General features: G+C 39.4%; 2 protein-coding genes across 2 annotated transcripts; both read right to left on the bottom strand.

Annotated features, from left to right (window-relative positions):
- Nucleotides 1-211313: 211313 nt before the first annotated feature.
- GRM8 (glutamate metabotropic receptor 8) lies at nt 211314-894764 on the bottom strand. Its single transcript, XM_070755423.1, has 10 exons — nt 894255-894764; nt 762333-762549; nt 554048-554183; nt 548288-548442; nt 545498-545635; nt 466592-466792; nt 349184-349320; nt 299437-300372; nt 230742-230988; nt 211314-211884 (listed from the first exon to the last, which is right to left on the bottom strand). Exons 1-10 carry the CDS (start codon nt 894762-894764, stop codon nt 211835-211837), a joined length of 2727 nt encoding a protein of 908 aa, XP_070611524.1. The 3' UTR covers nt 211314-211834.
- Nucleotides 894765-960574: 65810 nt separating this feature from the next.
- On the bottom strand, nt 960575-974722 carry ZNF800 (zinc finger protein 800). Its single transcript, XM_070755416.1, has 5 exons — nt 974373-974722; nt 970650-970751; nt 969144-969239; nt 965666-965809; nt 960575-964803 (listed from the first exon to the last, which is right to left on the bottom strand). The coding sequence occupies exons 2-5, from the start codon at nt 970705-970707 to the stop codon at nt 963047-963049; spliced, it is 2055 nt and encodes a 684-aa protein (XP_070611517.1). The 5' UTR covers nt 970708-970751; nt 974373-974722; the 3' UTR covers nt 960575-963046.
- Between the last annotated feature and the right edge of the window lie 178711 nt (nt 974723-1153433).

The raw sequence follows: 1153433 nt of genomic DNA, 5'->3' as shown, positions 1-1153433 counted from the left end.
CCTCTTGGATATTCCTTCCCCTTTCTGTCTTATTTCTTCTGTGTAAGCAATTAGCAAATGCTTGGAAAGAGGCTTTGTAAATAATGAGATGCTCTTAGTCTTAGTCTGATGAAGAAGGTTGGAATAGTGATCATATTAATGAGGTTGTATTCAGTCTGCAAATAATGGTTTTAAGTTTTGAGGCATTTTGTGCATCAGTTGAAAAATAAGAAAACAACAAACTTTGAAAAGGAAAAGGATCTCTTCATTATTCAAATGCCTAGGAAATTAGCAAAACTTGCTAACACCCCAACATATGAAAATATTGCATACTTCAAGATCCAATCTGCACCAGTCACTAGGCCCAGAGGTTTAGTCTTCCATATTCTGGTGAGAGAGAAGTTTCCTGAGGATAGGCTTCAGCACAAATCCAAAAGCCCAGAAGACTAAATTTCTCCTTCTGGTGACCAGCCTAAATTGACCTTACAACAATAACCTGGGACATGTATATCTCCCTTCATTTGCATCGCATACTTTTAATAATTTAATTAATTAAGGTTCCATTAAGTGCAAATAACATATTCTTGATCAATGCTTTATGTAAGTTTTGCTCAAATTCATTTGTCTGCAATTTACCAAGGTATTTTTAAATATTTATTTCATATATCCACATTATACATTTCTTCCAAAATTCAAAAAAAGAAAAAAAGAATAAGTAGAGGAGGATCCTTTCCTTCTCTACTAATTAGATCAATCTTTGAAATGGATTACACTGAGATATAGGATTGGTTCAAGGCAAATCAGTGACTTTATAGCACAGTTTAGAAATTGGATCTTCCCATTCTTTGCCCATTCTGCAATATTGCTGGTTACTTAAACAGCTTAGTGGTTAAAATAAGTTAGTGGTTTAGACAGAGTAAAAAAATACCCACTCTTGCTATTTGGGCTACAAAATACTGGGCCTTGAATGATAGATACTTCAATGACACTTAAAAGCTGAAGAATGAATACTTTATTGAATTGTCTCTAGTAAAAGAAGTTTAAATAGAATTTGTAAATTTAGCTAACAGTACAGAATATGGCATCCCTAATTCTTGTTCCTCAGAGGAAGAAGAAAATTTGAATGAGAAATTTTTGACTTATAAAAATGTAACTATACAGACCTTTTATGACATTATGCACTGCTAATCACTTAGAACATTTTAGCTTTCTTTCCAAAAACCAAAGGGGATTTTATCTGAATAATATTTTTCCTTCTATTTCTAGGTTTTTTTTAATCTTGGAGACTGAAGGAGTCTTCAACTCACTTTCATCCTGCTATAGGAAATGTCTGAATTCATAGTTCCATGATTTCACAATAACTGACCTATAGCAATATGCAGTATTAAAGCATTCCACAATGGGATAACTCTATCATCTATCATAGCACCATAGTGAGCATATATAAAACACTTCTGATCCATAAATAATACCACTGACAAAGGTATTCAAAGTTAAAATCTTGCTGAAATAACTGGGAGAAAGGTGGCCTGAATACAGCAATATTTACACTATTAAAATCCCATCTGACCAATTTGTGATTAGCGTTATAACTGAAACAAGTGACACCTTATAGACTCCACTCAATAATACTGAGGTTCCATTAATATTGGGCCCAGATGTTGGAACCAGTAAAATAAAGGCATTCGGACTCCATTACCTGCTGTTCTTTTCCTAAGGATCATGTATGTAAAAGCTATGCTATAACTAAATAATTGAGAAGCAGTGATTTTAAAGGACAGTTGGATCTAGCCTTCTCCCAGCCACTTCTGTTCCTCTGCCCTCAACAACAGGCCCCAGTGTCTTGGTTTGAGAATGTTCCTTTAGAAAAAATATTAAATGAATGAGATTACAAATATTTTGAAGGCAAAACTGAATAAAAATTGCTATTTGGCTTATATTGCTATACTATTTTCACTTTTTAAATAATCTTCAGGTGCAACAAATTAACTTAAAAGTGGCACACAAGAAACCTAAGTTGACCACACTCATCTGTTCCAATGGGTCACTTAATCCTTAGTGAAGTTTTGGAGTATATGGCAAAGTTGCTATCAATAGTGAGGGGAACTCAGATCATGATATCTGAATGCCCCTTTCCTTCTTCCCTTGAATCATGTCTGATTCTTGGAGATTGCCTAGATCAATGATGGCTAACCTTTTCTGGAGAGAATGCCCAAAATGTGCATGTCCGAACCCCCAAAATGCAAAGTGCATGGACCCCTGTATGTGCCCCACCCTCTGTGCATGTGCACCAGAGACATGATGACCAGCTGGCGGGTGTGAGACACACACGCATGTGCAGTGGAGCTGAACTAGGGTGACAGCCAGTGATGAGCTACCAAATTTTTTACTATTGCACTGTGGGCGTGGCTTATGCATTTTGTTTCAAGATCTTTAAGTGCAAATTGGGTGCTCTAGGGTGGAGCTCAAATTTTGCTACTCGAACTGCGTTCCTGACCATTCCCGTAGGAGCCCATTACTGGTGACAGCTTTCAGGCCTACAAGGAGTGTGCTGCGTTCTTCACCATCACGGCCCTACATAAATTCCTTGAGTTTTCTTGGCAAGGTTTTTGAATATGAATGCCCATCAGGTCCCAAATTCTTCATTCTTAGAGTATTTTCCTTAGAGCAAGTGTAGATGAAATTGTTCTACAGTGCAAGATAGAGATATCTGGCTACTTACTCACAGTATCTCAATGTAAAAAAAATTCTTGAGAAAAGATATGGACAGGAAAGCCACAAGAGAATCACTAGGAGGGCCTTTTACCTCAGGCAGTAAGTTATTTTGGATTACTGCTTAGCCATTGTATTTTATTTAACATTTATCTTAATTTTATCTTAAGTGCTGTTCTGTTCGGGTCGTATGCGACCCGAAGCCAAGTTTGAGTCCCTGTAAAAAATTTTCCCTGCATATCTGAAACTTGAAATTTCATGACTTTTCATCATTTCAGGGGTTCTCTCTATGAGAATTTTTTTGGGGGGGTGGGGGGCTTAGTTTTTGCTGAGCAAAAAAAGTTCCTAATGTTATGTTCGGGTCACATACGACCCGGACCGAAAACACTTCATTTGAAGTGCTTATGTTTGGTCAATTTGAAAACTTTTTTCATTTGGAAAGTAGTCTGAACATTTCTGCACACAATGATATGAAAATTGAAATGAAAAAATTAATCCTTATTGGTTTATTTTGCACATAAATGTGCCGCCCCCCCCCCCGTTTTTGTGCTTTTTTTTCAATTTATGGATAGTTTTGCTTGCAAAATCCATTCTATTTTACTGGAGTTGGTGTGGGATTGGTAGCTTGAACATTTCTGAATATAAGAAAAATATAAAGGAACTGAAAAAAATGATTCTTACTGGTTTTTTAACATCAGAAATAAGGCCTCCCCCCCCCCTCGGCTGCTTGCAATCATTTTCACTTTTTATTTTTTTATGCTCCAAATCCGAAATATTCTTTAAAATCTTAGGCATTCATTTACTCAATTTAACAATGCTGGTCATCAAAAAATATTTTTGGGGTGGTGGCTAATTGTTTTCTGGGCAAAAAAAAATCATAACTTCAAATCTGTTTCTGTTCGTATATGACAGGACCAAAAATATTTTTTTTAGGTACTTGAATTTAATCTTTTTGAAAACTTTTTCAACTGGAAAACTAGTTTGAACATTTATGAACATAATGATATGAAAATTGAACTGGAAAAATTGAGACTTATATTTTTATTTTGATCAAAAAGCCCCTCCCCCCATCCTTTCTGAATTTCATGTCAATTTATTTTTTTTAAGGCTACAAATCCCTAAGGAATTTTCCCCCAAAAGGTTTGATATACTAAATTGAACATTTCTGAACATGAGAAAAATATAAATGAACTGAAAAAAATGGTTCTTATTGGTTTATTTTTGCCACAAAAGGGCCACACACCCCGGCCTTGCTGTGTGCCATTATTGTCACTGTTTATACATATTTGTCTATAAATATTTGGAATATCCTTTTGAAAATCAACCACATTGTAGCCAGATAACTAATTTTATGAAAGAAATCCATTTTACTAAAAAAAAGTATGTAAGTTTGAAATTAACAGCATAATTTTTATATAAATTGAAATAAATTTATATGCAAAATAAACCAATATGCATCAATTTTTCCAGTTCAATTTTCATATCATTATGTTCAGAAATGTTCAAGCTACAAATCCCACACCAACTTTAGCAAAATAGAATGCATTCTGCTAGCAAAACTATCCATAAAGTAAAGACTATTTCACAAAAACGGGGGGGAGGCACATTTATGTGCAAAATAAACCAATAAGGATTAATTTTTTCAGTTCAATTTTCATATCATTGTGTGCAGTAATGTTCAAGCTACCAATCCCACACCAACTTTAGTAAAATAGAATGCATTTTGCAAGCAAAACTATCCATAAATTGAAAAAAAATCACAAAAACGGGGGGGGCGGCACATTTATGGGCAAAATAAACCAATAAGGATTAATTTTTTCATTTCAATTTTCATATCATTGTGTGCAGAAATGTTCAGACTACTTTCCAAGTGAAAAAAGTTTTCAAATTGACCAAACATAAGCACTTCAAATGAAGTGTTTTCGGTCCGGGTCGTATGTGACCCGAACATATCACTAGGAACTTTATTCGAACAGAACACAAGGGTTAAACTCATTTCCACAACATAGAATTTAAAGGCTATTTTTAATGGACCATTTTGATCTATGGCAATTACAATATATAAACGTTAGGTAGCATTTATCTTAATAAAGCATTTCAGCTCTTTCAAAAAGTTTGAAAACCAGATGAATATATGTGTAGTTAATTTGTGGTGAAGACTACAAATATGCATTCCAGTTTGTCTGTTTTTAGCAGAAAGATATTGGATTGTTTCTAGCAAACAAATAAGACACTTGAAATAAGCTATAATAACTATGATAAAGTTGTCTTAAAGTTCTACAAAAATCAGGGTGCAGTTTTGGTGTGGGGCAGACTAGATGGACCATGAGGTCTTTTTCTGCCATCAATCTTCTATGTTTCTATGTTTCTATGAGAGTAAAGCTAGTCTTTGGAATCCTCCTGTTACTTCTATGTAGGCCTTCAACTTCTTTGCCAACATTCTTCTGTCTTTTTTTAAACTCCTTTGCTTAAATTCCTACTCAGATTCCCAACCTACCATGAAAGATTCAACTTGATTGCCTCAGCTTTCATTTATCACCTGAAATAAAATGACAGTTATGGCATAAATATAAACCCTTTTCACAATTGCGAACAATAAGACGGTTTCCACTCTAGCAATTTATAGTGTCATCTTGTATCTTTCTGGTGATATTTTACTAATATGGATGATCTTGATATTGTTACTTAAAGGGCATGGTAAAACAATTTACTGCCACTGGGTACTTATGAGTTAAATTATATAAGTTTACTCCAAAAATTGGTAGCTAAAAACTCTTATATATCAGTGTAACTGTAGATATATTGCTTGGCATCCATCAGATTCCTATTTTCTAGTGTCTGTCTGTCTGTCTGTCTCTCTGACACAATTAAATTGAAAATTGTGTAGTGGGCAAGTATTAAATTATAAGAATAACTTTACTCCCCAGAATGGTCATCACCCCCACAAGTTTGCTTGATTAATGGGACCCAAGGCAAACTGACTCAGTGTATACAGAACCCATGGGAGACCTTAAATATCTAGGGGCAGCTTTCATTCTTACAGGGTTTTTTTTCTGGAAGACTTTTCTCCATTTCTTTTAAACAATACTAAATTTCTTTTTTTTCAATTTTTCCATTTCTGTACTGTTTCTTTACAGCATGTCATGTTATATAAATAGTCCTAGAACAGCAGTAATATCAAGATGATTTATTGAAGTAATAAGCAAGTATAAAACACATGTAAGTGTTCTCTAGAGTAAGATGGCGGGTACTGTAGAAGGAGACCCTAGTACCCTGAGAACAACTTGACACGATATTATTAATACAAATTACAACAGGAAATGTTTTGAGAGAGCTCCAAAGGGTTTCAACTGATATGGAGTATGCATGACTCATTGAATTATTTCTTCCTTGGAAATAGCTTCTGGCGATAGAACAAAATTTGTGTAATCATCTGGAATCAATGAAACGTACCTAAAGTGTCTAAGTCAATGGTTTGATGCCCTCTAGATGTGTTGATGCAATAGCTTGCTGAATTGAGGAGAAATTGCTGAGAAAGACAGCAGGAACCATTCATCTACTTCAATCTGATTGCCAGAAAGGGAAGAGATCTCACAGTGACTTGAATAGTTCCCAACCATCACAAAGATGGGTGGACAACCTAGAAGCAGAAGTCAGTACACCATATTTTTACAAGCCTCTAAAATTCCCTAAGAGATTAAATAATCCAAAGGTACTATTTTTATTTTCAAAAAGAAAAGGTATTAACATGTCTATTTAATTAAAAACAAAATTCCATCTCTCAAAATGCATATGATCTTGTGGGCAATACTTAGAGATCATGTTTAAGGTGTCGTAGTTCTAAGCTCTCAAGACCCAGGATTGTAAGTCGAGTTTCGTAGGGAATTCTGTTTCAGGTAGAGGAGTGAAGGGCTCTTCTGGTGAAGTATCTTTGGACATTTTCGAGGGTGTTAATGTCAGAAATGTGGTATGGGTTCCAAACAGATGAACCGTATTCTAGGATGGGTCTGGCGAACGTTTTGTAAGCTCTGGTAAGTAGTGGGATATTTCCAGAGCAGAAGCTATGTAGGATTAGATTAACAACTCTTGAGGCCTTCTTGGCGATGTTGTTGCAGTGGGTTTTGGCATTTAAATCTTTAGTTATTAGTATTCCAACGTCCTTGACCGAGTGGGGATTATCTGTGATAATTTGTTTATTCAATTTGTATTTGAAGTTCTGATTCTTTTTGCTGATGTGTAGGACAGAGCATTTGCTGGTTGAGATTTGAAGTTGCCATGTGTTGGACCAGTCAGAAGCTGAGTCTAGGTCTTTTTGTAGAGTAGTTGTGTTTTCAGTGGTGTTGAAGAGTTTTACATCATCTGCAAAAAGAACACAGTTGCTTGTGATGAGATCACAAAGGTCATTGATGTAGAGAATGAAGAGTGTAAGTCCCAGTACGCTACCTTGGGGGAACACCACTTATAACAGGGATGGGTGTGGATATGGAGCTTCCTATCTGGACCACTTGTTGCCTGTTTGACAGGAATGCCGTAATCTGTGGAGGGATCCTAAGATGCCATAGGATTTGAGTTTTAGAAGTACTGAATCAAAAGCTTTGCAGAAGTCAACATAAATTGCATCTATAGTTTTTCCTTGGTCAAGATGAGTTGTCCATATGTTTTTGCAGTGGAGGAGCTATAGGTTGCAGAATAGTTTTTTTCTGAATCCAAATTGCTTGTTAGAGAGCAGATTATTAGTTTCTAGGTGGAGAATAATTGATTGGTTTATAATTGATTCCATAACTTTACATGGGACACAGCATAGTGATATTGGTCTGTAGTTATCAACAAGAGAGGAGTCTCCTTTTTTGAAGATGGGAATGACCATAGCTTTTGACCATAGTTTAGGAAGTGTGCTGGTTCTGAAGGATTTTTCGAAAATTATGCTCTGTGGTTCTGCTATAGCAGAAGAGAGATTTCTTATGAAATATGCACATAGACCTTCTGGTCCAACTGATAGGGAAGGTTTAAGGTCATGTAATGCTTTTTCAACTTGGTCGTCAGTGAAGTCTATTTGGGTTAGGTCATTGAGAGAGTTTGAGGTGCGAGTGATGAATTTTGGGGATGAGCCAGGTTGCTCTTGACAAAGACAGAGCCAAAGAATGAATTGAGAAGGTTAGCTTTGGATGAATCATCGTGGTATTCTTTGTTGTTGGGTCCTTTAAGAGGTGGGATAGGTCTAGAGTTCTTAAGTTTGTTGTTGACAAAGTTGTAGAAAGCTCGATTGGATTTGGTGCGTAGGAGGTTTTCCTCTTGTATGCTGTGGAAGTTGAGACATTCTGCTTTTATTTGTTTGCATATGCTTTTATAACGGCTTTTGAAGTTTACTACCTGTCCTTTTTTGTTTTTACGCCAGAGATATTTTTTTCAATTATAATTTTCTTATTGAGATGGGGAGGTTATTTTTCTTGGTTGAGGCAGATGCAAATGGTATGTAAAGTCTGATGATTATTTTCATCTCAAGCAAGAATGTGTTGTACAGGTCATCCGTAGAGTTGCAGTTAGAGAATAAGGTTTACCAGTTTAACGTTGAAAGATGGGCATCAATGAGTTCGTAGTTCGCTTTTTTGAAGTTGAATTTCGGAATCGCGTTATTTGGGTGGATCTTAGTGTGGCTTAGGTTGAGACTGAAGTTTATCATGCTGTGGTCACTGTTGGAAAAAGGTTATTTTATTTGTGAGCCATATATTGTACTTTTGCTGTTGCAGAAGATGAAATCCAGACATTTATCTAATCTAGTATTGTTAGTTACTAGTTGGTCAAGTCCCAGACTGGTGACTGTGTTATATATAGTAGAGTGGATAGGTTCAATGCCATTTAATGTCCAGTTAATGTGTGGTAGGTTGAGGTCACCAAGGAAGATGATGGAGTGTGGGCAGTGGGTAGCCCATGTTAGTAGAGCTGATGATTTGTTTGCATGTATGATGTCATAGTCATACAGTAGCAGAGTAAGAAGCAAATTGTGGTATTTAGGGATATATCACAGACAATAGTTTCAGGGAGTAATAGATCCTGCGCAACTTTGATGTTTTTTAGGTTTAGAGATTTTTTGTAAAATATAGCTACCTTACCTCCTCTGCGGGATTCGCGGTCATAACGAGAGACAAGATAGTTCCTTGTTGTAATAATGGAGTCTGGGTAGGATACATTAAGACATGTTTCACAGACAAAGATAATATCAAAGACTGAGGAGTTAAGAAGGAGGAGGAATTTTGAAATCTTATTGACTATACTTCTAGCATTTAATAATTTGCATTTGAGATTGGTTTTGTGTTGGGAGTAGGTTTTAGGTTGGTAGTAAGGGGCGCGCTTTCCTAGTCTTTGTTTGCGGTATTAGGGATGACATTTTGTTTTTGTTGTTGTGGTTTGTAGATTTGTTGTTGTGAGATGGTCCGTTGGAAGAAATAGGGTGGTTGGTGAGAGATGTTAGGCTGGAAGATGTAGGGAGGATTGTGGGTCCTGGATTTGATGCATTCTTTGCAAAAGTCAATGTATAAGTTAGTTTCACCCAGGTCAAGGCGTCTCTTTAGTTCCGCCCTTAGTTCATGGGAGCAGATACGTTGAAGTAGCGAAAGGTCTGGTCTGGATCTGAGTTTGCTGAAACTGGTGTTGTTTCTGGATATGTGGTTAATGGTCTTGATAAAAAGCTGTTTTGCAGGTTCATTTTTGCAAGCAACTCTGCAGAATCGTGGTGCCACTGTGCCATCACTGAACTTGTGCTCTGGTCCATTTCTGGAAACTTCTAATATATCTTCTGGGGTGATTGTCTGAAAGAGTGATTGTTGTTGACGGATAATGTTCTGTAGAACCACTTGGTCACATTGATTGATGGTGACACTTCTCAACAATGCAAAAATAATAATAATAATGCATTTTTAGAATAGCCTTTGTTTTCAGAAGGAGGAAAGGTATCTTAGGCGAGTGTCTATTCAGCCTTGGCTAACCTTTCCAACATATCAAACAGCAAATAATAGGCAGTATTTTTCACTTTTCTGAATTATATGGATTTTGAATACTAAGAAAATGTCTTCTTAATTCTCTGCTGTACAATAGGTAACATCTCCAGTAACTGTGAGATTTTCTGCCACTTCTGTCTTCAGCAAGACAACTTTACTTTATCTACAAAACCAGAAACTTACTCGTACTCTTCCTGGACTACCTTGAAAGCACTACCAATATGCAAATTGGTTCTAAGATGTTTGCTGGCATTTAACAACCTTTGAAAAATGAAGGTTACTGCAGAGTTCAATTGTTTCCTAAAGAAAGAACTCTGAGGAGGTCTGCCTATTTCTCTCTGTTAAATATTAATTCATATTTAGCCAATCATCTCAGACCTAGTGGCCTCAAGTCTTGTCTGTACACATACAAAAGTCAAACAAAGGAAAAGTTTCAGTTAGTTATATGTTTGGAGACTTAAGTTTTAGAAACCAATGAAATAAAAGTTAATACCATGACTGGGATAGATATACAAATGATGCATTATCTATCCAGTAGTGCTTGATTTGCACTACCGGGGTGATACAAACCGAGGTTCAAAATCATGGTATTTTTATTTCCCATTTGCAAAGCTGATTTGGAGAAGCTCGTAATCCGTTGTTTCGTTATTTGGATTTTATTGTAGATTGTTATTTAAGAAGCTGGGAGTTAAGAAGTCAATGGAGAGAGCATGAATATGGATCAATTGGTACAAAGCAAAGTTCATTAACCTTGGTATGCAATACTTGAACTTGCCCATTATCTCCAGATAGAAGAATATGATATACAAGATCTTATATTTTGATTGGAAAATAGCATGCAGCCACATGAACATCATAAGAATACAACAGGAAAATAGTCACTGTCTTTTTGATATTAGCTGACCTTTGTGAAATACTACCAATTTCTACATAATAGAAGTGAAACTCATCTTGGTTATTCTTAAATACTTATTTTTGGGGAGCTTTAATTTCATTTTGTCCAAATTGGTTATTATAGGAACGTATATATCATATCTATATATGTGTGTATGTACAGAACCACTGGCATTTGGTATGAATTTTGCCTAATTTACATATTTTAGGCATAAATTTACTTATTATATGCAGGGGTGGGTTACTGCCCGGATGAGAGGAATTCAGTGGGGTAGCAAAAATGAAGCTCCACTTCAGGGCACCCAATTTGCACTGAAAGACGTTGAAAGAAAATGCTGGGGATCCTGCATAAGCCACGTCCACAGTGTGGTAGTAAAAAAATTGGTAGCCCTTCATTGATTAAATGTATGTGCCCTTTTTCCTAACAATGCATTCTTGTATGCTAGGTTTCCTAGAGCTGAAGAAACTTCTTGGATAAAAAGCAAAATATATTTAAAGAAAGAAGTTCAGGTGCCTCCTGAAAAAACACCTTTGGGACAGCCATGATCCAAATGACTGAAAATTGGGGTGAACACCCTTTGACTGGGGTAGGAATATGAATGGATTTCCAGAGGGGAAAAAATGCATACTACAGGAACCATCAGGACTACTCAGGTGACCTTCAGGATACAGATAAACCTCCAAGTACATCAGCAACCCTATAAAAGGATGCAAATGACCAGCTGTCTGAAAGGAATATAAATCCTTCCGTTCCCCACCATCCAGTTAGAGCTGAAGAAGTTTCTTGAATGAAATATGAAGATATTTTCTTGGTGAAATATCTTCAAAGAAAAAACAAGAAAGTCCAGTTGCCTTCTGAATAAGTACCTTTGGGACTAGGTTTCTTATATTCATTGTTGTACACATATTAATGAAATATATTCATTGTTGCACAATCCTTGGATAATAATGACATGCAGATTTCAACAGGTAGCTTAATCTAGCAAAAGTTTTAGTTCATATAATACTGAAAAACTTTCTACCTGTTAACTGGTTTCAAAATATGTTTTTTCAATGCTTGAAATGACCCAAACATATTATTATTATTATTATTATTATTATTATTATTATTATTATTATTATTATTATTATTTTATTCAATTTTTATGCCACCCTTCTCCTTAGACTCAGGGCAGCTTACAACATGTTAGCAATAGCACTTTTTAACAGAGCTAGGCTATTGTCCCCACAATCAGGGTCCTCATTTTACCCACCTCGGAAGGATGGAAGGCTGAGTCAACCTTGAGCCGGTGATGAGATTTGAACCGTTGACCTTCAGATCTACAGTCAGCTTCAGGGACCTGCAGTACAGCACTCTACCTGCTGCGCCACCCCGGCTCTAATATTATTATTATTATTATTATTATTATTATTATTATTATTATTATTATTATTATTTAGATTTGTATGCCACCCCTCTCTGTAGACTCGTGTAATTGTTGTGCAATTGTTGGAGCAATGTACTTGTTACTCTTGTTACTGTTCTTGTTCTTTTTACTATAGCATTTCCTTGAAATTTCTACCTACCTATGATATCCTTAAAGGATAAGATTAGTAGAATGAGTTTAATTCTTTAAATTTAGATTGTATAATTAAATATCATAGTAAACTGTAGAGTGTTTTGTGTATATCCCTTTAAATCAGTTATTCAATAAGTCAGCAATTTGGACTGCACATCCATTCTCGATTTCTTAATTTCAAATAAAGGATAAGTGGAAAAAAATTGAGGTTATGAAAAATTCAGAAGGCTTTATTTTCAGAATAAAATAGAGGCTATTGCTTGCCTTTGGAATGAATACTATCTATCAAGTGAAAAGGATTTCACGTCAGTAGGAAGTGAAGACTAAAAAACAGAAATATTTTTGAGAATTATAGCAGCTGCCCTGTAGTTAATGAAATGAACTGAAATTGTAAAAAGGAAGAACAAATTTTCTTCATATAGAAGTTCAGAAATCATGTTAAATATTATTTTAATTAATCTTTGATTATATGATGAATTCAGCATTGTTGAAAATTAGTGCTTTGCTTGACCAAAGTGGCTATAATGCCATTTTAAAGAGGAAGTTAATACTTCACTGCTACAGATAAACAAGTTAGATAGTCAGTGGGTATATAGGAATGTGATTAATCATGCTGATATAATAATAGAATGGTTGTATTCTAGTTATTTACTCCCACAATCAACACAGTGTGGAAACTTTTGCAACTAATTTGGAAACCAAGGACCCAGAGTATGGAGGAAGAGTGGAGCAAGATGCTTGAAGTTTCCACAGTCTGTGTTGATTTGGCGAGCCATGTCACCGGCTGGTTTTGGTCCACTGTGCTTCATAGGGTCAACATAGCCATCTACCAGGATATTTTGGAGCACTTCATACTTATTTCAAAAGATGAGCTTTATGGGGATGCTGACTTCAATTTTCCATCAGGATGTGGCACCTGTCCACACTGCCAAAAACACCAAAATCTGATTCACTGACCATGAGATTATGGTGCTTGATTGGCCAGCAAGCTTGACTGATCTAAACCCCATAGAGAATCTATGGGGCATTGCCAAGAGAAAGATGAGAGACATGAGACAGAACAACGCAAAAAAAGCTGAAGGTCGCTATTTAAGCATCCTGGTCTTCCATAACACCTCTACTTTAAGCAAAACCAGATGGATTCAAAACTGGCTAACTAACCGCACTCAATGTGTAGTACTTAATGGAACTATATCTACATGGAGGGATGTATGCAGTGGAGTACCCCAAGGCTCTGTTTTAGGCCCAGTACTCAACATTTTCATCAATGATTTGGACAAGGGGATAGATGGGGAACTTATCAAATTTGCAGATGAGACCAAACTGGCAGGAATAGCCAACACTCCAGAGGACAGATGCAAAATACAGAATGATCTTGACAAACTTGAACAATGGGCGCTATCTAACAAAATGAGATTCAGTGGTGAAAAAAAGTAAGGTCCTACAACATATGCTGTACTGCAAGAAAAATAAAATGCAGTACAGCATATGTTGTACATTGCTCAACAGTAGTAACTGTATGAGTACTAGTGGACAACCATTTAAATATGAGCCAGCAGTGTGAAGCAGCTGCCAAAAAAGCCAACACAGTTCTAGGCTGCATTAACAGAGGGATAGAATCAACATCACGTGAAGTGTTAATACCATTTTATAAGGCCTTGGTAAGGACACACTTGGAATACTGCATTCAGTTTTGGTCACCATGATGCAAAAGGATATTGAGACTCTAGAAAAAGTGCAGAGAAGAACAATAAAGATAATTAGGGAACTGGAAGCTAAAACACATGAAGAACGGTTGCATGAATTGGGCATGGCTAGTTTAATAAACAGAAGGACCAGGGGAGACATGATAGCAGTGTTCTAATATCTCAGGGATTGCCACAAAGAAGGAGTCAACCTATTCGACAAAGCACCTGAGGGTAGAACAAGAATGGGTGGAAACTAAACAAGCAGAGAAGCAACTTAGAACTAAGGAGAAATTTCCTGACAGCCAGAATGCTTAATCAGAGGAACAGCTTGCCTTCAGAAATTGTGAATGCCCCAACATTGGAAGTTTTTAAGCAGATGTTGGATAACCATCTATCTGAAGTAGTGTAGAGTTTCCTGCCTGTTGTGATTCAGCCTGAGGCTCCTCAGGGAATGGCTGGAACTCTGCCGGCTCCATGCTCAGAGGGGGAGGACGAGGAACAGGAGGAGGAGGAGGACCAGGCAGACGGGGAAGAGGAATGTCAGGACGAGGAGGAGGGAGAACAGCCTGAGACCCCCGGGGGGGAGCTCTCCCCAGCGAGTAGCCTGGAGTCATTAGATGAGAACACACAAGCCATCATAGATATGAGGCAGAGAAGGGCAGCACAACGAAGGGGACAATTAGCCAGGTATTTCCATCCCTAATAGGCAACAGCTGGGTTTGGGTGTGGTTCTCCTCAGAAAGGTTGAAAAGGCAGGCCCGCCCTTCCTGTATTGTGGAGAGTTATCTTTTGGGAGTCCTGTGACCTTGCTTCGATCCTTGGCGTCTCTGATTCTGGCTTGTGGCCTCGAAGGCTGAAAACTTGGGAGAGGCGTGGGTTTTATTGTCTACAGTGGTGTGTGTGCCAGCAAGAAGCCTGTTGTATTGTCTGGCCATCGTGACTCTTCTGTGAAGCTTCATAGCATTCCAGTTTGTAAGAACAGTTTTTGTTATCTGTGTTTGTTTTCAAAGATATAAAATGACTTTGCTTTTTACCAGCGTGTCTGGCTACTCTTTTTAGTTGATGTTGACGTCTGGGGGAACCCAGACAGAACACTGCTTAAGCAGGGGGTTGGACTAGAAGACCTCCAAGGTCCCTTCCAACTCTGTTGTTGTTGTTGTTGTTGTTTTTGTTGTTGTTGTTGTTGTTATTATTATTATTATTATTATTATTATTATTATTATTATTATTATTATATTTTTGTAGTGAAGCACAGGTATTCAGCTAGAATACCATATACACAAGTATACAAGCACACTGTTATAGATTAATCTTCAGAAAAGTTAAAATGGGAAAGATAGGAGGAGGAAAGTATTAAATATTTACCACCTTGAGCTGATAAAAATAATAAAGGAAATAGAATAAATAAAAAATGTTAATAAAAATAGTCTAATCCTTTTTAAAAAGATTTATCATATAATGTACAGCAATAGTTCAGATTTTTCATTGTTCATTAAAAATTTGTCACAGAATTGCAGGATATAGGCATGCAAAGTACAAATTATCATGCAATTTGCAGTAATTACTTATCTATGCTCAAAAAGAGTTGTAATATTTTAGAATATATTCGCGCTTGAATATATTCTAAAATATTACAACTCTTTTTGAGCATGTTGAAATGCCTGTTCCATCTCAGATATGACAAAATATCCATGATTATAAAATTACAGGATTCCTATTAGGAATTCAGATTGCTCTCCACAAGAATGATTCACTTTCATGTTATCAGGATTGTTCTGATTGTTCATTGTTTAAAAATATGGATCTTCTACATTTCAGTGGGTTATCTTTAACTAGGGTGGGTGGGGGAAAACATATTGACTAGAGCAATCTACTTTTATTTATAATACTCTACATTTGATGTGGAAATGTGCAGACCGTTCCACTTCCTTCAAAAGAAATTATGCAGATCATATAACACATAAGCAGCTCTACAGGAACATATAGGTGAAAAAATGAGCAATTCCTTCAAATTCATCTTTAATAAATGAGAAAAAGGGCAGAGAAGAGAAACATCAAGGGGAAAAAGGGCAGAGAAGAGAAACATCAAATTACTGAAGCAATTACTTAGTTCCCAGTCAAAGCAATTCATAAATAAGAACAAATGTCCTGGAACAATGTGATTTCTTTAACAGAAAAATTCAGTATATATAAATATAACAACTCCTCTTCAAATGAACAGCATTTGTATAGTCGAGCTGCCATTATCATGGTTAAACCTTTAATTTCCGTGAAACCTAAAATATTTTGATACATTCCTTGTCTTCATTTTTCTTCCCTACCTAGTTGTTTGACTTGGGATGGTGGTGGTGTACGTTCCACAAATGGTGACTCTTAGGGCTTAAATTTTGAATAATCTGTTCTTGGTAGTGAACTAAACTGATCTGCATTCATAATGAGTGAAACAAAACCTTAATCCCAGAATGAAATTGTATCTAAATTTGCAAGGCAATTTGCAGCCCAGAATAATCTTCCTTTTATGACTAATGTGACCAGATTATAACATCGGTAAAGTGGGACACCATTGAGGGGGAGGATGGACGGATGACTGAAAAATCTCTGCAGACTTTTACCTCAATGTTTGTTTTTGTGTATTGCTTCCCAGTCTGGCAGTTCTATCAATTTATTATCTTTCCCGTTTTTGAAAGCTGTATACAAGTACTTCAGGGATTGCCACAGAGAGGAGGCGGACACACTGTTTTCCAGGGCACCAGAGGGCCAGACGAGGAACAACGGTTGGAAACTGACCAAGGAAAGATTCAACCTGGAGATAAGAAAGAATTTCCTGACAGTGAGAGCGATCAACCAGTGGAACGGCCTGCCAGCGGACTCCCCAACTTTGGACACTTTCAAGAGGAGATTGGACTGCCATTTGGCTGGGGTGATGTAGGATTTCCTGCTCAGGCAGGGGGTTGAACCTGATGACCTATAAGGTCCCTTTCAACTCAAATAAATAAATAAATGAATGAATGAATGAATGAATGAATGAATGAATGAATGAATGAATAAATAAATAAATAAATAAATAAAAACAGTAAGATAAGGGAAGAAAGCCTGTTTTGCTTTCAGGCTGCTTCTTATACTAGAAGCAGCACTCTTCCACCACCCCCCAACACCGGAGAGGTGCGCGCTCCGTCTCTACTCCAACCCTCCGATCTCTCTCTCTCTCTCTCTCTCTCTGACTTTAAAACCTGGACTTTATTCGCTCTGGACTGTCCAGAGCGAATAAAGCATTTCCTTTCTCTGGGTGCTGGGACGAGGAAGCTTCTCCCAGCACCCAGAGAAAGAAAACACTTTATTTGCTCTGGGCAGTCTAGAGAAAGGAAAATCGGGACTTTTTTAAAGCCCTGCGGGACATGGGACAAATTATGAAAAATCGGGACTGTCCCACCAAAAGCAGAACATCTGGGCACCCTACCTATGACGGATCTAGAGAGCTTATGAAAGAAAAGGATTTTTCTGGTTTATACAAGAGACTAAGTCAAGGTGGGCTGCTTCCGGTTCAGATTGGTTCAGGCGAATTGGTAGTAACAACTACTGGCTGGGCCTGGCCACCCATCCCGGTGCTATCTCATCCTATATATCTCATTCTCTGGCTCACTCGTGCCACTCACGCAGCCCTTCTGATTTCCACACCTTGCCTGCTCTACTCACTGTGACTGCCCAAGAAGGTGTGCTGGAAGCTGCATTCATGACACTGCGGTGTGTTTGAAGCTGCGCACAAGCGTGGAAGGCACACACTCACATTTTTGGTTCTGCACTGGGAAAACCAGTTGTTAGATTATGTGAAGCCCACCTCTGTACTAGGTAAAGAGTCCACCTTAAAAAAGAAATGTGTAATGAAACAACTTTTCAGAGGAGTCTATGGGCTTTGAAATGGAGTGCAGATTTCTAGTTTGACAATTCTGGATTCTACATTATCTCATTTATATATGTAAACATATATGTACATACACGCACATGGTTGATTTTCTGTCAAAATCAACCTGGTATTCTCAAATATGGGAGGAAACAATTTTGTTTTCCTTTTGCCTCTTGGCCCCATGCAGGGGGGCAATTCCAAGGCAGACTTATTTATTTTTAAATAGTCGACATCTATAATTTTTACATGGTTAGATATTTTTGCTGATAAGTGATATAACAAGGTCGAAATAGATCTATAGTAGGCTCACTTATTTCAGTTATCAGCAAAACATATCTTATATCTTATATATATATATATGTGTGTGTGTGTGTGTGTGTGTTTTCGTAAATTTTCACGGGTATATGTATGTAGATTGTTCTGAGTTCAGGTTTTGCCCTGTGTAATATTTTGCATGTCTATGCGACGTTTCGGTGAAATCACATTCACCATCATCAGGCTGAAGTTCCAAGCTTCGTGTTGTTGTAAAATTTTACAACATTTTACAACAACACGAAGCTTGGAACTTCAGCCTGATGATGGTGAATGTGATTTCACTGAAACGTCGCATAGACATGCAAAATATTACACAGGGCAAAACCCGAACTCAGAACAATCTACATATATATATATATATATGAACTCAGAACAATCTACATATATATATATATATATATATATATATATATATATATATATATATATTTGTTTTCGTAGATTTTCACGGGTACAGGTATGACGGTCTTGGTATATTCGGGTTTCTTCCCGTGTAGGATTTGGAAATTTCTGGCGACGTTTCGATGAGGTCTCACTCATCATCTTCAGGCTGGTGTTTCTGTCCTTTTTCTCAGGCGAAGACTGCGAGACCTGAGCTGCATTCCTTCTATAAATACTGGTGGCTGGGTGTGTGCCACCAGTATTTATAGAAGGAATGCAGCTCAGGTCTCGCAGTCTTCGCCTGAGAAAAAGGACAGAAACACCAGCCTGAAGATGATGAGTGAGACCTCATCGAAACGTCGCCAGAAATTTCCAAATCCTACACGGGAAGAAACCCGAATATACCAAGACCGTCATATATATATATATATATATATATATATATATATATATATATATATTAATTATAAATAACATTTTTGCTGATAATTGAAATATACCAGGGTGATTCGACACAAAATGTAACCCTTCCCTGGTACAGAGCTGAAGGGATTGGATACTGTAGCCTAGAGGATAATTCTCTGCCTTACAAGGCAAAGGTTGCAGGTTCACGTCCCAGTGGGTATGGCTAGCTGATGAGGCCAAAATAAGGCCGAAATAGATCTATCCTAGTCTCCCTTAATTTTCAAATTCAGCTTAAACATGTGACACATACAGATAGAATTGTCGGCTATCAATAAAATTAACTGCCTTGGAAATGGCCCTGGGTTGGGCCGAGAGGCAAAAAAGGAGCTGTGATGTTCCTTCAATATACCAGGGTGATTCGACACAAAATGTAACCCTTCCCTGGTACAGAGCTGAAGGATTTGCTATTTCACAGGTTTTTCCAAAGGGAAAAGAACGCAGGGGCAGGGACGGTTTGTGTATGTGAGGGAGGGACTGGTCTATCTCAGCGGTCAGCAGCAGTGGGTTCTTAACAATACATGGAGGGTTTAAAGCCCAAATACTTGTTAAATACAAAATATATATATTTCTTCGCGGAAATTTGTTTTTCGTGGGTGGTCTTGGAATGCATCCCCCACAACAAGCTGATACAGAAGTTGAGCCTGTAGCCTAATGACTAAGACCTCTGTAAGACCATGTAAGGCAGAGGCTCCGGGTTCAAATGCCAGTTAAAAAGGTGTGGCTACCTGATGAAGGCTAATAAGCCCAAAATAGATCTATAGTAGTCTCCTTCCTTCCTTTTCATTATCAGCAAAAATATGTTACACACACACACACACACACACACACACACATACACATATACTCAATTCGAAGGCTAGCACTGTAAAATAATCTTAACTTCAAGGTGTTTGATATAAATTTCTTAATTTGAGACCTGAGTTTTCAAACATCAATAAGTTTTGTTGTTGTTTTAAATCTTCATGGATAGAATTTAAAACTAGCTTAAGAACATAAAAAGCAATTATCCAAATTCTTTAAATGAAACTTAAGGCTATGAAAGTTTGCTACCAAATCTTTCAGCTTGCCAGTTCTCACTATGAATAAGTATACTTTTTTTACAAGTTTGTTAACAACTAAAATGAGATTATGTGTTAATACTCTTTGGAAAATTACTTTCCTTTAGGGAAAATTAAGATGAATTTTCTCCCTTGCAAAAGCTTACAGCCACAAATATTTCTTTATTTCTATGACAAATTTTTCTTGATCCATTTATTATCTCCTATGTCTGAATAATATGGACCAGCAGGTGGCAACAGGAATGTTATTATAATAGCAAGAACCAATAGATCTTGGCTCCTATCCTAGATATCAGAGCAGGATAAAATATAATTAGGAAATTAGTTCATGGACAATAGACTATAAGGAAATTTAGGCTTGGAAATCTTTAAAAGAAAGAAACATAAAACTACAAAAACTTTTCAAACCCAGACTATACCCAGTGCCTTATTTAGAAAAAAAAATATTTGTAAAACCAGGTGTATACAGCAAATTGACCCAAAGATCAACCTCTTAAAAGTATTCATGAATATACAATAAATACTTCGTAATGCACTTTTTAAAATATATATATACAAACTACTGAAACAAAATGTACTAGATTTAAATTGATTTCAAAGATCTGAAAGAAGAAAATGTGAAAAAGGTTTTCCCCTTTACAATTTCTGCTCTAATAAGAAGGTGCTCACACTTGGATAAAAGCTGGGGATGACTTTTACTTTACTTTACTTTACTTTACTTTACTTTACTTTATTTACTTTACTTTACTTTTTACTTTACTTTACTTTACTTTACTTTACTTTACTTTACTTTACTTTACTTTACTTTACTTTACTTTACTTTACTTTACCTTATTTATTTATTTATTTATTTGATTGATTGATTGATTGATTGATTGATTGATTGATTGATTTGATTTGTATGCCGCCCCTCTCTGCAGACTCAGGGCGGGTCACAACAATAACAAAAAACAATGTATCACAAATCTAATATTAAAAAGTCTCTTGGCATCTAAATGATGGGAATTTATCTGGAATGAGGATGGCTGCCTAAATTTTCTACCTTTGAGGTCTGTGCTATCATGCATCCATCATGAGTCCTTAGAGATTGGGCAGCATAGAAGTCAAACTAAATAAAAATAAATAAATAAATATTATTTTCTGGCTCAATCTTGAATTGTCTTCTAGAGTAGAATAGAATAACATAGTTGGAAGTAGGCAATGGAGCGTGTAGGTTCACTTCATTGCTGTTGTGCGTTCACACCCCGTTCTTGCCCAACAGGCATAATTCTGGTAAAAATTAACCGTTTTTTTTTTTGCTTTCCCGCATGTGCAGAAGCAAAGAAACCAGCAATTTTTGCTGCCAGAAGGAGGTCCGCAGGCGAGATTTTGGCTGCTGCACATACGCAGCAGTCGAATCTCATTGCGGTGCCTGGAGCGGCAGTTGGGGCCAGCAGCAAAAGCAGCCTGCCCAAGTTCCAACCGCAGGAGAGTGGGCCATGAGCAGCATAGCTGCTTTGAGTGGCAGGGCAGGGAGTGGGCACGAGCAGGATAGCCGCTGTGAGCGGCAGGCCAGCTAGGCCACGAATGGCATTGCTACCATGAGTGGCATGGTGGGGGAGGGGATGCAAGCAGGGTAGCTGCTGCAAACAGCAGGGTAGGAAGGCAGCGGCGTAGCAGGTCACTTACCTTATTTTTAGCCTTTTATGCTTCTGTGCATGCGCGGAAGCAAAAAAGCTGAACATGGGATAAATCTTGCATGCGCGAGCACATGCACAGGAAGCTGAATCTTGCACTGGGAACATGCATGCGTGCTGGAAGCATGCACATGCACTCACTGGGAGTGTGTGCATGCTCATGGCGCGTTCCGATAGTGCTGGGCGATGGTGGCCCACCACTGGTTGGAAGGGACCTTGGAGGTCCCTAGTCCAACTCGTTACCTAGGCAGAAAAAACTACATCACTCCAGACAAATGGTTATCCAACATCTTCTTAAAAACGTCCAGTGTTGGAGCACTCACAACGTCTGGAGACAAGTTATTCCATTGATTAATTATTCTAACCATCAGGTAATTTCTCCTTAGTTCTAAGTTGCTTCTCTCCTTGATTAGTTTCCACCCATTGCTTCTTTTCCTACTCTTAGGTGCTTTGGAGAATAGTTTGAGTCCCTCTTCTTTGTGGCAGACCTGAAATATTGGAACACTGCTATCATGTCTCCCCTAGTCCTTCTTTTCCTTAAATTAGACATACCCGTTATTCATATGTTTTAGTCTCCAGTCACCTAATCACCTTTGTGGCTCTTCTCTGCAATCTTTCTTAAAGCCTCAACATCCAAGACCAATGGCCTTACCAAGGCATTTTAAAGTGATATTTATACTTTATGTGATCTTTATTCTATCATAGACATCTTTCCCCTAAACAAAGATGAAAAGGACAATCAGTTAAAACTTCAGCTATTAATATTCTTATTAACTCATACAAAGCAGGGATAGGAGGTTTTTTTTCAGGGGGATTCACATCAATACAGTCATTTCTCATTTGCCTTTGACATATCCTTCACATCATTTAGATTTTGCATGAAAATGTCACCTTGACAGTGAAAAATGAGGCATATTTTCTCTGCACAGGTCAAATAAATTCTATTCATAGATTACTTTAATACTAAAGGAAATTGAAAAGGCTTCCTATAAAATAAAATAAAGTGTGCACAGCAAGGGAGGAAGATGGATTTTACCAAAATTTAGGGATTTATGGATTCTTCCAGTGAAATATTCTAAACACATTTAACAACCATGCATGATTTCCAGGAAAGATCCTCAATTTTCCAGCTCCTCACATGAAACCAGGAACATTGGGAATTAACTAGCGGTGGGTTCTAATTTTTTTTACTGGTTCTGTGAGTGTATGGCTTGTTTTGTGGGTGTGGCTTACTGATTATGTGATGGTGGTGTGGCTTTATGGTCATGTGACTGAGTAGGCATGGCTTCATAATCACGTGACTGGGCAGGCATAGCTTCCTGGTCATGTGACACTGCAGGCATAGCTTCCTGGTCATGTGACACTGCAGGCATGGCTTCATGGTCATGTGACTGGGCAGGCGTAGCTGGGTGAACATGTGACTGAGTGGATTACTTTGCCTCTTTCTATTTTTTCCAGCTGAAATTCATATACCTTAACTAGGGTTGGACTTCAACTCCCAGAATTCCAGTTGAAATCATGTGTATCTTAAAGTTGTTGAAGTTGGAAAAACCCCTGCCAGAGAGAGTTCGGTCAGGACTCCCTCCATCTCTCCTGCTGCCCTGAGTGAGCAAAATTTGGCAAGGAAAGCACCCCGGCTGTTTCTGAAGATGACAGCTGGGTGGTGGCAAAAGTTCAGGTTCGGGCTCCGGAGAACACTAGGAAGCACGCTCGCCCATCTGTCACCTTCAGAAACAGCCGGGGAGCTGTTTGCCAGTTGGGAGGCGCAAAAGGAGGTGGGGAATCCCACGAGAGAATTCCAGGGGCGGAGCTTTGATGTCACTGAGATGTCCTTCCTGGTCAGCCAAAAAGGACGTCTCCGTGATGTCAAAGCTCCATCCTTGGAATCCCCTTGTGAGATTCCCCACCTCCTTTTGGCCTCCTGACCGGCCGACAGCTCCCCGGCTGTTCTGGGAAGTGCTGCTGCCCAACTGTCACCTTCAGAAACAGCTGGGGCACTTCTCGGCGGTCTCCCAAATGCCGAATTCAGAGGTTCAGCAAAAGTTCAGGTTCAGGTTCGGGACAGTGCCGGGAAGCCCCCCGGCTGTTCCGGAAGGTGACAGCTGGGTGGTGGCGCTTCCCGGCACTCTCCTGAGTGCTGAACTCGAAAGTTCGGCAAAGTTCGGGTTCGGGTTCGGCACCCAAACTTTAAAAAAAATCCGGGTGCCGAACCTGAACTTTGTTGGGTTCGCCCAACACTAGTCAGAAGCAGCCAAGATATCAGGAACTGAAGACATTGAAGGAGGAAGACAATACAGCAGGAACTTTTGAGAAGAATTTTACTTTTTCTTTGTAGCAAAACTGTTCTCTATATTCTATTTACAGAACTCCAATACTGTTGTACTATATAGCACACCACCACTAACCACAGGCTTCAAACCAACAACGAACCACACCTATGTACAGGTGCATTACACTTTACACAATTCTTAACCAGATTGTAGAACATTCATCAAGACTCAGAAGCTTTTCCACTTTACAATAATAACAGCCTCTCTACTATAATTGGAATATTACCTCGGGACAATACTAATCCTCACATGTTAAGCCCATGGATGGCTGCAACCTGGTGGGAAAGGTCCCAGTCATCTCCATGCGCTGGGCTTGACAAGAGCACTGCCACCCTTATTGCTGGCCTCCCTTCTCACCTGGCAAGAGGAAGAAGCAGGGGAGGTAGGCAGACCGGAGGTAGGCAGGCCAGAGGTAGAAGTACGAGGGGCTCGGCTGCTGAGCATGTGGAGCATCCGCCCAGCTCCTGGGCTGCTTCCTGCCATTCACTTTTGTTTCATGATGGGCAATGAAAGTGGCAGGAGAGAGATGGAGGGCGAGCTGGTGGAGAGGTAATACCAGCGGAGGTATCATGACATTGCTCATGACAATCTCCCGTGCACTCCTCTCCCTCCCCCCTCTCTCTCTGCCTCCCTCTTCACACACATTGGTGCATACGCAGAAGAAAAAAACCAGATTTATTTTACATTTTGTAAAAAAAAGATGGCAGAGTCCATGGATGGCACTAACAGAACCAGTTCAGTGATGTCACCAGTGACTTGCTACTGGTTTGGATGAAGGGGGCGTGTTCTGTCTGGGTTCCCCCAGACCTCAACACCAACTGGAAAAAACAGCCAGACACTCTGGTAAAAGCCAAAAGAATTTTATAGCTGGAAAAAATAAACACAGAGGAAAACCTGTTCTTCCCAACAGACAGGCTATAATACTTTACAGCAGAGTCCTGATGTCCAGACAATACAGCAAGCTTCTTGCTGGCACACCCACCCCAAGGTTTCAGTAGTCAAAGGCACAAACCAGGATTCCAAGACGCCAAAGTTCACAGCCAGGTCCCAAGACTCTCAAAGATAAAACTCCACAAGCCAGGAAGGGTGGGTCTGCCTTTTAGCCTTTCCAAAGAGCACCACACCCAAACCCAGCTGTTGCCTCTTTAATGCTGAAAGTACTTAGCCAATTGATCCCTTCTCTGAGTAGCTCTTCTCTGTCGCAGATCAATTATGGCTTGTGCATTTTCCTCTAAGGAATCCAGGCTGCTTGCTGGGGAGAGCTCCCTCTGGGGGGACTCTGGCTGTCCTCCCTCTTCTTCAGCCTGGGATTCCTCCTCCTCGTCTGCCTGCACCTCCTGTTCCTCAGCCTCTCCCTCTGAGCTGGAAACCGACAGAAGATCAGCCGTTCCCTGAGGGGCCTCAGACAGAACCACAACAGGGCGGAACCAGGAGGAACCCACCTTTGGAATTAATTCAGAAAAACTAAGGGGGGAAAAAACCTTAATTGATTCTAGCATTTTTTCCCCTAAGCTTTCTTGGAAATCAATTGTAAAGCATCTCCTTGTACAAAATGCTATAAACATTGACAGAATGCTGAATTGGTATCTGTCTCCTTGATCAGTAAAAGTACTTTGCATCGTTAGAGCAGGGAAATCTTGTTTTCTGTCACTTGATGATAATTTCTAAAACAATCTGTCAAGGCTCCAGGCTATTATATGCTGATTCTGTAAACTGCTTAGAGAGGCTGTAAAAGCACTATGAAGTGGCATATAAGTCTAAATCCTATTGCTATTGGTGAATGATTTGATTTATTTATTTATTTTATTAAATTTATATGTTGCCCAATTCCCAAAGGACTCCAGGCAGTGAAACAACCTTGCTCAGAAACAGAGGCCTTCCCTCCTTCCTTCCTTCCTTCCTTCCTTCCTTCCTTCCTTCCTTCCTTCCATTCTTCCTTCCTTCCTTCCATCCTTCCTTCCTTCCTTCTTTCCGTACTTCCTTCCTTCCTTCCTTACTGCCTGCCTGCCTGCCTTCCTGCCTTTCTCCCTCCCTCCGTCCCTTCCCCCTCCGTCCCTCCCTGCCTCCCTCTGTATTGGCTTGGAGGAAGCAGCATTTTGAGTTGGTAGAATTTTAAGAGTTAGTCATGTGCAGCCACATAAAACTACTTCCTCTTCATACTGTACACTACTGTCATTTGCATTATTTAACTGATACACAATCAGTTTGCAAATATCAGATCTTTAAAATGATGAATAAGAATTTTTAAAAAATATTTCAAACAGAAAAATATCTTGATTTATGATCACAATTGGGACTTGAACTTCCATCACTACATCCTGTCAAATCTATCCCTTGTGAAGATCAATCCATCCATCTATTCCTCTATCCATCCATCAGACATTTAAGATGGAGACTGTAACACTAGGGAAAAAATAGGTACCTTGCTTATTTGGAATAAGAAGAAAGAAAAGAAAAGGTTATATTCATATGGTGATAGGTCTTGTTAAATGAGATGATGTGTGATAAACTGTGAGATGGGTGGCATGTGTGTGTGTGTGTGTGTGTGTATCACATGTTTTTTGCTGAAATTTTAAAATTAAGGGAGACTAGGATGGCACCATTTCAGCCTTGTTCTGGCCTCATCAGCTAGCCACACCCTTACTGGGATTTGATCCGGCAGCTTCTGCCTTGTAAGGCAGAGAATTAACCACTAGGCCACCAGACCTGATCCCTTCAGCTCTGTACCAGGGAGGGGCTATATGTTTTTTTATGTCGGATCACCCTGGTATATTGAAGAAACGTCACAGCTCCTTTTTGCCTCTAGGCCCAACCCAAGGCCATTTCAAAGCAGTTAATTTATTCATAGCCGACAACTATATTCTGTATATATCACATGTTTTTTGCTGAAATTTTAAAATTAAGGGAGACTAGGAGACTTATTATTTATATTTATATATATATATATATATATATATATATATATATATATATATATATATATATATATATATATATGATAAATGAGTCTGCATACTTGTGAAGAACAGTCAGAGATGATGGGAAGTGAGAAAGAGAAAGAAGGAAAAAATCACATATGGGGAACAATTAATGGCAAGTTATAGAGGAAACAGGTGAACAGCAGAAAAGGACAGGACCAGCTTCACTATTGCCTCAGAGGGCAGTGTGAGGAATGCCTAGAACTTGTTGAATAGTGAGTGCATCAGAAATCTGATCTCTGAATATCGGGTAGGGGAGGGTACATTACAAGTAACACCTATGGTGGGTGTTGCATGTTATAAAGTCTAATATTAAAGTTGGACTCCATTCTTCAATATTATGAAAGAAAACTTCCTTTGAAGTTCTTTAAAGGCAAAGAACATTTGAAAGAATTTCTCATGGTTTCCATTTGTTCAGTTACAAGGTGAATGTAGAAAGAATTTGTCTGAATGTCCTGCTTTTCATTGTACCATCATCTTATAATTGTCTGCAGCTTTCTTAACTTCCTAACTTTAATTAAAGTTCAAGAGAAATCATCAAAAGGGAATCTTTTAGGCATTTTTAGATATAGTGCTACATTGTGCAGTGGAGAGGCTCTCCTTAAAAATATTTGAAAAAAAAATCTTTTCTTGGACAAGGGAAAGAAAGGGGCAATGAAAAGAACATTTCCACCATTTTTTTTCTGAGATAAAGTTGGTGAGAATCTCAACTAGCTATCTGTACTCAGCTTTATATATTACCATGCCATGGTTCTCTGACTGCGCTAGAGAAGTTCATGATAGCTAATATCCCTTTTGTATACTACAATATGTTTCTCTGGACTCCCCAGTACAATATGTTCAACATAGCAACAATAGGTTTTAAGTGCAAAGCACAATAATACAGCATGATGACAAGATCATGATCTTCCGGAAGCTGCCTTGCACGTGAATATTGATGGTTGCTCTCTGTAGCAAGCAGGAACAGCATGTCCCAGTGCAAATTCCAGATGGCATGGAATTTTACAGCTTCACTTTATAGTAAGTTTGTTTTCATGGGGGAATGCTGTCACGAAAACATATGCACATTGGGATGCTGTGATTTTGCTCTGAGAAGAGAATGTTTGTGATTCTCCAATCACCAACAATTGACTAACAGAATAGATAAAACAGAATTTATATTCTCTTCAGAAACTACCTTTCCGCCATCCTCCAAGTGACAGAGACTGAATACTCCACCACGATATATCATAATATCACACTATTTGATTATTGACCATGCACAAAACCCCTCAAAAAACTCCACAATCAAGCACTCACAAAACAAAAACACCTCTATCGATGACGACAAATGCTATAAATGTAATAAAATCGTCAAAGAGGATGATGAATTCAAAAAATGCTGCATTTGCTCAAATTATGCCCACAATACCCGCCTAAACAGATATCCACTTAAACAGATAGAAACATAGAAACATAGAAGACTGACGGCAGAAAAAGACCTCTTGGTCCATCTAGTCTGCCCTTTTACTATTTCCTGTATTTTATCTTAGGATGGATATATGTTTATCCCAGGCATGTTTAAATTCAGTTATTGTGGATTTCCCAACCACGTCTGCTGGAAGTTTGTTCCAAGGATCTACTACTCTTTCAGTAAAATAATATTTTCTCATGTTGCCTTTGATCTTTCCCCCAACTAACTTCAGATTGTGTCCCCTTGTTCTTGTGTTCACTTTCCTGTTAAAAACACTTCCCTCCTGAACCCTATTTAACCCTTTAACATATTTAAATGTTTCGATCATGTCCCCCCTTTTCCTTCTGTCTTCCAGACTATACAGATTGAGTTCATTCAGTCTTTCCTGATACGTTTTATACTTAAGACCTTCCACCATTCTTGTAGCCCGTCTTTGGACCCGTTCAATTTTGTCAATATCTTTTTGTAGGTGAGGTCTCCAGAACTGAACACAGTACTCCAAATGTGGTCTCACCAGCGCTCTATATAAGGGGATCACAATCTCCCTCTTCCTGCTTGTTATACCCCTAGCTATGCAGCCAAGCATCCTACTTGCCTTTCCTACCGCCTGACCACACTGTTCACCCATTTTGAGACTGTCAGAAATCACTACCCCTAAATCCTTCTCTTCTGAAGTTTTTGCTAACACAGAACTGCCAATGCAATACTCAGATTTAGGATTCCTTTTCCCCAAGTGCATTATTTTACATTTGGAAACATTAAACTGCAGTTTCCATTGCTTTGACCATTTATCTAGTAACGCTAAATCATTTACCATATTACAGACCCCTCCAGGAATATCAACCCTATTGCACACTTTAGAGTCATCGGCAAATAGGCAAACCTTCCCTACCAAACCTTCCCCTATGTCACTCACAAACATATTAAAAAGAATAGGACCCAGAACAGACCCTTGTGGCACACCGCTTGTAACCTGACTCTGCTCAGAATACTCGCCATTAACAATAACTCTCTGATGTCTATGCTTCAGCCAGCTTGAAATCCACTGAACTATCCAGGGATTAAGTCCAATCTTCACTAATTTATCTATCAGCTCTTTATGTGGAACCGTATCAAAGGCTTTGCTGAAGTCCAGATAGGCAATATCCACGGCACCACCTTGATCCAACACCTTTGTGACATAGTCAAAGAACTCAATGAGATTAGTCTGACACGATTTGCCTTCAGTAAAGCCATGCTGATTTGGGTCCAATAAGTTATTGTTTTTTAGATGCTGATTTATCCTCTTTTTGAGTAGAGTCTCCATCATTTTAACTACAACTGATGTCAAGCTAACTGGCCTGTAGTTACCAGCTTCTTCTCTACTGCCCTTCTTGTGGATAGGCACAACACTGGCCATTCTCCAATCCTCAGGAACATCTCCTGTTAACAGGGATTTGTTAAACAAATCAGTCAGGGGGGTAGCAATGATAGATCTGAGTTCTTTAAGAACTCTGGGGTGGATGCCATCTGGACCCATTGCCTTATTTATCTTTAATCTTTCAAGTTCTTCTAAGACATCGGCTTCTAAGATCACTGGAGCTGAATCCGTACAGCTGGAAGCAATGCTATATCCCTCTATAGTATTATTATTATTTTGTAAGGTGTCTTTTGAGAAAACTGAACAGAAGTAGCTATTGAAATGGTCAGCGATCTCCTTATTCCCATCAATGTATGTATTATTCCCGGTACTAAGCTTTGTGATGCTGCAGTTTTTATCCACTTAACCCCGCTGTTCTGTTCGAAAAAACTTCCTAATATTATGTTCCCGGGTCTATTTGACCCGGACTGCAAATTGATCATTTTAGGTACTTATATTTGGTCTTTTTGAAAGCTTTTTTCACCTGGAAACATGTTTGAACATTTCTGCACACAATGGAATGAAAATTGAACTGAAAAAATTAATCCTTATTGGTTTATTTTGCACATAAATGTGCCTCCCCCCCGTTTTTGTGAAAGTTTTTTCAATTTATGGATAGTTTTGCTTGCAAAATCCATTCTATTTTACTAAAGTTGGTGTGGGATTGGTAGCTTGAACATTTCTGCACACAATGATATGAAAATTGAACTGAGAAAATTAATCCTTATTGGTTTATTTTGCACATAAATGTGCCTCCCCCCGTTTCTGTGACATAGTCTTCACTTTATGGATAGTTTTACTAGCAGAATACATTCAATTTTGCTAAAGTTGGTGTGGGATTTGTAGCTTGAACATTTCTGAACATAATGATATGAAAATTGAAGTGGAATAATTGATGCATATTGGTTTATTTTGCATATAAAGTTATTTCAATTTATATAAAAATTATGCTGTTAATTTCAAACTTACATACTTTTTTTTAGTAAAATGGATTTCTTTCATAAAATTAGTTATCTGGTTACAATGTGGTTGATTTTCAAAAGGATATTCCAAATATTTCTAGACAAATATGTATAAACAGTGACAATAATGGCACACAGCAAGGCCGGGGGGGGTGTCCCTTTTGTGGCAAAAATAAACCAATAAGAACCATTTTTTTCAGTTCATTTATATTTTTCTTATATTCAGAAATGTTCAATTTAGTATATCAAACCTTTTGGGGGAAAATTCCTTAGGGATTTGTAGCCTTAAAAAATAGAAATTGACACGAAATTCAGAAAGGATGGGGGGAGGGGCTTTTTGATCAAAATAAAAATATAAGTCTCAATTTTTCCAGTTCAATTTTCATATCATTATGTTCATAAATGTTCAAACTAGTTTTCCAGTTGAAAAAGTTTTCAAAAAGATCAAATTCAAGTACCTAAAAAAAATATTTTTGGTCCGGTCATATACGAACAGAAACAGATTCGAAGTTATGATTTTTTTTTTTGCCCAGAAAACAATTAGCCACCACCCCAAAAATATTTTTTGATGATCAGCATTGTTAAATTGAGTAAATGAATGCCTAAGATTTTAAAGAATATTTCGGATTTGGAGCATAAAAAAATAAAAAGTGAAAATGATTGCAAGCAGCCGAGGGGGGGGGGGAGGCCTTATTTCTGATGTTAAAAAACCAGTAAGAATCATTTTGTTCAGTTCCTTTATATTTTTCTTATATTCAGAAATGTTCAAGCTACCAATCCCACACCAACTCCAGTAAAATAGAATGGATTTTGCAAGCAAAACTATCCATAAATTGAAAAAAATTCACAAAAACGGGGGGGCACATTTATGTGCAAAATAAACCAATAAGGATTAATTTTTTCATTTCAATTTTCATATCATTTTGTGCAGAAATGTTCAGACTACTTTCCAAGTGAAAAAAGTTTTCAAATTGACCAAACATAAGCACTTCAAATGAAGAGTTTTCGGTCCGGGTCGTATGTGACCCGAACATAACATTAGGAAGTTTTTTTGCCCAGCAAAAACTAAGCCCCCCACCCCCCAAAAAAAATTCTCATAGAGAGAACACCTGAAATGATGAAAAGTCATGAAATTTCAAGTTTCAAATATGCAGGGAAAATTTTTTACAGGGACTCAAACTTGACTTCGGGTCACATACGACCCGAACAGAACAGCATTAAACAGATAGCCACTTTTCTAACAACAGCTACATTCCCTCATTTCTGTCCACCATGTCTACCACTATTGGATAAACTAATTAACATGTCTGATATATTCCAATCCTTGGAAACAACCAAAAACACAACAAAAAAACATGGATTCCATAGAAGCACACATTGAAAGCATTAGATAAAAGAATGACAGCACAGATAAATAAAAATTCAAATTTTCAAAATCATATTCCAATATAACAAACAATACCTCAAGCTCAACAACCAATACCTCAATCACATGCACAACCTCATACATCTATCAACTATCCAAACGATATATCCTTACTCATCAAAGACACCCTTGAGCGTGAACAGAAACATAACAATGCTACTTTATTTGGGCTGTATATCACCGATTAACCTGATATCTTACAGGCTTGCAAAATTATAGAATCAAAAATCTCCCCCATTGAAGATCATTGGCCCTGAGTTCAAGTAAAGAGACGCTCCGGTGGCCCCACAATTCTGTAGAGTAGTTTGCAAGGATAAATCCATGAAACATATATTCATCCATACTATAAACTCTTATCAGCAGAAATGACACCAATCCCAAAAAACATTCATGGCCTGACCTATCCATCCTAAATGAATCTGCTCCTGTAAATTGCGAGCAGAACTTAAAAGAGTTCAAGACCAAGGTTATACTGACCCATACATCGACTACTGCACTAACTCCATCAAAACTAAGTCCCGCAATCCTTTATCCACCATCTAAACCCCCGTCACCCAAAACCAATCCCTCATCACCCAAAACCAATCCCTCTTCACCTAAAACAAAATATGCATGCCTCTCACTTCCTCAATATCACCCACTGCTGATTTTAAATGGAAGCTAATTAATACAAGAAGCATTGTAAACAAAATATCCAAACTCCTCCTCTTGCAAAAAACTGCTAAATTCGACGTTATATTTTTTCTGCGAAACATGGTTGAACACTTCCCTCCCCAACTCCATTATTACAGTAAGATACTATCATGTTTACCAGTCTGATTGTGAAACCCATAGAGGAGGTGGAGTTGCTATCTTCTACAAAAAATCACTAAACCTTAAAAATATCCAAGTTAGACATGAACTCAATTTTCCAGAAACCATCATCTGTGAACTGACCTTAAATACTACACTTTGTTTCCTACTATGCTACAGAGCCCCTGATTATGACATCATACATGTGAACAAGCTAACCTCAGTAGTAACGTAGGCAGCCTCCTACCCACACCCTCCCATTTTTTTTGGCGACCTCAACCTATCTCATATTAACTGGACCACAAATCAATGTTCAACTGAACCCATATACTCAACCCTTCACAATGCTATTACTATTCTAGGACTCGAATAACTAGCAACAAACAATACTAGACTCAGATTCAAACTCAATGTAAACCGCTCAAAACTCGACTGCAGAAAATATGTCTTCAGCAACAGAGTGATCAAGGCATGGAATGCACTACCTGACTTGTGGTTTCTTCTCCAAACCCCAAAAACTTCAACCTTAGACTGTCTACAATTGACCTCACCCCATTTCTAAGTGGTCTTCAATGGGCATACATAAGTGCACCATCATGCCTACAGTTCCTGCCATATTGTCCAAATTTACCTATACCAACTTTGCTTATGTTTATGTTTATACTATATTTATTATCTTGTACATGTTTTCACAAACAAACAAACTAAAATAAAAAAATATTGGCCAAGTGTGATTGGATACACAATGACTTTGTCTTGGTGCATATGCTCTCAGTGTACAAAAAAGAAAAGATACATTTGTCAAGAGTCATAAATTACAACACCTAAAGATAGTCCAGGTACAAATAAGGAATCAACCTAATGCCACCTAGCAGGAATGACACATTAGTATTTGTTCTTGAGGATAAGAAAACTGGCCACCTATCTCAATACAATACAATTTTAATGATATCCTGTTTGCCTCTTAAACTTTTAAATATAATTTGCATTAAACTTTTTGAAGAAAAGATAAAAACTAATAGAAGGTAGTAAAGGACTAAATAGTAAAGGACTAAAGGAGCAAAAGGAAACTAATCAAAGAAAAATAAATAAAAAGTACATTTCCCCCAGGGGGAGATCAGGGAATCTCCTCTCGAGGGAAGGATCAGGCTGGAGCTCATGAGGATCTTCCTCTTCCTCCAAAGGGAAGATCTCTGGCTGAGAAGAAGATGCAGAGAAAGGATCCCCTCACCCGACATTCCTGGGCGTGGAAAGGGAGCGAAAACACTGGTCAGTTTAGTTCAACTGTACTTCCAGGTGGTTTTTCCCTTAGATTTGAGAGTTCCTGGCGTCCTTCCTCCCTCTCAAGCCCAAATGGGAGTAGAAACATTTCAGGATTTCCTATCTACAGTATGTTGTGGCAAAAAGTGATATTTGCAATGCAAAATATAGTCAGACTTCTCACTGAATGAAGAATGTAAAATAAACAGGTAAATATCAGGACAGGTTCAACAATATCAATCAACAATCAAAGAGAAAATAATGATCCTTTGTTAATAAAGCAAAAAAGAGACTAAAGTACCATTTTAACACTGCAGACAATAGTTCTGTGTGAATGGAAAGAACTGTGGGGGTGTTCCCCCCAACAATAGTAATTAGAGAAAGAAATGGTCTGTCTCTAATTGCCAGCATGGGTTAGCTAAAACTAAAAAGACCATAACGTCTTTATTTTATTTTGCTGGGAGGACTAAAAATGTTCAGTATTTTAATATATCTGAGGACAATAGAGTGGAAAGCCCTTAATTGCATACAGCATAGTCTGCAATACTTCACTCAGTATATGTGAAACTAGGTTAGCTGGCTGGTTTTATGAAAAGTCTGTTTTAGGAGACGAAATCATCTCTGCCATTAGGCATGACAACCAGGAGCACAGTATCTGGATCCACCTACCTCCAAAACAGATGAATGATTTGTTTGTTAGTTTTAATATTTCTTCAATCAACCAATTTCAGGCAGTGACAGACTGTTTGCAACTATACCCATAAGACTCTAAATGGAAAGTGGCTATGCTTAGTTTACCTGGGTAGCGAAAGAAACATTCCCCACCTGAATATATTCTTTGGTCATTTGGATTTTTACAGTCCAGGTATGCTAGGCATAGAAAATTCTTCAATTAACAACCCAAGCTTCAGTTCATGCCAACTTTTATACAGTTCTGAAAGGCCCCAATCCTTTTTTCATGTCTAGGATTATTGCATATTTTCCAAACTAACTACCATAGTAGTGAAATCCAGATTTGTCTCAGTATGAGAAATCCAGATTTGTCTCAGCATCAAAAGTGAGGACAAAGCCACAGAGCAAAGAAAAAATGAATCTGTCTTAGACCTAACGCTATTTGCCCATATAATAGTTGTACTATTATTCTCATCTTCTCATCTTTTTCATCTTCTCATTTCTCATCTTTTTTCATTTTATCTTTCCTACTGCTTTCTACTATTGGTATTTTATGATTATAACTTGTTGTTTATAACTTATGCTGAATGATTATAACTATGCTTTATGATCTAGAGGTGAGTACAAGTGCACTAGAATGCCTTCCGTCCCCTGCCCTATTGCTCTCCTATATCTCCTATACCTTTTTTCTATTCCTATATCTCTTCTTCTATTCTTTCATTGATACGTTCTATTACTATATCTTCTTTTCTATTCTTTCATAGATATATTTTACTATGAGTATTTCCTCTATAACCTTCATCATGTATTTTACAATGTGTGTGTATATCTGTATCTATCTCTATCTCTATCTCTATCTCTATCTCTATCTCTATCTCTATCTCTATCTCTATCTCTATCTCTATCTCTATCTCTATCTCTATCTCTATCTCTATCTCTATCTCTATCTCTATCTCTATCTATCTATCTATCTATCTATCTATCTATCTATCTACCCACTAAAACCCTCATTGTGCATTGGACAAAATAAATAAATAAAATAAATAAAAATCTATGATATATCATTTTTGTTGTTTGTATGCACATTGAGAGATTATGCACTGGAGACAAATTTCTTGTGTGTCCACACACTTGGCCAATAAAAAATTCTCCTCTCCTCTCTCCTCCCCTTCTCTCCTCTTCTCACAACTAATCAAAAGTACTGTAGTGTCGACTTGATGCACTTTGACTATTAAATGGCATTAAATAAATTTCCATGTTTTCTATATAAAAGTCTTGTTCAAGATATTGTCTACCATCTTTTCCCCAAAATAAGACATCCCACGCTTGAAGTTTCCGAAAGACACCCTAATTAATTCAGGAGCCATGAGCCAAAGTCCGAAAAAATTACAAAAAAATTATTAAAAGCGACATCTTGGCAATACAGAACTGAATTAAACCCAGCTGTACATCATCTTGACTCTATTTCCCCCTTCTCGTTGGCCATGTCATAAATCATATTGTCCAATTAATCAGTTGGTGGGTTGGGACCCACATACTCCTGCTTCTGATTCCGGTAGCCTAAGACATAATCAGTAAAAGAAGCATTTGTGGAATGCATTTTCAATTAGGGAAACAACCTTCTTTGAAAGTGGACACCCTGATAATAAGCCCAATTGGGCTTTTGAGTGCATGGCAATAAGGCCAAGTACTTATTTCAGGGTTCAAAAAAAATATAAGAGAGGTCTTATTTGGGGGAAAACACATTAAGTATTCCTGAATGAAGTGTTTTATAAGATTAGTGATATGGTGACTTCACATTTCTGCTTGAAGAACATAAAAAGAATAAATTGGCATATATAAATGAAGAATTAGCCAATGAAGATACTGTATATGCCTCTGACATTTGTTTAATGCAGTAAATACTATGAATACATCCAGTGCCTCTTCTAGAAAGTCATACAAAGTAACAGAAAAAGATACTGGAAGGTGACACATTGCATTACAAATTAATCACCTAAGGAGTTAAACTTCCCATGAGAGTGTTTAAAATTAAAAACAATCTTACAAAATTGGCTGCAGCAAAATCTTGTGGGATTTATTAAGGAAAGGAAGAGAACTGACATAAAGGTAGTATCATAATTTTTAATAAATGTTTTTGCAAATTTGGCATAGACACAAGAGGAATAATAATACTAAGTTAATTAAAAGATCACTAATAACCGAGGGGAGAAATTGGGAATTTAAACAGGAAAGTAAACAGTTATTTGGTAGAGGACATTTTTCTAAAAGAATTAACATTATCAAAATCTAGCTCACTCAAATAGAAAGATATCCCACTGCAGCCAGTTTGTAGACCCAAATGCACAAAGTTGCTAAAGGCATCTATCTGACGTGGGTTCTAACTTACCTCGCTGCTGGTTTGCTTCCTCCAGTGCTGCATGGAGGAAATAAAATTTTAAAAACACCAAAAACAAAATGTGCATGCACAGTGCCAGAAAATGGGCTTCTGCACATGCACAGAAGAAGAAAAAAATTAAAAATATTTTTTAAAAAAAGATGGTGGCACCCACGGACTAGTACCAACCAAAACAGTTTGATGATTTTCATCATGATATCAGCAGTGGATCCCTACCAGTTCAGGCGAACTGGTCCAAAATGGCAGGAACCCACCACTGGATCTATCCATAACTAGAGCAGTAGGTGATAAAGTTATCAGTAACAGTGGAAATGAGTATCAATCTATTAGCTGTCCAAAGATGTCAAAGCTCTCCATATTCTGATTTAGAGTAATACCATCAGCTCTTATTATACCATATAATTGTATAATATATTTATTTACTTATTTATTTATTTATTTATTTACTTACTTACTTACTTACTTACTTACTTACTTACTTACTTACTATTTATTTATTCATTCATTCATTCATTCATTCATTCATTCATTCATTCATTCATTCATTCATTCATTCATTCTCCTTAGACTCAGGGTGGCTTACAACATATTAGCAATAGCATTTTTTAACAGAGCTAAGCTATTGCCCCCACAATCCGGGTCCTCATTTTACCCACCTCGGAAGGATGGAAGGCTGAGTCAACCTTGAGCTGGTGATGAGATTTGAACCGCTGACCTTCAGATCTACAAGTCAGCTTCAGTGGCCTGCAGTACAGCACTCTACCTGCTGTGCTACCCCGGCTCATATCATTATATACAGATATACTGAATAACTAGAATAGCTATTCATTCATTCATTCATTCATTTATTTATTTATTTATTTATTTATTTATTTGTTTGTTTATTTATTTGTTTATTTCTTTATATGCCGCCCAGTCCCAAGGGGATTGCCGCTCAGACACTATACCTTTCCGCCCACACTGAAAAAAAGGCGACTCAGGGAGGCTTACAACAACAATATAAATACAATATAAATAGATACAAAACAATAGAAAGAAGTCAAACATTATCTAAGACTAAAACATTATCTAAAACTAAAACCCTGTCTCCAGCATGTTTCTTTGTAAATAGACAACTGTAAATAGTGATTTGGTTTCCAAGTCTTTATTGGGGTTTAATTATTGCTAATTAACTGGGCCAGACAGAACAAAAAGAAGACAGTTTAAAAGAATATTGTCAAAGAGAGCAATGAAGATTTAATATTGGAAGGAAGAAAGAAACTGAAAAATAATTTTGTTAGAAATTAAAATGTTTTAGAAGTGAAAACATTTATGATGAAAAGAAAGGTTCAGGCAGAGAGAATGGAATTCAAAATAAATGGAATGAAATGATTTGGGACAAAATTGGTATGGGGGAATGCAGAGGTAGTATTCATCTGGTTCGGACAGGTTCGGGTGAACCAGTAGTAGTGACCTGCAGATGGGTCTGCCCCCGCCCTCCTGCCCCAGCACTATGCCATTCTATTTAGCCACATTTTCAAGCTGTGCACATGCATGCAAGGCACATAAACAGAAGGCCGCACATAAGGTGCATGCATTATTAAAGCAAGTGTGCATGCGCTGGGCGAACCGGTAGGAAAATTGTAAGAATCTGTGAGGGAATGGGGGAAGAAATATTTTGGACCTGATTGTTGGTTGGTGAATATGGTAAGTTGGTATCTAAGGGGAGTGTCAATAAATGGAATGCTTAGTGAATCATTGATAAATATATATGGAATGGTTACAGTGATGTCTGTAATTTCTTTGTTGTGAATGTATGTAGCATGCAGATTATACTCTCTTTTCGGCTGGGAACCTGTATGATTTCTATGCTAAATAGGCTATAGAAAGCAGAGTACAGATCTGAAATTTAGTGTACAAGATACTATATATAGCTGTATATGACAGAGAAAATGAAAGTGAACTATTGCAAGTTATGCATAAAAATATCAGTTAAAATTTGCAAATGCTGCTAGAAAGCTGTGGTAATATATAGAAATTTATTGTCTGCTGTAAGCCATGAATATTTCTCAAAAGAAGCAAAAATGCACTCCTGCTTTATTATCTGACACCACAGATAGATATGTCAGGAGAAATGTAAGTTGAATGTAATGGGAATAGCATAACACTAAGACATAAGTATAGTTAAACAAGAAGATTGATCTGGCTTCAGAATGAATGAAAACTGAATACAAAATGAATGACCATTGGTGTTGTGGTTAGCTCTGGCCCAGCTCCTGTCCCAAGGAATGTGCAGGTGGATGTGGGGGAGACATCCACAGGCCGCAGGTCTGTTTTGCTCCCAGTAGAATCTGCTGACGAAGTCTCCTCTGACCAAGGAAGCATGAGTGACAGGGAAGAGGAGAGTTTGGCAGACAGACCAGGAGGAGATCAGTCAGCTGTATCATCCCTGGATTCTGAACAAGAATTAATGACACATCCACGCATGCATAGAGTGATGCATAGGAGACAACAACTGAAGGATTATTACAAGAGAAAATGAGGCCACCTGTGGTTGGGTGGGGCTGCTGTAATTATACAGATAAAAGTGCAGCCTGGTGTTTTAGCCTCATGGCAGTTTATCTGATTCATTGTTTTGTCAAGATCGTGGTTTTTGCTGTTCAGGATTCTGTGTGTGGACTCTCTGGACTAGAATTGGACTCAATTTCCCAGTTATTGGGTAAGCAATTGGATTGCATTTAACCTGTGCCTTGTGTGTACCAGAAAATCCCTTTGACATTTAAAAAGGGAGCTGTTTTTGTTTTTCTGTTTATAAAAACTTTTGGGTTTTCCTTTTATCGTGTGGTGTGTGTCTTCCTGGACTAATTACCCTGTAATTACGGGCGGTTGAGACATGCCGGCAGAACAGTTGGTAATAAATAAGCATACCAATCTGTTTCTATTAAAGAGACACCATATCAGTGAGAGCGAACCTTTCTTTCCTAGGGTGCCAAAAGAGCATGGGCACGCACTATTACACATGCGCGAGTGCTCACACCCTAATTCAATGCTTGGGGAGGGTGAAAACAGCTTCCCCCCCCCCAGAGGCCCTCTGGATGTCAGAAACAGCCGGGTTTCCCAACTTCTGGTGGGCCCAGTAGGATCCTGTTTTACCTTCCACAGACTCCAAAGGCTTCCTTGGAGCCGGGAGAGGGTAAAAACACCCTTTGCCATCCCTCCAGATGGTCTCCGGAAGCCAAAAATGCCCTTCCAGAGCCTTGGTGTGAGCCAAAAATCAGCTGGCCCACACACGCATGCATGTTGGAGCTGAGCTAGGGCAACGGCTCACATGCCAAATGCCACATGCCACCTGTAGTACCAGCCACAGTTTCGCCATCATTGTAGTAGACACTGATTGAGTTTCAAAGCTACTGATTTCTTTGGCATTAATTTTTAGTCCTTTTCAGAGCTTTGTGATAAAATTGTTTACCTTGAAAGTCCCTCATTAAAGTACAAAGTACATTTAAACCAGATGCTGAACCACAATTATGCCCAAATATAAACTGATTTAAAGGCAGGTACTGTACAAAAGGCCAGTGGTTAAATGTAGGAGATGGGATGGACCATGGGTGAAATTCAACCACCTTGGCCTGGCTCCGGGGAGGTGATAGGGATAATTTGAATTGGTTTGCAGAGCTGGTAAAAATCGTCCCTGATTGGCCCCACCCGTGTCTATTTTATTAGACACAAATAAATTCCTGTTAACCGCAAGGCTACGGGGATGCTGGGACATATAGTTTAATAACAAAACACCAAGTTGGGGAAAGCAGGTAGATAGATCTGGGGTGAAATTCAAAAAGAAGATATACCAATTATTACACCCAAAACAATAAAAGTGATGCACAAATACTTAAGAGCAATAAGAGTCAATAAGATTATTTTGTGTATAATAATTGGTATATCTTCTTTTTGTAGTTCATTAGAACAAAGAAGTGACATCAACTTGGCCATGCCCACTTACTCAGTCACATGATGACCAAGCCGCACCCACTAAGCCATGTCCACAGAGTTAGTAGGGGAAAAATTGAATTTTACCCCTGGGGTCAGTTTACAAGTTCTTATTGATAATCTGCAAATCAATCTTTTTCTTTGGCTACAAATATAATCAGTAAAAGTATAGTAGATCAATATCATTATTACAGTGTCATATGATTTCCTTTATTGAATAAGTTGAATTTCTTTATTGATTGGTTGGTTGTTTGGATGAGTTGCTTCTCCAGTTATACAATGGAGTTTTGAATCTGTCTTTAATAACTTGTTTTTCCCCCTGCTATCTGAAAAACCTGCCAATGTTCAAATTTGCATTATTATGATCCCCCTTTTGCTTATCAAGTTAATGTTACTCCAGGCATGACTATGGATTCCAACTCCAATTGCCTTTTGTTGAATTTACACTATAGCCTGTTCAATTCTTCCACTAGGTTACAATTTTTTTGCAGTAAACATAAAATTGGGATTTTATAAAATTTCTCCTGCAGTTGCTCTACGGTCTCTTTTTTGATATAAGGTTTACAAAACTTAAAAATAAGTTTAATTTTCAAAACAAATGTTAAGTCACAAAATTCTGTCTTCCATAGCTACATTCATCCAATTCAAGCTACCTCTGACATTTGTAGATTGATTGAAATCTTGAAGGACAAAGCTCTTTCTGGGTTATAACGTATGATTAAATTGGATTTTTATCAAGTTTGGAGTTGTAGCAATAATAGATTTCTTTCTAGCATTAGAAAACACCATTACTATTATTGGGTTGTAATAGCTTTACAGGGTCACATTTAACACAAAAATTTAGAAGGATTCTAGCTGATGTTATTTTGTATCTGAGTACATTAATATTGTCAAGGATACTTCTCAAAGCAGTGCTAATTATTGATTTTAAATTGTACTCCAATGACTTTAAATAAATCAGGAAATAATAACAATCAACATAAGAGAATGTAACATTTGCAGAACATTTTTGTTGTTGTTTCATTAAGCAGCCATTATCCCACTGAAATTATTCCATTATTCCACATCACCTAATGCTAGAATACGAAGGGAAAAAGAAAAATTAAGTGCTAAAAATTCTTAATATGAATATGTATTAATTAGTACATTTAATTGGGAAAATTAAAATTATTCTGTCCTCCTTGTGGACTACATATATGATATTTCATATACATAAATATTTAAAATGATGACATTTGTTTTTTTAATTATAGAGTCCATCATCAAGTTCATTCCTAATCTGAATTTTAATGAGCCATAAATATGTTCCTGTTCTAAAGGTGTAAGCTATATATTATGAATGTAACTCTGTAGTTTCATGATCGTATGGCCCAGTTATAATTAAGAATAATTAATTTGGTACGCCAATGTATTACAACAAGTTTAATGATCTAATACTCATCATGCGGATAGGTTACAAATGTTATCAACTGTGTTTCATTTTGTAATATATTGGTATTATTGTTATTACAGTTGAATATGGATTGCATTAAATTTGCTTCTCTTCTCCCTCCTCCATTTCCTCATAATATTTTCATCCAACATTTCAGAGACTTTCTCCTTGGATAGTTTTGAAAGTCCAATTACCTTATTATTTCTAAGCAATTCCCGTTTATTAAGGAATGCTTTAAAATTGTGCTGGCAAGCTGAATTACCTGCATACAATTCAGACACATCTTCTTGAGTCAGTCAAAAGCATACTGTCTGCATGATACAAGAGTAGATTATTGAAACTAGGAGAACTATAAAGGAGGACTTCCATAGCTCCAGAATATGATGCAGATTAATTATAGAACCCAATTGAAAATTATTACTCCCTTCTGTTTTATATAAATTAAAATCATTCACTTGAAAACATTGGGACTCTGATTTCTTCAAAAATCGCTATCAGTTTAAGGGCAGCCAATCATTCAGAAAAAATGAGATTAAAACCTCCTGTGTGAAATCTTAATGTGATGGACTCAGATACATGTCTTAAAGTAAAAGGTTATGCCCTTCATTAATTGACTAGGTAGGAGTAGCTGACTTCAGTATTATTCATGTGTATAGCTAGTATTTTTGTAATGATAAAATAATGATTAGTATATAGATGAATTTAATAAATGATAAAGAATGTGAAGGTCTGCATAAAAAAATTCTACTTGATCCAGAGACAACTTATTCTCCAACATTTTGCAAGTAAAAAGAGGAAAACTCTTGAGAACATGCTTATTTTTTTCACTGGTTGACTTGATCCAAAATTACTTATTGCTAAAGGCTCTTCCTTGGCTGCAGCTTGTTGATTGTTTGTTTTATAATAACCTGTGTCATATTGTTCTCTTTTTAAAAAAATAGATTTGATTTTTGTTTTTAGTAGACACACTACAGAAACACAAATGCCCTTCCTGCTATTAAGTGTCAGCTATTTCGACAGCTCAATCTTATGCAGAGATAGGGATGTCTAGGCTCATTGATTTCTATCCTGGACAGGATTAGAATGTTATTTTCGTTGGTTCAGACATACATTTGACTAGCTGCACTGTGAGAAGGGAAGAGAAGGCACTACATATATACATAAACATCTTAATTTCTTGCAAATGGAAATAAGCAAGAAATTTTAATTCTGTTAGAGATCTCATGTTTTGTCTGAGCCTGTCAACTTGACAACTGACAGGTTCGATACCTTACCTCTGCATAATGGGGTGAGTCCTGTTTACTTGCCCCAGCTCCTGCCCATTTTGGAGTTAGAAAACATGCAAATGCAAATAGATAAATAGATACCCTTCAGTGCAGGGGTGGATTCACGGGTGGGCTACTGCTCGGATGTGGGGGAATGCAGTGGAATAGAGAAAATGGATCTCCACCCCAGAGCACTCAATTTGCACTGAAAGATGTTGAAAGAAAATGTAGGGCATCCTGCATAAGCCACGCCCACAGCGTGGTAGTAAAAAAATTTGTAGCCCTTCTCTGGGTGGATTCCCATTCCCACTGCTACCAGTGCACTGCACACGCAGCATCGCTTCTCCTGCGTCCCAGTATGTTTTTGCTTCGCACATGTGTGGGAGCAAAAAATCACCCAACTCTCTCTTGGGCGTATCCCCTTGCGAGATTTTGCATCCTGTGCATGCACAGAAGCAAAAACACATGCACGCAGGAGAAGCTATCAGTGTGGTGTCTTTACCATTCCACTAGCAATCCACTACTACTTCAGTGCGAAGGTAACAGCATTCCCTATACCTTGGTATATAATCATGCCACATGACTATGAAAAGGGTTTTGGACAACGTTGGCTCCTTCGGCTAAAAATGGAGATTAACAGCACCCACTAAAGTCATATACAATTGAACATAGGAAACCTTTATCTTTCTGTTCAAAAATTGGCTGATAATGATGATGATGATGATGATGATGGTGATGGTGATGGTGATGGTGATGGTGATGGTGATGATGATGATGATGATGATGATGATAATAATAATAATAATAATAATAATAATAATAATAATAATAATAATTTCACTGGCCTGACTGATGATGAAATACGAAATCCAGCATAGCGATCTCATTTGCTGTGTTGTACTGACAATAACAATAACAATAACAATAACAATAACAATAACAATAACAATAACAATAACAATAACAATAACAATAACAATAACAATAACAATAACAATAACAATAACAATAACAATAACAATAACAATAACAATAACAATAACAATAACAATAACAATAACAATAACAATAACAATAACAATAACAATAACAATAACAACAACAACAACAACAACAACAACAACAACAACAATAACAATAACAATAACAATAACAATAACAATAACAATAACAATAACAATAACAATAACAATAACAATTTCACTGGCCTGACTGATGATGAAATACGAAATCCAGCATAGCGATCTCATTTGCTGTGTTGTACTGACAATAATAATAATAATAATAAAAACAACAACAACAACAACAACAATAATAATAATGCATTTCCACTGCTGTTTGCTGTTATATAGTGATCTAAATGGGAAATGGTGTAAAACAACGTTTTTCTTGCTCAAATTCCCCGTTCTGTTTTTATGGTCTCTTATGGTCCTGTTATGAACAGTAAAGCCAGCCATTTTGCATTAACTGAAAACCATCCTGTGTGTGTGTGTGTATAGATAGATAGATAGATAGATAGATAGATAGATAGATAGATAGATAGATAGATAGATAGATAGATAGATAGATAGGTGGATAGGTGGATAGGTGGATAGGTGGATAGGTGGATAGGTGGATAGGTGGATAGGTGGATAGGTGGATAGGTGGATAGGTGGATAGGTGGATAGGTGGATAGGTGGATAGGTGGATAGGTGGATAGGTGGATAGGTGGATAGGTGGATAGGTGGATAGGTGGATAGGTGGATAGGTGGATAGGTGGATAGGTGGATAGGTGGATAGGTGGATAGGTGGATAGGTGGATAGGTGGATAGGTGGATAGGTGGATAGGTGGATAGGTGGATAGGTGGATAGGTGGATAGTTATTGTTTGCTACATCTTTTATATGCTAAATTAGAACTATAATTATCTGAATATCAAGTGCAAAATAGGTTTTGGAATGTGTGAAGGAAAATATAAGATTACCTCATTTAAAATATACTCAAAAGAAACATTGAAATAAGATTTTGCAATTATGCCAACATGTTTACCCAATTAATTATGACAAACACTATCAAAAAGGCAACTCTGACATGCAAAAATGCTAACAATAGTGCTGAGTTAAATATTGAAAGCCAGCTGCCAACCAAAATTCAAATGCCAAAGGGGAAAGTTATATGGGAAAATAAAAATCAATTTTGAGAAGACATTAGCAACTAAGAACATTTAAAGTAACAACAATGAAAAAAATAAAACAAGATTGCAAAACAATGCACAAACTATACAACAAAATAAGAATCATGGAAGAATTAAAAGGAAGATTATATATATCTGTTGAATCACCCTGATATACTTAAATATGGGAGGGAGCATACTGCTTCCTTTTTGCCTCCTGGCCATCCAGGCAGTTGCTTATAGCTGACAAACTATTTTTTATATTTGTAACTTTATTTTTGCTGATAATGAAAATGAAGGGTGACTATTATAGATCTATTTCAAGCTCTCATCAGCTAACCATACCCCCACTGGGATTTGAACCCTGGCAGCTTGCTTATAAGGCAGTAGCTTTAACCTCTAAGCCGCAGGTTCTCATCTTGTATCAGCTTGTACCAGGGAAGAATTATATATGTTTCCCCCCCCCTGTTGAATCACCCAAAGACAAAAGGGAAGCAATACACTCCCTCACATATTTGGATATACCTGTGGTGTAGATGTTAAAGCTACTGCCTTATAAGCAGGCTGTCCAGAGTTCAAATCCCAGTGGGGATATGGCTAGCTGATGAGAGCTAAATAGCTTGAAATAAATCTATACCAGTCTCCTTTCATTTTCTTTATCAGCAAAAATATGTTACTTACACACACACACACACACACACACACACATATACACAGACAGACACACACACACACACAAATTTGGAAAAAATGTAAACAACCAAATAAAATTCAATGAAATACACACATCAATATGGATAGGATAAGGCTAAAGAAATAGAAAATATTGTTTAAAAGCAGAAAAAGAAACCTAAGAAGATGAAGAATTGCAGCATATAGCAAAAGATGAGGTGCTCTTAATTGTATCTTCTCAATCATTTCAAAGATTAATAGATGTTTGGTTCATAGCAGACAAAATGTTTCTGATCATAAAAGACAAGGAGGATACATCCGACAGTTTCTACCCAATCATTTATCTGCCTATGGCATTCGAGCAATAAACAAGAATAATTTTCATTCACATCTAGAAACATCTTAACACCCAACCTCAGATTCATTGCATCCTGCACAGCCCATGGGGATTTCAAAATTTTGGGAGATAAAACGATGAACTTTTGATTGATGAAACAACTTCTAAAATTCATTAAGCAAACTTTTGTGTGTCTTGTATAAATTACTAAACAGCATTTGATTCACCATCCCTCAGTTAGATTTTTAAAAAGATGTGGAAATATTTGAATGAAAAAATGCAAAACAGTGATGGCAAATCCAGAACTTGGTAGTAGTCCAAATATGTAGTTTTACTATGGAAATCGTTTCGAATAAACTATAATCAGAATGTGAATTACCTAAGCAAAGGACAAAATATGTTTCATGTAGACAATTTGAAACTATATGAAAATCATAATGAGAAATTCAGTCACTTTTCAGATGTTTAGTGATGACATAAAATGTAATTTGGACTGGATAAGTAAGTAACACTGATGATAAAAAGGGGGGAAATGAATATTTAGATGAAATTAAATTCTGCAACAGTACTAAAATCAAAGCATCGACAATGGAAAAAGTTGGCTCCCTTACTTAAAATATATCTTATTACAGAACAAGATATATGGAATATGATTTTAGGAGTCATTACTATTACCAGTAACAATTATCAATGGTGGATCAATGTTCAAATATTCAAACTATGGCACTTGGTTGGGGTAACAAATGAAAGAGAGAGGAAGAAAATAATTTACTTTTTACTTTTTTCACTATTTTTAAGAATTCTAATGTAGTAGAGCTTTCTTATATTAGTCTGTCCTTTTTACTTGCTTCATATTTTAATATTTGCTTTTTTCCTATTTTCATAATTAAGGAAATTATATTACTATGTCAATACAACACAGGAAACGAGATCACTATGATGGATTTCATATTTTATCACCAGTCGGGCGCTTCCCAAGCACCTAGGACTGCGTGATGTAGCGGTGAATTATGTTTGCCGATCCCAGTAAAGCGGCCTTTTGCAATTGACAGATGGAGATTTTGTCAATTCCGATGGTTTTCAAATGTCCGCTGAGATCCTTTGGCACTGCGCCCAGCGTGAAACAGACAGTATGTTCTGCCAGCGTGTCCCAACCGCCCGTAATTACAGGGTAATTGGTCCAAAAAGACACACACCACATGATAGAAGGAAAACCAAAAGTCTTTATCAACAGAAAAGCAGAAAAAACTCCCTTTTTAAATGTCAAAGGGATTTTCTGGTACACACAAGGCACAGGTTAAATGCTATCCAATTTCTCTCCCAGTAACTGGGAAATTGAGTCCAATTCCAAAGTCCAGAAAGTCCACACACAATCTTGAACAGGGAAACAGCAAAACCATGATCTTGACGAAACTATGAATCAAATAAACTTCCACGAGGTTAAATCAGCATGCTGCTCTTTTTATCTGTAGCACTAATTACAGCAGCCCCACCCAACCACAGGTGGCCTCACTTATCTCCTATAATAATCCTTCAGTTGTTCTCTCCTATGCATCACTCTACACATGCGTGGGTCTGTCATAAGTTCTTGTTCAGAATCCAGGGATGATAAGGATGATTGATCTCCTCCTGGGCTGTCTGCCAAAGTCCCCTCTTCCCTGCAACTCATGCTTCCTTCGTCAGAGGAGACTTTGTCAGGAGATTCTATCGGGAGCAAAACAGGCCTGTGGATGTTTCCCCCACATCCATCTCCACATTCCTTGGGGCAGGAGCTGGGCCAGAGCCAACAACAACACAATGGAGAATGAAACCAGAGCTGGGGCGAAATACTACCAGTTCAGCCTGGTTTGGGCGTACCATTAGCAGCAGAAGATAGAGGTTCAAAGAAACACTAGCGGCAGCAATGTGAGGCTCCCCCCACCCACTCAGACATCACCATTTTCTTCTTTTTAACCCTCTGCACATGCACAAAGCCTCTGCACATGCTTTGTGCATGCACAAAGCCAATCACACGCCTATAAACCAGTAGGGAAGGTAAGTAGATTTCACCGCTGAATCAGAGGTCTAAATGATTGTATAAAAAGAAGCAAGGGGAGCATGTTAACAAAGATCTGCCAGGAAAACATGCTGAAGCAGATAGAATCACAAATGGCAATAACAGTTCCAACAGCAAATGAAAACAGAGGGAAAATTAAACCTCTACAGCATAGTCAATACTAGATAGAAATTGAAGGACAAGGGAATAGTAATGAAATTTGGCAATAGATTCAGATTAGATTAGATAAAACTTTATATTTGCATCACAAGAACAAGTGCATACCATGAAATTTTAAAAAACCTGGAAACAACAGGAAACAAGTGCTATTGCCCTTATAAAAACTGTAAGAAGTAAATCTTGACTGAGTCTGAATTAAAAATGTGAAATAATTAAGTTTTGCCAAAATATTCTGGAAATGGTTAATATACATTTTGAATTAAAGTTCAGAATTCCTAAGAAGTCTCTAAAGAAGAAAGTTGCCAAGAATTCTAGATTGTTTAATTGAAATATTTTGAAATATTTTGCTACCTTATCTGTGTTGCACCTTATCAATCTAACCGTGAAATTTAAACAAATGAAAACAACAGGAGTGCTCTCTAAACACAAAGGTCAGCGCTGTGTGGATTGTTACAAATAAATAGCAAGGCTGTTTTGGGATTGATAGAAAAAGAACTAGTAAAACTTGTGGAACATCATCAACTAAGCAAAACTATCCTGTTGCTTGAAATATAAACAAACAAACCTGAATTAAAAACTAGTTGAATCTTGGATAAGAGAAAGAGGTTGTTGAAGGTTATTTAGACAGGGAAGCAAAATTAATTTCATGGGAATGATGTCCCAATAACATCTCAGGGCATCCTTAATGTTCCCAGAATTGTGTTGTGAAGGAATGTACTGATATTTCTTCTTTGTTTGCTTCTTGTCTGGGCTACCTCAAAATACATCTCTCTCACAGACACCCTTGCTTTTACAGTCCAAGAAAGTTTTGAGATGCTTTTACACCCACATTTCTTGTGCAGACTCAGATATCTTCTCTCTGACCACTAGTCTGGTCTGCTTTTCTGTCTGTCTGTCTTCCAAAATCATTCCCATGTGTAGAATCATCACATCACCATCTTGAATTCTTTTTTTAACCATCATCCCAACCACCTAGCTTGATGTTTCTCTACTGCGTTGACTATACAAAATGTTACAGTAGACTAGATCTGGTCACCTACATTGTGAGTAAAACTGCAATTGAAATAAAACCAAATCCATTATATGAATGAGTCTGTCTCATTCTAAAGTAAAGTGGAAATAAATGTCTCAGAATTGTTCCCATCAGATATCAAATGGGACCTTCCCATTCAGAATGTATCCATAATCCTAATGATACAATAAACACTTATTCCTAATGTACAGGGAGATTTCAGTATTTAATTCTCTGACAAGAACATCTTTGATAACCAAGATATCTTGATGAGACAATGAACATTTAGAAGTTTGATAATGAAAACTTTCCTATTAAAAACACTTCCCTCCTGAACCTTATTTAACCCTTTAACATATTTAAATGTTTCGATCATGTCCCCTCTTTTCTTTCTGTCCTCCAGACTATACAGATTTAGTCTTTCCTGATATGTTTTATGCTTATACACCATTCTTGTAGCCCGTCTTTGGACCCGTTTAATTTTGTCAATATCTTTGAACGGGTCCAAAGACGGGCTACAAGAATGGTGGAAGGTCTTAAGCATAAAACGTATCAGGAAAGACTTAATGAACTCAATCTGTTTAAACATGCCTGGGATAAACATATATCCATCCTAAGATAAAATACAGAAAATAGTATAAGGGCAGACTAGATGGATCATGAGGTCTTTTTCTGCCGTCAGTCTTCTATGTTTCTCTATGTTTCTATGAAATAAATCAACAATCAGTAATAATTTCCTACAGACTGGCAAATCATAAACACCTGGAAAGAAGATCACAACTGTGTTTTAAGCCATGTGTTAAGTAATGTAACAGTGTGTTAAGTAACCCATCTCTGTCACAATCACATATACACCAGTGGTGGGTTTTTCCCAGTTCTGTCCAGTTCGCCAAAACTGGTAGCAACCCAGTGGTGATATCATGATGACACCACAGAACAGGTTCGGTTGGTGGTGGTCTGTAGGTGCCGCCATCTTGGTTTTTTTTTAAAAAAAATCAGAATTATTTTTTCTGAATTTTAGAACCGGTAGCAGCAATGCCAGAAGGGTTGGCTTACCCACCTGGTACATTTCTATGCATGTAGAGAAGCATCATGCACACTCATGAGCGTGGGAATCAGTGCCAATCTAATTTAGAACCCACCACTAATACATACATATACAGTGGTACCTGTACTTACGAACTTAATTCATTCTGTGACCAGCTTCTTAAGTAGAAAATTTTGTAAGAAGAAGCAATTTTTCTCATAGGAATCAATGTAAAGCAAATAATGTGCGTGATTGTGGAAACCACTGGGAGGGTGGAGGTCCTGTTTCCTCCCAGGAGATTCCTAGAGAGGCCCCACAGAGGCTTCTCCCCACTTTTTCCGGCCCTGTTTCCTCCCAGGAGATTCATAGAAACGCCCCATGGAGGCTTCTCCCTGCCCTTTCCAGCCCTGTTTCTTCCCAAGAGATTCCTAGAGAGGCCCCACAGAGACTTCTCCCTGCCTTTTTTGTAGCCTCCGTGGATCCAAGGAGATTCCTAGAGAGGCCCCATGGAGGCTTCTCCCTGCCCTTTCCGGTTACAGTTTTGGAGGCTCGGGTTTGTAAGTGGAAAATGGTTCTTGAGAAGAGGCAAAAAATCTTGAACACCCGGTTTTTATCTAGAAAAGAGGCGTTCGTAGTTAGAGGTACCTCTGTACATGCAGAGAGAGAGGGGGAGGGAGGGAGAGAGATGAAGTGAATCAATATGCAAACAGAGAATCAGCATTCTACTTAGTAAGTCTCATGGGTCTAGGTATATATGTAACTTGATGATTTGCATTTTTCAAATAACAATTTGCATGGAGACCTGATCAATGAATAACCCTGAATGCATTTAATTAAGTTTTTTAAACATCTGTCCTAATCTTCTTCCTGTAGCCAGGGCCGCCGATAGACCGGGACTAGTGGAGTGGCGTCACGGGCCCGGCCAAATTGAGCAATTAGGGGAGCCCGCCGGCCGGCCTCCTGGCACCCAGTCAGCAGCCATGTGGCCATGGTGGGCATGGCACGGGATTTGGGGGCAGTAGTTTTAAAATGGCCGAGGGGGGGCAGACACTTAGGCTGTATGGGGCCCCAAAATTCCTGATGGTGGCCCTGCCTGTAGCTATTCTTACTCAATTCAATAATGGGAAGTGAACAAGTGAAATTAAAATTTTGGTTTTCTTTAGATATAATACTCTGTGTGTGTGTGTGTGTGTGTGTGTGTGTGTGTGTTTGTGTGTGTGTGTGTGTGTGTGTGTATGTATGTATCCAAGAGGTCAGATTCTTCAGTAATATAAATATCTTCAGCAAACATCATCTGCAGATTTATTTAGTGTTCAATGTTTTTTCATGTTCAGTATATACCCAGACTATTATGGATCTGTTTTCCCTTATGTGACCTATAACTACCCAATTACTAAAGTCTGGGTTCTCTCATTCTTTTGCTGAAGTTCAAATTTACCAATATTAACACCTTTCTTCATTCTTCCACTGTCTTCCCCAACAATACCCAGGTTCCACCAGTTGTCCTGGCATCCTGCACAAAGTAAGTTTGGAAATACAAACTGTAGTATATATGTTGTCAAGAGAAAATGGTCACATCAAGTTAAGATAGCAACTATGACTGTGTCATTGAAGTCTTGCTCATTATGTGCATGTGTGAGTGATGTTTATACCAATGGTGGGTTCTTTCCAGTGCTACCGCCACTCCGGTGATGACCCACCGATTGTATAATTCTGGTGCGACAGCTATGGTCTGTCGGTGCCAGTCTGTGCACGCTGCCATCTTTTAAAAATAATTTTCCATGATTTTTCGCTTTCTGAGCATGCACAGAAGGAAAATTGTCCCTCTGAGTATGTGCAAAAGCAAAATTACACTGGGGATGTGCCCACACATGCAATGTTGCGATGTGCACACAGGACACTGATAGGAAAAAGTAAGGAACACGTCCCTGGTTAATACATGTAGAAAAAGGAAAATGTTTTCCAGTGTGTGGTTACAGCTATACAATTTTTGGATCCCTTCTTTTTTAATCTCCTTTGGAGAAGTCCATATGCCACACAATTGATGGCCATGGCTTAATATTCTCTCTCTAGAGAATTTTTTAAATTTTAAAAAAATTACATAATACTTGAGTGCTAACATTTTACTAGTGGATGTTTAAGTTGGATGTTGCCAATAACAATATGCGGTAGTTTGAAACTATTATAATGTGTATGCTACTATATGTTCATTTGGGAATGATTAGTTTTAGTTACACCCATCATAAGTGTCCTATTATCCAGAATAATATGGGAAAGTTTAAATATAATTTGAATAGAATGTTCTTTATTGTAAAATAATCATCAGTATTATTCTTATCACTACTTATTAAAACCTAATCATCTCAACACAAGGGTTTAATTAAAAAAAGAAACATTAGAAGCAACATTCCTTCTAATGTTGATGAGAGAAGAAAGCTTCTAATTGAAAGGACAATGTTATTTTGTCTATTCACATTGGAAAGATAGACATAATAAATCTACTTGAAAAACAATTTCAAAGAGTTGGAAAGACATAGCAAGCAACAGTCTCCCATTTTTGATATAAAACTTAACAATAGCAATTTAACAGCAATGAAGCCTATCACCTGATATAAACCCCTTTTCCTTATGTTTGTATCATGGGGCTTTCAAGCCTGAAATGTCAATATTGCATCATTTTTGTTTATACAGGAAGAAAAGCTTTCATAACATGATATACTGTACATTGGAGAAAATTTAATGGCACTACTGTACAGGAAAATGCTTATGAAGGATCCTCCTTTTCTTATTTTTCACTGTGACTTTTTCCTAACATTTAATGCAGTGGTGCAATCGAAAATTTTTCCTTACTAGCTCTGTGGGTAAGGCTTGGGGTTCATGTGACTGGCTGGGTGTGTCCAACTTTAAATATGTGATGAAATTCACTTAACAACACTCTTGTTTAGCAACCAAAAATTTGGGCTCAACTGTGGTCATAAGTTTTCTTTCTTTCTTTCTTTCTTTCTTTCTTTCTTTCTTCCTTCCTTCCTTCCTTTCTTTCTTTCTTTCTTGTCTCTTACTCTCCCTTCCTCATTTTTTCTTTTTTTCTTTCTTTCTCTCTCCTTGCTTTCCCTTTCTTTCTTTCTCTTTTTTATTGCCTTTCTCCCTCATTATTTTCTCACTCTCCCACTCTTTCTTTCTTTCTTTTTTCTTTCTCTCTCTTTTTCTTTTCTCTGTCTCACCTTTCATTCCTCCCTCCTTCCCTTCCTCCCTCTCTGTCTCTCTGTCTCTCTCTCTCTCACACACATACACATACAGAGAGAGAGAGACCTGATCTGGACATAAAAAGGGACATAGCCTTCCTGGGGAGTTCTCTTGTGTGGACACACCTGACAGCAGAGCTTGCTTGGGCTCTCTGCCATCCCCGAACTGCACCATGCTGGGGAGTTTTCCTGTACAGCTGTAGCGCTGGCACCATCACTAGTATCAGAACACACCCTGCTCAGCCTAGAGGCAGCACATCCCCAGTTATGGGCTGGATGCAGGGATAAAGCCCCGAAGTGGAGGAAAAGGCAAGCGGGTGGCAGTCAGTCAAAGGCCCCATGGAAGCCAAGTATACCGGGCCCAAAAGGCTAGCAAGCCTCTCCATGTCCCTCCAAAGTAGGTCCTTGGATGAGCACAGCAGGTCTTCCTCCGTGCCAGCATTGGCCTTCCCTTCTAGATCTTCCACCCAGTGTATTTTGTAAGCCTGTCTTCCCTACTTCCTTCCCCACAGGCTGTAGCCCTGCCATGCAGGCAAGTGGAAGGCTGCATGAAAGGTAGACAAGAATCTTGGGGCTGGCTGGCCATGGGGAAGAGAGCTAGCAGCCTTCCTGGTGGTCCCCCATGTCTGCTTGCCTTCCGAGGTCAGGGTCCAGCCTGGCCTGGCCAGTGGGTGGGCAGGTGGCCCTTGGTAGAGATGCAGCTGCTGTTATGGGGCTGAGAGGGGTGCTACGGAATGGCAGGCAGACGTCCCAGGGCTGCTCCAATAGCTAAGACTGTATTACTTTATCCTTATCATCCTTCCTAGTACCTATCTTTTCCCACTTATTATAACCATGTTGCTTGTATCTTTACAATTTACATTGTTTTATTTGTTTCCTAATATGATTTGATTTCTTATAAGTGTTGTGGTTAGCTCTGGCCCAGCTCCTGCCCCAAGGAATGTGCAGGTGGATGTGGGGGAGACATCCACATGACGCAGTCCTGTTTTGCTCCCGATGGAATCTCCTGATGAAGCCTCCTCTGACCAAGGAAGCATGAGTGACAGGGAAGAGGGGAGTTTGGCAGACAGCCCAGGAGGAGATCAATCATCTGTATCATCTTTGGATTCTGAACAAGAATTAATGACACATCCATGCATGCGTAGAGTGATACCTAGGAGACAACAACTGAAGGATTATTACAAGAGAAAATGAGGCCACCTGTGGTTGGGTGGGGCTCTAGTAATTAGGGCTGCTGCTATAAATAGCAGCGTGTGGGTTTGGCCGTTGTGAAAGAGTATCTGATCGCAGTTCTTCAGGAATCCTGTGTTGCTGTTTTCTGGACTTTGTTGATTTTTCACGCCTTTGAAACTAAAGCAGAGCAACGTGTGTGTGTGTCTCACTTTGTTGGAAGAAGAAGGGGTGTGAAGTTTCTTCACAACTGCTAGCTAAGTACTTAATGACTGCTTAAGGGAAATTGTACAGACTACCCGGTTGTTTTGGGACGAGTGCTCTTTGCAATACAAAAAGAGTGCTTAGTTTATTTTGAATTTTGTGATAAAGAACATTGTTTTGAATTTTCAAACGTGTGTGTGTCTGAAATTTGTACCCTTGAATTTTCGGGAGGCTCCTACCAGAGAGCCCAGCAGAACAATAAGTAACCTATGAATATTGCTAAATGTTGTATCTTATGGTTCTTGCTGAATGTATTTTATTTTTTCTTTATGTGCACTGTGAGCATATGCACCAAAGAAAAATTCCTTGTGTGTCCAGTCACACTTGGCCAATAAAGAATCTATTCTATTCCATTCCATTCCATTCCATTCCATTCTATTCTATTCTATTCTATTCTGCTTTCTTTCATTCATTAGTTAAGGACAGAGTTATCCCTCTCAGGAGTCCGTACCCATACACGCATGCACACACAAACACACACAGTGAGACAGCAGAGCATAATTTAATAATTTCAGTGTCTGAAAAAGTATACTGAAGAGTACTTCAGGGGCCCCGCTCTTCTTAATCATTTGTTTGTTTTCTTCTAAAAATAATTTACATTTTTCTTACATTTTTCTAATTATTTCTATTTTTTTTGTATTTGAAATTATTCAGGAAAACAATGTACATATGCATGTGTGGCTGTTGATGTGTTTTCTCCTAAGCAAAACAAACAAGCATAAAGAAGGCAATGTTAAATTCCTGTGGAGACATTCAAGGGGAAATATCTATGTATTTTTTTTTAAATAAGCCATAAGTAATATACATTACACACATATTAAATATTTATGTACAATTTTTACTAAACACTAAAAGCATTCCAATCCACATATTTAATTTTAATTTTTAAAAAATAGTAACAGAGAAAATGGACAAAGAAGTGGCAAAAGCTGTACCCTTAGTACTGACTATTTCATTTTAATCTAAATACTTGTCTATTCGCCTATTAGTGTAATTTTTATGTATTAGCTTATGTTTTGCCTGTATATTTCCTGTTCCAATAGCTTGTAGTCACTGAGAATACTTACAGAATAAGAAGGATTTTTTTATTTTTATTTTATTTTAGATTGTTAAGAATACAAACCTAATTATTCACAGCCTGATTTCAATTAAAAATAGCTTTAGAACTGCTGTCAGAAATTATGGTCTGCTTGTGATGGCTCAATTCAACCATCTTAAAAATTGTTTTCCTTATCAACTAGCTTGATCCAGGCAGCCCAAAAATGTGAAACAGAATTCTAATTTATTCCTTTAAAATAGAAAATGGAAACAAAACTAATTAAGTACTGGTAGTTGACTTTATGGTTTATAGCAATAATCTCTAGTTTCAAAATAGAAACATAGAAACAGAAGATTGATGGCAGAAAAAGACCTCATAGTCCATCTCGTCTGCCCTTGTACTATTTCCTGTATTTTATCTAAGGATGGATATATGTTTATCCCAGGTATGTTTAAATTCACTTACTGTGGATTTACCAACCATGTCTGCTGGAAGTTTGTTCCAAGCATCTACTACTCTTTCAGTAAACTAATATTTTCTCATGTTCCTACTGATCTTTCCCCCAACTAACCTCCGTTGTGCCCCCTTGTTCTTGTGTTCACTTTCCTATTAAAAAGTTCATGAAGTCTTTCCTGATACGTTTTATGCTTAAGACCTTCCACCATTTTTGTAGTCCGTCTTTGGACCTGCTCAATTTTATCAATATCTTTTTGCAGATCTCCAGAACTGAATACAGTATTCCAAATGTGGTCTCACCAGCGCTCTATACAGCAGGATCACAGTCTCCCTCTTCCTGCTTGTTATACCTCTAGCTATGCAGCCAAGCATTCTACTTGCTTTCCCTACCACCTGACTGCACTGTTCACTCATTTTTGAGACTGTCAGAAATCACTACCCCTAAATCCTTCTCTTCTGAAGGTTTTGCTAACACAGAACTGCCAATACAATACTCAGATTGAGGATTCCTTTTCCCCAAGTGCATTACTTTACATTTGGGAACATTAAACTGCAGTTTCTTTGACCACTTATCTCATAAAGCTAAATCACTTTCCATATTACAGACGCCTCCAGGAATATCAACCCTATTGCACACTTTAATCTCATTGGCAAATAGGCAAACCTTACCTACCAAACCTTCTCCTACGTCACTCATAAAGATATTAAAAAGAATAGGACACAGAACAGACCCTTGTGGCACACTGCTTGTAACCAGGCTCTGCTCAGAATACTCACCATTTAAAAAGTAGGCATAGGCAGACAAAGAAATTTGTGCTCATTTTTAACATGCATCACATGCATTTTTAAAAGAGCGGCAACCTCACTCACCCAAACATCCACACACACACACTTTGAAGCCAATGACTATTACTGGTAATGCTCCTCTGTTGAAATTTATTTTAATTGCCTTTTCAGGGAAATTGTGTTTACGCTACATGGGGAATTTTGTGTATATTTATTTGCACCTGGTTTCAATCATTTTTTTTATTTTCCCACTGATTCAATCATTTATAGTGGGCCTGGATACGGCTGTTAACATCTCAATAGTCCTGTTGCAAATCCATTGTTGAACTGATTTCACAACAGGTTGAAAAAAGCATTAACTGGCATATAAGTTTATAATGCAGACTATTTTCTACCCATTCCTGGTATTCTCCTCAAAATTCAGTATGATCCTTATTAATATATTTCTATCCCCTTTGTCCATTTTGAGGGTGACTATCACACAATGCATAAACATTTTAACATCAATGCTAATGGGTTTTTCTCCCTGTTTATATACAGCCTTGCCTTGACAGTGTTGGTTTGGATGTGCTCTTCTCCTTGGTCGTTCCTTCACTATGCTTGGATATTAGTTTTAATATCTGCTTATTTGAATGTTAGCTGCTGGTGATGATATATTCTGGTTGCGGCTGTCCATGTGTTGTAAAATTAAAGAGTTTTCAAAACTCTTTTGATTGGAAAGATATGAAAGAGTTTTAAGATCTGATTGATCTGAAAGAGTTTTAAGTCTTCTGATTGCTATTTGATGTTCATGGATTGCTCTGCTAATCTTCTGCCAATTTGTCCTACAAAGTGGGTGTTAGAGTTTCAGGAGTGAAGTCCAGCAGGTTCTAATAAGTTCTGGAGAATCAGTAGTGGGAATTTTGAGTAGTTTATTTATTTTAAATTTCTTTTTATTGTTTTCAATACATATATCACATGTTGTTTGTTCAGTTTACAGATCTTGACCAACTTTTTTACCTATTACAATCGTTTTTAGTTAAGTTAGGTCTTATAAATAACACTGTCTTAATACTATGCAATAAAGGACAGAATAAAAGCATTCAAAAGGTATTTGTTATTTTTTTATAATTTGTACTGCAATTTTATATCATATTATACAAGAAATTTCTTTTGAATCCATTTGTGCCAATTACACCACATACTTTTAAATTCATTGATTCTATTTCCCTTAAGTAAGTTACTTAAGGGAATTTTGAGTAGTTTAAAGAACCAGCAGATACCACCTCTGGTTGGCCCCAGAGTGAGGTGGGAAGGCAGGTTTTGAAATATTCCTCCCCCAGGAGTGGGGAGGGAATGGGGATTTTGCAGTATCCTTCCCCTGGAGTTGTTGTGGTTAGCTCTGGCCCAGCTCCTGCCCCAAGGAATGTGCAGGTGGATGTGGGGGAGACATCCACATGCCGCAGGCCTGTTTTGCTCCCAATGGAATCTGCCGATGAAGTCTCCTCTGACCAAGGCAGCATGAGTGACAGGGAAGAGGGGAGTTTGGCAGACAGCCTAGGAGGAGATCAATCATCTGTATCATCTTTGGATTCTTAACAATAATTAATGACACATCCACGCATGCGTAGAGTGATGCACAACAACTAAAGGATTATTACAAGAAAAAATGAGGCCACCTGTGGTTGGGTGGGGCTCCAGTAATTAGGGCTGCTGCTATAAATAGCAGCGTGTGGGTTTGGCCGTTGTGGAAGAGTATCTGATTGCAGTTTGTCAGGAACCCTGGGTTGCTGGTTTCTGGACTTTGCTTGTTGATTTTTCACGCCTTTGAAAACAAAGTAGAGCAACGTGTGTGTGTGTGTGTGTGTGTGTCTCACTTCCTGGGAAGAAGAAGGGGTGTGAAGTTTCTTCACAGCTGCTAGCTAAGTACTTAATGACTGCTTAAGGGAAATTGTACAGACTACCCAGTTGTTTTGGGACGAGTGGTCTTTGCAATACAAAAAGAGTGCTTAGTTTATTTTTATTTTTGGGATAAAGAACATTGTTTTGAATTTTCAAACATGTGTGTGTCTGAAATTTGTACCCTTGAATTTTCGGGAGGCTCCTACCAGAGAGCCGCGCAGAACAGGAGTGAGGTGGGAATGGAGACTTTGCAGTATCTTTTCCTTGCCATACCCACCAAGCCACGGCCACAGAACTGATAGGGGAAAAAATTTAATTTCACCCCTGTACAGTCCTTACACTGAATGTTGTAGGTCCTGTTCTTTTCTTATACTATTAGGATTTTGGTTTAGTTAAGTTGGCTACTTAACTTGTTTGAAGAGCTCTGAGTGCTATTGTAATACCATGTGATAGTAATAGAATATTGTGTTTTTTCTATATATTTTTGATGTATGGCAGTGTTTTCATAGCTTGGATTGGTTATGCTGCACTGAGTTAAGTGGTCAGGCAGTTTTGATGAAATTGTCTGAGTATTCATTTTGTTGCAAGATGTATAGGTGGTCTGTCTACTCTTTTGGTATTATGGGATGCTGCAGTATATTTGTAATGTTCTTGCACAGTTCCCATTGTGGGAGGATATTTTGGCTTGGATTCCTACTTTGGAAATGGCTCATTTGGTTAGTGTGGGGTTGGGGGGGGTTTAAAAAAATATAAATATATGTTTCTAATTTTCTGCCAGGGATGAAGATATCAAGGAAATATAGTATGTTGTTCTTTCCTTTTTTCTTTGTGAATTTTATTCCTATTGTTGAATGTTTCATAACTCTCCTCTAGTTGCTCCTTTTTTGGTATAATTGATAGAATATTTATTTCCCTCTATAATATATTGAAGAATTTTGGGAAAGTTCTTAGCTATATTTATGTTGGTAATCATCCTGGTTGAATGGTTGGATAAAGGGATATGTGGGGCTAAAATGTGTCAAGGCATACATAGAAGTGTGACTGGAAAGGTTGGGCTAAAAGATTGCTATACCAATCATAGCATCACAAGAACAGCACCAGAACCATAGAAATAGGCGTTGACCATTCTAGACAGGTACACCCTATACAGAGAGGTCTCAACATATAACAGAATGTAAGATGTAGATATGAACTGCATACACTGAACTGTAGCACTCATTGTGTATGGAAAATCTACTTACTGTATGAGCTAGACCTTCCCAAGTCCAGCTGGGGCATTCTACAGAAGATCATGGTAAATAACAGCTTAAGATCCTATGAGACCTACAGATCCAGATGGACAGGCAGATGCTAGGCAATCAACTAGACATTGCAATAGTAGACAAAGATCAGAAGACTTTGGTAGTGATAGAATGTAGTAGTGGTAGTGTCCACATAATAGCAGACAAAGACCTAAAGTGACAGCAACATTAAAAAGAACCTGAGGTAGGATCACAATATGAAGGAGGAACTAGAGAATGAGAAAAGTAAAGGCCAGAATTATCCCAGGAATGGTAAGAGGACACAGGGAGTGCTAAGCTTGGAGAGTGGCTCCAACAGATCACAAGGGGAAGGCTCCCTGAGTTGAAGATTGCATTGCTAAGAACAGCTAAGAACTATCAAATTCCTATTCTTCTGATAGAAGATCCAAAATTGAAACAGGCACATACCAGCTGTAAGGGTGAGAAGAGATTTAGTTTTTAAATATGAGGGGTGTTTTTATACAAACACTGGACAAACTGGGTTAGATCTCCCCGTAATGCATCTAGCATCATTTATTCTTCTGCAGATTATTATTTTTCCTGCATTCACCTCCCATTTTAGCATATTTTGCACAGTAAACCAGGACATGGCCCAAGACATCATTAAAATTTTATTGCTATGTAAATAGAACTGTTAATTGCTTCTCCAGGCACCAACGTAAACTTGCTCACTTGTAAAGCCATAGCTGGGCTTATTATGAGAGAGAAGTATTTTCTATATGTTCTGGAAAACATACTATAAAATTATATATGTTTCATGAAATCTTTTATTGATATATTTATTTGTAATCATACTAACATATTTAACTTTTGATAAAAACTAGCGTATTAATTTCCTACATTAAAATCATATAAAGTTGGAATCCAGTAAATATTCTAGAAGAAATAAAATTGTTGGTTTGTTTGATTGCTTGATTGCTTGCTTATTTATTTAGTTAGTTAGTTAGCTAGCTATCAAACTTGCATGTCACCGATCACACCAAAGGCCAAGCTTAGTATGTAAAATTTTGGCTATGTGTAAATTACTAGGACATACATGGGAGGAGTTAGGCGATAGGAGCTAGATTGCTTGGTTTTTATATGTGAAAAAAAAAAACCTTTTAAGTGGCTACTTCTCTCATTCACCTTTATTCTACTGCATTCCAACCAACTATGTTAGATTTCCATTGCATTTCATTGGAAATGAAACAGAATGCCCAAGACAGCAGATTTTTTATTTCAGGGCAACAATATTAACTTTCCTTTTTAATGTCAGCTCTTCCAGCTTTTTCATAAAAATGATATTCTTAAACAGGTTTTTAAGACAAAAAAATTAGAGTCCCTGCCAACTGACAAAACATTTCTTATAGAGCAGGACAAGTTGCAAATTATCTTGACAAAATGCCAGTATCCACCTGGGCAGGACCAGAGATATGGCACAGTAGTTCCTACAACCTGTAATAGAGTAACATCTATTTAAACTTCCTTTTAAACACATTTAACCTATACCTCCAGGAAGACTAAGTACTTCTCTAACAACTGAAAGGAAAAGCATTCAAGATGAGACCAAACTGGACTGGATTAATGATGGGATGTCATATGTACATGCAGCCATGCGAACAGTCATGGACCTTCCTAGACATGCCCATGTTTCTCCAACACTTTGCAGACTCCGATTGGTTTCCGGACACAATTCAAAGTGTTGGTAATGACCTATAAAGCCCTACATGGCATCAGGCCAGATTATTTGCGGGACCAACTTCTGCTATATGAATCTCAGCGACCGGTTAGGTCCCACAGAGTTGGCCTTCTCCGGGTCCCGTCAACCAGACAATGTCACTTGGTGGGGCCAAGGGGAAGAGTCTTTTCTGTGGGAGCCCTGGCCCTTTGGAATCAGCTCCCCCAGAGATTTGCATGCCCCCTTCCTCACCTTCTGTAAGAGTCTTAAGACTCATTTATGTTGCCAGGCTTGGGCAATTAGATCTCAAGCGCACTGGCCGATGAACATTATGTAGCACTGAAGTCCGAATGTATGGGATTTTAGCTTAGTTATTTAGTTAATTAATTGGATTTGTCATTGTATTCTATTATTTTTTGTTATATGTTGCAAGCTGCTCTGAGTCTTCGGAGAGGGACGGCACAGAAATCCAATAAGCAAGCAAGCAAGCAAGCAAGCAAGCAAGCAAGCAAGCAAGCAAGCAAGCAAGCAAGCAAGCAAATGAATGAGCCCAGTTTTAGAATAAAATCTGTATACATTGCTACCCAGATAAATATTGTGGTTGTTAGTATTTTTGGAATCATAGTTTATTGGGCAAGAGCAAATAATCCGGTTTGGCCACAATGTATTTATATCTAACTAAATCAATAAGGGATACAAGTATGTTCCAGATGTTCTGGGTCATAGTCTCCCCACCCCCCATTCTTGACCATTCTCAAACCTGACTGAGGCTAACTAAAGTAGAACTCAATAATCTCCAGATTTTCTGACCTCTTCATTCAATGTTTTAAAACAATGGAACATCCCTTTGTTGAATACTCCTTCATTTCACATAAACATAGAAAGAACTTGTGATAGGCACTGGATTTTTTTTAGCTAAGGTATTTACTTTCAGGAGTGATTTCCCATAGCAGATGATCTAAAAGTCAAGTCGCAGGTTTAGGTTTAAAGCAGAGGACCTGGAGGTGCAGATCTCTGAAGATGAAGAAGACTCAAAGAAATCAGCTCCTTGAGGTTCTTTTGTGAAACACTCCCCATCTTGCTTGTAAGAATGAAACAAGGAAGCTGGGTGGTTTTACTTACTTGCATTAACCAGAACAAATATCAACCAGGAAATGTCCTACCCTTCACATCGGCAAAAAGAATCCGAACCTCATATATAAACTGAATAAACAAAATCTCACAGTCAACCCCCACTCAGTAAAAGACCTTGGAATACTAATATCAAATGATCTAAGTGCCAAAGCCCACTGCAACAATATCGCCAAAAAGGCTTCTAGAGTTGTTAACCTGATCCTAAGCAGCTTCTGCTCTGGCAATCTCACGCTACTCACCAGAGCCTACAAAACTTTTGCCAGACCCATCCTTGAATACAGTTCATCTGTTTGGAACCCATACCACATCTCGGACATCAACACCCTTGAAAATGTCCAAAGATACTTCACCAGAAGAGCCCTTCACTCCTCCACTCGAAACAGAATACCCTACAAAATCAGACTATCAATCCTAGGTCTAGAAAGCTTAGAACTACGTCGCCTAAAACACGATCTAAGTATTGCCCACAAGATCATATGCTGCAACGTTCTACCTGTCAATGACTATTTCAGCTTCAATCACAACAACACAAGAGCATGCAACAGATTCAAACTTAATATTAACCGCTCCAAACTTGACTGTAAAAAATATGACTTCAGCAACCGAGTTGTCGAAATGTGGAACTCATTACCTGACTCAGTAGTGTCAACCCCTAACCCCAAACATTTTTCCCTTAGACTATCCATGATTGACCTCTCCAGGTTCCGTAGAGGTCAGTAAGGGGCGTGCATAAGTGCACCAGTGTGCCTTCCATCCCCTGTCCAATTGTCTCTCCTTATCTCATTTATCTTTTCTTCCTTTCAAATATGTTCACCTATACTTTTATATATTTTATTCCATTCTTTTCTTTACTTATATTATTATATATATCTCTCTTCAATGTGTATTATGTATTGGACAAAATAGATAGATAGATAGATAGATAGATAGATAGATAGATAGATAGATAGATAGATAGATAAATTAACTGTCCCAGACCTCTTCCTTTTCCAATCAAAGCAGACAATATGATATGAAACACTTTGTCAAAGCAAGTTGTATTGTCTCTCCTCCTTGAGGAAAAAGTCATGTTGATTCCATGACAGGAAATTCTTTTTGGAGTTGAATCCAAGTTACCTGACCTAAGCTTAATGGATGGTCCTCAGATAACCATTTATGGTGTTAGATTATCCTTCTCTTGGTATCTTAGCAATCTGAATTTGTAAGAAAGAGGAGACATTTTCTCAAATATAATGTTACCTCCACTTCTGGGAATATTTAAGCAAGGAAATTCACATAAACTCTGTTCCGAAGTTCAGACTTACTAGCCAACAAATTACTCCAAAGCAGATGAGTTTCTACACGTTGTTAAAGGAAGATCACCGAGATGGATTAAGTCATCTTTAATAATATCAGTAACATCTATTCATTTTATTAAGACCCGAACTGTCCATCTGTGTCACAAATCAGTAACTTTATTTCCCATGACTGATATTGTAACTTTCAAATACAAAATATTTACTTCTTGAAAAATGTTCTTCCTGTCTCAGATGAAAGAAATTCATCTGAAGCAGGTCTGGTGTGTGCAATATTAGAATTCTTTAAGAAAAAATGAAGAGAGGAAGAAAAAAATATCCATTTATGGGGATCCTAACATAATATGTCATTATTATCTTTTTCTTCTTCTTTGTAGTTGATGAACTGTCACCAAACAACTGATGATTCAGGCTTTACTTTTAGGTCAATTTGTCAGTAAGACAGTGAGTGAGATGTGATGAGACAAAACAGAGCATGTTTGCTTTGTTAACAAAAGTTAATCCTGAGGGTGTTTCTGAGCAGATGAAATACATCGAGCAGGAAAAAGCAAATAGCAAGCAGAAGTGTTAGCTGATTCTCACAGCTTTATCAGGGAACTGTGTAATGACCTATATTTCTGAATACATTTCTACTACAGGGATATGCACTAATGTCTTTCAATCTGTGTCTCCTAGTTTTGAACATGTAGAAAACCAGACAGTGGTGCTTGTGTGTGTAATATATGCATATGTATGTACACATGTGTGTGTGTGTACATGCAAATCCATATACACTAAACAACTGTGTAATGATCAAGCACTGTTCTGTCGGGCTCTCTGGTACACTCCTCCCAAAAATTCACAGGTACAAATTTCAGACACACACACATTTGAAAATTCAAAACAATGTTCTTTCTAATGAAAATTCACTTAAACTAAGCCCTCTTTTGGTACAGCAAAGAGCACTGGTCTCCAAACAAACTGGTAATTTGTACAAGTCCCTTATCAGTTCTGTGATACTTAGCTTGCAGCTGTGAGGCAATTCACAGTCCTTCTTCTTTCACAAAATGAAACACACGTTGCTCTGGTTTAGTTTCAAAGTGGGAAAAAATCAGCACACAAAAGGTCAAAGTCAGTAAAGCAGTCACGAAACACAAAGATCAGATAATACTCCACAATGGCCAAACCCACAGGCTGCTATTTATAGCAGCCTCACTAATTACCACAGCCCCACCCAACCACAGGTGGCCTCATTTTCTTTGATAATAATCTCTCAGTTGTTGTTGCTTATGCATCGCTCTCTGCATGCGTGGCTGTATCATTAACTCTTGTTCTGAATCCAAGGAGGAGCTAGATAATTGATCTCCTTCTGAGCTGTCTGCCACACTCTCCTCCTCCCTGTCACTCATGTCTTCTTGGCCAGAGAAGCCTTCATCAGTAGATTCCACTGGGGCCAAAAGAGGCCTGCAGTATGTGGATGTCTTCCCCACATCCCCAGTCCTTGGGGCAGGAGCTGGGCCAGAACTAACCACAACAAAGCACACTATTATTTTATGCCAGAGTGCCAGGTGAGTTAGTGGATGTGTTAAATGGTGCCCATCCAGTGAAGGGCTACCAAAAATTTTACTACGACACTGTGGGCATGGCTTATGCAGGATGCCCTGCATTTTCTTTCAACGTCTTTCAGTGTGGTATGGAGCTCCATTTTTGCTACCCCACTGCATTCTCCCCCGTCTGGCCAGCAACCCACCCCTGTGCCCATCATTAGTTGATAGATTGAATTTGCACTCAATTTTGAGAGGTGGAGGTCACCCTGAATAGAGTGACACCAAAAGAAGGAAGTTTGAAATCATCCCCTTATCCCAAGCTTATCTATTTAGCTTTAAATCCTGTGTGGCTTGAATTTGGATAATCAAAAGCAGTAGTTACTCCAAAATATCCTGACATGAAGCACACATATATGCATCATATTTTCTCTTAATTTTATTAGATTAAATCTGTCTCTTAAAAGGTAGAAGATCACCAAGAAAGCGTTATTCAAATAGACAGGCAGATTTACTCCCAGGACTATCTGTTCAAATAGGATGTTTCTAAGCATGAACACCTTTCAGCTGTGGCAAGGGGGGCATTTGCCCAGGTTCGCCTGGTGCACCAGTTGCGACCCTATTTGGACCAGGAGTCACTGCTCACAGTCACTCATGCCCTCATCACCTCGAGGCTCAACTACTGTAACACTCTCTACATGGGGCTACCTTTGAAAAGTGTTCGGAAACTTCAGATCGTGCAGAATGCAGCTGCGAGAGCAATCATGGGCTTTCCCAAATATGCCCATGTTACACCAAAACTCCACAGTCTGCATTGGTTGCCGATCAGTTTCCGGTCACAATTCAAAGTGTTGGTTATGACCTATAAAGCCCTTCACGGCACCGGACCAGATTACCTCAGGGACCGCCTTCTGCTGCACGAATCCCAGTGACCAGTTAGGTCCCACAGAGTGGGTCGTCTCCGGGTCCTGTCAACCAAACAATGTCGCTTGGTGGGACCCAGAGGAAGAGCCTTCTCTGTGGCGGCCCCAGCCCTCTGGAACCAACTCCCCCCAGAGATTAAAATTGCCCCCCCTCCTTGCCTTCCGAAAGCTGCTTAAAACCCACCTCTCCCGCCAGGCATGGGGGAACTGAGATACACTTCCCCCTAGGCCTTTACAATTTTATGCATGATATGTCTGTATGGATGATTAGTTTTTATATAATGGGTTTTTAACTGGTATTGGATTTTGTTATATAATGTTTTATTGCTGTTGTTAGCCGCCCCGAGTCTGCGGAGAGGGGCGGCATACAAATCCAATAAATAAATAAATAAATAAGTAAGTAAGTAAGTAAGTAAGTAAATAAATAAGTAAGTAAGTAAGTAAGTAAGTAAGTAAGTAAGTAAGTAAGTACGGTAAGTAAATAAATAAATAAGTACAATTCCTTTCTTCTAATTTTTATTTAATATCCCTTCCTCAAACTTATTAATAGAAAATATAACCTACTAGAGAAAAATGTATATTGTTTTTTTAAAAAGCTTCCATAAAAGACCTTCATTTACATAGTTTTAAAGATTCAATTTTGCAGAATTTTATACACTATAATGACATCTTCTGCTTCTCATAAGATAAACAAAAGTAATGCTTTTTTTAAAAAAATATTCCACTACTCCCCCCCCCCATAAATAGATAAATTTGCTCTTCTGTCCTTTATCTTCCAGTAACTGGGTTTACATTACCTTATTCTAAAATCCAAAGTTCATGTGAATAAACAGTTGATGAAAAGTACTTAGGTCCAATTAGTATAATAGTGTAACTGTATATAAAATTTGTTCTTTCATTCTTTTATAAGAGCAGTGCAGAAATGGCGGCCTGTGGCCCAGATGCGTCACATGTAGGCCACGCCCATCCCAGCTCATTGAAGGAAAAAAAATCATGAAACATCACTTGAGTGCAACATGACTGTGCTTATAGATTAAAACTAAAGGAATATTTAGTTCAGTTTAAGAGCTGTTTCTTTAAGAGATTGCATTAGGGGAATGTAGTAACAGATTGTACTCTGGGTAATGTAGTCCGTGACATGTGACCTCATCTGTATGTTCTTACTGCCATTGAGCTATACCTAATAGCTGGGTAATTGTGCCATGCTCTCCAACAGCCATTTTAAGTCCGTGCAATTGCCTGCAGATGGGAGAAATGAATCTCTTTTCACCTATGCGTAATGGGATGGATTATGGACATAAGATCTGAGGAATTTTATCTCTTAGCAAGTGTATGATAGGGAGATAACAGACAATAAATGTAATCAGTATGATTTACCCATTTGCATGGAGTTTTATCTGGCTGAAAAAAGCATTTATAAGCTTGGACCAGAACAATGACACCATGAGTTTGACACCTGTGCTTTATAAGATATCATGAGAGAGATGACTTTTTAAAAAGACTGTTTTCAAATAGTTTACTTTTGTGGTGGACGCGGAGTAAGCACACAGACACAGTAATGGGTTATAAAATGGGTCACATTTATTATAATCAAACAGGAACTGCAGAGGTAAGACAAAGAGGGCTGAAATGTCAATCCAAATTTTCTGAGCAACTCTGGGTGAAGCCTCCTACTGAGCAAAAGGGGGAGGTCACCTTGAACTTGAACTTGAACTAGAACTTGAACTTGACCTCCCCCCTTTTGCTCCCTGCCATGCTCCCCCCCTTTTGCTCCCCCCTTGCGTGTGGGGAGGCTCACCCACCCAGATACTCGACTCTGGGCGTGCGGTGGGTGAGTCCCAATGGCGTCTCCCCTCCATACCTGAGCCGGCCGAGCCCTTTAGCCATGTTGGGGAGTGGCCGTTCACCTTCCAAAAGGTACCCAAAGAAGATCACACAGTTGCTGAAATCTCCATTTTCCGCCCTTTACCGCTTCCCCCGTGACCAGAGGGACAAGGAAATTAAATGCTGAATAGATTGCTGAATTAGCCTGATTAAAACTAGAGTATGCTGGACACCCCCTAACCGCATCCCCAATCCTGTAGTGTGGAGTAGGCGAAAAAATGGCCAAACTAAAAGCATTACAGCCGCCAAAAATTAATACTCGGCCCCCTATGGTGACCTCTTGATCACACTACGTAGAGGGAGGGTGGGTGGGTGCCAGCCTGGCCATGCGGGCGGCAACGCATCAAAATAGGGAGGCGAGCGGCCCTCCACCCCTTTTAAATGGGGAAAGCCTTCGCTTGCCTCCCGGAAGCGTGTCATGCCCTATGATGACACAGGGCACACTGGGACAGTGGGGAGCGGGAGGGGGAACCTCCACCCTGCGCCCCACTCGCTACCCCCCCACTCACCTTTTCTGCCGCCGGATCCCTTGTCCTGTGGCGCTCCTCGGGCCACCACAATTGCCGACAGCCTGAAGGTGGCCAACAGACCCTTGTTTCTGCTTGAGGCAACATTGTAAATTATCAGTCTATCTCCTGAACTTCTGAGAAGAAAATACTTTTTAGCATCAGAAAAAGATGTTGGTTTCCTGATTTTTGTCATTTTAATCTGTGATGTAATTGTTCTAATTGTTGTTTTCATTCCATTCTTGATTTCTTATTTATGTCAAAGCTAATCATACAGAGACTATTTCATATGATCCAAGAATAGAATGCTATCTTTATTTCCATGGATAATTCTGGTCAATAGTAACTCAATCCTTGAAATCAGTATTGAATACAAGATAGTATTAGACAAGAAGCACAGGAGGAATATTAGGTCTATATTTATTGTAAGTTTACATTAATTGAATCTTGCAAGATTGAAACTACATCTTTCCCCCTTCATCTTTAAAATCCAAGCAGCTAGAGAGGATCCCCTTCTGAAGTTTTTCTCAAGCACCCAATCCTCCTCCAGGGTCTCTTATCTGACCATTGCCTAGTCTCTGATTAGCAGTATGAAACTCTGTCCTTTGCCATCATTTGTAAATAATAATGTACACTTTAAACATTAGCAATAGCACTTAGACTTATATACCACTTTAAAGTTCTTTCCAGCCCTCTCTAAGTGGTTTACAGAGTCAGCATATTGCTCCCAACAGTCTGGGTCCTCATTTTACCCACCTCGGAAGGATGGAAGGCTGAGTCAACCTTGGGCCTGAGAGATTTGAACTACTAAACTGCAGAAGTAGCCTATGGTATTGCACTGTGCCATCAATATGTTGTCTAATCTTTACACCATGCCACCTATTGTGACAGCAGAATTTAGGAACTTTTTAAAAAAAAGATTTTGGCTATGGATGTCTTATATTGAAAGAGTAGGTCCCTCCTAGCACCAAATATCTTGGGTTTATATTACGTTATGCCAAGTCCAAGGGGATCGTGGGAGTAATAGATTAACATATGGGAAGTGTGATTAATACAACCCCATGCTGCTGGACTATAAATGTTTAAATTTTGCTCTCAATTTGGTGCTTCTGTTTAATGTGTTTTATCTTTTAAGGTATCTTCAGTGAGAATGGGGGATTAGTCCATTGATCAAATTTAGTATTCTTCTTTTCCCCCCATAGTGTAAAATATGACTCCAAAACTTTGTAATTTTAAAGAGTATGGAGCACTTGAATGGGACACTCGTAATAGGAAATCCTTTGATCATTTATAACGCAAGAGCCTAATTACAAATGAGTTATAGATAAAAGGGCAACAATGTGTTCTTAAAAATAAAGATGTTTCTTAATGTATCTAGCCAAGTTACATATAGTTCACTGAGAAGATGTCTAGATCTAAGAGGCTTCTTTAATTCTAGCATTTGTTTTGATTTCCATATTGTGAAAGGAAGTGATAATAAAAGTATAAAGGTAAAAAAAGTATTCAAGGAAATGAGAGAATGTGGGAAGAAGGGAACTTCCATGACACCAAGAATATTCAAGCTTTCTAAGCTTGATGGTTTTTCAATGCACTGATTTATTGCATGGTTAATGATCTACACAGTGTGTAGTTATTACTTTTTTGTACCACATCACTTGAAGATAATGTGCAACCAGTTTTACCATTCTTAGCTGATACTGAATCTTGTCATATTGAGCATTTTTCATTATAGGTGTGAAGGGAAGAGAACACTAAACTCGCTGACCTTTCATATCAGTGTTTTGCTTCTTTTGTCTTCATGCACTGCCGATATAATATCCATGTAAAGGAAGTACAAGAAATATTAAACATTGTGTGCATATCCAGATAATTTATTGCAGGGTAAGAATCATCATGCAAAATGCAGGAAAGGAAAAAAGAATTAAAATAACTAAATCTAGTTTGCATCAACCCCACTCATAATACCACTCCATTTTTTCACAAAACTTTCCTTATTTCCACCATGCCCATATACTGCTTTAAATGTTTCCCTTTCTTCTCTAGCTTTTTATCTATTCTTATTTTTCTGAATCTAAACAACAGCATCCAACTATGATTCTTTTTTCTTTCTTTTCTTGGGGGGGGGGGACTTTTTGTTCTTCTCATCCGATTCACTTCATACTTTTTTTTTTTGAGATTTGATTTTTATTTATTTTGTATATATGCTCAAACAACCTAAACATATTTCTTCAAACTGGTCACACTTTTATATTGAATAAAGGTACAAGTTTATGTAGAAGTTCTGTTCCCAAAGTCTTAAGTTGAATTTGAATGTGAGCCAGAACATTTTCATTGTATAATATTGTAAAAGTAGTATTGTGTAATGAACTTGAATCACTGTTTATTTCACTCAAATCATTGTGTATTTATTGTGAAATTTTGCTACAATAGGCTCCATTCTTAACTGTGAGTCATTCTTAAAGTGGGTCACTCTTAATCTGGGGACTTGATATACATAGTCGCACAGCACCCATTCATTTTTGTATTTTTCCATGCTTTGAATGCCTTGCATTCAACTTACATTTGTATTTCTTCTTGCATATCTTATATCCATGTAACTAAATGGGAAGGAACATACTTTTTTCACAATTATTTATGTTATTTTCAACAAACATTCACTCCTCACCATGCTGCCCATTATCCTTCAATCAGCATTAGCACATCTTAAAATTTCCTCAACCATTTTCCCATTTCTGGTAAATATTTTATTAGGGAACATAAACACATTTATAGAAACATAGAAACATAGAAGACTGATGGCAGAAAAAGACCTCATGATCCATCTAGTCTGCCCTTATACTATTTTTTGTATTTTATCTTAGGATAGATATATGTTTATCCCAGGCATGTTTAAATTCAGTTACTGTTGATTTATCAACACGTCTGCTGGAAGTTTGTTTCAAGGATCTACTACTCTTTCAGTAAAATAATATTTTCTCATGTTGCTTTTGATCTTTCCCCCAACTAACTTCAGATTGTGTCCCCCTGTTCTTGTGTTCACTTTCCTATTAAAAACACTTCCCTCCTGAACCTTATTTAACTCTTTGACATATTTAAATGTTTCAATCATGTTCCCCCTTTTCCTTCTGTCCTCCAGACTATACAGATTGAGTTCATTAAGTCTTTCCTGATACGTTTTATGCTTAAGACCTTCCACCATTCTTGTAGCCCGTCTTTGGACCCGTTCATTTTTGTCAATATCTTTTTGTAGGTGAGGTCTCCAGAACTGAACACAGTATTCCAAATGTGGTCTCACCAGCGCTCTATATAGCAGGATCACAATCTCCCTATTCCTGCTTGTTATACCTCTAGCTATGCATCCAAGCATCCTACTATTATTTGTTTAGCTTTTTTGCCATGTGTGTATAATTTACAATTTTTCAATTCAGTCTTTCCCCCTAAATACAGTCTTTGATAAACTAATTTTGAGATCCATGTTCATCCCTGTAACATTTATTTATTTGTTTTTATTTATTTAATTTTGTCAAGTACATATTGGTATACATAGATATAATGCTGTTTATATACATGAGATGGGTACTAATAAGAGGGAAACATTAGGACTGAGATGGTAGGCATGCTGGTGCACTTATGCATGCCCCTTACTAACCTCTTAGGAATTGGGTAAGGTCAACAGTGGATAATCTTAAGGGCAACGTTTTGGGGGTTTGGTGACGAAATTACAGAATCAGGTAGTGAGTTCCAGGCATTAACTACTTGGTTGCTGAACTCTACCTTTTTTGCAACTATCTTTTTTCTTCATTTATATATTATAATAATACATTCCTTTTATTTTATTTATTCCTTTATTTAACATTTACTGTTTTATCTCATGGCACATTATCCCGTGTTGATTTATATCACCTAATAGAACTATTATTTCCCTGAATTGTATTTATTCAGATTTTATTTTCAAAAGCCATCCTCCTCAATTTTCATATACTGGACATCTTCATGCAGAGGAAAGGAACATGTAATTATAAACATCCATATTTACCCACAAAAATCTGAATGACACCAATTTATATATTCCAGTGTACATTTTAACGTATTGATAGAAACATAGAAACATAGAAGTCTGACGGCAGAAAAAGACCTCATGGTCCATCTAGTCTGCCCTTATACTGTACTATTTTCTGTATTTTATCTTAGGATGGATATATGTTTATCCCAGGCATGTTTAAATTCAGTTACTGTGGATTTATCTACCACGTCTGCTGGAAGTTTGTTCCAAGGATCTACTACTCTTTCAGTAAAATAATATTTTTTCATGTTGCTTTTGATCTTTCCCCCAACTAACTTCAGATTGTGTCCCCTTGTTCTTGTGTTCACTTTCCTATTAAAACACTTCCCTCCTGGACCTTATTTAACCCTTTAACATATTTAAATGTTTTGATCATGTCCCCCCTTTTCCTTCTCTCCTCCAGACTATACAGATTGAGTTCATTAAGTCTTTCCTGATACGTTTTATGCTCATAGAAAAACCTACTCTTCCTCTGAAAAATATCAGATCATATTCATTCAGGTGTAGTAAGGTAAAGGCAAAGTTTCCCCTCACACATATGTGCTAGTCATTTCCAGTTCAAGGGGGCAGTGCTCATCTCATTGTTACCTTCCTGTAGTGACCAAGCGGACAGCTGAAGCAGGTACAACTCAACTTTATTAACCTTAACTCAGAACAGACCAGAAGTCTGTTCTGGTTAACTCAGAACAGACCAGAAGTCTCAGAACAGAACAGAAGTTTACCACAACTTGACAGGTTATTTATACTCGGCAACCAACCAATGGGAACGCAACGCTGTTCCCTCCAAATAGCTCCCCCTACTGTTGCTAGGGACATAACACTTCCCACCAAAATGGTCCTATTTTACTACCTGCATTTTTTACGTGCGTTCGAACTGTTAAATTGGCAGACTCTTGGACAAGTAATGGGAGCTCACTCCATTACGTGGCTTTAAGGATTTGAACTGCTGAACGACACCGCATCAGGTGTAGTATGCTTCCCCTAATTATTAGGGGTTTTCAAATCATTTTTATTATATACATATATCTAGTTGTATTTATTTTTATAGAAAACTACCTTGCAACCAATGGAAAAGTCTGAAAATGCTAATGTAATTGCATTCTGCTTCACATATTACTTTGGAAAGTGTGAATTAGTTCAGTTCATATTAAAATGCATTGAATTTCTAGAACCAATAGAACAATAGAGCTGGCCTTGGTTTCATTCTGCAATGCCTCAGCTGAAAGCAATTAGTGATTTTATGTTTCTTAATTAAAAATTATGGCACATACCTTGTGTGCCTGCCAGACAGGCTGAATTAGGAATAATGTATTAATGGCTTAACAATGTATAATTGCTGTTATGAAACTAGTACACAATGTATGAAATGAACATGTGGATAAACTTTCTGCTGGGTGCTCTCGTTCGATTATTTGTCTTTATGACATTGATCTCTCATTCACTACAGGTGGACACTGAGTTTTCCTCAATGTCTCATTCCTTAAAATAAAATGGTGCAAAAAAAAGATCATAATAAAATAAAATAATACTTGTCTTTTGTAAAGAACTTTAATAGGTAAGAGCATGCTTTTTAGAATGCTTTCATAGAAATAATACCCTGTGCCCTTTATTTCAACAAACACACTTTTCCTTGCAAAATTTTATTGCACAAAAATTAAAAACTTATCCCTTGCAAGGCACAATTGCATTTCAGATTATATATTCATTCAGAATCAAACCAATTTCTCATCTGTATTTGAATCATTGTAATTCCTTTATTAGTTTAACAGCATACCATGCTAAGTGGTCTGAATATAGACTGAAACAAAAACGAAAGATGGTAAAGGATTAGAGGTCTTTACTTGTATTTGGATACACATTATTTTAGCAAAATAAGAGAAATAGAGAGCCACTTTGGTGTAGTGGTTAAGGCACAAGGATAGCAACAGGAGAGCATACATTTTGGGCAAGTTTTTGGGTTCTATAATCTCTCAGGACGTAAAACAAACACTTAATATTAGAACCATCATTTTAAAAGCACAACAAAGAATGTTCTTTCTGTAACAACTCAGGAAGTTCAGGCTCCACCAGTAGATGTTGATACACTTTACAGAAGAATTATTGAGTCAGTCATTTCCACTTTTATAACTGCCTGGTTTGGTACAGCAACTGAACAGTGGAGGTACAGTCTCCAATCAATAGTTAAGCATGCAGAAATAACAATTGCAACCAGCCTGTCGAAAGGTTGGTTGTGAGGTTCAGAAAGAGGCTGGGAAGATACCTGCAAATCCCTCGTGTCCTGGTATAAATCATTTAAACTCTTCTCCTTGGAATGGCATTGCAAGCCAAAACAACTAGACCCAGGGACAGTTTTCTCTCATGCCACCACTCTGTTGAACACCTAATTCTCACATGTCTATGTTTATTTACCCATGTAGTATAGATGCAGTGTTATTAGTTATTTTTTTACTTATTATTCTTTATGTCTCCATCTTATTGACATTTTGATACCATTATCATTATTCTGTTGCTTTGCATGTACTTTGACAGCTACTGAAGAAGAGACAAATTCCTTATGTGGCTATTTATAGTACACATGGTGTGAGAAATAGAACTTTATTCTTGTAAAATTTAAAAGCAAGAATGCAGCCATGTTGTATGATGTATACTGAAGATATGTTTTTCTCAGCTTTCTTCCTCCTTCTCTGTTCCCAGAGAAAATGGAAATAACAGATTGTAATGTTGACAGGAAGAGAGAGTGTGAGATAGGGACATGCTGACATTAGAAAAAAAAGAAGTATTCAGGTGTCAGAAATGATGTGAAGTTCTAGGGAATTTCCATGCTGGAAGTTACCAGAGTAAGATGCCACAAGTGTTACATAAAATGAGTGAACAATGAAATAGGAGAAGTAAAATTGTTGTCTACCTTTAAACCTGAAACTGTATTTATACAATGTATTCAGTTCAGAAGGTTGCTTTGGTTAAAGAACTGTTCTTCCATTGCCCTTTTGCAAAAGATCACAAATATTATTATTATTATTATTATTATTATTATTATTATTATTATTATTATTATTATTATTACTCTTTTTATTAAATAATAATAATAATAATAATAATAATAATAATAATAATAATAATAATAATAATAATAATAATAATTCTAGCATCACCCCAAATCATACATCATAAATAATGTATTCCTAATTCACATATAATCATAGTTTTAAAATTACCATATTTTTCAGAGTATAAGATGCACCCGAGTATAAGACACACCTTAGTTTTTTTGGAGGGGGGAAATAGGGGAAGGAATCTGCTTACCAGTTATTCATCTGGCTAGCTTCCTTAGTCTGGTCAGCTTAAGCACATTATTTTATCCCCTAGTTAGGTCTTGAAAAAAACCTTATTTGGAGAGAGTAGCAATGAAAGAGCTTGCAAGCGGGTAAAAGCTGGGAACATTGTTAGTCCCTGGTTACGGCTAGAAAGAAACTTATTTGGAGCAAGTTAGAACAATGAAAAAACCCTGGAAAGACTTAGGGCTTGAAAAACATTTTTTGAAGAGGGAAACAATGAAAGAACCTGAAAGGGAAGATTGGGAAGATTGTTAGCAGCTAGTTATGGCTGGGGGGGGGAGTTACATTCAGAGTATAAGATGCACTCAAATTATCAGCCTCTTTTAGGGAGGGAAAAAGTGTCTTATACTCCAAACAATATGGTAGTCAAAAATCTATGTTTTTCTAGTTCAATAACACATGACTGATTTGTGTTTACCTAGGACTTATTATCCCTTTTAACTGGATTAATTTCTATTATTCTAGTGCCTGGTAGCATGGAATCAGAAGGAAGAAGCTTCAGGCAGGAAATAATCCAAAGAGTAAATATTTAATGTCATAATACTATCATTAGTGTTAGCAATGGATTTGTAGAAATTAAATGAAAGAATGTGGAGGCGTCAACAATTTTCAAAACTCAGTGAGCATTTGAACAGCTAAAAGAATGCAATGACAGAAATGCTGTATGAAGCAATCAGTATCTTAGGTAAGGACAATATGCTTGAAAATGTGAACGTGTTCTTTAAAACCATACATTTCACTCTATAATATGGAGAACCATAAATTCTTGACATTCGGATCTATTATTCTAATTTATGGAATCTAAAAGCAGTCAGGAGAACTAACACGACAGGAAAATAGCGCCGGCGGACTTACCCTCTGGCGCCTTTTGCAGGCAGGGTCTGGGAAGACGCTGGACACACGGCGTAGCCGCCATGCTTTTCGGCCGGAGTCTCGCAAGATTGCGTGAGATTTCGGCCGAGGATCGGGCCAGAATGGCCCGATCGTGACGCTGTCCGGGCGGGGCCTGCAAGCCCTATAAAAGGGCATGCAGGCCCCGGCTCAGCCTTTTCGCCCGGACAGCTGGTGAAAGCAGACACCTGCCCGCCCTCCCTATTTTCAGTGTGCTTTTGTGGGTCGCCCTAGGGGGCCGAATAGGAATTTTTTGCGGCCTGGCCTGTTAGCCAAGCCGTTTTTTCGCCTATTCCACACTGTGGAGAAGGATAAGTGGTTAGGGGGTGCTTGCTGTTTAGTCTAATTGGCTTACCTTTGGTCATTTGGGTAGGCAGGTTAGGGGCGGAAAATTGGGTGGTGGTTTAGCAACTGCGTGTTCTCTATTGGGCATCTTTGGGGATGGTTGACAGGTTCTCTCCAAGCTTGTGGTGGAAGCGACCTGAGCAGTTGGGGGGAACCTGTCTTTGGGTCCCGCACCTTTAAGTCCCCTGTTAGGGGTTAGCCGGTGGGACCTCCCACATGCAAGTGCATGGCAGGGTCTCAGGTGAGGGAGGGGTCCCTCACCTGGACTAGCATAGAACTACGCCCATAAGTTGCCCAGGAAGTTTATCTGACGTCATTTTCGCCCCGGAAGCAATTGTTTGACCCTGCAGGTCCATTGTTTGGGTCATAGTTAGTTATGTTAATTATGCAAATTTATTTTAATAAAATGACCCAGTTTTAAATCCAGCTCTTGTGTCCGTGTCGTTACTCCGTCTCTCCTGCAAAAAATTAACAGGATCAGTTTCACCTTTATCAAGGAAGAAAAACTCTGGATAATTTTAATTAATTTTCTTTTTGTCTTCTACTCCTGGCAAGGAAAAAAGAAAAGAAAAAGGTGGGACCATTTCATTAAAGTCATATTATAAACAGATCATTACCCTTAGCTAGGAAAAAAAAGGAGAGAATTACATTATTCTGTTTTCTGATCTTTTTGAACTGTTCTTTTTTGTTTGTTTGTTTAGTTTCACACTCGGCTGGCAATGAGATTCAGAATGAATATATTATTTCTGTTATCTAAACTTTCTTTTTAGATGTCTGAACAATACTTGGAGTCTTGTTTCAATATTGTTTTTAATACTTTATTATAGGGTACTATTATTATGAATTTAGTTGGTGTTGAAAAGTAACAGGCAGTTCAATTGAAGTGAGTTACATTAAACTGGGCCATAAGTGAAGGCTGAAAGCAAACTTGTGATATACAGAGTCACCTTTAATTTGCACCCTGTGAAATTAAGGCAAAGCATATTATTGTGCAGTTTATGCTTCAGGCTTGGTACTTTGGGAACTAAATATGTCTGCAAGGTAGAATGTGCCATTTATAATTCATATTGAGATCTACAAGATATTTCAAACATTCATTTTAAGTTTGTTTCTGAGCATTCTGTGAAGCCACATTCAATGGAGTTCTCCTATAGAACGACATTTTTAGTGAGTTTCATTTATTCCAAGCTGCAATAGCAAATCTGTCTCTACCCAGAGCCTACTACTAGGATAACTGTTCATTATCTGGATGAGAAGCAACTTGCTTAATTTTTAGAAACAGAAACATAGAAATATAGAAAACTGACGGCAGAAAAAGACCTCGTGGTCCATCTAGTCTGCCCTTATATTATTTCCTGTATTTTATCTTAGGATGGATATATGTTTATCCCAGGCATGTTTAAATTCAGTTGCTGTGGATTTACCAACCACGTCTGCTGGAAGTTTGTTCCAAGCATCTACTACTCTTTTAGTAAAATAATATTTTTTTTCATGTTGCTTTTGATTTTTCCCCCAACTAACTTCAGATTGTGTCCCCTTGTTCTTGTGTTCCTATTAAAAACACTTCCCTCCTGAACCTTATTTAACCCTTTGACATATTTAAATGTTTCGAACATGTCCCCCCTTTTCCGTCTGTCCTCCAGATTGAGTTCCTGATATGTTTTATGCTTAAGACCTTCCACCATTCTTGTAGCCTGCCTTTGGACCCGTTCAATTTTGTCAATATCTTTTTGTAGTTGAGGTCTCCAGAACTGAATACAGTATTCCAAATGTGGTCTCACCAGCGCTCCATATAGCGGGATCACAATCTCCCTCTTCCTTTTTAAAGTTTATTTCCCCTCAATTGGACAAGAGAACTGAAAAGAATGGTAAAAAGTATGTGTTGTTTTCAGGCTAACACAGTATCATTAAAAAGGGTTTTCCCATGCTGCTTCTGTCCTTAATAAATCAGGAAGACAGTACTGGGGGGGGGGGTTCTAAAGAAAAGGCAACACTCTTGACTTAATTTTAGATTCCCAAAGGATAGTAGATGAGCATGGGTTAAATCAAGCATGGTAAGAAAATACGTGCATGCAAAAGCACTGCAGAAAGGTGGAGGAAATTAAGGCAAAGCATATAATTGTGCAATTTATGCTTTAGGGCAGAGGTGGATTCCTCCCGTTTCAGACTGGTTCACTCAAAATGGTAGTGACTTGCTGGTGATGTCACGATGATATAACAGAACCGGTTCAGAAAATATCAGTCCATGGGCACTACCATATTTTTAAAAAACATTTTTCAGGATGTTAAAAAAAATGGGAGGGGGGATTTTTTCTCTCTTTTTTTCCCTTTTGACATATGCATGGAAGCCTAGTTTCCAGCACTGTGCATGCAGTTGCGATCTTGTTTTTAGATTTATTTTAATAATTTACTTACTTACTTACTTACTTACTTACTTACTTACTTACTTACTTACTTACTTACTTACTTACTTATTTATTTGATTTGTATGCCACCCATCTCCGTAGACTTGGGGCAGCTCACAACAACAATAGAAAACAGTTCATAACAAATCTAATAATTTTAACAATTAAAAAAGAAAACATTAAAATCCCTGTTATTAAAACATACACACAGACATACGATACTTAAATTATATAGGCCCAGGGGAGATGATTCAATTCTCCCATGCCTGACAGCAAAGGTGGGTTTTAAGGAGTTTACGAAAGGCAAGGAGGGTGGGGGCAGTTCTAATCTCCAGGGGGAGCTGGTTCCAGAGGGTCGGGGCCGCCACAGAGAAGGCTCTTCCCCTGGGGCTTGCCAAATAACATTGTTTAGTCGATGGGACCCGGAGAAGGCCAACTCTGTGGGACCTAATTGGTTGCTGGGATTCGTGCGGAAGAAGGCGGTCCCAGAGATATTCTGGTCTGATGCCATGTAGGGCTTTAAAGGTCATAACCAACACTTTGAATTGTGACTGGAAACTGATCGGCAGCCAATGCAGGCCACAGAGTGTTGCAGAGACATGGGCAAATCTAGGAAGTCCCATGATGGTTTTCGCGGCCGCGTTCTGCACGATCTGAAGTTTCCGAACACATGATGAGGAAGAAGAGGAGAAGCCTATTCTCAATGCACAGGCAGGCAGAACTGCCAAAAGTTAGGAATGGTTACTCAGGAGGAGGTCTCTTCAGAAGTAACACTTGAGGCTAATTGTCACTCCCCTAACCTATTTAAGGGATGATGACAAAGGCAGCAATTCTCAGGAAACAACATTCATTCATATTCCTTTGTGTCTTGATTCTGATCAGCTCTTGTTCTCTCTCTTGGCCTTTTTCCTGCAAATTACTTCTGGGCATTTTGCCAACCACTGTAAGCTTTCTGATATCTACAAAACTGTTTACTAGAATTATTATTTTGTGGATTCATTCTGCCTGTTAATGAAGTTGAATAACAGCCAGTGTTCACAAAGGACTGTTTTAACCCTGCTGTTATGTTTCGAGTCTGTGAGACTCAAAATAGAAGTTTGAGACCCTGTAAAAAAAAATGTTTTGGGTTGTATAAGACCTGGACCAAAAATATTTTTTAAGGTACTTAAATTTGGTCTTTTTGAAAACATTTTTCATTGGGAAACTAGTTTGAACATTTCTGAACATAATGATATGAAAATTGAACTGAAAAAATTGATGCTTATATTTTTATTTTGATCAAAACCCACCCACCCCCATTTTTTGAGCATTTCATTTCAGTTTATATTTTTTTTAGGCTACAAATCTCTAAGGAATTTCCCCAAAAAAGTTTTGATATACTAAATTGAACATTCCTGATCATAAGAAAAATAGAAATGAACTGAAAAAAATGATGCTTATTTGTTTATTTTGCTCAAAAAAGGGCCACCCCTCCAGCCTTGCTGTGTGCCATTATTTTCACTTTTTATATAAATTTGGCTAGAAATATTGGGAATATCCTTTTGAAAAGCAAGCATATGATAGCCAGACAACTAATTTTATGGAAGAAATCCATTTTACTAAAAACAAGCATGTAATTTTGAAATTAATAGCATAATTTTTATATAAATTGAAATAATTGAACACCGTGGGGGGACTTTTATGTGCAAAATAAACAAATAGGCATCAATGTTTTCAGTTCAATTTTCATTTCATTATGTTCAGACATGTTCAAACTGGTAATTCAATGCCAAAGGTATTGAAAATATTTGGAATTAGGGGCCTAGAAAAATTTATAAAGTGACATGCTTGAAAAAATGGGGGGGCACAGCCCTTTTCTGAGCAAAATAAACAAATAAGCATCATTTTTTTTCAGTTCAATTTTCATATCGTTATGTTCAGAAATGTTCAAACTAGTAATTCCACACCAAATTTAGTAAAATTGTAAGTTGTTTGCAGGCAAAACTATCTATAAATTGAAAAGAAAGTCACAAAAAAGGGGGACAGGCTTTTATGAGCAAAATAAACCAATAAACATTTTTTTTTCAATTTTCCTTTCATTGTGTGCTGAAATATTCAACTTAATTTCCAAGGGAAAGAAGTTTTCAAATTGACCAAATATAAGCAATTAAAATAAAGAATTTTCAGTTTGAGTCACACAATGTATAGTGGTTTTGAACAGGGCAGCAGGGTTTAACTGGATCTGTGTGTAACGATAAATAAGAAAGCTTATTAGTAGTACTTAATTCGTAGAACTAAGGTTTGTACAGACTTTGTATGTGCTGCGTTCTTTGTGGTCCATAGCTGGGGCAGAACAGTACTGTATATGTTATTTGTTAGTGAAATAAACTCGGAAAGTGGTAACTTCGTTTTCATGTTAGATACTAAAGCCCAAATCTGTTAGAGACCTTCGGGAATTCCAGAGATGTAATCCTATATTATTTTTCACTTCCTGCCTCTTCCTTCTCTGTGTAAGTGTAATCCTCTTGAGTCAGGCTTGCTTCCATGCTTTGGAATTGAAGACAAAATGTGCTTTGTAGAGCACAAGGAAATGTATTCATTCCAAGTTCTGGGCAGCCTTTGTAGCCCTGAAAAAAGTATAAGATCCAAAAATCGAATCCTTACTGCCTTACATATAGCATATGTAAAAAGATGTAGGGCAGGGATGTCAAAGCCTCAGTCCTTGGGCCAGCTGCATCATGCACTGGCCACCACCGTTCCCCATAAACTGCGCGCGTGAGCATGCACACGCCCCAAAATACCCCCCGCTCACCCTTTTCCACGGGCGCGCACTCATCATCCCCCTGAGAGAAGATAGGAAGGAAGAGAGAGTGAGAGAGAGCAAGAAAGAAAGAGTGAGAGAGGAGAGAGGAAGGAAGAGAGTGAGAGAGAGGAAGAAAGCAAGAGAGAGAGAGGAGTGGAAGGAAGAGAGAGGGAGAGAGAAATGATAGAAAAGGGGGAAAAAAGAGAAATGAGAAAATGATTGAGGCAGAGAATGATAGGAAAGAGAGAGAAACAGAGAGAGAAGTGAGTCTTGATTTAAAGCATATGGTGAAAGCACTTAAATAATAACAGAGGAAAAAAACCCCAGCCCTCACCTGTTTTTATTAATAGTTATGTTTTTGGATTTGCTGGTTGTTTTAGTTTTAATAGTAATAGAGTTTTGTTTTGTTTTATTATTAATTTCTTTTAATAAAAAAGAAGGGATTTATTCATTCATTCATTCATTCATTCATTTATTTATTTATTTATTTATTTATACTTCTATGCCGCCCAGTCCCAAGGGGACTGCCGCTCAGACACTATACTTTTCCACCCACCCCGAAAAAAAATTAGAGGGAACATTGCTGGCCACACCCAATTTAGCAAAGTCATGATATGTCACATGACCACAATGTGACAACCCGAGTTTGACACCCCTGTTGCAGGGCTTTAAATGTGCCATTGTGACCTCTATCTTGATTTTTTTTTTACTTCCTTGTGAATGCTTCTGATGCTCCTAAATACTTTTTTGGGTTGGAGCCAAAAGTAATGAACAGATTATAGGGGTGGAAAATCATATAATTATAGAAAATCATATAATTTTCTTAGCAAGCTAGAAGGGAATTATTGTTGCCTTCTTCCATAGACAAATCATTATGTACAATGATTTATCGAAAGTTGCTTTGCACACCCAATTTTACAAATGCAAATTGCTTATTTAATACCTCTCATTATATTTCATAATATCTAATAGGATCATTAGTTTCATCTCCAGTTTTCTTTTGTTCATGGCATTCATCAAATTGCTGGTAAAGCCTCACACTTGTAAGGCCTTCGTACTTTTTTATATGCTGTCTCACTGGTGAAATCTGCAATGCAGTTTGAGAGCAGTTTCTGCACAGATGTTAAGAAAATGAGCCATGACCTAGAAATTCCCTGATGTAAATATCCCATTCAAAATTCATGGGATGGTCTACAGCAAAGAATACTTCATTATCAACTCTTTCCTTCTCTGTAACAAAAGATCTATGATCCGTAATAAAGAGTTATTCAATATGAAATAGAACTAAATTAGATTCAATTAATTGTGTTACACATTTCCACTTAAATCTATAGGAAAGGTACTCATCATTTAGAAAAGCCACTTTTCCAATAAAATCTATAGAAAAGGTACTTATGATTTAGCAAAGAATTTCATTTGGAATTGTGTGCACGTAGTTTGGCCAGGAATCATTCCAATGTGTATGAAATACTTAAAAATAAATAAAAAACATAAATTCCAGTTTTCCAACATTAGCTTTCAAAGAAAAAATGTACTTCTTGAAATCCTAAAGTCTGTTTTCACTAAAACTTGTTACCTTTCCTAGATATGGGAACCAAATTATAATAGACTGGTGAAGATGTTCAATTAGGAGAAGGGAACCATGCCTGCTGTTGGAAGATTTTAAGCCAATCACTCTTTCCCAGTGAAACCTACTTCTCAAATTTGTAATGGTGGGGAAAAATAGAAGGGAATGATAAATATGCTTCCTTTGAGCAATTATGCCTAACAGAAATGCTTTTTTTTATTAATTTCAAATTTTCTCGGTTCCTTTAATCAAATTTGTATTTTGTTCCAAAATTTCTTTTTTTTGTGAAAAGAAGTTTTATTAGTTTTTATCACAATTATACCAACTGAAATAATAGGAAACTTTGCAAACATTATTTCTCATTTTACAAACCATAACAATTACACTAATCTCTTTCCTTCCCCCTCGCCCAACCCCCCCAACCTCCCCCCCCTCCTCGAACTTCCCAGAGTGAAATCATATTATCAATTCCCTTAAAATCAAAATCATACGTACTTAAATTCTATATTATCTATTATCCTCCTTATCTCTACTATCTTCACACCCAAATCCATTTGGGCTCTTTTTACTAATGAAAATCCTAAACTATTCATATGTTATTTGAAATTTTTTAGAGTGATATTTCATTTGAATATAATCAATCCATTTTTTCCAGTCCAATATGTATTTTTCATTCGAGTGATCCTTCATGTAGGCCGATATCTTCGCCATCTCTGCTAGATTCATGACCTTTATTGTCCATTCTTGAATTGTGGGTAACACTTCCTTCTTCCAATATTGGGCAATCAAGAGTCTCGCTGCTGTTATTAGATTCAGTATCAGTTTAGTCTCTATACTTGTACAGTCTGTGGTAATACCTAATAAGAACAACTGTGGTATAAACTTCAATTTTTTCTTAAGAACATTTTGCATAATCCACCATATTTTTATCCAAAATGCTTTTACGTTTACACATGTCCACCACACATGAAAATAAGTAGCGTCCATACAATCACACCGCCAGCATTTGGGCTGTATATCAGGATACATACTAGCCAACTTCTTAGGATCCAAGTGCCATCTATAAAACATTTTATAAAAGTTTTCTCTCAAATTTTGAGCTTGTGTGAATTTAACATTTCTTACCCAAATTACTTCCCATGTATCTAATGTAATAGTTTCCTCAAAATTCTGTGACCATTTTATCATACAATCCTTAATTAATTCTATTTCAGAGTCTTTTTCTATAAGTATATTATATATTCTTTTTATGTGCATTGGACCTTGGTCCTTAATTTGTTTTATTAATTGTCCTTCCTGTTGTTCCATACCCAGTCTTTGATCCTTTTGCCATCTATCCTTCAACTGAGCATATTGAAACCATGTTTGCACTAATCCTTCTTCTTTTAAATCATTCAAAGATTTTAATTGTAATACTCCATCAGTTGATTTCAATAATTCCTTATATGTTACAACATCTTGCCTTTGTTCTATACTAGTATTCTCTATTGCGTGTCTGGACACCACCCATATAGGTACTTTATAATCCATTATCCCTTGATATTTTCTCCAGACACGCAACAGAGCATTCCTTAATACATGGCTCTTGAAGGGCAGCGCCGGACTTACCCGGCTGGCAGGCTTTGCTGGAGGGACCGGGAGACACGGTCCCTCATGGCGGCCGCCATCTTGGATCCCGGGCGAAGTCTCGCGATGCGAGACTTCGCTCGGGAGATCAGGGCCTGATTGGCCAGGCTCCTGATTGGTCCGGGCGGGGCCTGCTTGCCCTATATAAGGGCGAGCAGGCCCGGGGCTCTCCCTTCGCCCGGACTGCAGATCTGAGCAGACACATGGTTGTCTGCTCGGGGAGTCCTTTCGGCAGCCGCGTGGGCGGCCGCCGCTTTTGGAAGCCTCGTCGGAGGCTTGAAGAGGCTGCAGCTCGTGTGAGCAGCTGGAGCAGCCCTTCCGAGGCCTGCGGTCTCTCCTCAGGCTCGGAAAGGCGGCCGCGTGTTGCGGCCGCCATCTTGAGAGCCTCATCGGAGGCTCGTGGAGCGGTTGGGGCTTCGGGTCCAGCGGTGAGGCTGGGCCTGTGCCGTCTTCGGCTGTTGGCCCCTCTATTGGAGCTTGGGAACGGTGGGGGTCGGGCGGAGGGCTCGCGTGTGCGTCCCTCCCCCCCCATTCGGGGCCCCGGTTGGAGGGCAGTTAGGCCCTTGGCGGCAGCTTCCTGCTGCTGCGCTGCCCGTGTGGGCTGCGGCCATTTGCTGCCCTCTTTTGGGGCCTGGGCGGCCCCGGTTTCATTTCTGTTCAAAAATAGAACTGGTGTAAAACAAAACATACACAATGATATTGATAATTGTGGTTACTATTATTTAATATATTTATATAGACACACAGAGGGCAGGAAAAGACCTATTGGTCCCTCTAGTCTGCCCTTATAATATTGACTGTATTTTATCTCAGGATGGATATATGTTTATCCAAACATGTTAAATTCTGTTTCTGGGGATTAGTATCAAGTCTGCTGGAAGTTTGTTCCAAGGATCTACTACTCTTTCAGTAAAGTCGTAGTCAAACTTCAGTACCACCGTTCTAGTCAAACATTAATTATTTAAATGTTTGGTAGCCTAGGAAGGTGATGAGGCCCTTGGCCAGGGTAGCTAGGAAGGCCCCCCCCCCCGGTGGGTCCTGCCCTGCCGACGCAGGCTGTAGTGCCTCCGCCCCCTTTTGCCCGCCCCTAAAAGGGGACGGTTGCGAGGGGAGGGGGTCCAGGGTACAAACCCCACCTACTGGGGGAAAATGGGCCCTGCCCAGGTATGTAAGCACGCTCGAGGGTTGGTTGGGGGACTACCACCCTCGCTCGAGAGCGGCTGCTCTCTTGCTAGGTTTCTTTCAGGGATTCAGGATCCCTTGCATGGGAGGGGTCCCCTTTAGGGGTGGTCCCCTGAAAGGCGAGTGGTGAATTTAGGTTGATTCACCACTTGTTTTTTGCTAAGGGGGAGTCAGTGAATGATTTCATTCCTGACGAACTTGGTTCGGTGCGGTACGCATCCTTTGATGCGACCGTGACCATGGTTAGGAAGTGTGGGGTTGGAGCCCTTAGGGGAAAATGCGACATTGAGTCGGCATTCCGGCTCCTCCCCATACACCCAGACGGATTCGGGCTTCTGGGCTTCCATTGTGAAGGTGGGTTTTTTGTGGACAGGGCACTGCCAATTGGCTGCTCTGTCTCATGCTCTCTTTGGGAGTTTTAGCACCACCTTGGAGTGGTCGCTCAGGAGGCACAGCGGTCTGGGATCGGTCGTTCACTACCTTGATGGATTCTTGTTGGCGGGGCCTGCGCGTTTAGAGCAATGCTTTGCTCTAATGCTGGACTTCGGAGCCCTTTGCGCTCTGTTGGGGGGGCCTTTAGCCTCTGAGGGGACCGTGGGCCCCACCACCAAGATTACCTTCCTCGGTACTGAATTGGACTCGGAGGTGCAATCTTCCAGATTGCCCCTAGAGAAGTTGTTTAAGAGCAGAAGAAAGTTGGTGAGGTGCTGGGCTGCCGGAAGGTTACCCTACGGCAGCTTCAGGAATTGGCAGGCATTCTTAATTTTGCCTGTCGGGTGGCTGTTCCGGGTAGGGTTCTTTCCAGGAAGTTGTACGACGCGATGAAGGGGCTCCGTTTGCCCCATCATCATACCCGCCTTTGCGCTGGGGTCAGGGCTGACCTCGGCGTGTGGTGGGCTTTCTGGGTCAGGTTTAATAGGCATGGCCTCCGGAATGGAGTGCCTCTTCGTTGGTTCAGGACCTTACGTTTTTAGAGCTCTTCCCCTTAGTAGTGGCCTTAGGGCTTTGGGGGGAGCAGTTTAGGGACAAGACCGTGCACTTTTGGTGACAACCTAGCGGTTGTCCATGTGGTGAATGCCCTGTCCTCTACGAGCGACAGGGTCCTGCGGCTTGTCCGCCATTGTGTGCACAGGTCCTTGTCCCTAAACGCGTTTGTTTTTGGCTAGGCATGTCCCCGGGGTGGATAACGGGGTCGTTGATGCCTTGTCCCGTGGTCAGTGTCCAGGTTTCGGACCCTGGCCCGTGGGCCCGGGAGTCGTCAGATGCGTTCCCCGGCCACCTTTGTAGTCTGGGGGGGGGGGCTCCCGGGCGTAGGAGAGTAAGGGTCTGCTGGGCTATGGCCCTCTCCGTGGTGCCTGGCACTCTGGGGGATTCCCAGCAGACGGGTGCAGAGTTCGGGGAGTTCAGGCAGGATACGGGTTAACCCTATAGCTGGCCTGCCCCAGTTGTGTACCTGGCCATATTTGTGTCCAGTTTGGGCACTGTGGCCTTTCAGTTAGGACTTTGAGGTCCAGGTGGCCGGCCTCGCCTTTTGTCTAAGGCGGGGCTGGTTTGTGGATTTATGGTGAGTTCCGCATAGTAAGATGCGGGACGGCTGGCCAGGGCCTTATCGCTGGTTGCTAGGTCCTTTTTGGCCTTCCATCTCATTGCCTTAGTCGGGTGGGTTTTGGAGTACAGGATTTGGCAGGCCAAGCGTGGATCCCGCCGCTTGTGGGAACGCTCGTTCCGCAGTGGCGCCGCCTCTAGTGCGGTGACGGCGTTCTCGATACTGAGGATTCGGGGATGCCAACCGCTGGCGGTCGACGGCCTGTTTTAGGCTACGAACGGCCAGTTGAGGGTCCGGGGTGAGGTCTTAGGTCAGGGCTCCCTTTTTGGTCCCCTTCTATTCAACCCCGCCGGGACGGACCGACGGTGTTGCTTTGGGTCATGAGCGCTCCGAGACCACTCAGCAACACGGTACCATTGGGGGTGGGGACCCTGCCGTCGTGGCGGCTGGGTCCTTATTGTTTGGCGGGGGAGACGGGGCGTGCGGTGGGGACGGGCGTTTCTACCGCTATGCTGGGTGGGCGGCATCCCATTGCTGCGCCCAGTTGGTCCTGGGAGGGCGGCATCACATTGCTGCGCCCAGGTGGTGCTGGGAGGGCGGCATCACATTGCTGCGCCCAGTTTGTCCTGGGAGGGCGGCATCCCATTGCTGCGCCCAGTTTGTCCTGGGAGGGCGGCATCCCATTGCTGCGCCCAGTTGGTCCTGGGAGGGCGGCATCCCATTGCTGCGCCCAGTTGGTCCTGGGAGGGCGGCATCCCATTGCTGCGCCCAGTTGGTCCTGGGGGGCGGCATCCCATTGCTGCGCCCAGGTGGTGCTGGGAGGGCGGCATCCCATTGCTGCGCCCAGTTGGTCCTGGGGGGGCGGCATCCCATTGCTGCGCCCAGTTGGTCCTGGGAGGGCGGCATCCCATTGCTGCGCCCAGGTGGTGCTGGGAGGGCGGCATCCCATTGCTGCGCCCAGTTGGTCCTGGGAGGGCGGCATCCCATTGCTGCGCCCAGTTGGTCCTGGGGGGCGGCATCCCATTGCTGCGCCCAGTTGGTCCTGGGAGGGCGGCATCCCATTGCTGCGCCCAGGTAGTGCTGGGAGGGCGGCATCCCATTGCTGCGCCCAGTTGGTCCTGGGAGGGCGGCATCCCATTGCTGCGCCCAGTTGGTCCTGGGGGGCGGCATCCCATTGCTGCGCCCAGTTGGTCCTGGGAGGGCGGCATCCCATTGCTGCGCCCAGGTGGCGCCAGGGGCGGCATTCCATTGCTGCGCCTTGGATGTGTGCTGGGAGGGCGGCATCCCATTGCTGCGCCCAGTTGGTCCTGGGAGGGCGGCATCCCATTGCTGCGCCCAGGTGGTGCTGGGAGGGCGGCATCCCATTGCTGCGCCCAGTTGGTCCTGGGGGGCGGCATCCCATTGCTGCGCCCAGTTGGTCCTGGGAGGGCGGCATCCCATTGCTGCGCCCAGTTGGTCCTGGGAGGGCGGCATCCCATTGCGCCCACGTGGTGCCAGGGGCGGCATTCCATTGCTGCGCCTGGATGTGTGCTGGGAGGGCGGCATCCCATTGCTGCGCCCAGGTGGTGCTGGGAGGGCGGCATCCTGTTGCTGCGCCCAGGTCGCTGGTCTTGCTATTGGAGCAAGGACCGGTACGGCTTGGGGGTCGGTTGGGGACCCACCAGGCTTGCGGAAGCCTGCGGTGGCTTCACGCTGTGTGGCTCGCCACGTATGTGGTGCGGTCTTCGATCCCCTGGGGATCTTTGTTGGTCGTGGGTTTGGGTGGGCAGCGTCCTGTGGCCGCACCCAGGTGGCTGGTATTGCACTTAGGTGGCAATGACCTGTGCACACTGGGAGGCCTGGCGCTGATCATCCAGGCACGCGAAGACCTGCGAGGGCTTCGTGAGGTATGGCCCACCACGCAAGTGGTGTGGTCAGAAAGTTTACCTAGGCTTGGGTGGAGGGACGCCTCTTCCCTTAGGGCCATTCACCGGGCTAGGCGACGGGTGAATAGGGCTATGGGTAAAACAGTTAGGGAATTAGGTGGAGTGGTAGTGCCCCTTCCCCTTATCACAATAGACCGGCCATGGCTTTACCGGGCCGATGGCGTTCACCTGTCTGAGCGGGGGAACGCCATTTTCTTACAGGACCTGCAGCGGTCTCTGCGTGAGCTGGCGCAGCTAGAGGGGGGAGTCGGGGGGCCAAGATAGAGATCTGACCCCCACTCCTGTGGCAGGTTAGGGGCGGAAAACTGGGGTGGTTTAGCAACCGCGCGTTCTCCCTTGGGCATCTTTGGGGATGATTGACAGGTTCTCCGCAAGCTCATGGAGGGAGTTTCTGCCTGAGCAGCTGGGGGGAACCTGTCTTTGGGTCCTGCACCTTTAATTCCCCGATTCGGGTTAGCCGGTGGGACCCCCCTCATGCACAGCATGGCAGAAAAAGGTCGCAGGTGACGGCCTGGCCCTCACCTGGACTTGCATCGAGATACGCCCATGAGTTGCCCAGGAATGTTTGTTGGCATAACGTCATTTCCGCCCCGGAAGTAGTTGTTTGACCCTGCAGGTCCATTTCCGGGTCATAGTTGTTTATGCTAATTTATGCAAAGTATTTGAATAAATTATGCAAATTTATGTTAATAATAAATGACCCAATTTAAATCCAGCTCTGGTGTCCGTGTCGTTACTCCGTCTCTCCAGCAAGGGCAGCGCCGGACTTACCCGGCTGGCAGGCTTTGCTGGAGGGACCGGGAGACACGGTCCCTCATGGCGGCCGCCATCTTGGATCCCGGGCGAAGTCTCGCGATGCGAGACTTCGCTCGGGAGATCAGGGCCTGATTGGCCAGGCTCCTGATTGGTCCGGGCGGGGCCTGCTTGCCCTATATAAGGGCGAGCAGGCCCGGGGCTCTCCCTTCGCCCGGACTGCAGATCTGAGCAGACACCCGCCCGCCCTCCACTATTTTGCAGTGTGCTTAGGGGTCGCCCTTAGGGGGCCGAATGGGAATTTTTTGCAGTTCTGCCTCTTAGCAGAGCTGTTTTTTCGCCCATTCCACACTGAGGTGATGGATGTGCGGTTAGGGGGTGCTTGCATTTATTAGGTTAATTGGCTTACCTTTGGTCATTTGGGTAGGCAGGTTAGGGGCGGAAAACTGGGGTGGTTTAGCAACCGCGCGTTCTCCCTTGGGCATCTTTGGGGATGATTGACAGGTTCTCCGCAAGCTCATGGAGGGAGTTTCTGCCTGAGCAGCTGGGGGGAACCTGTCTTTGGGTCCTGCACCTTTAATTCCCCGATTCGGGTTAGCCGGTGGGACCCCCCTCATGCACAGCATGGCAGAAAAAGGTCGCAGGTGACGGCCTGGCCCTCACCTGGACTTGCATCGAGATACGCCCATGAGTTGCCCAGGAATGTTTGTTGGCATAACGTCATTTCCGCCCCGGAAGTAGTTGTTTGACCCTGCAGGTCCATTTCCGGGTCATAGTTGTTTATGCTAATTTATGCAAAGTATTTGAATAAATTATGCAAATTTATGTTAATAATAAATGACCCAATTTAAATCCAGCTCTGGTGTCCGTGTCGTTACTCCGTCTCTCCAGCAAAGTCTTATCCACCTTTTGATTATAAACCAAATATGCATGCCAGCCATATAACAATTCATACCCTTCTATATTCAGTATCATTTCATTAGTTAAGTTTACCCAGTCACTTATAGCTACCAAAACTGTTGCATCATAATACAATTTCAAATTAGGCAATTTTAGGCCACCTCTTTCTCTCGTATCCTGCATTATTTTCATTTTTATTCTTGGCTTTTTCCCTTGCCATACATATTTATTAATTCCTCTCTGCCATTCCAACAATTTTGACTCATTTTTAAGTATTGGGATCATTTGAAACAAAAACAAAAATTTAGGTAAAACATTCATTTTGATTACCGCTATCCTCCCCAACAGTGATAATTGCCATTTTTTCCATTTATCCATCTCTATCTGTATCTTGGACCATAAAGTTTCATAATTATACTTATATAATTTTCCATTCTCTACTGAAATATAAACCCCCAGGTATTTTACTTTTTTCACAATCTCACACCCAGTTGCCTTTACCAAACCTTCTTTTTGATTCCGTCATATTTATTGCTATCATCTTGGTTTTCCCCACATTAATTTTAAAACCAGATACCTTTCCATACTCCTTGATAATTTCCATTAATACCTTAGTAGATTGTAGAGGCTGTGTTAATGTTACCGCCACATCATCTGCAAATGCACGCACTCTATAATCATGATGTTTAACTTTAACCCCCCTTATATCCTCTACTTTACGTATTTTATTTAACAACATTTCCAAAGTTAATATAAACAATAATGGTGATAATGGGCAACCTTGTCTTGTACCTTTACCAATTTGAAAAGATTCTGTTAAATTCCCATTAATTATTATCCGTGCAGTTTGTTCTTTATATATTGCTTTAATAGACTGAGTAAAATATTCTCCCATTTGCATCTTTTGAAGTATCTTTCCCAAAAATTGCCAATTCAATCTATCGAACGCTTTCTCAGCATCTAAAAACATTAGCACCGCCGGAGTCTGAATATCTCTCCTAAGATACTCCAATATATTCACAATTTGTCTAACATTCTCTCTCATCTGTCTACCTTGTATAAAACCTGTTTGATCTTTATGTATTATCTGTTGCATGATTGGCATCAGTCTGTTAGCTAAAATTTTTGTAAACATTTTATAATCTATATTAAGCAGTGATATAGGTCTATAATTCTTAGGCTGAGTGTGATCTTGATCTTCTTTTGGAATTAGTGAAATAAAGGTTGTTTTCCATGATGGAGGGATCCTATTTCCTTCTTGTATTTTATTAAATAATTCTTTAAGTGGTTCTACTATCTCATCCTGAAGGTTCTTATAATACACTGCTGTCAAACCATCCGTGCCTGAAGCTTTACCTATTTTTAACTGTTTAATTGCCAGTAAAATCTCTTCTTTAGTTATATATAAGTTCAATTTCTCTTTTTGTGCTTCGGGGATTTTAAGAGTACACTCCTTATCTAAATATCTATCTATGTCAGTACCTTGTATTTTATCTTTTGTGTACAGATCTTTATAAAAATCTATAAAAGCCTTTTTAATCAAATCCTGTTGGAATACCTCTTTTCCTTTATATAATACCTTATCTATTGTTCGCATTTTTTGCTTTTTCCTTAACATATATGCCAACCACCTCCCAGGTTTATTTGCATTACAAAAATTATTATGTTTTGCGTATTGCAAATTAGTAGCTACTTGGTCTGAAACCAACATATTAAATTGTGATCTTAATAATGTAATTATTTCTCTTATTTTCTTATCCTCTGGGTTATGTATCAATTCTTGTTCTTTCTTTTTAATTTCTTTTTCCAATTCCTCTTTCTTTTGTTTCTGTTTCCGTCTATAAACATTATTCTGGTTAATTAATACCCCCCTCATGAAGGCTTTACTTGCATCCCAGACCATATCTATCGTTGTTTCCTTTTGCATATTTAAGATAAAAAATTCCTTCATCAGCTTTTTACATTCCGAAACATTCCCATCATATCTAAATAAATTTTCATTTAATCGCCACGTTCTTCTAAATTTCTCTCCCATTTCCAACTCCATCCATACTGGGCTATGGTCTGACAGCGTTCTTGGACAAATCTTTATCTTCTTAACCCTAGAACAAAAATCATTTGTTATTAGTATAAAGTCAATTCTTGAGAATGAGTGATGCCTATCTGAAAAAAAAGTAAAATCTTGTTCTTTATCATTCCTTTCTCTCCATAGATCTCTTAATTCTATATCGTCCATCATATCAAAAAACGATTTAGGGAGCTTAGCCTTATTTTGAATATTCTTAGAAGGGCCCTTCTTGTCTATTTTAACATCAATTACTCCATTCCAATCTCCCATCACTATATATGATTTACGATCCAAGTTTATTAATTTTTTGTGTAATAACTCATAAAATTTTCCTTGCTGTTGGTTAGGTGCGTATATTCCTACTACCATAAAATTCTTTGTCTCTATTGTTAAGTCAATTATTATATATCTGCCCAGATTATCAGCTTCAATCACTTTAGCTTTAAGATCAGGTCTTACATATACAACAATTCCATTCTTTTTTTCCGGAGCCGATGCAATATATGGTGTCCCTAGTTTTGCGTTCTGTAAAAACTTTTGGTCTTCAAATCTTATATGAGTCTCTTGCAAGCATATGATATCATTTTTAAATTGTTTCAGATGATGAAATACTTTTCTTCTTTTTTGCGGTGAATTTAAACCATTAACATTCCATGTCAAAAATTTAATTGCCATCTTTGGCACCCGAAAGCCTCTGGAGCACTGCCTCCAGGTCCACTGGAGTCGTTTTAGATCTGGCTCCTCCCACTGCTTTCGATCCATCCACCACTTGAGCATATGTCATCAAGGTTAGCTTGGTCTCTTGCTCTCTACGCCTTGCTGCTGCACGTGTTTGCCTCTGGTCTTGTAGTTTTAGTTGTTTCTGGGTTTTACCCAGAACTATTATCTCTTCTGATGGTTGTATTGAACCTTCTTGTATAGCCATCGTTCCTTCTTGTGCCTGCTCCTTCGTTGGTGCTATTGCTTGTTCCTGACGAGCCTTTAAAATTTTTTCATAAAAATCTCTTGCTTTCACCACTGTATTAAGATGATATCTTTCTCCCTTGTATGTGACTATTAATCCATATGGGACATCCCATCTATATTGTACTTGTCGCATTTTTAGCTCAGTGACCAGAAAAGAATAGTCCTTCCTTGCTTTTAACATCTTAGGAGGGATTTCTTTTAGTACAACAACTTCTTGCCCTAGAACTTGAAATTTATTTTGAAATGAGTGTTGTATAACTCTATTTCTAGTACCTCTTGTAACAAAATATATGACAACATCTCTTGGTAATTTCCTTTGTCTAGCAATCCATGAATTCACACGGTAAATTTTATCGATATTCCAAGCCCAATCAACATCTTTGTCATCTAGAAATTTCTCCAGGGCGTCTGCAAAAATTTGTCTTAAATCTTCTGCTTCATTTTCCCTCAGACCTCTTATTCTGATAGCCCCTTCCATAGATCTATATTGCATCATCACACATTCAGCATCTGATTTTTCTATCTTCTCTTGTACTTCCTCCATTTTATTTTCCAGCTGTGAATTAACTTGTTCAATTTCTTGTATTTGTAACAGTATCCCTTGAAATGCTAAAACAATATCCTCCCTTATCGCCTCATGTTGATGTTGAATTGTTTCCGTCACACCATCAACTTTTTCCTCCCATTTCTCCTCCATTTTCTGAATTTTTTCATCTAACTCTTCTGATTGTTTTTTAAATCCCATTTGTAATGCCTGATGCAGCTCCTGTATAGTTGTGGCTGGTGGATCTAGGAATGGTGCTTTGGGCTGTTGTTTAGAAGCCATTTTCCAAATCAATTTGTCTATCCTTTCTTCTTAATATTCTATCTTAAATACTTTGTCCCCACTCTTTCTTTCCTTCTCTTTTCCCCCCTTTCCAGAAGACTAATTGTTGAGTTTACGAGGGAAGTCCATTTAAAATAAGCAGGAAAAGTTTTTGAGCCGGCTCAAATTTACAATCACTAACGATCACTCTCGCTCAAACTTTCACTTTTCACTTTCGTTTCTGCCTAGCACAGCGCCATTTTCAGAGCCGCTTCTCTTCCGCTGAGCACAGAAGAGAATTTTAATAGAGTTAAGAAAAAGACGATACTTGCTATTTTCTTTCCTTTTTCCTCGCAATTCACTCTGCCTGCAACGATATATTCTTCCAAAAGCATTAGTTTTTACAATCTTGCAGGGGTGGTCGTGTCGCTTCGGTCTGCTTTGATTCAGCAGAAACACCTCGGGAGCGGAGTTTTCGCCGGACACAATAGGGAGCTTCCCTCTTACCTCCTCGGAAAATTCCCTGGGGGGTTGAAAGGGGCTCTACCCTTGCCCAGCTACTCTCTTCACCCTCTTCTCACAGGGGGCGAAGTTTTCAAGCCGCTAGACAGCTGATTTTCGCTGTTCTAGCGACTACACTATCTCGAGGGTTGGCAGTCCCAGAAGAGGCTGCCAGCAGCGACATGGTTGCCACCGGAAGTCTCCCAAAATTTCTTAATGTATGGGCATGTCCACCATATATGAAAGTAGGTCAAAAGTTGGGGGGAAAAACAGTACTATATAACATTGCATATATTAACAGCAGCCAGAATTACAATAGCACAATATTGGAAACAAAGAGAACTACCAGATGATTATACACTAATAAAGAAAATTATGGATTGTGCAGAAGCATATATGTTGACATTTAAAATAAACAATAAAGAAGACTGGGGGTATTATAAAACTTAGAATACATTTTATGAATGGTTAGAAACAAGAAAAGAACAGAACTAATATATAGTTATGAATTAAATATAAAATAAAAAGGATAAAGTTACTTAACTAATAACATTTTAAAGATAAATTATGAACCATTTGATTTGTACTAATTGAGATATTGTAATATTGATTGATTTAAAGCGATTGAAAACAAAACAAACATGTACATAAATCAAATAACTGGAATTATTATTTTTTCAATATCACCATCTGTAATAGCCGTAAAAATGACTAAGAAGATGTTATGTTTAATGAATGTGAATAATTTAATTGAATATTTTTTTTGTTCCATGTGTGTATGTATAATTGTTCATCTTAAGTGTTTATATGTTCTATTTTTAATATATATATATATATATCAAATTTTTTTAAAAAGATAAATATGCTTCCTTGAGATAACGTAGCACTTCCTTGAGTGAATAAAAATTTGATATATACGTTTTGGTTCAAAATATCATTATCATGAAATCCAGACATAATCCCTGACCAGATTCCTACCAGTACAAATAAAGTGTTGTTTCATGCAACGGACTATTATTGGTTGTTAATTAATGGTTTTCCAATATAATAAGAATTAGATAGTAGGCATCCATACATTCTCTCTCTCTCTCTCTCTCTCTTTGTTTCTTCTTTCTTTCTTTTTCCTTCCTTCATTCCTTCCTTCCTTCTTTCCTTCCTTCCTTCATTCCCTCCCTCTTTTTTGTTTCTTTCTTTTCTTCCTTTCTTTCCTCCCTCCCTCTTTCTTTTTTTCCTTCTTTCCTTCCTTCCTTCCCTCACTCCCTCTTTCTTTTTTTCCTTCTTTCCTTCCTTCCTTCCCTCCCTGCCCCCTCTTTCTTTCTTTCTTTCTTTCTTTCGTTCTTTCTTTCTTTCTTGGGTAGTGTGAAATCAATAGCAAAATCAACTGTTAGGTGATAATAAACTGATTGCTAAACAATTGATATTGGATATATTACCAGGAATTTAAAATCAAAGATGATCTATTTTAAATGAACTTAAAATTAAAGATTATTTAAAACAAGAAAATCAGGAAAATAGGTAATTGCTATACTTCAATAATTAAGACTATAGATAGTAATCTTTCCATGGTACAAGAAGATAGACGAATTCTATAATGTTGCTGATGGAAATCTCATTGAGGAATGAGAACAGTGTTATTAACAATCTTGTGCATATAAGTGTTGCAAATATTTCAGATGACTGAGAGAAAATAAGCAGAGAAATAGTGCAAAATGTAAACACTAATTTACTTGAGAACATTCCAGCTTGTGTAAGCATGTAGATAAAAATAACAATGTTAGTCTTGGGCAGTGGTGAGTTGCTGCTGGTTCAGACCAGTTTGCCCATACCAGTGACAGAAATTTCCCCCCGTTTGCCAAACCAGTAGCAATGCACAGCTGGCCACACCCCTGAACCAGTCTTCCATTTGCTGCTTCCTGATAGTGACTCTGTGCCTGAAAATGCACACTTGCGACACAATGTAAGTAGAACCCATCCCTGGCCTTGGGGGATACACACCTGTATGACCAGCGGTGGGCTACTAGCTGGAAACTTAAATTGGGCTCGCCGCAGCGGCTCATGAGTGCTTGCACGACAGCATGATTTTGCTTCTGTACCTGTGGAGGTAGCAAAATAGTGCACGGAGCTGCAGGTGCGCCCATTTTTCAGCATGCGCGGAAGCAAAAAAACCCTCACTGAAACATGGGTGCATCTGCAGCTCCATGCGCAATTTTGCTACCTCCACAGATGCAGAAGCAAAATCGTGCTGGCCCCACAAGCCGCAGCAGCAAGCCCAATTTAGCATTCCGACTAGTAGCCCACCGCTGTCTATGACACCAAGTATGCTGAAATTAGTTTCTGAATTATGTCCCAGTTCAGTTCTACTGCCCTTTACAAAAAACTAATCTATGGAGATTATTCACAGCATCAGTTTTATTTTCATTTTTTAAACAGGGCTGCTTTTCAGTTGAGCTGCATACAAACCAAAACCTATTAAAAGTTTTATAAACAATAAAGTATAAAAACATTTATAAATGACAACATTAAATCGCCTCAGAAAATAGATGATCTAATACAGGGCCTGTTCCATTTCCACCTATGACATTAAGTAAATCCAATTGCATAAGAATCTCCCATATACTTTACTTTTGCAATCACTGTATAAATAGATGACATACAACCCAAGACCAGGACTTAAACACCACTGTAAATGACTAATGGGTATATCAATAATTACTTTAAAAGATCAATATTCACTCACTCTTCTGTACACTCTTGTGCATTTAAAACATGATTTCTGTAAAGCCATATTTGCTTTTAGGAAAAAAAAAACAGCCCAGTGTAAAATTATATATTAGGTATAAACAATCAATATTTTATCACTGTTACAAAAGATGTGGGTGTCAAGTGTATTGGAAAACAAATTATGTAATACAGAATGCCTTGTCTTTGCAAAAAGAGAGCACACAAATACAGTATATGTGCACTTATTTCAGAGGGTTATGCAGAATTGCAATGTTGGGTTAAATTCTTTGGACTTTTAGTGGATCTTACTTTTGAATGACATAGCAAGTAGAATCACTTAGTTAATCTTGATTGATCCACAGAAAGCTAAGCAGGATCAGCTTTGATTTACAGAATGTCTAAACCCATACTTGGTTTATTTATGCTAATCCAACAACAATTTGGGTAACATCCCTCCAAACAACTTTAGACAATTTGTGATTAGAATTGGTCCTTCCTTGGACCCAACCTAATTACATAATGGGTCATGCTGCTCTTCATATCAGTTCTCAATAATCCCTAGCTCAGGTTCATCTTCTCTCTCTCTCTCTCTTTAATCAATCAATCTATCTATCTATCTATCTATCTATCTATCTATCTATCTATCTATCTATCTATCTATCTATCTACCTACCTACCTACCTACCTACCTACCTACCTACCTACCTACCTACCTACCTACCTACCTACCTACCTACCTATCTATCTATCTATCTATCTATCTATCTATCTATCTATCTCCAGGAATCTCAGGGCAGCTTACATAATAAAATCAATACAAAATACAAAATTTATAAACCCAAGCATAAAACCTAAATTTAAAACCCCAACAATTTTAACCCTGGTATTCCCCTCGGGTCTAAAAGGACCCGAAATGAAGTTTGAGACCCTGTAAAAAAAATTTCCCTGTATATCTGAAACTTGAAATTCCATTTTTCTCATTTGAGGGGTTCTTTCTAAGGGTGGTGGGGGTTTTTTTTGGAGGGGTGTATAGTTTTTGCTGGGGGAAAAAAGTTACCAATGTTACCCTCCAGGTCCTTTTAGACCCGGAGTATAAAAGTGTTGGTTCTAGCTACTGGAATGGTCTTTTTTGAATACTTTTTTTCACTAGTATACTAATTTGAACATTTCTGAACACAATGATATGAAAATTGAAATGAAAAAAAAAATTAATGCTTATTTGTTTGTTTTGCTCAAAAAAGTCCCCCCCCCCGTTTTTGTGAAATTTTGTTCATTTTCATCTAGATTAGGCTGCAAAATCTTACTTTTTTGTCCATCTTTGGCATTGAAATACTAATTTGAACATTTCTGAACACAATGATATGAAAATTGAAATGAAAAAATTGGTGCTTATTTGTTTATTTTGCTCATCAACCCCTCCCCCGTTTTTGTGAAATTTTGTTCATTTTCATCTAGATTAGGCTGCAAAATCTTACTTTTTTGACCATCTTTGGCATTGAAATACTAATTTGAACATTTCTGAACACAATGATATGAAAATTGAAATGAAAAAATTGGTGCTTATTTGTTTATTTTGCTCAGAAAAGGCTGTGTGCACTTTTTTTCAATTTATAGATAGAATAGCCTGCCAAATCAGAATTTTTTGACCATCTTTGGCATTGATGTTCCCCCATGTCTGGCAGTAGCCCACTCCTGATTATCTACTATATAAAGTGTATGTACATACATGCACCCACAGCTCTTCTAAAATTATACACATTCAACCTCATTTACTGTGAGAGGAAAAACATACCCAGAGCTCAGAAGGGGAAAAAAGAAAAAAAAATTGCTACTGGTACTGCATGTCTGACTATACCCGTAGAAGCCCATCACTGTTTAGAACCCACTAGTGATGCATCACATGTGTTCATTCGTGTGTGTTTTGTCTTTATTTCTAAAAGTTTATTTATTTATTTAATATATTGTTGTGGAACACAGATAATATATTATATTATTTTGATACAGTGGTATTTGTAAAGAATATTAATACTACGATGTTTATATAAATTAGATCATAAGGATAAAAAAGAGAGAAATAATATTATTACTAGTAGGATTTAGAATGTGAATATTAATAAGCATGCAATTTTTCTTTCAGCATTGAAAGAACTGCTGCATATTGCATCAAAGTTTTTCTTGTACAAGTTTTCTGTCTTTTTTATCCTTTTATTAGTACTTAAGGTCTCCACTGTTTTGTTATTTAATCTTATTTTTTCAAATTAAAAATAATCAACAAAGCAAGTTTGATGATTAAAATCATTTTAAAAAATAAGAAAGAAGGGCTAAAAATATTATTCAATTTTCCTGGTTTTGTGCTCCCCCCACTTTTTAATCTATGAATGATTACTTTTGTTACTAGTATCCCTGAGCTCTGTGTGTTATAGTCATTAATGGACTATAATAATGCTGAGTCTCCCTCCCCTTCCTTCCTTCCAACTGAGTTTAGCAAATCACCTACCATTTGACAGATTTTCAAATCACAAATTGATTTATATTATCCAAGCATTCCTCTCATTTTTGTCTGGGGAAAAAGCTCTTGGAGAGAGCTGGTGTTGTTTTTCAGTAATCAATTGACATATACTACACATTAGAGTGTCTGAAGCAGCAGAACAAGCAGGGTCCATTGAATGCATCATAAATGAATTAAAAGAAGTAGGAATATTTGGCTTTATGCAACATCACAACAGTTTTTGTTCCTCCGCATTCTTAGTTTTAAGGCGATGTAGATTCAATAAATGACTTTTTAACTTTGGTTGTTAAGTCAAAGGTCTATTTAATTTTAATCTTAGACCAAATTTTCCCTGCAGTTGGGGAATTCTTTACTTCCTGCAGAAAATTTCTGCCTTGCATGTTTTGTGAGTTTTTCTTTCCCAAGAAATGACTAATAGCTATGGAAAAATGCATGGTGCCTACCAGGGACGGCGTGTGTGTGTGTGTTTTTTTATTTATTTATTTTATTTTATTTTGTCAAAAAATTATAGGGTGATAATTTGTACAAATTAAACATTAGATAAGTAATGATAAAAAGTAACAAAAGAAGACAATAGGACCGGGACAGTAGGCACAGTATTGCGCTTATGTACGCCCCTTACAGACTTCTTAGAAAGGGGGAGAGGTCAATTGTAGATAGTCTAAGGTTAAAGGTTTTGGGGTTAGGAGTAGAAACCACAGAATCAGGTAGTGCATTCCAGGCACTGATTACTCTGTTGCTGAAGTTGTATTTTTTGCAGTCAAGTTTGGAGTGGTTGACATTTAGTTTAAATTGAATTCGTGCTCGTGTGTTGTTGCGGTTGAAGGTGCAGTAGTCGTTAACAGGTAGGACATTTTGGTATATGATTTTATGAGCTATAATTAAGTCAGAACGGAGATGATGGAATTGTAAGTTGTCTAAACCAAGAATTTCAAGTCTGGCGGAGTAAAGTATTTTGTTGTGAGAAGAGGAATGAAGGACTCTTGTAAAATATTTCTGGACACTCTCAATTGTGGTGTGTGTGTGTATGTGAGGAAGCTGTTCTGCTATTCATGAAGCTACTTTGGATATTAGGATAAATGGGAAGAGGAATAAATTGAATAGGACAATACACGGTGGGGCCAGGCGCTGCAGTGGATGAGCTGGGTTGGGGACATGATGAACTGGTCGTGGCAATATAGCCAATGGCTCATTTTCTTAGAACCAAGTATTGATGGGCACAGGCAGGGGTAGGCTGCTGCCTGGATGGTGCTGTGGTTCAGCCTGAGTCAGATCAAAGACCAGCTACGTCTCTGCTGGCTCCTTCCCCGGAGAGGCTGAGAGCGGAGAGGAGAGTTCTTGGCAGTCAGACAAGGGAGATTACAGTCAGGAAAGTGATGAGGAAGAAAGGCCTGGGAGCCCTGGGGAGGGGCTCTCTCAAGCAAGTAGCTTGGATTCTCTGGAGTCTCTGGAGTCATTAGATGACGAAGCACAAACTATCATTAGTATGCGACAGAGACGCATGGATCAAAGGAGGAATCAATTGAATAAATATTATCAGCGTTGAATGAGGAACACCCGGGGGTTGGGTGCGGTCCTCATTAGCAGGGAAGGGTTTATAAGGCAGGCAAACTCTTTTCGCAGCGTGGAGTGTTATCAAAGTGGAGTTGCTGTTATCTGCCTTTTCTCTCAGTGTTTTTGTTTTGTTCCTGGCTCGTGGCCCAGCAGTCTTGAAGACCTGTGGGAGGTCGGTGTATGTTAGCAACAACCTCGTCTGGCATTGAGGATCCTGTGTTTATGTATGGACAATTGCCTTCGTGTATCTATTTGGAGTTCCAGTGCTTTCCTGACTTGTAAGGACATTTTCTGTTGGCTTCTTTTCTCTTTACCATTATAAAACTGTATTTGGATTCAACCGGTGTGTCTGGCTTATCTTTTTGGGTTGGTCATAGCTTCTGGAGTGACCCAAACAGAAATAGATGATGATATAGATGATAGATAGATAGATAGATAGATAGATAGATAGATAGATAGATAGATAGATAGATAGATAGATAGATAGATGATAGATGGGTGGATGCAGGGGTGGGCTACTGCCTGGATGGGGTAGCAAAAATGGAGCTCCACCGCAAGCACCCAATTTGCACTGAAAGATGAAAGAAAATGTATGGCATCCTGCCTAAGCCACACCCACAGTGTGGTAGTAAAACGTTTGGTAGCCCTTCACTGGGCACAGGGTTTTAGAAATAATCAAAAGATTATTTCCATTACAGAGCAGCAGTAGAAGCAGGAAGAGCAGGAGCAAGAGGATGAGAATTGTGTGCTGCTAGAAACAAGTCCTTATGTGCAGTTGTCTGAAGTATTCGTTTTTCCTATTCTTTCCACAATAAAAACCTAACCACAAAAAACATAGTGAAAAAGTGTTTCTTTCTTGTATTGAGTTAATGACATAAATTAAGATTTTGTTGTGCAAATTGTGCGTAAATAATCCAGTGAAAACATACTGCATTGAAACACAAGACAAATAATAAAAGTTTTATTCCAAAAATGTCTTAATTTGGAAAGAGGGAATAAGGTAGTCCTTGATTTACAATGGATCTGTACAAATTAAGAAACTATACCACTCAGACATACATAGATACCAATCAGTCACAGTTCGGCCATGACTATATGTAACAGTCACGGTACCCAGGCCTGCTGGCAAAGCCAGGTCTTCATGGCCTTTCAGAAGGCCAGCAGGGTGGGAGCAGTACAGACATCGGGCGGTAGTTGATTCCACAGGGCTGGGGCAACCACAGAGAAGGCCCTCCCTCATGGGCCCTTCAACCTGCATTGCTTAGTCGACGGAACCCGGAGAAGGTCAACCCTGTGTGGTCTAATAGGTCTAATATGGCAGGACATAGTCTGGTCCTAAGCCATGTAGGGCTTAATAGCTTAACAAATGTATCATTTAGTAACATAAATTTTGGGCTCAATTGCGGTCCTAAGTTAAGAACTATCTCTACCTGCTCTTAAATATTCATTGTTTTTAAGAAAAGCGAACAAGGCTATTTCTCTCCCCCCCCCTTTTTTTTTTTTTTGCTGAAGCCATTTGTTCTTTGTGGGACAACTTGGAGGTTATTTAGCTATCATTTGCTTATTCCTATTTATTTCTGCCTTCAGAGAGGTGCATAGAAAATATTTTAACATTAATTGAGGCAAAATATCCTTGAAAATGTATAGCAGATTCTTTGCAGTATTAATGTGCTCTAAGGAATTAACCATCTTGGCTTTTTAATTTTAACAAAAACAATGCATCTCCAGATTTCACTCTATCTGCCCTATATACAGAGGTGGGCTACTGCCCGGATTGGGGTGGTGGTGATGCAGTAGGGTAGCAAAAATGGAGCTCCACCCAATGTTCTGTCCGGCTCTCTGGTAGACTCCTCCCGAAAATTCACAGGTACAAATTTCAGACACACACACGTTTGAAAATTCAAAACAATGTTCTTTATAATGAAAATTCACTTAAACTAAGCCCTCTTTTCGTATAGCAAAGAGTACTCATCTCCAAACAAACTGGCAATTTGTACAAGTCCCTTATCAGTTCTGTGGTACTTAGCTTGCAGCTGTGAGGCAATTCACAGTCCTTCTTCTTTCACAAAGTAAAACACACTTTGCTCTGGTTTAGTTTCAAAGCGGGGAAAAATCAGCACACAAAAGGTGAAAGTGAGCAAAGTAGGCACGAAACACAATGATCAGATAATCCTCCACAATGGCCAAACCCACAGGCTGCTATTTATAGCAGCCTCACTAATTACCACAGCTCCACCCAACCACAGGTGGCCTCATTTTCTTTGATAATAATCTCTCAGTTGTTGCTGCCTATGCATCGCTCTCCACATGCATGGCTGTATCATTAACTCTTGTTCTGAATCCAAGGAGGAGCTCGATAATTGATCTCCTTCTGAGCTGTCTGCCACACTCTCCTCCTCCCTGTCACTCATGTCTTCTTGGTCAGAGGAGCCTTCATCAGAAGATTCCACCAGGGGCAAAACAGGCCTGGAACATGTGGATGTCTCCCCCACATCCACAGTCCTTGGGGCAGGAACTGGGCCAGAGCTAACCACAACACCCAAGAGCACCCAATTTGCACTGAAAGATGTTGAAAGAAAATGCAGGGCGTCCTGCATAAGCCACGCCCACAGTGTGGTAGTAAAAAATTTGGTAGCCCTTCACTGCCTATATAGTAGAGTGTAGATAAAGGTTGCCCCCCCCAAATGAAATCTGAAATAGTTTTTTAAATGTTGCTGTTGGTATCAAATTGTTCTAACTTTGAATCATGAATCCTCAACTGATTATTACACCCAGAACATTTTTCCCTTTCCCTCTTCATGGTAACTATATGTACAATTTCATTAATTACCAAAAGCCTACTTAGTTATTATTATTAGTTTGCATCTTCACAATAAACCTGATAAAGTAATGCCACTTTACACCTAATGTTGCCCACTATAAGCACATACAAACATGTTTATTCAGAATTATAATTTTTTTAATTCTATGGCATAGACTCCCTTATACACATGCTTGGCATTACAACTATAAAAACCTAATAGTTTGTTATTTTGCTTATCATCCTCACTCTTGGGGAGGAAATTACGGTGCATTCTTGTCATTTAATTAATGCCTCCTTATACCATGGAACAAATTGAAGAAGTAGTAAATTTTATAAAGCCTGCTTTTGCATGCATGCCTTGGTTTCACTCCCGTAAATGTAGGGACTGGGTACAGAATAAAAGATTTGAAAGAAATGGGAAAATAAAGCACAGCTTGATGGATGGAATTGCACAAAAAAGCAGGTACTTCTTCAGACAGGAAGACAGTGCAGGGAGTGATGAGGGTGGCAGAGAAGATCATTGGTAGTTCACTTCCTTCTATCCAGGATATAGTATATAAATGATGCTCGAGTAAAGTTATAGAATTGTCTGGGATCCTCTTCACAACATGTTTTCCTTGTTACTTTCTGGGAGGAAGCTTTGTCATATCTAAAGCAGAACATCTAGATGCAGTCACAGTTTAACATCAACTTTGTAAACTCTCAGGTTTTCTGTTTCTGCTATGCATTCAAAATGAACAGTGATTAATATTTGTGTGTGTGTGTGTGTGTATAAATATATATATATAAATGTAAATTTGAATATATATATGTGTGTGTGTGTGTGTAGATTGTTCTGAGTTCGGGTTTTGCCCCGTGTAATATTTTGAGTGTCTATGCGACGTTTCGGTGAAATCACATTCACCATCATCAGGCTGAAGTTCCAAGCTTCGTGTTGTTGTAAAATGGAATGTTTGCAACTGTCATTTCTTCCTAGTATATAGTGTGGGGGTGGAGATTTGGTTTGAATGTAGCAAATAGATTGGGTGATTATGTTTTAGTGATCTGATTGGTTGGTGTAATCATAATTATTAGAAGGATTGACATGGTGATTTTTATGAAGTGTTTTTTGTTTAAGGCTGGTTTTCAAATTTCAAAATTCCAAAATCATAATTATTAGAAGGATTGACATGGTGATTTTTATGAAGTGTTTTTTGTTTAAGGCTGGTTTTCAAATTTCAAAATTCCAAAATCATAATTATTAGAAGGATTGACATGGTGATTTTTATGAAGTGTTTTTTTTTGTTTAAGGCTGGTTTCCAAATTTCTGGTAGGCGGGACGTGTCATCTCTTTTATTTATGCAAAGGGGGCTCCTCTCAATTTCTATGGCTTCCAGAGCAATTCTTCTATATAAATTCTCTGTTTTGTGAAGTAATTTAGTTTTTTCAAAGTCAATTTCGTGCCCTGTTTTTTTAATGTGCTGGACAAGGGAGGAAGTCTTTTCTTCTTTTTTAACTGCATTCACATGTTCTGCAATGCGTTGGCTCACTCTTCGGTTGGTTTGTCCAATGTATGTGGCTGCACATGTTTTGCAAGGGATTTCATAGATTCCTTGGTATTCCAATTGGATTTTATCTTTGGGGCTCCTTAGGATATTAGATATTTTTTGGTTAGTGCAAAATGAAGTTTTGATGTTATGTTTGTGCAGAATTTTACTAATTTTGTCTGTGGTGCCCTTGATGTAAGGGAGGATGGTGGTACCATTGTCCTGTTCTTGATCTTGTTTTTTTGGGGGTGTCTCTTTTTTGATTAAGTTTGTGATTGTTTTCCCTTCGAATCCATTAGAAATTAATACATCTTTGAGTTTGTTCAATTCAGTTTTTAAGTGCTCATGGTCAGCTAAGCGTTTGGTTCTGGTGATGAGAGTTTTGGCCACTGAGGTGATTTGAGCAGGGTGGTGGTGTGAGTGTGCATTTAGATAACGGTTGGTATGGGTTTTCTTTTGGTAGATAGTGTGTCCTAGGCTGCCATTGGGTTTTTTATAGACCAGTACATCTAGAAAGGGAAGTTGATCATTGATTTCTGTTTCCATAGTAAACTGTATTTTGGGGTGTAGGTTGTTAAGATGTGTGAGGAAATTGTCTAGTTTTTCCTTACCATGTGGCCAAATTACAAAGGTATCATCAACATATCTCAGCCAGAGTTTAGGTTTGTATTTGGATTGCTCTAATGCATTATTTTCGAAATATTCCATATAGAGGTTGGCGATGACCGGTGAGAGAGGTGATCCCATGGGGGCTCCCTCTATCTGTTTATATCTTTGTTCATTATAGATGAAGTATGTATTGGTCAGGCAGTGGTTGGTAAGGTCTAGGATATATTTGGGGGGTTTGTGTTTGTCCTGGATAGCTGTCAAGGCTTCTTTAATAGGTATTTGTGTGAAAAGGGACACGACATCAAAACTCACAAGTAGGTCATCGGGTTGTAGGTTTTGTTTTTTAATTATTTGTATAAAGTGGAATGAATTTTGAACATATGAGGTAATAGTTTCTGTATATGGTTGAAGGTATTTGGCTAAAAATTTGGCAAGGTTTTGTAGAGGGGAGGCTATAGAACTGACTATTGGCCTGAGAGGTATTCCTTCCTTGTGTATTTTTGGAAGGCCATAGAGTTTTGGACATATGGAAGATTTTTCTCTGGGGATGATTTTTTGCTAGATTTCTTCGCTGATGGGAGAGGCCTTGATTTTGGATTTGGTGGTTTTTTCTAGGTAGGTGGTAGGATCTGTGCTTAGGAGTTTGTAGGCTGGGTTTTGTAGTAGAGTTGTCATTTTTTCTTTGTAGTCTGCTGTATTCATCGCTATTGTGGAGTTTCCTTTGTCGGCTGGGAGGATGATTATATCATTGTCTTTCTTCAAATTGATAAGTGCATCTCTTTCCTCCTTTTGTATGTTGCTTTTAGGAGGTTTACTAGAGCAGAGAATATTAGTGACTTTAAGTCTGATTTTGTTGGCTGTATCTGGGTTGATTTTATTTAGAGTTGTTTCAATTCCACATATGATGTTTTCAGTTGGGATACGTTTGGGGGTTATTGCAAAATTGAATCCTTTTGAAAGAATATTGGTTTCTGTAGTGGTGAGTATCTTGTCTGATATGTTATGTACTGTTTTGGTCATAAGTTGTTGTGGAGGGCTGGGTTTCTGCTGTATTTCTAGTTTTTGGAGTTTTTTATTATGTGTGTCTGTCTTGTATTGGGTTTCTGTTTCTGCTCTCCAGATTGATATTTGTTTGAATTTATCCCAGAGTATAGGGTGTACTTGGTTGCTGATTTTAAGGGGAAGAGAGAGTAGACTTTTGTTGATTTCATCAAGTATGAATCTTTGCGGCGCAGGCGGAGTAATAGTCGGACACAAGGTGTGGGTATAACGGGGTCACTTTTATTCAACAATTTAATTCTTAACTTATTAACTTATTTAAACCATTAACCCCACATGACCTGCAGGGTGCAAAATCAAATGGGGGCGGAATAACATGCCCAATTCAGACAGCAACCCTGGGGCGAAAACTCCTTGAAACTGGGTGCGGGTCATGTTAAACTACACCTACCCCCTGCACCCTTACTACGCCACACCTGGCGTGTGGGATGGCTCGCTACTGGTCTACGTTAAACTCCAGCCAGCGAGCCACAGGAGCGACTCACTCCCCGGACCCAGGCCGGTCGAGCCCTGTAATCCGAGAAGGAGCTCGCCCCTCACCTCAGTAGAGGTGCCCCAAAAGGAGCTCACCAGTTGCTATTTATTTTATTTTCCGCCCCCTATCGGCCACCCCTCCCCCCCCAGTGACCCTAAGGGGGGGGGCACTAGATGGTGGGGCCACCCCCTAACCACACTCCCACGCACAGAGTGGAGTAGGCGAAAAAACAATCGCAGCTCGTCCAATTCTGCTGCGACTGCAAAAAATTCCTACTCGGCCCCCCGGAGGGCGACCCATCATATGCACCCTGTAACAGAGGGAGGGTGGGTGGGTGCCTCACGATGCTCCGGGCGAGACTGCTGCGCCACAAGGCAGCCCCCTCTTATAGGGCTGCCTCCACTCGCCCGGCCAATCGGTGCCCATGCACCGCACCACGTGGTCACGGCACCCGACGTGGGTGCCGTGACTCCGCCCCCCAACATGGCGGCCTCCATCCCCCGCCGATTGCCGCAAACCCCACCGGCCGGTAAGTCGGCTGTGGGAATTGCGGCGCAGGCGGAGTAATAGTCGGACACAAGGTGTGGGTATAACGGGGTCACTTTTATTCAACAATTTAATTCTTAACTTATTAACTTATTTAAACCATTAACCCCACATGACCTGCAGGGTGCAAAATCAAATGGGGGCGGAATAACATGCCCAATTCAGACAGCAACCCTGGGGCGAAAACTCCTTGAAACTGGGTGCGGGTCATGTTAAACTACACCTACCCCCTGCACCCTTACTACGCCACACCTGGCGTGTGGGATGGCTCGCTACTGGTCTACGTTAAACTCCAGCCAGCGAGCCACAGGAGCGACTCACTCCCCGGACCCAGGCCGGTCGAGCCCTGTAATCCGAGAAGGAGCTCGCCCCTCACCTCAGTAGAGGTGCCCCAAAAGGAGCTCACCAGTTGCTATTTATTTTATTTTCCGCCCCCTATCGGCCACAGCAGGGGGTGAAATTTTAATTTATTCCCCCTGCTCCCCCCCCTGCACATAAATGTGCAGGCACCTCTGCAGGTCGGCTATAAATTTATCGTTCCCACTATCGGTCAAGTGTACACCGTCCTGCCTGTACAAGTCTATGAGGGATGCCCTGATGTCTGGATGGTCTATTACTCCACCCCCAGCCTGAATCACCCACTTCCTAACCGCTCTGTTTACCCTCTTTCTAGCCTTGTCCACTGCGCTAGGGCTTCTAGCCTGCCGCCAACTCCTCCTGGGCAGGATGTTGGACCACCACACACACGTATCTGGCCACCGCTCCCAGATCACCTGCAAACTCTCCCAAATGTGCCACAGCAGCTCTACACCTGTCATCGCTCCCAGATCGTTCCCACCAACGTGCAATACCAAACAGCCCGGCACCCCTCGCACCCTTCCACTGTCGAACAACAGTGGAAGAACTTCCCGCCAACGTAGGCCTCGTCGGCCCAACCACTGAACCACCGCTCGATCGATCTCCAAACTCGTGCCGGGCGTCGTCTCACGGGCCCTCCGCTCGGCCCAGTACACCATGCTGTGGCCACATATCAGGATTCTGCGGCGCCAGTCAAGTCGTCGGGCTAGAGAAAGGGAGGAAGCAGAGCAGCATCAGACTGGCGGCCCGGCGCCTCCCCCCCCGCCCCGCCCCACTCACCTAGGGGCGGATGTACGTCCGGAAGGCCCCAGATCTCCAGCGGCCCACTGTCTTTATATCCAGCCTGCTGAAACCTTCGACTGCTGCCAACGACGCTACACCTATTCTGAATGAGTGAGTCCCGTAACGTCTGGGGTCCAAGCCCAGCCTTGCCAGCGCCTTGGACGTGACAGCCCAGAACTGGTACCTGGTCAGGGGTTCACCGGACACATGACAAAACAAAAAACCCGGCTCTTCACCCCTGTGGGCCCAATACGCCACCAGAGCTGCCACCGGGCACACCCGCCGGTTGTTAGCCCGGGAAAGTTGGACCGTCACACCTCTACCCCTCTGGTCGGTCTTGGACCGTCGAAGCCTCAAGGACACCGAGCTACGACCTAACTTGATATCCCTAGTGGTGAACGCCTGGCCGGAGCTATCGGCTCTGGAAGCTGCTAGAACCTCGCTAACCCGAAAAGCCCCGAAAAACAAGGTCACAGCCGCGGCGTGGTACAGTGACGCCTCATAAGCAGAGCGGCAGAGCCGACCCCACAGCTCGTAAAGCCCCATCAAGTGGGTGAGCTTTAGGGGACGCCTGCTGTCACCCCGGGCCTGACCTTTCTCCCTGATCCAACCCTCTAATGTCTTTCTAATCCTGAAATCCCCCGTGGTGTCCGCAAAGCCCCGAGACTTGGCTACGAAGGCCAGGCCTGCCAACTTGCCCCTAATCGTCCGGGCAGACAACCCACGGCGGCGGTCAAGCGCGCAAAATTCAAGCAGGTGTTCGACCGGGGCCGGCCAGAGCTGATCGTATCTCCTATCATGACGAAAAGCCCAAAATTCCCTACCTGCCCGCTGGTACGCTCTCCTGGTGCTGGGAGCTATGGACAAATCCATGGCCTTGCTTACGTCGGCCCTCCAATCAGCCACAGATGCTGTGGGGCTGCTTCCGGGTACTCCTCGGCCTGTGGGGCAAGCAGCCGGAACCTAGCCAACTGCCCCCTGGACAGAGCGTCAGCCACCCCGTTTCTCACCCCCGGAACATGATGTGCCCGGAAAAGCATATTGTTGGCAAGGCATCTCCTAACCATATGCCGGACCAAACCCATAACCCGCTCGTTCCTAGATGAAAGAGTATTCACTACGTGTACAACCGCCATATTGTCGCACCAAAAGTGGACTGTCCTACCGGCAAAACTGGATGCCCACAACTCAATGGCCACGACTATTGGGAATAGCTCCAAAAATGTCAAATCCCTACAGATGGCCCCAGCGAGCCACTCCTGCGGCCAGTCAGCCCGGAACCATTTGCTTTGCCACACCACTCCAAAGCCGGTCGTGCCCGCCGCATCGGACTTCACTTGGAAGTCCGCTTTCAGCAGCATATCCTGCCTCCACAATGACACACCGTTGTATCCGTCCAGAAACCCTTGCCACACCACGAGGTCCTCCCTAACACTCTTCGATAACCTGATCCTGTGGTGCGGTTTTGACACACCAACCATTGCCCTGTACAGTCTAAACATAAAGGCCCTGCCTGGCGCAATCACCCGACAAGCAAAATTTAACAGGCCAGCCAGCTCCTGCACCTGTTTCAAAGTCACCTTCTTTGCGGCTCGTGCGACCCTCACCGCTTCCTTGAGTCTAGTCAGTTTGTCATCGGGTAGCCTACACGTTTGTGCAACGGAGTCCACCTCGATGCCTAAAAATGTCAGTTTGGTTGAAGGCCCCTCGGTCTTTTCGTGAGCCAAAGGTACACCTAAATCCGCGCATAAAGCCTGGAAACCCATCATTCCCTGCTGACAATCGACGGCGCCCGCCGGCCCCGCGAATAGAAAATCATCCAAATAATGTACTACAGACGCAAAGCCCGTACTTTTAACATGTGCCCACTCCAAAAATGAACTAAACTTCTCAAACAACGAGCAGGATATAGAACAACCCATTGGCAAGGCTCTATCAACAAAGAACCCGCCCTCGAACTGGAAACCCAACAAGTCGAAATCCCCCGGGTGAATGGGCAAAAGCCGGAAGGCCGATTTGATATCACACTTCCCCATCAGCGCCCCCACTCCGCACGCCCGGACCATCGCGACCGCCGTCTCGAATGGCGTGTAGCGCACCGAGCAGAGCTCCTCGGGAATGTGGTCGTTCACCGATTCACCAGGGGGGAACGACAGGTGATGTATAAGCCTAAACTCACCCGCGGCCCTCTTGGGCACCACACCGAGTGGGGACACCTGCAGGAAGGGCAGGGGGGGCTCCGCAAAGGGGCCCAAAACCCGGCCCTCGCGCACCTCCTTCATAATTTTGTCCCGCACAACGTGGCCCATTCCTGCCACAGACCTCAAATTGTCCGCCATGCAGGCCCTGCGCGGCCCCCCATACGGGATCCTGAAACCCGCGGTAAACCCTGCGAGCAGGAAATCCGCGCCCTTCTTGGGGCGGTAGCCGGTGAGCCAATGCTGCAACCTGTCCAGTCTAACGGGGGTTGGGCCCCTTACCTTGAGCCCCCCCAGGCTGGGGTTTGGCGGGGGTCCCAGCGTCCTTGGAGCCGGCCCCACCGCGCCCCCTGTAACAAGCGGAGGTCGGGTGTCTGCCACTACACAAGGAGCAGGCGTGGCGAAAACGACAATATGCCCTGGAACAGGCCCCTCTAGCGCCGTACTCGTAACAGTACGGCTGACCTCGAAAGGACGACCCAGCCGTGCTGCGTTGGCCGGAGGCCGGGGTCCCCGTCCCCACCGCCGGGCGGGGAAGAGTAGCCTCCTTGCCCGTTGTTAAGAGCAAATGACCTGTGGGTGTTCGCCCACTGGCCGGAGTTGACGCTTGCTGCGTGGCCTGAAGCCACAAATCGTTATGCCGCATATCCCACGGCCAGTGCCTGTTGTGGGCGGCGAACCTGCGAAAATCCTCGTCATATCGCTTCCAAGCCTCCCCCCCAAACTCCTGATACGCTCTCAGAATCATGTTCATGTACAAGATGAGTTCATGTGTCTTATGGACATCATCTTCTACCACCACAGAGTGGTAGGCCAAAAATGCATACGCCCACGACAGAATTCCCTTGTCCATTTTGGTGCCTTTCGGGTCCTCCGACCCCTTCTTGCCCTCTTTATCCTTCTCCTTCTTGGACTTAGTCGGTAGCAAAATCTGAAACATGTCCACGTAAGCGCCCCGCCAAATTTTACGTTTGAGGGACTGGGACATGTGCATACTGAGCGGAGTGTCTGGTAGGCCCGGCGCGAAAGGATTATCGCTGTCAAAAGAAGTACTGGTAGACCCCGAGGTAGTTGACCCAGAGCTGTCCCTCGAGGTATCCCTCTTCCGTTTGTGCCTCCTAGCCACTGTCCTTCTACGCCCCCTCCTCCAGACCTGCGCAGCTGTGCGGGAGCGCCAGGTCCTCTGACCCCCCTGTGTCGTGCGTTTTGAAGCCCGTAGCCGGCCACGAGGCCCTCTTGGGAGGGACCACCGGTGCCTAGGCATAGGGCACTCACCCCAGTGAGAGGAGTCGTCATCCGCCTCCTCAGAGCCGGATACCATCCTGCTGGCCTTCCTCCGCTTGGTCTTTGACTGCGCATGCCGGTCCTCGTGGGATCTCTGCGGGCTCCCAGCCGACTCTGATGAGCTCCGAGCCCCATCCGCGCCGGCAACTTGCGTGGCCCGGCCCCGACGAGACCTGCCCCGCTTCTTTGGCCTCTCTTCCAGTTTCTCGAGTAATGAAGACAGTATACGTGAGGAAACAGAAAGTGAATCCCTCGCCCCCTGCCCCCTTCTGGCAGGCCGTGAAGCAGATGCCTCTGCTTCAGAGAAACCTGATTCCCTACCACTGAGAGGCCCCTCCTCTACGCTAGAAAACTCCTCTGGGGCCCCCAGTGGATCCACGGGCGGGGCCCGGCCCTGGCGGGGCCCCCTCGCCCCCACTGCAGCTCCCCTACGGCCCCTCGTGCGCCCCCTGGGGGTCGCCACCCCCCTGGGGCCATCCTCGCTATCCTGCCTCCCGGCAGACCCTGCCCCTGGGGCCTCGCTCCACGCCCGCTTGGGCGCCCTCCTTCTTCCGGTGCGGCGGGGCTCCGTGGGGGGGGCCCCCGGCCCTCCGGCCTGCCCCCCCGAGGCCCGCCGCCGTGCCCCCGAGCGACCACGTCCGCCCCCCGCCATGTCTCCCTGCTCCAATGCGCCTCCAAACCCTGTGGGGGGTGTCGCCGAAGCGAACTAAGGCTCCAGCCGCCGCTCGCGGCTCTTCTGGCCTCGAAGGCCTGACGCTCCGGCGATGCTCGGCTGCGCACCAGGCCTTCAGGCCTGTGACGCAGCTCGCTGGGGGGAAAGACAGCAGCAGCCTCGCCTCACGATGCTCCGGGCGAGACTGCTGCGCCACAAGGCAGCCCCCTCTTATAGGGCTGCCTCCACTCGCCCGGCCAATCGGTGCCCATGCACCGCACCACATGGTCACGGCACCCGACGTGGGTGCCGTGACTCCGCCCCCCAACATGGCGGCCTCCATCCCCCGCCGATCGCCGCAAACCCCACCGGCCGGTAAGTCGGCTGTGGGAATTTTCTGTGGAGTTCATTTCTGATTAGGGCTAATTCAGTTCTTTTTAGGATCCTCTCAATGGTTGGGGTTTTTGGGTGGAATTTTAGTTGGAAGTATTTGGGAATTATTCTTTTGTCCCTGCAGTTGCGTAGGAATGTGAGATCACATAAGATGGAGGCTTTTCTGACTTCAAGTTTTTCATAGGTCCTAGTCAGTAGGAAAGTGTCCTCCCCGTAGAGGTAAGATATTTGTTTTCGTAAATTTTCACGGGTATATGTATGTAGATTGTTCTGAGTTCGGGTTTTGCCCTGTGTAATATTTTGCATGTCTATGCGACGTTTCGGTGAAATCACATTCACCATCATCAGGCTGAAGTTCCAAGCTTCGTGTTGTTGTAAAATGGAATGTTTGCAACTGTCATTTCTTCCTAGTATATAGTGTGGGGGTGGAGATTTGGTTTGAATGTAGCAAATAGATTGGGTGATTATGTTTTAGTGATCTGATTGGTTGGTGTAATCATAATTATTAGAAGGATTGACATGGTGATTTTTATGAAGTGTTTTTTGTTTAAGGCTGGTTTTCAAATTTCAAAATTCCAAAATCATAATTATTAATACCTCTATATGGAATATTTCGAAAATAATGCATTAGAGCAATCCAAATACAAACCTAAACTCTGGCTGAGATATGTTGATGATACCTTTGTAATTTGGCCACATGGTAAGGAAAAACTAGACAATTTCCTCACACATCTTAACAGCCTACACCCCAAAATACAGTTTACTATGGAAACAGAAATCAATGATCAACTTCCCTTTCTAGATGTACTGGTCTATAAAAAACCCAATGGCAGCCTAGGACACACTATCTACCAAAAGAAAACCCATACCAACCGTTATCTAAATGCACACTCACACCACCACCCCGCACAAATCACCTCAGTGGCCAAAACTCTCATCACCAGAACCAAACGCTTAGCTGACCATGAGCACTTAAAAACTGAATTGAACAAACTCAAAGATGTATTAATTTCTAATGGATTTGAAGGGAAAACAATCACAAACTTAATCAAAAAAGAGACACCCCCCAAAAAACAAGATCAAGAACAGGACAATGGTACCACCATCCTCCCTTACATCAAGGGCACCACAGACAAAATTAGTAAAATTCTGCACAAACATAACATCAAAACTTCATTTTGCACTAACCAAAAAATATCTAATATCCTAAGGAGCCCCAAAGATAAAATCCAATTGGAATACCAAGGAATCTATGAAATCCCTTGCAAAACATGTGCAGCCACATACATTGGACAAACCAACCGAAGAGTGAGCCAACGCATTGCAGAACATGTGAATGCAGTTTAAAAAGAAGAAAAGACTTCCTCCCTTGTCCAGAACATTAAAAAAACAGGGCACAAAATTGACTTTGAAAAAACTAAATTACTTCACAAAACAGAGAATTTATGTAGAAGAATTGCTCTGGAAGCCATAGAAATTGAGAGGAGCCCCCTTTGCATAAATAAAAGAGATGACACATCCCGCCTACCAGAAATTTGGAAACCAGCCTTAAACAAAAAAAAAAAACCACTTCATAAAAATCACCATGTCAATCCTTCTAATAATTATGATTTTGGAATTTTGAAATTTGAAAACCAGCCTTAAACAAAAAACACTTCATAAAAATCACCATGTCAATCCTTCTAATAATTATGATTACACCAACCAATCAGATCACTAAAACATAATCACCCAATCTATTTGCTACATTCAAACCAAATCTCCACCCCCACACTATATACTAGGAAGAAATGACAGTTGCAAACATTCCATTTTACAACAACACGAAGCTTGGAACTTCAGCCTGATGATGGTGAATGTGATTTCACCTAAACGTCGCATAGACATGCAAAATATTACACAGGGCAAAACCCGAACTCAGAACAATCTACATACATATACCCGTGAAAATTTACGAAAACAAATATATATATATATATATATATATATATATATATATATATATATATATATATGTCACATGTTTAAGCTGAATTTGAAAATTAAGGGAGACTAGGATAGATCTATTTCGGCCTTATTTTGGCCTCATCAGCTAGCCATACCCACTGGGACTTGAACCTGCAACCTTTGCCTTGTAAGGCAGAGAATTATCCTCTAGGCTACAGTATCCAATCCCTTCAGCTGTGTACCAGGGAAGGGTTACATTTTGTGTCGAATCACCCTGGTATATTGAAGGAACATCACAGCTCCATATATATATATATATATATATATATATATATATATATATATATATATATATATATATATATATATTCAAATTTACAAAGAACTGATGAACAAAAAAAGGGAGATTAATATAGATCTATTTCCAGCTATTTAGCTCTCATCAGCTAGCCATACCCTTCTAGGATTCGAACTTTGTTAGGCGATGCTATTCTAGTCTCCCTTCCGTAAGGCCATGAAGGCCTGGTTTTGCCAGCCTGGGGGGCAATGAACTAACAACTGACAAGGCCAAACTGCATGAATGGTATGTATGCATGTGAGTATGACTGTTTTATAATTAATTGGTTCTTTTTTAATACGGGGTTTTATAGTTTTAGATATTATATTCAACTTCTTCTTATTGTTCGCTATCTATTTGTATTTGTATTTATATTATTATTGTAAGCCGCCCTGAGTCCTTCAGCATTGGGCACCATAGAAGTCGAATAAACAAGCAAACAAACAAGCAAGCAAACAAACACACAAACAAACAAACACATCAGTTCTTTGTAAGTTTGAAAATATGGTTCATAGCCTGGAGTGAGGCTGAAAGGCAAGAGGAAGCAGTATAGGTATAGGTATGTATGAATATGAATATGTATATATGTGAATATTTGTGTGTGTGCATGCAAAAAGGAATCAGTATGCTCCCTCCCATATTTGGGTATACTAGGGTGATTCGACAGAGAAAAACATATAACTCTTCCCTAGGACAAGTTAAGAGGAGGAGAACCTGTGGTCTAGAGGTTAAAGCTACTGCCTTATAGGCAGACTTGCCAGGTTCAAATCCCGGTAAGGGTATGGCTAGCTGATGAGAGCAAAATAGCTTAAAATCGATCTATACTATTCTCCCTTCATTATAAGCAAAAATATGTTTTACACACTCTCTCTCTTTCTTTTGAGAGCAAGCAACAGAATTTCATTTTTAATGTGGATCAGTGTACTCATAGTAAAAACTGACAATAAAGGTTTTCTTCTCTTCTCTCCCCTCCTCTCTCCTCCTCTCCTCTTCTCTTAATCTAAGTATATTGGAAGAGGAAAAAGTCATGCTTACCTGTCCAGAAGTTATAAGTCTATTTGCTAAAGGATAAAAACTGAGTTTGTCCCAGTGATTGAGGGTCATCACTGTAACCCACTGTGCCTGCGTAGCTCAGGACTCCTCCTGCATGTTCACTATATTTATCAAACATGCCCACAGTACTAACAAATTGAAGGGTATCCCAGTTCACAGACCAAAAGCAGGTGTTTCAGGGATGAAGATGATGCACAGTTGTAAAGTTGCGGAGGAAAGCCACTGCTGGTCTTGGGCAGTGTTGGGATAATGGAGGGAGGATGGAATCCAGGAAGTGATCACCTTGGCGTGCTTAGCAACCTGCTGGTATATGTGATGGCCAAGCTTCGCCCCCAGAATCCCATCGTTTTTTATTTTTATAAATTTATAATTTTTATTTATTTTTATTTTTACGAAAAAGGACGCCGCAGTGGTGCCGCAAGCAAAAATTTTTATTTTTACCTGAAAGGATCTCCCTTTGCTTGTAGCGCCACTGTGGCATCCTTTTTTGTAAAAATAAAAATAAATAAAAATAAAAAATCCATAAAAATAAAAAACGATGGGATTCTGGGGCAGAGCTTGGATGCCACGGACCGTTTGGAGTTCGGGTTTGGGTTCGTCCGAACTTTGCGTGAAGTTCGTCCAAATTCGCTGAACCGGAACACCATTGGGTTCACCCATCACTAGTCTTGGGTCAGTGGAAAATGGTAATCCTGCTCACCAACCCCTTTGGCAAATGGGAATCTGGTAATTCTATTTGTAATAAATCTATCAGGGATGGGTTTTTTTAAAAAAAAATAATTTTATTGTTTTTTTAAATATTTGCATCTTAATAACTTCAGGTAGGTTGACATCCTTATATTTACATTCACATTAATATAAATACATTATATATTTGTACATCATATACACAGTCTTTTTTTTAAATATTATTTCTATCATCCATCTTTAATTGTTATTTTGGGTTTCTTTTTTTGTGCCCGTTGATGCACTTGGTAGCATAGTGACTGAGTCCTTTTGATCCTTTAGTTCCATCATTAATTTGTCCATTTCTGCGCATTGATATATTTTCTTAATAACCTCCTTTTCAGCAGGTATCTGCGAGTCTTTCCATTTTTGTGCGTAGACAATTCTTGCAGCCGTTATTAAATGTAACATTAAATATTTCATGGTTTTGGAATATGTTGGGTTTTTTTGACAATGCCAACAGAAAGAATTCCAGGGTAAATTCAATAACAGCCTCTGTCATTTCTTGTAACCACTTATGGAATCTCTTGTGAATAATGTTTTCTACTACTTAGATGGAATTTAATGTGCTTTTCAAAGAAACACCAATCCTAAAATATGTTATGATATTTGGTTTCTGAACTGTGGGCAGTTTCCTTATTGCTTACCCTTATATTGGACTCACTGATGAGGGGAAGGAGGAGATACAATATACTTCAACCCTCCATTAACAAAAAACATTACATTACGGTATGCCTAGATCAAATTTCTGGAGCAGCATAGCCTACTTTTTTGTACAGAGCTCAGCAAAGTCAAAGTATATTACCTTTTCTCTTCATTAGATACATTTTTTAAAAAATAGGCAGAAAGAAATATGGATCAAGAAGATCACAGAAGTAGACCATATAATTATTCATCTATGTGTATGCCATATTATATTTTTAAAAACCTCTACAAGATTTAAGCTAAGAACTCCAGATGTTTAAGAAATACAGAAAAAAATATTTGTTTGCTGGGGCAGATTTCTTACATTTCACATTTTATCTGGAAAAATTATTGCAAAAATATAAGATTAATACTACAGCTTTAATTGATCATGCAAACCACAATTCATAATAATGAATAATGACAGAAAGATGGATATGCAACAGGAACCAATGATAATTAAGTGGGTTTAGAATATACTGAGATTACAAGGGAAGATTATGGGGGGGGGGATCCTCTAGTATTTACTTATTAGAATTCCATCTGTAATGCAACATACATCAAAAGGTAAACAGAATCAACTTCTTAATAAAAAAGCAACTCCATTTTCAAGAAAATAATATGCTTCCATTGTTTTCACAAGGAAAAATAATGTTTATTTTATTTCCCTAAAGAAAGCTCTCATGCTCAGAAATCACCTTTGTCACCTGCCCATATTTCAACTTCAGTAGCAAGGATACCAAATGGAAGGAAAGTGTCACTTGGCGGAGATCCATCTCAGTGAGGCATTTTTCTCCTGCAAAGATGAGTCATTTTACCTTGACAAGAGAATTCTCCCAATAAGGTGGATTGCTGTCCTTTTAACTAAATACTGAAGTGGAGATGATGTAACTCACTTGCCTACCCTACTGTAATGAAAGGACCTTGGCACACCTAGCACACATGCTGTTTTATGATGCTAAAGAGAAGCCTGATTCACTTCCTTCACAGAACTCTCCAAGAAGTGCTGTCTCTTCAATCATTGCTTGACAGAAGGGAAGAGCTTTTTCTAAGCTCTGCACAGCCATAACAGGCAGCAGCAATAATATTCTTAAGAACACACGAAAATAAAGAGTCCTCACCATAGTTCCCTCTAAGCTGAGCAGTGAGCAATCGCTCACTTAAAAATCATCATCAACTCAGAGTTTTCCAAACCTGCCCAGAAGCCGAGAGGGAAAGAGTGAGAGGGAAGGAGAGAGAGAGGAAGAGAGGAAGAGAGAGAAAGATAGAAAAAAGAGAGGAAGGAAAAGAGAAAGAAAAAGAATGGGAGTAAGGAAGAGAGAAAGAAAATCAAAATCTAGTTTGAAACTAGCTCAATCATTTAAGTGGCATTTTGATATTGATAGAGTTGCCCTATTATGAGCTCACTGTTATAGACACACAGTACAGTATTTTATTTTGAAATTCTCTGAGGCAAAACAGGGTGGGTTTTTTATTTGTTTGTTTATTTATTTTTTATTTTTGTGCCGCCCAGTCCCGAAGGGACTGCCGCTCAGACACTATACTTTTCCGCCCACACCCCAAAAAAATTAGAGGGAACACTGGTCCTCACTATGCATAGTGAAATAAAAAGATTTCAATGTACCTGGAACTTCCTCAGCCATTGTCATAGATCAGTGATGGCAAATCACCTCATGTGCCGAAAGTGTGCACACTATCACATGTGAGTGCGTGCCCACACCCATAATCCAATGCCCCCACATGCCCCCACTCATGCGAATGTGCATGTGGCCTCATGCTTTCTCACTCCTGAGTGTTGTGGTTAGCTCTGGCCCAGCTCCGGCCCCAAGGACTGTGGATGTGGGGGAGACATCCACATGCCGCAGGCCTGTTTTGCTCCCGGTGGAATTGGCTGATGAAGGCTCCTCTGACCAAGAAGACATGAGTGCCAGGGAGGAGGAGGGTGTGGCAGACAGCTCAGAAGGAGATCAATTATCTAGCTCCTCCTTGGATTCGGAACCAGTGTTAATGATACAGCCACGCATGCGGAGAGCGATGCGTAGGCAGCAACAACTGAGAGATTATTATCAAAGAAAATGAGGCCACCTGTGGTTGGGTGGGGCTGTGGTAATTAGTGAGGCTGCTATAAATAGCAGCATGTGGGTTTGGCCATTGTGGAGGATTATCTTATTGTTGTGTTTCGTGCCTGCCTTGCTGACTTCGACCTTTGTGTACTGATTTCCCCCCGCTTTGGAACTAAACCAGAGGAAGGTGTGTTTCACTTTGTGAAAGAAGAAGGACTGTGAATTGCTTCACCGCTGCAATCTAAGTATCTCAGAACTGATAAGGGACTTGTACAAATTACCAGGTTTTTTTGAGACGAGTGCTCTTTGCTATACAAAAAGAGTGCTTAGTTTATTTGGATTTTTGGTATAAAGAACATTGTTTTGAATTTTCAAACGTGTGTGTGTCTGAAATTTGTATCTGTGAATTTTCGGGAGGATACTACCAGAGAGCTCGACAGAAAACTGAGCACGCACACACAACCTCAATGCTCCTCTGTGCATGCACCCATGATCCCCCCAATGCCTCATTTTGGGCCTTGCAGGCCTCCCGAAAGCCACCGGAGGGCAAAAACTGCCTCCCTGTCCCACAGAGGTGGAAACAGCCAATTTCCCAACTTTTGTTGGCCTCGATATGCCAATTTTTCTCCCTCTCCAAGCTCCAGAGTCTTTCCTGCAGCCTCTGGAGGGTGATAATGGCCTCCCCTCTGAGACCCTCCAGAAGTTGTAAACACCCTTCCAGGGCCTCCATGCAAGCTCTGTACTTACCTGATATCTGAAATGGCCGTGTGGAGACTCCTAGGAGGGAAAGAGTGGCTGGGTGAGTCCAGCCAAATATCAGCTGGCCGGTGCATGCATGTACACTGGAGCTGAACTAGACTAGACTAGACTAGACTGGACTGGACTGGACTGGACTGGAATGGAATGGAATGGAATGGAATGGAATGGAATGGAATGGAATGGAATGGAATGGAATAGAATAGAATAGAATAGAATAGAATTTTATTGGCCAAGTGTGATTGGACACACAAGGAATTTGTCTTGGTGCATATGCTCTCAGCGTACATAAAATAAAATATACATTATACATGTATAAAATATACAGCGTACATAAAATAAAATATATATAACTAAGGCAACAGCTTGTGTGCCCGCAAATAGGGCTCCATTTGCTACCTGTGGTACACGTGCCATAGATTCGACATCACGGTCATAGAACATTTTAGGATATTCTATGATCCATTTTAAGATTTTTTTAATATTTTATGGCTTCTTCACAAATACAAAGCCCTTGTCTCTTAAAACATATAATCTACAATATAGCATCCAATAAGAGAAAATCCATAAGATACTAAAAACAGATGCTTACCACAGAAGCAACAAATGACTTTTAAATACACTTAACAGTCAGAAACAGATACTTATCAAGCTACATTGTAATGTCTGACATGCAACAGTCTCCATGTCAAACATCCACGTAACAAGACAGCATGGCATAATCTCAGTATCTTGTCACTCATTTGCAGGGTGGTTTATTATTTTCTTATGTGATGGAACTCCATCCATCTTTTGCAGGAACAGCAACTTCTGTTTTAGGTGGGTTAACAAAACAATTTCAACTAAAATGAAAAACTCTTATGAGATATTTTGAAGAGACAAATCATCAATTTTTGTTTCATTCATTTTCTAATCCATCTACTATAGTAGCTGATTTGTGACCTTGAGCAGGAGAGACCCACACTCAAGTCCCCACTTGACCACAAAGCTCATTCATTCATTCATTCATTCAGTCATTCATTTATTGGATTTGTATGCCGCCCCTCTCCGTGGACTGTGACTACTGTGACTTCTGGCCAATCAGTCTTTCTTTTTTTAAAAAAATAGTTTTTATTAAGTTTCTTTTAAAAAAATACATATATCAAAAACAAAAAGACAATAAAATACAAAAATATAGAAACAACAAAAATAATAACAACAGTTTCTTTCAATGCAAACCACTTGATACAGCTATTTGCTTTCTCTATCATTAGATTCTATTCTTTGTATATATGTGATCCTCAAAAGATTTTGTTTTCTAAAATATTTTATATTTTGCATGGGGATGTCATGTTCATTATATAGATTAGAATAATATTGATAAAATGTTTTTATTCTACAAATGCATTATCCATTAGTAAATTATGTACTCATGAGCCATAGTGCAGTACTACAGGCTACTTCTGCTGACTATAGGTTGCCTGCAATTTTGGCAGTTCAAATCTCACCAGGCTCACTCAGCCTTCCATACCTCTGAGATGGGTAAAATGAGGACCCAGATTGTTGACAGCAATATGCTGTAAAGCACTATAAAGCATTTCATTTCATTTCATTTTATTGGATTTGTATGCCGCCCCTCTCTGTAGACTCGGGGCGGCTAATAACAGTAATAAAAACAACGTGCGACAATCCAATACTAAAAACTAAAAACCCTTATTTTAAAAACCAATCATACATACATACGTACCATACATAAATTGTGGAAGCCGAGGGGGAAAGAATAAAGCAGTATATAAGTCTAAGTGCTATTGCTATTATACTGTGATTTCAATTCATTTTATTTTCTCTTTCTCTTCATAATTTATAAGTCAACAATTTCCCTTGGTTTATTTGCAAATTTGACTTCAAATTCTATAAAATGCATTGAGATATCCCTACAAAATTTTCTCAGTCTAACAAATCTAGAATATATTCTATCAATTTTATCAATTTTATTTCCATAGATTTCTATTCTAGAATAGCTCTAAATATCAAGCAAATTTATTTCTCAGTTTCAGCAATGCCAAATAATCTAATGTGAACTTCTGAAATTCTTTTAAATTTTCATCCTATCATTAATTTGTTGTATTTCTTCAAGTTACTTCATCAATCTCTTCTTTCATTTCCTGTCTTAATTTCATAAATCTCAAAATGAAGTTTAATTCACCTTATCTTTGCTGCAAAAGGAAATCTCTCTTCAGATGTAATTGATTACTTTTTAAAGATTAAGAGATGGGGGAAGCAAGGCTGTAAACTCCACTGTCAATGCAGTTAGGAGCATCAATTCCAAGATTCTGGGCAGTTTGACTTGCAATCTAGCTGCAAAAACTTTTTCATTTCTCTAGTTTGAATCTAAAGGAGCTGCTGTCCAGAACCCATATGGTTAATTTCTCAGGGAAATCAGCAGAAATCACCTTACAGCTGACTTGCTTTGGGGAACTTTGGGGACAATCAATTGCCATTCCCCACCAGAAGCTCTGCTTTGTCCAGTGTTGAGGAAATGAGTTGTTACATTTTTAAAAAAAGCTTTGAATTGTCTAGGCCAGTGATGGAGAACCTTGGGTGCCGAAAGAGCATTCACACACACTATTGTGCATGCATGGTTGCCCACATCCATAATTGTGTGCCCACACCCATGTGCATGCATGAGTGCCCACACCCAAAGCGAGAGCTATTGTGGGGTTACCTAGGTTTGCCCACGTCTCTCCAACACTCCGTGGCTTGCATTGGCTGCCAATCAGTTTCCGGTCACAATTCAAAGTGTTGGTAAGGACCTATAAAGCCCTACATGGCATTGGGCCAGAATATCTCTGGGGCCGTCTTCTGACGCACGAATCTCAGCGGCCGATAAGGTCCCACAGAGTTGGCCTTCTCCGGATCCCGTCGACTAAACAATGTCATCTGGCGGGCCCCAAGGAAAGAGCCTTCTCTGTGGCGGCCCCGGCCCTCTGGAATCAACTCCCCCCAGAGATCAGAACTGCCCCCACCTTCCTTGCCTTTCGTATATTGCTTAAGATCCACCTATATCGCCAGGCATGGGGGGAATTGAGACATCCCCCCCAAGCTTATAGACTTTATGTATGGTATGCTTGTGTTGTATGTTTTTTAAATGACAGGGTTTTTTTAAATACTTTCTTTTAATATTAGATTTGTTACATTGTATATTGTTATTATTATTGTTTTGAGCTACCCCGAGTCTGTGGAGAGGGGTGGCATACAAATCTAATAAATTATTATTAATTATTATTAATTCAATGCCTGGGGAGGGCAAAAACAGCTCCCACTCAGAGGCCCTCGGGAGGCTTGAAACGGCCTGTTTTCCAACTTTTGGTGGGCCTAGTAGGCTCATGTTTTACCCTACCCAGGCTCCTTCCTCTTCCCCTGGAGCTGGGGAAGGGTAAAAATGCCTTTCCCTATCCCCCCAGAGGCTCTCTGGAAGCCAAAAATACCCCCTCAGATCTTCTGTGCCAGCCAAAGATAATCTGGCTGGCACATATATGCATGTTGGAGCTGAGCTAGGGTAACAGCTTCTGTGCCAGCAGATATGGCTCCGCATGCTACCTGTGGCACCCATGCCATAGGTTCACCATCACTGGTCTAGGCAATGGTTGATCCAGTGTCAATTATTATCTTCAAGTTTTCTTTTCTCCTTTTTATGTTCTCTTTCTCCCTCTTATTTTAAAAGGAAAAAAAAGCCTCCTAGTAGTCTAGGAAATGCTAGTATTTTTTAAAGGAAGAGTCAATATTGAAGAGGATCCCAGGTCGAAGTTATAAAAATAATTAAGACAAACTTCTAGCTGTGAATGAAAATATTTTTTAAAAAATCCCATTTTCATAAACTGCAATATTTTACTGTTGTATTTCTTTATCATGTAGGTTCCAGATTGTTTTCTTTTGTCTGTGTAAGTTGTTGGAGATTCTCAATCATAAAGATAACATATACCAAGAATTGATTCCCTACTGCTGAAAAAGTACTATTATTATTTTCTGACAGAGATAGTCATATTTATTCATATTCTTATGTGTGCAAGATTCAGATGTATACAAAACACAATCTTACAGCAGAGATCCTTTTAAAGTTTAAAATAAATACATAATGGATACTTACAGCATCATGATATGTGATGGATATTTTATTTTTTATGAGAAAATATTGTACTCCAGAAGAAATAAGATCAGCTTTTCTGCATGATCATTCATATATATGTATCTGATGACATAAATAAATGTTTATGATTTTACAAGCCTCCAGATAGTTTCAGTAAAACATACTCAAGAGCTCAAGATTTCTGTAAGTATGCTGATTCTATGAACTAAATAAATGTAGTAGAATCTTCTTAGTCATTTCAGCTTTTCTTTTGATCTGATGTAATCATATTAAAAATGAAAATGTACTAGATCCTATATGTGCTTCATAAAGTGGACAGATGCCTTTGTGGGCCAAAGTTCCTTGTCAAATCACATTGTCACAAGCCCACACATCCAGACTGGGTATAATGTGTTGGTCTAATATCAATAGATTTCATGTGCTTTTTGTTAACTACTCAACAGTGGAGATAGTGTAAAATTAACACATGCCAATGAATCCAGGAACACTTTGTGGATTGGGTTTGGCTGGAGACAAATCAGGGAAGCAGGGGAGACACAGCAGAGCATAAAATCTAATAAATAAGTGCAAAGAAATACATAGAATCTAAGAATGGGCAGCATACTGTAAAATTCTGCATGTAAATAAAATATTTGCAAGAAACCATTCAGATAATTGGCTGAAAATCAAACTGAGTTTTCCATCTGATCTGGTCCAGAGATAGACCTCCTCTGTTACAGTTCCAAAAGCATGCTTCAGCATGACAGCAAAAAAAGATCCTGAGTAGAGTTGGTGCAAAAACTACCATGCCCTTCATTTCCTCCTGAAAGGACCTGATGGTGCTAAGGAGCTGGGATGGAGAGCCAATCTCGGGGAGGATTTTATAATAGCCATCTTTACTAAACAGGTCAAAATCTTTCATAAGATCTATAAATGCTACAAAAAATGGCTGTCTTTGTTCCCTGCATTTCTCCTGCAGCTGTCTAAGAGAAAATACTATATCACTAGTGGACATGTTCACTCGGAATCCATACCATAATTCTGGACAGACTCTCTCTGTAAGCACCTGGAGCCTTTTCAATACGAAACGGGCAAGCAGCTTCCCTATCACACTAAGACAAGAGATAATAATAATAATAATTTATAATTTATTAGATTTGTATGCCGCCCCTCTCCGAAGACTCAGGGCAGCTCACAACAATAATAAAAACAATATTATAGTAGAACAAATCTAATATTAAAAAACATATAAAACCCTATCATTATTTTAAAAACCAAACAACACATTCATACCAAACATAAAACAAAGTATAAAAGAGCCTGTGGGAAAGGTGTCTCAACTCCCCCATGCCTGGCGGTATAAGTCTTGACTAGTTTACGAAAGACAGCGAGGGTGGGGGCAATTCTAATCTCCGGGGGGAGTTGATTCCAGAGGGCCGGGGCCACCACAGAGAAGGCTCTTCCCCTGGGGCCCGCCAAACAACATTGTTTAGTCGACAGGACCCGGGGAAGTCCAAGTCTGTGGGACCTTATTGGTTGCTGGGATTCGTGCGGTAGCAGGCAATTCCAGAGGTACTCTGGTCCAATGCCATAGTACTTGTTATAGTCGCCCCTGTCACCTTTGTTCTTATATAGTGTGATGATATTTGCATCCTTCATGTCCTGCAGTACTCTACCTTGTCCTGCGGTACTTCCTTCTAGCAGAGACAGAAGATTGCATACAGTTCTGTGGGGATGATCTTTTTGCAGCACTTCAAAACTTTGACAGCGATATTATCTTTCCCGTATGCCTTGCCTGAGACAAGGAAGTCCAGAGCTGCGTTTAGTTCCTCTAAGGTTGGCTCACTGTCAAGCTCCTCCAAGACAGGCAGGCATTCAATGCCATTCAAAGCCTCATCACATTTTCTCTAGAATATAACTCAGAGTTGCACCCAGCATGCCATCTGCTGCATTCAGTCCTGGATAACCTCGCCTGTAGCAGACTTCAAAGGCCAGATTTCTTCTGTGTTGGTTCTAAGGCCAGCTTGATGCCATCATACATCTCCTTGAAGTTACCTGTATCAGCTGCTATCTGGATCTGAGAGCAAAGCTGCAACCAATATTCATTTGCACATTTCCTAGTGGGCCTGTTGGACTTTGCTACGAGCAACTCACAGAACCTGTAGATTGCACACACTGGAGCAGGATTTATATGCAATCAGTGCTCTCCTTTTTCCCCTCGATGGCTGGTGTCAGCTTTTTCGAGTGGGCTTCAAACCAATCTGCTGTCTTCTCTGATCTTATCAAATACTGACAGGGTAATGTTATAGACAGCATTCTAGAAATATTCCCATCTTTTGGGAATATCTCCGGGAATATCTCAGGGACCGCCTTCTGTCGTACGAATCCCAGCCACCGGTTAGGTCCCACAGAGTTGGCCTTCTCCGGGTCCCATCGACTAAACAATGTCATTTGGCGGGACCCAGGAGAAGAGCCTTCTCTGTGGCGGCCCCAACCCTCTGGAACCAGCTCCCCCCGGAGATCAGAACTGCCCCCACCCTCCTTGCCTTTCATAAAGTTCTTAAGACCAATCTCTGCCGTCAGGCATGGGGGAACTGAGACATCTCCCCCGGGCCTATACAGTTTATACATGGTATGTTTGTGTGTATGCTTGCTTTTAATAATGGGGTTCTTAATGTTTTTTTTAATTATTAGATTTGTTCTTACATTGTCTTTGTTATTGTTGTGAGCCACCCTGAGTCTACGGAGAGGGGCGGCATACAAATCTAATAAATGAATGAATGAATGAATGAATGAATAAATATAAATAAATAAATAAATAAATAAATAAATGAATGAATGAATGAATGAATGAATGAATGAATGAATGAATGAATAAATAAATAAATGTTTGCTTCAGCCAGACATGGGAGTGTTTCTAATGCATATGCAAATTCCTCCATTTTGCCCTGGTTGCAGGTCTTGCTGATGTCGATTTATGGTCTTCCTGCCTTCTTCAAGTGATGCAATCTCTTTGTTTGCAGTTTTATTCTGCTGCACGCCAAGGAGTGGTCTGTATCACAGTCAGCACCCTGATAGCTGCTTGTGATTGGGAAGATTAGAATGCCTGGTCAGTATCAAGTCGAGCTAGTGCCAGTGCCTTGATCTTGGATGCCTCCAAGAGACTCTGTGTTGAGGCTTTGTTTTGAAGACTGTATTGCTAACACATAAACCATAGTAGCAGAAAAACTCCAGCAGGCATTGTCCATTTTTATCCATCTTTCCATCAGCAAACTGATTAAACAGGTAGGCTAAGAACTGTAATCGGCTCCAAATCTGGAATTAAAATCTCCAAGGATAAACAGTGATTCTTTCTCAGGGACTTTCTTGACAGTGGTGACCAGATCATTGTAAAAATTGTTTTTTTAGATTCTACTAATGATGATGGAGACAGGGTTAGAGAAAATAATAAGAGAAAAAAGTGAGGGGATAAAGGCACAAGCAACCAATATATATAAATTGCTAGTGCAGTCAGAAGGGGATACGATTGATGGATTGACTAAATGGTGGCAAAATGAGATATAAGTAGAGGTACAAGAGATGGAAAATATAGTAGAAAATATAAGGAAAATTAAAAATACAAGAATCAGGGAAATGAGAAGGAAAATATTACATAAGTGGTATTTTACTCCCGTTCAATTCGCACATTTTCAGCAGAATGTTAGGGGGAATTGTTGGCATGGGTGTCAAGACAAAGGAGTGTTTATGCATATGTTTTGGGAATGCCCGATAGTGCAGGAATTTTTGCAAAAAGTGAAAGAGGATATCAATAGAATGCTAAATATACAATGGACAATCACTAAGGAAATAGCAGTACTAGTAAAAAGCAATGCAATGGGAGAATTTAGAGAAATAAAAAAAGCAGCAATAGAAAGCGCTCAGGCAGTAATAGTTTTGGGTTGGAAGGATGCGACAAAATGGACAATGCAAAATTGGTATAGGTACATGGTGGACCATATTCAATTTGAAATTATGGATAAAAGGATAAATTCGGATAATGAAACTGAGTTGGGACAACTGATGGGACGGTGGGACAAGGTAAGACAATATATGACGAGCAGAATCCGAGACCAAGCTACAAGAAATAAATTGGAATCACTCTATAATATGTAAACAGATATATTGCTCTTGGGTCAAGTGGACTATACAAGAAACACCCCTGATTTGGTGGTGGGGAATGTGTGTGTGTCTGGGTGGTGGGCACAATTCACTATGCACTGTTTTATGTTGTGTGATATAAAATTTGTTAAAAATTAATAAAAATATTTTTTTTAAAAAATAGATTCTACTAATGATGATAAAGTTTATGCATATGTGTTAATAAGAGTGACTGCTTCTGCTAGGGAGCTTTAAGGACAGAATTCTCTCATTCTCTACAGCAGGTGGAGTGATGAATCCGAGTAGGGTGTTTTTGACCACAATTTCTTGAATCTTTCTCTATATTTTATAGTAATGTACAATGGCATAGACTGCCTCTATGTGGAAGATGGGCAATTAAGACGTTTGCTATGTAAATGAATACAAAATTAATAGATTTGATTAGCACATCTAGCATTTCAGTTATTCAAACCAAATACTGTACCTAAATGCAGAAGAAGCAACTGGAGATTAGACTAGAAAAAAAGCAACCTACTGTACTCTTTATATTCTTGGCAGGAGAAACTTTGAATATGGGGCTCAGTACTGAGATTATCCAAACTTCATCCTGACCCATTTAACTATAGTTGTCAGCTGGGGATTGTGCACAGTGATCCCTCATGCCTCTAGGCCACATGCTTCAGTAACTCAACTTCTTGCTTTCACTGATTTGCTTCATAAAACTTGGAGTTACACTTGCTTCACTGTGAGCACAACATGAGTTCAGTTCCCAGTCAAATTTGAGAGCTTAATATTATAAATCAGAAGATCAGAGAAGATAAAGTGAAGCGGTTTCATAGATGAAAGAAGGAGGATCAGTTAAGTTTGATTTATATTGTTTTGTCTGTTTTGTTTTCACCTTAACTGTCTATTCATATATGTCACCAGGGAAATAAACCATATCTTATTCTCATCATTCTCCTAAATTAAGGAAACATGCAGGTGGCAGGTCTCACTGATTTCTTCACTCAATCGTATTACAGAAAACAGAAATGCCAGTAGAATTATCCTCACTGATGCTTCTTTTGAAATAAGCCAGTTACATGAGTCTTTATTGATTAGCCCTTGGGCCATATCAAAGTGCAAAGTTCCAGAAACAAATTATTACTAAAACTTGCTAAAGGCAATTTAAAATAGAATTGGATAAAACACAATTTGAAATTAAAATTGTAATAAAATATGATTTTAAATGAAATTGGAATAAATATAGTCTAAAATTAAATTCAAATAGAGTACAATAATTTAAGATATAGATAAAATATGATAAAATTATTTTTCGGTGTCACCTCTGCAATCTACCTTAATCAATCTCACATAAGCAACTGAACACTGTGCTGTGTTAAATGCTTTTTTTTTCATATTCTAGCTGCATAAAAGGTTAATTGTTTTGATATGCAGATCCCAGTGAATAATTTCTTTGGTATATATAGATTGAGGTATCTGTCTCTCAACCCTCTTGTTCAGGCAACAGTCAAATAGGATGTGAACCAGATCTTTACCTCGGCTGCTCCGCAAATGCAGAGACGTTCATTGTATGGTATACAATGGAATCTCCCATATCTCACCATAGTGTCAAGCAGTGTTCACTCTAAGGTGCACGGCCACGCGGCCGCATGCCCCAAAATAACCTCCTGTGCACCCTTTTCCAAGGCTGCACAAGGAGCCGGGGGTTGGAGTTGGGGACGGGAAGCGATGAAAGTGCGGAGGTCGGCAAAGTTTACTTTAAATGTTGGGCATGTGTCCATGCATGCTCCCCATCCCTCTTCCAGCCTGTGGGGGTGGGGTGGGTGGCAGGGAGGCACCGGCAGTAGATTTAGGCAGAAGGAAAGGGAGCCGCAGCTGCCCCACCCCACGGTGCCTCTGGCCCCCTCACGCCCCTGGCCTTTCACCGCTGCCCCCGACCCGCCTGATACCCCCCTCTCTCCAGCTTTCTCATCCTCCGGCTCCCACCTTGGGGCATGGCTCCACCCGCAGTGGTGGCTGCAGTGGCAGTGGCGGCTGTGGCTTCTCATCCTCCTCATCAGGCTGCTAGCAAAGGGGCTGCAAGAGGAGCGGCGCAGGCATCCCCAAAGCGCTCGGAGAAAAGCCTCTCACAGCCAGAGTGCTTCCAGAAAGCCTGCCCTTATTTTCAAAATAAGAAAAACCTTCCCTGGACTCCAGAGAAGAAAGGAAGAGAGAGAAAGTGAGAAAAAGAGAGAGAGAGAGAAAGAGGGGGAGAGAGAAAGAGAGAGAGAGAAAGCAAGAGAGAGAGAAGAGAGAGGAAGGAAGAGAGAGAGAAAGAAAGCAAGAGAGAGAAAAAGTGTGAGAGAGAAAGCAAGAGAGAGAGAAAAGAGAGGAGGGAAGAGAGAGAGAGAGAAATAATAGAAAAAAGGGGAGAAAAAAGAGAAATGAGAAAATGATTGAGGCAGAGAATGAGAGGAAAGAGATAAAAACAGAGAGAGAAGTGACTCTTGATTTAAAGCATTTGGTAAAAAGCACTTAAATAACAATAGAGATAACCCAGCCCTCACCTGTTTTTGGAAATGGTTCAAGAGTTCACACACACACACACACAAGTGGGGATGACACAGGGATGGAAAAAGAGAGAAGTGAGAGAAAAAAAGAGAAGGAATGAGAGAAAAAGGGAGGAAGAGGGAGAAATGAGAAACAAATGAGACAAAAAAGGGGGAGAGACAGGAGAGGTACCCAGAAATGAGAACAGTGGTAGAAATTTGAGGAGGGATGATTGATTATTAAACATGGATTGACAATGGAATATTGGTAAAAGATATATTTAGGTGTTGTTTAATATTAGGATGTATTAATTAAAAAAATTGGATTAGAATTTTAGAACTATGTAGAATTACATAGGTAAAATTAATGGAAGATACATATGATAAATAAGGGGTTTGTGATATGTACTGTATGATTTTATGAGTTTGCATTATGAATTTAAAATATACTTGGAAATTTGGAAGGTTGATGAAAGTTAATAATAGTAAATGCTAAATGCCTGAAAATTAATTGAGCTTGGAAATATTGAATGAAATTATAGAAAAGTATAATTTATGGAAATATATTAATTGATGCATTGGTGTTCAGATAGATTTTCATAGTATTACTAGATTACTACAATACTATGATAAATATTTAAGAAATGAAGATTTTAAAGCATGGATTTATTAATAGTTGTGTTTTTGGTTTTGTTGGTTGTTTTAGTTTTAATAGTAATAGATTTTGGTTTTGTTTTATTATTAATTTCTTTTAATAAAAAAGAAGGGAATTTTTCCCTATTTATGTATGTATGTATGTATGTATGTGTGTGTGTGTGTGTGTGTGTGTTTGTTTGTTTGTTTGTTTGTTTGTTTGTTTGTTTATTTATTTATTTATTTATTTATTTATTTATTTATTTATTTATTTATTTATACTTCTTTGCCGCCCAGTCCGAAGGGACTGCCACTCAGACACTATACTTTTCCGCCCACACCGAAAAAAAATTAGAGGGAACATTGGTGTCAAGCTGTTTGAATCTCTCTCACATAAATATCTCCCTTAGATGTTTTGGCTTTTGTAACTTCAAATAGCTGTCTATTTGAAAAGTATGTTTGTATTTGCTCAGCCATTTCAAGTTACCCACCTTACTAAGGATAGCTGTGTCATTTTGTGTTTCTATATTCTTAAATTCTTTGGCAGCATAAATTCTGTTATGCAAGAGACAGAAAGGCCACAACTAGTTATATTATATCAGATATTCAGCTGTTTCCTGAATCCCATTACTGTTTGCTGAAAAATTGTAAAAAATTACAGAAGGAGGAAATAACCAAACAGGAAGCTTCATTGAGAAAAATGACGACATATTATAATAGATGCAATTTATATGCAAGAGATATTAGTGGCTTTCAATAAAAATTCTATGCAGAAAAAAAAACAATGATAAGTTTTAGGATGTTCAAGGATACCAAGTGGGTCATTGGCATTCAGTGATGCATTAATAATGGATCAACATGGACCCATCTCAAGTCCCCCATTGAGATAAACTACAAAGGACTGCTAGATTAGCATAGTTACCTTCTGTCTATAGATGAAGGATCATCTTGTTTAATAAATTCTGCCTTTACTATTATGATGGTAGAAACATTTTATTTCAGTTCAGTGGGATTGAACGTAACAGTTACAAAATACATTTATTTGTGACGACCTCCTGTTGCTTTTAATGACACATAATCCATAGAGTGGAAAGAGCTTGGGGTGAATTTTAGATGTGAGACTTGTGTGCACAGCATGGCAAACTGTTTTTGCCCTGTCAGAAGTGTTTTGGCTAAAGTATGTGTTTTCAGTTAAGAACCATGTTTTTAAACATGGCATTGAGAAAAGGATAAATATGTGTAATACAGCATCTTGGGGTTCTCCTGCTATGCTCTACTATATGTATTCTGGTTTTCTGGTCTTATGCTTCACAGCTATAACGTATCTATTAGCATAGTAGAAGTTGTGTGGATGTATGGGAAAATATGCTACTATAATGCCACTTAATTACATTGCTCTATTCCCACAGCTCTAGTTATAAAACTATTCAGGTAATGCTCGATTTACCGCTATAATGGAGCCTAACCATTTCATTGGCAGGGAGGTTAATGCCAAACATTAGCTAAGCAACTGGTCATAAGTTGTGGATTATCTGCATTTTATTAGTTTGAATATAATTGTTGTGGCCCACCAGGAGCCTGTGCAGAAAGAAAGGAAGGAAGGAAGAAAGAAAGAAAGAAAGAAAGAAGGAAGGAAGGAAGAAAGAAAGAAAGAAAGAAAGAAAGAAAGAAAGAAAGAAAGAAAGAAAGAAAGAAATTCTAAGTTTAGCTTCTGAACTGTGTCAGAATACCAATCCTGGATATAAATATATTTTTTAAAAAATAGTTTGACATTTGTAGACCTGTTTGGTACTTGGTTATATTGTAGCCAATTCCCAGGAAGGAGTCATTTAAATCTTTAGCTTTATACGTACTTAAACATGAAGCAATGCTACTTCTCATCTCCCCTGAAATGCTGTCTTTACATCATATTCACCATTGTAATGATATGTGGGAATGACACTGACCACTATCTTTCCAATATCACATCACATCCAGGGATGGGTTCTGGTTTCTTTGCTGCCAGTTCGCTCAGGGACATGCTGCAGGGGTGCACGCGCATTGCAATCCGCAAGCATGAATAGTAGCTGAAAAAAAATGGTGGTGCCTATGATGCTGCCAGGAGAATAGGCTCTGGGGTGTGGCAGACCTGGGTCACTGCTGGTTGTATTGACCCAGGCTGCCAAGTTACTATCGGTTCTACAGAACTGGTCCGAACTGGGAGGACCCCACCTCTGATCACATCCATTTCCTCGATGAAAGTTGTTTAGTAAATTGATATACATTTTCCTTACTGCCAGCCATTCCAGACGTGAGATTTATTTGATCCATTTTCTTAGAATGCTGCATTTATATTTATGTAAATAATGTGCAATTTTGTCTCTAGAACCAAGGAAAAAAGTGAGAAAGAAAAATAGCAATAGAATGTAGCAATAGCATTTGGACTTATCTTCTGCTTCATAATGCTTTATAGTTCTCCCTAAGAAAATCACACAGTGATCATTTTATTGTCCTCAAAAGGATGGAAGACTGAGTCAATGTTGAGTTGATCAGGATTGAATAGAATAGAATTTATTGGCCAAGTGTGATTGGACACACAAGGAATTTGTCTTGGTGCATGTGCTCTCAGCATACATAAAATAAAATATACATTTGTCAAGAATCATGTGGTGCAACACTTAATGATTGTCATAGGGGTCAAATAAGCAATGAAGAATATTAATAAAAATCTTAGGATATAAGCAACAAGTTACAGTCATACAGTCAACATGGGATGAAATGGGTGAAAGGAATGATGAGAAAAACTAGTAGAATAGAAGTGCAAATTTAGTAGAAAGTCTGACAGCGTTGAGGGAATTATTTGTTTAGTAGAGTGATGGCGTTCGGAAAAAACCTGTTCTTGTATCTAGTTGTCTTGGTGTGCAGTGCTCTGTAGCGACGTTTTGAGGGTAGGAGTTGAAACAATTTGTGTCCAGGATGTGAGGGGTCAGTAAATATTTTCCCCGCCCTCTTTTTTGACTCGTGCAGTATACAGGTCCTCAATGGAAGGCAGGTTGGCAGCAATTGTTTTTTCTGCAGTTCTGATTATCCTCTGAAGTCTGTGTTGATGCTGTTGGATTGCAGCACCAAACCAGACAGTTATAGAGGTGCAGATGACAGACTCAATAATTCCTCTGTAGAACTGGATCAGCAGCTCCTTGGGCAGTTTGAGCTTCCTGAGCTGGCGCAGAAAGAACATTCTTTGTTGTGCTTTTTTGATGATGTTTTTGATGTTAGGTGACCATTTTAGGTCTTGAGATATGATAGAACCTAGAAATTTGAAGGTCTCTACTGTTGAACTCCTGGTAGTGGGCACATACTGAAATCCAGGGGTGAGCTGCTGGGGGTTCGTAGAGGTTCGAGAGAACCTCTAGCTAATATTCTGTGCAGCTCAGAGAACCCCCAAATCTACCCCATCTACCCTGCCTCACCCTTCCCAGAAATCCCAATGTGGCCTGTTTTGGATACAGATAAGTGTAGGGCAACACAGAGGGTGAAAAACAAGCGTGACAAAAGTGCATGAAGGCTGGAAATGGGCCAGTTTTCAGGTTCCAGAGGGCTTCCAAAGCCCGGGGAGGCTATTTTCGCCTTCCCAGATGTTTGAGGAAAGCCTCCAGTGACTGTAGAGGACAAAAACCCTTATGTGTTACAGGATGCCTACACCCACCCAGCAACCAGGCAGGGAACCCCTTGCTAAAATATTTGAAACCCTGCTGCAATCTAACCATTGCACCATAAAAACCTCTTTTCTAAAGTATTAGAAAATCCCATTATATTTAACCAAAATGAGGAAAAAAGATAACTGCTTCAAGAAACTGATAAAGCTGAGATAGAATATGTTAGATACGCTGATAGCAAAGAGGAAGGAAAGATTCTCAGTAACAAGGACCCCATTTGATAGCCTGATTTGACCTTTTCTCTGTAGCATTTTGGAAACTGGTGAAATAGCTGTGGGAAAGCGATTCAAGAGAACTTTTCTTCCAACACCTCATTTGTAAGATGATAATTATTCCCCACTTCCTGGTTGCTAGAGACTCACCACTTTTTATCCATTTCAGTCTTTGAAAACACTGCAACTTCAAAGCTATTTGAATTAGGTCATACCTTTTTCACCATGTTCTTTGACAATTAAAAGAAGCCAATGGCCCAATCCCACAGAGGTGGAACTGTGTTTTAGGAGATGAAGCAAAGAAATTAAAATAGAAGGTAGATGCTTAAAATGGCATCTGGAATGAGATGTTCAACATTTAATATACCTGGTGCCTGGCTGGTGCCTGCCTTCTTAATATAGCTGGCACATAGAGCTTGCTCTGTTGTGTTAATAAAGATGTGTTTTCTATTATTTTACTTTGCACAAAATGATTTAGTCACAGATAGTTCAGTATTTACCACTTAAGAAGAGTCCATTTCTTTAGATGATGTCAAGCAAGAATACATTGGATCCATAAGTTCCTAATTTTTTGGGGTGGTGCTGGTGGTGGTTGGGTTTTTTTTGCTAACAATCTGCACAACAATTGCATATGAATTTTTATTTTAGCTTGCTACCCTGATGACAAAAACATTCCTTTGTCTATATTTAGCTGTATAAAATGCACATTTACAAGTAAAGTTTTATTTTCTATATTTATTGGTAGGATTATGAGGAACATGAAAGCTTCTGTTTAATACAGTAAACCATTTATGTAATGCAATTTAATGCAATTTAGTGATTGGATACTGAGTGGGCAATTCCCTGTTATTTAATCACTGGAGATTGAACTTGCTGCATCCAAAAATAGCAGGTCACTTAGTGGATTTAGAACAGATTGCATGACATATGCAACTCCTTCCTCAAACAAACTTTTGCTGTTACCCCTGTGAACTGTGCGGCTTTATTTTCACTAATTGTAAGGCTGGCTCTTAAATAGTTGAAATATGGTTGGGAAAGCTCTAGTTTCCACTCACACTTATACGGAATGATGAAAAAAATGACAATTTCTTATTCTAGCCTCCTTTTCAAGGTCATTGTGAAGATAAAGTGGGAGATAGAAAATTGTGTTTACCAATTTGAGCTCCTGAGGGGAAAAAAAAATCAAGGATATAAATGTCATAAGTAAATAAACTATCACTACTACACTAGCTGAAGCATTGATGATGGTGTGGGATGATAAGTATTTATATATGCTATTGTGGAGGATCGGAGATTTAGATGGGCAATTTGATTCCTGCAAGCATGGAATTTAGATATGTCGCTGTGGACAAGAAAGATTGCCTCTCTTCACTGCCAACATTTTAGGGAAGGAAGCTGGTGTCAGTTATTAAAATAGAAGAGAAAGGAAGAAGTCCCTTGAGTGTGGAGAAAAAGATTTTAAAGGTACAAAATATGTGGACAGTGGATTTTTGACTTTAAAGAAGTTTAAAGGATTTGAAAACTTTTAGAATGGATTAAAACATTAAAAAACTCTTCATTTCCCTGGAGTTACAAAATAGCTGGTCTAATCTTTGAAAGAAGAAGTTGGTAGTGAAATTTCTGTAACTTAATAATAAAGAGGTTGGTTATAATGATATTGTATATACGTTGTATGCTACTACACACTGTAAATATAGGATTTTTAAAAGATGTACTGTATGGAATCTAGAGTTCTCTTCATAGGTTATATTTGTGTCCGTATTTTTTTTCAGAATAAGTTTAATGTTGTCTTGTTTTTTTCACCTTTGATGTGTTTAGCAAAATCATTATTATAATATTCTTATTAATAAATTGACAACTATTTCTATTGCTAGCAGATAAAGTAGCAAAGCAGAATAAGGAATAAGGTAATTATCAGACGAACAAACGTTTAAGCAGAAATTCATCTCAAAAGCACTGCTTGAAGAATACTGGAAGAAAGAAATATTTTTGAATGGAAGCCAGACTCAAAATGAGGCCAAAATATTCTATATTCTGAGTTTGTATAGGTGGCATTTATAGCAGTAAGTTGGAAGGAAATGACCAAGCAACTCATATGAAGTATAGCAGAAATTAGAAACTGTTGGAATTTTTCCCTGAGATATACTTTAGAGCAATGCAGATTATGTTCACATGACAGGAAGTCACTGATCCAGAAAATCAGAAGAGGTTATTTCCCTTGAGTGGAAACTTCTAAAATCTTAATTCAGAATTAAGCAGTGACACTAGGATCTTTATCAGCACTAAGGATGATTTCTGTACACCAGGGTGAAAGGAAAACTCCTTCAATAGTGCATATTAAGCCAGTGTAACAATTATGCATTTCTTTTCCTACTACAGTATATATATTATGCATAAACTTGGCCAGGAATCCCAGTTTACAAATTAGGTGCAATGTTACAGACAAAGGCTGAATATTGAAAAAGTATCAGAGTTTGTTACAGAAAAAACAATTTTCAGAAGCACAAACAGATAACTGATTTAGCTGGATTCATTAACTTTTTTATATAAACATAATATTCATTTAATTTTTAAATAAACAATAATCTTCTTATGACATTATATTATCTATATTATTATTATATATATATTATTATCACACACACACACATATATATACACACACATATATATATACACACACACACATATATATACATATATATGTGTTCGCCTTAGAACAAAGACAGAAACACCAGCCTGAAGATGATGAGTGGGACCTCATCGAAACGTCGCCAGAAATTTCCAAATCCTACACGGGAAGAAACCTGAATATACCAAGACCGTCATACCTGTGCCCGTGAAAATCTACGAAATATATATATATATATATATGTGTGTGTGTGTGTGTGTGTGTCATATAACACATACAGAATATAGTTGTCGGCTATAAATAAATTAACTGTCTTGAAGTGGCCCTGGGTTGGGCCTAGAGGCAAAAAGGAGCTGTGACGTTCCTTCAAATATACCAGGGTGATCCGACATAAAACACACACACACACACATATATATATATATGTGTGTGTGTGTGTGTTTGTGTGTGTGTGTGTGTGTGTTTTCGTAGATTTTCATGGGTACAGGTATCCGTATCCGAATCTTGGCATATTCAGGTTTCTCCCCGTGTAGGTTTCAGAGATTTCTGGTGACATTTGGACAAGGTCCCACTCATCATCTTCAGGCTGGTGCTTCTGTCCTTGTTCTAGAGCGAACACAGAAAGACCTGAGCTGCCTTCCCTCTATAAGTACTGGTGGGTGGGTGTGGAGTGTTGGCTCAGCAGCTACAAGCTGTGTTGAAACTTCCTGGTGAGTCATTGGGGTAACACCTGGGGTCATTGATGCAATTGATGTATGCTGATTAGTTGATGTTTATGGATTGGGGGTGATATCCTGAGTAGTTGGAGCTTGCAGGCTGCTTAGCTGTTTTGTGTGTCTGAGGTGTAACAATTTTTGTTTGGCTGCGAGTTTGTGGTCTGGTTATGTGTTTATGGCGTTTGTTGGTTTCCTTTGGGTACGTGTCAGATGGGGCTGCAACAGTTGGGGGCACTGCTGTAGTTTGGCTTCTGGGTGGTGGTTGTATTTGGTCTGTAAGATGGGTGTGGGTTTGGGTCTGGTGTAGATGATTGATGGTAGTGTTCTGTGTTGTTCTGGGTCTGGTTTCAGTTTGTATGGCTGGTATACATTTGTTAACAAGAGCTGGTTTCCAGATGACTGGTAGGCGGGAAGTATCATGCTTGTGGGGGTGTTTTTCTATGTCAATGGCTTCCATGATTATTCTTTTGTTGTAGTGTTCTGTTTTGGAAATTAATTTCATTCTGTGAAAATCAATTTCATGTCCTGTAGTTTTGAAGTGTTGGAAAAGGGAGGAAGTTTTTTCTTCTTTTCTTATGTTCTGCAACACATGCATTTACTCTCCTATTAGTTTGTCCAATATATGTGGCTGGGCAGATTTTACATGGTACTTGATAAACTCTTTGGCGTTCTAGCTGGATATTGTCTTTTGGGGTTTCTTAGGATGTTGGCTATTTTTTTATCTGTGCCAAAGGCTTTTCTTGATGTTGTGTTTGTGGAGAATTTTGCTGATTTTATCTGTGGTGCCTTTGATGTAAGGGAGGAGGACGATGCCATTGTCCTGTTCTGTGTCTTGGTTCTTGGGGGGTGTCTCTTTTCGGTTGGTTGGCAATCAAGAAACACGAATATGCCAAGACCTTCCTATATAGGTCTTGGCATATAGGCTGAGCCACACATACCCTTAAGCTTAAATTCCAGTTTTGATTATCTGCACAGACTCAGAAGTGTTTAACTCCCATTGGCTGACTTAGTTGCTATGCCTATTCATTGGCTGACCTTATTAACATGATTTCTCCCAGTTCATGAATATCTTAACAAAAACTTAACAAGATACCAGCATGTGCAATAGTAATTTCATGCAGACTTAGATACCACTTGATTTGCAGCCCTTTCTAAGTGGTTTACAATGTTATAAGTGCAACAATACATCAGCAGAATAGAAATATTCTTATTCTGTGAAAAATATTCTTATTCTGCAAAACAATCTATAAAACTAATGTATACACCTACCTACTTCCTGTGGTATTAGGAAGAATTCACACAGAGGCAATGACCATTAATGGATGAAATATCTCCAGCTAACGTTCAAGGCTGGAAGAACTGAACCCAAATTGAAACTCACATTGGAGTATTTATGCTCAATAGCTTGTTGAGGACATGATGGCTCATTGGTTAAAATGCTTGTCGATCAGAAAGGTCAGCAGTTTGGTGGTTCAAATCCCTATCACTGCAAAACTGAGTGAGCTCCCATTACACCCTTGAAAATGTCCAAAGATACTTCACCAGAAGAGCCCTTCACTCCTCCATCCAAAACAGAATACCATAGACTTACTATCCTGGGTCTAGAAAGCTTACAACTATGATGCCTTAAACATGATCTAAGTATTGCCCACAAGATCATATGCTGCAACGTCCTGCCTGTCAATGACTACTTCAGCTTCAACCACAACAACACAAGAGCACACAACAGATACAAGCTTAATATTAACTCCAAATTGGACTGTAAAAAATACAACTTTAGTAATCGAGTTGGCGAAGCGTGGAACTCATTACCGGACTCTGTAGTGTCATCCCCTAACCCCCAACATTTTACCCTTAGACTATCCACCATTGACCTCTCCAGATTCCCAAGGGGTCATTAAGGGGCATGTATAAGTGCACTAGCGTGCCTCCCGTCCCCTGTCCTACTGTCTCTCCTATATCTCCTATATCGTATCTACTATCCCTATATCTTCTTCTATTCTCTTATTGATATATTTTATTTCTATATTTTCACTTCTGTTCTTTCTCTAATATATTTTACTCGAGTATATCCTCTATAACCGTCATTGTGTATTATTGTGCATTGGACAAAATAAATAAATAAAATAAAATAAATTACTTTCCCCAGCTTCTGCCAACCTAGCAGTTCTAAAGCATGTAAAAATGCAAATAGAAAAATAGGGACTACCTTGATGGGAAGGTAACACAGAATTATCATCAGACAGTGCTGGCTCTTCAGCTTAGAAATGGAGATGAGCACTGTCCCCTAGAGTCAGGAATGACTAGCACATATTATTATTATTATTATTATTATTATTATTATTATTATTATTAATAATAATTAGATTTGTATGCTGCCCCTCTCCGTATGATTTGTATGCTGCCCCATATGTGCGAGGGGAACCTTTACCTTTACCTAATAGCCTGTTTAAGATGCCTCGTCCCAACAATTCATTCTATAAAAAACATAGTCACAGTGTAGTCATATAATGGCTGTTCTGGTAATAATTTTAAAACTATAATATTTATGATTATCAATGAATATAAAGAAGAAAGTGATTCCTCTTTCTGTTGAGCAGATATGATGAGCCTATTAGAAGATCACACTTTTTCACCTAGGTAATTGCCAGAAATGTTAGAAGGGATTAACAATACAAATCTGTAGATGTATACTAAAGCTACAATTTAATTGAAAGGGGGAAAAAAGAACGAAAGACAAAATGTATTCCAGTTTGCACATTTTTGAAAAAAGCAAAAAGTCATATAAAACCAGAAGTTCAAGTTTAGCAGAAAAGTATAAAGTGGAATAAGAGTAAAAAAAAAATGAAATGTTGAAAGTTGTTAGATAACCATGACCTGCAAGGCCTTGAGATGTGAAACTTGAGCACAAAAATAGGTGAGCATTGATCAGGAAGCCTGAACTATCAGTTGAACTTGGAACCACCAGTTAGAAGTGGAAAGGGCAAACAAATCTTTTACAAATCTCTAAATCAAAATACTCCAAGGGGCATAGGTAAAGCAATATAGTTAAGCCCAAGTAAAAGAAGGGTCCAACTTCTAACAGAAAGGAAAAAGGCAGAAGATGCAGCCCAGAACCAGAGAAATAGAGCATCTAACAGGAGTTATGGAACATTAAAATGGAAAGAGCAGCCAAACTCAAAGCAGAATGAAGGCTGGATCGATTTAATTTCACAGATCTGGTCATCGGGATTTAAGGCAATTATGGTTTTGTAACAGGAAGCCAAAATGAAAGTAAGCAAATGAATATAATCCCCCCATTTCAGAAACTGGAACTAAATCAAGCCTTTGAACCAAGGGATTCTCATAGTAGAGAAAGCTGCAACAATGAACTATACGAAAAAAGAAAAAAGAGAAACAGGCACATCACTTTCAGCTAGAGGAGGGGGAAATTCTGAAAGGTACTGGACAGCAGGAATAACTGTTTGATAGTGATGGGCGAACCCAATGGTGTTCGGATTCGGCAAGTTCGGATGAACTTTAGGCAAAATTCGGCCGAACCCGAACTGAACCCGAACCCAAACAGGGAATCCCACCAAGAGATTCCGGGGGTGAAGTTTTGACATCACGTATACTGGCAGGTTGCTAAGGACGCCAAGGTGATCACTTCCTGGATTCCATGGATGCCAAGGTTGCTAAGGACGTCAAGGTGATCACTTCCTGGATTCTATGGAATCCAGGAAGTGATCACCTTGGCGTCCTTAGCAACCTGCTGGTGACGTCAAAGCTCTGAACACCGAACACGACCCCGAACTTTGCCCAAAGTTTAAAAAAAATTCGGGTTCGGGTTCGGCATACCGAACACCGCAAAATTCGGTACGGACCCGAATTGTGCGAGTTCGGTTCACCCATCACTACTGTTTGAGCATAATTGGGAGATGGTCTAGATCCAGATTGAGGATTAAGGGTACTTAATTGTTTTACCAAGTTAAGTGACTTAAGTTCTTTGAAAATTCAGCTCTAAACAAGTCCAGTCCTGCATGTGCTAAAATTAAGTGCATTTCAACAGTCATAGAATTAAAACAGACGTACTCCTGATTTGCTTTTCATACATAATTGGTATATTATCTCTCCTTTTCAGTTTGTTTTAATGAATCACTTAAACCATTGTTGTCATGCCTTTAATGATTGCTTTGAAATAGCAAGATGTATCTCAACATTTATTATTATTATTATTATTCAGCTTTTAGAGGAGACAGAAAACGGTGAGCTGATCATGATTATAGGACTCTCACATTGTCCTCTGTGTTTTCTAGTGGACTTGAGACATCTCACAGAATTAGAAAATTGGTTCACTTGTCACCAGAGACAGTAGCGAATAATAGTGGTAGCTATTGCATCATACTCTTATTTGAAATAAAAATTAGATGCAAAAATTGACATATTTGGATCAATTTTATTTACAAATACCAGAGGGAATTAAAGTATTTTGTTTGTTGCATTTTCAAAGGTATCCTGGCAACTTCATAAATAAAACAAAAATATACTTTATTGTCATTGTATGTATATACATAGTATACCCATGCAACAAAATTTGCATGATGCCAAAACCAATCTCAGCATACATAACGATCCAAAAGAACATGTTCAATCTGCCACGATTTCCACCTGAACCATCCAACTTCCACACAACAGACCAAGTAGTATTGTCCAGAAATTCACTGAAGGTGATCACCTAGTACATTGTTAAGTGTAATTATAGCTCTGGGAAAAAAACTGTTCAGAAAACATGTGGTTCGAGTTTTAATTGTTCTGTATCTTCTGCCACAAGGCAACAGTCCAAATAGATTTTAAGCATAATGAGAAGATTCTCTGAGAATGTTGTGCGCCTTTCTAAAACAGCAAGATGTCAAGATATTGTTCAGGGATGGTAGCTGGAGCCCAATGTTATTCTGGGCAGTTTATTTATTTTATTTTATTTATTTTATTTATTTTATTTATTTTATTTATTTTATTTATTTTATTTATTTTATTTATTTTATTTATTTTATTTATTTTATTTATTTTATTTATTTTATTTATTTTATTTATTTTATTTATTTTATTTATTATTTTATTTATTTTATTTATTTTATTTATTTATTTTGTCCAACGCACAATACATATTGAAGATATTAATTATCTTCATATTAATTATACATATTAATGATTCTCTGTAAAGCTTTTTTAGCTGATACAGAGCTGGTCATGGACAGATCCATACAATTTCCTTGGCAACCTTACACTAGTTTTTTAATTTTTTTTAATCATTGCCTCAAGGATCTCCCCCCCCCCCGCCCCAACATTCCAATCTGGGACTTAGAAAAAGTGACTGCCCCAAAGTTATCCAGATAGCTTCCATGCACAAAGGAGGGCTATAATTCATGCAACCCCTCTCCCTATCCAGCATTTTAATCATTGCAACAAACGAGAGCACCTGAAAATTAGATGATTTCAGTAATGATAAAAATGAAACATATTAAGCCAAAATGACATTTATATAAACCAGCAGTGAAATCTATTTGCCTTTCACATGCTTTTTATCTGTCTATCTATCTATCTATCTATCTATCTATCTATCTATCTATCTATCTATCTATCTATCTATCATCTATCTATCTTCAGAGAGGGGTGGCATACAACTCTAATAAATTGTTATTGTTGTTGTTGTTGATATTATTATTATTATTATTATTATTATTATTATTATTATTATTATTATTATTTCATCTGTACCTATATCTAATCATCTATATTCATATCATCTATATCCACGTCTCTAGTTGACTATCATTTCTCCTACCTCCTCTCTCTCATCTATATGTACAACCTATTTCAGTTACATTGATATCTACTCATCATTTGAAATGAATGTAGTAGAGATCAGCTACAGCAGACCAAGAAGCTTCAATTTAAGGGAACTTGAATTTATTCCAAAGCACTTTTCCTTGGTCTATTTATTTCTGCTCTGTGAATCCCAGAGTGCTGCCCTTTTATCTGAAGTCCACTCTTAGAAATCCTTCGGAGAACAAAGCTTACAGCTTGTTTTCCTAATCCACAAAATCTCCACTTGCGCATTGATTTACCAAATCCTCCCAATGGGAATTATTGTACTATAGCAAGCTTCTAGGCTCGAAAATGTACAGATGATGCTGAAACATTTATTTGCTGAAAGAGGTGGAGTAAGATCATTAAATTTTATGCGTGGAAATACTGCTTTAAATATTGTCATATGTTCTCTTGTTTTATTAGAAAAATGTCATATGCTCTCTCTTTTTTTAAATAGAGCAACCTCAGAACTTGTAAATCTCATAACTTGAAACAATATTTTTGTTGGAAATAAAGTTCTTCTCAATTAATGACATTAGTTAATAATGGACACTCCTCCACCAGAACACGGTTTCACTGCATGTTAGAAAAGTATGAACAGACAGCACATGATCATGCAAACTTTGGTCAGCTGTACTAAATAAACTTATGTTTAAAATTCAATTCATAAAATTGGTGGAAAACTTATGTTTAAAATTCAATTCCTCCCAAAGTGACTGCTTTGTTGGCATGTTTTCAGACAAACTGGGGGGGTGAGCACTATGGGTTGGCCATTCATGCTCGATCCTTGCCATGCTTGGCATCCTTTGTGCTTAGCAGCAAAGGTGGCAGCAAAAAGAAATGGTGGTATCTAAAATTTCCTCTTTAAATTATTATTATTATTATTATTATTATTATTATTATTATTATTATTATTATTATTATTATTATTATTATTATTATTATTATTATTTCAATTCAACACAGCAAACGAGATCACTATGCTGGATTTCGTATTTCATCACCAGTCGGGCGCTTCCCAAGCACCTAAGACTGAGTGATGTAGCGGCGAATTATGCTTGACGATCTCAGTAAAACGGCCTTTTGCAATTGACAGATGGAGATTTTGTCAATTCCAATGGTTTTCAAATGTCCACTGAGATCCTCTGGCTTATGCCAGAGTCGTTGCAGCTTGATTTTTAGATCTTCGTATTTCACTAATTTCTCTAGCTGCTTCTCCTCAATTCTGCTGTCCCCTGGGATTGCGATGTTGATGATCCATACTTTCTTTTTCTCCACAATCAGGATGTCTGGTGTGTTATGCTTCAGAATTTGGTCAGTCTGAAGTCGGAAGTTCCACAGTAGTTTTGCTTGCTCATTTTCGACCACTTTTTCGGGCTTATGATCCCACCAGTTCTTTGCCACTGGTAAATGGTAATTACGGCACAAGTTCCAGTGGATCATCTGTGCCACAGCATCATGTCTATGCTTGTAGTCAGTCTGTGCGATCTTTTTGCAACAGCTGAGTATGTGATTGATTGTTTCATCTGTTTCTTTACAGAGTCTGCACTTTGGATCGTCTGTTGATTTTTCAATTCTGGCTTTGACAGCATTTGTTCTAATGGCCTGTTCTTGTGCCACCAGTATCAGTCCTTCTGTCTCCTTTTTGAGTGTTCCACTTGTAAGCCATGACCAGGTCTTTTCTTTATCCACTTTGCCTTCAATCTTCTCCAAGAACTGGCCATGCAATGCATTGTTCTGCCAACTGTCCATACAACATTGAGTTACAGTTTTTCTATACTGGTCCTTAGTTTGCTTCACCTTGAGAAGCTTCCTATTGTTGACCTGTTGTTGTTGTTGTTGTTGTTGTTATTATTATTATTATTATTATTATTATTATTATTATTATTATTATTTAGATTTGTATGCCGCCCCTCTCTGTAGACTGCATGGAGAAAGGAGAAAAGTTGCCCCCACCTGTGCCTTTTCCTTTGCACCCTCACTGGAGTCATTTGTAGCATCCAAGGCCAACCATCAGACCATTCAGAGAGAGTCTATAAAAGAAAGAGTGAGGTCTGAAGCTGTCTCCACCCCACAAAGAAAAGGAAAAGGGATGAAGAGAGTCTTTTTGGTGACAATGTGTAGAAAGGATGAAGAACAAGGTGTGGCTTCCCACCCCCACCCCCACTTTTCAGCTTGCAAGCTTCTTTAGAAACTGTAGTTGAACATTTGGTGGTGGTGGGGTGTCTAAGAGGTTTTGAATACAAAGACCTATCCACTGGTTAGTTTTGAAGCCTTCTGTCTGGGCCAGAAAAAAGGTGAAAGCTACAACAATCTAGTTATGTGTATGAAACTCAACAATACTACACTGAAATAGCAGATTTCCCACTGTGATAGTCATTCGCCAGTGGGAAGCAGGTTCATTCTGAGAAGATTAAGCTGGATATGACTTTGGTGCTTCTGATCTCTGTTAAGATAAGCAGTGTGGTTTTTGTCAAAATCAGTCCTGCAGGTTTTGTTTGTTTTGAAGCAAAGGAATGGAAGAGACCAGGGGATAAGTGACTGTCAGCCCCACCAGGTAGATCAGACTAGGTATCAAGGGAGGCTAAGATTACTTCTATTGACAATGGGTATGATAAGAGAATCTGGCAAGAGAATCTGATTGTTTTTCCCTTCTATTCCCACATGAATTAGAAGCGTCCTTCTGAGATTCTTCCACAAGCTTTCAATCAGAATAGAGCTGCAAGGGACCTCCTAGTTCAAACCTCTGCTCAAAGAGGAGACCCTACACAATTTCAGACAATGGCTGTCCAGTCTCTTCTAAAAAATCTCAAGTGATGAAGCACCCACAATTTCTGAAGGCAAATTGTTCCACTGGTTAATTGTTTTCACTGTTAGAAAGTTTCTCCTTAATGCTGGGTTGCTTATCTCCTTGATTAGTTTCCATCCATTGTTTTTTGTTTTGCCCTCTGGTCCTTTGGAAAATGAGTTGTCTCTACCCTCTTTGTAGTAGCCCCTCAAATACTGGAATACCAATAAAATGTCACCCCTAGTTTGTTTGTTTGTTTGTTTGTTTGTTTATTTAAAAAACATCATGCAAATCCAATACTAAAAACAACTAAAAAACCCTTCATATAAAACTAAACATCCATACAAACATACCATGCATAAATTATAAAGGCCTAGGGGGAAAGAATGTCTCAATTCCCCCATGCCTGATGACAGAGGTGGGTTTTAAGGAGCTTATGAAAGGCAAGGAGGGTGGGGGCAATTCTAATCTCTGGGGGGAGTTGATTCCAGAGGGTCGGGGCTGCCACAGAGAAGGCTTTTCCCCTGGGCCCTGCCAAGCGACATTGTTTTGTTGATGGGACTCGGAGAAGGCCCACTCTGTGGGACCTAACCGGTCGCTGGGATTCTTGCGGCAGAAGGCGGTCTCCTAGATACCCTGGTCCGGTGCCATGAAGGACTTTATAGGTAATGACCAACACTTTGAATTGTGATCGGAAACTGATCGGCAACCAATGCAGACTGCGGAGTGTTGGTGTAACATGGGCATTTTTGGGAAAGCCCATGATAGCTCTCGCAGCTGCATTCTGCACGATCTGAAGTTTCCGAACACTTTTCAAAGGTAGCCCCATGTAGAGAGCATTACATTATTTTATCTGGACTAGCTATTATTCCTGCATCCATTCTTCATATGTTTTAGTCTCCAGGCCTTAATTATCTTAGTGGCTCTTTGCTGAATTACTTCCAAAGTCTAACATCTTTTTTTCAAATGTGGTGACCAAAACTGGATGTAGTAGTCCATGTGTGGTCTTACTCAGGAGTGATTTCTAACTTATCTCACTACTGGTTTGCTTCCTTCCATGCCTCGTGGGCATGCCTCATGACTAGGCATGTGCATCATGCGTGCTCATGCGCAGAGTGCTGAAAAATAAAAAATCCCTCAAAAAGCCAAAAACAAGATGCGGAGTGCCAGAAACTCAGCTTCTGTGCATGCTCAGAAGAAAAAATAAATTTTTAAAAATCATTTTTTAAAAATTAACTTAAAAAATAGATGGCAGTGCCCATGGACCAGCACTGATTTAACTGATTATGTGACATCATATGTCGTCACCAGTTTGGGCAAACCGGTCCAAATTGGGAGAAACCCACCTCTGGTTTTACTAAGATTTTATAAAGTGGTGCTAATGCTTCACGGCTTTTTTTGGCTGCTGCCTCACACTGCTGGCTTATATTTAAGTGATTTTCCAATGTTTCTCTCATAGTTACTTAGTGTTTTTGAACCAGGTTTCAGCCAGTATTTCTACCTTTGGGCTTTTTGCCTAAGTGAAAAATGGTTTTTTGTCTACATTAACTTTCACGTTGTTAGATAGGCCTATTGTTTAAATCTGTCAAGATCCATTTCAGAGGTGGGATTCAGATTTGTTTTTACTACTGGTTCTGTGGGCGTAGCTTGGTGAGTGTGACATGGCTTGGTGAACGTAGCAGAGGAAAGATACTGTAAAATCTCCATTCCCTCCTCAATCCAGGGGAAAGTTGCTGCAAAATCCCCATTTCCTCCCAATCAGTTGGGATTCGGGAGGCAGATAATATGTAGGGGTGGGCAAGTCAAAGGTGGTATTTACTGGTTCTCTGAATACTACCTCTTTTCCATTTGGATCCTGAGCTCATCTTCTGAGATGTTGGCTATTCCTGCCAGCTTAGTGTCATCTGTAAATTTCTATTTCCTCATTTATAAAGATATTAAATAAAGATATTTATAAAGATATTAAAGAGTACTGGGCCTAAGATGGAGCCTTGTGGTATTCCACTGCTTCCTTCCTTCCATGTGATACTCCACATAGATGTAATAAAATAATCTTTCCTAGGATCTCTCTCTTTAAAATCAGCTCTTTTAAAGTTTAAGACTCTGATTGGATTATGTTGTATTGCTTATGTTTGCATTATATTGAATTACAATATAACGTGGTCACTCTTGCCCAAAGTTCCAGAAACTTCAACTCCCTCTATCACTTCTCTATTAGTACAAATTAAGAATGACTAAATGAATGAATTAGCAAGAATTTGTACAGAGACTCGGTGGTTCAGTGGTCACAGTGCAGTACTACAAGCTACTTCTGCTGATCACCAGCTGCCAGCAGTTTGGCAGATCAAATCTCAGTAGGCTCAAAGTTGATTCAGCCTTCCATCCTTCCAAGGTTGGTAAAATTAGGACCCAAATTGTTGGGGGCAATATTCTTATGCTCTGTAAACAACTTAGAGAGGGCTTGTAAAGCACCGTGAAGCGGTAAATAAGTCTAAATGATATTGCTATTGATAATCTTTCTTCTATCATACCATTTTGGTAACTGTCTCTGAAATAGAATTATTTTTATATAACTACATCTCCAAATTAAATAAGTATATGTGTACATGTAGTTAGGTCATAATCAATGACATACACATGCTCACACACAGAGAGAGAAAATTATGGGAGATCCATATCAATAACTTTGGATTTAATAATTATGTTATTCCAATTTTACCCTGGTATACATTTGATAGTTTTCTTATTTGAAGTAGGTTTCTCAACTAACTGAAACTAAAAATATCATATACATAGCATTTTCTTAAACCTCATTGTGCAGGTTTTTCATATCTATGGGCCATTTGATTTTTTACATTAGCTGACCAGATTTACAAATCCTGATTAAATAAAGCTTAGATAAATTTAACCCTGCTGTTCTGTTCGGGTCTGTGAGACCCGAAATCAAAGTTTGAGACCCTGTAAAAAAATTTCCCTGCATATCTGAAACTTGAAATTTCACGACTTTTCATCATTTCAGGGGTTCTCTCTATGAGAATTTTTTTTTTGGGGGGGGGGGGGGGCTTAGTTTTTGCTGGGCAAAAAAACTCCCTAATGTTATGTTCCCGGGTCTATTTGACCCGGACTGCAAACTGACCAGTTTAGGTACTTATATGTGGTCTTTTTGAAAGCTTTTTTCACCTGGAAACATGTTTGAACATTTCTGCATACAATGGAATGAAAATTGAACTGAAAAAATTAATCCTTATTGGTTTATTTTGCACATAAATGTGGCTCCCCCCCGTTTTTGTGAAAGTTTTTTTCAATTTATGGATAGTTTTGCTTGCAAAATGCATTCTATTTTACTGGAGTTGGTGTGGAATTGGTAGCTTGAACATTTCTGAATATAAGAAAAATATAAAGGAACTGAAAAAAATGATTCTTACTGGTTTTTTAACATCAGAAATAAGGCTCCCCCCCCCTCGGCTGCTTGCCACCATTTTCACTTTTTATTTTTTTATGCTCCAAATCCGAAATATTCTTTAAAATCTTAGGCATCCATTTACTCAATTTAACAATGCTGATCATCAAAAAATATTTTTGGGGTGGTGGCTAATTGTTTTCTGGGCAAAAAAAATTCATAACTTCGAATCTGTTTCTGTTCGTATATGACCGGACCAAAAATATATTTTTTAGGTACTTGAATTTGATCTTTTTGAAAACTTTTTCAACTGGAAAACTAGTTTGAACATTTATGAACATAATGATATGAAAATTGAACTGGAAAAATTGAGACTTATATTTTTATTGTGATCAAAAAGCCCCTCCCCCCATCCTTTCTGAATTTCGTGTCAATTTCTATTTTTTAAGGCTACAAATCCCTAAGGAATGTTCCCCCAAAAGGTTTGATATACTAAATTGAACATTTCTGAATATAAGAAAAATATAAATGAACTGAAAAAAATGGTTCTTATTGGTTTATTTTTGCCACAAAAGGGACACCCCCCCCCGGCCTTGCTGTGTGCCATTATTGTCACTGTTTATACATATTTGTTTAGAAATATTTGGAATATCCTTTTGAAAATCAACCACATTGTAGCCAGATAACTAATTTTATGAAAGAAATCCATTTTACTAAAAAAAAGTATGTAAGTTTGAAATTAACAGCATAATTTTTATATAAATTGAAATAACTTTATATGCAAAATAAACCAATATGCATCAATTTTTCCACTTCAATTTTCATATCATTATGTTCAGAAATGTTCAAGCTATAAATCCCACACCAACTTTAGCAAAATTGAATGTATTCTGCTAGCAAAACTATCCATAAAGTGAAGACTATGTCACAGAAACGGGGGGGAGGCACATTTATGTGCAAAATAAACCAATAAGGATTAATTTTCTCAGTTCAATTTTCATATCATTGTGTGCAGAAATGTTCAAGCTACCAATCCCACACCAACTTTAGTAAAATAGAATGGATTTTGCAAGCAAAACTATCCATAAATTGAAGAAACCTTCACAAAAACGGGGGGGGAGGCACATTTATGTGCAAAATAAACCAATAACGATTAATTTTTTCAGTTCAATTTTCATTCCATTGTGTGCAGAAATGTTCAAACATGTTTCCAGGTGAAAAAAGCTTTCAAAAAGACCAAATATAAGTACCTAAAATGATCAATTTGCAGTCCGGGTCAAATAGACCCGGGAACATAATATTAGGCAGTTTTATCGAACAGAACACAAGGGTTTTAACACGGAACCTGAATTTTAGATTTTTTTTTTCTTGTATCGTATTATAAAATCATATAAATACACAAAGCTGGTAATATATGAAAAGCCTAGGGTCTTTTTTCTGCCATACAAAATTAACACTTCCTTAAACGCCGACCAAGAATGGCAGTCCTTTCAACAGAGCAAGTCACCTTTTGAAAAACTTTTCATATATTTTAAATTTTTCATATGTATAAAATGCCTTTTACATAATTCAACCATGCATAAAAGCAGTGCTTTATAATAACAAATCATAGCTAACTTTCTCCAATTAAAACAGATCATAGACATACAGACATACAGTACCCCATAGTTTGTGTATTTACAAATATTATATTTGTAGAAACACAAAATATTATTTGTAAAATTACTTTAGTTATACGCTCGTTGCGAGGGTTCGGTTCCAGGAGCCCCCGCAACGAGCGGGTTTTCGCGAAGTAGCGATGCGGAAGTAAAAACACCGTCTGCGCATGTGCAGACGGTGTTTTTACTCCCACAGCGCTAGCGAGGAGCCGAAGATTGAGGACTCAGCTCGGAAGCTGCACGGGTGTTTTAAAAGGTCTCCGCCGGCATGGGGGGCTTCTTAGCACCCCCCCAAACCCGAGTTGGGGGTTCGGGAGGTGGTAGGAAGCCCCCCATGCCGGCGGAGACCTTTTAAAACACCCGTGCAGCTTCCGAGCTGAGTCCTCAAGCCAATTCTGTTCCCTGCCGGCCCGATTGAGCGGCCGGCGGTCTCCATTCAGGGAACAGAATGGAGCGTTCCGCGGCGGGGCTGCTAAGGGGGGGGGGAGACGAGCCCAGCCCCGTGACATTTGTTTTCCTGCCGCCGGCAGCCGAGTGATCCTGGGCTCCTTCGCAACCTCGGAGAGCTTCCTGGGCATGAAAGCTCACGAAAACCAGGAAGCTCTCTGAGGTTGCGAAGGAGCCCACGATCACTCGGCTGCAGGCGGCAGGAAAACAAATGTCACGGGGCTGGGCTCGGTTATCCCCTCGGCTCCCCTCCTACCAGCCCCGCCGCGGAAGGCTCCATTCTGTTCCCTGAATGGAGACCGCTGGCCGCTCAATCGGGCCGGCAGGGAACAGAATGGAGCGTTCCGCGGCGGGGCTGCTAAGGGGGGGGAGACGAGCCCAGCCCCGTGACATTCGTTTTCCTGCCGCCGGCAGCCGAGTGATCCTGGGCTCCTTCGCAACCTCGGAGAGCTTCCTGGGCATGAAAGCTCACGAAAACCAGGAAGCTCTCTGAGGTTGCGAAGGAGCCCACGATCACTCGGCTGCAGGCGGCAGGAAAACAAATGTCACGGGGCTGGGCTCGGTTATCCCCTCGGCTCCCCTCCTACCAGCCCCGCCGCGGAAGGCTCCATTCTGTTCCCTGAATGGAGACCGCTGGCCGCTCAATCGGGCCGGCAGGGAACAGAATGGAGCGTTCCGCGGCGGGGCTGCTAAGGGGGGGGAGACGAGCCCAGCCCCGTGACATTCGTTTTCCTGCCGCCGGCAGCCGAGTGATCCTGGGCTCCTTCGCAACCTCGGAGAGCTTCCTGGGCATGAAAGCTCACGAAAACCAGGAAGCTCTCTGAGGTTGCGAAGGAGCCCACGATCACTCGGCTGCAGGCGGCAGGAAAACAAATGTCACGGGGCTGGGCTCGGTTATCCCCTCGGCTCCCCTCCTACCAGCCCCGCCGCGGAAGGCTCCATTCTGTTCCCTGAATCACTTTGAATCCAGCAGCTTCTGCTGGATACGGGCGGTGGGTGGGACGAGCGGTGAGGAAGCCAGGGGCTGTGGCAGCTCGCCCCCCCATCGCCTGTATCCAACAGAAGCGGCGGGATTCAAAGTGCTGGGGTGGGGGGGGGTGTCCCGACAGCCCCCCACCCCAGCACTTTGAATCCAGCAGCTTCTGCTGGATACGGGCGGTGGGTGGGACGAGCGGTGCGGAAGCCAGGGGTGTGGCAGCTCGCCCCCCCATCGCCCGTATCCAGCAGAAGCTGCTGGATTCAAAGTGCTGCTGGGAGCCGCAGGCGAAAGGAGCTCGGGCGAAATGACTTGGAGGAATGTGAAGCTGAAACCGGCCGGTTTCAGCTTCACATTCCTCCAAGTCATTTCGCCGCTCGTGTCCTGGCTAAACCGGGCAGCTGCAGCCAACGCGCGCTACGATCTTCCGGGCGAGCCAGGCTCAGTGACGGAAGGCAGCGGCTTGGGCCGAGAGGAGCCGGCCTTGATCCGCTGAGCCTGGCTGGCCCGGAAGATCGTAGCGCGCATTGGCGGATCAAGGCCGGCTCCTCTCGGCCCAAGCGGCTGCCTTCCGTCACTGAGCCTGGCTCGCCCGGAAGATCGTAGCGCGCGTTGGCTGCACCGGCGGCGACATTGCTGCCGGCTTGGCTTCGCTCGCCGCTGCAGCCAACGCGCGCTACGATCTTCCGGGCCAGCCAGGCTCAGTCACGGAAGGCAGCTGCTTGGCCCGGGATGCTGGGCCGAAAGGAGCCGGGCTTGAAGATCGCAGCGCGCGTTGGCTGCGGTGGCGAGGGCTTGCAATGGAGGGTGGAGGAAGCGGCCATGGGAGGGCGAGCTGCCTCAGGGAGGAGGATCGGGCGGGACCAGGTGGGGGCTGGAATTTCTCCGCCAGGGCGAAGGGCGGGCGAGCGGGTGCTGGGGAGGGCTTCTCGCCCTCCCGACAGCAAGAGGGGGGAGCGAACGGCGTGGGCAGGCGAAGGGCGGGCGAGCGGCAGCGAGGAGTTTGCGTGGGCGGTGGGGAAACTCCTCGCTGACGCCAGCAAGAGGGGGAAGACCCAGGAAAGCCGCTGCCATCTACGCATGCGTGCAGGGCACGCATGCGTAGATGGTATTTTTGACTTCCGGGTTGAAAAATAGCGAAGTACCCTGTTCGCAATGGTTGGGGACGCAATAAACGGGGGATCACTGTATTGCAAATATTTTTTCAAGGTGAGTCAGATACATAAATGAATAAATGTTTTGACATTGTTGTTTTATTATATGTTCCACAGTCAATTGGAATCAGGCAGTATCTAAACTGAATAAATTAAATTAAATCTGAACTTTTCATTTTATTTCTTTCATGTTCTCTCAGATGGTTTTCTGGGTAGGATAAAAAGTCACATTCAAGTCACATTTTAAAGCAAACCCACCTAATTCACACTTTCTGAGCTGATATGTGAACTGAAGTGGAGCTCAATGTGTGACATGAAATGTAATGATATATTATCACTTTGGCACATTTTTGAACTGTTACTGCAGTTCTCCAGTTAAGTTGCATATTCAGGAAGGAAAAAAAGAATTAAAAACAATATTTTAAAAAAGAATTTTTTAAAATAAATCTACCTTTAAGCAAAATGTGTAGACAAAGATGCTCCTTAAATATGTCATAAAATATGTATATATTTGGAAAAGAACAAAGTAAGGTTGACAATTGGGCAAGTGAGCAAATCAGAACTGTCAAATGCTGTCCATCCTTCTTTCTAACTAGTGTTAGCAGATAAATTCAAAATATCACGTTATACGTGAGAGGCATAGAAAGTAATGTTTTCAGAATGGGTAAGAATGTATTGAACTATATTTGTATTAAGTTTCAGAACCTGGTTATAGAGAAACTACTGGTGAGGAAAGAATAATTACACTGTACATTAATAATAGTAACTCATATAAAAGGAATAGACGGTATTTCAGGTTTGTTCATGATAATCAGTTCCCAGGTAATTGCGGATACTTGCCTTGGGTTACTCTAGGTTATGGGTATGCAAAGTTGGCTCTTCTATGACATGTGGACTTCAACTCCCAAAATTCCTAAGCTACGATGATTGGCTCAGGAATTCTGGGAGTTGAAGTCCACAACTCATAGAAGAGCTAGGTTTGCTTACCCCTGCTCTAGGTAAGAGAACATTGGGGTTTCACAGCTGAGTTTATAATATTTGTTTTATTTACAAAAGTACAAACAGACCAGAAGAAGCCAAAAAATCTTATACCATACATGTAGCAAAGGTGGGTTCCTCCCAGTTTGGACCAGTTTGCGCAAACTGGTAGCGACACACTGGTGATATTACAATGGTGACATGGAACTGGTTCGGTTAGTGCTGGTATGTGGATGCCGCCATCTTTTTTAAAAAATAAAATGGAATGTTTTTTGGCGGAGGGGATTTGTTTTTGTACTGCGCATGTGGCAGAGGGAGGAAGTGAATCAGCAGTGAGGTAAATTAGAACCCACCCCTGACAGGTAGCCCTCAACTTACAACCATTTTTTAGTGGCCACTTGAAGCTGGTCACTAGTTATAATGTCAGTGAAAAAAGTGATTTATGACTGTTTTTCACATTGATGAGCATTGCAGACAGCTTGAAAATACAAAATTGGGCACTTGACAATTGGCATGTCTTTCTCTCCAGATGTCCAAAAAACTCAACACCTAGGATGTCGTTGTTGACTTGGGTGAAGACCAACTTTGGATGGTCAATGAACTGCTGTAAGTCAAGGACTATATTTATCACCCAAGAATATGCTACTAGGATCAAAGAGATACTAAAATGTCTAGATTCTAAGAATCTGAAAAGGTTCTTGGATGCTCTGTTTATTGGTTTTTTTTTGTTTTTTTTTAAATTATTATTATTATTATTATTATTATTATTATTATTATTATTATTATTATTATTATATTGATGGTCTTTGACTGTAATAATGGTCTATTTATTTATTTAATTGGCATGTATTTATGATTGTAGCAGTGTCCAGGGCAGGGGTGAGTTCCACTTACGTTCACCACCGGTTTGCACCAGTTCACTTCTGCACATACTCCAAAAGGGATTCAGCCTGAAACACAGCTAAGGCACTGATCAGCTGTGCTTTAGGCAAAGAAATAAAGGTCAGTATGGAGGCAGGTGGAGGGCTTTTTTCACAGCACAAACACAGTAAAATCAGACAAAAATCGACACAGACAAAATATGACACCAAAATTAAGACATTAGCGGTTTGTTAATGGTTTGGGTGATCTGGTCCGAACCGGGAGGAACCCAACCATGGTCCAGGGAACATGTGATCATTTTTGTGACCTTCTGACAAGCAAAGTCAAGCTAGATTCACTTAACAACTGCAGTGATTCACTTAACAGCTATGGCAAGAAAGATTTGTCTTGCTTAGCAATGTGAATTCTGGACGCAGTTGTGGATGTCAGTTATCTGAACTAGCTACATGAAAAGGGACTCTGGATCCTCGGAAAATGTCATGACACCCTCTTTTATCCTCTCCTTTTTCAAACTCAGAACTGTTAGATTGATTTGATTTATGATATTTCTATGTTGTGCAATTTTGTAACTTGTAGCCATTAATAACAGTTATAAGGTACAACAATTACTGCTAAAGGATGTACCAGCGGGGATTTGAACTCCCACATAAAGGGTAACCCTCTAACTACTACATTATCTAGCCACATAGAGTATGTGCGTATATGCCTGTCTGTCTCTCTGTGTGTGTATACTGTACTATTAAATTTTTTGGATAATATAAAGGGCAGGGATTCAACAGACACATTGTTATCCATTCATTCTCCTTCCAGAGAAACAGTAGCATAATGAATCTTACAAAAGCATAAAAGTACAATAACCAATGCTTCCAAAGCATGCATCATGATTTTAAAATAATTGAATAACTTTTTTTAAATGATTGAATAATTTAAAATAATAGGCTTTTAAAATTAATTTAAAGTAAAACTTAAAGCTGAAAGAACTAAACTGAGTTGTTAAATACAAGTAAGCCACAATATAGGCATATAAAGAATGGGGAGAGGGAATTGTCACTTAAAAACCATGTTAGTTTCAGGTTTTTGTGGGGTTTCTTCCTAGGGATGACTGTAAATTTCAGGAACATACTGGAATGGAAAAAAAATAGGCAGAAATGAATATAGACATAAATGTGGATATATATATATGACGGTCTTGGCATATTTGGGTTTCTTCCCATGTAGGATTCAGAAATTTCTGGTGACGTTTCGACGAGGTCCCACTCAGCCTCTTCAGGCTGGTGCTTCTTTCCTTGTTCTAGTTCGCCCTAGAACAAGGACAGAAGTACCAGCCTGAAGATGACAAGCGGGACCTTGTCGAAACATCACCAGAAATTTCTGAATCCTACATGGGAAGAAACCCAAATATGCCAAGACTGTCATACCTGTAGCTGTGAAAATCTACGAAAACATGCATATACACACACACACATAATACAATATATATATTGTGTGTGTTTGTTTGTATGGTACTTAATAAGATATATGTCACATGTTTTTGCTGAATTTGAAAATTAAGGGAGACTAGGATAGATCTATTTCAGCCTTATTTTGGCCTCATCAGTTAGCCATACCCTCATTGGGACTTGAACTTGCACCCTTTGCCTTGTAAGGCAGAGAATTAACCAATAGGCTACAGTATGCAATCCCTTCAGCTCTGTACCAGGGAAGGGTTACATGTTTTTTGTGTTGAATCACCCTGGTATATTGAAGGAACATCGCAGTTCCTTTTTTTTTTCCCCTCTCGGACCAACCCAGGGTCATTTCCAAGGCAGTTAATTTATTTATAGCTGACAAACTATATTCTGTATGTGTCACATGCATACATACTTACCAATAGTGGGTTCCACTTAACTTTGCTACTGGTTCACAGGAAGGGAAGCACACCAGCATGCAGGAAGGCCTTGCATGTACACTATGCTTTTGAGCATGCACAGAACATTTTTGATGATGTCTGGGAGGGATGGAGCTTTCCACTACCACCGCTACCAGTTTGCTGAATCACCACTGACACATACATACATACATACATACATACATACATACATACATACATACACATATACATACCCCGATCATCTGGATAATGCTTAAGCTTCGAACCCAATCTTTTCCTAATTTTTTCAAGGATTATCTGCAATTTCTATAAGACCACTTGTATGAACTTACAGTGAAAAGGATAACTGGGACAAGACAGGCTGCAAATTGTTGCTACTCTAGATCCTGAATAGCAGGTGATCTATGTTAGTACCAGCCTTGATGTGGTGGAATGTAGTCTGAATTCCCAGGAGGAGAGGTTGCAAAGCTGAAGGGATCAGATCTGGTGGCCTAGAGGTTAAGTGTTCGCTGTGTTCGCCCTAGAACAAGGACAGAAACACCAGCCTGAAGATGACGAGTGGGACCTCGTCGAAACGTCACCAGAAATTTCCAAATCCTACACGGGAAGAAACCCGAATATACCAATACCATCATATATATACATACATACATACATACATACATACATACATACATACATACATACATATATGACGGTCTTGGTATATTCGGGTTTCTTCCTGTGTAGGATTTGGAAATTTCTGGCGACATTTCGACGAGGTCCCACTCGTCATCTTCAGGCTGGTGTTTCTGTCTTTGTTCTAAGGCGAACACTGCGAGACCTGAGCTGCCTTCCTTCTATAAATACTGGTGGCTGGGTGTGGTTTGATGGCTCAGCAATTGCCTGCTGTGTAGATACCTCCCACTTACCAGACATCTGGAAACCAGCCCTCAAACGTATCCCAGCCATAGAAACCAGACTCGGAACACACATTGCAAAACAATCAAGTAGCCTGCAAGTTCCAACTACTCAGGATATCACGCCTAATCTACAACCATTAACTAATCAGCATACCTCAGCTACGTCAACGACCCCAGATGTGACTCACCAGGAAGTTTCTACACAGCAGGGACCTCGTCGAAACATCGCCAGAAATTTCCAAATCCTACACAGGAAGAAACCCGAATATACCAAGACCGTCATACCTGTACCCGTGAAAATCTACGAAAACAAATATATATATATATGTATGTGTGTATATATATATATATATATATATATATATATATATATATATATATATATATATATGTTTTTGGTTTTTTTGGTTTTTATGTCGGATCACCCTGGTATATTTCAAGGAACGTCACAGCTCCTTTTTGCCTCTAGGCCCACCCCAGGGCCACTTCAAGGCAGTTAATTTATTTATAGTCGACAACTATATTCTGTATGTGTCAAATGTTTTTTTAGCTGGAATTTTAAAATTAAGGGAGACTAGTATGGTCCCATTTCGGCCTTGTTCTGGCCTCATCAGCTAGCCACACCCTTCCTTACTGGGATTTGATCCTGTGGACTCTGCCTTGTAGGGAAGAGACTTAGCAGAGGTGCTATCAGATCAGATCCCTTCCAGGGAACCCCTCGCTGGTACACAGCTGGAAGGGATCTGATAGCACCTCTGCTAAGTCTCTGCCTTACAAGGCAGAGTCCACAGGATCAAATCCCAGTAAGGAAGGGTGTGGCTAGCTGATGAGGCCAGAACAAGGCCGAAATGGGACCATACTAGTCTCCCTTAATTTTAAAATTCCAGCTAAAAAAACATTTGACATATATATATATATATATATATATATATATATATATATATATATATATATATATAAAGTGTCATTAAGTTTTTTTAACAGTGAATTTTTTTTTTGCTTTTATTACCTTTAAAACAATTTTTATTTTTCACCCTTTAAATGCTAGTCAATGACAAAATAAAGATTTGTCTTGATTAACCTAACAATGTGGTACTTCCATCATCCCAAACTAATCATATTATCTCTAATACTCTTGTCTGAGTATTCTGCAGACAATGAAACAAAATACCTGTCTCTTTACTAGTCCCTATAAGGCCATAACTGGGGCATGAACAGATCCAGATTATAAATCTGGTTCTGCTACATTTTGGCATGGAAGAACTTTCTCTGATAAAATAAAGCTGCAAAATTGCACCAACTCAAATGCAATAACAAAGCTCTCCTGCTAATGATGATTGTTCCTTCAATAATTGTGTGGTTAGTTCCTTTAATTAGAACTTTATTTATTATGTTAATTTACTACACTATGCACTCTAATTAATTATAAATGTGATCAGAGACTGCTTGATATTTTCAGTAACTGATGTAGCAGAAAATGATGGAATCCTCATTTTAATTAATTCTTAGCAGCTTGGCCCCTGGTCAGAGTTTTAAACTGAAATAAGTATCACTTTATCATAAAGAGGTCATTTAACTCTCTCAGATACAACATGTTCCAACTTGTGACAAAATGAAAGGGTCTTGGAGGGGTATTGGGGCATGATTTCTGGAAAAAGAAAAAGAAATTAAGGTGGATCAAATAAGTTGTTTAGCTGGTCTCATTGTTCAAGTGTTTAATGGCTTTCTCCTTTTACTTTTCTCATGGAAAATATACCATAGTACTCAGATTCCACAAGAAACATAGAAACATAGAAGACTGACGGCAGAAAAAGACCTCATGATCCATCTAGTCTGCCCTTATACTATTTCCTGTATTTTTATCTTAGGATGGATATATGTTTATCCCAGGCATGTTTAAATTCAGTTACTGTGGATTTACCAACCACGTCTGCTGGAAGTTTGTTCCAAGGATCTACTACTCTTTCAGTAAAATAATATTTTCTCATGTTGCTTTTGATCTTTCCCCCAACTAACTTCAGATTGTGTCTCCTTGTTCTTGTGTTCACTTTCCTATTGAAAACACTTCCCCCCTGAACCTTATTTAACCTTTTAATATATTTAAATGTTTTGATCATGCCCCCCCCCCTTTTCCTTCTGTTCTCCAGACTATACAGATTGAGTTCATTAAGTCTTTCCTGATACGTTTTATGCTTAAGACCTTCCACCATTCTTGTAGCCCGGCTTTGGACCCGTTCAATTTTGTCAATATATTTTTATTGGTGAGGTCTCCAGAACTGAACACAGTACAGTGATCCCTCGAGTTTCGCGATCTCGAGCTTCGCGAAACGCTATATCGCGAGTTTTCTACCCGGAAGTAACACCACCATCTGCACGCATGCGTAGATGGTGGAGTTTGCATTACCGCCGGGCAGATCAGCTGCTAGGCGGCCAAAGGAACCTTCCCTGGGTCTTCCCGCCGGCATGGGAGGCTTCCTAGCACCCCCCCGAACCCCCAACCCGGGTTTGGGGGGGTGCTAGGAAGCCCCCCATGCCGGGGGAGACCTTTTAAAACACCCGTGCCGCTTCCCAGCTGAGTCCTGAAGCCAAGCGCAGAAGTTCCAAAGGCGCTTGGCTTCAGGACTCAGCTGGGAAGGGCGCGGCTGTTTGAAAAGGTGGCAGTCGGCCTGGGGGGCTTCCCAGTACCCCCCCCCAACCCTGTCTCCTGCCGCCGGTTTAGCCAGGAGAGGAGCGGCAAAGTGACTTGGAGGAATGGGAAACTCAAACCGCCCAGTTTCAGCTTTCCATTCCTCCACGTCACTTCGCCGCTCCTTCTGGCTGGTGGGGGGGGGGGGAGTTAGGAAGGTTCTACTTCTCCCCCCCAGCCAAAAACTCAAAGCCTGTCTCCTGCCACACAGTTTAGCCAGGAGAGCAGCGGCGAAGTGACTTGAAGGAATGGGAAACTCAAACCGCCCGGTTTCAGCTTTCCATTCCTCCACGTCACTTTGCCGGGGGAGTCTGGGAGGGAAGATGACGCGCCGGCAGCACAGGGGCGAGGGGTGGGAGGCAAAGCTCTGCGGGTACAGCCCCTTTCGGCCAAGCCTCCCCCCCCCCCCGCCAAGCAGCCAGGGAAGCCGAGCCGGGCGTGACGGCGGCGGCGCTGCTGCTCCGGTCGCCCGATCGTGTCCTGCCTCCTGCGCCGATGTTCCACGCCCGGCTCGGCTTCCCTGGCTCCGTGGCCGGGGAGGCTTGGCTGAAAGTGGCTGGAGCCGCAGAGCTTTGCCTCCCCCCCCCCCTGTGCCGCCCGCGCGTCATCTTCCCTCCCAGACAAAAAGGCCACCCTTCGGCTCTGCAGTTCCAGCCCCTTTCGGCCGAGCCCACCCGGCCAAGGAGCCAGGGAAGCCGAGCCGGGCGTGGCGGCGGCGGCTTCCTTCGGGGGCAACGCCAGCAAGAGGGTCTTCGCCCTCTTGCTGGCGTGCGTGGGCGGTGGGGAAGACCCTCAGCTGCTAGGCGGCCCAAGGAATCTCCCATGGGTCTTCCCCACCGCCCACGCACGCCAGCAAGAGGGGGAAGACCCTCTTGCTGGCGTTGCCCCCAAGGAAGCCGCCGCCACCACCGCTTCTTCTTCCTTGCGCCCCCGCTGCCTCTCCGCTCTCTTGGGTGGCGGAGCGAAGGAAAACAAAAAGTTTCCCTTTCTGCAGCTCCTGCCTCCCGCCCACCCAAGACAATAAGAGCGGAAGAAGACCCTCTTCTCCAACACGCCCGGAGGAAAGCGGGGGGAAGGGAGGAGAGAGAAGGAAGCCAGGCACGAAGAGTGTCCCTCTTGCTGGCGTGCGTGGGCGGTGGGGAAGACCCTCAGCTGCTAGGCGGCCCAAGGAATCTCCCATGGGTCTTCCCCACCGCCCACGCACGCCAGCAAGAGGGGGAAGACCTCTCCTCCCTTCCCCCCGCTTTCCTCCGGGCGTGTTGGAGAAGAGGGTCTTCTTCCGCTCTTATTGTCTTGGGTGGGCGGGAGGCAGGAGCTGCAGAAAGGGAAACTTTTTGTTTTCCTTCGCTCCGCCACCCAAGAGAGCGGAGAGGCAGCGGGGGCGCAAGGAAGAAGAAGCGGTGGTGGCGGCGGCTTCCTTCGGGGGCAACGCCAGCAAGAGGGAAGATGACGCGCGGGCGGCACAGGGGGGGGGAGGCAAAGCTCTGCGGCTCCAGCCACTTTCAGCCAAGCCTCCCCGGCCACGCAGCCAGGGAAGCCGAGCCGGGCGTGACGGCGGCGGCGCTGCTGCTCCGGTCGCCCGATCGTGTCCTGCCTCCTGCGCCGATGTTCCACGCCCGGCTCGGCTTCCCTGGCTCCGTGGCCGGGGAGGCTTGGCTGAAAGTGGCTGGAGCCGCAGAGCTTTGCCTCCCCCCCCCCCTGTGCCGCCCGCGCGTCATCTTCCCTCTTGCTGGCGTTGCCCCCGAAGGAAGCCGCCGCCACCACCGCTTCTTCTTCCTTGCGCCCCCGCTGCCTCTCCGCTCTCTTGGGTGGCGGAGCGAAGGAAAACAAAAAGTTTCCCTTTCTGCAGCTCCTGCCTCCCGCCCACCCAAGACAATAAGAGCGGAAGAAGACCCTCTTCTCCAACACGCCCCGAGGAAAGCGGGGGGAAGGGAGGAGAGAGAAGGAAGCCAGGCACGAAGAGTGTCCCTCTTGCTGGCGTGCGTGGGCGGTGGGGAAGACCCTCAGCTGCTAGGCGGCCCAAGGAATCTCCCATGGGTCTTCCCCACCGCCCACGCACGCCAGCAAGAGGGGGAAGACCTCTCCTCCCTTCCCCCCGCTTTCCTCCGGGCGTGTTGGAGAAGAGGGTCTTCTTCCGCTCTTATTGTCTTGGGTGGGCGGGAGGCAGGAGCTGCAGAAAGGGAAACTTTTTGTTTTCCTTCGCTCCGCCACCCAAGAGAGCGGAGAGGCAGCGGGGGCGCAAGGAAGAAGAAGCGGTGGTGGCGGCGGCTTCCTTCGGGGGCAACGCCAGCAAGAGGGAAGATGACGCGCGGGCGGCACAGGGGGGGGGGGAGGCAAAGCTCTGCGGCTCCAGCCACTTTCAGCCAAGCCTCCCCGGCCACGCAGCCAGGGAAGCCGAGCCGGGCGTGACGGCGGCGGCGCTGCTGCTCCGGTCGCCCGATCGTGTCCTGCCTCCTGCGCCGATGTTCCACGCCCGGCTCGGCTTCCCTGGCTCCGTGGCCAGGGAGGCTTGGCTGAAAGTGGCTGGAGCCGCAGAGCTTTGCCTCCCCCCCCCCTGTGCCGCCCGCGCGTCATCTTCCCTCTTGCTGGCGTTGCCCCCGAAGGAAGCCGCCGCCACCACCGCTTCTTCTTCCTTGCGCCCCCCGCTGCCTCTCCGCTCTCTTGGGTGGCGGAGCGAAGGAAAACAAAAAGTTTCCATTTCTGCAGCTCCTGCCTCCCGCCCACCCAAGACAATAAGAGCGGAAGAAGACCCTCTTCTCCAACACGCCCCGAGGAAAGCGGGGGGAAGGGAGGAGAGAGAAGGAAGCCAGGCACGAAGAGTGTCCCTCTTGCTGGCGTGCGTGGGCGGTGGGGAAGACCCTCAGCTGCTAGGCGGCCCAAGGAATCTCCCATGGGTCTTCCCCACCGCCCACGCACGCCAGCAAGAGGGGGAAGACCTCTCCTCCCTTCCCCCCGCTTTCCTCCGGGCGTGTTGGAGAAGAGGGTCTTCTTCCGCTCTTATTGTCTTGGGTGGGCGGGAGGCAGGAGCTGCAGAAAGGGAAACTTTTTGTTTTCCTTCGCTCCGCCACCCAAGAGAGCGGAGAGGCAGCGGGGGCGCAAGGAAGAAGAAGCGGTGGTGGCGGCGGCTTCCTTCGGGGGCAACGCCAGCAAGAGGGAAGATGACGCGCGGGCGGCACAGGGGGGGGGAGGCAAAGCTCTGCGGCTCCAGCCACTTTCAGCCAAGCCTCCCCGGCCACGCAGCCAGGGAAGCCGAGCCGGGCGTGACGGCGGCGGCGCTGCTGCTCCGGTCGCCCGATCGTGTCCTGCCTCCTGCGCCGATGTTCCACGCCCGGCTCGGCTTCCCTGGCTCCGTGGCCGGGGAGGCTTGGCTGAAAGTGGCTGGAGCCGCAGAGCTTTGCCTCCCCCCCCCTGTGCCACCCGCGCGTCATCTTCCCTCTTGCTGGCGTTGCCCCCGAAGGAAGCCGCCGCCACCACCGCTTCTTCTTCCTTGCGCCCCCGCTGCCTCTCCGCTCTCTTGGGTGGCGGAGCGAAGGAAAACAAAAAAGTTTCCCTTTCTGCAGCTCCTGCCTCCCGCCCACCCAAGACAATAAGAGCGGAAGAAGACCCTCTTCTCCAACACGCCCGGAGGAAAGCGGGGGGAAGGGAGGAGAGAGAAGGAAGCCAGGCACGAAGAGTGTCCATGAGGGGGAAGAGACCCCCGCGCCGGGCAGGCCCACCGAAGCGGGAAGAGGGGGCGTGCGCCCGGGCCTGGCTAGAGCGCTTGATCTGCGGGCGCCTTAAAAGGGGGTGTGGACTCCTGGGAGACCTTGGCGGTGGAAGGGGACACACTCGAAGCCTCAGCCGCCTGTCATAAGCGTCCTCTGAGGGAAAAAGAAAGAGTCCGAGCTTGCCGTCCGGAAACGTTGAAGCGCCCTCACAAGCAAGAGGGGGAAGACCCATGGAAGGTTCCTTGGGCCGCCTAGCAGCTGATCTGCTCGGCAGCGCAGGCTGCTGCTGCGCTGCCGAGCAGATCAGCTGCTAGGCGGCCCAAGGAATCTTTCATGGGTCTTCCCCTCTTGCTGGCGAGGTGAGCGGGCGGGCAGCGGACAAGTGGCGGGCAGCGGGCTGGCGGTGCGGAAGTAAAAACACCATGGAAAAGTGGCACGCATGCGCAGATGGTGTTTTTACTTCCGCACCGCTATATCGCGAAATTTCGATTATCGCAAGGGGTCCTGGAACGGAACCCTCGCGATAATCGAGGGACTACTGTATTCCAAATGTGGTCTCACTAGCGATCTATATAAGGGGATCACAATCTCCCTCTTCCTGCTTGTTATACCTCTAGCTATGCAGCCAAGCATCCTACTTGCTTTTCCTACCATCCGACCACACTGCTCACCCATTTTGAGACTGTCTGAAATCACTACCCCTAAATCCTTCTCTTCTGAAGTTTTTGCTAACACAGAACTGCCAATACAATACTCAGATTGAGGATTCCTTTTTCCCAAGTGCATTATTTTACATTTGGAAACATTAAACTGCAATTTCCATTGCTTTGACCATTTATCTAGTAAAGATAAATCATTTATCATATTACAGACGCCTCCAGGAATATCAACCCTATTGCACACTTTAGAGTCATCGGCAAATAGGCAAACCTTCCCTACCAAACCTTCCCCTATGTCACTCACAAACATATTAAAAGAATAGGACCCAGAACAGACCCTTGTGGCACACCGCTTGTAATCTGTCTCTGCTCAGAATACTCGCCATTCACCATAACTCTATCTTCAGCCAGCTGCAAATCCACTGAACTATCCAGGGATTAAGTCCAATCTTCACTAATTTATCTATCAGCTCTTTATGTGGAACCATATCAAAGGCTTTGCTGAAGTCCAGATAGGCAATATCCATGGCACCACCTTCATCCAACAACTTTGTGACATAGTCAAAGAAATCAGTGAGATTAGTCTGACATGATTTGCCTTCAGTAAAGCCATGCTGATTTGGGTCCAATAAGTTATTGTTTTTTAGGTGCTGATTTATCCTCTTTTTGAGTAGAGTCTCCATCATTTTAACTATAACTGATGTCAAGCTGACTGGCCTGTAGTTACCAGCTTCTTCTCTACTGCCCTTCTTGTGGACAGGCACAACATTGGCCATTCTCCAATCCTCAGGAACATCTCCTGTTAACAGGGACTGGTTAAACAAATGAGTCAGGGTGGTAGCAATGACAAATCTGAGTTCTTTAAGAACTCTGGGGTGGATGCCATCTGGACCCATTGCCTTATTTATCTTTAATTGTTCAAGTTCTTCTAAGACATCGGCTTCTAAGATCACTGGAGATGAATCCGTACAGCTGGAAGCAATGCTATATCTATCTATAGTATTATATTGTAAGGTGTCTTTTGAGAAAACTGAACAGAAGTAGCTATTGAAATGGTCAGCGATCTCCTTATTCTCATCAATGCATGTATTATTGGCAGTACTAAGCTTCGTGATGCTGCAGTTTTTCTTCTTCCTATCACTAATATATCTGAAAAAGGTTTTATCCCCCTTCTTTACAGATTTGGCAATTTCTTCCTCTTTTGAGGCTTTAGCAGCATATATTATCTGTTTCGCCTCCTTCTGTCTCATTTTATACACCTCTCTATCAGCTATACTTCCAGACTCTTTATACCTCCTATAGGCAGCCTTTTTTGCATTGACTATAGCCTTTACATCATTGCTAAACCGTAGTGGTTTCTTCTTCCTTTTACCTTTAGTTATTTGCCTTACATACAGTCCAGTGGCTTTTTAAATTATTTCTTCTAGTATTTTTGCAGGTATTGATGTTAAGCTGATTGGTGTGTATTTACCTGGCTCTGGTTTTTTTGCCTTTTTTTGTAGATGGGGACCACATCAGCTCCTTTCCAGTCTTCTGGTAGTTCTCCTGTGTTCCAGGATTTTGGAAGATGTGGTGCAGTGGTTCTGAAATGACATCCACTAGCTCTTTTAGGACTCTGGGGTTTAGTCCATCTCGTTCTGGTGATTTGTATTCATTAAGTTCAGACAGGTGGTCTCTTACTATATTTTTTCTTATGTTGAATTTTGTTTTGTCTTTGGTTTTTGCAGCTGTGTTACTGGTTTGTTGATCTGCAGTTTCTTTTTGTGTGAACCTAAGCGTAGTTCATAAAATTATCCAATACAATGTTCTACCTTTAAATGATTACTTCAACTTCAAACACAACAATACAGGAGCACACAAAAGAAAGAAAGAAAGAAGGAAAGAAAGAAGGAAAGAAAGAAGGAAAGAAAGAAAGAAAGTGGGGGGAGAAGGCAGGCCATGAAACAAAGGAATGACAGAACTCCAGAGATGAGCAATTACCTCTCCTGGTACTGTCTCATCTTGCTCCTCTGGTTGTTCTTCTATCAACCCTAACTGTATCTCATCTGCCAGACCCAGGCTCTGACAAGGCCATGACTCTCTCTCTCTCTCTCTCTCTCTCTCCTCTCTCTCTCTCTCTCTATCTCTCTATCTCTCTATCTCTCTCTATATCTATCTTCCTTCCTCATTCCCTCCCTCCCCTCCCTCCCTCCCTCCCTCCTTCCTTCCTTCCTTCCTTCCTTCCTATTATATTCTATCTATCACTATCTATCAGCAGCAGACAAAGACTTCATTTGGAAGTATATCAAGAAAATATATGGGTCTTTGTTAGTGAGTGTGTCTACCATTTATGAGCGAGCAAAATGTTCCCTCTTGGTAAGCATTCCCATGATATTGTTTAAAAATGAGAATGTCACCAGCCCTCAAATAGGGAAAGCTGTATTACATTCAGCAGAACAGCTACCCCTAGGCTAGATCTGGAAGTGTAGCTAAACCCCCGTTTGTTAAAAATATTTGCAGTTACATTCCATGTAGCCTGAAAGATGCCATGTTAGTTAGGACTGATCTATCATCAAGGGCCTGAAACATTTTGTGTTGTGAGCCGCTCCAAGTCTCCGGAGAGGGGCGACATATAAATCTAATAAATAAATAAATAAATAAATAATAAATAAATTATTAAAATCCTCAAATTGATGATGGAGCTAATTTTGAAGGAGGAAAAATTGGTGTTTTTGTACAAATAATTAAAACAAGTGTTGTCCTCATTTGTCACATGCACAAATTATTTCCAGTAAATTCTGAGGTTAATAAGAGAAGAATTTCTACTTGTTTCTTTAAAATGTTATTTCTTTAAATATAGCAATGTCTCAGCATGGCACAAACTCCCTTTTCTCCCTTGGCTTCCTGATCTGCTGACTTGTTCATTCATTGTATGCTATATCAGTTGAGCAATGTTACTAACTGCATCTGTTTTTTTAAGGACTTCATTTTTCATCTTTGAAATAAAGGAACCTGTTAAGACCATCATTCAGACTACAAACTGTGAGATAAAAATTAAAAGGACCTGAAAATCAATTTTGTCTAGCAACCAGTACATTCTTCATGCTGTCACCACTTGGGTGTCCTGCAGAACACACAAATAAACCATTAACAATCTTAAAAGAAAAATGAGCTATATATTGCATATGCCTTTTGATACTGAAATATGAAGTTCCGTTATCCAAAATAATAAACTAGTTGTAGAAAATCTATCTCTCAAAACCAAGAGAAATTATTTTTGACATTCAGTTGAATGATTTGAAACCTGCTTGAAAGCAAATTGAGTTGAAACTGGGACACTGGGCATCCTAGAGTTAGTCCAATCTAAGAACACTAACAAACTTCTGGAACTTAGCATTCAAACAAACTAGCCATCAATAGACATGGAGATATAAACTGCATCCATAAACCAAAGAGACAGTAACAAAGAAACATACAAAAACACCAAAACACCCAGAACAAATCTGCAGCAGCCCATACTCAAATAAGCAGAGATTAATACTGTTGTGACTGGTCCACGTGTGGCTCAGCTGGTCACAGATTTCGAGGACCAGGAGATGGATATGTATTGGTATCCTAGGCCCATGTTCTGGCCACCGCCCCAAGTGCCTCAGTGTTTTCGGGCACAAAGCCAGAAAGAGAAAAATTGAAACAATTCTGCCGACACTCTAAAAGCACCTTCCTCCGCTGCCACCGGCATCTGGCTCCTCCTCCTCTTCTCAGAAGATGACATCCGGGTGATGTCACAGTGGGCGGGGCAGAAGGGTTCGGGTTAGGTGACGTCACCCAGATTTTTTGTAAAGTCCGCCCGAATCCACCAAACCCAAATTTTGTCGGGTTCGCCCATCACTACAGATCTTGAGTATTCCAGATTGCATTAAATGTAATTTAATATTTTATAAAAGTAGTTCTTTGGAGCAAAGCTTTATCCTGCTATTGTCAGAGCTAAGAAGCTACCTATTCCTTCTATCCACATGGTAACATATAGCTGCAAAGCACACCCCAGAGGTCTGTGTTACAAGTTATGATGGACAAAAAAGGTGCTATGGCTGCATCAAAGAAGAACGATGGGCTTTTACAATGCAGAGTCCACACTAGTAGTTTGTGTTGCTTTCATGGAAACAAATGCCTTGTTAAGAGTCAATATTTTTAATCCATACACTCCCAAAATACAAATATCCTTCTGAAATATACAGTTCGTAGCATTTCCATAAAGCCAACATGGATTGCTAACTTGTCAAACACAACTTTCTTTATTTTTCCTTTTCATTCTCAGCTTCCAAATGTCATAACCAATTTCTCAATTCATGAACTGTTCAAGGAATTTAACTAGCATTCCAAAATAAAATACTAGTCACTAGGACTGTCTTTGGAGAATCTCTGCCCATTAGGATTTGAAAATGCAAGGAATTGTTTTAAACAAGCTATCTGGGTTACAGATTTCCAAACTAATGTAAGCCAAGTATCTGAACCAACAGACTGTGTTCCCTCTAATTTTTTTGGGGGGGTGGGCGGAAAAGTATAGTGTCTGAGCGGTAGTCCCTTCGGGACTGGGCGGCACAGAAATAATAAATAAATAAATAAATAAATAAATAAATAAATAAACAAACAAACAAACAAACAAACAAACAAACAAACAAACAAACAAACAAACAAACAAACATACATACAAACAAACATACAAACAAACAAATAAAAAACCCACCCTGTTTTGCCTCAGATAATTTCAAATTAAATACTGTACTGTGTGTCTATAACAGTGAGCTCATAATAGGGCAACTCTATCAATATCAAAATGCCACTTAAATAGTTGAGCTAGTTTCAAACTAGATTTTGATTTTCTTTCTCTCTTCCTTACTCCCATTCTTTTTCTTTCTCTTTTCCTTCCTCTCTTTTTTCTATCTATTTCTCTCTCTTCCTCTCTCTCTGCTTCCCTCTCACTCTTTCCCTCTCGGCTTCTGGGCAGGTTTGGAAAACTCTGAGCTGATGATGATTTTTAAGTGAGCGATTGCTCACTGCTCAGCTTAGAGGGAACTATGCCAACAGTGTATGGATTTTTCTGAAATGAGAGTGTTTTTCTATCCTATTTCTCTTGCATTTTACAGTAGCTATGAAACATTGCCAGGTTGGCCACAGTACTCTTTGGTGGGAACTATGAAAGTATTCCTTTTCAACTACATATATGGCCCCGATGGAACAGCCCTATGCATATTCTTCTTTGTTGCTCTCTTTATAGAGAATCTCAGAAAACATTCTTGTATCCCTTTAAAAAAAAACAAAAACCAAAAAACCCTACTCTATTAGAAACTACAATGATTATCTTCTATCCATTTTTATCAGGGCACCCAAATTTTGACATGATGCACCACAGGCCTTCATGGCTGACAGTGTCAAAAGCCTTAGTGAGATCCACGAAGGTGGTGTATACAGTGCACATACAGACACAGATACAGACAGTGAGGGGCTACCAAAATTTTTACTACCACACTGTGGCCGTGGCTTATGCATTTTCTCTCAACATCTTCCACTGCAAATTGGGTGCTCTGGGGTGGAGCTCCATTTTCCCCTGCCCCACTGCATCCTCCACCGTCCAGGCAGTAGCCCACCCCTGGATACAGACACACTCACCTAGTAGTTGAGTGTCATTTTGTGATAATGTGAGCAATATAAATATGACCACTGAGACCTGATAAGATTTCATGGAAAAAGCTCTCCTATTTATTTTGCAAAGCACAACTCATAAGCTCTCATCAAATGTGTCCCCTCTGTTCCCCAAGTCTATTATTTGACTATCAAAAAGGATACATTTCAGAACCACATTACTACTAAGGGGATCATGGGGCTTCACTCACTTTGTACAAGGACACCCTGAGGTGCAAGTATAACAAGCCAATAGTTGTTACATGAAAGGCACCATGGGATGTCTGTCCAAATAAGCATCATGGGCATGTTTAATGAGCCACTTCACATGGAATCAAACACAACATTGGCAGTAGAACACTAATTGCGAGATGAAAGCATTTGCTCATAGCTTTCACAAGGATTTGCCTATATATGGTTACAAACAGTAGAAGCAGAAATAAATGACCAATTAGTTAATTACTGACCTTAAAATTATTGGATAAAGAAGAGGTTGCATATTTAAATATCTGACCGCATCCTGGTCTCTTTTAGAACTGCAGTGGTTCTTTTATAAACTGCTTCTTGGAAAAACTAATTTCACTCTGGTCATGAAATTAAGCAAAGTCAGAAACATATAAACAGGGGGCGCTGAAATGTAGAAATGATTCTCTTAATGTGCTCAGTAATTTCTTTTAAATTGATACATTCAGCGTAATTTCTTGCAACCCATGAGTACTCATGACAGATAGATCTTCATTGAGGATGGTGTTTTAAAAGCTTTTTCAGATTGGAGGTTGTTTAGAATTCACCCTATTGCTAAACTATTTTAAATAGATGCCATTTGGCCACTTACACTGTGAAGAAACAATACATGATTTTAAATCATAGAGTGCATAGCATTAAGTGCAAGACATGTAGAAATGTTTCATGTATTGAAATGTTATAACAAGAAACCCAGGACAAAATGCAAAAGGCAAATATTGTATTTCTGCTCAGTAACAGAAAGTGGTAATCAGAAGCTTGTTACTTCTGCACTATTGTACTGTCTAGAATTCCTCCCTTACTCCCTTGCTTTCTAGCATACAGTATACAGTGTTCCCTCGATTTTTGCGGGTTCGAACTTCGCGAATAGCCTATACGACGGTTTTTCAAAAAATATTAATTAAAAAATACTTCACGGTTTTTTTCCTATACCACGGTTTTTTCCACCTGATGACATCATATGTCATTGCCAAACTAATATTTTTTGCAAATAAATAACAAAAAAAATAATTATTGTTAATAAGTAATTATGTTTATAAATATCAGGATCACTAAGTGTCTTATTCAATAGTGAGTACCAGTAATAATGGTGAGTAAATGGTTGTTAAGGGAATGGGAAATGGTAATTTAGGGGTTTAAAGTGTTAAGGGATGGCTTGTGATACTGTCCATAGCCAAAAATGGTATACAGTGATCCCTCTATTATCGCGAGGGTTCCGTTTCAAGACCCCTCGCGATAATCGATTTTTCACGATGTAGGGTTGCGGAAGTAAAAACACCATCTGCGCATGCGCGCCCTTTTTTTCTATGGCCGCGCATGTGTAGATGGTGGAGTTTGCGTTCCCCGCCGCCCACGCAAAGGGGAAACCCCGATTCGGCTCCTCGCTGCTGCTGCGCTACCGAGCAGATCAGCTGCTGGGCGGCCGAAGGAACCTTCCCTGGGTCTTCCCCCTCTTGCTGGCGGGCGGGCGAGCGGCAGGCATCAGCGACGAGCCGGGGTTTCCCCTTTGCGTGGGTGGCTGGGAAGACCCAGGTTGGAGGTTCGGGGGGGTGCTGGGAAGCCCCCCAGGCCGGCTGAGACCTTTTAAAACAGCCGCGCCGCTTCCCAGCTGACTCCCGAAGCCAAACGCGGAAGTGGGGTTTTTTTTAATTAATATTTTTTTTTAAATCGCGATATAGCGTTTCGCGAAGATCGAGATCGCGAAACTCGAGGGATCACTGTATTTACTTCCGCATCTCTACTTCGCAGAAATTCGATTTTCGTGGGCGGTCTTGGAACGCATCCCCCGCGGAAATCGAGGGAACACTGTATATGACAAAGCAATTGTAGAAAACAAAATATCTATAGCTTTTCTCCACTGGATTTTCAAAAAAAAAAAATAGTTTGAAAAATTGTAATACAGCAAAGAAGAAATGAAGAGAAATGACCTTTGAGATTCTACTCAGCTGAACTCTACTGAGTCAGAGTGGCACAGTGGTTAGAGTGCAGTACTACACTAACTGCTAGCTGTAGTTCAGCAGTTCAAATCTCACCACCGGCTCAAGATTGACTCAGCCTTCCATTCTTCCCATGTGGGTAAAATGAAGACCCAGATTGTTTGGGGCAATATGCTGATTCTGTAAACTGCTTAGAGAGGGCTGTAAAAGCAATACAAAGTGGTATATAAGTCTAAATGCTATTGCTATTATTCTTTGAATGAACTAAAGTTAAGACTGTTTAGAAGTTTTAAAGGAAAATAAAACTGATTTATTTATCATATTTATAACAACGTACTTTATGCTATTATATTTAGCAACCTTTTATAGACTTTTTCAGGACTGGAAAAGATATGTTATGAATTTGTTTGCAGATAAGAGATTGAATGAAGGGATGAATGGATATAACTTTAGAAGGGGTGGAGAGTTACTAAATTTATTTATACCTATTTTGAAGATTGGAGATCACTACTTTATATATATTTATTCTCTTTCCTTACTACATACATACTTTCCCCTTTCCTTGTACCTTTTATTCCTTATAGTCTTTCTTTCTTTCTTTCTTTCTTTCTTTCTTTCTTTCTTTCTTTCATTCATTCATTCTTTCTTTCTTTCTTTCTTATTCTTATTCAACTTTCTGTTGGACATATACCTCATTTTTCATATAGCCTCAAAACTGGAAAAATAAAACCCATTCCATTAGTGTTTAGCTGTTGTGGTCAAAAGAATTTGTGTAAGTTGCTTGGGGGTTTCCGATCAATTTCCGGTCACAATTCCAAGTGTTGGTTATGACCTATAAAGCCCTTCATGGCACCGTACCAGAATATCTCCGAGACCGCCTTCTGCTGCGCGAATCCCAGCGACCGATTAGGTCCCGCAGAGTGGGCCTTCTCCGGGTCCTGTCAACTAAACAATGTCTTTTGGCGGGCCCCAGGGAAAGAGCCTTCTCTGTGGCAGACCCGACTCTCTGGAACCAGCTCCCCCCAGAGATTAGAACTGCCCCTACCCTCCTCGCCTTTCGTAAACTCCTCAAAACCCACCTTTGTTGTCAGGCATGGGGGAACTGAGATATCTCCCCCGGGCCTATACAATTTATGTATGGTATATTTGTATGTATGTCTGCTTAATAATGTTTTTTTTAAAATATTTTAAATTGTAAATTATTAGATTTGTTATGAACTGTTTTATTGTGTTGTGAGCCACCCCAAGTCTACGGAAAGGGATGGCATACAAATCTAATAAATAATAATAATAATAATAATAATAATAATAATAATAATAATAATAATAATATAACCCAGTGCTCCACTCTTGCGCAGTGTTCTAATGCTCATTCCCCATCTCTCTTTGTGCATGTGTATATCTGTATGTGTAACTGTGTATCTGTGTCTATCTCCCTCTCTCTCTCCCTCTCTTCTCACCTTCTTCCCTACTGCAATAGTTACATGTAACAGAGTGATGTTGCCCTAGCACAGGGGTAGGCAAAGTTGGCTCTTCCATGACACGTGGACTTCAACTCCCAGAATTCCTGAGTTAGCATGATTGGCTCTGGAATTCTGGGAGTTGAAGTCCACAAGTCATAGAAGAGCCAACTTTGCCTACCCCTGGCCTAGGAAGCTTGAATAATCACCTTCAGTGGTATTTTGAAATCAGACATTTTTTTTCTATCGTCTTCAGCTTGCCCACCCTTGATTCCAACATGGTAGGGTTTCATGTCTCATTTATTTTCCTTTCATTTTACCTGACACATTTTATTATCCACATTACTTGATTCCCTAAGATTGTTGACCTGGGAAGAAGCTGTTGGATGCAACCATACTAGAAATATCTACTAAGGCTATAAAGAAGTATGAAATTAGATAACTTTGCATTCAACAAAGAAACAAACAATTATCCCCCACACCCAACAGCAGCTGCTTTCAGATGGCAATATTTCCGCTCACTTGAAAAAAACAGATTTTAGCTTGTTTTCTGTTAACAGATGTGTGTGTGTCACTGTGTGACAGTGTGGGCAAACTGAGAATTAGGAATCGCTTCACATGTTTCCAGCCTCGAGGCAGAGAAATGTAAATCAAAGATGCTAAAAGGAACTTCTTCCAAAGATAGACCACAGCCACAAAGCCTAGGGCACCAAACTCATATTCCTGCATCTTGTCTGGAGCAGAAACCTTTAAAAAAATGTAAAGGGGAAAGAAAGAAAGAAAGAAAGAAAGGAAGGAAGGAAGGAAGGAAGGAAGGAAGGAAGGGGGAGGGGATGAAAGAAAGAAAGAAAGAAAGAAAGAAAGAAAAATCAAATCTTAAGAGTGTGCCAAAAGCAGTCAATTTGATATATGTAGCAGACTAACTTCAGGGTGGGCATGAGGCAGGAGTGGCTTCCTTCCAGTCAGAACCAGTAGTGACCCGTTGGTGATGTCATGATGGCATCACAGATCCAGTTCAGTCGGTGCTGGTCCGTGGGTGCCGCTATCTTTTGGGGGGATTTTTTTTTTCTGAATTTTTTAAACTTTGGAAGTTTTTCCTCTGCTGCTGCTTGAAACAGGGCATTCCCACCTACCACAGGGTTTATATCTAGCCTTATTCCTTGACTTGAAGCACAGCTGATCAGCTCCTCATAGTACTTACAGCTGGTTTAGTGATCCTAATCCATTTTAAGAGTATTAAAATTGTAAATTAGTAACCAAACATTTCTATAGCTGGCTTATATGTTCATATCTATTTTTATGTAGAAGAATGAAGCTGCTTCCTAAAGGCTTTTTTATATGACAGTATATTTTCATTCTGTACAGAGACTTGTAACACTTGTCATTTTAACTTACCTATGAGTTGAGTCATTCTCTGAAGCTCTGCATCAGGTTTGATTAGCTGTGTCTCCTTAGTCATTTACAAACTAACAGAGTTCAGTTGGAAAAGGAAATTTGAAAGCCTTTTATCACAATTTACAGATAGCAATGGCCATATCTCTTCTGTCAGTCATTCTGTCTATCTTTCTGTTTCTATCTGTATCTCTGTCTCTCATTAGCTATATAGCTAATTAATCTTCCGGTAGATATCTAGGAAGAAATTTATCCAAATCTCATTCAAAGGATGTTCTGTGAGCCAATAAAATAGATTCTGTCATATAATGGATGGACATGAAATTCATGAAATTAATTCTTGAAACATACAAATGTACACCTTTAAGGAAATTGTAATAGTGTATGTATTTTGGAAAAGTTTATAGCATTTCAGGCGTATTAATTTTTTTTAAAATGGTGGAAGTTGCATAGAGATGTAGGAAAGTTCACATATTAACATATAGAAAGTTGCACATGGTCAATAAAAATACAAATGGTGCGGTTTTTTCCTTTCCAACAATGACCTATGGAAAATTATATGGAATAGACTAAACTTCAGGAGCCAAAATGGATAAAATATTAACATAAAATTCAAGGGTGGGGAGAAATGTACAAACAGTATCATAAAATTAAAAAATGGACAGATCATGTGATATTTTTGGCTAAGTTAAATCAAACATTTAAAACATCATGTTAGAACAGTTCATATAGCATACAGGTGAAACTCAAAAAGTTAGAACATTGTGCAAAAGTTCATTTATTTCAGTAATGCAACTTAAAAGGTGAAAGGTGATATATGAGGGAGACTCATTACATGCAAGCAAAATAGTTCCAGATGTGATTTGTCATAATTGTAATGATTACGGGGTACAGCTCATGAAAACCCCAAATCTACCATCTCAGAAAATTAGAATATTACATGCAATCAATAAAACAAGGATTGTACATAGAACAAATCCAATTAAATAAATAAGTAAATAATATTGGATCTCTGAAAAGTATTAGCATGCATATGTACTCAATACTTGGTTTGGGTCCCTTTTGCATCAATTACTGCCTCAATGTGGCATGGCATGGAAGCTATCAGCCTGTGGCACTGCTGAGCTGTTATGGAAGACCAGGAATCTTCAATGATGGCCTTCAACTCTTCTGCATTGTTCTCACATCTCTCATCTTTTTCTTGGCAATGCCCCAAAGATTCTCTATGGGATTCAGGTCAGGTGTGTTTGCTGGTCAATCAAGCACAGTAATCCCATAATCATTGAACCATGGTTATTTGGTACTTTTGGCAGTGTGGGCAGGTTGCCAAGTCCTGCTGGAAAATAAAGTCAGCATTCCCTAAAGTGTATCTGTGAAAGGAAGCATCCACAATCTCCTGGTAGACAGTTGCTTTGACCCTGGACTTAATGAAGCACATTAGACCAACAGCAGCAGATGACGTAGCTCCGAAAATCAACACAGACTGTGGAAACTTTGCACTGGACTTCAAGCATTTTTGCTATGTGAGCCTCTCCATTCTTCCTCTATACTCTGGGTCCTTGGTTGACAACTGAGATGCAAAATAATATGTTAGGTAAAAATAAAAGGAAAATAAATGAGACATAAAACCCTACCATGTCTCCGGGACAGCCTTCTGTCGCACGAATCCCGGCGACAGATTAGCTCCCACAGAGTGGGCCTTCTCCGGGTCCCGTCAACTAAACAATGTCGTTTGGCGGGACCCAGGGGAAGAGCCTTCTCTGTGGTGGCCCCGGCCCTCTGGAACCAACTCCCCCAGGAGATCAGAATTGCCCCCACCCTCCTCGCCTTTCGTAAGCTCCTAAAAACCCACCTCTGCCGTCAGGCATGGGGGAACTGAGCTATTCTTTCCCCCTGGGCCTCTACAGTTTATGCACGGTATGTCAGTATGTATAATAAGGGTTTTTTAGTTCTTTTATTATTGGATTGCTACATATTGTTTTTATCACTGTTGTTAGCCGCCCCGACTCCACAGAGAGGGGCGGCATACAAATCCAATAAATAATAATAATAAATAATAATAATGTTGGAATCAAGGGTGAGTAAGCTGCAGATATTTTTTTAAAAATGCCTGATTTCAAAAGCCCTCTGAAGGTAATTATTCAGGCTTCTCCTAGGGCAACATCACTCTGTTACATGTAATCATTGCAGGAGGGAAGTAGATGAGAAGAGAGAGGGGGAGGGAAGATTGACATAAATACAAAGATACACACACACACACACACACACACATGCAAGTGGGGAATGGACATTAGAACTTTAGGCAAGAGTGGAGCACTGGGTCATAAACTGCTAAAAAAAAATAGGTTATGATAAGTGACTCACCCTGGAGTAAATTTTATAAGTGAGGTAAATAAATATTCACCTAATTACAGTTTTTTCCACACTACTTATGAGCTTCAACAAATCACAAAACCAGAGCGAAACTGACATGCTTAAGAGAGGAATTTTGGCTTCCCTATATGAATTCTGAATTCAGAGGCAAAGAAAACAAAGATGGACCTTCCCAAAGCTTCATAAGTAATTCAGAGGGCTTCAAAAAAGCAGATACTGAGTTTCAGAAAATAACTATATAAATAAACCAGTATTTTGACTTCTCCTTTTTAGATATTGAAAATACCAAGAAAATAGACTAACAATCCTGGGTCTAGAAAGCTATGGCGCCTAAAACACGATTTAAGTATTGCCCACAAGATCATATGCTGCAACGTCCTACCGGTCAATGACTACTTCAGCTTCAACCGCAACAACACAAGAGCACGCAACAGATTCAAACTTAATATTAACCGCTCCAAACCTGACTGTAAAAAATATGACTTTAACAATCAAGTTGTTGAAGCGTGGAACTCATTACCAGACTCAATAGTGTCAACCCCTAACCCCCACATTTCTCCCTTAGACTATCCACGATTGACCTCTCCAGGTTCCTAAGAGGTCAGTAAGGGGCGTACATAAGTGCACTAGTGTGGCTTTTATCCCCTGTCCAATTGTCTTTCCTTTATCTCATATATCATATATATTTTCTTCCTTTCATATATCTTCTCTATTTTTACATATTATCTTTATATATATTACTTCATGTCTATTCTCTTCCATATGTATTGTGTATTGGGCAAATGAATAAATAAAATAAATAAATAAATAAATAAATAATAAGTTGTGGGTTCTAAAACTCTTTACTACTAGTTTGCTTACATGCTCACAACACTTTTGTGCATGTGCAGAAGTGTCTTGCGTGGGTGGACAGAGCCTCCTGCCACCTGCGCTACCAGTTCTAAGAACCAAGAGCAACCCACCACTGGGAAGGTTGATTGACTAACAGGAACTTTTAAATACAGGGACCATTTAAATCAAAGGATCTCTCTAATATACAGTACAGATAATATACAGAGGAGACTCATGGAAATTCTTTCCTGATTCAGAGAAGTATAAGATGGGGATGCGGGAGGTAGAGCACAATCAAACTTGCAACATTGATATTAGCCTCTCTTAGTATCTCTAGGTTTTGTCAAATAGAAATCAACTCCAGAAAAATAAAAGAACTTTATTTTTTAATATTTTTAAAAATGTATGTTTTTTTTAAAAAAATACATCTTACTGTGCAGCTAATTATTGAAGCTATACAACAAATAATATAACATAAATGAAATATACAAAATAAAATACATTGACTTATTTTCATGAAATAAATAAGTATACATTTTTTAGCTTAATGCCAGAGCCATCAGTATATGTCAGTAATAACACCACTGTAAATAATTTGCCCATAATTTACTAATGGGTGTGGCTTATTTTATGGGTGTGGCTTGCTGGCTATGTGATCAGGTGAGAGTGGCTTGATGATCATGTGACCGGGGGTGGCTTAAAGGCCATGTAACTCGCTTAAAGGTGGGGAACTTGACGTCACTCACATCAAAGGTTTGGTTTAGGGTTAGGTTGCCTGGCCTCTCAAAGAGATACAATTCCCCTATCTATTTACTATTACTGAACATCCAAAATATACTATTTAATTCTATATATATATGCCATATGCATACATACATATTACACACAGGCACACAAAAATATACATTATCTACTATATAAACTGTATGTTTACACACACATGCACATACAGCTTTTCTATAATTATACACATTCAACCTCATTTACTGTGATAGGAAAAACATACCCAAAGCCCAGGAAGAGGGGGGGTCCTACCGGTTCTGTGTACTTTACCAAATTTTTTCTACCAGTTCTTCATACCTGACCATACCCATAACTGAATATAGGTAAATATTTACATTCTACCCCCCCTTTTTTAAATTGATTTGCAATACCTATTGGCATAAGATTTAGAATACTGTACTTGTATATATCTTGCTGAATAATATATAAGATATATGGAAGACATTTGGTTACATTTAGTTAAACTTCTGTTGTGGATTTATAGTGTTACCATTGTTACATATTTCTTGGGTTTAAGTTCCTAAAAAAGTCTTTTTTCCAGTGTAATACAAACTTGGTTCCCACAACTTTAGCACATAGTTTAATAAATTATGGCATTTTGTTTTCATACTGAGTTTTACGGATTTCTGAAATTATGTCTAACAAAAGCAATATATTTCATTTTGAATTTGATCCCTAACATTTTCTGAATGTTGCTGTGTATGTTTTTCCAATATTTTTGAGTTTGCTTTGTTTCTTACATCTCTACTATGTACAGTAAAATGTTTCTATGATCTGATGGCATTTCCAGCATTTATTAATATATGATTTGTCTGTTTTGACAATTATTGACAGATTTATGCATCATCTAAAAAAACATTTTATAGTTTTATAGATGATCTGTCAAACTGTAGCTTGAAGAAAATTTTATCTTGTTAAATTGAAATTGTTTCTTTGACATTTTGCATCCAGTTTATCATACATGTTTTATTTCTTTTGTTTCCCTTTCATATTTAAGTAGATATTTATGTATGTGTACTTTAAATTCTATATAAGTATGTCAAATTCTGTCATTTTTCTTAATATCTCTCCTTAGAACTACTTTATTGGGAATGGCTATAATATCATAAATCTGATTGTGCTGTGATGTGATGGAATGTAGCCCAGATTCCAGGGAAAGAGGGACTGGATTGCAGAGAAATTTATTTATGTGAGAGAAAGAAAGAGAATGAACGTTTTCCAAATAGCTCCAAGAGTAACATGCTTTAGTTTGGTAAGTTTCTACCTAAGGATGAGGAATAAAAAATAAATTTGCTTGGAAGAATCAAAATGGGTCTTTCTTGGGTTTTGGAGCCTAATACCCGGTTCCACCTTACAGACCAATGAAATCAGGAATGTCTCCTGAGTCACTTCCAAATATTATCTTATTTCTCAAGATTTAAAACATGTTTCATATTTCCCCTTTGTTCTGTCGGGCTCTCTGGTACACTCCTCCCAAAAATTCACAGGTACAAATTTCAGACACACACATGTTTGACAATTCAAAACAATGTTCTTTATAATGAAAATTCACTTAAACTAAGCCCTCTTTTGGTATAGCAAAGAGCACTCATCTCCAAACAAACTGGTAATTTGTTCAAGTCCCTTATCAGTTCTGTGATACTTAGCTTGCAGCTGTGAGGCAATTCACAGTCCTTCTTCTTTCACAAAGTGAAACACACTTTGCTCTGGTTTAGTTTCCAAGCCGGGAAAAATCAGCACACAAAAGGTCAAAGTCAGTAAAGCAGTCATGAAACACAACGATCAGATAATCCTACACAATGGCCAAACCCACAGGCTGCTATTTATAGCAGCCTCACTAATTACTACAGCCCCACCCAACCACAGGTGGCCTCATTTTCTTTGATAATAATCTCTCAGTTGTTGTTGCCTATGCATCGCTCTCCGCATGGGTGGCTGTATCATTAACTCTTGTTCTGAATCCAAGGAGGAGCTAGATAATTGATCTCCTTCTGAGCTGACTGCCACACTCTCCTCCTCCCTGTCACTCATGTCTTCTTGGTCAGAGGAGCCTTCATCAGCAGATTCCATCGGGGGCAAAACAGGCCTGCAGCATGTGGATGTCTCCCCCACATCCACAATCCTTGGGGCAGGAGCTGGGCCAGAGCTAACCACAACACCCTTATTTTTAAATAGATGAATGGGATCTATTTGGTACTCTATATTTAAATCATAGAATCATAGAGTTGGAAGGAACCTCTAGGGTCATTGGGTCCAACCCCCTGCTCAATGCAGGATCCTTCATTCCATGAATCTTCCTTCCTTCCTTCCTTCCTTCCTTCCTTCCTTCCTTCCTTCCTTTCTTTTACACAGGATTTATTGAAATATGACTATTTGTTACCAGATGATTACAACTTCTGGGGGAAAAATCGCTACATGAAGGCAGGAATTTAATTTTAACTCAGAACATTGAAAAAACATTTTGGATGAATGAGATTAAGCTCACATGCATAGCCATCATTCATAAAATGTGAAAAGATCAAATGCATGAATTTTATTAATCAGACCTTTATTAACCAAATGAATTGACTTTATACAAAGTCAATTCATTTGTACCATCTGTTCTGTTATTGATCTCATTTAATATAACTCCCAGCCAGACTTAGACTTGCAGTCATAGTAAGTATGCAGAAGAGCCAAGATTGGTAATGAAAATTCTGCTAGAAAACAACCAGAGAGAATCAACGACCCCCACAGATTAACCTTCAGTTATAAATTCTCTTCTATCAAGACTTATGTAAGGAGGTATACACAGCAGTGGAGGCACTGTCAAACCCAATCCCAGTACATTCCATACTATGGCAGTTCCTGCAGGTGACTCTAAAAACTCACTATGTGTTAATGTCACTATATCTATGAATTTTATCTTTTTATCTTTTAATTTTACATATTAAAAAACCCCATCCATTTTCTTAAGAATAATGATATTGTAGCAGAGTAACTTTCATTTTAATTGTTCATCTGCAGAAATTTCTTTGTTATAGTAATTTTATCAAAAAATACAATTAAGTTAAGAATTAGCTAAAAAGAATGAAAAAGAACAGTACTGAAAATAAAAATAGGAAAAAAAAGAATGTACTGTAGTAAAGGAAAAGAAAAGAAATATTTAAAGAAATTACTTCCTTTATCACAACTGTAAACAACTTTAGTAACTTATTACTTAAAAAAAATAAAATTAATGGTCTTTTCTTCCCATATTCCATCTCTTAATAAATAAGCCTTGTTGTCATTCTAGCAGTCTATCATTTTTATATACATTTTGGGTTCCAAATCCCAAGCCTTACATGTACCTCAATCTTGTCAGATACATGTGCCTTTTTATAACATGGAAATAGATTTATTTATTAAATGTACCACCAAAATTACTGTTTCAACATAAATAAATGTATGAATAAACCTTCATAATCTTTTCTTATATAATTTCCTAAAAATATTTTTATAATAATATTGCAGCAAAGTTGCTTCCTTGATATACAGTATGTTCCTTCTTATAATATGTTATAACATAATCTATAAAGACATTCTCAAAATTAACTTCTGAGTCCATGATATTTGAGGCAGATATTTTTGTCTGATAGTATTAATAATAATAATAATTAATAATAATTTATTAGATTTGTATGCAATAAAGGTATAGTTGCAAGAAGTAAACACTTCCATGTAAAGCTGCCTTTTGTAATTGACTGATGCTGATTTTTTCAGTACTGAGGTTTTGGGATTGTACCTAAAACATCTATTACTACTGATACTATTTTGGCTTTCTTTGATATAGTTGTTCCATTTATATTTGCATCACTTTTCATTTTGCAATTTTCTGGTGTTTTTTCTCTCTATTATTCTTTGGCATAATTCCTACAGTGCTTTTTAAAAACTATGTAATGGAATTATTTGAACTAGATAAATGGATTTATATATAAACCTCCATGAATATTTTTCTTGTATAATTTACTGGAAAAAAACCCCTTTTTGCTAAGAGTAATACTGTAGCATAATAACTTTTTGTTAATTGTTCATCGGTGGATAACCCTATTAAAACACTGGATTACATTTAATTTGGGAGTACAATGGATTCTTGCCATTAGAAACAAAGGTGTATCAAAGTAAACTATCTGGCTTGTTTATTGAGAGTGGATGTAATAAGCCTTAAACTTTTTGCTTAATAAGTCCAAATTGGCTAGGATGGCATTCAGCCACAAAGCAAAACCAAGCAAAGTAAGTATCCTATGAGAAGCTCTCTGTCAGGAGCTATTCAGGTTTTGGAATTCAAATTTAATCTCCTCTGTATTATGTTACACTGTCCATGCAGTAGCAGGTCCATAGTTTTTCAACTTCAGCAACTTTAAGATATATGGATCCTGGGCCTAGAAAGCTTAGAACTAAGACGCCTTAAACATGATCTAAGTATTGCTCACAAGATCATATGCTGCAACACAAGAGCACACAACAGATTTAAACTTAATATTAACTGCTCCAAACTTGACTGTAAAAAATATGACTTCAGTAACCGAGTTGTCGAAGTGTGGAACTCATTACCTGACTCCATAGTGTCATCCCCAGACCCCCAACACTTTACCCTTAGATTATCCACGGTTGACCTATCCAGATTCCTAAGAGGTCAGTAAGGGGCGAGTACAAGTGCACTAGAGTACCTTCCATCCCCTGTCCTATTGCTCTCCTATATCTCCTATATATTCTTATATATATCTTATATATATTCTTCTATTCGTATATCATGCCCTCCCCCCCTCGTGAGTCGGACCCTGTACTACTTGGGTCAGGTCCATGGTCAGCAGCCCACCCCTGGACATACCTAATGAAAAGGAACTTTGAGGAACTTCTAGATTTCTTTCATTGGGGATGTTACTTGGAACCCTGACTAGAGGGACAGGAGCAGTCCAAAAGAGGATTCCTTTTTAAATCAATGAGGAAGCTTTATAGAGCTCTGCTTGTTTCTGAGGAGATAAGTGGAGCCCTGCATGCTTTGCATGGTAAGAAAAGTGTGCCTACTACCACAAGTTTTTATATTGAGTTATGGGTGCCTTTTCTTGTGTCTTATGTCCTCAGTAGATAACGTGCCGACTACAAGCCAATTCTTGTTAGAGCTGTGATAACAATCTGACATTTACAATGAAGAACATTTAATCTTCAAATCAACATGTTTAAAAAAAACCTGTGGCTTTCTATAAAATCGGCACAAGCCGCAAACATATGTTTTCTCTCAGTGGTGTAAATAGGATAATATTAATAGCATTGGATTACTGTCCCTTGGATTAAAAAAACACATTGAAGTTATGTTTTCAATAACAAAGTCAATGAGACATAATCTAGAATTTTAAATATGCCTTTATTACATTGTCATCAGAAAATTAAAGCCATAAAGAAGAAGCATGCAGTGATCACAGATGGATAGGAAAGTAGCAATGTAAAAGTCTTCTTGATTTTTGTAGCAGTTTAGAAACATAGAAACATAGAAACCGTGGTATTCTCTTTAAGTAGTGAGAATACATATGGGACAGCAGCATGTTTGCTATCAACTTGTGGCAGAAATGAAAAGATCTGTGGCATAAAAAGAAATTATTATGTGAGCTTTAAATACAAAGGACACCTTTTTTCAAGCCTTTATAATCACTTGCAGTCAACAAATATCAGTTGTTGGGATGTTGATTGATTGTCAGATTGATTGTCCCACACTGTCCGTAAAATGGGAATTGCTGGTCACTTGCACTGGAATTAATGGGGAAAATGTGATGTTACCGGTGAAGGGCTACCAAATTTTTTACTACCATATTGTGGGCGTGGCTTATTCAGGCCGCCCTGCATTTTCTTTCAACATCTTTCAGTGCAAATTGGATGCTCTGGGGTGGAGCTCCATTTTCGCTACCCCACTGCGTCCCCCCCCTTCCGGGCAGTAGCCGACCCCTGGATGTTACAGTATCTACCAAACTCTTGAATCTTTCTTTTCCATGGTTATCCCAAGATGCACTGTTGGTAACAAACCTATGTCATTGTTTATTTATTTATTTATTTATTTGTTTGTTTGTTTGTTTATTTGTTTATTTGTTTATTTGTTTAGCTATTTAGCTATTTAGCTATTTAGCTATTTAGCTATTTAGCTATTTAGCTATTTAGCTATTTAGCTATTTAGCTATTTAGCTATTTAGCTATTTAGCTATTTAGCTATTTAGCTATTTAGCTATTTAGCTATTTAGCTATTTAGCTATTTAGCTATTTAGCTATTTAGCTATTTAGCTATTTAGTTATTTAGTTATTTAGTTATTTAGTTATTTAGTTATTTAGTTATTTAGTCATTTAGTCATTTAGTTATTTATTGGATTTGTATGCAGGTATATGCTACATGGTGGTAACAGCTTCTCAATTTTGTGTCAGGTCCGGATGCTCATTTATGCTAGGAAGTATTGTGAAATATAGCTTTACTGCTTGTTCTAACCCAAGTCATACAGACAAGGCAGAAGCCTAATTATTATTCACTTATCACAGTGACAACTGACTCACCAATGGCACTGTTGAAATTTCACTCCAGTCCTCCATTTTTTATTACTCTAGATTCACAAAGCAAAAGTAGTCCATGAGTGCAAAGTTTAGAGCAAAGTCTAAGTCCCCAAGAGTCTCAGGTTCAGAGTTCAAAAGCACTGTCTAAAGTTCAAGGAACATGATTCAGGGAAGCTAGGAAGGAGCATACCGAAACAAATAGGTGTTCTCAACAAACACCTTCCCAGATGTTCTTTGTGAGGAGGGGCAGGGCTGCTTCCTCACAAGCAGCCTTGCTGACCTACTCTATGCATCTCTATACTCTGGTCTCCTCACCTATGGATTGGGTGATGGTGGGAGCTGTTCTTTGTCAGAGGTGGTATGGAACTTGTCATCTCTGCTGGATCTCTGCAGCTGCTCTCCTCCTGCAGGTGGATCTCTATACAACCGTCTCCCACCTCTCATTGCCAGATGTCTTGGAACTGTCCTGTATTCAAGCCCTGGACTCCTTCAGAGAGGATTGTTTCCTCCTCATCAGGTGGTCTTTGATTCATCTGCTCCTCCTCCAAACTAAGATCTGATGAAGCCATGACATTGCTCCGCTAAAAATTAGCATGCCTCTTCCTTCTTCTAATGGCTTTCCTGGACTATTATTGTTGTGGCCTGCCAGCAGCCCATGCAGCTGATAGCAAATCCCATTGGATAGTAGACTGACTTGGTGATGCACCAGTGGCCTGTGCACTGGTACCGGAATAGGACAGTGAGGAGACTAACGAGAACTCAGTGATAGAGGCAGAGGTTCAGTCAGGGCCTTCAGAACCTCCAGCACCTCATAGCAGTGATGATAAGGAGGAGGCTTCTCCTCTTCTTAACGCACAAGCACACAGAGCTGCCAAAAAGCAAGAGTGATTTACCCCAGAGGAGGTTTCCTCAGGAGTAAGACTTGGGGCTAATTGGCCACTCCCCTAGTCTACTTAAGGAAAGCCAGGGCAGTTGAATCTCTGCAGGAAACAAAATTTGAAATTAGTTTGTGTGTGTGTGTGTGTGTTGTGTGGACTCGTGTCTGAAAAATCTCTGCTTTGCTTATCTGCTTTGGTTTGTTATTTGAATACAACTCCTGGGCATTTTGCCAAACATCCTGAGCTATCAAAGACGATTTGTTATTCTATGATTTAAGACTTTCTGAATTTATGCCAAATGTTAATGACTGTTGTGATTCAGCCTGAGGCTGCTCAGGGACTGGCTGTGTCTCTGCTGGCTCCATGCCCGGAGGAGGATGACAGCGCAGAGGAGGGGGCTGAACAGTCGGATGGGGGAGAGGAAAATCAGGAATGGGATGAAGGAGAACAGCATGAGAGCCCCGGGGGGGGGGGGCTCTCCCCAGCCAGTAGCTTGGAGTCATTAGGTGATGATGCACAAGCTGTCATTGACATGAGACAGCGACGTTCAGAGCAACGAAAGGAGCAGTTAAAGAGATATTTTCACCATTGAAGTAGAAACAGCTGGGTTTGGGTGTGGTACTCATCAGCAGGGTTTAAAAGGTAGGCAAGCCCTTTAAGCCATGTGGAGTTTTATCAGCTTGGCGTGGCGTTATCCTGTCTTGTTTCTCGGCGTCTCTGTTCCTGGCTTGTGGCCCAGCAGCTTTGGAAGATCCGTGGGAGGTATAGGTCTGCTATCTACAGCTTTGGCTTGGCAGAAAGAATTCTGTATTGCTGCATGGACTTTTGGCCTTCGTGAATATATCTGAAGATACAGCATTTTCCTGTTTGTAAGGACATTTTCTGTTACCTGTGTTTTTCTTGGATTTTATAAAACTGCCTTTGCCTTTTACCAGTGTGTCTGGCTTCTCTTTTTGGGTTGGTATTGGCTTCTGGAGTGACCCAGACAGAACAATGACAAGTAATTAATAGTTGGGCTTTTGCAAGAAAATACTGCCTTTTAGTTTGTGGGTGTGTGACCTCTACTAAGACAATTATTGGTTATTGAGTAAAAATAAGTTTGAGCAAACTGTATGTTTTGATACGTTCTTAGCTGGGACAATAGAGATATACCTAGAAAGACGGAAACATTCTGTTAATGAGATTATGCTTATTTTGCATCTATTTTGCTATTCTGCATTCCCACAAAGTTCAGGCCTCAAAATCCAGATATTGCAAGGTTCATCCTAAAGCTAGAATTTCATTTTATTTCAGGTGACACTTTAAGTTTTCAAGTTAGCATAATAATCATTTGACTAATGGTAGATTGCTAGCCTGACCCAACTGTTAAGCGAACAATCATCTGAATATAGAGGAAGTTTGATCTTTGCATTTATCTTTGAATGTAATAATCTCTCTAACATATTACAAATAAAGACAGGGAAAGAGGAATGAGTTCAATATAAGGCAGATAGAAATAGCAAAAATATATTTTTTAAAAAACAAAGCGTTTTTTTCAAAAAATGCCTCATTTGAATTTCAAGAATTGTTGAAAATCTATGTGCAAATAGCTTTCTGGGGAATGCAGACATCATGATGAGAAAATCATTCTTATAACTAGATTCCAAGATGGGCATAGTTCTTAAGATAGAATTGGGTTTCCACCAAGCATCATTTTGATTTTATAGACTAAAGGGCATCCTTGGAAATAAAGATTGCACCACAGGCTGATGCTTCCTTTTTCCTCAAACAAGTCTTCCATTTTCTAAAAAATGGTGAAGTGCATCCATCGTATTCGTAGAGGACTTTGACATCTAGGGATGTCAAGACTTGCAGGTGAATTGGATTAAAGGAGAGGTGCACATAGCCAGCCTCACTCTCTCTTCCCAAATTCTATCTTGCTCCAATAGGAGGACAAGGGTCAGGACAGTTGGAGATGGGCTAGGTGCAGTGGTTAATCAGGACGTCTTTCCTATCTTGCCATGCTCTGAGAGTACCACATTGCTTGCAGAGATCACCTTCATGACCATTGTCCTATTCTAGAGGATTTCATCCTCTTAGTCCACTAGAATCTGTCTTCACATGTTCAGGATAGACAAGTCCCTATCTCACCCGAAAATCAATGACCTAATGGCTACTCCCAACCTTCAACAAGACAGCCTGTCAAAGGTGTTGCCCAGGGTGTGGCCGCTGTGCATGCTACAGCTGCTAGGAACCATAGGTGAGAACTGAGTGACAGGTGGGGACTAAAGGTGAATGAGCTCCCTCAAAATGAGCCCCTACATCAGAGGTGCTACCCAGTGATGGGCTCCTGCTGGTACGGCTAATTGCACACAGTTCTGTGTGGGATCAAGCACAATTTTGCTCCCCGCACCTGTGCAGGTAACAAAATCTTGCATGGGGATGCACATGCACACGCCTTTCACCATGAGATATTTTGCTCCCAATATCCTGCTCAGCCCAGAGGAACAGATCCTAGGTGTCCCAGAAGCAGAAGCTCCAGCTCCTGTTAATAGATAAAAAAATCCTTGTTGAACAATCAAATACTGTACTGTAGTGATGCCCACTTCGGGGATGAAAATAGACAAAATTGAGGGCTTTGATTCAAGCTCTTCTTTGTTTGTATGTTACGGTGTGTACAAAGGAGTAGGATTTTGATCACACTACTACTAGTGTAGGAAGCAAAATTGCGCTCGATCCCGCACTTGCGCGCCAGAGTTGCATGCAATTAACCATACCGGCAGGAGCCCACCAGTGATGCTATCACTTCCTGAACACCCCATACATAAAAAAATATTAAAAATCTAAATAACATGTATGTGCAATGCTTCAATTCCATCTTTAGAAAAAGGCTGAGGGCATCCTATTCGTTGCTCTTTAAAGCAGCCATTGCTTTTGCTATGTTTGTGCAGAATCCAAAAGATTACATGGCTGAATAAATAAAACAAAGAGAGCATAGAAACACAGGGAAATGTCATTTAGTGCCATCATTTCTATACTATTTAAAAACGTTTGAGCATTCTAAGATTCTTCAGAATGTCATTTAGAAAAGTAGCACAATTTCTTTTATGTGCACTGGACAGCAATAAAAAAATTAAGTATGTTATTTAGCTGTCCCCCAATAAATGATTGAATCTGTTTCTTTTCTCTTACTTCCTTCAACTGACTTGAATGAATTACTTTTTTAAAAAAAAAAGTTGCAAGTGTTTTAAACTGTCTCCAGATCACACTATTATCCATAATGCCCTTCCTACTTTGGACAATAAACCACCAGCAGCTAGCATTTGTCATAATCACATTTTTGTTACTTAATCTTGCAAACAGTGCACTTCATAGCTGCCCTTCACAGAGAAACACCCTGAATTTTAGATAAAGCTATTCATTCTGTCATTCTCAGCTCACAGGGGAGATGATATGACAGATGAAAACTCTTGCAAGGAATGATAACCTGTGTATGTCAAAGTAACTGAAGCTTGTTATGCGTTGTCAGATAACTGCAGTGATGATGGAAAGAGGAAATCAGCTTTAGACAACAAGAAGAATGTTTTCCCTCTTTGGGAGAGTTATTGGGATATGGCAAATAAAAGGAAAATTCATTGGGTAGAGATGGTATTCACCTGTGTGCCTATCGAGTGCTCTTACTTCTACAAAACCCAAAGATGTCTTCGAGAATTCTAATGCCCATTTTTGTACATAAGTGTCTTGAATCCATAGCTAGTAATAACCTTCAGGGCAGAATTTGAAAGCTGATGTGATCAATTGAAAGCTGAAGTGTACCTGGAATGCCTTATCATGGTCTGGCAGAGAGGAAGAATATCTATTACCCATGAAATCTTTGAACACAGCATCTGAAACTTTTCAAGACCACCAAAGCACACCGATTGCTTACTATTTTCACAGAGCTAAAACATGAAGAGAAGAAGCCTGCTAAGAATTCAGATGCACTCACTGTTTGGACTTGGTCAATTAATCATTTCAAAATGAGTAGGATTTGTGGAACCTTCAAAAATGACTTCCAACTGGCTTCCAGCCCTCAACACATACACATCAAATTTTGATTTATTTTCATAGCTTTCTTTTTTAAAAAAAAACACCACAATTCTATCGGCCTTTTGGGGGAAGGTGAATCATTATCTACATGAAATTCATTTTTGGGAACTAGGATAAATATACTTTTAAAAAGAATTAAAACAATTAAATCATCTTACTTCTGTTGTGGTTGGCTCACATCCAGCTCCTTTGGTCTCAGACTTTGATGAGAATGAACCAGGTCCATCTGGGGGTCATAGGCCAGTGTATCTTTCAGAGGAGTTGGACAGTGAAAGCGAGGGAGAATTGGAGCCTGGAGATAGTCAGGAGGCTGCAGACCCCCCAGATGTGATGGTGTCAGAGGAGGAAGGGGTTGTAATGGATCCTATTTTAGATGCGAGAGTTAGAAGAATGCGAGGGAGACAAGAGTATTTCTGGCAACGGAGATCACGTCATCACAGATAGCATAAAAGGGGAGAAAAAAGGGAAGTTTGTTTGCAGAATTGCAACATTCCATTCTGAATAGAGAAAGAGAGCTAATAGCCGGTGTGTTTCTATCTGCAACCTTGCAAAATCTAGTCTTAAGAAACATTATGAGTATCTGTTCATGTCAAGAATTAATTGGCTTTAATTTATGACTTTCTGTTGGACATTTATTATTTTTATTTTTTAAAAAAATATTTTTATTAGAAAATAAATCGACATAGCTAGACATTATATTACATTCAAGAAAAAGAAAAGTTATACATAAATAGAACAAAGAAAGGAAAGAAAAGGGACAAAATACATTAAAACAAGAGAGATAACCTTGTTCTCTCTTTATTAAATTATTTCTGCTTATGTCTTTCTAGATCTTTGCAGTACTTCATATCATTGGCTTAAATACTTTCAAATTCATTCTAATATACTAATCTATTATTAATTATTACTAGTACATTATATTAGTGGCAAAAAGTAAAATATCAATGTTGAACATTTATTATCAGTTGGACTGATTACGCTGAGATTTTGGCAGGCAAATTGCCATTCCTTTGAGTTCTTCACTGTTTCCAGCACACTGCTTTGTAAATAGACTTTTGTATATATCAATTTGGAGTCCAAGTTTTCATTGGGGCTTAATTGCTGCTAATTGATAAAGCCTTCCTTCCTTCCTTCCTTCCTTCCTTCCTTCCTTCCTTCCTTCCTTCCTTCCTTCCTTCCTTCCTTCCTCCCACTATCCATCCATCTACCTATATCATGGTTTCAGAGCATGGATTTTTTTTCTCTCTAGGCCAGACAAAAAACAGGGGAAGCAAAACATTATCACTACTTTCATTAGGAAAAGAAAGTAGGATTCCCCCTTATCCTAGACCAATACAATGTAAGTATAACTGGTTTTTCAGGATAATATTTTATAATATCTTTAAAGGTTTATACTTTAGCATCACAGATAGCATTATGGAATATCTACATCAACAATAGAGTTATTTACTATTCTAGCATCATATGTATCAAAATAAACTTTGCTGGTTGGCCGTAAATCAAATCCCAACTATAAATGAATACTAATCTACATTGATGTCTCTTCAAATAGAATTAATTGTTATTCAGGTCTGGGCATTTGAACAAATTTCATTAGCAAAGAATGTCAAAGGGCTTTAGTAAAATCCCATACAAATTCTGAGATGAAAGAATTTAACAGGAAATACAGAGAAAATATAAATATACTTATCATCAATTTTTCAATCAAATTTTGTTGATCCCTTATATAGCACAAGCTTACTGACTTACTTTGACTTATGAAGGAGCCTAATGTTCATATTTACAATATCACTAAGCATAATTTGTAATTCACTTGTCTTTCAAGTGAACTTTAAAAACTATGATTCTTTCATCCATGTTAGATAGACAATGATAGTCCCAACATTACCAAATAATCAGCGTTCCCATTCCAACTTTTTTTTTTAAAAAAATAGATGAATGATGAGATAGAGAGAGAGAGAGAGAAGGACGGGAGAGGAGAGGGAGGCAAGGAAGGAGCTACTATAAAATATGACTGAGATAATATTTTCTTTAAAGTGTCTCACTTTCCAAAACTAGTAATGTCAAATAATTTAAATATATTTTTTATTAATAATGTACGATGTTTCAAATTTAAAATGTATTCTGGAAGTGTATTTACAATATACTGCGCAGCAGCTACTAATTTTAACTGGGATATTTTCTCTGATGACTCAGAAAATGTTGCCAGATGCTGGTCAGATAGAGTGCCAATAGCCTTGGGTTTTAAACATTAGTGAGAATGTGAATAAGCTGTACTTCAAACTGCTCAAAATACTCCTTTATTCCACAACATCCTATATAATTCTCCAAGATGAAATGCCAATTAGCAAGAATATTTATCATTCTGAGGGACCTTGATACACATTGAAATAACAAGATACCAAGTTGAGGGACTGTACGCCAAATCCTGCACTTTAAGATAAACTCCTTCGACTACAACTCCTTCAATTCCTTGGCTGGAGGTGGATGGAACTGAGGTTCAAAAGATATGAAGGCCACCTGGTTGCCTACTTTTCACATAAAAGATGGTAAACGCTCCATTCATTATTAGACTAGATCAAGAAGAAAAATGGGCTTGCCAGCACTATGTAGAAAAAAAGACGCTTTCCAAGAATGTTACTTTCCATGTGAATATCAGAAGGAAATGTTTGTTGCAGACTGAATTTTATCTGAAAATATTATTGATTTGGTTTATAATGGTCACTGGTTTTACTTTTCATGTTGCTGTTTCCATTTATTGAAAATAATAAAGGTCTCCATGGGTGATGGCACCACCTGCCATCATTCAAAAAGTGAGTCAAGTACTTTGTTTTGATTCTCCAAGGCTGATTTAAAAGAAGAATAAAGCTGGCATTTTCACAAACTCCATAGGCTAGATGAAGAATTTTATGGAGCCATTTTATGGAGATAAAATGTCACTAGGTTTTATGTACTGAGACATCTGCATATTTCTTCACAGCTGAGTCCTCTTGATGAAGGCTGATCATGCGTTTAATTTTACAGATTCTCTCTTCTGATAAGTTCTCTGCATAAGACCAAATGTCCCATTAAAGTTCTCCTTTCTTTTTGTGTTCTTAGACAAAAATGTTGCCTGTAAACATGATGTATTTTCCTGGAAAATAGAATGACCTCAGGCTTTAACCAGGCTACTTTCATTCATTCATTCTGAAAGTATGAACTTTTCCAGAATCTAAAATGGTCAATGAAATCAGTCAAATAACTATTCTTCCTTCCCCCCAAAATGCACTGAGGCAAGATCCAGGTTAATAAAATTGAGGTTAATAAAGCAGCAGTTAAATCAAGAATACCAGAAACAATATATCAGTCAATGCTTCTACTGTGCCATGTATTTAGTTTTAAAACTAAACATTAAAGCAAAGTTATGAGGAAATAGATTGGTCCAGCATTTGAGGAATATGATATATAGAAATTTCTATATTAATGGATGTGGATATCACCTTCCAAGCTACTATAGATAGTGAACATTATTTATCACCACCTTTGTTTTTTATGAGTGTTCAGCTGAGTTCATGGTAATTGAACTTTGAATGTTTATGAGGATTCGTAAACAACATTTAGAGTGTAATTTAAACAAGTTGGAATGAATTTAAATGAATTTAAAAGAGAGCATATGTCAGAATGATAGCTATCTTTCTAAAATGCTATACTATATCCAGGTTATTGTTATTTGTTTCCTGCAACTCTCACTGTGCAGTATCAAAAGCATAACTTTAGTCAACAACTTATTTTTCTATTTAATCATCTCCCTCAATGAAACAGAGAAGAGATTGGGCCATCATTAACATAATTTGTAATTCTATTGACCTCAGGGCAACTGGGGAAAAAAAGAATTGGATTTAGAGTAGGAGTTTCCAATCTTGTTGACTAGGACTTGTGGACTTCAATTCCCAGAATTCCCGAGTGAGCATGTTGAAGTCCAGAGGTTTTACAGTTGCCAAGGTTGGACAATCCTGATTTAGAGGGTTCACAACTAGTTCCCAATAGATTAGATCTATGCCAGTCCATAATGAGATTTTGTCACATTTAGTATGGTTTTATGCAGATACACAGTTATTATTTATAACTTTTCCACCTTTCTTGCTTGTAATTCATTAAATGGTGCACCTCCTAAATGGTGTTTCTAATTTAATGTCTAGCAAGAGTCTAAAATATGCCTGTCATACACACTTCTCAAAATTTGATTGTTCTAGATAATCCAAGGAAAAGAGCTGGACCAAAGGGATCTACTATATAACCAAGGTGAAACTTTTCTGATGCAATTGCAATTAAAATTACAATGTTGTTTCCTGTTTCCATTCTATTCAAGTGACAAAAACACTAACTTGAACAGCTGTGTGCTCTTTTATTCACTAAATTGCAGTTGGTAGCAGCTTAATGAAAACAAAATATTAAACCCCAAATGATATTAAAACATGCATATTTGATAAGCTTTTGCTTTTCATTCGACTGATGCATTTTGTCAGTCAGGCATAAAAAAGTTCTCTTAAATTATATGATAACCATCAACAGAAAACACAAAACAATCCTGATTGATTTAAACTAACATTCTGGTTTGATAGCTAAGAATAAACTCTATAATAAAATATAGCATTTCAGAGCAGCATTTAAAAGTGGTTTTCCCTCTTTCCTTCAAATATTGATACTTTCCTGAAAATAGGAAAAGAACCATGTGATAATATAAAGTCTTGCCAATATTACCTTGTGTTATGGTTGGCTTCAGGCCAGTGATGGGCTACCAAAATTTTTACTAACACACTGTGGGCATGGCTTATGCAGGACACCCTGCATTTTGTTTCAACATCTTTCAATGCAAATTGGGTGCTCTGTACCAGTACTGTGTACCTGACCAAAATTTTGCTACCAGTACTGCGTACCTGACTGTACCCATAGGAGCCCATCACTGCTTCAGGCCAGCTCCTTTGGCTGCTGATTTTGATGCAGAGGAGTGGGAGTCATCTGTTCACAGAAGACCTGTCTGGCGGGAGGACAAATAAGGCAGTGAACCAAAAGGAGAGGCAGGGAGAGAAATGGAGTCAGTCAGATCTCCAGCCAGAGTTTCATCTGACTCAGAAGGGTTCATGAACAATCCTATTCTGAATGTTCAGGTCAGGAGAATGCTGGGAAGACAAGAGCAGCTACGCAAATGCAGAAACAGATTCTAGGTCACAGGTAATTAGAATTAATGATGCTGCTGCAACCTTGAAAAAGGGGAGGGTTGCAGAGGGCTGTGTGGGAATCTATCATTCAGTTTTGAAGAAAGTTTGTTTAATTGTGGTTTCGTGTTTGCTGTGGACTTCTGGACATTCTGACATTTAAGGTGTGAGTTATTTCTGGCTGACATAAGCCTGAAGGACTTCTGCATTGACTGGAGCAATTAACTCTGACCTATTGAACTCTTAAACTAACATTGCTCTGAAACGCCATGGTTTGCAGTTTTCTGAATGTAAAGAACAACTGCGTGGGTGTGTTTGATTAATTATTTCATTCCTCGGTGGCCCGTGGCCCGGCAGAACATCTTGAAACAAACATTTACGAAAAATCAATGTTTCTTAGAGAAAAGATTACTAAAGCTGACTGTAGATCTGTAGGTCAGCAGTTCAAATCTCATCACCAGCTCAAGGTTGACTCAGCCTTCCATCCTTCTGAGGTGGGTAAAATGAGGACCCAGATTGTGGGGCCAATATGCTGGCTCTGTTAACAAAAAGTGCTATTGCTAACCTGTTGTAAGCCACCCAGAGTCTAAGGAGAAGGGTGGCATAAAAATTGAATAAACGAATAAACGAATAAACGAATAAACGAATAAACGAATAAACGAATAAACGAATAAACGAATAAACGAATAAACGAATAAACGAATAAACGAATAAACGAATAAACGAATAAACGAATAAACGAATAAACGAATAAACGAATAAACGAATAAACGAATAAACAAACAAATAAATAAACAAGCAAACAAACAAATAAACAAATAAATAAATAAATAAATAAATACAGTAAATTTGATCAACCTCTGAAAAAGAGACTGTGCAGTGAAAAAAGTGTGTGTGTGTGTGTATGTGTGTGTGTGTGTGTGTGTGTCAGGGGTGGTTCTAACTTACCTCGCTGCCAGTGCTCTTCCTCCCTTGCCATGTGGCCATGCCTCATGGAGACATGTACAGGAGTGGGATACCCCTGTTACGTCTGGGATCACCATTCTGGTAGTGGAAATGGCAATGCATTCACCCCCGCATGTCCCCACCATGCTCCCCCACATTCACATGCACCCTCACATCAGATTTTGCTTTCACGCAAGCACAGAAGCAAATAAATCTGCACAACTCACCCAAATCTCACACGAGGATGCTTGCACGTCCAAGATTTTGGTGATTTTCAGCCTTTATTTGCTTCTGCGCATGAGCGGAAGTAAATTTGTAAGAGGGGGGTTGCATGCCTTCCTCCATCTGTCCATGCTGGCCTCTGAGACCAATCCTGTAGAATTAAGTAAGTACGGCCCTTCACTGCGCGTGTGCACTCCATACGTATGAGCATACACAGTGGCAAAAAAATCACCCCTCAAAAAAAGCTAGAAACAAGATGGCAATGTATGCACAGTGCTGGAAACTTGATTCTGTGCATGCGCAGAAGAAAAAAAATGAGAAAAAAATTCCCCTCTAAAAAAAAGTTGGGAAAAAAGATGGCAGCACTCATGAACCAGTACTGACCGAATCAGTTTTGTAATGTCATCATGACATCATCAACTATTTGCTACTGGTTCGGGAAAACCAGTCCAAATCATGAGGAACTCACCTCTGGTATGTGAGTGAAAATGTGCTCTTTCGGGTTCAGATACATAAGCACATATACACATATTCACTTTTTCAATGTCATGTCATATATGTTGATAGGTTGAGTTGCTCTGCTACTGGGAACTGTAATGAAAGGGAAGCTAAAAAAACAACAACCCCAAAACAACAACCCAGTTTGCATCTCCCTGTTAGATTCTTGGCATTTACTTTAAAATGTAAATGTCATACCTTTTGCAAAGAAAGATTTAAATCTGAGATCAGCAAACTTTTGATAGCTAGGTCACGGGAAATTGGAAAATATTAACACAAAGAAGACTTGGCTCACATTCTAATTCAGTGTTGGTGAACCTTTTTTGGCACCAAGAGCCCAAACTGGAATGTGTATATGTGTGCACATGCCAACTTCAGTTTTTTGACACTCCATTTCATGCAAAGACCATCTGGCCCCCATGCATGCATATGGTAGAAACCCAAAGACCAGCTGGCAATGGTGTGCATGCTTACAAAGAGGGCTTTGAGTGCTACCTGTGGTTGCCATCATGGTCCTATTTGATTGTTTCCTGTATAAGAAAGTGAGAGACAGGTACCTGTCTATATACCAAACAAATGACCTATTGGGATCACCTTATGAAAGCAAATTATCTTGTGTGCGGCCAGAATCTAAAAATAATGTTTAATACAGTTCAGTACTTAATTGAGATCTGCATGTGTGGGACTGATTGGGGTAGATTACTGGAGTGACACCGAAATATAATTTTATCATACTTTATCTATACCTCAAATTATTGCATTTTATTCCAATTCCAATTTAAATTGTATTTTATTCTAATTTCATTTTAAATCATATTTTATCCAATTCTGTTTTAAATTGTTTTTATCAAATTGTAAGTAATAATTTGTTTCTAGAACTCTGCACTTTGATATGGTCCAAGGGTTAATCAATCATTCATTCATTCAATCAATCAATCAATCGACACAAAGTTGGGGTGACTATGGCACAGATTCTTCTTCACTGGATGTATTTTAGTAGACAGAATTGGGATTTTTTTTAAAACAGGTCTCCCATGTTTAATACTGTTCTTAAATTTATGATTGTTTTACTTTAACATGGGGAAAATGTTTTAAAATGGCAAGCAATCTCACCATGAATCTGGAGCACAGAGGAAAGTTCAAGGAGCTGTTAAAAATTAGTGGGCTCATATCATTTGGATTATAGGTTACCCTTTCCTGCTTGGAATTTACATCAAGATTGGTGTCTGTCAGAAGACCAAGAAGGCTTGGAATTTAGGTGCCTATCTAATCTAGGATCCATAGGCTTAAAATACAGTGATACCTCGTCTTAGGAACCCCTATTCATACAAACATTTCATGATACGAACCCGGTGTTTAAGATTTTTTTGCCTCTTCTTCCAAACTATTTTCACCTTATTAACCTCAGTCGCTGCTGGGATGCCCCGCCTCCAGATTTCCATTGCCAGCTAAAGCACTGGGATTCCCCTGAGCCTCCCCTTGCTGGGAATCCCCGCCTCCAGACTTCTGTTGCCAGATGAAGCACCCATTCTTGCATTGCTGGGATTTCCCTGAGCCTCCCCTCACTGGAAAACCCCACCTCCAGACTTCCATTGCCAGCCAAAGTGCCCATTCTTGCATTGCTGGGATTTCCATGAGCCTCCCCTTGCTGGGATTCCCTTCATTTTTGCCAGTGCTGCTTTGAATCCCAGCGAGGGGAGGCTTAGAGAAATCATAGCAATGCAAGAATGGACGATTCGGCTGGCAACGGCAGTGGGGTTTCCCAGCAAGGGGAGGCTCAGGGTAATCCCAGTGCTTTGGCTGACAACAGAAGTCCGGAGGTGGGGTTTCCCAGTGAGAAGAGGCTCAGGAGAATCCCAGCGCTTTGGCTGGCAATGGAAGTCCAGAGGCGGGGATTGCCAATGGTGCAAGGCAAAAGGGGTGACTTTGGGGATAGGGTTGCATGCATTATTTGCTTTTACATTGATTCCTATGGGGGAAATTGCTTCATCTTACAAACTTTTCTACTTATGAACCTGGTCACGGAACGAAGGTATCACTGTATTTATATTCTTAGAAGATAGACTAGTATGGTACTGTGCATTGACAAGATACCTGCACTAGCTGTCAACCCTGGAGCCATCTTTAAGCATCTTCAGGGTTTCCACAGCAAGTCTTGTGGGAAAGGGAATGGGGGAGTAGAGATAGCAGAGAGAGATACATAGCCAAAATAGCATTCTTTCTTCTGGGAATCAAAGACACTGTTACCAGTGCCTGGAGGGGCATGGATGGGAGGAAACCAGGATGGGGAGAGAGACCTAATTGGGACATGTGATGGTTGTATGTGATGTAGAGAAGAACTTTGAATTTTGAACTAAATGGGTAAAATCTGGGGAGACTTCAGATTTGGGTTTTCACCAGCTGTGCCAAGACTAATAAATCTACACTTTCAGGAACTCAGCCTTGGCGTTTTGATTTCCTATGGGCTGTTGGAACCCTGACATTAGCCTTGTCCAGGAATTTGGATCCAGATATACAGTTCACATGCAAAAAAAAAAAAGTATTGTCTTCTAAGCAGCCACCTGTAATCATTATTTTTATATTATCTATCTTGTATTGTGAATAGGCTTTGTAATATTTTGCATTTTTAATATTGTAAACTGCCCAGACTTAATAGGTCAATAAATTTAATAAATAACTATGTCAACCATTATTTCAAAATCACAAAATAGGATTGAATATAATACATTTGCAATGAGACTCACAAACTTGAAGTGATGTGTATAATGAAGAAAAGACCAATGTCCATGTAATGAATCTGCTGCTTCTGGGATTATTATTGAAAGTATGCAATTTACAGTTTCACTTCCACATATGAACAATTACGTGAAAAGATCTATAACAATAGTTGTCAAAATATCAGAAAAAGCCTTTCACAGTCAGACCAAGCTTCATCTTACTGTAGCCTGTAATGCTTGTGCTGCAAGGGTGGATACGAATTTCCCCTATAGTTATTATTTATTAGATTATTTATTATTTATTCGATTTGTATGCCGCCCTTCTCCGAAGACTTGTTCTCCTATGTGGTTTATGGATACATACGTTCCACTATTCAGAGATAACATTGAGTTTTCCAATACCAATACCAATCAATACCAGATCAATACCAGATCAATGAGGGTGAGCCTGTGGCATGCGGAGCCATATCTGCTGGCATGCAAGTTGCCCTATCTCAGCTCCAATATACATGTGTGTGCTGGCCAACTGATTTTTGGTTCACACAGAGACTCTGGGAGGATGTTTTTGGCTTCCGGAGAGCCTCCAGGGAGGGCATTTTTACCCTCCCCTGGCCCCATGGAAGCCTTTGGAGCCTGGGAATGGTGAAACACGAGGCTACTGGGCCCACCAGAAATTGGGAAACAGTCCATTTCCGGTCTGCAGAGGGCTCATGGGGGAAGCTGTTTTTGCCCTCCCCAGGCATTGAATTATGGGTGTGGTCACTTGTCCATGCATGATAGCATGCGTGCATGCTTTCAGCATCTGAGGAGAAAAAGGTTCACCATCACTGTTCTAGATGAATCATTTCTTTACTTCTCCTGTCTTAAACATTTTTTAAAAATCACCATGTCATGTGTTGAATAATTTTATTTTGTCTGTCTAAATCTCTCAAACAGCTTTATTGGATGGGCCACTGGATTCCCCAGTGTGTGTTTGGAAAAAGATATAAAGACTGTCTCCAATCTACATATCATATCCACTTCTCACTATTTTAAGCAAACGAAAGAGCTTCAGGACATATAGATCTTACCTTGTAGGGAATGTTTCTGAGTCCTGTAATCATTTTTTTGTTCTTATTTCTTTGTGTTGGTCAGTTCATTAAACTCCCTGTATAACAGAACCCTCTTGAAATAATAAGGTTCACATTGTCTCAACATTATTCATTTCTATACTCTTACTTCGGTAAAGCAACCAGCAACAAATCTTAATTTGCTTTCTCTTCCCAGAGAGCTCTTGGAAATGAGCATGCCAACACAACTGGGTATTCAAGTCAAATCTCTTTCAAAAGAAGCTCAAGATTGTCTAAATGTAGTAGACACTTGTGTCAACCTTGTTCTTAAATTTGGCATTTCCTAAAAAGATGTATGTGTCCCAATGAAGAATGTGTCGGTATCATGATAACATTTGTACACAATGGACCAAATGCTTACAATTTTGTGATGGAAGTGAAACTGATTGTTGGGAGCTCCAGAAGCATCTCTCAAAATGGAGTGAGTGGGCAACAAAGTGGCAAATGCATTTTAGCCTAAACAACTGCAAAGTAATGCATATCAGGGCAAAGAACCTCAATTATACCTACCAACTGATGGGGACCAAACTTTCTGAGACAACCCAAGAAAGGTATCTTGGGGTTTTGGTGAACAGCTCAATGAAGATGTCAACCCACTGCGCAGCAGCAGTAAAAATAACAAATTCCATGCTTGGCATGATTAGAAAGGGAATCGAAAATAAGTCAGTAAGTGTTGTATTGCCTCTGTACAAATCGATGGTGAGGCCACACTTGGAATACTGTGTACAGTTCTGGTCACCGCACCTCAAGAAGGATATAATGGAACTGGAAAAGGTGCAAAAAAAGGCAACAAGTATGATCAAGGAAATAGAGCACCTCCCTTATGAAACCAGGTTGCAACGCCTTGGTCTCTTCAGCCTTGAAAGATGGCATTTAAGGGGTGACTTGATTGAAATGTATAAAATCATGCATGGGATAGAAAAGGTGGACAGAGAAAAATTCTTTTCACTATCACACAATACTAGGACGAGGGGGCACTCCCTAAAGCTCATAGGTAAGAAAGTGAGGACAAATAAAGAGAAATATTTCTTCATCCAGAGGGTCGTTGGTTTATGGAATTCACTTCCAGAAAAGGTCGCAACAGCTGTCAGCCTTGATAGCTTCAAGGCAGGATTAGACAGATTCATGGATGCCAAGTGTATCGGTGGTTATTGAAACGGATGTCCATGTGCTGCCTCTATGTTGGTTGAGGCAGGCAGGATTCCCTTGAGTACCATTTGTTGGGGGTCAAGTGAAATTGAGGGTCTTGCCTTCTCTTTCTGCTCAAGATCCCCATGGACAATTGGTGGGCCACTGTGTGACACAGAATGCCGGACTTGATGGGCTTTGGCCTTTTTCAGCATGGCTCTTCTTATGTTCTTATGTTTTTAAGAATGTGGAATGACAAGGAAGCCAAAGTTGTGTAACCTGCTATTTCATCTTACTATGTAGTCTGAAGTGAGTGTTAATTAACCATTTGCCATTCAGTGTTACTAACACACCAGAGATATGACACTCTGAATTCCGGCAAAAAGACAGAGTTTTTTCCAGTGACCAATAACTGGTTGAGGAAGGGGTCTAATTGAGGAACTGCCCAATTTCCCAACCTTTTTGATAGTCCAGAAAATCCAGTGACTCAAGGGAGAAAAAATTATATTCTTAGGGCAGTGGGCATGACAAATCTGGCCTTTATCCATATCCCCCAGAGTAAAACAAACCCAAATTGCAAAACAAAACAAAACAAAAAACACAACCCCTCAAACCCTCTTACTTCTCAAATACTTTTTGATGTTTTTTTTAATTTTATTTTTAAGTTGCAGTAAAAAGACACTTTAAAGTCAGTGAACTCTGAACAGTGAACAGGCTGCTATGCTTTCTGTTCCTCAATCCGCTGTCCCTGCCTTAAAATAGGCACAGGGGAATATTTCAAAAATATATTGCTGTGAACTTGAACTTTAGCACAGTTAATGTCCTCTGAAAAAGTCTATCAGCCATGCTATTTTCATCCTATTCTGCCAAAAAAAAAAAAAAATCATGCCTTTTTATATTTCCCTATTATAGGAAAGCCTATAGATAAAACATTTTTTACCAAATCAAATCTTAAGGTGGCAAAAATTAAATCAGTTTGGCCACAAATGTCAAAGCACAAATCTGAACTGAATCGTGCCCTCTATGAACTTTGAATCAGCAATGTGACTGATACAGATATTCTGTAATTATTATCTATATTGTGCCTAAAATAATATTTTTCCAATCTCTTATGTCAAGGGTATCAAATTGGATTTCTTCAAGGGATGGATCAGTATTGTAGATCTCGTCTGTGGGCCGAACAGTGTCGGGGATGGGAGGTAGTATGGACACCTCTGCAGTCCTCTGCCAGCCAAAACTGGGCATGGAGGCGTCATTCGCAGTCCCCTGCATCCCATTTTCAGCCTGGATGGCCTTATGCAGCACTCTGTAAGAGGCCATCCAGGCTGAAAAAGGGGCACCGTGGGGGCCACAAACACCCCTACATGCCCTGTTTTTGCTGCCAGGGGCACAATGGGCCAGTCCTTTGCTATTTCCAGGCTAGATTTAGGTAATCTGTGGTCCGGTTCTAGCACATGGGCCTTGAATTTGACACCCCTGCTTTAAGTTAAGGCTCTTGGCGTGCAACATAATTTTTACTGCTTGTCCAGAATAAAAACCCACATTTTAGCACATCCCTCAAAATGGCAACGAAACAAGTCTCAACATTTGCAAAACATTCCTTTATTAATAGAAATAAATTATTTAGTATAAAAATGTGCATGCGTCAACCATTGCATTTATCATTAGCACAACGCAGGGTTTCAATTCAGTCAGCCATCACAAGAAACAAACTTCATCTTCTTATACAAGTTGAACAAGTGTGGAACAGGAATGGAATTTCTCACAATCACAAAAAAGTACTTACAAGTATAACATCAGACATGGTTTTATTTCAACAGTATTTTTTTTCACAAGCTAACATTTTGTTTTCCTTTTGTGATTCACCTTTTTTTTCATGAGTAAACAGTTCAGACATTTGACAGGCAGTCATAATATATAATTCTGGGTCATTTTTCCCCCCAACCCACCCATGCCTCCTGCTATGGCCTCATGGTCATCCTTTGTCCTCTTACAGATTAGTCTGTTTTCTAGAGACATTTCAGAGGTTGAGTTCTCATGATGTGATAGTCAACGTTGTTCTTCAGTTCACATATTGTGAGTCTTCAGGTATGATTGCTTTCACCATTCAGTTTGCATGATTACTATAGCTGACATAGGTTGTCTTGGTGGAGGAAGCTACAAAGGAAAAACAAATCCAAATCAGCTAATTGAATAAAATGATTTTTTAATTATGGTTAAAGGAAAGAAGGGAAAAAACCTGTATTAAAGCAGCTTAAGTGTTCTAAGAAATTATCTGGACTGATTTGAGATACCGGACATCTTGAAAAAATTATTTGTAATTAGATATAGCTAATCATATTAATAGGGGTTGCTATTTGCATGGGGATATGACCCAAACACAGAATTAGGTCAATCACTGAATAATTAAAAGGGTTTATGTTACATCACTGTTACAGCTGCTAGTGATCCTTTGTAAATTTGATAGATTTGAAAAGGGGTGAATATCTGTAGCTCGGGTGTAGGAAGAGTGTGGAGGTGCATTTGTTCTTTGAGCTTGTCGGTTGATTGCTAAACTTTTAGTTACCAGACTAGGTAACATCATCATCCATTGAAGATGTTACCTAGCCTAGTTAAAAAAATAAACACACTGGGAATCCAACTCGCAAGCTTGGAGAATGAACCTTCACCCCCATTTGATAGATTTATTAGCACCATCTGATCCATTCACATGCATGCAATTTTACAATGCAACATGCTACAAGCAGATTGTTCTTCAACCCAGAGACAGAAACCCCAATATTTTTTTACTCAGTGGCTCCTCTGTCAACATTACTGTTCTTAGATATAAGAGATAGATGAGGGTAGATGAAGAAAATTTACTGTTATGGGCATGTGAAAGATGAATGTTGTCTACTACTGTAAGTGTGCTAATATAATTAACATGATCACAAATAAGCTAGTATAATTATTAATATTGATATAAGTGCTATGTATATTATACATTATTATTATTATTATTATTATTATTATTATTATTATTATTATTATTATTATTATTATTATTATTATTATTATTATTATTTATTAGATTTGTATGCCGCCCCTCTCCGTAGACTCGGGGCAGCTCACAGCAATGATAAAAACAATATACAATGACAAATATAATAGTTAGAATCTAAAATAAAAATAATACATTTAAAAAGTCTAAAAAACAAGAAACCCCAATATATAAAAAACATACATACAGTCATATCATACACAAAAACTACATAGGCAGGGGGAGATGTTTCAGTTCCCCCACGCTTGACGACAGAGGTGGGTTTTGAGGAGTTTATGAAAGGCAAGGAGGGTGGGAGCAGTTCTAATCTCTGGAGGGAGCTGACTCCAGAGGGTCGGAGCCACCACAGAGAAGGCTCTTTCCCTGGGTCCCGCCAAACGACATTGTTTAGTTGACGGGACCCGGAGGAGACCAACTCTGTGGGACCTAACCGGTCGCTGGGATTCGTGCGGCAGAAGGCGGTCTTGTAGATAACCTGGTCCGGTGCCATGAAGGGCTTTATAGGTGATGACCAACACTTTGAATTGTGACTGGAAACTGATCGGCAACCAATGCAGAGTGCGGAGTGTTGGAGTAACATTAGCATATTTGGGAAAGCCCATGATTGCTCTTGTAGCTGCATTCTGCACGATCTGAAGTTTCCGAACACTTCAAAGGTAGCCCCATGTAGAGAGCGTTACAGTAGTTGAGCATCGAGGTGATGAGGGCATGAGTGACTGTGAGCAGTGACTCCCGGTCCAAATAGGGCCGCAACTGGTGCACCAAACGAACCTGGGCATACATCCCCCTCGCCACAGCTGAAAGATGTTTCTCCAATGTGAGCTGTGGATCGAGGAGGATGCCCAAGTTGCGGACCCTCTCCGAGGGGGTCAATAATCCCCCCCCAGGGTGATGGACGGACAGATGGAATTGTACTTGGGAGGTAAAACCCACAGCCACTCCGTCTTATCAGGGTTGATAATATCATTACTACTATATCTGCTGTTTTTTTGATAAAATAAACTGCTTGGACAATAATTTAAATATTTATATATATAAAGAAAATACTATATTAAAAAATACTGTTCTTTTTTTCTCTCCGTTTTCTTTTAATCCAGTGAGCCTGTGAATGGGAATGTGTGAGAAAAGTTCAAAAAACAGAAGTAACTCTTGGGATTATATCCTGACTGGGAAAAATAATGGTTGTGAAGGGACAGACTTTGAATGTGCAGGTCTTGAGCAAGAAAGATCTTGTTAGAGAGTCATGTGTTCTTCTCTCGAGTGGCTAACAATGAAAAAAAAAGTCTTGAATTGTATTTTAGATTAAAATAATTAAGTTGCATTGTAGATTAGATTAAGAGATCTGATTTGCCAAGGGTACCTTAATTAAGTTTCTGCTGCATGAATCCCAGCGACCAGTTAGGTCCCACAGAGTGGGTCTACTCCGGGTCCTGTCAACTAAACAATGTCACTTGGCGGGACCCAGGGAAAGAGCCTTCTCTGTGGCGGCCCCAGCCTTCTGGAACCAACTCCCCCCAGAGATTAGAATTGCCCCCACCCTCCTTGCCTTTCGTAAGCTTCTTAAAACCCACCTCTGCCGCCATGCATGGGGGAACTAAGATACTCTTTCCCCCTAGGCCTTTACAATTTTATGCATGGTATGTCTGTATGTATGTTTGGTTTTATAATAAGGGTTTTTAACTGTTTTAATATTGGATTGTTATATGCTGTTTTTTATTACTGTTGTTAGCCGCCCCGAGTCTACGGAGAGGGGTGGCATACAAATCCAACAAATAAATAAATAAATAAAGTTGAAATTAGAGCCCCAATGATGCACTCTGGCTCATTGTTCAATGTTAATTTTTACCATTTTTACCATGTTGTTCTTTCTGTGTAAGGTTAACTCTGAACTAAAAGTAGGTATACATACTGCTTGGTGGAGAAGTTGAAAGTATGCTAATTTCCATCTCTAAAACACAATCATGTAATAATTTTAAATAATGAGATATTCATGCAAATATGTATATGGGTGGTCCTTGTTAACAACTACTTACCCAGCTACCATTCAAACCTATGATAGTGTTTAATGAGTGGCATTTATGACCTATCTGGATAGTCAACAGCAAACCCAGATTTTCAACTATCACAGCATACCAAAACACATGACCACTATTTGCAAGCTTCCTTGACGGCTTCTCACAAACAAAATTGGTCAATGAGTAAGCTGACAAGAACATGTGATCTCACGAGGTCCTCACTTAATGGCCCTAATGAACAGTCACTAAGCATTGCATTTTGCAACCATATTGTTCAGCAGTAGAAATCCATGTCCCAGTTATTCCTATTAAGTGTGGTTTGCCTGTATTAAATTGTGTACGTCTTCTGAAGCATCATTGCAGCTTTCACAGATATTATAGAAAGATTAAAGAAATATGTATGGGAGTTATTTCTCCCCAACTGAGAGAGCGCTTATGTAGAGTATGCTTTTATGCAAATGTGCTTTTATGATTTAAATTTCAATGCATAAGCAGAATAATGGTGTAATGGAGTTTTTCATCAGTAGCAAATCTATGGTGACATACTGCAGCAAGAGAATCAGGAAACACAAATTATACCCAACTTTGATTTGAGATAAAAGATAGCTACAACTTTTTCTGGTGGGATTAAATCAGAGCTGCACCTGAATACCAATCCAAGTTCTTTTATAGGGACTGACAGTTGGGTTGTTACTTAAAATGTTTGTCCCAGGTTTGTAATTTGCTAACCAAATTAATTTGGCTGAATATCCAACAGCTTATGCAATAACAATTATGACAGTTCTTTTATGTGTTAACAATCTGCATTAACTGTTTAAAGAATACATTCTATTTCTATGACAAAAGCACAGACCTTGGAGAATGAATCCTGCAACCTGCACAAAATGTCTTTCTATCCACATCACTGAGCATCATACAAATGACCATCACAACGTTAGCAAAAGCAATGGGTACCACCTAACTAAAATGAGGGGTGAGTAACTTGAAACTCTCAATTTTATCTGCTTTGGTAAACTAAATGGAGGGGGGAGCCTTTGTTATTTCAATATCTCTAATTAGATTTTAGTTGATACCCATTCTTCAGGTCCAACAAATGCATTAGATAATATATCTTGTAATGGGCAACCAAAATTTTTACTGCCACACTGTGGGTGTGGCTTATTTTGTGGGTGTGGCTTGCTGGCCATGTGCCTGGGTAGGAGTGGCTTGCTGGCCATGTGACCAGGTGGGAGTGGCTTGAATGATGATCATAGTTCAAGTGAACTGTTAAGTCCTCAATTTACAACCTCACCAGTGTCGCTTGCTGGGGTGACAATTTGCTTCGCATTTCAGCTTTTTTCCTCTTTCCACTTTCCTGGACTCGGGAGGTGGCCGACTGAGGCTGGAGGGGAGCCGGGCAGGAGAAAGGGAAGCTCATCCGAGGCCAGGAGGGAAGAAAGAGGGAAAAAAATGAGGAGTGCGCAGCATCAGCAGTAGGGAAAAAAAGGAGAGCTGAGCTGAGACCAGTAATCCAGGAAGTGGCAATGGAGCACCTGTGCTCTAATCTAATCTAGCTCTTGAGTGATGTTTATTGTTTATTATTGTTTTCAAATGAAAAAGGCTGTGTGGTGTGCAATGCACATACACTTTACAGGTAGGCTGATGAGGTTTTAGACTGCAAAGGCAAAATTGCTAACAATTATGGCAGAAAATAAGATTTGTGCTGTTTTTATCCTGTTCTTAGGTGAGATTATAGTGAATCCACTGATGTTGTTTACTTCTTTGCTGGCTTTATTTCTGTAGTTGTTTGTATAGGCAGGGACATTTAACTGTGGGAAGGCATTAAAATATTTTAATTACTGGGAAAAGAAGTATTGCCTTTATCAAATATCTTGGAGCTGGGTAGTGGATAGTAGTCAGTAGACACCTTAATTAGCTATTTTCATGGCCCACTTTCCAATTGCTTTCTCTGGCAGAGCACTTGAAGATATGTTCTGAGACTGTCCTATATTGTCTAGGGGAAAATTTAGTTTTCAGAAGTAGTATCCTTTTAAAAGTAAGGCTTTTCTCCTATTTTATGTATTCCTCAATAATTATACATTGAATATTCCCTGTATACCAATTTAGTTTGTAAGAAAAAATTAAGAAAACCATATAAAACATACATTTTAGTTGCACAATGTCAGCAAATCCGATATTGTACTCAAAGAGATAATATCATCAAAAGAGAAAAGGTTAATGGGTTGGAGGGGTAGAAAAGTCTATTTATTGATATATCAACAAATAAACAATGATTGGGAAAATCTACTTGCTGAATATATGCCATTTTACTATGGGTCTTTCAAAAGTCATATAGATAAATTTGTCAAAACAAATTTTGATGCAAAAGGTCAAAATTTGATCCAATCCCAAAACATTGCTTTAAATCCATTTTTGAAAAAAAAAAAACCGCCGTTATTTTATAACTTGAAATTGGACTTAGTATTACCATATATTTTCTAGAGTACTATAACAAATTAGGATCGAAAATATTTGAATGATATCTGTTTATCCCTATATTACAAGCACCACAAATAAACTGTTCCCTGATGAATGTATGCTGAGTTGACCTTGAAAAATAACAACTAAAATTCTAATTTTACAGATAATCTATAGCCAGGGGTGGTCTGCTGCCCGGATGGGGGGAAATGCAGTGGAGTAGCAAAAATGGAGCTCTACCCCAGAGTAACCAATTTGCACTGAAAGATGTTTAAAGAAAATACAGGGCGTCGTGCATAAGCCACGCCCACAGTGTGGTAGTAAAAATTTTGGTAGTCCTTCACTGTCTGTAGCCAACAACCATTCCATAGCAAATATTAGAGTTTTGCCATTAGGAGGTAGGAATACATTATCCTGAAAATATCAATAAGGAAGGAACGTATTAGGATAATAGTAGGAAGTAGATTCAATTAAACTTTAAACAATGTGCTGGAAGATAGCCTGGAAGTTTGGGCTAACAGTATTGAACTTCAAGCTAAAAAAAAAGTTACAGTGCCATCACAAGCCTAAATTTATTTTATTTACTTTTTAGTACAGTGATACCTTGTCTTACAAACTTAATTGGTTCCGGGACAAGGTTCTTAAGGTAAAAAGTTTGTAAGACGAAACAATGTTTTCCATAGGAATCAATGGAAAAGTGATTAATGTGTGCAAGCCCAAAATTCACCCCTTTTGCCAGCCGAAGCGCCTAGTTTTGAGCTGCTGGGATTCCCCTGAGGCTCCCCTCCATGGGAAACCCCACCTCCGGACTTCCGTTGCCAGTGAAGCACCTGTTTTTGCACTGCTGGGATTCCCCTGCAGCATCACAAAAACACGGAAGTCCGGAGGTGGGGTTTCCCATAGAGGGGAACCTCAGGGGAATCCCAGCAGCACAAAAACGGGTGCTTCGCTGGCAACGGAAGTCTGGAGGCGGGGCATCCCAGCGGCGGCGGTGGGTTTGTAAGGTGAAAATAGTTTGTAAGAAGAGGCAAAAAAATCTTAAACCCCGGGTTTGTATCTCGAAAAGTTTGTATGGTGAGGCGTTTGTAAGACGAGGTATCACTGTATTTCTATATTGTCCTTCTGCTGAAAATTGCCAAGGAACTGCATAACAATTCAAAACGAGTGATGAAATTACTAAAACTTGAAAAGAAGAAGCTTAACAACAATGATTTCTATGTATTCCATGGAGTTCGTTGGTCCTGCTGCTAAGAAAATGAGAAAAGATTTTACAGCATAGCTGCAATTTAAATGAGTAACTAAAACGGAATGTTTTGAATCTTTTTATTGTTATTGAAAATCAAATAAATGAGATCCAATGGCAACTTGATAGAAACTCTGTGGACATCTTTGGAAATGTCACAGGAAATCAACTCTGAATTCCCAGTAAATGGAGCCAAGGAACTGGTGATCAGCCCTATAAAGCTTCAATTCCAGATTTTACTTACGGCCCAACTTTGCAGCAAGGAGTATTTAGGTATTCAAGCTGCATATCATATTGTAAAGGAGTTCTAACATGAGGCCAATACTCTGAATTTACCCAAGAAAGAATGGACAACAAAATTTAGATAATGAAATTAGCAGTCCAACTGTTACAAGTAAACCTTGCAGATGCTTTCAGCCTCATGTCCCAAAATAAGTATGAGAATTTTCTAGGGAAATCCTGGATATTTGGGTGCTCTCCAATCAGTCTTGACTTCTGGTGATCACATGGATACATTCCTAGATATTTAGAGTGGTTTTATTGGTTTCTTTTTTCTCCTTTGTTTCCCCTTTTTTCTATTCAAGCATTTCAAATTGCTGTCATTGTGATCTAATTTTGATATAACTCACAATTATGATAGTAATAACACTCTATGGACCAATTTTTCACATTGATACATTACAGACTGCTAGTTTCTTTCTTTCTTTCTTTCCTTCCTTCCTTCATCCCTCCCTCCTTCCTTTCCTTCTTCCTTTTATTTATTTATTTATTTATTTATTTGTCAAATAAGTATAGTATTATAGTACATATTAACATAACATAGCATAAGTAGAACGTAGTAATAGAAAGGATAACAATACAGTAGGACAGGGACATTAGGCACATAAGTGCACTTATGCACGCCCCTTACACACCTCTTAGAAAAGGGGAGAGGTAAATTGTAGATAATGTAAGGTTGAAGATTTTGGGGTTGGGGGAAGCAACAACAGAGTCAGGTAATGAGTTCCAGGCGGTGACCACTCTATTGCTGAAATCGTATTTTCTGCAGTCACGTTTGGAGCAATTTACATTCAGTTTGTATCTATTATGTGCCCTTGTGTTGTTGTTAAAAGTGAAGTAGTCACTGACAGGGACTACATTATGATGTATGATTTTATGAACAACAGTTAAATCAGTTCGGAGACGACGTAGTTGTAAATTTTCTAGATTTAGTATTTGAAGTCTGGAAAAGTAGGGTAATTTGTTACGTGAGGAGGAGTGAAGGACTCTTCTTGTGAAGTATTTCTGAACTCCTTCGATTGTATTAATATCTGATATGCAGTGTGGATTCCACACAGGTGAACTATATTCTAGAATAGGTCTGATGAATGTTTTGTATGTTCTGATTAATAAATCAGTGTTTCTAGAGAAGAAGCTACGTAAGATTAGGTTTACAATTCTTAAAGCCTTTTTGGCAATGCTGTTACAGTGGGCTCTAGCACCTAGGTCATTGGAAATGAGTACTCCAAGGTCTTTGACTGAGTGAGGGTCTGCTGTTAGTTCAGTTTTACCAAGTATGTATTTAGTGTTCGGATTCTTTTTACCAATGTGTAGGATGGAGCATTTGTTGGTAGAGATTTGAAGTTGCCAGTTGGTAGACTATTCGGCTACATGGTCAAGGTCTTTTTGAAGGGTAGAAGTACTGTCAGTAGTATTAAATAGTTTAACATCATCAGCAAAGAGAACACAATTGCTTGTCATGTTGTCACAGAGATCGTTTATGTAGAGTATAAAGAGAGTAGGTCCTAAAACACTGCCTTGTGGGACACCACTGTTAACTGGAGCAGGATTAGATATGGCATTACCTATTTTGACCACTTGTTGTCTGTTGAACAGGAACACTGAAATCCAATCATGCAGAGATCCAGAGATGCCATAGGATTTTATTTTCAGAAGAGGTTTGTCATGAACTACTGAGTCAAAGGCTTTGCAAAAGTCTATGTAGATTGCATCTATTGATCTACCCTGATCAAGTTGGTTAGTCCATAGGTTTTTACAGTGTAAGAGTTTAGGTTGCAGGATATTTTTTTCCTGAAACCGAATTGTTTGTTGGAAAGTAGGTTATTAGTTTCATGATGAAGTGAAATGGATTGGTTTATGATGGATTCCATGACTTTGCAAATGACACAAGTCAGTAAGATTGGTTTGTAGTTTTCAACGTTGCTTGGATCACCTTTTTTGAAGATAGGGATGACTGTGGCTAGAGACCAGAGTTTAGGTAGGGAGCTAGTTGTAGAAGATATTTTGAAAATTATGCTTAGGGATTCAGCCAGGTTTGTGGAGAGCTTTTTTAAGAAGTATGTTCATAGTCCATCCGGTCCGATAGAAAGGAAAGGTTTTAGGTTGTGTAATGGGTCCTGGGTTGATGGGCTTTCTTTCTTTATTATTATGTTTATTTGTATTTGTATACTTTCTTTGATCAGTTGGGGAGCGGGTGTTTTCCAGAGTTTTATGCAACTGGCTAGGCTGCAGCTTTGGGATGGCTCTGCTGAGGAAGCTAAAAGCTTCTGAATGTCTCAGCTGGGGAAAGGGTGCTTTCGGAATCCTTCCACCAATGGTTGGGCTCCTGTCGCTGCTGCATCTGAGTATTTAGACTGTGGAATCGGATGAATTTGAATTGGGCGCTTTCGAAGTCCTTCAGCCACTTCTTCAAAGGGAACAGGTAAATAAAATTGATATTTAACAATGTTTTCTCTTGTGTTGCTATGCTCTTTTAGTTACAAAACAGGCATGCATTGTAAAGTTTCTATGTTAAGTAATAAGCTGTGAAGACAATGAAAGGATAGCTAATTTGCTCAAACTAGGATAATCTTTTCTAATGTTATATCTTCATATGGATGAGGGAAGAGAAGAGAAGCTTGGAAGTCTTCTAGTCCAACCCCTGCTCAAATAGGAGACCCTACATGATTTCAGACAATGGCTGTCCAGTCTCTTCTTTAAAATCTCCAGTGATGAAGCAACCACAACTTCTGAAGACAAGCTGTTTCACTGGTTGATTGTCCTCACTGTTAGAAAGTTTCTCCTTAATTCTTCTCTCATTGATTAGTTTCCATCCATTATTTCTTGCCCTGCCCTCTGATGCTTTGAAAAATAAGTTGATCCTTTTTTGTGACAGCCCCTCAAATACAAGAACGCCATTTTCATGTCACCTTTTTTCCCTCTAGATTAGCCAAATCCAAATTCTGCAATTGCCCTTCAGATGTTTCTGTCTTCAGGCCTTAATCAGTTTAGTTGATCTTCCTTGCACTTTTTCCAAAGTCTCAACATCGTAGCAGTATTCCAGGTGTGGTCTTATTAACGTTTTCTAAAGCATTATTAATACTTCATATGATTTTGATTCTATGCATCAGAGAACCTTTGTTAGCTTATATTTCACTTAAATATCACTTGACTCTAATTTACAGTTACTGTTTTTGAACCAGGCTTCTCCTATTCTGTACTTGTACCTTTGTTTTTAATCTGCCTAAGTGTAAAATCTTGCTTTTCTGCACATTCATTTTCATGTAGTTTATTTATTATTTTATTTATTAATTAGATTTGTATGCCGCCCCTCTCTGTAGACTCAGGGCAGCTAACAACAGTAAAAAGTCAATATTAAAAGTAATGTAAAAAAAACCAATTTAAGAAACCAATCATACATACAGACATACCATGCATAAATTTTATAAGCCTAGGGGGAAGGGAATATCTCAATTTCCCCATACCTGATGACAGAGGTGGGTTTTAAGGAGCTTACAAAAGGCAAGGAGGGTGGGGGCAACTCTGATATCTGGGGGGAGTTAGTTCCAGAGGGTCGGGGCCGCCAGAGAGAAGGCTCTTTCCCTGGGTCCCGCCAAATGACATTGTTTAGTCGACAGGACCCGGAGAAGGCCAACTCTGTGGGACCTAACCAGTCGCTGGGATTCGTGCGGCAGAAGACGGTCCTGGAGATATTCTGGTCCGATGCCATGAAGGGCTTTACAGATCATAACCAACACTTTGAATTGTGACTGGAAACCGATTGGCAACCAATGCAGACTGCAGAGTGTTGGTGTGACATAGGCATATTTAGGAAGGCCCATGATAGCTCTCGTAGCTGCATTCTGCATGATCTGAAGTTGGAGAGAGTCCATTGTTCAAGTTTCTCAAGATCTTTCTGGATCTTCAGTTTATCTTCTGGGGTATTGACTATTCCTGCCAGTTTAGTATCATCTGAAAATGTGATGAGTTCACCTTCCATTCCCTCGTCTAAGTCATTTATGAAGATATTGAAGAAAACTATGGTGCTACATCTACATGGGGGGACACTTGCATCCCTCCAGGTAGATATAGTACCATTAAGGACTACTCATCCAGTACAGATTGTCAGCTAGTCATAAATCCATCTTGTGATGCTGCTGCCTATCCCAGAATTTTCTAGTTTACCAAGAAGTAGGTTGTGTAAAATGTGTTATGGAAATCTATTGTCCACAGCATTTCACTGGTCTATTAATTTAGTCACTTTGTCAACAGTTTTGTGTTAGAAAAGAAAATTGGGTCTTTATAAAAACTGTTGAGATAATATATGCAGAGTGCTTTTAACACAGGCACACACAATGTAATATAAATATTAAGTGCTATATTCTTTCTCTATCAGAGAAGGGGAGTAAAGTGAGAATAACATAACTCTTAACAGTGAATTAATGTAAAAGTTGAGCCTCTGCTATGGGACTGACTAGACTAAATGATATATTGGAAAGATTTTACTGACATTTGCAATTTCTTTGAACTATAGGAAGCAAAATCACACAGTTGCATGCTGGCTAGAAGATTGATGCTTCTTCCTTCCAGAAAATTATATGATTTATGCTTTCAATTGATTAAAGATATTTCTGTTTAATTATCTGGCTTTGCTTAATCATTTACATTTCAAAGAAAATTGCATACTACAAGCCCTCCAGGTGCTTTAATGAAGATCCTCAAAGAAAATGAACAATTTCTTTTAATATAACCTATAATTTAGTAAAACTAAAATTTGCTATCTGTTGCTAAATGGGGACTATTTTTAATAATTCCCTCTTCATCAAGTTTAAGAATATTAATATTCCACAATATAATAATAACGGAGAGGCTTTAAAATCACAAACATTATTTCATTTATTGTGGAAAGCCAGCTATATTTTATTGGCACGGTTTGCTTCTAGAAAAAGCGAAACAATGCCATAAAAATACAATTGAACAGCCTAAAATGATTCATGCAGAAATCAGTTCTATCCTATTTCTGCATTCATTTGCAATACTTTTCATGCCTTTCTACTTCAGTATATTTATTTGCAAATGTATTTTATTTTTTTTAATAAGACAAGAACTGCATCGCAACATCCAAAGAAACACAAACATCTAATAATCCTGTATCCATGCATTAAATCTGGCAAGAAGCAATCAAAACCATAACTCATGAACTGAACACAATTTTCATGCATCTCTACAGTGCAAGAGGGTGAGACAATCTGATTTAGATACCAATTTGAGTTATAAGGAAGAAGAAAAGGTGATAGTTTTGCAAGTGAAAAGCTTTGCAAGTTGATGTGGGTCATGAATTAATTAGCGCATCTATCAAAAACTTCACAGATAGGAGGAATGGGCAGCTTTAAGCTTTTAAGTCAGTGTCTCTCAAGTTCGGTGACTTAAATATTGGTAGATTTCAATTTCCAGAATTCCGCATCCTTAAGGCCTGGTGAAACACTCTCACTTTTACTAGCTTCTATTTCTCTAAGAAGGCAAGGTACAATATTAGTAGGCATAATTTCATCAAAACTGAAATTCATGCAACATGGCATGCTATGTTTTCCTTAAGAATATATACATTTTATAAATAGAATGTCTGTTGTAGAAGTAGGAACACATTTGGACTTGACTTTCTTTGTATTTACATACATATATGCCTAAAATATGTTTAAAAGAAGAGTTACATTCTAACTTTCTCCATAAAATCTAGGCTGCATTAGTATTTTTGAAAAAGCTCCTGTTTTTATCCATTCTGTAAGAGAGCTTCATTGACATTCTGCAAAGGAAGGTCTTCTCTAGAATAGATTTTGGCATGCACCCTCACAAAGGAGACATTAAAATCCTATTTTAATCCTAGAATCTATGCTTTTGGCCATGGTATATCACAGCTTCCAATTTATGGAATACAAATTTATGACTTTTGGCAAACATGACTATATCATGGTGGTAAAAATGCTGAAGTTGTAACAGCTCCTATGCTTCCTTAGTTGAATAAGAAGCCTATATTTAATAGTGGAATTTACATAGAAAATTTATCTATATTCTTGTGAACTGTATTTTAAGATTTAAAATAAAATAAAAAATAACCAGTGATGTCATATTTCCACTTATGTCTTGATTCCATTAATATTCTCTTAGGTATCACCAACAGTTTACTATAATTAACTTCCTAAATTTGAGATTTTACAACCCGAAGGAATAGTATTTTGGTTTCAAGTCCCATGAGTTGCAATATGAAATACACATTGAAAATATGGGTCTTCAGAGATTATTGTAAATTTGGCATAACAAACCTAACGAAGAAGCTTTTAAAGACCAGTTTTGAATAAACCTAAAAAAGAGAGATGGAAATACATATATTTTGCCTCCCTAAGTAGTTGCTTCTTCTGTATTTCTGTCAAGCATTTGCAACTAAGATTCCAATAAGTGACATATATTAAAAGAAATACCTTCTTATTGTGCTAAAAGAAAGCTTAACTTGTTCCACTTGTTTAAATAAAGTGAATTATATACATCCTTACATAATGACTGACATAATGTACTTATGTAATTAATTAATGTAATTAATGTAGAGTTGACTGTCCATATATACAAAGAGAGCAAGCAAGGACTTTTCCTTCTTATCATTTCCAGTTTCTCAACCAATAGTCTGAAAAACTTGCATTCCTATTGCAGTGAAATCATTTTAAGAAAAAAAATTGAATCTTCATTCATAATTCTGCCAACAGATATTATGAATCTGGATCAGCAGTGAAATCTTACTTACGTTTCCTACCAGTTCAAAAGCACCACCATTGCATGTGCTTTTTCACCCTCTGCAAATGCCCAAAAGGCTTTGTGCATGTGCAGAGGCTTAAAAAAAAGAAAATGGCAGTGTCCAGGCAGGTGAGTGGAGCCTTGTGCTGCCGAACCACTGGCAGCTTCTGCTACATGTATGCGCAAACTGGGCTGAATCAGTAGCATTTCACCCCTGATCTAGGTAACTTTAAATAATGGCAAATGTAAAAACTAATGAGGTTTCCATCAAATTATTGCAATGGCCTCTTTTTTAAATCCTCTCTACAAACACATTCCTGCATTTTTAGAAAGAGACGATCTAGTTGTTCACCATCTGCCTCCAGAGAGCCGCATTATTTCTACCCTACCAGTCTTCCGGAAACCCGTTATGACCTGGCTTTTCCAGCAGGTCTGGAATTAGGCTGATTGCAAGTATGTATGCTTTTATGTTACTTTTATTACTAGATTTTAACTGTTTTTATTGTTGTTGTATTTATTTTGATTGTTAGTCGCTCAGAGTCTGTTTGGAGTGAGTGGCATATAAATACAATTAATATTAATATTAATTAATTAATATTAATATTAATTGTATTTATATGACACTCACTCAAAATAGACTCTGAGCGACTAACAATCTAAATAAATTAATTAATATTGATATTATTATTATTATTAATAATAATAACAACAAACAAACAACAACAACAACAACAATAATAATAATAATAATAATAATAATAATAATAATAATAATATTGTGGGTGTGGCTTGATGGTCATGTGACTGGGTAGATGTGGCTTGCTGGCCATGTGACCAGGTGGGAGTGGCTTGAATGATCATCATTGTTCAAGTGAACTGTTATTGCCACATGATGTCTTTTCATCTCAGCTGTGGGCCGAGTGAGGGGAAAAAGACCGCAGCCCAGACTGCTTCGGCGCTGCGCTGCGCGGCTCTCCTGGCCTAGGGAGGTGGCTGCATGAGGCTGGATGGGAGCCAGGCAGGAGACAGGGAAGCTCATCTGAGGCCAGGAAGGAGAAAAGAGGAAAAAAGTGAGGAGTGCACAGTAGCAGCAGCAGGGAAAAAAAGGAGAGCCGAGCTAAGACCGGTAAGTTACTGCCGCTGGTGAGCTGGAGCTGTGCATGCAGCTTCATTTCCATCGGTTCCTGCGTTCCACCCAGTTCTGCCTGCTGCACACACCCCTGGATATAGGGCCCTCCAATATGTGTGCCCTCCAATATGGCTCCGCGTGCCACCTGTAGCTCGCATAGTTTCACCATCATGAGTATATGTGATCATATCTGGTTGATATTCTAGGACAGCACCCTGAAAAATGACAATCGCTATAGTTTTATATAATATAATAATTATAGATGTGTAAAGTAATAGATAAGAATAGTGGAGGTAATTTAATCCTTAATCCTGAATAATTATTTCGAGGAAGAAAGATGAGCTTTTTAAAATTAATTTCAAAGCATCCTCTCTTGAGGAAATTTCTGTTATTGTTGTTATTGGTTCAGCTAAATACTTGTAGGTGAAGTCTCAGTGAAATAATATGCTGCAGTATCAGGCCTTGCTTCTTTTCTCTGCAACAGAGACATATTCTGAAATGATCTCCTTGTACTAAAATGAATGTGCCATAACTGTCACTGGGAAAGTAATTTGGGAGCTAAGGATCACCAACTGTTAGCAAGAAGGAATATTTTCTTTAAAGCAAGCCAGGTGCTATTATAGATAGTTTTTAAAATGATGTCAAAGACATCCCATGGTAAGTGTATCTCCAAAACGTTTCCACAAACTATTTGGGGAGAAAAAGACGAATATCTTTTGAAAACGTGGTGAATTTGATCGAGACAGGTCAATAACCCTGCTATTGGAAATCTGTAGATTTTTGGTTTTTTTAAAAAAATGTATGTTTTATCACTTTTGGGAAGTTAAAACAGTTTATTTATTTATTTATTTTATTTATTGGATTTATATGCCACCCCTCTCCAAAAACTCGGGGCGGCTAACAGCAATCATAAACAGTGTACAATAATAATCCAATACTAAAAGCGAATTAAAAACCCCTTAATATAAAAAACCAAACATACATACAAACATACCATGCATAAAATTGTAAAGGCCTAGGGGGAAAAGGAATCTTAATTCCCCCATGCCTGGCAGCAGAGGTGGGTTTTAAGTAGCTTACGAAAGGCAAGGAGGGTGGGGGCAATTCTAATCTCTGGGGGGAGTTGGTTCCAGAGGGCTGGGGCCACCACAGAGAAGGCTCTTCCCCCGGGTCCCGCCAAGTGGCATTGTTTAGTTGACGGGACCCGGAGAAGACCCACTCTGTGGGACCTAACTGGTCGCTGGGATTCGTGCTGCAGAAGTTGTAAGAACTCAAGGGACATGATGGCTCAGTGACTAAAATGTTGAGCTTGTCAGTCAGAAGGTCGGAAGTTCAGTGGTTCGAATCCCTAGTGCTCCATAATGGGGTGAGCTCCCATTACTTCTCCGAGCTTCTGCCAATCTATCAGCTTGAAAGCACATTAAAAATGTAAGTAGAAAAATAGGGACCACTTTGGTGGGATGGTAATAACATTCTGTGCACCTTTACTATTTAGTCATGCCAGCCACATGTCCACCCAGACATGTTCGCACAGTGCTGGCTCTGCGGCTTAGAAACAAAGATGAGCACCACACCTAAAGCTGGAAATAACTAGCATGCGTATGCAGGGGAACCTTTACTTTTAACTTAAGAACTCAAACTTGACACAAAGCCCAAGAAATGGAGCAAATATTCACATAATCTGTAATTTTTGGTTCAAGAAAAGCCTTTTAAATCTTTTAACAGGCTAAATGAAAATTATCTCTACATCCTGGAATGGTTTCAATAAAGATGTTGCAAAAACCTTTAGTATGGGCAAGAGAAACACAAAATTGAGATTTCTGTATTAATAAGAAAATTCAGTTTTAGCCTAGGTTTGTCAACTTTGCTAAAATCCATTTCCCTTTCAATTATATAACAATATATAAACAAATAACAGGAGTATAAATTTAGCATAACATGCCATGACAACATGCTGCCATTTGATGCAATCATTAGACTACAGGAAAACATTGTTTAGAGATGTGTCAAAATTTGAGGGCAAAGTCCTATACTCCTTTTTGTATTTGCATGTTTTCTGGTATAATAAATATGTAAATGGAGATGAATAATATAAGCAAGTTATTATTTTAATGCTATCAAAATGGATTTGCTATATCCAATTTCTAGTCAGTTATCTGTATAAAAATCTTCTGATTTCTAAATTGAATTATCATTCCCATGCAAATTGTAGACAAATTTGCATATCAAATGATTTCATGCACGCCGTGGTAATATATTATAAGTGGATTTGCCTTTACTCACTTGATAAACCCTTTTACTTTATAAAGGCTTCTCTTTGTCATTAGACAAAATCAAATCAACATGAAATATCTCTCTACACCTAGTTTTATCTATGGCATCCCTTAAATCTGATAAGATAGAAGAAAAGCTATTTGGAAGATAACAGACTGAAGGTTATCAGAAACTTAAATATTGAATGGATATTTTTCTGGATATAGCACTAATTTCAAATTTACATTATTAGATATATTAATAATATAATCTTTTATAATATGGCAATACAGTAGTACCCCCTAGATACGAGCATAATTCGTTCCAGAAGGGAGCCTGTATGTCGAGGCAACTTGTATCTGGAACAAATAACTTTAGACGTTGGTTTTCCCCTCTGAGATAACCAAAAGCAAGGATTCTTGCGCCACCTAGTGGACGCTTGGCTCGTATCCCGAATTTGAGCTCGGGACTGGAACAGAAATGTCTCTCCCCTCGTGGCTCGTATCTTGAAATACTCGCATGTAGAGCAGCTCGTATCTAGAGGTACTACTGTATATTTATATAGGTGCTATTGTTATTTATATGGATAGTACATAGAGTTCTCATTTAGCAACAGACAATTCATTCAGTTAACAAAGTGGTTTTTAAGTGAACCCATAACTGCTAATGATCTTACTTCAGCTTTCCTTTGCTTTAAAGACCTGCAAAGGCCTTATAAATGAGGACTGGTTGTTTTTACTGTTCATTGTATCTGTAGCTAAATAAGGTGGTTGCTAAACAGGGAATACTTATTTAATTAATTAATGTAATACAGTGATACCTTGTCTTACAAACTTAATTGGTTCCGGGATGAGGTTCTTAAGGTGAAAAGTTTGTAAGACGAAACAATGTTTCCCATTGGAAAAGTGATTAATGCGTGCAAACCCAAAATTCACCTCTTTTGCCAGCTGAAGCACCCGTTTTTCCGCTGCTGGGATTCTCCTGAGGCTCCCCTCCATAGGAAACACCACCTCTGGACTTCTGTGTTTTTGCGATGCTGCGGGGGAATCCCAGCAGGGGAATCCCAGCATCACAAAAATGAGTGCTTCACTGGCAACGTAAGTCTGGAGGTGGGGTTTCCCTGCAAAGGGAGCATCAGTGAAATTGCAGCATCACAAAAACATGGAAGTCCTCGAAACCCCACCTCCGGACCTCTGTGTTTTTGCAATGCTGCGATTTCACTGAGGCTCCCCTCGCTGGGAAACCCCACCTCCGGACTTCCGTTGCCATTGAAGCGCCCATTTTTGCGCTGCTGTGATTCCCCTGCAGCATCACAAAAACACGGAAGTCCGGAGGTGGGGTTTCCCAGTGAGGGGAACCTCAGTGAAATCGCAGCATTGCAAAAACACAGAGGTCCGGAGGTGGGGTTTCGAGGACTTCCATGTTTTTGCGATGCTCAGGGGAATCCCAGCAGCGCAAAAATGGGTGCTTCGCTGGCAACGGAAGTCAGGAGGCAGGGCATCCCAGCGGCGGCGGTGGGTTTGTAAGGTGAAAATAGTTTATTTATTTATTTATTTATTAGATTTGTATGCCGCCCCTCTCCGTAGACTTGGGGCGGCTCACAGCATCTTTATTATGTAACAAATAATACAAATATATTAAATAGATCAGTTTATAGACACATTTGCTTTGTTCAAGCCTTCTTAACAAAATGACCCCATGAATTTTGACACATATCTGGTTCATGCATGGCAAGCCAAGATAGAAAAATATTAATTTATGAAACATTCCTGTGAACGTACATCTATTAGGAAGTGCTGCCACTCTTGACCATGGTTAAGTCTACTGATGACTTACTGTTGGTTTCAAGACTTTCACAAAGTTCCGTTTTGACCTCGCCATTTGGTCTGTCATTTCCCTTTTGTATCAGCTTGCTTTGCATTGTGGCTGCAGTGACAACAGCCTTGAAACTCCTCTTCCTTTTTTGCACATTTTGTTCTGGGTGAAAAATGATAATATAAACCTTGGGGATGTAGAGCATGCCCAAAGAGACAGAAGCACTTAAACTTAAGGACACTGTAAGAGTTGTTGTCTGGATGTACATCTAGGAAAAATTAAAAAAGAATAGGATAAGTTAAGTTTGTGGGGTGGAAATTAGAAAGATATTTTTTTCTAAATATACTAAATAGCTTTAAAATCTTGTGTATCTTAATAGAAACATAAGACTTTTAACCTGGGACAGACAGGCATTTGGTCCTCAACTTATGACAATAATTGGTACCACAACTTTTGTCACTAAGCAATATAATCATTGTAAGCTGTGTTCAATTTTACAATCTTTTTTGTCACAGTTGTTAAGCAAATCATGCAGTCATTGAGCGAATCCACAGTTGAAGTCCACAAGTCTTAAAAGTTGCCAAGTTTGAAGACCTCTGCTGCAAAGTTTGTTTTAAGTGCAAGGACCAGGTGTTTTCAGGTGTTACAACTTCAAATGATTGTGAATCCAAAGGCTATAAATCAAGGACTTCATCTACAAGAAAGAGTCAAGTAGGATAATAATAAATGTGATCTGCTAGAACCAGAAAGTCCCAGGTTCAATCTTTTTATAAAATACCTTGGCTGAGCTATTTCTTTCAAATTTTCTATAATATTATTGTGAATATACAAAGGTGAAAAGGACGAATATCAGATAAGGCAGCCATCTTGGAACTGTTGGAAGAAACAGTTTTCTTATGTACAATGATAAATTGTAAGGATAAGCAAATATATAATTTTCAAATTTATAATGGATAAACATGACTATACATTATACTTCATGCTTTCCTTGATATATAGTAATAAAGTTACAGTATTCCCTAAAATGCAGAAATACAAGGAAGCAGTGGCATTTATTCACAATTACCGATAGGGTGCTTTATTCTTTTTTGTGGTAAATAAGTAAATGTGAGAGTATTAATTTACTTAGGAACAATGAATGTAAAATAACTACATTTTCACATTTGAGTTGATCAAGATGTCTGACAATAAGGTTGGTTTGGCGTAAGCTGAATTTTTCACGGCAATCTGGCACAATTAGATGTTACATCTAATGCACGGTTAAAGTAATGTTTTGGTGCAGTGTGTGTTCAATATTTAGTTTGAAAAATGACAAACTACCAAAAATGAATATCCCCTCACTGGAATCGAGGCTATCATTTCCAAACAACATTTCTAATAGAGATATTGTAGCAGACATTTTCAGAAACCATAAGCATTACAAATTGGAAGTAAGAAGTTTCTGTGAGAAAACAATTTGGAATAAATCTTGTTTATAGCCGAGAACTGAATTTCTCCTCACAACATATTGCCTTCACCTACTCTGAGAAATGGCAACTCTTTTGCTGACAGCAGATGCTTCTTTCTGTACCTGCAGAAGGAAATAATCATTAGAGCTGCCTTGATTTGAAATGTTGCATGTACTTACTTGATGTTGGGTGTTGTAAGATTGAGACAGCAGCATTCTTGAATAGGAGTTATTATAAATAGGAGCCATAAATTCCATCCATCACCATGTTTCTTATCCTGACTGCCATCTCATACAACCACAACTAGACCAATGCTTTACATCATGGATCATTGACAAGTAAACATTAAGACATTTTAACTGCAACCCAGTTTTGCAATGTTTTTCAAGCAAGATTTGATAAAATGCTTTCTGATAATAATTTGAGAGGTTTCCCCACCCCAAAAGGAATTCTGTATGCCCATTATTGAATTGTTGAGAACAATTTTATGTCTTTATTGATAAAAAATTCTGATGTTTGTTTTCTCTGCTATTCTTATAGCATAACTCACAATATTTGCAAGTGGCACCAGACCAGGATATCTGCGAGACCGTCTTCTGCCACACGAATCCCAGCGGCCGGTTAGGTCCCACAGAGTTGGTCTTCTCTGGGTCCCGTCGACTAAACAATGTCGTCTGGCGGGACCCAGAGAAAGAGCTTTCTCTGTGGCGGCTACGACCCTCTGGAATCAACTCCCCCCCAGAGATTAGGACTGCCCCCACCCTCCTTGCCTTTCATAAACTCCTTAAAACCCACCTCTGTCGTCAGGCTTGGGGGAATTGAGACATCCCCCTCCCTTGCCTATGTAATTTTGTGCATGATATGGCTGTGTGTATGTATTTTATCTATTGGGTTGGGGTTTTTTTAGACTTTTTAATGTAAAATTGTTGTTTTAGATTTTAATTATTAGATTTGTTACCATGTATTGCTTTTATCACTGTTGTGAGCCTCCCCGAGTCTACGGAGAGGGGTGGCATACAAATCTAATTAATAATAATAATAATAATAATAATAATAATAATAATAATAATAATAATTTCCATTAACCCAGCTTATGTTATCTTTCAGTAATGATGCTCCTTATGACATAAGTAATTCTTTCTAAATTAGGTTGTGACCGATAGCATAAGTTGACAAATAAGGATTCATCTGGCAGAACATTATTAATGATCTCACTTGCAAATACATACCTTTGGATGTTCAAATTGAATAATAGGGTTAATTCAATATGGATTTCCATATCTATTTGTGAGAGGGGGGTTAATTTCTGCACACCCGTAGAAATATTCATATCATCCAAGTTCAATTGACGGTATCATATTCAAATTTTCTTGACTCAATTTGAAATGTTTAACTAATATATTTAATTTATTTGCTTTTAAATAAATGAAATTCCACAGCCCAATTTTCAATCAAATAAATTTAAAATTTAGATCGTTCCATTTTTTCCTATTTTTAAATTTAATTTACTTTCCTACTTAACCATTTTTAAATATATCCTAACATTTAAGCAAAATAAATCAAAATACAGAGTTGGTACAAGTCAGAGCTAATTTTGTTACTGGACATAATTACTGGACATTATTATTGTATTACCCTGGATTTTCCTAATCTTTTTTATGTTGGAAGAAGATATAGTGTAGCAGAGGTGGGTTCTTCCTGGTTTCGACCAGTTCGCCCTAATTGGTAGCAAACCACTGGTGATGTCACGGTGATGTCACAGAACCAGTTCAGTGGGTGCCAGTTCATGGGAGCCACCATATATCTCTCTTTTTTTTAATTTTACATTTAAAAAAAACTTTATTCTGAACATGTGCAGAAGTTGAATTTTTGGCACAGTGCGTGTGGTCGCCATCTTGTTTTTGGCTTTGTCTTCTATCTATCTATCTATCTACCTACCTACCTACCTACCTACCTACCTTCCTACCTACCTACCTACCTACTTATCTATCTATCTATGTATCTATCTATCTATCTATCTATCTATCTATCTATCTATCTATCTATCTGAGTTTCCGGCACTATGCATGTGGTCACCATCTTCTTTTTGGCTTTTTTAAATGGATTTTTTGGCACTATGCATGTATGTGCATACAAAGCGAGTGCACGCCCACAAGGTGTGGCCAAATGGTGTGGGTGGAAGTGAACCAGTGGCAACTTAAGTTAGAACCCACCCTGTTATTAGAATCTATGTGTGTATTCAGATCTCTTTATGGTATCATTTGCTATCTTAAAAAAAGTTTATTGCAGCAAAAATTAAAAAAAAAAACCTTCCTAATTTTCCAGATTACTACATAGCACCCCAAATGTTTTTTCAATATCTATCGGTATATCTAATTTTTTTGTTTCTCCACTGCTATTCTTTTACCAGAAAACAATTTAGAAGTTTCTCCAAGTTGACAATTTTCTATTTGGATATCATCCATAATAAAGGAATTTGCAATGTTTTTATTTATTTATTTATTTTATTACTTGGATTTGTATGCCGCCCCTCTCCGAAGACTCGGGGCGGCTCACAACATGTAAAAAGACAAATCGTAAGTAATCAACAATTTAAAATTTTAAAGATTTAAAAAACCCCACAAACTAACAGACTCACACACAAGCATACCATACCAATGTTTCACTGAGTTTACATCATTTGCATAATATTAGGTGTGTGAATATATTATGATGAAAATTATGTAGTTAATGCAAAGGATGTACTTAATGTAATACACATAGTAATGGGCATACTCTCCCCCAAATGGTTAATTGAGTGTCCATTGTGTTTTAGATGCATGTTTGGAAAAAAATTATTCTCTGATATTATTTCTCAATTTAACACCAATTTAACACCAAGCAATTAATAATTATTTTTTAATAGGGAACACTAGTTTGTTTCTGTGCACTTTAACATTAGCACACATGGGTCCAAAAACATGAATTAATTGTATTATTATTTGAGATTTAAAGCCCAGAATACTTTTGTACCCAATGGACACAGTCAGTTAATCTAATCTGCAGATGTAGTGAATGCTAATTAAAAGTTGTCCATAGAGTAAATCAATGAGGACATTTGGCAGATGTGCTGCCATTCAAAATAAATTCAAATGGATTGGCAGATCCTCAAATACTGTGGAATGCATTAAAATATACAGAAACTGTCCTATGGAAAATTTAGCATTCACTAAGTCGCTCTGGCAGTCTGCCGAGCTTTAAATTGTTAGGTTCATTATGTGTAAATGTACCTATTGGTGTGCCCAGCAAACACCCACATCTGGATTATAATAACAAAATAATGCTAAATTATATTTTTCAGTTTCCAAAATTTCATTAATATATTATGTAGGATAAACTAGATGATGGTTGGTTGGTTGGTTTTAATCACAATTACTAAAATAAAAGTGTGCAATTTATAGAACTACATTTTTTAAAAAGCTAGACAATTTATTCATCCTATTTACTGGTTTGTAAATTAATGTGTCTCTTTAATTATAATGTCATTTGAAGAATGAAAATCCGACACCCTGAGTTGAAATCCTGGAATAAATGACAATGGCTATTGACTGCAAATTCTTTCAAAGAAGTCGTTATTTGATTCTTCACTTATTAACATACCATAATAAAACTTTGGATTTAATAGGACACATTTTTAAAATATTTGGTATAAAGTTGGAATTCCAATAGTTGATAGAGCAGCACATGAAATGAAATGCCTAAGTAGATTTCTTGTGCAAAATGATGGAAGTTTAAGTAACATCTGGTTGCCCAAAGGGTTGGCAAAGTTGTACAAATACAATCAATATGTTGCAAAAATAGGGCTGCCATTATATACAATAGTTTAAATGAAAATTGCTTATTCCAGTCTTTCATATTTTTTAAAATATATTCTTGAAAATCTTGCCTAGTTGCCATTTATTTTTTATATATTGATAAAATCCAATAAGTAGGTAGAGAAAGGAAAGCACAAAACTGAAGAGAAGCAGTCCTGATGCTTATATATGCTCCTTATCCCTAGCCTGATTTCCAAATTTGTAAAAATATTCAGTGTTTTTTTTAAGTTACCATCTTGAAAGTATTCTGTTGGAGTGTTAAAAAAAGTTTCCAAGCAGCTTCAAAAAAGGTCTACAGAGGTCAATCCCATAGAGTTCTAACAAAACGTCCTTCTATTATGGTCAAATCAGTGTATTTGTCTGTTTTTTCTGTAGCATTTTTGTTTTTAAATTAGCATTTTCACACATAACATTCCTTTTTATCTGAACGGCAATAGAATAAAATTTACAGAATTGTGCAAGCACTGGTATCAACAAATAATGCCTTCTTCTGACCTCTACATGGATGTATTCTTGGAGCTTAGAATACAATCTTGTTTATAGATTAATGGTTCAATGTGTTGGGTTGTATGAAAAGCATGAGAGACATACTGGACAAGATTTTGGGGTCACTTTTTTTATTTTGACAGCATTTCACTGTCACCACAAAAGATTATCTTGGGGGAATTTATCAGAAGATAAGCTGAGGATGTTGCTTGGTTTCACAAGTCTCAACTCCTACAAGTGAACCAGTTTGGTGTATTGGTTAAAACACCAAGCTTAAAACCAAGTACCATGAGTTCTAGTTCTTTCTTAAGCATAGACTTAGGACTTTGAGATAATCCCCCTTTCTCAATGCTAGGAAGAAGAACTATCCAACTCCCAAAAAACTTGTCAAGAAAACATGCAAGAACTAATAAATAGTTTTCAAGAGTCAACACTGGCTTGAAGGAACACACACAGTTTCCTGGGATTTGTGAATTTTTATAGACAATTCATCCCATCATTTGCTAAAGTGGCCCTGCTTTTAACAGACCTCCTGAAGGCAAAGCACACAAAGACAAAATCCAGACTAGGTCAACCATTTTACTGGATGGTGGAATGCCAGCAGGTGTTTGAAGCCCTGAAGACTTTTTTCACCAAGGAGCTAGTACTCAAATATCTGGATCTTGAACAGGCCTTTGTAGTCCAAGCAGATGCCAGTGATGTAGCAGTAGCTGTTGTACTTCTCCAAGTGGGTGAACAGGGCATCTTACAGCCATGTCCATACACCTTCTGTAAACTCACCAAAACCAAACGGAGGTGGGCTATCTGGGAAAAGGAAGCTTTCACTGTCCAGTGCGTCCTCATGACATCTTCTGGAGGGTTGTAAAGTGCCATTTGAGGTGTGGACAGACCATAAAAACCTCAAGGCACTCCAAGCCCCTCAGTGACTGTCGCTCAAACAGGTACTTCCAATGTTTTCGGTTTACTTTGAAGTACATCCCTGGTGGAAGGAACTTACTGGCTGACATATTGTCCAGGACAGTGATGGCAAACCTATGGCACATATGCCACAGATAGCATGCAGAGCCATATCTGAGGGCACATGAGGCATTGTCCTATGTCATCTCCAGTGCTCATGTGCATGCTGTCCAGCCGGTTTCTGGTCTTCTTTTTAGCCGTTTTCACTTTCCAGATGGCCCCTTTGCTCGTTCTCTCGGTCCCCAGGCTTCAGGGGGATTTACTGAACCCTGGGGATGGCAAACAATGGGCCTACTGGAAGTCCAGAGGCTTCAGTGTGACCTGTGCCAAAGCATGGGGGGTAGCACGTGGGTTGTGCACATGTGCACAGGGAGAGGGCATTGTATTATGGGTGTGGGCACACATGTGTGCGCTACTGCACACACATGCACTCTTTTGGCACCCAAGCCAAAAAAGGTTCACCATCACTGGTCTAGGATGCTGCAATACCACAATTTCAGGAAGGAAGTGGTATATGCCATCATTCCCCCTCACTGCAACAAGCTATGCGGCTTTCCATCTGACGACTGGTTGTAAGTGCAGAGAAACTGACCTGTCTCTTACAAACCAAGCTCATAATGGGCCCTTGGTTTCTGGTGAACCGGACCATGCTTACCCACTGGGATGGGTTGGTGTGGAAAGGTAGTAAATTATATATACCCAGCTCCCTGTGGTCAAAAGTGTTATGGAGGTGCCACAACATAAAACAGGTTATGGATATTCCTGTATGGAAATGAAGACATTTCAGATTCTTAAAAACTCTGCATTTAGCCAAAAGACAATTTTGGTGGCCCAAAATGCCACATGACAGAGAAAATTATGTAAAAGACTTGCCAGTGTGATCACAAAATCCCATATAGGAAAGCCACATGGCCTGTTACAGTCTGTGTCCAACCCCACACAACCATGGTAGGAGATAACCATGGATTTCATTATGGAACTACCAGAGAGCAACAGCCAGATGATCACATGGGTGGTCATCAATTTATTTTCACAACAGGCTCATTTTGTACCCTTCCCTGGCTTACTATGGGGATAGAAGCTGGCTAAACTGTTTCTGTTACATATCTATTGCCTCCATGATGCAAAGCGGAGATTGGCATGTCCATTTCTGGAGGGAGTTTGTCAGGATGCTAGGGTCGTCCCAGGTGTTAAGATTGGCATTCCATTTCAGATTGATGTGGCCAGTTCTGGCAGGAGTTGTCAGGATGCTAGGGTCATCCCAGGTGTTGGTGTTCCATTCAAGTATTAATGGGGCAGAAGAGAGGGCTAACGCCATAGTGGAATGATACCTTAGATGCTATGTCACCTACCAACAATCTAACTGGGTGTATCTTCTACCATTTGCCAAGGTGGCATACAACAATGTGGTCCATAGCAATACAGGGGTTTCCCTCCTCCTAGGTGGTGCCTGGAAGAGACTTCATTCCCATATAGGAATATCCTTTAGAGATCCCTACTCCTATCAGCCACAATACTTGGTAGACATCCTGCCGGGGGTATGTAGAGCAGTAAAAATAGCCCTGCGGAAAGTTGCAGGGACCCAGAAGGTGCAAGTAAATAAAAAATGGGTTCCACAGAAGGTGTTCCATGTGGGGGAGAAGATGTATCTGTCGACCAAGTATTTAATACTAAATATTTCCTAATGTTGGCCACAATATATATACCGTGATCCCCCGGGTATTGCGAGGGTTCCGTTCCAGGACCCCTCGCAGTGACCGGTTTTTCGCGAAGTAGCGCTGCGGAAGTAAAAACACCATCTGCGCATGCGCAGATGGTGTTTTTACTTCCGCAGCATCGAGGAGCCGAAGATTGGGGTTTCCCCACCACCCACGCAAACTTCTCACTGCCGCTCGCCCGCCCTTCGCCTGCCCACGCCGTTCGCTCGCGCCACTTCCCAGCTGAGTCCTGAAGCCAATTCGCTTCAGGACTCAGCTGGGAAGCGGCGAGAATGAACGGCGTGGGCGGGCGGGCGAAGGGCGGGCGGGCGGGCAGACAGGCGGCGGACAAGCCGTTTGCTCACGCCGCTCGCTCGCGCCGCTTCCGAGCTGAGTCCTGAAGCCAATTCGCTTCAGGACTCAGCTGGGAAGTGGCGAGAATGAACGGCGTGGGCGGGCGAAGGGCGGGCGGGCGGGCTGGCAGGCAGGCGGCGGACAAGCCGTTCGCTCGCGCCGCTTCCGAGCTGAGTCCTGAAGCCAATTCGCTTCAGGACTCAGCTGGGAAGCGGCGAGAATGAACGGCATGGGCGGGCGAAGGGCGGGCAGGCGCGCGGGCAGGTAGGCAGCGGACAAGCCGTTCGCTCGCGCCGCTTCTGAGCTGAGTCCTGAAGCCAATTCCCTTCAGGACTCAGCTGGGAAGTGGCGAGAATGAACAGCGTGGGCGGGCAAAGAGCGCGCAGGCGCGCGGGCAGGCAGGCGGCGGACAAGCCGCTTGCTCACGCCGCTTCCGAGCTGAGTCCTGAAGCCAATTCGCTGGGAAGCAGCGAGAATGAACGGCGTGGGCGGGCGAAGGGCGGGCGGGCGCGCGGGCAGGGCAGGCAGGCGGCGGACAAGCCGTTCGCTCGCGCCGCTTCCGAGCTGAGTCCTGAAGCCAATTCGCTTCAGGACTCAGCTGGGAAGCGGCGAGAATGAACGGCGTGGGCGGGCGAAGGGCGGGCAGGCGCGCGGGCAGGCAGGCGGCAGACAAGCCGTTCGCTCGCGCCGCTCGCTCGCGCTGCTTCCGAGCTGAGTCCTGAAGCCAATTCGCTTCAGGACTCAGCTGGGAAGTGGCGAGAATGAACGGCGTGGGCAGGCGAAGGGCGGGCGCGCGGGCAGGCAGGCGGCAGACAAGCCGTTCGCTCGCGCCGCTCGCTCGCGCCGCTTCCGAGCTGAGTCCTGAAGCCAATTCGCTTCAGGACTCAGCTGGGAAACGGCGAAAATGAACGGCGTGGGTGGGCGAAGGGCGGGCGGGCGTGTGGGCAGGCAGGCGGCAGACAAGCCGTTTGCTCGCGCCGCTCGCTCGCGCCGCTTCCGAGCTGAGTCCTGAAGCCAATTCGCTTCAGGACTCAGCTGGGAAGCGGCGAGAATGAACGGCGTGGGCGGGCGAAGGGCAGGCGGGCGGCAGCGAGGAGTTTGCGTGGGCGGTGGGGAAACTCCTCGCTGATGCCCGCCGCTCGCCCTCCTGCCAGCAAGAGGGGGAAGACCTAGGGAAGCCGCCCAGCAGCTGATCTGCCCGGCGCCATCTACACATGCGTGCCCATAGAAAAAAGGGCACGCATGCGCAGATGGTGTTTTTACTTCCGGGTTGCAAAATCGCCATATAGCCATTTCGCAATGATCGGGATCGCAATACCCGGGGGATCACTGTATAGAGGAATGGGAACAGATTTGGAAGAGAAATATTAAATTAACAAAATCCACAATATACAAAGAAAACCAATATAAAATGCTATACCATTGGCATCTTCCACCCAAAAGACTAGCTAAAATGCACAAAAATTACAGCCCAATGTGTTGGAAATGTAAAAACACTCCAGGCACCTTCTTTCACCTATGGTGGTTATGTCCAGAGACAAGAAAATACTGGAAAAAAATAAACAATTGGTTGTGTCAAATAACAAATACAAAAATAAAATATACGCCAGAATTTTTTCTATTGGGTATTATGAGAGGTACCCATTCTAAAAATGTAAAATATTTAAGCTTGCATATTACAACAGCTGCAAGGATTGTATTTGCACAGAACTGGAAAAATCCGCAAATACCTGAAGACAATGAGATCATCAAGAAAATATTCGACTGTGCAGAGATGGACAGATTGACAATGGAACTTAAGAATCGAAAAGAATCGGACTACAGTATTATGAAACCTGGACAAAATGGTACCAATGGACAAAAAAAAAGAAACTCAAAAGAAGCATTGAAATAAAATATCAAGAAATCTAAAAGTAATTGTTGTGAGCCGCCCTGAGTTCGCGGAGAGGGGCGGCATACAAATCTAAATAATAAATAAATAAATAAATAAATAAATAAATAAATAAATAAATAAATAAATAAATAAATAAATAAATAAATAAATAAATAAATAAATAAATAAATAAATAAATAAATTAGAAGACAATGTCGATAGGAATGTATATACGATGTAGATTCATCTGTAAATATGATTATGTACTTTTTTAAAAAAATTGAAAAATTTAATAAATATATATTTTAAAACTAAATATTTCCTATGGGCCCATTCCCCATCATATGGGTTATTAATCCTGTAGCAGTGGAGCTCAAGTTACAGTTGCTGGATAAAGTGCATGGGTATTTCACAGCAGTTTTCTGAAGCTGGTAATTGAAGCCCACATTTGGTCACCAGTGGCTGCCCTTCCTGAACCAGTGGAGGTGGGAGGGAGACCCATTGTCAAGGTGTTGGATTTCTGACTATATCAGGGTCGGTTGCAGTACCTGGTTGTGTGGAAAGAGTATCTCCACAGAGAGGCCTCATGGGTGGTGAGTAGAAATATGCAGGCAGACAGGCTGATTACCAAATTCCATAAGAACCATCCCCGCAAACTGAGTGGGGGTGGGGAAGATGTGATAATGTGAGAACTCACTAACTCTGCTTTCTTTCTTCCAGGTACGGTTCTTGTGAGGGGAGCTGCCTTTCAAACCCTGACATCCGGGTTTTCATCCGGGTTTAGGTCCAGAACTCAGACTGCTGAGAACTGTATTTAAATTTCTTCTACTGATTTATAAAAATATATGTAAAATGCCATCATCGGAGAGGGGTGGCATACAAATCTAATAAATTATTATTATTTCAGAGCCTTTTTTATATATATAAAGGCTTTATAAAATTTAAACTTTTGCCAACAAAAGTTGATTTAAACTTTTGCCAACAGATATAAATACAATAAATACAAACAAAAGACTGCTTATAAATTTCCATTCCTCAATAATTTTCTTGTACAGGAAGAGGTAATTTTAATCTGCCTTTGACACTTTGAGTTTCCCTATTATGCAACCTGTTATGACATTCTACAAATAGAATTTCTCTGTCACTTTTAATCTATCAAAAATGTTACAATTGCTAAACCTTGCCTTAGTCTACGGTCAGGCAAATCCATTGATGGGTCAGGGCTGCCTCTTAAATCAGGCTGCAGCAAATTATCTTTAATTAAGAGTGTTACTTCCTTGCTTGCAAGGAGCCTCTCTGAATAGCTTTGCTCTGCTCTCAGCTCTAATCTCCAGGTTTTAGGGCTTAGAGACTCAATGTCTTAATTTCACTGATCCAGCTGCTTCAATAGTACCAGTATTTAATCAGCCTAGGTCAGGGATATCAAACTCAACTCATCACTTCATCATCACATGACGTATCACAACTTTCCCCTGTTGATGGGCTCCTACAGGTACAGTTTGGTATGCAGAACCCGTAGAAAAAATTAATTTTTTTCTCTTTTTTCCCCTTCTGGGCTCTGGGTATGTTTTTCCTATCACAGTAAATGACAATGAATGTGTATAATTTTAGTAGATAATGTATATTTTTGTGTGCCTGTGTGTAATATGTATGTATACATATGGCATATATACATAGAATTAAATAGTATATTTTGGATGTTCAGTAATAGTAAATAGATAAGGAAATTGTATCTTTGGAGGTGAGGAGAGGTCAGGCACCCTAACCCTAACCCAAATCATTGACATGAGTGATGTCAAGTTGGCCACCTTTAAGCCAGTCACATGACCTTTAAGCCACCCTGTCACATGATTGTCAAGCCACTCCCACCTGGTCACATGGTCGGCAAGTCACACCCATAAAATAAGCTACGCCCACAGTGTGGCAGTATAAATGTTCTAGCCCTTCACTGGGCTGGATGTAGCCAGCCCATGATGCATCCAGTGCCCAGGATGTGATTTTGACACCCCTGACCTAAGTGATTCGTGACTTGTGTTTCCTGAGGCTGATATTCCAGTGGTTCAGCTGGAGAGCCGGGGTGGCGCAGCAGGTAGAGTGCTGTACTTCAGGCCACTGAAGCTGACTGTAGATCTGAAGGTTGGCGGTTCAAACCTCATCACCGGCTCAAGGTTGACTCAGCCTTCCATCCTTCCGAGGTGGGTAAAATGAGGACCCGGATTGTGGGGGCAATAGCCTAGCTCTGTTAAAAAGTGCTATTGCTAACATGTTGTAAGCCGCCCTGAGTCTAAGGAGAAGGGCAGCATAAAAATCAAATAAATGAATGAATGAATGAATGAATGAATGAATGAATGAATGAATGAATGAATGAATGAATGAACAAGCAAACAAACAGCTTAGTCAACATCAGAGTCATGGGTGTGAAAAATCTTGCTGTTGGCTGGCCTCTTCACAATTAGGCTAGTTCTTTACCAAGTTTATGGTCTTCCCTCTTCCAACCAATTGACAACAATCCCAGATTGATGACTTTACATCTGGCTTCAAATGCAGCTTACATATTTGAAATAAAAGAGAAAATAAGTAGCAACTCTTATCTTAGTGCTGACAGCCAAATTGCCAATCTGTGCAAATTCAACATAGGTTTGGCTGTTCAATATATTAAGCAGTTATAAACGTGGTATGTTTATCTAAACATTATGATGAATTGTATTTTTCACGCATTCCTATTTTAGAGAAGAAAATTAAATGCTGTTCATGTGCAGATTTATATTTTTGACTGAATATATTTCTAAGGCTCCTGTGTAATTGGGAGGGTATGCTGACATGATACTAAATACATGGCAGTGCAATTGCTGTTCTAATGGGGATGATATGTCATTATAAATAATTAACAGTTATTAGATTGAGTACTTGCAGTTCTAAAGAAGCTTTGTAAAGATTTTTTTTAAATCCCCAGAACAAATCTTGCGTTTAAAATTAGCCACTTTCGCTCTAGCCCCAACAGGCAGATTTTAATTCATGAACTGATTTAGAAGAACAATCTGATTTGGAGCTTAAAAACGTCCAAATAAACACCAAATTATACTAATCTTACTCACATCTGTCATGACCATTAATGCACATGAGTCCACGTGGGTAAACCATTTGAAGTTTCCTGAACTGATTTGGTCACATTTGGTTCAATTTCTTCTCTCCATTTTACACTCACAATTTGTCTAGATTGATTTGAACTTCTGAAAGTCCAGGGAAATTTAGCACATCAGAATATTGTGCTTATGTAACCGACTCCAGCAGTACAACAATAATTTACATTATAGAAACATAGATTTCTACTGTGATTTTGCCTTAATAAACACTGGTGAAAACATTGTTCTCAGTTGTACATTCTACTTTAGACTTTAGGGGGAGTTCACATGAGGTGGACTGAGGGTCTGGGAAACCTGCAGAGAACGCCTGGGGACTGGGAGAAGGCAAAAATGCCCCCAATTTTGTGAAAAAAATGGGCAAAAATGGTAAAAAACCCAGGAGCTTCCCAGATCCTTTGCCCACCCTATTTTTATGGGGGGGGAAATAGGGGTGTTTTTGCCTTCTAATTACCCCATCTACATAATTGGAGGAGGAATTCTGAGAATTGAAGTCCACTACTCTTAAATTTGTCAAGTTTGAAGACCCCTGGGTTAGGGGTTGGGGCTTCAAGGGGCTTCAAATTTGGCAAGTTTAAGACTTGTGGACTTCAATTCCCATTCCTGAGCTAGCATTATTGGAAGAGGAATTCTGAGAGTTGAAGTCCACAAGTCTTAAAGCTGTCAAGTTTGAAGTTTGTAAAAAGTGTACATGGTTGTAAAAAGTATTCTGCTGCACTGGTATTTTATGAAATAATATATTACTACACCATTTGGTTCACAATACTTTTTTCCTTGTTTTCCTCCTCTAAAATCTAGGTGTGCCTTATACTCTGAAAAATATGGTACCTGAATGCCAGAGGCCTTTTACTCTGATACAGTCTGGGGAAAGTTGAAGGTAAAACCCTCTTGGCGACTGAGAAATGCTGAAATGGTAAACCAATGGGAAAGACAGATGGACAGGCAGACAGACAGAGTAGCAAGTTCAAAGAAAGAAAAATAGTAATTAAAAAAACTTTTTAATTTTTTTCGTCAGGATTTGAATCACAATGCTATTGGGAAGAGTTAGTGTAATATTGCTGTTACAGCATTCATGATGGAATGCAGTTTTAAAAACAATTGCAGAAGATAGTAAGTATTGAATCAATTCAAAAAGCATTTCTTCCTCAGCAAAGTAGTCAATGGACTGTAGAGTGAGCCTGCAGCAAATGGAACAGCACCATCCCAGTCCAGATACAAGGGCCTGAAGTGTTCAACTTTAGAAGTAGACTAGAAAAATATGCCCTAGAGTCACTTTGCTGGCGAATGGATAATTAATAGAGGGTGACATTATTGATTTCCGGCCTCCAGAAATGAATTGGTGCCTGTTTGGACTTTGAGAACACTGAGAAGTACAAAAAAGTATCAAAAAAGCCCTCAGTTAACCAGTTATCAGATTTATATTTTTGGAATCATATAAGCTATGCTTACCTTGCTGGCAATATCCAAATTATTTTTGTATTCTATTGAAGGAGTGGATCCCAACAAATTCATCTTCCCAAAAAGAACACTGAATGTTTATCATTATGTAACTATTACCCAAACAAACATTAAAATGCACTACTTTCAATTTTTTGATTGAAAACAAAATAATTCACTGCAGTATAAAACATTTTTTAAAAGAGGAATCCAGGGGCAATGTATTTTTTTGAATTTTTCAAAGAATTTTAATTGATCATTTATGATCACTCAGGGGTGGGTTGCTAGCCGGAACGCTAAATTTGGGCTCGCCACCATGGCTCGTGAGTGCTTGCGGGGCAAGCACAATTTTGCTTCTGCATCTGTGAAGATAGCAAAATCGCGCTTGGAGCCACAGGTGTGCCTGTGTTTCAGCAAAGGTTTTTTGCTTCCACGTATGCCGAAACATGGGCATAACTGCAGCTCTCTGTGCGATTTTTCTATTTCCACAGGTGCAGAAGCAAAATCGTGCTTGCCCTGTAAGCACTTATGAGCCGCCACGGTGAGCTCAGTTTAGCATTCTGGCTGGAGCCCACCCCTGCTTTCACTTCTCAGCTGCATAGTGATATTTACTTATTCAGAAAGTCCTTGTTTAGCAACCACAATTATTATGATTATTATGATTATTGTGATTATTGTGATTATTGTGATTATTGTGATTATTGTGATTATTGTGATTATTGTGATTATTGTGATTATTGTGATTATTGTGATTATTGTGATTATTGTGATTATTGTGATTATTGTGATTATTGTGATTATTGTGATTATTGTGATTATTAATTAGATTTGTATGCCGCCCCTCTCCGAAGACTCGGGGCGGCTCACAACAATGATAAAAAACAGTATTATAATGAAACAAATGTAATATTAAAAAGAAATATATAAAACCCTATCATATTAAAACCAGACAACACATACATACCAAACATAAAATATAAAGTGCCTGGGGAAAAGGTGTCTCAAATCACCCATGCCAGGTGGGTGTTGAGTAGTTTACGAAAGCCAAGGAGGGTGGGGGCAGTTCTAATCTCCGGGGGGAGTTGATTCCAGAGGGCCGGGGCCGCCACAGAGAAAGCTCTTCCCCTGGGCCCGCCAGATGACATTGTTTAGTCGACGGGACCCGGAGAAGGCCAACTCTGTGGGACCTTATCGGTCGCTGGGATTCGTGCGGTAGCTGTTGTTAAGTAAATCATTGCTCACAGAAACCTCAACTCTCCTTATGATCTTATTTCAGCTTTCCTTTGCTTCACAGAGCTGCAAATGTCATTAATGCAAGGATTGATGGTAAATTTACTTTTTCACTTGTAGCCCGCAAGAGAAATATGTTCACATACACAGTATGTGACGCCTTTCTTCAGTAAGCTTTCAGAAGTGTTGCTCCTGTGCTTAATAATTCAAATTTAATATTGGTGACATGAAATCAGTGACACTACAGGAAGAGAAACTCTGACAGTACTAATTTACTAACACTGTATCATATTCTAGACTCTTAATGCTAGACATAAAGCAAATGAGACAGTCACATTATGGAGTATAAAATGTGTTCAACTTCTTATTGATAAATGGTAGAAAATGATGCTAACACTTAGTTACACATGGTAAACCTGCAGGGCAAGTTTTAACATTTGTGCTACTTATTTATGATTAATGAGAGAAAATGTAGATGAAGCGGTATTAATAAGGATTCAGGGAAAGTGTGCCTGGCATAATATATTTTTATATAATTTATATTTCAATATATGACAATAATGTTCTGGGATATGGCTAAAATAAATGTCTGTGATATATTTCTGAATTTGTCTCATCATTGAGAATTGTCATTGGAAATATTTAAGTCACTTTCCAGAGGATTGTAAACCTAATCCTACGTAGCTTCTGCTCTGGCAATCTCACACTACTTACCAGAGCTTACAAAAGTTTTGCCAGACCCATCCTCGAATACAGTTTATCTGTTTGGAACCCATATTGCATCTCAGACGTTAACACCATATCGCATATCAGACATTAACACCCTTGAAAATGTCCAAAGATACTTCACCAGAAGAGCCCTTCACTCCTCCACTCGAATATGAGACTAGACTTTCAATCCTGGGCCTAGAAAGTTTAGAACTAAGACGCCTTAAACAAGATCTAAGTATTGCCCACAAGATCATATGCTGCAACATCCTGCCTGTCGGCGACTACTTCAGCTTCAACCACAACAACACAAGAGCACACAACAGATTTAAACGTAATATTAACCGCTCCAAACTTGATTGTAAAAAATATGACTTTAACAATCGAGTTGTCGAAGCGTGGAACTCATTACCAGACTCCATAGTGTCATCCCCAAACCCCCAACACTTTACCCTTATATTATTTATGATTGACCTATCCAGATTCCTAAGAGATCAGTAAGGGGCGAGTACAAGTGCACTAGAGTGCCTTCCGTCCCCTGTCCTATTGCTCTCCTATATCTCCTATACCTTTTTTCTATTCCTATATCTCTTCTTCTATTCTTTCATTGATATGTTCTATTACTATACCTTCTTTTCTATTATTTCTTAGATATATTTTACTATGAGTATCTCCTCTATAACCTTCATCATGTATTTTACTATGTGTATATAGATATATACCCACTAAAACCCTTATTGTGTATTGGTCAAAATAAAGAAATAAATAAATTGTAGTTGGAAACACGTTTCAGTATATAGATCTATGATTTGACTATTATTTAGAATATTTTTACACTGTGAATCTAAGAAAAGCCACACCACAATAATTGTAATATAAAACATTCATAATTGCCTTGAAGCAAAACTTGAAAAAAAGTAACTTACAACCATGTGTTTGAATTCTCTTCCTGAAAACTGAAATAAATAGTACAAATTTTAGGTCCAAAATGGAATTCATTGACACCTCACCACCACGAGTGGTTTTGAATGGGTTCCTATGGTGACAAATGGCATGTTAACTCAGTACTGATAATGGCAAAGCCATGCAATTAGTAAGGATACTGTTCTGTCTGGGTGCCCCCAGACTTCAACACCAACTGGAAAAAGCAGCCAGACACGCTGGTAAAAGCAAAAGCACTTTATAGTTTGAAAAATAAACACAGAGAAAAACCTGTTCTTCCCAACAGGCAGGCTATGAGACTTCACAGCAGAGTCCTGATGGCCAGACAATACAGCAGACTTCTTGCTGGCACACCCACCACTGTAGAGAATAAGACCCACACCTTTTCCCCCCAAGGCTTCAGTATTCAAAGTCACAAACCAGAATTCCAAGACGCCAAAGATCACAGCCAGGTCCCAGGACTCCCAAAGATAATACTCCACAAGCCAGGAAGGGTGGGTCTGCCTTTTCAGCCTTTCCAGAGAGCACCACACCCAAACCCAGCTGTTGCCTCTTTAGTGCTGAAAGTACCTGGCTAATTGTCCCCTTCGTTGTGTTGCTCTTCTCTGCCGGAGATCGATTATTGCTTGTGCATTTTCATCTAAGGAATCCAGGCTGCTTGCTGGGGAGAGCTCCCCCTCGGGGGACTCTGGCTGTCCTCCCTCTCCCTCAGCCTGAGATTCCTCCTCCCCGTCTGCCTGAACCTCCTGTTTCTCATCCTCCCCCTCTGAGCAGGAAGCCGGCAGAGGATCAGCCGTTCCCTGAGGGGCCTCAGACGGAATCACAACAGATACCTAGCAAGGTTATTGTTTTGCTTCAAAGTCACTTTGGGGCCATGGGCTAAATTGCAAGCAATGTCCCATCTCCATTTCACAGTCCATCTCAATGGAGATCAGTTTTGAAGACTGATGGATAAAAGAAAAAAGAAGATTGTTCAATTCACCTGCTATTGGCTGGAACCATCCAAAAGGCAAAGTAGAATGGTGTCAAAGTAAAACACAGTTCTGTTTTTTTTTTCTTCCCTTGTCATTTGTTGATTCACAGAGCAGCACTAAAGTTGAAAAGGTTGGGCATTAGCAGCAACTGACTGCTTTCAGTTCTCAGCTATAGTTTAATTGACACAGGGGAAGGTTAAGCTGCAAGTGCTTGGAGTGATGAACTCCAAGCCATTCAAAAGTAATTTCTTCTCACCATAGATAGGATATGACAAACTAGGGAAAACACATGATGGGCTTAGATACCTTTAGGATGCTTTGGAAATTAAACACAGAATACTGTATTATTTAGAGCTCATTCCAAAAAGCTATTTTCATATTCCCTAGATGGAGATTGCTGCAAGGGAATAGATCTCAGAATGGCCTCTCATAGATGCTAAGAACCCATCAGGTTCATAGCAAAACAGGTGACCCTGCAAATATTTAGGCCATTAGGTGCTTTAAAAATTAAGACCAACATCTGAAAGGTACCCTGGAAAATAGACAAAAATTGGAGATAATTCACTATTAAAAGTATAAACTCATTGCATAATGTACCGATCAAGATCCTAGGTATGCAATTTTGTACTAGTTAATGCTTCTGCATGCTGTTAAAGATACCTCTTAATAAGGAAAAAGACAGTTGTTTAGACAATATGCAAATACAATGTAGATAACTCAGTTCAGCTGCAAGCCAAATATTATAGTGGTGTATACTATCTATTTGTGCAATAGGGTCCTTGCCATTTCCAATTTATGAAACTCCATACCTTATACGTAATATGATTTTCATCTTTTAAGAAAACGTTTTCCTAGCCAGGATGAATTCCAAATTCCAACATACTTTGCATTTTTAAAAAGCAATATTGGTTCTTTGTTCTCATTCAGACTGCTACAAATGCTAGGAACTGTTCAAAGTTAAGTTGTTTTGAGCAAAATAGAATTGGGTGTCAACACTAGATTGGTAGCCCTTAACTCTGCACCATTTTCCCTAGCAATTTCATAGAAAGGGGGCAAACAAAAGACGTTATAGACCAGAATTGTCTTCCAGCATATCTTTTGGTCCTTGCATTATTGATTTATTATATTTTAGTTCTTTTAATGTACAATAAAGTGAAAAAATATAAAAGGGAGGGGGAATGAAACATTATCAAGTGTATTAAAAAGTTATCAACATATACTGTAGAAAATAGTTTTAAAACATACCATTAAACCTTTATATACATATAAAGATAATGATGCTTGTAGATAGATAGATAGATAGATAGATAGATAGATAGATAGATAGATAGATAGATAGATAGACAGATGACAAATTCATAGGCAGATATGAACATCTACAATTAATCTAACATTTTAAGTCTTTTCATCATAATGAAACAAATTCATTCCCCAGAGTCCATGCTCACTAATTTTAAAGTTATTCACATACTGATGAATTCCAACATGGAGGTATAATTCAGTATCACCCTAATATCTTTAAAATCCATTTCCCTTCAAGAAACTATAGTAATGAATATTTGTATATTAAACCAAATTGGGACAATAGAGGGACAAACCACATCATACAGTTGCAAGATCAGATTGTATGTTTCAATTATTCCTTAATGAACAGAAGCCAATACAAATTCTGAATGGAGACTGAATGGAGACCGCCGGCCGCTCAATCGGGCCGGCAGGGAACAGAATGGAGCCTTCCGCGCCGGGGCTGGTAAGGGGGGGAGCCGAGGGGGGAGCCGAGCCCAGCCCCGTGGCATTCGCTTTCCTCCCGCCCGCAGCCGACTGATCGTGGGCTCCTTCGCAACCTCGGAGAGCTTCCTGGTTTTCGTGAGCTTTCATGCCCTGGAAGCTCTCCGAGGTTGCGAAGGAGCCCACGATCAGTCGGCTGCGGGTGGGAGGAAGGCGAATCCCCCATGGGCTCTGTTACATCTTCCGCTGCCAGCCAGGCCATGCTGGCGGCAGCGGAACAATCGCCTTCCTCCCGCCCGCAGCCAACTGACCGTGGGCTCCTTCCCGAGCTCCCTTCCTGAGCCTCCCGTTCTCTCTCCCCCCCCCTCGCCCCTTCACCTCCCTGTGTTCCTAGGAGAAGTGCTGGGGATTGAGGCAAGACAGACCTTCTGCTCCTCACCAGCACTTCTCCTAGGAACACAGGGGGGCGAAGGGGCGAGGGGGCGGAGAGAGAACGGGAAGCTCAGCATTCCGTCAGCGGCAGCGCTGGCTGTCAACTTTTCTTTTTAGCACTGGGCAGGAGCTGACTTGCCTCCCCAGTGCTAAAAAGAAAAGTTGACAGCCAGCGCTGCGACTGACAGAATGCTGAGCCTCCCGTTCTTCCCCCCCCCCCCACCTTGCCCCTTCCGGTTTCGGCGTTCGGGAGACCGCTGGGTTCCCAGCTGTCTCCGAACGCCAAACACCAAAGCCGAACTTCCGCGTTCGGCTTCAGGAGACAGCTGGGAAGCGGCGCGGCTCTTTTAAAAGGTGACAGCCGGCCTGGGGGGCTTCCCAGCACCCCCCGAACCCTGTGCTGGGAAGCCCCCCAGGCCGGCTGTCACCTTTTAAAACAGCCGCGCGGCTTCCCAGCAGTCGCCGAAAGCCGTTTTTTTGCAGGGGGTTTTTTGGTTGCACGGATTAATTGACTTTACATTGTTTCCTATGGGAAACAATGTTTCGTCTTACAAACCTTTCGTCTTACGAACCTGCCCCCGGCACCAATTAAGTTCGTATCTTAAGGTACCACTGTATATACTTCAAAGTTTTGTATTGCCTCTTTCCCCTGACTTCTCGGCCTGGACAGACATATTCTGATATGACTGGGATTAATTGCCACCAATCTAGGCTCAACAAGTTGTCCACCATAAGAGACCTACTACCAGAGGCCTAATCACCAGTCCAAATGGCTGCCTGGGCCTCTCAAAATGGCTGTCGCAATCCAAGCATGCCTGCCAGGAATCAAAATGCTGCCGTTCCTTGGCAGTTCTCCAAATGGCATCTGCCAGCTGTCAAAATGGCCATCAAGTCTTGTGGTAAAAGAACGGGCTGATAAAATGGCCACCGGGTGCCTCATGGAGAGGGAGTGAGGAATTAGAGGCCTGTAAAAGGGCCCTTATGAGGCTCGCACTGTGGGGCTGATTGAGGGGTCATCAGTGCTGACAGGGAGAACTCTTGGTATTCAGACAGTTTACTGCTGGCCAGAGATGTGAGGCCAAAGCTGCTACTGGGCCAGCAATCACTGAGAATGCGTGAGCATGCTCGAACACAAGAAGGCCTCATAGCAGACTGATGCTGATCATTCAAAAAGTCACCTTGGAAATGCAGGACATGTGAGCTATGGCTCTAGCATGGATTGACAATTCAAAGGCATGGGTGCAGTAAGATTATGTCCAAGTACCTTTGGGTGACTGTGGGCACCTCTCTTTGCAAATAGAGAGAGAGAAAACACACACACACACACACACACACACACACACATGGGGAAATCTGAGGAATTCATTACCATAAGGCATAATAATGGCTAGTAACTTGCAGAATTTTAAAGAGAATTGGTACATTCCTTGGAGAAAGGTCTATCCGGTGCCAGTATTTCTCAGTTGGGGGCAGCATGTCTACTAATTTCAGCAACAGCAGCAAGAGGGGTATGTCTCCACCTCCTCTTTATGATCATCCCAAAAGTATCTTCTTGAGGTTTTGAAAATCAAAATACTGTACTGAACTTAGATGACCCCTGGCCTGACTTAACAGGATTATTTTTTATGTTCTTATGGTTTGCACGCAAAAAACCCTTCAGAAACCCTTAGGGTAAAAAGAGCTAACAATCAGGGCAGATCAGGCATGAAAAACTAGAGCCTTTTAAAAAGATGCAGGACAGAATCCCATTAGAAGAAATGTGTTATCAAGATTTAAGTAGTGCTCTTATAAATTAGATGCAACAGTACAGTGAAATCAGAAAACACTTCTTACTAGGTGGAATAAAAGCACTATAAATAAAGAAATAAGTAAATAAATAAGCAAGAAAAAATATTCAGCAGCTATTGGTTGTTAAAAACAGAAGTGTTAATGTTTTTTGCTTCTTTCCACAACTTCATTTTGTTCTCCAGTGAAAATGCAGCAAATGATATACCATAGAAACTGATGTTGCCATTAATGCCCGACCGGCGGCTTAAACCGCCGGCCGAAATTGCCCCTGGAGCAGGGGGACGCTGCTGGAGGCTCCACGGAGCCCCGAACTTCCGGTTTCCAGTGAAATCAGAAGTTTGGCTTCTGGCAGCGTGCCAGGAAGGCGCACTGCATTCTGGGGGCAAGGGGAGGTCCGTGATCGCCCTATCTAAGGGCGATCCGAGCAGGAACTCCTCCTTGCCGGCTGCCCCTGAGAAGCGAACACCTGCCCCCCCCCCCCGCTGTCAACAGTGTGTCCTTAGGAGTTTGCTTCGGGGGCGAATAGGAATTTTTTGCAGCCTCCTCTTTAGAGGCTGCCGTTTTTTCGCCTATTCCACACTGACGGTATGGATGGATTGTTTGGGGGTGCGGCGCACATAGATTTCAGAATAGACCTCCCTTTGGTCACTGGGGTTTGGCAGGTTAGGGGCGGAAATGGGCAATTAGAAGCGACTGCACATGCTCCTTTGGGCATCCTTTAAAGGGTGATGGACCGCCTCTCTCCAGGAACTAGAGGTTGGAACAACGTCGGGGATTGGAGAGAGGATGTCCATGGGAATCACCGGATCAAATTTCCTTGGGGATTAGAGGGTGAGCTCCTCCCACACGACTAAGGGGCGTGGCTTGGATCCAGGTGAAGGTGGCTACCTTCACCTGGTTCAGCAAGGAGTTATGCCCAATGTTGCCAAGGAAGTTTCTGGCAGGAATTTCCGCCCCGTTAGTTTTGGCCTCTGCAGGTCCTTAGTTATGTTGAATTTAAATATTTAAATTTACGTATTTAAAGTTACTTTATTTAAATTTATGTTAATTTAATAAAATGACCCTTTATTTTATCCACAATATGTCTCAGCGTCTTTACTCCGCTTCTGGGGCAAATAGTTTGATACATGGTACCATTAAAAAAAAGTAAAGATGCAAATACTCTTTTCATTCATATCATTTACCCAGAAGGAAGTATCTTTAAACTATAAGTTTTATTCTGAAAATAAAATTTTCATAACCCAAGAAACGTGAACCTGGCAGTATTCTAGAAAGTTTTGAAAATTTCCCAGAATTTATTTTATCATTAGTGTTGTAATTCATCTTACTCTAATACCTGTTCTAATTTACGATTTGGAAGGCTTTAAAAGTCTAAAATGTATGCAGAGTGTGTGCAGAGTGATCTCAATTTGTTCAACAGAAATCAAGGATGGAAAAACAGCAAAAACACAAATTAGCAACAATTTGTGAAAATAAAAGTAAGAAAGGGATGAGTATAACAGTTTTCAGGAAAGTGGTGCCCCCCCCAAAAAAAATAAATAAATAATGAAAACCATGACCAGTAGCTTAGTCTTTATTTAAAAAGCCACCTAATTCCATAACAATGATGTAAAATGAGAAAATATTGCATACAAGCAAATTTACAAGACCATTATTAATGAGATTCAACGTATGTTTTTTATTTATATTTATTATGATCACCCACTCTAGAAGACATTATATGAGTAATCTGTATTATCAAAAGGAAGAAAGGTGGTAATTAGGAAGCATGGTTTAACCCAATGAATAATTTTTGTTGTTGATGCTATGTAAGCAGATACACATTTTCTTAATGTCTTGGAAGAAAATCTCCTCCGTGCTTGCTAAACCTCTTTTAAGTGCCTTCCTTGACAATGTTTCTTTTCATCTTAAAGAAATAAAAGGAACTCCATTTGCAGATTTGCATATTCAATGGATAATTCATTATATTCAGCAAAAGCACCTGGGATGCCTGGCCTCCTTTTAAGAAGCTTCCCTCAAAAAAGATAAGGCTTTTGTTTTGTTTATCATACTCTGCTGGGGCAATGGAGGAAAGCAGAAAGTAGTCGGTTGCATTGGTACCCAAATGGAAGTACAAATTGTTTTGGAGATACAGTTTACAATTCATTGTGGAATGTAATATCCTTTACAATGTGAATTTTATTTTATTTTTTAATTTATTCATTTGTCCAATACACAATACATATGGAAGAGAATAGACATGAAGTAATATATATAAAGATAATATGTAAAAATAGAGGAGAAGATATATGAAAGGAAGAAAATATATGTGATATATGAGATAAAGGAAAGACAATTGGACAGGGGACGAAAGGCACACTAGTGCACTTATGTATGCCCCTTACTGACCTCTTAGGAACCTGGAGAGGTCAATCATGGATAGTCTAAGGGAGAAATGTTGGGGGTTAGGGGTTGACACTATTGAGTCTGGTAATGAGTTCCACGCTTCGACAACTCGATTGTTAAAGTCATATTTTTTACAGTCAAGTTTGGAGCGGTTAATATTAGGTTTGAATATATTGAGTGCTCTTGTGTTGTTGCGGTTGAAGCTGAAGTAGTCATTGACCGGTAGGACATTGCAGCATATGATCTTGTGGGCAATACTTAAATCGTGTTTTAGGCACCATAGTTCTAAGCTTTCTAGACCCAGGATTGTTAGTCTATTTTCGTAGGGTATTCTGTTTCAAGTGGAGGAGTGAAGGGCTCTTCTGTTGAAATATCTTTGGACGTTTTCAAGGGTGTTGATGTCCAAGATGTGGTATGGGTTCCACACAGATGAGCTGTATTCAAGGATGGGTCTGGCAAAAGTTTTGTAGGCTCTTGTGAGTAGTGTGAGATTGCCGGAGCAGAAGCTACGTAGGATCAGGTTAACAACTCTAGAAGCCTTTTTGGCGATATTGTTGCAGTGGGCTTTAGCACTTAGGTCATTTACTGAGTGTGGGTTGGCTGTGAGAATTTGTTTATTCAGTTTATATATGAGGTTTGGATTCTTTTTGCCGATGTGGAGGGTAGAGCATTTGTTGGTTGATATTTGAAGTTGCCAGGTGTTAGACCAATCTGAGACAAAGTCAAGGTCTTTTTGGAGAGTAAATGTGTTGTCAGATTCATCAAATCTCATTCCAAATAGTGGTTTTTAGATTCCGTTGTATGTAAGATTGTCTAGTGTTTATAAAGGAATTAAGATTCCAATGATACCATGTTTCAAACATAAGGTATGATTTGCCAAAATGATTGTATCTGTGATCACTAGCAAACTCACCAGCTTCTGCAGTAAGATAGTTAACATGCTGGACTTGAACTAGGAGAAATCCAAATTAAGGTCTTCATTCAAGTCAAAAAATTCACTGGTTACTTTAGGTCAGGCACTTGTTTTTAGCAAAACCATTCACACTGTGCTGTGGCTTAGAGCTAAAATTAAGAGTCCCCGACTGACCCTGTTATGCGCTTTCAAAGACATAAGGTGGGATATAAATACAGGAATAAAATTCGTACACACACAGGACATCTAATATTCTGTGCATCATGGCCTTATAACCTTTTTTATACCATCAAGTTGCACACCTAAATTGAAAAGAGTATTTTAATTCTAACCTCATTTCTTTTCCCCTTTGCACCTCCTCAAAGAAAAAAAAATCAATTCAATTCAATACTTGAAACCAAAACAACAATTTTAGAAAACTCCAAGACCCTTTGGAGAGCAAAATCAAAGGACCGGTAGGATGTCTAAAAAGTAAAGAAGGAACTAAGTAAGCCGGAATCAAAGGTAGAAAAAGAAGACAATCAAAAGATTGCATGAAGTTGAAAAAGGACCTGCTTTCTCTCCCATGCTGTCATTAAAAATGATTTATATAAATAGGGCCCCAGAAATGAAATAACAAAACAGACTTGAATCAAATTTTACTGGTTATGACCTATAAAGGCCTTCATGGTACTGGACCAGAATATCTCCCGGACCGCCTTCTGCTGCACAAATCCCAGCGACTGGTTAGGTCCCACAGAGTTGGCCTTCTCCGGGTCCCGTCGACTAAACAATGTCATTTGGCGGGACCCAGGAGAAGAGCCTTCTCTGTGGCGGCCCCTACCCTCTGGAACCAGCTCCCCACAGATATCAGAGTTGCCCCCACCCTCCTTGCCTTTTGCAAGCTCCTTAAAACCCACCTCTGTCGTCAGGCATGGGGGAATTGAAAATTTTTTCTCCCTTCCCCCTAGGCTTATAGAATTTATACATGGTATGTTTGTTGGTATGATTGGTCTCTTAAATTGGGGTTTTTTAGATTACTTTTTAATATTAGATTTGTTACATTGTTTTTTATTGTTGTTAGCCGCCCCAAGTCTTCGGAGAGAGGCGGCATACAAACTAAACTAAACTAAGCAAATAGATTAATATTAATTTGTTAATATCAAAGACCAGTGGCTCCATTAGGTCTGAACAGCCAAAACCTCCTTGGCAGAATAATACATTAGATCAGGGATGTCAAACTTGCATTGTCATAGGGGCATCACATGACATACCGGGCATTTTCCCCCCTTGGAAACCAGGCAGGGATGGGGCCAATGCATCTGGTCCACGGGCTGCAAGTTTGGCACCCTACATTAGAGGTGTTTGTGATGTTGCTGCTAAAGAGAAGGAATATCAAGGGCTGAGCAAAGAAGTGAAGAAGAAGGAGCAAAACATAGAAGAATCACACTCAAGAATTTTTTTTTCTTGGCTACTATTGCATTTAGTGCTGTCTCTTTTAGTGCTTAATGCTTTCTATTTTATTCCTTTCTTCCTTTGCTTCCCTTTAAATTTAACACGGCAATTTCCTAAATTAACTTTGCCATCTGCCTTTCCTAAAGCAATGGGGACACAGCTGCAAAGCCTTTGAGTATAGCCTAACCTTTAAGGAATGCAAAGAGCAATTTTGTCAGCTGCTGGCCAATAAACTTGACTCTTAGTTGGATATGTATGTGGAACAGAGAGGAAACACTTCTTTTATGTGATACCATTCTTGATCAAGAACAATAATGATCCAGTAACTAGTAGCCGCATCAAACAGAAGGCATATTCAGTAGCTAAACAAAACAAGGGGTTGTAGCTAAAGATAATTAGCACTGGTGCTGAGCTTACCAAAAGTGGTAAAGAATTTGGGGAGAGGCATGTTTCAAGTCCCAATGCTACATTTTTTCCTGTATGTGGACTGGAATACACTTGAGCATGTTATATAAAACAGGCTGAATTCTTCCACAGATTTGACACGTGGTATGTTTTCATTTGTTTAACGTTGTTGTGAACAACAACAAAAACCCCTAGGAGAAATAATAATAACATCTCTGAAGTGCGTTTGCAACTACATTGATTTTTTATTTTTTTCCAAGTGCTGGAAGCCTTAAACCAGTTGTACTGAAAAAGCTGCTTTTAAAAATGTACTAAATGAACATGGTGGTGGAGAGAATAAGAAGTTAATGTCAATCAGCAGGAGGGTTGGAAATGGGGAGAGATGCTATTCATCTTTTACTGATACATCTAAAGTAGGCTGACAAGTAGGAAAGCTAGAATGAGCTAAGCTGTTCATTTCTTTGCCAACAGTCATTGACTCTTTTTCTCTCTTCATTATAGAAAATCAGACAAATGTTAAATGAAGGAGGTAGCAACATTTTCATTGTCTTCATTATGATTGACAAATAAGAGTAGAATAGGACTGCGGCGGGTTCCACTTACTTTTTGCTACCAATGCACATTTCAGCTCTCTGCGCATGCACAGAGGGACAATTTTACTTCTACGCATGAGCAGAGAGCCAAAAAAGTGGGGGGGGGAAAGATTGCAGCACCCTCAGCATAGCAAAGCCGTCGTGTGCATGATTATGCAATCAATGGGCTCCTATCGGAACAGAGAACCACGGGGTACCGGTAAGACCCCATAACTGGAGAAGGAGGAGAAAGTTTATCAAACTTCCCTTTACTATCCTCATTTGTCTTTAAACATCATGTTCCCTTGACTGAGTTGATCTTTTCAGTGGAAAAGTAGAGTTGACAAATTGAGATGGCTTAACAAGAGTAGCATTAAACAACTACAGTAGGGTATTGAAAAAGACAAGGTAGCCCAGAGTAGTCTACTAGTGTTGGTGGGGAAAAACTTTAACAAATATAATTGACAAGCACCAAATTTCACGATATGTGTAAATAGCAATAAATTTCATGATATGTTTGAATAGCAATATTTTTATATATGTGTGTGTGAGTAGCTATAGAGCAGTGGGGATTTCCAAGTGAGTAAACTTCAAATTCTAGAATTCTACTGCTAGCATGGCCATTGATGAACACTTTGGGAGTTAATATTAAGAAGTTGCCAAGATTAGTAGTAACTGCTACAAAGGGTGTTTTGTATGCATGGCTGTTGATTAAAATAATAAAAAGAGAAAATATATAGCTCCTAGTTGAACTCTGGAGTCTTTGGTTGTTTGCTTAACACACGGTTGTCAAAACTTGCAGCCCACTGGCTGGATGTGTCATACACTGGCCATGGCCACACGCAGTTTAGTGATGGGGGAAAACTCATGATTCCTCATGTGACACTGCAAGTTTGACACCCCCAGCTTAAGACATTTCATTATCCAACTAAGTAATCTAATCAGTGAGTTTGGCGGTTGCTCCCTATTTATACCCGATTGCCAGATTTAATAGGTATTTGTGTGGTTTTTATTAAGTCGGAATAACCCACGAAGAAGAGCAGCCAGATAATTCCTTGATTATTGATTATTATTGATTGATTTGATTTGATTTGATTGATTGAGAGTTATTAATCTCTGCTTATCTGGGAGTTAGTTTCTGAGGAGGATGTGTTCTGGTCTTTTGGGTTCCCTCTTGGTTTTTTATGGTCTCTTTTGAATGGGGTGTAAATATGGTTTATCTCTATGTGTCTATTGATGCCTGATTTGTCTGAATGCCAAGTTTCTAAGAATTCCTTAGTATTTTTTATTTCAGCCTAGTCTAGGATGCTCCCAGTTTCCTAGTTGAAAATATAACTGAGTCTACATGTTGTGAGTTATTCATGTTATCTAGAGCAGGGGTGTCAAACTGCTGGCCTGCAGACCAGATTTGTCATGCCCAACCAAGCGCCCAGGTCCATGAATGGGAAAAATGTCACAAAATATCATTTGATGACATCATGACACCACAAGCTTGACATCCATGATCTAGAGCATAGAGTGTAAGGATTGTTAACAGCCACTAGTACAAAAGCAGAAGCCTTCTAAAACATCAGCTAGGAATTAAAAGGCATAGTAAAAACTCTCTAGATTAGGCAATATATATAAACCATATGATGTACAGTGTTCCCTCGATTTCGGCGGGGGATGCATTCCGAGACCGCCCGCGAAAGTTGAATTTCCGTGAAGTAGAGATGCGGAAGTAAATACACCATTTTTAGCTATGGACAGTATCACAAGCCATCCTTTAACACTTTAAACCCCTAAATTACCATTTCCCATTCCCTTAACAACCATTTGCTCCCCATTATTAGTGAATAAGACACTTAGTGATCCTGATATTTATGAACATAATTATTTATTAACAATAATTATTTCTTTTGTTATTTATTTGTTTGGAGATGACATATGACGTCATTGGGTGGGAAAAACCGTAAAGTATTTTTTAATTAATATTTTTTGAAAAACCGTGGTATAGGCTATTCACGAAGTTCGAACCCGCAAAAATCGAGGGAAACTGTATTCTAAATCAAATCACTCCTTCAAACAAACAGCCTTGGTACTTCGAGCCAAGATTCAACATGCTCTGTTTATTCAGGTACTCAGGTATGTATTTTTTTGATGACTACAAATTTGTAAGTAGCTAACTGACCTAATTTTGAGAGGTTTCTGTGTTGTTCACTACATTAGTAGAAATGTCTCATCGTCCTTATTTTTAAAATCCATTTGACTTCCTCTCTTTCTCTGGTTTAGGAAGCTCCTTGTGATTCTTCTGAATGGCTATTCCAGAAATTGTTGACTTTAATCAAGTGCACATTTTTGAGTTCATTTTATTTCCTATTGCTAATTGCCTTATATAAGGCTGCCTTCAAACTAAGCCTCTGTGGTTGCCACTTTTAAGTTACATAATATATAGCAGTCCAGGAATCCTTAATGGGTTTTCAATGTTCTTTCTGCTGTGAAGTCTGTTCTCTCTCCACCTCCTGTGCTCTAATGTAAAATACTTACAAACTCTATAAGAATATTCACTTTGTGTACAATGGGGAAGCAGACTAAAACATCAAATACATCAGCTTTCCCCCCCAAATATTTCCACCATTGCTTCCTAAAATGGAATCTATATGTATATCAATTTAAATTATTATACGAGGGTCATCCAGAAAGTAATGCACCACATTTTTCCCAGCCTACAGTAATGGTACTAATATGAAATTTTAGATATACATTATTTGAATTGTCAGGAGTGTGTGTGTAAATTTTATGTTTCTTCAGACAGATAGAGTAGCTACAGCAGTGTTTCGAAATGACACCTGTAAGTGATGTACGTTACAAGCAGCGTGTGTGTCATTGAATTTCTCGCTGCGGAGAAAGAAATGGGTGGGAATGTTCACAAATGTTTGTTCCCTCAGACTTCCACTTCCATCAAAGTATGCCATTCACTGAAGACATTTTGAGGATGACAAAGAGGTGATTCACACAGTGCAGAAATGGCTTTGTGACCAGAATAAGGAGTCGTACCAACAGGGTATACATGCCCTTGTGTCTTGCTGGAGGAAAGCCATAGAATGGAATAGAGATTATGTGGAAAAATAGGGAGTGTAGAAGAAACATCATTCTTTATTGTGTGTAATTTTCATTGGGTTCAATAAATAATTGCTGAAGAAAAAAATGTGGTGCATTACTTTCTGGGTGACCGTCGTATTTCTATTGAAATACCAAGGTATTACAAGCTTTGTATAGCATTAGAGGAATAGAACTAAGAATAAGATTTAGATAGATAGATAGATAGATAGATAGATAGATAGATAGATAGATAGATAGATAGATAGATAGATAGATTTTTATTGGCCAAGTGTGATTGGACACACAAGGAATTTGTCTTGGTGCATATGCTCTCAGCGTACATAAAATAAAATATACATTTGTCAAGAATCATGTGGTACGACACTTAATGATTGTCATAGGGGTCAAATAAGCAATGAAGAAGCAATATTAATAAAAATCTTAGGATATAAGGAACAAGTTACAGCCATACAGTCAACATGGGATGAAATGGGTGATAGGAATGATGAGAAAAACTAGTAGACTAGAAGTGCAGATTTAGTAGAAGGTCTGACAGTGTTGAGGAAATTATTTGTTTAGTAGAGTGATGGCGTTCGGAAAAAAACTGTTCTTGTGTCTAGTTGTCTTGGTGTGCAGTGCTCTGTAGTGACGTTTTGAGGGTAGGAGTTGAAACAATTTGTGTCCAGGATGTGAGGGGTCAGTAAATATTTTCCCCGCCCTCTTTTTGACTCGTGCAGTATGCAGGTCCTCAATGGAAGGCAGGTTGGCAGCAATTGTTTTTTTCTGCAGTTCTGATTATCCTCTGAAGTCTCTGTCGGTCTTGTTGGGTTGCAGCACCAAACCAGACGGCTATAGAAGTGCAGATGACAGACTCAATGATTCCTCTGTAGAACTGTATCAGCAGCTCCTTGAGTAGTTTGAGCTTCCTGAGCTGGCGCAGAAAGAACATTCTTTGTTGTGCTTTTTTTATTATGTTTTTGATGTTAGGTGGCCATTTTAGGTCTTGAGATATGATAGAACCTAGAAATTTGAAGGTCTCTACTGTTGATACTGTGTTGTCTAGTATTGTGAGAGGTGGAAGGGTGGAAGGGTTTCTCTGAAAGTCTACCACCATTTCTACGGTTTTGAGTGTGTTCAGTTCTAGATTGTTCTGGTCACACCACAAGGAGAGTTGTTCAACTTCCCGTCTGTATGTGGATTCATCATTGTCTCAAATGAGTCCGATCACTGTTGTATCATCTGCAAACTTCAGTAGTTTAACAGATGGATCGTTTGAGATGCAGTCATTAGTGTATAGAGAGAAGAGAAGTGGTGAGAGTACACAGCCTTGGGAGGTACCTGTGCTAATTGTACATGTATCTGATGTGATTTTTCCTATCTTCACCTGCTGTTTCCTGTCTGTTAGGAAGCTTGTGATCCACTTACAAGTGTGTTCAGGTACTGCTAGCTGATTTAGTTTGGTTAAGAGAATGTCCGGTACGATAGTATTGAATAGGTCAGGGTGTTAGAGCATGCTGCCAATGCATGCCAGAGTGCCTGCTGAATTATTAGGAGGTGATCTTTCTCTTCCCAATTAAAATAAAGTTACTGAAAAGTCAAAGATCACAAAATCTGTAAAAATTTGAACAGAACCTCTTGTGGGAAGGGGAAGGGAATCCGAAAACATTTTGGAAATTGGGAGATCCTCTTGGAATAGGAAAAAGGATGCTAATTCCATATCTAGGATGGCTAAGGGCAAATTGAATAGGATTCTTGAATTGTAAATACTATTGTGGGTAGATGGGAAATAGAGTATAGTCAAACATTTTTTTCCATTATAACAATAGCAAAAGCACTTTACAGCCCTCTCTAAGCGGTATACAGAGTCAGCATATTGCCCCCAACAATCTGGGTCCTCATTTTACCTACCTTGGAAGGATGGAAGGCTGAGTCAACCTTGAGCCTGGTGAGATTCGATTTGCCAAACTGCTGGCAGCTGGTGATCAGCAGAAGTAGCTTGCAATACTGCACTCTAACCACTGCGCCACCATAGCTCTTTATGTCAACACATTTGACATTTTTTCCTTTCAGATATAAACGTTAAAATATCCCAGTTCTTTGTGTCTACATGTCATTTTGTGAAAAATGAAGTACATCTAACAATTAACTTCACTTTCACATTAGGGCAGTGCAAAGAAATTACCTTGGAGAAGAGATATGATTTAATAAGAAAACATTGGGGGGGGGGGGGACTTACATTGGCTTTGTCTTAAATCTGCTATAAAATGGACAGAAGGGCAAATACCACCAGACTTTCAAAATGATACCCTCTTTCCCCAAAAGTAAGACCCTGGCTTATATTTCTTTTGAACCCTGAAATAAGCATTAGGCCTTATTTCCATGCACTCAAAAGCCCAATTGGGCTTATTATCAGGGGGAAACCGGATATTATTCATTAATATAGTAAAAAAATCAAAATGATTGGCTACAACAGTGTGATGGAAACTCCACCTCATTTTTTAAAAAATGTGCCTTGCTCAAGGAACACACCTTTATCATACCCTCTTGTTAGACCTATTGTTGCTTAAGCCCAGCAATGTCAAATTCACTTTCATTGAGACCCACTTCAGGATTGTTTTACTTTGGGGGAGGCTAGGGTGGGTATGGCTGGGTAGGTGTGGCCAGGTTGACGTTAATTATGTCGAGGGTGCCTGTGGGGGCGCAAGTGTTTTGCCAGTGAAAATGGGCTCCCAAGCTCCATTTTCCATTGCAATGACCTCCTGAAACCCTCGCCAATGAAAACAGAACTTGGGAGGGCTGTATTCAGGGCAGCTTTTGCAATGGTCTTACTTCAATTTTGCTCAACTTGGACTAAAAAATAATGAGTAGGGCAGTTGCCGGGATAGGTTTTTTGGAGCTGAGTCCCAATCCAGTCACTTAATCATTATTCCACGTTGGGATACTGCCCATGTAATAATAATAATAATAATAATAATAATAATAATAATAATAATAATAATAATAATAATAATAATAATAGAAGATTGAAGGCAAAGTGGATAAAGAAAAGACCTGGTCATGGTTTACAAGGGGAACACTCAAAAAGGAGACAGAAGGACTAATACTGGCGGCACAAGAACAGGCCATTGGAACAAATGCTTTCAAAGCCTGAATTGAAAAATCAACAGATGATCCAAAGGGCAGACTCTGTAAAGAAACAGATGAAACAATCGATCACATACTCAGCTGCTGCAAAAAGATCGCACAGACTGACTACAAGCACAGACATGATGCTGTGGCACAGATGATCCACTGGAACTTGTGCCGGAATAACGCCGGCTGACTCACCGGCCCCACGGCGATGTTGCTGAAGGGCCGGGCAGACTCGGACCCTTCAGATGGCGGCCGCCATCTTGTTTTCGGCCGAAATCTCGCAAGACGAGATTTCGGCCGGGAATGCCCTGCCCACGTGGCCGGGCATGACGTCGGGTCCGGGCGGGGCCTGCTGGCCCTATTTAAGGGGCAGCAGGCCGGGAATCAGCCTTTTCGCCCGGACCTGGTTGCCTGAGCAGACACTTGTTTGGTGCTGCTCGGCCGCCATTTTGGTCTCCCTCGTGTTGCGGCCGCCATTTTGTGGCCTACCGAGGGGGCGAAAAGTGCGAGGATCGTAGCCAACGAGGTTTATCTGAGGCGCGATTATTGTTACTAGGACGTTTTCCTGCTTCAAGACATCGTTGAGGCCTTGCTCCTCTCCACGAGGCTGTCTTCAGCGATCCCCCTCGGGCCCGAGGGGGACTGGTAACCTCCTCCCGGCTGGGAGGAGGGCGCGGTGGGGGGGGTGTTTGGCTGGGCCCCCGGTCTTGGGCGGTTGTTGTTCCTGGATTGCAGGCCTTTAAGGCCTGCCTGCGCAGGGAGGCTTGCCAATAGTAATAATACATTAAACACTAAATACTGTGTCAATATAAATATAATTGTAAGTATTATACCCAATAAAGGGGTTGAGGGGGTAGCAGGGGCTCCCAGGCCCTAGGTAGGGCCCTGCGGTGGGGGAGTTGGGCCTGCCACTCGTGCTGGGGGTTTCGGCCTAGGTGGTTTTAGTGGCTCATTGCATATCAAGGAAAAAGTGTGATGGCTCCTAAGAAGAGGCCTGCCACTGCTCCTATGGCTCCGCCAGCAGTGCGCCCCAGGAGGGCCCTTAGGCCTTCTGCCCGGGCCCGGGCCAGCAGGGAGGGGACTGCTGGGGTGGTCCCTGAACAGGGGGGGGGGGGTCTCGTTTCCTCCTGCCCCTCAACCTGATTTTTCTCCTGCTATGTCTTGGGCCAGGGTGTTGGAGAGGCTCGATGAGCTCGAGCAGTGGAGGAGCGGTGCGGTCCCCGGAGCGTCCAGCGATCAAGTGCCTGCGGCGTTGGGGAGAGATCCGGCGGCGGCCCAGGCTGGGCAGCCGGCTCCGTTCGGACGGCAGGCCCCTGCAGGGCCGATGGCAGCTTTCCCGGGCCCCACGCCATTGGGCCCCCCGTGGATGTCTTCAACCCCGTACGGGGCAGGTGAGGCTGCACCACACACCACATCCCTGTCTTTTCTTCCTCCCCCCGCCCCGGGTTTTCCCCCGGCGGGGGTCGGGAGTGGGTCCAGCTTTTTGGGGTCCCCCGCGGGCACCTGCGGGCAGGTGTGGGCTCCGCCGGTTCCTCCTCCGGGGCCGCCGGCGGCTAGCGCTGCTCCGTTGTCTGGGACGGGTCCTGCGGGGACACCAGCGGTGCCAGGGGCAGGGGGGTGGGTTCCTCCGGCCCCTCCTGTCATGCCCCCGCTCCCGGTTTTCCCCTACCCCCATGGGGCGGGTGTTTTTGGCGTGGCGGCCAACTCGGTATGGGACCCCTTCGCTTGTATCAAAGCGGGGGCCATACCGTGCGGGCTGCCGTCCACCCCTCTAGGATGCCACCTTCACCCGTCGGTCAAGGAGGCTATTTGGCGGGGCGAATACGTGGATCTTTTTTCGCTTTTGAACCGTGAGGTTCCCAAGCAGGAGAAAGAGATTGTCCCGGGGGAGAAAACGAAGAAGACCAAGGTAACGAAATGCTTCAGCTCCTGGCTGTATGCCTTTCTTACCTATGGGTCGGTGGTGATCCAACGGCAGCCGGCTATGGCCTCTGCCATGTTTAAGTATATAGACTTGATTGCCAGGGCCCACTTTGAATATAAGGGCACCATCTGGCGCCATTATGATAAGGGTTTCCGCATGAGGATGTCGGTGGAGCCTAACTTGCCGTGGGATATGGTGGTCCCGGACCTGTGGTTCCGGGCCACGCATATGTCCGGGAAGGAAGGGTGTGAGCGCACGGATAGTGGGCACTTTATGGAGGAGGAGCCTGGCGCGGCTTCGCCGGCCAAGGCGACTCCGGGTGTGGCTGGCAAGGGGGCCTCGCCCGCTTGTCATGAGTTTGCTGCAAAGGGGGCGTGTTTTCGTCCCTTTTGTAAGTACAAGCATGCCTGCGGGAATTGTGGGGGGTCCCATGCAGCTTCAGTCTGTCCCCGCCCCAAGAAAGGGGCGGAGAAGAAGGGCGGGGGTCCAGGAAAACCTCCCCACCAGCTGGGGGAAAAGGGGCCCAGTCCAATTAGGGTGTCTGTGCTCGAGGGTTGGTTGTTCGACTACCACCCTCGCCCGAGAGCCGAGTTGCTCTTGAGGGGCTTCTCCGAGGGATTTAGGATCCCTTATGTGGGTATTAGGAGGGCCTTCATGTCCGACAACCTCAGGTCGGTTGTCGGACATGAAGACATTGTACGGGCTAAGATTCGAAAGGAGGTGGCCGAGGGCAGGGTCCTTGGGCCCTTCCCGGAGCCGCCCTTTCCGAATCTTCGTGTGTCCCCCTTAGGTGTGGTCCCCAAAAAGGCGAGTGGTGAATTTAGGTTGATTCACCATTTGTCTTTTCCGAAAGGGGAGTCAGTGAATGATTTCATTCCTGACGAGCTTTGTTCTGTCCGGTACGCATCCTTTGATGCGGCCGTGGCTATGGTTAGGGAGTGTGGGGTGGGGGCCCTTATGGGTAAATGCGACATTAAGTCGGCATTTCGGCTCCTCCCCATTCACCCAGGCGACTTCGAGCTGCTGGGCTTCCATTTCGAAGGTGGGTTTTACGTGGATAGGGCATTGCCGATGGGCTGCTCTATTTCCTGCTCCCTGTTTGAGAGCTTTAGTACCTTCCTCGAGTGGGTGCTCAGGAGGCGGAGTGGCCTGGGGTCCGTCGTTCATTACCTTGATGATTTCTTGATGGCCGGGCCTGCGCATTCGGAGCAATGCTTTGCTTTGATGCGGGACTTCGAAGCCCTTTGTGCTCAATTGGGGGTGCCTTTAGCCTCCGAGAAGACCGAAGGCCCTGCCACCAGGATTACCTTCCTTGGTATTGAATTGGATTCAGTGGAGCAATCTTCTAGATTGCCCCTGGATAAGTTGATTAAAATCAGGTCCAAGCTTGAGGCGGTCCTGGGCTGCAGGAAGGTTACTCTTCGGCAGCTCCAGGAGTTGGCTGGGATTCTTAATTTTGCCTGTCGGGTAGTGGTGCCTGGCAGGGCTTTTTCTCGCCGGTTGTATGATGCGATGAAGGGGCTAAGTTTGCCCCACCATCGTACCCGCCTATGTGCAGGGGTCAGGGCTGACCTCTGCGTGTGGCGGGAGTTTTTGGAACGTTTTAACGGGTTGTCGTTTTGGCGGCAGGAGCTTCTTTTGGAAGCGGAGCTGCAGCTGTGTTCCGACGCCGCAGGGACTTGCGGTTTTGGGGTAGTGTTAGGTGACCAGTGGTGCTGGTCGGCATGGCCTCCGGAATGGAGTGCCTGTTCATTGGTTAAGGACTTAACTTTTTTGGAGCTTTTCCCCTTAATAGTGGCCTTAGAGCTCTGGGGGGAGCAGTTCAGGGATAAGACTGTGCATTTTTGGTGTGACAATCTAGCGGTTGTCCATGTTGTGAACGCCCTGTCCTCTAAGAGTGATAGGGTGATGCGGCTTGTCCGCCATTTTGTGCACAGGTCCTTGTCTTTGAACGCCTTGTTTTTGGCTAGGCACGTCCCTGGTTTAGATAACGGGGTGGCTGACGCCTTGTCCCGTGGTCAGTTGTCCAGGTTTCGGACCCTGGCCCCGTGGGCCCGAGAGTCACCAGAGGTGTTTCCAGCCCACCTGTGGAGCCTGGGCGGGCTCTCGAGAGCTGGAGAGACGAGGCCTCCAGGGCGATCGCCTTATCGGTAGCTCCTAGCACCCTGCGAGCTTATCAGCGTGCAGGTAAGGAGTTTGGGGATTTCAGGCTGGGTAAGGGTTACCCCCATTGCTGGCCTGCCCCGGTTGAGCACCTAGCTGAATTCTGTGTCCTGCTGAAGGGGCGTGGCCTTTCAGTGAGGACTATCAGGGCTAGGTTAGCCGGCCTCGCCTTTCTGTCCAAGGCGGGGGGGGGGGTTGGTGATTTTACGGGTGATTTTCGCATCCGGAGGATGCTGGAAGGTTGGGTGAGGGAGCGACAGGGGTTCCCCTCTGACACTCGTCGTGCCCTGATGGTTCAGCAGCTGTCTCTGATTAATCAGACATTTGGCAGTCTGTGTGCCTCTCCTTACGAGGCTCGGCTGTTCAGGGCTGCGACTTGCGTTATGTTTTTTGGGGCCCTCAGGGTCAGCGAGGCAATGGCCTCCTCGCAGTCTGACTTGTCGCTCCGCGCCTTCCAGCTCGCTGATCTGACCTTTAGACAGGGGGGTGTCTCTCTTTTGGTGAGACACTCCAAGACAGATCAGTTACACAGAGGGGTTAGACTTGAACTTAGCGCAGCCACCGATAAGTCTGTTTGCCCGGTGGCTGCTTTGCAGCAATTTTGTGTTTTGCGTGGGTCAGGGCGTGGGTACCTTTTTATACACCAGGATGGTTCCCCCCTGACCCGGTATCAATTCTGGGCGATAGTGTCTAAGGCTATGTCTCAGGTAGGCATGGATCCCGCCGGCTATGGAACGCATTCGTTCCGTATCGGCGCCGCCACTAGCGCGGCACTTTCTGGTCTCCCGGCCCAACGGATTCAGGAGATCGGCCGCTGGCGGTCAGCGGCATATTTGGGTTATGTTAGGCCCGCTGAGGATCCGGGGCAGGGTTTAGGCTAGGTAACCTCTCTGTGTGTGTCCTCTTCCAGGTTCCCAGTCCAGGCAGAAACCGACGGCGCTGCTGTGTGGCCACAGCATGGTCTTCTGGGCCGGCCGCTCAGCAGCCAGAAGTGCCATCGGGACCCAGCTGTCGTTGGGACGGTGGGTCAATGTTGTTTGGATGGGCCGGAGGGGTATGCGGTGGGAGGGCCTCCTACCGACGTTGCTGGGTACTCAGCATCTCAGGGCGGTACCCGGCGCTGCTGGGCGGGCGGCTACCCAGGGTCGCGCCCAGATGGGACTGGGTGGTCGGCAGCCCATAGCCGCACCCAGATGGCTGGTCTTGCACCTCGGTGGCAATGACCTGTGCCTGCTTGGCGGTCTACCGTTGATCGTCCAGGCGCGCGAAGACCTGCGGCGGCTTCGCACGTTATGGCCCACCACGCAAGTGGTGTGGTCAGAGATCCTCCCACGGATCGTTTGGAGGGACGCCATTTCCCTTAGGGCCATCCACCGGGTTAGACGCAGGGTGAATAAGGCCGTGGGAAAAACTGTCAAAGAATTAGGGGGGATTGTAGTGGCCCATCCCCTCATCACTGTAGATCGGCCGTGGCTTTACCGGGCCGATGGCGTTCACCTGTCAGAACAGGGGAACGCCATTTTCTTACAGGACCTGCAGAGGTCTCTGCGTGAGCTGGCGCAGATAGAGGGGGGAGTCGGGGGGCCAAGATAGAGATCTGACCCCCGCTCCGTGGCAGTTAGGGGCGGAAATCTGGGTGGTTTCAGCAACTGCGCGTTCTCCCTTGGGCATCTTTGGGGATGATTGACAGGTTCTCTCCAAGACCATGGTGGGTGCTACCTGCGCACTTGGGGGGAACCTGTCTTTGGGTCCCGCTATTGAAGTCCCAGGGTAGGGGTGAGCCGGCGGGACCCCCCTCATGCGAGTGTATGGCAGGGTCTCAGGTGAGGGAGAGGTCCCTCACCTGGACCAGCATCGATTACGCCCATAGTTGCCCAGGAATGTTGACCTTTTACGTCATTTCCGCCCCGGAAGTGTTTGTTTGACCCTGCAGGTCCATTGTTTCCGGGTCATAGTTGAGTATGTTGATTTATGCAAATTTATGCTAATTTATGCTAATTTAATTAATAAATTATGCAAATTTATTATAATAAAAATGACCCAAGTTTAAATCCAGCTCTTGTGTCCGAGTCGTTACTCCGTCTCTTCTGCAATAACGCCGGCTGACTCACCGGCCCCACGGCGATGTTGCTGAAGGGCCGGGCAGACTCGGACCCTTCAGATGGCGGCCGCCATCTTGTTTTCGGCCGAAATCTCGCGAAACGAGATTTCGGCCGGGAATGCCCTGCCCACGTGGCCGGGCATGACGTCGGGTCCGGGCGGGGCCTGCTGGCCCTATTTAAGGGGCAGCAGGCCGGGAATCAGCCTTTTCGCCCGGACCTGGTTGCCTGAGCAGACACCCACCCGCCCTTCCCTATTTTGCAGTGTGCCTAGGGGTCGCCTGCGGGGGCCGAATGGGAATTTTTTGCAGCCTCGCCCATTAGGCCAGGCTGTTTTTTCGCCCATTCCACACTGGGGAGATGGATGTGCGGTTAGGGGGTGTTTGCATTTAATTAGGTTAATTGGCTTACCTCTGGTCATTGGGTAGGCAGGTTAGGGGCGGAAATCTGGGTGGTTTCAGCAACTGCGCGTTCTCCCTTGGGCATCTTTGGGGATGATTGACAGGTTCTCTCCAAGACCATGGTGGGTGCTACCTGCGCACTTGGGGGGAACCTGTCTTTGGGTCCCGCTATTGAAGTCCCAGGGTAGGGGTGAGCCGGCGGGACCCCCCTCATGCGAGTGTATGGCAGGGTCTCAGGTGAGGGAGAGGTCCCTCACCTGGACCAGCATCGATTACGCCCATAGTTGCCCAGGAATGTTGACCTTTTACGTCATTTCCGCCCCGGAAGTGTTTGTTTGACCCTGCAGGTCCATTGTTTCCGGGTCATAGTTGAGTATGTTGATTTATGCAAATTTATGCTAATTTATGCTAATTTAATTAATAAATTATGCAAATTTATTATAATAAAAATGACCCAAGTTTAAATCCAGCTCTTGTGTCCGAGTCGTTACTCCGTCTCTTCTGCAACTACCATTTACCAGTGGCAAAGAACTGGTGGGATCATAAGCCCCAAAAAGTGGTCGAAAATGAGCAAGCAAAACTACTGTGGGACTTCCGACTTCAGACTGACCGAATTCTGAAGCATAACACACCAGACATCCTGATTGTGGAGAAAAAGAAAGTATGGATCATCGACATCGCAATCCCAGGAGACAGCAGAATTGAGGAGAAGCAGCTAGAGAAATTAGTGAAATACGAAGATCAAAAAATCGATCTGCAACGACTCTGGCATAAGCCAGTGAAAGTGATCCCAGTGGTACTTGGCACGCTGGGTGCAGTTCCAAAGGATCTCAGTGGACATTTGAAAACCATCGGAATTGACAATATCTCCATCTGTCAATTGCAAAAGGCTGCTTTACTGGGATTGGCAAACATAATTCGCCACTACATCACGCAGTCCTAGGTGCTTGGGAAGCGCCCGACTGGTGATGAAATACGAAATCCAGCATAGTGATCTCGTTTGCTGTGTTGTATTGACATAATAATAATAATAATAATAATAATAATAATAATAATAATGATGATGATGATGATTATTATTATTATTATTATTATTATTATTATTATTTAGATTTGTATGCTGCCCTTCTTGAATATCTTACATAAGGTATTCAAAGATCAGTGGGTTTGAAGTATTAAAGGAAGGGGAGCACACAAATCAACATTTATTCCTTCTCCTTTATCATATTTAGGATGCTCAATTCACAACCTCTTACAATGGGATAATTCAAACTATTTTATTATGTAAGTGGAAGGACATTACATTGACCCTCCCCACCCAAACTGAATACAACAGTACTATCTGCAAGTTGATATTTCAATGATAGTTCAGTATAGTTCATTTTACTTCAGTGCTTAAAGTCATCCTAAAGAATGAAATATAAAGAGCACAGCACAAATAAATCTGTCAACCAACTTTGCTGTCCCTGGGCTACTGTCAGCAGCTGTTACCTGAATCCACCGGAGTTTTTTTGTTCCCAAATTTGACTGGCCATGCCAAAATAGCACAGACACAAACTGAATGTGAATGCAGTTGCATTTTTCTTCTTCTTCCCCAACTTAAATTTGAAATGGAGAACTGTAAATATTAGAATTAAAACATTGCAATTAATAAATTCCAAACCACGCACAGCCCATCATGGTGTTGCCTTAAAAGACCTTCTCAGATCAGACAGAGATCTAAGGTGAGCCATCCCAAAAAGAAAGTATTAAATGACAGCAGAGTATTGATATTTTGCATCTAACAAATCAACACCAGAACTCTTCTTTATTCTTGAGAATGTCAACTTCGGAGAATAAAAATCAGAAGATGGAACAGCAGAGGAGGGGTGACCAGATGAGCAATTAACAAGGCTGAGAAAGAAATGAATATGGCTACTTGAGAGTAGTCCAATGAGGGAAACCAAACTGATCAAGGCCAGCGTAAGAATCATTTCCCAGCTTAATTCAAGAGAGTTACAGTATGTAAACAGCATAAACAATTCCCACTTTATTGACAAATCACAATAATGCTACTGTAGGTAGTATTTCACTTATGACCACTTACTGACAGGTCAAAGTTATGACAGACAACTTGGAATCATGCAAGCCATTCATGACTCTCCGTCCTTCCACCTTCAAATTCTTTTCTACTTCGAAAACCTTGGCTTTTGACTTCTCATTTACTCCTACAAATGCTGTTTTCCTTTGTTGGGTTTCCTTTGTTGTTCTGAACTTGAACTGGATTTATGACTATGAGATTACCTTGACAGATTTATTGCAGCAATAACACAGATAAGGGCTGCTGCTAGTTGTAAAAAGCTGGGAATTTTAGATATTTTCATATAAAGAAAGAAATAGGCATTTGCACCCAAGAATACTACACAGAGAGGGGGGGGGGAGAGAGAGAGGGAGGGAGGGAGGGAGGGAGATTCTGTTTATAATAATGCCCCAAAGAACCATGAAGTAATAGAGAAATAATTACTTTTAGTTTATGAACTTGTAGGAAGAATTTCATATTTTCAAAAACCTTTTTGTTCCCAATATACTTAATAAGACAACACAACACAAGAACAGTTTTTTCCTCTACTAAACAAATAATTCCCTCAACACTGTCAGACTTTCTACTAAATCTGCACTTCTATTCTACTAGTTTTTCTCATCATTCCTATCACCCATTTCCTCCCATGTTGACTGTATGACTGTAACTTGTTGCTTATATCCTAAGATTTTTATTAATATTGCTTCTTCATTGCTTATTTAACCCCTATGACAATCATTAAGTGTCGTACCACATGATTCTTGACAAATGTATATTTTATTTTATGTACTCTTAGAACATATGCACCAAGACAAATTCCTTGTGTGTCCAATCACACTTGGCCAATAAAATTCTATTCTATTCTATTCTATTCTAATAATAGTTTTCTTCAAAAGTCAGCTTTTTCTTATTTTTAAAAAAGATCTTGTTATAACAAATCCCAATTTTTTATACACCCCCCCCAAACACCATTTTGATCAGAGGTCTTCAAACCTGGCAACTTTAAGACTTTATGGACTTCAATTCTCAGAATTCTGCAGCCAGCTAACTGAAGAATTCTGGAGCTGAAGTGCCCAAGTCTCAAAGTTGACAAGTCTAATTTTGATTATCTTCCCAAATTATTGTCTCAAGGGTGAATTAAATAAAGTTGTTGCTACCTTTAGGCAAACTGAAGAAGATTCCTAGATATTATGTAGGGGAAAATAATAGAGATTTAGTTTATGATACTGTAACGTAATTCAGAAATATATGTATGTTGACTATTTTCTTCTCATATAGATAGAATTCATCATATACATAAGTACTGGTAGTTCTTAATTAACAACAAAATCGGGACTGGACTTTCTATTATGATTGTAAATTGTGAATGTCGTGAATGTTCCAACACTGGAAGTTTTTAAGGTGTTGGATAACTATTTGGCTGAAATGGTGCAGGGTTTCCTGCCTAAGCAGGGGGTTGGACTAGAAGACCTCCAAGGTCCCTTCCAACTCTGTTATGCTATTCTGTTCTAAATTGAGTTGGACCTGATTTTATGTCATTCTTTACAATGGCTATTAAACTGCCCAAGGAGCTGCTGATACAGTTCTACAGAGGAATTATTGAGTCTGTTATCTGCACCTCTAAAACTGTCTGATTTGGTTCTACAACCCAACAAGACAGACACAGACTTCAGAGGATAATCAGAACTGCAGAAAAAACAATTACTGCCAACTTGCTTTCCATTGAGGACCTGTATATTGCACAGTCAAAAAGAGGGCCATGAAAATATTCACTGACCTCTAGCATCCTGGACATAGATAGTTTCAATTCTTACCCTCAAAACAACACTATAGAGCACTGCACACCAAGACAAATAGATATAAGAACAGGTATTTTCCCCCAAACGCCATCACTCTGCTAAATAAATAATTCCCTCGCCACTGTCGATACTATTACTATTAGTCTTCTCACCCATCTCCTCCCACTTATGAGTGTATGACTGTAACTTGTTGCTTGTATCCTTATGATTTATATTAATATTGATTGTCTCCTGATTACTTATTTGTACCCTATGACAATCATTAAGTGTTGTACCTCATGATTCTTGACAAATGTATCTTTTCTTTTATGTACACTGAGAGCATATGCATCAAAGACAAATTCCTTGTGTGTCCAATCACACTTGGCAAATAAAGAATTCTATTCTGTTGTTTTGTTCCATTCTAAACAAAATGTAATTATTAAATGAATCCAGTTAATGAACCTTTTTTTGGTCATTTTTCCTGGAACCTGGCAAAAAAAGGTTGCAAGTTATGATCATATGACAACAGAACACTGCAACCTGGCAAAATGTGAGCCAATTACCAAGTATCTGAATTTCAATCACATAATCGTAGGGGTGGTGTGACAGTTAATATAGGTTGCAAGTCACTTTTAGAAGTCCTCTGTAATTTTGAACCATCTTGAATTGGTTGTAAGTCAAAAACTATCTGTAGAAAAGCTATCTTGCTTTTCACAAAATGTAGTTAAAAGTGGTCCCAGAGTTAATCAAGATCTACTCCCAGACAATATCTTTTTGTAATGAATATATCCAAATAAGCTTTGATAATCAAGGACAACTCTTTGACATGGTGCCTATTTACAAGATATCAAACAAGGTCGCATCCTAATTGTTTAATATACTTTAATAATATGGTGGAAACATTTTCAAATCTAGAACACCACCCTCCAAAATTAGCTAATAGACACTTGCATTACTTTTATATGTAGATGATGCCACTATTATTTCAAGTATACACATTGAACTAAGATAATATTAAGATCAGCAGTTGCCTGTTGTATGGATAATGGCCTAGTTCTCAGTGTTAAAAAAATACAAATCATGGCCTTCTGAAAAAGACCACCTAGACACAAATGTAGATGGCATGTTAGTGACAACATTGTTGAACAACTTTAGGCATTTAAGAACCTTGGTTCATGGATACTCCAAATTCGGTTCTTAAAAGAGAAAGTCTAAAGGAGTGTCGCTCCAGCCTAAGGTTTTTCTGCACTAAAGGAAATCCCTATATTCAGGATGGAATAAAAGTACTTGAAGCCAAGTAGTAGTTCAATTATCGTATGGCTTCTAAGCAGGCTGACTATAAAATGAACATAAAATATAAAATGGTTGGAAGCAGTCCAATCAGACTTCTTAAGGGACTTATTTTGGTTCCATAATCTACAATGCATCTCAGACTCCAGTATTTGATCTGAAGCTTGAATGACTTCGATACCTTTAAAACCTGTGTGTCAATAGATCTTGTTAGTTATTTAATTTTACTTAGTTACTTGTCCAGTCAACGAAGCAGTGGAAGTGATGTGCCGGTGCCTGGAGGCTGTTGGGGACTGGATGGGTGTCAACAAACTCAAACTCAACCCAGACAAGATGGAGTGGCTGTGGGTCTTGCCTCCCAAGGACAATTCCATCTGTCCGTCCATTACCCGGGGGGGGGGGAACTACTGACCACCTCAGAGAGGGTTCGCAACTTGGGCGTCCTCCTCGATCCACAGCTGACATTGGAACATCATCTTTCGGCTGTGGCAAGGAGGGCGTTTGCCCAGGTTCGCCTGGTGCAGCAGTTGCGGCCCTATTTGGACAGGGAGTCATTGCTCACAGTCACTCATGCCCTCATCACCTCGAGGTTCAATTACTGCAATGCTCTCTACATGGGGCTACCTTTGAAAAGTGTTCGTAAACTTCAGATCGTGCAGAATGCAGCCACGAGAGCCGTCGTGGGGCTTCCAAGATTCGCCCATGTTTCTTCAACACTCCGTGGCTTGCATTGGCTGCCGATCAGTTTCCGGTCACAATTCAAAGTGTTGGTCATAACCTTTAAAGCCCTACATGGCATGGGACCAGATTACCTCCAGAACCGCCTGCTACCGCACGAATCCCAGCGACTGATAATGTCCCACAGAGTTGGCCTTCTCCGGGTCCCGTCGACTAAACAATGTCTTTTGGTGGGCCCCAGGGGAAGAGCCTTCTCTGTGGCGGCCCTGGCCCTCTGGAACCAACTCCCCCCAGAGATTAGAACTGTGGAGGTCTTGTAGATTTTCCCTTAATGCCCTAATCCAATGATGTGTGAAAATGAAAGATAATTTTTCAATTGGTGTGCCAAGAGATTATTGACTTGCAAAATGATCTCCACCCTACATTACCCCAAGAAGACCCGGAAAACTTGTTGCATATGTTGAATGTTACCTATAAAACAATCAGGCAAAAAAAAATCATACTAGGCTATTGCACAGTGTTCCTGCATGTAGCAGTGTTTCAGTATTTGAGGGCCTATTATAGAGAGGGAAGTGTCAACCTATTTTCCAAAAAAACCTGAAGGCCAATAATAGATGGAAACTGAACAAGGAGAATTTCCAGCTAGAAATAAGGAGAAATGTTCTGACAATAAAAATAATCGATCAATAGAACACCTTGCCTTCAGAAGTTGTGGGAGCTTCACCAATGGAAGCTTTCAAGAAGAAACTGGACTGCCATCTGTCAGAGGTGGTGTAGCGCCTCCTGCTTGGGAGGGGGGGTTGGACTAGATGACCTACAAGGTCCCTTTCAATTCTGTTATTCTGTTATTTGGAGGTCAGGTTTCACAATATATCCAAGTATCTTTAGCCTTGTGCTGAGTGTGAAAGTCAGGAAATTCCTAAGAAGAAATGTGGCAGTTAGCAAAATGGGGAAAGGCAAAAATTAGAAAGAAACTACAAGAAATTCTGCCTTAAATCATTTTGGTCTAGGAGCAACGGAAGGTAAACAAGATTCTGTTATTGTAGCTAATATCAACAAAGCAGAATTTCAGATGCTCTCCTGGTCTATCTTGAAGGGATGGCAAATATTTCCTGCCTACGAGCTAGTATAGACAAAAAGCATGCCCAGAAATACTAGCTCTAACTTATGTGTAAGATTGCATTAACAGAGTCTTGGAAATATGAAAGTACAGTGGAACCCCGACATACGAGCAGCTCTACTTACGAGCTACTCGAGATACGAGCTGCGAGATTAGAGAAATTTTTGCTCGACTCACGAGCTCACATTCGAGATACGAGCCGAGAAGACCCGGGCTGGCTTGCTTTGCTTCCGAGCGGAAAAGCCGTGCGTGTGTTTTAAAACATCGGAGCCGGCATGGGGAGGCTCTCAATCAACCCCCGAGTCCGGGTTGGATGCTCGGGGGCTGATTAAAAGCCTCCCCATGCCGGCTCCGATGTTTTAAAACAAACGCGCGGCTTTTCTGCTGCCTCCTGGCGAACTTCCCCGCTTTAGGAGGCAGCGGAAAAGCCGCGCGTGTGTTTTAAAACATCGGAGCCGGCATGGGGAGGCTCTCAATCAACCCCCGAGTCCGGATTGGATGCTCGGGGGCTGATTAAAAGCCTCCCCATGCCGGCTCCGATCTTTTAAAACACACGCACGGCTTTTCTGCTGCCTCCTGGCGAACTTCCCCGCTTTAGGAGGCAGCGGAAAAGCCGCGCGTGTGTTTTAAAACATCGGAGCTGGCATGGGGAGGCTCTCAATCAACCCCCGAGTCCGGGTTGGGGGCTCGGGGGCTGATTAAAAGCCTCCCCATGCCGGCTCCGATGTTTTAAAACACACGCACGGCTTTTCTGCTGCCTCCTGGCGAACTTCCCCGCTTTAGGAGGCAGCGGAAAAGCCGCGCGTGTGTTTTAAAACATCGGAGCCGGCATGGGGAGGCTCTCAATCAACCCCCGAGTCCGGGTTGGGGGCTCGGGGGCTGATTAAAAGCCTCCCCATGCCGGCTCCGATGTTTTAAAACACACGCACGGCTTTTCTGCTGCCTCCTGGCGAACTTCCCCGCTTTAGGAGTCAGCGGAAAAGCCTCGCGTGTGTTTTAAAACATCGGAGCCAGCATGGGGAGGCTCTCAATCAACCCCCGAGTCCGGGTTGGATGCTCGGGGGCTGATTAAAAGCCTCCCCATGCCGGCTCCGATGTTTTAAAACACACGCGCGGCTTTTCCGCTGCCTCCTAAAGCGGGGAAGTTCGCCAGGAGGCAGCAGAAAAGCCATGCGTGTGTTTTAAAACATCGGAGCCGGCATGGGGAGGCTTTTAATCAGCCCCCGAGCATCCAACCCGGACTCGGGGTTTGATTGAGAGCCTCCCCATGCCGGCTCCGATGTTTTAAAACACACGCGCGGCTTTTCTGCTGCCTCCTGGCGAACTTCCCCGCTTTAGGAGTCAGCGGAAAAGCCTCACGTGTGTTTTAAAACATCGGAGCCGGCATGGGGAGGCTCTCAATCAACCCCCGAGTCCGGGTTGGGGGCTCGGGGGCTGATTAAAAGCCTCCCCATGCCGGCTCCGATGTTTTAAAACACACGCACGGCTTCTTTGCTGACTCCTGGTGGACTTCCCCGCTTCAGCCGACGTCTTTTCCCCTCAGCCCTCGGGCTTGCACGCATTAATCGCTTTTACATTGTTTCCTATGGGAAACAATGTTTCGACATACGAGCTGTTCGACGTGCGAGCCTCCTTCCGGAACCAATTAAACTCGTAAGTCGGGGTTCCACTGTACATCTCTCCCCACTTGCCTTTACAATCTAAAAAATTCAGGATTCTTTCTGAGATCCGCATTGCTTCTGTGGATTCAGCTTCCTCTAAAATGACTGCAGATCTTGCTCCTGTTTCCAAAGTTAATTAACACATATCATTTCACATACATATACTTTCACATGGGCGCTTAGCATAATTGGTTGACAGGTCCTCCTTTTTCACAGACATGAATGGCATCTTATTGAGCTTTCGGTGATTTTAGATGGACTAGAATTACTAGAAGTTGATGGGGTCGGGCAGGGTGAGGCAGAGATGCATTTAACCAAGTTTTGCAAATAAATATTGTTGTGGTTGGCTCTGGTCCAGCTCCTGCCCCAGGGAATGTGGGGGTGGATGCAGAGGAAACTTCAACATGTCATAGGCCTGTTTTATTGCCAACAGAGTCAGGTAGTTCAGTTTCTTCGGACGAAGAAGAAGGTGGGAGTGACTTGAAAGAGGGGGGCTTGGCACACAGCCCAGGAAGTCAATCTCCATTATCTTCGGTTGATTCGGATGCAGAAGTCTTGGACCCATGCAGGCACAGAGTTATGCATAGAAGAGACCAATTGAGGACATATTACAGGAGATAAGAGAGGCTACCTGTGTTTGGGTGGGGCTCCAGTAATTAGTGCTGCTGATATAAATAGCAGCGTGTGGGTTTGGCCGTTGTGGAAGATTATCTGATTAATGTTCTTCAGGACTGCCTTGCTGTTTCCAGACTTTGTTTGTTGATTTTTCACGACTTTGAAACCAAAGCAGAACAAAGTGTGTGTGTGTTTCACTTCGTGGAAGAAGGGCTGTGATGTTTCTTCACAGCTGCAAGCTAAGTACTTAAGGACTGATTAAGGGAATTGTACAGACTACCAGGTTGTTTTGGGACGAGTGCTCTTTGCAATACAAAAAGAGTGCTTAGTTTATTTTGAATTTTGTGATAAAGCCAACATAAAGCCAGCCAACATTGTTAGTCGACGGGACCTGGAGAAGGCCAACTCTGTGGGACCTAACCGGCCGCTGGGATTCGTGCGGCAGAAGGCGGTCTTGCAGATATTCTGGTCCAATGCCATGAAGGGCTTTAATCTCAGTCTGACACACTAATGCACTGTTCTAAGACATTCTTCTGTTAAAAAGCTGAAATTACTTTTTTAAAAAACCAATGTATTCATCTATTCATTTAATACAGAGCTTTGTCCCTAACATAATAAGTGATATCTTTATTTTATATTGAATGAACATGATTCATTCACATGTCAAAACTTATAAAACAGATAATACAAGGAAATTGAAATTGTTCATTATGGTGAATAGGAAAGCCCTTTAGCTTACTGTCTAACCTCAGCTGAAGGTGATATGACTTGCCATTGCGACTTAATTTTACATAGAGTTTCATAAAATATTTGTTTTAATCATATAGGCAATTTTGCTCGGTAAGTAAAAGAATCGCAATCACTGGGAAACTTATGTTTCAAGAAGTTTTAGTGTTTTACTATGAAAATAAAGAACACCAAAGATTATATTAGATAGGAAGTGCTTGCCTATAAAAGTTTAGATTTTTAACTTCAATAGGCTATGTTACATTTGCCTGTGCGCTGAGAAATAAAGTATTTTATGACTTGTGGGTAAAATCACTTCCCAACTACAATCAAAAGTCAGGTAATTGTAGCAAAGCTTGGAATTGCTTTTCACTACATTACTGGGTTTCCTTTCTTTTTCCTCCAGCAGCCATGGTAAATGACAGCATAGTCATGAAATGACAAAATAATAAAAGGGGGAGAGCTGTTCAACAATGACTGCAGACATTTGCCTTTTATTGGTTTGACACTCATTGCTGATGATGGAGATTGCACATGAAATAAACCCACTTATCTTGTTGATGAAGACTCTCCCATCATCGGCAATCTCAGTGAATTTGTGAGCTGCTACCATGAAAGCAAATGCTGCAGAGGTAACCATAGAAAATAGAGGTTTCTCCCCCCCCCCCATTTCAATATGCAGACGGCGTATAACTAATTTGAGAGAGGGTGTGGTTAAGGTTTGCGCAGAGGGGCCCATGTTAAAGTTCTCACATGTCCACAGAATTTCTTGAATAACATTATTTTCTCATAACTGGACTTCCCTCCCAAGGTCAAGGTTGTGGGATGAAAGATCCAAACAAAGAGAAATGTAATGTGCAATTTGCTGGGTAAAAAAAGAATTCTATCAAAAATACATTTCTGCAGGAAAAAAAGGTACAACGTGATTCATAGAGTAGAAATGTTCCATGCTTTTAAAAAAAAAATGACTGTAAATCCAAAAGAGTAAATAATGGAATGGAATTGATAAAAACTGGTCTAGACAGGGAGTCTATGAAGTTCGTTCTTCCATTTTTATGACTTTTTTTTCAACATTGCTATTACGCATTTTTATGGGTCCCATTAATGGCAAATTGAGAGGACTGGCTTTGGTATTTTTTGCTAAACTATACTTCCAAATCTTTCTCTTAAAATGTATCTGACTGAAACTAACTTTTACTTTATGAAGTGTTGGAGTGTTCTTATTCAGTCTTTTCTGCATTTTAGGATTTTTAACTTCTAATTTCAATGATCTAACACAAATTGAATTTACAGAGGAAAATGTTAAAAAATCATTAAAGCCAACCACTTTAACACCTTTTTCAGCTCTGTCTTTGTTAACAGCAACAGCTCATGTCCAGCATTTCCTAGTTGCAACTCAATGATCTAACACAAATTGAATTTACAGAGGAAAATGTTAAAAAATCATTACACAACCTAAAACCCTCCCTTTCTATCGGACCAGATGGACTATGCACATACTTCTTTAAAAAGCTCTCTTCAACCCTGGCTGAACCCCTAAGCATAATTTTCAAAATATCTTCTACAACTAGTTCCCTACCTAAACTCTGGTCTCTAGCCAGAGTCATCCCTATCTTCATAATAGGTAATCCAAGCAATGTTGAAAACTACAGACCAATCTCTCTGACTTGTGTCACTCGCAAAGTCATGGAATCCATCATAAACCAATCCATTACACTTCATCTTGAAACTAATAACCTACTTTCCAACAAACAATTCAGTTTCAGGAAAAAAATATCCTGCAATCTACAACTCATACACTGTAAAAACATATGGACTACCCAACTTGATCAGGGTAAATCAATAGATGCAATCTATATAGACTTTTGCAAAGCCTTTGACTCAGTATTTCATGACAAACCTCTTCTGAAACTAAAATCCCATGGCATCTCAGGATCTCTGCATGATTGGATTTCCGCAATCCTGTCCAACAGGCAACAAGTGGTCAAAATAGGTAATGCCATATCTAATCCTGCTCCAGTTAATAGTGGTGTCAAGGCAGTGTTTTAGGACCTACTCTCTTTATACTCTACATAAACGATCTCTGTGACAACATGACAAGCAATTGTGTTCTCTTTGCTGATGATGTTAAACTATTTAATACCACTGACAATACTTCTACCCTTCAAAAGGACTTTGACCATGTAGCTGAATGGTCTAACAACTGGCAACTTCAAATCTCTACCAACAAATGCTCCATCCTACACATAGGTAAAAAGAATCCGAATACTAAATACATACTTGATAAAACTGAACTAACAGCGGACCCTCACTCAGTCAAAGACCTTAGAGTACTCATTTCCAATGACCTAGGTGCTGGAGGACACTGTAACAGCTTTTTCCAAAAAAGCATTAAGAATTGTAATTCTTATCTTACATAGCTTCTTCTCTAGAAACACTGATTTATTAACCAGAGCATACAAAACATTTGTCAGACCTATTATAGAATATAGCTCACCTGTGTGGAATCCACACTGCATATCAGATATTAATACAATCGAAAGAGTCCAGAAATACCTTGCAAGAAGAGTCCTTCACTCCTCACGTAACAAATTACCTTACTCCTCCAGACGTCAAATACTAAATCTAGAAAATTTACAACTACGTCATCTCTGAACTGATTTAACTGTTGTCCATAAAATCATACATCATAATGTACTACCTGTCAGTGACTACTTCACTTTTAGCAACAACAACACAAGAGCACATAATAGATACAAACTGAATGTAAATTGCTCCAAACATGACTGCAGAAAATACGATTTGAGCAATAGAGTGGTCATCGCCTGGAACTCATTACCTGACTCTGTTGTTGCTTCCCCCCAACCCCCAAATCTTCAACCTTACATTATCTACAATTTACCTCTCCCCTTTTCTAGGAGGTCTGTAAGGGGTGTGCATAAGTGCACTTATGTGCCTAATGTCCCTATCCTACTGTCTTATTGTCCTTTATATTACTACGTTCTACTTATGTTATGTTAATATGTACTATAATACTATACTTGTTTGACAAATAAATCAATAAATAAAAATAAATAAATATTTTTTAATTCTATTAACTGGATCTATTGTATTGTTATGTCTTCTATATATGCCGTTAGCCGCGAAGAGGGGTGGCATACAAATCCAATTAAACTAAACTATAGATACATTGACTCCAACTCCCAACTTTCCCAGGCATTTACACTATATTATCAAGTTAGGAGTTAACAGTGTGAGCTGTTGTGGGTCTACCCAGATACACCCACATAGCTCCAACACTCTGCAAGCTGCACTGGCTTCCAATCAGTCTCCAAATGCAATTTAAGGTGTTAGTTATCACCTATAAAGCTCTACATGGCTTAGGACCAGATTATTTATGGGACTGTCTTCTGCCTCACGCTTCCCAGCAGCCGATCAGAACCCACAGAGATGGCTTCCTCTGGGTCCCGTCAGTCAAGCAATGCCAACTAGCAGGACTATGGGGAAGGGCCTTCTCTGTGGTAGCTCCAGCTCTCTTGAACCAACTCCCCCCCGGAGATTCACACTGCCCCCACCCTTAAAAACATGGCTTTGCCTACAGGCCTGTGACCATTGAGCAACAGCAACGAATGATAAATAGACGAATGTCTTTTTAGTACTGGGCTTTTAATTATTTAATTATTGTATTCTATTTTTATTGTTGTATGCCGCCCAGAGTCCGTCTGGAAATTGGTGGCTTATAAATTGAATAAATTAAATTGAATTATTTAAGAAGTCTTTCTAATAAATATAAAAAGCACAAAACTGATTGCCTTAACCTAATGCTAGTTGCTCTTAGTTTTACAATGGGGAATTATTATTTTACCTAATCTACCCTGCATAGTGTGATACAATAGTTATTATCTACTATATAAACTTGTTGTGGTTAGCTCTGGCCCAGCTCCTGCCCCAAGGAATGTGCAGGTGGATGTGGGGAAAACATCCACATGCCGCAGGCCTGTTTTGCTCCCGATGGAATCTGCCGACAAAGCCTCCTCTGACCAAGGAAGCGTGAGTGACAGGGAAGAAGGGAGTTTGGCAGACAGCCCAGGAGGAGATCAATCATCTGTATCATCCCTGGATTCTGAACAAGAATTAATGACACATCCACGCATACGAGACAACAACTGAAAGATTATTACAAGAGAAAATGAGGCCACCTGTGGTTGGGTGGGCTGCTGTAATTAGTGTTACAGATAAAAGTGAAGCCTGGCGTTTTAGCCTCATGGCAGTTTATCTGATTCATTGTTTCATCAAGATTGTGGTTTTTGTGCTGTTCAAGATTGTGTGTGGACTCTTTGGACTTTAGAATTGGACTCAATTACCCAGTTATTGGGTGAGCAATTGGATTGCATTTAACCTGTGCCTTGTGTGTGTACCAGAAAATCTCTTTGACATTTAAAAAGGGATCTGTTTCTGTTTTTCTGTTTATAAAAACTTTTGGGTTTTCCTTTTATCGTGGGGTGTGTGTCTTCCTGGACTAATTAGCCTGTAAATATGGGTGGTTGAAACATGCCAGCAGAACATAAACTGTATGTGGATGTACACACACACACGCACACACAGCTCTTCCAAAATTATACACATTCAACCTCATTTACTGTGATAGGAAAACAACCCCAGAGCCCAGAAGGGAAAAAAAGAAAAAAAGGAAAAAAATTCTATCAGTTCTGCATACCTGACCATACCCGTAGAAGCCCATCACTGCCAACAATCCTACTGGAAGTCTAGATGTTTCAGTGAGGCCTGTGCACATGCAGGGGCAGGGGCAGTGCAGGGGAGGGGGAGTTGTGCACATGCATGGGGATCCAGTGGGGGGGTTGTGTGCAGGTGTGGGGAGGATATTGCGTTATGGACATAGGCTATCACGCACATGCGCATCCTTTTGGCATCCGAGTCAAAAAAAGTTCTCCATCACTGTATAGATGTATAGATAAGTAGTATAAAGTGTCAAGTATAAATGAGAACTTGATAAAAAAAATACTGTCATTTGCTGGCAACTGTATAAAACTTTAACTAATGCATTTTGTTGCGTGTTAACTTTTTACATTACATGTTTCTTCATAACTCTGCATCATCGTAGAGAGCTTTCCTAGGAAAAATAATAAAATATGACATTGGTATGTAATTTATAGAAGGAATAAATATCCTCAGACTGGAAGCCCGAATAAGTCCATGGGTATGAAGGTGGACTAAATTTATATGAGGAAAGCATTTACACATACAGTGGTACCTCATGATACGAACTTAATTGGTTCCAGGAGGAGGTTCATAAGGTGAAAAGTTTGTAAGACGAAACAATGTTTCCCATAGGAATCAATGTAAAAGCAAATAATGCGTGCAAATCCTTCAGGATATCCCAAACTTTAGAAGGGAGGCGAAAAGAGGGCAGGGAGGAGCAGCTAAAGGAGGCGGGTGGAAGAAGCAAGGCTAAACTAAAGGGTGAGTGGGAAGGAAGAAAGGCAAGGGGGGCGCCCCTCCCTTTTCTTTCTTCAAAAGACACCCTTTCAGTGCCTGCAAGCACGGTGTTCTCCTACTTTTGTTAATGCAAAGTCTTTCCCCCTCCCAGCCGCCCCTCCCTTTTCTTTCTTCAAAAAAGGGGAAAAAAGAAACCCCTTCATCCCAGCAGCAGCGGCTTGGGTTCGTAAGGTGAAAATAGTTCGGAAGAAGATGTAAAAAAATCTTAAACAGGGGGTTCATATCTTGAAAAGTTCGTTAGAAGAGGCGTTCTTAAGATGAGATACCACTGTATATGTGTTTTGTTTTGTTTTGTTTTTTTAACAGAGGCATATGCAGATTTTTCCACATGGTTATTGGGACATGAAAATAAAATCTGAAAAACAGTTTTTGGCTTAGCGTTCGTAAGCAACATGCTTACTAACAATTCCACTTTATCCTTCTTGTATCTTAATGAATATTTAAATTACTTTGCAGATAAAATTATGAATTTATTCGGAACTTGTACTTTGAGCCATTAAGTGCTATCAAGCAAAAAATGAGCAAGATTTTGAGATTCAGGTTAGTAGTATGTTCATTACTATGTTTTCAGCTTGGTTCTGTAGAATTGTATAGGAAGAAATGATAATGCAATGAAATGAAATGCCTTCAGAATATACAGTATCTAGTTAAAAATTATGATTAACACATTTACTCTGATTGCTTTCCATTAATCTTCAGGGAGGAAAATTGTTTTATATAATTTGAATGATAATTTATTTTATTATATAGCGGAGTTGAGTTTATTCAGTCTTTTTGTATCAGTTGGTATATTTGTGTTGTTGGCACCATTAACTTGACATATACTAATATAAAAATAACTTTTTCAGAACATATCCAATCAGGGTAGACCAGTGTTTATCCATAATTTACTTAATTTAAATAAATAATTCATCTGGAAACACATTTGAATTTTTGTCATCTGATTTGTAGAAGAAGAAAATGCCATCACAAAACTGAAAAATTAGCATCTTAATTTGGCAGGTTGTTTCTCTTGTTTTTTAAAATTAATTTTAAAGTGATTTTGTATATTTAATTTAGATTTAATTACAAATAATAATACATATTTAGAGCAAAAAAAATAATCAAAACCTGTTCTATCAATAAGAATATAGGGCATGCTTCATTTTTAGAAAAGCATTGATTGTAGGTTTATAACTTACCTTACTATTTTCTTGTGTAAAAATTATAATATATATTTATGTTACATTTAATACTGCTTAAATAGGAAAACACCACACACAACCGAGAAAAGGATGTTACATATTGCAACAAAAGACTTTGGGAAGATTTTTTTTCCTTTTACACTTTATCTTCCTTTCAGCTTCTAGAAGGCAGTAATCAACTTCCCTGTCAATCTACGCCCCTTCCATATGTTGCAATAAATTGTAGGATATAATGTCTAATTTCCTGTTATTGTGATAGCTAAAACATAGCATTTAACATTGTGGTGTGTGATAGGAACTATTTGACAACCTGTATTCTTGAAGAGCAATGCCAAAACTTACTACATCTAAATTCACATGCGTGCAATGTAGCATGATGCTTTCTAATAAGGTGACCAGATTTTAACATTACTAAAGAGGGACATCATTGGGGTGGGAGTGTCTTGATTAAAAATTTGGTGCATATGGATTAAAAAAAATATTCCTTTTTTTTCTCTCTCTCTTCCTCCCCCCTTTCTCTCTTTCACTTTCTCCCTCCCTCTTTCTCTCTCTTCCTTGCTCTGTCTTTCTCTATCCCTCCCTCTTTCTCTCTCTCCCTTCCTTCCTCTCTCATTTTTCTCTCTTTCTCTCTCTCTTCTTTATTCCCTTTTGGGAAATTTATTTTGGGGGGAAACAACCAAAAGAGATAGATGTGTTGCTACTGATTGAAAAATTACAGAAAACCAAATGCATTAAGGAAAAGGCAGGCTATAAATTGTGGATCTTTGATTTTTCATTTTAAAAGCCCCACTTTAACTTTAAATTTGATGGTTGTAGTATGTATTCTCCATGTATAATCACAACATGGAGACAGTAAGGAGAAAAATCAGATTTGGGTTAAAACAATTTACTGTAAATTGAATTATAATATATGTAATCCAATTAATATTATTATATTGCATATTCTAATTCCTACAATAATAAACATTACAATTTAGCAACAGGTTTCGAAGGAAGTGCTAAGCCTCATAAGCCCTTGGAGTAACAGTTGCACAAAATTTGTAAAAAAACAAACAGTTGTACAGAAAAATTGGTTTTGTATAGTGATTAAGACGCCAATGTATAAACAAGGAGACTAAGAGTTTTAACCTCATCCAAATGTGGGTTCCTCTGGTTTCACACCAGTACTATAGAACCAATAGTAAACTGGTGGTGATGTCATGGAACCAGTTCTATCAATGCCAATACTGCCATCTTTTGGGAGGGGACAGGGGTTTTGGGGTGGGGTTTGGTTTGTTTGCTTCTGCACATGCGCAGAAGCCAAGTTTCCAGCACTGCACATGTGCTGCCATCTTCCTTTTGGTTTTTTATTACTTTTTGCTTGTTTTTCGACACTGCACATGTGCACATGTGGACAGACACATGGCATGAGAGAAAGTGAACCAGCGGCAAGGTAAGTTAGAACCCACCTCTGATCTCACCCCAGATGTAAAAATCAGATAGGTGACTTTTGTCTAGTCACATACAGTCCAAAGCAAGGAGTACTAGCAGTAGTAGGTTCCTACCCAAACAGTAAACGATGCCACACTGGCAGTACATCCACGTGAGATTTTGGTGATTTTTTGCTTCTATGCATGTGCAGAAGCAAAAAAAGATCACTGAAATCTCACACATATGTACATTCCCTCACGGAGAAGTGTGCATGCACTCCAAACACCGAAAGCTGCACGCTCAGCAGACCAGTAGCAGCAGTAGGAGCAATCCGCCCTTGAGTACTAGGTACATCATCCTTGAATTATTTATAAAAATAATAAAAGTTTTATACCTATATATAATTATGCCATAGTTAATTGAAACTTCTTTTTTCAACAATTGAGTTACTTCTTGTGGATTATAACTTTTGCAAATAAATTTCAGTGTGAAAAAAATACAGTTACTATAGCCATACATTTATGTATAAAAACATCTATCTATCTTTAGATTTCAAGTGTATTTCAAAGGTCTGGAAATACTTTCCCCCATTTATCCTCATTTTTAACTTCCCAATTTTCTCTGTCTTGCCTAAGATACTATTTAGAGTTCTTTTCGTTATTTTAAAAAAGATAGCCTTTCACTTCACATAAAAAGTGCGCATAATTCATCCTCCCTAGGCCTTGCTTGTTTATTACTTTCAAGGTAAAGCAAGCTATAGTAAATTGTAGTAATGGTCACTTGTGGCAATAAGGACTCCTTTTGCAGAGTTTGATAGCAAAGTCAATGAGGTGCTTTAAATTTTTTTAGATTAACATAAATGTCTTTATCAAAATGCTGAAGTCAAGAAGCTATATTTGATCTCTCCTTGGAAATTGTATTTGTTTTATGGTGCGTATAAGAGTATTATGTTAAACATTCTTAAGTTCCTCTATTATCTTGAAAAAATATTTCTTGATTTCTTACGATAACAAATCATTTGCATCATATAACCCTTTTGAAGGAAGATCTGAAGAGATTTTTAAAAAGCTATTTGATTTGTAAGTTATTTGATATATCATTTTGTGCAGGAGATGATTTTGTGCAGAGATGATTTCACTCAAAGCTTCAGAGTAGATTTGAGTAAATCATCTCCTGCACAAAATAGCAGAGCTCTCCACTCACTGAAATCACTGACGTACAAAGCGATTCCTCAGATGCACATATAGAAGCCGCTATGGGCTACGAGCCGGAACGCTAAATCGTCCTTGCTGCTGCAGCTCGTAAGTTCTCGTGGGACCAATGCGATTTTGCTGCTGCACCTGTGGAGGCAGCAAAATTGCGCCCGTGTTTCAGCGAGGTTTTACCTGCGGCTGCGTGCACGATTTTTCTACCTTCACAGGTGCAGCAGCAAAATCACGCTGGTCCTACAAGAACTTACAAGCCACAGCGTACTTACAATCTACAGTCAGCTTTAGTGGTCTGCAGTACTGCACTTAACCACTGCGCCACCTTGGCTCGTTAGTTGATAATACCAATTCTTTATTTCAGTTCTTTAAAATATTCGTGGTTATCTCAAAGAAGTCACATGAAGACCTCTTGTAGGCTTCAATTGATCCCAACTACAGCGATTGAGACAGTATGTCCTTGTGATATCTTGCATTCCATGAAGTGCACTGGCTTATGGTTTGCTTTCACTTGTGATTCTAGATGCTGATTATGACCTATGAAGCCCTACGTGGCATAGGAACACCTGCATCCCCTGTGCATGTCCAGCTGAATTGAATTGACAGGGTTGTCTAGTTCTAGGTGTCTTCTACTCAACTTTCTCTGCATGCACAGAAGTGTCTTAGGTGGGTGGATGGAGCCTCTCGCCACTGCCACTACCGGTTCTAAGAACCTGTCCATACTGGGAGCAACCGACTGCTGGTTTGAGATCGAGATGTGTGTATAGCATTTGGATGTCAGATCAGAATATCTCTGGGACCACCTTCTGCCGCACAAATCCCAGCGACCGATTAGATCCCACAGAGTTGGCATTCTCCGGGTCCCGTCGACTAAACAATGTCGTTTGGCGGGTCCCAGGAGAAGAGCCATCTCTGTGGCGGCTCCAACCCTCTGGAATCAGCTCCCTCCAGAGATTAGAACTGTCCCCACCCTCCTTGCCTTTTGTAAACACCTTAAAACCCACCTCTGTCGTCAAGCGTGGGGGAACTGAAACATCTCCCCCTGCCTATGTAGTTTTCTGTGTATGATATGACTGTATGTATGTTTTTTATATATTGGGGTTTCTTGTTTTTTAGACTTTTTAAATGTATTATTGTTATTTTAGATTCTAACTATTAGATTTGTCATTATATATTGTTTTTATCATTGCTGTAAGCTGCCCCGAGTCTACGGAGAGGGGTGGCATACTAATCTAATTAATAATAATAATAATAATAATAATAATAATAATAATAATAATAATAATAATAATAATAATTATTATTATTATTATTATTATTATTATTATTATTATTATTATTATTTAGTTTTCAGGCTCGCAGCCCACCGCTGTATAGACGTTTTCTCTTTTAATCAGTTCTTGATTAACTACCAGACATAATGAACACAGATCTTCTGACTTATAAAGTTCCTTATGAAAAAAGTTTGAGACGTTTCCTCTCACAAATCTGAGGTAATCCAGAATTTAGAAAAGGAGGGAAGGAGGGAGACAAATAGATGCAAAGCATAGACTGTAGTCACATATTTCATGTTTATGTCATTATTGTAAAACCAATATATTTATACAAGACAAATGTAGGAGAAGTATCAGAAACTGAACAAGAAGACAGAGTATTTGAAAACATAACAAAGGTTTGCCATGTTTCCAGTCCTGTCTGGTAAAACAAAGATATTTAGCCCTTCAGTTAGAAGTCAGGGAGAAAGACATTCAATCAGACACCCCCATCTTAATGAATTCACTAATAAATAAAGGCTGGGATTTTGATAATTCACTTTCTACATTGATGTACCTGAATCACTTTTTTCTGGGCAATAAACCAAATAAATGAAACTGCCTGTGAATCTTGTTTCACTGGGGTAACTATAAAGCTTGAGGACACTCAATTCTATTATGAAGAGTGCTCAGGCCTACAAAATATTTATGCCGACATTATTTCAATCCATTTCTATTTGTTTTAACTGCCACATATTTTAGTCTGGGTAATTGAGAGGGTTATTTTTGTTGTAGCAATAGAAACTTAGTGATAACAAAATTCTTTACTCAAGGACAAATGTGCCTGTACCTGCATGGAGACTATATCCAGTTGAGCGTGAAGATTTGATTGGACCTTGTGATGAGCTTGTGGGTGTGGGGCAAGGTTGTAAATTTTCAACTGGGTGGGGAAACCCTGGAAGATTTCAGATTTTGGTTTCCCTAGATGTGCCAATATGGCATCACTAATAAATTGGAATTTTGAGGAACTTCTAGCCCTGGAGTTTTATTTCATTGGGGATGTTTACTGGAACGCTGACAACTGCTCTTTGAAGTAGATTAAAGTTGATTCAATACTTTATAGTATACTGTACTGTATGCTTTCTGTGTTCCTGATAATTATGCTTCCAGTGAAAAATTGTCAAATATAATACCTAACAAACCTAACTCTAGACCTACTTCTACGTTAACTTTGAATTTGAACTCTAGCCTTATGAATTTTAGAATTACTTCTAGCTTGCTTTTGCAAAACTTTTATGCAAAAAAATACTTTCCATTAATTGCTAGTGATTTACCATATTTTTGCAAAGTATAAGACAGACCTTTTTCCTCCCCAAAAGAGGCTTAAAATTTGGGTGCATCTTATACTCTGAATGTAGCTTTTTCCGAAGCTGTTTTTTTTTCCAGCCCTAACTAGGTGCTAACAATCTTCCCAGCTCTTACCTTGCAGGCTTTTTCATCTTACTCTCTGCAAATAATGTTTTTCTAGTGCTATGTCATTGCAGAGGTTTTTTTTCATTGCTCTACTTGCTGCAAATATATTTCTTTCCAGCCCTAACCAGGTGCTAATGATGTTCCCAGCTCTTAGTGGCTTGCAAGCTCTTTCATTGTTACTCTCTGTGAAGAATGATAATTCTATTATTTCACTGTTGATATTGATTACTCTTTGTGTTTGTGTGTATCTATATGGCACTTAGATGTAAGTGCACACTAAAGTTACTATTAAAAGAAAAACTATTTTTAGTCTTACCAGAAAACCAGACAGCATGACCAGAATTTGATTTCAGAATTTACATTGGATTGTTTTACATTCAACACATAACCATAGTTTTTATATTGTTGATGATGATGTATTATAATTTTAATTTATGGGTTGTTGCCAGGTTCACCCATTATGCTAAACTATACTACATGGCTTCCAAATTACAAAGATTCACAACTACACAAACTATATAATGGCATTTATAATATATATATAAGCCAAGTCAGTCTCCTCTATCAAATTGCTTTATATATTTGAGCAAATCATTTTGATAGATTAAATATCCATAAAAACATATGACCTAATATATAAATGAGAATACTTTTATTGGGAATGAAATTAACAAGAGACTATACTTGAAAATCTAGCCTCAGAATTTACCATTGGAAAATCATTCACTTTTATTTCACACCATTATTATTTTTTTGAGTCATAGGTCCTCACCTTTCAGTAATAACCCACAAAGGTTAATATACCTTTTCAAAAGTCAAACTTGTAAAAAGCTATTGAACAGTGTTAATAATAAGACAAATAATTGCTGATGGCACAGTGCTGAAACTGAAGGATTTCCCAACAAGCTAGAGCATGAACTTGTTGAACAAGTGACATGACAATTTGAGTAATATACAAAGGAAATTATTTTGCACAAAAGATAATAGAATTTGGGGTCATTCAATGACTTTGAATAACCTTAAGTTCAAGCTACAGAAAAAGAAAATATATAAACAGCATATAATTATATTCTAGAATTCACAACCATGAAGGAAATTGAGGTTATTAATGTATATTTTATTAATGTATATTCTATAAAATGATGCAGTCTAAATTTATCAATGGCTATCAACCATCCACTACATTGAAACTCCTTCTTGATATGTTGATACCACCTATGAAAAAACATGCTGAAAACAACCTTCTAGCTATATTACTTTATATATAACTTCATCAATATATATGCTTAAGCAGTTTAATTACATTTATATATATATATATATATATATATATATATATATATATATATATATATATATATATATATATTCTCATATATATATGAGAAGAACTGGCAGACTCAGGGAGAGCAAAAAGAGGGATCAGACTAGAATCATTACATATTCAGAAACAAATTAAATCCAACTTCCTTTGACTGCTGTTGAGCCATATCTAACTAATCAAGAGGTGACCATGAGCCGAGGTGGCACAGTGGTTAGAGTGCAGGACTGCAGGCTACTTCAGCTGACTGCTAGCTGCAGTTTGGCAGTTCAAATCTCATTCAGTCACTCAGCCTTCCATCCTTCAGAGGTTGGTAAAATGAGAACCCAGATTTTTGGAATCAATATGCTGACTCTGTAGAGAGGCAGTGTTCCCTCTAAGGTGCGCAGTGGGCTGGAGTGCACTAAAAAATGAAGCCTGGCACACGCTTTTCTATGGCTGTTCAGAGAGGAGGGTGGCAGAGGCCCCCCCTTGCCCCCACCCACCCCCCGCCGCCACCACTAGGTCTTTGCCAGGACCGGCAAGGCGGCGTTTCACTCTTCCTCCTCCGCCTCCTCCTCAGCAGCAGCTCTGCAGGGCTTTGAAATGACGTCAAGCCTGCTCCAAGGGAAACGGCACATTTTTCAAATGTGCTGCTTCCCTGGGCAGCTGGCTTTGCCTCCTCCCCTGCTGACATGCTGGGGGCTGCCCCCTGCTGCTGGATCCCCTCGCTGCCAAATTCGATGTTGCTGCAGGGGTGACAGGTCTGGAACCCATCCCCGAGCTTTGCCTTGTCCCCCGATGCCACGCTGGGGGCTGCCACCTGCCGCCGGGTCCCCTCGCTGCCGAATTTGATGTTGCTGCTGGGGGTGACAGGCCTGGAACCCATCCTCGAGCTTTGCCTTGTCCCCCGCCACCGCCCTGGGGGCTGCCCCCCACCGCCGGAGACGAATGAAGGATGGCCGTTGCTACCACCGTTGAACAGGTAGCAAGAGCAGGGTGAGAGAAAGAGAGAGAGAAAGAGAAAGAAAGCAAGAGAGAGAGAGAGAAAGAAAGCTAGAGAGAGAGAGGGTGTGAGAGAGAAAGAAAGCAAGAGAGAGAGAGTGAGAAAAGGAGAGGAAGGAAGAGAGAGAGAGATAAATGAGAGCAAAAAGGGGGAGAAAAAAAGAGAAATGAGAAAATGATTGAGTCAGAGAATGAGAGGAAAGAGAGAGAAACAAAAGAGAGAGAGAAGTGACTCTTGATTTAAAGCATATGGTAAAAAGCACCCAAATAATGACAGAGAAAAAACCCCAGCCTGTTTTTGGAAATGGCTCAAGAGTTCACATACACACACACGCGCGGGGGGGGGAGAGACATGAATGGAAAAAGAGAGGAGAAGAGGCGGAAGGAATCAGAGAAAAAGAAAGGAAGAGGGGGAGAGAGAGAAAAGGGGGAGAGACAGGAGAGGCTCCCAGAAATGAGACAGTGGTAGAAATTTGAGGAGGGATGATTGATTATTAAATATGAATTGACTATGGAATGATGGCAAAATATATATTTAGGTGTTTATTAGGATGTATTAATTCATAAAATTAGATTAGAATTTTAGAACTATATAGAATAACATAGGTAAAATTAATGGAAGATACATAGGATAAATAAGGGGTTTATGATATGTACTGTATGATTTTATGAGTTTGCATTATGAATTTATAATATACTTGGAAATGTAGAAGATTGATGAAAGTTAATAATAGTAAATGCTACCGTGTTTCCCCGATAGTAAGGCAGTGTCTTACTATCTTTTTATCCCCAAAAGCCCCACTGTGTCTTACTTTGGGGGTATGTCTTACATTGTCCCGGGCACCGGGGCCGGCTCGTCTTCGGGCGCGGGGAGCTGCCGGAAAGGAGGCAGGCGCTGACCTCGACATTCGGCGGGTTGCGGGGAGCATCCCCTCGCCGCTCCCGGCAATGTTTCTCGGCAGGGGAGGCCAACTCTGCGGCGACACGGACGCTCGGCTGGCTGGCTAAAGGCAGGTCAAGGGGTGGATGGGCAGTCAAAAAGGGTGAGCGGCCGCCGCTGTGCCCTCCTTCGCCCGCCTCCTTTCTGGCAGCTCCCTGCGCGCCCCTCGCCTTCGCTCGCCACGGTGCCACCGCCTCTTCCCCTGCCGAGGCTCAGCTGCAAGCGGCCAGCGAGGCCGAGCGGCTCCGAGGCGAGCGGAAAGGAGGCGGGCGAAGGAGGGCGCAGCTCCGGCCGCTCGCCTCGGAGCCGAGCAGCCTCGCTGGCCGCTTGCAGCTGAGCCTCGGCAGGGGAAGCGGCCAGCGAGGCCGATCGGCTCCGAGGCAAGCGGCCGGAGCTGCGCCCTCCTTCACCAGCCTCCTTTTCGGCAGCTCCCTGCGCGCCCCTCGCCTTCGCTCGCCGCGGCGCCACCGCCTCTTCCCCTGCCGAGGCTCAGCTGTAAGCGGCCAGCGAGGCCGCTCGGCTCCGAGGCGAGCGGAAAGGAGGCGGGCGAAGGAGGGCGCAGCTCCGGCCGCTCGCCTCGGAGCCGATCGGCCTCGCTGGCCGCTTGCAGCTGAGCCTCGGCAGGGGAAGAGGCGGTGGCGCCGCGGCGAGCGAAGGCGAGGGGCGCGCGGGGAGCTTGGAAGCAATGTCATCGCCCCCCCCTCCGCAATACCGTTTATCTACCGTGTTTCCCCGAAAGTAAGACATATGTCTTACTTTCGGGGTATGGCTTATATAAGCCGACCCCCCTGAAACCCCCCATATGTCTTACAATCGGGGGGGTCTTACTATCGGGGAAACACGGTAAGTCCTGAAAATTAATTGAGCTTGGAAATATTGAATAAAATTATAGAAAAGTAAATATGGAAATGTATTAATTGATGCATTGGTGTTCAGATAGATTTTCATAGTATTAGATTACTAATACTATAAATATTTAAGAAATGAAGATTTTAAAGCATGGATTTATTAATAGTTGTGGTTTTGGTTTTGCTGGTTGTTTTAGTTTTAGTAGTAATAGATTTTGGTTTTGTTTTATTATGAATTTCTTTTAATAAAAAAGAAGGGATTTTTTTCCCTATTCATTCATTCATTCATTCATTCATTCATTCATTCATTCAGACTTCTATGCCACCCAGTCCCAAAGGGACTGCTGCTCAGACACTATACTTTTCCGCCCACACTGAAAAAAATTAGAAGGAACACTTTAGAGAGGACTGTAAAAGCACTATGAAGTGGTATATAAGTCAAAGTACTAATGCTATCGCTATTAGTTGAGAAGATTGCTATGCATACTTTTAGAAATAAATCAGTTAAATTGAACCTTCATATGTGAACCTTGTCTTTTGTGCCTGACAATGTAGCTTGCAATCTGTATACCAAAATATTTATATTCCCTACACAAACACATTTCCGATTGAGTGTGATTCATGGCAATGTTTTGTTTGTCCCTTCCTTCAAAGAAACAATTTATGAATACACAGGAACAAGCCAACTATTTTCAAGTATCAGCTATATTCAAATGCTGATTCTTTTCAGACTTCTGCAAAGCCTGACTGCTATACTCATTGCAAAATTAGACTCTTTTTCTACTTGCTTTCCCATTTTTCTCTAAATTATACAATTTTTAAGTGTTTCATAGACCAAATCAGTTGATATTTGGGGTTTTGAAATAACAGTTTCTTTTAGTAGTTGAGTATAAAACTACTAAACATAAAATGACAAGTATAAACATTACATGCATATACAGAAAAAGACATTCTATTTCGATTCATTATGAGTTGATGTTGCTCAAGCAACTTTTGAACTTGATTATCCAAGTGAATTAACTGAAAAATGATTTAATTTTTTTCAATAGGACAAAACAAAACAAAAGATTGAGAAAGGTTACTTCTTTACTCACCTTCTCTGCTGACTGTGCCGTTCCAAAAAAGATTGGAATAAAAGCTAACCAAATGATACAGGTGGTGTACATGGTAAATCCAATTGGTTTTGCTTCATTGAAGGTCTCTGGAACTCCTCTCGTTTTAATAGCATACACAGTACACGTTACCATTAAAAGAATACTGTATCCAAGAGAACAAATGAGCGATAGATCCGAGATGTCACATTTGAGAATCCCACGGGCATTTTCAGGATCCACAGTTCTCTGCTCTCCATAATCTACTATGATATGTGGAGGATCGATAGCAAACCAAATGAAGACTCCTATAAGCTGTACTGATATGAGGCTGAAGGTAATCACCAGTTGGGAACCTGGGCTGATGAACTTTGGAGCTGTGACTGATTTTTTTCCTTGCTCAAATATTCGATGGATCCGGTTTGTTTTGGTGAGCAAGGCTGCATAACTGAAGCACATTCCAAGTCCTAGGAAGATCCGTCGAAAAGAACAGATGGCAGTAGCTGGACTTGCAATCATTAAAAAAGTGATAGCATAACAGAGAAAAATCCCAGTCAAGAGAACGTAGCTTAGCTCACGCCCTGAAGCCCTGACAATTGGGGTGTCGTTGTGGCGGACAAATGTCACAATGACAAAGGAGGTTGCTATGATGCCAAGTATTGCTATGAAGACAGGCACAATCGCCCACGGGGAATGCCACTCCAGTTTGATGATGGGGATGAGTTGGCAGTCCGTGCGGTTGGCGTTTGGTTTCTTATCAAAGGGACACATTTCACAGGTGACCTCATCCACTTGGTAGTGATATCCTTCACAGCGCTCACAATGCCAACAGCAAGATACTCCCTTAACCATCTTCTTTCTTTCCCCAGGTTTGCAGGGCACACTACAGACTGAAGTGGGGTGAGTTCGTTCCTTGATATCCCAAAGCATATCTTCTACCTATATATGTATAAAGAAGAAGAAAAATAATTCATCTTCTTCTATTTATCATATCCCTAATCTTGGCCGCAAGTTTCTTTTTTTCTTTTGAAAAAGTTTTTTTTAATTCCCATACATTTTCACATATTTATCGTTTCATTTCTCATTTCATTCTTTTACAAAATCTTTATACATATATTCTATATTTTTCTTATTGCTTTATTAGTTCCAGGTTGCTTTTTTAACCATCCTTCCTTCCTAACTCATACAGCCCTTCCTTCCCTCTTCCCTTCCACTTTCTCTTTCTAAGCCTACTTCCACCCTCTCTCTCTCCTTCTCCTCTTCCCTACTTCCCCTCCTGCCCTCTTTCTTAATCTCTTCTCCCTTTTCTCTTCTTTCCTCCTCCTTTCTTTCTTCTTTCTTCTCACACCTCTCTTCCCTTTCTCCTTCCTATGCTGTACTTTCTCCATTTTTCTGGGGGGTATTCCAGCAACCTTGAAAACTTTTACACATTTTGTTTTCATATTTTATTCCATATATATTCCTTTAACCTATTTCTTTTACCTTTATGTGTTTGTCTTTTAATACATTTCAACTTTAAGATTTTCTTCCCCCCCCCCTTCTCCATGGCCTCTCACGGCCACAAGTTTCTTGTAAATCACCTTGTTTTGACAATACAAATGCAGTTTATTTTTATAAGAAACCCCCTTTTTCTCTGATACTGATTTTATGAAACTATTAAATGATTGGGCATAATAAATCATTTGCGCCTTGAGCTTGATGAGTGCCATTAGTTTCTATTTACCTCTTTACGGCTGACCAAATTGATGCCTGTGAAAAGATTTATCGACTCTTAAGCTCTTGTCTGAAGCAAAGGCATCCTATAAAAAGGAATTTATGAGCTAATCACATGCAAATATAGTTCTCAAACATTTAATTAGAAAATAATGGCATATGGGTTTGGAATTAATTTATATCCTAATGTAAGGACAGAGTAAATATCCTGCACTGATCTAAGAAAAAACAAGAAGTTTTATTTCTGAGAAGTAAAATTATGAAGCAACGAAATATTTTATTGTATTTTTACCTTTTGGATCTGTCTCAAGTTGTTTATTTGTTATCTTCTACCATCTACGGAGTTATTTGTTTACCATATTTACTTTTTTCCCTCATCAAATTTCTCTGAGTAGCTTACAACAAAACAATGACACATAATAAAAGCTTAAACATAAGCCACTGTAGACAAATAAAATAGCATTCCTGATCATTCACCTCATTGATTCACTAATTATCACCAGTCTTATCATGTCTCTCTAAGCTAGCTAGGAAAACATTGTCTTTACTGCTCTGAACATAAAGAAGGGAGGGAAGAAAGCTTGTTTCTGCTATGGATTCTCACTTTTTAAAGATTTAAAGATCAGTCTGCAAGCATCAAGCATCTGAGTCTTCCTACTGCAGGCAATCCTTGAAGCCAATGTTTTAAAAGACTGCATAGCTGATTAAGAGAACTTTGAATTATATCTGGAAACCTATATAGCCCAAGGCCTGGCTTTAGAAGGTTAGATAGCCCTTTGAATTCTAATGACACACACTAATTTGTTGTTAGGGATCTCAGTGGTGCTATAGATCAAGTAATCTTTTCAAGAGGAGGGCCCTTGGAATCCAGCACTATAGTAGTAAGCAAACTTTGCATGAGTCAATCCCTCCATTTAAAACTACATTTCCTCATAATTTCTCTCCTTTGCACAGCTGTAATTGGAATTCAAGGCATTTGGAAAGTCCCTGTTTCTTAATGTGCATTTTAGTATTACATGAGTTTGACAAGAACCGGTTAGCAACTATCAGATATGAAGTTCATGGAGTGTTTTCCTTTAATTACAGAGTTGTTTGAAAATGGAGAAAATTATTCACATCACTCCATTTTTAAACTTCTTAGAGATATAGTGATATAAATAAACACTTAAATCATTTTATAGAGATATACTAATTATACCAACAGGCAACTTTTCCTCAAAGATTAATTAATTTACATTAATTACATTACTAATACAGTGCTAGATTACTTACAGTTCTACATTTTACATTAGCATCCACAGCACCAACAAAAGAAGCAAACGACAAAACAACTGTCTCTTTTTGTAAATAGACAACTAAATGTACATAAAGGGTGGAACATGTGTTACAATATCACAATTGTACACTTGCTTTGTTGTTTTAATGAAACTGTCAGATTCTTCAGACTTCTCTGCTTATTTTATTCCTGTAGCACAATTACAGAATGTTACTTGCCTATAGCTTCATTTAAGCTTTTTTAAACTACTGCTTTGATGACTTTGAGCAGAAATAGAATGTCTTTGTTTTTTAAAGAAACAAATATATTAAAGAAGGGAAACATGACCCACTCAAAGTGATGCCGAGCTATATTTTCCATGTACTGTAGCAGCATGGCCAGTGAAAGCTATACTTTGTCAACCTCACAAGGATTACACAGCCTTCACATACAGTGGTACCTCTAGATACGAGCTGCTCCACATGCGAGTATTCCAAGTTACAAGCCGCGACACGAGCGGAATTTCTGTTCGACATCCGAACTCAAATTCGGGATACGAGCTGAGCTTCAGGATGCTACCGCTAGTTGGCGCATCACCTCTCTGACCCAGAATCCCTTTGCTTCTGGTTATCTCAGCCATTTGCACGTGTTAGCACGCAAAACAAAGTCTCGTCTCGGTCGTGTCAGTGTTTAGAGCGAGTGTATATTTTAATCTGAACTTTTTGTGTGCATCATGGGTCCCAAAAAAGTATCCGCAAGTGGAAAGGCCGCTGAGAAGAAGAGAATGATAATTGTTGTTTTGTTTATGTTTATGATAGTTTAAGAAAGTGTTGTTTACGTAGCCTAACTCCACGCAGCCAACTCGTCCTCCCTCCCCTCACTCCCTCCTCCTCAGCCGTGCTCCTACAGTACACAGCCGCACTCCTCTGTCGTCAAGGTAAGGTTACTGTACCGTGTTTTATACATTTTGTTATTGTATTTTGTACATTTCTCTTTTCATTATTTACTTTATTGTTTATTTATATGTGTTGCATGTACATTTATTAATTAAAAACATGTCTTTTTTCATAATTTAGGCTAACTCTGGGACTTTTTTGAGGGCTGGAACCAATTAGAATTATTTACATTAATTCATATGGGGAAAATTTGTTTGAGATACGAGTTGATCTACTTGCGAGCTCGGGTCTGGAACGAATTAAACTCGTATGTCGAGGTACCACTGTATTTCAGATTCATAGATAAATAAAATTGTATTACATGGGACCAACCCTAGAGTGCTTAAGAAACCTTGTTTATTTATTTATTTATTTATTTATTTATTTATTTATTTATTTATTTATTATTTACATTTGTATGCCGCCCCTCTCCGAAGACTGGGGGCAGCTCACAACAAGATAGCACAAATCATAAATAATCCAAAAACTTTAAAATATTTAAAGATTTAAAAGAACCCCATATACTAACAGACACACACACAAACATACCATGTATAAATTGAACATGCCCGGGGGAGGTGTTTCAATTCCCCCATGCCTGACGGCAAAGGTGGGTTTTAAGGAGTTTACAGAAGGCAGGAAGAGTAGGGGCAGTTCTAATCTTTGGGGGGAGTTGGTTGCCACAGAGAAGGCTCTTCCCCTGGGGCCCGCCAACCGACATTGTTTAGTTGACGGGATCCGGAGAAGGCCCACTCTGTGGGACCTAATTGGTCGCTGGGATTCGTGCGGCAGGAGGCGGTCTCGGAGATATTCTGGTCCAGTGCCATGAAAGGCTTTAAAGGTCATAACCAACACTTTGAATTGTGACCGGAAATTGATCAGCAGCCAATGCAGACTGCGAGTGATGGTGAAACATGGGCATACCTAGGTAAGCCCATGACTGCTCTCGCAGCTGCATTCTGCACGATCTGAAGTTTCCGAACACTTTTCAAAGGTAGTCCCATGTAGAGAGCATTACAGTAGTCGAACCTCGAGGTGATGAGGGCATGAAATGTTGTCAGTAAAATGGAGATGCATCATGTTTATGAATGGTTAGCTTAGTCTGACTCAATAGATGTCTTCTGGAAGAGGCAGGGCAATGTTCTTCAAACATAATGCGTGCACATTTAATTCTACAAGTCCAATCTGACCTGCACTTTAGTAAACTTTAAAATAATATAGCTAGAGGTGGAGTAATCACTCAACACAATTGAAAAGAACATTTTTAAAGCCAATTCAAAATCCAACCAGTACTTAAAGCCCAACACATTATTTTACAGCTAGAAGAAATGATCCCTGATTGTAAGAACTAGAAATCATTTATCACAAATTAGCAATCAACACTTTTAGTCCCAATATTATTCCCCTCCCCCAACAATATGGAAAACTTCACCTGTACTTCTAATGAGTTGCACCAGGTTGCTCCTTAGTTTAAAAAATCTTCTGCAAGGAGTTTAAAAGTGACCCACTATAAAAGATCAATTTGCCTCAAGAGTTCACTAGTGTTTTGGGTTTTTTTTAACTCCCTTTAACGCCAGTTGACCTAGTTAATTCATTATATTCTATCAAACAAATTTCACTGTTTTGGGAAAAAATAGTCAAGAGATGGTACAAAATGAATGGATCAGAAATTTCAAAACATTAGGATAATCCATCATTTAAAAGGTATGGAACAATATTCCCTGTCTCTATTAGTAATAATAGGTTTCTGATTAGACATGAACTCTTCAGAATTTTCATTAAAAATCTCTCCATTACAATCTAATGTAATACTACCGTGTTTCCCCGAAAGTAAGACAGTGTCTTACTTTCTTTTTATCCCCAAAAGCCCCACTATGTCTTACTTTCGGGGTATGTCTTATATTGGAAAAAATTGTCAAATTTTTTGTTTTAACCATAAAATTAACATTTATTAACAACCTGAACAGTATTGTATTTACCACAAAACAGCAGATAATACCCCAGTATGCCAGTGTGTATGTTTTACTGATGTATGATTAATACTGTGTGCATTACCGTATTTTAAGCAGGAGGCGTCAGTGACAAGTGCAGGGGACGGCGCAGTGAAGTATGGAGAGGGGGACGGCGCAGTGACATATGGAGAGGGGAGCGGCGCGGAAGTGGGCAGGAGGCGGCGCTCATTAAGATCAGAGGGAGGTGGCAGACGCGGCGACGTATGGAGAGGGGGATGGTGCGGACATGGGCAGGAGGCGGCGCGCAGCTAGATGAGAGGGAGGCGGCAATACCCCCGTGTTTCCCCGAAAGTAAGACATATGTCTTACTTTCGGGGTACAGCTTATATTAGCCGACCCCCCTGAAACCCCCGATACGTCTTACAATCGGGGGTGTCTTACTATCAGGGAAACAGAGTATATAGACACATCGATAATATGATTTTAGATTCTTAATGGCTGACTAATTATCTGACTAATTATCCTTTAGGAAACTTTAGGGACTAAACATATGTAAAATAAATATACTGCAAAAAATTCTGGGTGAAAGTTTAAAGCAATGTTTTCTAACTTGGCAACTTTAAGATAGGTGGAATTCAATTCCCAGAATTCCCTAGGAAGTCCAGTATATAACATAAAGTTACTAACGTAATGAGTGGTGAGGCAAGGTGACATAATGTAAGGTTTAGGTAGCAAAAAAATTTCTAGTTTTAATGCTGTAGATTTTCTAGGCAAAGTCATAAACAACTGACAATATGCACTGTTTTCCTTCCTTTCCTTCTCTAATATATATTGTACTAGAGTCAATCACCCCAATGTACCTTCCTCGTTGTCATTTTTCCCAAATATGCCCTGCATTTGAAGTACATTTCTTTTGTTATTCTTTTTGTTGCAGCAGTTTTATCCCAAGTTCTATTTCCTTTTGACAAATCTTTTTAGGAGGGAGGGAGGGAGGGAGGAAGGAGAGAAAGAAAGAGAAATAGAAAGACAGAGAAGAAGGCGAAAGGAAAAGAGAACAGGACAGGGAAAGGAAAGGAAAACCCTGTGAATTCCGCTTCTGTTATCTGATGCTTAGAGTTGCTATGGTAAAAATAAATCAAGGCAAATTTCTTTTACATTACTAACATATTATTCTTTTTTTAGCTGTAAAATGGGGATTGGATCAATAACTAAATGGGAGGGGGGAAAGCCACCAGAAACCAGACAATTATTTTGGCTGTTCCATTGTGCAATTGGGAATAATATTCATTTAATTGTCTGTATTTCACAAAATGTCATCCAACTATTTTCACTCCCACTGCAATGAAAGAATGCCTCTCAGAATGCTTGCAATTGTTAAATACACTTTGAAATATCCCACAGGTTAAACACTCTATTGGCTGCAAAGGTAACAAATCCTCATTTCAAGAAAGTTGGTTGTAATGATTCCTATAATATTTTTTTTTCATTTCAGTGCCTCTGACAAATAAACTACATAACATATCGTTCTTATTATGACATGGTATAAGTGTTCAAAAAATATCCTGGCGTGAAATGATTGTTTCTAATTTTTGCAAATAAAGGCTTCTGATAGCCTCAGGCTTTTGGGTCTTGGAAAGATTAATGAAGAAACTGTGGAATGTGAAAATAAAAATTGGGAATCTGTAATGCTCCAATGTATTTGGAGATATTGCATTTTTATGTTAAATTTATACAAACCTATGAATGCAAAAGTGCTTTTTCCTGTCTTTATTATATTACAGTTTTTAAACTTTTTTAGCTATATTAATTGGATTTTTTATATATGTATATTGTATATTGTTTTGATATGTTGTGAGCTGTCCCGAGTCCTTGGAGAGGGGCAGCATACAAATCAAATCAAGTCAAATCAAATCAAATCAAATCAAGTCAAGTCAAGTCAAGTCAAATCAAATCAAATCAAATCAAATCAAATCAAATATAAATAAATAAATAAATAAATAAATAAATAAATAAATAAATAAATAAATAAATATTGGTCTTATGTAAGAGTACTTTATTTTACCTTTAAAAATGTAGCTGAATATATTTTGGTACATATAATGAAATCTAGAAATAATGGTAATCTAGAAGAAATATAGATTAATGGTGGTTATCATGGTGGGATAACCTTTATCTTTGTAGTCTCGAGAGGTCTGGTAAGCAGAAGAAGGGAGCGACTTATTAACTCATTGCTTATCTTTGCTTTTGATCGGGGTATACGCGCAGCCAATCAAGTGCTCACATGTTCACTCGCAGCAACTCAGAGCAATTGAGATGATGCAGCAAAGGTATAAAATCTACTCTTATTTTTGGATTTAGAAGTTGAGATGATTAGCTGAAAAGCCGACAGCCCAGATTTGAGACCTGACTACTGTGTGATGGAGTGCGCTCCTGTTATTTGCTTCAACTCCTGCCTATCTAGCAGTTCAAAAGCATGCAAATGTAGCTAGATAAATAGGTACCACTATGGTGGGAATACAACAGTGTTCTGTGTGCCTCAGCAAACAATCCTGTGGTGACATGACCACAGAAATGTCTTTGGACAATGCTGGCTGCCTTGGCTAAGAAACAGAAATAAGCACTTCCCCCTAGAGTCAGCCATGACTGAACAGGAAATTCTTTAGCTTTGCCTTTTATTTAGTAAAGAAATCACAATATCAATTGATTTTAATGTCACATCTATTTGCACTTATTTGGGGGGAATGCAAGTTTCATGAATAGATTGTTAGATATGCTCATATTTATGGGACTGTCTTTAAGTTTATTTCAGAATAGTCTGTGAATTTACAATCTTTCTGGATAGACTTGATTACTGCTTCCTTCCTTTATTTTATTCTGTTTTTACTACTTCATCAACATTAGTTTAATATCCAAAGAATGGATATCGAGAGCAATCTTAAATCATGTTTTAAAGCTCCAATTCTGGTTAAGACTTTCTTACCATTTAAAACAGCATAATGATGATCATCTAAATGTTGGTTTTGATTTATAGTTCGTACAATTTATTCTAATTAAGTTCTGAAATTTCTTAACATAAACATGAAGCAAAGGTCCCATGCCAATTAACAAGAAGAATAAGTGGGTCAACACAGATCTTCTAAATTAAGTGTGCTGTCTGATCTTTAATGACACCAGTAATCATTCATTTTGTGAAAATTGAACTAACAACAGGGCATAGTGTCAGCATGTACGGCATAAAGATTAATGAGCTCATTCACCTTCTGGGCTGCTATATTACCATTAAATTGATTAGTAGAATGGCCCACGTATTGAAATCACAAACAATCTGATGGATTTATCCGAACTTTTGATTAGATTGTTCTATTATGAACAGCACACTCTTGTTACTTTTGAATAAATGCTAACATATTTTGTTCTATGGATGTAGGTAGGACAAATATGGAATAGATCATACCCCTGCTTCTTTTGGAATAAAAAGAACAGGAAAAGTGACAGGAAAGAATGGAGTTTATCTCTGTCTATTCTCATTTAAGCTCTCTATGCCATCCTGAATTTGTTCTGTGAGTCTGCAAAAATAACGCCGGTGGACCTTACCCACCGGTGTTCTTTGCTGGAGGCTCGAGGGAGACGCAGTCACATGGCGTAGCCGCCATCTTGTTTCTCAGCCGAAATCTCGCGAGATTTCACGAGATTTCGGCCGAGGATCAGGCCAGGGTGGCCTGATCAGTGACGTGTCCGGGCGGGGCCTGCCAGCCCTATAAAAGGGTGTGCAGGCCCGAGGCTTTTCCTTTTCGCCCGGACTCGCCCTGGAAAGCAGACACCCACCTGCCCTCCCTATCTTACAGTGTGCTATTCTGGGTCGCCCTAGAGGGCCGAATAGGAATTTTTGGCGGTCTGGCCCCTTAGCCATGACCGTTTTTTTGCCTATTCCACACTGTTGAGACGGGTACGGCTGTTAGGGGGTGCTTGCACCTGTTTAGGTTAATTGGCTTACCTTTGGTCATTTGGGTAGGCAGGTTAGGGGCGGAAAACTGGGTGGTGGTTTAGCAACTGCGTGTTCTCCGTTGGGCATCTTTGGGGATGATTGACAGGTTCTCTCCAAAGGCTTGTGGTTTTGACGACCTGAGCAGTTGGGGGGAACCTGTCTTTGGGTCCCGCCCATTTAATTCCCCTTTTAGGGGTTAGCCGTCAGGACCTCCCACATGCAAGTGCATGGCATGGTCTCAGGTAAGGGAGGGGTCCCTCACCTGGACTAGCATGGAGCTACGCCCATATGTTGCCCCAGAAGTTTATGTCATTTTCCTCCCTGGAAGCAATTGTTTGACCCTGCGGGTCCTTGTTAGGGTTATAGTTAATTATGCTAATTATGCTGATTTAATTAAATAAATTATGCAAATTTATTTTAATAAAAATGACCCAATTTTAAATCCAGGTCTTGTGTCTGTGTCGTTACTCCGCCTCTCCTGCAAAGGGTAACATCCCGGAATAGTGGGGGAGATATAACTTTATACTACAGAGGGAAAAGACAATCAGAAGTTCATTGTCTTCCTTTATGCTTCAGTAGCTTTCTAAATGAAACTAGATTTCCCATCTCTAGAAAAAACTTTGACTAGCTCAAGCACTCATCTATCAGCTGGGTAGTTGCATCCTGTGCCTTCAGATCATGCCCTGGAACTTCACTTAACCAAGTGTTATATGTCACTACTGCTTCTATTACGAGTAGGTGTTATATGGTCATGCTTCAAGGTCTCCTTCATTAAAGAATATATGTGCTATGCCCTGATTTATCTGTCCCTAAGTGAGTGAACAATGCATTTGGGAAAGCACCTCATGCATTTAAGGGAACATTCACTGCATTTTGACCAAAACATTCCTAAAATTATGTTGGAAAGCTTACCCTAAAGCAAATGTAATTTATTATACGAATCTAAAAAAGATTATTGGATTCATGTAATGTAGGTTTTATGTCTTGGGAGATGCATGAAGATACATACTGAAATTGCAAATATTTAATGGAACTATAGATAGAAAACAAGTCAAGGGCAACCAATCCATCAGAAAGTAAGCAAAGCTAGAAATAAAAACTGTCAAGAGTCTAGATTGACAGTCAGTTTCATTACCGCCAAGGTTTATAAGAATGGTCCCATCCCTCTATTTGATGGAAGTCTGCTGATAGAAAAGCAGTGGTAACAGATTTACTTTTCCTACAGTCCTATCAGGAGAAAACACTCAGTGGTATCAGTTGCATGCTTCATATTTTATGCATATAAATTAAATGCATACACATTTATTGTTCATGTACTCCAGATATAACCAGTTTACTATGTAAAAAGAGAGTAAAAACATAAAGAGACAGAAACAGAATATTTTTCCCCTTCTCTTCAATCATGTCTGATTCTGAGACTACAATTTCCCTGCAATTTTCTTGGCAAGTTTTTTCACAAATAGTTTGGTATTGCCTGCTTCCTAGGACTGAAAGTGACTTGTCCAATGTCAAACTGCTGGCGCTGTGTCTACAGTAAGTTTGGAAATCATAGTCTCCCAGTTTCTAGCCTGATTCCTTAACAGCAAGCTGGTTTTCACTAGAAGGATGTAACAAATCAGAAAGATATGAACAGCGGAAATGATGAATCAGAATCAAATTATTGATTCTGATCGTGCAGAATCAAAATAATTCTTATTACCAGATCTCAATAGAAACCCCAATTTTGTATTCACTTTCTTGAGGCTATTTTATTCAGTTCCAAACAGATATGTATGAGTGAATACGCTGACCAGTTGGTATATGATACTAATAATAGAAGATAAATATGCATCTCCACATTTCTTTGTTTTCACATTTTTATTGTGCTTAGCTCTGGCCCAGCTCCAGCCCCAAGGACTGTGGATGTGGGGGAGACATCCACATGCTGCAGGCCTGTTTTGCCCCCGGTGGAATCTGCTGATGAAGGCTCCTCTGATCAAGAAGACATGAGTGACAGGGAGGAAGAGAGTGTGGCAGACAGCTCAGAAGGAGATCAATTATCTAGCTCCTCCTTGGATTCAGAACAAGAGTTAATGATACAGCCACGCATGAGGAGAGCGATGCATAGGCAGCAACAACTGAGAGATTATTATCAAAGAAAATGAGGCCACCTGTGGCAGTGTTCCCTCTAATTTTTTTTTTGGGGGGGGCGGAAAAGTATAGTGTCTGAGCGGCAGTCCCTTCGGGACTGGGCGGCACAGAAATAATAAATAAATAAATAAATAAATAAATAGATAGATAGATAGATAGATAGACAGACAGACAGACAGACAGACAGACAGACAGACAGACAGACAGACAAACAAATAAAAAACCCACCCTGTTTTGCCTCAGAGAATTTCAAAATAAAACACTGTACTGTGTGTCTATAACAGTGAGCTCATAATAGGGCAACTCTATCAATATCAAAATGCCACTTAAATAGTTGAGCTAGTTTCAAACTAGATTTTGATTTTCTTTCTCTCTTCCTTACTCCCATTCTTTTTCTTTCTCTTTTCCTTCCTCTCTTTTTTCTATCTGTTTCTCTCTCTTCCTCTCTTCCTCTCTCTCTCCTTCCCTCTCACTCTTTCCCTCTCGGCTTCTGAGCAGGTTTGGAAAACTCTGAGTTGATGATGATTTTTAAGTGAGCAATTGCTCAGTGCTCAGCTTAGAGGGAACTATGACCTGTGGTTGGGTGGGTTGTGGTAATTAGTAAGGCTGCTATAAATAGGAGCCTGCGGGTTTGGCCATTGTGGAGGATTATCTGATCGTTGTGTTTCGTGACTGCTTTACTGACTTTGACTTTTTGTGTGCTGATTTTCCCCCGCTTTGAAACTAAACCAGAGCAAAGTGTGTTTCACTTTGTGAAAGAAGAAGGACTGTGAATTTCCTCACAGCTGCAAGCTAAGTATCTCAGAACTGATAAGAGACTTGTACAAATTACCAGTTTGTTTGGAGACGAGTGCTCTTTGCTATACCAAAAGAGGGCTTAGTTTAAGTGAATTTTCATTATAAAGAACATTGTTTTGAATTTTCAAATGTGTGTGTGTCTGAAATTTGTACCTGTGAATTTTTGGGAGTAGTCTACCAGAGAGTCCGACAGAACACATTTTTATTCAATTTTATATTCTGATATGGTAAAGATAGATAATGGACTGATTAGCAGCAAAGCTACTCAGACTTATTTATTTATTTATTCATTTATTCATTCAGTCATTCATTCATTCATTCATTCATTCATTCATTCATTCATTCATTCCATTCCATTCCATTCCATTTTTTATGCTGCCCTTCTCCTTAGACTCAGGGCAGCTTACAACATGTTAGCAATAGCACTTTTTTTAACAGACACAGCATATTGGCCCCACAATCCGGGTCCTCATTTTACCCACCTCGGAAGGATGGAAGGCTGAGTCAACCTTGAGCCGGTGATGAGATTTGAACCGCTGACCTGCAGATCTACAGTAAAAGCTTTAGTGGCCTGCAGTACTGCACTCTACCTGGTGCACCACCTCGCCTCTATAAGGACTTCCTCTGGATAAGGTGGACACTATGTTGCAAATATATCAAGTAGGTGATTTTAACCAGATAAAATCTAGGTCTTTGCTGTGAACTTTAAGTCTATATTTAAATTTAACTATCTTTTTAAAAGGTGTAAAACTCTTGTCGCAGAAACTAACAGTTAATAAACTGGACAAGCAATATTCTTTGGCATATGTGCTGAAAAGATGCTGCCTGAAGGAATTTAAATGTGAAATGGAAATAATATCTCTATTCACTTACCATGTCACTTCATCACATTGTTCCCTTGTACCAGAAGGAATACACAAAAGGGTGTTTTGTTTTATTTAAGTGTCTCTTATTGAACTCATCTATTTTTCAATAGATTAATCAACAAGAACATGAATACGCTTTGTTGATGCCCCTGGAAAGAGTTTTGCAACAGCTCCCAGTGGCGAGACTCTACAATTGTTGGTTTGTCTTATTCTTCTTATTCTCTGTATCTGAAAGGCTAATAGCAGCTGTTTATCTCCAGGACTATAAATGCTTTTTCAGGGGTCCCAAAATGACGTAATTATTTTCTTTCTCATATCTTACCTTGAATGCTGGTATGAGATAACATTTCTGCAAAAATAATTATTATTATTATATAAACTAGAAGTAATGTATTTTTTGGAATATAAAACACACCTTTTTCCTCCCCAAAAGAGGCTGATAATTTGGGTGTGTCTTATACTCTGAATGTAGCTTTTTTTTCAACCCTAACTATCTGCTAACCATCTTCCCAGCTTTTACCTTGCAGGGTCTTTCATTGTTTCTCTCTGCCAAAAATGTTTTTCAAGCTCTAAGTCTTTGCAGGGTTTTCTTCATTGCTCTAACTTGCTCCGAATAAGTTTCTTTCCAGCCCTAACCAGGTGTAACAAGCTTCTCAGATCTTACCAGCTTGCAAGCTCTTTCATTGTTACTCTCTGCAAAGAATGTTTTCCAAACCCTGTCTTTGTAGGTGTTTTTTTTTTCATTCTCTATTTGCTCTGAATGTTTCTTTCCAGCCCTAACCAAGTACTAACAAGGTTCCCAGATCTTACCAGCTTGCAAGCTCTTTCATTGTTAATCTCTGCGAAGAATGTTTTCCAAGCCCTAAGTATTTGCAGGGTTTTTTCCATTGCTCTATTTATTCCAAAAGTTTCTTTCCAGGTGCTAATGATGTTCCCAGCTCTTACTGGCTTGCAAGCTCTTTCACTGTTACTCTCTCTGAATAAACTTTTTTTAAAAGCCCTAACAAGGGGATAAAATAATATGCTGGCTAAGGATGCTAGCCAGAGGAATACATGGTAAGCAGATTCTTTTTCCTATTTTCCTCCCAAAAGAACTAAGGTGCATCTTTTACTCCGGTGTGTCTTATACTCTGAAAAATACGGTAAGTAACTTAGAGGACCTGGATTAATTTAAAACATACTTGTGAGCAAACTGTCTCAAGATGTTTCTACTGTTCTCTAAACAGATTGTCAAGTGGTTAGAAAGAAAAGATGGCAAGAAGATTAAAAAGAGAAAGGAGAAACAGATGGGGTGTTTTCTTCCTTTTGTTTTCACTATGGATATCTGTGTCTTTCTTCAATAGAGTGCGATGGCATGGAGGGGCTTGGATTTTAATCTTTGATCATGCCTATATCTGATCTTCAGTCATCGGAATTTATGCATCTGGTGGATTGCACAATTCCTACAATGGGGGAGCAGGGAGTGAAAGCCTTTTGATCCCGCTGGATCTGTTATCAGCCTTCAGCTATAGCATCCCTTCTGGATTGTGTCCAAGTGTTGAGAATTATGAGCCCTGATCTGCAGGTGTCTGATTCTTTCTGAGTGGACCGTTTCAATTAGTAACGGAGCGAGGGAGTACAGGTTAAGCAGTAATGGGCTACCAAAATTTTTACTACCACACTGTGGGCGTGGCTTATGCATTTTGTTTCAACATCTTTCAGTGCAAATAGGGTGCTCTGGGGTGGAGCTCCAAATTTTGCTACCAGAACCAGTGTTCCCTCTAATTTTTTTTTGGGGGGGGTGGGCGGAAAAGTATAGTGTCTGAGCGGCAGTCCCTTCGGGACTGGGCGGCACAGAAATAATAAATAAATAAATAAACAAACAAACAAACAAATAAAAAACCCACCCTGTTTTGCCTCAGAGAATTTCAAAATAAAATACTGTACTGTGTGTCTATAACAGTGAGCTCATAATAGGGCAACTCTATCAATATCAAAATGCCACTTAAATAGTTGAGCTAGTTTCAAAACTAGATTTTGATTTTCTTTCTTTCTTCCTTACTCCCATTCTTTTTCTTTCTCTTTTCCTTCCTCTCTTTTTTCTATCTGTTTCTCTCTCTTCCTCTCTTCCTCTCTCTCTCCTTCCCTCTCACTCGTTCCCTCTTGGCTTCTGGGCAGGTTTGGAAAACTCTGAGTTGATGATGATTTTTAAGTGAGTGATTGCTCACTGCTCAGCTTAGAGGGAACTATGACCAGAACTGAGTTCCTGACCATTCCCATAGGAGCCCATCACTGAGGTTAAGCTCTTGGTTACTTCAGTTTCTTTTGTCTCAAAGTTCAGTCCTCTCCCCATTGGCCATACATTGGTAGGTGTATCAATATTCTGATGATAACTAGTTATATCTCCACTCAGACCAAGCAGGAAATCTATATCTGGAATATAGGAGATGATTAATAGGAAAAAGCAGAGTTTGGGTTAATTACAGAAAGATGGAGTGGCTGTAATTTTAAAATCTGATCATCAGATTCAAGTTTGATCTTTGTCTCTGGATGGGGTTGCACATTTTTTATCTGGTATTTGTCAGGCTCCTGTTAAGGCAACATATAAAAGTTGTGTACAGAGTAAGGTGACCAGATTATAATTTCGGTAAAGCGGGACACCATTGTGGGCAGGGGGGGGGGAGTTGAGAAGGACAACTGAAAAATCTCTACAGACTTTTACCTCCATGTTTGTTTTTGTGTATTGCTTCCCAGTCTGGCACTTCTATCAATTTATTATCTAGGTTGCAGGTTCAAGTCCCAGTGGGTATGGCTAGCTGATGAGGCCAAAATAAGGCCAAAATAGATCTATCCTAGTCTCCCTTAATTTTCAAATTCAGCAAAAAAACATGTGACACACACACACACACACACACACACACATATATATATATTGTCACATGGTTTTTTTTGTTTTTTGCTGAATTTGAAAATTAAGGGAGACTAGGATAGATCTATTTTGGCCTTATTTTGGCCTCATCAGCTAGCCATGGGACTTGAACCTGCAACCTTTGCCTTGTAAGGCAGAGAATTATCCTAGGCTACTGTATCCAATCCCTTCAGCTCTTTTCCATTATACTAGAAGCAGTGCTCTTTTCCCCCCAACGCTGGAGAGGTGCACACTCGGTCTCTTCTCCAACCCTCCGATCTCTCTGTGTGTGTATGTGTGTTGGGCATGCGCAAAGCAACCCGTAGCCTGGACTTTATTCGCTCTGGACTGCCCAGAGCGAATAAAGCATTTCTTCCTCTGGGCATCGGGATGAAGAAACTTCTCCCAGCGCCCAGAGAAAAGAAATGCTTTATTCGGTTTGGGCAGTCCAGAGAAAGGAAAATTGGCACTTTAAAAAAAACAAACCGTGGGATGTGGGACAAATTATTAAAAATCGGGACTGTCCTGCCAAAAGTGGGACATCTGGTCATCTTAGTCCAGAAGCCCTTTTGTACAGCTTTGGATTATGCATTCAGGGCTGGAATGAATATTTTCACTCATGCCCTTGTCACCTCATATACTTTTTCTGCTGTGTCACCTCCCTTTGCAGTAATAGGCTGCCTTCTACAATCAGGATGGCACCTTCCTTATTGATATTTAGGAAGCTACTCTGCTGTAGAAGCTTACAGGAATGAAAGTTACATTATGTGGCGGAGAAATTAGTTGATTTTGATATAGAAAACTTGTTCATTTGTTATTTTCAGGACTAATTTGTTTATATATTGCACATTTTGTGTACTTTGGTGAAATGTAAGTCTTTGTGAACAAAGAAAATCCAAGCCAAAACAAAAAGTGATACCAATTCAGAACTACTCTGGAACTGGATATCTCTTCCTTTTGAGGGACTGTAAACCAGTGAAGGGCTACCTACTGGTGCGTTCCCGAAGGCGGGTGCAGGCAGGCGTGTTGACATGAGATTTGGCTTCCTGTGCATGCGCAGAAGCTGAATCTCATGCTAGGATGCTTGCGCACGTGAGATTTCACAATTTTCCAGCAATTTCTTTGCTTCCGTGTATGTGTGGAAGCAAAAAACCCTCCAAAACCGGTGAAATCTCACAAGCAGGAACATACTCACATGAGATTTGGCTTCCTGTGCATGTGCAGAAGCCAAATCTCGCACTGAATTGCCCACCAGTCAGCTGGAGCTGTGCACACAGTTCCATTTTTCCAACCAGTACTGCGCACCATACCGGCTGCAGCCCAATACTGCTGTAAACCCACCAAAAACAAAAAGACTACACATTTATTTACTTACTTACTTACTTACTTACTTACTTACTTACTTACTTACTTACTTACTTACTTATTAGATTTGTATGCTGCCCCTCTCCACAGACTCAGGGCGGCTAACTACAATAAAAAGACAACGCAAACAAATCTAATATTAAAAAAATCTAAAAACCCCAATTTAAGAGATCAGTCATAAATACAGTCATACATAAATTTTATAAGCCATGGGGAAGGGAATATTTCAATTCCCCCATGCCTGGTGACAGAGGTGGGTTTTTAAGAGCTTATGAAAGGCAAGGAGGGTGGGGGCAACTCTGATATCTGGGAGAAGTTGATTCCATAGGGTCGGGGCCGCCACAGAGAAGGCTCTTCCCCTGGGTCCCGCCAAATGACATTGTTTAGTTGACGGGACCCGGAGAAGGCCAACTCTGTGGGACCTAACTAATTAATAGATTTTTTCCAGCACCTGTAGGTCTGGGGTCAGCTTAAATTTATAATCCTCAGGGAGTCAATCAAGGTGATATGTTTGGAGATGAGATAGAAACAGATTTCAGTTCATGGATGGGATTGGAAAGGACCATGTAGTTATATGTGTAGGTACATAAAAATGAGACTATTCTCAGTGCCCACATCAAAGTGGGACTATTCTCCTTCCCAGTTCTCCACGTAGACAGGAAATTAGCCAAATGCATACTTGAATATATATATAGTACATCTGCTACTTGGGTTTGTTTTTCTTCTTGACTGTTATTTTCAAGAATTTTATCTCATAAAATTCTTGAAAATAACAGTCAAGAAAAAAAAATACCAATCCCTACTCTAGATTCCTTGTGGAAGGTTTGAAGAGGATACTAACATTTCTAATGTATGTGGTCATATTATTTTATGTGAGGGATGCAGGCTTTGGGTAGGGTTTGTGGGGGTTTTTAGATCTGTATATCTAGGAGATTCTGGTTACAAACATCTTTATCTTCTTCACTTCCTTAAATTCGCAGTCTGTCTGTTTCTGGGATTAAGTAAAGCTGCTTATCTTTTGTTCACATTGGAAAGGGTTTTGATCAGGGCAACATTTCGAGATATCTTTGAGCAAAGAATAGAAGGAGAAATTGAGAAATAGAGCCAGGGATGAATAAAAATGTGGTTGCAAAGCTCTGTGCACTGCAGCCCTAAGCTATTTAGCTGTAGTTGAGCACTTTCAAAGGTGCATTTAGAAGGGAGAGCACATCAGGTTACTGAACCATAATCTACACCAGCTGCCTATTAGCTTCCAGGTAGAGATTAAGTGCTGGGTTTGAATGGCGCTCAGGAATTAATTTTCATTTGGCTCAATTAATAGCTTAGCAGTTGTACATTTAAATTGCCATTAATGCACTTAAGAGTCCAGTCTGGGCATATACTTTCAAATGAAGAGGAATAAAGGAAAAACAAGCACCCTTTCCCTGTCTCCAATGCACTTTTTGCTTTTCTTTCTTTACATAACTTTTTTCCCCCTTTCTTTTCTTCCCCTCTCCCCCTTAATCAGGATCCCCCCCTGGTGACTTTCAGAGCTCCAGGAGACTTCAAATACTCAGTGTTAAAAAAACAAAAAGAAAAGAAAAGAGCAACATTTTTTTTCCATATTTTTGAGGGCAGGTGAAACACGACTACTTGGTGAGTCACATATGGCTTTTGGCCAGTTTAATAAGCATACGGCCAAAAAAAGAAAAGGAAAGGAAAAGAAAATGTAGCACATTTTTGCTTGTCCTTTTGAATTTTAAGACCTTCAAAAATTGATCTTGATTAATATTTCCCTAGAGCGGCTTCATAGGAAAAATTAAGTACCCTTCAAATAAATTTTAAAAAGCAATCAGATGAATGAAACAGATGGTCCCTAAGTAAACCAATATGATGAGTGTGGGAGAAAAAAGGCAACAAGACTTGAAACAAGCTAACAGATAATTTCTGTTTTGTTTTCTATATCCTATTTATTTAGCATATGGCATAACACATGGGCTAGCAATATATATTAACATTTCACCTGCATTAATAAAACACAATAATGTATGCGAAAAGACCTATGTTCAAATACTAATGCCTAGGCTTTCTAACCACTTAAGTGCATCATGATTTATATTTAAAAAATTAGATTCTGGACCTGTATATGCTCTCTGCTAGTCATGATGTGATTTACAGTTTGATGTGGGACCCTGCGGTTGCACTGAGGGGAGCCAAAATATTGAACGCTGTATGAATTCCTGTACCTGTTAACAGTAGTGTCCCCCAAGGCAACGTTTTAGGGCCAACACTTTTTATATTTTGCATAATTGACCTTTGCGATCATATTAAAAGCAACTGTGTTCTCTTCGTTGATGATGTAAAACAATTCCACACTACCAACAATGCTGCTACCCTTCAAAAAGACCTTGACTATTTGTCAGAATGGTCAAACAAGTGGCAACTTTATTTATTAGATTTGTATGCCGCCCCTCTCCACAGACTCGGGGCGGCTAACAACAATAGTAAAACAGCATATAATAAATCTAATGTTTAATAATTAAAAAACCCTTATTAAAACCAAACATACACACAAACATACCATGCATAAATTGTATAGGCCTAGGGGGAAAGGGATATCTCAATTCCCCCATGCCTGACGACAGAGGTGGGTTTTAAGGAGCTTACGAAAGGCAAGGAGGGTGGGGGCAGTCCTAATCTCTGGGGGGAGCTGGTTCCAGAGGGTAGGGGCCACCACAGAGAAGGCTCTTCCCATGGGTCCTGCCAAACGACATTGTTTAGTTGACAGGACCCGGAGCAGGCTGACTCTGTGGGACCTAACCGGTTGCTGGGATTCATGCGGCAGAAGGCGGTCCCGGAGATATTCTGGTTCGATGCCATGAAGGGCTTTATAGGTCATAACCAACACTTTGAATTGTGACCGGAAACTGATCGGCAACCAATGCAGACTGTGGAGTGTTGGTGTAACATGGGCATACCTAGGGAAGCCCATGATTGCTCTCGCATTCCAAGTTCTTCTCTCCCTATGGCAGTCAATATTCACCAGTCACCCCAGTCTCCCTCCAACAGCTATTAGTTCTACTGGGCAACATTTCCGAATCCCCACACCTTCTGTGGCACCGCACAGCTCCCAAACCTCTTCTGGGCAGCCTCCACACAACCCCGGCACAGATGGTTACATTTTCTTTGACCTTCTCCTTCGCAACAGCTTTCTTTTCCAAAGTAGTTGGTGATTCAAGTTCCACTGATGGACGGCATTCCCTTCGACGCCAGGGGCCCCCACCATTTGGCGTCCTGGCATCCCAGGTCTGTCTAGTCCAATAAGCTAGGGCTGGCAGGACTGTAAAGTCAGTTCACTAATCTTAATAAGAAGGTTGTGGTCTTTCTCCATCTTTCTCCATCTGCAGGTCAGTGCGGCAGGCAGAAGGCAGTGGGCGGTTCAATTTCTCAATTTCTCCTCGTAACCACCATTTCCCGAGTCCCAGCTGATTGGCTGGTCAGCCCTCAGTGCCTTCATCTCTGCTATTTTTTCTTCTGTCGGTTCTCCCACAATGCTGCAAGCAGCAGGCAACAACAGGCAGCTTAGATGTCATACAGCTATTGCACAAAGATGAATCGCGGAAGCTCACAGCAGCTCACGGAGGATGATTCGGGCAGCAAGCGTTTCGGCGGACAGGCAGCTCAAGTTGTAATGGCGGCCGCGATTTTCGGCGTCTCAGCTGGTCCCAGCCGATCGGCAGGTCGGCTCTCCAACGCCTCCAACGTTTTCCTGGGGACAGGGTCCTCTAATACAGGCACTTCTCCCCTCTCTGATTGTATAAAAGATGAGCTGCTGCGTTTGCTAAGAAACCCCCATGCTACGATCTTACCCCGAAGTCCAGCAGAGCAGCAGTCCTCTCCTCCTTCCTGCTGCTCCACTGGAACCAGAATTCCGATCTTGTAGATGGCCCTCACTCTATTAGGACTTTTGAGTAATCATCTCTAATAATCTAAGAGCCAAAGCCTACTGTAACAACATTGCCAAAAAAAGCATTAAGAGTTGCTAACGTAATCTCTCTGGTAATGTTGTCCTTTTATCTAGAACATATAAAAGATTTGCTAGACCAATTCTCAAATATAAGTCATCTGTCTCATGAGTACAAAATCTATCTATCTACCCTGTTTCCCCGATAGTAAGACACCCCCGATTGTAAGACGTATCGGGGGTTTCAGGGGGGTCAGCTAATATAAGCCGTACCCCGAAAGTAAGACATATGTCTTACTTTCGGGGAAACACGGGGGTATTGCCAGAGGGGGAGCCCGATGACGTCGCTTCCAAGCTCCCCGCGCGCCCCTTGCCTTCGCCTCGCCGTGGCGCCACCGCCTCTTCCCCGGCTTGGCAAAGCGAAGGACCGTGCTGGTCCGAAGCGAGCCGAGCGGGCGGCGGCTTGCAGCGAAGGCGCTCGTCCCAGCAACTGAGTCCTGCCGAGGCTCGGCTGCAAGCGGCCAGTGAGGCCGACCAGCTCCGAGGCGAGCGGCCGGAGCTGCGCCCTCCTTCGCCCGCCTCCTTTCCGGCAGGCAGGTGGGGCTGCCCAACTGCGCAGAGCGGCTCCTCCCCTCCAGACACACGCTTCCCCGACACGCGTCTGTGGCTCCACGCGTGCACGCCGCTTGGAGCCCTGAGGTTGAACTTGGAAAAGGGCTCACGAGGCTCCTGTCCCACGGCTGCCCTTCTGGACTCTGGGGAGATGCCTTCGGGAACGCGACCCTTTCAATTTTTTTCCAATGTAAGACATACCCCGAAAGTAAGACGTAGTGGGGCTTTTGGGGGTAAAAAGAAAGTAAGACACTGTCTTACTTTCGGGGAAACATGGTATCTATCTATCTATCTATCTATCTATCTATCTATCTATCTATCTATCTATCTATCTATCTATCTATTTATCGATGTTAAGCATGTATTAGATAACAAATATACAGTGATCCCCCGCTCGTTGCGAGGGTTCCGTTCCAGGACCCCCCGCAACGAGCGGGTTTTCGCGAAGTAGCGCTGCGGAAGTAAAAACACCATCTGCGCATGTGCAGATGGTGTTTTTAACTTCCGCAGCGCTAGCGAGGAGCCGAAGATTGGGGGCGGCGTGGGTGTTTTACAATGTCGCCGCCGACATGGGGGGCTCGCTAGCACCCCCCGAACCCCCAACCCAGGTTTGGGGGGTGCTAGCAAGCCCCCCATGTCGGCGGCGACGTTTTAAAACACCGGCGCGGCTTTCCAATGAGTCCCGAAGACAAACACGGAAGTTTGACGTTTGTCTTCGGGACTCATTGGAAAGCTCCGATCGTTTTAAAGCAGGCGCGCTGTTCTCCGCTGACTTCTAAAGCGGGGAAGTTCGCTAGGAGTCAGCGGAGAACGGCGTGCCTGCTTTAAAACGATCGGAGCCAGCTGGCTCCGATCGTTTTAAAGCAGGTGCGCCGTTCTCCGCTGACTCCTAGCGAACTTCCCCGCTTTAGAAGTCAGCGGAGAACAGCGCACCTGCTTTAAAACGCGCGCCTGCTTTAAAATGCGCGCCGTTCTCAGCTGACTCCTAGCGAACTTCCCCGCTTTAGAAGTCAGCGGAGAACGGCGCGCCTGCTTTAAAACGCGCGCCTGCTTTAAAACGCGCGCCTGCTTTAAAACGCGCGCCTGCTTTAAAACGCGCGCCTGCTTTAAAACGCGCGCTCTTCTCAGCTGACTCCTAGCGAACTTCCCCGCTTTAGAAGTCAGCGGAGAACGGCGCGCCTGCTTTAAAACGCGCGCCTGCTTTAAAACGATCGGAGCCGGCCGGGCGAAGGACGAAGGGCGAGCAGGTGGGCGAGCGGGTGGCCGGGCGAAGGGCGAAGGGCGGGTGCTGGGGGGGGCCTTCGCCCTCCCGCCAGCAAGAGGGGGAAGACCCAGGGAAGCCGCCCAGCAGCTGATCTGCCCGGCGCCATCTACGCATGCGTGCCCATAGAAAAAAAGGGCATGCATGCGTAGATGGTATTTTGACTTCCGGGTTCAAAATTCGCAAATTACCCTGTTCGCAATGGTTGGGGACGCAATAACCGGGGGATCACTGTAGTTATAAACATGGTTATTAATACATGAAATGGATAAGAACAAAAGGGGACATTAGGACAGGGAATATAGGCACATTGGTATACTTATGCGCATCCCTTACAGACGTCTTAGGAATGGGGTGAAGTCAACAGCAGACAGTCTAAGAGTAAAGTTTTGGGACTTTGGGGAAGAAACCACTGAGTCTGCTAGTACATTCCAGGCAGTAATCACTCTGTTGCTGAGTTTGGTGTGGTTTACCTTAAGTTTGTATCTATTGTGTGCTCATATATTGTTTTGGTTGAAGCTGAAGTAATCATTGACAGATAGGACACTGTAATTTTGTGTACTACCCTTATGTCATACCAAAGGCAGCATAATTCTAGGTTGTTCAAGCCCAGAATTTCAAGTCTGGTGACATAAGGCATTTTGTTGTGAGTAGAGGAGCGGAGGACTCTTCTCGTTCAGCAGAAGGCAGTCCCGGAGATATTCTTGTCCGATGTTACTTTTTTCAGTGCCTTTGTAACTTTGAACAGTCACTAAATGAACTGTTGTAAGTCAAGAACTCAGCAGCAGAAATTTTGGACTGAACTAAGGCTGTAAGTTGAAGATTATCTGTACTGTATTCATATTGTTTGATTGTTTCAGTTTGTCTGTGATTTTGTTTTAATACAATAAATTTCACTTCTGCTTTTGTGAAAAACTGAACTTACAGGATTTTGCAGCTACCTTATATGAAATATTCCTTAATAACTGTAGTTTTATATGCAGTATACCAAAAACCATGCAAAATATATGGTTTTCAATTCAATAATTAAATATATTACCCTTTTAATTGGAAATGTTATTCCATGGGATCATATTCGCAAATGATAACTGTAGTTGAAAATCCAGCGGATTCCAACTATGTTGCTTGAGTACAACATCCCCAGATATGTGGGGAATGTTATGCACCCTTTTTTTCAAATGTAATTAATTTTTTAACGAATATTCTGAATTTATAATGAGGAACAGTAGCAGGCTCCTTCACATTGTGCAATCCATTACATAGTGAAGCTTATAGCAGCATGCTTGTGAAAGAATCTATTTCCTTTCCATTAATAGGAATATGAATCTATGTCTCTGTCTCTGTCTCTGTCTATGTCTATGTCTAGGTCTAGGTCTAGGTCTAGGTCTAGGTCTACGTCTACGTGTACATCTACATCTGTCTGTCTGTCTGTCTGTCTGTCTGTCTGTCTGTCTGTCTGTCTGTCTGTCTATCTATCTATCTATCTATCTATCTATCTATCTACCTTTATTAATTTGTTTGTCTGTTTGTCTGTTTGTCTGTTTGTCTGTCTGTCTGTCTGTTTATCTATTTATCTATTTATCTATTTATCTATTTATCTATTTATCTATTTATCTATTTATCTATTTATCTATTTATCTATTTATCTATTTATCTATTTATCTATTTATCTATTTATCTATTTATCTATTTATCTATTTATCTATTTATCTATTTATCTATTTATCTATTTATCTATTTATCTATTTATCTATTTATCTATTTATCTATTTATCTATCTATCTATCTATCTATCTATTTATCTATTTATCTATCTATCTATCTATCTATTTCTCTATTTCTCTATTTATTATTTGTTTGTTTGTTTGTTTGTTTGTTTGTTTGTTTGCTGCCCTTCTCCAGGGACTCGGGGTGGCTCACAACATATCAAAAGACATAATAATACAATGTAATCCAATTAATATAAGACTAAAAAGAGTTCTAGTATAATTAAAAAGACATTCGTTACCATTCACTCCGCGAAACACACACGTTGGTCAGGGGGGAAGATCTAATGACCCCAGACCTGGAGGCATAGATAAGTCTTTAAGCTTTTTTGGAAAGCAGTGAGGGTGGGGGCAGTACGAATCTCCAGGGGGAGCTGATTTCAGAGAGTCAGGCCCCCCGCAAAGACTCCCTGTCCAAATATCTATCTATCTATCTATCTATCTATCTATCTATCTATCTATCTATCTATCTATCTATCTATCTATCTATCTATCTCTATGTTGGGCAGGGAACCTTCAACTGACTGAGTTCACAGGATAGAATATGAATATATTCCCCTGTAAAGACAATGCTACTTACAAAGTTAACTGGCATGAATTACTGTAGAATGGATACCCTATCTTTACATGATACCACGAGTGAGAAATACATTTTGGTACTTGATGGGATGAAAGCAACAATCAAAGTGTAAAAACCAAAGGTATATGAGCAATGCAATAAACCTGAGTATAAATGAGAGGCCGGGTGAAATAACGCCCGTCCGAAAATTGCCGATGGCGGGAACCAACTCGGCTCCCCCATCAGCTGGGGGCATTCCCCGCGATAGCGCGGGAACGCCCCAGAGCAATCAGTGGCCACTCGGGCATTCTGGGAAAGTCGAGGGGTGGGGTGTTTGCCCTTTATAAGGGCTTGCTTGCCCCCCCGGCTTCTCTTGCCCCCAAGCTCGCCACTAAATGGACACCCACCCACCCTCCGCTCAATCCAGGATGTTTTTATAGGTCGCCTGGTTTGGGGCCGAGTAGGAATTTTTGCAGTCTTATGGCATTTGCTACGGATTGTTTTTCGCCTACTCCATCCTGGATGAGGGTAAGGATTTGTGGTTACGGGGTGTATCTGTATGTAAATAGGTTCTGATTCAACAATTGGATGTTTATATTCTTGGTCACTATATGGCAGAAACGGGGCGGAAAAGGGTATTAGTAGCAACTGTGTGTTCTCCTTTGGGCATCTTTTGTAAGATGATTGGCACCCCCATTGCACAACTCAAGCTTCCTCCATGGACAGAGAGGTGTGAAGGGGGTGCCCTTGGGGCTCACCTACGTCATTTCCGGTTCCGGGTCATGCAAGGTGAGCCCTCCCACATGCTGGGCGTGGCTTTCGGGTCAGGAGTAGGTGGGGCACACCTCACCCTGACCAGGCATGGAGTAACGTCCATTTGAGTTGCCCAAGTATGTTGTGTTCAGGAAATTCCGCCCCATTCAGCGACCCCTGCAGGTCTTTCTGTTAATATTTAATAAAGTGACCCATTTTACCCAGCTTGAGGTCCGAGTGTTCATTTCCCGTCCAAGGCAATTGTAGGCCAGAAGAAAATGCACAGCACATGTTCTATCAACATTATTAGCAACCTGTTCTGATTGGTAGATTTTTGTCATGAAAATGAGATGAAAACATTGTGACAGTGAATAAAAAGGCAGAAGACCTGTAAGGGCAAATGAGAAATTCTAACTTGGCAATGCAAATCTCATTCTTTTGTTCTGGTTTATATTGTAAGGTTGAATTATTTCAGAACTTTAGGCAAGGGAACATAATTGGTATTATTTTAACTTTATCAGATGTCACTCTAATAAAAGTAAATCTACCCCTCCTCCTTTTTTTTCTTAAGCTACATGCCAAATCTTTTCAGCAAAATGCTGGATTAGTATAGCAATTAGTTCCCAAACTGTCACTGATAAGCAGACAAAAGAATATCTTAGAGATATTTAAAATGTGCAAGTAAGTGAGTGCGCTTAATTTAATAAAATACCCGAGTCTATGGGCGAATTGTTATGACTTTTTTAATTTCTAGAAATGGGATTGGGAGATATCTAATATTGACTTGGTTCAGGAATCTAGATTCTCAAGATAGACAAGACCTAATGACCATGCAAAAACTCTAGTTTTTCAACCAACTGAAACTCTTTAAAACAGCTTCATTTCCCACCCTGCAATCCTGCAATTTCCTGCAATCCAGGGTTGCAGTAAGATGCCAGAAAAAGACATACTTGGTTTAAGGAACTGGAAATGGTTGCCCATACAATTTTCAATATAAACCCTAGGAAGACCATGAATACAATCTTGCCTTTTGGTTACAACATTTTAACCTTGCTGTTCTGTTCGCATTTATTATACACGCGTCCTGTTTCAGGTATAACGAAATGTAACAATCAACGTATAGCAAAAATAAAACAAAATGAAAAAAACCCACACTTATAGTAAGAACCCCTCAAATGATGAAAAGCCAATTAATCACAAGTTTGAGATCTGCATGACAAATAATCTACAGGTCAAGCAGAACTGCAAGGTTAACTGAAAATCTCACATGCATAACAGAATGAGTTATGCACAATTTGTGGATAATCAGAAATAGTGGAATTACTGTAGGTATACAGACATCTCACATTCATGCCTATTCATAATTGTGGGGCTGTAAATATATTTGTTCTCTCTGATCTCTTCCAACCAACTGTATTTTTATATCTAACAGTATACAAGGTTTTTAGTTTATTCATCAGGCATTTATTACTGAGGTTGTGCACAACTTTACAGGGGCATGTCACTTAGGTCTAGCAAAGCACCTTCTCAGAGCAAAATCATGAACCATAATTATAAGCAGAAGAGGGTCTGCAATGTTTCATCTCAACAAACCAAAGTGACTTTTGCATATATGCAGTACTATACAAACACACAATACATCTTTCTCAATACTAAGTAGCTGGTCAAAATGAAATGAACCAAAAAATATCAAATATCCTAAGGAACCCAAAAGATAAAATCCAATTAGAACACCAAGGAATCTATGAAATCCCTTGCAAAACATGTGCAGCCACATACATTGGACAAACCAATCGAAGAGTAAGTGCACGCATTGCAGAACATAAGAATGCAGTTTAAAAAGAAGAAAAGACTTCCTCCCTTGTCCAGCACATTAAAAAAACAGGGCACGAAATTGACTTTGAAAAAACCAAATTACTTTCCAAAACAGAAAATTTATATAGAAGAATTACTTTAGAAGCTGTAGAGATTGAGAAACACCCCCTCTGCATGAATAAAAGGGATGATACGTCCCGCCTACCAGAGATTTGGAAACCAGCCTTAAACAAAAAAACACTTCATAATAATCACCATGTCAATCCTTCTAGTAATTATGATTCCACCAACCAATCAGATCACTAAAACATAGTCACCCAATCTATTTGCTACATTCAAACCAAATCTCCACCCCTAACACTATATACAAGGAAGAAATGGCAGTTGCAAACATTCCATATTTACAACAGCACGAAGCTTGAAACTTCAGCCTGATGATGGTGAATGTGATTTCACCGAAACGTCGCATAGACACTCAAAATATTACACGGGGCAAAACCCGAACTCAGAACAATCTACATACATATACCCGTGAAAATCTACGAAAACAAACAAATATATGTATGTATGTATGTATGTATGTATGTATGTATGTATATATGTTTTCGTAGATTTTCACGGGTACAGGTATGACGGTCCTGTTGTGGTAAGCTCTGGCCCAGCTCCTGCCCCAAGGACTGTGGATGTGAGGGAGACATCCACATGCTGCAGGCCTGTTTTGCCCCCAGTGGAATCTGATGATGAAGGCTCCTCTGACCAAGAAGACCTGAGTGACAGGGAGGAGGAGAGTGGGGCAGACAGCTCAGAAGGAGATCAGTTATCTAGCTCCTCCTTGGATTCAGAACAAGAGTTAATGATACAGCCACGCATGCGGAAAGTGATGCATAGGCAACAACAACTGAGAGATTATTATCAAAGAAAATGAGGCCACCTGTGGTTGGGTGGGGCTGTGGTAATTAGTGAGGCTGCTATAAAGAGCAGCCTGTGGGTTTGGCCATTGTGGAGGATTATCTGATTGTTGTGTTTCGTGACTGCTTTACTGACTTTGACCTTTTGTGTGCTGATTTTTCCCCACTTTGAAACTGAACCAGAGCAAAGTGTGTTTCACTTTGTGAAAGAAGAAGGACTGTGAATTGCCTCACAGCTGCAAGCTAAGTATCACAGAACTGATAAGGGACTTGTACAAATTACCAGTTTGTTTGGAGACCAGTGCTCTTTGCTATACCAAAAGAGGGCTTAGTTTATGTGAATTTTCCTTATAAAGAACATTGTTTTGAATTTTCAAACGTGTGTGTGTCTGAAATTTGTACCTGTGAATTTTTGGGAGGAGTCTACCAGAGAGCCCGACAGAACAGTTTCATACAGTCCTTTCATTATTCAATTTTTTCTCAGACAACTGTACATTTCCTTTCCAAAATGCTTGGCTATGACTAAATTTTTCACCTCATATACTGTTTAAAGAATGGCATATATGAAAGAATTATCATAGAACAACTATAAATGCAATGTTTTTATTTCCCCTGGCATATGTCAAACAATATTTTAAATGTGGCATTTCATATATTCGTTTTTAGTGTTATTGGGAAATAAGGAGTCCTGGTGGCAAAGTACTTAAGTGCCATATTGCAGTCAAACTGTTACCCACAACCTGGAATTTGATTGTGATCGGGCTGAAGGTTGACTTCAACTTTCTGTTACAATCTCAAACTGAAGCATATAGGCTTCAGTTACGTCCTCCATTCTGGAGGCAAAAATACTGACTGCTAAGACTGTCTGGCTGTCAGACAGAGCTTGTGCTGGGTTGTAAATAGTTGCCAAACATAGAGCTATTGTTTTGAAGCCTCTTCTGTCTGCCTCTTTAATTCACCCTGTCTAACACTTTCCAGGAGGTCTGTAAAATGAGGACCCAGATTGTTAGGGGCAACATGAAAATAATGCTGACATTGTAATCTGCCCAGAGTGTGCTCTAAAAATATTATTAGGAGTATATAAGTTTAAATGCCACTCCTATTGCTTGTAAAACTTCTTATTTAGCAAAGTTTGAGGGGAACACTTCATTTTAAACATGTTTTTGAGCAAAACACCTCTTTGAAACTGGGTTGGAAAACGATGAGACTTCTGTGAAGGAAGTAAAGTGAAGCAGATAGATTCTCCTTTTTGCATGAATCCAAGGGTTCATCTGGCATGTTTATCAGAGGCTCCTGAATGGATGAGGCTGCTAAAGGTAATGACCTTTAAAACCGTACATGGCATTGGACCAGAATACCTCCGGAACCACCTTCTACCGCACGAATCCCAGCAGCCAATAAGGTCCCACAGAGTTGGCCTTCTCCAGGTCCCGTCGACCAAGCAATGTCGTTTGGCGGGCCCCAGGGAAGAGCCTTCTCTGTGGCGGCCCTGGCCCTCTGGAATCAACTCCCCCCAGAGATTAGAACGGCCCCCACCCTCCTTGTCTTTCGCAAGTTACTCAAGATGCACCTATATTGCAAGGCATGGGGGAACTAAGACATCTCCCCCAGGCTTTTTATATTTCATGTTTGGTGTGTATGTGCTGTATGGTTTTTAATTATTGGGGTTTTTATATATTTTTATTATTAGATTTCTCCCATTGTTATACTGTTTTTATTACTGTTGTGAGCTGCTCCGAGTCTCTTCGGAGAGGGGCGGCATACAAATCTAATAAATTATTATTATTATTATTATTATTATTATTATTATTATTATTATTATTATTATTATTATTAAACTGTTGGATGAGGCCTCCAAGCAGTATGAAATGCCACTATAATGTGAATTATATTAGTCTGGTGCAAAGAATTCTGACAGTGTAAAGCCGCCAATACCTCAAACAGGACCATAACAAATCAGTTGTGCAAGATGCATGGATCAATTATGCTCTCTGAATAGTATATTTAGATAGATAATTTTGGATAGCTTATTTGGATTGGCAGAGCCATTCATTCTCTTTGGACAAAAGGGGTAGTCTACTTATTGTTCAAAGCCTTTCTTCACCATCCTAATAACTAGCATTGATAAAATGACACTTTAATACCAGTAGGTTATGAGTCTTTTGGATCAAGCTTGTAGATTCAGAAGATAAAAAAATAACAAGTGGAAACAAGAGGAGAAAATTTATTTTGTTTTTACTGTGCTTTTATCATTTAAAAAAAAATGGTAAGAACCTTCAACTGCCCTGGTCCTTCCTGAGCTATCATACCAGGAGTGCTGTACAGGTAATCCTCAACTTACAATCACAATTGAGCCCAAAACTGATGTGGCTAAGTGAGACAATTGTTAAGTGAGCCTTGTCCCATTTTATGACCTTTCTTGCCATAGTTGTTAAGTGTATCACTGCAATTTTTATGTTAGTAACTCAGTTGTTAAATGAATCTGGATTCCACATGGCTTGTCAGAAGTTTACAAAAGGCAATTGCTCACCCAATAACTGGGAAATTGATTTCAATTCTAAAGTCCAGAGAGTCCACACACACAATCCCGAACAGCAAAAACCATGATCTTGACGAAACAATGAATCAGATAAACTGCCATGAGGCTAAAACACCAGGCTGCACTTTTATCTGTAGCACTAATTACAGCAGCCCCACCCAACCACAGGTGGCCTCATTTTCTCTTGTAATAATCCTTCAGTTGTTGTATCCTATGCATCACTCTACGCATGCGTGGATTTGTCATTAATTCTTGTTCAGAATCCAGGGATGATACAGATGACTGATCTCCTCCTGGCCTGTCTGCCAAACTCCCCTCTTCCCTGTCACTCACGCTTCCTTGGTCAGAGGAGACTTGGTCGGCAGATTCTACTGGGAGCAAAACAGGCCTGCGGCATGTGGACGTCTCCCCCACCTCCACCTCCACATTCCTTGGGGCAGGAGCTGGGCCAGAGCTAACCACAACATATATATATACACACATACACACATAGTAAAATACATGATGAATGTTATAGAGGAGATACTCATAATAAAATATATCTAAAAAAGAATAGAAAAGAAGATATAGGAATAGAACATATCAATGAAAGAATAGAAGAAGAGATATAGGAATAGAAGAAAGGTATAGGAGATATAGAAGAGCAATGGGACACGGGATGGAAGGCACTCTAGTGCACTTGTACTTGCCCCTTACTGACCTCTTAGGAATCTGGATAGGTCAGCCATGGATAATCTAAGGGTAAAGTGTTGGGGGTTTGGGGATGACACTATGGATTTTCTTTTGTATTGGTTTACATAATTGTAACCATCATTCAAGTCACTTTCAAGGTAAGCAATATTATGCAAAGTACTGAAAAGGTATAATAACTATAAACAAAGGTAATTAAAGATGCAAGACAAGAAAAGGAACTTTAAATTTATCAGACACTGATATCATTAATTACCTCTCCCTATAGAGATGATACAGTCATTAAAATGCAGTATTGCAAGCTAACTCTGCCATGGCCTGGAGTTCGATCCTGATGGGGCACAAGGCTGATTCAGGCTTCCATCTTTTCCAGGTCAGTAAAATGAGGATTCAGATAGTTGGTGGCAATATGCTGACATTGTAAACCACCCAAAGAGTGTCGTAAAATGTATCTTCAATGGGAAGGCATATAAGTGTAAGTGCTATTGCTATGCTTTTCAATTTTTGCTTTCACCATGTCCATGCACCAATTCATACACTGGCCTTTCTTTTTGAGGATCTCGCCAACTCTATCCATCTAATCACATTTTTCCCTTCCTCTCAATCTTTCCCTTCCTCTCAATCTATTTATTATTTTAAAAAAACATTTGTTTTGCAATTTAATCATTTATTTTCTTTATATTATCAAATTACAGTGATCCCTCGAGTATCGCGAGGGTTACATTCCAAGACCCCTCGCGATACTCGATTTTTCACGATATAGTGGTGCAGAAGTAAAAACACCATCTGCGCATGCGTGCCCTTTTTCCATGGCCGCGCATGCGCAGATGGTGGAGTTTGCGTGGGTGGCGGGGAAGACCCAGGGAAGGTTTCTTTGGCCGCCCAGCAGCTGATCTGCTCGGCAGCGCCGCAGCAGTGAGGAGCCGAAGATCGGGGTTTCCCCTTTGCGTGGGCGGCGGGGAAACCCGATCTTCGGCTCCTCGCTGCTGCCACGCTGCCGAGCAGATCAGCTGCTGGGCGGCCGAAGAAACCTTCACTGGGTCTTCCCCGCCGCCCATGCAAAGGGGAAACCCCGATCTTTGGCTCCTCGCTACTGCCTGCCCGCCGCTCGCCCGCCCGCCCGCCGCTCGAGAGCAAGAGGGGGAGAGATAGAGAAAGAGAGAGAAGGAAAGAAAGAGATGAGAGAGGGAGGAAGAGAGTGTGAGAGAGGAAGAAGCAAGATAGAGAAAGAGAGAGAGAAAGAAAGATGAGAAAGGAAGAGAGTGACGTCATCGGGTGGGAAAAACCGCAAAAAAACCGTGAAGTATTTTTTAATTAATATTTTTTGAAAAATCGCGATATAGCGTTTCGCGAAGATCGAGATCGCGAAAATCGAGGGATCACTGTATATATATATGTGTGTGTGTGTGTGTGTGTGTGTGTAGATTGTTCTGAGTTCGGGTTTTGCCCCATGTAATATTTTGAGTGTCTATGCGACGTTTCGGTGAAATCACATTCACCATCATCAGGCTGAAGTTTTAAGCTTCGTGTTGCTGTAAATATATATATATATAAGAGATGCACTTATCAATTTGAAGAAAGACCATCATATAACCATCCTCCCAGCCGACAAAGGAAACTCCACAATAGTGATGAACACAGCAGACTACAAAGAAAAAATGACAACTCTACTACAAAACCCAGCCTACAAACTCCTAAGCACAGATCCTACCACCTACCTAGAAAAAACTACCAAATCCAAAATCAAGGCCTCTCCCATCAGCGAAGAAATCCAGCAAAAAATCATCCCCAGAGAAAAATCTTCCATATGTCCAAAACTCTATGGCCTTCCAAAAATACACAAGGAAGGAATACCTCTCAGACCAATAATCAGTTCTATAGGCTCCCCTCTACAAAACCTTGCCAAATTTTTAGCCAAATACCTTCAACCATATACAGAAACTATTACCTCATATATTCAAAATTCATTCCACTTTATACAAATAATCAAAAAACAAAACCTACAACCCGATGACCTACTTGTGAGTTTTGATGTCGTGTCCCTTTTCACACAAATACCTATTAGAGAAGCCTTGACAGCTATCCAGGACAAACACAAACCCCCCAAATATATCCTAGACCTTACCAACCACTGCCTGACCAATACATACTTCATCTATAATGAACAAAGATATAAACAGATAGAGGGAGCCCCCATGGGATCACCTCTCTCACCGGTCATCGCCAACCTCTATATGGAATATTTCGAAAATAATGCATTAGAGCAATCCAAATACAAACCTAAACTTTGGCTGAGATATGTTGATGATACCTTTGTAATTTGGCCACATGGTAAGGAAAAACTAGACAATTTCCTCACACATCTTAACAGCCTACACCCCAAAATACAGTTTACTATGGAAACAGAAATCAATGATCAAATTCCCTTTCTAGATGTACTGGTCTATAAAAAACCCAATGGCAGCCTAGGACACACTATCTACCAAAAGAAAACCCATACCAACCGTTATCTAAATGCACACTCACACCACCACCCCGCACAAATCACCTCAGTGGCCAAAACTCTCATCACCAGAACCAAAGGCTTAGCTGACCATGAGCACTTAAAAACTGAATTGAACAAACTCAAAGATGTATTAATTTCTAATGGATTCAAAGAGAAAACAATCACAAATCTAATCAAAAAAGAGACACCCCCCAAAAAACAAGATCAAGAACAGGACAATGGTACCACCATCCTCCCTTACATCAAGGGCACCACAGACAAAATTAGTAAAATCCTGCACAAACATAACATCAAAACTTCATTTTGCACCAACCAAAAAATATCTAATATCCTAAGGAGCCCCAAAGATAAAATCCAATTGGAATACCAAGGAATCTATGAAATCCCTTGCAAAACATGTGCAGCCACATACATTGGACAAACCAACCGAAGAGTAAGTGCACGCCTTGCAGGACATGTGAATGCAGTTAAAAAAGAAGATAAGACTTCCTCCCTTGTCCAGCACATTAAAAAAACAGGGCACAAAATTGACTTTGAAAAAACTAAATTACTTCACAAAACAGAGAATTTATATAGAAGAATTTCTCTAGAAGCCATAGAAATTGAAAGGAGCCCCCTTTGCATGAATAAAAGAGATGACACGTCCCGCCTACCAGAAATTTGGAAACCAGCCTTAAACAAAAAAAACACTTCATAAAAATCACCATTCAATCCTTCTAATAATTATGAATTTGGACTTTTGAAATTTGGAAACCAGCCTTAAACAAAAAACACTTCATAAAATCACCATGTCAATCCTTCTAATAATTATGATTACACCAACCAATCAGATCACTGAAACATAATCACCCAATCTATTTGCTACATTCAAACCAAATCTCCACCCCCACACTATACACTAGGAAGAAATGACAGTTGCAGACATTCCATTTTACAACAGCACGAAGCTTGGAAACTTCAGCCTGATGATGGTGGATGTGATTTCACCGAAACGTCGCATAAACATGCAAAATATTACACAGGGCAAAACCCGAACTCAGAACAATCTACATATATATATATATATATATATATATATATATATATATATATATATATATATATATATATATATATATATATATATAATAGCCCACTTTTATTCAAAGCAAGCTATTATTGTTTCATGTAAAGTTATATGTAGACTTACACAAAGATTTACCTTGAAATTCTATATACCATTGTTTGCAGTCAATCAATCTGAAAATGTATTTGTGTATTGACATATATTCAGATTGCTTTCATTGGTTTTCCATATCCAAATGTTAGGAAAATAAAGTGCTTGAAATAATAAGTTATTGTGTATTGCTTTGGCCTTGCATTTCTCTATGAAGCTTCTAAGCATTTGTGCCACATTGTACATCAATAATTATTGTGGGATCTATCAGACATGGCATGAACCCTTTGGATACAAAATAAGTTTGCAAGGATTGTTGACATTGAAAGTTCTCTGTTATATGCAGCGTCACAAACACTCCAGTTTTTCTCTGTGACCCTATACAGTGATCAGCCCAAATCATGATCATAATAATTTTCTTAACTGGAAAGAATGAGAGCTTCACTCCTTGTTAAAATAATTAGGACTAATGGCCTCGATATGGGTTGAGTTATTCCTTAAAATAATTAACTTTCAAGCATATGCATTTTACATAGTATCTGTATTGAGAATTAAATCTATATTTGCTTCTAATAAAAAAGTTCCAGAAAATAAACTCACAATAATTAATGGCAATAGCATCAAATATATAAGTTTACTAATGGATTAAAATTCAATTTAATTTTCAATAAGTATAAAATGTATCTTCAGACCATTTTTTTAATGAAGGCAGTTTTATTGTTTTGATCTTTTTCTGATTACCTTCAATATTACCTGGATCTAGTGCAATGGACCATAAGAAAAAAAAGTGACAAAATACCAGAAGTATCATTGCACAAGTCATAACTTTATGTCTTATTCAAAGCAATTTCTCCCTTTCGCCTCCTTTCTGCTTCAGCATTTTCGAAACATCCTCATGCTTCATTGAAGAAATCCAGCTTTCCTTGTGCGTGAAATGATCAAACTAAAATCCTTGTTTGCCTAGCTACTGCAGCAGGTGTAATTTTCCTGGAAGCTAAAAATATTTCTATGTCTAATGCTAATCCATATTCCATTGTCTCAGATTTCCCTCAGGGCAATATTGATGTCATTGTATGCTTTATAGAGTACTTATTAGATATTTTCCTAAGGATCACAAACTGGCTATGCAAATTGCTACTATATCATTAGACGCTGTATTCATCTCCAATGGTTTTCTCAGTAAAAACAAGGCAGTAGATCATCCAGTTGTTCAGGTTCAAATTCTCTGTGTTCCAGTACCAGTATTTCAGTATAGAATACAGAATACTTTGAGGACCCAAAACATTTAAGTTTGCTGTTCCTCATACTTCCTATCCATACTGTATATTGAGTTTTCATAAATTTCCCATCCCATTGTAACAAACTGAATAAACAATCTCTCACTGCCAACCCACATTCTGTAAAGGACCTTGGAATACTAATATCGAATGACCTAAATGCTAAAGCCCACTGCAACAATATCGCCAAAAAAGCCTCTAGAGTTGTTAACCTGATCCTACGCAGCTTCTGCTCAGGCAACCTCACTCTACTCACAAGAGCCTACAAAACTTTTGCCAGACCCATCCTAGACTACTGCTCATCTGTCTGGAACCCATACCACATCTCAGACATCAACACCCTTGAAAATGTCACCAGAAGAGCCCTTCACTCCTCTACTCGAAACAGAATATCCTATGAAAATAGACTAACAATCCTAGGCCTAGAAAGCCTAGAACTACGACGCCTAAAACACGATCTGAGTATTGCCCACAAGATCATATGCTGCAATGTCTTACCAGTCAATGACTACTTCAGCTTCAACCGCAATAACACAAGAGCACGCAACAGATTCAAACTTAATACGAACCGTGCCAAACTTGACTGTAAAAAATATGATTTCAACAATCGAGTTGAACAATCGAAGCTTGGAACTCATTACCACACTCAATTGTGTCAACCCCTAACCCCCAACACTTCTCCCTTAGATGCTCCATGATTGACCTCTCCAGGTTCCTAAGAGGCCAGTAAGGGGCGTACATAAGTGCACTGGTGTGCCTTTCGTCCCCTGTCCAATTGTCTTTCCTTTCTCTCACTTATCATATATATTCTCTTCCTTTCATATATCCTCTCCTCTAAGTTCACTTTCACCCTCTTTTATATTATCACATGTCTATTTTATTCCTATGTATTTATGTATTGGACAAATGAATAAAATAAAAAAAATAAAAAAATAAAATAAAGGGAAGTCCTACAAAAGCTCAGACTTTACCCATAGCTATTGATCTGCCGGTTGAGCTTGGCATCTGCTCTTCTCACAGAGAGGTCCCCTGTTGAATTTAGACTCTATCAAACCAGGAGAACATGAGTCATGCTTGGTTGCAAGACCTATTGAACACTGAAGCTTTCCTGACACGATTCTTGCAAATCTGCTTATCCCTAGGCTACTTGACTTTGCACTGCACAGAAAACCAAAGGAAGCACCTCAAAAACATATCTAAATCAAAACAATAACTACCACCTGCATCCGTCTCACTCTAAAGAAAACTAAGTACCACCATCTCTTTTTCTCATTTTCTGAGAGCTGATGAATCTATGCTCATTTGTATATTTCATTACACACACACACACACACACACACACACACCTGGAAAATGCATGTGACAGCTCCTCTATTAAGGATCATTTTTGCAAATTATAAAATTTTCACCAGCAAAGAAATCAATTTGGTCTACATTTTAAATATTAAAATTAAGAATAGAATAGAATTTCCAAACAAAAACCATAATAATAGGACATAATTATTATTTGTTTTTACATTTTTCAGACTTTGTAATGCAACTCTTTGATACACTTGTTAGAAAATATTATGAATTAAATATAAGCAAAATAAATATTAGGAGAGGATGCTTGCAAAAGAACTTATTATTTTTACGTTATAGTTTTTAACATATCTTGACTATGCCCTAAGCATATTCAGTGGTACCTCGACATACAAGTTTAATTCGTTCCAGACCCGAGCTCGTAAGTCGATCAACTCGCGTCTCGAACGAATGCCTTTAGACTTTGTTTTTTGCGCAGAGATAACTGGAAGCAAGAAGATTCTTGCGCCACCTAGTGGAAGCTCGGCTCGTATCCCGAATTTGAGCTCAGGTGTCGAACAGAAATTTCACTCGCGTCACGGCTCGTAACTTAGAATACTCGCATGTGGAGCAGCTCGTATCTAGAGGTACTACTGTAATATTAATTGAGATGCATTTGTTCCTCTTTATGCAGTAATGGGCAAAATGTTTACTGCCACGCTGTGGGTGTGGCTTATTTTGTGGGTGTGTTTGTGGCTTAATGGTCATGTGACTGGGTAGGAGTGGCTTGCTGGCCATGTAATCAGGTGGGAGTGGCTTGAACGATCATCGTTCAAGTGAACTGTCACTCACTGGGGTGACAATTTGCTTCATGTTTCCTCCTTCCTTGGTCCCCCCCCCCCGCCTTAGAGTGTGTAGCTAAAGAAACGGCTGCTGCCAGAAGCATAAATTCTGTCAGCACTGCTTCCACCCACGTCTTCTGCTTACACTTCAGATGGAGGTGGCCATGTGAGGCTGGAGGGGAACTGGGCTGGAGATAGGGAAGCTCGTCCAAGGCCAGGAAGGAGGAAAGAGGAAAAAAGCAAGGAGCAGAGACGCAGCAGCAGCAGGGGGGAAAAGGAGAGCTGAGCTGAGACCAGTAATCCAGGAACTGACAGCAGCCAATCAGCTGGAGCTGCCCACGCATCTTCAGTTCCACCAGTGGAACTTTGTTCCACCCTGTCCTGCCTGCTGCCCACTACTGTCTTTATGTGTGTGTACATGTTTGTGTGTATCTGAACATGTTCCTGCAGCCTTTTGGCAAGACTAGAGTAATGATTGGCATTGCTTCCTTCTGAGAGGATGAGAGAGACTAACTGTCTCAAAGCCACCCAGTTGGCTGACCAAGATGGGTTTATAGGATGACAGTCATTCTCATATAAAGTTTTTAGTTTTTCATGCATATATGGCAAGGTCCAGGACAAGAGCCTTCTCTGCCATTTTGCCTGCCTTTGGAACATCTTACTCCCTGGAGAGAAGTTGGCACCAACCCTCCTGACCTTCCGCAGGAGCTTTAAAATCTGCCAGTTGGCTTGTGGCTCCTATTGGACACCCTATGGGGTGTCACAATGGGAGTGGTTAATAGATTAATACAGATCCCACTGCCTTCCATACTCATTCTACTCCCTCCCTTCCAATCTTTTAATTAATCTGCATCTTTATTAATAGTTTACTTATATAGGTTTTGTATAGCTTTATGTTTTTTAATGTTGTAATCTGCCCAGATGGGGTAAGATGAGCAGCCAATGGAGCTCTCATCCTTGGAACTATTTGAGTTGGTGTTAATACCAATGCAGCAACAGGACTACAGAGGCAACCTTGATTAAAAGTTGTAAGAACTTTTAAGAAAAAATAAATGATAGTTCAGTCCTGGAAAATGAGAAGGCACGAAAAAGAAAATCCAAAATAACATTGTCTTCATGCTGGTTGAGACTATTCTTGGCAGGCTTTCACAATTCTGTTGTTACATTCTACGAAAGTAAAATAGCATTGGTGAAATCCTTTCTCTATTTCCTGACCTGGCAGACTTATGCAGAAAATGGAAGGGAAGTTCATAATCTACTTTTCATTATGGTCTAAAAATGTATATATAGAATATTAAACAATACAGCTCTTGGTAATGTAGCATGGCTTTTCAAGGAAGATGATCCTATGCATGCATGGAGGAATGCAGATCATATCAACCAACTGCTGCCACCTTAAACCATGTCTAAGTAGCACAAAGCAAGGTGCCCACTAAGCTATGAGAAATGTTGGGAAAAGAAGAACTGGACTAAAACTGCCATCAATCCAGAATGCACCAAAGATCTGCACCTATCTAACCACTTTGTTTTCTGGATAATTCTGATAAAGCGGAGTCAAGAAGCCTATGACAAGGACACTATTTTCTTCCCATGGATTTTATTATTTAGAAATCCAATTGATAAATTGCCTATCTTACTGTCTAAGTGACCCTGGATGGTTTACAAGTTTTTTTTTTTTTTTTAAACCCAGTGTTATCCACGTAAAAAGTCTGTACAAAAATAAAACTAAAAATATACAAAGAGCACCCTGCTATCACCAGCCACTCCAGGGTTGTGAATAAGTGTCAGAGGACTTTGTGTGGCATTTATTTATTTATTGGATTTGTATGCCGCCCCTCTCCATAGACTCAGGGCGGCTAACAACAGTAATAAAAAACAGCATGTAAATCCAATACTAAAACATCTAAAAAACGCTTATTGTAAAACTACATACAAACAAACAAACAAACATACCATGCATAAATTGTAAAGGCCTAGGGGGAAAGAATATCTCAGTTCCCCCATGCCTGATGGCAGAGGTGGGTTATAAGGAGCTTACGAAAGGCAAGGAGGGTGGGGGCAATTCTAATCTCTGGGGGGAGTTGGTTCCAGAGGGCCGGGGCCACCACAGAGAAGGCTCTTCCCCTGAGCCCCGCCAAACGACATTGTTTAGTTGACGGGACCCGGAGAAGGCCCACTCTGTGGGACCTAACTGGTTGCTGGGATTCGTGCAGCAGAAAGCGGTCCCTGAGATAAATTGCCTAAAGGTTGTTGTTCCCATACGAGTTGCAGGAAGAGTATTACAACTTTTTGAAGCAATGATCTGTACCTAACAACAATAATAACAACAACAAGTTGTTGTTGTTATTACTACTACTACTACCACCACCACCACTACTACCACCATTTCTAATGATGTAAAACATGAAGTTGTTGGTCTGAGCAATGTCCCGTAAAGCAGTTATGCTAGCGAGTTGGCCACAAAAAGCTTAATAGCAGCAGGGACATAACATCCTCCCTTTGTGGGGGAAAATTTAAGAATGGCACTCACTGATCTTTGGCCCAAGGCAGCTACATATTCTCCATGTACTTTTCTGGAACCATTGGCCTGAATGATCACCCCCATGTATTTAAAGGCAGTTACCTGCTCTATTTTGTGGCCATTTAGACCTTTTTGCAAAGGTCTTTGTTTTCTCATAATTGGTAAATCCACAGTAACTGAATTTAAACATGCCTGGGATAAACATATATCCATTGTAAGATAAAATACAGGAAATAGTATAAGGGCAGACTAGATGGACCATGAGGTCTTTTTCTGCCGTCAGTCTTCTATGTTTCTATGTTTCTATAATTTATGTCCAGTTTGACATAAGGGCTCCTAAGGCTCTTTTATTGGTGTCCTGGAGAGGATCACAGCATCATCTGTATAGAACAGAAGGACAATGATTTGGTCACCTATTTTTGGGGTGGGTGGGGGGGTTATTTGGTTTATTTAGCGATCTGAAACCTTTTGTGAGAAGCAACAGGACTAAGCTATCATATATGGATATCTCCAGTGAAGGACTAAGCTATCATATATGGATATCTCCAGTGGATATCTACGGAAATGTTTACTACCACACTGGGGGCATGGCTTATGCAGGATGCCCTGCATTTTCTTTCAACTTTCAGTGCAAATTGGGTGTTCTGGGGTGGAACTGCATTTTCGCTACCCCACTGCATTCCCCTCCATCCAGGCAGCAGCCCACCCCTAGATATCTTCCATTTTGCATCCCATGCTATCTGTAATATTTCCAAAACAAGAACAGATTGAAGTTCAGAAGAACAAACCTTAAAATAAAACAATATTCCCAATTTATGGCACATTCTAGATTTTGATATCTAGAGACATATATACAAAACATTGACTGGTATGTGAATAAACCATAAAAAGAGATTTGTTATTAATCAGAAAGGCACGTTGTTTTTCTAATTTATGAATGCCAAGTGCTTCAGGTTTGTTCTTAACTGTTTTCTTCCTTTGGAAATATATGGTTGAGAATTCAAAGCTGCTAAATCCACACATTTGTTATGAAGCAATATATGTGAGCTGTGTGCAGGTGTGATGCTTCAATGAATAAAAGATGATTTTTTTAAAAAGAGCCTTGTTCACATGTTTTGTATTCATTACAAAAAAATCAACATAATTGTTGATATGGATAGAGACATAAGCTCCCTGTTTGACTTATTAAATGATTTGTTGTTGCTGTCAGAAAAAGAGAGTTAAAATGCATCAAGAATAATGATACCTATGGCAGTGAAATGAGAGCAGCCATGGAGCAGAAATGAACTGAATTACACTGGCTATGTAAGTGTTTAGCCTTGGATGATCACTTAGCTGTTTTCCCAAACAAATTTATTCTCAAATCTGAACTAAAGTCACCAGCACTTCTCTGTGCCTAAGAAATGAATGTTGACCATAGTGTACATTAGATTGTTTTTACTGTAAATTGACATGCCATTGCAAATTTGGAAGTTCCGCTTCCTTAGGCAAAACACGGACAGAATTTTAAAGGAAAAATAGCTTGTTAAAATGGGCTGTTTCTTCCCAAACATCAAAAGCCTCCATGTAGGTTTCCTCGGCTAATGATCTAGAGAAGTTGAAGATACCTGACCAGCTTACCATCTCCAAAATTAACATGCAAATCACAACTAAACTAAACTTTGGGTTTTCACACTGCCCTGGATACATGGAAGCTACTGAATTTAAAATAAAACCAGTGAGAAAAATGATATTTTGCTATGTCTTTCATTTAGAAATGCAGGAAGGTACTGTCCTTTTTGAAGGCAAAAGCATACTTTTTTTTTTTGCAAATTAGATTTTTTTTTCCTTTAAAAAGTGTTGATGAATATGGAAGAAAAGTGTGTTAATGCATGCAAAAATGAGCCAATTTTGAAACAGATAATTCTAGCTTTGTTTTATAAACTGTCCTTCTCCTTCTCAGGTTTTAATAAGAAGGTAACAGAAAAGACAGGAGCCAAATTGTGCTTAATACCAGAAACATTTTTTAAAGTTTTATTTACTGAATTTTTCAAGTTAAGAATACATCACAATATTTTTTTACAGATCTTTACCCATTTCCTTATATTTCTTGTATTTAAAATGATACATGAACAGATGTAAGAATATGGGTATATAGATATAAATAGATATAGGTATCTAAGTTTATAAATAAATGAAAATATATAGATAGATATGTATTGATAGCTAAATTTATGTATCCATCATTTTTGTATACTCTTACACATCATATGTTTCATATTTATGTATTTATCATTTTTTGTATGCCTTAACACATTGAATCACACTAAATTGTTTCTATTCTCTATCCACTTGTACCAATTATTCCACATTTCGTTAAATTCCAAATCACTTCTTCCTTTAATCTCCATTGTCATTTTGTCAATTTCTGCACATTTATACATTTTATCTATAATTTTATTTCCTAATAAAGTCATTTTGTTTTTACACAATTGAGCCTAAGATATTCTAGAAGCAGTATATTTATTCTAATGCCAGGAACATATTACCCTTTTTTCACCATCACTACCTACCCCCTATCTTGAAAGTCATTCATCGGTTGCTCGTTATTTTTCAAGAACACTTGAAAAGATTTGTGTTTGTTTTAAATCTCTAAATTGGTTTTTCACCACCTAAGCACCCTTAAGATGTATGAACCTCAATTTCAACTCTTAGAATTCCCAGCCAACTATATCTGGAATGTGGCTTTCTGTGGATATGAACCAGCAGTGGATTGGTCCCAGTTCGGCCTAGTTCTGCAAACCAGTAGTGGTGGCTAGGGGACTTTACTGTGCATGTGTAGAAGTGGTGCATGCTTGTGTGCACAGGGACCAGTAACAATGGGTTTTAGAATAAAGTGACCAGAGTTAGGTAAGGCGGGACACCATCGGCAGCGGGGAGACGGATGACTGACAAAACTCAAAACGCTCAAAAAAGCTTGACTGTTCTTCCCATGAAGACATAGCTGGTGGAGGGTGGCGGCTTCGACGGCATCCGTAGGGCCAGTGTCCAGTAGGCATTGCTGGAGGGCTTGGAGGGCTAGAGGGAGACTGTAGCGGGAGTTGTGGGTCCTGCAGCATCAGGACAGGTTTGGCTCATCCGTTTGGGGTGCGGAGGCGGCTTGGGTCAGCTTCCGGCTTGCAGCAAGCCCAGCAGCAGGAAGGCTGGATCGGTGAGGGGCATCAGAGTGGCAGTTGTGGGGCACTGCAGAGCCAGAGTGAGTAACGGCACTTCTGCAAACTGGCCAGCCAAAAAAAGTGGGACTTTTTAAAAGCAATGCAGGACGCGGGAAAAAATCCTAAAAAGCGGGACTGTCCCGCTAAAAGGGAGATATCTGGTCACCTTATTTTAGAACCCACTACTAATATGAAACTATCTTACAGATATCTTTCACTTTTAAGATCTGCTCTTTTCAGAATAGCTCTTTCCTCTCTTCCTCCTTGACCCAGCTTTTTTCATTTTAAATTAGTCAATATTGATTTTAACTACATAAACCAGATTTCTGTATTGTTAGTCCCTTTGCATGATTTCTAGCAGAACGGGAGAATGTCCACAGATTTAATATAAATAGTAATAGCTACCTGTCTATTTTTATAAAGCTATAAAGAATTGTTGTAAGATCATAAGACAGCATCTAATAGCTAGAGAAAAGATAATGTTTTGCTTCATTGGTTTTTCTTTATTTGCACAATTGTTTGTTTAAATATAGATTTTTTCCCCCATTTTTGTCACATGTAGTTCTGCATAAATTATTGATGTGTCAAATATATCATATTTCATAGAAAGTTTAAAAATCATATTTTTTATCTGAATGATATCGTTATTTTATATATATATATATATATATATATATATATATATATATATATATATATATATATATATATATATATAAATATATATGTGTGTGTGTGTGTGTGTAGATTGTTCTGAGTTCGGGTTTTGCCCTGTGTAATATTTTGCATGTCTATGCGACGTTTCGGTGAAATCACATTCACCATCATCAGGCTGAAGTTCCAAGCTTCGTGCTGTTGTAAAATGGAATGTTTGCAACTGTTGCAAACATTCCATTTTACAACAGCACGAAGCTTGGAACTTCAGCCTGATGATGGTGAATGTGATTTCACCGAAACGTCGCATAGACATGCAAAATATTACACAGGGCAAAACCCGAACTCAGAACAATCTACATACATATACCCGTGAAAATTTACGAAAACAAATATATACACACACACACACACACACACACACACACACACACACATACACACATTAGGCAAAAATATTTATCTTCCTAACAGCTATATCTATTTTGTAAAGAATGTGAAGAATGTGCCTGGAGCATTTACATTACTAAGGGTAAAGGCAGAAAGCAATTCTGTAACTAAAAAGAAATCCAGATGTCAGCAAAATATGCTGACATAGATATCTTCAGGATTTTGTACTGTTTTTCCAGGGCATACTCAGCATTTTCTACCCAAAAAGGAAAACCACTACCATATCTACAGAAATAGAAGCAGCATAAAAGACGTAGGAATCATCCAATGTCCATAGAAAAATAATGATCTGTAAAATATATTAAATATTGGATGCAGCACCAAGAACAGACAAATTCTCGTGATAGTGAATATTCAGGATTACCATGGCTATAATATCCAGCTGTTCTCTAAGAATACACCTATCCACTGATATTGATTTATTCTTAATATTATTACATGCTTCTGCTTAGATTTTGTCCCTTTAACTGATAGAAAGACATATTAACGCTATTTAACATCAGAATATTTTGAATATTCCTATCACAAAAACAAGTTGCAAAGATTTGGCTTTTATGCCAAATATAGCATGCAAAACTAGATTATTTGTTCATTGTTTTACCCAGCCATTATTGTACTGTACAGTATGACTCACTGCAACTTTCTAGGATCATAGCTGGAGTTCTATTTCATAACCTACTTAAATTTTTCTAGTATGGCAGTTGCCTGTATGCTATAATTTATAAATCTCATGACCTGCAATACACAGCATACTTCATATACTGTGATGGCGAGTGACGAGTGCCACAAATGGCATGTGCAGCCATGTCAGTGGCACACAAGCTCAGGTCCGGTGAACCAACCATCTAATTTTTGGGCCTTCTGGGCCCACCGAGAGTCAGGAAACAGGCTGTTTCCAGCCTCCGGAGAGAGTGGGAAAGGCTGTTTTCACCCTCCCCAGGCTCCTGGAAAGGCTCTGGAGTTTGGATACAGCAAAAAACCCGGACCTTCCAGTTAATAATAATAATTAATAATTTATTAGATTTGTATGCCTCCCCTCTCCGCAGACAACCGGTAGATGGTAAATGAGGCATTTTCTGCCTCCAGAAGACCTCTACAGGGGTGGAGAAGGCCATTTTGACCCTCCTCAGACTCCTAGAAAGGCTCTGAAGCCTGAGAAGAGTGAAAAACAGATGTGCCATTGCGTGCCAGGAGCAAGAGGTGTCATGTGCACTATTGGGTTGCTATATGCCGGGGGGGGGGCATTCTGGTAGCTAAAATGGAACTGCTCATGCAGATCCTGCTGACTGGCAGGCAGGTGCATGTGTCGGAGCAAGGTTTGCTACCTGCACATGCACAGGAAGCCAAATTTCACATGAGGACATGCAGGCATACAAGATTTTGTTGATTTTCACCATTGTTTTGTTTCCGCACATGCATAGGGGACAAAGTAACCCATCCAGTCACACGAACACCTAGCTTTGCCCACCCTGTCACATGACCATGAAGCTACACCCTCCAAGTCACATGACCAGAAAGCTACGGCTGCCAAGATACATGATCATAAAGCCATGCCCACAAAATAAGCCATTCCCATAGAACCAATAGTAAAAATAAAATGAAACCCACCCCTGGATTATGCCATATCTAGCACACATTTAAAAGCTACTGAGAATTATTTGTGATATATTATTTCAAATATGTCAAAACTCCTGGCAATTAAAATTGATTAGAAAGAATAAAGATGTCAATTGAGCCCAAAGTTTGGGAAATATTGGACAAAAAGTTCCATTCTGTTATTCCTAACATTTCACTGATTTGAATATCTTATAATTGGAAAAGCAGCAACTTTAGGAGTTGTAAGCCATTAATTCAATATATTTGCTCTCAATAATAATTCCTAGAACAAATATTAGAATATCTGTGAATTATATGGAACTTTGAAAACAATCCCAGTGTTGGGGAAAGGGGTTAATAACATTTAAAAACACCATTAAAAGGAAAAGTCAAGATGATAAAATCTCTCCATAATAGCTTAGATTTATTAAAATGACAATAATTAAAGTTCAACTTACAATATAAGAAAGAGTCATCCAAGTAAAGGAAGATATTATGAGTCCATCCCTCTCAATATACACGTTATTCCAAATAATTCATATATAATTGTTCTTGAAATTACTATTGTTAGGAATAGTAATTAACTGAGAACCATAATATTATTGGAAAATATTGAAGGCATTTCATCTGCCATGCCTTCTTGTTGATAATGTAACCAAAAACTGTGCAGGTTTTCTATCATTTCACTCTTACATTTTTCTGCATCAGATATTTATATTTTTACACTGTAGGCGGAATGATAAATTTCTTCTTAGCCAAATACTGCATAGTTGTGCTTGAATTAATGTAATAACTGGATAGCCTCTTGCCAGAAAAGAGTAGAAAAGTAACAGAAATATGATAAAGTGATAGGAATCTATTTTATGTATTACTGTTGGTAGCATGGTAATAATTATAGCAAAAGAGCCTCAGAAGAGTAATCATTTGTAAAGCATTGTTCTTTTGTTGCTCTTATCATTGGCCTGTTACAATATAAACAGCACTGTATGAATCTGTTTTAGCCACTCAATAAAATTCCTATTGAAATTATATTTCCTAATTTGTTATTTTTATTCAAACATCAGTTGGTTTGTCACTGACCATTTGTAATGGAATATTGGCATATAGAAGAACACATTTATGTAGGTGCAATCCTTTCATGGCAATTAACGGGATGGTCCAACACTGGTCTGAATGAATTAAGAATGTAATTAGAATTAGTAGTCATTAAGGTATGACTTTTAGGAAGGCTATTCTACCTATAGCAAATGATTGAAAGATGTTACAGCATGCCAGTAAACTGTAAGAATTCGAACAGTCTTCCAAGAAAATGTGTTGTTCTCTGGAACAGGCTTCCGGGCTCTTTCACTTCATCAAATGCATCTTCTGAGTTGAATGATTCCTTCTAAGTGCTAAATCAATAAATCAGTTAATACTGAAAATTGTTTTAAATAAATGTAGAAGCCCCAAGAAACAAATACATTTTTTTAAAAAAACATTGTTTTTCTTTAAATTAAGCCATATTTATGAAATAACAACACTAAACAAACGTACAAACTTACATGTAGATGAAGTTGATTCGTCCAATGGCCAATAATTTTATATTCTGCACTTCTGTTGATTATCTGATACTGGAAAATATCATAACGGCCAGGTGCATCTCCATTTTCATTGAAAATGACAGGTGTTCCAGCACTCCCTATGAAAGATAAGAAAAATCTTATCTAATAATCTTAATTTATTGCCGGAATAGAATAAAATATCCCATTTTCCAGTGCTCACAACAACAATAATAATAACAATATGACAATAAACAAATCTAATATTTTTAAAAAGCATCTAAAAACCGATCATTTAAAAATCATACAACACAAGCATACCATACATAAAATTATATAAGCCTGGGGGAGATGTCTCAATTCCACCATGCCTGACGACAGAGGTGGGTCTTAAGTAATTTGCGAAAGACAAGGAGGGTGGGGGCAGTTCTGATCTCTGGGGCTAGTTGATTCCAGAGAGCTGGGGTCACCACAGAGAAGGCTCTTCCCCTGGGGCCTGCCAGATGACATTGTTTAGTCAACAGGACCCAGAGAAGGCCAACTCTGTGGGATCTTATCTGCCGCTGGGATTCGTGCGGCAGAAGACGGTTCCAGAGGTATTCTGGTCCGATGCCATGGAGGGCTTTAAAGGTCATTACTAACACTTTGAATTGCAACCAGAAACTGATCGGCAGCCAGTGCAAGCCACGGAGTGTTGGAGAGATGTAGGCGAATCTAGGTAACCCCACGGTAGCTCTCGCGGCCGCATTCTGCATGATCTGAAGTTTCCGAAAGGTAGCCCCATGTAAACCTCAAGGTGATGAGGGCATGAGTGACTGTGAGCAATGACTCCCGGTCCAAATAGGGCTGCAACTGGTACACCAGGTGAACCTGTGCAAACGCCCTCCTTGCCACAGCCGAAAGGTGATGTTCCAATGTTAGCTCTGGATCGAGGAGGATGCCCAAATTGTGGACCCTCTCTGAGGGGGGCAATAATGCCTTCCCCCAGGGTAATGGAAGGACAGATGGAATTGTCCTTGGGAGTCAAAACCCACAGCCACTTCATCTTGTTAGGGTTGAGTTTGAGCTTGTTAACATCCATCCAGACCCCAACAGCCTCCAGGCACCGGCACATCACTTCCACTGCTTCGCTGACTGGACATGGGGTGGAGATGTATAACTGGGTATCATCAGCATACCCAGCGGTTTCATGTAGATATTAAATAGCAGTGGGGAGAGGACCGACTCCTGAGACACCTCACAAGGGAGAGACCTAGAGGTCAACCTCTGACCCCCCACTAACACCAACTGTGACCTACCGGAGAGGTAGGAGGAGAACCACCGAAGAACAGTGCCTCCCACTCCCACCCCCTCCAGCCGTGCAGAAGGATACCATGGTCGATGGTATCAAAAGCTGCTGAGAGATCAAGAAGCACCAGGACAGAGGACAAGCCCCTGTCTCGGGCCCGCCAGAGATCATCCATCAGCACGACCAAAGAGGTTTCTGTGCTGTAGCAGGGCCTGAATTCTGACTGTTGAGGGCCTAGATAATGAAATGAAGTAATACATGCAATCTAAGTGCAACTAGAACTCCTGATGACAAAATGTTCATTCTAATATAGAAAAAGGTATCAATTCTTTAGACTATTATATAACTAATGGAAAATTAATTCTCTTCTCTTGGTAGAATCATTTTTTCCGCAATCATAAAAATATGCAATATCCATTATCATTTTTTCCTGTTGATTTCTAAACTACTGGTAGTTTGATATCAATATCTAAAGCAGCAGAAAACCAGAGTCTCCTGAACAAAATTAATAACATACCTACATGATACATATGATTGTTTCCACTCTAAGCACCACATCTCCAATTAGCCACTTACCCACATTGTTGTAAAAAGATACAATGATGTCCATTTACATCAAAGGGAATACTGCCAATATATTTCTACATTTCCAAATGCACTTAAAAATGCAATTATATTTGTACAATGCTCTCACTTGAGAATAAAAAACTTACACATGATCAAGCCTTTCAGCTTTGTAAGCAAGCAATTCCTCATAAAAGAGGAATGTATTTCAATCAGAATATAAAATAAAAAGACAGCTATACTGAGAGTATGGTACGGTGGATGCCTCACCTGTCATTATTCCTAATTTGTATCATCAATATTAAGTGCCAAGGTAGGTTATGAATGGTGAGATTGTTGTTATTTTACTATTGTTCCTCTTTTTAATTAGCAGTTAATGGAGCCACAGAATAGATACAAAAAAAATTATACACAGGTGAGTATCAACATATAGTTCTCAAAACTCCAAAAGGTATATTTAAAATGGAGAACAAAATCTGTTTGCCACTATTATATGTTCAAGTGGAAGAGACAAAATAAATTGAAAAGAAAAGAAAGCTGATAAAATGGTAAGAGCTTTTGTAAAAAGAATGCCAATTCAAAAATTATCAACAATTAAGCAGAATGAAAGGATTCTAATTTGAGACTGTGTTGGCAATAGAACTGAACATTCTACTCTACCCAGTTCAGTGATAAATAGTTATTATCAATGTGAAATGTTAGAAACAGAGAAGAATTTCAAACAATATAAAATCTAAAATAGATGATGATTGTTCTCCAGCTATTGAAACAATCAGGAAAAGAATACTTCAAAGAATTCAACTCTAAAAAGTTATTTACAACTATTGACTGTAACAGAATCTTCCATCATATAAGAAGAATTGCAGTCTGTGCTGAAGAGGAGAAAAATTAAAACTAATGACAATTCAATGGGTATTGGGTTTATTGTTGAGAAAAGAAAGAAAGAAAGAAAGAAAGAAAGAAAGAAGGAAGGAAGGAAGGAAGGAAGGAAGGAAGGAAGGAAGGAAAGAAGGTAGAAAAAAGAAAGAAAGAGGACTTCTTCCTCTCCATCATATTTACCGCAAAGGTGGTATTCAGCCACTTTGGACCAGTTCGCCTGAACCAGTAGCAGAAATCGTGGGTGAGCCTACCCACCCACCCATTCGCCCAGGCTCTATGCTATCCTATTTGTTGTGGTTCAGCCTGAGGCTGCTCAGGGACCGGCTGTGTCTCTGCTGGCTCCATGCCCGGAGGAGGATGACAGCGAAGAGGAGGGGGCTGAACAGTCGGACAGGGGAGAGGAAAATCAGGAATGGGATGAAGGAGAACAGCATGAGAGCCCCGGGGGGGGGGCTCTCCCCAGCCAGTAGTTTGGAGTCATTAGGTGATGAAGCTCAAGCCGTCATTGACATGCGACAGATGGTCAGATCAAAGAAAGGAGCAATTAAAGAAGTATTATCAGCACTGAATTAGGAACAGCTGGGTTTGGGTGTGGTCCTCCTTAGCAGGATTTAAAAGGCAGGCAAGCCCTTGAAGCCATGTGGAGTGTTATCAGTTTGGAGTTGCGTTATCCTGTCTTGTTTCTCGGCGGCTCTGTTCCTGGCTTGTGGCCCAGCAGCTTTGGAAGACCCGTGGGAGGTGTAGGTCTGCTATCTACAGCCTCGGCTTGGCAGCAAGAATTCTGTATTGCTGCATGGACTTTTGCCTTCGTGGATATATCTGAAGATACAGCATTTTCCTGTTTGTAAGGACATTTTCTGCTACCTATGTTTTTATTGAATTTTATAAAACTGCCTTTGCCTTTTACCAGTGTGTCTGGCTTCTCTTTTTGGGTTGGTATTGGCTTCTGGAGTGACCCAGACAGAACACTATTTGTGCATATTTTTGAGGCCGTGTGCATGTATTTGTGTGCAAGTAAAATGCAGGCATGGGAGTTTGTGCACATGTGTGTGCACTCACATTTGTGAACTGGTAGGGAAGGGTGAGTGAAAACCATCCCTGATTCAAAGATACATTTAGCAACCACAATTAGGAACAACAACTTTCTCATTAAACAAAGTGATTGCTAAGTCAAACTGAGACTACTTCACTTCAGCTTTCCTTTACTTTACAGTAGTAAAGATCATAAATACGAGGATTGGTTGCAAAGTTATTTTTTCATCAACATCCTAATTGTGAATGGCCACTAAATGAGGTAGTCACCAAACTACCCATAAAAGAGCCATGGACAATAAAACTGTGCCAGATGTCCTCAGTGATTAAAGATACAATCTATCATGTAACACTCCTTGGCCCAAGATTCCGCTATCCCAACTTTTTTTATTTATTATTCTCTTATTTATCACTTTCTCCCGAGCACATAGAACAATTAGTCTTAACTAACTTAACAGTCAGAAATCCTTCAACTCCAAAATCTATTGTATAAATGAAGGCTTGAGTTGACCATTGAAGATCATTTTACTCCAAAGGATTAGTTGACGCATAATAAGTTCCAAATGTTTAAAATTAAGTAAGAAAAGAAAAGCAAAAGTTGTGAAGCAGGAGTATCACCAGGGGTGGGCTGCTGCCGGATGGGGGGGGACAGAGTGGGGTAGCAAAAATGGAGCTCCACCCCAGAGCACCCAATTTGCACTGAAAGATGTTGAAAGAAAATGCAATCCTGCATAAGCTCTGCCCACATTGTGGTAGTAGCCCTTCACTGAGTATCTCCTACCCTTTGTTGTGGTTCAGCCTGAGTAAGATGAAAGACCAGCTGCGTCTCTGCTGGCTCCATGCCTGGGGGAGGATGAGAGCGGAGAGGAAAGTGACAAGGAAGAAAGGCCTGGGAGCCCTGGGGAGGGGCTCTCTCAAGCCAGTAGCTTGGATTCTCTAGAGTCTCTGGAGTCATTGGATGACGAAGCACAAGCTGTCATTAGTATGCGACAGAGACGCATAGATCAAAGGAGAAATCAATTGAAGAACTATTATCAGCGTTGAATGAGGAACACCAGGGGTTTGGGTGTGGTCCTCATTAGCAGGGAAGGGTTTATAAGGAAAGCAAACTCTTTCGGCAGTGTGGAGTGTTATCAGAGTGGAGTGGCTGTTATCTGCATTGTCTCAGCGTTTCTGTTCCTGGCTCGTGGCCCAGCAGTCTTGAAGACCCGTGGGAGGTTTGTGCCTGTTAGCAACAGCCTCGTTTGTCATCAAGGATCCTGTGTTTTTGTATGAACGATTGCCTTCGTGTATCTATTTGGAGTTCCAGTGTTTTCCTGATTTGTAAGGACATTTTCTGTTGGCTTCTTTTCTCTTTACCATTATAAAACTGTGTTTGGATTCTACCGGTGTGTCTGGCTTATCTTTTTGGGTTGGTCATAGCTTCCGGAGTGACCCAGACAGAACACCCTTTAACCCATAACTAATGGATAATGTAAGGGGGGGGGATTCACAAGATTTTGTACTGCCCTCATTAGAAAGGTCAGCCAAATAAACTCAAACATAAAATTAGGCAAAATAAGAACAACATTTTAAGCAGCAAGTTCAGAATGACTGCAGTAAGAACCTCCACAGCTCTCCAGGTTTTTTGGTTGTAGGATAGTTCACATAAAACCTACTGTACTGTAAGACTCTTAATTAGCTGGGAAGAACAGTGTACTGATAGATACTGAATAATCAAATTGACATAAAAATTAACTGTAACCCAGGGTATATGTAACCATGTTCAGTCAGATGACAAAATGTCTTGTGATTCTCAACCCCCTGAGATGACTGTCAATTTCTTGACAATTGTTCTTACTTCACTAGGGAGATGTAGATGTCACTATTAAAAATTATTTCATTTTACAAGCTGATTGCATAATTATTGTCCTGCTTAATCAAAGAAATGTTACTTTGTAGAAACAATGCGTCTTTTCACTTTTCTTTAAATAGCATTCTTAACTTTAAATTATGTAAAAACTCAGAATAAAAGAACTCAAGGGAACCTGCCACTTCAGTTGTTATAAAATTGCCAAAGCAATTTTACTGTCTCATTAGCACATAATTTCATTTCATAACATTAGATATGAATTTAGAGCACACGGCTTCTAACTTATTGCTGAAATGCAAAGGTAGATATATATGCAAAGCTAAATTAGATAATATGTATGTATAATTAAATGTATATAACACTTGATTCCAAGTAGAAGTAACTGGTTTTTTTATTTTATTATTATTTTATTATTATTATTATTTTATTTTATTTTATTTTATTTTGTTTTGTTTTGTTTTGTTTTGTTTTGTTTTGTTTTGTTTTGTTTTGTTTTGTTTTGTTTTGTTTTGTTTTGTTTTGTTTTGTTTTGTTTTGTTTTATTTTATTTTATTTTATTTTATTTTATTTTATTTTATTTTATTTTATTTTATTTTATTTTATTTTATTTTATTTTATTTTATTTTATTTTATTTTATTTTATTTTATTTTATTTTATTTTATTTTATTTTATTTTATTTTATTTTATTTTATTTTATTTTATTTTATTTTATTGATTGGATTTGTATGCCGCCCCTCTCCATAGACTCGGGGTGGCTAACAACAGTGGTAAAAACAACATGCGACAATCCAATACTAAAACAGCTAAAAACCCTTATTTTAAAACCAATCATACATACAAATATACCATACATAAATTGTAGAAGCCTAGGGGGAAAGAATATCTCAGTTCCCCCTTGCCTGACGACAGAGGTGGGTTTTAAGAAGCTTACGAAAGACAAGAAGGGTGGGGGCTATACTAATCTCTGGGGGGAGTTGGTTCCAGAGGGCCGGGGCCACCACAGAGAAGGTTCTTCCCCTGGGTCCCGCCAAACGACATTGTTTAGTTGACGGGATCCGGAGAAGGCTCACTCTGTGGGACCTAATTGGTCGCTGGGATTCGTGCGGCAGAAGGCGGTCCCGGAGATAACCTGGCCCGGTGCCATGAAGGGCTTTATAGGTCATAACCAACACTTTGAATTGTGACTGGAAACTGATCGGCAACCAATGCAGACTGCGGAGTGTTGGTGTGACATGGGCATATTTAGGGAAGCCCATGATTGCTCTCGCAGCTGCATTCTGCACGATCTGAAGTTTCCGAACACTTTTCAGAGGTAGCCCCATGTAGAGAGCGTTACAGTAGTCGAGCCTCGAAGTGATGAGGGTATGAGTGACTCTGAGCAGTGACTCCTGATCCAAATAGGGCCGCAACTGGTGCACCAGGCGAACCTGGGCAAACGCCCCCCTCGCCACAGCTGAAAGATGTTTCTCTAATGTGAGCAATTGTTAAAACTCTGAATCACAAAATACAATACAGCAAAATATAAATATAGCCCAAGACGAAAGAACAAGAGTAAAGAAAATAAATTCAAAGGGGAACAGAAAGAACAAATCATGTATGGATTAGAAAGTGAGGATAACAAATAATTACAGTCCTTTTCTATATTGATGATAGTTAATTGTATAATTGTATAAGTCAATTGTATAGTTAATTGTATAAGCACACCAGAACAACTAGACACAAGAACAGTTTTCTCCTGAATGCAATCACTGCTAAGCAAATAATTCCCTCAACACTGTCAAACTATTTATTAAGTCTGAATTACTATTTCTCATTGTTCCCCATCACCCATCTCCTCCCACTAATGACTGTATGACTGTAACTTTGTTGCTTGCATCCTTACAATTTATATTGATTGGTTCATAATATAATTGGATTGTTTATTTGTACCTGGACTAGGGGTCGGCTACTGCCAGGATGGGGGGAAATGCAGTGGGGTAGAAAAAATGGAGCTCCACCCCAGAGCACCCAATTTGCACTGAAAGATGTTGAAAGTAAATGCAGGGCGTCCTGAATAAGCCATGCCCACAGTATGGTAGTAAACATTTTGGTAGCCCTTCACTGACCCGGACTATCATTAAGCATTGTAGTTTATGGTTCTTGACAAATGTATATTTCTTTTATGTACACTGAGGCCATATGGACCAAAGACAAATTCCTTGTGCGTCTAATCACACTTGGCCAATAAAATTCTATTCTATTCTATTCTATTCTATTCTATTCTCTCTCTGTGTGTGTGTCCCAAATCATAAGGGGATGCCACAAAGAAGAGAAGTCAAGCTATTCTCCAAAGCACCTGAGGGCAGGACAAGAAGCAATGGGTGGAAACTAATTAAGGAGAGAGGCAACTTAGAACTAAGGAGAAATTTCCTGAAAGTTAGAACAATTAATCACTGGAACAACTTGCCTCCAGAAGTTGTGAATGTCCCAACACTGAACATTTTAAAGATGTTGCACAAACATTTGTCTGAAAGGTTTCCTGCATAAGTAGGAGGTTGGACTAGATTATCACTAGAAGACCTCCCTTCCAACTCTGCTATTCTATTCTATTCTATTCTATTCTATTCTATTGGGAATTAATTTGCAATGTTTTATTGGCCAGATATTTATTGGAGGAGAGCCAAAGTTGTGTAACGATTAAGGCACTAGGCTAGATGTTGGAAGATTGTGAATTCTAGTTTCAAAATCAGCTGTGTGACCTTGGGCCAGTTACTCTGGTAGAAGTCGTTTTTACTAATATGCAATTTCTATAATTCTGTGTTTGGATTACTGAAACAGGCTTTACTCAGAGCCTCCTCTAACAATCACTCAGGCAGCAGTGGTGAAACCTTGCTAAGTAAATGGCAGGGGCAAACCCAGGTAGACCCCATGTCTGTGATCAGGACTGTGTTCAATAGGAGTATAGATCTGAGCTGTAGAATTCTCTGAAACCCTGAGCAATTTTTAAGTTTTAACTGATGCCGAGCAATTGATTGGATTTAATATGCACAGGGGCGAGCTGCTGCCCGGACTGGGAGGGGATGCAATGGGGTAGCAAAACTGGAGCTCCACCCCAGAGCATCCAATTTGCACTGAAAGAAGTTGAAAGAAAATGCAGGATTCTGTGCAGTTTGGAGAACCTCCAAATTCCATCCCAGCTGGCCCCGCCCACCCTGCCCTGCTCCACCCATCTCCGGAGACCTCACATGGCCCGTTTTGAATGCAAGAAAGTGCAGGGCTCATGCAGAGGCTCAGGTCTACCAGAAGTTCAGAAACAGTGCCAGAGTGCCTCCAGAGCCTGGGGAGTCTGTTTCTGCCCTCTTGGAGGCTCAAGGAAAGCCTCCGGAGCCTGGGGAGGACAAAACCGACCTCCCCACTGTCATGGTGCAGGAGGCCAAATAGGTAACACCCTCCATGGTTATGCCCACCTAGCAACTGGGCAGAGAACTCCTTGCTAAAAATTTGAAGTCCATCCACGGTTGTATTTGAAGACCTCTAAGGCCTCTTCCAGTTCTGTATTCTGTAATTTGCCTCTCACATGTAAGACATCCCTTGTTATATGTAATATTGCCATGTATTACAGGGATGTGATAAAATCTGCAAATCACTGACTTCAAGTTCCTTTGAATAAAATTTTGAATCCCTTCAGCTAAAAGTTATTGTTATGTAAATGTTATTTGAATATTGGTTGTTTCTATCTACATTTTTATTTCATCAATCAAATAAAATTGGCTTGAAGTGTAATTATAACCCAGTTATAAACTGCAGTTTATTAGTCATTTCTAAGTCAAAATTTAATAATATAATCACTAAATAATAATAGTATAATTATATTTATATGGCAATTTTTAATAATCAGGGTTTAATTGTAATGTAATTATTTAAAATTATTTTGTGATTAAATCATCTCTTCAAAAAAATCTCAGATTAAAATTAACATAAAGACATGATTGGCAATTACAATGAGTTTTAGGTCAAGGAATAATGTAAACAATAAGCATCTTTTCAAGATTGAGATATTAGAAGTATTCTTGGGTATATTTCTTAAATATATTGCTTCAATTATTGTACCAGACTGGTATAATATTAAGAGTTAATTTTGGACAAATCCTCCAATTTCTTTATGTAATTTATGGCTAGCATAAAATGATGGTGGGGGGTGTTAACATTTCTAACTTTCTGTTTTCATCAATACACTTTGATTTAATTACATATGGAATACTGTTGTAAATTAATAAAAATATTATGGTCATAGTATGTAAGTTATTATGTAAATGCTCTGATCTCATGGTTGGAGCTTTGTTCTACTTTTAGTCATAGCTTTACAGTATTTCTAATGTTAAAAGACAAAAAACATACAATTAGAAGATACTGCTATGGAAATAAAATTCCAACATTAGTCACAGATAAACTCACATTCTAAGATAAGAGTTTGTAAATAATAGGATTTGTTTGTTTCATTTATAATGAATGAGAAAGAAATTAATATTTTACCTTCCATCTTTTCTAATAATTTATTACAGCAGAACTTGCATTCTGTGGAATTATGAAATGTTAATATAATTAATTTTAAAATTTCCTGGTTGTATAATTCAGTCCATATTGCATTATCAGCTTCTAAAAGTCCAGATTTATTACTAAAAATGGATATGTTTTGGGGGACTATAAGTATATAACACTTTCATAAATAATTAAGGAATATTGCTATGCTGGAAAATATTTGCAAGGATCTTCAAATAAATTCAAATAAAGTCGTCTGACATGTGCAATCCTGGATTATCAGTGTCTGCTTTCTGCTGATAAACTAGCTGTCTACATAATGGAAATAATTAACAACATTATTTCAAGTGAGTTGATTATATAATTATTAATTTTAATGATGTATAATTATTTTTAAAAATATATTATAAGGCATCTTTGTCTTTTTTCCTCTGGTACTATTTGTTATTTCCATTGCCCTGTCCTTTTTCTATTTGCCTCTTCCTTTTTTTATAGGAAAAGAATAAAACGAAATTTAAAATACAGTGGTACCTCTACTTACGAACTTAATTCATTCCGTGACTAGGTTTGTAAGCAGAAAAGTTTGTAAATAGAGGCAACTTTCCCCATAGAAATCAATGTAAAAGCGAATAATGCATGCAAACCCATCCCAAAGCTCACCCCTTTTGCCTTATTACCGCTGGCATTCAGATCCTTGTTAGGGGACGGGTGGAGGAGAAAAACAGTGGAGGCTGCCCAGAGGGAGCCTCATGGGTGGATTGAAATGTGTGGGAAGCTGCCTGGCAGCTTGTCAGCTGGCAGGGCTTCCACCCTCCTTGATTATACAGCCCGGAGCAGTAGTTGAGAGGACTGGGGGGGGAGGAAGAAAGGAGTGTGTGTTTGTGCGTGTGTGTTTAATTTCTTTCTTGGAGCTTTCCTTCCCAAGCTCCAAGAAAGAAAATAAACAAGGAGGAATAAATGAAGGGTGACATTTTTAAATGAATGAAAGAAAAGAAAAAAGTCTCTAAGAAGAAGAAGCAATGCCAGCAGGCCTTGTTCAAGTGTAGAGTGTTGCACAAATGCTTTTGCAATGACGTTTGTGCCTGTGGATATGTTTCCTATGGTTGGTTGCAGTCAGTTAGAAGTGTAGTCTGGATTTGTCAATTTTATCCATCCATAGCAAAGGTCTTCAAACTTGACAACTTTAAGACTTGTGGACTTCAACTTGAGGAATTATCCAACCAGCTATGGGAGAATTCTGCTAGAATTCTGGGAAAATTCTGGGAGTTGAAGTCTACAAGTCTTAAAGTTGTCAAATTTGAGGATTCCTGACTATAGAGTCCTTCTCAATGAAACCTGCCATAGGAAGATGTTGTCGTTTGATGGTATTTAAAGATTTCACAGAATGTAAGCTGCTCAAATTAAAGTTGCCTTTTGCAATTGACTGGTGGTGAGTCTATAAATGCTGATGGTGATCAAATTATCTTCCAGATGTTCTTGTATTGCATCCAAGTCACCTATCATGATTAGTACTATCTTTGTTTTCTTTTGCCACAATATATGTATTGGTTATCACCCTATATGGCTTATGTTCTGATTACATATGGGGCCAGCTTCTGCCGCATACCTCCCAGTGACTGATTAGGGCCCACAGGTTTGGCCTACTCTGGGTCTCATCAACTAGGCGATATAGGTTGGCAGAAGGAAGGGCAGCTCTGGCTCTATGCAACCAACTATCCCTGTAGGTCTGCGCTGTCCCCACCGTCCTAGTCTTTAGAAAAGCCATGAAGACCTAGCTTTATCAGCAGGCCTGAGGCTGTTGAGCTGTATCATCTCATTTTGCCAAGTAGAATGAATGTTTCTTTTATATTCTGGAGTTTTACTGTTTTGATTGTTTTAAACTGTTGTACTCCACCCAGAGTCTGCAGGAAGTTGGGTGGCTTAGAAATATAACAAATAAATAAATTCTACTTTTATTTTCAGAACTTTCTACTTTCTGATTTTCTATTATTGCTATAGTAGTAGTAGTAGCATTGTTTCTTTTTAGTGATTTCAATAAATTTGTACCAAAAGAAATTCCAGAACTTTATCTGTTGCTGAACAGTCACTAAGGGTAGAGATAGATCCATTCTTCCAAGTCTATTTCAGATACAGAGAGTTTAATAAATTAATCACATAAAATTGAAAAAGTAATATTTATGTCCCCCTGCCTTTTTCCTATATTCTTTTGCTCCTGCATTTAACACAAGATGGTAGCAAACCAGAAATGCTTGTACAACACTATAAATATTTTGTATTGTTTGGAACCATGTCCTGCAATCTTGCAAAATATGTGCTTTTGCTTATATATATATATTTGTCAAACCTCCCATCTTACATGAAAAAATAGAGTACATATAAAATGTATTATTTATTTATTTTCCAAATGACTTGCTTTATTTACAACCTAGCTGCCTATCTCTACCAAGGATCTTCCGTGTGTTTTATTTTCTTCTCATGTTTGTTTTAATTTGAAATTCTAAATAAATGTCAGGCCTCCATACAGATTAGCTCTAGATAGAACATGTAATAATGTTGCGCAGAACTTCAGAACCAAAGGCTGTGAAAATACTGTTTTGGCACAAACAGCACCATGAATATAGTACATATTTTATATCTATAGTACATACATTTGTGAAGCTTCTTCTCCGGCAATATTGTACTGCTAATGAGGGCATACAAAACCTTTCCCAGACCAATTCTTGAATACAGCTAGTCTGCTTGGAATCTACACTGTATATTGTTGTTAGCCACCCCGAGTTTACCAAGAGGGGTGGCAATCAAATCAAATCAAATCAAATCAAATCAAATCAAATCAAATCAAATCGGGTATTAATACAATTTAATCTGCTCACAATTAGAATCCCTTATACCACCAGGCTCGAAATTTTGGGCTTGGACAACATAGAATTGCATTGCTTACGATCTAACCTAAGCATAGTACACAAAATTGTCTGCTACAATATCCATCTGTCAATGACTACTTCATCTTCAACCTCAATAATACTCAGGCAAACAATAAATACAAAGTAAACTGCTCCAAACTTGATTGCAGAAAATATGACTTTAGCAACTGAGTGGTCAACGCCTGGAATGTTCTACCAGACACTGTTGTTATATTCTCAAGCCACCACAGCTTCAACCTTAAACTATTCACCGAGGACCTCACCCCATTCCTAACAGGTCCATAATGAGGCCTAGATAAGCGTACCAGCATACCTACCATCCCTGTCCTACTGTCCCAATTTATTTGTATCCATTGCCTTTGTTCATGTCCATATTCATATCTCTTAACAAGTACATATTTGACAAATAAATAAATAATTATTTGCAAATACTTCAGCCATTTAAAAAAAATATCAGGATGGTTTTTCAGGTAAAGAGATGATTTATTGTAGAGGATATAAACAGGTACAAACATTTGTTACCTAAAGTTTCCGAAAAATATTTTGCCCTCAAATCTGAAACCTTGCATATTCCTACTTTTCTCTGCCAAGAGTATTTGCTTAAGCTTCTAACTGTACAGAAAGATAACAGCCTAGATACAATTCCTCAAAGAAAAGTCTTTGGAAAATACTGCTCATGATTCTCATTCTTAAATTTAACACTTTCTTAGCTCTTGGGGACTATATGGGCACATCTATTTAGGTTTCTTGGCAATAATGCAGAAATAGGTTTTTAAAAAATCTTACTTTTAACTCTAGCCATAGAATTTCTGATGGGGACTTGCCATTTTAAATAAGAGCAAATGTTTATCTTGATGGGTCTTGTTTCCATCTAGCAAAGGAAATACCATTTTGTCACCTGATTTTAAGATGATACATAAAGATGATTAAAAAAAATAAAGCTAGTACTTCATACAATATTATCTATCTATCTATCTATCTATCTATCTATCTATCTATCTATCTATCTATCTATCTATCTATCTATTTATCAGATTTGTACGCCGCCCCCCTCCACAGACTCGGGGCGGCTAACGGCAATAATAATACAATGTAATCAAATCTAATATTTAAGTTAATTATGCCTTTCATTTTCATTTACATTTTTATACTCTCTTTCTCTCTCTCTCTCTCTCTCTCTCTCACACACACACACACACACAGAGAGAGAGAGAGAGAGAGAGAGAGAGAAAGATTGAAATTTGATATATTCTTCTTTCTATCTCTCTCTCAGCCAAAACCAATCACAAGGTCCCTGTCAGAGGTAGGTCCCTCCTGGTTTGGACCAGTTCATCTGAACTGGTAGTAACCTGCTGGTGATGTCACAATGACATCCCTGAACTGGATCGGTCGATGCCAGTCTGTGGGCACTGCCATCTTTTTAAAAAAATGATTTTTTTTTCACATTTTGTGCATGTGCAGAAGCCAAGTGTCCAGCACTGTGCATGCAGTCGCCATCTTGGTTTTGGCATTTTTATTTTTTTTTAAAAAAATTGGATTCTTTGCACTGCGGATTCACGTGCACAGCCATGAGGCATGGCTACGGGGCATGGGAGGAAGCAAACCGGCAGTAAGGTAAGTTGGAAGCCACACCTGCACTGAGGGAAGGAGCCCCTGAAGCTGCCGGCATTGCAGCTTGGAGCTCCAAGCAGAAGAAGTGCTCGGATGTTGCAAAGAAGTGGGAATTCTATGTGCGCCATGCCTGCTTCATTCTCTTTGAGAGCTGCTTTGCAGAACAGCTCTCAAAGAGAATAAAATTCCTTTGCAACAGCTGAGGATAGAAGTCTTCACTCAGCAATGATGCTCACCATCACATGACCATCAAACCACACCCACAAAATAAGCCACGCCCACAGAACTGGCAGTATAAAAATCAGAATTTGCTGCTGTAGGGGAAATAGGATGAGGAAGGAGTATTACGCATGCTTACTACCTTGAATTTTTTATAAAATAATAAATGTGAGATAAAATAATATAAATCCCCCCATCTCTTCTATGTGCAGGGATACCCCAATAAAAATTACAATATTTCTCTAGTATGTACGCTGCTAAAAGGGAAACAAATTCAGATTAGGTATAAATTAGGTCTGTTTGTTTTGCTTTTGTTTTAGTTGTGCTTAATTGTTTATTTGTTTTGTTTTGTTTCAGTTTTTGGTTGGAGTCTTTCCACTTTTATATTTATTTCCTCCCATAGTATTTTTGTCTTCTTTCTTCACTCAAGCCACAGCAGTTTTTATATAACAGGTTAGGTCAATTTTCGAAGTATATACTGTAAAGATAGTATTCACCATACAACCATAATTGAACATAAAATTTCTGTTGCCAAGTGAGATGGTTGTTAAGTGAATTTTACCCCCTTTTAAGACCTTTCTAGTTGTTACGTTAGGAACACAATCTGGCATTCCCATTGACTTTGCTTGCTAGAAGGTCACAAAAGAGAATCACTTGATCTGGGACACTGCAACTGTTATAAATATGAACCAGTTGCCAAGTATCCAAATCACGTGACCATGGGGATACTGCAAGTATGAAAAATGGTCATAACATTTTTTTCAGGGATATTGTAACTTTGAACAGTCACTAAATAAACCATTGAAAATCAAGGACTACCTGTAGCCTTCTACACAATCGCAATAGAGGAGTAGATTAATGCAATCTTCTTGGTCACCGGGAGCAGAGCATTGGTGGATTGCTACCAATTCACCCTGGTTCGGGAGAATTGGTAGGGGCAGCAGTGGGAGATTGCACCCACTCATCCAGATGACATCACCAATGATCTGTGTATGCACAGAAGGTTCTGCGCATGTGCAAAATCACCATGCACAACCAAAGCAAGCACATGCATGCATGCACATTCACAGTTCCGAATCACGTGAAACTCACTACTGGAGCTCAGGAAGAGTAAATTTCTAGTCCTGATGACTGAGCCAGGTTAGATCTTACAACATTATTCTTGGAAATGTATATTTGCCTTCATTCGTAGTAAATTAATATTGCTTTTTAGTTTGTATTAATAGTTAATCATATTATATACAGGATAACCAAAGAATGACTACTTTTTAAAAGAAATGCTAATTGTAATGTAATTACAAATAATCAGCAATAGGTTATATATATATATACACACACATGGGGCAAAACCCGAACTCAGAACAATCTACATATATACAAAACCCGGCCTACAAACTCCTAAGCACAGATCCTACCACCTACCTAGAAAAAACCACCAAATCTAAAATCAAGGCCTCTCCCATCAGCGAAGAAATCCAGCAAAAAATCATCCCCAGAGAAAAATCTTCCATATGTCCAAAACTCTATGGCCTTCCAAAAATACACAAAGAAGGAATACCTCTCAGGCCAATAGTCAGTTCTATAGGCTCCCCTCTACAAAACCTTGCCAAATTTTTAGCCAAATACCTTCAACCATATACAGAAACTATTACCTCATATGTTCAAAATTCATTCCACTTTATACAAATAATTAAAAAACAAAACCTACAACCCGATGACCTACTTGTAAGTTTCGATGTCGTGTCCCTGTTCACACAAATACCTATTAAAGAAGCCTTGACAGCTATCCAGGACAAACACAAACCCCCCAAATATATCCTAGACCTTACCAACCACTGCCTGACCAATACATACTTCATCTATAATGAACAAAGATATAAACAGATAGAGGGAGCCCCCATGGGATCACCTCTATCACCTGTCATAGCCAACCTCTATATGGAATATTTCGAAAATAATGCTTTAGAGCAAGCCAAATACAAACCCAAACTTTGGCTGAGATATGTTGATGATACCTTTGTAATTTGGCCACATGGTAAAGAAAAACTAGACAATTTCCTCACACATCTCAACAGCCTACACCCCAAAATACAGTTTACTATGGAAACAGAAATCAATGATCAACTTCCCTTTCTAGATGTACTGGTCTATAAAAAACCCAATGGCAGCCTAGGACATACTATCTACCAAAAGAAAACCCATACCAACCGTTATCTAAATGCACACTCACACCACCACCCCGCACAAATCACCTCAGTGGCCAAAACTCTCATCACCAGAACCAAACACTTAGCTGACCATGAGCACTTAAAAACTGAATTGAACAAACTCAAAGATGTACTAATTTCTAATGGATTCAAAGAGAAAACAATAACAAACCTAATCAATAAAGAGACACCCCCCAAAAAACAAGATCAAGAACCGGACAATGGCACCACCATCCTTCCTTACATCAAAGGCACCACGGATAAAATTAGTAAAATTCTGCACAAACATAACATCAAAACCTCATTTTGCACTAACCAAAAAATATCTAATATCCTAAGGAGCCCCAAAGATAAAATCCAATTGGAATACCAAGGAATCTATGAAATCCCTTGCAAAACATGTGCAGCCACATACATTGGACAAACTAACCGAAGAGTGAGCCAACGCATAGCAGAACATGTGAATGCAGTCAAAAAACAAGAAAAGACCTCCTCCCTTGTCCAGCACATTAAAAAAACAGGGCACGAAATTGACTTTGAAAAAACTAAATTACTCCACAAAACAGAGAATTTATATAGAAGAATTTCTCTAGAAGCTATAGAAATTGAGAGGAGACCCCTTTGTATAAATAAAAGAGATGATACCTCCCGCCTGCCAGAGATTTGGAAACCAGCCTTAAACAAAATAAACACTTCATAATAATCAGCATGTCAATCCTTCTAATAATTATGATTTTAGAATTTTATATTTGGAAATCAGTCTTAAACAAAACACTTCATAAAAATCTCCATGTCATTCCTTCTAATAACTATGATTACACCAACCAATCAGATCACTGAAACATAATCACCCAATCTATTTGCTACACTCAAAACAAATCTCCACAGATATAAATATAAATATAAATATAAATATAAATATAAATATAAATATAAATATAAATATAAATATAAATATAAATATAAATATAAATATAAATATAAATATAAATATAAATATAAATATAAATATAAATATAAATATAAATATAAATATAAATATAAATATAAATATAAATATAAATATAAATATAAATATAAATATAAATATAAATATAAATATAAATATAAATATAAATATAAATATATGTGTGTGTGTGTGTGTGTGTGTGTGTGTGTGTGTGTTTTCGTAGATTTTCATGGGTACAGGTATGACGGTCTTGGTATATTCGGGTTTCTTCCCGTGTAGGATTTGGAAATTTCTGGCGACGTTTCGACGAGGTCACACTCATCATCTTCAGGCTGGTGTTTCTGTCCTTGTTCTCAGGCGAACACTGCGAGACCTGAGCTGCCTTCCTTCTATAAATACTGGTGGCTGGGTGTGGTTTGATGGCTCAGTAATTGCCTGCTATGTAGAAACTTCCTGGTGAGTCAGTGGGGTAACAATTGGGGTCGTTGATGTAGCTGAGGTATGCTGATTAGTTAATGGTTGTAGATTAGGCATGATATCCTGAGTAGTTGGAACTTGCAGGCTACTTGATTGTTTATATATATATTTGTTTTCGTAGATTTTCACGGGTATATGTATGTAGATTGTTCTGAGTTCAGGTTTTGCCCCGTGTAATATTTTGAGCGTCTATGTGATGTTTCGGTGAAATCACATTCACCATCATCAGGCTGAAGTTTTAAGCTTCGTGCTGCTGTAAATATGGAATGTTTGCAACTGCCATTTGTTCCTTATATATAGTTTTGGGGGTGGAGATTTGGTTTGAATGTAGCAAATATATTGGGTGACTATGTTTTAGTGATTTGATTGGTTGGTGGAATCACAATTGCTTGAAGGATTGACATGGTGATGATTATGATATGTTTTTTTGTTTAAGGCTGGTTTCCAAATCTCTGGTAGGCGGGACGTATCATCTCTTTTATTCATGCAGAGGGGGTGTTTTTCTATCTCTATTGCTTCCATAGTAATTCTTCTGTATAAATTTTCTGTTTTGGCAAGTAATTTAGTTTTTTCAAAGTCAATTTTGTGCCCTGTTTTTTTAATGTGCTGGACAAGGGAGGAAGTCTTTTCTTCTTTTTTAACTGCATTCTTATGTTCTGCAATGCGTGCACTCACTCTTCGATTAGTTTGTCCAATGTATGTGGCTGCACATGTTTTGCAAGGGATTTCATAGATTCCTTGGTGTTCTAGTTGGATTTTATCTTTTGGGTTTCTTAGGAAGTTTGATATTTTTTGGTTAGTGACAAATGAAGTTTTGATATTATGTTTGTGCAGAATTTTACTAATTTTGTCTGTGGTGCCCTTGATGTAAGGGAGGAGGGTGGTACCATTATCCTGTTCTTGGTCTTGATTTCTGGGGGGTGTATATATATTTATTTGGGGAAAAATACTTTACACTGATACACCCATAAACAAGATAGTTTTAAAATCCCCTTGGAACCCTCTTGAAATTTTTTACTAAAAGCATTGAAGCTTTATGTTTCATCAACATTTACTGATATTTTGCTGAAGCAAGACCTATTATATCTGCTGGGATGTTGATTATTTGAAATATTAAAATAAAACTTATTGAAAGATTAAAGCATTACATTGTAATGAGATTAAGGACCATAACAGTCAGAAAAATGCAACAAGCCCAGCTTGCAGAAGCAATCCTGGTATGCCTGATTGCAGCTTCAATTCAGTTGTAAATAGAAATGCCTATCTAAAATAACTGAAACTGGACCATCGTAATACTTAGATGGATCCATTAGGAGAACTCTTGGATTTAATTGGGATTAAATATGAGATATTTATATGAAAAGGAAAAATGTCTCTTGAAGACAGGAATTATTTTTATCTGCAACTCCTACAGCTGCAGTGCTAGGCACTTAGCTATAAAAAGTCTCATTACCATGAACTTCCTCCTGATTATAGAGGATTTTACTCAATATTTATGATTACTTTATTTGTTGACAGGAACACCATATGACAAGCAACCTTAAAGGTTTTGCTAAATCAAATCAGATGCAAAATACCAAATGAATCTCTTGCTCCTCGGTATGTACTTTTGGACAGAACTGTGAAATCCATGAGATATGCCTGGGATAAACATATATCCATTGTAAGATAAAATACAGGAAATAGTATAAGGGCAGACTAGATGGACCATGAGGTCTTTTTCTGCTGTCAGTCTTCTATGTTTCTATGTTTCTATATAATATATATGGCTTCATTGCTTTGTCCCCTGTCACAGTTTTTTTGGGGGGGTTCAGAAACAATAACTAGTTACCTTTAGTTATGATGGGTGGTTGATAAATTTTATAAATAAATAAAATACATTGAAACCTTTACAGCAAGTCAGTATAGAAAATGAAATAGTCATGTAATATGAGGTAGCATTAAAAAATATAACATAAAACAAATAATATAACATAAAACAAATAATACAAAAAGGGGAAGGAAGGAAGGAAGGAAGGAAGGAAGGAAGGAAGGAAGGAAGGAAATTTCTGTTAGTCACAATCCCAAGTATGATGTCAATCAACAGATCCCTTCAAAGCCAACAAATATGCAGCATATCTGATTAATTCTCCATAAAAATCCTCTCCCCGGAAGCTTCTGACTACTTTATATACCGGTAGTCTCTGAACCGTAATTGCATAGCTGCTTTTTAATAGTCTCATCTCCCTGGATTTTATTAAGGGCAAGGAAAAGAAGCTACCTTGCTTCTTCTTCGAGGAATGAAACCGTCAATATTCAAGATTGAGAATTCCTTCCAGGACTGAGATTACAAGGCTAAGGAGTGTCTGCTTATATAAGTGAGACCATTTAGTAATTTTGCTAAGCATGAACGGGTCCAAAGACAGGCTACAAGAATGGTGGAAGGTCTTAAGCATAAAACGTATCAGGAAAGACTTAATGAACTCAATCTGTACAGTCTGGAGGACAGAAGGAAAAGGGGGGACATGATCGAAACATTTAAATATGTTAAAGGGTTAAATAAGGTCCAGGAGGGAAGTGTTTTTAATAGGAAAGTGAACACAAGAACAAGGGGACACAATCTGAAGTTATTTGGGGGAAAGATCAAAAGCAACGTGAGAAAATATTATTTTACTGAAAGAGTAGTAGATCCTTGGAACAAACTTCCAGCAGACGTGGTAGATAAATCCACAGTAACTGAATTTAAACATGCCTGGGATAAACATATATCCATCCTAAGATAAAATACAGAAAATAGTATAAGGGCAGACTAGATGGACCAGGAGGTCTTTTTCTGCCGTCAGACTTCTATGTTTCTATGTTTCTATGTTTAAAAAGGTTTAAAAATCATATGGAGCAAAAGGTCTCTCTCTCTCTCTCTCTCTCTCTCACTCAAAGGCTTGTTTCTGAGGGGAAAATAGGAGGAGGAAGATGTGTCGTTCACCGCTAAGAATTATTTATAAAAGTAATAAATGTGGGATGAAAATTAATAATAAATATGTACCCATTGATTAAAACAAGCAGTACCCTAATTGCTGGAGAGACGGAGTAACGACACGGACACCAGAGCTGGATTTAAAATTGGGTCATTTTTATTAACATAAATTTGCATAATTTATTCAAATACTTTGCATAAATTAGCATAAACAACTATGACCCGGAACTGGACCTGCAGGGTCAAACAAATACTTCCGGGGCGGAAATGACGTTATGCCAGTAAACATTCCTGGGCAACACATGGGCGTATCTCGATGCAAGGTCCAGGTGAGGGCCAGGCCGTCACCTGTGACCTTTTCTGCCATGCTGTGCATGAGGGGGGTCCCACCGGCTAACCCGAATCGGGGAATTAAAGGTGCAGGACCCAAAGACAGGTTCCCCCCAGCTGCTCAGGCAGAAACTCCCTCCATGAGCTTGCAGAGAACCTGTCAATCATCCCCAAAGATGCCCAAGGGAGAACGCGCGGTTGCTAAACCACCCAATTTTCCGCCCCTAACCTGCCTACCCAAATGACCAAAGGTAAGCCAATTAACCTAATTAATGCAAGCACCCCCTAACCGCACAGCCATCACCCCAGTGTGGAATGGGCGAAAAAACAGCTCAGCTAAGAGGCAGAACTGCAAAAAATTCCCATTCGGCCCCCTAAGGGCGACCCCTAAGCACACTGCAAAATAGTGGAGGGCGGGCGGGTGTCTGCTCTGTAGCTTGGTCCGGGCGAAAAGGAAGAGCCCCGGGCCTGCTCGCCCTTATATAGGGCAAGCAGGCCCCGCCCGGACCAATCAGGGGCCTGGCCAATCAGGCCCCGATCTCCCGAGCGAAGTCTCGCATCGCGAGACTTCGCCCGGGATCCAAGATGGCGGCCGCCATGAGGGACCGTGTCTCCCGGTCCCTCCAGCAAAGCCTGCCTGCCGGGTAAGTCCGGCGCTGTCATTGCTGGAGAGACGGAGTAACGACACGGACACCAGAGCTGGATTTAAAATTGGGTCATTTTTATTAACATAAATTTGCATAATTTATTCAAATACTTTGCATAAATTAGCATAAACAACTATGACCCGGAACTGGACCTGCAGGGTCAAACAAATACTTCCGGGGCGGAAATGACGTTATGCCAGTAAACATTCCTGGGCAACACATGGGCGTATCTCGATGCAAGGTCCAGGTGAGGGCCAGGCCGTCACCTGTGACCTTTTCTGCCATGCTGTGCATGAGGGGGGTCCCACCGGCTAACCCGAATCGGGGAATTAAAGGTGCAGGACCCAAAGACAGGTTCCCCCCAGCTGCTCAGGCAGAAACTCCCTCCATGAGCTTGCAGAGAACCTGTCAATCATCCCCAAAGATGCCCAAGGGAGAACGCGCGGTTGCTAAACCACCCAATTTTCCGCCCCTAACCTGCCACAGGAGCGGGGGTCAGATCTCTATCTTGGCCCCCCGACTCCCCCCTCTAACTGCGCCAGCTCACGCAGAGACCGCTGCAGGTCCTGTAAGAAGATGGCGTTCCCCTGGTCAGACAGGTGAACGCCATCATCACGGTAGAGCCATGGCTAGTCTATTGATATAAGGGGATGAGGTATTACTACTCCACCCAACTCTCAAACTGTTTTACCCATAGCCCTATTCACCCGTCGCCTAGCCCGGTGAATGGCCCTAAGGGGAGAGGCGTCCCTCCAAACAAGCCTAGGTAATAGTTCTGACCACACCACTTGCGTGGTGGGCCAGACCTCACGAAGCCTTCACAGGTCTTCGCGTGCCTGGATGATCAGCGCCAGGCCTCCCAGTATGCGCAGGTCATTGCCACCTAAGTGCAATACCAGCCACCTGGGTGCGGCCACAGGACACTGCCCACCCAAACCCACTTGGGAACGACTCCAGGAGCCGCCCCCCATATTGCCGGGCGCAGCCACCAAATGCTGACCGCCCAGCACACCGGTAGGAGACCCTCCCACCGCATACCTCTCCGGCCCATCCAGGTAACCCTGACCCACCGCCCCAGGGACGGCTGGGTCCCGACAGCGCTCCTGGCCGCCAGGCGGCCGGCCCAGCAAATCATGCTGTGGCCACACAGCAGCGCCGTCGGTGTCACGTCAGCCTGGGGACCTGCAAGAGGAAACACACGCAGAGAGGTCACCTAGCCTAAGCCCTGCCTAGGATCCTCAGCGGCCTAACATAACCCAAAGATGCCGCTGACCGCCAGCGGCCGATCACCCGAATCCAGTGGGCCGGGAAACCAGAAAGTGCCGTGCTAGTGGCGGCGCCGATACGGAACGAACGCGTTCCATAACCGGCGGGAGCCGTGCCCACCTGGGCCATAGCCCTGGGTACTAACGCACAAAAGTACAAACGGGTCAGAAGGGGTACCGTCCCAATGCCTAGACGGGTACCCCAGACCTGATCCCCGCTGAAAACACCAAAGCTGTAGGGCGGCCACCGTACACACTGATTGGTCGGCGGCCGCACTAAGTAGATGGTAACCCCTCTGCGTGGCTGATCTGACTTAGACCGCCTTACCACAAGGGACCCCCCCTTGTCTAACGGCCAGATCAGCGTGCTGGAAGGCACGGAGCGAATTGCCAGCCTGAGATGAGGCCAGGCCTCGCTGACCCCAAGGGCCCCAAGCATGACACCAGTCGCTGCACCAAAAAGACGGGCCTCATACAATGAGGAACACAGACTGCCAAAAACCACGTTGATTAAAGACAGCTGCTCCACCGTCAGAGCCTGACGAGTGTCACCAGGGGCCCCCGCTCGCTCCCCATACAGCCCTCCAGCACCTGCCGGATGCAAAGTCACCCGGAACAAGCAGCAAACCCCCCGCCTTGGACAGAAAGGCGAGGCCGGCTAACCAGGACCGGGTCGTCCTAACTGACAGGCCACGCTGCCCAAGCTGGACGCAGAACCCGGCCAGGCGCTATACAGGGACGGGCCAGCTAAGCTGGTAACCCCCGCCCTGCCTGAAATCCCCAAACTCCTAACCCGCACGCTGGTATGCCCCAAGGGTGCCGGGCGTTACAGACAAGGGGATTGCCCGGGATGCCGCGACTCTCCACCACTCCGGATCCCTCCCAGACTCCAGAGGTGGCTGGGGAACACTCCTGGCAACTTCCGGGCCCACGGGGCCAGGGTCCGAAACCTGGACAACTGACCACGGGACAAGGCATCAGCAACCCCGTTATCTAACCCGGGGACATGCTTAGCCAAAAACAATGCGTTTAGAGACAAGGACCTGTGCACAAAATGGCGGACAAGCCGCATGACCCTGTCGCTCTTCGAGGACAGGGCATTCACCACATGGACAACCGCTAGGTTGTCACACCAAAAGTGCACAGTCTTGTCCCTAAACTGCTCCCCCCAAAGCTCCAAGGCCACTACTAAGGGGAAGAGCTCCAGGAACGTAAGGTCCTTAACCAACGAAGAGGCACTCCATTCCGGAGGCCATGCCGACCAGCACCACTGGTCACCTAACACTACCCCGAAACCACAAGTCCCCGCGGCGTCAGAGCAGAGCTGCAACTCAGCTTCCAACAGAAGCTCGTGCCTCCAGAAAGACAGCCCGTTAAATCTATCCAAAAAATCCCGCCACACGCCGAGGTCAGCCCTGACCCCGACGCAAAGGCGGGTACGATGATGGGGCAAACGGAGCCCCTTCATCGCATCATACAACCTCCTGGAAAAAGCCCTTCCAGGAACAACTACCCGACAGGCAAAATTAAGGATGCCTGCCAGTTCCTGAAGCTGCCGTAGGGTCACCTTCCGGCAGCCCAGAACCTCATCAAGCTTCCGCTTAATCTTTACCAACTTCTCTAGGGGCAATCTGGAAGATTGCTCCTCTGAGTCCAATTCAATACCCAGAAAGGTAATCCTGGTGGCGGGGCCTTCGGTCTTCTCAGAGGCTAAAGGCACCCCTAATTGAGCACAAAGGGCTTCGAAGTCCCGCATCAAAGCAAAACATTGCTCCGAATGCGCAGGCCCCGCCAAAAGGAAATCATCAAGGTAGTGAACGACCGTACCCAGGCCACTTTGCCTCCTGAGCGCCCACTCCAAGAAGGTGCTAAAACTCTCAAAAAGAGAGCACGAGACAGAGCACCCCATGGGCAAAGCTCTGTCCACGTAATAGCCCCCCTCGAAATGGAAGCCCAACAGCTCAAAGTCGTCTGGGTGTATGGGGAGGAGCCGGAATGCCGACTTAATGTCGCATTTACCCATAAGGGCTCCCACCCCACACTTCCTAACCATAGTCACAGCTGCATCAAAGGATGCATACCGGACTGAACACAACTCGTCAGGAATGAAATCATTCACTGACTCCCCTTTCGGAAAAGACAAATGGTGAATCAACCTAAATTCACCACTCGCCTTTTTGGGAACCACACCTAAGGGAGACACACGAAGATTCGGGAAGGGCGGCTCCGAAAAGGGGCCCAGGACCCTGCCTTCGGCAACCTCCTTCCCAATCTTCTCCCTAACAATGTCTTCATGACCAACAACCGACCTAAGGTTGTCAGACATGAAGGCCTTCCTAACACCCTGATAAGGGATCCTAAATCCCTCTGCAAAACCTAGCAAGAGAGCGGCCGCTCTCGAGCGAGGGTGGTAGTCGCCCAACCAACCCTCAAGCACCCCTAAATTAATTGGGCTGGGCCCCTTTTCCCCCAACAGATGGGGGAGGCTTTGGGGGGCCCGAGCCTTTCTTTTCAATCCCCTTCTTGGGGCGGGGGCACACGGCTGCGGAATGGTTTCCCCCACAACCTCCGCAGGCGTGACGAAACCTGCAAATGGGGCGAAAACACGCCCCCTTTGCAGCGAACTCGTGACAAATTAAAGAGGCACCCTTACTAACGGCACCCGCCACTGCCTTTGCCGGCGCGGGCGTCGCAGGCTCCTCCTCCATAAAATGACCGCTATCGGTCCTATCACAGCCCTCCTTCCCCGACATATGAGTGGCCTGGAACCACAGGTCCGGAACCACCATATTCCAAGGCAAGTAGGGTTCATGAGCAATGCGCATACGGAAGCCCTTGTCATAGTGCCTCCATATGGTCCCCCCATACTCGAAATGGGCCCTCGCTATCAGGTCGATGTACTTCAACAAGGCAGCGGCCCTCTCCGGCTGCCTCTGAATGACCACCGACGCAAAGGTCAGAAATGCATACAGCCACGAGCTGAAGCATTTCGTGACCTTTGTCTTTTTCACTTTCTCCCCAGGGACAATCTCCTTATCTTGTTTAGGGACCTCCCTGTTCAGGAGGGAGAACAAATCAATGTATTCCCCCCGCCAGATTGCCTCCTTAACTGAGGGGTGCAGATGGTACCCTAAAGGTGTGGCGGGCAACCCACAAGGGATGGCCCCAGGCTTGATGCTGGCGAACGGGTCCCACACCGTGGTGGCCCCCGAGCCCAGCACCCCAAGCCCCGGCGGGTACATGAATGGGACCGGTGGCATAATGGCCGGTGGAGGAGGAATCCAACCCCCCACCCCCGCCCCAGGCGGGACAGGCACCCCCAGCGCCCCCGCTGGCGGAGCCGGCGGGGACCAAACCTGACCGCAGGTGCCTGCCGCAGCCCCCGTGAAGCTGTTGCCACCCCCCAAAGCTGGCGGGATGAACCCGGGACCCTGAATGGTCAGGAGCGGAGATGTACCTACATGTGGTGCAACCTCACCTGCCCCGTAAGGGGTCGAAGCCATCCACGGTGGGCCCATCCTGGATGGGCCTTGGAACGATGACCATTGCCCATGCGGGGCCATCTGTCCAGCATGGCCCGTCTGTCCGGTGCTGCCCGCTTGTCCGGGGCCCGCCATCCGCACTTCATGGGCCACTTGCCCAGCTGGGGCCGACTCCTCTTCGGGGTCTGCGCCCCAAGCCGCGGTGGCAGCCGGGGAAAGCCCCTCCGGGCCTGCCCCCGACCTCCACCTCTCCAACTCGTCGAGCCGCTCCAGGACCCTGGCCCAGGAAAGAGAAGGGGACACCTCGGGTTGAGGGACTGTGGGCATAAACCCAGCCACCCCCCCCACCGGGATCCCCCCCGGGGGCCCCTCTGCCGCCGCCCGAGCCCGAGCAGACGGCCTGGCAGCCCTCCTGGGCCGCACCGCAGGTTGGGCCGGGAGGGCCTTAGCCGGCCGCTTCTTAGGGGCCATGCCACTAAATTCTATCTTTATACAATAAGGAATAGGGCGGGACAAAGCCCTCCCCCAACGGGCCCTGCACCACTGGAACAAGGCCTGCTCAAATAGCAGGCCTAAGCGGAGCTAAAACCCCCCGGGAAGCCAATTCCCCCCTATCCCCAAGGGCAACAAGGCCCAAACACCAGGCCTTTATCCCAGGCCTCGATCCCCAGCGACCCCCGCGCGCCCGCGAGGCCACCAGGAGGCAGCACCACCCTCCCCCTTAAACAGAACAATGAGGCTCCAAACCGGAGCGGAGCCAGCCGATGCTGGCTCCGCTGAAGAAGAGAGAAGGCTTTTCACCCCCACAGGCCACAAAATGGCGCCTCGCACGAGGTCGCCAAACAAAATGGCCGCCGCGAGCAGACAAACGAATGTCTGCTCTGTAGCTTGGTCCGGGCGAAAAGGAAGAGCCCCGGGCCTGCTCGCCCTTATATAGGGCAAGCAGGCCCCGCCCGGACCAATCAGGGGCCTGGCCAATCAGGCCCCGATCTCCCGAGCGAAGTCTCGCATCGCGAGACTTCGCCCGGGATCCAAGATGGCGGCCGCCATGAGGGACCGTGTCTCCCGGTCCCTCCAGCAAAGCCTGCCTGCCGGGTAAGTCCGGCGCTGTCATTATCATTAGACAGACTGATTAGAATTTAATTTTGACATATGTTGTGAGCATTTGATAACTCTTCATCCAAATTTTATTCTTATGAATGTGTATTTCTTTGTTATTCCTTTGTTTATATTTCCAGTCATCTCACATAGTGACTGTGGAAGACGTATCTGTAAGTAAAAACAAAACAAAGCATAACAATGATGTAAAATAATTGCTTCTCCAATTGTGAGTATAAGAACTCTTACAAAACATTATTATTAATAGTATGCTTTAATTATGCTTCTTCCTTTTCCATAGCATAGAAAGTTAAATGCCTTTATCTTTCATGAAATTTCAAGAGTATATTCTTACCGTATTTGTAAAATTTAGTTTTTTAATGTTTTCTCTAACTTCCCACTTTCTCCCAAAAATCTTCTATTTAAATTTGCTTCCCTGTGGAAAATAGATGGATACTTGGGTGCCACAGCTAAAGCTTGGGTGCTGTAGTTCATCTTTCACTCTACTACTGAGAGTCTGTCGCTTAGATTTAGGGGGAATTAGAATCGAACCTGTGAGAATTCATCTCACAAGCTATTCTGAATTCAGAATATTTCCCTCCTCTACTTCAAGATTGGCAAACACATATTTTTCAAAACTATGTTGGAGCTTCAAGGCACTGCAGATGAAACTTCAGGAAGACTTTATTGATAGGGTTATGTTACACAAATATTGAAGAGTGCTCATTCCTTCAGGACAGAATTCTACTTAGTAGCTTATATTTCATCAACTGAAGTATACATCAGATAAAGTTGATCCCAAACTGTAATAGAACCTTGCTTTCCAGACACAGATAAATCATATCATTTATTTTCCACAGGTCAGCATTCATAAAAGCTTTTCTTCCTCATAACTGATAGCTATTGTAACATTATATAGTGTTTACATTGCACTGTAAGGAAGCTAGGAATTTTTTAAAGAAGAAACTACTTTAGCAGACAAACAAACAATATCAAGTTTGTTCAAAAATAGGCCTTAAATGTTTGGAATTATGGAGAAAAACGTCCACTCCAAAATCTCCCCGCAGAGGTATTAGAGAATGGGTTTATATTGGTATAAAATCAAAACTGTACTAGAATGAATCACCTCCATGACCATCCATGCAAAACCCGAACTATTTTTATTAGGAATCATAAGACAAAATTTTAATAAAGAAAACAGATATATTATAATTCACATTATTACAGCTGCAAGGATTCTATACGCACAATCCTGGAAACAGGAAAAAAACCCAACCGTTTTATCTCTTTTGATTAAAATAATGGAATGTGCAGAAATGTCCAAGCTAACAATGCAATTGCAAAATAAGGATGAGACAGATTTCTACAAAACATAGGTCAAACGGTACCATTGGTTAAAAAAAAGAAATTACTTAAAAATTATACATCAAGAAAAATGTCCAACTAAAACAATGTGTAAAACCAGTAAAGTATGACATGAATCATAATATCAAATGGAAACGATAAACTGTAAACATCGATCGACACAAATTTTGAACTATAAAGAAACTGAATGAACAAACCCTTAAACCACTGATAAATGTTGGCACTAGCAACCACGTCAAATACATATGGATAAAACTTTAGGAAAATCTACACCACCTATATGCTTAAACCACAGGCCGCAAAACATGGAAGCCCCAGCTCTAATGCTGGCCCTCCACCCTCTTCTTACTACTTTTTTCTTGCTCTATTTTTCTATGCTTCCTCCTCTTGTATTTCTTTCCCTTCTTTCTAAATCCCTTTCCCTTTCTTCCTTTCTCCTTCCCCACTCACGTATACTATATAAGTAAACTATAATTGCTAGAATGTACATTATATATATTCCCTTTACTTTTCTGTACCCTGTTTTAATAAACATATTTTTTAAAAAATAAACTAAACTAAACTATTTCCTTTACAGTTTTTATCTATACATCTGTTAGTAAATATATCTATCCATTATATCAAAAAGAGAGAGAATGGGTTGGAATAGCAACTATCTCTTTATAAGATCATCTTCTCTTCCATAACCTTGTGAAGGGGTGGATTCCAACCTAACTTTGCTGCCAGTTCGCTCCCTTCCACACTATGTGGGCAGTAATGAAAAATGTAAAAAAAATAATACAAAATAGAAAGCAGAAAAAGAGATGGTGACTGCATTCACAGTGTCGTAAATTGGCTTCTGTGCATGCTCAGAAGGGAAAAAAATAAATAAGAAAGAAAGAAAGAAAGAAAGAAAGAAAGAAAGAAAGAAAGAAAGAAAGAAGATGTTGCTCATGGACCAGCACCGAACAATCAAGTTTGGTGATATATCATCATGGTGGTTCAGGCGAACCAGGAGGAACCCACCTCTGCTTACATACACACAAACATACACAGACACAAGACAAGGAGACAGCAGAAGTATACCTATAGAGAAGCAGTGTTGTAGCCAGGGGTGGGCTACTACCCGGATGGAGGGACATAGTGGAGTAGTGAAAATGGAGCTCTACCCCAGAGCACCCAATTTGTACTGAAAGATGTTGAAAGAAAATTCAGGGTGTCCTGCATAAGCCACACCCACAGTGTGGTAGTAAAAAATTTGGTAGCCCTTCACTGGTTGTGGCCCACCAGCTGGCAGCATATTCAGACTGTGAGGAGGTTGGGGAAGAACATGGGCCAGTCCTGGAGTCTGGGGAAGGCTCTGACGACTGCTCTGTGTCTAAGGCAAAGATGGGGCCAGGGCTGTCTGTCGGTTATCGGCTGCCTTAGGAGTCAGATATCCATGAGGCAGAGGAATAGCTGGTACCTGTTCCCAATATGCACATGTGGACAGTTCCCAGGCAATAGGAACAGCTAACGAACAAGGGTCAACTTGGGAGTAAGGCCACAGTTGGCAATAAAAGGCCCCTCCCAGAGGGAATAAAAGAGGAACAAAAGGGGAGGGGAGTTTGCAGGAGACAATTAGTTTGCTTAATTGGTTCGTGACTCTCATAGACTCCTTGCCAGGTTTTGAAGATATCAGTCTGGCAGGTCTGCATGCCAGATAAAGTCTGTGACTATAAATTCACTCTTGACAGATTTTGCTGGATGTCAATGAGAATAATTCACAGTAACTTAATAAAAAGGGGGATTATTTGGGAAAAGGAGTCTGTTGCATGGTTTGGGCAATCCTAGGTCAGAACAAACAGCATGCATGTATGGACTCTGACCAGGGTCTCATAAGCACACAGATATACAGGCACATAGAAACAACATACATACAGCTCATTAGATTATGATGAATATATAACAGGAAAGAATATACGAATATTCTGCAGTGATTGATCAAAAGTCAGACAAACAGTTCTGTGTTTCAACTCACAATGTGGTAATAGTAGAACACATTTAGACCATGTAAATGTATTAATTTCATCAAGAACATTCAAAGTGATTGAATGTGACACACTTTTTAAATGGTCCCTGAAGAGTTCATTATCTATGAGAGAATTTGCTGCCACACAAAATTCACTTTAAGATTAAAACAAAATGCCTTTCATTTTCTTCAAACCTGCAGGCCACAGCTCACTACCAGACTGTGTCCCATATCAACCCTGAAGTGAACCTGACCGAAGCCATCTTGGAGGCTTCAAGATTGCTACACCAACAATGGGAGGGTGGAATAGTTAGATGGGATGTCGTTGCCAAAACAATAAAGTTTTCCTATGGGAACCAAGAACATTCTCACAGGTGGCCAGAAAAGGAGCAAGTAGCCAGGCAACCAGCCAGCAACTGGATTGGACAGCTTGACCAATGACCTTTGGGGGGTGGGGACTTTTACTTTTAACCAGGTGAAAGCTGCAAGAAAATTCAGAGCTGGTTTTCACCAGTTGTGCTAATATGAAGTATCCAATAAACTGTTCTTTGAGGAACCTGCCTTCCTCGGAGTTCTTTTTTCTAGGGGTACATTGCTTGGAATGCTTACAGCTTTTTTAGAAAGTCCATTTGTGGATCTTATGTGTAAAGCTCATACAAAAAGCTCTATTACCTCCGGAACCGCCTGCTACCGCACGAATCCCAGCGACCGATAAGGTCCCACAGAGTTGGCCTTCTCCGGGTCCTGTCAACTAAACAATGACATTTGGCGGGCCCCAGGGGAAGAGCCTTCTCTGTGGCGGCCCCAGCCCGCTGGAACCAACTCCCCCTGGAGATTAGAACTGCCCCCACCCTCCATGTCTTTCGTAAACTACTCAAGATTCACTTATACCGCCAGGCATGGGGGAGTTGAGATATTCCTTCCCCCTAGGCCATTACAAGTTATGCATGGTATGTTTGTGTGTATGTTTGGTTTTATAATAAGGGTTTTTAGTTGTTTTATTATTGGATTGTCACATGCTGTTTTTAGCATTGTTGTTAGCCGCCCCGAGTCTACAGAGATGGGCAGCATACAAATCCAATAAATAGATAGATAGATAAATAAATAGATAAATAGATAAATAGATAAATAGATAAATAGATAAATAGATAAATAGATAAATAGATAAATAGATAAATAGATAAATAGATAAATAGATAAATAGATAAATAGATAAATAGATAAATAGATAAATAGATAAATAGATAAATAGATAAATAGATAAATAGATAAATAGATAAATAGATAGATAAATAGATAAATAGATAAATAATAGATAAATAGACAAATAGACAAATAGACAAATAGATAAATAGATAAATAGATAAATAGATAAATATTTGTGCTTTGGAACCAAGCCAAGCAAGTGGCAGGTGAGCATATCCGTAAGTGTGTAGCTCCACTTGTGCTTGGTGGTCACATTCATGCACGAAGCAACATTTCTACATGTGCCTGCTGTTTGTGCAAATAGAACTGCATGCACTTGTGTTCAAACCTGCCACTTGCATGGAATCATTCCATCTCCCATTTACCCACCCCTGCTGGCCCACGAAGCTGGAAAGATTTGGGATCACTGCTTTAAAGGGATCTTTAACTGGTTCACAAAAATAAATGATAACGCCCATATTTTAAAGAAATCTGGGTAATAAATTACTACCCATGAACTACTAAGAAACAGTAGTAAATTTCATGTTTTCACTTTCTTATTTTTTAAAAAAAATAACTTAGGCCTTTAACTGATTCCTCCAAAGCGGCTAACAATCTTAATTTATCTTAAGATTTATATTGTTTATTTAGGATCCTAGTATGATTTATGTTGATTGTTTATTTAGTATCCTATGATTATCACTAAATGTTGTATCTTATCATTTATGATGAATGTATTTTATGATAACTGTGATCATAATTTATCTCTTATTGCTTGTATGTACACTGAAAATGCACCAGAGACAAATTCCTTATATGTCCAACTGCACTTGGCCAATAAAGAACTCTATACTAACTATGCAACTTTATAGTTAGCACTTGACCTTAATTCAAGTCTTTGGATTAGGAAAACTTTTCATTTCATATCTTAAATTCAATAAATTCTCTTCAACTTTGCCCTAATGGCAAATCACATATTTCCTTAAGGTGACTTAATTTTTATTTTTTGAAAGAAATGAATACATCGGAAAGGGAGAGATAAATGAATTGTTACTGTTAAAATACCTTCCCACCTTAAAGTTGTGCACCTAACTATGGCAAAAGAATATATTTTGGATATTTTTCTGCTGTCCCCATGACATTGCCTTCATCCTATCACCATTCTTTGAGCTATGAGTAAGAAATGCTTAAGTCATCTGTGGTTATGTGTGCCTCTGTATCTTTGTGTTTGTATTTGTGTTTGCGTTATACCCAAATGCATAAACGCTCACACATTTTTATATAGTCTGCCATCCAAAGAAATGGGGAAATGCTGCCAAGGGGAAAAAAAGAATTTTCAATTTATATCTGTATATTTACTTTACGAATTTCATTCATGTGAAAGATAAAGAAATGCATAATGAATATCAATCCTTTTGTTCTGAAATTGAATAATATGCAAGCAGTATTTGCAAAGATTTATCAATAAATTCTGGTTGGAACTGAGTTAAAGTTAAGCTTAGAAATCACAAAACTATAAAATTATAGATGTCTGAAATATTAATATAATATTGAAATATATATTTCCTCATTCAATGCCTCTAAACAGAATCTTTGGCCCTTCTCCGGAGAATATAATATATGCCATATGAGTAATCAATTATTTGTGTCATGTACAGAAAAAATCATGAAATTCTGCAAAGTATAGAACTCTTTAGCTGTTCTTATGTCTATGATTCCAGAAATGGCAAACATAATTGAGTTTTACAAGAGAAAGCTTGTTTTCAATTCTACAAATTGAATTATACCAATAAAAATTAGATATCCTTCGTGAATAATAACAAAACCAATTTGTTCTTCATAAATCAATTAAAAATCTCAAGGCTGTAACAGCATTCATGCTACATTAGCAAACATAGCTTATTGGCCAACAAGTAAAATACCAAACTGTTAGACAAAAAAAAAAATGGAAGGGATATTAAAGGATAACTATAGTGGAAGTCACACAAATGCGTGGCCAGCGGCTTAAACCGCCGGCCGAAATTGCCCCGGAGCTTTGTGGTGCTCCGAACTTCCGGTTTCCGGTGAAACCGGAAGTTCGGCTTTTGGCAGCGCACCAGGATGGCGCGCTGCATTCTGGGCTTGAGGGGAGGTCCTGGATCACCATATTTAAGGGCGGTCCAAGCAGGACCTCCTCCTTGCCTCCTTGGATCCTGAAGCGAACACCCACCCACCCTCCGCTGTCAACAGTGTGTCTGAAGAGGTTGCTTCAGGGCCGAATAGGAATTTTTTGCAGCTTCCCCTTTAGAGGCGGCCATTTTTTTGCCTATTCCACACTGACGGTATGGATGGAATGGTTAGGGGGTGCGGCGCCTTATAGTACTAATTAGGCTTCCCTCTGGACACTGGGATTGGCAGGTTAGGGGCGGAAATGGGCAGTAGGAGCAACTGCGCATGCTCCTTTGGGCATCTCTTAAAGGGGTGATGGACCGCCTCTCTCCAGGAACTAGAGGTTTTGACAACGTCGGGGATTGGAGAGAGGATGCCCAGGGGACTCACCGGATCCAATTACCCTCAGGGATTGGAGGGTGAGCTCCTCCCACATGCCAAGGGGCGTGGCTTGGATCCAGGTGAAGGTGGCTACCTTCACCTGGTTCAGCAAGGAGTTTTTGCCCAATGTTGCCCAGGAAGGTTTTGTCAGGAATTTCCGCCCCATTAGTTTTTGGCCTCTGCAGGTCCTTTGTTTAGAGTTGAATTTGAATATTTAAATTCGCGTATTTAAATTTACGTTATTTAAATTTATGTTAATTTAATAAAGTTACCCTATTTTTAACCCATACAGTGTGTCAGCGTCATTATTCCGCTTCCGGGGCAATATAAATGTTTTTAAAAGTATTTTTCCACATCTTATCTTAAGCCTAGTGCACTTTATAAGTAATGTATGATCAACGTGCACTGAGGTCCTCTCCAGAGCAGGCCTGCCATCAATTTCCACCCTGTTGATGAAAGCCCAGACATGTTGGGTAGGCCATGTTGCTAGGGTGCCATACCATCGCATCCCTAAACAGCTCCTCTATGGTGAGCTGTCTAAAAGAAAGTGTTCACATGGGAGACAAAGGAAGTGATACAAGGACGCATTGAAAGCATCCTTCATGTCCTTCGATATCGACACCACCTACTGGGAAACCTTGGCACAAGATCAACCAACATGGCACATGCTGATTCACAAAGGCTGCCAGATATCTGAAGCCAGAAGAACATTCATAGCAGAAGAGAAGTGAGCACACCCCAAAGCCAAAGCAGGCACATGTCTGCCCAACATGTGGCAGAACATTTCATGCATTAACAGCCACTTCTGGACACATCGTGTACAGACCACAACCCATTGGATGTCAAGGTCCATTTTGAACAGGATGGACGAACATCATCATCATCATCAAGTAATAAATAAGCATTTTTGTTTGAAAAGAAACCCCAACTATCTTTACTTTAAATTACCTTAGTAATTCCAACATTGTTACATTCATTTTTCATCTAAAATAAAGTATCTATGATTTTATTTAAACTGCCAGTAAAAGAAAGGAAAATAACATGAGGCGAGAAATAACAACTTTCAATTTAGATCTGTTTATTTAGTTTAAGTATATCATTTATCAAAAATATAGAGAAAGCCGTATTGTCTATCAACCCTTCCACCCTGAAAGGCACAATATTCAAGAGCTATTTGCTAGATTCTTGTGGCAAATGTGTCTTCCATTTATATGCAGGCAGAAGACAAACGTAATCTAGTCTCTTCATAGACTGACTTGATCTATTATATCTTTTAAATTAGAAATAGCATTTTTTTCTAGCTCTTCTATTCCTTCTATTTTCATTTCAAAGCAATAGAAAAATTTAATTTTTTTAAAAGATTCCAATTATATCAGTTTAAATAAATGGTTTAACCAGAGGCAGCAGAGTTATATACAGTATATAGTTAAGATTTTGGTGGTCTGTGGTCTGTGATCATAATTAAAAAATCGATTGATTGATTGATTGATTGATTGATTGATTGATACTTAAGAGGCAGGCATAAGTAGCTTGTCTAATCACATAGACTACAGAGTAGCTTGTGACATCAATAATCTTTTGAAGATGTCTACAGTAAACATGCAAACATTATATTATATTATATTATTTATATTATATTATTTATATTATTATATTATTTATAAATACTATAATATATTTATATTATTTTGTTATAATATTATTATAAATATTATTATGTCCCAGGGGCAAAATATGCTCGGTATTATTATTATTATTATTATTATTATTATTATTATTATTATTATTATTATTATTATTAATAATAATAATAATAATAATTTTTATTTATTCGATTTTTATGTCGCCCTTCTCCTTAGACTCAGGGCGGCTTACAACATGTTAGCAATAGCACTTTTTAACAGAGCCAGCATATTGCCCCCATAATCCGAGTCCTCATTTTACCCACCCTCGAAGGATGGAAGGCTGAGTCAACCTTGAGCCAGTGATGAGCCGGTGATGAGATTTGAACCGCTGACCTACAGATCTACAGTCAGCTTCAGTGGCCTGCAGTACAGCACTCTACCTGCTACGCCACCCCGGCTCTATGATCCAATTGTCTATTCTAGATGCAGAATCCTTTCACATTATAGCTATGTGCTTATTTTATATGTAGAAATATGTTTATTTTCCATGCTTGGCTGGCCAATAATCTTCCTGGATAACGGGATATTGATTTTTTCAACGTTGCATATTGTTCTGTCTGGGTGCCCCCAGACTTCAACACCAACTGGAAAAAACAGCCAGACACGCTGGTAAAAGCAAAGGCACTTTATAGTTTGAAAAATAAACACAGAGAAAAACCTGTTCTTCCCAACAGGCAGGCTATGAGGCTTCACAGCAGAGTCCTGATGGCCAGACAATACAGCAGACTTCTTGCTGGCACACACACCACTGTAGAGAATAAGACCCACGCCTTTCCCCCCAAGGTTTCAGCCTTCAAGGCCACAAGCCAGAATCAGAGACTCCAAAGATCACAGCCAGGTCCCAGGACTCCCAAAGATAATACTCCACAATACAGGAAGGGTGGGTCTGCCTTTTCAGCCTTTCTGGGGAGAACCACACCCAAACCCAGCTGTTGCCTATTTAGGGCTGGAAATACCTGGCTAATTGTCCCCTTCGTTGTGCTGCTCTTCTCTGCCTGAGATCGATGATGGCTTGTGCATTTTCATCTAAAGACTCCAGGCTGCTTGCTGGGGAGAGCTCCACCCCGGGGGACTCAGGCTGTTCTCCCTCTCCCTCAGCCTGATATTCCTCCTCCCCGTCTGCCTGGGCCTCCTCCTCCTCCTCCTGTTCCTCATCCTCCCCCTCTGAGCATGGAGCCGGCAGAGGTTCAGCCGTTCCCTGAGGAACCTCAGACGGAATCACAACACATATTTTATGATAAGACTGAGATAGATCAGATCAGGATACACATTTCATTGGAAGACCAGAATATCCATTACTGAGGTATGCTATAATAACAGAAAATCAGAGAGAAATCATTCTTGAAGAAAAAGAGTGAGTCATTTATTAATACTATATCCCTTCTCGTGACTTAAATAATGCTCTGCTTACTTTGTTTATATAATCATTTCTGAATATTTACTTCAAAGCTGCCTTCCTGGCTCTCTACAAGGATCTCATTTAATTTCCTTGGAAGAGATTCATGCAAATTAGTTTTCTAGCTTAATTTGCGGATTTCTGTGTCGCTTACCAATTTATTAAGTTGTTATAGTAATTGCTGTAATTATTACTATTATTTCAACAAAATTCCATCTTTCTACCTTTTGGGGACTATGGTGGCTATGGTGCATTGCCTACTTTTACAAAATGAAAATTGCAGCATAGAATCGATTCTAATAATTCTTCCAGCAATACATTTGTGTGACAGTATGCAAAGAATGATCACCCTGTAAAATTCATATAACTTCCATAATACAACAGAACACATATATACTAAAAATAGAAGAAATCTTCTGGGTTTCATGGTTGCTTAATTTTATTTAAAACTAGTAGCACATGACCTTTCCGCAAAGTCAAAATGGCTTATCATAAATACCCTTTGTGTAAGTGGCAATAGCACGCCTTTGCTTCAATTTGCCCCGAAGACAAATTTTGGGTTGTAGAGGTGTCACGCTGTCCTCTTCATTGAAGCCCAGAGGCAACAGACTGACACATGGAAAAGCTGGAAGAGACTTCAGTTTATTTAATGGGCACGACCAGAATCTGCTTCTTATTTCTAGAAGAATGGAAGGCAAATGGGGTCAGGCCAGGCAACATCTTAAAAGTAAAGAAGCTTCATAATTTGGTGCAGCAGTTTGGAGGAAGTGAACTCTGATTTTGTTGAAGCCAAACATCCTACAAAGATTTGCTCAGACATAAGGATTTGTAAGTTCATTTTAGAATAGAACCAGAAATTAAATGGTACATTGTCTATTCCAGTCACCAGTCCATGGGCAACATAAGCAAGTGAAACTCCATCCATGTATGTAGAGTATACAGGCAATGCACAAAACTATCCCTCCCTGGTATGCAGAAAAAATGCTCTTCACCAAAGCAGTTATTGGCACCCAAAATATTTGGCAGCCCTGGTCTATTCCACTGTCACATAATTAAATCAACTCTTATGAATCCACCACTAATGAAAAGTTATATCATATCTTACTGTCATATCTTCCTACCATTTAATTGACTAACTTCCTCCTCCACCACCATTAGCACTTAAATTTAATAAAGCTTTAATTTATGGCCTCCTTATGTATTACTGCTTTCTAACATAATGTGTTATTTTTCAGCCCTAGGAACCCTTCCTTTTGTACATGATTGGGTCCATGCCCACTTAGCTTTTTTTTAAAAAAAAATTGACAACTGATACGCTGTAAAACAAAGAATCAGCCTCTAACATAGAAATAGACAATTAGTGGCACTCTGGATGTTGCTGCACTGTAACTTCCAGCAGATCTACTGTATTTCACATGGCCAATGGTCTAAAGACACTTGAAGCTGAAGGCGATGCATTTCAATAGAAATACCCAGATGTTTTCTAGCTCTAATTAAGCTTTATTTTTTCTAGAGGGAAAAATCACTGGATATTCTGTTGGTCTGTCTGGTTCTGAGCATATATAACCCACAAATGAGGGTTGGTTGTGCCCAGTGAAAGGCTACCAAAATTTTTACTACCACACTGTGAGTGTGGCTTATGCAGGATGCCCTGCATTTTGTTCAATATCTTCCAGTGCAAATTGGGGGCTCTGGGGTGGAGCTCCGTTTTCGCTACCTCACTGCATTCCCTCCCATCTGGGCACTAGCCCAACTCTTGTTGTACCCAGTAGCGGGTTCCTGCTGGTACGATGAGGATGCCACATCATAGAGAAATAAAACAAGCAGCGATAGAAAGAGCTCAGGCGGTAATAGTCTTGGGGTGGAAAGACACGGCAAACTGGACAATGCAAAATTGGTATAGGTATATGGTGGACCACATTCAATTCGAGATTATGGATAAAAGGATAAATTCGATTAATGAAACTGATTTGCAACAGCTGATGGGGCGATGGGACAAGGTAAGACGATATATGGCGAGTAGGATCCGAGACCAAGCTATAAGAAACAAGTTGGAATCACTCTATAATATGTAAAGAAATATTTCACTCTTGAGTTTGAATGATTTATGTAAGAAATACCCCCAACTGGTGGTGGGGTATGATTGATTGTCTGGTGGTGGGATCACTGAGCACATGTTATATGTTGTGTGTGTGTGTGTGTTTTATATTATAAAAATCAATTTAAAAATATTAATAAAAAAGTGGATGTCACATCAGTAGTAAAACTGGAGCTGTGCATGCAGCCTCGGGTCTCACACACATGCATGTCCCAGTGAGATTTTGCCTCCACGCATGCACAGGAAGCAAAATCTTAGGAGGGGATGCGTGTATGCATGATATTTTGGACATTTTTTGCTTCTGTACATGTACGGAAGCAAAAAAAAAATGCCTAAAGTGTGTGCTGCAGGCATCCCCTCACAATTGCTTCCTGCGCATGCTTGCTGGGACGCGCTTGTGCACATGCCAGCAGTAATGGGCAGCCAAAAAATTTTCCTGCCACACTGTGGGTGTGGCTTATTTTGTGGGTGTGGCTTAATTGTCATGTGACTGGGTAGGAGTGGCTTGCTGGCCATGTGATCGGGTGGGAGTGGCCTGAGCGATCATCATCGTTCAAGTGAACTGTTAAGTCCTTGACTTACAACCTTACCAGTGTCGCACGCTGGGGTGACAATTTCCTTCGCATTTCCTGCGCTCTCCTGCCTGGGTCACCCCCTGCCTCAGGCTGGGTAGTTAGGTGAATGGGTTCTGCCAGAAGCATAAATGCTGCCAGTGCCACTTCCACCCACGCCTTCTGCTTGCACCTCATGCAGGAGGTGGCCGCGTGAGGCTGGAGGGAAGCCAGGCAGTAGAGAGGGAAGCTCATCCGAGGCCAGGAAGAAGGAAAGAGGAAAAAAGCAAGGAGCGTAGACGCAGCAACAGGGGGGAAAAAGGAGAGCTGAGCCGAGACCAGTAATCCAGGAAGTGACTAGCCGCCCCGAGTCTACGGAGAGGGGCGGCATACAAATCTAATAAATAAATAAATAATAATAAAGTGACAGCGGCTGATCAGCTGAAGCTGTGTACGCATCTTCATTTCCACCGATGCAACTGTGTTCCACCCCATCCTGCCTGCTGCCCACCCCTGCATGCCAGAGACCCGAAGCTGCATGCTCAGAGCACTGATAGTGGCGGTAGCGGCAAGCCCCGCCTGTACCCAATGCTTTGTATGAAAATGTATCTTTTCTATTAAAAAAAAATCTCAAAAATCTGAAAAATAGAAAATGACTACATGGCCAGTGGTCACATCCCCCATTGCAGTATTTCATGACAAGATTCATAATCAGCTCTTCTTCTATTGCATTTTTCACTTTCCTTAATATGGGGGAAAACAGTACAATAGCTAAAAGCAGACCAGCATGATATATGTCATTCCACAATTCTATTTTGGATACATCCTTTTTCCTTTTTATTCAGCATAGCTACTGAGGCAACATTTTCAAAGACAAAATTCTCAATAGGAAAACAGGCTTCTTGGCCCTTTCCTTGTGCTCTTTTTTTTTAATTTGAAAAAGTTTCCAAAGTTCATTTGAAATCAGTCTTTCCAGCAGAGAGTGGAACGGGAGGTGGGAAAAATAAGGTATATTTTTAGCATGAAATTGGTGGAAGAGAAAACAGTCAAGAATCTAATTTTCCTTCTGAAAAAAGATCCAGAAGAATATTTTTTAAAAAACAGAATTGACTAAAACTCTCGCAATCTCAGAAGCAAGTTGTGAATATCTGTAGCTATTACGGAGAAAATAGAAACTACAAAAAAGACTAAAATAGAAAGTCACCAGGGCTGGATGGACTATCAGGTTCTTATTATAAATCTTTTGAAAATCACTTTCTGCAACTACTTCAGAAAGTAGTGAATTATGTTTTACAGGGAGATGCAATGCCAAAATTGTGGAAAGAGACTATATTATTGTCAAATAAAGGACAATATTTAACTTCTACTAAAAAGATAGACCATTTTCCTTATTAAACAATGATTATAAAGTATTTAAATTAATATTTGCTGATAGAGTTTTACAAGAATTTATTCATGAAGATCAACATTTAAGTTATTTACCTAAATACAATTAAAGAGAGAATTTGAGGTCTGTATTGGATGTAATAGAATATTTATGACAATATAAATGTCAATATAAGTCAATGTGACAATATAAGTCACATTAATCTTCTTTAATGCACAGAATACTTTTAATAATTTGAATTGGCCTTTTCCATTTAAAGTTCTGGAACACATCGACTTTAGCAAATTTTATTCAAGGAATTAATATATATGTGTGTGTGTGTATGTGTGCCAAAAAGCTTAAATCTAAGAAAATCATATAATATCAGAAAACAATATTTTCATGTTTTTTACGTCAGTAGAAATAACTGGAAATTAAATAAAAATTAAGTATAAATTGTTGCAGAATATATATAAAAAAGAGGAGGATTAAGATAACTTTGGGGAAAAGAAGGCTGCTGAAACTGGAATAACATGATTTAAGATTTGGCTTATTAAAAATATTTTTAATTGATGTGCCATACTGAGTATTTGGAAAAAGTATAATCTGTCTACTAAAATCCTGTTATAATAACTACCCCAAGAAGCTGTTTTAAGAAGAGAAATGAGAAAAATATTAACTTATGCTGAGATATTTATTTTCTCAAAGAGAACTTAAGTTAAAAACAAGAGAAGATGCGGAGTTGGAAGGTTATATATGTCATTGAATTTCTTGTGTTCAGCTGATGTATAAGAATTATAAAGTTGGAAATGGTTGATGAGGAATTGTCTAGAAATGATGATCATTGCTACGATGTACAACCTTTTACTGAAATGAAAACAAAGAATGAATAAGTTAAAAACTACATGATAAAATAGACAAAAGTTGGATATAATACACTGCTCTAAAAAATAAAGGAAACACTTAAACAACACAATATAACTCCAGGTAAATTAAATTTCTGTGAAATAAAACTGTCCACTTAGGAAACAACACTGATTGACAATCGATTTCATTTTGTTGTCAGCATATTCAACTTTGTACAGAACAAAGTATTCAATGAGAATATTTCATTCATTCACATCTAGGATGTATTTTTTGAGTAGGATCAGTGAGAGAATATGTGCCATCACAGACCTATAGCTTACTGAGGAATATGTACAGAAAGCTCAGTGCAGATAATCTTTGCATATTTACCACTTTGTTTAATTTGAAATTACAAATCCTTACAAATCGCTCCTTAAGCGCCATCAAAAGGCTCTTCTGGCAGCCCAGAAAACTCCAAGATGGCCGGGATTAAAGGGCCTTCGTGCCACTCTCAAATTTCCTGGGAACTTTTTCTTAAGTAGAGGTAAAAAAATATTGAACACCTGGTTCTTATCTGTTGTGGTTCCGTCTGAGGCCCCTCCGGGAACGGCTGACCTTCTGTCGGTTTCCAGCTCAGAGGGAGAGGCTGAGGAACAGGAGGTGCAGACAGACGAGGAGGAGGAATCCCAGGCTGAAGAAGAGGGAGGACAGCCAGAGTCCCACCAGGGGGAGCTCTCCCCAGCAAGCAGCCTGGATTCCTTAGAGGAAAGTGCACAAGCCATAATTGATCTGCGACAACGAAGAGCTACTCAGAGACGGAATCAATTGGCTAAATACTTTCAGCATTAAAGTGGCAACAGCTGGGTTTGGGTGTGGTGCTCTTGGGAAAGGCTAAAAGGCAGACCCACCCTTCCTGGCTTGTGGAGTTTTATCTTTGAGAGTCGTGGGACCTGACTGTGAACTTTGGCGTCTTGGAATCCTGGTTTGTGCCTTTGACTATTGAAACCTTGGGGGGGGGGGGGGGTGCCAGCAAGAAGCTTGCTGTATTGTCTGGACATCAGGACCCTGCTGTACCGTATTATATCCTGTCTGTTGGGAAGAACAGGTTTTCCTCTGTGCTTATTTTTTCCAGTTATAAAATACTTTTGGCTTTTACCAGAGTTTCTGGCTGTTTTTTCCAGTTGGTGTTGAGGTCTGGGGGAACCCAGACAGAACATTATCTAGAAAAGTTCTTAAGTAGAGGCAGTTCTTAGGTAGTGGTACCACTGTATCACCAGAGTCACATTTTCATGCTTTCCAAACAAATTGTTAAAAGCTGAATTAATAATAATAATAATAATAATAATAATAATAATAATAATAATAATTTATTAGATTTGTATGCCGCCCCTCTCCGAGGACCACAAAACTAAAATTGTAAGTTCCAGTCAAATGATGATTCGCTTAATGACTGTGGTGACTCACTCAATATCCAAATGAGAAATGACATCATATGTCTGTCACAGTCATGTGATTTTCCAACCATTGTACTTAGCAATGGAGTTGCTGGTCTCAAGCAGTGTTCCCTCTCATTTTTTTTCGGTGTGGGAGAGAAAAGTATAGTGTCTGAGCAGCAGTCCCTTTGGGATTAGGCAGCATAGAACTCTATTAATAAATAAATATATGAACTAATGAACGAATGAATAAATAAATAAATAAAGTGTGGGGGGGCGCTATCACACATGCGCGAGTTATGACATCCATAATTCGCTCCCCTCCTTTCTCTCTCTTTCTCTCTTCCCCTTCCTCTCTCATCTCTCTTTCCTTTCTCTCACTCACTCTTTCTATCCTTTCTATCACTCACTCTTTCTTTCTCTCCTTCCTTCATTCCCTTTTTCTCTCCCTCCCTTTCTCTCTTTCCTTTCTCTCCCTCCCTCTTTCTCTCCTGGGGCTGCCTGTTCCTGCCCTGCACCCCCCACCACAGACGGAAAGCATTCGGTGCCCACTCCCCACGGATGGCAAGAAGCTCGGTGGCGGGCCAGGCCATTTGCCTTTTGGCATTGGTGCCCCCCCATGGACTGACATAGGGCTGGGAGACAAGCAGATCCGCCCCCCAGCCCCCACCCCCTGGTGCCTGGAAAGCCAGCTCCCTCCCCCCTCCACCACCCCTCTGTGGTCCCAGCACAGGAAAGCTTTGCCGGCTTGTGCACCCACCCCTTGGCTCTGCCTCCTGTCACCGCGCAGCTCAACTCGTCAGCGGTCACCACGGCACCATTGCTGTCATTGAAAAGTGCGCCACTTTCCCAGGCAGCCGGTGCAGGGCTTGACATCAGCAGACGTCGGCTGTCCCAACAGCAACCTCTGGACAGCCACGCTCACCTGGTGCCATGGGGGGAAAGGTGGCTGCCCCCCCCGACCCAGAAAATTGGCACACCTACGGCTCCAGGGGGGCAGACCCCAGCACGGTGGCAGGGGAGGAGGCCAATGCCTCCTCCAACGCTGCGCAGGTGGGTATCAGAGCTGGGGCAGCCAAAGCAGGGAGGCGAGTGGAAGGTCCTGTGTGCTGGAATTTAAAATTCCTGCAGTGATAGGTAAAAACCAGCGTGCTGTAGCGCGCTGCCCGCCTTAGAGGGAACACTGGTCTCAAGTGAGGATTACCTGTACTCTTGCTGTAATACAGTTGAATTCTAATTCAAAAATCTGCAGGGTTATATGAGACACAAATCCATTGTTACAGAAAAAAAGTTGAATATACACATCATCCCTGATCCACCACCTCCAAATGTTTTACTTTGTGAAAGCATATCACTCTTTCTGAACCTAAGTGCATCACTTAGCTCCAGCTTGGTGCACATTTGGGACAAGAATTGTTCACCTGGATTGCTTCTTACAGTTCACTGAAAATGATTTCTGTCCATGTTTGCAAGGGATTGTCAAGGTCTTGGCAATACAAAGTGCTCTTTCTAAGAATTAGACTGCTTTAAAAATCTGCCAAGGGATGCTGGTGAAGAAACCAGAAAGGAAATAGGTAGGGAACAGCAGCCTTGAGATGACAATTATTACACTAAGGAGGAGTTCTATTGAGCAGTTCTTGAACCAGAGGAATCTTTTGAAATGTCCCATGAAGTTATTACAAGTTTGCATAGTCAAGAACTCCCCTCTGAGTCTGCCTTCTGCAGATAGCAATTATCCATAATACATTAACATAATTTCCCCATCTTTCAGGATAAATCAGAGTGGTATCTTCCAGCTATCCCATCTCTCCAGCACATTCTTCGGAGAGGGGCGGCATACAAATCTAATAAATTATTATTATTATTATTATTCACTGGAGCGCTCTGGACCGCCCCGGTAGGAACCCACCCCTAGCCAGGGTGTGTGTAGCCTGGTCATCATGGATGACTGGGTGGGCATGGCCGAGCACAAGGCAGCAGAGGCCAGTCACTTGCCATCATGGGCTGGATCTGGCTCACGGACCTCGTGTTTGATGCATCTGTTTTAAGGAAAGAAAGGAGACATTGCATAGTTAGATGGCTGGAATATCTATTTTTCTGTTTCCCCAATTTTGTTCCATTCATTCTTGTTCAACCAGCCTGACATTTCTCCATGTACAAGAAGAGCCTAGAGTTTATACAGTAGTAAAGGAAGTGAATTAAAAAGAACACATGTTATATTACTTGCTATGTTATACCTTAATAATTACAGGGGTAATGTGCTAATTATATGTAGATTCATAGGACTATGTTCTCAGGTTAAGGAACAAGAGTCTGTTTTTAGATGGGCCCAAACAAAGCCTAAAATGTACACCGTTCACTTCATTCAGAATATGTGTCTCTATGCATATACAGTGGTACCTCTACCTAAGAATGCCTCTACTTAAGAACTTTTCTAGATAAGAACCGGGTGTTCAAGATTTTTTTGCCTCTACTTAAGAACCATTTTTTACTTCAGAACCCGAGCCCGGAAAAATTTCCCAGAAAATTTGAGAGTGGCACGAAGGCCCAACCAGTTTCCTGCCATTCTCCATTTAATTCTAGCCAACCTGGTCTTTTCTTGGCTGCCAGAGGAGCCTTTCAGTGGCACTTAAGGAGGCTTTGGCAGTCCAGAGCGAACGAAGCATTTTCCTTTCTCTGGGCACTTGGAGAGGGAATAAACCTCTGCCAGTGACCAGAGAAAGGAAATGCCCCCTTCACTCTGGGCAGCCCAGAGCAAACGGAGCATTTTGATTACCCTCACCTCACCTTCTTCCTTCAGCAGCAACTGTCCTCCTTCTCCTCTTCTTCCTCCTCCTCCTCCCCCCATCCAAATTCCGAGCTTTTATTTCTTTCCTAATGGGTTTGCACACATTATTTGCTTTTACGTTGATTCCTATGGGAAAAATTGCTTCTACTTACAAACCTTTCTACTTAAGAACCTGGTCATGGAACGAATTAAATTCGAATTAAGTAGAGGTACCACTGTATATGTGTTTTACTTTAAATATCTTGTTACAAGGTGTGGTTGTGTATGCCTCCGTTATATTACTTTGTCTCACCTCTTTATTACTGATGTTGGATAGTTTGAAAAATCACCTCATTAAATTTTGAAAGCAGAGTGAGTTTAATTGAAGTCAGTAAATATTTTTAAGGCAAAAAGAGAAACAAACATTATATAAAGCAGAAAAGCAAAGCAAAAGGGCACAGAAAATCCACTAATTTCTTGAAATCTTATCAAGTGACCTAAAAACATATCCAACTTCAATATTATGCTAGAAGAGTTTAAATTAAGGCTAAACAAGAACAACCACAGCTACTTTCTGTTGTGGTTCCGTCTGAGGCCCCTCAGGGAACGGCTGATCTTCTGTCGGTTTCCAGCTCAGAGGGAGAGGCTGAGGAACAGGAGGTGCAGGCAGACGAGGAGGTGGAATCCCAGGCTGAAGAAGAGGGAGGACAGCCAGAGTCCCCCCAGAGGGAGCTCTCCCCAGCAAGCAGCCTGGATTCCTTAGAGGAAAATGCACAAGCCATAATTGATCTGCGACAGAGAAGAGCTACTCAGAGAAGGGATCAATTGGCTAAGTACTTTCAGCATTAAAGAGGCAACAGCTGGGTTTGGGTGTGGTGCTCTTTGGAAAGGCTAAAAGGCAGACCCACCCTTCCTGGCTTGTGGAGTTTTATCTTTGAGAGTCTTGGGACCTGGCTGTGAACTTTGGCGTCTTGGAATCCTGGTTTGTGCCTTTGACTACTGAAACCTTGGGGTGGGTGTGCCAGCAAGAAGCTTGCTGTATTGTCTGGACATCAGGACTCTGCTGTAAAGTATTATAGCCTGTCTGTTGGGAAGAACAGGTTTTCCTCTGTGTTTATTTTTTCCAGCTATAAAATACTTTTGGCTTTTACCAGAGTGTCTGACTGTTTTTTCCAGTTGGTGTTGAGGTCTGGGGGAACCCAGACAGAACACTTTCCATATAGAAAATCAATTCATAAATAGGTTTTATTCAGTTCATGCCGAAAACATTTCCTGATATTAGGTTCGCATTTGCATATTTTAAAAACCTCAACCACAGTGTCTTATCTCTAGTGATGTCTTGATGAAGAAGAACACGGCAGATTCTTTTGATTTCAGGGAATGGCTAATTCTATGGCAGTCATGAACAGAACTGTTTTTGTGTTCAAAGAAGCCCAAGCTAGTCATGTTGCTCTGAGAAAGACACAAGGAAGAAGCATGCCAGGTGGGCTAAAAGAGAAGATTTGAATATCAGGAAAGAACCCAGTCTAATTAAACATTTCACATAAAATTGTAAGAAAATGTATGCATGGAAATTGAAAGTAAAATATTGCCACACGGCTCAAATTCACTTTGTTTAATGATTTCTCTTCAAAAATGAAGTCATTTGTGAAAATGCCCCCTTCTCTCATTTAAGATCTATTAGGCAACTTTACTAATTAAATAATTACTAATTAAATAATTCAGTGGAATACCCCACTAATGGACTGTCTGTTACCCATTAGCTCCATAATTAAATAGGAACTCAAACAAGGGTCTCTGAAGTCTACACCTTTATTGGTATACCATTTATCTTTCAAATAAGCTGTGGTATGGGAAAGAGAGGTAGCAAATATTCCTAGATCTCAGCATGCTCATACATTTGTGCATGTATTCCAGATGTGATATTCAACTGGTTCTACCTGGTTCAGATGAACTGATGGTGGTGACTGCAGGTGGCCCCACTCAACCACCTGGACACAATGACGTCCCATTTATCCAGGTTTTGTGGGCTCTGTGCATGCGTGAAAGTCCCTGTGCATGCGTGAAAGTCCCTGTACATGCATGGAGAAAGCACCTGTACGCTTATTATTATTATTATTAGAATAAGGGGACACAATCTGAGGTTAGTTGGGGGAAAGATCAAAAGCAACATGAGAAAATATTATTTTACTGAAAGAGTAGTAGATCCTTGGAACAAACTTCCAGCAGACATGGTTGGTAAATCCACAGTAACTGAATTTAAACACGCCTGGGATAAACATATTTCCATCCTAAGATAAAATACAGAAAATAGTATAAGGGCAGACTAGATGGACCATGAGGTCTTTTTCTGCCATCAATCTTCTATGTTTCTATGTTTCTATGATTATTATTATTATTATTATTATTATTATTATTATTATTATTAATTAGATTTGTATGCTGCCCCTCTCTGAAGACTCTGGGCAGTTCACAGCTCGTATTTGCAGACTGGTATGGAAGGTAATTGAATAACACCCCCCCTCCCATGATCACAGGTGGATTCCTGCCAGTTTGGAACAGTTCTATAGCAGGAATCTCCCCCACCCCTGCTCCCCAAACTGGCAATGAAGGACAGCTGGACATGCCCCCAAATCGGCTCTCTTGAACCATCATCCTGAGGTTTTTTTTGCTTCTGCGCATGTGCAGAAGCTGGGTTTTCAGCATTGTGAATGCTCACAAATGCCCGCAATGGAAGTGAACCAGCAGTGACCAGAATAATGGGTGACCAGTGACCAGAATAATGGGTGGGCAGCAGGTAGGATGGGGTGGAATGCAGTTCCACCAGCAGAAATGAAGCTGCATGCCCAGCTCCAGCTGACCAGCGACAGTCATTTCCGGGATTACAGGTCTCGACTGGGCTCTCCTTTTTTCCCCTGCTGCTGTATCTGCATCTGCACTCCTCGGTTTTTTTCCTCTTTCCTCCTTCCTGGCCTCGGACAAGCTTCCCTATCTTCTGCCTGGCTCCTCTCCAGCCTCACAAAGCCTTTCCACAGGAGGAAAGAGGGGAGAAAGCAAGGAGTGTGCAGCAGCAGCAGCAGTGAAAATAAGGAGAGCTGAGCCAAGCCAAGCCAAGCTGTGCCAAAGCGGTCTGGGCTGTGGTCCTTTTCCCCCTTGTGAAGCCCTCACTCTGCCTGCAGCTGAGATGAAAAGGCATCGTGCAGCAATAATAACCTTGTAATTCTCCCTCGGCTTTCCAATATTTTTAAATCCCACCCTCTCATCCTCCTCATCCTCCTCCTCAGAAAGCAGCCAGGAGACCATCACCAGAAGGAGTTGCAGGGGGCCCTTTTTCTCCCCCTTCTTTTCTCAACAGCTGATCGGCACCCATTTGCCTAGCTACCCAGCCTGAGGCAGGGGGCAACCCAGGAAGGAGGGTGTGGGAAACGCAAAGCAAATTGTCACCCCAGCGAGCGACACTGGTAAAGTTAGTTGTAAGTCAAGGATTTAACAGTTCACTTGAACGATGATGGTCGTTCAAGCCACTCCCACCTGGTCACATGGCTGGCAAGCCACTCCTACCCAGTCACATGATCATCAAACCACACCCACAAAATAAGCCACACCCACAGTGTGACAGTAAAAACTTTGGCTGCCCATCCCTGGACCCACCTCTTACCGTGACGTATTCTAGATCACAAGTTGGGAATATTGGATATTTCTCTGCAAGCTACATTTGATACTTTGTGTTTACAAAAATATATGAATGCATTTCCTCTCTTTCTAAATTTATCAGGTTCCCTTTGTATGGCTATCTGTGAACTTCCTCTCTTTTATCTTCCTTTTGCCATATCAACAACTCTCCAAATAGTTTAATGTCTATTAAAGACACTAGATTGCCTGAGCCAATGTATATCCTACTCTGATTTAAAAACTCAAACTTTTAAGTTACAATCTACTGTTTGGAGTGCTGAGATAATTGGCCAGGCTGTTTAGGAAGCTTGTCTTCTTCTGGAATGGATCTCCTCAATATTGTCATGTGTGGTTTGTTGACAAGATCGAATGTTAAATAGTGAGGTAATCCAAAGAGGAAGCATCACCAGATGGAGTAATTCCACTTTATTATAGGATTAGTATAAGGTTACCTCCATTTATTATAAGGCTACAAGCCATGGTAGCACAGTGATTAAAATGCTGTACTGCAGGCTACTTCTCCTGGCTGTCAGCTGCCTGCAATTTGGCAGTTCAAATCTCACCAGGCTCAAGGTTGACCTAGACTTCTATCCTTCTGAGGCTGGTAAAATGAGGATCCAGATTGTTTGGGCAATACACTGACTCTGTAAACTGCTTAGAGGGAACTGTAAAGCACAGTGAAGCAGTATATAAATGCTATTGCTATTTTGCAAGTTTGAAAGTCCAGTTTCCCTATTGCCTTTCCAATCCAAGAAACTAGGGAGGGTCCCTTCTAAGATCTGTATTTGCCTTGCCACCATTCCTTGTCTAGGCTAAACTGCCTCTTATCACAGCATTCCCATGGTTATGTATCACCTCCTGTCTCCCAGGGTCACTGTAACAAACCATTACACAGCATTACTTAATTAGCAGAGGCAGCAAAAGCAAGCCAACAAAGTGAAATTTAATACTACAGAGATAGACAGATCATATCAAAAAGAGTCTGGCACAAAACTAGTAGCTTTGATAATGTTTTCCCAGTCTCCATTCTTTAAAGCAGTAAGTGCTTGGACTGGTGCCTAACAATGTTTATTTGGCACAGTTTCACCAACTCTAATGTAGAGTCTTATAACCTCCCAAGTCACAAAGAATGCAAATGCACAATTTCTACTCATAAGTACATACATATTCCCGAAATGGTCAGCTCTGAACCCATATGCCTAGAGCTAAGAGCTGTTGAACTTCCACCTTATTGCAAAAATCAGTATAGTGACAGGTAAAGTTAAATATTATGACAAAATAAAGACAGGAATAGCTGATAAAGCAAATGAAATCCAAAGCTTCATTGCCAACCCGTTAGTCATTTTGCAAATGTGGAATGAGGAAAAGAAACATCCGTTATGCTAATCAATCAAACAGTTAACAAAAGCATCAGAGATGGCCTCATTCACAGCACAAGTCTCAATATGTAAAGATACCCCTTTTAGATTGTGTAGCTTTTCATCCAATTCCAATCCACATGAGATCAGCAATGACTGATGTTCCTCGCCCCTGAAGAGGTCACCATGGATAGTCCAAAACCCCTCTGCACATGCACAGAAGCTTTATGCATGCACAAAGGGTCATTTCCAGGAAAGAATGTGTGCACATAAAACAAGCACTTCTGTCCTGATGCGAACCAGCAGGGAAGGTAAGAAGAATCCACCCCTGCTTGAGGTCTAAAAGCTATCTTCTGGCACACTGAAAGTGGTGTGAGTAGTGAAGAAGCTGTCTTCTGCAGGTTTCAACAATCAAGTTTTTAAAGATAGTGCGAATCTACTCTTTCCTCCTCTGATAACTTATTTTCTTGGCCAGCATTTTAGGCAAATTTAGGTTAAGTTGGCATATATTACTGTAGTCTTTCTGGGAAGGACATCTAATTTCATGGCCTATAATGTTACCAAATGTTCTAAAGTTGTATCTTCCTTGCAATTTCAGGTTAGGTAATTTGTAGGGGTTTTTTTCTGAGAAGACCTCCTCCCTTTGTTTGTTTATTGTGTTGTGAAGTCAGTGTTGACTGTAGGAAACAGCCTAGGCTAGATTTTCCAGAAGTAGTTTACTACTGCTTCCTTCTTAGTGCTAGGAGAGAGAGAGTGGTTGGCCTGAGGTTACACAGCTGGTTTCCTACCTAAGGTAGACCTAGAATCCACAGTCCTCTGGTTTTTAGCCTGGTGTGTTAACTGCCACAAAAAACTGGCTTCCTTAGTGTTGTGGTTAGCTCTGGCCCTGCTCCTGCCCCAGGGACTGTGGATGTGGGGGAGACATCCACATGCTGCAGGCCTGTTTTGCTCCCGGTGGAATCTTCTGATGAAGGCTCCTCTGACCAAGAAGACATGAGTGACAGGGAGGAGGAGAGTGTGGCAGACAGCTCAGAAGGAGATCAATTATCTAGCTCCTCCTTGGATTCAGAACAAGAATTAATGATACAGCCACGCATGCAGAGAGCGATGCATAGGCAACAACAACTGAGAGATTATTATCAAAGAAAATGAGGCCACCTATGGTTGGGTGGGGCTGTGGTAATTAGTGAGGCTGCTATAAATAGCAGCCTGTGGGTTTGGCCATTGTGGAGGATTATCTGATCGTTGTGTTTCGTGACTGCTTTATTGACTGACTTTTTGTGTGCTGATTTTTCCCTGCTTTGAAAGTAAACCAGAGCAAAGTGTGTTTCACTTTGTGAAAGAAGAAGGACTGTGAATTGACTCACAGCTGCAAGCTAAGTATCACCGAACTGATAAGGGACTTGTACAAATTACCAGTTTGTTTGGAGACCAGTGCTCTTTGCTATACCAAAAGAGAGCTTGGTTTAAGTGAATTTTCCTTATAAAGAACATTGTTTTGAATTTTCAAACGTGTGTGTGTCTGAAATTTGTACCTGTGAATTTTTGGGAGGATTCTACCAGAGAGCCCGACAGAACACTTAGTCATAGAATTTTTAGCATATAAAGCCAATATTTTAGTGCCAGATTTTATATACCATATTTTTCGGACTATAAGATGCACCAGAGTATAAGATACATCTTAGTTTGGGGGGAGGAAAATAAGAAAAAAGCTAGTTGGTGGGTCAATCGGCCTCCCAGAATACCTCCAATTAGCTTTTCCCAGAGATGAATTTTAGCAACAGGTTCATTGGTCGTGAGCTATGCGTCTTGCTTTTTTTCCCTGCATCTGAAACGTCTATTTCAGAAGCTCTTTTTTCAGAGTTTCAAAGGCTTTTTTTCTGAAGCTTCATTTTAGAGGTTTTTTTCCACCTCTGAAACTTCCATTTGAGAGACTGGGCAGGGCTACATTCAGACTACAAGATGCACACAGATTTTTCACCCCACTTTGCATCTTATACTCTGAAAAATATGGGTAGCTAATTGTCTGTGTTAACTTGTGCAGTGTGATCCATGGGACAGTCTCTAAGAGATAAAATAGTGTGCCCAGTTAGGACCTAGGTGGCACGGAGCTTGCAAGGCAGGCGAGTAGACCTCTGAGGAGCCGATAATATTATGGGCACAGAAAGAAGCAGGTCGGTAGGGGCAAAAGTGATCTGGGACAATTAAAAGTTTTACAAATTAAAATGATATGTAAATTGAAGTAATCTGTCTATGCAAGCAAGTTCTGGCAAGCAGGTTGATGTAGGATTGTTTTAGACTAGCATTTGAGGAGCAGAAAGGGCATATACAATCATTCATTGTATCCCTGCAATTAAAAGTTTCCCTAGGTTATTGCTTCATTGTAGGCTCTTGGAATCTCAGACAAGCAAGGATAGACACTGGTGAAGGGTGGAGAGAAACACCCATGGACTCTTATTCTTAGAAAAACTAAAACAAACATTTACCATTCCATGGCAATCAATTCAACACCGGGGCTCATTTGTGATCATTGCCAGATATTGTTGCATTTTTCTAAAATGATCTCTCACTGCTGAAAAATAGAGCTATCAGGTGCATCTACCTTGTCTGGGAATAAGACAAGTGTCTGGTTGATTGGCTTACTAATCTTACTATAAGTACACTGCAGTGATGCGCTACCAGTCACCGGCACTCATGGTGCATCCAGCACATGCACTTGCATGCTCGCTTGTAAGTGCATCCTCTTGCGAGTGAGATTTGAGCAAAAAAGTGGCATGTTTTGCCCAAATCTCGCTAGTATGAGGATGGTCATATGAGATTTCGGCAATTTTTGCTGTACACGCGTAAGCAAAAAAGCATCAATTTTTGCCCAAATCTTGCTTGCATGTGGATGCTTGCGCACACAAGACTCTGGTGATTTTCCCCCATTTATTTTCTTCATCGCAAGCGTGGAAGCAAAAAAATGGCAAAAATCACTGGTATCTCGCCGGTTGCGCATGTGCATGGCTCCAGACCTACTGGACTGCACCAAGACCTACCAGAGTCATGCACCTGGGCATACCAGCTGCTGCCACCACTAATACACTGTAATGAAGAATCCCAATGAAACATAGCAAATAGATAAGCAAGTAGGAATAAAAAGGGTGTGTTTGAGGTAGGGAAAATATTTTGCCCTTATAAAGTATTCATTTTTTTTGTATCAAATTGTTATTGCTCACAACGTTTGCGTATTTCATATCATCTATCATATGCTGTCAAACAGGCCCCTGTAACCTGAGTAAAATTTACTTTGCTAATGTGATTTGATTAGCTTTGTTGAAGTAGGTCGCCAGTTTTGCCTTAATGAAGCAAATGTGATAGCCCCAAACCACCAACAGGCCAGTGCTTTGGAAAAAGATTCCTCTGAAGCTTTTCTCACAGCTACTTTATTAGGACCTTCTCACAGTCTTCTTGTCCCCTCTGGCTCAATTCCTGTCCAGTAGGTGCTGAAGTGGAAAGCTAGTTATTTTGACAAGGAATATCCCTGGGTGGTTTCTCTCACCAGCATTCAATAGCCAAAGTGCCAGGTCAGTTGGTAAAGGATGGTAGGCTGATGGTGCTCCTGGCCAACAGATCATTTTCTTCCTGCCCCATTCTGTCAGTAGCTGCCAATGTTCCCGAAGAAGGATGGGTGAGTGGCTTCAGATAAGACACACTAAAACACTACATGACAACCCTGGATGTTATAAAATAGCAAAGAACACCAGCAAACTATTGGATATTCATCTATCACTTTTTTATATAGGTGATGCCTTTGAATCAATGTTGATTCCTGGAAATTTCCTAGACAATTCTCTGAAATTTTCTTGGCAAGATTTTCATTGCTTACTTCCCAGGGCTAAGAGAGAATGGCCGGCCCAAAGTCCTTCAGCTGACTTTGTGACTAAAGCAAGATTAGAACTCACAGTATCCCAATTTCTCGCCTGATGCCTTACACCAAACTGGCTTTCCATCTATCATCTGCAGATACTGAAATAATAAAATAATTAAGAAAGATGTTTATCAAATCTTTTAGTATTATTTAGTGGATATTAAAAAATTTTGGATAGCATCTCTTGAATGTTTCAGGTAAGTATCTTTGGGAATAAAATAAAATTTAAAATATTCCATTTATTTATTTATTTGTTTGTTTGTTTGTTTGTTTACCTACCTACCTACCTACCTACCTACCTACCTACCTACCTACCTACCTACCTACCTACTTACTTACTTACTTACTTATTTATTTATTTATTTATTTATTTATTTATTTATTTGATTTTTTATGCCTCCCTTCTCCTTAGACTCAGGGTGGCTTACAACATGTTAGCAATAGCACTTTTTTAAACAGAGCTAGGCTATTGCCCCCACAATCCGGGTCCTCATTTTTCCCACCTCGGAAGGATGGAAGGCTGAGTCAACCTTGAGCCGGTGATGAGATTTTAACCGCTGACCTTCAGATCTAAAAGTCAGCTTCAGTGGCCTGCAGTACAGCCCTCTACCTCCTGCGTCACCCCGGCTCATTTGAAATATATACCTTCATGGGTAATGTCCGACTAATTGTATATGAAAGAAAAGGTAAAATTCAACATGTTAACTAAAAGAAATGTACTACGTGCATTTATTTATTTATTTGATTTATTTAGTTATGTATTGGTTAATGGCTTACTCTCAGTACCATTGGCAGCTCACAAGGATAAAAACCTAACATTAAAAAAAATTAAAATAATAATAAAGCAATAATCCTTCATCCCCTCGGCGACAACAATGAGATAAACCTTTTGGCGGGTTCCATCTCACTTTTGGGGGGGGCAGGTCCATTAGCAAAACCAGATCTTCAGGGCCTTGTAAAGGTGTGTCAATGTGAGGGCCAATCATATCTCTGCTGCTAGTCAGCAGATTCCAGCACTTTCTGCATCTCCTCATCTCTCCAGCACTACTGGCCAAGATTTACCATAGTTCAATTTGTAGCAAACTGAAAATAGAGTAGGAAATCTAAGCTCAAAGTTGTTTCGATTGCACATAGCAATAGAAAAAAGTAATTGATTCTGGTCTTTCTTAAAATTACTTTACACAAATGTTGTCACATTTCCTTGCTGCTGTTATATCACATTCAGTTATATCAGTATTGTCTGTCACATTGCTTGACAGACATGATATGAACCATCTCAACAAGACATAACAGCATTCTAAATTTGTACCGCAGGCTTCATCCACACTCTACTCTCCTTTCTGTCCAAAAAGAATATGTTTCTTCATTACTTTAAACTGATATGCAATTAACTGGGATTAAATTATTTTCCTGCTATTCCAGAGGCAATTAAGGGTGATACGTCTCTACTAATTAATATGCCTTGAGTGACTGATTTACTCTGACAGTTGGCAGGTAGTAATTGCCTGTATGATTGTATTATTCAGCTGTAGTTTAAGTCTGGTTTGCTACAAAGTTTCAATAATTTTACAACTAAGAAATCCCAATGACAAACAAGCAAACATTGGCTCCACATTAGTGAATAAAATTGTGGAATTTAGCCAGATTGCTAAAGGAGGTCCAAATAATCCACTTTCATTAAATATTCCAGTTAAATTATTAATTCAGATTTTAGGAAAACAAGCTTTTTTAAAAAAACCTTGAAGCGAATGTGTCTGTAGGTAACTTTCAAAAAATTTCGATGTTCCAGCAACAATTTTTTTTATTAGAGTCAGAGGAATCACAATTTGTCCCACTTTTCATGCAATAATACATGCATACATTGTTCTGTTCTATTCTTCAAAATTTGTTTAAATATTGTTAAATACATTTCAAAATATGCTGTATAGTACAATATTTCTGAACCTTAGCAACTTGATGATATGTGAACTTTGACTCCCAGAATTCCCCAGCCATTAATTCCCTATGCTGGCAGGGCAATTAATTAAGTTGAAATCCATACATTATGAACAAGAAATTTGCACTGTCTATGAAGAAATAGAAGTGAACAGATGAACAATGGAATTGGACAGGACAGATGCAAAACTTGTATAAAACTGGTATCTTGAAGAATACGTTTGCTTCCACAAAAACCTCTATTTTGCTTGAAAAAATTAAAAAGGTGGCTTGCAAAATAACAATTTACATGCATAGCAAGCAGGAAAACACTTTCCTTTCCTTTATAATAGCATTCAGTGAATAAATCCTAGATATACGAGAAATGGTTTTGAAGAGTGGCAGGGCTCCGACCACTATTATTTTCAAAACCACTGATTAAGTTTTGATAGAAGTGTTAATGCCATTTCAAAGAAAAGGTCATTTTCTGAATCCAAATTGATGAAAAAAGAAGATATAAAGATAAATTTGGAAGCTTTACATGGACTTTTGGCAGATTAGTTCAAAGCAAAGGCCAGACAAAAGCAATCGTTTAACTTTTGGTCCAGATGAAACAGAGAACAATTACCCCTGGGTCACTGGCATCTATGAATTTCATAAAGTGCCCTTAGTAAGGATGAATGAGATATGAGGCAACTATAAATAAACAGATGGTACAGTGCTGTAATAGATCCATGAGAATTTTTCTGTAACAAGGGCTTTCAGTATACTAATATTTACAACTGAAAAAAAAAGGTTAAATTCTCTTTACAGGGTGAAGTTACCGTTTACATGATTGCCTCTTATGGCATGGAAGATTGCAGTGACCTCTGGTAGAGTCCAAGCTATATACTTTGAAATATAGTTTTAATGTACTTTTACAAAGCTCTGGAAAGTGATCAGTTAATTGATTTTTTTTAAGCGGGGGAGGATGCAGAATCATGAGATGGGCTTCCATTATCACAGAATCACAAGATGGGCTTCCGTTTAATTCTCAGTAATGACAAAAGAAAGAGTCCACATATTGAAGAACAGTTCCTAACTCTTTTATGCTGAAAGTTTTAAGGCAAGAAAATAAAATAATTCAATAAAAGCTCTCCAGTAAGACACATTAAGAATGTATTAATGGCTGTAGCGATGTCATAATAAAAATATATGTCATTTCTTATATAATGTCATAATAAAAATATGTGTTATTTATAAAGTGCTTTTTACAAAAAAAAATCTTTATAAGTTTGACATACCAGTTCAGCTTCAACCTCCATAATGCACAGGTAAATAATAGATTCAAACTCAAAGTAAACCGCTCCAAATTCGATTGCAGAAAATACTTCAGCAACAAAGTGGTCAATGCCTGGAATGCGCCACCTGATTCCATTGATACTCTCTCAAACCCCATAGCTTCAACCTTTAAACTGTCTACCATGGAGCTCACCCCATTCCTAAGAGGTCTGTAAGGGGCCATGCATAAGTGCACCAACATGTCTACCATCCCTGTCCTGCTTTCCCCATTTATTTGTATTCATTTCATATTCATTTCATATTATTTATTTATTTATTTATTTATTTATTATTTATTTATTTATTCAATTTTTATGCCTCCCTTCTCCTAAGACTCAGGACGGCTTACAACTTAGACTCAGGACGGCAATAGCACTTTTTAACAGAGCCAGCATATTGCCCCCACAATCCGGGTCCTCATTTTACCCACCTCGGAAGGATGGAAGTCTGAGTCAACCTTGAGCTGGTGATGAGATTTGGACTGCTGACCTACAGATCTACAATCAGCTTCAGTGGCCTGCAGTAAAGCATTCTACCTGCTGTGCCACCCCGGCTCATATGTCCATGTTTATACAGAAACCTGCTATCTTGTACATGTTTGATGAAAGGAAGGAAGGAAGGAAGAAAGAAAGAAAGAAAGAAAGAAAGAAAGAAAGAAAGAAAGAAAGAAAGAATATCACCATTCATAGTTATTTGCTTAAACACCTGGAGGCTCTTAAGGACTAGATGGGGGGCAGTAGGCTGAACCTGAACCCTGACAAGATAGATTGGCTCTGGATTTGAGACTTTTGGGTCATTGGAAAATTGCCATGTCTGGTTTGGGATGGGATGACACCAGGGGTGGGCTACTGCCTGGATGGGGGAGGGGAAGGCAGTGGGGTAGCAAAAATTGAGCTTCACCCCAGAGCATCCAATTTGCACTGAAAGATGTTGAAAGAAAATACAGGGCATCTTGAATAAGCCACGCCCATTGAGTGGTAGTAAAAATTTTGGTAGCCCTTCACTGGATTGCACTATCTCAGATAGACATGGTGCATAGCCTGGGGATTCTCTCCAACTTAGGATCCCTGCTTAAGAAGTGGCAGTTGTTCTAGGAGGGCCTTTGCATAACTACAAATTGTAAATCAGTTACGCCATTTCCTGGCGAAACAATTCCTGCTCTCAGTTACCTATCGCCTATTGTTCTTAACATAGGGCTCTCTTGAAAAGTGTGTGGAAGCTTCGTTGGTTTGAAATGCAGAAATCTGCATTGTTTTGTGCAGATCTATAGTTGTAGAAAGGGATGTGGTGGCTCAGTGGCTAAGATGAGGAACTTGTCGATCAGAAAGTCAGCAGTTCAGCAGTTCGAATTGCTAGCTCCTCATAATGGGATGAGCTTCCGTTACTTGTCCCAGGTTCTGCTAACCTAGCAGTTCGAAAGCACATACAAAATGCAAGTAGAAAAATAGGACCACTTTGGTGCATGGAGTAACAGCACTTCATGCACCTTCAGCATTGAGTTGTGCCAGCCACATGACCATCAGTTGCAAGTTGCATCCGGTGCGGCTGGGATCGGGGTTCCAGTAGTGGAAATTGAGAGGTGCATGCATCTCCACACCCCTAATGCATGTGCCCATTCACATGCATAAGATTGGGCTTCTGTGCATGCTGTTGTCATTTTCAAAGCCCCATATGGCTTGGGTCCAGGTTATTTGAAGCAAGCAAAATCTTGCACGAGGATGCTTGCGCGCGTGAGATTTTGCTGATTTTCAGTGGTTTTTTGCTTCTGCACATGCACAGAAGCAAAGAAATCACTGAAAATTAGCAAAATCTCATGTGCAAGAGCATCCTCACATGAGATTTTGTTTGCTGTGCATGTGCAGAAACCAAACATTGCGCCAATGGGGATGTGCATGTCCACCAGACACGTGCATGCTTGCGACAGTCCCAGAGAGACTACCGATAGTGGCAAGTAAGTGCAATCCCCACCATGGAGAGGTCTTCAAGCAGGGCTGGCTCTTCAGGTTAGAAACAGAGATGAGTACCATCCCTAGAGCCAGAAACAACTAGCACATATATGTGAGGAACCCTTTGCCTTTATATTTGTACATGATTTACATCTGCGTTGGCTGTCAATTTGCTTCTGGGTCCAATTCATGTGGTCTTGTCATTTTCAAAGCCTCATATGGCTTGGGTCCAGGTTATTTGAAGTACTGTCTTTCTCCTGATCACATCTACCCAACCCCCTAGAGCAGTGTTTCCCAACCTTTTTTGAGCCGCGGCACATTATTCACATTTTCAAAATCCTGGGGAACACTGAACGGGGTGGGGGGTGGCTAAAGAAAAGTTTTGACAAAAAAAAAAACTTCCTCCATTTCTCTCTATTTCTCCCTCACTCTTTCTCTCTCTTCCTTCCTTCCCTTCTTTCTCTTTCTCCATCCCTCTTTCTTTCTTCCTCTCTCTTTTGCTCTCTTTCTCTCTCCCTCCTTCCCTCCCTATATGTCTTTCTCTCTCCCTTGCTCTCTCTGCCTCTCTTGCTATCTCTCTTTCATTCTCTCTCCTTTTCTCTCTCTTTCTCTCTCTCTGTCTCTCTCTGTCTCTCTTTCTCTCTCTCTTGCTAGCTCTCTTTCTTTCTCTCTCTTTCTCTTTCCCTCTTGCTATGTCTCTCTTGCTCTCTCTCTCTCTCTCTCTGCCTCTCTTGCTATGTCTCTCTTGCTCTCTCTCCCTCTCTCTCTTCCTTTCTTCTCTGCAGAGGCCGGCGAAGGTTTTTCTTATTTTAAATGTTCCGGGTGGCAGGGGGATGCGGAGCCCGCACGCACACACACACACCCCGACATTCCAAATCCTGCCTCAGCTGTGAGAAGAAAAAAGCGCTCGGTGAAGGGACTGCATGCAAGAGGGGCCGGGCGGGCGTTAGCAGCCCGATGAGGAGGACGAGAAGCCGCTGCAGCCACCCCCAATCCCCCCCTTCCCTGGGTACCTTCCAAAGGCCCCTGGAAAAAGGCAGGAGGTAGCAATGAGGCGCGAGGACAAGCAGGCAGCTTGGCGGAGGGGAAGCGCTGACGGGCTCTCCTCCTTCCCCACCCCCGCGCTTCTCTCCCGCCCTGGCTTTTGCTTTGCCTGCAGATTTCCCCGCAGTTCAAAAGGAGGCAAGAGGTGGCCTGGATGAAATTGCGGGGAAATCATGGGGCGAAGCAAAAGCCAGGGCGGGAGAGAAGCACGGGGTGGGGAAGGAGGAGAGCCTGTCAGCGCTTCCCCTCCGCCAAGAGGTTATTGCCGCCGCCTCTGCCTCCACTCAGGGAGCCATCGTGGTTGAGCTGAGCGAGAGGAAAAGGCGCGGTGACCATGGTGGCTCCCTGAGTGGAGGCAGAAGCGGTGGCAATAACCTCTGTGCTTTCTATGGCAGCGTGGCTGAGCTGGACGGAGGTAAGCGGCAGCTCCCACTCGAGGAACCCACGGCAATGGGCGACGGCTTGGTGGGAGGCGACGGCGGGAGACACAGGCGGTGGGAGGAGAGGGAACCAGGAAATGACTGTGAAGCCCAAGACCATCCACAGGACGACACTCAGGCAGGGGCTCTGGCAGCGCCCCGCCCAGCTGGAGCTTCTCACGGCACACCTGGCCATGTCTCGCGGCACACTACTGTGCCGCGGCACACCGGTTGGGAAACGCTGCCCTAGAGCAGGGAGGCAAGGAATACTACACGTCCCTCTCCTAGGGAAGTATATCTGATGGGACCAAGAAGAAGAATACCAGATGTGATATTTCCTGTGGAATATCATCCATGCAGAAATAGGAGGGGGCCCCATTTTGAAATTCTTTCGGAAGTCCTGGAGACATGGTTCTGGTAAAGGGTCCGGGGATCCCAAAATGATATGGAGCCCAACAAGTAGTTCATTTGATTGTTGTCACCAGAGGGGTGGGGGTTATTGCTTTTAGTATTATTTTTTTATTGGTATTTTATCCTTGTAAGCCACCTAGAGTCAATAGAAGTGAATTGGACAGCCATATAAATATTCTTAAATAAATAAATAAAATAAATCTAAGGCCTATTGCTTTATTAATAATATACAAAAAAATCGGGGAAGAAGGAGAAAGATTCATCTCAGCAATAAACCACGTATTTGTTTGCTTATTGATTGGTTTTACCCTATTTTCATTTCTAATAGACTAAGGATGATTTGTTTTCAATAAAAAACATGCTACCATACAGGTTGTCTTTTATTAAGCCCATGAAAATTCAAAATATCGAACTCAACTCTGTAAGTTAATAAAATGCGGTGCTATTTTAACTCCCTAACCTGAATGTCTTTTAGTTATATAAACCTCAAACCCCAGAATTCCTCTGCCAGGACTGTCATTGTAAGGATCCTGGGAGTGATGTCCATAAGGTTTAGTGCCCACACTGGAGAAGATTTATCTACCTATGCAAATACAGTATATCAAGGAACAGGCAGAAATTTACAAAGGTACTATTAATTTATCTTAAATAAATTGCCATAAGAAATGGATGGTAGGATGAAGTTTGAGAAGGCTTATTCTAAATCTTTCCTTATCTCTTCCTCCAGCCTGCAAGATCATAATTTTCCCTCTAATCTTGAAATGATTATTCGTGGTGGAGTAGGAACTGAACATAAAGCAGGCCTTAAGTCACACTTTCATGTGAGATTTCTTTTGCGATAAAGACCCTAGTTTTTCATTTTCTTTGGCTTGAGTGAATACGATTTCTCTTCCCAGTCATATAATACGCATTACCTAGGATCTCTTCTGTTACATATACTGGACTCATGCAAATAAATCCCAGTTTTAAAAGATTTAAATTTAAAAGATGGAAGTCTGGAAGTCTCGCTCGCGATATCATACATGTGTGCATATTTTGAAAACTCATTGTTGTGATTCAGCCTGTGGCTGCTCAGAGACCAGCTGTGTCTCTGCTGGTCCAATCCCGGAAGAGGATGACAGCGCAGAGGAGGGGGCTGAACAGTCGGACGGGGGAGAGGAAAATCAGGAATGGGATGAAGGAGAACAGCATGAGAGCCCCGGGGGGGGGGCTCTCCCCAGCCAGTAGCTTGGAGTCATTAGGTGATGACGCACAAGCTGTCATTGACATGAGACAGCGACGTTCAGAGCAACGAAAGGAGCAGTTAAAGAGATATTTTCACCATTGAATTAGAAACAGCTGGGTTTAGGTGTGGTACTCATCAGCAGGGTTTAAAAGGCAGGCAAGCCCTTTAAGCCATGTGGAGTGTTATCAACTTGGCGTGGCGTTATCCTGTCTTGTTTCTCGGTGTCTCTGTTCCTGGCTTGTGGCCCAGCAGCTTTGGAAGATCCGTGAGAGGTATAGGTCTGCTATCTACAGCTTTGGTTTGGCAGCAAGAATTCTGTATTGCTGCATGGACTTTTGGCCTTCGTGAATATATCTGAAGATACAGCATTTTCCTGTTTGTAAGGACATTTTCTATTACCTGTGTTTTTCTTGGATTTTATAAAACTGCCTTTGCCTTTTACCAGTGTGTCTGCCTTCTCTTTTTGGGTTGGTATTGGCTTCTGAAGTGACACAGACAGGACACTCATGTACCCTATTTTTGCTCTAAAGTGTTATGTCTGGTTAATATAGATCAAATGCGATATATACTTTGGGGGGACAACCTATAACAAATTAAACTTTCAAATATTATTAGCCCTATCACATCTCCCTTGCCAAGTTTGCTATCATGATGGCTGAGTGACATTCCTATTTCTCTTTCACTGTTCCCCATCAATAATACATTGTTTTCCAAGGTAGAATTTGCACTAAAAACTCTCTGTGTTTAAAATATGCTGCTCTTTCACCTTAGCAAGGATTTAATTTAATTGAATCTGTGTTTTAAATGCTCTATAAGATATTCTATCATTAAAAGGTTCTGTTACTTAACGATAAGAATATTGTTTATAAAATAATTCAACATCTCTTCAAAATAATATTTCCCATTAGACTTAATTTTTCATGCTCTTTAATCCAATTTAGTTCTTTGTTTAAATAACTAAGATATAAAGGGTATGATTAAAATCACTAGAGTAAGATTATCCTTTAGAGTATGATTGATCAATAGAGGAATGTTTGTTATGAGGATAATTTCATACTCTAGTGTTTTTGTAATAGTATGCTTTGTATTTAATAGCCGCCTTGACTCTTTTGAGAAGTTACTAACAACATATGGAGTTTAGATAACATGCAGTGCAGCTTTTATCAACATGGTTGCATGAAACTAACTTGGATTAATGGACAACTTTATAGCAATTTTAAGCTAGAAGGTTTAGGTAGAATATAAAGAAAGATGGAATTCTAAATCCACCAAATTAAAAAAGTAGTAATCACGTTCCTAGCTACATACATCAAACCTAGCCAATCCAGGTTTGGCTTTGGAAAGAACATATTGTCCATTCTATTCATTCTAAATATGACCCTGAATCCTTATCTTATCCCTGATAAGATGGAGTGGCTGTGGGTTTTGCCTCCCAAGGACAATTCCATCTGTCCATCCATTACCCTGGGGGGGGAGTTATTGACCCCCTCAGAGAGGGTCCGCAACTTGGGCGTCCTCCTCGATCCACAGCTCACATTAGAGAAACATCTTTCAGCTGTGTCAGCGGGGGCATTTGCCCAGGTTAGCGCCTGGTGCACCAGTTGCAGCCCTATTTGGACCGGGAGTCACTGCTCACAGTCACTCATGCCCTCATCACCTCGAGGCTCGACTACTTTAATGCTCTCTACATGGGGCTACCTTTGAAAAGTGTTCGGAAACTTCAGATCATGCAGAATGCGGGGACCCGTTCGCCAGCATCAAGCCTGGGGCCATCCCTTGTGGGTTGCCCGCAACGCCTTTAGGGTATCATCTCCACCCGTCAGTGAAAGAGGCAATATGGCGGGGGGAGTATGTCGATCTTTTCTCCATTCTTAACAGGGAGGTCCCCAAGCAAGATAAGGAGGTGGTACCTGGGGAGAAGGTTAAGAAAACAAAGGTCACAAAGTGCTTCAGCTCTTGGCTGTACGCCTTTTTGACCTTTGCATCGGTGGTAATTCAGAGGCAGCCGGGTAGGGCCGCTGCCTTGCTGAAGTACATCGACCTTATTGCGAGGGCCCACTTTGAATATGGGGGCACCATATGGAGGCATTACGACAAGGGGTTCAGGATGCGTATTGCCCATGACCCCTACTTGCCTTGGGATATGGTGGTGCCGGACCTGTGGTTCCAGGCCACGCATATGTCAGGGAAGGAGGGCTGTGATAGGACCGATAGCGGTCACTTTATGGAAGAGGAGCCCGCGACGCCCGCGCCGGCCAAGACCGTGGCGGGTGCCGTTGGAAAAGGGGCCTCTTTGGTGTGTCACGAGTTCGTCCCATTTGCAGGTTTCGTCACGCCTGCGGGAGTTGTGGGGGGAACCATTCCGCAGCCGTCTGCCCCCGCCCCAAGAAGGGGCCTGAAAAGAAAGGCTCGGGCCTCCCAAAGCCTCCCCCGCCTGCTGGGGGAAAAGGGGCCCAGCCCAATTAATTTACGGGTGCTTGAGGGTTGGTTGGGTGACTACCACCCTCGCTCGAGAGCGGCCGCTCTCTTGCTAGGTTTTTCGGAGGGATTTAGGATCCCTTACATGGGGGTTAGGAGGGCCTTCATGTCTGACAACCTTAGGTCAGTTGTTGGACATGAAGACATTGTTAGGGAGAAGATTCGGAAGGAGGTGGCCGAGGGCAGGGTCGTTGGGCCCTTCCCGGAACCGCCCTTCCCGAATCTTCGTGTATCTCCCTTGGGTGTGGTCCCCAAAAAGGCGAGTGGTGAATTTCGGTTGATTCACCATTTGTCTTTTCCAAAAGGGGAGTCAGTGAATGATTTCATTCCTGACGAGCTGTGTTCCGTCCGGTACGCGTCCTTTGATGCAGCCGTGACGATGGTTAGGACGTGTGGGGTGGGAGCACTTATGGGTAAATGCGACATTAAGTCGGCATTCCGGCTCCTCCCCATACACCCAGACGACTTTGAGCTGTTGGGCTTCCATTTCGAGGGGGGTTATTACGTGGACAGAGCTTTACCCATGGGTTGCTCTGTCTCGTGCTCTCTTTTTGAGAGTTTTAGCACCTTCTTGGAGTGGGCGCTCAGGAGGCAAAGTGGTCTGGGTACGGTCGTTCACTACCTTGATGATTTCCTGTTGGCGGGGCCTGCGCATTCGGAGCAATGTTTTGCTCTGATGCGGGACTTCGAAGCCCTTTGTGCTCAATTGGGGGTGCCTTTAGCCTCTGAGAAGACCGAAGGCCCCGCCACCAGGATTACCTTTCTGGGTATTGAATTGGACTCAGAGGAGCAATCTTCCAGATTGCCCCTAGAGAAGTTGGTCAAGATTAAGAGGAAGCTTGATGAGGTGCTGGGCTGCCGGAAGGTGACCCTACGGCAGCTTCAGGAATTGGCAGGCATTCTTAATTTTGCCTGTCGGGTAGTTGTTCCTGGTAGGGCTTTTTCCAGGAGGTTGTATGATGCGATGAAGGGGCTCCGTTTGCCCCATCATCGTACCCGCCTCTGCGCTGGGGTCGGGCTGACCTCGGCGTGTGGCGGGATTTCTTGGTCAGGTTTAATGGTTTGTCTTTTTGGAGGCACGAGCTTCTTTTGGAAGCTGAGTTGCAGCTCTGCTCTGACGCTGCAGGGACTTGTGGTTTCGGGGTAGTGTTAGGTGACCAGTGGTGCTGGTCGGAATGGCCTCCGGAATGGAGCGCCTCTTCATTGGTTAAGGACCTGACGTTCTTGGAGCTCTTCCCCTTGATAGTGGCCTTAGAGCTTTGGGGGGAGCAGTTTAGGGACAAGACCATGCACTTTTGGTGTGACAACCTAGCGGTTGTCCATGTGGTGAATGCCCTGTCCTCGAAGAGCGACAGGGTCATGCGGCTTGTCCGCCATTTCGTGCACAGGTCCTTGTCTCTAAACGCCTTGTTTTTGGCTAAGCATGTCCCCGGGTTGGATAACGGGGTTGCTGATGCCTTGTCCCGTGGTCAGTTGTCCAGGTTTCGGACCCTGGCCCCGTGGGCCCGAGAGTTGCCAGAAGCGTTCCCCAGCCACCTCTGGAGTCTGGGGGGGATCCAGAGTGGTGGAGAGACGAGGCATCCCGGGCAATCTCCTTGTCTGTAGCGCCCGGCACCCTCAGGGCATACCAGCGTGCAGGTAAGGAGTTTGGGGAGTTCAGGCAGGGCAGGGGTTACCAGCTTAGTTGGACTGTCCCTGTAGAGCACTTGGCCGATTTTTGCGTCCACCTTAGGCAGCGTGGCCTGTCAGTTAGGACGATCCAGTCCCGGTTAGCCGGCCTCGCCTTTCTGTCCAAGGCGGGGGGGTTTGCAGATCTTTCGGGTGACTTTCGCATCCGGAAGATGCTGGAAGGCTGGCTCAGGGAGCAAGCGGGGGCCCCTGGTGACACTCGTCAGGCCCTGACGGTGGAGCAGCTGTCTTTAATCAACGTGGTTTTTGACAGTCTGTGTTCCTCATTGTACGAGGCCCGTCTTTTTAGGGCAGCGACTTGTGTCATGTTTTTTGGGGCCCTTCGGGTCAGCGAGGCCATGGCTTCATCTCAGGCTGACACTTCGCTCCGAGCCTTCCAGTATGCTGATCTGGCCTTTAGACAAGGGGGGGTGTCCCTTGTAGTAAGGCGGTCTAAGACGGATCAGCTGCGCAGAGGGGTTACCATTCACCTTAGTGCGGCCACCGACCAGTCGGTGTGTCCGGTGGCCGCCCTACAGCTTTATTGTGGTCTGCGGGGGTCAGGTCAGGGGTACCTGTTTAGGCATTGGGACGGCACCCCTCTGACCCGTTTCCAATTTTGGGCGCTGGTATCCAGGGCGATGGCCCAGGTGGGCATGGATCCCTCCGGTTACGGAACACATTCGTTCCGTATCAGCGCCGCCACTAGCGCGGCACTTTCTGGTTTCCCGGCCCATCGGATTCGGGAGATCGGCCGCTGGCGGTCAGCGGCATATTTGGGTTATGTTAGGCCCGCTGAGGATCCTAGGCAGGGCTTAGGCTAGGTAACCTCTCTGTGTGTGTGTCCTCTTGCAGGTCCCCAGGCTAACATGAAACCGACGGCGCTGCTGTGTGGCCACAGCATGATTTTTTGGGCCGGCCGCGCGGCAGCCAAGAGCGCCATCGGGACCCAGCTGTCCCTGGGGCAGTGGGTCAAGGTTACCTGGATGGGCCGGAGAGGTATGCAGTGGGAGGGTCTCCTACCGGCGTTGCTGGGCAGTCAGCATTCTGTGGCTGTGCCCGGCAATATGGGGGGCGGCTCCTGGAGTCGTGCCCAAGGGGGTCTGGGTGGGCAGTGTCCTGTGGCCGCACCCAGGTGGCTGGTATTGCACTTAGGTGGCAATGACCTGTGCATACTGGGAGGCCTGGTGCTGATCATCCAGGCACGCGAAGACCTGCGAAGGCTTCGTGAGGTATGGCCCACCACGCAAGTGGTGTGGTCAGAAATATTACCTAGGCTTGTGTGGAGGGACGCCTCTTCCCTTAGGGCCATTCACCGGGCTAGGCGGCGGGTGAATAGGGCTATGGGTAAAACAGTTAGGGAATTAGGTGGAGTGGTAGTGCCCCATCCCCTTATCACGATAGACCGGCCATGGCTTTACCGGGCCGATGGCGTTCACCTGTCTGAGCGGGGGAACGCCATTTTCTTACAGGACCTGCAGCGGTCTCTGCGTGAGCTGGCGCAGCTAGAGGGGGGAGTCGGGGGGCCAAGATAGAGATCTGACCCCCACTCCTGTGGCAGGTTAGGGGCGGAAAACTGGGGTGGTTTAGCAACCGCGCGTTCTCCCTTGGGCATCTTTGGGGATGATTGACAGGTTCTCCGCAAGCTCATGGAGGGAGTTTCTGCCTGAGCAGCTGGGGGGAACCTGTCTTTGGGTCCTGCACCTTTAATTCCCAGATTCCGGTTAGCCGGTGGGACCCCCCTCATGCACAGCATGGCAGGGTCGCAGGTGACGGCCTGGCCCTCACCTGGACTTGCATCGAGATACGCCCATGAGTTGCCCAGGAATGTTTGTTGGCATAACGTCATTTCCGCCCCGGAAGTAGTTGTTTGACCCTGCAGGTCCAGTTCCGGGTCATAGTTGATTATGCTAATTTATGCAAAGTATTTGAATAAATTATGCAAATTTTATGTTAATAAAAATGACCCAATTTAAATCCAGCTCTTGTGTCCGTGTCGTTACTCCGTCTCTCCAGCAAGGGCAGCGCTGGACTTACCCGGCAGACAGGCTTTGCTGGAGGGACCGGGAGACACGGTCCCTCATGGCGGCCGCCATTTTGGATCCCGGGCGAAGTCTCGCGATGCGAGACTTCGCTCGGGAGATCAGGGCCTGATTGGCCAGGCTCCTGATTGGTCCGGGCGGGGCCTGCTTGCCCTATATAAGGGCGAGCAGGCCCGGGGCTCTCCCTTTTCGCCCGGACTGCTGTAGCTGTGCAGACACCCGCCCGCCCTCCACTATTTCGCAGTGTGCTTAGGGGTCGCCCTTAGGGGGCCGAATGGGAATTTTTTGCAGTTCTGCCTCTTAGCAGAGCTGTTTTTTCGCCCATTCCACACTGAGGTGATGGATGTGCGGTTAGGGGGTGCTTGCTTTTATTAGGTTAATTGGCTTACCTTTGGTCATTTGGGTAGGCAGGTTAGGGGCGGAAAACTGGGGTGGTTTAGCAACCGCGCGTTCTCCCTTGGGCATCTTTGGGGATGATTGACAGGTTCTCCGCAAGCTCATGGAGGGAGTTTCTGCCTGAGCAGCTGGGGGGAACCTGTCTTTGGGTCCTGCACCTTTAATTCCCGGATTCCGGTTAGCCGGTGGGACCCCCCTCATGCACAGCATGGCAGGGTCGCAGGTGACGGCCTGGCCCTCACCTGGACTTGCATCGAGATACGCCCATGAGTTGCCCAGGAATGTTTGTTGGCATAACGTCATTTCCGCCCCGGAAGTAGTTGTTTGACCCTGCAGGTCCAGTTCCGGGTCATAGTTGATTATGCTAATTTATGCAAAGTATTTGAATAAGTTATGCAAATTTTATGTTAATAAAAATGACCCAATTTAAATCCAGCTCTTGTGTCCGTGTCGTTACTCCGTCTCTCCAGCAATAGAATAGCCCCCACCCTCCTTGCCTTTCGTAAGCTCCTCAAAACCCACCTCTACCATCAGGCATGGGGGAATTAAGATAATCTTTCCCCCTAGGCTTCTACAATTTATGCATGGTATGTTTGTATGTATGATTGGTTTTATAACAAGGGTTTTTAGCTGTTGTAGTATTGGATTTTTACATTCTGTTTTTTGTCACTGTTGTTAGCCGCCCCGAGTCCACGGAGAGGGGCAGCATACAAATCCAATAATTAAATAAATAAATAAATAAATAAATAAATAAATAAATGAATGAATGAACGAATGAATGAATGAATAAATAAATAAATAAAAATAAATAAATAGTCATTCATAGCTTCCTAAGGTGGATTCCCAATTCATATTACAAGGTTTTCGATTCAAGATGATGATAACAGAAAGATGTTGATGTGATACAAATAGGGCCCTTTTATCTACACAAATTCTTTGAATGTTATTATATGCACTCAATAATATTCAATTACCACTACATAAATTAATTATTACATTTCTGTTGTTATTTTTTAAATACAATTTTCAATGTAATTGTTCTTTAAAGCAGCAAGCCTGTTACTCTAATTATCTAATTAATATCTAATTGATTAATATTATTAATAGTATTACAAGTACTATTTCCATTTTGCTTCAGACATTGTTACCCAGTTTGTTAGGCAATCTTCCCATAATTCTCAACCTCCCACTTCTTTGTGTAGGTGTATATGATTTTTCACTTGCTTTTAATTATTTGTCACTTCTCTCTTTTTAAGACTTGAAGAAGAATATTGCTTTTTATCTTTTAATGCAGTTATTGCTAGATGCCTTTCACATTTATTTTTAGTAAAATATTTTTTTTTCAGATATCAATTATCCTAAACAACAAAATAAAAAGAGTGTTGTGTGCAATAATTACTTATTTATTTCAGACATTTTATTAAAGTGTTCCCTTTTACAGGTAAATCTAACAGAATAATGTCTGTCACACTGTGAGAGTGACTTGAAAATAGTCCTACAATGTGTGACTATTGTGATTAAAATACAAATACAACAAAGTACAAGGGAATACACACATATTCCTCATTTTGGTAGCTTTTCAGAGAAGTATGAAACATTCATAAGAAACTTTGACTTCCCAGATCCATATAGATTGACATTTACAATGGACCTCAGCTGTAGAGGTAAGCAGGTTGTCATCAGTTCAAATGAATCAAGATCTATCTGCTCTTCTATCTGTCTATTTGGCAATGGATACATATGAAAATTTGCCATTTACTTCATTCCCAGGAATCTGATCCTAGAACTTACACTTTTTGATGTGATTATAGTGTATCACCTCTGAGCATTAAGAAAAAGAGGGCTTTACAAGAATATATTGTTTTCTTTCCCTAGAATGTCTACCCTGCCATTGGTCCACTAGCTCCTACATACTGCCTACCTGATCAGCCCTGAAGTCAAGAAAGGCTTGACTGAATCAATATAGAATAGAATAGAATGGAATGGAATGGAATAGAATAGAATAGAATAGAATTTTTATTGGCCAAGTGTGATCGGACACAAAAGGAATTTGTCTTGGTGCATATACTGTCAGTGTACATAAAAGAAAAAAGATACATTTGTCAAGAATCATGTGGTACAACACTTAACGATTGTCATAGGGGTCAAATAAGCGATGAAGAAACAATCAATATTAATAAAAATCTTAGGATACAAGCAACAAGTTACAGTCACACAGTCCTAAGTGGGAGGAAAAGGATGATAGGAATGATGAGGAAAAAAACTAGTAGAAATAGAAGTGCAGATTTAGTAAAAGTCTGATAGTGTTGAGGGAATTATTTGTTTAGTAGAGTGATGGTGTTCGGGAAAAAAACTGTTTTTGTGTTTAGTTGTAATGGTGTGCAGTGCTCTGTAGCAACGATTTGAGGGTAGAAGTTGAAAGAGTTTGTGCCCAGGATGCGAGGGGTCAGTAAATATTTTCACAGCCCTCTTTTTGACTGGTGCAGTATACAGGTCCTCAATGGAAGGCAGGTTGGCTGCAATTGTTGACACACAAACCTAATGTTTCTATGAAATGAGGTAAGAAAAATGCATTATACCGCAAAACATTAGAATCAATCCATGAGATCCAGAAAGTGAGGGTTGCATTTATCTTGTTATTTGTTCTAATGATAAGTGAATAATGGTTAATGATGAATTAGTGCTTTGGAAAATGCTCTTCATAGATATGACCTTTGAGCTATAATTAAGTAAATTTTTGTTGGCTGCAGGATCCATGGTGACTACTGAATATGTAGCATCTGTAAACATAATTCGTATAGTTCTACTTTGAATGACATGCTGGTACTTGTACGAATTCATTAGGAAATTAATTGCCATCCATACTGGATAGTGTCATTGCAACCGGAAGGTCTAACAAACTCAAATAAAGTTGTGTGTTTTAAAAATAAAGCATGACATTTTTAGTAACAGCAGTGATTTAGCAGTTTTGTCTAGTGCTTAAGGCAGCAGAATAAAAACCATGAGTTCAATCCTTAGCCATGAAAACATTCTTTCTCAGCCCAGTTTACCTCCGAAAATTGTTGTGGGAAAATAGGAAGATGTGTTGGATATATTTTCTGCCTTGAGTTATTTGTAAAAATTGTTCTGTCGGGCTCTCTGGTAGAATCCTCCCAAAAATTCACAGGTACAAATTTCAGACACACACATGTTTGAAAATTCAAAACAATGTTCTTTATAATGAAAATTCACTTAAACTAAGCCCTCCTTTGGTATAGCAAAGAGCACTCATCTCCAAACAAACTGGTAATTTATACAAGTCCCTTATCAGTCCTGTGATACTAAGCTTGCAGCTGTGAGGCAATTCACAGTCCTTCTTTCACAAAGTGAAACACACTTTGCTCTGGTTTAGTTTCAAAGCAGGGAAAAATCAGCACACAAAAAGTCAAAGTCAGTAAAGCAGTCATGAAACACAACGATCAGATAATCCTCCACAATGGCCAAACCCACAGGCTGCTCTCACTAATTACCACAGCCCCACCCAACCACAGGTGGCCTCATTTTCTTTGATAATAATCTCTCAGTTGTTGCTGCCTATGCATCGCTCTCTGCATGCGTGGCTGTACCATTAACTCTTGTTCTGAATCCAAGGAGGAGCTAGATAATTGATCTCCTTCTGAGCTGTCTGCCACACTCTCCTCCTCCCTGTCACTCATGTCTTCTTGGTCAGAGGAGGGATACAAGTAAATAAGTAAACCTTTGCTTAATATAAAATTCATTATAATTTCTCTAGATAATTCATTTTAAATCACACTTGCCAACAGTAACTTGGCAAGATGGTTAACCGTCTTTGGATTAGGCCTTTTAAGCAGATGGTAGCTTTCCTCCTTAAGAAATCATTGCTAGATACCACCCTGATGGACAGTTTTCATCCTGTTTCTTTTCTTTTCATCCTTCATCCTTCCCTTTCTGGAGAATATTGTTAGTAACATGGCTAGGGTACAGCTCTAGAGAATCTTGGATTATCTGGACCCCTTTGAGTAGGGATCCATGGCTGTATATGGGATGGAAACTGCATTGATTGCACTTGTCAATGATCTCTAACAAAGGCAGGGTAGGGATGGGGTATCTTTGCTTTACATGACTTTTCAGCAGCTTTTGACATCATCAACCACGGTATCCTTCGGAAATGGCTTCAGTGATTGAAAGTGAGGGGAACCGTGTATATCTTGGTTTATTTCCCTTGAGGTCACTTACAGTCAATGTTGACCAGGCACAAAACCTTTAGCCTTAGGCTATCTACAATTGACCTCCCCCCATTTCTAAGAGATCTGTAAGGGCCGTGCATAAGCGCGCCACTGTGCCTACCATCCCTGTCCTATTGTCTTCTTTGGTTACTTTTTATCATTACTTATCTAATGCTTTATTTGTACAAATTACCACTCTATAATTGTTTAAATAAGTAAGTAAGTAAGTAAGTAAGTGGATGGATGGATGGATGGATGGATGGATGGATGGATGGATGGATGGATGGATGAATGAATGAATAAATAAATAAATAAATAAATAAATAAATAAATAAATAAATAAATAAATAAATAAATAAAAGGTCTGACCCTCAGCCCCTGATTGCATGATCCCCTAGTGGTCGTGATATCTCTCTTCCTGTTTAATATCTACAGGGGAACAATGAGATGAGATTATTAATCACCATTGAGTGAAATATCATGAGTATGCTAATGATGCTCAGCTGTACATCTCTGCCCATGTTAAGTTAAGCAATATGGTGGCTGCCTTCAATCAGCGCCTAAGGGCTGTTGAGGATTGGGTTGGGGACCAACAGCTTAAAACTGAATCCTGGCAAGACAGAGTGGCTTTGTGTGCAAGCTCCTTGATTTTTGGTGAATTATCTATAGTTGTAGATAGGGTTGTACTGCCTCAGACAGACCTGATGCATAATATGGGAATTCTCCTGAACTTACAATTCCTACAGATGCCAATCATGGATGGAACGGGCCTTGCACAACTGACCCATTTGGACTACAAGGCATCTACACTGGGCTGTCCTTGAAGAGTATCCAGAAGCATCAATTGGCTTAATAATAATAATAATAATAATAATTATTATTATTATTATTATTATTATTATTATTTATTAATTATTATTTATTGGATTTGTATGCCGCCCCTCTCCATAGACTCGGGTCGGCTAACAACAATAGTACAAAACATCATGTAAATCCAATACTAAAACTAATACTAAAACAATTTAAAAACCCTTATTTGTAAAACCAAACATACATACAAAAAAACATACCATGCATAAATTGTAAAGGCCTAGGGGAAAAGAATATCTCAGTTCCCTCATGCCCCCAAACACAAAGGTCCAAATAGTTTTATACAAGACTAAATGCACATGTGCATTGTTTGCCTATTTGCTTTCAGGTTCAATTCAAGGTCCTGTTTATTATAGCCTTTAAAATATACATGGCTTTGGGCCAGGTTATTTGAAGTAATGCTTCTTCCCAGTTATACCTACCTGGACCATCAGTGCAGGAAAATATATTGCAGGTCCCATCTATTAAGGTGGTACATTTGGTGGGACTAAGAAAAAGGGCCTGCTCTATACTAACTCCCTCCTTGGACCATCATTCCCTCCAGATAAGATTTCTCCCTGTATCCATTAGACACACGCCTTATATACAGGCACTGAAAACATAATTCCGTCAATAGGCTTAGAGATCCCAGGATGATCAAGCAGGTTTATTGACACTCTGGGGGAGGGAGTGGGTAGGGGATTTTAAGGATATAAATTGTGGCTTTTCATTAGTATATACCAGAGTTTTTCAACATTTCCAGGTGCAGGCACATGCACATGTCAAAGTATCCCTTACTGATGTGAGTGGGACCAAGTACACCCGTGATGTTCATGCAATTGGGGCCATGAGTACTTGTGATGCTCACATGAGTGGGGCTGCAAGTGTGTGCAATGCTCACCCAAGTGAGGCCTCAAGCATTTGCGTGAGTGGGGTCGCAAGCATCCATGACACTCAGGGAAGTGACGCTTCTGTGTTTGTGATGCTCCCGTGAGTGGGGCTCCGAGCACTTGTGACCCTCACTCAAGTGAGGCCCCGAGCACCTGCAACACACCAGCCAGTCACTCACATGGCCCAATTGCAAATAGGTTGTAGACTGACAGTGGGCAGTGTCCCACAGGTTGAGGAGCCCACTATATGCCATCCAGAGACATTATTTGTGAATTGGTCAACCATTAAAATGTGTTTAATAAATGATAAATAAATAACTACCAGCACTGAAATTGCATACCAAGGCAACTAGACATAAGGTTTTTTTTCCCCGAACACCATCACTCTGCTAAACAAAGAATACCCTCACCACTGTCAAACTATTCTTTTAGGCTGCATTGCTATTACAATTAGTCTTTTCATTGTTCCTATCACCCATCTCCTCCCACTTATGACTGTATGAGTGTAACTTGTTGCTTGTATCCTTACGATTTATATTAATATAGAAACATAGAAGGTTGACCGCAGAAAAAGACCTCATGGTCCATCTAGTCTACCCTTGTACTATTTCCTGTATTTTATCTTAGGATGGATATATCTTTATCCCAGGCATGTTTAAATTCAGTTACTGTGGATTTACCAACCACGTCTGCTGGAAGTTTGTTCCAAGCATCTACTACTCTTTCAGTAAAATAATATTTTCTCACTTTGCTTCTGATCTTTTCCCCAACTAACCTCAGATTGTGCCCCCTTTTTCTTGTGTTCATTTTCATATTAAATTAATATGGTTTCCCGATTGTTTATTTACACCTATGGCAATCTTTAAGTGTTATATCTCATGATTCTCAACAAATGTATCTTTTCTTTTATGTACACTGAGAGCATATGCACCAAAGACATATTTCTTGTGTTTCTAATCACACTTGGCCAATAAAGAATTCTATTCTATCCTATTCTATTAAACAATGAAATGGAATTGATGTTTTTAAACATCTTATTTTTGGTTCAACAGATTAAAAAAAAATTCTGTATGCTCAGAGAAGATGCATATGAAAGAGCATGTGAAAAATGCTTCAATAAAAACAATTGCTTGACAATGTAGTTTTGTACTAGTCTGGAAGTAAGCCCACACAAAAGGACTACAATTTTTGAACTGATATGTATACGAGTTTATGTAATAAATAAGATAGTATTGTAACATCATGTTTAGGAATGTTTAAACTGAACAAAGAGGAAAAAAAGTGGTATCGATGAAGCATTTAGTAAATTCATAATTTGCAGCAGATTCTAAGAAAACATCTTTGAAATCTAAAAAAATTCATTTCAAATATCTATCTGTACTTTTCTTTATCTATACATTCAAACTGACAATTTACCTTATGTCTAGAAATCGTCTTCTGTCCATTGTAATATGTGAAAAGATTATAGAATTGGATTGAATGGCTGGTGAAAGGCTATTAAGAAATAACAGCATTCTCCTGGTACTTATTTCCCATTGATCAAAATGTGCAAATTCAATGTTATTTTATAACTACCCTTTCTCTGAAAGGCAATTATAAAATAAAAAGAATGTTTCAACTAAATAATTAATAAACCAACAACAAAACAAGGCAATAGTACCAAACAGAATTAGACACATAGCAATTCCTTTTAAAAAAGATAGTCTGGATAAACTGTTTTCCTAGAAATTCTCAAAGAAGCAAGCCCATCCTCAATTATCATTTAAAAAAACCATTGGGGAACAAATCATACTGATGAAAGAGAGACTTAAAAATCCATATTTCTAAATACCACAAAGTAAAACAGATCCACCAGTGGGATGCTAAGTAGAGGTTTTAAAGCATGAGTAAAATACTCTTTAAGATATTGTTTTAGGACTATATAAATTAAAGTTAACATTTTGAACTAGATCTAGCTGGGTCCAGGATTTGGAGTATTTCAGTCTTGTATTGTATGTTTGATTAGGTCAGGTATTGCTGCAATGTATTAATCTTTAATACTACACTTTTGTTCAATAAACCTACAGTTTACTTACTGGTATTTTTTTTAAAGTGACAAAACACTGACACACTTTCTAATATATACTTTCTAGAAGACTGAAGACATTATAAGATAAATGCTGATGTAACGTACCATACCCTTCAAGAAAAATAAAATTTTAAGTCAACTTTGCTTATGGTGACTATTCATGTAATGTACTTTGCAATGCCACATAATTGGTTTGCCAGTTTACTTTCTTCTATTATAATAATAATAGTGAAGGGATCTTGGAGGTCTTCTAGTCCAACCCCCTGCTTAAGCAGAAAACTCTATACCACTTCAGACAAATGGTTATCCAACATCTTCTTAAAAACTTCTAGTGTTGGAGCATTCACAACTTCTAGAGGCAAGCTGTTTCACTGATTAATTGTTCTAACTGTCAGGAAATTTCTCCTTATTTCTAAGTTGCTTCTCTCCTTGATTAGTTTTCACCCATTGCTTCTTGTTCTACACTCAGGTACTTTGGAGAATAATTTTACTCCTTTTCTTTATGGAAACCGTTGAGATATTGGAAACTGCCATCATGTCTCCTCTTGTCCTTCTTTTCATTAAACTAGACATACCCAGTTCCTGCTATCGTTCTTCATATGTTTTAGCCTCCAATCCCCTAATCATCTTCATTGTTCTTCTCTGATGTTTTTCAGTTTTCTATTGCAGCCAATACCCTACAGCCAAAAATCCTTTAAAAATCTCCTATTCAATGTCCAATGTCCAATATCCAAGAACTTTCTCCAGATTAAAACTGAAGAACCATCTTGAATAAAAATGAAACATTTTCAGTTGCCTTTGGAAAAAACACCTTTTGGACAACCATGACCCGGATAATTGAGAATCTCCACATACTCCTTTTTAAAGTAATAATTAGGTACAACTGTCCTTGTTTATTATTTGTTTGTTCATGTCAATCAAAACTGGTTTGAAATGTTTCACAAGTCATCATTGTCATCGTCACTATATAAAGTAAAACTTGTAAATACCAATAGAGAAAAACATTGTGAATTTCAAAATATAGAAAATATATTCAGAATCTCCTTTTAAAAAAATATTTGAGCTGAATGCTATATAAATGACATGCTAGTTGCAATAATAAATGATATAAAATTCTCTATTCTATCAATACAGTAAATACAATAGAATAAATAGAGTAATATGCAATTATAAACATAACATACAATTATTTTAAGTAATTAGCTTTTTTTTCATACAATCTTAGGTGGCACAGTCTTAAGAACACAACAGAATCAAATTGTTTGCATAAAACTTAACCGAACATTTTTGGAAATATTTGCCTAAACAAGGCATTAGTAAGTTATATCATATATCATTAGCTTAGTTATATACATCTTTTTCTCTTCAATATATGCAATTGTTGAACCAAGATCTCTTAGTATTTGTGTGACTAACATTACTATTTCATTTTTATATGATTTAAACCATGAGATTCAGATACCAGTCAGTGACCTTGTTTATGAATGTTATATTTATTAGAATTCATTCTTGTGCTGTGCCCACCATTCTACATTATTCTCCAGTTTCATTGCCTCACTATCATTCTTCTGCTTTTTTCTTTATCACAATGAAGTAATTTGTAAACGATATTGTGCTTGATGCAATTAAATTAGAAAATCATTATGAACAAATCAGACTCATAAAGACAAAACATTTTTATGAAGCATTTCTTGTATTTAATTTGTCTGTTATTGATTTCAGAGGAAGTTATTTAAAGAGACTAGCAGATGAATGATGAAGAAGTAATTCTGCCATATCTCACAATATCCATTGAAGAGAATATATACGACACTGGGTTAAACTGTGGAATCCTTGATCCTCTTTTTAAGCTAAATTATTTGCTTGCGGTTTTGTCACCAGACTAGATGCTAGTGTGTGTAGTTTGTCCATATACAGCATGTTACCCTTCTCTTCTTCATGGAAGAATGGTCTTATCGTGGGCAGCTCCTTGAATAGGGTATTGTTTTCTGTTCGCACATTTGTCTGGTGTTAATCCTGGCTTACAGCATTGGATACATTATTATTATTATTATTATTATTATTATTATTATTATTATTATTATTATACTGTACAGTATTATTCTGTACTGTCATTTTGTTTTCTTCTTAGCACTTTTATTGGCTATTTGAATGGTGAAAGTGAAAAGTGTTATTTGATTACTCAAATAATTAAATAACAAAAAGACCTCTTTTCAAAAATTGTTTTTGTTGTGTTCGTTCAAAAGAAAAAGTAGAAAATCACTGATTGGTTAAGACGCAGCTAAGTTTAGATTGCCGCCAAAAACAAACGGTTGTCAGGAAAAAAGCCCGCGCTTAAAAAGGGTATAAATAGGGCAGCGGATTAGCCGTTGCCCTTGTTGGGAGTTGTTCGTGTTAGGAGCTGTTACTTGTTTTACTCAATGAATAAATACTATTTGAATGAAGATAAGTCTCCGGTGCAGTGATTTAACAGTGGTGACGAGGAGGTCAGGTTTTTGGCATTCATGAGTTTTGGATCTATATTTAAAATTTGGGTTCAATATTTGTATTGTATATTTCTCATGGAAATTTCAGTAGCTTTAATTGAGAAGAAACCAGGAGCCAGAATAGAGTTCAAAAGTGCTATGAGTTTTGTCTATGCTATTTATGCATTGGAATCTGACCTATTGACAGCAAAGGCAAATTGGCACTAGACTAGGGTCAACAGTGGGGGATGGGAAGCTAAACTTAGGTGGCTAAACTTTTGGGAGTGTAGACTAATGATGTATCTGACCCCACTTTTGGACTCTGCCTGGTCCACAGTTGGTTGTCTTCTACTTTGAGCTCAGAGTGTCAATCCACTTTGAGGCGAACTTTAAAATACGATCCCTTATCAAATTCAAATGAAATGTATAAGAAATATTTGAAATATGCATAACTGAATGTGATGAAAGATATTTGGATGGTAATGAAAAATCTTAATGCACAAAGCAGAGGAAGCAGAAAATTTAGCATATTTGGCATCCTAATTTCATGCATGAGAATCATTATTTGTTGTTTTGTGCCATAATTCTTCTGCGGTCATACCTTCAGATATTTCCTGCATAGAAAGTGCTACTCAATTTATTTTTCAAATCTTATACCTTAAGCATTTATGGTTTGCTTTATTTTATTTTATTTCATTGCATTTTCCTTCTAAAATTTCTGAAGAGTATTACATTTCTTTTTAGTTTTACTACAAAATTGCTGCATTATTACAATATTACTAATATCTTCATAATCAAATATTCAGTCTGTTTGGATCACTTCTAAGTTTTGCCACTACACTAATTTTTTTTTAAAAAAAAAAATTCAGATGAAGCAAGATGTATTTATGCAGATTTTCATCTTTCTAGTGTACCCAACAGCCCTGGAATATCTAAATTGGTAATTTGGTAAATGGTTGTTTCAATTTTTCAAGATTATATTCTTTATGTGTGCCTTTGTAAAATACATTTCAATACATTTCTTGAGAAACATATATAAGATTTTGCAATAAAATATTTAATCCAATCCCAAATGCATAGTAAAAATAATTTGTTGGAAATTCTAGTTCGTATGTAGATGTTATAAGTATAATGTGAATTTTTATAACAGTGGGCTTCTTTTTCATATCATGAAATGCCTTGCTTTTTGCACACTGATGGCTGATATAGTTCTCCAGAAATTTATTTCTTTAACAATTGATGCTCTCAGTTCAGCCTAAAACTTTATATAGGCTAGGCAAAAATGAACTTTAACTACTAAACCACTGGTTTTTCTCAAATTGTACAGGAAGAATGAACATTTCCTCTCCTTATCTGGAGATAAGGGGTTTCCCAAATGCACTTAGGATTTTGGAGATGGCCCTTTAAAAACTAATAATTCCTTTACTTTCTCTAATAAACAGCGAACTATTCATTAACTGTTTCATCAACAAATTAAAAGCCATTATAGCTAGAGATGCCAAGAAATCTTTCTCTTCTACAAATAAAAATAAAATAAAGTAATGAAGTACAGCAACATTTTTATGATATGACTTTAATATGTTTCATATCTTCAGAAACTTGAAAGGGTCTCAATACATAGTGCCTTTACAGGTGAGGAAATACATTATTATATATATTTAACACAGTGGACAAATACCTTTTACAGCTTTTTAAAATAATCCATCACAGCAACAGAGTTTTAAAGTAAAATAAATATATACTTAAATTCTTTTTAATTATTAATACTAGAAAATAATTGTAATGTTGAAGAATCTGATCAATAACTTTTTCCTGTAATTTTCAGCTGACTATTGTTAGCAAATATTAGCAACATAGTACGTGGGCCTTGTTACTATGATAAGTCTAGATGGAGTTGGTTATAAAGTATTTGAAGACAACAAATAACAATGGAGCTAATCAAGGAGAGACTAATCAAAGGAACAACTTGACTTTAGAAGATGTAGGAGTGCGCCAACTCTAGGGATTTTAAAGAAGAGTTTGGAAAACTATTTGTATGAAATGGAATAGGGCAGTGATGGCGAACCTTTTCAGCACCAAATGCCAAAAGTGGAATGCGGATATGTGGAGGCCCAGAAATCACTGGGTCTTCTGGTTGCTGGCATGCTATCCAGCTGGTCTTCATGCATGCCAGAGCATGCATTAAGATCAGCTGACCAGTGTGTATACATGCACAGAAACCAGGACAACAGCTGGTGATGGCACGCATTTCCATAGAGAGGGCTCTGCATGCCACCTCTGACATGCATGCCATAGGTTTGCCATCACAGGTATAGGGTTTCCTGCTTGAACAGGGGATTGGACTAGAACAGTGATGGATAACATTCGAGTGCCCAAACTACAACCCCAAACCCATTTATTTATCACAAAGTGGCAACATTGTGGTTGCCACTTTTTTATGTATTACTACCTAAAATAACGATAAACAAGGTAGAGTTCATCTAATTGTTCTAAGAAAAAATGTGATAAATGCACTTTTATGGTCCTTCACTTTTTCCTGCTTTTTAAATATTTGTTTAGCAACAATAAAAAAGGGGGAAAGTTGTAATATCATTTCTTAGTTTTTCTCTTCTTTCTCTTTCAATTTTTCCTATATATTTTTACTTCTTTTCTTGTTGAAATAAAATAGTTTGGAAGAGATATTGCCTTCTTCATAACTAAATGCCCAAAAGTTATTTATCTGGAAGAAAACTGTATCACCATAAAATGTCCTGTCTGGGACAGAAGGGACAGACTGTGCCTAGATACCTTTGGTTCCAAGCCAAAAAGTCCAATTACCTTTGAACAGAAAATTCAAAACAAGAAAGGAGGGAGGCAAAGCTATTGCTACATGGCCTATATTTTGCAAGAAAAGACAAGGTTAGGGATGCTTTGAATCCAATCTATGGGTACCAGGTAGCTTTTCTTGTTCTGCTTCTTTGTCTGATGAGTGGTTCCAATAGAGAAATATGCTTATTTCCGGGCCCCACCCCATCCAGTGATGGGCTACCAAAATTTTTACTACCACACCATGGGCGTGGCTTATGCATTTTGTTTCAACATCTTTCAGTGAAAATTGGATGCTCTGGAGTGGAGCTCCAAATTTTGCTACCAGAACTGCGTTCCTGACCATTCCCGTAGGAGTCCATCACTGCCTTTCTCCCAAGGACTTTGCAAATATTATGATTGTCTAGAGCTGAAAAGTACAACATGGGTAGTTACTAATTTATACCCTTTGCTTCTCCATTCAATGTGCTGCCACTGCCATGGTTGTTGTATGCTTAGTGGATGGCCTTGGCTATAGTAGGCACCTTCATTGTTTTTTGTGGCAGGAGGATGTGCAGTGCCACAGGGCTGTGTTGTTTGCCGCTGATGCATCCACCAATTGACTGATCAAATGATTGAAGCTGAGTCCAATGTAGGGGAGACTGCAGAGTTAATTTGGCCAGGCAAATTATCTTCCTCCACCCCCACCCCACTAGCAAAGTGGATCCTGGGCACTGCACTGCAATGTAGAAACAGGAAATGGAATGGCCAGCATGAGGGAAGGAGGAGGAGCAGGAAGAAGAGAGGGCCACTCCATTGCCCCTTTTGACATTGCAGCATCGTATCGCGGAACTTTCCCCACACACCCCCAATAGATGCCCTCGCTTCTCCTGAGCATTTCTTCGCCCACCAGCTCCGTTGTGTTTCTCTGTTGTATTTCTCACACATCGTGTGCAGGGAAACAGAAATTTGTGGGAATAAAAAAAAATAGTTCACTCAACCAATTCCAACTAGGTGAGATCTTTTTCTTTCCTGAGAAGTTGGAATTGATTGAGTGAACTTTTTTTTTGTCCCATAACCTTTTGTTTCCCTGCAAACGATGGCCAAAAACACAACAGAGAAATGTGATAGAACTGGGCTGGGGAGACAGCACACATGCCCACAGAGAGGGCTCTGAGTGCCACTTCTAGTATGTGTGCCATAGGTTCGCCACCACTGGACTAGAAGGTCTCCAAGGTCTCTTAAAAATTTGATATTCTGTTATTTTGTTACTTTCAATTGGTTTACTACTAGTAATGTGCGAACCCAACGGTGTTCGGGTTCGGCAAGTTCGGACGAACTTTACGCAAAATTCGGCCGAATCCGAACTGAACCCGAACCAGAAATCCCACCAAGAAATTCCGGGGGCGGAGCTTTGACATCACGTATACCAGCAGGTTGCTAAGGATGCCAAGGTGATCACTTCCTGGATTCCATGGAATCCAGGAAGTGATCACCTTGGGGTCCTTAGCAACCTGCCGGTGACGTCAAAGCTCCGAATGCCGAATGCGACCCCAAACTTTTCCTGAAGTTTCAAAAAATTTCATGTTCATGTTCGGCATACCGAACACCGCAAAATTTGTTAGGGACCCGAATTGTGCGAGTTCGGTTCACCCATCACTATTTACTACTTTAAAAGTTTCTTTCTTTCTCTCTCTCTCTCTTTCTCTTCTCTCCTTCTCTCCCTCCCTCCCTCCCTGTTAGTCTAAAACAGATGGGTTGGCAATATATAACCCAACAATGCGTGTTAATGTATATAGCTTTAAAACTGAGCTATGCCTGATTGGCTGCAGGTATTGCAGCTCTGCATTCTCTTTGCAATTTCTCAAAATAAACTTTAATTCAAGTTATTGTGTCTGTGTGTGGCTGAGTATTATTCACAACTGATCTCAATCTAAACACTTCTGTGTATGCACAACCTTGGTAAAACAAGGAATATTCTGTGCATACATTATTACTTCCTTTCAAATTATAGGTACATATACATATGACCTCACAAGACCTGGTTTTACAACTTCCTATATAAAAATGGTTTACAAGTTCCTATATAAAAATCAATTAAAATAAACACATTAGAGAAGAGAAGATGGAATGGATGAGTTGGTTAGACAATCCACTCTCTCATTGTCCAACTTTATTCTACTTTATTTCTTTTATTTGTTTTTTCCAATTTTACTTCAGTTTTTACTATCTTTGCTGCATGCTGAAGATAATTAGTCAAAACATCATCTTGGAATTTAATTTAAACCCCTGAAGAAAAGAAGATAGAAGGGTGAATGGACGAAATCCATGCTGTTACACTCTGAGCCATCAAAACACTCACAAATTGACAATTATGTGCTGGACAAGAAATGTGTAAGTAAAACTATCAAAAAATGTTATCTATTCCATTTATAGCTCAAATGGATGTGACACTCTGAATTGGGATTTGGAAACTGAATTTAAAAAGCAATAATTTTTAGAGCTCTCATCATGAGGAATTAAGCCATCAGAAAAAAATCCTCATTCTTATTAGTCTTCTCTCTGAAATAGCTGCTGTTTCCCCAACAAATGTATGTCTGGTATGAGATGAAAACGTTATGCAACACATTAACTAAGGAACTATAAAATAAGTCATTTAACTTTTTCTTATTTAGTTCCATGTATCCTTAATCTGGATCCAACCTAGTAAATACTTTTCAGAGATGTTTATAGAAGAACTGAGCTTCCTGCATAGATTCTTCCAAATGACATTGGCAGCATAAATCAATTCAGTAATCTGTGGTGAAAAAAGATCTTGTATGCAGAAGCTGGAAAGCACAAAGATATTTTAAATTATTATTATTATTATTATTATTATTGTTGTTGTTGTTGTTGTTGTTGTTCTTGTTCTTGTTCTTGTTGCTATTGTTGTCAGTACAACACAGCAAATGAGATCACTATGCTGGATTTCGTATTTTATCATCAGTCGGGCACTTCCCAAGCACCTAGGTGGTGGTTGTTGTTGTTGTTGTTGTTGTTGTTATTATTATTAATATTAGTAATAATAATACCACTACTATTATTACTTTTATTTGTTGTTGTTATTGTTGTTGTTGTTGTTCTTCTTCTTCTTCTCCTCCTCCTCCTCCTCCTCCTTCTTCTTCTTGAAGTACATGAATATTTCTCAGTGCATATTTTCACAACAATTCTGTAAGAATGATCAAACTTAAAGACCAAACTTACCTATTCAGTTCCATGGACAAGTAGAGAATTGTACACTGGTTGGTAGCCAACATCTTAATCACTGTACCACATTGATTGTTTGATTGCTATTGCTATTTGGTTTATTAAAATATTTAAAATCATATAAAATAAAACAACTATTAAATATAATATTAAGTATGCAGAAATTTGAGTAAATATGTAGAAAGATGCCGATACAAACTTAATTTCAACCTTAAAATTCTAGTGCTTTTCTTTTTTTTTTTTTTTTTCCAATTTTTTTATTATTTTTCATAAAAAGACAAACAAATACAAACAAACAATGAACATAAAGTGGGGGTGTATTTCCCCCGCTTCTTATGAAAGTATAAATTCAAATATAGAAAAAGAATACATATGTGTTAACTATTATAAAAAAAAAAGAAAAGATTAATAAATTTAAGTTGAAGTTTACAAATCTTAATGTGGGTATTAAGGTTAGTATAACATAGTTACCAAAAAGGAAAAATACCTTTAATATAATCCTAATTACTATAATAAAATAGTGTTAAACCTTCAATCTAAACAGTAAGACTAAATTCAACTATTATACTTCAAAAATCTTAATATATTGTTTATACTTATACATACATAGCTATATCATAATCATCAAAAAATCCTTTTAAACTAATATTACTATTATTATCGTCATCTAGATAAAAACTAATACAAAATAAAGAGAAAGAAAAAACAACCACTAACGATATATCTTATTTTTTCTTATCTATCCATTTGTAAACGTTGTTCCATGTTTCGTAAAATTTAGTATCCTCTTGATCGTTTAATCTTCTTGTCATCATATCCATTTCAGCGCAATCTAATATCTTAGCTATAACCTCTTCTTCCTTGGGGATTTCCTCCCCTTTCCAGTTTTGCGCATATATTATTCTAGCCGCAGTTAATATATGTATGATTAAATAAAAAATTTCTTTCTTATAGGTCTGGGTTGTAACACCTAATAAATAAAATTCCGGGGTATTATCTATATCTTGTTTTATTATTTCTTTTAATATTTTTTCAATCATCTTCCAATATAGTTTTGCTTTGCTACATGTCCACCATTGATGATAGTAAGTTCCTATATCCTTCTTACATTTCCAACATATTGGGGATGTTTTGGGAAACATTTTTGCTATCCTATTTGGTGGGAGATGCCATCTATAGAACATTTTGATTTGGTTTTCTTTTAAGGAAACTGATTTAGTCATTTTCCAATTATTAATCCACACTTTCTCCCATGTGTCTATATCTATTTCCTTACCAATATTTCTACACCATCTTATCATAGTATCTTTTAAAGTCAACTCTATATTTTTATGAGCAATAAGTAGTTTATATATTTTCCCTATCATTTTTGTAGAGTTAGTGGTTATTAAGGTAGTTAAAGAATTCTTACTTTTATTAAAAATGTAAAGAGTTTTATCCTTCTGATATCTAGATCGGATCTGGGCATAGTGCCACCAATCTATTATTATCCCTTCTTCTTGTAGTTCAATTCTAGATTTAAGCTTCATCTGATCATTTAATAGTTCTTTATATCTATGAGTCATTTTCTTGTCCTTTATAGACTTTGGATGCGTTATTGCTTCTAAGGGAGCTAACCAATCTGGGATGCTTAAGAAATGATTCTTCTTTATATCTTTCCATACTTCTAGTAAGTATTTCCTTAATGTATGCCTTTTAAAATATGAATGGTTTTTGTCCTTATCATACCATAAAAATGCGTGCCATCCAAGCATTAAATCATGTCCTTCTAGTTCGAGTGTTCTTTTATTATCTAAGATTATCCAATCTCTAAGCCATGTTAGTGCAGCGGCCTGATAGTATAATTTCCAATTTGGAAGGCCAAATCCTCCTCTTTCTTTGATATCTTCTAAACAATTCATTTTTATCCTTGCTTTTTTACCTTGCCATATAAATTTTTTAACTAAATTGGTTAAAGTTTTTAAAAAGATACCCCCTGGGTTTATTGGTATTGTCTGAAAAAGAAATAAGACCTTGGGTAGAATGTTCATCTTAATTGTTGCAATTCTTCCTAAGAAAGATATTTTCAAATTGTTCCAGGTTGCTAAGTCTTTTTTAATTTCTGCTAACAATTTCATATAATTATCATTTTTTAATGTTATTGTTTTCGCTGTTAAATTTATTCCTAAATATTTTACCTTTTTTACAGTCTTTATTCCAGAAATAATTTCTAATTTAGTTTCTAGTGTTTTGTTCATATTTTTAGTCAAGTAATGTGTTTTGTTTTTGTTTATCTTTAAACCTGCTACGTTTCCATATTGTTCAATGGTTTGTAATAAAGTAGGAACTGTTGTAGTCGGTTCTTCAATTATAAACATTAGATCATCTGCAAAGGCCTGGAGTTTATAGATTTCATTTCCTACGGTTAAACCTTTTATTCTGGGGTCCGCTCTTATTTTAATTAATAAGGTTTCAAGGGTCATAATAAATAACAATGGTGATATAGGACATCCTTGGCGAACTCCCTTATTTATATCAAGTATTGGCAATTGACTGTTATTCAATATTATATTCGTTGTTTGTTTTGAATATATGGTATCTATTAGATTAACAAATTTTGGGCCAAATCTCATTTTATTTAATTGCATTTTTATAAATATCCAATTAACGTTGTCGAAGGCTTTTTGAGCATCCAAAAACATTAAGGATGCCATCTTATCTGGGTGTTGTTCATAGTACTCTAGTATATTTATTACAGTTCTAATATTATTTTTAATTTGTCTCCCTGGAAGAAACCCATTTTGGTCTTGGTGTATTATTCCATTTATAACTCCTTTGAGTCTCTCTGCATAAGTGGCAATAAAAATCTTATAGTCTACATTTAATAGTGATATAGGCCTATAATTTTTGATTTTTTCTGGTTCTGTACCCTGTTTATGTATTAAGGTTGTCAGTGATTCTGACCAAGATTTAGGAATTTTTCCGTCAAGTCTACAGGAATTAAAAGTTTCTAACATATGGTTTCTTATTGTTTCATTATCTATCTTATACCATTCTGCAGGTATGGCATCTGGGCCTGTGGCCTTGTTGCTTTTCTGTTTTTTAATTGTTATTAGGAGTTCCTCCATTGTTATTGGTCCATCCATGGTAGCCTGTTGATCTTCTGTTATTTGTGGTAAATTTGAAGCCTCTAAATAGTTAAAAACTTCATCTTCAATGACATGATCTTTAGCATATAATTCCTTATAAAAATTATACACAATGTCTGCCTTACCTTCTGTATCGTATTTTATTTTACCATCTTTATCTTCTAATTTTTGGATTAATTTTGATTGACTCTGTTTTCTAAGTTTATACGCTAGCCATCTGCCAGGTTTATTTGCATATTCAAAGTATTGTTGCTTTGCTCTTTTAATCTTTTCAGTTAGTTGGTTTTGTTCTATAACTCTAATTTTATGTTTAATTACGTTTATTTCTGTCTTTAGATCTCTATTCTTAGTATGTTGCTGCGATAAGGATTCTAATTGTTTTAGTTCGTTTGTTAATTGTAAATACTCTAATTTCTTTTCCTTATTGTATTTTGCTGTATAAGATATTGTTAAACCTCTTATGTACGCTTTAACTGTATCCCATAAGTTCTGTGGAGTAGTGTCTGATGTTTTATTAATTTCAAAAAATATTTTTAATTCCTTTTCAATCCAATCCTTATATTTCTTGTCGTTTAATATATACCTGTTCATCCGCCAATTGTTCTGTTTATTATTCATCGTCATATAGACCACTATTGGATTGTGATCGGCCCATGTATTAACGTCTATCTCAACTTCTCTTATTTGTTCTGCCACCGTTTTTGGTGCCCATAACATGTCAATTCTCGTCCAAATTTTGTGAGGATTGGAATAAAAGGTAAATTGCCTTTTAAGAGGGTGTCTTTCCCTCCAAATATCGCTTAATAATAATTCCGCTTTCATTTTTTGAAAAGTACTGGGTAGCAAGTTTCTTCTTGTTTTTTTACCTTTTCCCCTTTTTTTATTACATCCCCCTCCTGAGTGGTCTAATTGTCTATTCGCGATAGCATTAAAATCACCTATTATCAATAGATTATCAATAGCTAAATCTGTTATTATTTGGTGTAAATTTTTATAAAATGTCATTTGGTCTTCATTGGGGGCATAAATAGAAACAACCACTAGAGGTCTGGGTTCAATGTCTACTTGTACAATCAATATCCTACCCTCTTTATCCTTATATATTTGTTTGGAATTTATAGAATTCTTGACATACATCACTACACCTCTTTTTTTTTGGTCTGCTAATGCAGCATACATTTTTCCAATTTTGGGATTCAACAGTAATTTTTGGTTATCTTTTTTAATATGAACTTCTTGTAGTATTGCAATCTGAACATTTTGGTTTCTGATTTTGGAAAAAATTTGCTTCCTTTTTCTTGGTTCGTTAAGTCCATTAACATTTACGGAAAAGATTTTCAAGTCTTTATTCGTTGTCATTTAATAGGTTTTTTGGTTTCTCGCTGAGGTTGAACTCTTCTAGAGCCTTGGTCCTGCTCTATTACTTGGGCAGTTGCCCCCAGATTTTCTTCTTGCTGAATTAGTGATTTTTCCCCTGGTTGCTGTTGAGCTGGTTGTAGTTGGACCACTAGTTGCTTACTTGCATGGTCGGAGTGGCCCAAACCACTCTGTTCAAGAAAGAACATAGCTTGATCTACGTTTTCCAGTTTGTACCTTGTAGAGCGCCATGTCAGAGAAAGTCCTTGTGGAATAAGCCAACGGTAAGTGATATTTTCTTTAATCAAGATTTTGGTTAAAAAGTGGTAATCTCTTCTGTTTTCTCTGACACTTCTTGGAACTTGTTTTAATATCTTTATTTCTACTCCATGTCGTTGAGGCGGGGAGTTTCTTGAATAATGAAGTATCTCATCTCGCAACGCCTTTCTTGTAAATTTAATATGTATCTCTCTTGGGAGATTGTGTCGACGGATATAGCTATTCGAAATTCGGTATACTTCATCGATTTCTTTCTGTAAAGCCATGGGGTCCTCCTGAAGTATACCTCCAATGATTTCCGCCATAGTCGTTTTTAAGTCTTCATCTTTTTCCTCTTTTATATTCTGAAATCGAAGTCCGTACGAAGCTCGTTGCATCTCCAGCTGGATGATAGATTCATCATATCTTTTGTATCTTTCATCAGCTCTCCCTTCAAGATACTCCATTCTTTTCTCATTTTTGTCAGCTTGCTCTTCAACTTTTTTAACTCGGTCATCACTTTCTTGAAGAGTTTGTTGGATCTGCTTTATCTGATCTTTCATCTCGCCCATATCAACTTTCATTTGAGCCATCTCCACTTTAAATTCTGCCAAGTCAGCTTTTATGGCTTCTCTTTGTTGTGTTGCCTCCTCCTTTATGGCTTCTCTTTGTTGTGTTGCCTCCTCCTTTATGGCCTCTCTTTGTTGAGTGGCATCTTCTTGTGATTTGACCATAAAGTCCTTCAAAGCGTTCAAAGTCTCATGAATAGTTGCAAGATTGGACTGCATTGTTTTGTCTTTGTCTTTGTCTTTGGTAGACATGGTTAGCACTTGATGTGAAGGAGAAGAATGCGGTGACACTTGTGGAGATAGGGTAGTTGGTGTTGTTTGTTTCTTTGTTGTTTTAACAAGAGTTGAGGTGTGGGACATTATCAAATTAGAATCCACTATTTCAAATTTTAAGGTTAGTTTCAATTTTATATATAGTGAAAAGGAAAAGAAATTACTATAAATTCCAAATCTATTCAATATACTTTGTTTCCCTTATAATATGACTATACCAATTCAATAGCAATTCAATTAATAACAGAGTTCAAAAGAAGAAGAGAAAAAAGAAATATTATTATTTAGTGCCACAGGGAAAAAAAAAACAAGTATTAGCCTTTTCAAGTAAAAGGGGGGCAGAAAATGAAAGAAGAGAAGGGATATCAACTATATATAGAAGACAAAAGAAAGAAAAGAAAAAAAAATTTTTTTGGAGGAAAAGACTTTAGGAGGAGGGAAGAAAAAAGAAAAGGGAAAAAAGTGAAGTAAAAAGAATTGTTCAAAAAGAAAAAGAAGGAGGGTGATATTTTAGTTCAACTATTTAGAATAGAGCAGGAACCCAAGGTTTATTAACAATGCATGTAGTTCAAACCAAACTTCTTCTAGTAATAAAATTGTAAGGAAGAAAGTCAAAGAAAAATCAGGGAAAAAACCAGATAATTATTCAAAGACACAATAACAGTATTGTATACTTAAGTTCTTCTTATAGATCCTGTAATTTTGCTAGGAAGTAGAAATGAAAATCCAAATCTCAAAGGGTAGAGTTATATTTGATTTCAATTCAAAGTTCAAGGAGTAAAGCAATTCCAAAGCTTGCTTGTGTTCAAGATGGAGTCAGTTTATTTTCCAAATTCAAGACAGGAACAAAGAACAAAGAAAGAGATCCCAAGATGGAGTCAAGTTAATTTTCGTGCAGCAGGCAGATGTTAAACCAAAGAGTTCTCAGCAAATAATCCAAAAGGTGTCAGCAAATAGTCCAAAAGGCTCAGCAAGTATTCCAAATAGGTTAATCCAACAATAAGTAATCCAAGAAAGAAGTGATTTCAATCTCTTCTAGATTCCATTTAATTCATGATTATTAATTTATTCATGTTGTGAAAATAGGCAGCAAGAAAGAAAAAAAAAAAAGGCAGCAAGACTGTGTTCCTCCGCTTCAAAAATTAAGTCCAGAAGATTATGATTTTAAAAGTCTATCAAGAACAGATTCTGATCATCACTAGAAATTTTCTTTAGCAGTTAAAATTTTCTAAATAGTCATATCAAATTTAAACTATTTTGTTAAAGCATAAAGTCAGAAAATTATTTTGTAGATTCCCAAGTTCACGTTCAAAATGGAAAAGTAAAAGTGAAGAAAAAAAAAATTAGGTCCGGCTGTTATTTGCGGATGGGTTTAAACAAGAAAAAAACTTTCACTTTCGCCCTGGAAAAAAAAACTTTTACTTAAAAGTTTTACGATCTTCTGACTTAAAAACGAAACACAATGGAGATTTTTACCTGAAGTCCTTTCTCTGCTATATTCTTTTTCTATGTAGATGTAGATATTTTTACTTTCGCTTCTTTGCTTTTATTCTTCCCGCTGAGTGAGGGGAGAAAGCGCTGGCCGGTCCTCTTAAGCAAAGAGGAGCGGTTCTCCCGTCTCCGAAGCTGCGGGGCGAACCGCTGCCTCTGGAGTCCTGGCGATGGGTCCTCGGGCAGAGGAGAGCCCCCTGTTCATGGATCGGGCCATCCGGGCCCGATCCGATCGCAATTGCGACCTTCGGAGGGGGTAGAAGAGATTCGCCTGGCAGAGCCCTGCCAGACACGTCTCGTCGCGATCTCCACCAAACCGTGCTTTTCAAGAGTGCAGCTGTTTAGAAAGGAAGCATGGATAAAATAACAAATACACATTAATCTCGAAGCCTCTCCTGTATGTCTTTCATAAGAAATGACCTCAAACCAAACTTGAAAATCAAACTCACATCTGAATTCATTGATTTTCATGGTTCATTGTTCAACAAAATGAACTGGTTGATAAAATAATTAGCTAACATTATTGTTCAAGATAGCTTTAAAGATATTATAAATATATAATAAACTTCCACAGCTGCTATTTTAACATGTAACCACAGCTAACATCTTTAACATTTATGGCATTGAACAATGCGTCATTCACTGGTCAAGAGGCCACTTTATTGTGTTAAAACTGTATTTTCTTATTTAAATAGCTCATGTATAAAGTTGTAAACATCATTTACTATTAATCTTTATATATCAATCATTTCAGTCTGGAGTCAGGTTTGAATATAATACTGAAATAGCTATGGTTGCCCTGATTAATCATTTTACTGGCAAAGACATTAGGAAAATATTTCTGTTTTGATGCTTCGGGATCTGTTTGCAATCTCTAACCTTATTTAATAATTTCAGTAGTGGCTCTTGGATTGCAGTATTACAGTGGTTACAAAAAAACCTGTAGGGAATTTCTGTCTGGCTCCATTGCATTCCAGTATCCCAAAACATACTGTTATTTTTTCCCACTGGTTTGTATCAGCATGAAGTTACTAGGAATGCTTATGAAATGATGAGATGAAAAGTTATCAGTATGCAGAGGACATTAACTTTATCTGCCTTTTTCATCAGAATAAGGAAAAACTGACCACCTTTTAGCCTTTCCAGTAGTCCAAATGAATTAATTATTGTAAGAGTACATTACGAGAATCTTGGACGTCTGAAGTTACAAATCCCCCACTCTTTCTTTTAAAACCCTGCTGTGCTGTTCTGTTCAGGTCTGTGAGACCCGAAATCAAAGTTTGAGACCCTGTAAAAAATTTTCCCTGCATATCTGAAACTTGAAATTTCATGACTTTGCATCATTTCAGGGGTTCTCTCTATGAGAATTTTTTTGGGGGTGGGGGCTTCTTACTTGCTGAAAAAAAAGTCCCTAAAGTTTGCGGAGAGGGGCGGCATATAAATCCAATGAATCTAATCTAATCTAATCTGTTCCTGGGTCTCCCTGACCTGGACCGAAAATTCTTCATTTGAGGTGCTTATGTTTGGTCAATTTGAAAACTTGTTTCACTTGGAAAGTAGTCTGAACATTTCTGGACAGAATGATATGAAAATTGAACTGGAAAAATAATGCTTATTGTTTATTTTGCTCATAAAAGGCAGCCCCCCCTTTTTATGAACTTTTTTCAATTTATAGATAGTTAAGCCTGCAAAATGCGTTCAATTTTACTAAAGTTGGTGTGGGATCCAGGAACAGAACTTTAGGATAATGTTTTTGAACAGAAGAGCAGGGTTAAGTTAGGAACATTTATTTATAAGTTTCTTTTTCTGCCAGATATGCAGTTGCAGGCTTCCCCTCTTCTTATGTGATTGTTGTCAGGCAACATCTCTTACTTCGCATTCCTGTCTCTCAAATCCATTCCCACATAGCCCTTGGTAAATAGTCTGAAGCAGGGCAACAAAATTTTTACTACCACACTGTAGGCGTGGCTTATACATCTTCTTTCAACATCTTTCAGTGCAAATTGGGTGCTCTGGGATGGAGCTCCATTTTCGCTACCCCACTGTATTCCCCCACCCCCGTCTGGGCAGCAGCCCATCCCTGGTCTGAAGGTAGTCATAGGCAAGGTGAGGCAAAAAATAAACTGAAGTGAGATAAGGTGAAAGGCATTCTAGATATGAGGTTCTCAAATGGAAACAACAAAAGGCATTTTTCTGCATGAGGTGAGCATTAGCTTGGGAAGTTTACACTGATTCCAAGCTGTCACTTAAAGGTATCTTAAGAGACAAAAAGAACTTATGCTCGCCTTTGGTTGACACACTAGTTGGGAGTTATTCCCTAATAATTTTACGCTTGGCTTACTACAGTGCCCTCTAAACAAAGTACCCTATAAACCTTCTAGAAGTTGTAGCGGATGCAGATTACAGCTGCTTGACTTAATATGTTGCTAAATGGAAATAAATATCATTGGTATTTAAAACACCACACTGGCTTGCTCCAAGCTATCAGGATCAATTTAAAAGGTTGATATTAGTTTATGAAGCCTTGTACTATTTAGGATCCTGGTATTTAAAAAGTTACCTCAGAAAAAGGTCAACAGAGAAGTAGATAATTCCTGATGACGGTACAGTTCCCATTCACTGCCATATTTTATAGCCTTATTGTTTACTTTCTGGTGTAAAATCTTATCCGCTTGTTTTCCCTGCATTCTTAAAAGAAATATAGTTTTGTAGTTTTGTAAACAAGGGTCTGTTCTGGGTCTTATTCTTTTAAATATGTTTGTGAGTGACATAGGGGAAGGTTTGGTAGGGAAGGTTTGCCTATTTGCTGATGACTCTAAAGTGTGCAATAGGGTTGATATTCCTCGAGGCATCTGTAATATGGTAAATGATTTAGCTTTACTAGATAAATGGTCAAAGCAATAGAAACTGCAGTTTAATATTTCCAAATGTAAAATAATGCACTTGGGGAAAAGGAATCCTCAATCTGAGTATTGTATTGGCAGTTCTGTGTTAGCAAAAACTTCAGAAGAAAAGGATTTAGGGGTAGTGATTTCAGACAGTCTCAAAATGGGTGAACAATGCAGTCAGGCGGTAGGGAAAGCAAGTAGGATGCTTGGCTGCATATCTAGAGTTATAACAAGCAGGAAGAGGGAGATTATGATCCCGCTATATAGAGTGCTGGTGAGACCACATTTGGAATACTGTGTTCAGTTCTGGAGACCTCACCTACAAAAAGATATTGACAAAATTGAACGGGTCCAAAGACGGGTTACAAGAATGGTGGAAGGTCTTAAGCATAAAACATATCAGGAAAGACTTAATGAATTCAATCTGTATAGTCTGGAGGACAGAAGGAAAAGGGGGGACATGATTGAAACATTTAAATATGTTAAAGGGTTAAATAAGGTCCAGGAGGGAAGTGTTTTTAATAGGAAAGTGAACACAAGAACAAGGGGACACAATCTGAAGTTAGTTGGGGGAAAGATCAAAAGCAACAGGAGAAAATATTATTTTACTGAAAGAGTAGTAGATCCTTGGAACAAACTTCTAGCAGACGTGGTAGATAAATCCACAGTAACTGAATTTAAGCATGCCTGGGATAAACATATATCCATCCTAAGATAAAATACAGAAAATAGTATAAGTGCAGACTAGATGGACCATGAGGTCTTTTTCTGCCGTCAGACTTCTATGTTTCTATGTAATGCAGTAGATGATGGTAGTAGTGATGCTGCTGCTGCTGCTGCTGCTGCTGCTGATATTGTATCCATAATCTGGAAATGATAAATGCTTGGATGTTCTGTGAGAACCACCAGCAACCAACTCTATGGGTAAATTATGAACAAGTAAGTTCCAGTGGCAAGAGCAAGTTTAATGTATTTTTAAAGGCACTGTACTAGAAACTGGAAGAAAATGACTGCTAATCCCATTTTACACACAAAGCCAGCTGAGTGGATTTTGAATCAGTCATTCTCTCATAGTTCTAGGAAGCAAGCAATGGCAAACTATTGAAATCTTGAAAAAAATGAATTTAATTGTCCTCATTATTGCCAGAAATAAAAAATGACTTCAAGGCAAAAATGTTCTAGTTGCATCAACCTTGAAAAACCCATAATTCTACTATTCGGTGACCAATGTTAACTCACAGTAATATTGTGTGGTATTTGGCAAGAACACTGTACAGTACTTCTCTGGTATTCATTAAATCACACACAGGCTCATCCATGACAATGAATAAAGATGTTGATATTTTATTATCCTGTATCTGACCATTTTAGTGCATTTTAATAAATTCTTAAAACTAAGTAGCTTTCTAAAAACAGCAATTAAATTCCCACAAACTGCAGCTTCATACACTTTTTTATAAGCAGCAGAAAAAAATGGGACCTTTTTCATACTGCCGCCTTAAAAGGTTTTATAGAAATCTTATTGTTGGAATAAGTTCCTATTTTTCTACTAGTAATTCTAATCTTTAGCTAGTTTCCTACAGTTTCTAGGTTACTGTATATTGCAAACTTAGTGGGTTTTTTTTACTTTACACTAGTCAATGACTGCAACAGATTTTTTTAAAAATGGAATCTTAAAAACTGATTTAAATAATGGCAGTTTTAAAATGTAGAAAGAAAATAAACATGCTGGAAGTATAGTGTATTGCCTTTTGCCTTAAATATATAATTTATTGTTACTTTCTGCTCCTTTTTCTAGTGTATTTGAGGTCCCTTCCAGTTTATTCTATTCTATTCTAGGATTTTAAGTCTCAGGAATACATTACTATCTCAAGACAATTGGCTTTCTTCTTATTGCTGAATCCAATAAGCATTCTATTTATATTTTAGGGAAATGTTCAGAAAGGACCAAGCCAACACATAGAACTGAGAGACAAGCCCATACTAGGTGGAAAACAAGGAGAACTTATTTATTTTATTTATTTATCAAGCATGTATAAGTTAGTAGGTATTGATATAAGCATAAACATTAGCAAAGTACGTACTGGTAAATTACGCAATAGGACAGTAGGACAGGGACGATAGGCACAATGGTGCACTTATGCACACCCTTTACAAACCACTTAGGAATGGGGTGAGGTTGACTGCAGATAGTCTAAGGTTAAAGTTTTTGGGGTTTGGGGAAGAAACCACAGTGTCAAGTAGAGCATTCCTGGCATTGATTACTCGCTGATTACTCGCTGAAGTTGTATTTTCTGCAGTTGAGTTTGGAGCGGTTTACAATAAGTTTGAATTGATTGTGTGCTTGTGTATTGTTGCAGTTGAAGCTGAAGAAAAAATGGACAGGTAGGACAATGTGGTAAATGATTTTGTGAACTACATTTAGGTCAGATCAAAGGCGACACAGTTCTAGGCTATCTAAGCCCAAAATTTCAAGTCTGGTGGAATAAAGATATTCTGTTGCGAGCAGAGGTATCAAGAACACATACTTCTTGGTGTATGTATTCTTTATTTATGGGACTGTTGACAAGAAGTTTTCTTTCTCCTAGTAACCAACTATTTCATTTCAACTGACTAGGAGACATGGAAAAGAGTAGTTTGAAAATAATTGAAGATTTGTTTTCAACTGAAAAAGCATATCTTTCAATTACTTCCTTTAATAGCCAACAATTTTTCCATGATGTCTAACATACACAAAATGAGATACAATATAAATTGATGGTTGTTGATGTTTTTCAGTTGTTCAGTCACTTTTCATGCTTCATGAGACACAGGATTACAATTTTGCCATAACTATCAGAAAGCTTGTAAGTCATACCGGTGTCATCAAGGATAATGTCAAGCTACCTTGTCTTCTGGTGGACTTTTTCAATTGTTTCCAGTGAGCAGGGGTTTTTTTTATCTTTCAGTTTAATTTAGATTTCAGTTCAAGTATTCTTAATATTTTTATCCAGGGCCACTTCAAAGTTATTCATTTTCCTTCTTGTTCAGCCTTTCTGATGGTCCAGCCCTGACAGCTGTATGTTAAAACTGGGAAAACTATCAATATATATCTTTATTATGATGATGACATTTCTGCACTGTAAGACTTCCTCCTAAAAGAATACCTCAAGATTATATGTACTGTTACCAGTGGCGGGCTACAAGCCAGAACGCTAAATTGTGCTCGCCACTGTGGCTCGTAAGTTCTTGCAGGACCAGCACGATTTTGCTGCTGCACCTGTGGAGGTAGCAAAAATGCACACGGAGCCACAGGTGCGCCCGTATTTCAGCATGTGCAGAAGCTGCTGCACCTGTGGAGGTAGCAAAAATGCACACGGAGCCACAGGTGCGCCCATATTTCAGCATGTGCAGAAGCAAAAAAAACCTTGCTAAAATATGTTGTGGTTCAGTCTGCGTCTCTGCTGGTTCCATGCCCGGGGGAGTCTGAGAGCGGAGGGGAGAGTTCTTTGCAGCCGGACAGTGGAGACAGCAGTCAAGAAAGTGAAGATGAAGCAAGGCCTGGGAGCCCTGGGGAAGGGCTATCTCAAGCAAGTAGCTTAGATTCTCTAGATTCCCTGGAGTCCCTGGATGACGAAGCATAAGCTATCATTAGTATGCGGCAGAGACGCATAGCTCAAAGGAGAACTCAACTGCGTAGATATTATCAGCGCTGAAGGAGGAGCACCTGGGGGTTGGGTGTGGTCCTCATTAGCAGGGAAGGGTTTATAAGGCATGAGAACCAGTTCGGACCGATTCACCTGAACTGGGAGCGACCTATTGATGATGTCACAGAATCGGTTTGGTCAGTGTTGGTCCATGGGCACCACCATCATATATATATAATTATATATACATAATTATATATTTATATTTCTTTAAAAAATAATTTTTTAAATTCATTTTTCTTCTAAGCATGTGCAGTGCAATACTTTATTTTTAACTACTGCACCACATGGCTCTTCATAATATACTATGCAGCACTCTTTCCCATCACATAACAAAATCATTTTATATTGTGATACAACATTCCTTTCCTTGGTATTTATATTCTTCACAGTGAAAATACACGAATCTTTTGTCCTTCTGTTGCTGTTTATAGAAATATGTCAGATGCAGACATGAAATGTAGACGTACTTCCCCCCTTCAAACAGGATTTGAGGATAAAATGAAACTTACAATACTGCTCTTAGTTCTTCAGCTAGGTGGAAATTTTTATTACCTGAAAGTACTATATCTGAAGAGTATTTGTTCTTGAAACACATCACTTTATATAAGAATTTTTAGATATATGTATACATTGGAAAATAGTTTTACTCTGAACAGGAACTCGCCCATCCAAGAGTCTTATTTATGTGAAACACTACAGTGCAATCCAACAGATATTGCTTTAAGGTTAATAGAACCAGGGGTGAGTTTTGGCCTCCTTCGCTACCATATTTCTTCACGTACCACGTGGGCAGGCAGGCATGCACACTGCACAAAAAAACCCAGCTTCTGCACATGCACAGAAGCAAAAAACAAGATGGCAGCACCTATGGTGCCATCAAGAGAGCTGGTTCGAAGGCATGTCCAGCCAGCTAGCGTTCAGAGAGTCGGTGGGAATTCCTGCTACCGGTTCCTTAGAATCGGCCCAAGACAGCATGAACCCACCTCTGAATAGGACTTACTATTTTTAAAAAAATTTGTATGGATTATCTCTACGTCTTTACGTTTATATGGTTGGGATCAGTGTTCTCTCTAAATTTTTTTTGGGGTGAGCGGAAAAGTATAGTGTCTGAGCGGCAGTCCCTTCGGGACTGGGCGGCACAGAAATAATAATAAAATTTCCCTCTCGGCTTCTGGGCAGGTTTGGAAAACTCTGAGTTGATGATGATTTTTAAGTGAGCGATTGCTCACTGCTCAGCTTAGAGGGAACTATGGTTGGGATTACTTAATATTAGACAAATAGCATTATTCTGTTAATAAAATAACTGCATTATGGATTTGTGTTTGAAAATGTCTTGGTTATCTGGCATCTACTTAAGAACAAACCATATGACAAAACATTCAGAAAGCTTTGTTAAACAGAGCAAAACTCAGAAATACAAATTAGAATGCTTCCTGAAGTGGTTGAAGATTCAATCTGAGTGATACATAGGCAGGTTTTAAAATTCACAGTAAAGTTTCTAATAGATAAAGCTAAACAGATTATGCTTCCTTCATTCTTCTTTCCCTAGGTTTGTTTTATATTTGTGTAAGTATTCCTGGTTTATCTTTTTCCCCCCTTCTTTAATTATTATTTTTCAAATGGCAACTATGTGAATAGAATAATGAATATCCATTCAAAAGAGTTATCTAAAAATAGCATGTTTGTTTTACACCAAATCAAGTAATAATTTCCTTTCGATAATGGTTAAAGAAATTCATATTTTAAAAATAGAAAAAAACATATAGTATTAAAGAGTGGCAAAACTCTGAGTCCTCAGAGAGGGGCAGCATATAAATCCAATAAATAAATAAAACTACCCAAAACATGATTTGAAGTTACATTTTATGGCTTGCCTTTCCTTTAAAAAAGTCTATCCACTTTTAAAAATATGAATTAATGAAAATGTAGGTTAACTAGGATGAAGTAAAAGATGCTGAGATATCTTAACTGAAAGTTTCATATTAATATTAAGAATTCATAATAAAAATGTTACCAAGGATATAAATCCATAAAGAACAAGGGGACACAATCTGAAGTTAGTTGGGGGAAAGATCAAAAGCAACATGAGAAAATATTATTTTACTGAAAGAGTAGTAGATCCTTGAAACAAGCTTCCAGCAGACGTGGTAGATAAATCCACAGTAACTGAATTTAAACATGCCTGGGATAAACATATATCCATCCTAAGATAAAATACAGAAAATAGTATAAGGGCAGACTAGATGGATCATGAGGTCTTTTTCTGCCATCAGTCTTCTATGTTTCTATGATATTCCTTGATTGGGTGACATAGAAATATTTTCTCATTTAAATGAACTACTCAAATCCTGGTCATCTGATATCATGACTGTTGAAATGCACTCTACATGGAGGCACATTTGAAGACCATTTCTACCCTTCAATGTTTCTTTTTATGATATTATTATTATTTCTTATTTTATTTTTCTTTCTATTTTTTCCATTTCTGCAATTTCTATTTTTTAATTCATTTTTACTTTGCATTAATTTTTATCTTTGTAATTTGCAATAAATTAAAAATTATACAATAATTTCCAATATTTGTTTTCTGGATATTGCTTGAATAAATAGAATTAAAAATAAATTATTGGCTTGGGAGGCCCAATTAGGAAGTAAAGAAAAAAAGACAATAAAAGACAAGTTTTACTGTGTAACTAATTGCTTTCTTAGCATCCCTGGTTCATACCTAAGAGTGCTTTTTCAAGAGGATTCCTTTGCTTCTCGTGCAAGAGTGTCTTCGGTTTTGACTGAATGCTGGAGAATGGAAGATTTTATGTTCTTTGCAGTCATCTGGTTTTGGCATTTTTTGTGAGAGTCATTGAATCTGCTTGAAAGTTTAATGGTACTCTCAGGTCCCCTGAATAGTGGAAATGGGTGTGGAACTTTCTTGGAACTGCTGAAAGGACTGTGCTGTGGAGCCTTGGTTTGAAAGAGGGGTCTAAGAAGTCATCTACATTAAGAGTGAACAGCTCTCTCATAACAGAGGGGATATGACACCACCTATCTCCTGTTCACAGTTTTCTCAGAGAGAGTGCTAACAACCAGATGACTGCAAGGAACATAAATCCTTATATTCTCCACTATTCACTGAAGAAGCGTCTTGGATGAAAAGCAAAATGCCTCTTGAAAAAGCACCTTTGGGACAATCACATGGATGATTGAGAATCTCCATAGACATTCATATCTGAGACTTTTTCTGCCCTTGAAAGGAGTAATAAACCACAATGCCTTGTGAATCAAGCTCCAAAAATAATCATGATTTCTCTAATGAAGTAACCATGATGAATTAAATCAATCTAATGGTAAGTTAATCATGTGTTGTATATGAAATAAGACCACTTTGGACTTCCTTTGTAAAACAGCTGAAGAAAGTCAATTGTACAGAACAGTGTAGTTTACCTTAAGATTATATCATACTATACAATAGTAGTTTTCTAAATTATTTATTAAAGTACGCCATTCACGAGTTGCAGTATTCAGCCAATACTGATTTCTTATATTTTGGGGTTAAATATGTATACTGTAAACAAATGAAGTCACTTTAATTGATTATTAAAGTGTATATCTCCACCCCATGTCCAGTAAATAAAGCAGTGGAAGTGATGTGCCGGTGCCTGGAAGCTGTTAGGGTCTGGATGGGTGTCAACAGACTCAAACTCAACCCTGATAAGACGGAGTGGCTGTGGGTTTTGCCTCTCAAGGATAATTCCACCTGTCCATCCATCACCCTGGGGCGAATTACTGACCCCCTCAGAGAGAGTCCGCAACTTGGGTGTCCTCCTTGATCCACAGCTTACATTAGAGAACTATCTTTCAGCTGTGTCTAGGGGGGTGTTTGCCCAGGTTTGCCTGGTGTACCAGTTGTGGCCCTACCTCGACCGTGAGTCACTGCTCAGTCACAGTCACTCATGCCCTCATCACCTCGAGGTTCGACTACTTTAATACTCTCTACATGGGGCTACCTTTGAAGGATGTTCGGAAACTTCAGGTCATGCAGAATGCAGCTGCAAGAGCAATCATAGGCTTCCCCATGTATGCCCAGGTTACGCCAACAATCTGCAGTCTGCATTGGTTGCCGATCAGTTCCGGTCACAATTCAAAGTGTTGGTTATGACCTATAAAGCCCTTCATTGGACCACAATATCTCCAGGACAGCCTTCTGCCGCACAAATCCCAGCGACCGGTTAGGAGTTGGCCTTCTCCGGGTCCCATCGATGAAACAATGTCGTCTGGCGGGACCCAGGCTTTCTCTGTGGTGGCCCGAACCCTCTGGAATCAACTCCCCCTGGAGATTAGGATTGCCTCCACCCTCCTTGCCTTTATTTTTAGTTCTATTTCTATCAATTCTGTGGGCTTGGCTGGATAGGTGAGGCTTGGCTTGGCCATGCCCACCAAGTCATACCCACAGAACCAGTAGAGGAAAAAAGCCAATAATTTATTTTTAGTTCTATTTATTCAAGCAATATCCAGAAAACAAATATTGAAAATTATTGTATAATTTTTAATTTATTGCAAATTACAAAGATAAAAACTAATGCAAAGTAAAAATGAATAAAAAAATAGAAATTGCAGAAATAGAAAAAATAGAAAGAAAAATAAAATAAGAAATAATAATAATATCATAAAGTCACCCCTGCTTGGGATGCTTATTGGCCCTCAGCCCTAGCAAGAAAACAATGGCAAATCCGCTTCTGAAATCCACATATCCAGAAATGTATGTATGTATGTATGTATGTATGTATGTATGTATGTATGTATGTATGTATGTATGTATTATTTATTGGTTGGTTGGTTGGTTTGTTTATGTTGTTTTGTTAATTTCATAAAGTAATAACCTGGGTAGTCCAGACTTTGACTGCACACAATTATACATTAGTCTACAAATACAGCAACATGTAAGGTTGAAATGCACAATGGTATAATAAAGGCCACAGCAGGTATTGGGTAGCATAATGAGAATTGTGCTTTAAAATTAGGTGGGGACAATCTCAATGCACACTATTAGAGAAGGTTTTAGCAGGTTTCAAGGGAAAACGCATTACAAAACTAAAGACAACATTTTTGTGTCTTAACGCTACTAATACCCTCTCCGAAGTGCCAAAAGGTAGAGGACTTTAAAAATTATCCTTAGTTTAGATTCTCGTTTATTAGGGAAAGCAATAAATCTGTAAATCTGCTTGGGATGCTCATTGGCCCTCAGCCCTAGCAAGAATGCGCGGCCGGTGATTTATCCCCGGCCCGGATTTGCTGCTGGGCCAGGGAGACACTGCCCCCGGCGCAGCCACCATCTTGTAGGCCGGGATCTCGTGAGATTTCGCAAGATCCCGGCCATTTTGGGGGCATCGGCCTGGGCCGATGACGTCGTCGGGGGACAGAGCCTGCCAGCCCTATATAAGAGGCTGTGCAGGCTCGGGGCTTCCTTTTCGCCCCGATGACGAGCAGGCGAACACCCGCCCGCCCTCCCTATCTTTGAGTGTGCCACTGTGGGTCGCCCTTCAGGGGCCGAATAGGAATTTTTGGCGCTCTCGGTATTTTCTGCTACTGTTTTTTTGCCTATTGCACACTGTGGTGACAGATGGATGGTTAGGGGGTGCTTCGCTCCCCGATTAGTCTAAATTGGCTTACCTTTGGTCATTTGGGTAGGCAGGCTAGGGGCGGAAATTGGGTGGTGTTTAGCAACTGCGTGTTCTCCGTTGGGCATCTTTGGGGATGATTGACAGGTTCTCTCCAAGGCTCATGTTGCCTTTAGTTCGATCTGAGCAATTGGGGGGAACCTGTCCTTGGGTCCTGCCCATTTCTATCCCCTAGGGGTTAGACAGCAAGACCTCCCACATGCAGGTGCATGGCTGGGATCCAGGTGAGGGCAAGGCCCTTCACCTGGATTAGCATGGAGCTATGCCCATAGTTGCCCCGGAAGTTTTTCTGACGTCATTTCCATCCCAGAAGTAATTGTTTGACCCTGCGGGTCCTTGTTAGGTTCAGTTAAATTATGCTAATTTAATGAATATATTATGCTAATTTATTTTAATAAAATGACCCAATTTTAAATCCAGCTCTCTGTGTCCGTGTCGTTACTCAGCTTCTGCTGCAAAACAATGGCAATCTGCTTCTGAAATCCACATATATAGAAAACTGAAGAGATTCTTCCAGGCTGGCAGGCCAAACACCGTCAGCACACATACATACATACACACAAACATACACACGAAGGCTTATGGCCTAATGACTTTAAAACGTGTGTTGTAAATAATGTTTTCAACTGTGCTTCTACTTGAATTAAATTACTGAGATGATTTAAAAATAAATAAAAGGATTAACAAAAGGAAAACAATTACAACATTTTCAATAATTTGTTGGTTTTAATGTACTTTCAAAAGTTTTAATGTACTTTCAAACATGCCTGGCCTATTTTTTTATTCTTTGGATAATTTTATTTCAGAGTCAATGCTATAGGATTTCTTATTCCATGAGCAATATATATTTAAATAAATTACTCTCCCTTATTCCATAAGCTCCTTTCTGAATATCATTTTCACAGAAATGGGTAACACATCTTAGAGCTAACTTTTAGCATTATGGGTTTCCAACCAACTAGAATATCTTTCTCAACTTAGATTTAATATATAGAAATAAAAATGTAAAATTATTATTATTATTTATTAGATTTGTATGCCGCCCCTCTCCGCAGACCTAAAATAGGTTTTTAATGTTTAATGTTTAGGTTTAAAAACCTAAAATACCGTGTTTCCCCGATAGTAAGACCCCCCCGATTGTAAGACATATGGGGGGTTTCAGGGGGGTCAGCTTATATAAGCCATACCCCGAAAGTAAGACATATGTCTTACTTTCAGGGAAACACGGGGTATTGCGGGGGGGGATGACATTGCTTCCAAGCTCCCCGCGCGCCCCTCGCCTTCGCTCGCCGCGGCGCCACTGCCTCTTCCCCTGCCGAGGCTCAGCTGCAAGCGGCCAGCGAGGCCAATCGGCTCCGAGGTGAGCGGCCGGAGCTGCGCCCTCCTTCGCCCGCCTCCTTTCCGCTCGCCTCGGAGCCGATCGGCCTCGCTGGCCGCTTGCAGCTGAGCCTCGGCATGGGAAGAGGCAGTGGCGCCGCGGCGAGCGAAGGTGAGGGGCGCGCAGGGAGCTGCCGGAAAGGAGGCGGGCGAAGGAGGGCACAGCGGCGGCCGCTCACCCTTTTTGACTGCCCATCCACCCCTTGGCCTGCCTTTAGCCAGCCAGCCGAGCGTCTGTGTCGCCTGCCGAGAAACATTGGCGGGAGCGGCGAGGGGATGCTCCCTGCAACCCGCCGAACGTCGAGGTCGGCGCCCGCCTCCTTTCCGGCAGCTCCCCGCGCCCGAAGATGAGCCGACCCCGGTGCCCGGGACAATGTAAGACATACCCCCAAAGTAAGACACAGTGGGGCTTTTGGGGGTAAAAAGATAGTAAGACACTGCCTTACTATCGGGGAAACACGGTAGGTTTTTAATGTTGCTACTTATATTTTCAAGATATCTATACAAGTTAGATGGGACTGACTCTATATCTAAATATTTCACAAACAAGCTGCAGCAGGTTTTCAATATGCTCTTCCCCCATAATTTAGTTTGTGCATTATCGATCATTGATTACTTACGAGGGGACATTAATTTTACTTATGTGTAATGGATTTCATATTTTTATTTTTTTGGTATTCTATCCCTTCCAGACTCCATCAGGGTGGTAGCAATTCATCAGTGAACTAAATAAGTACCAGTAAATAAAGGTTCAGTGATCACTTAGAATTCTTTGGCGGGACCCAGGGGAAGAGCCTTCTCTGTGGGGGGCCCCAACCCTCTGGAACCAGCTCCCCCCTGAGATTAGGATTGCCCCCACCCTCCCTGCCTTTCGTAAACTCCTTAAAACCCACCTCTGCCGTCAGGCATGGGGGAACTAAAACATCTCCCCCTTGCCCATGTTGTTTTGCCATTTGATTGATTGATGTGTGCCTGTTTTTTAATATATATTGGGACTGTTTCATGAATTTATTAATTTTAAATTGTAATTAGATTGGTGGGCATTGGATTTGTTATTATGTACTGTTTTTTATTATTGTTGTGAGCCGCCCCGAGTTTGCGGAGAGGGGCGGCATATAAATTCAATAAATCTAATCTAATCTAATCTTTTGAGACTAAAGTATATTTCTTTGTAAATAATAACACAAACCCATACATGAATGGGACGCCTTGTTAGCACTGAATAATATACTCTGAATATGCTTATCAAGTTGCTTATCCTCTTACTCCTGATCCATTATTCATTATTTTCATTAATAACATAATTAAAAAGTATATTACAATGCAACACATAAAAATTATTCCTTTGCCTTAGAGGTGACTCCATTTCACTTCTTCATATTTAGTGGATCCCTTGTACATGAAAACAGATAGGAATTAATCCTCTGATGTCACTAAAACTATTTTATTTAAGATAACATTCTTAAACTCAGAAGTTCCCACTGATCTATACTGTTGCTTCTATCGCTTAAAAGTTAAATTATACTAAAGTATGAATTAGACTGTTACACTATTCTGGAATATTTTCTCTTCAGAAATTATGAAGGCACAGTGTTATATTTGATAAAGAAACTGTTAAAGACCCCACTCTACTTTCTATGTGAATGCTGAATAGAAGCTATTGCTTTCATTTTTGTTTTATTTTATTTGTTTATTTGTTTGTTGTTTTGTCAAATACGTATTGGTGGTATACAAAGATATAACAATATATGATACTAGTAAAAAAAGAAACATTAGGATAGGGGATGGAAGTCACGTTGGTACACTTATGCATGCTCCTTACTGACTTCTTAGAAATCGGGTGAGGTCAACAGTGTTTCTCTCGTTCTCTTATTTCTCTTATTTTTTTCTATATGCTTTTTTAAAATGTTATTTTCACTGTTTTCATCCATTGTTTGTATTTTATTTTAAACCGTGGATATCAGTAATTAGGTAAAGCAGGACATAAATATAGCAAACCATAGTTCCCTCTAAGCTGAGCAGTGAGCAATCGCTCACTTAAAAATCATCATCAACTCAGAGTTTTCCAAACCTGCCCAGAAGCCGAGAGGGAAAGAGTGAGAGGGAAGGAGAGAGAGAGGAAGAGAGGAAGAGAGAGAAACAGATAGAAAAAAGAGAGGAAGGAAAAGAGAAAGAAAAAGAATGGGAGTAAGGAAGAGAGAAAGAAAATCAAAGTCTAGTTTGAAACTAGCTCAACTATTTAAGTGGCATTTTGATATTGATAGAGTTGCCCTATTATGAGCTCACTGTTATAGACACACAGTACAGTATTTTATTTTGAAATTCTCTGAGGCAAAACAAGGTGGGTTTTTTATTTGTTTGTTTGTTTGTTTGTTTATTTATTTAATATTTCTGTGCCACCCAGTCCCGAAGGGACTGCCGCTCAGACACTATACTTTTCCGCCCACCCCCCCAAAAAAAAATTAGAGGGAACACTGTAGCAAACAATTAATTACCTTGACAACAATAATTGTATTGATTGAACAAAGACTGGAAAAATGAGATCAGGAAAATCTAAGTGATTCATGTCAAATCTCTGTAAACAATTAAGTGAATCCTAGAATTTTACTTGGTTTTTATAAAGAACTGTCTTAACAGATTAGACGGATATCATTTTTAATGATGTTGGTAGATGTTGATAGAAGAGGCTGGATAACCACCAGTAAGGACCTTTGAAAACATTTTCCTTTACCAATAAGAAATTGGGCTAAATGACCCCTTCCAACTCTAAGATTCTATAAATCTCTGAACAAATCAAAAGTATATGCCCTTTGTAAGAGGCAGCTTGGGTTGAAAACTGGGAGTAGAAAGTAAGAAAACAAGACAAGGAATTGGTTTGATGCATACTAACCATGTTCATAGTTTAAGGAAAAAGCGTAGAATTTTAAATTTGGCATGCTTTCTCTGAGTTCAGAAGCAATGAGTTGTTTAAAATGGAAGAAAAGTCACCTTCTTGCTTACTCAGCAGAAAACAAAACCCAGGTTAGACGAATCTTTCAAATCTAGGCTCATGCATACAACATGTTTAGCATTATACACGGCGCAAATCACAAATCAGTCATCCCACCCACACATACACATCAGAAAGGATAACCTGTATTCCAGAAAGTAGAAAGAGACAGAGCTGTTAGCAAGTCTTTATGAGTAAGATTGAAGAAGGTACATATAATTCAGGGTTTTTTATTATTATTTTTAAGGCAGACAAATAATGTTTGTTTCATGGTTGGAGTAGCAGCTTTAGCAGTAGATAGTCAATCAATCCTACAATTGCTTTATTATTTCCACAAGGAGGTAGGTATTCCATCTACATTGGTTGCTTATCCTTGGCACACAAAGTGGTTGACAGTTTAATCATTTTATTAAAACTCTCTTGATGCAAAAAAAATGTCTGTCTGAAGGAAGATTTAATGTTTGCCTGAATTCAGAGAAATACAGTCTGCAGAAAGAAATACATGCTAAAAATTCACCAACTTAGAGATCAGTTATGCTTTATGCTCCTCTCTTTTTGATCAGCATTTGGTGGCAGAAAACAAATACTTTGGGACAGCAGAAACTGTGAAGCTCTGATTTTTCAAACAAAAAACAAGCTCAACACTGCTGAGAAATCGATGTATATTTTATTTCACATTGTCTCATTAGTTCTTATCAATACTTCCAATCTTGCCAGAATCAAGCTACACTAGAATTTTTTGTTTCTTTTTCTCTTTTAAAGCCATGTACAGTGGTACCTCATGATAGGAACCCCTCGTGATACAAACATCTCCAGATACGAACCCAGGGTTTGGAAATTTTTTGCCTCTTCTTAGGAACTTTTTTGGCTTACAAATCCACCGCAGATCACAAAATGGCGCTCCGCTGGGCACCGCCGCCCAGCTGTCACCTTTTAAAACAGCTGGGGGGCTTCTCAGCGTTCTCCGGAACCCGAACCCAAACTTTTCCCAAACTTTTTGGGTTCAGGAGGCCTCCGAGAAACGCTGCCGAGAAGCGCCGCCGCCCGGCTATCACCTTCAGAAACAGCCGGGGGGCTTCTCCCGAACACCGAACCTGGAAGTTCAGCAAAAGTTCGGGTTCGTGTTCGGGTTCCGGAGGTCGCCGAGAAGTGCCCGGCTGTTTCAGAAGGTTACAGCCGGGCGGCGGCGCCCAGCGGAGCGCTGTTTTTGTGATCGGCAGTGGCGTTTTCGGCCGATCTGGAGGCTGAAACGGAGGTGGGGAATCCCAATAGGGAATTCCATGAGCGAAGCTTTGACGTCACGAAGATGTCCTTCCTGGAGGCCACGTTTCGGCCGACCAGGAAGGAGCGCCATTTTGCAATTTTTTTCCCCTTGCACGCATTAATCGCTTTTACATTGTTTCCTATGGGAAACATTGTTTCATCTTACGAACTTTTCACCTTACGAACCACCTTCCGGAACCAATTAAGTTCATAAGACAAGGTATTACTGTATTTATTAAAGCATATATTTTATTAGAGAGGATGCACACAAAGCTGACCATGTTTGTGTTTGTCCAACTGCAGGTATGCTGACATATCTGAATTACCCTTTTCAAGATCTTGTGAATCAGAACTTACGCTACAGAATTTTGTGGGAGATGGGACATCCAAAGAAGGTTTCCTGCATCAATGAGCAGAGATCAAAGTGCCATATTGTTTTTATCAGTAGTAAAGTGAAATAAAATTTTAGAGTTGGGATTAGAGTCCATCTTCTGGACCACTGGGTTCAGAATCTGACATTGGTTTGCATCCAGAGAAACGCCTATTGCAATGATGGTGAAGCTTTTTTGGTACATGTGCCAAAAAATTGTGTGCATGTACTAGCATGCATGCACATGTCCACACTCATTCCCTCCCCCCATGCATGCACACACACATCCACACATCTCCTCTGCATGTGCACAATCCCCCTGTCCCCATGCATGCACACAGGCTTCACAAGCCTAGGATGGTGGAAAAAATGGTCAAATGGGCAAACCAGATGTTCAGAAAAATGGACTTCCAGTTTGTCCTTTGTACTGTTTTTTGCACTCCAGAGGGTTCAGGAAAGCTTCCTAAAGCTCCAGAGTGCAAAAAAACAGCATAAGTGGCAAACCAGAAGTCTGTTTTCCAAACTTCTGGTTTGCCTGTTGTGCTGCTTTTTGCCTCTAGGGCTTCAGCAAGTTTCCCTGAACTTGCTGGAGTGCAAAAAACATCACAATGGGCAAACCGGAAGTCCGTTTTTCCAAACTTCTGGTGTGCCTGTTGGGTGGGTTTTTTTGCACTCGGAAGTTTCCCTGAACCCTTCAGAAGGCAAAATGTTCCCAAGGCTGAAAATATTATTTTACTGAAGGAATAGTAGAAGCTTGGAACAAACTTCCAGCAGACATGGTTGGTAAATCCACAGTAACTGAATTTAAACATGCCTGAGATATACATATATCCATCCTAAGATAAAATACAGGAAATAATTTAAGGGCAGACTAAATGGACCATGAGGTCTTTTTTTGCCGTCAATATTCTATGTTTCTATGTTTCACGAAAAAACAAAACTGGCTACATAGCCAACTTCAAAAACCGCTTCAAAAACTTCTGGCAACAAATAAAGACTGAATGCACTAATTACCATATCAATCAAGAGGTAAACCTCCTGCGCATGAAATCCAACCATGCATTCTACAATTTTATAAACAACAAATCTCTATCTCACCCCTAAAAAGGACCTAACAATACAGATTGTAATGATGAAACCATTAAAGCCAAACTCTTTAACATATTCTTGGGTTCAGTCTTTGTAAACAGCATCAACATATGTCCAATATTACCTAGGAGAACCACAAACAATTGAAATGATTTAATAATCACAGATTTCATAGAAGACAATGTAGGAAAGGCACTATTCAATCTAAAACCATCTCTATCCATTGGACCAGATGGACTGTGTGACTTCTTTTTAAAATAAACTTTCCACTTCCCTAGCAGAACCACTGATCATAATTTTTGAAATATATTTCACTAGCCATGGTCATACCTCCTTTCAAAAAGGGAGACCCCAACCTAGTTGAAAATTACAGACCAATCTCTTTATGTTGCGTCATCTGCAAAGTCATGGAATCAATCATTAACCAATTCATTATCCACCACTTAGAGACAAACAACCTGCTTTCTCACAAACAATTTAGTTTCAGAATCATCTTTCCTGCAACCTACAACTCCTACAATGAAAAAGCATATGGACTACACAACTCAATCAAGGCAAAGCAATTACACAGACTACTGCAAAGCCTTTGACTCAGTGGTATGCAACAAACTACTTCTAAAAATTAAATCCTATTGCATTTCTGGATCCTTGCACAAATGGATTGCCGCGTTTTTGTCAAACAGGCAGCAAGTGGTCAAAATAGGCAACGTTGTATCAAACCCTGTACCTGTTAACAGTGGAATTCCCCAAGGCAACATTTTAAGATCACCCCTCTTTATTCTTTACATAAATGATCTTTGTGATAATATAAAAGCAACTGCATGCTCTTGGCAGATGATGAAAAAGTATTCAACACCACTGATAACACTACTACCCTTCAAAAAGACCTTGACTATGTATAAAATGGTCAAACAAGCAGCAACTTCCAATCTCAATCAACACATACACATTGGCAGAAATAATCAGAATACAAAATACAAATTAGATGATCACAACCTTGCTGATGATCCCCACTCAGTAAAGGACCTTGGAATACTCATCTCCAATGACTTAAGTGCCAGAGCCCACTTCAACAGCATTGCTAAGAAAGCATTAAGAGCGAATAACCTAATTCTACATAGCTTCTTCTCTGTAATATTGTACTTCTAACTAGAACATATAAAACATTGATATGGAATTTTATAAAACATGGGACAAGTGGTATGTCTGGTTAAAACAAAAGAAATATTTAAATACATAATTCTCACAAATTACTAACCAATACTTACAAAAAACATCAAAATTCGTCACAGATGTGTAATCTTACAATCCAGCATTAAATAGTGAAATAGAATAATAATCTTACATTATCAAACATACAAATAGTTAATCAATCTAAAGGCTTTGTAAAACAAGATAGTCAACAGTTTAGTTGGCACTGTTTCTCTCTTTCTCTTATTCCTTTTCACCACTTTTCTTCTTTCTTCTTTTCTTTTCTATTTTCTCTTATCTTTTTAAAAATGATATTTGATTTTGTAACTGTATTACATATGATTTTCCTTTTCTTTTTTGTTTCTTTTGTATATTCAAAACTAATAAAAATATTTTTTTAAAAAGAACATATAAAACATTTACTAGACCAGTTCTCGAATACAGCTCATCCACCTGGAACCCACACTACACATTGGACATTAATACAATTGAGAATGTACAGAGGTACTTCACAAGATGACCACTACGCTTTTCCATTTGTAACAGAACACCTTACGCCACTAGACTTGAAATTTTGGATCTAGAAAATTTAGAGCTATATCTCCTTCGATATGACCTAAGTGTAGCAGACAAAATTATATGCTACAATGTCATACCTGTCATTAACTACTTCAGCTTCAACTGCAACAATACACAATCTCGCAATAGATACAAACTTAATGTAAACTACTCCAAACTTGATTGCAAAAAATTTGACTATTGACCAATAGAGTGGTCAATGCCTGGAATATATTACCTGACTCTGTAGTATCTTCCCCAAACCCCTGAAATTCTAACCTTAAACTGTCTACCATTCACCTCTCCCCATTCCTGAGAGGTCTGTAAGGGGGGTGGGTGCATAAGCGCACTAGCATGTCTACTGTCCCTGTCCTAAAGTCGCCATATATTTAATAAAATATCATGTACTCAAAACCATGCTTGTACTTTTATATATTCATATTAATGTTTATACTTTGTTTATATCCATATAACTAACTAACTAACTAACTAACTAACTAAATAAATAAATAAATAAATAAATAAATAAATAAATAAATAAATAAATAAATAAACAAACAAACAAACAAACAAACAAACAAACAAACATATCATCTGTTCATGTCTGTAACCTTCTCACTGAGTAAGCAAGTAAGACTAACTATATCAGGAGTGTCAAACTCATGTCATCATGATGATGTCACATGATGTATTGAGACTCCCCACGCCCCTTTGCTAAGCTAGGGATGGGCATGACCAGTATATAATGCATCCGGCCATCGGGGAACAAACTAGAAAAAGTCTGCTTAGTAGAATTCATGAATCATTGAGTCATTATTATTAAACAAGCTTAGAATTTTAAGCCACCAGTAAACCAACTCTACCATCAACTAAATATCATTCCTTTCTAAATAGTTTGGTATGTTCATGCAAAAAATGAACTAAAACCAACATTTTATCTATAGTAACCTAGAATAAATTAAACATGTTAAATGTGTAACAATAAAGTATCATAATGGAAATACTCATAAAAGGATGGTGCTTCTACCAACAATTATGCATCTAACTGCACATTTTATGTATCTATAGTGATATTATTAAGCTATTTTAAAGACAATTAAACTAAAGAGTGCATGATCTATGTCTGTGTCTTCTTTAGTTAGTATGTTATCTATTACAGTTATGGAAAGATTACATAATTTGTTTATAGAGAAGCAAGTTTCCATTTGTCCATTGGCTTGACATAAAGATATGTTTGCAGGCAAAATGTAACATCAGCTTAAAAAGAAGAAAAGGTACTTCATTTTGTTCTTTTGAGAGAAAGAAAGAGAGAGGGTGAGAGGGAGGGAGGGAGGAGATGTTTCTGTAAAGAGTTTCAAAGTATGTTGTGACAAATGAAAAATCTAGCACAGATAAAAATAGTATGGACTTACCATTGAAATTCACTGCCCGGATGTAACTAAGCAACTCTTTGCCATCAATTGTACTCATGCGGGCACAGAGTCCAATGTACCCAGGGCAAAGTTCTTTATGCATGTTGTGTAATGCATATGCCATTGAATATACCGCATCGACGACAAACTGAACCTTTCCTTCTTGTTCATACGAAGAATCTCTTGCAATTCGTTCCAATCCTGTGAAAAAAAAGAGAGATGAGGAATCATTTTACTAGCCAAGACACTGAGACCAATCTAGGTATTGAATATTCTGTGTTGTACAAGAAGGTTGTGAACTCAAAATTAATTACACATCCCTGGCAGATTGAATACTTCAACACATTTGATATTCACAATATATTTCAGCTGGGGAAATTAGAAGAAGAAGCTGGGGAAAGTGGCATCTTATATTGGAAACAGAAGAAAAGGAATCCTATAAGGTGTTGTGGTTAGCTCTGGCCCTGCTCCTGCCCCAAGGACTATGGATGTGGTGGAGACATCCACATGCTGCAGGCCTGTTTTGCCCCCAGTGGAATCTGCTGATGAAGGCTCCTCTGACCAAGAAGAGATGAGTGACAGGGAGGAGGAGAGTGGGGCAGACAGCTCAGAAGGAGATCAATTATCTAGTTCCTCCTTGGATTCAGAACCAGAGTTAATGATACAGCCACACATGCGGAGAGCGATGCATAGGCAACAACAACTGAGAGATTATTATCAAAGAAAATGAGGCCACCCGTGGTTGGGTGGGGCTGTGGTAATTAGTGAGGCTGCTATAAATAGCAGTCTGTGGGTTTGGCCATTGTGGAGGATTATCTGATTGTTGTGTTTCGTGACTGCTTTACTGACTTTGACTTTTTGTGTGCTGATTTTTCCCCACTTTGAAACTAAACCAGAGCAAAGTGTGTTTCACTTTGTGAAAGAAGAAGGACTGTGAATTGCCACACAGCTGCAAGCTAAGTATCACAGAACTGATAAGGGACTTGTATAAATTACCATTTTGCTTGGAGACCAGTGCTCTTTGCTATACCAAAAGAGGGCTTGGTTTAAGTGAATTTTCATTATAAAGAACATTGTTTTGAATTTTCAAACGTGTGTGTGTCTGAAATTTGTACCTGTGCATTTTTGGGAGGATTCTACCAGAGAGCCCGACAGAACATAAGGTTACTGGGATTAAATACTTCTGGATGGACTCATCATTCAGTGTTGTATAAAATGCTATTTTAAAAAAGTTGCCAACTTTAAGATGTTGGACTTGATACATTTTAGCACAAACAGTGCTTGAAAAACAGTGATGCAAAAAATATACAAATCTAAGCTAGAAAATCTTTCTCAACAGAAAATTCATAGAAAGTTCAAGAACTGGAATGGTACAATAATCAAATACAGTGGTACCTCTACTTAAGATCTTAATTCTTTCTGTGAGCAGGTTGTTAAGTAGAAAAGTTTGTAAGTAGCAGCAATTTTTCCCATAGGAATCAATGTAAAAGCAAATAATGTGTGCAAACCCATTAGGAAAGAAATAAAAACTCGGAATTTGGGTGGGAGGAGGAGGAAGAAGGAGAGGAGGAGGACAGTCGCTGCTGAAGGAAGAAGGTGAGGTGAGGGGAATCAAAAAAGTCCAAAACTTTAAGGCTTTAAAAAAAAAGAGGGACTCTGAGGCGGCGAGGAAGAGCATGCGCCTCCCATAAACCCGGCATGAGGCTGCCTCCCATACACTGCGCCAGAGAGAAAAACCCAGGGGGAATGGCAGGAAACTGTATAGGCCTTCGTGCCACTCTCAAATTTCCTGGGAAATTTTTCCGGGCTCGGGTTCTTAAATAGAAAACGGTTCTTGAGAAGAGGCAAAAAAAATCTTGCCAGTTTTTATCTAGAAAAGTTCTTAAGTAGAGGCGTTCTTAGGTAGAGGTACCACTGTATTACATTTTCACTCAAACATTAACTTTGAAAAAGAATATTAAATGATGTAAGTATTAGTTACATTAAATATAACTAAATAAACATCTACACCACCCATATACATGCACATGATTATATTTGGGCCATTAGAACTGCAGGAAAAAAAATGCTACAAAAAATTGCTGCCTTCCATTGAGGACCTATATACTGCATGAGTCAAAAAGAGGGCTGTGAAAATTTTTATAGACACCTCACATCCTGGACACAAAGTGCTTCAACTCCTATCCTCAAAATGATGCTAAAGAGCACTCCACACCAGAACAACCAAACACTAGAACAGGTTTTTCCCCCAAATGCCATTACTCTGCTAAACAAATAATTCCCCCAACACTGTTAAACTATTTATCAAGTCTGAACTACTGTTACTCTTCTCATCATTACTATCACCATATCCTCACATAAATGACTGTATGACTGTAACTTTGTTGATTATACCCTTACAATTTACATTGACTGGTTTCTAATATGATTATTTGTAATATGATTATTGCTTATTTGTACCTGGACTATCATAAGTGTGGTACCTTATGATTCTTGATGAACTTATCTTTTCTTTTATGTACACTGAGAGCATAGACCCCAAGACAAATTCCTTGTGTGGCCAATCACACTTGGCCAATTAAAACATTCTATTCATTGGATGGGGAAAAATATGTGTTAATTTTTAATCACAAAGAAATACCTGTTAGAAGATTGCTATATTTGCCATTAGTCTTCTAACCTTTGTCTTATACATTAGGTGATAGAAAGAGGAATTATTTTAAGAAAGAGAACCTACTGAGAATGCTGCTTCCAATTTTGTTTTAATTAAGTAATTCTTCCAGAACAGCTGGCTGATTATATTTAAACTATTTTACAGCATTTGTACAATTCAGGTTTAATTTAAATGGGGAGGCTACCTTTATATTCTTCTGATTTATTCCCTTGGCTGGCACTGGTTGGAAGGAAGTTGTGTTTCACACCACATGGAACCATTATTTATATAAAAATGGTGTATGGTTCCTACTTCTAAGCCATTATTGGCTGGGTGGGAAATTCTCAGAATTGAAGTCCATATATCCAGTGGTGGGCTGCTGCCAGAACAGCTAATTGTGCGCAGCTCCCCGGGTCTGGAGCATGAGTCAAGCTCAACCCCAGACTCAAACTCAACCCTGATAAGACAGAGTGGCTGTGGGTTTTGCCTACCAAGGACAATTCCATCTGTCTGTCCATCTCCCCGGGGAGAGGGGAATTATTGACCCCCACAGAGAGGGTCCGCAACTTGGGCGTCCTCCTTGATCCACAGCTCACATTAGAGAAACATCTTTCAGCTGTGGCGAGGGGGGCATTTGCCCAGGTTCGCCTGGTGCACCAGTTGCGGCCCTATTTGGACCGGGAATCACTGCTCACAGTCACTCATGCCCTCATCACCTCGAGGCTCAACTACTGTAATGCTCTCTACATGGGTCTACCTTTGAAGAGTGTTCGGAAACTTCAGATCGTGCAGAATGCAGCTGCGAGAGCAGTCATGGGCTTCCCCAAATATGCCCATGTTACTCCAACACTCCGCAGTCTGCATTGGTTGCCGATCAGTTTCCAGTCACAATTCAAAGTGTTGGTCATCACCTATAAAGCCCTTCATGGCACCGGACCGGGGTATCTGCGAGACTCCCTTCTGCCGCACAAATCCCAGCGACCGGTTAGGTCCCACAGAGTTGGTCTCCTCTAGGTCCCGTCAACTAAACAATGTCACTTGGCGAGACTCAGGGGAAGAGCCTTCTCTGTGGTGGCTCCAACCCTCTGGAATCAGCTCCCTCCAGAGATCAGAACTGCCCCCACTGTCCTTGCCTTTCCCCCTGCCTATGTAGTTTTTGTGTATGATATGACTGTATGTATGTTTTTATATATTGGGGTTTCTTGTTTTTTAGACTTTTTAAATGTAGTATTGTTATTTTAGATCCTAATTATTAGATTTGTTATTATATATTGTTTTTATCATTGCTGTAAGCCGCCCCGAGTCTACGGAGAGGGGCGGCACACAAATCAAATAAATAAATAAATGAATGAATGAATGAATGAATGAATGAATAAATAAATAAATAAAATAAAATAAAAATAAATGAGTGTAGGATCGTTCACGATATTCCTTCCCGCACCTGTGCAGGTAGCAAAATCTCGCACAGGGACACAAGTGGGGAAGCATGTGGGGAAGCAAAAAACCTCAGCAAAACCCACCTGTATACATGTCCCTGTCTGAGATTTTGCTACCTGCACAGGTGCGGGAAGCAAAATTGTACACAATCCTGCACTCGCATTCCAGAACTGCGTAACTGCGCACAATTAGCTGTTCCAGCAGCAGTTCACCAGTGCATATATCTAAGAATATATCTAAGCATTGCCAAGTTTCACAAACACTATTTTAAATGTAAACTATTATAGATTCAAATTAAGACCTATATATAGCTCTTTTAAAGATGAACTTGATCGCTCACATAGTATGATTTGTGGATATTCACCTAGTAGCATTCATTATATGGTATTAGTTGCTGATATTCTCACACAAAAATTAAATTGGTCATACATAACAGATACAGATTAACATTAAGTATAATTATCAGAGGCCAGAAAAAAGCAATTTCGGAAGACAAATATTTGATACACTTAAGGAGAAGCCATAAGTGTTTATCTCTGAAGCATCCTAGCTAATCACATTCTTAATTAACTCTGAAGAGTAACTTCACTCTGAAGAGTGAAGAAGGCTTCAAGCTCTTTTTAGGGTTATCTGCTGAAAGAGCTAAGAATAAATGAATTGAAAAAAACTTCCAGGACTGCTTGCTACTCTAAGAAGTCATGTGTTTTATGGTCACCAATCTTCCTATTTACAGTATATTATTCAGTACATGATCACGGCCTTAAAAGCAGATCTGAGAATAAAGGCATAAGCCAACAAATGAATAGCAGACTTGTAAAAGCGCAAGTATACTTTTTCATTGCACTTAGCAGTTGCAACTCATTTATTTTGAAGATTGATGTTTGCTAGGTAAATGACTCTCTCTAGACAGCCATCCTATTCATATAAGTACTTTCTGGGTCCAGATTGAGAGTTCAGTGATGTCAAAATGATAGCACAAGTGGTTAATCAAATTCTGCCTCTTTTTAACACATGGCATGCACATCTTGTGCATGTAAAAGGAGCATTCAAAGCTAACTTCTCAATTGCATTCAAAGCTAACTTCTCAAATTAGAGAGGTAGAAAAGAGAGGAAATGAATCAGCGACATTATGGGCAATTAAATTTCCAAATTCCCCTCCCAGTTTTCTACACTAAAGTCTAGATATGACTAAACATTCCATCCTTTTTATCCATTAGGCCTCCATTTTCAATGTCATCTTTAAATGTTTTTACCTATAGATACAAAATCACTTAGAAGAAAATTATGTTCATTCTTTATTACTACAAAAAACTTACGGAATGTAATGTTCCACTCCAACACTTCCCCAGTAAATACCCTCTTTTAGTCATAAACATGCATCTTGTAAATCTTAAAGCTTCAACACATTTGTAACAGAAAATCAATCAGAGCTATTTCCCAATGTCATCAGTAAACCCTTCAAAGCAAAACAAAAATAAGTTATCTGCATGGCAGTAGAAATCCAAGCGGGACAAGAGTTGTCAGAATGAGACCAGATGTAGGTTTAGGCTATTTTAAATTAACCTTGACCCTGGATATAATATGTAATATTATAATATAATATAACCCTGGATTTAATATATAATATTAAATCAGAGCATAGCTTCTAGAAGTTTTACCAATCCCTTTTCAAGTTTTGCAGATCCTATATTTTCTCCTGTTTAATCAAGTAATCCACTGCATTTCTGTGCTATGTCCATGTATACACTGCAAAGCAGAGAATGTGAGCAATAAATTATGCTAATGAGCTCAGGACGTCTCTGCAACCCAACAGGACCAACACAGACTTCAGAGGATAATCAGAATTGCAGAAAAAGCAATTGCTGCCAATCTGCCTTCCATTGAGGACCTGTATACTGCACGAGTCAAAAAGAGGACGGGTAAAATATTTACTGACCCCTCACATCCTGGACACAAATTGTTTCAACTCCTACCCTCAAAACGTCGCTACAGAGCACTGCACACCAAGACAACTAGACACAAGAACAGTTTTTTCCCGAACGCCATCACTCTACTAAACAAATAATTCCCTCAACACTGTCAGACTTTCTACTAAATCTGAACTTCTATTCTACTAGTTTTTCTCATCATTCCTATCACCCATTTCCTCCCATGTTGACTGTATGACTGTAACTTGTTGCGTATATCCTAAGATTTTTATTAATATTGCTTTTTCATTGCTTATTTGACCCCTATGACAATCATTTAAGTGTTGTGCCACATGATTCTTGACAAATGTATATTTTATTTTATGTACGTTGAGAGCATATGCACCAAGACTAATTCCTTGTGTGTCCAATCACACTTGGCCAATAAAATTCTATTCTATTCTATTCTATTCTATTCTATAAGCAAGATAATGTTATAAAAACTGAACAATACAAGAGAAAATTTAATATGGCAAGAAAAATAGGCAAAAGAAAGTAGGACAGATCATACTGGAGGTTTTAAAGCAGAGGTCCCCAACCTTTTTTGCACCAGGGACCGGCTTTAAGCTAGACCAGTTTTCCATGGCCCAGTGGTGGGGGGGGGGGGGGCTTTGGTCATATGGGGGTGGGGTTATGGAGGGGTGGAGCCAGGGCCGCCATCAGGAATTTTGGGGCCCCATACAGCCTAAGTGTCTGGGGGCCCCCCTCCCCACCATTTTAAAACTACTTTATTTTGCGACATACCAATTATGTATGAAATTTACCTTCTTTGGGGAGGGGTGAAAGGGGAGAGTAAGAGAGGAAGGAGTGAAAGAAGGGAATGAGGGAGGAAAGAAGGGAGGAAGGAAAAGGAAAGCAAGAAATGGAGGGAGGAAAGGAAGGAAAGAAAGAAAGAAAGAAAGAAAGAAAGAAAGAAAGGGGGAAGGTACAGGAAAAGAGGAAGGAAGCAAGGAAACTTATGAAAGGGGAGAGTAAGAGAGGAAAGACTGAAGGAAGGGAAGGAGGGAAGAAGGTAGGAAGGAGAAAGAAAAGAAGAAATAGAGGAAGGGAAGGTAAAAGAGAGAAAGAAAAAGCAAGAAAGAAAGCAAGCAAGAAAGAAAGAGAATGAAAAAGAAATAAAAATAGAGAGGGGGAATGAAAGAAATGGAAGGAGAGAAAGCAACAGAAAGAAAGAAAGAAAGAGAGAAAAAAAGAATGAAAGAGCAAGAGAGCAAGACAGCAAAAGAAAGAGAGAAAGAAAGAAAGAAAGAAAGAAAGAAAGAAAGAAAGAAAGAAAGAAAGAAAGAAAGGCAACTTCAAAGAAAGGCTCACTGAGCATCTCTCACTCTCTTTCTATCCCTCTTTCTTTCTCTCTCTTCCTTTCTATCTCTCCTCTTCCTTTATCTCCTCTCTCTCTCTCTCTCTTTCTCTCCCCCCTCTCTCTCCCCTCTTTCCCTCTCTCCCTCTCTTGCTATCTCTCCCCCCTCTCCCTCTCTCTTTCTCTCTCTCCCTCTCTCTCTTTCTCTCTCTCTCCCCCTCTCTCCCTCTCTCTTTCTCCCTCTCCCTCTCTTTCTCTTTCTCTCCCCCCTCTCTCCCTCTCTCCCTCTCTCTTTCTCTATCTCCCTCTCTTGCTATCTCTTTCTCTCCCCCCTCTCTCCCTATCTCTTTCTCTCTCTCCCTCTCTTGCTATCTCTTTCTCTCTCTTTCTCCCCCCTCTCTCCCTCTCTCTTTCTCCCTCTCCCTCCACTCACCCATCCCGGGGGTCTTTTTTGGACTTCCCAATCCAAGTCACGCAGCCTTGCGGAGCTCCTGGTGGTCTCTCATCCCCAAATCAGCCAGGTAAACACGGCCCCCTCTTCCCTGGCCCGAAACCAGCGTGAAGATTGGGGGAATTTCTGCGCAACCCCGGCCACTTTCGGGGTTAAATTCCTCTCCCCACCCTCTCCGCACCTCCGAAGGGAGCAGGGCAGCGTTGCTGGGCTGGCCAATTCTGGGCAGGGGGCGAATTCCTCCTGGGGGGGTGGAGGTGTGGATGTGTGCGTGCGCCCGGAAGGCGTCTGAACTTTGCCCGACGGAGCTCTGCAAACACGAGGCAGGGAGGGAGGGAGGCCGTTGCCCAGCCAGCGGGCACCAAACAGGGCAGGGCTCCATGGGAGGGGAGGGGGCACCTCACGGCTGGGGGCTGCCTGGCTTTGTGATTTTGGCTGGGGGGGGAGTTAGGAAGGTCCTACTTCTCCCCCCCCCAGCCAAAAATTCAAAGCCTATCTGCTGGATACGGGCGATGAGTGGGACAGAGCGGCGCGGAAGCCTCTTGCAGCAGCTGCCACAGCCACCGGCTTCGGCGCCGCTCGTCCCGCTCATCGCCCGTATCCAGCAGATAGGCTTTGAGTTTTTGGCTGGGGAGGGGAGAAGTAGGACCTTCCTAACTCCCCCCCAGCCAAAATCACAAAGCCAGGCAGCCCCCAGCCGCCAAAGGAGCCTCCTGATTCTCCCCGCCCTGCCCGACGCCCCACCCTGTCCTGCATAATGTCCTCTGCCGGGAGGGCAGTGCCGCCGCGGACCGGCTGGAAAACCCCAACGGCGGTTGGGGACCTCTGTTTTAAAGGAGAGGAAATCAGGCAGAAAATATATTTCAAATGCAACCAGATGGAAGAGGCATCTGGAGAACACCTTGCAAGATTACAGACAGGTCCATTCTTAAATCCTTCTTCCTAGCCAAGCGATACAAGGTGGAGTTAATACAAAAGAATTCCAGAAATCATACTTTGCTTCCTCATGTTGTTTAATTGAATAATCTATAACACTTGATACATCTTCAAATGAAGTTCTCATACCCCAAATTGACTTTTGGTACAATTTGGGTTGTTTTGTTTTGTTTTACAATAAGAAACTGTCTTTACATTATTTTATTTTTCTTGGGATGTGGTTTTAATGTCCAAATCTAGTCTACAGACCTGGAATTTTTTTTTTATGCTCTCCTATTTAAAACTAACTAGATTTGACCCCTTTAAAGCTTTTTTTTCCAAACTCAGCAAGTCATGATGGTCTTGCCACTTGTTGTGACTCTTAAAAAATCTTAAAAGTTATGTCTTCTTTGATTTAAGCATGAATGGCAATTTTATGAATGGTCAATATAGTTTCCACGTACTGTAGTTTCATTGACAAAAATATGAAAGTGACTGGCCTTTACCTTCATCCCATTTTATTGAGCTGATATTCCTTTGTGATTTCCATTTAAATAGTAACCAGATCTAACCCTGCTTAGATTGGAAAGCACATTTTCTGGAAGCAAAGTACTAAAAATAATATGACTGAAATTATATTTCTTGACAAGCATTTATACAAACTGAACATTGTAGAAATATACAAAAGCAGGCTCTGAATCTTTAATGAAATCTAATTTAAGGGAAAATTATATTGTCTACTTCTCTAGGGTTATTTTTCAATCAAATTCAGAACTCGTTATTCAAAAGTCTACTTCTTGACTATACAATTATACAATTAATGGATAGCTAACCTTTGAACTGTGATTCTGGAGAAAACTCCTGCTAATCTCTTGGACTGCAAGGTGATCAAACCTGTCAACCCTAGAGGCAATCAATCTTGACTAGTTTCTAGAAGGTCAGGTTCTGAAGATGAAACTCAAATACTTTGGCCACCTAATAAGGACTCACTGGAGAAGAGCCTAAAGCTGGGAACGATTAAGGGCAAAAGAAGAAAGAGATGATAGAGAATGAGGTGGCTGGATGGATTCATTGAAGCAGTCAATGTGAGATTAAATGGACTCCAGGGTTGGTAAAGGGCAGGAAGGCCTGGAGGAATGTTGTCCATGGGTCACGATGGGTCGGACATGAATTTGCAACTAACAACAAACCGCTTTCTCAAAGACACTGACTATCATTCCTCTTTCTAAATGTTCACAAGGAAAAAGAGCTGCTGAGAATATTATTTATCTAGCTGTTTCAAGAACCTAAAATAGTATAATTTAACTGGATGACAGTGACACATCAACCTAATTGGTTGTAAAATTTAATTATAGCTATATTTTTCAAAATAAATCCTATAAATAAATATTGCTATAAAATGATGCATATTGTAAAAGCCATAAATACAAGTCAGCCCAGCTACAAAAATGTCTTTTATGTCAGTCTATTTATTAAATATATTTATGTTTTATGTCTTAATCTATTAAATATATCTGTGCTGAACTCAGGAATCCAAATTCTAACTTTCTTAATTTAAAGTAAGTCACAAGGTCCAGATACGCTAGTTCTTAGTTCACTTTTAGTTATATATCTTGCATTTTCTATAGCCATTGTCAAGACACTTGACTTCAGATAAAATTAATGCCTTGAAAGATTATAAAGGAGTAAAAAAATTAATTTCTCAGTGGATTAAAGGGACTCCCTTACTGGAAACTGTTTGATACATTGAAATACATATCAGCTAACCCCAAAAGGGTTTTGATCGATCGGCTAGTGCAAAACCTTAGTAGAAAAAATATCTAAAGCTGAATCTGTATCTTTTTTATTTCTTTGCTACTTTGTATTTTTCACTTTTCTATGGAGCATGAAAATATGTAGCATGATTGTTACATGAAGCTACATAATTCATATGCAATCTCTTAAACATGAACACAGATATCCCTAATGTCCCCAAATCCATTTCCATGTCTAAGATAAATAAAGAGATAATTCTGTGACTGGTGGACTTCAGTCTTTCCAGCTTTATATCATATAAATTTCCAGAGCTAACAATTCATAATAATTTAATTCAATATTTAATCTAGGATTTTATATCACTTTAATTAATATTGGCTGGATTGAACCTATTTGGATCATGGAACAACACTTCATAACACACTAGTCATCATTCCTGCAGGGGAAAAAAATCACATTTATTTAAAGCTAAAGCTGCAAAATATCTGACAGTAATTATACTTTGAAGTAAAAAAAAGGGAATTGGATTTTATAGTCATCAAGTGTTTGGCAAAATGTATAATTTTGTGATGGTGAGAAATGCTGGCAATACTAATTTCACTTTTTCTCAGAAATTCTACTAGAAAGGGATGATAATAGTATGGCCAGTTTAAATCCCTGGTTCCCAATATGGGGCCCATGTTGGGAACCACAAGGGAGCAATTTCATTTTGGGGGCAATTGGAACCTTGTTTAAACCTAGTTAATGGTCTTTTAGGCTCCCTTTGTGTGAGTAGTTCACTTTTTGAATAATAAGAATTATATACATAGAGGAGGGAGACCTCAGGATTTTAGAGATGCTTAGGTGGGACATGGCCAAAAAAAGGTTGGGAACCACAGAGACCACTATTGGTATCTTAAAGCCAGAGACATTGACATGTACAGGCCTAAAGAGACATTTAATGCAAACATCGGAATCTTAGCCTAAAATTGAAATGTACCTGTTTGAAAATGGGATATAATAGGAAGACTAATTTATTTATTTATTTATTTATTGGATTTGTATGCCGCTCCTCTCTGGAGACTCGGGGCGGCTAACAGCAACAATAAAAACAATGTACAATAGTAATCTGATGTTAAAAACGATTAAAAACCCATTAATATAAAAACCAAACATACATACATACATACCATGCATAGAATTGTAAAGGCCTAGGGGGAAGAGGATCTCAGTTCCCCCATGCCTGACGGCAGAGGTGGGTTTTAAATAGCTTACAAAAGACAAGGAGGGTGGGGACGATTCTAATTTCTGGGGGGAGTTGGTTCCAGAGGGCCAGGGCCGCCACAGAGAAGGCTCTTCCCCTGGGTCCCGCCAAGCGACATTGTTTAGTTGACGGGACCCGGAGAAGATCCACTCTGTGAGACCTAACTGGTCGCTGGGATTCGTGCAGCAGAAGGCGGTCCCTGAGATAATCTGGTCCGCATGTGTTTTGATAAGTGATGGATAAGAAGATAAAGGTGTGTGAAAGAAAATGTATCCTTTCAGCGGGAGCCTTGTTTACAGAATTTTAGTTGAAATCCCAAGGAGATAATTCTGTTATGGTCATCCTTTTTTCCCCCCCATCTTTTCTCAATTTTCTTTCTAAATGAAACCAATTAAAGTGAAAAATATGGAGCAGTTGAACAATTTGGTTTTAGTCACAGCACCAAGCAGGACTTTCCTTTTAAAAGTACAAGAATATAATGAATTCATGAATCATCTGGTATAGTTTTTTTTTAAAAAAGAAGTTCATGCAAACTCTTTGTCTCTAATTTATTCAGACATAACTTCCATTCTCACTTATCACCAACCAATTCCATGTGATAAGTGATAAGTGATGGATAAGAAGATAAAGGTGTGTGAAAGAAAATGTATCCTTTCAGCGGGAGCCTTGTTTACAGAATTTTAGTTGAAATCCCAAGGAGATAATTCTGTTATGGTCATCCTTTTTTCCCCCCCATCTTTTCTCAATTTTCTTTCTAAATGAAACCAATTAAAGTGAAAAATATGGAGCAGTTGAACAATTTGGTTTTAGTCACAGCACCAAGCAGGACTTTCCTTTTAAAAGTACAAGAATATAATGAATTCATGAATCATCTGGTATAGTTTTTTTTTAAAAAAGAAGTTCATGCAAACTCTTTGTCTCTAATTTATTCAGACATAACTTCCATTCTCACTTATCACCAACCAATTCCATGTGATTAACTCAACAGGATAACAGTGCAGTCCCATACAGACAGTATGTACTGAAGTCAAGAATAGACAAGCAATAGCAATAGCATTTAGATTTATATACCACTTCACAGTGCTTTATAGCCAGTGAAAGGTTACGAAAAGTTTTACTACCACACTGTGGGCGTGGCTTATGCAGGACACCTTGCATTTTCTTTCAACATCTTTCAGTGCATATTGGGTGCTCTGGGGTGGAGCTCCATTTTCACTACCCCACCATAGTTCCCTCTAAGCTGAGCAGTGAGCAATCGCTCACTTAAAAATCATCATCAACTCAGAGTTTTCCAAACCTGCCCAGAAGCCGAGAGGGAGAGAGTGAGAGGGAAGGAGAGAGAGAGGAAGAGAGGAAGAGAGAGAAACAGATAGAAAAAAGAGAGGAAGGAAAAGAGAAAGAAAAAGAATGGGAGTAAGGAAGAGAGAAAGAAAATCAAAATCTAGTTTGAAACTAGCTCAACTATTTAAGTGGCATTTTGATATTGATAGAGTTGCCCTATTATGAGCTCACTGTTATAGACACACAGTACAGTATTTTATTTTGAAATTCTCTGAGGCAAAACAGGGTGGGTTTTTTATTTGTTTGTTTGTTTGTTTGTTTGTTTATTCATTCATTCATTCATTCATTCATTCATTTATTATTTCTGTGCCGCCCAGTCCCGAAGGGACTGCCGCTCAGACACTATACTTTTCCGCCCACCCCCCAAAAAAATTAGAGGGAACACTGTACCCCACTACATTGCCCCCCCCCAATCCGGTCAGTAGCCCACCCCTGTTTATAGCTATCTCTAAGCGGTTTACAGAAAGTAAGCATATTACCCCCAACAATCTGGGTCCTCATTCTACCAACTACCAAAAATGTGCTATTACAAAAAGAATAACCATATAACTACCAGCCAAATTAGACAAGGATTTTAACTGTATGCCAAAATGTATCCTTTTCTGACTTTTATTATGCTTTGGGGACTCAAAAACCTAGTAAGCTATATTATGTAGCTGAATAAGACATAGAGGAAACGTGAGGCACTCTAAGTTCTTTATTAACAATAATAGTTGCAATTAATAATGCAACGAACGCCATCACTCTACTAAACAAATAATTCCCTCAACACTGTCAGACTTTCTACTAAATCTGCACTTCCATTCTGCTAGTTTTTCTCATCATTCCTATCACCCATTTCCTCCCATGTTGACTGTACGACTGTAACTTGTTGCTTATATCCTAAGATTTTTATTAATATTGCTTCTTCGTTGCTTATTTGACCCCATGACAATCATTAAGTGTCGTACCACATGATTCTTGACAAATGTATACAGTGTTCCCTCGATTTTCGCGGGTTCAAACTTCGCGGAACGTCTATACCACGGTTTTTCAAAAATATTAATTAAAAAATGCTTCGCGGTTTCCCCCCCCTATACCACGGTTTTCCCCGCCCGATGACGTCCTATGTCATTGCCAAACTTTCGTCTGCCTTTAAGAAACATTTTTAAAATAAACTTTAATAAATAAACATGGTGAATAATAATCTAAATGATTGCTAAGGGAATGGGAAATTGCAGTTTAGGGGTTTAAAGTGTTAAGGGAAGGCTTGGGATGCTGTTTATAGCCAAAAATAGTGTATTTACTTCCTCATCTCTACTTCGCGGAAATTCGACTTTTGCGGGCGGTCTTGGAACGCATCCCCTGTGAAAATCGAGGGAACACTGTATTTTATTTTATGTACGCTGAGAGCATATGCACCAAGACAAATTCCTTGTGTGTCCAATCACACTTGGCCAATAAAATTCTGTTCTATTCTAACTAGAACTCCTGTACTAGTTAACAGCTCCCTTTTATAGTGCAACACAACTGTAAGCCAACCAATCAGAGCTTCTGAAGTTCCTGTTCCTTTTCTGGCCCCCTAGTGGCCCTCCAGAACACTACAAGCTAGTTTTGAAGAAAGGGTTTCTTTTTCTTTTATTTATTTTTTTATAAATGTTTTTATTAAACTTTTTATATTAAAAACATCTCACATCTAATCTTCCCAATCCTGAGACATCAAACCCTCATTCTAGTTATTGTCATAAGTGTTTTCTATTCCATTTACATTACTTATAACATTCAAATTTATATTTACATTTCCTACAGATAATTTTTTAAAAAATTAAAATGGGCCCTGCAGTCTGTGTGAGGCCTCCTCAGGCTTCCCACACCCCCTGAAGCATCCTTGTGCTCTGGTTACTGATATGCATGATCACTTAACAATCATAACTGAGAGATCTGGCAGTGCAGTGATTGAGTAAAACCATCACATGATGTCTTGATTAACAAGCAGCAGTGGGCTATGAGCCGGAATGCTAAATTGTGCTTGCCGCCATGGCTCATAAGTGCTTGCAGGGCCAATGCGATTTTGCTTACCTGTGGAGGTAGCAAAATCATACATGGAGCCGCAGGTGTGCCCGTGTTTAGGCATGCGCAGAAGCAAAAACACCTCAGCAAAACACAGGCACACCTGGTACCTCCACAAAATCACGCTGACCCCGCAAGCACTTATGAGCCTCCGCGGCGAGCACAATTTAACATTCTGGCTTGTAGCCCACTGCTGTTAACAACCGTTTTGTTCAATAAGCAAAGATTTTGAGCTCAACCGTGGTTATAATGCAAGGACTACCTGTATTATTTGTATTTTTATTCAATTTTTAAATCATTGTCTTTCATTTTTAATACATTGCTTCCTTCTTGCACCTATAAATTAGTTTTGGTTTATTCAATGGGGTTTGATGCTCCAGATTTTTTGTATTTTAGGGCATGACCACCACATGTGAAAAAAAGTACCTCTTTCATTTTTACACTTTCAACATGTGTCTTGTAATGTTGGATACATCTTTGCTAGCCTTGCAGGTGGGATATACCATCTATAAAAAAGTTTATAATAATTTTCTTTATATGCTGCTGAGAGGGTTATTTTGGATATTGTAATCCATGTTCTTTCCCAATCTGCTATGTCTCATGTTGCAGATTTTTTTCCCATGCCATCATAGGTTTTTTGGTTGTCTCATTTATTCTTTCCTGTTCAAGAAGTATTTGATATATTCTAGTTATCTGTTTATTCTCATTCCCTGTTAAAATCTTGTCTAGTGCTTTGGTAGACATTTCAATACCGGGTATCTGACTGTCTTTCTTGAATCTAGATTCTGTTTGTGTATATGTCCACCAATCCATTTTATGATTTAATATTTCCAATTCTCGTCTAGTTTTTAGTTCTCCATTTGGATGTAAAATGTCTGTATATTTAATGGTCTAGTTTTGGTTTATTCAATGGGGTTTGATGCTCTGCAATACACCAGATGATGCTAGTAAAAAGTTAAATGATTCAGAAACTTCCTACCACCATGAGTCAAATACATTTTTTAAAGTAGTCATCTGGTGTCCTCTAACACCGTGTTTCTTGACCTTGACAATTTTAAGATGTATGGATCTCTTAATTCCCCAGTCAACATAGGACATGGTTGCTTGAGGAATTCTGGGAGATGAAGTCCACATATCTTAAAGTTACCACTGCTCTAATGCCTAATCTTCTAAGTCTTTTTTATCAGTTCAGAATATAAACAGAGGTTTTCCTCTGGAAGAGGAACCTTTCAATAAATATTGAAATCTTAAATCTTACTTACAAATTAATGCAGTTGGAAGGGACCTTGTAGGTCTAATAGTCCAACCCAATGTTCCCTCTAATTTTTTTTTTCGGTGTGGGTGGAAAAGTATAGTGTCTGAGCGGCAGGCCCTTTGGGACTGGGCGGCATAGAAGTATAAATAAATAAATAAATGAATAAATGAATGAATCAATGAATCAATGAATCAATGAATCAATGAATCAATGAATCAATGAATCAATGAATCAATGAATAAATAAATAAGAAAAAAATTCCCTTCTTTTTTATTAAAAGAAATTAATAATAAAACAAAACCAAAATCTAGTACTATTATTAGTATCTTCTCCTCTTTTTCCATCCCTGTCTCCTCCCCCCTTGTGTGTGTGTGTGTGTGTGTGTGTGTGTGTGTGAACTCTTGAACCATTTCCAATAACAGGTGAGCTATTGGAAATGGTTCAAGAGTTCACACACACAGACAGACACACACAAACGGCTGGGGTTTTTTCCCTCTGTTATTATTTGGGTGCTTTTTACCATATGCTTTAAATCAAGAGTCATTTCTCTCTCTTTCTCTCTCCACCTCTTGCTCTCTCTCTCTATTGCTTTCTTTCTCACTCTTTCTTTCTCTCCCTCTTTCTTTTTTTCTTTCTTTCTCTTCTCTCTCTTGCTATCTCTCTCTCCACCCCTTTCCCTCTCTCTCTTTCTCACTTACTTTCTCTCCCCCTCTCGCTCTCTGTCAGCGAGGGGGCTGCGAGAGCGCTTTTTCCGAGCGCTTCGGGAATGCCTGCTCTGCCTCTACTGCAGCCCCCTTGCTGAAAGGTCTGGGACGAAAGCGCTCCCAGCAAAGGGGCTGCGAGAGGGGTGGGGCGGGCATTCCCGAAGCCCACAGAGTAAACCCTCTCTCGCAGCCCCCTGGCTGGGAGCGCGGATGAGGAGAAGAAGCCACAGCCCCTGCCACGGGAGAAGTCACACCCCAAGGCAGGAGGTGGCGGAGGAGGAGAGGGGGGCGGATTGGGTATTTTGGGGTGCACGTGTGCGCACGCACGCAGCTTACAGGGAACACTAGTCCAACCCCCTGCCCTGCTAAACCATTTCTGACAGATGGCAGTCCAGTATCTTCATGAAAACTTCCAACGGTGAAGCTCCCACAAATTCTGAAGGCAAGCTATTCCACTGGTCGATTGTTCTCATTGTCACACAATTTCTCCTTAGTTCTAGGTTGAATCTCTGCTTGTTCAGTTTCCATCCATTATTCCTTGTCTGGCCTTCAGGTGCTTTGGAAAATAGCTTGACCTCTCCACTTCACTGTGGAAGCCCCTCAAGTATTGGAACACTGCTATCATATCTTCCCTAATCCTTCTCTTCATTAGACTAGCCATGCCCAGTTCATCTTATGTTTTTGCCTCCAGTCTCCTAATCATCGTGGTTGCTCTTCTCTGCACTCTTTATAGAGTCTCAACATCTTTTTTTTTTAGTGTGGTGACCAAAACAGAATGTAGTAGTCTAGGTTTTACTAAGGCTTTATAGAGTAATATTAGTATCTCACGTGGTGTTGAAATGAGATTGAAATCAAGTCCACCTGAGTCCTGAATTGCAAATGTTTTCAATAATATTAAAGGTATTCTTTGAGCAATATATTTTCAAAATGAAGCTTCCTTTTACAATTGAGTGGTGCTCAAAATTTCGTAAGATTGCATCCAAACAGCCTTTCTATTATTGGTACTATATTTATTTTCTTTTGCTGCAGCATTCTATTTCTATTTGAAAATCTTTGCCTTTTGTGATTTTCTTCCATTCTTTCTATTCTATTTTGCTGTCTTCAGGTACTGCGACATTCATGAAGAACGTGTTTGGGTTTGGGGTTTATTTATTTATTTTTGTAGTCTTTCTTATCAACATGTGTTAAATCTGGGGCATGATATAGAAAATGCGTTCTCTTTGAATTTTGAAGTCATGGAACACTTTAGCTTCTTAATTTATTTATTATTTTATAATGCCATCAATTCTTACAAACCAACTTTTCCTTTTCTATATTAAAATAAAACAATTGGCCATAGATTTCATTGGGAATGAATTAGTACTCTGTGGTGTTTTAGGAATCAAAGAAAATAATTCAGCAATCATCACTGTCATAAGTAACATTACCCATTAGCTTAATTCCTCCATAATTTGGCAATTATATACAACTGTGTGTGTGTGTGCGTATATATGTTTGTGTGTGAAAGAGAGAGACAGAGAGATTCTGAACTAACTAAATAAAAAGGGATGTTTTAGGGCAGTGCTTCCCAATCTTGGCCGCTTGAAGATATTTGGACTTCAACTCCCAGAATTCCCCAGCCATGCTGGGAGTTGAAGTCCAAATATCTTCAAGCGGTCAAGGTTGGGAAACACTGCTTTAGGGCATCAGTGTCAAACTCACAGTGTCACATTGTCATCATGTTTCACAGTGTTTTTCTCCCTTCCTGAAGCTGGAGTGGGCGTGCCTTGTGTCTGATGCAACTGGCCCATGTGATGCCAGTTTGACACCCCTGTTTTAGGGCTTAAAAATATTTGAGTTTAAAAATGAGTGCTAAGGAGGAAGGGGGGAAGAGCCCTTGCAGAAAGTTGTTCATAATAGTTCCACTATATAACAGATTAAGTACTTCCAACTTTTCTACTCAAAACTAAAAGTGAATTCAAATGTATGACTCAGTTCGTTTTTGTTTTCTACACTGATACACAGATCAAATTCTTATAGACAAAAACATGCATAAAAATGTACTATCAGACTGCCCACCCACACCCAGGGTATTCTAATTTCAGCATTTCTGGCACTCTGTTATAATAACTCTGACCATATTTTTTAACATTATTATTTTTGGATTTTAATTAAATCACTTCCCCAATGCACCAGCTTGAATGTGAAGATTTCTGGAATGTTGTTTAAGAAACATAATGTGATTATGCTAATAGAGGAAGGTATGAGTCTGTTTTTAGTTTACTGTACCAGTTGTTTGATTAATTCATCCAATCATCATAAAGATCAGTGCATAAAATAACGTTTGCTTGTCTGATGGAACATGCTCAAATTGCTGTATTTCAGATAATGAGCTTCATGGAATAAATTGAAATCCAACTTTAGAAATAATGACTCAGAGTTGCAATGAAATGCAACACAGGTGCACAGAGGCATAGGTAGATACACAAATTGACACCAACTCTATTATTTTATTTATTAATTAATTGGATTTGTATGCCGCCCCTCTCCGAGGACTCGGGGCGGCTCACAACATATCAAAACAATAAACAACATACATATCTTTTAAAAAATCCAATTAATATAGCTAAAAAACCCTTTAAAAACTCTAATAACATTTAAAATCATTCATTTCTATTCACACAAGAAGACATAATACACTCATTGGCCAGGGGTTAGGGTCTAATAGCCCCAAACCTGGCAGCATAGATAGGTCTTTAAACTTTTACGGAAGGCAAGGAGGGTGGAGGCAGTGTGAATCTCTGGGGGGAGCTGATTCCAGAGGGCCAGCCCCCCCACAGAGAAGGCTCTTCCCCTAGGTCCCGCCAAATGACATTGTCTAGTTGACAGGACCTGGAGAAGGCTGACTCTTTGGGACCTAACTGGTCACTGGGATTCATGCGGCAAAAGGTAATAATCTGGTCCGATGCCATGTAGGGCTTTATAAGGTCATAACCAACACTTTGAATTGCATCCGGAAACCAATTGGTAGCCAATGCATTAAAAAGTAAACAGGAATCATAATCGCCAGTTTTAAAGACATTTCAACAGTTTATGCAAATATTTATCCAGGACTTTGAAGAGATGGTTCCTTTACTTCATTGTGTACATAAAATTTGGATGTAAAATTGTGCCAAGGACTAAGAGTGAGATGGAAGGATTGTATTAGATTCTTCAAATAATGTGTTGAAAAGAGGCTTAAATCACAAGAAAGTGCTTCAACTCATGCGAACTCTTTGTACCTTACTGTATGTGATACCAGATTTATACTCAATCCTGATTAAGTGTCAAGAATCGTACTTAGGGAAATAAACAAATACATACATACACTGATATATAAGCAAAACTGTCAGCCCTCCAAGATAGCCGAGTCTTCAGAGAAGGGCGGCGTACAGATCTAAATAACACCACCACCACCAACAACAACAACAATAATAAAAATAATAATAATAGACCAGACTAGAAAATCAAAGCCATAGAATCTCTTATAATAAAGTGTTTTGCAAATCAGAATGTACTTTCTCCTTCTCTCCCTTTATCTTGACAGAACTAGGAAGAGTTGGGTTACACATATAGACTGGGCTCAGGTTTCATTTATGTAACAACTGTCTTTTTTGCACCTCCTGTTCCTCATGGCTACTTTTTCTGCCCATGACAAGAAACAAGAAATATTTTTTATACAATTCAATAGCTATTATCTTAATTATTATTACATTCAACTTACCCATCTCTCATTGAACATGACATAAAATACAAAATGAAAAAACCTACATATTTAGATGTGCATTCTTAATAACTAATAGCACAAAAACAATTACAAGATTGTGAAGGCATTTTTTTTGGCTGTGGTACCATTGACCAAAATCCACCCCCCCCCCAAAAAAAACCCCACAGCTCAAACACTTCATTATATAAAAATGAACTTTTAGCTTTTATTTCCCAAACAGAGGGAAATTTCAAAGGGGGGTTATCACCTCATTAGTGTTCAGTATGAAATGAAAAGGCAAAACTATATACATGTTCTGCCGCGCTCTCTGATAGGAGCCTCCCCAAAAATTCAAGGATACAAATTTCAGACACACACACATTTGAAAATTCAAAACAATGTTCTTTATCACAAAATTCAAAATAAACTAAGCACTCTTTTTGTATGGCAAAGAGCACTCATCCCAAAACAACCAGGTAGTCTGTACAATTCCCCTTAAGCAGTCATTAAGTACTTAGCTAGCAGCTGTGAAGAAACTTCACTCCCCTTCTTCTTCCAAGGAAGTGACACACACACACACGTTACTCTGCTTTGTTTTCCAAGGCGTGAAAAAGCAACAAAGTCCAGAAGACACAGGATTCCTAATGAACTCCGATCAGATATTCTTCCACAACGGCCAAACCCACATGCTGCTATTTATAGCAGCAGCCCTAATTACTGGAGCCCCACCCAAACACAGGTGGCCTCACTTATTTCCTGTAATATGTTCTTACTTGGTCTCTTCTATGCATAATTCTGCGCTTGCATGGGTCCAAAATGTCATCATCTGAATCAAGGGAAGATAAGGGAGATTGACTGCCTGGGCTGTGTGCCAAGCCCTCCTCTGCTGAGTCACTCCCATCTTCTTCTTCATCCCAGGAAACTAAACTCTGAACTGATTCAATAACACAGGCCTGTGACATGTTGAATTTTCCCCGGCATCCACCTCCCCATTCCTTGGGGCAGGGGTCCCCAAACTTTTTACACAGGGGGCTTTTTACACTTTTTACACTGATATATAAGCAAAACTGTCAGCCCTCCAAGATAGCCGAGTCTTCAGAGAAGGGCGGCGTACAGATCTAAATAACACCACCACCACCACCAACAACAACAATAATAAAAATAATAATAATAATAGACCAGACTAGAAAATCAAAGCCATAGAATCTCTTATAATAAAGTGTTTTGCAAATCAGAATGTACTTTCTCCTTCTCTCCCTTTATCTTGACAGAACTAGGAAGAGTTGGGTTACACATATAGACTGGGCTCAGGTTTCATTTATGTAACAACTGTCTTTTTTGCACCTCCTGTTCCTCATGGCTACTTTTTCTGCCCATGACAAGAAACAAGAAATATTTTTTATACAATTCAATAGCTATTATCTTAATTATTATTACATTCAACTTACCCATCTCTCATTGAACATGACATAAAATACAAAATGAAAAAACCTACATATTTAGATGTGCATTCTTAATAACTAATAGCACAACAACAATTACAAGATTGTGAAGGCATTTTTTTTGGCTGTGGTACCATTGACCAAAATCCACCCCCCCCCCAAAAAAAAAAAACCCCCACAGCTCAAACACTTCATTATATAAAAATGAACTTTTAGCTTTTATTTCCCAAACAGAGGGAAATTTCAAAGGGGGGTTATCACCTCATTAGTGTTCAGTATGAAATGAAAAGGCAAAACTATATACATGTTCTGCCGCGCTCTCTGATAGGAGCCTCCCCAAAAATTCAAGGATACAAATTTCAGACACACACACATTTGAAAATTCAAAACAATGTTCTTTATCACAAAATTCAAAATAAACTAAGCACTCTTTTTGTATGGCAAAGAGCACTCATCCCAAAACAACCAGGTAGTCTGTACAATTCCCCTTAAGCAGTCATTAAGTACTTAGCTAGCAGCTGTGAAGAAACTTCACTCCCCTTCTTCTTCCAAGGAAGTGACACACACACACACGTTACTCTGCTTTGTTTTCCAAGGTGTGAAAAAGCAACAAAGTCCAGAAGACACAGGATTCCTAATGAACTCCGATCAGATATTCTTCCACAACGGCCAAACCCACATGCTGCTATTTATAGCAGCAGCCCTAATTACTGGAGCCCCACCCAAACACAGGTGGCCTCACTTATTTCCTGTAATATGTTCTTACTTGGTCTCTTCTATGCATAATTCTGCGCTTGCATGGGTCCAAAATGTCATCATCTGAATCAAGGGAAGATAAGGGAGATTGACTGCCTGGGCTGTGTGCCAAGCCCTCCTCTGCTGAGTCACTCCCATCTTCTTCTTCATCCCAGGAAACTAAACTCTGAACTGATTCAATAACACAGGCCTGTGACATGTTGAATTTTCCCCGGCATCCACCTCCCCATTCCTTGGGGCAGGGGTCCCCAAACTTTTTACACAGGGGGCCAGTTCACTGTGCCTCAGACTGTTGGAGGGCCGGACTATTAAAAAAACGTGTGAACAAATCCCTATGCACACTGCACATACATTATTTAAAGTAAAAAACAAAATGGGAACAAATACAATATTTAATATTTATTCTTCCTCTTTCTCTCTCTCTCCCTGTCTCTCTGTCCTTCTGTCTTTCTAGTTCTCTCTCTTTCTCTCTGTCCTCTCTCTCTCTTTCTTTCTCTCTCTTCTCTCTTTCTCTCACTCACTCTCTTTATATCTCTCCCTCTTTCTCTCTCCCTCTCTCTGTCTCCTCCTTTCTCTCTCTCTCCCTTTCTATCTCTCCTCTTCCTTTCTCTCTCCCTCTCTATCTTTCCCTCTTTCTCTCCCCCCTCTCTCTTTCTTTCTCTCTCTCTTCTCTTTCTCTCACTCACTCTCTTTCTCTCTCCCTCTTTCTCTCTACCTTTCTTTCTCTCTGTCCCTCTCTTTCTTTTTCTCTGTCCCTCTCTTTCTTTTTCTCTGTCCGTCTCTTTCTTTTTCTCTGTCCCTCTCTTTCTTTCTCTCTGTCCCTCTTTCTTTCTCTCTGTCCCTCTCTTTCTTTCTCTCTGTCCCTCTCTTTCTTTCTCTCTGTCCCTCTTTCTTTCTCTCTGTCCCTCTCTTTCTTACTCTCTGCCCCTCTTTCTTTCTCTCTGTCCCTCTCTTTCTTTCTCTCTGTCCCTCTTTCTTTCTCTCTGTCCCTCTCTTTCTTTCTCTCTGTCCCTCTTTCTTTCTCTCTGTCCCTCTCTTTCTTTCTCTCTGTCCCTTTTTCTTTCGCTCTGTCCCTCTCTTTCTTTCTCTCTCTTATCTCTGTGTGGGGGGGAGGCGGCTGCTTGAAAACCCCTGACCTCCATCGCCTCCCCCCCACGGCACAAGGTGAGCACACCTCACCGCTGACACAGGAGTGGACGCGCCTCTCAGCTGCAGAGCGGAACGGGGGTGGATATCAGCGGCGGAGTCCGGCGTTGGGGGCCTGGGGCCATGCGGGACCGCTCATCCAGGCTTGCCGGTCCACGCGCGCCTGGATGAGCGGTCCCGCATGGCCCCAGCGCCGGACTCCACTGCTTATTTCCACCCCCGTTCCGCTCTGCAGCTGAGAGGCGCGTCCACTCCTTCACCCTCCCCGGCACCCAGCGTCCGGCCCCACGCCGCCTCCACCTCCCGGTAAAGTGCCCGATCTCTTCCTGCAGGAACGGGTGGTGGGGCGCCGCAAAGGGCCGCGCTTGAAGGCCACCACGGCGCCGCAGTCCCAGAAAGTGGCGTGCTTTTTAAATGTGACGCTTTCCTTTCCTGCATCAGCCAGCAAAGCCGGGCAGTCGGCTTTGCTGGCTGGAGAAGAGAGCGATCTGGGGCTGCATAGTTTTGCGCAGGGGGGGAAGGGGGACAGGGCAGTCCCTGCCGCCTGTGTCAGCGGTGAGGTGTGCTCGCCTTGTGCTGTGGGGGGGAGGCGATGGAGGTCAGGGGTTTTCAAGCAGCCGCCTCCCCCCCACACACAAACTTAGCCATGGTGCACTTAGCTGTGACTTTCAGTGGACAGTTTTTCAATTGCTAATCGCCTTTTCATGAATTTCGCGTCCACTCACCGCGGAGGAGGAGGGGAGGAGGAGATGGAGAGGCAAGGGGGCGGGGAGGAAAGCGGGCCTGCAATTGGCCAATTTCTTTCTCGCCTTTAGGGAGAGGAACTGTTGCTGCTCTGCCATAGGGCAGCAACAGTTTCTCTCCCTAAAGGCGACAAAGGAAGGGGCCAATTGCAGGCCCGCTTTCCTCCCCGCCCCCTTGCCTCTCCACCTTCTCCTCGCTGAGCAGCCGACCGCGGTGAGTTAACAGGAGATTCGGGAGCTTATTTTATCGACCAGTAAAATCTCGTGAGCTTGCCACGGGCCGGTTAAAAGACCTCGTTGGGCCGCATCCGGCCCGCGGGCCGTAGTTTGGGGACCGCTGCCTTGGGGCATGAGCTGGGCCAGAGCCAACCACAACATATACACTACTTTGTCTTGTCTAAAGCAACTACTTTCAAACAATAAACTTTCAGAATATCTGACAATTATTTTCAGGGAACATCCAAACTTTTCCAGAATTATTCCCTCACAAATAGAAAGAATGCTATACAGTATATAATTGCTATATCATCCTTCGTTTAAAAATGAGTGTATTGACTCATTGAAATGTAAAGTCAAAATAAATTTTCTCTATGATTTTGTAGCATGTAGCAGAGGTTGCATGGAAAGAAAATGAGAAAATTGTAGGCAATCAAAGGAAACTTTGGATGTAGTAAATGAGACAACAACCCAATTCGATAAAGCTCGTCTGCATGATGATCTCACTGGCTAGCTATACAAGTTTTTGTTTTTTAAAAAAGAAAATTCAAATTCCATTTCTTTTATTTGTAGGTTTGTTCTCTGATTTTTTTGTATCAAGTCATACCCCTAAATTTTTGAAAGTGCAAGAAAACTAAATAATCTAATAAAAGGAGAAGAACATTATAAGAAACAAAAAGTGTTGCTTTCTTTATTTATTAGCTGCTTGTGAGCCAGAAAATAAAATGAATACCATATAAAGAAAACGCATAAACAGAGTTTGCCATCTGGTCAGGGCCAGCTCTAGAAATGTGGGGCCCTAGACAAAGTCATATTCTGGCACCCACTCTGGTTTTGACCATGTTCCAATTTAGTAGGAATTTCTAAAACATGCTCTCTTTTTTTCTTAATTATATATAACTGCTTTTCACTTTTTTATTTTGTTCTTCAGAAGTCCTTTCAATTTCCATGATCTCCAAGACAAGGCATCTCTAGAGCTGGCCGTGATGTGGTGTTGTGTTTAGCCCAAGAATGCCCTGACGGCAACTTACCTCCAGCCCGGATTTGCAGCAGGGCCAGGGAAACGCGGCCCCCGGCATAGCTGCCATATTGAATGGTCGGGATCTCACGAGATTTCGCGAGATCCCGGCCATGCCTTTCATTGGCACCGACCGATGACGTTGTTGGGGTGGGGCCTGCTATCCCTTTATAAAGAGCTGTGCAGGCTCGGGGCTTCCTTTTCACCCCAGACAACAAGCAGGCGAACACCCGCCCGCCCTCCCTATCTTTCAGTGTGCTACAGTGTGCTCCTATTTGCCCCCCCCCTTAGGGGGCCAAATTGGAATTTTTGGCGGTCTCGGCATTTTCCTGTGACCGTTTTTTTGCCTATTCCACACTGCAGTGTGGGACGGATGGTTGGGGGCGTTTTGTTCCCCGATTAGTTCTAATTGGCTTACCTCTGGTCATTGGGTTGGCAGGTTAGGGGCGGAAATTGGGAGGGGTTAGCAACTGTGTGTTCTCCGTTGAGCATCCTTGGGGATGATTGGCAGATTTCTCTCCAAGGGCTCATGGTGGCTTTTTAACCGACCTGAGCAATTGGGGAGAAGTTGCCTCTGGGTCTCGCCCATTTCAATTGCCTTTCAGGGATTGGACGGCGAGACCTCCCACATGCCTTGCGTGGCTGGGATTCAGGTGAGGGCGTGGTCCCCTTCACCTGGATCAGCATGGAGCTACGCCCCGAGTTGCCCAGGAAGTTTTTACTACGTCATTTCCGCCCCATAAGTTTTCAGTTGACCTCTGCGGGTCCATGTTAGGTTGAATTAAATTAATTTTAATTAATTTAATTAATTAATTTCAATTAATTAATAAAAATGATCCAGCTCTGTGTCCACATTGCTGCAATGATGTAAAACAATCCAGCCAGAATTCAGTACTTTATGTGCTTACATACAATAGACAGAATTGTAAACCCAGACTAAACCCAGACTATTCTCACTAATGGATATACCATGGGACACACAAGATGATGGTTATCTTTACTCTCTTCCTTAGCCTCCTATTCAGTTCCAGGCTCTGCTTCCACTTAGAATCATATAACTTTATTATTCAATAACTCTAATCATATAACTCTATTATTCAATAACTCTATTATTCTCACTGATTATTTCTTCTATATTATTCCTAATATTTCACTAATCTTTTATTGATGTATATTACTATGATTATATCCTTACAAACCTACATTATGTACTAGACAAAATAAATAAATAAAATAAAATAAATAAATAAAAATAAAGAATCTGTTCCTCATTTCTGGAAAATTGCCATTTCACTATAGTCCATCAACTTCCATTTTGTAAGCACTAACTCTCATATATGATAAGCTAATGGTTTTTGAAGGCCTTCTATCTCATGTGTTCTGATATGTAATTGGAATACTGTAAGAATTATATTCCTTTCTTCACTAGTAGCACAAACCAACCATGCATGTTTATGATCAGCAAAACTAATTTATTTTTTAAATGAAAATTTCATGCTGTAAATCCAGTTTTTTAAAAGTGGCATTTTGCAAGTTTTCTAAAAATATATTACTGAGTATCATCTCAATCGATATTTTTCCTATATCACATTTTCTTTCTTGGGCAAGGGGTCACTTATGGTTGTGAAAGTGTTGCTCAGTGGTAATTCCTGCAAGCTGCATACAGAAAGTTCAAATTCAGCCAATGCCATTAAAACAAATAAAGTTATAGTTTAATTGATCATAAATAAGTTGTGCTAAATAGCATTCCCTTAACTGCATATGCATATAATTTTAAACTATGTTCCGATTGTAAAATAAACTAAAATATAATGCAACTCTTGTATTTAACCCATTCAGGAGCTGTTTTCTGCATTACACATGCACACAAATATAAGGGATTATTATAATATTATAATCAGAATTTCATTTTTAATGTGTGTCAGAGTGCCCATAGAAAAAAGTTATGTTAATATTTATTTTAATAGAAAAACAATGTTTTTTATGATTTCATGGTACTAATGTTTGTTCATCCTGTGTTACCCCATTATGCTAAATTATTGGAAGGGAGGGAGAAGGGAGGGAGGGAGGGAGGGAAGGAAGGAAGGAAGGAAGGAAGGAGGGAGGGAGGGAGGGAGGGAGGGGAGGGAGGGAGTCGCATATGGGACTCCAAACCATGGATTTGTCTGAGAGTAATTTTTGGGCTAGAATCATGAAATTGGGAATATGATTTTTCTTCAAGCTGGTGAAAGATAATTTAATGTAGTTTGACTTTAAGTCTATATGTAATGTAATAATTGGAGCCCCAGAATTGTAAAATAATTATGTTGAATATACTTTCCAACTATCTTATTGCTGAACTATATATGCAGGCCATTTCAATAGAATAAATTCAAGAGTTATCAAACCTGACACCTATCACCTTCAAGAACTGAACTTAGCTTTTTACATTATTCACTTCTATTAGCAATCAGAAGATAAGACTAGAAACGGAACATTTTATTAGGGTTATCAGACTGATTATAAAGTAGAATCTGGCTGGGGAAACCGAGACTATTGTTGCTTTTTTATTATTATATTTTATAGTTGCTGTTTTATTATTATATTTTATTATTATATTTTATATTCTCTTTATCTTTTCAGTCAGGAATTGCGCTAGCCACTAAGCATTTGCTCCTTGAAGTAATGACCCCATTACATTTTTTAAAAATAAAATAAAAATAAAAATAGGTTTTATGTATCAGAGGAAGAACATTCTGGAAGTGAATCTGAGGGGGGGGGGAGGAATAGTTTTTGCTCTTCACATCAAATCAGTCCTCTAGAAATGAACGCTGGGAAGCCACATTTTATGCACAGTGTGGATATATGAGTAAATAAAAGCTGTAAGTCTCTAGTGACCTCCTTCTACAGAAAATGAGCCTTGGGTAGAGAAAAATACCATGCCTTGTATTTTTCCCTGCACAGAAGTGTGGAGTGTCCATGTAACAGCAGGCTTAAGGGAACTTAATTAAAGGTCAAGATAAAAACCAAGGGGGAAAATAGCTTTATTATAAGTATCCATGATGCTCAAAATTGGTGTGCTAGATTATCGTACATCAACAACACTTTTTGTCTGTTGATTCATTAGAAAAACTATATTCTTAACTTCCTATGTAATTCCCTACCTGACCAAATTTGCCCAGTTTTATACAAGTGATATTAAAATTAATGAGAAGCTAGGGCACGTAAATCCCTTTTAAAAAACTGGTTAAAAGATTCAGAATACATTCAAACCTTTACTGATACCTTTGACTGGTATCTAATAAAACTTGATACTATTAAAATACATATGTATAGGGAAGAATTAATTATAAGTCTAGGAATTAGTAACCTACACCTCTCATATAGCAAATATGACTTCACTAGAAGTAACAGAATGACATATATCTGAAAGGTAAATAATTAGAAAGACTAGAGAATTGGATTACCTGTGGGAACATCCACTCTAAGCATGCATCAGCATAAAATGGACTATATAATAAAATATGATTTGCAGTTGCAATAACCCATTTGCAGCATGGGTAACACCTTAACACAAATTGAACGCCCTTATATCTCCCTTCTGAGAAGATCTGCTATAGGGAATATTACATTACATCTCTCAGTGTTGGGAAATTGTAACATGGCTTGGTGTTCATCTTATTAATGCCAGTCCGATGACAAAGAGTTGAATTTGAGACAGAGCAAACAACTTGGGATATTCTTTCTGGGAGCTTGAAGGAATTATATAAGCTTAATGAACAATAATCACTCTCTGACACTGGCTAGACCTAATTTATTTTTGCCTCTGCAATTTACAACCCTCATCATATACTTTCTACGCAACCACACTAAAGCACTTTCCATAATCCATGTTTTGGAAAAGTGGAAAAGAACAAATATCTTTGTTCATTCCCTGAATTTCTTAGAAATAAACTATTGAGTATGGGAATTCAATTTAGCCTTTGATTAATTCATATACATACATGTATATGGACCAGAATATAGCATGAGACCAGAATATCTCTGAGACCGCCTTCTGCTGAGTGAATCCCAATGATCAGTCAGGTCCCACAGAGTCGATCTCCTCCAGGTTCCATCAACTAGACAATGTTGCTGTGGGAGGCCCAGCCCTCTGGAATCAGCTCCCCCGGGAGATTCGTACTGCCCCCACCCTCCTCGCTTTCCATAAGAGTCTTAATGCCACCAGGCCTGGAGCCATTAAATCTTTGCCCCCCTAGCCAATGAATGTGTTGAGAGAATGTTGAATGAATGGAATGATTGTTTTTTTTAGAGGTTTTGGGGGTGGGTGGGTTAGATTTTTAATTAATTAATTGGATTTAAGATTTTGTATACTGTATATTATATGTTGTGAGCTGCCCCAAGTCCTCAGAGAGGGGCAGCATATAAATCATATATATATAACCCGAACTCAGAACAATCTATATATATATATATATATATATATATATATATATATATATATATATATATATATATATATACAGTGTATATATATATATATGTGTGTATATATATATATATATATATATATATATATATATATATATATATGTCACATGTTTAAGCTGAATTTGAAAATTAAGGGAGACTAGGATAGATCTATTTCGGCCTTATTTTGGCCTCATCAGCTAGCCATACCCACTGGGACTTGAACCTGCAACCTTTGCCTTGTAAGGCAGAGAATTATCCTCTAGGCTACAGTATCCAATCCCTTCAGCTCTGTACCAGGGAAGGGTTACATTTTGTGTCGAATCACCCTGGTATATTGAAGGAACATCACAGCTCCTTTTTTGCCTCTCGGCCCAACCCAGGGCCATTTCCAAGGCAGTTAATTTTATTGATAGCCGACAATTCTATCTGTATGTGTCACATGTTTAAGCTGAATTTGAAAATTAAGGGAGACTAGGATAGATCTATTTCGGCCTTATTTTGGCCTCATCAGCTAGCCATACCCACTGGGACTTGAACCTGCAACCTTTGCCTTGTAAGGCAGAGAATTATCCTCTAGGCTACAGTATCCAATCCCTTCAGCTCTGTACCAGGGAAGGGTTACATTTTGTGTCGATAATATGTATACAACCCTCATCATATACTTTCTACGCAACCACGCTACATATATAGCGCAACCATGCTTTATATATATATATATAAAGCAGAAGGCAGAATCTGGTGGCCTAGAGATTAATTCTCTGCCTTACAAGACAGAAGCTGCCAGATCAAATCCCAGTAAGGGTGTGGCTAGCTGATGAGGCCAGAACCATCCAAGTCTCCCTTAATTTTAAAAATTCAGCAAAAAAAATATGATACATACATATATATATATGACAGTCTTGGTATATTCGGGTTTCTTCCCGTGTAGGATTTGGAAATTTCTGGCTACGTTTCGACGAGGTCTCACTCGTCATCTTCAGGCTGGTGTTTCTGTCCTTGTTCTCAGGCGAACACTGCGAGACCTGAGCTGCCTTCCTTCTATAAATACTGGTGGCTGGGTGTGGTTTGATGGCTCAGCAATTGCCTGCTGTGTAGAAACTTCCTGGTGAGTCAGTGGGGTAACAATTGGGGTCGTTAATGTAGCTGAGGTATGCTGATTAGTTAATGGTTGTATACCTCAGCATACCCCTCTGTGTGTGTGTGTGTGTGTGTATGTATGCAGGAAAGCAAACTGGTGGCAAATTAATTCAGAACCCACTACATGCAAAAATTATTTATTTAAAAGTTTGCAGCGCAGAAGACAGGAGGGGTCCCCCCCCCGTTTTTTGTCAAGTTAAAGGAAAGACAAACAGCCCTTCTCCATGATAAGATCCTGTCCTCTCTGATAAGAATTTTAAAAGAAATTCTCATAGGTATTCACCTGTATTTCAGACACTCACATATTAATGTTTGCCATTCATGATGAAAAAGGTAAAGGCTATAAATACTTTGCGTGAAGGGGGAATGTTGTAAATTGGTCTGGATTTGAAATAAAGCAGTAGCTGGAATTCTTTCATGAAGCTTAATTAGGTTTTCTCATTGGATACTCTTATATCACTAAATTCTTATTTTGCGTTATATTTTTGGTTTCTCCTCTTACTTTTAAGATTTTGACTTTTTACAATGGTTTCTACCTCCAGTGGATAATCATTTTCTACAAATTCCCTGAAATGGCTATGTAACACCACACCATTTTCCTTTTTGTTTATTTTTTGCAACTTTGTGTGCTATTTAAACATTACTTTCAAGCTTTGCAGATATAAAGTGGGAACTTTTTAAAAAAAATTCATTACCTCTGCCAATCAAGGACCTTCCTATTTAGCTTGGACAAGAAATAATTGGGGCTAATGACCTTTTTTTTTTCAGTTTTGAAAAGCAAGCAATTGTTTCTGTTCAGGTATAATTTTGCACAAATAATACCTGTTACTTTGCAGTGAATCTAATCTAATATCTCCATTCTGGAGAAAACTGAACTGAAAATCATGTGGTTAATATATCTGGCCTAGTTTTTGAACTGATTTGTTTTCTCTGTCCCTTGCTTTATTTTCACAAGGAAACAGAGCTATGTTTTTATGTCTCCCATTCTGGCATATAAATTTGTAAATATTTAACGACACACATACACACACACACACACACACACACACACGCATACGAATATATAACTAAACACAAGTTAATCCTAACACATATTTTAAAATCCAACATTCCAAAAAGATTTGAGTAATTGTCTGTAGCTTTACAAAAATTATCCATTTTTTTTACAAATGTCTCTAGACAACCACAAATGGCATTAAATGCTGTCCATTTTTGCTTTCAAATGAATAATGTTTTAGTAGACCATTGTATATTGAAGTTAAAGAAATCCATGATGTATATTGCTTTCTTTACATCTCTACTTTTCAAAGGCTCAATTTTTCTAAAAAAACCTGTGCTACATTAATCTTTTGCAAAAAGTTAGATGCTATAATAGCAAAAGGGACTTTTCATTTTAATTATTTGGTGTTAGATTTTAATGTAAATTGGGTAGTTAATCTATAAGATTAAGTTTTCAATTTCTCATAAATTTTGCATTCCAAAGCAAGTGTGATATCATGATACATTTTTCACTGCCATCATGCCAACATTATTTTTTCAATGGTACTGTACATATGCATGTGGCACAATTATTATGCTCACTCTGATCATGAGAGTGCCTTTCCAAATTCATGAAATATTTCTGTAATTAGTGCATAAATAAATGTGCTAAATCTATTATTGTATAGATAGGATTAATTATTGAGCAGCAAAGTTGGTTAAAAAAAGAAGAAATTCATCCTTTCGGTACCAATTGTTTGTCTGTATAAATTTTTATATTTGATTGTAAATCAACTTCACTAGAGCAACTACTTTAAAACCTCAACTGCATTAAACTGCAATTAATTTAACATTCAAGGCAGTTGAATTTAGTTCCAGACAAATTTTTCTGATTATTATCAGACACCAAGGTTCCACTGGAAATGTGATATGCCATGTCAACAAATGCTAAGGAAATAGGCAGCTTGCTAAGCTACCAGCAAGCTTCCTCATTAGCAGTGGCTACTAATGAGGAGCTACTTCTAGAAGCAAGTAGGGGACCAAATGCATATCCAAGTTATATTAAAAAAATCCTTTTCACCCTGAGGCAACTTTGAAAAAGTTCCAACTATAGGAAAACTTTGGGAAATAAGCTGCATTAAAATTGTTGCCTAATGAATAAATGAAGAATTTTAGGTGGTCATTTCAGACGCCCACAGATAGCACTCACTCTAATTTCTTTGACAGTCTGCCACATACAAATGCCTTTCTGGTTGTTATTTCAGCTTGTACGATTGCTATATGCAGCTGGTAAAGAATTTAGTACCTTAGATTCTGACTGATTACAAGGCGTGGAAATAAGTGAACCTAATTCTATCTTGTGCACTGATTATCATCACTCAACGTTTTCCATTGCTTATGAAATATTCCATTGACCCACACAGTACTCCAGAAGCAGAGATCAAATTATCTTTATGAATTACTGACCCCTATTCATCTGATTGTTAATAGAGGTCAACTATTTCTCTTTGGTCAACTTTCCAGATATAGTGTGCCTGTAAACCAGCCCTATTTTTTTTACAGTTGTTAACAATGCTGGCATTTCAGAAATTAGAAGAAGCAATTGTATTTTACTATATCCAGTCCTGATCTCTATCAATAATGAACTTACAAGGCTTTTCCTCAAGTAAAGCTCATTGCCTATTCATTGCAGATTGATCTCCAGTGTACTGTGTAACCTTGCCTAAATGCAAAGTGTTTCATTTTCATTTAAAATGTGATTTGGGTTTAAATTGTTTTCAAATTATTTAAACTGTATAGATTACAGAAGTCTTCTCATCTCCTAACTCTTCTTATTTCATGTTCATTTCATGAACATTATGGAATTTCAGAGATATTTAGAAGAGTCAGGTATAGAGACAGAATAAAATATGAAAGGAAAATTCTTGTTTTGACTAAATAACAGCTAAGTGGGTCAGGGGAATAATAGGCTACTGTCTGTTGTGCTTAGCTCTGGCCCAGCTCCTGCCCCAAGGACTGTGGATGTGGGAGAGACATCCACATGCTGCAGGCCTGTTTTGCTCCCGGTGGAATCTGCTGATGAAGGCTCCTCTGACCAAGAAGACATGAGTGACAGGGAGGAGGAGAGTGGGGCAGACAGCTCAGAAGGAGATCAATTATCTAGCTCCTCCTTGGATTCAGAACAAGAGTTAATGATACAGCCACGCATGCGGAGAGCGATGCATAGGCAGCAACAACTGAGAGATTATTATCAAAGAAAATGAGGCCAGCTGTGGTTGGGTGGGGCTGTGGTAATTAGTGAGGCTGCTATAAATAGCAGCCTGTGGGTTTGGCCATTGTGGAGGATTATCTGATCGTTGTGTTTTGTGCCTGATTTGCTGACTTTGACCTTTGTGTGCTGATTTTTCCCCGCTTTGAAACTAAACCAGAGCAAAGTATGTTTCACTTTGTGAAAGAAGAAGGACTGTGGATTGCCTCACAGCTGCAAGCTAAGTATCACAGAACTGATAAGGGACTTGTACAAATTACCAGTTTGTTTGGAGACGAGTGCTCTTTGCTATACAAAAAGAGTTCTTCGTTTATTTGCATTTTCGGTATAAAGAACATTGTTTTGAATTTTCAAACGTGTGTGTGTGTCTGAAATTGTATCTGTGCATTTTCGGGAGGATTCTACCAGAGAGCTCAACAGAACACTGTCTAAATGTGTTAGTAAAAAAACCAATTGTTTATTGCTAAATAGTATTGAAATTTTGTAACTACCTTGCAACTTACACTAAAGAGAAGGCAAAATACCTATTAATTAGGTCACCTTAGCTCCAAGTTGTATGTCACTTTAAATTGGTAGAATTGGGACTAAAGTGGGATTAATTTTGAGGGAGCTTTTTTAGTTTAAAGACCTGCAGGGCTTAAGTCATTTATTTTGCTCATAAAAATCAACAAACCTACCCAAAATTTCTTTATTGTAGGGGACGGTATTTCATTTGTGAAGGAGCTGTAGGCATTACGAGAAAATTGTTCACACTTTTTGCATTTCTACACTATTTTTCCCACTCGTAGTCATACTAATGTTTTGTCTATAGTGAAGAGTTGTCTGAATGTTTTGCATATTTCATTTTATCAGCTAAAGGCAGATCTTGCAACCATATATCTAAATGTTTTCTGGTACAAAATCAAGGTGATAAACTATTGAACATTTAGTTCATTAACTCTTATACAACCTGCTATCTCCATCTTTCAAGCAGCATTTCAGAAAATCAAAATCTCATATAGCTGATTTAAAATTTGGAAAGGGAAGTATATTATTTTCAAACATAATAGAACTATGAATTCTAAATAAAACAGCATAAACGTTTATAGCCAACAATAGCCTGGAATAAAAAATCTACTGTATCAGTAAGTCCTCATTAGCTATTCTCAAAGACTAATCGTTTCTGTTATGCAAATATGTAATAATTGCTGTTTTCAGATTCTATAAAAACAATTGCTCTCTGATGCACAAATCAATCTTGAAAAACTAACCTTTACTTTGATATGGATACACATACTTTTTCTTTTGTTTCTAATTAGGGAGGGTTTTCTTGCAAAAATAAAATCTAAAATGCTTGCTGTTGTTTTTTTACTTCAACTGTTGGGAAGAAGATAGTGTTACGAAAAGTGTTGAATTTTAGTCTCAAGTATCTCTTTTCAAACTTAATCGTATACAAACCATTTTGAACTTCGAATGTAAGGCAACATTCAATTATGTCGCAAATGGCAACATAATTTTCAAAGCTAATTGTTCTTAATAATACACACTTTGACTTTAGTTGGAATGATGTGAATGCTTTTTTTTAGCAGTTAGTTTAATCATAGTTCATTGAAGTAAATCATAATTAGATGGCTTCTCCTGAGCCAAAACTAAACAATGCCTGTTATGAATTAATGACATATGTGAACCCCAGCACTAGTTAGAAAAATAAAATAAAGACAGTCTTAAATTCAGAGATGGTAAAAGGACCGGGTAGAGGCCAACTCCCACTGGGAGAAAAATACAGTAATCAAATACAGTAATTATAATCAAGTTTCATCACAAAATTAACTTTATTTTCTGATTGAAAAATGTGCATTCTCATTTATTATAGCATATTATTTGTTCTAATAGCTCTTTATTATAGTTATTCTATCTTGCAAAATCTAGCAAAATAGAGCCATGATGCAGTGGCTAGAATCTAGTATTGTAAACTGACTCTAATCAGAAGTTTGATTATGACTGCCTCAGATCTACCTGAGGTCAGTAAAATTAGTACCCAGGTTTTGGGGGCAATATGCTGACTCTATAAAACACTTAGAGACAGCTGCATAGCACTATGAAGTGGTATGTATGTATGTATGTATGTATGTATGTATGTATGTATTTGATTGATTTCTATGATGCCCAATCCCATAGGACTCTGGGAAGCTTACAACAATACAATTATAATATAGTAATAAAAAGAAGTCAAATATCAATAATAAACTATAAAACCCCCAATTATAAAACTCATATACTAAATCTATAAACCCTTGTTGTAAAACCCATAAATCCAATCTTTCAAACAACATACATGTCAATCAAACATGACTCAGCCATACCAGACATTAAAATTCATGGCTCTCAGGCCTGCCAGCAAAGCCAGATCTTGCCAGCCTTTTGAAAGGCCAGTAGAGTGTAAGGTGTACAGGGGGGGGAGTTGGTTCCATAGAGCTGGGGCAGCTACAGAGAAGGCCCTCCTCTACAATCTCGCCAACCTACATTGCTTAGTCAACAGAACCTGGAGAAGGCCAATTCCATACAATCTTATTGGTCTCTGGGATATAAGTCTAAGTGCCATTGCTATTTCTATTGCTAACCTACCATGATTTTTGGAGTATAAGACGCACCAGAGTATAAAACACACCTTAGCTTTTGGGGAGGAAAATAGGGAAAATAATCTGTTTATTAGATACTCATCTGGCTAGTATCCTTATTCTGGTCAGTTTCAGCATATTATTTTATCCCTTGGTTAGGACTTTAAAAAACCTTATTTGGAGAGAGTAACAATGAAAGAGCTTGCAAGCCAGTAAGAGCTGGGAACATCATTAGAACCTAGTTAAGGCTGGAAAGAAAAATTCTGAGCAAGTAGAGCAATGACAAAGACTTAGGGCTTGGAAAACATTCTTCGCAGAGAATAATAATGAAAAACCTTGCAAGCTGGTAAGAGCTCGGAACATCATTAACACCTGGTTAGGGCTGGAAAGAAACATTTGGAGCAAGTTAGAGCAATAAAAAACACTGCAAAGACAGGGCTTGGAAAACATTCTTAGCAAAGAGTAACAAAGAAAGAGCTTGCAAGCAGTAAGAGCTGGGAACATCATTAACATCTGGTTAAGGCTGGAAAGAAACTTACTTGGAGCAAGTTAGAGTAATGTAAAAAACTCTGCAAAGACTTAGAGCTTAGAAAACATTCTTCACAGATAGTAACAATAAAAGAATCTGCAAGATAAGAGCTGGGAAGATCGTTAGCACCTAGTTAGGGCTGGGGGGAAAAAAGCTTCGAAAAAAGCTGCATTCTGAGTATAAGATGCACCTAAATTTTCAGCCTCTTTTAGGGAGGAAAAAGATGCGTCTTATACTCCAAAATACAGTATATTTTATTCTTAGATCCCATTTATTTTATTTAGCCAATAAATAAATCAATTAATAATATTTATTGAATTTAGGTGCCAGAATGACCCTGGGTAGCTCAAAAAATGTTCAACTGGAAAACATTAAAAACACAATACCAACTACTCAATAAAAATATATTCAAAAACTTATCCAGCAATGGGGGCCCATCCATCTAATCGAAGGCCTGAAAATACAGGCAGATTTCATTTGTTTCCAGAATGCCACGACAGGTCCCTTTAATTGCACCTGGAATCCAACTGGCAACTTTTATAGTTCAAAAACAAAGTTGTCACATGGGCAGACAAGGGCATGTCCATCACTACCTCCAGTACAAGCCCATATAGAATGCATTACAATAGTTGAGTCATGATGTGAATAATGCATAGGATTTAAGGATACAATGGGCACACAAATCACAGTTCAAAGACTTTCTTGGCCACAGCTGCCATCTACTTTTCATGCAGGTACTGTGAATATGAAACAACTCCCAGATTGCATACTATTCTTGACTGGAGAAGTGTACAAATCACAGGTTAATGATGAAAAAAATATTAGATTGAGAAGATGCCCTAGCATCCACTAACTCTCAGTCATAGTAGGGTTAATGTCAGGTACAAGTAACCAGGAAAAAGAGTTTAGTTCAAAGCACTCCAAGTTTATTACTTGCTATCTATACACAAAAAGCTGTTCTACTAACAGTCAAAGTAAATTGGAGGGAGATAAAATTCAATAGAATTCGATGGGGGCGAGTGCACTTAGGTATTTTGTGGGGGCAGATCAACTCCAACTTGATTATTCATTTCATCCTACCCTAAGTCCCAGCCTGGTCATCTCCTACACTATCCAGACCTGAACATAAGAACATAAGAAGAGCCATGCTGAATCAGGCCAAAGCCCATCGAGTCCAGCATTCTGTGTCACACAGTGGCCCAACAATTGTCCATGGGGATCTTTAGCAGAAAGAGAAGGCGAGACCCTCCCTTTCCCTTGACCCCCAACAAATGGTACTCAAGGGAATCCTGCCTGCCTCAACCAACATAGAGGCAGCACTTGGACATCTGTTTCAATAACCATCTATATGCTTGGCATCCATGAATCTGTCTAATCCTGCCTTGAAGCTATCAAGGCTGACAGCTGTCACGACCTCTTCTGGAAGTATATTCCATAAACCAGCGACCCTCTGGGTGAAGAAATATTTCCCTTGATTTGTCCTCACGCATGGTCTTCAGGCAGTAGGCCAGGACTTCAGCACAGCCCTTGGCCAGCTCAGGGATTGCTAAATTAAGAATTAGATTACAACCAGAATTTGTGTCTAAATTGAAATCCGAAGCCAACCATATATCTCTGTGACTTGGAATTGCAAACCCATCACTAACTCTTCTCTCAGTCCCTTTATCAATCCCTAAATCTGCTAAAAAAAACACCCTAGATTTAACAAGTTTCCCCTAAAACACATATATGTTTCCTTCCTACACACTCAGGCATGGTCAAAATAGTTAGGGATGTTCTACTATTATGCAATTTATATACTCAATTTTTTCCAGTAAATGAATTATACCCTTGTTAGTAATTTCCAAGGCCCCCAGATTAATTTCTGTCCACCTTGCTACTTGTGATGAGTCAGCCTACCATAACTAATGAAATATGAAAATTTTGTGCAGCAGCATGTAGGATTTGGCAATAGATAATCCGGCATTATCAGCAAAACTGGGAACTGATCTTTCTCAACAGTTGTAGTAAAGTTTTATTATGTATTACTTATTGTCTAGAGATTTTAATGCTGGAAGACTATTTAACTTGCTGGCCTTTGGCTGTGATAAAAAATTCATTTCACAGTATAATCAGACTCTACTTATTATTCTGGAATTGTATAATGTTAGGAATGTATTACATTTTATGGCCATGTTTACACGCCATGTACATTTAAGCTGTAGTTTATTGCGATGTAAAATGAAGGATTTAAGCTTCCAATTCATACAGCTGTGGCCATCGAATACAGAGAAAATGGTGGCCACAACTATGCAATCAAAACTCTGCCCTGTTTTAGGTGCTGCATGTATGTGTCTTGTTCATGTCAAATTGAAGAAGCCCAAGCAGGTATTCCTTTGCTGTAACTCACAATAAGTTTACAACTAATCAAAACTTGTCTGAAAATCTGAGCAGCATTTTTCCAGCACAACCTCTTACTAGTTCTAATAAGTATGTATTCAATCAGGGTCTCCGAGGCTGTGACCTGAAATCAAAAGAGGTACTTGTTTAATTAATTAAAAAATGTTTAATTTCAAGAAATTAAGTAATTTAATTTCTATCCATGAGCACAAATTTCATAAAGGGGTATGAAATAATGCTGCCACTTTAACACAGCACTAACAATGATGATAATCAGCTATGGTTTGTACAACAGAGAATATTATTTTCATTATTATTATTTTAATCAACCCTTTTATGTGCTTCACAATTACTGTGACGATAATTACAGTCTAATTGTAAGGATGTCTCTATCATGAAGAGTGATTTTATGTATTCACACCTTTGGTTTAAACCAATCATGTCCAGTTTGATCGAGTGATCGCATAATTGCTTGATCCTCCATATTATTTCTAAAACTGTAGTCAATTATATTTGACTGAATTTCTAGAAAATGTTTCTGTTTTTTTCCTTCCAAGTCATGAATTAAATAATATTTCCAGCTGCAGACTTATTTCATTTTACCTCTGTACAATATGTTCTGCTCCATATAAAGATTGGTTTTATTTAGCTGATCGGTATTTTTATGTTATTTTGGTCTTTGCCATTTTCTTATTTTCATCCTTATCCTTAATTAGCAGTTTATAAAAGTTAATCCTTATTTTCCAAAAATTTCTTTAAAAGAAAACATGTTGTCTCTTTTACCAAGCAGCTGTGATGAGTAAATGAATACTGAGAATAGCACATATAAATAAACGTTGTCTCATTTTAACTCAGATTTGGGCTTTGCGATTCTCTTCCCACCGCCTTAATTTCCCCTTAAAATTTTGTCACATGGGAAAGTGCATTTATTTTGTATGCGAGGTATCATTTCAAGCCATGCTCACAGTTGTAGATTAGCCCAGCGATTCCCAGATAGACAGAACATGTTTCATTTTTGGAGAACATTTGCCTATTGAAAGGTTAAAATAATAGGCAGAGCATAAAAATGAGGGCCAATGTTTTCTGTCCAAAGAACTATGCACTTGATGATACTGAATGAAATTTGCCCAAGTGCAGATGGTCCATTCAGTCCTGCACTACTCCCTTCTTTGTTTTTTTTAACCCACCATACAAAACAAAACATCTGTCTATGTCTTTTCTAAAGAGCAAAGCAGCCTGGGAAGGATCAAACACTTAAGACCTATGGAGCAAACAGATGGACTCACTCACAATAGGATATCTGAATCATTTCCTGAACGCATTCTGATGCATTGCCAAATAACACTCAGCAGAAATGGGGAATTAATATGGAATGAGAAAATATACCACAGTATCCAAAAGAATATATCCACATGAACCTTAGCTTTTACTCTCATTCCTGGAGGGGGGGCTAACCCAAATCACCTTTTTAACATTATTAGCAGTCTGCATTGGTTGCTGATCAGTTTCCGGTCGCAATTCAAAGTGTTGGTTATTACCTATAAAGCCCTTCATGGCACCGGATCAGGGTATCTACGAGACCGCCTTCTGCCGCACGAATCCCAGCGACCGGTTAGGTCCCACAGAGTGGGCCTTCTCCGGGTCCCGTCAACAAAGCAATGTTGTTTGGCGGGGCCCAGGGCAAGAGCCTTCTCTGTGGCGGCCCCGGCCCTCTGGAACCAACTCCACCCAGAGATTAGAATTGCCCCCACCCTCCTTGCCTTTCGTAAACTCCTTAAAACCCACCTCTGTCGTCAAGTGTGGAGGAACTAAGACATCTCCCCCTGCCTATGTAGTTCTAGTGCATGATATGACTGTACGTATGTTTGTTATATTGGGGTTTCTTGCTTTTAGATTTTAAATGTGTAATTGTTATCTTAGATTTTTTAATTATTAGATTTGTTAATATATATTGTTTTTGTTGCTGTTCTGAACTGCCCCGAGTCTGCGGACAGGGGCGGCATACAAATCTAATAAATTGAATCAATCGAATCAGTCAAAATCTCATGCATCCCTAGTGCACAATATTTATTTTATTTTTGTTTACTGATTTGAGAGGCCTTTGCTAAGGTTCTGAAAGTAATAAAATAACTCTCACTTGGCAAACAAAATCAATCAGGTTGTCGATGAGGGGTTGCTACGTTATAACACTGCAACAACACATTTTGTGACATTATAAGAATGTCCCAATTACTTTGTGGAAATTAATTTTTACAAAGAAAAAGTCAACAATGGCATTTCAAAGTGTCAGGATCTGGAATAGACAACACTAACGGAAAGCGCTTGGCGTATGAGAAGTAAATTAAATGGCTAGCCAAAAAAATTGCTTCTTAGCTTTTGTCATCTGAATGATTATTTTATTTTTCTTCTATGGGTATGGAGAAAATCAGACTTTCTACTGTATCAGGATTAGTAGCTGAGGTCATATTCCAGTTACAATGGAGTAGAATGTAATTAGTGTAAATTAAAAGGAATGCTGAGTCATGGTGGATTAGCAGAATGTGCTACAACCTGATTGGTTAAGAACTGTATATACTGTAATGCACTTTTGCATAGTTGTCCAATCTTTCTTTAAAAATCTCCAGCAATGGAGCACCTACAACTCCAGGAGGCCAGAGGCTCCACTGATTATTCATTTTCATTTTCATTAAAAGCCTCCTTTCTAAGTGAGATCAGATGAACTTTCATCAGTTGCCTTAGTCTTGCCCTCAGGTGCTATGGAGAATACATTGACTCCCTCTTCCATATAACAGCTCTGTAAATAGTGGAAGATAGGTTACATGTCTTCATTAAATTAAACATACCTAGTTCTCCTAGCCATTCATCCTTTGATTTAACTTCTCTAGCCTTTATTTGTTTGTTTGTTTGTTTATCTATCTATCTATCTATCTATCTATCTATCTATCTATCTATCGGATTTGTATGCCGCCCCTCTCTGAAGACTCGGGGTGGCTAACAGCAATAATAAGACAGCACATAATAATAATCCAATACTAAAAACAATTAAAAACCCATTATAATAAAAACCAAACAGACATACAGACATACCATGCATAAAATTGTAACGGCCTAGGGGAAAAGAGTATCTCAGTTTCCCCCATGCCTGGCGGCAGAGGTGGGTTTTAAGTAGCTTACGAAAGGCAAGGAGGGTGGGGGCAATTCTAATCTCTGGGGGGAGTTGGTTCCAGAGGGCCGGGGCCACCACAGAGAAGGCTCTTCCCCTGGGTCCCGACAAGCGGCATTGTTTAGTTGACGGGACCCAGAGAAGACCCACTCTGTGGGACCTAACTGGTCGCTGGGATTCGTGCAGCAGAAGGCGGTCCCAGAGATAATCTGGTCCGGTGCCATGAAGGGCTTTATAGGTCATAACCAACACTTTGAATTGTGACCGGAAACTGATCGGCAACCAATGCAGACTGCGGAATGTTGGTGTAACATGGGCATATTTGGAAAAGCCCATGATTGCTCTCACACTATCTGAAGTTTCCAAACACTTTTCAAACATCTTTGCTGCTCTACGCTGCACTCTTTTTAGATCAGTCAAATTTATAGCCCGGGGGCTGGATGTATCACACTCCCAGTTTAGCAAAGGGTGAAAAAGTCCTGATAGATCATGTGATGTGCCATGATGCCCTGAGTTTGACACCCCTGTTCTAGGGCATCAACTTTTTTATTTTTATTTATTTTATTTTAATTATTTTTGCATCATAGTGATCCGAACTGCATGCAATTTTCCAAGTGTGCTCTTACCACTCCAAATTGGACTGTAAAAAATATGACTTTACTAATCGAGTTGTCGAAGCGTGGAACTCATTACCAGACTCTGTAGTATATTCCCCTAACCGCCAACATTTTACCCTTAAACTATCCACGGTTGACCTCTCCAGTATAAAACCTTGGCCTTTTTAGAACTGCAGCACACATTTGACTTAGACTTAAATGCCACTCCACTAGGAAACCTTGATCCCTCTCACTGGTATGACAGTTGAGTCAAATATAGGCTGTCCTGTACTTGTACATTTGGCTACTTTTCTCACCGTTGCTGCATAGGGTCTAATGTTCAAGTCTGTCAAGATCTTTCTTAATCTTGCTAACACTTCCAAAGTGTTAGCAATTCCCCACATACTTGGAGAGCACAACATGAATTCTTTACAAAGAATGTATAAATAATATACAAGACATTTAATAGTGTGCATGGGATCTGAACTTCTGTTCTGGAACAAAGTTGCTTGATAATATTACTCTATTGTGTGTCTTCAAACAATTCCACACAGTTTTCTTGAAACACATTAGTATGCAATTTGCATTTTTTCTCACGGCTGAGAAAGAATGACTGTTTCCATGTCTAAGAATTTGCAATCTTTAGTCCAGTACTTTTAACCACTAGGGCAAACTTCTTCAAGATTTCACAAACTTAAAAGGGTTTTACCAGAATGTAAGTCTCAAAGTGAAGATCTCTTGTGTGAATGCATAATAGTAAGAAAGTATATGTTATCAAAATTATTATTATTATTATTATTATTATTATTATTATTATTATTATTATTATTAATTAGATTTGTATGCCGCCCCTTACCGTAGACTCGGGGCGGCTCACAACACAATAAAACAGTTCATGACAAATCTAATAATTTACAATTTAAAATATTTAAAAATAAACCCATTATTAAGCAGACATACATACAAGCGTACCATAAATAAATTGTATAGGCCCGGGGGAGATATCTCAGTCCCCCCATGCCTGATGACAAAGGTGGGTTTTAAGGAGTTTACGAAAGGCAAGGAGGGTAGGGGCAGTTCTAATTTCTGGGGGGAGCTGGTTCCAGAGAGTCGGGGCCGCCACAGAGAAGGCTCTTTCCCTGGGGCCCACCAACCGACATTGTTTAGTTGACGGGACCCGGAGAAGGCCCACTCTGTGGGACCTAATCGGTCATGGGACCTAATCGGTCGGTCAGAAGGTGGTCTTGGAGATATTCTGGTCCGATGCCATGAAGGGCTTTAAAGGTCATAACCAACACTTTGAATTGTGACTGGAAATTGATCGGCAACCAATGCAGACTGTGGAGTGTTGGTGTAACATGGGCATACCTGGGGAAGCTCTTGACTGCTCTCGCAGCTGCATTCTGCATGATCTGAAGTTTCCAAACACTTTTCAAAGGTAGCCCCATGTAGAGAGCATTACAGTAGTCGAACCTCGAGGTGATGAGGGCATGAGTGACTGTGAGCAGTGAGTCCCGGTCCAAATAGGGCTGCAACTGGTGCACCAGGCGAACCTGGGCAAACACCCCCTTCGCCACAGCTGAAAGATGGTTCTCTAATGTGATCTGTGGATCGAGGAGGACGCCCAAGTTGCGGACCTTCTCCGAGGGAGTCAGTAATTCCCCCCCAGGGTGATGGACGGACAGGTAGCGGGTCACCCTAAACAGAGTGGCCAGGCGGGATTCTGCTGATGCAATCATGGCGGCATGATACGCGCATCTTGCCGCCTTGAGCACCACTTTGTAAGTCTTAAAATCCTGAAAGATCCTAGCTTATTTCTATTTCTCTAATAAAAAATAAACTCTGGGAGAAGGAAGTGTACATTGCTTACATGTATTCAGTATACGTACATGTATTCAGTGGGCAAAATAATTCTTTTTTACATTTAACAGCACACACACAAAGAAAAGAACACTAGAAACGTGCTTAGTTAAAAGTTAAAACCTAAAGTAACAACAGTTATGAAGTTCCCCAAGACAAGTGAAAAATTGTATCAGGATGTGATTTGATTTATTTCATCTGGCTTCATCATAGTATTTGTTGTTCCCTTTGGTGTGATATAGAAAATTTCTTGGCAACTTCTATTTGCTTCTAGAGAAACGTTCTACAACAACCCTAATTCTGATATTAGACTGAGTTTATATGTATTCTGACCCAACTCAGGAAGCTCAAACTGCCAAGGAGCTGCTGAAATAATTCTACAGAGGAATTATTGACTCTGTCATCTGTATCTCTATAACTGTCTGGTTTGGTTCTGCAACCCAACAAGACAAACACAGACTTCAGAGGATCATCAGAGCTGCAGAAAAAACAATTACTGTCAACATGCCTTCCATATATTGCACCTCAAAAAGAGGGCTGTGAAAATATTTACAGACACCTCAAATCCTGGACACAAACTGCTTCAACTCCTATCTTCAAAGCAATAATATAGAGCATTCCACATCAGAACAACTAGGGACAAGAACATTTTTTTCACAATTGCCATCACTCTGATACAAATAATTCCTTCAACACTGTCAAACTATACACTAAATCTGAATTACAATTGCTATTAATCTTCTTGTTGTTCCTATCACCCATCTCCTCCCTCTTATGCATAACTGCATAACTGTAACTTTGTTGTTTGTATTCTTATGGTTTATATTGATTGTTTCGCAGTATGATTTGACTATTTATTTGTATCCTATGATTATCCTTAAATGTTGTACCTTATGATTCTTGACAAATGTATCTTCTCTTTTTATGTACACTATGCACCAAAGACAAAATCCTTGTGTCCAATTACCCTTGGCCAATTAATAATTCTATTCTGTTCCGTTATGTTTTGTTCTGTTCTATTCACTTTATTTGTAGATTACAGAACATTGAAACCTTTTTAAGGTTAGAGGATTCCCTTTATAATGCTCCAGTAGATTTCTGGCATCGCTGTATACAATCTGCATGTAATTGCTCGCTACAAATCACTTACAAATTGATTCAATTAGAATTGCAGAACAGTTGACAATAAACTAGACCCGACTGCTGTTTAGTTAGGATCCTAAAATTATTTGGACTGATGTTCTTTAAGGAGGCAGAACTCAAAAGCCTGTAATACATATACAGTGGTACATCTACCTAAGAACGCCTCCACTTAAGAACTTTTCTAGATAAGAACCGGGTGTTCAAGATTTTTTTGCCTCTTCTTAAGAACCATTTTCTACTTAAGAACCCGAGCCTGGAAAATTTTCCCAGAAATTTTGAGAGCGGCATGAAGGCCTGGCCAGTTTCCTTCCATTCCCCCTGGGTTTCTTTCTCTGGCACAGTGTGTGAGGCAGCCTTGCACTGGGTGTATGGGAGGCATGTGCTCCTCCCTGTCACTTCCACGTCCCTCTTTTTTCTTAAGCCATAAAGTTTTGGATTTTTTTTTATTCACCTCACCTCGGCAGCAACTGTCCCCCTCCTCTTCTTTTTCCTCCTCCTCCCACCCAAATTCTGAGCTTTTATTTCTTTCCTAAGCGGTTTGCACACATTATTTGCTTTTACATTGATTCCCATGGAAAAAAATTGCTTCTACTTACAAACTTTTCTACTTAACAACCTGGTCACGGAACGAATTAAGTTCTTAAGTACAGGTACCACTGTATTTTGAAGAGCTATCAAAAGGATATGTTACTATTTTGGAAGCTTGGATTTCCCTGACCAATTTCTCCCTCCCCCCAAAAAACAGATTGAATAAACAAGTATTTGTGGTGGTGGTTTGTTCTTTCAAAGTTTAGCAGATAAATGTGCAACCCTATTGCGCATATGCGACTGGCCACACCTGTAATTCAATACTTGAGGAGGGCAAAAACAGCTTACCCTGCCCCCCCCCGGAGGCCCTTTGGAGGCTGGAAATGGCCTGGTGTGCCCATTATGTTCGTGTTTTTTACTATTTTCATCATCATCATCATCATCATCATCATCATCATCATTATTATTATTATTAATTAGATTTCTATGTAGCCCCTCTCTGAGGACTCGGCACGACTTAACAACAAACATGCAATGTACAAATCCCCAAGCTCCAAAGGATTCTCTGGAGCTAGTGGAAGGTAAAAATGCCCTCCTCCATCCTCCTGGAGGCTCTCTGAAAATCAAAAAACTTCTCCCAGAGCCTCTGTGCAAGCCAAAAATCAGCTGGCCAGCACACACATGTATGCTGGAGCTGAGCTGGGGCAACAGCTCGCGTGTCAGCAGATATGGCTCCGAGTGCCATAGGTTCGCCATCACTGGCTTAGATACAACAGAGAACAAAATGTGAAAGAAAGCATGTCAGAGAAAGAGAGCAGTAATCTCTAGCTCCCTCTTCTGGCAACCTGCAAAACAATCAACCAATCAGAAATAGCATACAGTTAAAGCTACATACATTAACACAGTTAAACTTACAGACCAGGGGTGGGCTACCGCCTGGACTGAGGGGAATGCAGTCGAGTAGCAAAAATGGAGCTCCATCCCAGAGCATCCAATTTGCACTGAAAAATGTTGAAAGAAAATGCAGGGTGTCCTGCATAAGTCACACCCACAGTGTGGTATTAAAATTTTTGGTAGCCCTTCACTGCTACAAACATACATTGTTGGTTTATATATTGCCAACCCAACTGATTAGACAGAGTCCTAACAACCTGCAGTCTCAAATAAAATGTAATATTAGCCAATGGATTTTGTCGGGAAAACTAATACATATTTGAATCATAAAGTATTATAACAATGTCTTGTTCGTAAAGCTTCGTTATAGAAATGAAGCAATAATAAATGATTGTATTAAAAAGATGTGATTTAGTTCTCATTTCAAATTAGTATAGAGAATAGAGAGAAGGGAAAAGAAATTATGTTACAAGGATTTTGTCTACAAAGTCAAATTAATTATTTTCGGTACTTGGATTCGTTGTGTTGGTATCTAATATTTTCATTTAGAACGTTCAAAGATGAGTTGAATTTATTGATTTTAAGTGATAAAAGATTGGTATTTTTTTCTGCGGTCCATCGATACCATTTATCCCAGATCTTATAAAAATCGGATTCTTTTTTATTTTGAATTTCCATAGTAATTTTTGTCATCTCGGCGCATTCCATAATTTTAAAAATAACTGTTATAATCGAGGGAGTTATCTCCTGCTTTGAAACTTGGGCATAGGAAATTCTGGCAGCCCCTAATATCTGTAAGATAAGATATTTTTCTTGAGGTGTAAGTTTTTGTCTAAATATCCCTAAAAGGAATAATTCAGGTTTAGATGCGAGGTCTATCGATAAGACTTAGTCAATTAGAATTTTAATGTTTTTCCAAAAAATTTTAACATAGGTACAGGTCCACCATAAATGATAGTATGTTCCTGGTTTTGTTTTGCATTTCCAGCATTTGGAGGGTAAGTTCGAGAACATTTTGGATAACCTGGCTGGAGGAAGGTGCCATCGATAAAACATTTTCAGTTGGTTTTCTTTATATGATATTGCCAGGGTGATATTATAATTTGTAGTCCATATTTTTTCCCATTCTGAAAGATTAATGGTATAACCAAAGTTCTGGGACCAGACAACCTTTGGTAGCCCTTCACTGCTAGAGACACACATTGTTGGTTTATATATTGCCAACCCAACTAATTAGATAGAGTCCTAACAACCTGTAGTCTCAAATAAAATGTAAGATTAGCCAATGGATTTTGCCGGGAAAACTAATACATATTTGAATCATAAAGTATTATAACAATGTCTTGTTCCAAATGCAAAACAGGATACAGATTAAATAGAGAAACTCTAAAAAACAAAAAAACTTGAGGCCAGATGTAGTCATGATTTTTAGTTTCATATACAATATTTTCTTATTTAGATACATAGAAACATAGAAACATAGAAGTCTGACGGCAGAAAAAGACCTCATGGTCCATCTAGTCTGCCCTTATACTATTTTCTGTATTTTATCTTAGGATGGATATATGTTTATCCCAGGCATGTTTAAATTCAGTTACTGTGGATTTATCTACCACATCTGCTGGAAGTTTGTTCCAAGGATCTACTACTCTTTCAGTAAAATAATATTTTCTCATGTTGCTTTTGATCTTTCCCCCAACTAACTTCAGATTGTGTCCCCTTGTTCTTGTGTTCATTTTCCTATTAAAAACACTTCCCTCCTGGACCTTATTTAACCCTTTAATATATTTAAATGTTTCGATCATGTCCCCCCTTTTCCTTCTGTCCTCCAGACTATACAGATTGAGTTCATTAAGTCTTTCCTGATACATTTTATGCTTAAGACCTTCCACCATTCTTGTAGCCCGTCTTTGGACCCGTTCAATTTTGTCAATATCTTTTTGTAGGTGAGGTCTCCAGAACTGAACACAGTATTCCAAATGTGGTCTCACCAGCATTCTATATAGTGGGATCATAATCTCCCTCTTCCTGCTTGTTATACCTCTAGCTATGCAGCCAAGCATCCTACTTGCTTTCCCTACCGCCTGACTGCACTGTTCACCCATTTTGAGACTGTCAGAAATCACTACCCCTAAATCCTTTTCTTTTGAAGTATTTGCCAACACTGAACTGCCAATACAATACTCAGATTGAGGATTCCTTTTCCCCAAGTGCATTATTTTACATTTGGAAACATTAAACTGCAGTTTCCATTGCTTAGACCATTTATCTAGTAAAGCTAAATCATTTACCATATTACAGACGCCTCCAGGAATATCAACTCTATTGCACACTTTAGAGTCATCGGCAAATAGGCAAACCTTCCCTACCAAACCTTCCCCTATGTCACTCACAAATATATTAAAAAGAATAGGACCCAGAACAGATCCTTGTGGCACACCGCTTGTAACCTGACTCTGCTCAGAATACTCGCCATTAACAATAACTCTCTGATGTCTACGCTTCAGCCAGCTGCAAATCCATTGAACTATCCAAGGATTAAGTCCAATCTTCACTAATTTATCTATCAGCTCTTTATGTGGAACCGTATCAAAGGCTTTGCTGAAGTCCAGGTAGGCAATATCCACGGCACCACCTTCATCCAACACCTTTGTGACATAGTCAAAGAAATCAATGAGATTAGTCTGACATGATTTGCCTTCAGTAAAGCCATGCTGATTTGGGTCTAATAAGTTATTGTTTTTTAGGTGCTGATTTATCCTCTTTTTGAGTAGAGTCTCCATCATTTTAACTACAACTGATGTCAAGCTAACTGGCCTGTAGTTACCAGCTTCTTCTCTACTGCCCTTCTTGTGAATAGGCACAACACTGGCCATTCTCCAATCCTCAGGAACTTCTCCTGTTAACAAGGATTGGTTAAACAAATCAGTCAGGGGGGTAGCAATGACAGATCTGAGTTCTTTAAGAACTCTGGGGTGGATGCCATCTGGACCCATTGCCTTATTTATCTTTAATCGTTCAAGTTCTTCTAAGACATCGGCTTCTAAGATCACTGGAGCTGAATCCGTACAGCTGGAAGCAATGCTATATCCCTCTATAGTATTATTTTGTAAGGTGTCTTTTGAGAAAACTGAACAGAAGTAGCTATTGAAATGGTCAGCGATCTCCTTATTCCCATTAATGCATGTATTATTCCCGGTACTAAGCTTCGTGATGCCGCAGTTTTTCTTCTTCTTATCATTAATATATCTGAAGAAGGTTTTATCCCCCTTCTTTACAGATTTGGCAATTTCTTCCTCTTTTGAGGCTTTAGCAGCATATATTATCTGTTTCGCCTCCTTCTGTCTCATTTTATATACCTCCCTATCAGCTACACTTCCAGACTCTTTATACCTCCTAGAGGCAGCCTTTTTTTCATTGACTATAGCCCTTACATCATTGCTAAACCATAGCGGTTTCTTCTTCCTTTTACCTTTAGTTATTTGTCTTACATACAGTCCAGTGGCTTTTAAGATGGCCTTTTTTAATACAGTCCACTGGATGCTCGCTCCTGCCATTTTATCCCTCCCCTTTCAATACATATTGAATGATTAATTTGGATATGTGTTTGTAAGTATCTGAGATTGGAAATATATATATATCCCATGTTTATAATATAAATTCTTAGACTCTTCTATAACAATGTATTATGAGATATTTTGGATGCATGTTTAGTAGTACATGCCATATGATGAATTTTTGATCATAAGGAGAAAAATCCAGCTATTTTTGAAGAAAATATCATTAGATCAGGAGGAAGCAACATCATATCCTTGAGTATCATTATAGCAGCAGGTAGCATCATGTCCCACTTAGCTTTAATTGAATATCACTTTAATGTTTTAAAAAATAATTAAAATGCTGACATCCTAAAATGCAAGGCATCAGCCTTCACCATATTATTATTTTCAACATCTCTGAACTTACTTTATACCTTTCATAATCATATTTATTTAAGTATATACTTTTCTTCAGAAATAACAATTGTAACTTGTTACAACCTAATACTTTATTTGTAAATATATTCATCTATACTAATACATCATGTTGTCACCAAAGGATGATGCAAATGGCATCGATTTTACATGCTTTCAAAGTTTCAGATGTATGCATCTAGCAATTTCTAAAATTTGCTCAAAACCAACTAAGCCAAAATCTTATATAATACTTTAGAAGATAAATAAAGCAATGGAGATTCATGTTTATAAAGATATCCTTTCTGCCACTTAGGAAAGTTCTAAGAATAGTAACTGTAGCCTTCTTATACAATTCTAATACCAAAGAGATTTTGGAAATGTCGAGAAGTCTCTTCCCCTGCTAAATTAAGACAGCAAAGTGATTTGCCTGAAAGTGATTTGCCTTGAGACAACTTGTATTCCTTCTCAGCCTCTCAATAATATGATTTAATGTCACCTCTACAGCATGAAGGCAGATTCAGTCCACCACAGATAGTTCTAACAGCTGTTATGGAAAATTCTGGGAACCAAAGTCTACACTTCTGGTAATTGGGAAAGGCTGACCTACAGTATCCCAAAGTCTTGCTTCTTAATCCAGACTCTGTATCCAGTTTAAAAGAAATTGACAAGGGGGGTCAAAGTGTCATTTCAAAAGAGAGCCAATGAGCTTTTATGAAATTCAATGCAAATTATAAATGAAAACAGCTTCTTGATGAAAGATTTTACTAAAGAATCTGGTATTTTATTCCTTATTATTTCCTAACAGGTCAGTTGAATCTGCCATTCCAATTACTCACAAAAATGAAAGCCATTCATATCAATAGTTCATTTTAATGTTATTTTTTCAACTGTTCCACTTAAAATTCCACACAAAGAGTATTTGTGCCTTTATGGCTCAGGGCAATCAGAATATTTGAATATATTTTTGTTAGAAGAGGGTTTCACATAATTTAACAACCAGTTTGCCCAAAATCAAAAATGTGAGAGTGCACATGCCTCTTACACATATGTGCACTGCATCAAAAACATGACAATTTGCTTGTCCGTGTCATATGCACATGTGCTGCATCAAATAACATGGCAATTTGCTCATGTGCTAATCTGCGCATGTGTATGCTGTTACAAAACACTATATAGGACGGGATTGCACCCGGGCGGCTATTATTGGTTCGCCGGAACCAGTCCAAACCAGCTGAATCCTATCTCTGATTTTGGTCTGTTATAAATGTTTTGGAAACCTCTGTAGCATTTCACTAAGCCCTTTTTAGTAAAATCCCCATGTTCCCCAGATTAATTTTGGTCATGACTCACAGTTCATGACAAACTTGGCAGTACTTAGATTTTAGTACATTTTCCATTTTGCAGAATGAGACAAGTGACACCAAAGATATGTCAGTGTAATTGGTACTTCAGTCATCCTGCCAGTCATAGTCATAATTATCTGATCCCTTTATGTTGCTGCCTATTTTCCTGTGTTCTGTGTCATTGTTTAGGTTTGTAAGCTTTGGTAGAATTATTGGTGTTGGTTGTAATAAAAATGTTAGAAAGCTTTTGGATTAAAAAAAATTACATTCAAAATCTTTACAGAATGGTTGCAATTAAATATTCAAGTTAAATGTTTAATGGTTAGTTACACTGAGACTACAAATCCAGAAGATGTAGGATTGAAGGCCAGGCTCTGTAAATCTTGCATGGAAATCACAGAAGAACACACAATCTTGAAATTGATTCATGTTTTGAAAGCCCTCCCAGGGTTCTTTTAACTGCCTCCTTTTAATGAAAAAATAATAATATAGTTTTTATTTATTTTATTTTATTTATTTATTTATTTTTATTTATTTATTAGATTTGTATGCTGCCCCTCTCCTGAAGACTCAGAGTGGCTTTTTATGTTCCAGAGTATATATAAATTTGATGTATAAATGAACATAAATAAAAGAGTATATTTGTATCTCAGGATTGAAATGAGTGGTCCTTGCACTCTCAGAGTCAGCTCATAAAAATAAATATCACCTCATAAAAATAAATAAATTTAATAAACCTTTCCATTGGTGCAACCAGCAGCTACTCCTTTAGATAAGTTTCAATTTTAAGGTTCTAGTTTAAGAAAATTGCACTATAACACTAAATATTTTACTTATAAATAAAAAATTGATTAGAAACCAGAAATATAACTATTATTTAAACTAAAACGTATCAGTAATAATTTTATATTTTAATTAATTAACACATTTAGTGACATACTTATGTCACTGTAAGTGAAGCACACTCAGCACTTCCTAGAGAGGGAAATACAGATGGTTACATTTCTACAAAGTAACTATCCTGTACATCGCCATTAAAACTTCCAATTCATTTATTTTTTTAGGGAAAAAGCACTAACAGGCTATATCAACAAGATTAGACTACATGGTGAAGGAATGTCTTATCTTCACTAACCTCATCAGAACCCAGCCTTTCTAATGCAAAATTCCCTTTCTTACACTACTTGAACTTAAGTTTGTACTAATAGAGGGCATATAATTAGTTTCAGCCTTGCATTTTTCCCAATAAAGATTTATATAGAAAAGCAAAATCCACTAAGTTTGTGCTTGTATGATTTTGATTTTCCTTTGGTAAAATTGTTTGGGATTTTTTATCATATTTTATTTCACATTTCCAATCTAAAATAGATAATCATAATTAAACAATCAAATGATGAAGGATACACTCTTCTTTACCAATGCCATTAATTGCTGAACTTGCTTAGATTATAATGGACCATTTCAATGGACAATTTCAAAAGCTCTTGTGTGTCTTTCAGATCCTTAATCACAGCATCTGAACATTGCAATAACAAACAATAATGATGCTGCACCATCTCCAAAATTTCATTTCAGTTGACAATTAGTTTGAACAAGAGCACAGGAATTCAGAAAAGAATAAAGAAAGAAAATAGCAAACAGGCACTTTAACCCCTCTTTCTCTATAGTTCCCCTTTTTTTATTAAGAGACAAACAAATTAAGAGAGGGTGATTCTGCACAGATAAAACGAGAAGATGGGAGTCATCCGAGTCTTGAAATTAAAGAAACTAAAAAGAGGGAGAGTATCAATGGAACTACATTTTAGTAACGTTGCTAATAAAATTGCATAAATGCCATCACCAGCAGTTTAATTTCATTTAAGGGAATTTTTACCTTTCATCTTACATGTATTTTTTTTGCTGAGCATGGCCACCTTTGTGAAAATAAAACTGGGTGCACAAGTTAATTTATAAATTCTCACCACCATGACCCCAAATTCTCCATTATTACAATTCCTATTTATACAGAAAGACTGTCTTTAATCAATTGCACAACTTTTCATTTGCAGCTTTATATTTTATAAGCACTGCATGTCTACCCCTGGGCTTATGACTTAAAAACTTACTCTCATTCTCTCTAGGGCAACGAGTAGATTATGTCATTTCCAGCTGCTATTGCTTTTATGTTCTTCATTAACCTTTGATGACTTCAAGAAAAAGCAAGGGAAAAACCAAAACAAACAACTCAAAATGAATCTGGATGCATTGCTGCACCTTTTAAAAGATGCTGTTATTTTGCAGCTTTATGTACATTGAAATGCCACGTCTTCCTTTCTTGTAAATATCCATCTACTGATAAAGCAGTGATAATGTTACCTAGGGGTCCTAGGTATTTATTTATTTATTTATTTATTTATTTATTTATTTATTTATTTATTTATTTATTTACTTATTTATTTATTTATTTATTTATTTATTTATTTATTTATTTATTTATTTATTTATTTATTTATTTATTTATTTATTTATTTATGTTTGTTTGTTTGTTCGTTTGCTTGCTTTGTCAAGTACATATGTGGGTTATGACCTATAAAGCCCTTCATGGCATCGAACCAGAATATCTCCGAGACCGCCTTCTGCTGCACAAATCCCAGCGACTGATTAGGTCCCCACAGAGTGGGCCTTCTCCGGGTCCCGTCAACTAAACAATGTCGGTTGGCGGGCCCCAGAGGAAGAGCCTTCTCTGTGGTGGCCCTTACTCTCTGGAACCAGCTCCCCCCAGAGATTAGAACTGCCCCTACCCTCCTTGCCTTTCGTAAACTCCTCAAAACCCACCTTTGTCGTCAGGCATGGGGGAACTGAGATATCTCCCCCGGGCCTATACAATTTATGTATGGTATGTTTGTATGTATGTCTGCTTAATAATGGGGTTTTTTAAATATTTTAAATTGTAAATTATTAGATTTGTTATGAACTGTTTTATTGTGTTGTGAGCCGCCCCGAGTCTACAGAGAGGGGCGGCATACAAATCTAATAAATAAATAAATAAATAAATTGGTGGTATGCAAAGATAATTTTCATATACATGATATTAGTAAAAAAGAAACATTAGGACAGCGGTCGGAAGGCACGCTGGTGTACTTATGCACGCCCTTTACTGACCTCTTAGGAATCGGGAGAGGTCAACAGTAGATAGTTTAAGGGTAAAGTCTTGGGGGTTAGGTGATGATACTACAGAGTCTGGTAGTGAGTTCCATGCGTCAACTACTCAGTCACTAAAGTCATATTTCCTGCAGTCGAGTTTGGAGCGGTTTACATAAAGTTTGTATCTGTTGTGTGCTTGTGTGTTGTTGTGGTTGAAGCTGAAGTAGTCATTGACAGGAAAGACATTGTAGCAGATGATTTTATGGGCTATGCTTAGATCGTATTTAAGGCGACGTAGCTCTAAGCTTTCTTTCTTTATTTTTTTTCTTTTGCAGACAATTCATTACTCAAACTAGATAACATCATCAGTGTTAGTAAAAAGTGAGATTTCCTCTCAATTTATATTCTGGGGCTGCAGAGTCTTTTAGTTTACTTAGGATGTTTTGAAAATTGGTTTGTGTGCTACACTGATTCCATGTGGTTGAAGACTGAGCAGCAGAAGAAAAAATAGGAGTCATCTACAATGTATAGTATAATGACTGCAACAGCTACTATATAGGACAAACAGGCAGAAGAGTAGCAGAATGCACCCATAAACACTAACAATCATAGCAGTCATAAAACATGATGAAAACTCTTTGATTTCACAACAAATGGACAGATTCAACCATAATCTCAATAGAGAAAGTGACCATCCTAGACTGAAACAAATCCAAAAATGCTAGGAACTTTCTAGAAACTCTGACAAATTAGCCATGAATCCAGTATGTAGACATAAACAATATCTACATGTTATGTAAAAGAGACAAGCCAAAAAAGGGGATAAAAAGACCAAAACACCATCCCATTAGAAATCAGCACCCAGATGAATGTAGATTAATACCAAGATTAACATCTGACCAACAGTCAAGAAATAAACAATACCCCATCAAGGAAATGCCAAACAAACTAACAGTAAATAGTCCAACCAAAGAACTTCCAAGACCACTCTCACCAATACTGACAGGGCAAGCCACTAGAGTATAAACTGAGAGCCAACCCCACTCCCTACTAGCAGTCAAAGTATAACCTGGAACAGCAGTGGAAATTGCTACTTCCCCCAGTGTCCTGGTTACTTATCTCCAAAGCATATCAATGCTACACAAAGTGTCAATCAAATCAGGTTGAACTTTGAACTCCACTCTGATAGATGTCATTAAATAATATCCCTCAACATCTGTTTTCTATCATTTAAATGAATATTTTAAATTAATAAATATGAATCTGTTGCTGCTACTTTGTAATTACTTTGTCTTCAGTAAAAAAGAATTGACAAATTGGAACATAAAATAAAGAAAATGTCCAAACTGATTATATTATGTTGTATTGTTATGATGTGCTATGTCATGTCATGTTTGTATTGTTTATTATATCATTATATTATTTTAGTGTAGACAATTATACATTCAAGTGCAAATTGATGATAGTTGAATTCATTACATTCAACTATAACAGAGCAAGCTGGGCAAAACAAATTGTATGAATAGATTGAATAGGGCCTCAAACATTAGTAACATGTCAGCCATTCATATTTCTAAGAATGTACACATGAATAAACTAGAGGAAATGGATGGCAGGAATGTTACTTACTTTAAAAATGCTTTGTGTCGTAAACAAAGCTGCCACTGTGTATTCCAATCCTATTTTTTTAAAAAATATTTTGAGAACAGGGTAAGAAGTTAAAGTGGGAACAAAAATAAAAAAGCTCACTTGCACAATTTCATTTGTTTTTTCTGAATTTCTTACAAAATGATATAATTCATTCACATTTAAATATCTAACAAGGTATTTGCACAAGCCATCTATCCGATGACTTAATAAGTGTTTTAGATAAAAATGCTTAAACCGCCGGCCGAAATTACCTTCGGAGCCAGGGGGACGCTGTCGGCAGCTCTTTAGAGCTCCAAACTTCCGGGTTCCTCTGGAACCCGGAAGTTCTGCTCTTGGCAGCGCGCCAAGGTTTGGTGCGCTGCCTGCTGGTTGGGGGAGGTCCTGGATCATCCTATTTAAGGGCGATCCAGACAGGACCTCCTCCTTGCTCGGCTCACTCCTGAAGCGAACACCCGCCCACCCTCCGCTATCAACATTGTGTCCTAAGGAGGTCGCCTCGGGGCTGAATAGGAATTTTTTGCGGCTTCCCCTTTAGAGGCGGCCGTTTTTTCGCCTATTCCACACTGACGGTGCAGATTGGATTGATTAGGGGGTGCAGCGCACTTAGATATCAGTTTAGGCCTCCCTTTGGTCATTGGGGTTTGGCAGGTTAGGAGCGGAAATGGGCAATTAGAAGCCACTGCACATGCTCCTTTGGGCATCCTTCAAAGGGTGATGGACCGCCTCTCTCCAGGAACTAGAGGTTGGAACAACGTCGAGGATTGGAGAGAGGATGTCCATGGGAATCACCGGATCCAATTTCCCACAGGGATTGGAGGGTGAACTCCTCCCACACGACGAAGGGGCGTGACTTGGATCCAGGTGAAGGTGGCTACCTTCACCTGGTTCAGCAAGGAGTTTTTGCCCAATTTTGCCAAGGAATTTTCTGGTAGGAATTTCCGCCCCATTAGTTTTGGCCTATGCAGGTCCTTAGTTCGTTCTGAATTTAAATATTTAAATTGACATATTCAAATTTATTTAAATTTATGTTAATTCAATAAATGACCCGTATTTAACCCACAACATGTCTCAGCATCTTTACTCCGCTTCCGGGGGTAATATCCAGTGTTAGGCAGTTTCTAACTACTTTCATCTTTCATCTTAAAGGGGAGAAAGGAGTGGAAAATTCATTAGAGTAGCAAAATCTCAGATCATTAATAATTGAAACATGGGAGATACATTGCAACCTGCTTACAGTTCTGCTACTTGAAGTAGTGGCTTAAGAAAAGTTCTGTCCCAATCAATATTGACAGATAGACCCCAGTCTCCTGAAAGAAACACATAACAGCCAACTTGGTTTACTGAGGGCTCACCCACCTATTTGTGTCCATGAAATCTTTGATTTCAAAATTCAAGAGATAGATCTGTAAATCCATGCCTCTGTTATAATTAACTTTCACATCTTCCTTTTATTAACCTTAAATATTTTTTATCATTTACTTTCCCATTACTTTAGGGGGCTGTTATACTGGAACACTCGAATGCTTTTCCAACAATGGTACCCATGGGAATATTTAATGACGTTTCTTACCAAGAGCATTTAGTATCTACTCAAATTCCAAAGATACGTGCATCTGAAATGCTGCAGTTATTATAATTGAAAAGCAATTTCTCCTCTTATCAAAAACTATAGAGATAGATCTCACAAGGTAATTACATGGTACCTTCTAAACTACTAGAGTTATTTAAGTATAAGCTGGGTGGCCTGACAATTAAGTCTACTGTGAGCTGGCTTGAAAATTGCACACATAATAGTGTCATGGGATATTGAGCCTATTATAGGGTTCAAGATTTTTATTATCGGCTTGGATAGATTCAATCAAAACCTCTGTTAACACAAAATTAGGCAAGATATTTAATGCTTTCAAAGAGTTAAATAAAATTAAAAGGAGCTTAAATAGGTTTGAAAAATAAACTGGTGAAACGTAGTACATACCAATGGAAAATTTCTCAGTTGGGATATCAAATGCAAATGTTAGAACAGTGATGGTGAACCTATGGCATGGGTGCCATAGGTGGCACATGGAGCCATATCTGCTGGCATGTGATCTGTTGCCCTAGCTCAGCCTCTGGGGGGGATGGGGGAGAGTGCTTTTCCTCTCCCCCTACTCCAGGGAAGTCTTTGGAGGCTGGGTAGGGCAAAACACAAGCCTACTGGGCCCACCAGAAGTTGGGAAAGGACCGTTGGACTTACCTGAACGGCCTTCTTGATGCACTGCGAGGAGAGTCCAATGTGGGTTATTCTTCAGCCTCATTGGCAGGGACTGAGTTAAAAATTAACATATTTATTAGGTCCCGCCCCTTAGCTGCCCCATTAGGTCAGTCAATAAAAAATGAAGGAATAATGTGGAAAAAACCTTCAACTTTATTAAAATAAGTAAATAGTAACAAGTAAAAAACTGGAAATGTGACCCTGGGCCAAATAAGCCGGGAGGGTTTGGACTCTCCTCGCAGTGCATCGAGAAGGCCATTCAGGTAAGTCCAGCGTTCCTTCTCCACTGCACTGCTACAGAGAGTCCAATGTGGGATATACCCAAGCAGAACAATTAGGGCGGGATAGGCTTGGCCAGGGGCGCTGGATTGCATACCTTCTGCAATACTCTTCGGCCGAAGGCTGCTTCTGCGGAAGCATAGGCATCTAATCGGTAATGTCTTATGAACATTGTAGGGGCAGACTAAGTTGCCACCTGGCAAATGTCTTCAATTAGAGCCTGCGTGTTCCAAGCTGCACTAGTGGCTGCACTCCTGGTGGAATGAGCGGTCACTGCGGTTGGTAGAGGAGTAGAGCTGGCCTTATAAGCTTCCATGATGCAGTAGCGAATCCATCTGCTGATTGACTTCCCTGTCACCTTGGTGCCCATAGACGATGGGGAGAAAGAGACAAATAGTGACTCAGTTTTCCTAAAGGATTTAGTGCGGTGTATGTATGTTTCTAATGCTCTACGGACATCCACTTTGTGCCATTGTAGCTCTAACGGATGTGATCCATGAGTACAAAAATCAGGAAGCACAATGTCCTAAGAGCGATGGAAGTTGGAGTTGATCTTTGGCATAAAACAAATTCACAGTCCCTACACTATGACTGAGTTTTTAAGACTGACCTAATGGGGCAGCTAAGGGGCGGGACATAATAAATATGTTAATTTTTAAATCAGTCCCTGCCAATGAGGCTGAAGAATAACCCACATTGGACTCTCCGTAGCAGTGCAGTGGAGAACAGGCTGTTTCTGGCCTCCAGAGGGCCTCCGGGTGGCGGGAGCTGTTTTTGCCCTCCCCAGGCATTGAATTATGGGTGTGGACACTTGTGCAATAGGACATTCCCATGCTCTTTTGGCATCCGAGGGGAAAAAAGGTTTGGCATCACTATGTTGGAAGAATAATCTTGGAAATAATAATAGTGAGAAAAAATTTGGATTGAATTGGAGTTTGCAGTCACTGCCAAAAAAGATGCATTTTAGATTGCAACAACTGAAGCATAGTTTCCAAACCAATGGAAGCATTCTGTTACAGGGTTTTTGTCCCCCCCCCCCCTGCATTTGTCAAATCTCAATTTCACTGTATTATCTCTTTCTGGTCGTTGTGCCATAAGAAGGATTCGGTGAAATCAAGGACAGGTGAAGAGGGGTTTTTTTTTTTAAGAGCAAGGACAAGAGTTGCTGATTTTGTGCATTTTCTGTTAATTAGCAGGGCTGAAGGCAGTGGTGGGTTGCTACCAGTACAGCACGGTTCTATGAACTGGTAGTGGTGACAGTGGGAGGCAAATCACTAGTGATGGGATTTATTTATTTATTTATTAGATTTGTATGCCGCCCCTCTCCGCAGACTCAGAACCCACCACTAGCTGAAGGGAACTACAGTAATACCTCATGATACGAACTTAATTGGTGCAAGGTGGAGGTTCGTAAGACGAAAGGTTCGTAAGACGAAACATTGTTTCCCATAGGAAACAATGTAAAGTCAATTAATCCGTGCAACCAAAAAACCCCCCGCAAAAAAATGGCTTTCGGCGACTGCTGGGAAGCCGCGCAGCTGTTTTAAAAGGTGACAGCCGGCCTGGGGAGCTTCCCAGCATCCCCCCGAACCCGGGTTCAGGGTTTGGGGGGTGCTGGCAAGCCCCCCAGGCCGGCTGCGACCTTTTAAAACAGCCGCGCCGCTTCGCAGCTGTCTCCCGAAGCCGAAAGCGGAAGTTCGGCTTTAGCGTTCGGCTTCAGGAGACAGCTGCGAAGCGGCGCGGCTGTTTTAAAAGGTCGCAGCCGGCCTGGGGGGCTTGCCAGCACCCCCCCGAACCAAACCCGGGGTTCAGCAAAATTTTGCCTCTTCTTACGAACTTTGTTCGAGTTACGAACCGGCGTTCGGGAGGCTTCTGTCACCTTTTAAAACAGCCGCGCGGCTTCCCAGCAGTCTCCAAACGCCGGTTCGTAACTCGAAAAAAGTTCGTAAGAAGAGGCAAAATTTTTCTGAAACCCGGGTTTGTATCACGAGTTGTTCGTAAGATGAGGGGTTCGTATCTTGAGGTACCACTGTATTAGCCTTCCTCAGATATTTGAATGGATATCACATGAATAAGACCCGTTCATGGAATTACCGTATAGGAAGGAAGAGTCTAATTAGGGGAAAAAAATCCTAATAGTAAAAGCAGTTTGACAGTAGAATCAATTACGCAAAGAGGTAGTGAGTTCCTTTCCCTAAATGCTTTTTTAAGCAGAGGCTGGAGAGCCATCTGTTAGTGATGCCTTAATTTTGATTACTCACTGGGCAGGGGGTTGGACTTGATCACTTAAATGACCCTTTCTCACTTTGTGGTTCTTCATATCTAACCATAGGGTTGATGATCCTTCCAGGATCTATCTATTTCTATTCCGCCCCGAGTCTACAGAGAGGGGCGGCATACAAATCCAATAAATTATTATTATTATTATTATTATTATTATTATTATTATTATTATTATTATTATTATTATTTCGTAGATTTTTACTGGTACAGGTATGATGAAGGTCTTGGCATAATTATTTTTAGTCTGTCAGCCAATTCTATTTCTTTCCCACCTAACTCAGAATTTGCTTCTCATTGAAATATTTTTCAGGTTCTTTTTTCTTATTTTATTTTAGTAACTCTTCGAACTACTCCAAGTAATTACATGTAGATGGATGCAATCCTATTCTATATTTTAAATAAATTATCTCCAAAGTCTTTAATGTTGTATTTTTTGAGTCACATTAAAAAGTTTGCTTATTAAATAAAAATTAAATTTCTTCTAAATTTTAAACATAGTTAGCTTGTTATCTTGATACCATTGTCATGATGTGCCACCATTTTCAGAGATATTAGTTTTTAAATGAAGTAAAGGTTTCTTGAAAGGGAGGGAGTGGGAAGGATAGCCGAAGGAAGGGAAGGCAGGCAGGCAGGCAGGCAGGAAGGCAGAAGGCAGGCAGGAAGGCAGGAAGGCAGGAAGGCAGGAAGGCAGGAAGGCAGGAAGGCAGGAAGGCAGGAAGGCAGGAAGGCAGGAAGGCAGGAAGGCAGGAAGGAAGGAAGGAAGGAAGGCAGGAAGGCAGGAAGGCAGGAAGGCAGGAAGGCAGGAAGGCAGGAAGGCAGGAAGGCAGGAAGGAAGGAAGGAAGGAAGGAAGGAAGGAAGGAAGGAAGGAAGGAAGGAAGGAAGTTTTAGGGTTGGAACATGGATCTCAAGATGCCTCAAATCTCACTTGTAATTTGATGTTGGAATTTCAGAATAGTCTAGGATGGAATCTGAACTTTCAGAATTTATTCCTTTCCTACTCCTAAATTTGCTGATACCCCATGCACATACTAGATTGTTTTGGCATTGAAGTATTTAAACATAGGATCTTTTTTTCCATTATTAACTATGTAAAAGATATCTCAGCTATCTAAAGCCAACTACAGTAAAATATAGGAGCATGTGCCAACAATTATTCTCCCTTGTTTGTTGACAATACTCCTGAAATCTTTGATTTCACTTTATTGCTTAACTTGAGGCCACCATGTGCTTTTGGAGGAATATGTAGAATATATACAATTGACCAACATTTGTGTAGATAAGCAATATTTATCTACTCCGATTAACAGCTTAGTGGGATTTGCATCATTTCATTTACCCAAATTAATTGTAAACTTGCTACTTAGAGTAGATATTTCTTTGATACCAGACAGTTACTAGAATTTGATCATGGGCAAAAAAACTCAAAGCAACAAATAATTATTTACATCTCATATATGATATGATTAGTTCACTATCAAATTTTACAATAATTTCATGAGGTTTTTGAATGATATTCTTGCATATAAATCATCCATGCAAAAGGGATTTTTATTTATCTTTTTTAAGTATAACATAATTTTAACTGAAATTTATTTGAGCCTCCAAATATATTCCTAACAAACTGCAAATAGTATTAGAGATAGCTGTAGTTTATTAAGATCAAATAAAATGATCTGCCATGAAATTTAAATCACCATTCTAGGGTGTTGTTTCTATCACATTTTTGCTGCAAATCAGCTTATTTGAGGGACATACTGGCGCTTTGCAGATAATGTACAAATTAATAAGGTTACATAAAGTAGAAAACTGCTGAGATATATTTTTTAATATTTATTGTGTAATGTAATTTATATTTTAAGGGCAAAGTGAATAAAGTTAGCTTTCTTGTTAGCAATAAAACAAAACTGAAATGATAAACCCATCTTTTTCTAGGGCACACAGTATTATTCATAAGCCTGGCTATATAGAATATGGAATTTTTCAGAACATTGGGTGGCAGTTAATTCTTTTTATTCATAAGTAGTCAGAAATGCTATTGGAACCAAGTTTGTTCTAATATGTTGTTTCAACATAGAAAATGTCCTTGTGTGACTTGTGGAAAAATTGTCTTTAGACAATTCCAAGCAGATCTCTAGAGAGAACTGGGAGATGAAGAAATAATTATCTTGCTCAAACCATGGTTGGCACTTTTGAAAGACATACGTTCTTTTATAATCACTTTTGGAAATTGTTTGTTAACTAATCAGCTTTCAGAAATCTGTGGATCAACAAGTTTGAAAGCACTGGGTGAATTTGCCTTCAATTCTTAATGAAAGAATGTTTTCACTATAATCTTAAGAACTTTTGTTAACCATTGAAGAAAAAAGAAAAAGATTGATTAAAACTTTGATTTTGGAAACATATAAATGGACTACAGTTCCAGATAAATTTGAAATAAGATTTTGGAATTAATTATAAAGGATATTTCCCATGGGGAAATAATTTGGTTTTGAATCTTTATAAAAATACACTAATTTAAAAGTTGAACATAGAGGGAACTAAAAAATCCCCATCCTTCTAATTAAAGGGGAAAAAAACAGATAGATTTGACTAACAGTTACAGATTGGAAATATTTATTAATAATAATGAGCTTCTATGAATAGGTAAAGGTTCCCCCGCAAGCCAATCAATTTCCGGTCACAATTCAAAGTGTTGGTTATGACCTATAAAGCCCTTCATGGCACCGGACCAGATTATCTCAGGGACCGCCTTCTGCTGCATGAATCCCAGTGACCAGTTAGGTCCCACAGAGTGGGTCTTCTCTGGGTCCCGTCAACTAAACAATGTCATTGGTGGGACCCAGGGGAAGAGCCTTCTCTGTGGTGGCCCCAGCCCTCTGGAACCAACTCCCCCCAGTGATCAGAATTGCCCCCACCCTCCTTGCCTTTCGTAAGCTGCTTAAAACCCACTTCTGCCACCAGGCATGGGGGAATTGAGATACTCTTTCCCCCTAGGCATTTACAATTTTATGCATGGTATGTCTGTATGTTTAGTTTAGTTTTATTGGATTTATATGCCGCCCCTCTCCAAAAAACTCGGGCCGATTAACAACAATCATGAAAATATACAATAAAATCCAATACTAAAAGCAAATTAAAACCCCTTAATATATAAAAACCAAACATACATACAAACATACCATGTATACAGTTGTGACAGCCTAGGGGGAGAAAAAAGTCTTAATTCCCCCATGCCTGGCGGCAGAGGTGGGTTTTAAGTAGCTTACAAAAGGCAAGGAGGGTGGGGGCAATTCTAATCTCTGGGGGGAGTTGGTTCCAGAGGGCCAGGGCCGCCACAGAGAAGGCTCTTCTCCTGGGTCCTGCCAAGTGGCATTGTTTAGTTAACGGGACCCGGAGAAGACCCACTCTGTGGGACCTAACTGGTCACTGGGATTCGCGTGGCAGAAGGCGGTCCCTGAGGTAATCTGTATGATTGGTTTTTTTATAATAATGGGTTTTTAACTTTTTTTAGTATTGGATTATTGTTATATGCTGTTTCATGTTGCTGTTAGCCGCTCCGAGTCTCTGGAGAGGGGCAGCATACAAATCCAATAAATAAGAATAATAAGAATGTGCGTACTAGTTGTTTCCAGCTCTAGGGGCAGCGCTCTTCTCCATTTCTAAGCTGAAGAGCCAGCACTGTCTGAGGATGTCTCCATGATCATGTGTCCAGTGCACACAGTGCTGTTACCTTCCAACCAAAGTGGTCCCTATTTTTCTACTTGCATTTTTTATGTGCTTTCGAATTGCTAGGTTGGCAGAAGCTGGGGCAAGTAATGGGAGCTCAGTCCCTTGTGAGCAGGGGTGGGTTCTAATCAGCGGTGGGCTATGAGACAGAATGCTAAATTGTGCTCGCCGCCGTGGCTCGTATGTTCTTGTAGGGCCAGCACAATTTTGCTGCTGCACCTGTGGAGGAAGCAAAATCACGCACGGAACCGCAGGTGTGCCTGTGTTTCCATGAGGTTTTTCTGCTTCAGCACATGCTGAAACATGGGCGCACCTGTGGCTCCATGTGCAATTTTGCTTCCTCTACAGTTCCGGCTTGTGCCCCACCGCTGGTTCTAATTTATCTTGCTGCCAGTTCACTTCCTTCGAAGCCGTGTGGCTGAGCATCCATTGTGCAGTGTTCGGAAACTTCAGATCGTGCAGAATGCAGCTGCGAGAGAAATCATGGGCTTCCCTAAATATGCCCATGTCACACCAACACTCCGCAGTCTGCATTGGTTGCCGATCAGTTTCCGGTCACAATTCAAAGTGTTGGTTATGACCTATAAAGCCCTTCATGGCACCGGACCAGATTATCTCCAGGAATGCCTTCTGCCGCACGAATCCCAGCGACCAGTTAGGTCCCACAGAGTGGGCCTTCTCCGGGTCGTGTCAACTAAACAATGTTGTTTGGCGGGACCCAGGGAAGAGCCTCCTCTGTGGCGGCTCCGGCCCTCTGGAACCAACTCCCCCCAAAGATTAGAATAGCCCCCACCCTCCTTGCCTTTCGTAAGCTCCTTAAAACCCACCTCTGCCATCAGGCATGGGGGAACTGTGATATTCTTTCCCCCTAGGCTTCTACAATTTATGCATGGTATGTTTGTATGTATGATTGGTTTTATAATAAGGGTTTTTACTTGTTTTAGTATTGGATTGTCACATGCTGTTTTTATCACTGTTGTTAGCCGCCCCGAGTCCACGGAGAGGGGCGGCATACAAATCCAATAAATGAATGAATGAATGAATGAATGAATGAATGAATGAATAAATACCATGCTGCATGGGCTGGCATGCATGTGCAGCGCCAAAAACTCAGCTCCTGCGGATGTGGAGTAGCAAAAATTAGCTTCTGCACATATGCATAAATCTAAAACAAGATGGTGATGCCCACGGACCAGCTCTGTGACATCATCACCAGTTAATAAAGAACCGATTAGAACCGGTAGGAACCCACCTCTGGTTAGGTAGCACTAGGGATTTGAACCACTGAACTGCCGACCTTGCGTTCGACAAGTTCAGTGTCTTAGTCAAGGAGCCATTGCATATCTTCTTCTATGAATATTTCACTTTCAGTAAAAGACATTATTGAAGAGGAACAGGTTCAACAAACTGAGTTGAAAATAGACTTACAAAAGACAGACCATAAGAATGACACACAAAGAGATGATACTCTTTAAAAAGTTAGTGTTTTAATAATTAAAAGGGGCGTGCAATCAATCAATCAAGAAAGGGTCTTAGGTAATTTTACTCTTTCTATTTTTTCTTTTAGTATTTACAATTGTAAATATAATCTTTAATAACATTACTTTAATTAAAAAAATATCCTAGGGTAGTTAATTATTATCTATCTCCAGACTTTATATGCAGATGTGGAGACAGAAAGAGGGTGGGGAGGATAAGGGAGGGAAGAGAGAGGGGGAGAGAGAGAGAGAAGGAGAGAGAGAGGGGGGAGAGAGAGAGGAGAGAGAGAAAGAAGGAGAGAGAGGGGGAAGAGAGAGAGAGAAAGAAGGAGAGAGAGAGGGGGGGAGAGAGAGAGAGAAAGAAGGAGAGAGAGGGGGAGAGAGAGAGAGGAGAGAGAGAAGGAGAGAGAGAGCATTAACTATGATATGCACATTTCTAATTAACAAATCCTTTATGCCAGAATCATATTTGTGTAAGTATGAGTTTTCTCATCTATGAGTTTGATTGCTTCCTGTATATTTTTATAGCCACCACTAGCAAATTACAATAAAGAAACAAATCAACTGTATATCCTAATTTCCAATTCACCATTAGTGAGCTGAAACAATGGAAGAAGTGGTAGCATAAAATATTCTTTCAGAAAGCAGTAAGCAGAAGGTTAGGTTTTCTCCCTCTTCTCTAGAGTTGGTCTGAGCCCATTTAAACCTGTAGTCCTGAACAATAGTGAAGGATTAGAGCATGGTGTGTAATCTTTTGTAGCCATTGACACAAATGTCAGGAAGCAATTTAAGGGTTCAATAGCCTGTTCTTCACTAAATACCACAAGACAACTGAGTGGGTGGAGTTAGTTTGACTATGTACTGTATTACCTGATTTGTTTAGAGCTAAATCAACTTCCCAAAGGGATTAGTTGACTCAGATAAACGTTATTTTATGCTATTTTCATGTCACACTAACCCTCTCCTCAACCGAGTTTGGTATATTATAGATACAGGGTCATAGAAGTGCATGCTCTGTTTCATTTAGCGTTCACTGTATCAATAAACCTCCATGTGGGGAGTGGCAACTAATATGTCAACAGAAAACCTGGTCACTTCAACATGTCATCTATGGCTTGTAATTGAACAATGAACAATTCATTGTTCACACAATCTGAAAAGCAAGAGCTCTTGCAAAGATTTGTATTGTTCACCTGCAGAATGCAGGCATTGCAGCAAATAGTTCTTAGTTCAGTCATAGACTCTTTTCAGTAAAATTTTATCTAAGCACTGGACAGTATTAGCCAGTATAGATAATATTAAAATATTTTAAAATATTAAAAACATTAAAATTGACAGAGTAAAGCTATTTCCACTTAATCAAACAACAGATACTGGTTTAGCAGTGTTCTGCCGGATTCTCTGGTAGGAGCCTCCCAAAAATTCAAAGGTACAAATTTCAGACACACACACGTTTGAAAATTCAAAACAATGTTCTTTATCACAAAATTCAAAATAAACTAAGCATTCTTTTTGTATTGCAAATAGCACTCATCCCAAAACAACCTGGTAGTTTGTACAAGTCCCTTATCAGTTCATAAGTACTTAGCTTGCAGCTGTGAAGAAAGTCACAGCCCTTCTTCCATCAAGTGAAACACACTTTGCTCTGCTTTGGTTTCAAAGTGGTGAAAAGTCAACAAAGGCCCGGAGTCAGCAAGACATTCATGAAACACAATGATCAGATAATTCTCCACAACGGCCAAACCCACACGCTGCTATTTATAGCAGCAGCACTAATTACAGCAGCCCCACCCAACCACAGGTGGCCTCATTTACTTTTGTAATACAGTGGTCCCTCGAGTTTCGCGTCCTCAAGCATCGCGAAAGGGCTATTTCGCGAGTTTTCAACCCGGAAGTAAACTCCACCATCTGCGCATGCGTGCCCTTTTTTCTATGCCACGCATGCGTAGATGGTGGAGTTTCCCCAGCTGGGAAGCAATAAGAGCAACGGGGTGGGCGGGGGAAGGCCGGGCGGTGGCGCGCGCGGGGGCCGCTTCCCAGCTGGGAAGCAATAAGAGCAACGGGGTGGGCGGGGGAAGGCCGGGCGGCGCACGTGCGGGGGCCGCTTCCCAGCTGGGAAGCAATAAGAGCAACAAGGTGGGCGGGGGGAAGGCCGGGGCGGCGCGCGCACGGGGGCCGCTTCCCAGCTGGGAAGCAATAAGAGCAACGGGGTGGGCGGGGGAAGGCCGGGCGGCGCGCGCGCGGGGGGCCGCTTCCCAGCTGGGAAGCAGCGAGAGCAACGGGGGTGGGTGGGGAAGGGCCGGGCGGCGCGTGCGCGGGGGCCGCTTCCCAGCTGGGAAGCAATAAGAGCAACGGGGTGGGCGGGGGAAGGCCGGGCGGCACGCGCGGGGGGGGCCGCTTCCCAGCTGGGAAGCAGCGAGAGCAACGGGGTGGGTGGGGGAAGGGCTGGGCGGCGCGCGCGCGGGGGGCCGCTTTCCAGCTGGGAAGCAGCGAGAGCAACGGGGTGGGTGGGGGAAGGCCGGGGCGGCGCGTGCGCGGGGGCCGCTTCCCAGCTGGGAAGCAGCGAGAGCAACGGGGTGGGCGAGGGAAGGCCTGGCGGCACGCGCGCGGGGGGCCGCTTCCCCAGCTGGGAAGCAGCGAGAGCAACGGGGTGGGGCGGGGGAAGGCCGGGCGGCGCACGTGCGGGGGCCGCTTCCCAGCTGGGAAGCAATAAGAGCAACAGGGTGGGCGGGGGAAGGCCGGGCGGTGCGCGCGCGGGGGCCGCTTCCCAGCTGGGAAGCAATAAGAGCAACGGGGTGGGCGGGGGAAGGCCGGGCGGCACACGTGCGGGGGCCGCTTCCCAGCTGGGAAGCAATAAGAGCAACAGGGTGGGGCGGGGGAAGGCCGGGCGGCGCGCGCGCGGGGGCCGCTTCCCAGCTGGGAAGCAATAAGAGCAACGGGGTGGCGGGGGGAAGGCCAGGCGGCGCGCGCGCGGGGGCCGCTTCCCAGCTGGGAAGCAGCGAGAGCAACGGGGTGGGTGGGGAAGGCCGGGCGGCGCGTGCGCGGGGGCCGCTTCCCAGCTGGGAAGCAATAAGAGCAACGGGGTGGGCGGGGGAAGGCCGGGCGGCACGCGCGGGGGGGGCCGCTTCCCAGCTGGGAAGCAGCGAGAGCAACGGGGTGGGTGGGGGAAGGCTGGGCGGCGCGCAGGCGCGGGGGCCGCTTTCCAGCTGGGAAGCAGCGAGAGCAACGGGGTGGGTGGGGGAAGGCCGGGCGGCGCGTGCGCGGGGGCCGCTTCCCAGCTGGGAAGCAGCGAGAGCAACGGGGTGGGTGGGGGAAGGCCTGGCGGCACGCGCGCGGGGGCCACTTCCCAGCTGGGAAGCAGCGAGAGCAACGGGGTGGGCGGGGGAAGGCCGGGCGGCGCGCGCGCGGGGGCCGCTTCCCCAGCTGGGAAGCAGCGAGAGCAACGGGCTGGGCGGGCGAAGGCGGGCGGCGTACGCGCGGACAAGCGGCAGCAGCCAGGCGGCGGGGAAACCCCAATCTTCGGCTCCTCGCTGCTGCGGTGGAAGTAAAAACACCATCTGCGCATGCGCAGATGGTGTTTTTACTTCCGCACCGCTACTTCGCGAAAAATCGATCATCGCTTGGGGTCCTGGAACGGAACCCTCGCGATGATCGAGGGACCACTGTAATCCTTTAGTTGTTGCTTCCTATGCATCACTCTACGCATGCATGGATGTGTCATTAATTCTTGTTCAGAATCCAGAGATAATACAGATGATTGATCTCCTCCTGGGCTGTCTGCCAAACTCCCCTCTTCCCTGTCACTCATGCTTCCTTGGTCAGAGGAGACTTTGTCGGCAGATTCCACTGGAGCAAAACAGGCCTGCAGCAGGTGGATGTCTCCCCCACATCCACCTGCACATTCCTTGGGGCAGGAGCTGGGCCAGAGCTAACCACAACAAGCAGAAAACTCAAACATTCATTCCTGAGGAAAATACACCCTGTTTTTTTTATAACGGAGCCCATAGATCTGTTTGATAGGCTTTGAGCCATAGCTTCTGTTTCAGCAAGTGTACTATTTTTAAATGCAGAAGATAAACAGTCTTCCTAATACACATGAAGCGGCGCATGAGTCATAAGAAGGAGGGGGGATGAGAGGGACGGGGGGAGGAGAAGATCATTTGCTGACAAAAATGCTCAGACTCTTTTTCATGCATACAAATAGAACCAAAAGAGCCGCATTTTATTTTTCTGCGTTTTATTGCAAAGTAGAAGGAACTTTTAAAACTGTGCCCTCATCTTACGATGCAGTCTTTCCAGTCAAAGTTGAGGTCAAAAACTCTGAGCTAAAGTCCTAGCACCCATGATGTGTTTGCATACAGTATGTGTATTTTTGCCCATCAAATGGTCACATTACACTGCTTACTTAGAGGATAAGCAAGGTACACCATAGTCACTTTAAAATGGGTTTTCTAAAGATGAAACTGAAGAGCCATATCTTTCCACCCACAGAGCCATTTGTTTAACAGTGACAGTCTACCACTAAAATTGTGTTTCAGAAGCAGAAATAAGTCGCCGTAATGAAGAAAATATATTCTGAATGCAATCAGACATTTAGTGGCATTAGATTAGGGGCATCAGCCGTCCAGAGTCCCGAGGGAGTTGGACAACATAAAAATTGAATAGATAGATAGACAGACAGACAGATAGACAGACAGACAGACAGACAGACAGACAGACAGACAGATTTTGTCTTTTGGTCTTTTAATAATAAACAATGTATGAATCTGTGATTTCAAAATTTTAGTTATCTTTTCACGCTTTTTTCAGAAACATTGAAATTACATTGTTTTATTAAAGTACGCATTTAAATGTATGCATTTTAGGAACACAAAAAATGTATTATTCCTTCTTAAAAAGGGAACGTACAAATGTGTTACATTATGGGAAATAACTTGCACGGAATGCATCAAATTGTGTTTTAAAACAGTGTCAGGAAAAATTCACACAAAAATAAAGAAATTTAATACAAAAGTACTAGCTGAGGTAGGAATTTTAAAGACCAGAAAAATGAGAAACTCGGTGCAACCAGAATGGACACTTTTGTATATTCCTGATTCAAGTTCATCCCTGACCCAGAAGTGGGTTCCTACCGGTTATAACTAGTTCTTTAGTACAGTTAGTAAACCAGTGATGATGTCACGGAGCCAATTCTGTTGGTGCTGGTACATGGGTGCTGCCATCTTGGATTTTGCTTCTGTGCATGTACAGAAGCTATTTTTTAATTGCTGCATGTGCACATGCCAGGTGCAACTCTGAGCAAACTGGCAGCAAAAGGATCCACAAGCCACCCCAACTCTGACCTGTGTTCTAGTTCATCAGATAATGGAATTAGAATGTATGGCAAGTGAATGTTTGTTTATACAGCATGTACCATGTTCTTTGTCTAGGAAATCAATCCTGATATATAGAGATGGAAACTCTCAGAAACAGTCTCAAAAAACCCCTGGCTATCCTGGTACTTTTTAAAAAAAGCCTTAAGTCTCCTTTATAATACCCTCATAACACAAATTTTCCTAATTGCCCCGTCAAATCGCCAGACTACCTTTTTTTTAACAAAAACTGAACACACGGAAATTGAACAAATCAGCAGTAAATGGATATACAGTGTTCCCTCGATTTTCGTGGTGGATGCGTTCTGAGGCCGCCCGCAAAAGTCGAATTTCTGCGAAGTAGATATGCGGAATACACTATTTTTGGCTATGAACAGTGTCACAAGCCTTCCCTTAACACTTTAAACCCCTAAATTACCATTTCCCATTCCCTTAGCAACCATTTCAATTATTACTCACCATGTTTATTCATTAAAGTTTATTAAAAAAAAATTATTAAAGGCAGATGAAAGTTTGGCGATGAGGCATGATGTCATCGGGCGGGAAAAACCGTGGTATAGGGGGGAAAACCGCAAAGTATTTTTAAATTAATATTTTTGAAAAAACGTGGTATAGCCGTTTCGCGAAGTTCGAACCCGCGAAAATCGAGGAAACACTGTATCTCTTTATTTTACTATTCCTACATGATCTATCATGTAAAAGGCAAGGGTAAATGTTATTCATATAGTTTCCTTTGAGAAGAGGCAGGTTGATTTAACGGTACATCAAATAATATGGGATTTTGTGCTTCAACTGAATTTATCTACATAGCTTCATAATGTTCTTAGCTAATGACAAAATCAAGGAAAGGAAACAATTGCAGTCTGTAAACTTGTTGGTATCTGATATAACAAAATCTGGGCAGTTAAAGAGAAAATATAAATATCATATTAGTGTAAAGTATTTCAAGCCACCCTTGTACAGCAGAAGACCTGTCCTGGCTTTCCCAGTTCCATGCACAGACATATTTGGGCAGAGGCTCCATCTGAAGCAAATTATGCATGTACCCATATGTGAACACAACTGGGAAAACCCATGTCACAATCATGCCATTATTCCAGAAAATGCAGCTACTTCACTTTTATTTATTTATTTATTTATTTATTATTTAGATTTGTATGCCGCCCCTCTCCGCAGACTCGGGGCGGCTCACAGCAAGACACAGCAATTCATGACAAATCCAAATAAATTTAAAATATTTAAAAAGATTTAAAAAGAACCCCATTTACAAACAAACATAGCTCATTGCTTTGAGGAAAGCTGCTTTGCTGGCACTAATGACTTTTCTGAAGCCAGGGTTAGGATTCATGAACAGTATATGCATAGGTCATTCAAATATATGCTAGAACATGCTATTTAATCATATAGAATATTTGTTTTTCATGTTATCTTAAAAGTATTGAGGATTTAACATAAGAAAGCTGAAGACAAGCCCAAGAAGAACGGCCCCCACCCTCCTTGTCTTTCGCAAATTACTCAAGACCCACCTATATCGCCAGGCATGGGGGAACTGAGACACCTCCCCAAGGCTTTTATATTTTATGTTTTGGTATGTATGTGTTGTATGGTTTTTAATTGTTGGGGTTTTATATATCTCTTTTAATATTAGATTTGTTGCAATGTTACATTGTCTTTGATTATTGTTGTGAGCCGCCCCGAGTCTTCGGAGAGGGGCGGCATACAAATCTAATAAATTATTATTATTATTATTATTATTATTATTATTATTATTATTATTATTATTATTAAGACATGATTAGCCTGAGATCAGTAAGAGCTGAAACTAGCAGCGAATCTAGGGCTCACAGTGATTTACACAATGTTAATCACAATGACCGGTTAGGTCCCACAGAGTTGGCCTTCTCCGGGTCCCGTCGACTAAACAATGTTGTTTAGCGGGATCCAGGAGAAGAGCCTTCTCTGTGGCGGCCCCCACACTCTGGAACCAGCTCTCCCCGGAGATTAGAACTGCCCCCACCCTCCTTGCCTTTCGTAAAGTTCTTAAGACCCATCTCTGCCGTCAGGCATGGGGGAACTGACACATCTCCCCCGGGCCTATACAGTTTATACATGGAATGTTTGTGCGTGTGTTTGCTTTTAATAATGGGGTTTTTAGTGTTTTTTAAATTATTAGATTTGTTTTTTACATTGTTCTTGTTATTGTTGTGAGCCGCCCCGAGTCTACGGAGAGGGGCGGCATACAAATCTAATAAACAAAAAAATAAATAAAATTAATTAATTAATTAATAGGATAGTTAGTGGGCACAAAATTGTCACCTTTATTTTAAATTTAATAATTCTGAATAATAAAAATACTAATTCCTCACAAAATATGTGACTGCTGATTCCCACCAGATCAACTAGAATTGCCCAACCAGTTTACTATTTTGCCAATTCTGATGTAATTCCACTATATTTACTTTTAGTTACCAAATATATGTTAACAGAAAAAACAGTTTAATCTCAAAATGAGATTATACAATGCTCTCCTTGCTTATCATGCCACTATGGCCCCCTCTTTCCAATTAATTCAATTGTATTTTGGCTTTTATTTTTAGTTAGTCTTGACTGCTGGCAACTGCATAGATAAGGCAACCTTTTCAGAAACACATTCTTTTGTTGAGAGAAAATGACTGGCCCAAAGTCACCTACTTGGCTTCCTTGCCCAGACAAGGTTAAAACTCTGTCCACTCCAAATCCAGTCCTTTTTTTTTTGTGAATTCAAATATATAAAGAATAAAAACCCAAACAATGTTGTAAGTTAAATTCTATAAAAGTGCTCCGGTGTATTTAAAAGTCACAGTAAAGAGCACTGCACACCAAAACAACTATACATAAGAACAGGTTTTTTCCTGAACACCATCATTCTACTAAACAAATAATTTCCTCACTTCTGTCAAACTATTCACTAAGGCTGCATTACTATTACTATTAGTCTTATCATTCCTATCACCCATCTTCTCCCATTTATGACTGCAGGACTTTAACTTGCTGCTTGTATCCTTACGATTTATATTAATATTGATTGTTTCCTAATTGATTATCTGTACCCTATAACTATCATTAAGTGATGTACCTTATGATTCTTGATGAATGTATCTTGTCTTTTTATGTGCACTGAGAGTATATGCACCAAAGACAAATTCTTTGTGTATCCAATCATATTTGGGTAATAAATATATATATATATTCTATTCCATTCTATTCTAAACATTTCTTTCTTATTAAACCTTAAACTTACTGGTAATATCCAGGAGTAAAATAGAAACTATTTAAACATTGCAACCAAAAGGTTTCTAGCCTTCAAATACATTTTAAGTTCATTATAAAGTATCATAAATGTCTTCCATAGAAACAAATATTATGGCTTGTTCATGACCTGTGCAAATTAGCCAAATCTGAACTTGCTGTACATGGCTCATGAAATCTCTTCTCCCATCTCTATTTTTAACACTGCCGTCAGTGATTATAAGCATTTAAAGGCTGATTAGCTTTGCTGAACAGTTAAAACAAAATGCTAACATAAGAAATATAAGCTGCTCTTCTTATAGTAAAAAGGCTTGCAAGACGTAGTAATCTTAATTAACATTTTAGATAAGATTTTGAAGATAGCATTTCTATACTGTAACATTTAAACATTAGCATAAAATAAGTCTATAGGACCTCTATTAGATTGAAAATGCAACCATAATTTTAATGGAGTAAGGCTTACTTATACATCAACCAATCTTGTTCCCATTTACTATGGTTAACATAATGCAAAAGCTTGTCATACAACATATCAATTAGGTGCAGGGAAATGAAGCTATTTGTAAGGTACACCTTGAGTTGATATGTCTAGATATGTATACATATACCTTTCATTAATAATGAATGAGGACATAGTTTGTATTTAGCCCTGTACTGATCTTTTAATTTGTATCTTTAGTCTACAACTATTTTAATTACTAAGGATTTGCTAAAAATTATTTGGACTGTTGGGTTATGGATTATGGATTAACCATGTCCTTCCAAAGCAATTTCACTGATTACATGAATACACTTGTATAATACCAAGGAAACTTTCAGTGGACAGATGAAAAGACTGGAGCCTGGATTCGCTTAAACCCAGTAACCCTATTAAATATAATGTATCTTAAATATGATTTGTAAAAAGTATCATTCACTGTTGTTTCTTTTAACTCTAGCAGCAGCAAAGTAAATGAAAATAATATGCTTTTACCATTATTGCATCATTGCAAAAGAGTATGTGAAGTATACATGGAAATCAGTCACTTCCCATTAACACCATCTGTATGGCAAATTTCAAACAATATGGATAACTTCAAGCAATAAATCAGAGCAGAGCCTCTAGCCACATATCAAATAAATACCTACAATATTGCCGGTGTACATAAATAAGCCGTCACGAATAGACTTTCAGCATTTATATATTCCTTCCATCAATCTAATTAGCAATAGATCAATATAAAATCTTAACAAATACCTACTTGACTTTGGTTGTGAGAATTGTGAGTTAAAGAACTTTTATCAGAAGAAAATTCTAAAACAATGAATTTTAAAAGTTAAAGTCTCCTTCAAGCCATGCTCAAGTTTTTGCACTTTTCTTAAAAACCATATGGATTGCTAATCTCTGTTTTCCATTTTAGCCACACTTTAATTCTTGAGCCAAGACAAAGTCAGGCTACTACCTGACAGATTAACAAAACCCACCCCACCAAAAAAAGAAAGAAAATAACTTGAACAAAGTGCACGTTCAAACAGTTACCTGTACATTTCTTTATGTTGCTATTCCTCTTTCCATGAGATCCCAGTTTGCATCCAAAATTTTCTTCCCAAAATTCTGCAAACCACACATTCCTTCTGTTATTTGCTAGGGTTCGACTTCTAAAATATCTATCAAAACCTGAATTGAAAATACAGACATACATACATGAAGATCAGAATAGAATGCAGAATGTGATAAGGTTTTTGCCTTACATGATATGGCATGATATCAATTTCCCTACTGGTGATTTGTAACATCTTACAAATGTAGCATTACCCAATCAACCCTAGAGCAATTTAAAGCCTATCTTTATTACTATTACATTAATATAATGCAGAGTTTGAGCGACATCCTAAAAAAAATAATGCGTCCAATTCAGTGGTAAGTTGCTCCTGGTTCTGCGAACCATAGTGCCATTGGTAGGAGGCTCTGCCCAACCCACCCAGGACCTTCTGCACGTTTTAAAACCTACTACTGGTCCAATTGCTTGAACAGATTGCTGAAAAAAAGTAGCCTTGCTTAGTCACAAAGTAGCTTACTTTCATTCATGAAATATCATGTTCCAGTTATAAACTGAGGCCAACAATAATAAGCAGCAAATAATTGGGAAAACTCTTTTTAAAAGCTTACCTAGTATTTGGTATCCTAGGTGTATATTTCTGAAAAGACTGAACATTGCTACTATGCATCATCATAACGGTAATAAATTAATTCAGCAGTTTATTAAGGTATTTTTATGAGTTCTCTGTCTCAATATTTTGGCAAAAGGCAGTTTTCATACATTCCATTTCACCTCTGTCTCGCTTTTCTGTTACCTCTTGTTATCTAAGAAGTCTTATAAAGTGTTACTCATTCCTTAATGAAGCTGAAAAAATAATTATCTCAAGTATAGTGGTACCTCTACTTAAGAACTTAATTCATTCCGTGACCAGGTTCTTAAGTAGAAAAGTTTGTAAGTAGAAGCAATTTTTCCCATAGGAATCAATGTAAAAGCAAATAATGTGTGCCAACCCATTAGGAAAGAAATAAAAGCTCAGATTTTGGGTGGGAGGAGGAGGACGAAGAAAGGGAGGAGGACAGTTGCTGCCGAAGGAAGAAAGTTGAGGTGAGGGGAATAAAAACAATCTAAAACTTTAAGGCTTAAAAAAAAAAGAGGGACCCTGAGGCGGCCCAGAGTGAAGGGAGCGTTTCTTTTCTCTGGATGCTGACAGAGGTTTATTCCCTTTCCAAGTGCCTAGAGAAAAGAAAATGCTTTGTTCACTCTGGATTGCCAAAGCCTCCTTAAGCATCACTGAAAAGCTCTTCTCGCAGCCCAGAAAAGCCCGAGATGGCCGGGATTAAGAGGGGAATGGAAAGAAACTGGCCAGGAAATTTTTTCTGGGCTCGGGACCTTAAGTAGAAAATGGTTCTTAAGTAGAGGTAAAAAAACTTGAACACCCGGTTCTTATCCAGAAAAGTTCTTAAGTAGAGGAGTTCTTAAGTAGAGGTACCACTGTATACATACAAGTCATAGTTTTCATGTTGCACAGTATTATCATCTCTTAGTGGTACCTGCTTACTCTCCAAAAGACATCAAATTATAGATCCTTCTTTTCTGTTAATTAAACTGCCATGGTTGAATCTGGAACCTTTTTTCTACATTTACTATGTAATTTGCCATAATGCTAAACTGTAGCTCTTAGATCCAATCAGCTGTATATGTGATTCTAGATACTGTCCCAGTGACTATTGTATATGGGCAATGGAGGGGGGGGAAACCCTGAATTGACAATGGAAGGACATGTAACTTCCTGATATAAAGACGATTAGCTGATATTAATAAATGAAAGCTATTGCGTATTTAACTAGATGCTAGATTTTACTACCAATCATACTACTAATTTAGTACTTAGGAATAATTTAAACATTCACCAGAACCATTGAGCATAGAATCTATTTTCACCAACTGGATAGTGTCAATAAACTGATATTTGAAATAAGTAAAGAAAACTGAACACTGGGCTTTGGTCCCAGGTCTGGGCTTATTTTTTATCATACATATTTTTTGATTTTGTACACCATCAATAGTTGAGTGACAAATACATTTAAATGAATGAATGAATGAATGAATGAATGAATGAATGAATGAATGACAAATAGCAATGGCACAAAATCATATTATTGTTGTACAAGAAACCTTCAGTTTAGAATTTCTTCAGTATAAATAAATTGAATTGTTTGCATAATATGTTCTTCTCAGAATGGTCATAAATTAGATGCACAATATAGATAATCCTCATGTAATGTCCATTGGTTCAGCACTGAATGAGAGGTAATTACAAGTTATTCTTATATTTATGACCATCAGGATATCCCCGCAGTCACGTATCACCATTGGTGACTTCTACTGCTGGCTTCCAACAAAATCAATGCAGAAGCTAGCAGGAGAACACAAATGGCAATCACATGATCACAGGCGTCTATGAGGGATTGGGATAGCCATGGGATTGGGATAGTCATAGTCGCAAATCACATTGCACCTTACAACTTTGTCACTTAGCAGTGGAATTCCCAGTTCAAATTATTGTTGGTAAGCAAAGACTACCTGTAAAGTACTGCTTCACAGAGTGGGATTGACAAATTTTTACTTGATAATTATGAGTATGGGAACCAAACAATTATGCACCTACAGAAGATAGAATGAAAACACCACTTAAAATTATTTGCTGTTGTCATAAGAAAACCAGGAAATAGTTTCATGAATGTATGATGTACCAGAATTACACACTAAAGTCTTTTACAGAGTCTTACCATCAATGGAAGCTCTTTTGGGCAATATGGTGACAGCCCCTTCTGCGATTTCTTCTTGCTGATAAACAGGTGAAATTTTAGAACCCCAACTGTCCGACCCTATCCAAAGAAAATGTCCAGTTTGATTCAATTTCTTAGCAGCTTCCAGTATTCTCCTGTAAACAATAATTTTAAAAAACAATTATTTTAAACCAGATTTCATAAAGATTCTTCCTTAAGAGTTAAAAAAAAATAGTTGTTTCTATCAATTCATCAAACATTTTAAAGGAGACACGTTGAGGGTTTTGTACAAAAGTGTATAGAGAAAAATCTGCAATATTTATTTATTGTATTTTTGGATTATACAATGCACATTTTTCCTCCCTAAAAGAGGCTGAAAATTCAGGTGTGACTTATACTCTGAATATAGCCTTTCCCCCCCGAATATCCCCCCCCAGCCCTAACTAGGTGCTAAAAATCTTCCCAGTTCTTACCTTTCATTGTTACTCTCTGTCAAGAATGTTTACCAAGCTCTAAGTCTTTGCAGGGTTTTTTTCATTGCTCTAAGTTGGTCTGAATAAGTTTCTTTCCAGCCTCTAACCATGTGCTAACTTGTTCCCAGCTCTTACCTACTTGCAAGCTCTTTGTTACTCTCTGTGAAGAATGTTTTCCAAACCCTGTCTTTGTAGGATTTTTTCATTGCTCTAACTTGCTCCAAATGTTTCTTTCCAGTCCTAACCAGGTGCTAACAATGTTCTCATCTCTTACCCACTTGCAAGCTCTTTCATTGTTACTCTCCATGAAGAATGTTTTCCAAGCCCTAAGTCTTTGCAGGTTTTTTGATTGCTCTAACTTGCTCCAAATGTTTCTTTCCAGCCCTAACTAGGTGCTAATGATTTTTCCAGGTCTTACTGGCTTGCAAGCTCTTTTAGTGTTGCTCTCTGAATAAGGTTTTTTTAAGCCCTAACCAGGGGGTAAAATAATGTGCTGAAGCTAACCAGACTAAGGATGCTAGCCAGATGAATATCTGGTAAGCAGATTTTTTCCCCTTTTTTCATCACAAAAATCTAAGGAGCATCTAATACTCTGGTGCATCTTATACTCCAAGAAATATGGTACATATTTGTAACATTTAGATATTTGTAACATTATCATATTTGTTCTGTCTGGGTGCCCCCAGACTTCAACACCAACTGGAAAAAGCAGCCAGACACGTTGGTAAAAGCAAAAGCACTTTATAGTTTGAAAAATAAACACAGAGAAAAACCTGTTCCTCCCAACAGGCAGGCTATGAGACTTCACAGCAGAGTCCTGATGGCCAGACAATACAGCAGACTTCTTGCTGGCACACACACCACTGTAGAGAATAAGATCCACACCTTTCCCCCCAAGGTTTCAGTATTCAAAGTCACAAACCAGAATTCCAAGACGCCAAAGATCACAGCCAGGTCCCAGGACTCCCAAAGATAATACTCCACAAGCCAGGAAGGGTGGGTCTGCCTTTTCAGCCTTTCCAGAGAGCACCACACCCAAACCCAGCTGTTGCCTCTTTAGTGCTGAAAGTACCTGGCTAATTGTCCCCTTTGTTGTGTTGCTCTTCTCTGCCGGAGATCGATTATTGCTTGTGCATTTTCATCTAAGGAATCCAGGCTGCTTGCTGGGGAGAGCTCCCTCTCGGGGGACTCTGGCTGTCCTCCCTCTCCCTCAGCCTGAGATTCCTCCTCCCCGTCTGCCTGAACCTCCTGTTCCTCATCCTCCCCCTCTGAGCAGGAAGCCGGCAGAGGATCAGCCGTTCCCTGAGGGGCCTCAGACGGAATCACAACAATATTTATATGTGGTCAAAACCATTGTCAACAGCTTATATAGAAACATTGAAAATACAAAGCCTATATCAGTGACGGCGAATCTTTTCAGCACCAAATGGCCAAACTGGAACACGAAATTGCACTGGATCATCATAGCACCAGAAACTCAAAGACCATGCATGAGCTCTAGCCAGCTGGTCTTCAGGTTTCTGGTGTTTCAACGCGTGAAGACTAACAGACTGGCACACATGCATGCACCAGAAACCAGAAGAGCATCTGGTGATGGCATGCCTGCCCACAGAGAGGACTCTTCATGCCACTTAGAAACATAGAAACATAGAAGACTGATGGCAGAAAAAGACCTCACAGTCCATCTAGTCTGCCCTTATACTATTTCCTGTATTTTATCTTACAATGGATATATGTTTATCCCAGGCATGTTTAAATTCAGTTACTGTGGATTTACCAACCACGTCTGCTGGAAGTTTGTTCCAAGGATCTACTACTCTTTCAGTAAAATAATATTTTCTCACGTTGTTTTTGATCTTTCCCCCAACTAACTTCAGATTGTGTGCCCTTGTTCTTGTGTTCACTTTCCTATTAAAAACACTTCCCTCCTGAACCTTATTTAACCCTTTAACATATTTAAATGTTTCGATCATGTCCCCCCTTTTCCTTCTGTCCTCCAGACTGAGTTCATTAAGTCTTTCCTGATACGTTTTATGCTTAAGACCTTCCATCATTCTTGTAGCCCGTCTTTGGACCCGTTCAATTTTGTCAATATCTTTTTGTAGGTGAGTCTCCAGAACTGAACACAGTATTCCAAATGTGGTCTCACCAGCACTCTATATAAGGGGATCACAATCTCCCTCTTCCTGCTTGTTATACCTCTAGCTATGCAGCCAAGCATCCTACTTGCTTTTCCTACTGCCCGACCACACTGCTCACCCATTTTGAGACTGTCAGAAATCACTATCCCTAAATCCTTCTCTTCTGAAGTTTTTGCTAACACAGAACTGCCAACGCAATACTCACTTCTGGCATATGTGCCATAGGTTCACCATCACGGGCCTATACAGTACAATACTTAGAAGCATCATGGCAATGAAGCAATAGAAATAAAAAAGGCTGGCTACTTTTTTCATGTTTCATGTTTTTTCTGTCTGCCTCCTTCAGCTGCCTTCTCTATCAGTTCCAAACCAATACTTTCCCTTTTCTGCTTTACTTGTTGTCAAGTGCTGGAGGGTTGTTATTAATGTCTGTGGAGGAAGATAATTTTTCATTGTTGCCATTACTTTCTGTTATCTGAATTTTCTGCTTAATTTGTTTTCTTAAACTCAGGTAGCAGCACTCAGTGAACTTTGGCTATACTTCCAGAGCTAAGCAAGCTCAGACCTGTTAGGATATGGCTGAGTGATTTCCAGGGCAATCCAGAGATATCAGTTAGATAGGAAAAAATATTCCCAGTAAAATAGCAACATTGATCCCTACCACTTTCAAAATAACTACTTGGACAAGACTTGAAGTCTTGCTTTCACTCAAGGTTGGGTTTTTAAAAAAAGTAAATATTGGGTAGCTGTGAAATTCACAATTATTTCATAGTCATCTGAACTTTTAAATAATAGTATGACAGGTTCAAGTGACTATGGGGAAAGAAGGGGGAAAGATGTGGACTTGTCATTTTGCTTGCTTTTGAATGATTAGGTTTCACTTGTACCTTTCATTGTTCTTCAACTTTGCAGTCAAAGGAAGAGTATTAAGTAAATTCTTTGGAAATGGGAAGAAGTCAGAATGGCAAAGAAAATAAACTCTCTAAAACAGTTATGGTGAACCTATGGCAGGGGCACCACAGGTGGCACACAAAGCCATATCTGCTGGCACGCAAGTCATTGCCCTAGCTCAGCTCCAACGTGCATGTGTGTGCAAGCCAGCTGATTTTTGGCTTGCACAGAGGCTCTGAGAGGGTGTTTTTGGCTCCCAGAGAGCCTACAAGCGGATGGGGGAGGGCGTTTTTACCTTCCCTCGGCTCCAGGGAAGCCTTTGGAGGGCAAAACAAATTCTGCTGCATGAATCCCAGTGACTAGTTAGGTCCCACAGAGTGGGTCTTCTCCGAATCCCTTCAACTAAACAATGTTGCTTGGCGGGACCCAGGGGAGAGCCTTCTCTGTGGCAGCCCCAGCCCTCTGGAACCAACTCCCCCCAGAGATTAGAATTGCCACCACCCTTCTTGCCTTTTGTAAGCTTCTTAAAACCCACCTCTGCCGCCAGGCATGGGGGAACTGAGATACTCTTTCCCCCTAGACCTTTACAATTTTATGCATGGTATGTCTGTATGTACAGTGGTACCTCGAGATACGAGTTTAATTCGTTCCGGACCTGGGCTCTTAAGTCGAGCAGCTCTTATCTCGAACGACTTTTCCCCATAGGAATTAATGTAAATAATTTTAATTGGTTCCAGCCCTCAAAAAACTCACAAAGTTAGTCTAAATTATGCAGAAAGACATGTTTTTAATGAAGAAATGTACATGTACATATAAATGAATAATGAAGTTTCTTTCACTTAACTTGTAAACTTTCTTAAACTTTTAAATTTACATATGTTCAACTTCTCTGCCACCCAATCCTGTAGGACAGAGGTCCCCAACCCTTTTTGCACCAGGGACCGGCTTTAAGCGATCAAGAGAGGAATGGGTGAATGAATGGACGGAGGGTGGGAAGGAAGGAAGGAAAGAGGGAAGGGACAGGAACAGAGGAAGGAAGGAAGGAAACTTATGAAAGGGGAGAGTAAGAGAGGAATGAGTGAAGGGAGGGAGGGAGGGAAGAAGGTGGGAAGGAGAAAGAAAAGAAGAAATAGAGGAAGGGAGGGTAAAAGAGAGAAAGAAAAAGAGCAAGAAAGAAAGAAAGAAAGAAAGAAAGAAAGAAAGAAAGGGGGAAGGGACAGGAACAGAGGAAGGAAGCAAGGAAACTTATGAAAGGGGAGAGTAAGAGAGGAATGAGTGAAGGGAGGGAGGGAGGGAAGAAGGTGGGAAGGAGAAAGAAAAGAAGAAATAGAGGAAGGGAAGGTAAAAGAGAGAAAGAAAAAGAGCAAGAAAGAAAGCTGCAAGCACCCCCCCGAGCCCCCCAGGCTGGCTGCAACCTTTTAAAACACACGCGCCGCTTCACAGCTGTCTCCTGAAGCCGAACACGGAAGTTAGCGTTTGGCTTCAGGAGACAGCTCCTTGGCGCTTGTATCTCGAATTTGGGCTTGTAAGTAGAACAAAAATATCTCTCCCCTCCCAGCTCTTATCTCGAGTTGCTCTTAAGTAGAGCAGCTCTTATGTCGGGGTTCCACTGTATGTTTGGTTTTATAATAAGGGTTTTAACTATTTTAATATTGGATTTTTATATGCTGTTTTTATTGCTGTTGTTAGCCGCCCCGAGTCTACGGAGAGGGGCGGCATACAAATCCGATAAATAAGTAAGTAAGTAAGTAAGTAAGTAAGTAAGTAAGTAAGTAAGTAAGTAAGTAAAGAAAGAAAGAAAGAAAGAAAGAAAGAAAGAAAGAAAGAAAGAAAGAAAGAAAGAAAAACATGAGCCTACTGGGCCCACCAGAAGTTGGGAAACAGGCCATTTCCGGCCTCCAAAGGGCCTCTGGGGAGCAGGGAAAGCTGTTTTTGCCCTTCCCAGGCATTGAATTATGGGTGTGGGCACTCACGCATGTGCGATAGCACATGCATAGATTCTTTTGGCACCTGAGGAAAAAAAAGGTTCGCCATCAATGCTCTAAAACTTTAGGTATTCACCAGGTTAATTTTTCTATTTTTACTGGGTCCCGCTGGAGCAGGAACCTTCTGTGAAATGTTTCTTTTTCCTATGTTTAAGGATTGCTGGGAAATTGGAATGAGCAACAAAACTGAAATCTAGCGGTGAGTAACATGTATAAATAAAACCATGACTTTGAATGTTACCTATTCTAGCCAAAGAAAAAAGCCAATACCTTATATCATCTTCATTTGCAAACGTAATCACAGCACGAGCATTTGGCGTTTCCATCAAGCGCTTGATAATCTTCTCAAATTCCCCTTGTCTTGGTTCACGGGGGATTTTTAGTGACTGAGCAATGCAGACACCACCTGGAGAAAAGAGGATAATAAAAGAAAAGCTGTAAAATATAGGGTTGGGGTGGGTTTTTTTACAATCATTGTGCCCAGTTTACAAAATAGAAATCTGGCTTTGGAGAAGGCTACCAAGCCAAAAGCAGTTTAAAATGTAACTTTGCAAATGCAATAGTAGTGCATAATGTTTCATTTTTTTTCTCAAGCTCATTGCATCTAATTTCTATTCTATCTAATGTCATTATTTATTGTATAGTGCTCAACAATATGAATTATTAAAACAATATAGGAGGAATACATTTCATGGCAAAAATATTTTGGTGTCAAATCTGCATTCTTCTTCTGGAATCTATAGCAGACCTACTACAACTGTTAATCACCACATTATTAATTCAGTTGTATTCATTATTCAACCATATTATTAAAGATGTGTACAGTCATCAATAAAAGCTGTACAGTAGTTACAACTAATATACCATAATGCTTGTGCATTATAAGAACAACCAAATCTACCCAATGTTTTAAAATTCCAGTCTTCTATGCAACCCCTTGATTCCCTGATGTCCCAACCTCCAACTTCAACATTAGCATGGAACAAAGGAATACGTTGGTTATTCCTGGAGCTTCAAACAGGATCCTCCCAATCATAAAATAATTTTTGTAATTATATTGGCAAATAGTAAAGACAATTAGTATGTTTATGCTTGCTGCAGGACCCAGAGATAGTACAGTGGTAACCAGAGGAGGGGTTCCTCCTGGTTCGCACTGGTTCACCTGAACCGATAGCAAACTGCTGGTTACATCATGGAGCTGGTTTGGTCAGTGCCGATCTATGGACACCATCATCTTTTTTAAAAAGATTTTTTACATTTTGTTTTACATTATTTGCTGATTTTTTCTTCTTCTCTGCATGCACAGAAGTGGAGTTCTGGTACTCTGCATGTGCCACCATCTTGTTTTTGGCTTTTGGGAGGGAGGTTTTGGTGAATTTTCAGCCCTGTGCATGCACTCACACCCTTGCAAAGCACGGCATAGCCATGCAGTATTCAATGTGCGTGCAACCACGCATCATGTGAGGAAGCAAACTAGCGGCAAGGTAAGTTAGAACCCACCCTTGGTGGTAACACTACATAGAAAAAAAAATGCCCTAAGATTTAAAGATCGATGAAGAATTGATTCCATGGGATGTATTGAGCATTTGCTCTTGACTCCTCTATCACCTCCTCCCAAAACAGAGAGAATAAATGACATTTAGAAAGGTTGTGCAATTCTTTAGAATGCAATATGTAAAAATTATTTTAAAATATGCAATTTAGCTCAAAAGCAATAGTTTAACAAAATATCTTGTATAGCACAGCTGGTTTTAAAGTTACTACAAGTGAACTACAGTGCACTTATATTAGCATGCTGTATATAACTCAACATCTCAGCGGAGAATTTTAACACTTTTTAAATGCCTAAAGCAATAAATTCGCATGCTAAAACCAAAGTTGTGCAGCTAAGCCAAGCATGGGAAAGAGTTGGAATGATTTCATTTACAACCATAGCTGCCTTCAGTAGAGGTATGATTGAAGGAAAGGAAAGGAACAATAATATAGCCACTTTACATGCAGTAGTATTTGGAGGTGTGTCTGTGTGGAGACAGGTTTGTGTGTCTGAGAGAGACAGGCACAGACAGATACTACATATGCACAGGAAGAGAGGGAAAGAGTCTTCGGAGAGGGGCGGCATACAAGTCTAATAAATTATTATTATTATTATTATTATTATTATTATTATTATTATTGTTGTTGTTGTTGTCGTCATTATTATTGTTGTTGTTGTCGTCATTATTATTGTTGTTGTTGTTATTATTATTATTATTATTATTATTATTATTATTATTATTATTATTATTCATGGGCACTCCTACTTATCCTGTCACCTTCAGCAGTCATTCTTCCATTGTGGGTATTTTAAAGCCTTTTCATTTTTGTGCATATTACAATCTCACAGTAATTATCATACATAAAATAAAATTATATTTTATATATCCACTTGTTCCACTTTAGTTTGTGCCATGCACAAGCATTTGATATCCAACATTCATCTGGATTCTGTTTGAATCTGTTATTGTTGCAGTCTTTTCCACGTCTTTGCAGATGCTTTGATTTCCACGATGTCATACATTTGAAAATGAATGCATTTAAATCATACTTAAATAATGACTTTTTCCTTTCTGGCATCCTGCCAAATATGCAGATTAGGTTTTTCTGGAGGAAGGGAGCCCCAAATTGGCTTTATTTGTTTTGGAGAAATGTGAAACAGATGTACTGTTACTCTTTTCATTAGCAAATCATTAAGCCGTTGAAAAAATATTAAGCTTTCAATTATCCCTTAAAATTATATATGCATTAAAAAAAACCCCAATTCTTAAGAACAGTATGAAGGAAGGACAGAAATTTACCTCGTTTAGAATTAAATAAATTTAAAAATGCCCTGATTTTCAAGAACCTCATTCCCTTTCCTTTGAATAGACCAAAGAAAGTTGTAAATACTTATCTATTATACATAATGACTTCTGTGGAATTTGGAGTATAATGAATAATGAAAATAAGTAGTGTTATTGGCAGACTGCATGCCATACCAAAAAGCCTTGGATGACACTTAGAAAATGTGTGCATTGATAAAATGTTCACCTGTCAATTGCAAAATACCATATAGCTTGGATCTGTACATATTGTATGCCAATACATTGTGACATTCTAGGTTCTTAGGAATAACTTCATGTGAATGAGAGCTAACACCAGGTAAAGAACTGACAGCTGTGTTTTCGTATTGTTGTGTATATACCATATTTTAGAGTATAAGATACAACTTTTTCCTCCCTAAAAGAGGCTGAAAAATTGGGTGCATCTTATGCTCTGAATTTAGCTTTTTTTGAAGCTTTTTCCCCCCAGCTGTAACAAAGAGCTAACGATCTTCCCAGCTTTTACAGGCTTGCAGGGTTTTTTTGTTGTTACTCTCTACAAAGAACGTTTTTCCAGCCCTAAGTCTTTGCAGTCTTTTTGCTCTACTTGCTCTGAATATGTTTCTTTCCAACCCTAAAAAAATGCTAATGATATTCCCAGCTCTTAGTGGCTTGCAGGCTTTTTAATTACTACTCCGCACGAATCCCAGCGGCCGATAAGGTCCCACAGAGTTGGCCTTCTCTGGGTCCCGTCGACTACACAATGTCGTCTGGTGGGCCCCAGGGGAAGAGCCTTCTCTGTGGTGGCCCCGGCCCTCTGGAATCAACTCCCCCCCGGAGATTAGAACTGCTCCCACCCTCCTTGTCTTCCGTAAACTACTTAAGACCCACTTATACCACCAGGCATGGGGGATTTGAGACACCTTTCCCCCAGGCTTATTATAATTTATGTTTGGTATGTATAAATTTGGTTTTTAATTATGATGGGTTTTTTAGTTTTTTCTTAATATTAGATTTGTGCCTGTATAATATTGTTTTTTATCGTTTGTTGTGAGCCGCCCCGAGTCTTCGGAGAGGGGCGGCATACAAATCTAATAAATTATTATTATTATTATTATTATTATTATTATTATTATTATTATTATTATTACTCGCTCCGAATAAGGTTTTTTGAAGCCCTAACCACGGGATAAAATAATATGCTGAAGCTGGCCCGACTAAAGACGTTAGCCAGATGAATACCTTGTAGGCAGATCCCCCCCCCCCGTCCTATTTTCCTCCCCAAAAACTAAGGTGCATCTTATAGTCAAAAAAATATAGTAATAATAATACAGGATTCATAACATTAATTATAATATCTTACACAAAGTCTGAATAGTTGTTTTCTTAGATTTTAACTTCACCATCACAAGAGAAACACCATACTGCAACTGAACTGGGCATTTTAACATGCCTGTGATCATAGTTCCCTCTAAGCTGAGCAGTGAGCAATTGCTCACTTAAAAATCATCATCAACTCAGAGTTTTCCAAACCTTCCCAGAAGCCGAGAGGGAAAGAGTGAGAGGGAAGGAGAGAGAGAAGAAGAGAGAGAAAAAGATAGAAAAAAGAGAGGAAGGAAAAGAGAAAGAAAAAGAATGGGAGTAAGGAAGAGAGAAAGAAAATCAAAATCTAGTTTGAAACTAGCTCAACTATTTAAGTGGCATTTTGATATTGATAGAGTTGCCCTATTATGAGCTCACTGTTATAGACACACAGTACAGTATTTTATTTTGAAATTCTCTGAGGCAAAACAGGGTGGGTTTTTTGTTTGTTTGTTTGTTTGTTTATTTATTTATTTATTTATTTGTTTGTTTGTTTGTTTGTTTGTTTGTTTATTTATTTATTTATTTATTTATTTATTTATTTATTTATTTATTTATTTATTTATTTATTTATTTATTTATTTATTTATTTATTTATTTATTTATTTATTTATTTATTTATTTATTTATTTATTTATTTATTTATTTATTGTTTCTGTGCCGCCCAGTCCCAAAGGGACTGCCGCTCAGACACTATACTTTTCTGCCCACCCCTCAAAAAAATTAGAGGGAACACTGCCTGTGATAAAGAACACTAGTAATAATAAATAAAAATACAGTTCAGACTTCCTACTACATTTGCAATAAAATGAGCACACCATTGTTTGACAAGAAAAGCAATTAGCTCTGTTTCTTTGTCTATATTTTTCCTCCATCCACCCACTCCTACTGTATTCAGGCAAGGAATCCTCTTTTGATTTACAGAAGGTAGTCAAAAGTTGAAATGACCTACAGAGAAAATACTGCACTTAAACAGAGATAACAGACCTAATCCTCATCATTTTTAAATCGTAATAGGAACACAATACTAGAATGAGATATGGATACTTAAGAAGTATTTGACAAGCCATTGAGAATTGGACAAATTGGCTTCTCTCAGCTTCGGTCACCTAGCTCTATCTTATTTGTCTGTAGATAAAATATTGAGAAAAGATGCTAAAGTAAAATCTAAAGATACCCTGTTTGGGTATCAGACTGTCAGAGGATACTCACCCGAATAAAGGAACAGGCTACACATGCTTCTATTTCGAAGCAATGTGGGTTAAGTACTTTGGTCTGCAAAGATTTCTATCTGTTTTCTTATGAGTCTAGATGACTAGAAAGTACGTAGTGCATATTTCAGATAGAGGTTTTGTTTCAGAAATATTTCACAAGAAGAGTTTTCCCCTCCTCTGCTTACAACAGAATATCTTATTTCACCAGACTTGAAATGTTGGGCTTGGATAGCTTAGAACTACGTCGCCGTTGATCTGACTCACATGTAATTCATAAAATAATCTGCCACTGAATGAATGCATCAGCTTCAACTGCAACAATTCATGAGCACACAATAGGTTCAAACTTAATGGAAACTGTTCCAAACTTGACTGAAGAAAATACGACTGGAATGCACTACCTGATTCAGTGGTTTTTTCCCCAAATCCCAGAAACTTTAATCTTAGACTGTCTATAGTCACCTCACCCATTCCTAAGAGGTCTGTAAGGGGCATGCGTAAGATCACCATTGTGCCTACCGTCCTTGTTTTACTGTGTTATTGTCCTAATTTATCTGTACTTACTTTGCTTGTGTTTATGTTTATACCAAAAAAGTGGTGCCTCTACGTACGAACTTAATTCATTCCGTGACCAGGTTCTTAAGTAAAAAAGTTTGTAAAAGGAAGCAATTTTTCCCATAGGAATCAATGAAAAAGCAAATAATGTGTGCGATTGGGGAAACCACAAGGAGGGTAGAGGGCCTGTTTCTTCCCAGGAGATTCCTAGAGAGGCTCCATGGAGGCTTCTCCCTGCCTTTTCCGGTTACAGTTTTGGAGGCTCGGGTTTGTAAGTGGAAAATAGTTTTTGAGAAGAAGCAAAAAAATCTTGAACTCCTAGAAAAGTTCGTTAAGTAGAGGCGTTCTTAGGTAGAGGTACCACTACACCTGCTATCTTATACATGTTTGACAGACAGACAAACAAACAAACAAAAAATAGGTATCTGGTTGTCTACCTCCTCTGAAGCATTCTCCAGCACTTTTAATACCAGAAAATGCTTCTGTTACAAACTCTCTATATGCAGGAATTACATTATCCCTTCTAGTCAGGTATTGGAAGCAACATATGAGGCTTCTGATCATGTCCAACAGTTGTGCAGAAGCATTTGGAGGCTTATGCCCAAAGGGAGCATATAGAGGTTGCAAGACAATGAAAAGTGTTTTGGGTTGATAAATTGGAAGCATAGGAACTTGGACGATCACACAGGAAGTTAAAGGAGTATATGTATCCCTATTTATTTATTTATTTATTTATTTATTTATTTATTTATTTATTTATTTATTTATTTACTTACTTACTTACTTACTTACTTACTTACTTACTTACTTACTTACTTACTTATTTAAACATTAATCTTTGAGTACCTAGTTATGTCATAATGTGCAATGAAGGCTTGTAGCATTTGTTTATAGGCAGCATTTCTGAGTCTGTTTTTATACTGAAACCACTTTCTACATAACAATGTTGATTCTCAGTTCTGCTACTATGAGTTTCATCTCTGTCACAAACTCAGAAGACAGTATTAGATAAGCTATTATTCCTCAGCATTTACTTCCTACATTTCAGGAACGATACTGTATTTCCATTTGTTTACCTTACAGGGTTATGCTAAGGGTCATGCTGCATTTTTCATGATAGGTTTTGAGCATTATAGAGATATTTTAATGCCTGAAGCAAAGGACGATGGATGCTTTTCCCCATAGAAAAGCTGACCAAAATGACAACTAAATCTAATGTCACCATGGGAAAGTGTTACCTGGAGAAAAATGATCTTGCATGCTTCAAGGCAGGAGCTCCATGATACCTGATCTTAATCTGCTGTCTCTCTGACAGGGGTGGGTTCCACTTACATTCACCACCGGTTCACATTGCTATGCTCATGTGCATGCGTGCATCCCCTCATGCAATTCTGCTCCCGTGCATGCTCAGTAGCTACGGTTGACCTAGATTATCTATGGTTGACCTAGCCAGATTCCTAAGGGGCGAGTACAAGTGCACTAGAGTGCCTTCCGTCCCCTGTCCTATTGCTCTCCTATATCTCCTATACCTTTCCTCTATTCCTATATCTCTTCTTCTATTATTTCATTGATATGTTCTATTACTATATCTTCTTTTCTATTATTTCTTAGATATATTTTACTATGAGTATCTCCTCTATAACCTTCATCATGTATTTTACTATGTGAATATAGATATATACCCACTAAAACCCTCATTGTGTATTGGACAAAATAAATAAATAAATAGATAGATAGATAGATAGATAGATAGATAGATAGATAGATAGATAGATAGATAAGCCCAAAACACAGCTGAGGAGCTGATCAGCTGTGCTTCAGGTGAAGAAATAAAGGTAAGTATAAACCAGAGGAGGGATGGGAGGGCCCTTTTTCAAGCTGTAGCAGAGAAAAAAACCCTTCAAAACTGAAAAAAATTCAGACCCCCCCCCCCAAATGATGGTGGCACCCACAGAGCAGCACCAACTGAATCAGAACCACGATGCCATTGTGAAATCACCAGAGGGTTGCTACTGGTTTGGACGATCCACTCCGAACCGGGAGGAACTCACGCTTGCTTTCTGCCAATGTACGTCGCAATAAATTTACTGTATTGGAACTCTGAGCTTATTTGGTCATTTTGCCTAGACTGGAAATGGATGTATACATGTGCCAGATTGCTGGATATCCCTGCGTGTCTTATTCTTAAAGAGGAGGGCAGTGGAAGAGTCACTTTACTCTAATGGTTAAGCCACTGTATGTTCTAGTCCCAATTTAGGCATGAAAGCCAGCTGGCAGACTTTGGGAGGTCTCAGACAATTCAACTCACAAAAGAAGAGATATTCACCACATAGAATTATTTATAAAAATGATAAAGGTGAGATAGATAGATAGATAGATAGATAGATAGATAGATAGATGGATGGATGGATGGGTGGGTGGGTGGGTGGGTGGGTGGGTGGGTGGGTGGGTGGGTGGGTGTGTGGATGGATGGACGGACGGACAAGATTTGGGGAAAATGTACTTCTCTGGAAATGTAGGCCTTGGATTTTGGCATGTTTAGGCTGGGAATTTAGGATTACAAATCAAATAGTAGTGTCATTCCTTTATTGAAAATGTAACACAAGTTTGGAAGTGCAGACATATACACTCTACAAAATATACACATACACAGTATCATATATACTATACTATATAAATTAACTGCCTTGAAATGGCCCTGGGTTGAGCCTAGAGGCAAAAAGGAGCTGTGACGTTCCTTCAATATACCAGGGTGATCCAACAGAAAAAACATATAGCCCCTCCATGGTACAAAGCTGAAGGGATCAGATCTGGTGATCTAGAGGTTAATACTCTGTCTTACAAGGCAGAAACTCCAGGATCAAATCCCAGTAAGGGTATGGCTAGCTGATGAGGCCAGAACAAGGGAGAAATAGCGCTATCCTAGTCTCCCTTAATTTTAAATATTCAGCAAAAATATGTGATACAAATATACAGAGAGAGAGAGAGAGAGAGAGAGAGAGAGAGAGAGATCTGTGAATTAAAGTGTATCTTTCAAAGAATTTCTTCACCATCATCCCATTTCTATAAAACTCCACAAGGTTCTATAAATATTCTGATTTATTGTTTGATCATTACTTTATAAATAACTGCATGTCATTTTTTTTCCAGTTTTTAACACTAGTTGGTAAGCAAAAACTTTGCAGGAATGAAATGTTCTAATATTAACTATGGGTTTTCTTCGTACAATAAATAAAGAGAAGGTATACTTATTATTCAGTGCCAGATACATTATTATTGAGGAACAACAATGTGTTCAGGAGCATTTCAGATCTTAAAAATTGTATCACTGCTTAGAATCTATTAGCTTTAGTTTTTGCTTAACTTCTGAAATAGAAAATATAGGTATAATGTGAAGCGTATGATATTTCGAACATATAATTATGAAATTAATTATATCCTACCAGATGAACATTAGTTTGATAAACAGTAATTATGACTAATTATCTACAATATTTTATATAAAGGTACTTTTAATTATCAGTGATTTGAAATACATATATTAATAAAACAATTTAAGTAAACAGGTACTGATTATTGAGAAAAATATCTGTCATAAACATATTATAAACAGATGAAACAATGTGGTAGCCTCTTCTGTCTTAATTTTATTTAAGCCTCAAGCATGCCTGCTGGTATAGAGTGCACTGTTACTACCGTACATTTCAGGTTTTCTCTTGTGTTTTTCACAAGGTTTTTTTTAATGTCTCTAAGTGTCTATTTGGCCATATCCTAGAGCCAGCCCTGAATTTTTGATTTTAGGAGGCATGGACAGAGGCAATATGCATGCTCAGTTAAAATGACCTTATGAGATAGGGGGAAAAGTCACACCTGGGGGACAATCAGATTAAGAGGCAGGTGAGCCCAAAAAAGTAATACAGACATGGCAAACATCTCAGAAGAGATTCTTCTTAGTTTGTTAAGCTCTAAAGGCGATAAGGGAGAAATGTAATTTTATACAGTGGTACCTCTACTTACTGTTGTGGTTGACTCTGGCTAAGCTCCTGCCCCAGGGAATGAGGAGGTGGATGCAGGGGAAAAATCATCATGTTACAGGCCTGTGTTATTGCCGACAGAATCAGTTCAGAGTTTAGTTTCCTCGGATGAAGAAGAAGGTGGGAGTGACTCGGCAGAGGAGGGCTTGGCACACAGCCCAGGCAGTCAATCTCCCTTATCTTCCTTTGATTCAGATGATGATGTTTTGGACTCACGCAAGCGCAGAATTATGCATAGAAGAGATCAACTAAGAACGTATTACAGGAAATAAGGGAGGCCACCTGTGTTTGGGTGGGGCTCCAGTAATTAGGGCTGCTGCTATAAAAATCAGCATGTGGGTTTGGACATTGTTGAAGAATATCTGATCAGAGTTCATCAGGAATCTTGTGTTGCTGGACTTTGTTGCTTTTTCACGCCTTTGAAACCAAAGCAGAGCAACGTGTGTCTGTGTGTCTCACTTCGTTGGAAGAAGAAGGGGTGTGAAGTTTCTTCAAAGCTGCTGGCTAAGTACTTAATGACTGCTTAAGGGAAATTGTACAGACTACCCGGTTGTTTTGGGAAGAGTGCTCTTTGCAATACAAAAAGAGTGCTTTGTTTATTTTGAATTTTGTGATAAAGAACATTGTTTTGAATTTTCAAACGTGTGTGTGTCTGAAATTTGTACCCTTGAATTTTCGGGAGGCTCCAATCAGAGAGCCCGGCAGAATAATTACGAACTTAATTCGTTCCGTGACCAGGTTTTTAAGAAGAAAAGTTTGTAAGAAGAAGCAGTTTTTCCCACAGGAATCAATGTAAAAGCAAATAATGGATGCGATTGGGGAAACCATAGGGAGGGTGGGGCCCCTGTTTCCTCCCAGGAGATTTCTAGAGAGGCCCCACAGAGACTTCTTCCTGCTTTTTTTGGCCCTGTTTCTCCCAGGAGATTCTTAGAGAGGCCCCACAGAGGCTTCTCCCCACCTTTTCTAGCCCTGTTTCCTCCCAGGAGATTCCTAGAGAGGCCCCACGGAGGCTTCCCTCTGCCTTTTCTGGTTACAGTTTCAGAGGCTTGGGTTTGTAAGGGGAAAATAATTCTTGAGAAGAGACAAAAAAATCTTGAACACCCGGTTCTTTTCTACAAAAGTTCGTAAGTAGAGACGTTCTTAGGTAGAGGACCACTGTACTTGCAAGCAACAGTGAAATGCTACCGATATGCCACAGTTCAGGTGTTTTTGAGAACAGGTAGTGGTGGCAGCGAAAGGCTCTGCCCACCTGTCTGGACATCACCATTTCCTTGTTTGCGTGTGCTGAGGGTAAAAAGGCATGCATGACGGTGGTCGCTTCTAAACTAGTAGGGAAGGTAAGTAAATTTCACTGCTGCTTGCAAGATTCTGTAAATTCAAAGTGTTGGTTGGACCTATAAAGCCCTTCATGGCACCGGGCCAGAATATCTCCGCGACCGCCTTCTGCCGCACGAATCCCAGCGACCACTTAGGTCCCACAGAGTTGGCCTTCTCCGGGTCCCGTCGACTAAACAATGTCATTTGGCGGGACCCAGGGGAAGAGCCTTCTCTGTGGCGGCCCCGACCCTTTGGAACCAACTCCCCCCAGATATCAGAGTTGCCCCCACCCTCCTCGCCTTTCGTAAGCTCCTTAAAACGCACCTCTGTCGTCAGGCATGGGGGAATTTCCCTCCCCCCTAGGCTTATAAAAATTTATGCATGGTATGCTAGTATGTATGATTGGTTTCTAAATTGGTGTTTTTAAATTAACTTAAATATTAGATTTGTTTACATTGTATTATTATTGCTGTGAGCCGACCCGAGTCTGCGGAGAGGGGCGGCATACAAATCTGATTAATAAATAAATTAATAAATAAATGTTATTTTACAATAAAGGAGAGCTAATACTTTTGGGTCTCCTTCTCCTCTACTGTACCTTGCAAATCAGGCACATTATAAGTCTGTTTTTACATTTTAAATCCAGATTGCCATACAATTCTGAAACAATGAAGCAAACTAAATATCAAAGGAAACTAAGCTAAGCAAAAAATAGTTTACGATTAAAGTAACATTTTTATGCAATAGATGTTTTCAAAATAATATGGATTTAGGAAGCATTAACACCATTTAACATCAACATCAACTGCTAATGGTATTGTTGGGATATAAAATAGGTGTTTACATTTACTTCTGCTGTATTAATTTATTCAGAATTTTGAATCTATTATATTTAATAGACTCAAAATTAAAATTTAATTCACTATTTTGATTTACTGAAGTCACATCAGTAATTAGTGTACGGTAATGGAAAATTCCATCTCCCCACTACAGAATATAAAACAATTTGCTACAGAAGTTGTACATCAAGGTTTAAACATTTAAGAAAAAAAATGTATGGGTTATAAGAAACCAGATAAAGTTGTTGAAAAACTAAATAACTATCTGGAATTTAATCAATGTTCCCTATAATCCTAACCACTGATATCATAGATTGTAAGTGATGGAACTATATGGTCCTTGGCTTTGCCAATCTTAAGATTTCCCATTACAAATGCTGGAACAATAACTTTAGAGTCAACAATAAATGTACAGTAATTTGGTGTATTTTGTAATAAAATATCCAGATTCTCAGAACCCAGCCCCACTGGTGCACCTTCCATTCAGTTTGATTTTTATCTGTCTGTCTGTCTGTCTGTCTGTCTGTCTGTCTGTCTGTCTGTCTGTCTGTCTGTCTGTCTCTCTCTCTCTCTCTCTCTCTCTATCTATCTATCTATCTATCTATCTATCTATCCATCTATCCATCTACCCATCTACCCATCTACCCATCTACCCATCTACCCATCTACCCATCCATCCATCCATCCATCCATCCATCCATCCATCTATCTATCTATCTATCATCTATCTATCTATCTATTGCAATTTGCAGGCCGCTCAACTCCTTAAGGACTCTGGGTGGCTAACAGCAATATAAAAATAGCAATATAAAAAACAATAGCAATGAACAATTTTGTATTTTTAACAATTTTAAGAGGCCATAATTAAAACATTCATACATTCAGCCGGGACAAGATGAAACCATCCACCAGCTCCAGGCCTACCGGAAAAGCTATGTTTTACCACCTTTCAGAAGGCCAGGAGGATGGGGATCATGCAGATCACAGGGGGGAATTGCTTCCTTAGAGACTAAGCCACCACAGAGAAGGCCCTCCCATGTGGTCCCGCCAGTTGGCATTAAATAGGAATGTGCATTTAAAGCTATTCTAATTACCGTTATTGTAAATGTATAATTTGCAGCACATCTATCATAGTCATATATATGAAAAGTATAATAGAATCAATAATCAGACATCAGAGTTGCCATATGGAAAAGTGTTGCATTAAATTCCTTTATTTTGCCATGATGGCAATACTTTGTGCACCTGCTTCAAAATGAAGTCTTGTGGTATAAAAAACATTGCCTATTCTTATGAAACCAATCAATGTGAGATGTTTCAGCCATATGGAAAATGTTGGTGGTGGTGGGTGTATTATGGGGTTATGGTGGTTGAGAGATGCTTTGATGTTTGCCATAGATGCTTTAAATTTTACTATATTATGTTTATTTTTGTAAGAATTTGGTGATACATAAATCCATTTAAACAACTTTAGAGTTTAGAAAAGTGTAAGAAAAATATTAAATTGAAAGAAGATTTACTCTTTAACAACAGAAAATTCCCCAGAAAAATGTGATAATTTTTTATATCCACTCTTAAAAAATATACAACTCCCCCCCATGTCGTACGATATAGGAACATATGGTCCTTCATTGTTCCCTGGTGAGAAACTGATGTTATTCATTACTTCTGATAGATCTTCTGAGTATAAGTGATCCAAATTGTGTAATATTTCCAGATGGAACTTAGAATAATAGTTCTAGTTATGTTTTAGTTAGAGAATGATATTTTGCCCTGACACTCTGCTGCCTCATTGTGGCAGGTGGTAAGCTTGGGAGGAATGAAGTATATCAGGAGTATATGACAAAAGTAAATACTACTACTGTAGTTGATTCACTCAGCTGTGAAGGTTGCCCCAGATGTCCACCTAGAGCAAACAAATTCCTATACTAGGTAGCAGCTACATAAGAAGATGTTAGAAGGGAAGAATCACTTTAATAACAACAAAGGCTATTTCATTTCATACTTCTACTTTGCCAAGAAAACCTATGTGGTCACTAATAGTCAAGATACCAAAATGTTGTTGGGAAATAATCATCGTCACTAGGTTATATTGACTCATTTTGAGCAATACATAGCTCCTTGCATTTGTTTATTTATATGAAAGACTACACCGTGTACATACCACTACAGAAATAAAAATCATGTGGGTTTCCCTTCACTATATCTAGAAAGCCTAGAACTACGGCGCCTAAAACACGATTTGAGTATTGCCCACAAGATCATATGCTGCAACATCCTACCAGTCAATGACTACTTCAGCTTCAACCGCAATAACGCAAGAACACGCAACAGATTCAAACTTAATACGAACCGCTCCAAACTTGACTGTAAAAAATATGATTTCAACAATTGAGTTATCGAAGCGTGGAACTCATTACCGGACTCAATTGTGTCAACCCCTGACCCCCAACATTTCTCCCTTACACTATCCACGATTGACCTCTCCAGGTTCTTAAGGGGCCAGTAAGGGGCGTACATAAGTGCACTGGTGTGCCTTTCGTCCCCTGTCCAATTGTCTTTCCTTTCTCTCACTTATCATATATATTCTCTTTCTTTCATATATCTTCTCCTCTAAGTTCACTTTTACCCTTATACATATTACTACATGTCTATTTTTCTTCCTATGTATTTGTGTATTGAACAAATGAATAAATAAAATCTCCAACAGAGAGAAGATTTCTGATATTCATTGCCAGCTTCCCAGAAGAAAACTCAATGAAGCCAACAGGAAGTATAAATCTCTCCTGCTCCCACTGCTTTTTTTTACTATTTGAAATGATGATCCAATGGTCAATAGGTTGCCTGGTTGCTATCCTAAAATTAGCAGCATTATTGCTCTGAATTCTTTTTTGCGACTTGCATGCAGAACTGACCAAGAGAATTGTGGCAATTACGTATGCACTGAATTGACTGTGTCTTCCTGAATATTTGGCCACCAGATGCCTCTTATTGCCAGAAGCAGAAGATATACCAATTTAAAAGCATTTGTTCCACTTACGAAATCAATCTGAAGAGTTGCTCATGTATCACCCTGACTACTAAAAATAATATTTGACATAGGTGTTCACTATCAGAACTGTACACACTTCAAAAACAGTTGGGAAGGAGTGCTTCAGACTTGGCAGAAACATATCTTTCTGCTGTTCATGAAAGCACACCTTGACACAAAACTAAAAAAAATGAAAAAAGGATGAAGCTGCTTTAAAGAATCCACTCTTTAAAGTAAATGCAACTCTTAAAACAGCAGTGTGAAAAAAATATTGGGCTGGGTTGCTTTAATAAAAAGTTGGAAGTAGTTTGGACTACTGTACTTTCTAATTTTGAAGTGGACATAGCTCTATTAACTATGTATGCTTTTATTTTCAGCTACCAATAGAAGTAAACATATCATCATCAAAGTGATCCATAATCTCCTTAGATAGGGATAAACAATCTCATTTTTTTAAAAAATAGCCAAGAGGAACTCAAGCTTTAATTCTATAATTAAGATGACTTCTATGGAAAAAGGAAAGAAATTTCAATATTTTAGTAAAATTCTCAAGCATTTCACTAATATTTTTCCACTGGTTCAATAAATAATATCTATCTTATTGTCTCATGCTTCAACATGTGATTAATGTGTTAAAGGGCAACTGCAGAAGAAGATAACAAAGTGTTTTACAAAGATCTATGGAGATTTTTTTATACTTATATCTTCTTGTAAGAAAATAACATACTGTATTTATTTTTTTATTTTTTTATTTTGTTAACTATATAGATATAACATTGTTTATATTCATAAGATGGGTGCTGATAAAAGGAAACAATTGGACAAGGATTATTATTATTTATTTATTTATTTATTATTTATTTATTATTTATTACTTGGATTTGTATGCCGCCCCTCTCCGAAGACTCGGGGCGGCTCACAACATGTAAAAGACAAATCATAAGTAATCAACAATTTAAAATTTTAAAGATTTAAAAAACCCCACAAACTAACAGACTCACACACAAGCATACCATATATAAATTCAACGTGCCCAGGGGGGGGGGATGTTTCAATTCCCCCATGCCTGACGGCAAAGGTGGGTTTTAAGAAGTTTGCGGAAGGCAGGAAGAGTAGGGGCAGTTCTAATCTCCGGGGGGAGTTGGTTCCAGAGGGCCGGTGCCGCCACAGAGAAGGCTCTTCCCCTGGGGCCCGCCAACCGACATTGCTTAGTTGACGGGACCCGGAGAAGGCCCACTCTGTGGGACCTAATTGGTCGCTGGGATTCGTGCGGCAGGAGGCGGTCTCGGAGATATTCTGGTCCAGTGCCATGAAGGGCTTTAAAGGTCATAACCAACACTTTGAATTGTGACTGGAAACTGATCGGCAGCCAGTGCAGACTGCGGAGTGATGGTGAAACATGGGCATACCTGGGTAAGCCCATGACTGCTCTCGCAGCTGCATTCTGCACGATCTGGAGTTTCCGAACACTTTTCAAAGGTAGCCCCATGTAGAGAGCATTACAGTAGTCGAACCTCGAGGTGATGAGGGCATGAGTGACTGTGAGCAGTGAGTCCCGGTCCAGATAGGGCCGCAACTGGTGCACCAGGCGAACCCTGGCAAACGTCCCCCTCGCCACAGCTGCGAGATGTTGTTCTAATGTGAGCTGTGGATCGAGGAGGATGCCCAAGTTGCGGACCCTCTCTGAGGGGGTCAATAATTCCCCCCCCAGGGTAATGGACGGACAGATGGAGTTGTCCTTGGGAGGCAAAACCCACAGCCACTCCGTCTTATCCGGGTTGAGTTTGAGTCTGTTGACACCCATCCAGGCCCCAACAGCCTCCAGGCACCGGCACATCACTTCCACCGCTTCGTTGACTGGGCATGGGGTGGAGATGTAAAGCTAGGTATCATCGGCATATTGATGATACCTCACCCCATGTCCTTGGATGATCTCACCCAGCGGTTTCATGTAGATGTTAAATAGCAGGGGGGAGAGGACCGACCCCTGAGGCACCCCACAAGGGAGAGACCTAGGAGTCGACCTCTGTCCCCCCACTAACACCGACTGCAACCGGCCAGAGAGGTAGGAGGAGAACCACTGAAGAACAGTGCCTCCCACTCCCAACCCCTCCAGCCGGCGCAGAAGGATACCATGGTCGATGGTATCGAAAGCCGCTGAGAGGTCAAGGAGCACCAGGACAGAGGATAAACCCCTGTCCCGGGCCCATCAGAGATCATCCATCAACGCGACCAAAGCGGTTTCCGTGCTGTAACCGGGCCTGAAACCCGACTGCTGGGGACCTAGATAATCAGCTTCTTCCAAGGACCGCTGGAGCTGGAGTGCCACCACCTTCTCAACAACCTTCCCCATAAAGGGAAGGTTGGAGACTGGACGGTAGTTATTAAGCACAGCTGGGTCCAGGGAGGGCTTCTTGAGGAGGGGGCGCACAAGCGCTTCTTTATAGAGTGATGGAAAAACTCCCCTCCCCAAGGAAGCGTTGGTAATCTCCTGGGCCCAGCTCCGTGTCACCTCCCTGCTGGCCGAGACCAACCAGGAGGGACACGGATCCAGTAAACAGGTGGCGGAACTCACAGCTCCAATGGCCTTGTCCACTTCATCAGGTGTCACCAGATCAAACTCTTCCCAGACAGGTGGACAAGTACGTGCCCCAGTCACCTCGACTGACTCGTTGTCAGTCGACTCTGCTATACAATTGGAGTCGAGGTCGGCCCGAATCCGAGCGACTTTATCAGCGAAAAACGAGTTAAAGTCCTCGGCACTACTCTGCAAGGGCTCCCCAACTCCCCCCTGATTAAGAAGGGAGCGGGTCACCCTAAACAGAGCGGCCGGGCGGGATTCCGCTGATGCAATCAAGGCAGCATGGTACGCGCATCTTGCCGCCTTGAGCGCCACTTTGTAAGTCTTAATAAAAGCTCTTACAAGTGTTCGATCAGATTCAGACCTACTCTTCCTCCATCGCTTCTCTAGACGTCTCTTCTGGCGTTTCAACTCCCGGAGCTCCTATTATTATTATTATTATTATTATTATTATTATTATTATTATTATTATTATTTATTGGATTTATATGCCGCCCCTCTCCGGAGATAGGATGGTAGGCACACTAGTGCGCTTATGCATGCCCCTTACTGACCTCTTAGGAATTGGGTAAGGTCAACAGTGGATAGTTTAACGGTAACGTTTTTGGGGATTTGGAGAAGAAAACACAGTCAGGTAGTGAATTCCAGACATTAACAACTCTGTTGTTAAGTCATATTTTCTACAGTCGAGTTTGAGGTGGTTCTCTTTGAGTTTGTATCTGTTATGTGCTCGTGTATTGTTATGGTTGAAGTTGAAGTAGTTGTTGAGAGGAAGGACATTGTAGCAGATAATTTTATGCATAGGTCATGCCGAAAGCGACGCAGTTCTAAGCTTTCTAATCCAGGATTTCAAGCCCAGGATTTCAAGCTGGCAATACCTTATGCAACCATATCTTATGGTTGCATAAGGTATTCTGTTATCAGTAGAGGAGTGGAGGGCTCTTCTGGTAAAGTATGTCTGGACACTTTCTAATGTATTCATGCCCGATATGCAGTGTAGGTGTGATCTGTATTCAAAGATTGGTCTGGCGAATGTTTTGCATGCTCTGGTTATTAGAGTGATATTACCTGAGAACAAACTATGTAAGATTAGGTTAACAATTCTTGAAGCCTTTTTAGCGATGTTGTTGCAGTGGGCAGTGGCACTTAGATCATTTGATATAGTATTCCAAGGTCTTTCTCATAGAGAGAGGGCTGTGTGCAAGGTCTTGTCTATTCAGCTTGTATTTGGTGTTCTGATTCTTTTTGCCAATGTGCAGGACAGATCATTTGTTTGTTGTTGATTTGGAGTTGCCAGATGTTTGACTTTTGGGGAGTAGCAGTGTTGTCGGTGGTGTTGAAGAGTTTTACATCATCAGCAAAAAGAACACAGACGCTTGTGATGTGATTGCCAACATCATTTATATAGAGTAAAAAGAATGTACACTGCTTTGGGGCAGTCACAAATTTGTCTGGAAATGATAATTCTTACATAAATTAACTTTCTGAATGCATCACTCAGATATTACAGAAAACAATAATAAATGATTTCAATTGAAATCACAGCAGGATAGGGCTAATAGAACATGCTTTCTTTTAAAACTGAAATTTGTGCGGAGTACTATTGATAAGAAGGATATATCTGACATAAAGAAAGAATGAAATTGTTTAGGATTAAACTGATTTTAAAAAAATATATTGTTTACCAGTTATGGACATTGCGATTATATCTACTGTATATGGGATGAGAAGAGAGAGTTGACATTAATAATTCATTCATGCCATAAGAGTAAGACTTGAATAATTACATGCTGTCTGTTTCTCTAGGATTACATATGGGTCTACCTAAGTAAAATTTAGGACCTTGGTTTCCACAGCATTGCATTGTAAAAATATCTGTGGTGTCACTGGTTCATAACATTTATATTAGAGACAAATGGTTCTGCTTTGTGACAAGAGGAACAGAGCAAAGATAATGGATGAATCAGGACAAAACACTTAGATAGAATTGTAAATGTCACAGTTTTACAGCTTATTTGAAATAGAAACACAGCCAGCACACAATACCACTGGTACTAAATTATATAAATTATATACATGTACTTGTATATCGAGAATTTTAATAATACAGAGGCTCTGAATCAGTTTCTCCCCACATTTTTATGTTGTATTTATCTATATATTTTTTTAAAAAATCAAGAACGCTTGTGCATATCAATTTATACAATATCTTTGAAATGTGTTATCAATTACATATATAAAGTAACCCACAAGGAAATTAAATAGAGAAGTACTATACATGAATACATGTCTCATAAAAGTTATAATTGAACCATATAGTCCAATCTTGATATTTTTAGAAAGATTATAGATATTAGGTTGGCTGCTTTTTCTGTCTAGCAAGCAGTGCAGGATAAACTTTACATCACATGATGCTTTCTATTATAGTTTTCATTTTTAAAAATGTTTCTGTTTTTCAGGCCATGTTCTGAAAACATAGCTACATTGTTTCCAACCATCTTTGAAATGATTGCTCCCTGTAATTTTAGATATATAAATCTGTGATCGTTGGTGGTCTTTCAGATATATAAGAATAATTCTATCTACTATTCAGCATTCAACTGAATTTTCACTGAATTTTTCACTCTGCTGTTTAACTGAATGCAATCCTTTAAAGAAACAATCAGCATGTAATCATATCTGGAACCAGTAATTTATTAAACTAGGCATAATCATCATGCCTATATATTTTCTGTTCATTTTTTTTTCTTTTGCCAGTTTAACTGTTTGTACTGTAGTTGCTATACCAGTAATCCTTGGTTTATGACAGCAGTTGGAATAACTGTGTTATTATCAAACAGACAAGTGGTCAAAGTAGAGAGCACCCTATCTAATCATGTTCCTATTAACAGCAGTGTACCCCAAGGTAGCGAATTAGGACTAACATTCTTCATACTCTATATAAATGACATTTGCGATCACATTACAGCAACTGCATTCTCTTCGCCAATGATGTAAAACTCTTCAATACCACCAATAACACTGCTATCCTCCAAAAAGACCTTGATTTGGTGTCAGAATGGTCAAACATTTGGCAACTCCAAATCTCAACCAACAAATGTTCTGTCCTACACATTGGAAAAAAGAATCAGAACACCAAATACAAGCTGAGTAGACAAGACAATGCACCCAACCTTCACTCTATGACAAATACCGTGGAATACTCATATCAAATGACCTAAGTGTCAAAGCCCACTGCGACAACATCGCCAAAAAGGCTTCAAGAGTTGTTAACCTAATCTTACATAGCTTCGTCTCCGGCAATCTCACACGACTAACCAGAGCATACAAAACTTTCGTCAGACCAATCCTTGAATAAAACTCATTTGTCTGGAAACTACACCGCATTTTGGACATAAATAGATTAGAAAGTGTCCAGAGATACTTTACTAGAAAAACCCTCCACTCCTCTATTTGCAACAGAATATCTTACGCAACTAGATTTGAAATCCTGAACTTAGAAAACATCAACTTTGACATGACCTAAAATCATCTGCTACAATGTCCTTCCTGTCAATGTCTACTTCAGCTTCAACCACAACAATACATGAGCACACAACAGATACAAACCCAAAGTAAACCTCTCCAAACGTTGACTGTTGAAAATATGACTTCAGCAACCAAGTAGTTAATGCCTGGAACTCACTACCTGACTCTGTGGTTTCATCACCAAACCGCCGAAACTTTACCCTTAGAATATTCACTATTGACCTCACTTGATTCATAAGAGGTCAGTAAGAGACGTGTATAAGTGCACCAGTGTGCCTACCATCCCTGTCCTAATGTTTCCCTCTTATTAGTACCCATCTCAGATGTGTACCAATTTTGATCTTCCTTGCCAGCTTTCCACTTACAAAGTCAATGAGGAAGCTAGCAGAAACAGTTGCAAGTTGCTTCAGGTTTTCTCCTTTATGGCCTACTTGTTTTATTTATTTATATTTATTTATTTTATTTTGTCAAGTACGTATTGGTGGTATACAATGTTATATCTATGTATAACATGTATCTATGTATCTATGTATCACCTACAAAAAGATATTGACAAAATTGAACAAGTCCAAAGACGGGCTACAAGAATGGTGGAAGGACTTAAGCATAAAACATATCAGGAAAGACTTAATGAACTCAATCTGTATAGTCTGGAGGACAGAAGGAAAAGGGGGGACATGATCGAAACATTTAAATATGTTAAAGGGTTAAATAAGGTCCAGGAGGGAAGTGTTTTTAATAGGAAAGTGAACACAAGGACAAGGGGACACAATCTGAAGATAGTTGGGGGAAAGATCAAAAGCAACGTGAGAAAATATTATTTTACTGAAAGAGTAGTAGATCCTTGGAACAAACGTCCAGCAGATGTGGTAGATAAATCCACAGTAACTGTATTTAAACATGCCTGGGATAAACATATATCCATCCTAAGATAAAATAAAGAAAATAGTATAAGGGCAGACTAGATGGACCATGAGGTCTTTTTCTGCTGTCAGACTTCTATGTTTCTAAATAAATATAAATAAATAAAATAAGTAGGTCATTTAGTGGGAATTGACATATATCCAAGTAAAGGTTGTAAAGGAGAAAAACTGACAGGGAGGGGGAAAGACTGAGAGGGAGGACCTGGGAGGGTTCGTGCTGGACTATCAGAGAGGTCTTGGCAAAGTTGGTAGAGGCTGTACATGGGAGAATAGAAGTGTAGGTGGGAGGGAAAAAACGGAAGCAACATATTGGAGAGATTTGCAACTATTTCTGCTAGCTTCCTCATTGACTTTGTAAGTGGAAAGCTGGCAAGGAAGATCAAAATTGGCAATAACATGACCAATGTTATAAAATTATTTTTGGCACAGATGGTTTCTGAGAGCCCAAATGCACGTTCCTTTACCAGGGGGTCACCTTGGGAAAAGCTGAAATATTCAGGTTTATTTTTATGGAAATATTTGTGTATGGTCTGGGTTTGAATCCTGTCAATGGTATAACTGGAGCTGCCCATCAATAAAATTATTTTTGGCACAGATGGTTTCCGAGAGAATAAATGCATGTTCCTTCCCCGGGGGGGTCACCTTGGAAAAAGCTGAAATACTTTGCACCAGGCAAATTGGGTTCAGGTTCAGCGAACTTACCCGAACTCCACCACCAAGTTTGGCTGAACCTGCCAAACCCAAACTTCGTTGGGTTTGCCCAACACTAATGACCATGGCTCCACATGACAGTATAATCCTAAACTGGGTACCTGGATTGCAATCATTTGACCATAGGGGTGTTGTGATGGTTTTGCATGAACCACAAAGATCTCTTATGCTCTTTTTTTTAGCTATAACTTTGGTCTCTGAGCAAATTATTGTAAGCTGTAGACCTGGAAGCTGTAGGGTTCCATTGCATCTAAACTGGAAAATAGATTTAACCTTGAATTCTAACTTAAAATACAGTGGTATCTCATCATACGATCTTAATTGGTTCCAGGAGGAGGTTCGTAAGGTGAAAAGTTCGTAAGATGAAACAATGTTTCCCTTAGGAATCAATGTAAAAGCAAATAATGCATGCAAATCCTTCAGGAAAATCCCAAACTTTAGAAGGGAGGCGAACAGAGGGCAGGGAGGAGCAACTAAAGGGGGCGGGTGGAAGAAGCAAGGCTAGGCTAAAGGGTGAGTGGGAAGGAAGAAAGGCAAGGGGGCACCCCTCCCTTTTCTTTCTTCAAAAGACACCGTTTCAGTGCCTTTGCAAGCAGGTTGTTCTCTGCAAAATCTTTCCTCCAAGCTGCCCCTCCCTTTTCTTTCTTAAAAAGACACCATTTCAGTGCCTTTGCAAGCACGTTGTTCTCTGCAAAATCTTTCCTCCAAGCTGCCCCTCCCTTTTCTTTCTTAAAAAGACACCATTTCAGTGCCTTTGCAAGCACATTGTTCTCTGCAAAATCTTTCCTCCAAGCTGCCCCTCCTTTTTCTTTCTTAAAAAGACACCCTTTCAGTGCCTTTGCAAGCACGTTGTTCTCTGCAAAATCTTTCCTCCAAGCTGCCCCTCCCTTTTCTTTCTTAAAAAGACACCCTTTCAGTGCCTTTGCAAGCACGTTGTTCTCTGCAAAATCTTTCCTCCCCCAAGCAGCCCCTCCCTTTTCTTTCTTCAAAAAAGGGGAAAAAAAGAAACCCCTTCATCCCAGCAGCAGCTGCTTGGGTTCATAAGGTGAAAATAGTTTGGAAGAAGAGGCAAATAAATCTTAAACACCGGGTTCGTATCTTGAAAAGTTTGTTAGAAGAGGCGTTTGTAAGATGAGGTACCACTGTAAATTGAAGTCAGTTTTCTGGTTCAGATATGCTACATGTAAAACAATTATGATGGAAACTTCGTGATGAGGAAGAAAGTTATTAGGTAAGAAAGCAAATAGAAAGTATGTGAGAATATCAGCCTCAGATTTGTTTCTTTATCTGAAGGGTTTTCCAAAAGAAAATGGAAAGGGGGTTATGAAACTGTCTTTTGAAGTATAGCTGTAACCCGTTTAAAAGGAAATAAAATGTGATTCTGAAGCACAACCTGCCTTCTTTGTCTGGTGCAGCTAAGAATAAACTCCATGGCAGGCACACAGAGGAAAAAAGGTGGTAGAGATTGGGAGAAGCAACAAAGAGATGAACAAATGGCAGAAAACACAGGGATGAGAAGTGGAACAAAGCCCATTCAAACGAAAAATAAATTCTGAAAATTGGTTTGATTATTAAACCAATGTAGGAAATTGATCCAATTTTGGACATTCAGATTATATTGTCCAATCAAGTTTTGATTTGATTCTGATTCCAAAACAATCAGCAAAGTCCGTTTCCGAGCATGCATTTTGGATCAGGATTTGGTGACATGTAAAAAAGTGGGCATATATTGGATCCAAAGTCTTGGATCCAACCATCTTGACTTTTTAAATGGCAGGCTGCAGACACCACTGATTTGGAGGCATTCTAATGGTTCAAATAAACATTCTAATTTTATTTAGAGAGAGCAAATTTAATCTGGAGATTACAATGAAGGCAGATGAACAAAAATGGCAATTGAATGGTACGTGTGTCTGCTTTGGCCTTTTACCGGCATAGTTCTACCATTCATGATTTAATTTAACATTATATAAAATTACACATTATCCTCAATCACCAGTAAAATAATTAAACTCATTCATTTTCAGAATCCTTTCATTTTACAAAACTAATATTTTTTCTTTGCTGCTGATAGAATTAGAATTCCTTACAGAAGCTATTTAGAACAGTGTTTTTCAACCAGTGTGCTGCGGCACACTAGTGTGCCGTGGAACATCGTCAGGTGTGCCGCAAGAGGGGAGAGAGAAAGAGAGAGAGAGAGAAAGAAAGAGAGAGAGAGAGAAAGAGTGAGAAAAAGAAGCAAAAAAGAGAAAGAAAAAAAGAAAGAGAGAAAGAAAGCGAGAGAGAGAAAGAAAGCAAGAGAGAGAGAAAAAGAAAGCAAGCGAGAGAGAGAGAAAGCAAGAGAGAGCGGGGGGAGAGAGAAAGAGAGAGAAAGAAAGCAAGAGAGTTTGTGTGTGAGAGAGAAAGAAAGCAAGAGAGAGAGGGAGAGAGAGAAAGAAAGAGAGAGAAGGAGAGGGGGAGAGAGAAATGTGAGAAAAAAGGGGAGAAAAAAAGAGAAATGAGAAAATAATTGAGGCAGAGAATGAGAGGAAAGAGAGAGAAACAAAAGAGACTCTTGATTTAAAGCATATAATAAAAAGCACCCAATGAATAAGAGAAAAAAAAAACCCCAGCCCTCACCTGTTTTTGGAAATGGTTCAAGAGTTTGTATACACACACGGGGGGGGGGGGCAAAATGTATAATATGTACTGTCTTAGAGTGTCATTTTGGTTGGTGGTGTGCCCCAGGATTTTGTAAATGTAAAAAATGTGCCGCAGCTCAAAAAAGGTTGAAAATCACTGATTTAGAAGATAAAGTAAATTGTGAAGAACAACTTCTTTTAGCAGGAGTTAGTCAGCAAAGAAGCTAGGAACAGGAAATACTAGACTACCGAAACCTACAGATTTTTGATGGATTAGTGAAATGCTGGTAAAATATGTGTATGTATAAAAATGCAGCACATATTCAATAAAGTACACATTTCTCTCAAGCATGATAAAAAGTGAAAATATTTCTTCCCCCTTTGAAGAAGTATATGATTGATACCCCCCGGTGTGCCAGCATGAAAAATAACATATGCTGAGAAAGAACCGCGAGGGATCTTCTTACCACCCAAAGCTAATGACAAATATCATTTTTCAAGTTTACACTGCAGCAAACACCCCTTTCGTTCCTGTTTTGATTCCTTACTGTTTGTGAAAATGAGAGATAGCTTTTACAGCTTGGGAGTAAGAAGCTGAAGAAAGACCTAATCAACCCGCAGAGGGGAGGTGCATTGATAAACATAACAACATTTAAAGAACAACATTGTGTTTGATCATAAGAACTTCAAACATATTTAGGAATAAAATTGAGAAAGATGGGGGGGAGGGGGGAGGCAGGGGAGTGGCAGGGAAGGAAGAAGCCTCCAGCTCCAACGGTCCTTGGAAGAAGCCGATTATCTAGGTCCCCAGCAGTCGGGTTTCAGGCCCGGTTACAGCACGGAAACTGCTTTGGTCGCGTTGATGGATGATCTCTGGCGGGCCCGGGACAGGGGTTTATCCTCTGTCCTGGTGCTTCTTGACCTCACAGCGGCTTTCGATACCATCAACCATGGTATCCTTCTGCACCGGCTGGAGGGGTTGGGGGTGGGAGGCACTGTTCTCCTGTGGTTCTCCTCCTACCTCTCCGGTCAGTCGCAGTCGGTGTTAGTGGGTGGTCAGAGGTCGACCCCGAGGTCTCTCCCTTGTGGGGTGCCTCAGGGGTTGGTCCTCTCCTGCTATTTAATATCTACATGAAACCGCTGGGTGAGATCATCCAAGGGCATGGGGTGAGGTATCATCAGTACGCTGATGATACCCAGCTTTACATCTCCACCCCATGTCCAGTCAACGAAGCAGTGGAAGTGATGTGCCAGTGTCTGGAGGCTGTTGGGGCCTGGATGGGTGTCAACAGACTCAAACTCAACCCGGATAAGATGGAGTGGCTGTGGGTTTTGCCTCCCAAGGACAATTCCATCTGTCCTTCCATTACCCTGGGGGGGGATTATTGACTCCTTTGGAGAGGGTTCGCAACTTGGGCATCCTCCTCGATCCACAGCTCACATTAGAGAACCATCTTTCAGCTGTGGCGAGGGAGGCGTTTGCCCAGGTTCGACTGGTACACCAGTTGCGGCCCTATCTGGACCGGGACTCACTGCTCACAGTCACTCATGCCCTCATTACCTCGAGGCTCAGCTAGTGTAATGCTCTCTTCATGGGGCTACCTTTGAAAAGTGTTCGGAAACTCCAGATCGTGCAGAATGCAGCTGCGAGAGCAGTCATGGGCTTACCTAGGTATGCCCATGTTTCACCAACACTCCGCAGTCTGCATTGGTTGCCGATCAATTTCTGGTCACAATTCAAAGTGTTGGTTATGACCTTTAAAGCCCTTCATGGCATTGGACCAGAATATCTCCAAGACCGCCTTCTGCCGCACGAATCCCAGCGACCGATTAGGTCCCACAGAGTGGGCCTTCTCCAGGTCCTGTCAACTAAACAATGTCGGTTGGCGGGCCCCAGGGGAAGAGCCTTCTCTGTGGCAGCCCCGGCCCTCTGGAACCAACTCCCCCCAGAGATTAGAACTGCCCCTACTCTCCTTGCCTTTCGTAAGCTCCTTAAAACCCACCTTTGTCGTCAGGCATGGGGGAATTAAGACATCTCCCCCGGGCATATACAATTTATGAATGGTATGTTTGTATGTATGTTTATTTAGTAAATGGGGTTTTAAAATATTTTAAACTACAATTTAGATTTGTTATGAATTGTTTTATTCTGTTGTGAGCCGCCCCGAGTCTGCAGAGAGGGGCGGCATACAAATCTAAATAATAAATAAATAAATAAAATATTCTTGGACAGTTTGAAAGTTTAATTTTTACAATTTTGAAATTGACCCATTTAAATTATGACTTAGTTTCTTAGCTGCTGTTGTGGTCTGTTGGTTGCCAGCCACTCCAACAGCCAAATCAGAGGAAGCGGCATGGGAGTAAGTCAGCATCAGGAAAACCTGGGAGCTCTGAGTGGGAAGAAAGAATGGAACTGGCAGAGATAGACAGAGGCAAAGCCTGGGCCATCCGTCAGCTCTCAATAGAGTGTCAACAGAGAGGTGATAGATGAACAAGAAGACGAACAGATGGGTCCAGTGTCTGATGTGCCGCTGCGCAAAAGGCAGAGATGGGGAGAACAGTGGAAAGCCACCGGCCGATCCTGGGGAAGGAAGACCCGCTGCTGCTAATGCAGCCCCACACTAGCTCTGGGGATAAAAGGCATGGGGCAGATGGATGGAATTGTTAGCCTGCGAGATAAACTTTTTGCCAGGGTTGCTGTAATTCCCAAATAAAGGAAAGATTCCCAAATAAATGGTAGATGATTTAGCTTTACTAGAAAGCAATGGAAACTGTAGTTTAATGTTTCCAAATGTAAAATAATGTACTTGGGGAAAAGGAATCCTCAATCTGAGTATTGTATTGGCAGTTCTGTGTTAGCAAAAACTTCAGAAGAAAAGGATTTAGGGGTAGTGATTTCTGACAGTCTCAAAATGGGTGAGCAGTGTGGTCGGGCAGTAGGAAAAGCAAGTAGGATGCTGCATAGCTAGAGGTATAACAAGCAGGAAGAGGGAGATTGTGATCCCCTTATATAGAGCGCTGGTGAGACCACATTTGGAATACTGTGTTCAGTTCTGGAGACCTCACCTACAAAAAGATATTGACAAAATTGAACGGGTCCAAAGATGGGCTACAAGAATGGTGGAAGGTCTTAATTATAAAACGTATCAGGAAAGACTTAATGAACTCCATCGGTATAGTCTGGAGGACAGAAGGAAAAGGGGGGACATGATCGAAACATTTAAATATGTTAAAGGGTTAAATAAGGTTCAGGAGGGAAGTGTTTTTAATAGGAAAGTGAACACAAGAACAAGGGGACACAATCTGAAGTTAGTTGGGGGAAAGATCAAAAGCAACGTGAGAAAATATTATTTCACTGAAAGAGTAGTAGATCCTTGGAACAAACTTCCAGCAGATGTGGTTGGTAAATCCACAGTAACTGAATTTAAACATGTCTGGGATAAACATATATCCATTGTAAGATAAAATATAGGAAATAGTATAAGGGCAGACTAGATGGACCATGAGGTCTTTTTCTGCCGTCAGTCTTCTATGTTTCTATGTTTCTATGTTTTTGAGTTCAAAATTGTTAACGATTTTTGAGTCCAAAATTTGAGTCCAAAATTGACATATTTGTAACCATTTTATTTACCTTTATATTATATATATATTATCATATATTACTTTTCTTTCTCTTTGCTTGCATAAGGGGGCGGGTAGGTTTCAGGCTTGCCACATTCTGAAGTTGGGAGGAGGGAATAGATCATGAGCTTTGTTTTAACTAATTGGCCCTCTTTCCTGTGGGAACAGAGGTTGATCCTGCTGAGAGCTGGAGGTGGAGTTTGAAGACACCCAGCATTGTTGATTTTGCTTTTATTGGAGAATGTGATATATATTTTTGTGGCATGTTTCTAATTTACAATATTATGTGATGGAATTCTGGTTTGTGTCTGATCTGGAATTACAACAGACTTTGCCAATTTGATGCCTACCTAAATAAAAAAGAATTTGTTTTGAAAGGTGGACTTTGCTTATTTCTTTTTTGAATGGGTTTCATCACTTGGAAACCTGACATCCCACTCTCATTCCAAGACTGATTTCTGGCCTTGAGAGAATTTGACTCCCAGGATGAATGCTCCTCCACCTTTCCTCCTTTTCCATTGAAGAAGACAAAAGAAGACCCTCCTATTATTTTCCAAGTTAAAGGATGAGATCCCTGCTTCCCAGTGATGTATATTTTGATATTCTTCATGCCTGAACATAAGCTCCACCGAGCCATCCTGAGGAGAAGAGAAACCTGAATGGCCCAACAATGTCAGAGAAATAATGTTATGGTTCAGCCTGAGCCAGATCAAAGACCAGCTGCGTCTCTGCTGGCTCCATGCCCGGGGGGAGGCTGAGAGCGGAGAGGAGAGTTCTTGGCAGTCAGACAGTGCAGACAGCAGTCATGAAAGTGAAGGTGATGCAAGGCCTGGGAGCCCTGGGGAAGGGCTATCTCAAGCAAGTAGCTGTGAATCCCTGGAGTCCCTGGATGGTGATGCACAAGCCATCATTAGTATGTGGCAGAGATGCATAGCTCAAAGGAGAAATCAACTGTGTAGATATTATCAGCGTTGAATGAGGAACACCAGGGGGTTGGGTGTGGTCCTCATTAGCAGGGAAGGGTTTATAAGGCATGAGAACCATTCCGGCAGCGTGGAGTGTTATTAAAGGGGAGTTGGTGTTATCTGCATTTTCTCCCAGCATTTTTGTTCCTGGCTCGTGGCCCAGCAGCCTTGAAGATTGGTGGGAGGTGTAGGTCTGTTAGCACAACAGCCTCGTCTGGCATTGAGGATCCTGTGTTTCTGTTTGAACAATTGCCTTAGTGTGTCTATTTGGAGTTCCAGTGTTTTCCTGATCTGTAAGGACATTTTCTGTTGGCTTCTTTTCTCTTTACCATTATAAAACTGTGTTTGGATTCAACCTGTGTGTCTGGCTTATCTTTTTGGGTTGGTCATAGCTTCCGGAGTGACCCAGACAGAACAGATAAGAGCAAGAATTTGATGGTAGCTCCTCCCCTTTCTCCTTGCTGGCCAAGGTAAAAGCTATAACTCCTGCAAAAATCACCCAGTTGTTGCAACTATTTGACATTCAAAGGACTTGTTTGATGAAAACATTTAGAGATCACAAACGTTTGTATTGAATTACAGTTGTTATAAGAAGGTAAGCTTATCAAAGTGTAAAATGTAAAGCAGTTATCGCTATATTAATCCTTTTAACTGTATTTTCCACAGGTGACATTGAGTTTTAGAATCAATAAAGATCATGGGCCACCAAGATCACATTTTACGGCTGCTAATTTACTCATAATCTTTTTCTTTTAATTTGAGAGTAAAGCTTATATATTCCATCATACTGGTTTCAGCAGAGAGTAAAAGATGTCTTGATGAAATTTATTAGAGGTATATCAAGACAAAAGCTTTTCCCTGCTGCTTATCTACCTGAGCTTAGAAACTGGAACACCAGATACATCTAAATATTGAATTTATACATAACCATAATCCTATAATTCATCTGATACTTTTTGGTGATAATTTTATTCACTCTAAAAGTCAAGGGAAAAATACTTTTTACTTACTTGTACCATAAAAAAGCCATTTTCATCCACACACATCATATAGATGATTTATAATTCTATCCAGTTATTTTTGTCTGCTATACATTTAAATCCTTTGTGTGAATAACAAATATGAAAAAAATATTAATAAATCTCTCTTTTTTTAACCCTATGGTTCCATCTATTTTTCTTCTGTTTTTCTCTTCTTTCTTATCACCCTGATTTTTTTTTCACCTTTACCAAATCCTATTCTGCAAATGGCAGACCTTTTAGGAACAAATGATACTGCATCCTGTGCACCTCTGGTATTGATCTTATCACTCTATTGTTTCAAACTAATTTATGCAGACTGTAGACAAAACCGTGATGCATATTTAGCATCAGAGACTGACAATCTGAATTCATAGCAGTTGGTTATCATTACTGCACTTTAGATGAGAACTGCATTTTAATAAAATGAAGATAATAGAAATTCCTTGTCTCCACAAGCACCAATATTTCTCTTTCTGGAGAGGATAGCTAGAGGAAATAATTGGCAGAGACAGCAACGAAATCCACAGGGGGGGCACCTGGCAAAGTGCTCCCCCTCGTCACCAAAAAATTTGATGCTGAACACATATCCAACAAAAGCAGTCTTGCACATCAGCTAAGCACATTACTTGTTTTTGCAATTTGTGCAAGTCAATTATAAATGCTTAAGAATTTTTATTCCAAAATTCCAGCTACTGTCTTTCTATGACTGCAATGGTGAACCTATGGCACAGGTGCCACAGGTGGCACACGGAGCCATAACTGCTGGCACATGAGCTCCAATGTGCATTTGTGTGCTGGCCAGCTGATTTTTGGCTCACACAGAGGCTCTGGGAGAGCGTTTTTGGCTTCCAGAGAGCATCGGGGAGGCAGGGAAGCCTTTGGAGCCTCGGGAGGACAAAACACGAGCCTACTGGCCCCACCAGAAGTTGGAAAACAGGCCATTTCCAGCCTCCAGAGGGCCTCCAGGAAGTTGGGGAAGAGGTTTTTGCTTTCCCCAGGCATTGAATTATGGGTGTGGGCACTCATGCATGTGCGATAGTGCATACGCACACTCTTTCCTTACCCAAGGAAAAAAAGGTTCACCATCACTGTTCTACAAGATATATTGGCCAGGTTAGGGAATAGCAATAGCACTAAATGGGAACTATTAAAGCCTGGGAATGTTCACAAAGTACCTAAGGCCACAATATTTACTGCCATCTATTTATTTGCTCGTTAGTTGTATTTCTTCCTTTTTATTCTGGAGCTCAAGGCAACATACACAATGCTCCATTATTTTACATTTGGAAACATTAAACTGCAGTTTCCATTGCTTTGACCATTTATCTAGTAAATGATTTAGCTTTACTAGATAAATGGTCAAAGCAATGGAAACTGCAGTTTAATGTTTCCAAATGTAAAATAATGCACTTGGGGAAAAGGAATACTCAATCTGAGTACTGTATCGGCAGTTCTGTGTTAGCAAAAACTTCAGAAGAAAAGGATTTAGGGGTAGTGATTTCTGACAGTCTCAAAATGGGTGAACAGTGCAGTCAGGTGCTAGGGAAAGCAAGTAGGATGCTTGGCTGCATAGCTAGAGGTATAACAAGCAGGAAGAGGGAGATTATGATCCCGCTATATAGAATGCTGGTGAGACCACATTTGGAATATTGTGTTCAGTTCTGGAGACCTCACCTACAAAAAGATATTGACAAAATTGAACGGGTCCAAAGACGGGCTACAAGAATGGTGGAAGGTCTTAAGCATAAAACGTATCAGGAAAGACTTAATGAACTCAATCTGTATAGTCTGGAGGACAGAAGGAAAAGGGGGGACATGATCGAAACATTTAACCCTGCTGTTCTGTTCGGGTCGTATGTGACCCGAAGCCAAGTTTGAGTCCCTGTAAAAAATTTTCCCTGCATATCTGAAACTTGAAATTTCATGTAGTTTCATCATTTCAGGGGTTCTCTCTATGAGAATTTTTTTTGGGGGGTGGGGGGCTTAGTTTTTGCTGGGCAAAAAAAGTTACAAATCTTCTGTTCCCGGGTCACCCTGACCCGGATCGAAAACTCTTCATTTGCAGTGCTTATGTTTGGTCTTTTTGAAAGCTTTTTTCACTTGGAAAGTAGTCTGAACATTTCTGCACACAATGATATGAAAATTGAAATGAAAAAAGTAATTCTTATTGGTTTATTTTGCTGATATAATGCACGCCCCCCCGTTTTTGTGAAAGTTTTTTCAATTTATGGATAGTTTTGCTTGCAAAATGCATTCTATTTTACTGAAGTTGGTGTGGGATTGGTAGCTTGAACATTTCTGAATATAAGAAAAATATAAAGGAACTGAACAAAATGATTCTTACTGGTTTTTTAACATCAGAAATAAGGCCTCCCCTCCCCCCTCAGCTGCTTGCAACCATTTTCACTTTTTATTTTTTTATGCTCCAAATCCGAAATATTCTTTAAAATCTTAGGCATTCATTTACTCAATTTAACAATGCTGACCATCAAAAAAATATTTGTGGGGGTGGGGGAAAATTTTTTTTTCTGGGCAAAAAAAAAGTCACACTTAGTCTGTTCGGGTCATATAGACCCGGACCAAAATGATTTTTTTTAGGCACTTGAATTTGGTCTTTTTGAAAACCTTTTCAACTGGAAAACTAGTTTGAACATTTATGAACATAATGATATGAAAATTGAACTGGAAAAATTGAGACTTATATTTTTATTTTGATCAAAAAGCCCCTCCCCCCATCCTTTTTTAATTTTGTGTCAATTTCTATTTTTTAAGGCTACAAATCCCTAAGGAATTTTCCCCAAAAAGGTTTGATATACTAAATTGAACATTTCTGAATATAAGAAAAATATAAATGAACTGAACAAAATGGTTCTTATTGGTTTATTTTTGCCACAAAAGGGCCACCCCCCCTCGGCCTTGCTGTGTGCCATTATTGTCACTGTTTATACATATTTGTCTAGAAATATTTGGAATATCCTTTTGAAAATCAACCACATTGTAGCCAGAGAACTAATTTTATGAAACAAATCCATTTTACTAAAAAAAAGTATGTAAGTTTGAAATTAACAGCATAATTTTTATATAAATTGAAATAATTGAGGCATACTTTATGTGCAAAATAAACCAATATGCATCAATTTTTCCAGTTCAATTTTCATATCATTATGTTCAGAAATGTTCAAGCTACCAATCCCACACCAACTTTAGTAAAATAGAATGTATTTTGCTAGCAAAACTATCCATAAAGTGAAGACTATTTAAAAAAAAACCGGGGGGGGCGTGCATTTCATCAACAAAATAAACCAATATGCATCAATTTTTCCAGTTCAATTTTCATATCATTATGTTCAGAAATGTTCAAGCTACCAATCCCATACCAACTTTAGTAAAATAGAATGTATTTTGCAGGCATAATTATCAATAAACCTAAAGAAAATTCACAAAAATGGGGGGGGCATATTTATGTGCAAAATAAACCAATAAGGATTAATTTCTTCAGTTCAATTTTCATATCATTGTGTGCAGAAATGTTCAGACTACTTTCCAAGTGAAAAAAGTATTCAAATTGACCAAACATAAGCACTGCAAATGAAGAGTTTTCGGTCCGGGTCAGGGTGACCCGGGAACAGAAGATTTGTTACTTTTCTTAAACAGAACAGCAGGGTTAAATATGTTAAAGGGTTAAATAAGGTCCAGGAGGGAAGTGTTTTTAATAGGAAAGTGAACACAAGGACAAGGGGACACAATCTGAAGTTAGTTGGGGGAAAGATCAAAAGCAACATGAGAAAATATTATTTCACTGAAATAAGGAGATCCTTGGAACAAACTTCCAGCAGACGTGGTAGATAAATCCACAGTAACTGAATTTAAACATGCCTGGGATAAACATATATCCATCCTAAGGTAAAATACAGAAAATAGTATAAGGGCAGACTAGATGGACCATGAGGTCTTTTTCTGCCATCAGACTTCTATGTTTCTATGTTTCTCCATACTGCCATAATAACAGCTAAGGCAGGTTAGATTTTTTTTAAAAATCACCCCATGAAAGTCCTTGTCTAAATCTAGAATCTGTGAATCCAATACTTCGGTCAGCTAAGTACACTGGTTCCCAATGCTAAATATTCCCTCTATCAGCTCCTGAATATACTCAGGTTGCTTTACTGTTAACAATTTGGAATGAGGTTGTTATTCTCTTCTTACAGCATGCTTTTTTGCTTCCCAGTTGAGCCTCTATCCTTGAGATGTCAGGATGCTCTCCCAGCAAAGCACTGAGTGATTCCGATCCTGGTTAGCTTTCAAGCCAGATCAGGTCAGCCAGATGCTGCCACCTGCTGACACCATGAATTGAGACATTAAATTTCCACCCTACAGTTTTTAATTATCCTTCCAAATCTCCCCACAGACACAAGCCAGCTGGATGGATCTGTTTCTCCGTTGACAGCTTTTTATCCTTTTACAGCTCTAAATGCCTGGACTGTTTACACAAGGAGTTAAAAGATGCTTTTAGTGTTTATGTTTATACCATATTTATTCAATAGGAAGATAATCCCATTCCACCCACCACCACCACCAAAGGAAAACAGCAGACACAGCTAAGAGAAGCCTTTGAAGATTATCTCCTAGCTTGCATGGTGAATTTAGCACTTCACATAATGCCTAAATATGGCTTCTTCTCTTACTTCCATTCCTTGCCCATATGCCTTTTTGCCTTGCCTCTACCCAATCCAATTTACTTCTCCTTTTCCCCTTCTCTTTTTAGCACAGTAGACCTTCTTATAGGAGCCCAGCTCTATCCTGGTCCTTCTTTTGTTTTAGCATGCTTGCTTATATGTTTGTGTGCTATATAGAGTTCAGCTTGAGAAGCAATTAGCATATGCAGGTGGGAACCAATTATTTAAATAAAAACTTTGTTCCATAGCTATTTAATTTATAGCACTAATTAATTCAACTAATAACCCATTTTTTTAATTTTAAAAAAGCCCTTTCCTTCTTTGAAATGCACTTGGTATGTATGAATCAAATATACCTTGCTACAAAGGATTGTCCAGGGCTGGATTCATCTGAAATTGCAAACCTAGAAACCAGACACAGATCCTCCAATTTATTTTTTTATTTACAATATCTCTTTGGTGGGAGCAAAGGAAATTGTTTTAAATTCAAAGTCATGCCCGTTAGATACATATTGTACTTATAAGCCAACTCATTGATAATAAATACGTTTTACCCCCAACCATAACCAGATTCTAAGTTTATTTTACTTCAAATCATCATTTACCTGCTTGCCTTGTTTTAGCTGAGTTATTTTTATAACATGCTTTTATTTTCAGCACTTATTGCCTGCATAACCTCTTTTATTTTCTAACCCTTCTTTATATCTTTCCAACATTAAAAACAATTCTTTGTCTTAAATATTGAAATTCTAACAACAGAGTGAAATTGTTTTAATATTATACTTCTCATCAATTTACATTTGTTTTGATTCACAGACTCTGCAATCTTCTAATTTGCTTTAAGTATTTGCTTTTTTAATATGAAACTCAACTGTCACTTGTCGTGCAGCCCTGGCAAAACAGGAACTCTGCAGCGGCTACCCAGACCTCCGGGACCCCTCGGGGCTGGCTGCAGGTGGAAATTCCCATCGCTCCCAAATGCATCCCGCTCCGTCCCGCCCTAGACTGGATCCACTATTCTCAAGATGCCCCCAGCCAGGCCCCGTCAGGATGGGGTGGGATGATGAAGAGGCTGGACATCTCGGCATGCCAGCAGTTTGCCAGATTGAATCTCAGTAAGCTCAAGGTTGACTCAGCCTTCCATCCTTCCAAGGTCAGTAAAATGAGAACCCAGATTGTTGGGGGCAATATGCTGACTCTCTTTAAACCATTTAGAGAGGACTGTAAAGCTCTGTGAAGTGGTATATAAATCTAAATGGAAAAAAAAGATGTAGCAGCTGGATTGAGCAGGTCAGCTGAGGGAGGTTCCTTGGAAGAACAGGGCAGCTAGGAGAGTTCGGCGTCTGCCTGGGATGAAGTGGGCTGGGACATGTGGGCCACAAGCAGCTCTTCTCACTTGTCAGCTGCTGGGAAGGAGCGGCAACAGAGGCCGGGCAGCTCTCGTCTCTCAAGAAGCCCAGCCAAAGTCTCCCATGCCACTTCAAAGGCTGATGCTGCACTACAGCTGAGAGAGGCATTTTGGCTGGGCTCCTTGAGAGACGAGAATTTGCTCAGGGCAAGCAAACTGTTGTCTCTCAAGGAGTCTGGCCCAAATCTAAATGCACCCTGTACTTGTTTTCCTTACAAACTATCCCAACTTTGTCTCCTTTAAATTTTGCTTTTGTTTCACACCACCTGTTTTGGATCAAGAGCTTCATTTTTGGGGGGAAAGAGTGGGGGTGGGATATAAAAGCACCAAAAGAGAGAAAAGGAAAGGCACACTCTGGATTCCCCAAGTCTTCCCTGAGCCGGGAAGCCCTCATCATTCTCATTCTTCCCAATACTTTCCCTTCCCAGTCCCAGATCCTTCTTCCCTCCTCCCCACCCTTCACTTCTTTTGCTTTCAGAGTGGGAGTTTTCAGAGTGGGAGGGAAAACCAAATAAAAATAGAAGGAGACAAGGACAGAAAATGGGGAATGGCTGAAAAACAGGAGGAGGGCATTTTTCAGCTGCTTTCTGGGACTGAAAAGTTGAGGGGACCCAAGCAGGGGTGGGTTGTAACTTACCGCACTGCCAGTTCGCTTCCCCCTGCATTGTGTGCAATGCCAAAGAAAATCCAAAACAAATAAATAAAATTTTAAAACCCCCAAACAAGATGGTGACTGCATGCACAGTACCAGAAATTTGGTTTCTTTATGTGCTCAGAAGAAAAAAAAATAAAAAAATAAAATTAAACATTATATATACAGGAAAGCCAAAAACAAGACGGTGACCGCATGCACAATGCTGAAAACTCAGCTTCTTCACATGCTCAGGAAGAATAATTAAAAAAAAAAAAAAAAAGGTGGCAGTGCTCATGGCCCAGCACTGACCGATCTGGTTCGGTGACCTGGAGGAACTCACCCCTACTTGTACCATTTCAGACAAATGATTGTCCAATTTCTTCTTAGAAACCTCCAGTGACAGGCCACACACATCTTCTAAAGGTTAGCCATAATTATTGATAATATGTGTAAAATAAATAGGATGACCCCTAAAAAATAATGACATTCTCCCATACTATCCACACTGAGTTATTTATTTGTTTGCTTGTTTGTTTGTTTGATTGTTTGGTTGATTGATTGATTGATTGATTGATTTTTATGCCACCCTTCTCCATAGACTCAAGGCGGCTTACAACATGTTAACAATAGCACTTTTTAACAGAGCCAGCATATTGCCCCCACAATCCGGGTCCTCATTTTACCCACCTCGGAAGGATGGAAGGCTGAGTCAACCTTAAGCTGGTGATGAGATTTGAACCACTGACCTACAGATCTACAGTCAACTTCAGTGGACTGCAATACAGCACTCTACCTGCTGCGCCACCCTGGCCCATAATTTCTTGAGCCTTGCATCAAACCCTAAGCAGACTTCTAGTTATCTTATTGGAAGGAATCATACAAATTTATCTTGTATATTATAAAGCATTCTTCTTGAACTGATCTATTGAGCCTCACTCATTCCAGTCCCATCTGCATCAGCAACTGAAATTAAGTAGAATGCTTCTGTGTTGTGCAATTACTGTCAGAAAGTCAGAAACATGCAATTACAAATTGTTCCATTACCCCCTGGATATGCCCAAATTATTCCCTCAATAATTGCCAGTTTAATAACTATTGGCATAGATAATCTCAGAAGGAATTTTCTTTGATTATTCCAGATTTTACCTCTTTTTATATATAATGGTAACAGAATAAAGATATAAAGTGGGACCCCAGGTGTTTTCACTTCTATTCTGCACCATGAAACAAACCATTTAGAAGGCAGGAATGATCAATATCATGTTGGAGATAGACAGACAGACAATCAAACAGATTATGTATTTATTTTTCTGACAGTGTAGTAAAGCTCAACAATTTTAGAAAATGATTATAATAGAATGCCGCCGGCGACTCACCGCTGGCGAGGGTTGCGGCGTGGGCCGGGGAAGGAGGCCGCCATGTTGGGGCGGAGCCTGCGGCCCCCACGTCATCCCCGGGGGCCGCAGCGTGTCGCCTGGGTGCATGGTCACCCAGTGAACCGGGCAGGAGGGAGGCAGCCCTATAAAAGGGGCTGCCTCGTGGCGCAGTGCCTCCTGCCTGCCGGCGCTGGACACCCGCCCACCCTCCCTCTGTTACAGGGTGCATATGATGGGTCGCCCTCGGTGGGGCCGAGTAGGAATTTTTTGCAGTCACAAGGAATTGGCCGAATTGTGGCTGTTTTTTCGCCTACTCCACTCTGTGCGTGGGAGTGTGTGGTTAGGGGGTGGTCTAACCAACTAGCGCCCCCCCCCTCAAGGTCACTGGGGGGGGGACGGCCGGAAAGGGGGCGGAAATGGGCGTAAGCAGCAACTGTGTGATCTCCTTTAGGGGCACCTCTACTGAGGTGAGGGGCGATCTCCTTCTCGGAGTACAGGGCTCGACCGGCTTGGGTTCGGGGAGGGGGTCGCTCCTGTGGCTCGCTGCCTGTGGCGTATCAGAGACCAGTGGCGAGCCATCCCACACGCCGTGGGGGCGTGTCATTGGGCAGGGGGCAGGTGTAATTTTACCTGACCCTGCACCCGGGCAAGGAGCTTTCGCCCTAGAGTTGCTCAAGTGAGTTTGTTGCAAAGTTAACTCCGCCCCCATTTGATTTATGCACCTTTGCAGGTCACGTGGTTAATTGGCTAAATAGTTAATTTGAATTTGTTTAATAAAAAGTGACCCTATTTATACCCACACCTTTGTGTCCGACTGTTACTCCGCCTGCGCCGCAATGAAATATGTTTTAAAAGTGGATTACCAAACTTTATATTCCTACAAAGTATATGTAACTGGCTTTGGATTTGCTGCTAAGATTTTCTGTCCATGAAGAATAGAAAACTAAATTATGGAAATATAGGTTACTGTCAAACTTAATTTCATATTTGAAAACAAATTTGACACAGAATTTAACTCAATGTGAAAACATTTTAGATGATGTTTGATCTTTCCTAAGATTATTTTAAATTTTTCATCATTAGTTAAATCTGCCAAATTTCTTAGACTAAGCAAACATTATTATGGTTTTTTAAAATTATTTTATAATATATTTTTTATTCTTGCAGGGGTTTTTTTTTTGGCTTCTAACTCATAATTTGACCTATTTCTTATACTGTCAAATATTGCACAGTAATCCAGTTTACATGTTGTTCTGTTTTAGTGTTCTGATAAAACTTCATAATTAGTGTTGGGCGAACCCAACGAAGTTCGGGTTCGGCGAACTCACCCGAACTTTGCCGTGAAGTTCGGGTGAGTTCGCTGAACCCGAAACCAAACCCAAACTTTATCCGAACTTTTTAAAAAGTTTGGGTTCAGCATGCCGAACACTGTAAAGTTGGCATGAACCCGAACTTTGCAGGTTCGGTTTGCCCAACACTATTCATAATGATTTAAAGTAATTGAAATACACAGATTTATGTTAAGGTCATTTTCATTTGTTTTATAATGCTTGTAAATGTCTCAATGTGCCTCCTCTTTGTTTTTTTTCCTTGTTATTTTTTATTTCACTGTACTTTTCATTTTAACAAATTAATACATTCTAAAAAAAATAACTTTCTCATCCAAGCATGTAAATTTTTAAATTTTAATACATTTTTGCTTTATTTTATAAGTCCCTAGATAATTTTAACTTTATAAATGCTTTGACATTATCAGTGGTGGTTTGATCCCGGTTCAGTCTGGTTCTGTGAACCAGTAGCAGTGGTGGCAGGATGCTCCACCCAACCTCCCAGGACGCTTCTGTGTGCATGCACAACTGGTAGCAACATGTTTTAGAACCCACTACTGGCCAGTATTCAGTATCAAATTCAATAATGTAATCCAGACCATTCATAAATATATTGATCAGATGTATGATCAGAGTGGTACTCCAGAAAGAATATTTTATTTTGAAGAATCTCATTAGTTTTGAATGAATCAATTAAGAGATTGTATCAATAAGGTCTTCCATGTTCTTTCAACTGAGATATCCTATTCTCAGTTTTCTCCTGCTTGATGCTTTGAAACTTAATTATTTTTTAAAATCTTTGATATAATCTCTATCATTTCTATGCTTCTTCTATTGAAAATGAGGGAGAAACTCCAATATACAGTGGTACCTCTACTTACGAACTTAATTCATTCCATGACCAGGTTCTTAAGTAGAAAAGTTTGTAAGAAGAAGCAATTTTTCCCGTAGGAATCAATGTAAAAGCAAATAATGCATGCGATTGAGGGAGGGTGAAAGCTCTCTTTCCTCTCAGGATATTCCTAGATAGGTCCCTTGGAGGCTTCTCTCCACCTTTTTGGGCCCTGTTTCCTCTCAGAAGATTCCTAGAGAGGCCCCATAGAGGCTTCTCCCTACCTTTCCTGCCCTGTTTCCTTCCAGGAGATTCCTAGAGAGGCCCCATAGAGGCTTCTCCCCACCTTTTCTGGCCCTGTTTTCTCCCAGGAGATTCCTAGAGAATCCCCAAGGAGGCTTCTCCCTGCCTTTTCTGCTTACAGTTTCGGCGGCTCAGGTTTGTAAGTGGAAAATGGTTCTTGAGAAGAGGCAAAAAATGTTGAACACCTTATCTAGAAAAGTTTGTAAGTAGAGGCGTTCTTAGGTAGAGGTACCACTGTACTGAGAATAACTCACTTAAATCCAATAACTGAGATACTGTCAGAGGCAAGTTTTGAAGGGGGCTATCTTGATTAATGTCTGCCTCTTGTCCACTGTGCAGTTCCATGCTCTTCATTATGTATCGTATTTGAGATTTTCAATGAAGCCCAACCACTCTTGAAGATTGAGCAGTAATCTAAATAGACATTCTAATACAGTAAGGTCAATTTTATGATCCCATTTCCAGCTTAATTAATTTACAAAAATGTTGCTTCAACCTCAGAATTCATCTTTTACAATAGTTTGCTAAGAACACTATCTCGCTAAGCTTAATAAAAACTTCTAAAAAGACATCAGTCCCTTCATTCTGATTTTCTTCCATTTTCCTTTTGCATATGCATTCTTTTTTTAAAAAATCTTTGTAAGAATTATAATGAATTCCATTATATGAAATGCAAATTTACTGACAGAATTGTAATGTGTAGGAAGAAATATAAGATAATATTCATTTCAAAAAAAGCTTGGAATCCAAACAGAGAGAGCTGGTATAGCTGCTGATATGTATTTTAAAAAAAGAAATAATAAGAATACATTAGAATCTTTTATTTCATTTTTTCCCCCTCTGCTAAGAATACAATAAAAAATAATGGAGCCTATCACCATACTGGTCTATTCTTTTTCTGACTTAAATATGTTTACAGATGGAATATCCATTAGTGAAACCTGGAAATAAAATAGTGTGGTGGATATAATAGCGAGTGTATCTGACCTAATTCCACCTTTCTGTTTAAAAATCAAATGACCTCACTTTCTATATTCACATGTGACATAAGAAACAGGAAAAATACTTTAGCAATTGTGCACATCAAGCTGAAACTGAGTTAATTGATCAATATGAGAATTGCATACATTGTTTTTACCTTATGAGCAGGACAAAGCAAATACGTAATATAATTTTATATCCAATGCAGTTTGATGCAAAATATTGAAATCTAAATACGTATGTTCCCTAAATCAATATGCAACCATTAAAACAAAATACTGTACAGTACAAATTTAATATCTGATCTCTTAGGTAATATTTGTCCCTGAAGAGAACTACCGTAATTAAATTTTTTGCAATAGGCAAAACATAAATACAAAATTAACACTTCAAATGCCAAAATATGCAATATAATCCATCATAGCCTGTTCTATTTAGTTACTTGAGTAGAATCCTGTGCCTGAAACTGACCAGACATTAATCAGTTTCACATTAAGGCTTTGGTTGTCAAATCATGAAATTTAATCGTAAATACATGATTTGGTTAGAAAATGTTGTATTATTATTATTTGTAAATAGTTGCTAAACAAGCAACTGATTAATGATTAAATAAGGAGTAGTTGAATAGAGCAGCTTCTTGTTGAGAAACTTTGAAATATTGCAGTGTAAAACCAGGATTGAAATGCTACCAGTTCAGCCAAAATGTTAGTAACAAATGCTTTCCAGTTCACAGAACCGGTAATAAAAAATGCTTTAAAATGTTTTTTAAAAGGTTCCAATGATTGGGTGATGTAGCTGATTGTCACAGCTGATGAAACATTTTTAAAAGCTTTTTTTACTATCTATTCGCTCAAACTGTGACTCTGTGAAGTTCCTGCTTGTTCCAGGGGCCATTTTGTGTCAAGTTCAACTGCTTCTGCATTATGCATGAGTCAGTTGTGTAGGAGTCAGTTGGATAGATTTTGTATTGTTTGTGTGTCAAGTGTGAAAGTTGGTTTTTGAGCTCTTTGCGACCCTGTGGCTCTCTTTCCTGCTTGTTGCAGGGGCCATTTTGTGTGAAGTCCAACTGCTTCTGCATTGTGTGTAGTCAGTAGTGTAGCTTTTGTGTTATTTTGTGTTAGAAAACAAGAAAACTTACAGAGCATTCGAGAATATAAGGCATGAATTTATTTATTTATTTTTATTTATTGATTTTGTCCAAAACACTATGGGTATACACATAGTAAAATACAAGAAATAATAGAAGAGAAGTTATAGGAATAGAACATATCAATGAAAGAATAGAAGAAGAGATATAGGAATAGAAGAAATGTATAGGAGATATAGGAGAGCAAATAGGACAGGGGACGGAAGGCACTCTAGTGCACTTGTACTCACCCCTTACTGACCTGTTAGGAGTTCGTAGTTCGCTTTTTTTAAATTGAATTTTGGTGTTGTATTATTTTGGTGGATCATAGTGTGGCTTAGGTTGAGACTGAAGTTTATCGTGCTGTGGTCGCTGTTGGAAAATGTTTCTGTTATTTGTAAGCCATATATTGCACTTTTGCTGTTGCAGAAGATGAGATCCAGACAGTTATCAAGTCTGGTATTGTTAGTTACTAGTTGGTCGAGTCCCAGATAGGTGATGGTATTATATATAGTAGAATGGATGGGTTCCGTGCTGCATTCATTTAAGGACCAGTTAATGTGTGGTAGGTTGAGGTCTCCGAGGAAGATAATGGGGTATGGGCAACATTCTCCAACCTAATATATGCTGGTTGCTGGGAAATGTAGCTTAAAACCAGGTTCCAAACTGCTCTTTAAAAACCACTGCAGAAAAGGCCCTTTGACCTAACCATATATGAAACTCAGGATATGAATTTCAAGAACTATCCTTGCTAGAACACAAAACCTGTTACTTTGCTTCAGGTTGATACTGACAGAAGCTTAACTTATGTGATAATTTTATACAAGATTCCTACCCAGCATCTTGAACCAGCATCTTCAACCCCATCTGGAATAAATATTGTGCCCCTGTGTTTAAACAGCTTAAATTCTCAGCCTCACTTGCCATAATTTGAGCTGTCATCTTTTTATGATACAGGAATCAAGAATGGATAAGGACAAAATTGGCAACTAATTCTATTGACTTACAGGATTGCATTACACTGTGTATTAATACAGGGATCATGATGGTATTACAATAAACTCATCTCACAAATGAGATTTTATTAGCTGCATACATAATCAGATGGTCCATTAATTGGCTTACATGAATGTCCCAAGATCTAATTTGCATTTAATGAGTAATTAAAAAAAAAAGCTGCTGACTTATCCCAGATCTGACTTGTGTGCAAACTGCTTTTTAAATCCATTGTTATTTTACAGAAGAGCATTTTCAAAATAGCTTTTGTGATCTCCCATTTTTCCTATCTTTTATTAGTTCCTTCCCTCCTTTCTTCCTTTTTTGCTGAAGGTAGGCTGGAAACTAAGAAGGGTGAAAAATATTTACCTATTTACATCTAACATTTTAGGCATCATTTGAGAATTCAATGCTGTTAAGGCATAGCATCATAGATACTAAAATATAACAAACAAAGGATTTAATGTGTCCATGAGCAAAATAATCATTTGGCTGTCTTCCCTTTAAATGACTTTTTTTTGGAAATGTAATAATATTATTGGGTTGGTTTTTTTATCATTGCTGTGGTTTTTAGAAAAACGTGGGCTGGAGGATCAAGATGAGATTTGGTTCACAGTATTTTATTAAAATGATCTAGTCTTCAGTGCCAAAAGGTAAAGACAAAGTTTTAGGTAGAAATCTGCTAATTCGTCTTAGCTATGTCACAGTAGAACAATTAACACAAATATTGAAAACTTCAAGGAGTAGATGTAGAACTATGGGAAAATCTATTTTGGGAGGAAAATAAAGTAGTTTTTCCTCAATTTTCGCGGGTTCAAACTTCGCGAAAAGTCTATACCACGGTTTTTTAAAAATATTAATTAAAAATTACTTCACGTTTTTTTCCCTATACCACGGTTTTTCCCACCTGATGACATCATATGTCATCGCCAAACTTTCATCCGCCTTTAATAAATATTTTTTAATAAACTTTAATAAATAAACATGGTGAGTAATAATGTAAATGGTTGCTAAGAGAATGGGAAATTGTAATTTAAGGGTTTAAAGTGTTAAGGGAAGGCTTGTGATACTATTCATAGCCAAAAATAGTGTATTTACTTCCGCATCTCTACTTTGCGGAAATTCGACTTTCGTGGGTGGTCTTGGAACGCATCCTCTGCGAAAATTGAGGGAACACTGTATCTGGGGTTTAAGGAAAAATGCTCAGAGAAATTTACATAGATTCTCTATAAGGCATTTACCTCCCCCCTGTTGTGGTTAGTTCTGGCCCAGCTCCTGCCCCAAGGAATGTGGAGGACAATGTGGGGGAAACATCCACATGTCACAGGCCTGTTTTGCTCCCGACAGAGTCAGCTAGTGAATTATCCGATGACGAAGGAAGCATGGGTAGGATGGAAGAGGGGGGCTTGGCTGACAGCCCAGGAGGAGATCAATCTTCCTTATCTTCTTTGGATTCAGATGAGGAACGTATGACAGACCCACACATGTGTAGAGCTATGCATAGGAGAGAACAACTTAGGACATATTACAGGAGATAAGAGAGGCCACCTGTGGTTGGGCTCCAGTAATTAGAGCTGCTGATAAAATAGCAGCATGCTGGTTTAGCCGTTGTGGAAGATTATCTGATCGTAGTTCGTCAAGACCTTGCCTTGCTGTATTCAAGACTTCGTTAGGATTTCCAGACTCTGGACTAAAATTCATTGTGAGTGTTTATCAGCATTTGGACAACAGTAGCTGTGAGCCAATTAATTATTGGATTTATTACGAGACATTGTTCTTGGATTGTATTCCAAGTGTGCCTTGTTTGTACAAGAAATCCCTTTGAAGTTTAAAAGGGAGTTTTTTCTTCTCTTCTGTTGATAAAGAACATGTATTTGCATTATATTCTCAGTGTGTGTCTGCTTGGATTAATTAACCTGTAATTAAGGGCATATGGCACACGCCGGCAGAACACCTCTGCCCCGAAAAAGTTTTAGGGCAGGATTAAAATATATAATTGTACACTGAGACACTAAGTGCTAATGAAAATAATATAGACACCATAGCTCTGGAATGCCAGACTTAGTGCAAAGTACTGCACAACAATGGGAAAGAGATGTTTCCAGTTTCTCTAAGATTTATGATTCAGAAAATGTGTAACTTAATAATAGTACAAAATTGCGTATGTCTAATGCAAGACTCTCCAGGTAAATGGAAAATAATTTTGAACATAATAATTTCATCCAGTATAAGGCACTTCTGAGTTGCATGAATTTGCAGTAGCATCCTCTTCATTGGGTTTCAAACAAGAATGAATGAAAATAAGAAGTGTGGATCTATTTCAAACTACCTCAAATTCTTATCTCAAAATTCATAGTGGATTGTATATGCTACAAATATATTACTGTAGAGAATATTAGATATAGTTGGAAGTGAAACACTGCCCAGGGCCTATAGCTATGTTACATTATAATATGAAGAGGCTCTTATCCGCTACATTAAAAAATTGAGGAGTGTTTGGTTTTTAGTAGGATCTGTGCTTTTGCAGACTTAATTCTTTTTTCTCAGCCACTTTTTAAATTATTATGTTGGACATGGGAAGACAATATACTGTATATATGGTTGGTAGTTTACTTGCAGACGTACCATTACCAAAACTAGTAACATCATCAGTGCTAGTCTCTACAATGATGATGATGATGATGATGATGTTACCTAGCTTAGCTAATGAAGCATCTGAAATAAAACAATCAAGCCTAGAGAGCACCTGCACCCCACGTGGAGGAAAAGAACTAATGCATAGACAGGATGAATGATGGATCATCTAATCCACATTCCAACTCCAAAATTGTATGGCAAGCCATTTGGCAGAGCAGGTTTTCGGGCCCTTTCATGTCCCAAGGTCAAGAAGGCAGATGTCACCTCAAGGGGCATAATATTCCAAAGTCAGGAGCCACAGCAAAAAAAAGGTCTCTACTCCTGGGCCCTACCAGTTACAAGAGTGATTTCTGGGATTTTTTGCTTCTGCACATGTGCAGAAGTGAAAAAACATGGAAATGGGCAGTCCACTGCCATTTGCTCCCCCCTGCATTCTTGCTGTGCTCGCCTCTCACTCTTGGGCCGATCAGTTTCCGGTCACAATTCAAAGTGTTGGTCATGACCTTTAAAGCCCTTCATGGCAATGGACCAGATTACCTCCGGAACCGCCTGCTACCGCACGAATCCCAGCGACCGATAAGGTCCCACAGAGTTGGCCTTCTCTGGGTCCCATCGACTAAACAATGTCGTTTGGCGGGCCCTAGGGGAAGAGCCTTCTCTGTGGCGGCCCCGGCCCTCTGGAACCAGCTCCCCCCGGAGATTAGAACTGCCCCCACCCTCCCTGTCTTTCGTAAACTACTCAAGACTCATTTATACCCCTAGGCCATTACAAGTTATGCATGGTATGTTTGTGTGTATGTTTGGTTTTATAATAGGGGTTTTTAGTTGTTTTTTATTATTGGATTGTACATGTTGTGTTTATTATTGTTGTTAGCTGCCCCGAGTCTGCGGAGAGGGGTGGCATACAAATCCAATAAATTATTATTATTATTATTATTATTATTATTATTATTATTATTATTATTATTGGGGCGAACAGCAGCACAGGCAGTGGGGGGAGCCAGTGCGAGAGGCAAGCAAGGGGCAAATGGTGGGGGAAGGCAATGCTCGTGGCGGGGCAGAGCAGGTATAGGTCCGGGGACGCATCGGTGGTGCGTGCACACCTGGCATCGCCACCGGTGCTAGCCTATGTGCTACATGGCCGCCACTGGAATGGCGTTCTCCACCATTGAGGCTGGGGCCCACCACTGGAATTAAGCAACTCTCTTTTCCTACAAAATCAAAATTGTTTGGATTCTGAAGCAATTGCTGCAGTGTAGCAGTTGCAGCCCTGGTAACCTTCTTTTTAATGTACTTGGATCTGGAAAATAAGACTAAATTAATGGGATAGAAATTCCAATATTTCTTCTGATAGGGATCCCTCAAATGCACTCAAAAATACCTGAAAGTTCATGTCAATCTTGAAGAGCCACCAGAAAAATCCCTGCCCTTGTTTATAAAGGAATGAGTTTATGACTTAGTTCATGCTCACTACAAATCAAGATCTTGTAGGGGAAGTATCTGCTTCTAACCTGTTTTGCATCTTCAGTCTGTTCCTTTTGTCTGGGAAGACTGCAACTAAAATGAGTTTATTTGCCAATTTTAAAAATGTATGAAAATGCACTTGCTGAAGAAGGAAGATATGCATTATTTATAAATTTAAAAAAAACTTCTCAAAGTGTAAAAAAAAATGAAGAATAGAATGGGAATCAATTTACCATAAAATGTATAAAATTAATGTTGGTATTAATACAAAGCGTTGTAGATCATTTGACATGAGAATGTATATTTGTCCAAATATTTATAGGTTTAAATTTTTTTTTACACCCCTGAACATGAGAATCCTCTAAAAAGTTAATACATTCAGTTAATACATTCTAGATGATATTTTGTGTGTAGTGATGTAGTGGGTTGGACTAAAGGGGTCAAGGTCCCTTTCAATTCTGTTATTCTACTCTATTCTATTCTATTCTATTCTATTCTAGTCTAGTCTAGTCTAGTCTAGTCTAGTCTAGTCTAGTCTAGTCTATATACAAAAATCTCCTTGACAAAAATGTGTGGTGAACTTTAGATTTCATGTTTCAACTCTGGGTTACATTCTTGAAGACCACTGAATTTGTCTTAATTTATGGTTCTCTGGCAATTAGATAATGATTCCACAACACTAAGTTTAGCGGAATTTATTGGTTCATTTAGTCCTTTAGATGAAGTGTGGGGATCCTTGGTGCTCTCTGAGCTTGGTTATTTTCTTGCAGACATTTCATTACCCAACTAGGTAACATCATCAGTGCTGGAAAGGAATTGGGGGGGGGGTTGTTTCTCTGTCTATATACTATGAATGCCATTTCAGTATTGATGGGAGTGGTTTTGGTAGTTCCTTGATTAAAGCTATTGTTTACTGTTAACTTATTTGTCTGAGTTGGTAGTTTCTTGGTTGGAATATTATTTGCTGCTTAATTGCTGGTCTAGTGTTAATCTTGGGGTTAATTTCTGCTTATCTAGGTGGTAATTGCTGACAAGGAAGTGTTTTTGTTTCCTTTTTTTATTGTCTCTTTTGAATGATATATATATAGATATCTCTATGTGCCTGTTTATGCCTGTTGATGGATGATTTGTCTGAGCGCCAGGCTTCTAGGAATTCTCCAGTTTTGGGGGTCTTAGCTTGACCTAGGAACATCACAGTTTCCCAGTAAAATCTATGGATCTGCTCTGCTAGACTTTTACCTGTTCGTCCTATATAATGGTAGTAACTGTTATAGTCCTTACACTGTGTATCGAAGATGATTCCTGATTTTTTTCCCCCTCTGGGGTTGATGGGTCTTTGAACAAGAAGTGAATATCAATACAAAATTATCACATGTAATACTAAATGCAGAAACAAAGTTCATTTTTTTGTATGACATGCTCATGCCCCTTGCTTCCTATGAAAGTATATGATGCAACAATGTAAATATTGGAATATCAATTAAGAAAAGACCAGTGAAATCTGCTAGAACACTGTCTGGTGTGTGTTACGATAACCTTTGAAGAATCAAAAAAGCTGCAGTTCTCTAGCATAATGCTTTTGGCTACCTAGTACAAATAACCTAAGGATAAGAGTGAAATTGTTTAGTTTGTGTTTTAACCACAGCTTACTCATTATGCACTCCTTTAACCTGTATGAAGCCCCAACACAATTTTCTTTATATTGTAGGGGAATATGCACCTAGCAATATATTATAATTATTGAAAACTGTAAAATGTGTACATTAATAAAAGGGAATAGCAAAAACTTCAGAAGAGAAGGATTTAGGGGTAGTGATTTCTGACAGTCTCAAAATGGGTGAGCAGTGTGGTCGGGCAGTAGGAAAAGCAAGTAGGATGCTTGGCTGCATAGCTAGAGGTATAACAAGCAGGAAAAGGGAGATTGTGATCCCCTTATATAGAGCGCTGGTGAGACCACATTTGGAATACTGTGTTCAGTTCTGGAGACCTCACCTACAAAAAGATATTGACAAAATTGAACGGGTCCAAAGACGGGCTACAAGAATGGTGAAAGGTCTTAAGCATAAAATGTATCAGGAAAGACTTAATGAACTCAATCTGTATAGTCTGGAGGACAGAAGGAAAAGGGGGGACATGATCGAAACATTTAAATATGTTAAAGGGTTAAATAAGGTTCAGGAGGGAAGTGTTTTTAATAGGAAAGTGAACACAAGAACAAGGGGACACAATCTGAAGTTAGTTGGGGGAAAGATCAAAAGCAACGTGAGAAAATATTATTTCACTGAAAGAGTACTAGATTCTTGGAACAAACTTCCAGCAGACGTGGTTGGTAAATCCACAGGAACTGAATTTAAACATGCCTGGGATAAACATATATCCATTGTAAGATAAAATACAGGAAATAGTATAAGGGCAGACTGGATGGACCATGAGGTCTTTTTCTGCCGTCAGTCTTCTATGTTTCTATGTTTCTAATATAAAATGAAAATATAAACTATGTATAGTTATAAAATGTGTATGAATCAGCAATGGGTTGCTTCCGGTCCGGCCTGGTTCTAAGAACCAGTAGTGCCGGCAGCAGGAGGCTCCGCCCACCCACTCACCTGGGCGGAGCTTCCCACTGCGAGCACTACCGGTTCTTAGAACCAGGCAGGAACGGAAGCAATCCATCGCTGATTCATACACATTTTGTAACAATACATAGTTTCTGTGCATGCACAATAGTGTTGCACATGAACGCACCTGTGAACTGGTACTAAAAGTTTTAGAACCCACTACTGGTATCAATACAATATTAATTTAAGTTTGAGAACCCACTACTGGTATCAATACAATATTCATTTTGTTTAAATGGATCTGGCAGCAGACACAAATATAATAGCCACAACTGTAGGCTTGTTTAATATTATAACATTTCTGACTGCTATCAAGATTTCCATTTTAAAGTGATTTCATATGTTTAGAAATGATATACTAATATGAAAAATAGAAAAATAAAACACAGAGTATTATATACACTGAATGCAGTATAATATTCAATACAGTGATTTCTTATTACCTATACTTTAAAAGACCAAAACGTTACAAATCTAAAAAGACTGCATAATTTAATGTCACTGAATATGAAGATAGATGGAATGCATTTCCAAAGGACATATATGCCTTAATGTGAAATAATCTTTCATGTGCAAATCCAGAGCTGAACAAGAAATATTAATTCTATTTCCATAGAACCATAATAAAATAGCTTTAGCTAATATAAACTTTTAAGTGACCTACTTCCCTTAATTTTAATGTGAAAATGGGTAGGCAAATCACTGTGCTCTCAAAGCATGGAAATACTCTGAATTGGTATTGATCTAAATTATGCAAGCCTGTTTAAATGCAGATAATGAAGATTGTTTTAATATATATAAAAACTAAGTATATTAGAGCTATTTAATTGGCTATTAACAGGCTTGGAATGAAAACATCCTCAGAGAGAGTACATTTTTCCTACCTACTGTAGTTTTTAATTAATTAATTGCTTCAGAAATGCCATAGCTGTGGCAGCCCCTTTTATTTCACTGCACTACTCAATTTACTTTACTGTCTTTACATTATAGCTGGCATTTTGTTTCATTAGCTGTTCTCATCAGCTCTTACTGAATTTCACATGCAGCAACAGCTTAACCCTGGGGAGTTTGCCTCATTTTTTTTTAAGACGCATTCAATGCAGACAATTTGTTGAACAATGTTGGTAGGAATATTTAATAAAAGCATTCAACATGCTGATGTTCCTTCCACCATTGTTCAATAATATTCCAGAAAAACCTCTCTTCATATTTCCCCCTATTTCTGAATGAGGAATATGATAGAAGATATAAAAAAGGTAAGTCTTTTCTTTCTCATTTTTTTCCTTTGAGATATGTTTTACATTCAGTGTGAGCAGAATAAATCAATACTTCAGAAGCCCAGAGTCTTGCTTCTCCCCTGATTCAAAACTCAGAAACTGTTGTAATCGGTGAATGCCTATTTTACATGCAAGGTTCACATTTTAGCTTATCAATCTAAGTCTTTATGGTCCCGTTTCCTCATTCATTTATTTTATCCATCCATTAAAAATGTGAGCAGAACTTTGGAAAGGTGCAAAGCCTGTTCTCCCACTTATATGAGCAATTGCCCCCAGAATGCAAGTTGCATTAAGTCAGTTATAGTGAATGGCAACACTTAGGTCTAGGAATGTCCAGTGGAACATGTCTCACTTTGGTCTTTAACTCATTTGCAGTGTTATGGGATCCTAGGCAATGTACATAAAGCAAGACATGCACGCACACCAGGGTTGAAAACCATACATGCACACCAGGGTTGAAAACCCAGAATTAATGAGGATCAAAGGCATCATGCAGGACCACAGGCAGGGGTGGGCAGCAGGCAGGATGGGGTGGAACAGAGTTCCACCGGCGGAAAGGAAGATGTGTGCGCAGCTCCAGATGATCGACGGCTGTCACTTCCTGGATTACTGATTAAGTGAGCCGGGGTGGCGCAGCAGGTAGAGTGCTGTACTGCAGGCCACTGAAGCTGACTTGTAGATCTGAAGGTCAGCGGTTCAAATCTCATCACCGGCTCAAGATTGACTCAGCCTTCCATCCTTCCGAGGTGGGTAAAATGAGGACCTGGATTGTGGGGGGAATAGGCTGACTCTGTTACAAAGTGCTATTGCTAACATGTTGTAAGCCGCCCTGAGTCTAAGGAGAAGGGCGGCATAAAAATTGAATGAATGAATAAATAAATAAATAAACAAACAAACAAACAAATAAATAAATAAATAAATAAATAAATAAGCAAACAAACAAACTGATCTCGGCTTGGCTTTTCTTTTTCCCCCTGCTGCTGCTGCTGCATCTGGGCTCCTTGCTTTTTTCGTCTTTCCTCCTTCCTGGCCTCAGACAAGCTTCCCTCTCTACTGACCAGCTCCCCTCCAGCCTCACGTGACCACCTCCCACCTGAGGTGCAAGCAGAAGGTGTGGGTGGAAGCGGCGCTGGCAGCATGTGTGCTTCTGGCAGCACCCCTTCACCTAGCTACCCAGCCTGAGGTGGGGGGTGATCCAGGAAGGATAGCGCGGGAAACACAAAGCAAATTGTCACCCCAGCAAGTGACACTTACAACTGACAAGGTTGTAAGTCAAGAACTTAACAATTCACTTGAACGATGATGATTGTTCAAGTCACTCCCACCTGGTCACATGACTGGCAAGCCACTCCTACTGTCACATGACCATTAAGCCACACCCACAAAATAAGCCACACCCACAAAGTGGCAGTGAAAGTTTTGGCTGCCCATTACTGACCACAGGTATAGTGTAATAAGAATGTTTTCACTGGCTGATGGATGTTTTATTTATTGGATTTGTATGCCGCCCCTCTCCGCAGACTCAGTTGTGGTTAGCTCACGGCCAGCTCCTCTGGTGGCAGATTTTGAACCAGAGGAGCCGGGTACATCGGAGCACCAGAGACCTGTGTGGCTCTCAGAGGGCTCAGACAGTGAGGGGGAAGAAGAGGGGGAAGCTGAAGGTGCTGGAGAGGGAGAGGTGGAGCCCCCTGCAGTGCCTGTGGAACCCCCAGTTAGAGCCTCATCTGGGTCAGATGAGGAGGGGGTGATTAATGACCCAATTCTCAATGTCCGGGTGCGCAGGATGATGGGACGCCAGGAGCAACTGCGCAGACGCAGAGGAAGATCTTAAATCACAGCTGAGAGCAATTAGGGAATCTTGCAGCAGGCTTAAAAGGGAGGTCTTGTGGGAAAACTCTTTGTAGAAGTTATCATTTGCACTTTAACAGGGACTGTCCCTAAACTGACATTTTGCATCTTTGGACAAACAAACCTAGTTTTTGGACACTTGTGTTTGGAAAAACTAAAGGTCTGGAAACAACAGAGTGAGTACTTTCGCTTAGCCCATTTTGGAGGCACTCTTAACAAACCTTGGGGAGTTTTGAGACATTTGGTGCCAGCTTGGCCATTAACCTTGACCTTTGGGTCATAAACAAACATTCGTCTGTCATCATTGCGGTCCCCAGCCAATTTGTACAGCAATATATTTTGTGTTTCCAGTTAATGTGTGTGTTTTTGTCTTGCCTCACTGCGTGACCAGCCCATAAGGCAGAACAATGGAATGCAGTAGGACGGATGCTTGTAGTCTCTTTATTCCAGCATGATGACTCCAACAAAGAAAGCCAGTTTCTAAAGACTTCATAGAGAGCAAAAAAGTCCCAGAAGGCACACTTAAGATATTCAAATCAGATATCTTGAATGATATCTTTACAAGGTGTTGCCCAATATAATAGAGTGCTAGTTTCCCAACACTTTGAATTGAGCCCAGAAGCTTATTCCTAATGAGTGCAGTTGAGAATAGGAAGATGAAAATATCAAGAATGATTACCTAGACAAAAAACAGCTAAAACATTATTTAGGTAGGAAACAAGATCATATTTGGAAGCAGCTCAGTCAATACCTCCCTTATTCCCTCGGCTGTAAGGAAGATGAGAAATACACCCTATAATATGTACATGATTCTGTTCTTATTACCAATCTCAATAGTCATTGCCAATCTCAATGAAGTTCTAGTTTTCCTGTGCTGTTGATTGTCTGCTCTGGTCTACCTAGTGGGGCTGGCAATAGCAATCTTATAATCAGTGTTATCCTACAATAACAGGGTTGCCTCATCACTAGTCTGGCCCTCAGATCAGAGGAATCTTCTGAGACATTGTTAAAAATTGTCTGATGTACATTGCTTTGAGAAGGTTGTAAACCCAATGACTTTGGTGCTAGCAACTTTTATATTCTTACTTTTGTGTAGCTCCCTTTATAGGAGGATGGAGAAGATGTGGGAGGACGGAGAGTAATCCAAATAAACACCCTATTCCAACTGTGCACTTGTCGGTAGGGGTATGGAAATTTGTTGGTAGGGGTATGGAAATAAGTATTGGTTTAGCCTCTCATGAAACACTGTTACATAGATACAGGAGGATGAAATACAGACTTAGCTGCATGTTAAGAAGAAAGAGATTGCATGTTAACAAGAAAAAGAATTCTGGAAAAAAGAAATTGAATAATACTCTTATGGACGCTTGTCTAGTCGACCCTAGGGATGTATAGATCAAAGAAAAAACTTCAAAGGTTTACCACCTGAAAATCAACACCCAAATCATCAGCTTTTTAGAATGAACATAGAAAGTAAAATACCAATTAATGTTAAAGGTTGTTTCCTTAAGCCCAGATGGATAAATAGCAGTATTTCTAATAACTGGAGGCATACAGAGAAATATTTGCATTGTCAAAACGCATATATTTCAGGCACACTTCATAGTGTGTTGAAATTTGCATACTTAGAAGACTTCTGAATATCAGCCCAGACCTTTCTATGTAATGCTTTGTCAGAGAATACAGAAAAAGAATGCAAAGTAATTAGCAGGTATGAAGATGGGAAAATAAAAGTAGTATTCTACTCTGCTTGGCTTATAATCAAATTGCTTCTTTCTCTCTCTGAAAAAAAGAGGGAGAAAGTCTAGAAATTGAGTTGTCTTGACTTTTTTCAGTTAGATCCTTGAAGACATAGGCATGTTCTGATTCATAAACACATACAGTGTTCCCTCGATTTTCGCGGGTTCGAACTTCGCGAAAAGTCTATACCACGGTTTTTCAAAAATATTAATTAAAAAATACTTTGTGGGTTTTTTCCCTATACCACGGTTTTTCTCACCCAATGACATCATATGTCATCGCCAAACTTTCATCTGCCTTTAATAAATATTTTTAAAAATAAACTTTAATAAATAAACACGGTGAGTTATAATCTAAATGGTTGCTAAGGGAATGGGAAATTGCAATTCAGGGGTTTAAAGTATTAAGGGAAGGTTTGTGATACTGTTCATAGCCAAAAATAGTGTATTTACTTCCGCATCTCTACTTTGTGGAAATTCAACTTTCGCGGGCGATCTCAGAACGCATCTCCCGCGAAAATCAAGGGAACACTGTAATAGTATTCCAAGCATGTGGTGTTCAGGGGAGAAATTAGAATCATCAGAAACTTCTGAAGACTCCTGTGGCCATAGCCTCCATCTCTTCATGAGTTACTATAGAAAGGACCCCTATACTCCTAATCCAGATAGATGGTGTAACAAGAATACATGACCAGTGTAATTAATACAATTGAGGGTTAATGGACCCAATGTTTGGAAAGGAAGTATATTTGCACTCGTGTGATTTTCTTATAGCCTGAAATTGCTCTCTAATCTCCCTTTAATAATATGGATCCCAAGGGTAGAACAATCTACACTCTGTCCTGTACAGCATAAAAAGGAGAAATTCAGCTGTTCTCTTTTTAAGACACAATATTGTTGATAGGACAAATACATTAGCTTCAGAATCACTATTCTATAAGAGCCTAAATTCCATCTAAACATCACTGGGAGATTAATGGAGGCTCTACCTAGAATCTATAATCTGTGTTTCTAAACAACTTATTTTAAAATATTTATACACAAATCTCATTTCCAATCCCAAATATGAACAATCTAATGTAAAAACAAGCAGTTACATTTTTCTCATGCTGGTTCAAATACTGACATCTTCAGATGTTACAAAGATTATTTTGATGAGTCATAAACTTACACTTATAACTGAACAGCTGATAATTCTAAATGAGAATTGTACATTTCCAATGAAAAGACGCTCTGAGTCTTCGGAGAGGGGCGGTATACAAGTCTAATAAATTATTATTATTATTATTATTATTATTATTATTATTATTATTATTTATTAGATTAGATTAGATTTGTATGCCGCCCCTTTCCGTAGACTCGGGGCGGCCCACAATACAATAAAAACAGTTCATGACAAATCTAATAATTTAGAATTTAAAATATTTAAAAAACCCCATTATTAAACAGACATACATACAAGCATACCATACATAAATTGTATAGGCCCGGGGGAGATATCTCAGGTCCCCCATGCCTGATGACAAAGGTGGGTTTTAAGGAGTTTACGAAAGGCAAGGAGGGTAGGGGCAGTTCTAATCTCTGGGGGGAGCTGGTTACAGAGAGTCGGGGCCACCACAGAGAGGGCTCTTCCCCTGGGGCCCGCCAACCGACATTGTTTAGTTGACGGGACCCGGAGAAGGCCCACTCTGTGGGACCTAATCGGTCAATGGGATTATTATTATTATTATTTGCTAACTAAAAGAGAACACCAAAAGAATGGCACCAAAATTAAATCTAAAGAAGATCCAACTAATTATAACAGGTAGAACAACCAACCTGAAGATATTTACCGCATTTTTCAGAGTATAAGATGCACCTGAGCATAAGACGCACCTTAGTTTTGGGGAAATAAAATAGGGGAAAAAATCTACCTACAGGTATTCATCTGACTTAGTCTGTTCAGCTTCAACACATTATTTTATCCCCTGGTTATGGCTGAAAAAGCCTTTTTCAGAGGGAGTAAGAATGAAAACAAGCCTGCAAAGACTTAAGAGTTGGTTAAAAACCTTCTTCGAAGGGAATAGGAAGCTGGGAAGATCATTAGCACCTAGTTAGGGCTGGAAACAAAAGCTTCAAAAAAGCTACATTCGAAGTATAAGATGCACCCAAATGTTCAGCCTCTTTTAGAGAGGAAAGGGGCCCTATACTCCTTTAGATCCCCTTTCCTCCCTTAGGAAAAAGGTGCATCTTATACTCTGAAAAAAAAAGGATATGGTAGATAGCTTCTGCCTTTTAGGATAAGCAAGGAACAAGCAGTAAAAGAACAAGCAGTCAAGGAATATGCCACAGACTTAGACTTATTAGAATAGCCATAAGACCGTGAAAATGTCCAGCCCCTAAAAGCAGCAAAGGCATGTGATGATTGTTTCAAGCCGATTCCTTTATTGTTCCACACCTATAGACAGAATCTTGCCAAACTAAAGCTTTCTAATATCTACATCAAGAATATAGATGCAGTTTTCATCTTTTTCAGGGAGCAAGCACAAGTTATCTTACTTTGGGCACATTAAACAAACATCTACCTCTCTTTAAAAGGCTCTGGTGCTAGGAAATGTGGAAGGAAACAGAAGATGATTACCAGCAGCTAGGTAGATTGGTTCTATTACACAATGGTGATGAGTGTACCATTAGAAAACATGAAAGTCCAAATTAGTAATAGTGTAGATTGTCATAGATAAAATCATAACAAAACCATTTTTTAACAAAAAACAAAAAGCCCAGGAAATAACATATGGTAGGAAAATAAAAAATTCAATAGCAGAAAGTTATTGAATCTTTATTTCTATATGGTATAATAAGTCTGTATCTGGAACAAGTTCCAATGTTTGAAAGTTAGAAGAAGAAATATTTATGAATGTCAGTGGTAAGTCATCTTTTTGCTGATTTTCTCAGGGAAATCTGATGGGTGCATGTTAATCAATCAGTTCATAAGGCCAGAGAGATTCAGAGGATATCATCCTTTCCTCAAATGATAAAAGCAGGATTACATTATTATTATTATTATTATTATTATTATTATTATTATTATTATTATTATCATCATCATCAGAGTGGCTCACAACATGCAATACAAAACAATATGTATACAAATCTAATAGTTAAAAACAGTAAGCTAAAAATCACATTACGTTAAAAAAAAGTCAGTCTACTCAATCACATGCACACATAACATTTAACAGTCAGAGAAGAAGGGGGCATGGTCTAGCTGCCCTATGCCTGGCAAGTCTTCGGAGAGGGGCGGCATACAAATCCAAATAATAAATAATAAATAAATAAACATAGATGGGTCTTAAGGGTTTTGCAAAAGGCAAGGGGGGTGGGGGCAGTGCAAATCTCCGGAAGGGGACTGATTCCAGAGGGCCGGGGCCGCCACAGAGAAGGCTCTTTTCCTAGGCCCCACCAGACAAAATTGTCTGGTCGATGGGACCTAGAGAAGGCCAACTCTGTGGGACCTTATCGGACGCTGGGATTTGTGCAGCAGAAGGGGGTCCCGTAAGTAATCTGGTCCGATGCCATGTAGGGCTTTATAGGTCATCACCAATACTTTGAATTGTGTCCGGAAACCAATTAGCAGCCAATCCAGGCCATGGAGTGTTGGAGAGACATTGTTGCAACTCAAGCTCAGCCCCCTTTATACATGCATGCAATGTTACAATGCATGTACAGACATGGTAGAACTTCTACCACACTTTTCATCTTCTGGTTAGCCCTAGACTTCCTTCTAAACTCCTTTAGCCAGGGACAAGAAGGATGGAAACAAGACTATCATTTCTTTTTCCCTTTTATTTCTCTCTCTTAAAATCTTACGTTGAAGGAAACTGTGAGATAGCCGATGTTAAATTAAAGTTAAATTATATCCAGAAGCTTTCAAATTAGCCCAAGGGATCCATAGGGCCTCATGCTGTTAACCCATTTCTATATTTATGCAGATACTACAGAAATTGCTGTAAATTAGTGGCTGATTTATGCCTTGCATTAAAATAACCAGAAGCTTAATGTCCACATAGAGTAATGACAGATATTGTCATTAAAGGACAGACAATATTATGATAGACCACTGCAGGAAATTAATTTGAGCAGTTTTCGTACAGTGCCATATTTTGTAGGAAACCATAGCTTTAGGTTATAGGCATGACTACTAAATAATTCTGGGGGAAATATCAGTCTCCTTTCATATGTTATGAATCTTTACATTCCTTTGTCACTGAATCTTACAAGAGTTTCATACCTAGTTTACTGGTATATAAAGGAAATCTTACAAAATAACAACAACATGTGGTGCTTGTTTCATTTGTTTCATCAACATACATATACCACAGTGCAGTGAAAATGTAATCACCTTTTTAATATTTTGTTGTAGTCATTAAGTAGTTGAACCATGTGTAACTACAATAACTTTGACCAATTGCAATTGGTGCTCACCGTGTAGGAATTTACATCCATTTTTTAAATGAGAAACTGCTTCAGCTCAGTGGAACTTAAGGATTTTCCAGCATAAATTGCTTGTTTCAGGTCCTGACACAACCTTTCAACGAAGTGTTGGTTTGAACTTCAATTTAGCCACATGAAAGCACTGAATTTGTTCCTGTTCATTATTCTTTTGTAGCCTTGCTTGTAGGCTTGTGATCACCTTACTTCATGAACCATTTATACTTTAGCTTCAGCTGATGGACAAATGGCCTGTAAACTTGTCTGATACAAAGAAGAATTCATACTTTCTTTACTTGTGGTTTGATTTTACCTCCTAGACAGCAGAAAATCCTTAAATCATGACAGCTCCATAACTTACAATTGTATGAGACTTTTACTGTGGAATGAGAGGAGATAGTCCTTGTTTAATGACTGGTTGTCATGACAAACATGGATTTTGGTGCTTTATGGCCCTTGTTTAATAAAGCAGCCCAGCCATCTCCGCCCTCCCCATGGTCATATGTCTGCATGCAGGCCAGATCAGCTTTACGACCATTTATGGTGTTCCGTAATCATAATAATAATAATATGTCCCTATTCAAATAAACGGATTCACTTAATTATTGCAGCATTTTCTTAAAGACCATCACAAAAATGGCTGGAAATTTATTTTTAGTCACAAGGATATCTTGACTTATAAACCAAATGACTTATAACCATAATTCTGGGTTCAACTGCAGTTGTAAATCAGAACTACCTGTGTTTGGTTTCTATCAAATATAACTACACTCATGAAGCCATAAAATATTCATTTCTGACTCTTAGTTCATTGAATATTATTCCCAAAATCTGCCAGGTCATTCAAGTCCCTTTTGGGAAACATAAGATAAGCATTAAAGTTCTTAGTGAACAGTGAATTCTGCCTTCCTATTAAATTTTTCAAGTACTTATCTGATGATGATGTCATGAACAGTATCTCTAGTTTCAAGTTCATTCCTTACAGGAATGCAGTGTAATAATATTTAACATACAGCTAAGTGTATGAAAGTCTAGCAATGTACAAAAAACCTGAAATTTTTGTAGACTTTAACTTAGAAAAAAGGAAAAAATAAAATATTTGGTGAATTGGATTAAACAAAATAATAAAATGTATTTGAAATTATGGCTGGCTATAATCCAAAAGTGTATCTACATCCATAAAGGAAAGCAATACTAACACTAATATAGTTCATACATCAAATAATACATATTAATAATATCAAATTATTCAGAGCCATATATCAAAAGACCTAAGAGATGTACAAAGTTGTGCCTGCATACATCAAAACTATAAGCCACAACCACAAAGACTGTATGTATGCATGTATGTATGTATGTATGTATGTATGTATGCATGTATTCACTCACTCATTCATTCATTCATTCATTCATTCATTCAGTCATTCATTTGTAAAACATGTATAGGATAGTAGTAGTTTGTATAAACATAAGTAAAAAGTAAAGATAAAAGAGGACAGGACAGGGACGGTAGGCACAGTGAGCACATATACATGCCCCTTACAGACCTCTTAGAAACGGGTCAACTGTAGGAAGTCTAAGGTTAAAGTTTTTGGGATTTGGGGAAGAAACCACAGAGTCAGGTAGTGCATTCCAGGCATCAATCACTCTATTGCCGAAATCGTATTTCAATTTGGAGTTTGGAGTGGTTTACATTTAGTTTGAATCTATTACATGCTCATGTATTGCTGTGGTTGAAGGTAAAGTAGTCATTAAAAGGAAGGACATTTTGTTATATGATTTTATTAACTACATTAGGATCAGACCGGAGGTGACATAGTTTTAAATTGTCTAATCCCAATACATTGATACCTCGTCTTATGAACCCCTTGTCATATGAACTTTTCGAGATACGAACCCGGGGTTTAAGATTTTTTTGCCTGTTCTTCAGAACTATTTTTACCTTATGAACCTGACGCCGCCTCTGGGATGCCCCGCCTCCGGACTTCCGTTGCCAGGCGAAGGCTCCCCTCGTTGGGAAACTCCATTTCCGGACCTTCCATTGCCAGCGAAGTGCCCGTTTTTGTGCTTCTGGTATCCCCTGAGGCTCCCCTCCATGGGAAACCCCACCTCCAGACTTCCGCATTTTTGCGATGCTGCAGGGGAATCCCAGCACGGGAATCCCAGCATCGCAAAAACAGGCGCTTCACTGGCAACGAAAGTCCAGAGGTGGAGTTTCCCAGCATGGGAAGCCTCAGCAAAATCACAGCATCGTAAAGTTTAATTAAAAAGGCAGTCACTCTCATTCTACCAAATAAGACATACATTCATTCATCAGCAGGGGCTTATGTCTAATGTCGTCAGGCCTTTCGGCACAAGTGAGACAAAGCAGCAATAGCACTTAGTAATAGACCTATGCATATACCACTTCATTTTGCTTTACAGCCCTCACTAAGTAGTTTACCAACCTCAGAAAGATGGAAGGCTGAGTCAACCCTGAGTGGGTGAGACTCGAACTGCTGGCAGTCAGTAGAATTAGCCTGCAATCAGGGGTGGGTTACTGCCCGGATGGAGGGGGAACATAGTGGGGTAGCAAAAATGGAGTTCCACCCCAGAGCACCCAATTTGTACTGGAAGATGTTGAAAGAAAACACAGGGCATCCACAGTGTGGTAGTAAAAATTTTGGTAGCCCTTCACTGCCTGCAATACTGCATTCTAACCACTTCCCCATCACAGCTCCGGTAGTGTAGGGCAATGATGATATCCCCAAATCATATGGAAGCTCTCTAATTGCTTGTTGAACTTTCTGAATTTACTTTCTGTGGATTTAAAAGTTTAACAAAGACCACCCATTGTCCCACCTGAAATTGTCAGGTGAGATAATAAGTGGTATGGGCTAAACCATCTTCTAAGTTTCCTTCTACTTAAATTGTTAGGTTGTAGGAGGCTGTTGTGTTTTGGTACACAGGACAGGCACACCACCACACCAAGGTGCTTGCCATCCTTTCAAGTGGCTATTAATAATGTAATAATGTAAAGTGCTCACTTTAAAAGCTTTGGAGAATAATTGATTTTTGCATACTGTGCCTTAATTCAGGTTAGCACATTTTCTACCGCAGCCAGCCTTTTTCCAGAAGTGCTCATTTAGAATATATAAGTATTTTCTCTGAGAACCCATGGTTAGAGACAATCATGCCATCCGTGTCAGCCTGCTAAGATTAGATCTACCAAAATCGTTCTCACTTAAGCTGCTTGTATCTCCTGCACTTCTCTCTGTATGCTTGTATGGCTATGGTGCTGCAAGATAAACACAACGAAAATCAACTACTTGCAAGGAAAACAGGCATCACGACTTCAGCTCCCACCGCCCACTTTTCCTCTCTCCTGAGACACTTGTTTGCTTCCAATATTGACAAATGTCTTTAAGATTTGCTTGCTCTGCTGTTTTATGTATGTCTCTGTGTAACAGAGGTCCAGGAGAGAGAAAATCATTCAACATTATAACTGAGTGTTGTACTCAAAGCTCTGGAGGAAACAGTGGGTGGAAAGAGCAATGCAGAACAATGGCTAGTGGCCATTTCAAAGCTTTGCTATCAGGATATTAACTCACATGCATTTAAGTTATTTTATTTATTATGATACATTTATTAAAATTACAATTAAAAGATAAAAATTAATAAAAACTTTAAAAAGAAAAGAAAAAATAGAAATAGAAAAAGAAAAAATAGAAAGTACAGAAAAGAAAAATAATAGAAATAATAGAAAATAATAGAAATAAAAATATAAAAGAGTAAGAAGTATAAAACCAGAAATGACTCCCCTCTTCATTACAACATGTGATCTCTTCTTCCCTTATCTCCTATCTATAAACAAATCCTTAAAGCCTTGTTATTCTGTATTAGTCAACAAAAATCCATTAACAATTACCAGAGATAACAATACATTTCATTTAATTTTGATCAAATAAACCAACTTTATGTTTGTTACATTTACAGTGGTACCTCTACTTAAGAACACCTCTACTTAAGAACTTTTTTACATATGAACCGGGTGTTCAAGATTTTTTTGCTTCTACTTAAGAACCATTTTCTATTTAAGAAACCAAGCCCAGAAAAAATTCCCAGGAAATTTGAGAGCGGCAGAAAAGCCCGGCCAGTTTCCTGCCATTCCCCCTTTAATCCCGGCCATCTCAGGCTTTTCTGGGCTGCCAGAAAAACCATTCGGTGGTGTTTAAGGAGGCTTGGCAGTCCAGAACAAATGAAGCATTTTCCTTTCTCTGGACGCTTGGACAGGAAATAAACCTGGGCCCAGAGAAAAGAAATGCTCCCTTCATTCTGGGCAGCCGAGGAGTCACCACAGTGAAGGAAAAGCACTGGCTACAAAGCAAGCAAGCGAGAGGAGAGGGGAACCTTTCAGCATGGGAAGGAAGAGGCAGCAAGTAGCAGCAGCAGCAGCCAGTGTGTGGGAGGCAGTGTATGGAAGGCAGCCTCGCACCAGGTGTATTGGAGGCGCGTGCTCCTCCTCACAGGCTCAGAGTCCCTCTTTTTAAAAAAAACCTTAAAGTTTTGGATTTTTTTTATTCCCCTCACCTCACCTTCTTCCTTAGGCAGTGACTGTCCTCCTCCTCTTCTTCCTCCTCCTCCTCACATCCAAATTCCGAGCTTTTATTTCTTTCCTAATGGGTTTCCATGCATTATTTGCTTTTACATTGATTCCTATGGGAAAAATTGCTTCTACTTAAGAACGTTTCTACTTAAGAACATGGTCACGGAACGAATTAAGTTCTTAAGTAGAGGTACCATTGTACTTAATAAACTTAACCTATATTTCTACAACTTGATTTCTTCTTATTTTTTCTTGTGCTCTAATACAATTCTCCACAACTTTAATAAATCTTTTTTGTAAATTCAATATAGTAAAGTTGTGCAAGTCTTTCTCTTGGCTTGTTATTTGTACATAATTTTAATTATTTTGACACCAGCTGGCTTAATTGTATATCCGATGTAATATCTTTTTCCATGTCATTCTTATAGCTTGTTGTCTTTAAGTCCACTTCAAATCAGTCTCAGTCTTGTCCTATAAAATTTCTTTTTCTTCATACCATCATTTAAAAACAGTCTATCTATAGAAGTAGACACTCTTAAGAAATTTGCATCCTTTATTCAAAAATGTTCTTCAGTGTCTCAAATGTTAAAATGGTTTTCTTTCTTCTGTACTAGTAAGTCAAATGTTGTTCCCCTTTAATTGGAATCTTCAGGTTTTATGTTATTGCGTCGGATGCGGAATAAGCACATGAACCACAGAGCTAGGTTTTATGGGTCACTTTATTTATTTAAATCTGGACCTGCAGAGGAAGTCAATGGGGCGGAACTTCCGTTCCAAACATCCTTGGGCAACTATGGGCAAAAGCTCCTTCCTTGAAAAAGGGGCTGATGAGTCCGAAACGGGAAAGGGTGGAGAGCAGCAACCCGCAGCTTTTATGCGGGGGCTCTCCGCACGCTTCCCCGCAGAATGCCTACCGCTAAGCACAAGGCATCCTGGGCAATCATTCACGTTATCGTGTGACCGCCCATTTTAAAGTGCATCTGCCCCCAGCCACAAATGTTGGCCAGCCTTAAGCGGCGAGCCTTTCACTTGTCTGCAGTCTCATCCTATCATTTTTTTATAAAGGATTCAGAACAAATTTATTTATTTATTTATTTATTTATTTATTTATTTATTTATTTGTTTGTTTGTTTGTTTATTTATTTATTTATTTATTTATTTATTTATTTATTTATTTATTTATTTATTTATTTATTTATTTATTTATTTATTTATTTATTTATTTATTTATTTATTTATTTATTTATTTATTTATTTATTTATTTATTTATTTATTTGTATGCCACCCCTCTCCGCAGACTCGGGGCGGCTAACAACAATGATAAAAAACAACATGTAACAATCCAACTTAATAAAACAACTAAAAACCCTTATTATAAAAACCAAACATACACACAAACATACCATACATAACTTGTAATGGCCTAGGGGAAGGAATATCCTAACTCCCCCATGCCTGGCGACAAAGGTGGGTCTTGAGTAATTTGCGAAAGAGAAGGAGGATGGGGGCCATTCTAATCTCTGGGGGGAGTTGATTCCAGAGGGCCGGGGCCACCACAGAGAAGGCTCTTCCCCTGGTGTTTGCCAAACAACATTGTTTGGTCGATGGGACCCAGAGAAGGCCAACTCTGTGGGACCTTATCGGCCACTGGGATTCGTGCGGTAGAAGGCGGTTCCGGATGTATTCTGGCCCAATGCCATGTAGGGCTTTAAAGGTCATTACCAACACTTTGAATTGTGACCTGAAACCGATTGGCAGCCAGTGCAGGCCGCGGAGTGTTGCAGAAACGTGGGCGAATCTAGGAAGCCCCACGATGGCTCTCACGGCCGCATTCTGCACGATCTGAAGTTTGCATTTTCTCACATTAAATATTCTTATAGCCATAACAATTAGACTTATATACCACTCCACAGAGCTTTACAAATGCTAAGAGCAATTTACACAGTTAGCATATTACTCTCATCAATCTGGATCCTCATTTTATCAACCTCAGAAGGATGGAACTTCAACTTCAAAATTCAGGGTCAAAATTCAAACTGTGGACAGAGTAGGCCTGCCATGGTGCATTCTAACAAACAGCACCAACAGGGCTCTTATAATTGTTATAATTAATTCCAAAATCATATTTCAAATCCATCTGTAACTTTTTAAAACCTTTTTATATATTTATTCCAAAATAATCATTCAAGCCCTTCAACTTTTATTAAAAGCTTATTTTGCTAAGGATTTAAGGAATCTCACCTGGTATTATAAAACATGTTGATCCAAAGGTTCCTAATTGTGCAAAAGGAATTAACAAGTTTCAAAGGTGATAAGAAACTATGGGAACCCAAACGTCTTTTTGAAGATGCTGCTTCTGGTTTGAGCAAAGGAATGGCTACTCCCTTATTTCCCAAAGCTCTAAATCCCCTGAAGACTGCTCCCTTGCACTATGTTCATGAGGAGCAAGTATCTGTGGGATTGTATTTGTGGGAGATCACAATTCCTCTCTTGGAAATTAGAAATTAAAGAGCTAGACTACTTGCTGTCTCTTCATTCTCTCGCAGTTATTGCTTTTAGCGTAGCCATCTTTAGTTCACCATTCTCCCCTGGAATTGGCATTTAGGCAGGCTCCATTTTAGACTCATGAATTAATGGTTGAGCCTATAAACACAACTGACATTTATTTTCGTCTGCTCCTCCCATGCCATTTAGTGCTTTATATGTTCCTTGACATTTCTTAGAACAAAATGAAAAGGAGGAAACAGAAGGGAGGAAGGGAAAGTATTTTAAGCATGTCTAGCCCTTAAACTCACTAAAATAACAGCAGCAGCATATCTTTAGGAACAATATCAATGTTTCATTCTGTAGGTTGATGGTAAATGCATCAGCAGAGTTGTAAAATACTTCAGATTTCATCCAGCACTGCAAATACAGCAACTTGTTGGAAATCCATTAAAGCAGCCGTATCTTTTTTCCATTATTCCATAAGAACTGCAAGAAGACTACTCTTGTGTTCTTAAGTACAGTATCTTTTCTAAATCAGATCTAAAGCATTGCACATCTCTAGTAAATAACAATTTGCTAATATAAGCAATAATATAAATAGAACAGTGGGGAAAGGTGTTGAAGAAACAGCTGCTTCCAAACGGAGGATACATGGGGCTACCTTTGAAAAGTGTTCGGAAACTTCAGATCATGCAGAATGCAGCCGCGAGAGCTGTCGTGGGGCTTCCTAGATTCGCCCACGTTTCTACAACACTCCGTGGCCTGCACTGGCTGCCAATCAGTTTCCGGTCACAATTCAAAGGTTATGACCTTTAAAGCCCTACATGGCATTGGACCAGAATACCTCTGGAACTGCCTTCTACAGCACAAATCCCAGCGACCAATAAGGTCCCACAGAGTTGACCTTCTCCGGGTTCCGTCGACCAAACAATGTCATTTTGCGGGCCCTAGGGGAAGAGCCTTCTCGGTGGCAGCCCCGGCCCTCTGAAATCAACTCCCCCCGGAGCTTAGAACGGCCCTCACCCTCCTTGTCTTTCGCAAGTTACTTAAGACCCACCTATATCGCCAGGCATGGGGGAACTAAGACATCTCCCCCAGGCTTATTATATTTCATGTTTGATGTGTATGTGCTATATGGTTTTTAATTGTTGAGGTTTTTTATATATTTTATTATTAGATTTGTTCCATTGTTATACTGTTTTTATTACTGTTGTGAGCCTCCCTGAGTCTTCGGAGAGGGGCGGCATACAAATCTAATAAATTGAATTGAATTGCATAAACCCTTGGTAGATCCCTATACACTCATTATGCTATTTGTCACTGAAGCCTTCTAAGAGCACAGTCCTTTGAATTTCAGCTCCTAGGCTAAACCACATCAAATTCTACATCACATTCACAGTGGAAGAAAATCATATCAATGGCTGTTGTCCCATGTTTTGAGTTTATTTTCTCAATCTCCCAGCAGCATGAATTTGTGCAGCAGTGCTTTGCAAAATTCGATTACATTGAAGTTTTAGTTTAAGATATGCCCTTTAGAACATTACTAATGTATCTGAAGGAATGTTTCAAAAAGCATGCTGTTAAACAGTCTGAATTCTCTTAGGATGAGAGCTTATTTTTTGGAATCTGTTTTCAAGAAATCTAACTCTTTTTATTAGCCGTTTATAACTGTTTTTTATAACCCTACTTACGAAAAGAGAAAGCCCCATTTTTCAAACTGTAAAAAAAATTAGATGTTAGAACCTAAAATTGTTCATTTCGCCCTATAAATATTAATGGAGGGTACACACATGCACATCCTGTTTCTTTTCATCACTGTCTTTAATTTATATTATTTTCTTTCTAAAAGCAAACATTTGAGTTTTAGTATAGCCATACTATACTGTGTAATTTTGGCTAAGCTATTAAATAATATTGCACTAAACAGGGATTTTGCCATTTTTCTTATGGCCAGCATAGATGCCTTTGCTTTTTGAATAATTAAAAAAAATACTTTCATGCCTATAATCTTAAACCTATAGCACTGGTGGCGAACCTATGGCACCGGTGCCACAGGTGGCACATGGAGCCATATCTGCTGGCACCCGAGCCATTGTCCTAGCTCAGCTTCAACATGGATGTGTGTTCCAGCCAGCTGATTTTTGGCTTGCAGAGAGGCTCTGGGAGGGCATTTTTTGGCTTCCAGAGAGCCTCCAGAGGGATGGGGGAGGGCATTTTTACCGTCCCCCAGCTCCAGGGAAGTTTGTTTGTTTGTTTGTTTGTTTGTTTGTCTGTCTGTCTGTCTGTCTGTCTGTCTGTCTGTCTGTCTGTGTCTGTCTGTCTGTCTGTCTGTCTGTCTGTCTGTCTGTCTGTCTGTCTGTCTGTCTGTCTGTCTATCTATCTATTTATTAGATTTGTATGCCGCCCCTCTCCAAAGACTCGGGGCGGCTAACAACAATATAAAAAGACAATGTAAACAAATCTAATATTAAAAACAATCTAAAAAAACCCAATTTAAAGAACCACTCATACATACAAGCATACCATGTATAAATTCTATAAGCCTAGTGGAAAGGGAAATTTCATTTCCCCCATGCCTGATGACAGAGGTGGGTTTTAAGGAGCTTACGAAAGGCAAGGAGGGTGGGGACAATTCTGATATCTGGGGGGAGCTGGTTCCAGAGGGTCGGGGCCACCACAGAGAAGGCTCTTCTCCTGGGTCTCGCCAAACAACATTGCTTAGTTGACGGGACCCGGAGAAGGCCAACTCTGTGGGATTCATGCGGCAGAAGGCGTTCCCGGAGATATTCTGGTCAAGTCTTTGGATCCTGGAGAGGATGAAACATGAGCCTACTGGGCCCACTAGAAGTTGGCAGTTTCCAGCTTCCAGAGGGCCTCTGTGCGGTGGGGAAGCTGTTTTTGCCCTCCCCAGACATTGAATTATGGGCATGGGGACTCACGTATGCGCGATGGTGCATGTGCATGCTCTTTCAGCACCTGCGGGGAAAAAGGTTCACCATCATTGATCAATAGGAAGGTTTTATTAAACTTGATTACATAAAAATTTATTTCCAACTATACAATAGGGTTTTTTATGTATCCAAATTAACTGTTCTCTGGAACCAGTTTCCCCTGGAGGTCCACACCACCCCCACCCTCCTGGTTTTCTGGAAGGTCGAGAAAACCGGGCTTTGCCGGCAGGCCTGGTACCATTGAGCAATACCATCTAGGTCAAGGAGATACAAATGTTTTTATTCTTGGGGTTTTAACTGTTTTTACATTGTGTTTTAAATTGTTGTACACTGCCCAGAGTCCGGCAGGAATTGGGCTGCCTATTAATAAATTAATTTAATTTAATAAATTTATTAAATTATTTTTATTAAATTAAATTAAATTAACTGCACTCCAATGCCTACAGGCAATGTAGGTGAAAGATTACACATTCATTAGATTAAGAGCTAAAATTGTGGGGGATAGGAAGAAATCCCATCCCAAGGTGTTCAAATGTGAACGAATTGAAGGAAAAATTTGCATATGGCCTATCAATAAAACCTTAACCTGTCAATCGGTATTGTGGCCTGAAACCATCAGAGGCCAGTAAAATAAAACTCTGAAGAATCCGTTAGAAGTGATTCTCATGTAGTCTTTTTTTACAATGGGATTATTCTTATCATTCTATGTGTTACTTCTTTCTGTCACTGTTCTTTGTATATATTACTGAAAAGGGGATATCACCTCCTTTTCAGGTTTGTTGTTCATTGTTCCTTTTTTGTTTTGCTATCTCCCTGTCTTTCTCTCATCCAAATTCCCAAAGTTTGATAGACTTTCTAAAAGGCTCCAGTTTCTTGATGAATCACCCCATTGATTTATAGATCTCATTCACTTAGCTTTAAATCTAACATACTCCCTTGGGATTTTGCCACTGAGAAGATTCAAAGGAAATACTCCTTGTGAAACAAATCAGTACTTCATAGGAATAAAATGGTTGATAGCTGTATGCTGAACAGGCTGTCTTCAGGAGGGTTTGACACAATGAAAGAGTTAGGAAGAAAGGGCTTAACGACCTTTGTATGAGTGTCAATTGATTCAATCTACCACTTTTTTGTTGATCCAGGTGTGAGCATAGAAAGCACACACCTTATTGCCTAATTCTATCCACTCCACACAAAAAATCCATATGTGGGTCTACTATCTGTGGAAACATCTCCAATAGCAGGTTTATTTCTGCTTTGTTCTCAGCTTCACGAAGACATTTTCTAGGGCTAGCAACTTAATTTCCTGTCTCCCTTTGCCCTTTGCACAAATTAATGGATTTGTGATTTTGGACTGCTGTGCCATTTGTTTACTAGGAACAAAACCTGAAACATTACCTTCCCTTTCAGTTTATTATGCTCTTTTACTTAGTTACTTAGTGCCTTGTTAATTTGTATAACATTTGACAGGCAAACACTATATTTTTAGTTAGGACTATTGAGAGTAGATAACTTAAATTCTTTCATAAAATTAAACAGATGAAGATCTTGTATCCCAATATTATATATTATGAAATCTATGTGTGCAGACAGGAGACAATTTTTTTTAAAAGTATGTACCGATTGTTTTCATAACCTCTTCTAAACATTTTAAAATTGTGTGTGTGTGTTTGATTCCAAATGAAAAATTGTTGCAAATGTATCCTCATGCAGAAAGCAGAGACAAGCAGTTTTGATTCTGCTAATACTGACCCTGATGGACATTTGTTTTTGAGCATTGAGTTTCAAATGCTAATGCAAACACTGGGGAAATAAACTCTTTTCAGAAAGGAAATAATCTACTGCATCTACAATATATTATACCACCAATAAGACACTTTTGTTTTTACTGTCAGGATCCATTACTGATACAGCTAATTATATAGAATAAATTCTGAAACGAGAAGAAAAAGATAACATCTTCTATTCTCAATATTGCAACTGCTCTTGCGTCATATGAGACAAGAAAGGGATGGGATCGAAGTATGTACAATTTTATATGGCTGTACAAATACGGGGTGCAAAACATCCCATTTGGATATTTGTGCAGTCATACAAAATCGTATCTACTTCAATTCTATCTATTTGTTTTGTATTGCAACTACTTTGAGAACAAAATGTACTCCCTTTGAAAAACAAGAAAAACAATACAGAAAAACATGTTGCTGTGTTGCTTCACAGAATAGACTTGCACAAGAAAAAAAAAAGCCTTAGCCAGAGTTTATTATAACCTGTAGGAAGTGTCAGAAAGAGTTTCCATATATCTGAACCACTCGTGTGCAGAAGTTTTATGAAGAAGCTGAATGAGCAGTTGGAAAGGGACACTGTGATAGAATACAAAGACTGACATCTCATGTCATGAAATGTCTCACTGGGGCAAATTAGAGTTTATGTCTATATACATTGACCTAGGAAATGTTACTTACTAAAGTCAGAATCATGAAAGCTACAGTATTTCATATGGCCAAGGCTGAAATCCAGCAGGTTCTGATAGGTTTTGGAGAACCACGAGTAGAGGTTATGAGTAGTTTGGAGAACCAGTAGCAGAAATTTTGAGTAATTCAGAGAATTGGCAGTTAGCATCTCTGGCTGGCCCCAGAATGGGGTGGGAATGGAGATTTTGCAATATCTTTTCCCTGCCGCGCCCACCAAGCCACACCATGCCCACCAAGCCATGCCCACAGAACCGGTAGTAAAAACAATGGGATTTTGCCACTGTCTATGCCTCTCAATGAAAGCAAAAGTTGGACTTTGTAGAAGCAGGGTAGGAAGAATATTGACACTTTGGAGATTACTGTTTGAGTGACTCCTGAAAATACTGTAGACAGCCAAGAAAACCGGGGGTGTCAAACTCAGGGCCTGGGGGCTGAATGATGATGGGGGGCTTAGATGGGGGGCTTAGATCTGGCCCACAGGGCCGCCCTGGAAACAGCAAAGGACCAGCCCACATTGCATCTGTCAGAAAAACAGAGTTTGGGAGGGCTACGTGCAGTCCTCCAGAGCTCTGTTTTCACTGGCAGGAGGCCATCACAGCCAAAAATGGAGCTCGCTAAAGCCACGGGAAGTACTCCCAAGCTCCATTTTTGCTGGCAGAGCATTGTAGGAGGCCATTGGAGCTGAAAATGGAGTTTGGGAGCCCATTTGGCAGGGCATTTGTGCCACTACAGGTGCTTCCAACATTAATGAAGTCAAGCTGGGCATGCCTATCCTGGTGTGTGTCCCCCCACCCAAGGTGAAACACAACCCTGATGTAGCACTCAATGAAATCAACATTGACATCCCTGAAGTAAACCAACAAATGGATCACAGAATGAACCCTGGATTCTCACTTGAGACCTAAATGATGCAGCTCAAAGGATTCAATTTATTGCTTTATTGCTCAAGTCTATACACAGGAATCTTCTCATACTAATGGTTTGCATCTAGATAAAACCATATGAAGTTCAACAGCACTCAAGGGAGTTTGGACTTCACCTCTTGGGACTACTTAGGGACTAAACAAATTCCCTGCTTATCTCCTATGGCTCTGCCAATCTCCTTCTAATACAGTGCACCACTAGAACACTCAAAGAATTGAAGGTTATGATCAGATCTTCATGGAGAATGTCTATGTGGTTGCTAAGAGTTGACAACAAATTGATGGCACATAATCTATCTATGAAATACACAAGAGATGCTTTCATCTCTAAATCATGATACCAAAGACAGAGACAAAAATGAGATACTATATTTTTCTTCATTGATAATGAAACCAGCTTACATATAATTCAACAAAGAAGTAGCAAATATTTACTGTTTCTCAGATATGATCTCAAATGATCCAAGATAAATATAGATTTTATCAAGTGAAACATGCCCTAGTTTGCATGGATCATTTTCTAACCACCTGTGCACTATTGTCAAATTAAATTATGAGGAGGAAATTATATTACCACAGTTCTGGACCAGTGGGACCAAATTACCAAACTCACTTTTTTTTAATTACAAAAATTGTAAGAACTGAAATTTAATAAGGTAAAAGGGACAGAAAGCAAAACTCGTTTGAAAGGCTAAGAGGCCCACCAAGCTCAGTTATGTCTATATTGACTTGCAGTAGCCTATCACACCTGGAAATAACAGGAAATGAACATGGACATGTGACAAAAATGCTTTGATAAGAGTTGCTGGAGAATGTGTTGTTCAGTTTTCCTGAGATCAAATACCAAAAATATCGGTGAGGATTATGGTGAACCTATTGATCATTTTCTCTAAAGGATTTTCTAAAGGTTTGGTATTGAACATAGAAGATTATTCATCTTTTCCAGCATGGATACCCCCAAGCAGGGGTGAGCTGCTAGCTAGAACGTAAATTGCCCCGGAAGCGGAGTAAAGACGATGAGACATATTGTGGATTAAATAAGGGGTCATTTTATTAAATTAACATAAATTTAAATAACGTAACTTTAAATACATAAATTTAAATATTTAAATTCAACATAACTAAGGACCTGCAGAGGCCAAAACTAACGGGGCGGAAATTCCTGCCATAAACTTCCTTGGCAACATTGGGCATAACTCCTTGCTGAACCAGGTGAAGGTAGCCACCTTCACCTGGATCCAAGCCACGCCCCTTAGTTGTGTGGGAGGAGCTCACCCTCCAATCCCCGTGGGAAATTGGATCCAGTGATTCCCATGAACATCCTCTCTCCAATCCTCGACGTTGTTCCAACCTCTAGTTCCTGGAGAGAGGCGGTCCATCACCCTTTAAAAGGATGCCCAAAGGAGCATGTGCAGTCGCTTCTAATTGCCCATTTCCGCCCCTAACCTGCCAAACCCCAATGACCAGAGGGAGGCCTATACTGACATCTAAGTGCACCGCACCCCCTAACCAATCCATCCGTACCGTCAGTGTGGAATAGGCGAAAAAAACGGCCACCTCTAAAGGGGAGGCCGCAAAAAATTCCTATTCGGCCCCGAAGCAACCTCCTAAGCACACACTGTTGACAACGGAGGGCGGGCGGGTGTTCGCTTTGCAAGGGGCAGCCAGCAAGGAGGTCCAGCTTGGCTCGCACTTAAATAGGGCAATCCGGACCTCCCCTTGCCCCAGAATGCAGCGTGCCTTCCTGGCACGCTTCCAGAAGCCGAACTTCCGGTTTCACTGGAAACTGGAAGTTCGGGGCTCCATAGAGCCGCCAGCAGCGTCCCCCTGCTCCGGGGGCAATTTCAGCCGGCAGTTTAAGCCGCCAGTCGGGCATTTGGGCTCGCCGTCATGGCATATGAGTACTTGCAGGGCCAGTGTGATTTTGCTTCTGCACCTGTGGAGATAGCAAAATCGTGCATGGAGCCACAGGTGCACCCGTGTTTTGGTGAGGTTTTTTTGCTTCCATGCATGCCAAAATTTGAGCACACCTGTGATTCCGTGTGTGATTTTGCTATCTCCACAAGTGCAAAAGCAAAATCGCGCTGGCCCCACAATCTCTCATGAGCAACGGCGGTAAGCCCAATTTAGCGTTCCAGCTAGGTTGGTGAACTGTGCCAAAGAATTTACTCACCTACTTTCCTTTAATCCTCACTGAAGCCTAAGAGGCTGCAGATTAATTAAATACAATGGCCTACATAGAAACTCACTTTAGCTTTGGTAAACGAAGATAGGTGACAAAAGCATTAAAGGAAAAGAAAACCTTTGTAAAAGCAAATCTTTTTGTCTTTTTGCTTTGACAAAATGAATCATGTCACCAAAGTGGCACAATTCTGTTTGTCAAGGTGAATCTAAGTTGCCTCACACCAACCTATTATTTATGCTCTATCTTTAAGCTGAAGAAGTACTCAGGATGAATTACAGATCGTTGAGAGGAGACAGTCCTTGCCCACAGGTTAAAATCTAGGAAGGACAAGTGGAATAAGGGAAAACAAGAATACTCAGCTGCTGATTCTTATCATCTTACTATCCAGTGTAATGTTTTCACAAATGCCCTGTGTTCATTGTTTTCTGAAATGAAAAGAATCCAGAGAGACAAAATCAACTTTTATCAACTAAGCTAAGCTAGCAGTTTATTCAACTATTCCTTTTCTTTTTTTTCTACAATCTGGATTTTCTGAAAGGAGGAGGATGGCTCTGCTGTTTTTCCCTCTGTATGCAAAGCCTATAAAACTCTTGAGTTTGAATCTTTGTGCAACCATATATTTTCTGCAAATATCACCACCTTCTATAATACATGGGAAAGAGCTATAAATGTTTCACACCCTAGCTCTAAGCTCTCCCAGCTAACTTATTTGATAGGCTTTGCCAATTTGGCCTCAGTACCTGAGCTAATATGGGAGGCTTCATTGGAAAATATATTCCCAAGAGCATCTAAACATTCTGCAAATATAATATATTCCTTCTTTCACCCCACCGCCCAATCAATGGGAGCTGAGAAGTATACAGTTTCACAGCTCTTATCACCTCTATGTGGTTCAAAATCTGGCCACGTACAATATGTTCAGTGCTTGTTCATACTATAATTGCTCTATGAGTCTTTTCAAATGCTTCATCTTTCATAGATCCTACTCAAGATCAGCAACAGGAAGAGAACAATGTTATCCTTGGTTCTAGTCATCTCCTTATTCCAGAGATCAAACAGACAAGAAATGGAATTGCCTGTCAGATCGTTAGGAAATTTCAACAAGTGCTTTCAGAAAACCATCAGAAATCCAGAAAATGCCTACGGTGGACTATTTTAATTGGATTCTCATTCTTACAGAGTCCCAAGGTACTTACGAAGCATGACCTGAAAAAGATTAGATCATCATAAACGACATGCCAACTTTCCCCATTTTCACATGACATCTCTTTTGCTCCAAACTATAGAAGAACTAGAATGTGTTTAGCTAGTGACAAGATCACTAGTGACAGCCGCATGGTCACTAGGGATTTCTGAAGGCTGTTACTAAGCAGCAGAGTGGTTGGTGCATCAGCAGCAACCTCATGCTTGTTCCCATAATCCATTTTCATCTATAGATATTCATATTCAACTATATTTTAGGCAATGCTATTGATTCCTGCCAAGATATTGTGAATGACTCTGCAAATGTCCTGGTTGCAGCAGGACCCGAAACTCAAATCAGATCTTTGACAGAACTATCATAATAGATGCCAAACAAGCACATTCATTAAAGGCCAATTCTATGTGAGGAGCTCTTCTATCACATACAGCTGCTGATAGAGCATCCTGAGGCCAGAGCCTATATGATCATTTGACCCCAAAGTTGAAGCAACTGAATTAAAAGCCAGATACACTCATTTGGGAGATGGCTTCCTCCTATAATACCCATCACTGATTTAATGTCATTCCCATTATCTTTACTCCCAGCACCATTGCTGATTTCCTGGCACTACTAAATTCCATTTAGCATCTGTTACTTTCATAACTTATCAACTCTATGCCAAATGTACCAATCATTTCTACAGTTTAGTTGAGCTCAACCACACCCTTGGCTAATACTTCTATTTACTTATACAGTGATACCTCGTCTTACAAACGCCTCGTCTTACAAACTTTTCAAGATACAAACCCGGGGTTTAAGATTTTTTTGCCTCTTCTTACAAACTATTTTCACCTTACAAGCCCACCGCCGCCACTGGGATGCCCCGCCTCTGGACTTCCGTTGCCAGTGAAGCACCCGTTTTTGCACTGCTGGGATTCCCAAGGCTCCCCTCCATGGGAAACCCCACCTCCGGACTTCCGTATTTTTGTGATGCTGCAGGAAAATCGCAAAAACACAGAAGTCCGGAGTTGGGGTTTCGAGGACTTTGGTGTTTTTGCGATGCTGCGATCTCACTGATGCTCCCTTCACTGGGAAACCCCACCTCCAGACTTCCGTTGCCAGCGAAGCGCTCATTTTTGCGATGCTGGGATTCCCCTGCAGCATCGCAAAAACACAGAAGTCCGGAGGTTGGGTTTCCTATGGAGGGGAGCCTCTGGGGAATCCCAGCAGCGCAAAAACAGGCACTTTGGCTGGCAAAAGGGGTGAATTTTGGGCTTGCTCACATTAATCGCTTTTCCATTGTTTCCTATGGGAAACATTGTTTCGTCTTACAAACTTTTCACCTTAAGAACTTCATCCCGGAACCAATTAAGTTTGTAAGACAAGGTATCACTGGACTTCTATTTACACAGTAAATCAAACACCCAACCATAAGTAACCAGAAACTCTTTACCCATTCATCTCCTACAGAGTTTCTCAAAGCCTTTCCTACACATTTCTGCTACTGAGGTATTTATATACCTGGGGTTCCAAGTCTATATTATCTCAGATTGAAAGGGTTTCCTTTACTTTACAGCCTGCCTTTCATCCCAGAGCAAATCCAATTCCACCCTTACCTGTGGGTTTTAGGCATCAGTACTTGATTAACTTAATTAACTCCATCAAAGCAATGCCAATTAGCAGTTTTCTGCTTCTTCAGATTTAACCCTGGTCACCTTCATTACCAAGTGTTTAAAGGTAACCCTGGTTTGGATTTTGGATGTAAAGAACTGACAATGCTTCTTGGATAAGAAGCAAAATGTCTTCAAGGAAAAACAAAGTCCAGTTGCCTTTGGTAAAGCATCTTTGGGACAACCAAGATCTGCATGACTTAGGACCTCCATAGATATCTGTCTTGCATCATTCTCATCAGCCTTTGTTGGAACATAGAATTCTGCACTGAAGTTCAATTCAGGTAGTCCTTGATTTATAGCCATTTACAACAGCAGCTGAAGTTACAGCTATTGTAACAATAGTTACAACAAAAGTGACTTATGATCACTTTTCATACTTAACAAATATTGCAGTGTCCCTATGATTACATGATCAAAATTCAGATGCTTGGCAACTGGTATATATGTATGATGGTTGCAATATCTCACGATCATGTGATCACTTTTTGAGACCTTCTGACAGGCAAAGTCAATGGAGAAACAACAACAGAAAAGTTGAGCTCAATTATTATTGTAAGTTGATATGGATCTTTTAGTATCCTGACCACCTAGTCCTGAGAGGTTAAATCTACCATAATTTTTTTTTCTTGCCGTAAACTCTCTGAACATTTAATTTCTATTTCAATGAATCATAAAAATCTGCCTATGAAGACTGATTACATTGTGTTAGATTAAATTGGTTTTTGATCAATAAATCATTTTCTTCTTCAACTATTTTATCATAACTTATGATTGAGTGTGTTAAAAATAATATAATGGATTTCTATAGTTTAGATCACAAGCTTAGTAAATAGAGTACTTAAAAACCTAGACAAAAATTTCAGGAAAAATGCTTCTAAGAATAGATTTTTCTGAAAGCTGTGTAAAAAAATAATTTTAAAAAGTCATAGAAATTTGTATTAAAAATAAAACTTTCTGAACGTTAGAACCATAGAAAAGGTTATGACAAACCCAAAGTATTTCAAATATATACAATTTTTTTAAAAAAACATATAGTTTAAGTTAGTTCTAAAAAAAGTATTTTCTTCAAGATGTTTGGAAAAATCGTGGCTGAGAGAACCATAAACTATTGCTTGCTAAAATGTATTGCAAATTAATTCCTAGTTAGATTTATTAAGAAGATTTTTGTGGCTTTTATTGACATAACAGTTGGCTTCAATTCTGTGCATAAATAGTTTTTTGGAACAAATTATAGTCATTGGCCACTGATATGGAGCTATTAATTTAAATTATAGGTTTATACTGTGACATCGGTACAAATCAGTACAGACTGCAATAGACAATTGTTTAATATTATAACACTAATTAAAAGTACAAAATATAGATGTTTATCTGTTCTTTCTATTTTTTTCAGTGATGTACTTTGTAAAATGTAATTGTTATGCTCAACTCAAATAGGGCAACATCATACATTGATTTTATTTTGATATCTAAATTTCCAAGTAGAACTATGAGAGTCAAGTTGATGTAGTGGTTAAACTACTAACCTTGTAAGTTATGGTATACTACCTTAAGCATGAAATATAGTTTGGTGACTTTGGACCAGTCATTCTCTTTCAGACCAAATCACCACACAGGTTGTTGTTGTGGGAAAAATAAGAGGAGGAGGGAGTATTAATATGTTTACCAACTTGAGCTATTTATAAAAATAATGAAAGCAGGAGTAAAACAGCTAAAAAAAATTAAAAGTGACTTGCCATTGCAATCTTCTGGAATCATTTCCTCTGCCCTGAAATTCTCTGCTAGTCTTTCCTATAAATACTAACTAATCTTAATCCTGTTTACCTTCCAAATTAACAAATTCAAATAGGATTGGATAAGTGCTGCCACCTGCTGATTTATTTATTTTATTAATTACATATATAGAATCATCTAGATTCCAGAACAATTTCAATGTAAAAAATCAGTGATATCTTCTATTAATTTTCAGGCATTAATGCTAAGTTAGGATATAACATAGAGAAAGAACAAATTCTTAAATCAGTCATTTTATGGTTTAAAAAATGTATTTAGACAAATAGTCAAATTTGCCCTTGAGAAATTTTTATTTTCATCTGTTCTGGAAATTAAGCGGTATCTTTTTCATTGGAACTCTCATATGTCATTTTCTTATTAGAATCAGTGCAATGGGGAATGACCTTTTATAAAATTAGGTTTCTACTATTTCATCCTCATCATCTTTATCTAACATAATAGTCACATTTATTCTGATAACCTTTAACTCTGAGCAACAGGTGACGTTTTTCACCTTTTAACTCTTATTTTTCTCTAGGATGTCGCTGTATGTCTTATAAAGATATCCATATGGTAGTTAAGACTTCACACAAATTCATCTTTCTGGACCAGGAAGGCACTTTGGCCAATCACTTCTACTTGGTCACTTTGTATGTTGACTATTGCAACAATTTTTACATTGGAGTGCCCTTGAAGACCACTCAGAAGCTTCATCTAACCCAGACATGATGATCCAAGCACTTGGAAATACGTCAGGAATGTTTGATATGACAATATTGATCACATTGTTAAAAACTACATGTTACACCAATGACACTGAATAAATTATTCAGTGTCTTGTTTATGATAGAAAGCAGCAATGAAGACCAAATGGCATATAAATCTAAATAATAATAATAATAATAATAATAATAATAATAATAATAATAATAACAACAACAACAACAATAAATAAAAATCTGTTGATTTTTCAATTCTGGCTTTGACAGCATTTGTTCAAGCGGCACAAGAACAGGCCATTAGAACACATGCTGTCAAAGCCAGAATTGAAAAATCAACAGATGATCCAAAGTGCAGACTCTGTAAAGAAACAGATGAAACAATCAATCACATACTCACCTACTGCAAAAAGATTGCACAGACTGACTACAAGCATGGACACAATGCTGTGGCATAGATGATCCACTGGAACTTGTGCCAAAACTACCATCTACAAGTGGCAAAGAACTGGTGGGATCATAAGCCCGAAAAAGTGGTCGAAAATGAGCAAACAAAACTACTGTGGGACTTCCGACTTCAGACTGACCAAATTCTCCATCTGTCAATTGCAAAAGGCTGCTTTACTGGAATCGGCAAACATAATTTGCCGCTACATCACGCAGTCCTAGGTGCTTGGGAAGTACCCGACTGGTGATGAAATACGAAATCCAGCAGAGTGATCTCGTTTGCTGTGCTGTATTGACATAATAATAATAATAATAATAATAATAATAATAATAATAATAATAATAATAAACAAACAAACAAACAAACAAACAAACAAACAAATAAAAGGGCCATGGGGAGAATTAAGTTTTCTTCAAACTGAAGTAGAACAGAACAGAACAGAAAAGAATAGAAAAGAATAGAATAGAATACTTTATTGGCCAAGTGTGATTGGACACATAAGAAAAGATACATTTGTCAAGAATCATGAGGTTCAACACTTAAGGATTGTCATAGCGTTCAAATAAGCAATGAGGAAACAATATCAATAAAAATCTTAAGGATAAAGCAAAAAGTTACAGTCATACAATCATAAGTGGGAGGAAACAGGTGATAGGAATGATGAGAAAAAACTAGTAGCAATAGTAGTGCAGACTTAGTAAATAGTTTGACAGTGTTGAGGGAATTATTTGTTTAGCAGAGTGATGGCATTTGGGGAAAAAATGTTTGTGTCTAGTGTGGTGTGCCGTACTCTGTAGCAACATTTTGAGGGTAGGAGTTGAAATCCAATAAACCAAATTATTGGTTTGTCAGCAAAGGATATGCCCACAAACAGTGAAGAGGGGCGGCATACAAATCTAATAAATTATTATTATTATTATTATTATTATTATTATTATTATTATTACTACTACTACTACTACTACTACTACTACTACTACTACTACTACTATAATGTTTACTACCACACTGTGGGCATGGCTTATGGGCGCCCTGCATTTTCTTTTAACATCTTTCAGTGCAAATTGGGTGCTTTGGGGTGAAGCTCCATTTTTGTTACCCTACTGCGTCCCACACCCCCACATCCCTATAGCTCACTCCTGCCCACAAATGATCTAAAATCAAGCCAAAATAACAGGTGGCAGATTTAGAAGCTTATCAACATTGTCGGGTACATGTTGCCAAATTCCCGCTGCATTAGTGTTTTTATGCTTCTGGCTCTGGATTTCTATGTTGAGAGAAACTCATGGGAAAAGAAGCTTCAGATGAATGAGAATACCTTAAAATGGCAAACAATGTCATTGAAAGAAAAGAGACATTAAAAGAATCTAATGTGAGTAGGAATATCCATATGAAGTGGGTTTTCCCTCCAAAGGATCAAATGAAACTGAGAAGAAACTAAGAATACTAAGTGTTCTGTCTGGGTCACTCCGGAAGCCAATACCAACCCAAAAAGGGAAGCCAAACATACCAGTAAAAGGCAAAGGCAGTTTATAAAATTCAAGAAAAACACAGGTAACAGAAAATGTCCTTACAAACAGGAAAACACTTTATCTTCAGATATATCCACGAAGGCAAATGTCCATGCAGCAATACAGGATTCTTGCTGCCAAGCCGAGGCTGTAGATAGCAGACCTACTCCTCCCACGGGTCTTCCAAACTGCTGGGCCACAAGCCAGGAACAGAGACGCCGAGAACAAAGCAGGTCACCGTAACTCCAACTGATAACACTCCACATGGCTTCAAGGGCTTGCCTGCCTTTTAAACCCTGCTAAGGAGGACCACACCCAAGCCCAGCTGTTCCTAATTCAGTGCTGATAATACTTCTTTAATTGCTCCTTTCTCTGATCTGAACGTCTCTGTCGCATGTCAATGACGGCTTGTGCTTCATCACCTAATGACTCCAAGCTACTGGCTGGGGAGAGCCCCACCCCCACCCCGGGGCTCTCATGCTGTTCTCCTTCATCCCATTCCTGACTTTCCTCTCCCCCGTCCGACTGTTCAGCCCCCTCCTCTTCGCTGTCCTCCTCCTCCGGGCATGGAGCCAGCAGAGACCCAGCTGGTCCCTGAGCAGCCTCAGGCTGAACCACAACACTAAGGAAGACTGTATACTTCAGAACTGTACAAATGGCTGAATCTTAAAATGATGAAAGGTGTTAAAAATAAAAAAAGAGACTTGTTTAAATATAGTAACATTCAAAATAAGACGAAGAGAAAAAATGTTCAGGAAAGGCCCATGTGCCACTATGGCAGAATTACTCAACTCCTATTCTGGTTCAGACGTCTCCACAGGCAGAAGTGAAGAGCAGGATGAACCCTGAAACTCTTAGAAAATTCATTAGGCAATACCTATTTACTTTGATGGCTTAAATGCCCCTTTCAGCTCTCAATATTTATGACCTGCAGACTTAATATCTATGACTTGTAATTTGGATTCAAATTACTCTTTTGCCTGGAGACTCTGTGCAGATTTAACCTCAACAGTATGAGTAGGCTTTCTTACTCTCTGTGAGTCTGCGGGATGCAACACAATCCTGACCTCTATTTGTATCCGAAGCTGTTGTTTATAGCAATTTGGGGACAAAAAGCAGCAGGGGCTCCAGTCCAAATTAGAAGTATGGTACCAGAATTGGGCCACTCAGCTGCTTCCTGTTCCATATAAAAAGAACAGCATTAAGATGGGTGTTGTTGGGTTTTTTTTACTATGCATAATTAATGCAGTATTTTGACTCCTAGAGTTATTAGAGCTTGGAAGCTCTAACATGCCAACAATTCAAAATGTTGTAAATTGTTCTAGCTATGGCCTGCTCCAATGGCTAATTCAGTAAAATGACTTTGTAAGTGGAAGGTTACCTGTAATTCAACCACAATAGAGGCCAGAAAATTAATCATTGTGGTTCATCATTAAGTGGGGCATCATGTAACCTTACCCAACCTTTTTTTGCAAGGTCATTAAGCATATCACCATTGTTGTTAATCAAGACATCACATAACTATGACTTTTAACCTTCCCTACTGGCTTCCAAGCTGATTTTGTTTGTCAGAAGGAGGATGGGAAGCAAATGATGATCACATGATCCTGGGATGTTGCAATAATCATAAGTGCAAGGACCAATTGTAAGTCACCTTTTTCAGTATCAACGAGCAGTTGCTAAACTAATGGTAGTTAAGCAAGGGCTACTTGTGTTGGAAAAGACATTCAAGTCTCAAACTTTAGGGGTAGTGATTTCTGACAGTCTCAAAATGTGTGAATAGTGCGGTCAGGTAGTAGGGAAAGCAAGTAGAATGCTTGGCTGTATAGCTAGAGGTATAACAAGCAGGAAGAGGGAGATAGTGATCCTGCTGCATAGAGCGCTGGTGAGACCACATTTGGGATACTGTGTTCAGTTCTGGAGACCTCACCTACAAAAAGATATTGACAAAATTGAACGGGTCCAAAGACAGGCTACAAAAAAGATGAAAGGTCTTAAGCATAAAACTTATCAGGAAAGACTTAATGGACTCAATCTGTATAGTCTGGAGGACAGAAGGGAAAGGGGGGACATGATCGAAACATCCCAAGTTCAGACAGCACCAAGGAGTCCACTTTTCCAAACATTTTAATACAATGGTACCTTTGCTTACGAACTTAATTTGTTCCGTGATCAGGTTCTTAAGTTTGTAAGAAGAAGCAATTTTTCCCATAGGAATCAATGTAAAAGCAAATAATGCATGCGATTGGGGAGACCACAGGGAGGGTGGAGGTCTGTTTCCTCCCAAGAGATTCCTAGAGAGGTCCCACAGAGGCTTCTCCCTGCCTTTTCCGGCCCTGTTTCCTCCCAGGAGATTCCTAGAGAGGCCCCACAGAGGCTTCTCCCTGCCTTTTCTGGTTACAGTTTCGGAAGCTCAGGTTTATAAGTAGGAAATGGTTCTTGAGAAGAGGCAAAAAAAAATCTTGAAAACCCAGTTCTTATCTAGAAAAGTTCTTAAGTAGAGGAGTTCTTAGGTAGAGGTACCACTGTACCATCACTTCAAAACAGAGCATTTTGAAAGACAATGTAGCGACTCTTGCTGAACCACTCTGTTGCAGTGAAAAGATATCTACTAATTACATGAGATATAATACCTTTTTTGTGATACTTCCATTTCAAAAAAGCTAACTGACAGAGGTTGATAGTTCATTTTGTCATACTGGTAACAGTTGTAAAACCTAATCCTGAAAACTACAAAAACTTTATCAAAAACCTTCAATGTGCTATCAAGACATAGGTATCCATTAGCATTTCACTCATCTACCATAAATTACAATGACATATAAATACACAAAGCCAATTCCTTTTTTTCTCAAACTAACATCTCACTATGAAAAGTATTTGCAATGTTCTGGTTAAAGAACAATATATTGCATGACAGAAGCTGATTGAAAGCATAGACATGACTTAAAGGAACAAAACGTAGAGCATAATTTGAAAGTTAAATAATGACTCTGGGCAAATAGAATTTAAGAATCCACCCAATAGCTCACCAACTGTTCTTAAATGACAAATTAGAATTGTAGAGGATGGAGGAAAGAAAAGTATAGGTACATGAAGAGATTAAGTACTTTATAGGTTCTATTAGAATGGAGCTACAAAATGAGATTTTGTAAATTAAACTAAATTACTAGCTTCTATAACATTCAAACCTAACAAATATCACATTCTGAAGCTGGCCAGAGAAATGGCTCCTGAAACTTTTCAACTAATGCATAAAGACAGACAAAATATTGAAGACATGGGGGTAATCACAAGTTGTAGCACTGCTGAAATTGGGCAATCATTTACCATATTGATGGCGAACATTTTTTCCCTTGGGTGTTGAAAGACCGTGGACATGTGCTATCGTGCATGTGTGAGTGCCCACACCCATAGTTCAATGTCTGGGAAGGGTGAAAACAGCTTCCCCCACCCCTCCAGAGGTCCTCTGAGGCCAGAAATGGTGTATTTCCCAACTTCTGGTGGGCCAAGTAGGCTTGTGTTTTGCCCTCCCCAGGCTCCAAAAGCTTCCCTGGAGCTGGGAGAGGGTAAAAATGCCCTCCTCTATCCCCCCAGAAGCTCTCTTGAAGCCAAAAATGCCCTCCCAGAGCCTCTGTGCAAGCCAAAAATCAGCTGGACAGCACATACATGCACGTTGGAGCTGAGCTAGAGCAACGGCTCATGTACCAGCAGATATGGCTCCATGTGCCATCTGTTGCAGCCTGCCATGGGTTCACCATCACTGATCTACCAGATCCAAAAAGCTTCCAGCTTCTTCTCTTCTGTGCCACCAATATAAGTCATGTAAATATAACTGTGAACCAACTTTTCACTCATAATGGATGAACATCTCATACTGGAGGAAGTTGGATTTCAGCCCAGAAGTTCACATACAAGCAAAGTCATCATCACAGCTCCACTTTGGAGACAGGAACAATTGCAGTAAAGCTATTAACCTTTTGGCAGCACGCTGCAGTGTTGCAAAACACATCTTCCTATAAAAGGTGTGCAATTTGGCACATTTCAAACTAATGCAAACATCCCAGACCTTCATTGAATATTGTGTTTTCTTTGACAAAGAAAGGAATTTACAAAAAGTAACATAGCCAGTGCTAACTACGGTTGTAACTAAGCCAGTAGAATTCCACTATGCTATCTGCCTTTGCCATCATGTCCCATATAGTTTTGCTGAGCGATGCAATGACATCATGGCAACCTGCAAACCAGATAAATATATGTTTCTGAAAGATGTTAGCATGAACTTGCATTTGATTAAAACTATATGCAATGTAGCCAAGTGAAACTACAGTGGAAGAAAAGCAGCTTGTAAAACCTAGCCTGCTGCAACAGATCTTACCTATCCTATCCAGAAATGTGTTTGTGCTCTTTTTTTCTTACCGAATAACAGACTTCCCGAAGCATGGCAGAGCAGGATAAAGCTGCCAGATATTTCCTAATAAGTAGGGCAGAGCAAGAATTATCAAGATTTCTGGCTTCATGGAACTATCTGTATTTTCGAAAAAGTGCAGCAGCGATAACATAAAATGGCAAAAATGGGTAGTCTAAAATGTACGCTACAATAACACATCCATTTCTTTGGTATCTTCTAAAAACAGTGTACTAGTTGGCTGAAAATCAGTTAAATTTAAGCCTTCAGCTCAAACCAGCCTCCTTTTCTTTTAAAAATTGCTTCAAGCTTACATGACACCTGGGGAATGTCATGAGAGAAAAGGCAAAATAGCAAAACAGCTGGAGTTGAGAAGATCTCAGGGAATTGTATAACATGAATTCGCTGGGTTTGAGAAGCACAAAGACTTTGCCACCACTTAAAAACAGTTCCAAATCTATCCCTCACAATAGGAATTGAGGAATGGAGCTGACATTTCTGATTCACGAATAGTTTGAAACCAGAGCAAAGTATTACTTTGGAATCATTATTTTCCTTATCTCCTAAATTTTGCTGTTAGGCTACTATCATTCTAGAGCTTCTGTATGTGGATATTTAACTAATATTTGCTAACCAAAGCATACAATACATTTTCTAGACCAATTCCTGAATACAGCTCACCTGTATGGAACCCACACTGCATTTTGGACATTAATACAATCTAGAGAGTCCAGAAATATTTCACAAGAAAAGTCCTCCACTCTGTGCCACAACAGAATACCTTATTCCACCAGACTTGAAATTTTTGGGTTTTTTAATTTATTTATTTATTTATTCTTTGTCCAATATATAATACATATGAAAGAGAATAGACATTAAGTAATATATAAAAAGATAGGAAGTAAAAAGAAGAGAAGTAGATGGGAAGGAGAGAATATATATGATATAAGAGATAAGGAAAGACAATTTGACAGGGGACGATAGGCACATCAGTGCACTTATGTACGCCCCTTACTGGCCTCTTAGGAACCTGGAGAGGTCAATCGTGGAGAGTCTAAGGGAGAAATGTTGGGGGTTGGGGGTTGACACTATTGAGTCCGGTAATGAGTTCCATGCTTCGACAACTCGATTGTTAAAGTCATATTTTTTACAGTCAAGTTTGGAGCGATTAATATTAAGTTTGAAGCTGTTGCGTGCTCTTGTGTTGTTGCTGTTGAAGCTGAAGTAGTCGTTGACCGGAAGGAGGTTGCAGCGTATGATCTTGTGGGCAATACTTAAATCGTGTTTTAGGCGGCGCAGTTCTAAGCTTTCAAGACTCAGGATAGATAGTCTATTTTCGTAGGGTATTCTGTTTCGAGTGGAGGAGTGGAGGGCTCTTCTGGTGAAATATCTTTGGACGTTTTCGAGAGTGTTGAGGTCTGAGATGTGGTGTGGGTTCCAGACAGATGAGCTGTATTCGAGAATGGGTCTGGCATAGGTTTTGTAGGCTCTGGTCAGTAGTGTGAGATTGCCAGAGCAGAAGCTACGTAGGATCAGATTAGATAGCTTTGAGCTATGTGGCCTTCATTATGATCTAAATATAGTTCATAAAATCATCTATCACAATGTCCTACCTGTCAATTAATATTTCAGCTTCAACCACAACAATATATAAAAACACAATAGATTCAAACTCAATGTAAACCTCTCCAAACTCGATTGCAGAAAATACAATTTTGTATTCATGTAAGCAACAGAGTGATCAATGCTTGGAATGCACTACTTAAATCTGTGGTTTCTTCCCCAAACCCCCAAAATTTTAACTTTAGACTGTCTACAGTTGACCTCACCCCATTCTTAAGGGATCTGTAAGGGGCCTGTATAAGTGCACCATTGTGCCTACCCTCCCTGTCTTACTGTTCTATTGCCCCAATTTGTCCTAGTATCACTTCATATAAGTTTATTCTTTTCATATTAAGTTTCCTATCAGAATTAGTTAATTTTTGAACCAGCCAAATGATTATAACAATCTCACAGTGGCGCAAGCAAAAGAGAAATAAATGTAATATTTCCAGTGAGCCTCTGAATCTGAAGGGGAGATTATTGAGGAGACAGTAACAGAACCCAGATATGATATTTCCTGGGGACAATGTGAAATTGGTAATTAATAAATGGATAATTCATTCTGGAATGTTTACATTATTATTTGCTCAATATGCAAATTATGGACCACAGAAAGTTTTTCTAGAGATACAAAAGATGAAGGCACCAACTTGCCAAAGCAGAGGACCATCTGCCCATGATATTTAATTGTTGCCCTTGCATCTTTGAATCATAAATTAATAACTTGTTATATCTTTGTCACACCATTAACATCCTCCCCTTTCCTATATAATTCTTATTTCTTGAACATCTGGTTCCCAAGTTCTGATTTTTAAAGAGCTATGCAAGGTCAGACCTAGTCAGCACTTGAATGGGAGAGCAACAGAAATTCTCAATGATGTTGACTGGTAAGGTAAAGGAGTCTACGGAGAGGGGCGGCATACAAATCTAATAAATTATTATTAATAATAAATTATTAATTAATAAATTAAATAAAAAAACAGAAGTAGAAATCCCAGAAGAAAGCAGTGGCAAATCATTTCTTATATTGTCATCAAAAAAGCAACATAGATTTGTTCATAAAGTCAAATGGGATTGAACTTAACTTCAGAAGGTTTTGATTATATTTATCTTTAGCAGATTTTATTTATTTATTTATTTATTTATTTATTTATTTATTTATTTATCTAGTTAGTTAGTTAGTTAATTAGTTAGTTAGTTAGTTAGTTAGTTAGTTAGTTAGTTAGTTAGTTAGTTAGTTAGTTAGTTAGTTAGTTAGTTAGCTAGTCCAATACACAATGAGGGTTTTAGTGGGTATATATCTATATACACATAGTAAAATACATGATGAAGGTTATAGAGGAGATACTCATAGTAAAATATATCTAAGAAATAATAGAAAAGAAGATATAGTAATAGAACATATCAATGAAAGAATAGAAGAAGAGATATAGGAATAGAAGAAAGGTATAGGAGATATAGGAGAGCAATAGGACAGGGGACGGAAGGCACTCTAGTACACTTGTACTCGCCCCTTACTGACCTCTTAGGAATCTGGATAGGTCAACCGTAGATAATCTAAGGGTAAAGTGTTGGGGGTTTGGGGATGACACTATGGAGTCCGGTAATGAGTTCCACGCTTTGACATCTCGGTTACTGAAGTCATATTTTTTTACAGTCAAGTTTGGAGCACTTAATATTAAGTTTGAATCTGTTGTGTGCTCTTGTGTTGTTGTGGTTGAAGCTGAAGTAATCGCCGACAGGCAGGATGTTGCAGCATATGATCTTGCTTTCGACCATAGCTTAGGAAGTGTGCATGTATACACACACAAACACACACACCTTTTTTTCAGAGTTAAAGCTATTAAAATATTTAAAAATATTGTAGCATCATTTCTTTCTTCTCTTTTCCTTGCTCACCCTCATGATCTCAAAATCTCATTCAAAGATTTCACCCAATTATCTGAGAATTATCCCTATCTACATGTCTGGAATATTTTTGCCTATCTTTAGTTATTGTTTAAAGGTTATCAAACTCTACTCATGTCAGTTTTTATAATAGACTGATGTGTTTCCATCAATAATTATTTTGTTGGTTATAAACTTAAGATAAAAGTTCAAAGTTTTTCTAATATTAATAGGAATGGAGGATCAGGATATTTTAGGTCTTTTTACAATCTCCTAAAACCTAACTATTTCTTTTCTCTCTTTTTTTTTTTGCTTAAATAAGCAATTTATTTAGTAATTCAAACTGCTGCCTAAATTCTCTTATCAGTGTTTGTTCAGTACCTGTTACGTTTCTAAATATAGTACGAATGCTGGATCTGGAACAGCTTCTATAAAAGGATGCTATCAGACTCATGAACCATAGATTAAGGGTTATTAACCCTGATGACAGAATGGCTGCCTTTTAAGGCCAGTTATTGGGTAATTAGCAAGTTTTCTGATACAGTTGATTGGCCATTGTGAGAACAGACTATAGATGCATAAGGAGTCTGATCCATCAGGACACTGCTTATGTTTTTATATTCTTATATTCAAAGTCTATAAATATTGACTAATCCAGTAACGGATTTTTGCCATCTGCTCTTTTGTCTATAGATATGATGATTTTACACTGTATTTTGGAAAAAGAGGAATTCTATCAAAAGGGATAAATAAAAAATGAAAGGAAATCCAGTTCTGGGATGTTATTTAAAGGGATTGCAGGTCAAAATTGTTAAAAGTAAAAGGAAGGAATTGAAAGTTGGTTTATTTGATCAAGGTCAAAATAGATATGTTGTCCACTGATAAGGCCAGACTATCTATGGGACCGTCTCTTGCTGTATACCTCTCAGAGATCAATAAAATCTCACAGAGTTGGCTTCCTCCAAGTCCCATCGACTAAGCAATAGAGGGCCTTCTCTATGGAACCAATTCCCCCACCCTGATGTCCATACTGCTCCTACCCTACTGGCCTTTCATAAGGCTGCAAAGACCTGGCTTTGCCGGCAGGTCTGGGAGCCATGAATTTGACATCTGTCATGGCACAATTGTTTTGTGGACTCTTGAGTTCTGGGTTTTTTAACTGGGATTTATACTTTTAGATTTCTATATTTGATTTCTTCTTCTTTTTTTTGTATTTGTATCTTTTTTATATTATTGTAAACTGCCCTGAGTCCTTCCAGATTGGGTGGCATGCAAGCCGAATTAAATAAATAAATAAATTTAATGAACTTTTGAACAGGAGTGAATGATGAAGCTTTAACTGTTTATAAATGGATAAAATATAGGAAGAAGAAATAATTTGTATTTTAATAGAACACAAGAGCTTAGTAAAATTACTATTAAAAAGAACTGGAATAATAGCAAACAAAAGATGAATATACTTCTATACTGAATAAATATTTCACAATTCACATTGGGAATTGTAATCCATTCATTTGCAGTAAAGACTTTGTATACACTCATTATGCAAGAAACATACATGCCTGGAACATTGTGATACTGTAGTTTGGCCCACTGGGATCAATAATTAAAAACACAATTCAGAAAATATTATTTCAAGAGACTGAAAAGTATGGACACCCATATCACTATGACATTATCTGAATATTGCAGTGAATAAAATGCCACAGTCAATTTTCATGTGTACGGTTAGGAATAAAAAACATAGAAAATGCTAAAAATGCTAAAAATGGAAGGAGATTGGAGATGGATGATGTCTTATTCCTCCCCTTCTGTTGAGAGAGGGCTGTTCAATTTTGATAGAATAGAATAGAATAGAATAGAATAGAATTTTATTGGCCAAGTGTGATTGGACATACAAGGAATTTGTCTTGGTGCATATGCTCTCAGCGTACATAAAATAAAATATACATTTGTCAAGAATCATGTGGTACAACACTTAATGATTGTCATAGGGGTCAAATAAGCAATGAAGAAGCAATATTAATAAAAATCTTAGGATATAAGCAACAAGTTAGTCATACAGTCAACATGGGAGGAAATGGGTGATAGGAATGATGAGAAAAACTAGTCGAATAAAAGTGCAGATTTAGTAGAAAGTCTGACAGTGTTGAGGGAATTATTTGTTTTGTAGAGTGATGGCGTTCAGAAAAAAACTGTCCTTGTGTCTAGTTGTCTTGGTGTGCAGTGCTCTGTAGCGACGTTTTGAGGGTAGGAGTTGAAACAGTTTGTGTCCCGGATGTGAGGGGTCAGTAAATATTTTCCCCGCCCTCTTTTTGAGTGGTCCCCCGAGTTTCGCGATCTCGATCATTGCGAAACGCTATATCGCGATTTTTCAACCCGGAAGTAAAAACACCATCTGCGCATGAGCGCCCTTTTTTCTATGGGCACGCATGCGTAGATGGCGCCGGGCAGATCAGCTGCTGGGAGGCTTCCCTGGGTCTTCCCACTCTTGCTGGCGGGAGGGCGAGCGGCGGGCATCAGCGAGGAGTTTGCGTGGGCGGCGGGGAAACCCCAGCGCCGCTTCCCAGCTGAGTCCTGAAGCCAAACGCGGAAGTTCGCTTCAGGACTCAGCTGGGAAGCGGCGCGAGCGAACGGCGTGGGCGGGCGAAGGGCGGGCGCACGGGCAGGCAGGCGGCGGACAAGCGGCGGGCGCGGCAGCAGCGAGGAGTTTGCGTGGGCAGCGGGGAAACCCCAATCTTCGGCTCCTCGCTGCTGCGGCGGAAGTAAAAACACCATCTGCGCATGCGCAGATGGTGTTTTTACTTCCGCACCGCTACTTCGCGAAAAACCGATCATCGCGAGGGGTCCTGGAACGGAACCCTCGCGATAATCGGGGGACCACTGTACAGGTCCTCAATGGAAGGCAGGTTGGCAGCAATTGCTTTTTCTGCAGTTCTGATTGTCCTCTGAAGTCTGTGTCGGTCCTGTTGGGTTGCACCACCAAACCAGACAGTTATAGAGGTGCAGATGACAGACTCAATGATTCCTCTGTAGAACTGTATCAGCAGCTCCTTGGGCAGTTTGAGCTTCCTGAGCTGGCACAGAAAGAACATTCTTTGTTGTGTTTTTTTGATGAACGTTTTGATGTTAGGTGACCATTTTAGGTCTTGAGATATGATAGAACCTAGAAATTTGAAGGTCTCTACTGTTGATGGCATTTTTAACCCCTCTTTCAAACCAGTGATTCTCTCTGCCAAAATATGGACTTGGTTGTCTTCAAAATAGTTGTCTGTGTCTTTTAAATTCAGATGGACTGCTGACTCTAGTCCTGATGTTTTTGTTGTGCCATGCATTTATGAAGTGGTTGTTTTGTTTGCCCAGTGTACAGATCTACACATGGCTCACTGCATTGTACTGCATATTCAGTGATGGTCTCTTACGGGTACAGTCAGGTATGCAGAACCAGTAGAAAAAGTTTGGTCAAGTACACAGAATCGGTAGAAAAATTGTGATTTTTTTTTCTTTTTTTCCCTTCTGGGCTCTGGCTATGTTTTCCCCATTGCAGTAAATGAGGTTGAATGTGTATGATTTTAGAAGAGCTGTGTGTCCATGTGTATACATACACATAAATTTTATACAGTAGATAATGTATATTTTTGTGTGCCTGTGTATAGAAACATAGAAGACTGATGACAGAAAAAGACCTCACGGTCCCTCTAGTCTGCCCTTATACTATTTCCTTTATTTTATCTTACAATGAATATATGTTTATCCCAGGCATGTTTAAATTCAGTTACTGTGGATTTACCAACCACGTCTGCTGGAAGTTTGTTCCAAGGATCTACTACTCTTTCAGTAAAATAATATTTTCTCACGTTGCTTTTGATCTTTCCCCCATATAATGTATAATATGTATCTGCACATATGGCATATATATACATATGTATATTTTGGATGTTCAGTAATAGTAAATAGATAGGGAAATTGTATCTCTTTGAGGCAAGGAGAGGACAGGTACCCTAATCCTAACCCAAACCTTTGATGTGAGTGACGTCAAGTTGGCCACCTTTAAGCCAGTCACATGACCTTTAAGCCACCCTCGGTCACATGATCATCAAGCCACTCCCTCCTGACCACCTGGCTGGCAAGCCACACCCACAAAATAAGCCACACCCACAGTGTGGTAGTAAAAAAAATTCAGCCCTTCACTGCACATATTGCACAGTTTCTGTCTGGGTACCATCCTTGGGGTGAAGGTACGTAATTTTGGCTGAAGAGATTCCTGAGGTTTTCCAATATCAGAGTTTACTAAGGCTTTTTTATTGTAATAATTCATGGTTTATTAGGACAGTACATATGACTGTGTGCACTCAAAACTTTAAACATAAGCAAACTGTAAACTGACTTATAAGTGAGATAGACTAAGGTGAAGACAAGCAGATGTACCAATGCTTCAACACAATCCTTTTTTTTTTCCTGATGAGGTCTACCTGCAGTTTCAGGAAAGTGCTGGTAAACGTATTAAAATTGACATTTTCCTCCTTTGTATTTATTGTGAGCAAACAGATGAATAAACTACATTGTGGAGTAGTCATTTAGAGGACATATTCAGGTATAAATAACTCACTTTACAATATAAATAAGGCTTATTTCTCCTAAATTGATTCACAGGATGTCAGCTTCCTCTTCCTACTGCGGGAAAAACGGCATTGTTTTGTTTTAAAAGCACTGCTCTTGGCCTTGCCACAGTTTCATTTACTGAATCCATGCATGCCTTAAAAACAAATGTTAGATATTCAGACTGCCTGTTTCCAACCAGGTCCTCTCTTGATACAGAGAAATGGAGAGCCCTGATTCATTGAGCTACCTGGCCGCTCACTATATAAGGGCTAGCTGTCAGGCTGGCTTGATGCTGGATCTTGTACATAGTTGCAATAAACAACTGTTGTCCTGAAACGTATCTAAAGCCTCTTCTGTCCCACAATTCAACAACAAAAATGTCTTTCAACATTTTCCTATTTATTGGTTTGATTTGATTTGATTTGATTTGATTTGATTTGATTTGATTTGATTTGATTTGAGTTGAGTTGAGTTGAGTTGAGTTGAGTTGATTTGTATGCCGCCCCTTTCCGTAGACTCGGGGCGGCCCACAACACAATAAAACAGTTCGTGACAAATCTAATAATTTACAATTTAAAATTTAAAATAGTAAAGAAACCCCATTTTAAGCAGACATACCTACAAACATACCATACATAAATTATGTAGGCCCGGGAGAGATATCTCAATTCCCCCATGCCTGACGACAAAGGTGGGTTTTGAGGAGTTTATGAAAGGCAAGGAGGGTAGGGGCAGTTCTAATCTCTGGGGGGAGCTGGTTCCAGAGAGTCGGGGCCGCCACAGAGAAGACTCTTCCCCTGGGGCCCGCCAACCGACATTGTTTAGTTGACGGGACCCGGAGAAGGCCGACTCTGTGGGACCTAATCGGTTGCTGGGATTCGTGCAGCAGAAGGCGGTCCCAGAGACATTCTGGTCCGATGCCATGAAGGGCTTTATAGGTCATAACCAACACTTTGAATTGTGACCAGAAATTGATCGGCAACCAATGCAGACTGTGGAGTGTTGGTGTAACATGGGCATATTTGGGAAAGCCCATGATTGCTCTCACAGCTGCATAGTTGCAATAAACAACTGTTATCCTGAAACTTATCTAAAGCCTCTTCTGTCCCACAATTCAACAACAAAAATGTCTTTCAACCTTTTCCTTTTTATATTGAAAGCTATCTAAAATTGAAAAGAATAACTCCTACTCTCAAAACGTCTCCATAAAGCACTGTACACCAAGACAACTAGACACAAGAACAATTTTTTTCCTGAATGCCATCAACCTGCTAAACAAATAATTCCTTCACCACTGTCAAACTATTCACTAAGGCTGCATTATAATTACTATTAATCTTGTCATCGTCCCTATTGCCCATTTCCTTCCAATTATGACTGTATGACTGTAACTTGTTGCTTGTATCCTTACAATTTATATTAATATTGATTGTTTCCTGATTACTTATTTGAACCCTATGACAATCATTAAGTGTTGTATCTCATGATTCTTGAAAAATGTATCTTTTCTATTATGTACACTGAGAGTATATGCACTAAAGACAAATTCCTTGTGTGTCCAATCACACTTGGCCAATAAACAATTCTACTCTACTTTACTCTCCTTAAGTCTACTGTACTCTACTCTATTCTTAAGATTGCGCAATAAATAGAAAGTCAAAATGAAAACAATAAACAAATGATCCTGACCCTTATGAAACAAGGTCTTTTTCAAGTAAATTGTGTGCTTGATTTCACTAACATTTGTTTATAATCTCAACAATAAGCTTTCCCTGACCTTCTTAAAACTACTGGGAATACCCTTCAAACAACCAAGGACTGGATTTATGACTAGAATTCAATGTCATACCCATTCTAACAGTTCATCTCTGAACAACCACCACTCTTCCTAATGTATGTATGTAAGCAATAAATGTGTGCATTGACATTTAGCTACATGTCCTTTCTCAAAAAGGAGCACCAGAAATTTCTGCTTTTCTTTCATTGTGCAAAACATTTTCATTTTAAGGAACAACTATTGTCAAAGAAACAGAATTTATCAGGAAGAGGTTATGGATTTGCTTATGAAATAAGACTTTATTGCCATAGGTAAATACCGTCATTTTCAAATGAGAACATTAAGGATCATTTGTTCCACATTCCATAATAACATAAGAAGAGTCATGCTGAATCAGGTCAAAGCCCATCGAGTCCAGCATTCTGTGTCACACAGTGGCTTACCAATTGTACATGGGGATCGTGAGCAGAAAGAGAAGGCAAAACCCTCCCTTTCCCTTGACCCCCAACAAATGGTACCCAAGGGAATCCTGCCTGCCTAAACCAACATAGAGGCAGCACATAGGCATCCGTTTCAATAACCATCAATACACTTGGCATCCATGAATCTGTCTAATCCTGCCTTGAAGCTATCAAGCTACAGCTGTCACGACCTCTTCTGGAAGTGAATTCCATAAACCAACGACCCTCTGGGTGAAGAAATATTTCCCTTTATTTGTCCTCACTTTCTTACCCATGTGCTTTAGGGAGTACCCCCTTGTCTTAGTATTGTGTGATAGAGAAAATATTTTTTCTCTATCCACCTTTTCTATCCCATGCATGATTTTATACACTTCGATCAAGTCACCCCTTAAACACCGTCTTTCAAGGCTGAAGAGACCAAGGCATTGCAACCTGGTTTCATAAGGGAGGTGCTCCATTTCCTTGATAATACTTGTTGCCCTTTCTTGCACCTTTTCCAGTTCCATTATATCCTTCTTGAGGTGAGGTGACCAGAACTGTACCCAGTACTCCAAGTGTGGTCTCACCAACGATTTGTACAGAGGCAATACAACACTTACCGACTTATTTTTGATTCCCTTCCTAATCATGCCTAGCATGGAATTTGCTTTTTTTAACTGCTTCTGCGCACTGGGTTGACATCTTCATTGAGCTGTCTTATCTACTTAACAATTCTGCTGTGATTTTGACATATATAGCAAGACTGATAATCTAAAAAATTATCAGAATTTTTTAAGAATTATCAGAATTTTTAAAGAATTTTTAATTCTTCCCACCTGCATTGAATGATCTACCTTGGATAAATGTGTCCAAATTTGGGAAATCAAAAAGAATCATGTGAAACTTTATAGCTCCTATTCAATGCCCAGGCATCTCCATGGAAAATTATGGGGAAAATTATGCTTGTCATTCTTCATTAGTCACTTTGTCTTATGTAAATTTCTATTAATAGCACTTACTACACATTGATGTTTGAAAGAAAAGGTTGAGCAAATATTGAATTATTTTTAATGCCCTTATCTTTGCTATTCTTCTTAATCCCTTCTCTTTCCAACTCTTCATCTTGGAGAAAATCTAGCTATTTTCTCCGTCATGCAGAAAGTCTAGCTATGTAGTTGCTAGAATTTTAAAAAAATGATTTGACAGCACGTAATCAAACAATATTTAATTGAAATTGTTCAGCTTGGACAGTGGTTAATACATTCAAACCTCCATGTGTATCCTTATATGTTCATTCATATAAAGCAATGGCATGTGTGTCCTACGATGAAACATGCATCTATGAAATTGGGAAACAATTTTGAAACTCCTGGGTATGTTTTGTGATATTGCAACACATACTTTGTTCTACTGTATGTTGCCCATGATACACATACATTTAAGCTTCATCAAAACTATTTCATTCAAATGGAAGCGTCTACATAAAAATTAAAAAGAATAATATGAAGATTCATAATAAGATGAAACCAGCAAATAAAATCACAACAAACAATATAGACATAATTAACATTACCACTGGGCAGTTCAAAGAACACAAATTATTTAAAAGAGATCCAGAGATATTTTTTTTCATTGCCAACGTCTGTAGACCAAACACAGTTTCCCTTGGCTACCAGTTTCACATTCTGTCACAAATTAAACCAATTGCAATTCAATAAAAGTAAAAGTCAGATTAATTTCTTTCAAAAATGCAATATTCTATATTTTTCATCCTCCCCTTTTTACTACATTTTTATGGACAGTACTATCTCTCTATATAATTTATTTCATGTGTAAACCAGAAAAACTAACTAAAACCTCAACTTGCGACCACAATTGAGTCCAGAATGTCTGCTGCTAAATGAGACAGTAAAGTGAATTTTGTCTCATTTTACGACATTTTTTGCCACATTTGTTAAGTGAATCAATGCAGTTTTTAAGCTAGTAACATGGCTGTTAAGTGAATCTGACTTCCCCATTGACTTTGTTTGTCAGAAGGTTGCAAAAAATCCTGGGATAATGCAACCACCATAAATATGGATCAGTTTCCAAGTTGTTTCCAAATTTTGATCATGTGATTAGGGACCGGGAGTGCTCACAGTCACTCATGCCCTCATCACCTCAAGGCTCCACTACTGTAACGCTCTCTACATGGGGCTACCTTTGAAAAGCGTTTGGAAACTTCCGATCGTGCAGAATGCAGCTGCGAGATCAGTCATGGGCTTCCCCAAATATGCCCATGTTACACCAAAACTCCGCAGTCTGCATTGGTTGCCGATCAGTTTCCAGTCACAATTCAAAATGTTGGTTATGACCTATAAAGCCCTTCATGACACCCGACCAGATTATCTCTGGGACTGCCTTCTGCTACACGAATCCCAACGACCAGTTAGGTCCCACAGAGTGGGCCTTCTCCGAGTCCCGTCAAGTAAACAATGTTGTTTGGTGGGACCCAGGAGAAGAGCCTTCTCTGTGACGGCCCCGGCCCTCTGGAACCAACTCCCCCCCAGAGATTAGAATTGCCCCCACCCTCCTCGCCTTTCGTGAACTTCTTAAAACCCACCTTTGCCGTCAGTCATGGGGGAACTGAGATACTCTTTCCCCCTAGGCCTTTACAATTTATGCATGGTATGTTTGTATGTATGTTTGGTTTTATAATAAGGGTTTTTTTTAGTTGTTTTAATATTGGATTGTAACATGCTGTTTTTTATCACTGTTGTTAACTGCCCTGAGTCTACGGAGAGGGGCGGCATACAAATCCAATAAGTAAGTAAGTAAGTAAGTAAGTAAGTAAGTAAGTAAGTAAGTAAGTAAGTAAGTATTAAGTAAGGAAGGAAGGAAGGAAGGAAGGAAGGAAGGAAGGAAGGAAGGAAGGAAGGAAGGAAGGAATAATGGGGATGCTACAATCGTCGCAAGTGTGAAAAACAGTCATAAGTCACTTTTTTCACTTCTGTTGTACCTTTGAAAGGTCACTGAATGAACTATTGTAAGTTGAGGATTACCTGTAGTTAGTAGCAGAATCAAGTAGGAATATACTTCAAATTACAAAGTATGTTGTTTTATGTTTTCTTTATTTTAGCCTTGCAGTTGATGTGACCACAAAGAGGGGCTGTGTTTGTGGCAAAAATTTCCAGGCCTAAAAACCTTCACAAAAAGACCTTATCCTCCATATCCTATTTCTTCTCATTCAGAACTTGCAGATGTTTCCAAAATAATTTAAAAAGAAGTTAGTATTCCTTCTCCCTTTCCATCACTATCATAAATGCAAATCATCATGAAATGATGCAGTTGCTAAATTACTAAATAATTGTTAGAAATAAATAAAGTTGTGAACAGAGAAATAAATGTATTCATATGTAAATGTAGAAAAACAGTAAGTATTTTCAGTTTTCAGGTGGATTTTTATGGACCTAAACGATATTTGCTCTCTATGACATGCAGTTTTTTATGGCCACTATTGGTATAATAACAGCAGTGGTAATTTAGGATGTGCCTTGTTTTTTGCTGTGGGAATCTCTTTGCACTCAGATATCACTGTACACTTTTTAAGAGGCTTTAAGTGTTTCGTGCATTTTGATTGTTCTCAGGAGCATACAGCTGTGATGTGGTGCCAGGTTGATTTATATTTATTGCTTTTACCAACTGTTATGTGAATGGAGTGCAAAGAGGATGTGTTTGCGTGTAAGTGTAAGTGTGTGAGAGTGAGAGAATGAGAGAAAGGGCGTGAATATCGCACAATTGCTATAAAAATATATACATAGTTTTTTTTAAAAAATATTTTAAATCTGTCCTGACTTATCGCAATCCAAAACTCCAGTTTTGTATTTTGTCTCCTTTCGGTTTCTTATATGCAGCCAGAATTTTTTTTCTTATGAAGATAAACAAAATCTAATCCTAATGAAGGCAAATACAGATGTTGCAGGAATCAATCAGGATCAGTCACTGGGACCTTCCGAGTTTTCAGACTTGTGCTACAGCCCATCTCCAGGAAACTTCTGTCAAGCAGTGTATGTGCTGTCTATCCACACGTCCGAAAGCTCAAAAGACAAAACCTTTGATCCCAATGATTGACCAGATTGGATCCTGGAAAAGTCTCTAATTATCCCTTATTTTACATAGTAAAAAAACCTGATAATATAATCTATACAATTTTCTGATGACTTCATACCAAACAACAGGAAAGATTCAGCTAAGGAAATGTAAAGAGCAGAAACCTGGAAGTAAAATAACCTCACAATGCTGGAAAGTTTTATTTTAAGAGAAATCAAAATGGGGATAACTTACATATGTCAGATTTCAAGAAGCAGGTTTTAAAAAATTCAAACCATTTATAAGTAAGAACTCTTGGGAGGAGAGTCTCCGGAGAGGGGCGGCACACAAATCTAATAAATAAAATAAATAAAGTAGAATAGAATAGAATAGAATAGAATTTTATTGGCCAAGTGTGATTGGACACACAAGGAATTTGTCTTGGTGCATATATATGCTCTCAACGTACATAAAATAAAATATACATTTGTCAAGAATCATGTGGTACAACACTTAATGATTGTCATAGGGGTCAAATAAGCAATGAAGAAGCAATATTAATAAAAATCTTAGGATATACGCAACAAGTTATAGTAATACAGTCAACATGGGAGGAAATGGGTGAAAGGAATGATGAGAAAAACTAGTAGAATAGAAGTGCAGATTTAGTAGAAAGTCTGACAGTGTTGAGGGAATTATTTGTTTAGTAGAGTAATGGCGTTCGGGAAAAAACTGTTCTTGTGTCTAGTTGTCTTAGTGTGCAGTGCTCTGTAGCGACGTTTTGAGGGTAGGAGTTGAAAAAATTTGTGTCCAGGATGTGAGGGGTCAGTAAATATTTTACCCGCCCTCTATTTGGTTTGTGCAGTATACAGGTCCTCAATGGAAGGCAGATTGGCAGCAATTGTTTTTTCTGCAATTCTGATTATCCTCTGAAGTCTGTGTTGATCCTGTTGGGTTGCAGCACCAAACCAGACAGTTATAGAGGTGCAGATGACAGACTCAATGATTCCTCTATAGAACTGAATCAGCAGCTCCTTTTTATTTTCCAGATGTTCACTCAGTTTTTGTCTTTATTGGCTTCTAATGGTTCTCTATTTTTTTTTCTCTCCTAAAAAAGTTTGTAAAGCTAATAAGAATAGCGCCGGTCGACTTACCGGCTGGCAGCCTTTGCCGGAGGGACCGGGCAGACACCGGACTCCCTCATGGCGGCCGCCATCTTGTTTTCGGCCGAAATCTCGCGAGATGATATTTCGGCCGAAAATCAGGCCCACGAGGCCTGACGTTGCTGCCGGTCAGGGGCAGGGCTTGGAGGCCCTATTTAAGGGCCTGCAGACCCTGGGCCAAGCCTTTTCGCTGGGACCGGCAGCTGGAGCAGACACCCGCCCGCCCTCCACTATTTTGCAGTGTGCTACTATTGGGTCGCCCCTAGGGGGGCCGAATGGGAATTTTTTGCGGCTTTGCCCATTAGGCATGGCCGTTTTTTCGCCCATTCCACACTGGGGAGATGGATGTGGTTAGGGGGTGCTTGCATTTAATAGGTTGATTGGCTTACCTTTGGTCATTTGGGTAGGCAGGTTAGGGGCGGAAATCTGGGTGGTGGTTAGCAACTGTGCGTTCTCCCTTGGGCATCTTTGGGGATGATTGACAGGTTCTCTCCAAGCTCATGGTGGGGTGCTACCTGAGCAGTTGGGGGGAACCTGTCTTTGGGTCCCACACATTGAAGTCCCCGGGTAGGGGTGTGCCGGCGGGACTCCCCTCATGCGAGAGCATGGCAGGGTCTCAGGTGAGGGAGAGGTCCCTCACCTGGACTAGCATCGAGCTACGCCCATAGTTGCCCAGGAATGTTGATTTGCTACGTCATTTCCGCCCCGGAAGTATTTGTTTGACCCTGCAGGTCCACTGTTTGGGTCATAGTTAAGCATGTTGATTTATGCTAATTTATGCTAATTTATGCTAATTTAATTAAATAAATTATTAATTAATAAAAATGACCCAAGTTTAAATCCAGCTCTTGTGTCCGTGTCGTTACTCCGTCTCTTCGGCAAATGAAATTCATGGTAAATAAATATTCCTAAAGGAGGATACGTTAAATTTACAAACTTTTTTAGGAGAGAAAAAAAAATAGAGAACCATTAGAAGCCAATAAAGACAAAAACTGAGTGAACATCTGGAAAATAAAAAGGAGAAGGGGGGAAAAAGAAATGGAAAGAAGGTCAGGTCTCAAAGGAAGGCTACACAAAGATGGACCTGGACTGTCCGAAAAGGAAAAGCTTAGAATGAACGGTTAGCAAAAATGGTTGAATACAGCAAAAATAGTTTATGTTCAAAAGGAAAGGAAAAAAGAAAAGAATCAGTACACCAGCTGCTCAAAGAATACATCAAAATGATATGATGTAGAAAAGCAAAAAAATGCCCATACTAATGTTCTATTTTGGTTCATTTTTCTCCTACTGTTCCAGTGGGAAATAGTGAAAGTCATGATGAAAGGATAATATTGAAACTTGAGGCTGACAAATAAATTTAAAAAAAAAAATGTCAGGGAACACTCTTTTATTTGAAAAGAGTTTAATTCTCTGGGCCTAGATGTTTTGATCCTTAATCATTGAAGGAACTGGTTGATCATTTGACCTGTATTATTTTCAAGAAATTCAGGAGCACTAGTAAAGTGCCTGATGGCTGAAGAAAAATAGAGCTTTCTACTAAATCTGCACTTCTATTCTACTAGTTTTTCTCATCATATATCCATCCTAAGATAAAATACAGGAAATAGTAAAAGGGCAGACTAGATGGACCAAGAGGTCTTTTTCTGCCGTCAGTCTTCTATGTTTCTATGTTTCTATGTTTCTATCATTCCTTTCACCCATTTCCTCCCATGTTGACTGTATGACTGTAACTTGTTGCTTATATCCTAAGATTTTTATTAATATTGCTTCTTCATTGCTTATTTGACCCCTATGACAATCATTAAGTGCTGTACCACATGATTCTTGACAAATGTATATTTTATTTTATGTACGCTGAGAGCATATGCACCAAGACATTCCTTGTGTGTCCAATCACACTTGGCCAATAAAAATTCTATTCTATTCTATTCAAAGTGCCTGATGGCTGAAGAAAAATAAAGCTTGTCTCTAAATTCAGAAGAAGGGAAAGGAAGATCTGAGGAATGAATGATGAAATAACTCTGACATTAATACCTGGGAAAACTCTAAAGCAGCGATGGTGAACCTTTGTCATGGTTGCCACAGGTGGCACACGGAGCCATATCTGCTGGCATGAGCCATTGCCCTAGCTCAGCTCCAATGTGCATGTGTGTGAGCTGGTTTTTGGCTCACACAGAGCCTCTGGGAGGGCATTTTTTGCTTCCAGGGAGCCTCTGGGGAGATTGGGGGGGCGCTTTTACCCTCCCCTGGCTCCAGGGAAACCTTTGGAGCTTGGGAAGGCAAAACATGAGCATACTGGACCCACCAGAAGTTGGGAAAGAGGCTGTTTCTGGCCTCCACAGGGCCTCCGGGGGGCAGGGGAAGCTGTTTTTGCCCACCCCAAGTATTGAATTAAGGGTGTGGGCACTTGTGCATGTGCAATAGCATGTACGCATGGCCTTTCGGCATCCAAGGAAAAAAAGGCTCACCATCACTGCTCCAAAGAGAATAATTATCACTATGTCCCCTTAAGATGTGCATTTCCACCTAGAAACCTCCCTGATTGGTCAAGTCAGAAACTGCACAAGAATGGGAGCTTATTGGCTGTTGCTTCTGACAGCCCGCCATAAAAGAGCTGTCAGACCCAGTGAGAGAATGCTGCCTCTTACAGAGCCATTCATGACTTAATGAACTCAATCTGTATAGTCTGGAGGACAGAAGGAAAAGGGGAGACATGATCGAAACATTTAAATATGTTAAAGGGTTAAATAAGGCTCAGGAGGGAAGTGTTTTTAATAGGAAAGTGAACACAAGAACAAGGGGATATAATCTGAAGTTAGTTGGGGGAAAGATCAAAAGCAACATGAGAAAATATTATTTTACTGAAAGAGTAGTAGGTCCTTGGAACAAACTTCCAGCAGACGTGGTTGGTAAATCCGCAGTAACTGAATTTAAACATGCCTGGGATAAACATATATCCATTGTAAGATAAAATACAGGAAATAGTATAAGGGCAGACTAGATGGACCATGAGGTCTTTTTCTGCCGTCAGTCTTCTATGTTTCTATGTTTCTATGTCGTTCTTCAGTTTGAGTCTTAATAAAGGCTTGTTCTGATTCTCATCCTGTCTCACCTCAGTTCCTTTACACACAAACCCAATTTAATAATTATGAAGTTAATAAATGGACAACTGATAACACCTTGCAAACAATACAGTACAATTATCAGAAGTCAACATATTCCTGACAAGGACAATTTTTTGTAAAACTGTCTCATACTATTTATTCATTTATTCGCTTATTCATTTATTTATTTATTTAAATTTCTATGCTGCCCAACTCCCTAGGGACTCAGGTCGGCTCACAACAAAAACAAACATAGGTCCATATAAAAACATCTCAATTTAAAATAGTTACAGTCATCTATACATTCTTGGGCCAACCTCGCTAATCATCTACCGAGGTCAATGGCCCCAGGCCTGTTGGAAAAAGCCAGTCTTTATGGTTTTCCAGAAGGCCAATAAAGTGAGGCTAGTGTGGATCTCAGGATCAGGTAGCTGATTCCAGAGAGTTGGGGCAACCACAGAGAAGGCTCTTATTAAGAACATAAGAACATAAGAAGAGCCATGCTGAATCAGTCCAAAGCCCATCAAGTCCAGCATTCTGTGTCACACAGTGGCCCACCAATTATATGTTATCATATAACTTCCTTAACTGAATGCAGTAGATTTAAGACTCTTCTGCCTTAAGATACTTGACTCCACTTTGCTCACAGGGATGATCTGATGTTTGGACTGACTTTATAATGGTCAGCAATTAGTTGATTCCCACTAATAATTTCTCTTTCTTTTTCAGCCTGTATCACCTTAAGAAAGTAAGCATTAATCATGTTCTTTTCCATGCCAAATCTGATGCAGGAATATAAGTAGATGCAAGAGATGATGGAGTAGTTTGTGAAGCAGATGATGGAAGAGTTGCTAAGTTTGGTGACAGTGCTGGTGGAAAGAGTAGACAAAAGCAAGTATGGAGTCTGGTGTAACCAACAGCACAATAAAAAGCAAATGAGAGGATAAGTGAAGAAAAAAGACCAAATGATATTTTTAATTAATACTTGCTTTTAAACAATTGTTTTCTCTGGTTTCCAACTGGGCAGTCCTCATATGAGGCAAATGTGCTAACTATGTACCACCACAGTAGAGATTAGGGAACCAAGCCTGGGAAAGAGTTATTGACTGAGATGGGCAGTAATAGAAATTGAATGAATGAATGAATACACAAGAAATGAACTTTAAAGGCTGATTGCTATTCACTTATGTGCATGCACTTTGATTAACTATGTAACTTTTTAATAATAACAAGTAATAAACAAAAGCACAGGGCTATTTGACAATATGCATCCACCAAAATAGAGCAAAACTCTGTTTTATCTTGGCACATATATAACTACATCAGTTAAAGTTCCAGTGGTTTATGTGTACTTGTCTCCTTTGAGGAAGGTAATGGTTCCTTTCAAAAATGTTTTTTTTCTAATGGAGCCATTCATTTCAGCAGTCCAAGATAAAATAGCCATGGAAGGCAGAAAGCAAAGATCACCATAGCACATACTACTAAATTAGAGTAGAAAATAACTCTATATTGCAGTCAAACATGGCAGATAAACTCATCACTATCCCTTCCTCTGACAAAATGTGGAAAACTAGGCAATGTAAGCTAAGATTGGGTTGGCTGCAAATTGAAAATGAGCTAGGACAGTGATAAGATTTCAAAGAAGGCAAATTCAGTTTTTAGGCTGCATCTTCAAAACTCTTATTTCCACAGTATTTTCCTCTATCTGGCTTTGACCAGATCACATCTGCAATTCTGGATTCTATTCTTCAAGCAGAATTCTTTTTAAAAAAACTGGAGCAACAACAGTGAAGAAAAGTGGGGATTGATAACAGAACTAGAAATGAAGTCTTACATATAATTATTGAAGAAGATTGCGGTGTCCAGCTTTTAGAAAATAGTACTCTTCAAATGCTTGAAAAGATGCTACATGAAAAAGTCAGGGCCCTGTTATTTTTCAATCCATTCAGATTAAGAATGCCCTGCCGGCGACTTACCACCGGCCTGGATTTGCAGCGGGGCCGGGGAAACGCAGTCCCTGGCATAGCCGCCATATTGAATGGCCAGGATCTCATGAGATTTTGTGAGATCACGGCCATGCCTGTCATCGGTGCTGACTGATGACGTTGTCGGGGTGTGGCCTGCTAGCCCTTTATAAAGGCCTGGCAGGTTTGGGGCTTCCTTTTTGCCCCAGACAACGAGCAGGCGAACACCCGCCTGCCCTCCCTATCTTTCAGTGTGCTAGAGGGGTCACCCTTAGGGGGCCGAATAGGAATTTTAGGCGGTCTCGGCATTTCCCTGTGACCGTTTTTTCACCTATTCCACACTGCGGTGTGGGACGGATGGTTAGGGAGTGTTTCATTAACTGATTAGTTCTAATTGGCTTACCTTTGGTCATTGGGTTGGCAGGTTAGGGGCGGAAATTAGGAGGTGTTAGCAACTGTGTGTTCTCCATTGGGCATCCTTGGGCATGATTGGCAGATTCTCTCAAAGGGCTCATGGTGGCTTTTTAACCGGCCTGAGCAATTGGAGAGAGGTTGCCTCTGGGTCTCGCCCATTTCAATTGCCTTTCAGGGATTGGACAGCGAGACCTCCCACAGGCCTTGCATGGCTGGGATCCAGGTGAGGGCGTGGTCTCCTTCACCTGGATCAGCATGGAGCTACGCCCCGAGTTGCCCAGGAAGATTTTCAGTTGACCTCTGCGGGTCCATGTTAGGTTGAATTAAATAAATTTTAATTAATTAATAAAATGACCCAGTTTAAATCCAGCTCTGTGTCTGCGTTGTTATTCCACTTCCGCTGCAAATAAATTATTTAAGTTACAGGAAGGCAGGTTGCAAGTGAATCTAAAAAATATTTCTTAACAACGACACCAGTTTAACACTGGAACCAATTGCCTAGAAAGATGGTAGATTTCCCTACAGGTTTTCATACATGACCTATGCACATCTATGTTAAAAGTAGGAATGAATTCATAGCAACTATCAATAGGATTACAAGATTTGTTTCTTTATATATAAAAAATCACATACAAGTATACAAAGCACATACAAATATACCAGACTGCTGCTACAAAAGGCTAGAATAAAACAGAGGTGACTTCCCAGCAGTTCTAACCAGTTCTTTAGAACTGTTAATAAACCAGGGATGGTGTCACCGAGCCAGTTCTATCAGTGCCACCTTGGATTTTGCGCATGCGCAGAAGCTATTCTTTGATTGCTGGGGGGGGGGGCATGCCCACAAAGCATACACGCATGCCTGGTGCAACCCTGAGTGAACTGGCAGCAAAATGATCCAGAATCCACCTCTGGGCTAAAAGACCTAAAATTCCCCAAATGCATGGATAGATTAAGTTCTTTTAATATGCCCATTATTTTGAATAGACATTTTGTATACCAATCAGAGGAGGAAACAACCTGACTAAATATGATAAAAATCTTATTTTGCTGCCTAAGAAATGTTCATTTCAATAAAGAGGCCATGTAAAAACATAACACTATAAATCCATAGCTTTTTTTTAAACTTAGCATACTTTTGAAAACTTCTGCATTGTTAATTCATTGCTTAATGGCACTTACATATTTCTTTCTCATACAAGCATTTCTGGTGACAAGCATCACTGCAAGCTAACACATTCCGCTGGAGAGGTGTCAGGTTTAAGGAATGCATAATAAATGTGATTTCTAAAATTGTGACAATCCCTTGCTTTTTATATAGCAGAATGCTGCCCATTAAAGCACTTGATAAATGGATCCCACGTTAAGAGACCTGAATAGATGGAATTTATCTTCTGTTTCCTTCTCCTGTGTAATCCCAATTATACAAAAAGCAACACTAGCAAAAACCAGAAAACATCTTTATAATTAAACCAAGGGTCATTAGAAAAGGAAGTTTAGTCCCTAGGTAATTTGTAATTTGGTGACATTATAAAGAAACTATTGTCCTTGATGGAGCAAAGTAATAGTCTCCCCTAAAAAGCCGATTTTCACTTATCCTCCATATTCTATAAAAATAAAGACAAATGCTTGGGAAAGAAGACAAGAAGAAAAGGAAATGGGAGAAGAATTTCCATATAAGCTTCCAGCTGGAGGCCCAGGTTGTTTCTTTTCAGGCATTCTCTACACAAGGAACACATGCCTAAACCCAAGAGCTCATTCAAGGACATAAGAAGTAACTACTTTAGCTTTTTTATTATTCAGTCCTTGAGTCATTTCCTACTTCATGATTCAATGAACATATTTGCAAGATTGTCTGCCAGTAATTTATAAGTTCAGGCTTGTGTCATCAATGATAGTATGTAGTACCTAGACTTTTTGTCAGCCTCTTTTTAATTGCCTTTGATTTTATTCCAAGCATCAGAGTTTTCTCAAGGTCTTGCCTTTGAATTAGGTATTCAAAATATCAAAATTCCAGCTTCATTATTCCGTTCTTCCAGTAAGCACTCTCCTTGTTTGCATCACCTATTAAAGAATTATTACTTCCTGTGATCCAAGGTATTTTCAACAATCTTCTCCAACCGTAACTTACAAGGGGGGAAATGTAGCCTTAAAAAGATGCATCTTTGTTATTGATATTACAGTATACATTAGCATTTTGGATACATTAACATTTTGTGCAATTATTATAAGTAGCACACATCTCTTTATTTCACATAAAGAGTAACTGTCCTGTGAATTTCTCACAAATTTGCCACCTATTGAAATATCTTTGTTGATATTTTTAAAATATTGAATATTGATTAGATATTCAATATTTTAAAAATATTGATTAGATTTTGATCCCTCTTCTTTCAAATACAACAAGAAAGGTTTTTTACCTCGAGCCATTGAAGCGATAGCATCTGCTTATTTGACACTGTTCATTTTTATCCTGGTAATGTTAATTCCAATTTCTGTTTCTTCTAATCTAGCATATAAAGACTGCATATAAATTAAATAGTTGTTTTTATTATTAATTAATAATCATCAAGTCATAACACATTAGAAACACTGTAAAATATATCAATCAAATAATAATATAACTTTGGGAAACTCCTTTCCCAATTTTTAAATATTATTCTGACTGCTTCTTATTCCATTTAATAAGTCACAATAGTTGCTTTCCATTTTTTCCAGGGGTAAAATGCAGCAAGCTCTGACAGGTTCTGGAGAACCAATAGCGGAAATTTTGAGTAGTTCAGAGAACCAGCAAATACCACCCCTGGCTTGGCTCCAGAGTGGGGTGGGAATGGAGATTTTGCAGTATCCTTCCCCTGCCAAGCCATGACCATAGAACCAGTAGTAAAAAAAAAAAAGGGGGGGATTTCACCACTACTTATTTCCCTTATTTTCTCTTTTGTTAACAAACTCCTCTTTGTAAATTTGTTTTTGTTAATTTTATAATTAAAATTATTTATTAAAACCTTACCAAAAAACCCTCTACTTGGTTAAAAAAGCTATCACTTGTGATCCAGGGCTGGCCACAAAGTTTATTGCATTTTATATTTCTAAATTATAGATGGGAAGAGCCAAAATTCTTGAAATAAGACAGTTCCATCAAGTTTATTCTTATGTAATTATCTAAAATTGATTAATAAATAATAAAACCAAAATTAAATTATGATCTTACCAAACAGGTGAAAAGGAGGAAGGAGACCAGGAAGATATAAATTTACTTAGATTTCATAGTTTTCCAGAATGTTTCTATGGCTCTCCCTGAGATTAGCTAACACTGTAGCATTAAATTACAGTGAATAGTAAGAACTTGGTTATATTCAGTGTATAACACCTGGCAACTTCAAATATCAACCAGCAAATGTTCTACCCTCCACATCGGCAAAAAGAATCCAAACCTCATATATAAACTGAATAAATAAAATCTCACAGCCAACCCCCACTCAGTAAAAGACCTTGGAATACTAATATCAAATGATCTAAGGGCCAAAGCCCACTGCAACAATATCGCCAAAAAGGCTTCTAGAGTTGTTAACCTGATCCTACGTAGTTTCTGCTCTGGCAATCTCCCACTACTCACCAGAGCCTACAAAACTTTTGCCAGACCCATCCTTGAATACAGTTCATCTGTCTGGAACCCACACCACTTCTCGGACATCAACACCCTTGAAAATGTCCAAAGATACTTCACCAGAAGAGCCCTTCACTCCTCCACTCGAAACAGAATACCCTACGAAAGCAGACTATCAATCCTTTGTCTTGAAAGCTTAGAACTACGACGTCTAAAATACGATCTAAGTATTGCCCACAAGATCATATGCTGCAATGTTCTACCTGTCAATGACTACTTCAGCTTCAATCGCAACAACACAAGAGATTCAAACACAAGAGATTCAAACTTAATATTAACCACTCCAAACTTGACTGTAAAAAATATGACTTGAGCAACTGAGTTGTCAAAGCATGGAACTCATTACCTGACTCAGTAGTGTCAACCCCTAACCCCCAACATTTTCCCCTTAGACCAGTGTTTTCCAACCTTTTTTGAGCCGCGGCACATTATTCATATTTTCAAAATCCTGGGGAACATTGAACGGGGGGGTGGGGGGGGCGGCTAAAGAAAAGTTTGGACAAAAAAAAATCTCTCCCTCCCTTTCGCTCTATTTCTCCCTCCCTCATTCTCTTCCTTCCCTTCTTTCTCTCTCTCCATCCCTCTTTCTTTCTTTCTTTCTTCCTCTTTTTTGCTCTCTCTCCCTCCCTCCTTCCCTCCCTCTATGTCTTTCTCTCTCCCTTGCTCTCTCTCTCTCTCTCTGACTCTCTTGCTATCTCTTTCTTGCTTTTTTCTCTCTTTCTTGCTCTCTCTCTCTCTTTCACTGCCTCTTGCTATATGTCTCTTTCTTTCCCTTTGCCTCTCTTGCTATCTCTCTTTCTTTCTTGCTATGTCTCTCTTTCTTTCTCTTTCTCTCTTTCTCTGCCTCTCTTGCTAAGTCTCTCTTTTTCTCTTGCTATGTCTCTCTTTTTCTCTCTCTCTGCCTCTCTTGCTATGTCTCTCTTTCTCTCTCTCTTTCTCTATCTCTCTTTCTCTGCGTCTCTTGCTGTCTCTCTTTCTCGCTCTCTCTACCTCTCTTATATGTCTCTCTTTCTTTCTCTCTCTCTCTCAGCTGACTGCAAGCGGGAGCCCTGCAAAAGGGAACCCTTTTCCAAGGGCGCACCCAAAGCCGTGGCTGCCCCCCCGTGCCTCTAGCCCCCTCGCACCCCTGGCTACTTGCCGCTGCCTTCGCCGAAAGCGCTTTTGTCCCGGGCTCTCAGCGAGGGGGCTGCAGGAGAGGCGGCGAAGGCGATCTCTCTCGTTCTCCGGAGGCTGGCGAAAGTGATTTTCAATGTCGGGGGCGCGGGCCGGTGCTCTCTCTCCCCATCCCCCTGCCAGCTTACTTTGAATGGGGCAGGGGGAGGGGGAGAGCACACGCCGGCCCGCGCCCCCGACATTGAAAATCACTTTTGCCAGCCTCCGGAGAATGAGAGAGATCGCCTTCGCCGCCTCTCCTGCAGCCCCCTCGCTGAGAGCCCGGGACAAAAACGCTTTCGGCGAAGGCAGCGGCGAGTAGCCAGGGGTGCGAGGGGGCTAGAGGCGCGGGGGGGCGGCCGCGGCTTCGGGTGTGCCCTTGGAAAAGGGTGTGCGGGGGGTGTTTTGGGGTGCGCTGGCGCAGGTGTGCGCGGCCTGACACCCTCCTGCTCCCACCGCCCTCCCTCCGGGTCCCAAAGGACATTGGTTGCCGCCCCTGCCAGGGAAGCTCCAGCTGGGCGGGGCGCTGCTGGTGCCTTCGCCCTGGAGCTCTTGCCACCGCCATACCCCGACTACTACTTGGTGCCGCTGCTGATGGCGCCCTCCTCCTCTTGCTGCCGGTGCGAAGAATGAAGCTCTCCTTTTTTCCCGCCTTCCTTCTTTGGGGCCCAGCAGGAGAGTGCCAGCAATAGCGGCATCGGAAAGTAGCCGCACCGGCAGTGCCCCGCCCAGCTGCCCTAGGAGTTTGGCGGCACACTTGACCATGTCTCGCGGCACACTAGTGTGCCGCGGCACACTGGTTGGGAAACGCTGCCTTAGACTATCCACGATTGACCTCTCCAGGTTCCTTAGAGGTCAGTAAGAGGCATGCATAAGTGCACCAGTGTGCTTTCCATCCCCTGTCCAATTGTCTCTCCTTATCTCATTTATCTTTTCTTCCTTTCAAATTTATTCACCTATACTTTTATATCTTTTCTTCTATTTGTTTATATTTGTTTATATTACTACATATCTATTCTCTTCAATGTGTATTATGTGTTGGAATAAATAAATAAATAAATAAATATAAAAAGTAAGTAAGTAAGTAAGTAAGTAAGTAAGTAAGTAAGTAAGTAAGTAAGTAAGTAAGTAAATAAATAAATAAATCCTATTCAACATGGGATATTTCGAAATTTCCCCATGGCAAGATTTGGCAACTAACAAAACACAGTAGTAGAATCAGAATAAGCAGTCCCATTTACTCAAGACCTGACACAGGACAAAAGTCATTTAACCCCAATGAAAATCACCCAAACCAGCCGAAATTGCACAAACCCCAAAACTTCAAAAACATAGAACCATATAAGAAGCCTTCCTTTTATTGACTGCTGAATGTCAATTCACTTCTGCAATTAAAAACCTCTTTCTGAGTAGCTTCCAAAGGCTTTTACATTTAAAGCACCAGTCTCCAAAGTTTGCAACATAAAGATCTGTGGACTTCAATTCCCAGAATTGCTCAGGTAGCCATGTGACTAAGTTTGAAAACTCCTGATTTAAAGTGACAGCATTAACGATCTCCCAGCTGGAAAGTGAGTTCAGATTTTTTCCCCCCCTTTTAACATCTCTCTATTTCTTTCTCTTTCTTTCTCCCTTCTCTTTCCTTCCCACTCCCTCCTTCTTTTTCTCTCTCTCTCTTTCAGGGGAACCAGCAGTGAAAAATGCTTTAAACATTTAAAAAAAACCCAGGAAGTGATGATAACATGGCATGTGGACGGAACCTTAGGCTGCCATCCTGGTTCTTTGAACCATCTGCTTCAACCACTACCTACTTGCCTGAACTGGGCCCAACCGCAATGATTTCAACTCTGGTATAAGGTCTCCTGCTTGAGCAGGGAGCTGGACTAAAAGACTTCCAAGGTCCCATCCAGCCCTATTCTGATTAATTCGCCTCCTCTTTGCTACATCAATCATTACTACTGGGTTTATATAACCATAAGACAGCAAGGAAATCAAGCATTTTCCAGCATTGTTCAAGAACAGAATTACATACCAAAGGAGTTCTAAGCAATGCTCAACCCAACATCTTCATACAGTGTTAGAACACAGCCAGTTTTCTAATTGGTGTGATTTGCTAAAATTAGCTCCCATTTCTTCCAATGATACAAATTTAAATTGTCAATTAAAATTTGAAAAGCGCCTAACTAGTTACAGTATTTTGTAAGTTCTTTCATGACGGTCATGAAAAATTAGATGACTAATTTTGTGTTTTTTCAGAGAAATTTGGACATTCGTGTGTAGGAAATGACAAGCCTAAGCCAAAGGGCGGGGTCAAATGCATCATCAGTCTGGAGTCTCTTTGCCCCCAAAAGAGACTTAAGTCCAGTCCCCCCTTGAAATCTTATTGACTCGACTCTTATCTGCTGCCAATTTGCCTTGACCATCAGATCAGATTTTTATATAGGCTGTACATTGTAGTGATTTTGAACTCTATCCTGACACCTGGTTTCTTGTGCCTGACACTGTGTTTGGACAAGTTGCACAGATTGCTCCTCAAGTTTCTTTTTTGTTTATATCTTAAAAGGGAATCCAGAAAATATATCAAGATTGACATCAAAAACATTTTCAGGTTTCTACTTTCTAAGGCAAAGTACTTACTAGCATCACAATCTTTCTTTACACCATCAAAATGACATAGTGTATTATCAGAAAGCCAAGAAGCAGCATACACAATACATTATCAGGTCATTTCAGCCTTCCCAGGAAGTCTGATTTTAGGTACAGCCAACAGAATTTGCAACCTATCAATCCACAGTAATAAAAGATGTGGAACACCATTTCATAAATAACATTTCACATGTATCTTATTTGTCAAAAGAAACAAATAAGAAGAAGGCCATGATGCTAATGACACCATCATGTTCAAGGGGGAAAAAGTGATTCTGCAAAAGTCAGTCCATTGTGGAATGTCTTATCCAGTTCTGATCACCCAATAGAATGACACTGAGGAACTTTAAAAAGTACAAAGGACAATGAAGATGAAAAGTAGTGTGGAAGAGAAGACAAGATTGAATTTTTAAAATAGTGAAAGGGGTGTCACAGGGAAGAGAACATAAATATATTCTCCATAACTCCCAAATGAAGAACAGGAATGGTTGGAAGCATAGAACATAGAGCAATCTTATATTATTCCAGTTAAATGGCTGTCTAGTTTGTTCTTGAAAACCTCCAGTGATGGAGCACTCACAACTACCAGAGGCAAGCCATTTCACTGATTGTTCTTCCTGTCAGGAAAATTCTCCTAAATTCTACAGGTGAAAGTCAAAAAATTAGAATATCATGCAAAAGTTCATTTATTTCAGTAATGCAACAAGAAAGGTGAAACGTAATATATGAGAGAGGCTCATTACATGGAAAGCAAGATAGTTCAAGCTGTGGTTTGTCAAAACCACCATCTGGGAAAATTAGAATATTAGATGCAATCAATAAAACAAGGTTTGTACATTGTGCAATAGGGTTGATATTCCTGAAGGCATCTGTAATATGGTAAATGATTTAGCTTTACTAGATAAATGGTCAAAGCAATGGAAATTGCAGTTTAATGTTTCCAAATGTAAAATAATGGAACAAACTTCCAGCAGACGTGCTAGATAAATCCACAGTAACTGAATTTAAACATGTCTGGGATAACCATATATCCATCCTAAGATAAAATACAGAAAATAGTATAAGGGCAGACTAGATGGACCATGAGGTCTTTTTCTGCCGTCAGACTTCTATGTTTCTATATTTCTACATAGAACAATATTGGAGAATATCTGAAAAGTATAAGCATGCATATGTATTCAGTACTTGGGTTGAACCCCTTTTGTAACAATTACTGTCTCAATATGGTGTGACACGGAATCTATCATGACTCTCATCTAATTTTCTGAGATGGTGGATTTGGGGTTTTCATGAGCTGTATGTCAATTATGACAAATCACAGCTTGAACTATCTTGCTTTGCATATAACGTGTCTCTCTCGTAGTTTCACCTTTTAATTTTAATTATTAAAATAAATGGACTTTTGCATGATATTCTAATTTTTTTTAAAATTCTCCTTACTGATCTTCAATGTTACCTCTATCCTGCCCTCAACTGCTTTGGAGAACAAGTTGACTTCCTCTTCTCCATGACAGCCCTTCAAGTCACATTAGAGTGGACCAACCTGCATTTGGTTGCCATTTTAATCCCTACATTAAAAATAGTTTTGGTCTACTTGGGGAAGCTCACAAAATAGGTCATAATGTGTCTACTTGGAGTGGATTATCTTGTTTGTGGTATGTATACTGTATGTTCCCCTATAATATTTATTCACTTTTGTGTGCTTTTAGATATTGTGGTTGGGTGGGTAGGGGTATGTATTGTATCCAGAATCAGAATCAATGTAAATTACCCAGAGTCACTTGGTTGAGTTGGATAGTAAACAGAAATTGAATAGATAAATTAAAAAAATTATTAATAATTTCCAGTTACTATGAACATTCAACACTCTCTTCTCTTTGAACTTGATATTCTTCAGAAGTATCAGTTTGCAACTTCCGCAATTCAGGCTGACTGGACTTGAATTTTTGGTTCTATATATGTGAAGAACTTTTGCCCAGATGGAAGATTCACTTTTTGTGCAATTGCAGCTTCCCAGTTTAGGATCTCTCACAGCAAAGGTATTACACAAATTAAAAGGTGTTGTGGTTCAGCCTGAGCCAGATCAAAGACCAGCTGCGTCTCTGCTGGCCCCATGCCCAGGGGAGTCTGAGAGTGGAGGGGAGAGTTCTTTGCAGCCAGACAGGGGAGATAGCAGTCAGGAAAGTGACGAGGAAGAAAGGCCTGGGAGCCCTGGGGAAGGGCTATCTCCAGCAAGTAGCTTGGATTCTCTGGAGTCCCTGGAGTCACTGGATGACGAAGCACAAGCTATCATTAGTATGCGACAGAGACGCATAGATCAAAGGAGAAATCAATTGCGTAGATATTATCAGCGCTGATTGAGGAACACCTGGGGATTGGGTGTGGTCCTCATTAGCATGGAAGGGTTTATAAGGCATGCGAACCCTTTCGGCAGCATGGAGTGTTATCAAAGTGGAGTTGCTGTTATCTGCATTTTCTCTCAGTGTTTTTGTTCCTGGCTCGTGGCCCAGCAGTCTTGAAGACCTGTGGGAGGTTGGTGTCTGTTATCAACAGCCTCGTTTGGCATCAAGGATCCTGTGTTTCTGTCTGAACAATTGCCTTAGTGTATCTATTTGGAGTTCCACTGTTTTCCTGACTTGTAAGGACATTTTCTGTTGGTTTCTTTGCTTTTTGCCATTATAAAACTGTGTTTGGATTCAACCGGTGTGTCTGGCTTATCTTTTTGAGTTGGTCATAGCTTCCGGAGTGAACCAGACAGAACAAAAGGTAGCAAATCAGTTATATTACAACTGTATAAAGTTTGTTCTAATTTCTATAACTACAAACAACTACAAACAACTTTCAGCCCAAGAAAAGTGAATCATTACCATTCCCTTTTTGATTTTACAATTTGCTTTCAGATAATTCTTGGTGTCTTCACAGCCAGTTTGAGAGCTACAGAATGGCAAAATGAGTCACAAGTAAAATTGTGGAACAAAGAATAACAATACCAGCTATTAAAAATAAATCCTACTGCACTTTCATTCTACATATTATGGAACACAACAATCAATAATTTCTCTAAAACATAAGACATCAATGTGTAATTATGCAATTCATTAAAATTTTGACACATTACAGCCTTTGAATTGAAGGGATCATGAATGCAAGTAAAAAGAAAAATCTCAGATTTATTCTTATTAACAAATAAGTTTACCTTTAATTATTTTCATTATTCATCTAAATGTACCTTTTAAATACTGTATGTTCAATTTAAGTTGGGATCTAGTTTTTTTAGTCATTTTGTAAATAAACTTTTCTAAATAAATTAAGGGAAAACTTTTAAATTCCAAATCATTATACGATGCATAACTTGCTACCAATCTTCACTTAGCAGCTGCATACTTTTTATCAAATTATTTCTTTTAGAATTATAGGATATAGAGGCTCATTTATATTTATCATTTCAGCCATTTTGTGTTCATGCTGGCTTGATTCTACATCATTTTAAGAAAGTCCTTCCGCATTGAGATAGTTTGGCCACAATTTGAGCATATTTCAGGCTATCACATCCTCCATTTGAAAGTTCTGCTGCTGTGTCCTCCCATACATACACTATTATAAACAAAAGAGGAAACATGTAACCTCCACATGCAACTGAACTATAGTTTCTAGTGTCCCTGCCATTAACCTTATCAGCAGCATATGAATAGCCACTTCTAGTATAGAACATTCAAATACTGTGCTACCAAGGTTCACTGTAGAAGTCACAAGGAGAGCAGAATTGATGGAAAGCTACCAAGAGATTAGATTGAGAGGGGAAAACAATAATATAAATTTCCGTTCCTTTTAGCTATCTCCCTAGCATAGATCACCTATTCTGTCAACACCCAGAATGACTGAATGGATGTAAGTAATCAATATGATTCATGACTATCTCAAGTTGTGTGACCTACTGTAATATCTTGCTTAAGAACAGAAATAAGGCTTGATCGGGTCAACAGAATCTGAGCTGGGCTTCTTTAACTGAGACTAAAGTATTGAATTATCAATTCTAAAGTCCATATTGAAGGCATAAATCGGGCTTCATGATTTTAGTTAATGGGAGAGATTAAAAGAGCCCATGACATGACTCAAACCTCCAAACAGGCTACTTATATCCTCCAGCTGTGCAAAACAAAACATGTAATAGAATTATCATACATGGAGAATATAAGCATAATTTAATATAGATTATTTGAAATTAGTGTTAGTTCTGATTTTATTGCTCTGGTCACTTTGGGGCCATATCAATTAATCTTTCCATAAATTATATTATTGTAATTATATTGTGTAATTAAGGTTAGCATTGAATAATATTTATTAATTACACGAATAAACACAGAAGCATTTGAAGAAATTAGATATCCAGAAGAATTCCTACTAAGTGAATTTTTGAATGAACTTGGTGTTCTGCTTATTAAAAAAACTTATAGAATCTAGTTAAGTATACATAAAAGTTTTTACAGTTAGTTAATTAGAAACATAGAAACATAGAAGATTGACAGCAGAAAAAGACTTCATGGTCCATCTAGTCTGCCCTTATACTATTTCCTGTATTTTATCTTAGGATGGATATATGTTTATCCCAGGCATGTTTAAATTCAGTTACTGTGGATTTACCAATCACATCTGCTGGAAGTTTGTTCCAAGGATCTTCTACTCTTTCAATAAAATAATATTTTTTCATGTTGCTTTTGATCTTTCCCCAACTAACTTCAAGTAATCAAGTAATTAAAGTAATTTTAACCAAATGGACTTTCTACAACAAGCTAATTCATAGGTAATGTGACATTAAATTTTTATTTCATATTTTCATGTAATAATTAAGGAATCTGTTAACATCTAGTGTTTTGTTCCTTGAATTTAAGCCCTTACCATCACAAACAGCAACACATTAAAATAATGTACAATACAAAAATATAAATAAACTGTCATATAAATTGTACAACTCAATTTATGTCATGCCTTTGTTGCATACTGAATGGAATTATAAGCAGAATGAATTATGATCTTACTATAGAATCTTTGTAATGGGTAGGTGACTTGAAAAATGAAGACTATTTACTGTATCTCCTGAAGGCCATTTCTGCTGCTGTCTGATTGCCTTTCTCTTGTGGCTTATCTCACAATTAAAATGGACTTTGTAGTCAAAAGTTTTTAAATCTCAGCAACAAAACTAATGGACTGGATGAAGATCAATACATTCAAACCTGTTGAGGTTGGGATGTCTGTGTTGATGGTTTTTAGGAATCTTTCTATAGAACTGTAATGGTGAACCTATGGCATGCATGCCAGAAGTGGTATGCAGAGCCCTCTCTGCTGGCATATGTGCCATCGAGCCAGGTCACAACTCCATGGCCTTGCTTTTCAATTCCCTCTGCAAATGACGAAACAGAAGCTCACAAAAGAAAAAGATCTTACCTCTTGCTGTACTGCCAGCATTGGGATGCCCGACCTCCCGCCAGCCAGCTGGTCTTCGGGTCTCTGCTGCACATGCATGTATTTTTGTGCATGTGCATGTTTGTGTATGCACATGTTTGTGCGTGCACATGTTCATGCACACATGTGCACCTTTCAATTTGGGCATGTGCGCACATACAGTTTTGGTACTTGGTATCTAAAATATTCACCATCAATGGTATAGAGGAAAAGTAGTACAGATCTTCATACAGTTGTTATTATTTTTTCAATTTCATCTTCTTTCAGGTAAATTTTTAGATGGATGTTTCATTATAATGGTAGTTCGGGGGGAAGTGTATCTACTTACAATAGGAAACACATTGTTTAGGCTGCTAGAGGCATCTTTGATCATAAACAGTCTCATATATTATACTAGTCAGATATGAGGCTGGTGCAGAAGACAATTCAGATATAATTTATTTACAAAGAGATTGAATCATTTTATTTGCAAGTACACCTTAACTTCTAGCATATGCAATCATTCTTTCAAAGTTGCTAGGATTTGTATTTAATGCCACTGTAATACTTAACTATTTTACTAAAGAATTGATGGAATTAAGCTAGTGTGATGGAAGAAATTAAATTGACTACAGTGGGGAATACAAAATATACAACCATGCCAAGCAAAATTGTAAAAAGCTTAAAACAGGATTTGTTCCACATATTGGCTCTCCAGAGTAAAACTGCCCTTTCAGATCATTTTTTTTTAAAGGCATGAGAAAAAATTTCTGCTGAAATACGCAAGTTATAAGAGCAGCACAATTAATGTGTCTGTAGCTTGATTATTCAGTAGAAAAGCAAGAAACATTTCTATAGCTAAATGGTTAGAAAAAAATCTCCCTTAGTTGATCTCATATTGTGTTGGATCTAAATTTAGTTATTGTACATGCAGAGTAGAGTCGCTGAAGTAGGACATATAAAGAAACTAAAGGCAAAATCACCCTTTTTATTGTGAAAACAGCATAGAATCACCAGAAATGAAATTTGACTTCATTTTTTGTTTAAATTTGACTAAGTATAATCTGTGAAAACGTTAATGTAAAGATTAAAAAATTATGTCAATTTAGGATGAATTCAGAAATCAATAAAAAACTGCTAGAAATTGAAGTATTAAGTTTTAACAGAAAACTACAACTATGAAAAGACCTACAGTATGTGCTATAAAATTCACGCTGATACCCTAAATAATTACATGCATCATCTAAGAAATAAAATATTGTGCTGAGTCTCATGCCATAGATGCAAATTTAATTTTCAACATGTTAATTGTTACTTAAGAAATAATCATACTTATTAAATTACTTTATATCCAATCAAATCAGACTCTGCAAATAAGTAAAATAATTATTTTGAACTAAAAACATTAATTTTATTTTATTACTTATCACTTTAAAACCATTTCTATTGAGTCATATGAGCATCACAAATTCTTATTTGCTGAGTATTCTCAGTGTAATTCTTTATAACTAAGTTATTTAATAGTTAAGGTCAAATATCTTGATTAGATTACCATCAGTAAATATTGTTTTGTGTAAAATACTTAAGAAAACAAAATATATTTCACATGATTCCAGAAAATACAGAATAACAGAGTTGGAAGGGAACCTGGAAATCTTATAGTCCATCCCCCTACCTAGGCAGGAAATCCTACACACTTCAGACAAATGGTTATTCAATATCTTCTTTAAAATTTCCGGTGTTGGAACACTCATAACTTCTGGAAGTAAGTTGTTCCACTGGTTCTGTCAATAAATTTCTCCTTAGTTTTGTTCTGTCTGGGTGCCCCCAGACTTCAACACCAACTGGAAAAAGCAGCCAGACACACTGGTAAAAGCAAAAGCACTTTATAGTTTGAAAAATAAACACAGAGAAAAACCTGTTCTTCCCAACAGGCAGGCTATGAGACTTCACAGCAGAGTCCTGATGGCCAGACAATACAGCAGACTTCTTGCTGGCACACCCACCACTGTAGAGAATAAGACCCACACCTTTTCCCCCCAAGGTTTCAGTATTCAAAGTCACAAACCAGAATTCGAAGACGCCAAAGATCACAGCCAGGTCCCAGGACTCCCAAAGATAATACTCCACAAGCCAGGAAGGGTGGGTCTGCCTTTTCAGCCTTTCCAGAGAGCACCACACCCAAACCCAGCTGTTGCCTCTTTAGTGCTGAAAGTACCTGGCTAATTGTCCCCTTCGTTGTGTTGCTCTTCTCTGCCGGAGATCGATTATTGCTTGTGCATTTTCATCTAAGGAATCCAGGCTGCTTGCTGGGGAGAGCTCCCTCTCGGGGGACTCTGGCTGTCCTCCCTCTCCCTCAGCCTGAGATTCCTCCTCCCCGTCTGCCTGAACCTCCTGTTCCTCATCCTCCCCCTCTGAGCAGGAAGCCGGCAGAGGATCAGCCGTTCCCTGAGGGGCCTCAGACGGAATCACAACAAGTTTTAGGTTGCTTCTCTCCTTGATTAGTTTACTGAAAAGTAACTGACTACTCTCCTTGATGAGTTTCATTCATTGTTTCTGGTCTTGCCTTCAGACACTTTGGAAAATAGATTGACTCCCTTCCAAATATTGGTAAAATGATGTGTCTTCTTAGTCCTTCTTTTCACTAGATTAGTCATACTCAATTCCTGCAACTGTTCTTCATATGTTTTAGCCTCCAGCCCCAAAATCATATTTGTTGCTCTCCTCTGGCATTTCCAATCTGTATATATCTATTTTTATAATGAAAAGACCAAAACTGCATGCAATATTTCAGGAGTGGTATTACTAAGGCTTTATAAAGTGGTACTGGTACTTTATGTGATCTTGATTCTATTCCTCTGTTAAAGTAATCAATGATTACTTTGGGTTTTTTGGCTGCTGCCACATGCTGGCTCATATTTAATAGATTGTCCAGTAGGACTCCAAAATCCTTTTCACGGCTAATGCTATTGAGCCAGGTTTTACCTAATCTCTACCTGTACTTTTGGATTTTCTTGCCCAAGTGTAAGACACTATTTTTCTCTACATTGAATGTCAATTTGATACATAGGACCCTGTGTTCAAGTCTATTGAGATCTATATGGATCTTTCAACTATAATCTGGTGTATTAGCTATACCTGCATCTTAATGTCATCTGCAAATTTGGTAAATTCCCCCTCTATTTCATATAAATCATTCATAAAAATATTGAAGAACACTGGGGCCTAGAACATTATCTTGGTATATCCCACTGCTTAGTTCCCTAAATATAATAGTAGTGTCATTAAAGACTATATGTTGAATGTGATTTGTCACCAGTTACAATTTCATCTGGTGGGCAGACTGTCTATACCACACTTCTTTTAGTTTACCAAGGAATAGATTGTGATCTACTTTGTCAAATGCCTTACTGAAATTTAATCTATCTTTTGTGGTTATGTTTTTATGGCTAAATTCTGGAAGTTTGAGATTTAGGCAAATAAGACATCAATGCATGCATAGACATAAGCAACATTTACATAGCATAACAGGTCCTCATTAGCAATCAATACCAGATATGCAGGGATTAACATTAGAATTAATGCCAAAACAACAATGAAACAATAAACAATACCCCAATCAAGGAACTATCAACCCAGACAAACAAACTGTTAGCAGGAGCATGATCAACTACCAAGAAGGAAACAATACTCCAAATAAATATGACAAGGTAAGCCACTGTACATAAAAAGAGAACAAAACCCACTCCATTCTACACTGAAATGTTACCTAGTTGTGTAATGAATATCTGCAAGAAAACAACTAAGCTCAGAGAGTACCAAGGACCCTACTCTTCAATTTTGGAATTACAGATATTCTCTTCTATTGCTTTAAATAAATGTTCTGTTCCAACAGCTAAAAACACATTTTCCTTTAAAGAATGCTTTATAAGAATACTATTTCATTAATGCTATTTTTTTCTGGAATTATTACAGAATTAGATTATTTCAGTACATAGCATTTTCTCAGGGCATTGAAATAGGGACCATTTACTACAAATTTACTGACATATCAGCTGTGTATTATTCAATTCTGTTCTTTTATAAATTGGAGGGAGGAATATCCTGGTAGCATTTAAAATCCAATTTACATACTAATGTTGAAATGTTGATTTACATTGATAGAGAATAAGGACAATAACATTAATCATATTATTTTACTTTTCTTGTTAGACACTGTTTAGGAAGGACATAAATTAATTTGATCCACAGTTTATGTTAACTGAAAATTGAAATACAAATATTGTTTATTATATCTCAAATAGTTGCAAATGTATTTCCATTTTATGGAAAAAAATTAAAAAATCATTATAACAAATGTATGTATTAAACAATAATTTATTTACTTTTTACTTATTTATTCAATTATCTATTTATTTATTTCTGAAGCATCCACCTTAAACGGGGACTCTAGTTAGTGTATAATAAAAATATACTGCTCAAAAAAATAAAGAGAACACTCAAATAACATCCTAAATATGAATGAATGAAATACAGTGGAAATACAGTGGTACCTCTACCTAAGAATGCCTTTACTTAAGAACTTTTCTAGATAAGAACCGGGTGTTCAAGATTTTTTTGCCTCTTCTTAAGAACCATTTTCTACTTAAAAACCCGAGCCTGGAAAAATTTCCGAGGAAATTTGAGAACAGCACAAAGGCCTGTCCAGTTTTCTACCATTCCCCCTTTAATCCCGGTGATCTCGGGTTCTTCTGGGCTGCCAGAGGAGCCTTTCGGTGGTGCTTAAGGAAGCTTTGGCAGTCCAGAGTGAACAAAGCATTTTCCTTTCTCTGGGCGCTTGGAGAAGGAATAAACCTCTGGCAGCACCCAGAGAAAAGAAACACTCCCTTCACTCTGGGCAGCCGAGGAGTCACCACAGAGAAGGAAAGGTGCCGGCTACAAAGTGAGCAACCAAGAGGAGGGGGGAGCCCTTCAGTGTGGGAAGGAAGAGGCAGCAGGTAGCAGCAGCAGCCAGTGTATGGGAGGCAGCCTCACACCGGGTGTATCAGAGGTGCGTGCTCCTCCTCGCCACCTCAGAGTCCCTCTTTTTTTTTCAAGCCTTAAAGTTTTGGATTTTTTTTATTCCCCTCGCCTCAACTTCTTCCTTCAGCAGCAACTCTCCTCCTCCTCTTCTTTCTCCTCCTCCTCCCACCCAAATTCCGAGCTTTTATTTCTTTCCTAATGGGTTTGCCCACATTATTTGCTTTTACATTGATTCCTATGGGAAAACGTGCTTCTACTTAAGAACTTTTCTATTTAAGAACCTGGTCACAGAACGAATTAAGTTCTTAAGTAGAGGTACCACTGTATTCTCATTGTTCTGTACATAGGTGAATGTCCATTGTTCTGTACATAGGTGAATGTGCACAACAGCATGTGAAATTGATTGTCAATCAGTGTTGTTTCCTAAGTGGACAGTTTGATTTCACAGAAGTTTGATTTACTTAGAGTTATACTGTGTTGCTTAAGTGTTCTCTTTATTTTTTGATCAGTGTATAAAAATATTATATTCTAAGAGATGATCAAGCTGAAACCAAGGGAAGAGTCTAACTTGTCAGCAACATGAGTCTTTGTGTGCCCAGAAGAGATTTAAATCCAGAACATCTTAAATTCCTTTTAACTCCTGCTAATTTTCCTTGATCGTTAGTAGTGCAGATTCTTATACAGTGCTCAAGCTTGCAATAAACTGTTGTACTCATTGGAACTGTCTGAATCTCCTGTTTTCCCTGGCACTTAACAGATATAAAAATTAAAATGTTAGGATTGAAACTTCAAAATTATTATTTTTAGGTTATAAAAATAATTAAACCCAGGCAAAAAATTTTTTATAAAGGTGAAGGGTAACAACCAAAGCCAAGTCTGCATGCTCTTTTGAGATTCCCACACATGCCACAGAGCCATGTTTAACTCCTTTTTAGAAGGCCTGGGGAGCTACTTCACATCCACGGGAAAAATATCCAGAGAAAGAAAGCAATAGCATAGAAGGTTCTTCCCCCCCCCCAGATCCCCCCCCCAGATCCCATCAGTTAGAATTCTTGTTAACTGACAGAGTCTAAAAAAGGTGATGGCAAACCTTTTTTCCCTCTTTTCCCTGAAAAGAGCATGGGTGCCCGCTATTGTGCATGCATGAGTGCCCACACCCATAATTCAATGCCTGGGGAGGACAGAAACAGCTCCCCCCCCGGAGACCCTCTGGAGGCCAGAAATGGCCTGTTTCCCAACTTCTGGTGGGCCCAGTAGGCTCATGTTTTGCCCTCCCCAGGCTCCAAAGGCTTCCCTGGAGCTGGGGGAGAGTAAAAACATCCTTCTCCATCCCACCAGAGGCTCTTTGGAAGTAAAAAAAAAAACCCCACCACCACCACCCCGAACCTCTGTGTGAACCAAAAAACAGCTGGCCAGCACACACATGCACATTGGAGCTGAGCTAGAGCAATGTGCCAGCAGATATGGCTCCATATGCCACCTGTGGCACCCTTGCCATATGTTCACAATCACTGGTCTAAAACATACCTTCTCTGCCTGACTAAGTGACATAGGCTGAAGCAATGGGGCAAATACAGTTCCATAAATAGCCAGGCCTCATGCCATGTAGGGCTTTATAAGTCACAACCAGCATCTTGAATTGGACATAGAAGCAAACTGGCATCCAATGCAGTTCATGCAGCACCTAATTTAGCTTGTGTGGCCATATGCTGTACCAACTGAAGCCCATATACAGCATATTGTAAAAGTCCAAACATGATATGTCCAGAACATGAATAGGCAAACAGAGAACCTGCCTCTAGAAGAAAGGGTGCAACTGGCAGACAATGTGGAATTGAGGAAAGGTCGTATTAGCCACAGCTGCCAACTATTCTTTGAGCAAGAACCATGAGTCCAAGATTAAATACCCCATCTGTTGTGATTAGCTCTGGCCCAGCTCCTGCCCCAAGGATTGTGGATGTGGGGGAGACATCCACATGCTGCAGGCCTGTTTTGCCCCCGGTAGAATCTGCTGATGAAGGCTCCTCTGACCAAGAAGACATGAGTGACAGGGAGGAGGAGAGTGTGGCAGACAGCTCAGAAGGAGATCAATTATCTAGCTCCTCCTTGGATTCAGAACAAGAGTTAATGATACAGCCACGCATGCGGAGAGCGATGCATAGGCAACAACAACTGAGAGATTATTATCAAAGAAAATGAGACCACCCATTGTTTGGTTGGGGCTGTGGTAATTAGTGAGGCTGCTATAAATAGCAGCCTGTGGGTTTGGCCATTGTGGGGGATTATCTGATCGCTGTGTTTCATGACTGCTTTACTGACTTTGACCTCTTGTGTGCTGATTTTTCCCCACTTGGAAACTAAACCAGAGCAAAGTGTGTTTCACTTTGTGAAAGAAGAAGGACTGTGAATTGCCTCACAGCTGCAAGCTAAGTATCACAGAACTGATAAGGGACTTGTACAAATTACCAGTTTGTTTGGAGACCAGTGCTCTTTGCTATACCAAAAGAGGGCTTAGTTTAAGCGAATTTTCATTATAAAGAACATTGTTTTGAATTTTCAAACGTGTGTGTGTCTGAAATTTGTACCTGTGAATTTTTGGGAGGAGTGTACCAGAGAGCCCGACAGAACACCATCCAAGACCAAAGATGATAAACTCCTAGACACAGAAGAACCAACCCACCCACAGCCACTGTTAACTGCTGAGGACTATTTTTTTCCTATCCATTCCCCATCATCCTTCAGGCAACATGAAATAGTGCCCACACACTCTGCCTACAACAGAGTTAAACTGTATATCCTCAGTGTATTGGTAATACCTCATCCTGTAGTGATGGGTGATCTTGCCTAGCAATTTCATGTAGATGTTAAAAAAGAACAGAGAAAGCACCAAGTCCTGGGGCACCCCACACAACACAAGTCATGAAACTGACTTCATACAAAGGTCACAACCAGCACAAAACTGTGCAACCTATCCCCAACTTTCTAACCTAGCCCAAAATGATATTGAAATACACCAAGAGATCAAGAATAGCAAGGATGAATGCAACATCTCCATTCTGCTACCACTGAAGATCATCCATGAAGGTGACCAATGCTGTTTTGGTCCCATATTTGGACCTGAAACCTGACTGAAAAGAGTCCAGATAATCAGTTTCCTACAGGAACTTGTGGAGTTGCAATGGCTTTACTTTCTCAACTACCTTCTCAAAAAAGGGGACATGGGTGACTGGGGAAAAAATGTCCAGAATGGTATGGTCCAGTGATAGTTTCTTGAATAGGGGGACACATTCTTCTTTAAAGGGAACTGGAAACACCCCCTTCAACAAGGAATTGCTTAGACCCACCCATATGACAACTCCTGAGCAGCTTTACCCAGCCAGGAAGGGCATAGGTCTAATGTACAGGTGGTGATGTTTGCATTCTGTACAATACTATCCATTTCTTCAGGTCCAACAGAATCAAAATTTTCCCAGATATCTGAGTAAGTCCATTCCCCAGACTTCTCCATAGGACTCACATCATATTTGGTGTGCAAATGGGAACAAATTCGAATTTGAAAATACAAACTAAATGAGTTATGTTTGCAAATCAGGCAACAAACAATATATAAAAATAATTAGGAAAATATATCCCCAATATACTACCCTCTAGGCCCTAGAGTCTAGGGGGTCCCTTTGTGTTAGTGTTTTATATATTATAATCAAAATATAATATAATTAAAACTGTCATCAACATAATGAGATCATATATTATAAACAAAATATGCAACTTTTCCCTCTCCCTCTTTCAATAATATTTCCTAAAGCAAATATTTCGGAAGTAAATCCACATCCAACTTTTGATTGGTGCAAAGTGGAAGTCTTGATCAAATACCATTTAAAGTGGGTCTGAAATTAAGATGTAAATGAACTATTTTTTTAACTTGTATTCTACAATTGTTGTGCTTCATTAATATTGTCATTTGAATTGAGTTGCTAAACTAATTCAAATTTGTTATATTCTGCTATTTTTTATATAAATATTTTTTTATTTTTGGTGTTTATCATTAAGAACTTTTTAAATTTATAGATCTTATATGCATACTAAATGGCTTAAATTTGTAAAGACACATTTTGACTCAGTTTAGATTGCATGAGAAGATGAGTAAAGTTTAAGCAATACTCCTAAGAAAAATCAGATGGGAGAAACATTGTATACACCAATTATTTATACGGTTTCAAAAACATCCTTCTTTACCACTGTGGTCGTCACTTGTCAATTTCTATTTTGCTAATTAGAGGAGGAGGAGAAGAGAGGCTTCCTTTGGCTCCTCCAAAAATCAAAAGAAAAGTTATTTCTGCTGTTGCTAGTATTTCGGCACAAGAGACACTTTCTGAATTTGCAAATTATTTGGTCAAGGTCTGAGCTGCTGGTGAAAATAAAAACATGTGAACAGCAGTTTTCTGTTACTGTACTATCTCATTAATAATTCTTTTCTGTAATCAGGATGCTTGCATTATTTCAGTTTACTTAACTGCCTGTTTGATAGTAATCCATCCATCCAACTCTCCTTTAAATTTTATTGAATTATTTGATCCAATTTTCCCCAGCAAAGAATTTCTTAGGTTAATTATATTGTGTAAAGAAGTCAGTTATTTTCTAAATTTATCTATGCTAAATTTGTTCCCAGTCTATTTTGGTAAGTGGCCACAGATTCACTGTATTCTTTCCAAGACTGAAAACAAGGGAACGAGCCATCTGCCTTCAGTATATTCATTATTTTAAATTATCTCTGTCATTCTTTCTCTTACTGTCCTTTCTGAACTAAATGATCCAAATCTCTCTTCATATATAAAACTTGTCCTAACCTTTGAATGTTTTACTTCCTTCTCTGTGAATCATTTCAAGGACACAAGTATACATTTCTGATGTGGTACAGTGTTTTCCGTTCTCATTCTTATGCTTTGTTCCCCTTTTCTCATTTCTGTTGCCCTCATATCTATGATTCTCTTTCCTGTTCTGATCAAACTGGTACTGAAAGAACAGCCGTGGCTTTGATTATTGATTCCCTCTATATTTTGTCTCACATTGCTGCTTAAAATAGAATATTGGCTCCCTCTAGGTTTTGTAACATGCCTTTTCTCTATATGTTTCCAGAAACATTTCCATTGCATTTCAGCATCCATCAGCATTCTTCTCTTCGTTAGTCTTTTAAGATGAATTTTATGCCATTACATTTAATGGATTAGAATAATCTATTTAAATGAGCTATTTCATGCCTGTACACTATCCAATCATGGATGGATGGATGGATGGATGGATGGATGGATGGATGGATGGATGGATGGATGGATCATGGCATCGGACCAGAATATCTCCGAATATCACACGAATCCCAGTGACCAGTTAGATCCCACAGAGTTGGCCTTCTCCGGGTCTCATCAACTAAACAATGGCGGGACCCAGGGGAAGAGCCTTCTCTGTGGTGGCCCTGACCCTCTGGAACCAGCTCCCCCCGGAGATTAGAACTGCCCCAACCCTCCTTGCCTTTTGCAAACTCCTTAAAACTCATCTCTGCCATCAGGCATGGGGGAATTGAGACATCTCCCCCGGGCCTATACAATTTATGCATGGTATAGTTGTGTGTACATTTGCTTTTAATAATGGGTTTTTTAGTGTTTTTTAAATTATTAGATTTGTTGTACGTTGTTTTGTTGTTGCTGTGAGCCACCCTGAGTCTACAGAGAGGGGCGGCATACAAATCTAATAAATAAATAAATGGATGGGTGGATATATATATTGGTTGAATACAAATTTAAGATTTTTTAATTGGAACAGACCACTAAGTCAATGGGATATGAACCATTCTGATTTTGATGGGTATGCTCCAATAATTACTAACCTAAATAAACTAAAAGCTATAATTAGTTGAACAATATTAGAGTCTTAACTGAGGTGGCAGGTCTCACTGGGTTTATTAATACAAACAAGTTAAAGGGATGAAAATGTGCATGTGTCTCTAATCCTTTGCAACTCAATTAGTTTTATTCTTAAAATTCCTTTGCAGCTTTTGTTTCAATCTGAAGTGTTTCAATCATTCTTTGTAGACTACTGAATCAGAAATATCTCAGAATTATCAGACCAAGGGCACAATGCTAGCATGCTGAGAATAACATGTGACAGATTTGTACGGTGCATTCCATCTGTACGGTAAGGAAACAAACAAGCAAGGATGTTTTTACATGCTTCAGTGAAAATGCTTACATTATTCATGACTTGTACTAGCAGTTTCTCACTTCCCAAAAGGTTACAAATAGCAATTTTCTCTCTGTAAAGGAATCCAATTTGCAATTCTTATGCTGCTTCTTTGAGTGTCATCTACACACACTATATCTTTGAAAAAGTGCAGACAAGAAATACATTGCTCATTCACAATATCAGATAACAAAGAGTGTTATTGATCTTTTTTCCTCCTACTTTTCTTGCTGTAAGTAAAAAAAGAATGAATGGCAAAGAGTCACTATTGAGATAAAAAGAAGTTATAACAGATTTGTAGTCTGAACTATTGCAGAAAGGCACCTGCATTATTTCATGAAATATCTAGAAGTTTGATGGGTTTCTTAATGCTATTCATTACCCACTAATCCTTCATTAAAAAAGTATAAACAAATTGTTTCAACAGGTAAAACCTGTATTGAAGTACCAAATGACCCAAATGCTTTATCTCTTTTCTTCAGGTATCTATACAGAATCCTATGAAAATTATATGCCATTTATATAATTCCATATTTTTAATTGATACAGAACTTATCCCTTCTTGAAAACTAGCTTAAGCAACAACAAAAAAGTTCATGGGCTTTAGAAAGTGTTGCCCCGCCTTATTTTTTTCCCTACTGCAACACCATTACAGATCAGCTCTGCAATTATGTATTTCTTAGCTGAAATATAAGAATTTACCTAACTGGACAATTAATGTTTAATAATATAGTGAATCAGTATTTAATGACTGTTCTGTCTGGGTTCCCCCAGACCTCAACACCAACTGGAAAAAACAGCCAGACACTCTGGTAAAAGCCAAAAGTATTTTATAACTGGAAAAAATAAGCACAGAGGAAAACCTGTTCTTCCCAACAGACAGGATATAATACAGTACAGCAGGGTCCTGATGTCCAGACAATACAGCAAGCTTCTTGCTGGCACCCCCCCCCCCCCAAGGTTTCAATAGTCAAAGGCACAAACCAGGATTCCAAGACACCAAAGTTCACAGTCAGGTCCCACGACTCTCAAAGATAAAACTCCACAAGCCAGGAAGGGTGGGTCTGCCTTTTAGCCTTTCCCAAGAGCACCACACCCAAACCCAGCTGCTGCCACTTTAATGCTGAAAGTATTTAGCCAATTGACTCCGTCTCTGATTAGCTCTTCGTTGTCGCAGATCAATTATGGCTTGTGCACTTTCCTCTAAGGAATCCAGGCTGCTTGCTGAGGAGAGCTCCCCCTGGTGGGACTCTGGCTGTCCTCCCTCTTCTTCAGCCTGGGATTCCTCCTCGTCTGTCTGCACCTCCTGTTCCTCAGCCTCTCCCTCTGAGCTGGAAACCGACAGAAGGTCAGCCGTTCCCGGAGGGGCCTCAGACGGAACCACAACAATGACTGACATTTAATAAAAAAGAAAATAATAACTGACAGTCCATTGTAATACAGTGGTACCTCAATACTTACGAACTTAATTCATTCCATGACCAGGTTCTTCAGTAGAAAAGTTTGTAAGAAGAAGCAATTTTTCCCATAGGAATTAATGTAAAAGCAAATCTCCCTCTTCCTGCTTGTTATACCTCTAGCTATGCAGCCAAGAATTCTACTTGCTTTCCCTGTAGTTTTGCATGTACACTGAGAGCTTCTTCACTGGACCCAAATCCATTGTGTGCTTAATCACACTTGACCAATAAAGTATGCTATGCTATGCTATGCTATGCTATGCTATGCTATGCTATGCGACACTACGCTACGCTATTCATAAGAACAATCAAATGCATTGTTCAATATAATATATAATGTTGGATCTTATTACAAAAGATCCAAGACAGTTTAACTGCCATAACATTTGAAACAATTAATACATATCACAATCTGATATTTTGTAGTAAAGGTAGACTGGATTGTACAAGCATTGTCAGCTTTATACTCAGGCATTATATTGATAATTGAACATGTCATGCAGAAACCAATTCTCCATAGTGGGTGAAACTAGCCTCCAAAGATGGGACATACCAAAGCCCCGTGTCCCTTGGGAGGGTGATTCAATCCTGGCTGGAAGCCCCACCATTCAGAACCACCTGTTGCAATACCCGTCACCCAAAGCCTGCCTCCTGGGAGGCATACATGTTCAGCTTATAATGACAGATGAACAACATTGGGGATGACCAGGTGGCCATGCGGCAGATCTCTCAAGTGATGCCTACATAGTCCAAGTGGCAGTAGTTGTGGTGCTGTGCATAGAATGGGCTGTCACGGCAGAAGGTTGTGGTAATGAAGTACAATCATGGCAAGGAAATACAGTCATAAGACAAGGCAATAACACAGTGAATCCAATGGCCCACCATTGAAGATGACACTTTATGCCCCAGGGAGGCCAGGTGGAATGAAACGAAAGAGTCTCCATCATGTGAAAGGAGGAGATGAGCTGTACATAAGTATCTAGAGCTCTATGCATGTCCAGCTGGTTCCAGCACTCCTCCTCTTCAGTGGTAGGAACAGGGTAAAAACTGGGAAGAACTATCTCCTGTAGCCTCTGAAAGTATGAGTTCACCTTTGGAACAAAGGTAGGGTCTAGTCTAAGTACTACCTTGTCTGAGTGAAAAATACATAAGTCCCCCCCCCTCCAGATAAGGCAGCCAATTTGGAGATTCGGTGGACCAAAGTTACTGCCCCCAGAAAGACCAACTTGTAAGTCAATTGATTGAGGGACATGGTTGCAAAGAGCTCAAACGGTTCCCCCAACAGTGCCTGCAGTACTTGGTTAGGTCCCAGGTTGGGAATCAGTGAACTGTGGTGAGCGGCACAGGTTGGTCACCCCTTTAAGGAACCTGCAAGATAAAGGTTGAGTAGACAGGGCGTTCAGGGACCTGCAAGACAAAACCGTTGACAGAGCTGCAAGCTGGCGACAGAGTGTGTTCAGGGACAGGCCTGGCACAAGAACTGGGGGTCATTAATAATGTACAAGTCGACTGGGGAGTACCCCACCTGTCCACACCAGTCACAAAAAACCCTCCAGGTAGCCAAATGTATCTGCTCAGTGGAAGCTAACATAGTATGTGCAGTATCCTCAGGGACCTGACAGCACGTCAGAGTGAGCCACTCAAACACCAGGTGGACAGCTGTAACCAGCACAGATCTGGATGCCAAACTAACTCCTGGGCAAGCAACCACACTGTTGGAGGTATCCTCCAAGGGAGGAATATAGAGAGGAACATAAGGTCTGCAAACCAGGCTCTCCTGTCAGGACAACCACCTCGGCCCTCTCCTGCAGCACCTTCTTGATCACCTTGGGGATCAATGGCAGGGGTGGGAATGTGTATAGCAGATCTTGGAGCCAGGTGCAATGAATAGCATCTGTTCCCTCTGGCCCCTGAGTCTGGTACCTGGGCAGTTGTGTATTGTCCAGGGTAGTGAAGAGGCAACACAAAGTGCTCCACCAGCTGTTAGAATAGATCAGGGTGAAGACTTCACTTTGCCTGGTCAAGTTTGTGTCATCTAAGCCTGTCTCACCCCTGTAATGTATTCCACCACGAGAGACTGCAGATGGCTCTCTGCCCAGAGACCCAACCTCATTGCTTCAGTCATCTAGCACCTGGACATTGTTCCCCCCATCGGTTTATGAGAGCATTTTTGGCAACATTGTTTGTTAAGACCATCACATGTTGACCCGACAGGAGGGGCAGAAACTCCCACAGGACTAGGTGGACTGCACAAAGTTCCCAAAGATTAATGTTGAGTCCAGTTTCTGCTGTCAACCAGGTGCTCTGCACCACCTCTGACAATGTTTGGGGGGCCCAGTTCAGGGTGCTCATGTCAGTGGTCACTATGACTGTTGGGCTCGGGAAACAAGATCCCTTGTCTATGTCCATCGACATCCACCACCAGGGGTATTGTATATACTCCTGGTCAGTGGGAAGATTGTGAAGATTTTGCAGATTCTGATACAGATAGTGTTTATGAATTAGTGGCAGGTACTGGGTTACAGGTGTCAAAACAGGTGGGAAGCCAGCCACAGGACATTGCTATGAGCCCAGACTCCAGTGAAGAAGAGACAGATAATAGATGGTTTAATCTGCATTTCAGGAGGGTGCAGAGATGCAGAGAACAAGTGTTAGGGAAGAGATATTTAGGGGAGGAATGGGTTAATTACTGAAGTGATTCATTCGTCACATCCGGGTGCCAGCAGGGAAGTACGGCAGAGTTCTCAATGTTGTCAATCCATCATGGACGTAAGCTAATCTTTTCTCTGCTATTCAACAGCTGTTTTATTGCTTTGAACTAACACAGCCTAGCCATAAATCTTAAAATAAGGGAGGAGGTCTGGAGAAAGGCTTTTGTGTGCTCTTATCGTGAAGAAATGAGAGGAAAGAATTTGACTGCCTGTAATGCATTTTGAATACGGAGGAGAGGAGAAATAAAGATTGAGTTTTTACTTATAAATTTCTGCATCCAGTAAGCATTATTTCCAATTAACCAAAGTTCCAACTAGAATCCAGAACAAGAGGTAGTCCCAAACAGCAGCTGGAATCTGGAACTTAGTTGGAAAAGCACTGCCTCTCCTGCTGAAATAGGAGAATAAACCATTGGAGGTCTCTGGAGTGCAGGTGAGTCCAGAGTGCAATATGGATGGCTGATATTATCTTTCCCAGGAAGGAGGACTGTAGCTTCAGTGGAAGAAAGTTTTGTTTCTGGACCTGATGGACCAAGTTCAATATATTGTCCCTCTGCTCCTGGGATATGTATACCCTGCACTCCAGATAATGGCCACCAAATGTATTAGCCTGGTGGGTCAGGGATGGTTATATTTTATTCCTGTTAACAAGGAACCCATGGTGCTGGAGGGTGTTAAGTGCTACCTGGATGTCTCGTTCCACCTGGGACGATTGGATGAAAATGTCTTCCAGGTAACACTGGACCCTGATTTGGATGGACCATAAGTGTACTGCCAAGGCAGCCAAAATTTTTGTAAACACCCAGGGCACTAATGATAGGCCAAATGGTAGCGCCTGGTACTGGTAAGGAACCCCTGTGTAACAGAATCTCAGGTATTGTTGGTGGAATTATTTAATGGGGACATTGAAATAGGCCTCTGAGAGATCTATAGAGCAGAGTAAATTTTACAGTATCCTTCCCCTTCCATGCTCACCAAACTAAACCATGCCCACAAAACTGGTAGTATTAAAAAAAAAATGAAACCCACTATTGAATTAGATAGGAACTTCCACAGCTGGGAACTCTGGAATTTCACCTTATGCTTCTATTTTAAATGAAGCTGATATGAACATTTAAAGATCTGCCTTTCCCTTCTCTTAATCACCTAAGAAGCAATCAATTACAAATGAAGAGATATTCCCTCTTGCAGCAAAGATAAGACTCCTTGTAGTGAGTTAAACTTCCTTCTGGGATTCCTAAAAATACAAGAGACTTGATATAAAGATTCAAGACTTGTAGGCAAAAAGCTGAATCCAGAGAATATTTAAATGGCTAAGGCTGGGTTAGGCATAGTTGGCTTTTCTATGACTTGTGGACTTCAACAAGAAGTCCAGAATTCCTGAGCCAATCATCCCAACTCATATGTTAGCTTAACATGTCATAGAAGAGCCAACCTTGTCTACCTCTGGGTTAAGGGGACAGTTCTTATTTTTCAATTTTTTTATTTTTACATTTTTTTTAGCTTTTGACCAAAGTGTTTAAGATAATTAAAGAGAATAGACCAGGATGGAAATGTTTTTATTTATTTTTAAAGAGACCAGCTAATTGGAGGATTCTGCCTAACAAAAGGTAAACTTAGACTATGATGTTTCGTTACTATGGAAACATGATGTCTTTTCTAGCTGAAGTGAAAGTGGCTGAAATAAAAAGATAATAAGGGTAGTATGAGAGAGAAAAAAAGGAGAGAGGTTTGTTTTATTAGTCTAAATGTTTGGGACTTTTTTGTTTTATACAAAAAGACTATTGTAAAAATTCCCAGAGGAAACAGAAGAGGTTTGTTAGAGCAAACTGCAATTACTCAAGACCTACTTAAGAAATATTTTGACCAAGTGCTAAATATGTTTTATCAAATGGAGAAAAAATTGACAATAGCCACAATGAAGGGATGTTTATTGAAGGGATGGAAGATGTGGAGATGACTAAATTAACTTTGATTAGAGAGGAAAAATATCTACAATTATGGTTGACTGGACAACCATTTATTTATTGATTTGATTTGATTTGATTTGATTTGACTTCACTTGACTTGAGTTAACTTGATTTGATTTCATTTTATTTCATTTGATTTGATTTGATTTAAATGCTGCCCCTCTCCATAGACTCGGACTTATGGACTTTTTGCATAAAACGGAAAAAAAGGATATGATTGTTTTTATGACTAAACAATGAATACAGGTAGAAATGACTGAACTTCTAGTTATAGAGTGAGAGTTTTGAAATTGTATTTATATTTGCTGTAAAGGAAACTGGAAGATTCTATTTCTTTTTTTTCTGTAGTCTTTTTTCTTTTCCTTTTCTCTCTTTTCCACCTTGATGTTATTGGATTCTAACCACTCCCCCACCATGGCTCAAAGAGAGAGAAAGAGTTAAAAATATCCCATTATATAATCATTTAAAATATACAGTTGAAAGAATAGAACAAAAACAAACAGCTTGAAGAATATTCCCTAAGCAATCAACACTCAAGAGAAGAAAATATGAGAAAAGAAATAATCAAAGAATCATCAAGCAGGAAGCTATGCTCCCACCAAAGCATGGAAAGCAAACTGTGATTGATAGATAGATAGATAGATAGATAGATAGATAGATAGATAGATAGATAGATGGATGGATGGATGGATGGATGGATGGATGGATGGATGGATGGATGGATGGATGGATGGATGGATGGATAGGCCAATAAACCAAAGGGGTGTCCATTCTGACTAGGGGATTCTGAAAGTTGAAGTCCAGAAGTCTTAAAGTTACCAAGGTTAGACACACCTGGTCTACAAGAAAACCTCAAAAAAACATACTAAGAACCCACAATTTCATAATGTATTTATTGTATGAGAAGCTAGAATTTATTTGCCTGTAAAATAGATAACTGTTGAAAAAGTAATAACCATAAAACCATTAAATCCAGGAGGTACAATTACCCAATTACAATATCTATAGATTAAAATAAAGTTTGACTCAACAGCACATTATTGGCATTTCATTAATTCAGTCCTGAAGATTGCAAGATTCTTAAGTATACACAGATTCTAGTTAAAGCTTTCGGTCCATTAAGGTTGACTTAAACTTCATTTTTTTCAAGTTTTACTTATTTTATTGTTGTTTTGAAACTCAGAATCAGGCCCAGGAAAAATAAGGCACCCTTAATCAGAAACTGTTTTTCTCGTCAGCTACAAATGTCTTTTTATTTTACCCTGTTATTCTAAAACTTTTGGAAACAAATTAATCAACTACCTACTGTCCTATTACTCTCCCTAAGATTTTCAGTCCCTGTGTCATAGATTAATTTGTATAATTTAGCTCTTGACTTACAAATCAATCTCTTTGGTCTCTGTTCTCTTCAGGATAGGAATAAAGTTCTTCACTGAGTTTTAACCTTTTATTTTATAGTTCCAACATATTTATTTTATTATTTTGATTCACACACATACACATTTTATTTTTTTATTTATTATTTAGATTTGTATGCCGCACCTCTCCGAGGACTCGGGGCGGCTCACAACAGAGAAAAACAAATCATAAATAATCCGAGTAAGTTTAAAACATTTAAGATTTAAAAGGAAACCCCATATACTAACAGACACACACACAAGCATACCATACACAAATTAAACATGCCCAGGGGGAGATGTCTCAATTCCCCCATGCCTGACGGCAAAGGTGGGTTTTGAGGAGTTTACGGAAGGCAGGAAGAGTAGGGGCAGTTCTAATCTCCGGGGGGAGTTGGTTCCAGAGAGCCGGTGCCGCCACAGAGAAGGCTCTTCCCCTGGGGCCCGCCAACCAACACTGTTTAGTTGACGGGACCCGGAGAAGGCCCACTCTGTGGGACCTAATCGGTCGCTGGTGCACATTACCTGACTCTCATAAATTCTGGGTGACTCACAGCAGAAATATCATTGACAGAATAAATAGAATGATCTTAAATATTCTGGTATAATAAACTGTTTAGATTTGTCTACAGTTTTATTCTTTGTCAAAGGACCCATAATTCATCAAGTTATTTATAACTAGAAACAGAAGAACGTTTTTTTTTAAGCATCATGGAATATTTGTAATTCTGATAACATACAATTAAAAAATGTCAATGATAAGGACTGCCCATCACAAAATTGCTGCCAACTGGCTATGACCAGTTAAAATTATCTAGTGTTTGTTATCAACATGGTTGTCCAGATTTTTGCAGCCCAGAACTAATAGTTTTGATTTATCAGAAAACAAACAAGTCCTCAAGATACTCTCTGTCAACCCATAAGGGCCAAAATAATCCCTGCTAATAAAAATGTTGTTGGTGACTGCTGTTTTCCCTTATAATAAGCCAAATTCCTATTTTATTTCATATTTATTTTTTAAAAATTGAGCATCAAAAGAGGAAAATAAAAACAAGGGTACCACACAGGACATCCCTGACCCACAAGTCAATAGTGAAGTCATTGTTTTAAATATTCAATATATGAAAAATTGCCTGAAACTATAAATGATGTGTTCTAAAACATTCATTGACTATAATTACCTTGTTTTGTTTTAGGATTCCAAAGCAAGCCTAAAGCATAACATCTGGTAAAGAAGAAAGTAGTCATTTATACTATTAAATTGTTTGTTGGCTTTGTTACAAATATACTTAAAGTTCCTTTTTGGTTTCTTTGTTTTGTTTGGTTTTACATCCATTTAATTTTATATACAAATTCCATGTAGTATATGGAGATAAAATATATGTCCATTCTATGAGTGCTAGCACCAATTTAATTATAGATTAATAGATGATAGATAGATAGATAGATAGATAGATAGATAGATAGATAGATAGATAGATAGATGATTAAAGAGAGAAAGAGAGAGATGGTTAGATAGATGAGAGAGAGAGAGAGATTATGGATGGATTGATGGATGATAGACAATAGAAAATATTTGACCTGAACATTTCTTATTACTCATAGGTATGATAAGTAGAGTACGGCAAATTGCTGAAAATTAGCTATTTTCTATAATGGCTACTGCCAAATTATATATTTTTTGTTACTACATGCTTTCATAAAGCATAATCAAAAACAGACTGTAGGTTTTACACAATCCTTGACTTTTAAAAAGTACAAGTTGTTTCTCTATGTTGTTAAGATCTCTCTATATACTATTGAATCTATATTATAGAGGGAGAACAGGGGACCTTTTTCCATTTATGGACTACCATAAAGTCCTGGCATTTCTTTCTTCAAAGTCATTTTTTATTGAGTCCTCAAGGAAATGCTGAAGTGGTGTTTTAGGATATTGTACAAAAATAATAGTTTTATGTTGAAAAGTAAAACTGAAGTGAGCTCTATATGTGCTACAATTAAAAAAAACAATAATGGGGAAAAAGTCATCTATGCTGCGAAAATATTGAAAAACTGCAGGTGTAGATAGGGTAACTTTAGAAAGATTAAAATAAAGGTATGGTTTGTTTACAGAATAGCTGTGTGGGTTGTTTAATGTCTATGTTAAGAGCACATTGATAATTTCACAATTGAAATAATACCATTATTATTCTCCTATACAAAGAAGGAGGTAGAAAGACAGCATGGGAAATCCCAGAGGAATTAGTATATTAAGCATGTCTGATAAGTTGTTTGGCCTGAATTCTGACTGAAAGAATACAAGAAGTAAAAATACTTTATTCTAGGCAGGGGATCTGTTGACCTGCTCTTTAACAGGTCTCCATGAAATGTAGCAATGGGGGAAATGATGTTTATTATTTATTTGTTCATTTTGATAAATCAAATAATAAAGAAAATGAGCTCAAGGTATGAAATGTGTTTTTACCCATTTTTGTTATATAGAAATGAAAGCTGAATAAGTCAGAGAAAACATAAAAGTAACCTGAATGCAGTGGAAATGGATTATTTAACTGTTTGTGATTAAAATAAGAAGATTTAATGGAAATGAATTAATGTGGATTAGATACAAAAGTGAGAAACCCATACAAATAACTAATCCCAAACATTAAACCTTGGACAGGTATTTGTGGATTCAAAGACTATATAAGCATATTAATAATACCAGCATGAATGTAACAATTACAGAATGTCTACCAACTTAGATGCCATATCAGTTAAAATTCAATCAAGACCAGCAGCTATACCTTAAAGTAACTAACATATTGTTTCACATCTTAGATGGAAGTATAAGATCAGAAACAAATTGGAGAGAGATTAAATTATCTAAATCAATGTTTTCAACCTTGGCGATTTTAAGTTGCGTAGATTTTAGCTCTCCACCCTGGTTAGGGAATTCTGATAGTTGAAGTCAACTCAACTTAAAGTTACCAAAGTGGAGAAGCATTCGTCTAAGTGATGAATTCACATACACATTAGAATACATATTGAAAGGAACCACTAGTGGGTTTTAAAAACTGTTGCTACCAGTTCATGAGTGTGTTTCTGTGCATGCGCAGAAATGTCCCAGACAAGTGGGTGAAGACTCCTACTGTGGCTGCTATTGGTTTGGAGAATTGGGCTGAACTGGGAGTAACCCATACTGGTCTAAATTTCAGACCTACCATAATTGGCTAAAATGTTATGAGATATAAGGATATTTTGACAAAAAATGAGAATTGAAAACAAAACAAAAGCTAGAGAAACAGGCAATTAAGACAGATTGGTTCACACATTTATAAATAAAATCAAGATATGAAAAAAATTAAAACCCAAGATGGATTGATGGTGGGACTTCAGAATTAGATTAGGGAATGTTGAAAAAATGATTAAAAAGTTATATAATTATTTGTTATAAGTTGAATTAGAGAACGAAGCAGTAAAAGAAACTATGATAATTGGGATGAGGAATTTTGAATACATGATAAAATTGAATAAACGGCAACAAATATGACAAAGAAATTACAAACTAACCATGGCAATGGCATATAAAGAAAATATGTACAAAATGTTTTATGTCACCAGAAAAATTATCAAAAATGTTTCAAGACAAATCAGTAAAATGTTGGAAATGTCAGCAAATATCAGATTCTTATTATCATATGTGATGGAAGTGTACAAAAGCAAGAAAATTTTGTATAAAGATACAAACACAGTTAGGAAAAATGGTGGAAGAAAAACCAGATGTAAAACCAGAAATCTTTCTTTTAGGAATCTTACCAGAAAAATACAAAAAAGAAGATATATATTTAATAATACAGTAACAGCAGCTAGGGTTGCATTTGTGCAAATTGGAAAGCAGGTATGATTCCTGGAGATGAGCTGAAAATAAAGAAAATTTTGGAATGTGCTGAAACGAACAGATTCACACTAAGATTAAAAGATAAAGAGGATTCATTGTATGATTAGACTCGGGGGGAGTTTTATAGATGGTTAGAAAATGAATATAAATAAAGACATTGGAATATAATTGAATGATGTAATTCAGATATAACACTTGAAAGAGGTGAGGGGATGGGGAAGTGGTGGGAGAAGAAAATTTTAAATTTTAACTGTATTAATGGACCAACACATAAAGATAAAAGAAATAAATAGATTAAATGAATATATATGGAATAAAATATGAAAAAATGTAAGAATGTTTAAAAGAAATCAAGGTTGATGGAATATCATCCCAGAAAAATGGAGAAACTACAGCAAAGGAAGAAAGAATGGAAGAGAGGAGTAAGATGAAGAAAAAAGAGGAGGAAAGAAGAGAAGAAGGAAGAAGGAAGTGAGGAGAGGCGGCAGAAGGGGGAGTATGGAAGAGAAGAAGGAGAAAGGGGGGAAAGTAGGTTTAGAAAGAGAATGATGAAGGAAATGTAAGAAGAAAGAAGGAAGGGCTGTATGAGATGGGAAGGGAGAATGGTAAAAAAACAGCCTTGAATCAATAAGCCAATCAGATAAATATAGAATATTTGTATAAAGATTTTTTAAAAGAGTGAAATGAGAAATGAGATGATAAATATATTAAAAAAAACACTAATTCTGCTAATCATTGACCCATAATTAGCCTCAGTACTATCAATAGTCTCCATGTACGAGACAACTTAAATGGAAATTCAGACACTGGCTGGAACAGGAAGATCTACATGCAGTCAAACAAATTGGCTTTAGGATAACTGCTGTACAATTTATTTGTATCTTGTACTTCAACATCTCATTGAGAAATTCACTCCCTGGAATCCTATCCTTTATTAGCTTAATGTTTGATTTCACCTCCTGCATTAAGCTAAAGGACAAGCTGTACAATACTATCTTTGATTGCCAACCTCATTGATACATTATGTAAGAAAACACCACTCAAAGTAACATGAAGTCTTCAAGGGTACCTAACAGTAGCCCCTTTAACAACCAAGAGTGAAATATGGCACACAATTTCTACATGTATTATATAGACTAATTTAACCACCCAAAATTCTACTCCCCTAAATTCTATGTCTCCCAGAAAGACATAGTTCTAGCTGCAGACAGACAATGCAGTAATTCTTCCAAAGTCCCCTATAGGACTTTAAAGAGCGTATAGATACAATCTTTTCTGGAACTATCAGTTGCCAAAGCTACTGAATAAGATATCTGGGATGATCTTCCAAGTAGATGACAGTAAAACACTAAAAAGTAACTTTGCAACCCAGTTTGTGGTTAAGGTCAGGGCCAGAAATTGGGAGGTTTATTTTATTTATTATTTATTTATTATTTAGATTTGTATGCCGCCCCTCTCCGCAGACTCGGGGTGGCTCACAACAGAATAAAACAATTTATAACAAATCCAAATATAATTTAAGATATTTAAAAAAAACCGGTTTGGTTTAAAAAAAACCATTTACTAAACAAACATACATACAAACATACCATTCATAAATTGTACATGCCCGGGGGAGATGTCTCAGTTCCCCCATGCCTGATGACAAAGGTGGGTTTTAAGGAGCTTACGAAAGGCAAGGAGAGTAGGGGCAGTTCTAATCTCTGGGGGGAGTTGGTTCCAGAGAGTCGGGGCCGCCACAGAGAAGGCTCTTCCCCTGGGGCCCGCCAACCGACATTGTTTAATTGATGGGACCCAGAGAAGGCCCACTCTGTGGGACCTAATCGGTCGCTGGGATTCGTGCGGCAGAAGGCGGTCTCGGAGATATTCTGGTTGTGAATTCTAGTCCCATCTTAGAAACAAAACCAGCAGGATAACCTTCGGTTAGTCCTTTCTCTCAGCTCCAGAAAAAAGGCAATAGCAAATCACTTCCAAAAATCTTGCCAAGAAAATTGAAGGAACTAGTTCAAGCAGTCATCAGGAATCAACACTAATTTAAAGGCACAAAATAATAACTGCGTAACTCAGAATGTGTTAGCTTCTCGAGATAGAAAAGGTCAACAAACAAAGGCATCAAGGATTTTAGAAATACTTTTTATTGCTTTATGGTAGAATAGAATTTTGAAGGCCAAAGTTTCTCTTTACTGTCTTGTACTAAGCAAAATTTGTTTTGAGGGTTTCAGGATTGAATAGTTTTTCTCCACTCTTAACACTTTATCTTTCTTCCCTTTTCCAAGGCCAGATCTACATTCTTTCACAAAATGCGCAAAAGGCTATAGCAGCTATTTTAAGATTTTATCACAGCCAAGCTCTAGGACCATACATAGTGGACAGTGGACCTGTTCAACTCAAATTTGTAAGTATAAACTTTCCATTCCTCTGTTGTTTCTCTAATGCAACCTTATGCATGAAGACAGGTATGATAAGAGTGGAGAACTAAATATGGCAGGTAGCAATTACTGACTGAATCTAACATTCTTTTCCATAGATTTGACCCATTTAAAATTAAAAGGTAGATTTCAAATTACAGTGGTACCTCTACTTACGAACTTAATTTGTTCCGTGACCAGGTTCTTAAGTAGAAAAGTTTTTAAGAAGAAGCAATTTTTCCCATAGGAATCAATGTAAAAGCAAATAATGTGTGCGATTGGGAAAACCACAGGGAGGGTGGAGGCCCTGTTTCCTCCCAGGAGATTCCTAGAGAGGCCCCACAGAGGCTTCTCCCTGTCTTTTCAGGCCCTGTTTTCTCCCAGGAGATTCCTAGAGAAGCCCCACAGAGGCTTTCCCCTGCCTTTTCTGGTTACAGTTTCGGAGGCTCAGATTTGTAAGTGGAAAATGGTTTGTGAGAAGAGGCAAAAAAAATCTTGAACACCCGGTTCATATCTAGAAAATTTAGTAAGTGTAGGCATTCGTGGGTAGAGGTACCACTGTACATAAGTAAGCAATTCACAATAAACTCTTAATTCTGGGACTTTAACCCTCTTGTCAGTGGCTTCAAGCAAGCAACAGTAATATACAGGCAGCACCTGAAAGATACAGAATGTCAAACTGATGCAGCCAATTCCTTCCAGATTTTCATGCTGACAATTTCAGATACATCATGGCATTAGCTACATACCTAATACAACTGGAAGTCGTAAGGCTTTGCCCTGAAACAATTAAATGCCAACCTGTCAGCATTGCTGAGAGATATATATGACAAGATATTATGTCCATTATGAATGTAGCTCTGCAAACCAAGATAGGTAATATCTATTAAGCAAATTTTCTTTTGTTGTCAATTTGACAGGCATTTAATTGGCATTTAATTATTATGAATAATATTGCAGGATACACATCCAGCAATATGCATTTTTTCTGGCCATCTGACATTAATCCTGGAATAACATGATACATAGTGATGTATGGTCAGCTATATATGCCTTAATCTTAGCCATAATTTTAGGACTGTTTTTTTTAATTTTTTATTAGCCAATACATTCACATTTTAAATGAAAGTACTCCTTTGAATAATATCTTTTTTATTGTTATCACTTAGCATTTATTTTAATCCTTTAGTTTTACCAAAGACACTATTAAATTAAGAGCTTGTTTAGATTGTTCTATGTTTCTTTTATTGTCTTTCTACAGAGAAAATCTTCTGCAACTACTTAAAATACCGTATTTCCATGCAAACTGAAGGAAAATACATTGCTTGTTGTTTTGTTTAAGAAAAAGTCTTCCTGGATGAAAGGAAAGAATCCTGTCTTAGCTATGAAGGAATAGAGTATGTATTGTGCTTTTCACTATAGTCTACTATTTTTTGTCTACTGAACTATTTTTCTATGAATAAATCAAATCCAAAGGAAGATCAGCTGATAGAATGCCCCCCTCATATACCGTAATTCAGAACAGGAAGCAAACGCATTCTGCAGCAGGCCACAAAATAATGGGTAAAAAAAATTAATTTGGAAGGGGGAAAAAACAAAAGAAGGTCTATCAGGTTTTATATTACGTATGGCTGTAATTTAGACCGCCGGATCCTTATGCCACACCTACTTCAAAATTGGCCTTTTCTTCACTCAGACTTCATTGTGCAAATAATTATTAATTATTGCAAATAAACACAAAATATTTGTTCTCTGAAGTACATAGAAGTCAAAGTCTTTCTATAAGGCTACGCTCCCACCTACAGTTAATGGGAAATATACTGTATCTTCTCTGAAGACACCAAGATCTTTTTAAGAGTTGCTGCTGATTCCCATCTCGCTAGCTTCATTAATTAAGCAGAGGTCTTCAAACTTGGCCACTTTAAAACTTTTTATTTATTTGAGTTGGATGCGACCTTGCAGGTCATCTAGTCTAACCCCCTCCTAGAGCAGGAGACTCTACACCACCCCACACAGATGGCAGTCCAATCTCTTTTTGAAAGTGTCAAGTGTTGGGGTGTTCACAACCTCCGCTTGCAAGCTGTTCCACTGGTTGATCACTCTCACTGTCAGAAAGTTCTTCCTCATTTCTGGGTTAAATCTCTTGTTGATAAGCTTCCATCCATTGCCCCTAGTCTGGCCCTCCAGTGCCCTGGAAAATAATGTGACCCCCTCCACTCTGTGGCATCCCCTCAAATATCTGAAGACTGCTATCATGTCCCCCCTGGACCTCTTCTTTGCTAGATTATCCATGGTCAGTTCCTGTAACTTTTTCTCATATGTCTTGGGTTCTAGTCCTTTCATCATTCTGGTTGCTCTCTTCTGTACTTTCTCTAAAGTTTCTATGGTTTTTTTTAATAGTGTGGTAACCAATATTGAATACAGTACTCTAAGTGTGGTCTAGCTAGGGCACTATAAAGTGGTATTAGTAGCTACCTAGTCTTGGAGTATATCCCAGTTTAAGATTGTGTTCACTTTTTTAAGCTGCCGCTGCACATTGCTGGCTCATATTTATTTTGTTATCCACCAAGACTCCAAGGTCTCTCACACAGTCACTGCTGTTGAGTGTGTTTTCTCCCAATTTGTATGTGTGTCTTAGGTTTTTCTTACCTAGGTGTAGGATTTTGCTTTTCTCTACATTAACTTGATGTTGTTAGTTTGACTCCACAACATAGCTGGCACAGAAATTCTGGGAGTTGTTGTGATTCCATCTGAGGCCCCTCAGGGAACGGCTGATCCTCTGCCGGCTTCCTGCTCAGAGGGGGAGGATGAGGAACAGGAGGTTCAGGCAGACGGGGAGGAGGAATCTCAGGCTGAGGGAGAGGGAGGACAGCCAGAGTCCCCCGAGAGGGAGCTCTCCCCAGCAAGCAGCCTGGATTCCTTAGATGAAAATGCACAAGCAATAATCGATCTCCGGCAGAGAAGAGCAACACAACGAAGGGGACAATTAGCCAGGTACTTTCAGCACTAAAGAGGCAACAGCTGGGTTTGGGTGTGGTGCTCTCTGGAAAGGCTGAAAAGGCAGACCCACCCTTCCTGGCTTGTGGAGTATTATCTTTGGGAGTCCTGGGACCTGGCTGTGAGCTTTGGCGTCTTGGAATTCTGGTTTGTGACTTTGAATACTGAAACCTTGGGGGGGAAAGGTGTGGGTCTTATTCTCTACAGTGGTGGGTGTGCCAGCAAGAAGTCTGCTGTATTGTCTGGCCATCAGGACTCTGCTGTGAAGTCTCATAGCCTGCCTGTTGGGAAGAACAGGTTTTTCTCTGTGTTTATTTTTCAAACTATAAAGTGCTTTTGCTTTTACCAGCGTGTCTGGCTGCTTTTTCCAGTTGGTGTTGAAGTCTGGGGGCACCCAGACAGAACAGGAGTTGAAGTCCATAAGAGTCCTAAAGCTGCCAAGTTTAGATACCTCTGCATTATAGCATACTATGGCCCAATAGAAGAATAAAATAATTCAGATCTATTATCAAAACAAATTCAAGAGAAATGTTTAAGAGTGATGAAGTTAGAAACAACAAAAGCCTCTTTTGCAAAAGAAACATGGGAAATTGAAAGACTATAGACTGAAATATAATTTCAGTACATTTAGTATAATTATGTTTTTAACTATACCTTTGAGTTTCTTATCTATTTAATCTGTTCAAGTACAGTGGTACCTCTACTTACGAACTTAATTTGTTCCATGACTGGGTTCTTAAGTAGAAAAGTTTGTAAGAAGAAGCAATCTTTCCCATAGGAATCAATGTAAAAGCAAATAATGTGTGCAATTGGAGAAACCACAGGGAGGGTGGAGGCCCTGTTTCCTCCCAGGAGATTCCTTAAGAAGCCCCATGGAGGCTTCTTCCCTCCTTTTCCAGCCCTATTTCGTCCCAGGAGATTCCTAGAGAGGCCCCGTGGAGGCTTCTCCCTGTCTTTTCCGGTTACAGTTTCGGGGGCTCGGGTTTGTAAGTGGAAAATGGTTCTTGAGGAGAGGCAGAATAATCTTGAACACCCGGTTCTTATCTAGAAAAGTTTGTAATTAGAGGCGTTCTTAGGTAGAGGTACTACTGTATTTCAGAATATATTATTTACAAATATTGCTAAAATATTTGCAAAACTACCAATAAATATAAATAAAAAAGCATGCTATGGAAATTACAGAATTGGTAGGTGTCATGAGTATTCTATTTGTTAATTAGCAGTAAAATCAGCTTTAGCTTAGCCTTTTCATTTAAATACATACAACCTCTGTGTTCCAATATTATAAAGTTGCACGATGTTCAAACCATGAAAAAAGTATAAGGAAATCGTTGTGATATATTTGTGTGGCAAATATTTGAGTGCATGATCTACTTTTTAAAAAAAATCAATATAGTGTTATACCTGGATGTCCTTATAAAGATAACCAGATGAAAAGGTTTGATAAAAACAAACTAAACTGCCCTCCATCCAAATTGATTCCTGCCTTGCTTGGGGAACTGTAAGTTAAAATTAAAACAGATCTCAAGAAGACTCTGAGCAAATAGGATGGTATAGAGGCAAGATGTGACAGGAGCATCCTTGGCAATACCCTTGAGATAATGCTACCAAATGTCCTCAGCTGTCCAGCATAATAAAGAAATAATGCTACATATTTCAGAAAGATGGAAGACTGGTAGAAGTTATTATTATTATGCATTACAAACATCACACTGCATTCTCAGAGAGTGCCCTGCCATGCTAAAATTCTTGTCACAGCGACTCTTAGAAAAAAATATACTAAAAGTTGCATGAATAACTAAAAATACAGCAATAAATAAACAATACAACAGTCAGGCTCAATGTAGTTAAATATGACTGCCAATTACCACAGTTTGTCTTCTAATTCATTCTTGTCTTTCTTTCACTTTGCTTACTTAGTCTTAGAATAATGTCATATTCCTAAAACTATGCTTACGTACTTAAATTCTAGATGTAGTCTTTACTTGTTTAGTTACTTGGATAATTACTGCGTTCATTAATTGAAGTGGAAGACTTAATGATAATCAGTCAAATGTTGATAAGTTTTCATTCCCTTGTTTTTGCATCAGCCAATATGACCGTCTTCCTAAAATACAAAAGCTCAGTCCTTTGTGTAGCCTTCAACAATGGTGACTGGTGGGGCCACGAGGAAGAGCTTTCTCTGTGGTGGCTCCAGCTCTCTGAAACCAGCTGCCTCTGGAGATCTGTATCCTCCCCAACCTACTGGCCTTCTGCAAAGCTGTAAAGACCGGGCTTATCCGGCAGGTCTGGGGTCGTTGATCGAATGTGATACCATCTAGATCCGGCCATGAGAGACGTTGAGACATATGTATGGATTTTATTAGGGTTTGTAAAAACTTTTTAAACTGTTTTTTAAAGGCTGTTTTTTATTGTTGTAAGCCCCAAAGTTCAGCAGCATAGAAATCAAAATAATAATAATAATAATAATAATGATGATGATGATGATGATGATGATGATGTCTCTGGCATAAGCCAGTGAAAGTGGTCCCAGCGGTCCTTGGCATGCTGGGCGCAGTGCCAAAGGATCTCAGCGGACATTTGAAAACCATCGGAATTGACAAAATCTCCATCTGTCAATTGCACAAGGCCGCTTTACTGGGATCAGCACACATAATTCGCCACTACATCACACAGTGCTTGGGAAGTGCCCGACTGAAATACGAAAATCAGCATAGTGATCTCATTTGCTGTGTTGTATTGATGATGATGATGATCATCATCATCATCATCATCACCATCATCATCTAAGATTGCAAAACTCTCTGTCACTAAGATGTTCTTACTACTCTTTTTTTGCTCTATTTTTCTATTTGTCCTCCTCTTGTATTTCTTTCCCTTCTGTCTAAATCCTTTTCCCTTTCTTTCCCTCTCCTTCCCCAATCACGCTAGAATGTACATTATATATATTCGCTTTACTTTTCTGTACCCTGTTTTTAATGTATATAACCAATAAACATATTTTTACAACAACAAAAAAAGATGTTCACTGTTAGGACTCTGTCCAAAATAATTGGGTTGACAATGTATAAACTGAGTTGTCTGATTTGCTGAGGTGTTGCAGATTGCCACAATAGGAAATTAAATTTCATAGCTTATTTCTCTGAGTCACCCTTTTTGTTTCTCCTTTGTCTAAGCTACTCACTGTTAATGGCTATTCACTATATCGATGCTCTGCAATGTCTCTGCAGTCTCTCTGTATTGTAGTTATGTAGTATAGCTAAATTGTGTTTAGACTTGATATCTTTGTTTACTGGTACTTTATTTACCAGTTGCCTTTGATTATGACAAAGACAATTGTTAAGAAAGACTATGTACTTAATAATATTTCCATTGTTATTCTGACTATTATGTGTATGATTTTGGACTGTTTATAGAAACATGCTATTTCTAAAGGTAAACTTTAATTCAAGTATATCTGTGTGTGATTGTGTAGTTATTCACAACTAATCTCAATATAAACATTGCTGTGTGTGCACAGCCTTTCTAAACAAGGATTACAGCCTTTCTAAACAGCCTTTCTAAACAAGGTATAACAAGCAGGAAGAGGGAGATTATGATCCCGCTATATAGAATGCTGGTGAGACCACATTTGGAATACTGTGTTCAGTTCTGGAGACCTCACCTACAAAAAGATATTGACAAAATTGAACGGGTCCAAAGACGGGCTACAAGAATGGTGGAAGGTCTTAAGCATAAAACGTATCAGGAAAGACTTAATGAACTCAATCTGTATAGTCTGGAGGACAGAAGGAAAAGGGGGGACATGACCGAAACATTTAAATATATTAAAGGGTTAAATAAGGTTCAGGAGGGAAGTGTTTTTAATAGGAAAGTGAACACAAGAACAAGGGGACACAATCTGAAGTTAGTTGGGGGAAAGATAAAAAGCAACATGAGAAAATATTATTTTACTGAAAGAGTAGTAGATCCTTGGAACAAACTTCCAGCAGACGTGGTAGATAAATCAACAGTAACTGAATTTAAACATGCCTGGGATAAACATATATCCATCCTAAGATAAAATACAGAAAATAGTATAAGGGCAGACTAGATGGACCATGAGGTCTTTTTCTGCCGTCAGACTTCTATGTTTCTATGTTTCTATTACGCTACTCATACTGTACACTAACATTCATGCATGGGTCAAATCAATGTGTTATTTTATATTTTATTTTGCCCACCTCTCATGCATCACTATCCCACTTGGATCTCCCTAAGATCCTTCAGGCCCTGCCTGTTAACCTCTTTGAGCCAATCAGGGCTCAATCCATAACCTAACTCTGAAAGTGGTGTTTCTGGTTGCCGTTACTTCAGGCAGCTGCATTTCTAAACTGACAGCACTGTCAGTCAGAGAGGACCTCTGCAGTTTCACCCTGACAGGGTTGTACTAATACTGGACCCATCATTCATACCAAATGTCAACACATGGTTCCATCAGGGTCATGAAATAGTGTTGCCCAACTTTTGTCCTCAGCCTTCCCACATCCTGGAACGCAAGTGGCACACACTAAACATGAGGAAGACCCTACAAGTTTATTTCAAGAGGACGGCCTCCTCTAGGAGATCAGAGCACTGTTTGTTTCCTTCCAGCCAGCTTCCTTTGGATCTATAGTGTCCTTGTCTACCATCAGCAGATGAATATGCACCTGCATCGCAGCAGCATATCAGGCCCAATCTCTTCCTCTCCCTTTATAGACCAGGAGCATTGCATCCACCACAGCCTGGTCTACCTAGCCTTCTCTGAAGGAAATTTGCAGGGTGGCCACCTGGGCATCTCCTACACCATTTATTTGGCATTACCAGCTGGACGTGTTTGCCTTGGCTGAGTCTTCTTTTGCCTGGAGAGGGATCCAGCAGATGATCCAGGATCTAGCAGGTATCCAGGATCACCCAGCCCCAATGCAGCCCCACTCTTAGAAATGCCAGCTTTAGTATGTTCCTTGACTACACTGCAACCTCACTGAAAGAACGTTGGATTTACATGAACACCTGTTCTGAGTGTAGGTTGCAGGAGAGGCCAATCCTGCCCTTGTTTGATTCTAAGGTCTGGATCCAGAGTGGTGGGGTCAGGACTTCTAACCTCTGAATATGTTTTTCTTGTCACAACTGGGGAATAAAAGGAGGCAATGCCAGAGAAAGAGAGGCAACAGCATGTGGCTGAAAAAATAATGACTCAGTCTCCAGGCGGAAGACCCATTCCTGGTCCTATCCAACCTACACTGAGAAAAGGCACTCCAACCGCAGGTGGAGGAAGGCAATGCATGACACATCCAGCCCATGGGCCATGAGTTTGACCTCCCTGGACTAGTCTCTCTTAACAAATTCTTTTTTTCTACTTACTTCCAGCTGTCAATTTTCTATTTTGCCTTTTCTGATGCACAAGCATGTTATTTACTTTTTTTTTTCAACTCTGGGTCTTTATATTTGAACCATCAGTGTCTGGAATCAGTGAAAGCAACATAAAACCATGATGAAATGCAAATTATAAAGGCTGCTGCTTCTTAAAATTATGACTTCAGATGTTATAAAACCTATATGGGAGCAAATGGAACAAATCAAAATTATATTTTCCATTCCTTTCTTTTCTTTTCCTTTATTTTTTTTCCTTTTTTTTTTGAGTCAGGTGAGTAATAGTGCCTGTAGAATCTGGCCAATTGCCAGCAAATTTCAGCTGCACAGCTATGTTTCTAGGAAATGCAAAAATTCAAAACTGATGAGTATTGATTTATAGAAACTGCTTACAACTTTTGAATCTGCTAATACACTGCTAACCACTTACCAAAAATGTTTGGGGCTACAACAAATCAATGACCAAACCAATACAAAATGACTTACATATAGGTAACATGGTTGTTATTCATACATGGGGAAGGCATGTATTGATTGTATAATCCTAAACTATGAAGATAAAATAAAAAAATAATAACGCATCCTTTTTTCACTTCTAAATAATGATAACTTGAAGTAGGAAAGCAGGCAGCATAAGGGCTAGAATAAAAATTATAGCAAATCCTTTATGAGCAATTCTTAATATGATACAAGATCCATAGAAGCAAATATCCTAAAAGAATCAGATGTTCAGGATAACAGAACACATCTTTACAAGGAACAGAAATTTTGATGTATTGCACTTCAATATTATGAATTACAATAATTTGTTTCTCAATTCAAATAACATGTCAGTTCTCTTCAAATCACAATACAGCTGTAAGTGTCAGGCCACAGCCAGAATGTTTGAAGGTTTTGCCCTGCCACATTATGCTATGTTCTTTGGGAATATTTTTTACTGTGGGAAGAGGAGAGGGGTCGTTGTATGAAGAGTTAGAGATAGACAAAATAAATTCCTTTTAGCCTTTCAAGGTCATTTTTTGTATGCACTGGGCCGGAAGAAGGTGGACATGTACGGACGGACCTGGTGGTAGAAGATTAGTGGTCCATGTGACGAACCTGTGGGTGTGGGACGGGAAAATGAACTGTAACCTGGAAGTAGAAATCCTGGGGAAATCAGATCTGAATTTCCCAAAAGACATACCAAGATGACTCTAAGAATAAATTGGAACTTTGAAGAAATATTTGCCCACCGACTCTGATTTAAACTTAGATATTAGTTGGAATGCTGACAGTAAGACCATATTTGCTAAATTCCCATATTTTAAAGTGACAAAAAACCTCTCAAGAAACAGTGTGTGAAAAGAAGAAAATCTAGTCCTCCTTGTTTTCCTTTGCATGTCTGATCCAATCACTATAGTCTTTATTCACTGCCCAGCTGCCTCTTCTAATAATGTTCCCATTTGCCTTAGTCTTAGCAACAGTGAAGGCAACTACAATACATCATGAAAACAGGAATCACAGCATTTATTCTGTCAAACACATTTCAAATAATAGGCATAAATAAATGCAACAGAGCTTTTTTTTAAAAGGTACATTTTTTAGGACTAGAAAAGACAACATACCGTATTTTTTGGAGTATAAGACACACCGGAGTATAAGAGACATCTTAGTTTTTGGGGAGGAAAATAGGGTGGAGGGATCTGCCTACCAGGCATTCATCTGGCTAGCATCCTTAGTCTGGTAAGCTCCAGCACATCATTTTATCCCCTGGTTAGAACTTTAAAAAAATCTTATTCGGACGGAGGAACAATGAAAGAGCCTGCAAGTCGGTAAGAGCTGGGAACATTGTTAGCATTTTGTTAGGGCTGGAAAGATACGTATTCAAAGCAAGTAGAGCAATGAAAAAAAGCCTGCAAAGTATTAGGGCTGTAAAAACATTCTTCAAAGAGAATAAAAATGAAAGATCTTGCAAGCCATATGAGCTGGGAAGATTGTTAGCACCTCGTTAGGGCTAGAAAGAAACTTACTCAGACCAAGTAGAGCAATGAAAAAAATCCTGGCAAGATTTAGGGGTGGAACAACATTATTCTGAAAGAGTAACAATGAAGGAGCTTGCAAGTTAAGAGCTGGGAGGATCGTTAGCACTTAGTTAGGTCTGGAAAAAAAGCTTCAAAAAAAATACAGCATTCAGAGTATAAGATGCACCCAAATTTTCAGCCTGTTTTAAGGGAGGAAAAGGTGGATTTTATACTCCGGAAAATATGGTACATACTGTATATGCAAGACACTGGTTAAGAATCATGATTTTGAAAAAAATAATTTATTAATTATCGGCCATAGAATTTCACAGATATTGCTATCTCTAGGAAAGTGACAATATGACATACAAGAGAAACCATAACGTTTAGAGTTCTTCCCTAACCTACCCTAGCTGGTTCATAAAAAAATATACCTATCAAGTATATCTTTATACTTTCCAGCTTGTCTTTTAATAAGTGAGACACCTATTTTTAATCCCATTTAAAGTGGCCACTGAGAATTATTTCAAAGCTGTCAATAGGGAAAATTCCCCAAGTTCACAGCATACTTGGGTAGCTACAAAATAGAATTGAAAGACACAAGTAATTAAATGTGGGTTCAGCAGTTATCTAACTGTTCCTCCACTGACATTTTGCTATTCTGTTGTTGAGATGGACAAATTTGTTTTACAGAAACAAGGGCGTTGATAGGGATAAGTTGTTTTATTCAAAAGAAGAAACTTCTCTAATGTCAATGGTCTGAAGCAAGAAATGTATGAAAGGGAAAGGACAGTTATAATGAATGATCCTGTTATCATAATGGTATTAGAGAAGGCATGCATCTTAGCAACCTATCACAGATAAATTAAGCTCTTGGGCTGCAATGGTTCTAAAGCAAAAGACAGACATTTTGAGAGACCTACAAATCCAATGTTGCTTACATACAAATACAGTAGTACCTCTAGATACGAGTTTAATTCATTCCAGAACCGAGCTCGTATGTTGATCAACTCGTATCTCGAACGAATGCCTTTAGCCTTTGTTTTTCCCTGCCGAGATAACCAGAAGCAAGGATTCTTGCGCCACCTAGTGGAAGCTCGGCTCATATCCCGAATTTGAGCTCAGGTGTCGAACAGAAATTTTGCTCCCGTCATGGCTCGTAACTTGGAATACTCGCATGTGGAGCAGCTCGTATCTACTTAAATATGAACCTTTTATTTGTCTTTTCATCAGCTTAGAACTACGTCGCTTTCGGCACAATCTAAGCGCAGCACAATGTCCTACCTGTCAACAACTTCTTTAGTTTCAACCATAACAATACAAGAGCACACAACAGATTCAAACTCAAAGTGAACCACTCCAAACTTGACTGTAGAAAATACGACTTTAACAACAGAGTGGTTAATGCCTGGAACGCACTATCTGACTGTGGTTTCATGACCAAGTTCCCAAAACTTTACCCTTACACTTTCCACTGTTGACATTACCCAATTCCTAAGAGGTCAAAAAGGCCATTCATAAGTGTGCCAGTGTGCCTAACATCCCTGTCCAGTTGTCATCGCTTATCAGTACCCTTCCTATAGATATAAACAATGTTATATCTATGTATATTACTAATACGTACTTGACAAAATAAATAAATATATTGTACAACATATTGTACTTATATTTTTCTATTAAATGCATTGTTTTTTGTCTCTCTTTGGCTCTTGCTGTTATTTCTTTTCATTGAAATCAGGTTATCTACTACTATATCTGTACTCTACCATATCTTACGGAATAACAGTAATCATAAATGTATTCATTTAAAGTTTTCCTGAATGTTAAGAAATGAGAAATAAATGATTATGATTTTCCCCCCAAGCAATATAACACTGCAGAAGCAAATCATTTTAAGTGCTGACTCTCTTAACCAATTTTCCTTTTCTTTTCCCAACTGGGCGACTGTCTCCATCAATCATATGACACTTTCAATATCTGTCAGTGAATTAATCCTGAGGGATCCACAAAGCAATCCATTCACTGTGTTCTGACAAAATGCTGCAATATTTGCATCGTGATGTTGTGACAAGAAGAAAAATTGGCGAGGAACTCATAATTCTGAAAGATGCATTTCTGCTGCCAGTACCTACAGAAAACTTGTTTGCTACATGATCTACTCTTCATTACATTCATTTATCTCAAGAGTATATGCCTTAAGCTGCTCTAGAGAATTCTGGTTAATGGGAAAAGAGCTATGAAGCTCGTCTTTATTAAGAACCTCATAGGAGAAACCAGCAGAACCCTGACCCTTCTGCTTGTGTAATGCAAAATGTAAAATAAATTATATTCTGGAACTCATTCACTTGATGTTGTGGTTAGCTCTGGCCCAGCTCCTGCTCCAAGGAATGTGGAGGTGGATGTGGGGGAGACATCCACAGGCCACAGGCCTGTTTTGCTCCCAGTAGAATCTACCGACAAAGTCTCCTCTGACCAAGGAAGCGTGAGTGACAGGGAAGAGGGGAGTTTGGCAGACAGCCCAGGAGGAGATCAGTCATCTGTATCATCCCTGGATTCTGAACAAGAATTAACACATCCACGCATGCGTAGAATGATGCATAGGAGACAACTACTGAAGGATTATTACAAGAGAAAATGAGGCCACCTGTGGTTGGGTGGGGCTGCTGTAATTAGTGCTACAGATAAAAGTGCAGCCTGGTGTTTTAGCCTCATGGCAGTTTATCTGATTCATTGTTTTGTCAAGATCGTGGTTTTTGCTGTTCAGGATTGTGTGTGTGGACTCTCTGGACTTTAGAATTGGACTCAATTTCCCAGTTATTGGGTGAGCAATTGGACTGCATTTAACCTGTGCCTTGTGTGTACCAGAAAATTCCTTTGACATTTAAAAAGGGAGCTGTTTCTGTTTTTCTGTTTATAAAACCTTTTGGGTTTTCCTTTTATCGTGTGGTGTGTGTCTTCCTGGACTAATTACCCTGTAATTACGGGCAGTTGAGACACACCGGCAGAACACTTGACATCTTTCTTGTGTTATTTCATTAGACCTCAGTTTGTTTCTGTATGTCATCTGAACTGCCTCTACAAGATAGCTACTTCACCTGAGGATAAATTCTTTCTCTCACCACATATACCAGTGCCCAATATGCTATGTAAAAGTATTCAGAAGGGGGAAAGAGAAAATCGCATGTTCTGTGCCAGTACACATCACTGTTGTGCTGTTGTGAAAAAATTCAAAGATAGATGAAGATCATCGCAGGGTGAAAAAAGCCAAAGGCCTTACTTTATTAGTAGAAAAGACCAAGAAGCTAAGAGCCGAAAGCAGCAACTTATCCTAACTGATCCTAACTTATTTCACACAGCCCCTTTTATAATAATCTGTTCTCTATGACCTAATGCAGCTAATACACATGCACGGTTTTACTTAATTCTGTAATTCATAAGTGTGCCAATATCATAGATAATGCTGCAGGTATATAATAGGAGTTTACAGGAAACCTGTGAGAAAACCAGGTAAAAGAATGTGTTTAATGGTGCCAGACTCCCATCCTTTCTCATGATCTCATACATCACCGTCTGTTCCTGAGAACATGAACTTTCCCTGAACTTTCCAGGCCTACCCAGAAATCCGTAATTGCAAAGCCTAAGTAAAATGCATGCTAACTTATGCTAACAGCATAATGTGAACCAAGCACTCATGTGTAGCTTCAGGTGATATTTGGGCGTGCCCATCAATATAACCTTTGACCTACACAAGGAATAGTACACATCAGACTAAAATCATCACATACTGTTATCTATACAAAAATGAAAGCCATCTGCTACATAACAGAGCTTCTATAGGGGAAAAAATAATAAATTGAACGAATCTAATTTTGAGTAGCAACATTGGCAAGGTCTTCTCTGATGTCAATGGTCTGTTGCAAGATGTGCCGGTGCCTGGAGGCTGTTGGGGTCTGGATGGGTGTCAACAGACTCAAACTCAACCCGGATAAGACGGAGTGACTGTGGGTCCTGCCTCCCAGGGACAATTCCATCTGTCCGTCCATAACCCTGGGGGGGGATTATTGACCCCCTCAGAGAGGGTCCGCAACTTGGGTGTCCTCCTCGATCCACAGCTCACATTAGAGAAACATCTTTCAGCTGTGGCGAGGGGGGCGTTTGTCCAGGTTCGCCTGGTGCACCAGTTGCGGCCCTATCTGGACAGGGACTCACTGCTCACAGTCACTCATGCCCTCATCACCTCAAGGCTCGACTACTGTAATGCTCTCTACATGGGGCTACCTTTGAAAAGTGTTCGGAAACTTCAGATCATGCAGAATGCAGCTGCGAGAGCAATCATGGGCTTCCCAAGATATGCCCATGTTACACCAACACTCCGCAGTCTGCATTGGTTGCCGATCAATTTCCGGGCACAATTCAAAGTGTTGGTTATGACCTATAAAGCCCTTCATGGCATCGGACCAGAATACCTCTGGGACCACCTTCTGTTGCACGAATCCCAGCAACTGGTTAGGTCCCACAGAGTTGGCCTTCTCCGGGTCCCGTCGACTAAACAATGTCATTTTGCGGGACCCAGGAGAAGAGCCTACTCTGTGGCAGCCCCGACCCTCTGGAACCAGCTCCCCCCGGAGATTAGAACTGCCCCCACCCTCCTTGCCTTTCATAAAGTTCTTAAGACCCATCTCTGCCGTCAGGCATGGGGGAACTGACACATCTCCCCTGGGCCTATACAGTTTATACATGGAATGTTTGTGTGTCTGTTTGCTTTTAATAATGGGGTTTTTAGTGTTTTTTAAATTATTAGATTAGTTCTTACATTGTTCTTGTTATTGTTGTGAGCCGCCCCGAGTATACGGAGAGGGGCGGCATACAAATCTAATTAATAATAATAATAATAATAATAATAATAATAATAATAATAACACTGCTGAGGTCCTATTTACAGAATTCTCAGTGCTTCTCAACATTTTATATTTGGTTCGAAAGTACCAAGTCAAGCATAGCTTGTTTTGTACCACTTAGAAGATTAGCTTTAAAGCTCATTCCCTGTAATAATTAAATTTCATGACTTCTGGTGTAAAAAATATTAGTCAGATGACAGTGTATGCATTGTGTATGACCAACCTTGACTGTGTCAGAAGAGTAGAATAGCGAGTCTGGGATATTTTCCTCATATTCTCATCTTACCCCTTTAAGATTTGTTTTACTCAGCTTTCAACTAAAGGGGATTTAGTAAAACAATAAGCTTGATATGCGCAACTATAGAATAGCTAATTATTAAATCAGGTGAGCCAGATTTAATACTTCACCCTAAAGGTTCAAATGAAAATATTTATTTTTCCCTTTTTTGCAATAATGACACTGTCAATAGCAGACACTAATGACTGACATTAAATCATCTTAGCTGTTGGAACCACCTCTGGGCTTAGAAGTCAAGCAGGTTCCTTTAAATACCTGGATAGAATTCCCCCAGAAATTCCAGGGTTATGAACTAGAAAGTGATGGCAAACTAATTCTGCAAGTTAGTATCTAGAATTATGTATGAAATCAACAGAAGCTGAGCCCAATTGAGCAGACTCTATCATTTCTTTTTCTATGCTCTTTTAAATGCCTAATGAACTTTGTATGGGTTGACTACATAGCTAGAGAACAGAAGCAGAAATATACATTCAAATTTGGTTCCCTAATGGAGAGTAAATATTTTTTTCTAAGATTTTTGAACAATTGTACACCTGTATTAAAATTCAAATAAATTCAAATAAATGCCCTAAATCTAATATCAAGATAGATAGAAATATAGAACATTCTTATACAAAATTATTAACATTTTACAGCTGATAATATGTAAGTCACACAGTACAACCCCAAAATGAAACAGTAGCAGGTGGTTGCAGAGAACACTTGGGAGGGTGGAGGGGTGTTAATCCTAAAAACCTTACAAAAAAGCAAAATAAAACCTGATAGATTTAGCTGTCTCTTTGGGAATTCACTTCAGTTTTAACAAGTTATTTTCCTTTAATAAGAAGGGATTTTGAATATACACTACTCAAAAGCATACAGGGAACACTCAAAGAACACATCCTAGATCTGAATGAATGAAATATTCTCATTGAATACTTTGTTCCGTACGAAGTTGAATGTGCTGACAACAACATGAAATTGATTGTCAATCAGTGTTGCTTCCTAAGTGGACAGTTTGATTTCACAGAAATTTGATTTGCTTGCCTGTGTTCATTTTATTTTTTTTGAGCAATATATATTTTTCTTGTTTGCTTAGGAGTGTTTTCTTCAATTTACAATAGAAGTTGCTGTGTATGGATTTGCTTTATCAAACTTCATTCATAATCAGCTTCATTCCATATTCTATTTATCATAATTTCAGCAATACTGCTGTTAATTCAGTTAATTTTGCTAAATTATATGGCCTTACAGGAGAAATGGGCTTATTCAAAGTAAGTCAGAGCAACATTAGAATGGGGAGAAAATTCAGCATCTCTGGGTATTTGTAAAATTTAGCATCTCTGGGTAACTGTTTAAGAATTCAATAGAATCATTTTTTTTAATGTTCATTTTTTTTAGTTCTTTTGCAGATGCATGACAGTCTATGACTCTAAAGAATAAAATCATTTATTCTTCCTGCAAAGCAATGGAAGTACAAATAAAATCCCTTTTCTTTTTCAAATTTCTTTCTTTATCTAGTTTCCATATCTTGCTTACTGAAAATCATCACTCGTAAGGTATAAGGATACCAAAAAAATCAGTAAAACAAAATGAGCCTGAATGAAAAACACTAATTGAAAATCCAAAATTTTATAAAAGTAACAACGCTATTAAAATAGTGTGTGTTGTGCGTACGTTGTGCTAGTGATTCATACTGTAAGCAATAAATATTATTCTGTATAATTTGTGCACCAAGGTGTCTCCACTCTACAAACAGAAAGATCATTGGTGAAATTAAAAGTATGGAAAAATACAGCATTCTAGCTTGGTATGGGAGCAGCTCTGTAGTGAACAAAAAAGCTCTACAGAGAATTATTAAAATTGCCCAGAACATCATTGGGCTCCAGCTACCCACCCTGGATGACATCTTCACATCTCGCTGTTCTAGGAAGGTGCATACTATTCTCAAAGACTCTTCTCATCCTGCTTACAATCTCTTTTAATTGTTGCCTTCTGGCAGGAGATATAGAACAACTAGAACTCGGACCACACGTTTCCTGAATCGTTTTTATCCCAGAGCTATACTTGCACTTAACAATGAACTAACGGGTCACTATCAGTGAACTGTTGGACAATATTACTCGGTTTGTCATGTAGATGGTTGAGTGGTTCAGGGTGGGGAATTTGTAGTGGGTGGGACATTTTATTCTATTTTTTATTCTATTTTTGTTCTATTTTTAAATTTACCTATTCTGATTTTATGTATGGTGGGACTGGTCTCTGGGTGTCACACGACTTTTGTTGCCAATGACAATTCATTGTTTTTGACAATGACAATAAATTTATTATTATTAAATTTATTATTATTAAATTTATTATTATTAAATTTATTATTATTATTATTATTATTATTATTATTATTATTATTATTAAATATAGATTGATTAAACTGTTTAGGTTTGCTTAGTATAGTTGCATAATGGGCTAGGAAGAGCTATATAGAAGCAGCAGTGAAATCCTACCAGTCTGCCCTGGTTTGGGTGTATCGACACAGTAGCGGCACCTGGTGGTGGTTCGGAGAACTGTTAGCGGCAGCAGTGCAAGGCTCCAGCTACCTTCCTGAATGTTGACATTTTCTTGTTTATTAACCCTCTGTGCATGTGCAAAGCACAGTGGGTGAAAAAGCATGTGCACAGGTGGTGTGTGCACAAAGAGCATACTTCTGAACCGGTAGGGAAGGTAAGTAGATTTCACCAGTGAGTAGAAGCATAGAAAATTAATCAGACTCAAACACATCAAATGCTTTAGGAAAACCAGTGGGTATAACTAATAGAAAAAGCAAATAATATGGCTTACAGAAGAGAGAAATGGGACGTCATGGATACCAAAATAGATATTGTGTGTCATCACAGTATATGATGCTCATTAAAGGAAAGTCACAGAAAAAGTTACATCTAAGTAAGGAAAGAGATTATCACTCAGTGGCGTCTGGGGGGAAACCTGGGTCAAACTTCAATAACTCAAGCAAGAGGATAATAGATGAAGACTGGATAATGGGCAAATGAAGAAGTCAGAAGAGATGGATAATAGAAAGTATCACAAGGAGAGGGGAAAAAGAGACTTCAATGAAAATGTGTCAGCTAGATATCTTCCAGAAAGTAAGAAAAAACCCTAGCATGGAAATAATTGGAGTATACTGGCTGAATTTTTCTTTACAAGAAAATATGATTTTTTTTTAAAGTTTATGGATCAATATTATGCATTAGTAAATGCAGAGTTAAGGAATCTCTCCCCATACAAAAAATGAATTTTATACTGAAATCAGGCGTGGCTGTTCTGCTCCATTTTTAATCATTCATTTAAATGATATTTAGTCATTGTATACATATACATGTGTGTACATGTACATGTATAGTAGACACCATTAGTGCAGAGCTTAAGGCAGAGGTCTTCAAACTTGGCAACTTTAAGACTTGTGGAATTCAGCTCCCAGAATTCAAGTCCACAAGTCTTAAAGTTACCAGGATTGGGGACCCCTGGCTTAAGGTCTTGGACTATAAACCAGGAGACTGAGAGTTCTAGTGCCAAACTTAGCAGCAAAGCCAGCTAAGTGACCTTGAGCTGGTCACTTTCTCTTAGCCCTGGGAAGGAGGCAAGGGCAAACTATTTTTGAAAAACTCAAAAAAACCTGGAGATACGTCTCCAAAAACTGGAGGAAACTGAACAACGGGGGGGGGGAGCCATATGCATAATGACTTTCTGTTATACTACTCTGAAATGTACTAAATGTAGTTATCTATATCTAAAAAATACCAGTAAAACAACACCTCTAAAAAAAAATTTAGCACCAGCAAAATAAAATTGACCTCTCCTCCTTTCTAAGAGGTGTGTAAGGGGCATGCATAAATGCACTATTGTGCTTACCATCCCCGTCCTACTCTCCTAATGTCTTTTATCATTACTTTTATCATTACTTTTTGTAATATTATGTTTATACAAATTACCATCCTACAATTGTTTGGCAAAGATAGATAGATGGATGGATGGATGGATGGATGGATGGATGGATGGATGGACGGACGGATAGACAGAGACAGACAGATAGATGATAGATAGATAGATAGATAGATAGATAGATAGATAGATAGATAGATAGATAGATAGATAGATAGATAGATAGATAGATAGATAGATCTAGTGTAGTAAATAGATAGCTTTTTGAACAAAGCATTAGATAACTGCTAGAGTTACCTTGTGTTAAGATAGAAAGCCATTACATTTAATCAAACAAACGAACAAACATAGATTAGTTTATCTAAAACACATGTGGATTGTTCTCTGTCAATATGACGGCCAACAGGATAGGAACAGGAAACAAAGGCATTCTGACTTGCATTTTTGTATTTGAATAGCATATTCTTTGTCTAGCTTTATATTCTTCTTTCAGAGAAGCTAATCAAGAAAAACCTCCCTTCACAAATAATAAATTTTGAGGTGAATTCAAACTGATGAAATATCACTCTATAGTAGTGTTTGCTATTGCCTTCATCAGTACCATTTCATGGAATGAAACTTGTCGTACTGCAGAATTAACATAGTAGGATGAAACTGTCTAGAAATCTTTTATCCTCCACCCATACTAAACTACATTTAGCATTTATTTTCATTCACTGAGAATAACCTGTGCAAAATATTAATTTACACTTTTGCAAAGCTTCTAAAGGAAATGAAAATAATCTTGTGATTTCATTTAAAATGACACTGTTGTGTCAACCATTTTTTTAGTGGTCTTATTAACATTACATTTCAGAGACAGGCTTGCTGAGACCTATCCCTTCACCTAATTTCCCTCATTTTTTTTATCCCTCATTTCTAGTTGTGTATCTTAGAATGATATACAGTGGTACCTCATCATACGAACTTAATTGGTTCCAGGAGGAGGTTCGTAAGGTGAAAAGTTCGTAAGTTGAAACAATGTTTCCCATAGGAATCAATGTAAAAGCAAATAATGCATGCAAATCCTTCAGGAAAATCCCAAACTTTAGAAGGGAGGCGAACAGAGGGCAGGGAGGAGCAGCTAAAGGGGGCGGGTGGAAGAAGCAAGGCTAGGCTAAAGGGTGAGTGGGAAGGAAGAAAGGCAAGTGGGGCGCCCCTCCCTTTTCTTTTTTCAAAAGATACAGTTTCAGTGCCTTTGCAAGCATGCAAAATCTTTACTCCTCCAAGTTGCCCCTCCCTTTTCTTTCTTAAAAAGACACCGTTTCAGTACTTTTGCAAGCATGCAAAATCTTTACTCCTCCAAGCTGCCCCTCCCTTTTCTTTCTTAAAAAGACACCGTTTCAGTGCTTTTGCAAGCATGCAAAATCTTTACTCCTCCAAGCTGCCCCACCCTTTTCTTTCTTCAAAAAAGGGGGAAAAAGAAACCCCTTCATGCCAGCAGCAGCTGCTTGGGTTCGTAAGGTGAAAATAGTTCGGAAGAAGAGGCAAAAAAATCTTAAACACCGGGTTCGTATCTTGAAAAGTTCGTTAGAAGAGGCATTCGTAAGATGAGGTACCACTGTATATTAAATGTACATCTGCTAAAAAACGGTGGGTGAACTATGCTTGATGAAAACCTTCCTCCCAGATCGTCCCTGATATACCCTTTTTATACTAGCTGCAGGAAAACCTAATGCAGAGTGGGGGCAATTAAATGTTGACATTTGCAATCCCTAGCAATTGAGTTTATAATGGTATTTATAGGATGCCAAGCATCAAACTATCAACAAACTTTATTGGCAATGTAAACAGAACATAAGAATAGATGGGAACACCATGGAAGTCCAATAATTATTCAGATAGTTACTCAATAATTAATTGATGATTTCAGTTTAACAATTTCCAATTTGCAATTTCATAACTAATTTTAGGGCCATGAGTCACATTAAAATGAATGATTACTCAAAACTATTTAGCTATGGCAAAATGAAATTCTGAACTAATCTTTGTGGAGATTAGATAGAAATATATTTGGAAAGAAGAAAGGTTAACCGTTGACAGGTTATTGTTTTGTTCAGATTCTCATTTGTTTTGAAATATGAAAAGTATACTTTGGGGCATGGTCCGTACAAGTGCTGCCCCTCAATTATGTACATGACCACTCATTCTTATCTTAGATGTCCTCAGCACAACCCTTCCATTGTTGATTTGAGATGTCACAGCAACCACAAAGACATACCACCTTTAATTTATCCATGGTTTTCCCCCTGAATTCATCTTTTGTTAATTTCAACACTGAGCTACAAATATTCTCCTTTACTGTTCCATTTTCTACCAACATAAATTTTCAGTTCAGATGGTCTACACTACAGCATCTTGTATCAAAGGAAGATTTCAGTTGAAAACATGCCCTGCTTCTATTAGACACAAAGGTTGCTATCAGCATGCCATCCCTTCTAATCGCGGGACACTAATTTTAGGGCATTTTGCCTTCTGGTTATATATCTCAGCACATTCCTATTGTGCCAAAAAGCCATATTTTTTTTGCCAAAAATATCAAACCTGGTACAGATCAACAGGCTGTCAAAGTGAGTGCACAGGTATGGTGGGTAAGTGGAAGAATAGCCATCCACCCAATAATAAAGCTTCTCATTCTACTCTTATGGAGCAGATAAGCACTACTTCTTTTGAGGTCCTTGGAAAATGTACTTTATGTACCATGTCCAGAGATCTTCAGGAAAAATGTTATATACTTATTAAAATTATACACCTATTAGGTGCTGCAGTGCTGATCTTGGGGTGGGAGTGAAAAGGTATGGAAGAACGATGAAGCACTAGGATTGAAGAACCAGCATCCATGAAAAAATAAAGTACAATGAATGGGGTTTTTTGCTGCCTGATTCATCATCATCCCAGAATGCTTTATCGCACAGCTAAAGACTGCTACAGATATCAGAAAGCTGCGCAAACATACTGTTCTGTCTGGGTGCCCCCAGACTTCAACGCCAACTGGAAAAAGCAGCCAGACACGCTGATAAAAGCAAAGGCACTTTATAGTGGGAAAAACAAACACAGAGAAAAACCTGTTCTTCCCAACAGACAGGCTATGAGGCTTCACAGCAGAGTCATGACGGCCAGACAATACAGCAAACTTCTTGCTGGCACACACACCACTGTAGAGAATAAGACCCACGTCTTTCCCCCCAAGGTTTCAGCCTTCAGGGCCACAAGCCAGAGTCAGAAACGCCAAAGATCACAGCCAGGTCCCAGGACTCCCAAAGATAATACTCCACAATACAGGAAGGGTGGGTCTGCCTTTTCAGCCTTTCTGGGGAGAACCACACCCAAACCCAGCTGTTGCCTATTTAGGGCTGGAAATACCTGGCTAATTGTCCCCTTCGTTGTGCTGCTCTTCTCTGCCTGAGATCGATGATGGCTTGTGCATTTTCATCCAAGGACTCCAGGCTGCTTGCTGGGGAGAGCTCCACCCCGGGGGACTCAGGCAGTTCTCCCTCTCCCTCGGCCTGATATTCCTCCTCCCCGTCTGCCTGGGCCTCCTCCTCCTCCTCCTGTTCCTCCTCCTCCCCCTCTGAGCATGGAGCCGGCAGAGGTTCAGCCGTTCCCTGAGGAGCCTCAGACGGAATCACAACACATACCTGCATGTACACACATGGATTACGCACTGTAGCTTTACTACAAGCTGAATATACAGTATCTCCTCTCGTCCTCATTTAAAGTATGCACAGCAATATTTTTGGTCTTCTATTTACTGAATAAATAATCATTATAAATGCAACCACCCTTCTATTATATACAGTGTTCCCTCAATTTCCGCAGGGGATGCGTTCCGAGACCGCCTGCGAAAGTCGAATTTCCCGGAAGTAGTGATGCGGAAGTAAATACACCATTTTTGGCTATGGACAGTATCACAAGCCATCCCTTAACACTTTAAACCCCTAAATTACCATTTCCCATTCCCTTAACAACCATTTACTCACCATTATTACTGGTACTCACCATTGAATAAGACACTTAGCGATCCTGATATTTATAAACATAATTATTTATTAACAATTTTTTTTTTGTTATTTATTTGCAAAAATTATTAGTTTGGTGATGACATATGACGTCATTGGGTGGAAAAAAACGTGGTATAGGGGGAAAACCACGAAGTATTTTTTAATTACCGGTAATATTTTTTGAAAAACCATGGTATAGGCTATTCGTGAAGTTCGAAGCCGCGAAAATCGAGGGAACATTGTATATTGAAAAAATCCATTATGATTCTTTAGGGATACCTTTCTTATATTTAAAAATATATATAGTAAATTACCCAGATTCTTCATTTCTTTCTTACACCTATCTTTCTCTCCTGACAAAAGTATCTTTCACTGTTATTGTGTCTAGATCAAGTTTAAGTTTTTGGTTTGCTAAGATCCTAATGAAAAACTGTATTTCTTCAGATGTGTGAAACTAATATTAACAGGTACAAGTGTTCCTCTTTCCAACTAAATAAAGTATGCTACTCTTAACAGTGAATATAAAACAAAATAGGAACTAAATCTAAATATATAGACTCAAAATTAATAGCCACATATCTTGTATAAGTATCTTTTAAAAACTATTCCCCCATCTTTTAACTTCCAACATATTTGATTCTTATTTTTATTTGTCTCTATTTTTAGGTATTGTATTTTGTATGTTTTTAAAAGGTTTTTTAATGTTTTAACTGTGCTCCACCCAAAATCACTCTGTGAGTGAGATAGCTATTAGCCAAATTCAACAAATAAATAAATTGTAAATGCTCACCATATTAGCTTTTAGGAAAAGCCCATTCAGTAATTAGCAAGATGAATGGGCAAAACAGATCTACAAAGGAATTAATTTGTTGTCCGGTTCTTTTTCCACAGTGATGAATGAGCCCCATGCCTCAATCACAAGTTCATTTTATACATATAGCAGAGAAAGATAAGAGGTGCACTAGAGAAAAAATCTTTGAAAACTTAAAAAAAAGGCTATTCATTAACTAACATTTCAGCACAATATACCAGAATATCCTCCTGTCTGAAATCCATGAAATGATTTAAGGATGAGAAAAGCATGTTCGTTCTCCACTAAAAAGGCCATTAATTTCAATGGAACCTGTGTAGTGTAAATTTCTAATAGCCAAAGCATCAAAATGTTCTTTGTAGGACAAAAGAGGGAATGGTGCCCTGCTAGTATTCCATATATAGAAGATAATTAGATTACTAGCAGAATATCATCTCATGCACACCACTGAATTCATTCTCCAGAATTTCACAATCTAAGATAGCTGACTGTCTCATGCATGAAAGGACTGGACTCTGAACCAGATAACATGAGCCCATTTATTCCTAGGTCAAATGGAGAATATACTGCTTCAAATTCTCACTCCAAATTTGATTTTGTAGAATGTCAATACATTGCTACTAGAAATTGCTATACTACTGTGATTCACCTTCTTCATTATGTATTATAGAACACAAAAAGCAAGTGACACAGAATTAATTGTAAAATTAATAACAAATATTTTTAATTTATATTATTAGACACTGAGTGTTCACTTTAGAAAGATGGGCTATAAACCAAATAAATATATAACATAACATGTCACAACACAACATAACACAACATAACATGGTTCCAAATAGCATCCAAAACTAAATCAGAGGCTAAGTTCCAATTTATTAATAGAGCCATATTGGTAGATCTGGATGAAACCCGAATCTGAAGTCCACCGGGTTTCACCACCCACTTGAAAATTCAAGTCCTTGCCCCAACACCCATGTATCCATCACATTGTCCAATCTTCATTTGTCATGCTGGCAAAGTCCACCCATCTCCTTCTGTGCAGGTGCACAGACAAAGGATGACCTTGGCTTTCTAGAAAGAATTCGTTATGCCTACATAGTGGAATAGTATAAAGTGTGGCAGGCCAAAGATCCCAACTACAATGGTTTCGGCCTGACAATAACATAACATGTCATGACATGACATGACATGACGTAAATATGACAACAGAAGTATGTATTCATTCAAGCTATTAAGTAAGTTTCATATATTTCACTCTTCTGCCTATAGAATGAAAGAAAGTAACAAGTATTTAATGGGAGTTTTGAAAACATAGCATGTATTTCTTTCCAAATGCTTAATTTACAAATCACCACTAAATTTATTTTACCCATGTACAATCTGGGACATAACAAATGATTTGAAAGAAAAAAATTACCTTTAATCATATGATTAAGTTTTATTTTTGAGATATGAGTAGGTATTTTATCTGCCCAGTGTTATGCCAGGCTTCACCTTACGAGCCCCCAATTAAGTCCAAAGTAGAAATTCAAACACACACGGTTGTAAAATAAACAAAGTTGGTTTATCAAAAGGAAAATATTGTCCAAATGCACTTTTAATCAGCCAAGGTGCTTTCCCACAACCCACAAGCTTTGAATGCTGTGAAAAACATAAAACAAAAGCAAAGCAGATAAAAGGGAGCTGTGAAGACGTCACAGCCACCCCCCTTCAAGAGTCCTCACACTGAAACTTAACTGTAAATTGTTCCACAAAGTCCTTGAAAAATCCTGAGGCAGTTCACAAACATCTTTGTAAATCCTGAAACAAACCACAAGTCTCTTTCTCACAAAACGAATAATCTCCCACGCGGAGAGGCAACAACGCTGGCAATTTATCAGCAGCCCCATTAGCCTAATTGCCCCAGCCACAGGTGTTCTCCCTTATTTTCTATAATACTTGCGCAGTTCTTCCTTCCTTGTCATAAACCTGCGTCTGCGAGCATCTATGAATACCTCCTCTTCCGAAACTAACAATGATGATGATGGATCACTAATGAGCTAATTAGTTAATGGGCTGCCTGTAATTACCTTCTGTCACACGAATCCCAGCAACAGATGAGGTCCCACAGAGTTGGCCTTCTCCGGGTCCCATCGACTAAACAATGTTGTCTGGCGGGTTCCAGGGGAAGAGCCTTCTCTGTGGTGGCCCTGACTCTCTGGAACCAGCTCCCCCGGAGATTAGAACTGCCCCCACCCTCCTTGCCTTCCGTAAACTCCTTAAAACTCACCTCTGCTGTCAGGCTTGGGGGAATTGAGGCATTCCACCCTCCCCGGGCCTACACAATTTATGTATGGTATGTCTGTGTGTATGTCTGGTTTAATAATGGTTTTTTTAAATTTTTTAAAAATTTATTAGATTTGTTGTGAATTGTTCTATTGTATGTTGTGAGCTGCCCCAAGTCTACGGAGAGGGGTGGCATACAAATCTAATAAATGAATGAATGAATGAATGAATGAATGAATGAATGAATGAATAAATGAATGAATGAATGAATGAATGAATACCTCCTCATCCGATCCTGCTTCATTCCCAAAATCTTCCCCTGACACAGAAGCTTCACTTTCTGAAGCTCTTGGCAGTAAAACCAGCCTCTGATAATCTGAGGATTCTCCCACACCAACCCCTACAGTCCTCGGAGCAGCAGCTGGCCCAGAGCCAACCACAACACCCAGGAAAAAAATAAAGTTAAATCCCTAAACATTTATTATGTTTGCAAGTAATTTTCAAAGCTGAAAGTTTAAAATATTTTTTTACAAAGCATTCCAACTCTTTCCAAGAGAAAATACAATACAGAAATAAAAGACTACATAAAATCATTATTAGATTCACAAAGGACTGTTTTAAATACATCAGTAGGAAATCAATGATGTAAGATGTTTGGTTTAAATTCTTATATGGCCTATTTCTTATTTACTCAATTCAGTAGGGAATTTCTATGTTAACTTGCAGACCAGTCTGCTAATCAAATGCATGACACCTTCTCACTCTTCAAATCTATTTTATCTTGGTCTTCCGCAGTTGCTAATATCAGTATCAGTGATGAAAGAAATGTGTTCTTATTACTTTCAGCAAAGGAACTTTTGACAGGAGTCCTGGTGGCATAGTGGTTAGAATGTAGAATTATAGACAAACTCTGTCCACAGCCTAGAGTTTGATAGAAACATAGAAGACTGACGGCAGAAAAAGACCTCATGGTCCATCTAGTCTGCCCTTATACTATTTCCTGTATTTTATCTTACAATGGTTATATGTTTATCCCAGGCATGTTTAAATTCAGTTACTGTGGATTTACCAACCACGTCTGCTGGAAGTTTGTTCCAAGGATCTATTACTCATTCGGTAAAATAATATTTTCTCATGTTGCTTTTGATCTTTCCCCCAACTAACTTCAGATTGTGTCCCCTTGTTCTTGTGTTCACTTTCCTATTAAAAACACTTCCCTCCTGAACCTTATTTAACCCTTTAACATATTTAAATGTTTCGATCATGTCCCCCCTTTTCCTTCTGTCCTCCAGACTATACAGATTGAGTTCATTAAGTCTTTCCTGATACGTTTTATTTCAAGGTTGACTTAGCCTTCCATCCTTTTAAGGTCAGTAAAATGAGGACCCTGGAGAGGTATGTAAATTGTTTGTTTGTTTGTTTGTTTGTTTGTCTGTCTGTTTGTTTGTTTGTTTGTTTGGATTTGTATGCTGCCCAACTCTCAAAAGACTCTAAGTGCTATTGCTAAAGGAGGAGACGCATATATAAGGCTGGTTTCTTTTTGCATTTCATCAAGGGCTTTTTTGGGAAGGGATGGTTTTAAAAATCCATTTAAGTCAATGATGACTAAAATTAGGTCAACTGATATTAAGAACAGGTTGGCGAAAAATAAAATCTTGAAAACAATCTAATATTAATGAATCCACACAAATCTACAATCAAGCCTTTCAGGTTCTGTATGACTGCATGTACATAACAGAAAAAGCTAACAATAAGGATGATGAATGGCTTGAAGCTTTTCCCCCCTAGCATTCTTATTTTCTATGTAAAATGCTTAGTTAGCTATGTGAAAGCATTTAGCAGTTAATCAATGATCAATTTTTACTTTGCTATTATTGTAAAAATGTGAGGTCTAAATGACTTACAGGTCCTGCTGCCACAGAGGTAGTGCTTCCCCTTCATAAAACAACAATGCAGCTGACAGATTCCACTTTATTTTTATTTTATTTTATTTATTTATTTTGTCCAATACACAATGAGGGTTTTAGTGGGTATATATCTATATACACATAGTAAAATACATGATGAAGGTTATAGAGGAGATACTCATAGTAAAATATATCTAAGAAATAATAGAAAAGAAGGTATAGTAATAGAACATATCAATGAAAGAATAGAAGAAGAGATATAGGAATAGAAGAAAGGTATAGGAGATATAGGAGAGAAATAGGACAGGGGATGGAAGGCACTCTAGTGCACTTGTACTCGCCCCTTACTGACCTCTTAGGAATCTGGATAGGTTAACTGTAGATAATCTAAGGGTAAAGTGTTGGGGGTTTGGGGATGACACTATGGAGTCCGGTAATGAGTTCCACGCTTCGACAACTTGGTTACTGAAGTCATATTTTTTACAGTCAAGTTTGGAGCAGTTAATATTAAATCAGACTGCTTTTCACCTCCTGACTCTTACTGTGACTGTACCACTTTTGTATATCAGGGTAGCAATGTGTAGTTGAATATCATCCAATTTTGCTGATACTGTCCCTAAATATTGAAAAGTAGATGGGAAATAATTAAACTTTCTTTCTTTTCATATGTGAAAGCCTTGTGTACTGTACCTTTCTCCTCCACAATCATCAACTGGAACCACTTTCAACATATCCAGGGGGAAGCCATGGTCAATAGTACCAAAGGCTGCTAATAAATCTAAGAAAACCAGAATGCCTACATTTCACTTAACAAAAGTTACCAGTCAGTATGTACAGTGTAGTTTTTCTCCATACCTGGGTCTTAACTATGATCCACTACATCAGCTGCTTCTCCAGCTTCCCCCAATGCTGGAGAAATAGTTATCCATATTGAGTGGATTCATAGATAGCCTTCAAAGTCTGAATTAAGGCAATTCAAAGTGTTGGTCATGACCTTTAAAGCCCTACATGGCAATGGACCAGATTACCTCCAGAACCGCCTGCTATCGCATGAATCCCAGCGACCGATAAGGTCCCACAGAGTTGGCCTTCTCCGGGTCCCGTCGACTAAACAGTGTCGTTTGGCAGGCCCCAGGGGAAGAGCCTTCTCTGTGGAGGCCCCGGCCCTCTGGAACCAACTCCCCCTGGAGATTAGAACTGCCCCCACCCTCCCTGTCTTTCGTAAACTACTCAAGACTCATTTATACCGCCAGGCATGGGGGAGTTGCGATAGCTCTTCCCCCTAGGCCATTACAAGTTATGCATGGTATGTTTGTCTGTATGTTTGGTTTTATAATAGGGCTTGTTAGTTGTTTTTTATTATTGGATTGTACATGTTGTGTTTATTATTGTTGTTAGCCGGCCCGAGTCTGCGGAGAGGGGCAGCATACAAATCCAATAAATATTATTATTATTATTATTATTATTATTATTATTATTATTATTATTAGCATCTCCTAGATCCAACAAACCCAACTTTGCAAGGATCAGGAAGTACATAAATGTATCCAATGCTGAGAAGGGACCTTATAGTAAGCATCCTATCTAATGTACAGTGGAACCTCGACATACGAGCAGCTCTACTTACGAGCTACTCGAGATAAGAGCTGGGAGGGGAGCGACATTTTTGTTCGCCTCCCGAGCTCACATTCGGGATACGAGCGCCAAGGAGCTGTCTCCTGAAGCCGAACACTAACTTCCGCTTTCGGCTTCAGGAGACAGCTCCTTGGCGCTCGTATCCCGCGTGTTTTAAAAGGTTGCAGCCGGCCTGGGGGGCTCGGGGGGGTGCTGGCAAGCCCCCCAGGCCGGCTGCAACCTTTTAAAACACGCGCGCCGCTTCGCGGCTCTCTGCTGAATCCGGAACGCTAACTTCCGCGTTCGGATTCAGCAGACAGCTGCGAAGCAGCGCGCGTGTTTTAAAACGTGTCAGCCGGCCTGGGGGGCTCGGGGGGAAGCCCCCGAGCCCCCCAGGCCGGCTGACACGTTTTAAAACACGCGCGCTGCTTCGCAGCTGTCTCTGAACGCTAACTTCCGCGTTCGGCGGCAGTGGTTTTTTTTGTTGTTGCACGGATTAATTGACTTTACATTGTTTCCTATGGGAAGCAATGTTTCGTCATACGAGCGTTCCGACTTACGAGCCTCCTTCCGGAACCAATTAGTCTCGTAAGTCGGGGTTCTACTGTATTGGAATCTACAGACTTAAAGGAATGCCAGTTAACATTAGTGGCTGGAGACATTCCAAAAAATAGCACATACTTTAAAAAAATCAATATAATGTAATATAATGACAGTATTTGGAAAAAACAAAAATCTGTTCTTTTTGATGACAACTTTTGACTTTGATTTAAAAGTCACAGATGATATAAAAAAACCTTCCCCACTCCCCTGCTATTATATTTTGCCAATGTTCCATTTTATATTAACCTTAAGGTATAGTGTTTTTTAAAACTCATATATCAACTTAAAAGAAAAGACATAAGATAAAAAATGCATGTTTCTTTGATCATCGTTTACTGAATGCACACAGCTAGCCTTGAATCTTAAATACCTGATGGGAGTTTGAAGCCACCAGTCCAGCTTGTAAAAAAAATTGTAGTAGTTCTACTTCCTTCCTCTTAAAATAAGTTTAATAAAGTATTCAACATGTTTATTTCATTTTATTTTCCTAGATCTTTAATATTCATAGTTTTATCCTTTGTAAATGAACTTTTGAAAGAAAGAGATATAGGTTGTTCCAAGTCATAGACACAGGTCCTTCCAAAACAGACAAAAACATTCACAGCCATATAATTTAGGCAAGGATTGATAGTGCAATTATAGCAAGTACAAATAAATTTCTGGATAACTGGTGCATTGAATCCCAGCTTATTTTAAATGTTAGACTTCTGTTACAAATTAGTAAATATTTTATCCTGACTATTGTCTCAGGACTGAAAATTTCTAATAATGTCTCTTTACTTGTTGATTGTAATACGGGGTGCCCAATAGAGTAGCACATATTTCTGAAATTACATACAGATTGTTTAAGGTGAGGAGTGGTTTGGATGTAAACCTCTGTGACCAAACTGCATAGAATTTTGCTGGTAAAGTTGCTCAGATTTTTTAAAAGTTTTATTTCTATTGGAAGATACCATAGTGGTGAGTAGCACACTATCTAAATATACTGCTCAAAAAAATAAAGGGAACACTCAAATAACACATCCTAGATCTGAATGAATAAAATATTCTCATTCTCATTCTGTGCAAGGTTGAATGTGCACAACAGCATGTGAAAATGATTGTCAATCAGTGTTGCTTCCTAAGTGGACAGTTTGATTTCACGGAAGCTTGATTTACTTGGAGTTATATTGTGTTGTTTAAGTGTTCCTTTATTTTTTTGAGCAGTATATATTATCTGAGATTCCTTTTGGCCAGACAGCACCAAGGAAATAAATAAGTTATTTATTTATATACCGAGTTGTCGAAGTGTGGAACTCATTACCTGACTCAATAGTGTCAACCCCTAACGCCCAACATTTTTTCCTTAGACTATCCACGATTGACCTCTCCAAGTTCCTTAGAGGTCAGTAAGGGGCGTGCATAAGTGCACCAGTGTGCCTTCCGTCCCCTGTCCACTTGTCTCTCCATATCTCATTTATCTTTTCTTCGTTTCAAATATGTTCACCTATACTTTTATATCTTTTCTTCTATTCTTTTCTTTATTTATATTACTACATATCCATTCTGTTCAATGTGTATTATGTATTGGAATAAATAAATAAATAAATAAATAAATAAATAAATAAATAAATAAATAAATAAATAAATAAATAAATAAATAAATAAATAAATAAATAAATAAATAAATAAATAAACAAATAAACCAATCAATCAATCAATCAATCCTTGCCTTCTCCTGTTTCACTTAGGAATGATGAGGTAACCAGTTGGATTGAGAAGATTATTAACCTCTTGTGCAAGGGGTGTTTTATTTATTTATTTATTTGTATTCTGTCTTTACTATTTTTACAAAAAAATCATTGTGGTGGATATACTGTATCCAATATCCTTTCCTCCTTTTTTCCCCAGAACATACTGTATAACCCTGTGAAGTGAGTTCGGCTAAGGGAAAGTGACTGGGCCAACATCATCAAACTCACTTTCATACCTAAGATGGGGCTTGAACTTTTTAGTCTGGTACCTTAACCACTTGACCAGTGATGGCAAACCTATGGCATGGATGCCACAGGTGGCGGGTGGAACCTTATCTGCCAGGCACCAGCCAGCTGATTTTTGGCTCACGTGGAGGCTTTGGGAGGGTGTTTTTGGCCTCTAGGGGGCATTTGGGAGCAAGAGAGGGTGTTTTCACCCTCCCCCGGCTCTAGGAAATCCTCTGGAATCTGGGGAGGGCGAAAAATGGATCTACTGGGCCCACCCAAAGTTTGGAAATGGGCAAGCGGGGGCATCAATCACATGTATGGGTGGCAGGTCAGCATTGAATTATGGGTGTGGGCCAGTGATGAGGTACCAAAAATTTTACTACCACACTGTAGGCCTGGCTTATGCATTTTGTTTCAACATCTTTCAGTGCAAATTGGGTGCTCTGAAGTGGAGCTCAAAATTTTGCTACCGGAATTGCGTTCCTGACTGTTCCCATAGGAGCCCACCACTGGTGTGGACATTCGAACATGCTTTCGGTACCTGAGGAAAAAAATGTTCACTCTTTCAGTGAAATAATATTTTCTCACGTTGCTTTTGATCTTTCCCCCAACTAACTTCAGATTGTGTCCCTTGTTCTTGTGTTCACTTTCCTATTAAAAACACTTCCCTCCTGAACCTTATTTAACCCTTTAACATATTTAAATGTTTCGATCATGTCTCCCCTTTTCCTTCTGTCCTCCAGACTACACAGATTGAGTTCATTAAGTCTTTCCTGATACGTTTTATGCTTAAGACCTTCCACCATTCTTGTAGCCCGTCTTTAGACCCATTCAATTTTGTCAATATCTTTTTGTAGGTGAGGTCTCCAGAACTGAACACAGTATTCCAGATGTGATCTCACCATATCCATTGTAAGATAAAATACAGGAAATAGTATAAGGGCAGACTAGATGGACCATGAGGTCTTTTTCTGCCGTCAGTCCTCTATGTTTCTATGTTTCACCATCACTGCACTAGACCAAACCAGCTCTACAAACTGGTTTATAGTGTGTTTTATTTTAAAGAGAATACTCCTGGATATAAATACTTTAGATAACTAATATCCAGTGTCCTTTGTTATATGACACACTTTATAAGCCACTAAGTTCATCATACGATAAAAAGGGAGAAAAATATAATAAAAAACAAATGTATTCAGAAGATTGGTGTTCACACAAGGTTAAGTGTAGCAGCTATTCAATAAAGGTTACATTGCTTTTCCTTTGTAAAAACCTGAAAAAATATAGCACTGCTTTAAGCATCACAATGATTGGATTCTTTAAAGCAGAAAATAAAGTCTGAAAAAAGACTGACTGCTTTAATGAACAGCAGAGAGGAGTATCACTCACTCAAGCTCTGAAGCACTATAGCCCTACCTGCTACAGCCCAGTGCATTAATAAGGTAAAAGACAATAACAAAGTATGTGGGAGCTGAAGAAGACACAGAGAGAATATAAAGGATCCTGGGAAATAAATTCATATTTTGCTGTGAAATCTTTGTCACTGGCTATGCCAGTTGAGTAGCCATGTTGTGTCATCACAATGCTTTTAGAATTTCTGGTCCTTCACCTGTTGCTATCCAGAAATGCTGAAATTAAATATTTACAATCCTTAAAGGGCATAATCGATATGTGCAGCTGGGAAGAAGTGTCAGTCTGGAAAAGGACAGCTTAGATAATGGGAAAGAAACCAGTACCGTCTATAGAACAGAGACCAAGTGCAATGAGAATTAACAAAATGGGAAATTGTAGAATTTTATATATAAATGTTTATAGAATATTGTGTAGAGGATTTGGTGAATGGTGGTTTGGGATAGAATATATGATATATTAGAAAAGCAAAATAAAATACTGAAAGAAATGTCAACCACCAATACAACCACAATGACTATAAAAGGAGGTAAAAAACAGCAAATAGCAGGGGCCACTGGAGGTACATCTCCAGCAAGCCAAAAATCTATTGAGGAGCTATTTAAATCAGAGAAATCAGGGAAAACAGAGAATACAACATTATTACAAACTATGAATTTAATGTTAATACGGTACAAGAAACAATGGTTAAATTACAGGAAATGATGATGCACAACCATACCGACCTAAAACAAATAAATAAATAATCCTTACAACAATTGATAAAAATATTCTTTCTTTCTTTCTTTCTTTCTTTCTTTCTTTCTTTCTTTCTTTCTTTATTTATTTATTTATTTATTTATTTATTTATTTATTTATTTATTTATTTAATATGCCGCCCTTCTCGAGGTGACTCAGGGTGGCGTACAACATTAATACAACAATGCATAAGAAATCTAATATCTCTAAAATATAAAATTTTCTAAACACATTTTTAAAACCCCATGAACACTCACACACATTCATCCAATCCAATCATATCTCATATCGGCTGGACACAGTCTCACCTCTCATGGCCCCCATGCCTGCTGGCAAATGTAGGTTTTTGAGGCTTTGTGAAAGACTAGGAGGGAGGGGTCGGTACATATCTCCGGAGGGATTTCATTCCAGAGGGACAGGGCTGCCAAAGAGAAGGCTCTTCCCCTAGGACCTGCCAGTCAATATTGTCTGGGTGATGGGACCTGGAGAAGGCTGACTCTGTGGGACCTAACTGGCCGCTGGGATACATGAGGCAGCAGACGGTCCCGAAGATATGATGACCCACTTAACCAGATTTTTATGAGTTTATAATTCAATTTCTTAGTCATTTTAGGTTGCCCAATATTTCACAAAGATCTGTTACACACAACAATATTAATAGGCACTGCAAAAGACAGAACAAGCATTTTTCCATTTAACCATCTAGTTACAAGGACACATATTTGCCTGTAATCTGAAAAGATGCTTCTTTGTTGGAAAGTTTGCTTCAAAGTCTAAAGTACACAACGTGTAGGCCCTTTGTGTGCAAATGAACCTTTGCAAACTTTGCAGATTGCTTCTAGTAAGTGAGTTTTCAAGATTACATTTCACTTTCTGGTGTAAATTGCCTCCAGAAACTGCAGCAGAACCAAACAATAAATAAGAAGGGATGCTTCTGGCATCTATGCTAAGTGAAAGGAGGAAGAAACCTCTTTTCTACCAGGCACTTGCACTGAGGAATCCAGCCTTCTTTCCCGAAGACATTTCTGGCCTACCAAACATTCATTTTATATAAATTGAATTGGGTGGAAGGCTAGTTTCTTTTTTAGGCATAATAGGATTGAATTTTCTTCAGGTTTGCCAAAAAGGTTCCAGATTATCACTTCTGATATTGTTACTGCTATGCTTCCACAATCTCAGGTTCACCTGGTGCACCAGTTGCGGCCCTATTTGGACCGGGACTCACTACTCACAGTCACTCATGCCCTCATCACCTCGAGGTTCGACTACTGTAATGCTCTCTACATGGGGCTACCTTTGAAAAGTGTTCGGAAACTTCAGATCGTGCAGAATGCAGCTGCGAGAGCAGTCATGGGCTTCCCTAGGTATGCCCATGTTACACCAACACTCCGCAGTCTGCATTGGTTGCCGATCAATTTCCGATCACAATTCAAAGTGTTGGTTATGACCTTTAAAGCCCTTCATGGCATCGGACCAGAATATCTCTGAGACCGCCTTCTGCCGCATGAATCCCAGGGACTGATCAGGTCCCACAGAGTGGGCCTTCTCCGGGTCCCGTCAACTAAACAATGTCAGTTGGTGGGCCCCAGGGGAAGAGCCTTCTCTGTGGCAGCCCCGACTCTCTGGAACCAGCTCCCCCCAGAGATTAGAACTGCCCCTACCCTCCTCGCCTTTCGCAAACTCCTTAAAACCCACCTTTGTTATCAGGCATGGGGGAACTGAGATATCTCCCCCGGGCCTATGCAATTTATGTATGGTATGCTTGTGTGTATGTCTGTTTAATAATGGGGATTTTTTAATATTTTAAACTGTAAATTATTAGATTTGTTATAAACTGTTTTTATTGTATTGTGAGCCGCCCCGAGTCTGCGGAGAGGGGCGGCATACGAATCTAATAAATAATAATAATAATAATAATAATAATAATAATAATAATAATAATAACTTCTCTCACAGTATCATTAAGTTCCAAATTGCCTACTCCTATCTTGAATGATTTTCTTAGCTAGACAAGATATTAATTGTAGTTATTTTATCATATCTCTGCACTCTTAGAAGAGTTGTGAGAGTGTGACTGTCCAGTGGACAAATCCTTAATGGTCCTTTCATTGTTGCCTTTATTAACAGTTAGCTGAGATTCCTTAGAAGCTCAGAGTTTTATAACAGGGATATCAAACTTGCATTGTCACGGCATTGTCACATGACATAGTGTGACTTTTTGTCTCCTTTGTTAAACTGACTTGGGTGTGACCAGGGCATGATGCATCTGAACTGCAGGCCATGAGTTTATTTATTTGATTTTTTTTATGCCGCCCTTCTCCTTAGACTCAGGGCAGCTTGCAACATGTTAGCAATAGTTAACAGAGCCAGCATATTGCCCCCTCAATCGGGATCTCATTTTACCCACCTCAGGAGGATGGAAGGCTGAGTCAACCTTGAGCCAGTGGTGAGATTTGAACCACTGACCTGCAGATCTAGCAGTCAGCTTTAGTGGCCTGCAATGCTGCACTCTACCCCCTGCACCACCTCGGCTCATTCAGTTTGACAGCCCTGATCTAAGCAGCACTATGTTATTACTAATAACTACAACTGGGTTAGATCGCTGCAGTTTAGAGGATTCCAAGAAGGTCACACTCTTAGTTAACATTTCTGCATCCTAATTTTTAAATCCACCTGCTTCCAGGTGAAATCCATGCAGCTCACCACAGTGAAAATGTAACCAATTCTCACTTGATGTACTTTGTAAATAGAATCCAAAGATAAAGCATGATTACACCACATTTCCTCCCTGTATTTTATAGATCATTTCCTAATATGTTATTCAATATAGGCTTAAATGAATTATTGGAAAGAACTGAAAAGAAAAAAAGTATGTAGAATGGCACTTCATTACTGAAACAATAACCTCTAAATGAATTTCATTGTAACAGAATTCTGAAAATCCTAACCATTCCTAAAAGGACATCAAAAAAAGAAAAAGAAGAATATGACAGTAAAATAGAAAAATGTGTTGAATTGTAGCAACCTATTTGTCTTCCAACAAGGAACAAGAACTTTCCTTTTTAAAAAAAATCCACAAAACATCAATAATGCTACAAATTCAATTTATAGTGATGGTAGCACAGCTAGTAATTTGCCTTTAAATCAGCCATCATCTTTTGCAACCAAGAGAAGGTAGCTTTTCCAAATATTAACAAGGCACAATACAATGTCCATTGCTTTTGAATGAAAATTGTGCTTTTAATCCAGAATTAGATGTGATTCTCTGCAATAGTGTAAATAGTTGTCTAGGTAATAGAAACATAAGAAACATTTGAGTAAAAGCAAAGATACATATAATTTTTATTTTATTTTTTTACATTCTGCATATTTCAGGGATTTTCCTATAGAAACATAGAAACATAGAAACAATGGAAGTGCAGTTTCAGTACTGTAAATCAATAGAAATTCAGTTTACACAAAATTCAAACTGTAGCATATAAAGAAAACTCTATAAAAATGTTCTACAGGTGGCATATGTCACCATCAAGACTAGCCCAAATTTTCCCCAAAACCAAACCAAACTGCTGGAGATGCGCAAACAAGAACGGAACCTTCTTCCATATGTGGTGGACTGGTCAAAAAATAAAAACATTATGGATTAAAATTAGAAACTGGATCTACGAAATTATGAAAATTAATCTTCCACTCAAACCAGAGATTTTTCTGTTAGGGATAATAGAGGTAAAGCTTAAGAAAGAAGAATACTACTTAATTCAACATATTATAACAGCCAGTAGAATCACTATAGCCCAATATTGGGAAAAAGAAGACGTACCAACAGATAGAGATCTGATTAAGAAAATGTTAGACTGCACTGAATTTGACTCTTTATCCCAAAAAATGAAAAACAATAGGAAACCACAAGAAATAGATACTTGGGTCAATTTCTACAACTGGATTAACGTCAGGGAGAGAGAAAAGACAAACTCGTAATAAACAAAAAACAAAACAAATTTGAACACACAAATGCATCACAATTAGAGGAAAAGTAATATTTTATTCATTCCTTGACTCCTTTTTAGAGAATAATTTAATTACAATTATGATAATAATAATACAAAATGTAATAATTAGAAAAGGAAAAATGAGATAAATAACTGTATGAATATATAGATAGAGAACTTCGCTGTTACATAACACCGGGAAAATAAATTTAAAGCATAGCTGCAAATTGGCAGCCTGGGGAGGGAGGGGGGGAGGAGGGATGTATGTTTGATGTAACCAAAATGATTGTACTCACATCTTTTGAACACTCTGTTACGTCAGTGTATTGTTTTATATTGTGTAAATATTCAGTAAATATTTTTTTTTAAAAAAATTCAAACTGTACTTTTTCATTTTTGTTTTAAAATAATTTCAGTGTTGACTCTATTAATATATTTTATTGACTTAACATTACATAAGGTAACTGAGACAATAAAAGTTGATATCACCAATGTGAATGCAGCTTATTGCTAGGGCTGGACTATGGAAAACAAGCTAGCTGTAGGCAAGAACAAGTTGCCCAAACTCATTTTGTAGTTAGTTTCCGAGAGTGTTATAATCAATTTAATGCAAAGATGAGTCAGAATCCAATAATTATTTGTGATACAGAAATACCCAAGAGCTTTTGAAGGCTTTGTTGCAAGCACAAAGATAAGATGAAACAGGAAAATGTATTATATCTCTTCGTGTCCAGCAGAATCCAATGACTAGCTAAGCTGGGAAAATCAGTTTAAGCAGTGAAGGTATTTTAAAGCTGTCTCCAACAAGCAGTTCAACGATCTACCACATGGTGCTGAAATTTCCTTGTAAACAACAGCATGAGGAAGGGTGCAAAAGTTCAACCCATAGGAAGTGTTATGTGCAAGATGTAAATATTTTGCAGCAGAGGCGAAGTAACGACACGGACACAAGACCTGGATTTAAAATGGGTCATTTTTATTAATTAAATTTGCATAATTTATTTAAATAAATTTGCATAAATTAACTATAACCCTAAACAAGGACCCGCAGGGTGAAACAATTGCTTCCGTGGCGGAAAATGATGTAATAAAAACTTCCGGGGCAACTATGGGCGTAGCTCCATGCTGATCCATCCAGGTGAGGGGCCACGCCCTCACCTGACTCACTGCCATGCACTTGCATGTGGGAGGTCCCACCGTCTATCCCATACAAGGGGAAAGCAATGGGCGGGACCCAAAGACAAGTTCCCCCCAATTGCTCAGGTCGCTTCCACCACAAGCCTTTGGAGAGAACCTGTCAATCATCCCCAAAGATGCCCAACGGAGAACACGCAGTTGCTAAACCACCACTCAGTTTTCCGCCCCTAACCTGCCTACCCAAATGACCAAAGGTATGCCAATTAGCCTGAACATGAGCGAAGCATCCCATAACCGCTTATCCGTCACCGCAGTGTGGAATAGGCAAAAAAAACGGTCACAGAAAATACTGTGACCGCCAAAAATTCCTATTCGGCCCCCCGAGGGGCGACCCCACTGGCACACTGAAAGATAGGGAGGGCGGGTGGGTGTTCTCCTCTCGTCATCCAGGGCGAAAAGGAGGCCCTGGAGCCTGCCCAGCCCTTTTATAGGGCTGCAGGCTCCGCCCTGGATGACATCACTGGGAAGGCCAAAGCCTTCCCAGGAGGTGGCCGAGATCTGATGAAATCTCGCGAGATGTCGGCCGAAGAAACAAGATGGTGGCCGCACCGAAGGTCAGTGTCTCCCTGGCCCTGCAGCAAAATGGGGCGGGGATAAGTCACCGGCCGAGTATTCTTGAACATAGCAGCATACCAGCATTCCTCTGTGGACCAAAGTAGGTGAAGTCAAACTGCTTGTACCATTTTCCCATTCAAGAGGTTTGCCACCGGTCTTGGCCAGTCTTAAAACACCATTTTTACACTTAAGAACTCTGTGAATTATTCAATAATTAGAGTTGTAGCCCCACCCAACCCTTTTGAGGACTATAACCTTTGATAAGTTGCACAAAGTCAGGTGGGGCTGCTAAACTGATTGAAGTTGCATACCCTGCTGAACATGATAATTGAATATCAGTGTGACATTAATGGCAGAACAGCACACCTCCCAATTTTCTCATCTGGACATGCCACAGCCTTTCCTTTGGAAAGGAAAAAGCATAGGACTGCAATGCATTTTGTATAATGATCAGTTTGGGACTTTAAAAGTTAGTATTTTAGCATATGGAATTTCCACTTGTCATTTGTTCATAGTTCAAATACTGTGTTCTTTTGTAGCCATTTTAGGTTTTCTCCCAGACAGCTGGACATTCTTAGAATTATTCTTTTATATATAAGACAGTAACCCAGTGCTATATGACCTATTAAATTTAAGTTTTATTAAATTTATAGGCCACCCGATTCCTGATGGACTCTGGGTGGCATACTATTATTATTATTATTATTATTATTATTATTATTATTATTATTATTTATAGTTAATAAAAACAATCAATAAAAACAATCATCATTTCTGGGCTGGAGCAGAGTGCTATAGCTAAATGACCCCAGGCCTGCTGGAAAAGCCATGTTTTTAAAGCTTTCTGAAAGGCCAGGATGGTGAGGGCAGTACAGATCTCTGGGGGCAGTTGGTTCCAGAATGATGGGGCTGCCACAGAGAAGGCCTCCCCTGCGTCCCGCTAGTCAGCACTGTTTGACTGATGGGACCCAGAGAAGGCCAACCCTGATTCACATTCACAAATGAAATCTAACAGATTTCATATTCTCAGCTGATTTTGAAACTACATATTTCACAACGTGAAATATTTGTGTGGGCTTTTTTTAAGCTGTCCTTGGACTCTGAATGGGATATATATGGTTCCCCCCCCCCCCGTCGAATTACCCTGGTATATCCAAATATGGGAGGGAGCATACTGCTTCCTTTTTGCCACTTGGCGCCTCCAGGGGCCATTCAGGGCATTTAATTTTTATAGCCAACAAACTATACTCTATATGTGTAACATACTTTTGCTGATAATGAACAGGAAGGGAGACCAGCATAGATCCACCTCAAGTCACTTTGCTCCTCCCAGCCAGCCATACCCCCACCAGGGCCTGAACTCGGGCAGTCCGCCCGCAAGGCAGCAAATCCAACCTCCAGGCCACAGGTCCTCCCCCTGTCCCAGCCTCCACAAGGGAAGAGCCACGTGTTTTTCTCTGTCAAATCACCCTGGCACACCCAAACCATCAACTTCATGCTGAATATGAAAGCAGAGCCAACGTTCCGTATATTTTCCATTTGGTTATTACATTTTTTTAAAAAAAAAAATAAATCATCTAAATAATTGTGATGGGCCAACTATCATAGATCTCTTACATCCTCCCATAGACATAATTTTTCAAAGAATTTAGTATACAGGTCATATAGTGATCTGTAAATATAATTATATTTTTTAAATGCTACAAATATGCCAACCATTTTTACAGGAGAAAGCTTTCTGGAATCAAGATTTCTTTGCCAAAAATTCAGGTCATTAATTTTAAGCATGCATATTAATTTTCAAAAGAATTCATATTTCTTTCCCAATCCTACAGAAGAAAATTTAGAACTGATATTCCCGATACTCAAAATAGTCTTTTAAATCAAAAGGCTTGTAATTTTATTAGTAGACTGTCCTAAATGCTGTAAGACATCATCACATTTCAAAATTTAAAATATATGAAATTAATACATTTAACAGATAACCTTTTGTAATTCTGATGTTGTAGAATACCTCTGTTTTTAATTTTATTTTAGTCCTGTTCTTTTCAAATGGATGCATTTTTTGAGCTGTAATATTTTGTAATCTTTTAGGAAGATTTCAAATTATACTTTGGGAAAATTTAATCTACAACATGTATCTGCTGATAGCTATTAATTGATGAATTACCAAAATAACTGTACAAACATCTAATTGAAAACAAGTATAGAATGGTTAATCCCAAATTAACACTCCTGTTCTGTTTAAGAAAAGTAACAAATCTTCTGCTCCCGGGTCACCCTGACCCGGACCGAAAACTCTTCATTTGCAGTGCTTATGTTTGGTCAATTTGAATACTTTTTTCACTTGGAAAGTAGTCTGAACATTTCTGCACACAATGATATGAAAATTGAACTGAAGAAATTAATCCTTATTGGTTTATTTTGCACATAAATATGCCTCCCCCCCGTTTTTGTGAATTTTCTTTAGGTTTATTGATAATTATGCCTGCAAAATACATTCTATTTTACTAAAGTTGGTGTGGGATTGGTAGCTTGAACATTTCTGAACATAATGATATGAAAATTGAACTGGAAAAATTGATGCATATTGGTTTATTTTGTTGATGAAATGCACGCCCCCCCATTTTTTTTAAATAGTCTTCACTTTATGGATAGTTTTGCTAGCAAAATACATTCTATTTTACTAAAGTTGGTGTGGGATTGGAAGCTTGAACATTTCTGAACATAATGATATGAAAATTGAACTGGAAAAATTGATGCATATTGGTTTATTTTGCACATAAATGTATGCCTCCCCCCGTGTTCAATTATTTCAATTTATATAAAAATTATGCTGTTAATTTCAAACTTACATACTTTTTTTTAGTAAAATGGATTTGTTTCATAAAATTAGTTCTCTGGCTACAATGTGGTTGATTTTCAAAAGGATATTCCAAATATTTCTAGACAAATATGTATAAACAGTGACAATAATGGCACATAGCAAGGCCGGGGGCGGGATGGCCCTTTTGTGGCAAAAATAAACCAATAAGAACCATTTTTTTCAGTTCATTTATATTTTTCTTATATTCAGAAATGTTCAATTTAGTATATCAAACCTTTTGGGGGAAAATTCCTTAGGGATTTGTAGCCTTAAAAAATAGAAATTGACACGAAATTCAAAAAGGATGGGGGGAGGGGCTTTTTGATCAAAATAAAAATATAAGTCTCAATTTTTCCAGTTCAATTTTCATATCATTATGTTCATAAATGTTCAAACTAGTTTTCCAGTTGAAAAAGTTTTCAAAAAGATCAAATTCAAGTACCTAAAAAAATTATTTTTGGTCCGGTCATATACGAACAGAAACAGACTCGAAGTTATGATTTTTTTTTGCCCAGAAAACAATTAGCCACCACCCCAAAAATATTTTTTGATGATCAGCATTGTTAAATTGAGTAAATGAATGCCTAAGATTTTAAAGAATATTTCGGATTTGGAGCATAAAAAAATAAAAAGTGAAAATGGTTGCAAGCAGCCGAGGGGGGGGGAGGCCTTATTTCTGATATTAAAAAACCAATAAGAATCATTTTTTTCAGTTCCTTTATATTTTTCTTATATTCAGAAATGTTCAAGCTACCAATCCCACACCAACTTTAGTAAAATAGAATGCATTTTGCAAGCAAAACTATCCATAAATTGAAAAAAATTTCACAAAAACGGGGGGGGCGTGCATTATATCCGCAAAATAAACCAATAAGATTTACTTTTTTCATTTCAATTTTCATATCATTGTGTGCAGAAATGTTCAGACTACTTTCCAAGTGAAAAAAGCTTTCAAAAAGACCAAACATAAGCACTGCAAATGAAGAGTTTTCGGTCCGGGTCAGGGTGACCCGGGAACAGAAGATTTGTAACTTTTTTTGCCCAGCAAAAACTAAGCCCCCCACCCCCCAAAAAAAATTCTCATAGAGAGAACCCCTGAAATGATGAATAGTCATGAAATTTCAAGTTTCAGATATGCAGGGAAAAATTTTTACAGGGACTCAAACTTGGCTTCGGGTCACATACGACCCGAACAGAACAGCATTAAATCAATCCCTGAATGATAGATAAAGGAAAAGCAAAGAGTAAGAAAGTAAAGAAGAATAGAAAATAAAGGAAAAAAATATAAAGAAGTGACTTTTGCTAAAATATAAGTACGATTATATTTTAACTTGTATCTCTAAAATATATATTGCACTTTTTTTCATAATTTTTCATGAATCACACAAAAAAAATCACTTTTATACAAAAATTTCATAAGACATAAGCCTGGCCAAGGCATTTTAGAACATTACACCTGAAAACATTTTAAAGAGAATGCACATACAGTTTTCACTTTAATATGAATGCATGAAATAACACATTAGGAGAACTATTTCTTAAGAATAGTGGTAGTGTGCTATATGACCAATTTTCTCGTTTTTTTCTACCATATACAAGTGTGTTTTCAAAGAAATGAATAGATCTTGAGAGATTTTTCTTATAATCCACAGAAAGACACATATAACTTTATTATCAGCCCAGATCTCTCAAGTTTATACTAATGTTAGAAGTGTCAAACTGATTTTGTTCTTAATTTCAAAGAATACCTATTTCTGATCAGCACAATCTTGAGATAAACAACTTCCTTAAAACATCTTTGTCTCTTTAAACATTCTTCCAGATTTTAAGTCATAAGAGCTATTTCCTCTTCCTTTTTATTTAAAGATATGTATGACTGATTACTTGATTGAGCCTTCAATTAAGTACAGTGGTACCTCATCATACGAACTTAATTGGTTCCAGGAGGAGGTTCGTAAGGTGAAAAGTTCATAAGATGAAACAATGTTTCCCATAGGAATCAATGGAAAAGCAAATAATGCGTGCAAATCCTTCAGGAAAATCCCAAACTTTAGAAGGGAGGCGAACAGGGGGCAGGGAGGAGCAGCTAAAGGGGGCGGGTGGAAGAAGCAAGGCTGGGCTAAAGGGTGAGTGGGAAGGAAGAAAGGCAAGGGGGGCGCGCCTCCCTTTTCTTTCTTCAAAAGACACCGTTTCAGTTCCTTTGCAAGCACATTGTTCTCTGCAAAAATTTTCCTCCCCCAAGCTGCCCCTCCCTCCTCCCTTTTCTTTCTTAAAAAGACACCCTTTCAGTTCCTTTGCAAGCACGTTGTTCTCTGCAAAATGTTTCCTACTCCAAGCAGCCCCTCCCTTTTCTTTCTTCAAAAAAGGGGGAAAAAAGAAACCCCTTCATCCCAGCAGCAGCTGCTTGGGTTCGTAAGGTGAAAATAGTTCGGAAAAAGAGGCAAAAAAATCTTAAACACCAGGTTCGTATCTTGAAAAGTTCGTTAGAAGAGGTGTTCGTAAGATGAGGTACCACTGTATTGAGTTCTGGTGGCTTCCTGGATTATCAATGCTGTTTTCTTTATTTCTAGTAGTAATTTGCCATTGCCACATTAGTTCTAATGCCAAACTAGAACTCAGAGTCTGCCAGTTTCTGGCAGAAATCAATAATGCAAAATTTGGGAGAGCCAGATCTATCAGGACAGTACAATATGACATAAGAATATTAAAAAAGCAGTGGGTGTGCTCATTCATTATATTTAAACAAACATTCTAGACTATGTAGATCACCTCTATTTAGAACTGTGATTACCATAAATTGATAGTTAAAGAAATAAATCAAATTCAAAAACTATATCTTGAAGGATACTTAATATCGCCTGGTGCACCAGTTGCAGCCCTATCTGGACCGGGACTCACTGCTCACAGTCACTCATGCCCCCATCACCTCGAGGTTCGACTACTGTAACGCTCTCTACATGGGGCTACCTTTGAAAAGTGTTCGGAAACTTCAGATCATGCAGAATGCAGCTGCGAGAGCAATCATGGGCTTACCTAGGTATGCCCATGTTACACCAACACTCCGCAGTTTGCATTGGTTGCCGATCAGTTTCCGGTCACAATTCAAAGTGTTGGTTATGACCTATAAAGCCCTTCATGGCATCGGACCAGAATATCTCTGGGACCGCCTTGTGCCGCACGAATCCCAGCGACCGATTAGGTCCCACAGAGTGGGCCTTCTCCGGGTCCCGTCGACTAAACGTCATTTGGCGGGACCCATGGGAATAGCCTTCTTTGTGGTGGCCCTGATCCTCTGGAACCAGCTCCCCCCAGAGATTAGGATTGCCTCCACCCTCCTTGCCTTTCGCAAACTTCTAAAAACCAACCTCTGTCGTCAGGCATGGGAGAACTGAGACATCTTCCCCTTGTCTATATAATTTATAAATGGTATGTTTGTTTGTGTGTGTGTCTTGTTTTTTAAAAAATAAGGGGCTTTTAGAGACTTTTTAATATTAGATTTGTGATACATTGTTATTTTTATTGTTGTTAGCCGCCCCGAGTCTGCGGAGAGGGGCAGCATACAAATCTAATAAATAAATAAATAAAATATTGCTGAAATTTATGTAGTTGAAGCAACACAAAAATATATTTAGTATATATAGCATCCGCAACAATTTGGGCAGTATGAAAATGTGGTTAACCAGTAGAAAGGTAACATTACTGATGGATGGATGGTTTGTGGCTTTTTTTTATGGCATTAAGCCACAATTTATGACTATATTGAACACAGCTAGTCTATTCATCCTGGCACTAAATCTGTATTAACATGTACATTATGGTTGGTGTGGCCAAAGGTGGTTGATAGAGACTTTATTATAGGAATACGTTGTAGTTAAATATTTTTTCTTAGGTGTCTATTGCTAAGTCCCTATATAGCAAAACAGGTTTCTTTGATTTTGCTTTAGCATAATACAAGTAGAGCTCACTTATTGACTGCCTTGTTCAGCAATCATTCAAAGTTACCAAGATGATGAAAAAATAACTTTACAATCAGTGCCTGCATTTGATCTGAGTATCCCCACATAAACCCTGTGGTTTTCCTTTCTTCCCCATCTTATTGATGTCCAATGATACTCAAATTATGTATTTTGGTAACAGTTTTAAGGTCTGGTGCCTCTTTGGTAGATATTCACAATCCATTTCCTGCCTATGGCCTTGCATCTCTCAACTATTGTCTCTGATCACTGGTTGGCATGTCCAGCTTTTAGAATGAGACTATAGCCTTAGTCCCAGAGGTACGTTTTATGTCCTCATCCAGATGCCTCTTCTGCATCTTTTAGAACTCTAGATACCAAATGCATTTCCCTTTGCAGCAGAGGCGGAGTAACGACATGGACACAGAGAGCTGGATTTAAAATGGGTCATTTTTATTAATTAAATTTGCATAATTTATTCATTAAATTAGCATAAATTTAAATAAACCCTAACAAGGACCCGCAGGGTCAAACAATTACTTCTGGGGCGGAAAATGACATCAGAAAAACTTACGGGGCAACTTATGGGCGTAGCTCCATGCTGATCCAGGTGAAGGGCCCCGCCCTCACCTGGATCCCAGTCATGCACCTGCATGTGGGAGGTCTCGCCGTCAAACCCCTGCAAGGGGATAGAAATGGGCGGGACCCAAAGACAGGTTCCCCCCAATTGGTCAGATTGAGCTAAAGGCACCATGACCTTTGGAGAGAACCTGTCAATCATCCCCAAAGATGCCCAACGGAGAACACACAGTTGCTAAACACCACCCAATTTTCCTCCCCTAACCTACCTACCCAAGCCACACTGACTTTGGAAGATTTAAGACCAAAGGTAAGCCAATTAGACTAATCAGGGAGGCAAAGCACCCCCTAACTGCCATCCGTCACCACAGTGTGGAATAGGCGAAAAAATGGTTGCAGAAAATGCTGGGGCTGCCAAAAATTCCTATTCAGCCCCCTAAGGGCAACCCACAGTGGCACACTGAAAGATAGGGAGGGAGGGAGGGAGGGTGAAAAGGAAGGGGCGTCGTCAGGGGCGAAAAGGAAGCCCCGAGCCTGCACCGCCTCTTATATAGGGCTGGTAGGCTCTGCCCCCTGACGACGTCATCGGCTAAGGCCGATGAACAAAAATGGCCGGGATCTCATGAAATCTCGCGAGATCCCAGCCTTCAAGATGGCGGCTGTGCCGAGGGCCGTGTCTCCCTGGCTCTGCAGCAAATCCGGGCTGGGGTTGACTCACCGGCCGCGCATTTCAGGATTTTAGTAAGACATGCTACCTTATATGTATAAAGTAGGATATATGGCACATGTAAATCTATATACAAATGAGAAAAACTACAGAAATATTGCAGTCATTAATTGAAATCCCCACTTTTTTCTGACTCATGTGACAAATCATATATTCCAGTTAATGCCATTAATTTTTGATTCATGATCTCATAAGCCAAGTCTATCAAAGCTTTATTCCTAAATTAACAGTTAGTAAGTATGCTCATTCCCTTAAGTGAATTAAAAAAATCTCAGCCTTCAAAATTGACACAATGATACAATGAAAAATCCAATTACACTGAGCAGCAAAGTATCCTTATGAATTATTTTAATATAATAAAGTCCAGTGTCCAGGCAAACTCTGGAGACATGTTGCTAAAGAATACTACATTATTAATAGTGGTAAGGATAAGCATTAAACAGCCATTAATAATATACTGATAAGAACGTAAGTTGTATATTTAATAAGATTATAGTATATTTTAACAGTTTTTCCGTTTCCTTCAATAACCTGCAATGTTGCTACACCTAGAATTTTATACTGCAATGTTTTCTAATGACTTTCGATTTTTGTTATTTAATTGGGATATTACAGTTTGCAAGTTGAAATATTTATTAATCAGTAGAGTTCATTTGAAGAAATTTTGTGAAAATATATTTGAGCTAGATCTTTAATGTTTGGAGTTGACTTCAAATGTACAGAGCTAACCTTGATGAAAGAATAGAAAAATATTCAAATAAATATTCAAGTAAACGTCCTTAGGAAGAACCATTATCTAAGTCAGTTATGGCGAACCTATGACATGGGTGCCACAGCTGGCACGCAGAGTCGTATCTGCTGGCACATGAGTCGTTGCTCTAGCTCAGCTCCGATGTGCATGTATGTGCTGGCCAGCTGATTTTTGGCTCACACAGAGGCTGTGGGAAGCAATTTTGACTTCCAGAGAACCTCTGGGGGAATGGGGAAAGGCATTTTTACCCTCCCCTGGCTCCAGGGAAGCCTTTGGATCCTGGAGAGGGCAAAACCCAAGCCTACTGGGCCCTAGAGAAGTTGGAAAACAGGCTGTTTCCAGCCTCCAGAGGGCCTCTGGGGGACAGGGGAAGCCGTTTTCGCCCTCCCCATGCATTGAATTCTGGATGCATGATAGCACATGTCTATGCTCTTTTGGCACCAGAGGAAAAAAAGGTTTGCCATCACTGACCTAAGTAAAAAGTACTGAAGCTTTTATTTAAGCCAAGAACAGCAAGATAAGATTTGGAAACAGCTTGGGAAGATGTTTCTCTAATTCATATGGATATAAGAAGGAAGAGGTGTAGAACACAGTGAGATTTTCAGGTTACAGCCAATCTCAATAGAAGTAATTTTAGCCTTTCTGGGGAGTTGATTTCCTGATCTTGTTTATCTAGTAGGTCTGACAACTTCATTGAAAGGCTGACATCAGATGAATGAAAAGATGACTATTCAACAGCTTTATTAAGGTTAAGAAAACTGAAATGTCTTTAAAATTAACTGGAATCTCTCCCCAGTTTGCACCTACAGAGGATCAAACATGATTTCTGAGAAAAGTATTATGAAACAGTTCTTTTATCAGGAATAAAAAAATCAGGCATGAAATTTGGCAGAATCAAGCCTTGAATCTACTAAAGGCTGCCCTAGCAGTTTGTACATCCTTATCCAGTAATGATTTTGTTTATGTCCTTCAAGCTTTTGTTGAGTATAAATGGCCTTTGGGCTGGAAAACAGTGAAAGGTAACATATGTCAACCATCCCATCCTGGTCAATTAGAAAAGAAAGATTCCTGGCCCACGGTTAGCCAAAGTTGTTACAGAAGAGGCAAAAGTGGATCTGAGATTTTCACATGCAAAAGATACAGTTAACTTTCCCTTGTTCCTGGCCAACCCTCTGGTTATCATTCAAAGTCCACTTAGGTGTTAACAAATTGTTTGGGAAATGGTCCCTGTTCTTTGTGTGCTTGCCAGCCTCAGTATTATTTTAGTGTGATCTTGAGGAGGCTACTGCTTCCCACAGGATGGGATACCTTGGTTTTGATTCTTCCTGGCTAATTCTGTGCATCCCTACCCCCACTTTACAGATGTCATGCTGTCAGCCTGCAGTTCATAACTTAGCAAAATGACAGCCATGACCGGTTCCACTACTTTCCAGGATAAATTTAATGGCAAGTGAGATACCAGCTTGTATTTTTTTAAGAGAAGAAGCATGTTTTCTTTTTAATTTTCAACTGTATAAATCCATTAGGAAAATAGGACAGGCAATTTCTTCATTTCCACTACACCTGTACAAAGGCTGGAAAAATAAAGAAAGGCAAACTGAGACATAATCAGTTTGGCACTCTTATCTTAGTTTGGCACTCTTATCTTATAACTGACAACTTCACTTTAGTGGTAAGAAAATCAAGAAGAAGGCTCCCAGAATTACAACATGGATACAGTTCAGATCAGCCCAAAATTTGTCAGCCTGAAGATCAGTTCAAGAACTTAACATCACTGCAAAGCTAAAACTATTTCTTTTTTAAATTTAGATTGGCTATAACAGAATCTTGTAAGTCTGATTGTGTTGTGAACTAGGGAGAAGTGTGTCAGAGCCAGATTCAAACATTATCTGGATGTTTAAGAACAGATACTCCTTGTTACCTTGACAACAGAACTTGAGGATCTCCACCAAGGTTATCTTCATTATTCTTTATACCGCCATAGTGTAAGCTTTATTATTTCCTGGTTTCTTCCAGATATATTGGCACATGGCCAGGGTTTTTTTGTGGATTCTTTCTCCTGACAATATCTGCCTCTACTATCCGATCAGGTAGAGTGGGCACATTTTAGGTCCTTTCTATTAAATGAAGTCATCTGATGGAACTTTCTCTTCAGCTATGTTTGCTCTATGGAACATCTTCTTCCTCGCGATCTGGAAATCTATCTTCTTAGCCTTCTGTAAGGCCACAAAGATGTGGCACTTCTCCAAGATACTGTATTGGAACTGAAGTTATTCCCAGCACTTATGTATTCAGGAGAGAAATATTATAGATCCCTGACTAAGTGTAAATGTTTTTATTTTTGTTGAGTCTTCTTATTTTTGTATGTTTTACATGATCACATATAAAACACCATCATGTTGGAGGAGTAAAATCTTGGCCTAGCTGGGAAACCACAGCTGCGATATAAGAATATCTCTAAGAGGGATTTAAAGGACTTGGGAATGGACATTAACAGCGGGGAAACCTAGACTTCTGATTGTTCAAGTTGGAGGCTAAAGAGGCAGCATGGCCTTCTCCATTTTGAGGAGACACTTGTTTGGATGAGGCCAAGAGGCAGTTCCAGAACCAGCGAAATCTGGGGAACAGACAGGGGACAGAATAGATCTGTGCTCAGTGTGGAAAAGATTACCACTCTCTGATTGGCCTTTTTAGCCACACTAGCTGCTGATACCATAGGTATCATAGAGCATGATACCATAGTCTTTCAAGACTGAAGGTTGTCAGTCCAGTATTGGGTTCCTACTTGGACGGGGGGGATGGGCACTCCGGTAGGGAAAATGGCGGTGCATGTGCAGCTCCAGGTGGCTGGCAGGCAGCTGTGCACATCCTTTTGTGAGATTTGGCTTCTGCGCATGTACAGGAAGCAAAATCTCATGAAAGTATGCGCGTCCACACAAGATTTCAGTGACTTTCAATGTCTTTTTTTCTTCTGCGCATGCGCAAAAGCAAAAGAACGTCAAAATCTCATGAGTGTGTGTGTCCCTTCACAAGATTTTGCTCCCTTTGTATGCGCAGAATTAAAATCTCGCTCAGGCGCTTGCATGTGCCCACTAGAAACATTGAATGGTGTGCGGAGCGTTGTGTGGAGCGGAATAATGAGCAGTGCATGGAGTGGCATGCAGAACAACATGCAAAACAGCATGTGGAGCGGTGTGTGGAGAGGCGCGCAGAACGCACCAGTAGCAGCAGGACCCAGCAACTCTCACTGATATGATCACAAGAACAACCTCAGGTTATATTTTATAAGCTTTTATAAAAATATAAAAGTAAATGAAATAAAAACAGACTCTGCATTAATGAATTTATAATTAATGAAGGTTAAAAATTCTATTTACAGTTTCCAAGATTTTGTATTTATCTCAAATAAAGGTACTTTATTGAACTCTGTGTAATTTAAAGGGGGAAACGCTATCACAGTGTTAAAAAGAATTATGGGGTAAATTAATCAGCTTCTGAATTGAAAAGTTATTTCAAGGTGAAATGAAATGTAAGATTGTGATACATATGTATCTAACTCTAACAATATATCTTCTGCCAGTCTTTTGAATATTGATTTTTTTAACCATGCTTCAAATCATATTATATCAGTATTTTTATTATGGCCCTTAAGCTATAGTACATAACAATACAAATACATAAAACCATAATTAATGCAACTAAAAAGTAGACAAAAATGTGCTAAAATTATATAAAATAAATTAACATTTATTTATCAATATCAAACATTACTCTTTTGAAATCTATTTTTATTTAGAGAGGGTGTGAAATCACAAAATACAAAGACTTGCATAAGAAATAGAATTACTATAACAAAAGAAAATAAAGCAGTACCAATAGTACTAGTTCAAGAGCCCTTGATGAACACCATAAGCATTAACAGAATCACAATCAGTCCATTGTAAAAGGCAACTTTACTCAGAACAGGTTACATCTTGTGATAATACCTTTAATACCAACAAACAACAACATCTACCTATCTCAGGTCCTTGGGAAGGACTCAATGGATGGGTAAAAATGTCAAATCCACTCTAATTATGATCCCGCTATATAGAATGCTGGTGAGACCACATTTGGAATACTGTGTTCAGTTCTGGAGACCTCACCTACAAAAAGATATTGACAAAATTGAACGGGTCCAAAGACGGGCTACAAGAATGGTGGAAGATCTTAAGCATAAAACGTATCAGGAAAGACTTCATGAACTCAATCTGTATAGTCTGGAGGACAGAAGGAAAAGGGGGGACATGATCGAAACATTTAAATATATTAAAGGGTTAAATAAGGTCCAGGAGGGAAGTGTTTTTAATAGGAAAGGGAACACAAGAACAAGGGGACACAATCTGAAGTTAGTTGGGGGAAAGATCAAAAGCAACATGAGAAAATATTATTATACTGAAAGAGTAGTAGATCCTTGGAACAAACTTCCAGCAGCTGTGGTAGATAAATCCACAGTAACTGAATTTAAACATGCCTGGGATAAACATATATCCATCCTAAGATAAAATACAGAAAATATTATAAGGGCAGACTAGATTGACCATGAGGTCTTTTTCTGCCGTCAGACTTCTATGTTTCTATGTTTCTAAACATTTGGCTGACGATGAACCATAGACAGACACAGAATAACAGAGGTTTTCTTGGAGGTTTTCAAAGCCAACCCCCTTCTTGAGCAGAAGCCCCTATATCATTCTGGATAAATGGCTCTTCAATCTCTTCTTAAAAGCTTCTAGGGATGGGACACTCACAATTTCGGAGGAAGCAAGCCATTCCCCTGCTTATTTGTTCATTGGGGAATTTCTCTTTGCTTTCAGGTTACTTCTTTCTTTTATTAGATTCCATCCATTGTTTCTTGTCTTGATTACTGCTGCTTTGGAAAATAGTTTGACTCACTCATCCTTGTGATGGTTCAATGTGTAGAGTAGCAATACATCCAGGGGTGGGCTACTGCTTGGATCAGGGAGAATGCAGTGGGGTAGTGAAAATGGAGCTCCACCCCAGAGCACCCAATTTGCACTGAAAGATGTTGAAAGAAAATGCAGGGCGCCCTGCATAAGCCACGCCCACAGTGTGGTAGTAAAAATTTTGGTAGCCCTTCACTAAATACATCACAATAAAATCACAAGCAATGGAACTGAAATGACCTAATTATCAAGACATATCCAGATGAAGCCTACAAGAACTGATTTTCTAGTGCCATTCAGGTTTTTTTAAAATACGGCACCAATAAGTTTCTAGATCCTATATATAAAAGAGATAAGTTTCTAGATCCTATATATAAAAGAGATAGAAACAAATTGGGCTCTAAGGATGTAACATTGTTCATTCGCTTCAGATGCCCAGCCTCATCATAAAATAGCCCATTTTGTTCCTCAGCACTGAAATTTATCATGAAAGATTGAGTATCCAATCTCAAGTTTAATTTCCATAAGAAATCGTAATATATTACCCTGTTTCCATAAAAAAGATGTTAGAGGATTTCATATGTAAACTGTAAAGTATTATCATAAAACTTCTGTCTTTAGGCTGGCTCCTTAGAAATTTGTGACTGTAGCTCCAGTGCCACCATCTAGTTGATAGGAAATCATAGGAATTATACCAGATAGGCATTGTTCCCAACTTTGTTCATCATCAGAAATATCAAGCCACTGCCTCCCCCAGAATTAAATATTTTTACTGAAACGTTTTCCTTCTTGCATTTAGCGAGAAAAATTCATACACACAGGACCATACAAGCATCCTGAATATTCTCCCCCAGAAGTATCCGAAATTGTTATTCTCTGAACAAAAAGTAAGTTTCCTTCCTTTAACTTGTTAAAAAATAGTAAAATGGCAAGTGTGCCATGACCTCATGGAGGAAAGGATGCATGATATAATTTAAACCTTAACATCAGACCACCAAAGTTTTATTGGGAAGATGATGTGCATCATTTGAAGGCGTCTGTATCTCCCATTGCAATCATCTATATCACCTCTTCTCGACAGTTTATAGAAGCAATATATTCACTGAATTCATCGACTTGAAGTAAAAGATATGCATGCTTATTATTTCTGCTACATTGTTAACAACATATATAATTAGCATAACTGTGCCAAAATGAGTGAAGGTAAAAGGAAATAAATCTGATTCACATTCACAAATGAAATCTAATAGATCACTTATTCTCAGTTGAGTTGATTTTGAAACTACATTTTATTTATTTATTTATTTGTTTGTTTGTTTGTTTGTTTGTTTGTTTGTTTAGTCCAATACACAATACATATTGAAGAGAATAGGCATGTAGTATTATATATAAAGAAAAGGATAGAATAAAAGATATAAAAATAGAGGGAAAGATATATGAAAGGAAGAAAAGATATATGATATACGAGTTAAGGAGGGACAATTGGACAGGGGACGAAAGGCAAACTAATGCACGCCCCTTACTGACCTCTTAGGAACCCGGAGAGGTCAATTGTGAATAGTCTAAGGGAGAAATGTTGGGGGTTAGGGGTTGACACTACTGAGTCCAGTAATGGGTTCGACAACTCGATTGCTAAAGTCATATTTTTTACAGTTTTTACATATTTCACAATACGAAATATTTGTGCAGGATTTTTAAAACTTTGCTTGGACTCCGAGTGGGATGTATATAATATATAATTGATTTTTCAAAATGAAATCCATTCTTTTAATGAAAAAGCCTGTTTTTAACAAAAATAGTCTCCTGATTTTTCTCCCCCAACCCCTTCCTTTCTTTACTCTATGGCACAGTCTCAAGTAGATCATATTATGCACATGAAGTCATGTACATGAAGTTAATGCTTTGTAGATAATCAATTTTGGATGCATGTTCACATTTCCCAAACAAATTTCTTTGTTCTTCCTTATATCTAGAAGAAAAGACATCCTATTACCTGGAAATCAGTTAGTGTACGCTTCTGTGCTGCGATATTCTGAAAAATGTATTGGCACAGAGAGGTTTACCCAAATCAAGACAATGTTACAAATTACTGCAGGAGTGGGAAAAGCTTGCCATTTGATGTTCTATTGTAAAGTATTTCTAAAAGAGTTTTACATCGCCGATGATGTAAAACTCTTCAACACAACTACTCTCCAAAAAGACCTTGACGCTGTTTCTGAGTGGTCTAACATATGGCAACTCAAAATCTCAACTAGCAAATGCTCTGTCCTACACATTGGGAAGAAGAATCTGAACTCCAAATATGAACTGAATAATCAAATAATCAAATTATCACAGATAATCCCCACTCGGTTAAAGACATTGGTATACTAATAACAAAAGATTTAAGTGCCAAAGCCCACTGCAACAATATAGCCAAGAAAGCTTCAAGAGTTGTAAACCTAATCCTACGTAGCTTCTGCTCTGGCAATCTCACACTACTTACCAGAGCTTACAAAACTTTTGCCAGACCCATCCTCGAATACAGCTCATCTGTTTGGAACCCATATCGCATCTCAGACATTAACACCCTTGAAAATGTCCAAAGATACTTCACCAGAAGAGCCCTTCACTCCTCCACTCGAAATAGAATACCCTACGAGACTAGACTTTCAATCCTGGGCCTAGAAAGTTTAGAACTAAGACGCCTTAAACAAGATCTAAGTATTGCCCACAAGATCATATGCTGAAATGTCCTGCCTGTCGGCGACTACTTCAGCTTCAACCACAACAACAGAAGAGCACACAACAGATTTAAACTTAATATTAACCGCTCCAAACTTCACTGTAAAAAATATGACTTCAGTAACTGAGTTGTCAAAGCGTGGAACTCATTACTGGATTCCATAGTGTCATCCCCAAACCCCCAACACTTTACCCTTAGATTATCCACAGTTGACCTATCCAGATTCCTAAGAGGTCAGTAAGGGACGGGTACAAGTGCACAAGAGTGCCTTCCGTCCCCTGTCCTATTGCTCTCCTATATCTCCTATACCTTTCTTCTATTCCTATATCTCTTCTTCTATTCTTTCATTGATATGTTCTATTACTATACCTTCTTTTCTATTATTTCTTAGATATATTTTACTATGAGTATCTCCTCTATAACCTTCATCATGTATTTTACTATGTGTATATAGATATATACCCACTAAAACCCTCATTGTGTATTGGACAAAATAAATAATTAATAAAATAAAATAAAATAAAATAAAACAAAACAAAATAAAATAAAATAAAATAAAATAATGAAATGAAATGAAATGAAATGAAATGAAATAAAATAAAATAAAATAAAATAAAATAAAATAAAATAAAACAAAACAAAACAAAACAAAACAAAATAAAATAAAATAAAATAAAATACCTAACAGGAGGAAGGGAAATTCAGGCAGATGTTGTATCTAGATCGACTCAAGTAAGTATTTCTGTAACGCGTCTTCTAAAACACCAACAAAACCCATCTCCTTTCTCAAATCATTTTACTCCCAGACTTTTCTAATAACACCTTTGTATTGACAGATGTTCTCAATATCAGGAACAGGAGGTGAGGGAGAATTCAAAAAGCGCTAAGTGTTTTCCCTTAATCATAAGCTGGAGTCTTCTGTTTTGTCTTCATTCCTTCCATTAACTGCCTGTCAGTCGAGGCAACAACTTCCCATCTGGGTTTATCCTGATGCTTCAGTGGCCACTAACGGGAAACTTGGCTCTGCAGCATTCCATATTCCGTTAGGGGATGGACTGGATTTGTAATAAAAATGTCACAATAACTGAACCAAACAAAAAGCCAGCACCCTAGAGAGACTTCGTTTAATCATTCTCTACTGCCAGATGTCAAGAATGTTTCCTGCTTGCCATCAGATTCTTGCTGACATTTGTTCAGACACATGGTGCTGAAAAGATCTCTCTCTTTCTCTCTCTCTGGCTCTTCCCCCTCTCTATATATGTGTTTGCTTGCATGCATGTGTCTGCATATGTAAAAAAATTATGGAGAAGGAAGTTCCAGCTTTACCATCTGATATTTGATAAACTCCTGGGTAAAGAGATATTGAAAAAGCAATAAGCTTGACAATTCTGTTAAGGCTTGATAAAAATGCTGCCGGTTTTCCAAACTGCAATGAGTAAATCAACACTTCCTTGTTAATCATGTCAGGAGAAATAAGATGTGGCTCTTAGTTTGCCTTAGGTGCTGAAATGATCTTGCTCGGCTCGGCTGGAGAAATCTGAGAATAAACAACTTCATCACACTCAAAAGAACCTGCTTCTTGGGGCCAAGCAAAAGATTCTACAGTAAACCTAACTGTCCCTCTGATAACACAGATCTGCCCTGTTTAATATTTGCAAGAAGTAAAGCAAGCTCTTCCGTGCATTTTTACTTGTCTGCCTTACTTGGTACTAAACGAACTTGATCCAGCCACCAATGTTGCTCAAAACATTGGTGGCGATTCTGACTATTGGGACCAGTTAACTGAGAAAGGGAATCAGTTGTTTAGTTGTTAAGATCTAATTGGATATAATAATCAAAGGAAATTCCTTATGCATAAGCAAGAATAATTATGTTCATCTGATATATATTTTATACAGTCAGCAAGAAATGTGTTGCATTTTATTTATGCATTTATGTTACATAACTATTATAAGTGTTCAGATCACAGGTGAATAGATTAATTATGTTCTTTTCAGCTACATGATTAAACCTTACCATGATTTATTCTATTGACATAGAATGAACATATAGGCCTAAGCAAAAAAACTTAAATCAAGAATATCTGAAACAGGATTTCAATAAATTGTTCGCATATCTCTATTTTCAATCAAGGATTTCTTGATTGCAATAATAAATTCCCTACATAATATTAATATTTATGTGCATTGTAGCTTCATATGTGCTCTTTGCTTATGCCTAATATAATAATGTGACATGTTGTTGAAACCCCACATTGACCTTTTCATTATGCTGCACTTCAGCTGACAATCTTCACTTCCTTTCTAAATCGTTTAAATGACAACAAGAAACAACAGTTGAATCTTTAAAAGGCCAAATGATCATAATCTAAAACACAAAATTTACCTTTTTTGCAATTTTTTAAAGAAAGAACATAAAACCATTTTTAACTCAACAAAAAAACCATTTGTATTCTCCAATTCCAAAATATATAACATTTTAAAGGCATGGCTTTCTAATATTATCCTAATATTTGCATATGTTAAGTTTCCTGATGCTAAGAAGGAGCATTTTGCTCTATATATACATATAAAGAGTAATAGAAATAACTTGATTTATAATGAGTTCTGACAAAGCTTCTGAGTTACCCAGTCTTTGAGGAATCCCATAACCTCTGTTCCGTTCTGTTTAGTAAAGTAATTATTTGTAAATTCGGTCTGGGTTGGTCATCAGGACCAGAAGTTTAGCCTTCCAAGTCATTATTTCCTTGAGTCATCCAGCCATCATTTGCACTCCAATTATTTTTACACAACATGCCCAATCTAAGAGGTGAAATCAGCCTAACAGGTAAAATTACTTTGAAGGGTGCCCTGGATAGAAGAAGTCAGGTTTTTGCAACTTAGACACAGGCCGTGCTAATCATGTTGTATAGGGAACACATTGCTGCTTCTATGCATTTAATGTAATTAATTTTAACGTAACAACGTTTCAGTATTCCTAGATCTGAAGGTAAAAATGTCTTCACCAAAATTTGTCAGAAGAGAACCTAGAATAACATTTTGCACTACTTGTTTTATATGGAATTGTTTCAATACATGTTTAGAATAAGTACTTTTAAACACCAGTGTGGAATAAGATATCATGAATCAAATTTCAGTTCAACCTATAAAGGTAGTCTATAATTCAATCACATTCTTTCAGGCTAGCCTGCCTCATGAAACATGTTAAAAATAAAATGTGTTTTGACACAGGCTTATTATTTTGAGATATTTGAAAGAAGGAAATATCCAAGGTGGGTTTTTTCCAGGTGGATATAAACAGTAGAGTTATCACATGTGAACCTCCCTTTTCTATATGTAATACAGTATAGGAATTATTTATAAAAATAAAATTCCCTCTTGAGCACGTTAGACCAAGACCATTGCTACTTCTTTTTATAACTTTATAATTACTAAGCATCTATAGTTCTTTAAAGAAATTCAGGTTTTTTTAAATACAAAAAAATAACTATTCTAATTAAATTAGAATATGTGAGATCCAAAGCAACAGGAATCATGTTTATAATCTTTGACTTATCAAAAATATTTTAGCTTAATAATAATAATTAAAATATATCAAGAGTCAGTTGAATGAGAAGAAAAATTGATCTTTATGGGCTGCCATAAAATGGTCAACCTCAGTACTATAAACCAAAATCTCTTACCTATTATGAAACTTTGTCTAACCATCTCAAAGAGAACTTTCACATTCCTCCATAGTGGGTTTTCCAACCAGTTTGTCAATATAGAAGTACCAACTGGCAGATTCTCAGAAAAGTTTTAAAAAGGGGTACAAGTTGACACATTTTTCTATGAACGACAGCTTTATTTAAGTACTTCTTTTCAAATTCCAGGTGGAAATGACCTCAGTGAGTTCATTTATGCAATATATTAGTAGGATCTACAACTACTACTACTACTTCATCTACTTAAAAGAACTCCATGTGGCCACAATTTAAACTGCTTGTTCCTTAAGCTCCCAACTCTCCTTTAAAAAAAAAAAAAAAAAAAAGTTTCCATTCTACATTGACCATCCTAATAAAGCAATGATTAAAAAGAAGCATTTGTATCTGGAGGGAGATGGGGTAGAGAGGGCTGTCCCATCAAGTATGTCACTTTGTTCTCATCAAATATACCATTGTTTTACAAGAATCATGCAGGCCATGCCCAGGATTTAAAATTCACATCCATAGTATAATTTTTTAAAACAGATTCACTTACCAATTTCCCTAGAGATTTGAGTGAAAGCTTCGACACCACTTTCCCCATAATTCCCTTCTGATGCCAGGGTGGACACATAGTTCCATCCAAGTGCTGTCACAATGTCAACCATCGCTTGGGCTTGATAGGAGTCTGGTGGGACCACACGAGAGAAAAAATCATACCTGGTGTTATCACTCAGTTCTGGAGCTGTAGATGCATAGCTGATTTGAGGTATCTGCAAGGCACAAGCATGAGAAACATATTTCAAAAACTGCAAAGATGACTTGTAACCATAATAACAATACAAGAAAAGGTCCTTCTAATAAAAGATTTGTTAACGCTTTGGGGCTCTTCTTTTTGACATATGCTCCAGCAGAGCATGAGTTAAACATGAGAAAAGTGTTTCTGCAAGGAGCAAAGAATGGGGTTTGATGATTTAAAAAGCTCTTTACAGTGCGATAATTCTGTGTTTTATGAATCATAGAAGCCATAATTCTATGAAAAAGTGCTTATTTCTTAAATTTGTAAATGATGACTCTTATCTAAAGCAACAGGTATAGATAAGAAATACATGATTTCCCAGTTATCACAAATTATCATATGTATTAAACTATTGTAGAACAAATGTGATTATAGTATGTAGGTCAAGTCATAAATAGTAAACCGATCTCCTTTTTTTTTCTTTTTACAACCTTTTAATCTCTTTATTCGTGGTGAGATTGAGACAACTGAGTGAAGCTTTTGCCCAGCTCTTTACTTTTGTTATCTTTTAGTTTTAGATAATGTTTTAGTTTTAGATAACGTTCGACTTCCTTTTATCACTTTGTATCTATTTATATTGTATTTTTATTATTGTTGTAAGCCACCCTGAGTCCTTCAGGATTGGGCAGCATAGAAGTCGAATAAATAAATAAATAAGTAAATCATTGTATTATTTTCTATCAGGAAGTACAACTGTTCTTATGCTTTTATACATTTAAGTCCATTGTGGTTGATTGGCTCATATTAATTTATTTGATTTGTGTAGTGGACAATCTCATGAACTGACTCTGCAGTGAACAAAATTTACTAAATGAAAAAATTAAAATAATATAAATATTAGAACAGGCCTCTCAAATTGGCAACCCACAGGCCACATATGGCTTGCCCAGACTATGGCATGGCCCACACAGGCCACATCTACCCGGGTTCTGCAAAGGCAAAAAACATCATGATATGTCATAATATGAGATGTGATCAGGTTTGACACCCCTGTTTTAGAACATTAAACATTTCCTGGATTTCTACTTTAAAATAATCCTAATCAAAGTAGTCATCCACTATATTGGGCATTTATTGAGTATTTCCCAATAAACTTTCTCATTAGGAAGCAATAATAAATTATGAATTTATTCGTCAGGAAATAATTTCAGTTTTAAAAAAAAGTTGTGTAATCTTGATTTCACTTCATGTGTTTCATCCTTTTCCCTATCCTTCCTTTCCTCCCATCTTTCTCCCTTCCTTCCTTCCTTCCTTCCTTCCTTCCTTCCTTCCTTCCTTCCTTCCTTCCTTCCTGGCTTCCTGTCGTTTGCTTTATGTGGCTATATGATCATCTTGTTGTCAGAATTGTAAGGCTTTATTCAGAATATTTTCCTTGTTTATACAGTTAATGAATCAAATGTAAGCACAACCGCTAGCAACACAAACTGCTGGAGCAGTAACTAGTTAGCAAGCAATAAATTTGCATATACAAAAGTTAGAAAATATGCATTTCAATGCTAACAAATTAGAACATCATCACTCTAGGGAATCATAAGAAATGGCTTTTCAGATTGGACAAGGCAACAAGAATATTTTACATGGGTAAACACACACTAATTATCAGTATTATTATTTCTTAAAGGCCATCAAACTTTGTTCTTTGCAACAAGTGGTAATTTAAATACAATGTTTTATTAATTCCCAATTATTGCGATAGATTATTCTACTTATCTTTCATGTTTAAGATATCTATGAAAATCTAAATTACAAATAAAGAGCTGTGACATACAAGCCAAGAAATTTGGTCAAATACATGTTACAGATAATACTATTAAAAGACAATAAGATTTTTATCAAAATTCATGAGGATATTTTTTGACAGACAGACAGATACAATTTGCAGCTCTCATTATCTAAATATCCAGAATTTAGATAGTAGGCTTAAAAAGCTCCCCATCTCACATGTTTGTTAAAAAAAAATTAATTTTATAGAATATATCACTTTCTAGATAGAAAAGGTGCTGTAGTCTATCAATCCAATAATAAATATATACATAAAATAGTGACTTAATTCAATCCAAATTGTGCATAGTAGATTTTACTGCTGCGCTAAAGTATGTGCTGATACTAAATGTATTCTATTATCACTTTATTAATTATTCATTTGTAAAAATTGAAATGCCTTCAGTAATACTGTGCAGAACTACATTATAGGTTACAAACAGGACATCTCTCAAAAGTTGCCAACCAGAAATTAATACAGAACAGTATATTTTGTATCCTGAGTTGGAAGAGGTGAATTATTTTGGCATATGAGACTAACATCCTCAGAAAAGGCACTCCAAAGGAAAATATAATATCAAACAATGTGTTGTCCTTTCATGACATCAAAATTTGTTTGCTGAAAGAGCTGTTTTTTGCTTAATGGTGGGTCAACTTTGTTCGTGCAGCTTTTTCATACAATTTAATAGTAATTAAACTCTATCAACTATTTTTCAGTCAAGTACAAACTGGTTTAGATCAAGGCAACAAAAGTCTATTTGAAGATTTATGGTACAATAGGCCTATAGCAGCATTTTGATACACTATTTCCCTCTTGTTAGCAACTTGTAATAATTTACAATAGATCTTGTTAGGAATGTTTCCAGGTAATTTTTCCCCTTCCTTTGATGTGCAGTATCATCTTAAAAGCTCTTAAAGATTTAATCTTTCATGATTTTAAACATGTTTAATAATTTCCAGAGAGAGTTGGACAATTTTTTCACCATAGTAAGAGAAAGTCAAAACATTTGAGACCCGAGGCAGAAAATACTTTTTCACAAAACAAAGCAATACTGACTATCTATCAGGTTCAGGTTATATTCTGATTTAGGTTACACTCTAAAATGAAGAATTATCATGTGAAAAAAATCTTTACAATTTGACAAGGTGTTCTGCCGGCTTATGACACAAGCTTTCAATTAAAGGTAAAAGTAGCCAAAACAGACACACACACAGGAAAATGCAACAATAGTTTCTTTATCCAAAGAAAAATAGAAGCAAAACTTCTTTTTTAAATTCAAAGGGATTTCTTGTAAAAACAAAGCACACTTGAATGAAGTGAGATAACAAAACTCCAGTCAATTAACCAGTAACTGTGAAATTCGTCCCAGCCAATGTTCTTCAGACATTGTAAAACTCACTATGATTTATGGTCAAAGTCCTGAAATCCAAACAGAGTCCTGAGAACAATCCTGAACGGCAAGTCAAGGTTCACAAGTACGATCAGAAAATCTTCCACACTGCAAGGCCGGCACGCTGCCTATTTAACAGCAGCCCTAATTACTTGAACCCCACCCAACCACAGGTAGACTCTCTTAACACCTGTAATACTTTTGAAGCTGTTCTCTCCTATGCATAGCTCTATGCATGCGTGGGTCTATCATTGTTTCCTCATCAGAGTCTATCGAAGATAATGAGGACTGGCTTCTTCCTGGGCTGTCTGCCAGGCCCCCCTCTTCCATCTCACAGACACTTCCTTCTTCAGATGATAATTCACTGGCTGACTCTGTCAGCAGCAAAACAGGCCTGTGACATTTGGATGTTTCCCCCACCTCCACCTCCACAGTCCTTGGGGCAGGAGCTAGATCAGAGCTAACCACAACACAAGGTGCGTTCTTTTTCTTGCATTTTCTCATCACATAGCTGAACATAATTCAACTATTTACATAGATTGTTATATCCATAATCTCTTCATGAAAAATAGGTAGGTAAATTGATAGATATGTAGATAGCTCAAAACACAGACTTATTTCAATTATCCATATTCCTAAACAGCATGACCATCTATGATACAAAGTGTTACAGTGGGTGAATGGAAGAAGCAGACGGAACTGGCTTCAAAACAAGAGCTCTTTATTCAGCAACTATTTACAACCCAGCAAAAGCTCTGTCTGGTAGCCAGGCCTTTTATAGGGAGCTATCAGCTAGTCCAGCCAATCAGCAGTCAGTATTTTCCCTCCAGAATGGAGGACCTGACTGAAGCCTATGTGCTGTACCTTATAATTATTTCTTTATTATATAACTTTAAAAGAATTAGCACAGTACTAAATATTTAAAACTTTTAATATTTAAATTTCTATTTGGAAGTTGAAATCACGAAGCTATTAAAATAGTACAAAAGAAATTAGCATTGTATTTCCAATTCTTTAATGTTCAATTGATAGTAGATATTCAACAACTAGAAATTTCCTCTAATAGAACAGTTGATATTCAACAACTAAAACTTCACACATTGCATTTCTAATTGTTAAGATACATTAAAAGCCTACATTGTTTGAAGATTCTTCACTGCCAGTTTAAATGGGTGAGCAGTGTGGTCGGGCGGTAGGAAAAGCAAGTAGGATGCTTGGCTGCATAGCTAGAGGTATAACAAGCAGGAAGAGGGAGATTGTGATCCCCTTATATAGAGCGCTGGTGAGACCACATTTGGAATACTGTGTTCAGTTCTGGAGACCTCACCTACAAAAAGATATTGACAAAATTGAACGGGTCCAAAGACGGGCTACAAGAATGGTGGAAGGTCTTAAGCATAAAACGTATCAGGAAAGACTTAATGAACTCAATCTGTATAGTCTGGAGGACAGAAGGAAAAAGGGGGACATGATCGAAACATTTAAATATGTTAAAGGGTTAAATAAGGCTCAGGAGGGAAATGTTTTTAATAGGAAAGTGAACACAAGAACAAGGGGACACAATCTGAAGTTAGTTGGGGGAAAGATCAAAGGCAACATGAGAAAATATTATTTTACTGAAAGAGTAGTAGATCCTTGGAACAAACTTCCAGCAGACGTGATTGGTAAATCCACAGTAACTGAATTTAAACATGCCTGGGATAAACATAGATCCATTGTAAGATAAAACACAGGAAATAGTATAAGGGCAGACTAGATGGACCATGAGGTCTTTTTCTGCTGTCAGACTTCTATGTTTCTAAATATTGCATTATTACTACTACTAGCCACAATTACTTTGGGTTTAGAGTATTATTTTTTTGTGTATTTCCTATTCTCCATTCTGTTTACGACCAAGGTGCAGGTTACAGAGGAGATAATGACTACTATTTCCTCAGGTTGTGCTGAATGGATTGCAATAAGTAGCTTCGGAAACATTCCTTTCTGAACATGGAGAGTGATATTAATAGTTGAAAAAATGAATTTTTTATTTTAATTTTTTTTTAAAAAAAATGCCTTGTTTCATGGCTTTCCACATTCCCAATATAAAGATAGGCTTTAACATCCAAAATATACTTCATACAAAGAAAAAGATTTCATTGTAAATGTCTATTTATTTTGTGTAAAATTTATATGTCATGAGTTCATCTCCAAACAGAAATATAGAAAGAATTTAAACCAAAAAAAAAAGCCAAAGGAGCCATTTAAAATACACAAGGGCACATATATACATATGTACAAGCACAAAGCAGAAATAAACAACAAACCGCACATAGCAGCACAAAGCAGAATATACTCCCACCACGAGGTAAAGGCAAAGAATGAATAAGCTATCCAGCATCATCATCGGGAGAGAGTGCTGGCGCCCTCCTATGGCGAACCAGCCAAGTCCTTAAAGATATATTGCATCTATAAAGGTACAAACTACAGGTGGAACATTGATCTGCTTTTTGTGCTCCAGAGTTTCACGAAACTTCCCTAAAGGCTCCAGAGTGCAAAAGAGAGGCACAATGGGCAAACCAGAAGTCCATTTTTCCAAATTTCTGTTGTGCCTGCTTTTTCACCATCCCAGGCTTCAATGAGGCCTGTGGACATGTGCGAGGATGGGGGGATTGTGAACATGTTCAGGAGTACTACAGGGGGGTGCGCATGCATGGGGGGGTAGAGAATCGTTGTGGGCACATGCGTGCATGCTAGCACATGCACACACATCCTTTTAGCACGCAAACCAAAAAAAGTTTGCAATCACTGCACTAGGGACAAATAGCACACAATATGAAAAATGTTTCACAGTCTTTTGGAGGAAGAGGAGGATGAAGAGGACCTATCCATTCAATAATGTCCAATTCTCAACAATTCTATGGATCAGTTCTCAACACATTGTTCTATCATTTATAGCTTCTTTCAAGTGATTTGTGCCCTTGTTTGTGTCACCTTTAGTGGTGTCTAATCTGTTAGAATTGTTAGTACTCTGTCAAAACAGTTGGTAATATATAAACAAGCCAATAATGTTTGGTTGTATGGATTGATGTAATATAGCTTTAAAATATATGCTATGTTCTAACTGGCTGTAGTATTGCAAGTTGCAATAGGAGAGAACTAGAGATCATATCCTATTCTCTCTGTTGTTTTATTCTGATTGACCCTTTGACTTGATAGTGATCTCTGTATTGCGCTCTGCTATTCTCTCTGATATTCTGATGTGTTTGTAATCTGTAATATCTTTGTTGAATGTGTTAGTATGTCTCGGGGCAGCTAGGCTGCGAGACCTTCGACATACGCAGAGCAGAGTTTAAGGTAAGAGTGTGGATATGTGATACAGCCAGTAACGACACAGACCTAGTATGCTAAACAAGTATTATTTACATATATACATATTTACAAGCACAAAGCAGAAATAAACAACAAACCGCACATAGCATCATAAAGCAGAATATACTCCCCCCACAAGGTAAAGGCAAAGAATGAATGAGCTCTCCAGCAGCAGCATTGGGAGAGAGTGCTGGCGCCCTCCTATGGCGAACCAGCCAAGTCCTTAAAGGTATATTGCATCTATAAAGGTAGAAACTATAATTGGTAGTTTACATACATGGCAACCCCGAATACTGGTGAGTACCAGGTACTTACAGAATGTACATTACAAAGACAAACTGGTAAGAACATTATTGTACTTCTATAGATTGAGTCATTTCAACGTGTATGAACTGGACTGTTTATTTGGACTGTGCTATTTTTTAATCCTGCTGTTCTGTTCGAAAAAACTCCCTAATGTTATGTTCCCGGGTCTATTTGACCCAGACTGCAAATTGGTCATTTTAGGTACTTATATTTGGTCTTTTTGAAAGCTTTTTTTACCTGGAAACAAGTTTGGACATTTCTGCACACAATGGAATGAAAATTGAATTTTGTTTAGGTTTATTGGTAATTTTGCCTGAAAAATGCATTCTATTTTACTAAAGTTGGTGTGGGATTGGTAGCTTGAACATTTCTGAACATAATGATATGAAAATTGAACTGAAAAAAATGATCCTTATTGGTTTATTTTGCTCATAAATGGGCCCCCATGCTTATACTCAAATAGGCTTATACTCGAGTAGGCTTATACTCGAGTATAAGACAATAAGGTCTTATATTCAAAAATAAACCAATAAGAATCATTTTTTTCAGTTCATTTCTATTTTTCTTATGTTTAGGATTGTTCAATTTAATATATCAAAACTTTTGGGGGAATATTCCTTAGAGATTTGTAGCCTAAAAAAATATAAATTGACAAAAAATTCAGAAAGCATGGGGAGAGGGGCTTTTTGATCAAAATAAAAATATAAGCCTCCATTTTTTCAGTTCAATTTTGATATCATTATGTTCATAAATGTTCAAACTAGTTTTCCAGTGGAAAAAGGTTTCAAAAAGACCAAATTCAAGTACCTTAAAAAAATCATTTTGGTCCGGGTCTACATGACCCGAAACAGAGTCAACGTGATATTTTTTTTTGCCCAGAAAATTTTTTTCCCCACTCCCACATATATTTTTATGATGATCACCCATGTTAAAATGAGTAAATGAATGCATAAGATATTAAAAATATTTCGGATTTGAAGCCTGCGTAAATATAAAGTGAAAATGTTTGCAAGCAGCCAAGGGGGGGGGCTTATTTATGATTGTAAACAACCAATAAGAAATATTTCTTTCAGTTCATTTATATTTTTCTTATATTCAGAAATGTTCAAACTACCAATCCCACACCAACTTTAGTAAAATTGAACACATTTTGCAAGCAAAACTATCCATAAATTGAAAAATATTTCACAAAAATGGGGGGGGGGCATGCATTCTATCAGCAAAATAAACCAATAAGAATTACTTTTTTCATTTCAATTTTCATATCATTGTGTGCAGAAATGTTCAGACTACTTTCCAAATGAAAAAAGTATTCAAATTGACCAAACATAAGCACTTCAAATGAAGAGTTTTCAGTCCGGGTCAGGGTGACCCGGGAACAGAAGAAGTGTGACTTTTTGTTTTTCAGCAAGAAAGAAACCCCCCACCCACCCCAAAAAAAAATTCTCATAGAGAGAACCCCTGAAATGATGAAAAGTCATGAAATTTCAAGTTTCAGATATGCAGGGAAAATTTTTTACAGGGACTCAAACTTGGCTTCGGGTCACATATGACCCGAACAGAACAGCAGGGTTTTAAAGTAAACACCATAATGTACTTTAACGTATCTGTGGATAATTACTCATATCTATTGCAATATCCCGTTTCTATGTGCATGCCCTTGATAACTCAGGGGTTGCTCTGCACACACCTTAACGATAATATTCATGACTGGGAGAGCCATGTTAACAAGGTTAGCCAATGAATAGGCTTAGCAACTGACTCAGCCAATGGGAGCTAACTACATCTGAATCTGTGCAGAGAATCAAAACTGAAAGCTTAAGGTTGGGCATGGCTCAGTCCACTCTGCTCTCTTGTCCACTCTGTACTCTCTCGGCTTGTCTGCTCTGCTGAAATGAAACTAACTCTCCTGCTTGTGTTTACTTGTAACTACATTGAAGAAGAACTCTGCTAATGGTATTGTAAATTCATCTATTACTATGTTCATAAAGAAGTTAATGAATCCAGCTGAATCAGTCACCACCCTGTGCTTCTGAAAATTGATTTTTCTGCAACAAACTCTTAATATAATTGCTGTGTTTTCAGGCAGACTCATTTCCTTTTACTACTGACAGTTACAAGCAGAATCGTGGGATCAAGTCAATTTTGTTCCTGTCTATTTTTACGTGATCCAACTTTTTAAAGCAAAGGTAACCATGGGAAATATGACAGTGTGAACTAAAGCTGTATTTACTGGCCTGGCTTGTGTCCTTGCTTTTCCATACATGATTCATGCTGTGCAACCAATGCAATTCAATGCTTTATTTCTGTACTGCTTTGATCAATCTATGATCCTATGAAAGTGAATTCTTGCATGTATTCAATCTCTTCACCACCAGTTCTATTTTGATATCTTCATTCTTTGCAGTGATTTCTAGCCTTGTCTTCTTTATGTTCTGGAAGAAGGCAAATTTCTCACTTTCTTCTTTAATCCTTTGAATCAGATTTTTCAGGACTTCTTTGGTTTCTGATAGGTCAGTTGTATCATTCACATATTTTTATTTATTTGTTTGTTTGTTTTTTCAAGCATGTATATGATTATAGACAAAGTATAAACTAAGTATAAACATGATTGTGAATATATAAGAAGTACAAGCATGGTTGTACATGACATTTTATGATTACATGGGGACATTAGGACAGAAATTAAATATTTTTGTTGTTCCTTCCTCTTTTGTATATGATAGCATTTAAATAAAGATTAGTTTACAAAACCAGCAAGTAATAAGTCAGTTTAGTTTTAATATTTCAGGCAAATTTATTTTGGGATTTGGGTATATGTTATTGTGTGTACCCATTAAATGTGCTATTGAATTTGTTGTATTGTCCTACATTTATCACAGATTATTAACTACCTTTACATTCTTAAATATTTATTACTTACTTTTAATAAATATTTATTAACTACCTTTACATTCTTAAATATTTATTACTTACTTTTCTTTAAAAAAAATAAACAATTATTTTTTCATTGGAATTACCATAATTTACCACCATTTTTACCTACAGTATTAGTCCCCTCTTTAAATTTGAAACGATAAAATTTATTTAGTGAGGTACTGTTAAGTACCTTTAGCAAAGACATATAATCAAAGCAGTCTTTTCACTCTTTCATCTTTTTTTTATTGTGATTGTAAACTTCAAAGGTCTTTATTACCTGCAACAACTTATACAGGAAATAGAACTGTGCACTCACAGTGCTACTTAAAATACTTGTAGCAAGTCTTTTGATGCAGAAAGGCCAACTCAATGATGTTACTCATACTATATACAAACGATGTGCAGAGAGACGGACAAATCTGCTAGATCTTTCTGTACTACTCCTACATGCATTTTCATTTATTTCCTCATCAGTTTCTGAATTTTTAAACTATATATTTTAAATCATGCACATAAATTTTCATATACTTGAGAATTCTATGCAGTTTTGCAGAAAGCTTTCATTTATGTGCATATATTTGTGTTTGAGAGAAGGAGAGGCATGAGCCTTGTAAAAAAAAAAAATCAAAGCTCAGAATATTTATGTCCCAGTGTACATGTAAATTGTGGAAGTGTAATTAGTCAATTAGTATTAGAATTTGACCTACATAAATATCCTGAAATGTACTAAAACCAACACCTAAAATACTAGTGTATATAACAAAATACATTAATATGCTTGGCACTTTTCAGAATTTCCAAACAAACCCAGGCAGCTATTTGTCCCTAAGGAAGTTATAATCCAAAATATGTGCTATCAGCTGCCTTTAGTGAAGTTACAAATATCTCATTTAGAATCACAATGAGGGTGCAATTATCAACATAAAGTGGGGGACTCAGTTATGTTCATACCCACACAAATCAATGGTGGGTTGCTCCCAGTTCAGCCAAGTTCTTAGAACTGGTAGCGGCGGCTGTGGGAGGCTCCGCCTACCCACCCGGAATGCTTTTACACATACTACTAGCACAAACCAGTAATAAAAGGTTTTAGAACCCACTACTGACATAAACATTTTATTTTTATTTATTTATTCATTTGTCCAATACACAAATACATAGGAAGAAAAATAGACAAGTGTAAAGTGAACTTAGAGGAGAGGATATATGAAAGAAAGAAAATATATATGATAAGTGAGAGAAAGGAAAGATAATTGGACAGGGGATGAAAGGTACACCAGTGCACTTATGTACGCCCCTTACTGGCCTCTTAGGAACCTGAAGAGGTTAATCGTGGAGAGTCTAAGGGAGAAATGTTGGGGGTTAGGGGTTGACACAATTGAGTCTGGCAATGAGTTCCACGCTTCGATAACTCGATTGTTGAAATCATATTTTTTACAGTCAAGTTTGGCGTGGTTCGTATTAAGTTTGAATCTGTTGCATGCTCTTGTGTTATTGCAGTTAAAGCTTAAGTAGTCATTGATCGGTAGGATGTTGCAGCATATGATCTTGTGAGCAATACTCAAATTGTGTTTTAGGCACCATAGTCCTAGGCTTTCTAGGCCCAGGATTGTTAGTCTATTTTCGTAGGATATTCTGTTTCAAGTGGAGGAGTGAAGGGCTCTTCTGGTGAAATATCTTTGGATATTTTCAAGGGTGTTGATGTCTGAGATGTGGTATGGGTTCCAGACAGTCTAGGATAGGTCTGGCAAAAGTTTTGTAGGCTCTTGTGAGTAGTGTAAGATTGCCTGAGCAGAAGCTGCGTAGAATCAGGTTAACAACTCTAGAAGCTTTTTTGGCGATATTGTTGCAGTGGGCTTTAGCACTTAGGTCATTCGATATTAGTATTCCAAGGTCTTTTACTAAGTGTGGGTTGGCAGTGAGAGATTGTTTATTCAGTTCGTATGTGCGGTTTGGATTCTTTTTGCCGATGTGGAGGGTAGAGCATTTGTTGGTTGATATTTGAAGTTGCCAGCTGTTACATCAGTCTGAAACAAAGTCCAGGTCTTTTTGGAGAGTGAGTGTGTTGTCAGTGGTGTTGAAAAGTTTCACATCATTGGCAAAAAGAACACAGTTGCTTTTGATATGGTCACAGAGATCATTGATGTAGAGAATGAAGAGAGTAGGACCTAGTACACTTCCCTGGGGAACGCCACTTATGACATGGACGGGGGTGGAGATGGCGCTACCAATTTTGACAATTTGTTGCCTGTATATAAACAAAATGTGAGTATGAGAGATCTAAATAAAGAGATTGCCACAAAGCATCTCTAAAAAAATCCACTAACCATCACTATTATCACAACCCCCACACAAACACACATACTGTAAATATGAAATATAAGCCATAGTCAGAAAGAAAGATGCCTATGACTGCTCTAGCAACTTATTTGCAACCACAACTGTATTAAGTTATTTCCAAGGTCAAGTTTATTATTCATCTCAAATAAAAGTACACATGCTGCAAATGAAATCAAGTTTGTATCACCCATATAATAAAATATCATATTTAGTGGATGTCTAAAGTTCTTTTGAAAATTATTTGTTGTAAAAAAAATGAATGAACAGAAAGATCAAAATACAATTCAGTTTTTTCTTAGTGCTTTTAATGCTAGGAAAATATATTAAATGTGCTTATGTTGTTAAACAAGTATGCTGTTCCTTGTTTTAAATTAATGCCAACAAATGTAATTCTAATCCAGGAATGAAGAACATTTATTCATACAGTAATTCATCAGAAACTAGACCACTCCTCATCACAATTTCTGTTTAAACTATTAAAAAATCAGTAGAATTCAGTGCAAAAAGCCTTTAGTTTTATTTCTTTGATGGCAAAACTAAGATAAAATGAGAAAAGCTCTGATGATCTACCTTAACTATCAAGGAAAAAAGCTTTAGCCTAAGTTTGGAGGCACAAAAGTTCTTGCAGAATTGTCATCAGGTAGAGATTTAATGTCAGTTTGTGGCAATTTTATGTGGATTACAAAACCCTACAGAAATGTTATTCACAAACATTTTTTTAAAGGATCTAAGGATAACATATTATATAGTTTAATATTTGCTCTACCTGTATCCCATGTGTATTACAAATGGAAAGATGCATATCATATACTGTATTCACTTCAACAGATTTTTTTAAAAATCACCTAAGGAAAGTATTCCTGATTTCAAACTCGAGCTTATCAAATATTCTCCTGAAGCTCCAAAACAACATTTGAAAGCAATCTGAAATGAACATGAAGAAGAGTCTCGGACCCTTTAATTTGGTATTATGTGCAGCAAAGGCCTTCTGGTTCATGCCAAAATCTTTAAGCAACTGATAAATTCAAGCTTTACAAGAGAGATTCGTGTTCTCCCTCCCTCCCATCCAGCCCAAGCAACCTGCTTTAAGTGGGTCAGAAGAAGAGAACCAATGAGTGCCAGAAAAAGGCAAGGAAAGGATGCACAAAATGAGACTTGTGTCTTAGCCACTGGTCCTTCAATCTCATCTACCATTTTTCAGAAAGCCATTCACAACAAATACATTGTCTTTCACTAAAATAATAACAAAACGGTTGTCCCTTCCAGATGTATTGGATGATCGTATCAAAAAAGATACATGCTGAAAATTATTATTTTCCATCATCAATGAATATAGCTCATCATACATTTTATCTATAAACTTTGTTACAATGACTTTGCATGGCATGAATATCAAAGTACAAAATATCTTTTGCCATCCAGTACTCATCATTTTATAATGTCTAGTGAGTGACATATCTGAAATGGATTGTCACAGGCAACCTCAGGGGAGACTGAGAAAATGCTACCCAAAGTAAAGGCTGTGAATAGATTAGAGAAGTGCCATATTATTGGAGCTTTATCCTATGCATTTCTAAAGAGGTCCTTTCGTTGTTATAGATGTAGACGTTTATAACAATATCACTTTCACAATAACAGAGAACCTCACATAACTGGTGTTTTATTTATGTTGTAAGCGATAATCAAGGCCCATCAAAACTGCAAAAGTATCAGAGAAACTGCATCTCTTACTGATTCCCAGGTTTTTTTAAATTTTGCATTTCTGAAGGTCACCATTTTAAAAGTTCACCTTTGCTTTGATGTATGTTGCCACTGGAGTTTGGGGCAAAATAGTTGAATTTCACAGCACAAATTTGTCTTTTATTAAACTCAAATAACAATAAAATAAGAACATGAAACCTACGTACTTTATTTGCACCTTTAACCATTACTACATTATTATTATTATTATTATTATTATTATTATTATTATTATTATTATTATTATTATTATTACTATTACTATTACTATTACTATTACTATTATTATTATTATTATTATTATTATTATTATTATTATTATTATTATTATTATTATTATGTCAGTACAACACAGCAAACAAGATCACTATGCTGGATTTCGTATTTCATCACCAGTCAGGCGCTTCCCAAGCACCTAGGACTGTGTGATGTAGCAGCAAATTATGTTTGCCGATCCCAGTAAAGCGGCCTTTTGCAATTGACAGATGGAGATTTTGTCAGTTCCAATGGTTCCAATGGTTTTCAATTGTCCACTGAGATCCTTTGGTACTGCGCCCAGCATGCCAATTACCACTGGGACCACTTTCACGGGCTTATGCCAGAGTCGTTGCAGCTCGTTTTTTAGATCTTCGTATTTCACTAATTTCTCTAGCTGCTTCTCCTCAATTCTGCTGTCACCTGGGATTGTGATGTCGATGATCCATACTTTCTTTTTCTCCACGATCACAATGTCTGGTGTGTTATGCTTCAGAATTCGGTCAGTCTGAAGTCGGAAGTCCCATAGTAGTTTTGCTTGCTCATTATTATTATTATTATTATTATTATTATTATTATTATTATTATTATTATTATTATTTATTAGATTTGTATGCCGCCCCTCTCCACAGACTGGGGCAGCTCACAACAGTGATAAAAAAACAATATACAATGACAAATTTAATATCAAAGTCTAAAATAACAATTTTACATTAAAAAACCTAAAAACCCATTATATAAAAAGCAAACATACAAACATACCATACATAAAACTACATAGGCAAGGGGAGATGTCTCAGTTCCCCCATGCCTGACAGCAGAGGTGGGTTTTAAGAAGTTATTATTTGTTTGTCATATTGATATTCAACTAACAAAACAAAGTGCAATTCTATTATAAAATGAAATTGTAACTGTTTAAATTTGGGATCTGAAAAGATATGGGTGATTCATCATCAAATCTTTATTATAATTAAAGACCAGCATAAGGAGCATAAGGAGGGAGGAGTACAGTCAATTAAAAAGCATAAGAAAATACACCAGAGTCTAAAAATATAATAATTATAAAATATTTTAAAAATAAAACAGGATTATCCATAAAAATAAGATTCCAAAAGAATATAAAAATAGGACGATTAGCTGGATATAAGGGGAGCATGAAGGTTACTGCATGGAAAACTGACAGATAACAGAACACTCTCGAATGACAAACTAGTTACTCATTAACCAAACTTTATGGCACAAGTCATCATCGGATAAATTTTAAGGGCTGCAGTCCAGAACCTGGCAACATTACATATTACAGTGGTACCTCAAGATACGAACACCTCGTCTTACGAACAACTCGTGATACGAACCCGGGGTTCAGAAAAATTTTGCCTCTTCTTACAAACTTTTTTCGAGTTACGAACCGGCGTTCGGAGACTGCTGGGAAGCCGCACAGCTGTTTTAAAAGGTGACAGCCGGGCGGCGGGGCTTCCCAGAAGCCTCCCGAACGCCGGTTCGTAACTCGAAAAAAGTTCGTAAGAAGAGGCAAAATTTTTCTGAACCCCGGGTTCGGTTCGGCCTCCCGGGAAGCCCCTCAGCCTGGCTGTCACCTTTTAAAACAGCCGCGCGGCTCCCCAGCTGTCTCCGAACGCCGAACGCAGAAGTTCGGGTTTGGCGTTCGGCGTTCGGAGACAGCTGGGAAGCCACACGGCTGTTTTAAAAGGTGACAGCCAGGCTGAGGGGCTTCCCGGGAGGCCGAACCGAACCCCGAACTTTTGCCGAACTTCCGGGTTCGGAGTTCAGGGGGGTGCTGGGAAGCCCCCCAGCCCGGCTGTCACCTTTTAAAACAGCCGCGCGGCTTGCCAGCTGTCTCCGAATGCCAAACGCGGAAGTTTGGGTTTGGCATTCGGCTTCAGGAGACAGCTGGGAAGCCGCGCGGCTGTTTTTAAAGGTCACAGACGGGTTGGGGGGCTTCCCAGCACCCCCCGAACCCCAAACTTTTGCCGAACTTCTGGGTTCGGGGTTCGGGAAGTTTCTGGGAAGCCCCCCAGGCCGGCTGTGACCTTTTAACCCTGCTGTTCTGTTTAAAAAAAGTTAAATATCTTCTGTTCCCGGGTCACCCTGACCCGGACCGAAAACTCTTCATTTGCAGTGCTTATGTTGGGTCAACTTGAATACTTTTTTCACTTGGAAAGTAGTCTGAACATTTCTGCACACAATGATATGAAAATTGAACTGAAGAAATTAATCCTTATTGGTTTATTTTGCACATAAATATGCCCCCCCGTTTTTGTGAATTTTTTTTAGGTTTATTGATAATTATGCCTGCAAAATGCATTCTATTTTACTAAAGTTGGTGTGGGATTGGTAGCTTGAACATTTCTGAACATAATGATATGAAAATTGAACTGGAAAAATTAATACATACAGTATTGGTTTATTTTGCACATAAATGTATGCCTCCCCCCGTGTTCAATTATTTCAATTTATATAAAAATTATGCTGTTAATTTCAAACTTACATACTTTTTTTTAGTAAAATGGATTTGTTTCATAAAATTAGTTCTCTGGCTACAATGTGGTTGATTTTCAAAAGGATATTCCAAATATTTCTAGCCAAATATGTATAAAAAGTGACAATAATGGCACACAGTAAGGCCGAGGGGTGGGGTGGCCCTTTTGTGGCAAAAATAAACCAATAAGAACCATTTTTTCCAGTTCATTTATATTTTTCTTATATTCAGAAATGTTCAATTTAGTATATCAAACCTTTTGGGGGGAAATTCCTTAGGGATTTGTAGCCTTAAAAAATAGAAATTGACACAAAATTCAAAAAGGATGGGGGGAGGGACTTTTTGATCAAAATAAAAATATAAGTCTCAATTTTTCCAGTTCAATTTTCATATCATTATGTTCATAAATGTTCAAACTAGTTTTCCAGTTGAAAAAGTTTTCAAAAAGATCAAATTCAAGTTCCTAAAAAAAATATTTTTGGTCCGGTCATATACGAACAGAAACAGACTTGAAGTTATGATTTTTTTTTGCCCAGAAAACAATTAGCCACCACCCCAAAAATATTTTTTGATGATCAGCATTGTTAAATTGAGTAAATGAATGCCTAAGATTTTAAAGAATATTTCGGATTTGGAGCATAAAAAAATAAAAAGTGAAAATGGTTGCAAGCAGCTGAGGGGGGGAGGCCTTATTTCTGATATTAAAAAACCAATAAGAATCATTTTTTTCAGTTCCTTTATATTTTTCTTATATTCAGAAATGTTCAAGCTACCAATCCCACACCAACTTTAGTAAAATAGAATGCATTTTGCAAGCAAAACTATCCATAAATTGAAAAAAATTTCACAAAAATGGGGGGGCGTGCATTATATCCGCAAAATAAACCAATAAGATTTACTTTTTTCATTTCAATTTTCATATCATTGTGTGCAGAAATGTTCAGACTACTTTCCAAGTGAAAAAAGCTTTCAGAAAGACCAAACATAAGCACTGCAAATGAAGAGTTTTCGGTCTGGGTCAGGGTGACCCGGGAACAGAAGATTTGTAACTTTTTTTGCCCAGCAAAAACTAAGCCCCCCACCCCCCAAAAAAATTCTCATAGAGAGAACCCCTGAAATGATGAGCAGTCATGAAATTTCAAGTTTCAGATATGCAGGGAAAAATTTTTACAGGGACTCAAACTTGGCTTCGGGTCAAATAGACCCGAAACAGAACAGCAGGGTTATAACAGCTGTGCGGCTTCCCAGCAGTCGCCGAACGCCGAATGCGGAAGTTCGGGTTTGGCGTTCGGCTTCTGGAAGCTGCTGGGAAGCCGCGCGGCTATTTTAAAAGGTGACAGCCGGCCTGGGGGGCTTTCCAGCAACCTCCCGAACCCCGAACTTTTGCCGAACTTCCGGGTTCGGGGTTCGGGAGGTTTCTGGGAAGCCCCCCAGGCCGGCTGTCACCTTTTAAAACAGCCGCGCGGCTTCCCAGCAGTCGCCAAACACCGTTTTTTTGTGGGGGGGGGGTTGGGTTGCACGGATTAATTGACTTTACATTGTTTCCTATGGGAAACAATGTTTCATTTTACGAACCTTTCGTCTTACGAACCTCCCCCTGGAACCAATTAGGTTCGTAAGACGAGGTATGACTGTATATCTAGTTTGCTATCTGAAAGCTGCAGGGAGGTGTGGAATTGTCCTGTGTATCTTTTTTTAAATATATATATATATATATATATATATTTAGTTTGTCAAACATGTTAAAAGATAACAAGTATAAACATGGACATGAACACAGGAAATGAGTACAAATAAATGGGGACAGTTATACATGGACGGTAGGCATACTGGTGCATTTATACATGCACAATAGGTATACTTTATGGACTATAAGCATACCATGTATGCTTAAGTGCTCCATAAGTGCCCTTTACAAACCTCATAGGGCAACAGTATTGTCGGTGGTGTTAAATAAGGGGTTTTTTTGGGGGGGGGATTAAAAAAATTATTTAGAGTGCCCACGCAGCATGGGAGGAAGCAAACTGGCAGCAAGTTAGAACCCACCCCTGATCCATATAATATAGTTTAATTTTTTTGATCAGTCATAAAATGATTGCCATTTCCCCTGCTTTGGTGAATTACAAATACCAAGGGCATAGTCAAGTCACTTTACACATTCTTTACCACAGTAATGGGAAGCCAAATTTTTTACTGCCACACTGTTGGTGTGGCTTATTTTGTGGGTGTGGCTTGGTGGTCATGTGACTGGGTAGGAATGGCTTGCCGGCCATGTGACCAGGTGGGAGTGGCTTGAACGATCATCATCTGTTAAGTCCTTGACTTACAACCTCACCAGTGTCTCTCTCTGGGGTGACAATTTGCTTTGCGTTTCCCGTGCTCTCCTTCCTGGATCACCCCCTGCTTCAGGCTGGGTAGTTAGGCAAATAGATGCCGATCAGCTGTTGAGAAAAGAGGAGGGAGGAAATGGGCCCCCTGCAACTCCTGCCGGCACTGATCTCCCTACCACTTTCCAAAGAGGAGGAAGAGCATGGGAGGGGGGGATAGTCAGCTGGAGCTGGGCACACAGCTTCATTTCCGCCAGTGGAACTGCGTTCCGCCCCGTCCTGCCTGCTGCCCCCCATCCCTGCTTTACCAGTATTAATCAGTATGCATCTTTGGATTTCAGCTCAAAGTATGGCAAAAAAAAATAGGACACATCCAGGCCACATGAATTAACATCCCAACTTCTGAATTGCATTTTTAGCAGAAAGTGATTATTATATCCAACACTGAAATGCCAATATACCAGAAATATTTTTTTTTCCTGTGTATTAACCCATTTTAAGATCAAAAGAAACAGAGGCTTTAAGGCAACATTCTACTGGTTCACAAGAAAAAAGCATTCAAACTCATTATTTCAGTTTGTTCACCACTTCATTCCAATTTCATTGCTTCCTTCAATTCCTCATAAAAGTAGGTTACCAGTTTAAAAACCGGGATTGATACCTACAAAGACTTGGATAATTGAGTACAAAGCTTGGCTTGATTTCTGAAAGGCATTAGAACAATATTCTGAAAACCAAATGTTTTGTAGGTTGGGGGTCCTGTATGTTAGTGTAACATTTTGGTCTACCCAATAGGAGGATTTTTTGGGGGGGAAAACATATTTCTTGAGTGTAGTTTTATTAGCCCTCTTTACAACAGATTTATAAAAGTTAATTGTCTTTGTTCTATGTGCATTTCTTTAGATTTTTCACATTAACACAACAGTAATAATGCTGTGAAAGCTCTATTAACTCACCAGTTACTGTTTATTACTTATTTTTAAACTAAAAGCATTCAATTCAGAACAATAACATTTATTTGAAATTTAACAAAGTTCCCAAAGGCCAGAATTTTATGGTGTGACATAAAAGCTTTCAAGTTGAATTCCAAAAAGGGTTAAATTCTCACCAATAATTTAAGCTAAAATAAATACTCAGAGATAAACTTGAATGTCTGAATAATTAAACGTACCTTTTCTAAAATGCAGCTGCAATGTACACAATGAAAAATGTGAGGGATGACTAAGGCAGAAAAAGTTATTTGATATCCTATATATTTGCTTGGAAAAAATGGGAACAATTATTAAGATACAAAATAAATATTGGCATTAAATTTAATTTAATCCCATTTATCTTACTTCAAATGCTGAAAAGAACAGTAGACCATGTATTTGGTACATATTTCATTTGCATTAAAATAAAACTAAGTTTAGATTACAGGATTATAGGATGCATAAATTCCTTAATGCCATGTTATATTCCCAAAAGTTGGAGAAATGCTTTATGTAGCAAATGAAGGCATATGGAATCATTAAAAACTGTCTTTTTTTTTTAAACAAAAGATGTTGAAAATAAATTTTATTCAGAAGTTTAAGATCCCATATTACCAGAGGTGGGTTCCTACTGGTTCTATGTGAACCGTTACTAAGCCGGTGGTGATGTCATGGATTCCCTTCATTTTTGCCGGCACTGCTTTGAATCCCAGCGAGGGGAGCCTCAAGGGAATCCCCAACGGAATCCTCAACGGAAGTTCGGAGATGGGGTTTCCCAGCAAGGGGAGCCTCCGGGGAATCCTTGTGCTTCGGCTGACAACAGAAGTCCGGAGGCAGGGCATCCCAGCGGCGGTGGCTCGGGTTTGAAAGGTGAAAATAGTTCAGAAGAAGAGGCAAAAAAATCTTAAGCACCGGGTTCGTATCATGAAAAGTTTGTATGAAGAGGGGTTCGTAAGCCGAGGTATCACTGTAGAGGCAATATTTATTTGTTTGTTTGTTTGTTTGTTTGTTTGTTTGTTTAGTCAAACAAGTATAGGATAGTAGTTTGTGTAAGCATAACATTTATTTATTTGTTTGTTTGTTTTGTCAAGTACATATTTGAGGTATGTAAAAATATAATAATATTCATATACATGATACTTGTAATAAGAAAAAATAAGAAGAAACATTAGATATAATAATATTCATATGCATTGTACTAGTACAAAAAAACCATTAGGGCAGGGGACAGAAGGCACGCTGGTGCATTTATGCAAGCCTCTTACTGACCTCTTAGGAATCGGGAGAGGTCAACAGTGGATAGTCTAAGGACATAACATAAATAGTCAGTAATGATAAAAGAAGATAATAGGACAGTAGGACAGGGATGGTAGGCACAGTTGTGCACTTACACACTCCCCTTACAAACCTCTTAGAAAAGGGGGAGAGGTCAGCTGTAGACAATCTGAGGTTAAAGATTTTGGGGAAGAAACCATACAGTCACGTAATGTGTTCCAGGCATTAATCGCTCTATTGCTGAGGTTGTATTTTCTGCAGTCTAGTTTGGAGTGGTTTACACTTAGTTTGAATCACATTTTAGATCAACTGAGTTTAAAAGGTAATTAGTCATTATGCACTTAAATTATCTGCAGTGGAAGTGAATTTTATCAGTTTGTGCAATATAATGATAGACTAGGACGAAGATAACTGCAACTAAGGACAGCTTGAGCTGTCAGAATTCTCTCTGCAAGAAAATCTATTGATAAATGTTTAACAGTTGCTTTTTTCTCAGCAAGGGAGAACTGGTCTAATACTTCCCATCACTTAAAATCCAGCTTCTCAGTTTTAAAAACCTGACTAGATTAAACAGATGCTCATTAAATTACCCACTATCCATAAACACCTTCTACCTGGATATTTTAAATGCAGGAAAGGTCCAATTTCTGCAGTAAAAGACACAGTAAAAAATGAAGAAAATAAATAAGATCTTCAGAACATCAGAGGAAAGAGGCTGGAAAGTTTGCAGATAACTTCATCATCAGAAAGTACTTTCAACCATCTGGTCTAGGAGCTAAAATAACCAAACTCGTTTTCTATTTATTTGGGGACTCTGTTTTCATTATGCCATTCACTTTTCTTCAGAACTGAATTCTAAATTTGATACTTGTGCAGGTCAGAGAAATTTTTATGCCACTTTTTTATCATCTATGCTTCAATTGAATGGAACAATATTTGCTTCTGAAATTGTCTTTTACTGCATTTATATCTCTATGGTGGCCTCTTTCTCTTATGCGCTCCTATGCATTGATTGCACCCCAAGGGAAAATACTATACGGGAATTCCACCTGACTTTTCCAACAGCGAAACTTCCTGGAGCATTAAAATTAACAATTTTGTGTTCTTGAGAAATGACCAGAGAACATTTGCCTCTGTGAAACTGGCCATCAAATTTTGCTAATCAATATTTTGGAAGAAAACCTGGTCAGTCTGAAATATATGGTATTTAACAGCTAATTACTTGGCTTAGATGAAAGAATAATAAATTAAATTCTGATACATACATTCATGAACTTGTTTTACTTTACTCTTGCACATTTAATAACTTGTTACTAGATAGTTGTTAAATAATTTAATTTTAACACTTTCCCTACACCAATAGAAGCTTTTTGCTTTCTTTGTAAGCTTTCGTTGGGAATGTATCGGGATTTCTGCAAAGCAAAAAAGAAAAAGCAAGAAAGCTTTCTAATCAATTCGAAGGTTATTTATTTATTTATAACCATGCAATCAATCTGCTAACCTTTAATGGTTGCCTATAGCTTACAACAATCCAATAAAGCAATCAGAAAAATGTCATTAAAATAACTAGAAACAGTAACCTCTTAATATTTAAATACCAGAATTCAAACAAGTGAATTTGTTTTTAATTGTTTCTAATATTTTATAAGGAATGAGCTTACCTCAACTGGTAATGTCAGATGAATTCACAAGAGGATTTGTCAAAAAATTCGTTGGTGACTAAAAAGCACAGGGTGAACTATACAAGAAGAGGTGACAGTCCAAATCAGGGGTCTCCAACTTTGCCAATTTTAAGCAGTCAGCAAAGCTGTTGTTTATTTATTTATTTATTTATTTATTTATTTTGTCCAATACACAATAATACACAATGAAGGTAATAGAGGACACCTTCGAGGAAATAGAATTAGAGAAAGAATAGAAGAGAGAGTATAGGATAAAATTATTCATTCATTCATTCATTCATTCATTCATTCATTTATTTATTTATTTATTTATTTATTTATTTATTTATTTATTTATTTATTTATTGGATTTGTATGCCACCCCTCTCCGAAGACTTGGGGCGGCTAACAACAATAATAAAAAACAGCATGTAAATCCAATACTAAAACAACTAAAAATGCTTATTTTAAAACCAATCATACCTACAAACAAACATACCATGCATAAATTGTAAAGGCCTAGGGGCAAAGAGTATCTCAGTTCCCCCACGCCTGATGGCAGAGGTGGGTTTTAAGGAGCTTACGAAAGGCGAGGAGGGAGGGGGCAATTCTAATCTCCGGGGGGAGTTGGTTCCAGAGGGCCAGGGCCACCACAGAGAAGGCTCTTCTCCTGGGCACCGCCAAACGACATTGTTTAGTTGACGGGACCCGGAGAAGGCCCACTCTGTGGGACCTAACTGGTCACTGGGATTTGTGCAGCAGAAGGCGGTCCCTGAGATAATCTGGTCCGGTACCATGGAGGGCTTTATAGGTCATAACCAACACTTTGAATTATGACCGGAAACTGATCGGCAACCAATGCAGACTGCGGAGTGTTGGTGTTATATGGGCATTTTTGGGAAAGCCCATGATTGCTCTTGCAGCTGCATTCTGCACGATCAATGAGAGAATAGAAAAAAGATATAGGGATAGAAGAGAAGATATATGGGATATAGGACAGGGGTCAGAAGGCACTCTAGTGCGCTTATGCATGCCCCTTACTGACCTCTTAGGAATCTGGAGAGGTCAACCATAGACAGTCTTAGGGTAAAATGTTGGGGGTTAGGGGATGATACTACAGAGTTCGGTAATGAGTTCCACGCTTCAACAACTCTATTACTAAAGTCATTGACATGCAGGACATTGCAGCATATAATCTTGTGGACAATACTTAGATCATGTTTAAGGCGTCTTAGTTCTAAGCTTTCTAGGCCCAGGATTGTAAGTCTAGTTTCATATGATATTCTGTTACGGGAGGAGGAATGCAGGGGTCTTCTGGTGAAATATCTCTGGACATTTTCAAGGGTGTTAATGTCTGAGATGCGGTATGGGTTCCAAACAGATGAGCTATATTCTAGGATGGGTCTGGCAAAAGTTTTGTAAGCTCTGGTAAGTAGTGTGAGATTTCCAGAGCAGAAGCTACGTAGGAGTAGATTAACAACCCTTGAAGCCTTCTTGGAGATGTTGCAGTGGGCTTTGGCACTTAGGTCTTTTGTAATTAGTACTCCGAGGTCCTTAACTGAATGGGGGTTATCTGTGATAATTTGATTATTCAGTTTGTATTTGGAGTTCTGATTCTTTTTGCCGATATGTAGGACAGAGCATTTGCTGGTTGAGATTTGGAGTTGCCATGTGTTAGACCAATCAGGAACAGAGTCTAGATCTTTTTGGAGAGTAGTTGTGTTATCGGTGGTGTTGAAGAGTTTTACATAATCTGTGAAGAGAACACAGTTGCTTGTAATGAGATCACAAATGTCATTGATGTAGAGAATGAAGAGAGTTGGTCCCAGTATGCTACCTTGGGGGACACCGCTTTTAACAGGGACAGGGGTAGATATGGTGCTTCCTATTTTAACCACTTGTTTTCTGTTTGACAGGAATGCTGTGATCCAGCTGTGGAGAGCTCCTGAGATGCCGTAGGATTTTAGTTTTAGGAGTAATTTGTCATGGACCGCTGAGTCGAAGGCTTTGGAAAAGTCCTTGGTCAATATGAGTAGTCCATATGTTTTTGCAGTGGAGGAGCTGTAGGTTGCAGGATAGTTTTTTTCTGAATCCAAATCGTTTGTTAGAGAGCAGATTATTAGTTTCAAGGTGGAGGGTAATTGATTGGTTTATAATTGATTCTGTGACTGCATGGGACGCAGCATAGTGATATTGGTCTGTAGTTATCGAAAAGAGAAGGGTCTCCTTTTCTGAAGATGACCATTGCTTTTGACCATAGCTTAGGAAGTGTGCTGGTACTGAAGGATTTTTGAAAATTATGCTTAGTGGTTCAGCTATAGCAGAAGAGAGCTTTTTTAGGAGGCATGTGCATAGACCATCTGGTACGACTGATAGGGAAGGTTTAAGGTCAAGTAATGCTTTTTCAACTCGGTCTTCAGTAAAGTCTATAAGGGTTAGGTCATTGAGAGAGTTTGAGGTGCGATTGATGAAATCGGGGGATGAACCATTACTGTTAACAAAGACAGATCCAAAGAATGAGTTGAGGAGATTAGCTTTGGAAGAATCATCGTGGAATTCTTTGTCATTGGTTTCTTTGGGTGGTGGGATAGGTCTAGAGTCCTTAAGTTTGTTGTTGATGAAGTTGTAGAAGGCTCCATTAGATTTGGTGTGTAGGAGGTTTTCCTCTTGTTTGCTGTGGTAGTTGAGACATTCTGCTTTTATTTGGTTGCAAATGCTTGTATAACAACTTTTAAAGTTGGCTACTTGTACTTGTTGAAGTTGGAGTTGAAGTCCACAAGTCTTAAAGTTGCCAGGGTTGGAAAGTCTGAACTAGTTTAATTTCTCATTTTAAGGAATTTAATTCCTTCCTTGGCTATAGTTCAATTTCTGATTTACCTTCAACCTCTGTTGGACATTAGGATTGTGTTATATAAGGTGTATAGCCTACACCAGGGGTGGGTTCCAGTTTTCTTTGCCGCCAGTTCTCTCAGGGGTGCACTGCAGGGACATGTTTATGTTGCATGACACACACATGTGCAGTACTTAAAGGCAAGATGACAGGTGCTGCCAGGAAAACCAGTGGAGGAGCAATGCAGGTCTGGATCACTGCCCGTTCTAGCGACCTAGGCCGCCAAGTTACTCCTAGTTCTATAGACCTCTGGCCTACACTCCTAAGATTCAATTTGGGTCCACAAAGTTGGTACTCCATTATTCATTTATTTATTTTATTTATTCATTTGTCCAATACACAGATACATAGGAAGAAAAATAGACATGTGATAATTTAAAAGAGGGTGAAAGTGAACTTAGAGGAGAGGATATATGAAAGGAAGAGAATATATAGGATAGGTGAGAGAAAGGAGAGACAATTGGACAGGGGACGAAAGGCACACCAGTGCACTTATGTACGCCCTTTACTGGCCTCTTAGAAATCTGGAGAGGTTAATCGTGGAGAGTCTAAGGGAGAAGTGTTGGGGGTAGGGGGTTGACACAATTGAGTTCGGTAATGAGTTCCACACTTCGATAACTCGATTGTTGAAATCATATTTTTTACAGTCAAGTTTGGCACGGTTCGTATTAAGTTTGAATCTGTTGCACGCTCTTGTGTTATTGCGGTTGAAGCTGAAGTAGTCATTGACTGGTAGGACATTGCAGCATATGATCTTGTGGGCAATACTCAAGTCATGTTTTAGGCACCGTAGTTCTAGGCTTTCTAGGCCCAGGATTGTTAGTCTATTTTCGTAGGATATTCTGTTTCGAGTGGAGGAGTGAAGGGCTCTTCTGGTGAAATATCTTTGGACATTTTCAAGGGTGTTGATGTCTGAGATGTGGTATGGATTCCAGACAGATGAGCAATAGTCTAGGATGGGTCTGGCAAAAGTTTTGTAGGCTCTTGTGAGTAGTGTGAGATTGCCTGAGCAGAAGCTGCGTAGGATCAGGTTAACAACTCTAGAAGCTTCTTTGGCGATATTGTTGCAGTGGGCTTTAGCACTTAGGTCATTTGATATTAGTATTCCAAGGTCTTTTACAGAATGTGGGTTAGCAGTGAGAGATTGTTTATTCAGTTCGTATGTGCGGTTAGGATTTTTTTTTTTGCCAATGTGGAGGGTAGAGCCAGGGCCGCCATCAGGAATTTTGGGGCCCCATGCAGCCTAAGTGTCTGCCCCCCCCCCGCCATTTTAAAACTACTTTAAGTCACCGAGCCACTCCATCCCCCGGGGATCATTTCCCGCTTTACACCAAGCGAGGCGGTCCCATGGGCCAGTGTTTCCCAAATTTGGCAACCTGAAGATATCTGGACTTCAACTCCCAGAATTCCCCAGCCAGATATCTTCAAGCAGTGTTCCCTCTAATTTTTTTCTGGTGTGAGCAGAAAAGTATAATGTCTGAGCGGCACATTTCCATGCCTGGGCATGGATCGGTTAGAAACAAAAGGGGGTCACGTGACCTCAGAACACACAGCAACGGTCATAAAAATGAAACGGCAGCAAAGTTTTGATCCTCCGATCATCGGGCTGCTGCGAAGGTGCTAAGTGTTAAAAAGGGCCATGTCACTTTATTCAGGGACGTTGCGACTTTGAACGGTCAGTAAATGAACTGATGAGGCCAATGTTTCTATCTCCTGAGTAAGATGGTTATTAAGTGAGTTCTGCCTCACTTTACCACCTTTCTTGCCACAGTCATTAAGTTAATCCTTGCAGCTGCTTGAACATCCCAAAAGATGTTCACATAACCCTGGGACATGGCCACCATCATAACTAACTTGTCAAGTGTCCAAAGTTTGATCCGATAACCCCTTTATTTTTCTAACAAAATCCTTTCTTCCTAGAAGAATAGAAAGAATAAAATGGAAAAGGGGATTAAAAGGGGATACAAAAAATAAAAAAAGGGTTTGGTTCAAAGTTCTGCTCAGATTGAAGAAATTGGAGTTTGAGAAGGGTTGATTAAGCTTAGAGTATTGTTTTGTTTGCTCTTTTTTAACTTCTATTTTTCTATTTAAATATATGAATTTAGGAATTGCTGATCTGTTTTAATAAAGTTAGAAGTATTGATTATAATACGATATGCAGTAGGTGATACTGATTTGGATTAATGCATAAATGGAATTGAATTTAGCACTTTGGCATACTGGTTAATAAGTTAGAAATATTTTTTGAAGGAACATTAAGGAGGGAATTTAACTAAAAGAAAATGTATGTAACTGGATGACAAAATTAGAAAAAAACCTTTTGCAACTTTTGGGATGATTGATATTAGTTACTAAGAAAATACAGCATTTTATTCATGGAAAATTAGATGGTGCATTGTATTATTTGAATGTTGAGAGAGAAAGAAATTACCTCCCAAAGGTCCTTCCACCCTCTTTCCCTCCATTCATTTCATTCTTCCTTCTTCCTCCCTCCATTTCTCTCTTTTCTTTCTCTCTCATTCTCTCCTTCCAGGTCTCTTCATTCCTGCATCCTCTCCCTCTGTCTCCCCTTCACTCTCTCATATGTTTATCTCTCCTCCCTTGTGTATCCAATCATACTTGGCCAATAAAGAAATAAAGGAAGGATCGTCCCGGAACAGATCCCAATGGCTCCAAAACCGGGGGGGGGGAGGGAGAAATGAAGGGACCCGGTCGTGTTGGAGGGAAACGGGGTGGGGAAGAGACATGCTGCCAGGCACTGGATTCCAGCCCCTCCTGCCTTTTCATCCTCCCTCTCCGAAGCTTCGTCCTCCCTCTACCAAACCCCCACCCATCTCTCCGAAGTTTTACAACTCTGTCTCAGCACTCACAATGATCAGCTCTCATCTCTTTTGACTGCTGGATTCTCCCTTTCAAAATGCGGGGGGGGGCAATCTTGCAGCCCCTGCTTTAAACCCCCTGAGGAGGCTTTTGAGACGCCTTCCCAGCAATCAGGTGGTTGCTATCAGCAGCATTGCTGGCCGTCGCGAGCAGATGCTTGCTTCCCTCGTTGGCGAGCCACCTCCTGCAAGACAGAGCCATGGTGCCCGCACCGGCTCCGTGCTTCGTGTTTTAAGGGGGCAGCTCCAAAACCGGCTTCTTCCTTTTCAGCTACCCGGCGGCCAAGCCTCCCCGCTTTCTCCCCTCCTTCCGACCTCCCCCCTCTCTCTTGCCTCGCCCCCACTTTCCCTCCCCTGCCCCGGGGGGAGAGATCTGACCACCTCCCACCCTTTCCACCTTCCCTGCGCCTTGCAGGATGGCGCCGAGTGGCTCCTTTGTCTGCGGCCGGGTGGGGAGAGACGGAGAGAGAGAGAGAGAGGCGACTCGTTTGGGCCATACAAAAACCGGCGCCTGCCAGCCTTCTCTCTTCGCTTCCCCCTTCTTCGTTCCCCTCACGGCCGTGGGAGGGAAGGGGATCTCCTGGGAGCTTCGGAAGGGAGTCCCCCCCCCTCACCGGTCGTGCAAGCCCTGGCTCTTTTGTTGTCTTGGTGCGGGCCGCGGTCGGAGAAGCTCCGCAGTGGCAGAGTTTGTCTCAATCGGGGTTGGGGAGTTTTTGGCGGGCGCCGGGCCCCCCCTTGGCCCGGGCCCGTGACAACCCTCCCAGTAATACCCGTCTATCGGCGGCCCTGGGTAGAGCAGGTATTAGACCAGTCTGAGACAAAGTCCAGGTTTTTTTGGAGACTGAGTGTGTCAGTGGTCAATGATCAATCTGATGCAAATGGAAAAGAAATCATGTTTTAGCACAGTTGGAGTCACTGACATAGAATTCAAAGTGCACTATGTTTCTCTTCACAGTTTTACATGCTTCAAGATTAATTCACACTCAGTCAAAAAAGATCTTGAAAGATGATATCGCACTTGCAATGAAGTTTATTTAAGTTGTTGTTTTTAATGGTCTTAGGCTACATGTCACTGTAAATTCCATATAGCGTATGACAGCAATATAACAAAGCTCAGAAATTGTTTGAAAGCAAAAGTGTTCCAGATAGTACTTGCCAAACATTTCTTGCGATTTAGATGTCCTGTCCAACCTGAATCTTGTTGATAATCACCCAATGTTGATTTCCTTCAGTCAGCCATTCTTGAAGCAATAATAATGCATGTTTCATGTTTATGAAGAACCTGGTGTAGAGTATTTATTTGAATTTGACTAATTTATATAATCCTTTTATATATCCCTTTTGATATGAATCAAAATGAATCAAATGTTCTTGACACGCATAGTAATATAGCAGTTGCGTACAACCAGACCAGTGGTGGGTTGCTGCCAGTTCAGACCGGTTCGACCATATAGGTTGTTGTGTTTGGGCCTGGGCCAGCCGTTGCTCCCACAGATGGGAGAGATGCAGCACAAAGTGAATGTTAAAGCCTGGCTGACAGCCAGGAAGATGTGGCAGACCACCAGGAAGATGTGGCAGACAGCCAGGAAGATTTGGCAGAGAGCCAGGAGGATTCAGCAGACAGCCCAGGGGATTTGGCCTGCAGTCCCTTGGACAGTTCATCTGCAGAGCAATATATTGATTTACGTAACCAAAGAGCTTTGCAAAGAAGGGATTGCTTTAAGAAGTATTATAAGTCATGATAGGAGCACCTGGACTGGGTGTGGTTCCCTTAATGAGGGCTAAAGGGATAAAAAGGGAACAGGGGCCAAGGCAAACTGTGGCTGTTTATCTGTGTTGTTTTGTGGTTCCTGCTTCAAAGTTTCTGTGCCGTTGGAGTTTTCAACCCAGCTTTGTCAGACAAGTGGGAGGTGAAAACTCTGGGACTTGCTGGTCGCTTCCAAAGATTCAAAAGGACTCCTGAAACGTCTTTGTTCATTCCAGGTTGTCTTTGTTTGGTTTTCCCTGTGGTTTTTTTGTATGCAGCTGAAGTAAGCCTTGCATTGTTTTCGGACATTAAGAACTGTTGTTTGTGTAAGCTATTTTTGTTTATCTAATACAAGTTTGCTGATTAGCAGAGAACGTGTGTGTTTGATTTCTTTTCACTGGACTATTACACATTGCCAAGTCAGTCAGGCAGAACATAGGTGACATGCACCTTTTCGGTACCTGAGCAAAAAAAGGTTCACCATCACTGATCTATGGAGTCTTTCTAGTTGCTGAATTGAACAAGAGTGTTCCTGCAACATTTAAATAAAATTTAACTTGCTTATCCTCTCAGCTGGTGACAGGCAACCATGAGGGAATATGCACTGCTTATTACTATTATCCTCTTATTGTAGGATACTCTTTGGTGCATCCTTAACAAGCCCTAAGTCCAGTGAAGAGCTGCAAAAATTTTTACTACCACACTGTGGGCATAGCTTATTGTGTGGGTGTGGCTTTTTGGCCATGTGACCTGGTAGGAGTGGCTTGCTGGCCGTGTGACTAGGTGGGAGCGGCTTGACAATCACGTGACTGGGGTGGCTTAAAGATCATGTGACTGGTTGGGAGTGGCTTACCCACCAAAATAAGTTTTCAAATGACTCTTTTTCAGTTGATTAAATCACTTTACTGGAATAGCCACACAAAGGACAAATGATAGACGGCATTATGTGTTGAGGAGCCCAGTAATATTTTAAGGTTTTGTACTGAACCCACAAGGTTTCAGATTAGGCAAGAAGCTTGATTTTCTTTAATTGCTATAAAAGTTCAGTTCTAGATAATGATTAAAATGATTAAAGCGTTTATGGGTAAAAACATACTATTTAATTATTTCCTATTTTAGAAGTAATTAAAGATCCTACTAAGGTACTAGAGAAGGAAGGACAATTTAAAAAGCCTGTTAAGTATTCAATAAATAGTGCATAAATTTACTACCCCCACTCACCCCCACCCCCACCCCTCCGTGGGAGTAGGAGCCCATTACTGCCTAAGTCCATTACATTTTGCCTATCACCAAAATATGACCAATGGAAGAAATAGGGCAAAGGTTTGTTTTATATTTTGCCTTTCTATTTTTTGCATTTAAGATGGATGATTCCTGCTGTACTTAGAAAGGAATGCTTCTTTTCTCAGGATCAATCCATCTCTTTCCGTGGCAGAGGGATCTACAACTGCTTATCTCCTGATGAAGATTCAACTTCAAATTGTTGGAGCACATACTGCTTGCTTACAAAATTTAATCATCTGTGGAATCATTGCTTTCTTGCAAATGTTTCATTACCAATGTACTGAAGATGTTACCAAGCTGGTAAATGGTTTTTAATGGTTTTAAGTTTTTTAGATTATTAAAGTAAATTAATTGGATTTAGGATGCTTTATTGTTCCTTTATAGGTGCTCCAAGTCCTCGGAGAGGGACACCATATAAATCAGATAGATAGATAGATAGATAGATAGATAGATAGATAGATGGATGGATGGATGGATGGATGGATGGATGGATGGATGGATGGATGGATGGATGGATGAAATGTCTGCAAAAAAAACAACCAAACTCAAAGAGCACCAGGGTCTCCACTGTTCAACCCTCAGCTACTTCTCCTTTATTGTTGGTTAAAAATAAATGCACACAAAATATGTATCTTGTTCTTATTCTTCTGAACACTGTAAACAGAAGTGCAAATCTATAGACAACTTGAGTTACTCCACAGGAAAAATGCACAAAACAGGTCTCTAGGATGAATACCCAACACAAACACAGTAATCAGTGTAATGAATATTTTAAATGACATCCTGTCTGATTACAGTAAATTTCACTTTTCCTCCTGTTACAAAAGAAACCTAGTCTCATAGAAAAATTGAATAATTTGAAACTGACATTGGTTTTCCTCTTATACACATTTCTCCAAATCTTGATAAACATACCCGGCTGATTCAAAGCTTTTCATTGTTAAAAAAAAATACTAAGTTTAATGAGAGTTAATTTCCCTGCAATACACTGAAGCAATGATTAACACTAAATTGCTATGGGAAGATTGAAATGCTAGCTTTATATGCACAGATGTCACAACAGTTGGAAGCATACAAAAAGGCTGGCTGGTTTTAAGCATACTTCTTCACATACAGACTAACAGATGAACACAGTGTGTCATTTGAAAGCATGAAAACAAGGCTGTGAGGTGCTAATCTCATTTCACTCAATGAACTACCAACCAAGGATTACTTCCAAGAGATGAATAAGTCATTGTTATATTGTGGACACTTAAATTATATTTACTTGTGTATAATTAAAATTACATATTGAGGTCATTAAAAGACTTGCCTCCCCACAGAGAAATATCTGTAGCACTGATTTCTAAGATATATTATCCCAACACAATCTGTGTAATGCATTTATGCAGATCTTAGGATATCTGTTATTAATTGCATGGTTAGTTCTTACAGACTAAGATTGATAAACATAAATGCATATTATTTGATTTTACCTATTAGAATGCATTGTACATCATTCTTCCCCGCAGCAGCAGTTGTATTACATATTCTCACTGACTTCTAGATAAACAATAACAAGAAAATTTTCCTAGCTGGGAATCTTTCTAAGATTTGCTAAAAGGAAAAAGTTGTCAACTATTATACTGCTCAAAAAAAATAAAGGGAACACTTAAACAACAGAATATAACTCTAAGTAAATCAAAATTCTGTAAAATCAAACTGTCCACTTAGGAAGCAATGTTGATAGACAATCAATTTCATTTTGTTGTCAGCACATTCAACTTTGTACAGAACAAAGTATTCAATGAGAATATTTCATTCATTCAGATCTAGAATGTGTTCTTTGAGTGTTCCCTTTATTTTTTTGAGCAGTATATTTTATTTCTTATTTTGCTTGTATATTCCATTCGCCATTGAGTTCAAATTTATTTTTAATTTATTGGCAAAAACATTTTAGTACACTTTTGCCTTGCTCTTTTCTGAATATATGTTTCATAGTATAGCCAACATTTTTATGCAAACAATTCTCTTCATTACAAGGGGATTTATTTTGATATATCAATTTCTTATTGTATGAGACCACAACACAAAAATTGAATGTTAGATTCGGACGTATGAAGAGGCAAGGCACGGTTCCAGATCTTTCTGCAGAACGAAAGAGGAGCAGCAACAGGCATGTGTTTCCCAGGTGGCGTGGTCAACCGGTTCTATGACCGTTTGGGCAATCAATTTATCCAGTTGCTCTCAGTGTAAATGGGACCCTACAGGACTTAAGTCTAATAGGGGTTATGCTAGGGTCTAGGTTAAAGGATATGGGCTTGCCCTTATATTTACCTAGACCTCCATCGAAGACATCTGGAAATCAGCCCTGAACTTGTCCAGCTTGTCCCCTTTTATTTGATTCCGTCCTGTGATTCCAATGCTGAGGGGTTTCAGCCATTCATCTCCTAGGAAGGTTGGTCTGTGTCCCTCGATGACCATTAATGGGAGTGTTCCACTGAACTCCTTGAATTTAATTGGGACTTCTGCTCAGCCCAGCACATGAATGGGGTTTCCCTAGAAATTGTTGAGTCTAATATTATGTGGTTTGAGTTGCTGCCTGGTGATTTTGAGCAGGAGCTGCTTCAGGGTCCCCCGTGCCATGATAGTGAAGGCTGAGTCAGTGTCCAGTTCCATGTCACAGGGAAGTCCTTGTATGGTTTTTAAATTATGGGTTTTTAGATATTTTTAAATATTAGATTTGTTGTACATTGCTTTTATTATTGCTGTGAGCTGCCCCAAGTCTACGGAGAGGGGCGACATACAAATCTAATTGATGATGATGATGATGATGATGATGATGATGATTACGGTTATATTGAATTTTATCCCTTGTTTGGCATCTGAATGTCCCACAGTGTGGTATTGTCCCCTTGAGCTTTGATAATGGAAGTCGTCTCTTTGCCTGATCCCATTGTCCTCCTGGACAGCTTTGGCTGTTTCCCAGTTCCCATGGCTGCTTGAGTGGGAATGGGGAAGGTTGGTAGAGAGATGTTTTGGTGGGTTGGGTGGCTCTGCAAGCCTATGCAATATGTCCCCGTTTTTGGCAACAGCGGCAACAGCATCCTTGAAGTTTCAGGCAGACCTAGAATGGCTTCCCAGGCAGCCGGTACAATGGGGCTGCCTTGGATCAAAGTCTCTTTGGCTACCCTACTTTCTTGATTAATGTGGTGCATGTGGTTATCGTCTTTGTATTCCTCTTCTTCCTCTGGGATTTCAGAGGAAAAAGTCTGTGGATGAGTGTGATGGATTCCACTCAGTCTGTGGATGAGTGCGATGGATTCTAAAGCTGGCTTCGTGGATTTCGGCTGTGGAGTTTTCTGATAATTATGTGGCTCATGCTTGCTCTATTACATCTTTAAAAGTTGCTCCCCTCTGGATCAGCAACTTCTTTTATAGATTCAGGTCACTTATTCCAAGGATGATTCTATCCTTCATCATTTCTTCCGGGTTGACGAATTCACATTTGGATATCCTAGAGTTTCACGACAAAGTCATGGATTTATCCACCTTCATGTTGGTACTGATAGTAAACTTGATTTCTGGATTCATAATGTTTAGCCAGCTTGATCTGCAGCATTGACCAGGATATGGACTCAATGTCTGTTGGTGCCACCAAGGTATGGACCATCTTGTGTGTTTGTGGACTGCAGTAGGTGAGGAAGAGAGCCCTATTCCTATTGTCCAGCAAATTCTGAAAATTGTTTGCTTCCAGGAACATTTAAAAATGAGACATGTATGTTCACCATTGTTCTGTCTTTGGGTCAAAGAAGGCTGGAGCTGGAGATGTTTGAGTAGTCATCCTCTTGGTTGGCTGGGCCAGGGGTAGGCAAAGTTGGCTCATCTATGACTCTTGGAGTTCAACTCCCAGAATTCCTGAGTCAATCATGCTAGTTCAGGATTTCTGGGAGTTGAAGTCCACATCTCATAGAAAAACCAACTGTGCTTACCCCTGGGCTGGGCAATTCAGGGCTTGCTTCTATCATATCTCAAGACCTAAAATGGTCACCTAACATCAAAAACATCATCAATAAAGCACAACAAAGAATGCTCTTTCGGCATCAACTCAGGAAGCTCAAACTGCCCAAGGAGCTGCTGATACAGTTCTACAAAGGAATCATTGAGTCTGTCATCTGCACCTCTATAACTGTCTGGTTTGGTTCTGCAACCCAACAAGACCGACACAAACTTCAGAGGATAATCAGAACTGCAGAAAAAACAATTGCTACCAACCTGCTTTCCATTGAGAACCTGTATACTGCAGGAGTCAAAAAGAAGTCTGTGAAAATATTTACTGACCCATCACATCTTGGACACAAATGGTTTCAACTTCTACCCTCAAAACATGGCTACAGAGCACTGCGCACTAAGACAACTAGACACAAGAACAGGTTTTTCCCAAACATCGTCACTCTACTAAACAAATAATTCCCTCAACAGTGTCAAACTTTTTACTAAGTCTCCACTTCTATTTCTACTAGTTTTTTCTCATCAATCCCATCACCCATTTCCTCCCACTTAGGACTGCTGCTTGTATCCTAAGATTTTGATTAATATTGATTGTTTCTTCATTGCTTATTTTACCCCTATGACCACATGATTCTTGACAAATGTATCTTTTTCTTTTATGTACACAGAGATCATATGCACCAAGACAAATGCCTTGTGTGTCCAATCAGACTTGGCCAATAAAGAATTTCTCATTCTAATTCTTCTTAAGATGGCCACAGATGCCATGAGGTGCTTTTGTTCTGTGATTCTTCCACCACCTTCATCACCAGTGTTAGATTTGCACGTAATTAAAGAGGCGAGATTTTCTGTTAGCAGACTGTCTGAAGCTTGCTAGCAATGACAGAGATTTAAAACTCCCATCATTAGATTAACCAATGAGTGGCAGCTATGCAAATAATCACTATGTACATCCATACATAACATTGGAAATATCCATAGAGTACTTAACTTTACTCTAATTTGCATACTGCTTTGAGAAATGCAAACTGAATAAGGTTACATTATAATGTATTTTAAATTTTGGTCACCCCACTACAAAAAGTACATTGAAACTCTAGAGGAAGTACAGAAAAGAGCAACTAAAATGATAACCAAGACATACGAAGAGAGGTTGCTGGAACTGGGCATGGATAGTTTAGCAAAAAGGAGGGCCAGAGGGGACATGATATTAGTATACAGATATTTGAGGGGTTGCCACAGAGAGGAGGGGGTCACACTATTTTCGAGGGCACCAGAGGACCAGACCAGGAGCAACAGATGGAAACTGACCAAGGAGAGATTCAACCTGGAAATAAGGAAGAACTTTCTGACAGTGAGAGTAATCAACCAGTGGAACAGCCTGCCAGCAGAAGTTGTGAACGCCCCATCACTTGACACATTCAAAAGAAAATTTGACTGCCATCTGGTTGGGGTGGTTTAGGGTTTCCTGCTTGAGCAGGGGGTTGGACTTGATGACTTGCAAGGTACCTTTCAACTCTAATAATGGAGGGATGGATGGAGGGATGGATGGGTGGAGGGATGGATGGATTTCCTCTCTATTTTTACTTACTAACTGTAGTTCCCAAAAATCTACTGACCAAGTGTTGATGATTTATTGGCTGGCCTAAGTGGATCTGAACCATATCAATAAATTACAAAGAGCATTCCCTGTAGGTTTAGGAGAATTTTACATTGCATATTATGTTACTCTTTACTGTATTGCAGGGAATAAGTGTCCCTGCAATACAATCTCATATTCACGACTGAGTAAAATCTCATACTCACAACTAGCCAAAGTAGACTAGTGTAGAGCAGAAGACTTAGATAAAAGCTTTCCCCATCATGAGAATAAGGAGACAATTGTTTCTGAAGAGAAGTATGATGTTTCTCTTTATCAAGCCTATTCTCCTTCAGAGTGATTTCTCTGTTCAGTTTTCAAAGTGTACTTTTTATTATTATAATAGTCATGAGTATTTCTCTCTATTTGGACCATAGTATTCTAGTTTGTTGCAGCCTAACCTCCAAAGGTATTGAATACTTTACAGAGGAATATTCTCTATTAGCTTCCATTCCTCTATTTATTGGAGATTTTGAAATAGTTGAGTTGACCTTGACTTAGCTCTTTTTTTAAAAAAAAACTGTTAAAATCAAATCTATCACTGAAGCATTTTTAAATTTTTAATTTTATTTTATTTATATGTCTGCCCACTCAAACAAGTGATTCTGACACCCACAAAAATACAATGAGCATTGAGATATAAAAAAGTAAAGAAAAAAAACCATCTCTACAAATGCCATACAAATACTGTATTTCAATAAAACTAATTAGCAGGCTCCAGCAGATAGTCCATTTCCAGGTCTGGGAACATAGCCATGTCTTCCAGACCTTTTGAAAGGCCAACCGAGTCAGGGCAATTTGGGAATATGATGTTCTGCTTGGTAGGCACAGGAAGATAAAAAATACTTTCTTTAATGGACTTATAATATGCCTCTCTTGCCAGATCAGATGTTGGTCTAGAATTATACTTCTAATACTGCTTTCACATTTTAAAATGTGGCTTAACAAATACTTAATCTATTTTTGCTTAGATTAATAAAGGTTGCTTTTGCTTATATTAATATATTTCCTTTACATGTGGTCAAATAAGCAACCCTGCACTTCTACTTCTTAGACAGCCTTTTACAAAACTGCAAACAAATTGATTTTGGTTTGAGCAGTTATGGATAGTAAGCATAGCTTCTGTTTTGGGGTATGGCTGGTATAATATCACCTTTGCTTTAAAAATGTTATTGTTCCACTGATACAATATTATCAACTTTATTAAAATAATTTACACTGCAATACTGATTTACCATGGGTATAGTTCCAGTGAAATCAATAGAGGGTAGCACGCACCCCATTTAGGCTGACAAGGTGCTACAGGGGGCATCCGTTCCCAGGGCCGCCATCAGGAATTTTGGGGCCCCATACAGCCTAAGTGTCTGCCCCCCCCCCCGCCATTTTAAAACTACTTTTTTAAAGTTTTTAAGAAGATGTTAGATAATCATCTGAAAATAGCTGTAAAATAGCTGTAAATAAATAGCTGTAAATAGCTGTAAATAAATCCCGATGTTCCCAGAATTAACTTTATTCATAAGATTATGATAGCAACAACTTGACCTTAGTTTTACTGGAACTATAGAATAATCATATAATAACCGCTGATGTTACAGGCCGTATAACTATATAAAGAAGGAACTGTGAGGATAACAGTTCAAAAGGGACGGGGGTGGTGTTTGTTATGTTGTGTTGTTTTGTTGCTTGTCTTATAAAATGCAAATACAAAATTTAAACAAACAAATAAGTATATTGTAAAATGATAGATTATGTACTATCTTATTTTTTTAATGTTTACATAATAACTACTTTTTTAAAAAAAGTAATCTGTCTGAAGTAGTGTAGGATTCCTGTCTAAGCAGGGGGTTGGACTAGAAGACCTCCAAGGTGCCTTCCCACTGTTATTCTATTCTAATTATCCAGGGGGTTGTGTAGTTATCAGTGGTATTAAAATAGGAGCTGTTAAGAAAAAACCAAATACAATTTCATATTGCTTCACATCTCAATATCCTTTTCAATCTAGTTTTTACGCCCATCGGTGAACGCAGGTCTGAAATCAATAGACATACTTTCAGAAGGCATATATGTAGACCTGCCTCCTCTTCCTCCTGGCTCTCCCGACTCGATATATGTATATGTATATGCATGTATGACGGTCTTGGTATATTCGGGTTTCTTCCCATGTAGGATTTAGAAATTTCTGGCGACGTTTCAATGAGGTCCCACTCGTCATCTTCAGGCTGGTGCTTCTGTCCTTGTTCTAGGGTGAACACGGACAAGGACAGAAGCACCAGCCTGAAGATGACGAGTGGGACCTCGTCAAAACGTCACCAGAAATTTCTAAATCCTACACGGGAAGAAACCCGAATATACCAAGACCGTCATACCTGTACCCGTGAAAATCTACGAAAACAAATACGCATGTATAGGTATATATTTTCAAGGAAGACAAAAATGAGCCAAGGGGAGGCTCTAGAGGCCTCCATGTGGCCTGTTTTTGGCCAACAGAGTGCTATAGGAGGCCATAGAGAGCAATCATGAGGTGCAGGGAGGGAGTAAAGTGCTGCAGGTGGCCATTCAGGCTGAAAATGGGGCAGAGAGGGTAGCACGCACCCCATTTAGGCTGACAGGGTGCTACAGGGGGCATCCGTTCCATATCCTCCACACCGCCCCCTCACAGAGAACTGCAAAGTTGATCTGACCCTCAAAGAAATATAGTTTGACATCCCTGCGGTAGGTAGGTAGGTAGGTAGGTAAGCAGGTAGGTAGGTAGTGTTGTGGTTAGCTCTGGCCCAGCTCCTGCCCCAAGGAATGTGCAGGTGGATGTGGGGGAGACATACAGGCCTGTTTTGCTCCAGATAAAATCTCCCGACGAAGCCTCCTCTGACCAAGGAAGCGTGAGTGACAGGGAAGAGGGGAGTTTGGCAGACAGCCCAGGAGGAGATCAATCATCTGTATCATCCCTGGATTCTGAACAAGAATTAATGACACATCCATACATGTGTAGAGTGATGCATAGGAGACAACAACTGAAGGATTATTACAAGAGAAAATGAGGCCACCTGTGGTTGGGTGGGGCTGCTGTAATTAGTGCTACAGATAAAAGTGCAGCCTGGTGTTTTAGCCTTGTGGCAGTTTATCTGATTCATTGTTTCATCAAGATCGTGGTTTTTGTGCTGTTCGAGATTGTGCGTCAACTCTCTGGACTTTAGAATTGGACTTAATTTCCCAGTTATTGGGTGAGAATTTGGATTGCATTTAAGCTGTGCCTTGTGTGTACCAGAAAATCCCCTTGACATTTAAAAAGGGAGCTGTTTCTGTTTTTCTGTTTATAAAAACTTTTGGGGTTTCCTTTTATCGTGTGGTGTGTGTCTTCTTGGACTAATTAACCTGTAATTATGGGCAGTTGAAACATGCCGGCAGAACAAGGTAGGTAGGTAGGTAAACACAGACAATCAGATAGACAGGTAGGATATATTTATGAGAGAGATGATGTAGATATAGATATATCACATCTATCTATAGCACATCAAAATGAAGGTCAAACATGAAGACTCAATCTTTTATACTTAAGGTTTCCAACACCAAAATTTGGAATGTCGCTATAAACAAAATCTATTCATTGATCCACTTTATGCAATCTTTTTCATACTAATTGGTGCTATGAACTTTTAAGGATTTCAGAAAGGAGCATATCCAGTCCTACTGCAAGATAAAGAATTAAATATGGGAATTTCTGCAGTTGAAAAAGGTGGTTTACTTTCAGTTACAGCCCCTCACAAGGAGAGGAGTAGTGCTCTTGAGAAGACAAATGATAATAGTTAAAGTAGAAATTCTTTTCCAAATTGTGCTTAAATTGTAATCTCCCTGAAAACAGTAGAGAAGCAGATACCAATTCTTTTTGAGCTGGGTCATTTAGCTATCAGTATTTAATCATCTGATTATTTGAATCAGTGTCCATATGTCAGTTTTAAAAACAATCTTTTCATCTTTTCCTGAACAGCTCAGAGATTAAGTGTGTAAAATTGTCCTTTTCTTTATAATTTCTAAACATATTCACATGCATTCTCAGGAAGTGAAAGCCACCTGAGAATCTTCTCAAATTACATCAAATACTTAATGACATCGATTTCCACATCTCATTTGTCTACTTGTTCCTACCTATAATAGAAATGAATGAAAGAAAAAGTGTCAAATCCTTTAGTGTAATAACCAGCCTTTACTGCACATGTTGCATTTATTCATTTGGTATAGGATATATTTTTTTAAAGACTAAGAAGATGTCAGACAAAATGAAGTCAAAGTAAAATTGTCACTGAAGAATGGTAAAAACTGTAATATTAACTCTGGTACAAACTGCATAAAATCCAAATTTATTGTTCTGACGTTGATCGCTATGCTAATGGAATAAATAAAACCAGCTTAAGATGGCAATTCTAAAAGGTTTCTTCACCCTCTTTTCATTTTTCTCCTACATTAAAGACACCCCCATGTCAAGATCTTTAAATAAAATGATTGTCTGAAGAGGACAGAGCCATCTTCATTGTCTATATATATATCATCAACTATTTCCATGTCCAGTCAATGAAGCAGTGGAAGTGATGTGCCGGTGCCTGGAGGCTGTTGGGGTCTGGATGGGTGTCAACAGACTCAGACTCAACCCGGATAAGACGGAGTGGCTGTGGGTTCTGCCTCCCAGGGACAATTCCATCTGTCCATCCATAACCCTGGGGGGGAGAGAATTATTGACTTGGGCGTCCTCCTCGATCCACAGCTCACATTAGAGAAACATCTTTCAGTTGTGGCAAGGGGAGCGTTCGCCCAGGTTTGCCTGGTGCACCAGTTGCGGCCCTATCTGGACTGGGACTCGCTGCTCACAGTCATTCATGCCCTCATCACCTCAAGGTTCGACTATTGTAATGCTCTCTACATGGGGCTACCTTTGAAAAGTGTTCGGAAACTTCAGATCGATGCGAGAGCAACCATGGGCTTCCCAAAGTATGCCCATGTTACACCAACACTCCGCAGTCTGCATTGGTTGCCGATCAATTTCCGGTCACAATTCAAAGTGTTGGTTATGACCTATAAAGCCCTTCATAGCATCGGACCAGAATATCTCCGGGATCACCTTCTGCCGCACAAATCCCAGCGACCGGTTAGGTCCCACAGAGTTGGCCTTCTCCAGGTCCCGTCGACTAAACAATGTCGTTTGGTGGGACACAGGAGAAGAGCCTTCTCTGTGGGAGCCCCGACCCTCTGGAACCAGCTCCCCCCGGAGATCAGAACTGCCCCCACCCTCCTTGCCTTTCCTAAAGTTCTTAAGATCCATCTCTGCCGTCAGGCATGGGGGAACTGAGACATCTCCCCCGGGCCTATACAGTTTATACATGGTATGTTTGTGTGTATGCTTGCTTTTAATAATGGGGTTTTTAGTGCTTTTTAAATTATTAGATTTGTTCTTACATTGTCTTTGTTATTGTTATGAGCTGCCCTGAATCTATGGAGAGGGGCGGCATACAAATCTAATAAATAAAATAATCATAATAATAATAATAATAATATTTGCACTTAATTTAATTTGCATTTATATTTTTTAAACCAGTTTCCTTTAGTTTGAAAGAGCACACAGTACATTGCTCATTTGTTCTGGGGTGGGGGGTGAACTTTTCAGGGGTGGAATGGGGTTCCCTAGTACTCATTTAGTTAGGGGAGCTGTTTATGAATGTCTGCCTAATATTGTTCTATTTATATCTTCCTAGAGGTTTACAGCTGCTTAAAGCATGTTTTGGCTTAGGGAAAAACTAAGGAAATATCACATCCTCTTTGATTTGGTAGATTGAAACATCCTTGTCCTGGCAAGAGGGGAGGACATTGGAGAGGCTGGAAATGGTTTTAACAAGGTCTGTGGTTTTATTAGATGTGTTCTAGTTAAGTGTGTGTATTGCCTACTATCTGTCTTGACTACTGTAGTTGTATACAGCTTGCTGTTATGCCCTTTGTTAAAAGGGCATTATAAATAAATGTTTATTATATTATTACATCAAATCTGAAAGTGCAGATAGCCAATAGTGCCAAAATGTGTAACCATGAGGGATAAAATGTGTAACCAACTCCTAACTGTTCTGCCGGCATGTCTCAACCGCCCGTAATTACAGGGTAATTAGTCCAGGAAGACACACACCACATGATAAAAGGAAAACCCAAAAGTTTTTATAAACAGAAAAACAGAAACAGCTCCCTTTTTAAATGTCAAAGGGATTTTCTGGTACACACAAGGCACAGGTTAAATGCAATCCAATTGCTCACCTAATAACTGGGAAATTGAGTCCAATTCTAAAGTCCAGAGAGTCCACACACACAATCCTGAACAGCAAAAACCACGATCTTGATGAAACAATGAATCAGATAAACTGCCATGAGGCTAAAACACCAGGCTACACTTTTATCTGTAGCACTAATTACAGCAGCCCACCCAACCACAGGTGGCCTCATTTTCTCTTGTAATAATCCTTCAGTTGTTGTCTCCTATGCATCACTCTACGCATGCATGGATGTGTCATTAATTCTTGTTCAGAATCCAGGGATGATACAGATGACTGATCTTCTCCTGGGCTGTCTGCCAAACTCCCCTCTTGCCTGTCACTCACGCTTCCTTGGTCAGAGGACACTTCGTCGGCAGATTCTACTGGAGCAAAACAGGCCTGCAGCATGTGGATGTCTCCCCCACATCCACATTCCTTGGGGCAGGAGCTGGGCCAGAGCTAACCACAACACTAACTATCCTAAATTGCTCATGAAATTTACTTTTGACAAAAAGAATTCTCTTTCATAGTAGAGAAAGTGTTTCAGAAATTGGAAGGTTGATTATGGTAGTAAAGTGATTTTCACTCCATGCTGGGTATACAGTGGTACCTCTGCTTAAGAATTTAATTTGTTCCGTGACCAGGTTCTTAAGTAGAAAAGTTTGTAAGTAGAAGCAATTTTTCCCATAGGAATCAATGTAAAAGCAAATAATGTGTGCAAACCCATTAGGAAAGAAATAAAAGGTCGGAATTTGGGTGGGAGGAGGAGGAGGAGGAAGAGGAGGAGGAGGAGGACAGTCACTGCCGAAGGAAGAAGCTGAGGTGAGGGGAATCAAAAAAATCCAAAACTTTAAGGCTTAAAAAAAAGAAGAGGAACTCTGAGGTGGTGAGGAGGAGCACGCACCTCCCATACACCCGGCATGAGGCTGCCTCCCATACACTGTGCCAGAGAGAGAAACCCAGGCGGGCAAGAGCGGGGAACTTCCCACTCCTTTGACTAAAAGGCTGCTGCTGCTGCTACCTGCTTCCTGTTCCTTCCCATGCTGAAGGGCTCCCCTCTCCTCTTGCTCGCTTGCTTTGTAGCTGGCGCCTTTCCTGCACTGTGGTGACTCCTAGGTTTGGCTGAAGCTGAGTTGATCCAGCCGGGGCGAAATGCCCCATTTTGCCCTTCCACGCCCAGGTGCTCTGGGAGGCAACCTCACGCTGGGTGTATGACCAAATCACCACAGTGAAGTGATTTATTCCCTATCCAAGTGCCCAGAGAAAGGAAAATGGTCTAAAGGGAGAGTTTTTTTTCTCTGGGCGCTGGCAGAGGTTTATTCCCTCTCCAAGCGCCCAGAGAAAAGAAAATGCTTCATTCACTCTAGACTGCCAAAGCCTCCTTAAGTACCACCGAAGGTCCTCTGGCAGCCCAGAAAAGTCTGAGATGGCCGGGATTAAAGGGGGAATGGCAGGAAACTGGCCAGGCCTTTGTGCCGCTCTCAAATTTCCTAGGAAATTTTTCCGGGCTCGGGTTCTTAAGTACAAAATAGTTCTTAAGAAGAGGCAAAAAAATCTTGAACACCTGGTTCTTATCTAGAAAAGTTCTTAAGTAGAGGCATTCTTAAGTAGAGGTACTTGCATTTGGATCATCTGCATTGACTGCCAAGACACCCAGATGACACATGAAAGCATAAGACAGGGTTCCTGAGAGTGAACTTCTTGTGCTCTGTCTTCCTTTTTTATAGCAATGGAATATCTTGCAACATATTATGGCAAAATCAACCTTGCCAAGGCAAATGACATACAGTACAGTAGCATCTTCCAAGGGGGATGCTAATTATAGCATAGTACTATTATAGGAAAAAACCACACATCATTTATTCCAAATGTATGATTACAATTTTTTAAAAAATATGGGAATGGGAGGTGTGAAAAATCTCTTCTTATCTTGCCAGATGTTTCTGATGATTTCTGAAAAATATTCAAACAATACAGGTGATCCTCCATTTACAACCATAACTGAATTCATACTTTGTAAGTCGGGGTAGTTTTTAACTGGATCGGTATGTAGCTAGACTCCAATTTGTCAAATTTGTCAAAAGCAAAGTTTCTATGGAGATCCTCAGTCATCCACATCAGGGTTATCACAAAGGTGCTTTTTCAAGAGGCAATTTTCTGGGGGGGTTTTCTTTTCTTTGAGGATGTTTTGCTTCTCATTTAAGAAGATGTATAGGCTTTGATAATTTGAGAATAGCTTCTTCTATTATACATAATTTATACATTTGAGCAATTTCCTAATATTTCATCAAACAGATGAAGTGATCTTTCTACAATTTCTAAGACAGTGCTAGTGACAAATTGACATCAGTTGGAAATCAGACAAGACACTAGTATCAATAATATTCTATTTGAAATAATTGAAAAGTATCTAATTACAAGTGACTAAGTGCTATGCTTAGTGTGTATATGTGTATATACAGGCACACACACATACACAGTACATCTATACAGGATAGATAGATAGATAGATAGATAGATAGATAGATAGATAGATAGATGGATGGATGGATGGATGGATGGATGGATGGATGGATGGATGGATGGATGGATGGATGGATGGATGGATGCATGGATGGACCAACCGACGGATGGACGGACGGACCGAGAGACAGACAGACAGACAGATAGATAATAGGGAGGAAGGGAGAGAGAGAAAGAGAGACAGGGAGGGGGGGGGGAGAGAGGGAATATATTGATCCTGTCTATAGTTGTTTACATATGTGCCCAAGTATTGCAAATAACCTTCACAGTCCGGTGAACCAAAATTTGCTTTGTGCAAGAAATCAGACCTGTTTTCTCATCAGGATCAATTGTTCATCAACACAGATGAGACAAATTAAGTAAAACTAGACAATCTTATTCTCTTCCTTCCTTTCCTGTTTTGCATATGAAAAGAAAATTCAATTTAAACATTCTGGTCCTGATTTTGAGCAAACATTTTCTTTTCATTAAACCCAATTAAAGCACATTTTGGCTTGGGTGTTTTGTTCCTATAATTAGGATGGGGAAAAGTCTGAAGTAATTTTGGAAGTAACAGAAACCTATCTGACGTAAGGCCAGGAAAAAAACATGACACCATGATATGTCTTCAACCTATGGGGTAACTAGTACATGAATCATATATGTGGTCTTTCTTCATCAGGTAGGAATGAAAGTAGTTTATCAGCTAAATTTGACTCCTACTACGCATGTAGTTTTTCAAGTTCAATGCAAAATCTATGAAACGCTCCTTAAGAAGGAAAATTGTCTTATCTAATATGAGCATATAAGTGAACCCTGAAAAATCTGGAATGTATTGTCTCAGTTTCAAGCCGAGGCCCAAAAGAAATCCAGTTATTTATTAGGAGTGTCATGTCAACATGTACGAAGTAAAGCCAACTTTGACTTCACTTAATTCGTGCCTTGGCTCCAGTCCTGTTTCCCTCTCCACCCAAGGTGTGTTGTCAGTCCCATTATCCAATGAAGCAATTTCGCAAGTTGTAGAAGTCACTCCCTCCGGCCACTCTGGATCTCCATAGAGATGCCCTTGACATTTGCCGGCTGGAATATGCTTTGTTTTGATAAGGTGCAAACTTCTCAATAGAGCTGCAAGGCTTGATTCCCCCTCCCCCTCACTATGGCAACTCGAGAGCAGGCTGGGAAGGCTTTGCGAGTTGACATATATCTGGGTTGGATTTAGTTTCTCTCAGATTCTCTCCTTTCATCCCCTCAAATTCAATCCTTTTATAACCTCAGATTACATGGAAATATTTAAAATATCTAATATTGAATTTTCAGGAAAAGACAACTTCAACATCAGAATACATACATAGTACAGTAGTATCTCTACCTAAGAAAGCCTCTAGTTATGAACTTTTTTAGATAAGAACTAATTGTTCAATAATTTTTTGCCTCTTCTCAAGAACCATTTTCCACTTACATACCCGAACCTCCAAAACTGTAAACAGAAAAGGCAGGGAGAAGCCTCCGTGAGGCCTCTCTATGAATCTCCTGGGAGGAAACAGGGCCGAAAAAGGCTGGGAGAAGCCTCTGTGGGGCCTCTCTAGGAATCTCCTGGGAGGAAACAGAGCCTCCACCCTCCTTGTGGTTCCCCTAATCGCATGTATTATTTGCTTTTACATTGATTCCTATGGGAAACATTGCTTCGTCTTACAAACTTTTCTACTTAAGAACTCGCCATGTCATATTGCTGTCACGTAATGCTTTGCAATGTTTTCCCCATCACAGAACTGGAATATGCATGGGCTGCACACAATCCATCTGGCTCACAGGCCACCAGTTTGACACCCCTGGAATAGACTAAATGGTTCCATTTATCCAAAGGAAATTCTGAAAGTTGTGCAAATATCTCCCAATACCATCTACTAGGAACACTTCCAGAAAGCTAAAAGCAGAACCATTACAGAGTACATCCTCCCATTTGTAGCTCTTTCAAATGCTCTAAAATGTTAGTAATTTGCTTAGGAATCTAGAAAGATTAATAGAATAAAATTTTGCCTTTCTATGGTAACAAGAGCCTATAAGAGATTGTTTATTATATCCATGCCAAAATTCAAACTGGAAACATCCTAAACAATCCGTTATCTCTGAATTCTTGCTCTTTTCATCAGAAAGCATAGAAAAGATACCAATAAAGGGAATATTTGAGGTTTGGGGTTGAAATGAGGTATCTTTGGTGATCTCTGAGCTTGGCTGTTTTCTAGCAGATATTTCATTATCCAAACTAGAGGGCATCAAGGACCCCACATTGAAAAGAGAAACAAAATTGTTTGATTAATAGATTTATAGAGCCACCAAAATGCAGTGTGATTTCAGACTCTTTATCACTTGTAATTCATAATTCTGCCTCGCTCTTATGTTCTCAATATTAGAGGTTGGAACAATTCCTCTTGTATCACCACCAGCTTATGAAATTGACTCCTTCAAAGTTTAGAATTCTAGAATGTCAAATGGAAACACAAAGCACTTCCTATTTCTGTATAAAACATATATCCTCTCAAAAAAATAAAGGGAACACTCAAATAACACATCCTAGATTTGAATGAATGAAACATACCCATTGAATACTTTGTTCTGTACAAAGTTGAATGTGCACAACAGCATGTGAAATTGATTGTCAATCAGTGTTGCTTCCTAAGTGGACAGTTCACAGAGGTTGGATTTGCTTAGAGTTATATTGTGTCCTTTAAGTGTTCCCTTTATTTTTTTGAGCAATGTACTAATATTAACTTGAGTTGGCCTATTTCTCACAACTTCATGGATATATTTATGTCATTTTTTTGGCAATAATGCTGAAACGGTTTGCCGCTGCCTTGTTCCAGGATGTGTTTTTACAACTTCACAATTTAATTTACAGCTCTGATATTTTGTGATAAATTCCCATCTAAGTACTTTGTTTTCAAGATAACCCAAGTTATCACCTAAATGTTACCACCTAACAAGACATTATTGAATGCATCCAATAAAACAGCAAGACATGGATATCATACTTGCATTAAATCTGAAACACCAGGCTTCCTCTCCCAGTTCTACATTTAGTTGTCTTGGATAAGCAAAAGTTATTGTATTCACTTTAATATATTCTTCTAATACGGTATTTTATGTTGCATTTTATACTTCGAAGACAGGTTTTACTGTTTTTAACTCAAAAACAATAGTACATAATGTACCCAGGGGATATAATAGTGTGTGCATCTGCATAGATATGTCTCTTATGTGAATAATTCCATCTATAAAGAGAAGACCTGTAGTAAAATTGAAGCTGATTAATTTTAATGAGTTTTATTACTTAACGTAGTAAATGGAAAGATACACTTAGTCTTTTCAACTTTCTTGAATCTTCTGAATTTATTCCATAAGGTGCTGACAATGATGCAGCTAAAGAATAACAATTATAACTATATTCTAGCTGGCTCTCCATATTCAAGAGCTCTGAATGAGATGATAAATTGAAATTTTCATAGTGTAGTAATGAAATACCTTGGTAAAATGAAGCAGAATGTGACATATAATATAAGATCTACAATCTCAGCTGTTGGAGCTGCAACTCTCTGGAGAACTAGCTGTCTGACAAATCTGCATGAAATTTACAAATACAGTCTTAATCATGTTTATACTATATATAATTATAATTCAGATCTGTTAAACCTGCACTTAAATTTATCCAACCTGATCATAATATCATACTGCAGCTGGATTATTGAGTCACCACCTTGGAAAATGCAATATTTTCTCCACTTATACATACCTTATGATTATATTCATGCCAAATTAAAATAAATCAATGATTAGCAGTATATTTGTAATAAATATGAAAAGTTAAGAGCACATTCAAAATTTCAGACTTGACTTGCCTATATGTGATCATATATGGAGACCTGGAAAAGAATTCTGGAATTTTCAGACTTCAGCTGTGAAAATGTAATAATCTTTTGATGACCTGGATATAATAAATGTTACTTTCTATTAACATCCAGGTAAAAGTAAAACTTTTTAAACGTTGTAAATGTTACCTGGAACAACTATAAATTAAATTATCACTTTCAGAGAACATGTTTTTTGAAGATGCGTTGATATTGTCAACTACTGTATGAAGGATCCTATAATTGATCCTAGGAAGAGACAAGGCAACAAAATGGGAAACAAAACCATTCCCAAACATATTTCACCTACTTCAGCTAACTGCTAGCTGTAGTTCAGCAGTTCAAATCTCACCACCATCTCAAGGTTGACTCAGCCTTCCATCTTTCCGAGTGTTCTGTCTGGGTCCCCCCAGATGCCAACACCAACCAAAAAGAGTATCCAGACACACTGGTAAAAAGCAAAGGCAGTTTATATACTGGAAAGCAAACACAGGTAACACAAACTGTTCTTACAGACAGGAACACGATGAAGCTTCACAGAGGTTTCACGAAGGCCAGGCAATAAAACAGGATTCTTGCTGGCAAAAACAACACTGGAGATAATAAAACCCACGCCTCCCCCAAGTCTTTCAGCCTTCTAGGCTACAAGCCAAGATCAGAGACGCCAAGAATCGAAGCAAGGGCACAGGACTCCCAGTTGATAACTCTCCACAAGACTGTAAGGGCGGGCCTGCCTTTTCAACCCTGCTGAGGAGAACCACACCCAAACCCAGCTGTTGCCAATTCAGGGATGGAAATACCTTTCTAATTGGCCCCTTCTTTGAGCCGCACATCTCTGCCTCATGTCTATTATAGCCTGTGCGTCTTCATCCAATGAATCCAGGCTACTAGCTGGGGAGAGCCCCCCCGGGGGGTCTCAGGCTGCTCTCCCTCCTCCTCTTCCTGCCGTTCCTCTCCCCCGTCTGCCTGGTCCTCCCCCTCCTGGTCACTGTCCTCCTCCTCTGGGCATGGATCCGGCAGAGCTCCAGCCGGTCCCTGAGGAGCCTCAGGCTGAATCACAACACCGAGATGGGTAAAATAAGGACCCAGATTATTAGAGGTAATATGCTGATTCTGTAAACCACTTAGAGAGGGTTGTAAAAGCACTATGAAGTGGTTCTAAGTCTAAATGCTAATATTTTTTAAACCAGTGAGAGTGAGAATAACTCTTTTTTATTTACCCTACCTACTACAATACATAATTTGTACAGGAAAATACTGTGGTTGCCATTCAATTTTCTGTGACATAACTGTGATAGCAATACAGATATTTCCAAAATTTAAAGTTTATGAGCTTGTCCATCTTTGACGGTAATTGAAAGTCCAGAAATATTTCAACACTTTCTTCGGATCAGCAAAATTATTTGAAAATATCAATCATTAATTAACTTGTTTTTGTATAAGAGTATTATTGCCCAAGCATTGGGTAATATAGATTTCCTTTTCTTGCCATAGAACCATACTTTATATTTGTCCAAGCATAAAATAATATACCGAAATAAATAGTTTTTCAGAGATATAGTATATTAAATTTGAAGGAAGACTATTATCTTTATTGCCTTAAAGGCAATTATATCAATTTGGATCAATATTATCCTTAAGTCAGAGTAATCAAAACCAATTGGATCAATTTGCCTTTAGATCTTTTTCTATGAAATAGAAACAGCCTAACCCTAACTCTAGACATTTCTTTATTAACATTTTATTGTATCAAATTAATTAGCAGGAGAAAAGATACACACACACACACACACAAAATCCTATTAACCAAATAATTTTAGCATAAAATTAATAATGGAAAAGAAAGAGCAAGGAAAATCCCTGTAAATTATATCATAAAATGAATAAATGGAGGGGGGGATGAGTATAATGATCTTCTTTATCTTATGTCAAATGACTTCTCCAGAACTGACTTGTGCAAAAGTAATAATGCTGTCAGAGACCCAGTTTATTCCACAATTGATTTACACAGTTTATAAACTGTGCTTATCCCATAAAATAAGGTTTTCATGGATAAAAGATTCCAAATTATACCCGCAATTCAATTTTATGTATTGTAACAGAAAGGTTTTATTACCATAGCTGCCTCAGGTACATTGTTCCAAAGGTGCAATGCTCAGGAACAGGATTTATCAGGGGAATGTCAGAAAAAGCCATTGCTCCACAAGAGCTTATGATCTCAGGCTACTTCAAGAAACTGGAATTTGACTTTGAAAATAATTCTTTTCCCGACTGAAATCTCTCACTTTGCAGGGTTTTTTTCTTCTTGGCCTCTAGATGCTGGATCTGGAGACACTTCATCAAAACCAAAACTTCTCATGTGTTGTGGTTAGCTCTGGCCCTGCTCCTGCCCCAAGGACTGTGGATGTGGGGGAGACATCCACATGCTGCAGGCCTGTCCCCCCCCCGGTGGAATCTGCTGATGAAGGCTCCTCTGACCAAGAAGACATGAGTGACAGGGAGGAGGAGAGTTTGGCAGACAGCTCAGAAGGAGATCAATTATCTAGTTCCTCCTTGGATTCAGAACAAGCGTTAATGATACAGCCACGCATGGGGAGAGCGATGCATAGGCAACAACAACTGAGAGATTATTATCAAAGAAAATGAGGCCACCTGTGGTTGGGTGGGGCTGTGGTCATTAGTGAGGCTGCTATAAATAGCAGCTTGTGGGTTTGCCAATGTGGAGGATTATCTGATCGTTGTGTTTCGTGACTGCTTTACTGACTTTGACTTTTTGTGTGCTGATTTTTCCCTGCTTTGAAACTAAACCAGAGCAAAGTGTGTTTCACTTTGTGAAAGAAGAAGGACTGTGAATTGCCTCACAGCTGCAAGCCAAGTATCACAGAACTGATAAGGGACTTGTACAAATTACCATTTTGTTTGGAGACGAGTGCTCTTGGCTATACCAAAAGAGGGCTTGGTTTAAGTGAATTTTCATTATAAAGAACATTGTTTTGAATTTTCAAACGTGTGTGTGTCGGAAATTTGTACCTGTGAATTTTTGGGAGGATTCTACCAGAGAGCCTGTATACCACCCAGGTTTAAAGAAATCAAGCAAACAAGTAAGCAAACAAATAAATAGTTATTAAAATTCAAAGAAAAATATATATCGTACTTTAGTGGGCAATTCTGCACACTTGAAGTACAATTAGGTAAATGTTTTATGTTTTGCTGTTTCTTTGGATGGTGAACTATAAAATTACCATAATGCATCATAATGCATTCAATATAATTCGTATATTGAAATAGATTGTCGCTATATGTCTTATATAACTATTAAAATAAAACATAGTTCATTCGCAGCATAATAAGCTAAATATTAGAGTTGGCAGTCACCATCTCTGTCTCTGTCTCTCTCTCTCTCTCTCTCTCTCATGCACATACACACACAAACACACACACACCCTCACTTTTGTACATTTCAATGAAAGATCAACAGCCAAAAGTAATAATTAAGAGAAAAAAAGGAATGAAGGGTCTTTGGAGCTTTGAGTATAGGGTACTCAAAATAATTCTGTCATCTTGAAGAAAACTGTAGAAAAATATTTTATAAGAATAAAAATTATCCTAAGGCTTTATATAGAAGAAGGAAAAAATCAGATTCTATGGAGGGAGGGGAGTCTTCACTACTCAAGAATTATGTTAGGCTTTGACTGTAAAAAAGATCTGAAGATCTACTCAAGTAGGCTCTTTACATGATTAATGATCTTAACCTATCCATGAATAGAATAAGCCCTCCATTAAGATTGCTGCTCTGTACATGTATAGAAATTTCAAAGGGAGTATAGTTATTACACTCAATTGTAAATAAATTTGAACATAAGCCAAAGCTGAAAAGTCTGGAGTTTCTGCGATGCTTCAAAAATGATGCCATTGATTCTGAAGACCATCACAAACCAAAGACTCAAAATTTGCAGTTTCATAGTAGTTTATTATGGCACTATAACTAACACAATCCTTCTGGAACCTCTTATGCCAAAAAGTATTTAGCAATACGTTTGTGTTTTTCAAGGAAATTGGATAAAGGAAGGGAACAGATAACTCCAGGATATAGAGAGCAAAATTGATTACATGTCTCTCAGTTTCAGTGACATTATATGCATATTTAATGGTGTGTATTATAACATCCTTGTTTTTGCTTCCTTAATAATAATTTATTTTTTTATTTTATTTATTTATTTTGTCCAATACACAATGAGGGTTTTAGTGGGGATAGATAGATAGATAGATAGATAGATAGATAGATAGATAGATAGATAGATAGATAGATAGATAGATATACATATACATATACATATACATATACATATACATATACATATACATATACATATACATATACATATACATATACATATACATATACATATACATATACATATACATATATATATATACATACATACATACACATAGTAAAATACATGATGAATGTTATAGAGGAGATACTCATAGTAAAATATATCTAAGAAAGAATAGAAAAGAAGATATAGTAATAGAACATATCAATGAAAGAATAGAAGAGATATAGGAATAGAAGAAAGATATAGGAAATATAGAAGAGCAATAGGACAGGGGATGGAACGCACTCCAGTGCACTTGTACTCGCCCCTTACTGACCTCTTAGGAATCTGGATAGGTCAACCATAGATAATCTAAGGGTATAGTGTTGGGGGTTTTGGGATGACACTATGGATGACACTAATGAATTCCATGCTTTGACAACTCAGTTACTGAAGTCATATTTTTTACAGTCAAGTTTGGAGCGGTTAATATTAAGTTTAAATCTGTTGTGTGCTGTTGTGTTGTTGTGGTTGAAGCTAAAGTAGTTGCCAACAGGCAGGACATTGCAGCATATGATCTTGTGGGCAATACTTAGATCTTGTTTAAGGCGTCTTAGTTCTAGGCTTTCTAAGCCCAGGATTGAAAGTCTAGTCTCGTAGGGTATTCTGTTTCGAGTGGAGGAGTGAACGGCTCTTCTGGGAAGTAGTGTGAGATTGCCAGAGCAGAAGCTACGTAGGATTAGGTTTACAACTCTTGAAGCCTTCTTGGCTATGTTATTGCAGTAGGCTTTGGCATTTAAATCTTTTTTTATTAATCTACCGAGGTCGTTAACTGAGTGGATATTATCTGTGATAATTTGATTATTCAGTTCGTATTTGGAGTTCAGATTCTTTTTCCCAATGTGTAGGACAGAGCATTTGCTAGTTGAGATTTGGAGTTGCCATGTGTTAGACCACTCAGAAACAGAGTTTAGGTCTTTTTGGAGAGTAGTTTTGTTATCAGTGGTGTTGAAGAGTTTTACATCATCGGCGAAGAGGACACAGTTGCTTGTGATGTAATCGCAAAGGTGATTGATGTAGAGAATGAAGAGCATTGGTCCCAGTACACTACCTTGGGGAACACTGCTTTTAACTGGAATGGGGGTGGATATGGTGCTTCCTATTTTGACCACTTGTTGTCTGTTTGACAGGAATGCTGTAATCTAGCTGTGGAGAGATCCTGAGATGCCATAGGATTTGAGTTTTAGGAGTAGTTTGTTGTGAACCACTGAATCAAAGGCTTTGCAGAAGTCGATATAAATTGCATCTATAGATTTCCCTTGATCTAGAAGAGTTGTCCATATATTTTTGCAGTGGAGGAGCTGCAAAAATTGTTTGTTAGAGAGCAAATTATTAGTTTCTAGATGGAGAATAATTTATTTGTTTATAATTGATTCCATGACTTTGCATGGGATGCAGCATAGTGAAATTGGTCTGTAGTTATCGACAAGAGAGGGGTCTCCTTTTTTGAAGATGGGGATGACCATTGCTTTTGAGCATAGCTTAGGAAGTGTGCTGGTTCTGAAGGGTTTTTCGAAAATTATGCTTAGTGGTTCAGCTATGGCAGAAGAGAGGTTTTTTAGGAAGTAAGCACATAGACCATCTGGTCCGACTGATAAAGAAGGTTTAAGGTCATGTAATACTTTTTCAACTCAGTCTTCAGTGAAGTCTACTTGGGTTAGGTCGTCGAGGGTGTTTGAGGTGCGATTGATGAAATTGGGGGATGAGCCATTGCTGTTAACAAAGACAGAGCCAAAGAAAGAGTTGAGGAGGTTGGCTTTGGATGAATCATCGTGGTATTCTTTGTTGTTGGGTCCTTTGAGAGGTGGGATAGGTCTAGAGTCTTTGAGTTTATTGTTGACAAAGTTGTAGAAAGCTCTATTAGATTTGGTGCGTAGGAGGTTTTCCTCTTGTTTGCTATAGTAGTTAAGGCATTCTGCTTTTATTTGATTGCAAATGCTTTTATATCGGCTTTTGAAGTTGGAAACTTGTCCTTTTTTGTTAATAATTAATAATTGTTAATAATTATTATTAATAATAATTAATAATTGTTATTATTATTCATGTGGTCCACTACTTCCGTAGCTTAGCATTTTTTGGATGGAAATTACATTCTTGTCATCAATTCCTAGTTTTATACAAGAGAAGACTTGCAGAAGAAAAAAAAGAGTGATCCAGTATAATGTTAAACAAAGTAATGGATATCTTTCTAACAAACAGAAAGCAGCAGGTAGAGCTTGGCAAAATCTCATCAGATACCTCTACAATTAGCACAGCACACACACACCCAAGACTGTGTACTCTCACCACTTCTCTTTATATATTAATGACTGCATCTCAAATGATTCATCTGTTAAATTATTGAAGTTTGCAGATGATACAATAGTGATTGGTCTCATTTCAGACAACGATGAAACCACATAGGTTGAACAACTAGCCTCATGGTTTGACCGGAACAATCTGGAACTGAATATTCTCAAAACCATAGAAATGGTGGTAGACTTTAGGAGAAACCCTCCCATACTACCACCTCTTACAATACTAGACAACACAGTATCAACAGTAGAGATCTTCAAATTTCTAGGTTCTATCATATCTCAAGACCTCAAATGGTCACCTAACATCAAAAACATCATCAAAAAAGCACAACAAACAATGTTCTTTCTATGTCAACTCAGGAAGTTCAAACTGCCCAAGGAGCTGCTGATACAGTTCTACAGAGGAATTATTGAGTTGAGCATTTGTACCTCTATAACTGCATGGTTTGGTTCTGCAACCCAACAAGACAGACACAGATTTCAGAAGATAATCAGAACTGCAGGGAAAAAAATACTGCCACCTGCCTTCCATTGAGGACCTGTATACTGCATGAGTCAAAAAGAGGGCTGTGTAAATATTTACTGACCCCTCACATCCTGGACACAAATTGTTTCTCTTACCCTCCTACCCTCAAAACGACACTATAGAGCACTGCACACCAAGACAACTAGACACAAGATTTTTTCCCCCAAATGCCATCACTCTCTAAACAAATAATTCCCTCAACATGTCAAACTATTCACTAAGGCTGCATTACTATTATTTTAGTCTTCTCATCTCCTCCACTTATGATTGTATGAATATAACTTGTTGCTTGTATCCTTGTGTTTTATATTAATATTAATATTGATTATCTCCTGATTGCTTATTTGTACCCTATGACAATCATTAAGTGTTTTACCTCATGATTGTGTGTCCAATCCCACTTGACCAATAAAGAATTATATTCTGTTCTATTCTGTTCTAAAGTTTCTTTATTGAAACACCCTGTACTAATAATTACAATAATAATAATTTCAGGCAAACTGACCAGGAGTCCCAGCAACAGACAGAATTTAGAAGATACTATAACCTTCTTAATCCCTGGGAACAGATATTAACTAAATTACATGGACAGAAAAAGTCCCTGCTCCATATTGGCAATAAGGGAGGACTAGGTTTGAAACTTTTTACTTTGATAAATTGACCCTTTTTCATACCTCTCTCCAAAATGCAAGTCCGCATTTACTATCGGTCATTTCTGAGTGGCCTTTGTGCCCTTAAGTCACATCAAACTGAATTACAATATCAAATCAAAGTTTATTTACAGTCATCACACAAGACAAAGATCAATCATGCAAAAAATATGAGTTAAGATTTTTTTAATTCAAGAAAATTCTGAGCTAATTAACACTTAACAATTAATTAATTGATTGATTGATTAACACCTAACAATTAATAGCACAAGGGAGGAACCAGATGGCTTTTAAGTATTCTAGCTGTTGATAGAAATTTGGCAACCTTCTTACATGTTTTTGAATGACCATCTAAAGCAAGCATAGCAGATTCTTAGTCACAATGGCAATTAAAGTTATAAATAAGAATTAAGTTTGGAAATTGAACATACAATGGATATTTTAATAGCATATATTTATCCTCCACATCAGAACAGAAACAAGTATAGCTTTCTTGTAGAAAACATACTGTATATCTAGCAGTTTTTTCTCTTCAGATTGTAAAATTTCACCCTTTACCATTACAATATCAAAGGCCAAAGCCTACTTACTTTTTTAGTTATATTCAATTGTCTTTCCACAGAGATATAATGATTTAAATATAAAAAAATATCTGTTAACTAAGCAATTCACTATTAAAAAATTATTTTAATGGCCACCATGGAAAATCATCAAACTGAAGCAAGGGCACGCCAACAAAAAAGTATCAAATAAAAGACAACCCAAAACATATTGTATCCCCCAAATCTTAGTAAAACCTAAGGACTATTAGAAACAAGATAACAAAATAAAGACTAGTATTTTACATGCTCCTTTAGCAGCCTTGTGTTCTTTCAGGCTAAGGAAAGACAGTAACTTCATGTCAGAGTTTCTATTGTTAATGGCGAGTATTCTGAGCAGAGTCAGGTTACAAGCGGTGTGCCACAAGGGTCTGTTCTGGGTCCTATTCTTTTTAATATGTTTGTGAGTGACATAGGGGAAGGTTTGGTAGGGAAAGTTTGCCTATTTGCCGATGACTCTAAAGTGTGCAATAGGGTTGATATTCCTGGAGGGGTCTGTAATATGGTAAATGATTTAGCTTTACTAGATAAATGGTCAAAGCAATGGAAACTGCAGTTTAATGTTTCCAAATGTAAAATAATGCACTTGGGGAAAAGGAATCCTCAGTCTGAGTATTGTATTGGCAGTTCTGTGTTAGCAAATACTTCAAAAGAAAAGGATTTAGGGGTAATGATTTCTGACAGTCTCAAAATGGGTGAACAGTGCAGTCAGGCGATAGGGAAAGCAAGTAGGATGCTTGGCTGCATAGCTAGAGGTATAACAAGCAGGAAGAGGGAGATTATGATCCCGCTATATAGAATGCTGGTGAGACCACATTTGGAATACTGTGTTCAGTTCTGGAGACCTCACCTACAAAAAGATATTGACAAAATTGAACGGGTCCCAAAGACGGGCTACAAGAATGATGGAAGGTCTTAAGCATAAAACGTATCAGGAAAGACTTAATGAACTCAATCTGTATAGTCTGGAGGACAGAAGGAAAAGGGGGGACATGATCGAAACATTTAAATATATTAAAGGGTTAAATAAGGTTCAGGAGGGAAGTGTTTTTAATAGGAAAGTGAACACAAGAACAAGGGGACACAATCTGAAGTTAGTTGGGGGAAAGATCAAAAGCAACATGAGAAAATATTATTTTACTGAAAGAGTAGTAGATCCTTGGAACAAACTTCCAGCAGACGTGGTAGATAAATCCACAGTAACTGAATTTAAACATGCCTGGGATAAACATATATCCATCCTAAGATAAAATACAGAAAATAGTATAAGGGCAGACTAGATGGACCATGAGGTCTTTTTCTGCCGTCAGACTTCTATGTTTCTATGTTTCTATTGCCAATGTTTTTCTACAAAAAACTATTCTAGTAGGAGATGATGAGCAGCACGTGGTCCTGCTGTTTGTGCACCTGTGACCCTGAGGGATGGCTTAGTAAATGTAAAGCTCTACAAAGGTGTATTCTGAAGCACAGGAATGATTATGTAGAAACTGCAGTGCATGTAAGAGGTACAGGAGCACCAATATCAGCTCTCTGACTCCAATCATCCTGCATTTGAGAAGCAAGGGACACAAAGGGAATTCTAAATATGTTCACTTGAATAATTATGAATGTTGAGAAGATCAAACATTAAGTGGATGGGGCAGAGGCACCACAAATTGCCCCATGCAACTTACATTTCAGTGCAACTTTCATTATTGCATAATACATTAACTTAACAAAGTTTGACTGAAAGGGCAAGCAGAACAGGTAACTAATTGGGCATTTTGAAAAGCATCTGGAAATTATTAGGGAAGGGGAAGGGAGGGGTGGGGAAGGGAAGGGAAGGGAAGAGTTTTAGGCAGATAATTTTGTATCTGGTCCAAATCTATTCAGTATCTATTTCACAGATGGTAGCAGCTGCTGTCATAGTTATGCAACATGGGGATAATGAATTCATATTGTTGTGTGATACAAGATAAGAATACAAGATGCTGCCTTTCACATGAAACCAAATGCAAAATGCTAAGACCTGCCATGGAATTATATATTGTCACAAAATATCCATACAATGTACATATAGACACTGTACACATTTAATCATTAGATCAGAGGTCTTCAAACTTGGCAACTTTAAGATTTGTGGTGTCCAGAATTTTCCAGCCAGCATATCAGTGGGAGTTGCCAAGTTTGGGGACCACTGCATTAGACTATCTTTTGGGGTCTCTTCTGTATATAAATGAGTCGTTTTGATGTTACCACATGGTTCTATAGTGTTATGCAGTTTACATGGGGATTGGGGATTTTCAGACTTCCTGCCTTGTCCTGAAAGCCAATTCTTGGGGATTTTTTTTTTCTTGAAGGCAAGGCTGGAAGTCCTGTCTTCGGAGAGGGGCGGCATACAAATCTAATAAATTATTATTATTATTATTATTATTATTATTATTATTATTATTATTATTTTCTTATTTCTTGGTAGTCTTTAAATTCAGTCCAAGGGATTATTTTCCCACTTTCGATTTGAACTGAATCTGAAATGATATGTTGGTCTCAAATTATGGCTTCAGGATAAAGGAAGAATTCTCAGGAGATGGATGTTGGATCCTTCATCTCTCTTCATCTTCCCCAGCCTTAGGACAAATAGTGAAAATGTTTGCAAGATTGCATGAAATTATTGCAAAAGTAAAATCATTTGAAAATGCTTCTGCCTGGGATGAAGAAGGAGAGAAGGTGAGGAGGGAGGGAGAGATCTTCAGGACAATTTCTTTCCAAATATCTCCTAAGTAAACTAGGTGTGGAAGTGAATGCCAGTATTGAACTAAGTCTGATTCACTACTGCTGTGAGTTCTCCCTGTCCACCTCTGGCCATGTCGGGTTCTAGGGAGGATGAGCCAGGCCCCTCTGGATACCCTGGGCCAGTGGGGTTGCCAGCTGATGCAGAGAGTGAGAGTGAAGGGTAAAGTGACCTGAGCAAACCCAAGGAACCACTAGAGGGGGCTGATATAATAATGGGGGAGTGGTCCCAGTCAGAGGATGAGGAAGACATTAGAGTGGATAATCTGTTAATAGTTGTTCAATATAGAAGGTAAGAGGAATTGCAAAGTAAAAGGTATTAGTTTACACATTTATCTGAGAGAGAGAGAGACAGAGACAGAGAGAGAGAGAGACAGAGAGAGAGAGACAGAGAGAAAGAGACAGAGAGAGAGAGACTGAGAGAGACTGAACTCAATAAAGGGGACAAACAATTTGAATAAGTAATTTTAATATTTTGTTTAAATTAAGATTCAGCAGCAATCCAAGCAGGATTATTATCAGTTTATGGTAGATTCTCTACTGGTATGTGGTTATATGAATTGGTGAACCATAAACATATCTCTGAATTTAAATAGCCACGCTAAACAGAATGACAAAATGAAAAACTGTTTTTGCAAAAATTATGCAAATTATGCATAGCAGTGAAAAAATATTGTTAACACTGAATAAAATGCAGAAATTATATCTTTACTTTAGAAAACAACTGGTGGTGGTTGTTAAATGATGTGTAATATTAAGTGAGCTTGTCTTTGTCTGTCTGTCAATCAGTCATTTTATTTTAGACACTGACCAGATAAGCAAAACAAAAGAGTCGCATTTAGCTCACTTAATATCAATATGATTTATAAAGCACAGAATATGACTAGCGCAGAACAAATTATAAAATCATACAAGAAAAAATGTAAATTTCAGTTTAAAAATTAAACTGAAATAAATAGGGAATAAAAACTCTTGTAGAAACAGTGATATGACAGAGGCAATAAGCATAATGAAAGGATGTCTGCTATCCCTCCTACTGTTGATACTATCTCTAGAGGTGTTGTTGAATCAGATAAGAGGAAATCAGGAAATAAAAGGACTAAAAGTTAAAAGAGAAGAGTATAAGACACAAGCATTCACCGATAAAGGATCAAATTACTGCAGGAGATGGAGGAATTTGGCAAAGTTGCTAGTCTAAACATAAATAAGAAAAAACAAAAATAATAACAAAAAATCGTATACTACGAGATAGGGAATTGGAGAAGCTATTGAGAATTCAGGTAAGAAAAAGAGTTAAATACTTAGGATGACAGCAAAATGCTCCTCAATAAAAGATGGCAACTACACTAAATTGATACAAAAAATTCAAAAAGATCTGAAGAATTGGACCAAATTACAAATTTCTTTAATTGGGAGAATAGCCACTATAAAAATGAATTAATTGCCAAAAATCCTTTTCTTATTTTAAACTGTTCCAATAAAATTGGGGGGGGGGATTATACAGACTTGAACAAAACAATTTTGAAATTTATCTGGAACAGGAAAAGGCTAGGATAAAAATAAAACTGTTGCAAGATAAAAGGAAGAGAGGAGGTTGGTCTTCCAAACTGGGAACAATCATCAAGCAGCAGTGGTAACATGGCTAAGGGAATAGATATTGCTTAATAGTTAAAGAATATTAACCATAGAAGGCAATTTGGGCGTCCTCCTCGATCCACAGCTGACATTGGAACATCATCTTTCGGCTGTGGCGAGGGGGGCGTTTGCCCAGGATCGCCTGGTGCACTAGTTGCGGCCCTATTTGGACAGGGAGTCACTGCTCACAGTCACTCATGCCCTCATCACCTCGAGGTTCGATTACTGCAACGCTCCTACATGGGGCTACCTTTGAAAAGTGTTTGGAAACTTCAGATCGTGCAGAATGTGGCCGCGAGAGCCATCATGAGGCTTCCTAGATTCGCCCACATTTCTGCAACACTCCGCGGCCTGCACTGGCTGCCGATCGGTTTCCGGTCACAATTCAAAGTGTTGGTAATGACCTTTAAAGCCCTACATGGCATTGGGCCAGAATACATCCAGAACCGCCTTCTACCGCACGAATCCCAGTGGCCGATAAGGCCCCACAGAGTTGGCCTTCTCCGGGTCCCATTGACCAAACAATGTCATTTGGCGGGCCTCAGGGGAAGAGCCTTCTCTGTGGCGGCCCCGGCCCTCTGGAACCAACTCCCCCCAGAGATTAGAACGGCCCCCACCCTCCTTGTCTTTCGCAAATTACTTAAGACCCACCTTTGTCACCAGGCATGGGGGAGTTAATTTATCCTTTCCCCCTAGGCTATTACAAGTTATGCATGGTATGTTTGTGTGTATGTTTGGTTTTTTATAGTAAGGGTTTTTTAGTTGTTTTTATTAATTGGATTGTTCATGTTGTTTTACCACTGTTGTTAGCCGCCCCAAGTCTGCGGAGAGGGGTGGTATACAAATCCAATAAATAATAATAATAATAATAATAATAATAATAATAATAATAATAATAATAATAATCTACAGGTAGGCTGGCACACTTTCATCTGGGAAGGAAAATACAAATCATATGAGTACTTCCAGAGACCACATGAGGGAAGCATTATTAGAAGATTTGATGGAGATCAAGAAAATATACTATATTAAAACTCCAAAATGGATATCTACCCAAAAGTTTTACATTTGGACAAGAGACGGACCCACAGAGATATATTGGATGAACAAAATAATCTTAAATCAAAACAAGATTTGGCTTTGATTGGAATAAAAAAAGATTGGTGGCTGTACCTGCATATTCAATCTAGATATAAAAAAGATATATCACAATACAGATTTCAACAAGAATATCCAGAACTGGATAAAATCTTAACAGGAACTGGAGGTAAAATGATATCAAAAATTTACAATTGTCTATTAAATGTGAAAATGGAGAAGTAATAGGTAAAAGAAGTAACTTGGGCTCAAAATTTGGGTTATACAATTGAATTGGAGCACAGGGAGAAAATTTGGGAGCAAAATTATAAACTCACAATGGCAACATCTCATAACGAAAACATCTATAAAATGTTCCATAGATGGGACCTACCTCTGGCAAAATTGGTGAAAATGTCTCCAAATATAAAAGCTAATTGTTGGAAATATAAACATAATCAGGGGATGTACTATCACAGGTGGTGGATGTGCCCAGAGGCAAAAAAATATTGGAGAAAGATTCAAAGGTGGTTTGAAGAAATCATAGAATTAAAAGTAGAACTAAAATGAGAACTGTTTTTGTTAGGTATTATAAAAGGAAAGTTAAACAAAAACAATCAACACATTATTCTTCATATAGCAACAGAAGTTAGAATTACCTACGCTCAGGGGTGGGCTACTGCCCGGACAGGGGGACGGGACACAGTGGAGTAGCAAAAACGGAGCTCCACCCTGGAGCACCCAATTTACACTGAAAGATGTTGAAAGAAAATGCATAAACCATGCCCACAGTGTGGTAGTAAAAATGTTGGTAGCCTTTCACTACCTATGCTCAACACTGGAAATCAGAAACAGCCCTTACAAGCACAATGATAATTAAGAAGATATTAGAATGTACTTAAATGAACAAATTAATATTGGAAATACATGACAGAGAGGAAACAAAATACTACAAAATATGGAACAAGTGGTACAATTGGATGGAACATAAAGGTAAAATTAATAGATAACTGTATGACAATAATAAATCAAAACATGTATGAATACTTGTATTTTTGTATATAGACACATGGAAATAGCGCCGGTGGTCTTTATCCACCGGCGCCTTTTGCTGGAGGCTCGGGAAGAAAGAGTCACGTTGGCGTAGCCGCCATCTTGGTTCGGCCGAGATCTCGCGAGATTTCGCGAGATCTCGGCCGATAATCAGGCCAGAGTGGCTTGAGTGATGACGTCTCCAGGCGGGGCCTGCCAGCCCTATATAAGGGCAGGCAGGCCCAGAGCTCAGCCTTTTCGCCTGGACTCATCGTCAGAGCAGACACCTGCCCGCCCTCCCTATCTTGCAGTGTGCTATTCTGGGTCGCCGTAGGGGGCCAAATAGGAATTTTTGGTGGTCTGGCCTCTTAGCCATGACCGTTTTTCGCCTATTCCACACTGTGGAGACAGATAAGCGGTTAGGGGGTGCTTGCACCTGTTTAGGTTAATTGGCTTACCTTTGGTCATTTGGGTAGGCAGGTTAGGGGCGGAAAACTGGGTCGTGGTTTAGCAACTGCGTGTTCTCCGTTGGGCATCTTTGGGGATGATTGACAGGTTCTCTCCAAAGGCTTGTGGTTTTGGCGACCTGAGCAGTTGGGGGAAACCTGTCTTTGGGTCTCGCCCATTTAATTCCCCTTCTAGGGGTTAGCCGGCGGGACTTCCCACATGCAAGTGCATGGCAAGGTCTCAGGTGAGGGAGTGGTCCCTCACCTGGATTAGCATGGAGCTACGCCCATAAGTTGCCCCGGAAGTTTATTCTACGTCATTTTCCGCCCCGGAAGCAATTGTTTGACCCTGCGGGTCCTTGTTAGGGTCACAGTTAATTATGCTAATTATGCTAATTAAACAAATTATGCAAATTTATTTTAATAAAATGACCCAGTTTTAAATCCAGCTCTTGTGTCCGTGTCGTTACTCTGCCTCTCCTGCAATAAGATAGATATAGCAAGACAAGATGATAGACATTAAGAAATTAAATGCAGAATTTATTAACTGTATGAACAACATAAGTTAAAAAGTAAGAGTTATAAAAACAAAGTATGTACACTGATACAGTACGCTGCAAAATGAATTGTTTATGATATATGATGTTATTTTAGGTTATGTTACATTATGTTGTTTTTATACGTGTTGTTTTTAATGTTGTATTTAAAATTGCACAATAAAAAATATTTTTAAAAAACTTCATGAAGAAGGATATCATATAATTTATATAACACAATTATTTGATTATTTAGAACAACATAATAGTAAAATTACCAATAAAAATATATCTCAATCTACCAAATGAGTAACAATAGAGAATTATTGAGGTATATTTAACTAACATTCTACAGTCTTGACCGTAGTACAAGAGCTTGCTACAGTGATCTGTTACAGCAATTTGGAAATGAGTATTCATATATGTAACTCAGTAACACAGACATCAGTCCTGCCCTCCTGTGGCTGTTGGCCTATTAATCAGAAAAGCAGGACACCAGAACTAATAGAGCAAAATATGTACATAGATTGGTAAGACAAACCATGCAGCAAGGCAAACAAATCATTTACATAGCTGAAATCACTGCTATAACCCAACACACTGGTTTAGTCCGAGAGCAAGAATATCCCTTGTGGAGCGATGGTTGTTTTAACAAAAATGTTCATGATAAAGCTCTAGTTTAAGTATGGACCTGCAGGCCAGGGATGGATATTTACAACTTCCATAGCAACAAATAAGGAGGTACTGCACTGTAATTCATCAATATCTGGATGGCCAGAGAATTCTCACTGTATTCTATTCCCAAAAAGCTAGGTATATTACATTTACGGTACTTTGTATGAAGTAAGAGATATCCATGTTTGTTTATTTATTTATTCATTTGTCCAATACATAAATACATAGGAAGAAAAACAGACATGTAGTAATATATATAAGGGTAAAAGTGAACTTAGAGGAGAGGATATATGAAAGGAAGGAAATATATATGAAAAGCGAGAGAAAGGAAGACATGGACAGGGGACAAAAGGCACACCGGTGCACTTATGTAAGCCCCTTACTGGCCTCTTAGGAACCTGGAGAGGTCAATCGTGGAGAGTTTAAGGGAGAAATGTTGGAGGTTAGGGGTTGACACAATTGAGTCTGGCAATGAGTTCCACGCTTTGATAACTCGATTGTTGAAATCATATTTTTTACAGTCAAGTTTGGAGCGGTTCGTATTAAGTTTGAATCTGTTGCGTGCTCTTGTGTTGTTGCGGTTGAAGCTGAAGTAGTCATTGACAGGTAGAACGTTTCAGCATATGATCTTGTGGGCAATACTTAGATTATGTTTTAGGTGTTGTAGTTCTAAGCTTTCAAGACCAAGGATTGATAGTCTGCTTTCGTAGGGTATTCTGTTTCGAGTGGAGGAGTGAAGGGCTCTTCTGGTGAAGAATCTTTGGACATTTTCAAGGGTGTTGATGTCCGAGATGTGGTATGGGTTCCAGACAGACGAACTGTATTCAAGGATGGGTCTGGCAAAAGTTTTGTAGGCTCTGGTGAGTAGTGTGAGATTGCCAGAGCTCAATGTATTGTATGTTCAATAGTAATTTCTTTAGAAAAGGAGTTTCTTTGAGTTCAGGAGAAAAATAAAGTGTGATAAAGACTCATTCAAATATCTCTATTTTTAATAACAATTTAGAATTGATTTGTCATTGCCTTCTGAGATTTTTTTAAAAGTTTAGTTTATAATCCTCTTATTTCCAGAAGGTCAGCAATGAACTAGATATTTTAGCTGCATTGCTTCTGAATCCAGCTGAGGTTTACCATGTGCTACCATTTGCTGTGAATGTATGTCTTTTTCAAAAACATGCATGTTTAGATGTACTTCTTCAATCTGTTACCAAAGTTTTAAATAACAATTTTTTTGTATCTTACTACTATAAAGTGACCAGATTTTAAAATTGGCAAAGAGGTGCATCATTGAAGGGGTGGAGGTAAGTGGGTGGAGTTTGGTGATTAAAAATTGGTCTAAATTGTAAAACCCTCTGTAAAAGCCTTCTGAGGCATGCAAGACAGATTGTTGGTACAGAAATTTGATAAGTAAGTCAAATCTAGATGATCTTTGCATTATAATTAAACATTAGATTTTTAATAAAAAAAATTGAAAGAGGTACAGAATAATTAGAAATAAAAATTACTTGGAAATCTAAAAAGAAACATGGATAGAAGCATTCAGAAGAAACCAGAATTTAGGACTTGATACTGGGAAGTTTAAAAATTGCAGCCATAAAACCAAGGATGAATCTGTCCAATGTAGTAATAGCTTGTATATTTATTTATTTACTTACTTACTTACTTACTTACTTACTTACTTACTTACTTACTTACTTACTTACTTACTTACTTACTTACTTATTTATTTACTTACTTATTTGATCTATCTATCTATCTATCTATCTATCTATTTATTTATTAGATTTGTATGCCGCCCCTCTCCGCATGGTAAAACAACATGTAACAATCCAATTTAATAAAACAACTAAAAGCCCTTATTATAAAAAACCAAACATACGCACAAACATACCATGCATAATTTGTAATGGCCTAGGAGAAGGAATATCTTAACTCCCCCATGACTGGCGACAAAGGTGGGTCTTGAGTAATTTGCAAAAGACAAGGAGGGTGGGAGCCGTTCTAATCTCTGGGGGGAGTTGATTCCAGAGGGCCGGGGCCACCACAGAGAAGATGATAAGATGTAGACTTGATTTGGCAGTATCAATTCAAACTGGGGATTTTTGCTTTATATTGCAAACATTACAAACATATTTTTTTTTAAAAGCTAAGAGGACCAGCCAAAGAAAGAGGCCCATCACAAAACATTGTCTATTAATTTAAATTAAACAAATAGAGACCAATGCAGGAGTGGGCTACTCCCCGGACAGGGGAGATTGCAGTGGGGTAATGAAAATGGCAGAGCACCCAATTTGCCCTGAAAGATGTTAAAAGAAAATGCAGGGTGTCCTGCATAAGCCACACCCACAGTGTGGTAGTAAAAATTTTGGTAGCCCTCCACTGGTCCAACATATACTGTTCTTTGTAAGATAAAGGCAAAGGACTTTACTATTTATTTACTTAGGCCTCCCATGCCTTTCTTTTTAAATCTAACAAAGGGGTGCAATAAAAAAAAATCAGAACTGATATCCTTTTGGGGCTCAATTTGAATGTTATTATTGGAACGCATTGACATAATGGAGGCATTTGTCATGGATAGATCAGCACATTTGCTGTAATATTTGTGAAGTAGACCCAGAGACAGGGTTTGAGCAATCGGTACTTTTATTCAGCTCTGAGAATAAGTGACAGCTCAGCAAGGTAAAGTGACAATTCAGCGAGTACCGACTGGCTCTGCAGGGAGGAGCCGCTTCTTTTATACTTTTGCGGTTCCCGCCAAAGCGAGAGCCGGCCGCGTCTGAGCCAATCAGGAGCGACTTCCTGCTTGGGCTCAGACAGCGCTGGAAAAGAGGAACAAACTATTTACAGCGTTACAAGGTAGCCATTTCAGTATACAACACCCCTCCCCTCATAGTTGGACCCATCCATCAAGAAAGCCACGTGACGAAGTCGTCCAATCGGTGAGGCCTTCGAGACTCTCGCGCTGACCTGCGCAGTCCATTTTCTCCTTCGCCACTGACTGTGGAGGATGGCTCGCCGCTGCTCTCCCGGTGCGGCGGACTAGGCCTGGCGGGCCCAACGAAGGCCTCGGAGGACGAGGATGGCTCGGCGTCGCTGGATGGTTCCCCCGGGCCCGATAAGTCTCTCTGCGTGTTTCTTAGTTCGGGCAATGTATAAAAGTCTGTTGAAGGGGGAGAGTCCGAGTCAGCGGGTTGTTGTAATTGGTTTTCAGTTCGTTTCCGAATGTGGTCTATGTGTCGTTTCCACAAACGACCATCCTCCAGTTTAACAATATAAGTCTTGGGTGCATTTTGCTTAACAATAATTCCCTTCATCCAGTTTACATTTCCATCAAAGCATTTTACATATACATTTTGACCCAAATACATTTCTCTTTCTGGTTTTATGCACATTTGGTTATTATTCAAACAGAACCTTGGGTTTAACCTGTCTAGTGGTGACCTCAACTTTCTCCCCATCAATAACTCTGCAGGGCTTACATGTGTGTGCGAGTTAGGGGTAATGTGCTGGGTTAATAAGAATTGGTCCAAGTTCTGTTGCACATCTCCAGGGCCTGACCTGTGCAATGCCTCTTTTGCCACCCTTACGTAACGTTCTGCCAACCCGTTAGCCCAGGGCGAGTAAGGCGAGATGAGGGCATGTCTGACCCCCAGGCCATCTAGGAATAATTCGAATTGCCTGGCTGTTAGTTGTGGTCCATTGTCAGACACCAATAGATCAGGGCAACCATGGGATGCAAACAGTCTGCTCAATACCTTGATAGTGGCACTTGTGGTTATGTTGTTCATTGCTATTATTTCCAACCATTTGGAGAAAGCATCAACCACTATTAGGAAATACTGAGACCCCACTGGGCCAGCAAAATCAATGTGGATCCTAGACCAAGGGCCAGCAGGCTGTTCCCACTCAGCCGGAGTTGTTTTGGGGGGATTGGGCCTAGACTCTTGGCACGGGTCACACTTTGAAACCCAACTTTCAATATCAGCATCAAGCCCCGGCCACCATAAATGCCCCCTTGCTAGGCTCTTCATCCTGACAATCCCAGGATGGCCCACGTGTAACATTCTGAGTACCTTTTCCCTTAGGCGTTTGGGGATGATCACTCTATCCCCCCACAGCAAACAACCTTTTACATATGACAATTCAAGCCTTTTGTTCTTAAAATCACACAATTCAGGTTTAACAATATCATTTTGCCATCCCTTTAGAACACAGTTCACTACTTGTTTCAGGATTTGGTCTTGCTGCGTGTGTGCAGCTACCTCTTTTGCTGTGGTTAGTGGGTTTTCCTCGAGTTCTATCATTAGCACGTCTGTGGTTGGAACAGGGTCTTCTACCAAGTCTGCTATGGGGCATCTGCTGAGGCCGTCTGCATGATTGATTTCCTTCCCCCCCTTGTGGGTGAGCTTATACTGATACCCAGAGAGGAAAAGGGCCCATCTGATTAGTCTTGGAGACATAAAAGGTGGAGTGGGCTTGTTGGGGGCTAGCAGGCCTAGTAGGGGTTTGTGGTCAGTGACTAGCTCAAAGTTTCTTCCAAAAATGTAATTGTGAAACTTCTTTACCCCTGCCACTAATGCCAGAGCCTCCTTGTCTAACTGGCTATAATTTCTCTCCGTGCTGGTCATGGTTCTTGAAAAAAATGCTATTGGGGCCTCTGTCTGATTAGGTAGAACGTGAGCTAGGACTCCTCCTATGCCGTACGGCGAAGCGTCGCACGTGAGCCTAATGGGTAGTGAGGCACTATATTGGACTACTACACTTTTAGAAGTTAGTAAATTTTTTATTTGAGCAAAGGCTTCACGTTCAATTTTCCCCCATGTCCAGCGGGCTTCCTTCTGGAGTAAACGATGGAGAGGCTCTGCTACTGTTGCCTTCTGCTTTAAAAAAACGGAATAAAAATTAAGGAGGCCCAAAAATGCTTGCAACTCACTCTTATCTCGTGGCTCTGGGGCTTCTCTAATTGCTCTCAGCTTCTCAGTTGTGGGGTGGATACCTTCCTTATCTATTTTATATCCTAGGAATTCAATACTGTTAGTTCCCCAGACACATTTATCAGGCTTGATTCGTAACCCTTTGTCCTGTAGCCTCTTAAGTACTTCCCTTATTCTTTTGTTCACTTGTTCCTGGTTTTCCCCTGCAATTAAGATGTCATCAAAATATGGGATGGCCCCATTTACCCCTGACAATAGGCGTTCCATGATGCTCTGGAATATCCCTGGGGCTATGCTCACCCCAAACTGTAACCTCGTGCATTTGAAAGCCCCCCTGTGCGTTACAATTGTTTGAGCGTTTGCTGTTTGTTCATCGACCGGAAGTTGCTGGTAAGCCTGCGCCAGGTCGATCTTTGCGAACCTTTTCCCCTCCCCCAGGGAGTGTAAGAGTTGTTGCACAACCGGAATGGGGTAGGGGTGGTGTTGGAGTGCCTTATTCAGGGTTGATTTGTAATCAGCGCAAACTCTTAAGGAGCCATCTGGCTTCAGGGGTGTCACTATGGGAGTTTCCCATGGCCCCTGTTCCACAGGGACCAAGATACCTTGACTAATGAGTTTGTCCAGCTGTAAGTCTAGCTTGGGGAGAAGCGGGAGGGGAACCCTGCGAGGTTTCAGTCTAACCGGTGGGACCTTGGGGTCAATAGAGAAAGATATGGGGGTTCCCTTATACAATCCTAAGGTGGGGCTGAACACTTCAGGGAACTCTTTCACAAAGTTAGGCATAATATCACAGTTTACATTACACACACCCGAAATTTCAATCCCCAACGGTTCCATCCATGCTAGCCCTAGCAGGGAGTGTTTGGCCCCCGTCACAATAAGCATGGGAAGGGTACATTTGACATTCTTAAATACAATAGGTACATTTGCAGTTCCCAGGACCGAGATTACCCCCCCTTGGAAGTCTCTGATCACCAAAGAGGTTTGAATTAGGTCAGCCTCAGACACATTAGGCATATATAGCTTAAATTTTTCCCAGGGCATGATGGTATATCTCGAACCCGTATCTAGCTCCATTGAGCAAGGCTGGTTATTTAGTAACAACGAGATAACAATTTTAGCCCCCTTTTTGGTTGCCGTGTTATTCACGGAATATTGAGAGTTACCTCTATTGTAGTCTCGGTTAGCGGTGGGGTAATTCCTTTGACCCGAGTTGCGGAACGGTCTCCTGTCTCGCGATTGGGGGGGGTGGTTTTGGGGTCGCTGGTATTGTTGTGTGGCAAAAGTTTCTTCTGGTGCCGTTGCTCTGCATGCGATGGCGATGTGGCCTCTCCGGTTGCAACGGCGGCAAGTGGTGTCGCGGAACGGGCATCGATGGCGCTGGTGATTTCCCCGGCAGCCCGCGCAGGGGGCTGGATGAGTAGCTCTAGGGTGTCTCGGTTGGTCTTGCAGGAGGAGGCAGTCGTCCCCGTTGCTAGTTGGCTGGCTGCGGACGTCTGTTCCCATGGCGCTGGGAGACTCGGCGTCGATTTTGGCAATGGTTTCTCGCCTTCCGTGCTCTTTTAATTCTCTTGCCGCTGCATCGGCTGCTTCCGCGGTTTGCGCTAATTTGATTACGGTTTGTAGAGTCGGCTCATCTTCGGTGAGGAGTTTACTTCTCACTGTGTGGTTCTTCATGCCGAAAATCAAGGCGTCGGTGAGGCGAGCTTCCGGATCTTGAAACTTGCATTGAGCGAGTACCGTTCGAAGCCGCGTTGTGAATTGGCTTATCGACTCGGTTTCTCTCTGAGCCATCATGTGAAATTGATGCCGGTAAACCACGGCTGGTCTGGTTGGTTTAAAATGGCTCGCTAGTTTCTGTTGAAGGACGTCCCACGCTGTGGCTCTTGCTTGTTCTGGTTCGGTGAGAGTTTGGGCAAGTCTACGGATCTCTGCGCCGCAGTAGTTTAGAAAAATAGCCCGTCTGCGATCGGCTCCGGTGTCCTGCATTCCCGCCGCCTCGAGGAATATTTCGAAGGTGGCCATGTACTCGTCCCAAGTCATTTTCTCGGCATCGAAAAGTTCTGGAGCCTGGCCGATCTGGATTTTGTCCATGTTGCACGCGAAGTTCTTCCGTTCGTTCGTCGCCAGTGAAGTAGACCCAGAGACAGGGTTTGAGCAATCGGTACTTTTATTCAGCTCTGAGAATAAGTGACAGCTCAGCAAGGTAAAGTGACAATTCAGCGAGTACCGACTGGCTCTGCAGGGAGGAGCCGCTTCTTTTATACTTTTGCGGTTCCCGCCAAAGCGAGAGCCGGCCGCGTCTGAGCCAATCAGGAGCGACTTCCTGCTTGGGCTCAGACAGCGCTGGAAAAGAGGAACAAACTATTTACAGCGTTACAAGGTAGCCATTTCAGTATACAACAATTTGCACTTACCATGTTTTTGGAGTATAATTCACACCTTTTTCCTCCCAAAGAGAGGCTGATAATTTGGGTGTGTCTTATACTCTGAATGCAGCTTTTTTTTTCAGCCATAACTAGCTGCTAACGATCTTCCCAGCTCTTACCATGCAGGCTCTTTCATTGTTACTCTCTGAAAAGAATGTTTTCCAAGCCCTAAGTCTTTGCAGGTCTTTTCCCCAAATAGTCTAACTTGCTCCAAATGTTTATTTCCAGACCTAACCAGGTGCTAACAATCTTCCCAGCTCTTCTCCGCTTGCAAGGTCTTTCATTGTTACTCTCTGCAAATAATGTTTTCCAAACCCTGTCTTTGTAGGGGTTTTTTTCATTGCTGTACTTGCTCCAAATGTTTCTTTCCATCCCTAACCAGGTACTAACGATTTTCCCAGCTCTTACATACTTACAAGCCCTTTCATTGTTACTCTCTCCAAAGAATGTTTTCCAAATCCTAAGTCTTTGCAAGCTTTTTTCTATTGCTCTACTTGCTCTGAATGTTTGTTTCCAGGTCTTACTGGCTTGCAAGCTTTCATTGTTACTCACTCTGAATAAAGTTTTTTTAAAGCTCTAACCAGGGGATAAAATAATGTGCTGAAGCTGACCAGACTAAGGACGCTAGCCAGATGAATACCTGGTAAGCAGATTCTTTTCCCTATTTTCCTCCCCAAAAACTAAGGTGTGTCTTATACTCTGAAAAATACGATAATTAGGCAGAAAATGTAATTCTGACCCTTTTATCATTCCAGTTCTAAAATGGTTGACAATATTATTGGGAAGAGTTTATATTGTATATGCATACTTTCAAAACATTTCAGTTAGCATTCTTTTAAAAACTTGTATGAGGTACAATGACAATAAAGTAAAATAAAATAAACAATTCCAGTCAAAGGAAGAGGACCATCACAAAACATTATCTATTAATTTAAATTAAACAAATACAGTCCAACACATTATCTGTAAGATAAGGGCAAAGGACGTTACTTATTTATTTACTTAGCCTTTTCATGCCTTTCTTTTAAAACTTGTCTTCAGAAGTATTTCTCTCCCATGTGAATTATTTTGTGTATTTCATGTCATAACATCTCTTATCATAAATTTGCTGATAAAGAATGTTATTTAATGGAAATCCTAAATACTGTGACTTAGGGCAATCAAATCCTCACACGTATATACCAATCACATTTTTGCCTTTGGGACAAGTAATATTATGCAGAATGTAGAAACAGAATGGTAAGCAAAAAATGAAAAAGATGAGATTTTTAAAATGGAGCAGAAAATCTAGTTAATGCTAGTTTAAGGCAATACCCTCCTTTATAACTTTCTATATCTTTTGGTCCAGGAAAATTATCATTGTTTCTGCTATTCTCATGTACTTCCTATACTGCCTTTTGTTTTTAAACTTCTCACCTTTATCATTTTGAAATTTTAATTAGTTTCTTTCAAACAAAACTGTCTTTTACCCTCAATACATCCACTCTTCCTTCATATGCATTAAACTTCAGTTCCAATTCATTTCTCCAACAATCAAACCACTTCCACAGACATTTTTTAATACTGATCACTCAATTTCAATCTCTTTTGTATACAATTGACATTAGCCTTTCTTTCTTTCTTTCTTTCTTTCTTTCTTTCTTTCTTTCTTTCTTTCTAACCACATATATTTCTTAAGGAGCTTAATCCTCTTACATTCCACTTGCTTTTATGTTTTTTTCTTGCTAATAACCAAAACTCCATATAGCAAAGTAGGTAAAAACATTTTCTTATTCACTATTCCTTTTGCTCCTTTCAACAAATATGATGCTGCCTCAAATCATTTAGGTTGTCAGTTAACTACATGGCATCATCTGACTGCAAAAGTATATTTGTGTCTGTAACAGAGGTGGATTCTCCCAGTTCAGACCAGTTTGGCCAAACCAGTAGTGACCTGCTGGTGATGTCACAATAATGTCATGGAACTTGTTTGGTCAATGCCAGTCCATGAGCACCGCCATCTATTTTTATTTATTTTTTTTTAAAAAAAAGTTCTTTTCTTCTGAGCATGCACAGAAATTGAGTTTCCAGCACTGTGCATGCGATCACCATCTTGTTTTCAGCATTTTTTCTCCCTGGGTTTTTTGGCACTGTGTACACATGTGCGCATCTACAAGACGTGGCCACACAGTGTAGGAGGAAGCGAACTGGCAACGAGGTAAGTTAGAACCCACCCTGGTCTATAAGACATTTACCATCATCACTCTAAGCATACTGTATGTTGCATAGCTAGAGGTATAACAAGCAGGAAGAGGGAGATTATGATCCCGCTATATAGAGCGCTGGTGAGACCACATTTGGAATACTGTGTTCAGTTCTGGAGACCTCACCTACAAAAAGATATTGACAAAATTGAACGGGTCCAAAGACGGGCTACAAGAATGGTGGAAGGTCTTAAGCATAAAATGTATCAGGAAAGACTTAATGTACTCAATCTGTATAGTCTGGAGGACAGAAGGAAAAGGGGGGACGTGATCGAAACATTTAAATATGTTAAAGGGTTAAATAAGGTTCAGGAGGGAAGTGTTTTTAATAGGAAAGTGAACACAAGAACAAGGGGACACAATCTGAAGTTAGTTGGGGGAAAGATCAAAAGCAACATGAGAAAATATTATTTTACTGAAAGAGTAGTAGATCCTTGGAACAAACTTCCAGCAGACATGGTAGATAAATCCACAGTAACTGAATTTAAACATGCCTGGGATAAACATATATCCATCCTAAGATAAAATACAGAAAATAGTATAAGGGCAGACTAGATGGACCATGAGGTCTTTTTCTGCCGTCAGACTTCTATGTTTCTATGTTTCTATGTATTCATTTATTCATATGTCAGATATTAAAAGGACATCACACATGCTTGTCTTGCTGCCTGCTCAGTATTGAACTGGTCATCAAGCATTCTGGTCTCTGCTAAAACTAAATTTAACAATTCTGGTTTTGTATATTACAAAACCACCAGAATCTTTACTGCAGTGCATTGCAATACAGCAATCTTAAATTCTTAACTGATGTAATTCCATTAACAGTTTCCAGCATTTATTTTTTTTTGTATGATGATTAAAGCTTTAAATATATTTTTGTAGCAGATTTTGAATTATTGTGAGGGGTTTTTTTAAATTTAATATTTTGTATAATTATTTCTTTATTTAACTAATAAGACACATGTGATTGCTAATGATATGCTTTATTATATGACTAAATTTATGTTGTGAAATATAATATAAAGAATACTAATTTTGGAATTTCATGCTTATGTTATTAGAAATTATTAAAAAGTATTATAGGAATCACAGTAGGGGAAGCAGGGTATAAAATATTACCTAAGGATGAAAATATTACCTAAGGATGTTTTGTAATTAAACCCGTAATTTAATTTCCTTCTTTCATTAGTATGCAAATTAACTATTCTGTCTGTTTATTCAATACATTGAATAACATATCATTTTTATCTTTTTAGGGATTGGTTTTTTAGATCATTTCTCCATTATTTTATTTACCTTAATATAAGGATTCCTAAAACACTTTCTCAATTGGAAAAATTAAATTTACACAAATGCAAGAAAATCTGGACAGATTTGGGGTTTAGTGTTTAATGCCTAAAATAACTTTATCTACTATAGTCATCTGTCAATATTTGTGTTATTAAAATGACAGTAACAAGTTGGGCAATCGGTCTTTAATTTGCCATGTTTTAGAGTCATTGCTAGCATTTTTTTCTGGCTTAACCAATGGCTGTAATAAAAAATCAGAACTGATACCTTTTTGAAAGTTATTATTTGATCCCATTGACAACATGGCAAACATCTGTCAAACATCTGCATAATATACAGATAATATTTGCACTTAATTACACAGCAAATGTAATTCTGACCCTTTTCTCATTCCAGTTCTAAAATATTTGACAATATTAGAGAGCTGGGGTGGCGCAGCAGGTAGAGCGCTGTACTGCAGGCCACTGAAACTGACTGTAGATCTGAAGGTCAGCGGTTCAAATCTCATCACCAGCTCAAGGTTGACTCAGCCTTCCATCCTTCCGAGGTGGGTAAAATGAGGACCCGGATTGTGGGGGCAATAGCCTAGCTCTGTTAAAAAGTGCTGTTGCTAACATGTTGTAAGCCACCCTGGGTCTAAGGAGAAGGGCAGCATAAAAATTGAATAAATAAAAAAAATGAAATAAAATTATTGGAAAGGTTTTTTAAAAATATTGGATATTATATGCATACTTTCAGCACATTTCAACCAACATTCTTTTTAAAAAGTTTTTTAGAACTTTTTAAAAAGGTTTAATTTACATCAGAGTAGTTCTTGGAAGGTTTTGGATTAAGCAACAGAGTGCAAAGCCAGTATTTTTATAAAAACCTGAAAGAACTTGAGGTTAATAATTCATATGACCTTTGAAATACTGAGCACAAATGATCCCTTTTTTGTAAACAAACTGAAGATCACTCTACAGGATGTAAAGTTAGTTTTCTCTGATCTTAAAATAAGGTTAAAGGGAAAAAATGTATATATTAGACACCTCAGATAATATTTAATAAGGGTTGGATGGATTCATTTGCCTTATCACTGAAGATGCAATTTTGAACAGCTGGAATGTTAATTTACATACTCTGGACCTATCCTAATCTTGCTATGTTCTGGGCTGAAATCCACCAGATGCTTAATATGATTTGTTAACACCAACAATTTAGAGTTGAATATACGTATTCCCAGCTTTTGGAACCTATCAACACCTCAGAACTATACAATTTTTTGCACATGAACATTATTATACAAAATTGCAATGACACATCTATACGTCTGATACAACACGGATGCTGAGTTGCATGTTGTTTCAGCTTCAGAATTAGTTTTTGTTTGAGAAGGGGCAAGGAATTTCATTACATTGTTTGAAATGTAATTTTTGGTTTGTTTTAAGAAAATTTCTGATATTGAATTATAGTGTTTTATTATTTTTTTCCTGTTAATTAGTAACAGAAGTTGTGAAATATGTGCAGTCTTCGACAGCTAATGAACCACAGATACAGTCTTTCTTCAAATGGAATTCCATTTGAAAAAGGAAATTTAAAGCCAAGGCAACATGAGCCGGGGTGGCGCAGCAGGTAGAGTGCTGTACTGCAGGCCACTGAAGCTGACTATAGATCTGAAGGTCAGCAGTTCAAATCTCATCACCGGCTCAAGGTTGACTCAGCCTTCCATCCTTCCAAGGTGGGTAAAATGAGGACCCGGATTGTGGGGGCAATAGCCTAGCTCTGTTAAAAAGTGCTATTGCTAACATGTAAGCCGCCCTGAGTCTAAGGAGAAGGGCGGCATAAAAATCGAATAAATAAATAAACATTTGCTGGAACAAGGCATTATTGAGTGATTGCCATATGCCCAAATTCAGGTGAGACGGCAAAAATATTTTAAAAAATAATGGAATCCAAGATAAATTCTCAATATTGGACAAATTACTATTGGGTGACGGGGGAAACTCCATCAATAGAATATATACTTTTCTGATTGAGTATAAAATGGAAACTGAAATAGTAAAGAGAAACATGACTAGCTGAGCAAGAAACATAGTATTGGATTGTCACATGTTGTTTTTACCACTGTTAGCCGCCCCGAGTCTACAGAGAGGGGCAGCATGCAAATCCAATAAATAAATAAATAAATAAATAAATAAATAAGTAAGTAAGTAAGTAAGTAAGTAAGTAAGTAAGTAAGTAAGTAAATAAATAAATAAATAAATAAATAAATAAATAAATAAATAAGACATAATATCTATTTAGAACAATGGGAATCAATCTGGACTAAGAATTATAAAATGGTGAAATCAATAGCATACAAAGAAAATATTCAAAAAATGTTCTACAGATGGCACCTAGCCCCAGCTAGTGTTCTGGTTTCTGGTAGAACTTTAGCTATTACAAATAACTCTTACTAAATGCAGTATTTCATAAACAAAAAAACTCCATCTTTATTTTTCTTCCCTTTCGTATTCAAAATACAGTTCATACTAGCACATTCCTCTTCCTCCCATTATCTTTCTTAATTGCATTCCTCATACATTCCTCCCAGTTTTCTCTGTTTAACAAGATTTATGTACTCACAGCAAGATTCACAAACAGCAGAAATGACTGTCAAATAACACAGAATGCATTTGCTTGCTTGGGAGCTGAACGGGAATACCTTTCATTTTAGCCCTACAACATTGAAACTCCACCCTTCTTCCCCACTGACCCCCCCCCCCCCCCGCGACGCACCAAATACATCACACCAGTATTTAATCCATTCCTCCCCTTAATATCTTCTTCCAAACACCTGGACCTCTCTGAATTTAGGATTGACCCAGCGAACGTCTGATTCTTCCTCGCTAGATTCTGGACTCATAACCACATCCTGTGGCTGGCCTCCCACCTGTTCTACTACCTGTAACCCCGGGCCCACCACTAATTCATAAACATCAGTAAGTATCAGAGTCCTCAATTTCTTCATCATCCTCCAACTGACCAGGAGTATGTACAACAGCTAGATTAGCAAAAATATATCCGAAATTAAAACCAAACTGTTCGAGATGCGGAAATAGAAACAGAACATTCTTCCACATGTGGTGGACGTGTCCCGAAATAAAGAAAACATGGAATAAAATAAATTTATGGGTTTTTGATATTACCAAACAAAAACTTAAATTAAAACCTGAGACCTTCCTGTTAGGCATAATAGATCTAAAAATGAAAAAGGAATACTATCTTATTCAACACATCATCATGGCAATCAGGATCTGTATAGCTCAGAATTGGAAAAAAGAAGAAATGCCAACTGAGACAGTTATGATTTTTTTTTTAAATGATTGTGCAGAAATGGATAAGTTAACACAAGTGTTAAGGAATAAAGATTAATCATGTTATTTTGAGATTTGGAAGGAATTCTATAACTGAATGCATAAGAGAAAATAGAGATAATAGATGTATATAGGAAACTTATGTTTAAGATTTTAAAATATTTCAAAATATACATTATAGGGGAATATTGTATAATTCTGGTTGCACATAAACCCGTAGTATAACCGCTGGTGTTATAAATCGTAGAAATATATAAGAAAAGAACTGTCCAGGAAACGATTCGAGGGTGGGGGAATTGTTACATGTATATATGTCTTGTTGTGGTGTTTGTTTCTGTCTCTTTTAAGACATTTGGTACAATAGCAAAAACAAACAAATATGTAACAAAATGATAGATCGTGTACTGTCTTTTTAATGTTTATATATTTAATTTTTTTTTTTTCAAAAAAGGAATTCCATAAAGCCACCCATATCTTTCCTCAAAATCTAGTTCTTCAAATGAGCTCGGGGGGGTAGGGGGACTCTTTTAAGATGTTGAGGCATACAAATTGTTTTAATACTTTTCTAACAGAAGGCTGGTTTGTGTTGAGTCAGCCTAATAAGACTAGTAAAGACTGTACTGTTTATATCAGAGGCTTTAAGTAGTCTTCAAAACATGATGTCAAAAATCCAGTTTTCTCTGAAGAGCTGCCTAACACCCAGATGTTTCAATTGGAGGATGCCTCAACATGATGGATAGCAGTAGATAAAAATCTGATAGAGTGGCAAGTCTTTGTACTTATCTGCCACTCTATGGATCCATTGCCTGAGGTGGCATGGTTGTTGTTTAATAGACCAACCCTGTGAACAGAGGAAATCATAAGCTTGAGATATGAAGATGATTTGCAAAAGTAACTATAACACTAAAATGGGATAAATGAAGAATTCAGAGGCTCAGATGATTCGTTCCTTTAAAGAACTGGTAATTTGTAAAACAACAATTTATAATTAGTTTAGTTTAGTTTATTTATTGTCATTAAACTTCACACAATGAAATTAAATGCCATCTTCAGTGTACATTATATATTAATTTCATTGTATATTATTATATTAATATATGTATATTGTATATACATTATATATTAATTTAAAATATTTTAAATTAATTATTCTGTTAATTGGATTTAGAAATGTTTTATATATTGTATTTTTATTGAATTGTTGTAAGCCACTCCGAGTCCACGGAGAGGGGAGGCATATAAGTCAAATAGATAGATAGATAGATAGATAGATAGATAGATAGATAGATAGATAGATAGATAGATAGATAGATAGATAGGCAGGCAGGCAGGCAGGCAGGCAGGCAGGCAGGCAGGCCGGCAGGCAGGCAGGCAGGCAGGCCGGCAGGCAGGCAGGCAGGCAGGCAGGCAGGCAGGCAGGCAGGCAGGCTAGACTGGATGGATGGATGGATGGATGGATGGATGGATGGATGGATGGATGGATGGATAGATAGATAGATAGATAGATAGATAGATAGATAGATAGATAGATAGATAGATAGATAGATAGATAGATAACCACATACCCTTCACATTCAATACCAATGAATTGAAAACCCTTTATATTACAATAATATTGCACTATACAGTAGAATTCAATATAGCTTAAAAGGAGTGCTCAAGATGAGATAGATCTTTAAATATTTCTTTAAAAAGCTCTTCCAAAGAGAGAAAGGCAACTAGTGATCCTGTGGGCAATGATGTTAACCCTCTGAAGCACTGTCCTATCTGCCAGTGTGCAATTGGCAAACCATACGCAGGTGCAGTACATTAAAATACAATTCACGGTGCAGCAGTAGAAGGTCACCAGCAGTTTTTCATTCAGTTATTGTTTCCTGAGAAATCTCTTCTGGGCCCTTTTGACCAGTGCTGTGAGCATCCTGGATCAGGCCCTCTTATAGGCTAACACCCAGAAATTAAAACTGGACACTTGCTCCATTCAGTCTCCATTGATAAGCAAGGGCTGGATGTCTGATCTGTTTCTTCTATAGTCCACTATATTCAAGGAAGGGAGGGAGGGAGGGAGGATTTTAAAAAACCAGAAAATCTTTATAAATAAATGAGTTTAGTTATTGGAATTCTAAATACATTACAAATTTAAGCAATATTCAGTTTTTCAAATAATTCATCTGTTCTTAAAAAAATGTAAAAATGTCCCTACTATAAAAGCAAAACACTCTTAAATTATTTCCTAGATCAAACATTCTTTTGGCCAAAAGTTTTGATTAAATGTGGGGTCTTATGAAAGGTAATGGATAAATGTTTCACAATTTACACAAATCCAACCAGAATATGATTTTTTTAAATTAGAAAAAAGGAGTGCTTTTATTTTAATGTATTAACATTATTTTAATTTGAAAAGCAGTGCATCTTCTTTCAAGAGTTATGATGTTGAAAAGATTTAGACATTCTTAATAGGGGCTTAGCTTGTACTGAAATTGAATCATGCACATATGAATCCCAAATATGTCTACTGTCAAGGCTAAAACTAATGAACCCAAGCAAATCTCTCAGACTTGGCTCATTCTCAAAGGTCCTGTTTATTGAGTGCATCATATCAGCACAGCTTCAATGGAAAACCAATTCTAAATCTTTCCTGCTGTAGCAGTGTAATTAAACTAGGAAATAAGCTCAACCCCAAGTGCCACAGGTCATGTTGGCCAATTGGGTTAATTGGCAGGCTCTTCAGGCACCCCTTCCCCAACCTTATTTCTTACCAGTAGAGATGACCTTGGTTCTCACGAGAAAGCTCTTTGTTGTGTCTAGTAATGCATTCCAACCTCTTTCCTCCCTTCCCCCTCTGTCTGACAACTGACGAATAGAAAGATGGCTGAGGCCAGGTTCCGTTCAAAGCTGCCATCTACACTGCACTACAAAATCAAAGAATTGGTTTGATATATTTGTGAAACATGGAAAGCAACAGTGACCCGTGAAGTAGGACTTAGTGTAAAATATGGAAATTGTACTAAATGCATCGCATTTGGTATTTACAGAGGACATATTTCATAGCAGTAGTAAAGTTTAAGAAGTGAAGAGAATACAAATGTTACCTCAAGTCCAACAGTTGTAGTACAAGTGCACTAGAGTGCCTTCCGTCCCCTGTCCTATTGCTCTGCTATATCTCCTGTACCTTTCTTCTATTCCTATATCTCTTCTTCTATTCCTTCATTGATATGTTCTATTACTTTATCTTCTGTTCTATTATTTCTTAGATATATTTTACTATGAGAATCTCCTCTATAACCTTCATCATGTATTTTATTATGTGTAGATAGATATATACCCACTAAAACCCTCACTGTGTATTGGACAAAATAAATAAACAAACAAACAAACAAATAAATAAATAAATAAATAAATAAATAAATAAGTTTTGGTAGCTAGATTGTTTTATGATTTATGTTTATTAATTTATTTTATACATTTGATCATTTGGACATGGCAAGCAATCTGAAGTGAAATGATTGAAGTGGCATAAAAGCACTGGTGATAAATAAATGACAATGAACAGGCATGTTCCATAATTAGATGATTTCATAACATCACTTGCAATCATGTCAAATTAGTCTCCCCTAGACTGGTGCTCTCGAATACACTGAGAATATGATTCTATGATGTCTATTTCAGTATGCATGCTGGAGGAGATAGGAATTGTTTTCTTTAAGAAAAGCAGCATCAATGGCAATCCCTTTGGGATTGGGTGGCAGAGAAGTTGAATTAAATAAATAATTAATAGGTTTTTTGGGGGGGAAGGGAGATAACGTTTCTTGACTAAAGTCTAGGAAACATGACAGTGGAGACAAAAGCCTATGAGTTCTGGGAAGAGATATTCCTAATTTTCCTCTCTTAAAATCCCCAAACGGACTTAAACTGAATTTTTCAATTCCAGTGACATTATTGGAGAACATTCTGTGGTAGACCTGGTGTAGTGACCAAGCAGACAGCTGAAGCAGGTACAACGCAACTTTATTAACAGAACTCAGAACAGCTTGACAGGTTATTTATACTCAGAACCCAACCAATGGGAACAGAACGCTGTTCCCGCCAAATAGCTCCCCCTACTGTTGCTAGGGACATAACACCTGGAATTCGCTAAAATGTGTGATGAGCCACAGGCCAAAATAGTCACCCTAATCCTATTCTGAGGAACACAACTCACTCTCTCTCTCAAAAAAGAGAGGAGGGTGAGCAAGGAATGTGTTTTTAAACCTGCCATATTGTATATGATATTGTATAATATTATATATTATCCATATACATTAAATATACATTTATTTCAGAATCCCTTCTGAATTCTTATGCTTTCAGTTAGGCTCTGTTGAGGAAACAAACCTGACCTCCAACTGACCTAACCACTGGAAAAAGAATAAAATTTAACGGTTTGCATATATCCGCCTCGAGTCTTTGGAGAGGGGCGGCATACAAATCTAATAAATTATTATTGTTATTATTATTTTCCCTTCGGTTTCTGTCCCTGAGGTGAGATAAAGTCAATGTTTGATTTGGACAATTTTGAGAGACGAAGTTTAAAAGGGGTGGAAAGTGAAATAAGTAAGAAATAAATATTTTCTACTTAGATTATTTGTTTGTTTGTTTGTTTGTTTGTTTGTTTGTTTGTTTGTTTGTTTGATTGATTGATTTTTATGCCGCCCTTCTCCTTAGACTCAGGGCGGCTTACAACATGTTAGCAATAGCAATAGCACTTTTTTAACAGAGCTAGGCTATTGCCCCCACAATCCGGGTCCTCATTTTACCCACCTCGGAAGGATGGAAGGCTGAGTCAACCTTGAGCCGGTGATGAGATTTGAACCGCTGACCTTCAGATCTACAAGTCAGCTTCAGTGGCCTGCAGTACAACACTCTACCTGCTGCGCCAACCCAGCTCACATGATGCTTGTCTTTGATGCAGCAGGTGCTTTAATTATAGGGGGAAATAGCTCAAGCAATTGCCTCTTAGGAAGTATCCCCCCCTTCCAATCGTGACATTTCTAGTGATCAATCGCAACATTTATCTTTCAATCTTACCCTTTTCTTCCACTTTTGATTTTGCATGCAATGCCTGAAGTTGATTAGGCAACTTAAATGGTTTAGGAGTTAACATCTTAAGATTTAATTTCCAAATGCACATAAATTTAAGGCTTTGACATTCCCCAAATAAAAAGAAAAAAATGCAAATGATTCCATCAAATTATAAGAAAGAGAAAGAGGAGAGTTGGAAACTGAGTTTTTTCCCAAATGTGGTTTTTTTTCCCTCATTCAGAATCTTTGGCTTATTAGCAAGATGAATAAACATCTTTACATTTGCACCGGATGTGGAATAAGAACACGAACACCAAGAGTTGGGATTAAATGGGTCAGTTTATTGAAGTCAAATCAACTTTAACTGATTATCAACAAATAACTAGGACCTGCAGAGGCTATAAGAAAAGTGGGATGGAAATTCCTAACAGTAACCTTCCTGGGCAACTATGGGCATAGCTCCTTGCTGAGCAAGATGAAGGTGCCACACCTTCACCTGGTTCCTGGCCATGCTCATAAAGTGTGTGTGGGGCTCACAGTCCAATCCCCATCTGGGTATTGGGTTAGATGTGGTCCAGGGGCACTTTCTCTCCAATTCTCAGGTCGTGCAATACCTTGAGTTCCTGGTGAGACGCAGCCCATCATCTTCCCAAAGATGCCCTAAAGGAGAACATGCAGTTGCTACTGCTGCCCATTTCCACCTGCCAATCCCAGTGATCAAAGGGATAAGCCAAATCAACCAAATTATAACTAAATTGCACCACACCCCCTAACACCCCCTAGGTGAAAAAACAGATGCAACTTAAACATTGAGACAGCAAAAAATTCACATTTGGCCCCCGAGGGCGACCCCATTAAGACATACTGCAAGATAGCGGAGGGCTAGCGGGTGTTCGCTTCTCGGCAGCCGGGGGCAAAAGGAGGAAGGTCTGAGGTGCAGCCCTATTTATTAAATCATAGTCTATGTGAAATTGTGGATGGCTATTCACATTTTCAGCATTCATAACCAGTATTCCCATTGAGCCAGCCAAAAATGAGAGAATCTTAGCTGCTAATTCTGAATTACATCAGGCAGAGCCCATTCCTTCTCTTTCATACGACAGCAGCAGCCGACATAATTAATAATACTTATTATTAATTAATATTAATTATTAGCTTGAGTTCACGGGTTCTGTTGTGGTTGGCTCTGGCCCAGCTCCTGCCCCAGGGAATGTGGAGGTGGATGCAAGGGAAACTTCAACATGTCATAGGCTTGTGTTATTGCCGACAGAGTCAGTTCAGAGTTTAGTTTCCTCGGATGAAGAAGAAGGTGGGAGTGACTTGGAAGAGGGAGGCTTGGCACACAGTCCATGCAGTCAATCTCCATTATCTTCCATTGATTCGGATGAAGACGTCTTGGACCCACGCAAGTGCAGAATTATGCATAGAAGAGACCAAGTAAGGACATATTACAGGAGATAAGAGAGGCCACATGTGTTTGGGTGGGGCTCCAGTAATTAGGTCTGCTGCTATAAATAGCAGCGTGTGGGTTTGGCCATTGTGGAAGAGTATCTGATCGCAGTTCTTCAGGAATCGTGTGTTGCTGTTTTCTGGACTTTGTTGATTTTTCACACCTTTGAAACCAAAGCAGAGCAACGTGTGAGTGTGTCTCACTTCGTTGGAAGAAGAAGGGGTGTGAAGTTTCTTCACAACTTCTAGCTAAGTATTTAATGACTGCTTAAGGTTAATTGTACAGACTACCCAATTTTTTGGGACGAGTGCTCTTTGCAATACAAAAAGAGTGCTTAGTTTATTTTGAATTTTGTGATAAAGAACATTGTTTTGAATTTTCAAACGTGTATGTGTCTGAAATTTGTACCCTTGAATTTTCGGGAGGCTCCTACCAGAGAGCCCGGCAGAACAGGTTCGAAGCTGCAGTCCACGGTAACCAGGCACTAACTTCGGCATCAATCCTGGGAATTGTCATCAGGGATCTTAATTAACATCTAGTTTTAACATTCTACAATATCAATGTCCTTTGTATGTTTGTAAACTAAAACTATTTATTTAAAATGTTGAATTTGAAGATAGATCCAAAAGTTTAATAATAAAAGTAATTTAATCACAGTGTTCAGTATGCTCCCCTACAGTAAGGATATTCATACATATTTCATTAAATTTATGTATATGCATTTTTAAACTGCTTTAAATCACCCTTTACTACTTTAAATCATACTGATACTTAAGTTGTCTCCTAATCACAGAGGATTTTGGAAATGATCCAGAATTTTAATCATTAGAAGGATTATTATCAGAGATACATATCACATATAATGAGTGAAGAAGCAGCAGCTATATCAAAATAAGCACAGAAAGTGTTACAGAAGTTAAGTTAAAGTTTTCAATCATCAAACTCTGCAATTTTTCAATGTCATGATAAATGAAATATTGTATCTTTCCAAATTCTATTATGAATTTGCTTTGTTCAGATATATATATATAGAGAAAGAAATTTATATGTAATATTTTTTTCAAATCTGAAATAAACAAATACAGTTGTACCTATACCTACAAACACCTCTACTTACAAACTTTTCTAGATAACAACCGGGTGTTCAAGATTTTTTTTGCCTCTTCTCAAGAACCATTTTCCACTTACAAACCCAAGCCACTTCGGAGAGGGGTGGCATACAAATCTAATAAACTATAATCGGTAAAGGCAGGGAGAAGCCTCCATGGGGCCTCCCTAGGAATCTCCTGGGAGGAAACAGGGCTGGAAAAGGTGGGGAGAAACCTCCATGGGGCCTCTCTAGGAATCTGTTGAGAGGAAAGAGGGCCTCTACCCTCCCTCTGGTTTCCCCAATCACACGCATTATTTGCTTTTACATTGATTCCTATGGGAAAAAATGCTTCTTCTTACAAACTTTTCTACTTAAGAACCTGGTCACAGAACGAATTAAGTTCATAAGTAGAGGTACCACTGTATCTGGAAAAGCAGAGATTCTCCTAATATGTACCGAACAAAATTAAACATATCACCTCTTCTTCAACTTCTTGGATGAGAAGTGAAATGTCTTCAAAGAAAAAAACAAGAAAGTCAAGTTGCCTCCTGGAAAAGCACCTTTGGGAAGTCCTTTAATTTATTAAATTAATTTAAAGACCTCGGTATATTAATAACAAAAGATTTAAGTGCCAAAGCCCACTGCAACAACGTAGCCAAGAAGGCTTCAAGAGATGTAAACCTAATCCTACGTAGCTTCTGATCTGGCAATCTCACACTGTTTACAAGAGCTTACAAAACTTTTGCCAGACCCATCCTCGAATACAGCTCATCTGTTTGGAACCCATATCGCATCTCAGACATTAACACCTTTGAAAATGTCCAAAGATACTTCAGCAGAAGAGCCCTTCATTCCTCCACTCAAAATAGAGTACCCTATGAGACTAGACTTTCAATCCTGGGCCTAGAAAGGCTAGTTGTCGAAGCGTGGAACTCATTACTCCATAGTGTCATCCCCAAACCCCCAACACTTTACCCTTAGATTATCCACAGTTGACCTATCCAGATTCCTAAGAGGTCAGTAAGGGGCAAGTACAAGTGTACTAGAGTGCCTTCCGTCCCCTGTCCTATTGCTCTCCTATATCTCCTATACCTTTCTTCCATTCCTATATCTCTTCTTCTATTCTTTCATTGATATGTTCTATTACTATATCTTCTTTTCTATTCTTTCATAGATATATTTTACTATGAGTATCTCCTCTATAACCTTCATCATGTATTTTACTATGTGTATATACATACATACATACATACATACATACATACATACATATGCCCACTAAAACTCTCATTGTGTATTGGACAAAATAAATAAATAAATAAATAAATAAATAAAAAAATAAAAAAATAAATAAATAAATTTTAAACAATCTTTAAATGGTTAGATTACTGAAATTGTAAGGAAAAAATATGAAAAATCAAAATAAAGTTTAAGAATCTCAAAATTAATTATCGATCCAATGTATTTTTCCCTATCAAAGTGGCAACAAACGGAAATTATTTCCCAGAAATATACAGCATTGACATTGACAGTCTTGCATTGGGGATATTCAGGTTTATATTCCTACAAAGGCAGTTACTCAGTGTCCTTGAATCCAATAGTCTCTCAACTTAATCTTTTTCAAAAGGCTGTTGAAAGAATAAAATGTTGTAGTGGAAAAGAAATATATTTGACATCCCTGGAGGCTGGGGGAGGAAGCATAGCATAAGTACAATATGCTGCAAAGAGTTTTCTTTGCTCTTTCCTAGGTCTTCTTAAATTACGTAAATCCAATTAGTTTTCTAACATGACAACACTATACTTTAAGACACATTCAATCAAATGTGACTGAGGAAACATTACCATAACCACTATTATTACTTGGGCACAGAGAAGAGGTTTTAATGTACCTCTTTATATTTTTCAAAAGGAAACAGCCCACAGGCTTCTGCACTGACAGAATTAACTGTGTGGAATCAAAACATCAATCTGCCATAACCAAAAGGAAAATGTGCTTTGGTCTTTGAAAAATTACCAAAGTGTACAATGGAGTGAAATGTGAAGCATACAAAATAACATCTAGAGTCAAGCTTCTCAGCAATTTACTAGCTTATTCTACTTCTCGGGAATAAAGCTCATACTAGTTAACTCCCAGGAATTTGTAACTTTACATACAGAAAAGAACATAACAATAAAGGTAAATGCACTCTTGAGTAGGAAAGCTATTTTATAGGTCCAGTAGTGGATATTATCTTGTACATCTTCCTTCTGGTTATTACTTTCATTTCACAGGACAAGCTATCCAGAAACATATTCCTTTATTCAAAAACTGCCTTACTAGGAAGGAGAGCTCATGCACCATATTTTGCTTGTTTTGTTGTTGTTATTGATCTACTTGATCACTGTTCTGCCAGACTCTATGGTATGAGTCTCCCGAAAATTCAAGGGTACAAATTTCAAACACACACACACACTTGAAAGTTCAAAAACAATGTTCTTTATCGCAAAAATTCAAAAGAAACAAAGCACCCTTTTTGTATTGCAAAGAGCACTCGTCCCAAAACAACCTGGTAGTCTGTACAATCCCCTTAATCAGTCCTTAAGTACTTAGCTAACAGCTGTGAAGGAACATCACAGTCCTCCTTCTTTCACAAAGTGAGACCCCCACACTTTGCTCTGCTTTGGTTTCAAAGTCGTGAAACATCAACAAAGTCTGGAAACAGCAAGGCAAGGTACTGAAGAAACAACGATCAGATAATCTTCCACAATGGCCAAGCCAGCACGTTGCTATTTATATCAGCAGCTCTAATTACTGGAGCTCCACCCAAACACAGGTGGCCTCTCTTATCTCCTGTAATATTTCTTCAATTAGTCTCTTCGATGCATAATTCTGTGCATGCGTGGGTCTCACACTTCCTCATCCGAATCGACCAAAGATAATGGATATTGGCTTCCTGGGCTGTGTGCCAAGTCCCCCTCTTCCAAGTCACCCCCACCTTCTTCTTCGTCCAAGGAAACTGCACTACCTGACTCTGTTGGCAATAAAACAGGCCTATGACATGTTGATGTTTCCCCTGCATCCACCTCCACATTCCTTGGGGCAGGAGCTGGGGCAGAGCCAACCACAACAATCACAGGGTTTGCTTGATTTTACATCACACTAGCCCAGTTAAAAAAGTGAAGTCATCAGTACTTAATATTTTTCGCCAATATTATCACAGAACCTCATTCGGGCTGAGATGAAATTAGTGCCCCAAGATTACCCAGTTCGCTTTCTAAACTTCTACTCCATCAACCTCAATCAATCAGAAGATCACACTGGGTCTCAACTAGATTAGTCTTTTCCATAAAAGTAATAAAATATATACCATATATAATATTTAAACCCATTATATATTTACATTATAGGATTTAAATTCTACACTTTTTCTTTCTATCTTTCCAAGTCTACAGGTAATTGACTTAGAAGACTCTTAACTCTGCTGTGATACTTTTTTTTTAATTTAGCAAATTATTGCTTTAGCAGCTTCATTCTTCACATTTTAGCCTTAAAAATGAATCTGTAGGATCATGGAAGAATTCTTTAATGCATGAAAGGATGTCATAATATCTGTTTTGTATTTTTCCAGAAAGCAAGACAATGAAATAATGGATTTAAGATATAGGAAAGCAGACTTCATTTGTATGCAAGCAAAAACGAACTAACAGTAAAAATAGTTTGACAGTGGAACCAATTACTCATAGAAATGGTGGTCTTCCCTTCACTGAATCTATTCAAGCAGAAACTAAACAGCCATCTGTCTGGGATGACTCAATGTTTTCCTCATTTTTTATGTATATATAATCCACTATAATAAAGTCCATTAGCATACAGTAAAAGCAGATATAACCATAAAAATGTCTGCAGTCAGTACCAATATTTCCAGGATGGTTTAAGAAAATGATAAAAAATGCATTGTAATTATGTATGGAATTTTATCAACAACTTCATATTAAGCAGCACTTGTTCAAACTTGTATAATTACAGAGAGAACTAAAAACTGTGATGCGATCTCCTTATAGTTATATTACATTGCATTTCTTGGCTAATATAAATGTGTTGCTCTTATTTAGAAAATCTTGACCATTAGAGCCACTGTTATTACCTGTCAACCTAGACATCATTACCTTCAATGCAATTATAATGATGTAATATGATCATTTCAGAGATTTATGAGCAGAGTATTAAACGTAACTGTGTAGTAATTGCTTGTATATTGCTGATCTAGTTTGCCAGTTAATATACTGCATCGTACACAATTCCCAATATAAGCCACTAGAAAGTCATTGGTTAATTCTAAATTCTCATCTCTTCTATTAAATATTTCCTCTATAAATATGAAGAATATGTTGCTCAACAACACATATAAGCATATTACTGTGGGAAGAGTTGGTTACCTCAAGCAGCCAAAACAATCTGTTATTTATTTTGTTGCCACATTACAATGATTGAGAGCTACAATTTTCAGCTCTTTTATGGAGCAGAAACAGCTAATTTATTAATCTTTTCAATACAACATTCCAACTTGTTCTAAAGAAATTAATCAAAAGTCATTTGTCTTGCTTGATTTGTTTTTAAGATAGGAGGTTTTCCTTAAAAGAGTTTAATAGATTTATGCCTCATATAGTCTTCCCTACTACTAATGTGAATTGATATCCAATATATTTGGAAGGCACAAATTGTAAAAATGGTCTTCCAAGGATTAAAGAAAGCAGTTTGTGACACAAAATTCAGCAGAAATGATATCACCAGGAGTTGCAAGTGACTGAATAATTGAATTATCACCTGAATGACAGACAAGGGAAGGGTGCCTTTTTAATAGCTGCCGATATTCTAACTAAGAACATGAGACTTTTTTTTTAGCTTGATATTTGGCTTCTTAATATTGGTGAATTAAGCGTGTACAAATAGTCCCCAGGTCATAGAAGCATCATGTAGATAGCATCATAGCTTTCATCCCAAAACATAATAATCAAACACTATGGAATGAAATATACATTCATTCATTTATTTATTTATTTATTTATTATTTAGATTCGTATGCCGCCCCTCTCCGCGGACTCGGGGCGGCTCACAGCAAAATATAACAAATCGTAACAAATCCAAATACATTTAAAATATTTTAAAAAGTTTAAAAAGAACCCCATTTACTAACAAGCACACACACAAACATACCACGCATAAATTGTACATGCCCGGGGGAGGTGTTTCAGTTCCCCCATGCCTGATGGCAAAGGTGGGTTTTAAGGAGTTTACAGAAGGCAGGGAGAGTAGGGGCAGTTCTAATCTCTGGGGGGAGTTGGTTCCAGAGAGTCGGGGCCGCCACAGAGAAGGCTCTTCCCCTGGGGCACGCCAACCGACATTGTTTAGTTGAGGGGACCCGGAGAAGGCCCACTCTGTGGGACCTAATCGGTCGCTGGGATTCATGCGACATTCCAACAAAATGCCCCAGATATGATAATGATATTAGTATAGCAAAATATACAACAAGTAGCATATTTACAGAAAGATTTTTAAAAATTTAATACTCAGAAATGTCATAATTGTGGAATGTGCAAGAACTTACCTTAACTAATTCCTAAGGAACATGCAATGGGGAATCAGCGTTTTGTTGCTGTTGTTGTTGCATTCTGTTATTCATTGGCTAATAAGAAAAGTTTGCAAATATACACTGCTCAAAAAAATAAAGGGAACCCTTAACACAATATAACTCCAAGTAAATCAAACGTCTGTGAAATCAAACTGTCCACTAATTGACAATCAATTTCACATGCTGTTGTGCACATTCATGTTTGTACAGAACAATGAGAATATTTCATTCATTCAGATCTAGGTGTGTTATTTGAGTGTTCCCTTTAATTTTTTTGAGCAGTATATAAGAATTCAATGGCGTCCATTAACAGTTTCATATAGACATCTATATGAAACTGTTAATGGATGCCATTGAATTATTATATACTTTTAATTCTTAATAGGATAGGGAGAATCAAAGTCATGTTAGGGTACCTTAGAATTCAACCTCTCCTGCCAATGTACAACAACCAGAATAATCTGCTAAGCAATTATGACCCAAATTGCCTGCATGTGCAGATTGCTTGGGTTAGCACAGTCAAAGGCTTCTAAGAGATTTAGAAGGACTGCCAGAATTCCACAACCTACATTTAAACATCACCATGCACTTCCTATCAATGATTACTTTAGCTTCAACCGCAGCTATACACAAGCAATAGATGTAAACCACTCTAAACTCGACTGCAGAAAATATGGTGGCAAATGACTGCAATGCACTACCTTACTCTGTTGTTTCTTTCCCAAACCCCCAAATGTTTAACCTTAGACTATCTACAATCAACCTCTCCTCATTTCTAAGAGATCTGTAAGGGGCGTACATAAGTGCACCACTGTGCCTACCATCCCTGTCCTACTGTCCTATTATCCTCATTTATCCATACTTTTTTTTGCTTATGTTATGTTTATGCAAACAACTACCATAGTGTATATGTTTGACAAAATAAATAAATAAATCTTCATATGTAGTGTTCAAGCTAGCTACTGTATTATACTTTACCTATTATATCGCCCAGAATCTCCCCAGAATTCTGCCTTATCTTAGGAACAGTAGAAAATATTCTTCAGGAGGGTTAGTTCTCGATCTCTTGCATCTGCTCAAAGATTTGAGGATAATACCCCACTTGAGATTTTCCCTCTGCCTGGCTGGTGTTTCCCAATATCATGTATCATCAACGGGTTGTCGAAGCATGGAACTCATTACCGGACTCTGTAGTATCATCCCCTAACCCCCAACATTTTACCCTTAGACTATCCTTGGTTGACCTCTCCAGATTCCTAAGAGGTCAGTAAGGGGCGTACATAAGCGCACTAGAGTGCCTTCCATCCCCTGTCCTATAGTCTCTCCTATATCTCGTATCTCTTCTCTACTATATCCTCTATAACCTTCATTGTGTATTATTATGGATCAGACAAAATAAATAAAAATAAATAAATAAATAAATGACCAATATAGCATCCTTTCTTCCAGACTCCTTTGGCCTGCCAGCTTCTCAATCACTATAACCAGTTACAGGTACTGTTGTAGATTTTCAATACAATTAGGTCCAGGAGGAACTCCTGAAGGATCTCTCCAAGGTCACCAGCATTGCTGCCCCCTATAATTTGCAAGCATCCTTATCTAACGTCTCCCTTCTCCTTGGAAGCAAACACAAGCCAGGTGAATTAGAAATTGTTAATTCCATAGTTGCCAACTCTAAATTTATGACAGTTGGTATGATCCAATTGTTGAATCTTGAAATTAACTATCTAATTAGAGAGTACATATTTTTCTTAGATTTTCTTTCCAAAATCCATGTTGGGTATCATCTTATTCTTTCCATTCCTTTTGCCAGCAGAACAGAAATTACTCCTGCAGACTTCAAACTCTCAGAATCAGTAGTTGGAAAACTCTAGGAGCAGATCTGAGCAGCTAAACCATGACAGGAATAACTGCTGACAGATATCACCTGTGTTCACAGGCACTGCCAGCTAGCCACAATGACACAAAATGATAAATGTGCAATCTGACATCATGATGTAAGTTCTGCCCTTTTGTATTGTAACTTAGATGCCTATGTTTAGATTATAAACAGTAGTTCATAGAGCTTCCGAGGTAAATATCAGTGTATTCAACCAGTCAAGATTCATAGAGAAAGCTGGAAAATAAAGTGAAATCATAACAGGCCAGGTCTAACCAAGCAGATCAAGAAATCAAAAATTATTTTACTCAGAAAGCATACTAAAATACCTGCCAGTGTCTTCATCCCCGGCACGTTTTGCGGCAGGACCAGGAGAGACGACCTCTGGCGAAGCCACCATCTTGGGAAAGGCCGAGATCTCGCAAGATTTCACGAGATCTCAGCTAAATTCAGGAGGCTTCGGCCTGCCTGATGACGAGTCCAGGGCGGAGCCTGCCAGCCCTATAAAAGGGATGGGCAGGCTCGAAAACCTCCTTTTCGCCCTGGACTCGACAAGCGAACACCCACCTGCCCTCCCTAACTTTCAGTGTGCCACTGAGGGTTGCCCTAGGGGGCCGAATAGGAATTTTTGGCGGTCATGGCATTTGCTACGACCGGTTTTTTGCCTATTCCACACTGCGGCAACGGATAGGCGGTTAGGGGGTGCTTCGCCCCTGTGTAGGCTAATTGGCTTACCTTTGGTCATTTGGGTAGGCACGTTAGGGGTGGAAAACTGGGTGGTGGTTTAGCAACTGCGTGTTCTCCGTTGGGCATCTTTGGGGATGATTGACAGGTTCTCTCCAAAGGCTTGTGGTGGAAGCGACCTGAGCAATTGGGGGGAACCTGTCTTTGGGTCCCGCCCATTGCTTTCCCCTTGTATGGGATAGACGGCGGGACCTCCCACATGCAAGTGCATGACAGTGAGTCAGGTGAGGGCATGGCCCCTCACCTGGATCAGCATGGAGCTACGGCCATATGTTGCCCCGGAAGTTTTTCTGACGTCATTTTCCACCCCGGAAGCAATTGTTTGACCCTGCGGGTCCTTGTTATGGTTATAGTTAATTATGCTAATTTATGCTAATTTATTTAATTAAATTATGCAAATGTAATTAATAAAAATGACCCAGTTTAAATCCAGCTCTTGTGTCGTGTCGTTACTCCGCCTCTTCTGCAAAAAGAAATTGGACAGTCCCAAATGACCATGACACTGAAGATCATGCCTATTTTAGGTAGCTGAATAAAAAAAATGTTGCTTCAATGAAAAATAAAGGTGATATGGAGGGTTTTTTAATAGAATGAGAAGAATCTAGTAATTCCACGTTAGGTCTGTACATGATGTTTCTATGTGACAATAACAGCATCAGAGACCTACTGACTATTCCCCATCCACCACCCTATCAAAGCAGCCTGCTTCTTTCTGTTCAGAATTCTATGTCAGACACTATAGGTCCTAAGACTGAATCATGATAAAATCATTTAAAAGATCAAACAATAATGATGACTACAATTTAATCATGATGAAATAATGGATACTTAAAAATAGGAATATGTTGATAAATGACAGATACTTATTAGTAACCATAATAGTCCTCTCTTTGACCATTGTGTAATATTCCCAGGAAATAGGAAAGAGCAGTCATAATCTGAGGGAGAATAAATTAGCACATGTATTTTGAGTTATAATCTCCAAAATTCAGTTTATAATATTCCAACAGTTATTTTGCCAGAAAAAAATGGTATTGGAATAGCCATGCTGTTATATCCCAGTGCAGGGGTGGGCTACTGCCAGAACAGGGTGAACACAAGTGGGGTAGCAAAAATGGAGCTCCACCCCAGATCACTCAATTTGCACTGAAAGATGTTGAAAGAAAATGCAGGGCGTCCTGCATAAGCCATGCCCACAGTGCGGTAGTAAAAATTTTGGTAGCACTTCACTATCTCAGTGGGAGATTTATGGGATACTTAACTATATTTGATAGGACTACAGGGATCAGGAGTTATAGTCCAAACTAATAATTTATTTATTTATTACTTAGATTTGTATGCCGCCCCTCTCCGAAGACTCGGGGCGGCTCACAACACGTGGAAACAAATAATAAATAATCTGACAATTTAAAATATTAAAGATTTAAAAAGACCCCATATACTAACAGACATACACACAAGCATACCATACATAAATTAAACATGCCCAGGGGAAGATGTTTCAGTTCCCCCATGCCTGACGGCAAAGGTGGGTTTTAAGGAGTTTACGGAAGGCAGGAAGAGTAGGGGCAGTTCTAATCTCCGGGGGGAGTTGGTTCCAGAGGGCCGGTGCCGCCACAGAGAAGGCTCTTCCCCTGGGGTCCGCCAACCAACATTGTTTAGTTGATGGGACCCCGAGAAGGCCCACTCTGTGGGACCTAATCGGTCGCTGGGATTCATGTGGCAGGAGGCGGTCTCGGAGATATTCTGGTCCAATGCCATGAAGGGCTTTAAAGGTCATAACCAACACTTTGAATTGTGACCGGAAACTGATTGGCAGCCAATGCAGACTGCGGAGTGATGGTGAAACATGGGCATACCTAGGTAAGCCCATGACTGCTCTCGCAGCTGCATTCTGCACGATCTGAAGTTTCCGAACACTTTTCAAAGGTAGCCCCATGTAGAGAGCATTACAGTAGTCGAACCTCGAGGTGATGAGGGCATGAGTGACTGTGAGCAATGAGTCCCGGTCCAGATAGGGCCGCAACTGGTGCACCAGGCGAACCTGGGCAAACGCCCCCCTCGCCACAGCTGAGAGATGTTTTTCTAATGTGAGCTGTGGATCGAGGAGGACGCTCAAGTTGCGGACCCTCTCTGAGGGGGTCAATAATTCCCCCCCCAGGGTGATGGACGGACAGATGGAGCTGTCCTTGGGAGGCAAAACCCACAGCCACTTAAAATTAAAATTATGGATGCCACTTTGATATCTGGGTGGATGTCAGTACATAATAGAAATAGCACTTAGATTTATATACCACTTCACAGTGCTTTAACAGTCCTCTCTAAATAGTTTACAGAATCAGCATATTTCCCCCAACAATCTGGGTTCTCATTTTACCCACCTCGGAAGGATGGAAGGCTGAGTAAACCTTGAGCCAATGAGACTCGAACTGCCAAACTGCCAGCAGTCAGCAGCCAGCAGAAGTAGCCTGGCAGTACTGCATTCTAACCATTCTATGTGTCACCGTACCATAGCTAATAAACAACAGAGAGATACATAATGCATTCCCTTACAAATGCTGGGAATTTTTGTTGCTAAAGTAAAAACCATTTAAAACCATTTTGGGGGAAAAATTCCACAATTGCTTTTCAAACACAGAAAAATAGAGTAAGAATTTGCTAATGCAGATAAGAGCACATAAGGAGCTACCATTAGTAAACAGGAACAATTGCTGTCTTTTTTTTAATGTCAAACACCCATAAAGACCTGATTCAGTATGAATTTTACAAAGAATTATTCTATATTATTTAAGAGTTTTTCAGTCCAAGGCAAATGATGCTCAGATACATTGAAAATATAATATGTCTGCTTTAGAATTTACCGTACTTTAAACAGACATTCCAGATATCTTGGTTCAAGTACATGCAACTCTTCAGAATATGATTTCCATTGTACCTTAAGATACAGGGAGCACCAAATATTTTTAAATTGTACACATTTTCTAATAATGAAATGTTTATAACGTAAGTCTCTCACTCAGAAATATCAAGTGGTATATTTATATATTCAAGAATCAAGGCCACATATAGATCTTTGAAAGACAGTACTACAATTTAATCATTCCAAGAGGAACATTTTCTATCGCTCAATAATTATATTTGGATGGTTTCTCTGATACAAGCAAGAATTCTGCTCTGCATGAACTGTTCTAGTCATCCGATACAAACTGTGATTATGAACAATTGTAATCAAAATGTGCATCCCAATGTCTCAGTACCTTTTGTACTTGTATCCTGATGTCAAGCACATATGCACCGCTAGAACTGTCACATAAATGGCATAAATGGCACATAAATGGCATGTGCTTTATCATTTGAAACTTTTATCATACACGTGGATGTTTATAGAAACATAGAAACATAGAAGACTGACGGCAGAAAAAGACCTCATGGTCCATCTAGTCTGCCCTTATACTATTTCCTGTGTTTTATCTTACAATGGATATATGTTTATCCCAGGCATGTTTAAATTCAGTTACTGTGGATTTACCAACCATGTCTGCTGGAAGTTTGTTCCAAGGATCTACTACTCTTTCAGTGAAATAATATTTCCTCACGTTGCTTTTGATCTTTCCCCCAACTAACTTCAGATTGTGTCCCCTTGTTCTTGTGTTCACTTTCCTATTAAAAACACTTCCCTCCTGAACCTTATTTAACCCTTTAACATATTTAAATGTTTCGATCATGTCCCCCCTTTTCCTTCTGTCCTCCAGACTATACAGATTGAGTTCATTAAGTCTTTCCTGATACGTTTTATGCTTAAGACCTTCCACCATTCTTGTAGCCCATCTTTGGACCCGTTCAATTTTGTCAATATCTTTTTGTAGGTGAGGTCTCCAGAACTGAACACAGTATTCCAAATGTGGTCTCACCAGCGCTCTATATAAGGGGATCACAATCTCCCTCTTCCTGCTTATGTATACAGTCAGTGAAGGGCTATTTTTACTACCACACTGTGGATGTGGCTTATGCATTTTCTTTCAACATCTTTCAGTGCAAATTGAGTGCTCTGGGGTGTAGTTCCATTTTCGCTACCCGACTGCATTCCTTCCCATCTGGGCAGTAGCCCACCCTTGTGTACAGTGTAGATTTCTAACATGTTAAGTATCTAGTACAAGTTTCTAAATCACAGGGGACCCTATATTCTCCACCTCATACCTTCTTTTTTGCTATAATATAGAAGACAGCATAAATCAGTGACAAGAACATGATAGAAGAATAGTTCCTACCAATGCATAGCTAGAGGTATAACAAGCAGGAAGAGGGAGATTATGATCCCGCTATATAGAGCGCTGGTGAGACCACATTTGGAATACTGTGTTCAGTTCTGGAGACCTCACCTACAAAAAGATATTGACAAAATTGAACGGTCCAAAGACGGGCTACAAGAATGGTGGAAGCTCTTAAGCATAAAACATATCAGAAAAAAGACTTAATGAACTCAATCTGTATAGTCTGGAGGACAGAGGGAAAAGGGAGGACATGATCGAAACATTTAAATAAGTTAAAGGGTTAAATAAGGTCCAGGAGGGAAATGTTTTTAATAGGAAAGTGAACACAAGAACAAGGGGACACAATTTGAAGTTAGTTGGGGGAAAGATCAAAAGCAACATGAGAAAATATTACTTTATTGAAAGAGTAGTAGATTCTTGGAACAAACTTCCAGCAGACGTGGTTGGTAAATCCACAGTAACTGAATGTAAACATGCCTGGGATAAACATATATCCATCCTAAGATAAAATACAGAAAATAGTATAAGGGCAGACTAGATGGACCATGAGGTCTTTTTCTGCCGTCAGACTTCTATGTTTCTATGTAGCCTCATTTTACCTTCAAACATTAGGTCATCAATGCAGACTTTCAGGTGGGCTCGCTGCATTACGTATTTGAGCAAAGGAGCCCTTCTGAGCAATATACCAAGGTCATACTTCTAAGCAGCAGTTGAGGTAATAATTATATAATACTTCTGCACATCTGTGCATGTGTGTGTGTGTGTGTGTGTGTGTGTGCTACTGATATACAAGTGGACTAGCCCTGTTGATATTACTGTACAGTAAATGCAAGCACTTGTAATACTGATTTAATCAGACTAATATTTTAAATTTATTATTCATCAAAAGTAATTCTTACAACATCTGACCTTTGTTTTTGTTTTCATAGACTTAAATATACAATAAATATATTTTATTAGCACTTAATTAGAAAGAACAACCAATATAAATGCACACAGAAAAAGACGCACAAATATGGCTATTTCATTCATGCATATACGTATATAGAATCTTACACTAAATGTCAACAAAGGATGCATATTTCATGACAAACATTCATACATATTCTGTGTCTGTAACCATTCATAAATCTCAAATAACAACAGGTCTTCAGTCCCCTGAATATTGAGGCCATAAATGTTTCTTTCCAAAAGTGAAAAGTAAATATCTTTGCAGTAAAAGGACTCAGATAATATACTGCCTTTTATAATATAATATTTCCTCTGGAAGGAAGGGAAAGCCAGAGAACGTCTCCCAATATTCTTCTGCACTAGTTTACTGTACTATATCATTTTCCCACATTTTTATTTGGTTTATATGTTCTTTGGTGCTTACTTTTAAGTTACATTTTATTCGTTTCTTAAATCCTGCTCATGAACAAACACAGTACATGTATACATAGTTTGGGTCCATTTTAGTTTTTGACTTAGTGAATTTTATTTCTATTGTCACTGTTCCACAGGCAGCTGCTATTCTTAAGAACAGCACATGCTAAAGAATGCTCTAGTATGTGCTCTTTATCGTTTAAATGATCAAGTACTGTTGCAACAAGGTAATATTTCACTTTGTTTTCATTACAGAAGATCTCTCTTACAAACCCACACGACTTTGTTGAGAATATGTTGTCAAATGTTCTTATGTAAGGATCAATTATGATAGACATTACCAATTAACCATTACCTTGCTATCAATGTACTGTATAAGAAAAAGAAAGTTTGAAATGGCTAATTGTGTCAGTCTTCTCTTACTACTGCTTATATCACAGACATTGCGGCTTATAAGATAGATACAAAGACTTTGGTACATGTATTATCTATCACTTTCTGGATAACAATCTCGGTTATATAGGATGTTGAGGATATCTTCCACAGTAGTAGTTCCTGGGATGAATATAAGAAGAGCTAGAGGAGCAAATAAATTTTACAAGTTTCCTCTTGGAAGTCAAAAGTTTCAAAAACTTAGGAAGTTTAAGCCAGAAAACAACACTGTTGCTATCATAAATTCTACTTGCCTTATCAAAACCTTGAACGTATCTGAGATAGCTTTTTGGATCTAAGATATTGCCAAATGTGAATGACCCAGGGTCCTTCTCCAGCACTTGATTCTCGTCACTGAAATTTAGCAGCAAAGTGACTACGCATAAAACGTTAGCCCCAACAAAACCCAAAATCATGTCACTTAAATTAAAATCATCAGTACAGTTCTGGGCAAACATTTGTGTTGAAATTAAGATGGGAATGGAAGAAGCCTCCTTCCAGATACCTAAAAGGAGTAAAAAGTTTTCATCTTGTCCTTCAGGTAACATCCTAAAGACCACCAGTGATGCTCAAGAAAGTGTCAGGCACAAAGAATCGGTACTGTATATTAAGTTGTAGTCAAGATTTATTGGCCAAGCCTATATACAAGAATATAGTCAACTAATATTCAATGCTAAATTGGTGGTAAATAAGGATCAATGACTCTAGGTCAGTAATGGCAAACCTTTTCAGCACTGAGTAACCAAACAGGAAGACCAGCTGGCCGGTACGTATGTGTGCACCAGCCACCTAGTCTTTGGGTTTCCACCACACGCATGCATGCTGGTTAGCTAGCCTTTGTGCATGCCTGAGCAGCATAAACTCATCATGCACAACAGCACAAATGCACACACCGGAAACCAAAAGAGCAGTTGTTGAGGGGATGCATGCTCACGGAGAGGGCTCTGTGTGCCACCTCTGGCATGCATGCCATAGCTTCACCATCACAACTCTTGGCTGATGATTCACTGAACCTTTTACCCTTAGACTGTCCACGGTTGACCTCTCCAGATTCCTAAGAGGTCAGTAAAGGGCATGCATAAGTGCACTAGAGTGCCTTCCGACCCCTGTCCTATTATCTCTCCTATATCCCATATATCTTCTCTTCTATACCCTATATCTTTCTTCTATTCTCTCATTGATTATTTTATCCTATACTCTCTCTTCTATTCTTTCTCTAATTCTATTTCCTCGAAGGTGTCCTCTATTACCTTCATTGTGTATTATTGTGTATTGGACAAAATAAATGAATGAATGAATGAACGAACGAACAAACAAACAAACAAACAAACAAACCTCTCTTCTCGGGTCTTCCTGTTCTTCTACAGAAATGCAAGAGGCAGAGATGAAATCACCAGCCTCTCTAAAGCTGGCCATTCTTGTTTTACATTGCATTAGTAATCTTCACACATTCAGGTGCAAAGGAAAAATAAATAAATCATAATCCCAAACTCAATCATATTCATAATCATAATCATAATCATAATGACAATCACAATGACAATGACAATCACAATCATTCTATTAATTTGCTATTTATTCATCCCATAATTGAAATGCAAAAACTAGAATTTGGGTTGTTGTTGTTGTTGTTGGGTTTTTTGATAATTTGGCAAAAGAAATGCCCTTCTCATTCCCACCTGAAAAACAGACAACATGATTGTATCATCTGCCATAAAGGCTGGAATTGCACGCTCTGCTAATATTGGGAAGTAATGAAAAAGAGATAATCATAACTGTGGAAAAAATAATTCCTGCCAAACTGCCATCCATTGAGGACCAGTATATTGCACGAGACAAAAAGAGGGCTATGGAAATATTTATGGACCCCTCACATCCTGGATATAAATTGTTTCAACTCCTACCCTCAAAATGTAGCTGTAGAGCACTGCACACCAAGACAACTAGACACAAAAACAGTTTTTTCTTGAACACCATCACTCTACTAAACAAATAATTCCCTCACCACTGTCAAACTATTAATTAAGGCTGCATTACTATTACTAGTTTTTCTCATCATTCTTATCACACATTTTCTCCCACATATGAATGTATGACTGTAACATGTTGCTGGTATTCTTATAATAATCATGATTCTTGACCACTGTATCTTTTATTTTATGTATACTGAGAGCATATGCACCAAAGACAAATTCCTTGTGTGTCCAATCACACTTGGTCTATAAAGAATTCTCTTCTCTTCTCTATGAGAATCTAAATTATTGAATTAACAATAGGGGTTTAGGAAACACCCCTTGCTTACTCCTTTTTGAATGGAAACAGACAACATCCCAAAAGGTACCACTGGAGGAATCATCTGGCTCTGAGCCAGTGTTAGAATAAAGAGTCCAAATTAAAAGGAGTGATTTTTATCCACAACGGCTACAAAAAAAAGAGTCTTTGAATAGCAAGGTGTATTTCTCAGCCAAATAACACTGAGCAGCAGTGTTCCCTCTAATTTTTTGGTGGGGTGGGCGGAAAAGTATAGTGTCTGAGCGGCAGTCCCTTCGGGACTGGGCGGCACAGAAATAATAAATAAATAAACAAACAAACAAAAAACCCACCCTGTTTTGCCTCAGAGAATTTCAAAATAAAATACTGTACTGTGTGTCTATAACAGTGAGCTCATAATAGGGCAACTCTATCAATATCAAAATGCCACTTAAATAGTTGAGCTAGTTTCGAACTAGATTTTGATTTTGTTTCTCTCTTTCTTACTTCCATTCTTTTTCTTTCTCTTTTCCTTCCTCTCTTTTTTCTATCTGTTTCTCTCTCTTCCTCTCTTCCTCTCTCTCTCCTTCCCTCTCACTCTTTCCCTCTCGGCTTCTGGGCAGGTTTGGAAAACTCTGAGTTGATAATGATTTTTAAGTGAGCGATTGCTCACTGCTCAGAGAGGGAACTATGCTGAGCAGTGGTTCAATGTTGAACAATTCTCTCTAAATCCCACTTCCTCATCAACAAGAACATTCTGACTTTTGATCCAATGCAATAATTTTAAATAAAGATATTTTGCTTATTGTATGAAGCTAATGGATCTATAATTAGCAGAATTACATCTACTTTTTTAATTCTTATAATAAGGAATGACCATGGCCTCATTCCACTGAGAAGGAAAACATGCCATCACGCTATTATGAGTACATGGGACAGCTCAGCATAGGGACTCATCTGTATTTATTTGCCTTTAGTAACTCTGGAGAGATGGCATCACTTCCATGAGATTTCAATTGTGCAATGAGATTCTTAACCTCAGCTGTAGACCTAGATGGCTATTTGAGGGGTACATTATAGTACAATAACCACTTCTTGGTTATTTAATAATTCTAAACTGAAAAAGCTTTGTATGTAATTCCTCCAATATCTGTAGGTATCTGGAAGACAACACTGAGTGACTGCCCATAGTAGAGGGCAGTTAACTAGGCATCAGAACAAGGCAAGAATCGTAAGCTTAGCTTCCGTAATTAATCTCCCCAGTTTCTTTCTCAATGCTAGCTATTTCTTAGATTTTTAAAAAATATTCTTTTCTCTCTCTAGAAACATAGAAACATAGAAGTCTGATGGCAGAAAAAGACCTCATGGTCCATCTAGTCTGCCCTTATACCATTTTCTGTATTCTATCTTAGGATGGATATATGTTTATCCCAGGCATGTTTAAATTCAGTTACTGTGGATTTATCTACCACATCTGCTGGAAGTTTGTTCCAAGGATCTACTACTCTTTCAGTAAAATAATATTTTCTCATGTTGCTTTTGATCTTTCCCCCAACTAACTTCAGATTGTGTCCCCTTGTTCTTGTGTTCACTTTCCTATTAAAAACATTTCCCTCCTGGACCTTATTTAACCCTTTAACTTATTTAAATGTTTCGATCATGTCCCCCCTTTCCCTTCTGTCCTCCAGACTATACAGATTGAGTTCATTAAGTCTTTCCTGATACGTTTTATGCTTAAGACCTTCCACCATTCTTATAGCCCGTCTTTGGACCCGTTCAATTTTGTCAATATCTTTTTGTAGGTGAGGTCTCCAGAACTGAACACAGTATTCCAAATGTGGTCTCACCAGCACTCTATATAGCGGGATCATAATCTCCATCTTCCTGCTTCTCCTCTATCTTATACTTCTAGCTATACAGCCAAGCATCCTACTCTCTAAGTATTGAAAGGAATCTAATTAGTTGCCGGATCAAATAAACTTCAGTGAGAGGGGAAGGTCATTTTGTACTTCATAACGATCTGTATCCAACCAAAGTTTGGATCTCAGATAAGAGGGACTAAAGCAAATTATTATTATTATTATTATTATTATTATTATTATTATTATTATTAGATTTGTATGCCGCCCCTCTCCAAATATAGTCAGTGGTGCAGAGTGATCTCAGTTCTCCATACAGCAGAAACACGCCAGCTAAAATTAATACAGTATTGCATCAAATAATTGACAAATAATCATCCTTTTTGTCATCAAATGTGTTTATTTCAATTTTAAATGTAATTTTATGTCAGGAGGCTTTTGTGGCCCACTAATGCTGTTGAACAGCAGCTCACAATACCGTTAAACTGCAAGATCAAAATTTTCACATCTCTACTGTATATAATTAGGAGACTGCCACAAAAGGTAAGTCCATTCAGTCTATATATTTGCAACTGTTTTCACATGGCAGATCAAATAAAAAACTGTGGTCATGAAGGCTCTGAGAATGTGCCAAAGACAATGCTTGTGCAGATAAGAGAAAATAGTCCTTCTTTTTTCAAAACCAAAATGAAAAGAATACCTGTGAAATAACTGTAAATCCACTATCATTGTTTGAACAGGAGGGAAAGGAAAGCAAGCCTGACATACAGTATTAAGCACCAAAAAAAAGGGGGGGGGGAGGACTGTACATTGACATTCTTTTTTTTTAAAGAAAAAAGTCACCACAATATAATTGTAATGAAGCATATTCCATCCTTGTCAAACGTGCGTGTGCAATTTCTTCATTAAGAGATGGACAGATAATGACAGTGATAAATAAGGCCTTTGGGTCTTCTGTACTGGTGGAAGTTGATTGCATGGATTACAGGAAATAGGAAATAAGCATTTTTAGAAACGAATTCCTGTGCTAAGCAAAATTATAGGAATTTGGAGCATCCGAAAGCTGACTTTATGCTGTGCAAGCTGAACTGGTTTGGTCTGTATAACATGAAGATGACTTGCATAAGACAGCGACAACTTTACATGTTCTCAGGGCCGGAAAAGGCGGGGAGAAGCCTTCGTGGGGCCTCTGTAGGAATCTCCTGGGAGGAAACAGGGCCTCCATCCTCCCTGTGGTTTCCCCAATCACACACATTATTTGCTTTTACATTGATTCCTATAGGAAAAATTACTTCTTACAAAACCTTTCTACTTAAGAACCTAGAACGAATTAAGTTCGTATGTAGAGGTACCACTGTACTCCTGTTCGGCGGTGAAATCTACTTACCTTACCTACTGGTTCCGAACCGTGCAATTTGTGCGTGCCAGCTTGCTTTGCTCACACGCATGCCACATAATGTGTGCTTTTTCACCCTCTGTGCATGCATAAAAGGCTTTCTACATGTACAGAGGGTTAAAAAAAGAAAATAATGACATCCGGGTTAGTGGGCAGAGCCTCGTGCTGCCACCGCTACTGGTTCTTCGAAGCCACTGCTACCTATACTCCCAAACCTTGCCTACCTGGTAACATTTCACCCTTGTTCCTGTTACACCTAGCATTCAGAGCAAAGGTCAAATATTTTAAACTTGATAATTTTCCAAAGATTTTTCTGTCACCCCCAGAACAGCTTAACTATTTAAATTCTTACTCTGAACCATATAACTAGAGCTCTTCAATCCCCAAATCCTCTAGTGTGTTCTGGACCTGGACTGGAACCTGGCTGGCTCCTCCAAGAATATGAGCTTTACAGGCTTGTAATTTTCAAAACAACATTTATTTATTTTTCCTTCCACATTGGAATTCATCATACATGGCTCCGACATGCGAAATGCATTCCAATCTCACAAACTAAAACTACGAAGTTATAATTCTTTCTAAAAGAACAGGCTGTCTATTTCAAAACATCTTCTTATCACTGGGTCAGGTTCACGCTATTAAAAACAGTTTTATCCATGCAATATAAAACTCACTTCTCCAGAGAAACCGCAAACGCATCCATCTTGTTTATAGCACTTTGAAGAAAAGCGTTCATCTTTTCCGTTCAGTTTCGGATGTGATGTAACTAATTAATTTACACACTCAGAATAGCATTTCAGTTCGTCCCTCCTTTTCTCTAACCTTCGGAATTTGGTACTTAATCAAGGACTGTTCTCTACACTCCCACTATCCGAAGAATTATTACTTTCCATACTTTCATCAGATGGAGGTTCTATCAAATCCTTGTCACCACTAGCCTCCTCCACATCTCTTAAATAAGGGTAATTAACAGCTTCTACAACGTCTTTATCTTCTAAATTTGACATTTCCAAAGGCTGACAAGGAATACTCACAACACATTTCAACTTAAAACAAATGGAAACCATGGAGTCCTGTAAGGATTATACTAAATCCAATTTAAAAAATAAAAGGAAGAAAATAGTCAAAAAGAGCTTGGTTTACTGAGTATTGGGTCAAATGCTCGCAATAACCACTATAATGTCTATAAACCTAAATTTTAAGGAATTTGATGGATACTGTTCTATTACCCAAATGCCATTACTTATTATTTGACAGTAATCATATATGTTTACTCCTGTAGCTTTCTATAATAAAGCTTCAGGAGTAAACATGGTAGACATGGTAGGGTTTTTTTCAGAAGCAAATTATATCTTTTTCAAAGAAAAAGTAACTATATATCCAGAAATGTAGCCAAAACAAAAATATGGAAAGTTTAAAAAAAAATTAAAGGAGATAATGTCCAAATTTAGATAAATAAATTATATGGGTGTTGGCACAGTGGAAAAATATACCCTCCACACTTCGTTTCACATAATCAATCATGTCTGAGCAATAAAAAAGAGCAAATTATGAATTATGCTTACAAAATGCAAGGCATAGCCAATGTACAAATTATAGCTGCAATCACATAGCAAGTTATTAGCTGTGCATAACTGATAGGGTTGTGTCTTGAGATTTAATTTTACTCCTTCAACTGTGCAAATGTGCACAATTGTTTGCCTTCTCTGTATACTTTAAGTTGGACTTAAATTGATATTATAGGCTCCTATTGTGAAAGTGAACACTTTAGTATTATAAATTCCAGAATGATTGTTGGTAGGTCCCTTCCTGCCGTGCTCAGATATCTCACTTGTGCTGTTTAATTCTTATTAGCATATGGTGCAAGTTTGGAGAAGAAATGATTATACTTATTCTTTTCATTTTTAAATTCACATCTGCTGCATATTTGATAGTCATTTGACATGAGCTAAATTTTGTTTCAGAAAAGAAATATCTATGGCTTTGCAGGAACCTGAGGTGCTATGTTAAATCATCATATAAAACAGAAAAATGGGTCACAATGTTTAATTAGATTTTTTTCTTCCATTTGTGAGTAATTCTCAGAAACTGCCTGGACAAATTGCTGCAGTTTTCTTGGCAGAAATGGTTTGTATTTTGTATTTATTTGTATTTATTAGATTTGTAGGCCGCCCCTCTCTGTAGACTCGGGATGGCTCACAGAAGTGATAAAAACAGTACATAGAGACAAATCTAATAATTAAAATCTAAAATAGCAATTATACATATAAAAAAATCTAAAAAAACCCAGTAAATAAAAACATACATACAGTCATGTTGTGCACAGAAACTACATAGGTAAGGGGAAGATGTCTCAGTTCCCCCAAGCTTGACGACAAAGATGGGTTTGGAGGAGTTTACAAAAGGCAAGGAGGGTGGGGGCAGTCCTAATCTCTGGGGGGAGGTTACAAGCGGTGTGCCACAAGGGTCTGTTCTGGGTCCTATTCTTTTTAATATATTTGTGAGTGACATAAGGGAAGGTTTGGTAGGGAAGGTTTGCCTATTTGCCGATGACTCTAAAGTGTGCAATAGGGTTGATATTCCTGGAGGCGTCTGTAATATGGTAAATGATTTAGCTTTACTAGATAAATGGTCTAAGCAATGGAAACTGCAGTTTAATGTTTCCAAATGTAAAATAATGCACTTGGGGAAAAGGAATCCTCATTCTGAGTATTGTATTGGCAGTTCTGTGTTGGCAAATACTTCAAAAGAAAAGGATTTAGGGGTAGTGATTTCTGACAGTCTCAAAATGGGTTAACAGTGCAGTCAGGCGGTAGGGAAAGCAAGTAGGATGCTTGGCTGCATAGCTAGAGGTATAACAAGCAGGAAGAGGGAGATTATGATCCCACTATATAGAATACTGGTGAGACCACATTTGGAATACTGTGTTCAGTTTTGGAGACCTCACCTACAAAAAGACATTGACAAAATTGAACGGGTCCAAAGACGGGCTACAAGAATGGTGGAAGGTCTTAAGCATAAAACGTATCAGGAAAGACTTCATGAACTCAATCTGTATAGTCTGGAGGACAGAAGGAAAAGGGGGGACATGATTGAAACATTTAAATATATTAAAGGGTTAAATAAGGTCCAGGAGGGAAGTGTTTTTAATAGGAAAGTGAACACAAGAACAAGGGGACACAATCTGAAGTTAGTTGGGGGAAAGACCAAAAGCAACATGAGAAAATATTATTTTACTGAAAGAGTAGTAGATCCTTGGAACAAAGTTCCAGCAGACGTGGTAGATAAATCCACAGTAACTGAATTTAAACATGCCTGGGATAAACATATATCCATCCTAAGATAAAATACAGAAAATAGTATAAGGGCAGACTAGATGGACCATGAGGTCTTTTTCTGCCGTGAGACTTCTATGTTTCTATGTTTCTATTCCAGAGGGTCGGGGCCGCCACAGAGAAGGCTCTCCCCCTGGGTCCCGCCAGATGGCATTGTTTAGTCGACGGGACCCGGAGGGACCTAACCGGTTGCTGGGATTCGTGCGGCAGAAGGCTTGCCATTACCTCCTTCCTAAGATTCAGAGAATGTGTCCAGCTCAAAGTCACCCAGCTGGTTTTGTACACAAAGCAGGATTACAATTCAGTTTTTCAGTTTCCAATACATTACCTACAGTATATCACTATACCAAATTACGAGGAGGAGAGAGATTGAAATTGAGATTGGCAGATCCTTAATACAACATTAAGGATGATATTTTTGAATCTGATCAACAATCCTGGTTTAATTCACTGAGGCTCATGAAAAAGCTAGAAAAAGAAAAGTGAAGTTTCCAATAGCGGACTTCGATGTTGCCAAGTTTTCAATGGTGGACGTTGAAGTCCACCATTACTTAGTGCTTATCCATATTACTCATTTGCCCCATTGCCATAATAGGAAAAATAATTATTTCTAGAAGACAAAAACAAAAATCAACCTCTGTTAATTCTCCATGCACCATCAGTTACTTCAGGATATGTTTTTCTGCTCTTCATGAAGTACATTTTTCCATTATTTTGCAACCTAAGAATGTTCTTCGCCATTTAAAATACCATGTTTCAGTTTGCTGTAACCTGATCCCAGTAGTTATTTAGCTATTTTTCAAACTGTCTTCAACTAACACCATGCTCACACTGCACTCTAATAGCTTCTGTCCCTCTCTTTACAGAAGTGTGTTGACATAACACATATAGAAGATTGCTGATAAACAAAAAGCCAGGCAGAACCCAATTTTTAAAAACATTCTTATTATTGTATTTTGGAGCTGGTTTTCCCCTTGGGCTTAAAAGAAAGAAAAAAATCTAGAAGTGCACCTGCTAATTATTTTACCAGTCACCTGAGATATAAGAGTATCACCCTCAGTTCTCAACTAAGATCTATTTACTCACAACTGTTTGGAAAATGGAAGTGAAATCCTTCTATATCAAGTGTCTGAAAAATTAGTGAAACTAGAACCAGCTAGAATTGTTTTATTTGTATGCACTTAGGAACAAGTCAAGACCCGCAAGAGCCATCGTGGGGCTTACCAAATTCGCCCACGTATCTACAACACTCCATGGCCTGCATTGGCTGCCGATCAGTTTCCGGTCACAATTCAAAGTGTTGGTCATGACCTTTAAAGCCCTACATGGCATAGGACCAGAGTACCTCCGGAACCGCCTGCTACCGCGCGAATCCCAGCGGCCGATAAGGTCCCACAGATTTGGCCTTCTCCGGGTCCCGTCGACTAAGCAATGTCGTCTGGTGGGCCCCAGGGAAAGAGCCTTCTCTGTGGTGGCCCCGGCCCTCTGGAATCAACTCCCCCCAGAGATTAGAACTGCTCCCCCCTCCTTGTCTTCTGTAAACTACTTAAGACCCACCTATACCACCAGGCTTGGGGGATTTGAGACATCTTTCCCCCAGGCTTATTATAATTTATGTTTGGTATGTATGTGCTGTTTGGTTTTTAATTATGATAGGGTTTTTAGTTTTTTAATATTAGATTTGTGCCACTATAATATTGTTTTTATCGTTGTTGTGAGCTGCCCCAAGTCTTCGGAGAGGGGCGGCATACAAATCTAATAAATTATTATTATTATTAGGAACAAGTCACTGACCTACAGAAGTGCTCAGGGTCATTAGATTGGTACTGCAGCAATTATACACACTAAGGCAGCTGCTAGGTCTCCAAAATGTTCTTTATTTATTTATTTTTACATATTTATTTATTTTTCAAAACATGTACAAGATAATAGGTATGGCATAAACATAATAATAATAGTAATTATTATTATTATTATTAATTAGATTTTTATGCCGCCCCTCTCCGAAGACATAAACAAAAGCAAGTAGGTAAATGTGGACAATAGGACAGTAGGACAGGGATAGTAGGCAAGATGGTGCGCTTATGCACACCCTTTACAGACCTCTTAGGAATGGGGTGAGGTCGACTGTAGATGGTCTAAAGTTTTGGGGGTTTGGGGAAGAAACCACAGAGTCAGGTAGTGCATTCCAGGCATTGATCACTCTGTTGCTGAGGTCAAATTTTCTGCAGTCAAGTTTCAAAGGGTTTACAAAATAACTATTTTGTGCACATGTGTTGTTGCGGTTGAAGCTGAAGTATTCATTGACTGGTAGGGCATTGTGGCAGATGATTTAATGAACTACATTTAGATCAGATCAAATGAAATTTTGAAGGATCTACTAGGAAAATAACTAAATGTGGGGAAGCTTCTTTTTTGTCATGCAACAATAACTGCTAGATTTCAGTTACAAATATATGGTTTCAAAGTTCTTCTATTAGAAACGGCTCTTGAACAGCCAACTTATGTGGCCATGTCTGTCTGTGTGACCTCAGTATTATGGTCTGCATTTTCTAATATTTTAATGACTGACTCTGTATCAATAGATTGCCTGCAGGGTTGCAGCAGGTAAGCATCATAAAATGGAAACATTTCATATTATAATACAGAGCCCAACTCAGGTAATAAACACAATTCATAATGATTATCAAGAAACCAACTACTGCCATCTGTCTGAATACCCAGGACAAACAAGCATGATAAATGACCATGTAGTAATTAAATACTTATACCTGCAGAAATTCACACAATAGTCATTTTCCTCAACATAACATGATGTTCGTAGGTATTTTTGAACTCTAAATTCAGTAGGTTGAAAGTATTCATAATATGCATTCTTTATTTACTTCAAAATATAGGAAACCTATCTTAATATGCTTGAGATTTATCCATCCTAATATAAAATACAGAAAATAGTATAAGAGCAGACTAGATGGACCATGAGGTCTTTTTCTGCCGTTAGACTTCTATGTTTCTATGTTTCTGCCCATTTGGCTGATTATGGTCCTAGAAATTTGTCCCGAAGGAGTAGCAGTAAAGCAGACACCAACATGTCATCCTTGCCGATAGTTAGAAAGCTTTTTTTAAACTAAAATTCATTGATTTTTTTATAATAATAATAATAAAACAAATACACATAACAGAAAAACAGTGCACTGTGATATGTGCTCCCGCCACCTAACATCATTCATTCTATTCCCTCCACCAAATGAGGATGTATAATATTTTGAACTGGGAACATTAGCATATTTATAAAATATAGAGTGATTCCAATTTATTCTTTATAACTCGGTCTTGAATTCTACCGACCATAAAACCTCTAACCCTGTCCCATCTTCCCATCAGTTTTTTCACTTTATTTCCATTAATCGTATTCATTTTAATATCCATACTTTCAAATTGAATGTGTTCCACAGTGTACCTGTACCAATTTTGTATTGTCCATTTTGTTGCATCCTTCCAACTTAAAACTATTAATGCCCTGGCACTTTCTATAGCTGCTTCCTTAATTTCTCTGAAATCACCCATATCCCTCCTCGTTACTAATACTGCCATCTCCTTTGTAATCACCCATTTTATATTTCACATCCTATTAATCTCATCTTGCACCTCTTTCCAAAATTTCTGCACTACTAAGCAGTTCCAAAACATATGCATGAACACCCCTCTCTACCAACAGGCTACCTTAACATTCAGAAAAATATGCACAAGTTGTACAGGTGTATGATACCACTTATGTAATATTGTCCTTCTCATTTCTCTAACCCTTGTATTCTTGATTTTCCTTATATTCTCCACTATATTCTTCATCTCTTGTACATCTATTTGAAGTTCATTTTGCCACCATCTGGTTAATCCTTGGATTACACACCCGTCTGCCTGCATACTGGTAGTTAGAAAGCTTTTACGATTTCAATAACTCCAATAACTAGTAGCTGGATAGCCGTGCTTTGCTATGAAACTATGTGATCGGGCTTGATAAATTACTTGAAAATTTGTTGTGGTTAGCTCTGGCCCAGCTCCTGCCCCAAGGACTGTGGATGTGGGGGAGACATCCACATGCTGCAGGCCTGTTTTGCCCCCGGTGAAATCTGATGATGAAGGCTCCTCTGACCAAGAAGACATGAGTGACAGGGAGGAGGAGAGTGTGGCAGACAGCTCAGAAGGAGATCAATTATCTAGCTCCTCCTTGGATTCAGAACAAGAGTTAATGATACAGCCACACATGCGGATAGCGATGCATAGGCAACAACAACTGAGAGATTATTATCAAAGAAAATGAGGCCACCTGTGGTTGGATGGGGCTGTGGTAATTAGTGAGGCTGCTATAAATAGCAGCCCGTGGGTTTGGCCATTGTGGAGGATTATCTGATCGTTGTGTTTCGTGACTGCTTTACTGACTTTGACCTTTTGTGTGCTGATTTTCCCCCGCTTTGAAACTAAACCAGAGCAAAGTGTGTTTCACTTCGTGAAAGAAGAAGGACTGTAAATTACCTTACAGCTGCAAGCTAAGTATCACAGAACTGATAAGGGACTTGTACAAATTGCCAGTTTGTTTGGAGACAGTGCTCTTTGCTATACCAAAAGAGGGCTTAGTTTAAGTGAATTTTCATTATAAAGAACATTGTTTTGAATTTTCAAACGTGCGTGTATGTCTGAAATTTGTACCTGTGAATTTTTGGGAGGAGTCTACTAGAGAGCCCGATAGAACAAAAATTAATGAGTACTTACGATCGGGCTGGATACATTGACACCTAAAGCTTGAAAATTTATGTAGAATGTGTAGCTCCTTAGCATCAGAGGGTGTTAATAATTGCAGTTGGAACAGAGTTCTTTTCAGGTGGGGAGGGGGAGTAGAATGTCTAAGCTCCCAGCCCGCAGGCCAGATCAGTCACGCACTGGCCACACTTGCATGCTAATTAATATAATACTGTATAAGAAATACTGATAGTCATTTCAAAAAAATCCTTTCTTAGCAAGCATCTAGAAGCCAAGAGGAGCATACCTGCTAAATTTCAAATTTGTAGACTTTACAGTTCTGGAGATTTTGTGATGATTGAGTGGAGTTTGGCTTATATGTGGATAGATAGATAGATAGATAGATAGATAGATAGATAGATAGATAGATAGGTAGGTAGGTAGGTAGGTAGGTAGGTAGGTAGGTAGGTAGAGAGGTAGAGAGGTAGATAGATGTATAAATATATCAATAGATAGATATTAACCTTGATCCAATTATTGTAAATTTAAGTGATGCTGATAATGTCATGCCTATTTCTAGAAAATACAAGCTATATTAATACCAGTTTTTCTTTAAAAGTTATTTGAGGGAGACATATTTTGAATTAATTGGATTTTTGTAGCAATTTGATTTTTTTTTCAACAGACATATCATCCTGGATGAGAGCGATATGAATGGTTGCTAAACTTAATATTGAGTTTATAGCATAGTCAATGGTTTTAAAGGAAAAGGCATGTTTCTTGTAGCAGTGAGTTGTATTTCGGTATAGTCAGTGGTGAGCCAGTTTTTTGTTGCTGAGATATCTATTCTGTTCTTTTTACAAATCAGTACTCCAAATTTTATGGCATTGTTATAAAAAAATTAAAGTTTGGCCTTATTTTCTCCCCTGACTATAGTGTTGTCATGTTGGAAAACTAAATGGATTTACGTAATTTAAGAAGACCAAGGAAAGAGCAAAGAAAACTCTTTGCAGCATATTGTACTTATGCTATGCTTCCTCCCCCAGCCTCCAGGGATGTCAAATATATTTCTTTTCCACTACAACATTTTATTCTTTCAACAGCCTTTTGAAAAAGATTAAGTTGAGAGCATAGTTCCCTCTAAGCTGAGCAGTGAGCAATCACTCACTTAAAAATCATCATCAACTCAGAGTTTTCCAAACCTGCCCAGAAGCCGAGAGGGAAAGAGTGAGAGGGAAGGAGAGAGAGAGGAAGAGAGGAAGAGAGAGAAACAGAAACAGATAGAAAAAAGAGAGGAAGGAAAAGAGAAAGAAAAAGAATGGGAGTAAGGAAGAGAGAAAGAAAATCAAAATCTAGTTTGAAACTAGCTCAACTATTTAAGTGGCATTTTGATATTGATAGAGTTGCCCTATTATGAGCTCACTGTTATAGACACACAGTACAGTATTTTATTTTGAAATTCTCTGAGGCAAAACAGGGTGGGTTTTTTGTTTGTTTATTTGTTTGTTTGTTTGTTTGTTTATTTGTTTATTTATTTATTTATTATTTTTGTGCCGCCAAGTCACGAAGGGACTGCCGCTCAGACACTATACTTTTCCGCCCTCCCAAAAAAAAAATTAGAGGGAACCTCTACTAATGAACCTAATTCGTTCCGTGACCAGGTTCTTAAGTAGAAAAGTTTGTAAGAAGAAGCAAATTTTCCCATAGGAATCAATGTAAAAGCAAATAATGCGTGTGATTGGGGAAACCACCGGGAGGGTGGAGGCCCTGTTTCCTCCCAGAAGATTCCTAGAGAGGTCCCGTGAGGCTTCTCCCCACCTTTTCCGGCCCTGTTTCCTCCCAAGAGATTCCTAGAGAGGCCCCAAGGAGGCTTTTCCCTGCCTTTTTCGGTAACAGTTTCGGAGGTTCGGGTTTGTAAGTGGAAAATGGTTCTTGAGAAGAGGCAAAAAAAATCTTGAACACCCAGTTCTTATCTAGAAAAGTTTGTAAGTAAAGACGTTGTTAGGTAGAGGTACCACTGTATATACATTTAAAAGGACATTTTCCCCCATCCCTTAAATATATTATTATTTTCAGGACAAAGGAAAGTGCCAGGACAATTAAAATACTGTAGATGTGCAAATAAAGTTTTAACAATAAATATAGACTCCTAAGAATAGAAGTAATTATTCCAAACTAGTGTCTTTTTTTAAAACGTTGGAGAAGCAGCATGATGGTCCAAACCCACTGTAAGCAAAGGGGATTAAATGCCAGTTTGCATCATTCCATAATATGGCTCAGTGGGCTTCTCATCTCTCTCAGTGGAAGCCTGATAAACGCAAATGTAATTCAGCTACATTTTGTGGAGCAAATGCCACAAAACTGCCAAGGAAGACTTGAAAACATTAGATTTCAAATTTATAGCAGCTGGCTAAAATGAACCCACATTCGCTAGTTATACAGTAGCCTGGAAAGCTCCCTGCTGTGTTTCGCTTGCTGTTGTCAAAAGCCAGATCTGTTTATTTGCCAGAAGAGCCATGTAGTCTTATAGCTATCTTGGTCTATGCTGAATTCAGAAGCACCTGAATTCCAAGAACACATTTCTTCTCCCTTAGATAACAGATAATCCTTTATGCCAGCAGTTTCTAAGTCGATGTCTCACATAATTCTGTTGCTTTCTGGTTTTAAAGAAAAAAGTTGCTTTCTGGTTTTAAGCCAAAATTTTAGTATTCAGGAGTTCCAGTCCTCATTCTTGAGTAAAATATAATTGAAGGCATAATTATCAAGATCTTCACAAAACGAGTATGCACACTGTAGACGCATGAACCAATTGTTGTTGTTGTTGTTGTTGTTGTTGTTGTTGTTGTTATTATTATTATTATTATTATTATTATTATTATTATTATTATTGGTTGATGTGATTCAGCCTGAGGCTCCTCAGGGACCGGCTGCGTCTCTGCTGGATCCAGGCCTGGAGGAGGAGGACAGTGAACAGGAGGGGGAGGACCAAGCAGACGGGGGAGAGGAAAGTCAGGAAGAGGATGAGGGGGAGCAGCCTGAGAGCCCCGGGGGGGTGGCTCTCCCAAGCCAGTAGCCTGGCCTCATTGGATGAGGAAGCACAGGCTATAATTGACATGAGACAGTGACGTGCAGCTCAGAGACGGGACCAATTAGAAAGGTATTGGCATCACTGAATTGGCAACAGCTGGGTTTGGGTGTGGTTCTCCTCAGCAGGGTTTAAAAGGCAGGCAAGCCCTTTTAGCCATGTGGAGCATTATCAACTGGAAGTTCTGTGACCGTGCTTTGCTTCTCGGCGTCTCTGATCTTGGCTTGTGGCCTAGAAGACTGGAAGACTTGGGGGAGGCATATGTTTGTTATCTCCAGCATTGTTTTTGACAGAAAGAATCCTGTTTTACTTCATGGCCTTCGTGAAACATCTTTGAAGTTTCAGCGTGTTCCTGTTTGTAAGGACATTTTCTGTTACCTGTGTTTGCTTTGAATTCTATAAACTGCCTTTGCTTTTTACCAGTGTGTCTGGCTTCTCTTTTTGGGTTGGTGTTTGCTTCTGGAGGGACCCAGACAGAACAGTTATTATTATTATTATTATTATTATTATTATTATTATTATTATTATTATTATTATTATGTCAATACAACTCAGCAAACGAGATCACTATGCTAGATTTCGTATTTCATCACTAGTCGGGCGTTTCCCAAGCACTTAGGACTGCGTGATGTAGCAGTGAATTATGTTTGCCAGTCCCAGCAAAGCGGCCTTTTGCAATTGACAGATGGAGACCTTGTCAATTCCAATGGTTTTCAAATGTCCGCTGAGATCCTTTGGCACTGTGCCCAGCGTGCCAAGTACCACTGGGACCACTTTCACTGGCTTATGCCAGAGTCGTTGCAGCTCGATTTTTAGATCTTCATATTTCACTAATTTCTCTAGCTGCTTCTCCTCAATTCTACTGTCCCCTGGGATTGCGATGTCGATGATCCATACTTTCTTTTTCTCCACAATCAGGATGTCTGGTGTGTGTGTTATGCTTCAGAATTCGGTCAGTCTGAAGTCGGAAGTCCCACAGTAGTTTTGCTTGCTCATTTTCGACCACTTTTTCGGGCTTATGATCCCACCAGTTCTTTGCTACTGGTAAATGGTAGTTCCAGCACAGGTTCCAGTGGATCATCTGTGCCACAGCATCATGTCTATGCTTGTAGTCAATCTGTGCGATCTTTTTGCAGCAGCTGAGTATGTGATCGATTATTTCATCTGTTTCTTTACAGAGTCTGCACTTTGAATTGTCTGTTGATTTTTCAATTCTGGCTTTGACGGCATTTGTTCTAATGGCCTGTTCTTGTGCCGCCAGTATTAGTCCTTCTGTCTACTTTTTGAGTGTTGTTGTTGCTATTATTATTATTATTATTATTATTATTATTATTATTATTATTTAGATTTGTATGCCGCCTCTTTTCGAAGACTCGGAGCGTTTCACAACAACAAAACAGTACAAATGCAATGATTAAAACAATTTAAAACCCTTAATATAAAAACAATCATACATCTCATATGTTCCTTGCTTTCCCAGATTTTTTGAAAATTATCTTTAGTAGTTAGGATTCAGTAGCTAGATTAATCCAAACCTAATAAATAATCCATTGTATAACTATTTTACTCAATTAATGCACCATTAATCTTTGAAATAATCACCTTGTTGCATTTCAGTATCTATAGACTATCGCCTTTGCAATTTAAGAACTAATATTATATTATAGTTTAGACCGTGTTCTTATCTGTATGGGAGTGACAGATATGATGCCAAATTATAACTCTAACAGATTTTGTTGTTTGTTATTATTCTATTTTAGAGCTTTAGAAAATTACTTGACTATTTTTAATTATACTTGTCTCTGACTTTAGTAAACACTTTACATTTTTTTATGTTCAATATTCAAGAAAAACCATCAGATGAATAAATAATAAATAAATAAATTCCTTTATTTCTTCTCAAATCTAAATAAAAACATATTAAGTCTATCATCATCTCTCTTATATTATTTTGATATCATTTTTTAATTCCCTGATTCCAGATATCTTATATGTCTGGCATATTTTATATTTTATATTCCAGAAGTATTATAGCTATCAACACAATAGAAACAAGATGTATTCTTGTGATATATTCAAAACCATGAAAATAATCATCATCCATATTATCAAAAGGTAATAATAGGACACTAATTCTGTAGTTAGTATTTATGAACTATCACCAGGGGTGGGCTACTTCCCGGACGGGGGGAACGCAGTGGGGTAGCAAAAATGGAACTCCACCCCAGAGCATCCAATTTGCACTGAAAGATGTTGAAAGAAAATGCCAGGCATCCTGCATAAGTCAGGCCCACAGTATGGTAGTAAAACTTTTGGTAGCCCTTCACTGACTATCACCTATACATCTTACTGACAGTTCTGCTAAGGTTTTAAACTCTAAGCCATTAGAAATTACACTAGTTTTGCCTGTAGAGTAAAATAAAATTATCTCTCTGTTTTGGAGACTGAATGATTAATGTAATTGATGCTCATAATGAATGAAGTTTGTTACCCACTCAACATAATTTCTCCCAGATGAACTCCAGTTGGTTTGATACCAATGTTAATTTTTTGTTTGTGTGTGCTTTGTATTGTGTCATGACAAGAGTCAATCCATATATATAATAATATATATATTATTTATTAGATTTGTATGCTGCCCCTCTCCAAAGACTCGGGGCGGCTCACAGCATACAATATAAAACAGTGAATACAGAGACAAATCTAATTAATTAAAAACTACGTAAGCTAAAAACCCCAATATATTAAAAATCAATCAAACAAATTCAAATCACAGCCATACATCACAATTATTGGCCAGGGGGTCTAGATCTGCTTGCCCCAAGCCTGGCAACATAAGTGAGTCTTAAGACACTTGCGGAAGGCGAGGAGGGTGGGGGTAGTCCAAATCTCTGGGGGGAGCTGATTCCAGAGGGCTGGGCCCCCCACAGAGAATATAAATAATTTCTCACTTATTAGTTTTGAATGCTGGTTTTCAAAATTTTAGGAAACCCGAGGTTCAAATCAATTAATTTCACATTACACAGTGAAAAGTTGGGGTCTTTTCATGTAAGAAACCCAAATTTCTAGATGCCCTTTTTAAAACTCAGCGCGATTTGTTTCCGCACCTGTGGAGGTAGCAAAATCATGCACTAGGTGAAGTGGATTGTTAAATTATGTGAAGCCCACCCCCTGCACAATACCTCTGGATTATTGCTGCATCTCTCAATCTCTGCAGCATCAGCAAACAGATATTTGCTTCAGATAAATAAATGCTTTAAGGTAAAATTAAAATCAGGCACATTTTATATATTCTGTAAACTAATATAGAGATGCTATTGGGTCTGATTGCATCCTATGCAAAATGAGAAAAAAGTTGGATTAGGAACTCCTGTAAAACAGTGTTTCCCAACCTTGGCAACTTGAAGATATTTGGACTTCAACTCCCAGAATTCCCCAGCCAGCATTTCAACACATTTTATTGGAAGGTGAAGTTGTTTCAAACTCAGTGGAAATTACAAAATAATCAATGCCATCAAAAGTCTTCAAATATATTCTCACATTTCCTTTTCCACTGTGATTACAAAATATGACCTAATCTATGTAGCTTACTCCTGACCAACAGCCAATAATATTGCAGATCTATAGCACAGCTATATCAGTTTCACAGGTGCTGAATCATTCCTAAATACACATGTACCTGTTTGCAGAAATAGAGCTATTCCATTTGTGTGCCTCTTCAAATGGAGATGTGGATTTTCACATTTAAAAATCCTATTTCAAATCAATTTTTAAAAATATGTTGGAAAAAAGCTGCCTACCGCCATCTATTTTGCCATCTGAGCATTTTTTTCATATTCAGTCTTGTTTTATATAATTTATTTTTACAATGTTTGCTGTTTCACTTAAAACCTGCTAAGCTTGGTAATTTTGAAATTATCAGGAAAAACAAATATGACTGTGTTTCCAATTTCATTTATGTATTCACAATATTGCATGTAATAACCGTTTGAAAAGCATTTGAACATTTTACTTCTACCAAAGAAAAACTTCTTCTTGAAAGACCAATCCAGTACTCATTCAATCAAATCAAACCACTTGCATTAATTTACATCATCAAACAATTGAACTTGACATAATTTCTAGGAACCCCCTACAGTTTCAAGTAAGAATTATTCCCATACTGCTAGATGATAGAGAATTGGAGATCTTTTTCATGCAAATTAAATACTGTATATGAATGCAACAAACATTAAGGCTGAATGGAGCCAGAAGACTGATTAAAATCTTCCCACTCACATCTTTCTCAAAAGACACTGGAAATCTATTCTGCTCTTAAAGCAATTTATTTTTCTTCATATCTAGTAATATTGCAGGGACATTGCAGCCTCTCAAAAATCTCATGCAACTGAATTTTCTTTCTTACACCAAACACTAATGAAAAAGTTAATACAATAATCTGTACATATCAAAATAAATGATTTCACCTGAAGAAAATTACTTTGAACTAATGTTGATGTTAATCTATTTCGTTAGTGACATCCAAAAACTAATTATGTTTTCCAACAAAGTATTTACAAAGGTGTTTGGAGACTGATGGTTGAATTGTTTCCCAAATCTATTGCCAGAGGTGAGATGCTACCAGTTTGCACCAGTTCACCCAAACAGGTAGTAAAAAATGCCTCCAGTTTGGACGAACTGGTATATCTGATGATCAGCTGTGTGATGATCAGCTGTGTCACGCAATCTAGATTAATGTAAATTAATGTGCAGCATAGCTGATTCCTCCCATCATTTTGATGGCTTCAAAATGGCCCTTTTGCAGAGCTGCATGGTAGTGTCTGCAGCACACATGCATATGTAGAGTCTATGCATGCACAGCATGCATGCATGCACAGCACGCATGCATGCACATCATACATGCATGCACAAAGCGTGTGGAAAGTGAACCGGTAGAAGACTTCAGAGGATTTCACCCTTGCCTATAGTCATACATTGCAGTCATCTCCAGACCAAGAAGGACATATGTAGAACTGAAGCATTACTTATAAAACACTCCTTTGAAATATACTCTTAGCTGGGTTACAACTGATATATATTGTACCACTAGATCATTGCATGGCTACTCATGGATATTTCAATGTATCATTGCAAAATAATAATTTTAATACAGTAAGTGTGCTATCTGTCTCTCTGAAGTCAGAATCAAAGCAAGTTTGTTTGTCTATCAATAATTTGTGTTTCAAAATACCAATATTCTTAATAAAAACAACTCTTCTAACAGTCTTCCTTGATGTGTAACAGTCTTCCTTTCAAACGAGTTTGTAAGAGATGAATTCATGATAGATGCATTTGAATGTTGCTAAGAACAAACTTGGAACAAACTTCCAGCAGATGTGGTTGGTAAATCCACAGTAACTGAATTTAAACATGCCTGGGATAAACATATATCCATCCTAAAATAAAATACAGAAAATAGTATATGGGCAGACTAGATGGATCATAAGGTCTTTTTCTGCCATCAGTCTTCTATGTTTCTATGTTTCTATTACTTTCAGTCATAGATGGGCTGCTGCTGGAACGGCTAATTGTGCACAGCTCCATGGCTCTGGAGCGTGAGTACGGGATCAAGCGCAATTTTGTATCCCGCACCTGTGCAGGTAGCAAAATCTCTCACAGGGACACATGCGGGGAAGTAAAAAACCTCAGTGAAGTGCACCCACACATGCGTCCCTGTGTGAGATTTTGCTACCTGCACAGGTACGGGAAGCAAAATTGCACTCGATCCCAAACTTGCATTCCAGAGCTGCGAACTGTGCACAATTAGCCATTCCGGAAGCAGCCCATCTCTGCTTTCAATGCCATAGGAGCTTTGAACAGTAGAACAAAGATTACCTGCAACATACAGGACTATAAACAACTGCAGAAATCCAGAGTTTGCAATGTTTATTCCTTTCCTTACCTGTACTTTAATTTCCTGGAATTGCCATCTATAGCAGTGCTCCTTTTCTAGACAATATTTGTTAATTAAAAAGCAATGGCAACTACAAGGGTTGAATGAAATGTCTGCTCCTTCATATATTTTCAAGCTACTCCATTAACGCCCCCCCCCCAAACAAATCCACATTTTATCTCTTCAGTCATGTCATGATAGTTCTTTCAACTTATTTGAGTCAAACACATACCCATAAATATACAGTGATACCTTGTCTTACAAACTTAATTGGTTCCGGGATGAGGTTCTTAAGGTGAAAAGTTTGTAAGATGAAACAATATTCCCCATAGGAATCAATGGAAAAGCGATTAATGCGTGCAAACCCAAAATTCATCCCTTTTGCCAGCCGAAGCGCCCGTTTTTGCGCTGCTGGGATTCCCCTGAGGCTCCCCTCCATGGGAAACCCCACCTCCGGAATTCTGCATTTTTATGATGCTGCAGGGGAATCCCGGCACTGCAAAAATGAGCACTTCGCTGGCAACGGAAGTCCAGACGTGGGGTTTTCCAGCAAAGGGAGCAACAGTGAAATCGCAGCATCACAAAAACACTTAAGTCATCAAAACCCCACCTCCGGACCTCTGTGTTTTTGCAATGCTGCGATTTCACTGAGGCTCCCCTTGCTGGGAAACCCCACCTCCGGACTTCAGTTGCCAGCGAAGCGCACATTTTTGCGCTGCTGGGATTCCCCTGCAGCATCACAAAAACACGGAAGTCCGGAGGTGGGGTTTCCCATGGAGGGGAGCCTCGGGAATCCCAGCAGCGCAAAAACGGGTGCTTCACTGGCAATAGAAGTCTGGAGGCGGGGCATCCCAGCGGCGGCAGTGGGTTTGTAAGGTGAAAATAGTTTGTAAGAAGAGGCAAAAAAAATCTTAAACCCCAGATTTGTATCTCAAAAAGTTTGTATGATGAGGTGTTTGTAAGATGAGGTATCACTGTATTCCTTACACTCAGGAAAAGATGAATGTTGCCTGACACCAAGCCTGAGCTTATATGGCAGATGAGGAAAACAGTGTGGTTCAGTTTTGCAATTGCCTTTTGAGCTGCTTATGATGTATGAGGCCTAACATGTTGCAAGGGAACGTTCTTCTTGTGCTTCCAAATTTGGCTTTATTTTTATTTCAAAATTTTGAGTGTTGTAGTGTAATATTCTAAAGATCTAATGGTGCTAGGTCCAAAGAAATCTATGTAAGTCACAATATTTGCATTCCAAAAGCAGTAACCATACATTTTCTTACTGAAACTTGAATTTTTATACTTTTTAACAGATGATATTAGAGGTCTTCAAACTTGGCAACTTTGAGACTTGTGGAATTCAACATAGCTGGCTGGAGAATTCTGGGAGTTGAAATCTGCAAGTCTTAAAAGTTGTCAAGTTTGGGAACCCCTGTTCTGTATATTTCATATTGCATGAACTAACATTTCCTTCTGGGTTGTCAGATTAAGCCCATGTTTATATACTGTCACAATGTGAAGAATTTCCTCACCTTTCTTCTCCTAACAACAACAATTGCTGGCTGCTTTCAACTCTTCAAGTTTCCTTTCTGCCATGTGAGAAATTCATCTTGCCACAAACATATTAATGGTGAAGAACATAAATAATGTGACCCACACTTTCCTTCAAACTTGGCCATTTCCCTTTGAGTGATCCACTGATTGTCCTTAATCAGTTCATCAGTTTTCCTAGAGAAAAACATTTGCTATCACAGGTTATCCACTTCATTTATAATAACACAAATCATCTCTTCCTAGTTCACCATCTTTACATGGGTTTTTTTTTTGACCCAGCATAATACAGTACTCAAATTAATATAATCCCCATAAATTACTTGAATTTGATAGTGGATTTCAATTGGAGGAACATCTTCACCAGTCAAAAATTCATTTGTGGTACATTGCTTAAAGTTCACTGATGAGTATTCACAACAGGTTTCCATTTCACAAACAACAGCAACACAACCTTTTCTCACATCAACTTTCTGCCCACCGAAGTGAAAGAAAGATACACATCAGGGAAAGAAATCAACACTTCAGAGCTTCTAGAGGGTTAGTACTGACATCTGTTCATAATTCAGAACAGAGGAGGGATAACTTTCATTTTAATTCTTGTACATTAGTCAATGCAACAAACACACAAAATCTTTCCAAAAACCTCAGTAGTGTGTTGCATTTATTAAGAAAATTAGAATTCTTTAGCAGCAACATACTACTATAAGGGGAACTAAATCAAATTATTTTGCCCTTGTAATGCTAACTTCTATAAATCTAGCTGCTGCTAGGATAACAATAACGGTTTTCTTGATTTCAATAAAGTATAATGGAATGTTTGAAAAAGTGTGTGTGTGTATATATGTGTGTGTGTGTGTGTGTGTGTGTGTGTTTTAAGTAGAAATATGGGTTGGTCATATGAAGGAAGCTACCATAATATCTCACTGATTGCAACACACACATAATACATCATTCAGTATTAGTTTTAACTATGTTTGGTTGCAGACGCCATAGTAGCCAGCTTTTATATAACACTAAATCGTAAAACTCATTTTACAAGTCAAAGCAGTTAGATTCACAAATCACATAGAGCCAGAATAAACCACATTAAGTTGTAGTATAATATGTAAACTCAGCCACTGCAAAGCTACCCTTCAATTCCTGTCTTAAGATTTATTTTTACACATTACTATGAAATAAATGTTTCTTAGAACTCGTAGAACCGATCAGTTGCATATTTTATTCCCCTCCTTAAGAACTAATTTTCTAATATTTATACAACCAAATATGAACAAGCCCCAAGATTTAATTTCTTCATAGACTGCTCTTTGGATTTCCTTCCTCGCTCTTTTTAAAAATACTGGGAAGAATATCTAATTAAAATCTAAAAGAGATGCCGCCTCCTCTTGCTAGTAACTGTGTTACATCAATTAAATGGGTAAGTAGAAGCTGTCCCCAGAAGGAGTATCATGTGATCCTGTATTGATTAAGACTGCAGTGGAATGTTATTTGCAATTGCATTGCATAATGGCAATCAGGAAGTAGCTATCATGCTTTCAAAAGACAAATTGCTGGCATCTGAGACAATTCATAGGCTTCCTTTCTTTTTGCTGTTCTCAAGTCACAGTTAATGCATGTTCTACAGGGATTAGTTTCTTAAATCTGTCTCCTTCACTGTCTTCAACAGTTTAAAAAGAGAGGGAGGGAGAGAGAAGCTATAATTTAGATGACCCTGTATTAGAGATGATGTTAACTAACTGCAAAGTCTTCAAGCATTTCTTAATTTCATATTATTTAACAGGATGCAATTTTAATAAACAGTTTAAACCAGGGATGAAATGCTACTGATTCACTGGTTCTCTCCGGTCCCGGCGTACCTTAGCAGTAGCTGCCAGTGCTTTGGATAACCATTAATGGTGGAAGCAAGCTCCACCCACCCACACAGATTATCTTTTTTTTAAAACCCTCAGTGCACAAAACCCTGTTCACAAAGCCTCCTGCACATGCTCAGAGGGTAAAAAGGGACAGGCAAATGTAGCAGGCGCATGAACGAAGCAAGCTTCCAAACTGGTTTAAACAAACACTGGTTTAAACAAATAAATGTGCAGCAGCTTATGTTATGATCCTCACAAAGGACAGAACTGTAGTCAAGGGGAATTCAGAAAACTGTATTTTTGCCTCAAACCTTCATTTCTGCGGCATAACTTTATGAAGGATTGATTTCATGCACCACTGTGGACCTATAATTTAAAGAGATGAATAGTCGGAGAATAATAAGTGTTTTTCCTGAGCAATTTCAGGAATAAGAAGTAGCTGTCCTACCAAATAACTATGCATGTGTTTATAATGGGGCTAAAGTCCACCCAAATATGACAAGTAGTGTTGGGCGAACCCAATGAAGTTCGGGTTCGGCGAACTTACCTGGACTTTGCCGTAAAGTTTGGGTGAGTTTGCCGAACCCGAACCCGAACAGCAGCAGTGCTGCTGCGGCATCCTTTTCCGGAATTCCCCACCTCCTTTTGCTTCCTTTTATTTTTACGGAAAAGGATGCTGCAGCGGCGCTGCAAGCAAAAGGAGGTGGGGAATCCCACAATGGGATTCTGGGGGTGGGGCTTTGACGTCATGGAGACTCCTTCCTTCCCGTTTCAGCCAATCAGGAAGGAATCTCCATGACGTCAAAGCCCCGCCCCCGGAATCCCATTGTGGGATTCCCCACCTCCTTTTGTTTGCAGCGCTGCAAGCAAAAGGAGGTGGGGAATCCCACAATGGGATTCCCCACTCTCCTCGCAGGCGGCGGCGCTTCGTGGTGTTTGAGCAAACACCAAACGCCAAACCCGAACTTTTAAAAAAGTTCAGGTTTGGGTTCGGCATACCGAACTTTGCAAGTTCTGTTCGCCCAACACTAATGACAAGCAACGGGATATACTGAAATTAACATCAATTCTTTTTAAAGTTGCTGAGCATACCGTATCTCTTGTGTATTAGCAAAGGAAGATTAAGCTTCATCTATGCAAGTTATATAAAATCATATAGGCATCCACCTTTCAAATGCATTTTAATAAGAGTGTTTTGGAGCTAGTTGGTGACGTCCTCCTTTTCTTTTCATCTCTAACAAGTCAACCTGATCAAGCTTCTTCTTCTGGCTCTTAAGAATGAAACAGAATTTTAATGTTCTCAACACAGAACTCTTTTCTTAATGCAGACAATTAACCCATTCAGCTGAGTGCCTTGATTATACTGGGGGTGGGGATAAGCAGAATTTGATTTGTTTCTTTCCTCCTAGTCACAAGGAGTAGGATTATAAATCTTAATAAGAAGTTAGGTTATCAGATCTATACTGCAAAAATTGGACGCCTACTATATGGTAGCTATTACGAACAAAGAAAATCCTCTTAACTTTTTTATTATCTAATATTGCTCTCCAAATCTAACGGTCCTATAAAAGATATTGTTCTTAGAATATATTGAACATATCCCAAATTCAGTGTGCCATCATCAATTGGTTATCCATCAAATGTTTTTTTTAAAAAAAAAAATGTTGCTCCCTAATGAATTTCAGTGGAAATCATCTATCCATTACATTTGACAAATTAATATGTGGCAAGTTTACGTTTCCATTGCTTATGCTTTATGATTTAAACAAATATATTATGAGTTCCAGGAATAACATGCCAACATGATTATTATTTTGAAGTGAGCAGATAAATTCATCCAGGAAAAATTATAAGCTTGTAAAAATTGAGAGGTTACCTTTTTTATAGTAATGGTATATGTTTATATGCACTGTTACACAGACTACAATTTCTAAAATATTTCACTGTTTATCTCCTTGACACTCTTATAAACCAATATATATGTAAAATTGACAACTGATCATCTACGATTCTATAATCAAACAAAACCAGCCTAGAACAAATATATAATCAATCAGAAATTGTCTGCACCATAAGAGTTAATTCGCCTAGCTGTATTAACTTCAGTTAAACCATTCATTATAATGACAGGTTCCTGAACAAAGTTCTCCAGGAAAAATTCTGTATCAACAGTTCCAGAATCCAAACGACTCAAGTCCAAATGTCTTTTAGAAAAGCCATTTCTTTTTCTTTTCCAAATCTACTGTACATAAGGAATAATGCAGAAAGAACAAATATACAAATCTAAATACTGTACTTTATTATCAAAATATAGGATTTTAAGCTCTCTCTAATGCATTGCTTAGAGTTTAAGTGCCAATAGCAGTGATGGCAAACCTTTTTGGCCACCAAGTGCCCAAACCAGAATGCATGTGCATGGGTGTGCACCATAGTCCCGGGAAATTGAAAACCAACTAGCCGAAAACATCCTGAAAATAGCCCAAAGAATGGCCTGTTTGGGAGCCGTTTTGGGGGCATTTTCTGGTCATTTCTGGGCCATTTTCCAGCAGTTTTTTGGACTGTTTTCCAGCACTCCACTGCCTGCAAAGATCAGCTGCCAGAAACCAGAAGAGCAGCAGGCAACAGCAGGCGTGTTCACAGAGAGGGCTCTGCATGCCACCTCTGGTCAGAGATTCGCCATCACTGCCTCTTCTTTATAAACCTTCCATTCAAGAAGTAAGGAGGGTGGTGACTAAAGCAGAGACTTTTTTTATAACAAGTCTCTTATTTGATTTCAAATTCATTTCCTTAAGAACGCTGCTTGTTTTATTTTTAGACATTTTCATTTTTAGACATTTTAAGACTTTACTTTCCCAGGTTTTAAGTAAGTTTAGATCAGCCAAATCAACCTGGTGACCCAAGGGGTGACTGATGTTACAGCCACATCACCCTCACATCTGGTGTTGATATATTCCTTGCTATGATATCATGCAGCTAGAGCGATAATACCTGCCTCTGTTTCTAAAAATAGAAAATGAAGATGCACTTACCTTAAAAAGTCTTAAAATGTTAGCCACCATGATGGACACAGAACTCGCCGCTGCACCTATTACTCCGGTTATCTTGTCTGGCTTGGTAAAAATAGGAGGATCTCCATTAGCACATTTCACATCAGATCCATCTTTTTCTATCAAAGCTTGCACAAAAGTTAATGACTGCTCCAGAGCATAAGTGTCTCTGGAACATGTGTCTAGAATCCGAACACCCAATGTGACATTGGCAAGAAGGTCAGGGTCCTTATTGATCTGATCAATTGCATATAGCATTGCTTCAAGGCGATGGATTCCCTTTTCTTTCTTGAGTTCACCGCAAGGTACTCCTCTGTCTCCCTTGGCATGGACAGGAAACAGTCCTCCCAAGATCACATCTCCGTCGAGTCGAATGGAATGGGCATATTCCTGGCCATAAGTTCCTCGTATCATAGGAATTATCCAACAGAATCTGGCCGCAAGCAGGAAAAAATGATGGCAAGATGCTAGGAGCTTGTCCTTGTATACCATTTTTTCTGAAGATGGTGTTGCAATCCAAGATCCAGATTTTCTCCTTGCTACAGGAAGTAGTGGATATTTTGAAACTATCTCCTCTAAAGGCTATCATCAGTACACGGTGATTCAGAATATAGGACCCTTGTAGTAGCTAGAAAAGAGGAGCTGTTGGTTGTTATTTTTAATAAATATCTTTAAGGAGTTTCTGACATAAAGAATCCATTTCAGTTAAGTGTGCCAATTGCCTTGCTCGCTTTTCAAGTGTTTTCGATGACTACAGATTAATATTAGAGTAAGTGTTCCCGGAGTCAGGAAAAGGCCACCAATTCAAATCCTTGGATGGTATCTTGTAACTGAAATTCTCCTGAAATATTAGAGAGAGAAAATGTTTAGTTAATTTATCTCGTGGTAGATGTTGCAATTTGTATTACGTCTTTATAACAGCTGATTTCTGAAATTTTAGAAACATAGAAACATAGAAGACTGACGGCAGAAAAAGACCTCATGGTCCATCTAGTCTGCCCTTATACTATTTCCTGTATTTTATCTTACAATGGATATATGTTTAGCCCAGGCATGTTTAAATTCAGTTACTGTGGATTTACCAACCATGTCTGCTGGAAGTTTGTTCCAAGGATCTACTCCTCTTTCAGTGAAATAATATTTTCTCATGTTGCTTTTGATCTTTCCCCCAACTAACTTCAGATTGTGTCCCCTTGTTCTTGTGTTCACTTTCCTATTAAAAACACTTCCCTCCTGGACCTTATTTAACCCTTTAACATATTTAAATGTTTTGATCATGTCCCCCCTTTTCCTTCTGTCCTCCAGACTATACAGATTGAGTTCATTAAGTCTTTCCTGATACGTTTTATGCTTAAGAGCTTCCACCATTCTTGTAGCCCGTCTTTGGACCCGTTCAATTTTGTCAATATCTTTTTGTAGGTGAGGTCTCCAGAACTGAACACAGTATTCCAAATGTGGTCTCACCAGCGCTCTATATAAGGGGATCACAATCTCCCTCTTCCTGCTTGTTATACCTCTAGCTATGCAGCCAAGCATCCTATTTGCTTTTCCTACTTCCCGACCACACTGCTCACCCATTTTGAGACTGTCAGAAATCACTACCCCTAAATCCTTCTCTTCTGAAGTTTTTGCTAACACAGAACTGCCAATGCAAAACTGCCAATGCAATTTTACCCTCGTTTTCTATGAAGTAAATGATTGCATTCACATATCAGTCTGAATTGGGCCTTGCAGAACCAGCTGGAAACAAGCTGGAAACAAGTCAAAGTCAGTCTTGCAAATAACAAAACAACCAAGTTTTATTGGTCCATGTGCTGGCTTGGTTCTCCTCCCGCTTTTGTTTGGTTATTTTTCATTTACACTTTTATTAAATGACAGAAGCTTTGGCAGGGCATAAGATCAAATAGGAACTAATCCAGGGCACCGTAAACAAATTTTTGGATGTCATGGTTTACTGGAGCAGCAATAATTAAGCCAAAAATTGTACATGGTTTCATATTAAATGTTTAAATAAATAATTCACTGATCTATTATAGTAACCCCATAACTTATGGCTTAGCACCATGTGTGAATTCAGGCCATCTGTCCAGTGTACCATCAAAAATCATGCTTTACTCTACAGATTTCATGCCCCAAATTCCCACACTATGTAATTCGGTTGCCAGCTTTTGCTCATTCTTGACCAGGACTCTAATACGGCATCTGTTAACTTTTAATATTGCATTTACCTACAACAGAATGATAAGAAAAGGATGAGCATTCCAAAGTCTGTGAAAATGTTTCTGACTGAAGTATCATGTGATGATAGTTAAAAATATCTCCCTAGGATTTCAGGCCAATAGATGTACTTGAAAATGAAACAGAGGTGGTGTGAAACAGAATTGTCTGTATCAAAGGAAAAAGTGACTGTATTTAGAGAACAAGGATGCACTTTGTGTTTCAGTTCATACTAATTTAAATGATGTCATCTTATAGGGAACACCAAATTCCTTATGCTAATTTTAAAAGTATTCAAACCCAACAAAATAACTTCCTTGGTACATCAAAAATATGATTGTGATGCCACTATATAGAGCCCTGGTGAGGCTACATTTGGAATACTGTGTTCAGTTCTGGAGACCTCACCTACAAAAAGATATTGACAAAATTGAACGGGTCCAAAGACAGGCTACAAGAATGGTGGAAGGTCTTAAGCATAAAACGTATCAGGAAAGACTTAATGAACTCAATCTGTATAGTCTGTAGGACAGAAGGAAAAGGGGGGGACATGATCAAAACATTTAAATATGTCAAAGGGTTCAGGAGGGAAGTGATTTTAATAGGAAAGTGAACACAAGAACAAGGGGACACAATCTGAACTTAGTTGGGGGAAAGATCAAAAGCAACATGAGAAAATATTATTTTACTGAAAGAGTAGTAGATCCTTGGAACAAACTTCCAGCAGACATGGTTGGTAAATCCACAGTCACTGAATTTAAACATGCTTGGGATAAACATATAACCATCCTAAGATAAAATACAGAAAATAATATAAGGGCAGACTAGATGGATCATGAGGTCTTTTTCTGCCGTCAGTCTTCTATGTTTCTATGATGCAGTACTATAATGTAGATTTTGTCTTACTGCACTCAGATTATTTAATAATAATAATAATAATAATAATAATAATAATAATAATAATAATAATAATAATAATTTATTAGATTTGTATGCCTCTCCGCAGACTCAGGGTGGCTCACAACAATAATAAGTACTTGCATTTGAGATAAACAATATCAATTTACAGTTGTATAACTATAAAAGCTGAATGTGACCGAATTAATAATCAAATAACTGGTCATCTATTTAATACTAGACTATTTGTAACACCTTTTATTCTTTTTTTTTCAGATAATGTAGGATTGTGCTGTTTCTTCTCTTCTCACAATGCTCAAGAGAGCCCTAGTGAAGTAATTTCCTCCTCTTCCTCTTCCTCCTCCTCCTCTTCCTCCTCCTCCTCCCCCCTCCTCCTCCCCCCCTCCTCCTCCTCCTGGAAATGCCTGCCATTTTTCTGAAGGAAGGAGGAACCAAAGGAGCCATGGACCTCAAAGGAAAAATTGCAATCCTACTCCCCATTCCAGTATGTTCCCAAACTCTATCTTACCCTATCTTACCCTCATTAACACTCCTTTATCCTTCCTTCCTTCACCAGCTACTAGTTAAGAGATTTCAAATTCAGCCTCAGTTCCAAAGCAAGCAATGTCTACTCAACTTGCCACCAGCTGCCTTTTTTTCTTTTTATTTATTTTATTTGTCAAGCATGTATAATATAACCGATATAAGCAGGGGCGGATTCCACTAACCTTTTGCTACCAGTGCACATTGCAATGTTCTGCACATGTGCGTGCATCCCGCCACACAATTCTACTTCCTCACATGTACAAAAGGACATTTCAAGACAAAACACAGCTGAGAAGCCATCCAAACCAGGGGGGGGAACCAAAAAACTACAAAAAAAGATGGACCATGCATGGACCAGGAAATATGGTACTGGAGCCATCGTGCCTAAATTGCACAATCAATGGGCTACTACCAGAGCAGAACACTGGGTCACATCAGTAAGAACCCATCCCTGAATATAAGTATAAACATGTTTATGAATACCTGAAATAGAATGGAAATACATGAAAGAAATGAGTACACAACTCCCCCACTTGCCTTGCGCCTTGCAATCTACAGGTTTCTGGGGACGATAATCAGAAGGGGCGATGGTGCTGAATCAGTCACAGGTTTCCCAAATTTCATTCCTACAGGGAAATCGGTAGCCACGAGTGTCCTAATCTGAGGACCAAGTGAGACTGGGATCCAAGAGGGCGGTCCGAGCAATTCTATAAGTCATTTCATTTGAGCTATTTTGTTCCAATAGTTATTGTCCTAAACATCCTACTTTTGCCCAATTGAAGGTTACAAATGGAGACAAGAATTTCAATAGTATTTATTTATTATTTATTTATTAATTGGATTTGTGTGCCGCCCCTCTGTGTGGACTCCGTGGAGTATATAAATTACCATATTGGGTTTTTTTAAACATATCATTTCTAATAAATAGTATCACCTAATATTCAACTGGTTTTGCACATTACTTTGCACAATAACGTAGGCTTCAGAATTTTTTGGAGGCAGAAATATATATCTGTCTTATATATTTAAATGTCAACTGAAATATGAAGATGTCAGATTGCCAGACATTGATTGCTAATAGTTGAAATAACATTTCTTCTCCCTGGACAACTACTAGAAATAATACCAAAATAAAGTCTGAAACAGAAAAATTAGTTTCTGGCAACATATATTCTCTATAGCTTTTTAGTGAATTAGGAACCCAAAAAGCAAGTTCTTTTTCAGAGAGCTGAAAGCAAGATGGGTGCATTATGCAGAGGCCATGATCCATCTTTCTTTTTCCAAACATTCCATTTGCTGTGCAAATCAGAGATTGCAGGTCACCCTTAGAAATTATGGGCATCGGTCTGAGTGCCCACGTAGGTGCCTACATCTTTTGTCAAAATCGTGAAAGCAGGGCATCACTCTGAAAGCTTGACCCTTTTTGCACAATCCGAATGCATTAGCCAAGTGCTTTTCCTCCTGGACTCTAGTGAGCCTCCTGAGCTGCCAATCTGCTTTTGTCACACTCAAGAAGCACTGTTCTAGTGGTCTAAGATTCACCATAGCCCCAAACACCCATAGAATATTTTTCAACCAGCATTACTCTGAAATCAGTGTTTCTCAACCTTAGCGATTTTAAAATGTGTGGGTTTCAACTCCCAGTCAACAAAGGAGTTGACATCAGGGGTGGGCCACTGGTGGTTCGCAGAGAACATTTAACTAAGATTGCGTGCAGTTTGGAGAACCCCCAAATCCCACCCCTGGCTGCCCCCCACTCCACCCTGCCCAGGAGTCTCCATGTAGCCCGGTTTGGATGCAAGTAAGTGCAGACATGTGCGGAGGCTTTAGGACGGTGAAAAACAGACCTATTGTAACTTTGAGAAGGCCAGAAACAGGCCCATTTCTAGCCTCCAGAGCAGGGGTCCCCAAACCTTTTACACAGGGGGCCAGTTCACTGTCCCTCGGACTGTTGGAGGGCCAGACTATAAAAAAACCTGTGAACAGATTCCTATGCACACTGCACATATCTTATTTCTTTCTCTCTCACTCACTCTTTCTCTCTCTCTCTCTTGCTTTCTTTCTCTCTCTCTCTCCCTCTTACTTTCTCTCTCTCTCCCTCTTGCTTTCTTTCTCTCTCTCTTGCTTTCTTTCTCTCTCCCTCCCTCTTGCTTTCTTTCTCTCTCTCTCTCTTGCTTTCTTTCTCTCTCTTTCTGTCTTTCTCACTCTCTCTCTTGCTATCTCTTTTCCTCCCTCCTACGCTCCCTTTCTCTCTCCCTCTCTTTCTCCCCCTTCTTTCCCTCCCTCCCTTCCCTCCCTCCTTCCTTCCTCTCCACTTCTTTCCCTCGCTCTTTTCCCCTTCTCTTTCCCTTTTCTTTCTTTCTCTCCACTTCTCTCTCTCTCTTTTCCCTCTTTCACCCTCCCTCTTCTCTCCCCACGGGGGACTCACCCGACAAGCCTTCACCCTCCAACCCCGGACTCCCATTCAATCCCCATTCAGATAATGGGAGCTAGCAACTCAAAGAGGAGGGGGAGGCGGGTGTGTGCGTGTATGTGTGTGTGTTGTGCCCAGCTTGGCTTTCAGCAAGCCTTACTTTACCTCGGTGAGATAGGATTGAGGGGGACGTTCTCACTGCTTTTCCAGTGCGGCCTTGGAAAAGATCCGGGGGCCAGATAAATGGCCTCAGCGGGCCACATGTGGCCCCCAGGCCGTAGTTTGGGGACCGCTGCTCCAGAGGGACTCCGAAGCCTGGGAAGGCCATTTTTACCCTCCCAGAGGCTTGAGGAATCCTACAGAGCCCGGGGAGGGCAAACCCCTCCCACCATGGTGGAGGAGGCCATCCCATCCTGCAACCAGGCAGAGAACACCTTGCTAAAAAATTTGAAGCCCACCCCTGGTTAACATCTATATATCTTAAAGTTGCTAAGATTGAGAGGTGAGGTATCATCAGTATGCTGCTGACACCTAGTTGTATATCTCCATTCCTAGTGAGTTAAGTGATTCTCTTGGTGTCCTTTCTCAGTGCCTGGAAGCTGCAGTGGGTCTGGGTGGGGAACAAAGGTTTAAACCAAACCTTGGTAAGACTCAGTAGCTTTGGCTTTCGGAGCCTTCTCTAGCTGGGGATTTATCATATTTGGCCCATATTTGCACCACCCCAAACAGGGGTTCTCCTGGACATGTGGCTCATGGTTGAAGAGAAATAATGTTGCAACTCCCAAAGCCCAGGGAATTTTATCTGCTGGGACCTTAAAATAAATCATTTTCCTCATAAGGTAAGTCTGGCTCTAATCCTGTTAATCTTCCAGAAGGTCCTCAAAACATGCTTTTGTCAATGAGCCTGGAGCCCCCATGATAGGTAGACTGGAGCCTGTTCCATAATAATTATTAACTGCATGTTGGCCATTTTGTTTTTTACTCAATGTTTATTTTTAATTTAAATTATGATTTTATTGGTTTTTATGTATTTTATTATGTGTTATGTCCCCAAGAGTCACTGTATGAAACAGGTAGCAATACAAATATATTAAATAAATAATTACACCAGCTGATGCTTTACTTATAAATGTTTTTTTAGATTACTTTTTAATATTAGATTTGTTACATTGTTTTTTATTGTTGTTAGCCGCCCCGAGTCTTCGGAGAGGGGCGGCATACAAATGTAAATAAACTAAACTAAACTAAACTTAGATCATCTTTTGCAAAACCTGCTTTTCTGAAAAATTGTTTTGATTGTGAAAGGTGTCCCCCTTTCACGCAAGGGGAACTACACAAATCTGAGAATAGTAAATTCTGGATCTCCATTATATTGCAGGGGGGCCTAGAAAGTCATGCTGATCCATGGTTAATTAAATTTGCAATATTGAAGAAATATTTCAAATATCATTTCCTTTGGGTGTAGCAAAGTGAATTTTATTTTAACCTATTTGTTGTTATGCCTTACTAACATCTCCCCCAGTCACATTAAAGAATGGATTTTCCCCTATGAACATTCAGTGACTAGGAAATGTGTAATTCCTCCTTCCCTAAAATATACGGTATATGGTTTGGAAGAACAAGGACTGTTTGCCATGTTTGGCATCTTTAGACAGGTAGGTGGACACAGCACTGCAAAGTTGGAGTTCTGCAGAGCCATGAAACTGCTTCAAAAGATAAGAGAGGTAAAGAATATGGCTGTGTCAAAGTGCCTTTAGTCAATACTGCTTAAGTGCAATTTTTGACAGCTGTTGATGAAACCTTCTTCATTTTCATTTAGAAGCACTTGTGCATAGGATTGGAACCTGAAATATGCTTTCTCCAAATTCAAATTAAGAAGCACCTTGCAAAGGATTTATTTCAAGAGCCTGTGGAAGTGAGAATAATTTTCCCGCAAAGCAGTATTGGAAGTGTTTTCTCTAAGTGAAAACACTTCTACATTGGTTACTATTCCTTTGGCTATTCAGGCGGAATTACCTCTCTCAAACTGCAAACTAATCCATGGCTGTTAATTATCCAGGACCCCACCAGTCAGCCCTGCTAGCACAGATAGATGAAAGGAGTGATTGCTGGATATGTAAACATAATTTGCTACATATTAAATAATCTGTGAAAACGAGTAGAGATTTGAAAGACAGCTCTGAATCTGTATCTTGCTCTAGTTTTACTTACAGAGAACTGAAAACCACTAGCCATGGAAAAATCAGATATAAAGCTTCTTGCATTTTCCGATTCTTGCTGGAAATAACGCAGAGCACCTAGCCAGCAATGACAAATGGCTAGGTTACTCTACCTGAAAATTATGGCCATGGGTTATCTAATAATCAATTTACCCCCAATAGCTCATTCAGGCATTCAGGTGGTGGGCAAGCATGCTCAATGAATGTGAATCATTGAAACATTGGTTGTAATCATACTATATTCAGATTCCAAAGATTGCCATCAGAACAAAGAGTAAAGTTTTTGTTTGTAGGTTGTATACTCAATGTAGTACTTTTATTAACGGAATTAAAGATGACATGGTCCCCCCACTCCTAGAACATTGTAAGCTATTATTAACAACAATGAATTGCATTTCACTTTGACAATGGGGACGATTAAACTCATGATGCTTGTATATATAGTGCTTTATTCTCCTTACGGGATTTTGTTATACTTTAACACTCTATAAATGTTTCTTCTGTTTGGAAGCAAAAAAGAAATCCCACAAGCATAATAAATAGTACATATACTTTTGAAGTTCATGCATCAAAGAATTGGATCATTATTCTCAAAGAGGAGACATGTGGTGCTGTTTATTCTTGTTGATAGTTACTAAAACCTGGATGGAAGAGAAACAAATGAATGGTTGGGTATTTTTAATATGTCACATTACAATGCTATGAAAATTACATTACACTGAATTACATTTTTGTTCTTTATGTCATGCAATAAGTAAAAGCTTTCATTATATTCACTGGCTCATTTAAACCACATCCTTTGTGCTCTATTGATTAATATTAAATATTATAGCAATACAAATGCAATCATGTGTGCTCCTGCAACTAACAGAGAAACAATTGCATAAACATTTGTTTTCATTGTTATCAGTGATTTTAGGCAAATAAAAGAAAGTATTGACTTGCTCAGCTACAAATCCAAATACTTCCTTTCCATATTCAGTTTTATTGTTATTTATTTTTTGTTTTTGTTTTCATAATTAGCCTTAATACCTTTTACTATAAATCTGAATTAATTCACCTGTACTTTCACATTACAGGACACTGTTTTTAAAATAAAAGTTTTAGCCAGTATTTGCATTTTTTTTTAAATGCCTCTACATTTTTAGGACTAATTACATGTAAGAGCCGGGGTGGCACAGCAGGTAGAGTACTGTACTGCAGGTCACTGAAGCTGACTGTAGATTTGTAGGTCAGCAGTTCAAATCTCATCACTGGCTCAAGGTTGACATAGCCTTCCATCCTTCTGAAGTGGGTAAAATGAGGTGGGTAAAATGAGGACCCGGATTGTGGGGCTCTGAATATGCTGGCTCTATTTTTAAAAAGTGCTATTGCTAACATGTTGTAAGCCGCCCTGAGTGTAAGGAGAAGAACGGCATAAAAATCGAATAAATAATTAAATGTTTATAAGGAAGAATATTATAGAAACATATACTATTGTTATAATGTATTTCAAAGATATTGTTCACATTCAGTAGATATTAAAAACACTATTCCTTCTAATGACTAATACATAGAATCACAAAGCTGGAAGGAGCCAACTAGACTGCCCTTGACTTCAATTGATTATTCCTGAAGTATAATCAAAAGGCCTTACTATCTCAATTGTCAATTTTTTAAAAAAGCTACAGATGAGGAAAAAAAATAAAGGGAGAAAACATATTAGAAGAAGAGGATGCAGGAGTGCAAGAAAGTCACGTATAAATAAGCATTGTCTAGTAATACTATTATTACCCTGTTTCACCCAAAATAAGATATCTCCTGATAATAATTCCAATGGGGCTTTTGAATACATGGCAATAGGGCCAAGCACTTATTTCAGGGTTCCAAAAAAATATAAGACAGGATCTTATTTTCAGGGAAACATGGTAGTACTCTCCTTATGCAGTCATACCAGTCTAGCAATTCAACTAAAATGGTCATAGAGGAAAGATGGTAGTGACTAGAGAGAGTTTGCCCGAAGTAGCTGAATCTACCAGAAGGAGGGAGGGAGATCCCACTGAGGCACCACATATATATATAGCAAAGTTTTGCCAGGAAAATATGGAAAACACAATTTCTACAATAGATCTCCAAGCTTGAAGTCAGCTGACTGGAAATGAAAGGAAGATGACATCATATAGATATATCAGTAAAGAAGGGTGAGCTAAGGGTTTTAAAGTGGAAATTAGGAGACGTGCAGATGTGCTTTTAGCTATGGGTAAGTACTTGAATCCATAATAATATTGTCCAATCACACTTGGCCGATAAAATTCTATTTTATTTTAATAGAATTGGGGAAAGTGAACAGGATTAGTGGAAGAAAAAAACTCAGGCTAGTTTGATAGCTACATCTATTTACCTATTAAATTGGAAAATTATACTGTAAAAGGGGAAATTGAAATATTTGTCACAAGGAAACAAGGACTGATAATATAATCAACAAATATACAACAAAGATTCCAGCCCCAAGTAAACTGATGAAACTTGCAACAGAGCACAACTAGAAATGGGCAGGATTTACTATATTTTCCCAAACTCATCTGTAACAAGTTTATGCTCCGCATGTAACTCCACACTGACAATGCAAATATGGAGAAGGAAAGAAGGCTAATGGGACTCATCATTATTCTTATTACAACCTCATTACTTTTTACAGAAGTCGCCAGTGTCAGCACCAGTGTACTTTATATTAATGGACTCTAAATAATGCATTGCAGCGCTAGCTTCATGCAAACAATTGGGTTCATTTTGGTGTGAGGATTGTTGGGGATTTTGTTTATACTAATTGTACTAAGATGAATACAAATAAAAGTGTTTCACAAGAGGATTTCCTAAAACTTGGTGTTTTCTATGTGGTATGATTGAATATCAGCAGTAAAGGAACCAGCTGTACTGGTTCTACTACATATATACAGCAGACAATTAGCAAAAAAAAACCTTGGAAAAGATAGTTACTGTAGATTATGATAGTTAGGTTACCCATTATCATCTTGGATAAGCAATGTTTGTTTTTTATCATACTCTATGGAAGAGAAATTTGTATTTTGAAGCAAGATAGAAAGAAAATAACATGGATAGCTAGGAAAACAAGCAAATGGATTCTAGAACTAATGAAATCTGAGTTCTCATTCAAAGTTCAAATGAGTAGGCTCAGAATCTCACTTATAATATTTCTTATTAATTTTTTTGAACACAAAAACAACAGAACAACAAAAAGAAAAGAAATCATCAAATGTGAAAAATATATATACAATTACATTTCTGTGTCTTCGTTTTCTCCATTTTTCTTTAAATTTATAGTCATTCTATTTCCTTTTTTCCATCAATCCAATTATAAAATTTACCCCACACAATATAGTATTCTTTATCCTGTTTATTCTGTGACTCTAAAGTAAGTTTACTCCATTTTGTGCCTTCCAATATTTTTCTAATTAATAAATCCTCTGATGGTACGCTTTCTTTCTTCCAGTTATGAGCAAAAACGAGTCAAGTCGCAGTTAATAAATGTATTATTAAATTATAATTAGCTTTTTCTTGTTGAGCTCTAATTATTCCCAATAAATAATCTCAGGTTTTAGTTCTAATTCATACTCTAGTATCTCATTTAATATTTTTTGAGTTATGATGCCATTTTTTTGTTTGTTTCTGGGCATGTACACCGCATATGGTAGTAAGTACCATTATTTGCATTTCCAACATTCACTTTTTAATTTTGGCCAGATTTTCGCTAGTCTTGCTGGGGCGTAATGCCACCGGTAAAACATCTTTTATAAATTCTCTCTATATGGTACTGATATTGTTAATTTGTAATTATCTTTCCAAATCTTTTCCCAATTCTCTAGTTGAATAGTATAGCCAAAGTTGGTCATCTAGACAAGAGTAAGCTTAGAGTCTCATATTTTGAGCATATTCTATGAAGGCCTCATTTTCTTTAATGCAGAGAGAGGAAGAAAGAATGAGAAGAAGGTGACCAACAGAAAGATACATAGTTTTAATGGGTGCCCTATTGGAAGACCAGAAGATTAGGCACAGATCACCATTAGTGTTGGGCGAACTGAACCTGCACAATTCAGGTCTATACCGAATTTTGCGGTATTTGGCATGCCAAACCTGAACCCGATTTTTAAAATAAATTTGTGCTCCGGTTCGGCGTTTGTGCCGAGCACCGCAAAGCACCACCGCCCGGCTGTCATCTGCTGAGAAGAGGAGGAGGAGCTGTGCGCCGCTGGCGGCGGCAGAAGGCAAACACTGTGGAGCTGTCGGCCGGTCGGGAGGTTGGGAGGGAGGCACAAAAGGAGCTGGGGAATCCCATGAAGGGATTCCGGGGGCGGAGCTTTGACGTCACGTATACCGGCAGGTTGCTAAGCATGCCAAGGTGATCACTTCCTGGATTCCGGGGGCGGCACTAGAATAATGGAGGGAGGATGGAATCCTGGAAGTGATCACCTTGACATGTTTAGTAACCTGCCGGTATATGTGACGTCAAAGCTCCGCCACCGGAATCCCATTGTTTTTTATTTTTACGGATTTTTTATTTTTATTTATTTTTATTTTTACAAAAAAGGACACCGCAGCAGCACTGCAAGCAAAGGGAGGTCCTTTCATATAAAATTTATTTTAAAAAATTACATGAAAGGACCTCTCTTTGCTTGCGGCGGCGCTGCGGCATCCTTTTTCATAAAAATAAAAATAAATAAAAATAAAAAATCCGTAAAAATAAAAAAAACGATGGGATTCCGGGGGCGGAGCTTTGACGCCACAGACTGTTCAGAGTTCGGGTTCGGGTTCAGCCGAAGTTTGTGTGAAGTTCGTCCGAACTCGCCAAACCCAAACACCATTGGGTTTGCCCATCACTAATCGCCATAATAAAGGTTTACCTAGATGGTTGCTAAGATGCCCCATAATCTACCTATGTGGTTGCTAAGATCACACAACCTGATGCCACATAATCAAAATCCCATTGTTTAACATAGGAAAGTGAAAATTGACTACTGAATTTCTTTGACACATTTGACTTGCCTGACCATCTCTAAAGCTTGCATATAAGTCATGTTTCCATTTGCACTTATTTTCACTGGTATTCCACACTGTTATAACAGAGAATCATAATGCCATTAGAAAACTGGAGAAAAGTAAAGTTTTCCACCCTTTTATCTGGCTTGATAATTTCCCCAAATCATATTTTTCCACTCTTTTATCTGGCTTGATAATTTCCCCAAATCATATTTTTGAAACACTCTGAGGAATGGCTAATCCAATGCATGCCCAGTTCCAGCTACCATCTGCCACAGAAAATTTACCTTAAAAATGCACCTCTACATTTTCTGAATGCACATAGGAGTCTTACACTGAAAAATGTCATTGTTTCCTCTCACCTGATATTATGTAAGCTGTGCTAACCCGACACAATGAATTAAAAACTAACCAACCACATTTTAATTTAGCATTTTGTGCAAATCCAGCCAGTGTAGTTAATTATGTGTCATGAAAACCCAGAATAATGGAATAAATTATCATTAGCATAAAAAAGGATAAGCGTCATCTACAAAACATTCTCTAAACTTGCATTTTTCAGGTTTGTTTCTGGTATTAAAATTTCAAACAACCAAAACTTTGTTACATAGAAAGTAAATGCTTTTGTCATTAATGTAAGTCTGCATCACATGAATTCACGTTTCATGCAGGGACATTGCTTATGCAAGCAGGGATACACGGAGTCAGATTTTACTTCCTTCATGTAGTTCTGACCTGAAGAAATATGCACAAAGATCTTCAACTCCAAGGTCATTCGCTAAAGTGGCCCTTCTGGGTTACTTATCAACTTTCTGCTGTATTGTTGAAATGATTGTGTTTCAAAGGGACTGCAATAACTGATGAGGCGGATGGGTGTTTGGGATGACAGACTTTAAGGAAATACTGTATGTATATATCAGCGGTGGGTCGCCCCCGGTTTGGACCAGTTTTTAGAATTGGTAATGGTGGCAGCAAGAGGCTCCACCCATCCATCCAGGACACTTCTGTGCATGCACAGAAGTATTGCATGCATGAACGTGCGCATGAACCAGTGGCAAAATAACCCACCACTGGTGTATATCATTTCATATGTAAAATGTTTAATTTGAGAAATGGTCTGGAGACCACGGAATGGTGGCATATAAATTAAAAAAAACATGAAATGACAACCAGCATGCACCTGACGTAATCCAAGAAACAACATGGAGCATACAGCATCATTAGAAAGCTCCCATCAGGCCTGAGATTGTGCTGTCACATTTCAGTTATAAATTATTTATTACTCCTCCCAAATTAAGTATAGAATTTGAAATAGTTGAGCTCCCAAAAGCCTCCTGCTCCCATACCAGTGCTTAAACTCCTTGAAAATGCTAAAAAATATTTCAGACATGTCATCATTTACCTAATAATGTTCTGCATAGTATTAAGTTTAAACAGTAAAAAAAATTCAGGTGACTTCAGGTGTGACTGGGTTCTTGGTGACTTCCTGATCATGTTGCCCTATTCTTGGCAACAATAGAAAAATGTTTGCCACTTTGATCTTCCTAGGTTTTTTTTAAAAAAATATATAGCTCTGGCATTTCCTAGTAATATTCTATCCAAGTACTAACCAGATACTGCTTAGCATTTTTGTGATCAGCCAAAGTCATTTAAGTGCTACCACGCACTGTGACCAAATTAAATGAAATCACATGTAGATGTTATTCTGCTTACTCGTTCTTTTTCAAAGTTTGGCTCTCCAGCAACTACTCAAAGGCCTGTTGGAACTCCTGAATCTGAAAAAATTGTTTATCTCGCTATAAACCATGATTTATGAATTACTAGATTTATACAACATGATAAACCATGTACATGGTTTAGCTAGCTGAATTTCAGGTAGAATTTTTCACATATCTGTTTGGACTCAAGATGGTACAGAGACAATTTCAGCTTTCTAGTATGCTCAGTGAACTAACCTAATTCATTTTGCTGTACGTTTTCGAAAGTAGAAACTATACATGAAAATATGCTGCATTTTACTTTGATAGGTTAAACTTCACAATGTTCCAGTGACATGATCTGGTTTTGAAAAGGCATTTGCCTTGAAGATGCTTCTTACACTTTTCATTTTCAATATTGTAAATAAAACAAAATCTCCCTTTCAGGTGAATCAGAAGATTTGTATCACAATAGACCAGAATTCCAGATATATGTCATAATCAAGTACAGTGATACCTTGTCTTACAAACTTAATTGGTTCCGGGACAAGGTTCTTAAGGTGAAAAGTTTGTAAGACGAAACAATATTTCCCATAGGAATCAATGGAAAAGCGATTAATGCGTGCAAGCCCAAAATTCACCCCTTTTGCCAGCCAAAGCACCCGTTTTTGCACTGCTGCGATTCCCCTGAGGCTCCCCTCCATGGGAAACCCCACCTCTGGACTTCCGTGTTTTTGTGATGCTACAGGGAAATCCCAGCAGGGGAACCCCAGAAGCGCAAAAATGGGTGCTTCGCTGGCAACAGAAGTCCGGAGGTGGGGTTTTCCAGGGAGCCTCAGTGAAATTGCAGCATCGCAAAAACACCAAAGTCCTCAAAACCCCACCTATGGACTTCTGTGTTTTTGCGATGCTGCGATTTCACTGAGGCTCCCCTCGCTGGGAAACCCCACCTCTGGACTTCCGTTGCCAGCGAAGCGCCCGTTTTTGCGTTGCTGTGATTCACCTGCTGGGATTCCCCTGCAGCATCACAAAAACATGGAAGTCCAAAGGTGAGGTTTCCCATGGAGGGGAGCCTCAGGGGAATCCCAGCAGCGCAAAAATGGGTGCTTCGCTGGCAACGGAAGTCCAGAGGTGGGGCATCCCAGCGGCGGCAGTGGGTTTGTAAGGTGAAAATAGTTTGTAAGAAGAGGCAAAAAAATCTTATACCCCAGGTTTGTATCTCGAAAAGTTTGTATCATGAGGCGTTTGTAAGATGAGGTATCACTGTATTGACATTCAGGCCAAAGAAGGTCATGGAATGAATATATTTCTTAGGAATTTTGTTATCTGAAAGAACATGCCCTTAGCCCAAAGCAGTTTTAATGCTTCAAAGTCCTTCTCCAACTCTTCATGCCTTTATTCTGTACAGTGATCTAGCACTACCCTGGTGCTAAATGAAAATGGAAAGGAAATACTAATTCCAAACCATTTCACGTACATCATTTTCAATTACATTTTAAAGAAATGTCAAGCCCATTCGGGCCACATGGTTCAGTGATACATTTTGATTCTCCATAGAATGCAAAATTGTGGTAATGTTCTTGATAGATAAAAACATTTGTACATTAAAATATGAATCTCCAACAGTATTTCTTTTAAAAAGGGGGAAATGCCAACCAAAAACATAAATTAAACATTTAAATTAAATGTTTTGTTTAAGAAATCTGAATCAAATATATTCTTACTTTAAAACATTTCCTTAGTTTCTGTTACAAAAAATTATAAAGGTTGAATGAAAAATATAATAAAAGACCCAATCCCAAGATTTATCCCATCATAAGTGTTTAATAAGCAAGGAAAGGAGTAAAGAACCAAACTTTACATTAACCATGATTAGAGAAAAGAAAAGCTTGGCTTACAGAAGTCTCAGTTAAGCCAAGATTCATACAAAGCATGTTTTTCTATCACAGCAAATTACAAGTAGTCTTTGATGTTAGCAACCATTTGACATTTTGACAAACACCCCAGAAGCTATTTACAATCCAGTTCTGAAATTCCAGTTGTTGCTCCACTGCAGTCACATGATTTGAGTTTTGGGTGCTCAGACACAAGCCTAGGTTTTTAGCTCATTGCTATTCGCCTTTGTCACATGAGCACAATTTAAAACTATTTGCCCCAAAATGGCATTTACTTCCAGTTTTGATAAAACCATCCCATTAACAAAACATGGATTCATTTAACAACTGCAGGATTCATTTTAAAACATCTACAATTTGATAGGATGAATGTGGATGATTGCTTTTATGAACTCAGGTTTTTAGACTATTTTTAACTTTAGATTTCTTACACGCTCTACTTTTGTATTTATCTCTGTTGTGAGCTGCCCTGAGTCTGTGGAGAAGGGCGGCATAGAAATCTAATAAATGAATGAATGAATGAATGAATGAATGAATGACACCCTCCACTACAGCCATGAATCAAGGATTACCTGCTACTGAAAGTAGTTATTGAAAAGATGAAGAGAGCACAATGATATGCATGTCACAGTTAAAATATAAAGTATACAGTGGTCCCCCGAGTTTCGCGATCTCGATCATTGCGAAACGCTATATCGCGATTTTTCAACCCGGAAGTAAAAACACCATCTGCGCATGCACGCCCTTTTTTCTATGGCCACGCATGCGTAGATGGCGCCGGGCAGATCAGCTGCTGGGCGGCTTCCCTGGGTCTTCCCCCTCTTGCTGGCGGGAGGGCGAGCGGCGGGCATCAGCGAGGAGTTTGCGTGGGCGGCGGGGAAACCCCAGCGCCGCTTCCCAGCTGAGTCCTGAAGCCAAACGCGGAAGTTCGCTTCAGGACTCAGCTGGGAAGCGGCGCGAGCAAACGGCGTGGGCGGGCGAAGGGCGGGCGCGTGGGCAGGCAGGCGGCGGACAAGCGGCGGGCGGACAAGCGGCGGGCGGACAAGCGGCGGGCGGACAAGCGGCGGGCGGACAAGCGGTGGGCACGGCAGCAGCAAGGAGTTTGCGTGGGCGGCGGGGAAACTCCAATCTTCGGCTCCTCGCTGCTGCGGCGGAAGTAAAAACACCATCTGCGCATGCGCAGATGGTGTTTTTACTTCCGCACCGCTACTTCGCGAAAAACCGATCATCGCGAGGGGTCCTGGAACGGAACCCTCGCGATAATCGGGGGACCACTGTACTACCATAAACATTCATTGCAGTTGTCTTATTGCTGTTGTTTTTCAAGCTAAGTACAATTATTGACTGCACGATGGAAGACATATTTCAAAAACAGAGTAGAGGAGAAGAAAAGGCCAGATTGAGTCTAAAAATGAAGTGCACTTAAATCTAACTGAAATGAATGTTAACATGATTTAAAATAGATTGGATTTAATTTAAAATAAATACTAATATGATTGAACCTCACACATTCAGAATTTTCCACTTTTGTCAGATGAAACATTATCACATGATAACACCTTCCTTAGTTTCCAGAAGCTATATTTAAATTCTCAGGAATTATGTATAATAATAATAATAATTATATAAATATATATATATAATTATATAAATATTATTATTATTATTATTATACAAATCTAATTAATTATTATTATTATTATTATTATTGTTATTATTGTTGTTATTATTGTTGTTGTTGTTGATATTATTGTTATTATTGTTATTATTGTTATTATTGTTATTATTATTATTATTATTATTATTATTATTATTATTATTAATTAGATTTGTATGCTGCCTCTCTCCAGGGACTCGGAGCGGCATAAGTATAGTGGGATAAGTGGGATAGGAACTCTGCTTTCCTATCCTGATCTAAATAAGAAATGCAAAAGACCATGGAGGCAGCTACTTACTATAAAGACAAGTTGAGTTAACAAGAAAACTCCCTTGCTTATTGTGCATTGATGAACTGGCACCAATGAATTATTATTGTTGTTGTTGTTGTTGTTATTATTACCATTATTATTATTATTATTATTATTATTATTATTATTATTATTATTATTATTATTTATTAGACTTGTATGCCACCCCTTTCCCGGGACCCCAGGCAAATGACATTCCAATACACATTATAGCATGATACATTCACTCAATTAATTAATTTTGTGAACATTTGAAACCTGATTCCTGAACTCTGTACAGTGGTCCCTCGATTTTCGTGGGTTCGAACCACGGTTTTTCAAAAATATTAATTAAAAAATACTTTGCTGTTTTTTTCCCTATACCACAGTTTTTCCTGCCCGATGACGTCATACGTCATCGCCAAACTTTCGTCCGCCTTTAATAAATATTTTTTTTAATAAACTTTAATAAATAAACATGGTGAGTAAAAATCTAAATGGTTGCTAAGGGAATGATAAATTGTAGTTTAGAGGTTTAAAGTGTTAAGGGAAGGCTTGTGATACTGTTCATAACCAAAAATAGTGTATTTACTTCCGCATCTCTACTTTGCGGAAAATCGACTTTCGCGGGCGGTCTCTGAACGCATCCCCTGCGAAAATCGAGGGAACACTGTATTCCAACTAAGGATCCTGGAATCTCATCGATGTAAATAGAAGTGTGAATTGGAAGGAATAGTCTATGGTGTTTGCAGCTAAATTAATTTTGTTTTTTAATCCAGCTGTAGAACGTTTGTTCACTCACATAGGCACTGTCATTATAAAATACAGCTGAAAGCACAAAAATACTTCTACAGAGAATGTATGTATTTTTTTGCAGAATGTTCATTGAGTAAGCAATTATGTAAGTGAAGAAGTCCAAAGTAGTTCTCTGTTAGACCCCATCAAACATGGAGTATCATGATTAGATTTTCTGAATGAATTACCTACTTGGAAAGATTTTTGATCTGGCTGAGGATCAGATGTATCAGTTTGTAGCAGGTGTGGGCTACTGCCCAGACCGGGGGGGGGGAACGCAGTGGGGTAGCGAAAATGGAGCTGCGTCTCAGAGCACCCAATTTGCACTGAAAGATGTTGAAAGAAAATGCAGGGCATCCTGCGTAAGACATGCCCACAGTGTGGTAATAAAAAGTTTGGTAGCCGTTCACTGGTGTAGTCACTAAGCCCCAATAAAAGACCAAGGTCTAATACTCATTGAAGTCCATGAATTCTTTTCTGGTACCAATTTGTTAGTAGATCAGATTCATTTGTATAGGTGACAATAAATAACAATAAATTCATTGTGCTTTTGAATTCTATCCTAATTTCTTGCACCTGACACTACATCCAGTGAAATTCTTAAATTTGTCTATAAGGAAATGAAAGGATATTAATCAGAATAGCAATGGTAACAATAATGGCAATCAGTGAAGGATGCAAGTAGGGACCCTAATTTTCTAAACCAAATGTGTCCTTTATGGATTTATTATCAATATTACTTAGCTTATTTATGTTTTAGTTTTGTTGTGATATTTTACTCGCTTTTTTAATAAATGCCAGGCTATACACTATGCAACAGATCCATACAACTGGATGTCTCAATGTTTTATTTTAAATTAAAAGAAGGAAATTGTTGTATTCACACAGTGCTCGTAGCTGTGTAAATTATAGTTCCAGCAGCTGCAATTATGTGACATGGTTGAGCTTGATTAGTTTTCACCTTGTTTTGCCTTTTCTAGCTTAGAATGTTGTGAAAACCCAGCCTGATTTTCTGTTTGTAGCTCAAGATTTGATATAAACCTAGAAAATGAGTAAGATCAATGACAAATTAATCTTGTTGTGTAAATACGGCCATTCTCTAAGCCTGTCCCAAGTTGTTCAAGACTCTAGATCAACAAATTATTCAGTATGAAATTAGCAGCCAATCCATTTTCTTAGGCACATGCAAAGCAGTAACAATAACAATAACACATGGACCACACTATAGTGCTTTACAGCACTCCGTGAGCAGTTTACAAAATCAGCATATTGCCCCAAACTATCTTGATCCTCATTTTATTGATCCCAGAAGGATGAAAGGCTACATCAACATTAAGTCCAATCAAACTCCGGGCTGTGGGCAGAGTTAGAGTGCAATACTACATTCTAGCCACTGCGCCACCAGGGCTCAGAGAATACACAAATATACAATTCTGTGTGCAAAGGATCTGGAGACTAAATGATATGATAAATGGTTGAGGGAATATCAAAGAGAGGAATTAGGAGGAACATGATAAATGTCTTCCATTATTTGAGGGAAAGATGGATTGACTTATTCTAAAAAGCACCAGAGGACAGGGCAAGAAGCAGTGGGTAGAAGCCATAGAAAAAGCCAGCAAATTGTAGAATTTAATTAACAATGATCATCAGAGGAAACTTGTTCCCAACCTGTTTTGTTTTGTTTTGTTTTTGCTTTGAGAAGAAATCTGTAAATCTGATTCCCACAACACATTAAACCATGAACCAACTACATTCAGTTAGTCACATTTCAGTCCAGCCTGGATTCCACCTACAGTAGTTAGTTTGGGAATGAACCAAATGTACAATAGTAGAACAAAAGGTTCACTCGAAATTATTTTGGTGGTAATATTTATTGAAAAATAAAGGGTTCTGGTTTGAGTAAAGTCGAGGAGCAAGTCACATTCGCCCAACAGACTGATATACAGGTTGATAAACAAATATGATTCCAGGAAGAAAACTGGGCAATTTTAAAACTCTGTTCCCAGAGTTCTTTCCAAAACACAACTGTACACAATCACTTCTTACCCAAATTAGGTGAGGACCAAAATGAGAGTTAATTTTCAGCTCCATATACAGTACGTTTGTATTTCATTACTTCATAAGACTGTTCTACTTCTTTGTAAGGCTGGATCATTGTTCAATTCATTTTAAATATCAGAAGAGCTTCCTGTATCTCAAGAGGTTGGTGGTGTCCAGTAGCAACCTCACCTGCCTCACAGTCACCATAAGCAATTACTGATTTATTGCTTTCTATTCTACTACATGAAGCTCCAAATCTTTACCTGAACAGAAGTTCTTTGATTAAAGAGTGCAGCTAGAGGAGGAACATAGTACAGCTTTACTTAATTCTTGCATATAATTATTTACACAATCCTATTATTAATTACTGAATGAATTCTTTATATCAGGAGTAGCATATTTTGAGATACAAAACCCAAATGATGCAAGACAAAGAAGGCAGATACAGTAGCTGCCACTTATTGCCCAGTTTTTTGCAATCCAGATATGGTAATTCTATCTACATATTTCATTATAAATACTGTAATGAAAAAAATGAGGATATGGAATAGCTAATCATATGAAACTGGATGCAAATCTCAGATCAACCACTTGTTTTTTGAGTGCTTTGAGGCAAATCATTATCCCTATTTTCCCTTTTTATATGATATGGGTAATAAATTTATTTATCTTACAGAATTCTAGGATAGAATGTTATTATGTTTTAAAATAATGTGTTAATATTATTGCAAACCATACAGAGTCACTTAAGTGATCCGAATGATGTAGGAGTTTGACAAAAATATAAATATGCCAAAATAAAGCATCAATAGCTGACCTGGAAAAATCTGGACAGATTTAGCATTTCAAATATTTCTTTGCTACCATCTAGTGCCTGTCTGGATATTTGCAACTTCAATATGGTAGGATGAAAACTAATGATTGCAGAACTACAAATCCCAGCTTCCTGTTGGCTGTATTGAGCTGGGTTCTGGGTTTATAATTCAGTAGCTTCTGGAAGGTGAGAATTTGCCTATTAAGTTCTGGTGAAGCACATGCTAAGATTATTGTATATATTATTTTACCAATATATAACTTGGCCCACAACTGAAAATACCATCAGTAATATAGATTTTTATGTGTTTTAGATAAGAGTTAAAAGAGATTGGGAACATAAGGAGTAAAAAGAGAAAGCCAAAATTCTTTCCCATGCTTAATTGATCCTTCAAATTTAGTTTGCTTGGCATTATAGCTTCACATTCTTGATGCCTTTCTGAAATCCAAACAGGCTTTGCAAAACAGCCTGGAGGACTGAGCATAGACAACAGACTGCTGCAGCAGTGACCTAAAATACTCTACTCAGAAAAACTAAAAGCCTGCCTAAGTTTGCAGGAGGGCTTCCCTCATGCTGACAAGAATATTCTTTTGAGAAAAATAAAGAGATTCAATTTTAAAAATCAGAAAATCTAATTTCCAAGGCTAGGCCTCCTGACATGCTCAGGAACAGCACAAGATCCATTTGCCCCAAAGTTAACATTACTGGCCTTCTGCTGCCAAGTCACTGTCAACTTGGGTTATTGATTGTCTGGATGACAGTTTTACCGAAACAAATCCTCCTCTGGCTCTGCTAACTCTAGAAACATTTTCTCTCATTGTACAAAAGCTTCCCTTTCCACTTTCTGTAAGACTTACAATAATGTGAAGCCAGTTGTCAATCTTTCATTCTTAGTGCCTAGGCATCCTTCATCTCTATTAAAATATTGCATTAAAGCATTTTAATCCTAAAATTGAATCCTTCAGTCCATCACCTGAGTTCATCCAATAGAAAATAAATATTACTGCAATTTGTAGAACATGCCTCTGACTCCATCTGCTTAAGATATGGGAAGCCAAATATTCAGGCTGCAAGCATACTTTCACTACTGTGATCTGTTCAAGTGCACAAAAATCTGCTATTACCTTGATAGTAAATTTGCTTCCAAGAGAGCCCTCTGTTGTCAATTTTTTAACCTACCTTCCTTCTATTCCTAAGGCACTGCAACACTAATTGAAAGATTGTGTGTACAAATATAGCTTGGGCATTTTCTTACTGAATTATTGTCAGTGTTTTTCCATTATTTTTCTGCCATTGAGCTACATAGCACATGAATGGTCAAATTACAATTAAAGAATTTGGTCCATTTGAGAGGGGGGGATCCCACAAGATATTCCATAGCATGCTGTTAATTTTTAAAGTATTTCATATGAAAGAGTAATTGGATCTTTGTTTATACACAAGTGACACAGCTTTTTCTTCTTAAATCAAGAACCATGTGTTATTTTTATTCACGTTAATCTTTATATAAGCACGTAAAAAATTTAAAACTTCAACATCTCCACCCTCTGCAAAAAAAAAGAGTGAGGAACTTCTTTGTAAAGACAAATATTATCAGTCTTGATTCATTCTGCATGCTTCTCAAATATATAATTGCTCTTGATTATTTGATTCACTCTGCATGCTTCCAAAATATATAATTGCTCTTAATTAATTGATGTAGTTAGTGTATGTGTTGAGTGTGATCCATTTATTTGCTTCAAAATATTTGTAGCAAATATAAAGACACATTAGACATCTCCACAAAGGTTGAGAATCTTTAAGCAGGTACCTCTGAGTTCCTTCTATAAATAGCTTGCCTTTTTATTTACAAGTGAAAGAAACCTCCAGAGGACTTCTTCACTTCCCACTCCTCTAAAACAACAGCACCAGGATTCAGTTGATGCAGTAATCTTCAGGGAGCTCCAGTCATGTTTTCCAGAATTTGACATTAAAATACCCATCAAATACCCAACTTTATAATTGATACCAAGAGACACCAGATGCCAATCCTAAGGATATTTCCTCCCTCCATCGTCTCCCTCCCTCCCCTCCATCTCTAGAACAAATCTTTAGGGAGCAAACCTATCCTCATTTCTCTCTCCTCTCACATGTTTTAGGGGGAACTGCTCACATTTAAATCCTGAAGAACTGTACTGGGCGGATTTCCCAAACCCCAGGGAAGTTTGGGGCAAACCGTCTGGAAATTCGCGTCTGGGGAAGGATGTTAAAATTACTCCAGGCTAAGCTCGATGGAAAGGTAGTCTCCGAGCAAGGAAAAACCCAAGCAGAACATTCCCAATGCCCAGAACCATATAAAAATCAGAAGATAGTAACAGTGCGGTGGAAAGCCATAAACGTCGGCCCTCTCCCCCCCCCCTTCCTTGTAATACATTGGGATGTTTGGATTTCAGTCCTGCCTCCCCCTTAGCACAAGACGCCTGTTTGCTCACTGCCTGTTGGCAAAGCCAATGCCTCTTTCCTGAAGAGTCTCCTCCGGGCTTTGAACCTCTTCCAAAAAGCTATACGAAGTCCGGCGCACACGCAAGCTATTCCGATCGCCCTGGCGGCCAAGGTATTATTAACTAAGAGAGAAACTTGCCTTCCCGCTAGTTCCTGCCCCTCCCGGGTCGTCCTACCCCCCCCCCCCCCATTTTCCGTCCCCGCCGCATTCCCACCCAAACCGATCCAGAAGGGGACCGTACGCGTTTGTATACACGCACGCACACACACACACACACACATTCTACCTCCTCGGATCCCCCCTTTCGATCTGCATTAGACACAGCTCCATCCTGCCGGTAGCAGCGGAGGTCAGTGAAGGAATTAATAGACGCCAACGCCGCCGCCCGGATAACATAGGGATTAGGTAATTTCAGTCCACGAGCCTCCCTCTCGGATCTACTCCCCGCCCCTCTCCACACATGCTCCATCCCACCCCCTCCGCACAGGCGAGTGAGCGCCGCCACCCTCGAGGGAGCGTCGGACGAGGCGATCCCAGATCTGGGATCCGGGTGATCCCAGATTTGCTGCAAAGAGCCGTGTGGGGTGGGGGGTTGAGATCTGCCAGACCGAGCCCGCTCTCTGTGCACACCTAGTGGTCCGTCGCTTCGTCCCAAGCCTTCTCCAAAGTTCTCGGCCGCGAGGGACTCTCGGACTTGGGTTTCGGCCCTGCTCTCCACCTTTGCGAGGGAACCTGCCGAGGACTAAGGAGGCTGTCTGCCTCGCTGCCCCCAGCCGCCAGTCAGCCGAAGTCTAAACCGAGTCAACTTGATGCTTGCGCTTTCAAGTTGCGGCTTTTTTGGGAGGCCTTGGGGGGAGAGAAAGGAAGGGGGGAGACTGACCCCCACGCAGCTCCGCTCACTCACCCGGGTTGGAGACGGGCCCTGCGGGGGCTTCCGTGGCGCTCCATCCTCACGCTCGCCGCCTGCTTCCCGAGCGGGGACGGGAGGGAGCTCACTTGTCGCTGTCCGTGGTGCTGAAAGCCAGGCAGCGCTTCCCGAGCCTCTTCCATGTGAATAACAAAATACTCCCACAGGCAGCAGCTATTGGTCTGTCTCGAAAGTCCCGTCCTAATCCCCGTTTAGCAGACCATTCAGCCTAACCGTGGCTGAAGCGGGCGGGGGGGGGGGAGAGAAAAGTATAGGAAGCTTTCTCTATCTTCCCACACACACACACCCTTCCGCAACGCACATAACACAAGACACCCTCCAATCCCGAATTAGGACAATTGCCACCCTGGATGTTCTGAACACTTCTGAATTGCCGCAGCCTTTGAAAAACGGGAGAAGGGAAGGGAATCACTCATAACGTACGAAAACGGTATTCTCCTCTTCTTCCCAATGTTTGGTTTAAAAAAAAACCGGGGCGGCTTTTTCGTACCACCACCACCACCACCACTTCTTTTCTGCGCCGTTTGCTTCCTCCCCTGCAAAGCTTTCCCGCAAAGCACCCGTTGCTTCTCCCCCCCTCTCGTTTTTCCTTGCTCCGCTCCGACACCGCCAAACGGTCAGAAAAATCAGCCTTTGCATCAGGTTTGGTTTCCAAGCCAGGGGGGGGAAAGCTAATTAAGGGAACTCGGCGGGAGGAGTTGGAGGCAGCGAGAAAGGGATGGGGCTAATAAGGGCTCGGGGTGTTAACTGCGGTTTCTCTTGAATGGAGACGAGTCATTCAAAAGAAGCAAGGGGCCGCGGGGGGGGGAGAGACTCCCCACAGTCATGCGTGCACACAAGGACTCGTGTTAATAGGCTCGTGTATTAAACGGCGCGAGTGGCGATCGAAACCCCGCTCTGCGCCCGCCGCGTCCTAATGAGCTTTTCGCTCAGCTGGTAGGTGGTCATTCAATCTTGGGGAAGCCGGAAGAGTCTGAACCAAAGACCGGCGCTGCTGGGTTGGCTGTCCATCAAAGTTTGCAGGTGGACGTTTGAAGTGGCCGTGGCGTCTCTCCCTGGGGTTGTCTCCGAGTTAGGCTGGGGGTGGGTGGGGAGGAAGGGACTTTGTTAAGAAAGATCCAGCGATTTGGGGCTAGCAAAATTTTTACTACCACACTGTGGGCATGGCTTATGCAGGACCCCCTGCATTTCCTTTCAACAGTGCAAATTGGGCGTTCTGGGGTGGAGCTCCATTTTCGCTACCCCACTGCGTACCCCCGCCCCGCCCGGGCAGTACCCCTGGAAAGATCCCACCCTTAGGAGCGCTAAGTGTTCAGCTGCGTGGGATGAGCTTTAGCCGAGATGTTGACGGAAGGCGCTCCCTGTTGTTGGAAATGAGAAACTGTCGCGCGGGGGGGGGGGTGTCTCTTGTGTATTTCAATCTTCCTTACTTAATTGATCTCCGGAAATAAGGTACTTCCTTTCCTCCGCAGCGCTTTTCGTGTGCTTTCGTTCCCAATGTGTGATGCTGAAAAGAAAGGGAGGCGGGATCTCCCCTGCTCCTCAGCCCGGCCTTTTTGGCTATTAGTGTAACACGCTGACCGTGTCTTGATGAAAAAGTCCCATCTTGAGGCAGCTTCTGGAACTGCAGGCGAACTATTCCTATGTGCTCGATGGGATTATTCTCCCGTCCATCTTTATTCTTTCGTGAAATAAATCACGGGCGACATCGGAAATCCACGTCGCCATACGCACGCACCGGAGACACAGCCGCTCTAGCAAAGGACAGCAAAGCCGCCCTGCGCTTTTAAATTAGAGGGAAATCTGAAGATGAAGGTCGGGGGAATACCACAAAGGAAGCGGGAAAGATGCAGGATTCGCCGATCTCTCCGCGGCTGAGATCGCCCAAGCTGAACAGGAGAAGATATTAGCGCGGGACGAGGAATCCTGCTCCCCCCCCCCCTTCTACTTCAAATTGCCGCTTTGCAGCACCTACAGTACATAACACGAGGCATTATCGAGAAATATTGTTAAACGTTAAATAAGAGTAACGTTCCTGATGGTAAAAACATGAGCCCAAAAGTATCAAGTCACTAAAATACTGTTGTGTTTCTCAACAGCGTTATAATTTCTGAAATACTGTACCAAAATAGCTGTCCATAGCGGTCTGTGACTTTATCATGGCAGTTCATAATTTATTTTATTTATTTATTTATTTATTAATAGAGTTGAAAGGGACCGTTAGGTCATCGAGTCCAACCCCCTGCCTGAGCAGGAATCCCTACAGCACCCCAGCCAAATGGAAGTCCAATCTCCTCTTGAAGGTGTCCAGAATTGGGGAGTTCACCACCTCCCCTGGCAGGCAGTTCCATTGGTTGATCGCTCTGACCGTCAGGAAGTTCTTCCTTGGTCAGCTTCCAACCATTGTTCCTCGTCCGGCCCTCTGGTGCCCTGGGGAATAAAGAGACCCCCTCCTCACCGTGGCAACCCCTCAAGTATCTGTAAACTGCTATCATGTCCCCTCTAGACCTTCTTTTTTCTAGGCTGTCCATGCCCAGTTCTCCCAATCTCTCTTCGTAAGTCCTGGTTTCGAGTCCCCTAATCATTTTGGTTGCTCTTTTTTGCACCTTCTCCAGAGTTTCGATGTCTTTTTTGTAGTGAGGTGACCAGAATTGGATGCAGTACTCCAGGTGGGGTCTGACCAGGGCATAGTAGAGTGGTATTAGTACTTCCCTGGTCTTGGAGCGTATTCCTCTGTTGATAATATAATGTCTGTTATTCATGTATCCATTCCAAATCTTGCTACTTTCTATGAGATCCTAAGCAGTACAGCATCGATTAGTATAAATTATTGCACAATATTTTGTATTGGAAATATCACTATGTAACCAGCCTTAAAGTGTTTAGTTACAAATGTTTTGTTCTGTGGATCAATCAGTGATACAGTTTTCAGGTTAAAACATAAACATGCCTAAAGTCATATGTCACATTAATTTTTAGCAGAGGCATTTTTTTCCTTCGTGAATTTTTTTGCTTGTTTTCTATTATGAGAAAAGTGAAACCTGCTTTTTCAGAATGGTTATTGCTGCAATTCATTCATTAACCAAGTAAAGTTACTTAAATAGGAAACTTCTGTGCCGCAAAGCACCACCATGTTTTTATACTCTGTTGAAAATTTTGAAGCTAAATGATGGCAACTTCATTTATGCAGTTCATATCCTAAATAGTTCTTTGCCAATTCATCAACTCACCAAATTCATAAATTGGTGTTATGTTTGGCAGAGTGTAGCTTTTAAAAATAGCTAATGAATGAAAGTGAGGTTGAGCAATGAAGGAATAATCAAAAGAATACAATTCTTCTGTGTAGGATGTGTGGTTGAAAGCAAATGAATAACAAAAAGTATGGTGTGAAAAACATGCTATCTCTTGCGCTATGAAGTGTAGTATATAAACCTTTTAAGTTATGATTATATCAACCTTTAATATATGTCATAACTTAAAAGGTTTAACTTATGCTTAAAGTTTAAGTCAAGGTTCTCTGTGTGTGTGTGTGTATCTATACACACACATACAGAGAAAGAGAGAGAGAGAGAGAGAGTGAGCTGTATTAAACATGTTCAGAATGAACCAAGCAGAATAATTCTTGTATTGCTGTGCATGAGATTGTCATTTTACTGCTCAATAAAAGGTTGATATTTCAATGCTAAAATTAAAACATAGCCAGGATCCTTTAAAAGATAAGAGTCTGTAATAAGGTTTTCTCCAATTATTGAAATATCGGTTTCCCTTTCTTTACTACTAACTTTGCATAGTATTAGATAGTCTTTAGGCATCCTTAAAGTGCAGGAACTTTTTTATTTATAATCAAAAGATCATTTTAGGATACTCTGATAGCTTTAAAAAAAATCTGCATTTAGTGTCATTACATGGTCTTGTTTTGATACTTTTCCCATAAATTAGCTTTTGAATTTGAATTCAGGTTCTGAAATATCCAACAAGAAGACAGATTCACATATATCCTGACATTTGAAATTAGACTAAAGTTAGACAATAACTTAGAAATATTATTCTTCCATTCTCAAGACTTGTCTGCCATTCTCTTGTCAGGAAGAAGAAAAATTTAAGTACAATAGGAACTTGTACTTCATGACATATCATTTCAATGCAGTCTTTAAAAAGTTTTTAAAATTAAACATTTGCTTTTACAAATACTTGCAGCTGATTAGAATGATCCATTCCAAAATGCATCATTATGTCTTTGAACTTAAATGAAGCCATTCCATTAATAAAGCCATTAATACATTTCTCTTCATCATATTTCCAGTTGCCACTGAAAGTTATCATGTATCAAAAGATACTCTACTAAAATATTAAGAATATTCTGGATGATAGGAAAGAATATTTCTGGTTGAAATGAAATACCTAGATACTTCAACATTTATTGCAACTGGACCGCTATTAATTTACTGCCTGGATGATTATGGGCTTATGTGTGCATGTTTTTAATGTCAAGAGTCATTTTGAAAAAGTGAATGTGATCAAGTAAGAAATTGATAGAATTGATGAAGTCTGAAAGCTATATGCTTGACCATTTATGACAAGACACTCATTTATGATGGTTCTATCCTAGCCTCTATTTTTTGCCACGTTGATCAAAAGCTCAAATCATTCTTAATGCTTGTAACTGGGTTACCAAGTTATCTATCAGGAACAATTACAGAAAGAAACAGCCACTCAGGTTGCGTTATTGCACAAACATGGATCTTTAGTCTACATACAGTGGTACCTCTACCTAAAAATGCCTCTACTTATGAACTTTTCTAGATAAGAAATGGGTGTTCAAGATTTTTTTGCCTCTTCTCAAGAACCATTTTCCACTTTCAAACCTGAACCTCTAAAACTGTAACCAGAAAAGGCAGGGAGAAGCCTCCATGGGGCCTCTCTAGGAATCTCCTGGGAGGAAAGAGGGCCTTCACCCTCCCTGTGGTTTCCCCAATTGCACACATTATTTGCTTTTACATTGATTCCTATGGGAAAAATTACTTCTTCTTACAATATTTTCTACTTAGTAACCTGGTCACGGAATGAATTAAGTTTGTAAGTAGAGGTACCACTGTACCTAGGAAATAGGCAAGCCATAATTAAGTGCTATCATATAAACATTTCCCACCAAGGACAGCATTTCAAGGCCTCTCTGTCATGGCTGGTATTTAGGGTTAATGATTTTAGCCCTGTTATATCTTACTGTTGTAGTCTAATGACTGGTAATCACTGATAGTTTAATTAGATAAAGTTTAAACCAGACATTTATTGAATAGTTACAAGAATTCTTACAGATGCAGCACTCGCTATTATTAACTGCCACCTCATTTGTCATCTTAATGAGATTTTAAAAAGTCACATGTTGTTTTTTTCTGATGACTGATATAAACCCTATTGTAGAAATAAATTAGAAAATTTTAGAAAGGGGAGGGACATTTTTGAGCCAAGATATAATCAAATATCTTGCAAACTACTTTTGCACACAAATATATCAAGATAAGCAGAGCAATTTAAGGTGAAAAAGCAAGACTGTGGAGTCCTTTAGTATTGGAGAATTCAATTTTTATGCATATAATTCACAATCTTCTTAATGATTTTTCTACTTGAATCCATTCAAATCTTTTAAAATGTTTGGTCAATCAAAGGTTGTTCGTTTAAGGATCTGAAACATTTGTTACTATTGTTTATATTAGGACAGAATCACAGTTTGCTTTAGAAAATATGGCAAATCTAATACTTACAAATGAAGTACAGGTAGATGGAAAGAAACACAGAAACCATAATATGGCTTAGCATCTCTAACAAACATAGTTTGCAATTGCTAATTCTTAGACATAGTACTGTTATAAAGTCAGGAACTAATTAAATGATATAGTATTAGAAAAGAAAAAGAGAAAAAATAATTATGCAAATTTAACAAATGTACGTGCTGCAGAAAAATTAGCTTACTCTTATGGACTATCACAAGCATCAATACTGACAAGGCAACCAACAATTTTCTGGTAATTTCGGGAAGGACAGAAAGATCAAATTGTATCCATGTTGATAAGACTTTGCAGACTTTTAAAATGCCACACATTCTTAATATGTTTATTATTTACCTAAATAAAACTATTATTTACCTAGTTAAAAACTTTGAGGAGAGAGCCACTATAGTAGGTGATAAAGTGACGAGAGGCTTGAGTATGTCCATGTTTTTTACTGCTGGGAGAATTGTTTCCCTTTCCTGGATCAGTGGCACCCATCTGTAAAATCACAATCTGTGTTCCAAGTATCCTCAATTTCCCCAGTGATTTCCCAAGTAACGGGAACAATGTGATAGTGAAATGCAGAAGCCCAAAGCTGCCCGCCAGTGCAGAAATCTCTAAAACATTTGGCTATAAAGTTTTCATAAATACTGTTTCTGAAAACAATGTAACTTACGCTTTTTTTAGATTTTAAACCTGATTACAACTCAAAAGATGTATTGATGTGAAATGCACCTGAGGAACTTGAATTGGGCAGCAAGCAATAACCTGAAAATCTGGGCTGTCTACACCTTGGTTGTATTCTTTTCCCTGGAAAGCTCTCTTAAAACAAACTTGCTTAGTTTTTACCCAAGATTAACACTGCTTCAGTAGAAAACCAATTTTCTGCTAGCATTACATCGGCTCAAAGATAAGATGAGCCTGTTGTACCTCTGGACGGTTGACTTTCCAAAAGAGAAGTCAACAGTGGAAATTTAGAAAACTTTGGTCTGACTTCCCGGGGAACTTTTAGCCTAACATCATCTGAGTTAAATGATATCAGACAGCCTTCACTGTATCTTCTTGTTATATCTCTAGCCAACTTCTCTCTTTTTTCTTTAAAAAAAATCTTTAATCTTTTTCTATCCTGCTGTTTTATTCCCTGGTATCCTTATTTTGCATTGTTTACTCTACTTGAGCTTTGTTTCCTGGAGTCACTGAATTTACTTTGTAGGTAACTTTCAACAGAGTACAATGCATGTTATATATTTAGAATATAAATTAGCATTGAAGACAGGTAATCAATATATTATCTAAGTATTATTTTAAAAGCTTATTATTTTCCTATTTTCTATCTTCTGATATTCTTTACTATATTTAACTATATGTCTGGCACAGAACCTTTATGTAACACCCATGCATATGTTCTTGTTTAAGAAAAAAATAATTATGTAAATTTAATTGTATAAAAATCAGTTTTAAAATAACCTCTTTTAGTTGAAGTTGAAGTTATGCAATTATCAGGCTTGTTGAAATTATGAAGTTAACTACAGTTGAAGTTATGCAATTATCAGGCTTCATCTACATTACGAAGGATAAATTTAGCTTAGAAAAGTCAACTGGCACCTTATCCATTACTATTGGATAAAGAAGTAACTTAATCTTAATTTAAATGGGATTCCAAAATTGTGGCTCATTAAATTCCTTTGTTGATAGCCAGACTGGTGTGATAATTAAAGACACTAGGTGAGAAAGCAAGAGGCTGTGTTTTCTAAGCATGAAATCAGCTGGCCGACTTCAGGTCAGTCATTTTCTATTGATCTTAGGGAGAAAAAAATAGTTGCCCAAAAAAACATACCAACCCTGCAGGGACCTGTCCAGGCAGTCAACAGAAATCAAGAATGGTTCAAAGACACACCACTAGAAACAAATATCATCTAGTAAGTAAAGTTTCATACAGAGACTAACACCGGCTGCTCAGAAATTCATATACAGTGTTCCCTCGCTTTTCGTGGGGGATGCGTTCCAAGACTGCCCACGAAAGTCGAATTTCTGCGAAGTAGAGATGCGGAAGTTAAATACACTATTTTTGGCTATGAACAGTATCACAAGCCTTCCCTTAACACTTTAAACCCCTAAATTGCAATTTTCCATTCCCTTAGCAACCATTCAGATTATTACTCACCATGTTTATTTATTAAAGTTTATTAAAAAAAATATTTATTAAAGGCAGACGAAAGTTTGGCGGTGACATATGACGTTATCGAATGGGAAAAACCGTGGTATAGGGGAAAAACCCACAAAGTATTTTTTAATTAATATTTTTGAAAAACCGTGGTACAGACTTTCCGCAAAGTTCAAACCCGCGAAAATCAAGGGAACACTGTATTCACAAAAACATTGATTGGGGTGAAGAAGCTTGCATATGATCATGCTGATGAATTATTAAATGAGTAGGAGAATGGGAACTCAGATAAACAGCATTTTCAAAAATCACACCCTGCGATATTTTGTAGAGTGAATGAAAAGGTTTCAAATCCAAAATCAATTTGATCTGCATGGACTGCGTGCAAAACAAAACCTAACTGGATTTTAGCAAAGCATCTTTCATGCGCGTTAAATGGCAAAAGGCTTGGAAAATAAGTATATGCAGCAATTAGATTATGAATGGATATAACAGCCAAGAAAAGTAATTATTTTTTTAAGATAGTTACTGGAAAATCAGTGTGATATAGTAGATTATTTTCAACTATTGATCAGGACCTCTGAGAAATATTTTTTCCTCATTCAAATTTTAATTATGCCCACATTTTCCTTTCTATTTTGTCAGGCTGTAGGAAGACATAAAATCAGAGAAAAGAGAAAGATGGAGAGATATAGCAAAAAGTTTTCCACAACTACTGAATATGTAGTGAAGTTAAGATTCTTAGAGATAGTAGTAGGATTAGAAAAACAAAAACTTTCCATTGTTCTAATTGTAGAAGATTTATACTGGAAGAATTCTCAGGGAGTATAAGACCTTTACCATTGGGGGGGGGATCCAGATCTTTGAACTTTATCTCATTAACACCAGCCATTATGACAGCTGGAAAATATTCTTGAAATTGTAAGGCAAATATCTAGAATAGGGGTCCCCAAACTTTTTACACAGGGGGCCAGTTCACTGTCCCTCGGACTGTTGGAGGGCTGGACTATTAAAAAAAACTATGAACAAATCCCTATGCACACTGCACATACCTTATTTTAAAGTAAAAAGCAAAATGGGAATGTACTATTTAGAGGGGGGGAGAAGTCTTAAATCCATATGCCATATTTTTCGGTGTATAAGACGCACTGGTGTATAAGGCGCACCTAGATTTTAGAGGAGGAAAACAAGGAAAAAAGTATTCTGAACCAAATGGTGCAATATTATATTATTTAATAAAATACCAGTGTAGCAGAATACTTTTTACAACCATGTATGCTGTTTAAAACTGTGTACACTTTTTAAAACCATGTACACTTTCTACAAACTTCAAACTTGACAGTTTCAAGACTTATGGACTTCAACTCCTAAAATTCCTCCTTCAGTCATGCTACCTCAGGAATGGGAGTTGAAGTACACAAGCCTTAAACTTGCCAGGTTTGAAGACCCTTACACTCCTAACCCCTAACTCAAGGGTTTTCAAACTTGACAGCTTTAAGACTTGTGGACTTCAACTCCCAGAATTCATCCTTCAGTCACAAGCCTTAAACCTGCCAGGTTTGAAGACCCTTGCACTCCCAGATTGCTTCAGGCAGGGAAAGCGGTGGCAGCTCCTCAGATAAAGGCTTCTTCCAGCGGTCAGCAGCGGCATCAGCAGCTTTCCTATTTTGCAAGCTTGTGGTGGTGGTTTGCAAGTGTGTGGGGAGGGCAACTGAGATGGCTCTCATTGCAAGTGCCATGCTGCTCTCTTTGGCGGCCAGGAGGGGGAAAGAAAGGTGGGTGCTCTCGATCTCTACATGCAAGACAAACCTACCAAGGGAGAGAAGCGCCCACGTGACGAAAGATAGAAGCTCGACTTTCCCCCATACCATGAAGGCAGGCATGGGGGAAAGCCGAGCTTCTGTCCTCTCCCATGCTAGGTTTATCTCACATGTAGATATCGAGAGTGCCCACCTTTCCTTCCCCCTCCCGGCTGCCAAAGAGAGCAGCATGGTGCTTGCAATGAGAGCCATCTCGATTGCCCTACCCATTGGGAGCCTCAGATGCTCAGAAAAGCCACTGCCGCTGCCGCTGGCCCCCACCACTCGCACAGGAGGAAGGATCTGAGGAAGCGGTGACTGTAGTATTGGGAGGCTTGCGCCAAACATTACCGTGGGAATGAGTTGGTGCCTAAGTCAGCTCAGCGAGTGCCAATTTTTTAGTCTTTTGGGATGGTGGGGGTTGTGGTGAAAGACTGATCTGCAGCCCTAACTAACCCACAGCTCACTGGGAGGAATCACTGCTGAATTCCTTGCTGAATTCAGCGTGGATCTTTTTTTATTTGTATCCCTGGGTAGAGGAGCCTGCAAGCGGGTCCAGGGGTCTCTAATAAGGGGTTGCAGAGAAGCGGCTTGCCACCACTGGACTAAGGGAAAGCCGCTACCGCCACTGCTAGCCGCAATCTTCAGCCAGGCAAAAGATGTGGCGGCGGAGGTTCTCAGGCATCCAGTTGTGTCTTTTGTCTGGGCGAAGAATGCTGGAAGCGCCTCTGTTCTCCCCACCCTGAGAGAAGAGCACTGGTCCTAAACGGAGAGAAAAGTGCTTTTGGAGCGCATGATGAAATGGGGAGCGGGATGTCCCCAAGACTGCCCACCAGCAGATCAGCTGTCAGGCGGGGGAAATGGTGCCGGTTCTACCACGTGGGGTTTGAAAAACCTGCACAGAGTTTGTTGAACATTGGCCAAGACCACAGGATGCAGAAACATCCTGTGCTCCTGTCACTCATCCATGGGCCGGATAAATGGCCTCAGTGGGCAGCATGCAGCCCATGGGCTGTAGTTTGGGGACCGCTGGCCTAGATAATCAGCTTCATCCAAGGACCACTATATCTATTATAGATATTATTATATTATCATTATATCTATTGTTGGCTCATGTATTATTGAGGTTGAAGTTGAAGTAGTCATTAACAGGTAGTGTTCCTCGATTTTCGCGGGTTCGAACTTCGCGGAAAGTCTATACCACGGTTTTTCAAAAATATTAATTAAAAAATACTTTGTGGTTTTTTCCCCTATACCACGGTTTTTCCTGCCCAATGACGTCATATGTCATCGCCAAACTTTCGTCCACCTTTAATAATTTTTTTAAAAAATAAACTTTAATAAATAAACATGGTGAATAATAATCTAAATGGTTGCTAAGGGAATGGGAAATTGTAATTTAGGGGTTTAAAGTGTTAAGGGAAGGCTTATGATACTGTTCATAGCCAAAAATAGTGTATTTACTTCCACATCTCTACTTCGCGGAAATTCGACTTTCGCGGGTGGTCTCGGAACGCATCCCCCGCGAAAATTGAGGGAACACTGTACATCATAGCAGACAATTTTGTGTACTATACTTAGGTCAGACAGGTTCCAAGTTGTCCAAGCCAAAATTCTGAGCCTCGTGGCATAAATAATTCTATTGTGAGCAGAAGATTGGAGTACACTCTTCTTGTGAAATACTTCTGGACCCGCTCAATTGTAATAATGTCCAATATACAGTGTGAATTTGAGGATTGGACTGGCAAAGGTTTTGTATGCCCTACTTCGAAGTACAGTGTTACCAAAGAAGAAGCTTCACAAAATTCCATTAACAACTTTTAATGTAGTTTTAGCAAGGCTGTTACAGTGAGCTCTGAGGCTTAGATTGTGTGAGATAAGTACTCCTAGGTCCTCGACAGTAGTAGAGATTTGAAATCTGAGTGAGAATTCACATTTAAGGTCTTTCTAAAAATAGTATTTAACATCTAACAAGACTAAGAAATTGTTAAACGTTGTGTCAGGATGTTACAGAAAGATCAAGTACAGTTTTTGGTTTAAAGAGAATTGGTTTAGTTACTAATTACTTTACCAGAATACATGCATCTCTATTCCTATTTTGCTCTAAAGTTCCAAAACAGCTTTTATCAGTCCCTTTCTTCTTCACCTTAATCAGTGGAAGAGAGAACTATTGGGTAATTATGACATTTCATTATTCTCCTAATAAAATTTATTCCATATGGTTATTTTGTGGGATTAAAATAATGGTAGATTTTCCCATATCTAAATTGCTATGATCTCAGAAAGAAGAGGTATGATATAAATTATGTTGTTTATTAGGTTATATAGCTCCTTTGAGTGAAATAAAAACCAGCCTATTTATTTATATCAGCCTTTATTATTTTATAAATCTCAAGGCAGCAAACATACATATTTTCTCCTCTTATTTTTCCCACAATAACAAATCTTAAGGTTGGCTGAACTGAGTGATTGGCCCAAAGTCACCCAACCAACTTTCACGCTTAAGGCAGTACTAGAACTCATGGTCTCCCAGTATCTAGCCTGGTGCTTTAACTACTGGCTCTATATAGTTAATAGTCAGGTGTCAGTTGAGAAATCACCCTGCCTAATATTATCATACCTTTTTTAAACAAAACAGTATATAATTTTCACACTAGAAATGCTAAAATTCAGCTAGATTATACTATTTAACTTTACAATATTAATAATAAGAGCATTTACCAGTTAAGTAAATATGTGCCTAGAAAATCTAAGAGTATATTTAGTTGTTATCATCAAAGAAAGTAATAGTAATTAAGTTCCAATTTGATATTAAGAGCCTATCACAAATTATATTGAAAAATTAAATATTGTAGTAATTTCTGGGGTGGGGGAAGGAAATAATTTGTTATTTGGTACAGCAATACACAATGCACCATAGCCTTTTACAGTGTATTGCCCCCAACATTCTAGGTTTTCATTTTACCAATCTTGAAAGAATGGAAGGCTGAGTCAATCTTGAGTCAGGACTGAACTCCTGGCTGTGGGCAGAATTAGCCCGAAATACTGCATTTTAACCACTGCATCACCATGGCTCCTATTGCATTGATAAATAGCAGATAGATAGATAGATAGATAGATAGATAGATAGATAGATAGATAGATAGATAGATAGATAGATAGATAGATAGATAGATAGATGCTCTCTACATGGGGCTACCTTTGAAAAGTATTCAGAAACTTCAGATCGTGCAGAATGCAGCTGCGAGAGCAGTCATGGGCTTACCTAGGTATGCCCATGTTTCACCAACACTCCGCAGTCTGCATTGGCTGCCGATCAATTTCCGGTCACAATTCAAAGTGTTGGTTGTGACCTTTAAAGCCCTTCATGGCACTGGACCAGAATATCTCCGAGACCGCCTTCTGCCGCATGAATCCCAGCAACTAATTAGGTCCCACAGAGTGGGCCTTCTCCGGGTCCCACAACTAAACAATGTTGGTTGGTGGGCCCCAGGGGAAGAGCCTTCTCTGTGGTGGCCCCGACTCTCTGGAACCAACTCCCCCCAGAGATTAGAACTGCCCCTACTCTCCCTGCCTTTCGTAAACTCCTTAAAACCCACCTTTGTCGTCAGGCATGGGGGAACTGAATCACCTCCCCCGGGCATGTACAATTTATGCATGGTATGTTTGTGTGTATGTTTGTTTAGTTAATGTTTTTTTAAAAAATATTTTAAAGTATATTTAGATTTGTCATGAATTGTTGTCTCCTGCTGTGAGCCGCCCCGAGTCTGCGGAGAGGAGCGGCATACAAATCTAAATAATAAATAAATAAAATAAATAGATAGGTAGGTAGGTAGGTAGGTAGGTAGGTAGGTAGGCAGGCAGGCAGACAGACAGATAGAACTATGATATAGGATTGTGCATAATATAGACAGGGGTGGGCAGAAGGCAGGACAGGGTGGAACGCCGTTCCACCGGCGGAAATAGAGCTGTGTGCCCAGCTCCAGCTGACTATCACCCCCTCCCATCCTCTTCCTCATCTTCAGAAAGTGGCAGGGAGACCAGAAACAGCAGGAGTTGCAGGGGGACCATTTCGTCCCCCCTCTTTTCTCAACAGTTGATCGGTACCTGTTCGCCAAGCTACCCAGCCTGAGGCAGGGGGCGACCCAGGAGAGTGCGGGAAACCCGAAGCAAATTGTCACCCCAGAGAGAGACACCGGTGAGGCTGCAAGTCGAGGACTTAACAGTTCACTTGAACAATGATCGTTGAATCTATTCCCACCTGGCCCCATGGCCAGCAAGCCACTCCTACCCAGTCACATCAAGCCACACCCACAAAATAAGCCACACCCATAGTGTGGCAATAAAAAATTGGCTGCCCATTACGGGGTATACATATAGGATATAGATATGTAATGTGTGTGTGTTTTGCATGTTTATATAGCTACCTGCTTTAAATAACTGGCATTGCTCTTAACAAAAAATCAATAGAAAAGTAAATACGTTTCTGCCATAGCAACAAAATTACATCATCATCTTTTTCATTGAGAAAATTACTATACTAAGAAAGAACTGAGACCACAAATATAAAGTTAGTCATGCTTATTTTTTAAAGAAGCAGAGATTATGGAATATAAATGTCAGATCAGCTATTTGTATCAAGCAGTAACTCTTCTTGAAGTGCTTACAATGTCTTCAGATGTTCTAATTTTAATAACATTTTTCCATTTCTTCTGAAACATTTTCATTTTGGATAATAATTCCCCAACCATGTGGTTTATGGTACAATTAGAAGTTCAGAATTAGCCAGTTCTTTTGGATCACTTTAAGAGGCTACAGACATGCCCCCCTTCCTTTGGTCAGGGGAAATTGCCTTCCATGGCCAATTTGGTTTTGGCTATAGGGGAGACTGGACACTTGGCTTTCACTCCATCCAAATAAAACATGACCAGTCATTTTCCAAAATGCTTGTTAGGTCTTAAACAAGTTCCTTATGTGCAAAGATCTAGTGGGTTTTTTGAAAGCACTAGATCCATTTTTAAAACAGGAATAGGACTCAGTAATATTTCAACATCCAGGAAGCCAATAAGTGCTGTGAGTGATGAAAAGCTAGAGTTGTAAAATATATACAGAGAGAAGCTTGTTCTCCTGTCCAGGCAGTGCAAATGCATCAGACAAGAAAACTCCAGAGATTTTGGTGGCTGTCTTCCACAGGCAACAGAAGTGAAGTCAACATTCAGTTAATTAGGCAGACTGGGAGTCAATACAACAGACATAACAAAGCTGTGACCATTTAGAACAATGAAGTCCTGAGTCAAAGCTATACAAGATAGTTATAGAAAGATCAACACTATCTATGCTAAAATCCACTTTAACCAACAGAAGACTCCAGCTGTTGGTCCTTTACAAACGATTTTTCCCTACTTGAGAGCAAAGCATATTTTGTTCTTATATGGCTTCAACAAATTGAGGACAGTTATGGCATTGACCTATTCTCACAAATGCCTTTATTTCATGTTGCTATAGGTTAATAGGTCCAGGCTAAGAACTCTGTGATACAAAGCTACTGTAGTTGTGCTATTTGATTCTTGTTTGCCTTTTTTCAGGCTGGGAAAAAACTGAATCTGCTTCAGAGGTCTCTAACTCTGATCATGCATTATCCTGAAGACCTACTTTTTTCCAGTTTCTCTCCACTAGTTGTCTATAGAAATACGTATTTGATTAAATAAATAAATAAATGAATGAATGAATGAATGAATGAACGAACGAACGAATGAATGAATGAATGAATGAAATTTTCAATCATCCAGGTCATGGTTTTCTCAAAGGTGCTTTTTCAAGAGGCAACTGTTTCTGGAGCAAAAAGTTCAGTTGTACCTTTGGGTTCCCTGCCACTACAATCTTCAAATATTAATTGTTTCTGCTTGTTTTCTGGAAATCCTGTGCTCAGATTAACAAATGTGTGCATTAACAAATATACACAATCACATCCATGAAATAAAGAGAAGGATACAATCAGGGAGACTGGGAGTATGGAAACTAAAATGAAGGAAGAATTAACAAACTGGGTCTATTTAATCCTGAGAAGAGAAGAAGGATAAGGTAGCATTTTCTCAATTACTTGAAATTCATACTAAAAAAGTTAAAAAATCATCTCTATAATTATATTTTCCAGAATATGGAAAAATTGATCTAAGCTACAGGAAGACATTTATAGATGCATATTAGGGAGAAATGTAACTGTATGAAGAATTAAACAACAGAATTATTTCCAGAGTGAAAATGTGTTACCTTTCATTAAAAGTATTCTGGACAATCAGGATGCCTTAACTTGGATTTCTGCACTGAGTAGGTCTAAATGTCTGCTTTTATGAAAGAAATAGACTGTGGAAGAAGAAAACACCTGATCACAAGATATTACAATGGCAAATCAGAAACACAAATCTATCGTAAAACTACCCACATCAACAAAGTGTTCCATTATCAAAGTGACCCAGCCTTCCACAAGAGAAGATTTTATTTATTTTTTGTTATTTATTTATTTTGTCCAATACACAATACATATAGAAGAGAATAGACATGTAGTAATATATATAAAGAAAAGATATAAAAATAGAGGAGAAGATATATGAAAGGAAGAAAATATATATGATATATGAGATAAAAGAAAGACAATTGGACAGGGGACGAAAGGCACACCTTACTGACCTCTTAGGAACCTGGAGTGGTCAATTGTGGATAGCCTAAGGAGAAATGTTGGGGGTTAGGGGTTGGCACTATTGAGTCCGGTAATGAGTTCCATGCTTCGACAGCTCGATTGTTAAAGTCATATTTTTTATGGTCAGGTTTGGAGCGGTTAATGTTAAGTTTGAATCTGTTGCGTGCTCTTGTGTTGTTGTGGAGCAGAAGCTACATAGGATCACGTTAACAACTCTAGAAGCCTTTTTTGGCGATATTGTTGCAGTGGGCTTTAGCACTTAGGTCATTTGATATTAGTATTCCAAGGTCTTTTACTGAGTGTGGGTTGGCTGTGAGAATTAGTTTACAGTATTCAGTTTATATATGAGGTTTGGATTCTTTTTGCTGATGAAGAGGGTAGAGCATTTGTTGATTGATATTTGAAGTTGCCAGGTGTTAGACCAATCTGAGACAAAGTCGAGGTCTTTTTGGAGAGTAAATGTGTTGTCCGTGGTATTGAATAGTTTTACATCATCAGCAAAAAGAACACAGTTGCTTGTGATATGATCGTAGAGGTCATTGATGTAGAGAATGAAAAGAGTAGGACCTAGTACACTGCCCTGGGGAACACCACTTTGACAGGGAAGGGGGTGGAAATGACACTTCCAATTTTGAAAACTTGTTGCCTGTTTGACAGGTATGAAGTAATCCAGTTGTGGAGGAATCCTGAGATGCCATAGGATTTGAGTTTTAGGAGTAGTTTGTCATGGACCACTGAGTCGAAGGCTTTGCAAAAGTCAATATAAATTGCATCAATGGATTTTCCTTGATCTAGGTGGGTAGTCCAAATGTTTTTGCAGTGAAGTAGTTGTAGGTTGCAGGATAATTTCTTTCTGAATCCAAATTGTTTGTTAGAGAGTAGGTTATGTGTAAGATGTGTAAGAACACAATTTAAATGAGTACAAACACATTGCAACAATCTTGAATTTCAGAAAAATAGATCATCTAGCAAACATCTACATTATCTTTCAACAAAATGGATATCCACACAATTTTATCAGAAAGCATCTGTTTGCTTAAACCACTATAACCCAATCAACACAAGCTGTAAAAAGTATACTAGAATAGAATAGAACAGAACAGAATTCTTGATTGGCCAAGTGTGATTGGACACACAAGGAATTTGTCTTTGGAGCATATGATCTCAGTGTATATAAAAGAAAATATAAATTTGTCAAGAATCATGAGGTACAACATTTAATGATTGTCGTAGCAGTCAAATAAACAATGAGGAAACAATAAGAATACAAGCAACAAGTTACAGTCATACAGTCATAAGTGGGAGGAAATGGGTGATAGGAATGATGAGAAAAAGCTAGTAGTAATAGTAGTGCAGACTTAGTAAATAGTTTGGCAGTGTTGAGGGAATTATTTGTTTAGCAGAATGATGGCATTTAGGGGGGAAATTGTTTTTGTGTCTAGTTGTCTTGAAGTGCAATGCTCTGTAGTGATGTTTTGAGGGTAGGAATTGAAACAGTTTATGTCCAGGATGTGAAGGGTCAGTAAATATTTTCACAGCCCTCTTTTTGACTCATGCAGTATACCAATGTACAGTAGGTTGGCAACAATTGCTTTTTCTGCAGTTTATTACATATTACTATTTATTACATATTATTATTATATATATTAAAAATATCTGGCTTTGGACCAGACTACCTCCGGAACCGCCTGCTACCGCACGAATCCCAGCGACCGATAAAGTCCCACAGAGTTTGCCTTCTCCGGGTCCCATCGACTAAACAATGTCGTTTGGCGTGCCCCAGGGGAAGAGCCTTCTCTGTGGCGGCCCCAGCCCTCTGGAACCAACTGCCCCTGGAGATTAGAATTGCCCCCACCTTCCCTGTCTTTCATAAACTACTCAAGACTCATTTATACCGCCAGGCATGGGGGAGTTCAGATATTCCTTCCCCCTAGGCCATTACAAGTTATGCATGGTATGTCTATGTGTATGTTTGGTTTTATAATAAGGGTTTTTAGTTGTTTTATTATTGGATTGTCACATGCTGTTTTTATCATTGTTGTTAGCCACCCCGAGTCTACAGAGAGGGGCGGCATACAAATCCACTAAATTATTATTATTATTATTATTATTATTATTATTATTATTATTATCTCAGAAACTCCAACAGAATATTACAACCCCATGGTCTCATTGAAGCAACCAACTAAAGTCCTCCAAACATGTTAATCAAACCAAAAGACCTAGCAGCCCCTGAGGAAGAAACAGGAATCATCAATAACATACAGTGTAATGATTGCAACAACTACTCAATAGGACAAACAGGCAGAAATCTGCATCCGTGAACGCCAATTTGCAATCAGAAGACATGATGAAAACCCTTAATTTCACAACATATGAACCAACTTAATATAGTTTCAGTTGGGAAACTGTGAGCCAAGCCAAGTCAAAAAACCCACAGATTATTCCTGGAAGCCTGGAACTCTGACCAATCTGCCATCAGCAGGCAAATAGAGGTAAACAACATTTACATAATATTCAAAAGAGACAATCAAAAAGCCAAAAAGGAAACAAAACAAAACATCTTTTCAACATCGCAATCAACAACCAGATGAGCAGAGATAAACACAAAGATTAACACTAGACCAACAATCAAGGAATAAAAAATAGCCCCATCAGGGAACTACCAACTCAAGACAAACAGTAAACAGCCTAATCATGGAACTATCAATACCACTCCACCTACACAGACAGGGCAAGCCACTAGTAAATGAAATGAAACTTCACTTCTCTCTAGCACTAATAAAGTTAGCTAGTTTGATAAAGCAATCAAGCTCAGAGAGCATTAAGGATCCCACAGGTAAGAAATATTTTATGTAGTGCAATTAATTTGACTTTACTTTGATTCATGTACAAGAATGTGTTTGAAACACAATTGCATTGCCTTTGTTATGTGATGATATTTTTATTTGAAACTTCAGCTTTTCTATGAGATTCTAAATGTATTCAGTAGAATAACTCTAGAATTACTAATTTTAGTAATTCAGTAGAATTACTCTAGAAAGAGTACAGAGGAGAACAACAAAGATGATTAGGGGACTGTAAAGGAGGTAGCATTGGTTAAATTATGTATATCCGAAATTGTAAAAATGATTTATTGTAATATAATTCAATATTAATGGTATTTTTTGTACATATGATTGGAGAGAAAAATAAAAAAAATTCTTTGCCCAAAAAAGTTGATTAGGGGACTGGAGGCTAAAACATATGAAGAACGTTGCAGGAACTGGGCATGGCTATTTTAATGAAAAGAAAGACCAGGGGAGACATGATAGCAGTGTTTCAATATCTCAGGAGTTGCCACAAAAAAGAAGGAGTCAATCTATTCTCCAAAGCACCTGAGGGAAACTAAACAAGGAGGGAAGTAACTTAGAACTAAGGAGGAATTTCCTGACAGTTAGAACAATTAATCAATGGAACACCTTGCCTCCAGAAGTTGTGAATGCTCCAACACTGGAATGTTTAAAGAAGATGTTGGATAACCATCTGTCTGAAGTAGTGTATGGTTTCCTTCCTAAGCAGGGAGTTGGACTAGAAGACCTCCAAGATCCCTTCCAACTCTGTTGTTGTTGTTGAATAACATTCTGCAGCAGACAGACAAATAGGCACACTTGATAGTCTTTTAATTATACAGTATTTATTTTTTCCATGAGTAAAAAGTTAAGGGGCCATGGTCCCATTCTTTTCTTATTCTGTTTCTAGGGAGAAAGAAATCAGAATGAAGTTAGTGTGGATTTATCTGTGAAAGAGAGGACCAAGAATTGTGTCTTACTATTCCATACAGCTATACAAATTACAATGTCAGATATGTCAGCATATAAAAATATATGCAGTGTTACCATTTTTTTTAAAAAAAAAATCATTTTGAGATGCAGTCAGCCTGATGAGTTGCCAATGTCAGGAGGAAGGAACTCCTGTTATCCTTTCTAGATAGCTATTTAAATGTCATCTTTAAAACTCCTAAGGACAGGCCTGTGAAACGTAATCGGCTGCCATTGTGCTATTTAATCATCTGAGAAGCTGCACCTGCTATTTCTTTCTATCTTCCACATGTATCAAAAGGTCCACATTGTATTCAGCAATAACCCTAGCTTAATTGCTCATTTCATTTCACTTTCTTTACCCATCATGTTCCAATTATATGATCCTATCGCTTTGGCTTCTACACACTACGGAATTTTCATTCAATGAATCAGTTATTTGCGTTGCCTTTTTCCCATTATATGGTTTACATTTTGGAAAACTTTCCTTATCAGTTCTTAGTAACTTTTTAGTTTTTTCTATATTGCTTTATGGTAAATATAAAAGCTGTGTTATTGGTAAAAGCAAATCCTTGTTAGAGCTCATCAGTTCCTGCCTCTTTCTTCCTCCTCTTTGGTCATTACTGTATCTCTATCCAATGCTCTGTAATTTTCACATTTGAGACATGTAACATGAATCTGACAAGCGTTTGAACATCTGTTTTATAAGGAAGAGCACAGATTGCTCCATTTCAGTAAATTATTTTAAACTAAGTACACATTAAGTACAGCTATGTAAACTTGCAACTTCTGTTCACATATGACCTGTATTTTCTTGGTTGTTACAGAATACTTTTTGTGCTGAAAAGAACAAGTCCAGTTGCTTGGAATACTTCAAGAAACAAAACTATGGATTATTGGATGGGTTGTATCTTAAAAGAACTTGTAAACATTTATTTGTCTAAAACAGATGGATCAAGAAGCTTAAACTGTATTTTGTAGGCCATGGAGATGAAAAATTTAAAGATTTATGTCTGTAAAAAAGAAATAGGAGCATGGAGATAATTGGTCCTATTGGATCATTCAGTGATAAATTGAAATAACATTAGTTCATACCCCTTAATGGCTTCAATGCTCTGAATTTAGGAAATTATCCTGAAAGGAAGCAAATATGATTGAACAGATGTAACAGAGAGCTGGAACTGTGTTCAAAATATCCAGTTCTGTTAGAAAACCAAGTCAATGAACTAACTGGCAGTAGAGAGCTACTGCCCGGACAAGGGGGGCGGGACGCAGCGGGGTAGTGAAAATGGAGCTCCACCCCTGAACACCCAATTTGCATTGAAAGATGTTGAAAGAAAATGCATAAGCCATGCCCAAAGTGTGGTAGTAAATATTTTGGTAGCCCTTCACTGTTTAAATACCAATGTTGGTTTCTATTTTTGTTCATCCATGCAAATAAAATAGATGAATAATATTCTCCAAAACAAAACTAAAGTCTTTGGATCAGGCATAAAGTAATAGTTATAGGGGAAACTTTAATTACTCTGACAACATTTAGAAGTAAACTTTGTAAATAAATTTGACAGGTTACAATGTGCAAATTTTGAGAAATGCAGTGCAGATTTGTATCATTGATTTAGAGAAGCCTAGGATAAAATGAATAGTCATAAACTATGGCAAATTTTGCACAAAAATGGAATAGCATAATGGTGGCTAAATTTAGAAGATGAAAATGTGATGTAAATAACATGTATGAGAATAAACATTTTAAAAATGGTTAATGTCGGACATTGAATAAATGGGATATGTAAGTGAAGAAATGTATGAAGAATGTTGTGTCTCTTACAAAGTCATAGAATCTATCATAAACCAATCCATTACACTCCACCTTGAAACTAATAACCTACTTTCCAACAAACAATTTGGTTTCAGGAAAAAATTATTCTGCAATCTGCAACTCTTACACTGCAAAAATATATGGACTACTCAACTTGATCTGGGTAAATCAATAGATGCAATTTATATAGACTTTTGTAAAGCCTTTGACTCAGTAGTTCATGATAAACATCTACTGAAACTAAAATCCTACAGCATCTCTGGAGCACTATATGATTGAATAATAGTGTTCCTGTCTAATAGCCAACAAGTAATCAAAATAAGCCATGCTCCTCTCATCAGTGGTGTCCCTCAAGGCAGTGTTTTAGGACCAACACTCTTCATTCTCTACATAAATGATCTCTGTGACCTTATTATCAGCAACTGTGTTCTCTTTGCCGATGATGTTAAAATATTTAATACCGCCGACTATACTGCTACTCCTCAAAAGGATCTTGACCATGTAGCTGAATGGTCTAATAACTGGTAACTTCACATCTCAGCCAAGAAATGCTCTGTCTTACATGTTGGCAAAAAGAATCAGAACACAAAATACAAACTAGGTGGAAATGAACTTGTAGACAACCCTCACTCTGTCAAAGATCTTGGAGTACTCATATCCAATGACCTAAGTGCCAGAGCCCACTGTAACAACATTGCCAAAAAAGCATTAAGAGTTGTAAGAGTCTAATTTTATGTAGCTTCTTCTTCAAAAACATTGAACTGATAACCAGATCTTACAAAACTTTTGTCAGATCAATTCTAGAATACAGTTCACCTGTATGGAATCCGCATTGCATATCAGACATAAATACAATTGAGAGAGTCCAGAAATATTTCACAAAAGTCCTTCACTCCTCCTCTTGCAACAAAACACCTTACTCAATCAGACTTGAAATACTGCAATCATAGTTCCCTCTAAGCTGAGCAGTGAGCAATCGCTCACTTAAAAATCATCATCAACTCAGAGTTTTCCAAACCTGCCCAGAAGCCGAGAGGGAAAGAGTGAGAGGGAAGGAGAGAGAGAGGAAGAATGGGAGTAAGGAAGAAAGAAAGAAAATCAAAATCTAGTTTGAAACTAGCTCAACTATTTAAGTGGCATTTTGATATTGATAGAGTTGCCCTATTATGAGCTCACTGTTATAGACACACAGTACAGGGTGGGTTTTTTATTTGTTTGTTTGTTTGTTTGTTTGTTTATTATTTTTGTGCCGCCCAGTCCCAAAGGGACTGCCGCTCAGACACTATACTTGTCCGCCCCCCCCAAAAAAAAAAAATTAGAGGGAGCACTGACTGCAATTAGACAATTTTCAACTATGTTGCCTCCGATCTGATCTAAACAGTAGTTCATAAAATCATATACCAAAATATCCTTTCTGTTAGTGACTACTTTACCTTCAACTGCAACAGCACACGAGCACATAATAGATTCAAATTTAACATAAACCACTCCAAACTAGATTGCAGAAATTACTTCAGCAATAAAGTGATCAACACCTAGAACGCATTACAGTGGAACCCCGACATAAGAGCTGCTCGACTTAAGAGCTACTCGAGATAAGAGCTGGGAGAGGAGAGACATTTTTTTATTTTATTTTATTTATTACTTGGATTTGTATGCCGCCCCTCTCCGCGATACGAGCCGAGAAGAGCCGGGCTGGCTTACTTTCCTTCCTTCCCGCGCTGATGCAGAGCCACTCAAACAAAGCGTCGCACCCCTCTGATGCTTTCGGCGGCTTCCGAAGCGACGCTGGGCTCTTTTGCCGCCAAAAGCGTCAGGGGGGCGTGACGCTTTGTTCGAGTGGCTCTGCATCAGCGCGGGAAGGAAGGAAAGTAAGCCAGCCCGGCTCTTCTCGGCTCGTATCCCGGCACTTGGTGAGTGGAGAGGCGGTCGCCTCCCCTGCCGCCCCACTCTGGGGGTCCTTGGCTTCTGCTGGGGGTGGGGGGATCCGAACGCTGCTTTGAATTTCACATTCCGAGTGGCCCAAACGCCAAAGGCGAACTTCCGCACCTCAGGAGTTAGCTCGCAAACGGCGCGGCTGTTTTAAAACATCGCTGCCGGCCTGGGGGGGAGAGGGAAAGGGGGGAGAGGGGGGAGAGAAAGAGAGAGGGAGAGAGAGAAAGAGAGAGGGAAAGGGGGGAGAGGGGGGAGAGAAAGAGAGAGGGATAGAAAGAGAGAGAGAGTGAGAGATGCTCAGTGAGCCTTTCTTTGAAGTTGCCTTTCTTTCTTTCTTTCTTTGTCTCTCTCTTTCTTTTTCTCTCTTGCTCTCTTGCTCTTTCATTCTTTTTTCTTTCTCTTTCTTTCTTTCTCTTTCTTTCTTTCTTTCTCTTGCTTTCTCTCCTTCCTTCCTTCCCTCCTTCCATTTCTTTCATTCTCCCTCTCTATTTTTATTTCTCTTTCATTTTCTTTCTTTCTCTCTTGCTTGCTTTCTTTCTTGCTCTTTTTCTTTCTCTCTTTTACCTTCCCTTCCTCTATTTCTTGCTTTCCTTTTCCTTCCTCCCTTCTTTCCTCCCTCTACAGGATTGGGTGGCAGTGAAGTTACTCTCCCCTTTCATAAGTTTCCTTGCTTCCTTCCTCTGTTCCTGTCCCTTCACCCTTTCTTTCTTCCTTTCTTTCTTTCTTTCCTTCCTTCCTTTCCTCCCTCCATTTCTTGCTTTCCTTTTCCTTCCTCCCTTCTTTCCTCCCTCTACAGGATTGGGTGGCAGTGAAGTTGAATAAATAACTACAGTTTAATGAATAAAAATAAAAGTTTGCCATGTTGATTGTTTTGGGTAAAAAGAGGAAGGGAAGGAAAGCTCTCAGCTTATCATCTTATTAATAAGTAAAGTTACATTTATTCTTGCAATGTCTTTTTGCATAATTTAGACTAACTTTGTGAGTTTTTTGAGGGTTGGAACCAATTAAAATTATTTACATTAATTCCTATGGGGAAAAGTCGTTCGAGATAAGAGCTGCTCGACTTAAGAGCGCAGGTCCGGAACGAATTAAACTCGTATCTCGAGGTACCACTGTACTTGACTTTGTGCTTTTTTCTCCAAAATCTTTAACCTCAGAATGTCTACAGTTGATCTCTCCCCTTTTCTAAGAGGCTTGTAAGGGGCGTACATGAGTACACCATTGTGCCTACCGTCCCTATCCCACTGTCCTATTGTCTTCTTTTATCATTATTTACTACTTATGTTATGCTTGTTTTGCCTGGGCATCCAGCTGGTATACCACTTTTAGATCAGATTCAAGATAGATCAGACCTTTGCAAGATCAGTTTTTATAATCTAAAATTCTTCTTGCTGTGTCATACCCAGTGGTGGACTATGAGACGGAACGCTTAATTGTGCTCGCCGCCGTGGCTCATCAGTTCTTGCGGGACCAGCGTGATTTTGCTGCTGCACCTGTGGAGAAACCAAAATTGCTCACAGAGCCGCAGGTAAAAACTTGCTGAAACATGGGACACAATTTTGCTACAGGTGCAGCAGCAAAATCGCGCTGGTCCCACAAGAACTTACGAGCCACAGTGGCAAGCACAATTTAGCGTTCTGGCCCATAGCCCACCACTGGTCACACCGTTACATCTTCTATATTTCAAGGGTCACTTTTTTGCCCTGATGCTTTGTGTTTTTGTGCTTTCCAAATAGTTTGGAGTAAATTTCTAGTAATCCCCAAGTATTATTATGAACATGTACATGAAGACATAGATAGAGATATAGATAGATAGATAGATAGATAGATAGATAGATAGATAGATAGATAGAACTAAAGCTTTTAATTCAGAACAGCTAGAGCTCAACCTTAGCTTATTATTTCTTTTACCCCAGATTATACAGTACTGATTACATTTTACATGAGTTGAATTACAATAAAATTTAAAGAGACAGATAGGCCTTCTAATACTTATTTTTAAGGATGTCATTGTTTGAATTATATGAATTCTCATATCCCCTATTCCAGTGATGGCAAACCTATGGCACAGGTGGTACGTGGAGCCATATCTGCTGGCACGCAAGCCGTTGTCCTAGCTCAGCTCCAACATGCATGTGTGTACCAGCCAGCTCATTTTTGGCTCACACAGAGGCTCTGGGAGGGCGTTTTTGACTTCCATGGAGCCTACAGGGGGATGGGGATGGTGTTTTTACCCTTCTTCCAGTTCCAGGAAGCCTTTGGAGCCTGGGTAGGGCAAAGCACGAGTCTTCAGGCATTGAATTATGGATGTGGGCACCCACACATCCACAATAGTGTGCAGCTACACTCTTTCCGCACCCAAGGGAAAAACATTTCTCCATCACTGCCCCATTCTCTGTAGCATCTATGGAGAGAAACAGTTTCTCCGTCCTTTGCTATAATATTTCCATTCTAACAAATTAGTAATAGAAAAAGCAAATACTGTATATTTCTTTAAGTGAGCAGTCAAGACATTAATCCTTTCTTAAAACAGCAACTATTGTAGCTTGAACTAACTGTTTTAAAACGAATAGTCCTGCCTCTCTCTCAGTTTCTGCATCCAAATCTGAATTGTCTTTATTGCTTGCTGTTTGTCTGCCTATTTCCAACCAGTAACACATCCAGAAAGTGTGAAAAGATTTCATGATCATCCAAGTCCTTTTCTGAAGTCACAGAAACTTAAAGTAAAACCATAGCAAGGGATTCAATCAGGACAATAGAAAGACAAATTCATGACAATACTGATAATGGTGAAGTAGGTGACATTAAAGGAGGCACTGTTCATCATTAAAAGTTTCTTTTCCATAGTAAAAGAGTACATTAGTCTGCCTATAATATCATACTAAATATTCTTTCAGTTCATTGAAAGGCATCATGAATACAAAAAGCCACAAATGATAAAAGAATAGTTATGAGTTGTTTTAGACTTAATATGCATACATGAATATCTAAAATAAGATATTATGCCTCTATCATGTTCCACATTTGTGAAAAACAGAATTGATTCAATTCCATACCATTCATGCAAGGCAAATTCTTGCAGACTTCTGAAAAACTTACAGATTTTTCATCAGCTATTACAATCACATTTCACTGTTATATCAAATTTTATTTTGCTAACTTTTACATTTATTTATGGTAAGTTTATTTACTAATGTCATGCTCAGGCTTCTAGATAATTCTTTAAAGTTTATACTAATCAATTAATGCTCCCTTGGATGAGGGTGCAAAAATGTAGCAGGTCTGAGTAGAGGCTGGGAAAAACTATATTAAGAAGCAATGCAATACATATAAAATAAACTGGATGTCTGGATGGATTGCAAAAATCATTTGATCCAACATGTGAAACTGTTGCAAAGAAAGAAAATGTAATCACAGACTGGGTCAACAAAAGTATTATCAAGCTTAAGAGAAATCTGCGTTCATCTTTTATTTGAATGTGCCTTTAATCTGCATCAATGCTGAGCATCTTATTGACAAGATGGATTATTAATAAACATTGTGATGACCTGCACATATATATATACTCGTAGATTTTCAGGGATATAGGTATATAGGTCTAGGCATTTTCGAATCTTTTCCCTTGTAAGGTTGATAGACTCCTGGCGATGTTTCGACGAGGTCCCACTTGTCATCTTCAGGCTGTTGTCTTTGGTTTTGTGCTCGAGCAAACACAAAGCCGAAGACAACAGCCTGAAGATGACGAGTGGGAGTCTATCAACCTTACATAGGAAAAGACCTGAATATGCCTAAACCTACACACACACACACACACACACACACACACACACACACAGAGTAATAGGCAGCGAAAAATTTTACTGCCACACCATGGGTGTGGCTTATTTTTGGGATGTGGCTTAATGGTCATGTGACTTGGTAGGAATGGCTTGCCAGCCATGTGACCAGGTGGGAGTGGCTTGAACGATCATCATCGTTCAAGTAAACTGTTAAGTCTTCAACTTACAACCTTACCAGTGTTGCTCGCTGGGGTGACTATTTGCTGAGTCGCCCCCCCACCTCAAGCTGGGTAGCTAGGCGAATGGGTGCTGCCAGAAGCATAAATGCTGCAAGCGCCGCTTCCACCCACGCCTTCTGCTTGTACCTCAGGCAGGAGGTGGCCGTGTGAGGCTGGAGGGGAGCCGTGCAGGAGATAGGGAAGCTCGTCCAAGGCCAGGAAGGAGGAAAGAGGAAAAAAGCAAGGAGCGCAGACGCAGCAGCAGCAGCAGCAGCAGCAGCAGCAGGGGAAAAAAATGAGAGCTGAGCCAAGACCAGTAATCCAGAAAGTGACAGCTGCCAATCAGCTGGAACTGCACATGCATTCCACCCCGTCCTGCCTACTACCCACCCCTGCGCGCGCGCACACACACACACACACACACGATTTAAACACTAGTTTAAATGTATTTCTTGATGATTATGGTATAGTAGTTTATGTATAAGTAACATATTAACATACTAAGAATTTTGGTTTATATACGTATAATAGATAAAATTAGTTCAAATGTACTGTTTGATGATTATGGTATATTAGTTTACGTATAAGCAATATATAAAGAATTTTGGTTTATACACGTATAGTAGTTATAATTAGATTAAATCTATTGTTTGACGATTATGATATATTAGTTTACGTATAAGCAACATATTAAGAAATGTATTCTATATATGCATAATACTTAAGATTTTGAAAATTTTAACCCAAATTTATTAGACTTTTTAATATTTAACATATATTCAATCATGTATTCTTTTTCTGTATTTGAATTTATACTTTCAAGAGAAGCGGGGGAAATGCACCCCCACTTTATGTTTAATGTTTGTATGTGTGTTTGTTTATTTTAAGAAAAACCAATAAAAATCATGAAAAGACACACACACACACACGATTCTTTTCTCAAGTAATTCTTTACATTCCTTTTCAACCACCAGTGAACCTACTCTGACAGTTTTTGGCATTATGCTGAGTAGAGCTATCTCCATTCCACTGTTGAAAAATGAACCCTCTCTATTTACCTAACTGCAATGAATTGAATATAGTTGTTATGATATTTGTTTAATTGGTCAGTCCAGAATCTGGAGAAGATTGTGGTCCACATTCTGAAAACAAATTTCTGAGTGAAGAGCTATACCAATGATTGCAGAATCAGAAGAGACAGCAGTAAAGGAATCCTGGGGACCCATACACCCATTTGCCTGCAGACTAAAGCTGAAACCTTCACTCCTTAAAAAAAAATAATAATTTCCTTCACTGCTGACAGCCCCTGGGAAATAGCAGTTTTGTTCCCCATTACCAACTGTGTAAATGAATATATGCATAAGTAAAAAGAGCAAGTCTTCTCAAGGCTTGCAGAAAATAGTCAAGGACCACATAGAGTTCATGGCAGCTGGGAGTTAGGAGAATGAATTGCAGTCAATTAGTTACTCAGTTACTGGAGTAACTTTTCACCTGAAAATAAAATATTGGATTCACTGCCTATACTAAGGCAAGGCAATAGAAGAACAGAGGCAGTATATACCACAAAGAGCTCAGAGTTTTCTGTAGCCTAGTGTTGTTTAATGCACTCTAGAACAGTGATTTTCAACCTTTTTTGAGCCGCGGCACATTTTTTACATTTACAAAATTCTGGGGCACACCACCTACCAAAATGACACAAAATGACACCCTAAGACACTCTCGTCTCTTTTTCCATCCCTGTCTCCTTCCCACCCTTTTGTGTGTGTATACACACTCTTGAACCATTTCCAAAAACAGGTGAAGGCTGGGTTTTTCTCTCTCTTATTCTTTGGGTGCTTTTTATCATATGCTTTAAATCATATGCTTTAAATCACTTCTCTCTCTCTTTTGTTTCTCTCTCTTTCCTCTCATTCTCTGTCTCAATCATTTTCTCATTTTTCTTTTTTCCTCCCCTTTTTGCTCATTGCTCTCTCTCTCTCCCTTCCTCTCCTTTTCTCTGTCTCTCTTGCTTTCTTTCTTTCTTTCTCTCTCTCTTTCTTTCTTTCTCTCACTCTTGCTTTCTCTCTCTTTCTCTTTTCTTTCTCTCTCTTGCTTTCTCTCTCACACTCTCTTTCTCTCTCTCTTTCTCTCTCTCTTTCTTTCTTTCTCTCTCTCTCTCTCTCTCTCAGCAAAAAGTTGCGAGACCGGAACCTGAGATTCCTTCTTCGCGGCACACCTGACCATGTCTTGCGGCACACTAATGTGCCACGGCACACTGGTTGAAAAACACTGCTCTAGAAGATAAGGTGCTCATTACTCTTTAAATCCACATTTCCATGCCTACAACTTTCTCCCAAAGGCTCCTCGGCCCCCCCCCCCCCCCGCAAAGGTGATCACATAAAGACTGGCTTTCTGACAGCGTTACGATTAATACAACACATGATTACTGCAATTAGAATTACAATAGCGCAAAATTGGAAAAAAGAAGAAATACCATCAGAAAGAGAAATGATTAAAAAAAAAATAACTGTGCAAAAATGGACAGATTAACCCAAAAACCTAAAAATAAAGAAGAATCAAAATACTATGAAATTTGGAAGAAATGTTATGACTGGGTCGAGACAAGAAAAAAAAATAATGGTAGTAAATAAACTAGATGTTCCTAAAATCATTCCGAGACACAAAATTAAGATCTGACTTTAGATTAATTGAATGATAGAACAAATGTTCGATAACCGCTGATGCCATAAGCTGTATATTGATATATATATATATACAGTGATCCACCGAGTTTCGCGATCTCGATCTTTGTGAAACGCTATATCGCGATTTTTCCACCCGATGACGTCACTCTCTTCCTTTCTCATCTTTCTTTCTCTCTCTCTTTCTCTATCTTGCTTCTTCCTCTCTCACACTCTCTTCCTCCCTCCCTCTCTCATCTCTTTCTTTACTTCTCTCTCTCTCTCTTTCTCTATCTCTCCCCCTCTTGCTCTCGAGCGGCGGGTGGCACCCAGGGAAGGTTCCTTCGGCCGCCCACCAGCTGATCTGCTCGGCAGCGCAGTAGCAGCGAGGAGCCGAAGATGGGGTTTCCCCTTTGCGTGGGCAACGGGGAAACCCCATCTTCAGCTCCTCGCTGCTACTGCGCTGCCGAGCAGATCAGCTGGTGGGCGGCCGAAGGAACCTTCCCTGGGTCTTCAACTCCCAGAGCGGCGGACAAGCGGAAAAGCGGCTGACAAGCGGGCAGGCAGGCGGCTCCTCAGCTGCTGGGTCTTCCCAGGTGCGGAAGTAAAAACACCATCTGCGCATGCGCGGCCATGGAAAAAGGGGCGTGCATGCGCAGATGGTGTTTTTACTTCCGCACCGCTACATCGCGAGAAATCGATTATCGCGAGGGGTCTTGGAACGGAACCCTCGCGATAATGGGGGGATCACTGTATATATAAAAGAACTGTGTGGCTAACAGTTCAACGGAGAGGGAGGAGGAATTAGGGGCAGCTCTGTATAATACATTTTAGAATCTAAGTACAACAACTATACAAATAATAATTATATTGTGGAATGATACAATATGTACAACACCATACGCCTGCTCTTTTAAATCTTTGTATTATAATAAAAAAATATTTTTTAAAAAAAAAGATTCAGCCATATCAGTATTTGTGGTGTGTGTGGAGGAGGTGCTGTTAGGGATCAATCTTTTGACATCAAGAGTTCTATTTTTACCAGCTCAAACTAACTAGGTTTCTTACAACCACGTGCTTTTTATTGCTAGTAACTAATTTAATGTATCTGAACAAATGTATCTTTTCTTTTATGTACTCCATTTTCTCAGACTTTGCTTAATGTCAAGCTGCCAGTCAGAATTCAGACAAATAAAACTCAGAGTCCTTTTTATAAAAGTTCAAAATCAGAACTAGAAGCATCGAAAAAAAAGAGAAAATGGCACAATACAAGCATATATCAAAACCCCTTTTCCACTCCCCTTGGGACAATGCCCAATCCCCATTGTCCATATTCATCAGGTGGGACATCTTGGCCCTCATGTCACTCTTCTGGAATTTTTCCTCTATGGTCTTCTCCTGATACCTAGGAAAACGAAACCTTCTCTCTTCCTGTGCTCTTCCCACCCACACCCTTATCTCTAACCCACCCTGTAACTATTGACAACCAAGCGAAAGAATGCAGCAGCATAGCGAAGGTTGACATTATGCACCAAGACAAATTCCTTGTGTGTCCAATCACACTTGGCCAATAAAGAATTCAATTCAATTCTGTTCTATTCTATTCTATTCTCTTTTTTTCCAAATACAGATTTTACTTTTCTCCAACATGGGATAAAAAACAGTACATAAGTACAAACATTAAAACCATGCTTAAAATAAAACATATATAAAATTTTCTTTTTCTATTAATCATTCAATGGAGGCTTATCTTTCTTCCATTGAAAACATTCTACAGAATTTATATAATATTATCAAATGAGAAAGCCTCAAAAAAAGAAAAAAAATCTTTTCCCCACCTATTCTATTCTAATTCCAACAAGTAACAGAGTGGATTTGGAATGGTTTCCTTCTCTATATGTAAGCTTGGTGTTTACCTTTAAATCTTTATTTCATCCTTTCATGTTAATCAGAATGAAAGACTTTATAAACAAATTTAAATAAACTATTGGGGTGTTTCAAGATGCCACTTTGTGCTGTAACTATTTAGAGCACAAGAATAAGACTGCATCTGGGGGAGTTGGTAGCAAAGCTAGCTTACAACATTTTAATGCTGACTCCCTACAACTGATTAGGAGGATTAATCAGCTGCACTCAAAGATAGTAGCAATTAGGTACTTTTTCTCTCATTCAGGAAACAAATGAGCTACTTGTTATGTTTGCAAGTTGTTAAAATAAATGTGATTGCTGATTGGAGCAGGCACGACCAATGAGAGGCTCGCAAGCACAACCAATGGGAAGCCGAGGTGCGACCAATAAGGAACCTCCGGGCGCAACCAATAGGAAGCCTCGGCACAAAGCCTGAAACATTGTCACCAATCCCCAGTGCTGCTAACAAAGTATAAAAGGCCGCTTTTCCTTTAAGTCATTACCTGCCTGCGAGCTAGTCACTTTTAATGTTCCTGATTGCTAAATAAAGAGCTGTTACCCTCTTCCTCAGCCTCCAGCCTCTGATTTAACACTACTCTCTCCCTGCATGTCTAAGAATGGACTTGTTTCCATTTTAAATGGAGTTCAAAGCTCCTTAACATCTGCTGTATCCTCTACAGCAGTGGTTCTCAAGCTGGGGGTCAGGACCCCTTTAGGGGTCGAATGACCATTTCACAGGGTTGCCTAAGACCATGGGAAAAGACAAATTTCCCATGGTGTTAGGAACTAAAGCTTCTATTCTGGCGCCTTGGAACATATTTCTACAAGCTGACCAACCAGGTGTTTACAGTGGGGGTGTCTCTATGAGCTTCCTGCCAATCAGCTTAAAACTCTGTTGGGAGAATTGGTGCTAGCGTTATGTTTGGGGGTCACCACAACATGAGGAACTGTATTAAGGGGTCACGGCATTAGAAAGGTTGAGAATCACTGCTCTACAGGGATATTAAAACTTTTGCTCTGGCAGAAAAACTCAACCAATAGATTGATTTACGTCATAGCTTCAGTTTCACATGACAAATAGCTGTCCCTGTTAGGAAATAAAAATATGTAATAGTTCACTAACAAAATTTGATGTTATTAAATAAATGGACTCTGGTGCAACCTATACTATTGATCAACCCATATCAGTGTTGGCGAACCTATGGCATGACTGCCAGAAGTGGCACTCAGAGCCATCTCTCGAGGCATGTGAGCCATTGCCTGCTGCTCTTCTGGGTTCCAGCCAGCGGTGGGCTACGAGCCAGAATACTAAATTGTGCTTGCTGCTGCAGCTCGTAAGTTCTTGTGGGATCAGCGCAATTTTGCTGCTGCACCTGTGGATGTAGCAAAATCGTGCACGGAGCCGCAGGTAAAACCTCGCTGAAACACGGGCACAATTTTGCTACCTCCACAGGTGCAGCAGCAAAATCGCGCTGGTCCCGCAAGAACTTACAAGCCGCGAAGGTCGAGCGCAATTTAGCGTTCCGGCTCGTAGCCCATTGCCGGGGTGGCGCAGCAGGTAGAGTGCTGTACTGCAGGCCACTGAAGCTGACTGTAGATCTGTAAGTCAGTAGTTCAAATCTCATCACCAGATCAAGGTTCACTCAGCCTCCCATCCTTCTGAGGTGGGTAAAATGAGGACCCGGATTGTGGGGGCAATAGGCTGTCTCTGTTAAGAAAAGCTATTGCTAACATGTTGTAAGCCGCCCTGAGTCTAAGGGAAGGGCGGCATAAAAATTGAATAAATAAAAAATTGAATAAATAAATACTAACCAGATGGTCTTCATGCATGCGGGAGTGCCAGAAACTGGAAGAGTAGCCGCCCGGTGCACATGTGCATGCCAGGAAAATGATCTTCCAGTTTCCAGTATGCACATGCACACTGCCCACCTGGTCTTCCCATTTCTGGCACACATGCACGTACAAAGATCAGATAGCCAGTGCAAATGCACATGCCAGAAAATCAGAACATCATCTTCCCAGCATGTGCAGTTCCAGCATGTGCTGAAAATATTTTGACATTGTAAACTGCCCAGAGAGTGCTGTAAAGCAATTAGAATAGAATAGAATTTTATTGGCCAAGTGTGATTAGATACACAAGGGATTTGTCTTGGTGCATATGCTCTCAGCATACATAAAAGAAAAAGATACATTTGTCATGTGGTACAACACTTGATGATTGTCATATGGATTTATTGTATATGATTGTATATTTATTTATTTTTATTTATTTATTTTATTTATTAGATTTGTATGCCGCCCCTCTCCGTAGACTCGGGGCGGCTAACAACAATAATAAAACAGCGTATGACAAATCTAATATTTAAAATGGCTAAAAACCCTTATTAAAACCAAGCATACACACAAACATACCATGCATAAATTGTATAAGCCTAGGGGGAAGGAGTATCTCAATTCCCCCATGCCTGATGACAGAGGTGGGTTTTAAGGAGCTTACGAAAGGCGAGGAGGGTGGGGGCAATTCTGATCTCTGGGGGGAGCTGGTTCCAGAGGGTCGGGGCCACCACAGAGAAGGCTTTTCCCCTGGGTCCCACCAAATGACATTGTTTAGTCGACGGGACCCGGAGAAGGCCAACTCTGTGGGACCTAACTGGTCGCTGGGATTTGTGCGGCATTATAAATACATTATACATTATACATTATAAATCTAAGTGCTATTGCTATAGTTATAGTGGCAGCAAATATAAGTAACTCTGCTCTTTTCATCAGAACAACCACCCTAAGAGGTAGATTTGGCTGAGAGTAACTAGCCCAAAGTCACCCAGTTGACTCTCATGCCAAAGACAAGATTGGAGCTATTGATCTCCCGGTTTCTAATCTGGTACCTTAATCACTAGATCAAATTATAGGCTATGAGTTTATATGCCAATCTTAAACAATGTGCCACTGATTTATAATCGGATTTTACTAGCCTTGCCCTGACATATTTTTCTGAGCCACTCTACATATTTGCTTCACCCATCCAGATGCCTCAGCTATATAACAATACCTAAAATTAGCAGGGCTTTGATTAGATTCAATGGTCTTCCAATAGCAGTACTTTGTGCTCAGTGGTAGGTTTCAATTTTTTTTACTAACTGTTCTGTGAGCAAGATGTGGCTTGGTGGGCGTGGCAGGGGAAAGATACTGTAAAATCTCCATTACCACTTCACTCTAGGGGAAGGTTACTGCAAAATTCCCTTTCCTCCCAATCAGCTGAGACCCGGGAGGCAAGGAATAGATGGGATGGGCTTGGTCAGAAGTGGTATTTACTGGTTCTACTCAAAATTTCCGCTACAGGTTCTCCAAACTACTAAAAATCAATCTTCAGTTAAGTCTTGATATTCCGTGGACAAAGTACTATATTATCCATGTTAGTTTCATTGCACACAAACACAGAAAGATCCATGCACACACTTTTTTTTACATGAACTGCTACAGAAATAAATTATTATTATTATTATTATTATTATTATTATTATTATTATTATTATTATTATTATTATTAGAAACATAGAAGACTGACGGCAGAAAAAGACCTCATGGTCCATCTAATCTGCCCTTATACTATTTCCTGTATTTCATCTTACAATGGATATATGTTTATCCCAGGCATGTTTAAATTCAGTTACTGTGGATTTACCAACCATGTCTGCTGGAAGTTTGTTCCAAGGATCTACCACTCTTTCAGTGAAATAATATTTTCTCACGTTGCTTTTGATCTTTCCCCCAACTAACTTCAGATTGTCCCCTTGTTCTTGTGTTCACTTTCCTATTAAAAACACTTCCCTCCTGAACCTTATTTAACCCCTTAACATATTTAAATGTTTCGATCATGTCCCCCCTTTTCCTTCTGTCCTCCAGACTATACAGATTGAGTTCATTAAGTCTTTCCTGATACGCTTTATGCTTAAGACCTTCCACCATTCTTGTAGCCCGTCTTTGGACCCGTTCAATTTTGTCAATATCTTTTCGTAGGTGAGGTCTCCAGAACTGAATACATTATTATTATTATTATTATTGTTGTTGTTGTTGTTGTTGTTGTTATTATTATTATTATTATTATTATTATTATTATTATTATTATTATCTTTCACCCACTGAAAAAATAAGGAGTGGCATACTAGTTTCTCGAGATAACTCATGACTTTGGAAAACTTGCTGCCAGGCAGCTAAGTCATCAAAATTCTAGAAATAATAGCTCTAGAAAGAGCTATGGTCTTTCACTTTTCATTTTCTTATTTTAGGCCACAGGATACTTTTTGTCACAAACCCTGCAATCCCTCCCCCCTCCCCCACCCCAATGGTGTCCCTCTTTACCAATATTAAAGTCTGGTCACCTTACTTTAACGTTATTTCTCCCAGCTGTGAGGAAAAGTTTGCTCCAGCAGCCATTTTCTAATTTACCTCAGTAATGTAGTCAATGAGGAAGGCTTTGGATTTTAGTGTGAGGTAAGACCTGTGATTGGAGGATTTCTTCCTGGAATTTATTCATCAATCACCATTTTTCATGAAATTTATTCATCAATCACCAGCAAAATTATTCATCAATCACCATTTTTAAGGAAGGGTGCAGCACTGCTGGGAAAGAATTCAAGTTTTAAAAGAGGGTTTTGGAGTTGATGGAGGATGTCTTGTTTTCAGACTGAATGAGAAAAGTACAGGAATCCTCAGCTATAGGGCTGGGCATGAGGCAAAGGCAACATCATGAGGGCATGTCCTTAAAGCAGTGTTTTTCAACCAGTGTGTCATGGCACACTAGTGTGCCATGAGACATGGTCAGGTGTGCCGCGAAGCTCAGAGAGAAAGAAGGCAAGAGAGAGAGAAAGAAAGAGAGAAAGAAAGCAAGAGAGAGAAAGAAAGCAAGAGAGAGAGAGCAAGAGAGAGAGAAAGCAAGAGAGAGAAAAAGAGAACATGAGAGAGAGAAAGCAAGAGAGAGAGAACAAGAGAGAGAAAGAGAGAAAGAGAGAAAGAAAGCAAGAGAGAGAAAGAGAAGGAGGGAAGGAGAGAGAGAAAGACAGAGGGAGGGAGGGAGAGAGAAAGAGAGCAAAAAAGAGGAAGGAAGGAAGAGAAAGGAAGGAAGGGAGAGAAAGAGGGAGGGAGAGAATTTTTTTTGTCCAAACTTTTTTTAGCCCCCCCCCCCCCCCGCTTAATGTGCCCCAGGGTTTCGTAAATGTAAAAAATGTGCCGCGGCTCAAAAAAGGTTGAAAATCACTGCCTTAAAGAACAATTAGCAAGCTTTTTTTTTTTTTTTGCAGTGGTCCATGGATGATTTTCCAAACTGCTATCAGAAATGAGATTGAATTCTGTCTCCTTTAGCAGTCTTGGAAAAGCAGAATCCAAGAAATCAAAATTGCCCGCTTCAACTTCTACAGCAGTTCAATATTTAGACAATATTGAAAACCCTGAAATTTCCTGAAGGTGTAAGACCGTACTGCTGAATTAGAATATAAATGACTCTATGCCTTTCTATCGATTGGTGTAAATTGTTCTTAAATGCCTTAAGTTGTGATCTGCAAAACTGGAACTTAATTATGCACTGCAGAAACTCAGCAGGTCGATAAAAACTAAGACTTTATAGATTTTTATTATAACTTTCATTTCTCTATTTAATATGTACACATCTAGTGCAGTCAAGCACAACTGAAACCCATTACATTCATATTCTTATGCTAGTAGCAGGGTGTAACTGCATTTTGTGATGAATATCTTATATCAAACAAGAATATGATTTGGTCTAACAATTTGTGAGTTTTTCACTGTGAAAGATTGCATGTGAGATGCCAATATAAAGAAATGGTGCCCAGGAAAATTGGATTGGAAAGTTCTATCTAGTGGGTTACATTTAATATTTAAAGATAGGTTCAATTATAACACCAAATAATAATTTACACAGACAGTATTAGATTAATTCACCTGACTTTGTAGCTACTGAGCAGTGAATTTAGATAATGAGATTCAGTAGAGCTACTTAGTAGTACGTCACCAGCATAAATATAATTTTTTAACATTTTGTTTGTTTCATTATGTATCTCTCAGCCTATATTATCTGGCAGGCTGGAATATATAGAATAGAATAGAATTTTATTGGCCAAGTGTGATCGGACACACAAGGAATTTGTCTTGGTGCATATGCTCTCAGTGTACATAAAAGAAAAAGATACATTTGTCAAGAATCATGTGGTACAACTACTTAATGATTGTCATAGGGGTCAAATAAGCAATGAAGAAACAATCAGTATTAATAAAAATCTTAGGATACAAGCAACAAGTTACAGTCCTAAGTGGGAGGAAAAGAATGATAGGAATGATAGGAATGATGAGAAAAACTAGAATAAAAGTGCAGATTTAGTAAAAAGGCTGACAGTGTTGAGGGAATTATTTGTTTAATAGAGTGATGGCGTTCGGAAAAAACTGTTCTTGTGTCTAGTTGTCTTGGTGTGCGGTGCATATCAGGTTTCTTAATGTTGCAGAAGTGCATCTTCTCCATTGCACTACCTACCCTGTGGAATGAAGTACCTCCCAAGATTCAAATGGGTCCCAACTTACTGATACTTTGAAGAGCCCTGAAGTCAGGGATGTTTACTCAGACCTTTGCTCTGATTAAAGGATAGGAAGCTTACATAGTTTTCATTTTACATGAACCATGGTGTTCTTCCCAAGCTACGGACCAGAGAAAATGTAGCATGCATGCAGTTTGTTCAAACTTATATTTAATTGATTAACCACTACTAATAAACTGGTTTAGCAATTTGGCAATTTGATTCTCACTGGCTGGTTGACTCAGCATCCACCCTTCTGAAGCCAGTAAAATGAGGACTCAGATAGTTGGGGGCAATATGCTGACTCTGTAAAGTGCTTATAGGGCTGTGAAGCAGTATCTAAGTCTCAGTGCCATTCGTATTGCTACTTATTCCCACCTGGTTTTGTCATCTTCTCATATTTATCCTTTTCTTATTTTTAATGTTCTAAAACAATTTGTAAATCATGATACCAGTGATGTCCTAATAACTGTATCCTATGTGCCACAATTTTATTAGGTCAGCTCAAAAGCAGATTGTTAGGGCTAGTGGCTAAGTAATTAGATCTATAGTTTATTTTATTTTGTCATGAATCATCATGCTTCTTATAGTAAATTTTCTTTCTGACAGTGAAAACAATGTTGTAGTTGATTTCTATTTCAGGTATTATTTCACTCTATAACAGTTGTAATGAACCAATGACATGTGTCACAGTTGACACACCATTTCACTTTTGGTGATCTTACAAACCTCCAGACTCTCTAAAAGTTGAGCAAAAGGCCTCTGTTCTTGCACAACCTCTGGATATTGCAAAAAGGACCCAGGAATAAGAAATACTTTCCTGTTCTTTTTGGAGGCTGCAAGGCATTCTCCCAAAGTTTCCTAGCCTTCTACAAACTGGAGCTGCCTCAGTTATGCATTTCCAAAAATATTTAAAATTAAGAATGTATTCATTTATTTAACAATAAATTTAAATAATTTAATGTATTACTCTTTGTTATGAATTATTATTTCTCATCTGTTCAGAGTAGGCAGGTGAGAGGGGAGGTATGACATGCTAGCAAAGTCAAATTTAGGCATTTTTTAAATTTTTAACATGCCGAGCCCAAATTATTTGTCATCACTGCCCTAGAAGAAAAGAGCAAAACAAATCCGTCTCCCTGAACTGCATAAATCTGATATAGCCAACTGTTCTTACAGGTTTTCCACAGTAAGGTATATAAATATAAACAATATCTCAACTGTGCATTTGATAAAGAGGGCCTAAGTATGTTTAGCTGAAATAATTTCCAGTTTATTCAAATAAAGTACATTTATCCAAGCATGTACATTCAACACAGAACATTTCCAGAAACAGTTACAGTCCATTTTTCATTCACAGTTTTTTAGTGCAAAGCACTAAAAGGCCAAACATGTATCTAGCCATAAAAGAATATTTTTTTTATTTATGATCAACATTTTTAGATATATTTTGTACAAAAAGTTAATATGGACACAAGGCATTCCCATAGCAAGGGAGTCAACCAGTATTTTAAAAATGGCATTTCATCTGATATTCAGTATCTGGCAATTTGACACAAATCACTAAACATGTTCTAATTTTTTTTAAAAGCCGCACAAACCTGCCAGAAATTCATAATGGAAGGTATGCTACTGTTTTGCTATAGAACTGATTATAAAATAGACAATAACGAGCAAGCCCCTTATAAACTTTATAAAAAAGGTCAAGTGCTACCTAAAATGGTCATTCAATATTTTGTGGGCACAACAAAAAATTCCTTGCACTATTCTTCTTAGGCAATAATTAACACACTACAAAACAAATATTTGAATATGAACATACTACCAAAAAAAAAAACCCAACCCCAAATCCCAACCAACTACTATTTTCACAGGAATATTAGTGTAATGTCTTTAGAAGAAATCACTAAAAGAAATTTAAACTCTGGCTATTAAAGTGCTTGTGTGTAATTTTATTTTTTTAAACGAACAATTAAAATAAGGGAATGTTGAAATTCAACCATGAATTGAATTTAAAACAAATGCTAGATTACAATTCATTCAAATTATACTAAGAAAACTGCTCATATACATTCATTTTATATATAAAAATATTTTAAGTACATCACAAAGCATTTGCTTAGTAGTATATCACAAAAAAACCCCTTTTCCATAAAATCAGAATTAAGTAAGGACCACACCTATGAAACACATGTTCTAGGTGATAATTTCATTTTAAAATGTTTGCAAACTTTCTTTTAAAATTGTTCCTTTTTATTATTAGCACTCTGGAACTGCATCAAGTAAAACAACTGGGTTTCAATTTTAGGTGTTACTTTAAATGAAGTTTAATTTTGTTGAAAATGTTGGACAAGATGTTATGTTGTTTAGGAGTCAACATTCTCAAGTCTCAAAATAGCTTATTCTCATAGTACTATTCTAGATTTTAGTGGTTCTAATTTAAAATATTATCACATTATTTGAGCTAAGGAGAAATACATATATAATATAAACTATAACCAATTTTAAATGTTTTTTGTTTAATAGTAGCATATAAGCTTACCATATAAGCTGGTTGTTTATTTGGGTAAAAACTGAGAAAACATTCAATTGATACCAATAATTCTTTGATTTAGTAGGAACTTTTATCTACAGGCTAAAAAGGGAAAATTTACTAAAAATTCTGTTTTCTTTGTATCACTTCCCTCATTGGCTGAAGAGTCCCCTTCTAATTACCAAGGAAAGGGGAAAAGTAAGCTATAGGGTGAAATGTTTAAATCATCTCTGGTTTAGAGATTCATTTTTTTATTTAATAAAAAGGAAAAACAAAACAAAAACTAACCAACCAAATTGAAAATACCTTTCAAATGCTTGGAAATTTACATATTTTTAAAATATTAATACCACAATTTACAAGTAATTTAATTTTATGACGTTACCTTCAAAATTAAAGGAGCCTTTGCCCCTGTCTACTGAGATATACTCACATTTCTCTTAAATTGAAACAACTTTTTTCAATCACAGGAATTTAAAAACACTATTCTTTACTTAACAGCTGGTTATCCAAGATTTTTCAATTAAAGCAAGATAATTTGGGACTGTTCCATATTTTCATTACACAAAATAAAACAGGCTATCTGATACCCCAACCTAGTCCAAATTAATTCTGAAAAAATAGTTAAAATTCCAGGAAAAAAAATAACCAACTACCAAAAACATTCCTCAAATAAAATAATATATATATTTTTACTGACAATCTTCTCCTAATATAAAAGGAATGGTGGCATAAATACAAAAGTATTAACCCTAGGGTTTAAAGGTTATATGCCATTAATTTAAAATACAAATGTATGTTCCAAGTTCTATGCCAATAATGTTTCCTAATGTATTAAAGGAACATACTTAGGAAACATCACATCCATAGATCTTCAGTTCATGTATGCTTGCTGTGCCTGGTCAGTACCAATGAAGTGCAAAGTTAATTTTTAAAATCATTTGGAACTATGGAACCATTAACGAAATATTATGCAAATACTAATATATAATATTAAACTTTGATGAACCATGTGTATATTCACTTAAACTACTTTTAGGTTCACTGTCATGAAAAAAAAATCTTGAACTCTTTTTTTAATGAATGCAAAAGTCTTATACCATCTGAAGCATTAGATCTATAAAAATGTGATTGCACTCTATGTACCAATGGAAAATCTAGGCATGTATTTAAGAAGGCACTAATATTCTTCAACAGACAAGAGCTTTAGATCTTGTACTTCTGCCTTTGGTTTTGTTGTCTTCTTCAGATGAATGTGTCGCATTTGCTTTGTGAGTCTTCTTGTGATGTTCTAAGAAAGTCTTTTTGGCAAATGCTTTCCCACACTTATTACACCTGTGCAGAGAAAAGTTTTTTGTGACTTTCACTTCAATACCAACATCAGTTCCTTCATATTTTTTATTTGGCGAGTTAGAGGTAATGTCTTGTTTTGAACCATTCTGTTTACCTTCATCCCTCTGAGGGCCTCTTCTTGCCACCGTTTTTAGAATGCTGTCAATAGGCTTCTTTATTGCTCGGATTTCTAAAGTTGCAGTTATCTTACCAAGGTAACGTGAAGACTTTTTATGTACTACTGTTATGTGTCTTATCACATCACGCTTTCGGCGTGTTTCGTAAGTGCAGAGGGGACACCTATAGAATTTAACAAAAATATTATTTCCATCTGTGTGCAACTCAATATGCTTTGTTAAGTTTTGTTTAGAAGTAAATTGGCGTTTACAGAGTTTACAGTAAAGCTTTTTAAAATCAAAGCCCGCTGACAGCCTTGGCTTTCTGGGCTTTTTGAGACCACTTGCAAGAGACTGATTATTTGACTTTGATTTCTGACAGCTCTGCTTAACTTTATTTTTTTTAGCTGGAGTTACATTCTTTTTTCCAGTGGATGATATGCCTTTTCGTTCAGTGGGTGTTTTCTTTTTTTCACTGGATACTGCATTCTTTCTCTCCATGGATGATGTATTTTTTCTTTCATTTGAATTATTTATTCCCTTTACTTCCTTCGGCAAAGAACTGCAGATGGAAGGCACAGATTCTGCAGATTCTGTTGGTTCGATTTTCACTTTCACTTCGGTATTAGGCTTTCTCTCCCTTTTAGGATTCTTAGCAGAAAGAGTTATCTTGTGAACAATTTTCATATGCCGTTTAAGCATTACCTGGGAACTATATTTCCTCTTACACAAGAGGCATTTGCAAGCAGTTAAATTGTACTCAGCTTTTGGAGGCTTTTGTTTTTGTGTTTTAGCAGTTTTTGCAGAGGTTTTATCGAAGGATAGAAGCTGTCCAGGTTTTGTAGCTATATCAGGAGTTATAGAATCCCGTCTCAGTCCTCTATGAACTTCATCAAAATGCCTTCTTACATTGGCTTTAGTAGCAAATGATTTTATACACAAAGGACAACTTTTACCCAAAGTTACCAAAACATTCTTATTGCGACCCCTTCCAGATGTCTGATTTGGCCTTTTTTTAATTTGAATAAATTTCTTTAGTTCTTCCATCTTTTTTTTATGGACTTTCCTAATATGACGGCGTATGCTGCGTCTGGAATGAAATTCCTTTTTACACAGGCAACAAATTAACTGATGACCAGAATCAGAATTATTATCACATTTTAATTTAGGTTTTGAGCATGGGGCAGGTTCTTCTGGAGTTGGCATTATCTCGTCCACAACTAAGGGAGGAGTCTCTTCAGCTTTTGTTTCTGACACTAGTTTAGGAGGAGATTCTGTTGTATGTTCTGGTGTTTCTACAGAAGCTTGGTCTGGAACAGTGTTTGTATCAGTATTCTCCACTGAACTATCTGCCTTTGAAACATACTGAAACACAGCATTCTGGTTTGTTTCTATAGGTTCTAAACGTATTATATAATCTTGCTTGTTCACTCTTGGGTACATAGCTTCTAGGAGATCAGTTATGGCTTGACTCTGTTTATCATTTATATCAGGAGAGTCTAAAACATAAAATAGAGTTTAAATTAGACAATTTTACAACTAGCATTAAAGTGTTTTTTTAAACAATTAAACAATTATTAAAGTAAATTACATTAAGACAATATTAAGAGGGAAACCATAAACACTCTTCCATAGACATTCAAATCAACTAACATTCAACCTTTAATTTTTTGGAAACATTAACCACCCTTTGTTCAGAAAGGAAAGGGTTGGACTTAAGGTTAGAAATGGGCTCAAAATCACATACAGTATCTCACAGAACACTTATATATAGTGTGCAACCATAGGTTTTCTTTAAGATAAATTAAATTAAGTACCTGTCAATTTATTGGCTCATATTTTTAACTTAACTTTTGCCCCTTTCTATACTCTTTAGAAAGTATTGTAGATAAGAGATATCTTCTGTTCATAATGTACAGTACAGATATAGTACAGATAAAATAAATTCTACTTTTAAGAGTATATATCCATCCGAAGTGGTTTCTGCAGGTTCTGACCAGTTCTTGAGAACCAGTAGCAGAAATTTTGAATAGTTCAGAGAACCAGTAAATACCATCTCTGACTGATTCCACCCCCATTTATTCTCTGCCTCCTGAGTCCCAGCTGATTAGGAGGAAATGGAGATTTTGCAGTAACCTTCCCCTGGAATGGGAGGGGAATGGAGATTTTACGGTATCCTTCCCCTGCCACACTTGCCAAGCCAGGCCCACAGAAGTGGTAGAAAAAAAGAAATAGAATCCCACCACTGGTATGCATGCTTTATAGAAAAAAAGCTACATTTTAACAATTACTATATTTAAAAGCATTATCCCACTGTAACTGTAAAATCTGAGAAAGAAAATTTAGAGAAAAGAAACTTACTGTCATCCATCCGAAGACTAGGTGGGCAATAGTATTTTTTATGAGTTATTAAATTTGGTAGCCCTCTGAAGAGACTGCGGCAGAATTTGCATTCAAAAATGGTATCCACGTCTTTTAGCAAAATATGCTTGAGTTGTTTAGTTCCTAAACAAATAATTTTTAAAAAATTACCAGGTCAGAATGTTCACTTATTTCACCTGGGCAAGTGCTTTAACTGAGGTTAGCTAAACGATAAAAAACAATTGCTTTATCAAATTACCAAAAACAATAGGATTCAAATGAATTGTATAGTAATATTTCATTCATGCAAAAATGTCACTGAAAATAGTAATGTTGCTTCAACAATGTACTTAGAAAATACAGTGATCCCCCGATCATTGCGAGGGTTCTGTTCCAGGACCCCCCGCAACGAGCGGGTTTTCGCGAAGTAGCGCTGCGGAAGTAAAAACACCATCTGCGCATGCGCAGATGGTGTTTTTACTTCCGCGGCGCTAGCGAGGAGCCGAAGATTGGGGTTCCTGGGAAGGGGACTCATTGGAAAGCCGCGCGGCTGTTTTAAAACGTCGCCGCCGGCATGGGGGGCTTCCTAGCAGCCCCCCAAACCCGGGTTGGGGGTCCGGGGGGTGCTGGCAAGCCGCCCATGCCGGCGGCGACGTTTTAAAACAGCCGCGCGGCTTTCCAATGAGTCCCGAAGACAAACGTCAAACTTCCGCGTTTGTCTTCGGGACTCATTGGAAAGCCGCGCGGCTGTTTTAAAACGTCGCCGCCGGCATGGGCGGCTTGCCAGCACCCCCCCCCGAACCCGGGTGGCCGGGCAAGCAGCGAGCAAACGGCGGGTGGCCGGGCGAAGGGCGGGCGAGCGGCGAAGGGCGGGCGAGCGGGTGCTGGGGAGGGCTTCTCGCCCTCCCGCCAGCAAGAGGGGGAGCGAACGGCGTGGGCGGGCGAAGGGCGGGCGAGCGGCAGCGAGGAGTTTGTGTGGGCGGTGGGGAAACTCCTCGCTGATGCCCGCCGCTCGCCCTCCCGCCAGCAAGAGGGGGAAGACCCAGGGAAGCCGCCCAGCAGCTGATCTGCCCGGCGCCATCTACGCATGCGTGCCCATAGAAAAAAGGGCACGCATGCGCAGATGGTGTTTTGACTTCCGGGTTGAAAAATCGCAAATTAGCCTGTTCGCAATGGTCGGGAACGCAATAACCGGGGGATCACTGTATATGGTTTGCATTCTACAAGCTTACCAGATACAGGCCAGTTGAGTTTCAAGAATACAGTTTTTCTTTTTCATTCTCCAGTTAGGCTATACAAATTTTCTGCCTTATATACAATCTCTTGCGCTCCTTCCTTCCTTCCGCCTTCCCTCCCTTCCTTCTCTCTTTCTTTCTCTTTTTTTCCTCTCCTTCTCTTTATTTCCTTCCTTCCGTCTATCCGTCTATGGCTACCCCTTCCACAGCTATGCATAAAAAGTGATATATTGTAATGCCATCATGAAATGTATGGAATGCACAAGTATTGTTTAACACAGTGAGGCCTGCCACCTGTTGTTTTGCTAGTTTTACTAGTTTATATAAATTTTAAAAGCTTATGTCATGTAAAAAGCCACAAGTACAGAATTCAGACAAACTGATGGACAAGCCATTAAGTGTAGTGCTGCAATTCAACTAAGGATACCTCAATTAAGCTAGTCATAGTAGGAAAACCAGGTAGAACATGACATAGGTCATACTTTCACTTAGAATATCTATGCCTGATATGACATGAAAATGACAAGCTCAATGCCTCTGAGTGCTAGAAAATGCTTCAAGTTCAAACCACCTTGATAGCAAAAAAAAGAGCTGCTTTGAGTTCAAAATGCTCTGTATTCAAAATGCAATAACTAATTTAAGTGTAGAATGAACTGCTTCTATCATCTTGGTAATGTTTCATGCTTGAAACACATTCAAAATGACTGAGCAGCCTCTCTTATTCTAAATCAATTATTACATTGATAATAAATTGTGTGGTCCAGCACAATTTTAAAATAATTTAATTGTAGTATTATTCATTATTAACTTGTAGTGCACATATACTAAAATACTGCAGAGAAATTTGGCAGTCCATGTAGATTTATAGGACAGTTTTGTGATGCGTTCATAATTTAGAATGAATATAAAGTATATGTAGTTGCATTTTAAGATTCCTAAAACAAAAGTATATCCTAACACCTTGAAAGAAATGAGTCACAAGGACCTACAGATATCAGAAACAGAGAGGGGAAAGAAATAAGCTAACTAAAGCTAATAATAATTATGGATAGGAATCCTTGGAATGGAAAGAAAGAGAGTAACAGTCATAAAAAAGAAAATCATGTTTAAAGCTGTTAAAATTTTGTTAACTACTAATACAATGATAGGTTTTAGGCCTGCAATTAAACTTGTACCATGCAATTCATGGACTTCAATGAAAAGTATTACAAACATTTTGAAATACAATTAAATTATCCAACTTGTTTGTCTATTCAAAACTGTGGCTTCTCTGTTAAGTCTGAACTGTGTATGGATAACCAAACTTCTAGAAGAATGTACCTTAGAAACTGAAATTCAGTTTTAAAAATGAAACAGGATATTTTGTTTAAAATTATTTAACAAGAGATGTGCATTCAAGTTTATTTGCATAAAATGGAGTTTAAAATTTTGACTTTTATTTTTGCCATTAATAAAAAGTCATTCCTCTGGCTTCCAGTGTCTCTGAAAGTTAGTAAATTAAATAGTTAGTTTATATTTCATATTTCTTAACCATCCATCTTCCTCAGAAAAGGGTTCTGGGTGATGCTATTGTTATGAAAAGCATTAAATGGGAATTAACTGACTTAATAAACATTAAAATTTGAGTTAAATTATTTTTTTTGTCTTGATACTGATTACAGTGGTACCTCTATTTACGAACGCCTCTACTGACAAACTTTTCGAGATACAAACCTGGTGTTTAAGATTTTTTTGCCTCTACTTACGAACCATTTTCCACTTACGAACCCAAGCCATCGCCATTGAGATGCCCTGCCTCCGGACTTCCATTGTCAGCCGAAGTGCCTGTCCTTGCACTGCTGGGATTCCCCTGAGCCTCTACTCACTGGGAATCTCTGCCTCTGGAATTCCGTTGCCACCAAAAGCGCCTGTTCTTGCGCTGCTGGGATTCCCCTGAGCCTCCCCTCGCTGGGATTCAAAGCAGCGCTGACAAAAATGAAGGGAATCCCGGAGAGGGGAGGCTCAGGGGGAAATTGTTTCTACTTACTAATTTTTCTATTACGAACCTGGTCACAGAATGAATTATGTTTGTAAATAGAGGTACCACTGTACTCATTTTAGTCTAAAGACCTAGATATGCTCTCAGATGTCAAGTATCTCCTTAGACCAAATAAGACTGCACGTGATAAACTGAATTAATCATGAAAATATCACAAAAATATTAAAAGAAAAAAAGAAAAGAAAAAGAAGAAACAAAAGCATACCTGACCGAAAACATTCAATAATTTGCTGGATTCCAGATTTTGATGTATGAAAAGGCTGCTGTAATAAAGGTGGATCTCCAGGTTCCAGCACACGTACTATAAAATAATAAAAATGGAAATGTCAATTAAATGAGTCACTACATGAATAGTGGTATATCCTGCAGTCTGAAAAACAACCAGTAATAACTACTGTAATTTCTCATCTCCAACTTCAGTTTTTGTTTGTGCTTCATGCCTTTGTTTTTAAGGAAAAGCAAGTGTACATTTTGTTAATTAAACATTAATCTATTTTGTTAACATATAACACAGAAATATTTTTCATGTACAAAACAGAAATTTCAAAAAAGACATGTATACAAATAGGTACATATTATACTTCTAAGGGACACAATTCATCAAAATATTAGCTCTTAGTCATTTTTTAAATTGATATTAATACAACAACAGCAACAAAAATTTAGACTCTTTTGCAACCCCACCTCCGGATACTGTAGGGAAATCCCAGCAGGGGAATCCCCGCATCGCAAAAACTGTGATGCTGCGATTTCGCTGAGGCTTCCCTTGCTGGGAAACCCTACCTCCGGACTTCCATTGCCAGCGGAGCCCCCGTTTTTGTGATGCTGGGATTCCCCTACTGGGATCCGCTGCAGCATTGCAAAAATGCAGAAGTCCTGAGGGGGTTTCCCATGGAGGGGAGCCTCAGGGAAATCCCAACAGCACAAAAACAGGCGCTTCGCTGGCAATGGAAGGTCCGGAGGTGGGGTTTCCCAATGAGGGGAGCCTTTGCCTGGCAACGGAAGTCCGTAAGTGGGGCATCCAAGCGCCAGCGGTGGGTTCGTAAGGTGAAAATAGTTCGGAAGAAAAGGGGAAAAAATCTTAAATCCCGGGTTCGTATCTCAAAATTTTCGTAGGAGAAGGGGTTCGTAAGACAAGGTATCACTGTATACTAAATACTCAGTATTGAATTTATTGAACTGAATTGTAAAGGTATACAGCTATTTTATCCTGAAAATCATACTTACATTTTATTATATTTAAATATATAAAATACAGTTACAAAGTTATTTATCAAGCTATTTATTTACAAAAACTGTTCCATAGTCAGTTTGGTCTAGTAGTTAAGGCACCAAGTTAGACCCACAGGAGACTGTGAGTCTAATCCCATTTTAGCTATGGAAGCAAGCTGGATGACTATGGGTCAGTCTCTCTCAGCCCAACTCATCTCATAGGGTGGTTGTTGTAGGAAATTAAGAGGAAGATGTATTGGATATGTTTGCTACCTTGACTTATTTGTTAAAATAAAAAAGACATGGTACAAATAATTAAATAAAACAAACTACATATTTTGCTTATTGTTAAGTCAAGACATATAAACATGCTATATTTAAACAATTTCATGTAACATTAATATATATTTACCCAAGTATTTCACAGAAAATAAAATAATATGTGAAGAATACAAAAAATGAAAAAGTTGAAGTTTTAATATTAAGACAATACTATTACCTGGTTCACAGCATCCATGGTGGTGGTCAGTCTGACAGTACTTGTCTCTAAGAGGCATTTTCTACATCAATAACTTCCTTTCCTTCTACATTCAGCTTGTTTCTGATAAAATAAACCCAATATTAATTGTTTTACATGGTAATTTATCAAACCAATAATCTGAAAAATCAGTTGATGATATGAAAACACACCTTTAGACATGCAAAAATAAATTCAAGTTATGATTGTGTGCATGTAGAAGCACACACACATACATTTTAGTACATCAAAAAGATACAAGAATTATAGCTTATATAACTGTTACAATTAGAAGTTGTTGCATCAATTTGCTTCTGAACCAAATTTTGTAACACAACTTGTCACTCCTGATAGTCTAATTTATGCCCTGTCTATAGCTCCCTCCCTTTTATATAAGATCTGCCTATCAGTTTCAAACCTACTTAGCTTATTGATGGAGCCAGTGACGGCATTTAAATGACAAAATAACCAGAGAAAAAAACAAAAGTTAGAAAATACAGAGCCCTAAAACAGCCTTTACATTTCCTAAAGGCCCAGACAGAGCTGTGGCTGCTTGCAGCTACCATAATTGCCACCCAAGAAAAACCTAAATCAGATGAATCAGTAGAATATATTATCTTAAATCATGAATTCAAAATTATATATTCATTAAAACATTACAGTATATGAATTCCAAAGATAGCAGGGATACGAAACCTGCAAACCAGATTATGTGTGGCCATTGGTCTACTTTCATGACCCTCAAGATAATTACAAAAACTTGCTATTGATTAATTCAGGCTTTTGGTATTATCCAATAATGTTATCTGAAGTGAGATGTAAGCTGTAACAGGAAGAGAAGGAATGGTAGCATCATGTGTTCCAGCTATACCATCTTTGCTTCAATCTTATCCATCATTTTCATGTATAATACATGTCTAAATAAATTATCCATACAAAAAAGTTTATCACCTTGATCTGAACTAGTAACATATGTATGTTCAATGAGAACAGACACTGACATACTATATATAAATGCAAAATCACACAACAGATGGCAAATATCAAAACAACATTTATTGGAATGCATGCATGAAATGGTTCCTAGATCATGTATGAATACTTCTCCATCATTCCTGTGCTTTTCAATTCAACTTTGAAAGAAGCAAAAGTTCAGAAATTAATTCCACATTAAGTTTTTTATATAGAAAAGAGGTTTATTCACTTGCAGGTGTTTTTAATTCAATATTTTATTATGAACCTAGAGTCTATATATTATCCAACAATATCATATTAGTTGTAGCAATACTTTTTCATTCATTTCTTTTGTATTGCCACATATATGAATTTACCTTGTACTACAAAGCTAAACTTCATTAATTTTAGCACCACTCGAATTACTGCTATATTGGATTGAGACTAGAAATATCAAGGCAGTTAAATTTGTTAGGTGATTTGTTGGGTTAAGGTCTTTATCTCAGCCTCAGAATATGTTATTATGAGATTATAGTATGTTGTTATGATATCTCAGATATAAAATAAAATAACTAAAAACTTCACTTGCACATGACCCTTCGTTACAATAAATTACAAGAATTCCCTCAGTTCATACTGCTACATACTGAGATTGTGCACTTTCTGTTCAATATGTAAGCATTTTCAGAAATTATACACTCATTATAAATTTCCCATGCTTGCCTTATTTTTACATCTGTTTTGGTAGGATTAAGTTACTTCAGTGATATATAGTTTCTATCTGTCCAATTTGGACAGGAAAGTGGATCTAGAAAGCCTAGGAATGTCAGCAAACCATAGCTTGCTAAGAATCCAATTAACGTCTGAATGTAATAGATAAAATCTAAAAGTTTATGGGTCATGGCTGTCTATAAAATATATTAGCCTGATCCACATAAAACATTAGTTTATGTTTTAAAGGCATTATTTAACATGATTTTGATTAAAACTGTTTGTATTAAAAGCAAGCTCAAGTGCACAACCCTCTCTTTACATAACTGGGAAAAGAAATAAATTAGGATTTAGGGTTCCTGGTTTGTGAGAACTACAATTTACAGACTGTTGTCTTTAAAAAAAATCCCTTGTTTTATTAAATAAATAATAAAATTAAATGAAAGGGCTTTGAACTTGCTTAACCATTGACAAGAGCAAAATCTAATGATCAGAATCATTGAGATGGATGGCTATAGAAATATATTTATTACGACATACATTTTTCAAGCCATATCATTAACATGTAATACACATTCTCTGTATTATCTATATTAATATCATAAGAAAAAGTCCTTTATTTATTTTATTTATTTATTTATTAGATTTGTATGCCACCCCTCTCCGTAGACTCGGGGCGGCTCACAACAGCAATAAAACAATTCATGACAAATCTAATAATTTAGAAATATTTTTTTTTAAAAAAAGCTGATGGTGTACCTATTTTCATCTTCTTTATAACAAAACATTATGTAGCAAACCTCCCCCTGCAGAATGACAGATTCCTACTTGTTTTTTTTTTTTACAGACAGCAGAGTATAACTGACCATGTGGAGAATATTTTTAGCACCTGAAATGCTGGGAAAGTTAAAAGGAAGAGATGAAGACAGCAACCAGCAGCAAGGTGAGCAGACTCCCCAGCAATTAGTATACCAAAAGATGATCTGAGAGACTACTTTAGGGACAAATCACTATGCAGGAAATCTATCCGCAGGCTGACAAAAACTCGAGGGCATATAATCCATTATTCATCACACACCCAATTCAGTTTAACCCAGAGGTCTTCAAACTCGGCAACTTGAAGACTTGTGGACTTCAACTCCCAGAATTCTCCAGCCAGCTATCTTATATGTGTGTGTGTGTGTGATACACACACACTGCTCAAAAAATAAAGGGAACACTCAAATAACACATCCTAGATCTGAATGAATGAAATATTCTCATTGAATACTTGGAGTTATATTCTGTTGTTTAAGCGCTCCCTTTATTAATATTTTTGTGAGCAGTGTGTGTGTGTATTCCCTGGGTAGACTGTACTTATTCTTTTCTTTCATTTGTACTAACTGAGGAAGCATCTTTATTTTTGTTCCTTGAATCCTTAGCTCATCCTGGAGAATTCTGGGAATTGAAGTCCACAAGTTTTAAAGTTGGCAAGTTTGGGGACCCCTGCCTATGGGCCGACACAGAGATCCAGAACCTCCTAAGCCAATTCTGCCAGGACTGCCCACCTCAGGAAAGATTGAAAAGAAAATACGGGGAAATGCGCATAACCCCAACCCCTTCAGCCCCTTCTCAGCGTTGTCCCTGGAAAAAGAGCACCATCGGATCCAGCACCAAGCCCACCCACCCCCGCCATAACACCTTTTCCTCCTGTGTGTGTGTAGCGTTTAATTCACATTCACACACACACACACACACACACACACACACCACCTTTTCCACCTGCCGCACAAACACAGCCCCCTCAACTGGGAAAGCGCTTCGTTCCAGACCGGCCGCCTTTTCCCATCACCTCTCCCCAGGGCCAGGGCACCCTTGGGCTTCTCCTTTTCGGGACACCTGTCACTTAAATCAGCCGGTGTCTTTAAAGAAGCGGCAGCGGGGCTCGCTCTTACCACACACATACCCACACACACACAAGGCGCGCACAAAGTTTCCACAAGCCGGCGCGGCTGTTGGGAAGAGGCTGGCTGAAGAAGTTCCCGCGGCCACCACACCTACCGAGGCTCCTGGAAGACGGGTTAGCCGCCAGCCTAGCCCGAGGAGGAGGAGAAAGGCGGCGATTTAGCCCATAGAGCGCACTCCGTTCGGCGGCTTCTCGGACGGGACGGCAGCGCGCGGGCGCGCGGAAAGAAAGCCGGAGTAGCGCCCGGGCTTCTCACAGACAGCCGGCAGGTGACAGCGGGCGCCGGCCGAGTCTTCTCACAGGCAGTCGCGCCGACCCTGCCTCCGCCGAGGAGGAGGAGGGGGGGCGGGGGGAAGAGGGAAGCGCTCCCTCAAAGCGTCCCGACTAGAAAGTTACCGTCGCCCCGTCCCGCCCAAGCGGCAGCCGCGACGCGACCCCGGAGCCGGATGGGCGCAAGGGCAGGAAGTGACTGTGGCCGCGGCAGGCCCAGGGCAGCGCAGCACGCATGCGCCGCACCCGGCTTTCTCCGGCTCGCGCTCTCACACAAACCCACGCGCGCGCACACACACCCACTCACCCATACATACACACACCCCTTTTCGAATGCGGGGCCACCTCCCGGGTTCGCGTTGGCCGCCGCTCCCCTCTTCCCTCCCCCTCCCCACGCGCACATACACACACCGCCCACAGAGCCAATCCCGGGGGCAGGTGCTCTTTCCCGCGCGAGGAGCGGAATATTGAAAGAGGGGGGGGGGGGCAAAAATAAGAAAATAAAGGAGGCAAAAAACAAAAAAGGGGGGGGGACAGGATTGCGCGCGCACACTACTCGCCTTTTCCACGTGCGCTTCAGCCAATGGGAAGGGAGCGGCGCGCGCGATGGCAGTCTGCTGGGGGTCCCGCTAGTTCTGGGGAATGGGGGGGCTTTTGGCGAGGATAGGGGGAGGGGGGAAAGCCGCCGCCTGACTATAGAGTTTGGGGGCAGAGAGCGCGGCGTAGCCCCCAGCAGTGGCGATAGCCTGAGGTAGAAACTTAGCTGCCCAATCCGAGACATCCATAGACCTTACCTTGTGCGCACTCAGCCCTGGCGCTGATCCAATAAACAGCCCGTATACTAAGAGTTAGAGAACTCGGTCCCCTGTGCTTTTGCTGTGGGGGTCTAAAAATGTTTAAGATTTTTATTAATATTGTTTCCTCGTTGCTTATTTGACCCCTGTAATCATTAAGTGTTGTACTTGTACCTCACGATTCTTGACAAATGTATCATTTATTTATTGGACTTACATGCCGCCCCTCTCCGTGGACTCGGGCGGCTTACAACAATTTAATAAAAAATACAATATATATCCAATTAACAGAATAATTAATTTAAAATATTTTTTAAAAACTAAACATTTAAAAATCAAACATTCAAAACAAATTTATGTACACTGGGACTAAATGCACCAAGACAAATTCCTTGTGCGTCCAATCATACTTGGCCAATAAAGTATTCTATTCTATTCTATTCTAAAGCTCCCGTCTAGAAAGTGCTGCGAAAGGAGTCAAGCGAGGGAACTCCACTCCACCTTTAGGCTGATGCCGTTTTCCCGCTTACAGTTAGAAGGGCGGCGGGGGATGTGTGTGGGGGGGGGGGGGGAGCGCTTGAGCCACAGCACAGCTTTATAAAATGATTGCGGGAGTACGGGGTGCGACGTGAAGCGATGCACGTGGAAACGCTTTTTAGAAGCGAAACAAAAGCACCAGGGAAAAAAAGTTCCTGCGCTCGGTCCGCGTTTTCCTGAAAAAGGGGAGTGGCAGCTGTCACGCCGCTGCTTTCGCAGCCCCGGAGTGCTTGCAGTCGCGCGGGCTTGAAGCGGGAATAGCCGGATTCTATCACTGAACGCCAAAAAACATGGTTCGTGCCGGCGTTACCAGACTCCCGTCGGTTCTTTCTCAGTGCTCCGATTTGCCCCGTCTTATTGCTGTTGGGCATCATCGGCCGTTCTGTGTCCCTGCGTAGTAAAGATAGTGGTGGGATCACACCGTTGTCAGAAGTATTGCATCGTTGCCGGTGTTTAAAGTACCGTATGCCGCATCCTAAATAATCTAAACGCGGTGGAGATAACGTTTGCGCCCATTTACGGCCGCAAAGATAAAGGGGATCAAGTGCCTGATGGAGTTGGACAGGAATGCAATGGGATAACCTGGAAGAGAGGAAGCAGAGCTTCACTTGCACTGCGTGGAAATCGAATGGCTTTAAGATAAGTATATCTACAGTATATCTCTAATGGACATCCAGTAATTTTATGCTTTGCAAAACTTCTGAAGTACGTAGAACCATCGACATAAAATATTCTCTGTATTTAACTTGATAGTTAAGGCAAGAGGGAGCGTTTTATTCTGTTTATTCAGATGACTTGCTTCAACTGAATATGGTTAAAACCACAGAATGTACAGAAGATAACTGAATATCAAAGAAATACATTTGCAATGTCCTTTTTCTCTTTGGAGGAAAGGGAGTAACCCTTCCAAATTAGAATGGTTGGAAATGGCAGCTTCTCTGTTGCTGAGTTATACATTGTTTCTTATTGGGGAGCAATAAGAACAAAAAAAAAAGATGCAATGTACTACACTGCACAAAAAAATAAAGGGAACACTCAAAGAACACATCCTAGATCTGAATGAATGAAATATTATCATTGAATACTTTGTTCTGTACAAAGTTGAATGTGCTGACAACATGTGAAATTGATTGTCAATCAGTGTTGCTTCCTAAGTGGACAGTTTGATTTCACAGAAGTTTGATTTACCTGGAGTTATATTGTGTTGTTTAAGTATTCCCTTTATTATTTTTTAGCAGTACTGTATATTTTATTCCATTATACTTTGGGCTATTCAACATAGTTTAATATAAACATTTCCATATCTTTAGCATGTCTAAAATATGTGAGTTTAAAGTAGTTGTTACTAAAGATTGCCTCTTTTCTTCCTCAATATTTATTTAATCTAGAAGAATCTGATTTTAGTGGTTTAAACATTAAAATACGTACTTTATGTATTATTAATCAAATTTATTCACAATACAGAACTTAGTAGAACTTGCCAAATAGAAATTGCTCTTGTGATTTCAATCTTGAATGTAAGTGACAGTAATTGAAGTCTATGAAATTTAATGATAGGTTTAAGAAATTATGTGTCCTGCTGCATCTTGTACAATTCTAGGTCTGATTAGATTATGGGAGTTCTAGAGCCAGGATATCTAGAGGGCAACAGGTTGGGGAAGACTCTGCCAGTGTGGCTTCAGCAACATATTTTGGTGTGGAAAAATCCCAAAAAGAAATATGGAAACAAACAACTTTTGTGTAGCGCAAAGTATAACAGAATGACAATTTTTTGCTTTTTTTCCAACAGATTGCCAGTGAGTGAATAGATTGTTGACTAAATTTTATGTAAATGAATCAGCATCATTCTCATCTTCCACTAATGTAATGATCATATGTGGAGTTGTTGAAATGCATATACATAAAATACATAGTTGGGCTCTGCATCATGCTTTTTCTTCTATTGTAATGTACATTAGAGTACACTAAGCTCCCCTGAGCCTCATTGGGATTGGGTGGCATAGAAATAAAATAAATTAAATTAAATTAGGGTACAGAAGCCAAGTCCTGGCAGGATTTGCAACATGAGTAAGATTTTTATCCTTTTTCCTGTTACTTACAGAAAATTTCATAACTTCTTTCCACCCAAGGTAGATCCAGAGGAAAGCTATAAAGCATTCCCTCTTGCCCTCCATCCCCGTGCAGGTTAGGATTAAGATAAAACTATCGGTGATGATGTTTCTGTTCTTTTTCATTTTGGCCATTTCGGTAAGTAAAGGCAAAATACTAAACAAAATGTTTTTTAAAAGTTTGTTCCAAATAGAGAGTGATATGGCATCCCAGTAACATTACTTGCCAGAGATACCACATGACCCATTTATCATTTCTGGTGCTCCTTAGATGTGGGTAGCCAGATATTATTTTTATGGAGTTCATACCCTCTATTCAATTCATGGCCCTTCATACATATAAATGGATATATGTAGTGCATTGCCAGACTTAACTCCAAGAATGACATAGAACCGTGAGGGCGAACCTATGACACATGAGGCGTTGCCCTATGTCATCTCCAGTGCACATGCGTGTGCTGGCCAGCTGATTTTCTGCCTTGTGGAAGGCCTTTTTTGCCCACCCCAGGCTTCATGGAAGCCTCCAGAGTGCAAAAAATGGTCCAGTGGCAAACCAGAAGTCTGTTTTTCTTAACTTCTCGTTTTCCCCTTTGGGCCGTTTTTCATACTCCGGATTCTTCAGGGTAGCCTGAGAGTGAAAAACAGCTCAGGGGGGGGGGGTTGCATGGGCAGGGATCCATGCACGTGCAGTGTGTTATGCGTGGGGGGCTGTCTGTTGGCACGGCACACATGTGCTAGCGCACACACACACAAGAAAAAAAGGTTCACCATCACTGACATACAACAATCCAGCCAAAGTTCAGTTATTTGATTATTATTATTATTATTATTATTATTATTATTAATTATATTTGTATGCCGCCCCTCTCCGTAGACTCGGGGCGGCTTACATAATTGTTAGGGTGAATGGAAGAGGCTTCAAAGCAACAGCTCTTTATTTGGCAACTATTTATAACCCAGCAAAAGTTCTGTCTGACAGCCAGCCCATTTATAGGGAGCTGTCAGACAGTCTAGCCAATCAGCAGTCAGTATTTACCCTCCAGAATAGATGACCTGACTGAAACCTATGTGCTTCAGTGTGAGAATGTAACACCCCTCCCCTCTTAGTTGAGTTAACCCAGGGGTAGGCAAGTTGGCTCTTCTATGACTTGTGGACTTCAACTCCCAGAATTCCTGAGACTATGATGTTAGCTCAGGAATTCTGGGAGTTGAAATCCATATCTCATAGAAGAGCCAGCTTTGCCTACCCCTGGGCTAACCCAACGTGTGACATAGTCATGCAGATAGGCAGGGCGTTTATTTATTTATTTATTGGATTTGTATGCCGCCCCTCTCCGGAGACTCGGAGCAGCTAACAGCAACAATAAAACAGTGTACAATAGTAATCTAATACTAAAAACGATTAAAAACCCATTAATATAAAAAACCAAACATACATACATACATACCATGCATAGAATTGTAAAGGCCTAGGGGAAAAGAGGATCTCAATTTCCCCATGCCTGACGGCAGAGGTGGGTTTTAAGTAGCTTACGAAAGGCAAGGAGAGTGAGGGCAATTCTAATCTCTGGGGGGAGTTGGTTCCAGAGGGCCGGGGCCGCCACAGAGAAGGCTCTTCCCCTGGGTCCCGCCAAGCGACATTGTTTAGTTGACGGGACCCGGAGAAGATCACTCTGTTTAGTTGGTCTTTCAGACCTGCGCAGCTCAATCGGAGTTGGGTGAGCGATCAAGTCGCTCACCCAGGTTGCCAATTCTTCTAACTTTAATGTGACAGCATAAATTATGAATGGTGTGTGTGTATATAATAATCCCACAATTTTATACAGAGACTAATCTTAGTACCTGAAACTAAACTGTACATATACTGTGTATTGATTTTAGTGAAGTACCAAATGTAATTATCTCAGGTCACTTTTTAGAGCGTGACAGAGTACATACATACTATCCAAATGTACCAAATGTAATTGTCTCAGGTCTCTTTTTAGAACATGACAGAATACATACCTACTATCCACAGTTCTATAGGACATCATTTTACTGTATACAAAGCACTTGTGCCTTCGTTTAATAGAAACAAGGTAGAAATATTGCCCCAATTCATTCAGTTTTATAATCTTCTGTTCTCTATTATTTTTGTGAGCTCTTCAATATTTTTGACTTTTTAAAAAAATTAATTTCAACTTCCAGGGAAGCAATAGTGAACTGAGCCAACAGAGCCAACATCCATAGCAGAAAGTGCAGCTGGTGAATGAATCTGTTCCCCGAAAGAATTTGGGATCGCTTAAGAGTGCTCCTTACAGATTCTCTTTGTGATGAGATCAGAAAAAAGCAGTTTCCAATGGGCTTTGGGAGCTGGGAGAGTCAGATTTGTCTAAGCAGCAACTCAAAGCCTTCAAAAGGACAATTTTTACAAAAATATTTTCATGTCATTTATTTAAATTCTGTATCTAGGGGCAACTTTACTGTTGTCTTTTTTTCAGTATATCAGCATGGTATTTTGGAAGGATTCCTAATGACAGATGGCAAGTGTTTGCTAGTTTGTAACTGCAGCCCCCCTCTTGGTGTTTCTGCTTTTATAAAAGTTTCTGTTCAGTAAATTCATGTCATGTCATCAGGCAATCCAGTGGGAAATCCATGAGTCAATAATGCAAAACAAATTGACTATTAAAATATTTAATAGTCATGTAGCATCTCCATACAAATTCATGACTATTCAATTGTTTTATGCCAATGTTGGGTATAAACTGCAGCTTAATGCTTCTATAAAATGTTTGAATACCATATCATTCTTTTTGATTCCTAAAACATAACTTTATTTATTTAAAGAATTTTCCTACAAGTTTATCAAATGATTGGCTGTTTTTTTTATTTTTTGTAACAAAAAAATAAAAGCATTCAGTCATTAGCCAGTTGTTTTCATAATCAGGCTAATGATGCATACATTTAGGAATATTCTTTATGTATTTCCTTCAAGCATAATGCTGAATCAGTAATTCTATAGCTTGGTATTCTGAGTTGAAAAAGCCTTGAGGAAGTATATTTCTTGAGAATTAAGAGAATTCTTTGAGTTCTGCAAAATTAGTTGAGGACTGAAGGCCAAATACCATAAAGTGATGATATGAGCATTGAAACACTGGCAAACAAATGAATAGTATACTTTCCTATTACAGTATATATAGTCCTTAACATACAACCATTTGTTTAATGACCACTTCAATTTAAAATAGAACTGAAGAAAATGACTTACAATCAGTTCTTGTGCTTATGACTGTCACAGCATTGCTAAGGTCATGTGATCAAAATTTGGGCACTTGGCAAGAACCATGTATTTACAATAGTTGCAATGATCCCAGGTCACATGATCACCATTTGCAATCTTCCCAGAACACTTCCAACAAACAAAATTAATGGGGGAAGCTGGATTCTCCTAATGACTGCATGATTTGTTTGCAACCATGGCAAGGAAAGGGAAAGGTTGTAAAATCTGATGTGATGCACTTAACATTTGCATCTCTTAGTGTTCTGTCTGGGTCACTCCAGAAGCCAAGACCAACCCAAAAAGAGAAGCCAGACACACCGGTAAAAGGCAAAGGCAGTTTATAAAATTCAAGAAAAACACAGGTAACAGAAAATGTCCTTACAAACAGGAAAATGCTGTATCTTCAGATATATCCACGAAGACAAAAGGCCATGCAGCAATACAGGATTCTTGCTGCCAAGACGAGGCTGTAGATAGCAGACCTACACCTCCCACGGGTCTTCCAAACTGCTGGGCCACAAGCCAGGAACAGAGACGTCGAGAACAAAGCAGGACACCGTAACTCCAATTGATAACACTCCACATGGCTTCAAGGTCTTGCCTGCCTTTTAAACCCTGCTAAGGAGGACCACACCCAAGGCCAGCTGTTCCTAATTCAGTGCTGATAATACTTCTTTAATTGCTCCTTTCTTTGATCTGAACATCTCTGTTGCATGTCAATGACGGCTTATGCGTCATCACCTAATGACTCCAAGCTACTGGCTGGGGAGAGCCCCCCCCCCCAGGGGCTCTCATGCTGTTCTCCTTCGTCCCATTCCTGACTTTCCTCTCCCTCGTCCGACTGTTCAGCCCCCTCCTCTTCGCTGTCCTCCTCCTCCGGGCATGGAGCCAGCAGAGACACAGCTGGTCCCTGAGCAGCCTCAGGCTGAATCACAACACTTAGCAGCAGAAGTTCCAGTCTAAGTTAAGTCAAAGACAATGATCAGGAAGTTGTGAATGTCTTAAGTTAAGCAGTACTGCTTATCTTCTAGTGATTTTTTTTTATATTGCCTCTTGCTAACACAGATAGTTATGATGCTATCAATAGTATGTACCAGCAATGCAGGCCACGGAGTGTTGTAGAAACGTGGGCAAATCTGGGAAGCCCCACGATGGCTCTCGCGGCCGCGTTCTGCACAATCTGAACGTTCCAAACACTTTTATATATGCTTATATCATTCTCTATTTTTAATATGATATGGCATGAAAACAACCATGCGCATTTAAAGTTTGCTGCCAAAAACGCCCAATTTACTGAACCATCTCCAATTTAAAGAGGAGTCAAACAGAAGTGTATCCTTCCCACCAGGGGTGGGTGCCCCTTACCTCCTTCTACCGGTGTGCATTGCGATATTTCATGCACATGCACTCATTATGCTCTTGCGCATGCCCTTGCTGGTTTTGCTTCCACGCACATGTAGAGGGACATTTGCATGCTCTGAGAGCTGAAAATTGGCCGAAAATTAGAAAAAAAAGATGGTGGTGTGCCAGACTAGCAAAGACAGTACTGGAGCCAAAATTCCAACATCTACATGCCACTACTGGAGCGGCGCACTGGACCACACTGTTAGGACCCCAACTCTGCTTCCCACCACAACCACCATTTTTCACAACAGTAGGCATTATTCTCCAACATCAGACATCAATCTTCATCCAGCTTCCTCTTCACTGATGGTACCTTTGTTCTCTCTTAATTCAGTTCGACCTCCATGTTCTAGCAAATATATTGCTATGTTGAAAGATTAGATTGTGGCACCTTAGAACCTATTTTTATAATACGACCAATCAGGCATTTACAGTGGGGGTATTCCTTTGATCTTCCTGCCAATCAGTTTCAAGCTCTGTTGGAAGAATTTGTGCTAGATTTAGGGTTGGGAGTCACCACAACATGAGGAACAGTATTAAGGGGGCACAGCATTAGAAAGGTTGAGAACCACTACAGCCGGTTCTGTTGATGCCAGTCCGTAGACGCCGCCATCTCTTTTTGAAAATTTTTTAAAATTTGTTTTGCTGATTATTATTTTTTTGAGCATACACAGAAGCCATGTTTCCAGCACTGCACATGTGCCGCCATCTTGGGGGGTTTTGTTTGGTTTTTTTGACATGGTGCAGGTGCACGAAGCATGCATGCCTGTGTGACATGGCCACCCGGTGCGCAATGGGCGCACAGCCACATGGCACAGGAGGAAATGAACTGGTGGGGAGGTAACTTAGAACCCACCCATGAAGCCCACAACTTCCCACTTGAAACTATAGATAAATCTGTCCATTTGTTGTGAAATTAATTACCAACTCAGGCAAACAAGAAGTAAACAGCAGCCTAATCAAGGGACTACCTAGAAGAAAACAGTACCTCTACCAGTACTGTTCAGGGAAAGTCACTGTGTATAAAGAGAGAGGAACCCTCACTCCCTTTTAGCACTGAAGATGTTACCTAGTCTGGTGACAAAATGTCTGCAGGCAAACAATCAGGCTTGGAAGTCACTACACACTCTACAGTTCAACCTTAAGCTACATGTGTTCTTTTCTATTGCTACTATTCAAAGCCATTGGAAGTCTCGTGACATATACCTTTAATAAATTGCTGTAATATTATTTACCATTCTATATTTAATATTATTGATTTTAGTAATCAATTAACTTATTGTACTGGTCCACTGTTGCATTTTTGTGCCAGCAACAGTTTATATTACATTAGTAACATTGAGGTTTTAATATCCAGCTCAAAGGACTCTTAATCTTTTGCTTCTTAAAAAAGATTGCCTCGATGGCAGAGAAAGCAAACACTTGCTTTATCTTAAAATTCATCGTGCCCATTTACTGTTCCATTATCTGTTATCATTAAAGAAAACCAAATCATTCTAGGAAACAGCTCATTATTTTCACAAAGTGGCAATCCATTACGTAAGCCTCATAAAAAGCAGGCATTTCTCGAGTTTAGATAAAATGGATTATGCTGGCTTATGCTGGCTTATGCTGCTAGAGAATGCTCATGAAATAAAGTGCTGTATCTTTGCAGCTTCATTACTACTATGTTTCTTCAGGATACCAAATGAGAATTTAAAAATGTATTACATCTTCTGTGGCATCATTTTTGTACCTTTGGCCAGTAAGTGGCTACATCAGAACTTGTGAACCGAAGATGTTAGTGATCGTAGTGATAATTCTTTATCACTACTATCTGCTACTCAACTGGCACTGGGATCTTGCTTGAGTTACCATTTTCTCTAAAGCAAAAAGACAAGACATGATGAAGGACAGGAAGACCCACTTTGCCTGTAGCTACCCTGTACTGTATGTTTCCTAATATGTAAATGGGAGGCAGAAATCACAACATAGAGGTGTGAGGAATACTGCTTCTCTATTCTGTCCTATATAATCTGCCCTTTGCATCACCTTCTCTAGATCGATGGCTTTTTCTTGTTCAGGAAGAGAGAAGCAGCATTCCCCACCCCTAATTTCTTTTTTATGGAGAATTGATACAGATGAAAAAAATTCACTTTCCTCCATCTCTGCCCTAATAGCTGGCCTCCTCCAGGTTCCGTCAAGAGCCAGGGTGGCGCAGCAGGTAGAGTGCTGTACTGCAGGCCACTGAAGCTGACTGTAGATCTGTAGGTCAGCGGTTCAAATCTCATCGCCACCAGCTCAGGTTCCGTCAAGAGCCAGGGTGGCGCAGCAGGTAGAGTGCTGTACTGCAGGCCACTGAAGCTGACTGTAGATCTGTAGGTCAGCAGTTCAAATCTCATCACCAGCTCAAGGTTGACTCAGCCTTCCATCCGAGGTGGGTAAAATGAGGATCCGGATTGTGGGGGCAATATGCTGGCTCTGTTAAAAAATGCTATTGCTAACATGTTGTAAGCCACCCTGAGTCTAAGGAGAAGGGCGGCATAAAAATTGAAATAATAATAATAATAATAATAATAATAATAATAATAATAATAACAACAACAGCAACAGCAACAACAATAATAATAATAACAACTAAGCAATGCAGGTTGGTTGGCCATGGAGTAGGGCCTTCTCTGTGGCCGCCCCCGCTCTATGGAACCAACTCCACCCCAATATCTGTACTGCTCCCACCCTACTGGCCTTCCGAAAGGCTACGAAGACCTGGCTTTGCCGACAGTTCTGGGGCCCATGAAATTAACATCTGCCATGGCCAAATTATATTGAATGGAATGCATGGATTGCCTGGATTGATTGAGTTATGGGGTTTTAACTGGGGATTATAGTTTTAGATTATCGGTATTTGACTTCTTTTTTATTGTATCTATATTATTTTAAGCCACCCTGAGTCCTTCGGGATTGGGCTGCATAGAAGTAGAATAAGATAGATAGATAGATAGATAGATAGATAGATAGATAGATAGATAGATAGATAGATAGATAGATAGATAGATGATAGATAGATAGAAATATAGATAGATAGATAGATAGATAGATAGATAGATAGATAGATAGATAGATAGATAGATAGATAGATAGGAAGATAGAGAGAGAGAGAGAGAGAGAGAGAGAGAGAGAGAGATAGAAAGATAGATAGATAGATAGATAGATAGATAGATAGATAGATAGATAGATAGGAAGAGAGAGAGAGAGATAGGAAGATAGATAGATAGATAGATAGATAGATAGATAGATAGATAGATAGATAGATAGATAGATAGATAGATAGATAGGAAGATAGGAAGATAGGAAGATAGAGAGAGAGAGAGAGAGATAGGAAGATGGATAGATAGATAGAGAGAGAGATAGATAGATAGAGAGAGAGAGATAGATAGATAGATAGAGAGAGAGAGAGATAGATAAATAGAGAGAGAGAGAGAGAGAGAGAGAGAGAGAGAGAGAGATAGATAGATAGATAGATAGATAGATAGATAGATAGATAGATAGATAGATAGATAGATTTTGGTAGTCTTCATTGAGCAATTGCCCCTACTTAGCAACCATTCAGTTACAAGCTGGGATGGGCTGCTGCCTGGACGGAGGAGTGGGCGGGAGATGCAGTGAGGTAGCAAAAATGGAGCTCCATCCCAGAGCACCCAATTTGCACTGAAAGATGTTGAAAGAAAATGCAGGGCATCCTGCATAAGCCACGCCCACAGTGCGGTAAACTGATAACATACCAGGCCTCCTTCCCTCCACTGTCTCCTGGAGTTTGCCCAAATTTCTATTCATTCTATCCATGTCCCTATCAAACCATCTCATCCTCTGCCAGTCTCCTTTTGCAATCTTTCCCAACATCAGGGTCTTTTCCGGTGACTCCTCTCTTCTCATGTGGCCAAAGTATTTTGAGTTGCTGGACAAAGAATATTTTTATACAAATAACTTTTCAGCCGTTAATCATTTAGATGCAATCAATATTTCAGATGCCATGGTCAACCTTTTTCTACTGAGCATGAACAGTCTTTCTTCTAGCTAAATGCAGACAGGATTAAAATGCATGTTCTTCATATTTATTAAAATAGGATTCCAGATGCCTTGCAGGATTAAACATCCTTTTAATGAAGAACAGTCCATTAGGGCAATATGTAAAAGATACCTCTGCTATCCAGGTGATCTTAACTATAAAAACGAGCAATCTGTGTCAGCTATCCATTGTGTATGTCTTTGTGGGAGAGTAAAAATTTGAGTGCGTGCAGATTTTTTTCCAGTTTCTCTTATCAACAGCAGGCAGTACCGCACTAATTTCCATCCACAGATAGAAGAAACATAGAAACATAGAAGACTGACGGCAGAAAAAGACCTCATGGTCCATCTAGTCTGCCCTTATACTATTTCCTGTGTTTTATCTTACAATGGATATATGTTTATCCCAGGCATGTTTAAATTCAGTTACTGTGGATTTACCAACCACGTCTGCTGGAAGTTTGTTCCAAGGATCTACTACTCTTTCAGAGAAATAATATTTCCTCACGTTGCTTTTGATCTTTCCCCCAACTAACTTCAGATTGTGTCCCCTTGTTCTTCTGTTCACTTTCCTATTAAAAACACTTCCCTCCTGAACCTTATTTAACCCTTTAACATATTTAAATGTTTCGATCATGTCCCTCCTTTCTCTTCTGTCCTCCAGACTATACAGATTGAGTTCATTAAGTCTTTCCTGATACGTTTTATGCTTAAGACCTTCCACCATTCTTGTAGCCCGTCTTTGGACCCGTTCAATTTTGTCAATATCTTTTTGTAGGTGAGGTCTCCAGAACTGCACAAAGTATTCCAAATGGGGTCTCACCAGCGCTCTATATAAGGGGATCACAATCTCCCTCTTCCTGCTTGTTATACCTCTAGCTATGCAGCCAAGCATCCTACTTGCTTTTCCTACTGCCCGACCACACTGCTCACCCATTTTGAGACTGTCAGAAATCACTACCCCTAAATCCTTCTCTTCTGAAGTTTTTGCTAACACAAAACTGCCAATGCAATACTCAGATTGAGGATTCCTTTTCCCCAAGTGCATTATTTTACATTTGGAAACATTAAACTGCAGTTTCCATTGCTTTGACCATTCTAAATCCTAAATGGTTTTATTCCTTCCCAATATTTTCCAACATAATGTAGCTGTCATGTAAATGAGCTACAAGCTGTTGTTTCTTCTGGCAAGTTTTCCATTGCCGTTATTTAAAAATGTAAGTGCATGAGGAAGATATACTTATGGTGTTTAACTGATTTTTATCTTTTTAAAAAAGTTTCATTTGCTTCTTTGATTTCTTGATCCAAACTATTATTCTAATCACTTTTTATACTGATGCAGGCTTTCCCTCCACATTTTCCAGTGCTTCTTTAAACATCAATTAAATTGCTGAAGTAAAAGAATGAGAAAACATTACTCTGTATCACAAAATGAAACAGTAACAAAACACTTAGCAATAATGAATGCTTGCTGTAGAAAATTACATGGAGTGCAATCATAATTTCTAACCAAATTATATATTTTGTTCTTCTCCACTGGCTATGTTTCCATTAACTAAAAGAAATGCCACAGTACATTTTTATTTGTCAAGTTAGGAAACGGTGACTTTGGCATTAAAAGCATTCGTATCATTGTTTTTCAAAATAATAATTTAAAAAAGATTTTTTAAAAATATATATTATGTTTTGAGATATGTAACCATTTGTTAATGCTACATATCTGCAAACATTGGAGAATAAATATACTATGGAAATATAACCATGGAGTTCCATGGAATGTAGACACATATTATGGCTAATTTGCAAACCACTTAAAAATTAGAGCTTTCGGATTGGATGATGTGCATTATCAAATCATGAATACAGCTGTCTATATTAATTAAATACCCTTGGTAGGAGGAGCTAGGAAGACCAGAGCAGAGAACATGAGTATGAGTAAGACAGAAATGTAAAAAAATATGATTGTTATTATGATGAGCAAATGTAGCTAGTATGAACTCAGTTTTTAAAAGCAATCTGGCTCTTTCACATTATTATTATTATTATTATTATTATTATTATTATCATCATCATCATCATCATTATTATTATTATTATTATTATTATTAATTAGATTTGTATGCCGCCCCTCTCTGAAGACATTCCTGGAAATTGAAGCTAAGCATATCAAAAATTTTTAAAAGAGACAGCCAGTTTGTAATTTAAGGCATTAGGCTAGAAACTGGAAAACAGTGAGTCTGCCCTTAAGCATGAAACCAACTGGATGAACTTGGCTAGTAATTCTTGCCCAAGAAGACAATGGCAAACCACTTGTGAAATCTTACCAAGAAAATTGCAGGGACCTATCAAAACAGTCACAAGGTTTTTGACACAAAGGCACCTTTTTAACATAACTGGTTTATATACTTTAGTAAAAATATTAAAACTAAAAATACTGAAATGTTTATTTTAATTGTAAGACATATATTTCCCGGAAGTATTTGAAAGGATTCCACTACAGAGAAGATCTTCAGTTCTGTAAACAAATAAACGTACTTTTCCCATTGGTAAGATGTCATCCAAAGTGTTAATAAAGCATAATTAATTTAGAATCTTCCTTGCTTCCTTCTATATATCTATTAGTTTGCAAGGTTTGTATATAGCTTCAACTGAAACTGATTTGGGGCAGCTCACGAACATTCATTATATAAATACGACTAAAGTATGAAATCTAAATCTTAAATAACAATAATACAATATGAAATACGATGTTAAAAGAAAGTAAAACACATTAATGAACAGATTACAGAAGGGAGTAACTCACAGCATTCATGTTTCCAAAGCCTGTTGGCAGAGAATTCTTTATAATTTATTTTACAAATAAATAAATAAATTTGGTTATAAAAGCAAAAATATAAGGATATTCAAGAACAGAGGTTTCCAAACTTGGCAACTTTAAAACTTGTGGACTTCCAATCCCCAGAATTCTTCAGCCAGTTTGAGGACCCCTGCTCCAGAATCTCAAACCTGAATTTGCAGTTGCATTTGATGTTGATGAGGGGTCGGAGGCAGTGTTCCCTCTAATTTTTTGGGGGGGTGGGCGGAAAAGTATAGAGTCTGAGCGGCAGTCCCTTCAGGACTGGGCGGCACAGAAATAATAAACAAACAAAGAAACAAACAAACAAACAAACAAGTAAAAAACCCACCCTGTTTTGCCTCAGAGAATTTCAAAATAAAATACTGTACCGTGTGTCTATAACAGTGAGCTCATAATAGGGCAACTCTATCAATATCAAAATGCCACTTAAATAGTTGAGCTAGTTTCAAGCTAGATTTTGATTTTCTTTCTCTCTTCCTTACTCCCATTCTTTTTCTTTCTCTTTTCCTTCATCTCTTTTTTATATCTGTTTCTCTCTCTTCCTCTCTCTCTCCTTCCCTCTCACTCTTTCCCTCTCGGCTTCTGGGCAGGTTTGGAAAACTCTGAGTTGATGATGATTTTTAAGTGAGCGATTGCTCACTGCTCAGCTTAGAGGGAACTATGGTCGGAGGTAGTACCCTAGGTTTCCTCCTTTGTGGGGTGCTCAGGGGTTGTTCCCCCCCCTACTGTTTAACATCTATATGAAACTGCTGGATAAGATCATCTGATGACACAGGGTGAGTTTTCATCAGTACACTGATGATACTCAGCTGTACATCTCCACCCCGTGTCAGTTCAGTGAAGTAGTGGAGGTGATGTGCTGGTGCCTGGAAGCTGTGAGGGTCTAGTAGGGTGTCAACAGACTCAAGCTCAATCCCAACAAGATGGAGTGGCTGTGGGTTTTGCCTCCCAAGGACAACACCATCTCTCCTTCCATCACCCTGGGGGGGGGACTTTTGACCCCCTCAGAGAGGGTCCACAACATGGGTGTTCTCCTCGATCCAGAGCTGAGGTTAGAACACCATCTCTCAGCTGTGGTGAGGGGGAAGTTTGCACAGGTCTGCCTGGTGCACCAGTTGCAGCTCTATTCTTCTCATAGTCAATCATGCCCTTATCGCCTCTAGGCTCAATTACTGCAAAGCACTCTACATGGGGCTACCTTTAAAGAATGTTTGAAGACTGCAGCTGGTCCAAAACGCAGGCGCACGAGCCCTCATGGGTTTACCAATTATTTTCTGTTATGCCCTCCCCCCAGGAAGAAGTAAACATTTTGTGCCCCTCCAACTTTCCACCAGGATGATTGTTTGCAATATTTGGCACATTTTCGCTGGAAAAACTCAAGCGGCTTATCAGCGTGATTGGGGTGTAATGTGTTTAAGTAATGCTTTAATTTATTTGGCTTCATGCTATCCACTATCAACATTTTTAGACCCACTAATATTGGTCTTTCCTCATCTCCCACCGTAGTCACAGTGAAGCCAAATGCTACATGCACTTCATCATATTTCCTTGTCTTAGCTTTTGGAAGACTGAAGTTTGTTTCATTATCTCTGTGTCTCTCCTCCTGTCTTTTCATCCCTGTTAAATATTTTTCCATGATGTCTCTTAAGGGTTTGTTATCTGCACTTCATATCTCCTACTCTGGTGTGCAAAAAAAACCCTACTCCCTGCGGCAAAAAAAGGATGTCCCCTGGGGTCACACACACCCCCGGCATCGTTCCACACCACCCCACTATTTGAGAAGCACTGGGCTAAGCTTACCTAGTTGCTAGCCACTTACCACATGATTTAGCCTCCAATCCATTGTGACCTTTGTTGTTGTTCTCTACTCTTTTGTTGTTGTTCTCTATTCAGCATCTTTTTGTATTGTCATGACCAAAAATAGATGCAGTACTTCAAGTGTGATCTCATTGGTGCAGTATAAAGTGGAACTATCACTTCCCATGATTTTGGTGCTTGTCTACTTTTTATGCAACCTAAGACTGGATTAACTTTTGTGGCACCACACTGCTGACTTATACTTAAGTGATGGTCCACTAGGATACCTAGATCCCTTCCACAGGTTGATGGGGGGGGTCTTTGTCAATGGATACTTAGGTTCCCCACGTGACTTTTGCATACAGAATCAAGGAATTTTTTTCCCTCCATCAGTTTGTCTAATGATTTTTTGGGGAGAGGCACATGAAAGTTACTGCAGAAGTATATTTACTGCAGCGAGTTGCTGCAGAAGTATATTTACTGCAGCGAGTTACTGCAGAAGTATATTTACTGCAGTAAAATAACGCATAAGCATTTTGCCTTTTTATGTTATATGGAAAGCAGTTTTCATCAAAATAACTGCATTTAGTTCATACTTTAAGAGGCTTTAATCCATAAAATCAAATCAGAATAATACAGTGTATAATTCCCATAAATAGTAGTAGCATATCTTTTCATGTTTTAGACCAAGTCTTCATTGCGCTTTGTAGAAGGAGATAATTCTATCCACTCTGGAATTGTTTTGATGTGCACTAGTCTTGCAAATCTTAGGAATCATTCAATAATATGATGTTTTTGCTTCTGACTATTATCAGTAAGTTGGCATGTATTACCTGTAGTGTCTGTTGGAAACAATAACCTTTGTCTTGTATGCTTTTGTCAAATTTTAACATGACAAAGAACTCTGAGTGACAACACACTCACTCTCCAAAAAGACCTTGACTATGTTTCAGAATGGTCTAACATCTGGCAACTTCGAATCTCATCCAACAAATGCTCTACCCTCCACATCGGCAAAAAGAACCCAAATCTCATATATGAACTGAACAAACAAATTCTCACAGCAAACCCACACTCAGTAAAACAGTGTTTCCCAACCTTTTTGGAGCCGCGGCACATTTTTCATATTTTCATGGGGAACATGGAGGGGGGGGGGGTGTGCTAAAAAAGTTTGGACAAAAAAAATTTCTCTTCCTCCCTTTCGCTCTATTTCTCTCTCCCCCCCCTCTTTCTCTCCCTTCCTTTCTCTCTCCATCCCTCTTTCTTTCTCTCTTCCTTCCTTCCTCTCTTTCTGTCTCCTCCTTCCTCTCTCATCTCTTTCCTTCCCCTCCCTCCCTTTCTCTCTTTCCTTTCTCTCCCTTTCTGTCTATCCTTTCTATCTCTCACCCCTTCTCCCTCTTTCATTCCCTTTCTCTCCCTCCCTTTCTCTCTCATTCCTTTCTCTCCCTCTTTCCTTCCTATCTCTCTTTCTTTTTCTCCCTCCTTCATATCTTCTTTCTCTCCCCCTTCCTCCCTCTTTCCCTTTTCCCCCTCCCTTTCTCTTCCTTTTTCTCTATCCTTTCTACTTCTTACTCTTTCTTTCTCTCCCTCCTTCATTCAATTTTCTCTCCCTCCCTTTCTCTCTCTTTCCTTTCTCTCCCTCCCTTTCTCTTCCTTTTTCTCTATCCTTTCTACTTCTTACTCTTTCTTTCTCTCCCTCCTTCATTCAATTTTCTCTCCCTCCCTTTCTCTCTCTTTCCTTTCTCTCCCTCCCTCTCTTCCTTTTTCTCTATCCTTTCTATTTCTTACTCTTTCTTTCTCTCCCTCCTTCATTCAATTTTCTCTCCCCCCCTTCCTCCCTCTTTCCTTTCTCTCCCTCCCTTTCTCTTCCTTTTTCTCTATCCTTTCTGCTTCTTACTCTTTCTTTCTCTCCCTCCTTCATTCAATTTTCTCTCCCTCCCTTACTCTCTCTTTCCTTTCTCTCCCTCCCTTGTTCTCCCCTGGGGCTGCCTGTGCCTACCCTGCACCACCCAACACGGACGGACAGCCCCCGGTCGTCGGTTCGTCGCCCCCCACCCCCCCATGGAGGGAGATCAGGCTGGCGAGGGCAGTAGATCTACGTCACCAGCCACTGGAGGGAGATCGGGCTGGCGGGGGCAGCGAATCCACCTCCCCAGCCACGCGGAGGGAAATCCGGTAGGCGGGCGGGTGGCCGCGGCTCCCTGCGCGCCCCTGGAAAAGCCTACAGGGAACGGTGCCCGGGGCCGCTTTAGCCGCCCCCCCGCTCCCCCCGCCATCTCCCCGCGGCTGCCTGTGCCGCTGCAGCCGCGCCCCCCCCCCGCTCCCACCGCCAGTGCCCTCCCGCCAGGCCCCAAAGGACACTTGCCGATGACGACAGGGAAGCTTCAGCTGGGCGGGCGCTGCTGTGCCGGTGCCTCCGACCTCCCGGTTCCTGCTCGATGCCGCGGTTTCTGGCACTCTCCTGCTGGGCCCCAAAGAAGGAAGGCGGGGAAAAGGCGCGAAGAATGGAGCTCTCCTTCCTGCCTTCCTTCTTTGGGGCCCAGCAGGAGAGCGCCAGAAACCGCGGCATCGGGCAGGAGCGGAGAGGTCAGAGGCACCGCAGCGCCCCGCCCAGGCGGCACACCTGGCTGTGTCTCGCGGCACACTAGTGTGCCGCGGCACACCGGTTGGGAAACGCTGCAGTAAAAGACCTCGGAATACTAATTTCAAATGACCTAAGTGCTAAAGCCCACTGCAACAATATTGCCAAAAAGGCTTCCAGAGTTGTAAACCTGATTCTACGTAGCTTCTGCTCTGGCAATCTCACACTACTGACCAGAGCCTACAAAACCTATGCCAGGCCCATTCTCGAATATAGCTCATCTGTCTGGAACCCTCACCACATCTCAGACATCAACACTCTCGAAAACGTCCAAAGATACTTCACCAGAAGAGCCCTCCACTCCTCCACCCGAAACAGAATACCCTACGAAAACAGACTAACTTTCGTGGATCTTGAAAGCTTAGAACTGCGGCGCCTAAAACAAGATTTAAGTATTGCCCACAAAATCATTCGCTGTAATGTCCTTCCGGTCAACGACTACTTCAGCTTCAACCGCAACAACACAAGAGCATGCAACAGCTTCAAACTCAATATTAATCGCTCCAAACCTGACTGTAAAAAATATGACTTTAACAATCGAGTTGTTGAAGCGTGGAACTCATTACCGGACTAAATAGTGTCAACCCCCAACCCCCAACATTTCTCCCTTAGACTCTCCACGATTGACCTCTCCAGGTTCCTAAGAGGCCAGTAAGGAGCGTATATAAGTGCACTGATGTGCCTATCATCCCCTGTCCAATTGTCTTTCCTTATCCCTTATATCATATATATTCTCCCCTTCCCATCTACTTCTCTTCTTTTTTACTTCCTATCTTTTATATATCACTTAATGTCTATTCCCTTTCATATGTATTGTATATTGGACAAAGAATAAATAAATAAATAAAATAAAAACATTGTGGATAAAGTAATTGTATTGTGCAGCTAGTCAATATTTATCATGTACATTTCAAATAAAATAGGAAAGAGTTGACCCTGTACTGTACACTATACAATATTAATGTAAATGAATATGCAACAGAAGTTAAAAGATCATGGTCTTTTAAAAGGTCTTTTTTAATATTTATACATTTAATAAACTTTTTTCTAAAAAAAAATAGGAAAGAGTTTGGTTATTACCAATTCTATGAGACAAAATTGGTGGACCATAGTTTTAGATAAAGACCGTAGATAAAGATAATGGTTTTGCTCTTCCAAAACTTCTGAATATTTGCAGATTTTCTTAATTCATTGGCAAAAGTATGGATTACTGATCTTTGATTTTAGATTTGAGAATCTCACCGTAATAAGGTGAGTAGTAAGATCCATACCTTCTACTTAGTAGCTTTTTCCCCAGTGTTATTAGTTTATATCTGACAGTGTTTGATAGTTTTCTCTGTCTCACCCTATTAGGGGTGGGTTCACTTACCGTACTTCACCACCAGTTCGCAGTGTGACATTTTCTGCACCTTCAATCGCTCTGCTCGTGCGCACACACGCATACCCTCGTGCAATTCTGCTTCCCATGCATGCTCAGTAGCTATAATCAGCCCGAAACACAGCTGAGGAGCTGATCAGCTGAGCTTCGGGCAAAGGAATAAAGGTAAATATAAACCCAGGGGCGCGGACAGGAGGTGCTTTGTCAAGCAGTAGCAGAGGAAAAAACTTCAAAACAGAAAAAATTCAGAAAATTATTTTTTTAAAAAGATGGTGGCACCCATGGACTAGCATTGACCGAATCGGATCCATGATGCCATCAGATAGTAGGTTGCTACCGGTTTGGGCAATCCAGTCCAAACCAGGAGGAAACCACCCCTGCTCCTTATCTGTTGCTCTGAATCAATTCTTCTCTTCCACATTTCCATCATTTTTATCACTTTCTTCCCTATCCTGATTATCACCAAATAAACCAATGTTTCTTAACTATATAGGGTAGACATGAACATTATTCTTTTTCCTGACACATTACATTGAGCTACATCTTTTCCCCTAAAATACAGAAATTTACTCCTCCCTATATTTGTCACTGTTGATCTCTTTAAAACAAGCCCATGTTATTCTTTTCTCTCTTGTCTTATAGTTGCCTTCCAAAATGTTTGAGTCAAAACAATATGGTTCCTTGCAACTCACATTTGCTGATGCCTTAAACTCCCATTTGCGAGGGTCCTGCCATCTGCTTAGTGGGTAAGATGTTAAGGCCTGGGGAATTACAGAGTGACATCTAGAATTGCATTTCTTGTTAGGAAAAGTGTCAAAACAATTTCCTGTGAATGGAAACTATGGAAATCACTTCGAAGATTGGAAGAATAGAATATATGTTTGCTGAAATTTTAGATCTAACCATAAACAAAATGAACAATCTTGCAATTGTTTTAAGTCTCGGGGTGGCATTTAAAGTTTTCCCCATTTTTGTTACAGATTGCCTGCATAAAAATTCAAGTTGCAATATTATCTCTCATCTCCATTCCTACAGCTGTTCCCACATGAGCACAGAGGGTGGAAGTGTAGATTTAATATTGAAAAATTAAAATATACTTTGACCTAATTTTAATTATATATTGTATATAGTATCTGCAGTATACAAATAGATATACATGAATGAGCACACATTGCCATTTGGTTTCCCTAAATGTATACATTTCAGATTGTTGTAAAAAAATTCTAAATATGAGGTCAAGTCCTAAAAGATGAGATCAGAAAAGTTGTTTAGTACATAAACCCGAAATGGCTACTGTTGTGGTTAGCTCTGGCCCAGCTCCTGCCCCAAGGACTGTGGATGTGGGGGAGACATCCACATGCTGCAGGCCTGTTTTGCCCCCGGTGGAATCTGTTGATGAAAGCTCCTCTGACCAAGAAGACATGAGTGACAGGGAGGAGGAGAGTGTGGCAGACAGCTCAGAAGGAGATCAATTATCTAGCTCCTCCTTGGATTCGGAACAAGAGTTAATGATACAGCCACGCATGCGGAGAGCGATGCATAGGCAACAACAACTGAGAGATTATTATCAAAGAAAATGAGGCCACCTGTGGTTGGGTGGTGCTGTGGTAATTAGTGAGGCTGCTATAAATAGCAGCCTGTGGGTTTGGCCATTGTGGAGGATTATCTGATCGTTGTGTTTCATGACTGCTTTACTGACTTTGACCTTTTATGTGCTGCTTTTTCCCCACTTTGAAACTAAACCAGAGCAAAGTATGTTTCACTTTGTGAAAGAAGAAGGACTGTGAATTACCTCACAGCTGCAAGCTAAGTATCACAGAACTGATAAGGACTTGTACAAATTACCAGTATGTTTGGAGACCAGTGCTCTTTCTATACCAAAAGAGAGCTTAGTTTATGTGAATTTTCATGTCTGTGTGTCTGAAATTTGTACCTGTGAATTTTTGGGAAGAGTGTACCAGAGAGCCCGACAGAACAGCTACCAAGAATAAAGTTGGCAGTGTGAGATCTGTACTCAGAATAGCGTTATGGGCCCTTAATGGTATATTCAAAAGTCTCATCCTCATTATGCTAAATAATAACATGTTTTTAATTTTTAAAAAAACTTTTTTTTGCTAGTAAATAACACAGTTTTAGTCAGAAGCCAATCCTTTTATATTGCTCATAATGCCATGAAGATCAAGAATATTGGCAATTGGGAAACGAAGAAAACGGTCAAGGCTTCTATAAGTTATGATAATGCTGTTTTACTGCTGAAAGAAAAATAGGAAGATTTTTGACATAAATTTAGTGGATTAGGAAAGATTTGATGAGGCAACAAAATCTTCTGGAAAGGGAAAATCGCAATAGCACTTAGAGTTATATACTGCTTTGCAACCCTCTCTAAGTGGATTACAGAGTGGCACCTCTACTTATGAACTTAATTTGTTCCGTCACCAGGTTCTTTAGTAGAAAAGTTTGTAAGAAGAAGCAATTTTTCCCATAGGAATCAATGTAAAAGCAAATAATGTGTGCAATTGGAGAAACCACAGGGAGGGTGGAGGCCCTGTTTCCTCCCAGGAGATTCCTAGAGAAGCCCCACAGAGGCTTCTCCCTGCCTTTTCCAGCCCTATTTCCTCCCAGGAGATTCCTAGAGAAGCCCCACAGAGGCTTCTCCCCACCTTTTCTGGTTATAGTTTTGGAGGCTCGGGTTTGTAAGAGAAAAAGGCTCGGGTTTGTAAGAGAAGAGGCAAAAAAAGAAGTTCGTAAGTAGAGGCGTTCTTAATTACAGGTACCACTGTACATATCCCCTCGCGCCACACTGAGGTCTCAAACCTGGATTGTCAGCTTTCCAGGCAAGCATTAAATAGCGCATAAACAAGGCAAGTTAATTTTGTTTCTGAACATATGAATAACGATATTAGCACCTTGGCTACTAATGTAATTTGTACTTTGGAATCATCCTCAGCTAAGTGCAATATCTAATGCCAGAGAGAGTGTAGGTCCTTTCTAAATAAGCTGTACAATTCCATTTAATATTGGCAGGGTTGCCAATTCATAGAGTCTTCATTTAATATTTGGCTTTGGTTTGTTTGCAGTCTTGCCAACAGTTCAGAATTTCCATCACTTACATGGTGATGAAAATGAGAAAATCATTTCTGATTTGTATTTTGGTGTTATTATACCCCAAAACTCTCTGTACATCTCCATCCCTGTCCTGGGAACTATAGTGTGGAATAGTTTCTTTTTAAAATTTAAGTTATTACAACACTATAATATGGAATCCTATTTCAGAAACTCATTCTAGAAGAATACTATGGGAGGAGGATTGCCCACCATGAGAACTTTGGAACCAAGTTATAAGTACCTTTCTGGGAGTCCATCATAACTTCAAATTGTTGCTAAGTGATGATCATAAGTCAAGGACTAGCTGCATTTATGTTAATTTTCTGAACCAATCAAGGAGATTTTTGTGTTTAAAAAAGTCACACATCACTGTACAGTGAACACTACGGAACTCCATTCTGCATAGCTAGGGGAGGGCAATCAAAAAAATTTCTCAGATCGAAGCTGAAAACTAAATTGTTAGATATAAATTATTGAAAAAGATTCTGTGTATTTCCAGATACAAAGCAGCATGATTTAGAGGTCAGGGAAATGGTCATTGGTTAAATCTGAAACCACATACAGTTATAAAAAATAACAGTCGATCCAGGTGACGTAAAAAAATCAAATGAATATGAAAGTGATGCATGTTATCATAAGTTACTGTATATAAATTAACATAATTTTTTCCAACTGATTTGAAGGAAAATAAAATTGTATCTGTTGCATCTAAATTCTGCTTAATAGAAGTCCCATAAATTAGGGATTTACTTAACAAGATTATTCAGTTTGCTTTTTAGATAGTTGTGCTTTATCTCCAAGAATCTGCTTGATTTTTCTTTTTTAAACAAACGAACAATACTTTCAGAACAAAAGAAAGAAAAAAATGCATTAGAGTTTGCAAATATAAGTGTACTTGGTGAAGCTTTTTTCATAAATTTTCTTCACACTGATAGCTATACTACTTAGGGATTAAGGAAACCATAGGCCAAATAATTTAGAAATCATAATTTGGGAGAAAGTCAATCCTTGGTAATACATTAGAATTGTAATGGGATTGGGAAGAATTGTATTTAGATATCTCCTTCACCCACTGTTGTATACTTTCTGGAACCAACTATAGCATTAATGTTTTAGCTGCATTTGTTTGTATATAAACTCAGGATAAAACAAGGACCACGGCAAGAAAAATCCTTAAAAGGCTTGGTCACATTCATTTTTATTGCATATACATAATGGTCAGGACAATGTAAGGATCAGCAGCTGCAAGCGTCTTGAATTGAAAACTTAAACAATAGCAAAGTTTTTCCAAGTCCAAAAAACATATTGGGGTGGGGGAGCTGATGGCCGGCAAGAAAGAAAATAATATGTGGGGGGTGGGAAAATGCTAGCCAACTTTGCAGCAGCAAGCACAAGGTTGCCATCTGAAACTTGTCAGCTTAAGAGTGGCCCACGCTACCCCATTCTTTTATACAACTGCAGCATTCAGCTGTTCCTCTCCCCCCCCCCCAAACACACACATACACACCACACAAAATAATCCCACAAGGCATGCTACAAAATTTCAATTTGTTTTTAAAGCCTTCGTCACTGTTATTATGCAACTGAGAGTGAAAAAGCAACTGGCCATTCTCATGGCACTATTTGCATTGGCTATTATTCTCCTAAATCCCCTTTAAACAGCTACATTGTCAACCCATAGGCTCCGTTTAGGGCTACAAAAAGGTGCAGATTAATTCGATCAAAGGGAGGGCCAAATACAAAATGCACTTTTCAAACTGCATCAGAGTAGATTCCTTTTACAGATCGCTGCATAGCAAGAGGAAAGTAGTAGAAGCCAGACTCAGTTTGTAAGCTTTGGCAGAGTAGAATTAATTAGATTTAGATTTATTGGATTTATATGCCGCCCCTCTCCGCAAACTCCGCAAACTAATTAATTAATTTTTGTCCAGTTATTCTTTCCAAATATATTTTAACTGAGGAGAAGTGTAAAAATTCACCTGATAGGGTACTTTGTTGCCCCTTTTCTTTTCTTGTAAAATGGTTTTATTTAGCAACAGTTGTGAGATACCCGAAGGTTCTATTTTTAGTGACAAGAGGAGGTATGTCAGTCCCTTGCTCAGACATATAGCTCCAGTTCTTCGAAGAATGTAATATGTAAGATCTATGTTGGTTCCACCAAACTGGCTTTCAGCAGTGAGTAATGAGTTGTTGTTTTTTATCATAGCTGCAGTTGCTAAATTTAAATGTTTTCGAAGTTATCTTGAGTTCGATCTAATGAAAGCCATGTCTGATTTTAGGACAGAATTACAATTATACAATTTTGCAAAAGTCAGAACAGAAACATAGAAACATAGAAAGATTGACGGCAGGAAAAGACCTCATGGTCCATCTAGTCTGCCCTTATACTATTTCCTGTATGGAAATAGTAGTAGGATCTTAGGATGGACATATGTTTATCCCAGGCATGTTTAAATTCAGTTACTGTGGATTTACCAACCACGTCTCCTGGAAGTTTGTTCCAAGCATCTACTACTCTTTCAGTAAAATAATATTTTCTCACGTTGCTTCCGATCTTTCCCCCAACTAACTTCAGATTGTGCCCCCTTGTTCTTGTGTTCCCTTTCCTATTAAAAACACTTCCCTCCTGAACCTTATTTAACCCATGATTTCTCTCTTTTTCTGTCTCTTCATTAATTCATTTTTTAATTCCTTCATCCTGACTGGCCATTTATTTCCTTGTTCTAAGAGTTTGAGATTATTAAAGGGGTTGACCTGTGGTGTGGACAATGCTAAATCATATCTGCCTTTGGAAGTGCAGGACAGTGGAAGATTTGGGTTGCTACGAGCCTCTTTCGTTGGGAACGGCATGGAATAGCAAATATCTTTACAGCAAGCTATCAGGCTGTTCATCTGATACCTGCTAATGGTTCTGCTAGTCTTAGAGAAACACAGTGGGTTGGACTGTTGAGTGAAATGTGGCCTACAAGTTGGAAGTTATCCTTACCTTGAAACTTTTCTGAATGCATATTCAGAAAAGTTTGTAGTTCAACTATAGAAGTACAGTGTTCTCTCGATTTTCACGGGTTCAAACTTTGCGAAAAGTCTAATCCACAGTTTTTCAAAAATATTAATTAAAAAATACTTCCCCTATACCACGGTTTTTCCCGCCCAATGACATCATATGTCATTGCCAAACTTTCGTCCGCCTTTAATAAATATTATTTTAATAAACTTTAATAAATAAACATTGTGAGTAATAATCTAAATGGTTGCTAAGTGAATGGGAAATTGCAATTTAGGGGTTTAAAGTGTTAATGTGATACTGTTCATAGCTAAAAATAGTGTATTTACTTCCGCATCTCTACTTTGCAGAAATTCGACTTTCGCGGGCGGTCTCAGAACGCATTCCCCGCGAAAATCGAGGGAACACTGTATAGTTGAAAATATTTGCCTAGTATGACCACAGATAAGCCTACACAAGTTCAACATGACTAATTGGAAGGAATCCTGCGAAATACTCAGATAATATTCAGAGCACATTTAAATTTGCAATCTTTTAATCATATCATTGTGTGGCAATTAAGTCACATATTAAAGGATTTACACTGCTGTCTTAATTACCATGGAAGTCGGTGGAAGTCTGATGTTCCAAATTGAAGCGAAGTTAGCAGAAAGTTAATTTTTTAAAAAATGGTCCATCAGAGGCAAGAGTCCTATGAAAGTTGGCTTTCTGCCAATCTAAACGTAAATGATAGTATTACATATTGAGCTTTTGTAGGATTAGAAGAATGATTTATACTGAAACTTTAAAAGTAATAGATCCCAGTGTTTCTTTAGCTGCCTTAATTATTTTCATGTTTTAAGATGGCAACATTACTGCAACATTTGTACCCTCCTTAATAATCTTGCAACTAAATCCTTATTTTTTTTGTCTTAATGTAAAATATCAGAATACTCTTTTCTCAAGAAATATGATGAAACAGATTTAGGGGTTTCTACTGTGTTTCCTTTCTGAAATCAAAACCAACCACCAAATCATAAATTGATTTTTTAAAATTTTCCAATATTTTGCTATTGAATAGGGAGAAAAATAAGAATATGAATAGGGAGAAAAAAGGAGAATATGATTAAAAAACAAGCAGGACTCAGTGCAATTATTTAATCATATACCTGCTTCTGCATGCTTTGCCCCATTTACTTTGACATATTTTATAAAAGTACTTGATAATAACTAGGATTTTTTATTTGTATGTATGGGGCTGGATTAAGTGCCAAGCTGAATATCCTGGAGAATTTAAAAAGGAGATAGAAATGTTGTGTTTTGATAGTTCTGTCTAGTTTCCTAAAGCATGATTTATGAAGCTATGAAAACCATCCCAACCAAGACAGCTAATAAAATTACCTTATTAGGCAGATGAAAGGTACTTCAACGGTGGCTAAAAATGAACTATTATATTCTAATTGTGAATTATGTTTTGGATACACATATGTTTTTGTGTTCAAATTTTGTGTAATGACGCACTCAGACACCAGCATAAAGAAAATTGGCCCTTGTTGTTTATTGGCTAAGTTGCCCTACTCTTCTTTCCTACAATTCTACATTGCTTCCTCTACAGTCTTAAGGCGGTATTAGACTTCTGTGTCATTACACATCAGGCAACACATGTGTGTGTTGTTCGGACACAGTCGTGTAGCTGTTGCCTTTTTACATCTGTGAATGTTGTGCTGTCTAGGGGGTGCTTAAACAAGAACAAGAAGTTGAATCAACCAATCAGCCTGCTGGATTTGCATCTCCACACAATGCATAGTTGAGATTTGGAATATGTGCAGATCGATCTTTCTACAACTATCTACAATCTACACATCCATCCAACCCAGGGGTGGACTACTGTCCAGATGGCGGGGGAACACACTGGGGTACCCCAGAGCACCCAATTTACACTGAAAGATGTTGAAAGAAAATGCATAAGCCACACCCACAGTGTAGTAGTAAAATTTTTGGTAGCCCTTCATTGATCCAACCCCTTCATAGTGGAGGTATGTGTTGACACCTATGCACAGTTGCAGACAAGTCAATCAAGCTTCAGAAGGGAATATGAGATTGCTTAATAGTCTGCCACTATCTACTCCTTTACATTTAAAGTTCCTTGGACACTGTTGTTTAAATATATGGTTCCTCCCAGTTCGGACTGGTTTACCCAAACCACTAGAAACCAACTGTTGACATCACAATGACATCATGGAACCTGTTCTATCAGTGCCAGTACCATCATTTTTTGGAATTTTTGGGTGGAAGTGACTTGGGGTTTTTTGAAGTTTTTACCGGAGTTTTTTTCTTCTGTGCATGCATTGTCATCTTGGTTTTGGAGTTCTTTTAAAAAATATTTTTGGTACTGCACATTGTGCGCCCATGCAGCACAGGAGGAAGCGAACCAGTAGCGAGGTAAGTTAGAACACCTCTATTCCATGCAAGCATACATAGTACGATCACTTTATCTGGAGATAAAATTGGGAGGCGATGCTGTTTCATAGATCAAAATACATTAATCGCCCATTGTAACAGATAAACATCTATTTATAAACATTTGGATTATTTTTCTAAATATCTCAGAATAATTTGCAGAAATCTTTTTTTTACCTGATTATTTTTTTAAAAGCTGAAATAATAATTAACACAAATGCAGCTAGTCCTTGACTTATGATCATCACTTAGCAACAATTTGAAGTTATGGTAGACTCCCAAAAAGGTACTTATGACTTGGTTCCGAAGTTCCCATGGTGGGCAAATCCTCCGCCCACAATCACAGGACCACATTTCAGGCAATGGGCCATCAGCCCACATGACCATTTGTAGTGTCTTATGGTTACACGACTGATTTGAAACATCTGTTTGTTTGTTTGTATGTTTGTTTGCTAGTTGTATTACCATAAAGCTGTTTTCCAAAATGCAGTGTTGTTTCTGTTTCTTGACAAAAATGCCCTATAGAAAAGATAGATATCAGGGTTGCAAATAGCATCCAAAATTAAATCAGACTTTACCCATTACCCTGGGAGGGGGGGATTATTGACCCCCTCAGAGAGAGTTCACAACTTGGGCGTCCTCCTGGATTCACAGCTAACTTTAGAACACCATCTTTTGGCTGTGCCGAGGGGGGCATTTGACCAGGTCCGCCTGGTGCACCGGTTGTGGCCCTATTTGAACAGGGAGTCCCTGCGCACAGTCACTCATGCCCTTATCACTTCGAGGTTCGACTACTGCAATGCTCTCTACATGGGGCTACCTCTGAAGAGTGTTCAGAAACTTCAAGTTGTGCAGAATGCAGCCTTGCGAGTGGTCATGGGTCTTCCCAGATGCACCCATGTTTCTACAACCCTTCGCGGACTGCATTGGTTGCCAGACACAATTCAAAGTGGTGGTGATGACCTATAAAACCCTACATGGCATCGGACCAGATTGCTTATGGGACCGCCTTCTGCCGCATGAATCCCAGCGACTAGTTAGGTCCCACAGAGTTGGCCTTCTCCGGTCTCATCGGCCACACAATGTCGTCTGGCGGGGCCCAGGGGAAGAGCCTTCTCTGTGGTGGCCCCGGCCCTATGGAATCAGCTCCCTCCAGAGATTCACATTGCCCCACTCTCCTTGCCTTTTGCAAGAACCCTAAGACCCACCTATGCCGCACAGGCATGGGACAGCTAGATTATGCCCCCCCCGACCATTAAATGTTATGTGTGGATGTGACTGTGTTAATTGACTAGTGGGATTTTAGCTGATAGTTTTAACAAATTAGATTTGTATGCATATTGTTTTGTATTTATCCTGTGAGCCGCCCTGAGTCTTCAGAGAAGGGCAGCATACAAGTCTAATAAATTATTATTATTATTATTATTATTATTATTATTATTATTATTATTCCTCAAAATTCCAATTTATTAATACAGCTAGGTTGGCACATCTGGGGGAAACTCAAATCTGAAGCTTCACCACCCAGTTGAAAGTTCAAGTCCTTGCCACTACACCCACAAGTCCATCACATTGCTCAATCTTCTGTTGCCATGCTGGCAGATTCCACCCATCTCTTTCCCTGCAGGTGCAGAGGTGCAGAGACAAAGGATGACCTTGGCTTTTTAGAAAGAATTTATTATGGCTACATGCTAGCAACTTCATACCATCCTCCCTCCCATTCTCCTACAATAGAAAATGTATAATAGAATAGTATAGAGTGTGGCAGGCCAAAGATCTCATATAAAATGACTTCGGCCTGACAATAGCATTCATTTATCAACAATGGCAATCACTTAATAACAAGATGTTCATTTATGACCATGGTGATTATCTTAACTGCCACAAAAAAAGGTTGTAAAAATGACCATCACAACTGGCCAGGCTCCATTAAGGTAATAAATTGAGGACTACCTTTTGTGTTGTGAGCCGCTCCAAGTCTCCGGAGAGGGGCGGCATACAAATCTAATTAATAATAATAATAATAATAATAATAATAATAATAATAATAATAATAATAATAATACAACCTATAGATGATTAAAATTTCTGTTGCGTTTTTGAGAAAATAAATCCTATATAATGAGCATTATTTCCATATTTATATAATTATTTATAGTTATTCTTATATTACTGTTTTCAAAATATTTTTAATTGGCTGATAGTAAGAGATTGCCTATGGAAAAAGACAAAATCCTCAAATATCTCCATCTAAATTATAGTTGTAGTAAGTAGATGGAATGGTCAAACTTTGCTGTGCTAAGACTGTATCATTTCAATTTCAATTCTTAGTGAAGCACATTTCTCTTTAATGGATAAGCCAAGTGCAGCCTCTTTTACTTTGCTATTATTTAAGGGATAAGGGTTAAATAGCTTTTTATTTGAAGGGTATTCTTAATGGGAATAACTAAATTAGCAGGAAAGGTGCTGGCAATTGTTAAATTGAAGACATGAATGCAATTAGGAATATATTGTAGACAAGCACCTTTGGTGATAACATGGAACAAGTTGTATTCTGTATGGAGAATTGCACAACACTGCCACTTTGTGGTAACTGCAGTACATTTACAAGTGTAGTTTGTGAGCATCAGGTGGTTTGTTCTTATATGAATAAGAAATTTGTTTGTTTGTTTGTTTGTTTGTTTGTTTTGTCCAGTACACAATGAAGGTTATAGAGGATATGCTTGTAGTAAAATATATCAGACAAAAAATAGAAGAGAAGATAAAATATATCAATGAAAGAATAGCGAAAGGATATATTTATCTAGTTTTATTCAGTATACATTTTCCATCAATGTTGTTCTAGTTTTCAATAAATGAGATGTGAACATTTGCATGCTTCTTGGCATCCTTGTTTTCTCATCTACAAAAAATAATATGAGAAAGAATGAAATTCCTAAATTATGCCAAAATGATACAGCTGGAACAAAAGTAATCAGTAAAGTCTAAATCCTTCTTGAAGATGCTGGCAAAGAGGTTCAGCAGCATTCTATAGCCCCAAGCTACCTTCAGACAAAACTACTGAGATATTTTTGCATGTCTTACTGTCACATTTCACTTGATGTTCATCCATCGTGTTCGAAGAGGACTTTAACATCTAACAGGTTGTGGGCTGTCCTCGATGTGTCCGCAGGTGGCTGGTAAAACCTATACGGGCACGGAATGTTCGGCCACATGTTGGACAGACGTGTGGGCACCATTGTTGTAGCATTTGCACCTCTGCCTTTGCAGAGTGCTTGCTTCTCTTGTGCTACGGTGGTTCTTCTGTCCTCAGATGTCTGGCAGCCTTGGTGGATCAGCGTGTGTCGTTTGATCTTGTACCGGGATTTCCCAGGATATTCAGGGACTTGAAGGAGGCTTCTAGTATGTGTTTGTATTGCTTCCTTTCTGCCCAGGCTGATCGCTTTTTTTAAGACAGCTGACCACAGAGGAGTTGTTTAGAGATGCAATAGTCTGGCATCCTTGCAACATGGTCTGCCCAGCACGTCTGGGCTTTTATCAGCAGGGTGTGAACTAATGGCAGGCCTGCTCTAGAGAGGACTTCTGTGTCTGGCATCTTGTCCTGCCACCAGCTACTCAAAATTCTACGGAGGCAGGTCATATGGAAGTGGTTCAATTGCCTAGCATGCCTCCTGTATACAGTCCAAGTATCACTGGTGTACATCAGGATAGTTAGCACTACTGCTCAGTAGACTGTGAACTTTGTAGCAAGGCTTATTCCATGGCTGTCCCACACATTGGTCATATTATCAATGGGTGGGATCAACTTTATCACTTAGAGCACACTTAGGACTCCTTGCTAATTTTTTCCTGCATACTAAATGTTGAAAATGTTGAAAAGAAGATATGTGTGATAGCTATGTCTAATTTCAAATTTCTGTGGGGTTGCTCACCAAAAGTTGTTCCAGTTAATTGAAAACACTGTCAAAAATGCTGAGATTTGAGTGGTTTGCTTATTTGTATTGGGACTACAAGTTCAAGATTTTTTAAAAATTATTTCTGCTACTGTCCTTGTCTCTGTAAGTTGTTATCTCCTCTCTTTTGTGTGTTATATCATACAGGTAGCCCTCAACTTCCAACCACAATTGGGACCAGAATTTCTATTTCTAAAGAAGTTGGTTGCTAAGTGAATCATATCCAATTTCACAACCATTTTTGGATCAGCAAATCACTGAGTTGCTAAAGTGAATTACACAGTTGTAAATGAATCTGGTTTTCCGCATAGACTATTTGTCAGAAGCCAGCTGGAAAAGCTGAAAATGGTGATTACCTGACTCCAGGTTGCTATAGCCATTGTCAATACATACCGATTTGATTTGATTTGATTTGATTTGATTTGATTTGATTTGATTTGATTTGATTTGAATGCCGCCCCTCTCCAGTTGTCAAGTGACTGAATTTTAATCACATGATTGTGGGAATGTGCTGTTGTTCATAAGTGCAAGGACTAACTGAAGGTCACCTTTTTAAGTATCATTGTAATTTCACTAAACAGTTGCTAAATAAATAGTTTTAATTGACATTATTTGTATCTGGATTTTGTTTTTTGTTTTTTGGGTCTTCAACTTTTAATTTAGCAAATAAGTATTTTATTTATACTTTGAGTGAAAGAGAATGTTTATTGAAAGAAATTTGGATCTTGGACCTTAAAATTGCATAAAATATAGGAATTTGACAAAGTGACTAACTTGTAGATCAGGATAATACAGTACACATAGCATACTTGGTTTTAAATAAGGCATTTGACAAAGTAGATCACAGCCTACTTCTTGGTACAATAGAAAAATATGGGCTAGACAGCATCACCACCAGATGGATTTGCAAGTGACTGACCAACTGCAATCAATGTTTGTTTGTTTGTTTGTTTAGTCAAGCATGTATTAGATAACAGATATAAGTATAAGGGTATATTAGAATAGGAATGGTAGGCATGCTAGTGCATCCCCCTTAAAGACCTCTTAGGAATGGGATGAAGTCGACAGTAGACAGTGTAAAGTTAAAGTTTTGGGGGTTTGGGGAAAAAGCCACAGAGTTAGGTAGTGCATTCCAGGCATTAACTCTGTTACTGAAGTCGTATTTTCTGCAATCAAGTTTGGAGCGGTTTACTATAAGTTTGTATCTACTGTGTACTTGTGTATTGTTGTGGTTGAAGCTGAAGTATTCATTGACATCAAATTGACATTGTAGCAGATAATTTTATGTACTACGCTTAGTTTGAATTGAAGATGGTGAACTTCTAAGTTGTTTAGGCCTAAAATTTCAAGTCTGGTGGCATAAGGTATTCTGTTCCAAGCAGAAGAGTGGATGATTCTTCCTGTAAAATATCTCTGGCCTCATTCAATTGTATTAATTTCTAATATGCAATGCGGATTCCAGAATTCCAGACAGATGAGCTGTATTCAAGAATTGGTCTAGCAAAAATTTTGTATGCCCTAGTTTGTAGTTAAAATTTACCGGAGAAGAAGCTACGCAAGATTAAGTTAACAACTTTTAATGCTTTTTTGGCAATGTTGTCGCAGTGAGTTCTGGCACTTAGATAATTTGAGATGAGTACTCAAAGGTCCTTGACAGAGTGAAGGTCATCTATGAGGTCGTATCAGCCCAAAAATATGTATTTTGTGTTCTGATATTTTTGCCAATGTGTAAGACAGAGCATTTGTTGGTTGAGATTTGGAATTGTCAATTGTTTGACCATTCTGACACATAGTCAAGGTCTTTTTGTGGGGTAGCAATATAGTTGGCGGTTTTGAATAGTTTTACATCATCAGCAAAGAGAACGCACTTGCCTGTAATATGACCACAAATGTCATTTATGTAAAGTATAAAGAATGTGGGTAAGTGGTGAAATCCATTTTTTTTACTACCAGTTCTGTGGGTGTGGCATGATGGGTGTGGTTTGGCTTGGTGGGTGTGGCAAGGGAAAGATATTGCAAAATCTCAATTTCCACTCCACTCTGGGGCCCACCAGAGATGGTATTTGCCAGTTCTCCAAACTACTCAAAATTTCCGCTACAAATTTTCCATAACCAGTCAGAACCTGCTGGATTTCACCCGTGGTGTGTATCCTAGAATGCTATCTCAATGAAGTCCTCAATGAAGCTGCATTTAAATGGACAGAAGCAAGGAATACTTCAAGGTTCTGTCTTAGGCAAAGTACACTTTAACATCTTCATAAATGATTCAGATGATGGGTTAAAAGCAGAAGTCATCAAATTTGCAGATGGCAAGCTGGGGAAATAGAAGACATACTCAAGATACAGAAGAATCTTTACTGACTTCAGCACTAGGCTTTATATCCAGCAAAATGCAATTCAGTGGTGAGAAAATAAAGTCTTACAATTAGGCAAGAAAAACCAAATGCACAGATACAGAATAGGTGGTACCTGGTTTAGCAGTAGTAATTGTGAGAGGTATCTAGGTATTTTATAGAATACCACTTAATTATGAGCCAGCAGTTTGCTGCTGCCCAATTTATTCCTAGGCTGCATACCACTTTATATTGTACTGGTAAGTTTATACTTAGCATACTGCCTCTAGTGCTGGTCACCACAATATACTAATTGTCCTCTACTTATCCTTTTACTTATGATTACTGAGTTTGGATTCTTTGGTGATTTTTTCCAGAGGCTTCTTGGAATCCCAAAGGTTTGTTTGTTCGTTTGTTTCTTTGTCATACAAATATAGTATTGTATTGTAGTATGTTTAATATAATATAAATATAAAGTAGAGATAGAAAAGATAAAAAGACATTAGGACAGGAACAGTAGGCACAAAGGTGCACTTATGCACTTATTACAGACCTCTTATAAAAGTGCAGAGGTCTATTGTAGATAATGTAAGGTTGAAGATTTTGGCATTGGGGGAAGAAACAACAGAGTCCGGTAGTGAATTCCAGGCGTTGACCACTCTATTGCTGAAATCGTATTTTCTGCAGTCATGTTTGGAGCAATTTACATTTAATTTGTATCTATTGCGTGCTCTTGTGTTGTTGTTAAAGGTGAAGTAGTCGCTAACAGGGAGTACATTGTGATGTATAATTTTATGAACAACAGTTAAATCAGTTCAGAGGTAGCATAGCTGTAAATTTTCTAAACATAGTAATTGAAGTCTGGAAGAGTAAGATAATTTGTTGCGTGAGGAGGAGTGGTGGACTCTTCTTGTGAAGTATTTCTGGACTCCTTCAATTGTATTAATGTCTGTTATGCAGTGTGGATTCCATACAGGTGAGCTGTATTCAAGAATTGGTCTAACAAATGTTTTGTATGCTCTGGTTAGTAGATCGGTGTTTCTAGAGAAGAAGCTGCGTAGAATTAAGTTTGTGACTCTTAGTGCTTTTTTGGCAATGCTGGCACTTAGGTCATTGGAAATGAGTACTCCAAGGTCTTTGACTGTGTGAGGGTCTTGTGAGTTCAATTTGTCCAAGTGTGTATTTAGTATTTGGATTCTTTTACCAATGCGTAGGACAGAGCATTTGTTGGATGAGGTTCAGTGCATATTATATTAATGGTGTACAGTGTTCCCTCGCCACTTTGCGGTTCACCTTTCATGGACTCCGTGTATCGCAGGTTTTTAAGAAGATCATGCCTGTCCTCACGGGAGGAAAAAGGCATGAAATGTACACATGCGCAGTCAGGGGCTCGTGGTGTCTTCCGGAGCCGGCAGTGGAGTTCCATTGCAGGTGAGTGGCTGGGCGGGGAGGGGAGGGAGACCTTGGCAGCCGGGATCCTAGGGCTGCCTGGGATTCAGGAGGCTGTGGCGGAGCCAAGGGGGAAGCAGAAGGCTCACTGTCCTCTGTCTCAGCAGGTTTTCTGCTCTGGACAGGATGAGGGGAAGCAAGGCGGGCATCTCCTTTCTTCCCCTCTGGGTCCCTGAGCGCTTTCAAGGAGGCGGCTGCGGCGGCCAAGGGCATCACACGGTTAGCAGCGGAGAGGTGCCTTCTCTCTTGCCCGACTGTCTTTGGAGAAACGCAAAGTGTGCTTAGGCAGACTCGTAAGCCCATAATCTTTTCTTCATTGCCTCAGATGTGCCGGACTCCAACTCCTCTGGTGCCCTACCTTGGGGCTTGGAACAGTAGGAGCCGAAGCCCAGCCTGCCTGGGACTTTTCAAGGAAGTGCCCAGAATGTCACTTTATTGTCCCTACTTCGTGGATTTTCGTTTATCGCGGGTAGTCCTGGCATGAAACACCCACGATAAATGAGGGAACACTGTATTACATTGTTAACATTATAGGAGAAGGATAGCCATGTAGAGGCATGTCTTCAAGGAGAGAGTCAAAAAATCCAAATGGCAACCAACCTAAGCTCTGTTTTTCTTTTTACATTGCAAAACAAAAAGGCTTCAATTGCATGGTTGTGGCCATCATGGCTTTTTTTGAATGAGGACATCTTTCCCATGTAAATCTATGGTAAATTTACCATGTAAATCTATGGTAGCCAAAAATAAAGGTATTTTGGTAGCCTTTTTTCAGGATAACAAATTTTATTCAGAGGCATAAGCTTTCATGAAATTACAGCACACTTCTTCACACGGATGCATCTTCTGATTTAAAAAAATATAGGTGATATATATACCCACTCTTCTATATATTTGATTTTTTAAAAATATTTTAAAATTAATATTATTTTTATCTGAAATAAAAATAAAGCTAAGTGATTTATAATTTATTGTTATCCTCTCATGATTGCCTCTTAAAGATAGGATTCAGATTGCTTCTTTTCCTATTCTTAAAAATAGATATTTAGAAGCTGCAGAGTTTTAACAAATCAGCAATCTTAAAAAGTCTTCAGTGAATGCCATTTGGATATGGAATTAATTATAAATCTGAAAATGGGTGGGAAACCGCAGATAACAATGATGGTTATTATTATTATTATTATTATTATTATTATTATTATTATTATTAATTAGTTTTGTATGCCGCCTCTCTCCATAGAGGTTCTGAATTGCTACTCAAGTAATCCTGAAAATGTTGACTGATTCTGATTTTCTTTGTATGACACATATATTTTTAGCTCCTTCAGCTAATACTGTAATCCCGTTGTCCAAATATTCCTTAATATTTCATCAAAAAGACAGCTCTTGGCTTGTTTTTTCTATCCTTTCATTTCCAGTTAGATATATGAGATAAAGTTTTTCATTCAAGGTGAGGGATTTTTTTATTTGTTTGTGTCTGTTTTCAACATCCTATTATTTAATTTTAATTAGGAAGATACTGTCATTTTTAAAACTGCATCCATTCATTTTTATAATAGCTACACTGAGATAAATCTCTCTGTTCAGCTTTAACATGAAACTTTTGTTGTGGTCTTCAAGAATTGTAACATTTGCTTTTGAAATATCCATCCTTATTTTGTTCCAAGTAATTCTTACAAACAGGATGTCATAGAAGAGGATGATCAAGTATGCTATTGTAGTACCCATTCATAGTAAGTGTTTTTCTTGAAGGTTTTAATGCATGCAGAAATTGTGATATATAGCTTATAGGAACATTTTTAACATTTTATTTGTCATTAGAATTATTAATATTAAAATTAATAAATGTAATATTGTATGCTGCCCTGAGTCTTCAGAGAAGGTCGGCATGCAAATCTAATAAATAATAATAATAATAATAATTGTTGTTGTTTTTGTTGTTATTATAATTATAATATTTAAGTTATATTAAAAAGGTTATATTAAGAGGCAGTACTCTTATAAAAAATATCCCTTTTGTCCAATGATATAATTTCATTGGAATTTGAAGATGAATTTATCCCTGCATATGTTCTACACATCACTGAAAAATTTCAATTGACATATGACTTTCTGCTGGAGTGAACTGACCTGTATTAGTAGGAACCTTGGCCAGATGGCAGGCATAAAGTATCATGGTTATTTCCCATCTTTATGTTGTATCTTGTCATTTCTAATACTACTACTAATAGCATATATATTCACAATACACACTGTTTATTGTATGTTTATTCACAGTACATATTGTTCGAGTTGTTTTCATGGAACTTATTCCTAAAATTGAGTTGCAGCCTAAATTTACTTATCCAAAATATTTATAGGGTCTCCTGCTTGAGTAGGGGATTGAATTAGAACACTTCCAAGGTCCCTTTCAACTCTTTGATTCTGTTACTACTATTCAGCTATGTTTCCAGGACAGTTCTGAGAAAGGCAAGGTAATATAAACAAAATATAAAAATTAAATACATTCAGAAGCTTGGGAGAGTACAATCTAACTTTTCCTAATGCTAAAACCAGGAATAACAATATTTCTTCTAAATGGCCATTTATCGGCAAAGCCTATCACAAAGAGAACACTACCATTGAGAATTACTTTATTACGGGCAGCAGGCCAAGCTGGCTCAAAGTTGAATTCAAGTACTGTATATCAGTATACAAAGAGGTTGACAGGGCCAGATAACTAAGCCAAATTCACTTTAAAATACAATTGCTAGTGCTTCAAAATTTGCTTTAAAATCAATGAAAAGCCACTGAAGTCCTTTAAATACCATTAAATACTCCAGAGGGTATTATTTTATTAGAAGTTTCCAACATTCTGTTGTGCACTAGACTAATCAGTCATAAATATTACAAGAGCTTAGATAATTGTGACTAGATTATCTCACTGAGAGAAAACAGGTGATACAGCAGGCTAAATTAATGAAAGATGTTGCCTGATACAAATGAATTAACTCATCCCAGAAGGTTGATTCTTCAAAAGGATTGCAGTCATAATCATAAAAGGTTGAATATTCTCCTTCTTTCTTAATAATAAAAATATTTACTTCCTCCTACAAATCTTCTTACTTGATTCCAATCTATTGCCTCCAATCTGATAGTCTTAAGTGCTATTTGTATGTATGTATGTATGTCTGCCTGTCTACCTACCTATTTACCTACCTACCTAATTATTGAGTTTATTTGAGTTATTTATTGAATTATTTATTCAGATTTATTTATTCATTCATTCATTCGTTTAGTTAGCTAGTATTGGGTTATTGAGTTATTTATTGAGTTATTTATGTTTGCTTGTTTGTTTTTGTCAGGCATATATAAGATTACAGTAGAAGTATAAACATGCACACATGAGATGGTTTTGAGTGCATGGGAACATTAAGACAGGGATGGTAGTGGTCCCGTTGGTGCGCTTAGGCATGTCCCTTACAGACCTCTTAGGAATCTAATCTGCTATCATGTCACTCCTAATTCTTATTTTCTTTAGTCTAGTGCAGGGGTAGGCAAAGTTGACATATGGACTTCAACTCCCAGAATTCCTGAACTAGCATGATTAGCTCAGGAATTCTGGGAGTTGAAGTCCACAAGTCATAGAAGAGGCAACTTTGCCTACCCCTAGTCTAGTCTAGTCTAGTGACTAGTCACTAGCCAAATCGTGCTTATAGTCGTTTTATGGGGCATCCCTTGGATCAATCTTCCCATAATCAAAAAATAACTGGGCAGAGCCGAAGGAATCTGCTAGGAGCAATAGAGAGCCAATTTGCTATTGTTGGTTAAGGTACGAGGCTAGAAAACAGAAGACCCTGGTTTCAAGTCTCTCCTTAGCCATGAAAGCTAGTTGAGTGATCTTAGGCTAATCATTTTCCACTCAAATCACTTCACAGGGTTGTTGTTGTTGTGGGGAAAATAAGATGAGGTAAAGTATGTTGGCCGCCTCGAGTTATTTCCTAAAAATAATAAAAGTGAAACACAAATAAGTAAATAAACTATTCCATGTATTGTTCAGTGTTATAATATAAGTAATAGTTAGGAAGAGATTCTTTTCTCAATGTAGAAAACCTGTGGTACATTCAGAAGAGACAATGTGTATTTCTACTTATGTAGATTTTAGCAAGGCTGGGAAAAGAACCTTGCTAAAAAGAATATCCAAAATAAATAGCTCCTTTCATTTCTCCTTCTCTTCTGGTACACATTGCTGTGTTTAAAAAAATAACTCCAACTTCATATAAAGAAATGTACTTTGCTTACAGTTCAGAGAGTTCATACAATACCAGTGTTCCAGAGGTGGATTCCTGATGGTTCGGACGGTTCTATAAAACCGGTAGCAGGTATTTCCCCCCGCTTGCCAAACCGTCAACAGTGGCTGGTTGGCCATGCACCTAAACAAGATGCCGCCATCTTGTTTTTTTGCTTCTGCAAAGAAATGCTGAGTGAAGCTCCAGAAACAGTGGCAGCCGGCCCAAGCTCCGCCGCGCGGCTGTACTCTCCTGTGCCACATCAGGCATCTCATGGCAGAGCAATGGGGTGGTCGAGCGAGTCGTGGCTCAAAGCACAGTGCTGGAGGCCCAGACTGGTGGCATGCTGCTCTCCACTGAGTCCGTATGAATCAGCTGCAGCAATGGAGGGCGAGGCGAACAGACAGACTGCCCTTTTGCTGAGCGACATCCTCCCTCCGCTCTTCTGCTGAATGACATCCTCCATCTTCCCTGCATAAGCAAGACCACCTCTGCCTGCCCCCCTCCCTCATTCCATTCCGGACCATAATATCTTACCTGTGCAGAAGTGGGAGAGGAAGAGGAAGGACCTCGCTTCGTGGAGTGGTGCTCTGTCTGTTCCCCTCACCCTTCGAGCAGCAGCCGATTTGTCCTGCTCGTGTGTGTGCTCCCTCCCCCACCAGAGCATTCCAATAGGGCCACGAATGGCTGCCCTTTACTGGCAAGGAGGCTGGTGTGGTGATTCACCAGCGGCCTGTGCATCTGGCACCAGAGTTGGACAGTGAAGAGGCTGGAGAAGACTTGGTGCCAGAGGCTAGAATTCAGCCAGGGCCTTCAAAACCTCCAGAGGGTGTCAAGAATGCAGAAAAAGAGGAGGAGCCTGTTCTCAATGTCCACTCGTTCAGAGCTGCCAAAATGCAGGAAAAGTATTAACTAATTTGCAAGAAACAACTCTGTTCATTCCAGGCAGGGGTTCCTACTTACTCCCACTACCGGCGCAATGCGTGCACAGGTCTGGGTGGATGCATGCACGAAAGATTTTGGCAATTTTGGGGGATGCGCGGAAGCAAAAAATCGCTGAAATCTCTCTCACATACACGTCCTCTCACAAGAATTTTCTTCCTGTGCATGCTCAGAAGCAAAATCTCACCGGGATGCAGGCACTCACCCACCGGTCACCCGGAGCTGTGCGTGCATTGCTGGTTTTACTACCAGTGCACAGTGTGGCGCGTACCGGCTAGCAACCCAATACTGGTTCATTCCAGGGTTGACTCAGCCTTTCATCCTTCCAAGGTGGGTAAAACGAGGACCCAGATTGTGGGGGCAATGCCGGCTCTGTTAAAAAGTGCTATTGCTAACATGTTGTAAGCCACCCTGAGTCCAAGGAGAAGGACAGCATTAAAAATTGAATAAATAAATAAATAAATAATCCCATTTCATATTTGACTTGAAAATTGTTTGGTTTTTGTTTGAAAAGTATCCCGTTTCCTGCAAATTGCTTCTGGGCATTTTGCCAACAACAGTAAGATTGAATGGCTTATCTACTGTTATTAGGCAGATTCTTGTTCTTTTTGGTTTGTTTGGATTGTTAATGGCTGTTGCACTGGAAAGACTGATTTATACTTTCACTTACTTTAAAAAATGATCGCTTAAAAAGTTAATTAGTAGTTTGTTACTATTAAAACAAGGTTCCTTGATCTGGCGGCTGGGGCTGAACAGTAAGTAGGGCAGTTCCACATCTCCATCCCCACCCTACCTTATTTTTTACCTGTAAGGCTCGCCCCTGCACCCCAGGGTGAGTGGGGTCTTGATTAGGGCTGATTTTGTGGGTGCGGCTTAATTTGATCTCATGCAGTCAAAAATGTGATAGTGCTTCTTTTCAAGGTGGGTTATGTTATTGGAGAAACACAGTAATTTAGAAAGTGATAGCTTTAATCTGGCAAGTTTAGTCTATTAGATGTAAGAAAGTAAAGGATCAGACTCAATTGGATTTCACTTTGTCATCTTTAGTCTTGGTCTGACAATTATTTTTATGTAGTATTGTATGGCATGGTATTTCATCAGGAATTGCTTTCTGAAAACTATATATCTCGTTCAATTGCACCAGCACTTTTCCACCTTTGATTAAAATCAAGGCAGAGTTTCTACCAGTAACTTGTCTTTCCTAATCAATACTTTTCTTAGAATTTCTAAAATTTGCAACCAACCAATAGCAAGTCTACGTCATTAACCAATTGCTACTTCACCCTGGACTCTCTTTTTCTGATTAAACTTACCTTTCCTCTCCAAAAATGCAGTTTAGAACCTGATGATTAGATGTTCAATAATTCACTTTCTTTAATTCTAGAATTGAAACCCATTTTTCTTCCTTTCAAATGACTATCAGGCACTTCCAGGTCATACAGCTGTATACACAATCCTGAATGATGTTCTAAGGATGGTAACAAAACCACCAAATGATCAGAGGGGAAAGAGAAGTCGGTTCTGTTATCTTCCACAAACCTAACCTCAGATCTTGCTCATTAATCGTAGACCTATCAAGACAAATCACATGGTTATATTTTGACCGTTTCCTTGGCAGAGTAATTATGTCATTTGATTTTTATTTTTATTTTTGCTTTTCTTATGAGTGAGATTGATGATAACTCATAGCTTTCTCTCATACTCTCAGATAAGGGAAGGTGATATAGTGGCAATATCATTATGGGAGGCCCAAAGTCATAAAAGTGAATTGTGCTTGATGGCCATAAGTCTTCTAACTTAGAAGATAGTGAACATAAATCATTTCTCCGTCTCCTCAAGTTTATCAGGTACTTCCAGACTAGCTTCTTTGAGTGATTTATCAAATTTGGCAGATTTTCTTCTAGTGTAGCCCCAGTATCCTCTTGTCAGAAGAGACAACTCTAAAATAATTACCATTTAAGTTCCTAGATAATTTAATGCAGAGTCTTCAGTACTACAAGAATATACAGCTTTTTAAACTCTTGAAAAGCATTGGTTTCTAGTTGAAATTAAGAGCTCCAAGAACTGGTCCTGCGCTGAGTGGAGCCAACTTCAGTTGTGCTAGCCAGAAGCACTTGCTTGCTATTTCCATTTCCAGTGAGTTGAAACTTGCCATATGCTTTATTGCTGAGAATGCTGGACATCTCTTGAGCCATTAAGTGTTTGTTTGTTTGTTTGTTTGTTTGTTTGCTTGCTTGCTTGCTTGCTTGCTTGCTTGCTTGCTTGCTTGCTTGCTTGCTTGCTTGCTTGCTTGCTTGCTTGCTTGCTTGCTTGCTTGCTTGCTTGCTTGCTTGCTTGCTTGTTTTGTCCAATACACAATAATACACAATGAGGGTTATAGTAGATATAATCAGGTAGAATGTATTAAAGGGGGAATAGAGGAGAAAATAAAGGAGTGAAGTATAACTATGAGAGAATAGCAGAAAAAGAAATAGGTAAAGAGGAGAAGATATAGGAGAGACAATAGGACAGGGGACTTTAGGCACTCTGGTGCACTTATGTACGCCCCTTACTGACCTCTTAGGAACTTGGTGAGGTCAACCGTGGATAATCTAAGGGTAAAGTGTTGGGGGTTAGGGGATGATACTACAGAGTCCAGTAGTGAATTCCACGCTTCGACAACTCGATTACTAAAGTCGTATTTTTTACAGTCAAGTTTGGAGCAGTTAATATTAAGCTTGTATCTGTTGTGGGCTCTTGTGTTGTTGTGGTTGAAGCTGAAGTAGTCTTTGACAGGCAGGATGTTGCAGCATATGATCTTGTGGGCAATACTTAGATCATGTTTGAGGCGTCTTAGTTGTAAGCTTTCTAGACCCAGGATTGTAAATCTAGTTTCATAGGGTGTTGTGTTACAGGTAGAGGAGTGAAGAGCTCTTCTAGTGAAGTATTTCTGGACATTTTCGAGGGTATTAATGTCAGAAATGCGGTATGGGTTCCAAACAGATGAGCTATATTCTAGGATGGGTCTGGCGAAAGTTTTGTAAGCTCTGGTAAGTAGTGTGAGATTGCCAGACCGGAAGCTATGTAGGATTAGATCAGTGTTTCCCAACCTTGGCAACTTGAAGATATCTGGACTTCAACTCCCAGAATTCCCCAGCCAGCATTCGCTGGCTGGGGAATTCTGGGAGTTGAAGTCCAAATATCTTCAAGTTGCCAAGATTGGGAAACACTGGATTAGATTAACAACTCTTAAAGCCTTCTTGGCGATGTTGTTGCAATGACAAGTGCCTCTTGTCCAGCTGATTAGTAGGAAAATGCTAAACACATTTCCCTCCCTTAAATTCACTTTGTCCTAGCTCAAAGCAACGTCTACATTTCTTTTCAACAAAAAAAAAAGCTTACAACAATCTAGAGTGTCATTTAAAGCGGAATTTAAAGGATGGTGCCCATAGATTTAGTTGCATGCAAAAATATCTGTGTCATCCATATGAAGGAGGGCCTATTGAACAGTCAAGCCAGTAGTAGATGCTTGGAACAAACGTCCAGCAGACATGGTTGGTAAATCAACAGTAACTGAATTTAAACATGCCTGGGATAAAAATATATCCACCCTAAGATAAAATACAGGAAATAGTATAAGGACAGACTACATGGACCATGAGGTCTTTTTCTGCCGTCAATCTTCTATGTTTCTATGTTTCTATTTTCTCTTAAGAAATCTTTGAACAGGTCATGTCAACTTATTCCTGGAAATTCCACCAGTGCTACCAGTAGGCAAAGAGGCAGCCCAGTAGCTCTACACATGAGTGTTTTCAAATAAGACATTAAAAAAATGTGCTCTGGCTACTTCCCACTCTAAGATGACCTATTGCCTATCAGTTTAAGGCTCCCCAATATTGGAAGATTTTAATCTTTAGTTGTAAATGGCAGGGCATTCTCCCAGCAAATCGGTTTGTAATTTGGGAGTTCCATAGCTCTTGCATTCAAATTGTATACATTCCTTGACCAGGAGGACCTTCTCACCATCATCCATATTTTAATCATCTCTTACTTGGATTATTGTAATGCGCACTACATGGGGCTGACCTTAAACACCACTCAAAACCTATTAAAAAACTGGCTGTTCGAAGTGTTGATGGCCATCTTTCAATATAGCAATAGCATTTAGATTAATACCACTTCACAGTGCTTTACAGCCCTCTCTAAAACTGTTTACAGAGAGTAAGCATATTGCCCCCAACAATCTGGGTCCTCATTTTACCGACCTTGGAAAGATGGAAGGGCGAATCAACTGAGCCTACTGAGATTCGATCTGCCAAATTGCTGGCAGCTGGTGATCAGCAGAAGTAGCTTGCAGTACTGCACTCTAACCAATGCACCACTGAGGCTCTGTGCCGATGTATGCCCATGTTGCGCTACTACTACATATGCCCATGTTATGCTGCTGCTACATAAGCTTCATTTGCTTTCAGTAGACTTCAAGATGTAATTTAAGATACAGTGGTACCTCTACCTAAGAACGCCTCTACTTAAGAACTTTTCTAGATAAGAACCGGGTGTTCAAGATTTTTTTGTCTTTTCTCAAGAACCATTTTCTACTTAAGAACCCGAGCCTGGAAAAATTTCACAGGAAATTTGAGTGCAGTACGAAGACCCGGCCAGTTTCCTGCCATTCCCCCTTTAATCCCGGCCATCTCAGGCTTTTCTGGGCTGCCAGAGGAGCCTTTCGGTGGCACTTAAGGAGGCTTTGGCAGTCCAGAGCAAATGTAGCACTTTCCTTTCTCTGGGTGCTTGGAGAGGGAACCTCTGGGTGCTTGGAGAGGAACCTCTGCCAGCGCCCAGAGAAAAGAAACACTCCCTTCACTCTGGGCAGCGGAGGAGTCACCACAGCGAAGGAAAGGCGTCAGCTACAAAGCGAGCGAGAGAAGAAGAGAGCCCTTCAGCATGGAAAGGAAGAGGCAGCAGGTAGCAGCAGCAGCAGCCAGTGTATGGGAGGCAGCCTCGCGCCGGGTGTATGGGAGGTGCATGCTTCTCCTCGCTGCCTCAGAGTCCCTCCTTTTTTTTTTAAGTCTTAAAGTTTTGGATTTTTTTTATTCCCCTCACCTCAACCTTCTTCCTTTTGCAGCAACTGTCATTCTCCTCTTCTTCCTCCTCTTCCTCCTACCCAAATTCCGAGCTTTTATTTCTTTCCTAATGTGTTTGCATGCATTATTTGCTTTTACATTGATTCCTATAGGGGAAATTGCTTCTGCTTAAGAACATTTCTACTTAAGAACCTGGCCACAGAACGAATTAAATTCTTAAGTAGAGGTACCAATGTATTGGTCATTGTCTATTAAAACCCTATAAAACCAGGAGTGGGTTATTTGTGGGACCATTAGTTCTGGTTATCCCACAAGAATTGGAATAGAATGGGCATGGTTCTTCTATCAAGCACTGCTATCTTATGGGATCAGAAAGTGTGGCTCTCTTATCACAACCCTTGCCCTGTAGAAGAACTTGTACCATGATATTTACCATGACCTTGACCCAATTGGCCTCTTTTAAAGGTCTGAAGACTTAGATATTCCATTAAACATTGGACCAAAGTTGTGTGAGTCCATCTCAAGGGCTTGTAGTCATATATTAATTGGTGTGCTTATTCATAATTTGTTTTCTCTTTATATGCATTTTGTTACAGAGTGGTGAGTTGGAGAGATACAAGTCAGATAAACAATAAATAAATCTTAAACAATGAATAGAAAGCAGCAACGGCAAGAGATGTTAAAACCATAATCCAACAGGGCTTTTCTTATTTATTTATTTATTTATTTATTTATTTATTTATCAGATTTGTATGCCGCCCCTCTCTGCAGACTCGGGGCGGCTCACAGCAATAATAATACAGTGTAAACAAATCTAATATTTAAGTTAATTTAAAGCCCCAATTTAGAAACCAATCATACATACTAAGATACCATGCATAAATTTTATAAGCCATGGGGGAGGGAAAGTCTCAATTCCCCCATGCCTGACGACAGGTGGGTTTTAAGAAGCTTACGAAAGGCAAGGAGTGTGGGGGCAACTCTGATATCTGGGGGGAGTTGGTTCCAAAGGGTCGAGGCCGCCACAGAGAAGGCTCTTCCCCTGTGTTGTGATTCCGTCCGAGGCCCCTCAGGGAACGGCTGATCTTCTGTCGGTTTCCTGCTCAGAGGGGGAGGATGAGGAACAGGAGGTGCAGGCAGACGAGGAGGAGGAATCCCAGGCTGAGGAAGAGGGGGAACAGCCAGAGGCCCCCGAGAGGGAGCTCTCCCCAGCAAGCAGCCTGGATTCCTTAGAGGAAAATGCACAAGCAATAATAGATCTGCGACAGAGAAGAGCAACACAAAGAAGGGAGCAATTAGTTAGGTACTTTCAGCATTAAAGAGGCAACAGCTGGGTTTGGGTGTGGTGCTCTCTGGAAAGGCTAAAAGGCAGACCCACCCTTCCTGGCTTGTGGAGTATTATCTTTGGGGTCTTATGCTCTACAGTGGTGGGTGTGCCAGCAAGAAGTTTGCTGTATTGTCTGGACATCAGGACTCTGCTGTAAAGTCTCCTAGCCTGCCTGTTGGGAAGAACAGGTTTTTCTCTGTGTTTATTTTTCAAGCTATAAAGTACTTTTGCTTTTACCAGCGTGTCTGGCTGTTTTTTCCAGTTGGTGTTGAGGTCTGGGGGAACCCAGACAGAACACCCTGGGTCCTGCGAAAAGACATGAACTTACAAATTCAGAACCAATCTTGAACTAACAACATTGCACAAATTAACAGCAGTAACATACGCTTGAAATTGAGTTGAAAGGAATGAAAGGATTGTATTGTGCTAACCATTTTCAAACTCTGGATGGATAAATTGGCATCTCCAAGCTTAAGTAGGATGCAAAAACAGAGTGTTTACTTTACAATCAAAGAAGGTCAAATCAGGCTTAGATGCCAGATTGTGAAAAATGTGAAAAACAGAGGCCATGGGCTGTCTTTATGCTAAGAATATGATTCAGTCAAGCCATTTCAAATAGTATGAGAAAGGATTCATTCCATTTTAGAAATGGTAATAACTACACCAAAAATAGCACCTTCATTTATAGTGTAGTGTATAGTTCATACAAGATCAAAAAGTCTTCATAACAGTGCAGTACATTTCAACTAAAGTGCTTTCCCATTCAGCCTGCTATCTTCCTTCATTATTTTCCAAAATGAAAAGGAATCTCTTCCTCAACCGCAGGTGCTCACTTCAATTTAATCTTTTTCTCTTTTCAGGGGGATAACTCTTTGCTGTTTTGCTCAGAGGCATTTGCTGCTCTTAAGGGACAAATAGCAAAGGAGGCCTTTCATCTCATTGACCTTTATGAGCAAGTTACAGTTGTAATGCATAGGGGATTGGGGAAGAACCAGGGGTGGGTTCCTCCCAGTTTGGACTATCGGTTCGCCTGAACTGGTAGTGACACGGATAGATTCATGCCAGTTCCTGGCCACCGCCATCTTTTTTTAATTTATTTTTCTTCTGCGCATGAGTTTCTGGCATTGTACATGTGATCGCCAACTTGTTTTCAGCATTTTAACGCACACTCGTGGCCACGAGGCACAGCCATACAGTGCGAGAGGAAGCGAACTAGTAGCGAGGTAAGTTAGAACCTACCCCTGCACTGAAGGAAGGAGCCCCCAAAGCTGCCAGAATTGCAGCGGTCCCCTGCTCCCCGCAGCTTGGAACTCCAAGCGGAAAAGGTGCTCAGCTGTTGTGAAGAAGCAGGAGTTTTGGGTGTGCCACACCCATTTCATTGTCTTTGAGAGCCGCTTTGCAAAGCAGATGCTCTATCGCCAGAGGTTTTTGGGAAGCAATTGGGAAGCTATTCCTAAATGATATGCTAGCATAGTCTAAAATAAAAATCCCAAATATTTTATTTATTTATTTGATTTTTATGCTGCCCTTCTCCTTAGACTCAGGGCGGCTTACAACATGTCAGCAATAGCACCTCATAGGACCTCATTTTACCCACCTTGGAAGGATGGAAGGCTGAGTCCACCTTGAGCCAGTGATGAGATTTGAACCACTGACATACAGATCTATAGTCAGCTTCAGTGCCCTGCTGTACAGCACTCTACCTGCGGCACCACCATGGCTCTTTCTCAAAAGCAAATAATACAATGTGATGTATGCCTAATATATGTGCATGCCGCTCAGTTCTTAATTCTACTCCTGTTTGCCACTTGTAAGAAAAAGAAATGGTTTACTAAATTAAATGGCATTTTACATTCAATCTCAAAGTGAAGAAATGCTGAGTGATTGACTGGGCTAATTCTTTGGTGGGAAACATTTTATCTCCCTGTCTTCCATCAGCTTCAGGTGACTCTTAATTTATCTTGAATTTATACAAATTTTCATTCTGTTTTAATGTTTAGCAGCCAAACTTACTTTGGACAGAAACCAGGAGTCCAACAATCCATCTTCAACAGCTGCTAGACCTATCCAATCTGTTTCAGCCGTCATCAGTTTTCTAGCTTCCAGTCACAACCTCCATGAATCAACTCCTTCATTATTCTTCAGAATCTTTTCTGATTTTAATGTGGTCTCCTGTACGTTTTTAGACTTAACCCCTTCTGACCAATTCCATATCCATCCCTTCCTTTCCTGTTAATGCTATGTCCCGTGAGAAACACAAATATTCTCTGTTCGCTCTTTATCAACCAGTGAAAGATGAAGCTTCAAGAAGACAATTTGATTAGTTGGCTTTCCCTCTTCCCAACACCCACTCCACAATTCACATAGTTGCAGGGATGTGTAACTAGCAGCCCCAAAGCTTGTGCTTGTGCTTGTCACATGCCACCTGACCATAGTTTCTGTTTGCTGTGAAAGCAGGAGCTGTGAAGCTATCTAAAATAATCCATCTGCTCCATCTGGGTGGCAGCATCTCTATGAAGAGTCAAAGCTGAATTGTCTCTATGTGCTGTTGGCTTCAAATAGTGCAGCCACACTATCTTGCTAGAATTCAATCTGAGCCTGCTTCTCCCCATACAGACCTTGAACAAATGCTTAGCCAGGGTTTTTATAATGCTGAGAGTCTCATTATTGCTAAGATTTTAATCCTGAGTGCAGGTGAGTACCCGAAGAACTGAAATATATTCATCATTTTAAAATGCATTACGGTTACAGGTATTACTTTATATAATATTTGATTAAATTAAATGGCTGCACCACTTCAAAAAACTCTTAAGTAATCTCTGTAATTTACTACTAATCCATGGGGTGGCAGTATAAGAGTGGGAATAGAATTATTACGCCTTAAAATTTAATTTCCCACTCAGTTCGGTACACAGATTTGAGTGTTGAAATAGATTCATGGGGAAGATTTTAGTAAGCTTATCATTTCAAATGTTTGGAAAAACTAACATCTCTCATCATTTATTAAAAGTGTGTGTGTGTGTGTGTGTGTGTGTGTGTGCATGCATCCATGCATGTGTTAATTTTTCACAATTCTATCCCCTGACAATTTTCTCACTTGATTCAACTTGTCAGGCCTTGCAGAAAGTTCACACTTCCAAAGGATAGTTGTGCCCTAGAGTGAGTAGAAATGGAAGCTGATTTGTTGTTGTATGAAGGGAGAGGGAAGCAAAATTCATAGTAATCCAGTGCTTTTATTAAAATCAACAGAATGTTTTTTTAAATTGCCTTGTTAAACTCTACATGTTTTGGCTGTGATTTCAGCGTTTTTCAAAGATGTACATTAAAAGTTAGGATTTATTCCTTGCTGTCTATCAAACACCTTATGGATCTTTTTTTCTCCAAGTTTTTTAAAATATATATATTTATTAAATTTTTCCAATTTTTTTGAAGAGTACATAATCATATTTACAGATGAATCTACATTGTATATACATTCCTATCAACATTGTCTTCTAATTACTTTTAGATTTCTTGATATTTTATTTCAATGCTTCTTTTGAGTTTCTTTTTTTTGTCCATTGGTACCATTTTGTCCAGGTTTCATAATAGTCCGATTCTTTTTGATTATTAAGTTCCATTGTCAATCTGTCCATCTCTGCACAGTCGTATATTTTCTTGATGATCTCATTGTCTTCAGGTATTTGCGGATTTTTCCAGTTCTGTGCAAATACAATCCTTGCAGCTGTTGTAATATGCAAGCTTAAATATTTTACATTTTTAGAATAGGTACCTCTCATAATACCCAGTAGAAAAAAATTCTGGCGTATATTCTATTTTTGTATTTGTTATTTGACACAACCAATTATTTATTTTTTTCCCAATATTTTCTTGTCTCTGGACATAACCACCATAGGTGAAAGTTTTAACTATAACTATAACTCTGTTATCAGCACTATATAGGATCAAGCCTGATCTATTGCTATTCCACCTGTGACATAAAATTGATCCTAAATTACAATACCATGGGTGTAAGGACTACGTAAGGGGGGAAATGTACCTCAGTAACATAATCCGTAAAATAATATTATAGAAAAGTGCTGAATTAAGTATTTATAAGGATGACACAATGTAATCTATTCCAGGTTTCACTAGGTCTAAAGAATGTAGCAGAGAAAATTGATACAAAAATGTTATTAAATCCAAATTGATGGAAACTCAGTTTTGTGGTCTTTTCGGGGGTAGATATGGGCAAAATGTACTCGGACCATCAAATAGTGAATTGTAGGATTGTTTTAAACATTGTCAGCAGTGAGTGAAGAAATTGGATTATAAATCAATCAAATCTGAAACAGTAGACAACCTTAGTGTAAGCAAAGGTGAAAAAGATAAGTTCTGACATTACTGGAATAAGGAATGTAAATGCTTTGGTCACATGGTTGCAACTGTTAATTGTTAAGTCCCTCTACTGAAGAGGCAGGAGATGTTTTAGTGAGTTCAGCTCTTTATTGACTATAGTGAGCAAACATCAGCAAGGTCCTACTATAGGCAGTGGTTGAAATAAAGAGCCCTTGAACTCAGGAGCCAATCAGAATTTACCTGCTTGAGTTCCTGGTCGGACTGGAGTGAAAACTCCCCAGCTTTTCAGGACATAACATTAATAATGTTAAAAAATTAGATCAACCTGGAAATATCATAAAACACATGACTTCTGTTGATTGTGCGGTATTGGCTTGAATGGTCAGGCCTTTTTTTATATACTGTATATATGCTGCTCAAAAAAATAAAGGGAACACTTAAACAACAGAGTATAACTTCAAGTAAATCAAACTTCTGTGAAATCAAACTGTCCACTTAGGAAGCAACACTGATTGACAATCAATTTCATTTTGTTGTCGGCACATTCAACTTTGTACAGAACAAAGTATTCAATGAGAATATTTCATTCATTCAGATCTAGGATGTGTTCTTTGAGTGTTCCCTTAATTTTTTTTGAGCAGTGTATAAAGTTGTGTGGATATCCATTGGGTTGGAAGTACAGTGTTCCCTCGATTTTCGCGGGGGTTGTGTTCCAAGACCGCCCGCGAAAGTCGAATTTCCGCAAAATAGCGGTGCGGAAGTAAAAACACCATTTTTGGCTATGGACAGCCAAAAACTACCCCACGCACCCTTTTTCAAGGCAGCGCAAGGAGCCGGGCTTGAAGTTGGGGGCGGGGAGCGACGAAAGTGCGGAGGCCGGCAAAGATTGTTTTGAATGTCGGCTGCCCCCGCCCCCCCAGCGCCTCCGGCCCCCTCGCTGCTACCGCCCACCCGCCCGCCCCACCCCTCTCACCGGCTTTCTTGGGACATGGGTCCTCCTGCAGCAGCGCTGGCGGCTACAGCTTCTCATCCTCCTCATTCGGCCGGTAGCCGCTCTGAGCGCTTTGAGAATGCCTGCCTCGCCCCTCTCACAGTCCCTTAGCTGAGAGTGCTTTCATCCCAGCTATCAGCGAGGGGGCTGCAGGAGAGGTGGGGCAGGCGTTCTCACAGAGAGGGAGAGAGAGTGGGAGAAAGAGAGAGAGAGCAAGAGGGGGGAGAGTGGAAGGTAGAGAGAGAGAAAAATGATAGAAAAAGGGAGAAAAAAAGAGAAATGAGAAAATGATTGAAACAGAGAATGACAGGAAAGAGAGAGAAAGAGAGAGAGAAGTGACTCTTGGTGATGATGTATGACATCATCGGGTGAGAAAAACCGTGGTATAGAAAAAAAAACGTGCAGTATTTTTTAATTAATTTTTTTTAAAAAACCGTGGTATAGCCGTTTCGCAAAGTTTGAACCCACGAAAATCGAGGGATCACTGTATATGCTCTGTTTTCTGCTGTTCAGTGTTGCTGCAATGGAGTTTGTGCTCATCTAAATATTCTTACACAGCTTCTCTAGTGAAAGGTTGGGTTGTTGCTTTGATAGTGGAGCGCTTGTTTGGTGTGGGTGGTTTTTCAGTACACATGTGTTTTTTGCCTTCCATTGTGGTCTCCATTGTGATCAGGATGTCCAGGAAGGGTAGTGAGTTGTTGTTTTGGTATTCTGGCTCAGTTCATATCTTCCCATTGTGTTTATTGAGCATCCACAAAAAGAAAGTACAAAGAACATATGGGGAGGAGGTACTGAAATTTTTCTCTAGTGTATTGTGGAATTGTATGAGAAATACAACAGGATACCCACAGTGGGAAAATCCCTTTTCTTCTAAAGAGAGGCTGTATTGACTCAAAATATCTCCTGTGTGTGATGGTATGCCTATTCTAAAGACAACCATGGTCACGATATGGACAGAAATGCAGTTTTCCTAACTGGACAACACACTTGGGATTCATGATTAAGTTTCGTGTACTATATTCTTGAAATGTATCAGCAGGTGGGCCTATTTCCAAGATATATAATACCAATAATAAGAACGTGCTAGTATTGGTTTGCAACCATTACTCATCCCATGATAATGTGATTAGCTTCCAAAATATGAACTTTTCACATTCCCAGCTTCAAATTACATTTGTGTTTCAAAACGTAGGTTACCCTGGTTACTGGTTACCATGCTTATTTTCTTAAGAAATACAAATGGAAGAATGCTGAACAGTAATTCGGTTAAACCCTTTTTACTGTTCTGTCATCTAGTAACTCAGAAATTTCTTTTTAACAAATTTTGAAATTACATCAGCCTTCTCACCCCAGTGGAATACAGTTAACTGTGAGCAAGATGACATTATTACATTCCTGGTCTCAGAATCATTTTGACAGAACAGGTTAAAAATCTTGGTTGTGCTTCCTTTCTATAAGGTGACATTAGAATACTTCTCCATGTTAAATTTAATATTTATTCATTACACTTCAGATCTTCAGGATTTGCTACACAATAATATAATGAGTAATAAATAAATATCATTTGTACCCATTGGAAGAAATTTCCATCTGATTCAGTTCCAAGCCGGGAGAAAGGCACTGGAGACAAAATGGAGGCTGGATGCTGATTGGAAAGACCAAGCATGTGTGATTCTGGGCTGATGACCACATGGAATTGAGAGGGGGGGGTTATGCCTTCTGTGGGCTTTACACTTGAACTTCCTGTTCCTGTGCAAGAACATGTACTCTATTGGTTGTTGTCAGAGTCCCATGGTGCCATGTAGGGGTTATGTAGGGGTCATAGCTGGCTCTGTAGGTTATCTGAGTTCCCAGATTTGGTTGAAGTTTGGACTGCTCATGCAATGAAAGGGCATTGAGCAATTCCTATTGCTCAATGCTGAGGGCTAATCCTGTCTTTATTCAGATCTTGCTGGAATTCAGATCTTGCTGGAATTTTTGCCTATGAATAGAGCTACCAAGACACTTGGCTTCTTTCAATAAGCTCTTTATCTCTTAAGGGATGACATCTATCAAGAAAGCTGCTTTAAAAAACATTTTTCTCCATTTCTCATCCAGAGAAATATAGCATCAATTAAAAAAATATTTTTTTAAAAAAAGGATCATGTTCTCTCACTCTTTCCAACCTGTTCAATTTAGTCTAGCAGGTTGGGCATGTTACTGGAATGTCGGTTGGTGGGGATCATGAGCCTTCTTTGCTAGAGCCCTCGCTTGGAACATTCACCTTTCAGACTTTAACACTGTAAGAATGTAAGAACAGCTCTGCAAAACAGACCCTTGTCTTGTCCAGCCAATGCCCACCAATGCCCCGGGAAACTAAGGAAGCTAAGCCCATCTTTTGCAACTCGTTTCCAGTGACTACTGCACAGAGGCATAGATACCATTTGATCTACAACAGTGATGGCGAACCTTTTTTGGCTTGGGTGCCAAAAGAATGTATGCGCACACGATAGCATGTGCATGCATGCCCACACCCATAAAGCAATGCCCTACTCCCGCAGTGCCCCTGCATATGTGCATAACCCCTGCACATGCGCACAAACCCCCAGCGCATGTGTACAGGTCTCACTGAAGCCTCTGGACTTCCGGTAGGCCTCTTGGGCTATTTTTCACCATGCTCAGGCTCCAGGAGGCTTTCCTGAACCCTGGGGATGGTGAAAAACAGCCAAATGGGCCAACTGGAAGTTTGTTTCTGAACCTCCATTTGGCCCATTGGGCTGTTTTTCATCATCCCCAGGTTTCGGGGAACTTTCCTGAAGCCTGGGGAGAGCAAAAATGGCCCAAAAGAGGGCCAAAATCAGCTGGCACACTGGGACTGACATAGGGCAATGCCTTGTGTATCCTCAGCTATGACTCCATGTGCCACCTATAGCATGTGTGCCATAGCTTTGCCATCACTAATGATGCCATGATAATGAGGAGGAGGATCTATTTGTCCTTATTCATAGAACAGAGTAGGATAGAGATGGTGAGCCTTTTTTAGCTCAGGTACCTGAAGGGCATGAGTGCACATGATAGTGTGTGCGTGCATGCCCGATAGCGCATGAACATACTCATAATACAATGCCCTCCTGGAGCTGTGCATATGTACACAACCACCTCTGTGGAGTTCCAGTAAGCCTGGTGGGCCATTTTTCGACCTCCCCAGGTTTCAGGAAAGCTTCTGGAAGCCTGTAGATAGCAAAAAATGGCCCAACTGGAAGTTCATAAATGAACTTCCAGTTGGTCTGGTTTTCCCATCCACAGACTTATGAAGACTTTCCTGAAGTCTGGGGAGGGCAGAAACAGCCTCCCCCCACCCTCTGGAAGGCCGAAAATCAATTGGCCAGCACATACGTGCACACAGGACCTGACATAGGGCAATACTTTACATGCCCTCAGATATAGCTCTGTGTGCCACCTGTGGCACGCATGCCATAGGTTTGGTATCACGGGAATAGGACATCATTTCACTGTAATTCCATTGGAGGACCTTGTAATGTGTAAAAATTCAGCTACAGGACTGAGTTTACAAAGTGAAGAAGAGAAAAAATATTTTATGTTGACAGTGAAATGACTATAATTGTAGATGAGTAATTTTTTGCAAGAAAAGGAAAGTAATGCTCCTTTGGGGAAGGACTGGAATTGATTACTTTTGCTTTAATGTATTGTAAGTGCCATTTGTGGGAGTTACTCTGAATAAAGATTCTTAGAACAGGTAGCATAAATAGGCAATAAACAGATATTTATCTAAGGTTTTTATTCATGCAGGCATGGGTGTGTATATTCTAAAAGCTTCCAGAAATCGGGAAATTATTTTAACAAACAATATTTTTCCCTGCTCTGTTATTATTAATCTGGGTCTTTTCTATGCCTTCTTCCACAAAGGATACTTGGTTCAGTAGACATTAGCAAATTTTTGTTGCCTTTTGTTACTGTGTGAACATCCTCTGAATCTCTTGCAAATACATCGCAACACTAGGCTACAGATGGATAGGAAAAGCAAGCTAGTGTGTCCTTGAGTAGACCTTTTTCTTTATTAGATCTGGTTTGGTTTCAGGGAATAAAACCCTGCAACAATAAGTCATTTGGGAAATGAAGCTCAAAGTTCCTTGAATAGTCAAATCCATATTGCATGTGACTGCACCCTAAGGCCTGGAAACCAAAGAACATTCAGGCAGCTTCAGGTCTAGTTGTGATGAGCTCTCAGTGGCAGAATTATCAGATCACAGCTTGGAGAGAGTCAGCCTTTTCCCCTGAAAGCATTTTAATGGGGAGAGAAAGTGCAATGGAAGCATTTTTTCTTAGGCTTGATACCCAAAGTTGAAGATATATCAGCACTGAGAAACAAAGGAATCAGGATGTGAAATGTTCATGATCTTTTTAACCAAGGACATATTATGTACAACACGCTAAGTATAGGAAGCATTCCTATATTTGAGATGTTCTCATATTGGCTGCCTTTTTACATCAAACAAGTTGACTTTGCTTTTAACGTGATTTGCCAAATAAGCCAGAAATAAACTTCAGATAGTATTTTATATGACAAACATATTTTTTGCCCATTTGATTTGCCCCCTTTTGAGTGCCCTTGCTTCGCAACTTTGTGGATTGGTTAGATTGGTTAGATAGGTGACAAACTCGCAGCCCATGGGGCAGATGCTTCACACACTGGCCACACCCAACCCTGTTTTAGTGAAGAGAGAAAAGTTGTGATATGTCATGTGACGACAACATGACACAGCCTTGAGTTAGAGGCTTTTCGGGACAAAATCTAACCAGGAATAAGGCTGAAAACCTAGATAAGCTATGAGAACATAAGAAGAGCCATGCTGAATCAGGCCAAAGCCCATCGAATCCAGCATTGAGTCTGCGGAGAAGGGCGGCATACAAATCCAAATAAATAAATAAAGTAAATAAATTCTTTGTCACATAATGGCCCACCAATTGTACATGGGGATCTTGAGTAGAAAGAGAAGGCAAAACCCTCGCTTTCCCTTGACTCCCCAACAAATGGTACTCAAGGGAATCCTGCCTGCCTCAACCAACATAGAGGCGGCACGTGGACATCTATTTCAATAACCACCGATACACTTGGCATCCATGAATCTGTCTAATCCTGCCTTGAAGCTATCAAGGCTGACAGCTGTCACGACCTCTTCGGGAAGTGAATTCCATAAAACAATGACCCTCTGGGTGAAGAAGTATTTCCCTTTATTTGTCCTCCCTTTCTTACCTATGAGCTTTAGGGAGTGCCCCTTCGTCCTAGTATTGTGTGATAGACAAAAGAATTTTTCTCTATCCACCTTTTCTATCCCATGCATGATTATATACACTTTGATCAAGTCACCCCTTAAACGGCGTCTTTCAAGGCTGAAGAGACCAAGGCATTGCAACCTGGTTTCATAAGGGAGGTGCTCCATTTCCTTGATCATGAGATCTGCCAGGAAATATCATTGTCTGAATAATGACATGAAACAGACTTCAACACTGATCACATAAACAGTGTCACTTGGAATTTGCTATCGCAGACACTAATTATAAATATGCACCAGTGAAAATTCCTCTGGGATGGAGAATGCTTCGGAGTGCCATAGAATCATTGTCTTGTGCTTGACTGCCTGTGCTGTTTTTGGTGCAGAATCCTGATTTGTCCTATTCCACAGAGGTCCAGTTAAGGAAGTGGAATATCAATTGACCAAGTATGAAAGTTATAATCATCATCACCATTTAAGAAAATATAAAATTTAAGTTCTTGTGTTGGACATTTGGATGCAGGTACATGATGGCAAATTTTGTGATTATCTCCTGTCTTGCACATACTCATTTGTCATCATCAAAATGACATGAAATTTAATACAGGCAAATAAATGCAATGCAAGTCATACATTTAGCCCAGCTGGATCAGATGAAGCACTTATCTTGTTAACCATAAACAGACACTTCCTTGTTTTCAGCTCCTGGGATTTGTTTGTAGCACTGTTCTGGCATGATTTCGTGAAGAAATCTGAACACTGAATCTGGATTTGAGAAAGCAACACAAGGGTATCAACAGAATTGCAACAAAACACTTGCATTTTATTCTTTTATGTTTTTATTTTATGGTGAGGGGAGAAAGAAGTGTGTTCCGATATAAATCTGAGGAACAAGATAGTACACTCCATTAATGAATAGCAGGTGAGTTCAGTAGTTAAAAAGTCATAGCTTAAATGTCATTTGCTTAGGAAACTGGTCCAGTCTTCAAGTCTTGCTTACGGCTAAGAAGGTACAGGTAATCCTTGAGTTACAAATTTAATGAAGTTTGACAATTATATATGTAACCTGAGGATTTGTTGGAGTGAATCGTGTAAAACAAAAGTGATCACTTCCTGTTTTCACCCACACATTCACTACTGAAATGCATTGGTTGTTAAGTGCATATGAGGTATCTCATAGCTGGCTGGAGAAATCTTGGAGTTGAAGTCCACAAGCCTTAAAGTTATCAAGTTTTGGGACCCCCGCTTTGGACTACCAGGCGATGCTAAGGTGCATCCCTGCAATTATTAAGTGACACATTTGTTAAGTGAATCTGGCTTTACTGGTCAGAAGGTCGCTAAAAGTATCACATGACCCGGGACACTGCAATGGCTATGCTGGCTGGAGAATTCTGGGAGTTAAAGTCCACAAGTTGCCAAGTTTGAACACCTTTGACCCATGGTTTGTGAGATTTTGGTTCAATATTGTTGCCTAGTGGAAAATAACCTGTACTATTATTTTTTTTTAAAAAACAAAACATTAACAGAGTTGGAAGAGAATCACCTGGTCACATGACCGTCAAGCCACTGTCACCCAGTCACATGGCCATCAAGCCACTCCTACCTGGTCACATGGCCATCAAGCCACTCCCATCTGATCAAATGACCATCAAGCCACTTCCACCTGGCCAAATGGCCAGCAAGCCACTCCCTCCTGGTCACATAACCCTCAAGCCACACCCACAAAATAAGCCACACCCACAGAGCAGTAGTAAAAAAATTGGAACTGGGCAGGGCAAATGTTGCAGTGCCTTTGTGGTCATTCGTAAGTGTGAATAGCTATCATGGTGCTGCAACATTTGTAATGAACTGTGTTATAAGTACAGTACGGGCGGGGTGGGTATGTTGTAACTTCAAATGGTTGCTAAGTGAACTGTCATAACATGTAGTTGCTTCATCTGATCCAGCTGGGCTAAAAGAATGATTTGTATTGCATTAATTTGCTGTTGTCATATTGTTATTTTCTGGCCAATTTTTGAATTTGTCAAGATTATTTTGGATTTTATTTATGTCCTCCAGTGTATTAGCTATTACACCCAACTTTGTATTTAATAAATATCCCCCACACTTTCTCATGCATGTCATTAATAATACTGATAAATAATAGGGACTAGGATTAAATTTATCTGTATTCTTCCATCCAGCTTGATGAAGAACTATTGAGGATTCTTCATATTCTCTAAATATGATCTTTGAGGAGGATTTATACCCACTTAATTCTCATACCACCTTTAAGGACATTTGTTAGAATGTTATGGACACTTTGCCCATAACATTCTAACAAAGTAATAAGGAGGTTACTAAAATATGATATAAGATTTAGTGTGAAAAGATTGATTCTTGACATAAGAATTCTGAGGTCTGATAATCACTAGGTTGTTTCAAGGTGTTTCTACACCAGTTAATTATATTCTGTTCTAGTTTTCAGTGTTAAACTAATTGGGTGGTTGCCTGGATCTTCTATTTTGGCCTATCCCCCTAATTAGAAATAAAACTTGTCATCTTCACACATGCACCACAATTTTTAAAGGCATTTTTTATTATTGCTTTGTTTTTTATATATTTTACAATTATGCCATGGGTGTTTTAATTATTTGCATTGTATATTTTTGTGTTGTTAGTTATTGAATGTTTCAGGAGATTTGCACCATATACACCTCATACACAAACAATGTTTGACCACAGAACCACCAAGTTCCTTTGAAAGTGTAGGATACTGTTTATCTGGCCTGAGACATTTGAAATTGTTCAAAATAAATAGGTACTAGCTAAATACTCGTGCTCCGCTATGGAACTATGTGATTGGGCTTGATAAATGATACTTGCAGCTTGAAAATTAATGAGTAGTTATGATTGGCTTCTCCTTTCTGTTCTCTTCCTCAGTCTTGCCCCACAGAATCCTCCCCTATCCTATCTGCTTCTCTCTCTCTCTCAGCCATGTCCTACAGAAGCATCTCCTAAGCTATCCCCTTCTCTCCCTCAACCTTGTCCCCACAGAATCCTCCCCTATCCTATCCCCTATTCTCCCTCAGCCTTGCCCCTAGAAGCATCTCCTAAGCTATCCCCTTCTCTCCCTCAACCTTGTCCCCACAGAATCCTCCCCTATCCTATCCCCTATTCTCCCTCAGCCTTGCCCCTAGAAGCATCTGCTAAGCTATCGCTTTCTGTCCAGAATTATTTTCAGGTTGGGGGGGGAGTAGAACGTAGAACTAATTAGCATCAGAATGTGTTAATAATACTTTTTTTTACAGCCTGTCTATTGACTTGGAGATGAGCTTGACAGAACTTCATTTCATTTCATTTCATTTTCATTTATTGGATTTGTATGCCGCCCCTCTCCGCAGACTCGGGGCGGCTAACAACAGTAATAAAACAGCATATAATAATAATCCAATACTAAAAACAGTTGAAAACCCATTATTATAAAAATCAAACATACATACAGATATACCATGCATAAAATTGTAAAGGCCTAGGGGGAAAGAGTATCTCAATTCCCCCATGCCTGGCGGCAGAGGTGGGTTTTAAGCAGCTTACGAAAGGCAAGGAGGGTGGGGGCAATTCTAATCTCTGGGGGGAGTTGGTTCCAGAGGGCCAGGGCCGAGACAGAGAAGGCTCTTGCCCTGGGTCCCGCCAAACGACATTGTTTAATTGACGGGACCTGGAGAAGGCCCACTCTGTGGGACCTAACTGGTCGCTGGGATTCGTGCAGCAGAAGGCGGTCCCTGAGGTAATCTGGTCCAGTGCCATGAAGGGCTTTATAGATCATAACCAACACTTTGAATTGTGACCGGAAACTGATTGGCAACCAATGCAGACTGCGGAGTGTTGGTGTAACATGGGCATATTTGGGAAAGCCCATGATTGCTCTCGCAGCTGCATTCTGCACGATCTGAAGTTTCCGAACACTTTTCAAAGGTAGCCCCATGTAGAAAACGTTACAATAGTCGAGCCTCGAGGTGATGAGGGCATGAGTGACTGTGAGCAGTGACTCCCGGTCCAAATAGGGCCGCAACTGGTGCACCAGGCAAACCTGGGCAAACGCCCCCCTCGCCACAGCTGAAAGATGTTTCTCTAATGAGAGCTGTGGATCGAGGAGGACGCCCAAGTTGCGGACCCTCTCTGAGGGGGGTCAATGATTCTCCCCCCAGGGTAATGGACGGACAGATGGGATTGTCCTTGGGAGGCAAGACCCACAGCCATATTGTTTTATATTGTATTGTTATTGCTGTGAGCCGCCCCGAGTCTGCGGAGAGGGGCGGCATACAAATCTGATTAAACTTAAACTTAAACATATTGTGAACCACCCCGAGTCTTCGGAGAGGAGCGGCATATAAATCTAATAAATAATACTAATAACAATACTTTGTAGAGTTTATCTCCCAACAGTTTTAATTAACATTATGCTTTTAAAAGATTTCAGTTTGCTTCTGGAAAGCATCAGCCACATCTACTACTTACTATAAATCCAGATGTCTTCAATTATTTTGCAGAATTTACGTGAAGTTCTGAAATGTGAAACCATTAACATACAGTGCCATTCTCCTCCCTTTCTACTTTGAATACATTGTATGCTTTGAGAACTGTATTCTAGTCATGGGAAATATCTCATTATACCAATTAAGTCCTATTTATTTTCCTGTTCAAAGAATTCAAGCTTATTTTATTGCAAATATTCCCATGATCATTATGAAAACCTTTCTGTTTCTTTTTTTACTTCATTCACCCAAGCTTCATTTCTAGGTGAAAAGAAGGGATGGGATCAATCAAATTTGACAGATTTAATTCTAAGATCACCAACAATAGAAAAGAACACCACTTCCATCCTATTTGGAAACTTGAATTTGTGACTCCTGGGTATTTTCACTGTCACCTCTTTGGCATCAAAGCAGACAAAGAGTTTGATGTCTTCCCCATGACAGAAAGGGGACTGTGACTCCCTGAGTTTCACACTTCATTCTCCACACATTTTGGAATTTCAAACAATGGTCTTAACATTCAAAGCGAGGGTTGAAGTGAAGGATTAGCTCAGTCTCATTCTGTCCCAAGCTGATGGCATTTAGTTCTACCTTACCTTTCTCTTTGATGCAATCCCCAGTCCATTATTTTTATGTGAGCAACCAGCTGCACTGTCTTGCTTTTATATTTCTTGGAGATATTGCTGCACAGCCTAAAAACGAACCAACCCCCTTAATTGTCTGAAAAATCTGTCAGATTTTTATTGAGTGGTTCAATGGTCCTATTTATTTCAACAGTGCAGAATCCCTTATCTGATATCTGTTGAAGGTTCTTTTCCTCCAATCCCAGTTGATTTGACCCTTGTGATAAAGTTTGCAATCGTTCATCCAAACACATCTCTATAGGTTCTTTTGAGGTACAACTCAACTTTTGTCTCTGGAGATTCTCAATCATCTAGGCAGTGGTTGTCCCCAAAGTGCTTTTTAAAAGGCAACTGGGCTTTATTTGTTTTTGTTTTCTTTGAAAACATTTCACTTATCCATGAACTGAAGAAGCTTCTTGGATGAGAAACTAAATGTTTTCAAAGAAAAAACAAAGTCCAGTTTTGAAAGGCATCTTTGGGATAACTGGACTTTTGCAAGTGGTCTGTTCTCCAGTGACTAAATGCCAAAAATTCATAGAAAGCTGTTACCTTTCCACCAAAGTGGTCCCTATTTTTCTACTTGCATTTTTTACGTGCTTTTGAACTGCTAGGTGGGCAGAAGCTGGAACAAATAACGGGAGCTCAACGGGATTCAAACAGCTGAACTGCTGATCTTTCGATTAAGAAGCTCAGCATCTGAGTCATCATGTCTTTATGACAGCCCCTCAAATATTGGAAGATTCCGATGATGTCACTCCCCTCTTTATTAGACTAAAAATACCAAGTTCCCTTAACTGTTCATCATGTTTTAACCTTCAACCCCTCTAGTCATCATTTTTGCTCTTCTCTGCACTCTTTCTGACCTTTTGGTCTCAGATATCCCAGCAACTTCCTTGGCACTTGCTGCTGACTATTCGCTTTCTCTGATCCTGAGAAGATCAAGCTTTGAAGTAGCTTCCTTCCTTCAACAGTGCAGCAGATGGAGGCAGAATCTGTATTTTCATATTGTTTAAAAGAGCCTACTGTCCTGGGACTTAGACAACTCAACTTATGGCCCCAATCAGAGCGATGGATGAGGAGATTTTACTGACTTTCCAGTTTACTGTTTGTATTGTTAGATCTTCAAAGCCCATATCAGGGAAGTACCCTTTTTTAATTCACAGAAAGATGCAAACATGTGAAGGAATAGGATTTATGACTGAGTAAATATAAATCATCTAAAACAAAACATCAATTAACCTTTTCACCCTCATCCAGAATCAGTTTGCATGGAAAATACATCAAGGGAATAAGAAAAAGAGCACCCAACAGAACTGCAAAATCTGATGGGCTCTCATTGTTTACATTATTACTTAGTCATATACAGCTCATACTCCTAGAGGAGTTCATATGATCACAGATCTTAGTCGTTTCATGGCCGACCAAAAGTTAATAAAGCTTCCCAAAAATACAGTTATGTATTTATTTTTGTTTGTTTGTTTGTTTGTTTTGTCAAGTACTTATTGGTGGTATACAAAGATATAATAATAATAATAATAATAATAATAATAATAATAATAATAATTTATTAGATTTGTACGCCGCCCCTCTCCAAAGACTCGGGGTGGCTCACAACATTACAGCAATACAATATACCGGTAAATACAAATCTAATATTAAATTTTTTTAAAAAATAATTTAAGATACATAGTTACAAAAACCTATCTGCTACACAATCATACACAGTCCTATTGAACATAAATATAATAAAGGTCAGCGAAACAAGGGGGGAGATTAATCCCCCCACGCCTGGCAGCAAAGGTGGGTCATTAGCATTTTGCAGAAGGCGAGGATGGTAGGGACAGTTCAAATCTCTGGGGGGAGTTGATCCCAGAGGGCCGGGACCGCCATAGAGAAGGCTCTTTGGTCAAGAACCTCCATCGCAGCCCTGTTCCAGGTCACTGCAAGAGACTCCGCCGAGCTGTTTATGAGTGAATCCGATAAAACCCCAACTGCCCTCTGAAAGCCCTCTGGGTCCATCAGGTGCCTGGGGTGAAACTGCTTAGTTCCGCCTCCCTGCGGGGGAGGATTGGAGCCTTGAAGTCGAGCCATAGAAGAAAATGGCCTGACCATTACAAAGGCACAGTTTCTAAGCCCCTTAATCTCAAACCATTACTCAACTGCTCCGAGAGAAATATCATGTCGGGTGCGTGTCCCCCCTCATGAGTCAGACCCTGAACTACTTGAGTCAGGTCCATGGTGGCCAGGAACCCCTGTGCTATCCCAGAGGATTTGCCGAGCAACGGTAGATTCAAGTCCCCCAGGACAATAAGTCCTGGGAACTCCACCGCCAACCTGGCCACCTCCTCAAGCAGCACAGGCAGGGCTGTTGACACGCAGCTGGGAGGCAGGTACGTGAGCAACAAGCCCACCTGAACCCTTAGGTTCAACTTCACAAAGAGGCACTCAAAACTCACAATCTCAGGGGCAGTGAGTCTGTGTAGGCTAATAGTCTCCTTGGTTATAATAGCCACTCCTCCCCCACTTCCCTGGAGTCATGGCTGGTGCTGCACCTGAAACCCGGCTGGGCATATTTCAGAGAGATGAACTCCCTCTGGGCCCAGCCAGGTTTCAGTCACACATACCAGGTTGGCCTCTTCCTCCTCCAGGATCAAGTCCCAGATGAGGAGGGCCTTATTAACTACCAACCTGGCATTGAGCAGCAGCAGTCTGAGTCCAGGGTCCGGATTACACTCATCACCAGGGCCTCGAGTAGAACTCATGGGGCCAGAACAAGTAATCTCTTTCAAGCAGCATTCCCTCATTCCCTGAGAATGGCGTGCCCCATGGTTCCCACCATATCTGCCTCTCCCCAGCAGCACCGGAATGTTCTGGCCCTCTACCACCCCAGAGATAGGTTCCCCCAACCCTCCCACATCCATACAACCAGGTAGGCTAGCCTCATAATAATAATAATATACATGATACTAGTAAAAAAGAAATATTAAGACAGGGGACGGAAGGCACACTGGTGCACTTATGCACGCCTTTTAGGAATCGGGAAAGGTCAAAAGTAGATAGTCTAAAGTTAAAGTTTTGGGGGTTAGTTGATGATACTACAGAGTCTGGTAGTGAGTTCCATGCATTAACTACTCAGTTACTAAAGTCATATTTCCTGTAGTTGAATTTGGAGAGGTTTACATTACTTTTGTATCTATGGTGTGCTTGTGTGTTGTGGTTGAAGCTGAGTATAGATATAAATTGAGTATAGATATACAGTATAGATATAAATTCTATAGTACAGTACTTGTAAATTTTACTCCCATTTTTTCCCTACTCTCTCTTCAACTGCTTAGCTTCTTGAATTTCTTCTGCTAAACACTGTCCAAATGAATGACCAGTCCTGAAGGTGCACTGTCCAGTAGATGTCTGAAAATGAAGAATTGCTCTCAGACCCTTTAGGAATCTTCAATTCTGAATGAAATGGTTCTTCTTGGTATCCCTGTAGAAATCCCTCCACTTAAAAGGTCTTAGAGTTTTTTTCAATTTTCTAGTGATGGCTATTTATAATTGTCAGAATCTCCAGCTGTTTCAAGTAATAAAAGCAGCTATCAAGTCTAAACACATCTGTGTCACACATATGGTGTTTCAGGCCAGAGCTTTCATTTCTCAAAAGACAAAGGATGACTTTTTCTGCCATTTCTACTGTTCCTGCTCTGCATCTTGCTTCAAAATGCTTGGGTAATTTTCTTTGATGACAAAGCAGTTATATTACAATGGTTTGCTGCTAAGGCAGAACTAATAGGAGCAATAATCCTGAGGTACAAATTACTTGTTTTCCTTCTGGATTTGGTAACCTTCTGTGATGTAAGAACCATAGTAGCTGTGTAAGAATGTTTGAGTGGCCCTGTGGTTGAAGCACCTTTGAAAAAAATGCTCAAGGAGAAAAGATTTTTTTTATTTGTTGGATTTGTATGCCGCCCCTCTCCGCAGACTCGGGGCGGCTAACAACAGCAGTAAAACAGTACAACAAAATTCAATACTAAAAAACAGTTAAAAACCCATTATATAAAAACCAGTCATACATACAAACATACCATGCATAAAATTGTAAAGGCCTAGGGGGAAAGTGTATCTTAGTTCCCCCATGCCTGGCGGCAGAGCTGGGTTTTAAGCAGCTTACGAAAAGCAAGGAGGGTGGGGGCAATTCTAATCTCTGGGGGGAGTTGGTTCCAGAGGGTTGGGGCCGCCACAGAGAAGGCTCTTCCTCTGGGTCCCGCCAAGTGACATTGTTTGGTTGACGGGACCCAGAGAAGACCCACTCTGTGGGACCTAACTGGTCGCTGGGATTGTCAGACAATACCTATAAGGATCAGACATTATATGAAGGCCTTCCAAATTTCATTACTATACCACCCAATATCAATTGGCAACTTATTTCCTCATATAATTAGACTGAAATCTGTGTTTTCCAGTGAGCCTTATCTACAGATCCAGACTGCAGATATTTGTAACATAGCAGAGTTTATTAAATGCTAGATGGTATGGATGAGCTGAGCATTAGAAATCTATTACCATTACTATTAATGGTAATAGGCAAATTTTCTACTCTATCAGAGTTTTTCATGCTTTGTTCACATATTTCTCTAATATGAAGAACTTTTGTGTACTTCTCATAATGTATGCAGTTTTTCAGTAAATTCCATGGGAAACATTATTTTAAATGCAAGCATTCATTACATCATTCTTTTGTTTGGAAATATACTTAATGCCTGTATACATTTAAAATGCATTTCCTTAGTGTAAGCTCTTTTCCCATTTATGAAATTACTCCCTATTGTTTGCTGTTTACCCATCTCCCCCCCTGCCCCCAGAAGAGGCATCTTGCAAAGATATGTGGATTAATGAATCTTTTTTTTTTTTTACTCAAAAGACAGAATTAAGTTGATTCTTTTCGGTTTCAGCCATTTATGCCAAGCCTGGTGCAGAAGATTGTACAAATCAACTGCCTTAGATAGATATCCATCGTGAGTTTCTTTCATAGCACCACTTGGCAGGCCTTTAGAGAAAATGCAGTACCGCAGGAATAGGAATGTTTGTGCACTTCTGTGTGTTTGTGTGTGTGTGTGCGTGTTTGTGCCTTTTGATTTCTTTTCTTGTCAGGCCTCACAGCAGAACTAGTGATATGGGGGGGGGGGGGGGGAGAGAGAGATTATATTATAAATAATAAGTTCCAGCTGTGGGCTAAGTGTGCTTGCCTTTAATAATTAAAATCAGCTGTAGCACTGTGCTAGCCATGCTCTAATGTGGGTGCCCTGCATTCAATCGATTTTGCTACAAACACACTGACTCATTTGGCTGGCAGCAGATAACTCAGAGAAAAATCGATCAGCAAGGAAGACCTTTCTCCACTGTATGAGGGCAGAGTACTGCGGAGTGCAGGAGACAGGTTAGAAATCTTGCACATCTTTTGGAGGGAGATTTTGTTCTGCAAAGAGGCGTGGAAGTGGCATCTGGTTTTTTTCTACGCAGGAAAAATAAGAACAGTTACACATTTTAGGGAGTCATTGTCTTCATCTATCATTCTAATCTCGCACCGTTACCAATAGTCTTCCCACCCTCCCCCTTTGGCTCTGTTAGTATAACTACAGCCAAGTGTTTTCTCCCACTCCGTCTCATTCATTTGATGAAAGAAAAAAGTGGTTTTCCCATGTATTTCAAAGGAGAAGATAACATTTAAAAAATTCTCCTTGGTAGAGCATAGCATGATTTATGTATTTATTTATTTATTTATTTATTGATTGATTGATTGAATTTGTATGCCTCTCTGGAGACTCGGGGCGGCTAACAGCAATAATAAAACAATGTACAATAATAATCCAATAAATACTAAAAAATAATTAAAAACCCATTAATATAAAAAAACCAAACATACATACAGACATACCATACATGAAATTGTAAAGGCCCAGGGGAAAAGAGCATCTCAATTCCCCCATGCCTGGCGTCAGAGGTGGGCTTTAAGTAGCTTACGAAAGGTAAGGAGGGTGGGGGCAATTCTAATCTCTGGGGGGAGTTGGTTCCAGAGGGCCGGGGCCGCCACAGAGAAGGCTCTTCCCCTGGGTCCCGCCAAGCGGCATTGTTTAATTGACGGGACCCGGAGAAGACCCACTCTGTGGGACCTAACCGGTCACTGGGATTCGAGCAGCAGAAGGCGGTCCCTGAGATAATCTGGTCCGGTGCCATGAAGGGCTTTATAGGTCATAACCAACACTTTGAATTGTGACCGGAAACTGATCAGCAACCAATGCAGACTGCGGAGTGTTGGTGTAACATGGGCATGTTTGGGAAAGCCCATGATTGCTCTCGCAGCTGCATTCTGCACGATCTGAAGTTTCCGAACACTTTTCAAAGGTAGCCCCATGTAGAGAGCGTTACTGATTCTCTAGTAGTTTGCTGCCAATCTGGTTCCACACTTTACTGGGTCTCCAATGAAACACATGTAGCTTTTCAGACCACAAAGTCTGTGTAAAAGCTTCCCTGGGATGAAAGGGTGTATAATGGAATCACTGTCGTAGAGCAGGGCAGATAAGCTGATAAATCTCATGTAGAGAAATTAGAACAAAATTCTCAAACTGTCTGAGAATCAAGTACAAAAGCAAGAATCTGCTTGGTGGGTAGCAGAAAGAACCTGCTGAGAAATTGATTTTGCACAGAACTAATTGAAGTGCAATTTCTGGGCTTCAAATTGTTTTCCCAGAAGCTCTTGGGTGACAGAATAGTTTTTTCGTGGATTCTTGTTTGATAACCTATAATCTTCTGAATGGGCATCTCAACCACCATTTTAAATCTTTTTCTGCCTCATGGAATTCTGCATGAGGGAGCAGGGTGAATGCTCCCTCTTCGTGTTTGGCAGCAGAGTTGAAGGCCATGATCATTTGAAGTGAAGTGAAATGTGCTGACAATCTTCTATAATGCAGAAAAATTGCTGGTGACAAACTCAAAGTGGAAAGTGTTTTGTCGGTGTTCAGGAATGTAAAAACCACAGACCTACAACATTCCTACTCTGGAACATCTGGTAGCAATTGGCTGCAGCTAAGATAAAGTGTTCTGATTTATAATGTGCGACCACATTCTGGAGGGTATTTTCCATATGTATCACTTTGCAATGCTAATATTGGGTACAGGTCTATGTACATACATATGCACAGCATTTGTATATCAGGTTCCCAATAGGAACCTCAAGTCAATGCGTATGGTAACGGTTTTCTCAAAAGAAGATTGTAAGGGGGAAAGAGGTCTGGGTTTACAATAAAATCTGCCTATAGGCAAAGCAAGCATGAAGGTGATCTCAGTTTATAGACTTTATGTAAATTTTTTATTCGATTAATATGAAAATTCAGTGTAGAGTAGTCACTCTATGAAGTTTATTTTATTTTATTTATTTATTTATTTATTCATTTGTCCAATACACAAATACATAGGAAGAAAAATAGACATGTAGTAATATATATAAGGGTAAAGTGAACGTAGAGGTAAAGTTGGTAAAGTTTATAATTTCTTGACTTTGGGGATTCTCAAAATTAAGTTGTTCCAAGCCTTCCCATCACTAGATTTATCTAGTTCCTAATATTTTATTTATTTATTTATCTATCTATCTATCTATCTATCTATCTATCTATCTATCTATCTATTTATTTATTTATTTAATCGGATTTGTATGCTGCCTCTGTCCAAGAGCTCTGGGCGACTCACAGCATATACAAAAAACAATAATAAATAATCCAATTAATGATACATTAAAAAACAACCCTAAAAATTCTACTTTAAAAAACTTCCTTTAACCATTCATTCGACAATCATACTAAAAAAACATTCATTGGTCAAAGGGAAGATCTAATGACCCCAGGCCTGGCGGTGAAGATGAGTTTTTAAGCTCTTTTGGAAGGCAAGGAGGATGGGGGCAGTACGAATCTCTGGGGGGAGCTGATTCCACAGGGCCGGGGCCCCAACAGAGAAGGCTCTTCCCCTAGGTCCTGCCAGCCTATATTGTTTGGTGGACGGGACACTAAGGAGATCAACTCTGTGGGACCTCACAGGTCCGTGGGAATCGTGCGGCAGAAGGCGGTCCCCCTCCACTCCTGCAAAGATATCTGGAGAGGGATGGATAACAAATATCATGCACCATGATATAATTGTCAGCAAGTTTATGTATATATATTGTATCTCCATATATGAACCAGTTGATGACAACAATTGTTTGACATGTTTCAATGATGTCTGTAATTTTGAGTTGATAAATAAACAATCTATTCAAATTAATATACAACAACCATCATTTGGCGTTGAGTCAATTGCCTACCACCCCATATGAGCTAACATGTTCCCTTTCAGGTAACTGGACTCCCATACAAAAAATGTTGTATTTATTTGTTTGTTTGTCTGTCTGTCTGTCTGTCTGTCTGTCTGTCTGTCTGTCTATCTATCTATGTGTCTGTCTGTCTGTCTGTCTGTCTGTCTGTCTGTCTGTCTGTCTGTCTATCTATCTATCTATCTATCTATCTATCTATCTATCTATCTATCTATCTATCTATCTATTTGACTTCTATGCCACCCAGTCCCGTGGAACTCAGGGTGGATTAATAGTTGGATATATCTAAGAAATTCCACCTTTGGCACAAACTATTTCCGAGTGGTACAAATATTCTAATAGTAGAATATAGTGCTGAAGAACTACATATCCTGCTATCTTCCTTTGACTTATCACCTTTTCTGTAAATAGTACAAATTATTAGATTTTACCCTGGAAATTTGTCTTGTCTATTTTTCTTGAAGATCTAATTACTGTCACCTATTGTTTGTCGAATACCAACTGCTGCTGCAAAAATAGGATGATAAAAATGCAATCTTCTTTTTCCCTTTTTAGTCTATTATATAATGATGATACAAAAATTAATTTGTTCTTTGCAACACAAAAAAAATGGTTGGGTGTAAAATTATAATTAATGACTTTAAAATATAGCTAGAAAATTTCTTCCATTTCACCAAGGCTGGAAGATATTTTCTAAAAGAATACTGAGTTGAAATTAAACTAATCTTTATATTCTGTCAAAGGTGGGCAGTATCTATGAGCTATAATAAGATCTGGGAAGTGGAAGGCAGGGGAGAATAGCTTATTTCTTTTTGCTAATCCAATTCTTTGTTGAATATGAAGCACATTCTTATCAACATAAATTACACATTTCATTGAATTTAAGGTTGTTATCATTACCTGTATCTAAGTTCCCTTAATAATCATGGCTTATTGGAATACTGATCCTTCCTTCCTTCTTTCCTTCCTTCCCTCCCTCCCTCTTTTGTAGATCCAATGGGAAAATATTTCTAGGTTATTCTTTTGGTTTTATCATTTGTATTTCCCTTTTAATTTTTGAAACTTCAGGTAATATCTTTTGTATATCCATTCTCATGATCTGTCATTTGTAGTTCTATGTGTGATACATAGAATTTGTTACACATGTCATTGTAGTTACTAATTACTGGCCCCATTATTCAAAGATCTCTTTTAATATATCCAATGTTGTAATGTTTTGTGTCATTTTATAAGTCACGGTATTAACTGAGATCAAGAAAAGGCTTGCAATTTTTTCTTCTGCTTAGAATCGTTAGTGGCCTCTAATGACCTGTTTCTAAAATCATCTTTGTCATGACTTACAATAGCCAGGAGATAAACCTTTTCCATAGAAGCTATTTTTTATAATTAATTCCAAAATCGTATGGTAAAAATCAATATTCCAAACTTATCTGGACTCTTAAATCCATATATTACTTTTTGAAATCCAAATCTTATTTAGCTCTTGTTTATTTCAAATTCTTTAAGTTCTTAAGTTTATAATTATTTCTTCTTTTATTCAGGGGTGAAAATAAACTCACTCAGTGTAGACCAGAGGTCTTCAAACTTAGCAACTTTAAGACTTGTGGACTTCAACTCCCAGAATTCTCCAAATGGCTGGAGAATTCTGGGAGTTGAAGTCCACAAGTCTTAAAGTTGCCAACTTTGGAGACCCCTTGTCTACTCTTTGGTCTTTGCTGTGGTTGCCAACTTTGGTGGAGCTATTGTCCATTCACCTACCTTTCTTGGAACTCCCCTTATTGTATTTCTTCTTAAAATAATTCAAAGCATACCTCACTCCCTGTTGAAGTCAAGCTTTTGCCTGGTGTCTACATGTATAGGGTTTTCTTGTCAATATCACAGAAATAGTTTGCTTCTATATTCTTTGAGGAAGTTTATTTTTGACGTCCCAGTCTAGATCTAAACTCCTGGAATTCCCACTCAAGTACTAATAACAAATAAATTATCTTCAAGTTCCAGGTTATGTAGGGCTTTTGGGAAGAACGAATAAAAGGGTGCCCTGGTACCACATAAAGACCATTTCTGCACTAATGTTTTATAATGTATCTTCATAATACTATTCAGATGTTGCTGAGATGGTGTAAAGTCTGGTCTGCTTTACTGTCTTGGTGCAATGACAGTTAGATGACTCTAGAAAATAATATAAAATGTGACCGTGAGCATTATCTGCTTCAAGAGCCAAAGGTTGCCCCATATAAGAACAGGTTCAAATGATTTCTCTTTCTTGCTTTGTTATGAATGACACCCCAGGGTGTAGTAAAGGCAACTAACAAAACACCTTGTATAGCATGATAGTGAAGCAGTTCTCAAACTGAAAACAAAATAAAAACAGAAAACAAAAGTGAGTTTTTCCTGGAATTCCAGGAGTCTAGATCTAGACTGGGACGTCAAAAATAAACTTCCTCAAAGAATATAGAAGCAGACTATTTCTGTGATATTGACAAGAAAACCCTATACATGTAGACACCAGGCAAAAGCTTGACTTCAACAGGGAGTGAGGTATGAATTATTTTAAGAAAGTATTCAAAGAAGGTTCATGCATTTAACAAATAACAGTTAAATGCATGAACCTTCTTTGAAAAGGCTCAATTTGAGGTCTGTTTCTTTGTTCCTGTTTAACTCAGTCTGGTAATCAAGCATCTTCTCTTTGGGTGAGAGACTGAACAACAGGACATCACAATAGGTAGCCTCTTTTCTGTTACCACTGGTTTAACCTTCGGTTGGTAGTGACATTCAGATAAGGTCTTCCGATGTGGACTTAACCATATCCAGATTTATGCAGGAAGAAGCTTTGCTATTAATGCCTGAATACAAAGCTTTATGAGAAGAAGCATTCTGATAACATACAGATGCAGAGAGTTGGATTGTTAGGAATAATTGTTGCATTGTTCAGCATGGTTAAATTATGTTTCTGATGAGATTTTAGATAAAAGGCACAATGAATGAATCAACAGGATGGAAGTCAATAACCTAATTATTTTTACCTTAAGGCTTCTCTTTCAGGATTCTGTCACCCGTCTGGAAGAGGGTTGCTTGACAACACCCAGCAGGATGGCATTATTGTGAGTGTTAGTGCTTATTGATTGCTTTCACTGGGTTCCGTGGCAAGACATAAATAAGAACAGTCCTGGTGAAATTGATCACATCGGGTCTTTGCAGCATGTCTGAGTTAAAAATCTTAACTGAATACTTTAAAAGGCCAGGTTGTTTAAACCACAGCTGGAAGAAATATATATCTCAAATATATATTTTTATAAAAGCTGCTATTATAGCTCTTTTTTTAAAATATGGAAAATGATCCATTAATGAACCTGAGTTGAACAAGTTAGAGAGTCAGTCAAAAAGTTTCATTTTGCAGATATGTATTTATTTATTTATTTTATTTTATTAATTGGATTTTTATGCTGCCCCTCTCCGGAGACTTGGGGCGGCTCACAACATATCAAAAGACATAATAATACAATGCAATCTAATTAATATAACTAAAAAAAATCTAAGAGTTCTAGTATAATTAAAAAAGCATTAATTACCATTCACTCTGCAAAACACACTAAAACACTCATTGGTCAGGGGGAAAGATCTAATGACCCCAGGCCTGGCAGCATAGATAAGTCTTTAAGCTTTTTCGGAAGGCAAGGAGGGTGGGGGCAATGTGAATCTCTGGGGGGAGCTGATTCCAGAGGGTGGGGCCCCAGAGAGAAGGCTCTTCCCCTTGGTCCCACCAGCCGACATTGTCTGGCTGACAGGACCCTGAGGAGGGTCCTGTGGGTCCTGACCGGGCACTGAGATTCGTGAGGCAGAAGGCGGTCTCAGAAGTAATCTGGTTCGATGCCATGTAGGGCTTTGTAGGTCATAACCAACACTTTGAATTGTGTCTGTTGTGTTTGGGCTTGGGCCAGCCGTTGTTCCCACAGATGGGAGAGATGTGACACAAAGTGAGTGCGAAAGCCTGGCTGACAGCCAGGAAGACGTGGCAGACAGCCATGAGGATGAGGCCACTGGTTCAGAGAAGTTGGCAGACAGCACGCAGGACCCAGCAGACAGCCCAGGGGATTTTGCATGCAGTCCCTCAGACAGTCTCTCTTCCTTGGATTCCTCTACAGACCAATTCATAGACATGCATAGCCAAAGAGCCATGCAAAGGAGGGCTCACTTGAAGGATTATTACAGGTGATCAGAGTACCACCTGGGCTGGGTGTGGTTCTTATACTGAGGGCTGGATGTGGTTTCCTTAATGAGGGCTAAAGGTATAAAAGGGAACAGAGGCACAAGGCAAACTGTGGCTGTTTATCTGTGTTACTTTGTGGTTCCTGCTCTGAAGTTTCTGTTCCGTGCCTTTGGATTTCAACCCAGCCTTTTCAGGCACGTGGGAGGTGAAACCTCTGGGACTTGCTGTTTGCTCTAAAGATTCAAAGGACTCCTGAAATGTTTCTGCTCCATGCAGGTTGTCTTTGTTTGCTTTTTCCTGTGTTTTGTATTTGGCTGAATTACGCCTTGCACTATCATTATTTCCTGACACTAAGGACTGTTTTGGTTAACCCTTTTTTGTTTGTTTAATACAAGTCTGCTGATTAGAAGAGCATGTGTGTGTTTGATTTCTTTTCCTTGGACAGTTACGAATTGCCTGAGCCCAGTCAGGCAGAACAGTGTCCAGATACTAATCAGCAGCCAATGCAGTCCGTGGAGTGATGGTGAGATATGGGTATGCCTCAGAAGGACCATAACAGCTCGTGTGGCTGCATTTTGGATGATTTGAAGTTTCTGAACACTCTTCAAAGGTAACCCCATTTTCCATTTTGCCATTTTCTTCAAAGCAGTTTGATATAATGAGTGATGTAAGTGAAGTAGAGCCAAGGCCGTGTTTGATATTTCAGTGCTGGTGAGCTCATCAATATCCCACCCAGGCATAATGTAGGAAGAGAGAAATAAATTCCATAAAATATGTAGGAATAATAATCCTAACCAGCGATGAGCAACATATGGCCTCCAGACATTAATTGAACCCCAGTTCTTATAACTGATTGCCCACCCAAGTATGGCTAAATGCAATAACCACATTTATTTTTCTATCTGGGAAAATGTTCCTGCTTCGTTTCTGGCAAAGACAATGAAGATTTATATTAGGTGATACTAATTTCCAATATTAAATCATGAAACAGGAGATTCTTTAGCACTCTAATTGGTCAAATTGGCTTAGATTGTTAGAAAATATGAATCATCCTCATCAACTGAAGGACCACAGAATCTCTGTCCTTCATCAACACTGTCAAGCAATGGCTCTTCAAAGTTTCAGAAGGAGATCTTTCTTTAGTATTACTTGAAAATGTCTCAGACTAAATCAGAGATTACCTCCAGGCAAAAAATGCAAGACTCGAACAAGACTAGCTAATGAAAGACATGTCAAAGGTGCCTGTGCCTTCCCAGGTGAAATGAAATAGCAATGGCCAGGTGAAATATATCAGCTGAAGAGTATCCAATACAAGAAATCCAATAAATTACTAAGACAGACCTGGGCATTTTATTGCCCCCAGGCCTCATCCAGCCCTTTGGCTGTCCCTGTGCAGCCTGCATGAAGTCAATTGGAAATCAAATATAAATAAGTATATCCCATGCTTGCAGTAGAACTGCATTCCTTTTATTTTGAAGATTTTTTTCCCATTTACATATGTGCCTGGGTACTCCCTAGTTTCTCATGTAGCCCTTGGGAAAATTAATTGCCCACCTCTCTACTAAGGCATAGGATGGATTGAACTTTATTGCTCTATATGTCACCTTGTCACTGTTCTGTCGGGCTCTCTGGTAGAATCCTCCCAAAAATTCACAGGTACAAATTTTAGACACAAACACATTTGAAAATTCAAAACAATGTTCTTTATAATGAAAATTCACTTAAACCAAGCCCTCTTTTGGTATAGCAAAGATCACTCGTCTCCAAACAAACTGGTAATTTGTACAAGTCCCTTATCAGTTCTGTGATACTTATCTTGCAGCTGTGAGGCAATTCACAGCCCTTCTTCTTTCACAAAGTGAAACACACTTTGCCCTGGTTTAGTTTCAAAGCAGGGAAAAATCAGCACACAAAAAGTCAAAGTCATTAAGCAGTCATGAAACATAACGATCAGATAATCCTCCACAATGGCCAAACCCATTGAGTGAGCCGGGGTGGCGCAGCAGGTAGAGTGCAGTACTGCAGACCACTGAAGCTGACTGTAGATCTGAAGGTCAGCGGTTCAAATCTCATCACCAGCTCAAGGTTGACTCAGCCTTCCATCCTTCCGAGGTGGGTAAAATGAGGACCTGGATTGTGGGGGCAATAGGCTGGCACTGTTAAAAAGTGCTATTGCTAACATGTTGTAAGCCGCCCTGAGTCTAAGGAGAAGGGCGGCATAAAAATCAAATAAATAAATAAACCCACAGGCTGCTATTTATAGCAGCCTCACTAATGACCACAGCCTCACCCAACCACAGGTGGCCTCATTTTCTTTGATAATAATCTCTCAGTTGTTGTTGCCTATGCATCGCTCTCCGCATGCATGGCTGTATCATTAACTCTTGTTCCGAATCTAAGGAGGAGCTAGATAATTGATCTCCTTCTGAGCTGTCTGCCCCACTCTCCTCCTCCCTGTCACTCATGTCTTCTTGGTCAGAGGAGCCTTCACCAGCAGATTCCACCGGGGGCAAAACAGGCCTGCAGCATGTGGATGTCTCCCCCACATCCACAGTCCTTGGGGCAGGAGCAGGGCCAGAGCTAACCACAACAGTCACTGAGAAACAAAAGATGAATGGACGCCATGATATCTTTGAATGGGGACACACTAGGAAATGTTGAAGATTAGGAAAGCTCATAATACAGTAGCAGTTAAGATTGCAGGTAACATCTCGTGATGGTTGGAAAGGATTTCGTCCTTCAGTGAAAGATGCCAAATCAAGTGAAAAAGCAACACAAGCAAAGCAGTATAAGCCTCTTCATTCAGATCTTCTGCCATATGCTCTGAAATCTGTTTGATACTCTTAAATCTGTTCAGGTTTAGCCAACACCACTAATAACTTAGTGAGCCAGGCCAAGTCCAGTTTATTAGCCAGGTGTTTCTTAATTTTTTTTTCTGCAGTAGAAACTTTAATCTTGTAAAATGTTAGATTTGCCAGAATGTGTTGCCTGAATTACTCTTCCCTTATATTGGTCAGGCGTATATAAGGAAAGTAGTCCAAGCCTTTAAGCAGATTTTTCTCTTTCTCTCTCTGCCAACCTCTCAGCTACCACTCAGATATGCCAGCTTGCTAATTTTTCTCCCCCAAATCTCTGCTGTTAGAATCAAGAGTAGATTCAATAACATAAATCTCAGTTTACTTACAATGGCTATGGTATGATTTCAGTAGCCTTCATGTAGTTTGACATTTGCTTCTTTCTGTTCTGTCTGGGTCACTCCGGAAGCTATGACCAACCCAAAAAGATAATCCAGACACACCAGTTGAATCCAAACACAGTTTTATAATGGTAAAGAGAAAAGAAGCCAACAGAAAATGTCCTTACAAGTCAGGAAAACACTGGAACTCCAAATAGATACACGAAGGCAATTGTTCATACAAAAACACAGAATCCTTGATGACAAACGAGGCTGTTGCTAACAGACACAAACCTCCCACCAGTCTTCAAGACTTCTGGGCCACGAGCCAGGAACAAAACACTGAGAGAAAAGGCAGATAACTCCAACTCCACTGTGATAACACTCCACGCTGCTGGAATGATTCTCATGCCTTATAAACCCTTCCCTGCTAATGAGGACCACACCCAAGCCCTGGTGTTCCTCATTCAACGCTGATAATACCTATTCAGTTGCTGCCTCCTTTGATCTATGCGTCTCTGTCGCATACTAATGATAGCTTGTGCCTCATCATCCAAGGACTCCAGAGACTCCAAGGTACTGGCTTGAGAGAGCCCCTCCCCAGGGCTCCCAGGCCCCTCTTCCTTGTCACTTTCCAGATTGATATCTCCACTGTCTGGCTGCCAAGAACTCTCCTCTTCGCTCTCAATCTCCCCCGGGCATGGAGCCAGCAGAGACGCAGCTGGTCTTTGATCTTGCTCAGGCTGAACCACAACACTTTCTAGGTTTTAATATAATCCAGTCTATTACTTCAGGCAACAAACATGCTGTGATTTGTTACCTTCTCATATGAAATTTCAGAAGAACTCAGTATCATCTTATGGAACTGGTTCTCTATTATTATCTTTTTTTATTCATGAAACATGAAACTCAGTCAACCGAACATTTTAAAAAGTTTCACAAATACCACCAACTGGTTGATATGGATTGCTACAGTGTCCTCGGTGTCAACCAAGTACCTTCTTAAGACATATGACAGTGATGGCGAACCTTTTTTCCCTCAGGTGCCAAAAGAGCGTGCGTGCATGCTATTGCACATGTACTTGCCCACACTTGCCCACTTGCCCACACTCATAAGTCAATGCCTGGAGAGGATAAAAATAGCCTCCACCATCTCTTGGAGGCCCTCTGGAGACCGGAAACGGCTTGTTTCCCAATTTCTGGTGGGTCCAGTAGGCCTGTGTTTTGTTCTCCCCAGGCTCCAAAGGTTTCCCTGGAGCGAGGAGAGGGTAAAAACGCCCTTCCCCATCCCCTCCCAGAAGCTCTCTGGAAGCCAAAAACGCCCTCCCAGGGCCTCTGTGTGAGCTAAAAATCAGCTGGCTGGCACCCGCATGCACAATGGAGGTGAGCTAGGGCAACGACTCGTGTGCCACCTGTAGCACCTGTGCCATAGGTTCGCCATCACTGATATATGATGTTCCGAGTAGTGCAGTTTTTTTGCAGTTCTGCTGGTGTTATTGCAGGAAATTCCCCAAAGATAATAGGTATCGCTGTTACATGTTTCATCTATAATAACATAGTATTTATTTATTTATTTATTTATTTATTTATTTATTTATTTATTTATTTATTTATTTGGCTGTTTGGTTGTTTGCAGTTGTTGTTGTTGTTGTAGTAGTATCAATAATCAATATCAACTTTATTTGATTACTCAATCGACCATATCAAAGCGAGAAAAAGGACCACATCGGTCGGCATAAAACTGTGACTGGTTAAAATACAATAAAATTGGCTAAAATAGAGGGAATTTGAATAAATAATAAGTTAAAATGCAGTATAATATGCTAAAATTGAGTAGTAAAACATGAGCATATAACTCGTGCAAAGGATTATATTAAACAAATCTAAGATATTGATATAAAATATTCTTAAGTGAGTTCATCTCCTTTGCATGCCACCCCAATATGTTCTATAAAACATATTCTCATCTGAACAGCCCTGACTATAAACTTAGCGGTTCTAGAAACTACATATATATTTGTACCCTGAACAAAATATGATAATTGTTTATTACAGTCCCAGTGTCAAGTAGGGGCTGTAAATACTGAGGTCTTGCTGAGGAGTATAGTTTACAAGTGAGTAGCACATGTGCAATGTCTTCTATTTCTGGTGCACCGCAAATGCATGTTCTCTCAAAATATGGTACTTGGTGGAATCGTCCATATTTGACCATAGAATCTAACTGCTCAAATCTTGCTCTAGTGAGTGCTGTTCTATGGTATTGGGTCAAACCCATTGTCAGGTATTTTTCTAGTTGAAAGGCTGTTTTGTTCTTGGCTAACCATTTCAGTGACCTGCAAGTGCCTCAATATCAGTTTGTGCATTAACATCTAAAACTCTTTGTTTAAATATTGCCTTGGCCTGATGTCCGGCTGAAAGCAGGTGTTGCATTGAGAAACCGAAATATAGGGTGGTTTGAGAAAGTTGGTTGACCTATGTAGTGGGTTTGGGTGTGCCCATCTGTTCTTCTAAGCACATTTTTGGGAGTCTGTCAGGTTCCATTGGGAGAATCCTCCACCAATAGTTGAAGACTTTAATAACTGTTAAACTGTAGATGGAATGGATGCCAGTTTCAGCTCTTACTGGTGCTGCGGATGTATTTCTGTCGGTCCCCAAGATGGTTCTTAGAAAGCATGCTTGGTTTTGTTCTAGTGGTGCAGTAGTAGTAGTAGTAGTAGTAGTAGTAGTAGTAGTAGTAGTAGTAAAGCTCCTTTCCTTCAACAGCAGTAAAATAGAGTGGAACGTTAATGTGATGATTATTTGTCACACAGCTGTTAAGAATAACAATGTTTTTTTTAACCTCTTCTAAAAATATTTTATTCTGGCCTCAAAATAATGTCTCATAAATATGCCAAAGTGTTAAGTGTTAAAGATTCTCTTTATTTAAGTCTGAGGTAATAGAAATGCTGAGAGTCTCCACTTTTGAGATGTGCAACGATAAAGAACATGCTGCCCTTCTGTATAATGCATGAGATATAAAAGGTGGACCCTCACTCCTGTTAGTCGTGAAGCTTTAAAAATAGATAGAAGATAGAATTCTTTATTAGGCAAGTGTGATTGGACACACAAGGAATTTGTCTTTGGTGCATATTCTCTCAGCGTACCTAAAAGAAAAGATACATTTTCAAGAATCATGTGGTACAACACTTAATGATTGTCATAGGGGTCAAATAAGCAATGAGGAAACAATCAATATTAATAAAAATCTTAGGATACAAGCAACAAGTTACAGTCATACAGTCCTAAGTGGGAGGAAAAGGGTGATAGGAATGATGAGGAAAATTAGTAGAAATAGAAGTGCAGACTTAGTAAAAAGTCTGACAGTGTTGAGGGAATTATTTGTTTAATAGAGTGATGGCATACAGGAAAAAACTCTTCTTGTGTCTAGATGTCTTGGTGTGCAGTGCTCTGTAGCAACGTTTTGAGGGTAGGAGTTGAAATAGTTTGTGTCCAGGATGTGAGGGGTCAGTAAATATTTTCCCCGCCCTCTTTTTGACTCGTGCAGTATACAGGTCCTCAGTGGAAGGCAGGTTGGCAGCAATTGTTTTTTCTGCAGTTCTGATTATCCTCTGAAGTCTCTGTCGGTCTTGTTGGGTTGCAGAACCAAACCAGACAGTTATACAGGTGCAGATAACAGACTCAATTATTCCTCTGTAGCACTGTATCAGCAGCTCCTTGGGCAGTTTGAGCTTCCTGAGTTGGCGCAGAAAGAACATTCTTTGTTGTGCTTTTTTGATGATGTTTTTGATGTTAGGTGACCATTTAATGTCTTGAGATATGATAGAACCTATAAATTTGAAGGTCTCTACTGTTGATACTGTGTTGTCTAGTATTGTAAGAGGTGGAAGGATGGAAGGGTTTCTCCTAAAGTCTACCACCATTTCTACGGTTTTGAGTGTGTTCAGTTCTAGATTGTTCCGGTCACACCACAAGGTTAGTTGTTCAACCTCCCGTCTGTATGTGGATTCATCATTGTCTCGAATGAGTCCGATCACTTTTTGTATATTTGAAGACTGGGGGAGGAATGAAAGATGGATCTGAGTCTGGTTGAATTTGGCTGCTTTGGGAACTTCTGAACAATGAAATGATTGACTGAACATAGATCTGTAAAAAAAACCAGCCCCTTCAGGAACGGGTGAGTAGACTAGCTTTGAACTCTTTGGATAAGAAGATAAGAAATGGGAAATTATTTGCAAGTTGCTCCACATGAGGACACTGCAAGACAGCATTGTCCAGAGGGTTTTGAGATGAGAATAGCTATCATACTCAAACTGCAATCCGTGCTTTTAAAAGGGCACTAATTTAAATATTTCCTTTTCTAATCACATTATTAAATTGCTTATTAACTACTTTTCAGCTATTAAAAACCTCTGGAGTCTGAAAACTGATGAATCTGCCTTCAGTATTTAATGAAAGTAAAATTGAACTAAAAGCCTAAGAACATTTTTTAAAAATCAGCCAAAAGCTAATTAAGATTAATATTTTAGAAATTTATAATTGCGTTAAGGATCCAGGTGAATTTGAAAGCTTTTGGAATTGATCATAAAGAATTCTGTTTATATTTTGAATTTTAAAAACCTTATAGATTTTTTTAAAATTGGACATTAAAGTAAAGATGTTTAAAGGAGAACACATAAAGTTGACTAATAGTTTCAGCATGGAACACATTATTTTAACAATGACATTGAAAGACACTGGAAAAAATGAGCTCAAAATTAATATTAATCTCAACAGCAATATCTGTATCTATGGATACTGTGTTAAAAGATATTTTGGAGGATGAACAAGATTTACTTGACCAAATGAGACTAAATTGAAAGAGGATTTACAAAGACTACAAGAACAATATGGAATAAGATGTTACATTGGATATGCAAAAGAAAGTGGCTGATGTTTTAATAGGGACATACATACAATAAAGCAAGAAAGTGATTGGTTTATATATACTGGACTTACAAGAGACACTAGTTACAGCTTTTAAGAATTTTATGGGAAATCAAGTTCCATGATATTATTTCAATGGATTAAAGAGTAAGATTGCTTGAAATAAAGGGAAGGAATAAAACATTGGTTTATTTGGTCAAGATTAAAATAGATACACTGTTATTTTTGGTAACCCTCATGGATTTTTCTGATTCCAGGACTGAAATGATAATACTTTATATATTTGTTTATTGATAAGAGATTGGCTATAGAAAGAAAATATCATTTGTTGTAATTTAAGAGATGATGAAAAGTTATCAAAATTGTTTATAATTGTGATGATTGGAAATCTATTCCCTATGTGTGTATGTGTTTTTTCCGTTTACATATTCTTATTATTCTTTCTTTTCTTTTTTCTTTCTACATTTTTCTTTTTTTTATTTGCATTGGTTTCTACTATTGCTATTATAACAAAATTACTTGAAGAAGCTTAAGTAATTAAGTGCTGCGATTTAAATAAAATGTAGAATTGTAAAAATATAAATAATTAAAACAAACTGAAATCTAGAACACTCTTGATTCCACTTATCAGATAACATGAGATTGATTTGGTAGTTTGGTTTGGCTTGGTTTAGGTTGGCTTGGCTTGGCTTGGTTTAGTCCAGTTGCTCTGTTGCTGCAATTATATGGATAAAAGTTAATGTAGAATAAACTTGGCTGTTGGTATTGTAGTTGAAATCTGCTAATCTCCAGAAAGGACATAAAAGCAGAGCCTACAATTTGAAGCAAAAGTGATATTTCCTTAGCAAATAGTTCACCTCTTTCTATGATAGTTGGATGCTATTCTGGCCTTGATTTCTGAAAATTGGAGTAATCATGAAATGTGGTTTCATCCCACACCAAATTTTACTTGATGGTTTAGGTGGCTTGTCTCTGTTCTGTCAGGCTCTCTGGTACACTCCTTCCAAAAATTTCAGACACACACACGTTTGAAAACAATGTTCTTTATAATGAAAATTCACATAAACTAAGCCCTCTTTTGGTATAGCAAAGAGCACTCGTCTCCAGACAAACTGGTAATTTGTACAAGTCCCTTATCAGTTCTGTGATACTTAGCTTGCAGCTGTGAGGCAATTCACAGTCCTTCTTCTTTCACAAAGTGAAACACACTTTGCTCTGGTTTAGTTTCAAAGCGGGGAAAAATCAGCACACAAAAGGTCAAAGTCAGTAAAGCAGTCATGAAACATAACGATCAGATAATCCTCCACAATGGCCAAACCCACAGGTTGCTCTTTATAGCAGCCTCACTAATTACCACAGCCCCACCCAACCACAGGTGGCCTCATTTTCTTTGATAATAATCTCTTAGTTGTTGTTGCCTATGCATCGCTCTCTGCATGCGTGGCTGTATCATTAACTCTTGTTCTGAATCCAAGGAGGAGCTAGATAATTGATCTCCTTCTGAGCTGTCTGCCACACTCTCCTCCTCCCTGTCACTCATGTCTTCTTGGTCAGAGGAGCCTTCATCAGCAGATTCCACTGGGGGCAAAACAGGCCTGCAGCATGTGGATGTCTCCCCCACATCCACAGTCCTTGGTGCAGGAGCTGGGTCAGAGCTAACCACAACAGTCTCTAAAGCATCTCATTTCTTTCCCTAAGAAGATATGCATGTGCCATGCTATAGCGATCCAGATTATGACTTAATGTGGAAGTGGTCCAAAAATGTGCTACCTATATATTAGATGATATTTGCATAAATATGCTATTTAAAGAATAGAATTCAAAAGATCTATACAGGCATTTAGCCTGCTCACACTTAGCTTCTTATAAGATCTAAGACATGCTATCTGAGGCCACTTCCAAAGTTTTGGTTGCAGCTCTCAAACTCATTCAAAGCCTTGCTGTCAGATTGTAACATTATATTTATAATTGGTTCCATCTACTTCTTGGATTGTATCAATGGACTTCAATATTTTCAACATTCCAGTTTTTAGATCTCTGCACATTTATCATCATAGAATAAATTTTGGTTGATGCCACTTCTGCACCATGTGATGTATTCTACACGGAGCTGTAAAATGTCATTATTAATTAATTTATTAAACTTATGTGTTGCCTGTCTCACCTAGAGGTGAGTCTAGGCAGCTTACAATCAATGAAAACAACAAAATGAAACTTTAAAAGAAATAGTAAGAATTTTAAAAGTTTAAAAAAATATCTGGGTTACATTTGACAAAGAGGAGAAAGAAAGGATAAAGATGCACATGGGGAGGAGATAACTCCATTAGCCACCATTAGAGGAGCCAATTCTTCAGGTTCTTTTGGAAGACCAACTTGAGTAGGTGTATATCTCACCTCAAGGAACATAATGTTTCAGAGGACTGGAATCATGGCAGAAAAGACTCTACCTGGACTCCATTGGCTAGAATTTCTTGACGGAAGGGCTACTGTTTAAAGACTTTCTTCAGTTGATAAGGTTGCTTTTGAGAGTTTGTCTATGGGGACAAAATATTTACTGTGCATTATTTATACATATTCCTGTTTAGATTTCATTATTCCTGATGGATCAGCTTCTTCCAATTCAGACTACTTGTTTAGTAAGATCAACTAAGGCTTCTTTGTGTCTATTCCATGATTGACAGTGGTGAGAAATAGTAAATTCTCAGAGATCATCCCAGTTGATAGAATTAGAATTAATCTCTACAATAGCAACTCAATGGACTCAGTGAAATTATGACACACAACAACAACAAAAATTTAAAACTTATTGGATTCTATCACATTTCTATAGAAAAAAATATTATGTTATTTATTAGATTTGTACGCCTCCCCTCTCTGGCATACAAATCTCCAACTTGTGTTGGAGATGTAATAAGAATAATGTTTCTGTGTACACACAAACACATACACATGTAAATGGGTCCATGCAGGTTTTATTCTGCTAGTTGTAGCCAACTTTAGAAGATTGATTGATTGGTTGGTTGATTGATTGATTGATTATTCATTCATTCATTCATTCATTCATTCATTCATTCATTCATTCATTCATTTATTCAATTTTTATGCCGCCCTTCTCCTTAGACTCAGGGCAGCTTACAACATGTTAGCAATAGCACTTTTTAACAGAGCCAGCATATTGCCCCCACAATCCAGGTCCTCATTTTACCCACCTCGGAAGGATGGAAGGCTGAGTCAACCTTGAGCCGGTGATGAGATTTGAACCACTGACCTTCAGATCTGCAGTCAGCTTCAGTGGCCTGCAGTACAGCACTCTACCTGCTGCGCCACCCCGGCTCACTCAATGGGTTTGGCCATTGTGGAGGATTATCTGATCGTTATGTTTCGTGACTGCTTAATGACTTTGACTTTTTGTGTGCTGATTTTTCCCTGCTTTGAAACTAAACCAGGGCAAAGCTGCGTCACCCCGGCTCTTAAGATGGTGCTCATCTCTTTTTCTTTAAGCCATTGAGCTGGCAACGTCTAAAGACATTTATGTGGTCATGTGACAACATAATATCACAGCGCATTGTGAAGTGTATGATGAAATATGAAACACTGTTCCCATCAAAGTGGTATCTTGCATGAGATCACAGCCTCCAAAAGCTTCCAGCCTCGGCATGAAAAGCATTTGGAAGCCAATGAGAGGCTTGAATCAATGTGATTTTGCCCCCCACCCCAAAGTCTTGTCGGCTTGCAAACGCTTTTCATCGAGATTTATTTTATTTATTTATTTTGTCCAATACATAATACACATTGAAGAGAATACATATGTAATAATATAAATAAAGAAAAGAATAGAAGAAAAGATATAAAAGTATAGGTGAACATGTTTGAAAGGAAGAAAAGATAAATGAGATAAGGAGAGACAATTGGATAAGGGATGGAAGACACACTGGTGCACTTATGCACGCCCCTTTCTGACCTCTAAGGAACCTGGAGAGATCAATCGTGGATAGTCTAAGGGGAAAATGTTGGGGGTTAGGGGTTGACACTACTGAGTCAGGTAATGAAAATAGAAAATAGAAGCCTAAAGTATAGTAGTGGAAAATAATATGAAATCAGTAGTGTGAGATCTCACACTACTGATCTCACATGATATCGGCTCTACCTCTGATCTAAGCAAATGCACTGAGACAGGCAAAGGAACTGATTGCTCAGTAGATCATTACAAGATAAGTGAGTCCATACAAGTCCAGTTACTGTGGAGACCAGGCCGGGGGCAGGAGGTATACTCAAGGCAAATGTTGCAGTGCCTCTGGTCATTTGTAAGTGTGAATAGTTGCTGTGGTGCTGCAACTCTCCTAACTTTGGGACTGTGTTGGAAGATGTTGGAGGCTTATGTCATAACTTCAAACAGTTGTTGTTATTATTATTATTATTATTATTATTATTATTATTATTTATTAGATTTGTATGCCGCCCCTTTCCGTGGACTCGGGGCGGCTCACAACACAATAAAACAATTCATAACAAATCTAATAATATACAATTTAAAATTTAAAATAGTTTTTTAAAAAAAACCATTTTTAAGCAGACATACCTACAAACATGCCATACATAAATTATATAGGCCCGGGGGAGATGTTTCAATTCCCCCATGCCTGACAACAAAGGTGGGTTTTGAGAAGTTTACGAAAGGCAAGGAGGGTAGGGGCAATTCTAATCTCTGGGGGGAGCTGGTTCCAGAGAGTCGGGGTCGCCACAGAGAAGGCTCTTCCCCTGGGGCCCGCCAACCGACATTGTTTAGTTGACGGGACCCGGAGAAGGCCGACTCTTTGGGACCTAATCGGTCGCTGGGATTCGTGCAGCAGAAGGCGGTCTCGGAGATATTCTGGTCCGATGCCATGAAGGGCTTTATAGGTCATAACCAACACTTTGAATTGTGCCCGTAAATTGATCGGCAACCAATGCAGACTGCGGAGTGTTGGTGTGACATGGGCATATTTGGGAAAGCCCATGATTGCTCTCGCAGCTGCATTCTGCACGATCTGAAGTTTCCGAACATTACATAGTTGCTAAATGAACTATCGTAACTCGAGTTTTCCCTGAACCTAGATATATTTATTGAACATGTCTATGTATGCCACATTTGGGGGAACAAATAAATACTTAGGTCAAACACACACACACACACACACCATAGAGAGTATACATGTATTGTATGTGTGTCTGTACTGTATATAACAATTTAACCAATTTAGTCAGGAGTCATCACTTTTAATAGATGCATAGTGATGGATACAAATAAAATTTTGGCATCTGAATTGATACAGATGTATTAGGGTTTTATGTTGGCTCTTACTGCATTATTTTAATTAATACATTTTAATTGATAAAGCAAGACTGAATGGTTTCTGAATTAATTGCACCATGCATCACAAATGAAGTGTGAGGGTCGTCCAGAGAGTAATGCACCACGTTTTTTTTCTTCAACAATTATTTACTGATCACAATGAAACTTACACACAAGAAAGAATGATGTCTCTTCTACACTCCCTATTTTTCCATGTAATCCCATTCTATGGCTTTCCTCCAGCGAGACACAAGGGCGTGTATGCCCTGTCGGTACCATTCCTTGTTCTGGTCACAAAGCCATTTCTGCACTGTGCGCATCACTTCTAATGGCCTCCTTCTCTGTGCCCAGCGACTAACTGTACTTCTGTTGACTGCAGATTCTCCATAAACTGTATACAAATGTTTGTGAATGTTTCCAACAGTTTCTTTCTCTGCAGTGAGAAATTGAATTAGGACATGCTTCTTGTAACATACATCACTTACAGACACCATTTCGAAACACTCCTGCAGCTACGCTATCTGTCTGAAGAAACACAAAATTTACACACGCACTCCTGACAATTCAAATAATTATATCTAAAGTTTTGCATTTGTACAGTAGACTGAGAAAAAAATGTGGTGCATTGCTTTCTGGCGACCCTCGTAATATGGCTATTTAAAGTTGTGGGGAAAGCATTAAGCCATTCAGTGGAGAGACTATACCACTTAATTACATGAACTGGGGGAAATAGTGCTAATTTTGTTCAACAAAGTTTTTATTTTCAACAGATAATTAGAACCAGGGTGGTTGCTCCCAGTTTAGAGCGGTTCTTAGAACTGGTAGCAGCAGAGGGAGGCTCCGCCCACCCACCCAGGACACTTCTTTGCATTGTGCGTGCCTGAACCAATAGCAAACTAATTCAGAACCCACCAGTGGTTAGAACTGTAGAAAAAACAATTGCTACCAGCCTGCCTTCCACTGAGGACCAGTATACTGCACGAGCCAAAAAGAGGGCTGTGAAAATATCTACAGACCTCTCCCATCCTGGATATTAACTGTTTCAACTTCTTCCCACAAGATAATGCTATAGGACAGTGATGGCGAACCTATGGCATGGGTGCCACAGGTGGCACACGGAGCCATATCTGCTGGCACAAGAGCCTTTGCCCTAGCTCAGCTCCAACATGCATGTGTGTGCTGGCCAGCTGATTTTTGGATCACACAGAGGCTCTTTGAGGGTATTTTTGGCTTACAGAGAGCCTCTGAAGGGGTGGAAGGCATTTCTACTTTCCCCCAGCTCCAGGGAAGCCTTTGGAGCCTGAGGAGTGCAAAACACAAGCCCACTAGAAGTTGGGAAATAGGCTGTTTCCAGCCTCCGGAGGACCTCTGGGGTGTGTGTGAAAGCTGTTTTCACCCTCCCCAGTGTTCTGTCGGGCTCTCTGGTAGAATCCTCCCAAAAATTCACAGGTACAAATTTCAGACACACATTTGAAAATTCAAAACAATGTTCTTTATAATGAAAATTCACTTAAACTAAGCCCTCTTTTGGTATAGCAAAGAGCACTGGTCTCCAAACAAACTGGTAATTTATACAAGTCCCTTATCAGTCCTGTGATACTTAGCTTGCAGCTGTGAGGCAATTCAAAGTCCTTCTTTCACAAAGTGAAACACACTTTGCTCTGGTTTATTTTCAAAGCGGGGAAAAATCAGCACACAAAAAGCCAAAGTCAGTAAAGCAGTCATGAAACACGATCAGATAATCCTCCACAATGGCCAAACCCACAGGCTGCTATTTATAGCAGCCTCACTAATTACCACAGCCCCACCCAACCACAGGTGGCCTCATTTTCTTTGATAATAATCTCTCAGTTGTTGTTGCCTATGCATCGCTCTCCGCATGCATGGCTGTATCATTAACTCTTGTTCTGAATCCAAGGAGGAGCTAGATAATTGATCTCCTTCTGAGCTGTCTGCCACACTCTCCTCCTCCCTGTCACTCATGTCTTCTTGGGCAGAGGAGCCTTCATCATCAGATTCCACCGGGGGCAAAACAGGCCTGCAGCATGTGGATGTCTCCCCCACATCCACAGTCCTTGGGGCAGGAGCTGGGCCAGCGCTAACCACAACATCCAGGAATTGAATTATGGATTTAAGCTGTCGAATGCGCATTAGTGTGCGTGCGTGCTGTTTTGGCACCCGAGGGAAAAAAGGTTTGCCATGCTATAGGGCAGGGGTCCCCAACCACCAGGCCGCAGACCAGTACGGGGCCGCGGGGCATGTTGCACCGGTCCGTGGAGTCAGCAGCTGCCGGCTCTCATGCCGCCACCCCCTCCCTCCAGCGCTTCGCCTCCCGCCGGGCAAGAGGCCTCGGGAGGCAGGTTCTGCCGGCCACAGGACGATGGATGGGACAGAGGGGCGGGAAGGACCGAGAGGCTCAAGCCTCTTTTGGCTTCTGCCGCGGGGCGCTTTTGCGTTTTTGGCTGGGGGGAGGCAGGAGGGCCAGCCTGACCCCCTCTCTCCAGCGCTTAGCTCCCGCTGGGCAAGAGAGCTTGGGAGGCAGGTTCTGCCGGCCACAGGACGATGGCGGGAAAGAGGGGCGGGGAGGACCAGCACCCCCATGCTTAATCCCGCCCCCAACCACGCCCCTTTCCGCCCCCACTGGGCCATAGAAAAATTGTCTTGCTGAAACTGGTCCCTGGTGGAAAAAACGTTGGGGACCACTGCTATAGGGCATTGCACAGCAAAACAACTAGACAGGACAGTTTCTTCCCCCCACCCTTCTCATCTCATCATTTTTCTAAACAACTAATTCTCACAATACTGTCAAAGTATCTAGTAGGGCTGTATTACTATTTCCTTATCTTCTTATGACTTTAACTGTGTTGCTTGTGTCTTACGATTTATATTAATTGTTTTATTTAGAATCCTATTAGTATAGTATAGTAGCCTATTGTGATTTATGTTGATTGCTTATTTAGTATCCTAGAACTATCACTTAGTGTTGTATCTAATGATTTATGATGAATGATTCTGATCATTATTTATCACTTGTTGCTTGTAAGTACACTGACAGCTTATGCACAGGAGACAAATTCCTTGTTTGTCCAATTACACTAGGCCTATAAAGAATTCTATTTCTATTTCTATTTATCCAAAAGGGCTTTTACTTCAAATTTTCTGCAAGTCTTCATTACTAAGAATCCTAGAATATATTTTATGTGACAATTCTTTTAAATTATGCCTACTTATATCATTTCTATTACTTGGTAAAAATGCCTTGCATTTTAGAAATGCTTTTCAATTTGCATTTTAAAGCTTGCAATTATTATAATTATTACCACAACTATTTTATGAAATCATTTCTTCTTGTGTTGTTTTTCTCTAGCATCTCTTACCAGTTTACTGTAACCTAAGATTTAAACAAAATCTCTGCAACTTGCCAATTATATTGAACATAAGATTGTAATGATATAGTTTACATTATGCTTTCTACTTAGTTCCATTCATAGTCAAAGTTATTTCTATTAAAAAACAGTTCTGTTATTCTCCCGTGATTATATTGACTTTTAGACAAGTTGTAGCTAAATAATTGCTTTCCCATTATAATAATCTAATATATAAACTCAACCGAACTGTTGAGAGCAGCTAATGTTGCAAAAAAGGGAAAATATTTTGGCCTTTACTAAAAACAAAGTCTGTTTGAACTGATTCCTTTTGATTTATCGGGCCTTCTGTGGTTACTAGCTTGAAATGCAGCAGACCTGACAAATGAGCAGGTGGTGGATAGAGGTTATAAAAACAGGGCAGCAGCTAGTTTTATATTCATTCTGTGCTGTGGGGGGAAAAGTGGGATCATATTGGAATGCCATCAAAATTGAACAGCAACTTTTGAAGGATCCCTGGATGCCCTAGTCCTGAAGCCTTAATGCAGTGATGGTGAACCTTTTTTTGCTCGGATGCCAAAAGGACACATGCAGAGCCCTGTGCTCTTCATCATTTTCATCAATGACTTGGACAAGGGAATAGAAGGGCAACTGATCAAATTCGCAGACGACACCAAGCTGGCGGGGGTAGCCAATACCCTAGAAGACAGGCTAAAATTACAGAAAGACCTAGACAGACTAAGACAGTGGGCCCATACCAACAAAATGATGTTTAACATCAACAAGAGCAAAGTCCTTCACCTAGGCAGAAAAAACCCTGGACACACATACAACCTGGGAGAAACCCCTCTTATCAGTAGCGACTGCGAAAGAGACCTCAGAGTCTTGGTGGATAATCAACTAAACATGAGCCAGCAATGTGCAGCAGTAGCTAAAAAAGCCAACACAATCCTAAGCTGCATCAACAGGGAAATACACTCCAAGACCAGGGAAGTCTTAATACCACTCTACTACGCCCTGCTCCGACCACACCTGGAGTACTGTATTCAGTTCTGGTCACCACACCTCAAAAGAGACATTGAAACTCTGGAGAAGGTGCGAAAAAGAGCAACCAAGATGATTAAGGGACTGGAAACCAAGACTTATGAAGAGAGACTGAGGGAACTGGGCATGGATAGCCTAGAGAAAAGGAGGGCCAGAGCGGACATGATAGCAGTCTACAATTATACGAGGGGATGTCACAGAGAGGAGGGGATCACTTTATTCTCCAGGGCACCAGAGGGCCGGACGAGGAACAACAGCTGGAAGCTGACCAAGGAGAGATTCAACATGGAGATAAGGAGGAACTTCCTGATGGTCTGAACGATCAACCAATGGAACAACCTACCAGCAGACGTTGTGAACTCCAACACTCTGGACATTTTAAAGAGAAGATTGAACTGCCACTTGACTGGTGTGCTATAGGGTTCCTGCTTGGGCAGGGGGTTGAACTTGATGGCCTTCAGGGTCCCTTTCAACTCTAACAATAAATATATATACATACATACATACATACATACATACATACATACATACATACATACATACATACAAACATATGTAGATTGTTCTGAGTTCGGGTTTTGCCCCGTGTAATATTTTGAGTGTCTATGCGACGTTTCGGTGAAATCACATTCACCATCATCAGGCTGAAGTTTCAAGCTTCGTGCTGTTGTAAATATTTACAACAGCACGAAGCTTGAAACTTCAGCCTGATGATGGTGAATGTGATTTCACCGAAACGTCGCATAGACACTCAAAATATTACACGGGGCAAAACCCGAACTCAGAACAATCTACATACATATACCCGTGAAAATCTACGAAAACAAATATATATATATATATATATATATGGAGGGAGGGAGGGAGGGGGAGAGAGAGAGAGAGAGAGAGATGCAATAGCATGAGTGCACATCCCTCTCCCCATCCCATGCAGGCACTCAGGGCTCACAAGCCTTTAGACTTCCGGTAGGCCTATTGGGCCAATTTTAGCCTTTTCCAGGCATCAGGAGGCTTTCCTAAAGCTTGGGGAGGGTGAAAATGGCCCAACATTTCTGAACTTCTGGTAGGCCGATTGGGTCCATTTTTCACCATTCACAGGCTCCGGAGCATTTTCTGAAGCCTGGGGAAGGCGAAAATGACATTCCCCACCCTCCAGAAGGCCAAAAATCAGCTGGCCAGTGCACACATGCGCACTGGAGCTAACATCAAGCAATGCCTTGTGTACCCTCAGATATGGCTCCACGTGCTACCTGTTCGCTGTCACTGGCTTAGTGCATTGTGCACCCTTTTTGTATGGATACTACCTTGTACTTTATAAATCTTCTTGACAAATATCTATGATGCATAAGATAGTTTAAAAGCTAGTATAAAAAAGAATATCTTGAATCTATCTAAAAGTTTTTCTACCATCAAAATCTTAAGAAACTAACATACCGGGAAGCCCAAAAAAGGTGAATTTCTGAATAAAAATAACTGCTAGAGTCTAAAACAAGTTAAACAAAGAAGGTTACACAACTGAAAAAGGAAATCGATAATTTTTGAATTGTCAGCTTTATGCTGTTGAGTAAAACTTCAGAGTCCATCCTGGACTGCAAGCTAAGAAGAAAACAGCAATATATAATTTGCCCCACTATGCCCTATATACTATTGGATGTATTAGTCATCCAACAAAGAGTTATTGCCAGGGGAGGGCTACTGCCTGGACTGCGGGGGGGGGGGGGAGGGAACTCAGTGGGGTAGCGAAAATGGAGCTCCACCCCAGATCACCCAATTTGCACTGAAAGATGTTGAAAGAAAATGCAGGGCATCCTGCATAAGCCACGCCCACAGTGTGGTAGTAAAAACTTTGGTAGCCTTTCACTGGTTATAGCCTTGCAGTGGTTTTTTTTCAGAAGGGTATTTGCCTGTCCTGAAAACAAAATAAACTGTGAGGTGGAGAACAGTTAGAATTCTGAAAGGCGGATGGATACTTAGGAGCAATCTCATTACTTTATCTTTCGATAAATTATGGGTCTTCCCTGACCACATCCACCATGTAGCCATTTCTCTAATTAAATGTGGTAACATTCATCAGACCAAATGTTGAGTTATTCCAATACACTCTATTTCTTGCCAGTCTCTCACCCAGTAGTGGATTGCTACCAGTACGGTGCACTGGTAGTGAACAATGCACTGCACGTGCAGCTTCAGTTCCCTTGTGTGCGCATGTGCATGCCAGCATGTTTTTACTTCTGTGCAAGCAAAAATGCGCTGAAATGTCATAAAGGCACATGCACGTGAGCAAAATTTCAGCATTTTTTTGCTTCTGAACAAATGTGGAAGCAAAAAAAATGCTGAAATTGCACGCACACGCACACACACACACATTTCTTCATATGGTTTCAGTGCATTTTTGCTTCCAGTGCATGCGCAGAATTAAATAACATGCTGGGACATGCATGCATGAAAGAGAACAGAAGCTGTACACGCAGTGCACTGGAAGCAGCAGCAATGGCAATCCGCCCCTGCTCTCACCCTCATATTTCTCCTGTGCACTGCTAAGGAGAGTCCAAGCATGGATTGATCTCATGGGTTGTCACGGGAACAGAGTTAACTGATTGAATTAAACACACCCTCTCTGCTCTACCAGCTCTGATTATTCAGTTTTAAAACTCAGTCGGCGCAAGAAGGATATGTATTTTTAGCTCAGCTACTAATTTTTCTCTGATGACTGAAGTTTAAGCTTGGACTCTTCTTAGTAAAGGAGCACAATATCGCTGCCAGTGTGTGAGCAGGTTCGCCATTATGCTGGCGAGAACCACCACCGCCTGACAACTGATAATTTACTAAGGGAGTCAGAATCCTTTCCCCATAGGCCTATACTCTTCTGAAACAACTTTAGGCAGAGGCAAGTCCTCTCCAAAGGTTTACTGGGGAAAACGAGTGGATGTCTTCTCTAATAGTCCTCATGAGTAGGACAGTAGTGGGAAGACTAGTTTCGGCTCCATGACTTGCAGCAGCCATTTTAATAGCATTTTTAAAATTCAGTGGCCATTTTTTATTGGAGCTTCTGTCTGTTACCGGGCAGACTAGTCATGATGGCCATTTTGTTTGGCCATGCTTGCAGCATTATGTTGCATTTAGTGCTGATGGCCATTTTGTGAAGTATTACAGCTGCACAGACTCCGATCATCATTTGGTTGGTGTTTTTGTACTTTTGTCTGATGATTGCTCTGTGTTTACTGGCCCTGATCTCTCCAATTTTGCAATAAATAGAGCCTTTCCAAAAAAGCCAAATCTAAAAGCCAGACTTCTTCAAAAGAGAAGGCTGCAAAAGCAAAAGCTGCTAAATCTACTAAGAAGGCATCTGCAGCAGCATTGAAAGATGTGGAAAGGAGACTCAGAGACTTAGAGAAATAGTTTGCTAAGGCCCAAACCCAGGCAGAGGCATCCCTGTCACAGGCACCCCAATAGGTGACCTCACTGTTGCTACAATCTCCCCAGGCTTTGTCTTCTCTTCCAGCCCAGGGGAGTCCTCAGGCTCCCTTAGATGCTCATACTTTGGATACTGGCTGGCTTCTGACAGGGATTGGTCACCAGATAGGCTCATGGTCTCCCAGGGCATCATGCAGGGAGACAGCCAATAGTCAGGAGGACCACTTGGCTTGGCCCCGAGGGCTTCTAATCCTAGGCCCACACCCACAGCAATGTTCACTCCTACTGCAGTGGAGCTCCACTCTACAGAAGATTGTTGACAATGCCATCCAGAAGATGTTCAAGATATGATTGCCAATGCCTATTCCCAAGGGATTGCTGTGGGCATTCAGCAAAGACCACCTTGTCAATCCAATCCTGCCCAGTTACATGAAGTTTGATCTAACTTGGGTAATGCTTACTCACACCATTCTTCAGGGATCAGTGAAGCCTCACTTCAGGGTGAAGGGAGCATTATTGATGAGGACTTGTCTGATGGTGAAGGTCTTCCTCCTGACCAGAAGGTATTCACAGGCCTCTTTAAACTGGCCTTATTTAAAACACTTCTCCACAAAGCTAAACTCACTGCCAACATTGATGTCTTCTAAGACAGAAGGATCTCCCTCATCCAGGGTGCACTCCTACATCCAGACCTTTATGGTTGCACCTGACCATATGGCACTTGAGGGGAACCTTTTCTGGAGGGACAGATTCTCCAAGGATGTAATTGTGAACATCCAAGCTTCTTGTCATGAATCCACCTCTACAATGTGATCTGGTCGGCTTACTGCAGATTCTGTGCCCACTCTCATTGAGACCCATTGGCAGGGTTTCATAAGGGGTTGGTTTATAACACCCTTCATAGGGAGGTTGCAGTCTTGTCAACGGTTATCCAGCTGGACAATTTGCAGTTGCTGTATTACCATACCAAAGTGCGAAGCTTTTTGTGAGTTGCCACTACCTTGTGGCCTCAGGTTGGTCGTTGATATCCTACCTGGGATCTCTCCCTGGTCCTGTAAGACTAACATCTTCTACCTTTGAACTGCTAAGGACAGTTTCCCTCCAGTTCCTGACATTCAATACAGCCTTCTTAGTTTCTGTTATCTCGACCAGGAGGGTTTCGCGCTGTCTATGAACCATGACCTTTGCCATTTCCATCTGGACAGGTTCAGTCTCTGCTTTGGATCCATCTTTTCTACCTAAAGTGAAGTTCTGGTTCCATCAGGCCCATGAGGTTATACTACTGGACTTTTCCTCCAACCTGCATCATCTGGATTCGACGGACAGCTTCTTTCCGGAGGCCTGAGGTATTGTTTGTGGCTTTTCAACCAGCCTCGATGGGTCACAAGCTCCACGCAGACTATCAGCTGTTGGCTCAAGGCCTGCATCTCCTGAGCTTACAATGGCCAGTCCAGGCCAGTGGCTAGTGGAATAATAGTGCATTCCACCTGTAGTGTGGCTACATCGACAGTCTGGGCCATGCAGGCATCTATTGAAGACATCTGTCGTGCAGCCATATGGAACTTCTTCAGAGGGTCTGCTCCACTTCTGCTCCCTTGGATGAGCCTTCTCCTGCCCACAAGACTTAAGCTTGAGTATATCCCATGCTTGGACTCTCCTTAGCAGAACACAGGAGAAGTATCATTGTCTTTATCTGAATGGTCTTCTCTGTGCACTGCAGGGAGAATCTAAGATCCTGGCTTGTTAGTCCAGGGTCTCTGGATTTTATTATTTATTATTTATTATTTTTATTATTTATTCCTTGTCCAATATACAATACATATGAAAGAGAATAGACATTAAGTAATATATATAAAGATAGGAAGTAAAAAAGAAGAGAAGTAGATGGGAAGGGGAGAATATATATGATATAAGGGATAAGGAAAGACAATTGGACAGGGGATGATAGGCACATCAGTGCACTTATATACACTCCTTACTGGCCTCTTAGGAACCTGGAGAGGTCAATCGTGGAGAGTCTAAGGGAGAAATGTTGGGGGTTGGGGGTTGACACTATTGAGTCCGGTAATGAGTTCCACGCTTCGACAACTCGATTGTTAAAGTCATATTTTTTACAGTCAGGTTTGGAGCGATTAATATTAAGTTTGAATCCGTTGCGTGCTCTTGTATTGTTGCGGTTGAAGCTGAAGTAGTCGTTGATCGGAAAGACGTTGCAGAGTATGATCTTGTGAGCAATACTTAAATCGAGTTTTAGGCGCCGTAGTTCTAAGCTTTCAAGACCCAGGATAGTTAGTCTATTTTTGTAGGGTATTCTGTTTCGAGTGGAGGAGTGGAGGGTTCTTCTGGTGAAATATCTTTGGACGTTTTCGAGAGTGTTGATGTCTGAGATGTGGTGTGGGTTCCAGACAGATGAGCTGTATTCGAGAATGGGTCTGGCATAGGTTTTGTAGGCTCTATTCTTTTTTTCCATTATACTCCTTTGGAGGGTTGTGCACGCCTTCATTTGAAAACTGGGTATTCATAGGTGGTGGAGTAGAGAGGATGTGTTTAATTCAATCAATTAACTCAGTCCCCATGACAACCAATGAGATTAACCCATGTCTGGATTCTTCCCACAGTGCACAGAGAAGACTGTTCAGGTAAGGCAATGATACTTTTCCAGCAGAAGTTGAAATTGCCTATTCTATCAATAGCTTTTAGGAGCATTACTATTATTGGTTGTCTTGAATATGAATAGGATAATTCCCAAAGTCCCCACTCTTTTACATCATTCCCTCAGGTCACATTAGCATACAGATGGTCTGTAACAAATGAGGCATGAAAGATATAGGTTTGAGGAGTCAGTAGCTGAAACCAAATCTTTAAATTAGATAATTTTCAACAGATAATTATATCTTTCTTTCACTATGCCGATGATAGAAATGGATAAAATTGTTCTTCAGCACCACTTTCATTGCTGAAAAGTGGATCTGAACTGCTAAGTGATATTCTGATGGAAGATTTGATGTCATTTAGACAACATACCAAGATTTTGTTTTATTTTACCCAGAAAATTCTTATTACTTTCTCAAAATATGAATGCTTAAAATATGAAGGCACTATAATTATCTTTCATTATATCATTCCCCTCACATCTCTGTTTTCTCAAGAAGTCGCTTTTAGTGCTATATAGCAAAAGTGAGCCAGCGTGATACAGTGATTAAGGTGCTGGACTAGAAGAGGAGACCCAGATTATAGCCCTCCCTTAGGCATAGAAGACAATTGGTTGACCTTGGGGCAGTCACTCCCCAGCCCAAATCAGCATCAGGAATAGCAACTGGCTGCCTGGTATACAAGAGTTGTTGCATGGTACATTGATTAGTTCCACTGTAAGAACCAAGTGGAATAGTGAATAGAACCACTGCAAAAGCAGAAGTCCTGTTCCTTATGGCAAAAGTGACCACTGAGAAACTAAGTGTCTATATTAAGATCAAAGTAACTTGTGCCTGAGAACTGAACAAGTCAGCTGAATTTAGTCATGCAAAATTCTGATTTGACTTTTATTATATTGAAAGACTGTTTTGGCTGGCAGGAATTAAAAAATTCAGGCATGATTTTCCCCCTACCCAATGAATGTGTTAAGAGAATGTGGAGTGAATGGAATGGAATGATTGCTTTTTTTAATTTCTGGGGGGGGGGGTTAGATTTTTAATTAATTAATTGGATTAAGATATTGTATATTGTATATTTTATACGTTGTGAGCTGCCCCGAATCCTCGGAGAGGGGCGGCATAGAAATCCAATTATAAATAAGTAAGTAAGTAAGCAAGCAAGCAAGCAAGCAAGCAAGCAAGCAAGCAAGCAAGCAAGCAAGCAAGCAAGCAAGCAAGCAAGCAAGTAAATAAATAAAATTTTCTAACTTGCTTTTAAGCACATTTATCCAAAGACTCTGTTCTGCACCATTTCCAGATGGTACCTTGAATTGCAATCTTGCAGCAGGACTGTATGCACATCAGTAGTGAATTGCTCCTGGTTTAGACTTCATCTTAGAACTGGTAGTGCCGGTGGCAGAAGGCTCCACCCTCTTGCTTGAGATGCTTGGCCTACCCACCCTGGACGCTTCTGCACATGCACAGAAGCGTCCCTTTGCGCAAGCATGCAGGCAAGTGAGTTAACTGGTGGCAAAATTATTTACAACCCACCCCACCCCTGATGCACATGGTGGTGCTTTAAGGGATTATAGTTATATAGATTGATATTTAGCTGCAAGGATATCCCACCAATAACTTTAATGCACTTACATACAAGGCTTGCAAAGATGAGTTCTGTGCTTCTGTGATTTTTCATGGCTTCTTCTGCCTTCTTCTCAAATTGGTGTTACCTGATTTGCAATGCAGACCCCCTAAGTGTGTCTGAGAAAATTGACTTATCATTGGTACAAGCATCCTCCAATCTCTTTTTTTCTCTTTATTTCTGCTGCAATTGTTAGGCAGCTAGAGTACTTTGATGTTTTCACACCAGTCTTCAGGACAATCCTGCCATCATAAAAAGAAATAGAACGTGAGGGAAGAAAGATGGTGATGAAAGACAGCTGGGGCTCTCTCCTCTCTCTCATTGATCATCCCAGGGAAACTCTGCTTGGTTCATCTTGAGTCCTCATAACATCCTAAATTGAGAACAGTGGTAGGATTGCTATTAAAAAATTGAGATGAATCATCCTTCTGAATAAATATCCATATCACTGGAGAACTCATTCTGGACTATCAACACATACTTTTTCCAATGGCTTTTATGCATTTTAACCAGAACTTACAAGTAGCCAGATTTTCTAAATTCAGAGTTGTCCGTTGATGATTTGAGAGCATATGCACCAAGACAAATTCCTTGTGTGTCCAATCACACTTGGCCAATAAAGAATTCTATCTCTTCTATCATCTATCTATTGTGTTGGATGGGGAATAATACTCGGACAGAAGAGCTGGATGGAAAATGGGTCACTTTATTGACTTACAGAAAGAGACCTGCAGAGAAAACTAAACGGGGCGGAATACCTGACGTAACATACTTGGGCAACTAATAGGCGTAACTCCTTGCTTGGTAAGGGTGAAGTGTGACACATCTTCACCCAAATGTAAAGCCATGCCCGTCATGTGGGAGGGCTCACCCCCCCATGACCCGGAAGCAGAAATGATGTGGATGAGCACCAAGCGTTCCTCCCTCCCACCGCTCCGTCCAGTGAGGAAGCATGAGTTGTGTGAAGAAGGAACCCATCACCTTTGAAAAGATGCCCAAGTGAGAACACACAGTTGCTACTGACACCTTTTTCCGCCCCATTTCTGCCAAATAGTGACCAATACTAAAGTAACTTCAAATCAACCTATTTACAAACCGATACGCCTAACCCCTTAAAACCTCACACACGACCAGAGTGGAGAAGGCGAAAAAACAATCTGACATAAACTTGCAAAAAAGGGTAGGGTATTTACATTCCTCTCTCCCATTTTTCTTTTCCAAGATGAAAGCAGAGCAATATTGGCAATATTTTCCTCTACAGATGTTGGTTTGTTGGTTTGTTTGGACAGGCACATATTAGATAACAGTTATAGGTATAAATGTGGTTATTAATACATGAAATGGATAAATGGTAAATGATATAGCTTTACTAGATAAATGGTCAAAGCAATGGAAACTGCAGTTTAATGTTTCCAAATGTAAAATAATGCACTTGGGGAAAAGGAATCCTCAATCTGAGTATTGCATTGGCAGTTCTGTGTTAGCAAAAACTTCAGAAGAGAAGGATTTAGGGGTAGTGATTTCTGACAGTCTCAAAATGGGTGAGCAGTGTGGTCGGGCGGTAGGAAAAGCAAGTAGGATGCTTGGCTACATAGCTAGAGGTATAACAAGCAGGAAGAGGGAGATTGTGATCCCCTTATATAGAGCGCTGGTGAGACCACATTTGGAGTACTGGGTTCAGTTCTGGAGATCTCACCTTCAAAAAGATATTGACAAAATTGAACGGGTCCAAAGACGGGCTACAAGAATGGTGGAAGGTCTTAAGCATAAAACGTATCAGGAAAGACTTAATGAACTCAATCTGTATAGTGTGGAGGACAGAAAGAAAAGGGGGGACATGATCGAAACATTTAAATATGTTAAAGGGTTAAATAAGGTTCAGGAGGGAAGTGTTTTTAATAGGAAAGTGAACACAAGAACAAGGGGACACAATCTGAAGTTAGTTGGGGGAAAGATCAAAGGCAACATGAGAAAATATTATTTTACTGAAAGAGTAGTAGATCCTTGGAACAAACTTCCAGCAGACGTGGTTGGTAAATCCACAGTAACTGAATTTAAACATGCCTGGGATAAACATATATCCATTGTAAGATAAAATACAGGAAATAGTATAAGGGCAGACTAGATGGACCAGGAGGTCTTTTTCTGCCGTCAGTCTTCTCTGTTTCTATGGATATAAATAAAAGGAGACATTGGGGCAGGGACGGTAGGCACATTGGTGCACTTATGCACACCCCTCCTCACTTAACAATCAGTTGAGGTTATGATGGGCCTTTCCAGAACTACTTGTGACTTGAGTTTGCATACAGCATGGCCATGTGACTGTATTTTAAGTTCCTGGCAACTGACTCACATTTATGGCTCTTTGCAGAGTCCTGTGGCCACTGGAATTTTGAGCATTTTTTGCCAGTTTCCAGCTTCTATTTCCGGTTTCTTGCAAAAACAAAAATACAAAAAATCCCAGCAACAGCCATTGGAAAAAAGGGTTCGCCTAATGACTGCCACATTTGTTTAATGTGTTTGCTTAACAGTTGCTGCAAGAATTATTGTAAAATTGGATGCAGTCACATAATGACCCACTGAATCACTGCCTTAACATGCAGCCATAGTTTCAGTTCAGTTATAATTGTAAGTCAAAACTACCTGTTATTTGTTGAGGTTGCTAATGGGATCCAATTCAGGATTTCTGTTGAATTTTTTTTTTCTTTGTTAAAAAGTGCCGTTTTATGACTTCTGAAACTCAGAGGCCAAAAATTGCCCAATGGATATTTCCCTCCAGCATTTGTATTTCTGCAAAGGAATAATTAGAAGTGCAAAAAACTCCTTTAAATAATTAAAACAATGAGATTGCTTGTATGATGCCAGAAAGTGTTAGAAATGATATTTCCTCTATAGGGTAATCAGAACAATCCTTAAAGCATTGTTTATAATATCATACAATTCAGTTAAGGCAGTAAAACAAATTAATTAAGAGAGCTTTGGTGATTGTAAAGTAGCTAATTGGTTCATATTGTCAGATTAAATTCTGTATATGAGATGCACCACTGAAGATGAAAAGGAATGTTTCAGTGAGCTTGATATATGTAATTTGAAAAAAGTATTGTTATTTTTAAGAAGAGAATAGTAAAACATGAAAGACATTTCTCTTTAAAATTCAGTATTAGTTTTATTGTCAAATGGCTCTAAATCTATGTTATTCTAAAGAACAGAACCAGAAAATTTTTGCAATTCTTGTTTTTTCTAATGCCGTTTATGCATATTAAAATTTAACTTATTTTGCATATTCCAAGCCAAGGAATGCTGCTTTGGGAAAAGGTTTGATGCATAATATACGGTACATCCTTTTAAATTTATTTTGTTATAAATGTCCATTGCTAAAAACATTTAGATTCTGTATTGAGAACTATGGAATAATAATAATGGCATCAAAAGGCTTATATGCCTTGTTTCAGGAATGTAATTAATTCTTAAGGGAATCTGGTATACAGTTCTTACTCAATAATTCAAATCAGGTATATAATGATGTAAAGTGTAAACCTATTTCTCTGTATTTTTTTTTTCTGAAAAACAAAATAAAAAGTAAACCTGCCAGGAAAACTTTCTCGCAGTTTTGAGCTGAAAAGTCCATTTAAAAAAAAAGAATTACTTTATTCAGGATATCTGATATCAATCCACTTTTGTTTTGCTTTTGTAATGTTAGATATTAATCATGTAGTGCTAATCTTCATATCAGTCATTGTGTTTATTCATGGTGCCCTTGAACGATGTAGCCCTCGGGCATGGTGGATATATAAAATGACAATCAGCGCAGTAATTCTTGGAATTGATTTGATTGTCACTGCTGCCAAAGACATGGAAATGGCATAATAAATACAACAGCCACAAATGATAAAGGAAGTATCGTTCAATGGTAGCATAAGTATTTTGCTTGTAAAAGGTTCAATATGAGACATAGCAAATTGGAAAAAGAAGGCGGATATACAGAAATATACCAATCTTTTCCAGGAACATTGGAGACTTTGCAAAGTGGAAATAAGTAGGGAAGTGCACAACCTTCTCTCTTGACCTATGCACAAATACATACACATTTTTAATGGGATTTTGCTTGACTGAAGATTGAAAGAACCCATTCAAGTGTGTCCTATGAAAAAAATGAAAACAAGATATGTTTGCAGTTAACAATAGAATAAGAACATGGAAACCTGTGCATGCTTTCCCTCACCCCTTCCTTTGCTCCAATACAAGACTCATAAAATGTTAGGACTTGAAACATACGTCAACATTATAGATATTATTATTTAGCAATGTCATACCTCTCCCCTCCCACCCCCAACATATATTTAGCAAAGCAGGTTAGACCTGTGCTCCTTTTCTATCGGAAATTTAAGTTGGTGCATGTGAGCATTCCTGAAAGTGGAACTCTAACCTGAGCAAGAATTAGTGAAGCATGTTTTATAAGAATTATTTAAAGAAACACATTTTAGAGACAAGCAAAGTGTAACACCAAGGTAACTCTGTTCTACCAGGAAGAGAGTCAAAGAGCATGATGGCAGCCTAAGAAGAAACTCACGTCAGGTTAGATATCACTCAGATAAAGAGCAAGCAGAATTATAGACAGGAAGATGTGTCCCTTGTGGTTAGTGCATCATGAGGTGCTTATAGTCATTGCTATAAGGTTTGGATCGTCGATGAGGTCCCACTCATCATCTTCAGGCTGGTGTTTCTGTCCTTGTTCTAGGGCGAACACAGCGAGACCTGAGCTGCCTTCCTTCTATAAATACTGGTGGCTGGGTGTAGTTTGATGGCTCAGCAATTGCCTGCTGTGTAGAAACTTCCTAGTGAGTCAGTGGGGTAACATCTGGGGTCGTTGATGTAGCTGAAGTATGCTGATTAGTTAATGGTTGTTGATTAGGCCTAATCAAAAACCATTAACTAATCAGCATACTTCAGCTACATCAAAATGTGTTCGCCTTACAACAAGGACAGAAACACCAGCCTGAAGATGATGAGTGGGACCTCATCGAAACGTCGCCAGAAATTTCCAAATCCTACACAGGAAGAAACCCGAATATACCAAGACCGTCATACCTGTACCCGTGAAAATCTACGAAAACATATATATATACATACACACACACATACATACATACATACATACATACATACATACATACATACATACATACACACACTATTTAAAATGTAAAAGCTTCCCTTCTGGTGCTTACAATAAGGATCCTCTTACAATAAGTAGTTCCCCAACAAATAGATGACTAAATCATGCTTCAACTCTCTCATCTTCAAGTTACTGCTTTATTTTTCAAATTGGTGTTATTTTGGATAGGATTTATCCTAATATTCAGTTAAGCTTTCAAAATTGGAGGGAGCTTGTTTGAATGGAATGGAATGGAATGGAGGAGTGGATTGGAATGGAATGGAATAGAATAGAATAGAAAAGAAATTCTTTATTGGCCAAGTGTGATTGGACACACAAGGAATTTGTTTTTGGTGCATATGCTCTCAGTGTACATAAACAAAAAAATAAAATACATTCATCAGGAATCATAAGATACAACACACTTGCCATATTTCGGCACAACAGAGAACAAGTGTTAGTCTGTTTCTTTTTTTAAAATACCAATGGTCTGTTTCACCTCTGACTCTCTTTTTGAGTCTTCTTCATAAACACAAAATGTGGATGAGTTTATCAGAAATAAACAATATATTTCATTTTTTTTTAAAATAAATCTTTGCACCACATGCGGTAGGCTTCTTTGAATTTGCTGGTTGGGCTGTTTTTCCTCGTCCGTCTCACACTGTGTCGTGCATCGGTCTTGCAGCTCCAAAAATTGAAGTTTTCTCTTATACTGAAGTATTAATGAGGTGCTAGCCTTTGTGTTGGGGGTTTCTTTTTCCTGCATTTCTCACATCTTCTTAGCTTGACTTCTTTCTTAACACATCCACTCATATGTTTTCTTCCCTATGTTAGCTTTTCCTTCTCTTTTATGAAATAAACACTCAAAGAGAGGGTGATACTTATTATTATTTAGTTATTTATCTATTTTTGTCAAGCACATATAGGATTACAGTAAAAGTATAAACATGGGTACATGAGATGGTTATGAGTACATGGGAACGTTAGGACAGGAAGAGTCCGGAGTAGAGCCGGGGGCGCAGTGGGTAGGGTGCAGTTATATTTATTTATTTATTTATTTATTTATTTATTTATTTATTTAATTTACTTACTTACTTACTTACTTACTTACTTACTTACTTACTTACGTATTTATTGGATTTGTTATGCCGCCCCTCTCCGCAGACTCGGGGCGGCTAACAACAGCAATAAAACAATATATAACAAAATCCAATACTAAAAACAGTTAAAAACCCATTATATAAAAACCAATGATACATACAGACATACCATGCAGTAAAGGCCTAGGGGGAAGTGTATCTCAGTCCCCCCATGCCTGGCAGCAGAGGCGGGTTTTAAGCAGCTTTCGAAAGGCGAGGAGGGTGGGGGCAATTCTAACCTCTGGGGGGAGTTGGTTCCAGAGGGTCGGGGCCGCCACACAGAGAAGGCTCTTCCTCTGGGTCCTGCCAAGCGACATTGTTTGGTTGACGGGACCCAGAGAAGACCCACTCTGTGGGACCTAACTGGTCGCTGGGATTCGTGCAGCAGAAGGCAGTACTACTTCAGGCCACTGAAGCTGACTTTAGATCTGTAGGTCAGTGGTTCAAATCTCATCACCGGCTCAAGGTTGACTCAGCCTTCCATCCTTCCTAGGTGGGTAAAATGAGGACCCGGATTGTGGAGGCAGGATGCTGGCTCTGTTTTAAAAAGTGCTATTGTTAACATGCTGTTATGCCCTTTGTTAAAAGGGCACTATAAATAAACATTTTTTTTAAAACAGTAGGTACGTGGGTGCATTTATGCACACCCTTTACAGACCTCTTAGGAATGAGGTGAGATCAACAGTAGACAGTCTAAGGTTAAAGTTGTGAAGGTTTGGTGAAGAAACCACAGAATCAGTTGTTGGTGCATTCCATCTGAGCCCACTCTGTTGCTGAGGTCGTATTTTCTGCAATTGAGTTTGGAGTAATTTACCTTAAGTTTGTATCTATTGAGTGCTCATGTATTGTTGTATCTACTGTGAGCTCGTGAAGCTGAAGTAATTTTATGTGCTACACTTAAAAGCGGATAATTTTATGTGCTACACTTAGGTCAGACCTAAGGCATTGTAGTTATAAATTGTCTAAGCCCCAAATTTTAACTCTGATGGCCCTCATCATCTCGAGGCTCGACTACTGTAACGCTCTCTACATGGGGCTACCTTTGAAAAGTGTTTGGAAACTTCAGATCGTGCAGAATGCAGCTGCGAGAGCAATCATGGGCTTTCCTAAATTTGCCCATGTTACTCCAACACTCCGCAGTCTGCATTGGTTGCCAATCAGTTTCCGGTCACAATTCAAAGTGTTGGTTATGACCTATAAAGCCCTTCGTGGCATCGGACCAGAATATCTCTGGGACCGCCTTCTGCCGCACGAATCCCAGGAACCAGTTAGGTCCCACAGAGTTGGCCTTCTCCGGGTCCTGTCGACTAAACAATGCCGTCTGGCGGGACCCAGGGGAAGAGCCTTCTCTGTGGCAGCCCCGACCCTCTGGAACCAACTCCCCCGGATATCAGAGTTGCCCCCACCCTCCTTGCCTTTCGTAAGCTCCTCAAAACCCACCTCTGTCGTCAGGCATGGGGGAATTGAAATTTTCTCTTCCCCCTAGGCTTATAGAATTTATACATGGTATGTTTCTATGTATGATTGGTTCTTTAAATTGGGGTTTTTTAGATTATTTTTAATATTAGATTTGTTTACATTGTCTTTTTATTATTGTTAGCCGCCCCGAGTCTGCGGAGAGGGGCGGCATACAAATCTGATTAATAAATAAATGAGGTATTCTGTTGAAAATGGAGGAGTGGAGAACTCTTCTGTTTTATTCCTCCTTCCCAGGCATCAGTAAAATTTTGGATGTCAGGGAAAAAAAACCCTCCCCTACAGTCCCTGGATGGTAAACACACAGGAGTGAGAGAATTCACATATAGAGCGCTGGTGAGACCACATTTGGAATACTGTGTTCAGTTCTGGAGACCTCACCTACAAAAAGATATTGACAAAATTGAACGGGTCCAAAGACGGGCTACAAGAATGGTGGAAGGTCTTAAGCATAAAACGTATCAGGAAAGACTTAATTAACTCAATCTGTATAGTCTGGAGAACAGAAGGAAAAGGGGGGACATGATCGAAACATTTCAATATGTTAAAGGGTTAAATAAGGTTCAGGAGGGAAGTGTTTTTAATAGGAAAGTGAACACAAGAACAAGGGGACACAATCTGAAGTTAGTTGGGGGAATGATCAAAGGCAACATGAGAAAATATTATTTTACTGAAAGAGTAGTAGATCCTTGGAACAAACTTCCAGCAGACGTGATTGGTAAATCCACAGTAACTGAATTTAAACATGCCTGGGATAAACATATATCCATTGTAAGATAAAATACAGGAAATAGTATAAGGGCAGACTAGATGGACCATGAGGTCTTTTTCTGCCATCAGTCTTCTATGTTTCTATGTTTCTATATTAACCTTGGGCCTGACAGGTAACTTCCTTCTTCTACACTCTCTTTTTTCAGAATTTGAGAAAGGCAACATCTTTACTGTTTAGGTTTGTGCAGAAGTTTCAAAAAGGTTGGGCTACATTACAAAGTAGCAGCGTAATAATGTTGTTCTTGCATGAGATCCAAAGCACTTCTTGCCTCCAATTTTTGAATCATGTGCAATTCCAATACATAACAATGCCCATGGAATATGCTGGTTTAAATATAATAGCTGGGATCACATATTGAGATAATTCATTTTGTCAACTCCTGGTTCACTCATGCCTGTCGGTTATTGGACAGGTGGTCATGAAGGCAGTGTGAGGCTCCGCTCGCCCACCCAGAGGCTGCCATTTGGGTTCTTTTACTCTCTGCATATGCAGAAAGCATTCTGTGCATGCGCAGAGGGTAAAAGAACCCAAATGGCAACATCTGGGGGTGGGTGGGCTGAGCCTCATGCTGCCTTCACAACCAGCTCTCTGAAGACTGACAAGCGCAAGTAAACTTTCACCCCGACTGTAACCCATAATGGCCTAGTTCCCATAAATCACTCCATTTCAGAGACTGTTTTCACACATCACTCTATGTTAACAATGAAGCAATCTCTCTTTATGAAACAGGACCCAGCCTATTGTCTTCACACCTCCATAATCTGTCCCCTAAACAGTGTTTTTCTGCGCTACATGATTTTATGTATAATTGAGAAAAAATAATTACAGTGCTATTCCGATTTTTCCTCATAGGTCTTCCAGAGAACTTTAATGCTGGCAGTCAAATAAATATTGACTTATTCCATCTTTTTGCCTTTAGTGGGTTTTTAAAATATGAATAGAAGAGGTGAAAGAGATCATACAGGAGTATATTTATCTATCAATCTATCTATCTATCTATCTATTTATTTATTTATTTATTTTGTCCAATGCACAATGAGGGTTTTAGTGGGTATATATCTATATACACATAGTAGAATACATGATGAAGGTTATAGAGGACTCGCCCCTTACTGACCTCTTAGGAATCTGGAGAGGTCAACCGTAGATAATCTAAGGGTAAAGTGTTGGGGGTTTGGGGATGACACCATGGAGTCCGGTAATGAGTTCCACGCTTCGACAACTCGGTTACTCATATTTTTTACAGTCAAGTTTAGAGCGGTTAATGTTAAGTTTAATTAATAATATTAATTAATTAATATTAACTTAATATTAACTTAATTTAATATTAACTTAATATTAAGTATAGAAGTGTTAAAAAGTACAACTGTACTATAAAACCTACCTGAACGTATATCCAATCTGGTATCCAACTAAAACAAAAATATAGAGTGTTTTAGCTGAAGTCACGTTTTGAATTTTGAACCATATGGTAGGGTCACTTAGAAGATGACTCTCATGGGAGATCTTCCTATTAACAAAATAGCTATCACGGGAGCATGACCAGTCTCAAAGCACCTATTTACTAGATAATGAACTATTGTTTTGAACTGGATACTTTCTACCCTTCCAAGGGGATCTTGTGGGGTCGAAGAGTATTGCTACAAATAAATATGCTGAAGATTGGTGCTTTGCGCTGTGCCATATTCCACTTTATTTCTTTAAATTAAAGCAATATTTTTAAAACTTTAATTCAGTGAGGGAACATGGTGGTGAAATAGGCTATGAGCATAATCTTGAAAGATAGTAGGAAGAGTTGCAGCTTGGACAATATTCTGATATGGGAAATCTAGGTCCAAAGCAGGAATATAAACCTCAGAATTGACCCTCCCTAGTTATCTGGAGCATAAAGGCAGAAGAAGGGAAGTGCTTTCTAACTTGCAATATTCTGGTTATTGTAATCATACAATAGGATTGTACTAGTATACTTGATTTTGATGTCCTAGTCTGCAAACTGAGCACCAAATTGATCTGTGGGAAGCTACCAGCTTCTTGGCATCATGTTATCCTTCCCAATCGGCATAGGAATTATATTTATGTAATGTATCTATCCATCTATTTGTCAGTCAAAGAAATATTTTAATAATTGTGTTACAATTTGATGGCTGTATAATATGGAACTAACCTGTTAATATGGCTTTTACTAAAAATTCAACACTATATCTGGTATTTTATATTTGCCCGGACCTATAGAACTGGGATGCTTAGAAGGTTACAAAAATGCAATCCTGGGCCTAGAAAGTTTAGAACTAAGACGCCTTAAACAAGATCTAAGTATTGCCCACAAGATCATATGCTGCAACGTCCTGCCTGTCGGCGACTACTTCAGCTTCAACCACAACAACACAAGAGCACACAATAGATATAAACTTAATATTAACCGCTCCAAACTTGACTGTAAAAAATATGACTTCAGTAACCGAGTTGTCGAAGCATGGAACTCATTACCGGACTCCATAGTGTCATCCCCAAACCCCCAATACTTTACCCTTAGATTATCTACGGTTGACTTATCCAGATTCCTAAGAGGTCAGTAAGGGGCGAGTACAAGTGCACTAGAGTGCCTTCCGTCCCCTGTCCTATTGCTCTCCTATATTTCCTATACCTTTCTTCTATTCCTATGTCTCTTCTTCTATTCTTTCATTGATATGTTATATTCCTATATCTTCTTTTCTATTATTTCTTAGATATATTTTACTATGAGTATCTCCTCTATAACCTTCATCAGGTATTTTACTATGTGTATATAAATATATACCCACTAAAACCCTCATTGTGTATTGGACTAGATAGATAGATAGATAGATAGATAGATAGATAGATAGATAGATAGATAGATAGATAGATAGATATATAGATAAACAAATAAACAGATCTCTGGGCTTAGACTAATGTGTTTGCACAAACTGAAGAGCCCTAGCATGGTTATGATTAAAAGAGAACAGTGTTTTGTAATGAATGTCTGAAATAGGACTTCTGTATAGCATGCTCCACTGATTTTTATGCTTTGGAAACCAACACTTTGTCCATCTTTAATCTATCACAGTTATGAATGTTTGTTTCAAGGCAGTGATCATGATAACTTGATGATCTATTTTGCCACGAGACACTTTTTCAATAAACAATTTCCACAAGGATGCTTATGTTAGTCTAGTGGCAGGAAACCGACAAAGTATCTTGTAATATTAGAATTATTCTTACATATTATAGTATTGATTATTGCAGAGCCCTATACAGTGGTACTTCATGATACGAACTTAATTGGTTCCAGGAGGAGGTTCATAAGTTGAAAAGTTCATAAGACGAAACAATGTTTCCCATAGGAATCAATGTAAAAGCAAATACAGTGATCCCTCGATTTTCGTGATCTCGATCTTCGCGAAACGCTATATTGCGGTTTTTCAAAAAATAATAAATAAAAAATACGTGCGCGGGTTTTTTTCTACACCGCGGTTTTTCCTATCTTGCTTCTTCCTCTCTCACACTCTCTTCCTCCCTCTCTCATCTCTTTCTTTCCTTCTCTCTCTTTCTCTATCTCTCCCCCTCTTGCTCTCGAGCGGTGGGCGGCGGGCGGGTGAACGGCGGGCGGGCAGCAGCGAGGAGCCGAAGATCGGGGTTTCCCCTTTGCGTGGGCGGCTGGGAAACCCTGATCTTCGGCTCCTCGCTGCTCCCGCGCTGCCGAGCAGATCAGCTGCTGGGCGGCCGAAGAAACCTTCCCTGGGTCTTCCCCGCCGCCCACGCAAAGGGGAAACCCCAATCTTCAGCTCCTCGGTGCTGCCGCCGAGCAGATCAGCTGCGAGGAGCCGAAGATCGGGGTTTCCCCTTTGCGTGGGCAGCGGGGAAGACCCAGGGAAGGTTTCTTCGGCCGCCCAGCAGCTGATCTGCTCGGCAGCGCGGGAGCAGCGAGGAGCCGAAGATCGGGGTTTCCCCTTTGCGTGGGCGGCTGGGAAACCCCGATCTTCGGCTCCCCGCGCTGCCGAGCAGATCAGCTGCTGGGCGGCCGAAGAAACCTTCCCTGGGTCTTCCCCGCCGCCCACGCAAACTCCACCATCTGCGCATGCGCGGCCATGGAAAAAGGGCACACATGCGCAGATGGTGTTGTTACTTCCGCACCGCTACATCGCGAAAAATCGATTATCGCAAGGGGTCTTGGAACGGAACCCTCGCGATACTCAAGGGATCACTGTAATGCGTGCAAATTCTTCAGGAAAATCCCAAACTTTAGAAGGGAGGCGAACAGAGGGCAGGAAGGAGCAGCTAAAGGGGGCAGGTGGAAGAAGCAAGGCTAGGCTAAAGGGTGAGTGGGAAGGAAGAAAGGCAAGGGCGGCACCCATCCCTTTTCTTTCTTCAAAAGACACCCTTTCAGTGCCTGTGCAAGCACGCTGTTCTCCTACTTTTTTAAATGCAAACTTTCCCCCTCCAAGCCGCCCCTCCCTTTTCTTTCTTCAAAAGACACCCTTTCAGTGCCTATGCAAGCACGCTGTTCTCCTACTTTTTTAAATGCAAACTTTCCCCCTCCAAGCCGCCCCTCCCTTTTCTTTCTTCAAAAAAAGGGGGGGAAAGAAACCCCTTCATCCCAGCAGCAGTGGCTTGGGTTCGTAAGGTGAAAATAGTTCGGAAGAAGAGGCAAAACAATCTTAAACACCGGGTTCGTATCTCGAAATGTTTGTTAGAAGAGGTGTTCGTAAGATGAGGTACCATTGTACTTGGAGTTGGAGGGTGGGTAGGTTAACAAAATATGTGTCATGAGGGAAACCATTTGGATTCTGTGCTTATGTCAGGCATTGGGATGTGAATACAAAAGGGTGGAGTTGATGTTACGATGTCATGAAATGTATTTTGACTTCTTGCGAGAGACTCAGTTTGCTGAGAATGTGTTGCCTCACACATATATCACTTTTAACGTATGACTACTTTTCTACATTATTATTATTATTATTATTATTATTATTATTATTATTATTATTATTATTATTTATTAGATTTGTATGCTGCCCCTCTCTGGAGACTCAGAGTGTCTCACAACAACAAACACAGTACAAATTCAATACTTAAAAACAGTTTAAATCCCTTTATATAAAAACAGTCATGCATCCCAGACAAAACCATGCATAAAACGAAATGGCCCGGGGAATCAATTTCCGCATGCCTGATGGCAGAGGTGGGTTTTAAGGAGTTTGTGAAAGGCAAGGAGGGTGGGGGCAGTCCTAATCTCTGGGGGGAGATGATTCCAGAGGGTTGGGGCCGCCACAGAGAAGGTTCTTCCCCTGGGTCCCACCAGATGATATTGCTTCGTTGACGGGACCTGGAGAAGGCCAACTCTGTGGGACCTAACCGGTCACTGGGATTCGTGCAGCAGAAGGCGGTCCCTGAGATATTTGGGATATTCCCGGAGATAATCTTGATTTATCATTATATTACTCAATATATTACTCAAATTTCCAGATAATGTATTACTGGGAATTCTGTAGACCCAATGCTTCTTGAAGGTAGTTCAGACTAAGCCTGAGAAATAGCATAGAACAATCCGACCAGAGTTTAGTTCTTCATTTTTTTAGACATAAATACAGTATCTTGCCAGATTAAATCTTTATTACTCCCAACCTAATGAATATATGCTGGGAGATTCTAGGGAGTGGCTATCCAAACTCTCTTCCTCTGCCTCCTATCCTAGGCTATGCTGCCTCTTCTCTCCCTATGCTGGATCTACTTACCTTCCCTCCATTTACTTCCCTACTGGGTCACTTCCAAACTGGTAGAGAAGGTAAGTAGATTTCACCCCTGGCACCATCCTTTACAAGGTATCACATTGGGAAAGGTAGCATATGACCAGGGGTGGGCTGCTGCCTGGATTGGGGGGAACGCAGTGGGGTAGCAAAAATGGAGCTCCACCCCAGAGCCCCCAATTTGCACTGAAAGATGTTGAAAGAAAATGCAGGGTGTCTTGCATAAGACATGCCCACAGTGTGGTAGAAAAAACTTTTGGTAGCCCTTCACTGCATATGACATAGTAAACATCCCCAAGTACATCCCTGGAAAAAGGATGTCATAAAAATCAGGAAAGTGATTGTGACCATGTGATCAAAGCAGTGGTGGGATTCAAAAAAAATGTTACTACCACTTCTGTGGGTGTGGCTTGGTGGATGTGGTACAGCATGGCATGGCATGGCTTGGTGGACATAGCAGGGAAAGGATACTGTAAAATCTGCATTCGCTCTCCACTCCAGGGGAAGGTTACTGCAAAATCCCAATCTCCTCCTGATCAGCTGGGACTAAGGAGACAGATAATAGATGGGGACAGGACCAGTCAGAGGTGGTATTTACTGGTTCTTGGAACTATTCAAAATTTCCACTACTAGTTCCCCAGAATTGGTCAGAACCTTCTGAATTCTGTATCAAAGCCCCAAGGATTACTTGTCATCATTGTGCAATCTTGCCTTTTTAAAAACCCCATTGGATGCTTGAAAGTGGCATTCTTAGTATTCTATAATATAGTTCCCGAGGAGCCCAGTAGTGCATGAGTGCAATATAATTCCTGAATTTGCATATTACTTTTTAAACCAGGTTTTTCTTGACCAGGTTTCTAAACCATGGTTTATACTAGTTATTATTGTGTGAATCTAGAAAGCTGTGGTTTAGTAGTCCTGCCTGTCGACGACTACTTCAGCTTCAACCACAACTACACAAGAGCACACAACAGATTTTAAACTTAATATTAACTGCTCCAAACTTGACTGTAAGAAATACAACTTGAATAACCGAGTTGTTACCGGACCCCCCAACACTTTACACAAGGAATTTGTCTTGGTGCATATGCTCTCAGCGTACATAAAAGAAAAAGATACATTTGTCAAGAATCATGTGGTACAACACTTAATGATTGTCATAGGGGTCAAATAAGCAATGAGGAAATAATATTAATAAAAATCTTAGGATACAAGCAACAAGTTGAAACATTAAAAAGAAATGTATATATCATATACATACCATTTCAAACAAATTGCTGTCCGATCTCTTCTTTAAAAAACCCAGTGATGGAGCACCCTAACCTGAGACTAATAGAGATTTATAGTTAGGCATACTTGTCTTTTTTGATCAGCTAAATATGAAATATGTTTATTACATCAAGGTACATTCTTGATTTTAATTCTATTTCTTTGTCTAAATCATCCTTGGTTTGGGGATGTCATTCTGAAAATATCTACACCAGGAAATTCCTGGTTTTCTTTTTTCTTCACTGGAACAGGAAGGGTGTGACAGCATAAAAACATACATTTGGGATTTTTCTTCATTTATTTCAAATATATATTAAAGTTCTTAATTTTTACCATCTTTTATCAAAGATATCTTAAAATGATAGGCTACAAGAATGATAGGGAAAAAGATCTTTCACTAGATATACAAAAGAAACTGACTGATGCCTTCATTAAAAGGGACCCTACAAGAGAGTGACCTCGATAATTTTCCTGCATTGTATTTACAAAAGAGGCTGATTAAATTTTTGAAGAATTTGTGATAAGGGACAAAGAATAAATAAAAAATGAAATCTAGGACATTGTTGGAACTAAATATCAAGACTGTTAAAAGTAAAAAGGGGTGTGTGTGTGTGTGTGTGTGTGTGTTTGGTTGGTTGGTTGGTTGGTTGGTTGGTTGGTTGGTTGGTTGGTTGGTTGGTTGGTTAGTTGGTTGATTTCTATGCTGCCCTTCTCCTGAGACTTTATAATGAGTAATATAAAGTTGGTTCATTTGATCAATGTTAAGATGGATATGTTGTTATCTCTGGTAGCCCCTTAATTACTTTTGCTTTATTGACATCAGGACTAGATGAGATTTTATGGATTTGTTCATAGAAAGAAGACGAGATATGGGAAGAGAACATTTATTGTACTTTCCGTTCCATTTCTTACTGCAGATAGGATAAGGTTAAAAGATTCCTTAGCAACCTATACAAAATAACCTTATCCTCTCTGCAGTAAGAAATGGAACAGAAAGTACAACAAATGTTCTCTCCCCATGCCTGTCACACTGTGATAGATATAAGAAGACCAAGATTACTGAAGTCAAAACAGAAATGAAAACAATAATCAACACATGCAGAACAGAAGGTAACCTGATGGTTGGTCCTGGCAGACAAATTTGGTAAAGTTTGTGAAAGATGTTTTCTCAGAAATCTCTTCCAGAAGATTATACATGCTCAAAAAATAAAAGGGAGGGAAGGAAAATTATGTTTTGACTGTTTCAGCTGTCCATCTTGCAGCAGCCAGAATTGATGAAAGAACTGAGATGAATGGTTAGCCAGGGACACCCTTCTTGTTTTGTAGAGCTATAAAGTAAACAAGCAGCTTCATTTTGAAAAGTTTTTTAATGACAACTTTAAATTCAAAAAAGTATGATCCTAGTACAATTTCCCCACCTGTTCAAGTGCAACTTTTAAAATGATCAGTAATTGCTTTTCCTTCTCTAGTCTGCCCTCTCCCGTTTTTACATCCCCTTTGTAATTTAGTTTAAGTGCTTTCCTATTTTCTTCTCTTTAGGGGTTGTATTAGTTTTAGGATATATTCATCCCTCCTCCTCCTCCTTTTACAGGAAATAATCAGGGGTGGGCAGCAGGCAGGATGGGGTGGAATGCACTTCCACCGGCGGAAATGAAGATGCGCACGCAGCTCCAGCTGATGGGCGACTGTCACTTCCTGGATTACTGGTCTCGACTCGGTTCTCCTTTTTTTCCCTGCTGCTGCTGCTTCATCTGCGCTCCTTGCTTTTTTCCTCTTTCCTCCCACCTGAGGTGCAAGCAGAAAGCGTGGGTGGAAGCGGCAATAGCAGAATTTATCTTTCTGGCAGCACCCATTTGCCTAGCTCCCCAGCCTGAGGTGGGGGGGGACCCAGGAAGGAGAGCATGGGAAACACGTAGCAAATTGTCACCCCAGCGAACGACACCGGTAAGGTTGTACGTCAAGGACTTAACAGTTCTCTTGAACGATGATGATTGTTCAAGCCACTCCCACCAATCACATGGCCATCAAGCCACTCCTATCCAGTCACATGACCATTAAGCCACACCCACAAAATAAGTCACACCCACAGTGTGGCAATAAAATTTTTGGCTGCCCGTTACTGGAAATAATGCCCCATTTCCTAATTTGATACATCTTGATTTCAATTTTATTTTTATTTTAGAAATTGCAGTGGGATGATTTGGTAAAAGATCACATGAAATGTCTGGCGCACCAATTGAAAAGATAAACAGTGAAGTCAACTGAGGACAGGTAAGAACCTTCATTAGAACTTGACTTGTGGTGATAAGGATGATGAAGTCATGTTGTTTTCCTGTCTATATTGTGTCTATAGATCAGAAGTGAAATGCTACCAATTTGGACTGGTTCACTCGAACTAGTAGTAAAAAAAATGCTACCAGTTCCGCCGAACTGGTTTGTCCGATGATCAACTGTGCGACAATCAGCTGTCCTGTGTGATTTCCTGCTTTATAGCTAAGCCAAATCGCACAGGACAGCTGATTCCCCCCACTCACTTACCTTTGCAGACTCTGATGGTTTCAAAATGCTCTTTTTTCAGCACTGCATAGTAGTGTCTGTGGTGTGAATGCATGCACCAAGTGCAAAATGCACAAAGTGAACCAGTAGCAGACTTCAGAGTTCACCCCTACTACAGATCAACACCTACTACAAGCAGAAACCCAGTGGTCGGGGTTTGGGTGAGTAGATCACTCCTGGATGAATCAGGGAATCCTTGCAGGGATACTATTAAGGATATTCTTATCATCTGTCAGAAATAGTCACTTGGTTTCATTCTGGGTTGGAAAGATCCTTTGAAAGTGACAAACATCTAAACTTTTTATCTGGGAGTAATTCAAGACTGTCAATCCGATGTAGTTAACAGTGTCCTTGTGGCTTTGAGCTTGGACACCCATATTCTAGGTTCATATCCCTTCTAGCTGGTTAAGGTCTCCTGGGAAGAGTTGGGTCCAAGTAGTGGTCTCTAGTGATTGTTGGGTCCAAGTAGTGGTTAATGCCTCAATGTGGGAGAAGGAAATACTATTTGCCCTGAATGAGATGGCAGCACACTACTTTCTCAAGAGGCTATCCTTGGATTTAGTCTTGCTATACAACATTTGTCCAGTCTTCAACTTCTCTTATTTGAGAAAGGGTGTTGTGGGGATGGTTGATATTTAGTTTCAAAGAATCCTGGAAGAAGTGGATTAGCTGGACATTTATCAGCCTGGATTCAGATTGGGATACAGTACCAACATGGCATTGGTCACACTTATGGATAACCTCAGGGTGGGGGTCATGATGGGGTTTGAGAAGGTGAATGAGAAGGTGGGTCAGGTCAGACTAGATGGCCACCAAGATCCCTTCCCTCTCTATCATTCTGTAAGTCTCCTGAATGAGAAAGTGGGTCAGACTAGATGGCCACCGAGGTCCCTTCCCTCTCTATCATTCTGTAAGTCTCCTGAATGAGAAGGGGGTCAGGTCAGACTAGATGGCCACCAAGGTCCCTTCCCTCTCTATCATTCTGTAAGTCTCCTAAATGAGAAGGGGGTCAGACTAGATGGCCACCGAGGTCCCTTCCCTCTCTATCATTCAATGTGTGTGTTTGTGTATGAAAGAGCAAACTCTCCCATTCTTTCCTTCCAAAAGTAGCATTTTGTAACAACTATTCTGACTGGATGGTGACGAAGTGTCCCATGTGGCCAAAAGGCTGTGGCTGAATTTGGATTTTTGTGACCAAAGGGCTGGGGCCAAGAGCCAGGGGCCTTTGGGCGAGGGAGAGAAGGCAGTGGCCGATCAGCTGCTGCGGAGGAAAGAGCTTCATTCAACTGGCAGAGGCTAAATGTCCTAAACCCCCAAACCCCATGTCCTTAGGTGTTAGGTGAATGCAGAGAAGAAATGCAGAGGCTGGCAGACAATAGTACTTAACATTTTGCAACTCTCTAGAGAGGGCTGTATTTTTATTTAGCCATTATACTTTATGAATATATGGGCATACTGAGAAGGAAGAACAGGAAACTGATGGTCTGCATGATTGAGAACACACAGAATTAATTCCTCTTGAGCTGGTCCTATCTTTATGATGGTCAGTGGTTCCTAGCTTATGGCAGCTTCTTATAACTTTGTGGTCACAAAGAATAAAATATTTGGAAGTAAAAATAGAGCGTTTTTGAAACTATTGAGGACCTACTAAAGCTATGGGAGCAGTCTGGTGTGGGTTGAATTTCCTTTAAACTAGAATAAATGAAAGTGTAATATGTTTCTGCACACATACTACTCTTTGAAATATTTTTGGTTTTGTAAACAGAAAAAGCCTATTGTTTGTAGAAAAAACAACCCCAATGTATTATTTGAAAATATGAACCTGTCTTTGTACACAAAAGAAGTGATGTTTTCACATCACTTGGCTTCATAAGAAACAATGTGGATTACCCATCTAGCTATCAGTTGTGGTACACATTTGTAACATGAGCAGAAATTAGCCACTTGTTTAAACGTTGCTTTTGTTAACTCCCATCTAAACTTTCCATTGCCTGGGTTCACTGCATTAATGCAGCTGTTGTTATCCAATGTATCAAGAGTATGTAAAATGGGATTAAGTTGGTAAACTATGATTTGGTTAACTGCGTTAATCCACTGTGTAATATTGCTTCCATTTTACTGGATAAGATTGATTTTTAAAAATACTATCTGCTGTAGAATCCAACTAAATTTAAATATTGCAGTACAAAATTAATCATTTTCTTAGCAACCAACAGCTTCATTCCAGGACCATCTATGAATCATCCAGGTTTTGCATTATTTAGCATTTCAAAATAACGTCTAGGCAAAGTCTAAGAAATCAGAAAACTGAATTTATTTTTAATGCCGGAAAAATGCAATTCCAAAAATCCCATAAAGACATTTTTAGATTTTAAAAAAAAGTTGTGGCTGATCTTCTTTTCCTGTAATAATCTCTAAAGAATAATAGTTTCATAGAAACGTCTTAGTCACAGAAATACATAAATGAAAGTTCTGGTATCCTCAACACCTTTAAAATGAAGGACACAGGATTAGAAATGTGTGACTCTTATCCACTCTTGCCAAGAGCTCATCAAAAGCTATTCAAAAAGTGGACTCATAAATTGCTTGCCAATATGACTTGAGGAAATGTTCCTATAGTCTGCAAATAAGTGTTGATTTAATCTAACACTGATAACATGATTAGCACTATGTTGGTATCAATTTCATTTTAGGGGAAATTTCTTCTTTGTCATTTCCTACCAAAGGCATTGTGTACCCATCCCATTTTGTTAAGATGAAATAAAGAACGACAGCACCAGTTCCATCATTATAGTCAACTCAGCCACCAGATCTGGAAGGGTACACTGAGCAACAAAAAACAGAGCATTGTTGTTGTTCACTGAAGTGATCCCTAATTCTGACCCTAGTAATAAGTAATGTAACACTAATAAAAGGACCATCCAGTGTTAACTTACAGGTTATTACTAGGGTCAGGATTTTACATAAGAAATAAGAGAATGTTTTATGTGAATTAAAAAAACAAATGCCTTGGACCATCTAAGAGTGTTAGTGCTAGTGTGATTCCTATCTTCAATATAAGATGATGATATTGCTTTATTTAAATAATGTTTTAGTGAGAAAACTAGAGAGCCAATTTTTAGACATAACTAAAATGTGGAACAATTTCTGACCTAAGTTGAAGAGGGGAGATTGAAACTGGCAGGCAAATTGAATAGCTGTCAAAGTGGAACTTGGGGTTTCTGCAGAACTTTTTCCAGCCATCTAAAATCCTACAAAAGAACACTTTATGGCAGTTTACCGATGTGTTGGGATGGTAATGAGCAATAGATGATTGGCTGATATTTCTTACCCAGTAGCAGACTTGGGAAAAATGGGTGAAACTCCAGAGGTTGCAAAAATAATAGCTGTCCATCAGAGGAAATCAACAGGTAGCTCAATACCACAATAGATGAACCATAGAAATATTTTACAGATAGCAGAGGCCCAGCCTAGCCAAAATTAATCTTCACTTAGTTCAGGGATGTCAAACTCAAGGTCCAGGGGCTGGATCCAGCCCACGAGGTGCTTAAATCTGTCCCGCAGGACTGCCCTAAAAACAGCAAAGGACCAGTCCACAGGTCTCTGTTAGTGAAACACACACACACACACACCAGCTCCTTTTTAGCGGCTAGAGGGTTACAGAAAGCCGTTGCAGACAAAAATGTTGCAGACAAAAATGGCAGAGTGCTCAGGCCACCACAGACCCCCCCCCAATATGAGTGACGTAGAACTGGCCATAACTACCCTGGCCAATTCCCCCTGCCCTCCCCTTCCCAAGGTCAAGCACATTCCTGATGCAGCCCTTAATGAAATCAAGTGTGACACACCTGACTTAGTTTATGTCTCCATTTTTACTCACATGCATATGTTTTCATTGAGTTATATATACAGTATTTAAATCAATAGTATCAATATCACTATCAACTTTATTTGATTAGTCAATCGACCATATCAAAGCGAGGAAAAGGACCACATCGGTCATCATAAAACTGTGACTGGTTAAAATACAATAAAATTGGCTAAAATAGAGGGAATTTGAATAAATAATAAGTTAAAATGCAGTATAATATGCTAAAATTGAGTAGTAAAACATGAGAATATAACTCGTGCAAAGGATTATATTAAACAAATCTAAGATACTGATATAAAATATTCTTCAGTGAGTTCATCTCCTTTGCATGCCACCCCAATATGTTCTATAAAACGTATTCGCATCTGAACAGCCCTGACTATAAACTTAGCGGTTCTAGAAACTACATATGTATTTGTACCCTGAAGAAAATATGATAATTGTTTATTACAGTCCCAGTGTATGATTTTGTCAAGTAGGGGCTGTAAATACTGAGGTCTTACTGAGGAGTATAGTTTACAATTGAGTAGCACATGTGCAATGTCTTCTATTTCTGGTCTATTTTGAGAGAACGTGCAAATGCATGTTCTCTCAAAATATGGTACTTGGTGGAATCAAAGATACAGATGCATGCTGTGATGTTGAACCAGAATGTTGTAGAATATCGAACCACCCTAAAAGGTTAAAAAAAATGAGTCCACAAAGTCACTGAATTTATTTAAAAACATAGGAATTAGAGTTATACATGTGAAAGGCATTACAATAGAAAATTATAGAGAGAACAACTATGTAGAGTAGAGTAGAATAGAATAGAGTAGAGTAGAGGGGAGGGGAGGAGAAGAGAAGAGGAACGGGTTGAAAGGGACGTTGGAGGGACTCTTGCTTAGGCAGGAAACCCTACACCACTTCAGACAAATCGTTCATTATCCAATATATTCTTAAAAACTTCCAGTGTTGGAGCATTCACAACTTCTGGAAGCAAGTTGTTCCACTGATTAATTATTTGCCAGGAAATTTCTCCTTAATTCTAAGTCACTTCTCTCCTTGGTTAGTTTCCATCTATTGCTTTTTCTCCACCCCTCAGGTGCTTTGGAGAATAGCTTGACTTCCTCTTCTTTGTGGCAACCCCTGAGATATCGAAACACTGCTATCATGTCACCCCTAGTTCTTCTTAGTAGAAATGGGTTTGGTATGAGTATATACTTCAGAGGGTAATAATTTGTCATATCAGAGGCAAAAGAATAAAACATGTTAGTCATTTAGGTGGGGGAAATGGATAATTATATATTAAAAAATGCAGTCTGAAATTTAAAAACAAAAACAAAAAACCCTCCTATGAACTATCATCCCATAGAAGTGGCACAAAATTATCCAAGTCAGCATTTGATGAAGAGAGTTGTCGGAAGCGAGGCAGCACACAAATTTAATTAGAATGGAATGGAATAGAATAGAATTTTATTGCCCAAATGTGATTGGACACACAAGGAATTTGTCTTGGTGCATATGCTCTCAGCATACATAAAATAAGTTGTTATTAGTTACAGAGACATCCAAGATTGTGTAGTTGCACATTCAGAAACCAAAGCTGCTTATTAGTCCTCTGCTATAAATGGATGTTATATTTGTTCAAGTCATCTACTGAAATTAATAGGAAAAGTATAATTTACTCTTCTACTGTTCCATATTGAATGGAGGGATTATATCCTTTAATATTTCTAAAAGTAGATTAATTGATTAAATTGTTTAAAGGTAAGTCTTCTGTGTTTACCTAATGAGATGAAAAGCATCCCCACTTACTGCATATATTATTTCCTTTCCAGTTTTCTATGAATCATAATTAAATGTTAATGGTATTATAATTACTAGTTAGGGACCGAGCTGCAGTACAAGGCAAGAGGAGAATTCTTTCCCTTTCATAATCCTACCCTTACATCACTGCATTCAGCTTAATTTTCCAGGTCTTCAGAAATGTTGAAAGAAAGTTGTTCAAGTAAAAAGGAGCGGACGCTCATATTAAAGCCCTTTTTCTTAGAAATTTCTATAGATTCAATTTTAAGTTTCCAAGCCTTTTCTCATAAGGGTCTTCCAAATCGATAGGATATTTACTTGTTAACCTGTTAACAACATGCTATAATACCACGGCTTCTATCAGTCCCTTCTCAGAAATGAATTCCAGATTGGATAGAATTGCACTCTTGCAAAAATCATTTGGCAATACTAAAGCTATGCTAGTTTTAAAGGGTTTCTACCTTGAATGAGTTTATAAATTTACATATAAACAATTACTGATGTAATGTATCTGGCTATATCACAATGTATGAATCATGATTCCTGGTCTAAACTATATTTATTGAGTTGACACAAAATACGAAGTCATGAACCACAGTTTATATACTTGCCTAAGGCAAGGCACGAACAGTCTATGACTAAGAGCCAGAGTGAGTTATTTGGGTGGCTGATTTAAATGAACATCTACTACATGCAGGCAATCAGAAATGACAATAACAATACTCCCAAGGAACAACGGAGCTGTTTACAGTGTTTCTTGTTTAACCACCACTTATTCAGCCATTAGTCAAAGGCAGAGTTAGGTTCCACTTACCTTTCACTACCAGTGCACATTGCGATGTTTTGCACATCCTGCCATGCAATTCTATTTCCATATACCGGTAGCAAAAAAGATGGCAGCACACACAGGCCAGGAAAGATGGAACCGGAGCTGTCACACCTAAATTGGGTCATCAGCGGCCTGCCACAAGAGCGCTTACACCAACCCTGGTCAAAGGCATAGGACAAGTAGCACTTACAACTGGTCCTCAAAGTTCTTGCTACTGTGGTCATATGATCAAGATCTGGAGTCTTGGCAACCAGCTCACACTTACAATGGTTGCAGCATCCCATTGCTATTAATCTTATCTGCTGGCTTCGCACAAGCAGAATGAATAGGGAAGCCAGCAAGGAAGTTACTCATAATTTCTGATGCCTGGCAGCAGCCATTCATGCAATCGCACTCTGCTGGCCACATAATCAGAACTGCAGAAAAAACAATTGCTGCCAACCTGCCTTCCATTGAGGACCTGTATACTGCACAAGTCAAAAAAAGGGCGGAGAAAATATTTACTCACCCATCACATCCTGGACACAAATTGTTTTAACTCCTACCCTCAAAATGTCACTACAGAGCACTGCATACCAAGACAACTAGACACAAGAACAGTTTTTTCCTGTATGCCATCACTCTAGTAAACAAAACCGCAACAACACAAGAGCACGCAACAGATTCAAACTTAATATTAACCACTCCAAACTTGACTGTAAAAAACATACTTTAACAATCGAGTTGTCGAAGCGTGGAACTCATTACCTGACTCAATAGTGTCAACCCCTAACCCCCAACATTTCTCCCTTAGTCTATCCACGATTGACCTCTCCAAGTTCCTAAGAGGCCAGTAAGGGGCGTACATAAGTGCACTGGTGTGCCTATCATCCCCTGTCCAATTGTCTTTCCTTTATCTCATATATCATATATATTTTCTTCCTCTCATATATTTTCTCTTCTATTTTACATATTATCTTTATATATATTACTTCATGTCTATTCTCTTCCATATGTATTGTGTATCGGAGAAAGAATAAATAAATAAATAAATAAATAAATAAATAAATAAATAAATAAATAAACAATTCCCTCAAAACTGTCAAACTTTTTACTAAGTCTGCACTTCTATTTCTATTAGTTTTTTCTCATCATTCCTATCACCCTTTTCCTCCCACTTAGGACTGTACAATTGTAACTTCTTGTTCGTATCCTAAGATTTTTATTAATATTGATTGTTTCTTCATTGCTTATTGTGTTGTACCACATGATTCATGACAAATCTATATTTTCTTTTATGTACACTGAGAGCAAATACACCAAGACAAATTTCTTGTGTGTCCAATCACACTTGGCCAATAAAGAATTATATTCTATTCTATTTTGTTCTATTCTGTTCTATTCTATTCTATTCTATTCTATTCGCAACCTTATCTGCCTGGCAGCAGCTGCTTACATGCCTCTTGACTTGCTTGAAAGCCAAACGGAACTCACTTAAAAACCTGTGATCCTCACTTAATAGTAGCAACAGGAAATGAAGGGATGTAGTCATGTGATGTCATACTTTATGACTGCACCCCTTAGCAATGGAAATCCTAGCCCGATTGCCATGAGGACTATCTCTATATTAAAAGACAAAGGATGATTAAATGCAATAGGTAGAAGGGATAACTGAACTATAAACCTGCAGCCTTAATTGATCAACCCTTCAATCTTCTTGGTTGGAATATTGCCATATGAGAAGATAAATGCTCAGAGAGTATTTCTAGGAACAATGTCAAGCAATTTGATATTCCTTAAGGTGATGGAGTCCAAGGCTTCCAGAGCTATCTCTGAAGGCTCTTCAAAGTTTCATGAAAGGAATGCCTAAAACAGGTGTGTCAAATTAGATAAACTCCTCCTTGAATGTTAAAATTGCACACACCTTCCTTCCAAGGGTCTACTAGCTGTAACAACCCTTACTGAGCTACATCACAGACAGTAGCTGATAACAATCAATTACGCAGCAGTCAACTTAATTAAGTTGAAGCAGAGGGCTGGGCTGATTATTTTAAATGGCTCAAGGTTGAATGATGAATCTGGAGAATATACTTTTAACTCTGTGAATGGAAGCAGTGTGGCAGACTATATATGATCGTTTCTGCAAGTTTAAATATTTTCAGATTGGCTTGCCAATTTCAGTGATCATCAGCCTCTTACTACAGAACTCGAATTCACTAGAGACATTAGGGACTATAGGAGAAATTGCCCACAAGCTGCTACCCTGAAGCCAATAATATACTCTGGAAGGCAATGGCTTATATAAGCAATAATGTAGCAGCCCAATACGTGTTACATATCTATAGCTGTAGACAGTGGTGGGATCCTACCAGGACGGCTAATTATGCACAGCTCCGCGGCTCCGGCATGCGAGTGTGGGATCAAGCATAATTTTACTTCACGCACCTCTGCAGGATGCAAAATCTCACATGGGAACGAGCCCACCACTGGTTGTAGAAAATAAAAATGCAGTATTATGTAGAAACTGGTTTGCAATGGTCACTTGCTCCCTCTGAGAGCGTAATTGTAGCCTTTTTAAATTTATTTATTTATTTATTTATTTATTTATTTATTTATTTATTTATTTATTTATTTATTTATTTATTTATTTATTTATTTATTTATTTATTTATTTATTTATTAGATTTGTATGCCGCCCCTCTCTGTAGACTCGGGACGGCTAACAACAATAATGAAACAACATGTAACAAATCTAATATTTAAAATAATTTTAAAAACCCTTATTTAAAAAACCAAACATACACACAAGCATACCATGCATAAATTGTATAGGCCTAGGGGGAAGGGAATATCTCAGTTCCCCCATGCCTGACGTCAGAGGTGGGTTTTAAGGAGCTTACGAAAGGCGAGGAGGGTGGGGGCAATTCTGATCTCTGGGGGGAGTTGGTTCCAGTGGGTTGGGGCTGCCACAGAGAAGGCTCTTCCTCTGGATCCCGCCAAACGACATTGTTTAGCTGACGGGACCCGGAGAAAGCCAACTCTGTTAAATCTTAATCAGCTGAGATACAGATAGTGTTGTCTGCAAATTTGATGTGCTCCCATTCTATTTCCTCATCTAATTGGAGAGTACTGGGACTAGAACGGAATCTTGAAGTATCCTACTGCTTCCTTCCTTCTATGTAGATGTAATATCATTGAGGACCACATGTTGAGTGTGATTTGTCAACTACCATATTTTTTGGAGTATAAGATATTTCAGAGTATAAGATGCACATTAGTTTTGGGGGAGGAAAACAAGAAAAATAACAATCCTGCCTCTGCCTATCAGCATGCATCGGTATTCATCTGGCTAGCGTCCTTGCAGCAAACAGCAAACAGCCTGGCTAGCTTCAGCATGTTATCACAGCCCAATTCAACAAGAGCAGCTGATTGGCAGTTGGATCAGCCTCCCAGAATACTGCCAATCAGCTGATCCAGGCTGTGGGGATCGCCGCAGCTCATTGCCATCTCTGCATGTCGTGTTTTCAGCCTCTGCACCTTCCATTTTAGACCCGCTCCAGGCTTCAGGGATCATCACAGCACATCGTGCACTGCCTGGAATGGGTCTAAAATGGAGCATGACATGTGAAAGCCAAGAACATGATGCATGGAGGTTGAAAATGACTGAAAGATGGGGGCCAGCAGGTTAGCAGGGCTGTAGCAACATTCAATGAACAGACATTTCCACCCACTTTTGGGGGGGGAGGAAGGCATGTTATATCCTGAAAAATACCATAGTTACAAATCTATCTGATGGGTGGTGATGCTGTCTATCCCATATTTTTTAGCTCAGTGCTTTCAAACTTTTCAGATTGTACCATTTTAGGACATGACTATATTCGAGTACCACCAATGGCTTAGCAAAGTGTCAAAATCTTGATGAGAAAAGGGAAAAAAGTGATAAAGTACTTCATATTTATTAATATGCACTACTACCTTGGGATCGCATCACACACAGTGGTAGCGAAATTGAAAGGAGAAAAATGACCTGGCGGATGGCAAGGAAGAACCCAGTGACATGTCATGATTGGTAAAGCGTAGATGGGTAGGGGTAGAGCCATCATATCAGCCCAGAATAGTCACTTTGACCTTGCAGTTTCTTGCCTTTATTAATATGTACTCTAGCTATTTTTAGTGCAACAGGAAATGATGAGTCAGGGGTTGAAAGCTTTTCACTTCCTCCACAGAAAATATGGAACCAAATCCACAGTTAGTCTTTCCAATCCAATGAATAATATATGTTGACTCATGCATTTGACTATGTTTCACATTCAAAACACTGAGAAAGGTGTAATGGTATTTTCTTGTCTAGGACAATGTCTCGTGCCACTTGCCAGGTGCCAAAGTACCACTAGGGATACACATATCACTAGTTGAAAAGCACTGTTTCAGCTTATCAAGAGGTAGCTTGTAGTCTACTTTGTCAAGTGCCTTTTTGAAATCTAAGTATATTATATCCATTACATTTAACTGGTCTACCATAATTTAGTCAAGAATGAAATAAGATTTTCTTGGCATAACACTTTTTGACGAATCCATATTAGTTTCTAGTTATGACTTTGTTTGCATCTGTGTAGTTGCAGATTTGTGACTTAATTATATTTTCCATAATTTTTCCAGGTATTGAGGTCAGGCTGATTGGTATATAGTTCTCTGGATCTCCCCCACCACCTTTTTCAAAGATGGAAATCACATCAACTCTTTTCCAATCCTCTGGTCATTTCCCAGTGCTCCAGGATCTTTGAAAGATGTGGTTCTGAGATCACATCTGCCAGCTCCTTCAGAACTTTGGCATGTAATTTGTCAGATCCTGGTAATTTGAACATGTCTAGAATGGACAGGTATTCTTTTACCATTTTCTTTCTTATTTTAATTTGCTCGTCTTTTCTTTTCTTTTTGCATGAAGATAGACAAGAAGAATGAATTCAGCAACTCTGCTTTCTCTCTACTGCCTGTTGCTTCTTTGCCATCTTAATGGAATGGATGGAATCTTATGAGATCATTTTAAGCCAAATGCACAAAACATGTAGTGCAGGAAATGTTACTGCTTACATAAAGTTAGTAATGTATTCAGGGAATTTGTGCTGAAATGCAGTGCCACACAAATAGATGTTATTTATCTTCTACATTCTCTCAAGAACTACTCAACCCTCGAGAACAGATTTTGAAAAGATTCTGGAAGAGGAAAGCAGAAAAGATTTGCAGTTTCTTTGAGAAAAAGGAATCTGGCAGCAGAAAAATTAGGCTGGATTTCACCCACAGAGGTAAGGTAACTTCTAAAAGTGTTTCTTATGTTATACTGTAGTTAGATTAGATTGGATTTATTGGATTTATATGCCGCCCCTCTCCGCAAACTCAGGGCGGCTCACAACAAAGTAAAAACAATACATAATAACAAATCCAATACCCACCAATCCAATTACAATGTTAAGCTAAAAAATTCATTAAAAAACAACCCCAGAATATTAAAAAAGCAAGCACACAATCAATCTAACACCAAAACAACATGGGCAAGGGGGAGATGTTTCAGTTCCCCCATGCCTGACGGCAGAGGTGGGTTTTAAGGAGTTTGCGAAAGGCAAGGAGGGTGGAGGCAATCCTAATCTCAGGGGGGAGTTGGCTCCAGAGGGTCGGAACCGCCACAGAGAAGGCTCTTCCCCTGGGTCCCGCCAGACAACATTGTTTAGTCGACGGGACCCGGAGAAGGCCAACGCTGTGGGACCGAACCGGTCACTGGGATTTGTGCGGCAGAATCCCAGATTGATTTATATTGTGAATTATATTTGTGAACCTTCACAAAGGTTGGTGGGTAGTGTTGCTTGAGAATGCCAAGAGTTGGAATGAATTGTCAGTGGACGTACAATTTCCTTTACTAATGGATTTATAGAAACGCCTGTCAAGGCTGGTGAGAAAAGTAATAATAAATAGTTATTAGTTATCCCTTGTGGTTCTTACATATGATTTATTAAATTGTGTGAATTAATTATCAGTATTACTATCATTTTCCAATATATCAAATGGGGAATCCTTAGGATTCTCTTTTCCTTCATCCAGAATTTCAGCATGACAGGGAATTAATGGGAGCTGTATGTCTGAAGCTGTATTTTAGAGATTTTTCCCCACAAATCAACACACATTCAAGAAGTGCAAATAATTTTTACTTACTGTTTAGTATGCCAGTCAGCAAAGTTCTTAACTATGTGAGTTGGGATTTAGGACTCACCTTGGCCATTACTCACTAGTTAATTTTAGTCCCACCATTATCATTTGCCTGCCAGCATTCAATCAAGAAATGATGCACATATTTCTTATCCACCACACATGGAGAAAACAATCAAATGCAGAAGTTGTCTCTGACAACTTTCACACTTGGAAGGGAAGGGATTGGTGGCAATTAGATTACTTGTCATTCCTTGCTAAATTTTGCCTGTTTTTAATCCAAGCTAAACCATGACTTATTTTTATCTCTGATTAATATATAACTCCAAGCCCAAGACAATAATTTAGAAACCCCAGTGGCTACAATCATGCAAACCAATTGTGGGCAATTATTTTCCTTGTGATATTCTATAGAAATGAAAATTGGGCTTTGAAAAAACAAAATAGAAAATGATTGATGTTATAGAGGCTGCCTCAGAATAGCAGGGACACCCAAGAAAACAAACAAATAGATCAAAGAACAAATATATCCACTGATGTACAAATGACTAGGTTCCAAAAACCAGGTTTTGGAAAAATTACTGTATGAGAACAAGGGGTGGGTTCTCATCTTGCTGCTGGTCCGCTACCTCCCGCAACACACAAAACACACACATGCATGTGCAGTGCCGAAAATTCTCTCCCAAAAGCCAAAAACAAGATAGCGGTGCATGCCCAGAAGAAGAAGAAAAAAACCAGGAAAAAAAATCATTTTTAAAAAGTTGGCAGCGTCCACGGACTTGGTTTGATGACATCATTGTGATGACACCAGTGGTTTGCTGTTCAGACAAACCAGTACGAAGCGGGAGGAATCCACTTCTGATGAGAACATCTAGATTTCTTGAGAAGTCTGTAATGATTGGAAAGTAGAAGAAAAGAGAAGAAGATGTGCTGTAGTAAAATAGATGGAATTAATTATAATGGGTGTACTGACAAAAGATTTGAGGGCTGGGTTGGCTGGATAAATCCTAAGAATTGATACCAATCTGATGTCACATAATCCAAAAACAAGCAATTTACACTATTAACCTGGCCCAAATACCTAAACAAGGGTTGCGGTCACATTAAACTATAAAAACAGATTGTCCAGATCCCCCCCATCATGTTTTTCTCTAGGTATATTTAGCATAGCAGTGCCATCTGGTGTTTATACTAATTTATGGGGCATGTCCCCAAAATCTTGTATGATGCCAGAACCCACTGTTAATAGGATTTGACTAGGGTTGGTTTTATTGGATTACTGTTGGAACAGAGCCAACTTTGCGTGTTAGTACCTATATGTACTATCTATTGCTCTGGATTCTTTACTTTCCTTGTGGAGTGTAATTAAATCACTTGCAACAACAGATATGTTAAAAGAGACTATTGCAATATAACACATTTCTTTTTCACCCTTCCCTTAATACATCCAAAGCATATAAAGCAATAATCAACAGTTTAAATGCCAGCCAGAAAGAATCTTACTGTGAAACAATTTTCTAAGCCGGTGTTATAGCTACTTAAGGTTAGACCAAGATGTTTTTCCCCAGTAATTTTTGCATCATGTTATTTTCAATGCAAAGTCTCAGTGAACAGATAAGAGTTAACCTACTTGTATTATCTTACTTTTTACCAGTGTGTTCACAGCACAGAACCAGTACAATATATATTATACATATTAATGTTAATCTTTACGACAGGCTGTTTTATTTTTATAGTCTGTTCTATCCATTGGATCAAGAATTAATGACATTTAAAATTGTGAATCTGGAAGATCTTCTAGCTATGGTATAGAATTAAATAACAGGTTCCTAGTCTACTTCCCATAGTTCTTGTCTAGTAGCTTTCAGGGTGCTGTTGTTTTAAATTCCAGGAAGCAGATTTGCTAGTGGTCCATATTTACTGTAAATATTAAATAGATTATGAATGCCACAATTTTTCATGCTACTCCATAAATCAAAATCTTTTTCCTCCCAGATTAATTTTTATCCAACCAAATGGTCTGTCTAGTCTGTTTGATGAGAATTGTACATTTCCGCCTTCTAATAGGTAATCCTTAAAAATAGCAGTTGTCTGCTGTAGTGGAATTATTATCTGCTTTAAATGTCAGCTCTGTGAACTACACAATCCTATGATGGCAATTTCCATTGAAGAAATCTGTTACATATTCCGTGCTAGCGCAGATGTGAGTGGCAAGACAAAATATCAGATATTATTATGCTCATCACTGTTTATTGGGAAAGGCTTGTGAAATCCTTTAAAACTGAAATCAGTCAAATGGGAATGGCAGGGCTGTCTTTGCTTGGCAGAAGGGAAAAGATTTAATACCACGCTATGGCAAAATTGAAATTCAGGTCTTCGCTTTCTGAAAGCACAGAACTAAATTGATGACTATAGAGCAGAAGCTTCTTATACCTGCCAACTTTGGCAAACCCAACAAACATAGAGAGTTCATGCACACTCATCAATTGGCAACCACCACAACAAGTAATGACTTACAAGTGTGAATAAATCACAGATTTCATGGCTTTGATGCCACCTGTTTTTAGTTAATGGGGTTAAATCAATATACTTGGTTATCATTCGCTAATCATTACTATGGTGGCAGTAATTACAATTATGGCAATTATTATATCACTTTCTGCAAGACCCACATTACACCAAAACCTCTAATGTTCAATTTACACTCATTTTAATTTCCTATAAATCAGCTCCATTTACATTTTTACTAGTCTGCAGAGAAGGGCAGCATACAAATCAATCAATCAATCAATCAATCTTTCCATTGTACAAAATATACAAACCTCTGTAATCTTATCCCTAAGGATAGTCAAACTTCTGTACCAGGGGTTCTCAAATTACGCCCCGCTGAAGCCATTAATCCAGCCCACATAGGACCACAAGGTTACCCTGCTTACATTGCCCCACCCACCCATAGGCCCATACCCTTTGGCTGAGCGCAGGCCTTACGTTAGGAAGCCTCGTGGACTGCAACTGGATGTTAAGGTCACTTTTGCCTGGGAAAGTGCTTCTAGGGGCCAGGGATGCCTTCACGCCTCCTCTTTTTTCCAGAGAAAGTGCTTCTGGGAGGCCAAGGAGGCAAAAACATGATGCATGGGGGCCTTCACACCTCCATTTTATGTCCAGCACAGTGCTCCTGGGGGCTAAGGAGGCAAAAATGTGATGCGCTGGGCCCTCCGTGCCTCTCCTTTGTGCCCAAGAAAGTGCTTCTGGGGTCAGGGAGGCAACAATGTGATGCGCGGGAGCCTCCACACTTCCCATTTTTGCCTGGAGAAGTGCTTCTGGAGGCCAGGGAGGCAAAAATGAAATGTGTGGGAGCCTCAGGAGGGGGAAATGGTGCCCCCTCCCTTTGCTTCTTAGCTTACCGCTCTACAGTACTTTGGTACGACCACATTTATTTATTTTATTTATTTTATTTATTTTATTTATTTTATTTATTTTATTTATTTTATTTATTTTATTTATTTTATTTATTTTATTTATTTTATTTATTTTATTTATTTTATTTATTTTATTTATTTTATTTATTTTATTTATTTTATTTATTTATTTTATTTATTTTATTTATTTTATTTATTTTATTTATTTTATTTATTTTATTTATTTTATTTATTTTATTTATTTTATTTATTTTATTTATTTTATTTATTTTATTTATTTTATTTATTTTATTTATTTTATTTATTTTATTTATTTTATTTATTTTATTTATTTTATTTATTTTATTTATTTTATTTATTTTATTTATTTTATTTATTTTATTTATTTTATTTATTTTATTTATTTTATTTATTTTATTTATTTTATTTATTTTATTTATTTTATTTATTTTATTTATTTTATTTATTTTATTTATTTTATTTATTTTATTTATTTTATTTATTTTATTTATTTTATTTATTTTATTTATTTTATTTATTTTATTTATTTTATTTATTTTATTTATTTTATTTATTTTATTTATTTTATTTATTTTATTTATTTTATTTATTTTATTTATTTTATTTATTTTATTTATTTTATTTATTTTATTTATTTTATTTATTTTATTTATTTTATTTATTTTATTTATTTTATTTATTATTTTATTTATTTTACTTATTTTACTTATTTTACTTATTTTACTTATTTTACTTATTTTACTTATTTTACTTATTTTACTTATTTTATTTATTTTATTTATTTTATTATTTATTTTATTTTATTTATTTTATTTATTTTATTTATTTTATTTATTTTATTTATTTTATTTATTTTATTTATTTTATTTATTTTATTTATTTATTTTATTTATTTTATTTATTTTATTTATTTTATTTATTTTATTTATTTTATTTATTTTATTTATTTTATTTATTTTGTCCAATGCACAATAATACACAATGAAGGTTATAGAGGATATAGTAGAGAAGAAATACAAGATATAGGAGAGTCTATAGGACAGGGGACGGAAGGCACTCTAGTGCGCTTATGTACACCCCTTACTGATCTCTTAGGAATCTGGAGAGGTCAACCGTGGATAGTCTAAGGGTAAAATGTTGGGGGTTAGGGGATGATACTACGGAGTCCGGTAATGAGTTCCATGTTTCAATTGGAATACTGTGTTCATTTCTGGGGGACCCAGTTTAAAAAGGACATTGATAAACTAGAGCAAGTTCAAAGGAGAGTTACAAGGATGATGAGCGGTCTGTAAACCATGCCCTATGAGGAACAGTTAAAGGATCTAGTGATGTTTAGTCTGCAAAGGAGAAGACTGAGAGGAGACTTGATAACTGTCTACAAATATCTGGAGGGCTGTCACAGAGCAGAGGGATCAGCATTGTTCTCATTAGCACATAGAAGGACTAGAAACAATGGAATGAAACTGCAAGGGAGTAGATTTAGATTAGATATCAGAAACACTTCCTAAACGCAAGGGTGATAAACCAGTGGAACAGTTTGGCACAGGAGGTGGTGGGCTCGCCTTCACTGGAGGTCTTCAAACAGAGACTGGACAGTCATCTTTCTGGGATGGTTTAATGAATCCTGCATTGAGCAGGGGGTTGGACCTGATGACCTTGGAGGTCCCTTCCAACTCTCTGATTCTATGATTCAGGTTTCATCCATTCCCAGACTTGGGGAAGAGATCAACAAGCTCTTCAAGTGGGCAACCAGAAGAGGCTTCTTCTGCAAGCCAGCAGCTCCTGTTAGTGAAGCAGCACTGGCAATATCTGAGTGAGCTAGGGCCTGGGTGCCACAACAGCTCCCTCAGCTGCCTCCTTCCCTACCCCACTGCTTGACTGACAGTTTTTCTCCCACTCGGGACTTGGCTGTTCCGGGACAATGGCCAGCAAACTGCTATCAAGCTCCCTACCCGCGGGGTGGATGTGTCATGCTCTGGCAGCACCCATTCCCTGTTTAGTGAAAGGGGGGGAAAGTCCCGATACATCAAATTATGCCACCATGATCATGTGAGTTTAATACCCCTGATCTAGAATAATGCCAAATTTATTAGATAAATTAGCTAATTGGCTGTCAACCTGTGGTATTGATTAGTTCTGGGTACTTTGACTGCAGTACCTAGGTTAGTAATGACACCACAGCGAAGGGGGTGTATGACAACTTACCATGGCCAACTTGCCACAGCCAATTCGCCACTGCCAATTCAACCAAGGCCAACTTGCCACAGGATAATTCTCCTTAGGACAAGAGTTGCACTAATATTGAAGTAATAGTGGAATAGTTAAAGAAATAGTGGAATCGTTAAAGAAAGAATGCCAAAGGAGGGACAAAATGAAATGTGAATTACAAAAATTAAAACATTTTTGAAATTATTTTAAATAATGAAATTGAATTCTTCAGTTGTCCCACAGTTTCATGGCAAGTTGGCCATGGTGACTTGACTGTGGCAAGTTGTTCCATTCTGCAGGGAAGTGACTGAAGGTAATAGAGTAGATCAACTAAGAATGGTGCAGGCTCAGAAAAGATGGCAAAATATTTAGTATCATAGTAAAGGTTTCCTGCCTATCATAGCTAAGACTCCAGTAATCTTTCCAACAGCAAACTGAAATACACTTACCCAGAGGTGGGTTCCTCCCAGTTCGGACCAGTTTGCCTGAACTTGTAGTAAACTCTCCCTTGTGGGGTGGTCTCTCCCTTGTGGGATGCCTCAGGGGTCGGTCCTGTCCCCCCCTGCTATTTAATATCTACATGAAACTGTTGGGCGAGATCATCCAATGGCGTGGGGTGAGGAATCATCAGTATGCGGATGATACCCAGTTGTCAACGAAGCAGTGGATGTGATGTGCCGGTGCCTGGAGGCTGTTGGGGTCTGGATGGGTCTCAACAGGCTCAAACTCAACCCTGACAAGACAGAGTGGCTGTGGGTTTTGCCTCCCAAGGACAATTCCATCTGTCTTTCCATTACCCTGTGGGAGGAGAATTATTGACCCCCTCAGATAGGGTCCGCAACTTGGGCATCCTTCTCGATCCACAGCTAACATTAGAGCACTATCTTTCAGCTGTGGTGAAGAGGGCATGTGCCCAGGTTCACCTGGTGCACCAGTTGCGGCCCTATTTGGACAGGGAGTCTCTGCTCACAGTCACTCGTGCCTTCATCACCTTGAGGCTCGACTACTGTAACGCTCTCTACATGGGGCTACCTTTGAAAAGTATTCGGAAACTTCAGATCGTGCAGAATGCAGCTGCAAGAGCAATCATGGGCTTCCCTAGGTATGCCCATGTTACACCAACATTCCGCAGTTTGCATTGGTTGCCGATCAGTTTCCGGTCACAATTCAAAGTGTTGGTTATGACCTATAAAGCCCTTCATGGCATCGGACCAGAATATCTATGGCACCGCCTTCTGCCGCACGAATCCCAGCGACCAGTTAGGTCCCACAGAGTTGGCCTTCTCCGGGTCCCATCGACTAAACAATGTTGTTTGGCGGGACCCAGGGGAAGAGCCTTCTCTGTGGCGGCCCTGACCCTCTGAAACCAGCTCCCCCCAGAGATCAGAATTGCCCCCACCCTCCTTGCCTTTCGTAAGCTCCTTAAAACCCACATCTGTCGTCAGGCATGGGGGAATTGAGATATTTCTTCCCCCCAGGCCTATACAATTTGTGCATGGTATATTTGTGTGTGTTTGGTTTTTAATAAGGGTTTTTAGTTATTTTAAATATTAGATTTGTTATATGTTGTTTTATTATTGTTGTTAGCCACCCCAAGTCTACGGAGAGGGTCGGCATACAAATCAAATCAAATCAAATAAATAAATAAACAAACAAACAAACTGCTGATGATGTCACAGTGATGTCACAGAACCGGTTCTGTCAGTGCTGGTCTGCAGACACTGCCATCTTTTTTTTATTTTGGTGTATAAAATTGGGGAGGGGGGATTTTTAAAATCATTTCTATTGTGCATGTGCAAAAGCTGAATTTCCAGCACTGTGCATGCACCGCCAACTTGTTTTTGGCTTTTTAAAAAATATCAAGTGTTTGGCACTGTGCATGCACACATGCTAAGATAAAATACAGAAAATAGTATAAGGGCAGACTAGATGGACCATGAGGTCTTTTTCTGCCGTCAGACTTCTATGTTTCTATGTTTCTATGCACGTACACCCATGAGGCACAGCCATGCAGCGCAGGAGGAAGTGAACCAGCAGTGTGATAAGTTAGAACGCACCCCCTGCACATAACCTGTGGGCAAATTAAAATTGAATGGTACATAATAGTTACATATTTCATTCAGCAGAAAAGTGATATATGAGAAGAAGGGAGCCAGTGTGAATGTAAAACAACAACTGAATAGCATGGATATGTTTATTTAACTGAAAAGGAATGTGGGAAACAATGGTTTTTATCTGAGTTTATCTATTGCTTGTTTTAAATTTATTTACCTAACCATGGTTCCACATTGCGATCAATGTTTAATGACAATCTTAGATGTGGACCATGAACTAATGACATAATAAGCCTCATACGAAATAGCAAACTTTCTAATTTTAGTTTACTAGGCCAGGTTTTTACCTGAATAAAATATATCGACTCATACTGAATTCAATAGCAGAAAGGGAAAATACAAACAGCTGCATTGTTGAAGCAGCAGATTATTTATGGTTTTTCTTGTTGACAAGGTTCATTTTTTAACTCTTGATAAGAGAGTGTAAAGCAAGATACAAGGCAAGATAAGAAAGCTGAATGTAAAGGATGCCTCTCTGGCTCTTAAAATAAAAGAAAAAAACATTGTAAGTAAATGCTTAGAATTATCATATCTGGGGGGTTTTTTTCAAATGATCACAACTGCTTTGGAAGAAAGCTCCAGAGCACTTTATTCTTGTATCTTGCCTCGACTTTATCATTATCATCAAATTATCCAGTACTGTTTTCTCCTCCATAAAGCACTAGATCAGTGATGGTGAACCTTTTTTCCATTGGGTGCCAAAAGCATGCCCACATCCATAATTTAATGCCCTTCGCACATCCCACCTCCCTGCGCCTGCTTGCATGACTCCCCCTGTGCTGCCCTGCCCCCATGCATGCGTGCAAAGCCCCCTGCTTCCTGACTTCCACTGGACCCGGTAGGCCCATTTTGTCACCCTCCCCAGCCTCTAGGAGCTTTCCTGGAGCGTGGGGAGGGCGAAAACAGCCTCTCCTAGTCCCCATAGGCCCTCCAGAGGTCGACTATGCCATCCCAAAGATATGGGTGAGCCAAAATTCAGCTGGCTGGGCCACATTTGTGCACTGGAACTGGGCTAGACAAAGGTTCACGTGCTGACAAATATGGCTCTGTGTGTCACCTGTGGCATGCATGCCATAGGTTCGCCATCATGGCTCTAGATCCATGAGTCCTAGGAATATAAGTACAGTGGTACCTCTACCTAAGAATGCCTCTACTTCCGAACTTTTCTAGATAAGAACCGGGTGTTCAAGATTTTTTTGTCTCTTCTCAAGAACCATTTTCCACTTACAAGCTCAAGCCTCCGAAACTGTAACCGGAAAAGGCAGGGAGAAGCCTCCATGGGGCCTCTCTAGGAATCTCCTGGGAGAGAAACAGGGCCGGAAAAGGTGGGGAGAAGCCTCCGTGGGGCCTCTCTAGGAATCTCCTGGGAGGAAACAGGGCCAGAAAAGGTGGGGAGAAGCCTCCGTGGGGCCCCTCTAGGAATCTCCTGGGAGGGAAACAGGGCCTCCACCCTCCCAGTGGTTTCCCCAATCGCAAGCATTATTTGCTTTTACAGTGATTCCTACAGGGAAAATTGCTTCTTCTTACAAACTTTTCTACTTAAGAACCTGGTCACGGAACGAATTAAGTTTGTAAGTAGAGGTACCACTGTATTCTTAGATAATAAAATAGTTCTTGTTTTCCTTATACACATACAAATACAAAAACTCTGAGAAGTACTCTGTCAAAGCATCCAAATCATAATAAATATTCATTTGTATCCATTCTCAAGAACTGTTTCTGTGGTCAATTTAAAAGATAACTTTCCATACCAAGATGTTCCTCAACACGGTCAATGCTAAGAAAACTGTGTTTTCATGGTACATTGATCCACAAAGTAGCCGATCACGTTTCAGCCCAGGGCATTGTAAATATTCATACTATAGGCTTAAATTATGGTTATGTCTATCGTGTGAACTGATAAAAAAGGGTTAATCCATAGATAAATACAAATTTGAACACAATTTCAGTGTGGATTGGCGGAGATGCACCCTAGTTCACATAAAGATGAATTCAACTCTGTTACACTTATTCTAAATTTGATAAAGGAAATTTCACCAATATTAGTACAGTGCAATCAAACAATGTAACTGTATAGCTACTTCTTCCAAATAGTATGATTTAATCTTAAACCACAAGCACATAACTGTTCCAATATAACTATGAATAAACTTTCTGTACTTACTGTATTGATTATCTCTATATAGTTGATATGAAGTTAATCCAGTAAAAATTAAGATACATATTTTAACTCTTGGGATTTATTCCATCAAATTAATGGTACAAAGGTTCAATATCTTTTAAATCTTCTTCAATATCTATAACTTCTGGATTGTGTTTCCCTCAAAACATGGAACATTCATCTGCTCTTGAAGGTCATGTGTCAATCAAACCTTTAACTGCATTTTTCTTTTTCTTTTTTTTAATAGTTTTTTTATTATTTTTCATAAAAAGACAAACAAATACAAACAAACAATGAACATAAAGTGGGGGTGTATTTCCCCCGCTTCTTATGAAAGTATACATTCAAATATAGAAAAAGAATACATATGTATTAACTATTATAAAAAAAGGAAAAAATTAATAAATTTGAATTGAAGTTTACAAATCTTAATGTGGGTATTAAGGTTAGTATAACATAGTTACCAAAAAAGAAAGATACCTTTAATATAATCCTAATTACTATAATAAAATAGTATTAAACCTTCAATCTAAACAGTAAGACTAAATTCAACTATTATACTTCAAAAATCTTAATATATTGCTTATACTTATACATACATAGCTATATCATAATCATCAAAAAATCCTTTTAAACTAATATTACTATTATTATCATCTAGATAAAAACTAATACAAAATAAAGAGAAAGAAAAAACAACCACTAACGATATATCTTATTTTTTCTTATCTATCCATTTGTAAACGTTGTTCCATGTTTCGTAAAATTTAGTATCCTCTTGATCGTTTAATCTTCTTGTCATCATATCCATTTCAGCGCAATCTAATATCTTAGCTATAACCTCTTCTTCCTTGGGGATTTCCTCCCCTTTCCAGTTTTGCGCATATATTATTCTAGCCGCAGTTAATATATGTATGATTAAATAAAAAATTTCTTTCTTATAGATCTGGGTTGTGACACCTAATAAATAAAATTCCGGGGTATTATCTATATCTTGTTTTATTATTTCTTTTAATATTTTTTCAATCATCTTCCAATATAGTTTTGCTTTGCTACATGTCCACCATTGATGATAGTAAGTTCCTATATCCTTCTTACATTTCCAACATATTGGGGATGTTTTGGGAAACATTTTTGCTATCCTATTTGGTGGGAGATGCCATCTATAGAACATTTTGATTTGGTTTTCTTTTAAAGAAACTGATTTAGTCATTTTCCAATTATTAATCCACACTTTCTCCCATGTGTCTATATCTATTTCCTTACCAATATTTCTACACCATCTTATCATAGTATCTTTTAAAGTCAACTCTATATTTTTATGAGCAATAAGTAGTTTATATATTTTCCCTATCATTTTTGTAGAGTTAGTGGTTATTAAGGTAGTTAAAGAATTCTTACTTTTATTAAAAATGTAAAGAGTTTTATCCTTCTGATATCTAGATCGGATCTGGGCATAGTGCCACCAATCTATTATTATCCCTTCTTCTTGTAGTTCAATTCTAGATTTAAGCTTCATCTGATCATTTAATAGTTCTTTATATCTATGAGTCATTTTCTTGTCCTTTATAGACTTTGGATGCGTTATTGCTTCTAAGGGAGCTAACCAATCTGGGATGCTTAAGAAATGATTCTTCTTTATATCTTTCCATACTTCTAGTAAGTATTTCCTTAATGTATGCCTTTTAAAATATGAATGGTTTTTGTCCTTATCATACCATAAAAATGCGTGCCATCCAAGCATTAAATCATGTCCTTCTAATTCGAGTGTTCTTTTATTATCTAAGATTATCCAATCTCTAAGCCATGTTAGTGCAGCGGCCTGATAGTATAATTTCCAATTTGGAAGGCCAAATCCTCCTCTTTCTTTGATATCTTCTAAACAATTCATTTTTATCCTTGCTTTTTTACCTTGCCATATAAATTTTTTAACTAAGTTGGTTAAAGTTTTTAAAAAGATACCCCCTGGGTTTATTGGTATTGTCTGAAAAAGAAATAAAACCTTGGGTAAAATGTTCATCTTAATTGTTGCAATTCTTCCTAAGAAAGATATTTTCAAATTGTTCCAGGTTGCTAAGTCTTTTTTAATTTCTGCTAACAATTTCATATAATTATCATTTTTTAATGTTATTGTTTTCGCTGTTAAATTTATTCCTAAATATTTTACCTTTTTTACAGTCTTTATTCCAGAGATAGTTTCTAATTTAGTTTCTAGTGTTTTGTTCATATTTTTAGTCAAGTAATGTGTTTTGTTTTTGTTTATCTTTAAACCTGCTACGTTTCCATATTGTTCAATGGTTTGTAATAAAGTAGGAACTGTTGTAGTCGGTTCTTCAATTATAAACATTAGATCATCTGCAAAGGCCTGGAGTTTATAGATTTCATCTCCTACGGTTAAACCTTTTATTCTGGGGTCCGCTCTTATTTTAATTAATAAGGTTTCAAGGGTCATAATAAATAACAGTGGTGATATAGGACATCCTTGGCGAACTCCCTTATTTATATCAAGTATTGGTAATTGACTGTTATTCAATATTATATTCGTTGTTTGTTTTGAATATATGGTATCTATTAGATTAACAAATTTTGGGCCAAATCTCATTTTATTTAATTGCATTTTTATAAATATCCAATTAACGTTGTCAAAGGCTTTTTGAGCATCCAAAAACATTAAAGATGCCATCTTATCTGGGTGTTGTTCATAGTACTCTAGTATATTTATTACAGTTCTAATATTATTTTTAATTTGTCTCCCTGGAAGAAACCCATTTTGGTCTTGGTGTATTATTCCATTTATAACTCCTTTGAGTCTCTCTGCATAAATGGCAATAAAGATCTTATAGTCTACATTTAATAGTGATATAGGCCTATAATTTTTGATTTTTTCTGGTTCTGTACCCTGTTTATGTATTAAGGTTGTCAGTGATTCTGACCAAGATTTAGGAATTTTTCCGTCAAGTCTACAGGAATTAAAAGTTTCTAACATATGGTTTCTTATTGTTTCATTATCTATCTTATACCATTCTGCAGGTATGGCATCTGGGCCTGTGGCCTTGTTGCTTTTCTGTTTTTTAATTGTTATTAGGAGTTCCTCCATTGTTATTGGTCCATCCATGGTAGCCTGTTGATCTTCTGTTATTTGTGGTAGATTTGAAGCCTCTAAATAGTTAAAAACTTCATCTTCAATGACATGATCTTTAGGATATAATTCCTTATAAAAATTATACACAATGTCTGCCTTACCTTCTGTATCGTATTTTATTTTACCATCTTTATCTTCTAATTTTTGGATTAATTTTGATTGACTCTGTTTTCTAAGTTTGTACGCTAGCCATCTGCCAGGTTTATTTGCATATTCAAAGTATTGTTGCTTTGCTCTTTTAATCTTTTCAGTTAGTTGGTTTTGTTCTATAACTCTAATTTTATGTTTAATTACGTTTATTTCTGTCTTTAGATCTCTATTCTTAGTATGTTGCTGCGATAAGGATTCTAATTGTTTTAGTTCGTTTGTTAATTGTAAATACTCTAATTTCTTTTCCTTATTGTATTTTGCTGTATAAGATATTGTTAAACCTCTTATGTACGCTTTAACTGTATCCCATAAGTTCTGTGGAGTAGTGTCTGATGTTTTATTAATTTCAAAAAATATTTTTAATTCCTTTTCAATCCAATCCTTATATTTCTTGTCGTTTAATATATACCTGTTCATCCGCCAATTGTTCTGTTTATTATTCATCGTCATATAGACCACTATTGGATTGTGATCGGCCCATGTATTAACGTCTATGTCAACTTCTCTTATTTGTTCTGCCACCGTTTTTGGTGCCCATAACATGTCAATTCTCGTCCAAATTTTGTGAGGATTGGAATAAAAGGTAAATTGCCTTTTGAGAGGGTGTCTTTCCCTCCAAATATCACTTAATAATAGTTCCGCTTTCATTTTTTGAAAAGTACTGGGTAGCAAGTTTCTTCTTGTTTTTTTACCTTTTCCCCTTTTTTTATTACCTCCCCCTCCTGAGTGGTCTAATTGTCTGTTCGCGATAGCATTAAAATCACCTATTATCAATAGATTATCAATAGCTAAATCTGTTATTATTTGGTGTAAATTTTTATAGAATGTCATTTGGTCTTCATTGGGGGCATAAATAGAAACAACCACTAGAGGTCTGGGTTCAATGTCTACTTGTACAATCAATATCCTACCCTCTTTATCCTTATATATTTGTTTGGAATTTATAGAATTCTTGACATACATCACTACACCTCTTTTTTTTTGGTCTGCTAATGCAGCATACATTTTTCCAATTTTGGGATTCAACAGTAATTTTTGGTTATCTTTTTTAATATGAACTTCTTGTAGTATTGCAATCTGAACATTTTGGTTTCTGATTTTGGAAAAAATTTGCTTCCTTTTTCTTGGTTCGTTAAGTCCATTAACATTTACGGAAAAAATTTTCAAGTCTTTATTCATTGTCATTTAATAGGTTTTTTGGTTTCTCGCTGAGGTTGAACTCTTCTAGAACCTTGGTCCTGCTCTATTACTTGGGCAGTTGCCCCCAGGTTTTCTTCTTGCTGAGTTAGTGATTTTTCCCCTGGTTGCTGTTGAGCTGGTTGTAGTTGGACCACTAGTTGCTTACTTGCATGGTCGGAGTGGCCCAAACCACTCTGTTCAAGAAAGAACATAGCTTGATCTACGTTTTCCAGTTTGTACCTTGTAGAGCGCCATGTCAGAGAAAGTCCTTGTGGGATAAGCCAACGGTAAGTGATATTTTCTTTAATCAAGATTTTGGTTAAAAAGTGGTAATCTCTTCTGTTTTCTCTGACACTTCTTGGAACTTGTTTTAATATCTTTATTTCTACTCCATGTCGTTGAGGCGGGGAGTTTCTTGAATAATGAAGTATCTCATCTCGCAACGCCTTTCTTGTAAATTTAATATGTATCTCTCTTGGGAGGTTGTGTCGACGGATATAGCTATTCGAAATTCGGTATACTTCATCGATTTCTTTCTGTAAAGCCATGGGGTCCTCTTGAAGTATACCTCCAATGATTTCCGCCATAGTCGTTTTTAAGTCTTCATCTTTTTCCTCTTTTATATTCTGAAATCGAAGTCCGTACGAAGCTCGTTGCATCTCCAGCTGGATGATAGATTCATCATATCTTTTGTATCTTTCATCAGCTCTCCCTTCAAGATACTCCATTCTTTTCTCATTTTTGTCAGCTTGCTCTTCAACTTTTTTTACTCGGTCATCACTTTCTTGAAGAGTTTGTTGGATCTGCTTTATCTGATCTTTCATCTCGCCCATATCAGCTTTCATTTGAGCCATCTCCACTTTAAATTCTGCCAAGTCAGCTTTTATGGCTTCTCTTTGTTGTGTTGCCTCCTCCTTTATGGCTTCTCTTTGTTGTGTTGCCTCCTCCTTTATGGCCTCTCTTTGTTGAGTGGCATCTTCTTGTGATTTGACCATAAAGTCCTTCAAAGCATTCAAAGTCTCATGTATAGTTGCAAGATTGGACTGCATTGTTTTGTCTTTGTCTTTGTCTTTGGTAGACATGGTTAGCACTTGATGCGAAGGAGAAGAATGCGGTGACACTTGTGGAGATAGGGTAGTTGGTGTTGTTTGTTTCTTTGTTGTTTTAACAAGAGTTGAGGTGTGGGACATTATCAAATTAGAATCCACTATTTCAAATTTTAAGGTTAGTTTCAATTTTATATATAGTGAAAAGGAAAAGAAATTACTATAAATTCCAAATCTATTCAATATATTTTGTTTCCCTTATAATATGACTATACCAATTCAATAGCAATTCAATTAATAACAGAGTTCAAAAAAAGAAGAAAAAAAAAAGAAATATTATTGTTTAGTGCCACAGGGAAAAAAAACAAATATTAGCCTTTTCAAGTAAAAGGAGGACAGAAAATGAAAGAAGAGAAGGAATATCAGCTATATATAGAAGACAAAAGAAAGAAAAGAAAAAAAAAGAAAATTTTTGGAGGAAAAGACTTTAGGAGGAGGGAAGAAAAAAGAAAGGGGGAAAAAGTGAAGTAAATAGAATTGTTCAAAAAGAAATTTTTCAATGTCATCAGAGATTTTTTTTAAGGAGGCAGGGGACATCTTAGTGTACTGGCATTTTATGAGAGAAAGTACATGAAACCCAATAAAATGCTAATAAAAAATTAGTAAAGAGCAATGAAGCACCAAACTGCAAGAAAAAAGTCCCATCTTCTACAGTCCATCTACAATGGACGTGGATGATTCTGCCTCTAACCGTGCTTGGTGCAGATCATGATAGTTAGTGGGCTTCTACACTTTTTAAAAATATTCTCTACCTTTTGATTTGCAAAAAAAAAAAGAGCTGTAGCTTTATTCTTTTGCTGTGGAACACAGCACATTCTGTTCTGCAAGAATGGCTGAAGAACAATGTGTAACATTATTTCAGTCTTAGCGCTGTGACAAAATAGGATAGTCCCGTGAATAATTCCTTTGAAAGGAGAGGCTAGGTGCAAATACAAATTCTTTTTTGGGGGGGAAAAATCACCTGAGTTTTGTTGCATGAGACTAACTTTTTAACTATCTATCTATCTATCTATCTATCTATCTATCTATCTATCTATTTATTGGATTTGTATGCCGCCCCTCTCCGTGAACTCGAGGCGGCTAACGACGGTGGTAAAAACAACATGTGACAATCCAATACTAAAAACAGCTAAAAACCCTTGTTATAAAACCAATCATACATACAAACATACCATGCATAAATTGTAGAAGCCTAGTGGGAAAGAATATCTCAGTTCCCCCATGCCTGACGGCAGAGGTGGGTTTTAAGGAGCTTATGAAAGGCAAGGAGGGTGGGGGCTATTCTAATCTCTGGGGGGGAGTTGGTTCCAGAGGGCCGGGGCTGCCACAAAGAAGGCTCTTCCCCTGGGTCCTGCCAAACGGCATTGTTTAGTTGACGGGACCCGGAGAAGGCCCACTCTGTGGGACCTAACTGGTTGCTGAGATTCGTGCGGCAGAAGGCGGATCCTGGAGATAATCTGGTCCAGTGCCATGAAGGGCTTTATAGGTCATAACCAACACTTTGAATTGTGACCGGAAACTGATCAACAACCAATGCAGACTGCGGAGTGTTGGTGTAACATGCACGATCTGGAGTTTCTGAACACTTTTCAAAGGTAGCCCCATGTAGAGAGCATTATAGTAGTCGAGCCTCGAGGTGATGAGGGCATGAGTGACTGGGAGCAGTGAGTCCCGGTCCAGATAGGGCCGCAAGTGGTGCACCAGGCAAACCTGAGCAAACGCCCCCCTCGCCACAGCTGAAAGATGTTTCTCTAATGTGAGCTGTGGATCGAGGAGGACGCCCAAGTTGCGGACCCTCTCTGGGGGGGTTAGTAATTCCTCCCCCAGGGTAATGGACAGACAGATGGAATTGTCTTTGGGAGGCAAAACCCACAGCCACTTCGTCTTATCAGGGTTGAGTTTGAGTCTGTTGACACCCATCCAGACCCCAACAGCCTCCAGGCACCGTCACATCACTTCCACTGCTTCATTGACTGGTTAACCATGTTAACCATTAAAAATTAGATCAGCTGGACTTGTGGGGGGAGGAATCATTCCAGCTGTAAGTCTTACTATTCATATACTTTTTCGTTTGCAATTTACAACTCACTTGATACTTTTATAGGCTATGCTAATAATTTCAGACTGTTTTAGAACAGGATGTTACAGTGACATGCAGAATGGATATTTACATTTAGGGAAGCACTGGCCAGTGTATTTCTTTTTGGGTTAATAGACAACTGCCAATCCAACTGTGTTGCAGAATACATTTGCTAGCTTTTCCTAGGCCATCAGCTATTAACCCCTACCCTCATCTATGAAAAAGGACACATTTTGACCCTTCTAGGACTTAAACATAGTAGATCAAATTTTATATGCCATTCATCCTGCATTTGGGCTTCTTTCTGAGGATGCCAGTACAGTAAAAAAAAATCAGGTGGGAGGCTCAACATGCCAAACATCTCCTCCAATACATTTCCCTGTGCAACAAGGCAACAGCATGTTCTTACCACTGCAATGACATTTAGCTTGGGCAAAATGTGTTTTTCCCATCTGCAGGAAAAAGCCAGTTATAGCTTAGCTAGCACTATTTCTTTTAAGTATCTATGACAGTGGTTCTCAACCTGGGGGTCGGGATCCCTTTGGGGGTCGAACGACCGTTTCACAGGGGTCACCTAAGGCCATGGGAAAAGACAAATTTCCCATAGTGTTAGGAACTAAAGCTTCTATTCTGGCCCCTTGGACCATATTTATACAATCCGACCAATCAGGCGTTTACAGCAGGAGTGTCCCTCTGACCTTCCTGCCAATCAGCTTAAAGCTCTGTTGGGAGAATTGACAGTAGACTTATGGTTGGGGGTCACCACAAAATGAGGAACTGTATTAAGGGGTCACGGCATTAGAAAGGTTGAGAACCACTGAATGGAGATTCTGAATAATTCAGGTCATAGTTGTCCCAAAAGGAAACTGGACTTTCTTGGTTTTTTTCCTTGAAAATGTTTCGCTTATTTGACCCCTATGACAATCATTATTTATTTATTTATTTATTACTTAGATTTGTATGCCGCCCCTCTCCGAAGACTCGGGGCGGCATACATTAAGTGTTGTACCACATGATTCTTGACAAATGTATATTTTCTTTGGAGCATATGCACCAAAGACAAATTCCTTGGCCAATAAAGAATTCTATTCTATTCTATTTTGCTTCTCATCCAAGAAGCTGCTTCTTCAGAACTGAAAAAGCTTCTTGGATGAGAAGTGAAATGTTTTCAAGGGGGGAAAAAAACAAGAAAGTCCATCTGCCTTTGGGTCATATTGCATCTAAGTTGCTAAAACTGGGAGAACCTCTAGATCAGTGGTTCTCAACCTATAGGTCGTGACCTCTTTGGGGCCGAACAACCCTTTCACAGGGATCACCTAAGACCATCAGAAAACACACATTTCTGATGGTCTTAGGAACTCAGACACTGCTCCTTTATCCATCTCCAAGTAGGTCCACCCACATGCAAATACACTACTGGAAAAAAAGTACCATGACTGCATGCACAGAAGCCAAATTTCCAGCACTGCCCATGTTGTTTTCAGCTCTTTTTTTGCATTTTAAATAATGCAATGTGCCAGTGTGTGCTTGTGCAAGGCGCATGTGTTCCCACAAACGCAGCCAAGCAGCACAGAAGGAAGCGAACCAGCAGCGAGGTAAGTTAGAACCCACCCCTGAGTTTCCTAATAGTTTTATTATTTTATGGCTGGGGGTCACCACAACACCAGATTACTTGCGGGACCGCCTTCTCCAGGTCCCGTCAACTAGACAATTTTGCTTGGAGAAGGGCCTTCTTGTGGGGGCCCCGACCCTCTAGAATCAGCACCCCCCCAGAGATTCATACTGCCCTCACCCTCCTTACCTTCTGTAAGAGTCTGAAGACTCATCTAGGGCACCATGCTTGGGGCCATTAGACTCTAGCCCCCTGGCTGATGAGTGTAAGGTATGTCTATTGTTTCAATGGGAATGAGTGATTTTTTAAAATGCTATTAGGGTTTTTAGAGAAATTAGTTAAATTACTGTAATTGGATTTTTAGATATTTATACTGCATATTGTTCTTTTTAAAATATGTTGCAAGCGGCCCCGAGTCCTCAGAGAGAGGTGGCATATAAATCCAATCAATCAATCAATAAATAATAAATGAGGATCTTCTATTAAAGGGCCGCTGCATTAGGAAGGTTGAGAACCACGACAAGATGTCAATAATGAGTTTGTGATGACAGCAAATTGTGCATTATTACAGCCCTAGCTTAGCATTGCTGCACATTCCCCATTATAGGGGAGGAACTTTGACAGATCTACCCCTCTTTTTGGAAGACCTTAGCATACAAAACTGTATGGGAATGTCTGATTAGGTATATGAAGGTCTTGTCTCGTCAGACATTCTGTAATAAACACACACACATATCACTTTGGTCTTTACTTTCCACATCCTCCGTGGTTCTTCTTTCAGGCTCTGGTACTTCTCCAGTTTGTACTTACTTACTTACTTACTTACTTACTTACTTACTTACTTACTTACTTACTTACTTACTTACTTACTTACTTATTTATTTTGTCCAATACACAATGAGAGTTTTAGTGGGCCTAGAGGCAAAAGGGAGCTGTAAAATGGAAATTCCATTTTACAACAACACAAAGATTGGAACTTCAGCCTGATGATGGTGAATGTGATTTCGCCGAAACGTCGCATAGACATGCAAAATATTACAAAATGTTTTTAGCTGAAATTTTAAAATTAAGGGAGACTAGGATGGCACCATTTCGGATATATATATATATATATATAAAATATATATATATGTGTGTGTGTGTGTGTGTCACATGTTTTTTTGCTGAATTTGAAAATTAAGGGAGACTAGGATAGATCTATTTCAGCCTTATTTTGGCCTCATCAGCTAGCCATACCCACTGGGACTTGAACCTGCAACCTTTGCCTTGTAAGGCAGAGAATTATCCTCTAGGCTACAGTATCCAATCCCTTCATATATATATATATACACACATAGTAAAATAGTAAAATACACGATGAAGGTTATAGAGGAGATACTCATAGTAAAATATATCTAAGAAAGAATAGAAAAGAAGATATAGTAATAGAACATATCAATGAAAGAATAGAAGAAGAGATATAGGTATAGGAGATATAGGAGAGCAATAGGACAGGGGACGGAAGGCACTCTAGTGCACTTGTACTCGCCCCTTACTGACCTCTTAGGAATCTGGATAGGTCAACCGTAGATAATCTAAGGGTAAAGTGTTGGGGGTTTGGGGATGACACTATGGAGTCCGGTAATGAGTTCCACGCTTCGACAACTCGGTTACTGAAGTCATATTTTTTACAGTCAAGCTGAAGTTGTTGTTACTTAGCACTGCTACATCTTTAACTACCACCATATTTTGGTCCTTGTACCTACTATTACTGGTTGATTGGCCAGTACCTGCCTGAATCTGGAAGTCTCGTGGGATTTTAGTATTGTTATTCTCCATCATTTTCTGTAGAATTTCCCATAGGGACTTGGGAGGATCTAGCTTATGTACTTAGGAAGTTCCTACCAGACAAGATTTGAACTTTGATCTCCCATGTCAAACGCAGCATTCTGATCAATTACCTGTCTATATACATGCTTCCATCCTCCATCCATAGGCAGGCAGGCAGGCATTCAGTATTATTTTGAGGCATTTGCAGGATGGCATAAACCAGATTTAAGGTCTTGTAAATCTCCAGTTATGGGTTTTTAGAGTTCTATGCCTGTCAACTTTCAGTGGTAGGTTTTCTGCCTATAGGTGTCAGAATACTGTTCTTGTCAATGCTAACTCATTTTTTTTCTTAATTAAAATGTCATGGCTCTGCTGTCATTGACTTCTGTTTGTGACATTCCCTGGGCAATGGTTCAAGTATGTCTAAACAGAAAGATAATACAAATATAAAACAGAGCAGCATTTGTACAATGAAGAGGCAGTCGAAACAGCAAGGCGTTGAGGTCTGTAAATATTTTTCATGCCGTAAAACCCACATTTTATAATTTGCACAATGTTAAAGTGGCAGAAAGTAGATGGAAAACACTTTTATTTTTATCATAGTATTTAGAAAGGGGGAGGTTTGCATACACCTAATTCAATATTAACATTTTACAATGTTGATCTCACTTCCTAATTCATAATATTGTCTACATTTTGAAAGTCAAAGCCCATGATTTTTTTTTCAAAAAGCCCTTCCAATACAGGATCCATGAAACGAATATGTTCAGCAGCAGAAGTTAATTTAAGTAAGCCAGAGACTAAAGGAACAGTGCGCTGTTCCGTTAGTGGCCTGCTCATTGCGCAATTTGCACGCAACTGCTCCGGTGCTGTCTTTACTGGTTGGTGCATGTTACCATCCTTTTTTCCTAATTTTTGGTGAGTTTTTTGCTCTGAGTATGCGCAGAAGGAAAACCGTCCCTCTGCGCATTCACAGAAGCAAAGGCGTATGAGAGTACATGCATGCATGCAAGAAACATTGTGATGCACATGCAATGTACTGGTAGGAAGGTAAGGGGAACCCACCCCTGAAGTAAGCCAATTGAGCCAAGGTGGCGCAGCAGGTAGAGTGCAGTACTGCAGGCCACTAAAGCTGACTGTAGCTCTGTAGGTCAGCGGTTCAAATCTCATCACCAGCTCAAGGTTGATTCAGCCTTCCATCCTTCTGAGGTGGGTAAAATGAGGACTCGGATTGTGGGGGCAATATGCTGGGTCTGTTAAAAAGTGCTATTACTAACATGTTGTAAACCAACCTGAGTCTAAGGAGAAGGACGGCATAAAAAATCAAGTAAGTAAGTAAGTAAGTAAGTAAGTAAGTAAGTAAGTAAGTAAGTAAGTAAGTAAGTAAGTAAGTAAGTAAGTAAGTAAGTAAATAAATAGTGTTTCAAAAAATATATTCTTGTCCTTCCTCCTTCACTCCCTCCCTCTCCCCACCTTTCTCTCTCTCACACACATACATATACATACCATTTCATCCTGTGACCAGAGGAAATAGAAAACAGTCCTAGAGAAAGCAAATACAGGTGAAACTCAAAAAATTAGAATATTGTATAAGAGTTTATTCATTTCAGCAATGAAACTTAAAAGGTGATATTCTAATTTTTCAAGTTTTACCTGTATGCTGGCTACAAATAAATGCAATATGTAAATATCTTAATGAAAGGGAGAATAAAGAAGTACTATTGAGGGAGGAGACAGGGTTAGAGAAAATAATAAGAAAAAAAAGTGAGGGTATAAAGGTGCAAGCAACCAATCTATATAAATTGGTAGTGCAGTCAGATGGGGACATGATTGAAGGATTGACTAAATGGTGGCAAAATGAGATACAAGCAGAGGTACAAGAGATGGAAAATATAGTAGAAAATATAAGGAAAATTAAAAATACAAGAATCAGGGAAATGAGAAGGAAAATATTACATAAGTAGTATTTTACTCCCGTTCAACTCACACACTTTCAGCAGAATGTCAGGGGGAATTGTTGGCATGGGTGTCAAGATAAAGGAGTGTTTATGCATATGTTTTGGGAATGCCCGATAGTGCAGGAATTTTGGCAAAAAGTGAAAGAGGATATCAATAGAATGCTAAATATACAATGGACAATCACTAAGGAAATGGCAGTACTAGTAAAAAGCAATGCGATGGGAGAATTTAGAGAAATAAAAAAAGCAGCAATAGAAAGCGCTCAGGCAGTAATAGTTTTGGGTTGGAAGGATGCGACAAAATGGACAATGCAAAATTGGTATAGGTACATGGTGGATCATATTCAATTTGAAATTATGGATAAAAGGATAAATTCGGATAATGAAACTGAGTTGGGACAACTGATGGGACGGTGGGACAAGGTAAGACGATATATGACGAGCAGAATCTGAGACCAAGCTACAAGAAATAAATTGGAATCACTCTATAATATGTAAACAGATATATTGCTCTTGGGTCAAGTGGACTATACAAGAAACACCCCCGATTTGGTGGTGGGGAATGTGTGTGTGTCTGGGTGGTGGGCACATTTCACTATGCACTGTTTTATGTTGTGTGTAATATAAATTTGTTAAAAATTAATAAAAATAAAAATTAAAGTTTTACCTGTATGCTCACTGCTTAAAGAATAACGATTTGGGAGAAAGGATGGGTTCAAATCAGTGTGGGGGGGGGAGTGTTTCACTGCTGGTTTGGACATGTTCTTTAGAACCGATACTGGACATTTGCCACCGCTCACCGAACCAGCAGCAATGACCAAGTGGTTCATGCTGCTGAACCGGTCCTCCAGTTGCTGCAGCTTGCAAAAAAACCTTGCATGTGCAGAGGGTCATTTCACGGTGTTTCGCTAGATAGAGGCATGCGTGTTTGCTTCGCTCCTTTGCACGTGCAAAACACATACTTTTGTCATGACATGAAGCAGTTGGGAAAGTAAGTGGAACCCAAACATTATGTTGAGATTATCAAAGCATCTGCACATGGATGCCATGATATCTTCATCACCTTCATATATTTGGGGAAATCCCAAAATTAAATTAAATATACTTTCAAAATAACAGTGGCAACTTTGCAATATTTTCATGAGAACATGAACATCTTGCAAAATTTCAGTGTTTACAGGTAGCTCGCCCTTAACGATGCCCTGTTTAGCATCTGTCAAAAGTTACGATACTGCTGAAAACAATATCTCTATGACCAGTCTTCAGGTTTGCAATTATAGCAACATCCCCATAGTCACGTGAACAAGAGAAGGTGTTGTGTATGCTAATATTTCTCCATTTGCATACCGGCCGTGGATTGGCTAAGACGCACCCGGCAAAATTCAAGCGGCTGTCAAGCCACTCCTCTTCAGGAAAAAAGTTTTAAAAGGAGCGTTCTGGATCCTGTTCTACTCATGTTAACCTATTACAAGAGGTACAGTATGTTCCAGCTTAGCTCAATAAACTGCATTCAAGCTACAACGTGGTCCTCCATTATTTCGAGATAAAACAGAAGGGTGATTCCCAACCGATTGGCATTATGACTGTTATAGTATTCCAGATCATCTGATCATCATTTGCAACTTCACAGCTGGTTTCTGACAAGCTGAGTCAATGGAGAAGCCGGCAGTAAAGTTGCAAGACACAGAGGCCTTGCTTAATGACCTGGGCTGATTTGCTTAACCAGCCAAAGATGGGGAAGTCTGTTGTGAGTGGATGTTTTGCTTAATAACCATATTGCTAAATTGACACGGTTTCCAGTTTGACGGGTGTCAAACCCAATCACATCACGTGATGTGTTGCAATGTATCACAACGTTTTTTGCCTTTCCAGTGCCAGGGTAGGCGTGGCCTGCATGCAGCGATGGACTATGAGCCGGAGCGCTAAATTGTGCTCGCCACATCAGCTCGTAAGTTCTTGCGGGGCCAGTGCGATTTTGCTGCTGCACCTGTGGAGGTAGCAAAATCGCGCATGGAGCCACAGGTGCACCCGTGTTTTGGTGAGATTTTACCTGCGGCTCCGTGTGCGATTTTGATACCTCCACAAGTGCAGCAGGTAAATCACGCTGGCCCCAAGAACGTTTGAGCCGCGGCGGCAAACGCAATTTAACGTTCTAGTTCGTAGCCCACTGTTGCCTGCATATGACACATCTGGCCAATGAAGGGCTACCAATTTTTTTACTACCACACTGTGGGCGTGGCTTATGCAGGACGCCCTGCATTTTCTTTCAACATCTTTCAGTACAAATTGGGTGCTCTGGGGTGGAGCTCCATTTTTGCTACCCCACTGCGTTCCTCCCCTGTCCAGGCAGCAGCCCACCCTTGCATCTGGCCCATGGGCCACATGTGTCACGTGGCCTGCATGTGACACATCTGGCCCATTTGACACCCCTGATTAAGGCCAACAACTATTTCAGAACTAGACTTGTACTTGCATTGACATAAAAGTGAAAAGAGATCGTATAAGTCTACGTGAACTATGCTGTTTCAACTACCTTTCCCATCCTTGTTCTTTTATTGTCTGGCGTGATTTGATTTTAAATTCATCTTATGTTGTATTATTGTTCTCTCTAGGTTGCAAATTAATTACTTTGTCATTTGTTCTGGCATCTTCTGCAGCATGCAGCTCAAAATCAATGAGATAATAAGCCAGTACATTTTCTTGCTTTCCTTTCTGAGATGCAGCAATATAACCCACTCCCAAGGCTGCTTGCTCCATGGTGGCTGATTTCCATTTATTTTATTAAGCTAGCAAGATGCTTCTTATTAGAATCTCCCGACAGAATTTGAGAAAATACTTTGACTCTGTGGAGACGTTTGTTGATTTACCCCAAGCCTCAGAAGGACTGTGGTACAGCTGTAGATAGGTGAACCCAACCATTACAGTTTGCAAACCATGTTTTATGGCTTACTGTGATATGTAAATGTAGCTGTAGTCAGAACAAATCATAAGTTAGTGCACCTATGAGATCTTGCCTACCTAATGGAGAGTATTAAGTGGAATTCATGAACTAATAGGTTGAATGGTAGTAATTGAGATGCTAGTTTGGAGGCCTTCTCTATATTAAAAGCACACTATAAATTAAACACCAGAGACTGCGTGAGATATAAAGTTAAGAGGCTTATTTCTGTCAATCTTTTAAAAAATTACACGAATATTGTTTTCAGGGATACAGGATGATGAGGCTCTAACCTTTGGCAGTGCCCACTTTGCTTCCAGGCAACCACCAATGCCAAACCACAGCAGGGTTTCCCTCTCCGTTGGCTGTCTGTCAGCAACTGTCCACCTCCAATGGCCCCCTCCTTCCCAGAGTCCTGCATCCCGGTCCATTTACTGATGCTTAGTTTGATCCAAGTATTTTGCTGCACTGGACAAGTAGCCGCCAGCCAATCAAATGAGGGGCAGCAGCAATGGCACGGGGGTTGGGGGACACAGCACACAACAGCAGCAAGGTGTAGGGCAGTGATGGTGAACCTATGACATGGATGCCACAGGTGGCACGCACAGCCATATCTGTTGACATTTATTTTATTTACTTTTATTTATTTATTTGTCAAACAAGTATAGTATTATAGTACATATTAACATAACATAACATAAGTAGAACGTAGTAATAGAAAGGATAATAAGACAGTAGGACAGGGACATTAGGCACATAAATGCACTTATGCACGCCCCTTACAGACCTCTTAGAAAAGGGGAGAGGTCGATTGTTGATAATGTAAGGTTGAAGATTTTGGGGTTGGGGGAAGCAACAACAGAGTCAGGTAATGAGTTCCAGGCAGTGACCACTCTATTGTTGAAATCATATTTTCTGCAGTCAAGTTTGGAGCGATTTACATTCAGTTTGTATCTATTACGTGCTCTTGTGTTGTTGTTAAAGGTGAAGTAGTCACTGGCAGGGAGTACATTATGATGCATGATTTTATGAACAACAGTTAAATCAGTTCGGAGACGATGTAGTTGTAAATTTTCTACATTTAGTATTTGAAGTCTAGAGGAGTAGGGTAATTTGTTACGTGAGGAGGAGTGAAGGACTCTTCTTGTGAAGTATTTCTGGACTCCTTTGTTTGTATTAATATCTGATATGCAGTGTGGATTCCACACAGGTGAGCTATATTCTAGAATAGGTCTGACGAATGTTTTGTATGCTCTGGTTAATAAATCAGTGTTTCTAGAGAAGACGCTATGTAAGATTGGGTTTACAATTCTTAATGCTTTTTTGGCAATGCTGTTACAGTGGGCTCTAGCACTTAGGTCATTGGAAATGAGTACTCCAAGGTCTTTGACTGAGTGAGGGTCCTCTGTTAGTTCAGTTTTTCCAAGTATGTATTTAGTATTCGGATTCTTTTTACCAATGTGTAGGATGGAGCATTTGTTGGTAGAGATTTGAAATTGCCAGTTATTAGACCATTCAGTTACATGGTCAAGGTCCTTATGAAAGATAGAAATATTGTCAGTGGTATTAAATAGTTTAACATCATCAGTAAAGAGAACACAATTGCTTGTGATATTGTCACAGAGATCGTTTATGTAGAGTAGAAAGAGAGTAGGTCCTAAAACGCTGCCTTGTGGGACACCACTGTTAACTGGAGCAGGATTATATATGGCATTATCTATTTTGACCACTTGTTGTCTGTTGGACAGGAATGCTGAAATCCAATCATGCGGAGGTCCAGAGATTCCATAGAATTTTAGTTTCAGAAGAAGTTTGTCATGAACTACTGAGTCAAAGGCTTTGCAAAAGTCTATATAGATTGCATCTATTGATCTACCCTCATCAAGTTGGGTAGTTCATATGTTTTTACAGTGTAAGAGTTGCAGATTGCAGGATAATTTTTTTCTGAAACCATTGCCCTAGTTCAGCTCCATGTGCATGTGTTGCCAGCCAGCTGAATTTTGGCTTGCACAGAGGCTCTTGGTAATATGGAAGAAGGCATTTTTACCTTCCCCCAGCTCCAGGGAAGCTTTTGGAGCCTGGGGAGGGCAAAACACAAGTCTACAGGGCCCATCAGCAGTTGGGAAATAGGCTGTTTCTGGCCTCCAGAGGGCCTCCAGGGGGTGGGGGAAACTGCTTTGGCCCTCCCCAGGCATTGAATTATGGGTGTGGGCACTTGCACATGGGTGATAACACATGCGCATGCTCTTTTGGCACTTGAGTGGAAAAAGTTTCGCCATCACTTCTGTAGAGGAAAAGTGCATGGCAGCAAACTGCAGGGTGGGGTGGGGATAGATGACAGTGCTTTCAGCTTTGAGATCCAGTGCTTGGAAGGGAAGGATGGAGGGAAGGAAACTGCCACAGGCTGCTAAATGCCTGCTTTGCACTGCAAACTCTAGGGTTTCCCACAGTGCTCTGTGGGTGCTCCTTCCTCCCTGCTCAACCTGCTGTCTCTGCAGTTCAAAAAACAGCACAGCTTTAATACCATCCTGTAAATGATATGAAAAGGGAGACTGGGAAGCAGATAGCAGCTCTCGTCAGCAGCAGCATTATCAGTTATTGTGCAAAATTGTTCAATCCGAGGAAAAGATTTCCACTGCATAGAGAGAAAGCAAGGAATCTAGCCAGCAGACTGGCAGAATCCCAGCCCACCACTCATACCTCCAACAGCCTCCAAATTGCCCTACCCTGCCACTGATTATATGTGCACCCGAGCCCCTGCAATCAGCCTTCCTGCCTGCCACTGATCAAATGGTACCCCCCACAGTCCCCGCAGTTGTCCTGTCCACTGCCAATCACACCCGACTCCCCTCTCCCCAGTGCCATTGTTGCTTCCCACCACCAGATTGTCAACGAAACACCCAGGTCAAACGTGCCTCGGAGACTGGGCCAGGATGAACGGCTGGAAGGCCAAGTGGCCATTGACAGCGGACAATCACTGGCAGTTGGTTAGGAGCAAAGTGGGCATGGCCAAAGGTCAGTGCCTAAACATCCCATTCTAGTTTTCATTCAACCACATGGCTTTTGAATGACAGAATGGTAATACCAGCACCGTTATTAACTGGTCTCATTTTTGGTTTAGCATGTGCACCAATCACATACAGTGGTACCTCTACTTATGAACTAAATTCGTTCTGTGACCAGGTTCTTAAGTAGAAAAGTTTGTAAGAAGAAGCAATTTCTCCCATAGGAATCAATATAAAAGCAAATAATGTGTGCGATTGGGGAAACCACAGGGAGGGTGGAGGCCCTGTTTCCTCCCAGGAGATCCCTAGAGAGGCCCCACGGAAGCTTCTCCCTACCTTTTCCGGTTACAGTTTTGGAGACTCAGATTTGTAAGTGGAAAATGGTTCTTGAGAAGAGACAAAAAAATCTTGAACACTCGGTTCTCATCTAGAAAAGTTCATAAGTAGAGGGGTTCTTAGGTAGAGGTACCACTGTATTAGCAGGAAAAAATATCCTGTACTGGTGCAATCCCTTTTCTCCCTGGCTAGTTTTCTGATTGATTGATTGATTGATTGATTGATTGATTGATTGATTGATTGATTGATTGATTGATTGGAGCCTCTCCTACCTTTTCTCTGAAATGAACCCTCAGGATATGCCACTTTTCCACTGTATTGTGCTTAATGTTTGACCAAGTTGACCTGTGAAAGCTGAATTATGAAGATACTGGATGGATAGCCATGGAAAATTACAAGGCCTTTTGTGTGTCTTTTGGTATGTTAGAATGCAGAAACAAATGGATCTGAAGGAAGGGCATTTTTACTACCTTGCTGCAATAAAAGGCTTGTCTCCTTACAGCCTCAGAACAGAGTGTTTTGCGTCAAAAAAATGAACTACATTAACTAAACAGGCTGCCAATATTCCTTCACAGTTGACTGCTCTGGTATTTTATTTAAACATACACACAGAGAACTGTGGATGACATGGCCGGCTTATGAAGGATTACTGATTAATGAGTGACAATGCAGATACATGCTAGCAGAGCTTTCTATTAATGCTAGAGATCTCCGATGAGCTAAATTTGGTCGGCAGCATTGATTTTGTCAAATAAGCTAGCAGAATCCCTGTGCTGGAAAGTCTGCAGTTCTCCATCAAGGGATAAACAAAAGTTAACTTAAGTGGCATCTAGAGCCTAAAGGGAAATTATAATAAATAATGGCTGGAGCTTTGTTTGTTGCTTGTATGCCTCCTAAAAAAAAAAGCTAAAAGCTTTCTAGCCTTGAGAAGTCAGCAAATTCTTCCACCCGCTTTTGAAAGTCTGTGAGCAAAATATGTCAAGAGTGGAAGCTAAATTTTACTTCAGACTTTTAACCAATCTACATCTTTTGATCACAGTGAATCATGAATTGACCTCATAAACTGCAATTAGTGAAAAGATTTAAAATATAGCAAGTGAGTATAAATACATAACAAATGCATGAATGTAGCATATTTTTTGCATAAATATAAATGCAGATATTATACCAGTGGTGGGTTTCACTTACCTTTGCTACCAGTTTGCATGGGCGCAGTGCTTCTGCACATGCGCAGAAGTGTCTGCGCATGTGCAGAGCATTTTTGATGATGTCTGGGTCATCACAGCTGCTACTGGTTCACCCAATCTGGGGCAAACTGTTAGCAACCCACCAGTGTAATTATATGTATGGAACCAACTACCACCTGATGTCCGTACTGCTCCCACCATGCTGGCCTTTCGTAAGGCTACAAGGACCTTGCACTGTCGGCAGGCCCGGGGGCCATAAATTTACTTCCAACTCTTGATGGCCAACTCTATGAATGGTGCGCATGTGTATGACTGTGACTGCCTTTTTTTTAACAACTTTTTATGGGTTTTTAGTTTCTGATAATTTTTAGTTTTAGATATTGTTCGACTTTTTTTATTGTTTTGTATCTACAGTATTTATATTGTATTTTTATTATTGTTTTAAACCGCCCTGAATCCTTTGGGATTGGGCGGCATAGAAGTCAAATGAATGAATGAATGAATGAATGAATGAATGAATGAATGAATGAATGAATGAATAAATAAATAAATTTGCATACTTCATATTTAGCCGCCCTGAGTCTTCGGAGAGGAGTGGCATACCAATCTAATAAATTATTATTGTTGTTGTTGTTGTTGTTGTTATATTTCTCACAAACACACACATGCAGAATACATATATACATAATATGAAATCAAGCAGAAATGGTGTGTGAACTCGTCACCTTTCTATTGCTTCTGCAGGCATTTTCAGTTCCCTGAAAAGGGTGTGATGTAATGGGAAGTGTTGGAGAAAGATTTTTTCTCATATTCAGAGTCTGCTGATGGAAACAAAGGTGCATGCATTTGGCCACAAAACACAGGTTTTGCATGTTGAATTTCCAGAATCAATCCCCGATACTACCAGGGCCTGTCTTTTTGAAATAAATTTTGTTTAGGTGTGCAAGTGTGAATGATGATGATGATGATGATGATGATGATGATGATAATAATAATAATAATAATAATAATAATAATAATAATAATAATAATTGGCATAAGCCAGTGAAAGTGGTCCCAGTGGTCCTTGGCACGCTGGGCGCAGTGCCAAAGGATCTCAGTGGACATTTGAAAACCATCGAAATTGACAAAATCTCCCATCTGTCGCTTTACTGGGATCAGCACACATAATCCGCTGCTACATCACGCCGCTACATCACACAGTTCTAGGTGCTTGGGAAGTGCCCGGCCACCCAGCTTCTAATGTCTAATGTCTAAAAAATGATCTCGTTTGCTGTGTTGTATTGATCATGATGATTATTGTTGTTGTTGTTGTTATTGTTGTTGTTGTTGTTGTTATTGTTATTGTTGTTGTTATTATTATATTAATAATTGCTGTGTTTTATTGATAATAATAATAATAACAACAACAATAATTGATGATGAAGAAGGGCTACAAGAATGGTGGAAGGTCTTAAGCATAAAACGTATCAGGAAAGACTTAATGAACTCAATCTGTATAGTCTGGAGCAGTGTTTTTCAACCAGTGTGCCGGGGCACACTAGTGTGCCGCGAGACATGGTCAGGTGTGCCGCGAAGCTCAGCAAGAGAGAGAAAGAAAGCAAAAGAGAGAGAAAGAAAATGAGAGAGAGAGAAAAAAAGAGAGAGAGAGAAAGAAAGGCAGGGAAGGAGGGAGAGATAGAAAGAGCAAAAAAGAGAGGAAGGAAGGAAGAGAGAAAGAAAGGGATGGAGAGAGGAAGGAAGGAAGAGAGAGAAAGAGGGAGAGAAATAGAGTGAAAGGGAGGAAGAGAGAGATAATTTTTTTGTCCAAACTTTTTTTAGCCCCCCCACTCCCCCCCCCCCCCCCCGCTCAATGTGCCCCATGATTTTGTATATGTAAAAAATGTGCCGCAGCTCAAAAAAGGTTGAAAATCACTGGTCTGGAGGACAGAAGGAAAAGGGGGAACATGATCGAAACATTTAAATATATTAAAGGGTTAAATAAGGTCCAGGAGGGAAGTGTTTTTAATAGGAAAGTGAACACAAGAACAAGGGGACACAATCTGAAGTTAGTTGGGGGAAAGATCAAAAGCAACATGAGAAAATATTATTTTACTGAAAGAGTAGTAGATCCTTGGAACAAACTTCCAGCAGACATGGTAGATAAATCCACAGTAACTGAATTTAAACATGCCTGGGATAAACATAGATCCATCCTAAGATAAAATACAGAAAATAGTATAAGGGCAGACTAGATGGACCATGAGGTCTTTTTCTGCCGTCAATCTTCTATGTTTCTATGTTTCTATGATGTATGCAGAATGCCTTTCCTCTCTCACAAGTAATTGCAGCCATAATGTCACGTATGGAAATGAAATAAAGGGATCCAAGGCCAGGGCCATTTTCCTGAACCACAGACCCCTTTTTGGAACTAGGCTGTTAGTCTATACTAGGATATCTAATTATGGGTTACCATAGCACAACCTGAAAAGGCTTGCCGTCTCCCAATGGCTTACCAGCTGAATTTGAAGATTGTTAAAATATCTGAATCACCACTCCTTTCATAATTGGGCATATCCTTTCCCTTCGCTGAAAACTCTTCTAAACCCCTTTGTGTTCTGGAAATTCCACAAGCCCCCAGCAAAAATTTAAGCGGTGCCTGTCGAGGAACATCTGTCTCTTAGCAGCATTGCTCACATTCCTGACTGTGGCCTCCCTGCAGACTTTTTAAGCTTCTCTGCATGCGCCTTCCTGAACTACTTGCATTCTGGTTATTATTTCTCAGGCCTCTCCAGAACATTTTCCATTCAATCCTTCTTTTGGTAATGCCTATGTCTGAGGCGTTCCTGATCGAGAGGGCAAAGAGATGCAGTCCGTGTCTCTTCCCGATGTTTGGTGAACAGATGGAATTTCATAAAATGTGGGATGTACTTCAGTAGCAAAGACACTGGAGGAAAAGTCATAGTATTATTGCATTTCCCCTTTTATGGCTGCTACCATCTGTCTGAGACTCCATCTACAGCTCTTCCAGGATTTCTTACCTAAGCCACACTATTTGCACATGGTACACAAGTCATGTCTTGGCCATCAGCCCAATAGTGAAGCAAGTCTGATGCTCCATTACAGTTATTTTGCTTTGCAAGTGTCCCTAAAGCTAAATTCTAAATTTTTAGGTAGTTCCAACTTAATGTCTAAAAAAATGTGCATCTTTCTAAAATCTATCATGAATCTGGAAATTAACCAGTTGTTATGTGAAAGCCTGAACTACAATCGGATTTCTTCTATTCCCTACCTCTATTATTGTTTTGAATACCATTGAATTTTCCTTTGAAGGGTGTCTTTTTGTAGTTTAATAGTATGAAAGCATGCTTTAAAATGTTGATGATTTACATAATTAGATTTTATATTTGTTTAGCCTTCTGCATCATTTGGATATAGATCTGCTAAATGTTTTGACGAAGAGATTAATCTGAACAGACTTGTAATCAACAATTTGAGACCCATCTTTGTAAAGGTAAACTCAACCTAATTCAGTGGGAATGACTTTGAAAAAGAAGTGCATTGGATTGAACTATGTTGTGCTTCCCCAACTATGCCAGATTTATAATTTATATTGAATTTTACCTATGTTTATCCTTTGATGCAGGGATATGTATTTAAAGTAAGCTCGAACAGGCAGGCTTTCCTTCCATGCAGGCTGTGTGCTGAATGCAGATGGAGCCTGTCATATTCAGTTGCCTCCAGCTGTTGTTTCTTTGTCTGCCCAACCTAAGACCAGAGATGAAAAAAAAAATTCAATGATCTTTGTCGAAAGAGGCCATACTGGCCTTCCATAGAGATCCTATGCAACAGACTTTCATTAGCCTCTACTATGCATACAAAAGATGAGCTTGCAACAGCATAACTATTACCATGGATTAATTCAGAAGCTGGGTCTTAGACTGTAATACAATGAAGGGAGAAAAAAACCTTATTCACCCTGCTATCAAATAACTTTGGGATTTAATTATCTCTCATGCAATAGTCTCTTCGCCACCATCTGCAAATGAGTGATGTACTGTCCATTGTATAATATGGTATAATCTCATACAATTTTCTCCTTTGAACTCTACTCCATGCTAACAATATATTCACACTGTGTTGCTCACAAACTCAGAAAATGCATCTTTATTTTCATGGATATTAATTATCTTTCTTTATCACTCACTACAGGTAGTCCTCAAATTATGACTGTAATGGAGCCTGCCCATCACAATCATGACTCACAATGACCATAAAGTGGACCAGTGTAGACGAGTGTAACCAACTGATTTGATATGTGACTAATCCAATTTTATTTTTTTTTGCGGCAGTGAATGCAATGGTCAAAAAGCAAATGAGGTGGTCATTATGGGAATGCTGCAGTCATTTGGGCCAGTTTTTCCCCTTAAAAATGGAAGTAAATGCTGGGTTTTAGCAAAGCTGTCTGAAATGTGGTCACATGGACTGCCATACATCTGGAATGGTATAGAATAGTGATGCGAACCTTTTTTTCGCTTGGGTGCCAAAAGGATGTGCATGCACACAATAACGTGGATGTGGGTGCCTGCACCCATAATGCAATGCATGCATATAACCTTTGCGCTTCCCCCATGCATGCGTACATCCCCCTGCACTCCCCCGACTGCCCATGTGCACAGGCTCACTGAAGCCTCTGGAACTCCTTCCCAGTTGGCCTATCAGGCCATTTTTCGACCTCCAGGAGGCTCCCCTGAAGCCTGGGGAGAGCAAAAACGGCTGAAAAGAGAGCCAAAAATCAGCCGACCAGCGTGAGCATTGACAAAGGACATTGTCTCCATGTGCCCTCAAATATGGCTCCACATGCTACCTGTGCCATAGGTTCGCCATCACTGGTATAGAGTCTCCTGCATTAGCAGGAGGTTGGACTAGAAGACTCACAGGGTCCCTTCCAACACAAATATAAATTATAAAATAAAAACATGCCAACAGCCATAAATGCAATTCCGTTGCCAAGAGCCTAACATGTCGCCACATGACTACATGGGTGTGTGTGAAACTTTGAATCTAGGTTTGTTTCTTTCTTTCTTTGTGTTGTGGTTAGCTCTGGCCAAGCTCCTGCCCCAAGGAATGTGCAGGTGGATGTGGGGGAGACATCCACATGCCGCAGGCCTGTTTTGCTCCCGATGGAATCTGCCGATGAAGCCTCCTCTGATCAAGGAAGCATGAGTGACAGGAAAGAGGGAAGTTTGGCAGACAGCCCAGGAGGAGATCAATCATCTGTATCATCCTTGGATTCTGAACAAGAATTAATGACACATCCATGCATGGGTAGAGTGATGCATAGAGGACAACAACTGAAGGATTATTACAAAAGAAAATGAGGCCACCTATGGTTGGGTGAGGCTCCAGTAATTAGGGCTGCTGCTATAAATAGCAGCGTGTGGGTTTGGCCATTGTGAAAGAGTATCTGATCGCAGTTCTTCGGGAATTCTGTCTTGCTGTTTTCTGGACTTTGTTTGTTGGTTTTTCACACCTTTGAAACCAAAGCAGAGCAACGTGTGTGTGTCTCACTTCATTGGAAGAAGAAGGGGTGTGAGGTTTCTTCACAGCTGCTACCTAAGTACTTAATGACTGCTCAAGAGAAATTATACAGACTACCTGGTTGTTTTGGGACGAGTGTTCTTTGCAATACGAAAAGAGTGCTTAATTTATTTTGAATTTTGTGATAAAAAACATTGTTTTGAATTTTCAAACATGTGTGTGTGTCTGAAATTTGTACCCTTGAATTTTCAGGAGGCTCCTACCAGAGAGCCCGGCAGAACAGTTTGTTTGTTTGTTTGTTTGTTTGTTTATTTAATTTGATTTTCTTCTCCCTTGCCTCCCTTCTCCTTAGACTCAGGGCAGCTTACAACATGTTAGCAACAGCACTTTTTAACAGAGCCAGCATATTGCCCCCACAATCCAGGTCCTCTTTTTACCCACCTTGAAAGGATGGAAGGCTGAGTCAACCTTGAGCCGGTGATGAGATTTGAACCGCTGACCTACAGATCTACAGTCAGCTTCAATGGCCTGTAGTACAGCACTCTACCTGCTACGCCACCCCGGCTATTATAAGTACCTCTCCAGGAGATCCACTGAAACTTTGAATATTCTCTAAGTTATATTGTTGTAAATTGAGGACTACCTATGTTATGCTAGGAAAAGAGGCATGGCTGGTTAATCTCCTGGAATAGGTACAACTAGAGCCACATAAAAAGCACTTGACTGCCAACATGCACACCCAAGTTCATAAGATTATATGCCCATAGACATCATGTAAGACTTTCAGAGGATGGAGGGAAAATTGACTTTTTAAAGCTGTTCCATATTACAGATAATGACCAGTACGGAGATAGATGGCTTGAATTGCAATGGAGCACACCATTTGGAAACCCAGGCTGGGAAGAGATCATCTGCAGATAATTTATCTGTGCTAAGGGTCAGCAGAGTCTTCCTGGCACGTAATCAAAGCAGAAAGCAAATTTAATTGCAACTTATTACGTATGTCTGTGCATCGATTTACATGTATGCTTTATGATGATAAGTGCTTTTGGGTTAAGCTCCTAAGGTGAAGAACACTATGATTCACTTAAAAGAAAGCACTACATTGTCAATGCAGCCCCAAGACAGTTGAGTTGACCAGGGAAATCTTTGATGCATTTTATGCTTCCAGACCTTATTATTGGAAGACATGATGCAATCTCATGAGAGCATCTTGGAGGAGCCTTCTGTTCCCTTCCTTTTCTACCTCTGCTTGTCCGTTATCATATTCTAGCTATTTCCCAGGGTACAGTAGGCCTGCTTTTTGCTAGTTTGTTTACAGTCTTGTTTTTGTATTATTAGCTGGCAGGAATGAGGGCAGATGGCAGCAGGTGGTTACAGCTGAGCTGTCACACTGTGCTTTAGCTGGAATGCAAAAAGCTGCAGAGATCTGCTGCCTGGTGTACAAATACTGGACTGTGGCCAGCATCTTCTCTGTGCAATTTTTCTTTCTTCCTTTTTTTTTTTAAAGGCCTCAGGGGTATAGATTACATTTTAAAATGTCAGGAACAACTTTCTCCCCCCCTCCCCCCAAGTATGCAAGCAAGAAAGCACAATTCCCCCCTCCCCCCAGCTCTGTAGAGTGTACGCGGCAATGCATTTAAATGTAAACCAGGTGTAGAAAGAACATAGAAGACTAAACAATATTATGTGCCCAAGTCTTGCAAAATCGGGGGGAAATTATCTGCAATGCTTGATGGTGCACTGTACAAAGAGAATATGTTATTATGATATTCTTTCTTTTCTTTTCTCTGTGTATTTTTCATCTACAGTAATATTACACAACAGATTTTCCAGAAAACTACATCGTTTGTATAAACTTGGGGGGGAAAAAACCACCCAGAAATTGTATAATTTGTTGTTCTTCAAAGGGAATTATTGAAGTCATTGGTATTTCATTAATTTTTAAAAATCTCATTGTTTGGATTATTTCTGTGTTCTGTCTTCCATAGAATAGAAAGAAATAAGGTTGGTAGACTTTTCACCACCAAAGAAAACCAATAGACATATAATAGACCAAAGAAAACATACTTATTTTTTTCTACATCAGTGCTGTTCGCGGTGTATATGATGAAGTCCTTTCTTTTATTAATGTATTTTATAGCATGACATAAACAAATCTGGAATGATCTGTGATTCTTTCATATTTAGGCCATAAAAGTTGTTACACATGGACAAGGTTATATGGCTGCCATTAATTTTGCTCCCAGCATGGAGGGAGAGCATCTGTCCAAAACATAATGGTTACACTTCCGTGTACCTTTTGTTTACATGACAAAACTAGATGTTTAGTATAAAGAAGGAATAATGGTAGCTGTCATGCCATTGTGCATATACAAAATCCCTTAAACCTGTACCCATCCTGCAATATTCCACTGCAGACTCTTGCCATAAGTCTAAATATAAACAATCTTAAAAAAATTACATATGAAAAAGAAAGAGTTTAAATGAAAGTAGAATAAGTTGAAGAATACTGAAAGAAAAAACATTCACACTAGAATATAAGCTCATTCTCCTAAATATAGCACTATAACCTCTCAAGCAGTGATGGGTTCCTATGGGTACGGTCAGGTACGTGGTACCGGTAGCAAACCATTTGGTCGGGTACACAGTACTGGTTGCAAAATTTTGATTTTTGTTTTCCTTTTGGGGGCTCTGGGTATGTTTTTCCTATCGCAGTAAATGAGTTTAAATGTGTATAATTTTAGAAGAATTGTGTGTGTGTGTGTACACATACACTTTATGTAGTAGATAATCAGGGGTGGGCTACTGCCCAGACTGGGGAGAACACAGTGGGTAGCGAAAGTGGAACTCCACCCCAGAGCATCCAATGTATAAGCCATGCCCACAATGTGGTAGTAAAGATTTTGATAGCCCATCACTGCTCTCAACTATATATAGATATACATTGAAGAGTAAAAGCCTCTCACCTGGTAAATGTTGGTAAACAAATATAAGTGCTGAAAATCTTAGGCAAATGATGTAGGAGTCTGAAAAGTAATATCAGTGAACATTCAACTATATCAAAAATGCCTGTGCCTCAAAATTGAAGGTACTGGTTACATATCCTTATGAGAACTCTTAGATTTCTAAATCATTTTAAATACAGTGATACCTCGTCTTACGAACCCCTTGTCATACAAAATGTTTGACATACGAACTCGGAGTATAAGATTTTTTTGCCTCTTCTTCCAAACTATTTTCACCTTACGAACCCACCATCGCCAATGGGATGCCCCACCTCCAGACTTCCGTTGCCAAGCGAAGGCTCCCCTCATTGGGAAACCCCACCTCCGGACCTTCCGTTGCCACTGAAGTGCCCGTTTTTGCACTGCTGGGATTCCATGGGAAACCCCACCTCTGGACTTCCGTGTTTTTGCGATGCTGCAGGGGAATCCCAGCAGGGGAATCCCAGCAGGGAAATCCCAGCATCACAAAAACGGGCGCTTTGTTGGCAACGGAAGTTTGGAGGTGGGGTTTCCCAGCGAGGGGAGCCTCAGCAAAATCGCAGCATTGCAAAAAATGGAAGTCCGGAGGTGGGGTTTCCCATGGAGGGGAGCCTCAGGGGAATCCCAGCAGCGCAAAAACGAGTGCTTCGGCTCGCAAAAGGGGTGAATTTTGGGCTTGCAGTATTAATCGCTTTTCCATTGATTCCTATGGGAAACATTGTTTTGTCTTACGAACTTTTCACCTTACGAGCCTCGTTCCGGAACCAATTAAGTTTGTACTTCCAACTAATGGTAAACTGGGGCGGACTCTGAGTCATCACATTCTGGAAATTCCACCCTTGTATGATTTATTTAATTGATTTATTTATTGGATTTCTATGCCGCCCCTCACTGATTCCAGAAATGATGCTACAAAACAGTTATATTTGAAATACAGGGTATAGGAAGTCTTTTGTTTTATCACTATTTTTATTTACTGTTTATATTCAGTGGCTGGAAAAAATCTTGATGTCATAAATATTCAGAAAATTATTTATAACTTTCTCACTATTATCCATGTGATCCAAGCATAGCGGTGGATGTTCTAAACAAGGTGTCAAGATAATAATGAACTAGATGAGATATTACATTGAATTGAATGTAAATTAAAGTTTAGCCCAGTTCAGGGTTGTTTGGGTGGAAGGTCTCTCTAATCAGAGAGGTGATGTTCAGCTAGCTATGGATACAGCTGCACTCTGTAGAAATTCTTATATTCTTATGTTCTTAATGGTTGGAAATTAATAAAGGGGGAAAAAACCCTCAATGTAGCAATAAGGTGAAATTTCCTGACAGTTAGAACAATTGATCAGTGAAATGACTTGTCTTCAGAAGTTGTGGTCCTCCATTGTTGGAGGCTTTTAAGAAGAGATTGGATAACCACTTGACTGAAATAGTATAAGGCATCCTGTTTGAGCAGGGTATTGAACTAGAAGATCTTCAAGGACCCTTCAAACTCTTTTGTTAATACTTTTCTTTATCTTGTCTATGAACTATATATCCTTTACTTTCTAGATTTAGCTTGACTTTCTGCAGAATGGAAATGTTTACAGAAATCTTTATTTTATTTATTTTTATTTGTCATACAAATATAGTATTGTATTGTAGTATGTTTAACATAATATAAGGATAAAGTAGAGAGAGAAAAGATAAAAACACATTAGGACAGGAACCGTAGGCACAAAGGTGCACTTATGCACGCCCCTTACAGACCTCTTAGAAAAGGGGAGAGGTCTATTGTAGATAATGTAAGGTTGAAGATTTTGGGATTGGGGGAAGAAACAACAGAGCCCGGTAGTGAATTCCAGGCGTTGACCACTCTATTGCTGAAATCGTATTTTCTGCAGTCTAGTTTGGAGCGATTTACATTTACATTTAGTTTGTATCTATTGCATGCTCTTGTGTTGTTGTTAAAGGTGAAGTAGTCGCCAACAGGGAGTACATTGTGATGTATGATTTTATGAACAACAGTTAAATCAGTTCGGAGGCGGCATAGCTGTAAATCTTCCTCAACCTTGATTCCCAACCAGATGTCTGGCCTTTAACATGATAGTTAAAGTCCACACACCCATGATAGTTTGGGAATGCTAGTAAATGATGCCCGCACATCTGGAAGGGGCTGACTGGGGGAAAGCTAAACTACAGTATCCATGAATACTAGGGTACCCTACACAATGATTTGAATTACTACATGTCAGAAAAGCTAACAGTTTAATTTAGGGCTTGGGGAAAGGCTTTTCTTGCTAATTTGTAGCCAGAAACTACTATATGTCATCTGATGATCTACTACTAGACCAAAACTACAATTTATCCACCCTTAATAATACCATGTGCATTTGGCTTTTTCTGCTAATGCACTGATCCTCTTTCGACATCCCATTTAGTGTGTTGGGGCAGAGAGTGAACAGACAGCCCTAATGCTCTGTCACATGAGCAGAGCTGAAGATATAGGTTTAATTTGACAGTGAGTTAAATCAGCTGCACTGCAGGTAAAGCAAAAAAAAAGAATTGAAGTGACGTTCAAAGCTTCCACTGGCATGGTGCAAACAATGCAAAACCTTGCTGGAAAGAGATGAGACGCACCCCTTTTGTTTTCCCTGGGCTGGTTTCCCAGTTTTAACAGCAGCATCGTAAATGACTTGTTGTAGTTCCGCTGTAGGACTGAATCTAATCAATAAATCATCTGTCGTTTGTTGTTATTCTACCTGCCATTTGATTATTTTTCACTATCCATATTTATGGGGTTTAAGGGATTTTTTTTTTCTTTTTGCTGTACCTTTTCCACCTCATTAGTTCTACATTAAAGAGTGGTTATTCTCAGGTCATACGTAATTGGGACAAAATCCAATTCCATCTGTTTCTGTCAAAAGAAAGAAGCTGAATGAGATAATTCTGCAGGAATTTTCATTTGCTTTATATTGCTTGCCTTCAGCCGCCTAATGACCTCTTCGGATTGAGGATGATGACGATGATGATACATTAATAGTAATAAACATACAGTATGTTTGTTCAAGTCATGACTATATTATTTTTAAATGGATCTTTTCAATCCACAATTCAATTGCAATATAAAGTTAGAAAATGGCAAAATGGATAAATCTAACACACAGTACAAACTAGACATGTCTCATATGGAACATAAATTTCAGTGGGTACAATGGTGATTTACACCATAATAAGTGTATTTAGAAGTTCAGGTTTAAGTATATTCCATTGAGTGTGCTTCATTTTGACTTGGTTCAATTGAGGCAGCTATAAAGGCTTGGGGAGGAATAGGGAGAGTGTCCCACAAAATCCAGTAATGGTTAAAAGCATTACATGCAGTAAATCTATGTTTTACCAGTTTCTTTTCATTTTCAGTGAATCACTGAGAGTATTTTGTTGATTTGTGGGTTCATGTACACCTTCACTTACTAGGAAATGTTCAAACTTGAATGATTGAAGGCTGATTAGTAAAACTGTCAAGGCAGGACTATAAGGCAGGCATTCAGAACCATTCACTCAGCAGAATCCAAGATAATCAGATTGGCGGCTTTATTATCCCACATCTGATAAAATCTTGAATTCTAGAGTTTAAACTAATAGTAATAGAACATTGACACTGAAACAGAAAATGTAAGATATTTTGTTTGAATACCACCAAAAAAAGGCAGTTAATAAATTATGTTTGCATGATTCACCAAAGGTAAAACTGGTTTTACCTTTGTATGCATGTTTGAAGATAGATGGTAAACATATTTTACCTTTGTGTGCATATTTGATGACAGACAGACAGACAGACAGACAGATAGACAGACAGACAGATGATAATACATCTCGGAGTCCTATGCAACCGGAAACATAGTTAATTCAGTAAACAATGGGTGATTTAGTAAAAATTCATATTTTATATGAATTCTGTTGTCTGAGCCGAGGTGGCACAGTGGTTAGAGACTAGTACTGCAGGCTACTTCAGCTGACTGCTAGCTGCAGTTTGGCAGTTCAAATCTCACCAGCTCAGGATTGACTCAGTCTTCCATGCTTCCGAGGTGGGTAAAATGAGGATGCAGATTGTTGAGGTCAATACGCTGACTCTATAAACAACTTACAGAGGGCTCTAAAAGCACTTTGAAGTGGTATGTAAGTCTAAGTGCTATTGCTATTAGGGAAGGTGGATATGATATCCTATGATATTTGAATTTTTTAAAAAAGTTTAATATCCAGATTCTCCATCTGTCTTGAGGACATTTTACTTGAGTGTCAAGTTTTAACTGGGAGTTGGATTTTCATATTAGAGTATAGCAAGTCAAGAATAAATGTAAACGGAGTGGTAAAACATAGAATACAGTATTTGCCAATGCCACTATTTTTCTTATTTCATCACTTATAAGCTTGATTACTTCTGAATAGCAAGCTATAGCAGTGGATCATGAATAAAATCACCAATGTTATGTGATGGCATTTTAAAAAATACATTAAAATTTATAGCATAGTGAAAATAAAAGAAAATATTCTCATGAGCACACAGCTTTATTTCTGTTTATCACATTTCCAGAAAATTAGCACCTTCCAAGATTTTTTTTCTCTTTTTTAAAAAATAAGACCTGCTTTCTGATTTGAATTGATTCTCTGAACTTTCTCCTTTTTTGATGTTATTGGGGTATCAAATTCCAAGAGCTTGAGATGAAAGGTGGATTCACACAATGCCCTAAAACATAAGTGGTTTGGGGGCTTGGATGAGCATGTTGCGTGGAGTGCTTTTCTCATCAAACAATCCTTAAAATAATGGCTTGTGGCACTGTGTGATCTCAGCTAAACTCTATGTGAGATAAAGGCCATATTTGCACAAAATTCTTAACCAAAAAATCACATGTAGCTGTCTGCAGAGTGCTGTTTTACTCCCCTGCTTTTCACTCATCTAACTGAAGGTTAGATTTAACTTCAAAATTTACACACCACTATAAGTGAAATTACAATTTTAAAAAATCACATATGGAATAAAAATGATATCCTGGTATCATTAGTGGCAGTCTCTTGCTGAAGGTGTCACATGAATATGATTATGTTACCCACCCTCCAGGTCCCTTGAAATATGGAATGCACATATAATAAAATAACTCTAGTAGCTTTTTGCTTTCTTCAGTGAAACCTATTTAAGGCCTAACTTTAATTAGTAAAAAAGAAGTCTACCTTCAGTTGCTGAAGTCTTATTAAAAGATGCAAAATGAAACTAGAAAACCCATAGCCACCTATAATAATGATAAAACAGCAAATAATATTTCCATTTTGCATATAGCACTAGCAGCATCTGTTGGGCTGTGGACATTTAAATCAGCAAGGTGGTTGGTGTGGTATTGCAAAATTTCAATCACAATGCCATACCCACTGGGTTTCTGATGTTGACATCCTCCATGGACATGCAATAGGGATGATGCAATCAGTTCAGAAGGTATCAATAATTTAACAGCCAAATGCTCCAGGCAGCTTCTCTCTGCAAGATAGTCTCCAGAACTTGCAATTCCCAAAATTGTTTGCCAGATGACCTTTGGAATTTCAATCTCAGCTAAAACTTTGGAGAATGCCAGCTAATGGAAAGCCTGATAAAGAATTTGAGTCTTGAAGTCATGGAACATATAATCTGATTGTGAATTAAGAAAGAACCCAAGTGTGAGTATCTCCATAAAATGTTTATGAACTAGAAATTAAAGCAATTCAATTCATTTACATAAGGCTTTTAAGAAATTGAGTACAGAGTAGTTTACCTTGAATGCAGCTAGGTTAATAACGTAGGTTTTGAGAAGCCATGTTAGATACTGTGCACATAGTCTGATATGTTCCTATTGGAAAAATGGTTTTTCATGAATAACTATATACTTGCGATGAATTCCATTGAGTATAAATTCACATTTATCTGAAGACAATAGGTGTGATCTGTAATTTTCCTTCCAGCTTTAAGTTAACCTTAAGTGGTATTGAGGTCTCAGAAGACCCTGACTTGATGACTTTGTGATTCTTCCCAAAATTTCAGCATGCTTTGAATGGATCCTTTCCCTATAATTTGGGATCGTCTCTGGCAAAAGATGAATAAATGGATGAAGATAAAGCAGTAATTGTAGACTACAGAGTAAACAAGGAATTCCCAGGCGTGATGATGATGCAAGTTGAGAAAAACTTTCCAGTGTGGTGTTTGTATGTGAAAAGAACATGGAATCGGAGAAAACAATCGAATCAAGAACTGTTGTAGCTTTATTTTATCCTTACCATCTCCTTTGAATCACTTATCAACAAAACCCACACTTTTCATTGAATTTATTTATTTTATTTATTTATTAGATTTGTATGCCATCCCTCTCCATAGACTCAGGGGTTTAAGGTTTGTTATCATTACCTGTATCTAAATCCCCTTAATAATCATGGCTTATTGGATCCTTCCTTCCTTCCTTCCTTCCTTCCTTCCTTCCTCCATTTCTCTTTCCTTCCTCCTTCCTTCTTTCCTATTATTATTATTATTATTATTATTATTATTATTATTATTATTATTATTTATTAGATTTGTATGCCGCCCCTCTCCGTAGACTCGGGGCGTCTCCTTCCTTCCTTCCTTCCTTCCTTCCTTCCT

Source organism: Erythrolamprus reginae, chromosome 6 (genome assembly GCF_031021105.1).
Source record: "Erythrolamprus reginae isolate rEryReg1 chromosome 6, rEryReg1.hap1, whole genome shotgun sequence".
In the NCBI taxonomy this organism is placed as follows: Eukaryota; Metazoa; Chordata; class Lepidosauria; order Squamata; family Dipsadidae; genus Erythrolamprus; species Erythrolamprus reginae.
Note: the sequence above shows the minus strand (reverse complement) of the source record. Positions and strands in the feature narration are given on the sequence as shown.

Coding starts and splice junctions, on each gene's coding strand:
- GRM8 (XM_070755423.1), bottom strand. CDS start 894,764: ATGGTATACAAGGACAAGCTCCTAGCATCTTGCCATCATTTTTTCCTG. Junction 554,184..762,332: donor TCAAATCTCTAGGGAAATTG/GTAAGTGAATCT, acceptor TCTTTTCTCCAG/GTGGTGTCTGCATTGCTCAG. Junction 548,443..554,047: donor GCAAATGAAGATGATATAAG/GTATTGGCTTTT, acceptor TATTGTTTACAG/GAGAATACTGGAAGCTGCTA.
- ZNF800 (XM_070755416.1), bottom strand. CDS start 970,707: ATGCCTCTTAGAGACAAGTACTGTCAGACTGACCACCACCATGGATGC. Junction 969,240..970,649: donor CCATGGATGCTGTGAACCAG/GTAATAGTATTG, acceptor ATTATTTTATAG/TACGTGTGCTGGAACCTGGA. Junction 964,804..965,665: donor TAGTCTTCGGATGGATGACA/GTAAGTTTCTTT, acceptor TTTATGTTTTAG/ACTCTCCTGATATAAATGAT.